Source organism: Athene noctua, chromosome 25 (assembly GCF_965140245.1).
Source record: "Athene noctua chromosome 25, bAthNoc1.hap1.1, whole genome shotgun sequence".
In the NCBI taxonomy this organism is placed as follows: domain Eukaryota; kingdom Metazoa; phylum Chordata; class Aves; order Strigiformes; family Strigidae; genus Athene; species Athene noctua.
In genome coordinates, this window is record NC_134061.1 from 301,555 (window position 1) to 1,358,961 (window position 1,057,407).

Consider the following 1,057,407-nt stretch of genomic DNA (forward strand, 5'->3'; position numbering starts at 1 on the left):
TTGAAACAGAAGAAACAAACTCCTCAGATGCTTCTGATTTCCTTCTATTTGACCATCCATTCTACTTCCATTTCCCTTGGGTCCGCTGATTGTTAATCTTACAGGTCATGGAACTTTTTAAAATGATACACCAGGAAGATGCTATTAATGATTCATAAAGGCCGTATATATTTCTTTTCAATAGTTTAAGTTCACTATGGTCAATGCTATTATACTAAATACCAGATTAAATAGTAAAGATGGGATTGCTGACAGGAGATTGTCACTGTAACGTTATCCTGCCTTGGAAGGTGCCATTAATTAACACTTTAAACCTAACTTGGAATCATAATAGAGTTCATTGTAGTTCTTGCCGTTCTCACATATACCGATCAATTATGTCTCGTTAAGAATGTTACTGGAAGGACCGTTGCAGAGCAGATGACCCACTGCTTTCTGCATGCAGGGAGCAGGGTCAGACCCTCCTCCCGCCCCAGGGCTCCAGCCCGCACTCACGCACAGAGTGCAGCCGCGGCTGCAGGGCAGGTCAGGGCCTGCTCTGACGTTTAAATTCACATTCTAGACGGGAGCCAGAAAAATGTTGCCATACGAGGGATTATCAAACAAGGGGGGGGCCCTGCAGATAAAACCTATTATTACCATGGAATGTGATTATTCATTAACTGCACTTAACCTCGACATCAAAGAACCTATGTATGTATAATTTCTTTCAGCAAGCACCCAGAACTCTTGAGAAGAGGTAACCCTGTTGAAAATGGGAGAGGATCTTCTTTTAACGAGCCCAGACTGTTGAAGCAGTGTCTTTAAAATATCACCTTTTCCACAGTCTATGGAAATAGTGAAATCTGTAGTGAAACAGTGAAATGTACAATCGCAGGCGGCAGCCAGCCGCTGGGCTGAGGCACTCGTTTGGTAATTCACCATGGGAATTATGTCCCTACCATTTATTGCCATTTTCTGGTGGCATCTTTCCTGGTGACTCACGAACTGTGTCTTCATAATCCAATGATTGTTTTCAATTTCCACATTGTGTCAGGTTTAATGACATCTCCAGTGTTTAATCCAGTGATTTAACTCTTTCTCTTTGGAATCTCTATTTTCATTATTACTTAGAGGCAAATTTAGATGTGCAATGTGCATTGTAGGTCTTTAATATTGAAGGAAATATCCATTATTTTTCATTTAGATCTTCCTAATAAGCAGTTGGGCTGTGGATGTCAGCCAGAATTATGGGTTTCTCCTTATTGTATCAACCAACATGCTGTTAGGATCTTTGGTGGTTTGGTGTGTCAGGGATATACCCTTAATTGTCCTTATGACCTTTTATTTACTAGTCCAAACTAGACAGATCAAAACATCTCTTTATTGATTGTTCACAGCATCGTGACCTTTTTTCTATAGGATAAAAATAGTTTAGTGTTACTCTGAACCATATTGGTGGTCCCTCAGGCATTCTGGTAAAAGAGAGATACGTTGAGAGCTTGTGGAGAGCGGAGAAGGTTCTCCTGGAAAAGGGCGTGTGGATATGGTGCAGCTGTGGATGCAGAAGCCTTATAGGCACAAGGTGGCTGATGTCCATTGCTTTTCAATAGAGAGGGAGGCTGCTGCCTTCGGGAATTCCTAAAAAAATACTCTGGTTTTGACAGAAAACTTAAGATTCAGCCCAGAGTTTTCTGGAACCAAAGATGATGATGATCAGAATGTTTATAAACCCATAGGAGCCCTGTTGTTTGAGTTTCTAAGAAAATACCACCTGATACAGCAACTGAATCATCTTGCAGCTGCTCTCACATTTAATAAAGGTTGCTGCGCAGGTCCTCTGGGAGCTGCCACGGGAACTTCAAGTTCTTTTCGGGCCCTTGTGGAGGAGGTGGTTGGTAAAAGGAACTCTGGAAATCTGATGCTAATGGAGAGGTCAGAGTTAGATAAAATACCGGCATAATGCTTAAATGGAGCTGCAAGTTTCTTAGTAGTTTGTGGAGGTTTAGGAGCTTCTATTTTTTAGCAGAAAAAACCCTTTTCTTCCTACATTTCTGTTTTCAGTCTTTCCAGGAATTAGAAATCCTGTGGAAACATGCAGATGTGCTTTTCTCGTGACCTGGTGAGCTTCAAACCAATGGGAAACAAATAGGTGATGGCTGGGATGCTTTATCAACTCTGCACCCTCAGCAGAGGCTGGATAAGCAGAACTCATTTAGGGTAAAAGAGAAACACCTGGACAGGCTCTAGCAGCCCTTCTCATGTCCGATAGGAGTTGGAGTGCCCCCAGCACTGGACTGACAAAGGGAAAATAACGACCAGCATGCTTCCCTGTCTGTATTGCTGCAGTATGTGTGTGGGGGGGGTGTCAAGTGCCTGGGGAGCAGCTCTGCTGCTTTGTGCTCCCCTGCCACTGGTGCACCAACAGCTTGTCCTAACCAGCCTGCTCCTAGCATGCGTAAGGAGCTCCTGTGTTGCATCAAGGATATAAATCCAAGAAACCCGGCATGAATGCAGAGAGAAAAGCCCTCGTTCCCTGCCGGGGGCAGGCACAGCACTGGGAAAGCTGCTTGGCAGCGAGTCCCTCTTCCCTGGGTGACATCAGGGGTAGAGCAAGAATGCTGATTTCTACACGCCAGTCGGCTGCAGCAGCCTGGGCTCAGGGGCTGCAGACAATAGCGCTGTTGTGAGTGAACCCTCCCCACACAAACGCACTTTTCTCAGCGTGTGGGATAACGGAGCGGCCTTTGCTCATCACCCGTCCAACGCCCCTCTCAGACTGGCCCCCTGTTACCAGCTGGAGGGGCGCACGCTCTGCTGCTGAGCAGGGACCGGGGAGCCCTCTGCTTTCTCACAATCAGGCTTCCCATTACTTCCAAGAATTAACTGTTTATATACACCTGCCAGTCTCATACCATGAGGTGAGAGAAGCAACATGTGCTGCGCCTGGTAAAAGTGCTTCAGCGGTGAAGTAGAGCTGGTAGACATGTCCTCTCCTTCCCTGTAGGCAGGGTCCTGCCTTTTCTGTAGCAGACCTAATTGGTCTGGTTTTCTGAGATGTGACTATTCCCTGTAGTAAGACCCTGGTGACGAGAGTTACGTACATAGGGTATAAACATGTTTTGTGAATTTACCCCTAGATACCATGGCTACCCAGAAGTCACCCCAACAGGAGAACAGACCTGTGGAGATGGGCAGCAGCCAAGGACACAGGTTACTGATGCAGGTTGGCAAGAAGCGCCTGTTCCTCCATGGCCTGGCAATTACTATGGTTGGTCGCGGGAGGTGGGATCCAGAAGCAGCTGCTCTGCCAGTTTCTGCGCCTGTGCTTCGCCTCAGCCCCTGGAGTCACCCCCGCTGACCCCCAGGCAGAGATCCAGGCAGCCTTGGTGCCAGCCCACGGCACCGCGGTGGGGCATTGCCTCTGGCGCGCCGACACCCGCCTCCCTCCTCAGGGGCCGCAGCTCCCGCGATGGGGCTCCGGCCTTTTGGAGCAGCCAGGGCAGAGCTGTCCCGGGGGAGCCCTGGGCTTTACGGGAATTACCGAGGTTCCGCTCTCGGGAGAAGAATGGTTTCTGTCGTGATCCAGGCTGAAGAGGCTGCCCCAGGCACCAGCCGCTCGCCGTACCCCATGCATAGGGGCTGCTTTTTTAGGCAGGACCCCTGCACTGGCAGTGCTGCTCATTAATTTTTCTGCAGGCACTAATTAGAGGCCTCAAGTCCTCCTCGCTTGCTACGTCTTTCATGTGTCAGTTCCACTTCTTCCATCTGCTTGTTTTTGTTTCTCTTTTCCGCGCTGACTCATCTGCTGGCGGCCGCCGGTGCCTGTCGGGGGGCTCCTGGGGTGCGGGTGCCCGCTGTCCTGCAGCGAGCTCTGGGGGCGGCCGCTCCTCCGCTGCACCGGTGAGTCCGAGGTCTGCACGGCGCCGGGGCGGGCGGGGTGCGGGGTTGGTGTTCAGGCAGCCTGGAGGGAGCGGGGGGCTCACCCCGTGTGAGCCCCACCAGCTTCCACGAGGACCAGCCCTCCCGAGCGCGCTCCCTGCCGTCGGCCAGAGCAGAAGCTGCCTTCGGTGGTCTGAGTCATTCCTCCGGGGGACGCGGGTCCCTCCACCGGCGCTGCAGCAGCCTCGGTGCCGTCTCCCCAGCTCACCCCCCCGACTGCGAGGCGCCCACCCGTTCCTGCCCTCCCCGCGGCCGGACCCTCCTCCCGCGCTACGCCAGCCCCGAGGCTGGGCCCGTGGGCCCTCTCCTGCGCGAAAGCAGGGAGTTGAACCCCGCGCCGGGCCCCCGGCTGCTCCTGGGCCTCCCGACTGCTCCTGGGACCCCCTGGCTGCTCGTGGGCCCCCCCGGCTGCTCCTGAGACTCCCCGGCTGCTCGTGGACCCCCCGGCTGCTCCTGGGCCTCCCGACTGCTCCTGGGACCCCCTGGCTGCTCGTGGGCCCCCCCGGCTGCTCCTGAGACCCCCCCGGCTGCTCGTGGACCCCCCGGCTGCTCCTGGGACCCCCCGGCTGCTTCTGGGCCTCCCGACTGCTCCTGGGACCCTCCGGCTACCGGCAGCCACAGAGTCACCTGGAGCTTTATAACAGAAACGGTGCCCGGCACTCTGCTCCGTAGCGAGGGCCACTGCCTCCCGCACACACATGTATCGTCTTTATTCACCCCCAAATTACCTGCCATTAACTTCAGCAGCTTCCTCGGAGCTGTTCCCATGCTGAAAGGGGGATACACACCCCACCCCCGGTGCTTTCATTGTCCACGTTTCCAGCTACTCCCTTACATATACAAAAACAAAATCTCCTAAACTGCTCCCAGGCAGGTTGCTGACTTGGTTTGGAGGAGTAGGGACCCAACAATGGTTTTATTTGGTCGGTTGTGTGTCTGTGGCTCTCCTCTTCTCCTTCACATTTTTTCTTATTTTTTTTTTACTTTTCTCTGCTTCTTTTGATTTTGCTTCTTTGCTTCCTGTTTTATCTTGTTTATTCCTCTGTAGAGAAGGAGAGCGGGGGACAGGGAGAGGGACTTCTTTGAAAAGTCTGGTTAAATGAACCACTGTGGGAGTCCAAATACTCTTTATAGTCAAGCAAGCTGGTGGAGAAGTGAGTGCCAACATATTAAGCTGCATGCTGAATGGTGGCTGCAAAGATCAGCCCTCACAGTCCCCTTAGGAGGGGAGAGAAGGGGCCGGGGACACTCATTTTCCCAGAATTCAACCCCACTCGGAAGTCACAAGCCCAAACCCTCAAAGAGCTTCAAACCTTGATGTCCAGGTTGTATGTGAGTGTGGCAGACGCACGTTTTGGTTCAGGTCAGCACGGCAGCACCCACAGTTTGGTTTTCACTAGCTCCTAGTGGGCTGTACATCTCTGTGTCAAGCTCCGCTCCAGCAGGAGCCGCATCTGAGCTCTGCTCTTGCTCACTCTGGCAGAATGCACATTTTTTGGCTGTTACATGTTTTTTCCTTTTGGTCTTTTTTTGGCTGTTCTAGAAGCAGCTGGGCACAAATTACTTTCATTCCAACAGCATCATTTTCATACCACAGGCTTCCAGCTAGTTAGAGCTATACTGAGGATGGAGGAGCAGGGATAGCAATGACATTTCCCTTCAGGACAGAGAATAAACAAATTCTCAAAACCAGAAGCTTTCAAGAAAGATCCTGTCACTTCTGTGCAACCCCGACCACCAGCTGCTTCTCTGGTGCTGCAGCTTCACCTGCAGTGCTGAGTGCTGAACAGCCCTGGGAGATGGCACCCGAATTGTGTCTGGTGGAAAGCAGCAGCAGGGCCGCAAATAATAGAGGTGCCTCTTCACGGAGGCAATTTTGAGTTTCATGTCCTCCTTCCCTTACGTGGGGGGGTATTGTGAGAGGGGGCACTAGATTCCTCAGACTGTAACCAACCTTGTTCATGCTGCCCACTACTTCTGACCTGCAAGTCTTGATCAACACATTTGTCTTGTTTTCTCTTGTGTTGACAGCAGTGTAAGCGCCAGCACCAGCACCGCGTTCAAATGGGAGGAACAGCGCCATAAGCTGGAACAGGTGATGCTGAGGCCCCACCTCTCTGCAGGGGAGCTTTGGGCTGGTGTGCTGCGCAAACCCTGCACAGACCCCGTACAAATGCTGCGCAAACGCTGCACAAACGCTGTGCAAACACTGCTCAAACGCTGCTCAAACCCTGTGCAAACACTGTGGGGTTCATGCCTTTGGGGAGGCGAAGCTGCCCCTCGCAGCCCTGCTCCCTCACCGCGGCCCCTCATGGCAGACCCTGGGACGTGTCACGCTGTCCCTTTGTCGCATCCCCCTCCCTGCCAGAGCCCCACCACCGCGCCCAGCCTGTCCCTGTCCCTGCTCCGGCTGCGGCGGGGCGGTGCCGTGGCTGCTACTCCCCGCTCAGGGCCTCTCTCTGTGGACAACGGTTAATCCCCTCTGTCCAGTCTAGCGCACTGTGGCACCTGCCCGTACAACCTTTGCAGAGCTCTCAGACCAGGGTGCCCGCAGCCAGCAGCAGCGCTGAGGGAGTTAAGGGACTCGGGCTCCCTGGCCAGTGCCCTGTAAATGCTCTCTTGACTGACTGCCCCTACAGAGCCCCAGTTTCAGTCTGATCCCTCCTGTGCAAAGGGCAAATAAGCCCTAGAGACACTGTAGAGGTCGCAGCAGAATGCTGACTGCCTGCTACTAGGCGGGAAGGACCATCAGCATCTTTTGTCCTCTGCATTTCTCAGTGGCTGTGAAACGACAGGCTGCAGTGGGAGAGCGCCCACCGCCCGCCGCCCTCCCAGCCCTGTCCCTCATCCACAGAGGTCGGGCTCTTTCCTGACTTGTGCTTTTGATCTATAAAGCTTTGCTTGTCAGCAGTGACCCCGACCTGTCTCTGCCCATTTCCAGTGTGCTGGGGCAGCCCTTCGTGACTGTCAGTTTGCATTTGGTCCTGGGCCTGTTAACCTTGACCCCCCGGCCCCAGCGTGGGCTCTCTGGGCTTCCGTCACTGTTTCCGCGGGTGCTCGCAGCTTCTTCCCGGTAGGGGGGTGACGGGGTGGGCAGGTCTGCACCGCAGCCGTGTGTCTGGACACTGCTGGCACCACAGACCCCTGGGTGCCCTCTGCTCCCCGGGCACCACTCGCCCTCGGGTGCAGCTGCCTCCTCTGGCCTGAGCTGCAGCGAGCTTTCTCTAGAGGGAAAAGCTGAGCTCAGCACTTTCTCAGTGTGGTTTGGCAGCTCCCCTCACCGACCAGGGTGCATCTTCTCTTCTCTTCTCTTCTCTTCTCTTCTCTTCTCTTCTCTTCTCTTCTCTTCTCTTCTCTTCTCTTCTCTTCTCTTCTCTTCTCTTCTCTTCTCTTCTCTTCTTCTTCTCTTCTCTTCTCTTCTCTTCTCTTCTCTTCTCTTCTCTTCTCTTCTCTTCTCTTCTCTTCTCTTCTCTTCTCTTCTCTTCTCTTCTCTTCTCTTCTCTTCTCTTCTCTTCTCTTCTCTTCTCTTCTCTTCTCTTCTCTTCTCTTCTCTTCTCTTCTCTTCTCTTCTCTTCTCTTCTCTTCTCTTCTCTTCTCTCGTGGCTGCCAGTGCCCATGTCACCAGGAATCCTCGGGCTGTAGGAGCCTTATCTGGGTTTCCCAGCTGCAGCCTCTCGCTCCTCCACGTCTCTCGGCTGCGCTGTGTCAGGCTGTCCCCGCTGAGGCAGACAGGAGGAAAGCCTTGGTCCCCTGTGAAGATGCTCCCAGCAGCACAGGGCAAACACCCCGAGTGGTCAGAGAGGTGCTGGGCACCGTGCGGAGGCAGGTGGATGTAGTAAATGCACTGACACAGCCGGACTGCAACTCTCCGGCCTCCTGCAAACCCCTTCCTTAGAGGTCAGCACTCTAAAACACCTTGGGCTGTCCTGGGTGCTGTACCTGGGCCTCGAAGAGCTGCAGAAATGCTCATGTGCCCGCAGGAACGGCGCCTGCTGATGGAAACTGAGGCTGTAAGAGCTTAGCCCCATGGGTTCTGACATCTTTACTTCACCCCACCCAAGGATCCAGCTCAGATATTCCATGATAAATGGACTTGGAGGCTGTTTCACTCGACTTAGTCTCTTGCGAGGTTTTGGTTGCTGTTAATTCTTTCTTCCAGAGCTGCTGCTGGGATGTTCGTCTTTATGCTGCCACAATCCACCCCTGAGGTCCATTTGAGCAGCAAGAGCCTGGGAAGTTCCATGTCCAAAAATAAAACCTCCAGCAGCAGCAAGGGAAGCACGGCTGTGGGCAGCAGCCAGGGCCTCTGGGGCCAATACCCGGCACCAGCGCCCCAGGAAAGCAGCACAGAACCACAGGGCTGCCGGGCTCCAGCCCGTCCCACCAAGCACCAGCTCCACACAAACAGGTGCGGGGCACCCTCGGGAGCAGATCTCTGCGGGGAGGGAGGGGAGGGGGGCGCTGCTGCAGCCCCTGGCCAGGTCCTGCCGTGTGGGCAGGGGGGATTCTGGCTCTGGCCAGACCAGTCTGCCCAGTCCGTGAGGCCTCAGCCACGGCCCCTCCTGCTTACTCCACAGCCAGCCGCAGTGCCTCTGCAGGCTTTGCTGGGTTTCTTGCAGGTCTCCAGACCTCTGCAGGGGTTGGAGGGGAACAGGCACCCAGCTGATGCCCCAGGGGGGGCTTATGGCCACCACAGCCTGTTCCTTCATCTGCCTCTATTGGCACAGCTCAGGTCTGGCAACTGCTGCCCACGACGGGAGATTTGCTTACAGGGTGAACTAAGAGTTAATGTAGAGCCTCTGGCAGTTTAATCCGCGGACTAGAAACTCCATTTTATAGAGCCTGCCAGATTAAATTCAAAAGCCTAAAAGATGCTAGATGATAGAGAGAGAAGGATGTGCTTGCCAAATACTGCTGTGCTTACGTAGAAGGAAGGCAGACACAGTGATCGTATTACAGGATGATGGGAACAGACGCAAGCAGGGTAAGAGGACTGGGTAGTGACACTTGTGAGCCACTGCCTGCTGCTGTTCAAGCAGGGACATGGTTTTGCTCACTAATGTTTGCTAAGGCTCTGGGGACCCTGCAGAGTGAGAGAAAAGCATTGTGATGTTGAAGGCTGTTCTTGGCGTGGTGCCTTGCCCAGTCCCTTTCCTCCCAGACTGCAGATGGGCATTTTCATGCTCTGGCAACCTGCACCCAGCACAACAGCATCCAGTCATTGCTTGAGCTTTTCTTGTGCTGGTAACTTGGCTGCTCCAGTTCCCAAAATAACATTCACGATGCAGCTGAAGCCTAAGGCCTGGATAGGAGAGTAGACACAAACTACCAAGTCAAAAGCTGTTTTCACTTGCAGGCGCTGACAGTGAGGACAGGGGCAGCTCATGTCAGCTCAGACTCGTGCCTCGGGCACAGGCAACCTGCAAATGCTCCACCGTGTTTAAGGATTCAGGATGGAATGAGAGGTTATTCAAGGCAGGTGTTTCAGCTCCAGAATGAATACATGCAGCTAATCCTCTGCGTTTTTCGCTCAAGTGCGTTTCAAGAGCTAGAGAGATACATTAGGACACAAATCGAAGTTAGGCAGTAGGAAGACATTTTGAGAGGATGCCTGGTTTGGCTATTAAAAATGAACAGAGTCAAGCACTACACATTTTCCAATGATGTTTATTTGTTTTCTGTAGCCCACTGACACAGCTGGATCTGGCAATGGAGTAGATTCTTTTCTCCTTAAAGTGTCTATGTGACATGAAGTCAAGGCTAACACTGTAGTCAAAGGCATTTAGAGAGGGCAGCAGCAGAAGCAATGAGAGGTGTTGGGAGGAGGCTGCACAGCAAGGCAAGAGGTGCAGGGAGCACCTTCCCTCCCGCTGCCACAGGGTGCAGAGAGGCTTACAATCTTTTTGGTTACCTGTACCAGACAAACATAGCACCATGCAACACAATCGGCAGCTGGAAATGGGTGGAGGGGAGGATATGGACAGTTATTGCAGTCTGCTTTTTCGGAAGCTGTGTGCCTCGGAAATGCAGCTGCCCGTGGCAGGGAGCAGTCTGATGAGTAACCAGGCTGTCAGCACCTGGGACACAAGCTCCCAAGTGGCATTTGCTTGCTGAAGGGAACCACAATTCTCAGGATGCATCTACCAGGATAGACCACTCTGCCGCATTTCAAATGGAGTTCAAGTACCTAAAGTACCATGTAAAGAGCCATCTATGTGTTTTCTTCGCAGGAGGTGAACTACCGTGGTGTCTGGACAGGTTGAGGCTCCTTCCCTCCCAGCTCTGGCCCAGACCTTCCATGGCGATGTGCTGTCCAGCCCAGCTGAAGGCAGCACCACTCAAAAAATTTCTCTTCTAAACGAAGACTGGAAGAATACCTTCTCCTGATGGCACTCCGCTGCTAGCAACGGCACCCCCCTCCTGCCCTCCCGCCCAGGTCCCACAGAGCTGCACGTGCTGCACAGCTGCCCAGGACAGCGGCTGGGCCGCAGGTATGGGAAGGTGGCACACACACAGGATCTCTCCCTTTTGCTTTGTTTCACCCAGTCACAGACCTTCCAGCACCTGAACGCTCCTCTGCCAAGTGGTTCCTTCATCCCAAGCAATCCGCACAGCAGCAGCCAACCCAGAAGTCTCCACAGGGGGGGCAACTCGTGCACCCCGGTTTGCAGCTGAGACCTTTGCTCAGCCCTAGAGACTGAGAGAAAGGCTTTGGAAAGGCAGGCTGGCTCCTGCAGCCAGCACCATGCCCTTGTCTCAGCCAGTTACTGTACAAAATGGACAACACACACACATTATTTACAGCCTGTTTTTCACATGATGGAGCAGCTCTTGGCTCGGTCTTTCCTGATCTCTGTGTCATTCAGTAAGTCCGTCCTGCCAGGCATCTGTGACGCCCGCTTCAGTCCCCGTTTGGAGTTGCTGCGCTTCAGGTTCTTGTGCACCCTGTTGACCGAGGCAAGTGTGGTCACATGAAACACATCCCGTACGCTGTTCTCCGAGACCTTGGAGGAGCACTCGGCGTAGGCCACTGCCCCAATCTGCCGTGCCAGCGCGCTGCCCTGTGGTGCAGAGAGTGGGAGGAAAAGGGAAGAAGGTTAAGACACCGGTGCTCTGCAAGGAGCAGCCTTTCACGTCACCATCAGCCCCGCCTGTGCTGGCAGCCCCATCAGAGACCGTCTCTCCCACAACGTTTACTCATCACCTCTATAAACAAAGTGCAGGCGTCTGTGAGAGCACCAGACGTGAGGGTGGCCTCCCAGGCAGACAGTGCTGCCGGGCGCGGGACCCTGAATCAGTCACACCTTCCCAGTGACACGGTGCCAGCTCTACGGCTGAGGGCCCCGGCGGCCCCTCTCACCGGGACAGTCACCTGGGACCTGCTCTGCCCACGCCGAGCCAGGCACAGAGCAACCCTGCACTGTGCCACCGAGACGGGGCCCCTGGGCTGTCCCGGAGGGGCTGCAGCAGCCTGGCAGCAGACCCTCAGACCCCCCAGCTGTGGCTTGTCCCCCCCGGCAGTGTTGCACCAGAACCTGAGCAGGAGAGTCACTCAGAGCACAGAGACCTGCACTGAACTAGGAGATGCAGAAGCACAACACTCGCCTTTTTCCAGTCCAACTTGTCAAATCAGGATCTCCACCACCTTTGAGGAAAGACTTTTGAGCTACTAACCAGAGGGTTGTTCACCAGAGCATCAGGGCAAGGTCTACCAGAGCTGGGGAAAAGAGCATGAGCAGCTCGGAGTCCATGAGCCAAGATCAAACCAGCTTCAGACCAAGACCTGGGCACAGCGGGTCACTTGGTGCTGAGCTTCCTTGTACTAGTGGGTGCTGCAGAAAAGCCCCCACCTCCCCTCCCCGAGCCCTGCGGGGACGGCTTCTGAAACACACCTGCTCATGCGTCACAGGGATGAGGCGCTGCTTGGAAAGCTCCCGGAGCGTGTTCAGGTCTGTCCGCATGTCCAGCTTGCAGCCAACCAGCACAATCTTCGCATTGGGGCAGAACTCCTGCGTCTCCCCTTGCCACTGCAGGGGAGACAAAAGGAGAAGGTGCTCAGGGGCTGCTGGTGTACGAGACACTTCAAGAGGCCCAGCGGCACCTCCAGGTCAAGTTAATTTTGGGAGCAGGCAGCCTGCAAAAGGGCCAAGGCTGGGACAACAAAGGCAACCCCGGGGTCTCGGATTGTCGCCCCCCTCTATCCAGGCCAAGAGTCCCACCCAGGACTCGCTGGAGGCCAGGAGAGTCAGGCCATCAGCTCCAATCGGGCAGCGTCACCCAGGCAAACGCCGCCGAGCCTCACGGCAGAGCCCCCCAGGCCAGCCACAGCTTCTGCTCCCACCAGCAAGTGGCAGGGGAAGGACAACTGTGGCGGCCCGGGGTCCCAGCACCTCCTGACCTCCTGCACACACTGCCAAGCTGCCCTGGCCTGGACCAGTCAGGGTACCAGGACGGCTACTGGTAGCCACCGCAATGCCACTTCTAGGTCTCTTGTCTCAAACCTGCAGAGCCCGGTGCCAGCACCGAGGCTGGTTTTGGCCCCGCTGCAGCCTGTAGACTTGTATTTCAGGATGAGGGGAAGGGGCACGGGCAGTGGCGGTCACCATGGCCGGGGCGGGCTCTCAGTGGGGACACAGGCGGGAGCAGCTCTGGAGACTGTGCTGAGGACAGGACACACGGGGACAGGCAGCTTTTGGTGTTCTGAATATAACATGAGGCTCTAATGGGATCAGGTTTGGAAAGCAGACTTGAGAGGCCAAGACCAGGGACTGTGGTGTGTGTGGCTTTTCCAAACAGGGGTCACAGCTGTGCAGAGACTGATTAGCTCATCAGGGCACTTCAATGACTGCCCCAGGCAAGGATGGGAATGCTCAGAGTGCCTCTCGGGTAACTGCATGTTCACTTGTTCCAGATATGCCCTGCAAACCTGTTTAAGCTGGAGTCCCCTGCAAGAGGCCGTGGGAGACCACTCATGGGTATGACTGTGGAAAATTAATGACCACACAGTCTGGGGCACAGATCTGGGACTCTGAAGGTCAACCTCACTGGACCTTTTGAACCGCGGTCAGCAGGGAGCTCTTTGCACAACATACTCATTACTTGTTTATTATTGGGAGCCACATGTTAAAGACATTAAGATATTCAGAGCAGAGCTACAGCCAGGGAAATAAAGAATTGAAGGAATGAAAGGAGGCCAGGGCAAGCATCTACCTCCTTTGCACTAATGGTCCCTTTCAGAGCTCCAGAAATGAATGCCCAATGTGCAGCTAAGTGTCCACAGCAGTAAATAAAACCATCACCTGTGACCTCCCCTAGGGGAGACCTGTACAGCCCCATCAGCGTGTCAACACCCTTGTTACTTATCCAGTGTTTCTGAAGTCGGGGGCAGATGATAAATAGAGATTACCCAGGCAAAGATGTCACCTGGAATTAGCAATTTCCTGCTACGCTAACTGATGGTTAAGCACATCCCTTAGGCAATTAGAAGGGGAAAGAAAACCAAGCCCACAGCCCTGTTCTGGGAGATTTCTGGTGTCACAGCTGCACAGCACCAAGGGCTAACACACCCACCAGAGGATGATGATGATGCAGCTCTTTTGGAGCTGGAATTGAAACACCCTAATTTACCTGAAGGATGAAAATTCTCGAAGGGATTGAGCTATATGGTCTGGTCCTACCAGGCAGAGGTCACGGTTATCTGTAATGCCACGGGGCTCCCCTGCCTGTGGAGAGAGGTGCGACCCTTTTCTCACATGACTGATGTCTTGGGGAGCCTCGGATTCGCTGCGCTACCAAGAATTGTCAGAATGAAGGCACCACCCCACAAAAACCTGCTTGGTACGAAATGAAGAGCTGCTTGTTTGCATTCTCTCAGACGGCTCCTTCCCTTCAACTGTACACACTGTACAGGCAGTCCAGGCATCCGAAGGGCAGCAATAATAATTTCCTTTGCTGAATTAGCATTTTTGCCTGAGGCTTGAACAGGGAGTGTTATTTTCCTTATTCAGCTGATATCAAAAGCTAAAACCCATTTCAACTTCATGGTGTCTTAGGAATTTTCCTCACCTCCATAGGCTGCAAGCCTGCACCAAAGGAAACAAGGCATCTACTTGGAGGCACTTAAGAAATCCCCTGTGATTTAGGGTTTATTTAAAGTCACCGTATCAAACAGACATTGCCTAACAGCACTCAAAGCATCTGCGAGGCTGCACAGGGAAGACCGTGCATTGAGCAGTGCGGACTCACATGAAGAGTGTGCGGAGACACATAAATAAATCCCAACCCTGGCTAATTATTAATGGGTTTGCATCTCATTAAGGTATAAGTGATTTGCTTGCATTATTATTCTGCTGACTCCCAAGCTGAGCAGAGAGCTCTTTCAGTCCCCATGAAACACGCCTCCCTCCACCCAGCACACTTGGTACCCGGGAGCTGCTTTGGAAGTGAACACTGCGCCATTGACCAACTTCTCTGAAGGGTCTTTGTCCCCTCACCAGGACCCTTCTGAGACACAGACCCACGTCTCAGCCCTCCCAGCAGCTGAGTAAGAGGCACTTGCTTCAGCACGTTTGGCAAAATGTGGAGAGGCCAAGAGGGCAGCCAGTACAATGCAGCTTGTTCAGACTGTGGCCAGTCCAGCCCTGGCAGCCTGGGGCTCCCGGGGAGGATCTGCTCTGCAGAGCCTTCCACGCCTCGGTGGCTCAGAGCTTCACAAACGAGAGGCCAGGCGAGGCTCGCCGCTGGGACAGGGTGCAGCCGCCAGCGAGCTCTGCTGCACGGCGGGGAGCTCCCTGAAACCACAGCTCCCAAATTTCACGGGAGGCGGCAGGGGACGGCCAGGACCAAGGGATGCGAGTGCCAGGAGGCCATTCAGCCTCTCCCCTGAGCTGCATCCAGAGGTGCTGGGCTGTGTGGCACCTCGGAGCAAAGCCTCGCATGGGAACCTCTCCCTGGGTGCCCCCGGAGCGCGGCGGGCAGGGACCTGCTGTGCGGGCAGCGTGACCCAGAGCGAATCCCCAGCCCTGTGGGGCTCCCCAGGACCTGCCAGACCTGGCAGCTGGAAACACCTGCTTTGCTGAAAGGCGCTGACCTGCAGGTAGAAAACTCTCAGCTGCTAACACAGAGTGTGGCCGGGCAGCTCTGCCAGGGCAGGCGTTCAGGGCCCTGCTTGCTACCCAGTCCAGTGGCACCATGCCATCTCATTTTATTCATTCATGGACTTAAAATTCAGTGCCACAGCTCATTATTCTTGTTGTCAAGCTATAGGGAACTGATTGCTGTCTTTCTTAATGTGCAGATGCTGAACTGAGAGGACAGCCAAAAAACTGAGCTCTCTACTTGCATGGAAATAGGCACCAGAGGCCCCTTGTCAGTCGCTGAAGCACAGCGCAGTCCCTGGTGGTTACGCTAAGGAGAGATGCACCACGCTGTCCAAGGGCTTAATGAAAAATAGAATGAATGCTCTACATTTCTCTCTGTCGCCACATTTGTATGTGTGCATACACACAGACTCCCCACACATGCTGCAAGCTACCATGAGCTACACCATTCAGTGGGCTCCTTTCAAATGGAAACATCTTGCTTTCTGCACAGACCACACAGGGGTCGGCCGCAGCTGACCATCCTCATCTGACCACACAAACTCCAGCCAAGGCTTGGCCACAGGACTGGAGGGTTCAGCCCTGGTGGCAGCCCCAGGGCAACTGCAGAGGACCCACCGCGCTGCCGCAACGTGCCGGGCACTCACCTTCTTGAGCACACTGTCCAGGGTCTCCGGGCGGCTGATGTCAAAGCAGATGAGCACAGCGTCTGAGTCCGGGTAGGCCAAGGGACGGACGTTATCATAATACGCTGAGCCTGCGGAGGTGGGAGAGTGGTGAGCAGAAAGTCTCAGCCCCGCTGACTCCTGATTACCTGAAGGGGCAGGCTAGGAGCCTCGCTCTGCCAGGCAAGGAGACTAATTCCAGTAAGAACTGGAGACATTGCGTCATGAGGCAAACTGTTCTGCCCGAGATAAGAGATGTTGGCCCAAGCTTCTGACCAGTGACCAGACACCATTAGATTTCAGCAGAGTTTGGTTTGCAGGGGATCTGGTCCCTCTGTTTAGGGGTGGAAGTCAGAGGTTTTGTCCTTGTGCTCTTACATTTACCCCTTTGCAGAGTGGAAATAAATGCAAGTTTTGTATCCCTCTCCCTCCCTAGTAAGCATCTGGCAAGTAAGAGGCGGTGGAGCTGTGCTGCCAGGGCACGCTGGCTCTCTGCAGCGAAAGGAGCTTGGCAGGACACTGATGCTGTGGAGCAGCACATGCCTCTCTCCGCCACTTGTGTCTGTGTCCTGTTACTCGTCATGCAGTTGCTGTACCGCTAATGGTGGGAAGGTGTGGCTGGGAGAAGACAGGGAATGCTGCTGCTGGTTTTCATCCTCTTGCTATCTTTATACAGGAGAGCTTGCTCACACAGATTGTGAGGATTTAAGACAGGTAAAAAAAGAATTGTCATTTCGTCTGGGCTTGTGCTGGAAAAAGACAGATTCTTTTTGGCACATAAAAGATCTGACAGGATTTGGTGAGCAAGCTATAAATTGGAGGGGATGATTCTGTATTCTGCAGGATTTCTCAGTGTGCAGGCAGAGAGCCTAGCCTGAATCCTGCATAGCTTCTGCCACACACACACCTCCGATGCACGTTTCAGGCATTAAAGTCATTGTCCCACAATGTTTTATTTGACAGGTGTTCTGTGTGTGACTGTGGATGCCTCAGTGAACGGTAACGGAGCAATCCTCTCATCGCTACTTAAAAACACTGTTTCGGTTTTATATTTGGCCCTACAATGGCTTAAACTTCCTGGAGGGATGAGAAGCAGATGTTTATTTATGAAAAGAGGAAGCAGAGACACCAGAGCCCTTGTTGAAGCCGTCTCCTCGGACAGAAGGATCGCCGCCCCGGGGCCCAGGAGACCGGACGCGCTTCCTGCCCTGGCCCCTCGGGGCGCCGGGACCGGCGCCTTCCCACCCCGGAGGAGGGTGGAGCACCCAGCCCGGGTGTCAGGTGGCTCCTTGAGGAAGTTCAGCACCTGATGAATTATGGATGATGGTGGCTTGTGTTTCCGGAAGGACGGGAATCTGCCTGGGGCAAGCCGAGGAGAATTGGCGGATTCTCTGCAGGGGCTCTGACCCTGGCTCTTGCCCGCACGGGGGCTCACAGCCAGGGCGGGAGGTACAGCCCCTCCAGCACAGCCCTGCACGCCAGGTGCTTTGCAGACACCCCAGACCCCTCTGCAAGACTCAACCAGGAGAGCAGACCCGGCCCCGACCGCTCCTTCCTCTGCCCAGAGCCCCCCCGGAGCCCGCCGGGCGCCGACGTGCGTTGCCTTCCCCCACCCTGCCCAGCTCCGGAGCCTGGCCACCCCTCTCCCCGCGCCACCAGCAAGGTGCCAACTGCAGCCACCACGGGGGCCACCACGGGGGCCACCGCAGCCCAGAGCTCAGGGCGTGCTCCAACCCGCAGCCCCGCCGTGCCCACGGAGCCCGGGGCCGGCACCCTGGGTGCGACACACACGTGGATTCACAGCAAAACCAGCTATGGGGATCTCCAGCCCTCAGACCCAGCCGTGCTGCTGCCAGTCCCAGGCGCCTGCACGCCCGCTCCCACCACTGAGAGAAGCTGCAGCTCTGGTCCCTGCTCCTGCAGAGTCACCGGGAAGAGACTGGGATCCAGCACAGAAGAAACAGACCCCAATCTCTGCCGAGCCCAGCCCTCTTCCTAGAGGGAAAGTCATGTTCCCTGCGTGGAAATGAGCCAGTCCCTGCGGTGCCTTGGCCAGCTTGGGGGACAGGGGCTGCAGGCTGGTCACAGTGAGCCAGGGTGACCTGGCGTCCAGGCGTGGAGATTTCTGACCTTGGTCCAGGCTCAAGCTGCTGCAGTTCACGACTGGCAGAGCTGGCACCAGCGAACCCCTCCCTGCCGTGTTCGTGCAGTGCAGCAAGGTGACCCAGTTCCGCGAGGACCAGGCTGCTTTCCAAGGCAGCACCAAGCTCCCCTATGAACGGAGTTTTCAGTCTGGTGTGAGTTTATCGATGGGATGCGAGATCCAGCACTGATCTGCATGGTTGGATTTGCTGGGTCCTTTATCTGAGCCACGTTCGCTCCCACACACGCATCAGGGCACCTGCCTCCAGACTGGAGCCCCAGCACACACTGGAGGAAAGCATTCCCACACACATCCTCTCCCTGCAGGTTTTCAGCTTTACATAAACACTGCAGATAAATCTGCCCCCTCCCAGCCCAGGAACGCTCCTTTTGTAAAGGTGGTTTTGGCTCCATTCAGCACAGACATTGCCACAGCAAACCGTATCATAGCAACCCGCTGCTCCCCGCAGCAGCCAGTGCTGCGGAGCACAGCCCCATGGTTATCCTGCAGAACCTCCACCATCCCCCAGCACGGCCCCTCCGTTATCCTGCAGAACCTCCACCATCCCCCAGCACGGCCCCTCCGTTACCCTGCAGAACCTCCACCATCCCCGAGCACGGCCCCTCCGTTATCCTGCAGAACCTCCACCATCCCCGAGCACGGCCCCTCCGTTATCCTGCAGAACCTCCACCATCCCACCGCCGTGCCAGGATTCATGCTCTCACCACCCAGGACCACAGGAGCAAAGATCCCTGTGCTGACGGGAAGAGCTGAAGGAAGGGATGCACTAGGTCAAGAACTTAATTTTCTTAACGAGATCAAATGGCCTTTGCATTCATTAACTTTCTGCTCCACGAGCAGGAGCAGCCCCTGGCACCTTGGCTGGCCGCTCCACTCGGCAGCAGCAGGTAACAGCCCGCGCGCCGGCCTGGCTGCGGAAGCCTCTGCCCCGGCCCAGGGCACGGCCACAGCCAGCGCTGCCCCGCGGGGCAGGAGAGCTGCCGTGCCCCAGACCTAGGTCAGCTCCGGCTGTTTTAGAGAGGTCTCTACTGAATCAGAACATTCTGTTTGGGGAATGATTATTCTACTTTTTGCATCTCTTGCTTTTTCATTGACTACAACAATTTAAAAAAAAAAAAAACAAACACAAAAGCCTCAAGCTCCCTCAACCCCAGGTCTTCAGTTTTATCAACTCTGAGCACTTGACACCTTTCAGATACTCCAGCAACACACCCCAGAGACCCACAGTCCGGCACTTCACACACATGCACCCAAGGCCCGTGTCTGCAGACCCAGCCGTCCTTTGCTGCATGAGTCATTCTCCCACTTGGCACCCAGGTTTGCAAGAAACAGGACCTATGTGCATCTGTTTGTGATTAAAGAGAAAATTGGAGCAAGCCAAAAACCAGCTTAAAAATAAAATCCGTGCAGTTGTTGTCTGCAATTCAGGGGCGGATACAGCCATGAGTAGCTCTTCGTTCTTATCAGCCAGCAGCCCCTCGAAATGCCTGCACTGTGGCTCAGAGATGCCCCTCTCAAGCAGGGGACTGAAATGTGCAGATTCATCTATACCAACATAGTGTTAATCTTCATTGGTTCCTTATTAGCTGTTCTGAGAGATAATGAGGCTCTGCACGTGGGGACCCTCCCTCCAACAACAGCACATTACAAACCAGGAGAGCACATACGCATACAGAGCCATGATCTGCTCCGCAAGGGGCTCCCGCAACCCCAGTCAGCTCTGGCTTGAAACAGAGACGAGCACTGCCAAGACTTAAATTTTTCAGCATTGCACTTGTCTCAGAGGGCTCGCTGTAAACTCTCCCCACAGAGCCAGCAACGCTGCGGCACATGCTGCTTTCTGCAGGGACAGCCAAGAACATCCTTCACAGAATGAAGCAGAAATTCGTCCCAGCTTTCTGGAGTGCTGCATCCACAAACCCGAAGAGCTTCGGGTTACCTCCCCGCAGAGCGGTGCCAGACGAGCAGCAGCCTTCCGAGACTGCAGAGGATCTCTTCTCTGCTAGGCAGATCCCACTGCCGGTTCAGCCAAGGCCTTGTCCAGTGGACAACGCTGTCAGAGCAGGACCAAGGCGCAGCCGTCTCTGCATCCTCTCCCTGCGCGTGGCAAGAAGCCCGCGGTGCCTCGCAGCCAGCGGTGGACACGCGGAGACCATCCCCTCCGCTGCCACGGGGCCCAGCGGCCCCTCGCCGAGCTCTGCCTGCGCGTGGCTCTCCGGCACTTCCCGAGATGGGGGCTCAGGCCCCTTGGAGCTGCTGCACCCCAGCACACGTGCACAGCCTTTCCCAAGGTCAGGCAGGGCTTTCTGGAGCTGAACTAACAGCTCCAAGCGGCCTTTAGTCACAAAGAAATTCCTCAGAGCTGCTGCTGACCAGAGGCTGGGCCTGCGCGCAGGGGCCGGAGTCGAGCCCTCCCCACCCCGCGCCGCGGGCAGGTGGACGCGCACGTCCCGTCACTGCGTGCGCTCCCCCGCCAGCGCCCCAGCCTGGCCCAGGCCGGGTGGACGCGACAGCCCTCGGGATTAGTCGCTCCTCTGCTAGGACGGATGATGATGAAGGTGTTAATAATAAAAATAATGTAATTTATTTGTATTACACCTTTAAGATGGAAAATGAAAGCTCTGTACAATTGGCAGACAGGGAGCAACCCCCCCAGCTGCTCCCAGATCGGACCATGGCGGTGCCGAATGCTGCGGGGAAAGGAGATGCAACAGCCAGGGCTGAGCTGGGGGTGCCCCCCGCCCTCAGCCCCATCCTGGGGGCCGAGATCCGGGGCTCAGAGCTCTCCCGGTGCCAGCAGCCATTTGCATGAGAAAGGCCCCCAGCCCTGCGACAGCCCCGCCATTGTCTCCTCCCAGGGCCCACCGAGGCGAAGGCATAAAAACGCTGCGTTGAAAACCTGGCCGAGAATGAAAGGCCCGAGGTGGCAGCTGTCCCAGACACCCCGGTGCAGAGGCGAGGCCAGTCCCCATGGTGAGCCCGCAAAAATCTCGGCTGGTTTTCCGAGACACCCAAGACACTCCAGAGCCGCCATTTCCTCTGCAGATGCAACAAGAGGGCACAGAGTCACCCTGAAATATTTCCCACTATTAGAAAAGGGGAAATCAGCCCAGAGAAACAATGACAGAGTTTACATGAGGAATTCAGCCGCAGGGAACACTGGAGAGCAGCAGTAACAGCCCCAAAGGTCGTGCCCAGTCCTTCTATCCGACTGGAGCAGACTAAGAAGGAAACTTTTCTTCCATGGTCCTTTTACTCAACACAGCTCGGCCACGGAGCTGCACGTCTGGCCCAGTGGGAACGGGCAGGTCCCGGACCGGGCCCGGGATCTCCCTGACTGAGCTGAGGACCGGCCCAGGGCTGCTCGGGAGGACGGAGCGCCCACGCTCACACCCCGCTCGTGTTCACCGGCGGCCGCTGTGCCCAGGCCGCTTCCGCCCTGCGTGGTCACGGCAGCCCCCGGGGGGCCCTGTGGGTGCATCCTGCTTGCCAGACCCCCCCGGACACCCCCGCTGCGAGCACTGGGCCTCCCTGAGCCCAGGAACAGGCGTCGCCACCAAAGGGCTTCCCAGAGACGAGGAACCACGAGCACAGGAAACTGCAGGCACGGGTCCCTCAAGGTTTGGGTTACCTTTATAAAAAGGCGGAAGGCAACGTTTGAAGAGCAGTAGCTCAGCATGCCTGGCACAGGACAGACCAGAATATGCAAACGCCCTCCTCACCGCCTGTGCTGACCGGCCCGTGAACGGGAGACCAGGAAATGAGCCACGGCAGCCTCCCAGACTGCAAGAGCTGCACATCAGGGAGACAATGATCTGAACCATCACGAGTTCAGAGGCTGACTTCATCCTCCCAGCATGAAATCAGACCCTCTCCCCTGAAAGGAAATCAGAGGATTTTTTTGTTTGAAGATTGATAAACCGCAGCAATATTCCTGAGTACCCTGCAGGTCCCCGCTCAGCTGGGGCTCAGAGACAGGTTAAGGATCCCTGACCCTGCCTGGCTGATTATTGTCTGGAAGGGGAGGATAATGCAGATCCCACTGATACAAAAAACATGCTTCTGACACTAATACAGTGCTCATTAGCGTCCAGCCCAGAGAGCGACGAGTGGCAGAGACAGGAATTAAAGCACTGGTGACAGACTCAGAGATCCTGGTAACGATGAGCTCTGGCAGTACCACGGTCCAAAGCCCAGACCTGACAACTCCGGGGTCACAATTAGGAAAGAAGCAGCAATTAGCGACATTAGAGGTTAAAGTGAGTGGCACTAAGAGCAAAGCAGACCTGGTGAAACAGTCAAAGTGAGCCGCCATCGTGCCAAGTTCCGCCCCACAGCAGAGCTGGCTGTCGGCACACGAAATACCGGGCCCTGCACTGCCGGCCCTGCCCGCACCATGGGTCCTGCCCGCACCACGGGCCCTGCCCACTCAGGGTCCCCCGGCTCTGCCCCGGCGACAACACAACCCGTCAAAGGCTGCGGCTTCCCTGGAGGCCGCCCCCTCCGCAGCCCAAGGGGCAGAGCTTTCGCCGGGCTTTGAGCAAGCGGCGGCCCCGCCACCCTCCCAGGCGTGGCCTCGGGAAGGTCTGGCCCAAGGGAGGGTCAGAGTTTGCTCTTCAGAAGTTCGGGTATGAAGAGCCTCACGATGGGGAGGGCCCCAACTCTCAGACCCCAATGGGCAGAGTCGACGTGACACAAAGCCCTGCCTGCCAGAGAGAACGTGGGTGAGACAAGGAGAGCGGAGGACCCCACCCAAGCCGGAGGGAGGCAGGAAGCAGCAGAGGAACTGCCAGCCACCACTGCAGCCGCCCCTTGTCCCTCCAAGGGACGCTGAACATCGTCCCCAGGACTTGTACAAGTTTCTCTCATGCCTGGACCATGATGTTTCTCTTGCGTGTGCAACATCACTGCAAACCCCTGAAGAGTAGGGAAGGAGTAAACCGTTTCATGATAGGGAACAACCATCTGGAAAGTGCATGACAGAAACAACAGCTAGTCAGCTTGGACAATTAACCTCTGCTCCTAATTCTTAAGATGCATGGACAAAAGTGAGTAAAGTAGAAAACGGTCCAGCTGACATACCTTCAGGACATACATCATCAGGATTAAGAGAATGGTATTCGCGCGGGCTGAGGTGGCATTTCTGGGCCCCTCTCCAGATCTTATTACCAGAAACCTGTCACTCAGGAGGAGGCTGTTCTGCTGGATTTACCAGCAGAGGAATCCCTAGCTCAGGCGGGCACAGGGTGCTTCTGCCTTATCCCGACCCTGTGCCCCATCTCACACGTGCAGCTCACAGAGGTTCAGAGGAGCTGGCTCAGACACAAACCTCACCCTGCAATTGGGAGGCAGCTCTGGAAGCTCCTTGTCGAAGTCCCTGCTGGCATCTCTGGGGCAGCAGCACTGAGTGTCTGGGGCGGGAGGGCTGCAGAGGCCGGAGCTTGTTCAGGCTCCCCACAAGCACGCTGCAAATCACCCCTATGATGCTGGCAAGGGAGACAAATGGGAGGCAGAAGTCCCTTCCTGGCACTCTTGCCACATCAAAAGGGCAGGAATTGCCACAACCTGCCCGTCATCCTTTCTATGGGGTACAGGGACTAGGAGTGGCCACAGATTCCCACAGCACAACCAGCACACGCTCTGGCTTCGGGGAATGAACACAATTATCTTTATGCAATGTTGCACATTTCAGGTTTGCTGTGCATAAGCAGCAGATCCCTCCCTGACTGCCTGACTGCCAGATAAGGTTCCTCCCCACAGGGAAGGCTGGGCCTGCACCCTTGTGAAGCTTAATCAAGTGATTTGATTTTATCTTCAGAATCTGGTGCAAAAGGAAATCTGCATCCATGTGCTCACCGCACATGCGGGGCCGGGCACAGGCTGCCCAGCTCCCACCCAAGAGCCTCCTGCCGTCCCCATCAGCCATCCCAGGCAGTTTGGTGGGGCGAGAGGGGCACCCTGAGCACCACCCTGGGTGAGGGCTATGAGCAAGGCAAACCACCACAGGCAGAGGACAGGGTGTGACTGCCCTGCTCCAGGGAGTTTCTGCAGGTCTGTTTCCGTGACTGCCTCGACAGGAAGCTTCCACTTGCCCTAAATGTGGGTTAAATCGGTATTAAAGCAGGACCAGGAGGTGCCAGGGAGCAGCCAGACTGAGAGAAGAAATGGGGAGAGCAGAGCGGTGCTGCCCTTGCCCCAGGAGAGAGCGGGTCACGTCCTGCTGGGGGAAGGGTCTGCGGCAGGGCCGGACACAGACCCGCCCCACAGAGAGCCCTTCCTCGCCTACCAGGTGGCAGCAGCCAACGGGGCTGGATAGTTGTCGCCAACGGCCCCGTTCCTGCCCAGCACCCCCGTGATCCCAGGACACCCCACAGCCCCGCAGAGCTGAGCCACCGGGTCCGCAGGGAAAGGGGAGATGCTGCCCTTGCTGCGGGGAGGGGCAGGAGAAGCAGCCTCACCCCTGAGCCACAGCGCATCACAACACCCCACACCATGCCCAGCCCAGCGTGACGGTCCTCGGGGACCGTCATGTCATGTCATGTCTTCTCAGGTCCATCCTCCACCCACTCCAGCACAAGCATTTCTGCTCATGTTTCCGCTGCAACTCTTTAAACTTCTGTCTGACTGGTTACTGACCTGCCTGAGAATGTGACCCAGCTGCACATATTTTTAGGCTTAACTACGTATTTGTGCTGAGGCAAAACACAAGTATGCTGGTTTCAGGCTCCCAGCCTCAACGGGGAGCATGGGAGGAGCTATTTTGGTATGAAAGGGCAGCTCCACATTTTTTCTCTGCCTCAGAGTGCAAGTGGCATTGAACTCTCCCCAAGACAGAACTTGCTCTTGCGCTTTGGAAGAGGCAGCCATGGCAATCCTGGAGCCGCACGCTGGGAATCCAGGCACAGGCAGCCTCAGCATCCATGGAGATGCCACCGCTAAACCCAGCCCCTTTCAGCTCTCTAATCTCATCAACATTCCTCTGTAGTTCCCCAAAAGAAGGATCTGTTATCGCAGCCTGTAGGTTCCCACACAGGCCATACCAAGGCAGACTGTTTGCTGAGTACAGGCAAAGAGGGAGGCGGAGGGGGATTTGCAACTCACAATGTTATTCTTGTCTTGAAAGCACATCTGCTTAAGAGACAGAAGCCCCAGCGAAGGACTGGCAGCCATGCAGCTCCCCTCTTGTGAGCTGCAGCCCAGAGCGGGGCAAAGTGGCACTGCGGACCCGCAGGCTGGGCTGGTCGGGGCAGACGCTGCGGCTCTCAGCAGCAGGGCGCTCTGCTGGCCCACAAAGGACAGAGGAGTCCTCTCCAGCAGCCCTCCAAGATGGCAGTGCCAGGCCTGGGCCTCCCCGAGCCACTGGCACAGAAGCCCCCACAGAAGCGCCAGCAGATCGCCGGGCCTCAGGCCACGTCGCTGCTCTGCCCGCGCCGAGAAGCCACAGGCAGAGCAGGCAGAGCCTCCCGGCGCAGGGGGACGTGAACCAAAAGCAAAGGGCTGAGCCCAGGCTGGTACGCACAGAGTAGCTTCCTCCCTACGGTTATTGGAAACAAACACCAAAACCCACCTAGGTGGAGGGCGAAGCCTCAGATCTGCCAGCACTGGTGCTGCAGCACCCCGGCCTCCCCCTGGCAGTGCCCAGCCCGGGGAAGGGGCTCTGTGGGGGGGGCAGCGGGTCCTGGCGATGCCCCCGTCACCACGGGAATGCACTGAGAGCTGCTCCCCGAGGAGGAGGTCAGCCAGCGCTGAACCACAGACCCCAGCACTGCAGCGGCTCCACTCCAGGCACGAGAGCTCCCAGAGCAGGACAGACCCACGGACACTCCCTGACCGCACGGGGGAGGCAGCCGTCGCATCGCCCTGGAAAACCCACCTGCCCAGGGCACACCCAGTGGTAACCGCGCTCCCCTCCACACCTCTGAGGCACGGAAATGAAACTCGCCCCCTCTTTGCAAAGCCTTGCTAGTGATCACACCACCACCCGCCCGCCCTCCACCTGCCTGCCAGGAAGGCAGCTCCTCCCGAGGGCTCTGGGGCACCGGCGCTGCGGGTCTGGGAGGCGCCCAGCCCCTTGGGAGCAGCACTCCCAAGCCACCAGGCATCCCGTCGAACTGGAGTTTCCCCCCGCCGCAAGTTCCTGGCGCCATGCGGGGGAGTTGCTTCTGTGCCGAGCACGCTTGGCCAACAGGCAGCAAAAAAGAATCTGCCAGAACGGGAGCAGGAGGAGCAGCGAAGCACCACGTGCTCCATAAGGCTCATGAGCAGAGGTGCCAGGGCATGGCAGCCCCCCGGAGCCAGAGCCCTGCCCACCCAGGACGGCTCCGCACCCCTCCCCTCACACACAAAGATGTCAAACTGCTTTTTAACCGCATGTGGCACCTGGGGATGGGAGAGATGGGACATCCCACCCCCGCTGTGCTGTGAAATGGCACCTGAAGCAATTTCACTCTCATGGTGTGCCAGAGGTGGCACTAACTGAAGCAGAAACAGATGAGACATGCACCCTGGCACAAGGGGTCAAGTTCAACCTTGGTTCACTTTTCTCCCTGGTAGGCTCCTAAGGCACTTCAGACCGTGCGGAGTCCTCGCGTTTGCCCTGATGGCACAGATTTCATCCTCCTGAAGGATCATCAGTGCTGGAAACTCTCCAGAATCACCCTCCAGCCTCAGGAAAACTAATCAATGGACAAAGGGCTTAAAGGCATTTAAAGGAAATCAGAGGTCCCAGTACAATTTGGGAGCCATTCAGCTCTCTGTCGCTTCTGTCCACTCCATGGCAATATTTCTCTAACTGGATTTACGACCAGCTGCTAATGTCATAGCCTGCATTTGCCACTTAGCAGGAGGGGCAAATTCAGCCCGAAAGGCTGCGTTTGCCAATGCACTTGTGTCAGCTGGTCCTACGTGCCCCAGGGAGCGAACAGCATCCCAGCCTGTACGGAGGTTACCAGCGGGACCTCCACGCGGCCTGCGCTCGCTCACCAGGAGGGGAGTTTCCCAGGCAGGCTGCTCTTGCCCCACACCTGCTGCTGGAGGAGGCTCAGCTCACCCCGTGCAGCTTCCAGAGCCTCCGACCACTTTCACTACTAACTATGGGGCAGGGGGGAATTAGAAAAAAAAAAAAAAAAAAAAAAAATCAGCAGTCAGCTTCTCTGTCCAGGTCTCTCTCTTGATTTCTGGAGGAGACCATCAGTTCCAATTACTTGTTGAAGAGATGGCAAGTGTCTAAAATATAAAGGGCGATCTTGACAGGAGGAGCACAGCAGTTTCCCAGCACCTCCCTTCCCGCTCTTGCTGGGATGGAATTTATCATGAACAATAAACCCTGCATGCGAAGCTGCTTAAAAGAGACAGGAGGTAGCACAGAGACAAGGGAAAGTGCGCCCCAGTGCCCGTCCTCCGCACGAGGAGGGCAATTAGCCCCTCTCAGACCCCTCAGCTCAGCTTCTTTTACTGGGCAAAACTTCTTTTACCAGAGCTCCTCTTTACAACACCGAAGGGCAGTGGAAATTCAACAGCAGCTTGCAGTCTACAGCTAAAACGTATCAGTTTGATTCCTAGAGAAAATTGCTGTGTATTGCTTTGCAGGGCTGTTTATTGAAGAACTAGCTCCTGTGTATTTCAAATCAAAGCTGCAACAGAAGGGAATGTATCTGAAAAACTATCTAGCAAATACCTACAACAAAGCTGTTAAAAAGGTCTTACATTTTTCATAAGGAGAAAGGAGAAAGAATCAAAGCCCATTTGCTCTTGGCCATAGAGATAAACATGAGACAAACTTCTATCTTTCGTTGGAAAGGGTAAAAATGAATGTGTGACAGCATCAGATACAAATACACAGCTTTAAAGACTTTCTATCATGCCCTTTTAACATTTGTAAGATCAGAGTCAAACATTCTGGAGAATTCCTAAAAAGCAGGCAATGCATCAAGCGTGCTTCTGCACCCTCAGAAGGTGAAGTTTCTCGTGTCACGCAGCGACACTGAGCAAAGCCATTCGGTGCCCAGGGAAGACCCCCTGCCCCGTCCCCTCTCCCAGCCCACGGTCTGGGAACCCCCCAGCCGTGGGGCGCTCTGCCTGCGGGTGCAGGCACACGCAGGTCAGCCGCCCCTCGCTCCCGGCGCACCCCGGCCCGGACTCACCCCATCAGAAGCTCCAGGGAACCCTCTGCAGGGGACGCCCCAGGTGGGCCAGGACGGCTTCGAGGTCCTCCCGCCTGAGGGGCTTCAGACAGACACGTCAGCCAGCGCCATCCACCAAGCGACAGCTCCCACCTCGCAGGCGCCATCCCGTGCTGCCAGCACGGCGCCCAGGCAAGCGCGGAGCCAGCGCTTCACCCGGCCCCGGGAGCTGCCCTGGGAGCCGGCATCCTTGCGGGCAAAGCAAAGACCCTTTTTGTCTCAGGGAGTAAAAAGCAGCAAAGGCGAGGCCTCCCGACTCAGGAAGCTCCAGAGCAGACTCAGCCAACACGTTACACATGTTATGGCTAGTCCAAGACTCAGTAAAGCCACAGCTCCAAGTAGAGCTGTGCTGATCTTACGCCTGTAATTTGATGGATGTAAAAGGAATTAGAGTGTGCAACAGCAAAGTCAGTCCTACATCGCATTTTAATTTACTACTGCTCTTGGACACCGAGAGGACTTCGTTTGTGACAAGGACTCCAGAAATGACGGGGAAAGAGCATCAGCCTGTGGTGTTCGTACACCAGAGCAGAGCGCTCGGCCGCACCGTGTGTGCACAGGCTCCAAAAAGGTTGTCAGAGGTCAACCAAAAGGTGCGCGTTAACTTCGCTGGATGCCAATATTTGTATTAGCTCTGCATCAAGCACTTCACCTGCCTGCGCAGAACGAGAGCGTGAAGTTTGGGAAGGGTCTCGGTGCGCTGGGATGGATTCCTGCGGAATCACGGCTGAGGACACAAAGAGGCAAAACCGAACCGAGGAAACTCGCCCCAGAGAACCGCAGACACGGAGCGCGATGAAGGGACAGCGCGTTCCTCTCCAGGGCGAGCTCTCCCGCCTGGAGCTGCGCCCCGCCGCTTCCCCGGCCCCCCCGGCCTCCCCCCCCGGGTGGGCCGTTACCGGGCTGCCCCGGGCACCGGCACGGACGGGGCCGCCCCGGCAGCGCCCGAAGGCAGCGGAGCCGCGGCGGGAGCCTGCGGGAAGGGACCGAACGCGGCACCTGGAAAGGGCCCGGGGCGGCGGGGGGGCTGCCCGGGGAACCGGCAGGAGCCGGGGCGCAGCCCCCGGGGAAGGGGAGACCCTGGGCCGGAGGGACGAGCCCAGCCCCGCCGCCCCCCCCGCGCAGCCCCCGGCCCACCTGAGGTGTCCCACATGTTGAGCTCGGTGCGCTGCTTGTCGATCTCGAAGCTGGCCGTGTAGTTCTCGAAGACGGTGGGCACGTAGCTCTGGGGGGTCGGAAGGGAGAGCAGAGTGAGCGCGGCCCCGCCCGGCCCGGCCCGCCCGGCCCCGCCGCCCCGCCGCACCTCGGGGTAGCAGTCCTTGGCGAAGACGTGCAGCAGCGCGGTCTTGCCGCACTGCGTGTCCCCCACCACCACGATCTTGCAGCGCGCCAGGTGCCCCTCCATGGTGCGGGGCCGCGCCGCCCGCGCCGCCGCTTTACCGGGACGGCCGCGGCCTGGCCGCGCCCCCGGCCCCGACGGCACCAACCAGGCGCGGGGCGCAGCCGGCGCGGGGCTGGGCCGCGGCCCCGGGAGCCGCCCCCCCGCCGCCCCCCCGCCGGCAGCCGCGGCTCGTCGCGGCCGCCCCCGGGCCGGAGCGGGGACCGGAGCGGGACCGGAGCGGGGACCGGGAACGGCCGCGACCCCGCGGGGGCGGACACCGCCCGCCCTCCCGCCCGGAACCTCCCACCGCATCGCGGCGAGCGGGCCCGGCCCGCAGGCCCGGGGTGGCCGGAGCCCGCAGCCGGCCGGTCCCCCCCAGCCCCGCGCGGCCGGGGGTGCGGGGCTCCGCTCCAGGGCGGCGGCAGCGGCCGCGACCGGGACCCGCGGCGCTGCCGCTCCCCGCGGCGGAGGTGCCCCGGCCCTGGCTCCGCCGCAGGAGCGGGGCTGCTCCCCGGGGAACTCGGCGGACAGGGGAAGGCACACCCGGTATTTTGGGCAGCTCCCCGCCCGTTTGAAGAATCCGGCATCTCCGGTGTCCGCGGCCGCGTTGCTCCGGCGAGGGAAGGAGACTTTTGCCCAGGCCGCCTTCTGACAGGGGGCAGCAATTTCTGCTTCCCCTTCCTCCCCGAGCACAGGCTGAGCATCTATAAATTACAGGCAGTGATTGTAATTAGCGGAATTATCGAAAAAGGAAAGGTTCCTCTACCGCTAATATTTTGCTGGCCCCACTCCAGAGAGATTTACCGTAACGGCAAACTTTCATTTGTCGGAGACAAGCTGTTTGTCAGAAAATGCAGCAAAAATAGTGACAATGAAGACAAAGCAAGTCTGAAGAAGTGGAAATTAAAATGTTTTGGCAGTGAAACCAGATTTATTAATGGACTGAGGGGGCAGTTTGTTTTTGCTGAAATCGCAGTCATTTTCCACACAGCAATAGCGGCGCGGCGCGCGCAGCCGGGGTGGGTGCGGAGCAGACGCGGTGCTGGTGCGCCCGGGCTCCTGGCGCTGCCCAGCTGCCGGCCGAGCTCCGGCTGGGGCCGACGTGGTGTGGAGAGCTGTGGTGGGCCACGCAGCTCCGTGTCGTGGGTGCACGCCCGGGGCCGGGGCAAGGGCGAGCGGGGCTGGAGGTACGTCCTTCGGCTGGTCAAACGAGAATCCAGGTCCCCGCTCCTCGTACCACGTGCCAGGTAAGGCCTCAGCCAAGGGGGTGAGGCTGTCCTGGAGCCACTGTAGCGTCGCTCAGGTCCTCACCTGGTCTGACTCCTGCGTTACACGGGCCAGGCAGCTGCTGCCAGCCAGTTCCTCGTCCCGTAGCTCTGCCATGTGTGTTGCCGCAGCAGCTCTCTGCCTCCTAGTCTTGCCTGAAGCAACGCGATGAGTAACTGTCACATGCTTGTTTCCTTCCATCCTCCCCAAGGAAAGGAGCTTGTGCAGCACTGTGTCATGTTTTGTAAGCCCTGTAGGGTTTTTTTGGCCTTCTTATGTATGTACATGTTGCTCAGCTTTTATGTGGAGGAACGGACAGAAAAGCCCGTTGTGCTTGCAGCTGCAGGTACCGGAGCGCTGGGTGGCCACGGGTGTCACCTGGAGTGAGCTGTTCCCCCCACCAACACCCTTGCTTCTGAAAGCTCTTGGCCGTATTTCGCAGTAGGAATTAGTTTTTTGCTCCCAACCAACAGATTATTGTGACCCTGCTTCAGAGGAGGCAGGAAACCTTCTGTAGTGAATACTCAAGACCTCTGCAAACCCGCCAGCCGGTTCGACTTCCCCCGGGGGGAAAAGCAGCCGAGAGCGCCTTTTGCTCAGAGCCACTTGGGGCACTGTCACCGCTGAGCCCTGTGTCCCATTTGGTGCAATGCACCTTTTGGCAGGCGGCACTTGCAAGATATGCGAGGCAACCTACAGTCACGGTGTAAATTCTCAGAATAGGATGCAGAGAGAGACATGCTGTGACTATCACCATGTATGTGAGGCGACAGATGGCTCCCACACATTTGCTCCTGAAAATGCTTCTTCAGGGGCTAGATCCTCCCTTGCTGATCCATGCTCTCAGGGATTTTAATTGCTATTATGAATTAACTTGACTGTGTTACATTGGTCTGATTTCCCATACAAAGAAACTAGAAGACATCCTCAGGACCCGTACTGGGAGAAACCAAGCTTTGCCAAAGGACCTGGAGCCTGTGACAACTTGTTCTTGTGCCTGCACAGAGCCTCAAAGCCTGGTCCTCTACAGCCAGTCACAGCTCTGGACCTAATTTTAGAGGTGACAAAGCAGATGAACGTAGCGAGGATGGAATCTCCTGTGCTCTGTTGTATGGCCGTGACCCCTGCAAGATGCAGGCACGTACCTAGTGAGAGGTGCATGAGTGTCACCCCTGAGGACGCAGCCAGGGCTCGTGCCCATCACATTACCAGTGACACTTTCTCTGGATTGGTGCACGCGTTGGTAACTTGGTACCTGTCTTTTCTGTGCCATTTGTCTCAGTCTCCAACGTCTTGCTTCCACTGGTAAGCCTCTAACTGGGACACAAATAGGGGACACACTTTAATTTCTCATCAGACCTACTCTTAAGTATCTTTTTGGACTTGTCAAATACGTGAAAGAGCTAGAAACGTGCCAGGCAAAACTGTACAGTATTGCTAACTGTTAACACTCAGCAGTTAAATCATTTAGTCCCCAATAGTGTGTGATTTGATGGTTTCCCCTAGAAGATGAAGAGGTGGAGCAGCAGTAGAGTTTGAGCACACACAGCAAAAAGATACAAATCAACAGCAATTAGGAAGGTTAAAAGAAAGAAAAAAATCCCAGCCAAATCCTCTTTCATGTGTCCAGTCTGTTTACATTCTGTGCTAGAATAATGCTGATCTGACTCGCTGCTGACATTAATGAAGTTTGCACCTCTGGGTGAGCAATTTAATTTATCTCAGCAAGCCAAAGCTCATTATAACCGTCCATAAATGCTATCAGATGAAAGCAGCATCCTTCAGCAATCTCAGGGATTAAAGCAAGGAGGCATTCATCTGATGAGGCTTCTGCTGGAAAGACTGCAGTCAGAGCATGTGTGTTACAGGCTGAGGAGGCACAAAACCTCAATTACTGCTGCGGAATTCTCTGTATCGAGAAAGTGATCTGGAGCCTCTGCAACGCTCCTCTGGAGGTGAGCACCTCCCTTTTCCCCCCTCTCTCAGTTCACCTCTCCTTAGGATGCCTCGGGCCCAGCAGCAGCTGGACAGAGTGTGGGGGTTGGGGGACCCCACAGGTTGGCTGCGGACCCATTGCTGTCCTGGGGGGAACAGGAGGCTCCTCGGAGGGGCCCGGGCTCGCAGCGCCGAGGGCACACAAAGAGGGGCAGGGTGGGAGGAGGAAAAGGGCCGGTTCTTTCATTCTGTCCCTTGGGACACACACGTGCCCTCTCACGCCAGATCCAGCTGCTTGAAATGCGGCTTCCCCGCTGCACTGGCCTCCCCGCGCCCCGCACTCCACACCCCACACCCCGCACCCCGCACCCCGCGCCCCGCTCCGGGTGCTGCAGCTCGCGGCGTCCGGCCCGTTGCGCCCCTTGGCCAGGGCTCCTGTGCCACCAGCGCTGGCCCAGCACCGGCTGTGGGGTGACAAGGAGAGCCCAGCCCCACGCTCCCCGCAGAGTGGAAATGGTTGCTCTAGCAGTAGGAGCGATCCCCATCACCTTCGTGTTTGAAACCACCCGTCACAATGAAACATTGTCAGTTTTGCAACTCTTGATGATGTGGAGGGTGGCAGAGATGGGGAGGGCAGGGACCCTCAAAACTCGAGTTCCTTTTCTGTTTAATTTCAGAAATTAATTGCATAACCCGAACACATTGGATTGCATATTCCCGAAACTGGGGAAAAGTGTTTTTCTTTACAAAGCCTCACTTTAAGCCAGCCCAACACAGTGGGCAGCTTCCTACGGGCTGTGTGTGCCTGGGCCGGGTCGGGTCCCTCCCCTGCACCCAGCGGGGCTCCGGGGAAGGTGCCTGCTGCAGTCCAGGGATGGGGCTGCCCTCGGGGGCTGCTGCAGAAGGGTCCTGGGCTGGGTTTCAGCACCGCTGGGTTTCAGCACTGCTCACTTTTCCCTGCAGAGCAGCCGACGTGCCCGGGGCGAGCCGGGGCAGGACGAGCCGCTGGCACTGTCGGTGCGGGGACCGCGGCCCCTGAGCAGCAGCAGCGTCTTCAGTGGTGCAGAGAAAAACCATCGCCCACTGCAACACACACAGCGTGTGACCCCGTCCCGCTGTCGCACAGTTCCCTCGTGCCCCGAGAGCCACGGGGAGCGCACTGAAGGGACATTTGTGCGTTTTCCATGAGGTAAGACTTGCTGACCAAGTAATTGAGTTCGAATGGGTGCCCAGCACGTGGATCTGTTAAGCCTGTAGTTTTGGGACTATAATTGTCGGCAAGTTACCAGTGCTGCAGTGGAAGGTGAAGGTAAGGAGAAGGATTCCCCTTTCAGAGATTTCGCTGAGGCCCGTAGTCGAGAAGGTGCCTGCCTGACGTGGTGGGATCCTGTTCTCTGCGCACCTGGAATGCGGCCTCACACCAGCCGTGCCCTTGTCTGTGCTGCGCTTCCGCGGGCTCTGCGGCTCGGGTTTGTGTGGGGGCAGACGCGGGAGCAGCCTCAGCCCAGTGAAGGCAGCATTCTTCGTGGGAACGATACTCTGTGCTGGGAGGGTTTCTTCAGCCTGCTGTCACCGTGAGGAGTGAACCGACGTTCGCTGAGCACCAGCTACCGCTTGACAATCGCCTCCATTGTCTCTGTGATCAAAACAGCAGCACAGGGAAGTGTGGCTGTGAGTGGCAGGTACGTCTGAGGGGTTGTGTCAGATCTCTTCCACCCGCTGCTCTACCTGCCAAATCTAAATGCAATTTACTGTGATACAGGCACGGTGTCATCCGGGAGGCACAGCATTCCTGATACGTGTGATGCAGCCGGGAGATCTTATCTGTGTCTACCTCTGCGCACATCCCAACGCTCTGCAGACACGGGTGAGGAAAAGGCAGAACAGAGGCAGGAGGCATCTTTCTTCCGAGTTCCCAACAAACCCAGGCTGATGGATCAAGGTCAACACTTGCTCTAGATCCAGGATGCCAAAATAAACAGCCCAGAAAACATCGCTGTGGGCCCCGGCACCCTGTGGGGTCCGACTGCAGCCCGCAGCCCCTTCCAGAGCCTGGAGCAGGAAACCAGCTCCGAGTGCTTCTGCTTCGCCTGCGGCTGGGTGTGGAGATGCCCCAGGACGGGCAGTCGGCCTCCGGCCCCAGCGGGGTCTCAGGCAGCCTCGCAGGGCAAGGGAAGGTTCTGTGGACCTGGCCCTCCCAGGGCACATCCTGAGTGAGCCCTGCGGCCAAGGCTGAGCTCCCACAGGCAGCCAACTGCGGACCAGCAAACCGCTGCCAGGCCTTCTTATCTCCTGCCTGTTCATTGTTCCGTGTCCTTGAGAGCAGAGCAGAGGGGCTGTCAGAGCCCTGTGTGAAAATAAAGGGAGGTGGAACAAAGCACCGGGCAGGGCATGCTGGCAGGGCTCCTGCTGCGGGCACATCCTCCTCACGCCCTGGCAGGGGCTCTGAGGGAGCAGCTGGAGGCTGTGAAAAAGCAGGCAGGGAGCTCAGGATGAGGAGCAGGGCTGTTGGAAAGCCGAGAGTCCAGGAGAGAGAGAATCAGAACAGTCTCCGCAGTGGCCTGTGCCGGCCCCTGGCTGTGAATCACAGGCCGGCGCTGCTCAGGAGGCCCCAGCGTGCTGCTCCCATTTGGGAACCTCGTGAAAATGGGCTGGAGGAGTGAGCGCCAACTCCACTGGGAAAACTTGTTGTTTTCTCTGGCTAACGCTCGCCCTTGCTAGCCCACGCCAGTGTCCCATCCCCGGGAGCGGCCGCCAGCCGCTCTGCAGTGCCGGGGATGCAGAACTGCCAGTGCCCGGCCCCGGCCCCCACAGCAGCGCCTCCGCCCGCTCCCGCAAATGGCCGCACTTCACCCGCAGCCACGCTCCGGCAGAACCATCCCTCTGAAACCTGCAGCTTAAACACCGCGGAAAAACTGCCACAGCAGAGCACAAACCGAGCTGGGTGGGGAAAGTAAAATTTGCAGGGAAAGTGTTACGGAACTGAGCGGGTAAGGAGAGGTTGACTCGGGAGCACAAAGGAGACAAAGGCAGCGGGAGCAGCCTGCCAAATCAAACAGACCTGCCACTGCACAAACCCTGCCTCATCTGCTTCAGAGCTGCACGCAGCCGGGGAGGGGAAGTCCAGCAGAAGAGGAATCTGACTCCCAAACCCCACTGCCTTCATCTCCCCCTTTCTGAGCCTTTGGGAGTCATCCCCTTACCTCAGGTGTCTACAGGAGCTCCCTCCCGGCCAGCACATTTCATCCACCACAGGAGCCCTGACAACGGTGAAAATCACTCACTCAAAGGACAAATGCTGGGAAAGCTCCTCAAAGAGCACTAGGAGACGGAGAATTATGCTTTGACTGCTTCTTCCTAATTCTGGGTGTGGGAGACGCCCAGCCATCAGGAAGGCACATCTCTATTTCTTAGAGCTGAGCCACAGCAAAGGCGCAGAGTAACTGTCCAAGGCAGGCCGCGTCCTGCCACGCAGCCAGACATGAGCCTCCTGCTCGCTCCCTCTGCAGCCGTCCAGACACCCGTAAACGTGCCGCGCTGCAGAGGCAGACGCTCTGCAGCCCGCCCCGGCCGCTGCCCTCCTGGCTGCTTTCCCGCCTTTGTGCGCCGCTTCCTGCGCGGCCCCGGCCCGGGGCGCGGGACAAGGCCGCGTTCGTGCTGGCCCGGGGGCTGCCCTCGCGTGAGGAGCGGGACTGCAGAGCCCTGGAGACGCCGGGGATTGCTGAGGCGCGGCCAGAGCTGACATCAGACGCTGTCAGCAGCACTCGAGGGCCCGCCCGCAGTGGCGGTGGGCCAGGTTCGGCTTGGCCTGGGAGTTTTGAGCACTGGGGCAGCCCAGAAATTTCCCCAGTTGGTGTTTTGATTATCCTTCAGGTGATCTTTGCTTTCTTTTGGGGGTGGATGTTCTTCTTCTCAGGGGCCTTGTGTGCCCAAGCAGTGACCCTGCCCGGCTGCGGGTGCTCAGGGACGGGGGCGTGGTGGCTGAGCGGTGGCCGAGCGGTGGCTGAGCGGTGGCCGAGCGGTGGGGCCGCCCGGAGCTGCCCCGGGCCCGCAGCCTCACGGCGGGAGCGATGCGGGGAGCTGGGCACATGCCGAGAGCGGACGCAGGGCCAGGGCGGCGTCGGGCTGGCACAGGCCTCGGGCAGGAGGCGAGGCTGGACCCGCCCGTCCCTCTGCGCACGCCCGTTCCGTGTGTTCAGTCCCGGGCCCAGGGCTCTCCCCTCCTCTCCCCGGGCCGTGAGCCAGCCCGCGCCTCGGCTCCGCTGCCTGCGGCCACCGCACCGGGACGGCCCTGAAACCTCCCGGAGGGGCGGCGGTTGCGCAATGAGTTGCGGCAGTAACAGCGCGGCGACACTCCGGCGAAACAGCCGTTGCGAACGAACAGACGCGAGCACTTCGTTTGCCTGAAAGGAATCGTTTAGCAAAAAAAAACAAAAGGGAAAGAAAGAAGGAAAGGCGGCGCGGGGTCAGAGCCGGAACGCGCGGGCCGGGGCGGCCGCCTGGCGAAGCTGCAGCCGCAGCGGCGGGGCCGAGGGCGGCGGCCCCGGGAGGGTCCGTTCGGTAACGCCCGGGCTGCCGCGGCTCCGCGCGTCCCGGCGGCGCTGTGCGGGGCTGTGCGGACCCCGCCGCCCCCTCCCGCCCCCCGGGCCCGGGGCTGCGCAGCGGCCGCCGCCGCGCGGGGACGGCGACCGGCCCCGCCCCGCCCCGCCCCGCCCCCGCCCCCGCCCCGCCCCGGCTTTTCCCCGCCCGCCGCCGCCCCGCGCCTGCAGCCGCTCCCGCCGCTCCGCTCCGCTCCGCCATGTCCGCCGAGCCGGCCCCGGCCGCCGCCGCCCCCGAGCAGGGCCCCGGCCCCGAGCCGCCCGAGCACCGGGCGCTGGTGCTGACGGGCTTCGGCGGGTACGAGAAGGTGAAGGTGCAGGCGCGGCGCGGCGGCGGCCCCCGGCCCGGGGAGGTCTCGGTGCTCGTCCGCGCCTGCGGGCTCAACTTCGCCGACCTGATGGCGCGGCAGGGCCTGTACGACCGGCTGCCGCCGCCGCCCGTCTGCCCCGGCATGGAGTGCGCCGGCACCGTGCGCGCCCTCGGCGACGGCGTCCGCGACCGGCAGGTGAGGGGCGGCCCGGTGCGGTACGGCCCGGTGCGGCCGGGCCCGGCTCGGAACGGCACGGCCCGGTACGGCTCGGAACGGCCCGGTACGGCCCGGCCCCGCCGCACTGCGGTGGCCCCGCCCCGCCGCCCAGCAGGTGCGGCCCCGCCCGGGCGCCGCCGCCCCGTCGGGCCCGGTGCCGGCAGCCGCTGCCCCGTCCCTCGGACGGGAGTCGCTGCCCGGGGCCGCCCGCCGGGCCCCGGACAAAGCCCCTGACAAAGGGGCCGCCTGGGCAGGACGTGTCCGGCCCGTCCCGCCCGCCCTCCCGAGGGCCGCGGCCGCCGGGGTCCGTGCCGGGGGGCGGCTGGAAGCGGTCGCGGCCCTTGAGGCCGCCGGGTGTTCTTAACCTACAGAATCCGCCCGTTGGAGGCGGCGCTGGGGGTGTCGGCCGGGGCTGTCCTGTCCCCTCGGCCCCGGCGAGCGGGAGGCAGCGGCTCCGCGGGGTGTCGGGAGCCGTCCGGGGGTGCCGAGGTGGGGCGCGGGCGGCGTCGCTGCTCTCGCTGTTGGGGCTGCGGCTGCAGCTTTTCTGGCAACTTGGGCGACAGAGGAGTTGGCTCTGCGTGTCTCGGACCTTTGGGTTTTAGGGCTGTTGCAGTTATGGTGCTTTAAGATGATTCTTGGGTGCACAAGTACCAAAACAAAGCGCCCTGAAAAACCCGAGTGTGTCAGGGATGAATCCCCCCTCCAGGAGAACGTCCTGGTTTATTCACGTGTAAATGCCAAACCCGCAGAGGGGAGCAGAGGGGCCCTGGCGCTGCCTCTTCTCTGCTGCTGCTGACAGTGCTTCGGGCTCTGCCGCCTCCCTCCCGTCGCACAGCAAGTGGATGTTTCTTGCCCAGTGGAATAAGAGCAGATTTTGGGGTACGCCTCAGACTCTAGGCCTGAGGCTTAGACCTGGGAGGTTTTCCTAAGGCAGGTCGTGCTGTTTCCAGGGCTGATCCCGTTAAGCCCCAGGCCTCCTGCCGTTGGCAGAACGGTCCCTGCAAGAGGCAGCGGTACGTCCCGGTGTTCAGACCCTGCTCCCGGCCTGGGCAGGGTAGGCAGAACACGGCTCCGGCCTCGCCGGGGCTCCGCTGGTCTGGGCAGCGGGCAGTCGGGGGGCAGCCGGCAGTCGGGCCCCCCCGAGGCTCCCGGCGTGGGCCAGGCCGTGACAAGAGGCTCTGCGGAGCGGTTTGCCCGATGCCGCCGTGGTCCCTGCGGAGCACAGCGCGTGCCGGGCCCTGGCATACGCGGGTGGGGGGACCCCACTGCTAGCCTGCAGCTTGTGCCAGAGCGCCTTGTCCTCACTTTGATTTAGGTTGGCGATAAGGTCATGGTCCTGGCGAGGTCAGGGCTCTGGCAAGAGGTGGTGAATGTGCCGGCCAGTCAGACTTTCCTGATGCCCGAGGGGATGAGCTTTGAGGAAGCGGCTGCTCTTCTTGTCAACTACATCACTGCCTACATGATCCTGTTTGACTTTGGAAACCTGAGACCCAACCAGAGCGTCCTCATCCACATGGCTGCAGGTAAACACTTCTTGCCAGCCTGTGCTGAGACTCCTGGCCTCACCATCCAGGTTCTGGGGGGTGGCACAGCTGCGGAAGCAGTCGGAGCCCTGCTGATGGGGCCTGCCTGCGATGCGGCCCTCGCGCGGGCCCGGGCGCTGGCGAGCGCTGAGCCATTTCCCAGCAGCTGGGCTCGGTCTCCCGCAGCGTGTCACAGGCATCAGCCTGCCTCAGGCAGAGCCGTTGTTCCAGCCCCTCCCGGCGCTGTGCACCTGGCACAGGCAGGGATAATTTACCTAAGCAGGGGTTTTTCTGACTGCTGGGGCTGTTTGCTTCCCAGTCTTTCTCCCTGCTGGCTTTCAGGTGGTGTGGGAACTGCTGCCATCCAGCTGTGCAAGACCGTAGAGAATGTCACCATTTTTGGCACAGCATCTGCCTCCAAGCATGATTCACTCAAGGAGAGTGGGGTCGCTCACCCTATTGACTACAGAACGATGGATTATGCGGAGGAGGTCCGGAAAATCTCTCCCAAAGGTACCGTGTGGTGGAGGACTTCTACAGCTGTCCTGCATTTCCTTCAGGTGCAAAGACACTTCTCGTTCCTTTCAATTCCCTCTAGGTGTTGACATTGTCCTGGACCCCCTGGGAGGATCTGATACGTCCAAAGCGTTTAACCTGTTGAAGCCAATGGGCAAACTCATCATGTATGGTGAGTGTGAGCCGCAGTGAGTGTGAGCTGCGTGCCCAGCTCTGGCGCAGGAGGGACCGTGTGACCGCGGGCGGGCAAGGAGCCGCACGACAACGCTCCGCCTGCGGGAGCATCGCTGTCGCTGGTTGCTGCTTGTGTTGCAGTTCTGCTGCTTCATGAAGGTCTTTAGGATATGTTGCCTGGGTGAGGCACTGAGGGCAGTGAGATTTGTGCCATGTCCCAGGAGCTCTGGTCAGGGGCTCCAAGGCTCTTCCTTCCCACCACAAGATCTCTCCCAGTATGAGCTGGTGCCTGCAGAGGAAGCTGGAATGTCCTCACAGAGGAACGCTGGCACAGCTGCTTTGTCCAGGCTGACTTAATGCACAGCACTAATAGAGCCTTGCTTTTCTTCTAGAGGATGTGTGGGTGATGAGGTTTGAGGCTACTGAATACTTATCTCTTCATTCCCCAGCCCTGAAACACTGTGATTTTGTCCCGTAGACAAAGCCCTCACACAGCCCCCAGTGGGATTCCAGATCCTCGCACCAGTGTGCTGCTGCTGCTGTGGTCCCGCGTGGCGAGCGGGGTCTAGGGGAAGGGCAGTGCTCTCCTGCCGGCCGCCCTGGGCCGGACCTGTTAACCCCCCCTTGCCCCTGCCAGCCCTCCAGTCTCGCTGCACTGCTGCTGCCCTCCTGAGAGAGGAGTTGTTCCGTATTTTTGCAGTATATGGGTGTGATAATCCAAATTCCGCGTGTCTTGAGGGCGAGGCAGGTACCTTCCTGCTGAAGGTCGACTGGGCAGATCCTGATGTGGTCCAGTTCCCTCCTCTGTCCTCGGTCACTGTGAGCGGCCATTCCCTTGCGTGTTGTCTGGGCTGTCACGTTGGACACCCGCTGCCTCTCCTGTTGTGTTGATTCCAGCTCATCTGTGGCTTGCTTTCCTTTTAGGGGTAGCCAACCTGCTCACTGGGCAGAAGAAGAACCTCGTGGCTATGGCTAAAACCTGGTGGAACCAGTTCAGCATCAGTGCCTTGCAGCTCCTACACCATAACAAGGCTGTGTGTGGCTACCACCTTGGATACATGGATGAAGAATTTGAGCTTGTCGGAGGTGTTGTAGCCAAGCTGGTTAACCTGTACAGTCAAGGCAAGATCAAGCCCAAAATAGACTCTGTGTGGCCCTTTGATCAGGTGAGTCTGAGCTAACATAGAGGCTGGCAGCACTCAGAAATTACTAGGCAATTGTTATCTGCACAGCGAGCTCTGGCTCAGTGTGAGCACCTTGTTCACGGGGGCTGAGCTGTTGCGAATGTTTAATAACCATCTGTTCGGAGGCATTCAGTGCCTCTTTTCTTTTAAGATATTAAGGGGGAGTAAAGTGGCTGGGTTCTTCTGCTCCAGTGCACAGAGCTGGCGATGCCAGACAGTGTCCCTGAGGAACGGGGCAGGTGCTCTGTGGGCAGCAGCAGCCCGTGGAGGGGCTGGTTATGGACGGGTGACTGCCCCGAGTCTGCACCCCGTGACTAACCAGACAGCTGGGGAGGCTGCTGCTGCCCTTCCAGGAGAGAAAGAGCCCAGGCAGCGAAGCAGAATGAGGATGTTGGAAGGGGGCAGCTCTGCTGTGCTCAGTGTTGTTGCTTCTGTGTGTCCAGGCAGAGTCAGGTTCTTTCCTTGGGAATCCTTTGCTGGGGTAGGACTTGGGGAGCAAAGGACTTTGTAACGATCCCTCGGTGTTAGTACCTGAGAACTAGGACGATGCAAAAGCTTAAGGAAGATTCCAGGCCTGGCTCAGGTGCTGTTTTGCTTAAAAAAGTCTGGACATGTGTTGTTCTGGGGTCGTGTAGATAGCAGAAACGTTGTCCCAGCTGTCAGCCAGGTTTCTGCAGTGCTCCCCTGTTAGGAGAGGAGGTGACACACGCTTCGCTCCTCCGTGGCTTGCACAGCAGTGTCCCTGCATGTGGGACGGTTGGTCTCTGGGAATTCTTGAGGACAGTTTCCGGGGCAGGCCAGAGTAGCTGCCCAACTCTGTCCAAAATGGGTCTGTGCAGAGGCACCAGAATGCTTCGCACTTGCTTGGACTGCAGGAAAGCTGCCTCCTGGGTGGCCCTTGGACCAGTCTGGGGGAGTGAGGGCCTGGGAGGGGCAGGACTGCACTGCCTGGGGGTCTGGGTCTCACCAGACTCCTGTTCCTTCCAGGTGGCAGATGCCATGAAGCAGATGCAAGAGAAGAAGAATGTTGGAAAGGTCATCCTGGTTCCTGAGGCACCCAAGGAAGAATCCAAAAAAGAAGAGAACTAAGAAGAAGAAGATATGTGTGCAGATTGTGAATTCATGGTTTAACTCCCTGATCTCTTTGGGACCTGGAAATGGACAGATCAGTAGCTTCCATCTTCACCAGTGCAAGAACACCGTGGTTAAAGTTCAGATGAGGTTTGCATGCTGTCGTTGTGACTGACCCTTTGCCAGATATGCCTCCTGCCCTAGCTCTCTGTTTTGAAGCCTGTTTATTTTGTATGCCTTTCTAATCACTTGTTTCTCTACTGAATTTCCAAACTAACCTTATTTTTCTCTGGCAGCGCAGCTGAAGCTTCCAGGCAGTTGGTGATTAACAACTGCGTAGCCTGTCACTGTAAAGTCAAGATGTGACATCCTGTATCAGCTGCCCAGTATCTCCACAGTGAGCCCTGCTGAAGCGTTTGTACTGTCACCTTTGAGAAGCTCATTCAGCAGGAGAATGAGCCAAACTGAGGACGTTTCCTCAACAGCCAGAGGAGAAGCATGGCTGGCCTAGTTTAATCCTACCGCAGGCGACGCTTCTGCTTACGCTGAGCACCCCGCGCCCTCGCCTCTGCTTTCTTTGGCCTCTAACACCAGTCAGATAGTAATAGGTCACGTTGTCTTTGCCTTGTAAATAACCAGCCTGGCATTTTGGAGCCTATGGCATATTGCACTTAATTTGCAGTCACTTCTCTGTGCAGCCGACAAATAACCTGAAGGGCTGGGCTGTGACTGAACACAGAAGAAAAGTTTCAGTTGGGTAACTTGACCTTGTCCATTTTCTGATTCCAAACTCTGTAGGGAGATCTAAACCGTGTCTGACTTTTAGAGACCATAAGGACTCAACTGTGTCTCAAACGACTGGAACAATTGATGTTGGCTCTGTGCTTTATTATGGTTGGGCTTCAAGCTGGTATTGTTAAGGCTAAACTTCACCCTCGTGTTTGTATTTCCAAGGGCTGCAGTGTTGAATTGGACGCCAGCAAGATGGGAACAAAATAAGCCCCCGTTACTGCTTGCTTTGTGCTGTGCCCTTTGCGCTGGGGAGGTGTTGCGGTTTGGGAAGGAACTTGCAAGAATCAGTCCTGTGAGCCTGCTTCCGTGGCCGCTCGGTAACGCTGCCGTACTGCTAGAGGGGGTGAACTGCCCAGCTCTCTGTCAAGCCCCTTGGCCTGGGTGTCTTGAGCAGTTCAAATTTTGCGTTCCCTTCTCTTCTAGCTAGCGCGTCACGTCCCCCCTCAAACCAGCTCTCGCCTCCTGGCTCAGTGCTGCCGTAGGGCTCGACTCTTCTTCCCCTGATACTACAAGTCTTGGGACCTTGGGCTCTCTTCCAGCACCGAGGGTTTAGGAGCTGCCTGGGGGGCTCCTCCCAGACCAGAACTCGGTTTCTCTTCCTCTTTTCTTCCTTGCATCTGGAAACATGGCTGTGCCAGACCCAAGCCTCGTTCTGTGAGCACTCAACGCCCTGGTGGTGCCCCCGCTTCCTGCTGGACCCTGTGTTCAGCCCTGGGCGACTGTGGTGCTGTTTGTGCTTGCTTTGTCACGGACTGTAGGTGCTGCAGGCTTTTAAGCTTCATTTTGGATTTGAAAAGGTAAACGAGAGGGCGCCAAGAAGAGCCGCCGCTGTGGAAGGGCTCGGGCTCCAGGAGCAGCGCCCTCTCCCAGGAGCGGTGCTGAGCCTGCCCGGGGAGGGAAGGCGCTGGCTGGGCCAAGGGCCCCGCATGAGGCCCCTTGGCTCCGAGCAGCCAAGCGCGGAGCTGAGGACCCCTGTGCTGGGCAGAGTGGGGCCCCTTTCCCTGCCAGCTCCAGCCTCCCGCCGGGCCCTGTCTCGGTGTGGCTTGTGCCTGGGCTCCGTGCCCAGCCCTGCGCCTTTCCGCAGCGCGTAGGCACGGCCTCTGCGGCGCTGGTCCTGGCTGCCTCTAAGCACCAAGACACCCCCTTCCCTGCGAGCTCAGAGGAGGGCTGGAGCCCTGACAGATCCTTTTCAGTCCATCTCTCGCACTTGATACGTGAACTTCATAAACATGGTCTGATAAAACTCACAAGCACAACTTTTAACCTTTCTGAATCCAAAATCTTGCTGCTTCTCCTTTCAACCTGCCCTGTCGTGCTAATTTAGATTAAATCCAACAGTGTCTAATGCTGCCTTACCAGGTCTGACAACAGAAGGACTGTCTAAAATTGCTGAAATGGGAAGTCTGGACCCGTTCCTCTGAGAAACTGGACTTCACCTTGATGAAAGAGCAGCGTGCTCACCGGCACAGCCCTGCGCATCGTCAGGTTCTGCACTCTTGTAGAGGGGAAAGCTCTCGCGCTGTGCTTCGCAGTGCCCTCCCCTCCTTGCCCTGCCCGGCCAGGCACGTGCTCAGTGCCTTACGTGGGGCCCTGGCTCCCGGGCGCCCGCGGTCGGTGTCTCGCGGCGCAGCAGGGTGGGGGGGCGGGAGCCTCGCAGCTTCCCGTGGTACCCCCCGACCTGCTGCCCCGCACCACGCCACGGAAAACAGCATCTCAGTGCCTTCTTCCACATGCCTGTAAGGACTAGGAAGTCACTGGAGCCTTTTCCATTCTGGCCTTTCTAAGTATTGCCAAAAACATGTTACGACTCCTGCCAGCTCTGCTCTGTGATCCCACTGGTGTAGTTGACTCGCTGGCGGAGACGCTCCCTGTCCCTCAGTGCAGCCTCTCGGGGGCTGTCCCAGCCGCTCTGGGCCCTCCGGTCCTCGTCTCCCACAGGGCAGCTCTTGGGTGCCGGCTAGTCCTCGAGTGAGGCTTCACCTGCTGCCCCCCCCTTGGCTCTTGGGGAATAATCCCAGCTCCTGACTCTTCGGGAAGCTGCTCGTGTATCTGCCTACGACTTCCTGAAGCCCCGATCGGGGCAGGAGCACTGAGCGGTGACGCTCTGTTAGAGTTTAGCGCTGACTGGTTTATGTTCCTTGGTAGCAACAATGTTTTCTACAGAAAGACCAAGATTAAACATAACTTTGCTCTCCACTGCCTTGCTGATCAGTGCTCTGCTCTGGGCGATTGTGGTTGGTTGTTTTCTGGTTTTGTTGTTCTACCTTTTTTTTTTTTTAATGGACGAACATTTTATGGGCCAATAAGTATAGAACCAATGTAAAACAACTTTCAAGTGTCTTAATTCAATATTAACCAGCAGGTTTGTATACTAAGGACCAAAGCAGAGAACAAACAAAAACCCCAGGATAAAAATCATTCCACTCAATGTTGCTTAACTGTTTAGGGTGAAGTCGTGCTGTTGAGGAAGTGAGAGGTGCCTGTGCCGTTCCAGCTGTGAGTGCAATTTAATGTTTATTTTATTGATTGTCCGACCCGAAGGTTGTGCCGTGCAGAGTCCCAGGGGGAAGCGTGAGGTGGCCCTGGCCCTGCCCGCTGCCAGGGGCCGCTCAGCGCGGGGGGCCTGGGCCAGGGCCGCTCCTGCCGTCGCCTTCCCAGGCTGGTACTGCAGGGCCTGAGCAAGATGCGACTCCTTTGCTGTCACCAGGCAGCTTTTGTCACGCTTTTCACTCTGGTTTCTCTCGAGCTGGCTTGCGTCGCATGCTGAGGAACTGCGGGAGGGGAGGGGAGTGGAAGCAGCCCCAGCTCCTGCAGAGGAGCATGGCCTCTGCCCCATGCCCCGAGGCGGGGAAGGGGTTCAGCCGGACGTTGCATTTCAGACACCTGTATTAAACCAGAGTTCATTGACCAGGGAGAAGTAAGAAGCACCGTGGGCCTCAGGCTTTAACTGGTGCAGGATCCTGGCCCACTTACAGCTGCTATCAGAGGTGTAAAACCACTCTTTGCCTGATCTCGGCTCCAGCGTGCCAAGCCCTGGTGATGGCAAAGCTCAAGGGGCAAGTAGTGATGTGAAATGCGTGAGCCCCTCGCACATACGGTCTGGTCTGTGCTGTCTGAGTCGTGTCGATTTGCTGATGCGTGATACGAGTGATGCTCATCCTACAGACACATGGAAAGCCTTTGTTTAAAAAATATATTCTGCTTTGTGCGTGTAACCAAGTTGGACAGAAAGCAAATGTGCCAATGCTGTTTACATGACTATAATGTGTAATGCTCCTCTGTCTAATGTTACCATATGCCTTATGTGTTTCCAATGTTAATTAAAAGCATAACAAAACCCTCAGTGATTGGCTGCTCACTCTTCTGTTGGAATGATCCCCTCTGCCTGTAGCTCAGCCTCTGGGGTGCTTTTACTGCTTCTCTAGGCAGTCGGTGGGTGGACAGGCTCAGTTTATAAATGCTAACTCTCACAGGGTGAGAGGGTGCTCTGCTCTCAAGGCCAACTGTTAACTGTTGCCTCGAGTGCACTTGAACTTCCACTGCCCTGTTCTGGAGGGCAGGGATGGTGAATTTTGTTTGTAAACCCCTTAGCTGGCCTCTGCACTTACTCTCTGTCTGGGGTGTCTCTGTAGGCAGTTGAGACTGAAATGGGGGCCTGGGGTAATGGAAGGACAAGGTGTGAACAACCACGACTAGAAATGCAGGAACAAATCTTGTTTATTTGTGTTTCTCCCCTTTGAGACTGTCCCTGCCTGTACCTTCTCGGAGAGGCAGCTGTCTTGGGCCACTAATGCTCTCCCCAGAGAGCAGCGGTTGCCTGCTGGCCCCGAGCAGGTGCTGGGGAGGGGCTGCAGCCGGGGTCCGTCTGTCTGAGTGAGGAGCTGAGTTCAGGCACAGCTCGGCTCCGGCCCAGGCTCTGGCTGAGCTGGAACCTGCCTGCAGTGGCTGGTGGGGGATGAGCTGGGCTACAGGCGGGCTCCTGCCTGGGTGTGGGTTGTGCCGCAGACAGCTAGGCTGGGCTCAGCCTGGAGCTGGTGCTGGCACAAGCTGGCGAGGCCCCGCGGCCAGAGGAGCTGGAGGGTCAGGGAAGCTCTGATCTATGCTGAGGCTGGCAGGGGGTGGGGACGGAGGTTGCTGCTGTCACTAGCGCGCAGATTTCTGGCTGCCTATGGGGACATGGGAGCTCCTCGGACAAACACCTGCTTTTTCCCGAGCCGTCTGCGCTAAGCTGCCGTTTTGCCAGCTGGAAAGGAAGGCGAAGCGAAGGCGGGGCCGTGGCGGGAGGCTCAGGCGATGCCCAGGCTCTTCAGCACCGTGCAAACCTCGCGCAGGTACTGGGCGTCCGGATAGCCGCTCCTGGGGGCAGAGGGGAGCGGTGTAAACCCTGCCGGGGGGCTGGAACCGCTGAGGGGAGCAGCCGTTTATTTTCACCCCATCCCTTCACCGGGGGCTGAGGGTGGAAGTGCCGCTCCCGGGGACCTGCTGCTGCTCGCAGGCACAGCCGGTGCCCGGGGCTGGCGGCAGAGCCTGTCAGGGGCAGTGCCAGGACAGCTGGAGGTGACAGGGCCCGGAATTCCTGTCCCTGGTGTGGGACGGGCTGGAGGGTGCCAGCGCTGGGCTGCCACGCCACAGCTGCCCCGAGCCGAGCAAAGGGAGGCACCAGCTCTGCCGTTGTGGGAGCCTGGCAGAGCCCGTGCAGGATTTGTTGAGCCCACGGTTCTCCTCCTCCCATTGCTAAAAACCCCCCCCATGCCTAGAAGCTTGGGACAAGCTGGGCCATACCTGGCTTTGCCTCCATCCCAGGAGGTTTTGTGGGGGATAAGGCCCCATGTCACTCTTTCCTCTCCATTGCAGGACTTTATCTGGAATGTCAGCCCGTGCTCAAATGCTTTCTTCAGCAGCAATGCCGTCTTCCGCCCTTCCCTGTTGTCAGGCAGGAAGGCATAAAAATTTCCCCCTTTGTAAGGCTGTCCTGGGTGGGGATCACCAACCTTAGAACAGGAAAAAAGCATTTTAAACAACCACCTGAGAGCTGGCTTCTGAGGTTCTGTCCAGCCCATGACTGCGGCCCCCATGGGCTCTGCCAGTCACTTGGAGCTGAAGACAGAGGTCACACTGCAAAAGCAGCAAGCTGCTCCCAAGCCTGGCGTGGAGATTTTTGCCTTCCGCATGGGCCAACACCTCCACTGCTTTGCACGTGGGCCACGGGGCTGTAGCTGCCCTCCCCGCCCCATCCACGCTGACAGGACCCGGCGCAGGTCCTGAGCGGGACAGGGAAGCCCCCAGTGTGGGTACCTACCCCTTGCACCCCATCAGGGATGACGTAGGAAACCTGGAGCGTTGGGTCTCGATAGTAGCCAGGCAGACTCTGGGACCAGGAGGAGACCCTGAAAGTCCCCGCGATCCCGCAGCTCGGGGCCGCCCTGCAGCAGGCTGGCTGCGGGCTGTCGGCGGCAAAACATGTCCTGCACAAGGCGTGGCCGCAGGGGGCCTGGCAGGTCACCCCTGAGCCCCGGCAGGCGTCACAGCGGCCCGGGGGGCTCCTGCTGCTCTTCTGCCCGGGGCTGGGGCCTCTCGCCTGCTGGGGCGGGGGGCCGGGCTCCTCCTGCCCGCTGCTCCTGCCCGCTGGCAGCGGGGCTGCTCCCGGGCCGCGGGGCTCCACTGCAGGTGCCCGGGGGGCCGCGGGCCGGTACAGCCAGGCGGGCAGGGAGAGAGGGGCAGTGTCCATGGCAGGCGCCGGCGAGCGCGGCCGTCCCATCGCTTCGTTGTGCCCTCCTCTGCTCCTGTCTCTCGCAAACTGGAATCTGTCTGGCAAAACCTGCTTTAGCCGTGCGATGTCAAGCTCCCCTGCAGACAGTTTTGTCTTCGGCTGTTCTGGGGCCTCCCTCAGACCAGCAGGACTTGGCTTGTCCACTACACCTGGGCTCAGAAGGCTGCTTCCTCCTTGCACAGCCCCAAAATCAACACGGCCATTGCCCTCCTGCTGCCCCAGTGCCTGCTGGAACCCCCAAGGACTGGGGGGCCTCTCTTCCTCAGCCGCTGGCAGCTGGAAGGCCCTGAGCACATCTGCGTGCTCTGCTTCATTGGAAACGCTGAGGTGCTGCAGGCCCATCTGCAGGGACTCCAGGCTGTCGGGAAGGGCTGCACCCAGAACCGTGTCCTGGCTCCTGCTTGGCTGGATGACACTCGAGTGCCCCATGCTCTCCTGCCCTGGAGACAAGGATGAAGACTTCAGGGCACGGAGCCTCCTGGAAGAAAAGATGCGGAAGGCCTCAGTCACTCCTGGCAGCATCTCCTTGGGGCAGGCAAGATACAGGTTGTACTTGTCTTTGCTGAGTCCGACCTGGAGGGAGTTTCCTCGCAAAAGGCCACACAGTTCGCTCAGGGCACTGTCATCGGGACCATCGACAGCGAGCTCCGAGTAGCTCATACTCTGACACACGAGGTCAGGACACTTCTGCACAAGAGCTTCCACCTTCCACTTAGCCTGGAGAAGCTCGCTCCTGTCCGCAGCCCATAGTGTCAGCACCGTGCAGTCCCTGCTACGATGCTCCGAGATCTGCACAGCTCCGTCCCTGCACAGTTCATCGATGGCAGCGCGGCAAACATCCTTCAGGTAAGACCACTGCAGGGAGTCCAGGCTCATCTCTTCGCTCGCCCGGCCGCCGGCCCAGCCAGGCTCCTGGGGCTGGGCCCTTCCCGTCGGCCTCGGCAGCGAGAAGCTGTTGGAGCGTCGCAGCAGGGGCCTGGGCCCAGAGGGTTTAGAGTCCAAAGCAGAGGAGGTCCCTGTCACATCAAAGGCACTAGATGTGCTGGCGAGGGGATGGTGCTTGATGGCACCCGAGCCTTGAGAGTCCCCAGGATGCTGCAAGGTGCCGCTCCCTTTGCCCGCAGGAGGAGACGGAGCCCTGTGTCGTGTCAGCCTGGCACCTCCTTTCACGTGGTCCCATTCTTTGGAGTCCTTCTGCTGAGACTCCACTGCTGGCCCCAAAACCACCTCTCCTGTAGAGACACGAGGCTGGAACTGCTGCGTCTGCACTGCTGGGTCACTTGGACCCAGAGCATCTCTCTTCAGTTCGAGTTCTGCAGAGAGCTGCGCCGGTCCCGCCGGTGGGGAATCCTGATTCTGCAAGAGGCCCTGGCTGGCCTGAGACTTGTCAGCCCTCAGAGCGCTGAAGCTGGCAGCCAGCTTGAGCTCACCTTTCAGCTCCCGCTTGCCTGGGCTGAGCTTTGAGGTTGAAGCGTTCAGGAGCGCTCTGGGCTCGTGCAGCGCAGCCTCTGCGGCGCGGGAGGTCGCTGGGAGCGAGGGCAGGTCGCTGCTGAGCGTGGCACTGCTTCTGGTGCCGAAATCCTGAAGGTACTGCTTGGCCTGGGACACGTCAACGAGGTTTCCAATGAGATAAAGCTGCTTCTCATCCTCATGGCAGAGCAACTGGGGATACAGTTTCTGCAGCTCACATGTCAGAGCCCTGAGTGCCTGACTGTCCACATGCAGTCCTTCCTTGGTGATGTTTTCCTTGCGCAAGCTCACCTCCAGCTGCTGGTAGAGCTGCTGCAGGGCCAGACGGGCCTGTGGCAGGGCATCCATGGCCCCAGACACACCTGCAGGTGGCTGCAGGTACAGTATGGCGATGCCATCGCTGCTAACATCCACCACGTCCACATGATGCTGGCGTAGAACACCTTGGTACTCGGCGGCACAGAACCTCTGCATGTACAAGTAAATATCCGAGTCCACCACTAGGGAAAAGTCCTCCAGGACTTCCAGAGCTTCCCCATCCACCGGGCCCCGAGGTGAAGGGGCTTTAGGTGCCGTTTCACACACCTGGTTGCAGTCTGGCAGCTTTGATGCCTCTTGCGCTGACGCAGCGGGGTCAGGCGCTCGCAGGTGACTCTGTGTTCTGGTCTCTTTGGCCACGTGGCTGGATCCTGGCAGCAGGATCTCACCAGCACCTTGGCTCTTGAGGTTCAGGCTGCCCAGCAGGTCTCTGCTGAAGGCCTGCAGCTCAGTGAACGGCCCCTTGACTATGCAGTGTGTGCTCTTGGAGTCGAAGTTGAACTGCACGTTGCTGTAGCCTTTATGCAAGTTCCTCAGGAGGGTTTTGCCAGCAGGAAGTTTGCTATAGTCAACTACCATGCAAGTGCGTATGAAGATCTGCAAGTAGACAGCAAGGGAGTGAGGGAACAAGGACCAAAAATAACACCCCTCCAAGCACAGGGGGGAGGCAAATGCACCTGACATTGGCCACAGCCCCTGCGTCATTACGACAGAAGAGACCACCGGACCCACCGCCTCCCTCTCAGCATCCCGCTGTCAAACGAGATGGCAGCGTAGCACGGGCAGGGCTGAAAGACCCAGCCAGCCCAAGCAACTCTTAGACCTGGTACACATACCTAAAAGCTTTCTGCAAACAAGGAATGCAAAGGGAAAATCACACAGAGATGCAGCCCCACTTCTACACGCTGGGGGCTCTGCAAACAGCCCAAGAAATCCACTCCCAGTTGCCCTCTTGCTCTCCCAGAACTTTGGCCGCAGCCCTTCCAGCGGCAGCACCGGGGCCTTGCAGAAAGGTCTGCAATGCCAGGCTGGCTCCCGTGCCCTTGTTTTCAGTGCTCGGACCTGAAAACATGAGATGTGTCTGCTGCAATACTCTCCTGAAACTGCAAGAAGAGGCAGGAACCCTCCAGTGTCTCCTAAGCTCTGCTGAGAAGGAGCGTGTCCAGCTGATGACACGGTGTCCCGCTGATGACAGGGCAGAGGCAATAGCAGGATCCCCCGTGTCACCAGCTGGGCTGGGGAAAAGCGCCCCTTCCCTCCAGTCTGACTATTTCTCCTTGCTTTGACCAGCACAAATACCAGAGAGCTGAGCGCACGGCTGGCCTGGCTGTCCCTGTGTTATCAGCACAGGAAAAAAAAAATCCTGATTTGAATCAACCCGGATTTGCTCGAAGTGTAACGAAGATTAACAGAGAGAGCGAGGTCTCCCTTCCCCAGCGCGTTTGCCGGGCCCGGGCCGGGGCTCCCGCTCCTCGCTACCTCATCGGGGCTGAGCTCCGCGGCGAGCGCCGTCACCTCCAGCGGGTATTCCTTCCCCCCGACGGACAACACGTGGCTCCCGGCCCTCAGGACCCGCTGGGCCACTGCGGGGAACAGCCACCGGGCACCCGTCAGCCCGGCCGGAGGCGCGGCGGGGCCGGGGCCGCCGGGCGGGGACCGGGGCCGTTACCTTCCAGCGCCTCGAAGGTGATGAGGGCGCAGGGCCCGGAGCCGGCCGGCAGCACCCGCACCTCGGCGATCTCGCCGCCGCCGTTGCGGGAGCGCAGGAAGTGGATGGTCAGCTTGTCGGCCACCCTGTCGGGGGGCAGGTCTGCGGGGAGGCCGCGCACCCGCACCGTGCGGCCCGCCATGCCCGCGCGGGGCCCCGCCGCACAGGCCCCGCCGCGCCCCGGCCCCGCCGCCGGGAAACGAAAGCGAAACCGGGCCCGCCCCGCCCCCGGCGCCGCGGGGGGGCGCAGGCGGCCGCGGAGCGCAGAGCCCGGCCCGGCCCGGCCGCGGAGCCCAGGGCCCGCCCCGCCGCCCCGGAGGGCCCGGCCCGGCCCGGCCGCCCCATCACGACAGACACGCCGCTGCCCGCAGATGCTTTAATCCGCGCCGCGCCCGGTGGGGTGGCCGGCACTAGCCCTCGTCCTCCATGAAAACGGCCACCCCTTGCCGCCCCGCCGGCACGTAGGCGATCGCGTCCACCTCCCCCCCGCCGCGGCTGCTCTTCTGGAAGTGGATCTCCAGGGCGTCGCGCATGGGCTCCTCGGCCAGCACGTCCGGGATCCCCGAGAGCAGGACGGTGCTGGGGCAGCGGGAGGGCTGGAGCTGGGCAGAGGCGGGAGGGCGCGGTGGGCCCGGTGCCGCGGGGAAGGCCCCCCCCGGGGCTCTCGCCGGGCAGGGGGCTGCTGGGCTCGGGGACCCGCCTCGGGGAGCCCCGGCCCGGCTGCCTCGCCCCGGGGGGGCGGGTGCTGCGTGGCACCGGGGCCGCGCCCTCACCTGCAGGCTCGTGATGTCCCCGGTCACACACGGCGATATTTTGAGGTCGTATTTTCCTTTCCCAATGAGCACCTGCATGTGTCCTCTCTCGATGAGCGGCTCGGCCACTGCAGCGGGAGAGGGAAGCCCTGAGCAGCCCCGTTGCGCCCCAGGGGCCGCGATGTCCCGCAGACCCCGCACAGCTCACCTGCACCGCAGGGTCCGGGGGGGACAGGACAGCCCGGGCTCACGCTGCTCTCCCCGCTCCCACAGCCACCACTCCGCCAGCTCTTGGGGGTGGCTTGTGCCCCCCCTTTCTGGCGGCCCAAGCCCAGCACACCCCCCACGCACCTCCGTCCTGCGCGAAGGTCAGCACCACCTGGCCCGTGTTGTCCAGGAAGTCCCTGCTCTCCACCTCGCCGCCCCCGTTCTTCGTCTTGCTGAAGAAGAGCTCCAGCTTGTCCAGCAGTGCCTCCTGGGGCACGTCCAGGCCTGGCAGGTCAGACACCAGGATGCTCCTGGTGCTGCGAGTCAGCCTGATCTGTGGGCACAGGCCAGTCAGAGCTCAGGGAGCAGCGTGGGGCTGCAGCACCAACGCGCTGAGCCAGGCAGGGACCAGCCTGGGCAGGGGCACGGCGCAGCCGGTGCGTCCCGGGGGCAGCTCTGCGGTGCGGGGTGGGGGCCGTGGGCCTCAGGACCCACCTCCAGGGCAGACGGCAGCAGCACATCCACCGGCGCTGCCCGGACGCGCACCCTGCACCGGTCCAGCTCCTCCAGCTCCTCCCCGTAGCTCAGCTCCACCACGTGCTCCTTGGCCGCTATGATCCTCTGGGCCACTGCAAGCAGGGAGAGCCCCCAGCACGGGGACGGGCAGCTGGCCCCGAGCCCCACGCGGGACAGGGTGCGGGGCAGCCGATGCGCTGGGGAGGGGGCATAACCCTGCAGGATGCTGCAGAGGGGCAGAGCGAGCCCCGCGGGGAGGGGAGGCAGGGCAGGCCCCAGAGCTGCCCAACCATGACAGCAGCTGTGGCAGTGCTTTCTCGCCCTTACCCTCTGCCTTCTCAAAGGTGATGAGAGCTGAGCCCCCCGGCAGAGGGTAGCGGATCAGCGGGGTGAGCATCAGCTTGTTTATGTCCTCCCTGTTTGTCACAACTCCCTTAAACACCATTTTCTTCTCTGGCAAGGTGGGCAGCATCTAGGTTTGAGTACACAGACAGCACCTGGAGGAGACTGGACCCTGCACATGGCCTGTCCCTGACAATTCACAGAAACGAGCTCATGGCTCAAAATGAACAGCTGGAGAGCCTCAGCAGAGTCTCTCCTAGGGTCTGGCTGTGCCTGGAGTCCCAAAGCCATGACTGGAGCTTCTGGCCCTGGCAGAGGAGCCACCCGCTAGCAGGAGCTCTGCTGGTCGTCACCCAGCACCCAGCTGCGTTCGCCCGCAGCCTCTCCAGCAGCAGCAGCACCCACACACACTGTTACCGTCACTGGATCCTCACAGAGGATCCTCTTCTTCACTTCTTCCAGCTTCTCTTTCAGCACCTGCTTCTCCTGCTCCAGTCTGTTCTTCTCCGCCTTTGCTGCAAAAATGTCCAACTGGAAGGAAAGGCCGAAGGGGCAGTGAGGGAAGTGCCAGGATGTGAGGGGCTGCGGCCCGCTCTCCGGTTTAAGCACAGCACTGATGTGGACACGGCTCCACCCGCGCCGGTTTGCTCTTGGCCGCCCACAGCCTGCCCTGGCCCTGGCCCCACCGCCCAGCACTATCTCACTTCTCGGCACAGGCCCAACGTGAAACCCGTGCTGGCTCCAGCGCGAAGCCCCCCGGCGCACGGAGCCGAGGGTGCAGCCCCCACCTGCTGCCACTTTCCGAGCCAGGACGAGCCCTCCGGCCACCAACCTGGCAGGACGTCTCTTCATCTCTGCTTGAAGACATCTGTTGTTCAACGTTTTCATAAAGCAGGTCTCCCTCTTTCCTCAGCTCTTGTGTCCTCTGCTCTACGGCTTCCTGGGCCGCCAGGAGCTGCACGTTCTCCTGCTCCAGAGCACTACAAAGCTCCTGGGAGAGGCACCGTCAGACAGCGGGACCCCGCCGGCCCGGGCCGCTCCCCCGGGCTGCTCCCAGGCCCCGGGCCGGGCTCTCAACCGCGGGACACCCCCCTCCGCCGCTCCCGTCCCCCGAGCCGCCGGCTCACAGCGCGCCCGGCCGGGGGGCCCCGGGGCGTGCGGATCGGCCCCGACCCCCGTCCAGGGACTCACCTTGCAACGCTCGATCTCCCACCGGACTCGCTCGGGGGTCCCCTCCGGGGGGGTCCCCTCCGGGCCGCCCCTCTGCGGGCCGCAGTCGCGGAGCAGCTGGATGAAGGGGTCCTGAAGGCAGGAGCGGTGCTGAGCCCCGCTGCGCCGAGCCCCCGCTGCCCCCCGCCGCCCCCCGGCCCCTCACCTCCGCCGAATCCATCGCCGAGGCGCCGGCGGCAGCGAGGGAGCCGGGCCGGGAGCCGTGAACGCCGGGAGAACCGGGCTGAGAGCCGGGCCGGGGGCCGGGGGGCCGGGAGAACCGGGCTGAGCGCCGGGAGAGCCGGGCCGGGGGCCGGGAGAACCGGGCCGAGCGCCGCTGCCGCCTCCCCGCTGCCCGCGCGGCCCCGCTGCTCCTCCCGTTCCTCGCTTTCGCTTTCCCCTTCCGCAGCCCGGCCCCGCCCAGCCCGCGGACGGTGCTGACCGAAAATCCGCTCTTTCGGCTCATGCCCCGCAGGGACGCCACCGCCCGCCACAGAACCCCCTTCTCCCCGCTTGGGGTGGCCAAAACCTCGAGACCCGCAGTGAACCCTCAGGCCGCCCCCTCCCACTCCCTGCTCTCCCGGGTGCCCCCGCTGGGATTTGGGGCAGGAGCAGGAACGACCCGGGGCAGGCGGGAAGGGACAGGGCGGCCCTGGTCCCGCGGCAGAGCACGAGCAGCTGGGGACAAGCCCCGGCGAGGCCCCTTCAACCCACCCGCCCCCCACTCGCCCAGAGCAAGAGCGGCCAAGAGCCCAGGGCAGGGGCCCAGCGCTGCTCCTCTCTGAATCCAACTAAACAAAATGGTTTTTAATAAACTTTTATTGATGCAACCTCGTTACACCTTTAGAATCGCAGCTTCTGGAAGAACCACTTATTCTTGCCCGTCTTGTACCTGGAAGAACAGCACAAAGGTGAGAAGCTCCATACCCGCCTGCCGGCCAGCGGCCTTCCCCCACGGACAGGATGGGGCACCCCGCTCATCCCGGGAAACCCAGCTCGGGCTGCACCGAGAGCCGGGAAACACACGAGCAAAGGGCGCGTCGGCTCCTGGATGTTCTCACGCAGCCGCCCCACGAAGGGCACCTGCAGCGCCGCCGCTTCCACCCCGAGAGGTGAGAGCAGCTCCGGGCAGCCCCACTGTGAGGGGTGAGAACAGCCCAGCCCGGAGGGACCCGACCGCAGGCAGAGAGCTGCGGAACAGCCCTGGGCTGCCCGCGAGGCCCCGGGCCTGCGTGGCTCCTTCCCATGGCTCCTTCGCGGAGGGAGTTCCTCAACACCCACCAGTAGGGCAGGACCGTTCACCCCAACGCTCCCGGGCAAAGTGCCGGCGCGGCCCTGTCCCACCAGGCCCTGTGACAGAGCGGATGAACCAGCGGCGAGGCACCAAGAGATCGTCACCGGGCAGGGAACGGCCCCGCCGTGCTGGCACGGGGCTGCAGCATCACCACAAGCGCCAGCCCAAGCCCACAGCTGCAGTGAACTGTTCCCCCGTCAAAGCCCCAGCTCCCTGAACGGAGCTCACAAACACACAGGAGGCGAGAGGGAACATACTCAACCAAAAACGTGTTGTCAACCGAGGGAGCTGGGGCAGACGTGTCCAGCCTGAGAATCACCGCTGGAGACGAGCTTCCAACTCACCTTTCCTCAAACTTCACCTTGGCTTCCCGCCTCGCTTTGCGTTTCAGAGCAGGGTCCCTGAACACGTCCTTATTGACCACTGTTTTGTCCAGCGGAATATCGACAGAATACCTGGGTGAGAGAGCAGGAAGGTTCGAGGGAGGCTCCGCGCCTGGCACAGGGGTGAAAGCGCCACAGGCAGCAGGAGCTGCTCAAATGCACCAAGCGAGGGACTTCAGCTCTTAAAGGCTTTCAGTCTGGGAAACCCCCGCACTGCTAAAGCGACCAGAGACATTTAACTTCTCCTGTGCAGCAAACGGGTACAGCCTTGACAAGGGACAAGTGTCTGGAGCTGGCAGGAGCTCTGAGGGGACAGGAAGGAACGTCACTGGGCCGCCACAGCTCCGCCAGCACCCCACACCCTCAGGGTTGTCGCAGAGCCTCATCCCCTGACATCCTGCCGTCAGGGGGAAAGCGAGTGTGGCTCAAACAGGAGCCACGTTCCTTATTTCAGAAGCGCATCACTGCCCCCCCAGCCTCACCCCGCCAGGGTGTGTGCTCCGCTCCAAACCGAGAACCCAGCGACCCCCCGCGCTCAGCAGCGGGAACACGCGGAACTGCCGAGCGCAGACGAGGCTTCTCTGGCGCCGCCAGCAGCGGCCACGCTCACCGGGTGGGCATCAGGTGATTGTAGTTGTAAACCTTCACGAAAGACTTGATCTTGGACCTCTTCGCGATTTTCTTCTTGCCCATGGCGGCGGTCACCTTCCGCGGGTACCGGTCGATGCCGGCCACCAAGGCGTGGCTGTACGGCCGGTCCGAGGTGCCATCGTCGATGTTCTGAAACACACCGACGGCGGCCGGCGATAGCACCGCGGAGCGCCAGCCCGGCCGCGCCCCGCAGACCCACCGGCGCCCCGTTTACGCGGAGGCCTCCGGAGCCGCCCGCGGGGCAGCCCCGCGCTCACCTTCACGATGACGGCCTTGCGCCCCGAGTAGCGCCCGGCCAGCACCAGCACCACCTTCCCCGGCTTCATGAACTTCCCCATCCCTGCGGAGACAGCGCCGCGGTCACGGCCCGGCCCGGCCCCCCCGACCCCGCGGATGGCGGCCGATCCCGCGGATGGCGGCCGATCCCGCGGATGGCGGCCGATCCCGCGGCCGCCGCCCCACTCACCGATGCTCCGCGGCGATGGCGGCCGGACCGGAAAAGGAAGCGGCACCGGCGCCCCCGACCTTCCACCCCGCGCCGCCGCGTCACTTCCGCCCCGTCTTCCGGGAGCCGCTCTTCCGCGTTGCCGGGCAACAGGCGGCCGTGGCGGGTGCCCGCCCGCCCGCCCCGCCCCGCCCCCCTCCCCCCCCCCGCACACACCGGCACGGCCGGTCCCGCCGCTCCTGCGGGGCCGGGCCCGGGGCCGGGCCCGGGGCCCCAGTGACCGAGGCTCCGGTTACAAACCCCGCTCCCCGCGGGAGCCGGCGCGGCTGCAGCCCGAAGGCCGGTAACGGGCACGAATCAAAAGACGGTCACAGGAGAGGTTCCCCCCCGCCGACACTTGCCAAAGCCATTTAATGCCCCGGTACGGCGCCGGGCCGCCGGCCGCGGCACAAAGCTTCGAACAGGGACCTCGGGGGGTGCTGGCCGAGGGGGTGCCGCCGCCCCCACCGGCAGCCTGAGGGTGGCCACCGCCGGGGTTTGCCGGGCCACACGCAGCAGCTGCCCCTGGTCTCATTCGTTCAGGCTGGGGAGGGCAAGGCACTCGCCCCGGGGCGACCCCCGGGGCCACGCAACACCAGGCGGCCGGCCTCGGTCCTCTGCAGGCGGCGGCTCACGGGGGCAGCGTTTATAGCACAAACTCTGAGCAATAAGCCCCGGCCGCAGCACAGGGGCCAAGCTGCACGTCCCAAGGGGCGTCCCCCACCCGCAGGGCCCATGGCCAGGCTGCTAGCGCAGCCGGGGCAGCCCCCGCGGCCAACGCTCGCCAGCACGGGCTCGCCAGCACGGTTCTGCTCCTCAGAGCTGCGCCAGGGGCAGGTGAGGGCTGTCAGTGCGCAGCCCCCGGCAGCTTCGCGGTGGCAGCCGTGGAAAACACAGACTTCCAGCATTAAGACACCATAAGATTGCCCTAAAAAGTATCAATTTCAAAGAGACAAACTTGGTCTTAAAAAAGCCAGGCTTCTCGAGCCCAACAGCTGCCTGCTTGTGGAAAATGGATGATCTACAACAAGAGTACATCAAAATGCATCTTTGATGTTTTTCAGCTGCCGGACAGCCAGGTCAACCGGGAGGTTGAATTTCAAGTTGCTCAGGCGGCTGAGCAGGTTGAGCGCGCTCTCGAAGCCCGTGTTGGCCATGTAGCTCCACGGCTGGTAGTGGGACTGCACCAGGGCGCCAGACTTGCAGATCAGGTTGAGCCAGGAGACCAGGCGCTGCTCGTTCAGAGCCAGACACACCAGGGCCTTCAGCTCGGAGTCCGCGCTGCGCTTGAAGGGGTCGTGCTCCGTCAGGACCGTGTGGATGGCGCTCAGCAGGCTCTGCTTGGGGGTCACGGCCCCTCCTCCCGTCACAGGCAAGGCGAAGGACTGCGAGAGCTTGCGGGCCGGGGATTCCACGAAGGCTTGTCCGTTCTTAGCGTTGTAATACTTGACAAAGAGCTCCCAGGGGTGCATGGTCTGCGGCGAGGAGGTGAAGGCAGGAATCAAGCACGCGATGGGGGCCAGCACCAGGCTCATGCCTTGAGAGGAGGCAAAGAGCCCGTGAGCCATCAGGTCTCGCAAAGCAACGGTCAGCTCCTTCCGCACAGCCAGCGTCAGCTCGTCCCTGCCCCCTAAGGGGATGTCCTGCAGATCGGAGGAACTGATAACGTGGTCTTCCTGCTGGTGCTTCACAGCCAACTGCCTCACCCGCTCCACCGACAGCTCCAGCTTCTTAATTAAGGGGGAATAGTCCTGGTTGGCCTGGTCCTTCTGCCAGAGGGTGCGAGGAATCTGGCCAGTAGCACAACCAAACTGACTGACAGCAAATATCTGCAGCACGGCAAGCATGCGACGCATGAGCTGCAGGCCTGTTTCTCGCATCTTTCTGGCATCTTCTGGGTTCACTGATCAGGTTAGGAAAGAGAAAAAAAAACCACTCTCATTAAGGAATCAACAGCTCTGCACTTTCACAGACACAAAGGGAGTGCAAATGTCTGCTCCTCCTCCGCCATGGATTCTCCTCCTCTCCAGGAGCTTTTGTTGCTAAGACTGATGATATTTTTTCCAGTTTCAAAGCATTGAAGCCAACCAGAAAAACAAACGTTTGGATGGCATTTTGCCAACAACCAGGTCATCTTACAGAGAAGAAACCCTACCACAGCTTTCCTAGTGGGCAAATGCTCAGGGAGGAAAGATCATTCTTTAGACAGGACACTATCGCACAGATAATGAGAAGAACCAAAACCTTTCCTGAAGGAGATCTCTGCCTGCCTTCAAGAAGCGTCTTGTCTCAGCAGGCTAACATCCACCACTTAATCCTGATGCTGTTATTAAACTCAGTTTGCAAGAGCAGCCACACTGGGCGAGACCCGAATTCCACCTGGGCCAGTATTCTTATCTCTGACTGGTGGCAGATGCCTCAGGTTACAAGGGTAAAGGTATTGTAGCATTTCCTCTAGTATCCTACTCTAGCTCCAATAAATTCATGTGGTGAGTAGACGAGTCTCAAATTACCAGGAACGCTGGATCGTTGCTCGCTGTACCTGCTCACAGCGCTGAGAACTCAGAGAGCATTAATTACAGCGCAGCCCAGCGTACAAGACAAGTCTGTCCAGGCTGTCTGCCTTTTGCATGAAGCAGCAGAGTCCCTTCTATTCCCGACCTCCACTGAGGACCAACCCCACCCTCTGTGCCACACGCTCAGGTGCTGTGACCGCGCCAACGATCCCTTGGAGGAAGGGAAGAGGGACTGGACTCCGGCTCGCTGTCAGTGGGAGCAGCACAGCACAGAAACCAACTGCCAGGAAGGAAGCAAAGAGCAGCTGGCATGCCTGGATGCTGGTTCATGCTCACTGAGCCTCGAGGGAGCGACAGCAGGAGCATGGCTGGGAGCTCCGAGCCAAGCAGTGCCCACCTCTGTTTCCTGAGGGCCGTGTACTGGGTTTGTAGCAGCCGCTGCCATCTTTCCTGCCCGTGCATTCACAGTGCCCGTCTTCTGCCTTACCGGAGCTTCCGACTTCATCTAGGACAAGAATTTCACACTGTCGTTTCACACTTGTGAACTTCAGCTGTGTATCCCAGGTATGAAAGTCAATATTCCCTAGACCTCTCTGCCTTTTCTGTCAGTCTCTCATTCTCCCCACCATCAGTTTAGAGCCCTGCCCTTCCCTGTGACCCAGAAACCCTCCCTGCACCCTCTGACCCCTTCGACCTCCCTCCTCACGACTCTGTCAGGGTTTGCAAAGCAATTCAACCTGCTCATCTGAAAACCCAGCACTGACCCTGAATGAAGTTGATGAACATTTCGAGGTCCCTTATCTGGGTCTTCAGTTGTTCCACCAGCTGCTCCTTCACCCTGGCTGGGTTAACAATCTGTGCTATGGCAGCATCCACACGCTGCCGCAATTCCTCTGGAGAGAGCGTCGCAATATCTTCGCTCAAGTCCATATCCAGCTTCTTTATCAGCTCATTTATAATCATCTGCAAAATACAAGCTAGTAGTGTGATCTCACTGCGTGGTGCTGCTGCCCACGAGCTTCAAAATCTTCCTTTACCCACCCATCACCTTGGAAACAGGCACCTTTGCTGCAGAAAAAATTACAAGAGAAGACACAGGAAGGTTGACACGTGCAGACAAACTACTGACACCCTACCGCAGCTGCTGGTGAGAAATCAGGACTGGCCAACGCCTGCAGCCTGCGAGAGGCTGACAGCTGCTGCGAGAGGCAGAAGGGCTTCGTGGGCCTTACCCGTTGTCTTTCCATAACCACCGACTGCGGCAGAGAATCATAGCTGCCCTCCTGGTAAGCAAAAGTCTCCAGGTCATCCAGCTGCGTCTTGAGCTGCAGGATCAGCTCCCTCTGCTTCTCCTTCTGGGCCTCAATCTGCTCCTGCTTCTCTCGTTCACTCTGAGGAAAAGTTACGAGTAAAGAGCGCTGAAGATGTGCAGACGTGGCCGGCCCCAGAGAACTGGGCCACGGTACGTGGTTTCCTCCAACCCACGGCGAACCCCGCGTCAGCCCGCGCAAGAGACGCGCCCGCGCATCACGGTGCCGGCCCCGTCTCCTCCTCCGGCGCAGGAAGAGCCTCTCCAGAGCCCCGCGCCGAGCCCCCGCCGCGCTGCCGCCGCTCGCCAGCCGCACGGCTCGGACTCCCGGGCGGCGGCCGTCCCGGCGCGGCCCGCACCGCGCCGCGGGACTCCCGCACTCACCGGGGCGGCGCCGGGGCCGCGGGGCGGCGGCGCGGGGCACCCGCGGAAGGCGAAATCCTCGAGGTCGCGGAGGAGGCGCCGCTGCTCGGCCGGGCCCGCGCGCGCCACCTGCCGCAGCCGGAACTGCACCTGCGCGAAGTGCGAGGCCAGCGCCAGCAGCGCCCCCTGCAGGCGGCGCCGCTCGGCCCGCAGCCGCGGCACCGACTGCGGCGACCCCCCCGCCGCCGCCGCCGCCTCCTCCTCCTCGTCCTCCTCCGCCGCCGCCGCCGCCGACACGGCGCCCACCGGCGCCCAGCGCTCCCCCGGGCCCAGCGGGCCGCCCTCCGCCTCCATCGCAGCCGCTACCGGCGCCGCCGCGCCGCCGCCATCTTGCCGCCGCGCCGCGGGGCGGGGCCTGGCGGGGACGGGGCCTGCGCGGCGCTAGCGCGCCCCCCCGCGGCCCGGCGGAACGTCTGCGGGGCGCGGGGCGGGGCCGGCGGGCGCGGGGCGGGGCCGGCGACCGGGCCGCGGGTTGACTCGTCCCGGCCCGGGACCAGCCCCCGGCCCGGCCCCGCCGACCCCCGGCCCGGCCCCGCCGGCAGCCGCGCCCCCGGCCCGAAATAGCGCGGGGCGGGGCCGGCACCGCCATGGCGAGGTGAGCGCGGCCGGACGGGACGGGCAGCGCCCGGTCCCCGGGGCAGGGCCCGGGCGGGGTCTGGGGCGTCCGCCCAGGGCCGGGCGGCGGCGGGCCGGGCCCCACCGGCTGCCGGGGCGAAGGGCCGTGTTGGGTGTGAGAGCGGAGGGCTGTGTGCCCGGGGCACACGCGGGGGGCACCTGCCTTGCCCCAGACCCCCCCCGTGCCGCGGTCGCGGTCCCCGCGGGGCGCTGGGGGGTGCCGGGGAAGCGCCCGACGTCTGCGCCTTCCCCAGGCAACCTGCCAGGACGCTGTGGTACGACCGCCCGCGCTACGTCTACCTGGAGTTCTGCGTCGAGGACAGCGCGGATGTTGAGGTCGTCTTTGAGAACCAGCGGCTGGTGTTCAGGTGAGGGACGTGGCCCTGAGCCGGGGGTGCTGCGGGGACAGGGCGCACGTGGCCTCGGCCCTCTCCTGACCCAGGCGGCTTCTGTGGTTTGGCAGTTGCAAAAATGCCGACGGTGTGGAGTTCTACAATGAGATCAACCTGTACGCCAGGATCAACTCCAAGGTGAGGCTTCCCCCCAGCAAACTGTTTTCCGACAGCCTGCGTCAGGCCCAGAGTTAAACCCAGCCTGCGCAGTCTCGAGCAGCGCTGCTCAGCGCCAAATCCCGCCCGTTTCCTGGGACCCTGAGTGGGGTGAGCACAAGCCTGGAGCCCCAACCCTGGGCCTGGCCCTCACAGCACCGTGTTGGGCCGGAAACAACTCATCCGAGCGTGGCTGAGCTTTAATCCCGTGTGTGTCTGCAGCGGGTTACAGAGAGGGCTCCGGCAGACCCTGAGGTGAGGCACCCCCGATCTCTTGGCAGGACTCGCGGGAGAAACGCTCTGACCGCTCCATCACATGTTTTATGAGGAAGTGGAAGGAGAAAGTGGCCTGGCCCCGCATCACCAAGGAGAACACCAAGGTGCGTGCGGCGCCCGGCAGCCGGGACCAGCCTCAGCGCGTTTGCTGTCCCCAGGCGGCGCCTCACGGCTCCCAGGGACCAACCCGAGGGCCCCGCGTGTCCAGCGCGGCTCCCGAAGGGCACAACCCCACGGTCACCACCAGCCCTCGGAGCCTCCCCCCGGGAGGGATGGGATGCAGCCCCCCTTCTCCTCGATGCAGGCAGGGCCAGGGCCGGCACCCGCAGACGGAGGGACACACTCCCCTCCTGCCCGCGCGTCCCCCGCCCGTGCAGGAGCAGCCCGCGATCCTGGGCTGCCTGGTCCCCTCCGTGCCGCTCCCTCCCCAGAGGTTGCTCTCTCTGCCCACAGCCAGCCTGGCTCTCTGTGGACTTCGACAACTGGCGTGACTGGGAAGGGGATGAGGAGGCGGAGCGGGCCGCGGTGGAGCAGTACGCGGAGGTGAGCGGGCCGCGGGCCTGTGCGTCCCGGGGCGCCTGGGGGTGCCGGCGGCGGCGGGCGCAGCTCCCCCAGCTGTTTGTTTCCCACCCAGCTCCTGGAGAAGGTGACGGACAAAGGCCCCCGCCCCGCCATGGACGACCTGGATGTAAGTGCTGCCCCAGAGCCGCCCCCCCGGACACTGCGGCGGCCCCCGCCGAGCCCAGCAGGGCTTCCGGCGGCTCCGGGACACCGGCAGCGGCTCCAGCTGCTCCCCGGGGCTGCCCGGCCGGTGCCCTGGCACCCCGCTCCTCTCTCCCGCAGGACGACCTCTGAAGCGAGGGCCGCCGCAGGAGCCCTCCCGGTGCACCGACGAGCAGCGCTGGCCGGGCTCTCCGGGGAGGCGGAGCCGCCACGGCTGGTTCCGCGCCGAGCGCGGCGGGAGCCGCCCGGCCTCCGGGTGCCGGGCAATAAACGGGAACTGCCGCCGTCTGTCGCTGCCGTTCGCTCGGGAACCGCCCGCCCCGCCGCCACCGGGAGCGCGCGCGCGCGTCACCCTGCAGGCCCCGCCCACCTGCGGCAAAGCGGCCGCGACCGTGGGCCCCGTGTCCCCCCGCGGCCGCCGTCACCGCGGCCGCCGCCCGCCGCCGCCGTCACCGCGGCCGCCGCCCGCCGCCGCCATGGTGTTCCACTGCCAGCGGGACAGCTGGGCCCGGCAGGTAGCGGCGGGGCGGGGGGTCTGGCGGCGCGGGCGGCCCTCGCGGCGCTCACGGCGCCGCCGCCTCCGTTGCAGTTCGCCACCAGGGTGGTGTCGTGCCGGGCGGCGGAGCTGCGGCCCGAGGGCGGCGGGGAGCCGGTGCGCGGGTTCCAGGTGGTGCTGGAGGACACGATCCTCTTCCCCGAGGGCGGCGGGCAGGTACGGGCGGGGCGGGGGCCGGGGCCGGGGCTGGGGCCGGGGCCGGGCTGGCGGCACTGACGCCCCGTGTCCGCAGCCGGACGACCGCGGCCTTATCGGGGACGTGCCGGTGCTGCGCGTGACCCGGCGGGGGCCCGACGCCGTCCACTTCGTGCCGGCGGCGCTGGAGCCGGGCGCCGAGGTGCTGCTGTCGCTGGACTGGGAGCGCCGCTTCGACCACATGCAGCAGCATTCAGGTCCGTGCCCGGTAGCAGCTCGCGGCCCGGTGGCCAGCAGTGCCGCGGGCCCCGTCTGGGGCGGCGCCACCCTCCCGGGGCCGGGGGGCGGCCAGTGCCCAGCTTGTCCCTGCCCCGGCCGGGCACAGGCCGCCGCTGGGGGCCCTCCTCGGCCCGTGCACAAGCCCCGGCCAACAGCTTGGGGAGGGAACGTTCAACCGGCTTCCCCAGCGCGCCCCGTGGTGCTCTCTGGGCCCGGGGCCCGTAGCTGCCTCCTCCCTGCTCCTCAGCCGTAGCGTGAGCCCCGCAGCGCCCGGGCGCTCCCGGTGTCACGGGGAACAGCAGCAGCAGAAGAAAAGTCTCTTTTCCTGTGTCTGGTGGCACCCAAAGCCGTGGCTTGCGTGTCTCTTCCAGGCCAGCATCTCATCACTGCCATCGCAGAACAGATGTTTGGGTTCAAGACAACTTCATGGTGAGCAGGGAAAAGGCTCCTTTCGACCCCAGTCTTATGTTGTTTGGTGTGTGCCACCGTGCTGGGCCGCAGGGAGCTGAATCCTGGTAAATCAAAAGCAGTTTGGACACTTGGCTCGAGCTCAGAGGCCTGGGAGGGGCGACTGGACTGGGGAGAAGCTGTGCAAAGCATTTGCTCTGCCTTGCCCTCCTCCAAGGGCTTGGCGTGCGTCTGGTGCTCTGTAAGGAACAGGGAGAGAAGGGCCGTAGGTTTCGTTTCAGTCGCCACGTTCCCAGCAGTGGGATGGTGCTTGGTGCTGCGCAGAGGGACCCGGGCTGGGCTTCGCTGCAGCAGCAGATGTTCTCCGCCGGAGCAGGGAGCTGGGCCGCCAGCGGAGCCTCATTGAGCTGGACACCCCCTCCATGACAGCGGAGCAAATGGGGGCCCTGGAGAGGAGCGTGAATGAGAAAATCCGGGAGCGGGTGCCGGTGGTGGTGAGGGAGCTGCCTGCAGGTGACCCTGAAATCGAAACAGTGAGTGGTGGGGAGAGAACCGACAGTCTCGATGGGACCCGAGTGGCTGCGGCACGGCTGCTGCCGGGTGTCCCCTGTCCCCTTGCCAGGTGAGGAGCCGTGGTTTGCCTGACGACCACGTGGGGCCGGTGCGGGTCGTTGACATCGAAGGCGTAGACTCCAACCTGTGCTGCGGGACTCACGTCTCCAACCTGAGCGACTTGCAGGTGGGGGCTGCAGCCGCGCGGCACGTTCAGGCCGGGGAAGCCCGAGGCCCCGAGCCCTGTGTCTGCCGGGAGCGGCCCGGGGGCCTTTTTATGTTTCTGTCTCTTCAGTCACTTGTTGGAGTCTGTACCCCAGCAGAGACACCCAGATGCACTCAGAGTGCAGGCCATGGCTGTATCATTCCACTGTATCACCATCCCTTTTTTTTCATATGTTGACCTTATGGCTGATGTAAATCAGTTTATTTTCACTGGCAGAGACCCAATGTTCACAACAAGGCATGGTCCAGGAGGAACTGACCACCTGTGTGAGTATAAGCAAAGCACCATTCTTTTCTGACCAGGGTGATCTTCTTTTTAAGGTTATTAAACTCCTTGGCACAGAAAAAGGGAAGAAGAACAAAACCAACTTGGTTTTCCTGGCAGGAAACAGAGTGCTGAAGTCAATCGAACAAAGTCACAGTACTGAGAAGGCTCTAACCTCACTGCTCAAGTAATACCCTTTCCACTTTATTTCATCTTTACTGTTTCTTCTGACAAATAGCACATAAGCCTTGGGGTACCTCGCGTGGTGTGTTTTATGATGCTTTCTGCTTTTGCTCCTTGAAGAAGTCCTTTCTTTGTCCCTCCTTTGTCCTTGGTGATCCAAATTCTCCTTGTTCTTTCAGAAATGGGCCAGGTGAGCATGTAGAGGCTGTGAAGAGGCTGCAGAGTTCTGTGAAGCTGCTTCAGAAGGTGTGAGGATGGCTGAGAAAAGCAGATTGTGGCTGCTTCCCACAGAGCTGAGCTTTAGTCATGATAACTGGGAACTGGATAGTAGACATCAGCTTTTGTGGATATTATGAGAACTGCTCCCAGCTCTGGGAGCACAGCTCAGTGTCACACTGACAGTGAAAACACTTTATTTGCTTTTCTTTCAGAATAACTTGAACCTGCTAAGGGACATCGCTGTTTTGATAGCACGGGACTTCAAGAGCAAACCTGCTCAAAGCCAGCTCTTTGTGTTACACAGGTACGGGGGAGTTCAGGGAAGAGGGTCCGGTGGATCATCTTGCACCTTTTTTGGCAGTTGCATCTCTCTTGACACCTGTTCAGGCTCGTTTCTCAAGGAAGAATATAAACAAGTTGAACAGAATGTTGAACTGCCTCAGCCTGCTGGAAGGTTGTGTGGTTAAAGGAAGGTGTTAGTATTTGGTCACTGAGTTCTGCTTTTACAGCTGATAAATAAGTGTGTCCATCTGATTTCTCTCTGCCCTTGATATTTTCAAATAAACCTGAGGAGCTCTATTTCTTTAAAATAAATAATTTTAAATAATTCTTAATAAGTCTGCAGAGATGCACATCGAGGAGTTAGATGTATAGTTAAAAACTGATCTCCATCCTAAGAGCAAGATCAGGCCTTTGGGTTCTGATTCGTATTATGGACTCTGGAGGAGATTTTTGCTCCTTTCTGAAGTGTTTTTTTACCCATCCATACAGGAAGGAGGGTGACTCTGAATTTATGAATATCATCGCTAATGAGATCGGGACAGAGGTGAGTCACTGACCTGGCACCAGCAGCTTCTTCCTGGGGCCATGGCGCAGGCAGGGCTGGGCCTCTGCTGCCCCAGGCCGGGTGACCTGTTCCCCTCGGGGGCAGGAGGGGTTTTGTCCCCAGCAGCCTCAGTCTTCGGGGGAGTCTACAACAGCGAAAATTCAGAGCGTGTCCCCCGAGGAGCTGTACAGAACCTCGTCGGCTGTTTTAGACTAGACTAGCACTAGGCTGTTCCAGTCAGAAGGGGCCTACAACGGTTATCCACGCGCAGCCTTTCACCCTGGGGTGCCCCAGCACCCCTCTGTCCCCCACAACGTGGGATCGAGCGTTAAAGCTCCGGCAGCCGCCCCCCCTTTCCCTTTCTTCGAGCCTCTGCCCCGGTGACGCGGACGAGCGTCCGGTCCTTGGTGTCTGGGTCGGTCCCGTGGCCGGTGCCCCCGTCCCCTCCCGGCCGAGGCGGCAGCGGCGGTTTGCAGCCAGGCCCATCTGTCCGCAGGAGGCCCTGCTCTTCCTGACGGTGGGGGACGAGAGAGAAGCAGGACTCTTCCTCCTGGCCGGGCCTGTGGACACAGTTGAGCATTTAGGTCCCAGGTAACGTGTCTGTGGTGAGGGCCGGGGGCTGAGCAGCGCGCGCCGGGCGCGGGCCCTCGGCTCTTGCAGCGGGTGGGGCCGGGCCGCCCCCCCCCCGCCCTCAGCCCACGTGCCCCTCGCTGCAGGGTGGCCGAGCTGCTGGGGGGCAAAGGAGCCGGGAAGCGAGGCCGCTTCCAGGGCAAGGCAGCCAGGATGAGTCGGCGGGGAGAAGTGGAAGCCCTGCTCCAGGAATTCATCAGCCATCGCAGCCCTGAAGCGTAAGAGACCCTTCCCAAAGCCTCCCCCGCCTCGCGGGAGCTCCGGCAGCGTCTTCCCGGAGAATAAAGATGTAAAACCAACCGCCCGTGTGCGTGTGCCCTGTGCCAGGGGAGCTCCTGGAAAATGGGCAGGGGATCCACCGTCCACGCTTTGCTGCACGGGTTCTGTCACTTCCCCAGACAAGTGGTACACACTTCCAAGTGATTAGAAATAGTCATTATTTAACCGTTTTGTAGGCTGCTTAAAGCCAGGAGAGGGGCCTTCCCGTTCGCAGTATGTTGTGGCTTTTTACTTTATCCCCATTGCTGAGGAGTAGCTGCTGTGTGAGCGTATTTGTAATAAGCTGGATGCATTTAGAGAGACGAGAATGCTGGTAAGAAGCAGAGGGTCTGGGTATGATACTTGAATCAAGCTTTTGCTGCTGAAATTTTGTAGGGAGAAGAAAGATTGAAATGTGGCAGGAGTTGGAGGAATGCTCAGATCCGTAAATCCCCCTTAAAAGACCAAACTAAGCTGGTGAGCAGGGGAAAGAGGTGGCACCAAAGAGCAACTGCGTGGGCCCTTCTTCCCCGGGGGGGGCAGTTGGCCCGTTTGTAGTGGGAAGGAGCCGCGTTGCGCCCGCTGCTGCCTCTGCAGGGGATGGAGGCGGCCACCGAGAGCTTTGTTTTGCAGGCAGAAAAAACATTAAAGTCTGTTTGAGCTGTACAGTCGGCGTTCCGTGTCGGGCGGGGGCTACCGGGAGGGCTGGGGGTGGCAGCAAAGCGGCGGGAGCCCCCATTGGCGCAGCTGCTCCCCGGGCAGAGCCGCGGCCGGTGCCTGGACCCGAGCCAGCGCGGGCCACCGGCCCCTGAGCCCGCAGCCCTGGGAGCGCTCCGTCCCAAAGCTGCGCTTGTCCCTCTAGTGCACCCAGAAACCTGCAAAAGCAGCTTGTCCCCCCCGCTGCCCCGGGCTGACCGCACCCGAGGGTGGAAGGCGACGGCGCCCGGCGCTGCCGTTTCCGGGGCTGTGCCCGTGTCCCCAGGAGCGATGTCCTGCCCCCGGGAGCCAGCCCCCATCCGACCCACCGCCCAGCAGGACCTCACCAGCTAAACACACCTCCAGCTTTAATACACGCTTCTTGTGGACAGACACACCCGCACGTGTATGTAGACACGTGTGACATACACACACATACATGTACCACGTGCTGCTTCCTGCAGCGGTGACTGCTGAACACCTCGGGGCTGGGGGGCTCCCGCAAGCCGGAGCTTTATCTCCAAACCAGAGTGCCTGTTCCTGTAACGGAGCTGCCTCACCAGCGGAGCCCCAGCGCCCCTGGATGAGCACCCTGCTCCCCGCGGGGCGCGTCCCCGTGAGCACAGGGTCTCCCCCCCGCAGCTACTGTGTCCCGGGGGAGCGGGGGGCACCAGGAGAGTCCTGGGAGCACGGGGCTCGCTGTGCCATCAGCCGGCCGCAGAGCGCCCGAGCCCGCAGCGCGCCTGGCACTGTGGGTCTGTGCCGCCAGCGCAGCTCCGCGGGCTGCTCCCACCGCGGGGCCGGTTCCGTGGGGAGCAAACAGCGGCTGGGGTGCGCCCATGGCCCGATGACTGCTCCCAAGCCCAGCGCCGGGGCAGCCGCCTGCCCGGGGGGCACCGTTACCTGCGGGGACGCCCCTAGAGCCCCTTCTTGCTCTGCGCGGCCGGGAGCTGGGAGATGCAGTACGGGATGAGGGCGACAGTGGCCAGCGGCACGGCCGCGCTCTTGCAGAAGGAGAGGAAGTAGAAGAGCAGCTGCATGTGGGAGGGCGGCTTGAAGGCGTCGAAGAGGTGCAGGACGAGGAGGGAGGCAGCGACGCAGCCCAGGCGGAAGGGCAGCTGCCGGCCCTGCGTCCTCCGGCAGCTGTCCAGGTACATGTGGGAGTTGAGGGCCAGCCCCAGCCCGAAGAGGATGCCCAGGTTCCGGAGGAGGCTGGCGAAGGGGGTGGTGTCGATGTGGACCCACTCAGGGTGGGCGCACCACTTCTGCGCCTTCTCCAGCGTCCAGAGCAGGTCCACGCCGAGCACCCGCAGCAGCAGGTAGAAGCCCAGGGCAAAGCTGAAGAGGAAGGAGGTGACGCCCAGGTACCGGTGGAAGCTGGCGTGGTAGATGCAGTGGACGTGCTGGAAGGTCTTGGCCACGGCCATCCCTGCCGGTAAGGAAGCGGGAGAGGAGGCAGCGCCCATCAGCAAGTGCTGGAGCCGAGGGGACCCCACAGCGCCGGGTGCTCTGGCAGGAGACGTGCCAGGGGCGACCCCGGTGCTCCCTGCGGTGCTGACTGCCCTGGCAGCCACAGCTGGCCCCACTGCTCACAGGCGGCTGATTCTGCTCCCTCGCCCAGTGACACCCCCGAGCCTGCCCTGCCTGTGCCTTCGGGCCACAGGCACTGTCCCTCAGAGCCCAGCAGCGGCTGGCAGAGCCCTGCCCGGAGGACGTCCTGCCCGTGACGACGAGGGCAGGAACTGCGGAGCCACAGAGGCAGCTTTGCATCACGACCCCGCGTGTGTCCGTCAGGCCAGTGCTCAGGAGCTGCGGTCCAGCACCCGGTGCCGTGGGGAAGGGGACTGGGGGTCCGATGCACTCACCTGATATGACCCCTGCGATGACCTGATGGGGGAAGTGGGCGGCAATGAAGACTCGGGACAGGCAGACGCAGACCTGAACTGCCCAGAACCCCATCCAAAGCACCATCCACAGCACCCTGCGAGGGCAGGTGGCCACGTCGGTGCCAGGGCCGGCTCGTGCTGCCCAGGGCGCTGCCATCGCACGCCCTGAGCAGCGCCCAGCTGCCCGCTGAGCCTGTCCTCGTGCATGCCCCTCCCGGGGTGCCGCGGCCGGTGTCTGCCCGCAGCCTGGGCCCTGATGGGCTCTGCGGTGCGTCCCTCGGGCCGGAGCAGCCTCTGCCCAGCACGGTGGGTTTGGTGCAGAGCTTACCAGTACTTGAGCGTCCTTGACTGCTTCTTCCCCTTGGCAGAGGAGAGGAGGGCCGTCACCATGACGTAGTACACACCTGCTGCGCCCATGGCGTGGCCGGAGGGGCTCCCTGGGCCAGAAGAGAGCCCCAGGTCAGACCCCCCCATCAGAGTGGGTGGCGCTCTCCTGTCCGCAGGGCTCCGAAGCAGCAGCCCCGGCTCCAGAGGCTGCGGCACTGGGTCCACACAGCACCCAGCACCCCTCTGCCACTGGGCACCCCACAGCAGGCACCCGGCTCCGTCCTGGGCACAGGTGAGGCTGGAGCAGGGACCAGCAGAGCAGGGGCAATGTGGGAGCACGTCTCTGGCTCTGCAGCCCATCTGCCAGGCAGGACAGGGCAGAGGGCACTGACCGTCCTCGGCGGCGCGCACTGGGAGTGCAGGGATGCCTGCAGCCTCCCCTGGCTCCCGTGGAAAGCTGCGGGCAAAGCACAGCCAGAGCTGGGCAAACCCCTTCCCCACGGCGCGGCTGCCTGCATTTGGGGCTGGAGCGCAGAGCGCGGCCGGGGCCAAGGCTGAGGCCGAGCACGGGCAGGGGTTTGTGCTGAACCGCCACGTCTGCGCCAGGGGTCAAGGTCTGCTCGGCGCAGGGGCTGCCCTGCCTCCGCCCGCCGCAGGCACGGCCGGTGTCCCCGGGAGTGCGGCGGGGGCCGGCGCTGCGGCGCGGAGATAACGGCCCTGCTCAAGAGCTGGCCAGGGCAAGTGCTGCTGGCCACGGCACCGACCGTGCCAGCACACCCTCCCCGTGGGGACCGAGACCTGGAGTGGGGAGCAGCATGTGCAGGTCCCCGGGCAGGCACCGGAGGACCCTACCTGGGCCAGTCTCGCAGGTGAGTGGGAACTGCTGGATCTCTGGGGCAGAGGTATTGCTGTAATAGTCCGTCTCATGGACCCACCAGTATGGTCTCTCCCCAAAGAGGATCCTGAAAAAAAGGAGAAAGGGGGCTGTTGGGGTCCTGGGCACCAGAGCGGGTGGGAACAGGTGCTGGAGGAGGCAAAGGGCTCAGGAGCAGTCCAGGGCAGACACAGCGTCCAGCTGGTGCTTGGTCCTGGCAGCTAAGGCTGCCTGTATGTGTCCCCATCCCCGCCCTGGAAAGGGAAGAGCAAGAACCGCCCAGGAGTGCATCGATGTGCTGAGAAAGACAAGTGGTGTCTTCTCCCTCAAAGCCTTTTTCAGGTCAAGAGCAACTGTCCATGATGGTACCGGGGCAGAGCCCACCCGTCCCTGTCACACGTGTGGGCAGCCCCGGAGATCCACACTGCGGGGCAGGCGCAGAGGGGGGGTGGCCAGCACAGCCCCCCTGGCCGCACTGCCGGGCCCTGCCGTGGGGACGTGGGGCGCAGCCCGTGCGTGTGGGCCGTGCCAGGCGTGGGGAGGGGCCCCGGGCAGCCCCAGCGGATGGTGAAGGGCTCTGCGGGAGGCTCCATCCCTCTGCCTGGCTGCTGGGAGGAGGTTCGAGCCGATGCCGCGCGGCGCGGGAAAGAGCAACCCTCACCACTGCCAGGCTGGCGGCCGGACTCTGGTCCTTGTTTCACATTCACATCAAGACTGAGAGCCCACACCTGGCCCGCGTCAGTCCAGCTGTGCCAACACGCCTGGAGGGAGCCGTGGCGCCGGGCCACTCACCACTTGAAGATGAGGTTGAGCCAGTCACCGATCACGGCCACCCAGATGAGCCTGATGCCCACGGACTCGCTGAAGTGGAACCAGATAGGGAAGAGGACGAAGAAAGCGTTCCTGAGGTCGGCAGCGAAGGAGATGAAGAGGAACCAGTCCTGGGAGCCCTGGAAGCGCAGCTGCAGCCAGCGCGTCGCCTGGACACCCGTGTCGTGCAGGAGGTTCATGGTGGCCTCCATCCTCCTCCTCGGCAGCCACGGCACCTCGGCGCTGCCCGGGCTGTCCCGCGCTCTGCCGCGCCGCCAGGTTTTATACTCTGTGGGCTCTTGTTTGCCGCGGGCAGGTCGCTTGTCCCAGCACTGATCTTTGGACCCAAAACCACTTTTGCCAAAGGTGCATCGGCAGGGGGTTGTAACAAACATGTTTGGAACAACTTACGTAAAAGGGAAAAACAGGCTCTGAGGGCTCCCGGCAGAGCGCGGGGGGCTCCAGCAGCAGCACCTTAACCCTTCCCCGCCCCGTCCCCGCCCCGCGCTGCGCAGGGGCTGCCTCGCTCGGAGGGATCCAGCAGCCCCAGCCCAGCACAACCGCTCAGCAGCTCCTGCTGAACCCCCGCGTTCGCCCGTTATCGGGGGAGGTTCAAGTCCCCGCGCTCTGGGCCAACAGCGCTGCTGCAGCTCCGCACTGGGATGTTCCTCCCCTCCCTCTGCCACCACCCCAAGCACCTGGAACGTCGCAGGGATGCCCAGGAATGTGGACAGGGTCACGCATGGCATGGGGCAGGCTGCCCACTCCCCACCCGCTGAAACCTCCAGGGGATGGAAGAGCATCGCCAGGCTGATTTAACCAGGACTCTGCACGCCGGGAACCTTCCAGGCTCCGGAGCTCCCCGCAGCCTCACACAGCGAGGCCTGGGAGCTCCTGCCTGCCCGCAATGGTCTCGGATGTGGGGTTAAAGGGCCTTTGCAGATGAGGTCCCCAGTGAGGGAAGGCTTTCCTCCCAGCCCAGCTGCCCTGGGTTGAGCCCCCCCTGCACTGAACTGCCCCCCCAGACCCCAGCTGCGGGGACAGACCGAACACGCCACTCGTCCAGCTGCTGCCAGGCCCCTGCCCGCAGCCGCTCCCCACCCCGGCCTCGCCGCCGCACTGTCACTGCAGATTTATCACCCTGTTCGTCCTGGGGGGGTGACACTGAACGAGTGACACGGAGAGCTGTTTCCAGGAGCCTGAGGAACCTCCTTGCCCAGCTCTGGCCGGCCACCACGGCTGCTGGCGTGTGGACACGCAGCCCCGTGGCACAGGGAGCCCAGCCAGAGCCCGCTGCAGCAAAACAGGCAACAAGGCGTTAATGATTAGCAGCCAGTGAAAATGCATCACTTATCTCCCTACTCGAGAAAGTTCAGGTCAAGATCCTTGAACCGCTACCCGTGTGCCGCTACCCGCGTGCCGCTTGCCACGGCACCGAGCAGGCAGAGGCCCCGTCCAGCGCTGAGCCCTGCCCGCTGGGAGCTGTGCGCAGGGCGGGCAGTGGGCAGCATCCTGACCCCTGCCTGCACGTGGCCCAGAGAGCTGAGGGCTCTAACAGCAAAGCCATGGCAAACCTTCCCCCCTGGGGGACAGGCACAGGCGCTCTGGGAGCTGCCAGGCCCAGGGGAGGGATCGTACCCGCCAGCGCCCGTGCTCTGAGGGCAGCTGGATGACCAGAGACCTGCCTCCATCGGCCCGCAGGGCTGGGGCTGCCGGGGCAGCTCTGCTGTCACAGAGCAGAACACACGTGCTCTGCGGGCAGCTCGTCCTCAGCACCAAGGGGCTGCCGGGACCCCCCCGCGCCCTCACATCGCCCCAGGGCTGCTGCTCCTGGGAAAAGGGAAGCGAGGGCACAGCGAAGCCTGACCCTGAGCTCAGCACCCTCGGCCCAGGCTGGCCCGGGCCAGGTCAGTCCCCTGGGGGCCCAGGGGCAGCTGGGGCTGCGTGGGGGGGGAGGCAGCACTGGAGGCTCACGCTGGTCCTGCCAAGTGGCGATTACCCAGCTGCCACCCGTGAGCTGGGAACACGCGCGAAGGAGAGGAAAGTGCCGGGAGAGAAGCGGTGGAAGCGCTGCAGGATCAGCCCCAGGTGCGTCCCTGCCCAGGGCTGCTCCTCCCTCGCTGCGCCCAGGGGAGTGGGACCCCGGCGTCCCAGACCCTGACTGAGCTCCCAACCTGCAAACAAAACCCAGCAACGCAGAAGTTTGTACAGAAATGGAATTACTCTTGCAAAACTAATTCCCCAGGAGCTCATTCCAGGGTTCTCAACTGAGAATGGCTTTGGCCAGCGTGAAGGAATGCAATGGACTTGGCTTCCGCGTCAAAAATGTTTTGAAACAGTCAGCAATAATCTCCCTGAGAGATTTCACAGCAGAAAATGGGGGCAAAAGGCAATGGGGGATGGGGACTAGCATGCTCCAGGCTCCTTGGAAAGAGTCACTGCGGGAAAACCGGGGCTGCGGAGGGGAGAGGCCAGGAAATGGGACGGGAGCAGCCACCTCCTCCCTCCCAGCATGGCGGGGGCCGGCACGCAACGGGAGCCCGCAGGGAGCTGTGCCGGTGACAGGGCTGTGCCGGTGACGGGGCTGTGCCGGTGACGGAGCAGCACAGTCCAGCACCCCCAGTGCAGAGCCGGGCCGCTTGTGCCGCAGGGCAGGTCTGTGCCGGAGCTGCCAGCGCCCACAGGGCAGAGGTTTCCCAGCGCAGCTCCGTGCCTCGTCCCTCGAGTAAATCCCCGGCCCCGCAGGTGCCGCGTGGAGCCTGGGCAGGCCGGGCCGGCGGAGGCTGCTGACCTGGGCACCACAGGGTTTTTCATCCTGGACGGTTTGGCCACGGCTCTAGGGGTGCTGTGCCAGGCTCCAGCCCGTCCCCTGCACCGGGCAGCCGCGCTGGCCAGGGACATGCGTTGTGAACTGGCCAGGGCGGCTTTCCGGGGGGGATTGGGGCCGGGCTAGGGGTGCTGTATTTGTGCAGCGGGGGCTGTGCGCAGCGAGCCCAGGGCCAGCTGGCAGACCAGGAGCTGTGTCCGGCCATGGCAGCGGCTCGCTCCGGGACACGGTGTCCCCGCGATCCCCGAGGCACTGGCTGCAGCTCCTGCAGGTGCAGCACACGCCGGTGCTGTAAGGCAACGCGCTGCACAGGGTACCAGCGCTTCATCCAGAAAGTTCCCAGCCTGCCGCGAGGTCTGGGGCTGGGCAGCGAGCTGGGTCGGCGCCAGCACGGGAGCGTGTCCGGTCTCACCTGCATCAGCACGCGGGCAGAGTCCAGTCAGCGCTCGCAAACACGTGGGCACACAGCGGCGAGCAGGGAGTCGGCCGGCAGGTCGCAACCTTCCCCCTGCAGGGAGCATCCCCCCCGCTGCCCCCAAGGAATGCCCCTGGGGCACAGCGCCCCCCCCCGTCCTTCCAGGGCACCCAGGGACCGCTGCCACCTTGCACTGAGCCATGCCCCTGGGCTGCCTGCTCCTGCCCAACGTCCCCTCCTGCACCGCAGCGAGCCGAGCTGGTCCCAGGGGCACGTGCTGCTGCCCTTAGGGCTTCTCGAGCCCATCGCAGCGTGGCCCCAGGCAGACACAGCTCCCGCGGGGAGGCTCAGAGGGGACGGACACCCACCATGTCCCCAGGGACACACGGGACAGCGCTTGGCATCTGCAGCCACATGCCAGGGTCAGGCCACGTGGCTGGAGCTGAACCGGCCTCACCAAGGCTCCTGGTGTCCCCAGCCCAGCCCGGCAGGATCCCACGGCCCGGGGCTGTGCAGGCAGCTGGGGGTGCAGGAGCGAGGGTCCCCACGCCGGCAGGGGCTGAGCACGCCGGGCAGCAGCCAAGGCCAGAACCGATTAATGCGGCTCAGAACAGCCGTTACACATTAACTCCCTTGTTTGTCCCGTGTTCCCCAGCGGGAGCCTCCTGCCAGCGCCGGGGTCCAAGAGCACGGTCGGTGCTCGCTCGCGCAGCCGTGCTGGGTGTGGAACTGGCCCCGCGGGCCCCTGTGAGCACCGTGGGTCCGAGCCAGGACTGGCTGTTACGGGGGACCAGCGCCTGCAGTATCAGCAGTGCCGGGGCTCTGGCCACCAGCCACACGAGTCACAGCAGCACCCACAAGCGACGCAACAGTTGGGTCAGAAAAAGCACCCAAGCGCCTGTTTATTGGGGAAGGGTGGACATGGGGCAGCTCAGCCCGGGGAGCACCCGTCCCGCAGCCCAGCAGCTCCTGCGGGTTCCCAGTGCAGCCCAGTGCCCTGTCCCTGTCCCAGAGCTTGGCACTGCCACAGCAGCCAGAACTCAGCGTCACTTGGGCCCCAGCAGCCCTGGAGCTGCAGCAGCTCTGGGGCCGGGGTGGAGGCCGCCGGCTCCCCTCAGCCCAATGCCCCCAGGCAGTGGCCAGGCCACAGAGGCTGCCACAGCACCTGCTCCTGCCACCCTGGGCAAACGCTGGGCTCCAGGGGGGCTGCAGCTTTGTGCAGTGCCCGGCCCTGGCCCTGTGTGCACCGACCTACCTTGGGGACGCAGTGGGAGCCCCAGTCCCAGAGGAGGAGAGCAGCCGTGGGCACCCCACAGCACTTTGGGTGGCATCCTGGATGGAGTCTCCAAAAATCACTCCTAGGGGCTGTTTCTCAGAGGCTTTGAGTCCACCTGCAGCAGCGTCCTCGCTGGCAGGGACAAGCGCAGCGACAGCCCCGGCCCCGTCAGATCCCGCCGGGCGGCCGCGCCAGGCTGAGGTTGCGGAAGCCCCCATAGCGGAAGGGGGGCAGGCGGGGGCTGCAGGCGGTGGCGTGGGGCAGGCAGGCGAGGGGGTTGGCCCCGCACACTCCGGCGTCCTCCTCGCTGCTGAAGTAGACGCTGTCAGGCGAATCCACTGAGGGATCCTCGTCGAAGTAGTTGTAGGGCCTCAGGAAAAAGCCGACGCCGTTCCCCACGGTCACCGTGTTGGGGACGTCCTCGGCGTGGGGCACATGCAGGAACCCCACGGAGATCCAGGCCACCAGGTCCTGGGCAGGAGGGGAGCCGGGCGCCATTGGGCTGAGCCGGGCCGTTCTGGCCCAGCAGCCGCCCAGTTTGGCTGTGGGATGGGTGAAGGCAGGAGCCAGGGGGGACCCGCAGTGCCCAGCTCCCCCCTGCCCCGGGACCCCAGCTCACCTCGTTGGTGATGGTCTCGTTGTTGATGAAGTCGGCGAAGGCGACGGTGGGCGTCCAGGGGTCGTTCTGGTTGTAGATGCTGGTGCTGGTGGGCTCCTCCTCCTTCCGCCGGGTGACGGCCAGCTGGTACCTGCCAGCGAGGGGAGCAGGGGCCCGTCTGCGCCGGTGCGGGGCAGGGGGCCGCGGCATCGCCGCCCGGGGATGCACTGGCACGCGGGGCCGGGTGCTTCCCTGGCGTGTGCCGGGGGACCCGGCCCGGCCTGGGCCAGGGAGGGAAGGGGCTGTAGGGCCTCGCGTGGCAGCGACAGGCAGCAGCCCCGGCACCTTGGGGCTCGCAGGGGCTCGCTGCCCACGGCTGCTCCAGCACAGCTGGGAAACATGAACGTGTCCAGGTGCAGACGCTGCTGCTCACTGCCTGACGCCCTCACTGCAGCCACAGCCACTTCTAACTCCTACAGCCTCCCCCAGAACATGAGCCCTTAAATTCCACCCCGGCTCTGAGCCAGTTCTGTGTTTATCCCAAGTTTCTTCCAAGAGACATTCTGTCCTCACTTGAGGATGTCAAGACCTGGGGATGCCAATGCTTTCCTTGGGAGTTCATCCCAAAGCCTGGCTACCCTCAAAGGGAAAAACACATGTAATCGCTCTAAATTAATCTTATCTGGGGTCAGATCCTGCCTGCGAACTACTATGAACAGATGTCATTGAGCAACTTTTCAAGGAACCTTCAGAGACAAAAAATGCGCGTTTGCTGTTTAACCCTTTGCTGCAGCCTGACGCAGGCTGGCTGGGAGGCAGCGGCCCCCCCGTGCCGCGAGGCAGGAGCGGCTGAGGCCGCGGCAGGGGGGTGGGAGCTGCGCACGCCCCAGCCCTGGCACCCACCTGCCCCAGCTGATGGATCTCTCCATGGGGCTGCTGGTGGGCAGGTGCTCCCCGGCGAAGCTGGTGATCTGGATCCGGTAGCTGCGCGGATGCCCCCACTTGTTGGGGAAGGGGCTGGCAAAGCAGAGGTAGCGGGGCACGGGGGCATTGAGCGGGAACGCTGCCTCGTCCTCCCTCTCCAGCCTTTCCCTACGGAGGTACGGCCGCTCGATGGTGTTCTGCATGCTCCAGGGTTCTTTTGCGAGCTCGTAGCCCATGTCCTGGGTCTCCAGGGAGTTCACCTGCCCTGTGCAGCAGAAGGGAAAACCCTCTTGAGCTCCGTGCCCCTGGCAGAGCCGCAGCCCACAGCGAAGTGCAGCCACGCGCGAAGACCCCAAACCTACCGTTGACATCCAGGTCCACCTTGTAGTGGATGTGGTGGAGGTGCATCGTCCCCAGCGTGTGGGGCCCAACCCTGTTGCCGTAGTTGGTGCCTCGGCCATGGAAGAAGGAGGAGCTGATGTAGCCGGTGGCGTGCACGCGGACCTCCACGGCCCCGCTGCCATGGAACATGAAGTCCCAGATGTAGTCGTAGTTGATGAGAGTGGAGATGGCACGGATGACCAGCGTGTTCTTCCGCAGCCCACCGTAGTACAAGGACTGCGAGTCAGAGAAGTGGCGCCGCAGAGGGAGGGCAGCATCATGCTCAAAAATGCAGAGCGAGTTTTGGTTGGTTTTGGGGGTCTCTGACTCGGCCAGGTAGTGCTGGTCCACGTAGGTCGCAGTGTAGGGGCAGTCGAGGCCCCGGACGAGCTCGTAGGCAAACCTGCCGATGCCGAAGCTGCCGTCAAGGTAGCGGGTCGACATGCCCCCGGGGCAGTTGGAGCCGTACAGGGCTACGGCCTCCTGGAGGCTCAGTTCATAGACAATCCTCTCTCCGCGGTACCTGATGTCAAAGAGGCGAGGGCCAGAGTTGGGGTTCATGCCAAAGGCAACGCTCCAGCCCTGGAAGGTGACACGGTTGCCTCTGACGCTGTAGCGGGGACCCTGGGGCTCGTACTGCAGCGGACCCGGGGATACGGGCGGGTGCCGGGGTCGCATTGAGCCCAGCACTGCGTCAGCCTGGGGCTTCCTGATCCTGACGACCTCCAGCAAGTTGGCCACAAATGCATCCTCCAGATCTCCTGTGCTGGCAAAGTACCGGCCGTTGTAGAAGACTTGGCGCAGCCGCCAGCGGGAGACGTGGAGGTCCTTGTGCTCCACCTGCACCTCCAGCCCCACCGGCGAGAGGTAGTAGCCGGTGCCGGGCACATTGTGGAAGAGGACAAACCAGGTTGTGCGGTCGCCGGACTTGAAGCCCCGTGGGGCTGTCGTGAGGATGGCCAGGTCGGTACCGTTGGACTCGCAGCACGTGGTGAGGAAGCGTGGGGCCTTTCTCAGCTCCTGCTGGATGAGGGTGTTGATATCCACGTACTCCTTAGCGGTAACGGGTCTGCGGTAGTACGGCACCTTCCCCCCGTACTTCTGCACCGTCACGTCCCGGTGATACACCGGCGTCGGCAGCGGACCCACCACGTACTCGGTGACGTTGGGCTCCGGCTGGTTCCCAAAGTACAGCACAGCCAGCGCCTCCCGCGGGGGGCGAGCCCCCGCCCCGTCCAGGAACCGCAGCACCTCTGCCTTGGCGGGGACCTGCAGCTCCACGGAGGCGATGCAGCTGTCGGAGGGTTCTGCCCGCGAGGCGTCGACCAGCCGCACCCCGAGGCTTCCCCGCAGGTACCGCACCACCTGCGCCAGCTCTGCGGGCGTCAGATCCGCAAAGACCAGGCTCTGCCCGTCACCGCTGTCCTCCTGCTCCGGGGGCCGGTGCTGGCACGTCCCGGGGGCCCTTCCTCTGGTCAGCAGCACACAGACTAAGGCAAATATCGTGGCCAAAGCCAGGACCAGGACGATGAGCAGGGTCTTCATGTTCATGTCTCCGAGAGCTCCCGCAGTCTGGCGGGGCAGGTTTCCAGCAGCAGAATCCTCCCAGAACTCGTCGGCAGAAGGGGCCGGGTTTGGTTGGGCTTTTCTTCTCCGTTTTCTCAACAGGGAACAGCCCAGAGGAGCTGGTGGGGAAGGCAGAGGGGGGTGTTCTCAGACCTGTCCTAGCTTTGCTGGGAACTGCAAAAGCCAGCTTTGCTCTGCTTCCCCCAGCAAGTCACAATTTTAAGTAAAATTTATGTTTCTGCATCTGTCCTTCCCGTCTCGTCCCACACACAGACCTTGGGGAGGATGGATCCGGTCACTTGGGAGAAACAAATGCATCTCCCTGCACGCCCTCCTCTCACCCACCAGCGCAGGCAGCAGGGGCTGCGGGACGATGCTCCTCGGTGCTGAGCACAGCACCACGGCCCCATCCTGCCCCTCCGCAGACCCCGCAGCACCGCCCGCTGCTGCCGAGCGCCCCGCGCCTGGGAAGGCGCCGGTCCTGCAGGCGGGAGGGCCAGGGGACAGCTGCTCGTCACCCCCCGAAGGTGCCTCTCGATCCTGGGCTGCGTCCTGGCATAGACGGGGCTGCGAGGGGGGTTCGAGGGCTCCAGAGCACGCCCAGGACCCCGGCAAATGGGCAGCAGCTCTGGCCGTGCCACACCGCCAGCGGCCGTATGGCTCCCGCGCCCTGGCCCGCGTGGGCTCTGCTGTGACCCTGGCCCGCGTGGGCTCTGCTGTGACCCTGGCCCGCAGCCTGGGCCGGGCTGAGCTGGCCCCGACGCTGCCCGCGGGGCTGAGGCTCGACTGCGTCACACAGAGGCACCGTGGGGACAGCGAGGCCCGTCCCCGCGACCGCCCCCTCTGCTTCCCTCGCCCGCACCCAGCGGCGAGTGACCGAGAGCTGCAGCCGGAGCGGCTCCTGGCCCCGTCCCCAGCGTCACCCCGAGCAACCGCTGCGCCCGGTGCCAGTGCCCGGGGACTCCTCCAGCCCGTCTCTCCGGCTGGGCCCCCCCGTGCCCGGACGGACACCCAGAGCCTCACAGGACACGTGGCAGAGACCCAGCATCGTCCCCCCACCCAGCGGAGGCTGCTGTAAGTCACAAGAACAAGACACTGGAGAGCGCACAGACCAGAACCATTTTCATTTTTTTAACCTGAGAGGCACTACACAGCACTTGCTTCTACAGCAGAGGAACAGGATTTTCTCCTCACTTTCCTCCTGCAACAGACTCAAATTCAGCAATTAACAGAGATAACGTAGACTCCCGTCTGGCACTGTGCCAGAAAGACTACACTTCCCTTTTGAAGAGCGCTATTTTAAAAGCAGTGATAAAAAGTTAAGTCATTGTACAACTGCAAATTGAGACAACTTCACTAAGAAACTGAAAATCTGAGACAGAACAGTCAACCTGGTGTCTCTGATGGTGTCTCCTAACACCGTCCTGTAGCATTAAAGCCTGCTCATGTTTTGGAAACCATCAAAGGTGAACGGGGGGAAGTTTGGCAGACAAGAGGCGGTTTTGGGCAGGCACGCGATCGGGTTGACCTCGCAGGCCGTGAAGTCCTGCTCGCTGGTGAAAAACACGCCGTCGTGTGAGTATATGGAGGGGTCAAGGTCATAGTAGTTGTAGGGTCTCAGGAGAAAGCCAACCGAGTTGCCCACTGTCACAGTGTTGGGAATATCCTCAGAGTGTGGGATGTGAAGGAAACCGGCGGTTATCCAGGCAACCAGGTCCTGGGCAGGGAAGAGCCACAAGACCACAGTTATTTCAGAACCCTGAAGTGGCTGGAATCTGTGCAGGGCCCTTGGGAAGTTACAGGAGAGCAGGAGGGGAACCCCACAGGCTCCAGCCCAGCCGTGTTCCCATGTGCCGAGCTCTCCCTTCCTGGGAAAGGTCCCCTCCCTTCCCCAAAGACCTGCCCGCAGCCACGGCCACAGAGACCCACCCGGAAGAAGGGCCCTTGCTCTGACCCCCGCGGCCAAGCTTTGGCCTCGCAGAGATTTTCCTGACCTGTTGCCAGCATTTCTCTGTAGGGAGAAACAAGCTCCCACTCTGTGCTCTGATCTGTGCGCTCTGACTGAGGCGCCGAGCAGATACACAGAGAAGGGGATGCCCAAACCTTGGGGCTGCTGCTCCCCCCTGAGCCCACTGTCCTGCGAGAAGCGCCAGGGTCGCCCGGCCCCTGGGCAGCGCTGGGGCTCCCGCTCAGCCCGGGGGACCCCATCTCACCTCGTTGGTGATGGTCTCGTTGTTGATGAAGTCAGCGAAGGCGACGGTGGGCGTCCAGGGGTCGTTCTGGTTGTAGATGCTGGTGCTGGTGGGCTCCTCCTCCTTCCGCCGGGTGACGGCCAGCTGGTACCTGAGGACAAGAAAAAATCCAGGAGCATCCCCCTGGGGCAGGGCAGCGCTAAGGCCGGAGGCTGCGGAGCGCAGCCCACTCCTGCGGCACAACCCTGGCCCAGGCAAGTGTCCGCCCCGTGCCCCCCCACCAGGGACCGTCCGCGCGGTGCCTCCCCACCCTGTGGGGCTGGGGGCGTCCCCGCCAGAGCAGCCTGACCTTGCCCAGCTGATGGCCCTCTCCATGGAGCTGCCCTCGGGGACATGGTCCCCCGCAGAACTGGTGATCTGGATCCTGTAGCCGCGCTGGTGGCCCCACTTGTTTTTGCTGTTGGCTGCGAAGTAGATGTATCTGGGCATCTTCGACTGGAGCCGGAAGGCAGCCTGGTCCTCCGTGTCCAGCACTTTCTTGGCAAGTCGTGGCCGCTCTATCTGCTGCTCTGGGCTCCAGGGAGCCCGCACCATCTCAAACGCCATGTCATGGGCCACCAGGGAGTTTTTCACCCCTGAGGAGCAAAAGCAAAGTCACTGAGGAGCGTCGCTTGTTCCCACAGACATCCCTGCAGCCAGAGCCCGCTCTCCCCATCCTCCCTTCCTGCACGGCATTCTCTGAGCAGTGGGTCCTGCCCGTGAGAGCCACCGCTGCGCCGTGACCGAACGCCGTGTGCGTTTATCCCGGCGGCACGACTGTACGTGTCTGACCCAGGCAGCACCATGTTGTGGCGGACACCACCGCCACGGGGACTCTCGCCTGCTGCGAGGGAGAAGGGGGGAGCCTCGTCCCGGCGCAGAGGAACAGGTTTGCTTCCCGGTGCAAGCACAGCCTAATTAACACGAGCGTCTGACAGCCCAGGCACCGTGTTTCTGCTCATCAGCACCGTCCTGCGAGCTGGAAAGCACCAGGAAGGTCCCAGGCTCTGGGCACATTTGCACATCACAGAACTGGAGCGGAGCTGAGCAGTCAGGTCTTTCCGCAAAGAAGAGCCAGGAGCCAGAGGCTCAGATCAACAGGAGGGGCACAAGAGCAAATAAACCTGGGGGCAAGATGGCAAAGAGCTGCAGGGAGCACTCAGCGCGGGGCTGGCAGAAGGGCCGCTGCCCAGCACCGTAACGCCCCCCCCGCACCCCCTCCCTCGGCCCCACGCGAGTTTCCAGCTCGTGCAAAGGCCATTTCAGACTGAACCCCTGGCCGTGCCGGAAGGTTTGAGCACTGTCTTGTGCCTGAGCCCCAGGGCTGCCATCGAGGTCGGCACAAGGAGCCTGAGCCCCATGGAAGAGGATCCACACCCCACCCACCCCTGTGCTCATTTTCTTCCCTTTCCTGATGTGAGCAAAACTTCCAACCCCACACCTCCCCTTCCAGCGACAGCAGTGACAGTCTGATTTCATCTGCCTTTTCCCTGTGCTTGAGGTTTTGCAATCCCCTGTTTTTAATTAAATCCTCAAAATTCATCCTAAAACCACATGGGAGAGTTTTAACATTTGTGTTTCCCAATTAAAATGAAGTTGGGAAATTTTTAGCAGCTGGCAGGAGCACACAGCAAAAGCGTTTCCAGCAGGAGGGCGAGGACAGGTGTGTGGCACAAACAGTGAGGGAAGACCGAGAACCTGCAGCCGATGCTCCAGCTGCTGCCACGAGCAAAGGAGCCCCCATACCCGGCAAACGCAGCATGGCCGAAAGCCCGGAGCTGCCTGCCCGGCACCGGCCTGCTCTGCCCGCAGCCCTGCGGAGCGGGCAGCTGCCTGTCCCCCTCGCACAGGGGCAGCGGGACAGCTCCACAAAGCCGCAGGAAGCAGGAACATGAGCGGGAAAGCACAGCCCAACGCCCGGCTTCATCGACTCCGACGCCCACCTGGGGCTCGGCACAGGGACAGAGGGAAGAATCCCAAGTTCCGCAGAGCCCTGAAGGCTTCGAGGCCGACGGGGCAGGGCCGGGGCTGGGTCCGTCTGCACAGGCTACAGCGGGCAGATCGCTTCCCGTCAGGGCAGGGGAGGGCCCACGGTGGTGCTGGCGTGACCCACCCTGGGAAGCCGCCCACGGCGCCCGTGGGCAACTGCCCGGGCCAGGGGAACCCACCCCTGTACAAGAGTAGCTCGTCACTGCCCTAAGAACGGCAGCTCTGCGTCAGCACGCTGTGCCACCCCTGTGGGGAGAGAAAAATCTGTATAAGGACCAAAAATGCCGAGTTTTTGGAGTCTAACAGTACTCAGGAAAGGTCCAAAGGAGAGACAAGGCCGAGACCTACCTCCCACGTCCAAGTCCACTTTATAGTTGATGGAATGGGTGTGTACGGTACCCAGCGTGTGCTCCCAGACCCTACTGCCGTATCTCAGGCCATCCCCGTGGAGAAAGGACGAGGTCACGTACCCCGTGGCCTGGACCTTGCCTTCGATGGCCCCGTTCTGGTAGAAGATGAAGTCCCACACGTAGTCGTAGTTGCCCACGGTGGCAATGGAGCGAACCACCAGAGCGGAGTTGACCAGCCCCCCGTAGTAGAGCGACTGCAAGTTGGAGTAGTGGCGCCTCAGAGGGGAGCCCAGGTTCTGCTCAAAGATGCAGAGGGCACTTTTACTGACTTGAGAGACCTGGGAATGAGCCAGGTAGTGCACGTCCAGGTACGTTGCTAAATAGGGGCAGTCGACCCCTCGCACCAGGGGGGAGGCGTAGCGCCCGATGCCAAAGCTCCCGTCCATGTACCGCGTCGACATTCCTCCGGGGCAGTTGGAGCCGTACACGGACAGCGCCTCTTGGACGCTGATTTCATAGGCCACCCTCTCCCCCTTGTGTCGGACGTCAAACAGGCGCAGGCCCCTGTGCACGCTCATCCCAAAGGAGAAGCTCCAGGCCTGGAAGAGGACGTGGTTGTTCCTGACGCTGTAGCGGGGGCCCTGCGGCTCGAACTGCAGCGGGAACAGCGCGGCCGCAGGCACCCGGGGCTTCATGGACGAGAAGTCCCCGTCCCGCGGCGCCTTCCCCACCTTCTCCACGCTGATGCGACCCTGCACGTAGGCGCTCTCCAGCTGCTCCATGTCCCTGTAGTACTGGCCATTGTAGAAGACCCTGCTCACCGCCCACTGGGACGTGTCCAGGCTGCTGTGGTCCACCAGCACCTCCAGCCCCACCGGGTGCACAAAGAACCCGCTCACGTTCTGAAACACGGTGAACCAGGACTTACGGTCTCCAGACTGGAATCCAAGAGGGGCTGTGCTCTGAAATGCCACATTGGTGCCATCATACTCGAAGACTTCTTTGAGGAAGATCGGGGCTGCAGCAAACGCCACCGTCTTCAAGAAGGCCCCAACCTGCTCGTACTCGCTGCCCAGCATGGGTCTGCGGTAGTACGGCACCTTCCCCCCGTACTTCTGCACCGTCACGTCCCGGTGATACACCGGCGTCGGCAGCGGACCCACCACGTACTCGGTGACATTGGGCTCCGGCTGGTTCCCAAAGTACAGCACAGCCAGCGCCTCCCGCGGGGGGCGAGCCCCCGCCCCGTCCAGGAACCGCAGCACCTCTGCCTTGGCGGGGACCTGCAGCTCCACGGAGGCGATGCAGCTGTCGGAGGGTTCTGCCCGCGAGGCGTCGACCAGCCGCACCCCGAGGCTTCCCCGCAGGTACCGCACCACCTGCGCCAGCTCTGCGGGCGTCAGATCCGCAAAGACCAGGCTCTGGCTCGTGGATCCCGCCTTCTCCACGATGCGGGGCTGGGACTCACAGCTGGGTGACTGCCTCCCCCTGCTCAGTAACACGCAGGAGAGAACGAAGATTATCACCGCAGCCCCGGCCAGGATAACGTAGGAGAGTCTGGGGTTCATCTCTGCGAGTGCCGAGACCACGCGTGCGGTTCGGCTGCAGCATCCAGGACACGTCCCTCTCCTGCAGCCCCAACTCTTAACTCGTTTGCCGACTGTGGGCGTAGAGGCGTCGCTTGCGAGGCGGGGAGGGAGCCTGGAGCTCGCACGGGTCTCGGAGATCACAGGGCCCGGCCAGTTCAGCCTGTTTCCTCGCCACCCCAGACACCCCGAGGAAGGCAGCTGGGGAGCCGGTGTCTGACTCACTGTCCAAGCTACCGATGGGTTTCTCCGCTCCAGGGTGACACCACAAAGCCCCGGCCTCGTGCTGCCCAAGGGCCTTTGCTTCTCCCAGGACACCCCGTCCCAGCTGGGGGGAGCACGGCAATGCCACAGGAGTGGGCCCAGGCAGCCCGGTCCGTCCGCACACCGGTGCCCTGGGACCAGCCCCGCTCCCAGGAAGGGCTGGCTCCCCAGGAGAGCTCAAGAGCCGCCAGCTCCCCAGCACCTCCACATGCTGCTTCCTGTCGCCATTCTGTCACCTCCAAGTCCCTCCCGACCCCGAGAGAAGCGACCTGGCAGGTCCAGCCTGGCTCCAGCTGTGGGCAGACTAGCCAAGAGAGGAGGAAGCTCTCGCTGAGACCAGGCAGCACCCGCCGAACCCCCAGCAGCAACTGCGAGTGACAGGCAGGACGAGCAGAGGCTGCAGGATGACAAAGGGGACACATCTGTCCCCACTTGGCCACCCCAACCCCATTCCAGCAGACACGATCCTTGGACCAGGGCTGCCACACACCGGAACAGTTACTGTCAGGAAACTGTTCGTAGTCCTGACGGCTCGAGGGACCTTCCCTGGCGAGCAGAGCAGCGAGCAGGAGGCCACCGGGGCCCCCCCGCCGTGGTGTAAGGCAGCTGCTCCCCCCGCGTCCAGCCCCGCGCCGAGGCCGGCTGCCGGAGATCTGGCCCACTTCACACCCTCCTGGTGGGGACAGTCTGAGGCACAGGCAGGAGGGGCTGGGCGGGGGCCGAAACCCCTACGGCACTGGGTCAATTTACCACTCTTGTGATCGCGTTCATTTAGGAACGTACGTTCTCATCCTCGCTTCCAGCCAGGGATTAATTGCCCTTTTTCCCTGCCGGGCCCACACCAGCCTCGGATCAGGATCCAAGAAACCTGCGTGGAAGATGACCCACCGCTGCAGTCCCTGCGCTCGGGAGGTGGGGATCGTCCACCCTGCACGGCCCCAAGGCCACTGCTCGGGCAGGGCTGCCCTCCCTCCCCAAGGGCAACAGGCTGGGGTTTTCCATAACTCTTCCCAAGAGCACTTTGCAGCAGGCAGAGCTCAGACTCCGTAAACAGAGCAGGGAACCGAGGGGCATGGCAGCCACAGGGCAGGACCCTGCCGCCACACACAGCTGTATTCTGGCGGGGTTTGAGCCTTGCTTACAGGGAGGGCACCAGTATCAGCCCTGGCTTTGACCGAAACGACAGCAGCAGCAGCTTTCAAGGCCACACAAACCCCTGCAGCGCAGCAGGGCCAGGAGCAGACACACACCAGGACTGAAGGCTCGCATGGGGTCCGCGGAGCTCGAAACCCCCGGGTCTCCGGTGACTCCCCACGGCCCAGACACGGCATGGGCGACTGCAGCTGCGTTTGTCCCCGGGCCGGTACAGATGCAGTCCACTGCCTACCAGCGGTCTCTTTGGTCCCATGCAGATGTTAAACCCTTTTCCCCTACCTTTACAGGAGCAGGTTCGGTAACTCCTGCTGCCATCTGCCCCCAGCACCCACCGCCCTGCACCACCCCGACTGCAGCTACCGGAACGGCTTTAAGGGAAGCGAAGCCGCCCTCGGGCTGAGCATCCCGGTGCCTCCCAGGGCGGGTGCCTGCACTTCCCCGCGCAGCCTGCCAGACCGAGCAGCTAAGGGCTGGACTCGAGTAACCCTCGGCAGGGATCCGCCGCCAAAAACCGTGACTCTGAGCAGGCGCAGGGGAATTCATTGGCTCGCTGCAGCGGCTTTGCAGCCCGAGACTCGGGATCCAACTTACAAGCGTTTCCTCAAAAGAGGAGCAGGGATAGAGCTGCGCAAGCTCGGCCCTGCAAAGCCCCCGTCCAGCTTTACACCGGGCAGTCGGGACACAGAAAGGACTTTCCCAAGTTCGGAGGAGCTGGGGACCACAGGGGACCAGCAGCAGGCGCAAGCAGCGCAGGCTCACACCTCCAGTGCTCAGACAGGGCCGTGTCTCCCCGTCTGCCGGGCCATGCCTATGGCAACACGCACCCTGCCAGACATGAGGCCTCAAGGAAACACAAACATTTTTCAGCTGCTACCTTTCATACTTTCCCTGGGCTGAACACAGAGCTCCCAGACAATTCTCACCGCCTTCAACTCCCTGACCTTGACTGACTAGTTGATACTTAGAAAAATAATTTTGCAGTGAAAGAAGAGATTAGGAGAGGGAAAAAGCAGAGTTCTGATGTCAGTTATCAGGGACTCTGCAGAGCGGGGGGCAATCGCCCCAAAGCTCTGGGGTTTCCAGTCTAACAGCCAACACTAAAGGAAGACCCAGACCTACCTCCCACGTCCAAGTCCACTTTATAGTTGATGGAATGGGTGTGTACGGTACCCAGCGTGTGCTCCCAGACCCTACTGCCGTATCTCAGGCCATCCCCGTGGAGAAAGGACGAGGTCACGTACCCCGTGGCCTGGACCTTGCCCTCGATGGCCCCGTTCTGGTAGAAGATGAAGTCCCACACGTAGTCGTAGTTGCCCACGGTGGCAATGGAGCGAACCACCAGAGCGGAGTTGACCAGCCCCCCGTAGTAGAGCGACTGCAAGTTGGAGTAGTGGCGCCTCAGAGGGGAGCCCAGGTTCTGCTCAAAGATGCAGAGGGCACTTTTACTGACTTGAGAGACCTGGGAATGAGCCAGGTAGTGCACGTCCAGGTACGTTGCTAAATAGGGGCAGTCGACCCCTCGCACCAGGGGGGAGGCGTAGCGCCCGATGCCAAAGCTCCCATCCATGTACCGCGTCGACATTCCTCCGGGGCAGTTGGAGCCGTACACGGACAGCGCCTCTTGGACGCTGATTTCATAGGCCACCCTCTCCCCCTTGTGTCGGACGTCAAACAGGCGCAGGCCCCTGTGCACGCTCATCCCAAAGGAGAAGCTCCAGGCCTGGAAGAGGACGTGGTTGTTCCTGACGCTGTAGCGGGGGCCCTGCGGCTCGAACTGCAGCGGGAACAGCGCGGCCGCAGGCACCCGGGGCTTCATGGACGAGAAGTCCCCGTCCTGCGGCGCCTTCCCCACCTTCTCCACGCTGATGCGACCCTGCACGTAGGCGCTCTCCAGCTGCTCCATGTCCCTGTAGTACTGGCCATTGTAGAAGACCCTGCTCACCGCCCACTGGGACGTGTCCAGGCTGCTGTGGTCCACCAGCACCTCCAGCCCCACCGGGTGCACAAAGAACCCGCTCACGTTCTGAAACAAAACGAACCAGGTGACCCGATCTCCAGACTGGAACCCGCGGGGAGCGGCTGTCAGCGCTGCCAGACTGGCTCCGTCGTACTCCATTACCTGACGCATGAAAGATGGAGCCATGGTGAACACTCGGCTCTTCAAGAACGCTGCAATCTGCTTGTACTCAACAGCCAGCGTCGGTCTGCGGTAGTACGGCACCTTCCCCCCGTACTTCTGCACCGTCACGTCCCGGTGATACACCGGCGTCGGCAGCGGACCCACCACGTACTCGGTGACGTTGGGCTCCGGCTGGTTCCCAAAGTACAGCACAGCCAGCGCCTCCCGCGGGGGGCGAGCCCCCGCCCCGTCCAGGAACCGCAGCACCTCTGCCTTGGCGGGGACCTGCAGCTCCACGGAGGCGATGCAGCTGTCGGAGGGTTCTGCCCGCGAGGCGTCGACCAGCCGCACCCCGAGGCTTCCCCGCAGGTACCGCACCACCTGCGCCAGCTCTGCGGGCGTCAGATCCGCAAAGACCAGGCTCTGCCCGTCACCGCTGTCCTCCTGCTCCGGGGGCCGGTGCTGGCACGTCCCGCGGGCCCTTCCTCTGGTCAGCAGCACACAGACTAAGGCAAATATCGTGGCCAAAGCCAGGACCAGGACAATGAGCAGGGTCCTCACGTGCATGCCTGCTGCTGGTCCCGTGGCGTCCACCGCGGATTTGAGCAGGGCTGTAGCTCCTGCCTCTGTCAGTTTACGCTGCACTGGACGGATTAGCAGGGCAAGTACAAAGGACTGGGAGAGGCTAGGGGAGGAGATCTGAAATTCGTGGTGACCAGAAAGGGCAGATCTCCTCTCTCAGCTGCAGCCTCCTCTGTCCTCCTCCAACAGCAGTGCCCTGAAAGAACTAGTGGAGATGCAGGGTCAGTGACTCAGACAAGTTTCACGTAATTCTGTTACTTTTTCAGTCCAACCTAGCTTCCTGAGCCCGCCTGTAAAAACGAAGAACTTGCAGTCAGCCTGAGGTGGCTGGGACTACTGTGAGGCTCCGACAAGCTGGGAATTGTTGCCACACTGTAGAATTTCACCTCTTTGCAACTCACTGAATTTCCTTGTTTACCAGGCTGCTTCCTTGTAAACATTATCCCTGGCAGCATGATTCCAAGCTTGGAGTTACTTTTTATTTTATTTTTTAAAATCTTCCACATGGGAGCCTTTGCTGAAAACACATCCACCTGTGTAGTAGGAGAAAATATCTGGCAGGCGTGGAGGGATGTAGTTCAGGATGAGATTCAGGCCCCAATGTGCTGTGAACTACTGGCTCTTCGTTTGCACCTCTGAGCAGCCACGAGCCAATTAATCCCCCAGCATTCCACTAAAAAGATCATGCAGCTTTTGCCTCGGCCTCTGCTTCGAAGATAAACTGAGGTGCAGTTCCCTCAAGGACAAAACCACCCCTGACCCGCAGCACCCAAGCGCCTGCTGTCGTGTGGTGCCAGGCCGCTGTGCAGCCGCCTCCAGGGTTTCTGCCCGAGGCTGAACAACTGCCGCTGCCCCCACGGCAGGTCCCGGCTGGTCCCGCAGCCCAGGCAGAACGAGGCGGCCAGACAAGATGCTCCCCGTTAGCCACAGTCCCTGCCTGGCCCTGGGCTGGTGCTGGGAAGCACAAGGCGTCCAAGAGAACCAGGGCTGGAGATTCGACCCAACATTTCCACTCCCGCTGCCAGCCTCACCTCACCTCACCCTGCCCTTCTCTCCCTCCTCCAGTCAGAGTTTCCCGGTGGGAGGCAGCCCCCCCGCAGCAGCCTCCAGCCCTGTCCCGCTCCCCCGCGGCCCCTCCGGCCGTGCCGCCCAGACACCGCGCTGGCAGGCATGAGGCCGCGCTCCATCATCCTCCCGCCGCGAGCAGCCTCAGCCTTCTCCAGCCCGGTGCAGCCGCGCAGGCCGGGGACACGCACGCCCGCTCCGTGCCAGCACCCGTCGCCTCCGCCCCGCCGGCTGGCGCGCCAGCAAACCCGCAGAGCCGCGGCAGCCGAGTCCCGCGGCCACCGTGCCAGGAGAGGGACTCGCTCCGCGGCACGGGCACGAGCCACGGGGAGAGACGGGGAGATGAGGGGAGAGCCCTGGCGACGCGGGATGCACAGCTGCAGGTGTCGGGGGCCGCCCGCTCTCAGCGGCCTTCGACCGGCCTCCAGCCGCACAATCAGATCCCTCCCAGTAGCCCCAAATTAAGCAAAGAAATGCTGATTTCCCAGTCAGTCCTTCAATCCACAATGCCCACAAGGCTTTGAGGACTACTTGAGGTCAGGCTTGAAAAGAAAATTCCCATCTGGTGTGAGCCTAGGACACGGTATGCGTTGCATGCCGAGCACAGAGCAGCAGCGCCGTGCCCCAGCTTGGGGTCAGGGCAGAGCCCAGACACGGCTCCTGCCCCCGGGGACACGCACCCGGTCCCGCTGCAACACGCACCCGCACGGCTGAGGCTGCGGCACGAACCTCCGGGCCCACACGACGCTCACCCTGACGTTTCCTTAAAGTACAAAAGGAGCCGATCATTTGGTTTTGACTTTGCTTCTTGGTTTTGCTTCCCAAGTCCCTAAAAGCCAAAGCACAGGCTGCAATTACAGATGGTCATTTCTGAGCTGCACAGCACTAGTTTGAGAGAACCAGATAAACTCCACAGGCCTTACTGCCCCACAAATCACAGCTCAGCCCTGCAGCTCGCCTGGGAGACGTCTGAAAATAAAGTGTGGGAATACTCTCAGTGCTGTGCACGTCGGGCGTTTGGAAAAAAAGAGAAACGCTAACATGTAATGACATCCCCATGACAAACCAACCCACAGCACACGCCCCAGGCCTGCAGGATACAGAGGACACAAACGAAGCTTTCTGTGCTGCCCCTGCCCCGCTACAGGGTACGTGCCACCGGTGCCGTGTCTAATCCCACCTTATTTAGCACCGTTCACTCCTGCTGTACTTTTCAAGCTGAGGACTTTTAAAGCCCATTACAAGCAACACAGGAACCAGCCTGCACTTTCTGGGAGCTCTGTTTCAGAATAAACAGAACAGCCCTAAATCCATCTCCATCCTGCAGCAGAAATTTCAGGAAACAGAGTAATTAACTGAGCCTGCCGAGCCAGGAAACCCGTGCCAGTGCCCTACTGATGAAAACCAACCAGGGATCTTTAAGGGCCACACACACCACTCAAGTGCCTGCGTACCTTCTCCAAAAGAAGCCTGAAGCAGCTTAAAACTAACCTAGAATTTCAAAAATTACATGTCTCGCTAACAGCAGCATAACTTGTTTGTGAGCCGTTGGGTGCCCCTACCTCTTCCCACCACCCAGCTCCCCAGCCCCATCAGCCCACCGCCCCCACACCTCACAGGCACTCACACCCCACCGAGGGTTATTTTGGCTACGTGGCTGCTTCGAGGTACAACCCATCAGTACATCTTAATCTGCTCAGTTGCCCACGTCTCCCAGACAAAGCAAGGGAGGAGTTCGCTGTTTTTCGCTCGCACAGAAAGGTACAGGTGGCAAAAAATAGTCTGAAATTTATAGAAACCAAAACCAGCGACAGACAGCTTCTGGCTCAGGGAAGCTCCAAGCCAGTGACTGCCAGGCAGCCAGGTAAAGATACAGCGAGGAAACCCCTTGCAACGCTCCCAACGCGGGCAAGTCTTCAGCGTGCCCCAAGCCAGAGCCCAGACTTTGGAAAACCCCCACTCTCTCATCTCACAGGGTCAGCCTGTGTAGAGCGGAGCAGCGGAAACTGCTTGACCCTTACCCACACTGGCTGCACTTCTGGCAGTGTTTGCGTCTGTACACGACTGCTGTGCCTTTATTCTCCTCTCAAGTTTTAACGGTCACTGCATATAAGCTGGGATGTCTCCGGAACCTGTGAATTAGAGACCCGAGGGCACGCTGCCACTTCTCCTGGAGATCAGAGCAGAAACCACCGAGACCGAGGGGGGAAGGTCCCGGACAACAGCCCCCCCCGGCTCTCCCGCGGATGAGCCCCGCTCCCTGCCGACACCCGCCACGACGACCGTCCCGGGGGCTCCGTCCTCGCACGGGGCTTGGGCAGGGGCCTCCCGGGGCTCCGTTTCTTCTGGCTGTGGCGGGGAGGGCCCCCTCGTGCAACACCACGTCGGGTCCTGCCTCTGAGCTCCGGCAACGGCCGCGTCGGCCCCCAGCGGCCCGTTTCCAGCTCGACTCCCACCCTCCCCAGACGGCGGCAGCACGTTCCCACGGGGCAGGGAGCACCGCGGGGCAGGCGGCTGCTCGCTCCCCAGCGGCTGCAGTTGAGGCTGGACTGGACGTGCCACCGAGCCCCATCCCGGCACCCAGCTCCCGGGGGCCAGGCCCTCAGAGGGGGCTGCAGCCCTGCGGCGCGTGGCCGGGGCGCTGAGGGAGCGGGAGGGCCACCGGGGAGGTCTCTGCAGCCCAGCAGATACAGGAGGGAGCACAACAAGAACAAGGACGATGCCCTGGGAAGCGGGGGGACCGTGGGGGGACCGCGGGGGGCCCCACGTTTCCTTTGGCACACACAGAGTGGCCAAGAGTTACGGGACCGAGTGCCCAGCAGACGCCCCAGCACAGGGCCCAGGCACCCACACAGCAGGCTGCAGGTCGGGGAGAAACACCACACAAACCTCCTGCGTCTCTTAACTGAGATGGCCCCAGTCCTACACACTGGGTTGAGATGGGACAGTTCACGCTAAACCCAAGACTGTGGGCCAAACCGAAGGGATGCTGAAAGAACAGAAACAACCTACAAAGCAGCACACAGCAGCTCTCAACACAGGGAGAGAACGCAGGGAAGGAGCAACTGGATGCGAGAGAGGCAGGACCGGGACAGACAGGAACACTGCACAGCCTGAGAGCTCAGTATCACACACAAGGGGCTACCTTAAAAGAATTCCAAGTACCTTATTTTAATTTCTTGACATGGTAAAAGTTTACATACTTTCATCTGGCAAAGCGAGCTGAACAAATGAAAAGGAATCAATACAAAGAAACACAAGGGGAAGTGCTGCTCCCAGACGGCAGCTAGAACGCAGTTGGTTTGTTACTGAATATTTATTAGCGGGAAGACTAAGAGTTGACTTACTACAAACAACAACAGAAGAGTCTATAGCAAGGGCCAGCAGCCCTCCACACTCCGGGCAAATCCCTGGGAAACCAGCAAGAGACAACATGGCTCTTAGGTGTGGAAGCAGAAGAAACAAAAACAAAGTAAAAGAAGGGGAGAAAGTTCAGTCCATTTGTCACTGTTGTTACAATGAGGTTAACACAACTATTAAGGCTACTGCACAATAAGAATATACAGGTGTAACAGCGAGACCCGGGAAACAGCGAGGTTCCTGAAACAAATTATTTCATGTTCCCTGAAGAGGGGACTTAAGTAGAAATACTATAAATAAGAAAATTTTGGAGCCTGCAGCGTTATGGGCCGACTCGCCACACACGAAAACTGACGCAACACAACCAGTCATTTCCAAAGGGGTTTGTACTGGACCATGGAACGCTCCGGCGGCTTAGAGGAGTCACCAGGCACGCGAGTGTGCCCTCTGCAGGGGAAGGGCGACAGGGGCTGCCACGGCCCCGCGGGGGGGGGCCCGCCCCAGGCACCGGCTGCGGCAGCTGGCGGCTCTGCCCGGGCGGCGGGAGGGGGCCAGGAGACAGCGGGTCCGTGCAACCCCGCGCAGAGACCACCGGGACCCTCGCGCCAGAGCCGGCCCCTCCCCTCTCCCGCCGGGCAAAGCGCCTCACGCCGAAAGGTCACACGTGGAGCCCCGTGGTTTTAGCCAGGAAGCGGCTCCGGTCAAATCGCCAACGGGAGCAGGAGCCGACTGGGCTCGTGGCCAGCCAGGACAACCAGCCCCGGTGTCAAGCACTGCCCCGCGCTCTGCCCCGAGCCGAGCCGGCAGAGAGGGGACGGGCTCTGCCGAGTCGGAACGGGACGGGAAGGGGCCCGGGGCGAGGTGGCGCCCCGGGGGCAGGTGCCCCCGTCTCTGTGAGGGGCGAGCGCGGCAGTGGGGCCCAGCCCCGGCACCGCCCGCGGCCTGCGCTCCCGCTGGGCTGCCTGCCCCTCCCAGAGAGCCCAGGGAAGGCTCTGGCCGAGAGACGGGACAGGGCAAGGGCTTGGTCTCGAGTGTCATTCCTACTCGGGTAGGAAGAAAGGCATGAAGGAATGTTCCTGCCTGGCTGGTGCTCTCACTCTGCAGTAGCCTCTAGGGCACCCCAAAGCAGCACGGCCTTCTCGTTACCAGTTACTAGAGGGAGGGAGAGCTCCTGAGACCTGAACAAAACCAATCACAAAACTAGGCAAGAATTTCTTTAGAGTTTAACTAAGAATGCAATACTATTTCCAGCCAGTTTCCCATCTCGATAGTCACGTAACAAACCAAGGCAATGACGGTCTTTAGTCGACTGAACAGTTCTCAAGTTCAAACGTTGACACTTAATAGAGGGTCTCAGCATTGCTGCTCCGAGGCCTCTTGATCTTCTCGATGTTTTTAAGGATCATGTCATGCAAAGTGACCTGCAGAAAGGGAGAACAGGACTCAGACAAGAAGGGTGAAGCCATCCAGCTCCCCGGACAAGCACTGGTTGGAGCAGCAGCGCAGCTCACCCCGGCACCACCCGCCACCCCCGCGTACACCTGCACGCCCAGTCCAGGGCCCTTCAGGCGGACACATCCAACACCACAGAGATTCCTCTACAGCCCCCAGGAGTGGCTGGTGCTGCCTGAAGAGTTTAGGATCACAGGTTCCCACCGAGGTGGAAGGAACATTTTGTGCAAGCCTCCTGGACACTCAGTTGAAAACAGCTGGCTCCTGTCATTGGAGCCCAAGCGGCGCAGGAAGGCGACAGGCAGGGTGCTGGGGCCGAGGGGGCAGCAGTGCCGGGGCCAAAGGGCGCTCTCGGCTGCTATGCAGGCAGCCAGCACCAGCTCGTTTTTCACTTACGTATTGATTCCTCAGCTCTGAAATGATCAGGCGCAGACTAATGTACTCCTTCTCGTCGATCTCCGTCACCGTGCGGCGATAGTCCTCCTGCGGAGAGCAGGCACGGGGCTGAGCGGCCCGAGCCCGGCTGCGCCTCCCGCGCACCAGGCAGAGGCCCCACCTTTGGCACAGGACTCCCCCCTCCAGCTTGCTCTCCTCTAACACAGACGTCCTGCAGCCTTGTGTGATCCCCCCTTTTCCCCCAGAACCCTCAGCTCAAAAAGGCCCAAAGAGTCCCAAAAAGCAGCAGCATGTAACACGTAAATCTCCACTTTCCCCTTTACTCACCACATGAGGGTACTTAGCTATTTTGGAAACCAACTTTGCTCTTGTGATATAGTATCTGGTAGGAAAAGGGAAAGACTAAAAGTCAGATAAACAGCATCAAGATTATTTTCCAGGCCCAAGCTGCCCTGGAGAAGCTGGGGGACCTATCCCAAACGCTTTATTTTCCCAAGGGGATCCCAAAGAGGAGGTCTGCTCTTGCACACCTACCTAGAAATCTGGTCCAGGTAGGACGCTGCCTCACTCTCCACAGTTCGAAGCTCAGCAACTGTTTCCTCCTGCAGGGAACACGCGGAAGCCATGAGCTTCAGGAGGCTGCAGCTGGCCCTCAGGGCTCCGAAAGCAGCAGGTCTCAGCAGTGCCACATCAACCTCGGGTTTGGGCTTTAAAGCCTAAACCAACCCCATGACCGCTGCTGCCAGGTGCCATCAAATGCGAGATTGAGGAACCCAAGAGATGCACGTCCCCGGGGCGCAGCACGGAGCGGGCAGTGCCTTACCTGAATAGAAACACCAAAGTTGTTTCCATCTTCTATCCTGGGGATGAGAAGCTGCACCCACATTTTGACCTGCGGTGGAGAGACCACAACACTGATCAGCGCCCCCATCCCCACAGAGACCCCACCCACAAGTTTTACCAAAAGCCCCCCGCCTTTGCCGCGGGTCCTTAACCCTCACACAACACTTCCGAGATCATTTCCACGTGGCCGGGACACCACAAACCAGCACAGCACACGCGCAGCTTCCCACGGGAAGCTCTCCTGGCTGGGCCACAGAAGGTCCCAGCAGGTGTCTGACTGTGCAAAAGGAGGGCAAAGAAAAGCCTCAAGGAAGGAGCCTCTGTCACAGACATCATCCTCCTTGAGGTGAACTACAGAGCTCCCCAAGGGCTCACAAAAACCTGATTTCCCTACAGCTACCTCCCGGCCACTTCTGGACCCTGCAGTAGGAATCCCATCCTTCCTCATCTACAGAGTACAGAGAAGCCTGTTCCTTCCACTCAGAGCAGCTTTGCCTCTCCAGGAGCAAAAGCATCCTACTGCCTCCACGAGCTGCAGCGCCCATACCCACCGTATTACACTTCTCAATAAGCAGCCTGATTTCTGGTTTCACTTTCTCAATGATGTCCACCAGCTGCTGGTTGCTCTTCAGCATCCCGTTGGGCATGACGAACACTTTGGTACCTAGCACAGAGGAGAGGAACACCCCGCGTCAGCAGCGCGGAGCAACGGCTGCGCCGGGGGTCAGACCAAAGGTCCGCATGCGCCTCTTATCTCCCACAGAGGCACGAGTGGACACTGAGCCAGCTACAGTTAACCTGCGGGGAAGGGGAAATGTGACCTGGGATAACAGCGGTTACCGCAAAGGAAGGAAAAGAGAAAACACAGAGCAGAGGCAAGAGCTGAGGAGCTCTGGGCTGCTGAAGCTGGGCGCAAAGGATTTTCCTGATGCACGTGCATGAGACGTTTCTGCCTCAGCTTAATCCAAAGCCTGGTATCTTCCTCCAGACAAGGAGAGCTTTCAGCACAGAGCCAGAGAGAGATCAGCAGCCCAAGCTCCCGCAAGTACTACCGATGTCTATCAGAGAAGTCCTGATTATGCTTCTAGGAGCTGGAACCTGACTCCTCCCTCCACAACAGAACGTCCGTAGGTCAGGCTCCGCGGGGGACAGGCCCGCGTGAGCAGCAGCTGCTGTCAGGACAGGGCAGGTGGGGTTCAGGCGGTTTCACATCCCTACGGCACGGTGCACTGGTTCAGGGGGCAGGCAGCAACACAAGAGACTTGGGGACTCTTACCCTGAAAGGTCTCTTCGCGGTCTTCCAGCTTCCTCTTTTTCATATTTGGCTAAAATATACAAAATGTTTTACTCACAAACTAGTCGTAAGCTGTAACAGTGTTGCAAAGGAAATAAGGAAAACTTTAGAGCCTCTGCTACGCTCCTGGTTTCTAAGCACCCTTCTTTAAAAACAAAGGAGGACTGCAGAGCACAGCGTTACCTCCAGCAACCTCCCAGGCTCGAGAGACCAATTCCTAAAAGCCTTCGGGAGAGCCACAGCCAGTTATTAAACAAGAACGCCCTACTCCAGCACAGAGCAAGCCATGCAGTTTTAATTAACAGAAATAGGGATCACAGCCAAGAGAGTAACCTTACCCCGTCCAGTCCATCATGGCTGTTCGTGAGGAGAATTGGGTCAGGCACTGGGAGGTTCATGTCCGAATGGATCTGAGTAAGATCGTGAATATTGAGGATAGGCTCCTAGAAAATGAAGCAGATTTGTTACTTAATTATGAACTAACAAGTTCTGTCACACCAAACACAATGAGAAGACAAACGATTCAGGCCTCCCTCTTACTCAACTATAAAATAAGGATGCATGAGAAAAAAAGTCTAACAATAGGCCTGTGAGGAGGCCTCCCTCCACCCGAGAACAGCGTGCCAGCTCCAGGCCGTGATCAAAGCTATCAACTGTCTGCAAGGCCGGAGTCCCGGGGAGCCCACGGCATTGCGAAGGACAGCCCAGAGTTGCAGAATGCGTAAGAAAGATAAATGTGGTGATCACACAAAGAAAACTGGAAAAGGAAGCACCCCCTCTAGAGCTAACAGCACTCCAGTGCAAGTGACCCAGCCGCTGCCTCGCGTCTTTGTAACAAGGCGAAACACCGGGGCGGGAGCTGCCACGGGGCTTTCAGCGGGTGGCTTGAAAATGAAAAGGGATACAGAGGACAACGCAGGCCTTACCTTAAGGAACCCATCAAGTTCTAACAGCTTCTTTGGGAAAAAGTTTGCCACCAGGTCTTCAGCCTAAGAGAAAAAGAACAAACGACGTGAAACCGTGCCGCGAGGTTCCCGCTTGCAGGTGAGAACCCCGGGGGAGTCGCTGTCCGGAGGCAGGAACCGGGAGAGGACACGAGTCCTGCACGGGGGCAGGTGTCCTGCCAGCCCAAGGGGAAGATGCCAGGAGGGCCACGAGGACGCGCAACCTCGCTCCGGCTGGCGAGCGACTCCCCGAGCTCTGCTGAGGTCCCGGGAGAGGCTCAAATGGCAACCGAGCCTGTCAGGTACGGCCACACGGCCCCTGGCCCGTCCTACCGCGACCCGGGGCAGCGGCAGGGATACGCACCTCGCTCGTGATCCGCTCCCGGAAGGAATCCACCTGCAGGGGAGAAAGGCAACAGCTCAGAGCCGCTCTGGCACAGCGGGGCTCGGCGGCTGCAGAGCCGGGCGACGGCCTGGCTCCGGGCTGTCCCCAGGAACGGCCTCCTCCCCGCCAGGAGCGCCCGGGAGCTGGGAAAGCCCGCGAACACCGAGCGGCTGCTGCCGGGGGCCGCGAGAGCAGCTCCCGGGCCGCCCGGCCGGCACGGGCCGGGCTCGGGAGCGCGGTCCAGAGGGAGCGGGGACAGCTGCAAACCGAGCGGCTCCCGCTAAAGCCGGCTGCGGCGCGGGGGGCGCCGAGAGGAGAATCCACCGCGCCGCGCCGGGGGCGGCCGCGGCTCAGCCCCGGCCCCGTTCCGCCCGCCGCGGCTCCCGGCGGGGTGGCACTGAGCCGCGCGGCGGTTGGGCCGCGCTCGGCGGCCACGGGACCAAGGGCCGCGGCGAGGCGGGCGGGCGGGCGGGCGGCGGCCCCGGGGCGGCCCCGAGCCCGCCCCGCCCCGAGGCCCAGACCGGCGCCGGCCCGGGGCGGCGGGGGGGCGGCGGGGACGCACCTTGAGCTTCACCTCCGGGTCCACCTTGAGCAGCGAGGCCATGGCGGCGGCGGGGCGGGTGCGGGTGCGGGTCCGGGTGCGGGTTTGGCGCGGGGCCGCGCTGCCGCCTGCCCCCACCACCGGCGTCGCCGCCACCGGAACTGACCTCACGCAGCGCGCCCGCCAATGCCGCGCGCGCACGCCGCCGCGTGACCCGCGCGCACGCGCCGCCGGGTCCTGGCCGCTCACAGGGCCGCCCCGGGGCGCCTGGCTGGGAGCGGGGGGGCGACAGAAAATGGCGGCCGCGGCCCCTGTACACCCCTGCCAGGACCGTGCCCGGCCGCTCGCGTCACATCCGTCGCGCGGCGATGGCGGGGCGGGCGCGGGGCTGAGCGGCGCCATGGAGGGCGGCCGCCCGCCCGCCTGCACCGCGCAGGTCAGCTTCGTCTGCCAGCGCTGCAGCCAGCCGCTGAAGCTCGACACCTCCTTCAAGATCCTCGACCGCCTCACGGTCCAGGAGCTCACCGGTACCGGCGGCGTGGGGCGCGGGGGGCCGGGGCGGGGGCCGGGGCGGGGGCCGGGGCCCAGCCCCGGTTCCCGGTGACGCCTCCTCTCCCGCAGCCCCGCTGCTGACGGCCGCCCCGGCCCGGCCCGGCGACGCGCACGAGGAGGAGAGCGCCGCGACGGAGGTAGGGCGGCGGCAGCGGCGGCGGCGGGCGGGGCGGCACCGGCCCCCCCCCCCGCGCCCCCCGGTGACCGCGTCCCCTCGCCCCGCAGGAAGCCTTCGCCGAGCACCGGCAGGATGGCGTGTCCCGGAGGTTCATCCCGCCGGCCAGGTACGGCCGCCGCCGCGCTGCCCCCGGCCCGCCCCAGCCCGGAGCGCGGCCGCGGGCGGGTCCCCGGGGCCCCCCCTCAGCCGCAGGGACCCCGTCGCCCTTGTGCAAACAGCCCGTTTCGCGTGATCCCCCTCAGGCCCCCCCGCGGCGCTCGGGCTCCTCAGCGGGCAGCGGCGCAGCCCTTGAGTCGATGTAAATTCAGCGCGTTCGGGGCCCTGCGCGTTACCCACGGGCGAACGCAGGCGCCGTCCCCGCGGAGCCCCCGCGGGAGTCTCCCCCGTCCCTTTGCCTCTTGGTGTTCTTCCTTCCTGACTCCTGAACTAGCCTCAGACTTCAGTGTAGTGCTGGACCCGGCTCCCCTAGACCCTCAGCACTCAGCTCTCAATGAAATTTTTTCCAAGAATGATGTCGACAGAGAGCGCCAACAGCTTCACGCTGATCGGAGAGGCCTCGGATGGCGGCACCATGGAAAACCTCAGCCGGAGACTGAAGGCAAGTCTCGCGCGAGCTGGTAAACTTGGACGCTTTTGAGTGGAGCGTCAGTTTTTCTCGATGCTCTGCAGGGTTAAACTGCAGTTTCCCATAGCACCAGCCTTCCAGTATTTTTGTTGGTGAGTAGTTCAGTAAAGCTAGCTTCTTTTAAGTCAGGATTCGACCTCCAAAAAGGACTTTGCCGACTGAAGAAGTGCAGGCCGGTCTGTTGACCAGCCAGGAGCTGCCCGTGTCCTGCCCCGCAGTAACGGTGAGCTCTCCCTGCAGGTCACCGGCGACCTCTTTGACATTATGTCAGGGCAGACAGACGTGGATCACCCTCTGTGCGAGGAGTGCACGGACACGCTGCTGGACCAGCTGGACACGCAGCTGAACATCACCGAGAACGAATGCCAGAACTACAAGTGAGTGATCCCGAGACCGAGCTGCCTGGGGTGAGGCCGAGGGAAGGGGTACAGCCTTGGTCCGGCTCTCGGGATCAGCGAGTCGTCCCTGACTTCAGCACTTGGGGTTTCCTTTCTCTGAAGGAAATGAAAAAAATATTCTTGAGAGTCCCGTGGTATGCGGCTTCTCCAGCCGAGTCTGAGCCCGCTGAACGACCGGCAGCGCCCGGGCCAGTGAGGGCCACGCAGACACGGCCGAGGGGCAGCACCGGGCCCGCGGCTGCCGTCCCGCTCCCCCCGTGCGGGTCCCGGCTCGCGGCGCAGGGTCGGCGCGGGGGGGCGAGAGGTGCGCGGGGGAGCAGAGTCCCATCGGTGATCCTCCTGCTCTCCTCCAGGAGATGTCTGGAGATACTGGAGCAAATGAACGAGGATGACAAGGAGAAACTGCAAACGGAACTGAAGGAACTTGCGCTGGAGGAAGAGCAGCTGATCCAGGAGCTGGAGGACGTTGAGAAGAACCGCAAGATCGTGGCCGAAGACTTCGAGAGAGTCAGGGCAGAGGCAGAGCGGCTGGAGCAGGAAGAAGCTCAGTGAGTGAACGACAACTGCAGTTTATGGCAGGGATTTTAGGTACAGATAAATGAGATTATAATGTGGAGAAACCGTTAAGTAACGCCCAAATGCAAGTGGCTTGTTCCTAGACCAAAGGAACCTAGTATGCTGCGCAAGCAGTCGCTTTCTGTAAAAGCCTGCACTTAGTGTTTCTTATTTTGCTTTTGTTAAAAGGTATCAGAAGGAATACTGTGAATTCAAGAGGCAGCAGCTGGAGCTAGATGACGAGCTGAAAAGCGTGGACAACCAGATGCGTTATGCCCAGATGCAACTGGATAAATTAAAGAAAACCAACGTGTTCAACGCGACCTTTCACATCTGGTAATGGACACCGGAGCCGCGTGTCGATTTGCTCCGAACCTGCAGCGCGAGGCTGCTGAAGCCACCCTGCCTGGGCCAGGGAGGGGGTAGTCGGTCAGGTCAGAGTTACCCCACAGCAAAGCACCTGGTCACGGCTCCCAGTGGCGTCTGTCTGCCGAGGGAGGTTTGTGACCCTGCGCAGGGGTCAGAGTGAACTCTGAAACAGCTCCTTCACCCACCCCGGCACGAACCGGGACCGACTGCGCTACCCGGCGGTAACGCGCCGTGTCAGGCTCTACAGAGCAGGTAGCTTGGGGGGTTGGTTGGGGTTTACAAACTCTCATAAAAGGAGGACAAGGGGTTGTAAGTCCATATGTTCTCTAATCAGAGCCCCCCACCCTGCTCTGGCTGGCTTAGCAGCCTGTGTTCTGTGACCCTTGTTTGGTTGGCGTGCCAGGAGTGTTCCTGTCCCGCTGCGCTTATTTATAATTCCTCTTATCACAGGCACAGTGGCCAGTTTGGCACAATAAATAACTTCAGACTTGGCCGCCTCCCCAGCGTCCCTGTAGAATGGAACGAGATCAACGCTGCCTGGGGGCAGACTGTGCTCTTGCTACACGCCCTTGCCAACAAAATGGGCCTGAAGTTCCAAAGGTATTTGCAGTACAGTACATCCTTCATTCCTGAACCAAAGGCAGTTGGACACATCTGCCTGTGAATCCTCTCTCCTTTCAGATACCGTCTCGTACCCTACGGCAACCACTCGTACTTAGAGTCCCTCACAGACAAATCGAAGGTAAGGGACCCTGCACAAGTCCCAGGACGTTGGCTGTGAGCGTCACAGAGCCCTGGTCGCACGGGGGGCTGCGGAGACAACCTCAGCTCTGTATGAACGTGTGGTGCAGGAGAGCCCCCCGCTCCAGCCAGGAGCGCCAGCTGCCCCCACCTCCAGCACAGTCACCTCTCGCTCCGTGTCCCGCACCGGGCCCCTCCTCTGCCCAGCAGGATTGTCCCCGCCGCTGGCCGGGGGGAGGTGGCCCCATTCGGGCTGGGTGCTGGGGGTTAGCAACCTGAGCCTGCACCTGGTCGGCACTTGCCACAAACCCAGTCACACTCATGATGTGCCACAAACCATTTGTGAGCATTCTATGACTAATGTAAGCTTGGCACAAGACTAAGGAGCTGCAGTGACCACGCGTACAGCGGAGTGCTCGGGGTGCTGACAGCAGTGTCTCTTCCAGGAGCTCCCCCTGTACTGCTCTGGAGGCCTCCGGTTCTTCTGGGACAATAAGTTTGACCATGCAATGGTGGCTTTCCTGGACTGCGTGCAGCAGTTTAAAGAGGAAGTGGAAAAAGGCGAAACTCGGTTTTGTTTGCCTTACAGGTGAGTGAGGCTGCGGCGCCTCCTCCGCTGCCCACGTGGCTCTGGGGGGCTCTGCACGGGCACAGCTCCGCGGCTGCCTCGGTCCCGCCGCTCCGCAGCCTCCCCCTCTGCTCGGTCATGTGTGCCATCACCACCTTTGCTCTTAGCTTAACTGAAATTTAAAGCTAACTTCCTCAGATGAAGACCTCAGGCTTTCTCCATCTCCTTTAAAAAGAAAGTATTCTTACATAGAATAACAGAAATGTCAGACTCAAACTTCAAATGACATCATTGAGATTAAATGCTTGCAGCAGTAATAACACTAATAAAACTTTGTGTGTAACACAGGATGGACGTGGAGAAAGGGAAGATTGAAGATACAGGCGGCAGCGGTGGCTCTTACTCCATTAAAACACAATTTAACTCTGAAGAGCAATGGACAAAAGCACTGAAATTTATGTTAACTAACCTGAAGTGGGGCCTGGCCTGGGTCTCCTCCCAGTTCTATAACAAGTAGCCGTGTAAGAACTCGTCCTGGCAGCTGTAGTGTTTGCGTTTTGGTGGAGAAAGTCAAATAAGATGTCTCTTAATATTAACCAGTATGAACTGTTTACAATACCAAAAATCCACAAGACACTTTATTTAAAATACCGTTATTACAAGTAGTATGTAGGAAAGCAATATGTAAAGTTCTATTACCGAGATGAACAGAATTAAAAAAATCAGCTATCAAATAGATGCTAAACTGGTATTTTGGGGGCTTTAGACACGTGTCTAAATTACTGCTGAACTTCAAAACACCCCTGAGTTTGACACTGCTCTGTTACAGCTTAACAAGGTTAGAAAAGCAAAATGTTACAGGGAAGAACATGGAAGAACTCACGGAAGCTCTGCTTGGTCATTAAGGAGTTAACTACAGTTTGAAATAAAATGTTTTCTAAGACCCATCAGCACTTCTTTGTGCCACTGAGAGCTTAACAAGGTTTGACAGTGTTTAAAGTAGTGATGAGTGTCTGCAAGAGTCCTGCAGCCGCTGGCCTGGGGCAGGGAGCGGGTGACAGCCCCCAGTGGGCCGCAACCCCTCTGCTCTCACAGCGTGGGCTGCTGACGCCAGGGACCGGCCATCGAAGATCTAGTTAAAGGCCGTAATTCTGTTCCCTGGAGCTTTTGTCCCACAGTTCCTAGGGCGCTGCTGTGGAGTGGTGCTGCCAGTGATGTGTTTCAGTACTGCATAAGAAAATTCCAAGATGCTTTGTGAAGTAATGCCAGTGATGGAGTTTAAATGCTCCACAACCTTTAAAAAAAAAAAAAAAAAAAAGGAAGGTACCTGCTTACAGTGCCTAAGAGACAGCAGTTTACAGACATAATCCTCCAAATCTAAGGGCAGTAACCACGCCTCAAGGGCACACGTCTCAGTCTGGTTTATTTATTCGGTTGGGTTTTTGCTTGCTTGCTTTTGATCGTCCAGTCTAATTGCTTCTACTAACACCATAAGGCCACTGTCTGAAATAGGCCGTTTGCTGCAGCACTCGGGGGCAGTTTGGGCACAAAGCTGTCCTGTGGGACTGCGTCTGGGGGCAGCTCTGGCTGTCAGGGGGCTGCAGCACCAGCGCAGGCACCAGCCGCCCGCCCCTGCGCCTCCGGCGCTTCCTGACGAAGAACCGGGAGGTCGTCGCCTCCTTCACGCTGCTCCCAGTAGTTTCCCCATCTCGCTCTGCTCAAACATATAAACAACTCACATTTCTTTACATAGAGCTAATGCATTTAGAAGCGACTGTACCTGCTTCCAGTGCCCAGGGTTTAGTATGAACACGCTTGTGCTGATGATTCCAACAGCCAAGAGCATGAAATCTTCCTTCACTGTCAAAAACTTTGCTCTGCACAAGTGAAAGTGTCTTCTGGTGTAACACGATGTGGCTTTACAGCACAAAAACACCCCACTTCTGTAACCACTGCACAGCCCACAGACACGTTACCTTACCCCAAATAAAGCCTGATGCTGGTAACTTCAGTCGACAGTGCTAAAGCTGGGTTTTTACAATTAAGTTAAACACTTTCCTGTCTCACCCCTAAAGCGAACGTGGTGAAGCACATTGCTTTGAACTGGTTGTTAAGATCGATAAACAATGCTGAAAGCCCCCCAAATTAAAATCTTGTTTTAAAACATGCTCAAAAAATGGCACAATGGGAATTATGTTACTATTTCTTAGGGCTTTAGTTTCAAATAGTTATTTTAAGTAATAGTCACATGAGCTACTTACACCTGCAGTTTGCTCGGTGTCGAATTTTCGATGGCAATCTTCAGCAAAGTGTTGTAGATGGCATCTCGTGTAAGATAGGAGAAGTCTAGTAGTTGTATACACATCTGATGCAGCGGTTTTGCAGGAAGCAAGCAGCCGTTATGTCCTAGCACAGAGATCACAGGAAATCAGCCACACACTTTGAGTCATCAAGCTGGATTAGAAAGAAGTGTTAGTTACTGGAAGTGAGGGATGGAGATTTCTGGTGACAACTGCCCTTTGTTTCTGAACGCCACAGGCGCTTTCAGTGTGATTTCACTCATTCTGAAATTCAGGTTGTCAGACCCGGGCAAAAAAAAATTGTAAGTCAGTGTAGAAAATGTGGCCTTACGGTAGGTTTTGGGGGTTTGAAACATTTAATCTTTTACTGAACAAGTCATGAGGGGCTGTCCAAAAACACTCATCAGTTTCTACTAAGAACAGGGCTCTCAGCTGAAAAATAAAGCCCTGGACAATCTGAAAAGGTTCACGTGCCTTCACAGTGTGTAAAAATTCCTAACATGAGACGTTTAGTTTCAGATCAGTAGTAGCTCTATTCCGCTTTTAAAAAGATTCTTTCCCACTCTCTCCTATTAAAACTCTCACCTAAAACCTCTAGAAGCAATTCCACATAAGCCAAAGGGGTTGACACGTTGATCTGGAAGTGCAGAGTTTTCAAAACAACAAGCTCCGACTCCAGCAATTCCTGTTTAGTGTACAAGTATTTTAAGGACTGCAGGAACTTTAAAGCTGTGTCACTGTTAACTACCTGAAGGGAAAAAAAAAACCAAACAATTATCTTCTAGGCAATAAGGCACTTGCTAAGAACAAAGTACTTTCTGCTTTACTCCTCCCGTGGAATTTAATGACAAGCGACACTGCCCGCTAACCCCCGTCTCGCACGTCTTTTTAAGCTGGATGAGGAATCCAGCCCAGACCCTTCCCGCAGGTTTCCTCCACTCCGCAAACCTTCTCCAGAGAGGTGTGAGCCCTCCGCAGCCGTACAACTTCAACAACCACAGCATGAGTTCTCCCGCTGCCTGTACTTTTTTTCCCAGTACTGGGATCATCTCCTGACAAATTGTTACTTGACAAGCGACAATTAATCTCCCCTAAGCAGAGATTTAGGTCTCTGTTTCAATATCCTCTGCATTTTATTATCACTGTCTTTCAAAGAGAAAATCTATCTTTTAAGAGAGATTAATATACTACATCATTTACCACACTGCTAAAAAATGTTATAAGAACAGATTAGCTGGCTTACGTTATAGTGTAAAGAAACCTTGCTTGCAAGCTGAATGCATGACACAAGTCGCAGGACAAACGTGTCACATATCTGATTGCTCGGAGAGCTCCAGCTGCTCCCTTCTCCTCGTTCGTGACTTCTGATGTTCTCTCTGGAGGACTTACAGATCTGTTCTACTTGCTTGATCATAAACCTACAAAACCCACAATTGCTCAGAAAACAGTTCTGCTAAGAAAAGAGAAGAAAAGCAATTCTGCATGTACTCAGAACATATGGATGGCTGTTAATTTGAATTAAATTAGTAAAGAAACAAAGCTCTAGACATGCAAAAAGCCATCGTACATGGTTTGAATGAGCGGTACAGTGCAGGCACGGCGCAAACGCATGAGGGAAACGTGAAAGGCATTAAGTGTTCGGGGTATTTGTTACCTTTCAAGTAACTCCACTGCTTGGTACCTCGCCAAGTGATCCAAGTGCCACTTTTCAGACAAAAGGAATATAAATTCTGCACAAAAGAGCAAACGCTTCAGTCAACTGAAGCTAATTACACAGCCGTGAGCTGTCTCGGGAGCGAGCCATAGCTGGGAAAATCCGCCTCACCCACTATCTGTGTCTCTTTGAAGCACCCGGCCTGAGCCGGCAGCTCGCTCAGGTACTGCTCGTTTTCCGTGGCCAGATGGATCAGCGTATCCTCGATAACGCCTGACGCGACCCCGCCGAAGACGGGGCCTGGCTCACGGCACCGGGACGCCGCCTGCGCCTGGGACCCCATGGAGCAGCTGGGCCCAGCAGCCTCAAGGACGGCACCGCGGCAGCAGAGCTCCAGGGGCTCCAAGAGCCCCCGCCGGGGCCGCGCGGGCGCCTCGGGGTCCGGGAGGCTCCGCTGGGCCGACGCGACCCCCCGGCGACGCGGCCGCTTCCGGGAGGGGCCCGGAGGGTCCCGCCCCAGCGCCTTCCCGGTCACGGGGCCCCGCCAATCAGAGAGCGGCCCGGCCGCGCGCCGGGCCTCAGCCAATCACTCGACGCCCCGCTCCCGCCTCGCCCTTCCGATTGGCCGGGACCCTGCCGGAAGTGACGTCACGACGCTGCGCGGAAGCGGCGGAGAGGAAGATGGCGGCGCCGCGGGAGCCCGGCGGGGAGGCGGCGTTCGCGCGGCGCATCGACCCGGCGCGGGAGCCGGGGCTCAGCCCCGAGCAGCGCCTTCTCATGGCGCAGGTGGAGCGCGCCCAGCGCCAGCGCCTCCTGCAGCGGCGGCTCCGCGGCCGCAACGCGCTGCTGGCCCTCGGCATCGGCGCGGTGGCGGCTGGGATCTGTATCCTGCGGGGCCGGGCCGGGCGGGGCGGGGGGCCGCGCCGGGGCTGCGCCCGCTGCTTTCCTTAACCCCCCGCCCCCAGACGGCTACACCTTCTACTCGGTGTCCCAGGAGCGGTTCCTGGACGAGCTGGAGCAGGAGGCGGAGGCGGCGCGGGCGCGCGCGCAGGCGCGGGCCGAGGGCGTGGCGAGCTGAGCGCGGCGGGCCCGGCCCAGCCCCGGTACGGGAACGGCAGCCCCCGCGGGCCGGGCCGGGCCGGGCCGGACCTCCAGCACGCGGGAATCGCCTGGCCCTGGGCACGGAGCAGCCGCCCTGGTGCGGTCCGGGCCTGCGCGGTGCTCAGCGCAGGCCGGGGAGATGCACCGGGGGCCCCTCCGCGGGCAGCGCCGCGGACAGCGTCTTTGCGGGCGGGTGCCCCTCACTTCCCCCAATAAACCCCCTCTCTGGAGACCGCGTCAGCGCCTCTTGTTCAAGCAGCCGGTGGCCAGAGTCCAGCTCAGGATCTTACCCAGGCGGCTGCGGAGATGCGGCAACTTTCTGTTCTGCTTTTTGTCCCCTCACTGGCTTTGTGCTCCTACAACAACCCACACCCTGTCGCAGTTCCCACCAAACAAGACACGGGCAGATCCCATTTGCATTTTATTCATATTTATGAAAACGCTTCCCGGACATCGGTCCGTAACAGCACGCACCCGCCGTGTTCCCGGGGCCGCGGCTCCGTCGCCTCATGGGGCCGAGGGAAGCTGCTTCCCGCTCCCAACCGGCTCGTTCCCGGCTGCGCGGGATGAGCGGGGAGCAACGGGGGTGCTCGAGCGGGGCACCCCCGGGCTCAGGCCCCCCACACCAGGAGCGGGGACTGGGGACGGGGGGGCCCGGTTCTGCCTGTGCGGGTTCAGCTCGGCACGAAGCCCTGAGGGACGGCGGAGCCTTGCACGGGAACGGCGGGAGGGCCCGGGGGGGCACAGGGAGGGGGGAGAGGGGAGGCCAAGCGGGGGACGGGCCTGTCCTCCCTCTGATACAGAGGCAGCAGGGACCCAGCTGTGGGTGCGGCCAAGGGGCGCAGGGGCTGGGCGGGGCACAGGCTGCCCCCAGGGCTGGCGCTGCCCTCCCGGGAGGTGCAGGGGGGCTCTCGCCCACCCCCGGGGCAGCAGGCACTTGGTTGAGGTAGTTCACGGAGTCACTCCTGGCCAGTTGGCTACTGGGAAGGGAAGCAGCGGTGAGCTGGGCGCAGCGTGGAGCCAACGGCAGCGGGACCCCCACACACACCCCCCTCTTACCATCCGTCCGAAGTCGTCGGCGAAGGTCACCCCCTTGCCCAGGCGCTGCTCCTGCGAGCCCGTGCTGCTGCCGCTCAGCGAGTTGCGGCGCATGATCCCTGCTGGGACAGACCGGCCCTGAGCGGGGGCACGGACCCGGCACCCCCCGGCCGCGGGGCTGCGGCCCGCAGGGACCCCCGGGGGGAGCTGGGGCGGCGGGGGCCGGCACCTGGGGGCTGCGCCAGCTCCAGGCGCTGGAGGCTGTTGCGGCGGGAGGGGTTGAAGCTGCCCTTGGAGAGGCGTCGCTGGCGGCTGGAGAGCATGGCGGCGGGGGAGACGATGCCCAGCGGCGGCTGCTTCCCCATGCGCAGGTACAGCTCCTCGATCTCCTTCTTCTGGGCGCTCTGCAGCACCTGCACCTCGGCCAGGTGCCTGGGGAGGAGACGGGGCTGGTGGCGCCGCCGGGGAGGGGGCATCGCCCCCCCGCCCCGCTCCCCCTCGCGCCGCGGGCCCGCTCACTTCTGGCGCAGGTTCTGCAGCTCCTCCCAGATCTCCTCGTCCTCGCTCTCGGTGTCGTCGCTGCTCAGGTAGGACAGGCTGCGGGAGTAGCTCAGCCAGACCTGGCTCAGCACCGCCGGCGGGACGCTCTCTGCGCCCTCCTCCCCGGGGCCCTCCCGGTCGCTCTCTGCCGCCGCCGCGCCCTCCTTGGCCAGCGCCGCGTCGGCCTCGGGGTCCGGCTCCGCCGTCTCCAGCACCGAGCCCGAGTCGCTGCTTGAGCTGCGCCCTGTGGCGGGGGCCGCGGGCAGGGGGGAGCCGCTCGCTGCCGCCTCTGTGTCCTGCTGCTCGCCCTCGCTGCTGCCCGGCCCCGGCGGGGTCGCAGCCGGGTCCTTGGTCGGCGTCACCTGGAACCGGCCCAGGATCTGGGGCTTGGCTTCTGCCGGGGACAGGGGCCAGTTGGGGTTCAGGGCACGGGGGCTGGCGGGGACGCCCCAGCACGGGCATGGCCGCACGGCGCAGCCACGGCCCCTCCCCACCTCACCTTCGTTGATGGGCGAGAGCCGGGCCTTGGGCGCGCCGGGGGCTGGCGACTCGAAGATGATGAGCGGGTGGCTGGGCCTGGGGGAGCCGGGCAGCACCTGCAGGCACCCGAGCAACGTCAGCCACCCCCCCGCGTCCCCCCCCACTGCTGCTCCCAGGACCCACGGTCCGCTCCCCTCCCCGCCCCCCGGGGAGTTCCCTGTCCCACCTCGGGGCGTCATCCGCGTGACAACCCGGCCGCCCCGGTGCTGAGCCCCACCTCGAGCGGCCACGGGGAGCCCCTGCCACCCCGCACTCACCATGCTGCCCTCCGGGCTCCCCGGCGTGGACGTGCTCAGCGGTGCCAGGGGACTGCCCACCGCCTCGCTGCCTGTGGGGCACGGCGGGGCCGGCGGGGCCAGTGGAGGGAATGGGATGGGCCCCCCGTCAGTGGGGCCATCACCCCCCGCTGACCCCAGGGTCCCACCGCAGGGCGGGGCTGGCTTGGCCATGCTGGTGGGGTCGGGGTAGACGAAGCGCGGGGGCCCCAGGACGAGGCTCTGGGGCCGTGGCAGCAGCGGGGGGTAGAGGTGCCCCCCTGAGCTGGTGATGGAGGAGACAGCGGGCAGCAGCGTGTGGGCCACGCTCATCACTGCCAGGGAGAAGACATTGGCCAGGGACAGGAGCGGGGCAGTGGGGGACCAGGGCGTGCTGGTCACAGGGGGGCTCAGGGGGCTGCTGGGCTCGCTGGGCACAGGGGATGTGGGGAACAGGAGGGCTTGAGGCAGGGCCGGTGGCACAGGCCCCCCCGGGGTGCTTGGGGGGGTCTGCGGGAACCCCGGCGACGCCGTCAGCCAGGAGGGAGCCATCGAGACGAGGGGCCAGGTCTGCGTGGAGCCTGCGGGGAGCGGAGCATCAGGAGCGGTGCCTGGCCCCCGCGGGCCCCCTCCTGCCCCAGGCAGCCCCGGCGGGACGTTCGTGCCCGGGCCTGGCAGGGAGCCCAGCGGCCTCGGGCACAGCTCACCCGCCGGAGCCGGCGCCTCCGCGGGGCTGGCCAGGTCGTTCTCCGACGGGGAGCTGCTCAGCGACGGCAGGACGGGGGACTGGACCGAGAGGCTGGGACTGGTGCAGCCCAGGTCTGTGGCACAGGGGTGACAGCGGGCGCTTAGCTGGGGCAGGACAGACCCCGCGGGACCCCTGCCCGGGGCTGGGGGGACAGGAAGGGCCCGCAGAGGGGCAGGGACATACCGCTGAGCGAGGACGAGGAGATGGAGCGCGACAGCTCCTGCAGCTGCAGGTCCGCCTGCGAGGGGGACGCGGCTGAGCCCAGCGCGGGGGCAGAGGCTCCGGACAGGCTGGGCCAAGCCCCCACTGGCCCCCACCCCAGCCCCACCGCCTGCGGGCCGGCAGCAGCGGGCGGGGGATCACCACGACCCATCACGGGAGCGGGCAAGGACTCTGCACCCCGGCCCCCTCCCCACTGGGCTCCCCGGGGCCAGGCAGCACCCCCACAGCGGCTGCCCCAGCGCTGGCGGGGCCGGGCTGGGCACTCACGGGGCTGCCCACGCCGCGCTCGGCCTCGGGGCTCTCGGGCAGCTCAGCGGCGCCGCGCCCGTCCTTGCGGAGCAGGGTCTCCACGCGGTGGATGATGTCCCGGATGCGGTGGACGAAGCCGTCCCGCTCCGACTTGAGGATGAACTCGTTGTGGACCTGGGGGTGGAGGGGCCGGTCAGCACCCGGCGCAGCCAGGCAGCCCCCGCCCTCGCCCCTGCCTGCGCTCACCATGACGGCCGCGATTTCCTCGGGGTTGTCCCCGTCCAGGTCAAACTTGAAGGTCACCATCTTGTTGTTGTAGGTCTGCAGCTGGCACTCCACCACCCGGTCGTTCTTGTCGGAGATCTGTGGGCGACAGGGCGGGCTCAGCCCGGGGAGCGCCTGCCCCGCGAGCACCCACCCACCTGGCACCCACGGCACCCACGTTGGTGATGCGCAGCCTGGAGCGGGCCCGGCGCCGCAACAGCTTCCCCGAGGCTCGCTTGGGCGGCAGCTTGGCGCTCCGCTCGCCGGCCGAGAACCCCTCGCAGCCATCGCTCATGCCAGACGCCACGTCTGAGGCGTAGCTGTGGGGAGCCGGAGCATCAGCGTGGCCATTCCCACGCTCCCTGTCCAGCCCCTGCCCGGCCCCTGCGGCCTCACCTGTCCACGGGGGAGGAGAAGCCGCTGGCGGGGGGCAGGAGCTCTGTGGGCAGCTGCACCGCGATGCTCTGCGGGGAGAGGACGGCGTGAGCTGGCGCCGCGGCCGCCCCGAGCCCCAGCCCCACAGGGCCCCGCTCACCGTGGGGAAGCAGCGCATGGGGCGGGCAGGCGGGGGGCTGGCGGGGTCCCCCACTGAGAAGCTGCGATGGGCCAGGTCTGGGGAGTCCAGGAAGCCGGAGGAGCTCAGGTACCCGTCTGTCTCGCAGTCAGCTGCAGAGGAGCACTCGCGTGAGCAGGGCCAGAGCGAGGCCCTCCCTGGCCTGCGCCCTGGGAAGCGGCTGTGGGGCTTGGTGCAGGGCAGGGAGGGACCCCCCCGGACCCCTCCACGCCCCCTCCCACCCCAGGTCACCCCGCTGTCCCCCGCCCAGTGCCCACGCACAGGTGGCCGAGGAGTAGCTGGTGTGCCGGTAGGCGAAGTGCTGGTGCTGGTCGGCCTCGGGCTCCTCGGGCTCCGGGGGGAAGGAGCTGCTGAAGACGGAGTCCCCAGAGGCGGGGGTGGCGGGGGCAGGCGCGGCGGCGCCAGGCGGCAGCGGGGACTTGAGCTCCTCCATCAGCCGCAGGACGCCCGGCGCCCGCTCGGGCTCCGCAGGCGACGGCACGTCCTGGGCGCGCTTCAGCTTCTCCCGCTTGCGCTTGATGGCGACCACGCGGTCCCGCACCGCCTTGGCCACCAGCTTGTAGTCGGCCTCGCAGACAAAGCCCAGGACCACCTGCGCGGGAGGGGGCTGGTCGGGTTGCAGGAACCCCGTGGTGCCCAGGGTCCCTCCGTCCCTGCACCCACCATCTCCTGGGCCACCTCCTCCGCCACGTCCTTGTAGAGCTCGAAGAGGAACTCGATGGCGTTGTTGTCCTTGTACTTGCCGTGCAGCTTCTTCGTGTCGTCCATGCGCAGCCAGAGCTTGAGCCCAGACTTGACGCCGTCGTCCTCCTCTGCCAGCTCCACGTGCACCCCTGTGTCCTCCTGGAAGAAGGAGTGCTCCAGCAGGTCCTGGATGGTGTACCTGCGGGGAGCGCGGCTCAGCGCGGGGCTGGGGGCCAGGGGGGCTCTGCCGCCCAGGCCCCCACTGCCCCCCACCTCTCATTCTTGTCCATGCGGATGCAGCCCTCGATGATCTCCTTCAGCTCCGGCACCTTCACCTTGTAGAAGCTGCTGGGCTTCAGGCCCTGGGGGCAACGGGCGTCAGCACCTCCTGCGCCGACCTGCCACAGCGCCGGGTTTCCAGGGCCCGGGGCTGAGCCCGGGCTCTGCAGGGCCACAGCGCTGCCGGCAGCTGCGGCCCCACAGCCCCGCCGGCACCGGGGGACACGTGGGCACTGGGCTCCCCGCCTGGGCCTCCGCTGGCCCGGCAGCGGCTCCCGCGGCCACACATGGCTGCACGGGCAGCCGGGGCCGGGACACCCCGGGGCTCCGCGTTTCCACCCCAGCAGGCAGGAGCAGGCAGGAGCTGGTCAGGACGGGCTGGGGCAGCTGCCGTGCCCCAGGCACGGGGTGGCCGAGCAGACCTGTCCCGTTCCAGCCCATTAACGCGCTGGCAGCGCCTGGCTCGGGGCGAGGAACGTGGCGTTTGGCCGAGCTGCGGCCCCTGCACCCCCCACAGCCCCATGCCCTGGCACAGCACCCTCCCACCGCCCAGATTATTTTCAGCTGTTTGCACAACCTGCACGGTGACACACTTCAGGGAGCAGCGAGGCTCCATCTGACCGCCCCCCCCCAGCCCCCTCACCCCAGCTCCTGTGCCCGCAGCACCAGCCAGCAGCGCGGCCAGGGGCCGGGGCCACTCACCGAGGTGACCTTGCGGTAGATCTGGGCGGCGTTCTGGCACTCGGAGTAGGGGTACTCCGAGGTGGCCATCTCCAGCATGCACATCCCGAAGGCGTAGACGTCCACCGCCTCGTCGTACTTCTCCTCGTACATCTCTGGCGCCATGAACTCGGGGGTGCCTGGAGGCGGCAGCGCTCAGCACCCCCAGGGCACCGACGCAGCCGCGGGGTGGCCACGAGCCCAGCGCCGCCTCGGCACCCACCTATGACGCTCTTGGCGAAGGAAGCTCGCTTGAGCGTGGCCAGGCCCAGGTCCCCGATCTTGACGGAGCCAGTGGGGCCCGTGATGAAGATGTTGTCGCACTTGAGGTCGCGGTGGATGATGGGGGGTGAGCGGGTGTGCAGGAAATGCAGCCCCTTGAGGATCTGCCGGCTCCAGCGCTGCAGCACCTTCAGCTTCATCTCCTTGAACCGCTTCAGGTAGCTGCAGGGGACCCAGGGGGCTCAGCCCCCACCCCAGCCCCATCCCACCCTCCTCCTGCTGCCACACTGAGCCTGCCCAGGTGCAGGAGCCTGCGCAGGGTGAGCGGCAAAGAGCTCCCAGGGGCTCCCGGTCCCCTCCCCAGCTGAGGCAGCCCAGGAGGAGCTGGGAGCCAGCCGGGGCGAGCGGCCAGTGCTGCCGGCCTTCACGGCTCCGGGGTGCCCAGGCCACACTGTCCCCACGCAGGACGGTGCCAGGGAAGCTCCTGGGTCTCCAAACATCCAGCAGCAACCCCCAATTTCTGTGTCCAGCTCCCAGCCCTGCCCCGTCATCCACCCAGACCCCACCACGGCCCGTTGTCCCCACCCAAACACCACATCGGGCGCCCAGGGATGGGGTGCAGACCTGTCCCTCCCCTCCCCTCCCCTGCGCACCCCGACCTGGTGGTCCCTGCTCACGTTTTCAGGGTGCCGGACGTCATGAGCTCGGTGACCAGCACGATGCAGATCTGGCCTTTGACCGACGACTTCCAGGAATCATAGAAGCGGACGATGTTGGGATGCTGCAGCCCCTTCAGCATCTCCACCTCCTCGCTGAACCGCTGCCGCTCCGTCTTCGACAGCTTCCGCATCTGTGGGAGCCGGTGGGGAGCTGAGGGGGGCACGTGGGGCGCCCGGCGAGCGCAGGGGGATGCCCTGGCTCACAAGAGACCCTCACGTCCTCGTCCCTACGTATGGGGCAGTGTGGGCTGCTGCGGCCCCAGCTCAGGGGCTCATGCAGGGCTGGGGCCACCCCCGATCCACCCGGCCGGTCCCCGCACCCCAGCCCTCCGCGGCACTGCTCAGCACCGCTCTCCCCTGGTTTGGGGAGGAGTGGCCGAGGTCTCCCACAACAGATGGTGCGTTGAGAAGCCCGTGGGCTTCCCTGCTGTGAAAGCTGCCCCATGCCGGGGCCGCCTGTCCCTGCTCTCATTGCTCTGAGCCCCCAGATGGTGCCCAACACCCCACCGCAGGATGGGGAGCCCCAGCCTGTGGTCACCCCGCCAAGGGGACGCACAGGGACTGCCGGGGCCGCTGCCCACCAGCATGCCCCATGCAGGCCCAATGGCTGCAGCCCCTCTGCCCCCCCAGGACAGCCCTGGCCCCTGCTGGGGCACCAGCAGCTCCCAGCGCCGGGCACCGGCATGGCAGGGTGCCGGGCCAGCCTCAATGAGGCCTTTGTTGGGGAAAGCAGTCAGGGGAGGCTCCAGCCCAGGTTTTTCCATGTTCCTCCTGCTCGAGTTAATTAAAGTGGAAATCCAAGCCGAGCGCTGACACGGGCACTGAGCGGAGCTGGGGCTGGGGCCAGCGGGGAGGACGCGGACCCCTCGTCCTGGAGGGACAGAGCCCCGGTGCGCAGCGAGGGGGGAGCTGGGCAGCCAGACCCCGAAGGCAGCAGGAGAGGAGCAGCGACGACTCCACCACAGCCCGGGATCCCGAAGGGCCCGGCCGCCGCAGAGCCAGGAGCCCCCAGCCCGGACCCCGGCCAGCCCCCGCTCGCGGGCTGAGGAAACTGGAGCTGCCGCAGGCGGCCACCGCGCTCCCACTGCCAGAGCCGAGCTCGGCTCCTTGGCGGTGGCCGCCAGCCATCAGCCCGGGCAGCTTTCGTAATATTTTCATTGCATCACAGCCGGCCCCACGGCCAGGCTGGAGCCGCTCCATAATCCCCTCTGCGTTTAACACACGCTCAGGGACCCAGCTCAGCCCAGATGAGAACCTGAGCCCGGCTGCAGCGGGATGAATGGGACCTTTCATACCGGGGAGGAAAACAGCAACCGAAGCCCCTGCGCGGCCCAGCAGCTGCCCTGCCCAGCGCCACGGCCGCCCGCAGACCCCCTGGCCCCCCACTCCCCACCAAAGGGAGCAGAGGCTTCACCGCACCCCGCAAACCTGCAAGGGCAGGGGGGAAGCCGACACGGGCTACGAACAGGGGCAGGGAGGGGATCACGAGTGGCCACAGCTCTCCCAGTTCAGTGGGAGGGGACCCAGCTTGAGGCAGTCGTGCCAGCGCTGCCCCCACCGTGCCATCCCCAAGCCCAGCAGAACCCCTGGCATGAGGCCGCCCTGGAGCAAGGCCTGGGGGAGCCAAGCTGGGCTGCGCCCGCCCAGCAGCTCCTCGCACAGGACTGAAGCAGCAGCTGGTCCCGTGGGCGAAAGCCCCAGCACTCGCCCCACCGAGCGCTGGCAGTGGGGAGCGGAGCCCAGTCCGGCCCCAGCCTGGCCAGAGGAGCTGCTCACCCAGGGACTGGGCACCGGGGAGGGCAGGGCAGGCCGCAGAGCCCTGCCGCCCCACGCAGGACGCAGGGACACCGTGTCCTTCCCCAGCAGCACCTCGCGCAGGGCAGAGGAGGACGCCGGGGCTGGCGGCGCGGTGCCGGGTGAGGAGGTGGCTGGCAGAGATCCAGCCCCATCCCATGAGCCGGGAGCTGGCTGCCGGGGAGCCCGGCCCGGCCAGCGGCGGGAGCCAGGCCCAGCACGGGCGGAGGCAGGGCCGGGCACGGGGGCCAAGGATGGCTCTCGCCCCTGCGGCCGGAGGCTCTTCCCAGCGCAAGGAAGCGCCAGCGCTCGGCGCAGAGCCCACAGCCCCCACAGGGGCTCTCCTGCAGCCCCCGCAAGGCCCTGCCTCTGCGACGCCCCGGGCAGGGGATCCCGGCGGCCCGCAAAAGCCCCGTGTGCCGAGAGTCGCACCCAGGAAGGGGTCACTCACGCACCAGAGACCACCCAGCGCCTGAGCCCGCGGGAACCCCGCTGGGAAAATCCCCTCAAACCTCCTCAGTTTGTGTCCTGGACAGACAGAGCTCCCAGCCCGTGTGGGGCTGCATCCCCGGTGCTGCCCCAGGGCCTCGCCAGGCACAAGGGCTGGGCATGCCACGGACAGGGTTTTGCGAAGACGCAGGAATTTGGGAAGAAATCCCCCGGGGCAGCTGGCCGAGGGTACCTGCCCGACCCAGGCACAGGGCTGGGGCAGACACAGCAGCACCCGCTGCCCAGGCTGCTCCCGCCTGCAGGGAGCCCAGGGCACCCACAGGAAAACCACTCACAGCCAGGTATTTACAGCTCCATCCCGCTCCGGGCCTCCAGTTTCCTCCCTGCTTCCTCCTTCCCTGCTGCCCGCAGCACCTATCAACAGAAATAGTCCCCAGGCTAAAGCTGGAAAGCACAAACAGGTCACGGAGGGGCTGCGGGACACAGGCAGGAGGCAAAGACAGATGCTGCGTTCAGGACTGGGCGGCAGTGGCACGGGGGGACGGGGACGGGCGGGTCCCCAGAGGGGTCCCACAGGAAGGCAGGGGACTGGCAAAAACGGCCTCCAGGTCACCAGTCCCCGGGGAGGGGAAGGACACAGAGAGCTGGGATGTGGGATCAGGAGCCATCACAGCAGCTGGACAAGGCTGCCGGAGCGGAACAGGTCAGGGCTGAGGTTGGGTATTCATTTAGAATTGAAATGCAATAAAGGGAGAACTGTGAAAGACACGGGACAAAGCTATTTTTAAAAGGGCAGAACCACAACCATTTTTATTTGTGGTTCCAAATCCCGTATTTGTGTCACAGTGTCTGATTCTTTGCATGATTGCAGAAAAAACCAAACTTTTAAAAGTCTGCTTCTGTGCTTTCAGCCCCTCATGGGATGTGGATTTTGGGACAAGAGACACCGGATAAAGTGCAGCCAGCGGGACGGAGCCGAGCACTGGGTGGGGGAGGGAGAGGGCTGGGGGAAGAGATATGGGGGCCGCCGGGGCTGTGCGGGACAGGAGCGGGGCCCGGGGCTGCCCGCGCCCGCCGGCCCTCGAGGGCCAACCCCCATGGGCCAAGCGAGCGGCTCCCTCAGCTCCAGCCGCGCTGGCCCGCGGGCTCGCCGGGCAGCGGGGCCGGCCTGTGCCAGCGGGGCTCAAGGCACAGAAGCGTTTTTGCTTCCCAACTCCTCTTCCTCCACCTGGGTCGGTGCAGCCTCGTTCCCCCGGCAGCCACCGGGCAAGACACTGGAGCTGCCTGCGTGCAGCCACAGGCACACCCTGCTTGCAGCGCTGCCAGACCGCGGCCAGCCCTTTGCCAAACAGAGCCCCTGACCCGGGCTGCAGGATGGGCACCAGGGGCCACATCCAGCCCCAGCAGACACACGGGAGCTGCTCCAACGCCGCCGGGGGCAGACAGGGGCCCCACAGGGCGGCGCAGCCGGTTACGGGGACAGGCAGGAGGGCAGGCAGCGAGCCGTGCTGCCAGCCCGGTTACGGGGACGGGCAGGAGGGCAGGCAGTGAGCCGTGCTGCCAGCCCGGTTACGGGGACGGGCAGGAGGGCAGGCAGCGAGCCGTGCTGCCAGCCCCGCTACACGTGCCGGATGCCAGCGCAGGGGAGCTGGGGCACGTCGGCAAGGAGGGGCTGGGACCCGCAGGGAGGGTGCGGATGCGGAGCCAGCCGGGCGGGAAGCGCGGGCACGGCTGACTCACGGCCCCGGGCTGGCCAAGGGGAGCCCTCCCCTGCCAGCGCAGGCTGGCGCTTCCCAAAGGGATGCGGGACTCCAAGAGAGCTCAGGAGCGTTCGGATGGAGCCATGGGGCTGCGGGAGGGAGGGAGGGAGCGAGCGCTGAGCCAGCTCTCAGCAGCCAGCTGAAGCAATTGTGCAACCCACGAAGGCAGGCGGAGGCAGGCGGAGGCCCAGACCTCACCTTCCTTGCTAAGAGGCCACAGTCAGCTCCCCCAGAAATCACCCGCCACTATCTCAGGATCTCTTGCGCTGCCGGGCTGCAGCTGCCCCAAGGACCCAGCCCGGGCAGCCACCTACAGCCACACCATGGTTTTAGGAACAAGACAACAAACTCGCAAGACACGTTTTTCTGTGTAAACAAGGACTTGGACCTCCCAGCCACAGCAGCCACCCGAGGGTCAGGAGCCTGTTGGGAGACTTTGGACTTCACGGAAGCCCCTCCCCAGGGGCTCCAAGGAGGGAAGGGAGCCCCACGGCGCGGCTCTCCCTGCGCGGCTCCACGGCCAGGATCGGGGCCGTCAAAAGCAACGAGCAGGAGACGGGGTCGCAGAGCCAACGCTCTCACCGCTGCTGGCATCCCGCTGCCAGGCGGCAGAGCAGCGAAGGGGACAGAGGAGCGAGGCAGCAGAGAGGGGATGGGGACGCTGCTCAGAGACCTGGAAAACCACGGGTCCAGATGCTCCCAGCAGAGAGCCCCTGGCAGCATCGCAGAAACCACAGGCAGGTGCCCACAGACACAGCTTCAGCCAAGGACAAGCAGCCGGAGCACCCCAAGGTCGCGCCGTTCCCTGCTCCCGAGTGACGCCCAGCCCCAGGCTCGCGGCTGGCACGTGCCCCCGTGCACGCCAAGGGCTGTCGGAGCGAGCCCCGGTGCCAGCTCCAGCCCCGGCGCAGACGCGCGTGCGGAGGCCTCGCAGGAGGGAGCAGCCCGGCCCTTGCTGCCCCCCCCGAGGGAACGCTGCGAGCTGGGGGCGGTTGCCAGCAGCCGGGCCCGGATCCACCTGTGAACCCCCGGAGCGGGGGCTGGCACCGGGAGCGCGGGCAGCCCCGTGCGCTCCGCAGGCAGCGGGAAGGCGAATGGAAAACAGCACGTGACGGGCAGGAGGGCCGGGACGCGGCCTGGGCCCGGCTGAGAGCCCGCACGGCGCCGAGGCACCGGCAGCGACGGGCACAGCGCGGGGCGCCGAGGGGAGCCCCAGCCCGGCTGCGGGTGCCCTGCCCGGCCCCGCCGACGTGCCTGGTGGAAAGGAGGGGTCTCGGGCCCCTGCGCCCCCCGGGACGGGCCCGGCCCAGCGGAGATGCCCCGCGGCTCCCACACGGCAGCCCGGGCAGGCAGCGGCGGGCAGAGGGGCTCAGGGCCGGGGGTCGGCTGCCAACGCCAGGGAAACCGGACGGGGAAGGGTCCAACTGCCCCTGCCGACACCCCCTCCCCCGGGGCGGGGGTCTGTGGGCGCGGGCAGGGCGCGGGCAGCCGTACCTGCAGCTCGCACCAGGCCACCTCCACGGTGGTCTCCGTGTCCAGCCCCTTGTAGACGGTCTTGAAGGACCCGCGGCCGATCTCGATGTCGAACTTGAGGAACCGGCCGTCGGGGGAGGTGGCGACCGCGCGCGTCTCCACCTCCTCGCTCTCCGTCTCCTCCGGCTCCCGGCGACCGGCGGCGACCGGCGGCGGCGACCCCCCGCGCCCCCCGCCCGGCGCCGGGTACCCCAGCAGCTCCAGCTCCGCCGAGCTCCGCCGGTTGAAGCGGGAGGACGCGCGGCGGGAGTCGCGCCCCGAGGGCCGCCGGCCGCGGCTGCGGTGCGGGGCCCGCCCGGGGAGCCCCGGCCCCGGCTCCGGCTCCGGCTCCGGCGCGGAGCCGCCGCCCGGCCGCTCCGCCTCGGGCTGGGACATGGCTCCGCCGGGCTCGGCCCCAGCACCGGCTCGGCCCGGCCCGGGCGGCCGCTCCCGCGCAGCGTCGCACCCGGTGCCGCCGCGGCCCCGCAGCCAGGAGCGACCGCCGAGCCCCGGCCCCGGGCACCGGCACCGGCCCCGGCCCCGCCCGGCGGCGCCTCCCCCGCCCCGCCCGGGCCCGCCCCCGCGCGGCCGCCGCCCCCCGCCTGCGCTGCGCCACCGGCCCCGCCACCGGCCCCGCCACCGGCCCCGGGGTGCGCGGGCATCCCCCCCGCCGGCCCTCACCGCCGCTCCGGGGCCGGGGCTCCGAGCCCTCCGCGCCCCCGGGGGGGTCCGGGCCGAGGGGCCGCGGTCGCCGAAGCCCCCGCGCGGTGCCGCAGCCCGGGTCGCGCCGCGGGAAAGCTCCGGGGCCGGGCGGTGCCTGGGAGCTTCCGACTCGGGGCTGCGGGGAGCGCGCACAGGAGAGGCCCGGTCCCGCTCCCCGGGCTCCGGGGGGGGGTCCCCGTTCCCCCCCGGGGTTTACCGCGGTCTGAAACCCCGAAACTGGGGTCACGCAAGTGGGAGGATACGAACGTGTCAGCCCTGAGCGAGCCAAAGGCCCGGACAAGAGCCTCTTGTCTGGCCAGGTTAAACGAGGAGGCTGTTCTCCCCGGTGAGGCTGTTTACACAAAACGCAAAGCAATCGAGGCCGGCGCTGATTTCTTTTCCCTAAGGACAGATTGTTTCTGCTCGACGATACCAAGCACATGAAGGGGAGGATGGACACGGGGCCGCAGCTCCAGCGCTGACCGGGCGATCCGGGGCTGCTGCGGCCCCACGAACCCGCTGCCCGGCGGGAGGAGGGAGAAGCGTTCGGTGAAACGTTGTTCCTGGAGAGGCCCCGGCGAGGCTGCGTGTCGCGGTGCCGATGCCCCGCACAGGCGGGCGCTGCTCCCCCCGGGACCCCGCTCCTCCGGCCCCACTCTCCGGCTCGCCGCGGGGCCGGTGCCACCTCCCCGGGGAGAGCCGCTCGCCCGCAGCACGGGCTGGCGAGCAGGGAGCGGTGATCGCATCCCCCCCGGCCCGGGGAACCACCACCGCTGAGGGCGGGTGTTCGGCACGGACGCCTCTCGGCCGGGGCACCGGATGTCCACAGCGGCCGGAGACAAAAGTCCGGGACAGACGGGCCCGTGGGTGCGGAGCTCGCGCCAGCCCTGGCGTGCGACTCCCGTGCTGTGAGATGTGACGTGGTTGGACTCGGCTCTGACAACGGCTGCTGCCTTCGGGTGGACCCGGGCCCAGACCCGGCCCCACCAGCAGTGCCAGAAAGGGGGGCACCCCTGCTCCCCTCGTAGCTGCCTCTGACGCTGCATCTCTTGGGCTTCCCCGGCCCTGTGGAACTCTCTCCTCGAGCGCCGCGCAGGCTGCACAGAGCCAGGAGCCCTCCCGGGAGCCGGGCGATCGCCGCCCCAGCTCGGGGGGGCAGGAGGAGGCCTGCAAAGAGCCGTCCGGCCCCCAGCCCCCGCAGCCTCTGCCTCTCCTCTGGAGCCTCTCACAGGACACGAGGCTGCAGCTTTTACTCATGTAGCCTATGTCAGGTTTAAAAACCTCACTGCTTAAAAAGTGATTGCTTTTATTTTTATCCTGTCCTGACTACAGCCTCCAGCAGAGGTGGAGGTTTCAATCCTTCCCAGCTGAAAACCCTCAGCCTGATCCGCAGGATGGGCAGCGCCGCGTCTCGTCCTGCAGCTGCTGGAACAGTCGATTCTGGCAGCTGAGGCAGCGGCGGGGCCTGCGGGGATGGATCCCAGCACCGGCCAGCGCAGGCTGGCGGCTTCCGAAATCAAAGAGGACAAGGGATCTGTCCTCAGAGGGAAAGGGCGCTGGGGGGGGAGCTCCCGCCGCCCCGGGACAGGCGTGTGCTTGCTCCAGGCTGTCCAGCCCGGCTGTCCCCAGCCTGGGAAGCCCAAAGAGAGAGACCCAGCCCCAGCTGCCCACCCCCCCCGCACAGCACGGAGCGGGGTGGCTGCAGGATGGGGCCCGAGGGCGGCCGGCACCGAGCTGGGCAGGGGGAATGAACCCACACAGCTCCGAGCAGCAGCACGGCTCATGGCCACGGCCACCCGGAACGCTGCCCAAGCCCCTGCGGGCCAGCCCTGTGGCCACCCCCACCGAGGTCCCTGCCAGGGCCCCTGCGCTGCCGGGGCACGGGGACACGGCCCAGGCTGGCAGGGAGCCCCCGCTCTCCGGCGAGAGACACGGAGCCAGGCAGGGATCTCGGCTTGGTCCCTGGTAGGCTCATGTCCCCTTATCAAGTGTTTTCATCGTGAAACGAGATGCCTCGGAAGATCCCAGAGGAGCAGAGGAGTGTCCCAGTCCCGGTGAGGCCCCTGCGGATGGAAGAGGAAATTAGGGGTGAAGTTTGCTCTGACTGCTGCCCCCCCTTCCCTGGTAAATGGCCCGAGATGTTCCCCGACTGCCCCCCAGACGCTGTCCCAAACCGCGAGCTTGGCAGGGGCAGGCGGCTCAGGCAGGGCTACGGGTCCCCTCCTGACCTGGCCCAGGACACCAAGCTGGAGCCAGCCTGGCCCGAAATCAGAAGGTTCCTGCTCCGCCATCCTGCCCACGGCAGCTCCCTGGCCATTATCAGGGTGACATTTCTGGGCTGCGGGCGCCAGCGCCAGCCCTCCACTTTGAGGAACCGCTGCAATCTGGCAACGTAACCCATTTCTTACTTGCACTTGGCTGCCAGGAAGAGAACAAGGGCTGTGTAATCGCTCTCCTCAGGATTAGATCGTGAATCAAAGCCCTGCTCAGCTCCTTGCTCCAGCAAGTCCTGCCAAGGGATTGTCCGTTCTGATCCCGGAGCTCGGGGCAGGACCCCGGAGGGGCCAGGACGGGTCCAAGCGCAGGAGTCTGCCGCGATGGGGGATGCAGAGCCCGTGCTGAGCACGGGGAGCCCGTCCCAGGCAGGGTCAGAGCGGAGGAGGGCTGCGCAGCAACCCGGGGCTTGTTCCATGGTTGTCGTCACCCCCCCAGCTCCCAGCCTCCTCCCGCATCCTCCCTCCTTGCCCTGAGGCACGCGAGCTCAGGTCAGAGATGTCACCCAAACCTCAGCTGCGGTGTTAACCTCAGGCAGATAAATGTGGAGGATTTCCTTAGCCCAGAGCTACAGATGTGAGTAACCAGCCTGCAAGTTTATCCTGACACAGGAATTAATCAAACTGTGACAAACGCTTGCTCCTAACCAGCCGCATTAAATAAAAACCCTCTCGACGTTTTCCCTTCCCCGACCAGCAGGATCTGAGTGTGCGTGGCCCGATAGCGCCTTATCTCAGCACCAGCCCCTCGAGCTCTGCCTCGCCCCAGCCAGCGAGCCCTAATCACTGTGGCCAGACGTGGCCACAGGCTCGGAGCGGCCACGGGCCGGAGGCGGGGGCTCTGCCGGCCCCCAGACACGCACATTCCAGCCAGCCCCTCGGTGCCAGAGCCTGAGCCCTGCCCGTGACGTGCCCGGCAGCACGGGGAGGTTTGGGGTCGGGTTTTAAACTCCCCAAGGCCAAACCCCGGCGGGAAGGGCTCGGCCCCGCTGCAGCGACGGGGCGGGTGGTCCCCGGCCACAGGCAGCAGGCGGGGGGACTGCCCGGCCGGGTTTTGGCCGCGCTCCTGCATGAGCACAGACCCCCCTCCCCTGCCCTTCGCTTTGCTCGGAGGCGCCTGCAGCTCTCACGCTGCGCCCGGGGAGAGGCGTGACTGTTCTGTTCATGGAACGTCTTGGCTGGAGGCTGCCACGCTCTCTCCCTCCGAGCAGAGCAATTACGTCTCCTCCATCCCTGCCCAGCACCCAGGGGCCTCCACACCAGAGCAGCCTCACAGCGTCCCTGGGCTGGCGCTGGCGTCCCAGTCCCATGATCACACCATCAAACGCTCCGAAGCGCTGAATAAAGATAAGGGAGCCGGTTTCCGAGGACAGCTAAAAGGCTCCGTTTCACCTGCCAACAGGGTCTTTCATCACCACAAGCTACAAACTGCCACTGTCCCCCCCAGAGGGAGCAGCTGGGGAGCACCTGCTCCCCCCAGGGTGGCAGCCCCAGGCCCCGTCCCAGGGAGTTGGTCCCACCAGGCCCTCACAGGCAGGGATCGATGTGGCCTTTCAAAACCAGCCGGGAGGGTGCAGAAGAAGGAATTTTACACCACGTCCATTCTGAAGGGGGAACGTACTCTTCCTCCTCCCCTCACTAAGTAAGCAACTCAGTAGGAAGCTGAAAACGAGCAGTGAATCGCTGCCAGGAGCACCTTGGAAAGAAAAAGGCTGGTTTTAGGCTTATCTAATGTCACATCAGCCATTTCCTAAGATGGGAGCAAATTTAATTAAGAACACAGACTCACTCAAGGACAGCCAGGTTACACGCAGCTCATGCAACTCGGAACACAATGCTGGGAGGTCGCATCACGCATGTGGAGAGCAAGAAGTGAAAACGTCCCGGGCCTGGCTGCTCAGGGCTCCTCACTGGGCACAGGAGCCCGGCACGCGGCGGCGGTACGAGAGCAGCAGCGGGAGAGGGAAGGAGTCAGCGTGGGTGGCGTGAAGCGGGAGGAAGGGGCAGATCTTGGACATCAAAGCGAGCCCAGAACAGACCCTGGCAGCAGACGATTCCTATAGAGACTTTCCTGGCTGCACACACAGAGGGGGCACCCCCGTCCGACCAGTGACCCCAGTTTGGGCAGAGCCTGTGCCAGCTGCGGGGACACACACGCTGCCCCTCCCGCCCAGCGCCGCCGTCAGATGCTCCCCAGCGATGGCCGCGCCAAGGCAGCTCTGTGTCCCCGGGGGCTGCCACGTCCACCCCCTGCCCCAGCCCTCACGGCGCGGGGGGCTCGGCCCAGTCTGCCACGACCGGCACCGGGCACAGGAAACTGGCCTGGGCTGCTGTGGCATGGCAGGGGGGGTGGCCGGGGTCCCCACGGCGGCACCATCCCCCCCGCTCCCCCCGCGTCGCCTCAGCGCTCTCAGGGACGGGACGGGGATGTTCTCCCGGTGTCAGTGATCGCACACGGGGATCCCAGCACAGGGGGAACCCAGCGGCCTCCAGCCGCAGCTCCAGAGCGACGCACCAGCATCGGGCCAGCACATCCTGCTGGGCTCAGGGCAACGGGCTCCCGCTACAAAAGGGAAATTTTGAAATTTCACAGTGCCGCAAACTCAGCCCGAACTCCAGCATCTTGTCAACGCTGAAAATTACCCGCTGTCGATGAGGGCTGTCAGGAGCTGAGCCAGGGCCAGGCGTCCTCCCCGGGCAGGCAGGGGACAGACGGCTGAAGCACCCCAGGAGCAGCCGCCGTCAGCTCTGCCACATCCCAGTAACGACCACACTGGGTCTGGCTCTGGCACCAGCCCCCCCACGGCAGCCAGCACCGAGTGCTCAGGCAGCGAACGGGAAAGGCGAGCGTGACCCTCCCAGCGCGGATGGCCAGCTCCCCGACACCAGTTAAGGACTTACTGGGTTCAAGAGCGTCCCTGGGCCGTGGCTTCCGACAAGCCGAGCCCTTTGTGAGCAGCACCAAGAATCAAAAAAGTCAGCTGTACCCTCCACCAGCTGCTGCTGCACAGAGCAACACCCCTGCAAGGAGCCCATGAGCTCTCGGTGCATCGCACCTGGGAAATGAAAGGAAACGCTGAGGACAGGCAGCAAGGCCCGCGGGGTGGCAGCTCCGGCAGCGCCCTGGTGCCTCGGCAGGGCCACGCTCTCCCCAGCCCACCGCTGCGCTCCTGGTGCGGCAAGGAAACGCGCCCGAAGGGCAGGACCCGGTGTGCCGCTCCGGTTTGTTTGTAACGGAAAAACAGAGACAGACGAAAACACCCGGGCTGCTCTATAAATACTGTCATTTTAATTACTTCAAATGAGCTCCTTGGCACCCACCCCCGCCCCGCGGCACGGCCCGCTTTGCAGCGAGCACACATCACCCTGCCGCGGAGACCTCCCACGCCACGGCAGCGAGTTCCCTGCGGTCGCTCCACCCTGCGCAGGGACCGCGGTGCCCGGCCGGCAGCGGGCGGGGGGGGCCCTCCGAGGCCAGGCGTGACCCCAGCGAAGGGGCTGCTCCGCTCCGCGGCCTTCGCGGGAACAGGGAGCAGCAACAGCAGCAGCCCCGTTATTTCACTTCTGGGTGGTCCCGCTCAGAACTACCCAGAGCAGCTTTGGCCTCTCAAACACAATCAATGGGGAGAAAAGACAGACAGAGGATCTCTGATTATTTCTAAGTAGTCACATCTTTGGAAAGCTTTGCAGATTCTCCTTGCCCCAAGAAATCCCCAGGATGCAGCTGCTTGCAGTCACGGATTGAAACCAGGCCCGGAGAGCGAACCTCCGGAGCGAGACCCGCCCCGGTGGCCCGGGAAGAGTGGAGGGGAGGGGGCTCCATCAGAAGAACTTGACGCCTCGGCCGTCGTCCAGCGTGATGATTTCAGCCTTGTGCTCTTGCTGCAAGGCTTGCAGGGCACGCAGCAGCATAGTCTCATCTAGGCCGTGGAACTCTAGGGAAGGACAGAGACCCCCATCAACCGGGGAATGAAAAAACCACGTCAGGAAACAAAGAGGCTTGCAAAGCCCCGGGGCTGGCAGCGGCAGAGGGCCCCGAGGAGCCCCTTTCACACTCCAGCACCACAACACTGCAGCAAATCCAGAGCCACGGCTGCACCGACAGACTCAGGAGAGCGCTGCTGTGCCGGGAGCCAAGCCTGGAGGTCACCGGAGGGGAACGAGTCACCACAGCCTTGAAGGCGCCAGGGATGAACCGACCCCCCCCGCACCTCGCGCCAGGCCGAGCTGGGCACTGGGGAGGGTTTAAAATGCAAACGGTGATGTCCAAGGGAGAGGCTCATGCAAAGTGGTAAAAAACCTTCAGAGCGGCATTTGCCAGCGGCGATCGGGGTGAGCTCGCACAAGCAGCCTTAAAATGTTTGATCTGCAAATCTGCAATCTGACAATCAGCTGTTTACGGGCTCAAATCAAAGTGTGCTCCGAAACCTGCTCCGGAGCGTGACCCGTGACGTTACCTTCGTTCTCTGTATCATCTCCACTGGCTAATTCATACAGCGTGAACACGGAGTTGGTCAAACCATTCTTGGACACCTGGAAACATAAAAGCACAAAGGAAATCTCACCCATGTCATTTAACACCCTCAGCACGGCCTCTCGTACATCTCAGTGCAAGCGAGATGGAACGTGGACAGCGGTCGATGAGCAAGAATACCCTGGGAACGCTCCAGGGCCCTGATGAGTCAAGAAATGACACCCGAGGGAACTCAGATGGTTCCTTCCCTGCCCCCCTGCTCTTTCTGCCCACGTGTTTCGCAGTGAGGACTCGTGCCCCACCAAGGCACCGCAGCAATGCTGCTCTGTCCTCGCTAGGGACCAGCCCATGTGGGCTCAAACCGCATCTCACAGCCCGTGAGAAGCTGTTAACATCCCCACGCTTCTCTGCGACAGAGAGGAGTGGAAGAGGAAAGGTAAAAGCAGCGAGGAAGCAAGAGAAAAATATTGCAGGGGTGTTGTTCACAAACGGCAGCCGACGCCACCCGCCCTGCGGGGACAGAGCCCGTCCGCGGGGCCAGGCAGCTCCGGCGTGCTCACCCACTGGTAGATGAGCTTTCCCCATTCTTCGGGTCTCCTCCACATGATCAGAAAACTGGTTTTGTTCTTATCCAACCACTCCAGGTTCCCTAAAGTCAACAGGGAGCAGGTATTTAATCAGAGCACAAGCCCATAGGAGCGACCGAGCCCGCAGACGCCGCAACACGCGCTAGACGGGACACCCACCGGTAGCTCCGGGGACCTGCCCCTCCCCTCCCCGTGACCGCTCACAGCTCCCCGAACACCCCCCGCGCCCGGTGAACACCCTCGGAGCCCCCCGCCCTCCGCAGGGGCGGCCGCTCCGCTCCGGGGCGGGGCCCAGGAGCTCCGGCAGCGGGACCGAGAGCGACCCCGCGCCCCCCCGAACAGCTACGGGGCGGGCACCGGCTGCGGGCGGGACGGACGGACGGACAGACGGACGGACAGCACCCACCGTTCTTGCGGAGCTCCTCCAGCACCACCTGGATGGACTCCAGCGGGAGCTTCCCTGGGCGGGGGTTAAGGAGCGCTCACGGACCGGCGGAGGGGGGGGGGTGCGGGGGCGCCGTGGCCCAAAGGATACGCTGCAGGCGGCGGTTGGCGAAGAGGGGGCTGTCCTGGGCCTCCCGCACCGTCATGGCGGGCAGCCGGTGCCGCCGGCTGTAGGCGAGCGCCAGCGCGCACCAGGCCGAGAGCTGCTTCTGCCGCGTCTCGCCGTTGGGCTGCAGCCTGCGGGGCTCCGCTCAGCGCCGCCGGGGCCGGGCGGGACCCGGCGCACCCGGCCCGGCCTCACCCCGGTCCCGGCCCCGGCCCCGGTCCCGCCGCCCGCCCCGCCCGCCCCGCTCCCCCGGCCCCGCCCCGCTCCCGGTGCCGGCCGCGGCCCCGCGCTCACGTGAAGAAGGGGGGGAAGCTGTACTGCCAGGGCCACGCGAAGCTCATCGCCGCCACCGGAACCGCCGCCGCCGCCTTCCGGCCCGCCCGGGGCCCCGCCCCCGGCCCGCGGCCCCGCCCCCGGCCCGCCCCCGCGGAGCCCCGCCCCCGAGGCCCCGCCCCGCCCGGACGGTGCCCGGTGCCCGCCGAGGGCCGCGATCACCCGCCGGCCCCGAGCGGCGGAAGAACCAGCGACACGGGTGGGGGGAGAAGCGTTTTAATCCCCGGCGGCGGCGCCGGGAGGGGAGCGGGGGGGGGGCGCCGGCGGCGGCTCAGGGCGAACCGGCTGCCCCCGCGGCGTGTGCCCGTAACGCCGGGAGCCCCCCCCGGGGCCGCGCGAGCTGCCGGTGGCCCCGCAGCCCGGGGGGGGCGCGGGGCGGGACCCGTCGGCGGCCCGCGGGGCGGCGGGGGGCGGCCGGGGGCGCCCGTCAGGGCTGGGCTTTGCCGTCCTTGCTGCGCCAGATGACCAGGGTGACCAGGAAGGGGATGAGGCAGATGGGGGCGATGATCATGGCGAGCAGCACGTCCTCGGGCGGGTCCAGGAACACCTGGTGCTGGCGGGTGCAGTTGTGGAAGTAGCGGTGGTGGCTCTGGAAGATGAACCGCTCCGCCAGCGCGTTGGGGTACCCGTAGTGCAGGCCGTCGGCCCCCTCCTCCAGGCAGGCCTGCAGGGTGCTGTAGGGCCTGGGGGGACACCGCGGGGGCTGGGAGGGGACACGCGGCACGCCAGAGGCACGGACCCCTCCGGGCGGCCCCAGGCCCCCCCTGGCCCAGCAGCACCCCCCGGAGCGCCCGGGGCTCGCCCTGCGCGGGCAGGACCTGCCGGAGGGGAAGGTGGCCCTGGGCCCCTCGGGCCGGGACCTGGGGCCCGTCGGCACAGCCCGGGGGCTCTGCCCCGGTCAAGCCCTTCCCGCTGTCGCAGGAGCTGCTCCGCCAGCGCGGCCCTGGGGACAGAGGGGCCACGGGCGATGCCCCCACCAAAGGGACCCCATGAGCGGCCGCCCTGGCCCGGGACGTCCCTGGAGGCAGCTGGAGCCCCCGCAGCGCTGCCCGGGAGGGGCCTCCAGCCGCCCCGTACCTGCTGATGACCTTCCACTCGCACAGCTCTGACTCCGTCACGTTCCTCATCATGTCGACGAACAACTCCCAGCAGTGCTGCGTGATGTTGGTGTACATCTCCTCTGCGGGGGGAAGGTGCTGAGCGCGGGCGGCACAGCCCGGCAGAGCCCGTCCCTGCCCGTGGCTGCTGGCTGGTGACACCCGGCGCCTGGACCCGTGCCCAGGCTGGGGGAGAAGACACGGGCACGGGGGGGCTGGAGCCCGCAGCAGCCCCGGGGCGATGCCCAGGACCATGGCGGGAGGGCAGGCTGCAGCCGGCTGCCCCCGCTTTGGCCAGCGCCGGGGAGGGCTTTGCGGCACAGCCCGGCGGTTTCGGGGATGGGCAGAAAGCGTGTGGCCAGGGGAAGGGAGGGGTGACCCCTGGGGCAGAGCCGGCCCCGTGGCGCTGCCCAGCCCTCACCGAGCCCCGGCACTCACCTGACAACCGGGCCAGATGGCTGAACATGGCCATGGGTGGTGGGCTTGTCCCGACGTCCTGGGCGAAGCCCTCCGCCTCGGCGCCCACGTGGCAGAGCCCGGTCCCCAGGAGCGCTGCGGAGCGAGGGGACGGGGTCAGCGGGGGACGGGCGCGGGCAGGGCTCCACACATGGGACCCCCGCACGGGCTGGGGCATCCAGCCCCCCACAACGGCAGGGCTGTGGGAGGGGGCCAGCCAGGCTGTGGGCAGCTGCCCAAGGGCTCGGAGGGGCTGTCTGGGGGCTGCGGGCCGTGGGCCCTAGCACGGGGGCAAGCCGTGCCCCCCGCCCATGGGGGACCAGCACGGGGGCCGCCCCGACACCCCGGGCGGCTGCACTGCAGCTGGACGAGGCGGGGGCAGGAAGAGGAAGTGCTGGCCTCGGAGCGGCACTGCCGGAGAGCCCCTCCGCCTGCCATCTGCCCACACCCGGCACGGCCCGCCATGGGCAGGGGGCACGGCCCGCCCGGCCCGCCGCAGCCCCACGGCCCGAGGAAACCGCCCCGTCCATCTTCCGCCCTCGGCTGAGCGCCCACAGCGCTGGTTACGTGTCGAACCGCCCCAGCGGGACCTGCCCCGGCCGCTCGAGGGGAGCTCCAGCACGGCCGGGCACTGGCCGCGGAGCGCTGCCGGGCTGGCACAGCGGCTGCGGCGAGGGCAGCGCGCCCCGGCCCGGCCTCTGCCCCCGACCGCCCCGTCCGGCCCCTCTCTGCCCGGGCACGTGTGCTGCCGTGGCTCCTGTCCCACCCGGGGCTTCGCAGAGCTCCGCAGCCGCTCTCGCGGGGCATTTGCAAAAAGGCGAGGGACAGCGTGGTGGAGGCCGCCCCGCCGTGCCCGCTGCCCGCCCGCCACCGGCCACGGCCGCTCTCGGCGCTGCCAGGCTGGCTCCGTGCCGGGGCGGCAGTGGGACGGGCAGGGCCGAGCCGAGACCCCGGCCGCGGGCCCCACGCGCGGGAGGGCGGCTGCGTGCGGGTGGTGCGAGGCGCAGAGCTCCCGCCGCCGGCAGCCGCGGCCCCGGGGCCGGCCCCCGCGCACTTACCCCAGAGCAGCAGGAGCCCTCGGGAAAGCCGGCCGGAGCCCGTCTGCGCGCGCGGTGCCATCCTGCAAAAGCCTGCCGGCCAACGACCGGGACAAGTATTTAAATGGAAATAACAGGAAGCAACTCCTTTCCTCTGACAGGGGCAGTTTGACTACAGGAGACGTGTGAAAAATGAGATTGCTGAGCGCTGCTTTACAGCGGCTCTCCCGGCGGGACCCCGCGGCCACGCAGCGCGGTGCCGGCCCCCGCGGGCATCGTCCCGCGCCCCCGGTGCCCGGGCAGCCCGCGCCTCACCCGCCGGCCCAGAGGCTCCGCTCCCCGCGCAGCACGTCCAGTTTTACGAGGCCGCTATTTGTTTACTTGTGTATTTCTCTTTAATCCTGTCTGGGCTGGGTTGTGAAATCCCTCGTCTCCTGCGTGGAGGGCAGGCAGCCCGGCAGCCGGGGGGAGTGGACGGGGAAGCGTAATGTCCCCGAACAGGCGCTGCCGCCTGGGCGCGGGAGGGGGACCCACGGCCCCGACGCCGCAGGTCCTGGCTCAGCCGGGCACCTGCCCCCCGGGCCTGCCTGCGGCTGGGGAGGGAAGGGAGGGAAGGGAGGGAAGGGCGGTGGCACCGCCGCGGGCGCGAGGCCGAGGCCGGCAGAGAGGTGGGGAGAGGGCAGGGGGTTTGCCAGCCTCGGCCCCGACGCCTTCCTCCCGCACCGCCCAGCCCGGCTCTGCCGGAGCCCCTCGCTCCTGGCGCAGCTCCCGCCCGCGGACCCGCATCCCCCTGCAGAGCGGCGCCGCCGAGGACGACCCTGGCCCCGGGCTGAGGCCAGGTGAGCTCATTTCACCTCTGGCCTGGGGAGAGCGTGAGCCCAGAGCTTCCCCTTTAACAGCCCATCCGGGAGCGCAGAGCGTGAGTCGGAGCGTGATGAGGCGCAGCTCAGGGACCCTCCCTGCTGCCGAAGGATGATCTCGCCAGGCTTCGTGCTCCCCGGCAAACGCCCCGGCAGAGCCACCCGGCCCTCCCCGGGCCGCAGCTGCTGCCCCCCAGGGCACCGCGGGACCCTTCACGGGTGCAGGCTGGAAGCCGTCAGGCCCTGGCACGCTGGGGGCCGCAGGCTGGAGCCCCCCCCGGTCCTGCTCCTTGTTGGAGCCGCTGGAGCCTCCGGCCGGGCGGCGGGAGCCTCTGCCAGGGAGACACCCAATGATCTCAGCGTGGCCCCGGGGCCAGGCCAGCCGCCCCCCCGGGGCAGCCAGAGGGGACGGGGTGGCTGCCAGCCAAGGCCCGGGGCTCCCCCCCCAGCCAGCCCCCGCCCCGGGGTGCCGAGGAGGGGGCTCGGCCCGTGCAGGGTCAGGGCTCTGCTGCCCAGGACCCTTCTCCCGGTGCCCCCCCACCCCCGGGGCAGACACAGGCACCCGGAGCCCCAGGCCCAGCCTCCCCCCGTGCCACAGGACCTGCTCCCTCCCCAGGGGTGCCCAGACCCCCCTCCCCGCTCTGCCCTGTCCCCCTCACCCTCATCCCGCCCCTCAGTTCCCAGGGCTGGCAGGGAAGGGGGCTGCTGCCGGCCCCTCGCAGGCGCGGGGGCAGCCAGGGGCTGGGCCGCTGCCCGCTGGGGTCCGAGCCCCTCTCCGGGCTCTGCTGAGCGCGAGGGCGGCTGCAAGGGGCACGAGGCAGCTGAGCCCCACGGCCGCGGCCACGGCCACGGCGGGGGACGGCCTGCCCAGCCCGGGGGACACAGCCCCCGTGCAGTTGGGGAAGTATTCGGCGTGGACCTGCAGGAAGAAGGCGTCGAGGCCGGCGCTGGGCCAGGGGCAGGAGAGCAGCTGGGCCAGCAGGCGGGTGCAGGCGGAGAGCTCGCTGTAGGCGCTGCGGGGGGGCAGCGTGAGGCCGGGGCACTCACCCGCCGCGGCGGCCCCGCTCCCAGCGCGCTCGGCACCGCGGGGCCGACCCTGACCCACCTGCTGATCTGGTCCCAGCGGCAGCGGCTGCCCTCGGGGGTGGCCATGAGGGTGGCGTGGAAGGGGGCCCAGCAGTACAGGGAGATCCAGTCGGGGAAGGTGTCCCGGCAGCGGGCCGCCCCCCCCAGCACCTCCGGCGCTCCTGCAGAGCCCCAGCCAGACCCTGAGATACCGTCCCACGCCCAGGCCTCCCCCCAAGCCTGGTTTCGGGGGGCGGGGGGGGTGTTTGAGGTCATTCCTGGGGAACACTCCTGTCTCTGCCCAGCGTGGGCCAGGCGCCCCATTTGTCGTGGGGGGCTGCCTGTGGCCCCCCCGCGGGCTCAGCCAAGCCGGGACCTGAGCTCCTGTGAGCCCCAGCACAGACTGCGGGGGCCCACCCGGGTCTGCGGGTGGATGGGGGGGACAGGGAGGACGGGGAGGACAGCCAGTACCGCGGCAGGGTGGCTCCACTCACCATCCTCGTCCAGGTACAGGTAGTGACCTGGCGGGACATGAGGTGCCGTCAGCGTTGGGACCCGCGGGTCCGCGCGAGGGCTGGGCCCCGTCCCCCAGGGCTGCGGACGTGGCCCCCACCAGCAGCAGAGCCTGTGGCCGTGGTGACGCTGCGGCCACCGCGGCCAGAGCCGTGCCGGGGCCATGGCACCAGCGTCCTACCTTCATCCTCCGGGTCCCCGTAGTCGGTGTCCCCGCGCCCTGCAGCAGGGAGACCCGGGGTGCCGGGGCTGCAGAGCCAGGGACACCCCCAGCGCCCGGCCGGCCTCGGGCACCAGCCGGGGGGGTCCCAGCACACCAGAGACCCCCCCAGCACGGCAGAGGGACCGGCCGCGGGTCAGGCAGGGGAGCGGGGGGCGCCCGGCTTTGCCTTGGCAGCCGGGGCAGAGCCGCTCCCGGGCACACACCGGCCCCGCGGGCAGGGAAGCGTGTGGCGAACCCTGCCCGGATCATCCCCGCGGGGACCGGGGGAGCCGGATGCGTTGGGACGGAGAAACGGGCCGGGGACCCTGTGGGGACCCCCCGGCGGCCGCGGGCTGCCCTTACCCCGCTGGAGCAGAGGCAGGAGCAGGCAGCAGAGCAGCCGCACCCCGCGGAACATCCTCCCGCCGCCGGGACCGCCGCACCCGGGCTGGGGCTGCGCCCGGGGATTTATCCCGGGGCCCGGCCCGGCCCGGCCGCTCCCGAGCCAATGCCCGGGAAGGTCGGGGGGACGCCGGGCTCCCGCCCCGCCTGACTCAGCGAAGCTCCCGAGGCATCAGATGCGGGCGGGATGCGGGGCCGCGGGCACGGGCCGGTCCCGCCCGCCCCCCGCTCCCCGCGGCCCCCGGGGCAGGAAGAGCCGCCGCCAAGAGCCGCTTCCTGCCTGGCGCCGCTCAGGAAACCCGGGGCCCGCCCGGCCGCGGGGACCGGCCCCGCCACCGGCCCGCAGCGGGGCGGCTCCCGCGTCCCCGGGGGCGCCGGGCCCGTCCCTGCCCGCTCCGCCGCCCCGTCGGGGAGCGCGGCCCGGCCGGCCCAGGCTGCCCCGGGCCCGGAGGGGTGAACCGGGGCGGGCGCTGCCCCGCCAAACGCTTCCCGCGGGACCGGGCCGGGCCCGCAGCAGGGTCGGGTCGGGGAGAGCCCGCGGGGAGACGGAACCGGGCGGGCACCGGGAGCCGCGGGGCGAGGCCGGTTCCCCGCAGCCGGCGTGTGTGTGTGCGTGTGCGGGGGGTTCTGCGGGCTGAAACGGGCCCCGCCGGTCCGGGCCCCGCCGGTCCGGGCCCCGCCGCCCGCAGCGCCCCCGCCGGGGGGACCGGGGCGGGGCGGGGCGGGGCGGGGCGGGGCTGTCCCGGGGCGGGGCCGGGCGCGGCGCAGGCGCAGGGGCGCGCGGCCTCCCCCGGCGCGATGGCCGAGGAGTGAGTGCGGGGCCGGGGGGGCCCGGACCGGGCCGGGGGGCGGCGGCGCCGGGACTCGCTCCCCCGCTCCAGCGGCGCCCGCCGGCCTGGGCCCGCCCCGGTGCGCGTCACCGGCCCGGCCGGGCTCCCGCGGGCGGGCGCTGGGCCCGGCCGGGGCGGGGGGGGCGGTTGGGAGCCGCCGGTGTCGTCGCGGCCCGAGGCCGGGCGGGGGCCGGCGAGCGTGTGGCCGGGGGAGGGCGGGGAGCCCGGCGACCCCCCCGGGGCCTCTCGGGGTGCGGCGGGGGCTGCCCCGGGGCAGCGCGGCCGGTCGCGGTCAGCGCGGTGCGGCCCGGCCGGGCCCCCCCGGCCCTGCGGTTGTGCCGGTCCCTCGGCCGGGCCGGAGCTGTTGGTCCTTCCCGGGGAAGCCGCCACGCGCGTAAAATCCACGGGGATGTTTTTCCTGCCAGCGCTCGTTCACGGCATTCGGCTCCGTTATGTGACATTTGTTCCTTCTGTACCTCTACAGAAAAATGGAAATCGCCGCCCCCCCCACGTCGAAGTGTATCATCTACTGGAAGAGGAAAGTCAAGTCCGAATACATGCGCCTGCGGCAGCTGAAGAGGTTCCAGGCGAACATGGGAGCGAAGGTGAAGGGCGGAGGCTGGGGGGGCCCAGCGCTCTCAGAGGGGGTTGGGGGAGCCCAGCGGCTCCGGCCGGGGGAGAGGTGCTGCCCCTCCCGCGCCCGCCTCGCTCCCCGGCCCCGCGGCCTCCAGCCGCCGCAGGAGGACCCGTCGCCGCTTCTCGTCCAAGTGCCTCCCTGCTTGGACCCTCCGTGCCGGGGGGTTCCATGACTTGCCCCGGTGCCGCTCTCCTGGGTGTGATCGGGAGTTACCAAAACCTCCCGGCTGTTGGGTAGAGTCTCAGCGCGGTTCTGTACCGATGCCGAGTTTAATTAGGATTCCTCCTGATGAGTGAAATCGGTTTGAAATGCTCTGCCTTGCACGCGCTTTGATACTTCAGACAGAATCTCGGGAGGGGTTTTGGTGTTCTCGACTTGATTTCTTAAATTCTGAGGGCTGCGTTCTCTCATTTCAGGCTCTGTTTGTGGCCAACTTTGCAAAGGTTCATGAAAAGACCCAAATCCTGAACGAGGACTGGAAGAAGCTTCGGGTCCAGCCGGTGCAGCTGATGAAGCCGGTCAGCGGGCACCCGTTCCTCAAACAGGTGTGGGGGGGCAAAGGGCCCAGCGGCAGCAGGTCTGGACTGGAGCCAGGGCTTTGCAGGGAGCTGGAGGGACACAGCATCGGTTTTTCCGTGTGCTGTCCTATGTCAGAGTCAGGCTGCGCCTCGCGCTCTTCTGGGGCGCAGAAATGGGAAAAAAAACCCACGAAAGGCTTTTCCTGTGAAGGAGCCCCAAAGAGTGAACGTGGGGCTTCACAGTTCATCCCGAGGAGGGATTTCCCTCCAGCTGTGGCTGCCTCCTGGGCCGTTTCCTCACCTCTCCTTTTGCTCTGTGTCTGTTCCAGTGCACTGTCGAGAGCATTTTCCCGGGGTTCCCGAGCCAGACGCTGTACATGAGGACCCTGAACACGGTGGCACTGGTGCCCATCATGTACTCCTGGTCCCCTCTTCAGCAGAATTTCATGGTACGTGGGAAGGCTCTGGGGTGCAAGGTTTCCGAGGGGTTAGTGTGTAATTGTTGCGTGGTTGTGCAGTGATTATGACGCCTTCAGGCCATTTGTTTCAAGCCACGTCAGCTCCAGAGGCGACAGAAAGTATTGTTTTAGCTGCTTGTTTTGTTGAATCCCATAAACCAGCACCTGTATCCACGCTGACTTACATCTCCTTTACGCCTGACCCCTTGACAGAGTCACTGTTATTTCACGGGATTCAAGGACTGAATATATTTTTTGGGTTTTTTTTGTTTTCTCTTGAGATTTTTCTTCCCTTCTAGATGAAGCGTTTTATTTCTTAGGCAGGTCCTTTCCCGTGTGACCGGATCACTCTGCTGGTCTCGTCCTGAGGCTGCTACCGAGGGTTAGCTCCTCTGTGGTGGCAGTCAGGGCAGTGATTTAAATGCTGATTTTGGTGCGCTGTAGTTCAGATCATTTGTTAAACAAACGGGTGGTGTGGGGCCAGCCTGGCTCTTTGCTGGGGGGGTTCCTGCAGGGCCCTCCAAAGCTGCGGTAGCAGAGGCGGGTGGTGTGACACCGGTCGGTGCCATGGCAGCGCGGGGCCGGTGTCCCTGCGGCCTGGTTACACCAGAACACTCCCCGCTCCGGCTCTTCCTCCGGGAGCGAGTTACCCCTTTGCCCCTCGCTGCTCCAGCTCCACTCTGCCCCGAACACCGTCCCTCTGGCGGCTGTTTGCGGTTTGTTCTTGGCAGTGCCTGTGTGTCTGCGTTGCTGTAAGCCTTGGGGGCACCACTCTCCTCCTTTACAGCAAATTGCGCTTTCGGGCGTTACGCTGCTGGCGTGGGATAACGGGAAACGTCGGCGATGCTGTCTGCGGGTCTGAACGGCGCGGAGCGGCCTGGGACGCAGCCGGGCCGGGGGTCAGCAGGCGCCGGTCTTTGGAATTGTGTCGGATCTCTTTTCAGGTGGAGGATGAAACTGTTCTGTGCAATATCCCTTACATGGGAGACGAGGTGAAGGAAGAAGATGAAACTTTCATTGAAGAACTTATTAATAACTATGACGGGAAGGTCCATGGAGAAGAAGGTAACCTGGGAGCAGTCAGCACTGTCCACTCAGTCTCTTGCAAATAACATATCGAAGCAGTTAAGAAGTCAAGAGGTGGCAGCAGTAACCAGCTTTTCTGTGGGAGCTGTTAGAGCAGAAAACCAGGACCATGCTGCTGTTGTAGTTCACACGGACACAGCCCTGCCTGGTGAAATCCTGCTCCATTCTAGGCCTGGGGTGCTCTGGGGCCGATGCTCTTGCGCACAGGGGTTCACGGGCGTGCTCTGGGATGCTGAAAAATGTGCTGGAGGTTAGGAAGAGCTCAGCAGCCTCGTTTCGTTTGTGACCTTAGACTTTAATCAGTCATTTCAGAAATGAAAAGCCAGTGTGTTTCCCTACAGTGCTGCCTACCCCATCATAAAATGCTGCCTGGAGGGAGGAAGGCAGTGGAAAACTCTCTGGCCCGGCCTGGCCTCAGATGGCTAAAGGTGGTACAGCATTAAAATCCCTGCAAAATCGAGAGAAGGGTTCTGGTTGCTAAGGATGTCGAGTGGCTGGCTGGTGGTTTCCCACCGTGAGGAGCGTGAAGGGTGCTGGCACTCCCACAGACTGGCTGACACTTCTGTGTTTCAGAAATGATTTCAGGGTCAGTCCTCATCAGCGATGCTGTGTTCCTGGAGCTAGTGAATGCCCTGAATCAGTACTCGGACGAGGAGGAGGAAGGACACAATGATTCTGAGGTTAAGCAGGAGGATGGGAAGGAGGAGCTGCCCGTCACAAGGAAAAGAAAGCGAACTGCAGTAGAAGGTGGGTTTGGCCAGAGAAATTGGGGTTTTCGTGGCCGCGGTTCCATCCCGCCTTTGCGCTGGGCCGTGATCGTGTCGCTCGGGGCAGCGGCCGGCCGGGCCAGGTCTGTACCGCAGGCGAAAGCAGGAGGGAGATTGGTCGTTCTCGCTGTCCCCTGTGGACAGAGCAAGAAGGCACCAGCTTAAAGTGTGGTGAGGAGGAATTTAGATGAGTCATCTGGAAAAACATTTCATGGTAAGATTAGCAAAGCAGCGGGGTATCGTCCGAGGCTGCGGGATCTCTGCTCTCGGAGGTTTTGAAGAGCTGGGCTGGCCAGCACCTGCCCGTGGTTTGTAGGTAGATCTGGTCCCGCTGTAGGCCGGGGAGCTGGAGCTTTCCAAATCCCTTCCAGCCCATTCTCCATGTATTCGTGTTCCTCTTCCCTCTCCTGTGCCACCTGGAGCTCTTCTGGTGTAGAGGGAGCTCTGATTTATGGGACTTTCATGTGTCCTGCATGACCTTAGGAATGCTGACTGGTGCTTTTGTCTGGTTTATGGCGATACGGGTAGCACGAATACCAGGACCTTTCGTGGGTGTAGAAAAGCATTGTCTGCAAATCCTGTCCTGGGAAAAATAAACAGTAATGGTGCTTAGGGAATCGCCAGTACTTCCCTCAGCACGTTACGCCACTCTGAGGGCGGCAGAGTGCTGCATCTGGAGATACCTTAGCCTAGTTGCAGGACAAAAGCTTTATCCATTTTATACAGGATTACATTTCTGTCTCTTAAAATACAACCCTGAGCACCTGCTGGAGTCGCTCTCTGTGAGGGACAGACACGCTCGCATCCAGCTTCACCGAGGGATTGTCTCTTCCTTTTCTCAGGTAACAAGAAGTGTTCGAAGAAGCGGTTTCCAAATGACATGATATTCACTGCTATTTCTTCTATGTTTCCTGAATACGGCTTCCCAGACGATATGAAAGAGAGGTAGAAGATCTCTACTTACGTTGTCTGTTACTTTCCTGGCAGCAGTCTAAGGCTGCGCTTCAGCGCTGTGCTCTGACGGGGCAGCAGAGCCCGGGGGGCTGCCGGCGCCGGGGGCAGGCGGCTCCTGAGCGCTGGAGACTCTGGTTTGGCCTCGGGGCGTCTGGGCCCGAGTCCTGCTGGCCCAGATGGAGACGTGGTGGTGTGAAATGTCCCGAAGGAGGAGAGTGTGCGCTGCCCGGGGCGTTTCTTTTGTCGAACAGGTACCGGGAGCTGACGGAAGTGTCGGACCCCAACGTGCTGCCGCCGCAGTGCACCCCCAACATCGACGGGCCGTGCGCCAAGTCTGTCCAGCGGGAGCAGTCCCTGCACTCCTTCCACACCCTCTTCTGCCGCCGCTGCTTCAAATACGACTGTTTCCTGCATCGTAAGTGCAGTCTCGGCCGGACGCTTCCCTAGAGCCCTTTTCTCCTCATTTTTCCTCGGTGCTTCGTACCTCTGTGCGCCTTGCTTAGTGTCTGTGCCGCAGTCTGTAGAGGGTGGTGCCTCCCCGGAGCTTGCGGTGGAGCCTTAGGAGCTGACAGGTGCCCAGAAGCTCCACTCGTTTCCTCACACGGATGGTAAACCGACCTGCGGGGCCGTCCCCTCGCTCTCACCAGTGTCCAGCACGCCGCGTTCGAGCCTCCTGGCAGCTGGTGCCAGAAACGCTGCCGCGACTAGACTTTACTCTTGCTTTGCAGAAGCTCATCAGGGAAAGGCATGAATGTTTCACTCTCAAAGTCTGGACATGCCCCTGTGTTGTGTTGCCTCACTGGAACTTACAGCTTCATCTTAGTCATGTTCCCGCGGTTTGTGCTGCCAGAGCCGTTTGGATACTGGGTAGCTGCTGGACCTGCTGTTCCCCAGGTCCGAGGGCTTCTTTGGAAAGCCACAGGACTCCTTCCAGTGAATTATTTATTAAAAGATATAATATTAAGATCATGTGGTCTTTTTGTTTCAGTCTGAAAGCAGATCTTTTCCTATGGCCTCTCCTGCCCAGTGTTCCCCCCGTGCTGCGGGTCCCCGCCGTGGGTTGGGGCGAGGCTGGCGGGGGTCCTGCGCCCCGTCCCGCTGCCGAGAGCTGCTCGGGCCCTGCTGAGGGCGTCCGGCTCCCCCTCCCCTCCCCTTCGCTGAGCTCGTGCTGCCCCGTCCCTTGCAGCGTGCGGGGAGGCTTTTGGAGGATGCTAATAGTAAAGACAACTATTATTTTTTCAGCTTTTCATGCTACTCCTAATGTGTACAAACGAAAGAATAGAGAGACCAAGATCGAGCCAGATCCTTGTGGAGCAGACTGTTTCCTCTGGCTGGTACGTTTCTGCGTTGCTGCTTTTGAAACCACAAGAGAAGTGGCCTGGGCAGCCCTGCTCTGCAGGACTCTGGGGGTCCTTTTCACAACTTTGATGATTTTTCGAATGAGTTTTAGTCCTCATTGGATTCAGGGGAGTGTGCATCCAAATGCAGACCTGACCAGACGCATATTTTAGCAAATCTCTAACGAGGACTGTCATAGCTAGCAGATGGGGAATTGTGACAAATGATTTCTCTGGACTCGGTGCAGCGTTTGAAAAATGAAGCCCCGGTTAAAAATGCTGGGGAAGGAATCTAGGAAGGCTTGAACCATTTCACAGTGATCTTCTGGAAGCGCAGCCTGGCTGTGTTAGGGGCCGAGGGCTGCGGGTCAGAAGGGCCGGCTGCCGGGAGGTGTGTGTGCTGTGGTGTCGGAGCTGGTGGGGTATGGGGGGTCCCGGGGAGCTGCGGGGCCAGAGCAGGGCGAGAGGCCAGGACTTGGCTGCCGGGGGAAGAGGCAGGGGAGCGGCCTGGGGGGCCAGGGCTGGGGAGCCTCTTCGAGCGGGCAGCGGTGCCGAAGGAGGCAAAGCGGGAAGGTGTAGCGCGGGCAGGGCCTCGGCGATCGCCGAAGGGGCCACGCGCGGGAGTCTCCCGCCGTCTCTTGGTGCAGGGCTCATCCCAGGGCCTGCGGAAAAGCCCCTCTGTGTTCCCTGGTCGTCTTCCACCTGCCTTGTCTTCTGCTCTGGTTGCAGGAAGGAGCTAAGGAGTTTGCTGCGCTGCACAACCCCAGGTCCAAGTGCTCGGGCCGGCGCCGTCGGAGGCACCATGTGGTGGGTGCGTCCTGCTCAAGCACCCCGGCTTCTGCCGTCACCGAGACCAGGGAGGGCGACAGCGACCGGGACACGGGCAACGAGTGGGCCTCCAGCTCCTCGGGTACGGTGCCAGCCCGGAGACACCCCACCCCACTCCCCCTGCGGCCTGTGCCCGTGTCCCGCTCGGGGGGAGCCGCCGCCCGCGTCCCCAGCTGGGCCTCAGCACGCACGAGGGGCAGCAGGGCCTGCCCTTGCTGCCGTGGGATCCGCTGTGCTCTCCCGGGAAGGGGGAACGTTGCCAGGCAAAGCGAGAGCTTTGCTGGGACCTGCAAAGCCAAGAGCCCTTGGCCGAGCCCCTCTCCTGGCTGCGTGCAGGGGAGCGTCCCCGGCAGGGCCGGGCTCGGCTCGTCCCGCTGCGGCACCGGGCGGTGGACGGGGAGCTGTCGGGGCGGGGGCTGGTCCGTGGGGCTGAGCGGCTCCTCGGTGCCGCAGACGAGCGCCGAGCTGTGCCTGCCACGCCAGGGAGGTGACGGTGGCTGGGGCAGAATGAGCTCCCGGGGGAAAAGGGCTCCCGTACATCTGGGTGCCATCTTGGGTGGGAGAGGAGAGAGCGGCTTCCTCAGGCCTGTGGTGCTGCTGCCCTGGCCAGGGGCTCTGTCCTGGGCCAGGCCTGGAAGGGGGGGCTGGCACGGCGGCTCTGGCGCTGCCTTGCTGCTGGGGGGCCGGGGGAGCGCTGCCCTCGGGAGCTGTGATGGCGAGGGAGCGTCGTCCCGTGTTGTCTTTGGCCTAACGCCTGCCTTCCCTGCCAGAGGCAAACTCCCGCTGCCAGACCCCCACCAAGCAGAAGCTGAGCCCGGCCTCCTCCCAGCTGTTCGCGGTGGAGACGCCGCAGGAGCCCGTCGAGTGGACGGGGGCGGAGGAGTCGCTGTTCCGCGTCTTCCACGGGACCTACTTCAACAACTTCTGCTCGATTGCCCGGCTGCTGGGGACGAAGACGTGCAAGCAGGTGGGGGCCGGGGGCCCGGCGGCGCAGCGCCTGGCCCGGCAGCGGGAGGGGGGCCCTGGCCGCTGCGTGCCTGTTGTTTTTCCTTCGCTGCCACAAATCGTCTTGACGAATGTGTTGCATCAACACTTTGCGGAGTTGGATGTTACTTTGCAGTAGCGCTGCTGTTTGCAGAACAAGCCCCGTGCATGACCGGTGGCCGTGTCCCTGCCCGGTGGCCGTGTCCCTGCCCGGTGGCCGTGTCCCTGCCCGGTGGCCGTGTCCCTGCCCGGTGGCCATGCCGTGCTGCCGGGGCGGGCACTCGTGTTTCCTGGGCGAGGAGCAGCAGCACCGGGGGCAGTGGAACGGGGGCAGAGCTGCCCACTGACTGACCGGGACTGGGAGCATCCCTGGGCGTGCTTGCTCGCTCTCTCTCTGTTTATGCTTTAGATAAGAACAACTTGAGAACAATGAACTTTAATCTTCTTTTTCCTTCTGTTCTTTGGTAGGTCTTCCAGTTTGCAGTGAAAGAATCGCTTATAACAAAACTGCCAACAAACGAATTAATGAATCCATCGCAGAAGAAGAAAAGGAAGCACAGGCAAGTGTTGGACAAGCTTGTTTTGTTCTTAAAATGCAACCAGATACGCTGCTTTTTGTGCCAACGCATTCCCGGTAATCCCCATCTGGCTCCCATCTGCAGGCACATCCTGCTGTCGCCTGGGGCTGCTGGCCGGGCGCTGGCCCCTGGCCCGTCTCCCCGGCGCTGCTGCCCTGGCCAGGAGGCTCCGTGGCCCCGGGCTCCGGGAGGGGCCAGCGCGGGGCTGGCTGCGGTGCCGCGCTGCTGGGGGGGGCCGGTACCACCGTCCTAACAGCAGCCTCAGCCTCGGCTCCCTGACCTGTAACCTCTTTGTGTGCTGATCCCCGTGCGTCCGGTATTACTCTGGCTCCAGCATTTGCCTTAACTGACTCGTGCTGCGGCTGCATCGCTCCCACCTTTCCCGCCTTGGCTGTTAACGCGTGAGGCTCCTCGCTGGATCCCTGGCCCCTCCCGGCGGGGGCTCGCGCCCCCCTCAGACCCTCTCTGTTCCCTTCCAGGCTCTGGGCCGCGCACTGCAGGAAGATCCAGCTGAAGAAAGGTGAGTGTGCTGCGGCGGCCTCGTGCCGGGGCTGCCAGCCCGCTGGCCCGCGGGGCCGAGCTCCCCGCAGCGGGACAGCCGCGGCCCCGTGCCCGGGCGAGCAGAGGGGAGGCCGGGGCTGGTGAGCGGCCCCGCCACGGGATGGGCTGTGCGGGGCAGAGGGGACGTGTGCCGTGCGTCCGGGGGTCTGCGGGTGCTGCTGGGCGCCCTGTCCTCCGCAGGCCAGCGGGGACCTTGCACCTTCCTGCTCCAGAGCCCTGGGCCTGCTGCTTTCAGAGGCTTCTGCAATGTGCAGTTTCTAATCTGGGCGTTTCTCCTCTTGTTCTAGATAATTCACCTACCCAGGTGTACAACTACCAGCCTTGTGACCACCCCGAGCATCCCTGTGACAGCTCCTGCCCCTGCATCATGACTCAGAATTTCTGTGAGAAGTTCTGCCAGTGCAACCCCGACTGTAAGGAGAACCCCGGCGCTCCGGGCAGCTCCTGACACGGGCCGGGGGGAGGGTGCGGAGCTGGGGCTTGCTGCTTTATTCCTGCACTCGCTGCTCTGTCCGCTGCAGCATCGGACTAGCAGCCTGCTCGGGTCCAAAGGGAACCTTCCGTCCTGCCCCGTGACTCTCAGCAGCTGCAGTAGTTGCTCTTGTTCGAGGAGCTCGTCCGTGTGTCTGTATCCAACCCCCACAGCCCGCGGGCGATGCTGGTTCCCCGAGAGCAGCGCGTGTGCCCAGCGGTTAGGGCGGGTGGGAGTTGGTCACAGCTCTGCCAGGGTTGGTTTTTTCCTCCCTGGGCTCCCATTCCCAGCTCTGCAGCAGGGTAACCGCACCCGCCCGCATCAGGGGGATTCTGAGGGGGGGTGTGTGACGGGTTATGGCACAGCTTGGAGCTGGAGGGACTGCGGGGGGACAGGGAGCCACATCGGGCCCCCCATTCTCTGTACTGATCTGCGGGGTATTTTCAAACTGCACATGATTAGCCCCAGGAGGCAGGTTGGCGTCTCCGGCCATGCGGAGGGGAGGGCCCCTGGGCCGGGTCCGTGCTGGGCCGGGTGCGAGCGGTGCGCGAAGCTCCTGAGCCCACGGGGGGTTTCAGTGACGGCGCCAGCTCCTGGGTGCCCCGGCTGCCTCCGTCCACCGTGTCCCGTGTCCTTCGTGAGCGCTGTCCTGGGGGGGCGGGGGGCCGGGCTGGGGGCTCCTCTCTCTGCTGCCCAGAGCAGGGGGGTGCAGAGCTCTTTACCAGCACAAAGGCACCTTCCTTCGTTGGCGGGGTGGCCCCTGGTACAGACAGGCTTTAGTCCTGTGCCGGCCGGGTCAGACCTGGCTCATGAGGAGCTTGGGCAGGGCAGGGACGCTCGTGGCCCCTCTGCTCTCCGAGACCCCCCGGCACAAACCCTGGGCTGTGTCACTGCAGGTCAGAACCGCTTCCCGGGCTGCCGCTGTAAGACCCAGTGCAACACCAAGCAGTGCCCCTGCTACCTGGCCGTGCGGGAGTGCGACCCCGACCTCTGCCTGACCTGCGGCGCCTCGGAGCACTGGGACTGCAAGGTGGTCTCCTGCAAGAACTGCAGCATCCAGCGAGGTCTCAAAAAGGTATTGAGGGCAGCAGGGCTCTGGCTGCCTCGGGCAGAGCTGACGGACGGAGCTCTGCGCCCTGGCGAGGGAGACGGTGCGAAGGGGAAGGGTGCGAGCAAGGGGGGGTAAAAAGCGACTCCAGACAGAGGTTTAGTCTGAATTCTGCTGGTCAGGGCAAGGATTGAACATAAAAAAAGACAAAAATTCAGAGAAAGACGCAAATTAGTGGGTGTCAGGTGATGCACAGCTCCCGGCCGACGGCCGTAAGCCTGCAGGGAGCCAGGGGCGCTGGGTGGGCGCCGGCTGCCCTCTGCTCCCCGGCGCTGGGGCTGCGCCTGCCCCGGGCCCTGCCCTGCCCCGAGCTGTGCCGGGCGCGGGGAGCTCGGCCTGACCCGACCTGAGCGCTGGGCAGCGGCGACCTGCCGACCGTAACCGCTCCCTTTTGCCTCGGCTCCAGCACCTGCTGCTGGCCCCGTCGGATGTCGCCGGCTGGGGGACTTTCATCAAGGAATCTGTGCAGAAGAACGAGTTCATCTCCGAGTACTGCGGGGAGGTGAGTGCTGCCCCCACACCGCGCTGGGTGGTTCGGCCGCTGCCAGCGTCCCTTCCCCAGCCTGGCCACGGGCTGGCTCTGGCCAGGTTCAGAGATTGAATCTCGGACGGTTTTGGGACCCGCCTCAGCACCTCCAGGCCCCGTGCTGTGGAGGAGCGTGTTGTGTACGTGCTGCTCCTGGGAGCGCAGCGCTTGTCCCTGCTCCCTCCCTGGGCACCCTGGCAAGGTCCTGCCCCTGGGGCAGGCGGGCAGGGGGTGTTCAGGAGGCGGGTGAGTGCAGCAGTCCCGACGGTGCCCTCAAGGCGTTCCCCTTCTCCAGCTTATTTCACAGGACGAGGCTGACCGGCGAGGGAAGGTCTATGACAAGTACATGTCCAGCTTCCTCTTCAACCTCAACAACGGTAACTCGCCGGGGGCTTCGAGGGGTGGAGGAGACTTGGGCTTCCTGGCAGGGGGCTGGTGGCCAGGCGGGCAGTCTTGGCCCCTCTCTCACCTGAGCAGCAGGCCTGTCGCTACACTAGTTTTGGTTTTCTTTTCTTTCTTTTCTTAGACTTTGTTGTTGATGCCACCCGCAAAGGAAATAAAATCCGCTTTGCCAACCACTCGGTGAACCCCAATTGCTATGCCAAAGGTGAGATATCCCTGCTCGGTCAGACCTCGGGGCGGGGGATGGCTCTCTGGGGTCCTGCTCAGCTCCGGGATCGCAGCAGATTCTCCAGGGTCCCAAGTCACCCCGAGCGGGTGGGAGCAGCAGAACTCAGAGGGGGGACGAAGTCTCCCCCCAGCAGCAAATCATGTTGCTGCCAGCGAGGGCCCCGCTCAGCTCTGCGATCGCTGCTGGAGGGCGGCTGCGGGGCCCCGGGGAGCGCCCGGTTCCTGCTGGCCAGGAGCTGGGGTGCCGTGGCCCTGGGGGCCAGCAGTGGCCAGGCAGGGCAAGTGTCCTGCGAGACCTCCTGGCCTGAGCTGGAGCTGCACGTGTCTGATGTCGTCCCTCTGGTTGCAGTTGTGATGGTGAACGGAGACCACCGGATAGGGATCTTTGCCAAGAGGGCCATCCAGGCCGGGGAGGAGCTTTTCTTCGACTACAGGTGCCCGGGGCAGCGGCCGGCTGGGGCTGGGGTGCGGGGTTGACCCCCCTTGCTGTGCACACGGTTGTGGGGAGCGCGGGAGGTCGTTACAGCAGCCGCGGCCTTCGTGTCCCGTAGGTACAGCCAGGCAGACGCCCTCAAGTACGTCGGCATAGAGAGGGAGACCGACATCATCTAGGCCCTGCGGGCGGCCCCCAGCACACCTCGCTGCCGCACATGTAAGCGATGCCATGTTCGCTTCACGCTGACGTGACTGCTGCTGTCCCCGTCGCTGTGTGTGTCACCAGTGCTGCTTCCCACCCGGACGCCCAGAGGGAGGCTCGGGGCAGGCTCGAGCCCTGCGGGCAGTCTCCTGGGCTGAGGGAGCCCGCGGACCGAAGCAGCTGTGGAGCAGGAGGAGGGACAGCCCCCGGTTCTCAGTCTCTTTCCATTTTCTGCCGACTGCTGGGAGAACAAGAGCGAGTGAGGTACCGCCTGCACCGAGACCCGGGCGCAGAGGGGCTGCTGCTGCCCTCCAGCCCCCTCCCCTGGGGTCCGGTCTCGGGCGTTACCTCGTGCTGCCTGTTTTGTCCCGTTGATGAGGACACTGACCGGGTTGGAAGCCGCAGGGCTGTGGCCGCAGCGGTCCCTGGGCCCGTGGCCGCTATTGCTGAGGCCGTTTCCCTTCTGCCCCAGCTGGCTGGGGGACAGAGCCCGCCCGGGGCTGGGAAGAGCAGCACTATGCAAAAAGTCACTTTGGGTGGGGATGACACTGAGCTGCTGTCCCGGGGTGCTGCTGCAGGCGCAGGAGGAGGCCGGAGGCAGCAGCGACCCGGGAGCCTGGGAGTGCTCCCAGCCTGCAGCGTGTCCTCCTGGCTGGGGGGGGCTGGTTGGCCCCTGCCCCTCCCCAGTGGCTCTGCGGGGGGACGCTTCTGGGGTCTTGGCCACCCCTGCTCTGGGCAGGCGCTTCCCGGCCAGGGGCTACCAGAGCTGGTTCCTTCACCCCCCTGGCCAGGACAGTCCCTTTGGGGCGGCGCAGGCGCTGGGGGAGGCTCAGCAGAGCGGGTCCCCTCCGGGCGGAGCCTTTCCTTGCACAGGACCTGCTGAATGTTGCTGTGCCGAGGCTTGAATGGGGCACAGCGAACCTGCCTCTGCCTGCGGGGACCCGGGGACGGCTCCTCAGGAGCCTGCCTGGGGGTTTCTGACACTGGTCCTGGCCCTGGGGGTGAAGGGGAGTTGTTCTCTGGCAGGGTGAGGTTTGGCCTCAGCACCCCATGCAAAAAGAAAAAGAAAAAAGCACTTTAATCCTCCTCAGCTGCCGGCTGGGCCCCGCGTACCGCTCTGGGGGTGGGGGGACGTTGTCCCTCAGCAGCTCTGGGGCTGGGAGGGGGTGGTCTGGATGGGGGCTCTTCCCTGAGGTGGCGCCTGGGGTGACCTGAAGGATGGGTCTGTCCCCTGGGAGCCCGGCTGAGCCCTGAGGTGGCACCGAGGGGCCCGGAGCCCCTCACCCCTCTGAGGTCTCTGTGTCCGGGGGCAGCGCACGGCAGCGAGCAGCGCTGGGCCCTTGCCCTGCTCCTTCGGGGCACCGCGGGGGTCCCAGGGCACAGCCCGGCCCGGCCCTGTGGGCCAGAAACGCAGAGAGGTGCTGGGTGTGCCCCGGGAGCTGAGCCCTCCCCGGCACGGCCCTGCACCGTGCCCTTCCCAGCCTCCCGCCGCGGGCCCGAGGCCGTCCGTCCGTCCGTCCTGCTGCCGCGCTGCCCTCCCGAGGCGCGGGGGGCTTGGGTCTGTCTGGAGCAGCGCTTGTACCCTGAGCCCCGCCGCCCGCCCGGCCCCCCCGGCCCGCTCTCAGCTCAGCCTCTGCCACTGCGGCCGTATCTGCACTACGCCAGGCTTGTGTCTGTGGTTTGTTGACGGTGAATAATAATGCACTTTAAAAATAACGTGGCTTGTAGCCTTTGTCATAATAAAGTGGTAGCGAACATCCTCCGGCGGTTTGCTGGCCTCTGTTACCCGAGGGAGCCGCGGGCAGCGGCCCCTTCCCTGCCCAGCCCCGCTGCCCCCTCCCCACCGCCAGCCTGCGTCGCCGCCGCTCGGGTGCGAGGGGGGCAGCGGGACCCGGCCGTGTGCGAGCGCAGCAGCGGGCTGAGCTGCACCCAGCCCCGCGCCGGGAGTGGGAACCGGCCCCCCCGGCCGAGCCGTGGTGGGGGGAGAGGAGCCGCTGCCGCCGTGAAGTCGGGGGAGCGTCAAACGCCGTCATTCTGCCTTTATTGGAGTATCTTCACATCTCATTCAACAAAAGAGGTTTTTTTAAAAATAAAGTGCCCAGTGGAGCTAGGCCTTTGGGTAGATAAATGCGTTTCTGTAACGTTGTCTTACCACAATACAGCGAGTGAACGGGAGCTTTCCCTGGGCTGGAGGTAATCGGCAGGACCGGCACTTCGTACAGAGAAGTAGCAAACTACAGACCACGTACCACGACACGCGGAACGTAACACCCGACGGGAGCTTCCGTTTGGTTTTTTATACAAACCGATAGAATAAAAAAATCAGAGTGTAGTAGAGTATCCAGCAACAAAAATGGTAGAAAGGATCCGTACCTGATCGTATGAAAGCAGCATCTCAGCGAAGTGCAGCGGCGTCATGCGCGGCAGCGGCGGCCGTTGCCCGCACGGGCAGGGTATTGCTGGGCGCGCCCCGGGCCGTGCCCGGGGCTGGGTATTGCGTGGCTTCCTGCGTGGCTCTGGCTAAGCGGGCAAAGCAGCGGGGCATCTACGCGCGGGCATCGCTAACGGGGCGGCGGGCGCCCCCGGCACACTCCCCGGCCGAGGGGAGGGTGGGCTGCCCGGCCCGGGGGTCCCCGCCGGAGGAAGGGCAGGGTCTGGTGGGAGGCAGCAGCCGGCCCCGGCGCGGGGGCTGCCGGCGTGCCCGGGGCGAGCGGGGCCGGGGCTTGGCGGGCGGCAGCCGCACCCCGGGGCCGGGTCGGTGGCGGGCGCGGGGAGGGGCTGGTGGTCGCTGCGGTGCGATCCGGGCCGGAGCCGGGTGTTGGCAGTTGAGGTGTGCTCGGCCCTTTGGTCCCGCGACGCTCGCTCGTCCCCGGGCGGCTCCCGGGGCTGCGGGGGCTGCGAGCCCGTCCCACCCCCGGCCCCACTAGTCCCCTTTGGCCTCCTCCAGGATCTGGGGCAGGTTCTGGTCCTTGCGCACCGACAGCGGTTTGGCCGCGCTGCCGTAGTCCTGCACGGCCTTGGGCTCGTTGGTGTGGTACGAGCCCTTGTAGCGGTGGTAGTAGAAGTAGAGCAGCACCAGCAGCCCCCCGAGCAGCAGGAGCAGGAAGGTCACGACTGCGGGGCAGAGGCGGCGGTGAGGGGAAGGGGCTGGGGGGTGCGGGGCCAGGACAGAGGTGGGGGGACACGGGCCGAGGGCTCCACTTACACCCGATGATGAACCCGATCCAGCCATCGTCGTGCACGTGGGGGAACTCTGCGGAGACAGAGCGGGCGGCTGGGGCCGGGCTGCAGCGGGGCCTTGCGCTGGGGCATCCCCCTGCAGCTGACGCTCGCTGGGGGGGGCTCCCTCCCCATGGCGGCGGGGGCGTCCCACCACAGCACCTACCCGTGCCCATGTACCAGGGGTCCATCTCGGGAGGGATGAGGATGGTGGTGAGGGGGAGCATGGAGGCACAGCTCGACTCCACCAGGTCCCCGCGGATGCTGTAGGGCTGCACCACGCTGGTGGGGCGGAAGATGGCTTTGAGGGGGACGAGGCTGTTAAACTTCACCCCCGAGAGGCAGCCTGAGAAGCCGGGCGTGTTGTAGCGCTGGATCTCGGGGTCGATCACGCCGGTCTCTGAGGGCACAGAAGGAGAAGGCTCATCCCCTGTGGAGGGCAAGGACCGTGCTGGGCAGAGGAGACCCCGGAGATCCCAGCATGGGAGGGGGCGGCCGCGGGCAGGACCCAGCTCACCCATCACGCGCCCCAGGTACAGGTTTTTGGGCGAGTCCAGCTTGCTGTCCACAAACAGGGAGAACTGCTGCTCCATGACGGGGAGATAATCCACCTGCGAGGCAGGCGCGCGGTGTCGGCACCCGCGGAGCCTCCTCCGCCTGCCTGTGCCCCTCCCAGCCCGGGCCCGCCCCGTACCTGGGTGTACAGTGTGCGGTGCAGGCGGGTGATGTTGACGCGGTGGGGTCTCCCGTCCGTCACCGGTTTGGTGGTGAGGGCGAAGACGTAGGGGCTGGTGCCCAGCTGGTAGCGCAGCTGCAGGCTCCCTGCGGCAGAGCGGGGCCGTCAGCGGTGCCGGGGCTCTCGGTGGGCAAGTCCAGCCCCTCCATGGGGGGACACCAGCGGGGAGGAGGGTGCTGTGCGGCCCCAGAGCCCAAGGGGGTCCCGCAGGCTCTGGGTGAGCCCCGGGGCAGGGAGCCCTGCCCTCACCATCATCCTTGATGAGCACGGCCATGTAGTCCTTGACGAAGGAGCTGACGTAGAGCAGCACGGCAGGCGCCGAGGTGGTGCTGAAGCTGAAGCTGACCTCCTCGCTGGTCAGGTTGTAGCCGGGCAGGGGCTGCCAGGGGCTGCTGACGATGCTGGCGAACTCGCGGGCGGCGTACAGAGACACGGGCAGGATGTTGTACCGCACCCAGGTGCCCTCCTCGAAGTACCCGCCGATGTCTGCGGGGGGGACGACCCACAGGTGACGGGCGCGCCGGCTCCTCTCCCCGCTCCCCGCCCCGGCAGGGACCCGCCCCGGCGCGGCCGCTCACCGTGGTTGCAGAAGGGCCCGTCGAAGGCGGAGACGCTGCAGTTGCAGCTGTAGTGGCTGTAGCGCTCGACGCAGAGCCCACTGTTCTGGCAGGGCACGGGTGGGTCCTGGCAGTGCCCGGTGCAGTTGACCCGCACGCCCTCCGTCTCGTTGGCTTTGCCCTCCAGGTTGAGCGTCACCCCATTCATGCGCAGCGCCCGCAGGCACCCCAGGAACGGGCGCATCTTGTGCTCCGCCGAGCCTGCAGCAGGGCCGAGGCTCAGCGCCCTGCGGCACGCGGGGGCCTGGGGACGCGGGGACGCGGCCGGGGGCTCTCACCCACGTAGAGGGGCCGGTCGAAGTTCAGGCGGACGAAGCTCTGCGGGGGGGCCGGACGCACCACCCAGGGCAGCTTGTCCACCCGCAGCCGCGCCAGCTTGACGTTGAGCTCAGCCTTCACCTGGTGCCACTCGTCGTCGTTCCAGGGCACCACCGACCGCACCGTCAGGTTCTCGTCCCCGTTCCCGATGTCGTAGGCAAACACCACGTCCCTGGTGGCTGCAGGGACACGGTGTCGGGAGGAGCCCCCGGCCCCGCCGCCCCCCGCCCCCCCGCCCGCCCGTACTGTTGAGCTCGATGCGGATGTAGTTTCGGGAGCCGGGGTTCTCCAGGAAGACGCCGGACAGGGCCGTGGTCTTGAAGTAGAAGGAGATGTCGAGGCTGTGGTTGGCCTGGAAGGTGGGGAAGAGCAGGGCTGCGCCCCTGTTGAAGGAGACGGTGTTCCAGGTGTTGCCTGCGGGGAGCAGGAGGGGCGGTGAGGGATGGGCACGGACCCTCCATGGGCGCAAAACCCCGCGGGCACGGGACGCCCCCACAGGGCAGGGGCCCCTCCACGGCTCCGGTCACTCACGGTCTCCGTAGCACCGCAGGGGCCCCAGCAGGAACTGGGCTTCGGAGCCGGAGCGGTTGGTGTCTCCGACCACGACCTGGGTGACGGGCAGGTGGTCCACGAAGGTCAGCAGACCCTTGTCTGTCCTCCTGCAAATGGGGGGGGCCATGAGGGGCTTCTGCCCCTTTGCCAGCCCGCGCCCCTGCTGAACCCCTGCCCGACCCCCCGAGTCCTGGCCCTTGTGCCGGCAGCCGCGTCCCGCAGCCCCCGCCCGCTCACCACAGCGCGTGGTCGGCGTCGCAGTTGCAGAAGTACTTGGGGTCGGCGCAGTTCTTGTCCAGCCCGCAGGCGCAGCGCTGGATGCCCGGCCGCGAGCCCCCCCAGTAGTAGTGCCGCTCGTCGTGCCGGCCCATCCAGAAGCTGAAGGGCAGCCCGGCTGCAGGCACAGGGGCGGGTGAGGACACGGTCCCGCGGCCCGGCCCCGCGGCCCTGCCCCGCTCCCCCGGCGCTCACAGGGGGTGTTGAGCAGGCGGGAGCTGTAGCAGTGGAGCTCGATGCGCTGCTCGCAGTACTCGGAGGCGTTTGCCAGCGCCGAGACCTCGGCCCAGGAGGCGTTCCAGTACTCCACAGCCCCCAGGTAGGGCTGGTCCACGCTGGAGCCCGTCACGCGTGTGGCGTAGTGGCGGTTGTGCCGGATGATGGTCCACGCTCGGTCCTCTGCAGAGGGGGGGGCTGTTGGGAGCAGCCCCCCAGGACACCCCCGCTCCCTCCATCCTGCTCCAGCCCTGACACACAGGCTCTGGTCCCCGGGGACACCCGGCAGAGGGACCCCCCCAGGCCCTCTCGCCGCCCCCACCTCGGATATCGCAATACACCGTGAAGGGCTTGAGCGGCCCGCTGCCGTCCGGGTCGATGGTGTAGTTCCCCGAGGTTTTCCCGCTGACCCGGTAAGCATCACACGACTCCTTGTAAAGGGCTGGAACAGGGAAACGGGACCGGGGTCAGGGCGAGGGGGGCGCTGGGCAGCGGGGGGAGCCGCAGGTGCCCGTCCTGCCCCCCAGGCCGCGAGGCCCCAGGCTCACATTTGTGGCAGGTCTCCCCCTTGTACCCCGTCAGGTCGCAGATGCACATGAAGTCGTCCCAGGACTGGACGCAGCGGCTGTCGTGCTCGCACAGGTTGGGGGTGCACCTGAGGGCGCAGAGGGCTCCTGTCCTGGCGCCAGTGCAGCCCCCCGGCCCCCGCCCGCTCCCCGCCGGCGCCCCTGTCCCGCGCGCTACCTGTCCGTGATGCCGCAGACGTTGAAGAGCACGTTGAAGTACTGCCCCAGCCGGTGCTGCACCAGCAGCTCCACGTCCACGGGCTGCAGATCCACGTTCAGCATCTGCAGGCAGCCGTGGAAGGCCGTCTGGTTCGACCGGCAGCCGGTGACTGAGGCCGGCTTGGGGCAGCCTGCAAGGCACAGGGGGGTGAGCGGCCCCTGGGCACCCATCGCCCCCGGCCCCCGTCCCGCCGCCCACCTCCGAAGAAGTACTGGCTGCTGGTGCGGAGCTGGAAGGGATGCGCCACCCGGAACTCGGCGCCGTCGTCATCGTCGATGGTGACCACGGCCGAGCCGTCCCGCGCCACCAGCTGCACCGAGTGCCAGAAGCCGTCATTCAGGCGATGCCCTGCGCGGGGAGAGGAGGGTGCGTGAGGGAGCGCCGCCGCCAGACCGGCCCCCGGCCCCGCGCCGCCTCCCCAGCCCACCTGCGGCAAACTCCAGCTTCTTCTTGCCGGGCTGGGCGATGGAGACGTTGAGCTGCCCCTCGCTCAGCACCACCTCGAGGGAGCCCAGGCGGTCGGCGAAGCTGGTGTAGAGCAGGAGCCCAGCCGTGTCCCAGGAGCGGAAGCGGAAGCTGACGGCCAGGCGGTTCCTCCGCGGGATCCCCGGCACCTGCACGTAGTTGTTGATGCCGGCGAAGGTGATGGGGGTGATCAGCTGGTCCTGGCAGTATCGGCCCACGTTGCCCTGGGGGGGACCGCGGGAGGCGGTGAGGAAGGGGCGAGGAGGCCCCACAGCCCCAGCCCCGACCGACCCCCTCGCTCCCCCCGCCTGGCAGCACCAGCCGGGCGCCCCGGGCCAGGGACGACCTCGCACGGTCGATGCGGCGCCGCTCGGCTGAGCACGGCCACTGCCCGGCCTCGTGTCACCCCGCAGCGGGGGGGAGCCTGGCCCCGGGGAAGGGGCCACCCCACAGCCGGGCCGAGGACCTGGGCCCCCTCCAGGAAGCGTGTCCCCCCACGGCACGAACAGGACCCCCAGGGAAGGGGCCACCCCCGGGGCTGGACCTCGAAGCGGATGTTGGGTTTCCGGTGCCGGGCCAGGTCGGCGATGTTGACCCCGTTGAAGATGATGTTCTCCACGCAGCCCCGGAAGTTTTGCCGGTAGGTGAGGTGCTGCTTGTCCTGGTTGATCACCCCCCCGAAGAAGAGCTGGGAGGCAGAGCGGGAGGTCAGCCCCTCGCCGGGGGACGCCGCAGGTCAGCACCCCGGCAGCTCCGCGCCCACCGCACCCACCTCGGTGTCGAGGTCGAGCTGGTCGAAGGTGCCGTGGCAGCGGAAGCGCTTGACCTCCCCGTCCAGCGTCAGGTTGACGTGGTGGCCGTAGCGCTCGATGTGCAGCGAGTGCCAGTGCTGGTCGTCCAGGAGGCTGCCCACCGTCACCGTCGTGTGGCCCTCGCTGGCGTGCAGCGGGCTGCTGCCTGGGGAGGGGCAGCCTCAGCCCCCCAGCCCCGCACCCCCCGGCCCCCCGGCCCCCCGGCCCCCCGGCCCCGGCTCACCTAAGCTGATGTGCAGGAAGAGCTGGGCCTGCTTGAGCTCCACCGTGATGTAGTCGCCCTGCGAGCCCTCCCCGTGCATGAGCACCCCGTCCTGCTCCAGCGTCTTGAAGTTGAAGGAGATGTCATCCTCGCGGGTGCTGATCCTCTTGGCCCGGAAGCGGTAGGAGATGGCGTCATCCCCGTCGAAGTAGAGCACGTGGGACCCTGGGGACAGCAGAGCGGCCGTGGCCACGTCACTGCCTGCAGCAGCAGGCGCCCTGGCACGGGGAACGCTCCTTTCTGCCACGGTTTGTGCCAGAGCTAATGACTGCAGATCGCCTGGACACGATCCACTCTGGGAAAGGGTTTTCCAGACACACCGGAGCCAGGGGCTGGTCCCCTGTGACGCGGGCGGCCGGGCCAGGGCCCCCCCAGGCGGGGTACTCACGGTAGGGGCAGCCGTAGAGGCCCAGGCGCAGCCCGATCTTCCCGCGCGGGTTCCAGGCCACCGGGATGATGCGGATGTAGCGCGCCAGGATGGGGTAGTGCAGGTCGTGCCGCACCACCCCGCTCTCGTTCACGTTCCCGAAGAACGTCTGGGGACGAAGGGGCCACCATCAGCACCTCGCTGCGGGCTGGGGGGTGTCTCCCCACCCCCCAGGGGACCCCATCCCGCAGGGCCCCCCGCGCACCCCCCTACCCAGTTGCTGCCCTGCTGGAAGAAGGGTTTCCAGCTGCTGGGGTGGTCTCCGAAGAGCACGATGTAGCGCGTCAGCCAGTCGTAGGTGTTGAAGGTTCCCTGCGTGGCCACTGCATTGATCCGGTGCTTCTGCATCAGGTCGATCTGCAGCCAGGGCTGCTTGTCCCGGGGGTCGGGGGACCAGCCGCTGGTGCCTGCGGGGGGAGCAGCTCAGCCGGGCCCGGCACCCGGCACCCCCGGCCTGAGCGGGGGCTGCCTGCTCGGCCCCGCCGCAGCACCCGACTGGGAGCGGGCGCCGGGGGGCTGCGGGGCTGCCCCCCACCCCCGGGGGGGCGCTGAGGGCTCTGCCACGGGCACCCGAGGGCCCCTCAGCCCCACGCGAGACAAGACCTTGCTGGGGGCGCCCCCCGGCCACGGCCCCCAGCCCCGCCGGCGCCCCGGGACTCACTGTGCAGCCGCGCAAAGCTGGCCGAGTAGAAGATGTTGTATCTGGAGGAGGCCCCGAGGGACGAGGAGTAGAGGGGAGCGACCAGCTCATCGTAGCAGGGTCCTGCGGGGAGAGGGGGCCTGGGGCCGGGCTCGGGGCGCTGCACTGCGCCGTGTCCCCCCGGCAGCCCCCCCGGCGCGGCCCTGCGCACCCCGCGGGCTCTGGGGACCCTGAGGGATCCGGGGGCCCCGCGGGCCGGCGGCGCGGCGGCTCCGTCCCCGCTCTCCCCTCCCACTGCAGCGGAGCTGACACACCTCTGCGGGCCCCGACGGCCGCACCGGCCGCCTCCGCACTGACGTGGGCGCCGGGACCCCCCCGCCCCGCCCCGCCCCGCCCCGTCGGGACAGGATCCTCCGTGGGCCGCCGGGGGGGCCCGTGCGAACCCTCCGGGATGTGCAGAGGCGGCTTCGGCGGGGCCGAGCCCCTCGCAGGGACCCTCGGACGGGTCGGACGGAGCCCGGGGAGCCCCAGGAGCGTTTGCTGCACCCCCAGCCCCCACTGCAGGGCCAAGGGCAGCTGCGCTGCGCCCATGCTGCATCAGCCCCTGCCTGCATCCCCCCCCCGCATCCCCCCCGCCTGCATCCCCCCCGTCTGCACCCCCCCGACTGCATCCCCCCCCTGCCTGCATCCCCTCCCTGCCTGCATCCCCTCCCTGCCCGCATCCCCCCCCTGCCTGCATCCCCCCCCGCCGGCATCGCTCCCTGCCTGCGTCGTCCCCCGCCTCCCTCCCCCGCAGCCAGCGGGTCCCCGGCCCCCCCCGGGCCCCGGTTCACAGGGGCCGCAGAGAGGCCGGAGCCCTGCCGGTCCCCGTGCCCGGGCAACCGCCCCAGCCGCTCCCGCCCCGGGGCCCGGGCCCGGCCCGGTGCAGCCCCGCGGTTCTGGCCGCGGTGCTGGCGGAGCCCAGCCGGGTCCTGCGGGGCTGCCCCCGCCCGCCGGGTGCCCGGACACGGGGCCGGGCCGGGGGGATGCGGCGCGGTGGGGAGGGGGCCCTGGACACCCCTGGGCATCCCCGGGCATCCCGGGTCCACCCCGAAGGCTCCGGGCGGGTGCGGTGCCGCCGGCGGGGGGGCTGCGGCGGGGCGGCGCCGGGCAGGGCGCGGGGGGGGGGCGCTCGGACGCCCGTGTCCGGCCGTGACCTTGGGGACGACGCGGACCGGGGCGCCGGGGGGTGCCAGCGGGGGGTGCCCGGGGGAGAACGAGGGATGCCCGGGAGGACCGGAGAGGCGGGGCTGCGGGCGGAGGCGGCTCGGGGCAGAGCGGGGATGCGCGGCCGGGGCGGCGGGGCCGCGGTCCCGCAGTGCGGAGCGGCCGCTCCCGGGGCGGCGGCCCCACTTACGTGCGAAGCAGCCGGGGCCGGGGCACAGGAGGGCGGCGGAGGCGGCGAGCAGGAGCCCGAGGAGGCGGCGGGCGCCCATGATGGAGCGCCCCGAGCGCCGCCGCTCCCGGTGCTGCAGCCGCGCGGCGGAGCGGGGCCGGCGGCGGCTCCGCCCACGGGGCGGGGGGGGGCGGCGGCGGCGGCGGGGCGGGGGGCTGGCCCCGGGACCGGGAGGGGGCCGCGGGGACCGGGCCGGGCGCAGCGCAGAGCCCCGGCCCCCCCCGCTGCCGCGCCCCCGGGGGATGCTCCCGCCGGGCGCCCGGTTCCCCCGGTCCCCGGCCCCCCCCCAGCGCGGCGGGGTGGGGGTGCGCGGGCAGAGCGGGGCACGGGCTCACCCGGACCCCGCGGGCCGGGCCCCCCCGAGCCGGGCGGGGGGGTGGGAGCGGTGCCTCCCGCGGCAGATGTGGCGGCGGTTTGTAATCAAGCCGCAGATTAAGGGCGGGGGGTTGGGGGTCGCTCTCCCCCCGCGGATTTAGGCTGCGTCTGTTCCCCAACATCCCCAGACACGCACGCGGGGAACGGGGGGGCCGGCGGCCCCGTGGCCCACATACGCGGCCTGACCCCGCGGTGCCCCGTGTCCCCCCGCGCAGCCCCCCAGGCCCAGCCCCGAGGGGTGGGGGGGGCACCGGGGGCCGCTGGGGCCCCTCGGGCTTGTGGCTGTCACCTGCGGGCAGCGGGGCCCGGGGTCGCTTCCTGCGCAGGCAGGGCCGAGGCCGCAGCGGGCAGGAGAAAGAGGGAACAGAAAGCCCCAGGTGCGGCGGGGCCGCGGGCAGCCGGGGGCACACCGGGCGTTCCGGTGCTGGGGCCGCGGGCACCGGCCCGACCGACCCCCAGAGCCGCCCAGCACCTGCGGGCCCGTCCCCAGAAGAGGCACAGCCCCCCCGGCCTTATCCGGACACCCCAGGGGTGCTGCCTGCTCCGGCCACAGCCCCGCGCCCCCTCCCTGTGGGACAAGTCTGTGACGGCTCCGGCGGGGGCACGAAGGGTCCCTGCTCTGCACCCCCAGCTGGCCACAGGGCCAGCAGTTGCCCCAGGACCCACCTCCCCCCCCTTTCCCCTGGACGCAGGGTGCAGGATGGCACCCCCAGAGCCGGCACAGAGCGGAGCACAAAGAGCAGGGGAGGGGGAGAGGCCCCCCCCAGCAAAGAGCCCCGGGGACGCCCCGGCTGCCTCTGCCCAGCCGCCCTCTGGCCGAGGAGCAGCAGGTCCCCGGCCCCGCCGCACCGCGGGGCCCCTGCCCGCCCCCCTGCCCGCCGCCCTGCCCGGCTGGAGGCGGCGGGAGAGCCGGGGGCAGAGCTGGGATAAGCCTCGGCAGAGACGGAGAGAGGGGGATTGAGGGATTACGGCGGCAAACGGCAGAAAGCCGGTTAAAGCCGGGATCAGTTCGCTCCCCCCTGGGGAGAGGAAAGTGGGGCCTCTGCCCCCCAGGAACTCATCTGCCCCTGAATGAGGAGTTGGGGAGTTTATTGTCAACAACCAGCAACACACCAGCGCTGCGGGGGTGCGGGGCAGGGCTGGCACCCCCACATTTCCCATCGGGATGAGGCATCCCTGGACCGGACGCGGCTCTGCGGGTCCCGCCGGAGCCGTGTCCCGCCTGCGCCCGGCTCAGCACCAGCCCACAGCAGCGCACGCTCGGCTCCTCGGCCCCGCTCCCTCCGGCCTCCCTCCGGCCCCGCAGCGGGGCCGGTGTCCCCCGCACGCAGTGGGTGCCCTTGGCCAGACCCCGCTCCCCCGGCCCAGGTGCTGCCAGGCTCGTCCCCAGCCTCGCGTGACAGCGGCTGGGCCGCTATTTCTGTCCCCGGCGCGCAGATGTTAGCCACAAACTCAGAGATACAGGACGGGCTCCAGAGCGGGGTCCCATCTGCCCCCTCGCCTCCCCCCCCGGGGCTGGGCCCGTGCTCTGCGCCGCTCTCGGTATCGGCAGCAGCACGTGGTCAAACCACAGGCTGCAGAGCGCCGAGGTGCCGAGGGCTCCAGACCCGCCAGCCGCGGAACGGTCCTGCTGCGCCATGCAGGAGCAGGTGAGGGGCTGCAGAGCGAGGGGTTCGCTGGGGGCCGGGCGGGGACCCCCCCTCTCTATCTCTTCTTGTGGCTTTCAAACGCTTCTCGTGAGCCGTGTGGGTTTGCTGAGAGGCAAAGCCCAGGGCACGAAGGGCAGCAGCCGGTGCTGCAGGTCCCCAGAGCAGGGAAGGGGCTGTGGGGGATGCTGGGGAGTCACCCTGCCCTGGCACGGGGTTCACATCCCACCCGTGTCCCCGGAGCGGGCGGGGGGATCGGACCCTGTGCCCGAGCTCGCCGATGGGAGCCAGAGCAAAACTGTCCTGAGGCTGCGCAGAACCAGAGCGGTGCCGGAGCCTGGGTCTGTGGCAATGGGGTCCCGGCCCTCTGGTCCCAGGCTGCAGCGCTGTCCCCCCCGGCCGAGCAGGGCTGGGAGCTGGGAGCACCTGCCCAGCTGCCCGGAGGCTCCGTGAGGCCGCGGGACGCCCCGGGACCTCTCGGGCCGGGAGCAGGCCCAGGCTGCACGGGCTGTGCCGGCACCGGGATCCCCAAGGCCGTGCCCAGGTGGGTGGGTGGGTGCTGTGGGCAGGTCCCCGCGCGCACCCCCGGCTGTGTGTGGGCACCTCCCGCAGCACTTGCCCGGGGCTGACGGCACGGAGCCCCCAGGCCCGGCTGCACGGGGCGACAGGGGCCGAGGGCTGGTGCTGAGCCCCAGGGGACGTCAGGAGCAGCCCCCCCGCGGCAGGCGCACGGTTATTTTGTGGGACACCGTGGCCGGGGTCACGTCTCCCCACCGGCTCTGCGCCGCAGGCGGCGGCTCGGGAAGCGCGTGGTTGCTCTCGCAATGACTGAGCGCGGCGAACGTCCCGCTGCCTCGGGGAGGGTGTGACAGAAACCGCCCCGCGTGGGGCCGGGTGGGGCAGGGCTGCGCTGCACCCCGCGGCCAGGCCCCCGCCTCCGAACACCCCCAGCCCAGCTTCCCTCTGCGCAGGCGACCCCCAGCCCCGCCGCCACGGAGCCGGCCACCGCCACCGAGTTGTACCCCTGGGAGGACGAGTTCCCGTGGGAGGAGGGCGCGCTGCCCGAGCTCTGCGAGAAGCAGGCGGTGCAGGGCTTCGCCCGCGCCTACCAGCCCGCCGTCTACCTGCTGCTCTCGCTGCTGGGCACGGCGGGGAACGGGCTGGTGCTGCTCACGCACACCCGCTACCGCCAGGCCCGCAGCGTCACCGACGTCTGCCTCCTGCACCTCGCCCTCTCCGACCTCCTGCTGCTCCTGACGCTGCCCTTCGCCGTCACCGACACGCTGCAGGGCTGGTCCCCGGGCACGGCCGCCTGCAAGGTGCTGCAGGGCCTCTACGCCCTCAACTTCTACAGCGGCTTCCTCTTCCTCACCTGCATCAGCGTGGACCGCTACGTGGCCATCGTGCGGGTGCCGGCCGCCTGCCGCCTGCGCCCGCGGGCCCGCCGCCGGGGCTGGCTGACGGCGGGGCTGGCCTGGCTACTGGCCATGCTGCTGGCGCTGCCCCAGTTCGTCTACGGCCGAGCGGAGCAGCACCGGGACCTCCGGCTCTGCCGCGTCGTCTTCCCCCGGGAGGTCTCGCGGGTGGCCCGGGGGGCCACCAACCTGGTGCAGGTCGTGCTGGGCTTCGCGGTGCCCTTCCTGGTGATGGCAAGCTGCTACGCGGCCGTGGCCCGGACGCTGCTGGCGGCCCGCGGGGCCCAGCCCCACCGGGCGCTGCGGGTGCTGCTGGCCCTCGTGCTGGTGTTCGTGGCCCTGCAGCTGCCCCACAGCCTGATGGTGCTGCTGGACGCGGCCGAGCTGCTGGCCAGCTGGGAGATGAGCTGTGCCCAGAGCCGCCGCAAGGACCTGGCGCTGCTGGTCACCGGCGGGCTGGCGTACCTGCGCTGCTGCCTCAACCCCCTGCTCTACGCCTTCCTGGGCCAGCGCTTCCGCCGCGAGCTGTGGCTACTGGCCAGCGACGCGGGGTGCGTGGGGCCCCTCGAGCCGCGCTGCCCCACCTGCCCCAGTCCCCGCCGGCGGACGTCGCTCTCCACCTGCCAGGACGTGGTGTAGGGACGCGGTGCCCGCGGCCGGGGCGGGGACCGGGCCCCCCGGGGGCTCGGCCCCTCCGTCGCCCCCCGGGAGCCCCTCACTGGCGCCCGCATCTGCCCCCGGCCCCGGCAGAGCGGCCTGGCAGGGCAGCGCCGGGACAACCCGCACGGCGCCCGCACACGCGCGGGCAGAGGGAAGAGCAGCCCCGCGGCGCCCGTGTGTCCTGCGAGCGCCTCGGCCGGGCCGGGGGGACCCCGCGCCGCCACGCGTGCTCTGGGGACCGTGTGATGTCACGCGTGCTGCGGGGAACACGCCATGTCACGCGTGCTCAGGGCACCGCGCAATGTCACGCGAGCTGCGGGGACCGCGCACCGCTGGTTCCGCCCTCACAATAAACCCCGGTTGAGCCCCGCTGGGCCGGAGCCGTCTCGGTGCGGGCCGGGGGGGCCGGGGGGGGGTGGCCGGGCCGGGGGCTGCCTGTAGGCGGCAGCAGAACCTCGCGCTGCCTGTCCCCTGCCTGTCCCCGCCGTCCCCTGCCAGGGCGGGGCGGAGGGCGACGGTCCAGGGACGGGCACCGGCTCCACGGCGGCTCCGGGGCGGGGTGGGGGCTCGTCCGGGCCCGGCCCCCCCAGCCCCGCGGTACCGCCGGGGCAGACCGAGGGGGCAGCGGGGGGCAGGAGCGGGGTCCCCCTAGCGCAGCCCACGCCGCGGCCCCACGGGCAGGGTGTTGGAGGGGCCGGGAGTCCCTGGGCCGGCCACAGCAGAGGCCCCCCCCGAAAAGCCTTCCCTGGGTCTGGCTGGAAACTCCCTCCCGCGGCGGGGGGGCAGAGGGGCAGAGGGACTTTCCTCACTTCCCCCACGGGCTCCTCTGCTCTGGCACCTCCCGGCCCAGCAGCTCCCGCGGGGCCAGCGTGCCGCGGCTGGGGCTGGTGGTCAGGACGCCCTCGCCCCGACGGGGCTGGCACCGTGGCCACGGGCCACCAGGGCCACCAGGGCCACCGGCCAGCAAGGCCTGGGCCGTGCGGCAGCCCCACGGTGCCGGGAGCGGGATGGGGCCTGGCTGGGGCACAGCCCCCCGGGGGGCTCCGGCGGAGCTGGGCGCGCAGGGAAGCACCTCCCGGTCCCGCCGGGGCCGGAGGCCGCATCCTGCTCGCCCCCAGGCTCCCACGCGGGATTAGCCCCGCACTCGGACTGGGACGACTGGGAGCAGCGTCCCCGGACCCTTCGCCTCCTGCTGGGCCGGACACGTGATTCCTGCTGACTCAGCGGCCGCAGAGCCGGGCGATGGCCCCCGTCCGCCGCAGCCCCCGCTGGCCCGCGGGCCGCTCTCGGGCGCCGACCGGCCCGGCGCTGCTCAGCCTGCAGCCCTGGGTGGCCCCGTGGCTGTGCCGGCGTTGGCCCCGGAGCCGGCCCCACGGCCACGCCCGGGGCCGCCCCACCGCCGGGCCACCGCCTCCCCCATCGCCTGCCCCATCCCCGCCGCGGCCGGGGGGCTCTGCCCGGTGCCCCGGCCGGCCCGCGGCGGGGCTCAGCCCCGGCCCGGCGCGGCTGCTGGGCAGGGAGCTGGCGGCCGGCGCGTCCCCGCAGCGCTCTGGGCTCCCAGCGATGGTGGCGACCCAAGGGCTGCAGCCAAGGCCGAGGCCGATGTGTTTAACCCCTTCCGCGGCTCCGGGAGCGGGGCCGGGGCCCAGGCCGCTGCCAGGGCACGCACGGCCCGAGGGCCCCGCGGCTGCCGGGCAGGGCCCAGGGCTGGGCCGAGCCGCGCTGCTTCGCTGCGGCCCCGGGGGCGACCCCGCCACGACCCCCCCCACCCGCTCCTCGGGCGGGCCGGTGCCACGGGGCTGGCCGGCCACGCACCGAGCCCTCCTGCCCGCGCTGCGCCTGCCTGCGGTGCCCCCGGGCCCGCGCCGGTGCTGCCCGCTGGCACCGCACCGGCCGAGCCTCCCCCGGGACCGGCGTCGGCGCCGCGGCGCGGAGGAGCTGGGGCGGCACATGGCGCCGGTGCCGCGGGGCAGCTCGACACCGCGGCCGGTGAAACCCCCGGGGTGGCCGGAACCAGCGCGCTCCGCCCGGCCCGGTGCCGGTGCCGGTGCCCGGGCCGGGCGCAGGCGGGTGCCCGGCGCACCGTGCCGGCTCCGGCAGTCCCGGCCCCGCCGCGCGGCTCCCCCGGATCTCGCTCGCTGCCCCCTCCCGGTTCGGCGCGCGCCCCCGCCCGGCAGATGACGCCAGCAGCGGCCCCGCCGCCCCGGGCGCGCTGGCTCCGCCCCGGGCCGCGCGCGGCGATTGGCGGGGGCCGGTGACGCGCCCGGCCCGGCCCGCCCGGGGCGGCGGCGGCGCGGCCGGTCCCGGTGGCGGCGGCCGGTGCGCGGCGCGGCCGGTCCCGTCCCGGTGCCGTCGGGGAGATGCCGTTCCCGGGCGGGCTGTGGTGGCTGCTGTGCTGCCGGCAGGGCTTCACGCTGCTGCGGCGGGACTACGGCGAGGCGGACCGGGAGGCGGACGGCGAGGCCGAGGAGGAGGAGGAGGCGTCGTCCTTTGAGCTCCGCGCCCAGGGAGACCAGGTGGGGCCGGCACCGGCCGCGGGACGGGCGCTGGAGCCGCGGGTGGGCACCGGCGCGGCGGGACCGGCGGTGCGCGGCTCCTCCCGCCCGGCTCGGCGCTGCCCCGGCCCGGCCCGGTCCCCGCCGCCGCCGCGGTCGCCGCCTGCCCGGGCCTGTCCCCGCCGGTCCCGCCGCTCGGGCTGCCCTTGGCGCGGCCCCGCCGCCGGTCGGGGGGGTCCCCGCGGGGCGGCCCGTTCGGATCCCGGCGCGGGGCCGTTGCTGGTGCCGCGGCGGCGGGGGTCGGGCGCCCCTCGGGTGTTGGGGTGCTGCCCGCGCGGCCCGGCCCTTGCCCGCTCCCCGGGGCAGAGCCGCGGGGCTGGCGGTGCCGGTTCCCGCACCGGGGCCGTACCTGCCCTGTGCCGGGGCCGGGGCGCGCAGGGTCCCCGGGGGACGGGTGCCCCGGGACCGGCCGCGGCCCCGCACAGACCCGCCGGGGCCGGTCCCCGGGAGCACGTGCCGGGCGCGGGGAACGGGCCTGGATCTCCCGGCTCCGGCCGCTTCCTCTGTTTAGGGAAGCGGAGCGGCGGAAACCGGCGCTTCCTCCGGCCGGGCTGCGTGGGGGCCGGCTGATAGCGCGGGGCGGGGGGGCGGGGGGAACCCCGGCTCCCGGGGGCTCCTCCTGCCCCTCCCGGCTGCCTCCCGCGGCCGCGGGGCCGTGTCCCGGCGCGGAGGGGACACGGCGGGTGGTGACAGCCCGGTCCCCCTCGCTGCGGCCCCTCTCCCCCTGCCCAACAGCTGCTGCCGGGACCTGCCCTGAGTCCCCCCCCCCCGCCGGCCGTTCCCCGGCACCGGGTCCCCTTCCCCGGCGGGAGCCGGGCCCTCCGGGCAACGCTGGCAGCGCCAAGGGCACGGCAATGGCAGGAGCCGGCTTCGGGCGTCCCGCGGGCCGCGCCGGCTCCGGAGGTCGGGGCTGGCGTGGGCGGCTCTGACGCCAGCTCCCCCGGGAGCCCTTGGCTGTGGCCGGGGGCTCCGGGGGCTCCGCGGACGCCCGCAGGCCCGGCCGCCCCTTCCTGGGAGCGTGGGAGCAGCTACCCCGGCCCGGCTGCCGCGGCTCCTCTCCGGTTTATTTATATCCCTGAGAAGGAGCCGGCCGCCGCCGCCGCCTCCTCCCGCGGACGAGGGGCTGCGCACCGTCTCGGTGCCCGCAGCCGTCAGGAGCGCGCGGGGCCCTCGGCGGCGGGCCGGTCACCGGAGGAGCTGGCGCCGGGGCTGCGCGGCAGGTGCCCTTAATGCCACGGGTCGGAGCGCCCGGCCCGGCGGCGCAGCCGTACCTGCAGCGGCTCCCCCCTCCCCGCCGCTATTTTTAGCAGCCCTCGCCTGCTCCCGGCGTCCCGCGGCGCGCTCTGGCCCGTCGCGCCCCGGCGGCCCCGCAGCTGGCGGCGGCGCCCGCGCATCTCCCGGGGCGGCTGCCGGGACGCGCTGCCCGACCCGGTGCCTGCCCGTGCCTGGGCTCTGCCTCGCGTCCCGGCACGTGTCCCGGGGCCGTCACGTGCGCGGCACCGGCACCGTCGAGCTGCGCCGCGCCGAGGAACCGGCCCCTGCCCCGCCGCGGGGCCGGGGACTTCCCCGCGCCGCGTCCCACCGCCGCGGGCAGGAGCTCAGCGGCCCCTTTACAATGGGACTTTGTGCCGCGGGCGGATTACTCAGCGCTGACCTTGTGCAACTCCGCACGGCGTTCAGGCGGCCGGGTCAGCCGAGGACACGCAGCCAGCGTGCCCCGAGGCTGCCCCCGGGGTGCCCCAGCTGCAGCCCGGGCTCCTGCCGCGGCCGTGGGGGCGCCGGGGCTCCCTCTGGGCCTGGAGCGGGGCTGGCGAGGCGAGCAGCCGTCGGGGGGCACGGTCGGGGGTGCCGGGCCGTGGGGCTGAGACGTCTCCTTCCTCCCCAGGGGTCCCTGGAGGTGAGCCTGAGCCAGCCCGCCCGCAGCAGCAGCGGCTCGGAGCGGTGAGTGACCCCGCCGCGTCCCTCGCGTGGTGCTGGCGGCCGGGCCTGGCGCGCCGCGGGAGGACGGGCCGGTGCCAGCGAGTCCCGCGGGGCCGGCACCGCGCTGCGCCGCTCTGTCGGCTGGAGCCGCGGGCGGCAGAGCCAGGACGGCTGCGCCCTGTCCCCGTCCTCGGTGCGTCCTCGGGCACGTCTCCGTCCCTCCGCCACGCCGGGTGGCTCGGCTGCCGCAGGCTTCGGCGGCGGGACCGTGTGCGGCTCCTCCTGTGCCGAGCGGCTCTGCCGGGCCGTGCCCACCGGAGCCCTGGGACGGTGTGTGCCCGGGGAGACGGGGTGCCGGGAGACAGGGGCCTGCTCGCTCCCTGTCCTCCCAGTGCCGACGCCATTGCCAACATTCCTTCCTGGTTGTTCATTTTCCGAATTCCTTGGCAGGGCCGCGACTGCAAACAGCTTATTTTTAGCCGGGGTCATCTGCACCCGATGGCTCTGCCGCGTTCCCACCGCGGGGCTGCAGGGTGCCCGGAGCCCCTCAGGACCCCGGCTGACCCCAGCCCCTGGGCCAGGTCCCTGCCAGGGGGCTGTGGGAGGCACCTGCGGGCACCCAGGCTCAGCCCCGTGTCGTCCCCAGGTCCCTGCTCGTGGCGGAGGAGATGCGCAGCCTCATCGTGGAGAAGGGCCCGGGGCCAGTGGAGGATGACCCCGACGCTCTCGTGAAAGGTGGGCACGGCCCGGCTGGGGCTCAGGGGCCTTTGCCTCCACAGTGGCCGGGGTGGGATCGTGCCCCGACTGCGGGTGGATCCTGTCCCCGAGGGCCGGGGGGGCGCCGGCTGACCCTGCCCTGCGCCGTGGAGCCGGCGACGGGGGCTGAGCCTTCGCCTTCCCAGGCTGGCTGCAGCGGGAGGTGCGGGGCGGCGTGAAGACCCCCTGGATCCGGCCTCGGAAGTACTGGTTCGTGCTGACGCCCGACTCCCTGGACTACTACAGCAGCAACGAGAAGGGGGCCCGGCGCTTGGGCTCCCTGGTGCTCACCAGCCTCTGCTCCGTGCTCTGGCCGGACAGACGGACCTACAAGGAGACGGGTGAGGCCCCCGCGCCCCGCAGTTGGGCTGCGCCTTCGCAGCCTCTCGTGCCCTGGGTCGCCCTCCCAGCCCCGGGGGGCCTCTGTCCCCCTGGCTGGGGTGGGGGTCCTTGGGGCGAGGGTGCTGGCAGGCAGCGGGTGAGCCGTCTGTCCCTCGCAGGCTACTGGAGCGTGACAGTGTTTGGCAGGAAGCATTGCTACCGCCTCTACACGGAGCACCTGAACGAGGCCGTGCACTGGGTGTGCGCCGTGCAGAAGGTCATCGACAGCAAAGCGCCCGTCCAGACGCCCACCCAGCTGCTCATGCGTGACGTCGAGGTGAGCCCGTGGCACCGGGCTGCGGCGGGGCCGGGATGGGCGCTCGGGGCCCTCACGTGCCCCCCGGGCGGCGGCGGGGGCCTGGGCCGGGCCCTCTGCAGCTGCGGCCGTCGCTTCGCCCTCGCAGGAGCACTGCGGCAGCCCCGAGGTCCTGGAGCAGATCTACCGCTGCAACCCCATCCTGCGCTACACCAGCAGCCCCCTCTACGCTCCCCTGCTGCCCTTCCCCTACGGCAGCCTGGACCAAAGCGGTGAGGGGGGGCCCAAAGCCTGGCCCCGTGCCCCGGGCTGGCGGCGGCGGTGACCGGGCCGGGCGCTGGGCTGGGGCTGCCCCGGCTGCGGGCGCGGTGCCCGGCTGCTGGCGGAGGGGGGCCTGGGAAAGCCCACGGGGCTGTTGACCCCCGTCTCATCCCGCAGCCCCCGGCCCCCACAGCTACACCACACTGCGCGACGAGGCCGTGAAGCTCTTCAACTCGCTGCAGCAGCTGGAGTCGGAGCGGGACCCGGTGCCGCTGATGCAGGGTGTCCTGCAGACCTGCCTGGACCTGCCGCCGCTGGTGGACGAGATCTACTGCCAGCTGGTGAAGCAGACCACGGAGCCGCCGGCGCCGGGCGGGCAGGGCGACCTGCACTACTGGCAGCTGCTCACCTGCATGAGCTGCACCTTCCTGCCCTCCCTGCCCGTCCTGCGCTTCCTGCGCTTCCACCTTGACAGGCGAGTGCCGGCGGAGCCGCCGGGTGCCGGCGGCGGGCAGGGGGCTCGCCGGGTGCTGGGGTCCCCATCGGGTCAGTGCTGCTGTGACCCTCCTGGTGCCTCTTGCAGGACAGAGAGCCGGTTCCCTGCCTCGGAGATGGCCAAGTACGCCTGCTTCATCCGGGAGGCGCTGGGGAAGACGAAGGGGCGGGAGTGTGTGCCCTCGCTGGAGGAGATCCTGGTGCTGATGCGGCGGCAGGAGATGATCTGCACCGTGCACTGCCCGGGGGCACCCGCCTGCAGCGTGGCCATCAGCTCCCACACCACGGCCGAGGAGGTGAGGGGCTGCGGCCGCGCCGAGCAGGGGCCCCGGGACGTTTCGGCACGTGGGGCTGGGTGGGCAGCGTGCCGTGGGAGGGGGGGCTCCTGGGGGGCTCTCCCAGCTGAGCCGCAGCGGAGAGGGGCCAGGGGCCGCCTGTCTGCCCGCCGTGACCTGTCTGTGTCCCTTTGCAGCCCTGAGCGCCGCGGCCAGGGACGCGCAGTCACCGTCGGTTGCCTTTGTCTCGCCCCAGGTGGCCCGGGAGCTAGTGTCGCGCCTGGGGCTGTCCCAGAGCCCCAACCTCTTCGCGCTCTACGAGCAGTCCCGGCGGCGGGAGCAGCCCGTGGGCAGCGCCACGCTGCTGGCCGACGTCCTCACCAGGTTTGAAAAGTAAATGTCCCGCTCTGCTGCCTACGGGGGAGGGCGTGGGGGGGCCCGCGAGCGGGAGGGGACGGTGTGGGGGGTCCTGCCCCCACGCTGACGGGGCTGGTCCCTTCTGCCGCAGCCTGGCCGGGGAGGAGCGGGAGCAGGACCCGCCGTGCCGGCTCTGCTTCAAGCACTACGGCTTCCTGGACACGGACAACGTCCCGCGCGACAGCCTGGAGTTCGCCCTCCTCTTCGAGCAGGTGAGAGCCGTGCCGGGGTGGCCAGGCCGTGCCGGGGTGGCCGCGCGGCGCTGGCTCACCCCCTGGCTCGCCCCCCTCCCGCAGGCGCACGAGATGGTGCTGCGGGGCTACGTGCCCACGTCGGAGGAGACGCTGCAGACGCTGGCAGCGCTGCGCCTGCAGAGCCTCAACAGCGACTTCTCCACCCACACCCCGTTCCCGCGCCTGGAGGAGCTCTTCCCGCCCCACGTGCTGCACGCCCGCCTGCCGGCCCCCCGCCGCCGGCCCCCCACCAAGTGCCGGGGGGCCCGGCTGCGCGCGGGGCTGCTGGCCGGGGGGCTCTGGGGCCAGGCGCTGGCCAAGCAGCGGGCGGAGCGGGACCAGCGCCTGCGGGGCCGCCTGCGGGAGGAGGGGGCCAGCACCATGGCGGCCATCGTGGAGAAGTGGAAGCTGCTGCAGGGCATGGGCCGGCCCGAGGCCATGGCCGCCTATGTGGCGCTGGTTCGGGAGTGGCCCGGCTTCGGCTCCACGCTCTTCGACGTTGACCTGCGTGCGGTGAGGCCCCGGTGGGGCAGGGGCAGGGGCCGGGGGGCAGCCCTGGCACCGCTGACACCGCTGACACCCCTCTCCCCGCAGAGCCCAGTGGGGGCCGGGCCCCAGCGCCTGTGGCTGGGCATTGGGGCCAAGGCCGTCTCGCTCTACAAGCCGGGGGAGCCCGAGCCCTTGGACAGCTTCTGCTACGGCCGCATCACCTCCTTCGGCGCCTCCGACAGCAGCACCTTCCGCCTCTCCGTGGAGGACCGGGACCTGCTCTTCGAGACCTCCCAGGTACGGGGCAGCCGCCCCTCGATCCCTCCTCGCCCCCGGGGCTGCCCTGGCCTGACCCGGCCTCTCTCCTCCGCCCCGCAGGTGGACGAGATCGCGCAGCTCCTCAACACGTACCTCGCCTCCACCGGCACCCGGCGGCCCCAGGAGCCGGCCAGCAGCCCCCCCGCCTCGGACCCCCCCGCGCTGCCCCAGGGGCTCTGCCCCACGGCCGGGCCCTGGCAGCACCGGCCGCCGGTGGGCTCCTTCCCCAGCTAGCCCAGTCCTTCCCTGGCTAGCCCAGTGGCCGCGTGGCCGCGCAGGGTGCCCCCGACACGGCCGGGGAGGGCGGCCGGCCCAGCAGCGTGCGGCAGGTCTGTGCTGGTCCCCAGCCGCTCCCCGGAGCAGGGGGACGGGGGGGTCGCGCTCCCCACGCTGCCGTTGCCTTTCTGGTTATTTCCTTAATTTATTTCGGGACGCCCGCGCCCCCCACGACTCCCAGCACTTTCCCTGGAGGGCAGCGGGGCCGCCGCCCCCCGCCGCTGCCCCCAGGCCTCTCCCCATCCCTGGACCCGGTGCCTTCGCCTCCACGTGCTGCCTGGCAGCGCTGCCCGTGCCCCGGGGGGGCTTTGCCCGGGGTAGGGGGGCGCTGGGCAGCGGGGCCGTGCCATCGTCTGTCTGTCCGTCCGCTGAACCCAGCCCTCCGGAAAGCTGCGGGCGGCTTTTGCCGAGAGCCGCCTCGGGGGCCAGCGGGCTCCTCCGGCCGGGGCTCAGGGTGCCGGCGTGGCGGCTGGTACGGCCGGGGCTCGGCCCCTCCGTGTTGCCTCTGTAAAGTTTGTCGGTTCTGTCCTGGGGAGGGTGGGGGGGGGGTTTGTTTGTTTTTCTAAATAAATGCACAAAGGAACGGCTGGGCCTCCCGTCCGGCGCCAGCTCCCCGGCACTGCCCGCCGCGGGGCGGCTGCAGGGAGGCCGTGGGAGCCTCGCCGTGTTTTCATCCTCCTGCGGCGCCGCGGGCCGGGGGAAACGGCTCCTCGCCCTGGGCTTGGCCTCACCTCGCGCCCCCGGCCCTCCCGCCACGTCCGTCTGTCCCCCCCGCCGCCACGGAGCCCGTGTCCTGCCCGGCAGCGCTGGCCCCGATCCCGAGGGCACCCCCGGGCCCGGTGCTGTGGGCCGGGGCGCGGCCGGCAAGTCCTTCCCGTATTTCTGGCTCTGCCGGCGCCGGGCACGGGGCCAGCCCCGCACACGGCCGGGCCACGCGGGGCCGGCCAGCTGGGCGAGGCGAGCGCTGGCCCTGGCAGGCTGCGGCTGCCTCCCTCGCCCGCGGCGTGCTCCAGGAGCCGTGCAGGCAGCGTCAGTGCAGGAACAGCCTTTATTAAAGCAAAATAACCTACAAAAATATAGATACAGCCTCTGTGCCCCGGGCCTGATCCGGTGGAGGAGGAACAAGGCTCCAGCCCAGGGCAAGGACTAGCTCAGCCACACAGAGCCGCGGCACAGGGCACGCCTGCTCCGAGCCCCGGCCTCGCTCTCCTCCTCCTCCTCCTCTTCCTCCTCCGAGCGAGCGTTACCCCACGGGCGGAGGTTCCCCCCAGCGCGGGCCCTGGGCCGGGGCGGGGGTGGAGCGGAGGCTGCCCCCCGCCAAGGGCCCGCAGGGGCGGCGCCGCTCCCCCCGGAGCGCGGCCCGTGGCGCCGAGGGTGCGGGAGGTGGGCACGGCCGGGCCCGGCGCTGCCCGGCGCGCGCAGGCGGCCGCGGGACCCGCCCGGCCCCGCTCACTGCTCCTGCGTGCCCCAGGAGATGTAGTCGGGGCGCGTGGCCGCGTGGTACTCGTCGATCAGCTGCTGCACGATCTCCCGGGAGTTGTCCAGCTCGTCGAAGTTGTCCTTGAAGATGTCCTCCTTGCGGAACTGCTCCAGGAAGGCCTCCCGCTTGCGCAGCTTGTCGTACTGCCGGCACGTCCGCTCGAACAGCTGGAGAGCGGCGCGGGGGTCAGGAGCTCCCCGGGCTCCCGGCAGGACTGAGGGGACCCCAGCGCAGACCCGAGCCCTGCGTGCCCCCGCCCGCAGCCACGCGCAGGCCGTGGCTTCCCAAGGCCCCCGGGGGGACGCGTCGGGGCCGGACTGAGAGCGGCGGCGCCGGGGGCCGGCACTCACCGAGGAGATGTTGGTGTGGTTGGCCATCATGAGGCCGCTGACGCGGTGCGCGGACGGCAGGTACGGGGACTTGCGGGACAAAGCCACCTGGATGCTGGCAGGGCCCCAGGGGATGAAGTTGGCCAGCTTCCGCTCCCGGATCCGCTGCAGGCTCTTGTGCACCTGGCGGGAGGAGAGCGGCGGGGTGACGGTCCCAGCAGGCCGGGCGCTGCCCCTCGCACACAGGGATGGGGGTGTCAGCCGACGGCGCGTGGGGCTGCTCCTCACAGCCAGGGACCAGCGGCCTTGCCACAAGGCCAGGGCCACGCAGGGGCAACTCGGAGCCGGCTGCCAGGCACCGCTGCCTCGCCCCAGGATCCCCGCGCAGAAACACGGCGACCGTGCCCTTCCCTCAGGCCATCGGCAAAGGCCGCGGGGGCTCACCTGCGTGGGGTCCACCTCCCCCTGGATGATGTTGAGGATGGCGATGTAGCAGTGGTTGGTCTGTCTGTCTCGCCCTGTGGACACCATCACGTTTTTAGGCTGCAGCAATCTCCTCATCACGTCCAGGACTGTGGTTTTCCGCACGCTGGCCACCTGCAAACACCAGCTGGGGCTCAGAGGCGCAGGTGTGCGGCTCCCGCGCCCTCCCGCCGCCCTGCAGGCCCCGGAGCGGGGGGCAGAGGGGCCCTGCCCCAGGGATGCAGCCCCATGCAAAGCCACATGCAGGACCCCCAAAGCCACACAGCAGGCACAGCCAGGCTGAGAACTGGAGCGCTGGCAGAAGCTCCAGCACAAGGGCCCTGAGCTGCTCCCCCAGCACCACAGCAGGGCTGGGGGCAAAGTTCGGCTGAAACCAGAGTGACGGGGACACGTTTCAAGTTGTTGATGTCAAACTTCCGTCCTGCTCCGCTGCCGAGGCAAGGAGCAGGGCTGGAGAGCAGGGGAGGGGTCGTTTCACCTGCCGTGGCAGCCCGGCCACCGCAGTCCCCGAGAGCTGTCATGGGCTTTGCCCAGCTGCTGCCTGCCAAGGGGGCCACAGCCCGGGCCAGCACCCAAAGGAATGGGCCACCGACAGCTCGGCGACACGGCAGCCCTGCTCCAGGCACCGTCTGAGCTGCTGGCTGAGCCCTCCCCACACTCCTCCCTGGGAGGACAGATCACACACTCGATACCCTTTTCAGAGCCAGCAGTTTTTCAGATTTGCTTCTCTGAGTAACATCCTGAGGAAATGCACACGAGAGAACAGCAGCTGTTAGCTCCCTGCAGAACTGAGACGCGGCCAGCGCAGGTGAGTGCCTCAAAACAGAACTGTCCCGTCCTCCCGGGGGGCTGGGGACGAGCGAAACCAAGTGGGAATGTTTGATGTGGCTGAGGGGTGGCAACGCCCTCCCAGGACACGGATCAAGCCTGGAGCCCACCATCACTCTTGGTGTAAGGATCAGCAGCGTTCTGAGCCAAGCGGCCCGGGCCAGCGGCCCGTGGGGGTGGCGGGACCGGCAGGGCTGCTTTGCTGGGCTCGCTCCGACCCTTTCCAAGGGTGGCTCTGTCAGATCAGAGCCCGTCGCTCTGCCGTGGCCATCCTGGCCCAGCAGCCGGTAGCCCAGCACAAGCACAACCGCCTGCTCCCCGGACTCACACCACACGCGCCTCTCCCGTGGTGCGGGCCCGCGGGCCAGGGCTGCGGAACACGCAGCTGCGGCTCAGGCCGAGCCCGTGGGGCCGTGGGACGTTACGGGCCGAGCGGGGCAGCTCCTCTGGCCCCGGGGCCGCCTTACCGACTGGTCGGTGGTGAGCGGCGTGTAGCCCGTCATGAGGAAGTGCAGCCGCGGGGTGGGGATCAGCGAGGCGATCAGCCCGATGAGGTCGTTGTTCATGTACCCGGGGTACCTGAGCGTGGTGGTGCTGGCGGACATGATGGTGGAGACCTGGGGGCGAGGGCGGGGTCAGCCCGGCGGGGGGGGGCCGCGGCCCCCGCGGAGGCAGAGGAGCCTCGCGCCCGCCTGCCCGCCACCGCGCCCAGCCCACGGGCAGGGTCAGACCGAGCCGAATGCAGCGGGGAAGCCCCGCGCCAGCTTCTCCGGAGGGCAGAGCCCTTCTCACCAGCTGGTTGATCTGAGAGAACGACGGGTTCTGAATGTGCAGCCGGTCCGTCGCGATTCGGTTCAAGGCCGTGTTGTCCAGAACCACCTGCGAGAGGGAAACTGGCTCCGTGAAGAGCCTGAGCGGCAGCCTGAGGAAGGGCAGCCCCGGCCACGCGTCCAAGGGCACGGGATGGCCCCGCACAGGCCCCAGCGCCGCGGCCTGGCGGAGGTGGCAGCCCCGCGGCAGGTGGCAGACACTTGAAACCACAAGCTGACTCATCTGTGAGCGTAACCGACACTGTCAATGGAAGCTCTTCCCTCCCGTCTTAGCCCTGCTCCCCAGCGCCCTCCCATAGAGCACTGCCTCTGGGCCAGCACCGCGCAGCAACCACCAGCCCAGCAGCTCTGGCCCTGTCCCGCGCAGAGGGAAGGGAGGGATGGGCCGTGTCTTGGTTAGGACCCGGCCAAGGGGCTGGTGCCGGCCGAAGGCGCTGCCCGGCGGGGCCGGTGGGTGCCGGCAGCCGCGCCGGCATCCGGTGAAGCTGAAGGCTGCAGCGCAGAGGCAGCACGGCCAGTCCCCGCCGCCATGGGAGGGATCTGCTGGGCTCCGGGGGCAGAAACGCCACACGCCGGGCGGCTCAGCGGGGGCACGGCCCCTCCTGCGCCCGGGGCTCCACCAGCTGCTGCGGCACCGACCCCCAAGGCCGCGGTTTTGGGGGGCTGGGGACGGGCTCCCCCGCGGGCAGTGGCGGCGCCCCGAGGCCGCGGGACTCTCACCACGCAGTCGGCGTTCTGAGTCAGCCGCTTCAGCGTCAGCAGAGAGTTGTAGGGCTGGACGACCACATCGCTCATCTCATCCTGGTTGGGGAAAACCGAGTAGGTCTCCACCAGCTTCTTGGGGTACCTGGCGAGAGAGCCCAGCTGCCTCAAGGGTTAACACCACCGAGCCAGCGCTCTCCCTCCCACCAGCTCCCTTCGCAGTCTCCAGGGCTCAGGACCCTGTGAGTCACCAGCCGCATGCCAGAGTCGGCTCCCAGGGAGGGAGTTTGTCCCGGCAGTGCGGGAGCAGGCTGCCAGACGAGGCTGAGCCATCCGCAGGCTGATTAAGCAGCTGCTTACAAGCCTCTTCAAGAGGCTGCAAGCTGAAACAGGCAGGGAGGGCAGCTCAGAGCCCACAGCCAGAGCCTCCCAACCCCCCCCCCCCCCCGCGCCGTCAGGGTGTCGGAAGGCAACTGCCTGATAAGAGTGGCTGAGGGCAGCGGGGGTAGGACACACAGGTCCAGTTTCAGAGCCTCTGAAGTCCCCAGGCGTATCAGGAGCCGTCCCGTCCCCGGGCAGCGTGCCAGGGATTGCACAAGACAGTGTTTGGGTGGGGGCGGCGGCTCTGAGTCAGCGCTCTCCGCTCTGGCAGGGTGCCCGGCCCGGCCAGATGCCGCGGTGAGGGAAGGGGACGAGGCTGAAGGCTCACCTGTCATTCAGCCTCTCCAGGAGGTAGGAGCCCAGCCCCGAGCCCGTCCCACCAGCGATGGAGTGGCAAAGCACAAACCCCTGGAAGGAAGCAGAACGGGGGTGGCTCAGGGTCCAGCTCAGCCCCCGGCACACTGTGCCCCCCCCACACCCCACAGAGACCCCCCCCTCCGTCAGGACTGAGAGGACAGAGCGGAGGTTTGCCGGGCTCCTCCCGACCACAGCGACAGCCACAGGCTCACCAGGCCCCTCCTGCCAGCGGGGCAGGAATCCACATCTCCGCACGCCCCACAGAGTGCAACTGGTGCTCAGGAGCCTCCTGGATTCCTCCTGCCCCAGAGCAGCTTCAGAATTGCTCCAACGTCACCCTCAGGGTCCAGTCAGCCACACAAAATGGAGGCTCATGTTCTCAGCCCCTTCCCCGGGCCCTCGGCACTGCTCCCCTCCCTCTAGAAAGCCCAAGGCCAACCTCCCTCTACCCGACTTCAGGGCAGTTCCCAGCTGCTGCAGGTCCCACTAGAGGCTCTTGGATCTCCTGCCAGACTATTTTACGATGCCATTTTCCGCTCCCCGGTTGCCATGTGACAGCCCGACACAAACGCCAGGGAGCCCTGTCTGTCTGCACACAGGAAACGGGTTTACATGGACCAAAGTCCTGCCGGAGGACACGGCGAAGCAGCCGAAGAGCTGCGGGTACCCTGGTGCCCCTTTAACCCAGCTGCAGACAAAACGGAGCTGCGGCTGCCTGCGCTGGCTCTGCGGATTTCAAAGCACTCAGCAGCTCGGGCTCTAAACACCTTCCTGCTGGCAGCCCGAGCCTCGTCCCAGCAGAGCCCTCCCTGCCCGCGAGGGCCTTTGCTGGAGGACAAGCAGCGCGTGTCCTGCTTCGGCTGACGCGGGGCAGAGCCGGGGAGGGGGGTGGAACGGGGGAAGGAACAGGCACCACAACGCCTGGAACTCTTCCTGCAGACCCTGTCCTGCGGGAAGTGCCCAGTGCAAACAGTACTGGGGGCAGAAAAACACCCCACTGTGCAAGGAGTGAGAAGATTTCTGGGGAAGGCTGGCAGATGTGGCAGTGACGGGAAAGGCTTCCTTTCCCTGGTTCCCCTCTCTGCGCGTTCTCTGCTCAGCACCCAGAAGCAGACTGAGGAAATCTGTGTACGCCAGAAGGCTGAGACTGACCTTACAGAAGAGCAGCCTGGCTTGGAGAATGCCAAGCATGGCAACCAGATCCAAATCCCCTGGTTTACTTACTTCCAAACTGTCGCTCCCATCAGCCTCTCTGTCTATTATGTCAAAAATATCTTCATGGATTTTTTCTCCCTGCGAGAGAGACCACACCAGGATTTGTTCCTTTCCCACAGAAAATGGGGAAGAGCTCCTCAAGCCTGGTGCGAAGCCAAGTCAGACTGGCAACGTGACTCTGCGCCCGGGGTGACACAAAGTCCCTACTGAATGAGCAGGAACTCTCCAGAAATCACGCACTGAGCCTGACGTGACACAGCCACGAGAGCCTCACGCCTACCGAGCTGGCCCACGCTCGCACGCAAGAGCACTAGAGCTGTTACCTGGGAGAAGCCACTGGCCCAGTTGTTCCCAGCTCCCCCTCCGTGCTCGGACAGGTAGATGTTCTCCGGGTTGTAGAGGTTAGCGTACGGGGAGTTCAGGATGGAGTGGATCACTCGGGGCTCCAGGTCCAGCAGCACGGCCCGCGGGATGTAGTGCTCATCGTCTGCCTTTAGCAAGGAGCAGCGAGATCCCGATGCAGCCGCAGCTCAGCGCTGCTCCCCAGGGCCGAGAACCGAGCGCGTGTGCCACCCCCTGGCCGCGGGCGAGCGCGGCAGCGCCGGAGACTCGCTCTGCGCGGCCCGTCTGCGCGGAGGCAGCGCCGCTCGGAGCCCCGGAGCCGGTCCTGAGCGCGGGCAGGTGGAGGGGGGCGGCTCTCCCCGGCGAGCTGCTCGCAGCGTTACGTAAGGTGGGATCTGCGTCAGCCCCGGCCGCGGGCTTCTGCCTCCGCAGCACCCCCACCTCCAGCGCCGCAGCGCGGGGGGAGCGCTGCAGCGTGCGGCCCCCGGGAGCCCTCGCCTGGGGCCGCCCCTCAAACCGGCCCGGGCTCGGCGTCAGCGCCAGCCCCCGAACGCGGGGGCTCTGCGGGGAGCGGGAGCGGCCGCAGACAGCGCTGCCGGCCCCACCGGGCCCGGGGCAACCGCTGACCCGGGCGGACGCCTCCCGCGGCGCGGGGCGGGCAGGGCCCGGCAGTACCTGGTAGAAGAAAACGTCCTTGCGGTCGGTGCCCTCGGTGGCGAACTCCTCCACGATGCCCTCGGGGCTGATGCCGTGCTCGGCGCAGAGCTGCTTCCAGAACTCGAACCCGACTGCGGAGGGGGCCGCGGTCAGCCGGGCCGGGGCCGGTGCCGGTGCCCCGGGCCGGGGCCGAGCCCGGAGCATCCCCGGGCCCGTGGGGCCCCGCCCCCGCCCCGGCGGGCCCCGCCCCCGCCAGCATCCCGGCCCCGCCCGCGCCGCGCGCCGCCGGCCCCGGGCGCCCGCTCACTCTGGTTGCCGCACTGGCCCAGCTGCAGGGTGATGATCTCCCGCGGCATCGCGGCCGAGGCTCCGCTCCGCTCCGCTCCGCTCCTCCGCCCGGCTCCCGCCGCCGCTCCCGCTCGGCGCCAACCACACTGCGCGTGCGCGGGGCGCACTTCCGGGAGCGCGCCGCCCGGCCCCGCCCCCCGCGGCGCCCCGGCCCCGCGCGTGCGCCCCGGCGGGCGGCGGCGGCCGCGCCTGCGCCAAGATGGCGGCGCCCAGCGGGGCCCCGCTTCCGGCGGCGGGGGGGGCCGCCATGTCGGCGGCGCCCGGCCGTGCGCGCGCGCGGGGCGGCCGGATGGTGGTGCCGTGAGGGAGCCATGGCGGCGGCGGCGCGGCCCGGCGAGCGGCAGCGGCGGGTGCAGGCGCTGAGCGCCGCGCTGCGGGGCCGCCTGGGGCCCTACGAGCCGCTGCTGAGCGCCGCGCAGGCCGCGCTGGTGTGGGAGCGGCCGGGCCGCAGCGCGCTGTGGTGGGCGGCGGCGCACGGCCTCTTCTGGTGAGCGGGCGGCGGGGCCCGGGGCCGCTCCCCCGCGGCGGCGCCGGGCAGCGGAGCGGTGCCTGTGTCGGGGGGCGCGTCCCGGCGAGGCCTCTTGCTGCGGCGGAGGGGCCGCGGGTGCGCTCGGTGCGGGCGCGGGGGCCGCCGGAACGCCCTGGGCGGCGGGGGGGGGTTGTCCTGCGCCTCACGGGCCGTTCCCCCCGCGGCAGCGGGTCTCGGGCGGGCGAAGGCCGGCGCTCGGAGAGGGCCCCAGCGACCGGTCACGGCCGCCTCGTACCTCTCGTCCCGGGTCCCGGTGAGCGCGGCCCCGGAGGGGAACGGCCCCTCCGCTTCGTGCAGGGCAGCCGCGTCCCCCCGCGCTGGCTGCGAACGGGTCGTGGCTGGAGGCGGGACCCGAGCGGCTCCTCAGAGCTCGAGTCCGCGACGTGTGCCGCAGCCGGGCGGGAACCGGGAAGGGCCGGTCTCTGCTCCAGCTCCCGCTCCCTCCCCGCGATCGGACAGTGCAGTGCCACAGCAGATGGGGGTCCCCGGAGCCGCCGGGCGGCAGCTGCCCGCTCGGGGGGACGGGCTGAGCGCCTGCTCGCTCTCCTCTGCCTGTAACTGGTGGTGGTGGCTGCTTGGTTTGGGGTTGGTTTGTGTTACCCCGTCTGTGCGTGTCGCGCAGATCGGGGCGGTACTGACTTGTTTGTTTCTTCCCCGCAGGTTTTTTGCTCTGACTTCTCTCCGCTTGCTGTTCCTGGTTGCGTTTACTCTCATAGTAGTAGTTTGTCTAGATCAGTGGAAGAACAGAATCTGGCCTGAACTTGGAGGTAAGTTGCCACATTTGAGTTGGTACCGGCAAGTCAAGCGCTGGATTTAGCCCCAGAGGTGTACCGGCTCTGCGTCATGTGGAGTTAAATAGTTAAAACTGTGGGTCTTTTGCTTTGTGGATCTGGAAGCAGGCAAGAGCACTGTAGGCAGGTTCTTCTGGGACTGGAAAACCCTAACCTATACAAACATAAGATTTTCTCATGCCTGCGACACTGGTATTTGTCCCACAGTCTCTAAACGTTTGGTGTACGTGAACTAGTGCAGGTTTTGAAGCAGTGATTCACCTTTGGAGCATTCAGTACAAGAACAAGAAACTAAAGCATACATGGAATACATCTGGATTTTTCCTCAGAATCTGTAATAAACTAGCTCCGTGTTTTAGGACAAAGATGAGTCCCAGCCTTGCTGCTGAGCAGAGATTTTTGGAAAGGAGAGGCCTCTCAACGGCTGTTAATGAAGTTAGTCGTACGCTCTCCATAAGGAAAGCAGTTGTATCTCTTGTTCCTGGCATTAATACACTAATGAATACTACCGCTCTCAGCAGCTCAGGGTTGGGCTGGCTTTGCATGGACAGGCTGGCTTTGAAGCTGTGTGGATGGTTTGCATGCTCCCGGAGGTGGTTCCCTAACTAACTAGCCAGTACAGTTCCCAGCTTTCTGCTTCGGCTTGTGTTCTCTGTAGTTCTTGGGAGGACATTAAAGCTTTCTCTGGTTTCTGGCAGCAGCTTGGCTCAGGCTCTGTAGCTGAAGTTTCCTGCTTAGGAGGAAATGTCTGTCCAGCTCCCCCATAACCTTGATTTTGATTTGTCAGGGTAACTGGTATGTCACTGGGTCCCACATCCCAGCCTGGGTGGGAAAGTATCAAAAGACTGAGATCTCTGATGCCTCTCAGAAGCAGGCCGATCTTCCTTCACCGGCTGGTGTGTGGGGGAAGGCAGCAGTGGTGGTTTTTGCTCTTACCTGTCAGTGGAACCAGAGCACCCTTCCAGAGAGCCTCCAGCAGGTTGAGGAGCAACAGGGGGACTCTCTGGCATCTTGTGCTGTCACACATACATGTTCAGAATGGGGTGTGCAGTGAGGTGGTTCTTAATTACAGCTGATCCCTTTTCCAGGTATTCCCCAGCTCATTAAAGCTTTACTTAAATCCCAAGAGCTAAGCATTCTCATGGCAAATTCCTTGCAACTAATGCAGTGTCTGTTCTTAATATTTTAGTGGCAAGACCTGACGAATTAGACAATGAGAGGTAGGAAACTAATTGAATCTCTGCTGTTTGGTACTTTGCTGTGATACTGTGTAATTATTACCTGCACGTGCTTGTAATGTTGGCTCCTTCGAGCGGGGAAAGGAGGGGGGAAGGCGGACGGAGCCCCGGACTCTGTCAAGCTGTTGAGACAACTTTTTGACTGGCCCCAAACCATTTAATCTCTGCCTCATACTGGCCTCCAAGAACGCTTGCTTGAGTGTTGTAAAAAACTTCCCCTGCCACTTCCCCCTGCACCCTTAAGGTAGAGGTGCTGCCGTAAAAGCAGTTCCTTTTGTGTGGGCCTCTAATAGCAAGAAACCAGCATTTCTTCTGGAAATAATGAAGTCTTCTGAGACTTGACAAGGAATGTTTAACAAGCTTGTTCCAGAAGTTGTTCCTGCGTAGTTACGATCTGACTGCAGCATTATTAATGGGTTGAGAAATGCTGGGGTGTTGTCTTACTAATAGCACCTTCCTCTCTCTGAGCACACCTTCCTGCTGCCGAGCCCTGCTGGGTGCTCGGCTCCTGATTAAATCACTTGAACTGTTGCCAAACAACAGTTGCTTTGGTTGTTTTTGTTTGGGTTTGGGTTTTTTTTTTTTGCAAGAGGCCCAAGTAGAAAAGGAATTGCTTTTCCTAACCTTCAGGTACTTGTGACTAGCAGTTAAGAAGCACTAATAGAACTTGACAAAGCCTCTGAAGTAACTGGATATATTAAGTAAGGTGCAAGGCTGCCTGTAGACCTGGTGCTGAATCCTTGGGGGTTGCAGTTGACCAAGTAAATGCAGAAAAGGCAAATGGATTCTCTTTATTTGCTTCTGCACTGCCCTTTCCCTCCAGTAGCGTGGAAACTAGTCTAAGCCAAAAGACTGAATGACTGAAATTACTGCTCCTTAGCTGCTGAGGGAGGATGGGACCCTCGTGGAAGGGTGCGTAGAAGTGCTGCCTTTGGCAAGGTGCTGTTTGGAAGGGCAGGCTGACCCTCGCCTCTAGAGCTCAGCGGCTGGGGGGAGGAGAAGGTAGTGTAGAGACAAGTGTTTGTAACGGGTGACTCCTGCACTGGGGTCCACGCAGTAATATCTGTTCCCGAATTCCCCCCTTCGCTGCAGCTGGGGATACGTTCACCCTCGGCTGCTCGGCGTGCCAGAACTCTGTCACCATTTGGCTGAAGGATGGGTGGCTGGGACCAACTTCTTAAGTAATCTCTTCATTTTCAAGAGGCAAAACCCCGGAAAGGTAAGAATGTACCGAGCTCAGCAGATGATGTGTTTGACGTGGAGCCTCTGCTGACCGCCGGTATCCTCCTGCGGTGGCGTCCAGCGCTGGCTGCAGGCGCTCGGGCGTGGGAGGTCCCCACGGCTCCCGGTGGTGGGGAGGGATGGAAAGCACAGGCAGAAAAATCAGGTTGTGGAGGAGGGAGGAGAAGGCGAGTGTCAGCATGTTGACTGCGCTAGGGAAGTGAACACTGAGCTGCTCCTTCTGTAGGTTTCTGGCTTTTTAAGTGTCTGTCAAACTCCCTCCCTCGTTGGACTTTAACGGTTTGAGAAAGTGTGTCAAGCTTTCTTTTCTCCTTCTTTTTTTGAGGCTTATGCAAAGAGGAGCCTGTAACACGGTGGTACTGTCCTTGTCTTTTTTACCTCAGAGAGTCCTGTCTTTAGCCTCTTCCTTGCTTTTAGCACACCTGCTTTGGGAAGCTCCTCGTGTACGGAGGCAGAGGCCTTGGCACGCTGCCTGTTGCTCTGAAGCCAGATACCTCCTGTCTCTGCGCTAGCCCTAGAGCGGGGTGGCTCAACGTTAGGAAGGCCTCGCTGCTGTTAGAATTACGTCCTGACGTAGAATCTGCAGAGAACAAGACAGCAAAGAACTGCGTCTCGGAAACTCACTGTCTCCCATGTCTTCAGTTCTGCCTTCTAGTGTGTGGATTCTTTACTTTCCTGGCGGTCCTGGGCCGGTACATCCCTGGACTCCTGCTCTCGTACTTGCTGTGTAAGTAGATCTCTGTGCCAAATACAGACTTTTGAGAGAAAAGGGGTGGAGACGAGTGGGAGCTGGATGGCCGAGGGATGGGGCTCTTCTGCTCTGAAGGGAAGTTTGTGTGAATGGCTTTAAACTTTACGTTAATATATTCTGCCTGGAATGTGGTGGTTCTCCTCCGGGACTCTAAGGTCTCTGGTCCAGAGAGAACATGTTTGAGTGCTTAGTAACCAGAGATCTGAGCACTAATAGGATGGCCTCTCAGTTTTGTTAAATTGGCAGAGGTGATTGCACCAACCCGCCCCCCCGCAGCACTGCCTCCAGCGCTCAGACCTCGCGTGCCCTGTGTGTGTTGTGCTGCAGCACAAAATGGGCAAGATGTTTGCCAAGTAGCATCCTGAACAGACTTCTGATCAGAGTTCCCACTTACCTCAGTGCTCTTCATCCTGCTGTGGCCCCTTGCCGTGTACCACAGACTGGGGCAGCGCGTGTACATGAAGCTGGAGCCAGCTCTGCAGCGGCTGGATTTCAGCGTTCGAGGCTACATGATATCAAAGCAGCGGGAGAAGCAGCGTAAGTTTCTGTGCTGTGTTTCTGCCCCTCCGTACCTGACACTGCCTGCGAGCCAGGCCCGGCCTCGGGGAGGGCCAGGGCTGCGTGTGGCACCGCTCCCCTGGCGCCGGCAGGTCCCTGCAGCCGCGCTGGGCCGCTCTGCCTGCGCAGGCAGCTCCCGGCCAGCGGCTGGCGTGGGCTCCTCGCAGCGCCGAGCCGCCCTGCTGAGCTGCCAGGACTGCCTGTTCCGTATTGCACTGGCACTGAAAAAAGAGGAGGGGCTCGGCGCGAGGGAGCTGCTAAACATGTTCATCTCTGCAGAAGGTCTGCAGCAGCCCACGTCAGAAACGATCCCGTTGCTCTGCTGAGGAACAAAGCGTGTCGGGTTGTGTCACGTCGTGTCCCTGCTGGGTTGTGTCATGTCCACGCATGGCAGTTGAGGGTTTTTCTACTCTGCTGAGGTTGGCCCTGTGCAGACCCCGTCCTAGCAGCAATAACAAGCTTTGTCTCTGGTTTCTGGCAGTGCGTCACCGATCCCTCAGTCAGGAGGCTGTGGATGATGGGAGTGACAGTGAAGAGGAGCTCGCTGCGTTCTGTCCCAAGGTAATGCAAAGTCTCAGAAGCAGAAAGGCTCAGCTGACCAGAACGAACTCACCCCATTGCGTGGACACGGGGTCCGTAGCCCTGTATCCAGCACGTTGTGATGGGAGGTCAGATGAGGATATCCTCCTTTTAGAGAGGCCTGTCCTATTCTGTCTCGCTCAAGTATGTCCAGAGCTGCTTGTACCAGCCAGTCTCCTAGGCGAGGCAGTCACGTGTGAGATGAGCCTCAGGTGCCAGCCTCCCACAAGGACTGGGTTTAACTGGCGGCCACTGGATCACGTGTTTTGTCTTGAGGCACAGGAATCAGCTTTCCAGTATTTGATGTTTCCAATTTTATCTCCAATTTCAAAGCTGGACGACTCTGTGGTCGCCAAGGAACTAACCATCTCTGACTCGGAGCACTCGGACGCGGAGGTCTCCTACACGGAGAATGGGATGTTTAACCTGTCGAGGGGCCAGACTCCCCTGACGGAGGGGTCGGAAGGTGAGGGGGAGTGGGCAGCCTCTGGCAGGCGCCGGTGTGATGGCTTGGAGGGAGGGTGCGTTGCCTTCTGTCCTCGAGGCCTAGCTGTTTGATGTCTGTCTTGCTGGCTGAGATGCCAGTACCTGTTTTGTCAGAACTGAGCTTCTTCGTCCCTGTGGTGCTTTAGTGGAGCACCGGCAGCTGCTCTCCAGAGGCAGACCCAGCCCTGCGCGTCCCTGGCTGCAGGGATGCGGGTTGCAGCCCCGCCTGCCACGGGGCGTTTCCTCTGGCAGAGGGTGTCTGCTCCAGCATGTGCCCTGGGGAGGCCAGCAGGCACCCCGAATAGCCGTGCCAGGGCAGGTGACAGCACGATGGGTCCGTGAGGCGGCAGGAGACGGGCTCTCTCGGGGAGGTGGTGGCCCAGCGCTCGCGTGTGTGCTGCCCCCGCCTCGGGTTTGGCCTGTGCTGTGTATTCAAAGCATTTTCTCCTCTTCTAGACCTGGATGGTCACAGCGACCCTGAAGAATCTTTTGCCCGGGATCTCCCCGACTTCCCTTCCATAAACCCGGAAGCAGCTGGCATAGATGACGAGGATGACACCAGCATTGGGATCCCCAGCCTGGCTTACCGCCCTCAGCTGACAGAAGACCTGCATCTCCCGTACGAGCAGGAGGAGTCGGGCGCGCTGCCGTCTGTACAGAACCTCACCCACAACATAGCCGGCTTCGTCACCAGAGGCATGATACAGCTGGCGCTGTCAGGGGCCCCTCAGCCGGGCCCCTCGCGCGGCGACAATCCCCAGAGAGGTGCAAAGACTTACCTCAGAACGGCCAGCTCGGACTTGGACACGGATGCCGAAGGGGATGACTTTGAGCTGCTGGATCAGTCCGAGCTGAACCAGCTGGATCCTGCCGGCTCACGGGGCCAGTAAGAACCCCACCACTTCCCTCTGGTTTTCTATCGTGCGTCGTGGAGGGAACCCTGGAAGGAAAAGCCTTGCACAGTTACCTAGGTCGTCTCCTGTGTGAGTATGAGTGACGTGACAGCCAGCCCTGGCTGGGAACACCACTGTGACTTGTGACTCTGTAGCCTCGCTTGGATTTTAAAATAAACTACACTGGTAATTCATAGGGAAAAGGCGTTGATGTGATAGCTCCACAATCACCCATGCGTTGCCCTGCACTCTCTGCCAGGACGCTGCTTGTTCCACACTTCCTCACCCAGGACAGTAAATCCGGGCTCTGCACTCCGGGGCCGCCGGCCGGACCGACAGCGCCGCCGAGGACAATCCCGGAGCCGACCGCCCCGGGGAGGCGGGGTTGGTGTCCCCTCAGACTTCGTGTCTGGGACTTAATGCTGTTCTGTCTTTAAGACAACCGTTCCCCACTCCTAAAACGTGCACAGAATCCAAGTCTCCTCTCCCAGCAATATCCCGCTCCGGGTGGGGACGAGCCCCTCGCTCCTGCCGCGGTGCTTGTGCTTGCAGCGACGGCTCAGCTCCGGCTCTCGAGTGACGCTGTTTTGTAAGAGACGCGTTGGCAATAAGACACCAACTGTGATGACGAGTCCCGCAAAGAACACGCGCGTGTGGCAGCTGCTCTTGTGTCGCTTTCCTCAAATAACGGACCAGCGCTTTGCTCAAGCTCCCCGTGTGCCTCCGGCGCCCGTCGGACAGCGGCAGAACCGCTCCCGCGGCGCTGGCTCGGGGGCTCCGGTTTTCCGGAGCAGGGAGAGGTGGGGCCGCCCTGCCCGGCCGGTGCTGCTCTGGCGCCGGGGCCGCCCCGCTGCTTCCAGCCGCGTGTGCCGAGAGCCCGGCGCCGGCCGGGGCCGCCACTGGCCGAAGAGCTTCTGCCCGCTGCGGTCACGTAAAAACCAGCGGGGCAGAGGCGCTGGGGCAGCCGGTTGGCCCGAGCCCCCGCCCCAGCCGCCCCTTGTGCTTCCCGCAGCCGCGGCCCCGCTCCCTCCGGACGCACCTGCCCCGGGCAACCGCTGCGCTTCTTGTCTTGTGCCGGCCGTGGGGTTGCGGTCGCGGGGGGGGCTGCCCCGCCCCGGGGCAGGCGGGTCGGTAACGGGTCAGCGAAGGCTCGGCGGTCCCGGGGCGCTGAGCCGCGGCCGGGCGGGGAATGGCGGCGGCTCCTCCCCCGGCCGCTTCGGCACCGGCTCCTGCCGGGCCCGGGGGGGCGGAGCCCCCGCCCCGCGCTCTCCGGCCGCCGCTTCGCCCCGCGGGCCCGGCCGGCACCGGGGAACGGGGGAACCGGCCCCGCCCCTGGGCCCCGGTGTCCCGCCCCCGGGGCGTGGCTTCGCGCCCCTCCCCCCCGCCACTCGGAGGCCCCTTCCGTTCCCCTCATTGGCGGCAGCGGGCGGCGCGCCGGAAGTGCGTCATCGCGGGCGGCCGGAAGCGGAGCGGGGCCAGCGCCGGCGGAGGATGAGCAAAGGCCGCGAGGGCCCCGCGGCGGGCGGTGAGTGGGGCCCGTCCCCGCGCTGCTGCGGTCCCGGGCGGCGGCGGCCGCGGTGACCGGCGGGTTGTCCCGCAGGAGGCGCCGCCGCCGTCCTGCTGCGGTACCTGCGGGAGCAGAACCGGCCCTACAGCGCGCAGGACGCCTTCGGGAACCTGCAGCGGGAGCACGGGCTGGGCAAGGCGGTGAGCGGGGCCGGGCCGGGGGGCGCGGGGCGGGCCGGGGCGCGGCTGACGGCGCCATCCCGCAGGCCGTGGTGAAGGCGCTGGAGCAGCTGGCGCAGCAGGGCCGCGTCCGCGAGAAGGCCTACGGGAAGCAGAAGATCTACTTCGCCGACCAGGTGAGCCCCGGCCCCGGGCGCGGCCCCCGCCCGCCCCCCCCGCCGCTGACCCGCCGCCTCGCTGCAGGAGCAGCTCCCGGCCGCCAGCGATGCGGAGCTCCGCGGCCTGGACGGGGAGATCGCTGCCCTCTCCGCCAAGGTGCAGGCGCTGCAGCAGAGCTGCCGGCACATGGAGACAGGTGAGTGCGCCCTGCCCGCCCCACCGGGCCCCGGCCGCACCGGGAGCGGCTGCGCTGGCGGGGGCCCGCGGGCACGGGGGGCTGTGCCCCGGCTGTCGGCCCTGCCGGTGACTGGCACCTCCCTTCCAGAGCTGAAGGACCTGAACAGCTCCATGACAACCCCCGAGATGGCCAGAGAGATTGAGGAGCTGAAGAAGGACTGTGCGACTTACACAGAGAAACTGGGGAGGATCAAGTCTGCCAGCAACCACGTCACTCCGGAAGAAAAAGAGAAGGTAAAGAGCTGCCAGGGGCTGAGCCCCGGCCAGGGCCGGGCCGATCGTACCAAACCACCCCCCAGTTACGCCGTCCCAGTCCAGCTGTCCCCGGCACACAGAGGTGGGGGGTTGTGTGGGACCCGGGCTGCTCCACAGTGTCCCTGGGGACAACGCTCGGGGCGTCTGTAGGAAACAGCCTGAGCTGCCTTTTCCTTGCAGACCTTTGCTTCCCGCAGTCACCTGCCCGAGTGAATTCATCTTCCCTGTCCTGAACGATCTGTTCCAGGGGTTCACGTCCCTGCAGGGGTGTTAAATAACCCTCTGGCTCTAGCTGGGCTGTCCGGTGGGTCCTTGATGTGTCCCGGCTGCGGGGGGCGGCTGCTCGCTTTGTGCTCACTTTGTGCTCGCTTCGTCCCGCTTATCAGGTCTGCAGCGAGCAGAGGCTGTACTGCAAGGAGTGGCGGAGGAGGAAGCGAATGGTGAGGGAGCGGCGACAGGCTGTGGGGCCGGGGGGTGACCCTGGCGCCCTGACGGGGACTCGGGGTCGGCTGGGCACCGCGGGGCGCAGCCCCCGTTGGAGCGGGGCTGAGGAGGAGGGAGCGGCCCCCACAGCCCCCCCGTCTCGCCAGGCGACGGAGCTGCTGGAGGCCATCCTGGAGGGGTACCCCAAGAGCAAGAAGCAATTCTTCGTAAGTACCGCGGCGGCGGCTCGGCCGGGCCGGGGCAGCCACGACGCTGAGACACTCGGTGCCGGTGCAGGAGGAGGTGGGGATCGAGACGGACGAGGAGCACAACGTCGCGCTGCCGGCGGTCTGAGGCGCCGAGGGAGCCCCGGGGAGCGGGAGCTGCTGCTGGCACTCGGCTCTTGGGTTGATTTTTTTCCTCTTCTTGCAGGGCTCGGTCTCGTCCTGCTTAGTTGTATGTTTGTGTTAAAATGCTTTGGAGCTGGGAGGGTGGGTGGAGGGGATGACTTGGCACCAAGCCCCCTCCCTGCCAGAGGGAATATTCTTTCTTCCTGCCCATCGGTGCCAGGAGTGGGCGAGGTGGGTGTCCTTGGGGCGGTGTAGGGGAAGGTGTGAGTGTTCACTGTGGTGCAAGGTGTGAGTGCACCATGGTGGCATCCCTGGTGTCGCTGGGAGAAGTGAGGGGACGAGGCCTGTGCTGGCTGCAGAGCTCGACCTGTGGTTCAGCCCTTTCCGCCCTGGGACTGAGGGGTGCAGGAGACTCCAACCCATTAAACAGCAGGTTTTTGGTTCAGTTTGTGTCATTGTGGCGTTTTTTTGGCCAAAGGGGGTCAGGGCAGGCCCAGGGGGAGGTAAGAGCTACGAGGGGCAACCAGAAACACCAAGTCCATCTCTGCCCTGTCTAGGGGAAGGCTCCAGGAACTCAGCAACAGAAATAAAAGCAGAAAAATAATTAAAACATTCAGCAAAATTTATTTAATTACTTTTCACAATAGAAAAATATGTTGCTTTCACATGTGAGGTCTGTAAAACTCCACGTCCTCCTCCCAAGGCAGCTTCTGGCCGAGCAGCTCCCAGGGCTCTGTCCGTGCCCCCTGTCCAGTGCAGAACCCACCCCCCCCTCACCCCCCACAGGATTTTCTTCCTCCCAGAGCGACAGGTGAGACGCAGCTGGCGGGGTGGGGGGGAAAGGGCACCCAGATTTGGAGTTTGAGGAAAAAAATTTATATAATTAACCCACCACGCGAATGGGGGCTCTGCCGCTCAAGGCGGGTAGAAGCGGTCGCTTCAGCGTTCTCAGGCTGCAGCGTTCAGAGCCCAGGACCTGAACTGAAAAACTGAAATAAATACCCAGTGCCCTGGGGCGGGGGCAGGCAGCGACTGCGGAGAACAAACCCCGCTGCTGCCAGCACGGTCCCGGGGTGCAGGGGCAGAGCCAGGACCCGCTGACGGCTGCGGGCGAGGGGGGCCCAGAGCGCGTCCGACTGCAGAGCTGAGGACGCCGAGGGTGAGCTCGGCGGTTCAGAAAAACATGGGATCGGATCGGGGCTGGTCGCGTGCGAGCGCAGGGCTGAGCCCCGGCCTGGGCGCGGCGGCCCCGCTGCACCCCGGAGCCAGAGCAGACCCTCGCTCCCTCCCCTCGGGGCCGGCGGCAGCACAGGGCGGGTTTTAGCGCCGCGCCGGGAGGTGGCACTGCCCGGGCGAGTGTCCCCGGGGCTCGGCCCTGCCAGAGCGTCCCCACCCCCCGCGGTGCCGGGAGAAGCGTGTTCCGAGTGTTCTAACAGAAACCAACAGCTTTCAGTGTCTGTTCTCCCATCCCCCTGCGGGGAGCAGAGGGGCAGAGGCCTGGGGTCAGAGAGCTGCTCCGCGGCAGAAACAGAGGCAACGCCCCCCCACGCCCCCACCTGCCCTGAGCACTCTGGCACAAGATCTCTGCTCGAAACACCCCCCGGCTCTGCCAAGTCCCTACAAGTATTTGGTAGTCTCAGCTGTGGCAGTACCCGTGGGGCAGAGGTGGCTGCACAGCCTCGTTTTGGTTTGGTACTTAATACAATAAATAATTAATTCAAAGAAGCTTCAAAACCAGCCCCGAGGGAGACGGCCCAGCCCTTCCTGGCGCCCGGGCGGGAGGTGCCCGGCCCCGCGGCGCCGCAGGGGAAGGCTCAGTAGAGTTGGCTCTTCAGCTGGTGCAGGACCCCCACCACGATGTCCCGCAGCGTCTGGGGCAGAGAGGGGACGCGGCAGTCGCTCCGGTGGGGGACGGCCCGGGGCCGGTGCCACGGGCAGCGCCGCAGTCCCGGCCCCACGGGCGCTGCCCAGCCCACGGGAAACGCTCCCACGCCTTCCTGGGCGGCAGCAGCGCAGGGACCCGGCCCTGTCCCACCCCGCCCCCCCCCGCCTCCCTCAGGGGTTTCTTAACTCCCAGAAAACCGCGAGGTGGGGCCCAGCAGGACCGACCCCCGAGCTCTGCCTCACCCCGGCCAGCTCTGAGCCTCCGAACAGGCCGGCAGCTGGTTTGCAGGGGGGAGGCTGGAGCTGGGGCAGCGCCACGTGTCCCCCCAGGCCCCCGCCCTGCCCAGGTCAGCACAAGGGCCCCCGCGCTCACCTGGGGCTTGCAGTGCTCCTCAATCCAGCTGAAGACGCACGCCGAGAGCTCCTGGAAACTCGTCACCGAGATGGAGGCGTTAAAGGACTGGAACAGGGAATCCATGATGCCTTGGAAAACATTGAACTTGATCTCGTCAGAGACCCGGTCCTTCCCCTCGCTCGGGTTGTCCTGATGAGCTTTCACAATCTGCTCGTAGTTCCTGCAACAAACCGAGCGCCCCGTGTGAGCAGCAGAGCGAAGCCCCGAACCCCCACCGTGCCCACCCCTGCAGCACCCCCTGCCCGCCCCTGGCCACTGAGAACCGCTGCAGGGACGGGGAGGACCAAGAATTTGCAGAAAATCCTGCAAGTAAATAAACACCAGGAAGTTGCAGCTGCTCCTGACACTGGGAGCAGATTAATTTCCTGACTCAGATCCACCCTCATACTAAACTCTACCAACTGACCTGAGACAGACCCACATGAAGGAGCCACCGGAGGAGGAAGGACAAGAGGAGGCAGGGACGGGTTTGGCTGCCTGGGGGGCGCGGGGTGCACCCAGGGAGCCTGGCAAGGGCAGGGGGGAAAGGGCAGGAAGAAGAGGGCAGCACCCCGGCAGCTCTGCCCTTACACTTTCATGATCTTCAAGGCCATCACATCTTTCCTGAGGGTAGAAACTTCCTCCTCTTGCTTCTTCTTTTCCTTGTGCAGGAACTGGATGTAGTCAATGGCTGAGCACAAAAACCCAGAGTGAGGATTCGAGAGCACACACGAGCCCCCGAGGTCCCCGCAGAAGGTGCCTGAGCCTGGGCAGCGCCAGGTCCCGGCTGCCCCGACTCCTCGGGGGGGAGGGTGGCAGTGCCTGGGACCCCCAGAGCAGTGTCACTCCAGAAGGTCCCAAAGTGCTGAGCCTCCGTGCTGCACAGCTCTAGCGAAGCATTTTGGGGGTTGACAGCACCCCCTTCCCTCTCCCCACCCTCAGGACTCACTCTTCTGGAGGACGATGGCCTTGCTCAGCTTCTGGGAGCCTATGCAGAAATCCTGCTGCTCGCAGGTGGGGACGATGGCCTGCAGGTCGTCGTAGCCTTTCTGCGGGGAAGCAGAGCCACAGCGCGTGTGTTTGGGGTTCGGCAGCGTCAGGCCGGTGCTTTCAAAAGGCGTCGAGCCCAGGGCCCAGCAGGCAGCAGCCAGAGCCGAGGCGGCTCCCGGCACAGGCCACGTCCGGGGGGGATCCGGCAGCAAAACAAACGGGAAGGACCCGAACCGGCGGGTGCTGGGCGCCGCCGGCACACGCAGCCTCCGGCGTTACCTTGATGGCGTCTCGCCTCTTCTGCTCCGCCTGCGTGTGCGCCCGCCTGCGCCGGTCCTTGTACGACTCCTTGTAGGACTCCTGCTGGTAGTCGCTGTCCTCGTCGTCTGCGCCGGGAGGACTCGTGTCAGGGGAGCGAGCCCGAGCGGCGATGCCCGGGGCACGGCTCGGGGCACCGGCTGCCAGGCCCGGGCAGGGCCGAGGCCACGCGCTGCAGCTCCCCCGGGGAGGCGACAAAACGCGACCGAGCGATTCCCGGGCCCGGGCGCTGCTCCCCGCCGCCCGCCCGCCGTCCTCGGGGCGGGATCCTGCGCCCACAGCGAGGGGCGGCCGCGCAGCGGGGAGGGTGGAGGCGCCGGCGCGGTGCGGGCCCCGGAGCGAGCGCCCGGAGCCGCGGGGGACGCACCTGTGTTGGGGACGGAGGAGGCGCTGGTGGAGCCGATGCTGTTGGCTCGCGACACGATGCTGCCCTTCCTCGCGTTCTCCACGAAAAGCGCTGCAAGAGGGTTCGCGGGGTCGGTGACGAGCCGGGGGCGCGTCCCCGCCGCAGCGGGACGGGGCGCGGGGGGCCCCCGGCAGCCGCCGCCCCCGTCGCGACAAGCGGCTGCCGCGGCCGCACGGGGGGTCCCTGGGCACCTACCCGAGTCCAGGCCATTGTCGCTGTAGGCGGCGTCCACCTTGCGCGGGGCCGGCGGGAGAAGAGACGTCAGACGGTGTCCCCGGAGCCCCGGCCCCCGCCTCCCCGGGAGCCCGGGCCGCACCGCCCGCCCCCCGGTCCCCGCGCGCTGCGACCGCTGCCCCGCCCGCCCCGGTGCCGCTCCCGAGCCCGGCGGACGGACCCACCTTCCCCCACGAGTCCTCGGCCGCGGCGCCGGGCGGCTCCGCCATCTTCCGCCCGCCCCGGTCATGTGACCCCCGCGGGGGCCGACGGGAAAAGCAGTCCGCCCCGCGCCGCCAGGGGGCGCCCGCCCCGGCGCGCTCGTCACCGCCGTGACGTCAGCGCGACGCAGGTGCGCGGGGTCAGAGGTCGCCGGGAGCGGCGGCGGCGGCGGCGGCTGGGCCGGTCCCCGCGGGGGCTCGTTGCCGGGACCGAACGCGCCGGTCCCCGAGCGGGCAGCGCGGAGCGGGGACGGGAAAATAAATGCTCCGCGGCGCGGGGGTCGAGCCGGGCCCGGCAGGCGGTTGCCGGTTGTGCCGGGAGCCGCAGGGACCGTCCGGGAACGAGCTTCAGCCTCCAGCTCTCGGGAATGGCCCCGGGCCGCAGAGCCGCTGGAGCCCGAGCCGCGGGCGGTGCCCGCAGCAGGGGCGGGCAGGGCAGGGGGCGCCCGGGCCAGGCCGGGGGGGGGCTGAGCCCCCTGCGGGACAGGCCGGGGGCACAGGGGACAGTCCCAGCACTCGGACACGCACACAGGGAGAAGCCTCTTTACTGTCGCCCAGGGAGAGCCGGGCACCAGCACGGGCTCGGCCCGGGGAGCCGCCGCAGTGTCCCCCCTCGCGCCAGGGGGCGGCGGGACCCCCCCGTGGGGCTGGACGTGGCGGGGGGGTTCAGCCTCTGCGCTGTGCGCCCCCCGGCCCGGCTGACGGCGCGTGATGCCAGGACGCGGCCCCTCGCCTCCCGCCCCACCGCTGTGGGATCCGCGGGGTCGGCCCGTGACGGCGAAGGGGAGCGCGACCCCCTCACAGGCTGCACTTGTGGCTCAGGCGCTGCTGCAGGAGGTCCCAGGCCTTCTCCACCTGCCAGAGAACCCACGCGGGGCGGCGCCTCAGACCCGCGGCCAGGCCGGGGACGAGGCGAGCGGCACCACGGCCCGGGCACCACACCAGGACCCCACGTTCCCTGTCCCCTCCCTGCTGCATTTGCACCCCCAGATCCAGCATGGCCGTGCCCAGGGTCGGCCTGCAGTCCCCCTTGGCCCCCCGGGGGTCGCCAGCGCTGCGGCCGGCCAGGGGCTCACCTGCTTGCGGGTGACGTCCGGCTCCCAGAGCGTGCACAGCACCACCTGCGACTGCTGCACCCTTTGGCTGTTGGTCATCTGGCTCCGCAGGCGGCTGCGAGCAGCCTCCTCGCTCAGCCCGTCCCTGGCCACGACGCGCTGCACGGCCTGGCAGGGCGAGAGGGACCCTCAGGCGCTCGGGCAGGGGGAGCCGAGAGCCGGCCCCGCCGCAAGCGCCGGGCCGAGGGGCAGCGCCCACCTCCTCCTCGGGGATGACGGCCGTCCACACCTCGTGGACCATGTCTTGCCAGCCAGCCTCCAGCAGCACGGCAGCGTCCAGCACGCACACGGCCTTCCCTAGGGAACAGGGGCCCCTCCTCACCACCCGGCGCCCGCCAGGCAGCGCGGCCGCTCCCCGGGTCCGACCCAGCCAGGCCCCGCGCGCCCGCGGCGTTACCCCTCCTCAAACTGGTGGCACAGCCACTGCGCTGCTGAGCCAGAGAACCTCACGTGGAGGAGAGCAGCAGGCGGCGGCTGGGTTTGCCTAAAGGACACCCGGGATGGGAGGGCTCCTGGGCACGGCACCGCTGCCGCCCGCCAAATGCCTATCGAGCTCCCAACAGCATCTCCCAACAGCTGGGAAAATTTTGCTCCCGGGAGGAATAAACACCAGGCTCACTGCTGGAGCACTCCACCAGAAATGAACTTGAAGTCACATGGAAAAGAGAACACAACCTCCACCCTCCCTCCGAGCCTGAGGTCAGCCTGTCCCAGCGGCCGGCCCAGCTGAGCGGAGGAGTTTGCTCAGAGATGCGCTAGTGAAAAGCCCAGCAGAGAAGACGGGGGCTCTGAGCGTGGAAAACACTCACGGGGCTGCCAAGAGCAGCAGCGTCCCAGGGGCCCTGGGCCCTGCTGTGCCGCACGAGACCAGGCACCCAAGCCCCGGCGCTGCGCTGCCAGGGCAGCCGCCCGTTACCTTGAGCACCCGCCTCCTCGATCTGCTCCTTGACCATCCGGGCTATCTCGGGCCACACGATGTCCGTGAGACTCTTCAGCCGCTCCTAGGAGGGACCACGACAGGATTTGGCCACTTGCCCTCCGAACCCCGGGGCAGCCAAACCAGGGGATGGCTGCTGGCAGCAGCAGGCCCAGAGGGTGCCCAGCACGGGGGACGGGCCTGGCCCATGGCCGGCTTCGCTGAGTAAAGGAAAGGGGAGCAAAGCTTCCACGCCGGCCAGGGGCCCCCACGCCTGCTGGTGGCGTCAAGGCTCTTTTTCCCCCATTATTTTCCTTCCCCTGCCAGGCATAGCACAGCCTCTGTCTGTGCTGCCAGAGGCGCCTTGCAAAGACGCGCCCGCAGCACCCGCGCTCCCCCGCAGCAGCACCCGCGCGAGACCCCTCGAGCTGCCGCTTGGCCTGGGGCAGCCCACAGCAGCTCCGAGTGCTGGCCCGGCCAACAAAGCCGGGCACCGAGGGTCAGGTTCAGGTGCCCCACACCGAGCCCGGCCGGGTACAAGCCCAAGCCGCGCCGGGGTCAGGGAGCACCAGCTCCCCGTCCGTCAGGGTGCAGCTCTGCGCTGGGGGAAGGACAAGTGTGGGACAGAGGGCACGGGGACAGGGGTGGGGAGGCAGCAGCAGCTGCTGGGGCAGGAGGAGCGGGGCCAGCACAGCCACTGACTCGGCTACCGAGACGGGATCTCTGTGTCCTGCCCTGTCTGCACGTCGCTGCCAGATCAGGGAGGCGTCAGCTCAAAGGGCTGAAAAATAAAAAGCCTCAGCACAGATGGAGGGCTCCCCGCTCACGAGGTTAAATATTGACAGTCTCTGCTGCTCTTACCTGGTTTCCAAACACTTTGGCCCCAAGGACTTTCCTGTTAATTGTCCCATCTTCATTCAAGATTTCTGCAAGACAGAAGCAGAACAGGCTCAGGAGGAACGAACCCAACTCCCCTCCCTGCAGCAAGCCCAGGCCAGAGCAGAAGGGTTTCAGCACGGTGCTCAAAAAGGACGCAGACAGGAGCTGCAGGACCTGACCTGGCAGCTCTTCTCCTTGCTCCAGAAGGGGACAGGGAAGAACTTTTCCCAAAGGGCAGCCCGGTTTGGCTTCCACACCGGGCCCTTTACAGCAGCTCTGACGCGGGATGCGTGGGACGGGGACGCGGCGGTTTGTCACGCCCAGGCCCAACCGCCACCGGATCCACCCAGAGCCCCCTCTGGGTGCTGCAGGGCCCGAAACCCACGGGAGGGGGGGGAGCGCTGGCCTGGACGGCTCCCTGGGACCCTAGGATGATGCACACCCCTCCCTCCTCTTCCTCCTCCCAGTCTTCCCCGCAGCCGTCGGTGGCTCTACCTGCCCCAAAGGTGGCCACCACCCGCTCGTAGGCAGGGCCACCAGGGACGTAGACGGCGTGGCCCAGCTTGTCGGCGTCGATGAGGAAGGCTCCCAGGTGCCCCAGGAGTTTGGCAATGGAGGTTTTCCCACTCCCGGTTCCTCCGGTCAGGCCGATCACGTACGGGCACGAAGGCATGGCGGGGTCTTGCTAAGGGCGGAAGGAAAAGCCGTTGCCAGCAGCCGGAGGACACGGGCTCTGCTGGAGAAGGGTCCCGACCAGCCGGCCCGGAGGCAGGCGTGGAAGGTCCTGGCCCCGAGAGCGGGGACCTGCTCCCGCTGGGGGGCCAGTACAGGCAGCAGGCAGGTGGCCCCTGCACCCCTCCTCCCGGACACGCCGTTGCCCTCGGCCCGCGGCTCCAGTTGCCCCCTCACCCGCGGGGGCCGCAGCAGCGTCCCCAGCAGCCTCTGCCGGAGGCTGGAGGAGCTGATCTTCTCCTCCTCGTTCTGGCGGTGGTCGGGGTCCTTCATCAACAGGATCTCGTGCAGAGCCAGCTCGGGGAGCCCCTGCCGAGAGAAGAGCCCCGACGGGGAAGGGGCTCAGCGAGAGGTCAAGGCCCGAGCGACCCAGCGCAAACGGCTCCGCCACCAGCGTCCCCACGGGCAGCTCCATCCCCGCGGGGGGCGCGTTCCCGGCACCGAGAGGGGAGGGGAGCCCAGAGCCGCCCGCCTGACCCCCCCCCTCGGCTGCGGCCGGGGGCAGCTCGGCACGAAGCACCCGTCTGGTCGGCAGAGCCTGCGCGGGCGTCCTGCCCCCCCGCCCCGGCGGCTGCTCCCCGAGAGCCGCTTCACCCCGAGGCAGCGGCGGGCGGGCGGGGGCACCCGCCGGGCTCCTGCGCCCACGTTACGTTTTCAAGTCTCTTCTTGTTGACGGCCTCCCCTCCCCGGCGGGTCTCCTCGCTGACCACCAGGCACTGCAGGTCGGGGTCCGTGACCGAGGGGCCGTAGGGGTCAGCCAGGGGCACGATGTCGTAGCGCAGCGAGGGCTTCACGTCCTCCAGGAACTCGCGCAGCTTCGCCGCTCGCAGCTCGTAGGGCTCGATCAGCTCCATCAGGACCTTGTCTGCCGGGGAGGGAGGGAGGACAAGGGGGAGAGCGGCCGTTCGACAACGGGCAGCTCCCGGCACGGCGGCAAGACCGGGAGACGGAGACGAAACCCGTCGGTGGCTGTGGGGAGCTGCCTCCGCCGCACCCTCTGCGGGTCTCGCTCGCGGGCACCGCCGGCTCCCCCCCGTCACCCTGCCCGGGCGCTGCGGGAGCGCGGCTGCCGGGACCGCCCGGCACCCCCAGCCCGCGGCCCCGGCCCCTCTCCCCGCCCTGGCCCGGGCCGGCGCCGGGCTGACCCCTCGGCCCCGCGCCGGACCGGCCGCCCTCGTCTCCGCCCCTTCACCCCCCTCGGTCCCCGCACGGTGCCGGCCGGCCCCGGGGACTCACGGCGGAGCAGGTCGCCGTCGGCCACCCCGGCCAGGAGCCGCCGCCGGGCCAGGAGGCAGCAGGCGCTGAGCAGGAGGCGGTGGGCGCCGTGGAGGCGGTCGAAGGTGCCGCCGACCGCCACGTCGGAGAAGTCGGGAAGCGCCGCGCCGGGGCCGCCCTCGGGGTCCTCCTCCTCCTCCTCCTCCTCGGGGGCCCCCCCGGGCTCCGCGGGGCCGCCCAGCAGCAGCGCGGGCAGGCGCGGGGGGCAGCCGTAGGCGGCGGCGGCCAGACGCTGCAGGCCGAGCTGCACCGGCCCCGGCGGCCCCGGCGCCTCGGCGGCGGCGGCGAGCAGGACGCGGGGCGGGCGGGCCAGGCGGCGGCCGGGGCCCAGCAGGACGCGCAGGTCCAGGCCCCGCTCGGCCGCCGCCGCCGCGTAGAGCGCGGCCAAGGCGCGGAGCAGCGCGGGGCAGGCGGGCGGCGCGGCGGGGCGCGGCTCGGGGGCGGCCAGCGACAGCCCCGGCTGCAGGTGCACGTAGAGCGGCCCCGCCACCACCGCCGCCGCCGCCGCCACCGCCGCCGCCGCCCGCCGCGGCAGCGCGCCCAGCGGCGCCGTCAGCACCAGCAGCCCCGAGCCGAAGGGCGGCATGGCCCCGCCGGCACCCCCGGGAGCCCCCCGGCACCCCCGGGAACCCCCCCGGCACCCCCCGGAACGCCCGGCCGCGGCGCCCGGCAGCGGGGGAGGGAGGTCGCGGCGTGCCCCGGTGCGGGCGGAGCGTCGGGACCCGGCTCCGCCCGCGGAGGGAGGAGACGGACAGACCCGCCCCGCCGCCCCGGGCACGGCCGGACCCCGGGGACACCCCCCCGCCCCCCCGGGCGCTCGGCGGGGGGGTCGCGGCGAGAGGGACGGAGGCGGGAGCCGGGCGGCCGCAAAGGGCTTTATTGGCGACACGGTGGGCCCGAGCCCCCGGCGGGACGGGCGCGGCAGGGCCGGGGGCAGCGCGGCTGCCCCGACGGCTCCGCTCAGGGCCGGTCCCCGGCGGCCTCGCCGCGGCCGAACACGAAGTCGTGCATCGCCCCCACGTACGCGGAGCCGTCGGGGCTCGCCAGCCTCAGGCGCCAGAGCGGGGCCAAGAGCTGGGAGGTGACGCAGCGCAGGGGCGGGCAGGGGGTGCCGATGGCCTCCAGGAACACCTGGAACCGCGGAGGGGTCAGAGGCGGCCCCGGCCCCGCGGCCCCCCCCGTCCCGCGGGGACTGACCTGCAGGACCTCGTCCACCTCCTGGGCCGCGTCGCGGAAGAGGCTCTGGCAGTGCCGCAGGTACCGGCGGTAGAGGCCCCGCGTCTCGGCGTCCAGGCCCCGCAGCTCGCTGCCCTCGGGCTCCGGGCGCCGCACGTTGGCCAGGAAGCTGGTGCGGACGGGCCCGCACTCCACCAGCGTCAGGCTGCGGGAGGGCGCGGGGCCGCAGCTCTGAGCCCGGGGCACCCCCGGTCCCCGCACCCCTGCACCCGGTGCCCGGCGGGCAGAGGCGCGGCGGCCGCGGCGCTGCGGGCACTCACTGGATGTTGAAGGGCCGCAGGACGATGGCCAGGCTCTCGCACAGCCCCTCCACCGCGAACTTGCTGGCGCAGTACAGGGAGTTGAAGGGCAGCCCTGGGGCAGAGCCGCACCCTCAGCGCCGGGTCCCTTCCCCGTGCCGCGGGGTGCCGGGGGTCCCACTGCGGGGGGGCTCGCACCCACCTTGCAGCCCCCCGATGCTGCTGGAGACGATGATCCGCCCGGCCCTGCGGCGCTTCATGGCGGGCAGGAAGGCCTGGATGGTGCGGACGGCCCCGAAGAGGTTCACGTCGAAGAGGCTCTTCATGGCCTGGTCGGAGCAGGTCTCCAGGGGCCCCATCAGCCCCACGCCCGCGTTGCAGACTGCTGGGCGCAGCCCCGTGAGCGGCACCGCGCCCCCCTCGCACCCCCTGGCGCTGCCGAGGTGCCGCGGGACAGGAACGGGGGGGCCCTTCCCTCCCCAAACCCACCTCCGGCACCCCCGCCCCACTGCACGCGTCCCGTCCCAGCCCCAGGGCCGCCGGCACCTCCCGGGACTCGGCATCTGCTCCCGGGGCCCCGGGGAGGGTCGGTGACCCCGCAGGCGCCCCCCCAGCCACGCCGGGCGGAGCCGTACCCAGCACGTCCAGCCGCTGCCCCTGCACCCGCTGCGCGGCGGCTGCCAGCGAGCGCGGGTCGGTGACGTCGAGCTGCAGCAGCTCCAGCGTGTCGGGGCAGCGGCCCCCCAGGCGCTCCAGCAGCCGCTCGCCCTTGGCCAGGTCGCGCATGGTGGCGAACACTGTGGGAGAGAGCACGGCGCTGCCGGACCCGGCCGCCCCCCCGCGCCAGCCTGGCCGGGCGAGGCCCCCGGGGGTGCTGCCCCCCCCCAGCGCCGCGTCGCCCCGTTACCTTGGAACCTGCGGGCGGTGTCGGCCGCCAGGCGCGCGGCCAGCCCCAGGCCGATGCCCGAGGAGCAGCCGGTGATCAGCACCGTGGTTCTCTCCATGGGCAGGCGGTGCCGGCCGGGGCGGCCGCGCTGTTTAAGAGGGCTGGGAGGGGGGACCCCCGCCCCCCGCGTGTTGTGTCTGACGCCTTATCTCAAGGCCCCTCCACCCGCCTCCTGCCCGCGCTCGGGGCTCCCCGCGCCTTTGATGCTGGCGCAGCTGCCCTGATAAAGACCCGGCGGAGCCAGGACCCCCCCGCGGGGGGAGGCTCGGGGGCACAAGGGGAGCCGCAGCCCCGAGGGGTGGCTCCAGCTGGGTCCAGCACTGGCCAGGCCGTGCCAGGCACCCCGGCACACGTCTGGGGGGGCTGATCCTGCTGTGCCGGCTCGGGGGCCAAGTGCCGCTCCCCTGCCCCCCATTTTGCACAAGTCCTGCGCTAGGGAGGGGGGACGGACACACGTGGGAGAAAAGAACGCTCGGCGGCCCGGCCTTTAATTGCTCCGCAGGCTGGCAGCACCCGGCCGGGCTCTGCCCGAGCCCCAGCGGGGGGAAAGGCCCAGAAAACCCCGTCCCAGGGAGCGCGGCCCCAGCGCCGCTGCCCAACGCTCCGCAAAGTCTCTCTCGGGACAAAAGGCACCAAGCGCTGCCGGGGCCGTCACCGGCGGGTCCCCGCTGGGGTCCCCGGGGTGGGGAGCGCCTGGCGCAGGGCACCAGGGGTGAGGCTGGTTCCCCGCTTCCCCTGGGGCAGGGGCTGCTCTGTCCCCTCCAGCTGCTTCTCTGCCCCCACCAGCCGGCCAGGGCCCTGCGGCAGGGACTCGCCTGCCCCGTCCCCCTGCACGGTCCCAGCTCCCGCAGAGCTTCCAGCTGGGAGCACTGGGGCAGTGGACCCCTCGCCTCCGGGCCTGCGTGCGGCGCCAGGCCCGGAGCGGTGGAGCGTGGACGCGGGAGGGTGCGGGGTCTCTGCCCTCTCTCCCGGGGGAGGCTCCAGCGGCACGGCTCGAAGTCACGCCGGCCCAGCCCAGCGGCGCCGCAGGGCGCTGGGGTAGTACTTGAGGAACAGCTTCCTCGAGATCTCCAGTGTGTCCCCAGCCGGCACGGCCGGGTAGCGCTTCTTGTTGTAGACGAAGCCCCTCTCCACCTGGAAGACGGCCTGGTTGAACTGGTCCTGGTGGAAGGGGCTGCCCGAGTTGAGGCTCTGCACCAGCGCGGACACGAAGAGGCTCCAGCGCACGCCGTAGTAGTCCAGCACCAGCCCCCCCAGCTGCTTGTTGGCGTAGTCCAGGATGTTCCCGTTGGGCCCCCAGAGCGTCACCTGGTTGCGGGCGTTCAGCTCGTACTGCTCGGCCTCCTGGTCGCTGGTGGCCACGGCGCGGGCGCTCTCCAGCCAGCGGCCCAGCAGGAAGAGGCCGTGGCTGGAGAGGAGCCTGTCCAGCTCCGGCAGCAGGTCGTAGACCAACACACCGCCGGCCGTCAGCAGCTCCGGCAGCGCGTGGCCCTGGAAGGCCCGGCGGATGCTCTGGTAGTAGTCGCCCACCAGCTGCTGAGCCGCTTGCCGCGTGACGTCCACCAGGTCGTAGCGGAAGGTGGGGCTGGAGCCCAGCGCGGCGCCGGCGCTCAGCAGCAGCCGCCAGGCCTCGTAGACGTCGCTGGCGTTGTACCAGAGCTCCGTGTCCATGTGCAGGGAGGGCCGGCGCACCAGCGGGCTGTGGTTGTGGTTGACGCAGACGCCGGTGCAGTTGTAGACGCTGCGGAGCAGCAGCCGCCAGGCGCCGGCAGCGGCCGCGTTCGAGGCGCCGTAGCGGCGCTCGGCGTAGCGGGTCACCCAGGCGGGGAGGTCGAGGGGCTCGTGGCGCCAGCCCAGCTCGTTCATCAGCTCGTACACCATGTCGTTCTGCTCGATGCCCTCGGGCACCAGCCCCGTGCCCACCATGGTGGAGTTGGGGAAGCGTCGGGCCGCGAAGGGGCCGTGGTTGATGGCCTCCACGGCGCCGAAGAGGCCGTGATTGCCCCCGAAGTTGTGCAGCATGCACCAGATGAAGGGCTGCCCGTAGAAGGACTCCGTCCACTGGTAGACGGGCTTGGACTCAGCAAAGAGGTCAAGAACGATCATCCTGCCGAGGGGCACGCCGCGCAGCAGGGCCCGCACCTGCGCCGGCTGCCAGAAGTCGGGCTGGTGCTGGAAGAGCCAGCCCTGCATCAGCCACAGCGCCTCGGGGTCGGCTGGGGACAGAGGGGCGGGGGGTCAGGCCCCTCTCGGAGGGGTCTTTGAGGGCCTGGCACCAGCGGGTGCTCAGCGCCCGCACGGGGCCCCCAGCCACCGTCCCCCCGCCCCAGCCACGGCCACCGAGCGCCCCACGGTGACCCACCTCCCGCCATCGACCTGAAGACGGCGTTGCTGACCCTCGAGAGATAGGCAGGGTCAGAGGAGAGGGGCGTCATCTCGTTGAAGGTGTCGGCGCTATAGACGTGGTCTGTGCCGAACTCCTTGATCAGCTCCTTCAGGAAGAGGGTCCCGATCACCTGGAACATGGGGTCCCCCGGGTCCAGCAGGTAGGTACACGAGTAGGTGCAGTCGAAGTGGCTCCAGCCCCCAAGGCGAGTGGCATTGACGTGCGGGAAGACCCTGCGCCGGGGGGCAGAGATGGGGGTCGGGAGCGGGAACCGCGTGGCTGCGGGGACGGGGCAGCTTCCCGGGGCAGCCGGCACGGGCACAGGGGGGCTGGGAGCCCCAGGAGCGCCCCGAGCAGCCGGCGCAGGCCGGAGGTGGGACCCCGGGGAGGGGGCTGCGGCCAGGGCTGGTCGGCCCCGGGGGTCTGTGAGCACGTGGGGCCGCACCTACCGAAGGAGCCCCTGGGGCACGTGGCCCGCGAAGGCCGGCAGCACCGTCACCATCCCCAGCGAGCGCATCCTCTCCAGGATCCGGTACTGGGGGAGAGGAGCGGGGAGGGAGCTGGGGGAGAGGAGCCCCCACCTCCCTGCGAGGGGCCCCCGGGCGCTGCCGGAGCTCGGGGAAGGGGGCAGCGGCCCCCAAGGCTCTCGGAGCGCGGCCTCGGCCTGGAGGGCCAGGGCAGGGGGTGGCACGGGGGGGCGGCCCCGGCGCCCCCGGTACCTGCAGGTAGAGCTGCTGGAGGTGCCAGGCCGGCGGCAGCGGCCCTGCCCAGCCGTGCAGGTTCCCCATGCGGTTCCAGGCCAGGAACGCCGGCCCCGTGAAGTGCGCGTCGATCTCCGACTGGTTCAGGCCCAGCGACCGGTACACCTGCGCGGGGCGGCGGGGGCTCAGCCGGCCCCGCGGCCCCCCCTGCCCTGCCCGCTCCCGCGGCCCCGATCACCCACCCGCTGCCAGGTCGCCTCCTGCCCCACGAAGGCCAGCGCCAGGTTGATGCCGCTGAGCGCCATCCAGTCGATCTCCCGCTCCCAGCGCTCCCAGTCCCACCAGGCGTAGGAGTAGCTCTGGGTGCAGGTGTTCTGGTAGTAGCGGTACCTGGGGGGGGAGCGGGGGGGAGGCTGCGGGCGGGGCCCCCCGTTCCCGCTCCCGCTCCCGTTCCATAACGTCGCCTTGTCCCGGGGCAACGAGGCGGGAGTCGCTCCCGGCCCCGCGCCCGGTGCCCCCCCCCGCGGCGCCGGTACCTGCCGGGGGCCGAGGCGCGGATCTCGGCCGGCAGCCGCGGCAGCGGGTCGGGCAGGCGGAGCTGCGCCCCGGACCACGAGAGGTGGCAGCCGCAGAAGTCGCGCAGGTACCGGTAGAGCCCGGCGGCCGCCGCCACGCCGCTGGAGCCCGTCACGGCCACGGCCACGGCGGCGCCGGGCGGCGAGCGCAGCCGGTACGTGTCGGGGCCGCCCGGCGCCAGCGCCGCCTCCACCGACAGCGCCACGGCGGCGGCGCTCGGGCCCAGCAGCCGCCGCGCCAGCGCCCGCACCGCCGCCTCCTGCCGCGCGGCCCCCGCCGCCCCCCGCAGCGGCGGCAGCACCGGCAGCAGCAGCGCCAGCACCAGCGCCCAGCGCGCCGCCATCGCCGCTCCCGCCCCGGCCCCGGCGGTGGGCGGGACGGGCGCGGCCGCTTCCGCCGGCGGGCCGGGCCGGGCCGGGCCGGGCCGGGGGGTCCCTTCCCCGCCCGCTCCGGGTGCCCGGGCCGGGGCTGGCGCCGGGGGCTCCGGGCCGTTTTCAGGTCACGGGTCTCCACTCGGGGCCAACCGGGACGCGGCGGGGCCGGAGCATCCGCCAGCCCGGGGGGGCGGCGCTGCCGGTTCCGGGCTCCCGGGATGGACCGAGAGCGCTGCCGGGGCCCCGCAGCCCCCGCGCCTGGAGAGGGCGCTGCGAGACCGGGCGGCGGGGCCGGGGCCGGGGGAGAGGCCCGGCTGCCCCCCGGGGCCCCGCTCCGGCCGCCCCCTGCCCCGGGGAGGCGGGGGGGGGGGCGCTGGGCCCTCATCGACGGCCGGCGGGTGCGGGGGGGCACAGACGTGAAACCCCCGGGGCGCGGGGCAGGGCCCAGCCCGGGGTCCGGGAGGGGCTTCGCGGGCCCTTCCCGGGCCAAAGCCCGGCGGGGGGGGGCCCCCCAACCTCCCCGGGGGCTCCCGGGGCTCCTGCCCTGCCCGAGCTGTGACCCGGGCGAGCCCTGGAAACGGGAGGAGTATTGTGATTGCGGGGGGGAGCGGGGCGGGGGTGAACGGCGAGAGCGGCCCCCGGGCACGGCGGGGTCCCGGGGCAGCGCAGACCCGCCCCCCGCCCCCCCGCAGCCACGGGGAGAGGGAAGCGGCCTCAAAAATAATCGCCAACCAACCCCCCCCTCAATGACCCCGTCCCTGCGGCTCGGGGGGGGACACACAAGGCCCATCCCGGCCGAAGGGCTCCGCTGCTCCCGGGGGTCACCGAGGCTGGGGGGGCTCAGCGGGGGGGGCTGCAGGCTTCAGCGCGCAGGACTCCCCGAGGCAGAGACGTTTGAGCCCGGGCCCGGTCCTGCCGCCCCGTTTCACAAACGCCCTCGGACCGGTGTCGGGTGACCGGAGCCCGGGGCAGGGCGGCGGAAGGTCCCAGCTGCCCCCCCCGGCAGGTTTCGGGGCCCGGACAGGGCCGCGGGGCCCCCCCAAGCCCCCTCAGAGAGCGCGGGGGAAGCAGAGAAGGGTCGCGGTGCCGGTGGTGCAGTTGGTTTAATTTATACAGCGAGTGTCTGCAACGCGCTCCACGGCGGGGGGGTCCCTGTGCCCCCCCGGCACGTTCGATTCCACCCGTAGTGCCGCCCCCCCGAACATAGAGCCGGGGCCCCGCACACGGGCCCTCCTCGGGTCGTTCCTACACAAACACCTCGGAGCGCTGGGAGAATTAAACACGAGTTACACACACACAACCCCCCCACCCCCCCCGACAGCCAGCTGAGGGCAAGAGACGATCCACGACCTGCACGGGAGAAAAAGCCACAGCAACCACCTGGCATGGGGGCTCCGCTGCCCCCGGGGTGTTTTGGCAAGACTCGGCCTCTGTCCCCCCCCCCTCCAAGGGCTCCTTAGCCCCGAGCGCCCGTGAGGAACCTCCGGGGCCCTCGGCCTGTGCAAATGCTGCCCCCGGCGCCCCCAGGGCCGCACGGGCGCTGCCGGGCTGCGCCTGGAGGGCTCTGCAGCCCCCGGCCTGCCTTTGAAAACAAGAAACCCAAGAAGTTCCGCTGCCTGCGAGGACCAGGGACCGCTGGCACCCTGGCTCGTCCCGCCTCCATCCCACCCCAGGCCGCAGCTGGGCACCAAACCCCTGCACCCCCCTGCCCCCAGAAATGAGGGGCAAGGGGCCTCCCGGGGGGGACACGGGGCCTGCAGGGCCCAGTTAACGGAGCGTCTCTTCTCCGGGGGGAACAGAACAGCCTTTCCTGCACACCCTGGCTTGTCAACTCACTGCTCATAACCTGAGGCTGACACACGTAGGATCCACAGGTGAAACTTTCTTTAAAAAAAAAAAAATAATCTCTTCTTCCTGCGCAGCTTTGTGCAAGCTCAAGTTGTTGCACCTTTTCTCCACGTGCTCGTGTGCCCCCTCAGCCACAGCTGCATCTCCCACTGGGCCCCCTAAGCCTGCCAGGGAATTCACAACACGAGGATACACGATCACACACCAAACTCGGGAACTTCATGCACTTAACTATCTGCAGTGGTAAACTTAAGGAACAAAAAGTTTCTTTGATCCAGTGTCACTCGTTACCCAAGAATGTCAAAGCCACGGTAACACTCGAGGGTGCTGCAATAAGTTATTTCCACTACGGGAAGGTCACATGCAACTCAGACACAGGGGAGAGGACTAGTCACAAACACGGGGCGTTTGACAGTGCCTGGGCTGAGGCGCCGTCAGTCGTCGAACCTCCCCTCGCGGATGGTGTCAAAGGAGAAGGGGAGAAACTTGAATCCGGTGCCAGTGTAGAACTTGTTCTGGAACTCAATCCTGCAAGAGAGGGAAGAGCGATTGTCCATGACAAAGGCAGCTCTCGGACAGGAGTCAGCAATTAGCGAGAACTCCATTAAGTATGATTATTGACTACAAAAAATATAAAGCTTTAAAAAGTGATACTATAATGTAGCGTGTCTCTGGCACAAACCCACGTTTGTTTGATGTTCCTGCGGCGGAGCAGAGCTCTCAGGTACCTCGATCCCACCCCCAGGGGCACCCAGAGGGCTCCCAGGGGGTGACACAGAGAAGCACCTGGGAGCACGGAGCATTTCCGGTAAAATCTCGTTACTGAAGTTCATTTTAGCCAGAGCAAACCTCAGCCGTGCGATGCTCGGATTTCCTCCATCAGCCACTTCTGTTTATTTGCTTCAGCACGGTTGGTTCATCCCCGTGACCACTGCTGAGCTAGAGCTGTGCCTGTTGTCTCCAGCTGAACATTAACTTAGCCTTGTTTGCCTCCTTCCCCTAATAAACCCAGTTTAAAAAAAGAATTAACTGTCCAGTGGTCAGCAACAGCCAAATAGGGAAAGAAAAAAATAATCCCATGATTCACAGTGAAAACAAGCACCGTGTTTCACGAGCCTCATGAGAAACACTTTCCATTGCGTGATCCAAACACCAAAGTCTCTGAAGGAATCAAGCGACAGCAAGTTGCGGAGCAGTTTAACACAGTTTAACAAGTATTTTTACGAAGCGCAAGAAGGCAGACTTGAATTATTTTTTTTCCAAATCAGGAATCACAGCGAACTCCAGAGATGCTGCTGTTTCAGCTGGCAAAAAAGTGATTTCCCAACAGAGCTCAGAGGGAAACGTCCAGAAAAACAGCTTCTGCTCTGCTGCTGCCTGTTCCTGCAGACACGCAGAGTTCCCTGCAGAGGAATCCCTGGGATGAGCAGGATTTTCCGTGTGGGAGGAAGGGCTCCTTGCCAACACGCTCCAGTTTTTCAGGAACCCTGATAATCTCCAAAGTATCCTGTGACTAAGGAACTATTCTCTAAGCAAAGGGAAATAAGAGGCGGAGGGTTGGGTATCTGAGTCACACAGAACCCACTGTAAACGAAATTTTAACCCTGATGATTAACCGTTCCAGCTGGCCCTGACATCTGAAAGCTCCTTTTGGACACACTCGGTTACAACTGGCCACAACTGGATGCCTGAAGCTCGAGCAGAGGCTGCTGCAGGGTTAAGGAACTAGTGAAAACATTTATTGAACCAAATAATCATGGCTTAAGTGTTCTTGTGCTGCTTCTGCAACTGTCTCCAGTAACACCCCGAATCCAAGGTCCTTCTCTAGGGGCAGGCCGCCGTGCACCAGCCCTACTGCTGAACTTCTCCCATCAGAGATCAGGTCCTGCAGAAGGATTCACCAGGCAGATAGCGCTACACTAAATAAACAGACTAGGAAGCTTTCTGGCAGTCAGAGTTAAAGAAAACCCACTCTTCAGCTTTTTTGCATTAATAATTAGCCAAAGCGATCACTGGACTGCAGGGACGTGGATTTTCCAACGCGACAGTCACCGAGTGCCCGCGCTGGGGAGCCGGGGCAGAACCTTCAGCAAGAGCTGAGGATCGCAGCCCCCCACGACTGCCAGGGGCCCACGGGCAGCCGGGACCCACGGGCCCACGCTGACAGACACGGGCTGAGACCCTTGGGTAACCAGAGCCGAGGCTGCACAACGTGCTCGGGCTGCTCCAGACCCCGGGGCTGAACCCCCGACCTCACGATGGTGGTTTGGCACCAGCGAGAGAGCGGCACAGCCCCCCCTCTCCCCGCTCTGAATTAACCCCATTCGCTCTGTGCTGCACCCACTGCCACCCACCCTGTGGCCTGGCTTGGGACATGTTCTAGGGAGAGCAGCTTCTGGTTCCAAATCAGGCCTAAAACTGAGCCTAAAATACTGCTTTACACAGGAAAACAGCTCCACAGAGACGGTATTCCTGCACCAACCCATGATGTTGGGACCCTACTTTGAATCCAGTTACAAACCTCTCCTTTAGGGCAAAGTCTCTGTTTGCTCACACTAGAAGAGCTGACTAGCTTAAAAAAAGGTAAAGTACTTTAATCTAAACATTCATGTCAAATTATGCTACTGAAAAGCGAACAGGCTCTTTCTGAGGAGCACTGTTACAGCAGGAGTTAACACAGACGTGGGGCACCGAGAGGCACCGAGCTCCCGCACATACACACGCCCGCAGCCTTGGCAGCACTCGGAGTCCTTCCTCCGCCCCAGAACGCCCCAGCCTGCTGGAAGAATGCATGCTTTCTGAAAAAGCACAAAATAAATCTTCCTCATTTGGGACCGATAGGCAGAGCACATGGAACAATCTGTGCTTTTTTCCCCTGCCAGAAAGACACATGCTAAATCCTCCCTCCTTCCCAGGAAGGCTGAACCACCCACACCTTCAGAATTCCTGATAGGTGACTCTTCTCCCACAGCCAGAAAATCCAATCTGCTCCTCCCAGGACAGCTATATTTGACCCTCCCTCCCTCCTTCTAAAAACAGGAACACCTACCATCAGAAACATCCTGATTTTGTGTTCAGAACCAAAAAGGAATGTTAACAGTGTGTTCTGCTGAACAGCTGCGGGTGCCTTCCTCTCCGCTGCGATAACGAAAATCCAACAAACCCCAAATAATTGGAACAGGTTACCTGCAGTCTGAAATAATTGCCTTAAAGTTGCTTTTCAGGCTCTAAGCATGAGCAGATTTTCTCTTAGAGAATGTCTATTAGAGTTTTACAAGTTTGGAACATGTGTGTAGGGAAACCGTGACTTTGTCAAGAGCTGCAGCTCCCCCGCGAGCGCCCTGCCCGGCTCCGCAGGGCCGCAGCGACCCACGCGCCTGCTGCCGAGGCCCAGCTGGGATCTGCTGCTTCAGTGACACGCGTCTCCCCAACACATTTCCAGACAATTTTTTAACCAAGCTTTAGAAACAGCCTGGCAAGGCGAAACGCCAGCTCTTGGCTGAACTGCAGCCTCCAGCTCCCACTGGCTCCACGGGCTCTGAGCAGCATCTCTCAGTGCAGTTTGTGGTTATTAACACGAGACAGGTCTCCCCAGAGAAACGCGCCGCCTTATCTCAGCCCATCCCTTCGGGTTCAACCAGAACACCGAGCTGCCACGAGGAAGAGCCGTTCAGAACTGTTTGTCTGCTATCGCTCAGATACCTGCCACGCAGCACTGCCGCCCAGAGCAGCAAGGCTTTGAACATCCACTAATTCACAAGGAACTGCAGCTGGAACCCAGCAGACACGGCGTTAGGGACCCGCTCAGCCCCCCCGGCTGCCCCGCCAGGCCCAGGCAGGGTTTGTGGGGCTCCTCCTCCCGCGCTGACGCAGGATGAGGGAACATCAGCCACTCAGCACCAGCTCTCCAGCGACTGCCATGACGGTTTCTAGGCTGGATGCCAGGAAAAGCAGAAGCAGCCTCCCGCAGCCATTTCCAGCAGCGCCCCCCCCGCGCTCCCTCGGCACAAGATGGCTTCGGCTCCAGCACGGGCGAAGCCACAGGGCTGGCCAAGGGCCCGGGCACCCCGGACACCCCGGCCTGCGCCCCGCGGGCTGCGGCCGACAGGGCAGGGGGACAAAGTTCTGCTTCCCCAGAAGCAGAGCAGAAGTGCAGAAAGGCTGATTTAAAAAAAAAAAAAAAAAAAGACACCGGCTTCCTTTTTCACTTACAGAACCACTCTCTAAAAGGGCTCACAACCTTTTCTCCCCATTTAAGCACGACAGAACAGCCCTTGTGAAGCTCACGGGGCTTCACTTTGTTCTCCCGACCCGCCAGGAAGGCGCCGCCTGAAGAGATGGCAGCGACCCGAGCTCTGCAGAGGCGCAGACGTACTCTGCTGCACGTCAGGCTGCAGAGAACCCTCGGGGAGCCAAACCCACGCTGCTCCCGTGACCCCCCCAGCGCACTAACCAGAGGATCCGAGGTGGAACAGCGAGCACTTAAACACAAAGCTCTGGAATACTGTCTGTACTCGGGCGCGGAGGAAGCGATGAGCACTCCAGCGAGTAATTCCTTGTTTGCTGGCCGGGTGCACACACGGGAGCTTGATAACCACGGGGAAGGGGCTACAGCGGCACCTGCCAGTCAGTGAGCCCAGCAAGTCAGAGCGGCCGTCGCGCAGCACGGGCAGAGCTGCCCCTGCTCAGTGCAAGGTCGTACAGAGACCAACAAGAGCACGTGAAGGAAACTGCGATCAGTAGCTACTGCACACTAAGGAAAACAAACATCAGAACCAGGCAAAAGACCAAAAGACGGAACGAGAAAGTCCAACTGGAAACCACAAACACGCTCGTCCGTCTCGCACGACCTCCCCATCCCACTGTTCAAAGCTTTAGGCTAATTTATTTTTAAGCAGAGATCAGTCACTCTCCACAATTTCTAAGCAAGGTTTATGGAAACACCAGGAGAGAGTGGTGTTTCACTAAAACAAGACTGAAATCTCCGACCCTTCTGAAGACTTTCTGCCGTCAGAGCACGCCTGCCGTAGGACGTTTATGTGTGTGGGCAGATTTGTGGTACTCCAGCACGTCTGAACGTTGCTGATCTTGGCTTCGTATTATCCACTACCCCAATTTTACAGCCTTGGCTTTCCTGTGTACGGGCCAATACAATTTTCTAGGAGATGGCATTCCTGCATACTCCAGGCAACATTAATTTTCTTGCTATAAGGAGCTCTGAAGTTTCTGCACGTTCCAGTGACTCACCAGTGCAAGCGAAGAGCATGGAGAAAAGCCGACAGCCCCTCCATGACCAGGAGAATTGCTACTGTCAGGGTAGCGAAAGCAGCAAAGATGAAGAAGAGGCCAAAGCCCCCGCCCAGACTCCTCACGCTGAGGCCGATGTGGATCACCATGGTCCAGAGCACCTCCGAGAGCTCTGAAAGGGGAGAAGAGGGCTCGTTTCAGAGCGTTCAGCAAGAGGGGGGTGTCACAGCTTAGAAAGCAAAAACTGAAATCACGCAAACTCCCGCTACAACGAGGTGGAAAACTGAAGGGGGACAAGAGCTTTGGCAGCCGAGCATGTCAGGAGTTGCCTCCCACCGTGGCACACGGTGCAGGGCAGGGCCCTGGCCCCGCGGGTCTCTGCTCAGTGCCCTCAGGTCCATCCCCCCTCCCAGCAGAGCGCCGTGCGAGGGGACGCGGGTGCGCAGACCCAGTTCCTCCCAGCCGCTGCCCGCACAGCTCTGGCACGGGCACCCGAGCTGCCAGAGCCACCTCCTGCCTCTCACCCCGCGCCCGCCCAGGACAGACGGGTCCCGGCCTCGGCTCCGCACGGAACACTCACGGGCGTGGGCCAAGCTGAGCGCCCAGAGCCTCAGGTAGGACGCCGTGTTGGAGATGCAGCCCAGGCAGTACTCGATGGTGTGGATGGCCTGGTACACCACCGTGTCGCCGAAGTCGAACTGCCGAGAGAAGAGAGGAGAGGGGGAGCTGGGAGCGCGCGGGTGGCGGGGCCCGGCCGGCCCGCAGAGCCCTGCCCGGGCTGCGAGCAGGGGCACTGACACCGTCTTCTCCTGGGTTACCATGTCAGCTTTATACACAAAAACCAAATTCTCTAGTCTTGCTAGGTTTTGTAAAACAATAGTTCATTGCTGCCACTTGAACCTTGGTGTTTTCCCATTCACACATATGAAAGTAAGATATTCCAAATTCAGCCATGGACTTTGCCAGGAAAAGACTGTTCAGCAACAAGGTGGTATTCGTATGAACTCACCCGTAAACTGTAGGTATCACCACAAAAAAGGAGACAGTATTCCAAATCGATACTGCCTATGTACCTTTGCTACAGGATCAACAACAGCACTTTGCAAGCTGCGAGCCTGCCCTTTTGGAAAGCAAAAATAACGCATAAAGCAGTCTTGGAAAAGTCACACCTGTGCAGCATTCACTGGCAAAGTCTCTGTGTCTTGGTAATTTTCTGAAGTAATAAAAAGAAGAACTTATAAGGGGGTCTGCCCTGTAGGACAGTTTCTTATTTTGCATCTTGGGGAAGCGTTCCCTACATCTTGGATTTAATCCATGCTTCAGAAACTGCTCGCGTTTAAGTGAACATGATGTTTTAAATACATCAAGTGACTAATGCTCTAAGCATGCACAGAAAGCTATTTATATTCGTATTTCTCTCCTAGTATATTCAGGGTAATAAATATTTCAAACAATTAAGTTAAATTAGCTGTCAAAAGCCTAATTCTTTCTCCACAGCACGTGAACTGCGAAGTTCTTTAACAGAGCCTGCCCCAGTGAAGGGCACTGCCTCCCAAGTCAGTCTGCAGTAAATGGAACGTGATAAATATTTAAACAATGACAATTTACAGCCTTGTGCAACTGCTGGAGAGTTACCACTATGCTGGGGAGTGGGAGAACCAGCAGGACTGCCGTGGCACGGTATTTGTAGTTTTACATGTTTTTCGGTGTTCAGCGAGACGCAGAATGAACAGGACACCAGCACACTGTTCCCACCCCCTCGGTTCTACACGGACCCGTGCGTAACAGATCTCTAAGCAAAACCACTTCCAGCACAGTTTACAACAGTGTCACTGTTGTGAAGCTACTCTAATTTCGTGGCATTTATATTTTTTGTAATCAAATTGGTTACCTGATAGTGCTGAAACTTACGATCAACCCTGCACGAGTATCCCTAAAACACCCTTCCCTTGACACTGGCACGTGGTACAAGTGTGTGTGACTGAGCAGTTTCTCAGAGCAGAGCTTCCCTCTCACAGAAAGACACTGGTTAGTTCAGGTGTTGAACTGCACGAAACTGGGCTGCTTTCTCTCTATCTGCTGACTGGAAACAGCTAGTATCATCTTTAAAATTGCATATAGTTTGGGAAAAAATGTCTTTAAAGGCTTTGTTTCAGTGCAGAATTACCAAAGACACAGCATAAGGCAAACGAGACTATTTCCTCAGAAGTTTAAAAGCAAACTTTGCAGATTCAGACTTCCAGCTTAACAGCTTTCCAGGTAAACTAAGAGAGATCTGCAGACAGGGGATGAGACAAACAAGCTGTATAGATGAAGTAATTAAAGGCCTGTTAATGGGCATGTATGCATGAAGAATTAAAAATGCCAGTGACATGTAAGAAGGTAGATCTTTTGGGAAACAAGATGTGGTGACGTAACACGTTTGGTTCAGCGTGTGCTGCACACCGATGGGGAATGGTCCAGATACACATTAACGCAAAGCTGGCTGTAGTCTTACCACCTCGTCCTCCGTAGGCTTGAAAACATAAGTTTACATTTAGTGCAGGGTCTCGATCACAGCATTAATCATGAACAGAGTCAAGAATTCCCTCCTCGACACGACAGCGTGGAGCAGTAAGAGCCCGGGCGCGCGCGGAGCGCAGGTGCCGCCGCAGTTGTTCGGAGGCACGGGAAAACGCCCCAACTGCCCCGAGAGGCTCCTCTGTCTGCTCCAGCAGAGCGAGGCAGAGCAGGCAGCGCAACCCCGGGGCTCAGAGCGAACACGCAGGCCAGGGCTCGCTGCCAGAAACACAGCCCTCGGGCTCTGGGGGTGCAAGGGGAGCAGCGGGGAGGGCCAGAGCTCCCCCTGCCCCCCCCGCACAGCCCAGACGGCTGCTCTGTTTAAGGGGGGCAAACAGAGCCACGTTTCCCCTTCTATGCAAGTTATCCTGCTTTTTCTGGAGTCCTGGGAATGACCGAGGGAGAGTCTGTACGGAAACTGCTATGGAAACACTTCACTGAAAATGCTGCTATTTAAACAGCCTAGAAATCCCTAAACAGAGCCCAGACGGAGCCCGGTCTGCCCCCGGGCGCTGCCCTGAGCGAGGGCGGCCGGGCACTTACCTCCTCCCCCTCCTCGGAGTGGGTGGATAACTGGTCGTGTTGAATGATCTCAGCATCCTCCTCGGTTGGTCCATTGCCCACCCGGATCCCACCGAAGTTGTGCGTTCCCTAACGTGCAGAAAAAGAAGGAGCAGAGTGTTGTTTGGGTTTTACTGCAAAAGCACGTGGTTCTTATGACTCCACATGCAGCAGCAGCTCACAGAAGAAAACAAAACGTTAAGTATTAAGGCCCAGGTTAAGCCAGCTGTACAATTCTATTTCCCAGCTTGGATGGGAAAGATGCTGATTCCTGCTAGGGCTGGGAAAAAAACGTCTGTCTGAATGAGTAACTGGTACGTTTCTACACAGCGATCGTAACCCTAAGTAAAATAAAAGGCACATCTCTCGAGCAGACATTTGCTGGCACTGACGTGGAACAGAGCAACGTGTGCCCAGCAGCTCTGGGACAGGCACTGAAACACCAACTCGGCTGGAAACGGGGGAGTCACACAGGGGGAGCGCGAAGCGGAACGGACACGGACACACACACACACACACACACACGTGTGCTCCCAGCAGCCCCACGGGGGAGATCAGACCTTCCCCTACTGGGAAATGCCACCTTGAGCAAGCAGTTCCTTTTATAGCCATTTGCTCCGACACTCCACATCTGACCCTCGGCCGCAGCTCCGCTCCGAACAGAGAATCATCTACAAACTGTGGAAACTCTGGGAGGGCCGGGAGCTCCTCTCCTTTGACAAGTGACTCGCTGCAGCGTTAAGATCCGATTTAGGGCTGCTTCCCCCTCCACACGGGGGATGCAGGCCCCGGGGACCATCTGGCAGCGCCCTCGGGCAGAGCCTTTGCACATCGTGAACACCTTGGACAAGGAGGGCACAGGGTGCAGCCGCCCGGCCCGCGGCTCTGAGCTGTGCAGCCGCATTTCCAGCTCCCTCAGAGGCTCCCAAGACAGAAAACGTTCACAACTGATCCAAGGGACTGTAAAATAACACCTGCGAGTCTGACACCCCTAGAGAGGCAATCCGAGGCGCTGCCCAGGGAGAGAAAAGCCCCGCGTCCAGCCGTCACACCCGCGACACGGCAGGGAACGGGCTAAACTGGGCAGACTGGGATGAGTGTGGAAACCCCGGGCCCTGGGCCCCGTGACTGCCCGTCCCACAGCGCGCGGCTCGGGCGCTCCAGCCGGGCGCCTGCTCCATGGGCTTTTACTGACTGGTTCTTAGAACCCTACTTTTATTTCTGGCTGCACTACAAATGTGCCCAAAATGCCAGATGTGAGTTAAACATTTTGTTAGGTTTCTAACAACAAATTAGGTAGACATTTGTGCTCTGAAAATAGAGATAAAATGAAAAAAAAAAACAAACAACCTTTAAGACAACGTTTCTATTAGGATTTTCAGCACCTTTGAAACATTACAAGTAACTCTGTTGACATATTTCTAGCCTGTGTGAATCTGCACTTTTGCAGCTTCTCCCTCACACTCGACTTGTATTTGTTCTCTGTAAATGATCCAATCTAAACACAGCTCCAGAAGCTCTAATTGTTTGCTTTATACTTTTAACCACACCTCACTCGGAGACCTTCCCTCACAGCTTCTGGTGCTGAGATGCACTTCGTGTGCTGGAGGGATGATGCACAAACGCCCCATTCTCATTTCTGACATTTCTGGGAGGCTGCTCAATGGCCAACAGCTGAGAAGTGCCTCGAAGTGCCTCTGACACGTGGAGAGGGCAGTGTGCTTCACACAGCCCGAGAGATTTACCTGCCTCGTCCCACAGGCAGCACTCACGACTCAAACCAAGCTGAAATACGCAGCTGGGGAAGGGACCGAGCCCGGGAGCTGCTGCAATGCTCACTGCCCCGAAAGCTCTGGCAGCAAAGGGCTGTCTATGGGTTTAGACACAAATAAACAGAAAGAGCTGCCACCGGGAGGCTTACTTGTGCACAACCACTTTATAACAGTTTCAAGTCAAAGTGTCTACAAGGGCACAGGTGTCAAAAATCCCGTGATTACTGATACCAAGTCGCTGGGAGGCCGTCACATAAACATGGTGTTCGGGAACACACAATGCAAACAGAAATGCTTCACTGAGAAGGATCCTAATCTATCTTAAACAAATATGCAAGAAAAGCAAAAAAAAGGGGAACTTAACCTGGGGGGCTGTGGTAGCAAGGTATTCTTGTGCTGCTCTGCAGGTTCTGATTTCAGCAGACTCCTGCAAAGAAGTGGCTCTGCATTCTGTCACACATAACTATTATCCTTCAGCCTGGTAGTTCTTCCAGAATGTATCAATTTTGCTGAACTTTGCTCTTTCCAAGAGAAAGTGTTTTTCACCCTAAAGGTGCGGTTGTCATTCACTTATGAAATTCAGATACATTCCATGCTCTCTTGGTAATTAGATAGAAAGCCAACTCCCATCTTTAAGTCCATCAGGCGATTTTTAAATCCACTCACTGTTGCAGCCGCTGCTGCCTCTAGTGCCTGCTCGCTCGGGACTGGGCTGACCTGGGCCTCCACGGGCTGCCCTTCCTGATAGTGAATGGAAGAAAAGAAAGGGAGGAGGAAGAAAACAAAAAGAGAAAGGGAGACGAATGGAGGGGACATGGGAGGATGAAAGATGGTCAGAGAAGGGAGAGGGAGTGTCTTTAACTGAACTGATCTTTGACTCGCTTAACATCCTAAAAGCTGTCTGCCATACATGCAGGGAGAATTTTCAAGTATCCTCAGTGCACGTGTGCCAGGTTCCTGCATTTTATATAAAGATACTTTACAGTACAGATGGAAACCTAGAGAGTACCCCAGAAAACAACCTCGCACATAACAACTGCGTAAGTCAATTTTTGTTCCTTTTAATTGTTAACTTTTTACCATCCAAACTGCTTTAACAAAAGTAGCTGATAAGCCTGCCAGGCAATTAAGCTCACATCTCTTTTACACTGTCAGCCTAGCGAAGGCACAGGCGTGCACCCAGCAACCAGTAAGACACTGTTCCTAGACCAGCTGACAAAGCCCAAGCCAGACATTGTTTTTATCATCACCAACACAACAGGTTTTAAAAGCAGGTTTGATACGGATCAGGATCTGAGGAGCAGGCAGGCGATGCTCTGGCTCCAGTAAAACACACCTGCCCTTGTGCCCAGGAACATGCAAAAACGTTTTACGGGTCACGATGCAGCGTGAACCTACGTATCCAAGATCAGGATGGAGACAGAGCTTTTCAACCATAACGAGTTTGGATATTGAAAATATAAGAGGAGTCACCCACCAAGTGCTTTCTCCTTAAATACTGATGGCGAAGGACCAGGGGTTTAGCTACCAGCATCCAGGGCACACACAGCAACGCCACCACCACAAGGAAACACTGGAGCCCTTGCTGTAAAAGAAACAGGTCTCAGATGGTTTAGTGGCAGCTCGTGCTCAGACAAGCAGACAAAACCCAGCACGAGCCTCACGCAGCACCGAGCGACCGAGGTCCCGGCGCCCGCGGCCCCTTCGCTGCGTCCCTCTCTGGGAACAGCAGACATGCTGTGCTCAACGCCGGCCCGCAGCTCCTCGGGCCGCACGCAGCAGGTGATGCTGGTGCTGCGTTAGACTGGGGAAAAATCTACCAGATTCTGCAGGGAAGGAGAATTTGGCAGATGTCTGATAGCGCTGGGAGGAGACAGCGTCAGCTGAGCTTAGAGGCACCCGACTGCAGATGCAGGACAACATTCCTCATCCCCTCCCACTGTGAATCTGGATGCAAACGCACCGGGGCCGCAGCTGATCATGGCCAATCTGACATTAACTCCCGGTATGGGGGTTATTCCTTCCCTCTTCAATGTTACATAGTGTCAGGCTTTGGAAATGGTGCCACATTTCCTCTTATCACAGGAAAAAAAAAAAAGTTTTATGGTTGACTACAATTACCATTATTACAAGGTCAGCGAAGGACTCTAATATCACGAAGTGTCTGATCTTATTCTAGCAAGAGCACGCACCTGCCCTTTATAAAGCATCTTGTTACTGGTGTCACCATAGGAGAACAAAAACATGTTGATAAAATGTATTAAAAGGCTCGGTGCATCCTTTGACGTGTGAGCATCATAGGCTGTCCATTTGTAGAAAATGAGAATAACAAGGTACCCAAACAGTGAAGACATGAAAATCATTTCTGGAATAAATCCAAGGTATATGTTCAGTGGCTTCTTAAAATAGCTACAGGAAGAAAGAGAAGAGTTTAATATTACATTTGGTTAGCACGAGGCATACACAGAGCAAAAACTGTTAAAGAGGAGGTGAAGAGTGTCTCTGGAAGAGAACTGCAGCGGCTCTGCCCGCATCCCACCCCTCCGTCCATGGGGGGTGAAGCCCCCCAGGCTCCTGCATCCCGAGCTGAGGCACAGCACACCCGGAGGAGCTGCCCTCGCCATCAGAAAAACACAGCAAAGCACTTACATGTGGTTGAGAAGACTCAGTGTGACACCAAAGAGCATGTGGATAATGCCAAGAATCACAGACATTTTCATCTTGAAGGAGTTGAGGAAGGCCAGCTTATTGCTGGCAATGTTCCAAATCTGTGAAAAACAAGCCCGAGTCAGCCAAACGCCGACTCAAAGGAAAACAGAGGAGAATGAAAATGTTCCCCCTTAACCATCCAGGAAGTATTCGGCTGTAAGAGCAGGTTTTGTTAAAGGTTTGTCTGTCACATGGATCTTTCAGGGAAACGAGCAGCCAACCTTCCCCGCTCGGAACTCTGTCCTGCAGCACCCGACCCCATGGCACAGCAGGAATCAAACCGTGCTTGGTTTTATGGCAGGCAAAAGTTACAGCAAAAAGGGCACCGTATCCTCGACGGAAAAAAAAAAAAAAAAATCTACCCATTTAAATGAGTAATTACACGTAGTTCTGATTTTCTGCACTCCCTCTTTAATGTGGAACACACCTAAGTTTTGTATCAAATGTTCTAAGCAGCGTTATTGATGTAGGCAGACACAAAATGATGGGATTGTGTGGAAACCTGCATTCCCAAAACTGACTGGGAAAAAAGAGATAAATAACTCTTCCCAAGGTAAAAAAGTAACTTCATACAGTGATTGGCAAGTCTGGATTAAAATGCTGCGGGTTAGAAAGAGCCTTTAACAGACCTGAGGACAAGTCTCTACCCTGAATGTGGTGTCTCAACAGGGACCGAACTGATTTTATCCTTCAGGAGTATTTCCTGCACTGCTGGAGTTTGCCAAGGGAATGCCTGGGCCGGGGAAACCTTCCGCAGTGAACGGGAGAGCAGAGGAGGGAGAGCTCTTACCGGGTCGATGCCGAAGGGGTAGGGCCCGCCGAACACCCCTGGGATGGCGGGGTTCAGCTGGAGCAGGGGGGTGCTCTCGAGCAGGGCGTCTCTGTTCGGGTGTAAGCACATCACACAGACCTTAACACAAGCAACGCTGCCCTCGTCCTGGAAAAACTAACGACACTCCTCCCTTGTGAGAGAAGGAGCGTCTCAAATTGAGAGATCTTTAAGGGTCCTGCCTGGTCCTGACTTATCTCGAAAGATTAATAAACCTGTTTCTTGACCTATTACTGGTGCTACAAGGAAGAAAGATGCAGGGGACAGGAATCTTGGTCTGTCTGTGAGGAGAAAGGGGCTAAACTGCATCTCCACAAGTCTTCTGGTAAAAACAAAAAAGCTGTTTTGAATCTTGACAGATACCGCATTTACGCCCCTCTTCCAATTCTACTTGAGACTGAGTTCAGAAGGTTTTGTTCTGCTGCACTGGGAGGACAATGGGGAAAGGCCAGTCATCTGCTCATCACCGCCACTATCTAGTCACCAACATCTACTCACGACCAGTTGCCTTTGGAGAACATCGGCCGGACGCTCCAGGAGGAGCCGAACATGTTCAGGGACTTGGAGAAGCAGTCGTTGTAGATGAGGCCGGTGTAAGTGGAGAACAGTCCCATCAGCAGAATGATGTATCGACCGCTAAAAACCATGTTGAACATCTAGTACAAAAAAACCAAAAAGGAATCATTTCCTATAAACTTCTGAGCGGAAAACCGAAGCAACTCACTGCTACCAGGACATGATGTTACTCAGTGCGTGGCCCACAGCTGCTCAGCCGCGGAGGGGAGGTGGAGGGGCGCTGCCAGGGCAGGGGAGGGCTGGCAGGAAGCCCCGCTGCAGCTCCTGGCCTCAGAGGCAAAGCCCAGCCTGACCGGCCACGTACCTCGTTGTCACTCTTCTGCGACAGAATACGACTTTCCCTGAGCACCATCCAGACAGCAATCAGAGTCATCAGGATTCCGTGGCCAAAGTCTCCAAACATCACAGCAAACAGGAAGGGGAAGGTGATGATCGTGTACGGCGCTGCAAGGGGAAAGGGGACACTCCTAGGGGCCCGTCCTCCGGCAAGCCCAGATTTCCCACACTGCAATTTCTGCCGTTTAGCACTATAATTCCCAAGCTTCCCCTTCGCTTCTGCAAGGTGTTAACTGTCTATTAGAAATTTTCACACAGGACAGACAATACAGAAAAACACCATGACTAGAAAATTGAGATACTGGACTCTTGTAAGTATGAATTTACCCGGATTTATTTCCCGATATGTTCCAATGCCGTAAGCATCAACAATGTTTTGAAAGCCAGAAGTAAACTTGTTAGTTTTGTTGTATGTTGGTGGGGTCTGACTGGTTTGCATCCTGTTTAAAATAGATGGGACAGTGGATCCGCTGTGCTCCTGTTTTTAAAAAAAAAAAAAAAAAAATATAGAAAACCCACCCTCAGAGCACTGGATGACAGAGTGAAACCCTCCTTCCCCCTTAGCCTTCGGAATACTCCAAGCTCGCGTTCCGCAGGGTGCTTGCACAGTGGGGAACCACTGGAGCAGCTGAGGAAGGCTGCCGAGTTCCCACTGCTCTCCTCTCTGCACAGCGGGAGGAGAAGCACTGGGAAGGACGAACACTGATTAGGGCAGACGAGAAACTTGTGCAAGAGTGGGTTTGGTTTTTTAAAACAGCAAATGGAGGAACTTAAAGAAATGCAACCCTACTCCCTGTCTGTCCGAGCGGAGGGCGAGCTTGCTGACATCCTGGCTAGCTCCTCTCAGGAGGTTCCACCTCACAGCCCAACAGCAGGGCTACAAAGCCCGGCCAGGTTAACCAAGTGCCCGACACAGGAAAAGGCCTCACCGTGACAGAATTTTCCAGAACTTAAAGCCTTACACAACGTATTTGGAACAAAGTTTATCTACAAGCCCCGACTGCTGCCTGTTAAATGACCTGCCCCCTGTGGTTCAGACAGCCCAAAGGGATGGGTTTCGGAGACTCGCAATTCGGAAAAATCAATTAATCCAGGCTGGGTCTGCCACCAGCAGAGCCTGCTCGGACAGCAGGCAGGGGCAGCGCAGCGGTTACTCACGGTGCCTCTCCTGAGAGCAAACTGGATGGAGTCGAGGTCAGCAACAGGGCACCAGACTTCAGCAATCAAACACTTCTGCGTCACATCGATATTGCAGAGGTTCAGGGTGTGGTAGATCGCCTTCATCTTCCGCACTTTGATGAACCACACGCGGATATTTTTAGCAGCTGCCTGCAGAACCCTCTGGCGATGATCCTCTGTTTGGTTCAGCACCTTTCACAGAGAAGGAGGATAAAGATGAGGCAAAAATCACTGACCTAAACTCAAAGCACAGAGAAGTCGGGCTGACCAAGGAGACGAGCCGCACCCGCCCGAGGACGGCAGACGGATGGGTGAGCCCTCTCCCCCATCCCATGCCTGCAATATGGGCTTTTACTCTCCAGATTAATTAGTTCTGCTAAAAGGTTTTAAGGCTTCTTCCCAGGGATACTGTCTGACTACTCTCCTCCTCCAACCTCAGGGTCAGGTATCTCAAACAGTGAACTGTTCAGAGACCACAGAGAACATTTTTTCCTCCACCCAGGTTAAAAGAGCAGAGCAGAGTTCTCCAAGTGAGGTGTATATTGCCTTAAGAAAACACAAAGGTTGCAATGAAAGATGTTTTTACTGAAGGCAAAAGGAGAAAGTGTTTTCTATTGAGGGTGTTTTCCAACTGGAACATAACGAACTCATGCCAAGTCACATTTCCAGACTGGAAAGTCTTAGACTCGAGGGAAAGCGAGGACACAGGGCACATGCAGTTTTGAACCCTACTAGTTCATTTGCTTCTGAGTCCTTGTCTACTTTAAAATTGCTAAACAGCTGCACGACCCAGCTCCCAGCTGTATCAAATAAGCAGTCCAAATTCAACCGTTTTTCCCTTTTAGTTTCTGAACCTTTTCTCCTTTTTTAACTCCGATCCCTGAAATTTTTCTAAATTATAACAAATCGCCTTTCTTCCTTGAAGCAAGCATCGATTATTTCAGAGCTGCCACCCAGTAGATTTGTGTGCTGATCACTTTTTGCCAGTGCTCAGGCTGCTGCACAAGAGATTAGTTGTAAAGCAGAGGGCTCTTCAGGACAGCACAACGCAAAAATGTGAAGACAGGCAGAAAAAAGAACAGCACTGTTATCTCAACTTGGAAATAAGTTTCAACGTTTTCAAAGTTCTTGCAGACGAAACAGGCAATTATACAAGCACACTTTCAGAGCTGGAAAACACGGTATCTCCTTACACATGCATATTCCTCTCGGCTCCCTGGTATGCAGTTCAGTCGACGCTGTACTTACATGTACAGAATTAACTGCTCGGCCCTCCAGAAGGATCAAACCACCTCACCAGCCTCAACCTGACAAAGAAAACACCTGAGCAGCTGCCAAACATCCTGCACTGCTGAGCTGCTGTCTCAAGCCCCCGGAGCTGAAAATGTGGTGATCTAATAGGGCCAAAAATGCTGCTGTTTTAATAGGATCCAACTATATTATTAAAGAAAAAAAGAAAAAAGGGCATCGATCCCGGTTATTTTACCATCTGAAGGTCATCAATTCTGGTATTGACACCAGAAGCCATTTCCTTCCGTTCCTGGGGGGTTTCTGGGCATGGGTAGAGGGAGGCACGGAATCTGAAAGACATGCAAGCCACCTTAGTAACAAAGATGGAAAGAAGATCAATCAGTCAGGGAAACAGATGGCTGAGCCTGAACACAGAAATAAAGCAAGAAGCACCTTAAGAGAAGTATCTGATCAGCAAAGACTGCCAAGCAGAGCTCAGCCTCTAGATCAAGTGGGTACAGAAGTTTGCTTTAGGCCAAAACAGAAGCTGAACGCTTAGGAAAATGGAAGTGGGAGAAAATCCTCAGCGCCCTGCACTGACAGTGTCTGAAAGGCGCCGTCCCAGAGCCGATCAGCCATCCCAGACCAGGGTGCTGCTATCAGGCCAAGGCAGCTGCTGCCCGAAGCCGCCCCTGGTGGTGTCCCCTGTCAGACTATCGCCCCCCCACACCCCACTGGGTCTGTCCGGGAGTCGACACTTCAGCTCTCCTGCTTTCAGGCATTCTCCAGCAAAGCAGTCATCTCCTCTGAGCACTACAGGCTTGGGGAGCGGCTACTTTGACTGTAAAATGTTTCAGCCACTTATGGGACGTTTCATTTGCTGCCAAAATATGTCCTGCTACGGTCACTGTGAAATAAGGACTTGAAAAATATTGGTATTAAGTCATGCCAATGTGCTTCAAACGTATGAGAGAGCTGCCCAGCTGTGAGGCTTTCATACCCTTCGCATATCTTCTTGACTCTGTTCTTCAGCTGGTCGCCTTGGAAGAAGATGATAAACACAGACTTGTGCACATAATCCCCCTAGAACAGAAGAAAGAGTGCGCTGTAGTAGCTCAGCTACTTACAGAAATCAGCAGCATAGCAAATGACCACAGAGTTCTGCCTTCCCTTCCTCTGAACCTGCACACGCAGAGCCCGTACCTGCACGGTGAGTAGGAATGTACCTTAAGGCCTCTGGGAGGGTCAGAAGGGAAGCCACCTCCTCAGCCTGGCGACACAACAACTGCACTTGTGTTCACTGAAACAAAACGCCCCAGACTGTCTATTACCTATTCTACGTAACAGGACAAACAGGAAAGCCTGGGAAGACCTCCAAAAGAACAGGGGTGCAATGAAATATTTATCAGCACGTACTGCGGTCAGCTCGCCTATGGACCCAAGCAAAACGCTAAAGAGTGAATGAAAATAAGGCGGAGTTTAACCACCCCCATTCTCCAGGGAGGCCCACGGCACATTCTTTGCACAGCTGTTTGCATGTTGGCAGCCAGGTCCCCTTTCCTGCATTTGTTGACAAGTTATTGTTCCACCTTACTTCGGAAATTTTAACATAATATTTCAAGAATAATTACACTAGGTGTAACCTCAATTTAAGGAAGTGTTGCACAATAAGAACAAAGTCTCTCCTAGCAGACAGATAATTCAACAGGTCAACTACCAGCAGTCGGTGGGACAAGAGAACAGCCCTCTGTGAGGAGCAGAGGCCGTCACCGGGCTCCAGCTCCGCAGGCTCTGCTCCGGGGCAGCCCACACCTGCCTCTCTCCTCACCGCCTAAGAGCAAGAGTCCCCCGAGTTTGGGCACTCTCCGTTGATTTGGGGACACTGAATGTAAAAACAGGCCCGATCACAACTTATGATTTATATCTGTAATAAAGCCAACAGTTCTCAGGTGGGTGTTTAAATCGTTGATCAGCAAGCTCAGAGCAGATGAGCCACAGATGTTACTCGCTGCACAGGCCCGAAGAGCCTCTGCCAGGAGGACGAGCGCTTGCCCAGAGCTGTGTACAGAGCTGCACTCGCAGTTTGGGCCAGAGAAGCAACTATGGCCCACTGCAGTCCGAATTTTCAGTTGTTTTTCTGCCTTCCAACAGCATTCACCATCCATCCTACTACGTTTGCTTTAATAAAATGGGAAGACATTTGTCACTCAAGCCTCAGAGACGGCAAGTAGGTGCCGTGGAGGGACACAACTCAAATGTTCGCCTGCACGGAGCTCACAGAGGGATGGGGGCTTAAGTCTTCAGACCCTGGGTCCTCTTACACATCTGAGACTTTGGCTGCTGTAAACGACAGCCCCTTTTACCGTTACAGGGTCCTCCAGGGGGTTTTCGATTTCCGCCTGGCGCAGGAACACGTTCCCCCGGCACACCCGCCACAGCATCCGCTCAAACATGGGGATTCGCTCGCGGTTGATCACACCAGCCACAAACCTGCGAAGGCAAAGGCATAAATGGAGGTTCTGCACCAAAAAACGCGCCACCCGACACCCAAAACGCCGATGGCAACGGAGTTTAGCATCGGATTGAAAGCTTCTAGAACCCTGTTTTAAAATTAGTTCTTTAAGCAAAACGGAATGTGCTCTAAAACAGAGATAAAACCACAGCAAAACCAAGTGCACTGCAGCACCAGCTGGGTCTTTGAACAGAATGAAATCATCTATTGAAAAAAAACCAAATCACTGGCTAAAGCAGAAACAAATGCCCTTAGAGGTGCAGTTCCCACGCCTGCTCCTCGCCGTTTCCACAGCCCCTGGCACAGCACGTGGCGAGGTCACGGCTCCTCCTCACCGGTTCAAACCCCAACGTCCAGACAAAGCATCACACACGTGCAACGACAGCCTGGAGGAGCTAATAAAGAGGATTTTCAGTTTTTCCCCCCTGAGCACCACGTGCCCACAGCAGTCACTGCTGTCAGCAAAGCAGCGAGAGCCCAGAACATCTGAAAAAGCAACAGACGTACGAGGAACAAACCAGCGCAGCGTTCTGTGCAGAGAAATGTGTGAAGCCCACTACGAACGGGGAAGTTAATGTCCACGGGACAAGAGCAGAGACCAACAGCTAGCTTTAGCCCTCCTCCGCCCGCCGTGCCAGTCTGGAAGGTTCTGCAGCCAGGCCGAGACCCCTGCGGGTCCCGCGGGCCGAGCAGGCCGGGGAAAGGGAAGCTCCAACTGCCATTACCCGAGTCGCAGCGGGGCACCTCTTCCCATCTCGCTTGGCTCCAGGAGCGAAGAGGATTCCTCCAACAGGTCTGGATCCGCCATCTGCTGATGATGCAATTCAGCCTGAATTCACAAATCAATTAATATCTAATGAAACTAGTTAGTGGCATGCAGGGAATGAGGAACCAGAAGATAGTTTGGGGAGACAAAAAAAGAAAAAAAAAAAAAAAAAAGAAAGAACAAACATAAGACAGCAGAAAGAGGAACTAGATGATAGAAAAGACAGCAAGAATCACACAAGGAAGGAGAAAAACAAGAGGAAAAGTGGAATGGCTCAGCAAAGCTTCCATACAAGAACAGTCTGAAGATTGCTGCCACAGAACAAACGGGCTGTGGGATGTAAAAGTCTGAAGAAAGGCAGAATTCCAAAAAAAGTATCAAGTTTTAAATACAAGTGATGTTCCCAAGAACCATTTTTTCATGGCAGAAAACAGTGACAGACTTTACTCCCATCTTTCCCTGGATTTTAAACAGGGACAAACGTGCAGGTAGAAGCTGACTCCCCCTCGCACTGTTGGGGCGCTTTCTGCACGTTAATGAAGACAAAGGACGTTTCCAAGCGGAGTCTGGGCAGCGGCACTCGCTCCTGCCGCAGCCGGAGCCTCGTTCTGCGGAACAGGAGGGCGACGCTGGGCGAGTCCCGCAGCTGGGCCGGGCAGCCCGTGCCCTGGGGAGCCCCGGTGCCGGCGCTGCGGGCCCTGCGGGTGCCAGCGCCCCGCGGCAGGCAGCGCCTCGCTCAGCGGGATGAGCTGGCACCGGGGCCGTCCTGCCCCAGCAGGTACATCAGAGCCGGCAACAGAACCTGCACGGACTGGATGGTCATTTTTTTTTTTACTGGTTTTACAGCGTTCTCCCTTTGGAAGACCACACAATACTTGCAGCTTAAAAACATGCCTTCGGCTTCAATCTTTCCGTTCTCCAGGGTCTCCATCCCCAATCACTGCACCTATCGCCAGGCACGTAAGAGGCGTCGCCCGGCGCAGTCTGGCCATGTCGCTCGTTTTCTGAGCAGCCAGGCACCAAAACAGGAGGCTGGTTTATACTGTCCTTCACTGCAACTAACCTGCAGGCTAAAATTCTTGGGAATACAGCTTGTAAGTGCCAGCAGTTCAGCCAGAAGGATGCTCAAATCACACCCCCTTGTGCACCATCTTCACACTTCATTCAATCCCACGTCACAGTTATTTCTACCTCTGCAGCTTATATAATGAAATGATGAAAATTACAGCCCCTTAGCACAAACAGGGGGTCAAACTCTACCCTCGGTGGAACGCGGGAGAGCTTCCCCACAGAGCTACCAAGGGAACCTGCTAAAACACACTTGAAGGTAGAGTTTGACCCTAGGAGACGTTGAAACACATGCACACATACAGCGCAGCCTTGCAAAAGTAGGTCGTAAGTTTAATAACTCGGCCATAGTTTATTTGTGCAATAGTTGCATCATAATTTTAGTGAAAAGCTCCACATTTTACTTGCACGTCAGATAAAAGCATTTACCGTGTACAAGTCTTTGCAAGGCTGACATCAAGCGCAGCTCAACTGCTTGCACACACACTTGCTTTAGCTCACAGATGTTACAAAAGTAAGGGAGCCCTTAATTTAGTTTGAAAAGCCAACAGGAAGAATTTCCGATCCTTTCAACCTTAAGGCAACTTGTTGCAACATCAAAAACTGAATCAAAATTTTGCTTCATAGAGAACACAACCAAAACAAGAAAAGTCGGTAGCCCCAAAACAAAACATACAGACCAAACATACCAGTGACCACTTGACATCTGGATTTCAGGGTGTTCAAAAACAGTAAGTTACAATTTTGAGAGGCTTGTATTGTATTTGTCAGTAATCAAGATACTCTCCGGGATAATTTTTGTGAGGTGCACCACGTTTTAGCGTATGAAACAAAAAAAACCCCAAGGACAGCACACGTCAAAACTTTGGATCCGCCTCCCTTGAGAAAGTAATTCTTACAAACGCTGAACGTGCCCTCCGACCCTCTGGGGCTCTGCATCCCTCATCCAGGACACCAGAAAACAAAGGCGAGTCCTGATTAGAGCGGCTGAAGTTACCAAACGAAGCAGCTTAGAATAAATTTGGCCTAGACCAGTTTTACTAAACAAGAGCTTTCTTACACAAGGATTATTTGCATAACAAATCCCTCCGTTCTTTAAATTAATCTCTCAACTGCTTTGATTTCTGCTCACACCCTTTCTAGAAAGGGAGCAACATCAGCTCCTTCTGCTGGAAGGGTAACTACAGCGGCGCTATAGGATTTAACAGAAATTTTAAAAATGAGAGACTACGTGGAAATGAAAGAGCTGTCCAGCTACAGCGCAGAGAAACAAGGCTCCAGGAAATCTGCTGCGAGTAAGAGCTTTCACCAGCAGCAAGTGAAATATCCCCGTTGTTGTGAAGGAGTTCTCACTACATCACGTCATTCAGGATTGGAAAAACCCAAGCATCTGCACGGCAGTAATCAGAATGCAGACTTTTCATTATTCAACATTTTTAAATTGCTTACTGTTCACCCAGATCAGCAATCTCAAGGCCTGGAAAAAAGGTTAATTTTCTCTGATCTTGATTAGAGTTCTGCTCTGGATCACTGCACCCAAGGCCATACAATTCAAGCCCCTTCCAGTTCACAAACAGAACAAAAATCAATTTTCACAAGAACTAAAAAGGATTCATTTCACCCTCTAACTGATTAACCCAGGGCCCAGACAGAAATGACAGATGCAAAACAAACAGAAAAAAGCAGATGGTGAGAAGAGTTAGAGGAAGGAGAGACAGGGGACTGCATGCCATTAACCATTACTTTTCCAGTCTTCTTTTACGCTCACACTCTAGGCAAAACTTTCAGAGAAATCTCTCCAGCTCATACTGTTCTTCATAAGCAAAGACAAGAAGACTGAGAAAAGGAGCATAATCATCAACATGGTCTGTTGAAACAAGAAATGGCTGCTTTGGCTAGAACGGTCACATGGAGAACAAGTGACAAACCGTGGCCATCCTCCCTCCCCCGGCGCCCAAACTGGGCAGCAGAGCAAATGCCAAGCGTGAGGAAATTTGGAGAGTGAGCCATTCCTTGTGCAACTTATTACTATGAATAACACAGTCTTAATTACAGGTCATTGAAGTCTTCAAGTGTTGAAGGCACTGCGCAAACAGCAGCATGAAGAACTGAAGCACTCGCCACTTGGGGACAAGAGCAGAGGCTGCACAAGGCTTGAAATCATCTAAACTCTGTGGCCAGTTCGTTTAAGTCTGATGTGAGCTCCCCATTGGGGGTGACCTGACACAGACTGTTGAGAAAACTGGTTTTGATCTTTAAATTTAGCACGGTCCTGCTCTGCTTGCAGCAGAGCAGCAGGCAGCTCTCGCCAGCAGTCAGTGAGCAAGCGCAGAGCGCCAGCTGTGCTTGGCTCTGCTCACCGCAGCAGGCACCGGCACCCTAATGCAGCTGAGTAACAGGCTATCAGGCTAACGCTGCTTGCCCAAGGAGACGCTTGGGAGTGAACATTCAACACTCGAAGACAATGTTTTTTGTACTGAAACCAACCCCATGACCAATCAGCTGATCACGCTAGCAGCAGTATCTATGTCAGCAGTGACCAAGACTTGTGTTGGCACAGAAACAACCTGAACAGGCACCGTCCTGTGCCAAAAAACCCGACACCAAACTGTTAGATAAACGGTCCGAAGCTTGCAGGAGCCCAGCTCTACTTTATCACAGCCTCTGCAAACACCAGAAGCCGTATCCGTTAGGAACTCTTTGATCAAATCCTTGGATTAGAGGAAACGGGACGTACCCAGGGAAACCACGTCCTCGCTGTTCTAAAAACCATGGAGGAGCTCTTTGAGGAAACACTCCCTAGACTTTGGGCAAGTTAAGCTTTAGAACGGAGGATTATGTCATCTCCCACGCAGGTTTTCTGTCTGAATCATGGGTGACATCCGAGAAGCCAACCTGAGGAGCAGTGACAGAGCTGCCCGTCGCCAGCCCAGCTGGCGCTGGACAAAAGGGTCAAGATTTTACAGGGCAGCTTTGCTCCAGAGCTTCCCTCCGAAAACTTCAGGGTTTGATCAAAGGCTCAATTAAATTAAATAAATAAATAATCTATTACTTCAGTGGACTTTGTATTATGACCCTAATGAGTAATCTCCACACAACATTTCAAAGGCTGAAGAGAAATTAAGCTTGACTGTGGCTCCTCTGCGTAAGGGAGGCACGAGGGTTCACCTGCTTGCGTACCAAAGCAGCTCTCACCCGATGAAGTGCTCCCTGCAGCACCGAATTTTTGGTCTGTCAATCCACTTTAAAAACTACTAGCATCTTAATTATTTTTCGCAATTTTTAGACAAACCGTTGCTTAACTAAAACAAACCCAAACCAACATCCCAAGAGGTAAATCATGGATAGCTCGGCGTACTGCATGAAAAACGGAAAATAATTTGAGAAGCTTTCTTAAACAAAGCATAAAAATGACCCTGCTGCCCCAAACAGCAACTAAAAATACATTTGAGAATAAAAATGATCATCTGTTGGAGAAGAACCAGCTCCCCAAGTGTTGACCCGCCCCCGGTATTCTGACCTCGTCAAAAAACTGCTGAGTTTTACGCAGTATAAATTTTAATTCCGTCAGCTCCAAGAAGTTTCTCTTCAGAGCTTCCTGGTTTGTGTTGATTTCTTTAAGCTCATTTTCAATTTTTTCAAAGTTTGCCTGCAAGATGTGAAAAGAAGGAAAAAGCAGTTAAAGCAATTCCATGAATAAATGCTGTTAAATCTATTAAAACAAGAAAGCAGGCAGGATGCTTCCCGTCCCCCCGCGGTTTCCCTGCGATGACAGACGCGTCTCGGCCCGCCGGGACACACAGACCCAGATCCGTGACGTTCTGTTCGCACAACTCGGAACTTTCCACACTCAGCCAGTCTTTTACAGGCTGCACTTACACAGTGATCTTCAAAGCATTAAAAACCCTCACAAACCTTAACACAGACCCACCATAAACCAGGCGGTTCCAACAGGCTTTGACTCATTTAAATGGGTGAAATTCCTCTGAAGTACTCCCACTTCCAACCACATGGGGATAACGCACGAGCAGAACAACACTCATGAGCCAGAATCAACCCAACGTCCGGCGGCGAGCTGGCACGTCAAGTGACACCCGGGGACAACCGTTAATGCAGCTTTGCCGCTAAATTCTACCCATGGGGCTCATTTCCCCTGCTCCCGCCCAGGGTCAAACACTGCTCTGAGTCTAAAGGCGCATCATTACCTCCAAGTCAATCATGTCACGGGGAAAAGGCACCTCTGGGTTTTCACCCGTGTCCATGATGGGGATATTTGCTTTTTTAATCTCCTTCTCGACAAACCCTGCGGAGACAGGCCTGATGTTAACTGAAAAGACACTTCAATGTCCAAGTGTCACCGTAACCCCCCCAGGCCCGACCAAGCCCATGTCGCTTGGCTGGAGCCGCCCTTGGGGCGGGAGGCGAGCGCCCGGGGCAGCGGGACAGAGGGGAGAGGCCCCTCCGTGCCCGCCGCCGCCCGGCGCCCTCAGCCCGCGCCGGGTTTTCTCTGTGGCAGCTCCCGCGTTTGGGGCACCTCAGGACCCGAGAGAAACGTACTGAGCTTCCGGTCCATCTCCTCGCACCTCCGGACTTCGTTCACGAATTTACGCTGGAACACGTTCACGTCCGGGTTCAGCTGCAGAGACAGAGCCGTTTCCTCAGCGACACCCCCAGCGCGGCCGCGGCCAACCGGGCCCCGGCGCCCCCCGGGAGCGCGGGGCGGGCGGCGCCGGGACCCCCCCGGGACCCCCTCCCGAGCAGCCGCGGCCCCCGGCGCGGCGGGCGCTCCCCGCGGGGGGCGGCGGACACTCACGTCGCGGAACTGGACCTTGCCCAGCTCGCCCAGCTCGCTGACACAGCAGTACGCGGCCTCGGACTGCAGGAAGAGCTGGGCCAGGGTCATCTCCTCGCTGCGGAACAGCTCCCCCATGGCGGCGCCGGCCCCGCCGCGGGCTCTGCGGAGAAGGGCCGTGAGGACGGAGCCGGGGCGGGCGCGGGGCCGGGGCCGGCCGATCCCCGCCGCCGCCGGGCCCCGTCCCCGCCATGTTACCTGCCGCAGTCCCCGCGAAGCCGGACCCGGCGGCCGCCGCCAGCTGATCCGCGGCGGCTCCCGTCGCTGACGTCACGGCGCGCGCGGGGCGGGGCCACGTCTCCTAGCGACGGCGCGGCCCGCCCCGGAAGTGACGTCATGGCGTCACGCGGCGGCTGCTGGCAGCCGGCCCGCTCCGCCGGCGGGGCGGGTGACGTCACCCGCCGCCCCTGACGCCATCGGTGACGCAAGCAGCGGCGTCACGGGCAGCGTGGCCGAGGCGCGAAGGCGCGAAGGCGCGGCCTCGTCTCCGTGCGGCGGCGGCGGCGGGGAGCGGCCTGGGGGGGCCGCGGCCGGTGGCGGCTTCTCCCCCCCGCGGGGCGGCCCCGTGCCCGGCACCCGGGCACAGCCGGGCACAGCCGGGCACAGCCCCGCGCCCGCGCGCGTTCCCTTGCCGAGGCCAGCGGCGGCGCCGCAGGCTGGGGCAGGAGGGCTCAGCCCCGCGGGGCAGCCCGGGGGTGCGGCGCTGCCCGACGCTCGCACACGACTGCTGAGGGGAGACCTCCCCGTGCCGCCGGGCTCTCCGCGCCGGGCGTGCGGAACCGCGGTGCTTTGGGAGGGACCCGCAGCCACGGGGACTGCCGCTGAAATCGCTGAGCTTCCGGGTGCCTGCTGCCCGTCCCGCGGTAAACGCCTGGCCTGGATGGGATTGGAGGGCAGCTTTAGGAACCCCGAAAACCGGGTTTACGCAGAGATCCCGCGTCAGACGTTTGTCCTCGCGAGGCCCCTCGAGGCGCAGCCAGGGAGCTGCGAGGCCCCGGCGGGCCCTGGACGGGCCTTCGCCCCCGCCGGAGGGGGCATCGAGCTCCTGCCGCGGGCTTGCTTGTGACGCTCTGATGGGCACGGACAGGGTGTGGGTGCTGCAACCCCAAATGCCGCTCCTAAGGGCTCCGGTGAGACAAGGGACCCCCGAGGACATAAGGCAACGGCAGCATCGCTGGGGCCGGCGCGAGGGCCGCGCTCCTGGTCCACGCCAGCACAGTCAGGCCGGGTTAGTGAGGCTGGCGGTGCTGCCTGATGGAAGTGGCAGTGGCAGGGCTGCTAACGCCCGGCTCTTGCTTTTATTCCCGTATTTGACATCTCTCAACTTCACTATGAAAAGGTGAGCAAGCTAGAAGGTTAAATAACACGTATCTTCATTTGTCCCTGGAGTTTGGTGCCTGCGAAATGCCTTGCAGACAAAGCGCAATTCTCCTCATCTGTGGGAGGCATCCAACAGCACAGAAAGTTGCGCGCACGCTGCACATTTCCTCCCCCTGTCCTTATCCCCAGGTCCTTGGAAAACAGAGGAACATTTTCTTTCTTTTTCTCTGTCCAGGCCATGTCCTTTGTATTTCAGCTACAAGCGAAGGAACAAATTGTGTCAGCTCCACTTGGTGAAATTCAATAGTCTGTCCACTGGAAGTCAAGGCTGTTCCTTATTCCTGACAGGCCCCGAGCAGCTGTATCTTGCTGATTAAGATGTGAGTGAGCTGAGCCATTTCCCGTAGTCACAGGAACTTTCACGGACTGATGTGGAAGCAGATGCGGCACATCGTTGTCCTTTGTTGTCCTGCGTACAGCTGACAGAGCTTTTCTTTGAAGCTGGAACATGCTAGTTTTTGTTTGGGCTGTCTGTTCCATTCCCTGTAATGAATTCGGTAGCGGTGCTGTAAAAGCTCTGGGACATTGGAATGCTCAGTAATATCTAAGGCATAGTGCAAGCGTGGAGGAGCCAAGGATCAAGCTGTATCTGTTGTGCAACAAGAGCAGCAAGAAATTGTTCGCGCTAGAAGAGACTGAGACAGATTTCACTGTCCTGTGCCGGAGGCAGGGTGAAGGCTCCGAAGGGGAGGCTGCAGTTTGCCACCTATTGGCTTTTCCAAGTATGTCTCCACGGCAGAAAATGGCCGAAATTAAGTTAGTCCTAACATAGAAAATTACTCATCACATTTTATCTTGGGGTGTGATTGCTGCGGGCGCAGCAAGCGCGGAGTGTGGCGTCTCATCTCTTCTACCGAGTATCGAGAGTATAAACTCCTGTTCTGCTGTTGTATCTGATTCTGTCCAGATGGACCTGCTCAGTCTGGTGGTTTTTAATCATTCCCAAATGAGGAAGTCACCCGTGGAGCGGGTGTCAGAGCTGGGCGGAGAGCTCTGCGCTGCCTGCACCCCGCCCCGTGCGTGGGGCTCCGGAGCAGATGCCCCCAGTGAGAACCAGCTGCGGAGCCTCTGCCCTGCCTGGCCGCGGTGAGGGGGTTTTCATGGAACTGACTCATCAGAGTCAACACTGGAAATAAACCCTCAGGAAAAAGGCCCCTCCAGGAAAAAACAGGGTATAGAAAAGCAACCTATTTTAAATACGTGACATAACAGCTATTGTGGAAGCCGCCCGGCAGGACTGACCGATGCAGAGGGAGAGCCGCGGTGCGGGGTGGCTGCGGCAGGAGCAGAGCAGGGGGGTGCTGGCTGCCGGGAGCGTTCCGGGCCCAGCGCCCTTCCCGCGCTCCCTCTGCGCGTCGCGGGGCTCCCGGCTCGTGTGCTCGGACCCAGCGTTTCCTCCAGCGCTGTCTCTGGGGGCTCTGAGCCTGGAGAGACCCTGGTGCAGGGCTCTGGCTTCATCTGCCAGCCTGCACGGGCAGGCCTGGCCCTGGCGGGGGGCGAGACGTGCTGAGCACGGGTCGCTGTGCTCAAGGACAGGAGGGAGCCTGGAGCCTTCCCGGCTCTGCGCTGAGCCAGGGCCCTCAGCTGCCCCGCCAGCGGAGCCTTCACCCCTCCTCTGCCCCGGGGAGCCTGACTGCCTTCGGCGGAGCTCAGCCAGCCATCGTGTCGCTCTCAAGATCCGCATTTTCCTTCCCACAGCCCTTGTAGCTCCTGGGTGGCACCTCCGAGTGTCTTCTAGGGCAGGAGGCTGGTGCGGGTGCCGCGAGGCCGGAACTCCTGCCAGCGCTGTGGAGGAGTCTCTGAACTACTTTGTGCCAATGCTGAGATTACAATCAGCAAAATAAAGATTATTTTTTTTCACCGTGTTTTCCAAAGCAGTATGTACTCCAGATTTCTGAGGCCATTAGTATTTTTTTACCAACAAAGCCTTGTGTCACACGGTGTATTTGGGCACTGCTACAAGTACATTTTTGCGTGGTGTGTGCTGGAGCTTGTCCCGCATTTAGAAGCCCAGTGACAAGGTTTGTCCCTGTCAGAGGATTGCAGAGCTGAGATCGCTGCTTTGCGGGGGGAGCCGCCGGCCGCTTCACTTCAGGAGTGAATGACAATTCTTCTTTCTGCGTGAAATCTGCACAGAGACGTGGTGCGCACTGTCCATATCACGTGTGCGCCTGCTGCGTACATTCCCACGCGTGGGAGTGTGCATTTTTGTGATCCAGAAGTTCTGTGCTGTAACTTCTGAATCCAAATTGTAGCATTTAGTTAAAGTATTGAAAATCGAACTCTCGTAGTCCTGGAAAAAAAAAGCCACCTAAGTATTGGCAAAAGATCTGAATTTTCCAGCTGAACTTTAACGTGTGCAGTTGTCTGAAGCAGCCTCCCTTTAATGTGCACAGCTGCGCCCAGATGGGCTGGCTTGTTTTCCAGCAGCTTCCCGAGCCTTTTACTCAAGGTTTGTGTTTTTTCCTCTCGTTACCTACAGTGCTTTAGGCTTACGGTAAAGAAGAGGCGGTTGTAGTTCCAGAGCTTTGCATTCCTCGCTGAGCTGTGCCTGTGTTTGCATGCAAAGCCATCGCCTCCCCTCTAACTATTTTAATCATTTCAGAAAGGGTGGGTCATCAGGCATTTGGCAGCGGGCTCCTGTTATACAGCCGAGGTGGAGTCAGCCAATGACCTGCAAGCCTGGAAAATTTTGCAGGGCAGTTTCACTGGACGGCTCTGCAGAGCTGTGCCATTTGAATTTCAGCACAGACTCCGCACACTGTGCTCTCCATTCCTGGCGCGTCTCCCAGCGCAGAGGCTCGGGTTTAGCTTTCGCTCCCCTCTCTCCCCGCAGTGAGAGCTTCCCCGGCTCGCCAGCCCGGACTCCCGAGCAGTCATGGAGGATACGACTCTGCAGATTATCGAACCCCCAACTGTCTCCGAGGCCTCCGAGGAGCAAGTGCCTGAGGAGCCCATCAAAGCAGACCAGATCAACGGCGTGATGGTGCTGACCCTTCTGGACAAGATCATTGGAGCCGTGGATCAGATCCAGCTGACCCAAACACAGCTGGAGGAGAGACAGCAAGAGATGGACAGCGCAGTGACCAGCATCCAGGGAGAGCTGACCAAGCTGACAAAGGCGCACACCACCACCAGCAACACCGTCAACAAGATGCTGGAAAAAGTGCGCAAGGTGAGCGTCAACGTGAAAACCGTCCGGCAGAACCTGGAGAAGCAAGCTGGGCAGATAAAGAAGCTGGAGGCCAACGAAGCGGAGCTCCTGAAGCGCAGAAACTTCAAAGTCATGATCTACCAGGTAAGGAGCTGTCTCACGACGTCTTTGTGTCCTGCCGTGGGTGTTGTCCCTGCCAAGGGGTCGGTCCCGCTGCACGGTCGGTCCCAAAGTCCCCCCCGAGTGCCCGGCAGCCCAGGCTGAGCTGGGCCCAAAGGAGCTCTCATTCATGATTTGCCTGTGTGTTCTAAGACAAGGTTTGACAGAGTTGCTACATTTAACAGGATTTTTAATGCAGGTAGTGACAGCGGCCCTAAGCACTCATTGCAATGGACCACAAGTATCAAAATAACCTGATTTTACTGCTTAGCTAAAAAAAGAACAAGAATGCGCTGGGTTCTGGAAGGGGGTATTGTAAATCCGTCTGCCGGCATCTTTTCTACTGAGAGGCAACGTGTGTATTGCTACGTGGAGAGCGATAATGTTTCAGATTTGTGACCTGCATCTGATAACAACAAGAGGCAGTAACCCCGGCCTCGGGGCTGGTCGCACTGACTGGGACAGAGCGACAGCGGGGAAAATGCACAACAGGTCCCTGAGCTCTCGGCTCTGCCGTTGTGCTTGTGCCCATTGTCACGTGCTTTTTTTTTTTTGCAACTTGCAAGTCTTGAATCTTCTATTTGTTTCAGTAACAGCTTTGGTTGGTTTGATGTTCAGCCCCTGCTCTAAGCGCTGGATTTTTCCTTTAGTATTGAACAAGAAGAGAGGGGGACGTTTCTGTCAGTTTTCCTGTCCGGAGTTACTCTTCCTTACCAGAGCAAACGCTTAGGCTGGGCTGCAGAAGAAAAGTGAGTGAAATAGTTAATGATTCAGTTAGAAGCCTCTGGGATAATAATAGACAACATCAGGGACAAAGAGAGAAGCATCTAGTGCTGATCACAGGAAGAGAGAGAAGAAAAACTGAAAAAAAAAAAAAAGGGAAAATGCTTCTTACTGCAGGATTTGAAGGGAGAGCTGATCACAATAGGCTCAGGAATCTAACAAGTACGGGGGCCTGTGTAACTCTGATTCAGAGCTTAAGCATTTGTAGTTTTATCGTGCCCGAAAGGCTGAAATACTCGACTCTGTTCAGATCATTCGGGCAAACTAAGCAGTTGTCTTTGTATCAGGCTTTTGGGGGAGGCTAGATCTATCCTTGGAAAAATAAAATAAATCTCTGAGTGTACTGCAGGAGCAACAAACGTTGCAAAATGAGAAGAGTGAAGGGAATTGTTTAGACATAACATTGCTTGTGGGTTACGGAAATAGGTAGGAAGTTGGCAAGCTGCTAGGTCCTCTGGAAGCATCCTAAACATTGGCAGGTTGTCATTTGGGGAGCTGTTTGTTTTGGTTTGCTGTTGCTTATGAATATTGAGTGGAGTTTCTCTTTGAAGATGAAAAAGCAACCCTGCTTCTAAAGGAAAGCGGGGGCAATACCCCGGCTGATGGAGTGAGGACAGAACAGCCTGTGAGGGAGTCAGCTGACGAGGGACTACGGCCGGGACTTGTGAATCGTGAAATTATTGGGGAACAGAGGAATTATTATTTGTAAATCGGAACAGTGTCCCAGCATGGGATTCAGTGTGATTTGACTGAGAGGCCACAGAGCACAAGTGAGAAATTCTCCAGGTTTGCTTCCTGTGATACGGCGCCTCTGTGGGACGCCAGGGCTGGGGTCCCGGGCCGGGGGAGCCGGGCTGTGGCCGCGGGCTCGTGGTGGCCACTGCCGAGGCAAGCGTCGTCTCTCCTGGGGGAGAAACTTTCATTAGCTCTTAATTTGGTGCTTACACCGAGAAACAAAACCCATGATGGGCTTTTGATGTCTGAATACTAGAAGGAAATAGGCTACAACAATATCCGTGTGCCTGAGTAACGAATACTTGGGGGACAGGGGCGTTGTGCTGCGGCTGAGTCGGACCCGTACGGTGAGAACTGGGGGGCCAGGCTGGACCACTGCGTGCCCTGGAAGAGCAGGGTGTGTGTCTGCAGTCCTCTGCAATACTGCTCTGCCCTGCGTGGGGCGGACACAGGGCTGTCGGCCCACAGAGCGTGTTCCTGGGTGTGCCAGTCGCCGTCTGTCTCGGAGCTGCGTGAGAACACGGGGCTTAGAGCTGCACGATCCTGCGCCCCGCAGCAACGTCACCCCGCGATCCTCGGTGTACAGAAACCTGAGCTGTAGGGCTCGGGGCAAGGAGAAATAATCTGTCCTGTGTAGGAGTCTCTCTCATTTGTGGAGGCCTTTTATTCTGGAGAAGTTAAACACGTTGGGGGATCCTGGGAGTTTTGCTTTTGGCTTTGGGGGTTTTTATTCTGCTTTGCTTTTTCCTGGGAGGGACAGGATTTTCAGAGTTTGGGTCTTACTGGGGTTCGGGGGCTGTCACTCTTCAGGGCTGGGGGAACTGCACGGCAGGTTTGCAAAAACATCAGGTTACAATGATGGGTCCTGATGTATTCGTATGAATATGTGATTCCGGGCACATCGATGACAGGAGTCGTACTTCGCCTGGGATTATGCAAACCAGATAACGCTAACGCATTTCGATAGTAAAGCTCTCTACAGGAAGAAGTGATATTTTTGTGTGTACGTTGTCCAGGCATTTCTCAAATCGAGGCTTTACGGACACTGAACGATGCTGCTTGTTGCAAGAAGCCTTGTCGATCCCCGCTGGGTTACCTCTTTGCTAACACACTTCTGTGTTTCAGTATTAATAATCATGAAACGTCAAAAAAATGTATCAAGAGTCTACGGAACCAAAACTTTATGATGGGCTCCACCCCGGGAGTTTAAATGAGGAAAATTCACTGTTTTCCTAACTGTATCTATTATTTACCAAAAAAAAACCCCCTCTTTTCTAATTCAGTGTTTCACTTCTCAAGACCCACTGCCTATCAAAGTTTATGTTATAGGTCGATAATTAATTCTGTGATGGTGAGCAACGTTATTGCTGCTTGCTAACTCAGGAAGAGCTGCCTTGGAAAGCTGTGATAAACTGGCCTGTGCAATTGCATTTTCAGTTGCTATGGCTAAAAATGAAAGATTTATTATTCTTTTCTGTGGGAGAACAAGAGATAAGCTCATCCTAAGAGACATAAAATATTACGTGAAAGCAGCGGTGGCTCTTTTCGAGCCAGATCTCTGAGTAGAACCGCAGTCGGGCTGGACGGGGGTTTAGCATTGCCCGATTCTGCGGTATGAAGAAATAAAAGGAGTGAAGATAAATCAGCTCTTTCCGGGTTGTAGATGCCTGATTATTCTCTGTGCTGATACCGCGTCCCCAGCAGTTACGGACGGACTATTTCAGGAGTGCAAATAAGACCTTTTGTCACCTTGGGAGAAGAGGTCAAACTGCGCGCCAGTTGTATTTTGCTGGCTGTTAGATTAGGAGAAAAGGAAAATCCAGTTTTGTTCTGGGAAGGCTTGACCTGTCGAGGTGAGCCTAGAGCACACCTGCCTGGCGGTTTCAGACGTGGGGAGAAAGCACCGAACTGAAAATCCCTTGCAGTGGGCGGGCGAGGGCGAGGCACGGAGCGGGGTGTTTCTGGGCCGTTCCTGGCGGCCCCGTGTGCCCGTGCGGGCGCTCTCCCGCTTCCTCGCTCTCCCACGTACACTTGTACCTGATTTTGCCAGGAGCTGCCCTGTTTTCAACCAAGTCAAGAGTTTTTGTATCGACTTAATGTAGGGAATTAGATTGATTCTTGAGAAAAAAAATTTTACACCACCCCCCCCCCTCCAGATTACCACATCTCCTTGTTGTCAGACCTTGCCTACCAAAAGCAGAGGGGACAGGGCTCTGACGAGCTGCCGTGTAAGCAGAGGCTCCGTGCTCTCGCCACGAGCAGGACTCGCCTTCCTGCACGCTCGGATGTCAAATGACTACGTGCTCTTATGAGAGCCCCCGGGAACAGAGCTCCTCAGTGCTTCCTTTGTGCCGCTGCCCTGGGCCCCCGTCTTTCAGAGAAATTAGGACACCAACAAATGTGGTTAGAGTGGCTGCTAATAAAAACAAACTGAAGTGGCTTCATCCCGAATCCCCTGGTTTTAGGGTACAAGAATCTGGGGCTGGTTACTAGAGTTCATCATTAAATAATGGGTGTCCCATGCGCAGAGCTGCTGCCCTAACACCAGACAGCCTGCCGCATTCATCTGGGGAACAGCAAGTGTCAGCACTTACGTAAGCCTGGCATTTTTCCTCCAAACATTTTTCTACTGTTAAACTTATTCCTGCGAATGTCAAAGGCCTGATTTCTGTGCAGCCAGACAAAGGCTCCGAGCACTCAGCACACGTACCGAGTCCCGAGTTTCTGAAGCGTGCTGGTCCTTCACTGGGGGGTCCCGCGGGCCGGGGCAGCCTGCCTCGCGGTGCGCACCGTGCCACGCTGGGCAGAGCGCGGCTTCGGAGCGGGGCGCGGGCGGGGGGTCCCCGCTGCCCGGCCGGGGGCTCGCGGGGCTCCTCTGTGCCTCACCCACCTCCGGCAGCCGCCCGGGGCCTCGAGAGACGTGGAGCTTCTGTGGGAAGGGCCGGGCGGATTCGGGCGCGGGGCAGAGCGGGAAGCTGAGCCCTCCAGTGTGCAGGGGAGGTAGGGCTGGACGAGGAAATATAAATAGCGCAGCTTGGCTTTTGTGCCGTGAGTGGGCCTTATACGGGCGAGAGCGACAGGATGGGCCATCGTGGGAGGAGGGATGAGTTTCACACCCACGTTAACGTGAGAGGTTCGGAGGCCAGACCTGAACGGCCTCGGCTTTAGGTCTCTGCTCCTCAGGAGAGCGTGGAGAAGCCACTGAGCTCAGGGGTCTGGTGGGGAGCACGGGGCGCACGGACCCGCGTGCCGCAGCCCCCGCACCCACCGCCCCGGGGCTGCAGCCCGTCCGCACCCCTAAACACTCCGTCAGCTGCCCCGAGCTACGGGCTCGCTTCAGATGAATCGTTGTGAAACAAAACCCTCATGAGTGTAATGACAGCAGCGCGTCCGCGGGAGCCAGCGTGACCTGCAGCCGCACGGCACAGCCCGCGTGGGTTCCCTGGCTTGGTGGAGCTTGCCCGGCCACCAGCGTTAAGGAGCAAACAGCAATTCCAAACCACGCCTGGATGGCAGCGCCGGGCTCCGTCCCGCGCCGGGCCCGCAGCCGCACCGCGCTGGGGTCAGTATTTCCCGTGGGTTCACCGCAGAGACTTGCGTTGCAGCAGCACCTGGGGTTTGTATTTATTTTCTGATAATACTTTAAATAAAAGGCTGGTTTCATTTTGCTGTGAATCCATTCCAAAGCAGCTCCCTTCCAGCCACAGCTGTTCTCACCCCAGGTTCAGCAGAGAATTACCGTGAGGTTCTCGCCGGTGGGTTTGTGGATCAGCAACCTGCCAGATCCCAGGAGCACCCAGTGACAGTCCTGGTGTGGTCAGAGGGGACAGGGTATTCCTCTCATGCTGGATTTGCTTTTGCTTTATTTTATTCTGCTCTTAAACAAAATATGAAAGAGAATTAATCATGAAGCCTTTGTTATAACCCACAAAAAATCTGAATCAAACCCACAAAAAATCTGAATTATACACGCTGGTAGTCATTAATTAAGAGTGGATATTGTTTGTCTCTGACCCTTTGTCTTTGTTGCTGGAATACTGGGGTCTTAGCCCACAAAGCTCTTGTATCTTCCCTTCTGTTCTCCAGCTTTTGGTCACAGAAGTAGCAAAATTAGAGGTGAAAACGTGCCATCCCAGGGGAAAGAGAGAAATATCATTCAAGTCCATTCCTTCGGGCTGCAGCGCTGCATGTTCTCCTCCTGTGTAAGGGGCACCACGTTAACATCCTGATGTGCACAGAATCCCTCAGATTCTCGGCACGTTCCTGAATTATAAGTCCCAAGATAATAATTCACAGGAGACTGAGCCTTAAAAAAATGTCACCATGTTAATATCTCTCACTTCCAGGATTTTTCTTAGTGCAGATTATCAGTCCTTCTACTGAAAGACAGTTCCAGAGCCTGGATTTCTCTGCTGCCGCCTGGGATCCACTGCATTAATATTTCATTGCTCAGGTATTATTTATCAGCAGTTAGTGCCAGGACTGCTTGCTTTGCTGAAATCCTTTCAGCATTATAGTTACAGACGGAGCTGTGCAGCAATAAATTGTCTCAGAGCGAAGCGCCAGAGGCTGCTCAGCATCATAGGATAGGGTTAGACTAGATGATTAATGGCCCATGAACATAAAACCGAAGGTAATGTTCCTTCTGCCCAGCTACTCCTCTCCCAGGCCCTCAGCACTGGATCTGGTCAGGGTGCCTGTGCGACGCCCCGGGGCGCTGCGGGGCTCCCGGCCTGGGTGCTGGAGCGCTCTGGGTCCCAGTGAGACTGTGGCTCCTTTTCCCGTTCCTAAGCTAGATACGAGCCCTCGGCAAAAATAAATCAACCCCTCAGGGACACAGAGCAGGAGAGACTCTCCAAGGCCGCATGTAACCGGGTTTGCAGGTCTGGGGTTAGAAACTTTCCCGGGGAACGCGCCCTGGGCCGGGCACGGAGCCCGCGTCCTCCCTGCGGCCGCCCCTCGCCCCGGTGCTGCCCTGAGCGCCGGGCCGGGCCCACGCCCCCCCCGCGGCACCCCTGGGCCCGCACCGAGCACCCGGCGGCTCGGAAGCTTCTGGGCAACGTGCTCAGCCCTGCTCTGGCCTCTTTGGGGGAACGTTGCCCTCTTGATTCTGCCAGATCTTCTACAGCTGACAAAGTACCTGAAGAATTGTGGGTCCATTGTCCAGCTGCGAGACAAGAGAAAGACCAGAAGCAAAGATGCTCAGTGTCAGTGAGGGAAAATCAAATATTTAGAGTAAAAAGTCTCAGGATGTTTAATCTATAGCTTTATGTCAGGATGCAAATGTCAGCATCAGCACAGATCCCTCCGCAAATCATCTGTGAGGCAAACGCCGTTATTTACTGGTTTGCTGTTCAAAAATAGCTCTGGAATTATTAATCAGTTGAGACAGGTTTATCCGGGAGGAGCAGTTCTGAGAGTAAAGCCAGTTGTACAAACAGACTGATAACAGGATCAAAACTCTTCTCTGCTGTCAGAGGAAAAAAAAACCCAACTAAACCTTTTCTCTCTGCAATCTATTTACTTCTCTGTTTCCTACAGCCCCGCCTCTCTTCTGACTCACCGTTAGGCAAAAGCACTTTTCCAAACCCATCCTCCTCCTCTCCCCATGCCGATCCTCCCTTCCCTTTCCCCATCAAGGCCCAACTGGCTCCAGGCCGGTGCCGGGCTGCTCGTTCTCACCAGCTAACGGAGAACCTGCAGCCTTTAGGACAGAGCTTCCAGGACACGGAGTAACCGAACGCGCCTGGTAGAAAAAAGTGCCAGAAGATTGCACAACATGCAAAATTACAGAGGTTGGAAGGACTGCTGCGAGTCAGAGAGACACTAGAGCGCGAACTGGCTTATCCCTTTAACATCTACCTAATCCCAACCTATTTTGCTTCTCCCCCTCATATTTTAGATCCTTCCCTTTGTCTCAGCAGTATTCTTTGGTGACTTCTCACTGCAGGAGTCAGTAGTCTTCTCCCTAAGGGCTTGAGGCTTCTCTTTTTATGGACCTCTTGGCACTGTTGGAGACAAAACCTGTCCGACTTCTGGAATGTAAGAGTCGAGGCCGTGCCTGATTTTGCGGCGAGCATTTCGCTGTCACGGGGTGTGGAGGTCTCTGGGCTGCTGGGTATTGTCCGGCTTTGGTTCAGGGTGTGGTTAATACCCCGGCAAAGCCAGCGGGTGGAATCACACCTGGCTGCTTCGACCTCTCCAGCTTGTGTGTTTGAATTAATAACCATGGGGGTTTAAAATCACTGTCTTTTCATAGTTGTACACATACAAGCCCGCTCTGCTCCCAGCTGCACCACAGAACTGGGACGTGGCTCCAGAGCAGCCGACATCCCATCGCTCTGAGCAGCAGCGTGAAAAGAGCAGGATCTGGCCCTGTGGCCGTGCCTGAAACCGTAGAAGGGATTCCTCACCTCCTAGGGCCTGCTGTAAATTAGAGAAGGAGACTCTTCCTTCTAATAAATCTTTGCTGACTGTCTATTCTGTCAGATTTTGCTACCTGGCTCCTCCCTTTACTAAACTATTCCCCTGTGCCTTTTCTCTCTGCCTGTTCTCATGCTAATCCGGATCTTGGGTGGCGAAGTTCCTGCTCAGACTCCCAGCGGGGACAGGTAAGTTTCTCCGTTGTGCTTCCTTTCCCCTGGCCACTGAAACGCAGTTTTCCTCGTCTCAGCCCGAGCGGATCCAGAGCGTGCGCGCTGAGGCCTCGCCGGGGACTGCCCTCTGAGCCGCCTCCAGGAGCGGTTCCCCTGCCCGCGCTGCGAAGGTGCCACGGCCCAGCCAGCAGAAGACGTGCGAGGAGGCAGCAGTTTAGGGCCCCGGCAGGAATCTCCCCCCCCGAAGATCGCTCTGAACCTCTCCTGAAGCTCTGAGAGCTGCTGATTCCAGAGCCTTTCCCTCTCCGCCGGCCGGTGGCCGCCGCCAGCCTTCAGCCCTGCCAGCAGAAGTGCCTCCGCTTGCCGGCTCACCCGCTCGCTGCTGCCTGCCCGCTGCTGCCCTGGCTACGGCGGATGGTGGGAGCTGAGCCGAGCTGCTGTGTGGCTTGCATGAAGGGCCAGCAGCCCGGAGCAGCCGGCTCTGCTGGCGTCTGCTGTGGCTGGGCAAACCCTGCCTCTTTTCTGAGCCTCAGTTTCCCCCTCTGAAATAATGCCTCCTCCTCAGGCTCCTCGTAAGCTTTAGTCTATGAGTGTTTGTGAAATGGTTTGAAGTTGTTTTGAATAGATAAAAGACAGGCAGGAGCACAAACTGTGAGCCATGAAACTGCAGTTGGGTCGGTGCTGCGGCACCCACTTCTGCTCAGCAGCAGCCCCCGCGCAGCTCACTCCGACCTGGGCTTCTGCCCAGTCGGGAGCCGGTGGAGACTTTACCTGCTGCTTATCGGACACTTACCTCGCGCCTCAAGGGCCCAGAGCCCTGGCAGCTGTTGTGTGGCTGCTGGAGAAGGTGGCCTAAGCCCCCGCTGCCTGCCCGGTGGCCGGTCACCCCGCGGGAGCCAGCGAAGGCCAACGCAGCCCGGGAGCGGGGAGCTGCCAGGGAAAACTTCTCCTTTTCAAGGAGAGTGGCAAGATTTTTTAAAAAGGCACATTTTTGTGATATGGCAAGAGACTCTGATAGCAATTAGAGTCTCCACAGAAAAAACCCGTTCCATCAAGGCACTGGCAAGAGAGCACAGCCCTCCCCATTCCTGCGCAGGCACCCCCACCCCGCCGAGCTCGCTGGGCTCTGGGGGCTTGGCAGGTGCGAGGCCGATACTCGGGGATCACTGAACCCTCCTTCCCCCGACGCTGAGGGAAGGTCGGCACAGAAAAGCATCCTGGCAGAGCAGAACAGTTACCATGGCAACGGAAGAGCAGACCTTTTTCCTCTCCGACAGGGCTCGATGTGACCTGGAAGGCTGTTTTCTGCCCAGATGCTTTCGGTCCTCCCTTCTCCCTGCCCCGGGCTGCTCTGTCCTGCCCCGGCGGCCAGGGACGGGCTGGCGTGGCCCGGGGCTGCGGCCAGGATCAGCCCTTCTGGGCCACAGCAGACCTGGGGCCGTGAGCTGGTCGCCTCCTGCACGTTACGGCTGCATGTCAAGCCAAACTCAACTGCTTGTGCTGTTGCAATTGTGTAAAAATAACCGAAGTGAACTGCAGATGTGATAGCATGCGTGTGTGAAAAATCTGCCATTAAACCTTCAAACTGGAGGCCGGAGTGGCTGGGAGTGCTGGGACTCTGTTTTTCACACGTTGACAAGAGTCTCTTCAAGGCCAGTCTGAATTCTCGCGTTTTGGGCATATTCCCCAGATTTGCTGGTGGTTCTGCAGTGCTCGAGGCGCTCTGCCGGGCTGGGAACGCGGCTCAGCTCCGGGTCCCATTGGCCTGTTCCATGGCCGGGGAAGTGTTTACATGTGTTGTAGCAACCCGGGGCTGCCGGGTGACTCACGGCGAGGGAACTCGCCTTGAAAACAATGTCAGATAAAAACCCACTTGGCGGGGCACGGCGGAGGCCCGTCTGCCCCGCAGATCTCGCCGCTCTGGGCTGTTCGAAGCAGGAGGAACACAGAGCAGCCCCACAGCCCGGCAGCTGCTTCCAGGCTGGGCACGGAGCTCCCCGGGGCAGGGGTTTGCTCGGGGCAGTTCCCCTCCGGTGGCAGAGCCGAGGCCACTGGCAGTCCCCGGCCTGCAGAGCCCCGGGGACGGCACAGCCTGAGCGCCAGAGCCTGAGAGGGGCCGGGGGGTGGCACATCGCAACGGGCTGAAAGGGAAAGAGAACTTGGATCGGAGCTGACCCTCTGCCTGAAGCACATCGGCTGGCGGCGAGCTCGGAGGCCGCCTGTCCTGCTGGGCGAAGCTCTGCTTTGTGCACAGAGCAGAAAGATTTTTCGTCTGCGGGTATAAAAAGTCTTCTGAGAAATCTTGTTTACCCGCTGTCCTTGTGCCGGCTGGATTCAAGCTGTCTTAGAGAACAGAACGGGTTTGCATCTGCTGACCGGGAGCCAGGGCTTGAACACCCCAACGGCAGCGATGCCAAGACCCAGGATTTTGGACTCGCCCACTTCAAGGGTCAGTGTTTTCCCAGTAAAAATAGAGTAGCTGGAATGCCTGGTGTTAAAAATGCGGCTCATCTGGATGAGTCATGAGTGAAACAAAGTGCACAGACCATAGTGCCCGGCCCAGAGCAGGGATTTGTGTGGCAGACACCCACAGACCCGGGATGGTTCTTGATTGTTCCCATTGTCCTCCACCGCAGGCGGACGCGCTGTGTCCGTAGCACGTTCTGCCTGCGCCGGGCAGGTGCCCCTCTCCGCGGGGGAAGCACCCCTCGGGCGGGGAGGAGGAGCCCCGTGGCGGCGTTGGGGCAGTGCTGGGGCGCAGCGAGGAGCTCAGCACCGACGTCCTTGTCCCGTTAAGACGTGCCAGAGCTGTCGGCTGCGCTGGCAGCAGCTGTCCTGGGCACACGCCAGAGCCCCTAAACCAGCAGGAACGTCCCCTGCGTGCAGGTGGGCTCGGGGTCGGGCAAGCGGCCCCGGCACGCCGTGCTGAACATCCACCAGCTGTCCCCCAGCTGGTATCTGCGGCTCGGAGAAGCAATCGCACTGGAGTCAGGGGGAAAAAATGCAGAAATTATAGCAGGCAGGGCAAAGAGAGATGCGGTGCCGGGGGCCCTCAGCAGCCTGACGGCCCCGCAGCGGGGACGTCACCCCCGCCAGCCTGGCCCTGCCCGGGGGGGCCGGGAGAGGCCTCCAAAGGGTGTCCCGGGAGCAGCTGGAGAAAAAAGCTCTTGGGAACGGTCTGGAGTGGGGAGGTTGGGGCTGGAGGCACCTTGTGGCCGCGGTCCCGCTCGGCCTCTGAGTGGGACCAGCGGGGCCTCCTGAGAGGTGGGAGCAGAGTCTCAAGTCCGTGAGTGGGGCTGGGCTGAGCTCGGGCGCCTGCTGGAGGGGCCGAGCGGGGCCGGAGCGTGGGTCTGTGCCTGGGGCAGGCTGGGGGGGATCAAACGGCCGGGCAGCCGCTGTTCCCGGGGAAGAGGCAGGGTCAGAGAGCCCTCACCCTCACGGGGATGTGCCAGCTCCGCCGTGTACCGGGAGCTGCCGCTGGGCACGTCGCAGGACGCCGCCGGGGCGGGACGGGTGTGCTGCTGGGGCAGGCCGCTCAGCCACGACGGAAAATTCAGTCCGATGCTGGTGTAACACGAGGAAAGGCAGTTACTGATGTGGCAGACGTGGAGTTTTTGAGGTGGTGTTTCTTTCTGCAGACACATGTTCTTGAGCTGACTGATAAGTATCGGGGTTTGCAGGATATGGCCCGTTTCCAGCGGCGGCCCTGCCAGGCAGGAGGGGGATGCCTTTGTTCTGGCTCATTGTGTTCACTCGAGGGAAGGAAGCGGCTGGAGTTCCTGATGTTCTCGCCTGGCGGGGCAGGGTCCCGGGACTCGCTGGGATTGCTCCAGCAGGTGTTGTTGTGGAGAACAGGCTCCCTGCCTCCCCGTGACGTGGGGCTGTGCTGCACTGACCCGGCCCTCTGGAGAGATGTGTATTGTTTTCTCCTGAAGTGGCTGATCAGATGAAGAAACCATATGTTGGCCACTTCGCCTTAATCTCCAGAAAGTATCTGGGACCTGAGCCGTGCTCTGGGGGGTGAAGGGCTTTGCCCAGCGCAGCTCCCTGCTCTGAATAAAACCCAGAGGGAAAGCCCTGCTCTGGCAGACTCTGCTGCAGCCCGTGTCCCCTTCGCTGAGCCCAGCTGACTTCACTGTTCAGAGTTTTCCCCAGGTGCCCTCATGTTTCCAGAACTTCAGCTTCCCCGTGGAACAGCACTGTCCTGTGTTTGGGGAAGAACGAGGAAGACGCTAAAAGCATCTGCATTTCACCCAGGTGAAGCTGTGCTGGAGTCACGTATTCCATAAGGTCATGTCAGCGTCAGTGCTGCGAGGGAGGGAGGAGCTGGGGCAGCGCTGCTGGCCGAGCCGAGCAGCCCCGTGTCTGCAGAGGGACCGTCCTGTCCTGCCTCCGGCCCTCCTGCTGCCCAGGCTTCTCCCCAAAGCTCAGCCCAGCAGCTCTGCTCTCTGTGTGCCCGTCCCACACACCCCACGCTGCTCCTGCCCAGCTCTGGGGATTAAAACCACTTGAGCAATAAATTTCCGAACCGTGGGCTGCAGCCCCGCAGCTGTGACGCTCCGTACAGTGACGGGCTATTTCCAGCCTGTCCTGGGAACAGAGAGGTGATTCATGGCAGCGGGGACGCACGCTATGTGCTGCTCGGATGAAAACCAATCCCACTCCAGGGCTGTGCCCCTCTCCTGGGCACATGCTTGTCCTCTGCCACTGGGATCAGAAACTTGGCTGACCCGGGGCAGTGGAGAAGCTGAATGAACTCGCCCCGAGCAGAGACAGCGTAACCCTGCAGGCCGAGCTGCCTCAGCCGGGGCCGCCGTCTTCAGATGCGGGCCCGGACAAATTCCTGAGCTCATTCCCCAGCGGAGGAACGGGACCAACAGGTCGGCCGGCTGCATCCCAGGAGATGTCCCAGCCCCACATCTGGATCCTGACGGCCTTGGGAAAGTCCGAGCGCGGAGCCCGGCCCGTGTGTGCACGCGGCGTGGCCGGACGCCCGGCTCCGGACTGTGCTGCCCTCTGCAGCCCAGCACCACGCTGGCCCTGGGGCCACCGCGGGCCAGGCCCTGGCCAGGCTGGAGCGCTGGGGGCAGCCGGCGGGCTCACCAAGAGAGAGCACCCGCGGGAAGGGAGCCGGAACGCCGTGGGCTGGGGGACGGGACGGGCTCCGGGCAGGCACTGGGGAGCAGGACGGGGGCTTTGGAGATGAAACTGGAGGGGCCGGGACTGTGACAGGGGCACGGGAGGAAGGGGAGCGTCTCGTGTTTCAGCGCTGGCCTGCTTCTTCCTGCACTGCTGGAGTCCCGGAGGGGTTTGGAGCCAGCCCAGAGTGAGCAGAGCGGGTTATACCTGAGCCGAGACAGAGCAGAGCCCTAAGCTGGGCGCTTCGAGCTGATCCTCGTGACGGTCATTTACCGGGGGCACCGAGGGCGGGTGAGCCCAGGCCTGACGTCGCCAGGCTCTGCCTCTGCTCTGCGGCACCGCCGGGCGCGGGGGGCTGGGGAGGCTGCGTGTGTGTGTGTGTGAGTGTGTGTGTGTGTGTCTCACTGGCTCCGCTCTGTGTCTTGCAGGATGAAGTGAAGCTCCCGTCTAAACTGAGCATCAGCAAGTCTCTAAAGGAGGGTGAAAAGCTGGAGAAGGAAGGTGAGGGCGAGGAGGTGCCTGTGGGTGAGGACCATGCAGAGGAGGACCATGTGCAGCTCTCCTCAGATGAGGAGGTGGAGATTGAAGAGATTATCGAAGAGTCACGGGCAGAGCGCATCAAGAGGAGCGGCATGAAGAGAGTGGATGACTTTAAGAAGGCATTCTCAAAGGAGAAGATGGAGAAGACTAAGCTAAAGACCAAGGAAAACCTGGAGAAGACCCGCCACAACTTGGAGAAGACCCGCCACAACCTGGAGAAGAGGATGAACAAACTGGGCACCAAGATTGTGACTAACGAAAGGAGAGAGAAGATGAAGACCTCTCGGGACAAGCTGAGGAAGTCTTTCACCCCTGACCACACCATCTACGCCAGGTCCAAGACGGCCGTCTACAAAGTGCCACCCTTCACTTTCCATGTCAAGAAAATAAGAGAGGGTGAGGTGGAAGTGAAAGCCACGGAGCTGGTGGAGGTTGGTGGAGAGGAGGGAGAAAACTCGGATCTGCTGCGTGGGGAGAGCCCCGAGATGCACACGCTGCTGGAGATCACGGAGGAGTCGGACGCGGTACTGGTGGACAAGAGCGACAGCGAGTAGGACAGGCTGCAGCGCGGAAGGGTTGCGGACGACGGCTGAACACGTAATCACTCACACTTCCAGATCTCTCCGCCCTGGTGCCCCAGGGGAAGCGTACACGATGCCTCTTTACTACCCTGCAGAGCCGACGCCAATCCCCTGCCTGCTTGGACAAGGTGTATTTTATATTTTAGTTTTAGCACACAGAAACGTTAGGAACACGGGACACTGTTTTTCTTACACTGTTGAATCACCCTTGGAGACCATTCCTGCTGCGGGCTGTGTGAGGGCTTCTAGCACCAGGCCCGAAGACGGGCTTTGAGCGACGGGGACCCGGCCCAGCTGGAGAGTGCTAAAACCAAGATAACGGCCGTACACCTGCAAAGCTCAAGTGTCCGCCGAAAGCAAAGAGACCTGGTGTCAAGAAAGCTTCCTGCCGAGCAGCCCGCCGGCCCCCGGCCCCCCGCTCCCCGGCCGTCCCCGCGGGCAGGAAACTCCCGGCACCCAAACCGGCCGCGAGGCGCCGAGCGCGGGAGGGCAGAGCCGAGCAAGTCCCGTCGCCGCAGAGAAGGGGCGAAGCTGGGCCGGGCGCGTGGCACGCGGGGGCCAGCTCCCCTCTGCCCTCCCCGGGGCCGGGGGACGCGGCGGTGCCCAGGACGGCTTCGCCACCACGACCCGGGCGCAGCCGGGCCCCCGGCTCCTCCCCGCCACGCTGGGGCCGTCGCTGCGGCAGCCCCGGGGCCGCCCGCTCCCCTGCCCGGGCTACGGACCCGGCTGCCAGAGGCCCAGTGGCCGTGGGCGAGTCCTCGCCGGGGCAGGGGCGCCGCGGAGGTGGGGTGCTGGACCCCGTCCCTCCGCACCCGCAGGGCCGGCGGCAGGCAGCGAGGCGCACGCTGGCTGCCCGGGCAGGGGGCACGCGTGACAGCGGCCGCAGCTCGTTCCCGGAGGGACACGGGACCTGCCGATGCCCCGGGGGCTCTCGACTCCCCAAGCGCAGCCTTGGCACCGCTCCAGCACCGGACCTTGAGTATTCCCGAGCATCTGCTTTCTCCAGGGGTCTCGCACGGCTCAGGCTCGCACCCACCTCCTTGCGCTTTCCTCCCCGTTTCCCGCTTTCTGCAGCTTCACCCCGGCCTGCGGCCGGGCAGCGCGAGGGCAGCGCAGGGCGAGGGCGAGGGCACGGCCCCGGGGCCGCGGCACGACCAGGCCCCGCAGGAGCGGGCGGGGAGGCCGGACCCGTCGGGCAGGCGAGGGGGGTCCTGGCGCTGCCCGTCCCGGCTGCTGGCGGGGCGCAGCCGCTGCCCTCCCGCCCCGCTGCCCCGGGCGGGACCGGCGGCTGCCGCACCCGTAACCCGAGGCACAAACTTGCTTTTTCCTCTAGGAATTATTTTCCTTCTCCTTGTCTAGCGCATCCAGCCTGGTCCCGCCCCGGAGCCTGCGCCGCCGGGCCCGTGTGCCGGCCCCGGGGCTCCCGCGAGGCCCAGGCGTCCTGCCCGCGCCCTGCCCGCAGCCCGGCGCGGGGGTCCCCTCCCCGCCTCCCCCGGCGCCGTTTGTCACCGCAGCAGCGCCCGGACGCGCCCCCGCCCGCCCAGCAGCGCAACTAATAAAGTCTCTTTTCTAAACCACCAGCGTGCGGCCTGTTCATGGCGCCGGGCGGGCTGCGGGGGGCGCGGGGGAGCCCCCCCCAGGGCACCGGCACCGGCGCCGGGTCCCGCCGCCCCACGCGGGGGCGCTGCCGAGGCGGCGCCCGCCGGGGGCGCTGCCCCTTTAAGAGGCGGTGGCGGCGGCCGCGGCCGCGCGCTGACGTCACGGCGCTGCCCGGAACTCAGCCGGGTTTCCCGCACGGCCGTTCCCGGCAGCCGCCGCCCCCCCCGCCGCGACGCCACACACCGCCCCCTCCCCAGCGCCGCCCCGCGGCGGGAGGCGGCGACGTCCGGGAACAGCCGGCCCGGGGCAGCCCCCCCGCGCCGCGGGGCGCCCGCGCTGATTGGCCGCCAGGGCCCGTCCCTCGCGGGGCGGCGGCAGCGCCGCGTCGCCATTGGCCGCGCCGGGCGTGACGCAGCGGGAGGGGCGGGGCCGCGCGGGCAGCAGGTTTCTCGTCACTCGGGCAGGGTCCGGACGCGATCGTCGCCGGCACCGGGAGCCGCCGCCCCGCCCCGCCCGGGACCGCCGGTGAGCGCGCGCGGGGGCCGGGTGCCCGCGCCCCTCGGTGCGGGGCCCCGGGGGCCGGTTGGCACCGGGGGGCCGGGTGTCAGGGCCCCGGGAGCGCCGGTGTCCCCCGGAGCGGGCTTGGGGCTGGGCCGGGAGCGGGCGGGCACGGGCACGGCTGCTGCCGCCACCGCGGCCCCCGCCCGGGGCGGGACTCGCTCCCGCTGCGCCTGCGGCCCGCCGGGTGTCCGCGGGGCCGGGGTCTTTCCCGGGAGCCGCCCCTGCGGCCGGCGGTTTCGCTTTTGCTGGGAGGGGGCGGCTCGCTCCGGGCTGCGGCCGGTGCCGGCGGCGGGGCCGAGCTCGGTGCGGCCGGGAGCGGGTGCCCGGCAGCAGGTGGGGGCAGCACCCCCGCTCCCGGGGGGGCGTAATTAGAGAGGAGTTAATGACCCTGATCCCTCCTGACCGTAAATGGGATTTCTCTCCTTCCCGCAGCTCCCAGCAGGCGCAGAGCGAGTCCCTGCCCCGCAGACCCGGAGCTCCGGGCGCCGGGCCCGTGCCCCCAGGCACCGGCGCGGAGCCGGGTCTGTCGCTGAAGCGCGTTTACACGGCGCGGACCCAGCGGCGGGTTCGAAGCCGAAACGGGCTCCTCGGAGAGGGGAGAAGCGTCCGCGGGGCCTGGCCGGGGCTCGGGGGGGCGGACAGGGGGCTCCGGGGCGGCCCGTGCGCCCTGGGGGTGTCACCGTAGGGCGGCCCTTGGGCCACAGCCCCGAGCTTGCCCGAGCCGGGCGTTAGGGCAGGTGCGGCCTGGCCCGGCGGTGGGATTCTCGCGCTGATGAAACGGCTCCTGAGGCAGAGACGGACGGGTCCTGCCCCGGGCAGAGCGAGGCTCCACGCCCGGGTTGGCCTCGAGTGAGCTCGGGGCTGCGGCTCGCCGGGGGCCAACCCCGGGCCGGGTGTTGGGGTGACCCCGGCGGTGGCCGAGGGGGGGTGCGGGGCAGAGCCCTTGTGTTGTGCCTCTTGGGTGAGCGTTTGGGCCGTGTGGCCCGGCTGCCCGGGCGCTCTGCGGGGACCGAGGGCTCTGCCCGAGGCTGCCACGGGCTGCGGGTGCCCCCCCCGTGTGCCTGGCACAGGGGCGGGGGAGCGGGGCGGGTGGGCTCCAGAGAAGGTCCCTCCGCTCCACAGGGCACTGGCCCGGCCTCTGTGTGTGTGTCGGGGCCGCTGAGCCCGTTCCCACCCTCAGGGTGCTCCCTGTCACCGTCGCTCCTCGGTGCGGCCTCTTCTGCTGTGGATCCGTCGGAGGCGCTGGAGCGGCGGAGAGGGCCGGCGGGGGGGCGTGCAGCTGGGCCTCCCCTGTGCCGGGGCACGGGCACGGTGTCACCCGCCGCTCCTGCAGCGGGAGTTACGTGTCGGAGTGGGCCCCGGGGAGCCGCTGAGCTGCGATGAGGAGCAGCCAGCTGCGGCCCGGGGGTTGGCCAGGGAACGCGGCGCTGCAGGTGCGAGGTCGCCCAGGGCCTCCCTCTGCCCTGCGCCGTCGCCCTCTTCTCCTGTCACACATCTCTGCGGCGCTGCCCCGTCCTTCCCACCTCCCGGGCTGGCTCCCAGAGCGCTGAGCCGAGCCAAGTTCTGCTAACGGCCTTTTCAAACTTGCTCTTGTGTTTGCCTGGAGCAATTACCCGCCTTGCTGTAGAAGAACGGTGTTTCATCGGCCCGGGGATGGTTGTGTGGAAGCGGGGGGGCAGCGAGGTGCCTTGCTGGAGAGGGGGGGCTCTGGCGAAGCGTGGTCACTGCAGTGACAGCGGTTACAGACCTGCCAGCGCTGGGGGTGACCGAGCGTCCCCCTGCTTGTGGCGCTGCGGGATGAGGCGCCGCTGTCCTGTCCCGGCCCTCCCCGGTGAGCCGGGGAGCTCGTGGAGGTCGTTGCCGGCTGTGGGGGTGCAGGCGCGGGGTGTCCCAGGTGTGTCCCAGAAGCGGGAAGGCAGACGGAGCCGCTGCGGGGCTGCTCCCAGGGTGCAGCCTGTTTCCGACGAGGCTGCAGGAGAGTGCAGAGCTGTCCCGCGCTGCCGGTGCCGCGGGCCCAGCGCCCTGCCCTCGCAGGGGAGCTAAAGAAAGATGAACTTTAGTGCTTGAGCTACTTTTAGCACCTTCACTCCGAGCTCTGGACAGAGTGTTTGCACTCTGGGCTTGCATCATGCCGTGCTTGGCCCTGGCCCTGTCGGTTGCTCCCTGGCTCCGTTCCAGGGGCGGGAGGAGAGGCAAACCGCAGAGACGGGCGAGCCTGGCGGGATCGGAAAGGTTCAGCCTCAGGTCTGTAAACCCTGTCAAGGGAGGCTTCCCAGGCTGGCTGGGGGAGGCTCCTGCGTGGAGTTTTGGGGCTGACAGACCAGCGCTTCCCTGACGCTGGTGACTGGCAGGAAGGAGCGTCACGGGGCCGTTCCCAGGCTGCCTGGCCGCGCTCTGCTGGTGCTGGAGGAGCTGCAGCTCGGCGACAGCATCTCCTCTCAGCCCCTGGGAGCGAGGGGAGGCTGTTGGCTGCGTCCTGACCGCTTCCTGCTCCCAGCCCGTCCTGCTGTCCCACATCCTCCCCTGACCCGCCGGTGGGCTGGGTGGCTGCTGTCACAGGGCCCCCTCCCCGGCCGCCTGCCCTCCTGTCACCCGCTGCCGCCGTGGCCTGAGCCCGTGTTACAGCAGAGCCCGTCTCGAGGCTCTTCCCGGCCCGCTGCCCGGGGAGGGTTTGTTGGGTCAGGCTCCAGCTGAGCCGGGGGCTATAGAAACTCAGCGTGATCCACTGCGACTGCTGCGGGATCCCTCGAGGTGAGAGCTGGAGTTAGCGGCGCCCCGGGGCTGGCGAGCAGCGGCGTGTCCTGCCCCGCGTGGGACGAGCCTGCCCTGGCTCTGTGCCCTGCGTGTGCTCTGCGGCGGCTCCTTTGCTCCCTCGGAGGCACCGCCAGCGGGGAGCGGCAGAGCAGCCCCGTTCTGCCACGCACTAGTTCTGTTTTTCAGGGATCGGTACGACGCGGTGCTGGGGCCCGCGCGGGGCGTCGCTTCCTGCGGCCGCGGAGCATGCGCTGCGCCGGGAGGACCCTGCGCTCGAGCAGGAGCCCGGGCTGCCGCGGTGGCTCGTCCTGACGCTATTTGCGGCAGCGAGAAGTGGCTGGTTCCCGTCCAAGTGCCGCGCCGCAGCCCTGGGGCTCTGCTTGGCCTTTCGGCCTGGTACCGCCCTGCAAGACCCAGACTCTGGCTTTCTTGTGGAAGATCTTCTTGGGCCAGGGGCCAGTGAAAGCAAGTGCTCACGAGCCGCTTGGCACGGGGGGCTGCGGGGGGCCGGCCCCTGCGTGATGGTGGAGCTGCAGCGGCTCGGGGCAGCGGCTGCCGCTGCCGGACACGCTGGCGAAGCCCCCCTGATGCGCGAGGGTCCAGGGGGAAGCGGGGTGGCCGAGCTCGCCGGCAGGCAGGGGACTCTGGTAGGATTTCAGCTCTTGCCCGGCCCGTGGATTTGTTGGGGTTTTGCCCCCAGGAGCAGCACCGTACGGCTCACGCTGTTGTAGCAGCCTCAGCGCTCCGCGTGCCGCCGCAGCTGGACAAGCGGCTGGCGAAGGGCTGGATCCACTGCAAGCCGGGGGCTTTGGTGTGGTGTCCAGTACGCAGCGTGAGCTGTGGCTCCTGGCCCAGCCTGTCTCGGTCTGCAGTTGCAGAAAGCAAAAGTTGTGTCCCTGTACATCGAGCCGGGTCCTGCTCCAAGGCTGAAGGAGCGTCTGCTGTTCCAGCTCCGCGTGGGGCAGGGTCTCTCCTCCTCCCTCTCGCTATTGCCCCACTGGAGACAGGGTTGGTTCACGTGGTCTTCTCAGAGGATTGCACCAGAGGGTTCCTGTTCAAGGCTAATGTCCTGCGGGTGTTGCTCCTGTCTTTGGGGCTATTCGATGCTGGGAAGTTCTAAAAAACTCTTTAACTCCACGTCAGGCACCAGTGTCTGTCTTCTCCCTGTGTCTCAGTCCACAACAGGACGTTCCCCTTCCTCTCCCTCTTACAAAAAAACGCCCAGAAAAACGGGGAGAGTGTCACGGGCAGCGAAGATCAGAAGAGACAGGCCGTGGCGCTGGAAGCGATCGGCCACATGGGCCCATCGTGGAGAAGCAGCCGGTGACACCCAGCTCCGTGCTGCGCAGCCCCTCCTCGAGGAGCTGGGCGGGCGGGGGGGCAGCTGCAGGCGGTGACAGGGTGCCCGTGGACCCCTCTGGTGCTGCTGGAGCCAGCTCTGTGCTCCCGGCAAGGTTCAGAGCTCCTGCCCGGGGGACTCTTGCCCTCACGGCCTCGCCGATGCCCGTCCTGGCTAGTGAAAGCCTGCCGGGCTCCCGCGCGGCCACTGCCCTCGCTCTGGCCTGGCCATCGTGTCTCCGCCTGCTTCAGCCGCCTGCCCTGCCGGAGGGGGTAAATCCCGTGTGGAGGGGCGGCATGGCCTTCCTCCCCCCGCCTCCGCGCTGAGCCCCTCGCACCTCCCGGCGCCTTCGCTGGCGTTGCCCACACCGAGCCCGGGGCCAGCCTGGGACTCGTGGCCGGTGCTGGCCTCCACGCCTGCTCCCGTGGCCCTGGCGCGGCGCTCGCTGCGGGGACCTTCGGGAGAGCGAGCAGCCTTCTGCAGGGAAGGGACCTTCTGCCGTGTGGGGCAGGGCTCTGCGCCGTTGCTCCCCGCCAGCCCCTCGTTGGCGTTGGTTTGATTTCCATCGATACACGAAGTGCTAACTCGAAAATCGCTCCTTCCTTGTTTCTGTTGTTTCCCGGCAGTCTCCGCCTTCTGCGCTGACTGTAAGCTCTGCAGCTCCTTCCCTGCCTCCCGGAGCAGAGCCAGGCTGCGGGCGCCTGGGGGGCTTTGGCACCAGACTAGAGCCTTGTACCTGTTGCTGGTGACCCACGTGCCCGAGACCCCATTTCCCCCCGTGGCACGCAGGTAGGAAAGCTTTGGGAAATGGAGCCTCTCTCTGGAGAACGTTTGGCCGAAGACAGGCGCTTGGGAGCTCCCCTGCGGGGCAGGTCGGTGCTGGCCGGGCTGAAGCCGGGCAGGCGGCGGCTGAACTCCTGAGCCGAGCCCAGAGCTGGGCTCAGGGACCCGCGCCGCTCGGCGGGGCTGGCCGGGGGTAGGAGCTGCCTGCGGCGTAACCCCGGGCTGACCCTGCGGTGAGCAGCAGGGCGAAGCGAAGCGCCTGCCCTCCCTCCTGCCCCTCGGGGGGTGAGAGGCTGCGGCTGAACCCGCTGCTGGGGTTTTGCTCCCCGAGCCCTCGGGCTGTGTGGGCTGGGAGACCCGCGGGTGGGCGAGGCGAGGCTGGGCCGGGCCGGCCTGCTGCGCTCGGGAGTTACCGTGCAAATGGCCCCCGGCTGCCAGCGCCAGCTCTGCTCCTCTGATCTCAGATGGTTTAGATTAATTCCGTGACGTGGTGAAAAGAGAATGAGTCAGAATCTGGCCTTTATTCAGCTTTGCAGCTGGGGCAGCTGGAGTGAAACCTTTCTGCTGCCACCCTCCTGGGGAAGCTGGCCCGGGCAGGGCAGGGGCTGAAGCTGCTTTTCACACTCACCTGCAGCTGATGTCGAGTTGCCTCCCGGGAGGGAGCGGTGCTGCTGGGCCCTCGCGTTTTGGGTCTCTGGCTGCTTTGCCACTCGCCCTGCGGGCCGGCGAGGCTGCCGTCCTGCACTGCCGGGGCGCAGGTGTCAGTGGGTGTGAAAAGGGCTTTTCCCCTCGCAGCCAGGCTCGTTCCTGCCCTCTCCTCCCCCGGGCGTGTGTGACGTTAGTCCCGCACTAGTGATGAGGTTTTGGTCTGTGGTTCTGTCTTCCTTGACCCAGGTCTGCCCTGGGGGGGTGGCAGCGGTGCCTGCCCTTGCCAGAGCCCAGCCTGGAGGCACAAACCAGTGCTGGTCCCAGGGCTCCTTGAGCTGGTCCCCTGGCTGCTGGCCCAGGGCGGGTTTTGCTGAAGCAAAAAAACCCAAAAGCTCCTGGACACAGGATCAGCTCCGCGGGTCACTGGGCCTGGGCTCACCCCTCGGGGAGTGTCAGAGCTCTGGGGTGTTGTGGGCCCAGAGCTGCACCCACAGCCGCTGCCCCGGCCCCGTGCTGCCCTCGGAGGGAGGGGCGCTGCCCGGCCCTTGCCCACACCAGCCCCTCAGCTGTGTGCCCTGGGCTCGCTGTGCCCCGGCTGTCTCCGGTTCTGGCCCCTCAGCCCTTCCCGGAGGGGAGCAGCTGCCAAGCGGCTGGCGAGAGGGACCTGGGGGTCCCAGGTGCCAGCTCCGAGCAGCACGTGTGTGTCCCCCCCAGGTCCCCGGAGCTGGCCACGATGGCGCAGTGGAACCAGCTGCAGCAGCTCGACACGCGGTACCTGGAGCAGCTCCACCAGCTCTACAGCGACAGCTTTCCCATGGAGCTGCGGCAGTTCCTGGCCCCGTGGATCGAGAGCCAGGACTGGTAAGACCTTGCGAAACCCCGGCCTGGGGACTTTGCTCGGGACACCCGCCCTCGGGTGGCAGCAGCCGGGATGGGGGTGGTCTGCAGGAGCTCTGCTGCCATCCCCGGGCTCGGGACTGGTGGGACTGGTGTCCCTCCCGGGGGGAGAGCTGGACCCCGCACACACGGAGTCAGACCCCGGGCCGGGGGAGCCCCAAAGCGGAGAAAGTCCCAGAGTCCCCATCCAGGCTCTGCTGCGGCCGGGGCTGACCCAGAGCGCTGATCCCAGGCTCCCGCCCCGAGAGCACGTGGGACTGGTGAGGTGCTCGCGTGCGCTGTCTGCCTGGCTTAAGGCCAGACTTTAAGCCCGAGTCCAAAACCTCCCTGTTGCCCTTGCGGGCACAATCCAAAGGCTCAGTTTGTTGGCGAGAAGCCAGTCGGGCCTGCTCCGGTGCAGGTGAGGAACGTGGCTGGAAGTTCCACTGCCCGGGGGGCGGCGGGTGTGGGCAGAGCTGCCCTGCCTGCTGCCCTGCCTGCTGCCCTGCCTGCTGCCCTGCCTGCTGCCCTGCCTGCTGCCCTGCCTGCTGCCCTGTCCCCTGTGCCGGGCACCCAGGCCTCTGCCCCCCCCGTGCAGGGCGTATGCTGCCAGCAAGGAGTCGCACGCCACGCTGGTGTTCCACAACCTGCTGGGGGAGATCGACCAGCAGTACAGCCGGTTCCTGCAGGAGTCCAACGTCCTGTACCAGCACAACCTGCGGCGCATCAAGCAGTTCCTGCAGGTGAGCGGGGGGGAGGCGCGGGGCAGCCTGTGGGAGCGTGGCGCTTCCTCGGCAGCACTGGAGGGCGATCCCGGGCGTGACGCTGTGCCCACTAACCCCGGGGCTCGCACCTTTCACAGAGCAGATACCTGGAGAAGCCGATGGAAATAGCACGCATCGTGGCTCGCTGCCTGTGGGAAGAGTCCCGGCTCCTCCAGACAGCTGCCACCGCGGCCCAGGTCAGTGGCTCGGCTGTCCCGGGCCCCCGTCCCCCCGCCCGGGGCTGGAGCCGCAGGCCGAAGCTCCCCCCTCGCTTCGTGCCGTGGCGATGGCTGCGCTGTGCTGGGGGACACCCGGCCGCAGGGGTCGAGAGCTTCTGCTCCCCGGGCCGCAGCTGCTGCCCGCCAGGATGCAGCCCGGGCGCTCTGTGCCGGGGCGCCCTCGGCCGCGTACGTCCCGCTCCCCTCTCACCGCTGGCGCGGGGTGAACCCTGCGCCCTGGCCTCGCCGAGCAACCCCTGGGCTAGCGCTGCCACCGAGCAGTGGCTGCTCTGGCTTTTGTTAGTGAGGGGGGTGAAGACCCTTCCTGCCAAACCCCAGGCCGGCAGGGGAGCGTCCCTGGGTCATGGCCCTGCCCTGACACCCTCCGTGTCCCCTCTGCAGCAAGGGGGACAGGCCACGCACCCGACAGCAGCCGTGGTGACGGAAAAGCAGCAGATGCTGGAGCAGCATCTGCAGGATGTGAGGAAGAGGGTGCAGGTAGGTGTACTGCCTTGGCACCTCCTCCTTTCCCCACCTCAGTGATTTAGTGCTTTGAATAAATCTGCATCTCTTGCCTCGCAGGATCTGGAGCAGAAGATGAAAGTGGTGGAGAATCTCCAGGATGACTTTGATTTTAACTACAAGACTTTGAAAAGCCAAGGAGGTAATGGAAGCTCATTAGCACCTGGCAAACCAAAGTGTGTTCCTGCAGGGAAACTTGCTGGAGGGCGTGTTCCAGCCCTCCCGGTGCCGCCTCTCCCAGGAGGGTGGCTTGGGCTCAGGGCGTTTGCCTGGCGCTTGGAGAAACCTTTTCTTTTATTTCTGCCCCTGACGCTGCCTCCCGGGGAGCTGAACCAGAGCTCTGCCTGCCCGTAAAGGCAATGGCGGGGAGGGCAGCAGGGCGCGCGGGGGCTCCCAGGGCTCCTGCGCCTGGAAGTCCTTTGGTTGTGTGACGCTTGGGAGGGCGAGAGGAGCCCGTGTGCTCAGCTGAAGCTCTCACCTCTGCACAGACATGCAGGATCTGAACGGGAACAATCAGTCCGTGACCCGGCAGAAGATGCAGCAGCTGGAGCAGATGCTCACCGCGCTGGACCAGATGCGGAGGGTACGCGGTGCGGCCGCGGGCGGTGCCCGTTTCTTGGGGAGCTCGCCGCTCCCGGAGGCCAGAGCGGCCCTGGGAGACTCCTTCCCTGGTTGTGAACGTGAAACTCGCAGATCTCGGAGGGCGCCGCAGGGTGTTGAAGGTTCTGCTTTCCTTTCTGACAGGGGATTGTGAGCGAGCTGGCCGGACTGTTGTCAGCCATGGAGTATGTGCAGAAGATGCTGGCGGATGAGGAGCTGGCGGACTGGAAGAGGCGGCAGCAGATCGCCTGCATTGGCGGGCCACCGAATATTTGCTTGGACCGGCTGGAGAACTGGTAGGAGCTGCCTGGGGTTGGATCAGCCACGGCAGAGGTGGCTTTCAGACACCTGCGGTGGAAATGAGCTCTTTGCTTCTGGAAACTTCCTTGCAAAGTGGCTTCTCATGCCTGCGAGCATAAATGTAGCGTAAATGTAATCCACCGTCAGGCTGATCCTCCCGAGTGGGCACTAGTGCTGGAATGCTTTAGCCCCAGGCCCGAGGGATTTTGAGGCTGCTGTGAGAAGTTCCTGTTCCTGGTGTGTCTCTGCAGAACTTGGGTGCCTGTGGGTTTCTTTTGTAATGCACGGCCTAGAAAACCGCCCTGGGCCGGGAGCCACAGACACCTTCTGTTCTGTTCTGGGCTGGTTTGGTACAATCAGGGGGCAGGAGGGTGCTGCGGGCGGGGGCCAGGCGGGGCTCGGGCCAGCGCTACACCGGGCTCTCCCCGTCCCCCAGGATCACGTCCCTCGCGGAGTCACAGCTACAGACCCGGCAGCAGATCAAGAAGTTGGAAGAACTGCAGCAGAAAGTGTCCTACAAGGGCGACCCCATCGTCCAGCACCGGCCCATGCTGGAGGAGCGGATTGTGGAGCTGTTCAGGAACCTGATGAAGAGGTGCCAGGGGCTGGGCGGGGGCTGCGGGCACTGCCCTGGTGGCGGGTGTCGGGGGGGCCCTGAGCGTGCCGGGCCCGGCCTGGGGGCTGAGCGTGGCTCTGGCGCCTTCGCCCCGCAGCGCCTTCGTCGTGGAGAGGCAGCCCTGCATGCCCATGCACCCCGACCGGCCCCTCGTCATCAAAACCGGCGTGCAGTTCACCACCAAAGTCAGGTGGGTCGCTGGCCCCGCCATCGCGCTGCGGGCGGGGGGACCGAGGGGGGGCCGGGGCCGATCCAGCCTCCGCTGGCGCTGGGGGGGGCGGTGCTGGAGAGCCGCCCGTGCGGCTCGGGGCAGGGATGGTGGGTGCTGGCCGGGGCCCCGCCGCCTTCCCGGAGGCAGCCCCGGGGTTCCGGTAAATCCCACCGCAGGGGCGGGAGCGTCAGCGCGTCCCCGGGCAGCGGCTTCCCGGCTGCCCTGTGTCCCCCCCCCGGCCTCTGCTCGGAGCTGCCGCGCCGCGTCCCGCCTGCGCTCCCGTGTCGGCGTCCGGCCACGGAGCGGGGTGGGGGGGTGTTCAGCGGCAGCCAGCGGCTGAAACCACTGCCGCGGCGGGCGGGTCGGGCCGGGCGGGGGGCTGCTGGGGGGCGGGGGGCCGCCGTGCCCCTCAGCTGTGACGCTGCCGGAGGCCGTGTCGCGCTCACGCTCTGCGTCTGCTGCTCTCCGCAGGTTGTTGGTCAAGTTCCCAGAGCTGAACTATCAGCTGAAAATTAAAGTCTGCATTGACAAGTGAGTCCTGCGCCCCGATCCTGGCGGCGCTGGGTTACCGGAGCGGGACCCGCTCCTGCGGCCGCGCGTCGGCTCCCTCCCTGCGCCCAGGGCCGGCGTGGCCCCCAGCGGAAGGGGAGGGCGCAGGGTGACGCTGGGTGCCAAGGGTTCGTTCCCGTGGTGGGCGGGGGACAGCCTGGGGGGCCCGTGGGACTTGGTGTGCTGCAGCCAGCCCCACACACCAGCTCGTCTGCACCAGGGTCAGGCGGCCGTGGCCGTGACCGGGTGTCTCCCCTTTCCTAGGGACTCCGGGGACGTCGCAGCGCTGCGGGGGTAAGTGCGACATTTGGTTGTTTTGGTTTTTTCTTGCTTCTGCTTTTAATCCTGGCACACGTCCTACCGCACGTTTGCTCCGGGAGGGCCCTGTCAGCCACGCTCTGCCTTTCCTCTTTCAAGGTCCCGGAAGTTTAACATCCTGGGGACAAACACCAAGGTCATGAACATGGAGGAGTCGAACAACGGCAGCCTCTCGGCGGAGTTCAAGCACCTGGTAGGTACCTGGAGCTCCCGGGCCGCTCCCGTTAAGGCCGTGTGCCGTGGCACCGTTCTCCAGCCGCCTCCTTCTCTCCACAGACCCTGCGGGAGCAGCGCTGCGGGAACGGGGGCAGAGCCAACTGCGACGTAAGTGCTGGGGGCCCTTTGCCAGCAGCTCTGCTCCCCACCTTGCTCCCTGAAGAGCAGCTGAGCCCCGAGAGCTGGCGGGAGCCCTGTCCCCAGATGGGGTGTCCGCAGGCACCCTCCGGCCCCTTGACAGTGGTGCTGGGCCCGGCGGCCGTGTGTCAGGCCAAGGGCAGGTGTCCTGTGTGCTCACAGCGTCCTCTTCCACCCCAGGCCTCGCTGATCGTCACCGAGGAGCTGCACCTCATCACCTTCGAGACAGAGGTGTATCACCAGGGGCTGAAGATTGACCTGGAGGTGAGCTGTGGGTCCCTGCCCGTCGCTGCCGTGGGCCTGGGCGCAGAGCAGCCCTGGGAGATGTCCCAGCCTGTGGTCACATCCCATCTTTGCAGACCCACTCGCTGCCCGTGGTGGTCATCTCCAACATCTGCCAGATGCCCAACGCCTGGGCGTCCATCCTCTGGTACAACATGCTGACCAACAACCCCAAGGTAGGGCCCGGCGCCGGGGCAGCTGGCAGAGCAGCAGCGCAGGCCTTGGGGCCCGGGGCTCTCAGCAGGCCGGCTGCAGGCAGGGAGAGGGAACCTGGGGCCTGGGGGCAGGACCTGGCCCTGCTTCTGTGTCCATGTCCTGCTCAGGGCTCAGTTTTCCCTCATGCAGAACGTGAACTTCTTCACCAAGCCCCCCATCGGGACCTGGGACCAGGTGGCAGAGGTGCTGAGCTGGCAGTTCTCCTCCACCACGAAGCGCGGCCTCAGCATCGAGCAGCTGACGACGCTGGCAGAAAAGCTGCTAGGTAACCCGGCGGGGGTGTCCTGCCCTCCCTGCCCTCGCCTCCCCGCTGCGGGAGGCTGTCATTGTGTGTGGAGGGGAGCTGTCGCTTTCAGTTGCTCAGTTTTCTCCCAGACGCCATAAACCTTGGGTTGCTCCCTGGAAATGGTGTCTTTGGAAGAACAGCTCTAAATGTTGATGCTCCTGTTCTCTGCCAGGGCCGGGTGTGAATTACTCTGGCTGCCAGATCACCTGGGCCAAGTTCTGCAAGGTAGAACCTCCCTCTCTTCACCCAGCACCTTCCCCCGGCTGCTCCCTCCCTCCCGCCACGCTCACGGCCTCTCTGCCCTCAGGAGAACATGGCTGGCAAAGGCTTCTCCTTCTGGGTCTGGCTGGACAACATCATTGACTTGGTGAAAAAGTACATCCTGGCGCTGTGGAACGAAGGGTGAGGCTGGGCCAGCGCTGGGCTGGGCCCTGGGGGGGTCCCGGGAGCCCTGTCCTGAGGGGGTGGGTGCCTTGCCGGGGTGCAGCTCCTGGGACGCTTTTTCTGTCCAGGCCCTGGGGGCCGGTTCAGAATGGAACCGACCCGGGGATCCTTAACACGTCGGTGGCTGCCGGGGGCCGGGCCGGGTCCCGCCGCCACGCAGAGCGGGCAGGGTCCGTGTCCTGACCCCGCGGCGTCCCGCTGCCCAGGTACATCATGGGCTTCATCAGCAAGGAGCGGGAGCGAGCCATCCTGAGCACCAAGCCCCCGGGAACCTTCCTGCTGCGGTTCAGCGAGAGCAGCAAGGAGGGCGGCATCACCTTCACGTGGGTGGAGAAGGACATCAGCGGTACGTCGCTGTCCCTCGCTGCCCGGCGCGCGGCCGCCGCCGCTCCCGGGGCCCCCGGCCAGACCCTTGTTCTGTGTCCTTGTCCCGACGGGGCCCCTGCCTCGCCCGGCTGTCCTTTGCTGGCCCCGGCTCCTGCCGGTCCCTGCCCGTGGGGCGCTGGAACCACCGGGCAGGCCCCGGCCCCGGCCTGTCTCACCCCTGGGGCGGTTGGGCACGGCCCGGCCTTCGCCCAGGGGTGTCTCGCCCTGTGCCGAAAGTCTCCTTGTACAGGGAAGACCCAGATCCAGTCCGTGGAGCCTTACACCAAGCAGCAGCTGAACAACATGTCCTTCGCGGAGATCATCATGGGCTACAAGATCATGGACGCCACCAACATCCTGGTGTCGCCCCTGGTGTACCTGTACCCCGACATCCCCAAGGAGGAGGCCTTCGGGAAGTACTGCCGCTCCGAGAGCCAGGAGCACTCCGAGGCCACCGACTCAGGTAGTCGTTGACTTTCTGCGCTCCAGCACGACTCCGGTGCCGCTGGACGAGCTGCCACCGGGGCCAGGCACAGCGTGGGACCAGCGCGGGGTCCCGGGGGGCTGCGGGGGGGCTGGGGGGAGCAGGGTTCCTCCTCCGGCGGCCGGTGACGAGGCCGCTCGCTGCTCCGCAGGTGCTGCTCCCTATCTGAAGACCAAGTTCATCTGTGTCACCCCGTGAGTGTTCTGGGGTGTCTGGGGGTGCTGGGGGGGTGCCCGGCCACGCCTTGGGTGGGGGGCCATTCCTGGACTCTGCCTGGGCGCCGCGGGGCTCCAGCCTGGGCCGGGGGAGCCCGTGGGGCTGAGCCGGGCTCCAGCGCGTGGCCCGTCCCTCCCCTCCCGGGGCCCCTTTCCTCGGCAGAGCCGGGGGTGGGCGCTCTGCCCGGGCCCTGACTCCAGAGTCTCAGTGCTGTTCCCTCCCTCCCTCCCTCGCACAGCACCTCCTTCAGCAACACCATCGACCTGCCCATGTCCCCGCGCACCCTGGACTCGCTCATGCAGTTCGGCAACAACAGCGAGGGGGCGGAGGCCAATGCTGGGGGGCAGTTCGGTGAGTCCGGTGGGACGCGGCAGCCCGGGGGCTCCCGGCTGTGCCCGCGCGCGAGCCCTGTGACCCCCGGCTGTGTCTCCCCCCAGAGTCGCTGACCTTCGACATGGAGCTGACGCAGGAGTGCGCTTCCTCCCCGATGTGAGGTGCTGTGCCGGGGCTCGGGCTCCCCCGCCTCCGAGGAGCTCCCCCGGCTCGGCCGCGGCTGCGGGGCCCTTCCTCGGGGGGAGCTGGGGGCTCCTCGCCACCGATTCCTTGTTTGTCCTAAGCGACCACCCCCCTCCCCAGGGCGGCACCCTTTGTCTCTCGGGGGGGAGGGGGGATGAACCTTTTTCTATTTCCTTCCATAACAGTTTTTTATTATTGTTTTGCTCATTCAAGTGCCTATTAGCCTCCGATCGCAGCCTCAGTTTTTACAAACGCTTCTGCAGCCCCGTCCTGCTGCCCGCTGGTGAAAGCTGCCTCCCCCCCGCCGGCGTCCCGGAGCCCAGGGAGATCCTCGGGGCGCCTGAGGGGATCGGCCACCCCTGGCCTCCAGGGCCCCCCCGTGCGCGGGGCAGGGGGGTCTGCGCTGCTCCCGCCCCAGCGGCCCCCGGCGCTCGCGGGGTCTCTCCTCTCAGCTCCTGGCCAGCGCTGCGAGGCGGCCCCGAGCTCGGGCTGGCTCCAGCAGCCCCAGGCTCCTGCTGGGACCACTGACTCCCCCTCGGTGCAAAGGCCGCCCCGGGCCAGGGCAGGGACGGGTCCCGACGCCAGCTCACGCCTGTGGGCGTGTGGCCCGTGCACCTTGGCGCAGGTTTGGGCCCTGGCTCGCCCCGCGGCCGGGCTGGTGCCCTCCCTGTGCAGCGTCGGGATCGTGGGGGGCTCTGGATCCGGGGTGACCTGCAGTGGGGGCCTGGCCTGGCCCCTTGGCTCTGGTGTGGCTCGTGGTGGCCCAGGCAGGGGTGTGCAGCTCGGCGGGGGCTTGCTGTGGTGGTTCTGTTGGAGGCTGGCTGCCCTTGGGGCTGGAGGGAGCTGATGGTGCAGGGAGAGGAATCGAGCGTTGGGCGGCGCTGGGCAGAGCTGAGGGTGTCGGGGGGGGCCGGTCTCCTTGCCGGGGGTCGAGCTGTGCTGGCCGGTGGTTGTGGCTCTGTATTTTCCGAGAGGGGGGAGCCCCCCTGCCCTTTTCCTGCCCTTTTCCTGCAGCAGGCACAGACACCGATGAGCAAGGGAGGGGAGGGAGAGGCTGTGGGAGAGCTGCCCCCCCCCCCCAGCACCTGGGGTCACTGCTCTGTGGTAGGAGGGGGCTGTGCTGGGCGGGGGCTGCGGGTGACACCAGCGGAGAAGCGTCTCGCTGGGCACCAGCCCCGGGTCTGCGAGGGGCCCCGGGTGGAGAAACCCCCCCGTGCTCTGCGCCGGTGCCTGGCTCTGCCTCTTCTGCCCCGTGAAGAGCGTGGGGGGGTCTCCCGGCCCCCCAGCCCGGGGCTGCCCCGTCACCATCGCAGCCTGCGGGCGGGGGGGCTGTGGGGTCCGGGCCAGCCCCCCTGGCTGCTTGTGGGGGACAGGAATGCCCGTGGAAGCTGGGAGGGGCTCAGAGGGGCCGCGGGCCGCTTGCCCCCACGCCCCTGTGTAGCTGCCTCCAGCTGCAGTCACTGTAGCCCTGGGCAGCACTTAATACTGTAAAAAATTTTATTTTTTTGTATATTTTATTGCTGTATCTAGAGGCTTTAACCTTCTCCAAAATAAAGGCTCTGAAGCGACGCTCTCTGGGGCCGAGTTCAGCGCCCGCCTGGCCCCGCGCCGGGAACTGGGGCCTCCGTCAGCGCGACGCCGGCCCCGAGCCGGAGCTGCGGTTTGCTCGGTGTGACCCCCCCGCGCCCCCGGGCTGCCTGCGCCGCCGCCCGCACGCGTGGGCCCGCGGGGCCTTGGCACCGGGGGGCTGCGGGCTGTCCCCCCCAGCCCGCACTGGTTTCTCTCGGGTCTCTCCTCCGCTTGCGTCAAGGAAACTCCGGCGGCAGCGTGGGAGGACGCGGCTGCGCCCGCGGCTCCGGCTGCACCCCGACCCCTGCGCCGCTCCCGGGGGGCTGGGGGTCCCTCCCCTGGGGTTGGGGCGCGGGGGGCGCTGCCAGCGGGACGGGGCTGCAGCCGGGGACGGGCCACTGCCCCCAGCTGAGGGTGGCCCAGGCTCTGCGGGATGAGGTGGGTCCGTGTGTCCCGGGGAGGTGCTGCCCGTAGGGCTCCTGCGGGATCCCCCCCCAGGCCTCTGCCCCCCCCCCCGTGGAGCAGCAGCCTCGGGGCAGGGTTTGGGCTCTGACGAAGCCGAGAGCGGGAGATTATTGCCCTGCCCCGGCGGGATTACCGGGGGATTTTCATGCGAGTCACGCTCAGTAAATCCCCCGCTGCTGGACGTGGCCCTGAAGCCTCCCCTGCTCTCCTCCCCCCCGCGCCTCCCCTCGGGGTCCAGCCGAGAGCCGAGGCCGCTGTGTCCCTGCGCTGGGACCAGCCCCCCCGCCCTGGACCCCCCATTTCACCTTCAAACCGGAGCCGGGCTCTGCGCTGAGCTGGCAAACCCTGTCCTGCGCCCGAGGCGAGGCCTGGGGCTGACACCCCGGGGTGCGGGGGGGCACAGGGGAGCACGGCCCAGCCCCAGGGACCCCCCCTCTGCCCCTTCCCAGCTCCCCCCTCCCCGCTGCAGGAAGAGCTGGAAACCCTGGAACAAGCAACTTTCGTACCGAGATGCAAACCTGGGGGTTGCCACCACCCTTTGTCAGGAACGCGGCGTCCCCTGTCCTGCCCCCTCCCCGGGTGCAGCTGGGGGGCCTGGCCCCAGAGGAAGGGGCTTCATGGCCCCGCATCTGATCTCGGGGGCTGTGAGTGATCCAGGACGGGGGGGGCGAGCGCTGCGACCGGGTTTGCTGCAGGACCGAGTGCCCGGGGAAGGTCCCGGGGCCGGGCTGGGCTGGCCGGACCCCGACGGTACCGGGGGGCAGCTGGGGCCTCTCCCCCCCCCGCCCAGGTCCTTGGGGGGGTTTGGGTGGGGCTGAGCCCCCCCGGGCAGGGTGCTGCAGCAGGGGCTGTTTGTGGTAACGGAAGGAGGTCGGGGGGGGCTCTGCTCCTTCCCAGGGCCGCAGCCGCCCCCCCGCCGCGCAGCGGGGCCGGTTCTGAGCCAAACCTGCCCTCGGATTAGGGGCCTCCACGTGCGGATAAGCCGCTCGGGTGGCAGCCGCCTGCGGGAGGGTGTGGGGCGGCCCCGCGCTGCAGGACCCCGGAGCAGGAGGGTGCTGGGGTCCGGCTGGCCGAGCCCCGGGGTCCCGCCCGTGCCACATCGACGGTTCCTCGGGGATGAACCCGCAGGCGGGGATTAGAGAGGCCGCAGCACGGCTGCGATTACACCCCCCGGGGCCAAGCGACTCCTGCAGGGACTCGGCCCTGGGCTCCCACGGCCCCGAGCTGCTCTGCCCGGAGCCGGGGTCGGCCGCGGGGTCCGGGCTGTGCCCGTCGGCGGGGCCCCGGCGATGCTGGGGGGTGCCCGAGGGGCAGAGGTGGGGAGAGCAGCTGGGCCCAGCACCCCCCACGCTGATGCTGCCGTACTGACCCCGGCAGCTCCAGTGAGGTGGGGAAACCGCAAACCTCCGCCTCAGCCGCCCCGGCAGGTTCGGCCCCCGGAGCCCGGCAGCGCGGCTGCTCCCACGCGGCCCGTCGCAGCCGCCGCTCACGGTTCCAGGCCACGGGGGGGTTCAGGTTGCGCAGGGAGGAGCGAGGTCCCAGCGCGCGGTCCCCAACCCCGTCCTGCCTCTGTCCAGCCGTGAGCGGCCGCCGAGGTGGAGCGGGATGCGGCGGGATGCCCCGCTCCAAGCGCCCGCCTGAGCCTCCTCCTCGTCACGCCCTCGTGGAGGGCGGCTTTGAGCTGAGCCGCGGAGCACAAGGCATCGCTGCCCAAGCCCAGCGCCATCCCTGCCTCCCAACGCTCGTAAAGCAACAGTCAAATATTGCATCACTCTCAAACTTTAATACGCAGCAGAGCTGAGCCAAGCAAGGTCTCGGCGGCAGCACCCGCTGCCAGGTGTGGCGGAGGTCGGGCCCAGAGCTCCAACACGGTCCCCAAGTGCCACCATCTGCCAGTGCCACCAGCAGCTGCCACAACCTGCCCCTTCTCCTGCGTGTCCTGTCCTGGCTCCTTTGGCTGTGCCGGCACTGGTGCCACGGGCTCGCCTTGCCCCAGCGCAGGGCGAAGGGCCCTGGCCCAGCCCCGCCGCAGCCCCCCACCATCCCCAGGGACTCGTGCTGTGCCCAGGCTGAGCCCTGCACGCTCCGAGCTGCCAGCCCGCTGCAGGGGGGCTCCTCAGGTGGGTTTGTTGCCCTATTTTCCTTCCAGAGACACAGTTTCCTTGCTGTCCATCCACACAAGGCCGGGGGTGGGAGCCCTCGACATCCCTCGGCATCCCTCTGCCTTTGTGCAGGCACAACAGCTCTGCTGGAAACCCCCCAGCATGGGGACCGCGAGCTGCCCCCCGCGCCATCCCCAGAGCCGGGTGCCTGCTCAGACTGCGAGTTCTGGACCACAAAGGCAGAGCCCCCGGCGGCCCCCGGCCCCCGCCTCTCCCCGCTGCCAGTCGGGACGGAGCGACCGGCCTTCCCCTCTTTGCCGCCCAGTCGCCATCTCTTCCAGCTCCAGCCTGGGGGCTTCGGGGCTGCTCTCGCTTTTGGGTTCCTGCTTTCCCTCCCCTCCTGCTTCCTCCTTGGCCCTGGCTGCCAGTTCCCGTTCCACCGCCCGGCCGGACCCCGGCCCGTGCTGCACCGTGCCCGCGTCCCGCTCTGTCTGCGGCCGCGCTGCGGGGCCTCGCTCCCAGCGGGGCGGCCACGGTGCCTCGTGGTCCCGGTCCCAGTGCAGCCGCCGCTGAACCGGGCTGACCCGCCGCAGCCTGTTTATGGCAGGAGCTGGCTGGGACCGAGCGGTTACTGTGGCAACCTGGACTCTGCGCGGGGATGCGCGACTGCACCGGTGTGTGAGGGGGGGCCAAGTGCTGCCCGGTGCCCCCGCTCCTGCTGCCCCCCAGCCCTGGCGTGGGCACGGGACGCTTGTACCCTCAGTCCCAGCTGGGCCCTGGCTGCTGGCCAGCCCCCCCGTGCCCCCCGGGGTGCAGCGGAGCTCGCGGGGCTGATGGGGGCTCCGGTTCCCACCACAGCCCCCGCCTGGATGTTGCTGCCCCGCGGTTTTCAGCCGGGAGGACCTGGGTGGTTTTTCTGAGCGGGATGAATGATGTGAGGGAACAAAGAGCCTTTGCCCAGGCAATAACGCTCGTTGGCTGCCGGGCGTCTGCTGGGGTTGTTCCCAGCCGTCTCCGAGTGGCTGGAAGCAAAGGTTTCCTGTGGAAATTCCCCCTTGGACAAAATGCCATTTCCCAGGTTTTTGCTGGAGCGGGTCCCCCCCTCCCACTGTCACGCGGCACTGTGGGCCCGAGCCTGCGCCGGTGACGAGCTTCCCGGACGGCCGCTGCTTCCCCTGCCCGCCAGCCCTGAGTCGCCGCTGGCCGTGGCCTGGCCGGGCCCCGGCAGGGTCTGTGCTGCCCGCTCCGTCCCTCGGCCGGCCGCCTCCCTCCTTCCTCCCCAGGGTTTCGCATCTTCTCCCTCCCGGGGGGGTCAGAGCCACACGGGCCGTCGGGGCTGGCTCGGAGGGGACGTCCCTTCGCATCCCCCGGCCGCGGCAGAAATAGCCCGGCTGGCTCCAGGCCAACCCCTCTGCGTCACACCGGGGTCTCGAGGGACGGCAGGGCCACGGTGACATGGGTGGGCCGGTCCCTCTGCCCACAGCCCCCCAGCTTTGACAGCTCTGGGTGCACCCCCCTGTCCCCGGAGGAGGATTTACAGCCCATGTCAGGGAAATCGGGACGGGACGTGCCTGGGCACCAGGACAGCACCCTCCTGCGGGGGGCCGGGCCGGGGACAGACCCCGGCTGCCCTGGGAAGCGGGACGGAAGGCGGCGGCCTCGGCCCTTTGCCGCTGCCCGCGGCGCCGCTGCCCGCTCTGCGTGGGGAGCAACCGCGGCCGGGGCTGAGCTCGCGTGGCCGAGCCCGTGACACCGTCCCTGCCTGTGGACACCCGCAGCCGGGGCAGGAGGGGCCCGGTGCTGCCGGGGCGGGCAGGAGGGTGCTGCCAGGGGGCCGAAGCGTCACCCGCGCTGCATCTGAAAGCGAGTGGGAAAACATGAAGCTGTGGCTCATTTGGGGATTCATCTGGTTTTCGTTAGCTGGGCTGGATTATCACAATGGGGTTTTCGGCGCAGATCTGGGACCGTGTGGGACACAAAGCAGGGACGGGCTGAGGCTGGGGTCCTCCCGCCTCGCTGATGGGCTCAAGGAGATGGAGCAGAGGCTGCACCCTGCTCCCAGGTGACGTGGTCGGTGTGGCCGAGCACCGAGCCCTGCGCCCTGCACGTCCCAGGGGCGGCTGCGAGGGACACGGGGGAGCCTCGTACGCGGGATGTGCCGGGAGGGCTTTGGGGAGGGGAGGGCAACAGCCAGCAGCCTTGAGACCTCTCCGGAGGCTGCCTAAATAAATGCTTCCACTCCTGAGAAATAATTAAGACCCTCGAGATGCCACTTAGAGAAGAGGGCTGCTCTGCCTGCGCTCCTCACGCTCCTGCTCCAAACACAGAGGCAATTTTCTAGGAAATCAATTACGAAGCCCCATGCTCCCTCTCTCCCCTGAATGCGCAGCGTCACTCGGCATCCTGTTGAGCTCATCTGAGATGACAACGTGTTTGGCCGCAGCCCAGCCTGGGCACTGTTTACCTTCCCAGAGGATTTTTGAGACTTTTTGAGCACCAGCGCAAGAGTTCCCGTTGTGAGCAGGGACCCAGCAGTGCCGGGAGCTTGCCAGGTTGTGAGAGGGCTCAGGTGCTTCCCCGTGCTCCGCTGGCTGGAGAATCCACGCGGAGGTGCGGGTGCTGCCCGTTAGATCCCCTGGATGCCGACGCATGGCCCCAGCACTGGCTCTCTCATGGCACCGAAGCAGGGCCGGGTGAAATGGCAGAGGGGGCAACGCTGGCCCGGGAACCTCCTCTGGCGTCTGCAGAGTCTGACCGGCCGGGACAGATCCTGGGGCTGTCGGTCGCTGGGAGGGTTTGGTGTGGCCCCCTTGTCCCCAGGAGCCAGCACAGCCACTGCTGCCAGGGCAGGACTGGACAGGGCTGAGGGCAGAGCCGGGGCAGAGCTGGGGCAGAGCCGGGGCAGAGCCGGGGCAGAGCTGGGGCAGAGCCGGGGCAGAGCCGGGGCAGAGCTGGGGCAGAGCCGGGGCAGAGCTGGGGCAGAGCCGGGGCAGAGCCGGGGCAGAGCTGGGGCAGAGCCGGGGCAGAGGTGGGGCAGAGCCGGGGCTTCTCTTGGGTAACATTCCCACCAGCCAGCTTGGAGTTTTCCTTGGGATCTGTTTGAAATGGAACTCAGTTTGATTTGATTCCATTTGCCCTCTCCTCATGGAGCACTCTCCACTTTCTCTCCTATCACTAATTTCTTCCCCCTTTTTTTTTTTCCCTTTCCTACCAAAAAGGGGAGGGAGAAGGGAGGGAAGGGGAGAGGGAAGGAGGATGTTTTGTGTAGGTCTTCCAGCCCTCCCGAGCACATGTGGCCGCGCGGGTCTCTGGCACGGGGAGCGCCACGTCCCCGGGACCCCCCGGATCCGCCTGGACCCGCTGGGCCCGGCCAGGGCCCGGCAGCCACAGACATTGCATGTGACCTTGATTTTCCCGGCCGGAGCAGCCAGTGCCTGGATGGCTCCGCCGATGGGTTTATGTGGGCTGGGGATTGTGAAAGCCGTTTGTCAGCGTGATGCAACTCGCTGGAGCATGAGTGTCCCCAGCCAAGGCAGGGAGGGCAGGGAGCGCAGGCCTTCAGCTGGTTTCCCCATTCCTTTCCTTTGTCTTAGTGGAAAAAGACAGCGTGGGAGATGGTGGCCCCATGCTGGGCACCCGTCCCTGGCTCGCCGGGGTCCCGGTCACCTCCCCACGAGGTCTGGATGCTGCGGGAGCGCTAGGAACGGCAGCCAGGACCCTCCTGGCAGCGACGCAGCGGCAATGTGTCAGCCCCGTGAGAGCGAGATCACTCCCGAGCGTATGACGGAGCGTTTGGTCAGAGCTGGGAGCTGCTGGGGCTGGAGCCACTCGCCCCCCGGGACCGTCCCGTTCATCCTGGGCTGCTCCGGGCACAGAGCGAGGGCTAGCAGGGAGGAGGTGAGCGGAAAAGCAGCGGTTTGTGGCTGCCATTTGCATGGGAACAGGTGCTGGCGTGGCGCCTGCCCAGCCTACAGGTATTTATCTCCTGGACACGTGGAGCCGGGCCAGGCCGTGAGGAGCCGGAGCTGGAGAAGGGCTCTTCGGGGTGTCAGCCTGGGCAGCAGAGCCCCGGCGGCCGTGGCACCCCGGGCAGGCGGTGGCTCTGCCGACTGGACAAGGGGCTCTGGGCATCCTGACGTGTTCCCGCCGTGGCCCCGGACTTCAGGGCTCCGAGCGCTGGGCCCTGGGCTCGCTTCCCCGGCAGCTCCCGCAGCTGCGCGCGCCCGAAGGAAGGAGGAGGACTTCAGTGCCAAAGCAACAGATAAAAACCCAAGACGTGAGAACTTGGGGCTGTGCTCCTACATAACTGCCGAGCGATTCCCAGTCGCCTGTCCCAGCACGGGTGCTCAGGCGAGAGGAGCTGAGCCCGTCTCTCCCGGCTTCCAAGGGCCGGCGCTGGGTGCTCAGCACCCTGGGCAGGGGTGCCCCAGGCTTCTCCCAGGCCGCAGCAGGACAGCACTGAATTTCCCTCCAGAGTTTTTTCAGGCCGCAGAAGATTAACTGGTAACGAAAGTGAAAGCCCAGGAGATCCCATGTGGTGGGCGAGAGCGCTCGAGCAGAAACGAGCACACCCAGTATTGCTTCCTGCCTGGGCGCCTCTCCCGGCGCTGCGCAGCAGCCACCCGCTGCCCGGGGTGCCCCATCACTCGGGGTGCCCCATCGCCCTGGGGTGCCAGCGCTGCCCGCGAGGTGTTTGGTGTGGGTGGCAGCTGTGCAAGAGCCCCTCGGGCTGGTTTTCTGGTGCAACCTCTCCCTGTTTGGGGGTGCCAGAGGAGCAGGCAGCGCCTCGAGTCTCCTGACAGCTCATGGGGGATGCGGTATCCTGGGAGGGGGGATGCGCGGGCGCCCGGTCCCAGCACCCTCACGCCGCTGATGCACGGGGATGTGGCAGCGGTGGGGACCTCGCTCGTGCCGGTGTCAGCCCCGGGCCTGCAGCGGTGTCCAAGGGGGAGCCGAGCTCGTGGCACGTGGAACAGTCACTGGCCAGAGGCAGCATGAGGCAGCCCCGCAGCCGCGAGGGAGCAGGACACCAGGGCCTGGGGAGCCCCGGCCAGGCGCGCGCGGGGAGCCCCGGTCTGGCTGATAAAGCAGCTGATAAACCCCACGGACCCCACGACACGGGGCTGGCGGCCCCGTCCTGCAACAGCCCCGGCTGCACACAAACGTGGCTGCGCTCCGGCCAGGCCCGGGCCCGGTGCTGCGCCCGGGGGTGGATGGACCCGCTCCAGCCGCGGCGGCACCGTGCGGGCACGCGCAGGGGTGCAGGGAACCTGCCGGGACTCTGCCATCGGGAGGTGGCTCGTGGCTGCCACGTTTGTCCCCGCGGGTCTCGTCTTTTGGACAACTTGTGTCCCCGGAGGCTCCTCACCCCAGGACCCCCCTGGGCGGGCACGGCCGCCCCTCCCGGTGAGCCCGGCCTGAGCCGCCCCGGCCCCGTGCCCCTCGCTCCGGGTGCCCCCCGTGTGCCCGTGGCTGCGTGGCCAGAAGGGAGGAAGCCGGCGGGGCCGGAGGGAGCCGGGCGATGGTGTCACTCCTCGACGGGATTCCCTCTGGCTCCTCGGACTCGCAGGCAAACCCCGGCAGGACCCACGCGGCTCCCGCGGGAAACCCGCTCGGGCTCGGGGCGGCGGCGGCAGCCGAGGCCTGCGGGCAGCGCGGCGCGGAGGGACCGCTGAGGAAGATTATTAAGAAATATAAAGAGCTGCCAGAGGCAGGAACCGCGTCTCCGCGGCCCGGTGGCCGTCGGGGACGTGCCGCAGCGGGGCCGGCCAGTGCGTGGCGGGGCCGGTGGCCACGGGGCCGCGGGGAAAGGTCCCGTCCTGTGGGCCAGGGCAGCGGCGAGGGGCAACCGGCCAGAGACCCGGGGCACCGGGAGGGATGTGGGAGGAGGGAGAGGTGCAGACGTGGCTCCCGGTGCCCAGGGGGGGTCCCGGCCGTGCCCGGTGCCGGTGCCGGCTCCTCCCGGTACCGGTTTGGGCACCCTTGGGCTTCCTCGAGCTTCCCGGTACTCGGTGCCGGTTTGTGCCCCCCACCCCCCCTCCCCGTAGCCTTCAGCGGCTGCGGGCTCAGCCGGCGCCCCGTGCCCGGTGCCCGGTGCCGTTACCCGGTGCCGGCGGCGCGGGGGGGGCGGGCGGGGGCGGGGCCGCGGGGGGGCGGGGCCGCGCGGGCCGGGCCGGGCGGCGGCGGGGGGGGCGGCGGCGGCGGCGGCCGGAGGGGGCAGAGCGGCGGCGGAGCCGAGCGCCCAGAGCGGCCGGAGCAGCGGAGCCGCAGCCGCCGCGGCGGCCGCAGGTAGGGGCGGGACCGGGGCCGCCATCGCCGCCGGGACCGGGGCCGGGGCCGGGGCCGGGGCCGGGGCCGGGGCCGCTTTCGCTTTCCGCGGCCGGGGTGGGGGGCGGCGGGCCCGGGGGGCGCCTGCGGCGGGGGCGGCCGCGCCTCGGGGTGCGCCTCCCCCCCGCCCGCCGCCCGCCGGTAAATATTTTGGGTGTTTCGTAACTCCCGGCCGGGCGCAGCCCGTCGGCGGGGCCGGGGCCGGGGCGCTGCGGGGGCCCCGGTCGGGCCCGCGGCCTCGCTGCGGGCGGAGGGGCCGCGCAGGTGCGGGCAGGGGCGCGGGCAGCGAGCGGGGCCGCCCCCGGGGGGGGTGTGGGGGGGGCGGACTTTGCGCGGCCGCTGCGCGGGCCGGGGCGGGCGGCGGGGCCGTCCCGGGGCCGCGGCGCATCCCGGGGCGGGGGCGCTCGTCGCCCGGCGGAGCGGGGCCGGGTCCCGTCGGGCCGGGTCGCGCCGGAGCGGCGGCCGAGTCCCGGGGCGGGGAGGGGGGGGCGGTCCCGAGCCCCAGCCCCGGGCGGGGGTTGTCGGGGGGGACCCCCCCGAGGGCCGGGAGCGAGGGTCCCGCTCGGTGGCGGCGGGAGGGGGGGTCCCCGCTGCCAGGGGGAGGCGGATGGAAAATGTTCCCCTGCGCGAGGCGGCAGCGGTGACACCCCCCGGGGTGGCGGTGCCCGGTGGCCTTTCACCCAGCTCCTGCGCCGGCCGGGGCCCAGCCGGGTGACTTCGAGTGGCCACCTGCCCGGGGGGGGGCGGGAGCTGTCGGGGCTCTGTGGCCAGCTGGCCACCGGGCTGGTGCCAGGCCGGGCTCCGGCAGCTCCTCGCCACGACACCGAGCGGCCCCGGGGCTCCCGCGCCCAGCACCGGGGTGCGGGTACCGGCGCTGCCGAGGGCTCCCGGGCGCTGCCACCGCCTGAGCCGCTGACGGCGGCGTGAACGCAGGGGGAGGCTTGGCAGGAGCCCCGCGGCAGGGCCAGGGGCCAGGCCCGGTGGTCGCCCTGCCCGTGGGTGTTGGGGCGTGCTGCCGAGGGGTGCGGGCCTTGGCACTGCCGTGGCAGGACCGCGGTGCGATGCTGGGCCATGTGGCTCGCCCGCGGCAGGGACGTGGCGCACGGGACTCCCCGCGGCGTGGGCCACCTTGTTGCGGCGGGACGTTCCTGCCCCCGGGCTGTGGCCAGCGCCGTGTCCCCGGTGGCACAAGCCCTGATGGAGGCGGTTGAGCCCCGCTGCCCCCCGCCCCCCTTCGGGAGGAAGGCTCCGTGCCCGAGCGCTGCCGCCGCGGTGCTCTCGGGCCGAGGTTTGCCATCGTGGTTCGAGGTGTTGCGGCGGCGCGGGGATCCGGCAGTGGAGGGGGTTTGCCTGGGCCCGGCGCTGGGCCCGGCTCTGCCCCGTCCGCGTGGCCCCGGTGAGGGGGGAGGCTTTGGGGGTGTCGGGGTCGGGTGGCCGCAGCAAGCCCTGGTGCTCCCAGCGCCGTCGCCATCGCAGCCCGACCTGCCGTGGCTCCTGGGTCCCCGCGCTCTGGAGGTGAGGGTGGGGACCATCTCCTTGGGTTTTATAGCCGTCCCTGGAGAAGGGGGGGCTTGTCCTGGGGCTGGGGGGGCTGCGGGTGCAGCCGCGTGGAGGAGGAGCCGGTCGAGAGGTGCCAACAGCTGGTGCCGGCGGACCGGGAACGGGGCGTGACGGGTGGCCGTCACCCGCTCCGCGTTTTGTGGCGCTTGACGGTGTCCTCCCTCGGGGGGGGGGGGTGCACCCCCGACAGTTGTCACTGGAGCCGTCTCTCTGGGGGGGCTGTGCCCGCCTTGTCCCGGGGACGCTCCGGGGCAGGAGGAGGGATGCTGGGGACCGGGAGCTGCCGCCGGAGCTGCTCGGTGCGGGGCTGCACGGAGCCTCCGGAGGGACCTTCCCCTCTCTGCAGGGGAAGTGCTGACTCCAGGGCGGCTGCCAGGTCTTTGCCCTGGGGTTTCCCAGCGCTCTCTCGAGTGATAGCAAAACCCAAATGCTCTGCTTGTGAAAAATCCCTGCTCCTCGCACTCCTCCACGGTGTGGGCGGCGGGGCAGCGAGCGGTGACTGTGCTGTGCCGAGTACAGTAAAGGGGCCCCGTCAGCTGGGAAATGACTTAATGGTTTGCAAGGAATTACTGTAAGCGGGGCTGCGCTCGACGTGCTGCGCCGGGGAGCCCGGGCACGGCGGGACGGCGCGTGGGCCAGCAGGACCCTGCGCCCCCGGCCACGGTCCCTCTGCCCCGCGGGGCTGCGTGTGCTGGGGGACGGAGCCGGGGGCTCCCCGTCCCCCCTCGCCGGGACGGGTCAGGGCTCGGCTCTGTGGCCGCGCAGGCGGCTCGGGCCTGGCAGGCTGGGCTGGCTGCGGGCTCTGGGGCTCCGGCATGCCCCGGGAGAAGTAGCCTCGACAGCTGTAATGTTTCTGTGGCATGCCTTTCCTTTCATGGGGTGTCTATTTTGCAACCCCCAAGTGTTTTGATCCCAGGAGGAAGGGGGTGGGGGTGTTTACCCTGGCACCGCGTGGCCAGTGCAGGGATCCAAGCGGCGCTGGGCATGCCTGAATTCTACATGCAGCAACAGTTCTAGCAACATCTGCTGGCTGATAAAAGGTAGGCTGCTGCGAACCGCTGCTCCCGCCGCGTTGGGAAATGTCGAGGGGGAGGCTTACATGTGAACACGGCTTCCTGGCCGATAGTGCTGAGCCGACTTGCTGATAAAGCAGAATCCACCCATCTTGCTGCACCAGAGGGGCCGGGAGCGCTGGCTGCTCGCGGGCGGACGCGCTTCGGGCCCTGCGCTCGCCCTGGGCCGGCTGGTGACGCGCTGCCGGGCGGCTCCTCGCCGGGCTCGGGCGGCCGCCGGGCTCTAGCCGGCCCGTGACATGGTCACAACTCGCTCCCTCTTCAAACAGTCACTGGTGAGTTTTGCAATCTCCATTTTCGCTGCAACTTCGTGTCTTCCTGTTGTTATGAGATGTCAATGCTGGTTTATAGCAGCTCTGCCAGGGCGGGAATTGGGGAAAAGGCTGGAGCTGGGGCAGAGCTGGGGAGGCCGGCGCGGGCGGCTGGGTGCTGGGTGCTCGCTCTGTCTGGCTTTTCGTCCCTCTTGGCCCGTGGCTGCTGCAAAGCCCTTAGCAGAGCAGGAGGCAGCTCTCGCTGGCGGCGTATCCGAGCCCCTCGCACCGGCTAAAACAGCTGTAAAATGATCTCTGTCCTATTTGGTAGCGTCAACGTGTGGCCCCGGCGCTTTTGGGCTGCGGCTCCGGGCGACACAGCTGCCCTGGCCCGGCACGCTCTGTTTATAACCCCATTAGTCACCTTTTGGAAACGCTTCGGTGGGCGCTCGCGGTGCAGCCGGAGGCCGGGGCTCTGCGGAGCCGCTGCGGAGCGCGGGACGGCGACCGGCAGCTCTCCCACCCGGACACGTTTGTGTGCGCTGGGGGCGAGCGCTGCCCCTGCCCGCTGGCCAGCTCTGACTGCGAGGTTTACCCTCTCTGAGTGACGAGTTTGTTGTGGAAACCATTGGTGTTTGGTTTTTCATTCCCATTCTGACTAGTCCCCGCCTCCAGCAGCGTCCCTGTGTCCCCCCTTTTCCGAAGGCTTTACCCTCTCTCCCCTCTGCTCCGCTGCGGAGCATCTCCCTGCTGCGGCCCCACGCCCGGCCCGGAGCGGCTGCGGGGGGCCCGGAGGGGCAGAGCGTGGTGGGTGCCTCTTCCCTGGGCAGGGCAGCGGGTGCCCTCAGGGCTCCGGCACCGTCTCCCCCGCCCCACGGGGAGCAGGAGCGCGGCGGCGGCCGGAGGGGGGTGGATGCGGCCGGTGCCCGCGTCTCCCCCGGCCCACCTGGGTCCCACAAATCCAGCCCGGCCGGCGACTGGATTAGTGCGATTGTGTGCGCTCGCCGGAGCGCGGCAGATAAATGAAATTGTGTCTCCAGACCCCAATCGGGACTAATTCGATGCTGAAATGAGCTTAATCCTCAAGTCCTTCTGACCAGCCCATCCCTCCGGGGCCGGTGCTGGTCTGAGCAGGGATTAGCAGCGAGCCCGGGGCTGTGCTGGGGGCTGGCGTGGGACCCCGGGGCCGTGCCGGGGTGTCTGTGGGATCCCCGGGAAGCGGCTTGTTGGAAGAGGCCCCACGAGGATGAACCGGCTGGCGGGGGTGTGGGGGCTCCTCCCTTGTCCCAGATCTGCCTGGCCCATCCCTGGGGGGTCCCGGGGATCCTGGGGTCACCCATCATCCCTCCCAGGGTAGAGGATGGGGACGGGGTCGGACCCTCCCGGCTGGAGCGGTGCGAGGGCAGCGTGTGGGTCCCTGGAGGCAGCACCCCCCGTGGGCGGGGGGTTCACCCCAGCTTGGGCTGGGTCGTGATTATTGCGGGGGAAAAATATCTTCACCGAGTGCCCTGGCACGGCGGCTGCACGTCCCCTCCCGGGCGAGGGCCGGTGCCTGCCTGGAGCCGGGATGCTCCGTTCCCTCCCCGGGGTTCCCCCGCCGGCCTGGGGGAAGCCCCGGGACCCCGAGAGCTCCCTGCGGGGCCAGCCCGGGGCCGGTTGATTCGGCTGCTGGACCCCAGGGAGCCGGGAGTAATTCAAGCTCTGCCCAGGCCTCTCTAATCCCGTCTGCGGGTTTACGGCGGGGGTAGCATCGGCGCTGGTGGGGTGTGGGCTCCCCGCGGTGGATGTCCCGCAGGATCCACGCGGGATTTGTGCCCGCGGGGGCTGGGTGGGTGCTTGGCTCTGCCGGCGTGGCTGCGCGGCGCGTCCTGCCCGCCTGGCTCCCGCTCCGGCGCAGGCTGCCCGTGTCTGCCCGGGCGGGCAGGCTGCCTGCACCGCGCTGCCCGGCTCTGCTCGGCCCCGGGGGGTGGCAACGTGGCCAGGGCCCCCCTGCTCTGCCGCGGGGCTGGGTGGTGACGCAGCGCCTGCACCCGGCCGTGCCCGCCCCAGGGTGGCTCTCGCTGCCCCGGGGTTGTTTTCAGTTGAGGTGCCAGACCCTGGATTTGAGGGATTTTGCTGGGATTTCGTTGGGTATTTTTGGGGTTTGGTTTGATGCGGTGTCTGGGCCTCTGTGGTTACAAGGGAAAATCTGAAGAGGGGAGAAAAACCTTTCCCAAGGGTGGTAAATGCCAGCAGGCAGGTACAGCCCCAGGCTGGCGGCATGGGCTGAGCTGGGGGCAGCTCCTGGCCCTGACCCCCTCCAGCACTTGGGCGGCGGCACCGGGCCCCGGCTGGGGCGTCTCCACCTGCGTGTGGGGCCGGTTTCTCCCTGGGCAGCGTCAGGCCGCGCGTGGGGTTTCCTCGTTCCTGTACCGGTGTGAGTTCTCTATTTTTTGGCTCTCAGAGTTTCTGGGATACTCGGCTGGTCGTGGTGCTGCTGGGGGCTGCGGGGCCCGTCAGCTCTGCCTTTGGGGGGACACGTTGTGTTTGCAGAGCCGGTCGTGCCCCTCCTGCGAGCCCTGCGGGTTCCGACCCCACTCACCCCGCCGGGCCGCGGGGGTTTCCAGTCTGGGCCGGGGGCTCTGGGACGGTTGGCTGCCGCCTCCCCGATGCTGCCGGGGCAAAGCCGTCGGCTGCTGCCGCGCTTCTGCGGGAGACAAACAAAACCCATCAAAGCACCGAGCTTCTAGAAGGAGCTCTCCTCCCGCACCGGGCGGGCGCCGCCGCCTCCCAGCCGAAAGCTGGAAACCACAGGCAGGCGTAAAACGGGCGACCTGCCCCGTTCCCAGCACCGCGACCCTCCGCACCGGCTCCACCGCGCCCGGCAGCCCCGGCCGGCAGCTCCGAGCGGGACTGGGGGGCTGGGGGCTGCTCACGGGCACCCCGGTGTCCCTGGGCCGCGTGCCGGGGGGGGCGAGCGGAGCTGGGGGTGCAGGTGAGTCCATCCCATCTCCCCCCGCACTGAGCTCCTGCGTCGCTCCCTGGGGTCCCGTCCCTGGCTGGCGGCTGCCTGGGGGTCTCAGCCCCCCCGAGTCGCAGGGGGCAGAGGCTGTGTCTGGCTCCGGCACCGGGGAGAGCGCGGGGCCCAGCGCGGAGGGGGTGCCAGCCCCGCTGCCTCGGCGGGCACCGTGCGCCGCGGTGGCGGAGGAAGCTGCCGGCAGCCCGGGCTGGCTGCCCTGCGCAGGCAGCTGACATTTTGGAAGGAAATAGCTGCCCTCCGCTCCTTCCTGTAGCGCGGAGCCTGCGAAACGGCCGCCCCGGGAGCCCGGCTGTGCCGGCAGCGCCTGTCTGGAGCCGCGGCCGGGCTGTCCCGGGGCCGGGACACCGGAGCGTTGCGGGGGGCAGAGCGGTGCCAGACCCGGGGTGAGTGCGGCCGCGGGACGGGGCGCCCCGCACCCAGCGGGGGCTGCGCTTCCCGTGCCCTGGGGGTGCTGGGAACCGCGCCGAGCCCTGGGGTGCTGCCAGCCCCCGCCTTGCCCGTGACGGGGGGAGCCCCCAGCTGGGAAGGTCCAGGGGGGTCTGCGGGGCCCGTAGGGTGGGTGCGGGGCCCCCTGTGCCCCCCAGCTGTGGGGCAGGACGTGGTGAGCGGTGGGCAGGCCCACGTGCGAGGGTGAGGGGGGCTGAGCTGGGGGGTCTCCGGCTGAGTGGGGCCGTTGGGCTGCGCAGGGGCTCCAGCGGGTCCCCCGGGGTGAGCCGGTGCGGGCAGGCGGGCGGGTGTCTCTGCCGGGGGCACCGGAGCCCTTCTGCGTGCCAAGCGGCTGCTGTCGCTGCCAGCACCGCCATTCCGGGGCCCGGCTGTGAGCCAGATCCTGCCCCGGAGGAGCCAGCTGGGGGCTGCCCTTCTTGGGGGACACGGGGGACCCTCCCGCTGGGGCTGCCGGGGCGCAGGAGCCAGCGCTGGCGGGGGCAGGACGGGAGCCCCCCAGCAGCACCGGCCGTGGGGCGCGCAGGGCCCAGCCCGGCGGCCGCGAGCGAGGCGACGCTGACCTGGAAGCGATCGCGGCTCCCGGAGGTGCCGAGAAACCACGTGTCCGTGTGTTTACTGCGGCGGGCGCGGGGCTGCGCTGGGGCCCAGCACCGGGGGAGCGCCGTGCCCCCCCCCGGGGGAGGACACCGCTCGCGAGACCCCCCGGGCCGGGGGGCACCGGGCAAAGGGCGGTGCCGGAGCCGCGGCGGCGGAGGGGCTGCGCGGGGCAGGTGTGTGGGAGCGGGGGGGTTACGGCCAGAGCCCTCTGCCGTGACCCCCCCCGGGCTTTGCCTGGCCCCTGCCTGGGACAGAGCGAGGGGCTGCGGTCGGGGGCCGTGCCAGCGCCAGGGCGGGGGGCGTCCTGCCCGCGGGGAGGGCCCTGGGGTGGCTGCGCCGCCAGCGTCCCCCGAGCGTCCGCGGCCGTGCGTGTGCCAGCCCCCGGCGGGCGCTGCCCATGTCCGGGCTTTGCCGTGGCGGCAGCACGTGGGGAGGCGCCGCCGGCCTCGCCCCGGGAGGCGTTTCCCTCCCTTTGCTGCGGACGCGCTCCGGCTCTCCCACGGCTCCTGACCCGGGGCCGGTGCCAGCCCGGTGCCACCGCTCCTGCCCCAGGGCTGTGGCTGCGCCCTCCCCTGCCGTGGGCACATCGGCTGCCCGGACCCAGCGGCGCTGCCAGCCTCCCCCTGCCCGTCCTCTTCCCTGCCTCTGCCCCCCTGAGAGCCCTTTCTGGGTGGGTTTCATCCATTTTCAGCCGGTTTGGTGGTGCCTCCCTGTCGGCAGGAGGCAGCGGGGCTGTCGGGTGCAGAAGTGATGCCCGCCGGCGTTTCTCCTCCATCTGCGCCTCCCCTGCCCGCGCTGTCCCTGCGGGGCTGGGATCCCTCTCCGCGGCCCGTGTCCTACCTCCGGGAATCTGCCGTGGTGCCGCTTTGCAGCCGATAAGTCACCGGTGAGCGCGTTGCTGCGGCTTGCTGAGTTGCTGCTGGTTAACCGAGCTGCAGTAATGGGTGGGTTATAGCTCGCTGCCAGCAAGTAAATGCAAAGTAGCTTAAACCACCGCAATTATCTGTCTCTTGCAGTTGTTTGAGTGTGCGTGTGGCCAGTGGCTGCAGCACAGCTGACCCGTGGCAGCGCCTGACTCTGCAGAAGCGCGGCCTGTCCCTGCCGGGGCACGGGAGCCACAGCCAGTGTCGTGGCCACCGGGGTGGGCAAATGCCGACAGGCTGGAGCTGGCCCTGGCTGCCCGACCCCTGAGAGGTTTTCTGAGCCAGGACGGGGTGATGCGTCGGTGGGGGAGTGCGAGGAGGGAGCTGGTTCCTGGGTGTGGGGGTGAAACCACCCCAAGGCTCCAAGGAGGTCCCTGGGAGCGCTCGCCCGGGGCGGCCGGCGGTGCCGGGGAGGAGCGCGGTGCTGGGCACGGGCCCAGCAGAGCCCGGCTGCCAGCAGGAGCACAGGGCTGCCTGGGAAGGCGGGCGGCTCCGGCTGCACGGTGGGACCGTGGTGCTGTACCTCGTGCCGACGCAGAACCGTTGTCCCAGCCTTGAGCCTCCTGGCCAGAAAACCTCGTTTGGCTCGTGGGAGGCGGCGCTGGTGCTTGTGCTCGGGGCGCCCTGCGGCCCTCGGGGGGGTTTGGTCTGTCAGTCTGTGAGTGAGACACAGGAGATAACAATGAGGTGCTGTTGCGTTGGTGATGCCTGTGGAGGTCGTGTCCAAGCCTGGCCGTAGGGCGGTTTTTGGGGTGTGCTTATGCACCGGGGTGGCCTGGCCCCGGGGACAGCCCTGCCTTTGGTCGGGGCACGTGCCGGGGTTGCCGTGTCGCCATCAGCCCCTTGTAAAGGCCGGGGTGACGCTGGGTCGCCTTCCAGCAGGCGCCCGGCAGCGATGCTCACGCTCCTGCTCCCGGGCTGGCACCGCCGGAGCGCGGTGTCTGCCGCTCGCCGCAGCAGCAGCCAGAGACTCGTTGCTTAACAACACGCTGGAGTGGAATAGGAAGTGTTTTGTCACCGCGAGATGGGAAGAGATCACCATTTTCTCGACAGGCAGGGCAGCGTTTGTTTGCCGTGTCCGTGCGGGCGTCCCCGCTGCCCCAGGCACCTCGGCCGTTTGTGGCACAGTGGCACCGGCGGGGCCGTGGCTGCTCTCCTCGGCTCCGCTGGTTTTCATCGATGCCCCTTATCAAGCATCCACAATTTCTAACGGCTGTCGGCCATCCCGCCTTCCCTTCCCCTCCTCGCCTGCGTTTTTATGCCTCCTCAGGCCCCTCCTTGCCAGCAGGATTTCCAACCCAGTGATTTCTGTGAATGTGGAAACGTTCCTCCCTTTTTATAGGGGAAAAATTCATTTTTAGCCAACTCTCAGTTATTGTTCCTCTTCCTGCGTGGGGGTGGTTGCGCGGGGCTCAGGGGCTCCGGCCGTGGCTGCTCCACTTGGACCCGCTGCCACCGTCCCCGGCGCCCACCTGCCCGCGGGACGGCACCGGCGGCTTTTGGAGCCCCTCAGGCCACCGGGTACTTGAGAGGCCGAAGAGCGCGTTTTGGGGAGGGAGGGAGGGAGACGGAGACGCAGCCGCTGCCGGCGCGGTCCCGGCTCCCTCTGATTGTCACCAGCCGGTGCAGTAACCGGATCCCGTCCCGGTCACCCGGCCTTGGGACGCAGCCCGAGGCCTCGCGCCCCTGCCCGGCACCTCTGCGCGGCGCTGAATCCCGGTGGTTTGGGTGTGAGTGTGTCTAAACACGATTTATTGCTGCATCCTCGGCTCGGAGGGGCCGCGAGCCCCCCAGGCCCTCCCTCGTCTCTCGCCATTGCGTCACCCTTGGACGTGACTCCAGGTTGTTTTTCCAGGCCCCCCCCAAGCTGCAGACACAACTGTGGTGGGGGACGCTCTGGCTTTTTATAGCTGCTGTCCCCGGCCGCCCTCGCTCCCCGCCTGCTGCGGTGTGAGCCGGGGTGCCGGGGCCGGGGGGATCTGGCAGCTCCTGCGCGGAGCTGGGGCTGCCCCAGAACTCGCTCTGGGCGGCTCCGCGCTCCGGCCGGCGTCTGCGGGAGCTGCGGGGCCACGCGGGCGCTCGGGGCCGGGGCTGCTCCTGCCCGTCCGCCTGCCAGCGCTGCCAGGGTGTGGGCAGGAGCCGGGACGAGCGCGGGGGGGGCCTCTGCTCTGCGTCACACTGGATTTTTCGCCAGCCCTCCCCCCGGCCCCGTTTCCTCATTTGCGTGGCCAGCGATGGCTGCGATCCCGCGGCGCAGCGAGGGGAAATGATTACCATGTGGAGAGGCAGCGCAGAGGCGCATTCGTGGCCTTGGACCCCCCCAGGGCTCTTCCTAGAAGAGGGGGTGACTCAGAGCCGGGCTCCCCGGTCCCTGCACGGCCCTTCCTTCTGCAGCTGGCGGCGGCTCTGGCAGCACTGGAGAACCGGGAGGTTCCTGCAAAGGGCTTCAGGGACCCAGAGCCTCCTGCAGAGGGCTTCGGGGGTGCCCAGGCCGGACCCCGCCCGCGGCGCGGTGACGAGCCGGTGTCCCCGCAGGTGCTGAGCCATGGCGGTGTGGATCCAGGCGCAGCAGCTCCAGGGCGAAGCCCTGCGGCAGATGCAGGCGCTCTACGGGCAGCACTTCCCCATCGAGGTGCGGCACTACCTGTCGCAGTGGATCGAGAGCCAGGCATGGTGGGTCGGCGGGTCCCCGTCCCGGGGGGCGCTGGCGGGTGCCCCCCTCTGCCCGGGAGCGCCAGGGCCGCCCTGAGACCACTGCTCTGCTCTGCGCCGCAGGGACTCCATCGACCTCGACAACCCCCAGGAGAACGTGAAGGCGACGCAGCTGCTGGAGGGGCTGATCCAGGAGCTGCAGAAGAAGGCCGACCATCAGGTGGGCGAAGACGGCTTCCTGCTGAAGATCAAGCTGGGGCACTACGCCACGCAGCTGCAGGCAAGCGGGGGGCCGTGGGAGGGGGCTGCGGGGCGGCGGGGGGGTCCCTGTCCCGTGCCCGGCTCAGGCGTCGCTCCCCCCGCAGAACACGTACGACCGGTGCCCCATGGAGCTGGTGCGCTGCATCCGGCACATCCTCTACCACGAGCAGCGGCTGGTGCGGGAGGCGAACAACGTGAGTGGGGGTGAGGGAGCGGGTCCTGCCCCTGGGGAGGGGGCACTCTGGGACACGGAGGGTCCCCAGCCGTGCTGACGCGCCCCGTGCCCCGCGCAGAGCCCCTCGCCAGCCGGCTCCCTCGTGGACGCCATGTCCCAGAAGCACCTGCAGATCAACCAGACCTTCGAGGAGCTGCGGCTCATCACGCAGGACTCGGAGAACGAGCTCAAGAAGCTGCAGCAGACGCAGGAGTATTTCATCATTCAGTACCAGGAGAACATGCGCCTCCAAGGTGGGTGGGGGCCCAGGGGGGGTGCTGGGGCCGGGCGCTGGCGGTGCTGACCCTAACACCACGCCCTGTCCCCCAGCCCAGTTCTCCCAGCTCTCCCAGCTGGGCCCCCAGGAGCGCCTGTCGCGGGAGACGACGCTGCAGCAGAAGAAAGCGTCGCTGGAGGCCTGGCTGCACCGGGAGGCCCAGACACTACAGCAGTACCGCGTGGTGAGTGGCGCCGTCCCCATCGCGCCGTCCCCATCGCGCCGTCCCCGCGCCCCGTCACGCCGTGTCCCGCCTCGCAGGACTTGGCTGAGAAGCACCAGAAGACGCTGCAGCTGCTGCGCAAGCAGCAAACGACCATCCTGGATGACGAGCTGATCCAGTGGAAGCGTCGGCAGCAGCTCGCGGGGAACGGGGGTCCCCCCGAGGGCACCCTGGACGTGCTGCAGACCTGGTGGGTGCCAGGGCCTGGCGGGACGGGGCGGGGTGCTGAGCCCCGGCGTGGTGCTGAGCCCCGCTCCCCCCAGGTGCGAGAAGCTGGCAGAGATCATCTGGCAGAACCGGCAGCAGATCCGCCGGGCCGAGCACTTGTGCCAGCAGCTGCCGATCCCGGGCCCGGTGGAGGAGATGCTGTCGGAGCTGAACGGCACCATCACCGACATCATCTCCGCCCTGGTGACCAGGTAGCGGTGGGGGCCCGGCGCGGCCGAGGCGCTCGGCAGGGTGGGGGGGCCGGGTTGGGGCTGTTCTGCCTGCCCGGCCCTGATCCCTGTGCCCCCCCCAGCACCTTCATCATCGAGAAGCAGCCCCCCCAGGTGCTGAAGACACAGACCAAGTTCGCAGCCACCGTGCGGCTCCTGGTGGGGGGGAAGCTGAACGTGCACATGAACCCCCCCCAGGTGAAGGCCACCATCATCAGCGAGCAGCAAGCCAAGGCCCTGCTGAAGAACGAGAGCACCCGCAAGTAATGCCTGGGGGGGCTGGGGGAGTAACGGGGGGGTAACGGGGCTGCCGAGGCCAGGGGGGAGCAGGATCCGGAGCTGGGGGTGCGGGGGGGCCACACCTCGCCCCGGTGGTGCCTGACCCTGCACCTTCCTGCGGCAGCGAGAGCAGCGGGGAGATCCTCAACAACTGCTGCGTGATGGAGTATCACCAGGCCACCGGGACGCTCAGCGCCCACTTCCGCAACATGGTGAGCGCCCGCCCGGCCCGCGCGCCTCCCTCCCGTCCCCTGCCGTCCCCGTGTTCACCCCGGTGCCCCCCGTGTCCGTCCCCCCCCTCACCCCTTGTGTCCCTGCAGTCCCTGAAGCGGATCAAGCGCTCGGACCGACGCGGGGCTGAGTCGGTGACAGAGGAGAAGTTCACCATCCTCTTCGAGTCACAGTTCAGTGTCGGTGGCAACGAGCTGGTCTTCCAGGTGAAGGTAAAGCCGCCGGCCACATTCCCCGGGCCTGGGTGAGCCACGGGCACTCTGCCCGCGGGTGTGGGGCAGGGTTGGGGCCATGGGGTGCCTGTGCAGGCCGGGGTGGCCTGGGGGTGCCCATGGGCGACGCTCCTGCGGTGCCCCACAGCCCGTCCCGGTGGTCTTCCTCCCCGCAGACGCTGTCCCTGCCCGTGGTGGTGATCGTGCACGGGAGCCAAGACAACAACGCCACGGCCACCGTGCTCTGGGACAACGCCTTCGCCGAGCCCGTGAGTGCCAGCCGCGCGGGGCGGGGCGGCCCCATGCGCCCCGGGGGGCTGCGGGAGTCGGGCTCCGTCTCCCGGCCTGGAGGCGGCCGGCGGGGTCGGTGCTGAGCCCCCTCTGTGCCCCCCAGGGCCGCGTGCCCTTCGCCGTGCCCGACAAGGTGCAGTGGCCGCAGCTCTGCGAGGCGCTCAACATGAAGTTCAAGGCGGAGGTGCAGAGCAGCCGCGGGCTGACCAAGGAGAACTTGGTGTTCCTGGCGCAGAAGCTCTTCAACAGCACCAGCTCCCACCTGGAGGACTACAGCAGCACCACGGTGTCCTGGTCCCAGTTCAACCGGGTGAGCCGGGCTCTGCCCCGGGGCGCCAGGGCCTTGGCTACGCCTGCGGCGCCCGTGCGGGACGGGGCTGCAGCGGGGCGGGAGGTGTCGGCTTCCTCGCGGGGAGGCACACGGGGTGCTGTAGGGCCCCAGACGGGGGCTGTGTGCTCGGGGAGGCCTCGCTGGCGCTGCCCGGGGACTGTGCCAACCCCCCCGGGCTGTGCCGCCAGGCCGGGCTGACCCACGCCTGGTTTGGCGGCACTGGTGGGTGCCCCCCAGCTCCGGGTCCCCCCCAGGTCTGGGTCCCCGAGTCTCCGCGGCTGCGCCCAACGCTTGTGCTGTTTAACGTCAGCTACGAGGCTGGAGGCGGGAGCGCTCATTTTCTGGGGGTTTCAACAGGAAAACCTGCCCGGGAGGAATTACACCTTCTGGCAGTGGTTTGACGGGGTGATGGAGGTGCTGAAGAAGCATCTGAAGCCGCACTGGAACGACGGGTAAGAGCCGCCCTGCCCCGCGCTGCCCGGCCCCGAGCCCCCCGCCCTGACCCCCCCGCTCCGCCTAGGGCCATCCTGGGCTTCGTCAACAAGCAGCAGGCGCACGACCTGCTCATCAACAAGCCCGACGGGACCTTCCTCCTGCGCTTCAGCGACTCGGAGATCGGCGGCATCACCATCGCGTGGAAGTTCGACTCCTGTGAGTGCGCGCTGGGAGCCGGCACCCCCCGACCCCCCCGGCCCAGGGCTCGGCCGTCCCGCGCCCACGGGGCTGCTGCTGCTCCGGCACCTCCTGCCTCGGTCGGGCACCGGCGCCGCACGCGGGAGCCTGCGCCAGCGCCCTGGCTGCCCTCGGGGCCCCGGCGCTGCAGCCGTGGCCGCATCCAGCCACGGGAGGAGGGACCGGGCTGAACCCTCGGCCCCGGCCGTGGGGATTTACCCGGGGCCGTGTGAAACGCGGTGGCTCCGTGGTGCTTCCCGGTGCACAGGCTTTGCACGGGACGCCGGACCCCGTGCGGCAAGTCTGCTGGGCACCGTTCTCCCTGAGAGCGACTGCCGGGGGTCACGGGGCCGAGGAGCCCCCAGAGCCCCCGCGCTGGGGGCACCTGCCCCGGTTCCCTGTCCCTCCTGGCTCATCCTGTTTTCTGGCGACTGGTGTTTTGTCCTTAAATGTTGCCGGGGCGGGAAACGGTGTCTGACGTTCGACGTGATCCCGCAGCCCCGCTCTGTCCCGGCTCAGGGCCTCACCCCCGGCCTTGCTCTTGTCTTCCAGCCGAGAGAATGTTCTGGAACCTGATGCCTTTCACCACCAGGGACTTCTCCATCCGCTCCCTGGCCGACCGCCTCGGGGACCTCAGTTACCTCATCTACGTGTTCCCCGACCGGCCCAAGGACGAGGTTTTCTCCAAGTACTACACACCGGTTCTCTGTGAGTCCACGCCAGGTAGCGCTGCCCCTTCCCCCGCGCGCGTCCCCCTCCTCCTGCCTCCGCCCGGGCTGGAGCCGGGGCTCTCAGCATCCCCCCACCCCGGGGCCGCATCCAGCCCCGCGGGGGCTCTGCCCCGGCGCCCCCTCAGCCCCCGGCCCCCCGCAGGCTCGCGGCACGTGCCAGCGGCTCGGGGCCTTAGCGCTGCTCCTTTCCTCTAGCTAAAGCCGTGGACGGATACGTGAAGCCGCAGATCAAGCAAGTGGTGCCAGAGTAAGCCTGATCCTGAGCGCAGACCCTGGGCGGCCCTCGGTATCGTCCCCGGCCGGGGCGCCCGGCAGCCCCGGGCACCTCTGCTTGTGGTGCTGAGGCTGCGGGGGGCTGAGCCGGCGCTGGGGGCTGAGCGGGGCTCTGCGCTCCCCGGGGAGGTGGACACCCCCCTCGCCGTGCAGGGGACCGGGCACCCCGCGGCTTGTCCCTGTTGGCGGGTGTGGGGTTTGGGTCCCCTGCGGGCGCCCCCCCGGGAGCGGGAGCTGCCGGGCGGAGGTGAGGGGGATTCCCGAGCACAGCGTCACCCGGGGGAGCGCGTCCTGTCCCCCCCCAGCGCTCACGAGCCCCCGTCCCCCCAGGTTTGTCAGCGCATCAGGCGATTCTGCCCCCGGAGGGGCCACCTACATGGACCAGGCTCCCTCGCCCGCCGTCTGCTCCCAGCCCCATTACAACATGTACACCCAGAAGTAGGTATCGCGTCCCCCGGCCCCGCCCTGCCGCGGCCGCCCCCCCCTCACCCCTGCCTCCCGCAGCCCCGACGCCGTGCTGGACCCCGAGGGGGACTTCGACCTGGACGACACCATGGACGTGGCGAGGCACGTGGAGGAGCTGCTGCGGCGCCCCGTGGACAGTCAGTGGATCCCCCACGCCCAGTCGTGACGGGCGGGCGCCCGGCCCCCCGCCCCCGGGACTGTGCTGTGTTCGTGTCTCTGTGCCGGGGGGGCGGCGGGGGGGCCCTGCCCCGGAGATTTGCTCTGTGCTGCCCCGAAACGCAGGCTGGTGTCCGGCTCTTTGGTGTTTATGCCCTTGTATAAACAGCAGCGGATTTGTCGCATGGTTTTCCTGTATGTTCCTTTTAAGAGGCCCAGCTTCGGCTTTCCGCTTCTGCAAGCGCCGGCCCCGCGCCCCCCCGCGCCCCCCCGCTCCCCGCCGAGGGGCTGCTGGGGTGGGGGCCGGGGGCCGGCCTCGCCTTCGCTTCTTGCAGTCGTCACTAAGGATGTGAGTGTGGCTGCCGTGTGCGACCCCTGGCCCCGGGCCCGGGGGGGCGCAGCGGGCTCCGGTGTGTGTGGGGGGTCACCCGCGGCTCCCCCCGGCCCACGCCAGCGCCCTGCTCTGTAGCTGCGGGGTCCCCTCCTGGGCCCCGGCTCCGGCCCCCCGAGGAGGGGGGAGCCCCTTCGGCTCCCGGCCTCGGTGTCCCCCCCCGGTGCGGGAGCAGCAGGGGGAGGCAGGGCGGGAGGGTGCTCTGGCAGTGAGGGTGCTCGGGGGGGGCGCGGAGCCCTCTGCCCCCCCCCGCCTCTCCCCTCACCCTGGCCGAGAAGCTCTGGGGTCCTGGCCATGTTATTTTTCTACCACAGAGTAAATAAAGCACGGAATATTTTTGTAACACAAAAGCTCTGGGTTTCACGTGTGTCTTGGGGAGGAAGGGGGGGTCCCTGCCCTGGTGTGCTGGGGGGGCAGCCAGGGGCTCGGGGTGTCACGGGGGGCCCTGTGCTCCCCGTCTCTGCATGACACAGGGTAGGCGAGCGGGGGGGGGGGTTTGGGGCCGGGCCCCCGCTTCCCCCCCCCGCCGGCACAGGCGGCCCGGGGGGGGGGGCAGCCGCTGGGGACCGGGGGCTGGGGACGTTTTCCCAGGGAAGAAGCAAAACAAATTGCACAATTTTTTAAAAAAGGAGCCTGCGCTTGCCGAGGCGGGGAAAGGGGGGGGGGCGTTGCTTTTGGGTTTAGCTGCGATTTAATCCTCCGCTGGGCTGGGGGGGGGGCCGGGCCCGCCGCGGGTGTTCTGTAAACGGAGAAAACGAAAATAAAAATAAAGGCGGCGCTGACGGCGGGGGCGGCGCCGGTCGCGGTCCTTCTCCGTCATTTCTGCCGGAGGCGGAATAGCCGGGGGGGCCGGCGCCGGTGCCCGGGGTGGGGCCGGGGGGCGAGGGGGGTCCCGGTGCCCGGTCCCGGGATGCTGCCGGCGGTGGCGGTGGCGGTGGCCGTGGCCGTGGCCGTGGCCGTGGCCGCCGTCCCGGCGCTGCGGCACCGCCTGGCCCGTTCCGCGCTGCTCCGCGCCGCGGGCCGGTACCGGCGGCGGCTGGAGGGCACCGAGGTGCGGCCGAGCCAGGAGCGGCGGCTGCGGCGGCTGCTGCCCCCCGGCGCGGCCCGCGGTGAGCGGCGGGGCGGGATGGGGACTGGAGGGGGGTCCCGGGGGCGCCCCCCCTCACCCCCCCCCCCCCTCTCTCGGCAGGCTCCGAGGCTTTCCGGGAGCGTCACCCCCTGGGGCAGAGCTGCCCTGACACGGCGCCGGGAGGGCAGGTCCCCCCGCTGCGCCCCTGGGCTCTGCTCCGCTGCTGCTGGGGCACCGACCCCCCTCTGCAGGTACGGGGGGCCCGGGCAGGGAGGGGGGCTCGGGCCCCCCAAGACGGGGAGGGTGGTGCTGTGCCTGGGTCTGCCCCACCTAAGACCTCCCCCGACCCCCACCTGAGCCCCCAGATCCCCCCTGACCCCCACCTGACCCCCCAACCTCCCTTCACCCTGCCTGATCCCCCTCTGACCCCCCCAGCCCCCCCCGACCCTGTCTGATCCCCCTCTGACCCCCCCAGACGCCCCTGACCCCTCCTGACCCCCTCTCCCCCCTCACAGGGGTCCCTGCTCTACCTGGATGCCCTCAGTGCCGCCTTCCCGCAGGCGCTGGTCCCCCGGGGCACGGCCCTGCTGTCCTGGGTGCCCGGCGCCCCCCGTGCCCCCGCGGGCTGGCCCCTGCCCGCCCTGTACTGCACCCCGGCCCAGGCGGGGGCTCTGCCCTCCCGCGCCGCCGCGCTGCGGGTGCAGCTGCTCTTCGCCCTGCGGACGCGTGCCTTGCGCGTGCTGGAGGCCGGGCTGGCCACCGAGCTGCACGACGCGCTGGCCACCCTGCGTGCCGGCTGGCCCGAGCTGGCCCAGGACCTGGCGCTGGGCAGGCTGAGCCCCCAGCCCGGGCTGCCCGAGGACGCGCGGGGCCGGCTGCAGGCGCTGCTGGTCCCCGACAGCGCCCGGGCGGCCGAGCTCCGGGCCGAGTGCGCCCGCGGCTTCGAGGGCATCGTGCGGCGCCTGTGGCCGCGGCTGGAGGTGGTGGTGGTGGGGACGGCGCACGGCGCGGAGCAGCTCTACTGCGACGGCCTCCGCCCGGCCGACTGCCGCGGGCTGCCCTTCTACTGCCCCTTCTACCGGGCGGCAGGCGGTGAGTGTCCCCCGCGCGCGGGCGGCCCCACGGCCCGGCCCGCTGCTGTACGCACCCCCCGGCCCTGCAGAGTCGCTGCCGCATCCCTCCCGGGAGAGCCGCCTGCTCTCCCAAACCAGCCCCGTCCTGGCACAAGTTCCCCCTCGGAGGGGGGTGAGGCCGTGTGGGCAGGGCTGGGGGTCCGGGGTCTCACGCTGACACCGCTGCCCTCTGCCCAGCCCTGCTCGGTGTGAACCTGTGGCCGGAGGAGCCGGTGCCCCGATTCCTGCTGTGCCCTGAGTGGGCTTTCTGCGAGTTCCTGCCATGCCCGGCCGAGGAGGAGCCACGGACGGTGCTGCTGGACGAGCTCTGGGAGGGCCGCGAGTACGGGCTGGTCCTGACAGCCCGGCCGGGAGAGTACAGGTGCCTCCTCCCCGCTGCGGCGGTCCGGGGGGGCTGCCAGCCCCAAGCACCCGGCGCTGCCGCCCTCACGCTGCCCCTGCCCACGCAGGTGCCACACCGGGGAGGTGCTGAGGGTCACCGGCTTCCACAAACAGTGTCCCGTGGTGGAGCCCGTGCGCAGGTGAGGACACCCCAGCCCCTGCCCCTGCCCCTGACCTCGGGGGTGCCACGTGGGGGGCCCTGTGCTGGGCACGGGGCACCCACCCCGGCCCCCGTGCCCCAGGGAGAGCCAGGCGCTGAGTGTGCGGGGCGAGAGCATCCCCGAGGAGCGGTTCTGCCGAAGCCTGTGCCGCGCCGTGGGCATGTGGCCGGGCGCCCGCCTCGTCGACTACGTCTGCGTGGAGAGTGGCTTCCTGGGTGAGTCCCCCCCAGAGCTGCCCGGGTCCCCCCGAGAGCGCGGCCGGCGCTGCCCAGGGCTCTGCCGGCCCCCCTGTGCCTCAGTCGGCATTGCCCGGGGGGGCTGGGGGCCGCGGGCGGCTTTAACGCCCTCGCCCTGCTGCTGCAGGCGCCTCTTCGGGGGGCGGCGCCCCCCACTACGAGGTGTTTGTGGAGCTGCGGGGCCTGCGGGACCTGTCGGAGGGGCAGCGCTACAAGGTGAGGGGACCCCGGGGAGCTGCTTCGTGCGGCGGGTGGCTGGGGGGCGCGGGCACGGTGGGGGGTGAGGGCTGGGGTGGCCGGTGTGGGACCAGCGCGGGCAGCCCGTCCTCTCCCTGCAGCTGGACCAGTGTCTCCAGGAGGATTTCCCCATCTATAAGTCCTTCCGCTTCAAGGGCAGCATCGGGCCCCTGCGCCTGCACCTGGTGGGGGCCGGGGCCTTCGCCCAGCTGCGGGAAGCACTGGGCCCCCCCCGCCCCATGCCCAGGGTGCTGCGGGACGAGCGGCTGCTGCGGCTCATCCAGGGCACTGTCATCTCCTAGGGCAGCCCGGGGGGGCCCCCAGCCCCCCTGCCTCGGAGTTCACCTGGCGTGTGGCCTCCAGGGTGGGGGGGAGCAGGGCCAAGTCCTTGGCGGGGGGCCCAGCCCTGGGGGGCTCAACTGGGTGGAGCGGATGGAGCCAGCGAGCTCCACCAGGTCCCCGCTCCGCGGAGGCAGCGGGTGCTGCCGCGGGGATGGCGCAGGACGTGCCACCCCTGGCACTTCGCCGGCTGCTCTGGGCACAAGGTGGGACCGCGGGCACTCGGGAGCGTCACGGGGCAGCCGGGTCTTGTCGCCAGCGGCCGCGACTCATCCCGCTCCTCTCAGCGCCGTGGCAGCGCCCGCGGGCAGCCGCAGCGGAGCGGGTGCCCTGCCCGGCCCGAGGGACACCGCGGCCGTCACAGCCCGCAGCCCGTGCGAGGGGGACGACAGAAACCTCCTCGGGAGCAGGAGGAGCCGCGGAGCCCCGGGCCGGTGCAGGAGTGTGGGTCATCCCCATGCTGAGGTCCGGGGCCCTGTGGCACCTTGTCCCCGCGTAGAGCCACCGCGGGCAGGTGGCCGGTGGCGGCAGGTGCCGCCTGCCCCGGAGAAGCCCCTCTGCCCGCTCCCGTGCACGTCCGCTGGGTCAGGAAGGGATCAGCTCCAGCACGAGCTGCTTTTAGTGTTTAAAAAAACAGAAGCAAAGTAAAGGAGGATTATCTCTCTCGAAAAAAAAATAAAATAAAGAGCACTGCTCTGGGATTGATTTTTCTATACTATTATTTTTAATCCTCATTAAAGAGCTTGCTTGCTGACAGCCCTGACTCTGCTCTGGTGGTGGAGAAGTTGCTGTTGTTCCTCGGGGGTCCTGGGGAAGGGGCAGCCATGAATATTTAACCAGTTCGGCGGCTCTGGGAGCATCTGGCCGTTTGTTTGTGCCTTTGAGGCACAAATGTGCCAGGCGGGAGGGACCCGTCCTTTCCCCTCCTGCTTGTTAAGGTTTATTTTAAGGGCTGGTGAGCCGCGGGGCTGGGGGATCCTGCTGTGCGGGCAGCTGCTGCCGGGGGGGCAGGGGGGGACACACACGCCAGGCCGAAGACAATGTCTTGAACAAGGTCCACACAAAGCACACCCCCCCCAGGCTCAGCCAAAACCTCCCCCAGGGATGGAGACCCCCCCCCAATCCCTGCTGGAAAAAAAGCCTGGAGCAGAATTCCAGCTGTAAGTAGGGGAGAAGCGGTTCCTGCGGCCGGGGGGGGGGGGGGGTCCTGCGGCTGGGGGGGGGGGAGGGGGGGGTGCCAGGGGCCTGCACTGCCGCCAGCCTGGCAGCGACACTGGTCTGGGCCACGGGGGTGCTGGGACCAGCAGGGATCTGGCGGGGGGTTGGTGGGGAGGGGGGGGGTGGTGGGGTGAAGGTGAGGTGATGAGGCTCGGGGGGGCCCGTGGGGGGGTCCCGGGCAGCCCTGTGCTGGCAGAGACCGTGCGACCGGATCCAGCCCAGAGAGCCCGGGGTAGGGGGCTGCCGGTCCCGGTGCCACGCTCGGCCCGCAGACCCCTCACCCGGGGCAATCGCAGCCCCCCCGGGGCCCCCCAAGGACCCGGCAAGAGCCTGGAGCCCCCCGGCCCAGAGCGCAGGCCCAGGGCTTCACCCCGGCCGGGCCCTGACCCGGGGGGGGCCGCGGGCTTGGGGGGGTCCTGCAGGGCAGGGCCAGGCTGCAGGGCGCAGGTTTGCTCTGGGTGCCGGGGTGCGGGGTGCGAGGTGGATTTGGGTGCCAGGGTGGGGGCTGGGTTTGGGTGCAGGTTTGTTTGTTGGGTGCCAGGCTGCAGGATGCGAGGTCGGTTTGGGTGCCAGTTTGATCGGGGTGCCAGGCTGCAGGGCGTGGGCTGGGTCTGGGTGCCAGGCTGCGGGATGCGAGGTGGATTTGGGTGCCAGGCTGCGGGGTGCGGGCTCGGTTCGGGCACCGGGCTGCGCGGCGGGGGCTTGGCCGGGCTCCCGCCGGGATGGGGCGGCCGCCGGGCCCGGGCGCTGCGGCGCTGGGCGGAGGCCGGGGCGGGGGGCGCAGCCGGCGGCGGGAGGTGCCGGTGCCCGGTGCCCGTCCCCGCTCCCCGCCGCTGCAGCCCGGGGCGGGGGGGGCCGCGCTGTCCCCGTCCCCGCCCCCGGCCCGTCCCCTCCTCCCGGCCGCGCCGCCTCCCGCCCGCTCCGCCACTGAGCCCGCAGCGGCGGCGGCGGCGGGCGCAGGCTCCGGGGGCGCCCGGGGCCCCGCGGCGGCCGCTGCCCTGAGGCCGCGGGGGATGGCGGAGGGGCCCCGGGGCGCCCCCCCGCCGGGCTCGCCCCGCCCCGCCGCGCCGCTGCCCAACGGGCCCCGCGGCGGCGGCGGCGGCGGCGGGAGCCCCGGTTCGGGCTCGGGCAGCAGCAGCCGTGAGGACTCGGCGGAGCGGAGCCCCGCGCCCGCCGCGCCCCGGGCCAGCATCATGAAGGTGAGTGAGAGCCCCGCTCCGGCCCCGGCCCCTCCCCGCCGCCCCCCCGGGACCGGCGCCGCCCGGCACCTGCGCAGGGCTGGGGCGGGGGGGGGCCGAGCCGTGTCCCCCGGCCCCGGAGCTGCGCGTCCCCCGGCCCCGCCGCCCCCCCTCGGGCTCCCCCCGGCCCCGCCGCCCCCCCCCCCCCCCCCCGGGCTCCCCCCGTGCCCGTCCCGTCCCCCCGGGGCGGCTTCGTGGGGCCGCGGGGCCGCTGCAGCGCCGGGTCGGTGCCCGGGGGGTGCCCCCTGCCCGCCGCACCGGGGGGACGGGGGCTGGCGCGGTGGCCCCTCGCCCTGCCCGGCACCGTGGGGGTCCCCAAGGGCAAAGCCGGGCTCGGGCTTCGAGCGCTGCCGGGCCAGGCCCGTCCGCTCCGCGTGGCCGCGGTCGCCCCGTCCGGCCGCCGCCGTGCCCCGGCTGCCCCGCACGGCCGCGCTGCTCCCGCCACACCGCAGCATCGCCCCGGCCTGCCCGGGGCACCCATGGGCGCTGGCCGGGGGGCGCCTGCTCCCGGCTCCCGGGCCCCCTCCTGCGAAGGTGCTGAGCCTCAGGCCTGGCCTGGCCAGATCCCGACCTGCCCCCGACCCCTCCCGCAGCCGTGCCCTGGGCGGGGGGGGGCACCGGCAGGGCCGTGGGCCGCGGAGGGTCCCCGGGGGTCTCCCGCGGGGGCGGGCAGGGGGTCACGGACGCGCTTTTCTCAATGAGCCCCCTAACTGCGCTTTGCCGGCGGTGCTGGCTGACACAATAGGTCACGTCCGCCCGGGACCCGCCTCCCCGCTCCTGGCAGCCTATTTTAAGCCGGGATTGCTCCGGTGCTATTAATACCCTCGGTGGGGGCTGTTCCCGTGGCACCGGCCCAGCCCCGGCCTCCAGCCCCCGGACCCGGCGGCCCCTCCCCGGGGCGGCCGGGGGGACCCTGTGCCCCCACCGGGCCCCCGCTGTGGCGAGGAGCCTCCCGAGGCCCCGGTGCGGGCAGAGCCCGGGGCCGGTGCCCGCTCTGTGCCCGGTTTCCCCGGGGACCTCGCCGCGGTCTCCTGCTGCTCCCGGGGCCGGGCAGCGCCGTCCCCCCGCCACGCCGGGCCCGGGCCGGGGTGAAGCTCTCGCTTGTCCCCGGGCTGGGCACATCCCCGTCACCCTGCGTCCCCGGGGGTGGCCCAGGGCCAGCGCTGGTGGGGGAGGGCGCTGGAGGTCAGACCCGGCCTGGGCTGGTCCCTGGAGCCCCTCGAGCCCACCCGGGGCTGGTCCTGCCCTGGTGCGGGAGGGCTCCAGGTCCCGGACCCCGCAGCCTGAGCCCCCGGGCTGAGCCCGTCGGTGCCCCCGGACCCCCCGCGTGCGCAGCCCCTCTGTGCCCGAGGCTGCCGGCGAGGGACGGGCAGAGACGCTGCCCCCGCCTGCCCGGGGGCCGCCGGCCCGTCGCTCCCCCCGCAGCGCTCGGGTCCCTGAGCGGGGACAGGGGACGGAGCGTGTCCTCCGCCACCCCCACGGCCGGCTGGGACCCTCCGTGCTTGGGGGGCGGCAGGGACCGGCTCTGCGCAGTGGCTGGGTGAGGGTCCCTGCGGCCGCCCGGCAGCTCTGGGCCCCAACCGGCCCCCGCGGGAGCCGGGGAGCAGCTGCCGCACCCCGAGTCCCTGGGGGCTGCTGGGGCCGCTCCTGCGCGGGGCGCGGGGTGGGAGCCGGGGACTGCGCCCGCTGCTCGGCCGCGATGCGGGTACCGGGGCTGGGGGCAGGGAGGGGGCCCGGTGCCGTGGCCCCGGCTGCGGCACAGAGCGAGGGCACGGACGAGCCACGGGCAGGGGCTGGCTGCTGACGAAGTGGAGGCACACGTGGGAATAGCTGCCGGCTCTGTTATTTTTTGGGATTTCCAGAAAAAGCTGGAGGAGTGAATCTGAAAGCGAGAACCGCCGGGCAGGGGGAACCCGGAGCTGGCCGTGCCGGGCGGTGGCCCCGTGCCCTGGCTAGAGAACTGGCTCCCCGCTTTCCTCCCAGGCTGGGAGCGGAGGGCGCTGGAGGCCGGGTGGGCTGGGAGGATGCTGGAGAGGGACTGGGAGGGCGCTGGCTCTGTGCCTCCCACTGCAGCTGACCCGTCCCCAGCGCCCCGCTGCCCTGGCCCCTGTGCCCCCTCCCCATCCCGTGCCAGCCCCGGGAGCGGAGCGGTGCCTCTGCGCCGGGCTCCTGCGCCGCGGCCCCTCGCTGGGGAGCGGCAGCTGGTGCCGCGGGGAGTGGATGTGTCACTCGCCAGCTTCTTGGCAGGGAACAAATGACGGTAGAGAAGCCCTGGCTGTGCCTGGCCTCCCACTGCCTCCGCTCCGGCGCTGCCGGCTGGTGCTGCTGCCTGCACCCCTGCTCGCCGTGGGGGCAGGGGGGGAACCGGGACTGGGGACAGCGGCTGTGGAGGAGCCGGAGCAGCCCTGTCCCCGCCGCACGCCCTGTGGCCGGGTGAGGGGTCCTGCCGCTGTCGGGCCGAGGCACCTCAGCCCCGGAGGCTTCAGCTCCTCTGTCTCCTGCCGTCAGGAGCTGCTGAGCAGCCGGGACCCCCCGGCCGGGCTCGGGGGACAGCGGGAAGGGAGCGTCAGCCGATGGGCCCTTCCCCATCCCCGCGCCTGGGACTGGGTTGCTCGGCTGGGGAAGGACAGAGGTCACGTGGCGGCTGAGCGTGGGGCTGCTGTGCTGGCCAGGGCGCTAATTGCGGGGGGTAATTGGCTGGAGAGGTGCTTAGCACGTGGCGCAGAGCCAGGCAGGGCACGGGCAGCTGGGTTCGGACGTCCCCGCCGGACGCCCGCGCTCTCCATCGCCATCACGGTCGGCATGGGCGTCGCGGTGGGCGCGGTGTGTGGCAGCGCTGGCAGAGCTCTGCCTGCTTGGCGGCACAAGGAGTCCCGACTCCTGCCGGAGCCCTGCCCTGCGACCGGGGATGCTCCGCGGCCTCCGCCACCACCCTGGTTACGGAGCTCCGCGGCCCAGGGGTGGGTCTGGCTGCCTGCGGTGGGCGCAGCTGAAGGCAGGTCCCCGGGCGCTGGGTGCGCGCGGGCCCCCCGCCCGTGTTTCCTTTCCGGATGGATTTCCTGTTTTCGGCTGTGGGGCCCGGTGCGGAGACGCCCGGGGTGGGGTGTGCTGGGGCGGGGAGCGGGTCCGCAGAGGCGCGAGGGTCCTGCCCCGGGGCAGGTGGGGGCTGCTCGGTGCCCGCCATCCCCCCGCGGGGGGCGAGGGCTGCCTGTCAGTGGGGGCACTCGGGTCGCTGCTCGCAGGAGACAACCCTGCGGCTCTGCCGGCAGCGAGTCCTTCCCCTGGGGTGGCCGGTGGCGTGACCTGCTGCTGAGTCCCCGCCGACGGGGCTGGCTGGGCTCTGGCACGGTGGCCACTGGTAGCCAAGTCCCTGGCTCAGCCCTGGGGGTGATGCAGGGGGATGGTGGGGTGCTGGGGGGGGCTGGGCAGCACCACCCAGATGCCCACGGAGGCTCAGAGGGGAGGGGGCAGCTGCTGCTGGCCGGGGGGCCCTGGAGCCACCTGAGCGGGGACATCCCCAGCCCAGGAGCAACCTGGCAGCGAGAGGATGCGAACGGCTCCTGCGCCCGACCTGGGGGAAATAGCCCCTGCGTGAGGACGAGTGGGGTCGGCCTTCACCCACAGCTGCGAGGAGGAAGAGGGACGGTGCTGCTGGGAGGGCGTCTGCAGCCGGGACACCAGGGTCTGGCCGGCTCCGACGTGGGGCCGAGGGCTGGGGTCAGTGTCCCCTTTGCTGGGACCCTGTGCCCGGCCACTCACATGACCCGTCCCGATTGCCCTTGGCCCGGGGCCGCCTGGCCCCTCTCGGGGGCAGATCCGGACCCCTTGGGGTCAGGCACAGGGACGTGCCGTCCCACTCCACTGCAGCCCCGTGCGGGAGGAAGCTCCCGGGGGGCCGGAGGGGGACACCCCCTCACCCCCAACCTGGGCAGCTGGGCGGGACCTGCCGCTGCTGGAGATGCCACCGGATTAGAGGTGACTCGCCGTAATCTTGAAGAAATGGATTAAATCTCCTCCTGCTGCGCTGCTTAATGAAATCCATCCCATAATATGCTCCAGGCCCTGCTGTGTCCCCTCATCCCCTGCCCCCTCCAGCCCCTTGGCAGCAGGGTCCCCCCTTCCCCACCAAGGGGCAGGGCTGGCGCAGAGGTGCGGGCAGAGCGCGGGGTGCAGGCAGCGATCGGCCCGTGTCCCCCCGTACAGGCAGCAGCAGCCGCGGGCGCTGCGGGCCGGGGCCGGGGGCACCCCTCGTGTCCCCAACACGTGGCACTTTCAGGCGGCCGTCCCGCACCGCTCCCCGGCAGAGCGGGGGGTCTGGCTGGGGCTCCCCATCGCCTCGGGGTGCCCCGGGCATCCTCGCACCCCACTGCCAGGAGCCCGGGGCCGGTGCCCAGGGCACAGGGGAAGGCGTGAGGGGGCCGTGGCGTGTCTGTGTGTGTGTCCCCCCCCCGCAGGGACGGGGCTGCCGTGGCCACAGGCTGGTCCCGCCGGGCACGCTTTCCTCCGGTGTCCCCAGGGTGGGGAGGCGGGGGCCGTGCCGTGCATGGTGGTGCCACCGAGGGTGAGCGAGCGGTGGGGAAGGATCCGGCTCGGGGCTGGGAGCAGGAAGGAAGGAAGGAAAGCGGAGTTAAAATAACCAGGCAGCGAGGCGTGGGGGAGGCCAGGGCTGGAGCCAGCGCCCGGCCTCCGGGGAAAGGGTCGGGCTGGGGTGGACCGAGCTGCGCGTGGTGCTGGGGCTCCCTGGGGCTCCCTGGGGCACCGGGGCTGGCATGGGGAGAGCGGTTGGCAGGAGGGTTCCGGGAGCTGCCTGCCGCGTCCCTGATGGCTCTGCCCCTTCTCCCGCCCTGGCAGGATGGGTCCCGGCAGCGGCCGCCGCACAAGAAGAAGACGGTGTCCTTCAGCACCATGCCCAACGACCGCAAGATCAACAGCACGGCCGCCTGCATCTCCTTCATGCTGGAGGGCTGCGAGCTGAAGAAGGTTCGCTCCAACTCCCGCATGTACAGCCGCTTCTTCGTGCTGGACGCCGACATGCGCTCCGTGCGCTGGGAGCCCTCCAAGAAGGACTCGGAGAAGGCCAAGATCGAGATCAAGTCAGTCAAAGAGGTGCGCGTGGGCAAGAAGACGCCCGTCCTGCGCAGCAACGGCCTCTCCGACCAGTTCCCGGACGAGTGCGCCTTCTCCATCATCTACGGAGACAACTACGAGTCCCTGGACCTGGTGGCCAGCTCGGCCGACGTGGTGAGTGCCTGGGTGATGGGGCTCCGGTACCTGGTGTCCTACGGGAAACACACCCCCGAGGCACCCGGGACCGGCCACCCCAGCCTCCGGACCTCCTGGATCTCCTCCGTCTTTGACCTCGCCGACCTGGAGAAGTCTGGCCGCATCCCCGTGTCCCGGGCCGTGCAGCTGATCAAAGCGCTCAACCCGGGCATGAAGACGTCCACCATCGAGCTGAAGTTCAAGGAGCTGCAGAAGGCCAGCGAGCGTCCCGGCGCAGAGGTGGCCTGCGAGCTCTTCGTGGAGGCGTACTGCGAGCTCTGCACCCGCCCCGAGATCTTCTTCCTGCTGGTGCAGTTCTCCAGCAACAAGGAGTACCTGGGCCTGAAGGACCTGCTGATGTTCCTGGAGGTGGAGCAGGGCATGGAGGGGGTGACGGAGGAGAAGTGCTTGGAGATCGTCGGCAAGTACGAGCCCTCCAAGGAGGGCCGGGAGAAGGGCTACCTGGCCATTGACGGCTTCACGCGCTACCTGCTCTCCTCCGACTGCTCCATCTTCGACCCGCAGCACCGCAGGGTGTGCCAGGACATGGCGCAGCCCCTCTCCCACTACTACATCAGCTCTGCCCACAGCGCCTGCCTGCTGGAGGACAACTTCTGGGGCCGCTCCGACATCAGCGGCTACATCAGCGCCCTGGGCCTGGGCTGCCGCAGCATCGAGCTGGTGCTGTGGGACGGCCCCGAGGGCGAGCCCGTGGTCTACACCAGCCCCTCGGCCGCCTCCTGCGTGCCCTTCCGCGCCGTGGTGGGGCTGATCGACCAGCACGCCTTCGCCGCCTCCGCCTACCCCCTCATCCTCTGCCTGGTGGTGCGCTGCTCGGCCCCCCAGCAGCGCCTCGCTGCCCAGTGCCTGCGCAAGACGCTGGGGGAGAAGCTGTACCTGGAGCCCCCCAACCCCGCCGCGTCCTACCTGCCCTCCCCGGAGCAGCTCAAGGGACGCATCCTCATCAAGGGCAAGAAGCTGCCGCCCGGCTGCGAGGACAGCGAGGGGGAGGTGTCGGACGAGGAGGAAGGCTGGGAGCTGGCGCGGCGCCTGGGCCAGGAGGACCGGGAGGCGCCGGAGGGAGGTGGCCCGCGGCGGGTGCGCCTCAGCCGGGAGCTCTCGGAGCTGGTCAGCCTCTGCCAGGCCGTCCCCTTCCAGGACTTTGAGAGCTCGCGGCGCGGGCAGCACTACTGGGAGATGTGCTCCTTCAGCGAGGTGGAGGCGGGGCGCTTCGCCAACGAGTGCCCGGCCGAGCTGGTCAGCTACAACAAGCGGTTCCTCTCCCGCGTGTACCCCAGCCCCATGCGCATCGACGCCAGCAACATGAACCCCCAGGACTTCTGGAAGTGCGGCTGCCAGATGGTGGCCATGAACTACCAGACGCCCGGGCTCATGATGGACCTGAACACGGGCTGGTTCCAGCAGAACGGGGCCTGCGGGTACGTCCTCCGCCCCGCCATCATGCGGGAGGAGGTCTCCTACTTCAGTGCCAACGCCAAGGACTCCCTGCCCGGGGTGCCTGCCCAGCTCCTGCACCTCAAGGTCATCAGCGGGCAGAACCTGCCCAAGCCCAAGGGCTCAGGGGCCAAGGGGGAGGTGGTGGAGCCCTACGTCTGCGCCGAGATCCACGGCATCCCAGCCGACTGCGCCGAGCACCGCACCAAGACGGCCCTGCAGAGCGGGGACAACCCCGTCTTCGACGAGAGCCTGGAGTTCCAGATCAACCTGCCGGAGCTGGCCGTCCTGCGCTTCGTCGTGCTGGACGACGACTACATCGGGGACGAGTTCATCGCCCAGTACACCATCCCCTTCGAGTGCCTGCAGCCCGGCTACCGCCACGTCCCCCTCCAGTCCCTGGCTGGGGAGCCCCTGCCCCACGCCACCCTCTTTGTGCACGTGGCCATCACCGACCGCCGTGGCGGGGGCAAGGGGCACCGCCGGGGGCTGGCGGGGCGCCGGGGCCGCCGGGTGCGGGAGTACACCTCCACCAAGGCCACCGGCATCAAGGCCATCGACGAGGTCTTCCGGACGGCCACCCAGCCACTGCGGGAGGCCACCGACCTGCGGGAGAACGTGCAGGTACTGACCCCGCGGAGGCACCGGGGGGCCCTGGCTTGGGCCGGGCGGGGCCGGGGCAGGACCGCGGGTGGCGGGGAGCCCAGACGTGCCCCCTCTTCCCGGGGGATGCGGGTGTGGCACCTCGTCTGGAGCAAACGGGGATGTTCCCAGCAGGGGGGCTCTTGGGGGCCCTCCCCGGCGAGCCCCTGACGCCGGTCTGTGCCCGCAGAACGCGCTGGTCTCCTTCAAGGAACTGTGTGGGCTGACGCCCGCCGCCAACATGAAGCAGTGCATCCTGACGGTGGCCGCGTGGCTGCTGCACAGCGACAGCGCGCCCAGCGTCACCCTCAACCTGGCGGAGCGGTACCCCCCCATGGAGGCCCAGGGCCCCATCCCCGACCTGCTGCGCAAGGTCCTCACCGCCTACGAGACGGTAAGCGCCGTCCCGCCGGGGTTTGGCTCCTCGCGGGGCCGGCGGCACCGGGACCACCCCCCTGCCCAGGACGGGGGTCGCCAAACTCGCTGCACCCGCCCCAGCGCAGGGGGAGGCTGCGGGGGGGCTGCCCAGGGAGGAGGCCTGTCGAGGCGCAGGGTCCCCCCGCTCGGTAGGAGCCCCGGGACCCCGCAGCGCCTGTCCCCCTGCCCGCGCTGCCCGTGCCGGGGCATCCCGCGCTCCTGCCTGGCGGGAGAAATCCCACTAACAGCCGCAGCCGGAGCCGCTTCCTTCCTTCGTGTCGGAGGGGGACCTGGCAGCCGGCCCGGCGCTGGCCACACCACACCTGGCCACCGGGGCAGCTGCTGCCCGAGCCCCTTCTCCGCTCTGCCGGGGGGTGCGTGGGGGCCGGGGGGTGCCCAGCTCCTCACGCCGCCGCCCCCTCCCCAGATGATCCAGACCAGCCGGACGCTGATCGAGTCGGCCGACGCGGTGTACGGGAAACTCATCCAGGCGCAGCAGGCAGGTGGGTCCCGGGGGGGGCAGGCCCAGCCCTGGTGCTGCTCCGTGCCACAGAACCGGGCACGGTCCTGGGGGGCCGGTGGGGGGGCGCGTGTCCGCGCAGGGCTGGGGTCAGGGGTCAGTTCTGGCCGCACGCCTGCAGCCGGCGGGGCGCGGCGGGGGACGAGGGGCGCGAGTCTGCACCCCGGGCCGGGGTTCAGCGGCAGAGCAGCCGGGGCCGGCCGGCCGTGGCGGGGTGGTTGCCGGCTGGGGTGGCCCCGAGCCCGGCTCTGCCGTTTCCCGTGTGCCAGCAGCAGGGGGTGGGCGGGGGGGTGCTGGGGCGCAGGGCCCGGGGTGCTGGGTGGGTGGGTGGGCTGCAGGGGCTGCGCGGGAGGGAGGGGAGCGGAGGAGGCTGACGAGGAAGCGGGGAAGAGTCATTAGCTGCCAAACGCCAGAATATAATTAGCACCAGAAATAACAGACTGGGGCTGACGGTAGAAGTGGCAGCTGAATGTTACGGCTCCCGAGACACATGGCGGAACCCCCACAGGCAGGTGCTGCCGCGCCTGCCCCGGGCCTCCCCCTCCCTCCTGCCCCCCACCCGCCCCGCTCCAGGCGCCCACGGCTGCGCAGGGGGCACGGGGGGGGGGCTGCTGGCCCGGGGGCTCACGGGGGTCCCCACGGGGCTGGGAGGGCTGCCAGGAGCCGGAGGGGCCAGGGAGGAAGGAGGGGGCCCGCTCTGCCCCCCCCAGCCGGTCCCAGCCTTGCTGCCAGCAGCCCTGTTTGTTCCCGGCCTGCGGCGGCCCAGAAATCTCCCCGAGCTTCGGCTTCGGGCTGCGCCGCCGCTGCCAGCGCCGAGGGGAGCGGCAGCGGGGTGGGGGGCACGGGGGGGCACTGCGCCCTCCTGGGCCGCCTCGGCTGCGGGAGCCGCGCTGCTGTGCTGGGGGGTGTCGGGGGGCTCTGGGGTGTGTGGCTGCTGCTGCCTCTGCCCGGCTCCTCGGGGTGCTGGCAGGCAGCGGTTTGGGGGCTCCGTCCCTGCTCTCACCCCGGCTGCGCTGCCGATGAGCCGCTGGGGTGCCAGCTCGGCCCGTGCCCGGCCGCGGGTGACGCGGGGTGCGGGGGGGTGCGGGGTGCGGGGGTGGGGGGCTGGGGGCGTGCTGATTGATGGCGCGTGGGCTCGCGGGCTCGCGTGGGCCGGAGCCGGTGCTGCGTCAGGAGGGGTAAATATAGCACCCGCTCACGAGGACGTCAGGCGGTGCAGGGCGGGGGGGCCCGGCGCCCCGCTCTGAGCCCCCCCGGGGGGGCTGCGGGGTGCCAGAGCCCAGCCCGTGCCCGGGGGAGCCGCTGCCCTGCCAGACCCCCGGCGCTGCCGCGGGCCGGGGCCGAGCGCGGTGGCGGGGGCTGCGTCGGCCCGTCGCTCCCGGCACGGAGGGGGCCGCGGGGAGCCCCCCCGGCCTGTCCCCCCCGTGCGGGGCTCGGGGCCCGTGGCTGAGCGAGGCTCCGTCTGCCAGGGATGGATTTCCACAAGGAGCTGCACCGCATCGAGGCCAAGGAGGGGCTGCGGGGCCGCAAGCTGCAGAAAGCGCTGGAGAGCTTCGCCTGGAACATCACGGTGCTGAAGGTGAGGGGCGAGGGCTGCGGGACCCCCCGCACCCCACCCGGCCACCCCGCGCCCGGGGGACGCTCCGTGAGCGCCGGGGACGGGCACAGCCCCGCGGGCGCTGACGCCCCGTCCCCGCGCAGGGCCAGGCCGACCTGCTCAAACACGCCAAGGCCGAGGCGCTGGACAACCTCTGGCAGATCCACAACGCGGGACAGTCCTGCGGCATCGGCAGGAACGGCTCGGCCTCGCCGGAGCCCTCCCGCCTGCGCGCCCCGCTGGAGCCCATCCCCGAGACGGAGGGAGGCGGCGACACGGCGTCCTGCTGACCCCGGCCTGGGGCTCGGGGGCCCGGACTGAGCACCCCCCCGGCCGCAGGGGCCAGGACCAGGGAGCCCCAGCCTGCCCGCGGACGGGCAGCGCCCAGGCTCGGCGTGCGGGCAGGGGGATCATGCGGGGCTGGGGGCCTGTGCTCTGCCGTGCCTGGGGACTGCGCCGGGGCCCAGCGCGGAGGTTGGGGAGGGGTGTCCCTGCTCCTGCTTGCCCCCACCCCCGAGCTCCCGGGGCCTCCTCCATCCCCCCAGTCTGGTTCCGGAGCCCGTGCCCTGCGGCGGGGCTGACACCCCGGTGCCCGTGTGCGTGTGCCCCAGCCCGCTGTGCCAGGACCCTGCAGCCCCGGGTCCAGGCTCCTGGCCGGGGTCCAGGGCCGCGGGTTTTGCCTTCGCCAGCCTCGGGGAAAACCTGCCCGGCAGAAGGGTCCTGGCCCGGCCCGGCCCCTCTCTGCGGGACAGCGGGTCCCTTCCCCTTCCTGGCGTCCCTGGGGCCCCCGCTGTGCAGAGGGGCCGGGAGGTTTTGGGGTGCAGTGGGGGCGGCGCAGACCGGCCTGGGCAGCAGATGTGGCTTCTGCATCAGGGAACCGTCGGGGCGAGGGGGTCCCGGCGCAGGCACTGGGCGAGGGGCGGTCTGGGGTCGGACCGTGGCTGCGGAGCGTTATAAAGAGCGTGAGACCCACCCCGGTGCCCTGCTGCTCCCTCGCGCGCCTGGCGGGGGTCACCGAGGGGGACGGAGGGTGGCACTGGGGACGGGGACCTTGGCAGCACCGTCCCTCCCCTGGCACCAGCCGAGCGCAGGGCGATGGCTCCCCACGTCAAGGAGCCGTGCGGCTACCTGGCAGCCCTTTGTTCGGGAGGTAATTAGCCTAATGGGGCCACGAGGAGTGGACCCGCGCGCTGCTGCTGGCGGGAGCAGCCCAGCACCTCCCCAGCGCCGACCTTCAGCCCCTTTGTGCCGGCCCGGCCACGGGGCACGTGGGCAATTACGGCCTCATTAGTGCCACGCGCCCCGGCCACCGTGCCCGGCCAGCGAGCGCCCACACAATGAGGAGCTGCAAATGAGGGGAAAGGCCTGGCCGGTCTCCGGGCTACCGGCCCCAGCGCGCCCGCGTCTCCCAGAGACCAGCTGCTCCCGCCTGGCCCCGGCGGTATTTTTGGCAGCGCTATTGTGCCGGGCCCTATAAAGCGGCGGCGGGCGGCACAGGGGTGCCGTGCTCTCGGCTGCCCCGCGGGACGGGCCCAGCGCCGCGCCGCTGCCTGAGGACCTCGGGAAGGATGGAGCTGCCCAGCGCCAAGGTGGGGCCGGGAGGGCAGCCGGGGGGAGGTTGGGGTGTGGGGCCGGTGGTCTGGGGGCGCGGGAGGGCCTGGCTGGTCCCTCGGGAAGCCCCAAGCGTGCGCCTCCTCCCCAGGGCTCCCCGACTGTGGCCAGCAGCCGGCTGGGGGGCTCAGCCCCGCGTGGGCTCCTCAGGAGGGAGCGGGGCGCGTGGTTCCCGTGGCGTCGGGCTGGGCGCTGGTCCCGGGGCACTCGGCGGCGAGGGGAGGGTGTTCGCCGAGGCTGTCTGAGGGCATCCACGTCTGGTCAGAGCATGGGTGGGGGCCGTGGGGTGTGCCTGTGCCCCAGGTGCCAAAGGTGCCCCCCGGGTGTGGGGCTGGGCCCCCGTGGCAGCGAGGACGAGCGGCCAGCGCCGCGGCGGCCGGGACAGGCGGGAGCCGAGACCCCAGCGGGCAGGGGAGGAGCGGGGGGCAGCCCTGGGCTGTGCCCCCCCAGCACTGCCGGCGGCCCCGCGCTGACGCTGCCCTCGCCCCAGCGAGCCGCCTGCCTCGTCCTGCTGCTCCTGCTCTGCTCCCTGGCCGCGGCCCGGCAGAGTCTGCCCGAGTGCTGCCGGCAGAAGACCTGCTCCTGCCGCGTCTACGACCTCCTGCACGGCATGGGCAACCACGCCGCCGGCATCCTCACCCTGGGCAAGCGGAAGAGCGTCCCGCCAGCCTTTCAGAGCCGGCTCTACCGCCTGCTGCACGGCGCCGGCAACCACGCCGCCGGCATCCTCACCATGGGCAAGCGCGGCGAGCACCCCGGCACCGCCTGCCCCGACAGCGCGGGCTGCCCGGCGGGCACCGGGGCCCGGCCCACGCCGGGGCTGCGGGGGGCTGGCGCCAGCCCCAGGGAGTGCCACGGACACTCGGGGAAGGACCTGACCGAGAGCCGAGCCCAGGGGGCCACCAAGAGCTTCTACTGAGGGGTGGGGGGCAGCAGGAGCTGGGGGCGATCTGGGGGGGCGCAGACCCTGGGTAAGCCTCCGCCACAGCCCCCCCGGCCCTGGGCGAGCGGCTCAGGGCCCCGCCGGCACCGCTGGCCTCTGGCAATAAATGGTAGCCGGATGTTACCGGGCTCTGCCTTCTCTCTGGGGAGGGGCCGGGGGGGCACAGCTCTGCTCCGGGGGGCGTGTGCCAGGACCAGAACCGGGGACGAGCGAGCCCGGACCGGGCCGCCCAGGAGCGGGGGCGCGTTTGTGGACCCCCCTGAAAAGGGGCTCAGAGCGTCCCCCGCCACAGCACCAGGGGACCTCTGGTGACCCTCTCGTGGCCACACGTCCCTGATCCCCCCTCACCCCCCCGTCCCCGCGTGGGGTCCCGGGAGGGCTCTGTCACCCCTGGGTGCCCCCTCGGCCCCGCCCTGCAGCCCCCGAGCCGAGCCCCAAGCGCCGGTGTCCCGCAGCCGGTGCCCCCGGGCCCGCCGGGTCCCGCCCCTGCGCAGCCTCCGTGGGCCCGGGAGGGCCGGTGCCTCCCGGTGCCTCCCGGTGCCTCCCGGTGCCTCCTGGTATCGAGCCGCTCCCGGTGCCCCCCGGGACAGAGCGACCTGCCCGCGGGCGGGTGCCGGTGCCCGCCGGTGCCGAGGCCCCTCCCGGTGCCGGCGGCGCGCAGGGCCCGGGGCGGGGCGGGGCGGGGCGGGAGCCCCGGGCCGGGCCGGGCCGAGCCGGGATCAGCCCGCGGCGGCGGAGCCCAGCCCCGCGGCGGGGGCCGGCGGGAGGATGCCGGTGATGAAGGGGCTGCTGGCGCCGCAGAACACCTTCCTCGACACCATCGCCACCCGCTTCGATGGCACACGTAGGGCCGGGACCGGGGCCGGGGCGGCGGGGAGCGGGAGGGGCCGCGCTGGGCACGGCGGGGCCCCGGGCTGGGCGGGACGCGACCGTCCACGCTCCGCGGTGTCCCGGGGACCCCCCCCCCCCCCCGCTCCGTGTCCGTGACCGGGCTCGGTGCTCCGGGAGCCCCCCCGTGTCCCCGGGCGGCCGCGCTCAGCACCAGGGACAGAGCCCGGGGGGGCCCCGGGACGCGGGGGGGGCCCACGTTGGGGACCCGGCTGGGCTCTCCCCGCCCCGGAGCCCCCAGGGCCCGGCTTTGCCCCCACTCGTGCCCGAGCGGTCCCCGGGGGGCCGTGTGGGTTGTGCCTGGCCCCCGGGGGTGTCGGGGTGCTGCCCCCAGGAGCCACCGGAGCCGGGGGGGCGCAGCCGGTGCCGGTCACCTCCACCGTGACCGACGTGACGGGGCCCTCGGGGGGCCCCGGTGCTGCACAGCCCGGACCCCCCAGCCCCCAGTTAGCGAAGCCTGGGGTCACGTCCCGGGGCGCGGGGGGGGTGCTGGTTTTGGCCGGGGTGGGCGCGGGGCCTTGTGCTGTCCCAGCACCGACCGTTTTGGGGTCCCTCCCGTGGCCGGAGGTGCTGTTGGGTGCCCCCCGGCCGCTGGGGTCCCCTCCATGTCCGTGTCGGGGGGCCGGGGTGGTTCAGAGTCCTGGCGGGGGGGGGGGATCACGCCGGGGTGCCACGCGCCAGCTCCGGCACCGCTGTCACCACGCAGCCACCCGGGGACAGGCCGTGTTCGGGGCTGACCCCCGGCCCCCCCTGAATCGCCAGGAGCAGGGGCCTCCCGGGCCAGCTGCCCGCGGGACCAGTAGGAAAGTGGCACTGGGAGCCCGCGGCCACCCCCGACGGCGCCGTCGGGGCACCCCGGGGCACGTGCTGGCTGCGGGCCCGGGCGATGCGGCACAGCCCAGCTCACACTGGGGTTGTGGGGGACAGGGGCTCTCGTGGGGGACGTCACCCTCGGGGCTGCGGGGTGTAACGAGGCTGCGGCCCCCCCCCCGAGCCTCCCCCGGCACAGCTGGAGCTGCCCCCCCAGCATCAGCTGCACCAGCCCCTCGCCGGGCGCTTTTAAACGGTGTCCGGCTTTGCGGGTTTGCTGCGGCTCTTATCGGCTTTATCTGCCACAGAGAGGGGCTTTAGCCGCAGCGATACACCCCGCGGGTTAACCCGGCCTCTCCCAGGCGGCGCGGCCCGCAGCCCCGGGGGTGCCTGTGTGGGCAAGCTGGCCACCGTGGCAGGGGGCTGCCGAGCCCCCCAGGGCCGCATCCCCCCGCTCAGCAGCGCTGCTCCCAAAGGCCAGCCCTTTTTTTTTCTTTTCTAATAACACATCCTGGACAAGGCCGTAATCCTGGCTCCCCAGAGCCAAAATCTGGCCTTAGTCACAGCTTCAAGCTATTTTTGCTTCTCCAAGCTAATCCCGGGCTGAGCTGTGCTGCGGTGGCCCCGCTGCACCCCCGTCGCACCCGGGCTGCCTGCGGCCGCCATCGCCTCCGCCCGCAGGCTCCTGTGCCCCGCACGGCCCCGCTCTCGGGACACGGGTGCCGCAATCCGCTGCGGGAGGGGTCAGACCGCGTCTGCTGCTCCTGGTGCCTGGGCTGTGGGGGTTCGGGGGTGCTGGGCCGGGCAACCGTGGGCTGGAGACCGTGTCGGGGCTGGGGACGGCCCGGTGTGCCCCCAGCCCGCGCCGGCCGCACAGCTCGCTTCCTTCGCACCCTCTCGCACGAGGCCATCTGTCCCGCTGGCACCCAGCCTGCTGCCACGGCTGGGGGCTGCGGGGCGAAACGGAGGGGCAGGGCACGGGGCTGGCAGGGGCCTTCCTCTGCCTGGTGCCACCTCCCCGCGGGGCAGGGGTGATGCTGGGAGGCTCCGCAGGGCATTTCCCCTGCACCTCGCAGCTCGACACCGGCCCTCGACTCCCCCCAGGCTCGAAGCTTTTCTCCCACCCTCGCAGCACCTCTGGGCTGGCAGCACCCGCCCGTGTTTGCCGCAGCTCCCGCTAAGCTGCCTGAGCCCCGGCGGGAGGTGGGAGCGGCAGATGGCGAGGGGGAGGCGAGAACCGCGCGCTCGGGATGGCCTCTCTGGCGACGGGAGCCGGCTCTGGGCTTTCCCTTTCCTGTGCCTGGGGCTGGGGTCCCGCCCGGGCCGGGGTGCTGGGGGCGGCAGGACGGGGGCTGAGCGAGCTCTGGGGGCGGCCGCAGCACGGAGACCTGGCTCTGCTTCCCAGAGGGGTCGGGGGGGCTGGGCTCCCCCTCGTGCCCCCCAGCACGGCCCCGAGCCCTCAGGGGCGGCCGCGTCTCTTTCCAGACAGCAACTTCATCCTGGCCAACGCGCAGGTCCGCCGCGGCTTCCCCATCGTCTACTGCTCCGACGGCTTCTGCGACCTCACCGGCTTCACCCGCACCGAGGTCATGCAGAAGAACTGCAGCTGCCGCTTCCTCTACGGGGCCGAGACCAGCGAGCCCGTCCTGCAGCGCATCGAGAAGGTGCTGGACGGCAGGCAGGAGTACCAGACCGAGGTCTGCTTCTACAAGAAGGGTGGTGAGTGGTGCGTGGGGCCGGGTCCCTGCCCGCACCTCCGGCTGGGACTCGGCCCCGGGGTGAAGCCGTTGAGCAGCGCGGGGGCTGTCCTGCCTTCACCACCCCTCTCCTCCCCGCAGGAGCTGCCTTCTGGTGCCTGCTGGACATCATGCCCATCAAGAACGAGAAGGGGGAGGTGGTGCTCTTCCTCTTCTCCTTCAAGGACATCACAGAGAGCCGGGGCAGGAGCCACCTGGCTGACAAGAAGGAGGGTGAGCGGTGGCTGTGGGATGGGGACGGGTTTTGGGGAGCGGTGTGTGCCGTGGGCACCTGGCAGAGGGGCTCCCGTTCCCTGCTCGCTGCCGTGCAGGGAGGGGTCCCCGAAGCAGTCCCCCCGCTCTGTCGCACCAGCTTCCTCTAACCCAGCGTGTCTTGTCCGCTGCAGAGAAGCAGAGGAGCAAGAAGCCCGGGAGCTCACGCCTGCAGGCAGCGCGGTGGCAGGGCCGGACCGTGCTGCACCGGCTCAGCAGCCAGTTTGCCCGGAGGGACCGTGGCGAGATGAAAATCAACCACGTAAGGACCTGGGGGGGCCCTCAGCTTTGCCCGGTGCCCCCCGGGCTGGGGCTGCGGGCGGGCTGGCGGGGCTGCAGCTCTCCGGGCCCAGCCCCGCAGCAGAGCCCGGCCTTGCCGCGATGCTGCTCCTTTGCCCGCACCTCACTGGCCTCCCCGGGCGCCGAAGCGTGGTCCGGGCTGCAGGAGAGAGACCAGCGGGTGCCCAGAGCTTGCCGTGGGGACAACAGCTCTGCTGGCAGGGCCGTGTCTCTCCTCGCAGGTTGGCTGTCGGGACAGCGGCGGCGCTGGCCCCGGGGAGCGCCGTTCCCAGCTGTGGCAGCCGGTGCCGCCCGCGCCAGCCCCTTCCCGTGGCTGCAGTCCCCAGCGCAGGGTCCCCGGGCAGGGCCGCAGCGACGGGCACCGCTGGCAGACTTGGGGCCAGGGTGGGCGTCTGTCACCGGCCAAGAGTGGGGGGCCCAGAGCTGGCAAACAGGCAGAGGGGTTCAGTGTGCCAGTCTTGAATTCTGGGGGCTTGGGAGGGACAGACCTGGCTCCCCCCTCACCCAGGCAGAGGGTGGGGGTGGCTCAAATTGGCACCTGAGACGGTTTTGGGCACCACCAGCGCCCTGGATCACTGTTAATCACATTAGCACAGCATTAATTGATGGGCCGTAACCAGGCGTCCTGTGCCCACCTCTGAGGTGACCACAGCGCAGCCCATGCTCCCCACTGCACAAGCGCCTCCGTCACCCCGGCGTCAGCCAGGCTGGCAGGACTCGGGGGGGGGGGCTGCGGGGGCCTGCGCCCCCCGTGCGGGCGGCTCCTGTGCCTCCCCTGTGCCACCCTGCCGCTTGCTCCCCCAGAACGTGTTTGAGAGCAAACTGTCCATCCCCGAGTACAAAGTGGCCTCGGTGCAGAAGTCCCGCTTCATCCTGCTCCACTACAGCATCTTCAAGGCCCTCTGGGACTGGCTGATCCTGCTGGCCACCTTCTACGTGGCCGTCACCGTCCCCTACAACGTCTGCTTCACGGGCAGGGAGGACAGCCTCTCGGCCGCCCGCAGCACCATCGTCAGCGACATCGCCGTGGAGATGCTCTTCATCCTGGGTAGGTCCCTGCCCGCGCCGAGCGCCCGTCCGGGATGGGGGACATGGCCAGTGCAGGGGGGACACGGCCAGAGCAGCGACCCGAGGGGGGGTGCAGAGGGGACCTGGCATCGCTGCGCCCCTGCGAGCACCCCACGGGAGCTCCCGCGGCCGTGGCGGGGAGGGTGAGGGCTGGCCCTGCTCTCCCCGGGGCAGACATTGTCCTGAATTTCCGGACGACGTACGTGAGCCAGTCGGGCCAGGTGGTGTACGACCCCCGCTCCATCTGCATCCACTACGTGGCCACCTGGTTCTTCGTGGATCTGATCGCCGCTCTGCCCTTCGACCTGCTCTACGTCTTCAACGTGACCGTGGTGCGTGGCCGCTCGCGGGCGGGGGGCGCGGGGGGGTGGCCCCTTTCGCAGGGCCCCGCTCCTGACGCGCCTGTCGGGAGCAGCGAGGGGAAGCGGCGGTGGCAGCTCTAGCAGGAAACCTCCCCCGCCACTTAAATCAGCCAGGGGCTGCCACAAACGACGGCAACTGCCGCGGCACCGCTCCAGGAGCTGCAGGCAGGTGCCTGCCCTGCACCCAGCACCCAGCACGGCCGAGCTCTGCCCCGGGGTTGAGCGCAGCTCTGAGCAGCTCCACGTCTCTGTGCAAACACCTTGTGTATCCCCCGTGTCGCAGCGAGGGGCACTCGCACGGTGCAGGGGGGTCACCGTGTGTGCAGGCACACGGGGCGGCGAAGGCCAGTCCCAGCCTGAGCATCCCCGGGCTCTCGAGGGGCCCCGCAGCACCGCGGGTGCGAGGGCACGACCCCTTCCATCCTCTGCTAATTGGGGCAGGGAGGGAGGCTGTAATTACACTTAATGGAGGCAGAGCAGTGTGTGTGGAGCACAAGGGCACTTGGGGCTGGAACTGCCCCCCTGAGCCAAACCCGGCCCCGCTCGCGGCCCGGCAGGAGAACAACAGCGGCCGAGGCAGGGGCGCGTTCCTGGGGCGGTGCTGGCAGGGCGGGCAGCCCCGGCAGGGACCCTCTGGGCAGCGGGGAGCCAAGTGGAGCCACCCGGGGAGCGTCTGCTCTGGCACAGCCCCTGCCCGTTGCCCCTGCCCGGCCACGGCCCTCGGCTCCTGCCCGGTGCCACACTGGCAGGAGGCAGAAGGACGATGCGGGGGCTCTGCGGGAGCCCTCGGCCCCGCGGCTCCTCCAGACCCACCTGCCCAAGCCAGGGCCCGTCTGGCTGCGTGTCCAGGGCCGCTGCGGGCACCGCACAGCACCTGCCCCTCGCCGACAGATCGCTCAGCCTCACCACAGGCAGCCGCTGAGAGCAGAGCCACTGGTGCCGCTCCCCACCCCTCCCCAGCACCCCAAATGTCCCGGGTTCACCCCCTGCCCCCCTCCCCAGACCTCGCTGGTTCACCTGCTGAAGACGGTGCGGCTGCTGCGGCTGCTGCGGCTGCTGCAGAAGCTGGACCGGTACTCGCAGTACAGCGCCGTGGTGCTCACGCTGCTCATGTCCATGTTCGCGCTGCTGGCGCACTGGCTGGCCTGTCTCTGGTACGTCATCGGCCGCACCGAGATGGAGAGCAACGACCCCCGCACCTGGGACATCGGTGAGCGGGGCCGCGGGGGCTGGGCGGGGGGCTCGGGGCGCCCGGGGGCCGCAGCTCTTCTGGGGGGTGCCCCTGCCTGCGGAGGGGGCCGGGGGCTGCGCCGGGCGGTGGCCCCGCGGCGAGGCTGACCCGGGCTCTGCTTGGCAGGCTGGCTGCACGAGCTGGGCAAGAGGCTGGAGGCTCCCTACGTCAACAACTCGGTGGGGGGCCCCTCCATCCGCAGCGCCTACATCGCCTCCCTCTACTTCACCCTCAGCAGCCTGACCAGCGTGGGCTTCGGCAACGTCTGCGCCAACACCGACGCCGAGAAGATCTTCTCCATCTGCACCATGCTCATCGGGGGTGAGGCGGGGAGCGGGGCAGGGCCTGGGGGGCATCACCGCCGGCTGCCGGAGCCGCGGGAACCCCGGCAGGGCACTGCGGAGGGCGGTGAACACGGCTGCCCTGGGGCACGGCCCGGGGCTGGCCTTAGAGGAGGAGCCCCCCCGCCCCGTGCTGCAGCCCTCGGCCCCGCGCCCCTGGCGGGGGCAGAGCCCAGACCCCGCCCGGGCCCCCGCACGCCGCAGCCGCCCCTCGGCGGGGCTGACGCCGCCCTTCCGGCCCCCAGCACTGATGCACGCCGTCGTCTTCGGCAACGTCACGGCCATCATCCAGCGCATGTACTCCCGCCGCTCGCTCTACCACACCCGCATGAAGGACCTCAAGGACTTCATCCGCGTGCACCGCCTGCCCCAGCAGCTCAAGCAGCGGATGCTGGAGTACTTCCAGACCACCTGGTCCGTGAACAGCGGCATCGACGCGAACGAGGTAGGAGGTGTCGGCCGGGCTGGGGCAGCCCCCTCCGGCGCCCCCGTCCTGCGCCCAGCGTGGGGTGACGGGGCCGGCTCTGAGGGCGCAGGGGGGTGTCGGTACGCGTGTGCAAGCGTGCGGGGGCGCGACGATGCTCCTGGGGGTCCAGAGCTGCGTGCTGTCGGGCGGCGGGGAAGGCTGCTCCCTGCCCCTGCACCCCAGTGCCCCGGCTCCGCTCTCCCCAGCTGCTGCACGACTTCCCCGACGAGCTGCGGGCGGACGTGGCCATGCACCTCAACAAGGACATCCTGCAGCTGCCCGTCTTCGAGACAGCCAGCCGCGGGTGCCTCCGCGCCCTCTCGCTCCACATCAAGACCTCGTTCTGCGCCCCGGGGGAGTATCTGCTGCGCCAGGGCGACGCGCTCCAGGCCAACTACTTCGTCTGCTCTGGCTCCCTCGAGGTGCTGAAGGACAACGTGGTCCTGGCCATCCTGGGTGAGGGCAGGCGGCGTGGGCTCTCCCCCAGCCCCTTCTGCTGCCCGGCTGGCTGCGGGGCCCGGGGCTCGTGCCGCTTATCCCACCCCGGTCGCCTCCTGCAGGCAAAGGGGATTTGATCGGGGCCGACCTGTGCAGCACCGACCAGGTGATCAAGACCAACGCGGACGTGAAGGCGCTGACCTACTGCGACCTGCAGTACATCGGCCTGCGGGGGCTCTGCGAGGTGCTGCAGCTCTACCCCGAGTACGCCAGCAAGTTCACGGTGGACATCCACCAGGACCTGACCTTCAACCTGCGGGAGGGCAGCGAGATGGAGGTGGGTGTGTGTCCTCCCTCGCAGGCCCCTTCCCGTCCTCATGGCCCCGGGGACCGGAGCGGGGCTGGGGCGTTCGCCAGCTCCCTGCTCGCGGTCCCCCAGGCTCCGGGCGGGGGCTGTGGCTGTGCCACCCCCCCAGTGCAGGTGTGTCCTATCTGGGCTCCTCACAACCTGGGCTACTGGAAGTCAAAGTATTCACCATGCAAGAGGCTGAGGCAGATGGAAGGCTTGGAAATGGGGGTGGAGGGGACGGGGGGGGGGGGGGGGGGGGTTCGGGACAGGCAGCCGGGGCACGGTCCCCCCCAGTGCACAGGAGGCAGCGCCGGGGGCTGCGGGTTTAGTCACGCTGCCGCCAGCAGCCGGGGGGGACGTTCTGCTGCAGAAATAGCTCTGCAGCACTTCTCCTCCCCCGCCTCTGCTGCCGGCTCCGCGCTGGCACCGGGGGGGTGGGGGGGCTCCTCCAGAGCTTCTCCCCCCGGTACCCACCGCCCCCCGCCCTGCAGAGGTGGGACGGGAGGTCGCTCTCTAGATCCCAGGTAGCGCTTCCAAAGCCCAGCGAGTCCGTCACCCGGGAGAGGTATAAATAAACCCGGGGTGGAGGATGCAGACAGCTCGCCAGGCCCTGCGGGGCTCCCGGGGAGCCGCGGCGCCGCCGGCTGAGCCGGGGCTGGGGTTTGGGGCGAGGCTCAGCCCCTGCCCCGGACGCGCAGGCCGAGGCTGGGCCGCTCATCGGTGTCACGACAGCAGCAGAGGAGGGCGAGCGGCGGCGGCGGCCGGTGCTGGGCTGACGAGGCCGGGGCTGATGCGTGGGGCCGAGGGAGGTTTGATCGTCCGGGGTGGCACTGAGAGGCCGGGGGGGCTGCGGGCCAAGGCGGGCAGCGGGTGAGCCCGTGGCCAGCACCGTGCCTGCCTGTGGCCAGACCCACGGGCCACTGAGCCACCGCCGTCTGCTCTCCCCGCAGGGGCTCTGCCGCTACTCCCGCTCCCCACGGCTGTCCCAGGCACCGCAGGTTTGTGCCGCGCCGAGGGGGAGGACGGGGCAGGGGAGGACGGGGCAGGGGTGGCCGTGCCCGGCCTTGGCACCCGCGCAGCGCCAGCCCTGACCTCCCCGCGCCCACCCGCAGCCCCGTCCGGAGAGCGGTGCCGCCCCGGAGAAGCCCCTTCCCTCCATCGTGGAGGATCAGGAGGAGCCCGATGAAGACTTCCAGCACTCGCCCGCCACCATCGCCCGCCGCAAGCTGCTGCTGCCCCCGCTGAGCAGCCCGGCCCGGCGCAGCTCCCTCAGCAGCCTCCTGGGCGATGAGCTGCGCCAGGTCTCAGCCCTGCGGCGCAACTGCCGCTCCCCAGCGCGGGGCCGCCGGGGCCGCAGCCCCTCCCCGCAGCGGCGGCGGGACGCCCGGCTGCCCGAGCGGGGGGTCGGCGAGGGCAGGCGCCCACCCAAGCTCCTCATCCCCTCGCTGCAGGCCTGCGGGCCCCCGGAGCTCAGCCCCAGGTAAGGCGGGGACAGGCCGCTGCGGGGAACGGGGCGGCAGAGGGGCGAGGGGGTGACGGGGGCCAGCCCTCACCCTCCCCCTGCCCCAGGGTTGTGGACGGGATTGAAGACAACGGGGGGACAACAGAGCCACAAACTTTCTGCTTCAACGTGGACCCCCCGCTGCAGAGCGCGGCCAGGGACTCCCCCCCGTCAGGTACCTCCGGCAGCTGCCACGGGGCTGGGGGCTCGGGGAGCGCCCCCCCCCCAGCCGTGTGTTCCCCAGCAGGGACCGGCGGCGGCGGCCCAGCCCTGGCCATGGAAGCCGAGGAGATAAAGCAGAGCATCGGGCGGCTCAACCAGGAGGTGCGGCGGGGCCGGGGCCGGGGGGCTCGGCGGGGGCGTCCGCCGGTGCTGACCGCTCTGCCCCCCCTTCCAGATCTCCCGCCTCAACCAGGAGGTTTCCCACCTCGGCCGGGAGCTGCAGCGCATGGTGGAGCTGCTCCAGGGCCACCTGGCCACGCTGCACCCCCCCGCCTGCCCCCGCCGCCCGCCCGCAGCCGCCCCGCCGCCCCCCGCGCCCCCCAGCTCCCCCTCCACCAGCCCCGGGGCCAAACGCTGCCCCGGCCGCAGCCGCTCGGCCCACGGCGCTGCCAAACCGCCCCCCCTGCACCCCTGGGTGGGCGCCGAGGGGCCGTGCCCGCTGCGGGGGGGCACTCCCAGCCCCGGCCAGGCCTCGGACTCGCAGCCCCCGTCGCCGCCCCCCCGCTCTGCCCGCTCCTTCCCCGGCTGCTCGGCCGGTGCCCAGCCCCGCGCCCACCCGCAGCCCCGCCCCAGCTCCACCAGCACCCACTGACCCCGCGGGCACCGGGGGGGCCCTGGGGGACCCTCCCCCTCTGCCCCCCTCGCTGCCCGGGACACGCCAGCTCTGGCCTCCCCCCGTCACCGAGCCCCCCCCGGAGGCGGCTGCAGGTGCGGGGCAGCGGGGGGGGGCACCCGCACCCACCGCCCGGGAGCCCCGCAGGGCGCAGCGCCGGCCCCGGCCCCGCACCCGCCGGGATTTTGATACGATTTTATACTCTTCGCGCACGGGCTCTCTCTCACAACCCGGCCAGGCCCGGCGGCCCCTCCCGGGACCCCCCCACCCCCGTGCCCGCGGCCGTGGGACGGGGCTGCGGCAGCGCTGCCCCCCCGCGCACCCGGGAGGGGCTGGGGGCGGATTCTGGGCGCGGGGCCGGCTCGGGGGTGTCTCCGGGGAGGCCCCGGGGGGTCACGGCTGCTCCTGCCCGGCCCCGCGGCGCCACCCCCCGCCCCATCGGGAAATAAAGGTTTTATTTTTCCAGCCCCGGCTCCGGTGTCTCTGCCCGCCCAACCGCGCGCGCGCCCTGACGTCACGCCGCCCCGTCACGTGAGGCCACAAGGGGCGGAGTCCCGGCGGGGCGGGGCGAGGGTGATTGGCAGGAGTCGTTGCCTGTGGCCGGCGCGCTGGGAGCGGAAGGGGTGGGCGGATCCGGAAGCGGAACGGGTAAAGGCGGAAGTGAGGGCCGGGGCCTGCGAGACTCACCGGCGGCGGCGGCGGCGGGAGCGGCGCTCCGGGCGGTGAGTGGGGCCGGGGGCGGCCGGGCTCGCTTGGCCCGCACCGCCGCGGCGGGGCCCGCGGGGGCTCCGGGCGGGCGGGGCCCGGCCTGGGGGCCCGGTTCCACCGGGCCCGTGCGCCGCAGCCCCGGGAGCCCGGCTGGCAGGGGGAGGGGGGCGGGCGGCGCCGTCCCGGGGGTCCCGCGGCGGGAGCGGAGTGGGGGCTTGGGGGGCGCCGGGCGGGGCTCGGCCCCCGGGTTGCGTGAGCCGGGGTCTGGGCCGGGCTGGCGCCGCCTCAGCGGGGCGGGGGGCTCCGGCCTTCGCGGCTGGGCGAGATAAACGGCTCCTCGCCGCCTCCCGGGCCAGCCGCTCCCGCCGGGCGTCCCGGCGAGGCGGAGGGCAGCGCTGCCGCGGTGCCCCGGCCCTGCGGAGTGTGGGGCGGGTGGAGCTGTGGCCAGGAACGGGAGCGGGGCTAACGGGGATCGGCGCGGCGGAGGGGGCGGTCGCGGGGTGAAGGAGAGTGTCCGCTCTACGTCGTGGAGTCCCGGGGCCGGTGCCCTTCGGCTGCTGCTCCGCAGGCAGGGAGGGCTCCTCGGAGCGGCGGCAGGTGCCCGCTGTCCCTGGGCTGGCTCTGCCTGCCCTCTCTTTCCCAGCGCCTTTGTCTCTCCCGCAGCGGTGGTTGCTTGAAAGTTAAATGGAATCTGGGGGAGGTGTGGCACCTGTAAGGACAGGAGCGGTATAATAATTTGTTGTAGCCACTCACCTGCTGATGTGGGAATAAAAACTCTAGAAGTCTGGAAGGCCAGCCAGGTTCCTGAGTAGAGAACTGCCTAAATGAGGGATGTGACTTTATCAGCTGAAAATAGGCTCTAGTGGAGCGGAGACTAGTCTGGGTTCCTGCTGGTGACAGACCCAGCCCCTGTGCCCCCCAAACAGTGTCTGTGAACCAATGCATGTGGTGCTGCAGGCTCGTGAAGAACTGCAAGAAAATTTTGTGGCTTGTCTGGAAGGAAGCCCGGACCCCCTCGGATCTTCGGCCCGGCGGGAGACCCCGCTGCCCGGGACCTGGGAGCGTGGCCGCAGTGTGATCCTGCAGGGGCTGGTGGTGCAGGTGTGAGCAACAGGTCTGCAGTGCTAAACTCTGTGAAAGCTGCTCCAGCCTTATTCCTGGTAACGCTCAAGGTGCTGCTGCAACTCCTGGGGCTCTGTGGGAGCTGTGAGGAGTTGTGGTTGCTCTCCCTGTAAACTGGTCTGCCAGCGAGGCCAAATGCAGTGCTGACCCTATCTCAGCTGACCTTTAGCTTGTTGCTTTTGTACGTGGCTGTCGGAGTTCTGACCTTGACTGTTTCCAAGCGTGTAAGGAAATCAGAGGGAAGAGAGTACACTGAGGTACTATTTTAAGTCTTATGTGGAACGACTTGCATCTACTATTCTTAGCTTTTTGTGTGGTGGGTCAACACATATTTGAGCTGCCCTGCTTACAGCGTGACATCAATTCTGCTTTGCACTAAGTTAGGACTCCTGAGCCTGTTCCGAAGGCAGGACTCTGAAGCTTGGTTGAGACCAAAAAAAGAAAGATACTTCTGATTCATATTGGCTTGACGTGCCGTGCTGTCTGAGTGAACTTTCTTGGAATATCCCGTTAATATCACTACTCCCTTGACTCTAAAAGTCTATTACGTTTTCTTCGGCTTAACCGGATAATAAGGTGGAAGAACTGTGTCTGAAAAGGGTGAAGAACTCAGAATAGTGTGTGTAGGCAGCTACGAGACAACGTTGGTCTTAATGGAGTGAGGAAAGCAGGTGAAGCACGAGTCTGTGTAGACTTGTAAGGTTAAGAGCAGTGCTTAGAGTCAGGAAGTGGGTCTCGGTGCTGAAATCATCTCCCCCTTCTCCTGAGTCTCCCCAGTATGTCCGAACAGACAGCTACTTTCATAGCAAAAACCTGCCTCTAGAGGCAATCTTTCCCTCGCAGACACCATAGGCTGGTGTGGACAGGTTTGTTTTAAGATAGTGCCAGGCAGTGTAGGTCCCTCGAGGCTGTTTAAGTAGGTGCTGATACCCCTTCAGGTGAGGGAGCAGCACAGGCAAGATGAAATGGGGCTCCTGGAGGAGGGTTTAAGTTACTGGAGGGTGGTCAGGGGAAGGCTAGCTTGATGTGTGGGTATGAATATAAAATAAAACACTTGTCTAATCTTGCTATGAACAGTTGGGTTTGGGCCCGTTTGCCAGGACCGTGTGGTAATGGGTTCATACTTTGTGTGCTTGGCTAGACTTAATTGCACTTCTCATCACAACGCTTCCGTCTGTCGCAGCAGAGCTCCTCTGCATCTGGAGACGGATCAGCTCTGGAGTTGCTCTGGGCCCTGCTAGTCGTCAGCTCTTGTTCCTAACTTCTTAAATGGCCACATGCTTAGCGGGTAGGTGTCCCTGGAAAGGGAGGGGGACAGAATGCCAAGTACTTTCAGTCACAGGAAATGAAATGGGAACGCTTCTAATGAAGTGGGTGTAGCCCAAAGTATTTCGGTCAGCATACTTAAAAGAGGGTAGAATGTAGAAACGACAGAGTCAGCTGTTTTCTTCCCTTGGGGTATGAAGTTTGAAGTCCTCTTATGCAAGTTCTGTTAAATCGTCAGAGTAGCACTATGAAAACACTCCAAGCGCTGGCCAGAAACAATGAATCTTCCTGGAAGTGACAGTATCAGGAAGAATAAAGCTTCATCTAAACCCTAAAAGGAACCCTTTCCTCCCCTGGAGCACAGGCATGAACTGCTGGAGTAGTTCTCCGTAAACAGATAAGAAAACACTGTTTTTCATGTTTGCTTTTATTTGGTAGAGCTCCAAATACGGAGCTGCTGGAGGCGAGAGATCTTTGTGCAGCCTGGAAGAGATATTATGAAGGTCACTGATTCCGTTGCAGTGAAGATGGCAAGTTTCTGCTTTGTGTTGTTAATGATCTTGTCCTCTTGTTCACATAATGGCAGGTGCTCTCTGAAGGCACATGTTGCTGGGCTTCTGGTCAAAGTTAAGCTGTGTCTTCGAGGGCATGTGAGCAGTGGACGGCATCAAGAACAGGAGTTAACCTTGCCTGTAGAATTAAAAAGTTGTTCAATTTGTAGTGGGTCCAGACTGCGCTCATGAGTTACTGCGTCAGCCTAGCAGGGCTCCTCTCCTGTGAGATAAGGCTTGGTTCTTGCAGTATCGAGTAGGTAAAACCCCCAAGAGAGAGTTAATGTGGGGACAGGCAATAGGGAGACTTTGCTCCCTACAGCTAGTGAGAATGAAGGTGATGCAGAGCTCCTCCCCAGAAGCCTTTGCTGCAGTTCTTGCCTTAACACCTGGTAGAAAGCTGCCCCTTCTCATTCCGCTCTCGGTAAAGCAGTTTTTGCTGGTGTGCCGTCCCCACAGCTTAGGTAAGTAGAGCTTGACCAAAGCAGTGCTGAAAGCTTCTGTTCATGGCTCTCCGTGGGAGTTTGACTCAGCCGGGGGTCGGTGGCCCTGGCTCGAACGGGAGCTCCAGTGTGATCCGTGTGGCTTTCCCAGAGGACAGGGCCTGGGCAGAAGCACTGCACCTCAGCCTGGCCTCGTTGCCCTGTTTCTCTGTTCAGCTGTGGTGATCTAATAAGACACCAGCTGCAGTTTTAAAAGCAATTAGTCATGCCATTCTGCAGAATTAAACCCCCACTGGATTAGGGGTGGAACTTCCTCGTGCTGCCAGGGTGACCAACATGCCAGTTGACACCTAGTCAACTCTGAGTATAAAAAATCCCCGTAGCTCCAAGGTAACATCAGCAAGCGTAGTGTCTTTTTACCTCATGGGGCATGTTCAGGAATTCCTGATAAAGGATAATCACTTAAACCTAGGAAACCCATCTGGGGGGGTTGTTTATGGGGTTAAACTGGCTAGAAGGCGGCTCGAAGGAGTTTGATAACTCCCTTTGACCAAGTACTGCATTTAACTCAGTCTCGCAGGCCACGATCTTTGCCTCATCCTCCAAAGAGTCAGATCAGCCTTGCAGGACACGCGAGTGTCCAGCCTTCATGGTTTAAGTCTTAGAGCTGACTTGGCTAGTTCAAGCAGGTGGCATCTAACAAACGAGGCTTAGTCTCAGACGCAGCAGTAGCTTTCTGTATGTCCCTGTGCTCCGAGCTGCTCTGAACTTCTGATGGTCTGGTGCAGGCGCAGCGCCGCCTGTTCGGGTCAGAGCTGCAGTTCTGCCCCTTGTGCTCGGCGCTGGGCAGCAGCGGGGCCCCCTGCGCCAGGCCCTGAGGAGCAGCAGAAGCTCAGCCCTCGTCAGGATTTCTTCTCTCGGGTTTGTCTTGCCTTAAAGAGCTTGAGAGGTGCCTGGAGGCTTTTCCCCCTTTGGCTGCGCTTGGCAGCTGCCCTCCGGGAGCCCAGCTCCAGCCCCGGGGCGGTGGAGGGGCCTCTGCTGCTGCCTTGGCCCCGCGCTGCCCGGCTGGGGGTCGCTGCTTGTGCCATCCCCTCGCTCCCTGTGCGTGGCCTCTCCGCTGGGCTGAGCGGCCACTGCGGGCTGGTGGCCTTGAAATCTCTGATAGAATTGTTTTTGAAAAGCTGCTTTGAAAAACAGCCAGCTGCAGGGCTGCTTTGGAGGCCGTGGCTCTGCAGATGCCAGGAGGCAGATGTGTGTACTAAAAGCATGGAAAGGAGCTGGTATTACAGATTCTGCTAGCTCGGGATTGTAGCTACCAACAAAAAGTAGTTTAACTTTTTGCCAGTGTAAATCCTGTTTACCTCAAAATTAAAATGAATGTGCCCGAGTCTTTGGGAGGCTTGGGCATGAGTCTCTACAGAGAAGTTATGACTAAGTAATGGCAGTGTAGCAACCATAGGAGCCCTTCTGAAACTGCTGCCTGGGCTGATCTGGGTCCCTGAAGCTCCATTTCCAGCTCCTGACAAGTGCAGAGACCAGTTCCCCAACTTAGAGCTGTTACTAAAGCTCCAGATCCCAGCCTTAGTGATCAAGAGGCAAAGCATTCTTTGTTTGTGGAGGGAAGCGCATGCTGTCTGTAGAAAGGTGAAGTATTAAAACTGATCAGAGTTTACGGGGCTGAGGGCTGTATTCCGAGTCCGTTTCCTGGTTCACCTCATCGGCAGGACCTGGATCTGTTACCCCTTCCTCCACGGGGTGGACCCTCGCGCAGGAAGGCCGTTGAAGTTTGTTCTTATTAATCGTATTAATGCGTTGGAAAATGAGGCTGCCGCTCCGTGCTGGGCTAATCTGGGCGGCTGGAGGCTCTGGGGTGTTCTGGCGGGTCCTGCACTTCATCCTGGTCCTGCTCATGGAGTTGCTTGTGCGTCTGGTCCTGCCGCTGACTCGCCGGCTCTGGGTGGCAGAAGCTTCCTGCGGGCCGTGGCTAGCTGCCCGTTCAGTGGTAGGTGAAGCAGAACCACTGGGTAACTTCAGGGCTTTCTTTGCCAAGGAATTCATGTAACACTGTCAGCTATTTAACAAGATAAATACTTCACTGGGGCTTTTGTCTTGAGTATCTTGGTTCTAAGCCAACAAATCCCCGGTGAAATGGCTTCTTGCATAGCTGAGAGCAGAAGCAACCCTCTTGGGTAACTAGATTCTTCAGGATTGGGTTTCTAAATATTGCCAGCTTTCAGAGCAGTCCTTGCTACGGGGTGAACACGAGGCAGAAATACCAGATTCTGTAACTGCTGACACCTTAACCTAGCAGCTTGCCTTGGCAGGGAGCCGTGCGAAGCAGTTGTCTCCTGCAGGGGTTAACGTGGGGGGCTGACAGGAGTTGTCCTGTGGATTTGGGGTTCTTGTACTGGGCTGGCTCGTTTGCCACGAGCTCTCGGGCTGCTCTTGGCCACCCTACCAGCTCTGGAGAACTGCCTTGCCCTTGGGCAGGCTGGGCATGCACTGTGCTGGCACGCATTCGCGTTCGGGGCGCTCAGATTCTTGAATTCAATATTCATGGAAGAGCACAAGCCCCTACAACAAACCCTGGCAAACAGGTGAGGGGTTGAGAGAAGCTTAAACTGCAGAAACAATAGGACTGGAGTTCTTGGTTGCCGGACAGCATCAGGCGCTGAAACTTGTCTTTCATCTCAAAGCAAACCAGAGACGGTTCCAAGAGTTTACAATGAAGAAGTTGGTGCTTTTGCCTGAGTGTTGCAGGAGGCAGGTAGGGCGGGCAGCGAAACCGGCACGTTCCTTTCTATGGATCTCGTGACATCACGGCTGCTGGGCTTCGCTGGTTACAAGGGGCTAGTAGGAGAATGAGTACTTGTTAATCTGGATGATGTGAGTACCCTATCGTACCCTCCTCCTCATGGGCTTGGCTTGTTGAATTCCTGTGACGCGCGGGTTCAGCTGCCCTCCCTCGTCTGGACGGTGTTGTGTAGCTATTTCGGTCCGACTGACCCATGGCTCGAGCGGGGGGCACGTGCCCAGTCTGCTCTGCTGGGGGGGGGAACAACTGCCTCCCCGAGCGTTGGGGATGGCCCCCACAGCACGGGGCCCCCCCTGCTTCTCGAGGCAGCGTGGGCTGATCTAGCGCGGATCCGGGCTGCGTGCTTTAGCTGCCTGTTAGTTCTGAGGGGAATCCTCAGAGCCATCAGCACTAGCAAAAAGTGCCGAAGGAATCATCCTGTGAAGGAGAGCTCTTGCTCTCTACAGCTTTGGTAGTTGCTCGCTTCAGTTATTTGGTCCTCCTGTGAATCTCAGCAGAAATGTTCCTGGCCTGAGACCCTTGGTGGCCAGTTAGGGTCATCTGAATTCCACCCCAGTGCCCTAAAGATCTGGCAGCTGCTCAGGTGGGCATGGAGTCATAATCCTGCAGCCAGACTTCAGCCCCTCTTTAGATGGTGATCAGGTTGTCCGTGACTCAGAGCGGTCAGAGGCTCTAGCGGCTGCGCTGGTGGATGGTGGCTCTCCAGGAGGAGTTGGACCTACAGACACGCCCGCCTAATCCTGAGTTCACACAGCACAACCAGATAGCGAAGCGAATTGGGGTCTGTGAAATATAGGTCATGCGAAGACTTGAGGATGTCGACAGGCTCATTTCCTTGTTTTGCTCTGGGAATCACCCCTCTCGTATTTCAGGAGGCCGTAGCTCAGGGCCGCGATTCACGCGGCATTAACGCGCAGCGTGTTCGTCTGAAACGGCCACGAAGCTGCCGTGCTGCTGACAGACCGCCCTGGGGAATGAAGGCAAGGTTGGACAGGCAGGAGCTGTTCCCTTGCAGACTCTGGATGGAGCAGAAACTCCAAAAGGTGGGAGCTTTTTCAGGCCGATGTGCCTGTCTAACGCGGTGGTAACCGAGCTGCTCCCGGCCAGAGCTGTGCAGTGCTGCTTCCTCACTGCCCAGCAAAAACAAGTTGGTAATTTGCTTCCTATCAACCTTTCTCATCCTGCCAACACAGTGTTTGTCCTTTCTGGGTCGAGGAGGTGTGGCCCTGATGCTGTCACTGGCCTTTGCAAGGACCCAGCTCTGAATTGCAGTTTTTGTCACTGGCTTAACCCAAGACGGGACCCGTCGCTCAGAGCAGCAGCTTCTGAAACATCTCACCGCGCTGCCGTTACTCCTCGGGGTTTCTCTCCTCCCTGCCTCCTGAGGTGATCCAGAATTAGCAGTAGGTTTCTGACGTACCTCCTGGTCAAAACAATTTGAGGTTGAATGTCTCTAGGTCAGAGTATGCTCGAGTGCTTTTTTGTTTTGAAAGCCGAAGGGGTTCTCCAGCTGGTGACGCTGCCGGGCTGCCCCTCTGGATGGGCTCGGACTGAAACGGCTGGAGGTTTCCTGTGGAACTGTGGGGTTGAGTTTAAACCTGGGACGCAGTTCAAGTAGCCTCTCAGCAGTCTCGGCTGGTCAGGCTTTGCTTGGGAGAGCAGGTGTTTGAAACTCCCTGGTAAGGCTCTGTACTGAGACAGGCCCCGGCTGCCTTCACAGGGACGCTGCTCCGTTCAGACCCACTCAACTCGGTTTAAGGTTCTTACAGGAATCTGTTATTTGCTGGGTAAATGCTGGATGTACTCAGAGCACACCCAGAGTTTCTTTGGGGATATGCTCAGAACAAGGAGAAATTGGCTTTAAGTGTTGGGTTTTTTTTTTGCAGATGTCTCTGTCAAGAAGCCTGAGTTATTAGAACTGAAGGGAAGGGGCGATACAGAGCAGATGCAATCAGTTGTAGCATTTATCATTGACGGGAGGTGGGAGTTGTGATGAGCACAGGAAATATGCCTGGATCTGTAAAACTCTGCGCTTTGAAAATACTCCTGTTCTCTGCGTGCAGCTGAGCTAAAAGGTTTGGAAGGCACCGAGACTTCACCTGTGCTTAAGGAGGGGTGTGAGCCAGCTTGGCTTGTGGCTCTTGCCAGGGTTTTGTGCTTCTGCACAACTCCAGAGATTCGGTGCTGGGGACACGGGGTGGCAGTTCTGCTCGCGGGTGACACTCCTGCTTTGTGCTGTTTGTTGCTGGATTTGAGCAGCCACATGAAGAGCGTGGCCAGTAGCCCGGTGACCTGGAATGCTGCGGGGTGGGGGCGCTGGGGCAGGGGGTGGGAAGTGGCGGTGTTGGGTGCTGCCTCAAGCCGTGGAGGCTCCTTGGCAGCAGGTGCCCGTGTGCAGTGGGGACGGGCCGCGCCCGCCTCTGTGCCCGCAGCGGTTCGGAGCTTCCCGAGGTGTGTGGTGAGAGCTCAACCGTCAGGCTGAGGGGAGAAACTCCCTTTGTGTGAGGGACTGACCTGCAGAACTTCCCATGGTGGCACCTGCACACCTCTCCTGCGCTGAGAGGCTGCCCTTGGCGCCTTGTGAACTCGGGCGAGGAGGAAGGAGCCGAAGGCACCTCCGTTACCTCCGTGAACCCAGTAATTGCTGTTGTGGTAGACGAAGCTCTCGTAGCACCAGGTGATGTGCTGGCTGGCTGTCCCTTGCCTCACCCTAGCAAGGTGTGTGGGACATCCAGGCTTAGTGGAAGTGCTGGAGGGCCCACTGGTGGGAGGAAAGCTTGTGCTACCGATACCCCTTCTCCAGGGAGCCTCGGGAGACTTAAGCTCCTGCTGAAGGAGCTGCTGAGTGCAGGGACCTCCCGCTCGTGCTGCGGGGCTGGTGGTTTCACCTTCCACCGTGGGCAGGAGCCATCACCTGCCTGCGCTGATGGTGGTTGTGGATCAAACCCACCCTCTCGAACTGGCTCGGCTGGTCTGTGAGTGTGTCACTAACTTTGACCTCCTCTTCCAGTTGCAACCTGCCTCCAGGAGGATCCCACTGCAGAACCTGCAGCATCCTTAACCCGCCGCACTCCTGCGCTCAGGCCACAATGGCAGGTCGAGGTGGAGCTGCTCGACCGAACGGACCCGCCGCCGGAAACAAAATCTGCCAGTTTAAACTCGTTCTGCTGGGGGAGTCGGCGGTGGGGAAGTCCAGCCTGGTCCTGCGCTTCGTGAAGGGGCAGTTCCACGAGTACCAGGAGAGCACGATCGGAGGTGAGTGCCAGCTCCCGCTGCCGCTGCCTGGAGGGTGCTGGTGCTGGGGGTCACAAGTGTTCACCACTCCGGTCTGGGGCTTTTGCTATAAATAGTGAAGCCACTAATGCTTTAACTCTTGGTTTGCAACTTGTTTGCTGGTGTGAAGATCAGTGCAGCAGCGAACAATGCTATGGCAACCGTGTGCGCTGCCTCTGAGATGTCTTCACTTCCAGGGCCTGAATTCCTGCTTCTAATTAGAACTGAGGCCTTCAGCTTGGTTCATAGCCCTTAATTATCTTTTCAGACCACGACTGGGGATTTTGGGGTTGTTTCTAACAGCCTGGCACTGTTAACTACTTGCACAGCTCTTTCAGGTTTAACAGTTCTTCAGCTTGAGACCATTAGCACGGTGTCACTAGCCGCCGGCCGGCACCCGGCTCTCGGGGCGGTGGCCCTGGGGCGTGTGTCCAGGGAAGAGGCTCCAGTTGTCCCCGGAGTAACCCGGGCAGGGAGCGCGTTCAGCTCGGAGTGTAGCTTATGGGAGCGGGGTTAGTGCTCCGCCGCAGGGGGCCAGGGGGGCGCTCGGCTGTTCTGCTTCGGCCTGTCCCCGGGGCCGGCTGCCTCTCTCCTAGCCACAACGCGCGGCGTTACGCTGGGGAAGGGAGAACAGGCACTTACAAACCGGGGTGCGGCGCACCGGGGCTGCTTTGGCCCTGGTGCTCCCCAGCGCCGGTCCCGGCGAGGCAGGAGGGCTGCGGGGGCTCTCCAGCCTCTGGCGGGACGCGAGGCAACCCCCCCCTTCTCCTCCAGCCGCCTTCCTGACGCAGACAGTCTGTCTGGACGACACAACGGTCAAGTTCGAGATCTGGGACACGGCGGGCCAGGAGCGGTATCACAGCCTGGCACCGATGTACTACCGGGGCGCCCAGGCCGCCATCGTCGTGTACGACATCACCAACACAGTGAGTACCCGCGGGGGCTGGCGGGGATGGGGCGGCACCGGGCGCCCTAAACCGCCCCGGCCGCCGCCTCCCTCCTGAGCGGGGCTGGCTGAGCCGATAAGGGATCCTGCTGCGCTTCTGACAGGAAAGGCTTCTTTTACTCGTATCTTCGCTGTGGGTTACTAAGAGGCTGCCCCTTCCTGACCGCTGCCTCCTCTTTGCTTCCAGGACACATTCGTACGAGCCAAGAACTGGGTGAAAGAGTTGCAGAGGCAGGCGAGCCCCAACATCGTCATTGCACTAGCGGGAAACAAGGCAGACCTGGCCACCAAGAGAGCTGTGGACTTCCAGGTGAGCGGGAACCCGGACCCGTTGGTACCTGGGCGAGGCAGGAAAGCGGCTTTTTGCTTCTGTGGGGGAGGCGGCGGCTGTGCACAAGGCTTTGAGGGGGGGTGGTGGTTGGGACCTGTGCTGCCACCCTGGGTGGGTTGTAGGTGCCTGTCCCACACGCCCCTGCCACAGCACTCGTGGCAATCGTAGGTAAGTCGTGGGGAATGTGCAGAATAAGGCCGGCAGAGCTCAGACTTCTGTCTTCAGGCTCTTCTGGTGCCTTACTCACATGGGGCTGTCCTCAGTGTGTGAAACAGCTCTCTTAGACACAAGAGATGTGGAGAATCATTCCCAGCTTGTTCTCGACTCTCCACAGCTCTTACCTTGCCTAAGGCAGGCTCTGGAGGAGAAGCTCTTATCTCAGACCTCTGCATGGGGCTGCTCGTGGTGCATTTCCACGTGTTCCTCTCCCAGCTGGTCAAAGTATGGGGCTGCTCGGGCCAGGCTGTGTCTGCGTGCGGCGCTCACAGCCTGCGCTGCCGGGCCCGGCGGGACTGCTCGGACACCAGCCGCCCCGTGCTGCCCTGCCCCACGTCACCTGCTGTCCTGTCCGGGCTGGGGGGGCGGCTGGGCTGGGCCGGGGCGTTTCTTCAGCGTTTGGCTCAAGCAAAGCGTGTGAGGCCTGCTCGGGCCTCCCTGGCAGGGCGCCTTTCCCACCCAGTGTGCTCGTTCGTAGGATGCACAGATGTACGCAGATGACAACAGCTTGCTGTTCATGGAGACGTCGGCCAAGACAGCGATGAATGTGAACGAAATCTTCATGGCGATAGGTAACGGCTGGCGCGGGCAGGGCTGGGGCACGCCGGAGCCCCCGTGTCGGCCGGGGCTGGGGGCTCTGGCTGTGAGGGGGCCCCCCCTCAGCACGAAGCCGGTCCCGCTGCCCTGAGCTGGGCCTGGGGAGTCCGCAGGGTGTGGGGTTGGTGAGGGTGGGACTCGGGGGGGGTGGGTTTGCTGTGCGGGTGCTGCTGGTCCTGTCCAGCCCCCTCCGCGGGAGCTGAGCCCGGCCTCTGAGGAGGAGCCTGCTAACATCTCCTTCCTCTCCAGCCAAGAAACTGCCAAAAAACGAACCCCAGAATGCTCCTGGCGGCCCAGGGAGGAATCGGGTGGTGGACCTTCAGGAGAGCAGCCAGCCTAGCAGGAGCCAGTGCTGCAGCAACTGAGCGGCCGTTCCGGAGCCCTCGGGCCAAGACTGGAATCCACGCTAACAATCGCACTTACCGTAGAGCGGCCGCTGCCGGCGGCTGCTGTGATTTCTCCATCCCTTTCTGATCATAGGCTGGAGGGAGTTCTTCCACCTGCACCTTTCTGTACAAATACTAATTCAATTCTAAGTCTTAAGTCACTTTTTTAATATATGAACTTCTGCTCTTCCCTCTTCTGGTGGTGGTGGATGCACAACCTGGTGCCTGCCCAGCCAGCCCGCCCCTTCCCGCGGGGGGCAGCAGCACCCAGGTCCCACAGTACTGTAGTTCACTGTTGGAAACAAAGGGATATTGAGACTAGACAACCTTGGTTAAAATCACCTTCTGTAAAAACTAAGGCTAGTACCAGTACGACATGCCTAGGACAACCACTAAACTGTAGCATTATAGTGACAAGCCCGGGCTTTTCAGCCACTTATTGACCAAATCGATCATGAGTATTCTGGGGTGGGGCAGAGGGAAGCAAAACTGGTTTCTTCTGTATTTTGTATTGTATGTTTCTTCATGTAACCAATCAGTATCTTGTCAATATAGTACCTACAACTAGCTGCCTGTTGTCTTTATTTGTGTTGGACTCTAGCATGCCAACTCTTTTTTTTTTTCTATCTCCGGTTCTGTCGTAATGCACTAATCCTGTTGCAACTTTTGCAAAAATCTTGTATAGAAAATTGTCCTTTTTTTGATGGTTGTGATGCCACTAATGTTGTTAACCCTACTCTAGTGTGAATACACATGGTTTACTGATGTACAGAGGTGGGGTGAGGGAGACCTCAGATAACCTGTCAGTGGAAACAATATGTATTGCAAAAGCCTGTAATTCCACAAAGTGTGAAGGGAGGTATTAAAATGGCTTCTGTTGCCAGACTCTAACTGATGTTGGCTGCTGCCTAGTGCCTAATGCAATGTCTTATGCATACTGGTATTTAAGAGGAACTGTCAACTTAGTCTTCATCACAAACTTCAGTTTTGTGTGATTAAAAAAAAAATTTTTATAAACCTATCATCATTAACAATGTTCCTGTTTCTTAATCAGCTCAAACGAGGAGCGTGGCCCAGAGCCTCGCGGCTGTGCTGGAGGCCGAGGGGCTCTGAGCAGAGGCCTGGCTCTGCCCTGGGATGGCTCGTGTCCCCCCTTCCCACCGCTGGGCCAGAGGCCCTGACCCCGCGCTCACTGCAGCGGCCAGCGAGGAGGCGGCTTGGGGCGAAGGGTGGGAATTACCCGGAGCCTGACAACAACCTGCGGGGCTGGGCAGCGGGGCAGGCTTGGCGAGGCCGGGCAGGGCCCGGCTGGGCAGAGGGGCGCTGGCCCTGCAGGATGCTGCTCCCGTCGCTGCTGCAGGGACTCGGAGCTCCTCGCACCCAGCGCTGAGGCCTGGAGTCGGTCCCGAGCACGCGCCCGGGAGAGCTCAGGGCTTGTGATGGTGCTTGGACCCGCTGCCTCTCCTCGGCGTGGCTACCGTCTGCGCTGTGCGACCGGCCCTGGGCTGGGGCTCGGGAGCCTCTGCTGGGTAACAGAGTAAAGTGTGAACGGCCTTGGCTCACACAGGCTCCATCCCGAGGGCTTGCTGCCTTTTGCCCACGTTGAATTTCCTCAGAATCCTGGAAGCGGGAAGGGGCTGGAGCGTCTTGGCGATGAAGTTCCCGATGCGCTGGAGCCCGGGCTGGCGGCGGCGCTGGGCTCCAGCGGCCTCACAGGGGCTTCGCTCAGCCGGGGCCGCTTGTTGCCCTCCCCTGCGAGGCAGCTGGGCTGCCCCTCTGCCCGTGGGGCTCCTCCCGTGCCCCCAGTGTGGTTCCGACTGGTGCTGCTGGCTTCCCCGGGCAGCCCGTGGGAGAAGGGCTTCGCCAGTCCCCGCTGAGCCAACGCGCGCTGCTGTTGCCATCTGCTGGCTCCTCTTACGGGGGTTCTGCTTGTCAGGGCAGCGTTTCTGGGTCCTTCCGGGGCTCTGGATCTTGTGGCTGCGAAGGAGCCCGTGCTGCCCCCGGGGGTGTCCTGCTGCTGCCCCGGGAGGGACGCGGGGCCGGGGCGCAGCCGCCTTCCCCGGAGCCGCCGGGCTGCCACGGGCAAGGGCTGCCCGAGCTCCGAGCAGCTTCGGCTCAGGTGTGGCTGCCTGCGTACCTGCTGCCTGCCCGGGCCTGAGCGGGGCTGGTTTTGTGGTTACAGGCAGCACCTGGAGCTGGCCTTCACCCTCCTGCCTGCTGGGATCTCCGAGGGGCTCCAGCAGCCCCTTTCCAAACTCTGTGGGGGGCAAGTGTGGCTACAACAGGGGCAACCTGCACCCAGCCAGGCCGTCCAGCCTTCCACCTTGCCACGCGGCGGCACCGGCCGGTAGCAAGGGGCTGTGGAGCTGGGGCAGCCGCTGGCAGTGGCACAAGGAGGGGGTGAAGCAGCTGCCTGTTCCCTGGGAGAGCGGCTTCTGCTCCGGTACAGCGAGGGGAGCTGCCCGTCCCCGCTGGGGTGCTTCCCGCCTCCCCCCGCCCTGAGCAGCACCCTGCTCGCAGATCCCTTCCCTACCTCTGGGTCCGCTGTCGGGCCCGTTTTGTGCTGCCCTGAGGCACCAAGAGAGGTTCTTCCCTCTCCGTGCATCCAGCTCCTCTCTCACCGAGAGCTGAGACCAGGGCCCAACCTCCCCATCAGTCAACACCAAGAGAACACAAGCAGGTTCTATGCAAAAGTATTTTATTGGATACAAAAACATTCCAGTATAGTGAAAAAAGTGATATCATTATTGATGGAGCTTGTCTGGGCTAACACCCAGGACTTGCTGCTCTCTGTTCCGGTCCTGCCGTGGGCCATCGCTTCTTCCCCGTTACACCTCGGCTTTGCTGGTGGCTCTGTCCTCGGAGGCTGCTCCGGGCTGTGGGGCCGCAGGGTTGACCTGGATGGGCACGTTCCTCTCGGAGGCGGCCGGCAGCGCCAGCCTGGGGGCCTCGATGCGGAGCTGCCCCTCCTTGGACAGGGAGCAGGTCAGCGCCTCGGCGTCCACCTCCTCGGGCACGTCCCACTCCCGCTTCAGCACCTCGTACTTGTAGGAGAAGGAGCCCTTCTCATCGGTGCTCTGTGTCTCCTTCTGCCCCACCAGCACCACCTTCCTGCCCACCACCTTCACCGACAGCTGCTCGGGGGAAAAGTCCTTCACGTTCTGGCAGACGGAGAAGCCCTCGCCGGAGCCCTGGGTCGGGGCTGTGCCGGTGCTGGGGGCTCGCTCCGCGGCAGCGGCTCCTTGGCTGCTCAGAAGCTGCTCGAAGCTGTTCATGAACTCCCGAATTTTCTCCAGCGTCGGCATCTCGGTGAAGATGGACTCTGAGTATGGCCAGAGGGTCCTCATGGTGCCCAGCCGGCTGGCCAGGGTGGCGGAGGGTGAGAGGTGCAATCGGCAAAGCATCGCTGCTGCTGCTGCTGCTGCTGCTGCTGCTGCTGCTGCTGCTGCTGTGGCTCTCGGGCTGGGAGCGCTCTGCCCCGGTCCTGCTGCCCGCGGCTTTTATTTCCCTCCCCAGGAGGAGTGGCCTCATCCTGCACATCACGTCATCCTCAGGAGAAGAGCTCAGCTCTTTCCAGCCTGTTCTAGCTCATTCTTGTTACTCATCCATGAGGAGAGGCACCTCTCACATCGTGCCCAGCATACCTTTGTCCTTAGTCTTGCAGCTCTGCTCTCCTGGATTATAATTAGAGCATCACCTCAGCCTCTGAACGGGATTCCTGAGCCACCCCTGCCAAGAGCTTTGGCCTTTCTCCCTCCCAGGCAGGGAGCGGGGCCGGGCTCCTCCCTGCCTTTCCCCCCTCGCCTGTGCCCTGCTCCCCCGACGCCCGCAGGCGGGACCCCTGTCTCCTTTGCAGGACCCGCAGCTGCCCGGGGGGGGGACACACACACCCCAGGTGAGACCACAAACCAGCCCGAGGGCCCCCCCAGGGCAGGGTGCACAGGCGGGGGGCTGAGGGCCGGGACAGGACAGTGGGCAGCCCCCGGGGAGGGAGCCGGGGGGGGCACCTAGAAAGTGCGAGAGGCGTCTGGCAGCGGGTGACGTCGGACCGTGTTGCTTTAGGGGTGGGACCAAGGTGACGCGCCCCGGCACAGCGCAACCCGCGCTCCGCCGAGCCCCCCCGGCGCGGGGGCCACGGGAAGGGCTTCGCTCGCCCCCCGGCCGGCGGTCCCGCAGGCCTTGCTGCATCACGGTGCCTCTGCAGAAACCCGAGCTCCCCGCGCTGACCGCAGCGCCCTATTTGTGGCGTGTGACTCGTCCCCAGAAGCAGGCGCTGCTATTTCGGCTGGCAGATAATCAGCCTCTCAAAAATAGGCGATGGCTGCGGGAGGGTGCGTGGGGAGAGAGAGTTCTGGAAGGGGCACACCCCCGGGCAGGGAAGGATAAAACCCGGCGCTGCCCGGCCCCAGCCCAGCACCGCGCCAGCCGCCGCCCAGAGCCGAGCAGCCCCGCCAGCAGCGATGCTTTGCCGCCTGCACTTCGCGCCGCCCGCGACCAGCTCCCTGTTCCCGTGGCTGGGGCCCGTCCGCACCCTCTGGCCGCACCCAGGGACCCTCTTCGCCGAGCTGGAGCGCGAGCTGCGCCTGGAGATGGAGAGGGCGCGGGAGTTCATGAGCAGCTTCGAGCAGTTCCTGAGCAGCGGGAGCAGCCCCGGCCGGCTCGGCATCGCCGCGGAGCGAGCCCCCAGCACCGGCACAGCCCTGACCCAGGGCTCCGGCGAGGGCTTCTCCGTCTGCCAGGACGTGAAGGACTTTTCCCCCGAGCAGCTGTCGGTGAAGGTGGTGGGCAGGAAGGTGGTGCTGGTGGGGCAGAAGGAGACGCAGAGCACCGACGAGAAGGGCTCCTTCTCCTACAAGTACGAGGTGCTGAAGCGGGAGTGGGACGTGCCCGAGGAGGTGGACGCCGAGGCGCTGACCTGCTCCCTGTCCAAGGAGGGGCAGCTCCGCATCGAGGCCCCCAGGCTGGCGCTGCCGGCCGCCCCCGAGAGGAACGTGCCCATCCAGCTGGGGCCGGCGGCGGCGCAGCCGACAGCCCCCGGCGACGATGGAGCCGAGCGGGCCAAGGCGTGACGGCGAGCGGCGCGGGGCCGGGCTGAGCCCGGCTGCCGGGGCAGCCGCGGGCCGCAGAGCGGGACCCCGGGGGGTCGGGGGTCTCTGCCCCAAAACCGCGGCTTTTTTGATATGGAATAAACACTCGTGACTTTTAGTTGTGTCGTTTCTGTGTCTGCTGGCCCCGGGCTTTGCCCACGCAGCCAGACGGTTGCCCACGGGGGGGTGGGCACGGCCCTGGCACCTCTCCCCAGCCCCACCTCGGCTGGGGGCGGGGGGGCTCCAGCACTGAGCATCCCCCAGCGAGGGGGACCCTCAGCATCCCCCCACCCTGCCCCGGGCAGCCTTAGGGGCACCCGACCCCCATCTTCGGGGTGGTGCTGGGCCACTCCCGGGCGGTGCCCGTTCGCCACGACCCCCCGTGCCAGCACCCCCGGTACCGTGTGTCCCCCCCCTCGTGTCCCCCCCCCCTCCCCGCCATTTGCCGGCACCTTCCAGGCGCCGCTCTCTGCCTCCTTCCCCACCTTCCTCCAAGCCACGCCCCTCAATGGGCGTGCCCACCCATAAATGGGCAAGCGGGGAGGGGGGGCACACTCCATAATTAGGCCTCAAGGGGCGGGGCGATGCGGCGTGGCCACACCCCTCTATTAACTTCCCCCCCTCCAAAAAAAATAAGGGCGGGGGCGTGTGGGCCGAAGGCGTGGCCTCGCCACCCCTATTTGGCGCGGGAGGCGTGGCCTCGCTCCATATTTGGAGGGGATGCGGGATGCGCTGTGCACCGCCGAACCGGGCGCGGTACCGGTTACCGGAGCGGGGCGGGGGGGGTGTCCGGTGGGCAGCGACGGCTCCGCGACCCCCGTACGGTTTCGGGGGGTTGATCCCCCGTCGGGCCGCGACCTCGGTTCTCCGCGGCCGGTTCACGCCGCCCGCAGCCCCGGGCGGGAGCTTCGCTCCCGCCCGGGGCTGCGGGCGACGTGAACCGGCCCCGGGAGCGCCGGTTCTCCCCGTCCCCACCCCACGGAACTACCGATCCCGGCGTGCCCGGCGCGCAGGCGCAGTGAGCGCGGAGCGCACGCCGGGCCCGGCATGGCGGAGCCGGAGGCCGCGCAACCGGGGCGGCCCCCGCCGGGCCCGGGGGGGTCTTCGGGGAGCGGCGGACCGGCGGCTGGAGGAGGAGGATCCGGAGGATCCAGCGATCCGGCGCGGCCCGGGCTGAGCCAGCAGCAACGGGCGAGCCAGCGCAAGGCGCAGGTGCGGGGGTTCCCCCGCGGGAAGAAGCTGGAGAAGTTGGGGGTCTTCTCGGCTTGTAAGGTGGGTGCGAGGGTGTGTGAGGGGAAGGGAGGGGGTGCCTGAGGCGGGGAGGGGGTGCGGGAGGGGATGCGAGGGCGCGGAGGGGTGGGGGATGCAGGAGGAGGGGTCCCTGAAGCTCGCAGGGGGTGCGGGAGGGGGCGTGGGAAGGGTGTGAAGGGATGGTGGGTGCAGGAGGGGGGGTGTTGAGGTGGGTGGGGGGATGCAGGAGGTGGGGTGCGGGAGGGGTGTGTAATGGGGGTGCTGGGACATCCCCGGGGGTGTCAGGGCGCTGGGGTGGGTGCTGCGGGAAGCTGGGATGGGTGGGACTCATGGAAGCGGCTCTGCGGGGGGGTGGGTGGGTTTCACCGCGTCCCTTTTCCCAGGCCAACGACGCCTGCAAGTGCAACGGCTGGAAGAACCCGAACCCCCCCACCGCCCCCCGCATGGACCTGCAGCAGCCGGTGACCAACCTGAGCGAGCCGTGCCGGAGCTGCGGCCACGCGCTGGGTAACCCGCGGGGCGCCGGGGACCCCCGGGTCGGGGTCGGGGGAGCCGTGCTGACCCCCCCCCCCCCCCCCGGCTCACTGAGCTCTCCCTGCGCCGCAGCCGACCACGTGTCCCACCTGGAGAACGTCTCGGAGGAGGAGATCAACCGCCTGCTGGGCATGGTGGTGGACGTGGAGAACCTCTTCATGTCGGTGCACAAGGAGGAGGACACGGACACCAAGCAGGTGTATTTCTACCTGTTCAAGGTGCGTCCGGGCCCGGGCGCCTCTCGCCGCCCCGCGTGCAGGGGGGGGCTCGCGCGGGGTCCCTCGGTTTGCTGGGGAGCGGGCGCTGCCGTCCCGCTGCTCGTCCCTCCCGGGAGCCGCGCTCTGTCCGTGGCTGCCGAGACCCGGAACACCGGCCCCGACCCGGGAGCGACCGCTCTCCCGGCCCGGAATTCCCCCGCAGGGGCGTTTCCCGGGGAGAGACCCCGGCCCCGTCCTGGCCGCGGGGCCCTGGGCAGCCCCGCGGAGCGTCCTGCCGCTGCCCCCCCAGCGCGCTCCTGGGGTCAGCGCCTCCGCCCGCGTCCCCGCAGCTCCTGCGGAAGTGCATCCTGCAGATGAGCCAGCCGGTGGTCGAGGGCTCCCTGGGCAGCCCCCCCTTCGAGAAGCCAAACATCGAGCAGGTGAGGCCGCGGGTCACCCCCTGCGCTGGTGCCTCGTCCCGTGTTTTGCTGCTCTTGCCCGGCCCCGCTCCTCTTCGGGGGCAGCACCCGGTGCCCCTCCACCACCGCCTCCTCTCCCCAGGGGGTTCTGAACTTCGTCCAGTACAAGTTCAGCCACTTGCCACCCAAGGAGCGACAGACCATGTACGAGCTCTCCAAGATGTTCCTGCTCTGCCTCAACTACTGGAAGCTGGAGACGCCGTCCCAGTTCCGCCAGCGCTCCCAGAACGACGACGTGGCCACCTACAAGGTCAACTACACGAGGTGAGGGCGGGAGGGGGCTGAGCCAGCCAGCGCGGGGCTGGGCCCAGGTCTGAGCCTCCCCGCTGGCCCGTCGGCAGAGCGGGCGCCCGGAGGGGACGGTGCTCCCCGGTAACGTCACCGCGGCCCCGCGGGCGCTGCTCCGCTCCCCCCCGCTTCCAGCGGCGCCGCCCCACGAGGGGTGTGGGTGCTCTGGGGTCTGGCCACGGGCCCCTCGCTGCAGCCGCGTCCTTGTCCCCCCAGGTGGTTGTGCTACTGCCACGTGCCCCAGAGCTGCGACAGCCTCCCCCGCTACGAGACCACCCACGTCTTCGGGCGCAGCCTCCTCAAGTCCATCTTCACCGTCACCCGCCGGCAGCTGCTGGAGAAGTTCCGGGTGGAGAAGGACAAGCTGGTGCCAGAGAAGCGGACGCTGATCCTCACCCACTTCCCCAAGTAGGTGCCCAGCACGAGGGGGGGGAGTCCCCTCCCTCGGGGCGCTCACGCACCGCGCGTGGCCGACGTCCCGCTCCCGCCCAGGTTCCTGTCCATGCTGGAGGAGGAGATCTACGGCGAGAACTCCCCGATCTGGGAGGCCGATTTCACCGTGCCAGCCGCGGAGGGGACCCAGCTGGTGTCTCGCCCAGGTATCTCGGGGAGCGGCCCCCCCCCCAGCTCGGGGGCTGCGGGACGAAGGGCCGAGGCGCGGGTGAGGCGCGGTGGAGGCTGGGCTGCCGTCGCGTGACGAGCCGCTTCCTGGCAGCCCTGGGCATCACTGGTCTCTTCCAGCCGCGGTCAGCACCGTGGCCGTGCCCGCCGCTCCGCTCTTCAGCAAGAAGCTCAGCAACAGCAGCTCCGCCGCCAGCATGGACGCCAGCGCCCCGGAGCCGCTGCCGGGTAGGGCCGGTGCCGCGGGAGCCGGGACCCTCCTGGTCGCTCCCGGTGCTGGATGTGCCGCTCCCGTCCCCAGGGGAGAAGCGGAAGCTGCCCGAGAGCCTGACGCTGGAAGATGCCAAGCGGATCCGCGTGATGGGAGACATCCCCATGGAGCTGGTGAACGAGGTCATGCTGACCATCACCGACCCCGCCGCCATGCTGGGCCCCGAGGTACGGCCTGGGGGTGCTGGGGCCGCGCCGCCGCCTTCCCGGCGTGCCAGGGCCGGTGAAAGCCCCCGCGCCCCCTCCCCAGACCAGCCTGCTGTCGGCGAACGCGGCGCGGGACGAGACGGCCCGGCTGGAGGAGCGCCGCGGCATCATCGAGTTCCACGTCATCGGCAACTCGCTCTCGCAGAAATCCAACAAGAAGATCCTGATGTGGCTCGTGGGCTTGCAGAACGTCTTCTCGCACCAGCTGCCCCGCATGCCCAAGGAGTACATCACCCGCCTCGTCTTCGACCCGTGCGTGGCTCGGGGGGCGCGGGGGGGGGGCTGGTGGGGGGGGTGCCCGTCTCACCCCGGCTGCCCGCAGGAAGCACAAGACGCTGGCGCTGATCAAGGACGGGCGCGTGATCGGGGGCATCTGCTTCCGCATGTTCCCCACCCAGGGCTTCACCGAGATCGTCTTCTGCGCCGTCACCTCCAACGAGCAAGTCAAGGTGCCGGCGGGGAGGGGGGGTGGCCGCGGCTCGGGGGGTCCCGGCAGCCCAGCGCGGTGCCCGCGGCGGGGGGGAGCGGGGTTGGGCTCCCGGCCAGCCCCCGGCAGCAGCGCTTGCCCTTGGCCGTCCTCCCGCTGCCCCTGTCCGGGGGTGGGAGGGGGCCGTGTGTCCCCGCTGCCTTGGGGGGCGCAGGGGGGGTCCCCATCTCACGGCGGCTCCCCCAGGGCTACGGGACGCACCTGATGAACCACCTGAAGGAGTATCACATCAAGCACAACATCCTCTACTTCCTCACCTACGCCGACGAATACGCCATCGGCTACTTCAAGAAGCAGGTGAGCTCCTTCCCCCGGGGCAGCCCCCGCCTCGTCCCCCCCTGCCCACCAGCCCCCTCCCACGTGCCCCGTCCCCCCCAGGGCTTTTCCAAGGACATCAAGGTTCCCAAGAGCCGCTACCTGGGCTACATCAAGGACTACGAGGGGGCGACGCTGATGGAGTGCGAGTTGAACCCCCGCATCCCCTACACCGAGCTCTCGCACATCATCAAGAAGCAGAAGGAGGTTCGTCCCGCGGGCGGGCGCTGCCCGGGAGGGGACGGGGCGGTGGCAGCGTGGCCCCCAACCCCCCTTCCCGCCGCAGATCATCAAGAAGCTGATTGAGAGGAAGCAGGCGCAGATCCGCAAGGTCTACCCCGGCCTGACCTGCTTCAAGGAGGGCGTGCGGCAGATCCCCATCGAGAGCGTCCCCGGCATCCGTGAGTCCACGGGCAGGGGCTGTCGGGCTCTGTGCCCCCCCTGCGGGGCACTTGGTGACCTTGACCTTGTCTTCCAGGAGAGACGGGATGGAAACCGCTGGGGAAGGAGAAGGGGTGAGCACTGCATGGGGGGGTGGGGGTCCCGCAGCGGCTCCTCACTCCTGGTGCTGGGATGGGCGCTGGGGCAAGGCCCCCCCCCCCAGCTGATGGGCGCTGGGGCAAGGCCCCCCCCGCTGATGGGCGCTGGCTGGCACTGGCTTTGTCCCGTAGGAAGGAGCTGAAGGATCCAGACCAGCTCTACAACACCCTGAAGAACCTCCTGGCCCAGATCAAGGTGCGGGGTCCCTGTCCATCCATCCCCCCTGCCCCTCCCCTGGGCCAGGCTGCTCCGGGCTCTGCCCTCGGGGCACGGGGGGGCCCCTCGTGTGCTGGGGCCAGTGTGTAACCTGCCCCCCGCCCCCTCCCAGACGCACCCCAGCGCGTGGCCCTTCATGGAGCCCGTGAAGAAGTCGGAGGCGCCGGATTACTACGAAATCATCCGCTTCCCCATCGGTGGGTGCTTGGGCTGGGACCCCCCGGGCAGGCTGGGCTGGGGGGGTGATTGTGCTGGGGGGTCGTGGTTGGGGTGCTGGGCGTCCCGGGCTGGTCCAGAAGAGAGAGGGACGAGCTGGGGTCCGTGGTGGGGGGCTGTGCGGAGGCTGGGGGGCCCTGACCCTTCCCCACCCCCAGACCTGAAGACCATGACCGAGCGCCTCAAGAACCGCTACTACGTCACCAAGAAGCTCTTCATCGCCGACCTGCAGCGCATCATCACCAACTGCCGCGAGTACAACCCCCCCGACAGCGACTACTGCAAGTGTGCCAACACCCTCGAGAAGTTCTTCTACTTCAAGCTCAAGGAGGGGGGGCTCATCGACAAGTAGGGGAGCTGGCCTGGACCCGCCTTGGCCACTGGCCCCCGGGGGAGGGACCTGACCCCCCCCCCTCCCCCCGGGCAGGGGCTGCTGGAGGGTTTGCGGCTGCTACTGTGCAGCTGGGGGGGTGATGAGCCTTCCCTGGGGGGTGATGGGGCAGGGGCTGCTCTAACCCGCCAGCAGCTGCCTGCCCCTCTCCTGGGGGGAGCAGCGGGGCTGGAGCTGCCTCATCAGCATTGGGCAAGGGCAGTGCTGAGTTTCTTGCCCCTCCTTGGGGGCTGGGACCCCCCCCGGGGCTTCCTTCCCCCCCCCCAGGGGCTTCCTTCCCCCCCCCCAGGGTCGTGCCTTCTGCCCTGGCTCTGCCTCAGGGTGGGGGCACACAAGTGCTTTGGTTTTCTGCTTCCGTCCAGGCAGAGGCAGCCCCCAGCCCCTCTCCTTGAATGTAGGGCAGGGCCTGGCCCTGCCCCCCCAGGGGTGCTGGTGCTCCAGGGTCCCGCTGAGGGGGGGGGGGCTCTGCCTGTGCACCCCCAGCTCCTGCTGCCTCTGTCAGCTCTTCCCTCGCCCCCCCGGGCAGATCTGCGCCCACCCTTGCCTGTACAGCCCCCCCTGCCTGCTCCTGCTGCCTGCCCTGCCTGCTGCTCCCCTGGCTCCCGGGGACTGGGGGGGCCCGGCACTGCCCTGGCCTCTGCCCCCCCTGCGCTGCCCCAGCCGGGAGCCAGCCTCAGCCCCGGGGTTGGGGTCAGCTCCTGCTCTCCTCCCCCTTGTGCCCCCAGCCCCTGTGCCGCCTCGGGTGCCGGGCTGGCGAGTGCCTGCCCCCCGCTCTGGCCTGTCCCCCCACCTCGCTCGCCCCTCCCTTCTGCCTTGTGCCCCCCCGCCATGCTGTCACCGCTGGGTGGGGGCTGGTGCTGCGCTGCAGCTCGCTGGCCTCGCCGAGATGGGACCACCCCCCCTTTCCGTGTCATCCATTCCACTTGACTGTTGGTTTTATTGTTTTTTTTGGTTTGGGTTTTTTTTGTGGTTTTTGTTTTGTTTTTTTAAATAAACGTCCTTGTGCAGACCCAGCTGCACCCTTGAGTCTGGCCCGGCAGCACGACCGGGGGGCGGGGGCTGCACCCTGGGGGGGGCCTTGGAGTTGGGAAGAGGGCCAGGAGCGTCTCGGGGGGGGCCTGAACTGGGGCGCACTGGGCTGAACTGGGGGGGCCGGGCCGGTTGGGGTGCGGGGGGGCGGTGCGGGTCCAGCAGCGGGCGGCTGCGGCAGCTCCACCCGCTTTCGGTTTCTGTTCGTGGCCGGGGCTCCCGGGAGGGGGGTCCGGGGCCGCTGCGCGACCGGGCGGGCACCGGGGAGAGGTGGGGGGGTGCGGGCAGCCCGGCTTAGCCCCGCTCGGCTCGGCTCGGCTCGGCTCCGCACGGCCCCGCTGCCCGCACGGCCCCTCCCGGCAGCGCGGCCGGCGGGGACCCCCTCGGCGGGGCCCCCCCTCGGCGGGGCTCCGGCAGGACGCGCCGCCCCGAGTTTCGTTTCCCGGCCGGGCCCGGGACGGAGCTGCGGGGGCAGCGGCGGGAGGCGGCGGCCCCGGCCCGGCGCGGGATGGAGCTGCGGGGGTACCAGCGGGAGGCGGCGGCCCCGGCCCTGCGCGGCCGCAACAGCATCATCTGCCTGCCCACGGGCGCCGGGAAGACCCGCGCTGCCGTCCACGTCTGCCGGCGGCACCTGGAGAGCCGTCGGGGCGGCCGGGTGGCCGTGCTGGTCAACAAGGTGCCCCTGGCCCCCGGCCCTGCCCCGGGCGAGCGGCGGTGCCGGGCCGGGGCTGAGCGGGCTCTGGTGGGCGCAGGTGCACCTGGTGGGGCAGCACGCCGGGAGGGAGTTCCAGGCGCTGCAGGACGCGTTCCGGGTGGAGGCCGTCAGCGGCGACAGCAGCCACAAGTGCTTCTTCGCCAGCGTGGTGAGGCAGAGCGACGTCGTCATCTGCACGGCCCAGATCCTGCTGAACGCGCTGCTCAGCGGGGACGAGGACGCGCGCGTGGAGCTGACGGGTGGGTGCGGGACCCCTGGCGCCCCCCGGCCGAGCCCCCGCCGCTGCCCGGCGGCTCCCGCGCGGCTCATCCCGCTCCTCTCCCTCGCCCGGCGCAGATTTCTCGCTGCTGGTGATAGACGAGTGTCACCACACGCACAAGGAAGCCGTCTACAACAAGATCATGCTGAATTACCTCCGGCGCAAGCTCAGCGGGCAGCGGGACCTGCCGCAGGTCCTGGGCCTGACGGCGTCCCCGGGCACTGGGGGGGCAACCTCCTTCGAGGGGGCCGTGGAGCACATCCTGCAGGTGGGTCCCGCACCCCCTGTCCTGTGCCAAGGCGGGGTGCGACGGCCCCGGGTGTCCCTTGGAGTGGGCGATGGTAAAGTGGCGTGCGGGCGACGGGTGGCCCCGGGGTCTCGCCCTCTCAGATTTGTGCCAACCTGGACGCCGAGGAGCTCGTGTCGGCGCAGGAGGAGGCGCAGCAGCTGCAGAGCCACGTCCCCCAGCCCAGGAAGCGCTACGACCTGTGCCAGGAGAGGGCCCAGGTGAGGCCGGAGCCGCGGGGCTGGCGGGGCGGCAGGTGGGACCCCCCCGAGCCCTGCTGAGCCGGGGGGCTGGGCCCCCCCAGCTGCTTCGCTCTGGGAACGGCCTGACCCGGCGCTTTGGTTCAGGGGGATCCCGCAGCCGTCCGGGTCCTGCGCCCTGGGCTGCGCCTCCGAGGCCGTGCACGGAGCGGTGTCCCCGCTGCCTCAGGTCCTGAGCCCCTCTCTGCCCCCAGGACCCCTTTGGCGAGCGGCTGAAGAAGGTGATGGAGCAGATCCAGCAGCACATGGAGATGCCCGGCCTGCCGCAGGACTTCGGCACGCAGATTTACGAGCAGCGCATCGTGGAGCTGGAGAAGGAGGGTGAGGCGGGGGGTGGTGCGGGGGGGCAGAGCCGGCGGCCGCGGGGCCGGGCTGTGATCGCGACGTGCCCCGTCCCTGCCAGCGGCGGAGACGTTTTGTCGCAAGACGCGGGTGTGTGCGCTGCACCTGCGCAAGTACAACGACGCTTTGCTGATCAACGACACGGTGCGGATGGTCGACGCCTTCCAGTGCCTCCAGCAGTTCTACGCTGCCGAGCGGGACGAGAAGGACCCCACCGAGCGCTTCCTCGCCGCCACGTTTGAGGGTAACGGAGGGGCCTGGCAGGGGGTCGGCACTGGATGCGTTTGGGGGATGGGGAGCCCCCTGACCCCCCGCTCGCCTGCGCAGAGAACAGGGTGAGCCTGCAGGCGCTTGCTGGGGACCGGCGCTACGAGAACCCCAGGCTGGGCAAGCTGGAGGAGATCCTGCGGGAGCACTTCCAGCCCCATGGCGCCTCTCGCGGCATCGTCTTCACCAAGACCCGGCAGAGCGCCCACGCGCTGCTCAGCTGGCTGCAGGACACGGCCACGCTCCGCGGGCAGCACGTCCGGGCTGCCGTCCTCACCGGCGCCGGCTACAGCAACCAGACCAGGCCCATGACGCAGGTGAGCGGAGGGTGGGAGGGAGCTGGACCTTCCCCCCTCCGCACGCTCAGTGGGTGCCGCGGGTGCTGCCGGGGGCTCGGGGCCCCGCGCCGCTGCACCAGCCCCTCTCCCCCCCAGAACGAGCAGCAGGACGTGATCAAGCTGTTCCGCGAGGGAGCCCTCAACCTGCTCTTCTCCACCAGCGTGGCCGAGGAGGGCCTGGATATCCCCGAGTGCAACATCGTGGTCCGCTATGGGCTGATGACCAACGAGATCGCCATGATGCAGGTGGCTGCCCGGGCTCCCCCCAGCCGCTCTGCCCGGCCCCAGGGTGGGGGGCAGCCTGCCGGGACGCCCCAAGGCCACGGGGGTGGGACACAGGGGCTCTCACATCCCACGGCCTCTGGCAGCTCCCCGGGGATGAGCCCAGCCCCTGGCAGAGCATCTTGGCACCGCAGGGTGCGGAGGGTGGGTCCATCCTCACAGGGTGGCCCGCGGAGGCGGGGGGTTGGCCACGACCCCCCTCCGCTGACCGCAGCGTCTGGCCCTTCCGCTGCAGGCCCGGGGCCGTGCCCGTGCCGAAAACAGCGTGTACTCCGTCCTCGCCAAAGCCAACAGCAGAGAGGCCTCCCGGGAGCTGCTCAACGAGGAGCTGGTGGAGGTGATGGAGAGGGCGGTCAGAGCCGTGCAGGCCCTGCCCAAGCAGGAGTATCGCCTCAGGGTGAGCGCTGGGCGCTGCCCCGAGCACCAGCGGGGCCAGGCAGCTCCTGCCTGCGCCTGCTGCCTGCGCACAGCCCCTGCCCCTGCTTTGGGCTGCCTGCTCCCCCTGGGGCAGCACCTGCCACCCCCTGCCCGTCCTGCCCCACGGCTCGCGCTCTCCGGGGCGCTGCATCTCCCCGGCCGCGTGTCTCGCCGTGTCTGCCGTCTGTCTGTGCCGTAGCCCTGGGCTGACCCCCGCCCTGCCCCTGCCCTCTGCAGATCGAGGAGCTGCAGCGGGTCGCCGTGGCCAGCTGGCTCATGAAGGAGGCCAGGATCAGCGAGAGGCGGCAGCTGCACGACCCGGACGCTGTTCTCCTCTACTGCATCAACTGCAACGTGGCGGTGTGCCGCGGCAGCGACCTCCGCACCGTGGAGGGGATGCACCACGTCAACATCAACCCCAGCTTCGGGTAGGGGCTGGCGGGGCGAGGGGGCAGAGCCCGGCTGCAGCGGGAGCCGGTGCCCGGGACGGGCAGGGGGTGGCAGCAGCCTGCTGCCCGCTCTGTCGGAGCTCGTGGGGGCTTGGCAGGACTCTGCGATTGCGGTAGCACCCCCCCCCGCCCTGTTTCTGTCCCCTGGGCCATCGTCCTTAGTGTCTGTCGGGCCCTTCCTTGCAGGTTGTATTACAGAGTTTCCTCTGGGAAAATAGAGTTCCAGCGGACGTTCAGGGACTGGGAGCCCGGGTGCCGCATCGCGTGCAGCCAGTGCAGCCAGGTGAGCGCGGCGATGCCCCCGCGGCTGCAGCCCCCCCGGAGCTGCAGGGACAGGAGGGGCCTCGTGCCCCAGCTCCTGGCTGAGCCGTGGAGCTGCCGCAGCCCGTGTCCCTGTGATGTCCGGGGGACACGGGCACGGGCCGCCGGCCCCGAAGGGGGACAAACCCCGGGAGCAAGGAGCGGCCTCCCTCCGGGGCGCGCGTGGCCCCGCAGCCGGGGACGCTGCGTGACCGTCCCCTCCCTGCCCACGCAGGACTGGGGGATGGAGATGATCTACCGGCAGGTGAAGCTGCCCATCCTCTGCATCAAAAACTTCGTGGTGGAGACGCCGGCCGAGAAGAGGAGGTACAAGAAGTGGAGCGCCGTCACGTTCCCCGTCGAGGAGTTTGACTACCTGGACTACTGCTCCAGCACCCACGGCCAGTCCTTCTAGCGCAGGCTGTGCTCAGGAGAGGGCTGTTCCCCGGCCCCCCCCGGAGCAGTGGGACCCTTCCTGTCGCCCTCAGCGTGAGACCCCCCCTCCAGGCCCATGTGGCCAGAGCGCTGAGGCTCGCTCCTCTCTTCCTCGCTGGCCCAGGCCGCTGCAGCACAGCCCGGGCTGGAGCCCGACCCTGCGGGAGGCGGCGGCTGCACCCACACAAAAAGGACGAGACTCAGGGATAGGAAAGGACCCGAACCCTTCCCCGCCCGCTGCCTTCCCCTGCCCTTCCCCAGCGCTGCCGGCCCAGGTGAACCCGCCGCTTCCCGGGACGTGGCCCAGCGCCGGGGCAGCCCCCCATCTGCTTTGCCAAGTGGATTCTCCTCCATTAAAACCGTGTGCGTGCGCCGGGACCCGGGGACGCGCTGGTGGTTTCATTCGCCACGGGAACTCGCTGCTGTGGGACGTCGCGTTCGGTGGGTACCCGGGCCTGTCGCCCGCTGGGGAGCCAAGGAGCCCCCCCCCCGCGCTGGCATGTGTGGGGCTGCCCCAGTCCTACCCCTCGCTGCCGACACCGGCTGGAGGGACCCACCTGGGAGCCCCCCCAAACCCCCCGTGGCCCAGCATGAGCCTCAGCCCCCCCGCGGCAGCGCAGCCGGAGCTGCGGGTGGGTTTGACCTTCTGCCAGAACCGGGGTGCCCAGCACGGTGGGACCGGGCTCGGGGAGGGGCTTGGGGGTCCCGCCCGGGAGCTCTGCGGGCTCACCTGGGCCCCCCCCGGGCTCGCCGGGCTCCATCCTCCCGAGGCGGGGACACTGAGGAGCCGCAGGGCTCGGGCCGGCCTCGGGGGATGGGGGTTCGGTGCCGGGGCTCGGGGTCCCAGCGGCCGGGCCGGGATGCGGCAGCCTCGCATCCCGCGTGTCCCCCCAGACGTGCTCTCCCGCCGACGGTCGCTAGAGGGAAGCCCCGGCCCGGCCCGGCCGTGGGACGCGGGCGATGCCCGGGGAGCCGGGGGGTGCCCGGGGCAGCGGGTCCCGGCACCGCCGGCTCCGGTGAGCAGCGCGGTTCCTCGCCGGGTCACGGGCCGCCCCGGGGGCCGCGGTCTGTCCGTCCTCCCAGCCCGGTCCCGCGGGGCACCGGCGGCTCCCGCAGAGGGCGAGGAGCGGCTTTTCCGCCGGTGCCGGGTGGCTGTGGGGGCACCGGGCGTGATCGCCGCCCCCAAGCCGTCCCCTCTCCGGGCAGCCCCCGGGGCACCCCGGCACTGCCGCCGTCGGGGCTGCTCGCCCCGGGCGCTGCCGGCGGTTCCCTCCAGCGAGGACGCGGGGTCGGGGCGAGCGCGGGGCCCGGCCCGACTTCGCTTGTGCCGTGCCGGGGCGCAGCCCAGTTTCAGGTGGAAGTTGGCCCCGGGGGAAACACGAAACCCAACTCCGTGCATCAGAAACTGGGTAATGAGGCCGTTTGAGTTATTTGTGGCTCTCTGTGGGCTGGGATGGCCTCTCCTGCCTCTCCCCAGGCAGTCTCCCCCCTGCAGGGACCCCGGATCGTTTTGCTGAGCTCCAGTTGCCCTGATTTGTGCTCGGAGAATCCAGGCTGTGAGTTAACCTGGTGGGTGCTGCAGCACCCAGTGGTACGAGCTCTCACCAGCCCGGATAGGTCTGCTGGTCCACCTCGGTGCCGAAACCAGAATTTCTGCGACACTGATCCAAAATTGCCCATTTTTGAGGGGGTGCACCTGACCCCATGGGATATAGAGCCGGGGCAGTGTCTCCCTGTGGGACTCTGTGGGTTTTGCAAGTGGGTTTGCACCCAGCCTCTGCTCGCTCCTCCCTGAGCATCTCTGCTTCAACACCAGCCCCACCGGGCTTCTCCTTCCCAGGGGCTCGGTCACCTTGGGCCTGGCAGCAGGGAGCAGCCGAGCTGCAGCGATCGGTGCTGTGACCTTGGCCAGTGTCCTTCAGAGCCAGTGTCCCTCAGAGCCGCCCCCCCATGGCTCAGCCCCCGGGCTGCCCGTGGCCTGTGTGAAGCTGTGGGGTCGTGCGCCCCTGCGACCCCCGTTACTCCTCCGCGTGCGCCGCTGCTGCCTCCCCCAGCCCGGCGCAGGGGCAGCGGCTGCTCCCCTCTGATCAGCCACCCAGGTCTCTGCCCATCGATCGGGCCTGCAGCTACTGATGAACCGGCTTCGGAGCCACAGGACTCGGGGGGGCCGCAAGTCCGTGCCTGAGCAGGTCTGTGTGTCGCGGGGCGGCCCGAGCGTGTCCCCAGCCCCAGCCTGCTCCCCGTGCACGGTGTCTTTACGCCACTCGTTCTTCCACCACGGGTCAGACCCTGGCCAGGGGGTCCCTCTCCTCCCCTCCATCCCCAGCGCAGGGTGCTGCACCCTGCCCTGTGCCACCCCGCTCCCCCCTCCCGTGGCACAGCGTGACCGTGCCCCCATCAAGAGTGACAAACCTCCCCGGCCCTTTGGGCAGCGCCGGGCGGGTCCGTCCTGTGATTAAACTGGCCCGAAGCCCCACTTCATCACCGCAGCGGGCGTCGGGGCAGGCTGCTGGCGTGCTGACACCTCCCCTGTCAATAGCCCCTGGATTTAAGGCTGTTGCTGGAGCATCTCTGCTTATCTCAGCTCCCCGAAGCACTCAGTTCCTGGCCATCGTGACTCCCCGCCGGTAAGTGGAGACAGGCGCCATCGGCCCGCAGCAAACAGCTGCTGCAGCGAGTCTTGCTGGCAGGAGTGGGGCGAAGGTGTTTTCCACCTGCTCTTTTGCAGGTGAGGGCCCCACGGGCTGCCAGGCCAGGACATGGCGTGGGGACGGGCCCAGCCCCAGCAGCGCCCGCGTCCTCCTTCCCCAGCACCCCTCGTGCCTCCGGCAGCCGTCTGCTCGCGGACCAGGGTGAGGGCGACGCAGCAATTTATTTTTATACAGGCCATTTCATTTATCATCAGCACATCAGAAAGCGACAATTCACCTTTCAATGCACCAGCTGAAAAATCTCTGGCTCCGCTCTGCTTGGCAGCGCCTCAGCGCGGCCCTTTCCCGGGGCTGGGTGTTCAGCAGAGACTCGGCGCTCAAGCTGTTCAGCTTATCGAAAAGTAGCCTGAGATGTGACTTGATTACGGTGTGCAAGTACCTTCCCAGGGAGAAAACTGCCGGGTATTAAAGGGCTCTTTAACTTAGCTGAGAGAGGAATAATAAGAACTGAGGGCTTGAAGATAAAGCCAGACAAATTGAAACTCAAACTCGGTGCCGTGGTGCAGCGCAGAGGGCGCGGAGCAGGATCCCTGGGCACCCTTCTGGAAGCGATGCCCTGGCTGGCCCACGGGTGCCCGGGGCCGGGGGTCCTGACCTGGGGATGGCCTTGTCCTGCCCTATGGCTCTGGCCCCGTGCAGACCCGGGCTTGGGCAGTAGCAGGATGAGTCCGGTGGCAGCGTGGGCGAATTTTGCTTCCCAGGCGCATCTGAAAATCTCGCTGTCTCATGGTATCGCTGCTCGGGAGCGCATCAGCCCCCGGGGTGACCTTTCCCGGGACAGCTGGAGCCTCCCTTTCTGTACCAGGGGAAATTCCAGCCTGGTGAAAACTGCTCACAGTGGAGGAACTCGATCCTGAAAACAAAAAGCCCTCTCTCCACTCTGCTCGTACCTGCACGCTCCTCTGCTGCCGAGAGCCCGCGGGAGCCCGCAAAGCGCGCGGGGACGTCCTTGTCGCGCTCCGCTCCTCCGTCCCCGCAGCTGCACGCCTGATCCCCGCCGGGAGTTAATCCTGACTGTTAGCATGTCAGGTTGCTGGTGGATTAAACAAGGGGATTAGCATCAAACAATTTCCCTCCCGCCCCAAGCGGGGAGGCAGGAAATATAATCACTGCAGTTTTATTCTGCTTCGGCTACAGATGCTCCCTGGCAAGTGGCCGGGTGATGCCACGTGCCCAGGGTGCTGCGGGGAGGGCGCTGCCTCAGCCGTGCGCGTGTCCCCACCGGCTCTGCGATGGGATGCCGACACCAGGGGCTGCCGGTGCTGGGGGGCTCGGGGTGGGGTCCCTGCTGGTGTAACCGCCACAGCTGGATCAGCCCGAGCCGTGGCCCGGCCGTGTGGCCGTGCAAGTGCCCAGGGGCTGCAGCCGGTCATCAGATGCCCCTGAGGAGGGCATGAAAGCCGGGGCTGGGGCAGGGGGAGGCTCCCAGCCTCCAGGCAGCGCCTGGGCTGCCCCAGCACCTTCCTCCCTGCTGCTCCTGGCAGCCTGGGCTCGGCTGCGGGCGGCAGAGGATGGAACAGCCTTTGGGTGTGAAAGCAAATCTGTCCTCCCCACAGCTCCCGGAGCCAGGGCACTGACGCAGCTCTGACCCGGCGCCTGCCGTGCTGCGGACTTGCCAGCTTTCATCCCAAAATTCCCCCCCAGCTGCCATCGCAGGATCCACTGGCAGTGCCGGGGCACAGCGCTGCCCTCTCAGCCACTATATACAAAGTAAAACAAACCCTCTAATCCGTGGAGCGTGTTTGATATAAAGAGCTCACACAGCTCTGGCGGGGCAGGGCAGAGCAGCCGGCCCTGTGCTCGGCACAGAGACGCGATGTCTCTTCGGACCAAAGCGCCGCGGGGGAGCCGCCAGCCTCACGTCCCCACATCCTCTCTGGCCCTCGTCCCCTCGGTCCCCGGAGGTTACCTGGCCACTTTCATCCGAGGAGCATTTTCAGGGCAGCCAAGTCCCGGTCAGCCAAGGGGAGGGGGGGCTCTGCCTGCGGAAGGTGCCCTGGGGCGGGGGTGGCCAGCGGCGGTGGGTGGGCTGGTGTGGGGCTGCGAGCGGGGGGAGCACAGTCATTTGCTTCCTCAGCAGAACGCCAAGAAACCCCCCCGAGATCTTCCCCCGTGGCGTCCGGGGCTCCTCCTGCCCTGGAGCGGGGATGCTGCGGGGAGTTATTCCTGAGGGGGATTTGCCATGTGCCTCCTCCTCCAGCAATGGGCCGCCTCCTTCTCCCCCTCCCGAGACGGGACCCCGTGAGCCCATGGGCAGGTCCCCAGCAGCCGCGCTGGTGAAACAGCTCCTGTCCCTGCAGCTGCCTCCGCGGGGCCAAACCACCACATCCCCTCGCCAGAGGGAAAGCTCTCCTGCCCCTCCTGCCCCTCCTGCTCCTCCTGCCCCTCCGGGCTCTCTGCTTTTAGGGAACCTCATGGGAACCTCCTCGGTCTAAGACAGGTCAATGGGCTGAAAAGGGCCGAAAGGTCCCGGACAGGCACCAGTGCCCCGGCAGACGCTGCCCCGCACGTGCCCACCTCAGTTTTCTAGGAAGCCTGACTAAAAATACCGTCCTAGGGCTGTGCCACGAAAGACTGGGCAGATCCTCAGCTCCTGGAAGCCTGAGTGATTTACAGCCCGTAGCCTGTGCCTGGTCCAGCTCCGCTGTCCCTGGGGCTGCGCAGGGGCAGGGACGATCCCGGCACGTGGCGCCCGGGGCCGAGGCCAGGGCACGTCCCCGTCGGGCGGAAGAGCAGGGAGGCTGCAGGTATCCCCCTTCCTCAGCGCTGCCGGGGGGGTTGCCTCGCTCGTTCTTGCTGTTTTTGAGGTGATTCTGCATTTGGGCTGCGCATCGGCGGGATGGGGCGAAGGGAGGGGATGGAGCACGGTGGGGGCGAGACCCATAGACGGCTCGATGGGTGCTGGCACAGCCTGGGGCCCGCAGGGACCCGCGGCACAAGCTGCAATATCGGAAAATTCCCAAACAAAATTTCATGCGCTGTATCTCAGGGCTGCGATTCTGCTGAGACCCGGCTTTATAATTGGATCTGTCAGAAACCCGTCACACTTAATGTGCAGCTGCCGACACGCCGAGCGGCTCCTCGCCGTGCTCAGCGCCCGGCGCTGGCTCTGCCCCGCTGCCTGCCCCTCGGCGGGCAGAGCCTTGTCCTGACGTGCCCATGGCCCCAGCCCGCTGCAGAAGCATCCCAAGCGCTGCTGCCCACCCGTGCCGGAGCGCAGCTCGTCCCGCCCAGGGCAGACACCGGCCCATCGCCCTCGCCCACCACGAGCTCTCCCCTCCCGTCTGGGAGCAGCGGGACTCCCGTCCCAGCCCGGCACTGCCAGCTCCAGTTGCGGGTTCCTGTATGAAGATCCCGAGGTTTTGCACCCAGGGGACACGCGGGTGCTCCGGGTCCATCCCGCCTCGCACGCTGCCCGGCTGCTTCTCCCCCTGAAGTCGAGATTATTTTAGCGGATGGTTTTTGTTTCCCTCCTGCAATTTCGCTGCTATTACCTAAACCGGGGCACGGCGGGGAGGGAGCGAGGAGCTGTTTTTCCTTCCTGTCCCGTTTGTTTGTGGAAGTTCTTTGATTTACCCTCCCGGGCGCAGCGCAGAGCCTCGGGCTGCTCAGTGGGATGTCGGAACCCCTTGGTCAGGTCAGGCTGCACCTCCCACCCATCCCCAAAGCCCCGGGGAAGGGCTGGAGCGTTCGGGGCTTCTGAGACGACACCTGGGGTTTTCCAGGAAAAGGCCAGGATTTCTGGTTTCTCTCTCTGCCCCAGGGACCAACAGTTCGGGCCGGGCACTGGGGAAATCTGTGCCCGGGGTTTTCCAGCTTGAGGAAAGATCCAGCTCGCGCCTGAACCTCCAGCCCCGGGACAGGGTGGTGTGGGCCAGCCCCTGCTTTGCCTTGGCGCCTGCTGAGCTGCACCTCAAGGTGCCTCAGTTTCCCTCTCTGCTGCCAGGGAAGGCACTGGGGCGGTGCTGGTGCCAGCGAGGCGGCGGTTGGTGAGGCCTGGGAGCCAAGGAGGAGTGTCCTGTGTGTTCTTCACCTGAGTAATCAAACCCGTTATCCAGTGTTTGATTAAAGGCCACAGAACATATTATCTTTGATTCTTTCACTTAATTTTTGTTCCCTTCATTTGTCCCTTGGAGATGGGGGTTGCTCTGGTACTTATTAGTCACAAAGCCCTAACCTCGTGCTGCGTTCCTGCTATCTGAGAAATGAATTATTAATGGTGCATTAAACAGAGACTGGAAAGGGGCCCTGGGACACTGATAATCAGGAGCTAATTGAGGAAGAAATGAGATACTGCTCCCGTTGCAGAACGAGGACTTGTGCAGCGCTGTGATACAGAAGGTGACCCTGCTGCAACTCCTGGGCCGCCTGCGCCAGGCTCTGCTGGTCCAACCCTCCCTGGTGGGTCACATGTGGACATTCAGCTCTGGCCGGGATGCTCAGCCCTGGCTGGGATGCTCAGCCCTGGTTGGGATGCTCAGCCCTGGTTGGGATGCTCAGCCCTGGCTGGGATGCTCAGTCCTGGTTGGGATGCTCAGCCCTGGTTGGGATGCTCAGCCCTGGCCGGGATGCTCAGTCCTGGTTGGGATGCTCAGCCCTGGTTGGGATGCTCAGTCCTGGTTGGGATGCTCAGCCCTGGCCGGGATGCTCAGCCCTGGTTGGGATGCTCAGCCCTGGTTGGGATGCTCAGCCCTGGCCGGGATGCTCAGCCCTGGTTGGGATGCTCAGCCCTGGTTGGGATGCTCAGTCCTGGTTGGGATGCTCAGCCCTGGCCGGGATGCTCAGCCCTGGTTGGGATGCTCAGTCCTGGTTGGGATGCTCAGTCCTGGCCGGGATGCTCAGCCCTGGTTGGGATGCTCAGCCCTGGCCGGGATGCTCAGCCCTGGTTGGGATGCTCAGCCCTGGCCGGGATGCTCAGCCCTGGTTGGGATGCTCAGCCCTGGCCGGGATGCTCAGCCCTGGTTGGGATGCTCAGCCCTGGCCGGGATGCTCAGCCCTGGTTGGGATGCTCAGCCCTGGCCGGGATGCTCAGCCCTGGTTGGGATGCTCAGCCCTGGTTGGGATGCTCAGCCCTGGCCGGGATGCTCAGTCCTGGTTGGGATGCTCAGCCCTGGCCGGGATGCTCAGTCCTGGTTGGGATGCTCAGCCCTGGTTGGGATGCTCAGCCCTGGTTGGGATGCTCAGCCCTGGCCGGGATGCTCAGCCCTGGTTGGGATGCTCAGTCCTGGTTGGGATGCTCAGTCCTGGTTGGGATGCTCAGCCCTGGTTGGGATGCTCAGCCCTGGCCGGGATGCTCAGCCCTGGTTGGGATGCTCAGTCCTGGCCACGTGCAGTGGATGTTTCTGCTGCTCTGCACGTGGCCAGCGTCAGGCTGGCGCAGCCCCAGCGTGTCCCGCTGCCTCCCCTTTCCAGACACGGGAGGGGTTTGGGTTTGAGAGGCGGCTGCCCCGCTTCCCGCTCGGCTCCGCTCCCCCCGAGCGCCCGGCCGGGGGTCCCCGCTCCGGCTCCACTCCGACGTCACACCCAAGCAGCCGCAGTTCACCCAGACTCCTCACATAAATATTTATGTGCTGATGCAACGCTCTTCTAAATATAAAGCTTTATCTGGAATTTCATTTAAACATTAAGTGTAGATAATTTATTTATAATTAATGTAGACATCAAGTCCCATCTCTGGAATGCCTGTGAGCTTTCATTTATAATTGGGAGGTAAGTCAGACGCTAGAGGCTGGGCCTCTTATCAGTTTCATTTTAATTTTCCTCCTACAGCAAACGAAGCTGGTGCAATTCATCTCTCATTAGGGGGAAGCACAAAACTCCCCTAAAATAACAGTTTTATAGGGAATGTGTAATAAACCCATCTTCATTCCTCTTCTCGCCCTTGATAATGTTACCAGGGCTCACAGCTCCCTTCAAAGTGTTGTTCTTCCTTAAAAATAAGTCAATTAAAAATTAAAACCACTTTTCTATACAATAAAATTTACTCCCTGCAATTATGCAGAGGGAGTAGTTATCTTCCTTTTGTAGATTTTAATTAAAAGTTACCACGGGAAGGAAAGAACAACAGCCATGAAATAATAGAAATCTCTCCGCTAGCGCCGGGTCACCGGTGCCTCTTTCACTCACGCGGCTTTTCGGGGCGCTGGTGCCGCGGCCGAGGAAGAGCTGCCAGCGCCGGCACGGGGCCGCGAGGGCGAGCGGTGAGGGGTGTCCTGCACCCATGGGTGCCCACAGGGCGCTCGGCCGGGCAGAGAGCCACCGGCAGCGCAGGCTCCGGCCCGTTTGTGCTCTCGCTTCTGCACCCCCGTTAGAAAACGGGGCCCGTTGTGCCCGCAGCACCCATGGGTGCAGGGTGCTGGTGGCTGTGAGGACCCCGGGGTGCAGACCAGGCGGTCCGCAGGGCCCGGCTGTGAGACAGACGCACGGACCGGACCGGTCGCTGTCCCAGGGCTCTTGCCCTGTTCAAAGCAAAAGGAAAGTGCTGCTGGGGCACGGGAGGATCTTCAAACCGCAGGCCCTGGAGAGCTGCTGGGAACGGCCCAACCGGGGAGAAGAGGGCTGAGATGTAATTAATGAGCTGTTTGCAAAGTGCTCGAGTGGAAAGGGCTGGATAAATGGGAAAGCTTATTCCATTTTCACATTACAGAGTGAAAACCCTTTCCCCTGAGGACGTCGTGGGCTCCTCTGAATCCAAACGTGGGTGTTTGCTGGGCCGAGGCCACCCCTGGCTGCGGGGGGGTCACCGTGCCCGGCCAGAGCCAGGGGAGCTGTAATCCCGGTCACGGGCACGGAGAACCGCGGTGCTGCCGTCCCTCGGGCCCCCACTCGCCCGCGTTGGCTCCTGGCTCTCCGGGAGGCTGGTGGGGCGGCTGTGCCCGCGTCCCGGCACTCCACCGCCCGCATCAGCAGCATCCTCCGTGGAATTCAAAGTGAACAACCTGGAGCCCCCAAAGATGGGCCCTCGCACCCGGGCTATTGAGTGGGGCCAATCCTGCCCGGGGCTGGGGGTGGGCAGGGTCAGTGCAGCCTCGGCACAAAGGACCCGGCCCGTGGCGGGGCTGCCCGGCGCTGTCGGTTCTGTCACTGGATATGGCTGCTGAGACGTTGTGCTGCCCGTCTCCCCATCTCCTGCCCCTTCTCCCGGCTGTAGAGACACTAACCCCCGCTGATCTGGAGCCGAAACATTTATGAAATCTTTATGGGCTTTTGAAAAGATTTTAATTCCCTGACGGTGCGGCTTTCACCAAAAAAAAAAAAAAAAAAGAAAGAAATTATGACTCAATGAGCAATTATAGGCTTAACAGCTGCTGAACGGCCGCGGCAGCTGCTGGAGCAGCTTGGCAGGGCTGAGCGCGGCGCTGAGGAGCCAGCGAGGCTTCCTGGAAAGCGACGCCGGGGCTCAGCCGCCCGCATCGACCTTCCCGGGCTGCGGGACCCTCCTCTGCCCACCCGTGTCCCGTGGGCCGGGGCGCCCAGGAGCCCCTCAGCATCCCCCGGCGCGGGAGGCGGCGAGGCTTCGGGAGGGGACGAGCTGCTCTCGCGTTTCGGGGGGATCCGTCGCTCGGCGGCTCCGGCCCCACGGCCGGTGTTTGCAGACGGGCTCAGCGCGGGCTCCGGGGGCTCGGGGCCGAGCCGGCCCAAGCAGGGAAGGGCTTTGCCACCATCGGCTGCTTAAAATTGGTTTCAAAAGCCTCTCACTTGCTGCCTCTCCTGGACCGTCGCTGGTGCCTCCAGGCTGAGGGCCTCAACTGGGGGCTGGGGGTGGGCTCCTCCTCATCGTCCCCCTCCCGCCCGCTGGCGCTCCGGGATCCCGGTGCTGCGCAGGAGCCTGGGGCTGTCCGGGCAGGACACGGGCAGGGCCCGTGGGCCCGTGGCTCCATGATCGGGATCGGAAATGTCTCAGTTGCTTCGTGTCCAGGACGGCCTTCAGGTCCTCCATCACCCCCCGGCTCACGGGCCTGGTGTCACCACGGTGTCCCCGGGCAGCGCCAGCACCTCCCGGCACGGGGAGATGCTCAGGGCCGCCGGGGCCGCCAGCGCAGGTCCCCGCTGCCGGGAGGACGTAGACCGTTGGGTTAATCATAAAAGTTCTTTACTGAACACGGAGCTGCCGAACTCCACAAACACGAGGAAAGGTGAAGCCTCAGCCCCGACGCGTGCCCGTTCCCTTGTAGGCTCGTTTCTTCTCTTCGAATGCAAAAAGCTGCTGGAAAGAAACGAGCACGGGGGCGGGAGAAACTTTGCGAGCAACTGCAGCGAGATGGAGGATTCGGATGTGCTGTTCCTCCCGCTAATCTGTCCCAGAGCGTTTCAGCGAGGTGCAGCTGGAGATGACCTTCTCTTTGTTTAGAGATTTGTCGTCATTTTCAGAAATATCTTCAGCAGACTGAGAGGTTTAAGGGCGATGAGTCCCCGCTGGCCTCGGCACAGACCGTGTCTCTGGAGAACTGAACCAAACACAAGCAGAGAGGCGTCTCCGGGAGGCTCAGCCAGCATTGCCGAGCTGCACAGCGCATCCACTGCCTCGCCCTCTCTTCGTGCACCTTTCTGGAAGGGAAAACAAGTTACTCGCAGCCTGAGAGTTTGTTCTGAGCCAGCTGAGGCTGCGTCCGTGTGGGAAGATGGGAGCAGACTGGGCTGGGCAAGGTTGTGTGGGAAATAAAGAGCAGATTGTGAAGTCAGCACCACTGAAAGCATTTTCCTGAGGAATTTAATCAGCAAAGCGTGTTTGTGTGGTGCAGACCCGGGGGGGCCCGCTGAGGACGGTTTGGGAGAGCCAATGGGATCCGACCCTCCGGCTGGGACCGGCTCCCTCCTCCCGCCCCACGCGCTCACTCATCTTTTTGACACAGCAAAGTGTCACCGGCTCGGTCCCTTCATAGGGGCAGGCTCGGATGGGCATGAAAGTTTAGTTTAATTTAAAAAATCCCTGCATGCAGGCTTGCTAAATATACCATGAAAACTTCAGGAGATGGGAAAGACGGCCAGAGGAATTTTGCATTAGCGTGAGCGATGTGAGCGGCTGCCTGGGGCAGGGAGGGGGGGGCAGCAGTTGCCGTGGAGGGGGGCGAGAGGCCTCATCCCGGCGCTTCCCTGGTCCCACACCTGGGAGGGGAGCATGGACGGCCCCTTCCTCGCAGCGGGTGGAGGTGGGACGAGGCTGTAAGGGTTAACGTTAAGGAAAAAACTCCGCGGAGGAGCTGCAGCCCCGTGTCTCTACACCGTGATCGTCGAGCTCCTGACAGCTAAGGTAATGCAAGGTTTGAGATCCATTAGAGTGCCTGTAATTATTTATAGGGAGGGAAAAAAAAAGCCACGCTACGTTGTGAAATCAGATGGCACAGCAAATAGATGCACCGAGCTTTGGAGAAAGGATCCTTAAAACCCAAAGTAATTCGTAACGAGCCCCGTGCCAGGGCTCGGCGGTGCCGCGCTGCTGCTCCCCGGGACCGACCCCGGCTCCGATAAAAGGGGCTCTCGGCGTGGGCAGGCGCAAGCCCGCGCTGCTGGGCCACCCGCTTTGCGTTCCAAGAGCCGCAGACCTGGACAGAGCTGCTGGAGAGGAGCTCAGAGCTCCGTCCCCCTGCTCCTGGTGGCCACGGGCCCCAGCGCGAGCTCTGTCCTCGCTCCCAGCGGCCTCCACCGCTTGCCAGCGCCTTGGCGGGGCCGGTCCGACCTTCTTCATCTTGGCAGCGATTCCAGATTTCAGCGGAGCAAAGCAGCGACTGGGCGAGAGCTGCCGGAGACGGAGCCCCTGAGTGCTCCTGGCCCGAGAGCCGCGGAGCGCAGGGCAGGTCCCTCCCAGCCGCGCTGCCAAGCTTCCTCAGCAGTTTGCAAAGCGCTTTGAGATCCTCGGCGAAACGTCCTGGAGGAGGGCAAAGTGTGATTATGTAACGCGTCTAGACAGAATATTCCTCGGGGTGGGGAGCAGGCCCTTGCCGTGTCTGCTCTTCCATGTCGACACTGTGTGGTCCCGCTTAAAGGTTCTGGGAGCTGATCAAATATTAATACCGATGGCAACGATAGGACAACACGTGCTTTTGCACTCGGGAAAAAGGTTGATTTTAGCACAAGCCAGCCGTGTGTCAGCAAAGAAGCCTTTGCCTGGCGGGTGCCCTGTGCTCCAGCATCCCCCCACAGCCCCCCCGTCCCCTCCCGCCGCCCCCATTGGCCCTCCCGGAGCCGCTGGGCTCCTCCAGCTCCTTTGAGCGGCCGGAGGGTGCGAGGAGTTACCGGCCAGGCTGCCGCTCTCCGGGCCAGGCCGGGGGCCCCCGCAGGGTCACCGCAGCCACCCCCTGCCCCCCCGAGAGCTCCTGGGGAGCTGGGCCTGCCTGACCCTGCCTGACCCTGCCTGACCCTGCCTGACCCTGCCTGACCCTGCCTGCTGCCGCTCGGGGTAGGGAATGGGGACCCTCGTCGTGGCAGGACGGGGCCCTGACCCCGCCGTGTCCCGGGGTGCTGGTGGCACCGGGCACCTATCTCTGTGCCCCGACATCGGGGTCCCCTCCCCGCTGCATCCCCCCCCCGCCCCGCGCCCAGCCACGCACCCCCCGGCCCCCCCCGCATGCCCTGGAAGGGGCCTGGGGAGCCACCGCAGGCCCCCGGGGGTGCGCAGGGGCTGTGGCAGCACCGCCGGGGAGGGGGCCCGGGGATCCCCCCGCCCCCCCGGGCCCCGCTGCGGGATGCAGCACCGGGATGCGCCGCTGCGGTTCCCCCCTCCCACCCCGTGCGGGCTCACGGCGCCGGGGGCTGCGGGGGGGGAACGGGGGGACGGACGGCGGCGGCGCGCGCGCTGCCTTCATCCCCCCCCTTTCCTCCTCCTCCTCCTCCTCCTCCTCCTCCTCCTCCTCCTCCCCCTCCTCCTCCTCCTCTTCCTCCTCCTCCTCCGGGAGCGCGCTCGCCCAGCCGGGTGCGAGCAGCCGGCGGGAGGATGCTGCAAACGGCGGCGGAGCCGGGCGGCTGGGCAGGTAGGGCGGGCGGGGGGCGGGGGGGCCCGGGCTCCCCCGGCACCGCCGGTCCGCGGGCCCCGGAGAGTTGCGGCCGTAGGAAAGTTGTCGGGGAGGGGGGATGCGGTGGGGAGGCACCGCGGGGCCGGGAGGGGTGGAGGGGTGGAGGGATGGAGCGATGGTTTGTCCGCCCGGGGGGATTCCACGCTCCATCCCGGCTCCCACCGGCGGCGCAGGGAAGGGGGAAGCCCGGCTGCGCAGCGCCGTGCACCGGGGGGGCCGGCAGAGCCCCCGGTCCCGCTGACCTCCCCCTCGGGAGGTGTCAGGTCAGGAGGGAAACTTCCTCAGAGGAACTTTGCCGAGGCCCCGGCTGCAGCCCCTTGTCCCCCCGCGGGGCCGTGGGACCCGTGGGGGTGTGCAGGGGGGTGGCGATGGTGGTGCCCCCCCCGCTCGCCTCTGCCAAGGCGTCTGTGCCATCGGGGTGTGCGGCGAGTGACCCCTCGGCCTGCGCTGGGCTCGGCTCTGCCGGCAGCGCCCGGGCCCGGGTGGGTTTGCCGGGGTGCCCACGCGCAGGCGGGGGCTGGTGGGGCCGTGGCCGTGGCCGTGGCTGTGGGTGGGCAGCAGGGCCGTGGCTGTGGGCCCCCCTGTGCTGGCGGGGGTCTCGGGGCACACAGCACACCCCGCACACCCCACGGCTCGGCTGCCGGGCGCCCACGGCTGCGGGTTGAGGCACGGGGAGGTTTGAGTGGGAAACGGAGCTGCGGCTTCCCGGCCGTCCCCACAGGAGTTCTCGGCTTTTAAAGAAAAGGACTTTTGCTGAAGCCTGACCAAAGCGCTTCCCGTGAGCGAGGCGGGCAGCGAGCGCGGGGTGTCGGGGCGGCTGGGCCCGGGGCAGAGCGGGGTCCCCTCCCTGGCCACGCGGGAGCAGGAGCAGCACCCTCGCCCAGAACGTCGCCCGCCTGCTCCTCGGCTCTCGCCCACGGCCGGGGACCCGCAGCGGGTTGTTGCCGGAGCCGCGTGTCGGGGAGAGGGCTGGAGCTCTGCTCTGCCGCAGAGCAAACCCCGCGGATCCCGGGGCGCGGGACGTGCCTGTGCCTGCCCTCGGCGGCGGGGCCGTGGGTGCCGGCACGTGGGGTGTGCGTGTGGGAAAACAACTTCTTGCACAGAATGGGAACTCCCAGCGCCTCTTGGCACACGGGGCTGCTTGTTGTTGTCGGAGCAAAGCTTGAAAGTGCATCTTAAATACAGGAGATGGTTCTGCGTGAAGGTAACGGGGCTGGGGCCCAGCTTGGCATCCGGGAGGCTGTAAGGGGTTTCTGGGTCAATCACTGGGGTGAAGGGGATCAGCACCGGTTCTGTTGCCGTTTCGCTGCTCAAGCTGCCCGCTCCTGTGAGGGCTGGATGTGTCCCCAGGTCCTGCGCGAGCTGGCAGCACCCCGGCCCTGAGAGGAGCGTGGCCAGTTTTCAGGGTAAGGGTGAGGCCGGAGCTGGCCTGGCGCTGCGCAAAGATCGTCTCCATCTCCGTGATTATCTGGGGTGTCTGAGCACGGAGCGGAGGCGTTTTGTGCGAGCTGCTGTGTCTGCGTGTGGGGCACAGTGCCTGAAAACAGCCTCAATGGTAAGTGCCACTCTGTGTGACGGTCCGCGAATAAATGAGGCTCTGTCCCCGGCTGCCAGCCTGGCCAGGGGTTTCTGCAGCCAACGCAAGTCAAATTCACCATCATTGCCTTTTTTTTTTTTTTAAGTGGCTGCAGGTGTTTTCCAATGGAGCCTCCAACCCAGCGCCAGCTTCTCCGGGTGGTGTTTGTCACTTGGCTGAAACGGCTCCGTGGGGATGGGAGGGACCGTGCTGGTCCCTCGGTAGCCACCGCTGACGAGAAACTCTCCTGCCATATGTAGAGTTCAGAGTCGGGCGGGTGATAACGTGTGCTGTCGGGCTTCTGTAGTCTGCTGTGTGCGTTAAAAAATTGGCTTGTATCATCCTGGACGTGGCTCTTTGTGTGTAAAAGTACAGAGCTTTGCCGTGTGTTATCGGGGTGGTGATGTTGCACCGAGCTGTGACTTCCCGCCACACGTCTTGTGCACGAGCATCCTCGAGCTCTTGCACCAGTGCTCGGCTCGGCTCTAGAGCGGGCTGGCCCCGCTGCTCCGGCTGTCCCGCTGTCCCACTGTCCTGCTGTCCTGCTGTCCCACTGTCCCGCTGCTGCCTGCTGGAGTGGTCGCTGGCTTTGGCAAAGCAGCCCCCCCCGGTATGGGGAGTTCCAGAGGCTGGTTTAATAGTCCTGAGACCAGTGGCTGGTGTCTCACCGGCCTCGGGGCCTCGTCCCCGTCACCAGACCCTGCAGGGACACATGTCCCAGCCACCACGGGTGAGGGTTGGTGGCCTGGCCACTTGGCAAAGCCCAACAGCAAACCCGTGCGAGGAGACGCCATCCCATGCGCTCGGCGCTGCCTCGCTGCCCCCCAGCTCCTGCCTGGCTTCTCCCGTCTCCTTCCGCACAGGGGGGACACACCGGCTCGAGGTGCTGAGTCTGTCTGTGCCGGCAGGACGGAGCACAAACGCGGCAGAACCTGGGGCGCAAAGCTGCCCCGGCTGCGCAGCAACGTCGCAGCAACAGCCCGCGGTGCTCCCCGGCAGCTTGTGTCTGGGGGGTGTTCGCTCTGTGGCTGGTGTTGGCTGCCCGGTGCGCCCGGGACGAGGGTCCCAGCAATGTGCCATCGGGGCCGGGGCTGGGGCTGGACGGGGCAGAGCTGCCCCAGGCCGTCCCGCTGCACCCTCCTGCTGTCTGTCCCCACGCGGAGGCCGGCGCTCCAGAGCGGAGCCTGGAGAGATCCCATTCCTGGAAATCTTCCCTTTGGCTTTTATCTGGCATTTTGGGGGGATTTATGTATTTCTACAAGTGCGCGGTATCAGTCTCCTGTCGAATGAACAAGGACCTTGGCACAGATGCGCTCGGTCGAGTGCTGAATGTGTCATCGAGTTGCTTCACACCGTCGAATTCCCAGGGCTGGAGGCAAACCTGTCCCGGGAGCGCGGAGCTCCGCGTCCCTTCAAGCTACTTTTCTTGTTTCTCAGCTCGATCGGGGCTGGTGTTTGATTTTTCCAAACCCAGAGCCCACGGCTCTGCAGCCCTTTAATCATTCCTAGGGAAAATAAAAATGCAAACGCGTGCCCGGAGCAGAGTAATGAAGCCCATGAGGGTCTATTTGTCAATTTAGAAACAATATTGTGATGTACAAAGGCTGTTTCTTAGTCTGATGTTCTGAGATTGCCTCCAAAATAGTGTCATAATTTATGTGTCAGGAAGCCCCCGTCAAGAATTATATCTGCGCTCTCAAGGAAATCCAGTCTGCGGCTGCACGGTTACAAGCGCTCGTTTTTTATTAGAACCACAACAATTTACCTGCAGGTTGTAAAAGGGAACCTGTGCGCTTACGGAGCCTCGGGCCCCTCTGGGGGGAGCTGCCGGCCCGGGGCTGGCCCGGGGAGGGTCCCGGTTCCCCGTGGGAAGCTCGTCCCTGGGGAAGATCCCACGGCTGCGGGTTTTTGTCTTTCAGCAGCATTTCAGTGTTCTCCCGTGGCCGAACTGCGGGTGCCCCCAGCACCCCTGGCTTCGCAGGGTGGAAGGCAGGGGAGGGTCCCCCCGCTGTCACAGGGCCCTTTATGGTTGGTTGGTTTTTTTTTTTTATAAAAACCCACTACTTTTTTGCCCCTGCAGTGTAAACAGGCTTTTCCCCTGGCTGAATCCCCGGCGGGGTGCCAGGAGAGGGGCCGGCGCGGGAGCCCCCCGGGCTGCAGGGCCCGGACGGGGCGAGTCTGGGCTGAGCCCCCGTGCTGGTGGGGGGGCAGCCGGGCCCCAGTGGGGGCTCCGAGCCCTCAGCGCAGAACAGATCTGTGCTGCCTTGAAATGGGAACGTTCCCGAGTCGTGATGTTCCCTGACCTAATTATGGAAAATTTTTAATTAGTTGATAAGAAAGATCACTTGGAAATTGCAAGGGAAACATTTTGAGGTTAAGTCCTAATCCTGCCCGTATCTGCCCGAAGACGGGGCGGCTCCGGCCGCTGCGGGGTGCTGGGGGGCCAGGGAGGCCGCAGGGCTCCTTCGGCCAACGGGCCCGATCCTGGGGGATGGGACCAGTCTGGGTGTTGCTCGCTCTGGCTCCGAGGCCCGGCTGTCACGTCACGCTCCCCGGGCTCCGGGCTCGGCTCGGAGACACTTTTCCTCCGCAGAGGGGAGGCGCCGGCAGGACGGGGGTGCGGGGCCGCGCTCGGCGTGGCCGCGGGCAGCGGAGGGTCTTTCCCCAACGTCCTTCATGCTCCTGCTGCCGGCCCAAGTCTTGCTCCAGGACTCTCCGCTCCGTCTGAACGGATCCCCCGCACCCGTGGGCTTTCCTCCCCTCCCAGACCAGGCGGACCCGGTGGTCCCACGGTAGGCCGGGTGGCACACACGCCCCGCTGGCCCCCCAGCCCCGCTCCCAGCCCAACGCGGGGATGTGGGAGTCACCCGCTATCAGCGGGTCGAGGAGCCCCGGGGAGCCGGGGAGGATGAGGGGGGGTAGCTGTGGGGTTTATTGGTGACGCCTCCGCCCGCGAGCAAGACCCACCTCGGACCCACAGGCAGGGGACGAGCTGGGGCGTCTTGGGGGGACGGGGGTGATGCAGCACGGGGGGGATGCCCCCAGCCCCCCGCCTGGCAGGGCTGAGCCTGGCGCTTTATTCCCCGTTTGGGTATTTCTGGCTCTGACGTCGGGTCGCTGGCTCTTGCTCCGCGCCGGCGGGGGGGTGAAGGAGCTGTTGAACGTGGGGTGGGTTCTGCCAGAGTGAGATCAGAGGCTGCTTCTCACCTTCCCTTCACCTCCCAGTTCTTTGAGACCTCTGCTGCCTTTGAACTGGGAAAGTACCGCAGCCCGCTGCAGTGGGGAGCAGCAGGTCACGTCTTTGTAAAACTGCGTGGCAAAGGGCCAAGAGCTTTTTGGGGTTGTATTTTTCCTTTATCTGTTGGCGCAGGAGAGCGTGGCACCGGCGAGCAGGGCCTTGCGGGTGCTGCGGTGCTGCTGCCCCGGCCGAGCTGTGCCAGAGGTGCCGACGGCCACCAGCAGCCAGCACCACCTCGTCCAGCACCAGCCCCGGCCCCCGCGCTCGCCGCTTTTAATCCGCGAGTCACAACGATATAAAAAAGAGGAATGATGGCCGGGAATGAATATTTTCAATACCAAGAACTGTGCTCTGGGACAGCCAGACGTGATGTGGTGTCCCCGCCGGGGGGGCCCCCAGCCCAAGCGCTGCTCAGCGCCGAGGCAGGTTTCACCCCGCGGCTGCAGGCGGTGAGAGCCCTCGTCCCGCAGCGGGATCTCGCCCACCTCTGGAGGGGAATCGGTTCTCCAGGACCTTCCCGGCTCTTCGTCCTCTGGAGACGCTGATGGAGGCCGGGACGGTCCCGCTGGGGGGGAACCCGGTGTCGCGTTCCCGGAGGGCGAAGCGGAGCAGCCGGGACCCTCCAGCCTGTCGCTCTGCTCCCACCCCGCGCACCCCCGGCCCTCGGGGGGGTTTGGCTGTTTATTGGGAAGAGAAACAACCGCAGCCCAGGTGGGGCTGGGCTCCTCCAGGCTGCGTTCTGGGGGTTTTGGGTTTGAAGTGTCACTTTTCCCGTTCCCGTTCGCCTGCCCTCGCGCTCCCGGGGAACACGTGCTGCCGCGGCCGCTGTTTGTCTTGGTGCGGGCGCCGCTGCTTTGCATTCGTTTGAAGTGCTGAAGGCGTCTCAGCACAGAGCCCGTCTGTGCGCTGGGGGCTGGAGTTTCATCTGAGGAGCCCTGAAATGTTTTTAGGAAAAAAAAAAAAAAAATCCCAAACAAGGGAAGCTTGTTAGCGAGCTGGCGAGAGACGGGGGAGCGGCACGGAGCGGGGTCCCGGCAGGGCTGGGGGCGAGACCCTGGGGGCCCGGTAGCGGGTCCCCCCCAGCAGCAGAGCCCTCCCGCCCATTGCCGGGTGAGCTTCATCGCACGCAAGGGCAGAGCCTATAAATATCCCAACTCCAAATTTTCAAGAAATATTAGGAACTCTCCAGGCTTATTTTTGAGCACTGTTACGAAAGGGCTTTAGCGGATTAAAGCGGCCCAGATTAATCTGTGCTCCGGCAGGCACGGGGTGTGGGGAGGGCAGCGCTGACGCCCCGGGGACGTGGTGTGGGGGGTTCATGGGGCTCCGGGACCCCCACTCCCCCATGGGGCTGGTGGGAGGGAGGGACACAGCAGCAGCCGCCGCGTTTCCAGGCCCCGCTCGCCCTCCAGCCCCGCTGAGCACCCCAGCCCCAGCCGGCATCCGTAGCGTTGCAGATTTTCACAGCTCAATGTCAAATTTCTGTCCTCTCTGGTTTCCAGAGGAGGTAATTAGCCAACAGGCATAATAGCAATTTAATAAGTGTGTCAAATTAGCGAGCCAGTGGTGGTGTAGGACACGCTGTGCCTTCGGAGGAGCCTTCCCCGGGGCGGGGACGCACAGGCGGGCTGTTGGAGGGAGCACAGCGATCCCCCGGGCCAGGCTGGGGCTCGGGCTCTTCACCCAGGAGCTCGGGGAGGCACCTGGGGCGGTGGGTGCCGGTCCCGGGGGTGCAGAGGGTCGTGCGTGGGGCCCTGCCCAGGCGGGCAGGGTGCTGGGCTCTGCCCGGTGCCGAGGCGGCTGCCAAAATTCCTGCCTTTCTTCACCTGCTGACAGGGCGTCGGAAAAGGGAGGATTTTTTAAAATATAAAACAAATAAAATTTGGTCTTCTGGTAAGGGATTAAATCGGGGCCCTCAGCTGTATTTATAGAAGGTTCAAAAGTAAATCTGTTCTCAGACTGAATAAATATTTTGCTCAGGCAGGAGCGATCTTCAGTTCATCTGTCTTGGAAAGACTTGAGTGAGAGGGGAATTGATTTTCTTCAGCTTGAACAAGGCAAGCAACTCTCAAACCCAGACAGATAGTGAAGTCCCATTATCAGCTAAAATGGGGAAGCAGCTGGGAAATCATTAAAGAGAAAGTGAGAACGAAGCCGCTTTAGGGAGGCCGCAATTCCCGTCCCCCACCCGCCGTGGCTGGGGCTGACACCCCGGGGTGCTGCTCTGGGGCCCATGAGAGCGTTTGGTGGCACTGGGCAACCGTCTGCCACCAACAGGTGGCTCCCCAGGGGAGATGGGAGCGGCTGGCACTGGGTGCACTGGTCACACTGGTCACACCAATGGCCCTGTGCTGTGGTGGTGGCACTGGGGCCCTGGGGATGGGATGGAGGGGGATCGGTCCAGGTGCGGTGGCAGCGCCAAGGACGCGGCCGTCGGCCTCTGCTCCGGCACCGATCGCCCGGAGGCCTGGAAACGCTGGGAGCCAGCTCAGCACCGCCGGGCACGGAGCCGCGTCGGGCTCCAGCACTTGAGCTGTGCTGCCGCGCCGCGGCTGCCCTGGCTGGGGACATGAGAAGAAACTCGTGACACATCCCCGTCCCCGTCCGCAGCCTCCCGGGACGCCCCTTGGGCCGCCCCCGCTGCAGATGCCACGGGCAGAGGTTTTCCCCGGCAGCGTTCACCTCGGCGTTGGCTTGTTTTGCAGCAGAATTCCAGCTCAAAGAGCTTGTTAATTCAAGCCAGCACCTGGTGTTTCAGACATCGGTCACCGCCAAGACAAGAGCTGAGCGTTTGCTCCTGACAAAAGCTGCTGCCGGGTCAGCTCCAGCGCGGCGCGAACGGCACTGCCGGGGCTGCCCGCGCCTCCGGCCAGCCAGGGCTGCAGCACTCCCCTTCCCTTTTCCTGGACCATAAAGGAAAAAATAAAAGGGAGAGTTAAGAAAAATCCCAAGCGCTCGGCCACGTTGTCTCATTTCTTCTCCCTGTTTTCCAGAGAACCGCGTCAAGCGGACTCTCGCCTGCAAACGCCCCCCAGCCCCCGGCGGCAGCGCGGCGCAGGGGCACCGGGGACGGGGGGTGGGAGCGGTGGCGGTGCCAGGCCGGGGTTTGCTGTGCGAGCTCTGTCCTCCCCGTGCTAAAAAAAGCCACAAGATGAGCAAAATTATCTGCTGAGTCACTAATCATTCACCCGCTGCTTTAGTCACCAGCTTTCCCACGCTGGGGGGACGTTGGCTGCTGAGGGGGCATAAACCGCGCTGGAATTGTGTTAAATCGATGTGGCTGAAGGAAATAAAGAGCTGCTGCTGCTGCATGGGTGGCTTCTGGCTCCAGATGGATCGTCAGGTTCTACAGCCACCGGAGGTGCTCAGTTAATGAGGACTCTCTAACGAAGCCACTGATTAGTAGCGCCCGTGTGCTGTGGCGCCAAGGTTTGGTCCCACTGCCCCTGTCCTGTGACAGCACAGTCACCGTCCTGGCCCTGCCCGCCCAGCCCCTCCCCGGGCACCGCAGCTCCCGCCTGGGGCCACGAGCCGCTTTCCCACGGGGTGCTGCTGCGGCTCAGGAGGGGTGCTGGGCCTTGGAGCCCTGGTTGGGCGACCGCGGTGGAGGGACCCCCGAGGTCCCGGGACTCAGGAGGGCAAAGCTGCCTCCTGCCCCCATCACCTGAGCCGGGGGGTCTTGGCCTTCCAGCAGAAACTCCCACTGGAGAGCCGGGACCTGCCACGCTGCTCCCTCAGGTGTGTGACCTGGAAACCCTGAGGAAGGACGGAGTCAGCGCTGCCCCCAGAACACAGTGACTCCTCCGGCCCGGGCAAGCCCCGCTCCCCTCCTGCTTGCCCCCTACCTGGGTGCCAGCTGGCACCTTCCGGGGACCCGCAGCGCTTTGCTCTGCCATTTGCCCCAGAGCATCTCGGATGAGGAAAGAGAGATTATTATTGCTCAGGTGTCAACACATTTGCGGCTGCAAACAGATGCTGGCAGGGCTGCCACCCCGCGCTGCTGCGGGGGCCGGGGGGTGTCACGTTGCTGGGGCCTCCAGACAGAAATAGCTCCGGCACACGGAGCCCGCGGGGAGCTCGGCATCGGCTGCCCCGGCGCTGGAAGAGGCTCGGTCCCGCAGGGGGTGATTGTTGCCGGGGAGGAAGGAGCGGGGTAGCCCCGAGCCTGTGTGCATGGAGAGGGGCCTCTCCAGGTTTGGTGCAGAGCGGGGTGGGGTTGGGCGACGGCTGGGCCCTTCAGCCGCTGGCGCCCTGTCGCTCGGGCTAGAGGGGACGGGCTGGTGCAGGGGGGTCCCGGCCCGGAGCCCGGCCCGGCCGCGGGTGATGCCGCGTGGTGGCAAAGGCGGCTCCTGGCCGGGCACCGTGTGGTGGCCCTGACGCCCACCCGGCTCACTCGGCGCTGGACCCGGCCGTCCCCACGGCTCCTGTCCTCCAACTTGCCCCGAACCAGCTTCGGCCCCGTCCCGGGCGGGTGCTGGCGTGGGGGGGCTGGGCCGGGCGGTTCCGCTGCGCTGAGCTCTGGGGCTCCCGGCTGCGGGTGCCTCCCTGTACCCCCACGCCCAGCACGAAGAGCTCTTTCAGCAGAGTAACCCCGCCGGGCCGGAGCCAGGCGCGCGTGAAAGGGCCTGTCTCAGAGCAGGAAAGAGCCATAAAGGGGCTATTTATGTAGCTGGCTCCTCGCAATGTTTTCAGACACAGCCCTCGCATGTTTTCATAACAGCAACGCCTCCACCTCTCGCCAGCTGCCAGCAGAGATGAGCCCTTCGCCGCTGCCCTCCGCTCGCGTCCCCGGGGCCCTGGGTGGCCGCGGTCGGTGCTGGGGTTTGCTGCCCGGCGTGGGGCCGACGCGCTGCGCCCCGGCCGCTTGGGGATGCTCCAGCTGCCCTCCCCCAAGGGCGAGCGTCGGGGCGAGGCGCCAGCGCGGGGGCACGTGTGCTGGGGCCGGAACGAGGAGCCCCTCTCCCGCCCTCCGGCACGTCCCTGGTCGGGGGTCTCCCACCCGCCCCGGGAGCCGCCAGCCGCAGCAGCGGGCTGGACGGCTACTGGGGCTCCCGTCGGGACGGTGGCCCCGGGGGCAGGACCGTGCCTTGGCCGCCTCCCTCGATCCCGTCTGGCGGGTGGCACCGTGCCCGCTCAGGGACACGCCGGGGCCCTTGGCACCGACCGGCTGCCTCGTCGGGAGCTGAACTTGCCAGCACCCCTGCCCGGGCCACCTCGCCACTGGGTTTCCCGTCGCCTGGAATTCTCTGGCGGGTGGTGCTGAGCGCAGGCTGCGCCCCGCGCCCGCCGCAGGAACGGCAGCTCCCCACTCCCGTCGGCTGGGTGCGGGGCTCGGTGGAGCTGCCCCCTGCGTGCCCAGCTCTGCCACCCCCCGCGTCAGGCACCATCTGGTGACAGCGCGGCAGCGATGGCGGCGTCACACGTGCGGGGGTGCGGGAGGTGGGTGGGCGGCGGAGGAGGGAGGAGGGAGATCTCTCCCGTGGCGTGCCGATGCGCGGGAGGGACGTGGGCACTGGTGGCCTTGGCTTGCACGGGGCTGACCGAGGCTCCTGCGGGCACCCCAGCACCCTGCGGGGACCCCGTAACGGCCCCCATGGGGTGACAACAGGCTCCTTGTCCCCTTTGGTGCTGCAGCCCCCGAGCACTCGGGGCTGGAGCGGGAAAGGAAACGGCCAAAATCTTCCTGAGCGTGGGGGGTGAGTCCCAGTGCCATCGCTGTCCCTGTCCCTGCGCCAGCCGAGCCCGAGGAGGGCCCTGGGCGTTGTGGTGTCACAAACCTGCCCGGAGCCCCCTGCCCCCCCACCTCTGCACGCCCGGGCCGGCTGCGCGCAGCCCCTGTCCGTGTGTTTTCCATGGCAGGGAGACAAGTAACTTTTCATGAGTCCATTTACGAATTCCTTTCCAACAGGAAAGCTGACCCACTAGAGCTCATTAAATAACGTTAATGGTGCTGCCCAAATAAATATTGGAGCTGCCACCTGCGCTGCCAGCCAACACTTGCTGCCTTCTGCCCTTCTCGGAGCAAAGGTTTCTCAGTTTAATTGGACGCACGTGCTGCTCTCCTGACACCGGCAACCTCTGCTGCAGCAAAGGATGCTCACACGGCAGCGGCTGGGTTCCGGCAACTTTATCCTGGTGCTGCGAGAGCGGGGGAGCGGGTCCGGCCCTGCTGAGCGTGGAGATAACCAGGGGAACGGAAACGGCGTGCGGGGAGCAGGTGACTAATTCAGGCCACGCTTATCACTGAACTGATTAAACCCGAGCTCTAAAAATCTTTTCCTCTTCCTTCTGTCCTCCAGCCAGCAAGTAATGTATAACTTCATTAGTCCATATCCAGAAGACACTGAAAGACATGGACAATTAATTATCATCTGTCCCGTTTAATTTCCCTGCCTGTCAGTGATGGCTTCCCGGCGGCTCGCGGACAAGTCGGCGTTTCGAGATGTGAGCTGGGGATGAAAGCCAGCGCTCCCGCAGCGCCGCTCCCGCTCCTGACGGGACTCTTGCACCCCCATTGCTCCTGGGGGACCCCTCAGTGGCACCTCCTGGTCCTCGCTGCTCGGGGGGGTCACTGTGCCGGCCCCGGGCCGCGGGGCCACCGCGAGCAGGGTCGGAGCTGCCAGGGCTGGAGGGTCCTGAGAGCTCCCCGTACCCGCGTGTGCCCCGACTCTCCCAGCAGCCCGGGAAGGTCCCCGCGCTTCTCCCCAGCCCCCCCGAGGCAGAGCCCTTCTGACACGTGTGAGATTTTGTCACGGTCTGGAGGGTTCAATAATTCTGCCAGATCCACACAGACCCCCCATCGCCTGGCTGAGGCGAGTCCGGGGGGGGCTGGCTGCTCGCCGCCGCCCTTGCCGTGGGGCTGGGGCTGCCTGAGCCGTCTCGGACTGTCCCCAGCCTCGGCTGGCTGGAAGGAGCGCTGGGAGGGACTGTGGTAAACACCACAAAATTTCTATAAGTAAATAAAAGGTTGCAAAAATAATCTGCAGGGGCAGGGACTGCCGGGCCGGCGCTGGCTGCGTGGTCCCTCTCTAGCCCAGGCCCCAGACCGGGGCGACGCAGCCGCCTGGGCTGGTTTCAGACCCCGTTTCTGGCTCCTCTCCTCCCCGCGGCCCCGGTGCCGTCGCGCTTTGCCGTCCCCAGACCCGTCCTTGCCGCCGGCTCGGCCGCGTCCCCCCGCGCTGCCCCGAGCCAGGACCGAGGGCCCGTGCGGGGCTGATGCTCCCGCAGCCCGCGGGGTCCTGCCCGCTGCGCTCCTGGCTGCTAATTGCCTTCAGAAAGAGTTTGCTCACCAGTTTCTTTCATAAGAAATGGTAAGCACAGGCTTTGATTTAGCTCTCCTTTTCCTTTTTTCCTTTCTTTTTTTTTTTATTCCCTTCCTACCCCGAATGAAGAAACCCTTTTGATCGTGCCGGGTTCAGGCTCGGTAACAAGCGGCTCTGTTTGTATTGTGGGGTTGTGAGCGTGAGAACATGACAACGCGTCTCCTCGTTGTCTCACACACAATGAATTATTTCTTCCACTCTTTCTCTGCACCATCTCTGGGATAAATTACTGCTTCCAGTATTAGCAGATGGGCTTGTCAACCAGTGAAGCATCCTTAAACTCTTAGATTATACACTGCCCAGCACGGAGCACCGGCCACTGCAGCTCAGCTGAGGCTGCAGTAAAGTGTTTGTGTGGGGAATTGTCAGGCTGGCTTGAAAGCAAATTGCTTTGCCAATTTATTTTCTTTCCTGTGTATGAACATATTTCTCTTAAAGGGATGCTGTCACATTAAATATGGAACTGCCAACTGCAGGCATTAAAAAATCATGGGTCGTCCCATTTTCCTTCCTCCCACTCTAAATTCTAAGAAAACAATAAATTCTGGGTTCTTTTTACTTGTCATCTGCCTTTCAGCTGGAGACGCATTATCAAGCTCTTCCCGGCAGTCCGGGGGGGTTTGGGAACTTCAGCGCCGTGACAGGAGCCGCAGATCTGGGGCGGATGGTGCCGGGGCCGGGGGGGCAGCCCCTCGGCCGCAATACCGCGAGGTCGGGATTCCTCTCCCGGCTCTTCCCTCCAGAGCGGCCGGGACAGGCCCCGGGCCAGAGCCCTCGGGGAGCCCTTTGCTCCGCTGGGGCTGGCGGGACTGAACTGTCGCTGCTGAGCGGATCCTCCCCAGACCCGGCCTTGAGCACGCCTTCACCACCCACCCCGGTGCTGCTGCCTGGACTCCGTGCCACGTCTGCTGCGACCGATGCAGAAACCCCCTCTCCAGCCTTGATCTTTCCAAGCGCTTTTTTAGGGAAGTTAATGAAAGTAGTTTTGCTATATTTCGACAAACCTTGATTTTTAGAGTGCGTTTTTATGCGGCGACCGTATTGCTTAACTGGGGAAATAAATCAGGCGTTTGTCAGAGCAAACAACCGCATGGTAATTCCTGTAACGCACATTTGGGAGATCTGGTTGAGAACAGGTTCCATTTCTGGCCGGGAGCCGGGGTTTTTCCTTCTCTCTGCTGCGGTGAAGCTCCGCCAGCAGCTGCGGGCGGTGGGTTATCCAGCTGCGCTGGGTGTGAGAAAGGGAGGGATGCAGCCTGGGCCGGGGGGGTCCTGCTCTGTGCCCCTGCTCTGCACCCTGGCTATCCTCTGCCAGCCTGGCCCCCTGTAGGTCCTGCTGCCCCCGTGTGTCTGGGGTCCCGGCCTGGGAAGGGATTGCTTTGGCTTTGGTGGTGTCTGGTGCAGCTCCAGCTCGAGTTTAAGCTCTTCTGAGTGTGATCCTGAGATGTAGGGAGAGTCTCTGTGGGGACACGGGTGTTTCAGTCTTGGTGGTTACATGCAACATATGGTTGTGGCAGGGTCAGAAATCGGAAGGCAGAAGCAATGCGCAGTCTCTTGGCAGTCTTAACTTTTTAATGAAAATAGCTTTCAAAGCTAGGCTTTAATGGCAGGCCCGTGGGTCAGCAGGGTTCAGCTTATTTACTTCCCCCTCACCCGAAGCACTGAGCTGCACCTCGTGGGCTCCAGAGCCTCCTCTCAGAAGTCAGGTGTTTGATAACTTTTATTTTAATAAAGCACGGGGCTTGTTTTGATGGATGAATCCAAAGCACTACACGGATTTAAAGAGATCTCGTTGCAAATATCTGTATTTGATACCCCTGCAATGTCTGGATTTCAAATGTCACTTGCTTAGCGCTATGAAATATTTAATTTAGGCTGTAATACAGTAGCCTGCGAGAGCTCCAGGTTAAACTGGAGGTGTCCTGCCTCGGCCAGCAGCTATCCGCGCTGAAAACATCCTTAGAAGCCAGTGTCCACCCAGTCCCCGACCCAGCTGAGGGGGTGAGGGGAGCGGGGAGCACAGACCCTGCCGCGCCGGGACCCCGGCTCCTCGCTGACGCTGCGGTGGCGGGTGTCCCCCCGCCCTGCCCCCCCGGGGCACGTGTAGCGGGGGAACCCGCCTGTCCCCATGCTGGGGGCTCCGTGCCGCCACGGGGATGGGGCCGCGCCGTGTGGCAGTGGCAGAGCTGCCTCGGGGACGGTGCCCGTGTGGGCCGGGGGCTGCTGGGCACGAGGGGGTCACATCCTGCCCGGGGGGGCTGGCCGGGATGCTGGCCCCAGAGCTTTGGGGACAAAAGCTTTGAGCGGCGCTTCCCCGACCAGGCCTCTGGGCTCTGCTCTCGCGCCTTGCGTAGCTCTAGCCCCGACCCAGCTGTAAGGAAATGGAGTTTGGCTCCGCAGAGGGAGCGGCACTGGCCGGCGCTCCCTGAATTGGGGCTTTAACGTTTAATGCGATAATCTCGGTCTGAGTCCCGCACGTGTGGTAAACCGTCTCCTCCGGGAGCTTGCAGCGGCAGCTTCAGCGAGCGGCGAGATGGGCACGAAGCACTGCCGGGGCTCGGAGCCCTCCCTGCGGCACAACGCGTTTCTCCGGGGTTTTATTTTCCAAGAGAAAACAGTTGCAGCAAGTCCAGGGAGGAGAGGGGTGGGGGCAGGGGCAGGGGTTACCTCGAGCAGGGACGGGGCCTGCGGGGACCGCTGACACCGGCAGAGCCGCGCCACCGGCACCCCCGTGTCTGTGGGTCTGTGCGAGTGTCCAGCGGGGCTGGGGGGAGCAGCCCCGTGCCCAGAGGGGACGCTGCCACCTCCCGAGGGGTGTCTGGACTCGATTTCAGGGGGATTTGAAAAAAAATCCCATTTGGAGCGACTGGGAAGAGGCAGCTCGGCCAAGACTTGCCCCATGGCTGCGTCACGTTTTGCTCCTCGGGTCGATTTTAAGAGGCAAGTGGGGTGGGGAGGGGGGGCAGCCAGAGCCCTCCCCTGCCAGATGCCGAGGTCTGGGCCGCGCTGGTGGCAGGGTGACGGGGTGACAGCCCCGCTTTCCCCCCAAGGTTCGGCCAAGCCGCCTGGTTTATCCCTCCTCTGCTGCAAGGCCTCAGCTCCCACCTGGCCGCCTCCTCCCTGCCCGGGGTGACGCCAGCTCAGCCCCGGGGCTCTGCCCGCCGGCACCCTGCGGGCTCTGCACCCTCCTTGTGTTTTAGCACCGCGCCAGGGCTCGGCTCGGTTTGTGCTGGGTGGATTTGCCCTAAACTTTGTGCCGATCACAGGGAACCTGAAGGGTTTTGTGACCTCGCAAGGCGGGTGCCAGGCGTTGCTCAGCTGGGGGCACCAGGACGATGAATCGCCGGCGCCTCAAGTCTCTCCTCTCCCGCCGCTCCCTTACGCTCGCACTTGCAGCAGAACCCCCCGGGGAGGGGATGTCAGGCTCCCTGCTTGTATTTACTTTGTTTTCTCCCCCGCTGGTGCGAGAGCGGGTGGGTCACTGCCGGGGGCTGCAGGGAGCCCACCCTCGCCCACCCTCACCCACTGGCACCCAGCTGTGGCACCTGCAGTGCCCTGGCCAGCCCCAGCCACACCTCATTTATCAGCCCATGCGCCCAGCCTGCCCGGCCAGCACCACCTTTCCTCTCATGACTCCCCCTCTGCCTGTTCGGTCCTGCCGAAGCCGATTAACCAGCTGGTTACGCGGGAAGCTGAGGGGTTGTGGGACGCCGGAGCTGAGAGGCTCGTCCCGGGCTTTGGCTCCTGGGGCAGCCAGGCAGGTTCTCTGCGCCGCTGCAGAAACGCGGCGTTGTCCCCTCGGTGGCATCTCCTTCAGCTCGGGTCTGCGCTGTCCTCGCCGCTCGGGAGCAGGGCTGAGATCTGCTGATTCAGGGGACACGCAGCCCTGCGGCGTTAATGATCTCTGATGTGCGAGCGAGAGGACACGGCAGCGCCAGCGCGCCCGTGTGCTGCCCTCCGCGTGCCCCGGGTGCTGCAGGGTGTCCCGCTGCCCTTCAGGGTGCGGGAGCAGAGCTGAGGGGGGGCCCCGGGTGGCATCCGAGGGTAAGAGCCAGCCTGGGCGTTTGCGGGGCTCAGACCCAAGGGCTGAGGATGCTCTGAGCCCCCTGCGCACCCTGGTCCCTGTGCCGGCAGCCCTGAGCGCACCGGGAGGGCTGGCTCAGGCTAAGCCTTGCCCTGACGGGTGGTTTATGGCCTGATCCTAAACCGCGCCTGGCTCTGGCGTTAGCAGAGCATATGTTGGGCTGGGGAGGGGGGGGGGCAGAAGGGAGCTGTTTTGATGCTGTCTTACGAAATGCTGAAAGTGATGTGGGCATGGCCCGGGCCCCCTGAAATCTGTGGTCTGCCTGCACCTGCTTAGCCCTCAGCCTGGGACCTCGGAGCATCTCCGCGTGCCGTGGCAGCTGTCCCGGGCCCCCTCCGTCCCGGGGGGCAGAGGCCGGTCACCTTCGCATCCCTCTACCAGCGCCGGGGCCTCTTTGTGGAGCTGCGGGGGGGGGTTTCTGGGTCTGACCTTGGAGGCAGCCCGGGAAGCTGCCCCGTCCCCCCCGTCCCCCACCGAGCCGATGTCGGGTGCCTTCGCCAGCGCCTGGCCCGCGGTGGCTCCTCGGTGCAGCCTCTGCCAGCTGGCACCCGCTCCCCCGCGTGACGCTCGGGGCTTTTTGGAAACTCGCTGAGCTGCAGGCACCCAGCTCCTCCTCAGCCCGGCTCTCGTCGGAGGCTGCTGCCGAGGGCTGTTAGTGGCGATCAAAACACTTTTGAAGCGTTCCTTGAAATATGAGACAAGTGTCGGAAACTCTCCGGGCGTAGGGGTGTCTGCGGTGCCCGGCGGCCACGGCACACGGGCAGGAGCTCGGCGGCTGCCACGGGGAGGGCTCGGCGTCCCCTTTGCCGGCGCCCAGGTAAGAGTCTGGGGGCACCAGGTGCTGCCTCCGCAGCCTCGTGTGCCCCGAACCCGGAGGGGTGGGTGGGCTGGAAATCGCCGGCAGCAGTGGCCAAGGGTCTGTGCGATGGCAGGACGGTGCTGCCGCCCCCCAGCCGGGCTCCTCTGTGCCCCGGGAGGGGGTCTGGGCCTCCCCGGGGGGGTCTGGGGCGCCCCGGGGGCTCGGGGGGGTGGGGGCAGCCGGGGTCCCCGGCACCAATCTCTGCCCGGCCTCTGCCTGCGGCAGCAACGCAATCACGGAGACTCGAGCTGCCCCTCTGCTGAGATTTACCCTCCAAGCACGGGATAACTTGGCTCATTTGCACATTCGAGCCGATTTTAACGGGGACGCGCTGTCAGCTCTGAGGGCAAATTTCAGCAGAAAAGCGCAATCTGAGCCAGCGATGAGATGCTGTGATTTGCGCCGCGCTCGGGTGAGGGTTTCGGTGTTTTCTGGCTTTCCTGGGGATCCTGCAAATACAACCAGGGTCGCTGCAAATGAGGCCATTGCTCGAGGGGTTTAGATGGGTTTTGTGACAGCTGTTGGTGGCGACTTTCATACTAATTCTTATATTTCCATTGCTTTTATTTACTGTTCCATGCACTCAGCCAGAGATAAGGGAAGTGGATTCAGTGTTAGGGAATCGTGAACTAAAACCAGATTTTCTTTTTTTAGAGTTCTTGCTCTCTTAGCAAGTTCACCCGAACTTTAGGTTAAGGTGGCAGTTTCCCTGATTCCACGATGCTGAGTGGGACAGATCTTCAGATCAGCAATTCTGATGCCACTTCAGCTCCATGCCGGCGGCGGTTTTACCTGGGTGGAGGTTCTGGCCCCATGTGTCGGGTCCGTTGTGTTCGGGCCCGGTAAAAGCCCAGTGGGACACAAGTTGGTGCCGATGGCAGGAGGGAGCCGGGGGGTCCCTGCCGGGGTGGCACCAGGAGAGTGACCCTGGGCAGACACTTGGGCTGTATCAGCACGGAAACCTCTGGCCAGGCTGCGTTTAACTGAACTCCCCACGCCCCGGGACGGCCCCGCTGGGTCTGTCCTTGGCTTGTCTGGAGGATCAGAACTGAGGCAAAGGACCCAACGTGCATCAAACCCGCTTCTTCATCAGGATTTCGTAGCTTGGCTAGAACACTACCGTGTCAGTGACCTAGATCATGCCCAGCAGTTGCTTTTCAAGGTGCCAGCCCTGCTAAAAAGCTGCTATTTGGAGATTTGGGGGGCCCCAGCATGGAGGGTGGGTGGCTGCAAGACCTCTGCCACGTGCCCTGAGCTCCAGCTCCTGGTCTGCCGGCTGAGGGTGCGTAAATGTGTCAGCACGCTGCAGATGTCTGCTGGCATCGCCTCCACTAATCCTCCTCGCTCCTCCCTGCCGGCGTCAGGGGCTGCTGTCGCCCGGGAGCTCCCAGCAAAGTCACCCAGCAGAAGGTGGCCAACTGTGGCTTAGGCACTGTCCCTTTGGCCTGCGCAGCCCCGGGGCTCGCCGAGGCGAGGGATGCTGCGTTGGCTCCGGTGCCCGCAGCCTGCGCGGGCAGTCACGGTGTCTGAGGAGGGTGGTTTGTGTTTAAGAGCCGAAGCAAAGGCTGCTCCCAGCGTGGGGCTGCTGCTGAAGCTCAGCTGGTGATCGGAGCAGCCCCGGGGATGTCCCCTGCGAGGGGACCCCAGGGCAGGGCCAGCCTGGCTCCCGCAAAGGGATCCCGGGAAATGGGATCTGGCTGCTGTGCACACGCCAAGGTCAGGGCAAGGCCAGGCCCCGCTGCTCGGGCGACCAGTCAGGGTCTTCCAGGGCCTGAAATTAATTTGAGCCGTTACCCCGGCACCCAGGGATGCGGCGTCCCTGGAGCCAGTGCCAGCGCTGGGACAGCGTCCTGCTGCCCCAGCCCCCGGTGCAAATGCATCTGGTCTGGCTCCTGGGGGGGGAGAAATCGCTGCTGGTGGGGACGGGTGGTCTGGGGGGGCTGCACTGAGGCGGCCGGGGAAAGGACCAGATTCTGGAAAGGCGCTGGAGCAGCGTGTCCTCGCCTGGCAGAGCCTGGCTCCGCCGCTGCCCTTCCACCCGCGGGGACGCTCTCCGGAACAGAGGGGAGCTCTGCGGTCCTGCACCCCCGATAAACCAGAGTGTTCCTTATTTCAGATATTTAATGCCTGGATTTTAAATTCTCTCAAACATTTGTCAGCGCTTTACAGCCTTTTGCAACATGTTTATGGTGTTATTAAAAAAAAGAAAGAGAGGCAGAGACCTGAGGTTATGGGCTACTGTACGAGAGTATAAAACTGACCTTAAAATGATGAAGTGAGTGTGCAGAGCCGCCTGCCCGACAACCCGCTGCGCTGCGCGGCCACGGAGAGCCGGCTGGGGCTGGGAGGGACGGGGACCAGGGGATGGCAGCCCCAGAGTCTGTTATTCTGAGCGATCACGAACAATAGAAGCAGCGAGGACTCGAGGGAAAAAGCCCCCCTGGCCTGGGCGAAGCGAGTGCTGCAGCCCTGGGCTGGGTGTGTCTGCGGGGGGGCCGGGGCCGAGGACCTTGGGGACGGGATGGGGGTCAGCGTGTCCTGCAGGCGCCGTGCCGTGGGAGGAGGGGGCTCTGACGCAGCGCTCGCCGCTGCGGTGACACCCAAGCCGCTCTGACCTTCTTTTATTTCAGGGAGATTTGGACATCTGTCAGGGAGCTTTTCGCCAGCACAGACCTCGGTGGCTCCGAGCAAAGGGCAGCAAAGTGCAGACAGCAGGGACGGGGGGGGTGTCGCGGGCCCAGGGAGGTGTCGCTGGTGCTGATCAGGCAGGTGAAATCTGGGCAGAGGTGGGGGGGTGGCGGCTCAGCCCCCTCGTCCCAGCGGATGGCAAGACCACCCGAAAGACGAGGTCGCCCCTGGACCCCCATCGGCCCCGGGTGGGCTGGGGCGGACGTGGTGACCCTGGACTTGGTGCTGGGCTTGGCTCAGAGCCCCTGAGTCGCTGTGGGGGGTGTCGCTTAACCTTCACAGTGCCTCAGTTTCCCGCCTGTGAAAGGGGTAACAGCCCCCCCAAAGGTCGTCAGTGCTTTGCTGAGAAGGCAAAGTCGGCCCCAAAGTAGCCGTCGGTCAGGGAGCCGCAGGCCCTCACCCCCAGCGACGTGTCCCAGCCACAAGTCGCCAAGTCCCCGGCCCTGGCACCTGCGAAGCGGAGCGGGCGCAGCAGAAGGGAAGTGGATGAGGCGAGGGGGGGTGCGGGCAGGACGGACCCTTTAACCACCGGAGCGGGGACAGGGACGCGCCGCCTAATCACAGCAGCAGCAGTTCCTTTTTTTCAGACAAGGGGGACTTTTGGGATACTTTGTCCACATAATGTTCCGATTTTAGCTCTGTGTCCGGAGATGTAATCGCATTAAAAATACCCGGCGAGGGGGAGGATGCCAAGGGCACCCGGGGACCTGCCTCCGCTGGCGCGTCCCCGCCAGAGCTCTGCCCGTCCCGCTGCGTCCCCGGGGCCCCGTTTCACATTCCCGGTGCTGATCGTCTCCCAGATCTGCTTTCCGGCGGCTCGGCTAATGGTTATTCTGGTAAAGGCCCCCCCCGGGGGCACCGCGGGGCTCCCTGCCCGGCCGGTGCCATCAGGCATCGATCGCCGTGAGTTCTGGGGAATGGCCACAGACCATGGGGCACTTCTGCTGCCGAGACCTTCGCTCCCGGGGCGGCTCCGTCCTGCCGCTCTCGGCCCCGAGCGCGCCAAGTCCGTGAGGTTTCATTTGAAAAACATGGGCTATTTTTTTTTTATAAACAGAATTTAAGGGGTTTGGGGGCTTGTCAGGGCTAGGCCATGATTTTTTCAGTTGTCTCAAGCACAGGGACTGTGAGTTTTCTTTCATTTTGATTCAAAGGTGAAACTGGAGCTTCAGGAAAATTCCTGGTCCAGGGTTACCAGGTACCAGAGGGCTGCGTGCGAGCTTCAGGCTCCTAAACCCTCCTCGCGAAAAGTAGATTTACCTCTTTTTTAATGCAAAAGCTCCTTTTAGTTACGCCGTTTAGTGTTTTGACCGGTGGAGCAGGAGTTTAAGGATCTCACTGCCAACATTTTGGGCTCACGATGGAGCAATTTAGGCTGGACGGGACGGTGGGTGGCTCGTCCCAGCTGCCTGACACACCGCTGGCTGCGCAGGTCCCACTCCATCCCCGCGCACAGACACCCCCGCCCCGCGCAGAAATGCCCTTAAATCCCCCCAGAGATGGGGGAAAGCACTTCGGTGGGCGCGGGGCCGTGAGGTCCCATGGGGTGACACCGCGCTGGCTCCGCTTGTGGGGTCGGGGGGGCAGCCGGGGCCCCCTCATCGACTTCATTAACAGCTCCTGGAAGAACCGTCCGTCGCTTTTTGCTGAATATCGCTGCGAGGGGAGATGCTTGTGGTCACCTCCGGGGGCCGGAGGGGGCGACACGGCTCTGGCGCCGGGAAAGTGCCAAAACCCGCTGAGGCCGGGGGCGTTCGCCACACGGGTGATGGGGGGGGAGGGGGGGCGCACCCACTCATCGCGCCGGGGGGGGTCCCCGCTGCCCCCCGTCCCCGCAGAGCTGCCCCCCCCGCCCCAACTTTGCCGCGGGGACCCGCGCGGAGCGTCTGCGCCACCGCGGGGCCGCGGCCGGGGCTGCACCGCGCCCCCCCCGCCCCAGACCCGCTCTCGCTGTGGGGCTGCGGGCGCTCCCCCGACGGGTGGGTGCTGGGGGGATGCGCAGCTCCCCCCCCCCGGACCCACCCAGGCGGCTCCCGGGGCTGCCCGCGGTTCGGGGACCCGCGGTCACTTTTGGGGTGCTCAGGCTGCAGTGGGGTGTCTCTGGGGAGAAACGCCTCGTCCCCGAGGGGAGCCGGCGGCACCTCGGCCCGGGCAGCGGGGACGGAGCCGGCGGTGGGTGCGGGACGGGGAAACACCGGCCGTGTGTGTGGGGGCGCCCAGGGCCCCCCGGGCTGCTGCTGCGCCGCGTCCGGCCGGGCCAGCGGCAGAACCCGGAGCCTCTGGGCTGGTCCCCAGCGCCCCGGGAGCGCAGAGGGGAGCCCCCGGGCAGACGGCGGGGGCATCGCTGCGGCGCACCCCCGGACACCCCGGTCCCCCGGCCCCAGCCCCCCGGGGTGTCTGGGCGTGGGGAGCCTGCGTGTTCTTGTGACGGCAGCTGCCGGCTCCAGGCCGGTAACAGGATCGCAGGGCTCGGGTGACCTTCGCGCCTCTCCCTGGCCCTGGGTGCCCCCCCAGCTCCCAGTTTGGGGTCGGGCTATGCGGAGGCGAAGGCCGCGGGAGGGGCTGATGCTCCCGCGGGCCCCGCGTTCGAGGGGTGAGTGCCCGTCCTCCCCCCGGCGCGGCGGGGCTGGGCTCAGGACCCTCGAGCAGCACCCGAGCCCTTCCAGTTGAGTTTCTTGCCCGCAGAGCTGGTTGCCATCCCAGCTCTGCCCTGGGCCAGCCGACGGTGCTGCCCGGGAGCCAACAGAAAGATTTCTGCTGGCACGAGGAGGGCCGGCGGTGCGGGAAGCTCGGACGTGGGTTATTCCTGCAGCACCAGCCCCCCGGGAGAGCTGCTGCTCCTCTTGCCTGATGCAGCTCCCTGCAGAGCTGGCACCCCTGCCCCCCGTCCCGTCCCTCCGTCCTCACGGCGGGTCTGTCCTTCCTCCCGCAGGCATGAAGCGACCCCTGAGCCCATCCCAGAGCCCCGAGAGCGGGCTGCGGCTGGTGGAGGCGGCCAGCGGCCCTCCCGGCCAGCCCGAGCAGCGCATGAAGCGGGAGAAGAAGCACCAGTCGTTCACGCTCTGCGAGGTCTGCAACATCCAGCTGAACTCGGCCGCGCAGGCGCAGATCCACTACAACGGCAAGTCCCACCAGAAGCGCCTCAAGCAGCTCAACAAGGGGAAGATGCCACCAGGCCAAGGTAGGAGCCGTCCCTCGGGCCCAGGGCCCCAAAGGCTGCCCCTGTCCGGGCTCGGCGCGCCGGGTCCGTGGGGCGGTTGGGAACGCTCTGCCGTGTCCTCGGCCTCGGTCGCTTGCTGCTCTGCCGAGTCCGGGGGCTTCCCGCCGGCACCGTCGGCCCTCGGGGGTTTTGGGGCCGGAGAGCCCACGCGACCGCGCTGGACGGACGGATGGACACGTGTGGGTCCTGTCCGTGGGCCAGGGCGGTTCCTGGTACTTCGTGTCTTTGTGAGCATCTTCCCGGGTTTCCGTAGCGGACTCGTGCGCATCCGAGGCGGTGGCTGGTGGCTCTGGGTTACTGGCTACCTGCTTCCCAGGGCCATCTTGACCCCGTCCCTCCAGCCTCCTGCCGCGCACAGTCTGTGACTACCGAGCTTGGCTTCTCTTGTCTCAAAATGCTGCTTCGATTTTTGGTGCTGAGGGTTAAGGATGGGCGGCTCAAAAGCTCAAACCACCCAAACCGTAATTTCAACTGTGGCTGGAGGTTTTGTTGGAAACTCTGATCTTCTAAAACTCCATTTTTCTGGTGGGGTGCTCTGCGCAGGCAACCCCCCGCCCTGGGGTCCCACCGGCCCTGTGACACGTAACGTCCTTGGCAAACTGTCCCCTTGTGCTGGTTTTGGCGGGGGATCTTGCTCCTTCCCCACAGTCCCAGGAGGGGCTCCCGGGGCTGGGGGGTGCCCCGGGGGGTCTCTGCCCCGCGACCCTCGTGCCTGTCAGCGCTGATGTATCGTCTGATGGGCCACGCGTGGCCTCAGAGCAGCCGAGGCGTCGGGTCGCTGTGTTCAACGGCCTCGATCTGGTCCAGTGAGACAGGGAGCACCAGCGCTGCAACAAGGGCAGGTTTTGTTTCCCGTTTAGGGCCCGATGCTTATCATAAAAGCCACTTAGCAGAAGTGGCAGCCACGGTGGCTCCATGCTTGACCTTGACAGGGTGTTTTAAGGTCCACGGGTTTGTTTCGCTGAGTGTTTAGGTGCTGGGCTGAGCGACAGGACCTCGGGCATTGCAGCAGAGGCGCCTTTTGTGACGTCCCCAAGCACCTGTACCCGCGCTCCTGGGGGGGCAGGTTTCTGTTCCACTTGCTGGTCGCCCCTGCGATGCGATGCTGGAGCGTAGCGCTCCGAGGCTGCTGTGAGCTGGGGACAGCTTCTCTTTTTGGTGGTGGAGCTGCTGTTAATTGCCTAATTCTTATAAAACACCTCCGCTGTGTTAGGGCTGGCAGGAGCAGTCCAGCGTCATCCCTCCAGGCGAGCCCGGCGTCCACTCGATGTTGTCAGCGGCTCCGGGAGGTGCAGCCACACGTTAAGGAGCGGCCAGGTGCAGCTCGGGACGGGCACGTCTGCTGGCGGCTGCACAAAGCCTCTGCTGAGGAGCAGCGAGGTCATCCCCGTCACGCTGAGCCCAACTAACCCAACCTATGGCTTCCTGCCTGGTTTTTCCCAAAATGTCACCCCAGTGACAGCAGCGCCCTCTCGGCCCCTCGCTGGGGGCACTTTCTGAGCACACAAGGGGGGCTGGTGCTTGTCCCTGCGGGCTGGGTGGGTGGGAGGGTGATTCTGGCCCCTCACCCGTCACCCGCGATGGGGCTGCTGGTACCCGACGGGGCTGCTGGTACCCGACGGGGATGCTGTGCCACCGGGCAGGAGCTCATGTGAGGGCAGGGACTCGCCTGCCCTCTGTGCCATCTGTTGGCATTTGCCCGCCCTGGGCCCGTGCCGCCTACTGCTGCAGATTTTCTCCTGCATCAATGCAGGGAAACAGCAAGTGTCACCCTTCAGCACCGACTGCCCAGCTCTGCCTGAGCCTTGCGGCCACGAGGCTTTGCCTGGTGTTAAGCAGCAAACCAAGGGAATTCGTCCTTCCCGGGGCTGGCACAGACCCCTCTGCCCAGGGCAGTGCCCGGCCGGGGCTTCCCCGGGACCCCGCTGCGGGCGGTGGGTGTCGCTGGCTGTCCGGGTGCAGCCCCCTTCGAGCCGTGCTGGGCGGCCGACCTGGCACCTGCTCTCCTTTCTGTACAGACCAATTAACGAGTTGGATTAATGAGCTGACGTCTCCAGAGCACTTTGTAGCTAATTGATGCCTTTATCTGGCGTGAGGGTGAGGAGAAGTTGCGGGGCTGGGGAAAGGGCAGGAATACGCTGGAATCCTGTAAAACGGGGCGTTTGGTGCCAGCCCCCCGCTCCCGCGCCCGCGGGGACTCCGCTGCGGAGCAAAGGGCTCGGAGTCCGGGCCCAGTCCGGTCAGGGAACGTTTGTTTAACAACGTCTGAGGGGTTGGCAAACAAACCTGCAAAACTTTTGCAAGCAGCAAAGCAGCAGCGGGCTGCAGGGTGGTAACGCCTGCCCTGTCTGCCCCCCCAGCCCCGGTCCGCGGGACGGGCGCTCACGGCAGCGTGTCCCACACGCGCGCGATGCTCCCGGCGTGACTCCTGGCCCATCGGCGTGGGGGGGTCCTGGGTGCGATCTTGGACCCGTGCTCCTCGCCAGCACTTTGCGTCCTGCTGAGCACCGAGTCTCCCCAAAGTGCTGCCGGGACCCCGCTCGGAGGATGCTGGTCCCCAGCAAACCGGGCGGGCAGCCGGGCGCTGCGGTCGGTGCCAGGGCCCCGGCTGAGCTGGGCGGGCCTTGGCGGACCCCTGGGGATGGGTCTGTGTAAATACCTGCTCCCGCTCTTGCCGGAGACCCGGCCGGCTGAGTTTATATCCATAAATTCCTGGCGTGGCAGTGGCTGTCTCTGTGCCAAATCCTGCCCTCCCTGGTGCTGGTTTTGTTTGAGCAAGGCCTGGGATATGCGGAGGAGCTGCTCCGTTCATCATCGTTTACTGACAGATGGAAATATCGCCTGCTATTTTAATGGGATCAGGGCTCATAAATTCCCGCCTGTAGTTTCCAGATTCTCCCCCTGGACCGGGCTGTGGCTCGACAGGACACTCTCCAGGGACGCGTTTCCCACCGAGCCAAAGAATCTCGGAGCGTGCGAGAACGCGCCGTGTGCTCCCGCGCCGGCCCTGACCTCCAGCTCGGTCGCAGCCTCGCGCTTTGCTCTGGCCCCGAGGTGGATTCGGCTTCTGCTGGCGCAGGGCTGCGATTTGCTTATGCGGGGAAATTACAGACGGCATCTGCTCCCCGGCCCCGTCCCGCTGCCCCCCCGCGGCGCCGTGCGGGACCCTGCTCGGCTCGGCGGGGGCTGACCTTCCCCCCACGCTTTTGGTTACCAATGTCCTTGCCAGCTTTGTCATGGACAGGCAGCCTGAGCGGGGGGGCGTGTGGCCGTGAAGCACAGATTAGGGCTGGGAACAGGCTGACGTGACGCCCGTGTCCTCCCCGCGCGGGTGCTGGGGGTCACCCGGCCCCGCGTCACCTGTGTGGGGAGGGGGGCTGATCCCCCAACCCAGCGGCGCTCGGCCCGTCCTGCCTTGCCCAGCTGAGCTGGGGACAAGCTCTGGGTCTGCTCCTGCCTGAGCCCCATCACACTCCTCTTGGAGCCCTTCACCGGCCGAACCAGCACCTTTGGGTGCTGAGGGAACGCACCTGCTGCGGGCATGGGAGCAGTCGCCCCTCCCCGGGCGGCTCCCGGCCCCGCCGCCCCCTCCAGCGATGGGCCCAGCCTGGCACAACCCCGGAGAGGGCAGGCTCGGGTGCCCCTGAGAGCGCGTCGGCACGGGGGGAGCCTTGGGAGGGGAGGGGGTGTTTTTAAAGACAATGGCTTGAATGAAATAATTGAGTGAGACAAAGACGGGATATTCCTCTGAGCTGGAATCTCTGTCTCGCACTGACATCTACAGCTACATCAAAGGCAGCTTCCGCAGACGCTGCTCGAGCTTCTCCCCTCTGGCTTCTCTCATCAGTTATTTCTGCAAAGGCTGTAGTCGCCTGCATCTCGTGGAGCAAAGCTGGGGAGGAGCTCCGCTGGCAAGCAGATGTGATAATCAGTATCATTACAATTTATTAGCTCTATGCCAGCCAGACCCCCAACTTAAAAACAAATTATTGTTCATTAGGCATTTTCTTGCAAGGCAAATCATAGATTTCTGTTGTCTCATGTTGAATTGCAGTGCAGGCGGCAATTAGATCCGGGGTGTCCACAGATGAAAGACGTTTTCGTGTCGCAGATGCCAGTTCAAATCCAACTGGGTCAAGAGTGATTTAATTACTGTCTGTGATTTTCAAGGGTGCCCGAGTGAGCTCGGTTTGCTGTTGGTGTCGTCGTGCTTCGGCAGCCAGGAGCCAGACCCCCCTGTTCTGGTGCCGAATGAGCAGAAAGAGCTGTGAAACCCCAAAATGGGAGCGGTGGCTCAGATGCAGCCTCTGGTGTGGCTTTTGGGCCGGGGCGAGGGCAGGGGACGAGGGGTTGCCACCTGCCCTCTTTATTCCTGGATGATCTCCGGAGCTGCCCGTCACGGGACGGGCTGAGCTGGAGCATTTCAGGAATCTACCCCCTCGCTGTCCCCTGCTCCCAAAAAAGGCCCTTCCACCAGTGTCCCCAAACAGTCACGGGATGTAAAGAGCAGCTCCGCTGACACGGAGCCGCTGTCCCCGGGCCCTGTCAGCTCGCATCTCGCTGAGCCGCGGCGGGGCCGCGCTCGCCTGCGGAGCGGGAGCCTCCCGCCTTCCCGGGCAGATCCGAGCTGACAGTGGCTCGCGCCCCCCTCGCCTGGCGGCCGTGGCACGGGCACCCTGCCCAGGCATCGTCCGTGCGAGCCCCGAACCCACCTTGAACCTCCTCCCCCGGCCCTGGGGGCTGCCGGGCATCTCCCCCAAAGCCAGCGCTGAGACCGGGTTGGGCCAAAACACGCGGAGCCAACCGTGTCCCCGTGCCAACCCAGGTCACCCCACGTGCCCCCGTGGGGTCACGTACCCAGACCCTCCCGGGGCTGCCCGGTGCTGTCCGTCCCCGCAGCCGCACTGCACGCAAATAACGGCTCCTTGCAAAGGGGAAGGTTCCGGTCTCCCCATTAGCCGCTGAAATGTCTGTCTGGGTGCGTTTGCAGAGCAGAGAGGTTTGAGATGAGCAGGGAAATCGGGGTGACAGCTTCAGCATCTCTGGGTCTGCGGCGGAGGGGACTCGGGGACCCCGTGGGAGCCTGTGCCACTCGGGGAGCCGGGGAGGGGCTGGGTGCTGGGGGGAAGCTGCTCCCCTCGAATGGCTCCTCCGTCAGACCCGGGGCCGCGGTGTGCGCAGGCTGGTTTATCCAGGGGGAGGCGATGGGCTCTGGTGTCAAACCAGAAGGGTCCCGGGGTGCTGAGCTGCCGAGCAGAGCCTGGTGTCCCCGGGTGTCCCCCAGCCCGTCACTGGCCTGGGCGAGCTGTCCCCAGCTGGGTCCCCACAGCCGGTTGTGCTGAGCAGGGCAGGTCCGTGGTCGTGTTCTGGGCTGGGATAACCCTGAGGGTAAACGAGTCCTGAAAACCACCCCGAGCATCGCCGGGGGAAGCAGCGCCCTGGCCTGGGGAGCAGCGGAGGGAGGGATCAGGGGGCTCTGACCCAGGCTGGTGGGTGTGTGGCTGCTCCGTGTCCCGCTCCGTGTCCCGCGCTGTGTCCCGCTCCGTGTCCCGCTCCGGCACTCGCCATGGCAGAGGTCAGCCACAGCTGGCGTTTCCTCCTGCCTTCCCCCTGCTGCTCTCTGCTGTCGGAGCCCTTCAGCTGTTCATTACCCAGAAAACACGTCCCAATGTAATTTTTTTTCACTTTCATGTTGTGCACAGAATCCTTTAATTGTCTTTAATAAACAGGGCGATGCTCAGTGGCGCTTTCTCTGCAATAAAATCCAATGTGTTCATTTAAACAATATGCAAACGTGCAGGATCAGGGTCTATTTGGGGACCAGCTTGGAGGGGGCCGGGATGTCCTCGAAGCCGGGGCGGGGGAGGTGGGAAGGTGCCCGGCTCCTCCGGCCATGCCGACCCTCCCCGGGAGCCTCGACCTGTGACCAGCCTCATCAGCCTGCGGGGACCTGCACCCACGGGGGCAAAGTCAGCTTTTCTGTCTTTCTCCTTAATTCCTGCAGCGGTTTGCTGCTCTCCTGCTTTCGGGAGTTTTGGGAGAAATTTGTCAGGGAAAGCAGCGGGTCCAGCTGACCCAGGAGCCGCGTCCGCGGCGCTGCCTCGCCTGGCACGGCCGGATGGGTCACGGATATGGGGAAGAGTTGCTGGGAGCGTGAAGGAGCAGCAGGTGTGTGGGGAAGGGCGGTGGGGAAGGGCAGGCACGGGCACTGGCGGGGGAACGTTCCCACTCGACCCCATCCGGGAGCTGGGGGTGTCGATGCAGCGCGTGAGCTCTCCCGAGCGCCACCGCAGCAGATCCGCGCCCTCCCCGCGTGTTAAAGGGTCTTTGACGTTCCGCTGCGCCGGACGCTGCATCTCCCCGGGTGCCGATCGATGACCCCGTGGCCAAACGGTAGCAGGGTTTGTATTTTAAGCTTCTGTAAATTCAGCGAAGGACAAGCATACGGAGTCCTCCTGCTCCGCTGGCCCCGGCTGCTCCCTTCCGCTGCGAGCAGCGATGATTAAAAATAGCTTTTCAGATCAGATTGGAATAACCTGGAGTCTCAGCGGGGGAAATCGGATGTTTTTTTTCACGTCTTAAAGATGCCATTTGAAGGCGTTGTTTGAAGAAGGGCAGTTGAGTGATTGGACATTTTCCCTCTCTCTCGGTATTCCCAGGCTTCTCCCCTCCCCGTCGGGGTGTGGGGAGGTCCCCGAGGTTCCCGGGGGGGTCGGGTGCTGTGCAGAGCTGGGGGGGAGCAGCCGCCCGGCCCCAGCCCAGCTGCCAAGGGGAGAGAAGCGGGGAGGGATTCACCCTGTCAACGGGAGCTGGCAGAAAAATCTCCATTCCACTAAATTATTTTTGTGCACCAAAAAAGCCATTTTGCGTGGAGAAAAAGGCCTGTGGGCTCCAGGCGAGAGGCACCGTGGGAGCCCCAACCCTCCCCGTGGCACGTCAGCCCTGTGCCAGCCCAGTACCTGGAGAAAGCGGGTCCCTCTTTCCGTCCTCTGGAAGTACCCCATTAACTTGCTCTCCCTCTGAACAGCCCAGCTATTCATTTTATCGTGGATTAATAACTGTATCATAATTAATCTCTGATTTTATTGAGTCCGTAACTTCAAATAAAAAAAATAAATTGATTAGCTGTTAACTTGCTGGAAGGATTTTCTTGATGCCCATCAGGGCACTGCCCCTCTGCTCTGCACCCTGATTTCTGGCCAGAAGCTTCAGGGATTTTTTTTCCTTGATGTATTATTCTAAAAAGATCCTTAAAATTTAAACTCTCGGCCAAAAACTGACGAAGAGAAGCTGCTGAGTTCCGCTCGTGCAAGCGCAGCCCGGCGCAGGCTGCTGTGTGACGCTCGGAGGAGGTCGGAGCCCGCTGCGGTGGGGTCTCGGGGGGCTGGGGTGGATGCTCCAGCTGCATCCGTGGGAGGGATTTGCCTTAAAAAAAAATAAAATAGAGGCCAAATGTGAAGAAAAGCAACTCAGATAATGTATATCGAGTATCATCTTCAGGTGGGCTGGCAGGCCGGTGCCTGGGCCGTGGGGGGCAGCGACCACGGGGGTGTCTGGGGGGGCAGTGGAACACGCGGCGGCTCCCAGTGCAGTGAGGGGACATGGGGGGTCTCACGGGGGCGGGACCCGTGTCCGAGAGGGCGAGGGGTGTCATGGCAGAGGGTGGGGAGGGGGCAGACACCGGGGGGGCGAGCGGCTGGCGGAAGGGCCGGGGTCATTTTGAAGGGGGGACCTGGGCAGCCGCTGCCGGCCGCACACGAACCTTGGTCACGGGCTTTTGGCCCCGCGCCCGCCCCCCGTTTGTCTCCCGAGTGTGAAACGGGTCCGACCTTCACAAGGTGCTTCGGGGGGGGCACCGGCCGTGTCCATCCACCGAGGACGCCGTGGCGCGGGGGGAGCGGAGAGCCTGGATGCGGAGCCTGTGCTCGGCGGCGCAGCCCATTCCTCCCCCGATAACGTGCCAAAATTTTGGTGCTGCTTCCTCCCCCCTCGCCCTCCCCCCCGCCACCTTTTTGGTAAAATCAGCCCCATTAAAAGGCCGAGACCGTTTCTTATCGGGGTTTATTATTTATTATAATATTATTTATTATAAAGGGGTTTAGTGCTCTGAGCCCCGGGGAGACGCAGCGGCCAGTGCCGTGCGCCCGCATGTCCGGCTGGTGCCAGGGCTGGGCTGGGCTCAGGGCTGGGCTTTGGGAAACCATCGCCTTAAACCAGAGCTCGGGCTGCCCGGGGGCTCTGGACCTTCCTGGGGGGGTTGGGTTGGTCCCGGTGGGACCGTGCGTGGGGGCTGAGCTGTGGACGTGGGGTCGCGGCAGGGCTGCGGCAGCCGGATCGGAGCGGGGAGCGGTGGCAGGATGGCAGAGCCAGGCCCACCCCGGCCCCCGCGCCCGGCGCTGCCGAGGGGCCTTGTCCCCAGAGCCGGGGCGGCAGAGGCCGAGCTGTGCGTGCCCAGAGGATGCTGCTGGCGGTGGCGATTTTTCCCAAAATCAGGAGGAAATTGCCTGATGTTATTTTTAAGCACTGTATTTTGTGAGCCAGTTATCCTTAATCTTGGATTTTGCTGTAATTTTCTTCCATTTGGTTTGCTATTAAGTTGCAACAATAGCATTTTATGGCCACTTAGCTCAGGCATGCGTCACACGTGATCTTAATTAGAAGTGGATTAAGAGCAACGGGGAACATGCAGCCATGGAATATTTCACGGTTTCCCATGTAGCATCAGCTCAGCAGATTTGGAAGAGGGAAGCCTGGGATTTGTTTTAAGTGGGGGGAAAATGGTAAAAGCGGCAGCAAAGCGGCAGCGCCCCTCGCTCTGCCCGCGGGCGCCCCGGCACAAAGGTACGTTCTGCTCCCCCGATGTCCCTGGGGAGGGGGGAGCACACGGGACCACGGATGGGGGTGGCTGCTGTCCCGCTCTGGTGTGGGAGGGAGGTGAAGTGAAGCATCCCACGGCATCCCACGGCATCCCACGGCATCCCACGGCATCCCACTGCATCCCACTCCCATGCTGGCTTCTGTCACCAGGGATTAGAGGTGACAATAACGAGGCCACACCAGGCTGTGGGGCCACCCTGGACCGAGGCACCGTCCTGGGGCTGAGAGGGCTGGGGGGGGTGTGGGGGGGTGTGGTGGTGGTGCAGGGTGACAGCCATGGGCAAGTGACTTGTTGGGGGTCTCAATGGACAGTGAGACCGGGCACGCAGCTCATCCCGCCAGGCCCCCAGCCCTGGGCCCCTCTCGCTGCGCCTCGGGCTCGCCTGCTTCTCTGCACGCGTGTGCACACGCGTGTGCTGCTCTCCCGGAGAAAAGGGGGGGGGCGTTTAAAAAGAAGAAGGCAAATGGGGAAGGGAGGGAGGTAGGACTGAGCTGGATGAGGGCGAGCAAAGGTTTGTGGGTAGTGTAAAGCTGTCACTGTGATTTAGGGTCGGCTGGTTAAACTGGTTTATGTTCGCAGACAGTAAGTCGTAAGCAATATAAAATTTTCTATGAAGAGATGATCTCCCCTCGTCATGCTTTATGCCGTCTTTCCCAGAGTGATCTCTCCTTTTTATAACCCCACGGTTGGGCGGAGGGAGAAAACCGGATTCCGGCCACATGAGAAACGGCGACAGGCTGGGTCTGCGCCTGGGGGGGCAGCGAGGAGCCGGGGGGCTGAGCCGCGGGGGGGTCGGTCCCGCAGCCTGACCCGGGCGCCTGCACCCGCGTTTGGGCTGCGCAAGGCCGGGCAGTGCCGCGAGGGGCCGGGGGGCTGCGATGCCCCTGCCCGCGGCGGGGACCCACCCGGGGGTGCCGGGGGGGGCCCCTGCGCCCTCGTGTTTCCCACCAGCACAAGGCCCTTCCCCTGCGGCTCAGCGCAGGGCGGCGTTGGGGGAGCGGGACGGCCTTTCGCTGCGGCGTTGCGCCGTCGCCTCAGGTTTCCTTCCCTCTTCTTGCCTCCGAGTTGTTGCTGCTTGTTGCAAACTCGCACACAATGCTGCTCCGGTTCACCTTTGATATTTTCTCCAGCCGTGGATTTATGAGCAATAGTTTCATTTATTTTGCCGGTGCCGTGCCAGCGGGAGCGTCCCGGCGTGCTCTGCGCCCTGGCGTGTGCCCGTCCCCCCGGTGCCGCCGGTCCCCGGGACCCCCCGGGGGGCACGGAGCTGAGCGGGGACCTCATGGCCGAGACAGCAGCATCCCCCCCCCGGCTAATTAAGCATCATGAAGGTTTTGGGTAGCTGGTTGCCATGCCAACCTCCAGCTGAGCTGATGTGGGGGCTCAGGAGCACCGCGACCCCCCCCGGGAATCTGCATGGGGCTGGGGGGAAGCAGCGTGGCAAACGCGTTTCACCCTCCCGCCAGGAGGATGAGGAGGGAGGAGGAAGGCAGCTGCCCGGGGGCCGTGGGGCTGCGTGGCCCAAGCTGCTGAGAGCCTCCGGCGTGGCCGGGCCGGGGGCGCTGGGGCTGGACGCCCGGCGAAGGGGGGGCACCGGCGGACGTGCTGGCGAACAGGGCGCCGGGCTGCGGGGGTCGAGGCCCAGGAGCCAACGGGGGCTTTTGGAAGGGGGGGGAGGGTGCCCACATGGCTCCACCAGCCGCTCCCGTTCATAGCCCTCAGGGCACAAAACCTCTCCCAAACATTTCCGAGCCTTTGTGCTGCTCTTGATGCCGAGGATCAGGGGTCAGGTGCCGGTGGGCTCCGGGGTCCTTCCCGGGAGCGCTGGGCGAGCTCGGGGTTTCAGACGCAGTCCCGGGTTTGTGACCCGCGTGTGCGCGCCCGGGGCTCGGCGCCGGGCGAAGGGTTTCTCCGCGCGCTGGAGCGTGGTGGCAGGTGAACGCTCTGCCCTGCTTCTGCCGGGAGGGCCCCCCTAAATTAGATGGAAAATATTACACTCTCTGAAACTATTTACAGGTGTAATTCCCATCCCTTTTCCTGATAATTAAATATTTTTAGGTCATCCAGTTTCTCCACCCTATTTGCAGACCTGTCCTGGATGCCTTTGTAATTAGACATCTCCCTGTGAAAGATAATTAACGTGAGCACGGCCCCGCTCCCGTCCTGCCCCCCTGCCCGCGGCGGTTCCCACATTCAAGCGGTTGCTCGTCCTTGGGGCTCCTCGCGGGCACCCCGGGGCACGCCAGAGCCCCGTCCCCTCGGGGGGTGACGATGGGTGGAGGAGCCCCCCCAGACCTGGGGACACGGCGACCGTCCTCGGCGGTGACACCCGGGCAGCAGTCACCGCGGCCTCGTTAATGCTGAGTGTGCACATTCAAGCACTTTTAAGCTGCTTTTTGAGGTGGATCCTTGCTAAAACGAGGGGGAAATAATGTTTGAACGCTTCGCCCTGCAACAAAAAGGCCCTTAATGGGGTAGTTTCCATCGCGGTTTAGAGCTGAGACTTTGCGCCGGAGCTGGGATTAATGAAAGGGCAATATTGTTCTCTGCTCCTGGAACGGGGAAGATTAAAGCAGCGCAGAGAGGAAAAGCCGAGGCGTTTGGCTGTTATCCTGGTTCTTCGCAACGCGATGGGACCAGACCTGCCCTTGGTGGGGAGAAATGAGGTTAAACCCCAGCCCCCCCCCAGCCGCAGGGGCTCCTGGCTGCGGTGGGCAGCAGCGGGGGTGTGTGCCCCCCCCGGGACAGCCAGCCAGGGCCAGGGCTCACCCCTCCACACAGATGCGTAAAAGCAGAAATCTGCAGGAGGAATTCATTAAAAAGTCAGGGCGCCCCGAGCTGATCGGGGCGGGCACCCGCGGACTCAGCGGTTTGACCGGGTCCCTGTTTATCGGCAGGGGGGGGTTGCGGTGGGGTCGTGGGGGAACGGGAGCTGCAAACGCCATCCTCTTTGTGTGGGAACCCCCCGGGGGGGATTCAGCCCTTCAAATATGTTATCTTAATCCCAAGCAAACTCGGGAGCAGGAAAGGTCAGCGCCCGCCTTCCTGGCCTGGCGGGGGTGAACCGCCAGCGGCTGCTCCGCGCCTCAGCCTTCTGCTCCGAGGGGGCTCAAGTTACAGAGCAGAAGAAAACCGATACTCGTCCTCCAGGTGTATCGGTCTTGATGCTATCTGGCGTCTTTCACCCCCAAATTATACCCTAAATCCTCAGTGAACAAAGTCAGCCAGAAAGGCTCTGGGAGGCTCAGCAGAGCTGGGGCGGGGGGAGCTTCCTGCTGGGTTCTTTATCCCTCTGCCTCCCTTCTCATTTTTTGTCGTGTTCATTGCCCAATTCTGGCCACTGTTTGCCAGGCTGCTTCTGGAGTGTAAGCTCAGGGAGAGCCTGTCCTGGTCACCTCTCAGCCAGTGAGGAGTTTAACACTGCCCTCAGTAGGTTTCAGAGTAATCGCTCTGTTGTGTCTCCTGGAGCCTGTCCTCACCAGGAGCCCAGTGAGTCGGTGGCGTCAGGGACAGCGCGATGGACCCGTTCTGCTTCCCAAGGGCCCTCCCCGTCCCCCCGCCCGCCCTTTCCCTCTGAGCCGCTGCAGGCGCCTCCTGAGCAGACCTGCCCCAACAAGCCCGGCTCTGCGGCGGGGGCGGGCGAACGCTCCCCCTCTGAGTGCAGGTTTGGGATTTGCCTCCAACGGGACACGCACGACGAGCTGCAGGCTGAGGAGTGCTGGGGGGCTGCGGCCGCGCCGGGCAGGGGGCTGGTTCCAACGCTCGGCCTTCGGTTAACAACCCGTGGGGAGGAGTAGTGCCCGGGGGGGGCAGCGTCTGACGCAGCGATGCCCGTTGGCTTTGATTTTTTCTGCGTGTCACCCACGGGGTTACGCGGGGATGGGGAAGCCGGGTGTCGCGGCCCCGTCGCGGCTCCGGTGAGGACGCTCGGCAGCGGCAGCTCCTCCCGCAGAGGACGCGGTGGGAAGAAGCGGCCGCAGGCTTTGGTCGCGGGGGCGCGGGGCGGCCGGCGGTGCCCTGGGAGGGTGACACGCGTCTGGGCCCGGTGGGAGGGTTTGTGCCGCTGCCGTGTGCCAGCACCGGGGTCCACGTACAAATATAGCAAGTTATGCAGCGCCGGACCCACGCTGCGCCGCGGGGGAATTCCAGCGATCCGCCGCGGCTGGGCAGGGGAGGGCAGGAGGCGCTAATGGCAGGGGGCTGTAATCAGCACCTGCAATTAGCCTCTGCCCCAGCTGGCCTCAAAGCCTCGGCCATAAAACGCGCCGGCCCACGCTGCCGCTCCTCGCCCCCACGTCACGGCAGCTCGGTGGTGCCAGCCAGGACCTGCCCGCCCGGCGGGGCCAAACTCCGCGTTTGCCGATGAGCTCGAGGGGCGGAGGGTGGAGTGTGGGGGCTCAGGGCTGCACGTCCAGCCCGCCTGGAGGTCGGGACTCGCCAAACTTGCCCGTGGCTTGTGGTTGCCCTGGGGATAAGGAGAACAGCGCCTGGATGGTTGTGAGCCGCCCCCCGCCCCGGCCTTTACACCTCCTTACACCTCGATCCTCCTTACACCTCCACGCTCCCCTCTGCTTGACACTTCTGGCAGTAACACCAAACTGCCGATGACATTAAACAAATTAATACCGGGTTTAAATAGCCGGCCGGGAGGCTGGTAACAGGCGGCGCGGGCCCAGCTGTCAATCCCAGATTAGCGAGTGCCGGGGCTAAACTTACTGCTGCTGCTACCGGCCCCCGAAAGCAGATACCCTGCGCGGGGTACGGAGCCAGCCGAGCCCGGGTGGGTGCTGGGGAGGGACCCACCGGCTGCCTCTGACGGCTCTGGGTGCTTTTCAGAGCACCAAAATGCAGGAATTTGGCCTGAAAGTGCCTGGTCCAGCTGCGGCGTCGGGGAGGGGGATTGGGCACCGCGTGGTTTCCATCTTTGTCTTCGCTCTGCTCGAGGCTGGAGGAGCAGCCGAGGGGCTCCCGCAGCCCCGCGCTGCGCTGTTGGACTCGAGGGAAGAGTTCAAACCCCTCCCAGTTCTCCTCTCCCTTTCGGGGGGGGGGGGAAGGTGGTTGTTTCCTCTTTTCACAAGCAGGTTTTTCATCGTTTCCCTCTTCAAAAGGCACCACGCAACCAAGTCATGAACCTCCAGCTCTGGAGGCCAAAAACTCAGCACAGAGAAGGTGCCGCCGGGGCGTTCCACCCCCCAACCTTCGCCAGCGAAAGCGCCGGGGAGGGCAGCGCGCCCGCGGCTCCGGGGCTGGTGCAGAGCCCCAGTGACGGGGGGCTGGGGGGAGCCCCCACCCGGGGCAGGCAGCCCACGTCCCCCCGCGTCACCCCGTGTGGCGTCGCTGCGGCTGGATCGGCCCCTGAGCCGGGCAGGGACACGTGGCCACCGGGCAGGGACACGTGGCCACCGGGCAGCGTAGCCCCTGCTGCCCCTTTCCCCGGGGGCCGCGGGTTGTCCGGCACCCGCCCGGTGCTCCGGGGCTGGCCGGGGGGGCTCGGGGGTCCCTCGCCTGGGTGTGGGAGGAGGGGGGTGAGTTCGTGCTGCTGCTCCTGGGCAACTGACGGCGTCTCGATCGTGAACCCCAAAAACCGGGGGCCACGCTGGTGGCCGGGGGGGTGTCCCACAGTTGGGGGGGGCGGCCGGCTCACCCCGCACCCCTGCCCGACCCCCCAACCAGCTCTCCCCGAGGGGGGCCCCGGGCACTCGGAGGGAGATGTCGGGGCGCAGCCGAAGCCGGTTGTGGGGTCCCTCCTCCCTCCCCCTCAAAGTTTCTTTGCTCCGACAGCCCCGGGGCGGAGCGATCGCGGGGGGGCTCCCCCCGGCCCCCCATTACCGGCACCGCCGGAGGCTTTTCCCCCCCGCGGGGCCGAGGGGAGGGCGAGGGGCTCGCACCGCCCGGGGGCACCGAGCTGTTAATGGGGGGGGGGGGCGCGGCTGAGCGGTGGCTGCGAGCCCGCCCCTGCCCGCCCCTGCCCGCCCCCCCTGCCCCCCCCTGCCCGCAGCCCAGCCGGGCGAGCGGGAGGCACCAGCAGCGCCGAGCCGAGGCAGCCGCATCCAAAATGCTTCTAGGTGGGTGAAACGCAACTCCCCCCCCCGCCGCGGGAGCAGCCGGCCGGGGGCTGCTCAGCCCCATCGCACCCCCATCTCCTCCCCCCCCCCCCCCCAACCTGCCCCCCAATCCTCGGGAGCGCCGTCGGCGGAGCTCGCTGGGCGCTGGGGGGGGGGGGGCAGGAGCCTCACACCGACCCCCCGGCAGCGAGTAGGGCTCGGGGGGGTTGGGGGGGGGGGCCGGGGATGCTCCTGCCCGCACGGACCCGACTCGAGCGTTGCCGCGAGCAGCCGCTTTTGCCAAGTTGCTTGAGCTTGAGAAAATGGAAATAAATCAGGGTACGAGTTGTTCTTTGAAGGAAAAAGCGACACAGCGAATTGTTTCTGGTTTGCTGGGTGGCTGAGGCTGTGGGGAGGGGGGGTCCGGTCTCCCCTTTGCGATCTTGAGCACAGACCCAACTCCTCCGCGTGGAACGTTGAGGGGGGGTCACCCACCGCCGGGAACGGGCCCCGGAGCTCCGCGGGGCCGGAGAGTCCGGGCTGGGGCCGGGCTCAGCATCAAACCCGGATACGGGTTCGGCTGTGGGGTCCCATCCTGCTCCCGTCGGGGCTTCGGCGCGTTGGATCCCCCTCGTGGATCTGCCCCTGTCCGAGCTCACCGGGCCGCTCCCCGCCCCGCTGCCCGGCACGGAGCGGCTCCTCCCGCGGCACCGGCCGGGCTGAGCCCCGCGCCCCCGCCGAACGCCCCCCAGCCCAGCACCCGCAGCCCCCCCGCTCCCAGCCCGCCGAGCCCAGCTGGGGCTGGGTTCCGCTCACGGCGTCGGACCGATCCTCCCCGGGGCCGCAGCAAGGGGAAGAGAAAGGTCGGGCGGTGACACGGCTTTACTCCGCCCCTGCGCCCCGCTTGGGGGTCACCTCCGGCTCCCGTCCCTGCGCCCGCGACACGAACGTTTGATGCTTTTTGCGTGAAATGAATCGGGGGGGGAGCGGCCAGCGGCGCCTTCGCTGCGAAGGCAGGGACAGCCCGGGGGGGGCTGCTGCTGCCCCGGGCTGGCGGAGCGGGGCTGCGGCGGCAGATGGAGCGGAACGGGCCCGTTCCACCGGCGGGTTCGGGATGACCGCTCCGTCGGGGTTGTCAGTACCGGCGTTAACTCCGCGGCAGGCTGCGGGGGAAGGAGCGTCGCGCCCGGCCGCTGCCTGCGAAGGGCTCCTGCGGGCAGCGGGGCTGCCGCTCCCCGTGCGCGGACACACGCGGGTGCGGTGCGTGTCCGCGGGTGCGGGTCCCGGCGCCTCCCGGCGCTCCCGTTCCCCCGCCCGGGGGCCGCCGGCACGTTCCTGTCGGTGCCTGCGGCTGCGGAGGGCGGCCGGGCCGGGGCACGGCGGCTCCTCCTGCCCCGACACGTCTGAGCGGGCTCCTCCGAGGTGTAACGCAGCCTCGGCTGCCTCCTGGGGTCACTTTAATTTTCCTGATAGTTTGGAAGCGGCTTTTCTCCGCGCGCTGCCGCTTCCTCTATCTCTGGAACGTGTAACGCTGCTCGGGTACTGATCTGAAATACTTGTCGGGAAAAAAAAAAAACAAAACCAACCCAAACCCCCCCGCCCCAAAGCTTGCTTCCAGCCTTCTGCCCCCAAATATGTAGGAAATGTTGCAAAGCCGCTAACGCTTCGCTGCTGAACCCGCGGCGCTGGGCCCTCGCCGGCCGCCCCGGGACGCGGGGCCGAGGTGCGGGTGCGGCGGCTGCTCCCCGCCGCTGCGAAACGGCCTCCCCCCCGCTCCGGTTTAAACATTTCTTGGAAAAAAAGGGGGAGCTCGGAGTGACCCGTCTTCAGCCCGTGCCACGGCGCGGGGGGGGGCCGCGCGGGGTCCCGGCGCCGCTGGCAGTTTGCTGTTGTTAATTGGCCGCTTAATGAGGCTTCTGTCCCCCCTGCCGCTGTCGGGGCTGATGACAAGGGGAGCCTGTCCCCACCCAGGTGCGGGGTTTGGCTCTGGGGCTCCTTCATCAGATGGGGGGGCTGAGCTTTCCCTGAGGTGCTTTTGGGTGAATTTCCCTATAATTGCAGCAGTTGGTTTTGTTGCCAGGGGCTTGCTCCAAAAAGTGTCCTGGGGAAGACATCTGGCCCCTGGTTTCAACCCCAAGCAACACCCCGGGGGGGGCACTGGGGGCTCCAGGCTCCTCCGACAGCCTCAGCCTCCTCTTCGGAGTATTTTTAGACCAAGCTGTCATCTAATCTTGACCTCCAGTATGATGTGGGCTAGAAAATATCACTGCGTTTCCAGCATCAACCCAAGGGTATAATTCACAAATTCTTTTTAGACTCGTTTTAATTCGACCTCACCTTGCTGGAATAATGAGTTGCCAACAAGTATTTTGAGCAAATGTGAACTTTTCTGAAGTCCCTGCAGCGAGGATGCTCCCAGCACCTGCTGGGGCCGAGGCTTTGGTGGTCGGGGCCGGCCCCCGCCCGGTGGCCCGGGGCTGGGAGTGGCCGCAGGGGCTGGGATTTCACAGGTCGCTTTTCTGTCCCTTTTCTGAGCGGGTCGGCAGCGCGGAGGCTGCCTGTTCCCACTCTTCCCCGAAGTGATTATATTAGCGTGGCCTGGGTGGGAGTGGCGGAAATTACAGTGAAATACTAGCGGTAGGAAATAAAAATCTAATTAAAAAATAATGACAGATGCGTGTCATCCTCCAAACCCTGGGTATGACCAGCCTGGCCCCAGGGCAGCCGTGGGGGGCAGTTCTGCGCTTCGGCAGCTGCCAGCACAACCGTGTGGGGGGGTCCCCAAAAATAACGCTGGGAGCAGAAAGCATGTGTAGGGGGGAAAGGGCTTTGACCTTTATAAAACTTGGGGAGGGGAATATGTAAATGGATTTGGGTCTGAGAGTCCTCTCGGTCCCCCGGGACTTGCAGCCCTGAAGTCTGAGCTGGTGGAACCCCCTGCAAGTGGGGCGATTCCCCTTCCAGCCCCCCCCAGAGCGAAGCTGGGGGGGACTGGCTGAAGCCCACGTGGTTTCACTGCTGGGGGGCAGCGGGGACAGCTGTCACACGTGGTGGTTTGGGCCTCACCGCAGTGGTCTGTGTGCGTCGCTCCGGCACGTGTGGGATGGGGATGGCCACTGCCTGAGCCTGGCTCTGCCACCGCCCTGCCGGGTGGCCCTGGTCATGTCACTTGTCCTCTCTGAGCCCGTCTGTCTCCTCATGGCTCTGCTCTCCCGGGGCTCGGTGCCCTGGGGAAGGGCCAGCCCAGCGCTGGCTGTGCGAGGGACGCACCAGCCTTCAGGTGCTTCAATAATAGAAATCATTAATTTTCACTGCTAATGGAGGAAACGCTGCGCCATGAAAAATGTGTGTTGGTTTAGAGGCAATTCAAAAGGCTGGTACAGACGGGAGCCCCTTAATTTGTTCCAAATTGGTTATTTCACTGGAATGGTGAGAGAGCATCAATTTGAGTATCTTTTTTCCCTTTTCATTTCTGTCAGTTGTTCCACGGCTGTAATAAATTGGACTCGGCTGTAATTTTTATGATTTAAACGATGCCCAGAATAAAGGCAGAACTAATCTACGGCACTGGGCTCTCTGTGTTTCAGAAGGACCCTGACCTCTCCCCCCACCACCCCAGGGGAGAAGGTGATGGCGGGGAGGGGCAGGAGGGGCCTGGATCAGTGTTTAATGCTGGCTGCTGCCTTTCTGCCTGCCCCCCCCCGGGTCAGGATGAGCCCAGCTCCTGCCCCGGCTCCTGCCCCGGCTCCTCGGTGCCTGTCGTGGAGATCAGCCCGGTCTCAGCCAGGCTGTGGTGGCCCCGGTGTGGGGGACACTGGCCACGGCACGGGGCTCTGCGAGGCGGAGGTTGCTAAATGCCCATTTTCAGATAAATAACTGATGTATGGGGGGAGCTGGGAATTAAAATCCAAGGGGAGGTGGCTCGGTGCCCGTGGACATGGGGAGGAAAATGAGCTTGATAGAGCGAGGCCTGTGTCCAGTTCTGCTCCTCAGGAATCATTTGTTCATCGCCTGGGCAGGGTTGTGGCTCCCTGCAGGTCCCGGGGGGTGGGTGCCGCCGAGGTGCGCGGCCGGGAGGGAGCCCAGGGTGGGGGCTCGCCTGGGCTCGGCCCTCGCTCCTCCACACAAGGGCTTTGCCCTTGGCGGCTGCTGCGCGGGGGGGCAGCGGCTCTGGCCGGAGGAGCCTTCGCCCGGGCCGGGGTCGCTGGTGGGGGAGGGACGAGCACTGCCCCCCCCCCCCCCCAGCCCAGACAAATAATCGCGGTTGTGGCCGTGCCCCGGAGTTTCGCAGAGATGTCATCCGAGTTTATTTCAAGGCTCGTTCCCTGCCAGCTCAAGTCACGCAGCGAAAGGTTGTGACAAGGCTGCGCAGGGAAAGGAGGCGCGAGGCAGCGTCCTGCAAGCTGGGCGGGTGGGGGGGCCGTGTCAGCAGCTTGGGGGGGGCTTCCTCCTCCAGCAGCACCCCCCGGTCCCCTCTCCGTGCCCCGCTGCCCACCCAGGACCCTCTGGAAGGACCAGAGTGTGTCCCAGCCAGAGCCCCTGTGCCCCCAGCGGTGCTGGAGGGCCCCCCCGGCTGACGAGGAGCCCCTGAGCACCCTGGAGACGTGCAGGAGAGCTGGGACACAGCAGGGAAATATCGGGGTCCCCCAGTGTGTGCCCCATGCCCGTCCCTGAGCCGAGGCAGCCGCTCCTGCCCGCGATGCTCCGGCCTCTTCACGGTGATGCTGCGACCCAGCAGATCCCGCCGGAGGAGGCAGCTCTGCCAGATCTGCCCGGCCAGGCCACAGCCCCGGGGGGGCTGCAGAAGTATTTTTAATTTGTCCAAGCTGACACGGAGCCGAGCGCTGTCTCCCTCGCAGAGGGACGAGTCTCTCCTACACGAGGCAGCGGCTCCTCGCACCCGCCTCCCTCCGCCGTGCGCGGCAGAGATTAAATTGAGCTGTCGGCGCCTGCGGGTGCGAGGGATGCTGCGGCTGCGGGCTGGGGGCGAGGCCGCGGGGCTGGGGGGGCTCCTGGGCATCCTCCGGTCCGTCCTCCCCTCCGTTCTCCCGCGCATCCCCCCCCGTGTGCCCCTGCTGCTCCCGGCCCCCACCTGGCTCTGGGCCCTGGCGCAGTTGGGGCTTTGGGGGGGGGAAGCAGGGACCGCAGGGCAGCGGGGACCTTCCCTCCCCCCAGAATCGTCCCCATGTAGAGCCGGCACCCTCGGAGCCCCTCGGGCAGTGGCGGGGGGGCTCCCCTCATCCCTGTGCGATGGGTGGGGAGCAGAGGGGGGCGGCTGGTGAAGCCGGGGGGCTGCGAGGGGACGGGGCTCTCCGGGGTGAGCACCTCCGGGGGCACCAGCACCTCCGGGGGCACCAGCAGCTCCGGGGGCACCAGCAGCTCCCGCTTCCCGGCTGGAAAAGGGTCTTGGAGACCGAGCCTGGCTTAAAGCAGAGAAGGAAAACAAAATCTCATCAAGGTGCTCGGGGATTTCCTGTCTGTTGGGGTGATGTGGCCGGGTTTTCAGTCTCCTGCTCAGCCTCTTACAGAGGCAGTGAAAGACCCTCAGGGAGATGCAGCTCCCAGGTGAGGGGCTGAAGTGCTGGGGGGGGCCGGGCTCTGTCCCCCCCATCCCTGCGGGGCGCTGAGGCCTGGCTCAGATGGAAACTGTGGCTCATCGGGCAGCGGCCGCCTCGTGCCACGCGGATGATGGATGTGCCCGTGCAGGCCGGGCACCTGCCCGCCGAGCGCCCCGGGCACGTCACCGGGGAGAAAAATAGCGATGATCGAATCAAAGCGAGCCGGCCGTGGAGAGGAGTAAGCAGAAATATTTCCATTTCGGTTCCTTTAGGAAGGAGCTCTGCCACCCTGCCGGGGCACGAGGGCAGGGCTGCTCCTCAGGCTCGGGGGCGTCCTGCAAACGCTGCCCGGCATCCATCGTGAAGCCAGAGGCTTCCGGCAGAAACGTGAATTTATGGAGAAGAAAAAAGCCAAAGCGGCAATTGAAAGGCTCTTTCACAGGAGGGATTTCAGCTGCCTCCTGTAGCCCCCCCCCGCAGGACCCCAGGCAGAGGCACCCAGGGCAGAAGAGACCAGCGGGTTCAGCACGGAGCAGGCAGAGCCTGCCCTTACCCCGCAGCCCCCGCTTTCCCAGCCGTCCCCCCCCAGGCTCAGTGTGCCTCGGCTCGGCCCCTGGCAGCGTCCGTGTGTCTGTCCCCGTCCCCCCCTCGCTCCCATCGGGCTGCCCCGGGTTGGCAGCAGGAAGGCGGCCCCGCGCCTGGGCCCCAGCTACACCCCAGCGTCTCGGGGGACCCCCTCGGTGGGCGACGGGCGCCTCGTCCCCGCGTCTGTCAGTGAAACGCCCCGCGGGGCACCCACCCGCCCCGTCCCCCATCCCGCCCGGACTGAGCCGGCTGCGGTGCCACGTGTGGCCCCGGTTGGTTTCCCAGCGGGGTTTGGGGCTCCTGCCTGTCCCGGTTGTTTCTCCCCGCCGCGGTTTTGTTTCCCCGCTGCAGATTTTCTCTGCCCGGCTCCGCTGGGCTCGTGCCTTTGTGTCTGGTGCTGGTGGGGGCCGGGGGGGGGTGGGCAGTGGGTGCTTTTGCCAAATGCACCTGTTTTCCCGGACTTTGCGGGGGGCTCCTGGGCGCACCCCGTCCCCCTGCTCCGGCCTGGGCTCCCCGTCCCGGCGCTGGGGCAGGAGCCGCCTGCGGGGTCGGACCCGGCCGCTGCCTTCGGGAACGGGGGGGGGGGAAAACCAAGAGCGTTCCCGCCTGAGCCCCCCGGGTCCTGCCGGTGGATCCCGGTGCCGGGGCTCGGCGGGGGCCAAGCGCTGCTGGGGCCGTGGGAAACGGGGTCGGCCCGAGCCCCCCCCCCGGGACCGGAGACCTCTGCGATCCCGCTCCGGATGCTGGGCCCTGGGGGGTGCGACCGCAGCCTCCTGCCTGAAAACTGATTAAAAAGGCTGAGTCCTCCTTTCTCGCTGGCATTAGCACAAGAATAAATAGTGCATATTTTCACCCCTGGAGCCCCGTCTCTGGTTTCACCCGGCTCCTGTTAGCATTAACCCTGGGCTGAGGTGGCCGGGCAGGAATGTCCCGAGAGCAGGAAGAGCCTCTTGCCCCGGGACATGTGGAGGAGCCTAAGGAGGGGGATTCCTTGGGGGCCGCCGTCCCCTCCCGTGCGGAGCCAGGTACAATGCAGCCCCTAACCCAGGCACGTACCGCGGCCCTCGCCGAGGCCTGGCTCTGCCTTGGAGCCGGGAGCATCCTCCGGGGCCCCGCGGCCGTGCTGCGGGCTGGGGAACGGGCGGGGTGTCCCCGTCGGGCCCCCTGCGGGACACTGGTGCTCTGCGGGATTTTTGCATCCTCAGGAACCTTGTCTGGGGGGAAGCAAAGTTGGTGTAAAATTCTATTTTTGGAGGAAGATGAGGGGCGCCCAATTTCGGCTGCTTTTAATGCTAAAAGCCGGTTTTTTGGCACGAGTGGAGCCTTTAGGGAGCCCAGCAGGAGGGGGGGGTGCTGGGGCCACGCAGCTGCGTCCCCAGGGCACAGTGACACGGGGCTGGAGCGGGAGCTCGGTCCCCGTCCCCCGTCCCCCGCTGAGGGGCTCGACCCGGATCTGCCACGGCTGGGGGCCTGGGGGCAGGGCTGGGGCACCCCTGGCTGGTGCAGATGCTTTTGCCGCCCGTCCTGCTGGCCGAGGGACCTGGGGGTCCCGGGGGGGCCACGAGCCGGGTGTCCCATGCCCATCGCCTTGGCCCTCCTTGTGTCTTGGGGGAAGGTGTCCGGGGGGTGAGCAGCGTGCACGGGGCGCAGCTCCACGTGCTCCCCTTCCCCAGGGACCGGAGCTCGTCGCCCAACCGCCATGTCCACCATCCCCACCGGCCCGGTGGCCACGGCCACGGCCACGCGGCCTTCCCCGTTCCTGGCCACCGCTAGTGGCCACTGCCGCCGTTGGCTGCCGGGAGCATCCGCGGAGCCAGACAGTCCTCGCAGCAAGATGGCTGCTCCCATGCTCCCGTGAGCGCGGGGCGGCAGCCGCAGGCTTTGTTCCCGCAGCCGCCGCGCTCGGGGCCGCGGCAGCCGGCGGGCACCGGCCCCCATGTGCTGAGCGGGGCTGCTGGGGCGGGGGGTGCTGCTGCTCCCTGCCTTCCAGCAAGCTTTAAATTTTTTTTTTTTTTTTTGGCTTTGCATTGTTTGGCTGGGTTTGGTTTTTTCATTAGATTTAAAAAATTTTTTTTCTTTCCTATTTAAAAAAACAAAATCTGGGAAGTTTGCAAGCCCCCTCACCCCAAAGCTTATGGCAGCCTTTCAATGGTACGTATGTAGGGGGAGGGTGGGCGTGCGGGTCGGGCACGCAGGGCTGGGTGCTGGGGTCACATCCTGCTCCGCTCTCCGCACCCGGGCGGGCGTTAGGTGACGGCAGCCAGGGCTGATGCCCCCGAGCGCGAGGGCCGGAGCGGCCGCTCGTCCTCCTGCAAGTAAATCCCGGTCCTGCCCAAACTTCCCCCCGCACGGCACCCAGCCCCGGCCGGGGGGGAGCCGCGGGCTGGTGGGTACCACAGTGTCACCCCAGTCCCTGCACGCTGCCGGGTGCCCGGGGGAACGCAGCGCTGCTTTTGCCCAGGGCCAGGGAGCGACCCGCAGGGCGGCAGCGCAGGGTGCTGCGGGGCGCGGTGCTCAGCTCCAGCCCCAGCTCTCCCCAGCCCCGTGTGCCCCAGACACTAATTGCTGCTTTTTTTTTTTTTTTTTTTCCCCTTTCCAAGGTAGTGGTTTGTGCTGGAGCGAGAGCTGGGGGCTGTGTGTAGGTGGGGATGGGTTTGGGGCAAATGGGGTGGGTGACAGGGAGGGAATGAAGGAAACTGCCCCCCGGGGCCGGGCATGCTGAGCTCGACGCCTGCCCGGTACGGGGGTCGGGGTGGCGGGGTTGGGGCCGTGAACCCTCAGCGAGGCTGTGGAAGGCGGCAGAGCCGTCCCCGCTTCGGGGGCGAGCCCCGAGCCTCGCCGGGACAGAGCCTGTGTCCTCGGGGAGCGTCTGACGGGTGCTGGCAACTGCAGAGGAAACGTTCAGCAAGGCAGGTCTGGGCTTTGACTCTCACGTGGCAAGTCCGTCACAGTTTCCTAATTAACGTGCTTCTGAGGAGACGCGGCTCCGGCCGGCGCTCGGCGGCTGCGGTTCGGCTCTTGGACTGGCCTGAGGAAGTGGCTGCAGCTCCGTTGGGACCCCCTGGCTCCGGGAGTCGTTCCCTGGGTGCCCTGGGCTGCACGGAGCCGAGGTGTGGGCCCAGGCGGGAGGCCTGGCTCTGGGAGACGAACCAAACCACGTTAACCAGGCGAAGAGGAAGATGCGGAGGGGATCGCGCGCCCGCTGCAAACCTTAAAGCTTTGTGCTCCCCGCGGGGCTGTGTCCTGCGGCTTCTCTCTGCTTCCTTGGAAGCATTTGGTGCTGACTGTGGTTAGAGCCGAGGTTGGGACTAGCAAAGCCCTGCTCTGGCCTGGGCTGGCTGCTCCGGTCCCTCTGTCCCTGTCCCCTGCCCTGGCAGAGTTGGGTCCCAGCTCCCGCTTTGCTGGCAGCGCACGGGGTGAGGGCTCCGGGGCTGGGAGCGGGAGGGTGACGCTCTCACGTTGCCCAGGGGCCGGGGGCCGGGGCTGCTCAGGGAGCCGGGGCCGTGACGCACCCGGACGGCAGCGATGGGGCACCCGGGCTCCGAGGGTCGGCGCCGTCTGAGGGTCCGCAGCGCCCGGCTCTGGGGGGTGCGGTGCCTGCGGCCGGGCCGGTGCTGCCGCCTCCTCTGCCGGCTCCTGCCCGGGGCTGGCCTGTTTGCTCTCCGGACAGGGAGGCGTTTCCTGGCCTTCGACGCCTTTTCACCAGGTTTCTCTGGTTTCCGTGATGCAGGAGTGCTGCTCCCGTCTGGCGTGGCAGGAGGCTTTGGCACGTCACCCTCCTTCGGGACAGGAGGAGGAGGCGTCCCGGGAAAGCCGCGCAGAGCCCGAAGAATCTGCCGGAGCCGGGGGAAGACTCACGGCTCGGGCTGGGCCTGGGGGGAGCAGCAAGGCAGCGAGCGAGGACGGGCGGCTGCTCCTGGGCACCCCGGGCAGGCGCAGGCACGGAGGATGGCCGCCCCTTCCCCTCCCGCTGCCACTAAGGCACGTTCCCCTGCCCTGGGGGGGTGGCTGGGTGACGGCAGCTCCCCCAGCACCCCGCCGGCATCGCCCAGGGCACCCCGAGGGGAAGCCCTGCTCCCCGGAGCGGGGCTCTGCAGCGCTGGGGCGCGGGGTGTTGCTCTCACACCTAAATCATGAGGCTCCTCCTGAGCGCTGTGGTAACGGCTCCGGTGCCTGGGGGTTTGTTCTTTAGAAAAACCTCAAGTTCCTCGTGGGTTTCTCAGCAAGTCGCGCTGACTGACGATATTCCCTGGCTTGTGCTGCTGCTGAATGTCCATTTTCTTTCCTTTTCCCTCTGTGTTTCGGTTCCCCCCCTTCCCCACCCTGCGCTGGGTTCCTCCTCCCCCCATTTTTACAAGGCCCAAGTCTGGTTTTTCAGTCCAGCTCAGGGAAGAATTCGGACTGAGCGGGGCTTAAGTGTAGGGAGGGAGTTGAGTGGGAGCTTAAATACTTCAGCTACCTGGTCTAAACACGTGCATGCTGAGTGCTTTGCAGCCTCGGCTCCAGCAGATGCCGGGGAGCGGGTCCTGCGCCCCAGCTGGCCCTGGGGGCGCTGGGCTGGGGGTGCTGGGCTGGGGCGCTGCCCAGAGCTCGGCCCCGCCGCCACGGGACGCCGCGCGGCTTTGGCGTGTCCGGGGATAGATGAGCGAGGGAGGAGTGGAACCACGTGTGAGCGCGAGCGTGTGTTTCTGAGCCGCCCTCCAAGTCATCCCCGCTCAGCTCCGGGTCTCCGGCACTCGCCGTCGCCAGCGGGTGCTGATCCTCGTGGGGCTGGACGCTCGTTTTTAGACATTTGGTCCAAAGCCAGCGCTGAGCCTTCCCAGCAGCAGCCGCGGCACGGAGCTCTGGGTGATGGGAAGCGTGTTTGGGTCTCCCTGGGGTCACGGGGACAGCCCCTGCGTGGTGCCAGTCCCACCGCTGACCCCCAGAGCAGCCGGTGCCGCCAGCGAGGCGCTCGGTGGGATCCCCCGGCGCGGGGCCGGGGCTGCCCCGCCGCGCCACCGCAGCTCTTCGTTAGCAGCCGAGAATAAACGATGAGCGCAGGCTGAGGTTTGCAGGGCCCTAATCCCTTTCCCTTGTGTCTCTTTCATCTCCAGTCGGACCGGGAGAGTTGTAATAGACCTTCTTACTAAATTAAATGTAGAGGCTGCTCCTCCAAGGCACGTTTCAGTTCAACCGTAGTGTTTGATTTCCCAGCCCCAGCAATATGGTGCCTCCAGGGAAAAAACCAGCTGGGGAAACTTCCAATTCCAATAAAAAGTGTAAGCGCTATTTCAATGAGCACTGGAAGGAAGAATTTACCTGGCTGGAGTTTGACTATGAGAGGAAACTCATGTTTTGCATAGAGTGTCGGCAGGCGCTGGTGAAGAACAAGCACGGTAAAGCGGAGAACGCCTTTACCGTGGGCACGGACAACTTCCAGCGCCACGCCCTGCTGCGGCACGTCACCTCGGGCGCGCACCGCCAGGCGCTGGCGGTGAACCGGGAGCAACTGGCCTTCGAGACGCGCGTCCACGGCCACCCGGAGCTGCGCTCGGTCATCAAGGTGGAGGTGAACCCGGCGAAGGTGGCCGTCCTCACCACCGTCTACTGGATGGCGAAGGAGGAGATCCCGGCCGAGAAGTGCTCCTCCCTGCTCGACTTCCAGAAGTTCAACCTGTGCCAGGCGCTGCTGGCCTCCGAGCACAGCGAGTACTACCACCCCGGCAGCGTCCGGGAGATGCAGGTGGGTCGGTCGGGCCGGGGCTCTGCGCCCGCGTTGCCGGGGGGAAGGGGCGTGCTCAGCCTCACCGGGGACCGTCGTCCCTGCGCCGAGGGTCGCTGGGTCCTGCTGGCGACCGGAGCCCGGCGGGGCCGGAGCCGGGTGCCGCGGCGGGCGGGCAGGGGGCTGCTGCCCCTGACTCGCAGGCAGAGCCGGGGCTGGGGCCGTTGGCCACCCAGGGGCACCCGCAGCCTCTGCGCCGGCGTTTGCTGACGGGCAGAGCACGGGCAGAGCTCCACCCCCGCCCTCGGCCGGGCGAACGGGCCCCGTGGCACCAGGGCACGTCGCGGTGTGTTTGGGACCACCAGCCTGGCCCCCAAAACCCGGCTGCTCCGGGACGTGCCCTAGCGCCGTGGGGAGCCGGTGGAGCCAGCGGTGCTCCCGTCCTGACAGTTCCTCCACGTTAAACATCAACGTGGCTCCTTCCTGGTGTCATTCCCTGACGTGACACGCCAGGAGAAGGCGATGGGCTCCGTCGGGGGAGCGTGGGGCTGGTGGTCAGGCACGCGGGGAGCCCAGGAGCATCCGCTGCCACCGGAGCCCGCCAGGCTGCTCGAGGGACGAAAGCTCAGGAGTTCAATTAGCACACGAGCACTGTGGGTTTTTCCTCTTTTGCCCTAAACTGAGCGATCAGAAAGATCAAGTAGCCGGAGAGTTTAGAAAGGATTTTCTTAATTTTACAAATGCTTCATGCCTGTTAAAATCAAATTAAATTTTTAGTGAGTCTTGGCCGTTTGCCATGCTTTTTAGATCTCTAAAGAGCCTTATTTTGCTGCAGATAGACTAAAACCACTAATTAGATTTCTGAGCCTGAAGTGCTACTTAGGGCGTTCACACACACCGAGGCAGTTTTCCCTTCACGCTGCGGCGTTTGCCTGAAATGGGATAACACGAGTAAAGAAGGAAAAGGTGCTGCAGAGTTTTCCTGCTGCTCCTGCCCGCGCTGGGCTCGTAAAGCACGAACGTAACTGCGGCAGTTTGAACCGAGGTGGCGGGTGGTCGGCGTCTCGCCTCGCTCCCAGCACAGGCAGGGTCTCGGTGACGGGGGGGTCGCAGCTCAGGGCAGGGACCCCCCCACTCTCTGCAGCTTCGCCCGGTGCCTGGGCTGCAGGCGGGGCGCCGGAGGACGCAGTAGGTTAGAAAAAAAGGGATTTCCAGCTTGTACATGTCCCTCACACATACGGCTTGTTTAAGGGCTTTTCTCCGGGACCTTGTGCCGCTCTGGGGGAGGCCGGGGCCGGGAGCCCTGCCGCTCGCGTTGCGCCGGGTGCTGCGTCTCTCCCCCCTGCCTCGGAAGTTCACTTGTGTTTCTCTTTCCCTCCCCGCCTGCCCCACGCGACTCCTGCGACCGGCTCAGGCAGCGATCGCCAAAGTCCTGCACAACGAGGACAGGCACAGGATAAAGGCTTCGCCGTTCATGGGGCTGGTGGTGGACGAGACGGTGGATGTCCTGGAGCACCGCAGCCTCGCCATGTTCACCACCACCGTCTCGCCCTGCAACGGGCAAACCTCCGCCACCTTCCTGGGGAGCTTCGAGCTGCCCGCCGGGGAGGCCTCCACGGTGGCGGGCAAGGTGGGCGAGGTGATGCGCTCCTTCGGCATCCCCACCATGAAGATCACGTGGCTCAGCGCCGACAGCGCCTCGCTGGTGGCCGAGCGGCTGAGCGGGGTGGGGACGGCGCTGACCTCCCTCTGCCCGCTCCTCACGGAGATGCACTGCCTGTCCCACGGGAGCTCCCTGCTGCCGGCCGAGGGCGTCGTCAGCATCGAGTACCTCCAGAAATACGAGACCACCGTGGACGCCGTGTACCGGCTCTACTCCAGCTTCAGGGGGGAAAGCAACGGCCTGGAGGAGCTGCGGAGTGTCCTGGACCTCTGTGAGATAGACCTGGGGAGCCCCAGAGCCATCCACTGGACTTCCATTTTCCCAGCTGTGGAAGCCATCGATTCCTCGTGGCCCACGCTGGTGCTGCTGCTGGAGAGCGAGGCGGAGCGGTCGCCCGTGGCCCACGGCCTCTGCGAAGAGCTCAAGAAGTTCCAGTTTGTGGCCTTCACCAAGATCCTCCTGGACGTCCTCCCCATCTTCCAGAAACTCAGCCGCTTCTTCCAGATCGAGGACTTCGACCTCTCCATCCTGAAGCCCATCGTCTCCACCACGGCCACCACCCTGCAGGCCCAGAAGAGTACCAGCGGCCAGAACCTCCAGGAGTTCCTCAACGAGATGAACGAGCACCCGCGGGACGACCGGGAGGGCGAGAGCCGCCTCTACTACAAGGGCGTTGAGCTGGCCAACTGCTCCAAGGTGCACCTGAAGCACTTTGAGCGCCTGAAGGAGAGTTACCTGGAGAGCGTGCGGGGCAACCTGCTGGACAGGTTCCCCAGCAGCGTCCTGGAGGCCATCAGCTCCTTCTCGGCCATTTTCAACCCCAAGTGCTACCCTCAATCTTTGGAGGACATCGGCAGCTACGGGGTGAGTGAGCTGAATTTCCTCCTGCAGGCTTACTCCCGGGTGGTGGTGAGCGAGAGGGCCCTGAGCGATTTCCCCCTCTTCAAGCGGATCGTCTTCAGCCTCAGCCAGCTCTCCTTCAAGGACCTCTGCGTCAAGCTGGTCTACAGCAACTCCGAGATGCACGAGCTCTTCCCGGACTTCGCCGTCCTCGCGGCCATCGCCCTGGCCTTGCCACTGGGCTCGGTCCTTGCCGAGAAGATCAGCCGGGGCCGGGAGCTGCTGAAGCGCGGCCGGTCGCGCCGCGCAAAGGACGAGGGGCTCTCCGACCTCATGAAGATCGCCATCGATGGGCCGGCCATCAACGAGTTTGACTTTGCCTTGGCCATTGAGTACTACGAGAGCATGAAGGAGTCCGGCTTCATCGTGGCGCAGGTGAAGTGAGCGGCAGCGGCGCAGGCAGAGCCCTGCGGGCAGGGAGCCGGGTCCTGCGGGCAGCCCCGACCTTTCCCCATCGCCGGTCACTGCCGGGGCCACGTGGCCACCGGTGGGTGGTGACCTGCTCCGTGCTGGGACGAGGAAACAGGATCCTTCACAAAGCCACTCCGGTCCCACGACCACCCCTCCCTCATCCCCCCAACATCTACCTGAATTGGCCAGAATTTAAAATCTCGGGGCCACCAGAAATCCCAAATTGGGGGAGGTTTTTATTCAAGCGTTTGTTATTTGGTTTCAGGGAGATGAAGGCAAATCTTCTCTTGAGCTCAAATGTCACATTGCCTTTGCACAGTGATACCCAGCAGCTTTTACTTAATACTCCGCAAAAATATCTGATTTTTTGTTGTTTTGGAGCCTTGAGAACGAATGCAGAAACGGCAGCGCGTCTTTCTAGCTCTGTGGCAAACCCTGAAATGCCTGGCGGTGTCTTGTTGGTATTTCTTGCGCACAGCACAAAATATTTTTAGCAGTGGCATCAAGTCATGATCATTTCAAGAGCAAGAGATTCTGAGAATGGTATTGTAATCACCAAGGAAATAGGAACTTTTAAATGTATCATTGTGTATATATGTGTATGTGTATATAAAAAGAAGTATATATATAAATATATATATATTAAAAAGGTCTATCTTAATTTTCCTAGTGTTTAAAGTACAAAGATATCTAAAAGGACTTTTTTTTGCAATGACAGAATAAATTATAATCAGGGGTCCAAAAATAATAAATAGCAAATTCCTGGTCTTTTCAAACTGGCATCACATCCCTACGTTCCCTTTGCACTCTCAGCTCTCTGTGCCTTGCAGCCAAAGAGTCTTTTAACACCTACTTTTGGGACAAACCTGAGTTCTTCAGCTTGTGCTTGTCCTTGTAACGTCCCCTTTACCGAGGAGCGGGCGAAGCCGTGGGGCGCCGCTGGCGGCCGCTCTGCCTGGGCGGGCGCGGTGGCCGAGCGGGGCAGAGGAGCCACCTGGCACCGCCGCTGTCACGGGGCGTCTCTGCTCTGAACGCCGAGGGACGCTCTCGCCCGCCCTGTCCCGGGGGCTCGGACGACCCTTCTGAGTGGCTTTAACCCACCATAAAGCCGAGGCCGCAGCCTGAAGCGTCACGTGGGTTCGATGCTGCGCGCCGGGTCCTGCCGCGGGATTCGGCTCCGTTCCGTCCCTGGGTAAGTCGACGCCGTCCCGCAGATGCAGGGTCCGTGTCCGGCAGGATTTGACCCCCGTGTCCATGACCCTGACGGTCCCCGTTGGTCCCGTGCGGTTGATCCGGCCGGGACTTGTGCTGCAGCAAGACGGAAGGGCCGGGAGGGGCTGGGGCTCGCTGCCCCCCACCTCCCTGCCCCTGGCAGAGGGGCCCTTGCCCGCCCCGGCCCCGGCTTACGGAGCCCCCCGGGTCTGGTGAGCAGCCCCGATGGCCCGAGGGGTCGCAGCCCGTTGCTCTCAGGGGTGGTTGGCCACTTGCCCGACCCAGCGGGCACCGGGCCCCGTGTTGGCCGTGCAGACGGGGTGTCGGGGGGTGCCTGCGGTGTCCGTGCCTGGCGCTGTGCCCTGCGTCCGTGGTGGTGGCAGGGGAAGCTGCATTTCTGTCCTCAGGGGTGGCCTAGAGTCCGTGTGTCCTTCCCGCTGATCCAAACGGCGCCGGCGCTGGTGTGGCAGCACGTGTGTCTGGGTGACGGCTGCTCAGTCACGAGCACCCCCCGGTCTGGTTTGGGGTTCCCCCTGTGCCCTTCTCCTGCAAGCTGGGCTTCGCCAAACGGCGCGTGCGGAGGCGGCGGCCGTGGCTGTCGGAAGCCGTAAAGAGGAGGATTTGGCAGGGTGGTGCTCACACCGACCCCACATTCCCAGGGAGGCTGGGAATTGCCAGCGCGTTGCACCGAGCAGCTCTGCAGCCTCTGGGCATGGGGGCCTTTGGAGCGTCCCCACCGCGTCGCAGCCTCCCGGATCCGCTGCGCTGCCGCCGGGTCGGGTTTGCGGGGGCCGGTTGCTCCGGGAGTTGCTCCGATCTGTGCGTTACTGGGGCGGATCCCGAGCGGCGCTGGGGCTGTCATGGTCCAGCTCTGCGAGCGGGCGCTGCTCCGCCGGCAGCCCTTGGCCCTGGGGAGCACACGTGCATTTCCCAGAGACTCCTGGAAGGAGCTGGAGTCAATTCAGCCGATGCTTGGCCAGAGACAAAAGCTTTAAAGCCCTGGGTAAGGAATCTGAGACGCCACCAAGATTTGCTGAGAACACCTACCAAATGGGAGGGAGCCAGGCTGCTTCCGTGCGAATAAACAGCTCCTGCCTCCATCTGTCCTGTGCAGACTCGGCACCAGATGCTCTTGCGAGGCAGCCGGCGTCTGCGGAGACGGGTCCTTGGCAGATTCTCGTGTCGGCATGAAAACCCCCAGCGTTGTCCCTGCCGCTTTCTAAGGTGTTTCCTGGAGGTTCACACAGACGTAGCGTTAGAGCACAACAGTTGCTCTGGTCCGCCTGGCGGGGGGATCCGGGGGAGAACCCGCTGCCGACGGGTGTTGTGGTCGCTGTGTGTGGCACGGAGCAAAGAGGTGGCGGGGACGTGGCGGGGCACGGTCCCGGGTGGGCTTGGTTCAACGGGGGCCTGAGACACGTTTCTAAATTCCCAGAGACCCCTCCGAGAGAGACAGGTGCCGGGCTGGGTGGGCGCTGAGCGGATGGCTCAGGGCTGAGCCGCGGGCAGAGGGTGCGCGGCACCGCAGGGCCGGCGCCGGGGGATTTGGCGTCCTTCAGTCAGGCCTGGATGCTCAGTTCACAGCCGTGCACCCTCCCTGCGGAGCTGGGGGGGCGAAGGGACCCCCCCAGGCTGCAGCGGATGCTCGTGCTGGGGGCTCCTGCGCTCCCCCCTCCTCGCACCAGCCCTGTGAAATGCTCCGCGGAGCCGCGAGCGTGTCCCAGCCCGACGGGACGCGCAGTGCCAGGGCAGCGGGGGTCGCTGGGGGGGTGGGGGCTCCTCTGCCGAAACGGGGACACGGGCAAAGGCAGCAGAGGCCGTGGCAGAGGCCGATCCCGCTCGGGAGCTGCGGGCCGAGCATCCAGGGATGCCCTCCATCAGCAGAGCCCACCCCGCTGGAGGCCGTGCCGGTCACCGCGGGCAAGGTTGTGTCACTCTGTACTGACCTGGGGCCCCGCCGCTCTCCCCAGCGCAAATCCCCTTAACTGAGGGACTAACCAATCCCTAAAAATACAGCCCGCAGCTGCTGCCGGAATCCGCCCTGCAGCGAAGGTGAGGCAGGACCCGCAGCGCGGCCCCGTGACCTTGGGAAGTGCCCGGGAGCATCGTGGGGTGCCCCGTGTGCGGGCGGGGTGCTGCGGGGTGCCGGGGCCCCTCGCCCCTCGCCGGGGAGCGCCGCTGGCGCCGGGGCCTGTCCCCTCCGCGGGGTCCCGTCTCGGTTGGGGTTTCGGGGCTCTCTCCTCGCGCCTGTTTTCCCCCCGGGCTGCAGACCCAGCCCAGAAACACGTTTCATCCGCAGATTTGGGCTCAAGGACGTGCCGGAGCAGCTTGGCCTGTCGCATCCGTACGGTGTCGGTGGGCAGCAGCTGCCGCGAACCCCCCGGCCCCCCCGGGCCACACACCCGCTCGGGAGGGAGCTGCCCCCCGGGAAGGGAACCCCTCGGCCACGGGGCCGGGCAGCAGCAGCGGGGTCGCCCTGGCACAGCGGCGTTGGCTGAGCTGCAACCTCCCCTCGTTTGGTTACTGATGGTGGGGGCGCAGGCGTTCGCCCCCCTCTTGTTCCTCCCAGGTAAATGTTATATATACATACATATATACATATATATATTTATTTTTTTAAGGCCAGTGCAGTCAGCGCAAAACTCCCGACAATCCGACCGTACCCTGGCAATCCAGCCCCTCGTGCCTTCGCTGCGACGTGGGGGCTGGGGGGTCTCTGGGGGCCGCTCCCCGGGTGCTGGCCTTGCCGTATCGGATGATTTGATGCAGAAATACTGTTTCACGCCTCAGAAGGTTAATTATGCATTGTTCGCCCATTTCTGCTTGCTTTTGCTCCCTCCCTCATCGCTGTTGCTATAATTTTATTTATTTATTTTTAAACAGTTTCACAGATTTCCCTTCTGGGCGACTCTGGAATTAACTCGATCAATGCACGCCTGATGAAGCAAAATGTAATTTTTCCCCCGAGTCAGGCCTGACTCAGGGATGGCTCCGGTGCCGCTCAAGAGCTGCCCGTGTGCGCTCGCCCAGAAAGAGGTCGTTGCTGCCCGCAGGGCCCGTGCGGCGAGCGCTCGCTGCTCAAATTCAGAAAAATCCTTCAAACTTTGCGTTTCAGATTTGTATCTCGGTTCCTGGTTTCTGCCAGCGGAGGGTCGGGTGGGGAGCAAAAAGCAAAGCGCAGCCGGAGAGCAGCACCCCCCCACTGCCAGACTGGGGTCCTCGTCCTGCGCCGCCGGTGCCGGGGGGCTGGAGGGGGGCGAGGGCCGCGGCGCTGTCCCAGGGTGGCCCCGGGGGGGTCCTGGTCGGTGTTTCTGCTGCGGGAGCACCCCCCCTCCCCGCCCGGGCACCGGCCGCTCTCATCCCCCCGCAAGGGACTGCTGCTGCCTCCGGCACGGGCCCGTGGGCAGGGGTAGTGCCATGCTGGGCCAGCCCGGCTCCGCAAACACCTTTTTGCTGAGAAGCCAGAAATCAAAAAAAAAATAAAAGAAACGTTGGCCTTGTCCTCATTCCAGGCGGAGGGACGGGGCTGCTGCGGCAGCTGGAGGGGGGAGAAGGCACGAAGCTGCGAGATGAGGATGGGCTCTGTCACATCCATCTCTCACAGACTCTGCTGGCTCCCAGCGTTTCAAAACCTTTTCTTATTTATTTTATATTATTCCCTGGTTTGTTTTTTTTTAGCTTTCCCCCCTTCTCGCACTCGGAGCTGTGGGTGGGCGCAGGAGCCCAGCCCTGACCCTCCGTGGGTCAGGGCATGTTTTCCCAGCGGGGGGACGGGGGAGTCCGAGTGGAAAAGGGCTGGAACGGGGAACGGGCTGGAGCATTCGGCATTCACTTCTTCCCAGGGGTGTTTTCTTTTCAAACAGAAAATTATTAATAACTCCAGGCTATTTTTATATCACAGGCTGGAGCTCGTGGTTAGTCTGCGGGGGATGATGCGAGGCAGGCGGCAGTGCCTGGCTGGGGAGCGGACAGGTTGGGAGGGGAGCCTGTTCCTGGGGGTTTTCACCCAAAATACATGTGGAGGGGCAGAGCTGGGGCACCCACGTGGCTTGGAGGCCCCCAGGGGCACCCAAAATTCAACATCTGCAAAGCTGTGGTGGGAGCTGCTCTGCCCCCCACGCGGCGCTCACGGGGGTGTCGGGGCCGGGGAGCTCCTGCAGCTGCTGCCAGAGCCCCGGCAAGGACGAGCCCCCACGGGAGCCCCGGGCAAGGGGCTGTTTCTCCGGGGGAGGTTTTGGCGCCTTTTGGAGGGTTCAGAGCAAACTCCTGCACGTGTTGACGTGAGGACGCTGCACTCGCCTTTGAGCCGCGACGCTGGTTTTGAGCCCGAAAGGCCGAGGGGTGCCCGGGGCCACCCTGAGCTGGGACCTTTCTCTGAGGAGGGGCCGGAGCCCACAGCAAACGGCCTCGTGGGCCGTGTCCCCGCGTGCCGTGTCCCCACGGGCCACATCCCCTCGCTGCGAGCGGGGGCCACCCACGCTAACGCTGCTCTCTCCCCTCTGCCCAGGTCCCTCCGGACACAGCAGCCCCCTCTTAGCGTCGTTGCCGATCCCCGGCCGCCCCCTTCACCCCCCCTTGGACATCAAGCACTTTCTGACCTTCAGGCTCAACGGGACGTCACCGCTCAACCTCTTCCCCAACTTCAACACGGTGAGTCCCCGGGGCGGGTGGGCATCGGCCGCTGGACCCCTCCTCTCTCTTGTAGGCGGCACCACTGTTCAAACCCCGCCAGATAATTTCTGGCTTAATTACCCCGGTCTGTGGCTGCTGGACGCTAGTGCAACGCGCCCGCCCTGCCCTTAGCTCCGAGCGGTTCCTGCCCAGCCGTCGCCCCCATATACCAGAATTAAAAAGATGGTTCATTTTAACCAAGATCAATTGGATTTTGCTCCTGGAATCAATAGTAATAAAGTAGCTCTGAAGAGCAGTTCATTAGTTGCAAAATAAATAAAGAAAAGGAAAGAAAGAGAGAGAAGGAGTATAAAGATCCAAGGACTGTGCCTGGTGCTGGGTGGCCGCGGTGTCGGACGAGCCTGGTCGCTGCGGGACTTCTCCCACCGCCCGGCTGGGCTCAAAGTCCCCAACCTTGAACCCCCAGCCCGAGCGCTGGGGTCCTGCGCTGCAGCGTCTCTCGGGCTGTTCTGTTGTACGTCTAAACTGACCTGGATGTGGCCCAAAACAGCGGCCGGGGCTTCCCCTGCGCCCCAGCTCCCGGCCTCGCCCAGGGGCCGCGGGACCCAGGGCTGCTCCCCCCACAGAGCCAGGGTGGGTATTTCTGGGTTTGGTAAATGCCCGATTTTTTTTTTCCCCTGTGAGCCTGGAAACGGAACTCCCCTGAGCTCCCTCCCCGCCTGCTCTGTGGCCTTTTGTAAGTGGGTTTGAGATTAAACGTGCTCGGAAGGTGCAAATTATCACTGAGATCTTCAAAGGCTGCCATAGAAATTAGGTCCAGGATTCCTGTTGCGGTGAATGGGATTCAGACGTCTGACTCCTTTAAGCTCTTTTGAAATCCCAGCTCTAGCCTGTCTCTCCCTTGTGCTAACAAGCAGAAACACAGGAGAGGAGGATTTTTTTGATGCCATTAAGGTTGCTGCTTTTTGTCTGGGCTCCTTTTTTTAGTTGCCGGAGTCAGTAGCTAACCTGAGCCAGACCCTGTTGTTTGTTCTGCTCGGCTCCCACGTGCCCCTGCCGTGGCACGCGTTCTCCAGAGTTGCGTTGCTTTAAAAAAATAACAATAATTTGGGAAATGAATCTCTTGCACTCGCTGGAGCCGCACAGCCCCGTTGTGCTGTGTCTGTGCTCGGTGGGGACCCCCCTGCCCGGGGGATGGAGGTGCCGGGGGACCCCATCCCGCGCTGCGGGCGCCTTGGATTAACTGCTCTGAGCTCCGACCCGAGCCCGCCGGGGGTCTCAGCTGAGCAAAGCCAGGCCTGATCCTGCGGGGCTGGGAGCGGCCCCCGCGGGCTGCGCTGGGGCTGGGGGTGCGAGGGCTTTGTGGGGCGCCGGGGCAGGGCTCGAGCATCGCAGCAGAGCTCCGGGTGCGGTTCAGGGGTGGGAGCGGGCGGCAGCCGAAGCGTTTCACTTCCCGAGAGCTGCCGGTTCCCAGCTGCGCTAAAAAGAAACCGGAGGATCTGCCCCTGCTGCCACAGAGCGGCTGGGGGTGCTGAGCAGGGCCCGGGGGTGCTGAGCGGGTCCGAGGGTGCTGAGCAGGGCAGGAGCTGTTGGCAGCTGCTCCGCAGAACACTGACCCTGGGCAGGTCACACGCTCTCGTGAGCCAGCAGATGTTTTACTCTGGAACACGCGAAACCTTTCCCAAGCTGAGCCCTCCTGCGCTTAAAGCCGCAACGGCGGGGGAAAACATTTCCTAAGGCAACACGAGGGTGCGTTTGGTGCTTGAAAGGCCCCTTCCCGCTCCTGAGGTGTTGCAGATCCCCCCGACCCAGCCGCAACCCCGCGGCAGGAGGTGCGGAACGAGCCGATGCCGCGGCCCTCGGAGCTCCCGTCTGACCTTGGTGCCCGCGGGGAGCTCGGCGCTGGGAGCCCCGTTTGTGTCACTGGAAACATCCAGGGACAAAGAAGGGGACGTGAGGCACCGAGAACCGACTGTAAAGCCCAGATCTTTGTGTGCGGGGCCAGTTCTGCTGCGGCAGGAGCCTCCCCAGGCTGGGGCAGACCCGGGGGCGCCGACGTTTGTGTTTTCCTCGGGAGAGCACACGAGGGCTCTGGGGTGGGTTCCTGGCCTGGGACGCGCTCGGCGCTGCCCGGATGGGCTGGGCTGGGTCCAGCAAAGTGCCCGAGCGCGGCCCCGCTGCCGCTGCCTTCACCGGCAGGTGCAGGTGCAGGTTCGGGTTCAGGTTCAGGTTCAGGTTCAGGTTCGGGTTCAGGCCCCCAACCACCTTTGCATCCTGGTGCTGGCATCTCCCTTCCCCAGTGTCTGCGGGGTGCAGTGGGAGGCACCAGCCAGGCCCGGAGAGCTGATGGTGCTGCGGAGGTTAGAGCAGTTTTCCTTTCCTTTGTGTGGAAGAGGTGGGTGTTTCTCTGGAAAACACGTGCCGGCCCCGTTCTGCCCGCAGCCTGGCAGCGCGGGGATGCTGCCTGGAGCACGCTGCAGTGTTTGTCGTCAGGGGTGGGGCAGCATCTTTGCCATCTGTAGCTTCCTCCAGGTCTCTGCCGAACCCCAAATGCCTCTTCATTTATATGCCAGATAAGTGAGTAAAATTTCATAGCAAACAGGCACTTCATTAATCACCCGCTTTTACCATTCTGCTCACTCCTGGAAAGGAATTTGGGGTCTTGATAATGGCTCCGTTGTCCAGGCATGTGCCTCGAAGACTGATGCACCTGTCTCAGCAACGAAATAGCTTTGCAGAGAAATACGATCGCCTGAAAACCCAGGGCTCTGCTGACAGCAGGACTCAGATAAGATAATCTGCCTATGCCACAGGGTAGGGGAACAATACTTGCATTATAGATTATAGCCACGCTCAAACAAAGAGGTTATTCTTATTTCCCCCCCCCCCCCCCAAATAAATGCATTTTGTTTAAAACAATTATGGCTTTTCGGACAAGTTTGCTGCCTGGGCTGAGGAGTGACGCCGAGCCCTGGGGAGAGCCCGAAGCGCTGGGGGCTGTCATCGGGCCCGGGGCTCTGCCGCTGCCTGCGCCGCGCCGGGCAGGGGCCGGGCAGGACGCGGCTCCCTGCGGATAACGGGAGCTGCTCTGGCTCCGTGTGCGCCCGGTGAGGTGCCGGGGGCTGCGCAGGCTTCGACGTGCCCGTCGCGGCGGGAGCGGGGCGGCGTGCGGGGGCCGAGCTGTGCCCACGGTCCCTCCTGCCCCCACCCCTGCCCGGGCCCAGCAGGCGCGTCCGGCTCCGCTCGCCCTTCGGCTTTGCGCAGGGACGTTTCAGCTCCCTGGGGAAGAGCACGTGAAGGATTAATGGCCGCTTGCTTGTTTTGTTCGCCTCTGCCCCTGTTTTGATGGTTTTTGCTCCTGCTGAGTGTCTCAGAAAGCTGCCCTGGCGTTGGGAGGTCGAGGGCAGCAGCTGGGGGCTCAAACAGAAACGGATGTTTCGCCGCCCGTGACACCGATGTCTGTGGTGGGGAGAGAGGGGACACGCAGGGGAGCGCAGTGGGGCTGGGGAGGACGGGGCCCTCGGTCTGTGTCCCCACAGCGGCCTCGTCCCTTCTGCCAGCCCGTAGCGGGCGCTTGGACCCCGCAGGTCTGGTTTTTTCAGGGATGGTTTAAAAAGGACGAGCATGGGCGTTGATGCAGCACGTGTTGCCCCGTGTCGGGGGCTCCGCTGCCGCCCCACCCGCTCGCTCCGTCCAGGCTGTGGCCTTTGCGGGGGCTCCTCGGCGGGCGCAGGGGCTCCCCGGGCCGCGGTGCTGCGCCGGCCGTCGCGGCGTGGCACCCAGCCAGCCTCTGCCTTCCCTCCCCTGCCAGATGGACCCGGTGCAGAAGGCGGTGATCAGCCACACCTTCGGCGTGCCTGCCCCGCTCAAGAAGAAGCAGTTCATCTCCTGCAACATCTGCCACCTGCGCTTCAACTCTGCGGTAAGCGGGGCCGGCGAGCGCGGGGCCGGGCGGGGGGGTCCCACGCCGGGGGCACGCGGACGCCCGTCCCGGCGTCCCCGGGGCTCTGTCCGCCCTCGCTCTGCGCCTGCCCCGGCCGGCGCCTCCGCCAGCGCCTCCCTGCCCGTGGGCCCAGGTGCTCGCGGGGCGGCCGGGTCCCGTTTGCCACCCGGCGCTCTCTGCTCCTCGTTCCGTCCAGCTCTGCTCCCTGCTGCCTTGCTCCCGGGGTTTGCGCTTAAGCTGCTTTATCAGCCTGTGCAATTCATCTCTGGTCCCTGGGAGCTGAATATAATCTGCCCTGCCCTGGCTCCCAGAGCGCTGCTGTGGCAGGTGGGTTTTTTCCCTGCCTTTTATTCTGAGTAAATCAACCACCTTGTAGAGAGGAGGAAGGAAACATTCATTGATCCCTGCGGTAATGACTTGCACACAGCTGATCTTTTGTGGGGGAAAACTGATTAGAAGGCTTGAAAGGGAATTCTCGCTCAAAGCCGGCAGGAGGGGGACGGGGGTTTGCGGGCAGCCTGTCTTGGCCTCTGCTCCCTCCATGCAGCGGCTGCCTGGCGGCGCTGAGGGCGGGAGCTCCGCGGCTCAGCCCGGGCACCGGCGTGATAACCTGCGGAGCTGCCACCCTGGGAGCATCCCCCGGGCTCGGCTGTCCCTTCCTCGGTGTCCGCCAGCGCGGGCTGCGGGAGCTGCTCTGGCTCCCCGGGACGCTGCGCCCCGGCCGGGCTGGCTCAGCAGAGCCCGGGGCTGGCGCTGCTCTGCCAGCAGAAATCAGCATTTCTGGGCTTCGTTATTCCACTCTGCAGCCACGCGGCCGGGGAGAAGCACCATTCCCTTCCCTCTTCCGAGCTGCGTCCCGGCTGGAAGGGCGGTGCCGGGACAGTCGGTCCCGCCACGTGCTCCCGCCGCCCTCTTGGGCGCCCTGTGCTGCTCTGCCCGTCCCTGCCCGTCCCTGCCCACGGGTCCCTCCAGGTCACATCTGCGGGGCAGCACGTCCTGGCGCAGACGCTCGTGTGTTTGTGTTTGTGCGCAGAGCGGCGGCGGCGCCGGGTGACCTACTTAGGCTGCAGCCCCAACCCCGTTATCTGGTGGAAGTTTATTGTATTTGCTAATGAGGCCCCGCGCTCGGCTGGGCCTTTCGCTTTCCCACGTGCCCGGCCATCGCTGCACCCCCGGACACCATTCCCAGCCCTTGGAAAGCCGGGGGGAGGGAGGGGATGCTTCTTCCTGCCGGGAAGCCGAGAGCGCCGTGCAAATTAATGCGTGCGACTCAGTGGTACAGTGTCTTAATTCAGATTGGATTTACTTTCCGTAAATTGCTAAACTGGGGTTGTTTTTGGGGACAATGCGGCATTGTCCCCGACTGCGGAGTACACAAGTGTTCGGGAGATTTTCTTTTGTGTGCGTTTTTATCAGTTCGGTGCAGGCATGAACCCATCAACGTGCACTTCATTATTCAGCGTTCGCCGGGAGAAAGGAGCCGTGAATGTAAATTGCGTGTTAGACACCCGTTAGGTGACAATGGGAGATGTGTCCTCCCCACCAATGTACTTTTTTATTTTATTTTTACAGCAAGCAATTCATTGTATGTTTCTGAAGTCATAAATTTTGCCTGAAAGCTTCTTTTAAAAGTGACTCGATGCATTTAATCAGAGCAGGGTCCTTATCTCGCCGTGCAACGCGGCCGTATCTTAGCAAAGTGATACCTCGGCCTGAATACATTTGTGTGCGGAGCAATCTGGCGGGAGGAGGAGAGCAGCTTTGTGCTGCACCCAGCTCAAAATACCACCTCCGAGGCGGTGAATGGCACCAGGGGAGGTGGCCACGCTGGAAACGTGTCCGAGTGGCCACGGCCCGGGGCTGAGCCCTCCACCCGTCCTCCCCGTGTCCGTCCATCTGTCCGGCCGCAGCACCGACGCGGCCGTCCCCGTCTCTCCCTCCCCAGAACCAGGCAGAAGCCCACTACAAGGGCCACAAGCACGCGCGGAGGCTGAAGGCCATCGAGGCCATGAAGAACAAGCAGAAGGCGGCGGGGGCCGCGGCGGGGGCCTCCGGCCGGGACGGCACAGCCGACTTCGCGCCCAGCCCCGAGGGCCCCGGGGAGCCCGGCAGCACAGGTAGGCGGGTGGGGGGTGCGGGGGGCAGGACCCCGCCGCGAGCGGCCTGGCCGGTTCCCGGGAGGCGGCGGCGTTTGTGTGCCCAGCCCTGCCCCGGCCGCAGCACCCTGGGGCGCCCGGTTAAATCCCGAACCGCAGCAGCCGCGTGGCTGAGCGTCCCGCCGCGGTCGGGCTGAGGGCGGCTGCGGTGAGTGCGGCAGAAACACCCCCGTGAGCTCTAATAAATGAGCTGCTCTGCTCCGCTGGCGTCCCCGGCGTGCCGGGCTGGGGGCAGCGTCGCGGGTTAGGGGTGGGAACCAGCCCGGGCAGCCCTTGGCCCTGGGGGGAGCCTCACCCCTCTGCGTCCCGCAGCTGCGTGGGGAAGAGCAGGTGCTTCCCCGGGGTTTGGTCCCTGCGAGATGTTTGGGGGGCTGCAGGAGCCGCAGCGGGCCCCGCCTGTGCCCCCCTCATCCCCAGGGCCCTGCCGCCGCGCAGGGATGGGGCCGGCAGGACCCCGCTCCCCCCAGCCGAGGCAGCGCCGGAGCTCAGCCGGGAGTTTGCGCTGAGCTCGGCTGCCGCCGGCCGCAGGGAAAAGCGGCAACGGGAGAGACCTCGGCAAGAGCCGCCTCGGCTGGGACGTGCCTGGGATGGTCTCGGGGAGGACGGGGCTGCTCTGAAATCCAGAAACCCCGTTCAAGCACGGAGAACTTTCCCTGTCTGTCTTTTCTTTCTTTTTTCCTGTTTTCCCCTTCCCTTTCCCTCCCGCCAGCTCCAGCCGAGGGCCTGCAGGAGCAGGAGGGCGAGTGCAGCAGCCTGGGGCTGACGCCAGGCCCCGAGGAGTCCCCGGTGGAGCTGCCGGGCAGCGTCGCCCCACTCGGGTCCCCGCCGGCCTCGGAGCTCTCGGAGGGCACCTCGGATGCCGCCAGCGTGGGCTCCTCGGCCGCGCAGGCAGCGGAGGCGCAGGCAGCCGAGTCGGGCAGCAGCGTCAGCTCGGCCCCCGAGAGCGAGAAGGAGGGGAAGAAGAGCAAACAGCACCTGTACTGTCCCACCTGCAAAGTGACCGTCAACTCCCTGTCCCAGCTGGAGGCTCACAACACCGGTAAGGGCCCCGCCAGCCCCCTCCGGGGCTCCCCGCAGAGCCCCGCCGGGCCCCGGGCAAACAGCCGTGCAGGGAGCGCTCATGTGTATTGCCTTAATTAAAAAGGGTTAATTAAGGTGGCTTGCAAAGATTAAGTGGTGGTGTTTTACCTGTGCTGGGGCTTATGGAGTGAATTTTAGCAAGGTCAAAAGCTCGCTTACTGTTCATGTCTCTTAATTAAAGACATTTCCAGATACATTTAATTAAGTGATTGAAGGCTACTTTATATTCCGTTGGGTTTGGCTCCGAGCCGGTGGCAGAGCCTCTCTCAGAGCAGGATAATCCTCCCGAGAGCAGCTCCGGGCTCCCGGACATTTCGATGACGGGGCGCAGCAGCCAGCGCTGGCTCCTGGGCTGCACTCGGCAGCCCCCCCGGGGCAGGCCAGTGCCTGGGGCTGGGGGGGGTCCCCTGCACCCTGGGGGTGGCTGGGGGGGAGAAGGAGGCAGCTGGACCCCCCCAGACGGGAGACCCCCACCGGGGTCTGCGGGCCCTGCAGCACCAGCCCCTGGCTCCCCCCTTTCTCTGGAGGATGCTAAACGAGGAAGGACACCCCAGGCTTACAGGGAAGGGCCTTCTCTCCCCCAGTTCAGCAAGAACTGGGAACCAGTTCCCCCAGCCCCGCCCGCCCGCTGGGGCAGCAGCAGCAGCTGCGCGCAGGGGTCAGCTCAGGACGCTGCTACGCTTTAGCTGCAAACGTGTCCTTTTGCTTTTGTCAGCTCCGGTTACAAATTTAGGAGCTGATTTGGGGAAAAAGAACAAACAAACAAAATGTTTGCAGGCTTGCGCTCCTCCGTGGCTGTCACACGGGCTTGGGCTCCTTGCTTAACGCCTTAAAAAATAGAATGAATTAGTGGTGGCTTAAATTACTTGCCCGCCCCCCCGCCGCCAGCCCAGCGCTGGCGGGGCAGGACGGAGCGCCCTGTGCCCAGGTGCGCCGGGATTTCGGGTTCCTCCTTCCCCGCCTCCTCTAACCCCGCGGAGCTATTCCTGGCGCTGCGGCCGGATCCGCTCTGACCTTGGGCACAGCTCAGACGCTGCGGCACGGCGGGCGACGCGTGCCCGGCTCTGCAGACTGTGCTCGCGCCCGGGGACAGGCGACGGGCTCCGGCACGCACTTAAAATAGCATTTTCTCCGAAGGTCTGGCACACGGAGGGGGCGTCTCCGGGAGGCCAAGCATTTCTGCTCTGCCTGTGAAGAGCAGCTGCCCCCGAGAGCCTGGCAGGGCTTGGGCACGGGCTGGCGCATCCCCGGCGAGAGTCCGGACCCCCAGGCAGCTGCCGGTCCCCTCTGCCTGCGGGCGCTGCCGGGCACAGGCTGGCGGGGGACGGGGGTCCGAGGGAGGGGGGACACGCAGAGTCAGGCGGGTTCCTTGGAGGGCGTCCGGCACCGCGCCGGGTGTGTTTGCAGAGGCAGCGTGTGCCGAGTGTCCCCTCTGCCCCCAGGCGCCAAGCACAAGTCGATGCTGGAAGGTCACAGCACCCAGGTGCGGCGAGGCCGAGGCAAACTCCTCTCCCGGGCAGGGCACAAGGCCAAGCGCATCGGCAACAAGGGCAGCATCAACGTCCAGAACAAGGCGTTTCACTGCCAAGTGTGCGAGATCTACGTGAACTCGGAGACTCAGCTCAAACAGGTGACGATGCCGGGCCTGGGGGCGCAGGGGACATGCAGACGCACCTGCACAGGCTGGGGGGGGGGTCCCCCATGGGCGTCCCCCCAGACCTGAGCTGCGTGGTGCCGTGGGGCTGCCCTCGCTGCCCTGGCTCCGGGTGATCCGGCCGTTTTCCTCTCCCAGCACATGAGCAGCCGGAGGCACAAAGACAGGCTGGCGGGGAAGCCGCCCAAGCCCAAGTACAGCCCCTACAACAAGCTGCAGAAGAACGCTGCCCTCGCAGTGAGTATTCTCAAGGTATCTGTCTCCCTGCAAATTACCTGCCCGGTCTGCCCCCCCAGACTGCGTTTGCCATCCCTCGCCATAAGACACACCGGGGGCTGCTTTTCTTAAAGCCTCAGTTCCCAGAGTCAGATGGAAGCTGCTGCCCTTGGGGAGGGGCAGGCTGGAGCTGTGAGGGGAGTTTCGAGTCTTTATTCATGGGAAGGAAAACACGGGAAGAAGTTGTGAGTCCCCTGGCAGCCGCGTTCACAACTGCAGCTCTTGTGATCCTTCCGCCCGTTTCACGGTTTCTGCTCAGGAGAGCTGCGAGGGTTGGGGCTTGGGCTGGCAGGGCTCAGTTAAACCCAGCCTAAGCATTTGCTTGCAGAGATGCGTAACTTAGCGGAGAGTTTGGCAGCAAAAATCGTCGCAGGGCTCCAGAGGCGAGCACTGCTGCAGGGGACAACCCAGCCGATGCAAACTCCGGGGCAGGTCTCTGGGCCTGCGCGATGGGGCTGAGGACCCGCCCGGGGGGGTCGTCATGGGCCACCGCTGCACACCCCACGCGGGGCCACCGAGCCGAGGGGCCGGGGCTGCGGGATGGAGCGTGCGGGGGCCGGGGCCAGGGGCTGCGTTTACCGCAGACGCGCCCAGAGCTCAGCTGAGAGCCAACGTGGGCTGGGGCTGCGGCGGGGGCCGTCTGCCCGGGGCTGGGGGCTCTCCTGCACCCGGGTGCCTCACGGCGTCTCCTCCTCCCTCCCCGCAGTCCAAGCTGGCTTTGCAGAAGCATCTCACCAAAACCCTGGCGACCCGCTTCCTGCCGAGCCCGCTCACCGCGGCCGCCGTCTGCGCCATGCCCGGGCCCCTCGCCCTCAGACCAGCCGCCGCCACCACCCTCTTCCAGGCCCCGATCCTCGGACCAGCCCTTTTCCGAACGCCACCGGCCCACGTCCGCACCACGCCGGGCCCCATCGTCTTCGCGCCGTACTAGAGCCGCCGGCCCGCCGCGGAGCCGGCTGTGCCCCGGGGGCCGCACGGCGTGGGGCCGCGCTCCCGGGCCGGCTGCTCTCCTGGCTGGTGGGAAACCGTAGTCGTAGACGTCAACCCCGGCTTCTCCTTCACTTCGAGCGGGCTCCGGCTGGAGCGAGACGCCCGGCAGAGCCCAGCCAGCCCCCGTGCCGGCCCCGCACTCAGCAGAGGAGCCCCTCACACGGCGGCACGCGGGAGAGGGCAGTGCCCGAGCCACCAGGACTGTCTCGTGGCCAGCGGCTGCCCGCTGGCTGCTTGTTCATCACCCTCCCAGTCACCAGACTGGAAGAAGAGGAGCTGGCTGGTCCCTGGGGAAGGAGCATCCCCCTGGCCGGCCGGTCCCTGCCAGCCCCGCGGGAAGGGACCTGCGAGGAGTCTCAGCCCGGCGCTTGCTGGAGGAACGACCCCAGCGCAAGCGGGGGGTTGGCAGTTCCCCTCTCGGGTCAGGCTGGCTGGGCCGTCACCAGCCCCACACTCGCCTGCGCTGGCCAGGGGTCTCCAGCTGCCCGCCAGCCCCCTACACCCCACAACCCCCCTACGTCCCACCAGCCAAAGAGCTCCCGACGTGGCGGGCACCGGCCGCCCCGACCGTATCGTCACTCCAGAGCAATAGCCCAAGCGCAGGGCCGGCGCCTCCCCCCTCCGAAAGCCCAGCCCCTGCCCTGGCCCCCCAGGAGCGCCCGGCCGGCGAGGACGGGGCAGCCGGGCCCCCGGTGCGGACTCCCCGAGGAGTGACCCCGTGCTCGGTGCCCGGCGTTTGCCTCCGTGCCCGCGGCGGGGGCCAGCCCTGCCCCTACCTCCCGGGAGATGCTGTGAGGCTGCGTGAATGTCCCTAAAGCACTTCGGGTTCCCCAGCGAAAGGCAACGCAGCTGCCCGCCGCCCGCCACCGCCGCGCCCGGCCCTCCGACCCGTCTTAGGAGCTTCCAGGGAGTTACCGACGATTCCCCAAACCAGAGACGTCCCGGCTGCCCGGGCCGTCGGGTACGAAGGAGCAGGTGGCACCCGCAGCCTACGCCCGGCGCTCGCCCCGGGACGTTCCGTTGTAGCCCGCAGGAAGCTGCGCTCCGGGGGAGCCCGAAGCCGTAGCTCCGCTTTTCACTGTGCTCAGAAAGCCCAGCCATGACCTGGTCTGAAAACTGTAACCACGGCGCCGCGGGTTCCCAGCGCGCTGCTGTAAATAGGAACATGCAGGAAAGTTGCAACCCAAAGGGACCTTACGCTGGAGTGACGACCCACCCCCATCTATGCAATCCAGGGGAGCAGCTCGCCCGCCGTGGGCGCTGTCTGCGATTCACTTTGGTGCTCTCGCTGGCCCTGCGGCCGGCGGCGGTGGGCAGAGCAGGAGCAAACCGACACAAGGCCTGGCTCTGCGCAGGCGATTCCCTCCCCGGCCCAGGGCGCCGGGTCAGAGGCCTCGGCTGCGGCCCGCGGTCCCTCCCTGCCCTCGGGAAGCGGCAGGTGGGTTTGTGCCCCGGGAAGCCACACGCACAAGCACACGGGCCCGACGTCTTGGCCGCGAGCAGCGCCTGGATTTCGGGAGGATTTTGCCCCGCGCGCTGCGGCGATGCTCGGGACGGGGCCCTGGCAGCGGGACCCGCGCAGGTAACGCACGGCTGCGACGCGGCGGGAGCAGCCGGAGCCCGGGCCGAGGGAGCGGGCGGCACCGAGCCCCGCGCCTGCGGCTGGAGGGCCCCTCGCTGGCACCGCGGCCGCGCTGGTGCCACCACCGCGCTCCTGCCGCAGGGGACAGGGGTGCGAGGGAGCCCCGGGGAACGGATTCATCTGCTCGGGGCATCTCCTCTGCACCCCGGGGGGGAGCGAGGTGGGGAGAGGGCTCCGGGCGAGGCAGCGAGCGCGCGGCAGGCGGGGGCAGAGCCGCGAGGTCTGACAGAGGTGGTGGGAGCCGCGGCCTGGAGCAGCCGAGGAAGCTCCCAGCAGCGGCTCTGACAGGGACGGGGCCGTGGTCCCACAGCCCAGGGTCACCCCGTGTCCCGCAGGACACGAGCCTGCGCTGGCCAGGGCCCAGTGGCCAGCCCGGTGCCAGCCCTCCCCCTGCTCTCCTCACTGTGCCCCTCCCCACCCCGCGCCAGCAGCACTGGTGGGTCGTTCCCCTGCAGTTTGGGTGAAAAAATCTGTGCTTGGGGCCAGCAGCGGCTGCTCCCATCACCTGTGGAGTCCTCCTACACTTGGCACTTTAACCCCTCGAAAGCCATTTCCTTCTGATAACAATAATTCTGCAGCGAGCTGCGTAAGAACACGCTCCCTCTCCCGCCACCCCCCGCCTCCAGCCCCCCGCTCCTGCGTTGTCCAAAGCATCTACAGCCTCTGACTTGGCCTCCGCTGTACTAGGTAGTAGGGCATAGTCCGTAGCGCTCAGTAACGTGTGCCCCTCTGTAAATAACCTTGGAGTGATGTGAACGGTTTGATTCAAAAACAAAAACAAAAAAACCCACAAAAAATGGAATAAACAGACTCTAGGGACTTGGCCAGTACCCCTCCTGTAATGTCCATTGTATATTTTTTTGATGTACTATAGCTGTTGGGGAAAAAAAAAAAAAAAAAAGGAAAATATTTTGATAATCGAATCTCATCGCTTTATTGTGTTACTCAGTAAATAAAAGGAACAAGTATAAACAAGCCAGGGCTTTCTCGTCACTTTTTTTTCCTAGATCCAGGCTAGCCAAGGGAACACGTGCTGCTGGGCAGGGCTGGGACCCCCTCCCTGGCATGGGGTGGTTCTGAGAGGAGAGAGGGGCAGCGAGCGCCCCGAGCACGGCGGGGTGCAGGTGTGTCCCCGCTTCTCCAAGGTCAGGACTGAGCCTGCTCCCAGGAGAGGGGGGCTGCAGCGGGGCGGCCGTGGGCCACCTGCCCTCAGCACCAGCATCCTGCCCCGCTCCGCACTGCGCGTTCCCTGGAGCGGGGAGCAGTGCCCGGCCAGGGGCAACCTGCCGGGGCAACCTGCCGGGGCACGCTGCAGCCCCGCAGAACCAGCTGGGGCACGGGAGAGCCGCCCGACAGCGGCTGGGCCAGCACCCAGCTTTTCACACCCGGTATCGGTAAATACAAACCACGGCAGGTCCGGGGAGAGGAGCCGATCCCCACCTGCTGCCACCCCCCACTGCGCCTCCCCTCCGGCACCCTGGGGTGCGCCAGCCTGCACCCCGAGAGCGGGGGGGCCTCCCTCGGGGGTCCCTGGCTTTCCTGCAGCACCTCCAGCGTCTGCAGGGCCGGGCAGGGAGGGGAGCAGCCCCTGTCCCGGGGCAGGAGATGGCTCACCTCTCGCGTCCTCAGAGAGCACCCCCAGCCCCGGGGCGCCCGTTCCTCGTGCCGCCGTGCTTCCCGCAGGCTCGGCAGGAGGCATGTGCAAGGGAAACGGGGAGGTGAGGAAGAGGAGGTGGCAATGGAAGGGAAGGGAAAGCAAGGCTCAGCCATCCATGGAGCCGCTGCCCTTGTTCTTGCGGCTCAGGGGGAACGCAGACTTGCTCTGCGGCTGCGTCATCTTGCTGGCCAGGTAGATGAAGGGCTCGATCAGCGTGTGCCGGTCGGCCACGGACACCTCCCACAGCTTCACCTTCTCGCCCTTGGCCCAGTGCTGGGCTGCGTCGTGGTCCACCCGGCGCTGCTCCTGCAGGTCACACTTGTTGCCCAGAACCACGATGGTGACCTGTTCAAAAAAAGGGTGAGAAGAAGCCCTGGAGGTACCAAATGCGGAGCTGAACGGTGCTGCCTGGCTCCGCCTCGAAGATCCTCGGTGGCCGGCCCAGTCCTGCAGCCAATTCCCTCTCCGTGCCAAGGTGTCTCAAGCCCCCCATTCCCCGGTGCTGCTGTCTGGCAGCTTCCCCTCCTGCCTGGGTTTGTGTCTCAAACCCGTCCCGAAGCAGAAGGGCCTCCTGAGCACTTGTACGCTCAGAAACACAGCCCAGGCCAGCAGCCAGCTCCAGTCGAGAGTCTTGCAGAGCAGAGACCCCGTCACATTCTCACGACAAGAGAAAAGGAGAGTCGCTGGATGCAAACCTGAAGGAGGGGAGCCGGTCCCACTCCGCAGCTCCTCTCCCCCGGGTACCCACCTCTTTCTTGTCTTTGCACTTGTCAATCTCCTTCTTGAGGAGCTCCACTCGCTTGAAGGACTCCTTGCTGTCGGTGCTATAGACCAGCACGTAGCCGTCGGTGCAGGAGAAGCAGTGCTTGGGGAGCTCCAGGCCGTCCCGCAGGCCCCGCGTGTCGTAGAAGCGCACCTGCTCGCGGACCCCGCGGTCGGTCTCGATGGAGCCCACGTAAATGTCCTCCTGGGTCTCGATCATCTCGGAGCCTGCAGAGGGGCGGCCGGGGGGGCCGTGGGGACCCTGCCAGGGCGCTGCCCCGCGCACAACCCGGCCAGCGAGCCCTTCCTCCCCCCGCCGCCGGCGTGTTTCGGGGCTGCAGCCTTGGCCCCCGCTCCCCCCGCCAGCGCCCGGCACCCGGCGGAGCGGCCGCGCCGGGTCCCTCCCGGGTCCCTCCCGGTCCCCCGCACTCACCCACCACGTGGTTCCCGTAGAGAAGCTGCTCCAGGATGGAGGTTTTCCCGACGGAGGCCTGGCCGCACACCACCACCTTGCAGCTCTTGCCCATGCTGCCTCACCGGGGGCCGCTGCGGGAACCCGCCCGCGACACACCGGCGGCTCTCGGGAGGGCCCGGGGGCGGCCGGGCGGCGCCGGGGACAAGGGCCTGAGGGGACGCCGGAGGCCGCAGCCCGCAGCTGCCGGGCGCAGGACGCGGCCGTGCCCGCAGCCGGCCCAGGCCTCAGCGGGGAAGCCCGCGGGACCGCCCGGGGCAGCGCAGCGGCGGGGCCGGGCCGGGCCGAGGCGCCGCCGGGGCCTCACGGGAGCGGCGGCAGAAGGGCGCGGCGAGGCCTGGCGGGCCCACAGCGCCCTCTAGCGGGAGGGAGGGAGGGAGGGAGGGAGAGCCGGGCCCCGCCGGGCCCCGCCGGGCCGCGGTGACGGTGACGGCGGCGGAGGGGAGGGGCCTCGGCCCGGCGCCCCGCCCCGGTGCCGTCTCCGGCCGCGCGGGCGCGCCCCGGCCTGCCCATGGCGGGCGGATCCCGGGGGCGGGCCCCGCGCCGGCCCCGCCCCGCCCGCGCGCCGCTCTTGCCGGCCCGCGCGTCGCCGTCGTTGTCAGCGGAAGCCCCGCCCCTTCCGGCGCCCGCCCCCGCCCCGCCGCCAGTCCCCAGCCCGGCCCGGCGGTAAGATGGCGGCGGCGGCCGAGTGCGATGTGATCATGGCGGCGCCCGAGGGACCCGGCGAGCCCGAGATCGAGGAGGAGACGCGCAGGTAGAGCGGCCGCCGCGGGCCGGCCTGGCCCCGCCGGGCGGGGGACGGGGCGGCCGGTGTCCCTGCCGGCGGGCGGGGCCCGGCGGGCGGGTACGGCCGGGGGGGCCGGGGGGCGGCCCCGGGCTGCGGGGAGCGGGCGGGGGCCGGGGCCTCGGCGCGGGGCAGCCGCAGGTGCTGGGCCGGCCCTTCCCGCGCGGGCAGCCCCGGCGGGCGGGCAGGGCCCCCCCGGCCTCCTCGGCGGGAGCCCTGCGGGGGCAGCGCCAACGGGCCGCCCGCACCGGGCTGGGCTGCGCCGGGGTGCCGGCAGCGCCTGGCCCGAGCGGCGCCGGGCAGGGCGGGCGGCGCTCCCGGGGCTGCGGCCGGTCCCCGCCGGGCCGGGCCCCGAGGGCCGAGGCCTTTCGCCGGGCCTCGTCCCGCAGGGGAGCGCCGGCTGCTCCCGCCCGGGGCCCCGCAGCGAGGGCCCGCCGGCCCGCCCGGGGCTCTGAGGTGCCACCGGCGGGGCAGCGCTGCGCCTGCTGCCGGGTGACGCTTTACTTTGGGATGTCTTGGCCGCACGTCCCGTGTGAGATCTCATGGCCTCCGCGTGTACCGGGATTAGAACATACAGCCCGTGGTGGAGTCAGGCTGCCTCCAGTCAGCGGGAGTTTAAGTGCCCTAGAAATATAATTAACGTCCTTTCTGTCTCAAGGCCGTGCGGGCTGGCGTCTGAAGAGAGCTTCCTCCCATCGCTGAGGACGAGGAGGAGAGCAGTAAACGTGTAGAACAGAAGCTTCAGACTCGTAGATTTGAGTGCTCTCCGCTTCTCCGTTAAACCCGATTCCCTTGTCCCTGGTACCGTTTGAAATCCACACCCGGCAATTTTTACTCGGCCCTGCCTTGCTGTGGATATTGGGAAAAGTGTCAGCTCAAGGCGAGTGTTTGGGCAGAGTTCTGCTCTGGAGACGTTACCCTGATTAAAGAGCTTCTTCGGGTCCCAGTAGCTGGTTGATTTCTGCAGTGATCTGGCGCACCTCGCCCAGGGGAGCGGACGGTGCCGTCGGAGGCTGGGGGTGGTGGGAATCCCAACCTTGCCCGCACGTTTTCTTGCCGAGAGCGAGCGAGTGGTTGCCCGCAGCAGCGGAGCGTTGCAGTCTCTGCAGGCGGTGAGGTGGGAAGGTCCGATGTCTAGGAAACTCCACTGGTTCTGCAGCATCAACGCTGGCGGTTGGTTATCTCCTGGGGAACTGGGGAGGAGGGAACTATTTCTGTAGAAGGTGAGGCAATTGCTCTAGAAAATTATTCGGTGGATGGAATTAAAAGGAGGAAACAAAATTGAAAGTGGCCTCTGAGGAGTAGTATTTTCAAAATAATATTGATGGCCCGAGGTGTTTGGTGCTGCTTGTTTACTGTCAGAAATTGAGGGCTTAAGGAGCTGTGCTGGGAAGGAGCTGGCTTCCTGGTGATGTCATTCGAAGGAGTTAAATTAGATGTTGCTGAAGAGGCGCTTGGATTTGTGCATAGAATGCTGACAAATTGCATGGCCTGTGGAGTTGGGAAAGCCCTGTCTGTGGGTAAGTCATTCCTTCCCCCAGGCTAATTAAATACGGTGTTTTGAAAGGTGAACAATAGCCAAACGTAGAAGCCGTGCTGAAGGTGCGGTCATCTGCTGCTGGTGACCTCTGGCATTACCCTTCCTTCCTCCTTCCCAAGTTGCATTGCAGAAGTGATGGGTGCAGGAAACCGGTCGGGAATAGGATGATCCTGGGAAAGGCTGAGCAGGTACAGGAATAGAAGAACTTGTGAGCGGTGTTGAGTCCTCGCCCTGCTCTGAGGGAGGTTCAGCTGTGAAGAACGGAGGCAGCCTCGTGCATCTGGGTTTCCCTCGGCGTCATAAGGCCGGTGCCATGGTTTGTGGTTACTACCATGCAGTGCTTTTGTTAGGTGCTTTCGTGAGCCTTCCTTTTTGTTGTTGTTGGGATATTACTCCTTTATCTTGCTAAAAGAGAAATGTGTGGGTAGGAGACGTTTATTCTCCTTCCAGTTATTCTTTCTGGTTCTCAGAAAGCACAGGCCTTACACAATCACAGAATCAGCTCGGTTGGAAAAGACCTTGAAGATCATCGAGTCCAACCATGAACCCCGCACTGACGGTTCCCAACTGCACACTCAGGCCTTTCTGCCAGCCCAGGCAGGTTTTGTGGGGGTCCTGTCCCTTAACCTCTTCTCTGCTTTGGCCCTTCCTGGCTTACATTAGTTATTTAACTTCTGTGGCTCAGTTGATCTAATGTAAATTAGGGATAGATAATCGCTGTATTAGGGAAGCTTAATTAGGTGTCTAATGTTTGTAAAACATCTTGAACTGTCCGTGTAAGGGCTGTGCAGGCACTCCACGTTAGTAGGCATGTGCAGACATATACTTGAATCTGATCTAGTTCAGCCTTTATGATGTGTCTGTGCTAGCTTCTATAAAAAAACAGCAACAATAAGTGAAAACCTTTTCTGAATCATTGCTGTAAGTCAGCATCTAGGTTTTCCACCTTCTGTACTTCTGTTTAGGAATTACAATACGACAGCATACACATGCTTTGCTTAAGGGCTCACCTTTGAACGCACGATTCTGTACTCTGGGGCTTCATAAAAATTAGGAAATTAGCAGAAGTGGAGATCTCTGTTTCAGAATGATTGTAACTAATACAGTGAAACAGCTGAAAACATGCCAAACAGCTCTCTCAGAGGTTGTTTAAGGGACAGGAATAGAGTATGGTCACAGGATAATTATTGTCTGCTGCTGCATAATTTGTGGGGGTCCTTATGGAAAAGGGTTGATGTAATTGCATTAATTTTATCTGCTGGGTGGTGGTGCTGTTCGTGCCAGTTCCTCGGCCAGGGAGCAGCTGATGACCAGGGATTGTGCTGTGGTGCAGTCAGGGACTGGTCTGCCCCAAAAAGTCATTTTGAAGGCTTCTAACCCGTGGGGACAGTTTTTTTCCCCGGGGCCCAGCTGGTCTGGGAGCTTGGGGTCACTGGAGTTTTGCCAGGGAGAATTTTCTTGTCATCTTCCTGGCAGCTCTAGGCTCTGATGTGTGTGCTTAAGGCTGGATCTTTCTCCTCATTCTTCAGCACTGGAGGATGTGGAAGCCTCTTAAAAAGAAATATCTCAAATTGTTTGGAAAGTATCATTATGAGATGAGCTGCCCAGCCTGCTGCTTGTGCTTTTGCTGCAGACTTCAGGTGTGTCGATGCCTCTGGAGGAAATCACAGTAACCTCGGCAAAGCAGTGAACGTGAAATTTGCCACACAGAGGAAATTGTGCAGAAGCCCAGAAGGTTCTGCCTGACTTTGGGTCACTAATTAGTTGGACAGATGGTGCCTGGAGGTTGCCAGGTGTTGGTGAGCAGCAAGAATCTTTCTGGGGCTGTTCTGCGAGGAGCGAGCTGCACCTCGGTCGGGCTCCTGGTGAATCAGTGCCGCTACTTGGCCGCTTTCGCGGGGATGCTGGCAGGAGGGGGGGTGAGCTGCTGGTGGGCAAGTGTCGCTGCGGGAGAGCCTAAAGAAGGTTCCGCTATTCCTCTTCTGCTTCTAAACGGGCACTTGAGTTTTCCAGGCTGTAAATCCGGCCTATTTTGCTAATATGTAATTACTTTATGATCTTACGATAATACAGGGAGCAGCAGAAGATGCTCACGTAGTTGTTTGATCTCCCGTAAATTTGCAGAGTATTTGAATGCTTTGAATGAGGTGGCTGCTTTATACAGTATGAAAGGATGGCCAGTACCTGCGATTCCAGCCATTTTCTTTAACACAAACCATGCTTTTTTAGGGCAAATCATGTTGTAGATGCGGTTGTTTTACCATGTAGTTCTTACAGCTGGCTGGCTTCCTTCATTTAGGCCTCTGTGGAAAAAAGCAATCTCTAGCTGATTCTAGACCCTTCCGTGGGTTTTCACAACAGCAGCGATGTGACCCTGCCAGCACTGACGGGGCCATTCCTGTGAATTAAGTTAATACGGAGCTCGCGAGCGAGGGCTGTTACATAACGGCGCAATTAAAGTTCGAGGCTCGTCTGGCTCTTTCTACTTAGGGCTGCAGGGAGAGGTTTGGTTCATTTCTTTGCTTCCTTGTGGCGTATTTTGGTTCTTGCAGCTTTTGGTCTTCCATGTTTGAGTTTGGCCTCGGGTACCCGGAATGTTCTGGGGTGCGTGCAGAGATTAGCGCGGGGTTTTTTCTGCTCCTTGGGGATTAAACGTCAGTTACGTTGCTGTCGCCTGCTCTTGTGAGAGACTTGAGGCAGACCTTTGTGTTTCAGCTGGTGAGTCTTTAGCCTATCCACGTGGATATTTGCATGTACAGGCCGAAGATTCCCCTGGTTTGGGGCATGCTGCGAGTAAGCGTCATGGTTTTCGTTTGCGTTGCGGCTGGCAGTAACCCGCTGCGCGTTCGGAGGGGGGTGCTGATGTGCAGAGCAGCGTGCGGAGCGGCTGCAGGCGGGTCGGCGGGGTCTGCCTCCTGCAGAGGGTGATCGCGCGGATGTGCTGTAGGATCTGGTCGTGGTTTCTGCGCCAGAGACAGAAAACACAAACACCGCTGATGGGAGATGAGAGAGATTCCCTTCGCTCAAAATCCTCAGGGTGTGAAACTGAACGTGGAGGGGTGTCCGGGGAAGCACACCCTGTGTATCTCTGGGGCCCACAGAGTGTTTGGCTTCTCTTCGGAGCCCTGAAAGGAGGGAGGGGGGAGTATCGGATGTCCAGTGGCAAATATGACAGCTAATTTTAAGCTCTAGACATCTGCCTGCTGTAAACTGTATTGAGATCACCCAACTTATTTTACCCCAGCAGCTGAGTAACATCTGACAGCTGAGAATCTGGGCTGGGTTTCAAGCAAAAAAATGCCAGATAAAGGCGCTGTATCCTATTAAAGAAAAAATCTCTTTAAGAATTGCTTGGAAAAGGCAGGTATGTTCCTTTTGTCAGAGCATCCTAAAAAAGACTGCTTGGTCAGGACAGGATTCTGGAGCCTTCACTAAATCCTAGATATTTTAGGGTTTTTGTCACTGTTTCATAATGGAGGCAGGAAACGAAGGAGGAGTGAGGGTCAGGAGAGCTGAGAGCGCGAGTCTGCCGCCCGCTCCCGTCCTGAATTGCTGTAGCTGGGTCGTTGGGCTCTGGGTGCCTGTACCCGCGTGTGCAGGGGCCGTGCCAGCACAGCGAGACCTGGGGCTGCGCTTTGGACAGACCCCCAGAGTTGCCAGCGACTTAGAAAAGCCGGTGCCTTGGGAGCTGGAGTAGGGGGGTGGAAGCCACGATCGGCACTCGAGCGGGGGCAGCGTGTGGAAGCTCTGAGGAGGAGGCAGGAGTTGTTAGGCAAACGTGGGATCGTGTCAGTGGTGCGCGGGATGGCGGCTCCTCATGGCTCTTCTGTTCTGGGAAGGAGCAGGGGCTGAGCTTTCAGCCGGGCACGGGGAGTAGAAGGAGCCTTGTGATGGCGGCGAGCTCCGCGCGCTGCGGCCCCTCAGCCCCCAGGTGTGCGAGGGGGGCACCCGCACCCGCGGCCGCTGCTTCTCTTGGTGGCAGGTCCTCTAGGGAGAGAGGGGCCGGAGCACTTGAAGAATTAGGGGTCCTGACAAATGTAAAAAGAGAAAAAAATTGCCTGGCTTGCAGGGAGAGTTACTCCAAACAGTCCCCTCCTTGTGAGCCCGTGGTACACGCGAGCAATGAAAGACAAGCTTCTTCCCGAGATCCTTGGTGCAACTCTTCCCCGTCTTCTGTGTCCGGCGTGGAGAGGCCCTGAGAAGACACCAACCTCCCCTCACAAAGCAATCCATTCAGCCCGGATTGTATTTTTAGCAAAGCACGATTCTTCTTCAGTTTCAAAAGTAGCAAGTGGGGAATGCAGCCTACATCAGTGCGAGATGCAGAATGATCTCATTCAGGCTGCAGCATCTGTTTGGATTAAAACAATTACCAGTGATATCAGGAGATCTGCATTTTTTCTTGTCATAGCCAGAGGCCGTGGTAAACAAGAACTGTTTTCTCTGTGTGCTTTCTATGTCAGTGGAGCACAACTGGGGAGAGATGCTCCTGTTCTGCGTCTGGGATCTCAGACCAGGAGCCTTGCACTTCCAGCAACCGTCTCTGCCTTTGTGCTTTGGGGGGCAGTTTGCTTTCCCTTTCACAAACTCTTTCCATCGTTAAGTTTAAGCTGTATGAGCGGTAGAAATACCTGTGTACTTCCTTTCTGCTGGTGTTACCTGAGGTGTTGTGACTCGTTGATGTATCAGTCTGTGTTAAACGCTTAAAAAGAAAATAGACCAATAAATAGAGAACGGTAATTCTTGTGTTTGTGTGTTTTCTCTACCGTCTCAGAATACCGGTGCTTTGTGAAAGTCGGTTTTGCCATGTATCTGTTCTCTTTCTCCCGTTTTCCCAGCCCTTCCCGGCAGTTTGCTGGCAGACAGGGTGCTCTGGCACCCAGCCCTTTAGCTGTGGCTATTAGATGATGCTTCCTCGTAACACGGCAGGTAAAATTGCCAAAAGGCTTGTGAATCGGGGACTGGTATGCTGAGCAGGTTACAGTGGTGGCTCAGATGAGTTCTGCCTTTAGTAGTTCACCCTTTTCTTTAGCCTGTACAGCAGAGAGCTCCTGAGGGAAAGAACTTCAGTCGGATCTGTGATTTTCTTTTTATGATTGCAGAAACAATAGAGTTTTGGTTAAACTGCTTAATGCCAAGGTTCCAGAAGTGCAGAATTGCTGATTCGTTTTTCCACTGCGTTTGGAATGTTTGATCTGTGATATTAAAAAAAAAGGTGGTTGTGTTTGGACACATTTTTAATCATGCAGAGTGTGAGTCCTGCCACTGGTGATACAGATCCAGCCAACGGGCACACAGTTGTTCTGGATCTTGTGGCCCTGGGGACGGAGGAGCCCGGGGGCGCTGTCCCGCTCTCGGGGGCTGGCAGGGTGCTGGCTTCAGGAAGGAGCACCTGCCCCGGGCGTGGTGTGGCAGGGCTGGGGCGGAGGAGCCGCGGCAGCTCCCGTCCCGATGGGCTGGAGCGGGCGCAGCGGGGAAGAGCCGAACGCGGGAGCCGTGCCAAGGCCCTTCCGAGGCAGCGGGCTGTGTGCACTGACCCGTTCCTTTGCCACCCTCTTACTTGTTCATCTTATTTCGAAGCAGTAGGGCAGGGTGGTTGGGCGCTCTTTGACTGGAGCTGTTCCAGCAGGGGGGCGCCTGCTCCGTGGCCGGGGCGTAGCTGTGGCCAAAGTTAAAACTGAAAGTGAGGAGCGGACCCTGCGGGCGCGCGCCCCCGGCGTGGCAGCGCCCTGTGTCCATTGTTCTGCCAGCTGGCAGAGCTGCGATGGGTCAGTGAAAACAACCCTCTGCATGAGGCGGTTGTGTGGGAATGGCCAATGGCAAGCCCGAATGAGGTTAAAAACATGTGAACTTGTTTCAACACAATTCCCTTTGTTCTTTCCCTGGTAGGCTCGCTGAACATTGCTCTCGTTGCGGGGGGGCTCTGGCAGCGCTCCCCCCGTGGTGGGGACGCCGCGGCTTGAGCTCGGGCTGTCCTGGGAGGGCAGCTGCCGGGAGATAAAGCTCTCTGATCTCTGGGTACCTCCAAAATAAAAATGCAGAGTGGTGGTCAACTCTTACCAGGTCTGCTCTGCACGCTCGGGTCTTGGATTCGGCAGTTACTAACCTGCAGGGCTAGTCAACAGTCCACCCTTCAGTCTTTGTTATACACTGAAAGAGGTTTCTCGCCGCGGTACGTTCTAACACACGTCCCCTGTAGTAAGAACACCTTTTCCAAGCTTTGAATGTGTTGTAGCTACAGCCCTCAGTGAAGATGGTCAACGTCTGTCCTGTGAGGTTTGTCCTTCCTCTGGGCAAACCCCAGTCCTGTAACATGCCCAAAGCTGCAGCTAGTTTTTGAGAGTTGTGTAAAGGTGTAGATCTTTACAGAAGTGAATACAGAAGTGGATCACTTGCGTTACACTTGCGGCGATAGATGAGCCTCGGTTTTTAAATGTAGAGATGATCTCTGTGTTTCTAGTCCCTGACAGACTGGCTGGCTCTGGCTCAGGCCTTGGACTGTTTCTGTGGGGTTGCCAGTTACAGAAGTGAAGCTCCTCAGCCCCAAGAGCAGTTGAACGGCTCCTGACTACCGTGGGGTTGGATGTAAAAAGTCCTGGGAGTTCACTCTCTAGTCCTGCGGTCTCTGACTTGGCTTGCTTTTGTTCACCTTGGCTTTCCCTTTCCTGCAGCAAGTGGTGCAAAGAGACACCTTCACTTCTGGATCCTTCCTTCAGGAAAGTGCCGAAGCCCGACGTTCCGGCACAGCCTGGGAGTGACTCGTGTTTGAGCCCACAAGTGCAACCCCACTTGGGCAGCCTGGGGGGTCACCCAGCTATTTTAGCTTCTCTGACTTCGGCTTCACTGCTTCAGCAGAGGCTCTCTTCAGAGCACTCGGTAGTCATCCAGGAGGAATACGATGACCTGTAATAATCAACTTCATCTGTGCTGCTCGTGACAGGGTCACCCCCGCGCAGGCGGGCCCCGCAGCCGGGCTGCTCTAGCAGGAGGCTGCTCGTTGTTGGAGGAGAGAGTAGCTCGGGCTTGTAGGTATGCTGGCCGTGTCCCTGGTGGGACATGAAGGACGGCGACTGAGCTGGTCTTTGTTCTGATGGTGAGAATTCGTCTTTGTCTGGGGCCAGAGTTCTGGCTGCGCGAATGCTTTGGGGAGCGGACAAATGGTGTCTGTCTCTGGCTACAGCGGTGAAGCCCCGAGAGCACGACGTGGGTTTTGACCGAGTGGGGTGATGCTGCTTTTGGGTTGGCCTCGTAGCCTTTATGTGTTAAGCAGTCTGGGAGGGGAAGCAGGTGAACTCAATCTGAATTAAATTTGGTGAAGTTGAATTAAACTTCGGCACTATGGTACAAGTTCCCTCTCAGACTGCTTATCTAAAATGGTGAAGGTAGGTGGGAGAAGAGAGAAGGGTTTAATTTCTTTCGGGGGAAACTTTGCTTTCAAGAGTTTAAAGATGCTGCTTTAAACCATATGTTGTGTCTTTCTAAATGTCCTAAAGTGTCTCTGCAAATGCCTGCTCTTGGGTGTGAGGACTATTTCTGGACCTGTTGCCAAGGCAGTGCCAAGCTTCTACTTGAGGCTTGCACCCTTATTTCTCTTTGATTTAGCTGTCTTTTGAATGTAGAAATTGTTCTTGGCCCTGTTTCTTAAGTATGTGGGACTACTTCTGAAAGATAGACAGCACTGTTCCTTGACTCCGGTGCCTGCTGAGGTTATGCAGCACCTCCCAGGAGCAGGCTGCTTTGATTAACCACGTACAGTGGAATTTTGCTGGGCTCTAAGCCAGTGCTTCTGAGACTGAAGGGAGGGTACCCGAAGGTGGCTTCAGTCTGCTCTTGCACCCCTGCAGTATTCAGCTTAGTACCATCCCTGAGTGTCCCTGGTCACGGGCCTGGTAGAGGGATGAGGTATCAGAGCCAGCAGGACACGGCGTGGGCAGGGAGATCTCACGGCAACCGGGTACAACTGGGGAGTTTTGCCAAGGTTGCTTAGGGCTCAAATGCTCAGTCATGGTCAGAATCTGTTCTGGTGCTCGATTCCTCTTAAATGTGGTGTTTTGCTTCCTTTCAGAGAAGCAGAGTCATTCAAGGAGCAAGGAAACGCATACTATGCCAAGAAAGATTACAATGAAGCGTACAACTATTATACAAAAGCCATAGGTGAGAACAGTTTACAATAACATTAATCCTTGCTGAATACCGTGTCTGAAAATACAAGTTGGTAATTGATTTAAAAAGCACCAGCAGGGTTTCAAACAGCACATGCTGGATGAAAACTTTTTCCCTGCTTTAATTACCTTGTGAAATTTCACCAGATGGGTAATGCAGGTCAGTGCCAGCGTGGGTGATGGCAGCAGTTCTTTGTTGCTCCTCCAGCCAAGGTTCTGTGACGGGGAGCCAGCCCCGCGCTGCCGGGCTCTCGAGGGGTTTATCCCCGTGGATGGGGTGGGGAGCTGCGCAGAGCCGCTGCCGGACCACCGTGTGTCACCTTAACCTCAGGTGACCTGATAAATTGGGAATGTGGTTTTCATCCACGCGCAGCTTTTTAATCTGTTGTCCGAGCCGTGTAGCCGCCTGCGTTGCCCTGACGCGGGTGCTCTTGCTCTTCCCAGATACCTGTCCAAACAACGCCAGTTATTATGGCAACAGGGCCGCCACGCTCATGATGCTGGGGAGGTTCCGGGAAGCGCTGGGAGATGCTCAGCAGTCTGTCAGGCTGGACGACAGCTTTGTGCGGGTACGTGGAGCGCTTCCTACTTCTTACTCGTGGCTCGTACCCTCGTCTCCACCTACTGCAGCTCCCTCTAACTGTCTCCTCAGGGCCACCTACGGGAAGGGAAGTGCCACCTTTCCCTAGGGAATGCCATGGCTGCCAGCCGCTGCTTTCAACGAGTTTTAGAACTGGATCATAAGAATACCCAGGCACAGCAAGAGGTAAGAGGTTCTTAAAACTTAAATATTCCCAGTAGATGGGGCTGTCAGAGGGGATGGATTGAACTGGCAAACCTTCCGCTTCAGATTTGCGAGGTGGAACCGGAGTCACCGTTAGCAGTGACTGTTTGCATGCTGGAGGCGATGGGGAGATGTGAGATGCTGTCGCAGTCTGTGCCTGTTTCTCAGCAGACCGCCGGGTTGCACAGTTACTTTTGTGTGTGATTGTCTCTTAGCAGAGAGGCATGGAGGCTAAGCTGGTCCTTCACCCAGCACGCCGGGGGAGGAATGGTGGATGGTGGTAAGGGAACACGGAAAGGGCTGATGCAGCGTGTAGAAGGCAGCTGCCACTTTTGTATCTTGTTCACAGGGGCACGTTTTCCTGGGCCATCAGTTAGGTCATTTGATTTCAAACTGATTTTAAACGCTGACAAAATTATTCATGTAATCTGCATTACTGTTTCATGGTCTGTAACAGTTTTTGCTCTGACACTTTAGGGATTAGCTGCTTAAATGCTGCTCGGTGGGTTTCAGAGCAGTGACTGTCCTGCAACACTTGCTGTCTTCTCCTGTCTTGCAGCTGAAGAACGCCACTACTGTGCTTGAGTATGAAAAAATAGCTGAAGTGGATTTTGAGAAGCGGGATTTCAGGAAGGTGAGATTAACTGGGTGCTCTCCTGTAGCACTGTGAAGCTGTCCAGTTCAGCCAGAGGCCTGTCTGCGTTCGCTGGGTCCCCACGGGCGGGGCTGGGCGCCAGGCGCTGCCTGTGGGAGCGGGGCTGTCTGCGGAGCCCGGCGGAGCTCGTGCCCCCAGCCCTGAGCGGATGAAAAGTGAAGGGGGTGACTGGCTCAGGCTGAGTATCCTCTGTTACTTGTGCCTTTGCAGGGTGAGTGGAACCATGAATGAGCTGTTTGATACAGGTTTTGTCAGCAGCAGCAGTCGATCACGCTTTGCTCCTTAACGCATATCCTGGATTCTTCTTTCTTAACTCTTTATATTAAAAAAAAAAAAAAAAAAAAAAAAAGGCAGTCTGTCTGCCAGCAATACAGAGAGGGTCATTGAAGGAGGAATGCAGATCTGCGTGGGGCATTCTCTGTTGCTGTTTCCAAATCTTTCTTCCCAAGGGCTGTAACAGGGTGCAGCTGGTACTGACCTGACACAAGAAATGACAGCATGACATCTGAAAGGCACCAAACACTTCTCATGCAACTGGTTCTGTTCAGTGGATGCATGTAAGGCCCAAGTCTGGCCCAGAAAGGAGATTGCCCAGCACATTAAACTCATTGCTCAGGTCGCTGACTCTTAGACTAAGCTTAAGATTTTGGAAGGGTGAATCCCAGCTTTGTGTCACCTGGTTATGAGGGGCAAACGGGATGTATGGTCAGTCTGGATTTCACGTGCAGGGACTGTCCTGCCTGTGTCGCATGTTCTGGGCCTCTGCATCTGTCCCTTCGCTTCTCGGGTCTCGCTTTGCTGGGCAGCGCTGCATGCGACGTGACCTTTGTTTCTGGAGAGCTGCTCCGGCTCCTGCCTCACCCAGAAGCCGTTGGCTTCTCAGGCTGGAGCAGAGCACTTCCCGCAGCGGGCAATCGTGATGTCACGGGCCGGGGGAGCAGATGAGCCTCGGTGGAACAATGGCCCGTTCTGGTGCAGATGGCCCCACCAGAGAGGCCGAGATGGAAAAGACCTATTAGATCACCCTGCCCACTGCAGTCAGACCAGTGCAAGGTCAGTCCCTGCACTGTACTTTTTTGTGTTTTGTCCAGGCCGAACTGTCTCAATCTATTGAAGTTTTGTCCTTCCCACATGTCTTTATAATGCAGGAAACAGGGGCAGAATTGTCTTCCTTGACTTTTTCTTTAGGGCCCTACAGTTTCAGGAGAGTTAAAGGGAATGGACCTTTTACAGGTGTCCCTTGAATTTCCTCTGTAGTGCTACTTACAGTGACAAAGCAGGTGCATAGACCTTTGAACACAAGGCCTTTTAAAAGACAGGGCAAAAAAACCTTCAGATGAGGACAATTTTCTAACGAAAGATGCCTCCAGCGGCAGAGGAGGCGGGTGTCTGCACGCTGATCTTCTTCAGAGACAAATAGGAAATCTCAAGTGTGGTAATGGTGCCGCCCTTGGCCGTTTGCTTTGCTCACATCTGTGTTTTTTTTCCTCACACCAGGTTGTATTTTGCATGGATCGTGCTTTGGAGTTTGCTCCTGCTTGTCACCGATTCAAAATCCTCAAGGCTGAGTGTTTAGCCTTGCTGGGTCGCTACCCCGAGGCACAGTCCGTAGCAAGGTGAGTGTCTTGGGGTCTAGAGTGTAACAGCGGGTGGTGACTCCTGGCTGCTGCTTGTTTTTCACAGCCCAAAATGAATGAGGGAATATAAAAAAGGAAGAGTCCTTAATGCAGGTTGTGGTGAGGAAGGGTGTGTGGATTTATCCCCTTTAAAGTTAATCTTACGGGGAAACTGTCTCTCGACTCAGTTAATAACTGTCAGTCTTGCTTCGGCCCGTTCCCCCACTCCTGCACATCTGTCCCGCAGGCTTGGTGAAATCACTAAATATCTCAGCGGAGGAAGGGTGCTTTTGGAGACCAGGAGGAGGCTGGAATAGGGAACCATTTCGGTTCTTAATGTCTGTTACAGTGACATCCTGCGAATGGACTCGACCAACGCAGACGCTCTCTACGTCCGGGGTCTCTGCCTGTATTACGAGGACTGTATCGAGAAGGCCGTGCAGTTCTTTGTCCAAGCACTCAGGATGGCTCCTGATCACGAGAAAGCATGTCTTGCCTGCCGTGTAAGTTGTGGATGCTGGGATGGGACTGCACAGTTGCCAGGATTTCTTTTTTAAACCAGACGCCTAATGTGGTTGTGCTGCACCAATCCCTTCTCCCTCCCTCAACACCACCGTCCCCCAGCAGGGTCAGCCCCTTCCCGGCTGCTGCTTTAGGTAAAACTCAGTTGCTAGAAGCTCCTTCTCAGGGGCTGTGGTGCTTTGAAGGTTGCCTCCCTTCCATTCTTCTTTGTTCCCTGACGAGATGTAGGAGCAATAAAATTAGGTCTGTTGGCTCTAGAAGAGCTTCTGACTTTCTGATTCAATGTCAGTCCCTACAGGTTGACTTGCATTTGAACACTCTTCCTTTCGTGTTGCTCCTTCCCTCGTTTCTACTCTGTTGTAGTTCTTTAACTGACTTTCTAAATCTTTTTTTTTTGCTTGTATAAGCCCTCAAAAAGTGACATCCCATTCCTGTTTATTTTGAATACATCGATTTACTTCACTGTCATGTTCTCATCTCAGGCATTAGACCCCCTTTGTTCCCATGGAGAACGCCTGTAACTAGCACTGCCTGTTCCTTAGCGCTTCTCCTGGGGGAAAGGCAGAACGCTCGCAGCTCCTCTCAGCTGCTGCAGCAAGGCTGGGACTTCTGGATCCTGCGGTGGTGTCTGAAACCAAATTAGAACAGTTATGTTGGAGGGCCTGCACCCAGCAAAATCGGGTGCTTGCTACCCCTGAACCACTTCCTGATGTCCTTATCCAGGGTATGTTTTCTTTCAGAATGCCAAAGCACTTAAAGCAAAGAAAGAAGATGGAAATAAAGCTTTCAAGGAAGGAAACTACAAACTAGCGTATGAACTATATACAGAGGCACTAGGAATAGATCCAAATAACATAAAAACAAATGCCAAACTCTACTGCAACCGGGGGACAGTTAATTCAAAGGTAAGAAATCGTCACCTGGCAGGTAGTCCTCCATCATATTCCTCACCTCGGAGTTTATAAACTACAAACCAGTTACTTTGGAAGGCACAGTCTGACCGCTGGATCTTTCTAGTGCTGTGGGCAGTGTTTCAGGTTTTTGTACTTGCACAATGACTGGATCTGTTCCGGACAGCCAACCAAGTTGACTCCTGAAGAAACAAAACTCAAATACTTGGGCTGCACAGAGTGGGAGGGAGAGGAGGAATGTAATTTAGCCTTATCTTCATCAGCATAAAGGCATCCTTATTTGTTTCCTTCCTGGTAATGAGATTTATTTTGTTATTATTCTTGTAGATCATTTGTCTCATTTTGGGGCTTTTTAATCTCAAAAATAGGACCTAATTTAAAAACCCTGGATGCTTTTTCCGTTCTGGCCATGCACTACGCAGAGAAACAGCCATGGGGCAGCGCTTCCAGCTTCCACCCTGCGCTGCTTGTGGGCATGTTCCCTCCTCAGCTGCCTCTGTCCGTGCCCGCGCTGCCAGCGCCAGGCCTCAGCACCCCTGGGTCAGGAGACGGAGGCTCTTCTCAAACCTGGGAAAGGGGTGTGCTGAAGGCAACAAGAACGGATATTTTACGTGGCTGTTTGTGTCTGAAAACAAACAATACTTTTTAAAGGAAAAAAAAATCTTACCAATTTTTTAAAGTTTATTTTTCTCTCTGGGAGTTAGTTTGGATACAGAATAACTTGGTTTCCAGGTCATTCTCAGGAGGACCCCTGTCTCCACGTGCCTTTCTTAAAGAGAAGCACCGTGTAGTTCTACCGTTTCACTAGTCAAGCTTCTAATTTTTTCCCAGGGTTCAAAAACTCTGTGTTTTGGCAGGGGATTGGAAAAAATTTCCTAGACACAGACATACAAAACAGTGAGATTTTCCAAGATACTTTACGCCTTTCCTTTGCCTCAAGTCGTAACGCTGCTTAGCAGAATTTGTTCTCGATTGGGATCCCGTTAACTTCTGTCTGATGTTGTAGCTTAGGAAACTTGAAGAAGCAATAGATGACTGCACGAATGCAGTAAAACTGGACGACACGTATATCAAAGCCTACCTGAGGAGAGCGCAGTGGTAAGGAAACCTTTGCAATGGGCGTGTCGGGCAGGCTTGTGGGTAGGAGCCTCCTCCCTACAGCACCGAGTGACAGGGATCACAAACCTGAAGCTTAACAATGCAAGGTTCTGTCTCGAGGGCTCCTGCCTTTATTCCTCTCCCTGATGCTGACAAGGAGACAGGGAAAGCTCTGCGTAGTCAGTCCTGCCCGCGCGGATCTGGGACTGCCTATTGATGTTGTGTTTAGGCAGAGTTTGTTCTAAAGCCAGCCTTATGTTTATAGACTAACGTAAGATGTTCTGTCCCAGAGAGCCCCTCTCGAGCTTTTTCGGAGGGCTGCTGCGGGTAACGGATCTTACCCTGGCAGGGCTGTTCACGCTTCCAACAAGCCAGATTTTGAAATGGGGTGTTGGGCTTCCCACGAGGGAGGAACCCGCTGGCGCCATCCGTGTCAGCCCCGGGAAAACGGCAGCTCAGGTGGGGCTGAGCGAGTGTCCGGAGGATCTTCGGGTCTGTGTCTCCTTTGGAACTTGGCACCAACCAGGGAGGTAGTCGGAGCTCTGCTCTGACCATGGGTTTATTTGCCACTTCCCTCAGCAGTGATCATTCCCCAGTTTGTGGCAAAGCTGCCTGGCTTAGGGATGAACCAAACCCATACTGCAGCCCCCCCGTTGTGCATTCGGTTTAGTTTACAACCTTCAGCGCTGTTCTCAAGCCCCAGCTCCGTAGCCGCTGAATTTCAGCGCGTGGGTCTGGCTGAGATGGGGTTGGGCTGCCCCCGCAGCCCTCGTGGGGCTGTGCTGTGGTGGGAGCACGGAGGTGCTGAGCCCCCCCCGGCGCTGGGGTGACCCGAGGGCTGCTCAGCGCGGAGGGCTGAGAGCGGGGAGCAGGAGGGGGGGGTGTTCCTTATCAGTGCCTCTCTCCTGGATTAACCGCTGCCCGTCCTGCAGCCCTGCTTCTGGGAGGTGGCGGGGCGTCTCCTGCTGCTGAGAAACAGAGAATAAAACCTTCTGCTTTCCTTCGCTCTGGTGCTCAACCTTTGCTTTATCAGACTGTCCTTATCTCGACCCCGAGTCATTGGTGATACCCCCTTCCCCCAGCCCAGCCGACAGCGGCTTTGGTGGGAGCCCAGCGCAGGCAGCGCTGGTCAGCGGGTGTGGGGCTGAGCCCCCCGCGGGCGGGGACACGTCCCCCCGCGCCACCAGCGCTGTCACCAGGAACCGGCGTCGCTGGGACACAGCTCTGCACCAGCTTCCTTGGAACCTGGCTGGCTGGCGTTAGTTCCTGCGGCTGGATAAAGGAATTACCAGATCGTTAAAGTAGAACTTGTGCTGCCAAGTGAGATCACGGTCCCCGCTTGAGCCCAAAGTACAGGTTCCCGTGCCAGGATTTCCCACAAGTAGGAGGTGTCTGGGCTTCCAGGCAGCCCAGCCGTGAGCCTCTGTGGGTTCCTCCGACGATGGCTCTTTGCGCAGCCCCGTGCGCATCTTCTCCTTAGTTCATTCCCACCCAGTAAGCTCGTGCCTGAGCCCCCTCTTGGCCTTTCCCGTGAAGGACACCAGTGTTTCTTTCCACAGTTACATGGACACAGAACAATATGAAGATGCTGTAAGAGACTATGAAAAGGTTTATCAGACAGAAAAAACGAAAGGTGAGCATACTGGCGTTCTTTTTGTGTGCATAAGCTTCCCTTAACTGGCGGTTTTTGGCTGTTTTTCCTTTTGTTTGCTTTCTTCCCCCACAACACACTGTGACTTGTAGCCTCTTACCCCAGCAGGACAGTGCTGGAGAAGTCCTCCAGACCAGTCTGAAATACCCATCTCAGAATCTTGTTTCTCTCCCAGCACTGATGCTGAGAAGATAATTTAGCGTGTAGCTGAGGCAGTGCACTAGGTTCAGAGTATCTGGTCGTGGTTCTCATTCTTCAACTGTCATCTTGCTTTTTAAGTAGCCTGGAAGGTAACGGACAGAGTAACCTCAGTCCTTGTGGGTCAGTGCCTAGTGCTGGTTTAAGAGCACTGAGACCTTTACCGACGTTTGGGAGCAGCCTGGGGTGGGCAGTGAGGCTTCACTCAGCCCCTCACTGTAAATCCAGGTGGGCTGCTCACTTGTGGCACTTCCTTCAGCCCGGGTCACCTCAGCACGTTGGTCTCAGCCCCTTTCAAAGCAGGAGATTGTGCCTGACACTGACGCCCCTGTCCTTCGGCATTGCTCCTCTTCTAGAACACAAGCAGCTGCTAAAGAACGCACAGGTGGAACTGAAAAAGAGCAAACGGAAAGACTACTATAAAATCCTCGGGGTTGACAAAAATGCCTCTGAAGATGAGATCAAGAAGGCTTACAGGAAAAGAGCACTGATGCATCATCCAGGTATCCACAGGCTCTGGTATCAGAGCGTCTGTTGTTCTTTGGTCCCTTTGCTCCCCGCGTGCCCTGTGCAGCCCTCGCTCAGGGGCAGGAGTAAACACGAGTGGGGGCATTTCTGGACAAACCCCCCGAATCTCAAACACGTCCTGTGAGGGTAACTGGGAATGTGAGGCGTTTTCCATTCACACTAGAAACTGAAGGCTGCTTTCCTGCTTGGTTTTCTACCTCTAGACCGACACAGCGGGGCAAGTGCAGAAGTACAGAAAGAGGAGGAGAAGAAGTTTAAGGAGGTTGGTGAAGCCTTTACCATCCTCTCGGATCCCAAGAAGAAGGCTCGCTACGACAGCGGCCAGGACCTGGAAGAGGATGGATTGAACATGGGAGGTAAGTGTTCCTTGTGGTGCCCCACCATGGCAGCCTTTAAAAGATTGGACCGTTAGGGTCTGCCTGCTCCCCTAAAGCAGACCTCCCGTTCGGGATAGTTCCGTGAACTGTCTGGGTTTGGGCTCAGGAAGCATTCGAGTGGCGGATCCGCACCGAGCACTCGGAGTTGTCCGCAGCCGGGGTCAGGTGGTGGATGTCCCGTGGCTGAGGCGGTGGGCAGTACCTGCTGTTAGGCACAAGGGTACAATAGCGTGATGGGAAGACTGTGGGTCCCTAAATGCGGCTTCCCCAAGATTCGGAGGTTGCCCGCGTGACCGAAGCTGTCTGCTTTTAGCTGTTCCCCGCTCCTGTCAGCGGCCCTGCGCTCTGCCGCCGCGTCGCGGTGCTCGGACGGGGGCAGCTCTTTGTAGCTTTTTGTCTGTTCGTCAAACGCTTTATGGGCCCTCGAGTGGCAATTGCTAAATTGCAGAAGCTGTAACTGTTTCACCTCAGCTCACAACTGCCTTTTCTTCCCTGTAGACTTTGATGCAAATAATATCTTCAAGGCCTTCTTTGGCGGGCCAGGTGGCTTCAGCTTTGAAGGTAGGTGGAAGTGTTCTCCTGCCGGCTTTGGAAACGTAAGTACACAGATCGCTTGGGAGGCCGGCGGGGTTTGCCAGTGGATGTGCTGGTTGAGAAGGGTATTGGACTTTTCCACACAAAAGCACCTCAGAGCTTTTGGATCGTTCGTTCCACCACGACCCAGGCGGTGGCAGGTTCTGGATCTCTCGTGTTGCGGAGCAAGAGCCCCCGGGGTGCCCAGTCCTGGCTGCGCCGCCGGAGTGTGGCTCTGTCAGGAGTACCTTGGGTGCAGCTGCTGGTGCTGAAGCAGCAGGAGGCAGTTCCTGGTCAGCTCCTGCTGCTTCCCCGCCGCTGAGCCCGCCGAGGGCCTCTGCTGCAGACCCCAGGGGCCGGGGAGCTGCTGCTGCCCCGTGTCTCCCGGTGCCTCGGGGCGGGCGCGCGGCGGGGCCGGCGCGTTCTGCCAGGCCTTTGGTTAAGGGCATTTGAGAAGCCCTTGCACGGCTTCCCGGCCCGTTCACCTTCCTCCTTGCAAACCTGCCTCCTCTGCCCGTGCTGCCTGCAGGCCGCTCTGCTGCTTGCTGGGAATCAGCTGCGGGAAGTGCCCAGCAAAGGTCTCCTCTCCTGCTTGTTCAGATGTTTGTGTCTGAGTCGAGTACTGGCTTGGCCTCGAGCCGCTGCAGGACAGTAGTTACACGTATTGCCTTTGCATTTTGAAAATGCTAATATCTTCCATTTTCTTTTTCAGCTTCTGGGCCTGGAAATTTCTTTTTCCAGTTTGGCTAAAAAAAAATGCAAACAAAACAAAAAACAAAAACAAATCAACCAACCACACATACCTGATCTGCTTATTTTAACCTTGAATACGGACATACTTAGACTCCTTCCTTCATCACGTCTCATTGTACTTAGAGCAGTTTCATTTTTCTCGGTTGGAGACCTCTGTTTTGTGTGCTTTTGTGTGTGAAGAGGAAACCAGCTTGGGGAGGGGAAGGCTTGTGAATTTTGTTTTACTGTTAACTTTATTAAAAAAAAAAAAAAAATAAAGCTTTGAATCTTTTGGTCCCTCCCTGCTGGCCCATACTTTCAGACTGTTCCTGCTCCTCAGCAGAGAGGATTTCCCTGAAGTCCTCCCAGAATCTCAACTTGTAAGAGAGTGAAGTAATCTCCTGTTTGTTTTGGTTGGCCTCAGAGCGCAGTATGGCAGCATGTCTGGGGTTTGTAGTGACTCGTAAATCATCTCCATCTTCTGAAACTATGGCCAAGATTCAATCAAGTTTGATACAATCGCATTTTACCTGCCAGCTGTCGTCTTTTTTTTTTTTTTTTTTCCTTAATTTTGCCATGGTTCTACCAGAACGGTACGCTTGGGCATTAACTGAAATGATAACATGTGAGCTTAACGATTTTGTATCGGAGAAATGCTTCTTTGGGTTTGAAAGAGCAGCTTATGTGAGACTTCCCTGTGATGCAGCTCGAATTAAGGGCTCTGTGTTTCCACTCCGAGAATTGTCCTGTTTAAGGGAATACTGAATTTGCTCTGGGCTGAATTTCTTCGCCGTACTCTTTTTAATTAATCCACTTAAGCATTTAATATTTGTGCTAAAACTTGATTTTGTTGAGCTTGATGTTTGATTTTTGTGTCACTGATCCATAACGCGGATGAGCTCTTTCTTTGCTCTGAAGAAATGCAAAGTAAAATTCAGGTTAATGATTGAAAACGGTTACTGTGTGCGTGCAGCAGTGTGCTCTCAATGTTTACAGGAACTGTACAAATATGTTAAACTAGTCGAGTAGTTTTCAACTAGAAGTAATTTACTAGTCCAAAGAAGCAAGAAAATGCAAAGTCAAACTGAACTGACGGTCTGTCGCTTGCTTCTCGTGCCCGGGGCCGAGCTGAGCCCGGGGCTGCTGCCGCCGTCGGGCTGGGGCCGGCCTGGCCTCGGGGGTGCTGCCAGTTGCCGGGAAAGCGCTTTTCCGTTTCACCCGGAATGTAGTGATGCGGCACGATCTCAGCTGGGAGAGGACTCTGCTCCCAGAATCCTTCCCTTTTCTTTAGAGAGCGAAGCACCTTTCTGAGGAGGTGCCTTGTTGGCTCAGGACGGCCTGTGGCGGGGCTGGGGCCGGCGCGTGGCGCGGGGGGGCTTTGGGAGGAGGCACCGGCGAGGAGCAGAGTCTGGGCAGCGCGGCCGGGGGCTGCCCCGCGGAACCCTGTGGCGTTTGGAGCCTCAGTTTGGCTTGGCTGAGAAAACGGGTGTTGGTAGGACTAACATGCAAGACTCTTTCCTGGAGAAGCCTGACACCAACTTTTATATAATATCGGGTTGAACTTCTTACTGCAGGAACAAGAATTGCAATGAATCCGTTGCATGAAACGATTCTTTGAATGCTGACATCTTTGTCTTCCTTCCTTCCGAGGGCTGTCCCGGCCCCCGGGGCTGCAGCGCCCGGGAGCTCCGTTTCCCACAGTTGCAATAGTGTCGTGGTGCCGCCGCTACGGCCCCGTGGTTGCGTTTGTCAGAACTTTTGACAATCTGCTTCCGTAGAGGGAAGATTTAAGGGCTTAAATTCTAGTACTGCAGAATCAAGGAAGTATTTTGTAACTCGCTCAAAAATCAGCTTTTAGAACGAGCCAATGTTGAGTAGTATTTCCAAAAATAGACTCTACAACATTTATTCAAACTTCCTTCGCACCAGTGTAACGTGATGGACTTGCCCGGATTGCACTGCGAGCAAACGAAGGTCCTTGTGTCCTTCGGACTCTGAAGCGGTAACTCTGGGGACTGAAACCCTGGTCTATGCACATTGATACTCCTCCAGTTCTCACGGCACTCGTAAATCAGAGTTTACAGGACTTGTTTTAGTGTGGCATTCGGGATCCATCGTGTCTTGTCCTGTGTGTATTGATATCACTGTACAGGTTGGACTTTTCTCAGTCTTTTGTCACCATGCAGAGACACGTCCCGCATTTGTCAGTGGTTTTTGTTGTTATTTCCCCCTCCCCCAGTGAAGTACGACAGGCTTCCTTCTCTCCAAACTCCGAATGAGACCATTCCTTGGAGGACAGGAGGGGAATGGCTTTTCTTCCGAGAGAATGTATACAGCAGATATTTATAAAACTGTACATGAATGCATGATTTAATGTAGTTAAGTATTAATAGGGTGAGTGCCAAGACTTTCCTAAGGAGCGTGTTACGGGACTCGGGGCGAAGGCGGGTTCCGGCCGCGGGCCGGCGGCTCTGGAGCCTCCTGGCGCGGGTCGGACACGCGGGGCTCTTGTTTCTCTCAGAAAACTCAGCTGGGCCTTGCCTGAGCCGTTGCCTTTCACGTGTGGTGGTTACGGGACGTTGTTCACGGGGCGTTTGGCGCGTGGCCGCGGGGACCCTTGGTGCCGTTTTTGTGGTGGTGGCGGCTGCACAGACCCCCCGGCGCCCCGGGAGCTCCGGGCGTTGGCCGGAGATAAGGAACAAGCAGCTCCAAGTGGGGTCACGGCTCCGCGGTCTCTGGGCGGTCGAGAGCTCCCGGGGGGAGGCGGCGGCGGGGGGTGACGCCCTGGAGCACCAGCCCGGTGGCTGCGGGAGCATCGAGCCTCGCGCTCGTCCCATCCCTGTCACCGCAGGGACTCGGCACGTGGAGGGAACCACTGGGAAAGCCCGCCCTTTGAACGAAGCCGTTGCTGCAAGGTTTCTTTTTTGGCGTAACAGCAAGAGACTTAACGCTTAACCCCGAAACGTGTCCCCAGGCGGGCCCGTGAGCAGAACCCCCGCGCGGCCCCGTCACCGGCCTTGGCTCCTGCCCGGGCGCCCCGAGGGGAATGGCCGGTGCTGCGAGAAGGTGCCCGGGGGTGGCAGAGCCGGAGCGGGTCGGTGTGCGCGGGAGGGATCTCGCAGCGGCCGCAGTCGCTGTGGGGCAGGTCGGTGCCTGGCGGAGCCGCCGTCGGCTTCCGCGGTTCGCGTGGGGGCTCCCGGCGGTCCCAGGAGCCGAGGAGCCGCGGGGCCCTCGCGTTTCCCTCTGGTGTTTTTCGCTGGATGATGCTTGTGGTGCCTGAGCTGCCGTGGGGGTAGTTTCAGTGACGTGCAGTTGGCATTCAAATGAAAACAGAAGCAGTTTTGTGCTTTAAAAATGGAAACAGGCATCGGTACCCTGAGCGCGGGGAGACCCCTGCGTGTGCCCTGGTCCGACCTCCGGAGCTGCGGGTTTGCTTTACAAACGGGAGGCCGTGTCAGCTCCACCCTCTGCGGGGGTGCTGCGAGTCCCTCCCCGCTGCGCCGAACCCGGGCTTGGAATCCGCTGTAAAGACCCTGGAGCTCTGGCTGCCCCCTCTGACGGGCTCTTGGGCGGTTTGGCTACGCAGGGAAGCGCCCGGTTCCGCTTGGGAGCTCGGAGCTGGCGAGAGCTGGAGCCTCAGTGCTGAGGGCGTCTGACTTTTGTAAATAGGTTGATGCAAATTGAGGAAAAGAAAAAAAAAAAAAAGGAGGAAAGAAAAATGTTTCGGGACACCCGTTACTGTCCCTGGGCTCTTTGCGAGTCCCTCAGGCTGCCCTGCTGTCGGGTTTGTGATGCGGGAACCGGAGCGTGGCGCTGGCCGAACGGCTGCCCCAGTCCCAGGACTAACCACAGATGCTCACTTCTCTTCGAGTGGATGGTTTTCATCCCGTTTAAATTTGTGCCTTGTGCGCCCTCCCCTCGCCCAGGGCAGAGGGACAGCTGGCGCGTGCACCCCCGGCAGATGCCGGCGACGCTCGGGCCCGTCCCGCGCCCGCAGGGTCAGGGACCGCCTCGTCCCTCCCCCGAGCAGCGCCCGGGGGTCCCGGCTCTGGCACGGGGGGGGGGGGGGGGTGAGCGGGGCCGGAGGCACCTGCTGGGACACGGGGGGGCAGGGCAGGGCCTGCCCCACCTCCGACACCCCCCCGGCCCCCGAGGGAGCCGCCTGAAGCAGCGCTGGAGGGGCCGAGAGCGACGGAGCAGCCCGAGCCCCCTCGCTGCGTGTCACGACGTTAAGGCGCAGTCGGGACAAAACCAGACGCTGATGTGAAGCCAACTCGGAGAGGACGCCAGAGCCCGTGCTGCAGTATTTATCTGAACCGAAATTCTGAATGTTTACCTCAGTGTAAATACCTTCTCGCCCCCTTTCCCGAGGGAGGGAGTATTGCATGGAGCAATCGCTGTCCCCATCGCTTTGCCAAACCCGCCGTCCTCTCCAAGACGGGCTTCACACGGTGTGACACTGTCCCTCCCCGCACCCTGAAACCTTTCTAGGATGTGAATGGTAAAAATGTGAATATTTGTTGTTTACTTCATTAGGCATAATTCATAATGATGTGTTTATATGAAGAATATCACAGACTGAAGCAAAACCATATGCAATTGGTTTACTTTATTATAAACTGTATATGATGTACAAACTAATAAAAACTGAAATGACGACAGTCTCTCTGTTGTTCTTGAACAGGCAAAGAAACACGATTTTCCAGCTGCGCGGTTTGGTGCTGGGTGGGAGCTGGAGCTCCCGGGGCGGGGGGCGGGGTGCTCCCACCCACCCCCAGGGGCGGGTCTGGGCCCGGCTGCTAAACGCGGTTTTAAAGCTCTGAGGGAACAAAGGAAAGGCCCAGGCTGAGCATGAGGCACCTGCCCTCTGCCGCGCCAGCCGGGGCTCCCCTGGGGAGGGGAAGGGGGGGCTACCGGGCTGTATGTATTTAATTCTTTTACGTTCTAACGGGAATTTATCATCCATCGTTTTGGAAGAGCAGGAGTGTTGGTGAACTCGCCGAGTGCCCCCCAGAGCAGCCCCAGACCCCTCCTGGCTTCTGCCCTGAGCAGCCCGGGGGGAAGCGGCGGCTCCCCTGCGCCCGCCCCAGCTCCCCCAGCGCGCGCTGGTCGAGCACAGTCAGTATTTACAGGGATTAACGGGATTAATTTCACGGTGAGTTCGCGAAGGCTGAGCCAGAGCAGGAGTTTCAGGGTGTCCTGACCGGGGGCCGTTAGTTGAGCTTTGTGTTACGGAGAAGCAGCGACCACAGAGGCTCGGGCCGAGGCTCAGTAAAACTCTCGCTGACAGGAGCTCGGGCGTTAGCGCTAGTCCCAGCCCAGGGTTTAGGTTTGAGCAGGCGTGAGTTAGGCAGTTACGATACCTCCACTTAGGTCCTAAATTACAGTGTTACTGCCACCCTAACTTAACATTCAAGTGCATTAGAGAAAAGTAGTAAAATCTTGCATGAAGTGCAGTTCTGTACTTCAGACACGATTTTAGTTTCTATAAAATAAGATGGAAAAGACGTTAGTCCATCTCTTCCACTCCCTGCCAGGGCAGGATTGTTTCCTACAGGCCAAGGCCCCTGGGCAGGGCTTGGTCCAGCCCCCCCCGACACGTGGCTGGAGCCGAATCCCCCTCCTGGGATTTTGCTCGTCGCCTGAAATCCACGGTCGCCGTCAGAGCCCGTCCGGCTCCTGCGCCCGGGGGGGGCCCGTCCCCCCACCCCAGAGAAACGTGAGCGGGGCAGGGCTGGCCCCCCCCGCGCTCTGCGGGGTCCCTCTGACGGGCTGAGCCACCGGCACCTGCCCCGCCGGCACGGGGGGGCCACGGGAAGGGGCCACGAGCGGGTCCCGAGGGTCTGACCCCGCAGTTCCGCTCCCCAGCGGCTGGTCCCGGCCCTCGGCCGCGGGACTCGGGGCGGCTCCGTCCGGGCTTTGCTCGGCCACCGCTCGTACCCACAGGGAAAGCTCTAACGATTGTGGTTCGTGGGGAAGCTCTACGAGGCCAGAGTTGATCTTCCTCCGAGGAAGAAAACAAGCAGAACGCCACGGCTGGTTCTCCCAAAATGTCAGTAAAGTCACACTCAGCAGCACTTCAGTTACGGGCACCAGTTATGGGAGAGTTTTCCTTTGTCAGTCAGGAGCTGCTTGTTTTCTTCCTCGTTCGAGGCCAATAAACTCTCTCCCCAGAGGGGCTGGCGAAAGGGCTGACTTTAGTAAGGTAGAATTATTTCTTTTTACACTTTTAAAAGGTTACAGGAGTTACTTGCCTTTTAAAAACAACCCAACCAGCTGCCCTGCCCCTGCCCCTAGATGATGGTGCAGGAACTGAAGGCAGAGCCCCGTTTGTTGGTGCTCTGCGTGGGCACGAGTTTTCCTTTTCCATAGTAACCCGAGAATATTGCCTTCACATCGATCTTTTTAGAAAGGATGAGCATCCACATACCGTTACCAAAATACAGCAGTTTCCCTCCTCCAATTTCCCCCACTTCTTCCCCTTTGTTCCCTGCCTTTTCCAGTTTCACGAACTCCAGCAGATCCAGCCCGGTCTGGACGGCTTCGACGCCGTTGGCGCAGCCGAGGGTGACGTGGGCCCGGCTGCCCCGCGGGAGGCTCTCGGCGGGCAGGATCTTGTCGGCGTCGCCAGGCCACAGCAGCAGCTGCTGCTCGCTCAGCTCTACGCGAGCCCCGACAGTTTTTGTGGTGACGAAGAGAGCAGAGATGGCCAAGGTGAAGCCTTTGCCGTAGGAAGCCTTCACCGCCTGCGGGGAGGGAGGACAGAGCCTGAGCCGCGGGGCGCCGGGTGCGACAGGACGGTCGCGCCTCGAGTTCCTGCTCCGCGAACTCGGAGCCGGTTACGTCTTCCCTTCACCAATTGCAAGATTTAACTTGGGCTTAGCTGGTTTGAAACGATTTAGCTGGAAGTGTAAATACTTTAAACTCATTGTCGTTCCCATCAGGCTGTTGGAGATGACGCTGCAAGTGGGGGCTGGGGGGGGGGGGCAGGAGTATTTTGTTTGGAAAACAACGGGAGATCGTCACCATCTCCCCACAGTTACGACTTTTCCATCGCACAGGCCACGTGGACGGACGTATCCACAGTCCCCGGCTGCCCTCTCGGCTCCAGCAAAGCCGCGTGTCCCCCCCGAGGGGCTCGGGGATCCCTGGGGGTGGGGACAGGACGGGGCTCACGGAGGAGCCAGAGCCCCTACTCACCTCCTGCTGTGCGTACTCCTCGGCTCCAGCTGCTTTTCCAAAGTCCGTGTATTTTGTGGTGCAGTGTAAGACCCCGGGCGGCCTCTTCACGAAGTAGCTGGTCAGATCTATTTTTATTTTGGGGTCTTCAATAGCGGAAGCAACTGCAAATACAAGTAAACAACATCAGCGTCCAAACCCCATCCCCTGATGTCACCCACGAGCCTCAGTCCCGTCTCACTCAAAGGACAGGTTGGGGAAGAAAGTTTCATCTTTCTTAACTGCTGAAAAGGACTTGATGGGTGGGTAAAACGCCTCCCTTCCCCGGGCTAACGGGGGACGTGACTAGAGAACAGAAGCTTCTCGGTATCATCCTGGCTCCTCTTAACCTCGCCACTGCACGAAGCCCCTCAGGGACGAGGTTGTTCAGTCTCTCCCTTTTGTCTCGGGCTCGTGGCAGCGCCCGGGGGGTGCTGAGCCACCAGGACGCCGCTGCGGGCCGGGGGCAGCTCCCACAGCGCCAGAGCTCAACGGGCTCCTCAGGAAAAGCCCTGGCTTTTATTTTTACTTACAACAGCAACTTTGTCAGCTACGGGGAACAGATCGGTAGCTTCCAAGTTTTTCTCCTTGCTAGCCTTAACCAGAAATTCACTTCAGAAGCTGACTGAACGCGTTCCCTGCGCTGACTGGTAACATTTCACCACGAGATGGTAAGATACGTCTATACATACAGTATTTACTCTCCTTTTTGAAGGCTTTGAGACTTCCAAGCTCATCTAAGAAGGCCTGGCCAGCCTTCCTCAGGATCTCTGAACTTCTTTTGCTCAAAAACCACCCAAAATACATGGGTAGGAATTCCTTCTCCAAGCTCGGCTTCATCTTCTTCAGCTCTTCCACCGACAGTTTCCACTGGTTCTTTTCCTTCAGCTGCAAACAATCCATCCGCCACTGGGTTTTGGGCTCAGCAAAGATGACTTTGTACCGGTATTTGTCAGCAATATCAAAGAGTTGGTCCAGTCGTTCCCTCTCATGGTGAGTGTCGTCCAAAACGATAACGCTGATGTCTCGTTTGCAATAGTCAACTAGATCCTCATCCACCTTTGAGTACTCTTCAGGCACGGTGCTTCTTATTAACGGTGTGATTTTATAGCTATCGACCGAGATGACCTTGCAGGCATCTTTATACCTATCCTGGATTGCCTGGGCAAGAGTGGACTTCCCACTGCCCGGCAGGCCCCTTAAAATAAAAAAGGTTTTAGATTCTTTGACTGTGGAGATGGTGTCTTCATCGTCAAGGAAAGGGAACTGCAAGCTTTCGGGTCTTTCTTTCGCGGACTGAGCAGACATTTTTTTAAATATTTTAGGCAGGAACGTGTGACTCTTCTTTGAGAAGCCTCTGTTCTGAAATGCAAGAAGGAAATATTTTGCAGACTACCAGCCCCCGAGCCCCCCATCCCGGGGCGCGAGCACGCGCCTTCCCTGGGGGGTGCCAGGGAGCCCCTCTGCCCCCGCGTCCCCCACCTCGGCCGACGCCACCCCACAGAGCCCCGGGCGGGTGCTGCAGGGGGACCCGCGCCCCGTCCCACCCCGCCGGCCCCGGGCCCGGCCCGAGGAGCCGCCGGTGCGGCTCGGGCCCGCGACGCCCCGGGAAGGGGAAGCTCTGCCCGTGACGTGGCAGCGGCCGCCGTTCCAGGGGCACCACGGGCTGGCGGCGGGCAGAGCCCTGCGGGGGCCCCGTGCCCTCCCGAGCCCCGGCAGAGACCCTCGCGGCGCCCGGTACCGGGGCTGCGGCGCGGGAGCCCCCCGGAAAGTCCCGGCAGGTTGCGGCGCCCGCTGCGGCCTCGTGGCTGCCGCCCGGTACCGGGGGGGCCCGAAGGCGCCGCAGGTGCTCCCCGAACCCCCCCCTCCCCGTACCGACGGCTGGTGCTGAGCGGAGCCCCCGGGGATGCGCCGGTTCCCCGTCAGCGCCCGGGGGGGTTCGGGCTCCTCCTGCGCCGAGAAACTGAAACCGCTTCCCGGAACCGCGATCCCCCCCCCGCAGCCGAACCCGAAAGCGAAACCAGTCCCGACAGCAGCCCTCGGGGGGGGGCTGGCGCTGGCCCCCGCCGGGAACCGGAGCCCCAGGCGATTCCAGCAGGGCCCCGGGCTACCGGGACGGGGGGAGCGCGGATTCCCCGCGGGGCGGCCGCTGGATTCGGGTCGGTGCGTGACCCCCCCCGGCCCGGCCGTGACCCGCCCGGTGGCCGCGGGCGATGCTGGAGGAGGTTTTGCCCTGGGGGGGGGGTTACCCCCCCGCCGAGCCCAGGGCGAGGCTCTGGCTTAGAAAAGGCCGATGCCGGTGGATTCACTTCCCTGCCCCTGGCTGGCCCCCGCGCAGGGGGGGGTTGGTTCCGAAGCACCCGGGGACCCCCCCGCTGCCCTCCCCGGGGGTTCGGGGGTCCCGGCGCGGCCCCGGGGGCCGGGTCGGGCAGGGCCCGCGGGCAGCTGCCGGCGACGGCGGCGACTGCGGCCACTTGCCCGTCGCGGAACAAAGGAACAATGACCGCCCCCCCCCGCATTGTTCGCGCCCGGCCCGGAGGACAAAGGCCGCGCTCACGGCGGGGGCCCGGACAATGGCCCCGCACAGACCCGCCGCCCCCCCGGCCCGGCCCCACAAAGCCCCCCCTTGTCTGCGCGCCCCGGGGCCCCCCAGGGCCGGGGACTCGCCGGAGGGAGCGAGTGCTCCCGGCATCGGGGGGGGGGGGGTGCCCGGGACCCCCCGGGCGGAGCCGCTGCACCGCGGGGACCCCGGGGCTGTGTCCGGCTGCACCCCCCGCCCCGGGCACCCCCCGCGCCCCGCACCCCCGTGTGGGGCCACGCCGGAGCTCCCCCCCCCGGGAAACGAGACCCAGCGCCGGGGGGGCCCGGGCCCGCTTACCATGGTGAGGAGCGGCGCGGGGAAGCGGCTCTGGGGCGGGCACGGCCGCGGCCCCTTTCATAGCGCCGGGGCCCCCCCGCCACCGCCGGCCCCCCCGTGACCGCGCAGGCGCGGGGGGGTGCGGGGGGCCGGCCCGGACCCTCCCCCGGGGACGGCGGTTGGGGGGTGCCCGGAGCTCGGTCCCCGCCCGGGACGGGGAGGGATCGGGGGGGGCGGCGCTTTCCCGCGGCTTCGCCCCACTTGTGGGTGCGGGGGGGCGCAGGGAGGGCCGCGGCCGCGGTCCCAGGGCTCAGCTCGTGTTTGCAGCGCCGAGTGCGGGGGGGGCGGCCCCGCGGCTCTCGGGGGCCCCGTCGGGTCGGGGCCTTCCCCGCCGCTTCCTCCCCCCACCTCGGCCGGTCCGGTTCGCAGTTCCCGGCACCTTCCTTCTGCCCCCCCGGGCCGTGCCCCCCCTCCCGCTCCGCTGCTCCCAGTTGTCTCTGGGGGTCCCGTCGCTGAAACCAGCGTCTGGGGGGGTGGGGAACCCAACGGTAAAGTCCCGGCACTGAGAAATCGGGGAGGGGGGGGCAAGGAAAGAGCCCCCCGGCCTCTGCCCCGCTGCGGGAAGCTCGGCCCGGGGCCGGGGGGCAGGAGAGGGCCCGGGGGGGGCAGCGGGCCCGGGGCCGCTGGGGAGGTGCTGCCCCCTCCTGCCCCGCGGCTCTCGGCCGGGGCTGCGAAAAGCGCAGCGGGGGGGTCTGGCAAAGCCGGCTCCTTCGCCGGGGCCACCAGCCCCGAAGCGCACCCCGCCCCACCCGCTCGCCCAGGTTGCCCAAGGCCCCCTCCCGCACCGCCATCGCCGCTGCGGTTTATACCCGCTCGAGACTGAACCTTCGCTACGAAACCCAGACGCTACAAGTTCGAACTTGGCCGCGGCTCCGCGCCCCCCCGACCCCGCGGCTGTCCTCGCCCGGAGGATGCGGCGTGGGCCAGAAATCCGGGTGCTCGTCACCGGGGAACGGGGGGGTGCTTTGCTCCCACACATCCATCTGTGCTCCAGAGAAGGGAAACGGAGAATTTTTACATTTATGGGGTGCCGAGGTCTAAATGAGGCCTTCAGCAGAGGAAACTCTCGCTTCTCTTCTCCTGTCCAGCTCCTCGATGAAGGTTTTGCTCACGTCGTCTAAGGCCTGAAAGCGAGACGGCGGATTAGCAGAAGCTCCAGGAATGCAGTTACATCCTTGGAGTGTTTCCTGTTCTCCTGCTGTCGCTCCCTGGCCCTTTCCTACTGTGAACCTCTGGGACCTGTGCTTTCACCCTCCCTGCCGCCGTTCCTACCGGCCCAAGCGTCCCCTCCCCTGGGGACCCCACCTCTCTCACACTCCCCTTTTTCTGCCACCTGTGAGCGGGCTGTGCCCGAGCTCTGGATGCCCGTGAGGGATCCGGTGTCGGTGCCTGTGCTGGAACTGGTGCCGGGCAAGCTGGGCTCGGCCGGACCCCCCCAGCCCGCGGCCGGGTCAGTGGGGGCTGGCGGCCGCTTTCCGCGGGTCCCTGGCCGTGCCCACACGCTCTTCCACCGTCTGATGCCAAGTGGCTCCTCTGGGACTTTTCGGAGAGGGCGGGACAGGGTGAGCTGTGATCAGCCACTCTCCGTGGGAAACCCTTGCCCCAGGGAGGCCCAAAGAACATTTTCCCTCGACCTGAGCAGGGCCGGGGCTTCATCCTTTTATACGTTGGTCTGGTTCATAAACTGGGGTTAAGTTTTCTGAGCCGGGAGGCTTCAAAACTTCCAATATGCTTCAGAGGCTGCGTTTTCCCCCTCTTAACACACCTCCTGTGCAGGGACGTTTTCTCAGTTCACCAGACAATAGTTAGAGCCAGCTTAGTGCCCCGGCCCCAAGCTTCTCCTCTTCACAACCACCCACTTACAGCAATGACGGCCCTTTGAGCAGCCTCATCGTGAACAAGCTTTGCCTTCGCGAGGGCTTTCTCAAAGTTCCTGATCGCAGACCAGTAATCCTTCAACTTCACTGTAACAGACAAATGCAAACATCTGTTTTAAGCCAAGATCAAGAGAATAATAGTTAACTGAGCAAGTCTCAGGTGAGGGGTCTTGGCCTGAACAGTTACTTTGGCCGTTAAATGAGAGATGTTTTCACAAGGTGTGAAGGGACGGGCTGTCGCCATCCCTCGAGCAAAACTTGTACCAAGGCCTGTACCTTGTGCTTGTGCCACCAGGACAGTGGCACGGAGTTGCCACTCAACATCTCCCTCTTCATCTGACGCCTGCAGGGACTTCTGGCCGTAATTCTGGGCTGCTTCGGCTTTATCCAGCTCCAGGTAACATCGGCCGATTTCATGGAACAGCCAAGTCTTCTCCGGGCTGGATTTTGCCATTGGAATCTTCTCCTCCCAACTTGGAGCAGAGAGTAAGAAAGACGTTTAGCAGATCTCACCAGGCACAGTTAGAATTTCAACCACTGATGCTATAAAAGAAGGATTCCAGGTACTCCCAGCCCCCCCTTGCTGCCAGTTTGAGTAAACAAACCGAAAAAACATCATCTACAAAACAGCCTTACGCCTTTTCTGTCACTAATCTTACATACGTGTCAATGGCTTGCTGGAATTTGCCGATTCTGGCATAAACTCTGCCAATGTTACCGAGGGCTCTGGACACGGCGTCTGGCAGATCCCTGTGATGGAAAGAAAAAGAATTTGCAGTAGCTGACAGCCGGAGTAGAACGGAAGATTGGCAAGGGGGGTTGTAAACACGCTCGAGTGACTTGCAGCTGGGGTGTCGAAACACGCGTTTATCGCCCTGATGGTTTAGTTTTGTGAGCCCGACGGGTAGAGCGTCTGTGCTTGGGTGACAGAGGCCTGGGACAGACTCCGAGGCACCTGCCTGAGGTCCCTGCCCTGCTGGGGGAGAGATCAGAGCACGGCAGAAAACTACGCCTGGGAAAACCCCTGATACACGGGCGAAAGCAGCAGGTTCAGGGTCTTTTTCTCCTCGTCTTTCCGGCGTCCCCGCCTGCCGCCCTCCGCCCCTGCCCGGGCGCTGCTGCAGAGATTCCCCCCCCCAGGTCGCGAGGGAACGAGAATAAATTGACCCTCGGCATTTCGCCCGTGGCTTTGTGGCTGTCCCTGCGTCCTGCCTGTGCCAGCTCACACACCGGCTCAGCCTCGGTCCTGACATAGCCTGGGCTTTCTTCAGCCTCACGTTTTCTTTGGTGCTCGGCGTAACTTCAGGCGAAGTGGGGAGCAGCAGAGGTAAAGGACCCATATCAGACTGAAAGTCATAAAATCAAGGCGGATTTTCAATTTTATCTACAGCTGTTGCAACTGACGCCCGGTAAGATGCAGGGGGAAGTGGTTTAGTTTTGGGTTTGGGTTGTTTTGGTGCAAATCTGGCAGCCCTTGTAAAAGTCTTTCTGCTTCGCTTTGCCTCGGTTTCCCTTTGTTGCCCTGCGGGTCCCGCAGAGGTTCCCTGCCAGCTCCCGGGGCCCCAACACTGCCGGGCGATTCCTGTCCAAGAGGGAAGAGCCAGACCCGTCCGAGCCTGCCCCGTGTCTCCAGGCTCTGGGTAGCAGCCCTGCTCCCTCTGCTCTGAACCAGCCTTCGCCCCATGCTAGAGGCAGCTTCTGTAATAATGTAGCCTGTGGACTTAATTTTTTTTCCTTAATTAGCCCTGGTTCCCACCTTCGGAAGCGGCCTGCTCTGGCTGCCCTTACCTTACAGCTGGAAAAGCTGACGAGGAGGATAAATGCCTTGTCAGGGGCACTGCGAGGCTTTAACGCGTCTCCTCTCGCCCTGCTGAGCTCCAGCCACGAGAGGGCAAAGCCCCAAAGCCCCCCCAGCCACCGCCCGCCTGGAAACGCAGCTTCGCCGGCATTCCTGCCTCTACTGCTAATTCTTCACTTGATTTGGGAAAACTGGGGAGTGGAGATCGCCAGGACAGAGGCAGAAATTTTCTTAAACCAGTATTAATTTTAAAAAGGGATTTGTGAAAACGACAAGAGTCTCACTTTAAAAGCCCTGTGCGGTGTTGGCAAAAATAAAACCGAAATAACTTCAGTCCAAGCAGCTGTTCAGTGTTTTCTCCTGTGCTCTGCAAAACTCTTGGTAAATCTTAAGACCACACTTTGCTCCACTCTGTTTTAGCTGAAAGAGCTAAAACGTGCTCTGTATGGGCAGGTAATTGTACCTCTTAGATAACTATTTCAAGGCTGCTATCACAGTTTGAATGCAAATGATTTTAAGAGAAAATGTAGCAGAAAACTGGTGTGATTTAGAGCCCGACCTCCCAGAGAAGGAAGTGGGTACTAGAGGCTGAAGTGCTGAGACTGAGACTTGGGTTCTCTTTTGCTTTGCTTCAGCCGAGTTTTAGATGTGCCACGTGGTCGAGGTCCTTTAGAAATCTGCTTCAGGCTCCTTATTTTTGCAATAGTGAAGATGAGTCACTAGAGACCATGGTACCTGGGCAGAGTCTGGATGCGCTGCCCTGTTAAACCTCCAGGTGAGGATTACACCACCCGATGCTAAAAGCCCTTGCAGAGGAACTTTCCTCCTTTCCCCACTCCCCTGAACCCCCCAGCTCTCACCTCTGCCTGGCAAACTCCAGATCCATCCTGTGGCTCTGCAGAGCCGCCTCTGTCCGGCCCATCTCGAACTGAGCGTTCCCAATGCAGCTGAGGAGGTTTCCGAGCAGTTCCCCCTTGTTGGGAACTTCGTCCTCGGAGCACCCTTGGACGGTTTTCAGCAGCCGCTCAGCTTTCCTGCAGCCTCCCTCGGGGCAGCCCCCGGCCAGCACTGCACACAGGGAGGAGAGTTCAGTGCTGGCGGGAGGCGAGGCCAGGCGTGGTTGTACCCCCCAGACAAAGCTGGGAGAGGCTGGAGCTCCCGACCCCTCAGCATCTCCGAGAACCTGCCCCGGCGAGATGGTACTTCTGAACCTGCACCTGGCACTCCGGGAAATCACTTTCGTCAGGGTAAGTCCAGGGAAAGGACTTGTAACCCCCCCGCCTGCTGGGGAAAAAGGCGACCGGTGCTTGGCCAACGGTTCTGACAGCCCAGGTACTGCAGCCGGGCGGCCTGGCCTTGGAGGTGAGGTTCGAGCTACAGCACTCGCGGTTTTGCTTTCCTAAATGAGCCCCTTGCACTTCCCCGGTGAGCCCTGTTCGTGGCACCCTGGTGCAGGGGCCGCTGCAGGGTGTTTCTGACACCACCTGCCCCCAGCCGCTCTAGCTTCAAAGAGCCGAACTGCAGTAACCACCACGGTCTTTTCCCAGGGTTGTAAATATGTAGCACAGAAGGAGAGAAGGAGACCAGTGAGTAACTGCTCCTTCCTTCCAGAGCACTGTTTCTCAGCTGCTTCATCTCTCTGCAATGGCATTTTTGAGCCATAGAAGTGATGAAGTGCAGCAGCCTGCATTCTCTCAGTGGAGCCGCTGCTGGTTCCCAGAGCAGAGACACGGGGCAGGGGCCTGCCTGCCCTCGCCGTCCGAGTGCTGTCCTGGAAACCAGTCAGCAGGAAGAGAAAAAGCTGAGAAAAAAATGCGTTGGATTCTGTATCTAAGAAAGCGCTGGGAAAGGTGAAGAATACAAAAGCAAATACTTCCCCAAAACTGCCTACTGGTGTTTGTGAATGCGCTGCTGCTCTGGTTCCGGCCCGTTATTACTACAGCAAATAATTACACGTGCAGGTCATCACGTTCTCGCTGCTTGCAGCCGGGACACCTACACTGCTGGATGTCCTCCACGCTCTTCACAATGGATCTGCCAACCTCGGCTGGTTTTCGTGTCCTGTCCGGGATCCACCTTCGCTGCCTGAGCTTGCGCTCTCTCTCGCGGGCGTAAATAGGCTTCTGCTGCTGCCAGAACTCACGGCGAGTGTCCAGGTAGGAGATGCCGCTCAGAACCAGGTCTGCTACTTTGGTGCCCTGCTTTGTGCTGCTCTCCATCAAATCTGAGGACAAGATGGTAGAACCCAGGGGGGTGTGAGCGCGGGTGCGGACGGAGCTGCAGTTCAGCGGGGGGCTGGCTGGGAACGGTTTTCTGCTCTGACAGTCCTAGAAGTGAAAGTCCTCGGCGCCCTCGGGACCGGCGCGGCGAGGGGGGCAGTTAGGGCAGACGCCCGTTCTGGGCGGGTTTGGAGCGAGCGCGGGTTCCCAGCCCCTGAGCTGCCGCCTGGTGCCGGGCAGAGCCCGAGGGGCCGTTCCGGGGCCGGCGGGGGCGAAGCCCTGGGCAGAAACGCCTGCGTGGGGGGGTTGAACAGCCTGTGGTGAGACTGCAAGAGGGAAACTGCGAGAGCCTGCACACGCCTGGGAACCAGGCAGCCACGGACGCTCTTCATGCTAGTCATGCCATCACCCTGCCCGGAGACCGAACCCTTAGTTACCTCTCTATTCCTGGGCAAAGAGTTCCCTGGAAGAATTACTAAGGGGGAATCACCTTTCTGCCTAGTTCTAAACTAAGATACTTCTCCAGATCCTTCACCTTGATCTCAAACAGCGTTTATAACAAACCCACAAATGAGTTACAGTCTTTGGAGCCACGCTTCGCACTTAATGCAGGTGTCGGTGGAATTTAACATTAAGGCACAAGTAGTTTGCAGTGATACTGTTTCTGCTTTTGGTTTCACCAGCACAGATTGCTTTGAGTTGATCTATTGTTCGTCATAAAATCCTGACAATTAATAGGGAAGGAAATACGCTGATAGTTATGAATATTGGATCTGGCTCCAGAAACACCTGCACCCTCCAGGCTCCTGCCTCTCGCACAACCACTGTATGTGTGAGGTGAGCTCTGGTACAGAGAAGGAAGAGTGGTCACAGGGAAGAAAATAAAAAAGAACTTGCTTAACTTGCTTAGAGCATTTAGTTAAATAAAATAGAGAAAGACCTTCATCCTTGAGCAGCTTTTCTAGGTAGGCCTTGTCAGCGTAAAGCTCTCCAAGAAGCTCTCGCTCTGTTTTTGGATTCCTCACGGGTTCCTGTTTCTTTGCCCTCCTTTGATCCTTAGTCGGTTTGATTTGGAGTTTCTGATTTGCTTTTTTGCTCTACAGCAAGAAAAAATAAAGGAAGTTGGGGCGAGATCAGCAGGGAACACTAGGATTAGCAGAATTCTGTTGACACTCCATATAAACCAACTTATTTTTTAAAGAACAGCAAACAGCCAGTGTCTGACCCATCGCTTGGGTCAGGAGCCACTGCAGTGTTGCAGCCCGCTGCGCTCCCTCCCGCCCAAGAACAGGAGGGGGCGTTATAGGAAGGGCAAGAATTGTTCAGCCCAGGCCTTGGACTGCTGGGGGGGCTTCCTGGCCAGAGCTGTGCCAGGCCGAGAAGGCCGGGGCAAAGAAACAGAGGCTGTAAGAGCCGGGATCTGAAACGTCGGGATTTCTAGAGATTCACATTCAAAATCCCAACAGTTACGTGCTCGTGTTTAGGCCCCTTTGTACAAATTCTCTTTACCATGGAGCGCCCGTCGCTCCAGCTGAGAGCAGCAATGAGCTCCCCAGCCCGGCCCCCGGGGGAGTGTGGTTTGGTGTCACAGAGGAACGCGATGCTCCTTCCGTGGAGCACCCCGAAATTAAGCAATGGAGACAGTGTCCGTTATCAAAAAAGTGAACCTTAAACATCAGGTGAAACCCAAGTAAATACCGTGGATAAATGACCCCGGGCTCCGAGCCCAGCGGTTACTGATTAGCCTCTGCCGGGGGACCCGCAGCGCCGGCAGGACCAGCCCGTCCGGCCGAGAAACTTCAACCCGGGCTTCGTGTTGCTCTCCCCTGCCCTTCTGCTCCTTTAAATTTTGCGTAGCTTGAGCCAGGAGGACATTAAAAGCAGGTGTATAAATACTGTCCCAAGGGGTCAGTGTGCTGTCTGTGCTCAGAGGGCACTTCACCAGACCAGCTGTACCCGCACCCCTGTTGCTGCAGAAACTCCCAACGTCTAATGCCCGTTTCAGGCATAACAGCTCCAGTCAGCTTCTGAAGCAAGAGCTCTGCAGACTGTACCTCTGCCTGCCGGCTTATGAAGCACAGATCCCCTTTATTCTCCAGCTTAACTGAGGATGGACCTGCGAACACAGAGAAAATATTTGTTAGTGTTCAAGAACAGCAGTGCAGAGGCTTGAGAAATGAAAATGACAATAAATGTGCCAAGCTGCAGTACTGGAGAAAGCGAGCTAGATCTGGAAACTTTCCCTGTTTTTTAAATAACTATCACATACGAAAGAGCTTCAAGCTTTTCCGCAGCTGGGGAACCTGCGGCACTGGAGGTGGACTGAAATTTTGCAATGGATTTGAGGGAGTAAGGCACTGAGCTATCTGCAGGATCGGGCCCGGGGGGTGCGCAGCGGGGCGTGCCCCGGCGGGGGGGCCGGGCCCTGGGGATCCGCCTCGGCAGCCTCGGAGCAGCCGGGAGGTTTCACGGCAGCCCCGGGAGCCACACGTGGGTCCCCTGAGCGCGAGCCCGGGGCGGCAGCGCCCGCCGGGGAGGGGCTGTGCCCCGGGCAGGGGGTGCACGGCCCGTCCACGCCTGTCGGCTGAGAGAAAAACTGAGGGAGGAGTTGCCAGGCTGCTGCCTGACACCGGGTCCTTGGCCTTTCCCGCCTCCTGCGGGGCGACGTTCTGTCATCGAGGCCAGAGATGATGACAGCAGCGCTCTGCTGCAACACTCCACAGTTTCACTGCTCTTGTGCAACGTAACCTGGAGGAAAGTCAGGATCTCAGGAAGGCCAGTCCCAGGTAGCACAGCAAATCTCATTACAAACTTTGAACATCAGCCTAAAGATCCCAGAACGGATTCTGTCCTCAGTAGGGCCGTCAGCAGGTGAGCTGCTCGGTTCTGTATTTAGAACATTTTCACGGTGACTTTGGAAATTCAAGTTGGTGTCATAATTTACTTACATAACCGGTTATTAGACACTGTATATGAATGGGCATTCGGCCAAAACAAAAACAGGGCTGTGCTCTTCTCGGTGCTCCCTGGTTTCATCTGAGAGTGGCCACTCAGCAAAGAGACTCTGTTGGTGCAGGGTCCCTCAGTGAGCCACTCTGCCATCAGCTGTCCAGCGACCAGCTGCTGGCTCTGCTTGTAGGGGCTGTAAAATGCAACCTCTTACTTCCAATGCAGTTGATAATTGCGTCCTGGGCCTTCTCGATACCCAGCCTGAACTTCTGCAGTTCTGGACGTAGTCTGTAGCCTCGATGATAAAACACCAAAGCAAATTCAAAATCACCCATGATGTATAACGTCTCGGCTTTTTGGTAAAGGCCCTAAAATGACATTTGGAAAAAATAAATAAAAGAGAGAAAAAACAAGCTTCAGAGATGACATTTCCCTGGTAGGCAGAAGTGAGAGCCCTGTGCTATCGCAATCTGCATACAACCAAATCCGATCCTGAAACTCTTTCTCAAGTGCTGACTAAGCACCTCCGCTCCTCTGGAAGCAATGAAAATGTCGAGGGTGTGCTTGGAATTAGCTGTTTCTACACCGACCTGTCTCCCAGCCCCTTCAAAGTTTCACAGATAACAGACCGGTCCTCGGCCACCCAGGCCATTTACCTTGGAGAACGTTTTGTCGTTTTGGAGCGAAGCTTCAGCATCTTTGAGGGAATTTTCCGTGTCCCCAAGTTTCAGGTGACATTTGGAGCGGGCAGCCAGGCAGTGCTTGTCTCCCGCTCTCAGCTTCAGCGCCTGGAGGGCAGCAGACGGGGACAGGCCAGATGTGACCCGGCACAAGCACTCGCTGCGGCCCGCCCTGTGCCGGCACGGCTCTGGGTGATGGGTGAGCAGAACGCCACATTTCTACCGCAAAACCCCGCTCTCTCGCCCCAGAGAGGTGCTGCCCCCCCGCACGGCCCCGCGTGGGCCGCCTCCCTTCGGGCCGTGACCCCCAGCCGCCCCCCCCGCGCTCCTCGGCGCTGCCGCCTCCGCCCGCCGCCCCCAGGGCCCCGGGGGCCGCCGCCAGGCCCGTCCCGTCGCGGCCGCCATCTCCGAGGGCCCGGCCCGCCCGCGGGCCCCTCCCCGCCGCCCGCACCCCCCGGCCCGGGCCCGGCGCCCTCACGTTGCTGAAGCAGGCCAGGGCCTTGCCGTGCTCGCCGCGCCGGCACAGCAGCGTCCCCTCGGCCATGAGGCTGGGGAAGGTGCCGGCCGGGCCGGGGGCCGCCGCCGCCGCCGCCATGGCCGGCCCGCCGCCGCCGCCGTCGCCTGGCAACCGCTGCCGGGCGACGGCCCGACTTCCGGCGCGGAGCCCCGCCCAGGAGGTGACGTCAGGGGGGCGCCCGCCGCCGTTTCCCGCGCCCTGGCGGGAGTTTCCCGCGCCGCCGCATGCGGGGGGGGCGCGTTCCTCCGCCCGTTCTCCCCGCGGTCGCGCCCCGCCGCGCCGCTCACGGCGAGTCCGCGCAGGCCCGGCGGCGGCACCGGGAGGGGCCGCGCTGCTTGGGCGGGCAGGAAAATGCGCGTTTTCTGCCCGAAAAGCGCCGGGTGCTCGCGGTGCCCCGCGTTCCGCCCCTCCCGGCCCGGCCTGTCCGGCCGACGGAGCAGCCGGCGCCCCTTGGGGTTTTGTTCTCGCACCCGCGTCTCCAAAGCTCCGCGCTGGGGGCGCGGCCGGAAAAACGGGGTGTGGGAGCGCGGTGAAACGGCTCTGGGGAGCGGCCGCGTGAGCGCCGGGCGGCCGCCGAGCAGGTTCCTCCGCCCAGCCGGGGCACGGGCCCGACGCGGGGCTCTCGCCAGGGCAGCCCCCGCCTCCCCCCGGAGTGCCAGTCCTCTGCGGGTTTCGGTATTTGCGCAGGGTACCGGTTTCATCACCGCGGTGCCCGGCCCTGGACAAACAAGTGCCGAGCGGGATGCTGCTGCTCTCACCCGCTTCAGCCTTGACTTTATTTTCGCCGTGGGTACGACCCTGCCAAAACGAATGTTTGAGGCAATTTGTTCCGGCCAAGGGACCGAGGGGGGTGTGTGTGTGTCCGTCCCCCGCGGGGGGGCTCCTGCTCGCAGCCTGGACGATTGAACTCCCCCACGGGGAAACTCAGCGCTGCCGCCGGGCTCCGGACGCAGCTCAGGGATGACGGGGCCGGTCCTGGCTCCGGGGCGGCGGTGTGGGAGGGAGACCAACCCCAGCCCAGCCCTGGAGTGGGAGGCAGCGGGACACGCCCCTGTCCCCGGGGCGTCCGGCAGAGAATTTCAGGCAGTTTTGGCGTTTGGGAACCGTTCTCTGGGGAGACTTTCCCCGCTGGCACCGCCGGGCGGGACACGCGCTCCCCGAGGCGGGCGGCAGCATCGCGTCTGTGTGCCCCCCGCCCGGTGACCGTCACACGGGCCGCGCCGGCCCGGCCGCCGGAGCCACCTGCTCGGTGCGTGCTTGAGTCACAGGTTGGGAACAACCGGCGCAGGACGGGCGGGCGATGGGTGTTTCTGGCGGGCGGAAGAGCCGCGGTGCTGCCGCCAGGGGCCGGCGGGAGCGGGGGCAGGACGGCTCGTCCTGCCCGAGGCCTCGCGCCGCGGCGGCAGCGTCTCACACACCGCCCCCCCGTCCCCGGTCTGTTGTGTCTCCGGGCCGCGCACGTCCCGCAGCACCGGTTGCCGTGTCGCTGGGATGTGCTGGATGTCGCTGGGATGGCGCCGGCGGTGATGTACCGCGATACCCCGATGGCTGCTGCTGCTGCCGGTGAACGGCCCGCGCTCCGGGCGGCACCGCCGCTCCCCACCGGGGGCACCCCGGGGGTTCTCCGCCAGCCCCAGCGCGGGGCAGCGACGCCCGGCTCTGCCCCGGGGGAGGCCGCTCCTCGGCCGCGGGGGGGTCACGGCGGCGGGGGGGGCGGAACTACGGCTCCCACAAGGCCGCGCGGCCGCGCCCCACCGGCGGCAGCCAATGAGCGTGCGGCCCCCGCTCGGACAAGGATCACGTGGCGGCGGCGGCGGCCAATGGGCGGCGGCGGCGCCCGTAGCCCGATGGGCCGGGGAGGCCGCGCCGCGCCGCAGCGAACAAAAGGCGGCGGCGCTGGGCGGGGAGCGGGGCAGCGGCCGAGCGGCGCCCGGTGAGTGCTGGGGGCGGCCGCCGCGCTCCGGCTCCGCGCGGTGGGAGCTGCGGCCGGGGCTGCCGCGGGCCGGGCGGGAGCGGCGGCGCGTTCGCGGCGGGCAGCGCCTCTCCCGCCTCGGGGGGGGGGGGGTCTGGGAGCCGGGGCGGGGGAGAGCGGGGACCGGCCGCGCTGCTCGGTGGTCCCGGCGGCCGCTCGGTGGCTGAAGAGCGGCCGGGCTCCGGGAGCCGGGCCGCAGCCCGCGGGAAGCGCCGCGGTCGCGCTCAGGTAGCGGTTTGCGGCCGGGAGCGTCCCGGTGCGGGCCGGGGCCGGGGCGCCGCGCTCCCCCCGCCGCCCCTGACCTTGAGGAGGCCGGCGGGCGCCCGGCTGAGGTTTCCTCATCGCCTGGAGGCTGGAAGGCGGTTGTGTCCGTGTTGGGCGAGGCCCCGGCTGCCCGGGACGGTCCTGGGGCCGCGTCTGTTTCCGATGGGCACAAACCGCTTAGCGAGGGGCCGGGAAAAAGGGCTCGTCCGTGGCAGCAGCAGCTCCGGGCGCCGACTTGTTCCTTCCCTCACCCCGCAGCCAGGAGGCCCTTTGCCAACAGCGCTGGGTGGACCCTTTTCCAGAATGAAACCCCCTTGGTGGGCGCTGGGGAGGCAGCAGCCCCCGCGCCAGGGTCTCGCTCCATCCCTGCTCTTGCACCCGCAGGCGGGGGAACAGCCTCTGTCTCTCTTGTCTCCCGTGAATGGATCCGGCAGCTCCAGGAGCTGCGAAATGGCTGTTTTCCAGCCCTTGTTTGCTACCTGCAAACACCTGCTGTTTACCTTACTGCTTTGGAAAGTCTCTCCCTTCTGTGCGGACTTTTTTCTCTCGTTTGTTGTCTGCCAGAGAGTCTGAAAGCTTATTGTGCCTCCTGAGCATGCTGTTTGTAGGTATCTGGGTTGGGTTTGTTTCCTGGGTTGGGTTCGGAGCTCAGATTATCAGCTCCAGTAACGCTCTTACTCAGACCCGTGCAGCTTTCAGCGTAGGAGACCCCCGCAGGTGTGTGCAGCCAGCCGCCCCCCCCCCCCCGCCGAGGTGGGACCCGACGGGAAGGGCACCCACAGCTGGGAACCCTCCCAGGCGCTGCTCTCCGCTTCACAAGTGATGTGGGGAAGGATTTAAGGAATAGACCAGTTAAGGACCTTCCCCAGGGCTGCAGAGCAAGGTGTCCTTTCAAGACAGGACTCCAGGTACCCCGGTTCTGGCAGCAGGCGCTTGCCAAGGCGTTTGGAGCCCGTCTGCGCTCTCCGGGAGCGAGGCTCCGCTTGCTGGGGGTGTGCTGCCCCCCCGGCTCTGCAGGGAGGCTCCTCCGAGCGGGGCAGTGAGGCGCTCGCCCCGGGGCCAGCACACCTGCTTGCATCACAGCAGGATGGTGCCAGGCCTTTCACAACGCACGGCGCTGAGGGTTCTTGACCCGTGAAGCTGATCAGCTGCTGTGGCGCCTCTTCTCTTGAGCCCTCTCTCCCTCCTCTGATGAAAGCACGCGTGTTTGCCAGGTGGAAGCTGACATAACTTTTTGTGCTGCTGTGGGCTGAAAATACTGGCTGATCTTGAACTGCGTTAATAAATGACCCGGGATGGAGGGGGAAGGGTGCTTTGCAGTGTGGTTTTGTTGACATAATTCTTAGGGGAGAGGGCATGAAATCCCTGCTGGAGAGGGAGTCCTCTTCTCCCAACAAAAGCATCGCTCGGGTATGACTGGAGTGTGGCACTGACCTGGGTCGAAGAAAATTCCATGCGTGAGTGCCTTGTTCTGTATGAACACAAACTGGTGATGCTCATAGAGTTGTACCTCTGCGATCACAAAGGGTTTACAGAGAAATAAACCAAATCAATGTCTTTAAACTTTTTTTTTCTCCCTTTGCAGAGTAGACTGTATTGTTCTGACTAGTGCCACATCATCTGCTCTCTCGGGAGCCGAGGAGGCTTTACGTGGGTTCTGTTCTCAAGAAAGCCTCTTCTTGTTTCCCCGTCGTCTTCCCTTTCCTCTGAATTGTGTTTTCCCTTCAGCTAGTCGGTAGTTGTTGGGGCAGAGGTGGCGGTTGTGTCACAGCAAACACAACATCCAGCTCTAATCCTGGCCAGCTTGCTGCCATCACACCGTTCTTCTCTTGTCAAGGCACTCGAGAAACTTTCCCCAAGCGTCTTTTTTTTTTTTTTTTTTTTGCGTATTTGACAGGTGATTTGACAGGTTTTGCAGGAGTGCTTGCGAGCCTTCGAAAATATGATCTAATCCATTTCTTACTTGCTCTGGACTCACTAGTGAAGGCTGAAACCCAGCCCTTGTTAAATCAGTGGGTGTGGATGATGATGTAAAGGTCTCTGATGTGTTGCAGGGAGGCTGTTTGGTTTAGAGCCCCAGTAAATTAACACAAATCGTTCATGGACATCAGTGACCCTTTCTGAAATGACTTATTCTTACACCAGTAACCCGCTTGTCAAGCCAAGACTGGGTTCATGACATCCCTTCAGCAGTTCTTCCCTCTGCGTGAGGGCCCCGTGCTTCAGAGGCGCGAAGGGTCCTCGTGACGCGGTTGCCTCGGAGCCGAGCCTGCCGTGAGCTTGAGGTCGGACTCGGGGCCCTCCCGAGGGCCCTTCTAACCCGAACTGTCCTGTGACCGTTGCATTTTAACTGAAGAGTTCAGAGCAGGTGCTGTGGAAGGCGCTTTAAAGCGGCAGTAGCTTGCCTTTCCCTCGGCAGGTTTGGCCGGAGCCAGCCCGTGTCCATCCCCCCCAGAGGAGCGGGCAGGGCAGCTCCCAACAGCTGGAGCCGAAGGGCTCTCATGGTGCACTCGAGCTCGTGGGATGACCAGCGAATCATCCCGGGCAGCCAGAGAGGCCTTATGGGTCAGAAACTGCTAATTCTATCTGCCCCTATCCTAAACCTTGTGCAGCGGAGCTTACGCATTAAGAGCAGACTGGAAAGGCCTTTTGTGCTGCTGACGTGAATCTACCACTGTGTGTGGTCATTGCAAGGTCTGGGGCCTAAAGTCCTAAGAAAACTGCAGCTCAGCCCTGCCCGATGAATCACGGGCAGAGCAGTGTCTGGGAGTCAATCAGTAAAAGAGAACGCTGCCCTGCAGCTTGTGCGTGGTACAGAGAAAGGGATTCTTTTCCTTCTGTGCGCACCCTCTGTTTTTCCTCAGAGTGCACCCGTTGCCCTCGTCGGCACTGGTTGGTGTGCAGGTGCTAAGCACGACTGAAAGCAGGATATCCCTGGCGGGTGGGAGTCCTGACCTGCCTCGTTCTTGGGCAAACTGCAGAGATTCTGCCCCTCTGGTGACTTGCAGTCCCGCTGCTGCTCCGTGTTTGAGTTCGGAGTCTGCTCTCGTTATGTCTCTCTGATTGATGAGGGACCTGCACGAGCACATACAGCCCGGAATTGCTGATGCTCTATGGATTTTTTTCTTTTCCTGCTGATTTCTAGCTTACCAATTCAGCAGACGGAAGCAGTTGTTTTGTGCTGTCTATCCCATGAGAAAGGCAGGGTTGGACCAGTGGAAAAACTGAGTGGGGGCGTGATTAAAGACTTGCTACTGATCAGGAAATGTCTCAGCGAACCCCGGCCAGATAGGGCAGAACAGCCTCATTCCTGCTCTTCTGTTGCCATGACACGAGAATTTTGTCATTTTCCATCTACTGCTACTGTAATAATCCTCTAGGTTTTCTGTCTTTACCCCAGCAGTGTTATTGCAAAAATGAGGTGATGAAATGGGCAGAGAAAGGGGGAGCAGCAGAATGTAGTGGCATAAAGGGGGCCAGTGAAGTTTGGGAGATGAGCAACCTCACAGTACCGTGCCCCTGCGTTCTGTGTCCTTCAGGTTTAAGCAATCCCATGTACGTCACTGTTGTTCCCACTGACTTTTTTTTTTTATACAAGGCTGTTTTTAATAAGACCTGAGGGATGTCTTGGGTCCAGTTTCCTGCAATTGCAGATGATTACATCTTGGTCATTGGCATAACCAGCATCAGCTTGATTGTTTGAGTTTGTAAATGTGGACTGAAGAGCTGCAATATTGTTTGGGGGCTCTGTGTCACCCTGGAGAAATCAAAAATACTTAGGGCTTTTTTTTTTTTAAGAAATACATTTGCCATTTTCTTTTCTCCATCTGCTGCTTCTGCAGTGAGATGTGACGCTCTTTCTCTGGGACTGGCCTTTGGCATATTGTAGAGTAGGCAGTGGTGGGTTTCTAAGGGCTTTGAAAGCAAAGGTATTCCAGCTTCCTACCAAGCAAAATAAATAGCTGCAGGTAACTCGGGAGCAGGATTTGCTCTAGGAAATAGCACTGCTTTAAAGCAAAAATCGTGATGGAAAGTTTTCAGCGCTACACTACAGATGACTTACTGTGGGCTGTGTGTGTGCAGCTGGGAAGACAAGGGAGCAGGGTGGTGTTTGTGGGAATTAAGGTTGGGGTTTCTTTTCTTACAGCTCTGCCAACTACTAGCCCAATGTACACCCACTTCTGTAGCTTTGGAAAGTCTTCCTCTGTAGCCAGCCTGTGGCTGGCTGACCATGGGGTAAAGCTGTCGGCTTTTGGTCAGAGAAGCTGGCAGGCTCTTTCTGGCTGTGCTTTTGACACAGAATTAAGAAGAAAGCTGTCTCAGAGCGGTACCATGACACTGATCCACAGTTAGCAGAGGGTAGATGCAAACCAGTTCTGCAAACCTTGAGACTCTTTAGTCTGATGCAGCGAGCCCTGGTTGGCTTCCAGCAGACGAACCGTCCTGTCCCCTGCAGCTTCCTCGCTAACGAAGATGAAGCAGTCGGAGCAGCTCTGCTAACCTCTGGATTTTTACTGTGGATTACAACACAGCCTACGCTCCTCCGGTTCCATGGCACATGCAGGGTGAAGATGGGCAGAGAGCTGCAGTCACCAGGAGGATTTTGTCCGAACACCCGCCGGCTCCGGGAGCCCCAGCAGCCGCGTCTGCAGCCCGCGGAGCGCACGGCCCCCCGCAGCGCCCCCTGCTCACCCGTGCAGGGCGCCTTTGCCCCCTCCGCTCCCTCTCTCCTTCCAGTCGCAGTTCCCATCCTCTGGAAAGCTGCGCTGGTTTGACACCGAGAGGAGATGAGCGTTTCTCTGTGCTTGGCCTAGAGGCGGAACGGCAGCCTGCCGCGGGAGGTCACACAGGGACTCCTCCAATGCTGTGGGCGCCCACTGGGACCCAGAATTTCCCCTTCGCTGGCTCTGCTTCCTCTTCCAACGCTGCTGCTGTTATTTGTTTCCCGATAGCTGCGCATAAATCCTTGCCTTGAGATAACTACTTTAAAACCGATGGTGTGACAGGGAGCTGGTGGGAGCAGCACCCAGGGGAAGTTCTGGGCTCCTTCTAAAGTTACTAGAGAACGAGTAGCCCCAGGCCCTGACCCAATCCAGTGGCTCTCAGTGTTTCTCTGAGACAACTATTCCCACAGCATCTCTGCACAGATGTGTTTTAGAATGTCTCTTGGAGAGCAGGTGGAGGTAACGCAGCAGCCTCGGGTGGCGCTTGCGGGGGCTGTCAGGTTGAAGGGGGCCGGGGGGTGGGCGGCATGGGGGGCTGTGTCCCTCCGTCCCTGCTTCCCAGCGCCGGACAGAATGTGCTTGGTCTCCTCTGGCGCGTTCACAGGAGCTCCCCTCTCCTCAGGCTGGGATGGCTTCGGTACTGGGGCAGTAAAGACAAAGGGGGGGGTATTTTTAGCAGACTGAGTATTAGGTGCAAGTGTTTGTGGTGACAAGAATGGGGGTTTGATTCTAAGAAGAAAGACAGCGTGCTTCAGAACTGTGGTCTGGTGCTGTTTGGAAATGGGCTTAAACTGGAAGCTGCAATCGTGTTGGAGTTTTACATAACAATAATTCTCTGAAAGCAGGAACACCGGTTTTAACATTTTTTGCCCTTTCTGTAGCTTCTCCTTTTCTATTTTGACACTGGAACTGCATTTGAGAAGATGTTAGCAGCAAACTCGACTGCCGGTCCTTAAGCCTAGTTAACAGCTTTCAGTAACAGCACTTGCTTTGTCCAACCTGTTACATCTGGAGGCACACAGAGCACGCTGCCTGCCTCCTGCTACGTTTTTCTGCAGAATAAATAGTTTGTGTACTGGGGGGAGAACAGACCAAACCGCTTTCTTCCTGCTCTAGGGAAAAAGGTCTTTATTTCTCATGATGGTTAATTATTCCCCAGCATATTCCGTGCTTGCTTATAGGATGAATAACTCAGTTGATTGCTATTGGTGATTACCCGGACAGTAGCACAAGAAATAACTGTGGAATTTTTAAACTGTTTCCCTCTGTGGGTGATAAGTGGGGTGTCTATTCTGTGATGGCATCGGCAGTCCGCCTTACTGAGCCCTTCACATGCTTCACTCTCCAGATACTCGGGTGGATCTGAGCTCTTCTTTTCTGCCTTGGTGCCCTCCTGCTCTGCAGCTCTCCCAGAACCCATCCCAATTGTGCTTTTTGAGTTTCCTGCCACGCTGGCTGTGCTGGGTGACCTCCAGTCACTCAGAATGCGGCAGGAGCCGCTGCTCAAGCTTCTCTGTCAGCAGTCTGACCCCTCAAAAAAATCAAAATCGCTTGTTGACCTCTGGTTGATCACAAGTCTCAGTTCTGATATGTGACACATGCAGACAGGTTCACTGGGATGAAGTATTCTTTTAAATAAATGTTTATTGCAGCTAAAAATAAATGCATCTTTGACACCTATGGCTGTTGCTGCATATAGGAAAGAAAAGTTGCAGCCTTGAGATCAGAAATGATTTGCTTATGTCAGTTTAGAATACAAAAAGAGAAGGCCTGAAATTAGGATTTTTTAAAAAATTGTTTTTTTCAAAACACGCCCCCCCTCGAAGTGTCTAACCTTAATCTTCGTTGTCTTGACCATGTTATTCTGTAGGGTGTGAACCTGCTTCCAAGACATCTAGGTTCTGAAACAAACGAACAAAAGCAGCAGTGTGAATGTGTTCTGCTTTTGGTAACATGGGCAACGTTTTCCCTTCCCTTTAGAACAAGGGGTGGGGGGGTTGCTGCTTTGCCTGCAGCCAGGCTCGGACTGGAAATGTGGCATGCCATAAGCAAACAAGTGCGAGGGAGGGTTTTCCTCTCCTGTCGCCTTGTCGCTCCCTGGTACTGAACTAAAGTGGTGGGTGTGTTACGGGGGTCCCACAGCAGCAGCGTGGGGTGCTGTGGGGTCTGAGACGAGCCGCCCCAGCTGGGCGCTCCCCTAGACCTGGGGGTGCTCAGAGCTGGCAGGTTTGCTAAAGGCACGGTGTGGCTGGGACAGGCTGCAAGGATTACACCTTTCCCTGCAGGCAAGGCTGGACCAAAACACTGTTCGGGGTGCTGGGATGGGGCAGAGGATTTAAGCAACACGAACAGTTCTTGTTTATTGGGTGACTTTTACAGCCCTATTTATGATGGGGAGACAACGCAGCCCCAGCTCTGTGTTTGCTTTGGTTCTGCGTTGGGTGCTTGGGAGTTTTCTGAGAGAACCAGACTCTGTTCCTGATTGCTTTTTTCTTTTTCTTTTCCTTTTTTTCTCTCAATTCAGACTAGGTAGCCATGTCAGCCAAAGCCATCTCCGAGCAGACGGGGAAGGAGTTCTTGTATAAGTACATCTGCACGTCCTCTGCCATCCAGAACCGCTTCAAGTATGCCCGAGTCACCCCGGCCACCGACTGGGCACGGCTCACCCAGGACCACCCTTGGCTTCTGAGCGAGGTAAGGAGCCCGACCCCGAGCCAGCCTCTGCCCGCGAGCAGCGCTGTGCTCCGGACCTCTCCCGCGGGACTGGGCGCTGCTGCTGCTCTGCCGCGTTCGTGTGCAGCACCGACAGAGAAGCAGGCCTTGCTTCAGGGCTGGTGTATCGCCTTCTAGGAAGCCTGATTATAAAATTCCTTTAAGGACTGTGAAACGCATGAGCAGAGATATCTGCAGACAAGAAGCTGTTAATAACCACACAGAAGGTAAATGAGGCGAATTTAGAGCAAGCAGGTCTCTTGAGCTGCCAGTCCCCGTTCCCAAGCCCTTACTTTCTGTAACAAGGGGTGCTTTCTCCACGGCTGGCTTTTACGCCCAGTCAGGACACTGCTTAGGTTTCCTGCGTCCAAGCAGCATGTCAGGGAAAACTTCATTTTTTGCTTTTTCTATGCACGATCTTTTATATCTCTTTACTTTTCATAGCCATGAACTTTCTATAGAGAAAACGTATCCAGAGCTCTTTTTATTAGTGGCTCAAGCTGGCTCCTTTCCAGTCATCAATTATATTAAGCCATTGGCTGGTAGAACACGAATGTTTCACAGTCCTCCACTGACTGATGGAAGTCCTGCAGTAAGTAATTAAATGTTCCGTACTCAAGTGCGTGAGTGGAACTGCAGGAAGGCATCAGCAGTGCTTCTCAGAAGACGAGCAGAAAGCCAGAAGGGAGCAAGGCTGCTCTCTGTCCTTCAGGGCAGAGTTCCGTAGTGCTGGAAAGGGCTACAGGGCCCAGCAGAGAGACCACGATCAGTGTTCTGAACTGCAGCGTGTTGTGGTCTGACTCTGCGCTGTATGTTGCTGAGGTTCAGGACATACCAGGAGAATGGCACCCATTTCTATTTAAAAAAAAAAAATATTTACAAGCTAGAGATAGGTGTGTTACCCATGGAGAGCTCTTCCTAGGTATCTTATAAAGAGCCACACCACTAAAATGTGGGTGCCCCTGGCCCCAGCCAGCCCCGCAGGCAGAGCGTGTGGTGACCGCGGGGGCTCTGTGAGCAGCCGGCTCTCACAGTTCCTCCTGAGGAGCCTCTGCTCAGGGAAATGCGGATTTCGTGATGCATCTTACCAAGACGGTTTGCAAAACTGATGGGATGCTGTACGCTTTTCAGCTTGCTTTTTGTACAGAAAATGAGTACATATACCCCATCCTAACAGCTGCTGTGGAAGAGTTATCAAAGTTCATCAGAAAAAGCCGACACAGACTGTCACCTCGGTCTCTGATGTATACTCAGCAGAAATATGTATCCCGAGTAGAAATAAGGCAGCTCTTCTCAAACTACAGTGTAAAAATACCTCTAGGCATATTGTACCAGGAGATGGGTTTGCCAAGAGATTAAAGAAATTCCGCAAGGACATTTGCGGTACAGAACTTAGTTCGGTTTTTGTTTCACCATCTGCAGAGAATCGCTCCACCAAAATCACTTTCTAATGCTTCTTTCTTTTAATCTCTTGCGCAATGTTGTAGCGTTTAGTGGTGAAGCCAGATCAGCTAATAAAGAGACGTGGGAAGCTCGGACTGGTTGGGATTAACCTCACTCTGGATCAGGTGAAGGTTTGGCTCAAACAGCGTCTGGGCCAAGAAACCACGGTGAGTGCTGCTTCGCAACGAAACCGTGAGACTCTCGCTCTGCCTTGTGTGCCTGCCTGCATGGCGGGAGCAGCCGGGCAGGTATCCCAGTTATCCCAGTTGTCCCAGTTATCCCAGGTACCCCTCTGGGCCATCGCAGTCTAGAACACGCGTTACGCTGGCGCCAGCGTGAGTGGGAAACGGTCCCACGTGTGTGGTTCCTGCTGGTAAAGGAGCACCGCTAACGACACACCGTGACGTTACCCTCTGCTCTCCGGGTCTGTGCAGGGCGTTAGTAGGGAATTGGTACCAGTTTGGAAATCCCTTCCACCTGGGGGTCAGTGGCTGACAGCTCAGGTGCTGCATCCGCTTGGCGCAGCTGCTTCACTTGCATGCCCACGGCAGATTTAACAAGTATAAAAGCTGTCATAAAATCATCCTCTTACTGCAGCCAGCCACTGGGTTTTGGCTGATGACTGAGTGTTACTTCAAGTCCTTATTTTAACTCCGTGCTGGCCTGTCGTGTTTATTCTCCTGGGAGTGACGCCGCAATGCCAGCGGCACCCCGGCGCCCGCGGTGCGGGAGCCGGTGCCGTTCTGCTGCCCCGGCCCTGCTGGGATGGGTTTGCTGCTGGCTCCAGCCCCGGGCCGTGCCGCCGGGCCCCTGAGGCTTGCCCCGAGGCCGTTATCAAAGAGCAGGCAACTGCATCTTGGAGACTGATGGGCGCTGAAATCGCTGCTTTAGCGTAAGGCAGGCACCGCCTCTGAGGGAAGGACGTGTCCGGGACTTGTCACCGGTGACCTTTGCTCCTGCAGGAGCAGCGGGTCTGTCCCGTGGGCTGTGCCGGAGCGTCCCTTGAGCCAGGAAACTCGGGGTGGGATAGCAGGGAAGTGCCTGCACAGGACGGTTCCTGGGGCCTTGCTGTAGCTTCTGTCCCTGCAGGAAGAGGCTGAAGGGTTCTCCTGCTTTCCGTGCTCACTGACACCAGTTCCAGGCAAGTGCTGGGCAGAGGCCTTGGCTCCTGCCACTCCCCGTCTGGCTCAGGGGTTCCCTCACTTCTGATTTTTTTCAAAGCTCCAAGAAGCAGCTCAGGCCACGGCGTTCCGTGCCGCAGTGAGCAGCGCTCTGTGCGGGTGCCTTCTCCGGGACAGGAGATGGAAAGCAGCTGCTCTGGGGTAACGTGCCCTGGTAGGAAGGGGGAAGGTGACGGGCTCCTGGGACCTGGGAAGCTCAGATGTCCTGGAGCGGTAGAGCAGCGTGTCTGGCACTGACACTGCTTGATGCTGGAGAGGGAGTTTGGTTCCCCAGGAAACGCAGCGGCGAGGTGCTGGGGAGGAAGTGATTTTAGAGCAGTGTTGATTAAGTTCTCAAAGCTTGTCTTATACTCTCATAAATGTGGATATTGGACAAGCATTTATTGTGTTTGTCTTGTTTTCTGCCTACAGATTGCTAATGCTAAGGGAATCCTGAAGAATTTTCTGATTGAACCCTTCGTCCCTCACAAACAGGTTAGTCTACCAAATAAAGCATTAAAAAGTGCTTTTAAATGGGCTCTGACTTGCATGCAGCGTAGATGGATTGATAGAGGGGAGGAAGCAGAAGTCTGGGAGGGCGCTGCTGGGCTGACAGTGTCGAGCGTGTGGCGAGAGCTGTTAACAGTCACGGTGGTCGCTGTGACTCTGCTGGGAGGAGGCTGCAGAGCACCAGAGAGGGTCCGAGGTGCTGGTCAAGGCAGCTGGCTGCTCCTTGAATCGCCCCTCCCGAGGGCGGATAACAAGCTGTTGGTGTGTGACACCCCAGTTTGTGCTGGTGAAACACTCCCACCCCGCCGTGGTTCGCGGAAAGGGCATAGTTACCCAAGGTAAGGCGCTTCCAGTGGGCGCAGGAAAGGCCCCTGGTTTGCTCTGCGGTTGTGTACGATGGGAGTGGTTCTCCCCAGAAATGGGAAGTGTTGTCCCTGGCGTGTTTTGCCAGGACGAAGCCCTCTGGGCCCCGCTGCTCCCCCTCCCACCAGCACAGCCTGTAGGAGCCCGAGGAGCCTCCGGGCCACTCCAGCGCCGCTCCCCCTTGGCAGGCGTAGCCGTGGGCTCGGTTGCCCCTTCCCTGGCGTTGCTGCAAGAGCATCTTCTTCAGGGTCTTCTCGCTAACGTCTGTGCCCGGGTCTGTGCAGGAGGAAGAGTTCTACGTGTGCATATACGCTGCCCGGGAGGGAGACTACGTACTGTTCCATCACGAAGGGGGGGTGGATGTGGGAGACGTTGATGCCAAAGCTCAGAAGTTGCTTGTGGCGGTGGATGAAAAGCTCGATGAGTCGGATGTAAAGAAATACCTCCTGCAGCACGCGCCAGCAAATAAAAAGGAGTAAGTACAGATGCGCAGTTCCGGGCACAGCCAGGCACCCAGAAGCTCCTCTATTTGAGTGCAACATCCCCTCGTTCCGTTTCACCCTCAAGCCTCCCCTCCTGCCCTTGCTGCTGCTCTCGGGAACACGCCGCGCATCCTAAATCCAAGTTCCCTGACCTCATCCGAGCCGCCTGGGAAACTCCCAGTGGTCACGGTGCTTTGAGCCTTGACAGCCTCAGTCTGCTGAAGTCTTGACCTCTGAGATGTTAGAGACACGTACTGAATTTCCATCCTTTGTGCCAGCAGTGAAGAGTTTCATTTATTTAGCAGAATAGGTGATAAGCTGTGAATCTGACTGCTAACTCGGAAATGTGCTCTCCTTACTCCGGCCTAGCCCAAGAAGGTGTTCTCTTGCTATTCCTACGCTTACTGCCAGCTTGTCTGTAGATCTCAAAGCTTCTTCTGCATCTCCTTTAATTAGATGCCTAGACCTAGTTATCTTAACATGAGTCATGATTTTTCCAAACATAACACAATCACTGCTGGCATTGTTCAGCTCTGAAGCAGCCTGTCACTAATCTAGTTTGTTGCAGCCTCTTCCCCATCCCAGCTAACCAAACTTAGTTCTGACCAAGATGTGTATCTGACTGAGAGACAATGATGCATTGCTGTCTCTTGGTGAGATTAATCAGACTGAACATCTATGACAGTTGTGAGCAACTGTATTCTCAGCAGTTTGCTGGAGTGTAATTAAGATGAGTCATCAAGGTCTGTCTTTCCTTGAGTCATCACCGAGGCTTCTTCCAGAGAAGATGAATGAGAATGAAAGAAATTGATACAGAGTAGATTTGCAGATTGCTGCTAATATAAATGAGGCAGAGCAGGCTGTGCGTTGTATCTGGCTGCTCTAATGAACTTGTGTTGAATTTTTTTACAGCATCTTGGCGAGCTTCATCTGTGGCCTGTTCAACCTTTATGAAGATCTGTATTTCACATACCTCGAGATCAATCCATTAGGTAACAGACACTTTGGGGAGCGGGACTTTCTGTTCTAGAAGAATGAAATGTGTACTTTATCCTTCTCTGTGTTACGTAGTTTGCAACCGTGCCAGGTGACATGCAAAAGTACAGAAGTGGCTGTGACGTGCCCTGGAGCTATTAGCTGAGTGAATCCAAAATGAGGACTGCAGGTGCTCTCTGCTACTTCATTTCCTGGTGGAAATGGAAAATTCAGTCTGAACTGAAAAACATAAAAATTGCTCTGTTGGATCAGAACAGAAGAGCACCTGAGCCAGGGCCTGGTCCGTGACCATGGTCATTAGTTAATTCTGAAGGAAACTCTCAGGGTTTGGTAAATACAATTAAATGACCTATGTGGAGGAAGGGGAACAAAGGTGGCCTAGATTTTGTGATGATCGATGTATGGTGTCAGATTTTATAAGTCTGTAATGCATGTCTCTGTATAAAACAGAGCTAATTCTGGTACTTTTTTCAAATGCAGTGGTGACTAAGGATGGTGTCTACATCCTGGATTTGGCCGCGAAGATTGACGCAACTGCTGACTACATCTGCAAAGTGAAATGGGGGGATGTGGAGTTCCCCCCTCCCTTTGGCAGGGAAGCTTACCCAGAGGCAAGTAACATCCCCCTCTGGCCCAAATCCCTTTGTTGTGGATACAGGATTAATTCCTCGTTGCTTCTGTGTCCGTGGCACTGAGGTTTTCCTCTCCTGGGGGCTTTGTGGCCGTGTTTCAAGTACCCCGGTGTTGCCACCCATGCGGAGAGCCCGTGCAAGCTCTGTACAGGTTGCTGTAGCGCTAGCACTTCCCACAGTCACGCTCGGAACTGCAGTTGTTTTCCATCTCTGCCTGGGTGTTGTTTCAGTTCTTTAATTCAGAATTGACTCTTTTTTAAATGGAGGCTTATATTTAACTTCATTCAGCCCCGCGCCAAAGCTCTGTACTTGTACACTCCGTCTTACATGGTTCTTGCCTGCACTGCTGCCCTGTCAGCATCGTTATTTTTTGTGGGAGCGCTGGTTATTGGCTGCCTCCTGGCAGCTGATGCTCCCTCATGTTTCAGTTATTGTTTCCGAGAGTAGAAGTTGTGTGCAAAGTCTGCATGTGAGTATGAATCCAGAGAAAGTTACCATCTCTCAGACTTCGGAGTAAGAAGATGTTAATATACCTGTTTTCCTGAGAAGTGATGACCACGAAGCGGCCTGCAGGCAGACTTGTTGTAAAGGCAGAAGTGCCCGTTCCCTCTCAGAATTCCCTGGGTCCAGACTATCGGCTGCACAAGCACTGCTCCCTGCAGAGCCCCCCAGCAGCTTCAAGAGCTGCTGGAAGTAGAGTGCTCTCCTTAACTGTTCTGTTACTTGTTTCAGGTGACTGTTCTACTCTTTCCAAAAGGATTTCTGTCCTGACTTTTTAATAATTACAACTGTGCTTCAGCTGGGGAAGGTTTTTGTAACATGGCCAGGAAATCCATTTAGCCATTTCTCTCCATGTAGCTTGCTGGATGCCAGCACTTAACTCAATTTGCTCTTAAAAGGATTAGTTCAGTTTTTTGTGTCTCTGAATCATCCCTCTGCAAGTCACTGAAGGTTACTGTGGCAGTGTCTTTGCTGAGAATTTTAATGAACTCCCAATGAAGTGCTTCTCACCAGGCAGGCACACTGATACAGGAACACCATGTTGAGCCAAATTACAGCGCTCTCGGTGATTACATTCTTGGCTGCCACACAGCCAGAGTCTGTGGCCATGGGTGTGTTGATTTAAAAAAAAAAAAAAATTTTCCTCTAGTCTCAGTCTGCGGAAAAGGTCAGAACAAGACTTTTCAGTTCAGATTCTGTGACTGTTGTATGTGGAACCGTGAAGCCCTGGAGCTTCCCAGGGCTGGCTGGGCAGCGGAGGGAAGGGCCCCCGTCCGTGGAAGGCCAGCGTGCTGCAGCTCAGTGAAACACAGCCGACGCTCGCCTGCGTTGCCAAAGTGTTTCATGTGCAGACAGGAAAAATCTGCTTCTGGATCTGCACTCTGCAAATGAAGTAATATCAGGTTTATTTCTAGCAATCCCTTGTGACTTCACCTGGGACAAGCAGGAGACAAACCAGCAGGCCTTATCAGGCAACATATTCTTTGGAGGGTCTGACTATTTTTTTTTCCCAAGAAAGAATCAAAATGTGAGTGTATGCTCAGGTTGATCCCCTTGGAATTTGTTACAGAGAAGGGTGCAAGCTCTCTAGATCCGGTCCCGTTTCGGTGTTGTGTCTTGGAGAACGCCCAGCACAGATCAGCCCTGGCCCCTGCGGGCTGGAGCTGGGTCTCTGTCCCTTACAAAGACGGTGTTTGTCGTCCTGCTCCCCCCTCGGAGCTGACGGGAGGTGTGGGAGCTCTGCATGTCCAGATGGGCCCAGCACTGCGAACCCTCTGGTTTGGAAAAGGAGGCTGAGGAAGGAAGTTAGACTGTGCTGCTCTGTCTGCAGGAAGCCTACATCGCTGATCTGGACGCGAAGAGTGGAGCCAGCCTGAAGCTCACCATTCTCAACCCCAAGGGCAGGATCTGGACCATGGTGGCTGGCGGTGGTGCCTCTGTGGTTTACAGGTAACAGGAACAAGGTTTCTGGAGAGGGGGGTGCATTCACACTGCTGGAAGAAAATAATTGATGTAGCCTCTGGAAGGGAGACTCTTCTAAAGCGATCTTTCCCACACCGTGACTGCTGGGGACCTCCTCCAAATGAAGATGCTGTGCAGATTTCTCCCCAGGCTGTGGAGTGTAGCGTCCCTTAGAGATAATTTCATTCTGGGAGGTTGAGATACGGTTTCTTTATGACTTGGAAAGGAACAAGCTGGCTGGAAGCTCTTCATGGTAATATCGTTGCTGTGGTAGTCACCGAGTTCCCATCATATCTAGGGAGCATAACAGGATTGACCACGACTGGCACCGAGAGAGCAGCTTTGTTTTCCACAGGCAGTGTCCTCTCTCTGTTACAAGTCCCACTTTCACAGGGATTTGGAACGCTTTATTAAGACTTTTACAGTGACTCCAAAATTATAACTAATCCCTTAAATAACTCCTTTCTTTCCTCACAGTGACACCATTTGTGACCTGGGGGGGGTGAATGAACTGGCTAACTATGGGGAGTACTCGGGAGCCCCAAGTGAGCAGCAGACCTATGACTATGCTAAGACTATTCTCTCCCTCATGACACGAGAGAAGCACCCTGAAGGTAAGGGAGTCACTGCAATTCCAGAGCCGCTCAGCTGCGTACGGGGGCAAAAAACTGAACAAATCTGGGCTGTTGCTATGCTTAGACCTCCCTGGCAGAGCTTTTAATGTACTGCTGCCTTCCGAGTGCAATGGGGATGCGTTTCTGTCAGCTCTTGTTTCAGAAACGGGAGCAAATGTGGCTTGATTGATTCTTAGTGGAAAAATTCTTGCTTGATTAAAAAGCTCTTACCTTCCAGGCTCTGCTAAACACAACTTACTGCAAACTATTGGCTAGCCTGAACTGCTGCATTGTTGCACTTTATGTCCAAAACTGCTTCATGATCTCACAGTACGCTGCGCTCTTAAAACAGTTTTATGCATGTTTCTTCCCTCAGGTAAAATCCTGATCATTGGAGGCAGCATTGCCAACTTCACCAACGTAGCAGCTACTTTTAAAGTAAGTGACTACGCAGGAGCGTCAGCAAACGCCCCAGTCGTCAGCCCCGAGCACCCTCCCAGCTCAGGGGGACGGGGTGAGCGTCGGGCTGCCCAGCTCACCTCTCCTCTGTGTTTCTTTTAGGGCATCGTGAGAGCAATTAAGGATTACCAAGGCCCTCTGAAGGAGCACGAGGTGAGGATCTTTGTGCGAAGAGGAGGCCCCAACTACCAGGAAGGATTACGTGTCATGGGAGAAGTTGGTAAGGACCAACCCTTTCCTTAAGTTTTGTTCTCGCATCTTGTTCCTCCCAGCTGCTTGCTGCTGAGCCTTGCCAGGGTTAAGGGCCCCCTTCGGCAGAGGCTCCCCGCCGAGGCTCACTGTTCTTGTGTGCACACGCAGGGAAGACCACGGGGATCCCCATCCACGTCTTCGGCACGGAGACGCACATGACCGCCATCGTGGGCATGGCGCTGGGCCACCGGCCCATCCCCAACCAGCCGCCGGCCGCAGCCCACACCGCCAACTTCCTCCTCAACGCCAGCGGCAGCCCCTCGGTGAGTCCTTCTCCCCTGAGAAGGGGGAAGCTCCTGAAGGCAGCTTCCCCTGTCCAAGCAGGCAGGAAACGGATCTTGGCCACTGTCGTATTTGTGCAAAGCTCTGGGGAACTGAAGGGGCTCTGCCTGCGTGGTTTATCACCCCAACATCCCTCCCAACATCCACCTCGCTCCTGCAGAAACGTGACCCATCAAAACCAAGAGTGTGACTCTTGCATCTGCTGGGACCTTGGTCATTTAGGAGTTTTCCCTCACTTGACTGAAATGGGCCTACCTGAGAATTACCTTTGGTTTTCTTTGTAGCCTAGCATAGCCAGAGTGGCCATCCCCCCTGCCTGCTCCGGGCCGCAGTGGCACCGTCCCTTACTGACTTGGGCTTCTGAATCTTTCAGACTCCAGCACCAAGCAGAACAGCTTCCTTCTCAGAGTCCAAACCAGACGATATTGCTCCAGCCAAGAAGGCAAAACCAACAGCACCTCTTGGTAAGTCCAGCACTGGAAATGATTGCTCCTAAAGACAGAATATGGCCTAGTCTAATGCTTTTTTTCATGGTATAAAGGGAAACAATTTTGTGGTACCTGTTTATCTTCGTTTTGAATTTAAGTGCTTGTAGAATGTTGTCACTTGTTGCGTGGATAAGCTCGTACACGAGGTGAGTCAGAGCTGCCTTGATCTGGGGTGTCCCTCTGAAGGGAGCAGCACGGTTTGAGATCTCCAGCCTCCCCACGTGCCCTTGCACAAGGCCGCGGGCAGCAGGGCAGAGTCCCCGCGCTGTGGCTGCTGCACCGAGGCCAGTTCAGTCCCTCGGGGTGTGCCCGGGGGATGCTCTGGAATTCCGGGTGTGGGTGTTCGGAGAGTCCCTCCTGGTCCCTGCTGCAGCCTCCTGGCCGAGCCCTCAGCGGTCGGTCAGGTCGGTGGGAGCTGGGACGTGCTCCCCAGACACGCGGGGTCAGAGGCTCTGTGCCGTGTGTTGTGTGTTTTTGTTGGGGGCTTTGTCTCGTTTTTTAGTTTGGGGGGGGGTTTCTTTACTGAAGCCTGTAGGAAGCTTCTTCAGCATGGTGATGTGCAAGAGCTTTGGCAGCCTTTTGCTTGTATTTGTTGGAAGCCTTATTGGGTAAGAGCACGTTGTATGGGGATAAAACAACAAACAGCAGAGCTGGGCAGGGACAGAATGTGGTAACGTCCCGTCCTCCTCCCTTGAATGTGAGGAGATAGTTGCCTCGTTTGCAACAGCACGACGTGATGACAGCAAGGTTCAGGTCCAATCCCGCTGAAACGCATCGCAAAACCCACTCCTGCTCTCTTAGTCATTGTGCACAGAGTTCTGCATGAGCGGTGCTTCAAAAAGATGTTGGAAACGCACATCATGGAGCTTGCAGCACAGGGAACTGCCACCTGAACCTGAAATGTGTTTGTGCTGGGATAAGCAAAAAGTTTCTAGACAGCAAAATGCAAAATTTTGATGTCCAGATATTGGAGAGGAAGTATGGCGGAGAGTGCTGGAGTCCCCTTGTTTCTTAACAAAAGCAGAAGCCAAAAGGCCCGAGTGCTGTGGGGAGGAGGGCGCCCTGCTCCTGGGGTGACAGCAGCCAGCTGTCATTGCTGCATGAGTGATTCTCTCTTTAACAGATTCAATCCCAGCTTCAAGACCTGGTTCAGGTAGGACACGTGTGAATAGCTGAATGTGCCTGGCCTTGCTGGCAGCTGACTATTTTTTAAGTTCTTGGTTTTGTTGCTGTTTTTTCTCTCCAAAAGTTTGCAGTGTTGTCTGGCCCTTCCCTTCCCTCCTGCCCAGCATATTTAGCTATCACCGTATGAACTTTTAATCTGTTTTTTCTCAAGCGCAGATCACATACTCCTTTGCACAAAAACTTACTATTTCTGGGGAAGAGAGGGACAGGTCTCAAACTTTTAATTTTTCTTTCCTTTCCCCTGACAACCATTGCAGAGAAAAACAGATCTAGGCATATTGTGGAAAGCTCTGTTCTCTTTGCTTTCGAAAAGAAGGACTCAGTAACCGTGCCTAATAACTGGCGTTTTGTTTCAAAGGGAAACAAAATAGTGCAGGTGCTGTGCTTATGAGCCTTGAAGGGCACAGAAAAGTCACTGAATGAACTAAATGTTCTTGTTGCCTTATCAGTTCAGCAAACCATTAAAGCTTGTGCTCAGTGGAGTTATGGGCACTTTAAGCACTCTCTTGAGCTCTGTGCTGGCTGAGAATAAACTGCTGAATCGGGGTGGAAGCAGAGTTTCGAGCCATCTGCCCTGTTGTAAGAAGAGGGGCAGTAGAAGGGGAAGTCCCAGATCCTCCCTCGTGTGGTCTCGGACAAATGGCATCACCTCTCTGGCCTGCGTTCCTGTTTCTATGAGTACTAACGTTACCTCCCTGCAGGTACCTGCAAGCAAAATGGAATTTTTCCGGGTAGGCAGTTTCCTAATAACAAGTCATGTGGCAGTGCATCTAAACTGTGAACATGTAGGGTTGGAGAACAGGGACTGATTTCTTGTTAAAGCCAGAAGAACAGTATCCTGTTTAATCCCTAATGCTGTTTGCCTTTGATTCAAATCCAAAAAGAAATTAGTGGTAGACTGAGTTGGCATCAGCAGGTGGATCAGCTGTGAGTTCTTAAGAGTTTTAAAATGAACTCTGCCTGGAGTCAAAGGGAGGGACTCAACGTTTTGCTGGTGGTGTAAATATACTTCAGGCCAAGAGACCATCCTCCCTAGCTGAACTGTTGCCTTTCCTGTGACTCTGTCCCCTGAAAGTCAAGTTTTGGGCCACGTATAAATTCTGGGAGCCGTCAGGTTTGTGTTGGATTTTGATCATCAGAAAAAACCTGAGAACAAAAGCTGAGTACGTAGAGCTCCTTTGCTTTCTGTGTCCTCTCCATTTCCTGCTTTTCTTTTTATTTCCTATCGGTGCCCTGACAAACACAGCAGGCAAGCCTCCTGCTCGCCCAGACCTAGGCCATATGCCGATCAATACAACTCAAAGTTCCCTTCCTCTTCAGCTTTTCAGAATAAAACTACCTGGGAGGAACGTGAATGGCCCATGCCAGAAGAGGAAGAGGCAGTTCTCTCTCCTCTCACACCGGCTCCCCCCTGTGACTAAGCACTTGCCCATTCTGCGAAACCCAAACCCTGGCTGTTGGGTTCAGACTCCTGGGCAGGGGGATGCTGCTTCATCTACGGTTTCTTCCTTAATTTGGACAGTGTGGCTACTACCTCCTGCAGTTCACCTCTTGGGTTCAGTTTGGAGGGAGGGGAAGATGCTTGTCTGGGAGACTTTCAGCAGACACTTGGCAACTGCAGCTTTTGTCTTGCACAGATGTCCGTTTTGATTTTTTTTTTTTCTTTTTTTCCCCTCTCTCTGAGCAGGTAAAGCCACAACCCTGTTCAGCCGTCACACCAAAGCCATCATTTGGGGGATGCAGACACGGGCTGTGCAAGGAATGCTGGACTTTGATTATATTTGTTCCCGGGACGAACCTTCAGTAGCTGCCATGGTCTATCCATTCACGTAAGTCGCCTGTGTTGATGCGTTATTTTTCTGACTGCTCCCCTCGATTCCTCCTCTTCCAGTCTCTGCTGTTCTCTGGTGTAGCTCTGCCCTAGTCACCATCTCTGCTTTAGCACCTTCCCGTGCCCCTTCCACCACCGGGTTGGCTTTGCAGACTGGTTCCTCTTTCCCTCAAGCATTGATTTCGGGCTGCTGGGTTGAAGCAGCTTAACGTTACCACATCCCTTCGGTCCCATTTCATCCTCTTCCAAAGGCTGTCCAGGTCCTGTTCCCTCACTCAGCAGGTGAGGAGAGCGTGACTAGCTGGGCTCTGACAGCCCACTGGGCAGCAGAGGCAGCAGGGCTCTGTAAGGTTTCTTCCACTCGTCTCCTGTTGGCTGCACACTTGTCTGGGACCTCTTGATTTATGCCTGCAGCAGCTGGAATTTTCCTCTCCAAATATTAGCCAGAATTGGAGCAGTCATAAAGCAGTCTGTCTGTCACGTAGCCAAACAAAACTAAAAAAAAAAAAAAAAGAATAAAAGTCCTGTTCATCTTGCTCCTACTCTTTCCTATAGTGGCAGCAGCTTCTCAGCAGGCAGGAGGGCTGCGGATCTGTCGGTGGGATGGAGAGGTCTCTCTGGTGCTCGCCCCCCTCTCCCCTGTGCCCCAGCTCTCGGGTGTTCCGCGCCACCCGCGGAGCGGCCTGCGGAGCTGCTCCGGTGTTGCCCCTCACGGGGGGTCTCCCTGTCACACGGGGCAAGGAGCGAGAAGGAAAGTGGCTGTCTGGGCTGCTGCCGAGACAGGGAATGGGAGCCCCTGCAAAGGCGGGGGGGTGTTTCATTTCTGTGGTATTTACAGACGTCCGGGTTAGCTGATGTCTAATCAGCCTTTGTCCTGCAGGGGGTTTTGCCTCTTGACAGTTAAGTACCTTGTACTGTTAGTCTGCAGCTCTGATGATGATTGCAGCTCTAATAACTTCTCAGCGAGTGCAAACCTCGGGGTACTCAAAGTGAGTGCAGGCACAGCCACATCTGTAGATGAGTGGCAGCCCCTCACGGTGTCGTGGTTGTTTAATGCAGAAAAAGCAACAGGGATTGTAAGTTCAAGGCCTCCTGTAATTCCCTGATTCTGCTTGACCTTTTGGAGGAAGCCAGGCTGGCAAAACCTGGAATGTTCGATCACAAATGTACCGGTGTGGGAGCAGAGCCCCTGTCTCTACACTCTCAAATGTCTGAGCGGTGGAGCCTCAGTCGAGCACCTGCCGTACATAAAAGACGAGACCAAACCCTCCCAGGCGTGTCTCCTTCAGCGCGTCTGGGGCAGGGGGTAGAGCCTCACCGTAGCAGACCTGGGAAGCTGACTGGCCCTCACGCTGCTGTCCTGGCTGTTCACCACAGATACTGGTTTCCTTTTCCCCCAGTCTGGTATTTGTTCCAGCCCAGTAACGCAGCTTTGCATGCATCTCATTCATTACTCTTTCTGTGCCTCATTCTGTCTTCCAGCTTGGAGTAGAATTGAGGCTCTGGTAACTTCACTGTGGGAGAGCTTATTCATCTTGCTGGATGCCTCTGTCCCCATTAGCCCGTCTCCTTCCATATGCTGCTCTGTTCTATTCTCTGAAGAACCTTCTGCTGTTAGTATGGTCCCTCCCCATGTACGCTCACTTGCTAGTGAGTGTCTCGCAGTCAGTCTTGGTGTCTGAGAACTGGGGTTTGTAAACTCCTGTCTGCATGCACTGTATCCCTCTGTCTTCCCAGTCGCCTTGAGGGTCAGGGCGTTTTCATCTTCTCCTCCACAGTGGTGACCACAGGCAGAAGTTCTACTGGGGCCACAAAGAAATCCTGATCCCAGTCTACAAGAACATGTCGGATGCCATGAGGAAGCACCCAGAGGTGGATGTTCTCATTAACTTTGCGTCTCTGCGCTCTGCTTATGACAGCACTGTTGAAACCATGAACTATCCCCAGGTGAGTGAGGGGTCTAGAAGAAGCCCAAGAAGAGAAGGAAGATCCTGTCAGCAGGGCACTAGTGTTTCTTAAACTGTGATGGCATTAGAAAATTGTTTCGGTCTTCCAACTTGGCAGATAAATACCTCAATTCAAACTCCTTGTAGACTCTAAGGAGGATCCTGGAGTTGCACAGCAAATCTAATGCTGGACTTGCAGTCGGTGTAAGAGGAACTCGGCACCTCTTGGGTAGGAGTAATTCCTTTGGGTCGGTTACAATAGGGTGCTGCTCTAATGTGCAGGGGGGCGAAAAAAAAATTTCTCATTCCCTGCAAGTGCTGCGAAGATCGGAGCAGACTGTGGATCCGTGCACGGGGAGCACAGCCCGGCCTCCCAGAGGGGGAGCAGAAGCTGGGGCGCGGGGCAGTTCGTTAGGGTGCTGTCACTGAGGGGCACGAATGCTTTCCCTTATCCCGCTGCAGATCCGCACCATCGCCATTATAGCCGAGGGCATTCCAGAGGCCCTGACACGAAAACTGATCAAGACAGCTGATAAAAAGGGAGTCACTATCATTGGGCCTGCAACTGTAAGTACTGCTGACGCCCTCTTTCTCCTCTGGTCCCTCTGTCTTAACTGTCAGATCAGCTTTCTCTGAAGGACAGAGTGTACCCTACGATCCATTTTGTCCTCAGTCACACAAAGTGCACGTTAGTTTCTCATTTTAAGGTCACCTTGTTTGTATAAATACTGACAAGACTGTCTTACAGAAATGTTCCTAAGCTTCATGTATATTTTAAAGGGCCCTACATCTTTCTCTAATTTTCTTGTAGGTTGGTGGGATCAAACCAGGTTGCTTTAAAATAGGCAACACAGGAGGCATGCTGGATAACATCTTGGCATCAAAACTGTACCGCCCCGGCAGCGTGGCGTATGTTTCACGGTCTGGAGGAATGTCCAACGAGCTCAACAACATCATTTCCCGAACCACTGATGGGGTCTATGAAGGGGTGGCCATTGGGGGAGACAGGTAGAGTCTGCATCTTCAACCAAGACACCATTTTTAAAGTCAGTCAACGGAAGATTTGTTTTGGAAGAAGGGCAGGTTGCCTGTTAATTTTTCTTCTCTCAGAAAAGCTTATGAAACAAATTTAACTTTTACCATTTTCCCTGTATTCTACCCAGATACCCTGGATCAACTTTTATGGATCACGTCTTGCGTTACGAGGATACTCCAGGAGTGAAAATGATTGTAGTACTTGGAGAGGTGAGTGACACCAGTTCACTCCTATCTGAGAAATACCCACGTGTTTTGTTTTGGGAGCATCTGGCCTGGCTGCAGGGATGCTAAATAGCAGCTACAGATAAGTGGCAGCTATTCAGACTATTCTTGAATATCCCAATTTTTATTTTGTGCTTCTTTAATCGGAAGAAACTGAATGTATCCCAGACAAGCAATCTCCTCTACTTTAAAAGTAAAAAAAGGAGGCTTTGTTCTGAGACTTCAGCTGTTATTCAGTGAAAAAGCGGGGGAAAAAATCCAAGTAATGCTTCCATGTGCCTCTCTTGATCTGGTTTCTACAAAAGTCCAGTTTTGAACCAACTCGGCTCTTTCTTTTTGCAGATTGGAGGCACAGAGGAGTATAAGATCTGCAGAGGTATTAAAGAAGGTCGCATCACCAAGCCAGTGGTGTGCTGGTGTATTGGGACTTGCGCCACCATGTTCTCTTCAGAGGTATGTGCAAAAATGGAGGCAAATGCCTAAAATAAAAACGTATTACAACAGGAATAAAAAAAACCCAACTTCTCTTACTGTGCCTAAACCTTCCAGAATTGCCAGTAGCGACTTAACATGCAGAAGTTACTAACTACAAATGATAAAAAGCTTTTTGTGCTTCTGTAGTCTGCCACTGGAGATTCCAAGGGATTCTGCGTGCTTTAAAGGGAGCCCACAGATCCCAGGGAAGGCAACAGATCGTAATAGCCACCTGCTCCTGGAGTGGGAGTGGCAAAGATGCGTGTTAAGCAGCTCTGGAGAGAGAGGAATTTAGGGAGGATGAGCCTGGAGTGATTCCAGATCAGAAAAGGCTCTGCATATCGCAGTGCTGACTGTAGTTGCCACCAGGAGTACTGTTAGCCCCAGGAAGGAGGCAGATCTGCTGTTCCTCTCTCACCACTTCCCTAGGCAGTTCTTTACTGTTTTACTCTCTGCAGGTAAACCGCTTGTATTCCTCACTGCTCGCTCTCTCTTGTTTGTAGGTGCAGTTTGGCCATGCAGGAGCTTGTGCCAACCAGGCTTCCGAAACTGCTGTCGCAAAGAATCAAGCCTTGAAGGAAGCTGGCGTGTTTGTTCCCCGGAGTTTTGATGAGCTGGGAGAGGTCATTCAGTAAGTCACTAACGGGCGCTTCAGCAGCAGACAGAAGGTGTTAGGGCCCTGATTCTAGGCTGGTAAAAGACCATGTTCCTGCTTAAGGAAAGCAGCATCTATTCAGTATGGGTTTTTAAGGTCTAGATTAAGCCCATCTCACTTGTATCTCTTAAAAGGACTTCAGTTAATAAGCGGATTCTCCCCCAGGTCTGTCTACCAGGATCTTGTGGCCAAACGAGTGATCGAACCAGCTGAGGAAGTGCCTCCTCCAACTGTGCCAATGGATTACTCCTGGGCAAGGGTGAGCTGTGGTGTTTTATCTGCTTTTTGGTTCCTTAGAAACCAGACAGGATGTTTGCTGTGAATCTGGACACTTGTGGTGATAACGGTGGTGTTTCAGGGTTTTATCCTGCTCTCCATAGTGTTATCTGAGGTCACTGGCCATGCCCGTTCTAGGCTGTGGAAGCTGCTCTGAGGGCAAGCTTCAGGCATTGTTTTTAGATCACCGTGCCTTTTGCTTCTAACGTGGAATGTTTAAAATCCCACCTTTTGTGCTGCGATTTCAGGAGCTGGGTCTGATCCGCAAACCCGCTTCCTTTATGACAAGCATCTGTGACGAGAGAGGTCAGGAGCTGATTTATGCTGGGATGCCAATCACTGAGGTCTTCAAAGAAGAGATGGGAATTGGAGGGGTTCTGGGCCTGCTCTGGTTTCAAAGGAGGTGAGGCAGCTTTTTGTGAAAGCTCCCAAATTGGCTTGAAGTTTATCTTCTTTATTAGTAGACTTTTAAGCACAAAAGTAACTCCAGGATTGCTTTGTGGATGTAGATTCACTGGAGATGCCATCCCTATACCCCCTCCTCTGAGGCCACATCAGCATTTCAAGGCTTCATAGCACATGTTTTAGCCTTGGGATGAAGTTTTCCACAAGATTTGTGGTGCACTGAGGGAATTTCTCTATTCTAGGCCTGTTTCACACTCTGACTACTCGTTTAGTGTCATTGTCACCTCAACTCTAGGGAAAGTGGGGAGTTCCCAGGCATTTGCTGACCAGCCTGCAGGGAACTTTCTGAATGGCAGAAGTTTGCTGCCTTCCCTGATTTCACTGGAGCACTCCTGGCACTAAGCCGGAGTCTGGCTCGGCAGAACAGGAGGGACAGAACTGCAGCACAGGCCAATGAGAAAGACATTAGGATGCACTGATGGGCACTGAGACCCTGCAGCTCCCCTTCTCTGTTCTACTTTAAAGCACACACCTAAAGCGAAAGCCGCTGTCCAGTAGAACACCAAGTGCCTTGCTTTTCAGTTTTCTTTACAAGAAATGACCTGAGTCTCTCTTGCTCAGGCTACCCAAGTACGCCTGCCAGTTCATCGAGATGTGTCTGATGGTAACAGCAGATCACGGGCCCGCTGTGTCTGGAGCCCACAACACCATCGTCTGTGCAAGAGCTGGAAAAGATCTTGTCTCGAGTCTCACTTCAGGCCTCCTTACCATCGTAAGTACCAAATAGCCAGAAGATTTCGCTCTGTTACCCATCGCTCGGTCTAGGTTTTATTACTATTAAGATTTAGACTGGCTGCAGAGCCATCTGTGTTGTGTTTACCCACACGGAACTTCCGTTGAGTTCAACTCTAATAGCTTGATGCTCTAGGTTTAAACCTAGTCTGTTTTTCTAGTAAGCAAGACTACTTCGATGTCTCATTTGAGTTTAGAAATATTTTGTAGAGGCCAAATTTCTGTCAGCATTGTTCCTGTATGGTTGCCTAGACTCTGCCAAGACTGACAAGTAAAAATGTGAATAAAACAGACTTTAGGCTGCGCTTCCTCCCACGCTCTGTCCCTAGTGGGGATGCGTTGGCTACGTATTGGCACTGGGTTATAAACAGATGCTTTATCTCGGGTGCCTCCCTAACTTTAATTTCATGAATGCCACAGTGATAGGCAGGGCAGATGGGGAAGATAATCCTGTGCTTGTTTTGTACCTGACTGTGGAGCCCTTTGCCGCAATTCCCTCTGTGTGTTGCACGCAGGGTGACCGGTTTGGTGGAGCGCTGGATGCTGCAGCTAAAATGTTCAGCAAAGCCTTCGACAGTGGGATTATCCCTATGGAGTTTGTGAATAAGATGAAGAAAGAAGGGAAGCTGATCATGGGCATCGGACACAGAGTCAAATCCGTAAGAAACCTGCATGAGTACAAATCAGAGGGGTTTTTTACCAAAGGGTGGGGGAGAGACAAAACCAAAGGAAAGAAAATTATCAACTTTGGGGCAGCTGTTGGCCAAATTCTCCTCAGCCTACAATAGTAAAGCTTATGGTAAGTACCTGTGTAAGGACAACACCAGTGACTCTAATGTGTTCTTAACTTGCAGATAAACAACCCAGACATGAGAGTTCAGATCCTCAAAGACTACGTGAAGCAGCATTTCCCTGCCACCCCACTGCTGGACTATGCACTTGAAGTAGAAAAAATTACAACTTCCAAGGTGAAATGCGCTAGTATTTAGCATCTCTTGAGCACTTCTTCTTACTGGGAGAAGAGTGACCAGGGGTTAATACTGTATTTTAATTGCAGTGCTTCATAAATGGTTGCTGGGGTTTGGTTTTTCTATGGTAGACTTGAGGCCAAGTACAACTACGGTTTGGTAAGGCTGAAGACATTTGTTGGACACCAGGGAAATGCTGGAAAAACCGAAAGCCATTATCTGTGTCCTCCCCTGCCCGCACTGGAACTGCTGTGCTCTTTAAATGCGAGGCAGAGCTGGCCCCCACGATGGGCTGTGGCAGACGATCTGCTTTGAACTAAACACAGGCCCACTCTCGGGGCTGGTTTTCCATCACTCCCAAGCGTGGCTCTTGCTCAAGTTGCTGAGCAGCCTCTATCCCTGGGCTTGCGTGCCCACAATTTTGGGCAACCCTCAAATTACCCTAGAGGATGGAAGTTGCCAGGTTGTAGTCGGAGGCGTTATCTTTGCAGGACGCGAATGAGAGGCGTGACACACACCAATATGGCTAACAGTCAAGCTCTCACGTTTATTAGAAAAACAAGTCCTTATCTAGTCTTGTGACAGCAAATCCGCGTGTTGCTCTGGCGCATGCTCATTTCAAAAACTCGTTCCCCTCGGCACTTTCAACAAGCGCTACTAAGCGTGCACAACCGGTAGATAAATTTCTGCTTTGTTATTCTAAAGATTCCTTTCTTATCTGTTTCTCCCCTAATGAGCAAAAATACTTTTGCTTTTAGCCCTCGTTAATCTAGACGCCGTTAGTCTTCTAACACAAGTGCGTCATTAATTTAGACATCGTTAATCTGCTAACTTGAATGCTGATGACACTTCTACATTGTCAGTGACGCGGACGGTCTGCGACCCGGCATACGCGCCCACACCGGGTGAACATCATTTGCCACTGTTAACATCTTCATTGGGGTGTGTTTTCATTTCCTGCAGAAACCAAACCTTATCCTGAATGTAGATGGCTTTATTGGAGTTGCCTTTGTTGACGTACTCAGGAATTGTGGCTCCTTCACACGGTAAGTAGGCAGTGGGCTGTTCCTCTTACGTCATGGTCCTGTAAAAATGATGGGAGCCACACTGGCCAGGATTTCAGAAGGGTGTCGTGAAGGGAATGTAGCCTGGACCTGGGAGAAGAAAGCTTTCACGTGAGCTTGGTGCTGCCACCAGCACTGGAGCAGACTCCTAGCCTTTCAAAGATTGATTCTTTAAATAGATCACTATGAGGGACTACTTAAATTTATTTTCTTTTGCAGGGAAGAAGCAGATGAATATATTGATATAGGAGCTCTTAATGGCATCTTTGTACTAGGCAGGAGTATGGGATTCATTGGTAAGTTTGCCACGTTCCTGCCCCTCCACCCTACCGGGGGCTGACAGATGTGAACCTCTGGGGGACTCAGCCTCAAACACCAGCTGTAGGAATTCAGAAATCAAAGCTGTTCCAAAGCAAAGGTGAGGAACAGGAGTTTTGTAACGTAAACCGCTTCTGTTTTAGGACACTACCTGGATCAGAAGAGACTGAAGCAAGGTCTGTACCGTCACCCGTGGGATGACATATCCTACGTTTTACCAGAGCACATGACCATGTGAGAACCTGTCGTATTGCCTCAGAATGTCACTTGGAGAAGACAGAAGCCTGCACAGGGGACAGCCACAAATGGGACTTTGACGCAGAAAGGCCATTGGTACAGACGTTGAGCTGTCTGGTCACACTGTGCACAGCAACTGTTTTATAGTAATAGAAGCTTACTCTAATAAAAACCAAAACTTGTGATATTCCATGTGTTACCTGCTGTATTTAATACTGTCTCTCACCCTTTTACTTTTTCTACTCTTCATTTTGTTTCCAGACAAGATTTTAAGGGTTTTGGGTGGGGGGTGGGAGTTTTGCTGTGCGGTCTTACTGAACTTGTGAAGGTCTGTTAGTCTGGTAACAAGCTGTAACTTTTCCCAGTAGAGGGGGAAGTACCCATCATTCCCATAAACCGTGATTTGGATTTTTTTGTTGTTGCTGGTTGTTTTTCGATTTGTTGACTGTGTTCTCATCTTCAGTCTGATTGTATCCCGAATGGTGGGATCACTGCTGATGTATAACCAATGTTACTCAAACTCTGGTGTAGTAATTTAAAGTGTAAAGTTGTAACATACTGCTGTTAAAACTGTGAAACTACGTGTATGCCGGTGTCTGTATTTATGCAAGCAACTGCTCCTTTGCTATTAGATTGCTGGTATATGGAATGTCACTCACGTTATCAGCAGATACAGATAAAATCTCAGTAATCTTCAGCGTCCCACTTGTCTGTGTATTGTAACCTAGCTCAAATAAATGACACACTACTAATTTATTTGTTTTCCGCTTCTGGATTTCTAAGAGGTGGCCCTGAGCAGTGTCTAAGGCCAGTGTGTGACAAGCTGGGGACCAGTCATTCAACGGAACAGAAGCAACACTTGCTCCTCTCATGGTGTCTCTGACCGATGTAAAAGGGGAAAAACCAAAGCAAACGCCATAGAGACTTACCCTAAGGGTGACTTTTAGCAAGGTAGAGAGGAAAGAGGTTGGCTAGAGTTGGTACGTGACTGTTCAGTGTTCACTATGTAACACAGCACTCAACCCCAGCTCGCTTCGCTCTAACAGCCTGTACCTCAGGTGGAGCGAGGGAATTCTTCCTGTGGGGTCCCTTCCCTGCAACGTCGAGGAGAGCAACCAGCGGCAAGGAGAGCTCGGGGCTCCGGGCGGCGCTCGCTGCGGGTGCGGCGCGGGCCCGTGGTACCGGCGCGGCCCGGCCGCCGCCGCCGTGCTGAGCCGCGGGGTCGGGGCCGTGGCGGGGGGCGCGGGGCGCTCCGGGCGGGGTTTCCGCGGGGTGAGAGGGCAGGGCCCGCCTTTCGCCTCAGGGGGGTGGGGCCGGTGTCCCGACCGCGGCGCTGGCGCGAACGCCCCCTTTGCTCACCGGAGCGTGGCGGGGACGCTCGCCGCGCTCGCCTCCCCGCTCCGCCCCGGGCCCCCCTCGCCCCCAGCGGATGGCGGACAGGGCCGAGCGGCCGGGGCGCGCCGGGCGCGGCGCCTGGCCGCCCCCCCCCGCCTTCCCCTGGGCGCCATTTCCGTGGCGGCGGCGGCGGCGCCTCCCCACCAGGGGGCAGCCCCGCGCGGTCACGCGCGCCGCCGCCGCGCAGGCGCACTGGCCGCAGCCCGCCATGTCGGACAACATGGCGGCGGCCGCGGCCTCCCCCCAGCCCCAGCCGGGCCTCGGCCCGCCGGCGGCGGAGGGCGGGGGCCCGCGCGGCGGCGGCGGCGGCGCGGATGCGGAGGCTGAAGCGGAGGAGTTCGGGTGCCCGGCGCACTGCTCCGACCTGGCCTGGCGGCAGAACGAGCAGCGCCGCCACGGCCTCTACTGCGATATCACTCTGGCCTTCGGCGGCGGGCGGCCCGGGGCGGCCCGCGAGTACCGGGCGCACCGCTCCGTCCTGGCCGCCGCCACCGAGTACTTCACTCCGCTGCTCTCGGGCGGCTTCGCGGAGTCGCTCTCGGGCCGCGTGGAGCTGCAGAAGTGGAGCTCGGAGGGCGGCCCCGACCCCGACACGGTGGAGGCCGTCGTCGGCTTCATGTACACCGGCACCATCCGCGTCAGCCCCGGCAACGTCCACGAGGTGCTGGAGATGGCCGACAGGTGAGCGGGGCCCGGGGGGGATCGCGGATAAAAAGGACTCTACAGCTCGAATAGAGCTATAAAGCAGGGATGTTTGCTCCGGCCGGGGTGCAAGGGGATCTCTCCACAGAGCTTGCACACCCACCGCACGTTTTACCAAAAACTCACCGAGTGCGGAAATCCCTGTTCATTGGGTTACCCTACACAAACACACACGTGCGTGGGTAAGGCTGGGCTAGTTCGAAGGGCTGATGTCAGCAGTTGGTGTCATCTTTGCACCTGCCCATTGCCCCCTGGGGGTGTCTCCGGGGGTCTTTAGGAGGAAGGGTCGGAGTCTTTCTCACTTTGTTTTTTCCCCAGAGCATGCGCAGATTCCCTTGGCCAATTTCTAGAATAACAAGAGTGTTTTTCAGACGGTTTTCTTTCTATCTTATCTAAGAGAACCAACAGAACTTCTACCATTCGTACATGGCTATCTTTACTCATTAGCAAAATTCCAGCTAGTTAGAGCCACCTGGTACTCAAGGCCAAAGGTATAGTATTTTCCTGAACATTGTGATCCTTGGTACATTTTCACAGTGAACTGCTTTGTTTTGATGAACACAGCAGTCCTTGGTAAAATTCCACAGAACAGTCTGGGCAAGCAGGATTCTTAGCAATATTTTAAAAAATACTATAACTTGCTATAAGTAAGTAAATAAGTTGCTTAGCAGTTTTCTATAAGTAAATAAATCTCAAAACAGGTAATCATTTCTCTGTATCAGGGGCTGGCCGCGGCCTGGCGGGCGGCAGCCGGGCTGCATGTCACCTCTGTTCGTTTGTCCTGCAGGTTTCTACTGACCCGGTTAAAAGAGTTCTGCGGGGAGTTTCTGAAGAAGAAACTCAACCTCTCCAACTGCGTTGCGGTTCACAGCTTAGCGCACATGTATTCCCTGAATCCGCTGGCCCTCAAAGCTCAGGATATGATCAGGAGAAACTTCCACAAAGTTATCCAAGATGAGGAGTTCTACACTTTGCCCTTTCATCTCATCAGAGACTGGCTCTCCGACTCGGAGATCACGGTGGACTCAGAAGAAATCCTCTTTGAGACTGTTTTAAAGTGGGTTCAGAAAAATCCTGATGAAAGGGAGAGGTACTTTGAAGATCTCTTTAAACTGCTTAGGTTGTCTCAGATGAAACCCACTTACCTTACTCGCCACGTCAAATCTGAAAGGCTGGTGTCGAGCAACAAAACCTGTGTTAAACTGGTGTCTGAAGCCGTGGAGAGTCACGCCTTGCGGTCTGAGAACCTCCAGTCTGGTAATCTACAACATTCCGCTTGTCCCGCAGCGTTGCTGCCACGTTTTGGACAAAACATGGATGTCATTATGGTGATCGGGGGTGTATCGGAGGGAGGAGACTACCTGAGCGAGTGCGTGGGGTATTTCATCGATGAAGACAGGTGGGTAAACCTGCCCCACATCCACAATCACCTCGACGGGCACGCTGTGGCCGTGACAGAGTCTTATGTTTATGTGGCTGGCTCCATGGAACCAGGCTTTGCCAAGACCGTAGAAAGGTACAATCCAAACAGGAATATCTGGGAGCAAGTCTCAAATCTGATAACCAGAAAGCATTCGTTTGGCCTTACCGAAGTTAAAGGAAACTTGTACAGTATTGGTGGACATGGCAATTTCAGTCCTGGCTTCAAAGATGTGGCCGTTTACAATCCCGAGCAAGACAAATGGCTTAACCTGGAGTCAGCACCAAAGATTCTCCGTGATGTCAAGGCTGTTTCTGTAGAAGACCGGTTTGTTTACGTTGCTGCTCGTACCCCGGTTGACAGCGACAGCGAAGACGGATTGAGGGCGGTTATTATCAGATACGATGCTGAAACCAGGCAGTGGCAGGATGTGGACTCTCTGCCCCTCGTTGATAATTACTGCTCTTTTCAGATGTCTGTTGCTAACACAAACTTTTACCATACAGCATCGTGCTGCCCCAAGAGTTACCCTATAGATAATGAGGAAGCCAAGATAAAGATCTCTGGCAGGGCCTCAGATGAAATACTTGAAAGCTTACCCCCAGAGGTTCTTAGCATAGAAGGAGCAGCTATTTGTTATTATAAAGATGATGTTTTTATCATTGGGGGGTGGAAAAACAGCGACGATATCGACAAGCAGTACAGGAAGGAGGCCTATCGGTACTGCGCTGAGAGAAAGCGCTGGATGCTTCTGCCTCCTATGCCTCAGCCTCGCTGCAGAGCAACAGCCTGCCACGTGAGAATTCCCTTCAGGTGCTTGCAGGGAACACAAAGATACCCCATGCCACAAAATTTGATGTGGCAAAAAGATAGAATAAGGCAGATGCAGGAAAGGCAGATGCAGGAAATGCACCGGCACACCCTCAGCTTGCGGAGAATGCCGCGCTCGCAGATCGAGTGCTAGCTTCTGGAGCGTCCCTCCTGATGAGTCTAGGAAATACTGTGCTAAAGCGTTTTGTTAGGCTTGATGTGTCTTTATAAGACGTGAGGGGGTTGATTGGATTTGATGCGTAAACCCGGCATCTTACGGTGGGAATTAAGAAGCTCAGAAATTGAGGGTGGATGGGAATTGAGAAGCTGTGTGAATCCAACAGTATTACTTAATGGTGCCCAGGGAGTAACTGTGGCCTGTGATGGGCTGTGAAATATCTCTGGGAACATTTAAGTCTGTTATTTCTCTCTTCAGATCTTTGTTTTCAAGGATTTCTGTAGAGTTAATCTCTAACAGTTCTATTTTTAAAATCAAAGATGTCTATCTTAATAATTTAGCGGTTACATTTGTGTGTGCTTTGAAAGCACCTGGTTTATTTGCACTTACATACTGACATTCCTTTGATTCTCTCCTTCTCAGTGACTAAACACATAATTGGTGTTAGTGTACTTAGCTTTCCCAAGTTGGAGGCAAGTGCAATAGTTATATACGCAAACAAAAGCACAATCGTTCTTTATAAAATTACTTCAGGATGTTTCTACGTCTATTAAATGTTTTGTATCTGCACGTTGCAGAGAGGCTGCAGAGTTTGTTTGTAAATGGATGGTAGGTAGAACACTAAGACACTTGCTAAAACAGAGAGCTTGAGGCCGTAGATTTTTTTTCAGGTGTCCCCGAACATGCTTTGAGTTTGTCTTTGACGACTTCATTAGAAACTTGGGCCAACCATCAGGTGGGTGAAAGGAGTGAAAACTGGTGGAGCAGCCGCTCGCCCCTCTGTGGGGATGAGTGAGAATGAGATTATTTCACAGTCATGGATTGAAACCTGAGCTACCTGTAGATCCTTTCTCAAATGTTACACGCGTTTTAATTCCAGTTGCAAAGCGATTAGAAGAGCCCCCCCGAGCCTGTCTCCGGGCTGCCGGGAGAGGCAGGGCCCTTCCTTCGGGTGCCCGCCGGCACTTGGGGTACCTCTTGAAGTGGGAGACTTGAGCTCTTAGTCTCCAAATATCTGAATTTCCCCGCTTACTGTGGCAGTAAATCTAAGCTGATTTAGATACCTTTGGGCGTTTTGAGGTGGTTTTACATAACCCGGTGCCCTGGCTGGCTCTGGTTTGTGCTCCCGAGGAACAGAACGTGGAAGGCTTCCTCCAGAGCACGCTCCTCCCCGATGCCGAGAGCTCCCGCTGGTTTAGGTCACTGGTGGATTCAGTGCCCTTCTTACCTCCTTTTCGTCCCCGTCCTTCCCTTCCTCTGAACGCTCCAGGTTTTCACATGCAGCCTAACTCGGGATCTTAGGGAGGGGAAGGGGAGAAGTAACCAGGGTGTTCCAGGGTTTGTGCAGACAAACTTTGCTGGAGAAGCTGTTTGCTGTCTTTGGTTCTTACGATGATTTGCTGGTGGTTTTGATGTGGGCGACTTCTTTGCAAAAGAATTTCTAAACAGTTTGGTTTTTTTGTTTTGTTTTCTAACTGTTTAGCTTTCTGAGCTGATACTTCTCATTTTCCAATTCAGCAGGCAACCTAGCTCATATCTGAAACACTGGGTAAGTCTTTCAACCACACAGTGTGTAAAGGTTTCTCTGATATGTACATCCCGTAATGCTCCACTTTGCACTTCACTTGCCACTTTTGATACCAGTAACTTTTTGTCATGCCTTGTTTAAAAAAAACACCTTGAAAATCTTAACAGTCGAGTCTCAGTTTACTCATCTGTGATAACCGTGTGGTATTTTAGTTGCCTGTCGGATTGCCGTGCGAGGGCACATTAAATTGTCCGATGACGGCCTAACGCAAGAGAGGAAGGAGGTAAGGTTCAGGTCTGAGGCTGCCGTTACCAAATCCTCTCCTGCAGGCCGGTGCACAAGGGGTTAATCGGTGGAGTTTGCCCCATGAACTTGCAGATTTGGCTGGAGTAGTTTAAGAACTAAATTACTGCCCCCGCAGCAGGGTTTGTGAACCCAGGTGTGGAAATGCCTCCCAGCTGTGGTACCGCAGCACTGAGGCCACTGCAGCAGGTGGGGGCTGATGGTGAGCTACTTCACCCCACTTTGCACAGAAGCAGCCGGGGTGGTTTGACGTGCCCCAACCCTCTGGCTTTGCTGTGGGGATTTAACAAGCATTGACGGTAGCTCTGTCCAAGTCCCCTTGCAGTCTGTCAGCAAATCTGGACAATTTGTCGGGAGAAACACCACGATTATTATTTCAGTTGGAATACAAGCTAAATAGTTGAATGTGTGGCAGCATGCTGCAGAGTTGGATGCAAAACCAAAACTTCTTGCAGTCTTTTTCTAAGCAGAAGTGATATTGCACTTAGGATGAGAATTTTGGGCTGACATACAGGCTGTGTAGCTTACTAAAGACATTCCACTCACAGACGGTGTCAGAACAGCTCAGTGCCCGGGGAGCTGACACGTGGACGGCAGCCAGGCCTGCGGGTGCACGGGGGGGGGGAGCAGCAGCCGCTTGGCTCTCACTTCGGCTGCGCTCGTTCTATGGAATTTTGAAGCAGTTGGGGGATTTTTTTTTAAGCCTTGACTGTAAGTGGACCAATTGCATTGCACGTGTTTTTTAACTGACGAGTCTTAACTATCCGTTGTATCACATGTAGGTGTTGGAAGGATTGCGTTATTGACCTTGGCTGTAATTTAGCCCGCTACCCTGTGAGTCGCATAACAGATTCCTTGTGGCCCTTGACTGCTGTAGCTTGCTGGGTGTTTATGAAATGATCCTATAAACCAAACCCTGGGAGTTCTCTCAGTGTGTTTAGAGTGGCGAGTTAAACGTCAGGAGGATCCCAGTGTGTGTTCGTGTTAGAAGGCTGACTTGGAGCCTTCCTAATGTGCAAGAACAAACATCAGGTGGTTTTTCCTCCTCCTAGTGACAGTTGTACCTCTGTACCGAGTACGTGCCACAAAATGCATGTTTCATGTCCTGTCTTTCTGCTTGGAGTATTAGTGGAGTAGGACACGTCCTGCCTAGCACCCAGCGGTCACTGTAGTGATTCCTAGGTGCCGTATGTGTACATAAATACTTCCTGACTGCCTGAGAGCTCTGTCCATACGCTGGGTTTGTATTTTTAATAAGACTCTTACACACAGTAGGATACCACTCCAGAAACAAAGACACGCCAGCTCTTCAGCGTGCGTTATGAGTAACTGTGCCAAGCATTCTGCTATACTATTTCGATATGATTTTTCTCCATCACAGTAAATGTTAAAATCAGAACTATTGGCTCAACTTGTGTGTCGCAGAACAGACTGATCGCTGCTGACAAACTGAGTCACAAAGAACTGCAACTTTCTAGGTTCTGCTTAACACAACCTTGTAATAGTATGTTGTAATATTCAGTGGGCTTTAGCAAGCTTAAAATAAGTGGTTTATGGCTTAGATTTCTTTTTAGCGATGTCCACGTTCTGTTAGGGTATAAATCATATCTCTGATTTGACAGTCCTGAGTGGAAGTCTGATAGAACAGGTGCTCCTGAGGATCTAATCCTATTACTAATACGCATGTGAAGTGTGGGACTAACGTGATGTTTGAAGACCATTAACAGTCAGATGCTCCTCACAGGTCCGTGCCGCTGTGGATCGCGGCGGCTGGGCTCTCCTGGCCCCGCGAACTCCGGCAGGTTGCTCGGGGCAGCAGCGCTCCTGTACTTAGTGCCAGTCAGGTAAAGTACGACGTGTGGATAGGCCGTTGGGAACAAACCCTCCTGTCACGTTCTTTACCTTAAATACACTGTACTGAAGTGTGTTGTAATAAGTGAATTAACGAAAATAAACCTTTTATTTCTCTAGCATTCTGTTGCACCTTTTATTTCTCCAGTTGCCCTAGGCTGTGGCCAACACACACATTTTCTAGTGCCAGAGAATCAAAGTTGGAAGTACTACTGCTTCTTTTGGCCTGTATCAGTGGTTTTTATTTTGGGAGAAACGGCTCAGGCTGCCCTGGCTCAGCCGGCTGCTTGCCCCGGGGGTTTCCCCGCGGGGCAGCGTAGTCCCGGGCGTTGCGCAGGCCCGGCACCGCGCAGCAGCTCAGGGCGCTGCGGTCCGTGCCCATGTCCTGGACGTCGCGCCACTCGTTGGCGTTCGCGTCAAAGCACTCGACGTTGAAAGTTGTAGTAAAGCCGTTGTAGCCGCCAACCACGAACAAAAGATCGTCCACGACCGCGATGCCGAAGTTGCTGCGGGGACTGAACATGGTGGGGATCTCCTGCCAGGTGCCGGTCGTGGGGTCGTAGGTCTCTGCGCTGCGGAGCCGGTGGGTGCCGTCACATCCTCCCACCTGCGGGTGCCAAAGGTGCAGAGTTGGGGTGGCCCCCCCGCCAGCTCGGCCGGGAGGAGGACGGGGCTGGTCCTGCCCCCCCGAGCGCCATGTCCCAAAGCTCAGCACTTGCTCCCTTGTTCTTCCCAGAGCCTCCGAGAGGGTTTTGTGCAACAAAATTTCACACATTACAGAGTTTAAATGCAGCACGTGGAGAGGATAAACGGGGCCGAGCTAATGTCCTGTGCTGTAGCAGTGGCAGAAAAGAATTTCTTCGCTGCAGCTGCTTAAAAATCACCCACACGTTTTTCATAACAAAAAGTGTGCAGGTGAGAATATTCTCAGGAGTCATACCAACCACCCTGGCTCTGGCTTCCTTCCCTAAATCTCACTTAACTAATGGGCCAGCCTGCACACTGAGGAAATGCCGATCAGCAGCAGTGAGTACAGGTGCTGGGCGGTGCCAGGGCTTCTCCCTTACCGCATACACTTTGTTTCCGTACGTGGTCACGCCTACGCCGCTTCTTCTGCTCCCCATCCGGGCTATGAGGGTCCACTGGTGCGTGGTGGCGTCGTACGCTTCAGCGGTGAACAAGCACTCGTGCCCGTTGAACCCCCCGCACACGTACACCTGTTTGTAGGAGGAAAAAAGGGTGAGCAGGGCAGTGATGCTCCGCGTGGGAGAACACGCTGAAGAGAAAATGGTGTGGCTGGATTTTTGGGAGGGGCCTTGGGGTTTGGCTTGGTTTGCTGTGGGGTTTTCTGTTCGGTTTGTTTTGTTTTTTCATGGGAATGGCCCTGTCATCGTGGGTTTGGAGTAGTAAAAGAGCAGCGAGTTGTCCAGCGGGATTCAGACTGGTTATTTCCTGAAGGGTGTGACGCAGGCAGGCACGGCCCTTCACTTGTGGCCAGGAAAAGTGCTGGCGGGGAGCTTCAGCCCCTCTGCCGTGCCCCTCGGTTCCTGCCTCTCTGAGAGCTTCGCAGCTCCAGGAGTTTCTGGATGAGGTTTACATGAACTCTCCTTGCTTTGAGGGATTCATCACATTAAAGGGAGCATCTGTTACCTTCCCTGCTCCCACAGCTCCTTTTTTCTGCCTTGCTGACGAGCCCGGAGCAGGAGCAGAGGCCGGGTGCTGCGCGGCAGGCCGGGCGCCCGCTCGCTGCGGAAGCTGCCTGCTGGTGTCTGGGCTTCCTCGTCCCGCTCGCCAGCCCTGCACCAGCTGCTTCCAACACTCGCATTTACCTTTCCCCGCAGCGTGGTCGCGCTGGCGTCGCTTCTCTGCTCGTGCATGGGGGCGATCAGCGTCCACTGGTTTGTCTCTGGCTTGTACTGCTCGGCCGTGTTGAGGCGCGTGTGGCCGTCGAACCCTCCCAGGGCGTAGAGGGAGTCGTTGAGGACGGCGACGCTGACGAAGCAGCGCTGCGAGTGCATGGGCGCGACCTGCTGCCACGTCTTCCCCAGCGGGTCGAAGCGCCTGACGCTGCTCAAGCGCTCCACCCCATCGAAGCCCCCGACCGCGTAGACGAAGCCTCGTAAATAAGCGGTGCCGTGGTAGGCGAGGGCGGTTTCTTGCTCACACGTGACGTGCACCCACTGGTCCGCACGGGTGTCGTAGGTCTCGGTGGTGTTGGTGGGGCTGTCCCCGCTCCAGCCTCCGATGGCGAAGAGGACGGCGCCGGGCAGGCGAGGACGGCTGAGCGGGCTGGCGCCGTCGGGGCGAGGGGGGCCCCGCGCGTTGAGGTCGTGTATTTCTGCCAGCGCGCTTCTGACCAGAGCCATGCACTCCTCGTTGTCCTTCACGTAATCGTGTGTTTTGACGTTGGTCAGGAGGTATTCCGTCTGCATCAGCGACAGCCGAACCTGAAAAATGCAAAAAAGCAGGTTGGGGTATGAACGCAGATGGTTTGCCCCGTGGTGTCCTTCGGGGCGAGCTCCGCTGCCGGGCAGCTTTGCTTTCAGGCTGGGCTGTTGTCTGAAGCTTATTGGAGAACCAGACAATTAGAGGTGTAGTTTTTAGCCGGCCCAGAAAGGGGTGTGCGAGGTCAAATCACTCGATTTCACGGCAGGGATTGTGCCTCTGCTTTGGCCGGGGCTCTCCCGGACACGGACTGGAACTGCCCTGATGCCCGCAGCTGCTTGTGCAGCGGAGCTCGTCGAGGCAAATGCTGATAAACTCGCTGTGTGTGGAGGTAACATCGCCCCACGTGAACTTTGGCCCTTGCTGGATGTGAGGAGCAGTTAAACTCAACTCTAAACACGAGGAAACGCGCACTTAAAGGCTCTGCCCCATCCCCGGCGCAGGATCTTTGGCCCGTGCCCCAGCGTAGCAGTAGCCTAACGGGCTGGGAGGTCGCTGCTTTGGGAGCTGCTGTAGGAAGCTGCAGTTTCCTCCAGTCTGCCAAGGAAAGCAAAGCGGCCCTGGCTCAGCTGCCCCCGGGCCCACACTGACCTTGCCCAGCAATTCGGCGATGTGCTGCCTCCTGCTCTGCGGGTCCCGAGCGATCCACATCACAACTGCCTCGAACACGGCCTCCTCCTGCGTCACGTTGAGCTCGTCCTTCTCAATGATGAGCTTCAGGTCGTCAAGGGGGAGGTCCGGGAACTCTGCAGACACCTTGGTTATCTCCGAGAAGTGATGGAGGATGAATGTGGAGGCTGCCTCTCTCAGGTCAGGACAGTAGTAACAGTCTGTGAGTCTGCAGATGCTCACACAGTTTTCCAGACAGAGTTGGGACTTTAAGAACTCGCAGCACAATGTGACAATGCCCATAACGTTGAACTGGTCTGCTGCTACCAGCAAACCCTCCACGTTGTCAGCGGTGATCGGTACCGTCCTGGTGTAGGCGTACTCAATAATGAGCCTCATCATCTCAGGAGAAATGCCAGGGATTTTATATACTCTTTTCTCCTCATTGGTCCAGCTGCTGGCAAACAAAACCCTGAAAAAAAACAAAGCAGTGTTGGGGGAAAAAACAGCTTTGCTGTGTTAAACGCTGATGCCGTTACCCTTGTGCCTTTTTCCCTGGGAATCAATCTGGGCACCAGCGGTACCTGTGCTGGGAGGACGCGTTGCCTATTCATTAATATTTTACTAGCTGGTTGTTTTAAAAAGGAGCCACAGCCTCTGGCTGTGGACAGAGAGCAACAGGGCGAGTGGTCACCTTGCTTCACCAAGAATATCAGAGAATATCGGTGTGGTGGGGGGAAACCTGCCGGCAGCGGGGGGTTTGTCAGCCACCACAGCCGGAGCTGCTGTTAGATCCCGGCCTGTGGATTAATTCTGGCATCCGTGGGGGCACCAGCACTCCGGGGAGCTGCTGGATGGGTTTTACGCCGATGGACGCCCTGGAGATACCCGGGCAGCATGGCCCAGACCAGGAAATCCTGTTTGTTTATCCCCATCCCATCTCGTTCCAAACACTGACCCGAAATAGTGGCTGCAGCTGCACAGGATGAGCTTGTGAGCCTGGAATTCAACGCCGCCGACGCTGACGATCACATCACAGAGTTTCCCTGCCTGGCAAAACTCGCTGAAGACGCTGGAAGACAGAGGGCTCAGGTGCCACTCCGTGTGCGAGGGCGAAGCGCCAGCGGGCACCGACCTGTCACCCATGTTGCAGGCCGAGGCAGCAGAAGGTGCTTCTCCGCCCGCTGCTCCCGGGCTGTGTCCTGGCGCCCCGGTAACTGTGCCGGCTCGGAATTCTGCCCCGCCGTGACATCACAGACCGGGGGGAGCTCCATGGCTGCCCCAGCCCGGGCCCTGCGCCCTGGCCCCGCCGGGGGATCGCCCCCGTGCAATGGCCTTTGGCCCCGGTGTAAAGCTCCGCGGGTGTAAAGCTGCCCAGGTGCCCCCGGCCCGGCTGCGAGGAGCCGCTGGGGCCGAGTGGGGGGACGGGGACCCCCCGACCCCTCGTGGCCAGCTGCCGCCGGGCCCGCAGCCCCCGTCCCTCTCGGCGCCCGGTTTTTCGGGCGGGTTTTGTGGTGACGCGGGGGGAGGGCTGACGGCGAGCCCGCCCCCGCCGCGCCCTCCCGGGGTTTCGGGGTTTCACCTTTATCCTTTCTCTTTCGCCTGCCCGGCCCGGGGCGTGTTGGTGAGAAACAACTGCCGGCACCGGCCGGAGCCGCTTCGGGCGCGGGGCGGAGGCGCAGCCCCCCGGCACCCCCGGACACCCCCCGGGCACCCCCCGGACACCCCCCGGGCACCCCCGGCACACCCGGACACCCCCCGGGCACCCCCGGACACCCCCGGGCACCCCCCGGCCCCGGCCCCGCCCATCGGCGGCTCCTCCCCGCGGCTGCGCGGCCCGGCCCGGCGCGGAGCGATGGTGAGAGCGGGGGGAGCGGGGGCCCGGGCTGGGGAAGCAGCGGGCGGTGGGGGCAGAGGCCGGGGGGCAGCGGGGTCCCTGGGGGGAGCAGGGCGCGGGAGCGTGGCCCTGGCCTGGGGGGAGAGGGGGAACACGGCCGCGACGGGGGGCACGGGGGGGGCTGGAGGGCATCGGCCCCCGGGAGCTGCCTGGGATCCTGGGGGTGTCACCGGGCGGGGGGGTGTCACCGGGCGGGGGGGTGTCACTGGATCGGGGGGTGTCACTGGATGAGGGGGGGTGTCACTGGATGAGGGGGTGTCACTGGACGGGGGGGTCTCTGCCCGCAGGTGCCGGAGCTGCAGAAAGCCACCGTCCGCATCCAGCAGCCGGAGCGTGTGCTGGGGATCATCCGCTCCATCAAGGAGCAGGGGACCAACAAGCTGCAGGTACCGGCCCAGTTTGGCTCCGGCTGGGGGGGGCGCTGGGTCCTCGTCCTCAGCTGCACCCCCCTCCGCAGCCCCCCCGGCCGCGGCCCGGCTGCTCCTTCCGCAGGGAGAAGCCGCAGGCGGAGGGAGGACGGGGCTGGTTTTCCCGTGGCGGCCGGGCCGGTGGCTCTCCCCAGAGGCGCCTTCTCCTTCCCCGTCACACAAACTGAACACGAGGCACCCCCCGACACCCCCTCCACCCACGGCAGTGTCAGCAGGATTAAGCCATTTGGTGCTGATAAGAGCGGGAGGGGTTCTGGCCCGCTCCGAGGGCTCTGCCGCAGGGCTGGCGGCGCGTCGGGACCCTCCCCGCGCCCTCGCGGGCGGCAGCACCCCCGGCAGCGCCGGCCGGGCAGAGCGCCCACGTTTGCCCTCCTCTCGCCTCCCAGGTCATTTCTGACTTCGACATGACGCTGAGCAGGTTTGGCTGCAACGGCAGACGCTGCCCCACGTCGCACAGTGAGTTGAAGCCGTTGTTTTCCCTGTGGTTAGTCCTGTGTTCCGCGTTTGTGTTCTCAGCCGCCGGGGCTCCCTCTGCCTCCCCCCTTTGCCCATCCTGACCGCTCCGTCGTCTCCTCTCTCAGTGCAGCTCCGGGCCACTTGCAGCTGTGGCTGCTGGCCCCCGGGTAGCCCACAGCCCGCTGCAGAAGCCTCCTCCCTGGCCTCCTCCTCTTCCCTGGCCTCCTCCTCCTCCTGGCCTCCTCCTCCTCCTCCTCCCTGGCCTTCTCCTGGCCTTGCTGCTCCTCCCTGGGACACCCACACCCGCAGCTTGCCGGCGCTGCGGCCGCTCTCCCCCAGCCCAGCAGCACCCGAGGGCCAGCGCCTGCTGCGGGTTGGCACTGGGAGCCGCTGCGCTGGGCCCCCGCGGCGAGCCCCTGCTGGGGCCACACGTGGCTCGTGTTTGGGAAGAGCTGGCGCTGGAGCTGCCTTTGGCTTCTTTTTCTGGGTCTGGGCTGCAACGCTGGCGTTTTGTTGTCTTTACAGATATCCTCGATAACAGCCGCGTTATCAGCGAGGACGGCAAGAAGCAGGTAGGCGCTGGCGTGCCGGGCGCTGCTGCTCGGCGCCGTGGTTGGTCCCCGCCAGCCCTGGCCGGGAGGTTGGGCTGGCTCGTGTGACAGCTGCCCTCCTGCCAGGACAGTGGGGCCAGCACCCAGGCTGCGTTCAGCCGGGGGCGATGGAAGAAGTTAAAAAGGGAAATTTAATCTGTGTGCTCGGCTGTGGGCACTGTCAGTCTGATAAGGGGGGGCAGGGGGGTATCTGAAGCAGGGTGGGAGCCAGCCGGGCTGCCAGGGGGGTTTAACGCTTCCCAGATCCCCAGAGCTGCTCGGAGAGAAGTTGCTCAGTGAAACGGTTTGGGTTGTGTTTTTCATTAGGAAGTGTGATGCTTTGGAGGAATTTGGGAACGCTTTTTGTTGTTGTTTTCAGTCTCTTTAGAAGTGATGCTCACTCTGTTCTTCTTCCGTCGGTACAACGCTCCAGCTGAAGGATCTGCTGCATCATTACTACCCCATTGAAATCGATCCCAACCGGACCCTGGAAGAGAAACGTCCCCTCATGGTGGAGTGGTGAGTGCTTGTAGGGGATGAGCTTGACCTTGTCCTGGCAACTTCTTGCCCCCGAGGACTACAAGACACAGGCTTGAACTGTCCCTAGGCCTGGCAGCAACACCAGGAAGTTTTAGCTCTTATCTTTCTGACTGCCTTAAGGTTGCTGCCCCCCAAGCTCACTCTGCTGCCTCTCCCTAGGTGGACCCGGGCCCACGAGCTGCTCTCGCAGCAGAAGATCCAGAAGGGTGACATAGCCCAGATCGTCAGGGAGTCGGAGGTGATGCTGAGGTACGGGCTCGGGGTTCGGCTGCCGCCGTGCAAGTCGGGTCTCTGCATTCACCCTGGTCCGCGCTCAGTCCCCACAGCGCGGCAGATGCAAATCTCCGTTCCTGGGGCCGAGCTCGAATCATGAAAGAGCCAAAAGTCAGCGCCACGAGCTGCGGCCTGAGCTCGCTCCCTGGCTGCCGGCAGAGCTCCCTCTTCCCAGGGCAGGCGGGGGGCAGCACGCAGCTCCCCTCTCCCAGGAGAGATTTTTCTCTCTCCACGTGCTGTAACTGCTGGGCCTTATCCAGGCCTTGGCTCAGCACCAAACTTCAACCACAGCACAGAAACGTTGGGCTAAAACTTGCTGTTAAAGCTGGCCTAGGCAGCAACGGGCCTGAAACTGGCTCAGGGAGCCTTGGTTTGAAGGAGCTGCCAGTGTCCGAGAGGAGATGGTACCGTACGTCTAGGTTTTCAGGAGCCCGGGTTCCCCTTCTGCGCAGAAATCGTGTCCTGGCAGATTGAGAGTGAAACACGGTTTGTCTGGTCGCCCTCACAACGAGCCCGACCCGTGGCATGTCCATGAGGAGGGTTTCTGAGGGGGCTGGCAGCCCCCGCGCGCAGCACACGCTGCGCCTGTGCCCCGGGAGAGGCTGGATGTGGCCGGGAGATGCTGGGCGAGTTGTTTGTGTGCTGCGTGGTCCTGCTGGGTCGCTGTCCCGGGAGGGGCCTGGGGCCCTGCTGCACCCCCTGTCCTCACACAGAGCCCCACGGGGACGCTGGTGCCACGAAACGCTCGTGCTCTTTGCAGAGCTCGCGCCTGTCCTGGGTAGCACCGCGCCGCGGGCTGGGAGTGGTGGTGCAATGCTGTGTAATGGGCACGTCTGCTCTAGGGACGGATTCAATGAGATGTTCGATCAGCTGCACAAGTACAACGTCCCCCTGTTCATCTTCTCTGCTGGCGTCGGCGACATCCTTGAAGAGATCATACGCCAGGCCAACGTCTTCTACTCCAACGTCAACGTGGTGTCCAACTACATGGACTTTGATGATAACGTGAGTTCCCGCGGCGCGAGCGTGCGGTGAGCTGGCGGAGGGGAGAGTCTGGCTGGAACTGGGGGCTGCATCGCCTCTGACAGAGGCACCGCTGGGTGAGAAGCCGCCTGTATTTGATCCCTGGAGCTGGAGCTGGCGCCTTGCTGGCTCGCAGAGGGCTCTCGAGGCTGGTCGTGGCCTCCCGCCCCGGCCGCCTTCAGGGACTGTGACCTGCAGCCCCCCGAGGAGCAGCACTGGGGCGTTAGGGGTTCCCTGTCCCCCGGGCTGGAGCGGCACTGGGAGTGAGCGGGGGACGGACGAGGTGGGCAGGCAGAGTGTGGGGACAGCCGAGGGCCTGCTCGCCGTCGCGGGGACTCTTCCCCTTTCAAACTTCCTGGTGGCAGAGCGGGCGCTGCCGTCTCCGTGTCCCGCGCCGTGCGCTCCGTCCTGGCAGGGTGAGGACGGGGTTAACTGACCACGGAGGGCTCTCCCCATGGGAAGGCCAGATGTCCTCTGGAGCGCCTTGGAAGGCTTTTGTTGATGTACTAAAGCCTGAAAAGTCCCAGCGCACATTAGACGGTTGCACGTCTCTTACAATGAAGCTCTGTGTTCCCACGGGCGGTGTGTCGGGACAGGCAGTCCTGGGGGAGCGTGGGACAGCGTGGGACAGCGTGACAGTCCTGCCTTCTGCCAGGGCTCTGCCCTGCCCTGCAGCTCCCCCGACCGCGGCTTCCCGAGGCCCCTGCCCAGCTCCAGGGCAGCGCAGAGCCTTGGACGAGGTCTCCAGGATCCTTTGGGGTTGTTCTCACGGTCTGGGAAGGGCTTGCTCCAAAAGGGGACTCCTGGGGACTCTCTCCAGGTGTTTTGTGGCTGTTGAGTTTCCAGATTCCTTGGGAGTGTCTCTGAGATGAGAACTGGGGCCCTGTGAGCATCCCCCTCCCGCCATTTGCCTCTTCCAGCAAGGGTCCTGAGGCTGCGGCGCAGCGCAGGGATGGCCACGGGATGGCTTTGTCTGTCCTGTTTGCACAGGGAGTCCTCAGGCGTTTCAAGGGACCTCTCATCCACACCTACAACAAGAACAACAGCGTCCTGCAGGGTACGGAGTATTTCCAGCAGCTGAGCACTAGGACGAGCATCATCTTGCTGGGGGACTCCATGGGTGACCTGACCATGGCAGACGGCGTTCCCAGCGTGGAGAACATCCTCAAGATTGGCTTTCTCAATGACAAGGTGGGGGTGAGGAGCAGCCGTCCTGCTCCTCTGCCAGCCTTCCCCGGGTGGGAAGCCTCGGGGGCAGCACAGAGGGGCAGGCGCCTGCCCAAGTGATTTGGGGGGTGCAAGGGATTCATAGGAGCTCCCGTGGAGGGAGCTGGGGGGGGCGTGATGAGCTCCTGGGGCGCTGGGGCGTTGTCAGGGTGGTTGTTGACCCTCTTTTCAGTAGCATCGAGAGGTGCAAGGACTGTGGGGGCAGCAGCGTCGTTCTCAGCTGCTGGTGTTCACAGTCCTCTCCTCTCTCTGCGCCCCTCTCCTCTCCACCCCGGCCCGTGCTGCAGGTGGAAGAGCGGAGGGGGAAGTACCTGGATGCCTACGACATCGTGCTGGAGAGCGACGAGACGCTGGATGTGGTCAACGGGATCCTCCGGTACATCCTGACCCAGACGTGAGCTGGGAAGGGGCGTCCCGGCCCCTCAGCCCGGCCCCGGGCAGTGCCCGTCCTTCCCTCGGCAGAGCTGGAGCGGATCTCCCGGCACCCGCTGGGCTCCATCCTGACGCTGGGCGGGCTCCCTGCCCCGGCTCTCGCGTGCTGTGACACCCCGACCCCACTAACCCGCTTCGGTCGGCCCCGGAGCAGGAGGGCTGAGGCAGAGGAAGCTTCTCCGCTCCCCTCACCCCACCTGTGCCCGGCTCTGCTGCTTCCCCCTCAGTCTCCATCCTCCTGCTCCGTCTCCATCCTCCTGCTCCGTCTCCATCCTCCTGCTCCGTCTCCATCCTCCTGCTCCGTCTCCATCCTCCTGCTCCGTCTCCATCCTCCTGCTCAGACTCCATCCTCCTGCTCAGGCGCCATCCCAGGCAGTGCCAGAAGCCACAACAAACCATTTCATGCAGAGATGTTCTGTGCTTCAGCAGCTGAGAACAGAAATGGAGATTGTTTGCTGTGGCTTGAGGACAGACCTGGTTTAGAGGGAAGTTGTTTAGTTTTACCGTGTTCCTGTCTAAGAAAACAAGTCTCTCTCTTGTCCTGTTTTCTGTGGGCGTCAAAGTGCCCAGGCTGAGCTCTGGGGGTGCCACCCAGGGACGTGCTGGCATCGCCCAGCCCCGCATCCCCCGCAGCAGCCCTGCAGCTCCCTGGTCCCCAGCCCCGCTGTCCCTTTTGCTCCGTCGCAGCTTTTGCCGTAAAAACATCATTTCCAGTCGTCCCTGCCAGCGCGCGGAGCTCGTCTGACGCTGCTCACGGAGCACGAAGTACCTTCGTCCGCCGAGGGCTGGGCTGGGGCCTTCGGGTGGCAGCGGGCTGGGTGCTGGGGGCCCGTGGGTGTGGGTGGGGGAGGAGAAGCCAACGGCAGCACTTTGGGTTTTAAGGAATATTTTAGCCAACCGTGTTTCTGTCTGAAACTGCTGGGCTGATCCTGGGCTGAGCTCATGTTCCCGTGTAACCTCTGGGACGTCAGGCGGAAAGCTGTGAGGGCCCTGACTCAGCCCCGTGCGGGACTCTGCTTCCCCCTCCCTGCTCCGGGGCTGGGGCAGGGTGAGCCCTGACTCGGCTCCTCGGGGCCGTTATTGTCGCCCGGTGGCCCAGCGCAGGTGGCCGCCGCAGCCCCCCCGCCTTTGGACGAGGCGGTGAGCTCGGGGCTGCTCCGCGTTCGGCCCCCGCTGCCTCCCCGCGATGGACGAGTCAGCGCGGCTTCTGGGCGTGAGCCTCCCTGCTCCCCCTTCAAATAAAAACGTGGGCTAAAGCTGGCCAGGCGGGTGGTTTGTCCCCGGCTCTGAGCAGCCGCTCCCCCCCGGCGCTGGCGCCGCCAGCTGAGCCCCCTCCCCGCTCCAGGTCGGCCCCGGGCGCTCGGCGCTGGCGCTGCAGCAGGACCCGGGATTTGGGGTCTCTCCCGCCAGCCCCACCCAGGCGGTGCTGGAGCCCGCGATGCCCCTGGGCCCGGACACGCAGGGATGTTTCCTGGTGAAGTAACCTGACACGGAGGCAAACTCCTTGGAAACCTTTAGAATTATTTATTTGGTGCACGGGCGAGGACCTTGGCACCTTCTCCTCTTTCTTTCATCTCGGCGAGACAAACGAGGCAGAAGCTCTGGGAGCTGGTGGGAGGGGATGGAGCCGGGCTGGTCACAACTGGCAAACCTGAGAGCGCCGAGTTAATCACCTGCATTTAGACGTCAGAATCAAACTGGGCTGATTTTTCTTAACTGAGGGGCTGTCGCTGCAGGGGCGGGAGGATGCGGGTGGGGCGATGCTGCTCCCTGAGGGCCTGGGTGGGAGAGGTTTTCTGTTTTCTTTCTCCTGGCTGACAAGGGGTTTGCCAGGTCCCTCCCCGCTGCCTGGGCAGGGGGCAGATGCCTGGGGGGTGTCAGGGTTTGGCCCTGGGAACCAGAGCCCCCTCCAGCCTCTTGTCCCAGGAGGGTGGCAGCGGGGAGCAGAGGCTGCGCCCGCAGCGGGGACCGGCACGGAAGGCTTCTCTATTTCTCCTCTCATTTAAAGAATTTTATATGTGTATATAAAAAAAAGAAACCAAACCCAACCCTAAACTACAAAACGCTGCAGCAGAAGTGGAGGGCCCCCCCCCGCCTGCAGCCCCAGCGCGGGCAGGCGCGGAGGCCGGCGCGGGACGGGGCGTGCAGTCGGGGGCTGAGGGCGAAGGGGCTGCCCCGGCCCCTCGGGGGGAGCCCAGCGCGGGGGGCGGCAGCGGAGCGGGGGCTGGCCCCGGCGTCCTCGGCCCCGCTCCAGGGCGGAGGGATCGTCGGCAGAGCCGGGGTGTGCGAGGGGACGGGCGGCGCGAGGAGACGCGGGTGCTGCCGTCCCGGGGGGTATCGAGGCTCCCAAGGATGTGGGTGCTTCCCACCTTCTTGCCTGTGTTTATCAGTTGAGGGTTGGTGAGTTTTCCTGCCCGGGAGGAACACATGAAAAAACCCTCAGTTAAGTGATAGGGGGAGAAAAAATCAAAATATGCCCCCCCGTAGGGCTGGGGAGGGGCAGGGGCAGGTTCCCAGGGCGGCTGGTGGGGGAGGGCGGCCATGGCACGGCCGGACGAGTCCCGTCTCCAGCGGAGAGCGGCGGCCGCGCCTCAGAGCTCCTCGTGGATCTTCTCCTGGTCCTCGTCCGACTTCAGCTTCAGCTCCTCGGCGGTGATCTTCCCGTCCTGGTTGCGGTCCTGGTTCCTGAACATGTCGGCGATGACTTTCTCCGGGTCGGAGCTGGGCATGAGGCGGCCTTTCCCTTCCGCCACCTGGGCCTTGATGAAGGCGGAGAACTGCAGCGGGGAGGGGGGACAGATGTGGCTTTGCTCCGCGCAGCCGGCACCGGGCACGGCGGGGAGCGGCACGGCCCGTGCCGAGGACGGGGCAGGGACAAGGACACGGGCTGCCCGCGGTGTCCCTGCCCGGCCGCAGCCCTGCCCGCGATGCTCCGGGCTGGGGGGTTTCCCCCGCACAACCCTTCAGCTCCCCAGTGCCCGGGCTGGGGTCCCGTGCGCCCCCGCTCCCTCCTGCACCCCCCGAGCCTGCGGCCGGCGCTCACCTCGTCGGGGGGGATCTCCCCATCCTTGTTCAGGTCCATCTGCTCGTAGAGGCCCGCTGGCGGCTCCCCATGCCAGATGAAGAGGTAGCCCTCGGGAACCCCCTCCTCCATGGAGATCAGCTCCACCTCGAAGCGCAGCACGGCGCTGCCTGGCACCCCCCGCGCTGAAAAAACCAGCAAGAGCCGCCGCATCGTGGGGGAGCTCAGCAAAGCGCCGGCCCTGACGGGCAAACCCTCAGGGTGAGGGGGGTGAGGGGTTCAGCAAGACAGAACCCCGTTTGCACCGCGCGAGCAGCCGCACACCGCTCCCCTACCTCCGCTCTCGCCATGGCCCAGGTGGGGGGGGATGATGAGCACCCGCCTCTCCCCCGCGCACATGTTGAGGAGGCCGCTGTTCAGGCCCTCGATCACCTTGTTGGCCCCCAGGGTCACCTCCTGGGGCTTCTCGTAGTCGTGGCTGCAGGAGACACAAAGACCACGGAGCTGAGAAAACCCCTCGGGCTGTGCCCCGAAATCCTGCGCCCCCCATCCTGCTGGCCCCGAAATCCTGCGCCCTCCATCCCGCTGTGCCCCGAAATCCCGCGCCCTCCATCCCGCTCCCAGCCCCGTGCGGTGCCCGCCCCGGCTCGGCGCTGCCAGGACGCGGCCCTGGGGAGGGCGGGGGGGCAGCCCGCAGGCAGCACGCACGAGGAGAAGAGTTTGGTGCCGTCCAGCAAGGAGCAGTTGTAGTGGTAACGGACAAAGTCTCTGTCGCGGGTGGTGACGTTGCAGCCCTCGGGCCGGAACACGGTCTCAATCTCCACCGGGTCCGCGGGGTTGTGGAAGTCGATGATGTGGACGTCAAAGATGAGCACGGCCGAGCCGGGGATTTTGTCCCCTGGAAGAGGAGGACGAGGAGAGGGGCCGGGGAGCTGCTGGAGCGCCGCGGGGCCGGTGAAGCCTTTCCCTGCTTCGTCCCCCCGCCGCCCGCCGAGCCCTGGCTCTGCACATGTTGGCATCGGCCGTACCCCTGCCCACGACACCCCCCGCGACACCTGGAGCCCTGGGGATGGTGGTGGCCCCCGGCGTGAGGAGCTGGCCCCGCGTGGCCAGCGCTTTCCCAACGTCATGTCTGGCACACCAGGCCAGAGGGGGGGATGCTGCAGCCCCGGGCTGCGCCGTGCGCTCACACCAGACCCCGGCTGCCCTTTACCTGCCCCGTTCTCCCCGTAGGCCAGGTGGGGGGGGATGAGCACCCGCCGCCGCTCTCCCACGCAGACCCCTTGCAGGCCCTGGTCCATGCCGGGGATGATGTAGCCCTTCCCGATGTAGGTGTTGTAGGTGTGATTGCGGGAGTAGCTGCAGCGAGAGAAGCCCCCGGTGCCATCGTGCAGGAGAGCCGGGCCCGGGAAACCCCCTCCCCGACCCCTGCACCCCAACCCACACCCCTCCTCCAGCCTCTGCCCTGCTCCCCCAGGACCCAAACCTTGCTCCCAGGGGTGCAGCAAACAGCTCTTGTCTTTTGGGGCCTATTTCATCCCATTATTGCCCTCTCTGCCATCTCCCGCCAGTTCGCCAGCCTCTCCGTGCAGCTGGCTGCTGAGCATGGGGCAGGAGGGGACATCGGGGGGCAGGAGGGGACATCGGGGGGCAGGAGGGGACACCAGGGGGTCTCCCCCTTCGGCCACTCCCCTCCCCACACCTGGAGTCGAAGAGCGTCCCGTCCATGAGCGTCCCGTTGTAGTGGTAGCGGACAAAGTCGCCGGTCACAGCCCTGCGCTTGCAGGACGGCGGCACCTCCAGGTGCTGCAGGGAGACGCCGTCGCGGGGGTTGTGGAAATCCACCAGCAACACGCTGAACACCAGCGACGCCTGCGGCGGGATCACGGTCCCTGGGGAGGGGACACGGGTCAGCCGGACGAGGGTCCTGGGGCACCGTGGGGGCTCTGCACGGAGCCGGGAGGGAGGGAAGGGGCCGGGCACGCCGGGGAGGTGCCTGACTCACCGTAGCCCTTCTCCCCGTAGGCCAGGAACGGGGGGATGATGACGCTCCTCTTCTCCCCCGCGCACATGCCCAGCAGCGCCTGGTCCATGCCCTTGATCAGCCACCCGGTGCCCACGTACGTGTCGTAGGTGCTGTCCTTGCTGTAGCTGGAGGGGAGGAATGAGGGGGGAGACGGTTCCGGGGCCACCCCAGCTCCCCCAGGGCCACGTAGGAGGCTGCTTTGGGGGTCCTGGAGCTGCGCCGGCCCTGCCGGGGCGCGGGGAGGCAGAGCACGGGGGTGCAGCGCGGGCCCGTTGTCAGTGTCCCCCCCTGCCATCCCCGGTGCCCCCAGCCCCGAGGCGAGGCCGCGTCCCACCGCTGCGGCGTACCTGGAGTCGAAGGGGGTCCCGTCCAGCAGCGTCCCGTTGTAGTGGTACCGCACGAAGTCCGAGTTCTCCACCGTGCGGTTGCAGCGCTCGGGTTTGGACAGGGTGGTGACCTGCAGCTTGTCGTCCTTGTTCCAGATGTCCAGCATGATGACGTCGAAGTACAAGGTGGCATCCGGGGGGATCAGCCCCGCTAAAGGGGCGGCAGCTTAGGCGGGACCGGCCAAGCCGAGGGCTCCGTCCCCTAGAGCCCCCCCGAGGCCGCTGCCCCTGGGGCTGCCGGCAGCGCGCGCCAGCCCCCGGGAGGCAGCAGAGCTCGGGGGGGGGCGGGACCCCTCATTCCGGGGGAGCCCTCCTTACGCACCGCTCGCCCTGGCCACGGAGCCGCCTTTGCCAGCGCCTGCCGGCCGGGCACCGGGACTCTGTCCCCGCTACCACCGGCCCCGGGGGTTTGGTCCCCCCGTCCCCCCGCCGTGCCGCGGCCCCTTACCCACACCGATGCTGCCGTAGCCCAGGTGGGGGGGCACGATGAGGTGACGCCGCTCGTTCACGCACATGCCCTGCAGCCCCCGGTCCATGCCGGTGATCAGCCGCCCGACGCCCACCACGCCGGCCACCGTGGCCCCTCGGTCGTAGCTGGGGCGAAGGGACAGAGGCGTCAGCGGGGCGGCACAGGGCGAAGCCCCCGGGGCTGCTGGGGCTGGGGGTGCTCAGTGCCAGCGCTGAGGGCTCGGGGTGGGTCCTGCGAGCACGGAGGGGCGGCGCGGGGCTCCCGGTGTGCCCACCCCAGGGGCAGAGCGGGGGGACGGGGCTGCCCCCTCTCCAGGGGCGCAGGTAACCCCCCCCAGCCAGCGAGTCCCCGTGCTGCAGGCAGAGCCCAGAACCTCGATCCTGAGGGGATCAATCCTGCACTGCCCGGGGTGGAGCTGCCTCCCACGGCACCAGGCAGCTCTCAGGATTTCTGCTGCTTCCAAATCGTTTTGCATATGGCACATTTGGAGATTTAAGCAGCGAGGAGGAAAGAAAATGTCCCAGGCCTCGTTTTCAAACTGCAAATTTGTTTTTTATTTTTAAATCTTAAAAGACTCCAAGAAGCAGCTGGGCCCATTTCAGATAAATCGAAACCCTTCACCCCCTTTAACGTGCAGCTGATGCTTTCTCCCGGCAGCTCGCTGCAGTCGTCGGGACAAGGGATTATTTTAGCAGCGAATGTCCCCGGGTTCCCACCGCGCCCGGGGTGTGCGGCGGCAGCTCAGCGGCTTTCACCCCGATTCGTGCTCGCGGGGAAGAGGAGACACACTGAACTGGAGCTGAACCCCTTTGCCGGCCAGGGCTCTGAAAATCGCCCCGCTGCAAAGATTTTGTTCCTACGTGGGGCTGAGGCTGAGCCTCAGCATCTGCCCAGGTTTTTTTCTGCCCCTTCGCCGTGGCCCTGATCCTGCCCCCGCTCCCGGTGGTGCAAATCAGGGGCTGCACCAACACCACCGCGGGTTTACAGCAGCGGGAGCGGAGCAAGGTCGGTGCAGGGGCCGAGGAAAATGAGCCCAGGCAGAGCGAAGCCTCTGAGGTGATGAACGGGTTTCGCCGCTGCCACGTTTCAAAGTGTTGAAGTGTTTTCCCCGCCGGTGCAGCACAGGCAAATACATGTTCTGGGTGTAAAATGTCTCACTTAGGGCCAAATCCTGCCCGCGCCCGGGACGGGCTTCCCTGCACCCCGCAGCACCCCGGGACTGAGGCCCCCCGGAGGGTGGGGGGCTGCTGCCAACCCCCCGGCAGCGGCGCGGGGGCACGGGCAGGGGCTGGAAATGGGGCAGGAGGGGCAGGGGGGGCAGGGGGGCTGCGCTCGGCAGCTCACTCAGGGCCACGCTGGGGCCCCCCCGGGCTCCCCGTCCTCGCCCCCAGCACCCGCCAAACGCCCTCCGAGGGGTCCAGGCCGCGGGGCCGGGGGCTGGCCCGGGCAGGCGGCTGCCTGCTCCCGCCTGGCTGCCCGCTGCCCTCGGGGGTGCGGCGGGGACACGCAGGCGGGCGGGGGGGGAGGCATGCAGGGACCCCCCCGCAGCGCAGGGCCGGCCGGGGCCGCATGCAGCCGGGAAAGAGCCGAGGGCTATACCTGGAGTCAAACTTTTTGCCATCTTTAAAGGTCCCATTGTAGTGGTAGCGAATGAAATCCCCCATCTGGACTTCCCGCAGGCAGATTTTGGGGATATAGTATCTGTCTATCACCACGTCTTCCAGGGGGCCGGGGTCGCCCAGGCCGGGGGCCCCCAGGATGCTGAGGAGGAGGAGGAGGAGGCGGCGGCTGCCGGGGGCCATGGCGCTGGCGGCTGCAGCCGGCGGAAGGGCTCGGCGGGGGGAGGCGGGAGGTGGGGCGAGCGCCGCAGCCGCCACCCAGCCCCGCCGAGCTGGAATTTCTGTCCACGTGTACCGCGGGCCTCGGCCCCCCCAGCCACCTCCCACCACCGCCGGCCCCACGGCATCGCCGGGGCAATTCCCCCCGGCCGGCGGCGTCGGGGCTGGGCGAGAAAAGTCACAGCGGCAAAGCTCCACGTCAGGAAAGTTTCTTTCTTTATTTTTTTTTTCCCTTTCTCTCTCTTTTTTTTTTTTTTTTTTTTTTTTTCTGGGCCGTTCCTTCTGCGAAGGAGAAGGCTGGAGGGAGCTGTTTGGAAGCCAGTTGATGGAGCTGGAGGTCCCAGCCCAGCCCCGCTCGCCCCGGGTCCTAGTGCTGCCGGTGCTCCCCCCGCGGCCTCCTCCCGCGCCGGCGCCTCGGGGTGCTGCTGCTCGGGCCGCAGCGGTTCCGTGGAGCAAAAGCAAAGAATTCGGTGTTTTAAAAACATCTTTTGCCGAATGGCGATGATTAAAAATGTGAAACTACCCCTCTGGCAGTCTTTCCCAGCTTGGAGCAGCAGTACGTGTCACCCGCACATCCCGCCCCCCAAACCCGGGCACCCCGGGGACCCCTGGGCAAGTCCCGGGTGGGAAACGCGACAGGCCCCCCCACCGAACCCCGAACCCGGCTCCCCGAGGGGCAGCACTTGCTGCTGAGAGCAGAAGCTCAAGCAAAGCGCCAGCGGGTCCCTGAGCGGGGACTCGGGGTGCTCTGCAGCCCCCCAACGCACCGCGCTGGGGCTGAGCAACCTCAGCACCGCTCGGGGGGACTCGGGGGTCTCCCCCCGGCACGGTGGGGTCGGGGCCTGACTCTGGGGCCAGCGAGCGCTTCCTTAGGGGTGACGGCGGCGACCCCAGGGACGTGCTGGGCACAAGCCACCTCCGCGGCGTCCTGACCCCTGTGACCCCCCCGACACCGCCGTCCAGCCGCCGGCAGAGCCTCGGCCTTGGGCGGGGGCCAGCGCGGCCGCGCCGAGGCCTGGCACGACGGGCCCTGGGATCTGGGATCTGGCACCGCGCGGGGCCAGTGGCCACCGGCTTGGCACCAGCCAGCAGCTCCGGGCACGGCCGGGCTGGGGGGGCGGCTGGGTGGGGGGATCTGGCCGGGCTGGGGGGGTCCATCCGGCTGCCCGGGACAGCGCAGGGTGGCACCCAGCACCCCCGCTCTGCAGCGCGCATCCCCGGGCCCGGGGCGCAGCCTGAGAGCGCGGGGGGGGCTGGGGGTGACTCCCCGCACCGCGCAGCACCGCGCAGCACCGCGCAGCCCCCCCTCCCCGCCCCCCCGAGCGCTGCGCCCGCCGCGCAGACCCGCACTAAGACCCTGCGCGCCCGCCGCGCACCGCCCCTTCCCCGCCGCCCGCCCCCCTGCGCGGAGCGGTGCGCGGCGCTGCGCGGAGCAGTGCGCGGCGGCGGCGGGCATGGGCGGCGCGGCGCTGGCGCTGGCGGTGCTGGCGGCGGGGCTGTGCGCGGCGCAGTACGAGGAGTACAGCGTGCGCGGATTCCCCGCGGCCGCGCTGGAGCCGCTGCAACGCGCCTACGCGCGGGCGCTGGCGCAGTACGCGGGCGCGCAGTGGGCGGAGAGCGCCCGGGAGCTGGAGGCCAGCCTGCGCCTCCACCGCCTGCTGCGCGACAGCGAAGCGCACTGCCACCGCCGCTGCGCCGCGCCCGCGGAGGGGGACCCCGCGGAGGAGCCCCCCGCGGAGGGGGACCCCGCGGCGCGGGAGTGGGAGCGGGAGATGCAGCTCTTCGGGCGGCTGCTGCGCCGCGCCGGCTGCCTGCGCGCCTGCAAGCGCGACCTGCCCGTCTTCCAGCTGCGCTACCCCCCCGCGCAAACCCTGCGCGACTTCCAGCGCCGCTTGCCCTACCAGTACCTGCACTACGCGCTCTTCAAGGTGAGGCGGCGGGCGCGCAAATGCCGCGCAACGTGGCGAGGGACGGGGGAAGGGGGGGGGGAGTGGGGGGCGTCCTGTACCCCCGTCCTGCCCCTCTCCGACCTGCGCCTCCTCTTCTACCTGCGCCCCTCCGCTCGGCCCCCCCAGCGGGTGCACCCCCCGCCTGTGTCTCGTCCTGCACCGCCCCTGGGACCCCCCCCATCCTGCGCCCCCCATCCTTCATCCCCCGCCCTGCATTCCCACCCTGTGCCCCATCCTACACCTCCGCCCCCCCCAGCCCAGCTCCCCCCTGTCCCGCACCCGGCTGCCACGTGCTTTCCTGTCCTGCACCCCCCTTCCCATCTGGCACCCCCCCGCTCCTCCATCCTGCCCCGGCGCCGTGGCACGTCACCGGCATCTGGGATGCATCAGGCAGGACGTGAGGGGCGCGCCCGGGACCGGGGGCCCCTGTGGTTGTGTCCCCCCCACCCCGCCTTGCGTCGCCCTGGTCCCCCAAGGTCCCGGTGGCCTGGGGAGGGGGCGGCGGGGGCTGCCCCGGCCGAGGGGCCCGAGCTGGCGGGGCCGGTGCCGCCGGTTGCCGCGGGACACGTGTCTGGATGCTCCGGCCGGGGACGCGCTCGCTCGGGCTCCGGGTGCAGACGTGGAGGGAGGGCTCAGGGGGTGTCGGTGGCCCCGGGGTCACCCTGCTCTGGGCAGAGCCGCTCCCTCCCCCGGTGCTGGTCGGGGTCCCGGGCTGCGCCGCCGGCCGGTGCCGATCCCGCGTTAGCGCTTAGCGCCGCTGCCCCGCTGGCCGCATCCTTAAGCCTTTCCCTCCCGCTTGCTCTGCCCAAAACCCATTTCATGGACGGTTTGTTCAACCCCCCCGATCTTGCTCCCCTGAAGTTGCGACCCGAGAGCTCGTGAAGCAGCCGGGGGGGCCGGGGGTGGCGCCGGTGCCCGAGGAGGGCGGGTGCGTGGCCCAACCCGCACCGCGGGGACGGCTCCGGGCGGGGTGTGGGGGTCCGCGAGGGACCGAGCTGTCCCCGCGCCCCCCACGGGCACAGGGGGGGGGTTGCTGTGGCTGGATTTGTCCCTGGTCCCAGATCCTGCCTGTCCATCGCTGCCGGTGGAGGGTTGGGCTCTGGCCGGGTGCTGAGCCCCCCCAGGACCGGCCTCTGCCCCGCAGCGGGCTGCTGCACCGGCTCTGCCTCCCTCCCCAGTCGAATAAGATCGAGAAAGCGGTGTCGGCGGCCCACACCTTCCTGCAGAAGAACCCCAAGCACGAGATGACCTTGAAGTACCTGAACTATTACCGGACGATGCTGGACGTGGATGAATACCTGGTCGACCTGGAGGCTCAGCCCTATGAGGTGGGGAGGGGACGGGGCTGGGGTGGGAGAGGGGCCCCCCGGGGCTCGGGGTGCGCCTGGTCCTGCCGAACCCCGAGGGAAGCGGCTCTCCCTCGCTGAGTCCTGGGTGCTCCCCTCCCGTCCCCAAAAAAGCGTCTCAGCGGGGGGAGCAGGGCCGGTGGGTGCTGCTGGCGGGCGCGGCGCCCGGCGGGGAGGTGAGCGGCACCCGCCTGGTCCCCGGCAGCCGATATTCGTGCGCTCGGTGAAGCTCTACAACCACGGGGACTTCCGGAGCAGCGCGGCCGACATGGAGCAGGCGCTGGCCGAGTACTACAAGGCCTACGAGGACTGTCTGGCCGGCTGCGAGGGCGCCTACGAGCTGCAGGAGTTCAAGGACTTCTACCCCGCCATCGCAGGTGACCGGGCGGGGGGCCAGGGGGCGGCCGGCAGGCTGGGGGGGGGGGCGATGGGTCACAGCGCCTGACGCCTCCCCCCAGACCACTTTGTGAGCGTGCTGCAGTGCAAGGTGGACTGCGAGACCGAGCTCACCCCCAACGTGGGCGGCTACTTCGTGGAGAAGTTCGTGGCCACCATGTACCACTACCTGCAGTTTGCCTACTACAAGCGTGAGTGCCGGCGGGAGCGGGGCGCTGTGGCCCCGGGGCAGCCCGGGGTGCCGCGGGGGTGTCGCCCCCCCATCACCCGGCGCCGCTGCCCCGGCAGTGAACGACGTGCGGGACGCGGTGCGCAGCGTCTCCAGTTACATGCTCTTCGACCCCGGCGACGCCGTGATGCAGCAGAACCTCGTCTACTACCGCTTCCACCGCGAGCGCTGGCGCCTGCAGGACGAGGACTTCGAGCCCCGGCCGGTGAGGACCCCCCAGCCCCCCCGTCCCATGGCTCTGCCGGCCGGGGGGGCTGACGCGGGCCCCGCTCCCTCCCCTGCCCAGGAAGCCGTGCGCTACCACAACCGCACGGCCGCCCAGAAGAAGATGCTGGACTTCGCCCGGCAGTACCTGCAGGCTGACGACGAGGTAGATGATGGCCCCGGCGTGGGTGCAGCCGGGTGCCCTTGGGGGTGCCGGGTGGTGCGGGTGGGTGCTGTGGGTACCCCGGGGCGGGGCCCTTCCTCGGGCGGGGGGTCCGACCCTTGAACCAGCCCTGGAGAAGAGGCTGCGGACGGGGCCCTGCTGCCTCCTCCTGCCCGTCCCGCGCTGCAGATGGAGGTGGACGGCGGCGAGGGGCCGGCGGCGCGGGACCTGCCCTCCGACGGCGAGTTCGAGGGCGAAGGCGACTACGAGGAAGGCTTCTTCGCAGAGTGGTGGCAGGAGCCCAAGACCAAGGGGGACAAAGCTGACCAAGGTTCCTGATGCGGGGCCGGGGGCTGTGCTGCAGGGTGGGGGGAGGCTGGCACCCGCGCCCCGGTGCCACTGAGCCCCCCCCCCGTTTGCAGAGACCCTGCGATGAGCCAGGCGAAGGGGTGCCCGGCCCCGACGGAGCTGGCCGGCGGTGGCCCTGCGACGTCACCCCGGGGACGTCGGGCTTTGAGCTCCTGCCAGCCGCCGCGCAGAAACTCGGGCTCGCGGGGAAGGGCTGATCCTGCCCGGTGCCCAGCGGCAGGGCTGCCTTGGCCCTTGGGACGTCTGCTGCCCGGAGCGCAGCCCGATTCCCCTCGGTGGAGCACCGGCACCGCCGAACCCCTCTGCCTGCCCAGGAGCGCCCCCCCCGGGCCACCCCTGTCCCCGGTGTCCCTCTGCTCCTCCCAGGACCTGTGGACCGTGCGCCAGGATCGACCCCCGTGTTGTCTCGAGGGGTTTGGGGGGCTGCCCCTGCTCCGGGAGCGATGCGTGGTGCTGCCGCTCCTGGGGACTCCTGCCCCGCTGTCCCTGGCCCCCGCCAGCCCCCAGAGCCCGGGGTCCCTTCGGGGTGCCTGGGGGGCTACCGCGGGGCTCAGGGTGTGCTGGTGTCCCCGTGCCGCTGCGTGGCTGCAGCCTGGCGAGGCTGCGTCGCCTGTGCCTTGAATTTTCCCCACACCAGCCCTCTGTAGCCTTAAGCTCCGTTAATTTAATACTTCCCGACTTGCACAGTCGCTTTATTTTTTTTTATATATTTACTGGTGCTGAACTTATAATAAAATCCGGACCGGTCTTTTCACGGCTGCCTCCAGCCTGGGGCTCCCTGGGGCCGGGTGCTCGGGTGCTGTGGGGGCGGGAGGATGGGCTGGGGGGCTGGATGCCCCCATGAAGTGGGGGAGACCCTGCAGGGGGCTTGTGGGGCTGGGGAGGCTTGGGGGCCACGACCACACTGGGGCGTGTGGCCTCCCACTGTGCCTGGGGGGGCAGCATGCCTCACCCCCATGCGGGTGTTGGGGTGCGATGTGCATTCGGGGGGGCGCGTCACCCTGACACTGCCCCCTGGGGGGTGCGTTGTCCCGCTGCTGGTCCGGAGGATGCAGCCAGTGCCCCCCGATGCTGGTCCAGGGTGGCGGGGGGGGGGATGACCCCCCTCCTGCCGGTGTCAGGGCGTTTTGGGGGCCCTTTTGGGGGCCGCCGTTGCTGCTGACAAGCCCGCGCCTGCCCTGGACACGGGGCGTCGGGCGGTGCGGCCTCGCTCCTCCCCGCCGCTGCCCGGGGAAGTTGGCGGCGAGGACTGAAACCGAGAGGCTGAATCACGGCGTTGGCCCCGGGGGAGGGAAGGGAGGAAGGGGGCGGCGGGGAGCTGCCAGCACCCCACCCTGCCCTGCCCCGCAGCACCCAGTCACCAGGGCTGTCCCAGCTCGGCCCACGCGCGGGGCACCGGGCCGGGGGCTGGGGCTGAGCCCCCAGACCCGCGGGCAGGGCCGGGGCTCGGGGCAGAGCTAAGGGGGGCAGAGCTAAGGGGGGGCAGAGCTAAGGGGAGCAGAGCTAAGGGGGGCAGAGCTAAGGGGGGCAGAGCTAAGGGGGGCAGAGCTAAGGGGGGGTAGCGCTGTGCGTCCCCGCACCGGGCAGGGCTGTCCCCTCCCTCGGGAGCAGCGGGGTTTGTCACCGATGGGTCACGGCCACCCTCGGGAGGGGTCTGGGAGCCCGGCGGGGCACGCGGCTTCTTGCCAGCGCTCGGAGAAGCCCCCCCCAGCCCTGGGCCGGGGTCCCCGGGGTCCCCTCACGGCTCCACGGTCCTTCCCGCGGGGTCCGGGACTGGCGGCAGCAGCTCTGTGAGCGTGGCCACCGCCCCCCCCCGCCCCGTGGCACACGGGGCCGGCAGAGCCGGGCTGCGGGGGGTGCAGGGGTGGGATGCGGGGACAGGGGCCGGGACACGCGGGCGGGATGCGGGGGGCCAGCCCGCAGGCCTCGGCGGGTCAGGGCCGTGGAGGCGGCGCTGCTCTGCCCTGAAGCCCCTGACCTTGCCCGAGACACATAAACGAGGTTTGGGGGGGCCGGGCCGTGCCCTGGGGCCGGGGGCTCGCTGGGGCCGCGGGCGCTGGGTGACGGACGCGGGGAGCCGGGACATGGCGGCAGCACCCGGCTGGACCAGTCGGGCCGGGGCCGGGGGTGACGCAGGCGGCGGCCGCCCGGGCCCTTCCCCAGCGGCTCTTGCTGCCGGGCTCCTGCCTCAGTTTCCCCGCCCGGGCGGGGGGGGGGGAAGCTCCTTCCCGGGCCCGGGCGCTGCTCCAGGGCCGGCCCGTGGGCGCTGGGGGGGGACGCGAGGGCTCCGCCGGCGGCCGGGCCGGGGCGGGGGTACCGGGGAGCGCGGCCCCCCGCGCTCCGCTCCGCTCCCGGGCGGGGGCTCGGCGCGCCGCGGGGGGACACGCTGGGCCGAGGCCGCGGGGACCCCCCGCGCCCCCCGGGCTGCCCCCGCCCCGCCCCGCCCAGGGGAGCGTCCCTGGCCCCGCCCCTCCCCGCCCCGTGACGTCACCCAGGTGGTTCCCCCTGGCGGTCGCGCCCTTCCCCGCCCGCCTCCTCGCCCCGCCCACCCCGCCCCGTTACCCAATCACCTGCCGGCGATGGGCGGGGCGGCCGCGCCCCCGCCAATGGAGAGCGGATAAACACGTCCGGCGGGGGCGGTGCCCGGCGTGCCAAGGGCCTGACGGACGTGCCGGCGGCCCAGTAGCGTGGCGGCGGGGCGGGGGGCGGGGCGCGCGGCGGGGCGGGGCGGGCGCGGGGCGCTGCTCGCCTTTTGTTCGGGCAGGAGCGGGGCGGCCGCAGTGTCCGCGCAGGGGAAGCGCCGCGCAGGTGAGCGGGGCCCGGGGGGCGGCCCGGGGCGGGGGGGAACGGGGCAGCCGGGTGTCCCGGGCCGGGCGGCGGCCGCGCTCGGGGCTGGGAGCGCCCGGGGCTCCGCTCGGGGCTGGGCTCCCCGCCGGCGGCAGCGCCCCGTGCCCCCGCCCCGCCCGCGGAGCGCGGCCCGTCCCGCGGGGGGCGGCGGAGCCCATCCTGCGTGGGGCCGGGCGGGCCGGTCCCCGGGGTGAGCCCCCCCCCCCGCGGGCGGCCGCGCCGTCCCGCTGCCCGCCCGGTGCTGCGGGAGCCAGTTGGGAAGTTGCGTCCCCGCGCCCCGGTGCCGGGCGGCGGCTTCGTCCCCGGCACCGCCCGGAGTCGCGGCTCCGCGGGCGAGGCGTCGGGGCGGCGGTGGGGCTGCGGGCGAGGCCTTGGCACGCCGCTCCTCGCCCAGGTGGCCGTGGGGCTCTTACGTCACCCGCGGCTGCGGGGTGCCACGGCCGCCGCGCCCTGAGTCACGCCCGACGGCCGCGTGCTGCCGCCGCGCCCGCTCGAGGCCGCCGCCCGGGGGCTGCCCCTCGCCCGCAGCCGGGGGTCCGGGGGGGTCGAGGAGGGATCGGGGTGGCCCCGTGTCACCCGGGACGGCGGAGCCGCGGGCGCCCCTCTGCTGCGCGTCCGAGCCCCCGGCAGCGGCTGACAGCGGGCGTCCGCCCCGGGAACGGCGGCGGGAGCCGAACTCGGGGGTCTCTGCCCGGTGCTTGGAGAGGAGGGAGCACCCTCATTGCGCGAGCTCAGCGATTAGCTTAATTAATCAGGTTTGCAGCACGGATGAAAGGATAACGCGGAAACAGTGCTGGGAGTTGCCCCGAGAGGGAGAACGTAGGCTGTCGTGTGAGGAACTCGGCGAGAGGAGCGGGAGGGCACGGCCGCCTGCCGGGGCTGGGCCCGGTGACCCCGCCGCCGTCCTGCCCGTGCGGGGGCGATGGCAGCTGCCTGCAGCCGCAGCCCCGCACCCCCTTGGCTTTCCCGCGATCCGTCGGGGTGCCTGGGCGAGCCCCCCATGCTCCCTGTCGGCTTTCCCGTGCTGGTGGGGGCCGCGGATGCCCCGTGACCCGGCTGGGCCCGGCCCCCGCGGCCCCCGCTCCGGCCTGCGTGGTGCTGGTCCCGCTCGCCAGCCCCAACGCCCGGCGGCCTCACGTCTGTCTGTCTGTCTGTCTGTCTGCCTGCCGGCGGGGAGCTGGGGGCGAAGCGTCTCGCTGGCGCGGGGCCGGGGGCGTTCGCTCCGGGCTGTCAGCCCCATCCGGGCGGGCGCAGCGCCCGGGGGCCCGCTCCTGGCCCCGCTCTCGGGGGGAGCCGGTGCCGGGCCCAGCCGGTACCGGGGCCGGGGGGGATTATAAGGTCCCTTTCTGTGTCCTTGTCGGTGTTTTATCAGTCGGCTGGAAGGGTGCGGGGTACCCGCTGCAACAGCCTTTGCACATCTGAAGCCTGTAATTGTTCATCGCTTTGGAGGATTTCCATAAAGTGTTATGAAAAACCCATTTTACTGCTAATTTGGCTTAAAGAAGTTGGCCATCAGGACGGGAACGCGCAGAGCTCCTGGCATCGGTGGCCGAGGGGGGTTTTCCGCTCCAGGGCGGCTCCCGCGCGGGCGCTGGGGGCGATGTGGGTCCCCGACGCTGGCGGGGGGCAGGTGGGGCGCCGCGGCAGGGCCCTGGCTCCCAGACAATGGCGGGTACGCTCCATTGTCTGGGCGAGGTGGCGCGTCCTCCCCGGCTCCGGGAAGCGCCTGAATCCCGGGGGGGCTGAGCTGGGCTGCGGGGGGCCAGGGCCGGGCACGGGAGCGACCTGCACCTCACGGACCACCTCAGCGGAGCGGGTGGCTCATGGCTTGGCTGCAGCCGGGGACCTTGGAGGATTTTCCCTCTGGTCCCAGCGCCGCGTTGGGGTGTAACAGTCAGCGTTGTCCTAATCCCATTAACTCTCCCCTTTGTTTCCCCACCTGAAATCCTTCATCAGCTCTAGCAGCTGGGGCAGGCGGTGGGGCGCAGCTGCACGGCTCTTTCAGCTGAGGCTGTTCCTGTGACGATGGTTTCCCTTCGAGGCTGTGGTTTGGTGTGGGAGCACTTGACGGGATTCGGCTTTTTATCGCACTTCCACATCTCCGGGGTTTGAGAGGAGCTTCTGCGGGGCGCTGCCGCTCGCAGATGGCGGAGCCTGGGGGAGCGGAGCTGCCCTCGGCCCCCCCTCGCAGGCTGGCGAACCGGAGCCTCTTTGCAGAGAACTTGCAAGACTTTAATTGCAGCATCTGTACTGAGGCTTGTGCTAGTCTGGAAGGTTTAAATTAGACCGGCTTCTAATTAAGAGAAGTTAAAAAGAAATTTAATTTCTGTTAAATCGGTACAAGCCTACCTTGGACTTCAGCTTTTACCTCGGTTCCAGCCGGTGCTTTCCCACCCAGCCGGGGCCGGGGGGGGCACTTGGCATCACCCAGAGCCGGGCTTGGGTGGCGGCTCTCAGCCCCGTGAGACCGTGGGGTGTCCCAGGTGGGTCTGTGTGTGCGGGGGTGGCAGCTGGGGGGGACGCCAGGGCCGGGTCGGTGCCTTGAGGCACTGCAGCATCCTCTGCTTCGGGAGGGTTGGCTTTACCCCCCTTCCCCATGGGGGACGGGGGGTTTGAGGGTGCAGGTATTCCCTCAAGTCTTAAAACTCGACCTAAGCAGCCAAAGAGCACGTCTGTGCTTAAACCGGGTTGGCTTTGGAGCTGCGCAGGTGCCTCGACGGGCAGAGCTCCTCACCCCCCCGCCCGGCGTGGGAGGGCTGCGGGGGGAGATGAAGATGTTTCGAATTAGGCAGAGGTTTGAAATACCCTTCTAGACACGCTGGCCCTGATGGGTTTTGCTGCGGCTGTCGAGAGGCCCGGAGGCGTTTCAACGTGCCTCAGTCGCTCGGCTCCGCGATGGCTTCGCAGACGGGGCCGGAGCCTCGCGCTGTGCCCCCCCGGTCCTCGGGCTCCTTCCCAGAGCCCGCGCGGGAGCCGGGGCTGGAACGCTCCGTGTTTTCCCGATGCCCCACGCCCGGGTGGTCAAACCCGCAGCCGTGCCCTCCCGGGGAGGCGCAGACCCGTGGCGTGGGGCGCCCCGCGGTCCCCCCGTGGCTCTCGGGGGTGGATGGCTGGGTGACGCGCCTGCGCTTCGCTGGCGGGGGAGAGACCTTTGCCTGCTGGAGGGAGCCCGGCCGTAATCGCTGTGACGCGCGGGCAGAGCCCGGGTGACAAATCATTAACTTGCTCCGACAGGCCGGGCGCTGACGGGCGTTGGTGATAATTTCTCGTGAAGCGTCTGAGCTTTGCAGATGTCATGCAATTGGATGGGGAAATTAAGCCGGGGCTCGGCAGCCCCGCGTCCCTCCCTGCCCCCTCGGCTCCTCCAGCAGCACCGGGGCCAGGTGGCAAAATCCTGCGTTTCTGGACGTCATGAGTGGGGCTGGGAACGGCCTGCCAGCCTCAAAGCCGAAATGTAAAGCCTGCAATTATCATGTCCTTAAAGGACAACTTGTTCTTCGTGCTCTTTAAAACAAAATAATGATTTATTTTTTTTTACCCTGATGGAGTTATTGTGATTAATTGCACCATACCAGTTCTCCTTTCCGTGGACAAGTGGCAGGTTCCCGTCCTTCCCAGCCGAGCTGCTAATGAGAGCAGCAAACCCCGGCTGAGGGGGGGTGGGCCCACGTGGGTCCTGGCGGTCCCGGTGCCTCCGCGGATGGCAGCGTCTGTGCCAGCCGCTGGCGCCGTGGGGAGGGGAGACGCGCTGCCGGGCCCCCGCGATGGCGCGAGTGTCCCTGGGAGAACCCTCGTGGGGCCGGGGCTCACCCCACGTGGGCAAGAACCAGCGGGCACGGCCCCAGAGCTGTGAGGGGGGGGATCTGATCCCAAACCAAGGCTGGTGGATCGGGGCTGTGCCCGTGGGGCAGGGGGTGACGCTGGGCGAGCCGGGGCTGTGCGGGGGGCAGCGGGGCTCCCCGGGGAAGCCCAGGCCGTGGTGCAGCAGACGGGGCTTTGGCACGGCTCTTGCACGAGTGCCCGTGCGAGGGCTCGGCCGCCCGGCTGCCGGGTGTCGTGCCCAGCGCTGTGCCTGCCCTCGTCACGGGAGAGCACTTGATGGATCATGCCTTGTCATTTCGTGATGGGAAGTGCCAGAATATTGCAGCCTGGACTTGGCGTGTGCCGGAGCCGTCAGGAGCTGTTAATTCGGGCGGAGGCGAGGCCTGGGGAACGTGCTCCGCTTCGACGGGGAGCGTCAGTTCAGCAGAGCGGGTCGTGGCAGAGGGGCCTGGGCTCCACGCTCGGGGGCACGCAGCTCCCCCCGAGGAGCGGGGGCTTTGCACGGGGCTGTCAGCAGCTCAAACTTAACCTCCTCAGGTGCAGCTGAAAAAGAAGAGTGGTTTTAGAGCCTCCTCCGGTGAGGGAGCCAGCTCTGAAGAGCGGCTCTTGCCGCCCTCGCTGCCCTCCCCGAGTGACCTGGAGTTGTCGGAGCCGGTGGGCGGCCGGGAGCCGCTCGGGACATACGAGCATCCGCGAACAAAGGCCACGGGCTCCTTTGTGTGCAGGGCCCGGGCCCGGCGGCCTCGCGCCTGCTTTCCAACAAGAGGCCGATCCCCCGTCGCCCGTCGCCTCCTCATTAAACTTCAAGCTGCTCTCGTTCCCCTTTGAATCCTTCCACTTATCTTCACTGTAAAGCCCCATTGAAAGGGCTCGTGGTAGCGGGATCTGACTCTAACGCTTCCCATTGATGCTGCTGAGGTCTTGAAAAGCTCCTTTCTCTGCCCCCTCCCGCTGCGCGGGATCCTCTTCAGAGCCGCTGAAGCCTTTGTAGGCGCCGGCGCTTGCGGTGCCCGCGGGAGCTTCGTTAGCGGCTGCCCCGGCTCCGTTAGCCCCCGGCGTGACGGTGCGGGGGCTTGCAGGCGGCGGGGACCTCGGGCTGCCCTTGCCCCGAGGAGGGCTCCGGTGCTGCGGGTGTCGAGGCTGCTCCCCCCGAGCCCGTCGCTCATCCCCGGCTGCTCGGGGAGGGTGGGGAGGACCGGAGATGGCTTGTGTGTAGCGTAAGTGCTTCTAAAATAGAGTCTTTGCTCGCGCTGCGCTTGCTGAATTGCTTTAACTGCCGCTTTCCTTTTCCTAAAAGCCTCCGTGACGGTGACTGCGGTCGCTCGCGCGCTCCCCGCAGCTGAGCTCACCCCTCGCTCGTGGCTCCTGAGCGGGGGCAGCGCCGGCACTGCTGCCCCCCGCTCCCGGCAGGGCCAGGGAGGGCTCGTGCGAGGTCAGGGGGGCTGTGGGGGGCTGCGGGGTGAGGGCGGGCTGGAGCCTCTCGCACCACTGACCCCCGCCCCAGTCCTGCTGCCTGCTCCTGCGCGGCCTGGGACCTGGGATGTGGGGGTGCCCTGAGCCCCCCGCCTGCTCGCTTAGGGGTGACGCCCCGTTGGGGTCGTGGCTGTGTTTGCACGGAGCAGCGTTCGTGGCTCCCCCGCCGCTGTCTGGGCCGCTGAGCCGTGCGGCTCTGTCCTGCCTGCGCGAGGCCGAAGGCTTCTCCCGGCGGCCGGAGGGAAGGGCTGGCCGGGCCCGGGGCTGTGTGTTTGCCGGAGATTTCCTCCGCAGCCGGTGTCCCGGGGGAGCGAAGCCGCCTGGACACTGATCAAATGGCTCCGGGGGCGGATGAGCGCTGGCCGGTGCCTTAGAGCCGCGGGAGCTTCCTCTGCCTTCCCCGGCCGCGGGAAGTGGTGGGAGAGGGATTAACCTTCTCCTGCCTCTCCCCTGCGTGGGGGTGGCTGGAGCCCCCCCATGTCCCACGGCCGAAGCCCCCGGCGCGGCTCAGTCCCTTTCCCGTCACGGTGCTGGGGGCAGGCTGGAGGTGCTCCCCCAAACCTGCTGTCCCTGCTGTGGGGTCCCCCACGTCTGCCTCGCTGTTTTGTGGGGGGGTTCTCGCTGTTCCCAGGAGTGAGTCTGGTTTCCCTGGGGTCCCAGCTCTGTGCAGGCAGGGGGGGCTCAGCCGGCGCTCAGTGAGACCCCTCTGGGCTCCGCTCCCTGCTCAGACCCAGCAGGGATCTTCCTACCCCTGCTCTGGTCGTGGAGGGGGCTCAGCCCACCCCAGCCTCCCCCCTGCTCATGGCTGACCCCTCCAGGGCGGGTGTTTTCACGTGTGCCCCAAATACCCCCTGCTTCTCCCTTCCGCATGATCTGCTGCGCTCCCCTCTGCCGCTGGCGGGGTCCTGCCCCTCCGCAGCCCTTCGCCACAGGAAGCATCACCCGGGGTGGGGGATCGGCTCCCGCGAGCCCAGGGGTAACCCCCACCCTGGCCGGGGGCTGCCCGTCTCGCCCAGATCCTGCTGGGGAGGAGGGAGGGCAGCTGAGGATGGGGGAGAAGCTCCTGTTAGGCCCTGGGCCCTCCCTGAGTGACAAGCAGGGGACACTTGACACAGGGTTCAGGGAATGTCACCGCTCGCCACTGCAGCGTCTGGCGTTTGCTCCGCTGGCCCCAGCACCTTGGGTGCCTCTGGCTGCCGCGGCCGACAGCAAACCCCCGGGGCTGCTGGTGGGCGATGCTCCGGGGAGGACGGGTCCTGTGTTTAACAGGGTGCCCGTGGTCTGTTCCGGGGGGCCCATGGGGAGGAATAGCCCCCCCCAAGCCGTGTGACACCCATCCCTGTGGCCTCTCTCCCTGCTGCTGCCAGCCCCGTGCTCTGGGGGGTCCAACACGGTGCCGGGGCCGCTCACCCCAGCTCCTGCCTGGGCTCTGAGGAGCTTCGCTGGCGTTTGGGGTCCCTGGGGCGCCGGCGGTGCGGACGGAGGGGGGTGGCGGGGGGGCTCATGCATCGTGCAGGGCCCCGTCAGAAGCCGCCGTCTGAGCTCAACTCCTGGAGGTTTGGGAGATGAAGTGTCTGTCAAACCCTGTAAATTGTGGGGCAGATGTTACCGGTCAATGACGGCGCAGGTAGCGCCAGCCCCTCCTGCCAGCCCTGGCTCGCTGCTGCCGGGGGGCCCTGCCCTGGCCTGGGGGGCCCTTACCCGCGCCCCTGGCTCCGCTGCCCCCTTGCTCATCCCCGCCGGCTCCTGGCCGGGATGTGCCGCGTCTGGCGCCGTTTCCCGCGCCGCGGGGACCTGCCGGTGCCCCCCCCTTCCCCGGCCGTCGCTTGGCCTTTGCTCTCCTCTGGCTTCCCGGCAGCGTGGAGGCTCCGCCGCCGTGGCCGGGGCGACCCAGCCGGGAGGACGGGCTCTCCCAAAGGCCGTGCGCCAGCTCATCGACTCCCGGAGGGGGCCCGTGGCCCTCAGCCCGGCACAGGGGCTCTCCCGGCCGATCCCCGCTCTGGCACGGGGTGGGGAGCGGAGCCGGGCTCGCCCCTCGCCCCCGGCACCGTGCGTCACGCAGCGCCCCCGCGGGGCACCCGGCTCCTGCCCGCCTGCCGTGGGAACGACCTGCCCCTCGGCCTCCATGCGTGGGTCCCCCTCCTCCTGCCTTGTCGACGTGCACAACCCGTTAGAGCCGGAGCAGCACAGTCCGAGTGTTGCTGCTCGACAGCTCAAAAAATATGGAATTGAGAGGAGCAGCGCCCTGCAGCAGCTTGGGGCGGGTGGCTGGGGGGGGCTGGACGCAGGGGGTGCAGGATGCGTTGGGCCGGGAGCGTGGCGGGGTCCTGCCTCCCCCCAGGAATGAGGGAGTGTGCCCGGGCTGGGATTGTTCCCTGTGTGGCTCGCGAGGGCTCGGCCACTCCTTGGGAACAGCCGGCAGCGCTGGGGCGAGCCGCGCCAAGCCCGTGCGCGCCGGGCCCTGCCGTGCCGCCCCACGCAAGCCGCGTTCTCGGCCACCACCCGACGCCCTGAGTCAGCCGCCGGCGTGGGGCTGGTGGGGGGCTCGTGCCCCCTTCCCCTTGCTCCCCCGAGGAGGGTGCTGGGCCCGAGGCTGCCGCACCAGCCCTGCTGGTCCCTGCGAGCCCCGAGCTGTGCCGGCCGCGGGAGGGGAGCCGGGGGCGCGCGGCCGCCCGGGTCCCGCTGGCGGCACGCATCGGGGCCGGCGGAGGCGGTAATTGCGCCTCTGGTCGGGAGCGCGGCTGCTGCTGCGCCCAGCTAGGCCGGGCAGCAGCTGCTCGTCACCTCTTATCGCCTCTGAAACTCTGACTCATCCCCGGCCCTGCGCGGCCCGAGGAAGGGGCAGAAATCCCGGCGGGTGCCGTGACGGTGTGGCTGGCTGGATGCCACCTCCGTCCCCCCATCCCTCCGTCCCCCCATCCCTCCGGCCCTGCTGGGGGGATGTGGGGCTGGCGTCTCACAGCCCCGCAGCGTCCGCCTGCCCCGATGAGCTCCGGGGTTGATCCCCGAGCGCTCCTCCCTCCCCGAATTAGTGACAAGGGAACCCCAGCCCTGCTCCCAAGCAACCTTGGCTGGTTTGTCTGGAGTTTTGGGGTGCGCTGGGCCGCCCTGTGCTGGCACCACGCAGCCGCGGTGCTCGGCATGCTGCGGGGAGCGCCCAGCCCACGCCGTGGGTGTCCGTGGTGTTGAGCGCCCACGGGAAAGCCCAGCCGGTGGCTTTGCCTGCTTATTTTTACGTGCTTTAGGAGCGTCTCAGGGGGCTTCTAAAAAGGTTCGATTTATTCTTGGAGCTCCAGCCTTCTGGCTGTCCCCAGCTCTCGGCCGGTCCGGGAACTGGTGTTTAAACAGCCCGTGGGCAGCCGGGGGGGTCTGGCTGCGGGGCCCCTCCGTGCCGAGGCGGTGGGAGGCGGCGACGCGCGGCCGGCGCTGGCTGAGGGCTCCGGCAGCCGCACGGTCTGCGCCGCCTGCGCCGCGGTTCGTGTCTGAACAGGAGCAGCAAAGTGCTGAGCTGGGGGTTCGTCATCCCGGGGCCGCCTTTCATCTCGCGTGGGGGAGGAGGGCAGATAGCGATCTGCTGGGTCTGCGCGCCGGGGGCTGCCCTGAGATTTGGGGCAGGGGAGGGCCGGGAGGGTGCTGCCGCCGCCTGGGCTCTGCCAGAGCCGTGACTTCTGCCCTCCCTGCCCTGCAGAGCAGCCATGGAGGTGATGAACATGATGGAGCAGCCCATCAAGGTGACGGAGTGGCAGCAGACCTACACCTATGACTCGGGCATCCACTCCGGCGTCAACACCCAGGTGCCCTCGGTCAGCAGCAAGTGCCTCGGGGACGATGACGAGGTCTACGGGAAGCAGTACACCATCAAGAAGACGACCACCACGAGCTACTGCCAGGGAGGGGGCCAGGGCCAGAGCCAGGCACAAGGTAGGGACTGCGCGGCCGGGCGCGTCTGGGAGCTCGGCTCCTTCTGGGCTCTCCTCCACGCCGCCTTCCACACCCTGGGAGTTGTCGCTGCCTAAAATATGCTCCCTCCTGTCCTCCTTCCCCGCGCCGCGAGGCTCTGGCGTAGGGGTGGCGCGCAGCCAGCCCGCACCGGCGCCGAGCTCTGCGCACACATCCGAGCGCGCCGGTGGGTTGGCTCCAGATAGGAACAGCTGATCCCGGCCCACGGGTCGGCCGTCTGCTCCGCTGCCCGCCCGCCCGCCTGCTCGGGAAGCCTGTCTGAGCGCGCTGGCAGAGCTGCCGGCGTGTGCCGTAAAGCCCCGCCACCGGCCCGGCCGCTGCCAGCGCCGCGAGGGCGAAGCAGGCGGGATGCAGCCCCCGAAGCCAAGGGAGATGCTTCCCCCAGCTTTATCTCCGAGAAGAGGGCTGGTTTGCTCCGCTCGCCTCAGCGGTGCCCCCGTCAGCGACCGGCCCTGGGAGGTTTATTTGCCCCCTGCCCCGGGAGGCAGAGCCCAGTGGAGGGGGACGAGCCCCCCCGCGCCCGCCGGTGCCTGTGCACAGGGGTGGGACAGCGGGTGGCTGCTGCTGCGTCTCTGCCCTCGGGTCGTGCTTGTCCTGGCATCCCAGATGGGGAAGGCTCCTGCGTCCTCCTAATCCCTAGTGCCAGCTGGTCCCCAGTTGCAAATATCCTTAATTTTTTAATTAATGGGCCTTGTGTGACAACTGCCTAATCATGCTGCTTAATTGAGTGTTGTCTTATCTCTGGGCTGCTGTATCTGTTTACATTTTGAAGCACCGGCTCCTTGCAGAGCGTGCTGGGGCTGCTGACGTTGCCGGTGTCGTTGCGCTGAGCTGTTGCTCAGCTAATTGAAATTGGAAATCAGGGCTGGGAACACTCCGCGGAGAGAGCCCGGCTCTGACGCTGCCTCCCCATCTATCCCGCAGCGGACATGGAGGCTCAGCTGGCCATGACCCGGGCCCAGCGCGTCCGGGCCGCCATGTACCCCGAGACGGTGGAGGACCGTTCCCTGCTCATCACCACCCAGCTGGAGGGGCAGCAAACCAACGTCCAGCGCCTGGCCGAGCCCTCGCAGATGCTGAAATCGGCCATCGTGCACCTCATCAACTACCAGGACGACGCCGAGCTGGCCACCCGCGCCATCCCGGAGCTCACCAAGCTGCTCAACGACGAGGACCCGGTAAGGGCGCGCGGTTTGCCCGCGCACGGCTCCAGGCTCTCCGCTGCGGGGCGCGTTTCCCCGGTGTGTGGGGCGCGTTGGCAGAGCCGGGCTCCCGCCCTCGCGGCTCCGTGGCCGCCGTCCGGCGGAGCTCTGGGGTCTGCCCGCCGCGTCCCCTCGCTGCCCGGGCTCAGCGCTCCTGCCCTGCCCGGCACAGACCCCGAGCGCTTCTCTCTGGCTCTCGGCACTGCAGCCCCCCCGCCCGCTCCCCCCGCAGCGTGTCCGTGCTCCGCGGACCCAACCGTGTGCTGCCGAGTGCTGCGAGCGGCCGCGCGGCCCCCGTGGATGAGGGTTGTTAAAAATAGCAGCTCTCGCCTGCGCGGCCGTGCCGGCTCTGCGGCTCCAGCACCGTCCTCCCCCGCAGAACGGGTCCCTCCTGTCCCTGCCGTGACGGGCAGCAGCGGGACCCCCTCCCACCCGCTGGATTCTGCCCCCCCCAGGTGGTTGTCAGCAAAGCGGCCATGATCGTCAACCAGCTCTCCAAGAAGGAGGCATCGCGCCGCGCCCTGATGCAGTCGCCCCAGATCGTGGCGGCCGTGGTCCGCACCATGCAGAGCACCAGCGACCTGGACACGGCGCGCTGCACCACCAGCATCCTGCACAACCTCTCGCACCACCGCGAGGGCCTCCTCTCCATCTTCAAGTCCGGCGGCATCCCGGCCCTCGTGAGGATGCTGAGGTACGGGGGAGCCGGCGGGGGGTCCCGAGAGGACGGCAGAGCCGAGCCCTCCCTGCGGGCTGGCAGCCAGGCGAGTGCCTGCGTGGGGGGCAGAGGAGGGGAGGGCTCGTGCTGCCCCGAGCCGTGAGTCCTCCTTCTGCTCCCGCCAAAACAAGGCAGTGGGAGCCTTGACTGAGGCTTTTAGCCTGCGAAAGCCCCAGGGGTTTGCTGCCTTCGGAGCCTGTGTGAGGGCAGGAGGAGGGGAGCGGTGCCCCACGCTGCCCTGTCCGTGGAGACGGGGCTCGGGCTCTGCTCTGCCCCGAGGAGGAGGGGTCCCTTCCCCGCGGGCCACCCGGTGGCCTCACACCGGGTCCTGCTGATGGGTGCGGGTGGGAGTCGGGGCTCGGGGTAGCCCTGCGGGCTCCGCTGGCAGCCTGGCGAGCCCGGAGGCAGCTGCCCGCACTGACGTGGCTCCGTGCCGCCTGCCTGCAGCTCGCCAGTCGAGTCGGTCCTCTTCTACGCCATCACCACCCTGCACAACCTGCTGCTCTACCAGGAAGGGGCCAAGATGGCCGTGCGCCTGGCCGACGGCCTGCAGAAGATGGTTCCTCTGCTGAACAAGAACAACCCCAAGTTCCTGGCTATCACCACCGACTGCCTTCAGCTCCTCGCCTACGGGAACCAGGAGAGCAAGGTGGGCGCGGGGTCCTGCCGGGGGGGCAGGAGCGGGGTGGTTGCCCAACCTTGCTCCTCGCAGCCACAGTCGGGGGGGCAGGGAGCTCCCGGCGCCTGGGCCCGCGTGCCCCCGGCCGCGGCGCTGCCGCGTCCGACCTCTTGCAGCTGGAGCGTCCCCGAAAGCGCAGCCTGGCCCGGTCTGGCCGGTGGATCGGCCCGGCGGGGCTTCTCCCCCCGCTGCTCCGGGCGATGCCTCTGCCGGTCCTTTGGCTGCTCCTCTCCTCCCGCACACGAGTCGTCCCGGCCTCCTGTGGGGTTTGGTCCCTGGACCTGCTCTGGCACCGGCTGGGCGGGGGCTGCTGCCCGTCCTGCCTGCGGCGCGGGGCCCCGGGGCGCGGGGCTGGGGTGACGGGGGGGCTGTGGCAGCGCTCGGCCCCGGCGGGGGTGACCCGCAGCCCCGCTGCCTGCCGAGGGCTCGCCCTGCCGGCCCGTGTCCTGGCACCCAGAGCCGCCGCACGCCCCGACCCTGGCGCTTCTGTCTTGCAGCTGATTATTTTGGCCAACGGAGGACCCCAGGCCCTGGTGCAGATCATGCGCAGCTACAACTACGAGAAGCTGCTCTGGACCACGAGCCGGGTGCTCAAGGTGCTGTCGGTGTGTCCCAGCAACAAGCCCGCTATCGTTGAGGCCGGTAAGAGGGGCTGGGGGGCTGTGGCGGAGCCGGTGCCGAAGCGGGGCGGGGGGGTGGTGGCAGGACGGCGCAGCTGAGGGTGCCGGCTCGCAGCTGGTGAAACCACCCGCGTGGGGCCCGGCTTCTTGCTCTGAAAGGCTCCTGAGGTGCTGTCCTGGCAGCGTGCGTGGGCAGGATCTGGCCCGGCTGGGAGGTGGCCCACGCTGGCCACGCAGACCCGCTGCCTCTCCCTTCCCCTCCCCGCTGGGGCAGCTTTGGGTGTTTCCCGACGGGCTGGTGTCTCCTTCCCTGGCAGGCGGCATGCAGGCGCTGGGCAAGCACCTGACCAGCTCCAGCCCCAGGCTGGTCCAGAACTGCCTCTGGACGCTGCGGAACCTCTCTGACGTGGCTACCAAACAGGTGAGTCTGCGGGCCCCCGAGTCGTGCTTCAGCGTGGCATCTCGGAGCTCCTCCGTGCCATGGCCAGGCTGCCCCTCGCCCTCTGCTTGTGCCAGGCTGGACCCAGGGCGACGTCCTCGTGCTGTTCCCGGTCCCCGTGCGCCGCGGGGGGGGATGCCCGGCTGTGCCCCAGCCCCGCTGCCGCAGGGTTTGTGCGGCGTCAGGAGCCGCTTCCCTTCCCGGGCTCAGCGTGGCGCGGCCGGGGCTGCTGCTTGCCCTGGCTCCGGGGTCCCGGCGGCCTGCCCGGGCGCTCCCGGCCCCGGTGAGGGAGCTGCTGCCGGAGCCGCTGCCGAGGCGGCTGGGCCCGGGGGGCTGAGCCGCAGCCGGCGCGAGGGTGACCCCCAGCTCAGCGCCGGGGCTGCGCTCCCCAGCCCTCGGCTGCTCCTGATGCGTTTCCCATCTGCCGGGGCCGCAGATTAGCGCCTGATGCAGCGCGGAAACTATTCGGGCTGGCGTGTAACCACGGTGTAACCATCCCTGGCTCTGCGGATTGGGGGGGACGCGGCCGCGGCGCCTTTAACTCCTTCCTGCCCCGCTGCTGGCGGCCCGGCGGGGACCGGGGTCACCCCGGGAGCGCTCGGGGAGCGCCGTGGGTGCACTGTTTGTGCTTCCCGGCAGAGAAAAGCTGCTGGAGACGTTAAACTCTGAGTCAAGCTGCATGTGGCGGGAGCAGCCAGCGTCAGGGAGAAGCAGCTCTGGCTGTGTGGGACGGGGAGAGGCGCGATGAGGGAGGGCAAACGCTGCCTCTCCACCACTGCTGCCTGCTCGGGCCTGGGCAGAGCCCACCCCGGGGAGCAGCTCGGGCCCCCACGCCTGGGCAAGAGACCCGGGACGGGTGTGGGGCTGCAGCCCGGCTGGCTGAGCCCAGATCCGGCTGCGGGGGGGCTGATCCGACCTCCCGCTCCCGCAGGAGGGCCTGGACGGCGTCCTCAAGATTCTGGTGAACCAGCTGAGCTCCGATGACGTGAACGTGCTGACCTGTGCCACCGGCACCCTCTCCAACCTGACCTGCAACAACAGCAAGAACAAGACCCTGGTGACGCAGTCGAACGGGGTGGAGGCCCTGATCCACACCATCCTGCGGGCGGGCGACAAGGAGGACATCACCGAGCCGGCCGTCTGCGCTCTGCGGCACCTCACCAGCCGGCACCCCGAGGCCGAGATGGCGCAGAACTCGGTGCGGCTCAACTACGGCATCCCCGCTATCGTCAAGCTCCTCAACCAGCCCAACCAGTGGCCACTGGTCAAGGTAGGGGGTTGGGGGGGTGTTGGAGATCGGAGGGACCCAGTGGCCGGGCTCGAGCGAGCCCCCAGTTGCTGGCCCGTGGTGGGACGTGCTGCTCAGGGGGTCTGCAGCTGGTGCCGTGTGTGGAGCGATGGTGGGTCGCTGCCGCTGCAGCCCCCTGGTCCCCCTGGGCCGCGTCCCTGACAGCGGCTCATGGAGGAAACGGCTCCTGCTGCCGCTCGCCTGGCATCGATAGTGGCCCCATCCTCCCCGCGGGACGGCCGGGGCTGCGGGGGGAAGTTGCATTCAGCCTGAGCCACGGAGGGGGATGGGGTGGGACAGGGAGGGAGGGGGCCCGGCTGCGGGTCCCGTGGGGAGCACGTGCTGCTCCAATCCGTGGTTGAGACGAGTCTCTCCTTCCCCCCTTCTCTCCTCCAGGCTACCATAGGCCTGATCCGTAACCTGGCCCTGTGCCCGGCCAACCACGCCCCGCTCCAGGAGGCCGCCGTCATCCCCCGCCTGGTCCAGCTCCTGGTCAAGGCTCACCAGGACGCCCAGCGGCACGTAGCCGCCGGCACGCAGCAGCCCTACACGGTGAGTCCCCGCGGCGCAGTCTGGCCCCCCAAAAGCCAGCCCGTCCCTGGGTCGTGCCCTGGCGTGGGGCGCAGCCCGCGACGCCGGGGCCCCGGCTGAGCGTTGTCCCTCGGCAGGACGGAGTGAAGATGGAAGAGATCGTGGAGGGCTGCACGGGGGCACTGCACATCCTGGCGCGGGACCCCATGAACCGCATGGAGATCTTCCGCCTCAACACCATCCCTCTCTTCGTGCAGGTCAGGGGCTGGGGGGGACACGGGGGCTGCCTTTTGTCACAGCCCCGCGGGGCAGCCACGGCTGCAGCACCCGCGCGGGTGTCAGACGGCCGCCGGAGCGCGACGGCTCCTCGCCGGCTGCTACACGTGGCCGCTGATCTCTCCCGACAGCTCCTCTACTCGCCGGTGGAGAACATCCAGCGCGTGGCGGCCGGCGTGCTCTGCGAGCTGGCCCAGGACAAGGAGGCGGCAGATGCCATCGACGCGGAGGGGGCCTCGGCGCCGCTCATGGAGCTGCTGCACTCCAGGAACGAGGGGACGGGTGAGTGCGGCCGGTCCGGGGCTTCCGGGGCTTTGGCGCCCGCGGCACCGGCGCTGAGGCTGCCGCCCTTCCCCTGCAGCCACTTACGCGGCCGCCGTCCTCTTCCGCATCTCGGAGGACAAGAACCCCGACTACAGGAAGCGCGTCTCCGTGGAACTCACCAACTCCCTCTTCAAGCACGACCCGGCGGCCTGGGAGGCGGTGAGGGTCCCGCCGCGACGAGCCCTTCTCCCGGGGAAACGGGGTCCCTGGCAATGGCCCCGCCCTGCCGCCTCCCACCGGGGCTGGGACGGGGGTGACGGGGAGGCGGGGGGAGCTACCCGGGATGGGGCTGGGCGCCGCGTAGCCCCCGAGCGTCGTGCGCACGTGAGCACCGATCCCCTCTCCAGCCGTGTCACCTTCCTTCGCAGGCCCAGAGCATGATCCCCATCAACGAGCCCTACGCAGACGGTGAGTGCGGCAGCAGCTCTTCCTGGGGGGCCTCATCGGGCCAAACCAGGCTGGGTTTAAAACCCAGCAAAGTGCCAGCCCGGCCTGCCTGGGGGGGCTCAGTGGGGTGCTCAGCCCCCCTGGGAGCCCCCGCGGCCGCTTCCCTGTGTGCCTGGGCTGGCCCAGGGGCTCGGTGGCCCTTGTGTCCTTTGTGTCCACGTGCCCCACGCTGCGGGGGGGGGACCAGGAGGAGGGCGGCTGAGGTCTGGGGAAGCCTCTCACCGGCGGGAGCTGAGGTCGCCCCGTCCCTTCCCCGCAGAGCTGGACCCCGGCTACCGCCCCATGTACTCGGGTGACATCCCCCTGGACCCCATCGACATGCACATGGACATGGACGGGGACTACCCCATGGACGCCTACAGCGACGGCGTCCGAGCGCCCTTCACCGACCACATGCTCGCCTAACGCGCCCGCAGCCCCCCCAGGTACCTGCCCCCGGGCGCTCGCCGAGGGCGCGCTCGGCCCCGCAGCGGGGCGGGGGGAGGCGGGCAGGGCAGTGTCCGGCGCTGCCGCGGGGTCCCCGTGGGCCTGGGGGGTCCCCGTGCTCTGGTCTCCTCCAAACCCCCCTCGGGGGAGTAACGGGAGCTCTCCTGCCCCGGCAGGTGTTTCCTCCGTACAGAAGAGGGTGGCCCCAGAGCTGAGCATTCGCAAGAAGGACTTGGGAGACAGAAGTGCCTGAGAAGACAAACTTTTCCATTCCCACGAGAGGTTTTATTTTTCAATTTTTTTTTTTCTTCGCTGTGGGCCTGTGGAGAAGGTCCTTCCTCCTGGGACTGCTTCGAGCACCTACTGCCGCATCCAGCATCCAAGATAACTGTTTCTGAAGCTTTAAAACACACAAGCCCTGCACCGTTAGCGACCTTTCATTGGCAAAATAGTCTTTTCTATGAATATATATTTCTTTTTTATTTTTAATATGGTGCCAACGGCTTTTGCTGTCTTTAAGTTTGTGCTTTCTAACTCCCCCCCCTCTTCGTTCTGCGTGTTAGCGTTCTAGGAAAGGAATCTAACACGGGGAAACCCTTTGCTTTCTGCGAACTCTGACTCAGGCCAACGCGGAGTTCGCTGAGAACACGGGGTGCCGTGTCCCAGGACCTTCGTTTTAGCCATCGGGGTGTCTGCGGTTTAATTCTTTCCGATCAGCCGTTGGGGAGCTGACTTTGTGTCCCTGCCTATCCTCCCATACCCCTAGAGGAGTGACTCCAGCGTTAGGAACCGTGTCCTTGTACCGATCTCTGTTGCACATTTTAACCCGTTTCCCTTCTTTTTGGTGAGTGGTGTGTTTCTGTCCCCTCCTCCCTTATCTAACACATTTTTTCAAGAGGCTCTGGATCTGATGGTGGTTTTATGCTTCCACCGGAAAGGGATGGACAGTTACTGGAAGTGTGGTTCAGGAATGGAAGATTTTATTATTTCTGTAAGTTGTTTTTGTATAGACCAAAGCAAAGAATAAAATAACCCCCCCAGCCCCGTGTTGCCCTGAGCCTGTTCTTCTCTCGGCTGGGGAGGGCGAGCGAGTCCCCTTGGGGCAGCGGGGGTGAAGGTGGCCACCGCCCTCCGTGGGCCCGGTGCTGGCCGTTCCCTCCCGTGGGGCAGGGTGGCCTTGGGCGCGCTTGTCCCCGTCCCCTGCACCGCTGTGCCCGGCCGAGGCCTCCGGTGGGGGCCGTGGGGACGATGCTCAGTCCCGGCACCGCAGCCCCCGCTGCCAGCCCTGCCCCCGGACTCCTTGCCAGCCCGGGTCGTTAGCCCTGCCGGCTCCGTCCAGCCGCCCGCCTGCTGTGGCAGGAGGTAAAATCGCCCAGTAATTAAGATGTTTGTTCATTGGGCAGCATCACCGGCTTCTCCTCCGCGCAGCGCTCGCTTTAACGAGCTCGGGGGGATGAAGGCGCCGGTGGGGAGCGAGCCCCCGCGATCGATGGAGCGACGCTGGGATGGAGCCGCCAGCGGCCGCGTTAGAAAAGTGACTGAGTCGGTCAAGCCTGGTTCCCTCCTTCCTCAGCTCGTCGGGGGGACAGAGGGCGGGAGGGAGTCTGGGCTGAAACGCGAACTCTGGCAGCTGCGCCCGGGAGGGCGAGGGGGAAGCGGCGCCAGGCAGGGGCTGAGCTGGGAGGTGGGAGCTGCTCTCGGGGTGCCCGTCCCCTCGGTGGCCTGGGGACAAGCCCGTGCCAGGCACTGGCGCCCACCCGGGGCTTTCCCACGGCCCGTGGCCGGGCCCCGTGGCAGGAGGTCGCCGGCGGCGGCTCCAGGCGAGGCCGCGGGCAGGGCCGGGGCTGCGGGTTTTGCCTGCTGGGGGGAGGGAGGGTGAAATACGGGCGGCCCTGGGGTGCCCACATCCCCGTCCCGGGGGGGTTGTACCTCTGCCCCGTGCATCCATCCGGGGTGGGGGCTCCTTGGGTGCGGGAGGGGGACCCGGAGAGGGGAGTTAGGTCACGCAGCGGCTGCCGCATCGGTTCAGTGAGACCCCCCCACTGTGACATGGGGAGCTGGAGAGCCAGGACCCCATCCCCGACCCCCAGCCCCAGGCTCTGCCCCCGGGGCGATGGGGGCACGATCAGAGGGAGTTGGGAGCAGTCGCTGCCGTTCCCGCTCGCTGCCAGCATCGTCCCCTCCGTCCTCGCTCGCTCAGCTCTGCCACCCTGACACGGAGGGAGGCGGGGGGGCGGGAGGTGGGTGCCCACCTCACACAGGCCCGGGGTTCTGCTGCGGAGCGCGGCGGGACGTGCAGGTTTATGCGCCCGTCGTGCCGCGGCTGGACCTGGGAGCAGGAGCCGGGGACGGGCTGCGGGAGCTGGGCCGCGGCTGAGCCCCGGGGACGCGGCCGCGCTTCCTCCTGCGGCCCGTGCCAGGACCGGGCCGAGCCGACAACAGCTGCTTTCCGGGCAGAGCCGAGCGCGTTTCCGGAGGGCAGCGGGGCCGGGGCCGCCCGAGGGCCGGGGCTGGGGGCCGGGGCCCGCTGCCTCCTGCAGCCGCTGCCGGACGTGAGACAGATCCGTGACGGGCAACGGGACTAAGGCCCGGGTGCTGCTCGGGGTGGGGCAGCGTCCGTGCGCCCAGATGTGCCCCTGCCCGGGGGCAGGCTCTGCCACCCACCTCCCCAGGGACGCCGAGGAGCTGCCAGCACTTTGCCGCACCCCAAGCCTCGGTGCCGGGGGGGACGTGGGGCTCCAGCCCTGTGTCCTGGGGTGGGGGTTTGGCTGTGCCCAAGCCTGGCGCCCCCAGCCAGACCCACCGGTGGTATCGGGGACGTGCCTGGTGGCAGATCCGGCTGTCCCCAAGGTGCCACCGGGCCTGCAGATGCCCCAGAGCATCTGCCACGGGAGGGGCCGGACTCTGTGGCCATCCCCAGGGGGGACCCGTCCCCTCCTGGGGCCGTGGGCAGGGACGTGCCCCTCACCCACGCTGGGGTCCCCTCCCTGGGGCAGGACCGCATGTCCCCAGACCCCCAGTCCCAGCGTGCGGGGCTGCCGGGGGGGCACCGCTGGGATTTTGGGGGGAGGCAGAGCCAGAGGACACCAGGACAGCCGGAGCTGCTTGCGGGGTCCCCCGGGGAGGGCCGGGGGGTGCCCGGGGAGGCGACAGGCGGGACTACAGGTCCCGGCATGCCCGGCCCCGCTCCGCACCTGCCCGGGGAGCGGCTTCTGTTACCGGCGGGGCCGCGGGAGCGATGTGCGAGGGCCCCGCCGCCTCCGCCGGGAGCAGCGCCCAGCGGTGAGTGCACCCCGGCCCCCCCCGCGCCGAGCCCCGGCTCCCCCAGGATCCCACCCCCCCTCCGGGGTGCTCGGGGTCCCTGCTGCCGGGTGCGCGGTGCCCCCAGCCCCCCCCCAGCGCCCCACTTTCCCCCGGGGCACCCCAAGTCCCCGGCGGGTGAGCCCCGGGCTGTGCCCAGCCCGTCCCCGCTGGTCCCCCGGGGGTGCCACACGTGGTGGCTAGCGGACCCCCCCAGAGGATTTGCCTCATCTCAGCCCTTCTCTCGGCGCTCGGCTCCCCCCGCGGCCCCGCTCCCACGCGTGGGCTCCGACACCCGTGACGCTTCCCCCGCCTCGCTGCCGCAGCCTTCGCCCCTCGCCTGGGTGGGATTTCCCGCTCCCTCGGCGTTAGCAGCCGGGGCCTGCGGGAGCGACGGGGTCCCGGGGGTCCCGGGGGACGGTTTGGCCACAGCTGGGCGGCAGCGGCCGGGGTCTGGCTGCGCTTCGTGGTCCCCGATGCCTGAACCCGGCAGTCTGGGGGCGCGGGGGGGTTCCCTGCTCTGCGGATGAGGCTGACGGAGCTGCGGCTGCTCCTGCCGGGAGCGGGGGACTGAGCTCCCGGGGCCCCGGGACCCACGGCGTGGTCAGCCACGGCGAGCTCTGCGCCAGGGCCGGAGCGGCGGGAGCTGGGGGGTCACGGCAGAGCAAAGACGACGGAGCTGGGGAGCCCGCTCAGCTGGGGAGCCGGGTCCCACGCAGGGGGAACCGCCGGGGCAGGACCCCAGCCCGCGGTGGCCCCGGGTGCAGGGGGGGCCCATTCCTGGACGATGCTTCGGGCAGGTGCTGCCCCTTGGGGTCACCTGAGCATCGGGGGGGGATTGAACGTGCTGCGCGAGCTGCAGCCCGGCCACGTCCGTGCCCTTCCCTGCACGGGAGCGGGGGTGTCCCCAGCCCGGGGGGCTCTGCAGGGACCCCTCTGGGGACACCCCCTGGCCAGGGGGCAGGGCAGGACCGCAGCCACCCCCATCCCCGCGGTGGGTCTGAGGCATCACCTCGCCCTTGGCCTCGGCCTTGCTGCTCTGCAGCCCCCGGGCCCGGGCACTTGGAGGCTCCTCGCAGTGTCCCCCCCCCAGGCCCAGGCTCCTGTCGCAGCAGCTGAGGGGAAAAAATAGCCCCGAGCGAGCGCAGATGCCCCGGCACTGCTCAGCTGCTGCCGGCACCGGGCGCAGGGTGGGGAAGGGGCTTCGGGGCGAGCCCCGCCGTGCCCCCCCCCGCGAGGCCGGCCAGGCAGGGAGCTGCCCGGGCAGGAGCCGTGCGAAGGCGTCGGGGCAGGGCAGAGCAGCGAGCGCAGGTCTGCGCCTGCACCCGGGCACGGGCTGAGCGGGGGCCCGCTCCTGAGCCCCCATCGCCCGCCCGTGCCCCGGTGCCACCACCCTCCTCCCCGCCAGCCCCCGCCGGCAGCTCCCCAGGTCACCCGGCAGCCCAGTGCTGGCGGCCTGGGGGGGACAGCAGGGCCTGGGAGCGATGGGAGCTGCTCGCACGCGTCTGAACGAGGTGCCCCCCCCGGGATAATTAATGTACGTGCAGGAGCTGGGCCAAAAGGAGACGCAGGGCTCTGGCAGCCCCGGCCGAGCGCTGACTCACCGCCGGGCTCCCTCCGCGCAGGCAGCGGCCGCCCGGCACCTCGGCACGGTGGGTCCCCGTCCTTCTCCGGGGAGCAGCGGGGCTGGGGGCTTGGGGCTGGGGACCTGTGCCCTGGGCAGCACGGGGCAGGATGGGGCTGCCTAGGTCCGGTGCTGCCGGTGCCGGGGGGCAGAGGGCCGTGGGGCTGCGCGTGCCCTCCGGAGCACCTCTGTTGCCTCGGGCCCGTCCTGGGTGTTGGGGAGGATCCGGCCTCGCCGGAGGGAGCTGCAGGGTGGCCTGGCCTGGGTGCTGCAGCCGGGACCGCAGCCGTGAGCACGTGCTGGGAGGGAGGGCAGCGCTGCCCCGGCATCAACCCGCTGCCCAGGCCCAGGGGAGGTGGGAGCAGGGCTGGAGATGGGGCGGGCAGAGGGGCAGCAGTGCCAGCGGCGGCCGCAGCCCGAGCCAGGGCCGCTGGCGGTGGCAGAAGAGCAGGAACGCGCTGGTTTTATGGCCCGTCTCGTGATGTGTTTATGGCTGGGATGGGGCGGCCGTGGATGCTGCCCAGCCCTGCCCTGGGCGACGCGGCAGGTCCCCGCTTCGCATCCTGGTGCTGAGGGGGTGGAGGTTCGCGGCCGAACTTTGCTCCCCAAGGTGGGGCTCCCCACGGCCGTGCCCTCCCACCGCCGAGCAGCTCCACGGCTCCTTCCCTGCCCGGTGCCGCAGGCAGGGGCCCAGCAGCAAACCCGGGGGGGGGCAGGGTCCTGCCCCGTCCCTTCAGAGCATCCTCTCCCCCCGCTTGGCACCGGCGCTGATCCGGACATCACCAAGTGTTTGCTTTGGTGCTGAGCCCCCCCCGGCCTCACGTAGCAGCCGCCCCGGAGGCGGCGCTGAGCAGGTAACGCTGACCCGGGCACATCCCTGAACCTGCCCCGCGCTCAGCACCAGCGGGGGCTGAGCAGGGGCCTGCCCCGGTGCTGGTTGTCCCCACGGTCCCCCTGTCCCCACGGCAGGCCGGGGAGCGGGGACACCCCAGCCCTGGCCGTGCTGTCCAGGTCTCCACAAGCCTGGGGAGGGAGTCTGGCCAGCGGCAGTATGCTGGGGACGGTGGGTGCCCGGGCACGGGGCTCAGGATGTGTCCCCGGTCCCTAGACGTCCCCCTCAGGCTCCTTCTCCCCAGGCAGGGGCCGGAGAAGGGGCTCCACCGCCCGCCAGCGCAGCCCCGGGGAGCCCGGGAGGAAGGTGCTTCTCCCCATGGCAGCCGGCCCCCCCACGTAACACCAGCCAAACTGGACGCCGCGGTCCTGCGAGAGACCCCCCCCGGCCAGCGCCCGCCCGCCTGCGCCCTCCGGCCCAGCCCGGGCCCCCCCGGCGCTGCCCAGCCCCACGCCAGCCCCGCACCCCGTGGGTCGGCCGCGGGCAGCCGCCGCGATGCTGCCACCATCACGGGTGGGTAGAGCCGGGCGGTGACAGTGGGTGGCCCTGGGGACCGGGGCGAGGGGGTGCGGGGCTGGGGCAGCTCCGGGCGGGTCTGGGCCCTGTCCCCATGTCCCTCGCTGACCGTCCCCAGCGCCGCTCGGCCGGGCAGAGCGCGGCCAGGAGACGGCAGCAGGGCCCTGCCCGCAGAGAGCGGGGGGGTGAGGGGGGAGCTGGGGTGGGGGTCCCTGGGTGCCACCCTGCGGGAGGACCCCCAGTCCCTTCACCAGTAGTTTCAGGGGCAGACCCGGCTGGTGACATCAGCCCCGAACCCCGAGGGGACAGACTGGGCTCCCCCACCCACGGGCCCCACCCCCCGCCCCCAACTCCTCCCGGGAGCCCCCCCGCCCGGCTGACCTGCACCCTCTGTCCCCAGAGCTGTGCAGCGGCGACGTCCCCGAGGTGGAGATCGTCAGCCTGCTGGGCGAGCACCTGCCCCGCTACACGCTGCGGGCCGACACCGTCTTCGGCTACGACCACGACGACTGGCTGCGTGCCCCCCCCGGCCCCCCGGAGCCTGCGGCCCCCCTCACCCCCCGGCAGATCGAGGGGACCCTGCAGTACTTCCGTGAGTGCCCCGTCCTGCGCCGAGGGGGTGCAGGCAGGGGGTGCAGGCAGGGGGTACAGGCAGGGGGTGCAGACAGGGGGTGCAGGCAGGGGGTGCAGGCAGGGGGTGCAGACAGGGGGTGCAGGCAGGGGGTGCAGACAGAGGGTACAGACAGCAGGTGCAGGCAGCAGGGTGCAGGCAGGGGGTGCAGGCAGAGGGTACAGACAGCAGGTGCAGGCAGGGGGTGCAGACAGGGGGTGCAGACAGGGGGTGCAGGCAGGGGGTACAGACAGCAGGTGCAGGCAGCGGGGTGCAGGCAGGGGGTGCAGGCAGGGGGTGCAGGCAGCGGGTGCAGGCAGGGCCGCGAGGGCAGCCCGGGAGCTAATCGCCGCTGAGGGGATTGACGGGCGGGATTTCGACGCCTGGAACATCCCGGGCCAGTTCCGGGAGCAGCGCCCGCTGAGCCCAGCGCTCGGACGGAGCCTCTGTCGCGCCCCGGGAGCCCCTGCACGTCCCCGCTCCCCCGCACCCTGCCGTGGCGGGGCGCTGGGGGGGGCGGCCGGTGGCCCCCAGTGCTGCTGCCCCCCCAGACAGCCTGGGGAGGCCGAGGGGGGCCGGGGGCCGCTGCTGGCCCTGGAGCCGGGGCTGCAGGCACCCGGGGGCAGACGCGGCGGTGCGGCGAGGCCGGTTGCTGGCGGGGGGCACAGAGGGATTATCTCCGCTCTGCTTCTGCCTCCGGCTCACGTGTGGCGGGGACGGGATTAGGGCGAGGGGCTGGGGGATGGATGGGGGGCAGCAGGAGACAGATGGGGCCAAGGGCCCGGCCCCGCCGCCAGCCCCGGCTCCCACCCCCCTGCCCGCGACGGGCTGCGCCGGGGACAAACCCCCGCCGTGCCCTGCCCGCGCTTGCAGCCCTCCGCACCCTGCAGCCCCCCTCCCCGCTCAGCCGGCAGCGGGGTGCAGCCCCCCAGCCATCAGCACCCCCCTACCCTGCAGCGACAGTGCGAGGATTGAGCCCCACACCCCATTTATGAGCCACGGGAGCACCCGGCTCAGCAGGACTCCGGGGACCCCCCCGGCCCCTCTCAGTGGGGGCAGCCGTGCTCAGCCCCGGGAGCCCCATTTCTCGGAGCCCCCCGTGTTGGAGGGGCCCGCGCTGCCTCATCCCTTTACCCAAACCCTTAAGCCACCGTCAGAAATAGCCCCCTGTAATCTGCTTGCGCCCCGGTCCTGCCCGGAGGAGCAAATCCCCGGGCAGGGGATTAGGAAGAAGCGGCTCCTGCCCAGACACACTCCTGGTGTCCTTGGGGTGCCTGGGGGGTGGGTGCCCCGGGGAGGGGGCTGGGCCCCTGCTCTGCCGTCACTGGGTGCAAGGAGGAGGGAGAGGCTGGGACTGAGGGTGCTGGGCTGCGGCCTCAGCTCGGGGAGGGTCGGGGGGTCCGGCGGGACGTGGTTTGGGGGCCGGCCCCCAGCGGGTGGGCGTCCAGCAGGCAAATACGGGCACCGTGTGACGATGAGGGGCAGCGCCCGCCCCGTCGATTCAGGGGTTAGTTTGGTACCAACGAGGAACAGCGCGGGGCAGGGACAGGGCCCGGGCAGCGCGTGCGGTGGCGTTACCGTGCCGGGGTGCCGGGGGGGTCCTCGGCGCAGCCCCGCTGCCCTCCCGCCCGCGAGCCCTGCGCTACGTGCCAGCCGGCTCCTCCATAATTCAGCACAACATCATTTATTCAGCTCCCCCGCTCCGGCGCTGCCTCTGCGCAAGTGTGGCTGGGGGGGGCTGGGGGTGCCAGGCAGGGAGCGCGGGGCGGCCTGGACGGGGCACGGGGGGGCCGGGTTCGTGCCGGCTCAGAGGAGGGGGGTGCTGAGCGGGACGGGGCGGAGGGGGATGGAAAAGCCCTTCGCGGGTCCCAGCCCCGCGCCGGGCGCCCGCAGGACTCGGGGCGCGCTGGGTTGGCGGCGGTGGGGGCCCAGGCCCGGGACAGGAGACCGAGGCTGGCCAGGCAAAGCGTGGGGACGTGGGGACGTGGGGACGTGGGGACGTGGGGACGTGGCCGTCACGGGGACCCCAGCCCTGCACCCAGTCTGGGTTTGGGGTGAGGGGCCCAAAACCTCCCCGTGACCCTCCGGGGGGGCTCGTCTGTGCGTGAGGCGGCGGGTCAGCCCCGCGACGCCGCTGCCCGGGGCCCGGTGGCCCCTCAGCGTCCCCTGCCAGCAGTCAGCGCCCACCATCACCCACGGGCACCCCCTGAGCCCGCGGGCTGGGGCCGGGCGGTGGCACACGGAGCCCGGCAGCATCAGCACCCCGGGGGGGGCTGAGCAGGATCGTCCCGGGGGGGTTCCCAGGGTGTCCCGACGGGGCGCCTGGCCCTGGGGTGCGATGGGGACCTGCCTCCGGGGTGCCCCGGTGGGGACCGTGTCCCCGAGGCTCCCGGGGGGGGGGGGGCGGGCAGCCGCAGAGAGCCGGCCCACGCCGCGGGGGGAGCGGGCAGCCCCCGGCCCCCCCGGCCCCGCCCCCGGCCCCGGTGGGACGCGCTCGGGCAGGTGCCCGCGGACGGGGCGACCCTATAAATAGGGGCGGGAGCGCCCGGCGGGGCGGGCTCGGCGCGATGGAGATCTGGAGCAGCCCCGCCGCCTACGAGGAGCCGAGCGGGGCGGCGGAGCGGGGCGGCGGCCCCGACCCCATCGCCCGGGAGCTGGAGGAAGGTGAGGGGGGCCGGGGGGGGGCCGCGGAGCGGGGCCGGGGTCTCTCCCCCCGGGCTGGAGCCGTCGCCCTTCCCGGCCGCGCATTTCCCGCTCCCCGCCGCGGGGTGCGCGGCCCCCCCGGCCCCCCCCCCCCCGAGCTCCATCCCGGGGAAGCTGCCGCCTGGTCCTTTGGGGGACCCTGGGTCATCCCGGCCCCAGGGAGGGTTGTCCCTGCCGTGGGGGCCGAGGGACGGGGCGAGGGGCCCCCGCCGGGGCTGCGTGTGCCCGTGGGGATGGAGGGGGGGGGTCCCCGCATCGCGCTGGATCAGGCCCGCGGATGGGGGGGGGTTGTTTACGTGTTTGCCGGCGCTGCAGCCCCCAGTGTCTCCAGGGCCTGCCCCTTGCTCGAACTGTAACGATGCTCATGCTCTAATTATTTCCAATTAACGGCTCAGGGGCCTGACGAGGTGCAGTTGGGGACCCCTGCGGGGAGCAGGCCCTGGCGGGGGGGGGCAGGCCCAGCCCCAGCCTCTCCCCCCTCCCCGCGGGGTACGTGCCCGCTGCGGGGCAGGGCCAGCGCCCGGGGAGGGGTCGGGGGTGGCGGGTGGGGGCACGGCCGCGGTTACACAACCCGGGCTGGGGCGGCGTAATGGGATTTGTGGGGCTGAGCCGCTCCCCGTAACCCGCTTTGTCCGCCCGGCTGGGGCTGGGACCCGGGACGCGGCCCCGGGCGCTGCCAGCGCGGCTCTGCCGGGGGAAACTGAGGCACAGGCCCGTGGGGCGGTTGAACACCTGGAGGGGGTGCAGGCAGGGCCCGGGGCGTCGCGCTCGCTGCCGCCCGGGTGCCCGGCGCTGTCTGGCAGCTTCTGCGGGCGGGGCTGACAGGATTGGTGCGGGGGGGACACAGAGATGTCCCCGTCCTCGCGCCACCTCTCCCTGCCAGAGACCCCGATAGCGGCCGGGGGGGCGGCAGGGCTTTAGCCGGGGCCGGCGGCTGCCTGGTACTGAGGCAACAGCCCGCCTGCGGCTGCCTTTGCCCCTCGCTCCGAGCGGGGTCGCGGCGGGGAGGGTGCGGGGTGGGTGCGGGGTGCAGCAGCCCCAGAGGACGCGCTGGGCTCTGCCTCGGCCAGCGCCAGCGGGGAGAAAGTAGGGCAGAGCCGGCGTGTGGGGGGAGACCCGCGGGAGGGGCTGGGGACAGATTGGAGGGGACGCTGCCCGGCTCGGCTCGCTGCCGCCCACCGCGGCTCCTGCTGGAGCTCCGGCCTGGTCTGCGCTGGAGATGTCACCTCCAATCCTGTCTCCCTGCCTGGCCCCCTCCCTCCTCCCCGGCCCAGTGTCCTGCGGCGGGGCTGGGGGGTGGGTGCAGCGCGGGGGGCTCGGCGCCTTTTGCGCTGCCCCAGGATGCGGGCAGGGTCGGGGGCGGGTGGAGCACCCCGTGTCCCGTGGTGCTGCCGAGCAGACCGAAGGTCCCTTTTGGTGACCGGAGGAGCCGCGCTGTGGGCCTGCAGCACCCGCCCCCCCTCCCTCCACCGTGCCACCCCCGGCGCTGCCGATGGGGAGCAGTGGGGGGACGGTGCTGAGCCCCCGGACCGCCCCCCCCAGCCCAGTGCGGGGGTTCACCCTTCGTCCTTCTCCCCCAGTCCTGTGCGCTGAGCGTGTGGTCAGGATCACCAAGACCTACCACGACATCGACGCCGTCACCAACCTGCTGGATGAGGTACGCTGGGGGGCGCGGGGGGGCGGGCGGGGGCAGGGCCCGGCTGAGGCAGAGCTGCCCCTCGCAGAAGGAGCGGGACCTGGAGCTGGCGGCGCGCATCGGGCAGTCCCTGCTGAAGCAGAACCGGAGCCTGAGCGAGCGCAACGAGCTCCTGGAGGAGCAGCTGGAGTTGGCCAAAGAGGAGGTGACGGCCCGTGGGTACGGGGGGCCCTGGCCTCGGCCTGGGGGCTGCGGGTGGCTGCGGCCCCCCCCGGCTGTGCCCTGAGGCCTGTTCCCCCCCCAGATCGCGCAGCTGCGCCACGAGGTCTCCATGCGGGACGATCTGCTCCACTTCTACACCACCACGACGGAGGAGAGCGAGCCCACCTCCGCCACCTCCACCCCGTGAGTGGGGGGTCCCTGTCCCGCTGCTCCTGGGGGCCCGGGCAGAGGCATGGGGCAGGAGCCGTCACCATTCTGGGCGTAGCTCCGGGGCTGGAGCTGCTTTCCCTCCCGCGGCGGCCGTGGGGCCGGCCCCACAGAGCTGGGTCGCTGCAGACGCCTGCCTGGGAGCTGGGGGGAGCGGGCAGGGGGCTGGGCGGGCAGCCCCATCCTGCCCGCGCTGGGGGTGCTCAGCGCCCTCCCCGCCGTCCCCAGGCTGCGCCGGCACGAGTCCTCGCTGTCCCTGCAGCAGTACTTCCAGTACGACACCCTGCAGCAGAAGCTCAGGTGCCTGGAGGAGGAGAACCAGAAGCTTCGCCTGGAGGTGAGCGGAGCTGGCGGGGGGGAATGTCCCTCCCAGGGTGCTTGTGGCTGGGGGGGCCCTGAGCTGGCTCCCGGGGGGAGCTGCAGCTCCTGCCCATCGTGCTCAGCCCCCCCCAACGCTCCCCCAGGCCGCCAGCATCGCAACCAAGACCTCTCAGTACGAGGACCAGGAGCAGCAGCTGATGATCGACTGTGTGGAGCAGTTCTGTACGTGGGGCTGGGGGGGCCCGGCTGGGCGGGGGGGGTCTGCCGGCGCTGCCCAGCATCCCCGCTGGGGCTGGGGGGCTGTTCCCGGCGGTGACGGGCCCGGGGCTTTCCGCAGCCGAAGCCAGCCAGCAGGTCGCCCACCTCTCAGACGAGCTGGCCCGCAAGGCCGAGGACACGGCGCGGCAGCAGGAGGAGATCAGCCAGCTCCTGGCGCAGGTCGTCGACCTGCAGCACAAGTGCCGCACGGTGGGTGACCCCCGCCCCTGCCGGGGGGCGCTGGGGGGGCGCGGGGCACAGCCTGACCTGCCCGCTCCCGCCCGCAGTACGGCTCGGAGGTGGAGGAGCTCCAGCAGCACCTGGCCCTGGCCAAGGAGGTGCAGCAGCAGCTCCGGATGGAGGTGAGCCCGGGGAGGGGGGTCCCGGGGGGGTCCTGCCTTCCCGCCGCCGGGGCCGTGTTTGAGCTTTGCCCGTGCCCGCAGCTGCGGGACCTGCAGGAGAAGTACGCCGAGTGCGGGGGGATGCTGCAGGAGGCCCAGGAGGAGGTGAAGAGCCTGCGGGGGCGCAGCCTCCCCAACAGCATCGTCAGCCGCTACGGCACGACCAGCCTCCTGCCCGTGGTGAGCGGGGGGCAGCCGGGGGGGGGGCTCCCCTCTCCCCTCTGCTGACGCCGCGTCCCTTGTGTCTCCAGGACTCGCTGGCGGCTGAGATCAAGGGGATGATGAGGAAGGGCACAGACAGCTCCTCCTCGGACTACAGGCGAGTGCTGGCACCGGTGCCTGGTGCTGGGCCGTGAGGGGGGGGTCCCGGGGGGGCTGGCTCAAGGGTCCGTCCCTGCCCGCAGGAGCTACCTGCGCGTCTTTGAGACGGTGAAAGCGGTGAACCAGGCGGCCAAAGCCAAGTCTTGCTCTGAGTCTCCCCACCACGTGCCGGGCTCCAAGCAGTTGTCAGCTGCCCCCTCCGGGGGGGCCAGCACCCCCCGCACCCTCTGCTCCGGCTCCGAGGACACCCGGTGAGTGCCGCGGGGGGGCCCGGGTGGGACAGAGCCCTGTGCGGGACGGGGGATGTTGGTGGGATCTCGATCACATCGGAGCGTTAATTGGTGCCACACGCCTGGGGCGGGGGGGCAGACCCGGCCGGAGGCCGCTGGGGCCTGGCAGAGCGGGGGGGGCGGTGCGGGACCGTGGCCCCCAGCACCCTGAGGCCGTTGCCCCCGCAGGGCCCCGGGGCGGCAGGACCTGGAGGCCGCGGTGCAGCGGCTGTCGGCGCGGCGGCTGGGCCTCGCCGCGGAGAGCTGCTGCCTCGAGGCCGAGCGGGAGCACAAGCTGCGGCGGCTGAGGGACGGGGAGGGCTCCGGCGGCCTCCTCACCCCCGACGGGAGCGTCGTCTCCACCGGCACCAACTACTCGGGAGGCTCCGAGCTCACGGCCGGCTCCGGCTTCTCCCTCGGCTCCCTCACCTTCCTGCCCGACAAGCTGCAGATCGTGAAGCCCCTGGAAGGTGAGGGGGGACGGGGGGGGTTGGCTTCCCGCTGTGGGGTGCTCGGAGGGTCCCGATCCCGGCTGAGCTGTCCCGGCTCTGTGTCCCCCCAGGCTCTGTGACACTCCACCACTGGCAGCAGCTGGCACGGCCCAACCTGGGGGGGATCCTGGTGCCCCGTCCCGGGGTGCTGACCAAAGACTTCAGGCAGCTGGACACCGACCTGGAGGAGATCTACAGCCTCAACGACCTGGAGGAGGACGACGTGGACGCCAGCTCCTTCCAGCTGCTCCCTACCTCAGTGCCCCCCAAAGCCAAGGAGCGCCCCGGGGGTGAGCGCGGGGCGAGGGGACGGAGGGGACGCGGCCCCCGGGACACCCCTGTCCCCCTGCCCAGGCTGCCCCTCGCACCCCCCCGCACCCTCCTGTCCCTGCTGCCCGTCCCTGCCCCTGCGGATGCTCCGGCTGAGGCTGCACCGGGGCCGTTCTGCAGCCCCCCCGGCAGGGTGAGCCCTCATGGGCACCCACCGGAGCCTGTGGAAGGGTCGGGGCTGGGAGAAACGTCGGCTCCTGGTCCCTCTTGTGCTCGCAGCCCCCTCTGAGCAACCGCCGGACCCCAACCCAGCCGGAGCTTCCCGCTCGCAGCCCAGCTTTGGCTCTGTCTGCCCTCCGCTCTCTGCCTCTGCCGGGGCCGTGCCCCCCCCTCCCCTTAACCCCGTGTCTCCTGTCCCTTCCAGTGTTCCTCTCTGTTAACAACCTCCCCCAGACCCCGTCCACCTTCACCGTCACTACCTGCCACATCCTCCACCCCACCACTGAGATCACCACGGTGACACCCAGGTAAGGCGCGTGGCCCCCCCACCGCCTGCACTGCCTGCACCGCCACCCCAGCCTGGCCCCCCCACCCCTGCTCCCCCCAGCAGCCGGGGGCCCATCTGCAGCCCCTGACGCTTGGAGAGATGCTTGAAATGGCCCCAAATGCTTGAGGGGCTGGGTGTGGGGGCTGTGCACCCCCCCGGCGAGCAGGGACCAGACCCCCCAGCCCACTCCCTGTGAAGAAGAGGAAGAGGAGCCCTCCCCAGGCTGGGCTGGCCCTGGGCCGAGCAGCGTTTGCTCCCGGAGCTGCCGGGGACGTGACTTCGCTCCTCTGCGCTTGTGCCTCAGCCAGCCCCTTCCCCCTGCCTGGGCCCTGAGCTGCCCCTTAATTAACGACCACCACTGCTTGGCCTTAATGAGCCCCCGCCAGGGGGGCTGGGGCCGCTGTGAGCTGGAGTTCACTGTACGCTGTTACACAAAACCCGTCGCATTTGGAAAACGCTCGTGGAGTGGCAGCCGTGTCCCAGCCCCTCCTGGGAGCTGGGGGGACACATGGCCACAGCCCCCCCAGCACCCTGCCATGAGCTTTGGGGCACTTGGGCAGTGCTGCAGGGGTGGGGGTCTCCCACAGCCCGCCTCATGATGTGAATGAGTGTGGAGGGGGGAGAAAAGGGGGCCCTGAGGACCCTCTGGCCCATGCAGCAGCATCGCCTGGGCCAGGGCCCCCCACTGACCCCCCCCTCCTGCTCTCTCTCTCCCTGCAGTCTGTATAACGCCGTTGTGCCTTCTTGTGGGCCCTTTGAGGGGCTGAGCGGGGGCACCCCTTCACCAGCGCCGTCCTCCCCCGTGCTGGCACCTGGCCCCGGGCCCCCGAGCACCCCCCTGGGACTCACCAGGCTCTTGCTGGTTCGGGGCATCTCCGCCTCAAGGCCGGGGCCTGGGGCACGGTGGGCCCCTCCGCTCCCCCCCCAGCACGCTGACACCCAGCCCTTCCTGGCACCTGGGGGGCAGCACGGGCCCCCACCCAGGAGCAACATCTTCAGCTTGAACCTGGTGGAGAAGCTGCGGCGCCTGGGCCTGGACAAGGTGGTGGCCAGAGGGGAGCTGCCCTCCGCCCGGGGGGAGCACAGGGCAGCCCGGGCCGCGCCGACGTGACGCTGCTGCAGAGCCCACGGGCTCAGGACGAGACGCGTCCCCTTCGTCCCCCAGCCCCGGGGAAATGGAGACGGGACGGGCAGCTCCGGGCGCGGCCCTGGGGGCCGGCTGCCCGCCCGGCACCGACTCGGGGGGGGCTTTGCCCCGGCTGCAAGGACCCGACCCCGCGATGCTCCCCCGGCCCAGGTCGCGCTGCGGGGGGTGATGCCCAGGGCTCTGGGGGAGCTGCATCCCTGTCCCCCGCTGGGGGGGGGATAGACACTTCGCAGGAGCCAGGTGCTGGCAATAAAAACTGTTCCTGCTTCTGCGGAGCCTGTCCCGGGGCAGCTCGGCCCCTCGGCGCTGCTGCAGCAGAGGACGATGCTCGGTTGGTCCCGGGGGGGCCGTGCCTGAGCCAGGGTGAGACCCCCCACCCCTGGCTGGGCCGATTTTTAAAAGGAATGGGGGTTTTAAAGTCTTTCCTGCCCACAGAATAGCAGCAGCACCCCCAGCTTGGGGGGCGCCTGTGCGGGGGTTTCTGGGGGTGTCGCTGTTGCTCCCTCGCCCCCGTCCCCCGTCAAATAAACGTGAAGTCACGAAGCAGCGCCCGTGTGCCGCGTCTGCCCTGCGCTTCCTGCTGGGGCCGGGGGCGAATCCCACCTCCCGCCCCCCCAGCTCTTCCCAGCACCGTCTTGAGCAGCTGGGTCGGTCGTGCCAAAGCTTTATTGCGGGAGGGGACGTGCACCGAGCGCGCTGGTGCTCTGCGCGTTGGGGCCCGCGCAGCAGCTACGCGGCATCGCCCGCGCCCTCGGCGCTGCGGCGGCCGAAGTCCATCCAGTCGGGGTAGTAGTGGTCGTGCAGGGCCTCCTCGTCCCCGTGCAGGTAGCCCTTGCGATCGCTCAGCTCTGCCGGGGAGAGGGCGGCGGGTTGGAGCTGCCCCCGGGGGGCCGGGCTGTGCCCCGCGGACCCCCCGAGCGCTGCCCGCCCCGCGCCTCCCGTTACCTGTGAGGATGTGGGGCAGGACCCGGGAGATCAGGTCCTTCTGCTCCTGGGACAGGGCCTGCGGCCAGTCCCGCCGGACCAGGCTGGGGGGGGGCTGGCGGGGGGCCCCCGCAGCGCCCGGCGCCTCGGCCGCGGGCCGGCACAGGCCGACGGTCGCCACGACGGCGAGGACGAGGCCGATGGCCGCCTTCACCTTCATGGCTGCGGAGAGACTGGCAGGGGAGGGGCTGCGGCCACCGAGCTGGGGACACTCGGCCTGCGGCGAGGGGCGACCCGTGCGGGGAGCGGGGTGCTCGTCCCCAGGGCAGGGCCAGCTCACGTGTCCTCTCTGTCCCTCCCGGTGGGTCCCCAAGTCCCCGCCATCCCGCCTGTCCGGTCCCCAAGTCTTCTCCATCCCCCTGTCCCAGCAGGTCCCCAAGTCCCCCCAAATCATCGACTCATCGAGCGGAGCTGGACGGGCCCCGTCGGGACCGTCGGCTCCGACTCCCCGCTCGCCCCAGGGCTGCCAGAGCCAAACCCTGCGGCCAGCGGCAGCAGGGTGCTCGTCCCCAGGGGCCCCCGGTCCCACGGGTCCCCGCGTCCCCCCCAGGACTCACCTGCGGGCTCCGGGGCTGGCGGGTGGGTGCTCGGCGCAGCCCCGGCTGGGTCCCGCTTTTAAAGGTGCTGCCGCCGCTGCCCCACCCCGGGGCGGCTCCGCACCCACCCGGGGGGGCAGCCCCACGGCCACACACGTGTGCACGCACACACACGCGGGGTGTGTACACATACATAAATGTGTAACTACTTTATCAATCCATAACACCCGGCTGCATCCGTGTGTTTATGCGCACACAGAGCTCAGTGTACACACACTTACGGGGGGCGGGGGGGTCTCGGTACACGCACACAGCTGGAGCTGCAGCTGCACGGCTAGAGGGGGTGTATGTGCACACACACGCGGTGCACACGCATAAACATACACACACGCAGAGCTTGATAGCCATCTATCCAGAGATAGACCCCCCCCCCGTGTACATACACACACACGCACACACAGATGGCGATGCCTGCGTACAGACGTGTGTAGTTGCACATACACAGCTACAGACGGACACACGTCGCTGCAGACCTCGCAGAGGGTCCTCGGCCTTGGCTGCGTGTATGGATCCACAACAGCACAGCTGTTGCTTTAGTGAACATGTACACACACGTGTACACATACAGTCACACATAATACCTATACATACATGTAGAGCCCTGTACACACTCACATACATGCAGCTGTTTATTCATGTGGTTAATACACACACGAGCTCTGTGTGTGTGCAGGTGGGGAGATGGATGGAGCAACTGGGCACAGCACTGGGCAGTACAGATATGCCTACATATGTGTGTGTGTAATTTGTGACCTACATATGTGTGTGTGTAATTTGTGACCTGTGTGTGTGTAATTTGTGACCTGTGTGTGTAATTTGTATCTACATACGTCATTAAATGCATACAAAGCTTGCACGGTCACACACAGGAGGTGCGCAGCTACAGCCGGCTCTACATGTGGGTGCAGCTCTAGGGACAAAGAGCTAGAGACACACCTGACAGCTGGACACAGACACGCACACGTGTGCACATACATGTGTGTGTACGTGGCTGGGGTCTATAAGGATCAATTGGCCATGGTTGTGTGCATGCACATATGGATAAAAATGCATAACTATGGACACACGGGTAAATATACAGCTAGATAAATCCCAGTTACATAATGCTGTACATATGTACATACATACATGCTTGTGCTGGTGCGTGCAGCCTCTCGCTGAACATACAGCTGCACATGAGACGATCTATTGGGGTGTAGCGAGCCCGCAGATTTGGCTGTGGATGTAGCTCGAGACAGAGAGTGGCCACACAAGTGCCCAACACGCACTCACATGTATGTTCCTGTGTTCGGGCACACGCATCTCGCCATGTCAAAGCCTCCCGGGTGTCAACAGCCAGACACACACGTATGGACACGTATGTAAAAGGGCGGCTATAGATGGTGGTAGAGGGCCACTCTGTGTGTCCGTGTGCACACAAATGGGCCTGTCTGTCCGTCTGTTTGTCTGTCTGGGGGGGTGAATCTCATGGGGCACGTGTGTGTGTGTGTGTGTGTGTGTGTGTGGTGTATCACTGTACATACGGGCACGTGTGTACACACACCTGCACGTGTGTAGCTCCCCATGTACGCACACACGGAGCTGCAGGCATGAGGACACGCGTGTGTATGTGTACATGCCTGTATGTCGATAGCCTGGGGTTCCTCCTGCCCGTATTTGCCCTCCTCTTGCTGTATTTGCAGAGAACATTCGTCTCCCTCGCTCAATAAACCCGCGCGAGTGCCCCCGCGGGCCGGCCCGTGCCCCCGCGCTGGTGTCACGCTGGTGTCACGCTGGTGTCACGCTGGTGTCACACTCCCCAAACAACCCCAGAACAAATGGGCTTTGGATGGGCAGGGACAGCAGCGCCCGCGCTCCGCGGCCATCGACCGCTCGCGCTGCCGGGTGGTTTTTTCACAAGGAACAAACAAATCGTTTTGCAATTTCTGGCTTTTAACGGCTCAATCTGGGCCAAATGAGCCGTCAGGGTGACGGGGGCACCGCAGCCGCTTCCCCGGCGCCGTGGGCCGGGCAGGGAAGCCGGGCCAGGCCGCGCCTGGGCAGACCCTCGCCCCGGCCCAGCCTGCGCCGCGCTGGCAGAGGAAGTGGGGCCGGGGCGGCAGCCGGGTGACCCCAGGGCAGGAACCCCCACACGCCCCAGCGCACGCAGGCCACGTTGAACTTCTGGAGCCGCGGCCGCGCTGTGCCAGGCCCCGGGCCGAGCCCCGACACTGCGGGGCTGGGGGGCACCTGCCCCCTCAGCGCACTCGGGGGGCCTCGGTGCTCTGGGAAGGCGAGGGGCTGCCCGGGGCGGGGGGAACGCGCAGCCCCCCCGCGCACGTTTCTTGTCGCCCCCCTGACAGAGCTGCTCTGCCGGGGCACGTTGGACCCCAAGTGACGCTGCGTTTGCTTGGTGGGGGCTCAGCAAGAAGAGCCCCCCCAGCCATCCCACCCCCCTCCCCGCTGCGGTTCGGCCCTGCCCGAGGGTGCCACGAGCACGAGGGCTGCGGCCCAGGACGGGCACGACTCGGCACCCAGCACCCCAGCACCCCCCCAGTGCCGCTCCCCGCCCGCGGCGTCACCGCTTCCAGAAAACAAGGCACCGCGGCTCCAGAAAACAACCGAATCCACCACGCCAATGCGTTTGAAAACCATTTTTATTTAAATAAGACTTTAAATACATGACATAAAACATTAAAAATGAAACCAAAAACCTGTTGCTTCCCCGGGCGGCGGTTGCTAGTGGCACGTAAGGGTGCGCGGAGCGTTAGTCCAGAATCGATCCCTTGTCAGGAGTTTAACCCAAGGGGCTCCTTGGGGGACACCAGCCCAGTCTGGGGGGGCGCGCGGGGGCCCAGGCCAGCCCCCAGCTGCCGCCATCCCGCCTGGCCGTGGCTCCTCGGTGGCTCCTTCCCCGGCTCCCCGGGCCGGCGCTGCCCGGCGGGAAGGGGCCGTGCGGCGGGGGGGGCGCGGGGCCGGCCCGCGGGAGGTCACGTCCATCGGCACGAAGAGCAGCTGGACCCAGGGGCGATGCGGGCGGTCTCCGGGCGGACGGGCCGAGTCTCTTGGCTTAACTTGGACCATCTGGTTACTTTTGGCTTCAGGCTGGACCGTGCCCCACGCCCGATTTACCTCTGTTAAATGAGGGACAGCAAGACGAGATAGCATGGGCTCGTGTCAGTTTATTACATCACTGAATTACACTAGTCCAGACTGAACAGTGGACCCAAGATTGTTACATTACACAAACTGGCTGGTTTTAAACTTATGACAAGGGACAGATGGGAATCTCATGGTAAGGAAATCTTCTTGCATAAAGCTTCAGTGACCCACAGGCACTTAAAACCCGTGGACTTTCAGCTGGTCGTCTTTAGCCAGTCCAATCTGCAAGAAAGAAAACGCACCTTACAGCACAGGGCAGCAGAGAGGCCTCTGCGCACACCCGGCCGCCTCACTCCTGCTCCCCGCTAAAGCACGGACTGAGGTTAGACTGCAAGCGCAAAACCTCGCCGGGCGGCATCTGCCTCAAGCAAGAATTTCAAGAAGAACAGAGCGAGCTTCCTCCACCAGCCTGCTGCGCTGACACGACGGAGAGCCCGGTAGTTATGAGCGGAGCCCCACGTCCAGCCGAGCGCTCCGCTGGCCCGCGCAGACCCCAGGGACCCACCTCCACGAGGAACTGGCAGATGTTCTTGCGCTGGTCACCTTGCAACTGAATCACTTCTCCATATTCGGGGTGTTCAATTACAGTTCCATTGCAGGCGAATTTCTACAGGGAAGAGAAGAGCCTGCTCAGCACAGCGGCCTCCTCCCAGCCGCCGCCGCAGCCCCCCGGCAACCCCGGCAGCACCCACCTTTTTGAAGGCTTTCACCAGTTTCTTTTTATCGTAATCATCCGCGATGCCCTGGACTGTGGTGAGGGTCTTCCTGCCGTTCCGCTGCTGGATCCTTATATGGATGTAGTCCTCAGTGCCGGCAGGGAGCAGGTCATCACCCTTACTTGCATCAGCAAAGGGGTCTGCGGAGAGCGCCCGTCAGACCCCGGCCCGCCGCCGCCCCGCCGCCCATTGGCCAGCCCGCCCGCCCGTCAGACGCAGGACCCGCCCCTTCCCCCCCCGCCTCGCGGCTGACGCAACCGGCCCCGGGAATAGCAACTGCGCCACGGGGCGGGGCCGCCTCAGGGCGGGGCCGCCAGGCCGCTCCCCCGGCCCGGCCCGGCCCCGCCGCCGCACAAAGGGCCTCACCGAAGGGTTGGAGGTTCTGGATAGCGGACATACGATACGCTTCCCTTCCCTTCCCTCGGCGGAGGCGGCGGCGGCGGCGGAGGCGGCGGGTGGGGGCGGCGGCGGCGCGAGCGGCTCTCGGCGGAGGATGCTCTCGCGGCGGCGGCTCGAGACGCTGTCAGGGGGGCGGGACTGGCGCCGCCCGCTTATATACGGCCCGCTGTGACGCCAGCACGCACGGGAAGCGAGGGCGGTGATTGGTCAACGCGCGGGGGCGTCACGCCGCACGGGCGAGCGCGGCCGCGCCCCGGCTGGCGCGAGAGGGGCCGCGCGCGTGCGCGGGGGAGGCCCGCGCCGGGGGGCGGGGGGGGGTGTGGGGGGGGCCGGGCTCGCGCGGCGCGGCGCATGCGCGGGGCGGGCGGCGCCTGGCGGGGCCGGGGCTGCGCCGGGACCGGGCCCCGGGGCCCCGCGGAGCCGCCCGCGGCCGCTGCGCGCTGGGCCCAGCCCTGCGGCGGGGCGGGGGCAGCGGCGCCCTGGCGTGGGGCCCGGCCCCGGGCTGTGCGTCACGGGCCCGGCGCAGGGCGGGATCCCCGCGGTGCGACGAGGCCTCGGGGGGCGGGCGCGGCCCTTGGGTGCAGGATCCCCGAGGGGGGACGGGACCCCCCGCGCCGCGGTGCCGGGCCCCCTCCCTGCGCCGGCCTCGGGGCCGCGGGACGGCGGCGGGACCGGCGGCAGCGAGATGCGGTCGGGCCGGGCCGGTCCCCGCAGCCCTCGCGCGCTGCCGTGGCCGAGCGGAGGCGTCGCCGCGGCCCACGGGGCTCCGGCGGGTGCACGAGGCGTTTGCTCGCCAGCCCGTGCGGCGCGGGGGGGCCCCCGGTTGGTCTCCCAGTGCTCAGGACACCCCGTCACCCCCCCCCGTGCTGCCTGCCCATGGGTGACGTTGCCCGCCCGGTGCCCGGGTGCCTCGTGCGGGCCCTCGCGCCCAGGGTTTGGCCTCGCCGAGCTCCGCGGGTGCCCCTGGGAGCCGCTCGGGCGGCGCCGTGACGGCCGCGCGGGGCGAGCAGGGAGCCGTGTCCAGGCGCAATCTGCTTCTGGTCTCGTTTCCCAGGGCTGCCCGGCAGGGAGACGCTCTGAGGCCCAGGGTGCTGCAGAACGCCGCGCTCTTGAGCGGGCCTGGGCGCTCCTCGACGCCAAAGGGAAAACGCTCAAGGTAACACCCAAATCTGACACAAAAGGCAACTTTTTTCTCTTTTAAATATGTGAAATAAGTCCCCTGGCTCTTGCTGCATTTCAGCTCAGGCAGTCGGACGCTGGCCAGTGTAGCCGCTCCCTGCACGGTGACCTCGGTCGCCCCTGCGGCCTGTCCTGAGCGGCCGGTGCCGCGTGGCTGCTGTTGGCCCGTCGCCTCCCCGGTCCCGCCGGGCGGTCGCGGTGCTCTGGCTCTGTCGGGATGTCCCCGTAACCCTGGTCACGGCGCTTGGGAAGGGCCGGTCTGGCCTTTTGTAACATGCTGAGCAAAAGGGGTTTTGGGGAGTTTTCAGCAGAGCGACGAGCCCCAATGTGAGCCGGCGCGGGGGGTCCCTCAGGACGACGTCAGGCGCCGGCTCACGGCCTGCCCTGCCCATGCCCAGGGGCTCCGGGCCCGCGGGGCGAAGCCGCCGGTCACCGCCCCAGAGCCCCGGTCCCTGGGAACTGGTGATCTCAGGTCTGGGCCTTGCCTCAGAGCCCCGTGGTTGGAGATGTGATCAAACGTACTTCAAAACCCGACACATTTAATCCTGCTGCTGGGTCCTAGTTCGGGCGCTGGGAGCCTGTGTCTCAGCGTTCGGTATGAGCTGCTAAAGAAAGACAGTTTCTCGCTTCCCTGGTGCCTGCTGTGGCTGAAGGGCCCTCGCGAAGCGACGCGACTCCCAGCCCTGGCTCAGCGCGCTGCGGAGCGGGGGCTGCTGGCAGATGAACATCACATCCAGCTCAGAGATGCATTACACGTTCTAAAAATACACTGGAACCCCAGATACAAAGAACAATAAATCTCCTACACAATTAACGGGGTCAGAAGCGATACAGATCCAGATGGAGGGTAAACTCTCCTCTGGGAGGCGCGTTCGGAGCGGGAACGTTGCCCCCAGGGAGACCTGGGGCTGCTGCGTTGCATCTGTTGGGCTGCGGATCGTTTCTCCTGGAGCTCATCGGCTCCTTTTAGATCTCCTGTGGCCTCAGCTCTCGCTGTGTAGGTGTTCCTGCCCTGCTCTGGGAGCCATCTCTGAAATACTACGTATTTTTGACAGTTTATTGGCATCTGGGTGTGCTGCCATCTGTGGGTCCTGGCAGCCATTACATGGCTTAGATGTTGCATCATTCTTGGGGGTTTTATTTAAGATAAAGGCGAATTGTTTATCTCGCACTAGGTAGAAAGAATAATTTGCGTTGCTGTATTTCTGTGTCTCGCTTCTGTTTCTAAAGCATCTGTCACTTTTGTGCGTCTCTATGTGACAGATCAGCTGAAGAACTGGCTTAAATTTTCATTTAAATGTGAATTTGCTCCACAGCCATCATGAACAAGCAGATGGCTCTTCTCTCTCCTCTTTTTCTGATCAGATTTTCCTTCTCCCCCAGAAAAAAAGAACCGTCTCTAGCAGCTGCATGGTGGTGTTTCCAGACAGCAGAGAAGCCGTGAGAGATTTACACGGCTTCTCTCTGCTGGAGGCGTTTCAGAGTCCTTGTGTCCTTGTGACAGCAAAGAGACCGTTTATCGTGCTCAATGCCAGACGCTCGGGCAGTCACTGCTACCTCCTGTCTCACGTCTGCTGGTGGGCGGACAGGGCTGCCTGGGCCAGGGTGCCCGGGGTGCCCCAGAGTCCGTTTATCAGCGTCGCTGCAGATTCACAGAGGCCCCACGACACGCCCCGGTTCGTATCCTCGACACTGGACCCCCAGAGCCTTCGGTAAACTCCCAGAAGAGGTGAGTGTGTGTTAGACACCAGAGCTCAGCCCGTGGCTGGTGATGGGCCGGGCGCTAACAGGGAAATCTTAACGTCAATTTTTTGTCCTTCAGGGCAGGCCCCTGCGCTCTCGGGTGGCTTCAGTGGGGCGCTGGGGCTGAGCCCCTTGCACCTTCCTCACCTCAGTCCATCTTTGGGTGCTCGGTCCCGACCTGCCTCTGCGTCCCTGCCCTCCCGAGGAGCTGCCTCCTCCCGGGCTGCCCACGAGGTGGCAATCCTGATCTCCTTTGCAAGAGCATCCCGGCAGGTAGCACGGAGCTGCTGCAGCTTCATTTATGGCCAGTGCCTGGCAAAGAACTCTGGCTCTGTGCACGGGAAAATCCCAGTGCGTGGGGCCCTGGCAGCGGCTGCTGAGCTGCCAGGTTTGGTTCTGGTCAGCAGGAGGAGCAGAGGGCCCAGAGCAGTCATTGTCCTGTGACACCTGCGTCACTGCTCCTCGGTCGAGGGCTCTGCCGTCGTGCTTTGGGCTGGAGGTGGCTCCTGGGAACCATCTTGTCCCTCGGCAGCGAGGGCACACGCGGCCCCTGAGCGAGGAAACGTGCTGGGGGCGAGGGCAGGGGCTGCCTGGTGTCGGTGCTCCTGCTAGACCCCAGGATTTCAGGGGGGAAACGTGGACAGGGCCGGCGACCCTGGGGTGAAGCAGCTCAACCCAGAGAGCCGGGGTCCTGCAGCAGCGGTTCTGGGGGCTCACGGGGCTCCTGGGGGGCAACGAGCCCTGGCTTACTGCGGGTCTCTCTCTTCTGAGTCCCACAAGGCCATTTCACCCTGTGCTCTGAGCTGGGGGCCTTGGTGCCCCTCTGATACACCGGGCAAGCGTGGCAGAGAGGAAGGAATCGTCCCGGCATTTTGCTTTACTGCTTCTCCCGCAGCTCAGAAATGCCTCCGGGCTGGGACATTCCTAGAAACCAGCTTTTCTGACATCCTTCCTGCAACCTCGGGGTGACTGCACAGACCTGGATTCAGGATGAGCTGGCTTTGTGATGTGCAGCGTTTGATCCCATTAATCAGCGCAGGCAGCGCTGCCAGACGCCAGCCCTGGTGATTAACCTCTCCCGGGAAGAGCCGAGGCCTGGCCAGAGGCAGCGCAGGGATCTCGGGCTGTTTGCTCGAGCGCCACGTTCCCTCCCCGACACAGCTACTCCCGGCGCTTCACCCCCTGGGGTCTGCAGACCCGGGAGGTGTTTAGGTGAGGGGCAAGCGAAGGGATCTCTGCCCGCCCGCGGTGGGGCCGTGGCCTGCGGGAGGCTCCGAGGCTGGCGGCGCTGCCCGCGCTCTTGCCCGGACGGTCAGAGGGGTTCAGGTGCTGCCCCAGCGTGTCCCGGCACAGCCCCCTCCCCTGCCCCTCGCCCCTGGGGTGCAGTTCTGCTCCCTAATGGTGTTTATTCGCCCTCCCGTCCCCTGCCAAGGGCCTCCCCAGCGCTCCCCCTTGGCCTTTCCCAGCGCCAGCTGTGAAACCTCTCCTCTCCGCGAGGTGCCAGGCGAGGTCTGAGCACTGGGGCTCAGCCCAGCCCAGCCCAGCCCAGCTCAGCCCAGCCCAGCCCAGCCGACAGCCCGGCTCAGCCTCTCCCTGCCTGCACTTGTGCACAAGCCTTGGGGGGCCCTGGGGGAGCCCCAGCGGGGTGGGGGGCTGCAGCCCCAGCTGCGCCGTCCCTCCAGGCTTGGGCCCAGCGCCTGCGGGCAGGTGCAGAGGTGCTGGGGGGCTGTCACAGGGAGGGTTTCCAGGGGCTCGGGGACCCCCCCGGGTTTCCTGCAGAGAAGGGGTGCTGCAGCAGGTCCTGCGTTGTTCCCATGGGCCAGGATGAGGCCTGGCCTGCACCCATTCCCCCCGGCCGAGGTTGAGGCCCCCGTGCACACCCTGCTCGGTGCTCACATCGAATAAATGTCACCTTGGGGGGGTCACCGGGACCCAGACAGCCCCATCCCTCACCTGGGGGCTCGGCATCAGCCTGGAGCAACCTGGCGGGGGCTGGGAAGGGTGGGCGCAGCTCCCCCGGGCAGTGCCCTGCCTGCTCTCCTGCCCAGCCTCGCTCTGCCCGCGGGGCTGGGGGGGCTCCTGGGCAGCGCAGACCCTGCCCGCACGTCCCACCGTCCCCAGCAGCTCTGCGGGTGCCTGGTGGGGAGCAGGACGGTGACCCCTGCGCATGGGCCATCCCCAGTGACACCTCTGGGTCCCCCCTGTGGCTGGCCCCGTGGCTCAGTGACTGGCAGCAGGTCCGAGGGGTTTTCTGCAGCGAGGGCAGCTCGAGGAGCCGGGGCAGGGAGAGCCGTGACAGATTTTTGCGTTCAGTCTCTCCTGATGGAGGACGGGAGCGCGGCGCTGCCGGCACCAGGCGCAGCCAGCGTGGGGCTGACTCAGAGCCTCGGCATCGGGCCGTGCCGGGGCGGGGGGACGGATGGCCCCTGTGCGGCAGCTCTGCGCGTCGGGCCCGGCGCAGCCTGTTCGCACACGCCAGCAGACGTGCTCTTGCCAGGCACGTCCTGTTCTCCTGCAGTTCATGGCACCTGGGCCACGCTGCTGGGCACCACGGGAAGGGGCGAAGGTGCCGGCCCGGCGCCCTCACTGCGCTGGGGGGGGCTGGCCAGTGCGGCAGAGGAGCAGCGGGGACACGGGGGCTCAGCTGGGGACATGGGGGCTCAGCTGGGGACAGGGGGGCTCAGCTGGGGACATGGGGGCTCACCTGGGGACACGGGGGCTCAGCCGGGGACATGGGGGCTCAGCCGGGACGTCACTCGCCTCTCGCTGCTCTGCCCTTCAGCCGGGCAGGGGCAATGGCACAGTCCTGCCTTGCAGCCCCCCTGCTCACAGCTGCCCCCTCCGCTCTGACTGAGCCAGGCAGCTTCCCCCGAGCCGGAGGGAGCTCCCTGCTCCGTGTCAGGGAGAGAATTTGGGCCACGCAGAGACCCTGGCAAGGGCCTTTGCTGGAAATCTTGTGGGCCGGGCAGGGCCCTGCTGAGCTCCTGGCGTGTGGGAGCTCAGCCCGAGCACCAGCACCAGCACTGGTCATGTCTGTGACACGGGACAGCCCGGTCTGGGCCCTTTCCTGCCACGCTGGGTGCCCGGGTGTGGGGGTGCCCTGAATGCACTGGGAAGAGCGGCGGGACCCTCCTCCCGCAGCCCCCCCGCACAGCCCCGTGCTGCCGATGCACAACGGGCAGCGAAGTGGAGTCCCCCGTGATGTGGCAAGGGCAGAGGGGCAGAGCCTTGCCCTGCAGCTCTCCCCACGTGTCGGGGGGCTCCAGGGCCCACGCGAGGAGCAGCCCCTTCCCTCCCCACGGCGCTGCTGCTGCCCTGCTCCGCCCCTGCATCCCAGCCAGGCTGGGGTCACCCTCCTGCTCCGGCCAAGGGAGGAACCAGCCCAGCCTGCAAACGGCTCGGGCGTCCTCCCCTGCCCTGTGCGACAGGGAGAGGACACCGGGCCGAGTCCCCTTCCCGCTGACCCAGGGGCAAAGGGACAGGCGGTATTTGGGGTAACAGCAGCAGAAATGGCGAGTGCAAGGCAGGGCCCGGCTGCGCCGGCTCTGCTGACCTGAGCAGAGAGAAGGGGCAGGGCAGGGCAGACACCTTGGTCAGCATCTGCCTCGCTCCAGTTCGTATTTCACTTACAAGGCAAAACCTGAGAGGGGTGTGAGCCCGTCCCCACGCACCCCCAGCCTCAGCCCTGCCCCTGCCCTGCCCCGCGGCCGGGCACACTCATCCCTGCCTACACACATCTCCTCCCTCAGGGCCAAACACTGGCCGCCAGCCAGCCCTCCCTATTGCCCACGGCTGGCAGAGCCCAGCCCGGCCGCCCCGGCCCGGCACGACGCCCGGCGCTGCACAGATTTGCCTCTTACAAAACACTTGGCCGCGGCAGCCGGGAGCCGGCACCTCTGGGGTCCCGCGGTCCCGGCTCCCACAGCCCAGACCTGCACGGGGGAACGGGGAGCTCCGTGGCACAGCCGGGCTGCAGAGAGCACAGGTTGCGGTGGCAGAGGGACCCTTGCAGGGACCCGGGGTACCCGAGGTCCTTTAGGGCGTCGCGGCTGCGGAGCCACAGCTCGTCTTTGCCGGGTCCTGCCGTGCCCGCTCGCGCTGCCCGGGGCTCTCCTGGCCCCCCGAGGCTGCAGGAGCAGCGTGTTTAGCTTGTGCCCTGGTGACAGGCAGCACAGAGCTGCTCGGGCCCCTCGTCTCGGCAGCCGGGGTGCGCCGGCCGGGCCGGGGGACAGGGGACCCTCGGTGGCTGTGCCTGGGGGTGCAGCTGGCAAACAGCTCGGCCACAGCCCCTTCGCTTGGTTATGAGATGTCAGGGAGCCAAGCACCCGTCTGCCTCCAGACCTGCTGGGCCTGACCCTGCAGCAGCACCCAGAGATGACACCAGGGCTGTGCCCTCCTCAGGGGACCCCGAATCTCCCCAGATTTCCCCACCCCGAGGCATCCGCAGGCAGCGCCGAGGGCTGGGACCTCCTGGCTGCTCCATCTGCACCGGTCCCCGAAGCCCCTCTCTCTGCGGGGGGGTTTGCCGCAGCCCCCGCACAGGCACTGCCGTAACGGCGCTTCCCGACAGCCACCCTGCTCAGCCGCGGCGCGGGGCTCCCCTGGAGAACCGGGTCAGGATGGAGCCGTTGCCTTTCCGCAGGCGGCTCCGCTGCAGAATTTGCTGCGCTCGTGCCACGGGCTCAGCGCAGAGGCAGAGCCACGGCAGCTGGTCTGGCGCGGGGCCGAGCAGGTTTCGGGGGCGCAGGGGAGCCCCGGGTCGGGCTGGGGCTGGTGTTGGCCCCGTGGCCCCGGCAGCGGGTTCTCGCCGGGCTGGGGCCGGGTTTGGGTGAAGCCCCGTGGGGCTGAGGTCGGCGGCGGAGACGCTGCCCTGCTCCCTGGTCCCCCATCGCCCTCCCGCTCCAGGACAGGCTCAGGCTGAACTTCAGGCTTCGCTTTTGCTCTGTAACCAGGAGCAGGAATAAACACCCCCCGCAGCCTCCCCCTGCCCTTCTGAGCCTGGACGCGAACACAGCCCAGGGGACAGCGGCTGCCCAGGGCCCCCAGCACAACCCCCCCGGTCAGGAGCCCCCCCGGGGCTGGCGGGCGAGGGGCTGAGCTGCAGGTGCGGCCGCCGGGCGTTGTTTCAGCTGACACGGCCACGCTGCCGCGGCCCTGCCGCCACTTGCCCCCACGCCCAGCGCCGGGCGGTGATTAGCGAGGCGGGGGCCTGCCCGCGCGTTCCCATCGCCCGTCAGCGCCCTGGCAGCCGGGTGTGCCGCCTCGCCCGCTGCCCAATAAGGAAACCACCCGCTCCCTCCCGCTTGCAACACACCTGGGACTTGGCGCTGTGCTGACGCCGCCCGTTCCCAGCAGCTCCCGGGAGGTGGTGGAGGCCAAAATGGGGCCTGTCTCCCCTCGCCGGGCTGCAGCGCCAGGACCCTGCGAAGGCGCCGCTCCGAACCCCGGCAGGGTGGTTGTTGGGGGTCCCGGCGCCCCGTCTGCAGAGGGAGGGACACGGGGGGGGACGGGACGTGCAAGCCGGGCACCGCAGTGTGAGCGTGGGCAGCCCCGTGCCGTGGGGCCCACAGACGGTGCGCGGGGCCCCAGGCCCGTGCTGCAGGACGCGAGGGCTGGGTGCCCGGTGGCGGTGCTGGCTCCGCGCTGTGGGCCACGGCCGGGCCACTGTCAGCCACGTCCCTGCTCTCGCCAGCGAGCGGTGCTGGGCCCGGAGCCTTGCTGCAGTAACACTCACACTCCTGCAACAGCTTTTGCTGGTGCTCAGCTCGGGCTGCTGCAGCACACACGGCCGCGCCAGCGGCCGTCCCGGCGTCCCAGCGATCCCACGGTAGTCTCGGTGCCGGGTCACCGGCACAGGGTGGGCAGCACGGCGGGGGCTGGAGGAGGATGAAGCAGGCGGCTCTGGCAAGGGCTGTGCAGCAAAACTGGCCCCGGGGAACTGGCTGCCTGTGTCTCTCCGTGCTCACAGGGGACAGGGGAGGGCACAGGGGACGGGAGGGATTTGGGTCCTTCCCCACTGGTTTAGCAGCCGGGAGGGACAGGATGTGTCCGAAGGGGCTCGGCGGGCCCAGCCCCGGCTGGAATTCGGGGACCACTGGCTGTGTCCCGGCTGTGGCAGCCGGGAGCACCCTGAGCAGACAGCGCGTCCCCCCCGTCCCTCACAACAGCCCCGTGTCCTGGGCAGCCCCCGGCGAGCCGACCCCAGCCGGAGGGAAGGTGAAGGGCCTGGCTGGCCACTCATGAGGCTCCTGGGGACGTTGCTGCAACCCCCCCCCAATTTCCAGTCCCCCCCACCCAGAGGCTTTGAGCCCCTGGGGGAGCGTTGTCGGCCCCCAGCTGTGCCAGGCGCTGAGCTGCACCGCACCCGCACGGGGAACGGGGGCACCGGCCCTGGCCAGAGCCTGCGGGAGCTCCGGGGGCAGCAGCACCCGGGGCAAACCGAGATGGAGCTGACGGAGCCCCCTCCCCATCCCCTGAGCCCGCCGGGCTCCCTGGGCTGGGCTGGGTCTGGGCCGCGCAGGCGGAAAGTTATTTCTCGGGAACTGGCTGATGGTGAAAGTTGTTTCCCAGGTGTGGCCCGAGAGGAATGTAAATCCTCTGAAGTCCTCACCTCCCCTGTAATTACTGTCAGACAAGCTGCAGCTTGGAGCTGGGCCGCCCCAGCCGCCGGCGTGGGAGCAAGAGGGGATGACGCAGGCGCCCGTCCCCGCCGCGCACGTCCCCTCCTGCCCCGGGGACGCGCCCGCTGACTCATGGGGGCTGCCGGGGCCAGGCAGCACCCACAGCTGGGGTGCTGGGTGGGTGCACCCCGGTGGGCTCCTGCAGGCGTGGGGACACCCCGTGTCCTCCAGCCTGGACGTCCCATGGGGTGACCGGACACCCACACGCTGCCCTCCCTGTCCCCACCCTGGGGACGGAGCCTTCCCCACGCCAGTGTCCCAGCCCCGGGGGCTCAGCAGACCCCCGAGGTCGGTGCCTCCCCGGCTCTGTGGGAGGGGTCCGGCCACGCAGGACACAGGCTGGGCTGCAGCCCGGCCTGGCCCTCGCCCCGAACACCCCTCACCCTGACCGGCTCTGCACGCACCGTCCCCGGGACGTTGCCGCTGGGCCAGCGGACCTATTTCTGGGAGCTGGGTGCCAGCAGATGCCAGAGGGCCTCGGCTCATGGCGCTGTCACAGACAAGGCCGCCGCGTGGGGCTGACAGCGTCCGGCCCGTCGCGGGGGAGGCCTGTGCCGCCGTGCGGCTGGAGCCGGGGCTGCCTCAGGGTGCCAGCACGGCGGCTCGGGCCCGGGGCAGCCCCGGAGGGAACCGCTTGGGCCCGAGCCCTGCGCTGCTCCCGCACGCCACCGCCGGGCCCCGCGCGCTGGCGCCGGGCGTTGGGGGTCAGTAACGGGCACGTGGCCGAGGCCGTCGGGTGCAGCGGGGCAGAGGCAGCGGCCGCCCAGACCCCGTCGCAGCCGGGCCGCCCGAGGCCGCTCCCCGCCAGCATGGCGGTGGGGGAGCAGCCGGTGGTGGAACCGAGTCAGAGCGACTGGGGAGGCGCGCGCACACGCGTGTGCACACCCTGACACACGTGCTCACGCTCGCCCACCTCCTCCCCTCCCCGCCCAGGCAGGGCGAGGGCCCAGCTCTGCCTGCACCGGGCTCAGCGCGGCGGGGGGCGGCGGGGCAGGACCCCGGGGCCCCCGGCTGCAGGAGCGGGAGCAGCACTGGCAGGACCGGGCAGGGAACGGCCGCCCGCACTGGGCCCCCCCCAGCACCCCCCAGCACCTCCTGCATCCCGCAGAACTCCCCTGCGCCCCCCCGCAGTCCCTGCACACCCCGGGACCCCGCGCTCCGTCCCGTCCCGCCGCCACCAGGGGGCGCCCGTGGGCAGCGATGGCACCGCCCGGCGCGGCGGGACCGGGGAACCCGGGAACCCCCCCGTGTGACCCCCCCGTGTGACCCCCCCGTGTGACCCCCCCGTGTGACCCCCCCGTGTGACCCTCGTGTGACCCCCCCGTGTGACCCCCCCGTGTGACCCCCCCGTGTGACCCTCGTGTGACCCCCCCGTGTGACCCCCCCGTGTGACCCCCCCGTGTGACCCTCGTGTGACCCCCCCGTGTGACCCCCCCGTGTGACCCCCCCGTGTAACCCTCGTGTAACTCCCGTGTAACCCCCCCCCTCCCCACGCAGCCCCCGGGGCTCGGCCCAATGCGGGTCCCGTCACCCACCCACGGCCCCGGGGTGTGTGTGTGTGTGTGTGTGTGTGTGTCTGTGTGTGTGTGTGTGTGTGTGTGTCTGTGTGTGTGTGTGTGTGTGTCTGTGTGTGTGTGTGTGTGTCTGTGTGTGTGTGTGTCTGTGTGTGTCTGTGTGTGTGTGTGTGTGTCTGTGTGTGTCTGTGTGTGTGTGTGTGTGTCTGTGTGTGTGTCTGTGTGTGTCTGTGTGTGTGTGTGTGTGTCTGTGTGTCTGTGTGTGTCTCTGTGTGTGTGTGTCTGTGTGTCTGTGTGTCTCTGTGTGTGTGTGTGTCTGTGTGTGTGTGTGTGTCTGTGTCTGTGTGTGTGTGTGTGTGTGTGTGTGTCTGTGTGTCTGTGTGTGTCTGTGTGTGTCTGTGTGTGTCTGTGTGTCTGTGTGTCTGTGTGTCTGTGTGTGTCTCTGTGTGTCTCTGTGTGTGTGTGTCTGTGTGTCTGTGTGTCTCTGTGTGTGTGTGTGTCTGTGTGTGTGTGTCTGTGTGTCTGTGTCTGTGTGTGTGTGTGTGTGTCTGTGTGTGTGTGTGTCTGTGTGTCTGTGTGTGTGTGTGTGTGTCTGTGTGTGTCTGTGTGTGTCTGTGTGTGTCTCTGTGTGTCTCTGTGTGTCTGTGTGTGTGTGTGTGTGTGTGTGTGTGTGTGTCTCTGTGTGTCTCTGTGTGTCTCTGTGTGTCTGTGTGTGTGTGTGTCTGTGTGTGTGTGTGTGTCTGTGTCTCTGCCCCGGCCCGCCCCCCCCCGCCACCCCAGCTGGTCCCAGTTGTGGGGGCCCGGTGCGGCTCCCTGAAACGGGCCCGGGGTTTGCTCACTCCCGTTTCCCTCTCCCTGCCGTGGCGGCGGAGCGCGGAGCACAGCGATTTGGGGTAAAAAGAAAACTGAGGCAAAACGAGCCGATTCCAGGCTGCGGCGCCCAACGGCTGCTGCGTGTCGGGAGGCTGCGGGCGCCGGCGCTGAGCCCGGCCTGGGCACGTCGCTGCCTCGCGCCAGACACCGGCCTCGGCTCCGCGCTTGGAACTCCCGCGGAAAATCATCCGAGCCCCGGGCTGGGGCTGCGGCTCCGGGGCGCGAGGGCGAGCGGGGTGCAGCGGGGCCTGGCAGAGCCACGGGGGGGCCGGGGGGCTCCGGGCCTCGGGGGGCGCCCGGGGGTGATGGGGGTGGTTTGTGTCTGGGGACCGCGTGGCCCTGCAGCACCGGCGGCGGCGGCGGGCTCGTTGATGATGTCGGAGAATTGCCAGCCAAGGGCGGGTAACGAGCATCCGCGCGATGACAGCGCGGCCGGGCCGTGGGGGCTGCTCTGCGCCATCGCCCCGGCGCTCTGGTTGGTGCCTGGGCAGCCCCTGCCCTGCCCCGCGCCCGCAGGGCCCCCGGGAGCGCTCCCCGACCTGCGCGGGGTGACCCGGAGCCCGCGGCCCCCTCCCGGGCACCGGCCACGGCAGCCGTCGGGCCTGGAGCAGCGGCAGGAGGGGAGGTCGCGGGGGGGGGAACCAGCAAAGCCCTTCTCCCCCCCACCGGGGACAGGGGCTTCCCCTGGGGGCAGCGCAAGAAAAGCACCGACCGAGGGGGCCGTTTCCATCGCTCGCGCCCTGTGGCATCGGGGCTGCGTGCGGGGGGGCTGCGCAGAGCCAGGACAAGCCCTGGAAGCGGGAGGGCACTGGATGTCGGCAGAGGCCGTCACAGAGGGGTCAGGGGCCGGCAGAGCCCCCGTCACCACCAACACGTCGGGCACATCCTCCCGGGGTCCGCTGGTGTAACTGCCTGCACCCCGGAGAGGCAGAAAAACGCGATTCCTGCCCTTCTGTGAGCACGAGGGCCCCCGGCTGATGCCGGCACCTGCCTCACCCTGCTGCCAGCGTCACGGGTGTCCCCAAGGCGGGTTCCCGTCTGTGGCCTGGAGCCACTGTAGGTGCAGCGGGCGGGGGCCCAGAACGAACGCGGGAGCCGCTGTTGGTCGCCCGCAGCCGCATGGGAACGCGGGCAGCTCCCTGCCTGCTCTGCCGGGCTCAGCCAGGGGAGAGGAACCGACAGCCGGGCTGTGAGCGTGTTTCCACGCTGGCGGAATGAGGCATGAGGAAGCACGAGAGCTGTTTGCTATCGGGGAGGCAGACGCTGAAAAAATTACGTGGGAAACTTCAAAGGTCGGCGTTTGCTCTGGAGACAGAGCTAAGGCGGTTCGTGACAGCTTGGGAGTTTGCATCTGCCCAGACACAAAAATTTTTCTTGAGTCTAGAGCAAAACAAGCATTGATTTGCTGTCCGTGTGTCCTCCCTTGCCAGCCGGAATGACTCTGGTCATGCCCCTGGCTGCGGCTCAGAGACGCTCACGGGGACGATGTGACGAGCGGCTCATCCCTTGGGCCGCGGACGGGGATCCCGTCTCTGGCCCACGGCTCCGCGGGTTGTCGCTGGCCTGAGCCCCAGCGGCAGGAGCCGGGATGGCCCTGGGGAGCCCCCTCGGGGCAGGAGGGACCCGAGCTGCTCCAGCCCTGCGCTCGCTGCGGCGGGTTCCTCGTCCCCACGCAGGGACAGAAGGGCTGAGCCGGGCCTCGGAGCCGAGACCAAACGTGGTTCAGCGTCTCTGCGGCAGAAGCGCGGCGCTGGGCCGGCCCTGGGCGGGGTGAGCTCACAGCAGGATGGACGGTCGCAGCGAGGGCGAAAAACTGCGGCCGGACTGGGGGAAGAGCTCAAACAATCTGTTGAAAGACCGTCGAGTGCCAGAGCGGTCTGTGGGCCCCGCAGAGCGGGGGCTGCACCGCCCGGCCCGGGCCGAGCAGCGCTCGCGGGGGATTCCCTGGGAGTCACCCCCTCCGGGCAGCTCCTGGGCACACCCGGGCACAGACGGGCCCGCGGGTCCGGGCCGGGGAGCGGGTCTGTGCTCCAGCAAGGAGCTGCTGGCGGAGGCGGTTTGTGAAGCATCAAGTGACGCAGGGCCGGGCCCTCACCCGCTGCCCTGCCAAGCGCCTGGGGCACGGCCCGACGTGGGGGAGCATCACCCTCTCCCACGCTCACCAAGCGGGGCAGGGGCTGCTCGAGAGCCCGCTGTGGCCCTGGGGCCTCCACCGGGCAGAGCACGGTCCGGCTTCACCACAGGCAGGACCCGGTCTGGAGCCCGGAGACGGACACTGGGGTCACCGTCCTCAGCTTCCTCCACGGCTGCCTCCTGCCCTCCCGCAGGGACGAGGCCCTGCCTGTGGCTCCTCCGTCCGGCAGCACGGCGGGTGGCAGGAGGGCGCCCAACAGGGTGGGTGTCACCCATCACCCCGTGGCCGGGGCCGGCCTCGGCTGGGCTCGCTGGCTGGTGGCGCCGTGCCCCCAGCCTGCCTGGAGGGAGTTTCCATTGCACACACACCGTGAAGTTTCCTTTCCTGGTAACAGATCTGGGATCGCGCTTTTTTTTCCCGATAATGGCAGGGGGGGTCTGTCAGGACACGTCCCAGCAGATGATAAAGAATCAGCAGGTGAGATAGATAGAGACGAAGACGGCGTATTTCACTCCACGCCTTGATATATTTGTTACCCATTTTGGTGTTGTTCAGACTGACAGAGCAAACCTGTCAGCGAGGGTACAGCCCGTCCCTGCCATTCCTCACACGCAGCAGACACCTCTCCCAGGGCTCCTCCGAGCTGTGCGAGGCTGGGAAAGGCACCGGAGAGGAGCTGGCCCACAGGCGAAACCCAATGACTCCTAATTAGCTCTTATTCATAGCATTAAAAGCACAATTAAGTGCTATTGTTTGAGGCAAATGCAACACACGGACCCTGGCCTTTTCACACCAGCCCTCACCCCCCCTCCGGTGCGCTGCTTGTCCCCTCCCAACATGTAATTTCACCTCCCTCCCGTGCGAACCCCAACCCCAGGAGCTCGGTTCTTTCTCTCCCCCTGCAGCACACCTGAGGGAGAGATAGCATCTCCGGCATGCTTCTTGCTGGAACAGACTCCGATACCATCTCCTGAACATTATGATGTGTTTTCTTTTTTTTATCTCAAGGGAATTTATTGTGGGTGAGTGTTTCAGGAGAGCCTGGGAGACCGAATTCTTCTGGTAACATAAAACACGGTTCTCTGTACAATCACGCCCTGTCGACGGAGCCGGCGCAAGGCGAACTTTGTGCGAAGGGTTTCTCATGTGAGAGTGGGGCTGGTTTGGGGATTAGTGTTCGGGAGCTCAGGCAGAGGTCAGGGCAGCAGGGGACTGGCGAGAGCGTTGATCAGAAAAGACCAGAAAAAGCTGATACTGCAGGACGATCTCCAGATCTCCTCCTCGGCTCCTGTGCCAGCTGTAATAAAAGAGCTTAAACATGGGCTGAGGTCGTGATAATGCGGAAAGAAAAGCCCTAAATCCAGGTATTCCCTGCCTGTGGGGCTGTGCAGGGCTTTGTCTCGCTTTAAGGCTGTTGTCATCTTCAGGCTGACTCGTAGCTTGGCCTAAAACGTGAGGGCGACCCGAGCGGGGGCACGGAACTCGCAGCACAGATTTTGGCCCACATGAGGGGCTCACGGCCAACACGGGAACTGCTGGGAGCACGAGGGTGTTTGCTAGAGCAGACACGAGCAAATCGAGCACGTCTGGAAGAGCTCAGAGCAGGGGTGGCCGAGGGATGGCTCCTGAGCACAGCTCCCACACGAGGCTGTTGGGCAACCCCGTACCCCCCGCCGCGGAGGGCAGCGGGCCAGGGGCCGCCCGGCTCCTGGTGCTGCCAGGCTGCCGCAGGCCCGCGCGGCACGCGGAGCACAGCTGCCTGCACGGCGCGTTGCTCCCAGGCCCCCTCCTTCCCCCAGCTCTCCGAGGGACGGGGCACGTGTGCGTCCCAAATCCCCAGATTCTGCAGCTCGGGGAGTCAGAGATCCAAAGCTGAAGCCGATGGGTTTGGAGGCAGCTCTGCCTGGGACTAGAGCCCCGGACTGGGAGCACTGGGAGTCTCTTTCTGGTTAAGCTGCTTCCTGGGTGGCCTCCCAGAAGAATCACACCACCGCTCCTGGGGCTGCTGAAGAAAGAGAACATGACTCCATGTTAAGTCCTTGAGATCTAACAGTGGCGCAGATAAAGCGTTGTTGTTATTGTGTCCTTCAGGGAGCAGATGAAAGAAAGGAGACACCGTGAATTACCAAGGGTGAGGCTCTGGGAACATCCTCACAGCTCCAGCATCAGCCGCCTGCATTAGAATACGAAAACAGCCAGAGGGGCCCTGGGAAGGAAGGAGAGAAAGCACAAAAGGGTCCCTAATCCCTCACTACCTCACAGGCACCTCTCCTAAAAGAAAAAATAACTTCTCTTAGCAGAGAATGACATCGCTGGAGCCAGGCAGCCCAGCAGGTTGGGCGTGCGATTTTCCACTGTGTACTGCAAGAGCTGGCGCCACATCAGTAAAGGGATTTTTTTTTTTTTTTTTTCCCAACAAAGAATAAAACAGTGCAGTGTCTCCTTTCCTGGTTCTCTGCCGCTTTTTTTCACGCTAATACCTGTCCAGCTGCATCACTATAATCACTACACCCAATCCCTTAATAGCTGAGGCAGGCGTGGCTATCGGGGCTGCGGGGCTTCTCCTCCGGGCAGCTCCTCTCCTCGCCCCGCTCCGACCCGCTGCTGCGCCGGTGGTCGCGGCGTCCCTGCCCCTGTTGCACTTTGCCCATCAGCACTTCGGATGCGGGCGCTGCTGGGCCTGGTGTGTTACGTCAGCGTCGTGTCTGGCAGCTGCAGATCTGCAGAAAAAGCATCACAGGCACGAGCACCGAGGGGATCGAGCACACTCTTCCCATCAGAAGCTGCACGAGACGTGTCCTGGCGCTGGGTGTCCAACGCAGCTTCAAATCCTTTCTCTCTGATCTAGACTATTTAAGCGTTAAAACTTGCCACAGCAATGAGATAGAAGGAAGCGTGGCACAGGACTTTTTAGGTTCTACAAATCTTTTAGAAGTCCCAGACTGCTTCTGTGGCCTTTGTGAGAGGAGACGCAGCAAAGCAGGTGCCGCTGGGAAGCATCTGCCTTTTAAACTGCCCGAAACCCCCCTGTCGTAGGGACTTTGCAGTCTCTGCAGAGATTCACCCTAAGCCAGTACGCGAGCAGAAATTACTGGAGCTTCTTCTCTTCTGAGCTACAAGATTTCTGCCAAATACGGTACCAGCACACAAACACCGCCAGGTCTGTGCTTGTCCCGGGACAGAGATCCTGACAGGAAAGTTTCCATCTGCCTTTGGGTCGGCCCATATAAAGATTATGGATGTGCAGAGCTCTTAAGTCAGCAGCTTTCGCTGGCTTTAGACTCTTTAAAAAACCAAATAAATATATTTGTAGTTTTTAATGATATAAGACACTTGCGGGCAACTTGGCATATCAGAGAGGATTCACTTGTGTTACTTCATGGAGGAGCAGCGGGGTGGAGCTGGAGTGAGCGGCTCCGCGTCTCAGGTGCAACAGTGAAATGTAAAACGTAGCCACGAGCAAGGAGCTGGGTCTGAATCACGCGGGGTGCCGGGAACTAAAGCGGAAGGAGAAGATCCCCAGTGTGCCGTGGTGCTTCTAGTGGGATGTGACAAAAGACCTGAAATCGGGGAGAGAAAAATGATGATTCTGGAATTTGGCTCTGGCTGTCAGGGGTGACGAAAAGCGCCGGCAACGCCTCCCGCCCGGGCTATAAAGGGCTCAAGGCAGGGGGAAGCGAGCACTCGCTGCCTGCGCTGCCGAGCCGGGTGTCTCTCGCCAGCCCTCCAGCCCCGCCAGCCTTCGCCATGAGCACCACCACTGTCAGGCAATACTCCTCCTCCACCTCCCTCAAGGGACTCGGTGGCCTGGGCGGGGGCTCCAGCAGGCTTTCCTCCGTGCGCGTGGGGGGCGCAGGGTACAGAGCCCCCAGCGTCCACGGAGCCTCTGGCAGCTACTCTGTCTCTTCCCGCATTGTCTCGGGGCTCGGCAGTGGCTATGGCGGCAGCTACTGCAGCAGCGTAGGAGGGGGCCTCGGCGGTGCCTTTGGGGGCAGCTATGGGGCCAGCTATGGGGCCAGCTATGGGGCCGGCTTTGGGGGCGGCTTTGGGGGCGGCTTTGGGGGCGGCGATGGCATCCTCCCGGCTGGCGAAAAGGAGACGATGCAGAACCTCAACGACCGCCTGGCTGCCTACCTGGACAAAGTGCGTGCCCTGGAGGAGGCCAACACGGACCTGGAGGTCAAGATCAGGGAATGGTACAAGAAGCAGGGACCTGGTCCAGACCGCGACTACAGCCCCTACTACAGGACCATCGAGGAGCTCAGGAACAAGGTAGGATGCTGCCATTAACACATCGGGGTGTCTTGTTACCAGAGAGGAGGCAGAAACACGGACTGCTCCCTCTGCAATTAGTAAGCACTAACTATGTGGTAAAAAAGCATCTGGGATGCACGCGCAGAGCACCGGGCCGGAAATTCAGAGATGCCTCAATGTCAGCTTTTGACTTCATCCTCCAGATGGAAGAGATGGCAGTTTGCACTGGAAGAAGCAGCTGTAAAAGGATGTAATGCAAAACTGAAGAATAAGAGCCCTGCCTTGATAATGCCTGTTCGGGGAGTTTAAATGAATGTGCAGGGCAAGTGTAGGTGTGCACAAAGCCTGAAACATTGACGTCGTATTGGTAAACATACAGAGAGTCTGCAAACTTGTTTCAGCTCCTCCCTATTGATGTGGTTTAGATGCTAAAAAGATGGAATTGGCCAATAATGGCTTTTTCAGCTCCTTTTGGCAGTCCCTGCCCCAGGGCCAGGCCTGATGCAAACCCGCTGTCCCAGGCAGCTCGGGGGGGGATTTCTCTCAGATCTGATTTGATTCCCACCAGCCCATTTTGGAGGAAATACTCAAGAGTTGACTGTCGTCTTCTCTCACTTACGTACGAATTACCCCAGTGACCAGGAAGGCAGGCAGGTACAGCTGGGGCTGCGCCAGCAAACGCTGCTGGGAATCCACCTTCCCTCCCTCTCCTTGGCCCCGTAACCGACGTCTTCCCAAACTCTGACTCCAATCTTCTCCCCGTGGATCATTTGCTCCTGGGTTTGTAATATAAAAATCAGAAGCTCTAGGCACCTGCTCACTGCATTTTGCTCCTTTTCTGCAGTCAAGAAATTAAATCTATCCCAGAGCAAATGGGCACAAGGTTTGCCAAGCACAAACGCCCTCCTGGCCCACCTGTCCTGGCAGAGCAGCCCCGGGGGCCGTGGACGGGGGAGCAGGCGAGTCCTGCCTGACCCTTGCACAATCAGCTCCTGCCCGAAGCGTGGGAACAAACGCCCGCTTCCGATCTCACACATCTTACGTGGCTCCAAGCTTCCTTTTGAAACACTTAGTGACGGATTTTTGGGAAGGGAAGTCACAGAGCAATCGGCCCCTTCCCGCAGTGACTCTCAGCTGTGGCTCACTTGTCCTGATTCTGCGAAGGAAGCCCCAAGCTTCCCCAGAACTATTCCTGTCCCGACCGTCTCCCTTGTGCTCCCACCCCTCGGGCAGCCAGAGGAGTTCCTGACGCTCCTTCAGTGCTTTGTCTTTGTCCTCCCCTCTCCAGGTCCTGGTGGCCACCGTTGACAACGCCAACCTCCTCCTGCAGATTGACAACGCCAGGCTGACAGCTGATGACTTCAGGACCAAGTAAGCCACATTTCCTGGAAAAACAGAACAAAGTCTGCAGAGACATTTGATGCAATGAGGAGAAAATCCCATCCAAACCCCAAAAAGGCAGCATGGACACAAAGCCTTCAAACTGAAGGTTCAATTTCCAAAGCAGATAGTTATCTAAATCTTACAGGGGCTTAGGGATTGTTTCTCATCCATCCAAAACTTCTCTATTTTACTCCCGTTGCTTGTTCCTTTGTGTTACGACCTCTCCTGTGCAGAGAACTTGCCCTGTGCCTCTTGGGCTGTGTGTGTAGAGCTCAGCAAAGCCCAGGCCCAGTGACAAGGCCCGGTGCCGTCGGGAGCAAGGTGATGCTATGGACTGAGATGGGCGCTGTCCTCAGCCCCTCCCCTGCATGCACTGGCACTCGCCATCAGGGGGTTCTCCCGCGCCAGCGGGGTCGTGCAGTGTTGCCACGATGCCAGCAGCGGCGTGGAGGAAGCGAACACCAAACCGAGGTGCTCTGTGCCCGGCTGGGCAACATCCCATGCTACTTCTGTGACTGTTCTTGTGTCCCCAGGTTTGAGACGGAGCAGAGTCTGCGCCTGAGCGTGGAGTCCGACATCAACGGCCTGCGCAGGGTCCTGGATGAGCTGACCCTGGCCAGAGCTGACCTGGAGATGCAGATCGAGAACCTGAAGGAGGAGCTGGCTTATCTAAAGAAGAACCACGAGGAGGTGAGCACAGAGCCAGGCTCAAAAAAGTCCAGCCTGAGCCCAGAAATAGGAGGTCAGGTCCAACCTTTCAGACTATGCTGAGTTGTGAACTGCGGGGAGGGCAGATGAGAGGTGCTGTAGGGGAGCAGAGATGCTGCGTTCTGGCTGACAGCTCATCCTCTCCGGAGCCTCTATAACCCCTCACCACTTGTCATTTCAGTAACGTCCAGTGTAGCTGTCAGAGGTTTATTAACAACCCCAGCAGCTTCAGGCCTGGAAGGTCTGTCTCCCGAGAAACGAAGCCAGCCACAGGCTCTGAGTTACTCCCTAAAGAATTAACAACTCAAATGGAGATTTCTTAAGAATCTGGATAATTTTCTCTCCGATTGTGGCACACAGGCCCCAGTTTGCTCCCCGTTGATCTGCCCCAGAAAGACCTGCTGCAGGATGCCCCCATTCCTGAAGAACTCCAGAGGAACATCTCTGCACGCCGGTGGTTGCAGGGCGTGAAGATGTGTCTCTTTTGCCGCAGGAGATGAACGCCCTGCGCGGGCAGGTGGGGGGAGAGATCAGCGTGGAGATGGATGCTGCTCCCGGGATCGACCTCACCAAGATCCTGGCCGAGATGAGGGAGCAGTACGAGAGCCTGGCGGACAAGAACCGCAGGGACGCCGAGCAGTGGTTCTTCAGCAAGGTGAGCCGGGGAGCCGGCAGTGCCGGGGGGCGCGGGACCGGGGCTGTGCCTCTCGCCGGGGCGGTGACGCACGGTTCTGCCTCCTCGCAGACGGAAGAGCTGAACCGGGAGGTGGCCATCAACACGGAGCAGCTCCAGAGCGGCAAGACGGAGATCACAGAGCTGCGCCGCACCATCCAGAGCCTGGAGATCGACCTGCAGTCCCAGCTCAGCACGGTACGAGGGGCCGGCTCCCTGCGGGGCGGGGGGCTCGCAGCCGCGCGGGCCGGGGCACGCAGGGGCGCTGCCAGCCCCACGCCGCCGCCCCCCTGAGCCCGACCCTCTCCTCTGGGCGCAGAAAGCGGCGCTGGAGGGCACCTTGGCCGACACAGAAGCCCGCTACGGCACCCAGCTGGCCCAGCTGCAGGCGCTGATCACCAGCGTGGAGGAGCAGCTGGGCGAGCTGCGCTGCGACATGGAGCGCCAGAACCACGAGTACAGGGTCCTGCTGGACGTCAAATGCCGCCTGGAGCAGGAGATCGCCACGTACCGCCGGCTCCTGGAGGGCGAGGACGCCCAGTACGTAGAGGGGCTCCCTGGGGAGGGCGGCTCAGGAGGAGACGGGTGATAGCGAAGGAAATAAAAAAGGAACCACCTGCCTGCGCTGGAGGCTGCTGTGAGCCCGTTTCCTGGCCCAGGGCATGCAGCAGGGTCTCCCCTTTCAGTCCTAGCCCAGCAGAGCCCAGTGGGTGTCACAGCACTGCGGCATCCCTGGGATCCAGCCCCCCCCTCGGAGCGGGTTCCATTGCTGCTCGCGCTGCCACACTCACCCTCACCAGTGTCCTCCTTCCAGATTTGTCACTAGGCAGTTTCCAGGAGGCATTTTAATCACATACTGGTACAAGAAGAAAAGGCGGGGTTTTAAATAACGATTATGTCTTAGACACTGCTCACTTTTTGCATTTCTGACCACTCTGTCTCTTTTCTCCTCCCGTAGCATGTCTTCCCACTACATCTCGCAGTCTGTGAAAGAAGGTAAGAACGTGTCCTGGCTGAAGCACTGATCACACGTGGCTCTGCCATATCCTTAGCCACCTTCTTAGCACGGCCTCTCTCTACTAATTTACTAAATTTATTACTGTGTTTTCAAAATGTGAATTGACATAAACCACTCTTGCAATGCACCACCACCTGTTTCAGGAGATTGTCTGTGCAGACTGAAGCCGTACAATAAAGTATTTTGGGGGAGGAATGTGGTGGTTGTACTGGCTTTCTGAGCACTTGCCGGTAATAACAAATCTACCCCTGAAAAACTGTAAGACACTTTCTCCCTCCTTCCCTGCAAATAACGGCTCCTTCTTTCTCCATTGCAGCACCTGTAACTACCCGCCAAATCCGCACGATCTTTGAGGAGGTCCAGGACGGGAAGGTGATTTCCTCCCGTGAGCAGATCACCCAGTCTGCCCACTGAGGGGGCTGCGTGGTTTGCTGCAAACCTCGCAGAGCAAAGCAAAAGAAGATTCCAGCTTATGTGCTCTGGCTACGTAGATCACGAGAAGCGTCGTCTCTTCTCATCACACCCGCGCTTCCCTCACCCTTCCCTAAGCGCTGCGCCGCGTTCAGAAACCCAATAAAGCTTTTCTTCGTGCTCGTGCAAACCAGGGTCTTGTCTTGTTGCTCTGAGGAGCCAGACTGTCCCCCGCCGGGAGCTGTGGGACAAAGCTCCTCTCTGGAAGGAGTTAACGTTCTCCATCTCCGCGACGCGGCTGGGGGGCCCCTACACCGACCCTGCTGTGCTGCCCGAGACCCCGCTGCGCCGGTGCCGACAGCTGCTGGGGGCGGAGGTCTGGAGGGAACCGAGTGGGTGGGTGATGGGAGGTGAGGCCGGTGAGAGTCTCTATTTCACCTCAGATGTGTCGCTGAGACTTTCGGGTGGGGGCAAAGCGCTGCTTCCTCGGCTTCAATGTCCAGCAACAGCAGAGCTGAAGCTTTTAACTCAGGGAGTCCAAGCAAGAAAGTGAACAAAGCCCAGGTGACCCCGCCAGCACCCTGCGAACGCTCCCTGCCCCAGCTCGGCCTCAGCAGCCGCCGTGTGGTCCCGATCACAACCTGTGTGGTGAAACACAACTGAGCTGCAGATGTGGCAGGGACACGCGGGCTGATGCCCCTCCAGAAATACAAACCCAGCTTGGTTTATTTCTCGCTTCCAAAGGCACCGCTAAAGCGTGAGGAAAACAAGCGATGGGAGTCGGGGGGGGGCATGGTCTGGACAAGCAAAAAGATTAAAACTCCTCCGGGAGTTACTCCTGGCTCTCTGGATGTTGGTGGCTGCTCCTGAGGCAGCGGCTGGCGGTGCCGTCAGCTGGCCCGGCTGTTCCTGGAAAGCCAGTTCAGACACATTCTTGGCTGGATTCCACTGATTTATTACTTCATAAATCCGACTGCTAAATCGATGGGATGATTCAGAGAAATGTTACTGAACGTGTGTAATGAGCTGGCCACACAGTTTTAAAACCCTGTTCCAGAAAATCTGCCTGGGTTTTATGGGGAGATAAGTGAGAATTCAGGGGGTTTTTTTCCAAAAAGGATCCCTGCGGTGCCTCACCTGCACCACAAGCTGAGGTAGAAGGGTCTGGCGAGGTCCTGGGCTGCAGCCACACACCAGGGCTGCATCCCCCGTCCTCTGCACCTCGTGCGGAGCATCAGCTGCCCCTGCACCTCGCGCCGAGCCCTCACCAAACCGGCTTAAAGCGCTCCCAGCATCCCCCGACCTGGGGCTTTGGTTCTGAAGCGTAGTGCTGCCCAACAGGGATCTCACCTCCGCTCAGATTCCACCTGAGGACACGTGCACACAACCCAGGAGCGCTGTGGGCAGGAGAAGGGCTCCCCGGCGCTGCCGCGGCACGCACTGACGGTGCCTCGTGGATGGGCCGCGGGTGGGTAACGGGGCGCAATTCCTGACGGAGGCAATTCCAGCCGCAGCCCCACAGCCTGCGCCCTGTCCGCTCCCACAGCCGGGACGAGGGGCACGGCACAGCACGAGGGGCCTCTCCCCAGCCACGCTCCGCGCCCGGGGCTGGCGGAGGGCAGGCGTTGAGCAGCTCGGGCGCAGGCGCCTGTGAAGGGAAGGGACAGACACACCCGCAGGCAGCACCTGGGGCTCCCCAGGTCACCTCTGAGGGACCCACGTCCTGGCCTGGGTGGCACAGGGACCGTCACCCCTCTCGCAGCTCCTCCCAGCTCCCCACCCTGGTCGTGCCCCTGCGACACCCGGCGCGGGGATGCTGGAGGTGCCTCGCTGGAATTCATCCTTGCTTTAGATTTTTCTCCTGGAAAAGCCTGGGCACACCTGTGTTGCTATAGAAACAACAAATAATACTTTGCTAACAGAAGTTAATTAATGAGTAATTAAAACAGGGGATTTTGTTAGCGAAGCATTGCTACTGCAAATTGCGAGGGAGGTGTGGAAAACAGATGTTGATTCTCTCCTGCCTTAAGCATTAATAATAAGTCCTGACCTTAAGAAACCCGTTGAGGAGAGAGCTGCAGGTGGTGGCTTATGCAGACAGGCAGCGGCAGCTTGAGGCAGGTTTCAGAAAGTGGTATTTTATTCCAGAAAGAAGGTTCGACTTCTCAAGCTACACTGAGTTCATCTGACATAAAAAGACCACTTTAGACAGAGACATTCAGGTGCTGCTTTTCATCTCATTTTAGGGAACATTCCTCCGATAATCTGATAGCAGGGCAAAGTTTTTACACACGCTAAAATAAAGAGAGAAGTGGTTTTGTTCAGGTATTTTCATCTACCAGGTCTGCTGATATGTATGTCTGGAGCCAGAACTTCTCCTGAAGTAAGACAATATTGTCTGTTTAAACACCAATGTGCTGCCATGAAATGACTGCTGCGCCACAGAACCGGCATTCTGATTTTGAAACGTATCAAAAATAGGCTCGTAGTGTGCATGTGCTCACGGAACAGAGGCAGAATCTGCTTTAATAGCCAGCCTTTCCTTTAAGAGAGAGCGTGGTACAAACAATACGCAGTCATTTGTGGTTGTGTTCAATGGGAGATCACGTAAATAACGTATTAGAATTTTTAATATGTTGTTTCAAGTCTTAATTAACGCTTCATGATTTTAATTGCTGCCTTGTGGCATTATCAAAATATCATAGATATTTTGGGCAATGTGTGTTTTTATGACACAGCAGTTAAATAGGAAACAAAAGATGAAAGGAAAGCAATTTCATATAAAAAAAGAACCCGCTGTCACCGCGTGACGTTGGGGCAGTCCCTGGGTGTCGGGAGCTGAGGGCTGCGGCCGGGCCCTTCGCCCACGCCAGGGCTGAGGGGCTGGACTGGCCCGGGGGCTCTGGACTGGTTTTGTCACGGACGTTCCCCTTCCTCCGTGCCACCGCTGCCCGCAGCACGGACGGCCCATGAGTTCTGCCCGTCTGCATGCCCCGGGTGAAGGTGAGAAAATGGAAGTGAGGAGAAGCCCGTTCCTCGGAGCTGCCCATCCCAGCCGCCCCCACGCTGCTGCGCCCCTGCCACCGGGAGGGCGAGCGGCAAGTGGGCGCCCCGTCTCCTGGCGCTGACGCGACAAGATGCTGCTGCCGGGAGACTGAACCCGTCCTCCAGCCAGAGCAAACACGGCGGAGATTCCAGTTCTCCAGTTCTCCGAGTCGCACAGACTTGTCTCCGTTCACCAGTGGCTTCTCCATAGCAGCCACCTCCTGACAGTCCAAGGACACAGCCCACTCCTGCACCGTTTCCAGCTTTCTCCAGGTAGAGGGGAGGGAGTTGTGCCCTTAGAGCTGCTCAGAAAGTGCCTCCCTTGCTGATTTCCAGACTCTCTCCCCCCTCCTTTGGCAAACGATCTAAGGAAGAACTTGGCTGTTGGGGAGGGGTTGTTGGGGCCTGTCTGCGAAGACAGTCAGACACTTCACTGTGTACACACATGAGAAATATCTTCCCCTCCACACCCTGCATTATTAGCTAGTGACACTCAGATCTGCGGTTTCTGCCCATGAGGCAGGTCAGCGCGGAGAACAGAGCTCGACCATGCCTCCTGCACTCACTTTTTGAGCCTCTTTGCTCTTCAGAGGCAAAATCAGAGGTATCTCTCCTGAAGCTCTGTTTACATGGGAGCTGTAAATTCCAAACTCACACTGAAGTTGTCTGCCCCGTCACGACGGGCTGAGATGTTCATCACAGAAACCATCGTTAGCATTAGCTCCTAGGCTCTGTTCCTGTCGACTTCGCACTCTTGCTCACAGTGCTTAGAGACCAGGAGCTTTTTTCCTTACATCCTTCATCTACTTTATGTTATTCCACAATTTTTCCTGGAGCATCTCATAATTTTTAGGTTACGTCAGCTAGTAGCCATACCCTGCCCTTTCTCAATGGTTTGCCAGGCTCTTGTCCACAAAGAAGAACACAAACATCCACTGCTTATTGCCTTTTCCTATTCACCACCCTTGGGTAGTCTCTGGAGCAAAGAATTGAACAAGCCCTGAAGCATGAACTCCCTTTTCATTGCTTTTTCATTACAGAACATCCCTCTCTCTGTGGATAAAAGACTGGACTTGCATTTCCAGGATGGCAGCCAAGTTCCTTCTAACCCCATTGTCCTCAGAGGGCTCTGCATGAACATTCAGGGCTCCAGGACACGGCTGCTGTCCCTGCAGGTGTGTGTGTGTGCAACCTAAAGACAGCCCCGACACTCTATAGCTGGGACAAAAGACACAGAGAAAGGGATGCTGACACGCTCCATCGAAACGCTGTCTGAACAGCTCTATTTCAGAGCTAACAGTACAAAGCAGCATTAAAATGTAGCCCTGAGCAAGGAGCGTCCTACTTTGAATCACACCTGACTATTTACTTGGAAACGGAAGAAGCATAAAGACGCCCTTTGTGAGATAAAAAGTTTCTCGTGGAATATGACAAAAAGCATTAATAGAACAAAGGCAAAAATGACGATTCTGGAAGTTGGCTCAGATTTTAGGAGTGATGAAAATCATCGGGAATGCAACCAAAAAAAAAAAAAAAAAAAAAAAAGCGCCGGCAACGCCTCCCGCCCGGGCTATAAAGGGCTCAAGGCAGGGGGAAGCGAGCACTCGCTGCCTGCGCTGCCGAGCCGGGTGTCTCTCGCCAGCCCTCCAGCCCCGCCAGCCTTCGCCATGAGCACCACCACTGTCAGGCAATACTCCTCCTCCACCTCCCTCAAGGGACTCGGTGGCCTGGGCGGGGGCTCCAGCAGGCTTTCCTCCGTGCGCGTGGGGGGCGCAGGGTACAGAGCCCCCAGCGTCCACGGAGCCTCTGGCAGCTACTCTGTCTCTTCCCGCATTGTCTCGGGGCTCGGCAGTGGCTATGGCGGCAGCTACTGCAGCAGCGTAGGAGGGGGCCTCGGCGGTGCCTTTGGGGGCAGCTATGGGGCCAGCTATGGGGCTGGCTTTGGGGGCGGCTTTGGGGGCGGCTTTGGGGGCGGCTTTGGGGGCGGCGATGGCATCCTCCCGGCTGGCGAAAAGGAGACGATGCAGAACCTCAACGACCGCCTGGCTGCCTACCTGGACAAAGTGCGTGCCCTGGAGGAGGCCAACACGGACCTGGAGGTCAAGATCAGGGAATGGTACAAGAAGCAGGGACCTGGTCCAGACCGCGACTACAGCCCCTACTACAGGACCATCGAGGAGCTCAGGAACAAGGTAGGATGCTTGTCATTGCCAAGACATCTTCATTGAAGTCACTTTTAAAAAGATGACCCTGTTCCTAAAAGCTGAAGGGAAGAGCACAAACAAATGACAGGTAACTGGTCTGAGATGGGAAAACAGGGGGAGCGTGCTTGGAAATAACAGGGATAATTTATGAACAGCGGGTCCTTGGTCATGTCCTGCACGAGGCACAAGGATGGGGTCTGTACTGACTGTTTCAGTGGAGGGAGAGAGACGGGGCAGGAGAGCAGGGTCAGGGCTGTCAGGGGCTGGCTCAGGTTGCCTGGTGCCGCGGGGCGGGCGCTGCCCCACCAGCCATCTCCCGCCTTCCCTCGATGCTGCTCCTGCCCCAGGCACCTGCTCCCCTTGGCAGGCTCCTGCTTAGGCGCTGCAGGCAGGGACACGTTATCTCTTTGGCACTGTTCACTACTGGATGATATGCAAATGGAGACGCTAAGTCGTTCTCATAAATCCCTTACAAACCAGATCTTTTCTAGTCTGATAGGAGGCTCCAGGTAGAGGTTAAAAAAGAAAGAACCTGCCCGATGGGATGGCTGGGTTTTGGGAGATGCAAACACAGACGCGAGTGAAATGCAGAAGCACGAACAGGCTGTGGCGGTGGCGGCTGCGGAGGTGCTGAAGTCAAGCGCGTGCCCCGCTCGGAAATGCAGCAGATGAAATCACGGCCAAGCTTGTTTCTTTGTTCCCAGCAGCTCCCTGGCTGATCTTAGGCAAAGGCCCTTGAACAGAAGCACCAGACTCTGTCCTTCCCCTCCCACCCGCCACCGCTGTCCCCCCTCTGCCCACGTTACTCATCGTGGTGACATCCCCAGCAAGCTCAGGCTTGGTGGGAGGGCTGAGGGGTGGGCGCCGGGTGAGGACAGGACCTGCCCTGGGAGGGGAGGGGGCAGCAGGCTGAGGGCTCAGGGCTCAGCCCCGGGGGAATCACGTACCTACAGTTGTTCAGTTCCTTTAACCCTTCTCTTGGGCTTCGCCTCGGGGTGAAGGGCTCTTGCCCTCACGCACAAAGTTCTCTTCAGGTTCCAGGTGTGCTCTGACCTGGCGCTCAGACACATGTGGGGGCAGAAGCTGTCTCCAGATTCCAGAAGTGCCGGGTCCCGCAGAAACCCTCTGCTCGTGACCCGGAGGGAGGCAGACCCTTCCCTCCCCTCCCGCACCGCAGCTGGGAAATCACCACATCAATATTCCCGGATTATTGCTTGGATATCCCCAGAAGCATCAGAACTCAGTGAGAGCTTTTCATTAGCTTGTGGCTACAGAAATTACCGCTCATTAAATGGCCAATCATTTTCAAAATCCCAGAACAAGAATTTGTACCTCGGGTGCAATTACGAAAGCCAAACTATTCAGGCACAAGACACTCCCTCCTCAACCCTTTTTTCCTCCCAGCTGGGCTGTTCAGCATTGCCAGACAGAGCCCAGAGTGCTGCCAGGACTCTGAGCGTGGTGTGAGCGCCTGGAGATGCCGCTCCAGAGGGGACAACAGGCTGTGGCACGTGCGTGTGCCGGCGCCTGCACCCGACGGGCTCAGCGCCAGCGGGAGCTGGGGCAGGAGCAGCCCGTCCCTCTCATCCTCTCTCTGTGCAGAGGCCGTGTGGAAGTTCAGCCCAACGCGTTCAGTGCTGCTCCGGCCCTTCTGAACGGGAACTCAGGCAGCAGCACGCCATTTTGGGGGACTGCTTTTTCACTTTTCTGTTTTGTTTTATCCCCTGCCAGATTCTTGCTGCGACTGTCGAAAATGCCAACATCGTCTTGCAGATCGACAACGCCAGGCTGGCAGCGGACGACTTCAGAACCAAGTGAGTCCAACGCCTTTGAGAGCTCGTGTGAGAAGGGAGGGAAGAGCTGGTCTGCTTAAGGCTTTGCTCCACCAGGTCACTGCTCACCAACAGTGACACTGGGAATGTGCCCCTCTTCCCGGACACAGCGGTGCCCTGACAATCCTGCACTGCGGGGAGCTGTGCACGCACATTTAATAACAGATGCTGGGCAGAAATGCACCAAGCTGGGGAAGGAAACAAGAAAAATCTTCTATCAGCTTGGCTCCACGGTGCGACTGTGTGTGTGTCCCCAGGTTTGAGACGGAGCAGGCTCTGCGCCTGAGCGTGGAGGCCGACATCAACGGCCTGCGCAGGGTCCTGGATGAGCTGACCCTGGCCAGAGCGGACCTGGAGATGCAGATCGAGAACCTGAAGGAGGAGCTGGCTTATCTAAAGAAGAACCACGAGGAGGTGAGCACAGAGCCAGGGACCTACCAAATGTACCTTGTGCATAGAGGTCAGGTCAGGCGTGCAGGAGTGTCTCTGCCATCAGGAGACTTGAGCGGGTAAGGGAGAGGGAAACAATTCTTTTGGCCAAGCCTCCAGGAGGAGGTTTGGGGGGTTCGTGTGCTGGGTGCTAAGAAATCTGTCACGATGGGAACAAACCGGTGTCCCTCTGATGTGTATCACGTGTCTCTTTTGCCGCAGGAGATGAACGCCCTGCGCGGGCAGGTGGGGGGAGAGATCAGCGTGGAGATGGATGCTGCTCCCGGGATCGACCTCACCAAGATCCTGGCCGAGATGAGGGAGCAGTACGAGAGCCTGGCGGACAAGAACCGCAGGGACGCCGAGCAGTGGTTCTTCAGCAAGGTGAGCCGGGGAGCCGGCAGTGCCGGGGGGCGCGGGACCGGGGCTGTGCCCCTCGCCGGGGCGGTGACGCACGGTTCTGCCTCCTCGCAGACGGAAGAGCTGAACCGGGAGGTGGCCATCAACACGGAGCAGCTCCAGAGCGGCAAGACGGAGATCACAGAGCTGCGCCGCACCATCCAGAGCCTGGAGATCGACCTGCAGTCCCAGCTCAGCACGGTACGAGGGGCCGGCTCCCTGCGGGGCGGGGGGCTCGCAGCCGCGCGGGCCGGGGCACGCAGGGGCGCTGCCAGCCCCACGCCGCCGCCCCCCTGAGCCCGACCCTCTCCTCTGGGCGCAGAAAGCGGCGCTGGAGGGCACCTTGGCCGACACAGAAGCCCGCTACGGCACCCAGCTGGCCCAGCTGCAGGCGCTGATCACCAGCGTGGAGGAGCAGCTGGGCGAGCTGCGCTGCGACATGGAGCGCCAGAACCACGAGTACAGGGTCCTGCTGGACGTCAAATGCCGCCTGGAGCAGGAGATCGCCACGTACCGCCGGCTCCTGGAGGGCGAGGACGCCCAGTACGTAGAGGGGCTCCCTGGGGAGGGCGGCTCAGGAGGAGACGGGTGATACACGCAGAACCCGCTCTCTGGGCACTCGGTCCCATTGCAGCGTCCAGGGTTGGTCTCCACGTTGGCACCAGCTGCAGGTCCCGGTGGTTCTGTCCCCGCTCCCTGCAGGGAGATGCTCTAACGGGCACCAGTTGGTGCTGGAAGGGGCAGTGGCCCCTCTGGCCTCTCGGAGACACCACGTGGGGCAGCAATTCTGGCAGCTGCTCTCAGCCTTTTCTGTTTTCCTCCTGCCTGAAATCAGAGCCTGTGTATCAACAACAAAAAAGAGTTTGTCCCTCAACTTCTCTCTGTTTTTCTCCCTCTCTTGTAGCATCTCTTCCCAGTACTCCTCCGCCATGTCCTCGCACTCCGGCAGAGATGGTAAGAACCTGTCTCGCTGTGCTCATCCGTAACAAACAGCTCGAGATCTGCTTTGGAGCAGCCGCCAGACTGAGGGGCTGAGGCCACTCCTGGGGCGTGCTGTGCCACCTTGCTGGCTGATCAGTGACAGCGGTGGGGAGAGCTCGGGTGCATCTTACAGCTGCGAGCCACAGGGAAAGCTGTCGGGAAGGGCAATACCTTGCACTCCTTTACCACAAGAACGATTTGACCTCACCAGGCCTTGTGATTGATCAGTCGGCGTTCTGGCTTACACAGACCTGAGAAAACAAGTGACACCACACATTTAAGACGTGTGACTTCTCCCTTCTCGAGCTTTCCCATCGGCCCACTCTTCCCTCTTCCTAGCCAATGTAGGGTTGTTTAAACAGCGTTTTCCAGTATCTTGTGGAATTTCTGACATCCTCCTGAAGAAGATACAACATCTGATAACGTGATAAGAAATTTCTCTCCCTCCTGCCCTCTGAATAATTGTCCTCTGCTTTCCTTCTGCAGTCACGACATCTTCCCGTCAGGTCCGCACGATCGTTGAGGAGGTGCAGGACGGGAAGGTGGTCTCCTCCCGGGAGCAGGTTGCTCTCACCACTCGCTAGGAGGACAAGCAGCTCCGGGGACCCTCAACCCAAGAGAGCGGCGAGCTGCACCGAGCACTCTCCGAGGCCGTATGCGATGGGTCACAGAAAGCTTTCCCCTTCAGTCACCTGCTCCTCCTTCCTCTATTCCCCTCATTTCACGCAGGTGTCGTTGTGCACTCTGTAAGCATTTAATAAAGCTTTTTTCCTCGTTCATGCAACTGCAGACTTGCCTGTCACTGATACACGATGCCTCAGAGCCTCAGGGCTGTGTGTTCATGCCAGGGAAAGTCCTAAGAAACCACAAGAAGCCAGCGAGAGGAGGGGAATGGAGGGATGTGGGTTCCACCTGGAGCAAAACTAATTTGAGACAGCTTTTTCTACAGAACTCATTGCTTATGGGACTGCCTGAGACATAAACCAGATAAATTTTATACAAAAGGAAGGCAATGATGGAAGGATGATGCGTGAGGTCAACGTGCCGCATAACTGATAAATAAAGCCAGCGAAATAAAGCTCAGTCGTGCAACTCTTGGTATCAGAAAGAACCACTTTCTCCCGTAAATTGAACTTCAGTGACTTCAGCAAGACAACTACCGTCACAGGCACTGTTCTGAGGTTGGTGAATCTTATACACCCGTGCCTTCTGTCTTGTTTGACTGTTTAAATCACACTATTAGGCACACGGTACAAAAATATCATACAGGTCTTTTCACGTTGCCCGAGGGCTGCATGTAACAGCTCTAAAGTAACCACTGCTTAATCCGCAGAGGGATGAGCGGCAATAATTTTTTATCACTGCAGCATCTAGCAGATCCCTGCTCAAATCCTTGACAGACACGTGCCGGTTGTCGGACGCCGACGCCGGCGGGCAAGCTGCCAGCCGGGATCAGGGCACGGATCTGGCTGGCAGCCAGGCACCGCCTCTGCCCCTGCCCATTCCCCTCCTGGGGCACCCAGTCCCCCCCCTGAGCCTGTCCCGTGGGTGAGAGAGGCGAGGAAATCACTTTAGACCCAAAGGCCTGATGGAATCCCTTAGATCCAACTTCCCAGTGGTACCTGGGAGCTGCGTTCAGCCTTGGGTTCAGATTTGGGCCCGAGAAAAAAGGAAAAGGTAAAAGCTTGTGGTACATCAGCTTCCCTTTGCTTATGACGATGTACCAGGGGATTCTGCGAAGTCAAGCACGCCCGTCTCTTGGATTATTGCTGATGGTTCATTATCCCGCCGGCTGCACAAAGGCTCTCGGGGCCCCGGTGACCAATGACAAAGGCAGCTCCCCAGGCCCTGCGGACTCGAGAGGAGAGCTGGTGATGTCATGCGGGGTGTGACAAGACGAGCAAAGGAGAGGAAAGGTGATCGAAGAAGTGGGGAACCTGCCAGTCTTTCCAGAAAAGGGAGTGTGAAGAGATGTTATCACTCTCTTCCTGTTCAGCAATTACAGAGAAGGGCAGGAAATGAAACGCAGACCAGAGTGAAGAGTTCATCGACTGAATCACGCTCCGCTCTTTGCTGGGAGAACAGAACTTCCCTGCAGAAGCAGGAAGTCAAGCGAGCTAGAGCCACCTCAAAAATAAAAACGAGGAAAAATGTACTTTAGCATTAAGCTGTCTTGGACTTCATGGCAAGGGGCAAGGGTGCAGGCTGGAAATTCTGATTAAACTGCAAATGCACTTTTTTTTTTTTTTTTTTCCTGTCAGAAGAGAGTTGCTGCATTTCAGCTGTAAATGGCAGCTTTTGAATCCTGAGCCATCTGCAGAACGGCCCAAGCATATGAATACAGAAAGGCTTTCTGCAAACCACAGACATTCTGGATTAAATAGAAGTAGGAGGCTAAAAGAACGTGCCAGCCCGAGAGTATCTGGCTCTGCTGGCAGCACAGTGAGGCACGGCCACTTCTGCAGCCAAGAGGACACAAGGGAGAGATTTATCAAGCAGCATATTTGGTTATCTCTGATCTGTCACTCAGTGCCAAGATATCGATTTACTCTGTCAGCAGGAGCAGTCTGAGACGAATACCTGAGGAGAGCTGGTGGAAAGCCCAGGTTTGTCATCAGCTGATTCAGTTCCCCTGGGAGGATCTTATCGGGAGTTTCCCTTATTCACCAACATACATTTGCATCAATGAAAAAGGCTTAAATTCTGCATTTGGCTCTGCACAGCCCTATTAGCACAAACAAGAGGGAAGTCCCAGCTCAGGAGTATCACCGCGTTACCTCACAGTCCTCTGAGGAGGAAAAATACCTTTATCTTCTGTTATTACTCTGCTCCACACAGTTCGTCTGTGTGAAACACGGACAAATAACCACATCCAGGAGATGGACAAACCCTGGTTTTGGAGAGCATTTTTTGAATTTTCTGCGAGATGCAAGCACGACAAGAGAAGCCTGGCTAGGATTCAGGGAAGAGTTACGGAAGCAAATCCTCAGCGAATAATGGTGAAACCTCAGTGAACAACAGAACAGAAAAGGAACACCAAGAACATCCTTGAAAGTTATTGCGTCAGCTGAGACAGAGGGAGAAATATGTGGGATGTGCAGTGTCAGACCGAATACCTAACAGCAAGAACACTTACAATGAATGATGCTTAAAATGAGCATCATGTTTCTCATCTTTAAAGCTCCATGTTCGCATCAGACGGTTGTTTTTACCATGCCCCGGAGAAGGAGGATTGCTGTTATTATTGTTTTTATCCTACAAAGCATGAAACTGAGACTTGAAGAAGCTGAACGATTTGCCTTGAGTGATTTGCAAAGCTGGGATCAGCACCCTGGAGCCTCTGGTGTCGTCAGCGAGATGGAGATCAGGTTCGGAACAGCCAATAACAGGCAGAAAAAAGGTGGAATGACAGTGACACCAATAGCCAGATAAGCAAATACGTCGTAAATAGCAAACACAAGAGTTTTCCGTAGGTGAAAGACTGAAATTCAGCCGACAGCGAGCAGACAGGACCTAGGGCTGCCTGCAGTTCTCTCCTGGGGCCCGACGGCTCCGGCAGCCCGTGGCCGGCCCCGTGGAGCTGGTGGGACACAGGGACCCCCCGGCAGCGCCAGGCTCCCGCCTCCTCCGCCCCGGCACTCTGGTGGCTACTTCCAGCCCAAACCCAGGCTTGGGCCGGCAGCCGCGCAGGGTGACGGGCAGCAGCTTGGGCACCGCCAGGGACTCAGGGTTTGGTGTCGCGCCTGAGTCACCGAGTCTCCGGGGAAGGTCTCGGACATAAACCAGCTCTAGTGTCTGAGGGAACGTCTGCAGGAGCGTGAAATGCTGGCTCTCCTTCTTGGGGGCACATTATACTTTCCGTACTTCACAAGCATTAGCTTAAGAAATAGTCTTAAGCCTTAAACTATCCCAAGACTACCAAAGGACTTCCCTCGGGGGAAATCTAATCTTTCTTTCCTGTTTCCATTGCCCTTTGGAATCTGACAATTCTGTGCAGAACGACCCTTGGGAATAACGCTGCAGTGCCCGTCCCCTGCCGCCACCCTGCTCTCCCCGATGAAGCACAGCACAAGACCCAAATGTAAAGTTGAAGCATAATTCCTTTCTTTCTATTTTTCACAAAGCTCACTAAATAGGAACAGCACCTTTGCCTGGAGGAGGCTTTTCTGCTCATTTGTTACTTGAAGTAATAATTTTTCCTTGTCAGGCCTGCACTGCTGTTTCTGAAATGCCCGCTGGGAAACCCTCATAAGCCATCACTTCTCTCCTCCTCTTCCTCCCTTGGGGCACAGCGTTGCCTGCAAGGGGCTCCCAAGCCAACCGAGGCTGGCTCATCAGAGGCATTGCCCATGGCTGGCTACAAGGCTGTGGTGAGCAAATTTCCGTCTGTAGGCTCCAGTCTGGAAGTCAGTAAAAGTTAATTCTGGAAAGAGCCTTCCATTATCCATGTAGATACTGTCATTAACAGATCTCCTCATAAAAATATGAAAATCTCTTTTAATAAAATGAGGACTGCAACTGCTGGCATGTCTTGAGATATGCTGTGGTGTAAAAGCAAGAGCTGGTTTTAATAAAAGTTTTAAATTTTTGAAAGGAAAAAAAAACTACCACGAAGAACACACAAATCCAATAAAATCAAGAGTGAAATTATTATTTATTTTAAAAAGCTGTAGGAATTCTAATCACCTTGGGCTACAGACACCTACGGCAAGGTCTGAAGGTCAAAAGTAAGAAAGAAAAGTGGACAATTCTCCTTAGTTCTCAATAATTTAAAAAGCCCCCCACTCATTGAGGTTTGAATCTTTCCCATTGAAAAATGAATTTCTCAATTAAGTGAGATTAAATGTTAGCTCAGCATTAATTTCACAATTTTTCCACGGAAGCCAGACAGCGTGTGAGCAGTTCTGCTCCTGCCCCAGCACAAGCTGCTCCGTGGCAGAGGCGCCGGGTCCTGCCCGTGCCACAGCCTCCAGCCAGGACCTCGCCAGCGCTGGGGCGTGCCCTGGCACCACTAATTACGGACGGAACGAAGGATGGACACGCACAGAATCCACACCACATGTAAGGTGTTCCAGGTTTGCAGTGCCAAGATAAAATCGAGGCTAATGAACTTTCCCAAATGGCATAAGCAATATTTCTGAACCAGGCTGCACCTGACGCGCCCTTGAAGTGATGTGTCCGGGCGACCTGGCTGCCAGAGCCGCTGCTGGACGACACGCGGGTGGAAGTCGGCCAATATTAGCATGGCTGCGTTAACACTGTTAATAAAATGAAAGATTCAGACGACAAAACATTTTAATTATTTCCCTTCTCCCTCAGTTCAGAATTTCAAGACTAAAGAATAGGTTTAACATCATTCTTCAAATAAAGTGCACTTTCTAAATTTAACACATTTCCCCCGGACTAGACTTGGAGAACTTCCACGGTGCTGGTTGGAACTGGGTCAGACCTATACAGCATCAGGCTGCTTCTGAAATTCGCAGTGTTACTGCTTTACAAATCTTTTTGCGTGGCTGTCCTCTCTTGACAGTGAATATTCACAGTTAACTGCAACATTGGTTGCTCAGGAAATAGCCTAGTCTCTTTTATTTTGGATAAATATTTGAATATTTTGTCTACCCTTGAAAGCAGCAAAACAAATACCGGGAGTTCTCCCCTCTGTAAGGGGATGTTTTGGTGCATGCAGGAGAACGAGCAGTAACAAATATCAGTGGGAAGATCGAGCGGGGCTCTCCCAGAGCAGAGCATTTCGAGGGCCAACGACCCGGCAGGTTCTGCCCCGACTGTTGGCCCGGCAGAAGGGGACGGAGCCCCCCTGCCTGCGCCTGCAGAGGCAGCACGGCCCCGGGGGGTGTCCTGGCCCTGGCCCCGCGGCCGCAGGGCGGCTGAATGAGGGGGCACCCTCGCTCCCGGTCCCAAAGGGGTCGAACAGGCTCCGTCAGATAGGACGACTTTCCCACAGCTTTTGCTTTCCGGGTAGACTCGCCCACGTCAGGGATGGATAATTGCTCTGATGTTTCATTCCCCGGGCACTCTCGGGTATCGTCGTTTTTTGTGTCACTGTTGTTTAGTTGTCATCACAAGTCAGACCTGATGATTCAGGAAGTAACATTTTTGATGTAGTTTTGAAACACGCTTCTGTTAACCAAAGCATCTTTCTGTTGTGGGATTTCTGGAGACAAATGCCTTTGGGGAAATACTTCCGGCTGAAAAAGAAAATATAGTACTAGCCAGGTCACAAGGAGGAAGAATAAACAGCCCTTCTCCAGTGGCAACATCCACGAGGAATGGTATAAATAGAGGAGCATGGGGACAGAGGGATCACAGTCGGCTCCGCCACCACCCGAGCAGCTTGCCCTGGGCTCCCGGCTGGATCCTCGCGCCCGCACCATGAGCTGTGCCGTCAGGCAGGTCCTTCCCACCTGCTCCCAAGGCAGGAGCAGCGCGGGCAGCTCTGCAGCTGGCAGTGGAAGGAAGGTCTCCTCCGCCTCCTCGGGAAGACACACTGCCTATGACTTTGGTGCCGTGGTTGGCAATTTTTCTGGCGGCAGTTTAAGCGAGGGATTACTCGGGAAGCAGCTGAGCGCCGGCAGCGCTACTGGTGGGAGCTTTGGAGCTCCCCAGAGGGCTTGTTCTGCCCTTGGATTCAGCGGTGGAGGCATCTGCACGCGAGGCGTCGGTGGCGGGTTCAGCCGGGCCAGCGCTGGTTGCAGTGATGGGATTTTATTCGCTAACAACGAAAAGGCGACGATGCAGAACCTCAACGACCGCTTGGCCTCTTACCTGGACAAGGTGCGGTTGCTGGAGGGAGACAACGCCGACCTCGAGTGCAAGATCAGGGAGTGGTACGCCAAGGTAGGGCCCAGCTGCGAACCACGGGACTACAGCTGCTTCCATAAGGAGATCGAAGACCTTCAAAACCAGGTAAGTCATTGTCAAGAAAATCCTAATATTTCTTTGGGCTTTGCTTTCACATGTGAATAGGCCCGTGTCAAATGCAGAGGCAAGAGCTGTGTCCCTGCGGGTGAAGCGGGGGGTGGAGGGAGGAGGACACTGCATTGGGTTGACACAACCCAAGCTGGCACACGGGTTTCCCCGCTGCAACGCCATCTAACCCATTAATAATCCCAAAATATGGAATCATTATAAAATAAGTGGGCTGCACCACCCCGTGTGTTTCCTCCAGAGCCGTCCGTAGCCAGAGGAAGCCACAGGCCCAATCTCTCTCCTGCATTTTGTCTTCCAGATCCTGTGTGCAGCCATGGAGACGAACAAAATCCTTCTGAATATTGACAACAACAGGATGACTGCTGACGACTTCCGCGTGAAGTGAGTAGGGTCCTGTGGTGGCCTGAGGGTTCACGCTGCCCGCGGACGGGGCTGACGGGGAAGCCCCGACCCTCGGCTTGTCGCGCTGCCGTGTTCAGATGCAGATCTCTGGGAAGGGCGTGGGTGCCGCTGACAATGTTCATAGTGTTGCATGCCTGAAGCGAAAGAAGAATTTGATCCTAAATTTTTTCCTCCCCAAACTCAACTCAAGGATGCTGCCATGGCTTACTGCCACGCTGACCTTTCTTTGTTGCCTGCGGCTTAAGGTACGAGACTGAATGTGGTCTCCGGCAAAACGTGGATGCAGATATTTGCAACTTACGGCCCGTCCTGGACCAGCTGGCCAGCTGCAAGACCGACCTGCAGCTGCAGTGTGAGGCTCTCACCGAAGAGATGTGTTGCCTCAAGACGAACCACGAGGAGGTTAGATCGCCCCTTACTCCGAGAGAATGGAGATGAAGGAAGAAGGGAAGTGCCCCCCGGTGTCAGTATTACTGATACGGTGCACGTATTCCCCACAGGAAATGAGCTGTCTGAGGAAACAGGCGACCGGAGATGTGAACGTGGAGGTCAACGCCTGCCCCGGCCCAGACCTGCGGAAGATCCTGGAGGATCTGCGGTGCCAGTACGAAGCGCTGATGGAGCGCAACCGCAAAGAGACTGAGCAGTGGTACGCCTGCAAGGTACCGTGCCCTGCCCTGCCTCTTGGGGGAGAAGGGGAAAGGAGAGATGTCTCAACATCAGCAATGGTGTCACGATTTGCCCAGCACCGCACCGTACTGCCCAGTTTCAGTGCTCTTCTTCACGGCAGAGGGGTCTCCGCGTGGTGTTACAGTGGAATAAACGGGGGGGTTCGGATTTGGGAACACTCGGGTGCTCTGCGGGGCGTGCACAAGCAGCGTGGTGGTGGCCTTGCACAGGAGATGCTGTGGCGGGGTGAGGGAAGGGCTGCTCTTTTCTAACGTTGCAGGTGGAGGAGGTGAATCTGGAGGTCATCACGAGCAGCCAGGAGATCGAGTCAAGCAACAAACAGGTCACTGAGCTGAGACGTCAGCTGCAGGCCCTGGAAATCAACGTCCAAGCCCAGCTCACCATGGTAGGTGATGCCACTGCGGCTCACGCCTCCGCCCCCCTGCTCTCTCTAGAAAGCTGCACCGCCAGGGTCGCGCCTGCACCCAGCCAGGCTGAGCCTGCGGCACCCCCAGGTACCTTTGTGGTGTTTCCATTCTCAGAAAGAAAACCTGGAATCCTCTTTGGCGGAAACCGAATGTCGCTACAACAAATACCTGGCTGAGCTGCAGAATCAGATCTCCTGCGTGGAGCAGCGGCTGGCGGAAATCCGGGCAGAAATGGAGTGCCAGAACCAGGAATACAAGACCCTCCTGGACGTCAAGTGCCGCCTGGAGCAGGAGATCCAGACCTACCACTGCCTGCTGGAGGGCGGGCAGCACGACATCATGTACGCAGCCCACAGACAGAGCCGGGCACAGTAAAATCTCTTTGCTTTGACTTACAGGGGTATGAAAATTCGTGGTACCAGCGGCGAAAGCAGCGCTGTGGTGAGGAACCAGTAGTGACCTGTTACCAGACAGGGCCTGTTAGCAGACCAGGAGGCGTGTGAGGCTTTGGCTCTGCTCTACGTCCAGAGTGGGAGCCAGAGCCCGTCCCCGTGCTGGGCCAGCGAGGGCGGCCGGGAGAGGCCCCCGAGCAGCCCCAGGCGTCGGGGCAGGGCGCAGCATCGCGGCTCCTTCCAGGCTGGTTTTCACTGGGAGCTGGGCAAGGCCTTTTATGCACACTGGCATGTAACTGAGTTTTATTGGCTTTGCCACAGCTAGACAGGATTAGGGACTGGCAGTTAAATTAACCGAAACAATAAATTATCTAAACATTTTCAGTTTCGCACAACAATTTAATTAAAGTTTGGGGAATTTAATTTGTATGTAAAGCAGTTGGCTCTTCCCTGCCTCCCAGTGCCTGAGATTTTGAAACGGTGAGGCATGCTGCTAATCTCATAAATGGCTGCATACACGCATAACCAGCCGGAGCACCCACCTGCTCCATCAGTTTGGAAACGAGGTATTTTAATGGCGGTGCCCCGAGGTCGGCTCTCCTGGACTCTCCAGTCCTAAATTAGTTACATGAAAAATCAGTTCTTGTTCCAAAATGCCAGTTGCAATGGATGAAATGACACTGCCAGAGCCTGTCTGAGAGCCCCTGGTGATCCTGACTGTGTCAAGATGCAAAAGCAATTGCTGTCAACAGACAGGCGGCAGGGAGGATGTGCTAATTAATCTGCTCTTAATGACCCTCAGGGTTCAAAGGGGAAGTGGCCAACAGGGACTGAAGACACAGAGCCAAGGCCAAGGCTACAGCAGCCCCAGGGGCCGGGCGGATCTCGGGGGGGATGTGGGGCTTTGGTTACCAGAGCTGTCTCCTTTCCGCAGAGGGCCCTTGGGAAGAGGCGTCCCGGCAGCGTCAGCTGGACGAGGCGGCGGGCTGAAGGCCGGCCTGTGCCAGCCCTGCCTGCCCTAGACCCGTCCGCCGCGTGGGCACGGGGAAGGTGAGGTGTCCTCGGGGGCCCTGGACGGTGACTCCGAGTTCTGTTTTAGTCCCGCTGCGCACCTGGGGAAGAGGAGGGGGGAAGATGGCCGGGCTTTTCAGGGCGGTAACGAGGGGCTGGAGACAGTTTTTTTCTGGAGAGGGGCAGGATCGCGGCTGCGACTGTCGGTGGTGGAGCACGGGGATGAATCAAGCTGTGGTAGAAAGTCGTGGCAAGGGATGCAGCTACGGGGCGTTTGTAAATTTATGCACAGAAAATATGTTTGACTCGGGGTTTACTAGTAGTAAACGTGTTTAAATAAGACTTTCAGCACAATATGAAAATGAGGATCGGTCAGTCACCAGTCTTTCAACAGATAAATAAAATGAAGCAAGGCAGGGAGAAGCGGGAAAAGAAAGATCAGTACAAGAGCACGGGGGCTGTAAGGGAACCCCCCACAAGGCAACGCTTCTGCTCTCCCTTGGCAGGTCACCACAGACAAGAGAGCGTCCTGCCACCCGCCCTGCACATCCCCTGCGGAGCGCTCTCGGAGAACAAACCCTTTGGAAAAAGCAAGGCAAAAATACCCTGACAGTTCTCAGCTCTGCTTATAGCACAGTCAGAAGGGACTTTGCAGAACCTTCCCGCCACCCGCGCTGCCTGCTGGCTCACCCTGCGGGGCTGCTTTGAGCTAATCACTGGTCTCCACTCCGGCTACTCTGTTCTGCGGTCAGTTGTCTAACAACTACCAAAGCTTGTCGCTAATAAAACTTTGCTACTACTGACACAGCCTTGAACCTGAGAAATAATTTCTACAAGTAAATTAATAACTTAATATACAAGTATTAAAAAAAATTGTTCGGCAGATAGTTATATTTATCACACACCTTTGGTTAGGAATCCACCTTTGATCTATACCCACAAAGGAATCATAACAAAAAGAAAAAAAAAAGCAATGTTCCCATGTGGTGCCCTGCTCCTCTGGAATTCAGTGGCTGCAGGACGGTGATGGAGGAGCAGCCACAGCAGGATGGAGGAGAGGGACCGGCTGATGCTGCGGAAAGGGACGTTGGCTACCCGAGCAGGAAGCATAAGCTAAGACATGAAGTAGAAGGTGACGAGAACGAAACATTGAGGGAGGCTGGAGAGAGGGCAGGGAAGGAATTTCAAGGCAGCCTGACTGACAGTCTTCTACTGAAAGAGACTGCTGAGCAAAAATTCACTTTTCATTAAACTAGGTGTGTGCTAATATAACATAATACACAGCACTGAGTTATTATGAATGTGCAGTAACGACATAAAATCAAGAACAACAAGTTTTCCCAAATAACACTGAAGTAGTAATTTTGAAAGCAGAGCTCTGCTGGACTTGACACACCCTTTTGGTGGAAGAAAACAATTCGCAGAGAAAATGCTAAATAAAGAACCTCTAAATGGCTTTAAAAAAAAAAAAAAAAAAAAAAAGGGCAAACGGGAAGAACCAGCTGGCAACATGTGGGAAGATAAAAGGGTGAGACAAATTAATATGTGGGAGAGAATTTTTTTAAAAGTAAGACACAATAAACAGCCAGAAAATAAAAAGTGCTGGTATTTTTATTACCGCAGTGAAAGGAATTACAAACACACTGAGGAACACCGCTGCATTTTGCTGCTTGTGCAGGTGGCGACTCAAGAGCCAGCCTGTCCCCTCTCCGCAGCAGCAGTGTCTAAGCCTCGTGTCAGCCGGGCTGCCGGGGGTGTTTCCAAGCCCTGCTCCTCCTTAGCCCCTTTCCGCAATGAAATACTGGATGGGGTTTGACAACGAACTTTGTACGGAGGGCTAATGAAGGCTTCTAACAAGAAGACTTCAGGGGACACGAGTGTGAATTAGTGTCGGTGTCTAAAGAAACAGCCCAGATGTTTCGGGGTTGACGACATGGAGGAAGCCAAAGCTTGACCACAGCCAGCTGTTCTCTCGGCAAAATCCACCGCAAAGCCGGGGCTTTTGTTTCGTGCTTGGGGTCTTTGCTCTGCAGAAACCTCTGCTCGGGTGCCACCTCTCGTGCTCCCAGGTCCCAGGCCCCAGCCGGGGCGGTGGCCTCTCCCCGCTCTCTGGCCCAGTAACAGACTCTCGTTATCCCTGTGAGGGTAATTGCTCTAATGAGCTTCTGCACAAGGCTTTGCGTTAAATACTTTCTCTGCTAAGTTCTGTATCTGCCGCTCCTGCAGCACTGCCCACACTGTGCATCTCAGTGCTATTTGACCTGCCTCGGTGTTCGCACAGCACCCTACGGTCGCCGCATTAAATGCTCTGCAGAAATGAAAAGGTGCCTTCCCTGCCCAGTGAGTTTATACCCTGGACAGTGATGGGAAATGCTGACAGTGGAAAGAGCGCAGGAAGAGATGGGGAGGAGAAGAGAAATGAAATGCAGAGGACGCAGGACAAGAAGAGACCCAGGACAGTGACTGTGGGCAAACGGCTGCCCCACGCGGGGGGCGGCTCCGAAGGGCTCGTTCTTCTCTCTTAATGTACAAATCTTGCAAAGGACCTCACACAGACACAACTGAGACTGAAGGTTCAGACTTAGGCTGAAGGTGAAAGACTGGGAGAGAAATCTGAGGATAAAAAGAGCAAGGACGGGAGCGCAGAGCGGAGAGGGGGAGTCGTGTCGGCGCTTGGGCTGGGGGGCAGCTCTCGGCGTCACCCCCCCGGCTGCGGACGGGAGGCCCAGGGTTAGTCCAGCAGGGATCTCTGTCTTACAGAGAGCAGACACTTGGGAACCACACCACCACCAGAAACCCCCCCGAGGAGTGAACATACCAGAGGTTTAAGACATCAGTGGAGAAACAGAAAGCAAGCAGCTAGTTTTGCAAATGGCCAGTGCTGGAAATCAGCCCCGAGTTAAGGACCGGGCCGCACTGCACAAGCAATTACACCTGATGACAGGCACTCTGCATTTTTAATAGCAGGCCACATTCTGGTGTGATGTATAAACTATAATTCCTCTATAAAAGTCTACTTTATAAAGTAAGCAGGCAGGTACAGTCTCACTCGCACCCATAGTAACTATCATCTGTGGGGTTTGTATTTTTCTCTACAGGCTTGTGCAGTATTTATAAAGAATTACAGAGAAAATTACAACTATAATCAAGCAGATTTCTCATCTCAGTACACTGAATAAAGTAATTTAAACTGCCAGTATGAACCATATATTGAGTGTATTGAAATGAAGAGACTTTTTAGTACAAATACGAAACGAAGATAAAAAGAAGACACTCTGGGGAGGCTCTGGCTGGCCTACGCCTCTGGCTGCTGGTGTCTCTCGAACCCCTGAGCAGCCTCCGAGTGCCGGCAGCACCCGCATCCTCCCGTTCTGCTTGGCAGGTTCTGCTCTGACCCCGCGGCCCTGCCAGCAGGGACCCCAGGCTGGCGCCTGCTCCTCCTCCGCCTGCACTCAGCCGTCCGTGCGGGAGGGAAACGGCTGAAGTGTCGTCCACCCATCAGCATGTTCTTCCCATCTGGCCTAATGCCAGTTCTCTGGGCCTCTTCTTTCCCAAGATAACGAGCAGCGCTCCCAGAGATGCAAACGCTGGGAAATCTGGCTGCACCGTCATCGTCTGGTGGGTGCTGGGAGGAAATGAAAACCCCTCACAAAGGGAATCGGGGAAGATTGTGATCTTCAGTAGGAAGAAATCTCATTCTGTCCACCTCCGTGTTCTGCTGAACTTCTGCTTCATCGCCACAGATGTTCAGAGGGAGTCTGAAGATGTGAACAGTCAGCAAGAAAGCAACTGAAACAGAGTAATCACCTTGGTCTCTGGGGCGTATTTAAGACCCAGGATCACGCTGTTACCAAACTCACGGTGATAATTATTTCACTTGCCTTACAGGAATTTTGCTAAACATGGTGGTATAAACCAATGAGTCATTAGCCAGAAAAAAGTCACGGTCTACATTTGAAAGATGGGAGCATGAGGTCTGGAGCCAGCTCAGTATCACATCAAAGAAATGTTTAATAAGTGATGCCTAATGGCCATTATGCAAATTATTAATGGTAATTACAAGTGACAAGATAAAATCATACTCCAGCGTGGTTGCACAAACATCACTGAAGCAATGCTTATGAAAGCAAAGTTCTGTCAAATCAGACACACCCTTCTTGTAGTTGACACAAGAAAACATTATCAACTTTGATAAGAAACGCGAGCAGAGCGGGGAGGAGACGGGCTGGCGTTCTGCAAAAAGACTCTGCACTGGGACAGTCGCAGCACCCACAGGACTGAACTCCAGAGCCCACAGCGTTGATGGAAAATGTAACACCTCCCGGCCTCCTCCGGAGCTGCCAGCGCTGTGTGTCAATATTTACACTTATTACCTCTTTGTCCACTTTCAGATCTCCCTTCTTTGCCATAAAGCCCACAAGACCTAACGGCGTTTGCACTGACATCGTGCTGAGCCCACTGCTAGCCGCACGGGCTAACAGCCTCCCATTGCTTCCTTTACTTCCCCTGTATGAAATAATTTGTCTCCTCCTGTCTTACACTTAGGTTGTAAATCCTTCTGGGACATTTTTATGTCTTAGACATGGACAGTCCTCTCCGATGCAGCGTTCTGCGCCGAGGCTCTGCCCCCAGGCTACAGGGGACCACAGTGAAGGGAGAGAAATCAGTTCAGCGGGGAACAAAAGGGGACTGATGGATGTCTCGGACCAAGATGGTGGCTCACAGCTAGAGAAAGCAGAAGCCAGGGCTGGCTCGGCGGTGAGGAGCGGGGCAATGCCACAGTGCCTGGAGGGGACGGGCCCGCGGCCCCGCCAGCACAGGCGGGACAAGCCCCCAGGCGGCTCTAAGGGCTGCTCGGGCAGGGACTGGCTTTTGGATGCATTTGCTGCACCAGTCCCGTGTGCCGGGTCCTGGCACGAGCCCAGTAAAGCTCCAAAGAATGTCCCTAATCCCAAATACAAGTCCTTCGGAAGAACTGCATGACTGTTTCTAATCTTCCCTGGTAAAATGGGACTGAGCAGCCTGAGGACCTTCCTGCCAGGACGTATAGTAAACAGCCGTACACCGCTGCAAACCAGTTTGGTTTGTGGAGCAAGACTCATCCCTTCTTCCTAGTAGGTAATCGCTGAAAGAAGGAGGTGTAGGTGCTCCTTGCCCACCCGTAGAGAAATGTCCAACATCTGCAACGTCTCCTCCTAAACCACAGACTCTGAAAGGGAAAGTCAGGCAAGCTCAGCCCGGAGTGCTGCTCTCTGCAGATTGCTGTTGGGTAATTTCTGAAAACCTACACAGCAGAAGCAAAGCTCCAAGCAATCCAGACATATTAATTTCTGTTGGCTCTCACAGCCACACCCTGTCTTCAATTATATTCCTCAAAACGACGGATGAAAGTCAGATTTACTCCCTGTCCTCCTTTTTGCTCGTGATCTTCACTATCGTGAGTCTCGGCTGTGTGGGGAGCAGGGGGACGTGTTTCCAGGGGCAGGATGGACTTGTATTTCAGGCACTGCACTCTTAGCCAGGCATCTGAGCTCTGACAGACTCCGGCTTTGTCCTTGAGCAAGTTATTCCACTGCACCATATGAATAATGAATATTCTAGGATGCTGCCAACCTTGGGTAGGCGTCTTTTTATCATTTCTGATCTAAGTAAAGAAATAAATTATCTCGCTGGAGAGTGGGGAGTCCTAACTTAGGCTGGTGAGGCGACGATCACATCTATATATATGCTTGGGGACACTCTCCTGCCATGGTGACAGAAGGCACCCAGCTCCCCAGCAGTAGGTGAGAGGCGGCTGCGCGTACGAGCGTAGGTTCTCTCTGCCTTTCCTCCTGGAGGTGACGGCTGCTCTCAGGGCTCCCTCTCAGGTGCCACACTCAGCGCCAAAGAGGATTTATCACAACTGCTCCTGTAAATACGGACATGCTTGAGTCAAAGGTTACTTGTGAGTAAGAGTTGCTCGGAAATTCCACGCTGTAGGGAACAGAAGGCTCCGTCCCCTGGAGAGCAGAATCTCCTCTCGTTACAGGAGTCTGCTGAGAGGGACTTGCACTGGCCGAGCCAGTTCCCCGAACGCTCCTCTGGCTGTTGCTTGTCTGGTTTTGGAGATCCTGCTCCCACCACTAGCCAGGCTGGGCTAATGCCTGCTACTGCTCTGACAAACTCAGTTAAGAAACATGGAAAGCTTTTCTCCTTATTCTGTGCTCAGCACAGTCTTAGTAATGGCAAAGACCTGCGGGATCACCTCTCAGGCCATCCAGGGAACTGGATATATCGCCCATGGATACTCCCTTTTCTGTCATCTCTTTCTTTATCTACGATCACCACAAATTGAGGCAGCATGGACGGCAATTAAAGTAATTGAAAAATAACTACAGAGAGGTACTTCATGCACTTCGGCTTACATCAAGTCTGTGTAACATCTGGACACAGAAGACTTTCACCTCTTAGCAGGCCCGATCTTTGCAGACCGTGAGCAGACTTCTTGCCTTTGCATGACCAAAGACAAATAAGCCACGAAAGGGGAACCAAACCCACGGGGGAATTGTCTCAGTGATTTAAGAAATCTCACAGTCAAGCATGTATTAGACCTGCTGTCTGTCCCCGTGCCAGGTGACAGACATCTGCTCTGCCATATCCCTGGTCTTTTCACTACCACGGTCACTATTATTCACACTTTTCAAAAGTGAGAATTTATGTTAATTTCCCATTTTTGTTCCACATACTCTACCATAGCATGTGATATAAGAAATGTTTATTGGACTAAGAATAAAATAAATACAAATTAATAAAAGATAAAAGGCACTTTGATGTTATAAATACCAATGTTTCTTCTTTGTACATAATCGAGGGCAACGTTTTTTCCTTGACTTGTTGTAAAGTTTGCATCATACAAAAAGCTGATGACTCATAAAACATTATTTTACTTTTTGGAATAAGCTGCTGACATGTAAAGTATCTTCCTTGTGAACTGGGATTTCTAGAGGGAAACTGCCTATGGGCTATTTATTCTTGGCATAAACAGCAAGACTAGCCAGCCCCGTGGGAAGAAGAAACACGCTACAGGTGACACCCCCTTTGGAAGGTATAAATAGAGATCTGCGGCAACAACCAGCCTGCAGTCTGATTCAGTATCAAGCTGTGCATCTTGCTTTGGGCTTTGGGTTGGATCTGCAGCTGTCCTCACAATGAGTTGTAGTATTAAGCAGACAACTGGCTCTCTCAGGGGAAGGACCAGCGGTGGCAGCTGTGTTATTGGTGGCGGTGGTGGTGGTGGAGGAGCACGGATCTCCTCGGTCTCCTCGGGACGATACACGACTTGCGGGATAGGTGGTAGCCGAGGGTTTTCGGGTAGAAGCTACTGTGGTGGTGTGAATTATGGAGGAGGACTGAGCACTGGCAGTCTGGTTGGTGGGAACTATGGAGGTGGCTTAGGAGCCGCTGTCCTCGGAGGATGCTCAGGCATTGGATTCAGCGGTGGCAGCGCTCGCTTTGGCGGTGGCATTGGAGGTGGCCTTGGTATTGGTCTTGGTGGAGGGGTAGTTGGAGGTGGTTTTGCTGGTGATGGCATTCTTCTTTCTGGTGACGAAAAGGTCACCATGCAGAACCTTAACGACCGCCTGGCTTCTTACCTGGACAAGGTGAGGTGCCTGGAACAAGAAAATGCTGACCTGGAGTGCAGAATCAGGGAGTGGTATGCCAAGCAGGGCCCGTTTTGTGAGCCGCGGGACTACAGCTGCTATTATAAAGAAATAGAAGATCTTCAAAATCAGGTAACGTCATTTCTCAGCGGCTTTCTCCCTTGTAAGCTTCTCCCCCAGTGTTGGTTCCCAACTTAATGCAGTTATCAAGAGTAACGTTTCACTGTTGTAAAATGCTTTTTGTAAACAGCCATTAAGGCAACTGCCTGTAGAAAGCCCCAGAGCTCAAAGGTAAAAACCTCGAGTGTTTGGACTGTTTCCACTGCTGTTCTTCATCGGATATATCTGAAGGGGAAAATGGGATCTGCATGTAATATATCTGGGTGGGCTCAGTCGTCTTTCTGAATTAGGTTTGTGCCAAGGTGTTTAAATCAATATATGCCAAGAAAGCAACTAAAAGAGAAATAAATAATGGATTGCATTCATTTGCCTCGAATTTATATTATTCTGTCCTCAGTCTTGCAGAATTCCAGTTAAACGCTATTTCCTTTTTTTTTTTTTTTTTTTTTTACAAGTCTATTCTTTCATACAGAATTGTGAAATACAGGACATCTAATTAAAAATAAGAACAAAGAGAGCACTGCCATAGCACATTTTGAGTATGCAATTTAAAATTAAAAACGTTTGCAGAGTGTGTTTGGCAAAAATTCTAGAATGTCAACGCACAAAGAAGAATAAAGTGAAAAGAATCCAGGAAACAGAATGAGACAGACTTATAATTAAGTCTCGAAACAAAGCTTTTAAATCTCTTATCCGTGAAAGTAAGGTTTGTATTTAAAAGGTGAAGTGGGTTGCGGTAGGTGCTGGACGACACTAATTATACCTCCCTGACTGACTGCACCTGAACCACATATTTTATCGTTTTAATGCCTTCACCGTACTCCACTGAACACACCCTCCGACTGCTGCTTGCCTCGACTCCCCCACGCCTGCTACACAATATTTAGAAAAAAAGCCAGAGAGAAGGAGGTTAGGTCTGGTAGCACCAGTCAAGGGGTACCCTTGAGCCTGAGGATACAGGGCAGAGACTTGAGGAGTGAGTTTTCTTTTTCCAGATTGTCTGCGCAACCATAGACAACAACAAGATCATCCTGAACATCGACAACAGCAGGATGACAGCCGACGACTTCCGAGTGAAGTGAGTAGCCCCGGCTGTGCCCTTGTGCTGGCCCCGCTCGCAGGGCTGGCGCGGAGCTCTCAGCTCTCCCGGGATCCTCTGGCCAGGACAGGCTGGAGGCCGGGCAGAAAAGCCCTTTCATCCATCACCTTTGGAGCTGCTCTAATTAGTGGCAGTTCCAGGGTGGAAAGTTTGGGATAACAAGATGGTTTTGAGTGGAGATCAGAGTTCTTCCGAAAGCAGAAGTGACCTGCAGACAGAGAGCAGCAGGGCTTCACCTGAGCTGCCACTGACAGACTTGGTCTGTCTTCAGTTTCAAAGGGGAAGCTTTTGATTTCTCCTGTTGGAGCGCAGGATGGCCGTGAGTGACCCCTCCGCCCAGGGAGGAAGCTCCACAGAAGGCAGACTGAGAGCAGATTTGTCCGAGCAAGCCTCAGACCGCTGTTCTTAGCGTCCTGTGGGGCTAGTTAGGAAAATACTGTAAGAAAGATGGATGGCCAAATGAAAAAAAAAAAAAAAAAGAGCAAATGGTGGTGTCAGACACCGACTACTCTTTCTTGCTTTCTTTCTCACCGCCAGGTACGAGACGGAGCTGGCCCTGCGCCAGAGCGTGGAGGCTGACATTAACGGCTTACGCCAGGTCCTGGATCAGCTGACGCTCTGCAGGTCTGACCTGGAGGCCCAGCTGGAGTCGCTGCGGGAGGAGCTCTGCTGCCTGAAGAAGAACCACGAGGAGGTGGGTCCTGCCCTCGCCCCCAGCCCCAAAAGCGTTAATTCAGGCAGGGCCCCTCGCCCTGGGGTGCTGGCTGTGGGGGCAGTGCTTGATGGAGGCAATAAATGTGAACTTGGAGCTGTGAGGGTCCAGCGGCAGAGAGGGGCTCTGCTCATCCCTACAGGGGAGCTCAGCTCCCTCGTTTTTTTTTCCTTCTTTTGAAAAAAATGACACGATCTGGGTGGCTTTTCCAGGAAATGAGCTGTCTGAGGAAACAATCGACTGGAGATGTGAGCGTGGAGGTCAACGCCTGCCCTGGCCCAGACCTCAGAAAGATCCTGGAGGAGATGAGGTGCCAGTATGAAACGCTGATTGAACGCAACCGCAAAGAAGTTGAGGATTGGTACGAGTGCAAGGTGAGTGAATTTGCACAGCGCTGACCTTCCCCAGCTAACCCAGGCATCGGTTCCACAGAGATTTATCCCACGTTAAAGCCACACAACATACAGCGTTCAGCATTGGTTTAAGTTGACTGAGTGACAGCACGGCCACTCTGCGTCCTTGTCAACTAAGCCTGAGGCTAAGTTAGTGAGGCCTGAGGCAGTAAGTAGTGAGAAAAAGCAGTAAGTAGTGAGAAGAACTGGACGGCACTACTGTTAGAAGAACAAGAGGGATGACGAGCAGCCTTTACACTCCATTAGGATGAGACAGTTCACCCCAACCTTTCCCATTTCATGTTTTTTGCGAGTTTCTTTGCTCCTTCCTTCATCTGGCTAACATTAAACATTCCCCGAACACCTTTATTCTGGATTGGCGTTTTGCAGATTGAGGAGGTGAATCGGGAGGTTATTACAAGCGGTCAGGAGGTAGAGACGTGCAACAACCAGGTCACCGAACTGAGACGCCAATTGCAAGCCCTGGAAATCGATCTCCAGGCCCAGCTCAGCCAGGTGGGTGGTAAGCTGGCGTAAAGCTCAGCTGTCTGAGCTTTGATGTAAGAATTCGTAGTTAAATGCAGCGTTTCTCACGCCTGTATTTGTATTGTGCCACCTGTCACTCCTCAGAGGGACAACCTGGAGTCGTCGCTGGCTGAGACGGAGTGTCGCTACAACAACCACCTTGCTGAGCTCCAGAGCCAGATCACGTGCGTGGAGCAGCAGCTGGCTGACCTGCGGGCGGAGATGGAGTGCCAGAATCAGGAGTACAAGATCCTGCTGGACGTCAAGTGCCGCCTGGAGCAGGAGATCCACACGTACCGCTGCCTGCTGGAGGGCGGGCAGCAGGATCTCATGTAAGTGGCTTTGAGACGCCCCAAAAGATTCAGGGAAATACTTGTGTTCTGGGTATTTTAACGTAACAGCAGAGTGAGCGACAGGCGGCGGCACGGCACGGCTCTGCCACCCTTATTGACCTCTCCGGGCTGCCGGGCTGTCAGCGGTGACAATCTGCTTCCCCCCCTGTGCCAGCCATTGCCCCAAGAAGAAAGGTCACTGCGACCTTCTGACAATTTCCCGCCAAATAGGAAAACAGACTGAGAGCAGCAGGGACAATGGAAAACTGTAGTTTTAGTTCATCTGTCATTTTCTTCACTAAAATGTTATTTTCCTGTCACCATAGTCAGCAAGGAGGAATTGGTCAGTCGTCGGGGCTAGGAGGAGGAGTTGCAAGAACAAGTGGAATAGGAGGAGGAGGTATCATTAGAACAAGCCACACGTACACTTCGTCTTCCCAGATGCCATCCTGTGCAGCTGCGGAGATACAAGGTAAGGACTGCAGCACTCGGCAAGATTGCCAGAGTCTTCTCTGTCCTAATGCAACAAGCCCAGGCAGTAACAAAGATCTTTCCCATGTGGCTTACAGGGGCTATTTGGAAGTTTTATTGTGAGGCTACTGGGAGATACATGATGGGAGGCCACAGAGGAGTGGCTCCCCCAAGGGCTTTCAGGGGTTGTGACTCTCCCAGGAAGCATGAGAGCTGCAAAAATGGAGGAGGGGGAAGAGGGGTGGAATGGAAAAGGACAGAGTCAGCAGGCAGGCAAGCCACAGAGAACACGGAGAAAGGACTGACAAGGAATCTGGGGCAAAGGAAAGAGTAGGAGAAAGCAGAGTGCCCAGAAACCAGAAAAAAAAAAAGAAAAAAAGCACACAGGATTCATGGGAATACTGGCAGAAAACTACTAGTACAATTTCAAGGGGAAACTTCCAGCCAAACTCAAAAAAAAAAAAAAAAAATAAAAAATGGCGACAGTTGGTCCAGGAGAATGAGTGTGAGCAGGGGCATTGTTCTGGCAAGGACCCCGATGCCGTTCCCTCACCCAGATTGCTGCTGGTGCAACGTCTGCAGCTTCCACCGTTTGGCATTTTTATGTAAAAGGGCAAACCACGCTCCAGCTGGCTACGAGTCCCATCTGCCCGACCGGCAGGCGACAGGCAGACCTTTCCAGGAAGGGACACGATTTATCTGAAATTCTAATTGAATTGGCTCGCGAAATGATCACGTGTATAGAATGACAGTGTGGGAAAGAATCTATTTTTGCTATAAACAAAGTAATATTTCCTTTGATCTCTCCAGTGCCTTGCAGAAGGATTTGTGATTAAGCAGAGAAATGAGAATATCCAACAAGAGAGCCCTGAAGCAGAGCCGTGGATGAAGAAAGACAATATTTACTGTGTGCCCTCGCAAAGGGCGAGGAGCGTGCTCTTTTGTATTACTCAGCAATGCTAAGCAACGTGTCAGAGGGCTAAGCAGAGCGTTGGGCCACATTCTGCTTTATTTTGCTATTTGCTTTTTCTACTCTGTATTGCTGCGGGTGCCCAACCGCCATGACTATTGCTGGAGTTAGCCAGTAGTATGATCCCTGATGTACCTGCTGGTGAAAAACTTCTCTAATAAAACTTTGCTTCTGCCTGATGCAATCAAGAAACCTGTGTCTGGAGACTGAGTTCCTTTAGAAAATGAGGTGCTGATCCAGGTACAAGGGTCACTGACGTGCTTGGGGTCGTACTCCCCTGGGGACAAAGCTGCTTTGCCAGTGGCAATGGCCTCGCTGGCCTTGCAGGTCTTGCCCACCCCCTCCTGCCAAAGCCTGCGGCAGCGCTGCCCGTCCCTGCCCGGACAGCCTCGCCAGGCAGGTGTCCGTGGGCTTCCCGCACAGCATGGTGTTAAAACACAAAATTTCAGAAAAATTTTGAAAGTCGGTGATGGAACATGTGGAGACAGATTGCCACAGCCCCAGTCTAGTGTGGCCACATCTGGGCTGTGCCCTCTCACGCCTCACCAGCCAGCCTGGGGAATTGAAGGGGAGATCTTGGTCTCCACAGCTGATTCAGTTTTGCTGACATGGCTTATATTCCGACCTACCCCTTCCATTTTACAGGAATCTTCCCACTGGGAGAAGGACTGGAGTCAAAGGGTTTATTTCCTATCTGTTTTCACACAGTGACTGAGTCACTTACTGGTCATCCTTCTGTTTCAAAGAGTTTAAACCTGAACATCAAGAACTGTTGAAAGATCATCTTTACATGCAACAGACTTGCTTTGGAGAACTGGGGAGGGCAGGACGGGGGCTGGAAAAGGGCAGCTCAACGGAGAAGACAACGGAGCGAAAAGCCAGGCAGGGCCTTTGGATACAGAGCGCCCTTAGGTCCCAAACCTCACAAGAAGGCAGAGATCTCCCCCTCCGCGGGCCTCGACCAGCCGCCGCGCAGCCGCACCCGGGGCCCTGGAGCTCTTCTGGTGGGTGCAGCCAGGGAACCAGCCCTGGGGAGCCTGCAGACTCATTCTGGGTTTGGAGCATTTTCAGTTAAAAGCCACGAGGAGCTGGAGGGTGTTTTGAGGATTGTCTGCTAGTGCAGAAATCCAAGCCGTGGTCGGTTCGACGTGTCCACTCCACCCTGCAGGTTCCCAGCTAAAGCAGCAGCGCTGGCTATGGCTGCTGGTGGATCTGGTACACCACGATGTGGCTGTTACAGGAGACACATTCATTTATGAGATGACCTGGCAAAGCAAAACTTCTGGTTACTCCTTTTTTTGTCAAAAGCTGGAGGTTATGGAACAGGCAGCCTTGGAGGAGGAGGAGAAAGGGTACAAGGGCAAAACCACTTCAGGACCATATAGACAGTATAGTGTGGGACACTTTTCTAGCATCAATTCCTGTACGTAGACACCGATTTCTCTGTTGCTACAGAAATGAACTCAACCCAGCCTGAAACCTTCCAGGAAAGCGGCATCTCCAAGGCCTGCGGGGAGCAACCTCAGTCATTAAGGTACCAGGGAGCAGGTGACAGGTGCCCCTCTCCCGCTGTAGAAGACCATGGTGAGACGTCTCAGTGCTTTTATCTCATCTACCAGACACTCAACCCAATAGCGTCCAGGGGCAGGGCAAAATAAGAAAATGCAGCACCGGAACAACTGCAGTCATGACTCACAAGAGTGGCCATAGGTCGGCACTTTTAAATCAAGTCTTTAAAGATCAGTTCCAGCCCTACAGGAAGTCCCAGACTTGATGCAGAAACCTCTCAGTAGACGTGTCAGACCGGTGCTTCACAAGAGATCAAAAGAAATGTTTATCATGGTTCTAAAGGCCAGTTTCCACTGGCTGGACTCCTCTGTGTACACCCCAGCCGTTCTCAGAGCTCTCGCTGTCGGAAAGCAAATCTTTCCCTTTTCCCATTGTCTCCTCCCACCTTGTTCAGTGCAAAGACAGGAAGATGACCCACCGCCGCCCTTTCCGGCCTCAAACCTTCCCAATCTGTCAGTCCTCACACTCTCATTTCTAAAACTATAAAGATACTGTACTGAGGCTCTTCCAGTTTTCAGTCTTCTGGAACCCTCGGCTGCCTACAACACACAAAAGCTTGCCGCTTTCTTCTGGGAGCCCCGGCTGCCTCCCACCAGGTCTGGGCTCGTTTCCTTCTCCTGCAAACTGCTGCTGACATCTAGCTGCTCCGCTCCCCGGGCTGCGGCCAAGGCCTCCCCACCCCTCCCACCCTTCCCACCAGGGCCGGCACTTTCACAAGGGAGCTGTCCTAAATTCCTGAGAGGTGAAAGAGGCCTAATGACACGTCCAGAAGGACTCTAATGATCCAGACTTTATGAATATGCCCCTGGAGAGCCCCCAGGGGGCACAGACTCGGCTCCTAAGACACTGTGATGTTGTTTGTGGACCTGCAAGTTGGGATGCGTCCGGAGAGCATGAGAAGGTGGCTTGTGATAAACAGCTCCCCAGCAGAAAACACCCTGGAAACGAGACGTATATTAAAGAGCTGCAAATTATGGAGCTGCAAACCTTGGGCTGGAAACTACATTTCCATGAGATTTCCATATTTCTTTGTGCTAATGAGACAGACCCAGGAAGCTTATGAGTTCAAATAACCGAATGAAAATAGGAGGAGGGAGAGCTTAATTTATTTTTTTTAAGGTCTTTAGAACAATTATTTAATTTTATCTTAGCTTAACAAGCACACCCATTTGCTGAAGACAAGAAGGAAAAATAGCCAGGAAGAGGGCAGGCGTGAGCCGTGCCAGGATCTGGGCAAAGGTGCTGCTGGAGGCCCACAGAGAAAGGGGGGGTCTGACAGGTAAAGCCACAGGGACCAAGGGACTGCAGGGGAGCAGGAGCCATCACCCCGGCTCTCCGCAACAATTACCGCAGTAGGCACGCAGACATCCTCCACTCCCACAGAGGAGTAAGTCATCCCATGTTTCTGCTGCATTCTTCTGATGTGCTAAAATGATAACTGTGGAGCAGAGGGAGGGATGTGTGCTCACTCAGAAAAGATGCTTGCTGCAGACAGCTATTGGGAAACTCCTGCAGAATCACAGGCAGGCCAGGCGACGCTTCCAGCGCTGCAGCATCACGGCAGTTTCGGTTCATTCTTACCACCACACCCTGACTTCAATTATGTTCTCCAGTCCGAGTAATGAAATCCAGGCAGTCCTTCCTATACACAAGAACTTTACTGGAGTTTTTCCTTATTCTGAGCTTTGCTCCTTTGTATTTAGGGACGGAGTGGAGCACGAGCTGGGAGGAAGGGCGTGCTGACAGCCAGGCACTGCAGGCTGATACAGGAGACCTGGGTTCAGCTGCGGACTCTGCCAGAGGCGTGCTCTTTTTCTTTGAGTAAATCACTCGGAGCAAATCTCTCCACACCCCTGTCTCCAGTCTGCTGCAGATAGCACCGGAATGCTGCTGGCTTTCTTTGGACTGGATAAGTAACATCCAAGAGTGCAGAGATAAGGGGAGGCATCTTTTCAACCGAAATAAGCAGAATAAGGGCAATAAAATGATGGGCAAATTCAGGAACACTGGAATCATTCAGTCCTTCAGTAAATGGGATTATTTACTCGCCATATTCTAATCCACAATCCTGACACAGAGCGAGGATTTGAGCAAGAGCCTGAGCTCACACGTTCCCTGGCGAAGGAGGCTTGGAGAATTTCTTGCAGTGAACAGTTAGTTTCAGAAAAGTGTGGAACGCCTGTCTCTTGCTCAATGACCAGTAGAAACAGGTTCTCCCTAGAGAAAAGGCCATTGCTCTTGGGTCTTAGCAAAACATCTAATGAAAATGAGCTTAGCCTGAATTTTGATGTCAGAAGACTGAAAGGATTGATTCTTCCTTTTAATTCTCTGCCTAGCTAAGATTTGGAGAGGTTAGAGACAGAGAAGAGCCTCTAGTTTGTGCTTAATCCATCTTCTCCAGGCCGGTGGGGAACTGTGTTGGGCAGTGATTGCTGTGCCAGCTGTAGCAGCAATTCTGCCTTTATATTTCCTAGGACAGTAGTCCCAAACCTCTCATTAGAATGCAGCACATATTAAGAGCAAAACTGCCCACAGGATGTTTCATTCACTGCTTCAAAACACCCCCCCCCCCTCCCCAGCAACAATCACTATCCATAATGATGCAAACTGCAGAAATATCTTTCACTGAACAACAGGAAACACTTAAAGCACTTTTCCCTTACTTTACACTCTCCACACAAAGAAACAAATCCTTTGTGAATTACTGGAGAGCCACGATCACGTATGAAGAACCTTTCATCCACGTCCATTAAGAGATCACTCCTCGGCCTCACTTGTCTCCCAGCAGAGTGCTCTGGATTTGTCATTTTGCCAGTGGAGAGACTTAAAGGTTAATCTCTGTGTCTCTGATCTTTCCACAGAGTTCTTACATCATTCCTCATACATCATTCGAGAGTCAAACTTCGTATTTATGCTTTCTTTTTCATCTTACATATTCCAACATCAGCACCTTGCATGAAAACTGCTTATTCGACTCAAAATAAAATGAAAATAAATTAATGAGATAAAGAGCTCTTTGATGCAATAACCTTTAATGATTTCTTCCTGGTATATAATTTAGGACAGTGTTGTTCCTGGCTTAATGTTGTAAAGTTTGCATCATAAACAAAAAGCTGATGATTCATAAAACATTATTGCTAATGTATTTTTGAAATTAGCAAGAGACATGTAAAGTATCTTCCTTGTCTACCAGGATTCTTGAAAGGAAACTTCCCTTTGAGAAATTATTCTTGGCACCAATGGCTAGAGTAGCCAGCCTTATGGGAAGCAGAAACAGTGGCGACACCCACTGTGGAAGGTATAAATAGAGTTTCGCGGCAACGGACAACTTGCAGTCTGATTTAATATCAAGCTGTGCATCTTGCTTTGGGCTTCTGCTTGCATTTCCAACTGCTGTCGCCATGAGTTGCAACATTAAGGAGACTATTACTGTGTCTAGCAAAGGCAGGAGCAGTGGTGGCAGCTGTATCATTGGTGGTGGTGGTGGAGCACGGATTTCTTCCTATGGGATAGGCAGTGGCAGAGGTTTTTCTGGAAGGAGTTACTGCGGTGGAGTGAATTATGGAGGGGGACTGAGTGTTGGTAGCTTGGCTGGTGGGAGCTATGGAGGTGGCAACTGCTATGGCAATGGCCTTGGGTTTGGCCTTGGAGGCGGTGTGGTCGTTGGTGGTCTTGGTGGCGACTGTTTGCTTTCATCCTGCGATGAGAAGGTCACCATGCAAAATCTCAATGACCGCCTGGCTTCCTATCTGGACAAGGTGAAGTGCTTGGAGAAGGAGAACGCTGAACTGGAGTGCAGGATCAGAGAGTGGTACGCTACACAGGGCCTCTCCTGTGAGCCCCGGGACTACAGCTGCTATTACAAAGAAATCGAAGATCTTCAGAATCAGGTAATCCCCTTTTCAGCTGCTCCTCCCCTATTTAAAGCTTATTTCTGAATTCATGTTTAGAACCTACTGCCATTGTTAGGGGTAACGTTGGTGCTGCTAAATGTCTTCACAAGCAGAAATGTTGGCAAGTTCCCCGATGGCATGGCTGAGCGTGGGTGTGTAACACGCTGCCAGGTGGTACAGGTGGGATAATACCCTTGAAAAGGAAAAGGATGCTTTGCTGCATTGTGTTTTGACTAGGCAATTATAAAGATGATTTTACCAAGTGCGCTCTGAGGAAATGGAGTGGTGTCAGTCCAGAAGGAAAAGCAAAGCAGAGAACTGTAGGAGAAGAGCAAGACATACAAATCGAATGCTGTATCAAACAAAGCGTTAGAAATTGTGGGTAGGAGGAGTTGAGTATTTGGAATGGATTGCCACAGTGGCACCAGCAGCTTGACACTGGTATGTCCAGAATGAAAGTTTTGGCTGCTCTTAAGGCTTAAAGGTCCCTTCCAGCCATCTTCCCTCAGGACCCCTGAGCCTGAAGCCCAGAACACGCCAGCTTGAATGTCAGTTGAGATTTAATGTCTTAAGGAAGGGTTTTCAATTTCGCTTCTATTTGGAAGCATATTTGGAACTTGCCTTCAGATCTCGAAATGGGGAAGTCCCATCTCACAACTCTGACTCCCAACCTCTACACAGTTGACCTCGTTTCTTTACCGACTGTGAGTTGAGGCGGCAAAGGTACCCCCCGCATCTGCTCTGCTCAAGGAGCGAGGTTACTTAAGTAAGAAGGTAACAGGAAAAGGAATTGCCCAACTGCAATCTAGATAGACCTACAGAGCATAACAGCAGAGAGGAGTGAGACACCTCTCGTGGTCTGCTCTCTTCCAGATTGTCTGCGCGACCATTGATAATAACAAGATCATTCTGGACATCGATAACAGCAGGATGGCTGCCGACGACTTCCGAGTGAAGTGAGTGCCCCTCTCTGCAGACGAGCCCCATTGCCTCCTCCCTGCTCATTTTTCATCTTGCTTGGGGAGTCTCGGTGCACTAATTACAGAGACTTCAGGCAAGTCTCACTGCAACACCACGTTAGGACAGGATGGAGTGATGAAAGGCGTTTTGCTCGTGGTCACCAGCCCTCCCTTAATTAGTATTCTCGGGTAAAACGTTTGGCAACAGTGTTTGTTGGGGAGGGCTGGGGACCGCCCTCAGCGGTGTGGTTGGCACATTTCCATCACAGACTGGTGCGGGTTGGGATCAGCACAACAGAAATGCGGCTGAATAAGTGAAATCAAACATACAGAGATCAGGAGCTGGAAAGAAGTAGAGGAGGGAGAAAAAGCTTTCACACAACAGACACGAAGCGCCGGGCAGAAACGCCACGCGCGGTGCATTCAGCTTAGCCAGCAAAGTACAGTTTAGAGCACGGGGGGGAGGGATCTTCGCATAAACCGAGCTCATGAGAGAGGTTACCCCTCTGAGTTTCTGCTTCTTGCCCAAACCAGGTACGAGACGGAGCTGGCCCTGCGCCAGAGCGTGGAGGCTGACATTAACGGCTTACGCCAGGTCCTGGATCAGCTGACGCTCTGCAGGTCTGACCTGGAGGCCCAGCTGGAGTCGCTGCGGGAGGAGCTCTGCTGCCTGAAGAAGAACCACGAGGAGGTGGGTCCTGCCCTCGCCCCCAGCGCCATGGCCCTGACATAAAACTTTGCCTACACAAATGTGCTCTACATTTACAAGCAAAGATCAACCACTTTCACGCCCCAGCGTTCCCATCCGGCAGTTCTGGGGCTGAGATCCATCTGCCTCGTGGGTGGTGCTGGAGCTCCGGCAGCAGAGAGGCGGCTGCGGCTCTCGGGGCTTCGCTGGCGCTGGGAGAGCCTCAGGGGGGTGAAAGTTGCTGCTGATTCCAGTGACTGAGAAAAGAAATTACCCAACAGATTTCTTGGGGAAAACACTTGCGCCATCTCCCAGTGCTTCTACAGCCGTAGCTGGGAGGCTCCTCTCGCAGGGAGCGCTGCTCTTGGCCACCAAGCGCTGCTCTGCTGTCTTTCAAAAGCCAGTGTGAGTCTGATCCGGGTTCTATTTCCAGGAAATGAATTGCCTGAGAAAACAATCAACTGGAGACGTCAGCGTGGAGGTTAATGCCTGCCCTGGACCAGATCTCAGGCAAATCTTGGAGGATTTGAGATGCCAGTATGAAACACTGATAGCGCGCAACCGCAAGGAAGTCGAGGATTGGTACGAGTGCAAGGTGAGCGACACACGCTGCTGCGGAACACACCGACAGCACGTTGCAGGGCACAGGAGTGCAGGGAGACAGTCAGCTCTTCTCCCCTGACAGCAGAGCCCGAGAGCAGCACTCGTCGTGCCCCGTGTTCCACAGCAGACACAGGCCTGTCTGACCAGTTGGTTATGTCCCATCTGGAGCAGCAGCATTTGCCGCAAGGCTCTGTGCTGTGTTGTTGGAACTGAGATATCCCACATTTGGATTAAAGAGACTTAATAGCCCCGAGGTGAAAGCGACTTGTAAAAAGAGTAAGCAGCTGAAGCCGGCGGTTAACGCCCAGCACACAGAGAACTCGCCCTGCTCACTTTTCTTTTGGCTAGCTGCTCACTGCATTCGGCTTCTGTAAAAGCAAGTCCCACTCGCACAGACACTCTCTGAAGCTCTTTATTCTGGATTGGCGTTTTGCAGATTGAGGAGGTGAATCGGGAGGTTATTACAAGCGGTCAGGAGGTAGAGACGTGCAACAACCAGGTCACCGAACTGAGACGCCAATTGCAAGCCCTGGAAATCGATCTCCAGGCCCAGCTCAGCCAGGTGGGTGGTGAGTTTATTTACAGCTGGGACGCGGCTGCTGCTGCATTTCCCAGCCTGAACAGCCAGACCCACCAATCCGCATGGTGGGGGTGAATAGCTCTCTCATTTTTGGATTGGAAGTAATAAATTCCAGGGTGACCCTTAAATGAATGTTGTTTCTTTGGTTCTCTTGTTTATCAGAGAAATAATTTGGAATCCTCTCTGGCTGAGACTGAGTGCCAGTACAACACCCTCCTCGGTGAGCTACAGAACCAGATCACATGCGTGGAGCAGCAATTGGCTGAAATAAGAGCGGAAATCGAGTGCCAGAACCAGGAGTACAAGACCTTACTGGACGTCAAGTGCCGTTTGGAGCAGGAGATTCAGACCTACCGGTGCTTGTTGGAAGGAGGACAGCAGGACCTTATGTATGTAGATTCTAAATCCACTAGAGAATAACTGAAAATATCAAGGATCTGTATTAGACCATGAATCTGACATAATCTTTAGTCCATCTTAATGCTTTCGCTGAGAACAACTTTACTGTGATGAACATTCAAATCAGAACCAGACATCGCTCTTTGGGATCTGCAAAGCAGAGAAACCAAATCGTAACTGCTAGTTACAGCACTGTAACTACTGGTATTATGTCAGCGCTCATCACAACCTCTTTCCTAAAGTAATATGGGTGAGAACTGTCAAAATAAGAATTAATTGCAACACTCTGCATTGCATTTCCATTCCAAAGGGGAGCACAAATGCAAAGCAACTCTGAAAGTGAAAAAAGAACACAGTGTAAAATACTCTAACCCCCGTAACAGACGTAGTTTGAGACTTTGTGTCATGTAGTCAGTCAGCAGCGTCATGTAAAGTTCTAAAATTCCCTGTTTCTCTCACCAAATTTCTCCCACTAGTCATGGAGGAGGAATCGGAGTAGGAACTGGTGTAGGAGGAGGAGTCATTAGGACGAGCCACACCTACACTACAACTTCATCTTCCCACTGCCAGCCCCAAGTCCCACCCTGCAAGACTGGAGATATACAAGGTAAGAGCGGTGTTTTCACAAAAGGAAAACTTTCTCCAGTTTGTTCCTTTGTAACAAGGCCAGGAGACAACACACACGCCTAGGACGTGTCACTGGCATCTTCTCAGAGAGTTACTCTGCTACAGGTACAATCTGCTACAGGGGATCCGACTGAGGTGCAAAGTTGGCTTCACTAAGAAACAGGTTTAAAGAGAGTCTTGACTCAATAGGGAGTAGCAGGAAGCAAGTGAGAGACAAGAGGGAGCCCGAGGACTAAGAGGAAAAAGGTGGGGAAATAAAGCATAAAGAAAAAATCTGGAAGTAGAAGTAAAGAAGAAGCCAAACGAAGCTTAGCAAAAGAGGCTGGAAGCAGTGAAAAGCAAATCTGTAATTCCACAAGCGCAAATTCCCATTCAAACACAATTATTTAGGGAATTTCTGGGGTTTCCTGGGTTGTTTGCCAGCTGCTCCTGTTTAACAGTATCCTCTTGAAATCAGGGCACTGTGCAGGCCCAAATTTTTGTTATTTGAAGGATTTAATCTCTGTTCCAATCAAATAATGCTGCTCTGTCTTTTCTCCAGTGACCTGCAGGAGAATTTGTGATTAAGGAGGAATGGACCAGAAGATGACAAACAGAGAAACCCACAGACAGAACACTCGATGTTCACTGCACGCCTCTGTGCAGAGAAAGTAGAAGTAACTCAGCGATGCTTTGCCGTGTCTCTGAAGGGGCCTGTTGGGGGCCACCTTCTCTGTTCTGCTCCTTCTGTTCTCTAACGCTGCAATCTCTAGAAGTTACTTGAGTTAGTCAGGATCACTGATGTACCTGCTGGTGAAAAAACTTCTCTAATAAAACTTTGCTTCTGCCTGATGCAATCAAGAAACCTGTGTCTGGAGACTGAGTTCCTTTAGAAAATGAGGTGCTTCGAGGTACAAGGGTCACTGACGTGCTCGGGGTCGTACTCCCCTGGGGACAAAGCTGCTTTGCCAGTGGCAATGGCCTCGCTGGCCTTGCAGGTCTTGCCCACCCCCTCCTGCCAAAGCCTGCGGCAGCGCTGCCCGTCCCCGCGCAGCATCCCCGGGACCTGCCCGGGCAGCCTTGCCAGGCAGGGGCTTCCCACTGAGCCTGGCGCTAAAACTCACTGCAGAGCCACAGAGGGGGATGTGAGTGAGGCTGGAGCTCACCAGTGAAAGGAGAACAGAGAGATCCGTGACCAACATATCCAAGAAAAAGCAGGCTCAGGATGGTGTCCGTCCGTCCGTCCATCCGGCCCCCGGCAGCCAGCCCTGGCACAGTCTCCAGCTGCTCTGCAGCCGTCGGGGCATGAGGCCGGGAGATGCGCCGGCTGCTGGTGACTGTGATGTCAGTCACACGCGTCTTAGCAGCACTGCAGTGCAGTCATCGGGGGGGGGGGGGGGGGGGCGTGGGGGTGTCTTCTGACCCCTCCTGTCTTCTGGGCTTCTGTAATGTGAGCCCGTCTGCGGAGTCTGCCTCTGCTGAGCAAATCCCATCTCGGCTGTGTCAGACGCCTGCCTGGGGAGAGGGACCGCACGACGCGAGTGCCCCTTCTCTGGGTGACTGTACGCAGAGCTGAGAGCAGGTGCTGAGATGACAGCATCCACATTTTGTCACAAATCTCCTCTTGAGACAGCCAAGGGGTGGTTGGGCATCCGTAGCTGTGCAGAGACACCCACAGGTTGGAAGAAGCAGATGGCCTGAAAGCCCTTTTTATAGCCGATATAGCACGGCCCGAACATTTCCCACACCTAGACTCACGTGAAATATTTTGGGGTCCTTTGCTAAAGAATATCTGAAGCATAAAAGCAAGTGTGTTTCCCCAAATCCCACTCCTGAGTAAACCACACAGTGGGAGGAATTTCCACCTCTGCTCACGGCGGGTGACGCGCGGCAGGACGCGGGGAGCCAAGGGCGGGAGGTGTTTTGGCTTCGAAGCAGAGAAGCGACAAGGCTGATCCCTGGCGGACGCGGCTGCGAGCGGCAGGGCTGGGAGAGCCCCGCTGGCCCCGCTCCCACCTCGGCCTGTCCCGGCTCCAGCCCCGGGACAGGCGCCAGCAGAACCGGCTGCTGTGCAGGGGGGAGGCCGATGCCAGGGGCACGCAGCCCTGCGCTGGGCCGGTGCCAGCGTTGCATGTTGCTCTTCCCAGACTGGGATTTCTCCCCGGCAGCTCCCGGCACTGTGCAAGCCCTTGTACAAGACACGGGGCTCTGCAGACGTGCCACCCGCCGCTCGTCTCCCCCAGCTGAGGATTTTGGCTAAACAGCACGAATCAAATCCTCCCTGAAGTGAGAGATGGTTTCGCATCGAAACTAAAATCCTGTGAATTTGGCATCTGAGATCTCACTTTCTAACTGCCATTGCGCTGGCATTCCCCTCTTGCCACCACATAAGGAAGAATCGACCTGAAGCACCTGGTGAAAATATTTATATTGTTTTGTTTTGGGTTTTTTTTTCAGACAAAAGAGAAACCGAACCTGTGTTCGCCTGCAGACAAAGGGCAAAGCTGGTCATTGTCCAGCTTGTGCCAAGACTCAAGCAGAAGTTTTTCATAAGCACTATATTTGATTTCCAATAAAAACTTAAAGAGGAGCTGGAACAATAAGTTATCATTACATGCAAACGCTGCTTGTGCTGAAGAACAAGGAAATGGAGAAGGTGCCCGGTAGATGGGGCAGAGCGGCCATGCTGGTACTTCCCAGCTCTCTCCATAAGGTGTCAGCTGTTCCCAACTGGCAGATCCGAAGCAAAGGCCGGCCTGGAGCCTCCTGCGCCCAGTGCGGGGTCTGGCCCAGCCCTGGCCCGCTCTCCTCTGCCTGCCCATGGTGTCGAACCCTGCCCTGGGCCTGAGACCAGACACGCCGCTTAACCTGGGACCTGCAGTTTACTAAGGGGCCAGGAGACGCAGATGAGTTTGCCTAATACTATCTGTGGCTAAATGGAAGTTGCTGTTAGACAGCACAACGAAAGTACAATGTTATGTGATGAAAATAATATTCTATCAGAATGTAAGGATACACAGTACTCAGGAATTTCAGTCCTCCGGCACGTACCTGCAGGTGGGGGCATCGTACCCGCCCTGTGCTGCCTGTCCCCGCGCCCGCAGGCCGAGCCCTGCAGACCCCTCTGCCTTCGGCCCCGCGGGGCACCCGGCGATGCCGGAGGGGACGGAGAGGGCAGGGCGCCGCGCCCCGGCCCCGCTCCCCAGAGGGCACTCGGCCCTCACCCAGCCCGCCGTGGGGCCTGGAGCGGCTGCGCAAACCCCGCTCCTTGCTGGGCTCACGCTCTCACAGAAATACTGGGCTGACCCGGGGAGTCGTGTGCGGGACGTGCCGGGGAGATCCCGCCAGCTGAAACCACGGCACCAGGTACCGACCCTGGCACCGCGCCCCAGCTCACGGCCCGGGGCTCAGCGCTGCCGTTCGCACGCGGCTGGACGGGACCTGCAGCTTCCTCCCCACCTTCCTCCCTGCCGCCTCGAAGGCCCCGGCTGCGTTCTCCTGGGTGTAAGAGCAGAGGACGGAGGCCAGGCTGAAACTCGCTGCCCGGATTTGCTAACCCCTGTTTATGTTTTGCCAGTGGCATGTTTTGCAGCACGGCGCCGGGCAGGGCCACGGCCGAGCCCAGGCTCTCTGCGGGGCTGTGGCTGCGTGACGGCGGCAGAGATGCAGTTCAGAGCCGTCGCTGACCGAGGTCGCACATTAGCTGAGACCCCAAGGAGCCGGGTGTGCAAGGGGCTGGTTAGACCCAAAGGGAAGAAGTTCCCAACCAAAGGGTTTGTACTCTGCAATCTTACGGCTCTGACTCACCTAATTACAGTTCCTATCATAATCACCATCTTCCACTGGGTGGTGGATCTTTTGAAGGTGCCCTTTAATGTTTCATCAGTACTGGTCTCTGCAATAGCGAATGAGTAACAGATCAAGTATACGGCATGCAAGGATTATTTTTTTTCCTACAGGAGAGATGTTTGCTGGATTGGGTCCTACTGGCTGCCCTTTCGTGGAGGGCAGAGATCACCCCAGCGCTGCAGCCCCTCCGAACCGTCGGGGGGGTGAATGCGCTGCGCCAGGGCCCCACCAGAGGCCACGAGGACTCGCTGCAGGGACACCCCCGTGGCCACGCATCTCGGGTGTGGGTGATGTCAAGACACCCCGTCTTGCAGAAGAGTGCAGGAGAGGTGGGGACTTACTTTCTCACTTCAAAACAGATATTTATAAAAACTTCACTTAAAAAAAGCCTAAGCATGTTTTGGCATGCAGGGAATGATCACATGCAGATAGTCTACAGAGAATTTCACCGAGCTCTAAAACCACATGGCTTTATTTTATTTAGATGTGGCCATAAATATACATAGAAAGAAAGAAAACAGAATGGTCAAGACATCCTGTGTGCCGTTCCACCGGGCAAAGTTAAAAATATCTGAAGATGCTCCTGCCGGGCACCGGGGGTTCAGGACAGTTGTACAATCTGCTGTGGGAGCAAACCCAAGTCCTCTGGTTGAGTGTCCCGCTGCTGGGAGAAGAATGGGGCACAGGTTTTTGACACAAGTATTTCTAATTACAAAGGTGCATTTAGAGAAAATCACACTTTTCACTGGAAATAGTTGGAACTGTCAACATTTTCAATCCCAAATATTTCTGGATGAAACTGCTACCAGGCACCAACAGCTGAGTTAGCGGGAAAAAAAGATTCCAAAGCACCTTGTGCCCTCATTGCAGAGTAAATAATTGGGAATCGTGAGGTGGGAATGACTTTTTGTTTAGAACTCTCGGTTAACCCATTATTAAAATAATAAACATGATTGAGCCCTAATAAATTTCAACTAATCTGAACGAAATTTTCTCAGATTTTTCTATAGGGATAAGAAAAACCCCTCACCATTTAAATTTGAGTGGAGAGGAAACAGTGTCATGCTAAGTGTGAGGAGCTGAACCTCAACGTAAGGAAGAGCAGTGCACATCCTCAGGACGAGACCAGCGTTCTCCCTCCAGCACAGTCGTACTTCAGGGACTGGGCTTCTTTACTATGGAGAAATACTGTTCTACGGGATTATCTGGTGTTAACGAAATTGCTTAATGATTATATAATGGACGTTAGTTTATAATGGATAATTATGAGAATTAGTCATATTCCCCGGGTAGATCTTTCACAGTTTTGCTCTGTGTAGCAACAGAAGCAAACTGAATTTTCCTGACAGGGCCTGACCAGAAGCAGGAAGAGGGGACGAAGATTCGCCACCACCGAAGCACCTAAGAGGGTGGGTAACAGTCCAGCTGTACCCCCACAAACGTTCTCAGCAGCCCCAGCGCTTCCCCCACAGGAGGCTGTAAATGCAGAGCTCAGAAAAGGGGCTGCCCGTGTGTGCCCGCCCGTGCCAGCGCCCCAGCCCGCCGCAGAGGCCCTTTCAGCCTCACCCCTTGCTGCTGCCACACGCAGCCCCGAGGAGAAGGGCCCCGCTCCCTCCCAGCCTCCGCTTTGGGCCAGCGCACGCCTGCGTGGCCGCGGAGCCGTTAAGTGCTCTGGGTGCGTTCGTGCTCACACTGGCTGCGCCTTTCGGGCTTAAATAGTCCCCGGTCCTGCTCTGGGCAGGAGCTGGGAACAATTTCATCACAGCAAAAGGGAAGAGGCCTCACCACAAACAACTATGGTGACATCACCCTCGGGGCATCTTCCTCCTCCTCCTCCTCCTCCTCCTCCACCCCCTCCTCTCTGGGCTGTGACCTGCAGCCTGTCGCTCAGCGCGCAGGGGCAGGTTTTCCTGAACGCCATGAAACAATCAGCTTTGAGGGTACACGGTGACTGTACGCTCTCCAATAGTTATGCCCAGCAAAAAAAAAAAAAAAAAATCTGTTTCAAAACAAGTCCTGTGTTTTAAATCTCACCTTGCAGTTCAATTCACACTTTTATTTTATACCAGTGTGAGAGGCGCAGATGATCGCAGCTTCTCCGGAGCAGCCTCTCAGAGGTCTCTCAAGCAGAAAAGAACCCAGAAGAGCTCTTTAATACTCATGTTAATACTCATGTTAATACTCATAGCCAACACGGCTGAGACTGCCTGAACGCCTGCGAGCAGCCAGGGCCGAGGACACACACCACAGGGTGCGTAAGGGACGCTCACGGGTGACAGATGTCACGCTGCCCCCGCTCCCCAGCTGCCTCTCAGCCCCGGCCTGGTGCAGGCACGGAAGTTTTCTCAGCTTTATTCACCTGCCCATGACTGAGAACTGTCCTCAGCATGGCCAGAGGATATGCCAGGGCCTGCTCCCAGCACTGGTAAGCCCACCGAGGCGGGCAAGTAGAGGAAAGGGAATTCAGATGCTCGGGTGGTTGTGAGCATCCCGGAGTGAAGCCAGGCAGCTCCGAGCAGGGGCAGTGCCAGGGGAAGCCCTCACGGCTCCCCGTGCTGCACTCGAGGGATGGCGAAGGGCAAACCAACGGAGGGTGGATGTGCCCTGATGTGTTGGGGAGCAGCAGCTCCAGCCTGAGATCTCCTAACGTCTCCCCTGTCCCTTTTCACAGGTACTACTGGGGAGCCCTGCAGTTCTTGCAGAGATTATTGAAATCTCTCTTATGTTAAGGTTTTTCCAGCCCTCCAGGTTCTCTTCTACAGCATTATCTCTGGATTTTGCCGGATACATTGTCTAGTTAGCTCAGTATGTTTGCAAATGCCGGGACAATCCTATGAGACCTGACTGCAGAAAAAACCTGCCATCTCGTAAAAACGCTTCCATCTTTTGCTTTCCATCAAGGCAAACTTCAAAACAAAACATTCCTTTCAGGAACCAATTGTTCCGTGACTTCCATTTCTGATCTGACGGGTCATTTCCAGATACACTGAATCCATCAGGCTTCTTCAGTTTTACGGAGCTGATCTTCACTCTTGAGGTATGTTGCCTGCACAAATTCTAGGGGGAAAATGGCATTAAATCTTTTTTTCATGACTTAAGCACGAAGCCATGAAGTATGCTGCACACAAGCACCCTCACTGATATTTAAACTATCCAAACATGTTCTTTCTGTGAACAGAAGACACGAAGCTTAGTCCACCTGAGAGGAATGACTCACACAAAAGATGTCATAAACATCTTTCTAGGAAAAAAAGCAACCCAAACCCTTCCCCTTCTGCAGAATTACACAGAACATCACCGAAACTTATCCACGTCCTTATAACATGGGTGTCAGCGACTGGAAGCCAACAGTTAACCAGAACGTAACCCAATGGTTTCATGAGCCAAAGCAACTGTTAGTATAGAAGAGAATTCTGTGCGCCTCAAGAGAAAAGGATTTCTCACTGGAACAAGCTAAAATCACGACTTAGGCTCCACTGAGTTTTGTAGTGAACCATTTCAATTTCTACAAGCCAGAGGCCGCCTTGCTTCCTCAGACATTTCAGAAATGAAGTCTAGCAGGAGAAGAAACTCTAGGTGTGTCCTACTGTGTGGGTGAGGGTGTGCTGGGAGGGGCATTTATAAAAAGATGTTTCCACAAACACTTGCTATAAGCCATAACAAACAAACCTCTAAATTAGCAACAACCAAATCACAAAGGCTGAGCGAGAAAATAATAACATACCAAATCAATACAGGAAATTGGCGATCACACAACTAGTCCAACCTACAAGGAATGACAGCTAACAGCGGGCATTTTGCTAAAGATCATGTGCCTGGGAAGGAGCACAGACATGAGGGGCACGCAGGAAAGAAATTTCCAATGTTTAAGGCGCAGGTTGCTGTAAGAGCTCAGCTGAACTATCCACTGCTGGGCATTTGAAAAAGAGACAATCTTAAAAGATGCAAGATAACAAATATTTCCTACTTTTGGTCATGCTGTGTCCATGAATGGAAAAAAATCTGAAGGGAAAACGCTGTTTTGATGTACAGTTCATTGACTTAATCCCCAAACCAGAACTTAACCTTTCTCCTCCAAGTATGTGTGTATTTGCACTGCGGAAGGAAAACATCCTGACTGAAATTCTGAAATCCCTGAGCACGCCACCTCTCCTGTTCACAGACATGTCAAGGGAGACTAGCCCAGAGCCAGGGTACTTCCCCAGCTCTCTCGACCACCCTCCAACTGCATTTGGTCCGAGCCCATGAAGAATTATTCCCTGCAACAACTTGCCACAGTTCCTGTCCTTACAGCCTTACACAGAGCTGTTTCCCAGTTGTCATACAATTTTTCATAATTAAATTGTTATTTATAAAACATAATTGTAGACAGAATAAATTGCTGACATGTATATTTGCCAATGTTCATTAAATTTTTATGAGAAATTAGAGATGTCAGAGTGGGCCAGTGTCCCTACAAAATACATCCTGTGATGTGTTTCCGAAAGGCATAAAGCAAAAAAGGACTAAAAATAATGAGCGTACAGTGTAAGACAACCATAAACTAGAACGTATTAAAATATCACGTAAGTGCAAAAAAATTCATCTGGCATTTCTTGACAAATACCTGAAAGGGGAAAGAGCACGAGGAATGGCAACGCTGGAAGAGAGAGAGAGTAACATTCGTTCTGCCCCATTTTATGGCCGTTTATTGTTGTGCTGAAAGAGATGTAACAGGATGAGGTGAGTGGGATGAGTTCAGATGACTGTAAGTCAGTGGACTAGATCATGGAAAAGATCAGCCTAATTCAGAGCCACCCAATAGAAATTACATGTTTTGTATTAATAAACAAACGGTCGTGAACACCGTGAGTATGGGTTAAGCTTCCTGACACTGTCAAACATCTCCCTTTGGCAAATTACCCTTGGCAGAAAAACTGTGGCTTGCAAATGCCCACGGAAAGAAGGTACTCCCTCCGACGGTGACACCCACTGTCTCAGCTATAAATGCCGACCAGGCAGGGTGGAATTTGGAGCTATGATTCCAGAACAGCTGTAGGACCAGCTTTGAGTTTAACCTGAGTCAGTCGCTGCTGCCAGAATGAGCTGTGGCTCCAAGCAGAGCTCTAGGAGCTGCCTGCGAGGGGGCAGCGGGGGCAGCGCAGGCGGCGGGGGGGGCAGCACGTATTCCTCTGCCTCCTCCAGAAGGATCGCTGTGAGGTCAAGTGGTGGCGGCAGGACTTCTGGCAGCAGTTGTGGAGGAGGAAGCTCCAGGAGCAGCTACAGTGGGGGAGCAAGTGGTGGTAGCTGGGGGAAGATGAGGCGCAGTAGTTACGGAGGAGGAATGAGCGGCGGCGGTTTCGGAGGGGGAATGGGCTGTGGCAGCATGGGAACAGGCTTTGGGTCGGGCGGGAGCGGGTTTGCTGGTGCTTATGGGGGAAGTTTTGGTGGTGGTGGTGCTGGTTTCAGCGGTGGCAGCTTTGGCGGTGGTGGCTTTCTTGGAGGGAATGGGGGAATTCTCTCCAACGACGAAAAGCTGACCATGCAGAGCCTTAACGAACGCCTGGCTTCTTACCTGGGCACGGTCAGAAATCTGGAAATGGAAAATGCTCAGCTCGAACAGTTAATCAGGGAGTGGTACCAAAAGCAAGGTCCTACTGGTACAAAGGACTACAGCCACTACTATGGAAAAATTGAAGACCTCCAAAATCAGGTAGGGTGTTCTTTGCCAGAGAAGTTTAAGCATTGACAGACTTTTTGTGATTGTGTAAAATGTTCGAGGCACCCGCGTGGATCCTTCTAACCTCACCGTCTCTCTGAATGTGCCACTTGTGCTTCAAATTCCGCCTTCTGTGCATCCAACTATCTTCAGCTGGCGGTGGAGAAACAATGCCCCCCGCCGCGGCACACACCACAGACGGTCGCCGGCTGCAAGCGCAGACTCAGAGCGCCGGCAGTGGATTGGAGAGCACGGGACAAAGGGTGCCCATCGCCCCTGGGACGTGCGGGGTCTGACCTTTGGGTGCAGCCCTGGGCCCGGGGCGTGGAAGGCGAGACAGAGCTGTGGCGGGGCCACCACTGGGCCTCCCGTACTCACAGAACAGTTTTTGCAGTTCTGATGCTGTTTCCGCACGGGGACCTCTCTGTTCTGTGCTGGAAATGACCCTTCCAGGCCTCTGCATGTAGGAAACGCTGTTCCCCGCAGATACCCGGGCATTATGACAAGACAATCACATTCATATTTTCTGTCCCTTGTGCAAATCTGAGAGATTCACAGGGCAAGTCTTCCTCAGCATATTGTCTTCTCTTCTAGCTTGTGACTGCAGCTGTGGAAACCAACAGGGTACTCTTGGACCTGGATAACACAAGGATGACTGCAGAAGACTTCAGGATAAAGTAAATATATATTCCTCCTTTCTGGGCACTGATTTCCTTTCTCCTACTGTTCTCAACTTAGTTTCATAAATTCATTCCGTAAACAAATATCAATCCTTAGAGACTAGGGTTCCTCCTGGTTCCATGGCAGCCCAGCTGAAGTAATTAGTAAACCTTCAAAATTCTTCATTACTTCTGCAATGATCTCCAATACTCCCTGTGGCTGTGGAGTCAAGGCTTAAAAAAAGCTTTACTTTTAAGAAAATAAAAATTGTGCTTTTCTCTCATGGAAAGTCAGATGAAACAGATAGATGAAGCCTGCACAGTCTACAGTAAGAGGCAGTGAAAAAGGCCACATTTTAATATTAAAGTCAATATTAAACTTTATTACATTTCTTAATATTAAATTTTAATATTAAACTTGAAGTACTGGCTGCTGATTTTCTAATTCTACCGGTTGAGAGACGCCACGTGCTACCAAGTACAGCCACAAAAGCAGCCACTGAGATACTGGAATACACGAACTTCATTGATGACGTCAGCAGGAGAAGGACTGAGAACCCAGACCAGGGCTGACCTTTCCGCACTGTCCCTGGTGCAGGTTCGAGACGGAGCTCGCTCTCCGGCAGAACGTGGAGGCTGACATTAACAGCCTGCGACCCTTGTTGGATAATCTGACGCTGAACAGGTCTGACCTGGAAATGCAATTTGAGTCCCTAAAGGAGGAGATGATCGACCTCAAGAAGACCCATGAGGAGGTAAGAGACAGCTCCCTGAAATGCAAACTGCAGAGGAAAACAGGAACGTTACGGTATGGGAAACGCGGGCAGGTCCCGCAGGTAACACCCCCTGCACGGAACGGCGCTCCCCCCTCTCCTCGGGTGCAGCAGCTCGGCTGGAGCCGGACCGAGTGCCGGGGCCAGACCCTGCCAGTCCCTCCCAGCAAGCAGGGGCTGGGAAGTCAAGGCCAACAAGAAAAACCTAACATACATATATATGTGGTGGAAAGGGTCCAGGATGGTTTCGGATGTCAGAGCAGATCGACTGACTTGTAAACTCCAAAACTCTTGCAAATCTTTGTTTATTTGCCTTGGGCCTGGGTTTTCTCTGCAGGAAATGAAATCGCTGCAAACACAGTCCAGTGGTGATGTGAATGTGGAGGTGAATGCTGCTCCAGGAGAGGATCTGATGAAAAAACTGAATGATATGAGACAAGAGTATGAAAATATTATTCAGAAGAACCGTGAAGAGGTTGAAAGGTGGTATGAAAGCAAGGTAAAAAGTTACAACGTGAATGTTCACATTACAAAAGAAAAACAATGCCAACTTTCAGTAAGAACTGCCTGTGGATGAATGACACTTGGAACGACAACATCCATTGCCTTTAGGATATAAGGGTAGAATCCCTTTGATGAAAATAAAGGAAATTACAAGTGGGCTCGAACTGCGCTGGCAGGGCCAAATAAACAAGTTTAAACAGCCCCCGTATTGCAAGTGGCCCTGCTTCAGCTTCTTGTGTTGCCAGACGTTTCCCTGATAAACCACCACGCTGACACTGTAGGTTAAACTCAAACCCGCCGATCCTGTGTATTGATTTTTCAGATGGAGGAAGTGAGTCAACAAGTCCACTGGAGCGGCCAGGAAGTGGAATCAAGCAACCAACAGATCTCTGTGCTGAGACGTGACTATCAGAGCCTGGAAATCGAGCTGCAGTCGCAGATCAGCATGGTAGGTACCAACTGCTCCTGAGCCTCCGGCACGCGGAGGGGCTGCGAGGTGCTGGGATGAGGGGAGAGCCAGCACTCCCCTTAACGAGGACGCTTGGCCCATCTGCCACCATGTAACATTTTTCTCATTTGGGGTGTAAGAACGATCCCATCCTGCCACATTCCCCTAACGTGCCGCATTCCCCCGAACACTGTATTTTGTCTTTCATTCTCAGTTACAGTCTTTGCAATCCAACCTGGAAGACACGGAACGTCGCTATAACATGCAGCTGCAGCAGATCCAGAGCATGATCGGCCCCTTGGAGGAGGAGCTGGCCAGCATCCGCTGCGAGATGGAGAGTCAGAACCAGGAGTACAAGATGCTCCTGGGCATCAAGACCCGCCTGGAGCAGGAGATTGCGCAGTACCGGGCGCTGCTTGAGGAAGGGCAACAGGGTATTAGGTGTGTGCATTCAGACGAATTAACATGCCATCTCTGCAGACAGGTGAAGATAAAAGTAACAAAATTCATATTAGGAACAAGTGCGACGAATTCAGCCTCCACATATTTACTATAATCGCAAGAATTCACACGAAATCTAAATCTCAGCTGGCAGTGTACAAAGCTGGATTATTCTGTACTTATTATGAACTGAACAAAACCATTTACAAACGTATTTAGAGCTATAATTTGCCATTTCTTCTCCTAAGTACAATCAGGCAGAACAGTTCTATATGGAAATGAAAGGCAAGGAGGAAAATAACTGCCTTTTATAAATACTCAAGGTAGATATTTTGAAAGCCTTCTAAACCCATACGTTATCTTCCTTTTTCTTCCTCAGGCAGATCAGTCAATTTGTCCTTAAGTAGGGATACTTGAAAACCCATTCTCTAGAATGTGTTTCACACAGTAGTAGTTTCTCGGTCATATGAGAGCTCAGAGGGAGTCAGAACGTGGCCTCGATAAGCCGAGAGGACGGCGGACGCTGGCCGTGCTGTGTAAATCTGACATACGCGCCCTTTCCTCCTTGCAGCATCTCACAGGGAGGAGCTGGCGGCGGATCTTCGGGAGGAGGAGGAGGCCATGGAGGAACCAGCTGGTGTTCTGGAAAAGGAAGTAGTGGAGGAGGAAGTGGTTGGTCCTCAGGTGGAGGAAGCAGTGGAGGAAAAACAGGAGGATCCAGCGGGAGAAGCTCTTATTCTGGAGGTGGAGGAGGAGGGAGCGGAGGAGGAACAGGAGGTGGAGCCTCTGGTAAAACCTCAGGTGGAGGAGGCGGCGGTGGCGAAGGAGGGGGCAAATCCTGCCTCTCCCGCTCTTCATCTTCCCAGTCCCATTCTGGCAAGTCTTGTGAAAGCCAAGGTAAAAACTGAAATAAAAGAGTACATCCTCCCATTCACTTTTCTCTCTGAATAGCAGGAAGGGATACGGCAACTTCCTTCCTTGTTTGGAAATCTGGAGATATTTTTGCTATTTTTTCCTGATCCTGTTTTAAGTCCACCCTGACATTTGTTCTTCTACAGTAACATATCAACGTGCCAGTATTTTCACAAGTGACTCGCATGAAGAGATCGTTATGAAAGGTTGTATTGGAGGATGTGTAGAAAGAGGAAATGAAGGGGGAGAAGGGAAAAATAATTCTCAATCCGCAGGGAACCAGAGAAATCAGTAGTTTTGGAATGAAGACAGACGTTAGAAATGTAACTGGTACTAAGGGGGGGAAATGGTTAAAGCGTGGTAAAACAGTTGGGACGCTCAAGACATTTAAAATATGAGGGGTATTAGCTGCAAAATCCTCAAGTAGCAAAAGATGGGGAGTGCACGAAAGGTCTCCATGTCTGATTTCCTGGCTGTGGTTCCAGGAGGTGCTGAAAACATGAGGCTCTGCCTGGAAGGGAACAAAACACTGGAGAGAGGAGCAACAATGGAGGAAGTGTCTGAAGCCATAAAAACGATGAGACAGGGTAAGGCTCCAGGTCCTGACAGCACCTCAGACAAATGCCTGAAAATACTGAAAACGAACAGGAAGCTATAATTATTAGAAAGATTCCCTTCCACTTCTGATTTATTTTTTTTTTTACAAAAAAAGGTGGGGAATGATCCTGCACTGAGGCTTCCATTTATTTCTTCTTACCAAGGGAGTAACAGGGATATTAATCTTAGTTAAAGGTGCAGTCTGTCTCACAAACACAGTTTTTCCACCAGACTGACAGTCGGTCATGAAAGTACCGGCTGTAGACTGAAAGGTCTGAAGCCATCAATGTAGAAAGAGAGAACACTGCAGACTCTCTTGATGCCGCAGACAAAGGCAGTGAGTTCAGAAGGCTTTTGTGTAATGACTAAGAATTTTTGGTAAGATTTGATGTAGATGAGATCTGGTTTTTCAAAATTAATAGGCTTTTCAAACTCCTCCATAGAAATGCACTCCTTTGATCAAACCTCCTATCTGGCTAGCAACAGTTCGATGTATACTAATGCTTCGTAGGCAAGATTAAAATATATTATGTGCCATTCACATTTAACTTCTAAAAATTTGTTGTGAATATCCATACACACATAAATACAGATTCTAAGTTCATCTGTATTTGATTTACAATGCTACAGTCACTCTAAATTTAAAGAGTGATTTACACTTGCATAGTTGAGAATAGAAGCGGGTCCATGTGATATGATAAAGCTGCAAACACACATGCTTGGACAAATATTGTCTGTCACTGTTCTAACTGTTCTAGAATGCTGGGGGGAAAAAAAAAATCGAGTCCATTGAGAACTGCACAGTCTGCAATTACGAAGTAACAAAAAGATAAAAAATGCTGAATGAGATAACGCTTCTTCAAAGAGATTCTTGCTTCCCTTCGTCTTTCAACAGGGAGTTTTCGGAAGTCTGAGGACTGACTGGCGAAGGCAGCGCTCCCACTGCCGGACCTTACCGGGGGGGCCGTGACCCGGCCAGGCCACACGGAGCGTGGCCCTTGGTGCCCCTGCGAAGAGCAAGAGCAAACGCTTGTTCAAGTTACCCGACCCTGTTCACTCCAGGGGCTCATCAGAACCCTCTGCATGGCCTACTTGCTTCTTCCATCTGAATTTCTGTTCCTAATCACTGTTACCTGGGTTAATCTCTACCATGATTGGTACTCCTGTCAATAAAATAGAAAAAAAAAAAAAAAAGCACGCAAATAAACCTTTGCTTCTCTCTGATGCAATCAGAAAGCCATGTCTGGGAGAAATTTCCTTTAGCAGGCATTTTTGTTTGGATCAGTTACAAATATCAAGCCCTACCTGTGGAACACACAATAACTTGCCAGGTTTTGCACGACACCCAGAAGTTTGCTGCGACATATTCACCATTTAAGACTAACTGGGCAAAACTCTGAAGAATACACTGCCAGGTACAATGTTCTGGTGACCCCCGCAAACCCTACTGGTTTCTGCTATTAACTCCTGTCAGGGAAAGACAGGGTGGGCTTAAGGAACTGGCTATTGCCTAGAAAGATTCTTTGGTGACTTCCTAAGGAGTCACGGAAACGCAGTATGAAACTTTTTTATCGTGGAATTTAAAGATGGAAATTTTCAACTCCCAGCGCCAAAACACCCCAGAGTGCAGAGCTCAAGCAACCCACAATTAATTACCCCAAATGAGCACATTTCCAGTGCTACCTACGGGATGACAAAGGGGTAAATTCAGTAACGGGATATCCCTCCTTTGTGGCAGGGGTTGGCTGCGTGGTAAAGTACGTTCATACGGCTGGAGTATGAACCCCGGAGCACACGTATGCTCCGACAGAGGAAGGAAGTCACGGCTGGTTTTACTGATCATAACCCTGCCTTGCTGTCTGGAAGCTGTACAATTCCTGGCCTCTTCTATTTATTTCCACTTCGGGGCATTTCTCACATCTAAGTACAAACAGGAACACACTTTACAAAGAAGACTGGCAAATTATTAATATTTAGCATATGATTTTACAAACCCCCGTGGTAGGTTGAGAGAAAAAAAAATAAATATCCAAGAGAAGATTCCAAAACCAGGTTTAAGGGTTGCTACAGATCACACAGGAGAGGGACTGCTCGCGGCGATAAGGTTCAAATGCCCTAAAAGACAGAGATTGAACTTTTTGTTTTCCCTCCTTCAGGCCCCGGGTGGCACCAACTGGCTGGAGGGTTCCCCCTGCCGCTCCCCCACGCCCTGTCCCTTGCAGCACTTCCCACCTCTGGTGGGGGCTCACCGAAGTGTGGGCTCTGCGTAAGCACAGCCGCCCTGGGCTGAACTGCTGAAACCAACTGTTGGGGGATTTCACCTGAAAACGACTCAGAGAGCCCCTGACCCGAGCCCTGCTCCCTGATCCATCCCTCACCGCTGGCGCTTCTTGACTCATCTGCTTAAACACAAACAAAGGGAACCCGATAGCAGTATCACTGGGTAAGTTTTTCTCTCTGTTCTGCAGTCACGGGTTGTGGTTTTTTTCCCTCTGAGGAAGGCATCACCCACGGGAGAAGGTTGAGAAACACAGACTGAGCTGTGGGAACGGGAATCCTGCACACCTGAGCTCTGGGCAGAGCTGTGCCAGTGATTCACGGCATCGCCTTCTGCCAGGCTCTTGGCCAATGTGATTAGTATTTGAGAAGAAAAAAAAAAAAATCTAAGAAGAAATTTTCTTTTCTGACCAGTCTCTATGGGGGCCTGAGGAACTGGCGTGTCTTGCCAAGGGACCCTTCATACAGAAGCACACACTGACCCCCCTGACCTGGCTGCGGAGCGGCAGCGTGGATCCCGTTTCCAGGATCCCCCCATCTCCCTCCTACTGCAAAATCTCCTACTTAATTTTAAATCCCTTGCAGCATAAAATCATACTTGTCTGTATATCACTAGCTGTCCCCCAAACCTCCTTCCTCTGATTGCTCTGGCAGCCTTAACACCTCTTGCAGGCTGTTACAATTCTTTTTCAGACCTATTAGCAGCCTGAACTAAAGAACGCTCCCGCTCCAGGAGCCCTGCTCCTCACACCTCCCCCAGGAGCCTGCCAAGTTAATCTCAAAAACGTTTCTGTTGAGTGCACGCTGCCTGGCTTTTACAGCGTGATTTACAGGCCTTCACCTCACCTCTGGCCTTACAGCAGCACCCGGGAGGCTATTAGGGAGGTCACATACAATTTAGGTGGAGGAGGGATCTGTCTGTGCTGGAGCTTGCTGCCCAGCACCGTCGTGGCAGCTCTGGGAACTCCTGACACCTTTTGCTCCTGCCCCTTTCCAAAAATGTTACTTACTTTTAGTACTTTTACTGCCAGTTATCTAATTATCTAGCTTCTATGCGTCTAACCTTGCAGAAGCAGTTCCACTGAAACAAGTCCTCGTGAGAGCAAAGCAGAAGGAAACTTGAAGAGTCCAAAGTGTGGGAAGGAGAATCCTCCCGGCAGCTCAGCCCTGGGAGGAGCAGCAGCTCCGCGCAAACACGCGGAGGTGGGGACGCAGTGCTGGCTGCCCGCTCCAGTGCTCACACGGAGATGTTATCATCACGCACAGAAATAAGGAAAAATTTCCGAGCAATTAGGATAAACAATATGCTGTTACTATTCCCTACTTTTACTGCTCCGCACTGATCATTCCGTGCTCTTCCTTACCTAAACCCCAGATCTGTGTGAGTCTGCAGCTGTAATGCAAAGACGCTTCGCGATAAAGTTTATTTGCTACAGGTTACAGTGTGTGGCAAAATAAATACAAACCACCCATAAACTTTTGGTGGCATTAGTGCTCATTTCAGACAAGAAGACAACTACCCCTAAAAGAAAGTGTCAGCTGAAGTATCTTTTCCTTTTTCCATTTTGTATATATAAAAATCTGCATCTAGGGCGTCACTAGCATTTGCTTACTGAGAGAACAGGATTGAATTAATAACAGCGATGCGAAAAAACTTTATGTAGAGGAACAGAGCTAGAAAACCTATTGCCAAGCAGGAGTAAGAAATACAGATATTGTAGTGTCAGGTGTCAAAGTTTAGGGCATGCTTGAAGTGGGACTCCAGCGATATTAAGGGTAGTGAGGAGAGGCTCACACGTTTTATTTGCATGCATTTTGTTAGGCATTAATCAGCATAATAAGCTTTAATTTTATGAGTACACAATGTTGCAATTTGGATACTTATCTGGTGTTCCTATTAGTGCTCTGGGAAGAAAACTGTGGTACGTGTTAGAACAAGACCTTCAGGACAACCTTAGGCAAAAAGAAATGTGCACACACACTCCTGTGTTTGTACTCCCAGGGCAATTCATCCGTCCATTCGAAGGCACAGATGTCGTTTCAAAATTGCCTATGCATATATTTTGCTGATGTCTCTTTTGTTTAGCATTAATTGTCAGCCCCATTAATTGTCAGATGCTACGCAGGCGACATTCATGGGCTTCAGAACGAGCACAGCCAAGTGTGCCATTGCACTGCCCTGCTGCGGGAGGGGGGAAAGTGGGAAATCTGCTGAGAGCCCGCCCTCCTCCACAGGCACGGCCTCGTGCGCTTTCTTCACTCCCATGAGGAGGTTGCTTAGGCAGTCATTTGGTTTTTTGTGATAATAATTCTCTATGTGGACAATCAAGCAGGGGGCAGATCCCCAGAGGCAGCGGGCATAAACAGGACTTAGTTACCCTTAGACTGGCTGAAGTCCAAAGCTCCAATTCCCAGCTCCTGGCTCAGTGAGTATTTAACCACCTTGAATTATTACATTTGCTACATCTTACTTTTCGACTAACAAGTTCTCTAGGCTGCTGCTGCACTTGTGCAGACGAGGCTGAGGCTAAGGGGAGCAAGCACCAGCTCCTTCCCACTTGCCCCTGGCAAGCAGAGACCAGGCAGGTTGCCCTGGAGTGTGTGTAAACCCTCGGCAGAGCTCAGCCCAGCAGCCTCCCGCAGGCCAGCACGACCTTCCTCCCCGTGAAACACTCCGAGAGCGGATGCCTCTCCTCCATCCGTCAGCTGGAGCAACAGAGAGTACAATATGCGGATTGATGCCTTTACGGGCTGGGATTCATTTGCTTTTATCGTGCCCTCCAGCTGCTGCAGGCAATGTGAAAAACACTGTTCCATTTTGGTACCAACAACAAAAATTATTCCAGTAAAATTGACATCACCCTGTAGGAGACGGGTAATCACAGAGGGACAACTCTGATTCTGGCTCAAAAAGACAGAACTGAGCAGTGGCAGCTGGCAGGCAGCAATTAGCAGCCTGTAACCTGCACGAAAGCCTTGACCCCTGGCTGTCACAGCCAAATGACAAAAATGGTGTGTACATTTTCAGGATCTGAGCAACAGGCATCCCTCCTGTCAACCTACTGCACGGAAGATCCAAGTTACCCTGCACAAAAGTGTGTGCTAGGAGCGTGCCAGAGGTTTGAAACTTCTAGTCCTCATTTTCTTTGGTGGGTCTAGTCTAAAATTCTTTGGAAATACTGTGATTTCACTAGGACATTACGAGATGAAGTAGGAATGAAGAGTGATCACAGACTCCCAGGTGAAAACAGATCCTCTCACAAAAATCTCTGTTAAGAGTGATGGGAAGAGTTTATTAAAGAGATCAAGAGACTCAGCTCCAGCGCTTGCCTCAGGTACGGTATCAGAATGACACTGAACTAAAGGGAAATGGTTTTGGTTTTCAGTGCACACACAAGGGAGAACGTTTTCTCCAGGTCTGCTCTGAACGCAGCAGCTCCAGCCTGTTGTATCAGGCTCCTGGTTTTGTTAAAATATACAGCAGCGTGGGCTGCTCGCAGAGTTTGTCTTCATTCTGATGCTTGGCAGTCACTTCTTTGATATATATCACGGAGGCCTGATTAAAAGGAAAACAATAACAGAGAGAGAGTGAAAGAATGTCAGCGGTACTTGAAATGTGGCATGTGCTGAGCTTAGCAAGGAGCAGGAGTCAGTGCCAAAACGTTCGGATCCTCTGGGCTGAGCAACGCTGGTCACTGCGCTCCAAACGTCCTTCCTCGGGTCTGGTTTGGAACCAGCGATGGTACACGGCGTGCTGGATGCTGTACCAACACAAAACCAGTAACGATTAAACTGTGCATCGTATATAGGAAAGAGATGAGGAAAAAGCCCTAAAATTGCCAGTTCCTTTAGGCAATGCCATAAATGATAAACACACCGGTGGAAAGCGTCAGAGAACAAAAATTTTTGAAGGCTCTTTAAATGAGCTCAGAAAGGAAAAATTCATCCTGTCCACAGGATGGATCTTCTCTGGTTCGTAAATATTTGTGCAGATAAATATTTAATAATCAATAAATTAAAATATGCCAGGAGGGAATTCAATGGTGCAACTTTACAAGAGGATGAAATACTCAGAGTTCACCTGTATTTTTCAGGTCCGTTAGTATTACAGTCCAAAGAGACAAACTACATCTTTGAGAACATAGTGACTGTGAAACAAAATATCGCAAGGAAAATTTTCAGCTGTTAAGAATGCGGCATACCCTAACAGCCAGCAGGATTTCTATAAAAAGCACTAAGATTGAGCTAGCAACAAAACCGAAATAATAGCAACACTAAAGACAAAAAGGAACATTTTATGAGGATGTGACTTAAAAGCTACCAAAGATCTAAAGGCAAAATCTTTTGTGTCCGTCCTTTATATATAGACACTGGTAATAATATAGAACTAAACTGAAATGCTGGGGTAATCTAAAGTTCTCCACCCTCAATGGCTTGACTCTTCTTTCATTGCTTTTTTTTAAAAAAAAAAAATAAAAAAAAATTCCATGCATACAATAAGATATGTCAGAAGAAACTTCCAGTATGGAAAAGTTGCTGTGAACAAGTGCATATAGAACAAGTGCATATAGAAAAAGACAACCAATAAATAAAATAGGAAACAATGCCGTTTCTCAGATTAAGAGGCTCTTTTGGCAAATGTTTTTACTCTTGTTTTAATAATTCCAGAGAATTTTTTGCTCGCTCCCGCTAACAAACCCATAGATTGTTCCAGCTTGTCTGTGAAAAGCATCCATAGGGAATATCACCGGAATCACTGATGGAAATTTGAACATGATAATCCATTTTACTTACTGTAGTGGAATTTGTGAAAAAGGGCCCCCACTGACCAAAACGACATTACCCAGACACAAAGGCAAAACAACGCTAAAAAGAAAAACCATTTTGGGTATAGCAAGCTACACCTTTCAGCACCAGTAACAGAACACGCAAAAGCCCAGAAACGGTGTTTATGCTGCTGAGGTGACACTACCATCCTCCAGCTGTGAATCAAAGAGAAATTATCACATCATCAAGCTACTTTAAATCTTTCGTCACCTTTAAGCCATTGAGTATATCAAATAGCAAGATAAAATCAGGGAGCTTTTGAAAGAGATTGCATAAGCAGCAATAAAGCAATGTTGGCAAAAGCACAGTGCAAAGGACAGGACAATGGATTCACTCAGAAAATGTTAAATAATCCTTAATTTAACATAAAAAATGTCCAGAAGTTAAGGGCAGAAATACAGTTTGTAAGAGAATCACGCACACGGAAACCGATAGCAGAGTGTAAAACCCAGCAGCAACGCACAATCCGGTTCCAAACCGAGGTGGCCCTGGGGAAGCGCGGGCTGCGCTGCCCCGCCGCCTGCAAACGTCCGCTGGAGATGCTGAGGAGCAGCATCAAGGGCAGCAACTCGGGAGCAGCCTCTCGGTCCCTGCACCTGAGGTTTGGGGCAAGATCGTGACATTTCATAAATACCTTACGGTCATTAGAGGACGAGTAACCAGAGAGGAAGAAAGGTGATGAAGACATTTCAGTAACGCAGGACAAAACTGTCACTGGAGAAACCTGCGCTTTCTTCCAAGCAACCTGGAGCAGCTCGGGCTCCAGCTCAGCAGGGCCACAGACGCTGATGGTTGTGCTGCTGTTTGCAGCTAAGCCGTGGGGACTGGCTGTCTGCATGAACGAGGTCTCTACTGTATTAAAAAATCAGAGGTGAATTTCTCATAAACCTTTCAGAGTAAGAACAGAGCTGGGTGGATGCCGAGGAAATGAGATTCCGCACTGGAACCAGAATATTCAGCTTTCACCCAGGGCAAAGATGAAACATGGGAACAGGAGTGTGTTTCGCAGGTGACAGTCATCTGGACCCAGCGTCAGTCAGCACTGTTCGCCCTGACTCCGACCCTTCTCACAGAGTTTTCAGAAACATGCGATTCTGTCTTCAGATCCTCTGCTTTAGCATCAAAGCTAACGATGGGGAGGAAAACCATCTGCAAGTCCATCCTGGGTGAACTTCTGGGGATCAGGGCAAGACTGAAATATCGTGGAGTTTCTTCTGTGCTCTCAGTCTGATTTCAGCGGATTGGTGTAAAAGGCTTTTCAGCTTTTCTCTCGGGATACAGAGTCTCGAGGATCTCTGCATTAAGAGCAGTATATATAATGACTCTATCACCTGTAATGTATGACACAGTAACAACAGAGAGAATGAGCAGTTTTATATTAAACCATAAAAGGTCTTCCCACACAGTAGTTTATAGGTCTTTGTCTGCATTAATACAGCTTATAACTGTGCTACAATTGACTTCATAATACAATTAAAGTATTCTTAATCTTCCTATTTTAGATCAACAGCTCTTTGGTGAAAAAAATCCATTAATTTTTTTTCTCTTTGATTTCTAGGACTTAGCTCTCCAGCGTGCTGTTCCTCACCAAGGAAGGATTTTCATTTTCAAATAAGAAATTCGAAATTTGAAACAGGATTCTCATATAAATAAACATGTTCTCTACGTGACGGCAGGGATCCACAGGTTGGACAATCCAAACAGACAAGTCACACAGTGCTATTAATAAAACTCTTGCCCTATCATGTATAGTGAGAAGAAGAATATAAGCAGTGTAGAAGATCTTAAATGCACAAAATATGAAGGAGCAAAAGAGAACAACAGTCTTTGACAGTAGCAGCTACAAAAAGCTTAGCAAAGAAAGGAGATTAATAATTGAACAAATAAATGTACAGTCTAACAAGAGAGATTTGGGCCTAATCTGCTTTCTTTTAGGGAAGAACTGAGAACAAAAATTCTCTCTGTAGAGCTCCATCAGGTGCACGTTCTCTCAGTGTGAGCTTCGACAGGATCCTGTAGAAAGTGGTTTTTTCCATCGTAAAGCAGATCCAGGCTGCACGAGGCAAAAGGCTACCTATTCCAGAGCAAGCCAAATGAAAAGAATGCCACCCAAAAGATACAAAATGTTCGGTCTTAAACAAACACCACAAACCCAGCAATGGGCTAGATTGCCTGAGATATCAGCACAAAAATATTGTTCAGCAAATTATTCTTGGCACAAACAACAAGGTTGGTAAATGCCCCGGGAGAAGGAAACACCCTGATGGTGACACCCACTGTCAAAAGTATAAATAGAGAGAGCTGGGGATGAAAATTTGCAGTCCTGAATCTTATCAGGCTGTGCACCTAAATCTGGGATCGTGGTTAGACGCTTCCCTGCTGTCACCATGAGCTGTGGCACTAAGTCTTCCTCCAGTACCACCAGAATTAGCAGCAGTGGTGGTGGCAGCGGTGGCGGTGGCGGAGGGGGTGGAGGGGGTGGCAGCTGTGGAGTGCGTAAGTCTGGTGGATACTCCTCGATGTCCTCGAGAAGATACACCTCTTCCGGAGGAAGTGGAGGCTTTTCCGGGAGAAGCTTTGGTGGAGGAGCTTCCAGGAGCAGCTATGGAGGGGGCTTTAGCAGCGGCAGCTGCGGAAGGATTAGCCGCAGTAGCTACGGTGGGAGAATGAGTGGTGGCAGCTACGCAGGAGGAATGAGCTGTGGGAGCATGGGAGGAGGCTACGGCTCAGGTGGGGGTGGCTTTGGCGGAATGGGCGGTGGTTATGGAGCTGGCCTCGGGGGAGGCAGTTTTGGCGGCGGTGGATACAGCGGAGGTGGATTTAGTGGCTTCGGGGGTAGCGGTGGCTTTGGTGGCGGTGGCTATGGCGGCGGCGGCGGTGGCTACGGTGGAGGTGGTTTTGGTGGAATGGGGTTTGGAGAAGACTCCGGGCTGCTCTCCACAAATGAGAAGTTGACCATGCAGAACCTTAACGACCGCCTGGCCTCCTACCTGGATAAAGTGCGACGCTTGGAGGACGAAAATACTCAACTTGAACACCTGATCAGGGAGTGGTATAAAAATCAAGGTCCCACTTCCACCAGGGACTACAGCCAATATTACAGAACCATTGAAGAACTGCAGAACCAGGTATGATGTAATTTGACTAACTTTGGGCAGACCCTCATTAGAACGGCACTCGCCTCCTGCCGCGAGTATCGCGCCTTGGCGCAACATCTTCCCCCCTCTGTCCTAGCCGGGGAGCAGCCTGCGTGGTGCCTTTTCTCTGCCGGGGGTGGTACGTGCACCCCGGCACGCCTGTCTCTGCCGCGGGCAGCGTGGTTTGGTGCAGGGGCCCACCACCACGGGTGCACCATTGCGGCCCTGCCCAGTGCTCCCTTCAGCGCTGCGCTCTTGCCTCTTTGTCCCTCACGCTCTCCAAGGGGGGATAAAATCGTTGCCTGCTTATGTTGTGCTCCCAGGGGCCACATCAATTGTATCTTCTTGTGAATATAGAGGACGAGACGATGTGCATTTAGTCTGGCTCTAGCCCTCAGCCAGTCGATAGTCCCCTGTCTCCTACATGAATACGGTTGGTGCCAAATGCAATGGTAGTTACGTCTACCCACTATTTTTTGAATGTGAGTTTATTTAGTTATTCTTTCCAACAGTATATTTTTAATGGATCAAAACTGACAGCAAAGGCACTTAAAAGATCTTTTAACTGGAAGAAATAAATTCTTCTCTCTCAGTATGGTTCTGCAGCACTAGTCAGGCTCGACATTACCATAAAGAGCCACTGAAATGCGTTTCTGCACAGGTATTTCTTCCCTCTATCTGTTTGTCAGGCTGAAAAGGTGATCCCTGAATAACATCTGCCCTCTCCCTCTCAGATTGTTGGTGCAAACGTGGACCTTAACAAGATCCTTCTCGACATTGACAACACCAGAATGACTGTGGATGACTTCAGACTGAAGTGAGTCTTTCCCTTCCTGCCTCATTTCACCACCACCCCCCCCAGTTCAGATTGCCAATTAATCTCTGTAGGTGCTGTAGCCTCTTGGCTCTAATGACAGAATATAGAATTGTTGGGAAAAGCATTCTGAGAATGATTTTTTTAGTTTTTCATTATTTTCCTCCAGACAAGTTACTGAAGAGTGCCATTTGAAGGACTACATTTGAAGTTTCTCCATCCCTGAATGTAGATTTATAAACATAATCTTCATCGTATAAATCTCAGAGAGAGAAATTGTACTGAAATCAAACAAACCTACCGGAGATGGAAAGAGAATTAAATTAGGTCCTTTCTTTTAAGAACTGAGCAATGGGATCAAAGATGAAAGACGTACTGGTGGGAACTGGTCATAACCAAGATAACAAAGAGGTCTGGCAGCACTTTTACCTTTTTCTTGTCTGTTGTTTAGGTATGAAACTGAATATACTCTGCACCAGAGCGTGGCAAGTGATATTAATGGATTACGTCCACTTTTGGATCAACTGACTCTGGCCAGATCTGACTTGGAGACACAGTTTGAATCCCTAAAAGAGGAACTGATCTATCTCAGGAAGAACCACGAAGAGGTAAGTTTCTCCACACTTTAAAATAATAACTAACGAAAGCTCAACGCTCAGAGAATTTCCTGTGGATTTCTTCCACTAGCAGCAACCAGCTTTGGGTCGCTGGCTTTGATCATCCAACTCGACACGACCTGGCTTTGATTTTCAGGAGTATGCAGCACCCATAGCTGCCCACAACTGATATAATAAGACACCCAGGTCAACGTGTGGCAAAATGAGACCAGGGAGATGAATGGCTCTCAGTACAAAGTACAATTTTGTGGCTGAAGTCATGGAAAGAAAATTGGCTAGAATGTACGGAGGAGTCAAAAGAAAATATTTATACTATCTGCAGTGATATTTCCCACTGAGAACAAAAACACATAAAAGGATGTTCACAAAGAGCACACTGCATAGAATTCCGTATGACCCTGAGGAGAAAATGCCAGGGTCAAGGTGTATGTGGTGCTGCTGTTCGCTGTAAAGTCTGCCCGGGGACTGGCAGAACTGCTCCCTTTGATGCCAAGGGCAGGTGAGGTTCCCTTTGCAGGAGCGATGCAGCTGTCTGAGGATTCACGTCCCTTTATTTGAAACTATGACATTTCTCCTCACTTCACCCTTTAAGAACCTGGTGGGGTTTGTTGTTTTTTTTTTTTGTTTTTTTTTTCAGGAAATGAAAGGACTGCAAACACAATCTGGTGGTGATGTCAATGTGGAGGTCAATGCTACTCCTGGCATTAATTTGATGGAAAAATTAAATGAGATGCGTTGTGAATATGAACGGCTTATTGAGAACAACCGGAGAGAGGTGGAAAGCTGGTATGAAACCAAGGTAAAGCACGGGAGCGGGGGTTTCAGTTACTAAATCTTTCAGAAACAACTGGACCTGTTTACATCAGGGACTTGCCAGTTTACAGTAGAGGAAAGGCAATTTACCACGTATTGTTTAAGGGACATTAACTTTAAATGATTTAAGCAGTTTACTGTCACAGGTCAGTGCTGGAGTATTAAGGTTACGTGGCGAAGCACAAAGGATCTCTGTGTTCCTGTAGCAAGGGGGATTACACAGAGTGAGTTAGCAGTGGTGTGTGGGAGATGTACACAGTCAATCTACATCACATCTTCCTTCATTCCTATTAATTGCTTTCATGATAACCCCACAATGTTTTTTATTATCAAAAATGCCTCAATTTTATATGTGAATTTTTCAGATGGAAGAAGTTAATCAACAAGTCCACTCAAGTGGCCAGGAGATACAATCAAGCAACCAACAGATCTCTGAGCTGAGACGTGAATATCAAAGCCTGGAAATCGAGCTGCAGTCGCAAATCAGCATGGTAGGGAAAGGCAACTGCTCCTGCTTCACCTCAGACAGGCTGTATGTGTCACTGGAATCAAAGCGGGGCTCCACCTAGAAAGTGCTCCATCTCTAGAGAATGGGACACTGCACTACTTATCTTCAAAGATACACTTTTTTCCGGCTTGTGAAGATCTCGAATTTCTCCACAAAAATGAGTTACGCCTGCCACATTCCCCTAAACAGTATATTTTGTTTTCCATTTGCAGGTAGACTCTTTGCAATCCAACCTGGAAGACACGGAACGTCGCTATAACATGCAGCTGCAGCAGATCCAGGGCATGATCGGCCCCTTGGAGGAGGAGCTGGCCAGCATCCGCTGCGAGATGGAGAGTCAGAACCAGGAGTACAAGATGCTCCTGGGCATCAAGACCCGCCTGGAGCAGGAGATTGCGCAGTACCGGGCGCTGCTTGAGGAAGGGCAGCAAGACCTTGTGTACGTAACCTGACAAAGGACCACAGCCCCGTGTAAAGCCCGGCTTGCCAGCTTAGTCACAAAGACAGGAAATCAACAGTCTAGATTTGCAAAACAGATTTTGCGCAGAAATGAGGCTAATTCGGCTCCCTTGACCAGTCGCCTCCTCGGTTTGAGGCACTACACATTTCTTGGCAAACCTGTTGAGAATATGAATCATGTGAAAAAAATTAATGCAGGAATTCTGAGCTACCGATTTGGGGCTGGACAGGGAAACCCATGTACAGAGACTTCCCTCTGCCCTGGCTCCAGAAAAGGTCAGGAGCTGAACAGACAGAGGTCACCTCGGAAAAGCCTGCAAGCAGAAAACCGACCATAGTTTCCAAACCTTCATAAAGTCTCAGTGTGCAGTTCTCTGATGGCTCAAGCTCCTTGGGTTTCTGTTACGCAGTGAGCCTGCTTCTGCTTGTAAGTGGTGCTGGAAAGAAGAGATAAAGCTTCATTTTCTGCCTCTCCAATTCGGAGCGCAGTGACACCACACACCGACAAAGCAGCACTGCTAAATCTTGCAAGAAATATCTGAGCAGAATGTGGGTAAAGCAAAACCTTTTGCACATTCAAGCTGAAATTGAGAGAGGTTGATTTTTGGCACACATCAGTTGTCTTGCGGATCTGTGCTAGGTTCTAAAAGGACAGACACGAGAAGTGCAAGCTTCCCTGCAGTATCTGTAAATAATTTCCTTCTGACATCAAAAATGCATTTGATTAACTTTTTTTTTCCTTTCTTTCTCTTTACAGAATCCCAGCAGGAGGCATGGGAGGAGGCATGGGAGGAGGCATGGGAGGAGGCATGGGAGGTGGTAGAATAGGAGGTGGCGGCTATTCTTCTGGGGGAGGAAGAGGAGGAGGAGGAGGAGGAGGTAGTAGCATGAGTGGTGGCTATGGAGGTGGAGGCATTTCCTCTGGCAGCGGAATGGGAGGAGGAATGGGAGGAGGCAGCTGCGGAGGAGGAATGGGAGGAGGAAGCGGAGGAATAGGAGGGGGAAGCAGCGGTAGTATTGTTGGAGGAGGAGGAGGAGGAGGAGGAGGAGGAGGAAGGATCTCAGGAGGCGTCAGCAGTTCCCACTCCTACTCTTCATCTTCCCAGTCTCAGTCCTGCAGGAGCGGGGGTGAAAGCCAAGGTGAGAACTGTTGTACGGGCACACGGTTCTCTCAGCCCATCCTTACTCCTTTATACTCTGCCTCAACATACTCTTCCAGAGGAGAAACGGAAATTTCTGGGAACTGTTAGATTTACTTTTATCAATAATTCTTCCCAACTCATGTGCAGAGGATCGACTCTGCTTAAGAAACCCACACTCAGTGTCTATTGAATCTGCGGGTCCCAACAGCTGCTCACGCAGTTGAAACCCGGCTGTTCTTCTTCATCCCTCTCATTCTTTGCAGACCCTCACAAACATCGCTGCTTTTGTGCCACGCCGGCGGAATGCTCGTGGTCACCTATTGCATAATCAAGCTGCTTTCCTGCCTGGTGGCTAGTGGTGCCTCGGAGATTCAGCGCCGGCGCTGAAGGAACTAACGCCTGCTTTATTTCTAAACAGGGTACGGCAGGAAATCTTTTGACTGAGAATAAACATCGAGGATCCTACAGTGCAAGACCCTTCAAACAGAAATTGGCCCCAATCCTCACATTCCCCATGCTCCTGAGGGAAGGCAGATGCTCTCCACATCCGTGCAGAAAGGCCCCTCAGAGCTGCTCGGGCGGGCCGCCCGCCACGCACGCTACACGCTGCTGCCCGCACGCTTTGTGGCTTCAATCTCTGGCACTTCAGCTCCTTGCTTTACAGATTCGACCTGTGGGTGACTTGGGATGTTCTGTATCAAAATGTCGCTAATAAAACTTCATTTCTGTCTGATGCAACCAGAACCCTGTGTGGAGGTTTTCTTTCACTCTGGAGGTGTAAACACCTAAAATACAAAGCCATGCCCACACACGCCTCCGGGTAGAAAAGCTGATGATACGCCACAGCAGTTGGTAACGAACTCTGGAGTTAAAGCACAATTTCTGAGCATTCAGGGCAGATCATAATCAGCCCAGAGCACACTGCAGAATCTCAGCACTACGGGAATGCCGATGAAGTTGGCATTAAATACGCACCCACCCAGGCCGGGCACAAAGCACCACAAATGGTTACAGAACCTCGACTGTAAAATTAAAGGAATTTTTCAATCTGTGATTCGCAGAAACTTGACTGACACTCATTGGTTTAACCTGGAAATGCACAAACTGGGGATCTCGGACGATGGAGTCCATGGGAAAGTACCTGGGATGTTTATTTTTAGATCTAGGAAGTTCTGTACTGCAAAGAAAATGAACATAAACCTTTCAGCCACATCCAACTGTTACTTAAAAACCTTCCTGACTGGAGTTTGCAAAAAATTTGATTGCTTGGCTGCTGTGACAGCTTGGAGCAACTCAACAAGCAAATAATCGGAAAGCCCTCTGGTTATTAGCTGTCTTTTGGCCCTTGCATTTTCTTCTGTCCTGCTTTTTTAGATGTTTTTTTACAGTCATTATGTGAAATTACAGTATAGCTTTCTCCAGCAAGTGGGACAACTCTGTTTATGAAAATAAACAGTAACCTGTTTCAGCGCAGCCCACCCCCATGGATTAAACCCATTTCCAGAGACTTATTGACAAAAAGAACTTTGCCCCGCGCGCCCGTCTCTGCAGCTCCCCGCAGGCAGAGCTGTCTGCAGGAGGCTCTGTCGGAGCCCCGGCAGGACAGGACGTCCCTGCCGAAGCCAAGTGTCACCAAAACGCGCCCAGGCCGGCGGAGCCTCGTGTGGGAAACGAGGGGCCAGAGTCGGCCTGAGGCCGCACGGCGAAGGGGGGATTTCCCCTGCAGAGAACTCCGGGCTGAGCTGCTGAGGCGGGGCTGTGTGCTCAGGGCTGGCTCTAGTGGGGAATAAAGGGCCAAAAAATGGGGGGGGTGGAAGAGGGGCTGGCACAATGGGGTGAGGGTGAAACAGGACAACGCACACGGGTGTGGATCGAGAGCACAGATGCAAAATTAATTTCCAGACATACAGGTCACATTGCCACACAAACTTTCTCAACACTTGGAAACCACTCAGGGAAGTAGAAATACTTGACCTACCCCAAACCAAAATCTGTGTTTGTACCCTGCTTGCATGAACCAGGCTTTGCAGACGTGCGAACCAGACTTTGTGCTGCACAAATATTTCCAGGGACACACAAGAGGAAGAATGAGATTCTAGTAATGCCGATTTCTCTTCCTTTGTTTCGGGTACTCAGACTGCACACACCACCGAGAAAGAGATAGGATGTGACGTGATGAATTCCAAGTCATCTGCTGCGCTTACGCCAGAGCCCTCTAGAGGGTGCTGTATTGATCCCGCCCGCACCTTGGCCTTACAGCTCCCTCCAGATGTCAAGCTACACTTTAAATTAATCTTTAAAGAGTATTTATCTTCCTGTCGCATAATTACCTTGCTGACCAACAGGCACTAAGTCTGACACATCATAGGATGAAGTTCAGAAGGGATTAAAGTAGGCAGAACGGAGACGGCACCTGGTACGGGATCCAGGTAGAGGGATTGAAGGGTTTTCAGGAGAAAGCCACTGCCGTGGCTGAGGAAAATTAAAAAAGTGTCTCAGAGGGGAATAAGGAATCTCGCTGTATCTTGAACAAAGACTGAGGAAGACCCTGTGTGTCTGGATGGTGACAGTGTCTGGATGAATGGAAGAGAGCTGGGGTCTTCCACGGAAGCGATGGAATTGGGGGACAGGAGCCAAACGACTCCCGTGGAGGAGTTACGCGGCCAATATTTGTTGCCCAGCTGGAAACCTGAGAATTTCTTTCTGTTCAAGGCTCTTCTCGGTTTCATAGAAGCTGGATTGGTAAAGGTGGAAACAGGAACTCACTGAACATCCCACGGTGCACAGACAGTGGAAAAAAATACACAGCTGTTCCTTACTCTGTGTTTTGTGTTGCAAGATACACTCTCACAGCTGGCAAAGACAAGCCACTGTAACAAGTTCAGTTAAAGATTATTTTTTTTTAAGATCTAATCTTTGGCACTGTAGCGTTTCATTGAACTTATTTTCTACCGCACTGGATGTTTCAAGGACAGTCTGAGAAATGGGTATTTTAAATAGATGATGAAAATATGAAATATCAAACATTTCTCCTCTCAATTTCCTATGAGTCCATTTCAAACAAATAAAATAAAATTAATAGACGTTTGATAGGAAAAGACTCATATGTTTTCCCTTGAAAATACTACCTTTGTGGCTGTCACCCAGTTTTCTTCAACAAGAAAAAAGACTGCAATCACCGTCCTGCACTGTCAGAAAAAGTTAAATACCAGAAGGACCTTCCTCAGTCTAAGCAGCGACAACAGAGTAAAAGATTCGGTGTAAAGTTCTTGCCCAGACAGGGGAATGCAGTTCTAAAGGTTAATACTTTTCTTCAGTAGATTGAAGTAGATTTCTAAATACCTAGTGTAAATTTTGGATAACTTAATGAATGAATGTCCCTTGGAGGCTGCGGGTCTTACGAATCATTGTGATCGCAGCAAGAAGACAAAAGCTGCATTTCGCCACCCAGAACACTGAAGGAGACAGACTGTCAAGGCGGAGCCTTCATTAACTCCCATGACTAGTGATTTATTGCCAGATTAATAGAAGCTATGAGATATTGTATTATCCAACAAAATACCCAACAAAAAGCCACCCACATCAAATTGCAGTGCGTGTTTTGTATGAATCAACACAGACATACTTGAGCAGAACGGTAATGCCTTTTACTTACCTCAGACAAAATTTCCTTAGCACATCACTTTTGGCGTGAGCGCTCGGGCTGGCAAACGCCATGGGAAGCTGGACTGCCTGGCAGGTGCCACCCACCCAGCAAGGTATAAGTAGCCGTCAGCGGGGACGGGAGGCTGCAGCCTCATCTCCTCCGTCGAGCTGTGCAGGGCTTTGCACTTGGGCCACAAGCTGATCCCTTCCACCATGAGCTGCAGCATCAAGAGAACATCGAGCACCTCTTACCGGAGCAGCGGAGCTGGAGGCGCCGGCGGTGGCGGCGGAGGCCGCAGTTCCTCCGTCTCCTGCAGGCGATACGCCTCCTCTGGGATCGGCGGGGGCAGCTACGGCGGGGCAGCGTGCGGCGCCGGCTACGGGGGGGGCCTGAGCGCGGGCAGCCTCGCGGGGGGCTTTGGGGGCGGCCTGGCAGGAGGCTTTGGCGGTGGCTTTGGCGGAGGCTTTGGGGCGGGGGGGGACGTCCTTCTGAGCGGCAATGAGAAGGTCACCATGCAGAACCTCAACGACCGCCTGGCTGCTTACCTGGACAAAGTGCGAAGGCTGGAGGAGGAAAACGCTCAGCTCGAGCTCCACATCCGGGACTGGTACAGGAAACAAGCTCCCAGCGTCTCCAAGGACTACAGCCCCTACTACCAGACCATCGAACAGCTCCAGAATCAGGTAGGACAGCCCCGGGTGACGGTGCCTCCAGCTCCCGCGCGCCGCTCCCCTGCACGAGGACGGCTCCTTCCCCCCGGCGCTGGCTCTGGAGGGCTGGGAGGGATCTCCTGGGCGGCCTCGCTGGTGCTACCGCGGGCAGAAACCTGCCGAGCTGCGCCCCCCTTCTCTGGGGGGACCAGAGCCCCTCACCGCCCCACAAGCCAAAGCCATGGGCCCTGCGGGCACGGCCTGAGGCATCGAGGAGGGCTCCACCAGGCACAAACACGCCGGCGCACCTCACGGAAATCCCACCTCGCACAGGCGGCTCCAAACCAGGCACGGGGGGGTTCCAGTCCTCCCAGTCCCACCCAGTGCAGCCGCAAGGGCTGCAAAGCCAAAGCACCTGGAGGGCAAGATCTGAACTGCCTTTGTCCACGCAGAGCAGATGGAAGCACCAAGGCCTTTCCTTACAATCCGTACAAAAATTCTTGGCATCTTCTTGCTTCTTGTGCTGGATGTCTTGAGCACAGGAAGACTCCTCTCCAACCTCCCCTTTTGCAGATCATTTCTGCCACTGTGGACAATAACAAGCTGCTTCTGGACATCGATAACAGCAAGATGACTGCTGATGACTTCCGCATGAAGTGAGTACCTCTCCGTGAATATTGCTTGTCTTTCAAATCCTGCTCATAATCTCAGGAGACAAGGCAGCACTGCCCCGAGTGGTGTTACCGAGTCGTCATGTTTTACTGGGATACTGACTCGGAAAGATGGGTGCTGCTGACTGTCATCATCTCCTTTCCCCACTTCTCTTTCTCTCTTATCTCGGGCACAGGTATGAGAATGAGCTGGTCATTCGCCAGACTGTGGAGGCTGATATTAATGGCCTGAGAAATCTCCTGGATGACTTGACTCTGGTTAGATCTTCACTGGAGGCCGAGCTCGAGTCCCTGAAGGACGAGCTGATTGCTCTGAAGAGAAACCATGAGGAGGTACGACCCCGTGATAAAGAACGTGCCCAAGACAGAGTCCTTTGATTCTTCAGGGTTCCCAAAGTTACGTGTCAAATCAGTTCAGCCTGACATCGTGTGATTGTCGTTCCTTGGGACCTTGATACCGCTTTGCCCAGTGGCCCCAGCACAAGAAATGACCCGTGCTCTTCGTGTCTCTCTTCGGGCTCTGCAGGAAATGAGACAGCTCCAGTCCCAAACTGGTGGCGACGTGAGCGTGGAGGTCAACGCTGCCCCCGGCGAAGACTTGACAAAGATACTGAACGACCTGAGAAACGAATACGAGCAGCTCATCGAGAAGAACCGCAGAGAGGTTGAGCAGTGGTATGAAGTCAAGGTACGTAGCAACGCACAACGTGGCGTCTCCTTGTGTGGGATCCCCAGACGCCCCGGTAGTACGGGGCATGCAATGCCTTTGGCTGAGAGGAGGGGGCTGCTCACCTGCACCTCACTGGCACGGCTGGGGAACGGGAGGGAAAAAGCCCCCGCGGAAAAGCTCCAGGGGCAGAGGGGGAGCAGGCCCGGTCTGATGGGCCAAGGGGGGTGGAACGTCAGGATCCACGGAGCAATGAGGGGGCTGTCCTCGATGAGGACGGGGTGGAAGGGAGAGGCTCCCTGGCTCTCTGAGCTCCCAGGCAGCAGAGCTGCTCCCTGAGGGGATTTTCTCACTCAGAAAGTGAGTTTGGGGTTCGTCTCCTGCAGATCGAAGAGGTCAACCAGCAGGTCACTTCCAGCAGCCAGGACATCCAGACGAGCAGCCACCAGCTCACTGAGCTGAGACGTGAGATGCAGAACCTGGAGATCGAACTGCAGGCGCAGCTCAGCACGGTACGTGGGGCAGGATCGCTGGGCCCTGCCCTCCTCGGCACGGGCCGGCAGGGGGAGAGCTCCGCTCCTAAACACCTGCATTTCCGCCTCCAGAAAAACTCTCTGGAAAACTCCTTGGCCGAAACCGAATCTCGCTATGGCTGCCTGCTGCAACAAATCCAAGGGCAGATTAACTCGGTGGAGGAGGAGCTGGCCAGCATCCGCTGCGAGATGGAGAGTCAGAACCAGGAGTACAAGATGCTCCTGGGCATCAAGACCCGCCTGGAGCAGGAGATTGCGCAGTACCGGGCGCTGCTGCAGGAGGGACAGCAAGACATTGTGTACGTATTCCATAGTACAGCAAGGGAATAAAACGAAATCCCTGTGTACTTAATTGCTAATAGAGACATCTTGTCCGTGGAGTTCCATTAACATCTTTTTTGCCTGAATATCCAGTGGTCAGGGATTTTTTTGTGAATTAGTTGCTCTCTTTTTACAGTGCCTCCCAAGGAGCTTTCCAAGGAGGTGGAAAATCCTCCCATTCATATTCTACTTCCTACTCTCATTCCCAGTCTGGTGACATGACGGGTAAGACAACACTTCATGACGACATGTTTATTAGTGGGTTACACCCATCCTGATGACTACAAGATATTTTGTCAGAAAAAATTTTTGTAGTTTGGGCTGGGCAAGATTCCCCGGCCCAGGAATGAGAGAACCTCTTTGACTCTGTCACGGAGGAATCGGGGGGTAAAATACAGTGAGTCTTGCCCCTCCCTCTACCTAAATATAAATACCGATTTTAAACTTTAGAGGATGGGATATGCTTTTTTAAATACAGTTCTAAGAAAGTGCCTAGGGTATTGCTGGCCTCAGAACCTCTGAGCTTCTCTTGCTAATCCAGCATGTTAGGTGAAAGAATTCAGTTCAGCAGGGAAGATCCGATTTCCCCTCAAGGCAATGATTTGCTCTGTCTTTACACAGGGCAGTCAAGAATCTGCTGAGCCGTGGCAGTGACGCCGGCACCCGCTGAACGGCACCGAACAGGGACAGAGACTGAACCTCGCGCTTCTGCAGCGCAGCTGATGCATCTGGAACAGTCTGGAAGCAGCGCCTGGTCACCCGCCTCATCGCCTTCCTCCGTTCTGCAATGCTTACTCAACTGGTTCTTTGTTTAAGGGCTTAAATTCTGCTGATAACACTGCCTCTAATAAAACTTTACTTCTGCAATGCAAATAAAAGCAGTGTGTCTGAGAAATTTAATTCTAAAAACTTTGAACAGGTATTTATCAGGCTAACCAGTCAAACACAGGCTGTCCTATCATCCCCTGTAACACAGGAGCCTCGTGTGGCAAACGAGGGGCCAGAGTCGGCCTGAGGCCGCAGGGCGAAAGGGGGATTTCCCCTGCAGAGAACTCCGGGCTGAGCTGCTGAGGCGGGGCTGTGTGCTCAGGGCTGGCTCTAGTGGGGAATAAAGGGCCAAAAAATGGGGGGGGGGGTGGAAGAGGGGCTGGCACAATGGGGTGAGGGTGAAACAGGACAACGCACACGGGTGTGGATCGAGAGCACAGATGCAAAATTAATTTCCAGACATACAGGTCACATTGCCTGATAAAGAAAATAAAGAAAATAAATTATTTAAGAAAATAAAATATGTAATAAAATTGGAGATGAGAGGGCAATACTAAATTAGAACAGCTATTTAATATATATTTGTCTTTCCAAAGATGAAGTGAAACCCCTTTTCAGTCTATAACTGTGTGCATCAGATGCACAAAACTGTCCAGGTTTCATCCAGTTCTAAGTGCCTGTTGTTCCCTTCTCCACCTATCAAATCTGGTCTCTAGTATTTGCTGACGGAGGGTATGCTGCTAGGGTAATGAAAAGACGGGTTTTCTCATCCTAAACAACTTACAAGAGTATTATTTAGGTTTGGTCTTCTTTCAGTAATCATGTGGCTTGGCTCTGCCTTCACAATATTATAATTGCGGTTTGCAGTAAGTATCCACAGAGATACTTGCTATTCATGGTGAAGAACTGGGTTTCCAAACTGAGTCTTTCAGTCCAGCATCAGGAATTTGTATGAACAAAAGCCTCTCCAAAGAAAAAAAAAAGGCTTATTTCAGGTTTTAACAGTATAGAAAGTGATGCAAACATGACTTTCATCTCCAAAGGCTGCCAGAATTCATTCACATCGCAGATGCACTTAACGTAGCCAAAACAGCTTAAGAAGACATCTTTCCTGAGACAGGATTATGGAACCTTGAACTACAGTTAGTGTATATACATCAGCATTGAACGGTTGTTCTCTTCCTTCTAATCTTCCAGAAGCACAAAGTCTTAGAACGATCCGAAATACCCTTCCACATCCAGCGAACTCGAGGGACCACCAGAGCTGCGGTAGGTCTCTCCCCATGTCTGAACTCCCTTGTAAGAGTGCGAGGTCTTTGGGAAACAGGCAGCACCGTGAAGAGTCTGAAGTTAAATCTGCCAGACCAGAGCTGTGCCATTCCGTCTCCCGCCGGAGGGAGCGGGCGCCCGCAGGGTGCCGGACGGCGGCGGGACGGGATGGCTGGAGGAGGTGCAGCGCCTCTCGCACCTCTCCCCCGACTGGCGCTGAGGCGCCGACCTCCGCCGACGTGTGGGGCAAGGGCTCTTCTGGGGGAAACGCACGGGCCAGGGCACAGGCAGGCCAAGAGCGCAGCGTGCCCCACCGCCTCCAGGGCCGGCAGATGCTCCAGAAACCTGACACGTGTGATCAGGTATCCTGGGGTCCCTGTCTGCTCCTGGCACTCACTTCTCCTCATCCACGGTTCTTAGAAAAAGCGACACAGTCGCTTATTGTTCTGAAAAGATCTACAGGAAAGGGAAAAAATGGGCTTTGGCAGGGAGGAGTTTAGAATTCATTAGTTAACATCATTGATAATAACAGCATGTTGTAGCAGGTAGAGGAAGGGAACAGGAAAGGATTGCTTACTGGAAGAGCTTAATTTCTCTTGGGAATTGCTTTTAAACTTTTCCTTTTTCAGTGGTAGGAAGGACTGCTGAATAACAATTTAGACAGACTGTAGAATGAAAACAGCTCACATTTAATAGGATTTTCTGTAGGTCTACACACATGCAGGGTATAAGGCTCCATCCCAGGGGGTCACATTAGAGAAAAATCAGACCAGAATCTGGGGCGATGGAAATGTTCCTCTCTGAACACACTGACGAAATGCACAGGGGAGTGATGCTGAAAGGCGATGGGCGGCGGGTGAGGAATGCACAGATGGAGCTCCTGATGAAACTCATGGGAGCAGCACTCTCCTTACCAAGACCACAGTTGACTCATTTTCTGTAAAACAATTAATTACCAGTAATTGTTTCTGAGGTTGTCCTCTCCCTCTTGTGTGACTAAAGACATTCATCCAGCAATGGCATCACAGCTTCTGTGAAAACCACTGACTACTTCTGGTTCTTTTGCCAACCCGCAGTATCTGTTTGTAGCGCTGCGTCCAATTTCAGCAGTGAGTAACCAGCGTTTGGAAAGGCTTCGCAATGCTGTTATTCAAACAAACTCTTCTGATTTAGAGAGGTTCATAAGGTGCATCATAAGCAAAAAGTCTTCCAGGGAAGAGAGGATTGCGAAGCTCTACCAGTCTCTTCATAGGGCGGAGGAGCCTCTATACCCTTTACAACGGAAAATGTCTGACCCCATTCTGCCGTCACAAGGATTATGACTGGTAATGGCACCTTAAGAGACCTGACTCCCTTGGCTTGTGAAGCAGATCAGTACGTCCAGATTGTCTCACAACGGCCACCTCAGGGCAAAGAGCTGTGTCCAGAGGGTGGTGGGTCAAAAATGCATGGGAGACATGGAAATACCCACGAGTTACAGAATAGAAAGTCTAAAGTTTAAGTAGTTGTAATGCAGTTACTGCAGCACAAAGATAGATCAGCTATTCAAAAAAGAGACAGAGAGAAGACATCTGTTGATGGTATGAAATTACAGCATTGGGAAATGTTTCAAATTGTTGGTCAGATGTTATGATGCAACAACGCCGAGAAGGAGATATAAAATCAACACCCCTGGCATTAATGCCAATCAGCAATAAACCTCTCATAGGGAAGAATAAAGGTGCATTTCAACAATCTAATGAGGAAAATATGACTAAGGAATCACACCCTGTGAGAAAATAATTGTTATTTTTTAACAATGGTGACTCAGTCTCAATAACATATGCAAAGCAACTGGTTCTGACGTGCAGATAATTAGAGAGCTACCAATAAAAGAATAATCATAACTAAGAAGATCAAAGTATTACATTATCTCCAGCATATCTATGAAAATGTGTGTAGGGGTATCAAGAAAGAAGGTAAATGGCTTCCATGATACTTGTCAGCTGTAACACGCATTTATAACTTTTATGGGTCTCATAATTATCGCAGCTAAGAGAGACAATGTTGCTCCATCCACAACCACAAGCTGCATTTAAGTAAGATTGAAAAGGAAGAAACCAGCACCAAAATGAAGTAGTAATTTTTAACTTCCAAATACAGATTAATTTCCATCAAAGTCTAACTCTCATGTAAAGAGGCCCCTTGTCTTTCAGGCTTAAAATTTATGTTTTGCAGAAGTTATCTGAAGGCAAGCTTTCATTTCCAAAGAAAGGTTCATCACATCCTGTTCTCGGACAGAAATGCTGCAATTGTGCAGCAGCGTTAGGGAGCTCTGCAGTGCTGGAGACGAAAGATAGGAGGGAAGGGGGATCTAAAGGGTCATCACAGCTGTCTCTACAACACGAGGATAAAATCCCTGCCACCAGCCGATCAAGGTCAATCTCACAACTGTTTCTCTTTTCCATCCAAAGCTCCCGCAATGGAAGCAACTTCCAGACCCTTTTGCCTCTCACAGATAAAAAGCTCCCCCTTAGTTTCCAGCCCAAACACACTCAAGCAGATGATGCCCTTTCCTAAGTGGACGACAGGATTGTCCTTTGTTTTAAACAGCCCTGGTATCTCCTTCCTTGAGAGCAAGCCGCTAATCATCTTAGCTTCCATTTTGCTAAGTCAAAACGCTGAATCCTTTTGCTCTCCTCTCCCAAGACAGAGTCAGTGATGCCTTAGAGATCCTACACACCTATTTCAGTTCAAAGTAATCTCCGAGTGACTAGAAATTTGCACAACATTTTAAAAAATCACAGATTTTAAATTACATTATTGCACGTCCATCAGTCTGTGCAAGACACAGGATTACTTCCTGGAAGCGGTACTATCAGATTTTCATCAAAACTCACAAATATCACTGCTTCTCCAAAGGTTATGCTATTGAGATTTACCACTAAGCATTCTGAAAGACAGTGCCCACATGAGCGTTTTGTTTGGAAGAACCCACATTCTCAGAGATTTTATTTCCAGAAATGTCAAATACTGCCAGTTCTGCAGGTAAAATGAAACCGGACTCACACAGGAGGTGCCCGAGTTCCTATTTCTCCAACTCTGAAATTAAAACAGAGTAACTAGGTGGTGCTTTCACCACCTGTTTTCAGTAGAAAAAATGATTACAAAGAACAAAGAAGAAGTATTAAAATGAGCCTCACTCACTAAGTAGCCCGCAACACGCTATCTGAAACAAAATCTAACACACAGCCACCCACCTGAAATTATAGTGCCTGCTGCGTGTGAATCAGCATGCAGACACAATCCCTGTGGGGAGGGCTGTCCCAAGCCCCGAAAGAAATTCCCCTTAGCACATCACTTTTGGCGTGAGCGCTCGGGCTGGCAAACGCCATGGGAAGCTGGACTGCCTGGCAGGTGCCACCCACCCAGCAAGGTATAAGTAGCCGTCAGCGGGGACGGGAGGCTGCAGCCTCGTCTCCTCCGTCGAGCTGTGCAGGGTTTTGCACTTGGGCCACAAGCTGATCCCTTCCACCATGAGCTGCAGCATCAAGAGAATATCGAGCACCTCTTACCGGAGCAGCGGAGCTGGAGGCGCCGGCGGTGGCGGCGGAGGCCGCAGTTCCTCCGTCTCCTGCAGGCGATACGCCTCCTCTGGGATCGGCGGGGGCAGCTACGGCGGGGCAGCGTGCGGCGCCGGCTACGGGGGGGGCCTGAGCGCGGGCAGCCTCGCGGGGGGCTTTGGGGGCGGCCTGGCAGGAGGCTTTGGCGGTGGCTTTGGCGGAGGCTTTGGGGCGGGGGGGGACGTCCTTCTGAGCGGCAATGAGAAGGTCACCATGCAGAACCTCAACGACCGCCTGGCTGCTTACCTGGACAAAGTGCGAAGGCTGGAGGAGGAAAACGCTCAGCTCGAGCTCCACATCCGGGACTGGTACAGGAAACAAGCTCCCAGCGTCTCCAAGGACTACAGCCCCTACTACCAGACCATCGAACAGCTCCAGAATCAGGTAGGACAGCCCCGGGTGACGGTGCCTCCAGCTCCCGCGCGCCGCTCCCCTGCACGAGGACGGCTCCTTCCCCCCGGCGCTGGCTCTGGAGGGCTGGGAGGGATCTCCTGGGCGGCCTCGCTGGTGCTACCGCGGGCAGAAACCTGCTGAGCTGCGCCCCCCTTCTCTGGGGGGACCAGAGCCCCTCACCGCCCCACAAGCCAAAGCCATGGGCCCTGCGGGCACGGCCTGAGGCATCGAGGAGGGCTCCACCAGGCACAAACACGCCGGCGCACCTCACGGAAATCCCACCTCGCACAGGCGGCTCCAAACCAGGCACGGGGGGGTTCCAGTCCTCCCAGTCCCACCCAGTGCAGCCGCAAGGGCTGCAAAGCCAAAGCACCTGGAGGGCAAGATCTGAACTGCCTTTGTCCACGCAGAGCAGATGGAAGCACCAAGGCCTTTCCTTACAATCCGTACAAAAATCCTTGGCGTCTTCTTGCTTCTTGTGCTGGATGTCTTGAGCACAGGAAGACTCCTCTCCAACCTCCCCTTTTGCAGATCATTTCTGCCACTGTGGACAATAACAAGCTGCTTCTGGACATCGATAACAGCAAGATGACTGCTGATGACTTCCGCATGAAGTGAGTACCTCTCCGTGAACATTACATGTTTCATTTCATTAATTTTACGAGATTCATGACTGCAGGTGTTGATATCCTGTCCCAAGTGGTATGACCAAGCCTAAGCATTGTAATGAAACGAATGTGTAACGCTTCTTTTTCCTTTGGCACAGGTATGAGAATGAGCTGGTCATCCGCCAGACTGTGGAGGCTGATATTAATGGCCTGAGAAATCTCCTGGATGATCTCACTCACACTCGATCTTCACTGGAGGCCGAGCTCGAGTCCCTGAAGGACGAGCTGATTGCTCTGAAGAGAAACCATGAGGAGGTACGACCCCGTGATAAAGAACGTGCCCAAGACAGAGTCCTTTGATTCTTCAGGGTTCCCAAAGTTACGTGTCAAATCAGTTCAGCCTGACATCGTGTGATTGTCGTTCCTTGGGACCTTGATACCGCTTTGCCCACTGGCCCCAGCACAAGAAATGACCCGTGCTCTTCGTGTCTCTCTTCGGGCTCTGCAGGAAATGAGACAGCTCCAGTCCCAAACTGGTGGCGACGTGAGCGTGGAGGTCAACGCTGCCCCCGGCGAAGACTTGACAAAGATACTGAACGACCTGAGAAACGAATACGAGCAGCTCATCGAGAAGAACCGCAGAGAGGTTGAGCAGTGGTATGAAGTCAAGGTACGTAGCAACGCACAACGTGGCGTCTCCTTGTGTGGGATCCCCAGACACCCCGGTAGTACGGGGCATGCAATGCCTGTGGCTGAGAGGAGGGGGCTGCTCACCTGCACCTCACTGGCACGGCTGGGGAACGGGAGGGAAAAAGCCCCCGCGGAAAAGCTCCAGGGGCAGAGGGGGAGCAGGCCCGGTCGGATGGGCCAAGGGGGGTGGAACGTCAGGATCCACGGAGCAATGAGGGGGCTGTCCTCGATGAGGACGGGGTGGAAGGGAGAGGCTCCCTGGCTCTCTGAGCTCCCAGGCAGCAGAGCTGCTCCCTGAGGGGATTTTCTCACTCAGAAAGTGAGTTTGGGGTTCGTCTCCTGCAGATCGAAGAGGTCAACCAGCAGGTCACTTCCAGCAGCCAGGACATCCAGACGAGCAGCCACCAGCTCACTGAGCTGAGACGTGAGATGCAGAACCTGGAGATCGAACTGCAGGCGCAGCTCAGCACGGTACGTGGGGCAGGATCGCTGGGCCCTGCCCTCCTCGGCACGGGCCGGCAGGGGGAGAGCTCCGCTCCTAAACACCTGCATTTCCGCCTCCAGAAAAACTCTCTGGAAAACTCCTTGGCCGAAACCGAATCTCGCTATGGCTGCCTGCTGCAACAAATCCAAGGGCAGATTAACTCGGTGGAGGAGGAGCTGGCCAGCATCCGCTGCGAGATGGAGAGTCAGAACCAGGAGTACAAGATGCTCCTGGGCATCAAGACCCGCCTGGAGCAGGAGATTGCGCAGTACCGGGCGCTGCTGCAGGAGGGACAGCAAGACATTGTGTACGTATTCTGTTTGCAAATATAGGGGATAAATTCTATCCCAATATTTTCTCTTTTGAGACTCACAGGAGACAGCTTAGAATATTTTACCAGTCTGTAGTTGAAATCTAAATACACCAGATTTTTCCACACCATCTGCATTGAAATGGATATACCATAAATTTAATAAGCACATCGAACCCAGAGGGAAACTCCGAGCATGTTACTGACGTTTGTTCAGTCAATCAGCTCCTCTGGGCCTGTTTGTGCAGAGTGAGTTCCAGGCGAGGAGTCACCACGCAAAACCAAACTGTAATACACTGCCTTCGGCAAGCACAACTGCACTGTGAGAGCAGAAGAATTATACTTCTGCTGTCTTTTTTTATTTCTGCTTCTCCAACCTCCTAGGAAAATATACCTGAAAAGAATTCAATAAAAAAATAGAAAGGACTATTTGCAAGGTCCAGGAAAAGCTGAGCTGTCACCTGCGCTGCACATTATGTCACAGTATGTCTCTTTATGAATGTATTTATCATTCCCTTCATTAAAATTCCTTTCCTTGCACAGAACGTCTCAAGGAGCTCTCCAAGGAGGGGGAATATCCTCCCACTCTTACTCTTCTACTTCCTACTCTCATGGTCAATCTGGCGACAAGACAGGTAAGAAGCATCTTCCAAAAATTCCTAATTTATCCTTTCCCCATGGCTTTCGTATTTTGTGTTTCATCTCTTTTCCTGTTAATACTATCCCTTGTGTGCAACAGGGATGAAACCTTTCACAATCAAATCTCTTAATTTCAAGGTGGTTTAGGTTCAGTTACAGAAACAGCCTAAGCTCCTTTCTCACACGTTTGCTAACACAGATGGACGTTTAAATAATGGTACATCCGCAATGTCAGCGCTGCAAGAGGCTCTTGATTTCCCCATCAGAGTAATGGTTTGTTTCTTCTTTCATTCCACAGGGCAGTCAAGAGTGTGTTAAGATACCACCAATGCACTGGCCTTCCCTGACCTACCTGCTGCCCCGGGAGCAGCCCGGCCCACGGCGTGATGATAGACACAGCACCAGCACTCTGTACCTACCCAACGCACAGACTGCTCTACAAATGTCATTCATGAAGCCGAGATGAATAATTGGGACTCTCCTAAAATTAGCTCCTTTTTCCTTTTTATACTGCTCTTCATACGCAAACCTACATACACATCCGCCATGTGAATGGTGATCTACTTTCTGCTGATAACAATGCCTCTAATAAAACTTTATTTTTCTGCAATGCAAAGAAAACCGTGTGTCCAACGCTCTATTTGGTATATCAATATTGTCTTTAAATTTAGGTGGAACAAATGAGATGTACCTTCACAGAGGAATTAAGGTCGGGTGTATCATGTCATACGGCCCTGAAGAAAATTGTGTATCCTAACCTAATCAGATGATGTCTGGATAAAATATCAGAGATGAACGAATACATTCACATGAAACTCAAGAGTGACACCTATAGGGAAGAAAAAAGGATGGGTGAAACCCTTCTGCCTAGTGTACATTGCAGGGGATATGCGAGCAGTTGATCCGACAGCTCAGCAGCTGCACTGAAACATTCAGGATTAATTAACCCCAAAATTTCATGAAAACTCTGTCAAATCAAAACCATTCTCCTTTGGGTCAGTGAACAAGAATCACTCACATTCAGGCAGGCCTCTCTCCCAGCTTTTAGGTGAGGGCTCTATCTAATCTTGTTCCATAAAAGCAAAGGATTAGATCAGGAACTGAGTGATGCACACGCAGAGAAGTTCTCCTTATAACACGGAGTTCACTTGTTAGGATTATTTCTCCTGACATGTTGGAAGATCGGGGCTCAGGTCTTTTATCTGATGGTTCAAACTAAAGGAAGTGTGTTCTCTTATTTCGTAAGACTATTCCTGGCTCAGTGGTTGTAGAGAGCTCTGGGTGGACGGGTAGAGGGTGGCAGGGTGGGGGTGAGGCTCAATCTTTCTTACTCAAACGGCTCCACTTCATGTAACACACTTACACTATTTGGGCTTGGCAGCAGAAGAAAAATTGGTGAAGTATCTCACTCATTTAAAACTTACCAATCAGTATTTTAGTCTTTGATTTGCAGTGGACTGAGAAAGCAGCTGAACAGGGTCTGCCACATATCAGGTGAGTGACTCAAGTGCCACCCTGTGACAAATAAGGGTGGGTCTCCCAAGCCTTCATTGTTCTCTGAACAGCGCATAAATCACAGTTTTTATTCCATCAAATAGCTTTGCACTTGCACTTTGCTTTGCAAACAGAGTCAGGTCAGGTAAAATATCATCTTTTTGGATAACAACATCTTATTTTAAATGGCATCAGACTGTCTACATGTTACAATCCAAAGCCAAATTCTCAGCACAGCAGAAGAGATGAGTCAGAGAAACGATTTCCCTAGAAAACAAAGGAGATTTGTAAAGTCAAAGCAAAAATACCTCTCCCTTGAGTCGCAACAGGACTCTCACGCTCCTGTACAAGCTAACAGAGACGCATGTTCTGCCTCATGCTCCATTTTACTTCTCGTACTGGCCAGTGCTGGCTACCTCAGAAAAGAAGGTCTAAAGCTCAGCGTTAGCCAGCTATAGTGGACTTCGGGATGAAATATTTTATCTGACCACAGTTTAAATAGAAAGAATGTTTCTGATCCCAGAAAGGAGCCAGCGGTGTTCTAGGCTGTCTGTCAGGGACATTCCCCGGTCTCCTGCTCCCCTTCTGCTGCCTCTCTTAAGTGGGAAAGGGGAGAAACCTCCGTGCTGGGTCTGCTGCCCCCGTCTCTGCGCAGCTCAGGGTGTGCCCACCTCAGAGCCGAGCCGAGCCGAGCCGAGCCAAGCCGAGCCAAGCATACCCACCTCTGGCGTGCCTTTGACTCCCCTGGATGGAGTTATGAGGCAGAACTTGAGCAGAATCTGCCCATCGCAGTATCAAAGCCCATCAGAGCAAGACAGGGGGAGCTGAAATCAGTCTACGCCTGCCGTGTCAATACAAGGGAATACCCTACTCTGCTCTCCCGTGGTTCAGTACAGGTGTGCTCCTCTGGTGAACCACCCAGCAGAAATATCTCCTGCACGTCGGTACGAGGGATGGAGGGGTTTGGAAGCTGACACTGCAGGGCTCAGTGTGCACAGCGTGTCGGTTTGCACAGCATCCTCTAGCGTCAAATTCCGAAAATATACAACAGGATTTGTGACAGAAACTGCTCAATAGAGTCTCAAAATTAAACAGAAGCCTCAGACCTGGGAAACGGTTAGGCCAAGGGAAGAACAGCTTAAATAATAATCAAATCAGTTTTTCACAGGGGTAACACTGTGATACCAGAGGGGTTAATAAAGCAAATTAATAGACAGATAGTAAAAAGGTTAGAGATTAATTAATTATGAAGGACAGGGAGGAGAGAGGAAGTATCTGTGTCACGTAATTCTGCCTGAAGCTTCTGAGGTAATGTCGTATAAAATCAGCAAATTTTAAGTCAAAACTTCCTGGATTGTTCTTGTGTGAGTTTAATTAGCGTTGAAGTTGGTTTGTCTGTTTTCAGCTCATTTAGTAACAGCAGCGGCTGCCACAGTCAGACAGGCAGCCTGGTATTCCCGAGCGAAGAGAAGGATTTTATTAAGCGTGAGGTTGAATTAAAAGGTGCTGTGTTTAAAAACCAGGCCTGCAGGGGGGACTGTGGAGGTACTGACACTCTGCACTGTTACTATTTCCAAAGGCAACCAAAGGTGCCCTGCGTTAGAATCTTTGGGTGTGCCTGAGTGTCTTAATTCTGGAAATTTATTATCTCCACCTGCATAATAAAACATTTTCAGGAGGTTGGATGAAGATGAGAGGGGGAAATAGCTGGACAGAGAAGAATCCAAAGCAAGAACCAGAAATTAGTGGACTGGTTCCTCTGGGAGTTTCACGCTAGCTCAGGACTAGCACATAGCTGCGGATGTTGGCCCACAGCAAATATTTCCCTCTGCAAAGGCAGCGCTGGGTGGGGACAGGCACGGCAGCCCCTGGCTTCTGCGAGCGGCGCCTTTGTCCAGCCGCCGGCCCCCCAGCCCCACGGGAACGGTACCAGTGGGGCAGCGGCGGCAGCCCCTTGGCCCCCACCATCTCCAGGAATGAACAAAGACAATCTGTGATTCGCTGTGCTCCGATGCAGAATCAGACGAAAGGCAGCTACGTTTGTAATGCTTCTCGCATTCCCCACCTACCATAAAAATGAACAGTGAGAGCAGTCAGAAATTCTCGTAGGAAAATCCGTTCTGTCTGTATTCCGAGTAACACGTTCCTATGAAGTTTCATGTAACACGTAACACTTTGGAGCACTAATCCCAACGACCTTCTGACTTGCTCTCGGTATTCTCGCCCCGTGACAGCCACCACGGGCACAGGCTCTCTCAGGGTTGCTTCAGTGAAGGTGCAGCGTGAGGTGCACTGGAGCTGGCTTTCATAACCCATTTCCTACTGCCTAAAGAGAAGTTTATGCACAACTGCAATTACTCCTAATGACGCCCTCTTTACGAGCCCACGCGCAGAGAAGGACGGCGAAGGCTGGCTGCAGGGAACACCTTTCCACTGGCAGGCACTCCTGCGCTCAACCAGCCCTGGCAGCCGGAGTGCCACCGGATCAAAGGCACTTACAGCCTTATTAATCAACATTTTCTTACGTGTCTAATCTCATTTCAGTTCTTTCCCACAACCTGATGTCAGACTGTCAAAAATCGTGTCAATACCAAAAAGTTCGTAGTGTCACACACCTAAAGATTTTAAACAAGTGCCGACAGCCTGTCTCTGTTGAAAATGCTGTTAGAAATCATGCGCCAGAATCTTACGGGTTTCATTAGTTATTAAGCTGGATCCGTTAGAAAAGAGTGAAAAGGCACTCAGCAGGCATTTCAGTCGGCTTGATTTGGTGGTGGTGGGCTGCCCAAAGTATCTAGATAGCTGGCGCAGACCTCGGTGTTTATATAAAAGAAGATTTAAAGCTGAATACAAGTGTCAGAGGCTGGTGGAAAACCACAGTTCTCAGTCACAGTTAAGGGCCAGGAAGGTCACCTACCCCATACACACAAATACCCTGAAATTTGCCTGTTAACTACTTCTTTTTTGCAAAAGTAGCAAACTGTTGATGAGTAGACAGAAATACCCTTTTCTTTCCCTCAAGGGGCACAGTCATCCCGGGCAGACAGACCGGGGCTGCAGAACACGTTCCCGTGAGCTGACAGTTGCTGTGGGAACAGCCTGGTTTAAAAACGCCGCCCTGGCAGCAGCTCTTCACACCCGTGGCCACAGGACTTGCCCTTGTAGAGCAAGATAGTCGGATTTTTCTCACTGAGCCTAACAAAGATCTGGAGAATCAAGCAAAAAACAGCATGAAAGCACCCACAGGATGAGGAAAGCCCAAATCCAGCTGGCAGGATCTATCAGCAGAGCACGGAGCTCCTGGTTTTCTAATTTGATCCAGAACCTGTTTAGCACTTCCACAGTAAAATCTCTTCCCTTCCTGGAAGACGTGGCTTATCACTATGAGCAGAATATATTTTTATAAAATGAGCAAGAGAAATTATAAGTATATAAATAAAAATATATACATATATGCCTACAAATATATGAGCACCTAAGCATAAGTATAAATAATACAAATATGCTCTCTGAGCATTTTACAGACATGAACAGAATAAAAAATCTCACGTCCCTCTGTGCTGTGAAACCCATCTACTCTGTGTTCTACCAAGTCTGGGATTTTTTTTTTTTGGTTTTGAGCAGGAATTTTCCATGTGGCCTATGGGAAAATGCCTCTGCGTAGCTGCAGGCCCCCTCCCAGAGCGTGAGTCACCGCCGAGCCGTGGCTGGCACAGCAAGCGCTCGACACGTCCCTGGTTCCTCCGAGGCCTGGGACAGGTTTAGTCTCTCCGGGTTTGGCAGTGGCCCCTAAGGTGCTTTATTGCTGCTGCCTGCAGAAACCTGATTTTTGGAACACAGCCTCTCATCAGTAATAATAGTTTCCAGCCCCATCATACCTTGCTGAGATTTACCAACCCGATAACCGGTTAAAGGAAGTGTAAAAATATACCCAGTGACTTGTCTTTCACTCGTCAGGGCTTGGTGTCCTAACCGATCTTTCCTTCCCACACAATTTTTAATCATGCTGTAAGAAATCTATTTTTTTTTTCCTATCTCAGGTGCTTTACTCCTTGATGTGCATTATCATTATAGTTCTGGACTGACAGAGAAATCAAGGGTTTAGAGCTATTTATGTTTCCAGGGAAACAGAGAGTAAAGAGGTATTTCCAAAAGTACACACCACATCCAGTTTCAAGTATTTACCAAGTATTTCCACTGCTTCCAGTTACTTAAGTGTTTGAGTTCTTCGTGATCTTTTATGTATTTTCCTCATACCAATCTCTTCAAATATTATATAAATGACAAATACTGAGAAATTAAATGATATGTCCCAATATCACTAAAGCAGCCTGTAGCTGAACAGGAATCCATAGCTTTCAAGTTCAGCTCAAATCACTGATTCACCGTTTATTTCCTGCCATGACAGAACCAGACCCCTGGATAAAAATGAGTTGTCTTGTGTCTTACAATTTCTTTTAAACCTGAACCCTTATACGACCTTACTTCTCATCTCTTTCAACGCAGAAATCAGGGCACCCACATGAATTTCTCTTCACCAAATCACATCCCCTCTACTTTGCAAAAATAGTAATTTTGAGAAAGGTAAAAGTGTTGCTCTCTGCTCCTCTTTTTAAACGGTTAACAGCTGTGTGTGCACGTGCTAGGACCTGCCTTTTCAGCGCATAAACATTCTTGTCTTTGAACCTGTTGGCACATTCAGTGAATATATGGCAATGCAAGGTTTGTGAGGATTAAAAAAAAAAAAAAAAAAGAGAGATTAATGATGTGATATAAAAGCCAGAAAGCTAAGAATTGTGTCTCAGGCAGATGTTCAACACAGTTCTGTTAGTGCCAGCTGCAGATCAGCTCTTGTTATCACGGGTACTTCCCACAAGGAAGTTAAAAGGAAAAATAGAAAATTTTGCGTTTGAATTAAAGAGACTCAACATTTCATGCCTATGATCTTCAACAGGAGAGAAAAACATACAAAGTTGTGATTTTAAGAGGGCATATGACATGATCGGTAGGGTGGGGCAGCCAAAGTTTTGACAAGCAGGAGAAGAGATGAAGACTGAAAATGTGCACACAAAAGAATCAAGAAGCACATTTTCACTGATGGAAGCCGAGGTAGAAAGGAAGAATTATCAGAACGGACAAACATTTAAAGATTTAAAAAGAAAATTCAGAATAATAGCAACGTGACTTTGCTCATTCGTCCATCCGTGGAATTGCAGGCACCAATAAAGTAAGTTAAAAAGTTCAACAGAGTTCATTTAACTGTAATTGCATTAGCACTCCCTGGAAGCAAATTTATCAGGATGGGAGAAGAGTGAAGCATATGCCAGTGTCACTCAGGGGCAATAAAAAGTGGTTTACAGGACAATTGATGAAAATACCCTGAAAAAATACGAACAGTTTTAGAAAGCAGCAGCGACTAGCAGAGTAGATAAAGGTAAAGCAGAAGGATCTCAGCCAGGAGCTTGGGCGTGGACTGTTTCCACCAGTCACTGGGTGACTCCACTTTAATGAATGTGTCTCCCTTACTCCCAGATAAGTTGCAGATAAAGGAAATTCCCTTTGTTGACCACTCCTTATAGTTCTTCTAGGGAAAAGCTGACCCTACAATAAATTAGGTTTATTGTAGTGGGAGAAAAAAAAAAAAAAAAAAAAACAAACAAACCCACTATGCAGAATGACAAAAGCACTTTCTTGAGCAAACACTTTGCCACACTAAAGGCTTTCCCAAGCATTTGAGCACGTTATCACCTTAAGGAAGTCTCAGTAAAAACAAACACAGGCGGCCACTGAAGTAAAACAGAGATGGAAAGTTAAAAGAAAATCAAAACCTTTCTGGAAACTTGGAATGCAATTTCAGTCAAAATGCTGCATGAGGGACTGATTTGATACTAGAAGCTTAAGATATATTTGGCGGTATAAATAAGATTAAATAGTTACTCCATTCGACAGTGTCTCCCCAGCTTTTCCCCTCCTGACACTTTCAGATGTATTTCCAAACTTCCAGGAAGAATCGCAGTTCACTCTTTGGGAAATTCTTCCCTGTACGTCGAAGCAAACCCAACCTGCCTGCAGCCCGTTATCGACACTCTCAGGGTTTAACAGATGATCATTGCTGCTTTTACTCAAGGGGTTTCAGAGAGAATGCAGAGGCCTTCCGGACCCCAGTTCTCATGAACTGGACCATAACATATTATGCAGGATCATAAATGTGCGTTTTATTTTGCAAAACCCCAAAACACACTGCTCTGAGGTCCTGGCATGGGAGTCCAGGAAATGACGAGGGAGTACCTGGAGGGATGCTCCTCTCTCCTCGCAGCAGGAGACAAATCTGAATGCCCTGGCATCTGTTCTGCTTTAAGCTTCTTGCATTCTGTTCAGTGAAGAAAAGCACACGGACTTATGTCCTTTATGCTCTAACCACGGACTTCAATATTTAACAATAAAAGAACTGTTCTTCTGTAGCTTGCTTTCTGTCCGCAGGCAGACCGTAACTTGCTGATACTATTATTTCAGCTATTCACCAGACTTGGAACAGTTACCTGCTGGGCAGGTTTTTCCTACCCAGGGCTGAACAGGACATTCAGATCTACAGAAGGAAGGACCAGGGTGCCCTTGGCAGTCAGAAGTGTCCTCTGTACCCCTTAGGAAAGGCTGTAGGGATTTACTGTGCAAGCTGGAGCCTCGTCTGAAGGCAGCGGCCTCTGCAGAACGAGACCTCAGCCGTGATGTCCCTGGGCTGCAGCATCAGAGGCAGGTGGAGTGTGGCACGTATAGGGTGTATCTCGAGTGATAACATTCTGCACCTGAGTCACTGCAGAATTCCTCTTTCTGATTCAGCCTCATCATTAGAAACAGGCCAATGGGGCTGTTGGAACAGGTGCCTTGGCCAGCTTCCAGCCTGTATATTTGTTCTTTTACCCCGCCGGTGTTTGCCCTGCAGTTCCATACTCCTCTCTGCACAAAGTGAGCACAGCACTAACGCCTGCTCTGAAGTGCCTGATGCGTTTTTAAAGGGTACAGAAAGACAGCCAGGCCCTCGCACAGAGTATGCATTTCATCGGGCTTATCTTTAATTTTTTTTATTTTGGTATTAAATGGATCTCTCATTGAAACGTCACAGCATGTATCCCGTGCCCCAAAGGTTCCGTTTAGCGGAAAGCACTTGTAGGTGGCAGAACTTCTGCCCAGGCCTGGTTGCTCGCTGAAAGCTGGAAGCGCTGGTAGGTCAGCGTAGCCCCTCCTCCTTCAGAGCAGTTCTCCTGGGGAGTGCCAGAGGTTTGGGGGGAGCGAGGGGTGCCAAGTGAGAGAAACAGAATCAAATAAAAGATGTGAGTATCCGCTCCCATGTTAGCGATGCTCATGGAGGAGGAGCCTGCGGTAACAAAAGCAACACTGCTTTTGAAAATCCATCTTGGATTAACAGAGGACGTGAACATTTTAGAAATAACATTTTCATGAATCTCAAAGACTGGAAGACTAAGGGATTATGTTTCTTCTGTTTACTTCACTCTTTCAGTAGCATGACAGGACGACGTGTATAATGGGGCACTTGTTTCTGTCGCTGCTCACTCCCTGTGAACTCAGGGAAGTTTAACGCCATCTCTGCGACGAATACAGCTACGGTTCCTTGAACAGGATTCTTGTTTCTGTAGAAAACTAGACTCTTTCAGACGAGGCATGTTCTCTGTCAGACCATCTCTGACAGCCCAGAAGGAACTGAGAGCAAAGAAACAGTGAAAATGTTACTTCTGAAAGAAGAATTTTTCTCAGGGAAATAAGAAAAACAGAGGGGTGGGAACAGTTCTGTCACGGGCCACACATACTGTTCACCATTTGGGCTCCTTTCAAGCTCTGTTATCAGTCTATCAGTTACTAACTTAATCACTCTGTATTAAAACTCTCTCCTGAGATTACCTGCAGGAAGCTGTCGTGTGACCGCCATGGCCGCAGCGCTGGCTGCAGCAGGGCTGGGCGCTCCCAGCCCTTTTGTTTCCATGTAGGTAAACTGTAAGTAGATTTATGAACTCTCCCCTCAGCCGGGCAACGCCTCTGCTGAATCCCACCTTTTGCTTCAAGAGGCAACGGCTGGGGGGAGGGAATCGGCTCCCTTGCGTGAAGGTATTTGGGGAAGCAACAGCCCACTTCATCACAACTGACCAATAAGAGGAATCGCCGTGTTGGCAGAAGGCTCAAGGCTGATAAATTCCACGGGTCTCAGATAACACATTCTGGAGACAACTCCCATTGTCACAGGCATAAAAGAGGTGGGGTGGGGGAACGGAGCACACACTGCTGCCTCGGGATCACAAACTGCGTGAGCTGCAGGTCCTTGGTATTTCTCACCATGGCCAGTTACAGCTTCAGGCAAATGACCTCTTCTGTGGCAGGGCGGCCCGGCAGCTCCTCGGCCCGTGCCGGCGGAGGTTGCTTTCGGGCTCCCAGCATCCACGGGGGCTCTGGTGGCAGGGGGGTGTCGGTCTCTTCTGCTAGATTTGTCTCTTCTGGCCCAGGAAGCGGCCTGGGCGGTGGCTATGGAAGCAGCTTTAGCAGGACCTTTGGTGGCGGTTTTGGTGGTGGTTTGGGTAGCGGCGACGGCCTCCTCTCGGGAAATGAAAAGGCAACTATGCAAGGCCTGAACGAACGCCTCGCTTCTTACCTGGAGAAAGTGCGTGCACTGGAAGAGGCCAACTCTGATCTTGAAACTAAAATCCGAGACTGGTACCAAAAGCAAGGACCAGGCCCAGCTCGGGACTACAGTCCTTATTACAAGATTATTGAAGACCTTCGGGACAAGGTAGGTGTTAATATTCATTAAAAATCACCTTGGGTTCGCATTTTAAAAGGAAGCATAAAAACCCAAAGAGAAAAACTTCACTGGGAGAACACCCAGAAGGCATTGCGGGTTACGAGAAGGAGAGAAAGATGAAATAAATATGCATTGATTGGGCGGGGTGGATAAAGAAAATTATCAGCATGGAACTATCGACTTTTTAAAATGTTAGCTACGAGAATGTACAAAACAGGCAGAGCTTAATTCTCTGATAATGTTTGCTTTTAACAAAGCATACATGTATATATACACATACACACAGATACACACGTGTATATATATACACACATGTATATATACACATACACACAGATACATACACACGCATGCTGGTCATATGCACATATATGACCAATTAATAGATACATGACCATATATATACTGATAAATACAGAGCCAAACACTGACAGCAACCTGCCCATCTCTGTGATCTGTTGCCTGCCATACAGCTTGAAAACTTCAGAGGCACACACACACACACTGCTTCAACAGTAAAAACGAAAATTGGTTAAGCACAATTTTGTAAATGTGAAGACAGCTGCTCAGGATTTCATCACCGTGCATTTACTTTTCTTCGTATTTCACATCCGTAAGTTTGGAATTGAAATAAGAGTTCTGAAACATTTGGCTTATGGAAGAAGGCAGACATGAAGTAATCAATCCCATGTATAAATGCAGGATTTGCCCCAACAGCCCGTGGGTTCCTGATAACAGATCGCTCTGCGATGATACACACCCCGGAAGGTGTACAGAGTTGCTGATTACACTATGTAAATAAATGAAAGAAAACTTGAGGTTTAGTTTTCACAGTTCAGCTTGAAGTTCATGACCGCTCCCACGCAGTTCACTTTCTCCTTGCTTCAACCCATTCACATTCTCTCCTGATTTGGCAAACTGAGCTCCAGTAAAGGCAGAATTCTGGATTTTCTTTTTAGTGTTCTTTTCCCTCCTGCCTTTTACTCCCCTTAGTTTGGGGAGAGAAAATGTTGTTCCAGCTGGTTTCGTGGATGACCTTTTGAGTTTTAAAAGTGGCAGGCAAAAGAGACATGCTTTCTAGGTAAAAATTAACAGGGATTACTTCTAGATAAACAAAATTTCCTGTAGAGGCTTTCAGGATGCATTAGAAGAATCAATAAACATTACCCTGGATATTCTAGCAAACAAAAATGTGTTCAAAGACTACACAAAAGTGATATAAACCCACAGTGTTTGCAAAACACAAACACGCCATTTATTTTAAAATCATACAGACCTTGCAATCACTTCCTGCTGTTAAGAAAATCTGAAATGAGAACAAATTCTGCCAGGAAGGGGTTGCAGACTTTGCTTCCTTTGCATCTCTCCAGGAAATGGGTTTCTTGCTTCAGTCCTAAAACATCACCTTCCCCCTGACTCACCAAAGGCCTGTCCCTCTAAGCCAGCACGTTATTTTGTCTCACTGTGGGGTGAGACACTTCATATGCCAGCCCAGAGTAAGAGGACCTGTCCGTAACTGACAATCATGTGATAAACCGACAAGCACTGTGATAAATCTGTGCTACGTGTTTGCTATAGATCATTGGCACTTCCCTACTGAGACCAAAATACACTTTTATTTGGTGTAGCTGCAGATGAAATAGAATCTTAACTCTTTTATCTTCAGACCAGGAAAGAAGTTCATACACTTGTTTCAGCCTCAGCAATGAACTCTGATTGTTTGTAGATCCTTGATGCCACCATCGACAACTCGAAGATTGTCTTGCAGATTGACAATGCCAGGCTGGCTGCTGACGACTTCAAAACCAAGTGAGTAATTTCTGAAAGGAAAAAGGGCTCTTGAGCAGGCAAAGGGCAGTGGCTGCGAAAAAAAAGAAAGGAATGCCTATAAAACCTCTGTATGAACACCGGTTTGATCCTGTCGTTGCAGTTCAGCCCTTTGAGTATTTGCTGAAAGCACCATCCACACCATGGAAAATTTTATATTGTGTAAAACATGTGGAGAAAAGTTTAATGCTCGACAACACTGGGTACATCATAAATCCCACAAAACCAGATGCATTTATAGCAAATAATGTGTTTCATGGTGGGCTGGCTTAATCAGCTAACCTGAACCATTTGGGTTTGCCTTTTTAAGGTTTGAAACCGAACAAGCTCTGCGCATGAGCGTGGAGGCCGACATCAACGGCCTGCGCAGGGTCCTGGATGAGCTGACCCTGGCTAGAACAGACCTGGAGCTGCAGATTGAAAACTTAAAGGAGGAGCTGGCCTACCTCAAGAAGAACCATGAGGAGGTAAAAAAAAAAAACAACCAAGAAACACATTAGAAAGTGACATTAGAGAAACAGCGTGAGGAAACGTGGGGTCCCCCAGGATTTGCCCTGGGCTCTCCCACAGTGATGAAAAGATTTCTGTGTAGACTGGAAAACTAAATATACCCCTGCGAGTATTTAAGGGGAGTCAGCCAGGCCTTAGTCCGTGAAGAAAGAATGGAGAGTTCATAATGTTTTCAGTTTATGACTGTACCTTCTTTTGTCTCCCTCTGCCATGTCCACACAGGAAATAAGTGCCCTGGGAGGGCAAGTGGCCGGCCAAGTCAGCGTTGAGCTGGACTCTGCTCCAGGCATTGACCTGTCCAAGATCCTGGCTGATATGAGAGACCAATACGAGCACATGGCTGACAAGAACAGGAAGGATGCCGAGGCCTGGTTCCAAACCAAGGTAGAGAAAATTCCATACTACTCAACTACTAACCAAAAAAATCCACAAGACAAACAAAATCATTACTGAAACACGGCGAGAACTGCTGCGAAAGCCTTATGGCTTCTGCTCAGAGGCCCCGTGCTGCTCATGTAACGCTTTCCCTGTTTCAGACTGAAGAGCTGAACCATGAAGTAGCCGTCAATACCGAGCAGCTGCAGAGCAGCAAGTCCGAAGTCACCGACCTGAGACGCACCCTCCAAGGGCTGGAAATAGAACTTCAGTCCCAGCTCAGCATGGTACGTTCAGATTTGCACTGCGCGAACCCCCCCCCCCTACCAAAATGGGCAGGAATCCCTCCCCCCACGAGGAGCCTTGCATTTAGCAGCAACCTCTCTGTGGTTTCCCTCCAACCGCCCTGCCCTCAGAAAGCTGCGCTGGAAAGCACCTTGGCAGACACGGAAGGGCGTTACGGTGCCCAGCTGGCGCAGATCCAGGGCCTGATCGGCAGCATCGAGGACCAGCTGGCTGAGCTCCGAGCTGATCTGGAGCGCCAGAACAGCGAATACAAGATCCTCATGGATATCAAGACTCGACTGGAGCAAGAGATCGCTACTTACCGACAGCTCCTGGAAGGCCAGGAGTCCCAGTAAGTAACTCACTGCAGAAAACCTTTTGGCTCAGCCTCTGAAAGTCTGACCATGCCATGGTGCACCACAGTAAACACAACTTCAGATACTCCTGGGGTTCTAAAATTTTTAATTTTTCTGGACCATGGTAGAGCTCGAAATGTTACAATTCCCATTTTCATCGAGTGAGTACCTCAGAGAGCTTCTAAACAAAAAGGTGAACTGACAAGCAGTACAAGAGATCACATGCGACTAACCGCTAAAGCGGTTACTAGTCGTCAGCTGCTTGACATTCAGGAAACACAGTGCAGTCGGCGTTGCTTTACAGAATAGAAAGGTTAACACCAAAGTCCCATAAACTTCCTGTTACCACCAGTTAAATAGCTCTTGCCCCATAGGATCAGTGTAGAAGCAGATACTCTGCAGAGAAGCGGGGGCAGAGAAGCGAGCTGTTGGCAGCCAGTGACCTCCCTGGCGGGAGCACAGCTCTCGTTTCACACAGAGTCCCAAGGAGGAAAGTACCTCACAGGGAGGAGTTGAAAGGTTTTAATTTCCTCTATTCCATCTTTTCCATAATTGTCTCTTCCCACTGCAGTTGTTTAAAAACATATTTCCTACAATTCCCTCTCCTGAGCTGAAAGGGGGAGCAAGCTGATGACCATCTCTTCTCCCTCTGTATACAAAATGTACCCAACTGATAGAGAATTTGCTTTCCTACATCCTCATCTCATGAGCACTGGATGTTCTACCTCACCTTTCAACTGTTCTCTCTTTGTTCTACAGGATATTTGCCCCCCTTTCTGGAATTGCTGGTAAGAATTCTTTCTCTTTCAGGAAACCTTTTAGAAGTCAAGGAAGTTTTATTTTCTAAAAGAAAATATACATACATTGTGGTAGTTGTGTCCGTCCTAGAGACTGGGCTGCTACACTCGTTCACGTCACAGAAAAAAATCTACTAAGTCACAAATGATGACTGGGTAGAATTTAACAAATTTCAGTCATTAAAAGATGTTAGGCATCAGACAAAAATCTCAGACTATGCTACGGTAAAGGCTAAGTAAAACACAAAATGCCTAATCATTCCCCCAGATGAAAGGATACAAGAAATTTAAGCTTGGCCAGCTCAGGGGAATTGTATGAACATGCAAGTAAAACTTGCCTTGAGCTTTTAAAGGTCAGCTGTATTGTAAAAGTGATGTATGATTCAAATCAATGCTATGAAGAAGAACGCTTTGGAGAAGGGGATGAGAGACGAGACATAAAGTAAGCTCAGCGCCCACTGCAGAGTGGTCTCGTGTGTGTTACGCTGCAGTAATCGCTGTTCTTCTCTCCGTATCACTGTAGACAAAAGAGACAAGATGGCAGATGGAAAATAGTACTGGACGTCCTGCAAATGTCATCTTCGAAACGAGAAAAAGCAGACAGCACACAGGAATTGAAACGGAGAGGAATCGCTCTAGACTGCTGGAAACTGCTATCTTAAAGCACAGAAAACTCTTGGCCACACAAAGTTTAGGTAGATTCATCCATTTTGTAGTGATTAGTTGGCAAGCCGGGTTAGCTTTTCAATTCTTTCTAGTTCTCTTACACACTGAATTGCTGTATCTACTCTAATAAAGATGATCTTCTTCTTGCACTCCTATTTCGAGTTATTGTGATATTGTTCCTGAAGTTGGGCTTTAATCAGGCAGGCAGGAGCTAGCCAGCCTCCCCGCAGGTTAATGCTCCCAGGGGCTGTGGGTGGCGTGAGCTCCCTCTCCCATTTCTTCCAGCTCCTCCGGCTGGCAGGAGCTCTGGCTGTGGAGGCAGCAGCATCCCCAACCCCTCCGGGGGGGAACTCAGGAGTCATTTATGTTTCTAACTGCAATGGCTGTGCACTCGCAGTGAGCAGTGAGATGTTAAATGATGCTGGTAAGAAGAGCTGGGAGATGGGTTTTTAGGGTAAAATATAAAGCTGTTAAAATCACTTGAAGATAACTCCTGCAGAAACAAATAGGAGTGAGAAACAGCTGTGAGGTATCTTCGCTCACTCTCCCAGTTCCTACAGAGGTAACGAACCTTTAGCACCGACTTTAGCCACCTTCCTTCTCATGCCATGGAAAGGATGTTATCCTAGCCAAAACTCTAAGTGTAATCACTTCCAGTTGAGGCCCCCAGAAGTCAGTAATTTCATTTCCAACCATCCCAAGAATTGAATTAATTCATAAACTCTGCTGAAGAAATTGGGGGCTTCAGACACTTGAAACAATCTTGGAAAGGCTGGAATTCTTGTTTTTATAGCCTAATGTTTAGTTTATCATTTTATTGATTTTGTTCCATATTTGTAGGGTAATGAAGGCTTTCTGGTGAAACGTTTAATATAAAATCACTCAGACTACAATTTTAGAGTTTTGTTCAGAAAAAACGTATATGTAATATCTGAGTGATGGTTTTATCAGGAAAGACTACGATGATAAACAAGCTGCTTCTTGAATGGAACTCTCTGTCCTCCCAAAAGGAGAGGCGAAAGTGTGTCAACCCCGTTAATCCCCTCGCAGAAGGAATGAAAGAGTTTGCCCAGCACAGGCATGTCAGGGGATGTCTTCCAGGAAGGCTCTGTCAAACATGACAAATTGAGGAGCTTACGCACCACAAGCACAACTCCGAGTACTGCGCAAAGGGTGAAACTGTGTGTCAAGACGTTGGATAAGAAATCTCAGAGTGAAGGTAGCGAGAACAGAATACAGTTTTTGACTTCAGCAGGTGATAGGCTTCAGTTTCCTTGTATTTGTATAGACTATAAGGAGAAAATTTTGTAAACTTAAGTTCATGTTCCAGCTGCAGAGAAGAGCTAAAAGAAGAATGACCAGAGCAACACGGATCTCCACCAGTAGAGACAGCACTGATTGGAGATGTTCCTCTAAAGTCCCAAGAGGTTATGAATCTGGAAGCATTCCAAACCTCATGAATTTAGAGAAACGTAACTGATTTTTTTTTTTCTTTTTAAATGACAGCTATAACATAGCTAAAATGAAGAAATAATAATTGAAAAGAATATAACTGTATGTAGAATTATACCTAGACCTAGAACTGAGTTAGAGCCAGATGATTTTTCACATACTTGTTGAAATTCAGATATGAAATGCGATTAACCAAAACACTTGATTCCTAAACTTTTTATTCATGTAAATACCAAAATGTATCTAATTTTTCACGGAAGCAGGCTTTGCCCTACATAGTCTGTTATAAAATGCTATAAAGCATGTAGGTTTCGATATAGAAGTCTTCAACCCAGAGACAGTGATAAACCAACAAATCTAGATAAATAAATGCGATGAGTGAGTGGATGCTGAATTCACACAAGCATTTGCCAGCAGGCTGCTCTCAGCGGAGAGGTAGAGACTTATTTACCATTCCTCTTCCACCAGACAGCCAGTGTTCTTAAGCAAGCCCTCAAAAGTGAAATTGTTTTCCCTTTAGAAAAATACGTGTGAAGCGCAGCAACTGTAGTGAGCTGCAAATAAATGATCCATGACTGAGCACCTCCAAACTTCACGCGGCTTCCTTGAGGCGCCTTTCCTTGGATTCTCCCGTGGTTTGAAAATACTATTGACAATTTCTAGTAACATATTAGGAACTATTTAGAAGTAGCTGTTTACCATGAAAGGACACACAGCGAAGACGATGAAGCAGGGATAAGCCTCAGGTCTGCAAGCGCTGCACTCCGCATTTACAAGCGTTTGATCGTGGGGGACAAACCCTAAGGATCCGAGTTTGATGGTTTACAGAAAATTGAAAAGGCCACAGAATCCCCACCACTATGTTTTTTCTGAATTATGTTATAGACACAATCTCTATTGGCTGCTTGATTTATTTTTATTTTTTCCCAAAGGTAAATATTCTACAGGAAATAAACAGCTTTGTATCTGTCACCTGGTTTTTATAAGGGTTCGTCTGATAACAATCTAGAGGGCGCTTGACAGAGCAGCAAAGCGTATTTCACCAGCAAGCTTCCAAAGAAGTTGTAAAGACTGAGTGAAAGAAGACTGAATGAAAAATCCCCAAAGTTTCCTGTTAAAGTTTGTGGTGCTTTCTAGAACTGATTTTGCTAGACTTTTTTTTTTTTTTTTTTTAATGGAATTTGATCTTGCTTATTGTGGGATCCCTCAGAGTTAAACAGACCCTAGAAGCATGCAGCCCTCAGGATATTTACATTACAGGGGTCTTAAAAGAAACCTTTTTATCTTTAGGAGAGTTTGTCTGAACTTGTTGCTGAGATACTAACTCTTGGAGGTACACAGATTTGGCAAGCTACAGCGCCATTAATGTGCCCCACAGCAAAACTGAACCGCTGTGGCAAAGGGCCAGGTTCAGATGGAAACATGTTTCCACAACTGTGAAACACCCTCTCCTCCACCCAGCTGAAGAGTGAGTGGACATTTTCAGAACCAGGCTGTTGAGCGCGTATCACAGCTACACGGTTGGTTCTTTCCCCCCGAGTACGCATCTGCTCCTCGGAACAAGGCTGCGCGTTCCCGAGGCCGCACTGAAGCCTCAACTGCAAATTTCAGCAAACCCCCCCGGTTTATTCCAGCAACTGGTTCGAGCCTCAGTTGACCTGACATCACCCATCCTGAATTCTCAGCTCATTCTCTGTTGATATGTACTGTCAAAAACCACTAAACCCAACACTCCTCTTTCTGCTGTTACCAAACACGGCATTTCGCATCTTTATCTCAAAGTTTTATTTTAGAGCAAGTTTGGTGGTTCTGAGCTAGAGACCAGAGAAAGTTCCTCCCACCTTCACTCCGTCCCTGCCTTTCTCCCCCCTCTCAACCCCCCGTTTCCTCAAACCCTTACGTGCCTCAGTACCATTTTACTGTCTTCCCATACCCCTGCTTCTTCAGCTGCCACTTGTGGCTTTCACCTGAAGCATGTCACCTTGTTGCGCAAAGAGACTGGGGCTCTCTCTTCAAACTCCACACTATTGCCACACACATTGTCCCCAGTGACACACCCCGGCAGGATAAATAAGCAGTTAATACTGCCTTTAAAATCTCCCAAATCCGTTTTCCCATAATTATACAGCATGAGCAGAGCTGTGTTACTGAACTACTGCCTTTTGAAGTTCCCTAGCGATTTATTAGATCTGAAATACGTTGCTGTTTCAGACTCCCACTTTAAATGAAGGATTAAGAAGACTCTTCCAAGTGCTTCTCAAATCTTATTTTCAAGAATTCATTTCATACTGCGTATCGGCATTAAGCACATCGCTATCTGAACAGTTTCATCTTAAACCAAATTTGTTTACGTTCTTCAAAAGCGACGGGAACTCCTCTCACATTTCTTCTGTTGATTGATTTATTTCAATCTTGTATTACCCTTCTTCACTATTTCACAAGCATTAGTAAATTAAGTGTGCCCACTGTTCCTTGCACGTTGATGCAAACTAATTGCTCCTCGTGCAATGCTATCATTATATGCTTTTTGTACTAAAAATTCAGCCTCTAAAGTCTAAATACTAGTTCAAGCAAAGAACAGAAATAAGAGCATATCAAATTCAATTCCAAATTTTTAATGGGAAAAACTATGGCTAGAAAAGGAGAAATAATGGTGAGATGAACCGATGATTGTACATTTTTCAATGAAAGGAGAATTTTACTTCATTTTTACAAAAAGTTGAATTTCTTAAAATAGCCACGGTGATTGCTGTAAATGGGTAAGTGGGTGTGGTTGAACTCACTTTGTTTTTTCCATTCTTAAATGTCAGAGAAGTAAATCCAAGTTTCAGAACTATAGCCTGAAGAAAAAACACTCATCTGAATCATCCCTTTTGTTTAATTAAAAAAGAAAACCCAAGCCCTAGCCCCTGAGATGTACAGCCAGCTCTGTTTGTGAGGAATGTCATCATAATTGGCCTCACCTCTAGGGAGGAGGAATTTTGGAGGGAGGGCTGCCGGTTGGGTTTGTCTCCTGACACCCTGTCTTGAGGATATAAAAGAAGCACCAGGGCAGCGAAGGCACATACTTTCCTCTTCTCACCAAGCTGAATAACTGACCTTAGCGCCTTCCTGTGCTGCAGCTATGGCTACTTCCTTCATGCAGAGCTCTTCCTCTACCTACGGCGGTGGCTTTGGGGGGGGTGGAAGCAGCAGCTCTCGCCTTTCCTCAGTCCGAGTGGGAGGCACCTGCCGAGCTCCGAGCATCCACGGAGGATCCGGTGGCAGGGGTGTCTCCATCTCTTCCGCGAGGTACGTCTCCTCTGCGGGAGGGGGATACGGTGGTGGCCTCTGTTCTGGGCTTGGCAGTGGCTATGGAGGCGGCTACAGCGGCTTCGGCGGTGGCGCAGCCTACGGCTTCGGCGGGGGGGCTGGCTTCGGCGGAGGGGCTGGCTTTGGCGGAATGTTTGAAGTCGGTGGGGGCTTTGGTGGTGGTGATGGCCTTCTCTCTGGAAATGAAAAGATAACTATGCAAAATCTGAACGACCGTCTGGCTTCGTACCTGGACAAGGTACGAGCCCTGGAAGAGGCAAACTCAGATTTGGAAGTTAAAATCCGAGACTGGTATCAGAAGCAAACTCCCACCAGCCCAGCCCGGGACTACAGCCATTATTACAAGATAATTGAAGATCTCCGAGACAAGGTATGCCATTCATAGGTAAAGGAGTTATAAGAATGCATTAGAATTGTAGAACTGCATATTTCCCTTCTTTAAAATAAGGTAAAATAATTACAGAATAAATATTGAATTCCTCAGCCCCAAATTCCAGCAGAAAAGAGTAGCTTCTTCTCAATTTAAAAACCAAACCTGTTATCCTGAAAATGTGACATTTGTTGAAATTAAAATGAGGACAGTGAAAGTGAGCAAAACATGGCAAAATGTGTTCAGAATCATCAATATATTTATTCAATAAGCAAATAGTAAAGAATGTGACAGGTGGGCCTGAAAGGCTGAAGGAAGACTTCTCCTAGCTTGTACAAACATACTGTTTAATTATGTTTCTAATTTGTGGTACCCGAAGGTATCTCAGCTCTCTGACTTGGATGTGGACTGTGGAAAAGAGCTCAGCATTTTTGGTTTTTCTCTATAAAAGCTGTAAGAATTACAGTGTGGCCGAAGAACAACATAATAAATTGAAATAGCTATTGCAATCCATAAAGCATGTTCAACCCGTGACATCCCAACTATTTTGTTGGGATCCATTTGTTTCTACCTTCTTTGATGGTTTGCAGCCTCAGGAACTACCTACCATGTACTCAGGACCCTGCTCTTTCACCATTACTCACAGGAACCTTTTTCTGTGTTTCTTAATTCCCAGATCCTTGCAGCTACTATTGACAATTCCAGAGTCATTCTGGAGATTGACAACGCCAGGCTGGCTGCAGATGACTTCAGACTGAAGTAAGTTTACCTGGAGCACATTCATCTTCTCTCTCCTTCTCTCTCTCTCTCTCAAAACAGTCTTCTGAAGTTTAGTATTACATTTTATCTAGAAAGTAATGTTTTGTCACTGAAGAACACATTTTGAAATTATGGATAGGTATTTTTTCCTTGATAACTTCGGACAAAAAAAAACCCCTGGCAAACGGAATCAATGTGACGAGGGATCAGTTCAGAATATAAATGTGATAGAAAACAGCATCCAGATCACGGAGCTGTTTACATAAAAAAAAAAGTTCATGCCTTAGTTTTTTTTAGTGATACTCTGAACTATTTTTACTGGCCTAAATCACAGGGGAAAAGAAGATAGGAATAGGATTGGGATTTTCACTTAAAAGGAATAGAGAGGCATGAAGAAATCACGGTTTGGTTGCAGCAGTTCTCTCTCCAAGAAGTTGAAATTTAGAAAAGAAAGACAAAGAGTAATTTGGGGCTTACCCAGCTCATGGACTCAGCAGTACATCGGACACTGCTGAAGAGATGATAAAGATACTTGTGCAACTGATTTATCTTCCAGGGGTGTGCCTGCAGGTTTGTATTTTTTCATGGCCTAGGCAGAACTGGGCAATCTGTGCTTTCCGTCACCCCAAATTTGAGAGGATACTGCAAATGGACTGTCCTCTGTGGCAACTTTTCCACTGATACTGATAATCGTTATTAGGTTCTGCAGAGTGAAATGTCAGGAATAAGATCAGATAAAACATCTTTACTCCCTTTATGCTCCTTTTCAACATATATGTTTTCATTTATAGACAACTGTTCCTCTACATTCAATATAAAATTTCAGAGTTTTATAGCTCTGCTGGATATAAACTCGTACATATTCCAGAGCTTGTTTCTTTTTCAAACGGCAGATACGAGAATGAGTTGTTCCTGCGCCAGAGCGTGGAGTCCGACATCAACGGCCTGCGCAGGGTCCTGGATGAGCTGACTCTGTCCAGAGCTGACCTGGAGATGCAGATTGAAACACTGAAGGAGGAGCTGGCTTATCTAAAGAAGAACCACGAGGAGGTGAGAGTCCGTAACAGTGCGGAGAGGAAATTACTTCCCTTCGGAATTTATGCCTCTCGGGTGGGGAGGAGGAAATCCAAACAAAAAACTGGAATGACAGCATTACAGCTTAAGAAGAAAACTGTAATATTAAAAGAATTCAAAGTGTGTCCTGAGAAGCATTTCTCTGATTCCAATCTGTTCAGAGCTATTACTTAGAGTTTGGCATCGATAAGCACATGATAGATCACTGAGTTAAACTGAGTCAAAGAAACATACGTTACATGTGAACACGTGTGTGTTGTGTGTGAGTACACGGAGTAGAAAAGCATGTGCAGAGAGAGAAAAAAAATCTGATCAACATTTTTATGTGTGTTCCGCCTGTGATACTTGATAATAACAGTCCTGCGTACCACATGGATTGCTGATGGCAGGAGGTATATGAGAGGAGAGAGCCTAAGTTTTTTTGTGTCCTGTGCCTTCTGCCCACGCAGGAAATGAAAGAGTATTCCAATCAGCTAAGCGGAACCGTCAACGTGGAGATGGATGCGGCTCCTGGCATTGACCTGACCCGAATTCTCTCTGAGATGAGGGAACAGTACGAAGCCCTGGCTGAGAAGAACCGTAAAGATGCTGAGGCCTGGTTCTTCACTCAGGTATAGCTACGCCTCGTTACTTACTGCCCCAGCAGATGGGGTGGGACGGGCCCTCCTTTTCTCAAAACAATCGAATTATTTAAAATACAATGTGTATGTGATTTTACAGCTGTTTTTCCCTTTCAGACCGATGAGCTGAACCGTGAAGTAGCCACCCATACACAGCAGATACAGACCAGCAAATCGGAGATCACGGAACTGAGACGCACGGTCCAGGGCCTGGAGATTGAGCTCCAGTCGCAGCTGAGCATGGTACGGAGCTGCGCCACGCACACCCCGAGGCACTGCTAGAACACTCTCCCCCTCCTCCCTCTCTGTCTTGCCTCCCCTTAGTCTCCCCCGCTGGGGGACAAACCTGCAGGCTAACTGATCCTGACGTTACTGCGTTTTAGAAAGCTGGACTGGAAGCCAACTTGCGAGATACAGAAGGACGATACTGCGCGCAGCTGGCACAGATTCAGGCCCTCATCACCAGCGTCGAGGAGCAACTGAGTGAGCTTCGGTGCGACATGGAGCGTCAGAACCAGGAGTACAGAATGCTCATGGACATCAAAAGTCGCCTGGAGCAGGAAATCGCCACGTACCGCCAGTTGCTGGAGGGCCAGGACTCTCAGTACGTTACTTTATGCAAATCCTGTGATGATTAGATAAAGTTAATAACGTGACACGTTGTAAAGCAGTAATTTGTGGTTGCTAAGCTGACTCCAGATCACTAAATTACGCTCCCTGCATATGCAGCCTTTTGAGTAGTGGCAAAACAGCTGCCTGGCAAAATCCCAGGCGCTGCTGTAACTCAGGCTAAATCTCCAGATCAATTGTGCTGATGATTTGAAAATATAAATGCAACCATTTTGACTGCAATGAATTACAGAAGGCATCAGGCACCATATGTATGTCTTATATAATCCTCTTGTTCCACCAGCATCATAGCCTTCAGCCTGAAATAACCTGTAAAATCCTGCTCTCAGTACTGCTTTAGCTCTTGCTTTTCCACGTTTGTGCACAGAGGTGAAAATATTCATCATCCTGCACCAGTACTCTCTACCAGACAAAAAATTTGGTACAGACCACAGCTTCCTTTAGTAAAATCTACATTTTAGTACATATTTCTCATATCCGATCTATACATGGAATGACTTCTGATTTCTGAGGAGGAATCAGCTCCTTACAGTGTTTCCAGCTGATAGTATTTTGAGAAGAGGAGAAGTATATAGAGCCTTACCAGGACCAAGAAGTGGTCTGACTGCAGTTCATTTTTCTATCGAGTACGTAGGAGTGGCCTCCAAAGCAGAAAGCACTTCAACCGTAACACCAGTGCCAGCACACCTCCGCAACAGCCCCCTGAAAGCAGCAGTGTGAAATCATGGGCAGGGTCCGTGATGATCATTAACCAAATATTTTTTCTTTTCTACAGGATGTCAGGAGTGAACCCCAAGGATGGTAAGAAAAATTCTGATTTAAAGTGGGGCTGAAACGAAGTCACAAAATAGGATCTATTCTATCTTTTTGGTTTAGGATTTCTACTTACTAACACAGATTACGTTCTCTCCGCAATGACCACATTCTTTATTATTTAGAGGAAAAAATATATTTTATCTTATTTTATGTGCACTTTTGAAACCAGTAGCTGGTAAATAGGATTGCATGAACCCCTCATGGGATTCTAAAATATCAAAATCTCCCAAATATCCCTAAGTTCCTCTGCTGATTCACACAACGTACAAGATACATCCAAATCTGTCTTGTGATGTGCACTCTAAGATTTACTGGATGAGGACCAGTAGGGAGAGAAGATGTAAAGGCAGTTCCCCCTTTGATATGTGAAAAGATCTTGTGAGGAGGGAAACAAAAAAACACCAATCCCACAGCTCTTCAGTGTGTTAGCATTTTTTTTTCCCTAGTTGATTTTTTTTTTTTTTTTTTCTCCTACAGCAGCATTTCTGAGCAGTGGAAGATCTCTTCGCGTGAGCATGGAAGATGATGGGAAACCTGTTTCTGCTCGTGATAGGAGATTCCAGTAAAGAAATACTGAATCCCCTCTTGCATGTGACGCCATATAAAGCCAGTGCAGCCTACACACTGGCTCATGCTACGAGAAATAGCCTTTTACTTTTGCCATATCACAAGAATGTAATCCAAGATTGTGCAACCGCTTGATGTCTTTCCTTAAATTTGCTCTCCCTTTCTACATGACCATTTGGCTCTATGGGTCAGTAGCTATACAGCTTCCTTACAAAAAAGACCTACAATAAAGTTTCTCTTCTGCTTGTGCAAATACATCCAGCCTGAAGTTGTTTTTTTGAAGTCGGTATGGCATTGCCACGCACATGACCATACACCCTCCCTGGCACAGTGCTTCCTGTAACCCAAAACGAGAGATGCCCAGTGAATAACAACAGTAACGTTATTAACTTTAATAATAATAATAAAGATGATGATGATCAGACAGATACAAAGTGCCAACAGATTCTCCCAGGAATCTGAAGTTAGTATCGGTAAAAAGGAGAAGATAATGCAACAAAACTTTAAGCTCTCTGTTCTGAATTCAAATTGCACAACACGACTACAATTCATGCACGAATAAAATGCACCTCTGAAAAAAAAAATATTTTTCCATCTATATATTTCTGTTCCTGCACTCCCTTCAGCAAAAAGGCAAATTCCCTTAGCTCCTGGGGAAACACTAGGCAAGGTCCAGGGGACATGAACTGTTCAAGCAGAGTTTGCCGTGACTGTTTCGGTTTTCATACACACGGAAGACACTCACGGGCTGTGTCATTCCTGTAGCTGTCATATTAGCACCACAGCCTCGCCTCAGCACATCTACAGCAGGGTAATTGAAGAGAGATGCTGAGAAAGAGTTAAGAGGCTACTGAATCCCAACTTCAGAAGCATACAAAACATTTACATAAATGCTGTATTTTGCTAACATAACCTGTTTGGAAAATTTGCTGGTAGCCTCATTGCTGGGTATTTCGGTCCCCATAATAGTATCTACAAAAATTATATTGTTTCTAGAATTATGTGCTTTTTTTTGCCTTCCAACCTCCTTAGAGCCACTATTTTTCTGTCTTCAATCCTCTGACATTTAAAAAAATAAAATCTACACTGCTGGCACCAGCTTAGCCATGACCGAGGCTGCGGGATCAGTCAGAAGCGTACGTACTGCTGGAAAGGACTGAGGAGAGGTTCTTGCAAACTTCAGCAAAGCAACATCACAATCTACCTGAAGAGACAAACTAAACAGGCCAAACGATATCTTTTCCTCGTCTAGAAATCGGGTGGCTGCTGTATGTATGGCTCAGACAGCGAGAGAAATCCTACAGGCAGAGGCAGGCACCCCCTTGAATTTCGGATGGAGGAGTTGCTGGTCGCAGCATATTGCTCTGTACAATGCAGGTGGCGAAATATTCTGCCATGGTTAAACTGCAGCCTGTCTGTCCAGCTCAGTTTGATTTTCATATTCTAATTCAGTAAACAAGTACAATAACCAAATAAAGCAACTCGGGACTACACTTGGGCCCGCCTAGCAGCTCCCCAGCTTACAGAGACCAGCTTGTATGAAACAAAAAGAAATCACCATCTCATGGTGCCATCTGCTGACCGGGTTTTATTTTCTTACTCTGATCATTGCTTTCGGTCTGTACTCTGTGGACTAAACAGTTGACTAGTCCCATACTGCCAGCCTGACAAAAAAAGAGCCGTGTCTGGCTTTGAAGTAAGTTTTTTGGTCTTTTTCGATGGATGCTCAACATGTGTCGATGAAAACTGTGTGGCATCTTTTCCAGCTGGAAAAGGCTGAGCTTCGGAGGAAACACTTCCTATGTGCCAGATCACCTTTGTTTTGTATTACTTGCCAGGAAAAATACAATTCTGTTTTTCACCACGACATGATATTCCGTGAAACTACCAGGGAGTCAGGCAGAGGCTATTCTGTCTCACAGACTGTCAGCCTCACCGCCAGGCAAGCTGTGAATCTCACAGAGCTAATTTCCTGAAATCCTGTGAAACAAAGGATTAATTTTATTTCGCATAATATTATGTACATCTGCATGTATTTATATTTCCATGTAATATCGTATAGAACATTAACTTGCTGAATTGTCAGGCTAGAAAATTCCATCTGAAATTACCCTCCGGTGAGATGAACTGAACGACAGGGTATCACTGGTTCAATTATAATTTGGGGTCTTTGCAAGTTAGGCCTTTTTTTTTCGTCTGGTGCTTCAAGCTCTTCTCACTCTCAAGCAGCAGGGCTGACACCGAACTGGAGCTGTTATCAGAACAGTTTGTGGTAGCCGTACCGGGTACTGACTGGAAAACTGTATCTTCAGTGATTCATTTCCCAAAACAATTTAAATTGTTAGCACTTCCACACAATGAAGTGCACGAGCAGTAAGAAGGAATATGGACTCAATGGAAACGTCACTGGGAAGAACAAAACCCCCAGGTGCCGAGCAGAGCCGACAGAGCCACAAGGAGGAGCTCAAAACCTGCCCTAGTCAGAAGATGAGGCCTAGGAGGGATGCCAGGAAAGGATGAAGTGCAGCCATTCTTTACTACTGAGAAATTTCAATTAAAACAAACAGAGGAAAAAAGATTCCTTCTGTTTTCTTCCAGAACAGGGTAATTCTGGTTTATATGGTCTCTCCGACCCCACCACTCGGCAGAGTAACAGTGCTAAGAGCGAGCCTTGCTGAGCTGAGCCTTCAGCTGCTCTAAGGAAACGGCCGCAGCGTTTCCGAGAGCCCCTGCCCAGGCAGCTCTCCACCGCCCCCCGAACCTCCTTCCTCTATCCCACCCCTCAGCCAAGGTCTTGAACTACTCCGAGACAAGGTGAATTCAAAAACCCCAGCTGTTGCCATGGGAACGTGTCTCAATTTTCCACCTACTTATCAGCATGAGGAACAAGAAAACCTTTGCAGAAGCCAGACTTGCCCGTTCGATATTTGATGGAAGCAGTTTGACAGAAGGTTACTGTGACTTTTGAGAAAGACTAATTTTGTATGACTGCCAGGTCGATTTTTAGGGCTGCTAGCTTTAAATAACCACTTGAATCTTCCGAGTGTTGGTACAAGCTCATAATCTAAATATTTTCCATAGCTAAATATATGTAAATATTGTAATAGTATTAATACCAGTGACAGCAAGAAACCCCCGCATTACTATCTATTTCAGCAAGGCTACGGAAATATGACCGCACCTCAAATAATGACAGAAACAGTAGAAAATATTAAGTACCTAATTCTCACGTATTTCACCTGGAAATGGGCAGCTGAAGGGAAGAGCTGGGCCCTACTCACTTTGGACTGGAGTTTGAGTTGAATGCCAGAGGCTGGGTAACTTCATTAAAGCCTCATGTCTCACACAGGCTGAAGCTGCTCGGTACGTTAACGACACCTCGACAGAACGTGCTGCGTTTTGGGGTTCACAGACTGCTGCAATGCTAAAGCCTGAGAATTACAACAGAAAAAGTATCTTGAGAGACCCATCCCTGCCCCAGCTCTCCATTTATTCTGTAATGGATGATATTCTTCCCCTCATAAGCAGGAAAACATATTAACTACAGGGTTAGAAAAAGTCTGAGGCAAAGCTGATCCTGTTCCACACCTACTGATTTTAGCCACACCTCACTATTATAATATGAAAAGAAAAAGAAAAAAAAAAAAAAAAAACCACCCAAACAACCAAAAGGAAAGCAATCCGGTATGTGGCTGTGATTCCAAATAACAACAGTGTTTGCAGGCTCATAAATGCTTCAGAATTGACCAAGAGGAAGCACATTTCATGATGACACAATCTTGTTGCTGTAGTCATTCATCGAAGGGAAACTCCCACAGGAAAAGGCATAAAGCTGCTTAGGGAAGGCTAAGAAGCTGCTCAGAGCTAGTCAGTCAAACATTGGGTTAGATTCACACCAGAACTAAGCATGAGTACCAGCCAAGGCCCTTTTCAATTTTTTTCTGGGTCCCTCAGGGGTAGTTCAGGGTGTGGTTTTGCCCAGCAAGGAACTTCTTACAGACCTTCAAGTGCAGATGGTGCCAGCAGCACACATACCTCCTTCTCCTCTGCCAGACCCCTCTGGCTGGCTACTGGAGGAGGGGCACCCTGGGGAGGCTTCGGCGAGCACCATGGGGAAAGCATCTTCCTGGGTGGGAACGAGAAACAGACTATGCAAAACCTGAATGACCGTTTGGCTGCCTACCTGGACAAGGTCCGCTCCTTGGAAGCAGCTAACGCTCAGCTGGAAAGCTGCATCCTAGAGTGGCACAGGACAAAGTCTCATGGAAAGAGGCACGACTTCAACCAATACGAGCAAAACGTCACTGACATGCAAAGACAGGTAAGGCAGAGCCGTGAGTGACTGTGGCATTGCATGCGCTTCGAGGGAATCTGGGTACTCATTTACGCTGATGGCTTTCCTTTAAAGAAAGTTAAATAAAACCGTTTCAGTGTTAGGGATCCTAATGAAAGCGGTTACAGGACCTGGGCATAAACATTCTCTGTGTTCCCAAGGTAGGGGTAGAAGGAATGGGGTGGAAGAAGGGCAGGCTGGGAGGAGACAAGGGGGATTCTGCAAGGACTGCAAAGAGATTTGTGTGCTGCCAAGTGTTCGCTTCTGTGCACGAAACTGTGGTTTGGGTAACTGGGTCTGGCAGAATTTGGTCTTTTTGAAGCAAATTACAAAGCAGGCAAACTGCAGAGACTGCCTTCGCCGGCGCATGCTGTCTTCAGACAGACGGTTGCATTTCGTTTCTTTGATTCCTGTGGTAGCAGTCAATGAAACTGCAGGAGTTTTGGGTCCAACGAGCTTATGTAATCAGATGGAAAAATACTTCATTGTAATTAAGAAAATAGCAGTGACAAATTCCTTGTGGATGTTTTCACTATAATTAAAAGGAGAATTTCTGGTTCCTGCCAGTAGTTAATATTAACGTTCAACAGTAACTCTTTCAATCTCCCAAACTCACGTGTCTTCAAATTTATGCATAATATTAATCTGTATTCATAATGAACATACTTAGCACTGTAACCATCTGTGTGACTAATCACTGTAATTAACTTTACATAGCCATATGAGGCAAAACCCAAAGCTATTCCAAATGCAGTGTTGTCATTTTCCCTCCGCTTTTTATAATACGGTTAATGCCATTCTCAAGACTCTGAGGAATTTTTTTCAGAAGGGCTTGGAAATGGCATCACCCTGCATCTCTGCTGACTGAGACCAGGGACTTAATCAAACTCCCTGCTCCCTGTTGAATGTGTTGCCTCCAGGCAGAAGATGAGGCACTCTGACCACAGACAATGTGTGAGGAGAGCCAGAACTGTCAGCACCTATTTCTGTTTTAAGGATACAGAAAGGTCACCCGTCTCCAGACCTATCACTTCAGCGCTTTTTTTTTTTTTTTTTCTGCTGATCCAGATATAAAAACTTGTTCATCAAGAATATAAACGTGTTCACACTGACTTGGAATTAATAAATCAGAAAGATTTAGGAAGACAGTAAGACTAGAAACATGCTGCTTGGGCTACAGCCCTCACTTTTGAGTAGGTTGTACGCAAAAGACTTTCTTCTAACACTCACCACTTAACTAGCCATCGCTGGCTACGGGCACCTGTTAGAGTAGTGGCCATCCCAGCCAGTACCGACCGCACGCGGTGCTCACGCTGGGGAGGAAGGGCTATGAAAGGATCATGGACGGGAGACATTCAGAGATTTAACCCCGAATTTTTACTTTCTCTGTAAATTATTGCAATTAGCACTATGACTGTCAGTAAAATGAGTGAAAATATAGCATCTAATTATTAACCATAATTAAATTAATTAACCATAAATTAAAGAGGTGAAACTAATTTAGCACCTAAAATGAAATTTAGATAAAATTTAGGCTCCTATATCCAGTAACCCAGAAAGTCTATGATATACTGGCTGTCTGAACTTGGAGGCAAATAATCATTTGGGGCCTCCATTTTGGACCACACTCTTCCCTGGATGAACCTGACAGATGGAGCAACAGGTTGCCTTGCTCCAGCCTGACTCCATTCTAACCCAGACACAGAGTAAACCAGCACCAGTTCTTCAGGTAAAGGTCTTGTTCTAACATCCTGTGCCCCTAAACAAACTGATTTACAGCGCGTTCAGGGAGGCAGGATCAAGGCTGTTGGACAAAGGACACGAAACATGATGAGGAAGAAGTCAGTGCAAGAAGCCTTCTGGACAAAAAAAAAAAAAAAAAAATCTGGTTTGAGAAGGCATCTGAGTGTATTTCATATATAATAATGTGTGAGCTCTTAATTAAGTTATCTAGGTTGGCAGATTGATATTAGCGATGCTCCCATATTGCTGATGGATGCCGCGAGGAACTCTGTGAAATTAAACAGATAAACGTCCATGTTTGAAATGCTCTCACTGCAGTCAGCATCGCACAGCAGTTGGCAAAACACCGACAACTGTTCAGATGGCACAGAGTCACAAAGCGTTTATATAAATGATTATGCCACAAAGCTGAAGAACTCTCACGTTGCTTTCTCACCGCCTTATTACCATCCATGGTAAAATTTACCATCCCCTAAGGATGGACTCAAGAATTGCCTCTTCAACAACAAACTCCAGGCAGCGGCACACTTAGGGTATCGCTATACTTCTTCAGCTGGCCTCGATCGTGTCCCAGGGCGGTATCCCAGGTGTGCTGCTCATTGCTCAAGAACGTGCAGATTAGTTAAAACAGTCCACAGGTACCTTCTTTTTATTGTGAGAGATAAACTTCTGACACTTCAGGACAATTTTGTCATTTCCTTGTTTCCTTGTGATTCATTCAGGTGTGGGAAGATTTACTTCAAGGCGCTGAGAGCTCTGGAAATGGCTAATGATTTCCGTGCAGCCATAACGCGCCTCGTTCACTCTCTGAGTGTTGAGTGAAGGCAGCTGTTGGAACCGCAACCGCGCTTCCCTCTCTGTTAGGAAAGGACACGAGGTCCCACAGTCATTAGGTCCTGATCATCGTGTATGAGTTCCTGCTAGAATTCTTTCCGATTTTGAATGGGATATTGAGCTTTTCATATTCAGCTCTATAGTCCAAAGCTATTTCATGTTAACAGGGACTTACAAGTCCTTCCAGTGCGTGCCGAGTACACTGAATGAATGATGTGGTGCACTTTCTCCTGCACCTTTTAGGGCAATTTTCAACATCCCAAACCAAAAGCAGAACCATGAAGTACTCACTCCATGCTGCTGGGCGATCCGGTACAGTTATAGGTGAGTAACCAAACGGACCATGCCAACCAGGTGCCAGTGAAATTCTCAAAATGACAATCCACGCGACCCCAGCCCGAGGCACGTGGTGGACTTGAGGGGTCCTGCTCACGAGCTGCCGCTGCCATCACCGCTATGCCTCTGCATCACACCACCGATTCAGCAAGGTGTTTATGCACATGCCTACTTTTTAGCGTGTGATTAATTCCGGCATTCTGAGTGTACTCAGACGCGGCTTAATGGTTCTTACTGAAATTTGCCCTAGAGATGACCAAGGCTGCTTTTCCAGCAATGCTAAACAGAATCAAAATCCGTTCACAAAAAAAGAGGAAGACAGTGATTGCTATTCTGTAATATACCATGAAATTTGTGTAATATTCATATCCTCTACCTGGCCAGGAATAAGATGACTCCTCCTTGATTCATATCCAGAAAAGTAAGACAAAAAGAAAAGTAAGATTATGGTCAAAACCTGCAGAAACATCTAAGTGAAGCAGGAAACTAAGTTTTTTGTTTGTTTGTTTGTTTGTTTTTTTTTCATGTACTCTCCTTAACATGGGAATGCTTCTCTTTAGATGCTTTCTGCAAGCAGCAGGGAGTCTAAAGCAGCACAGGTTATTGACCATCACCATATGGCAACGCTGAATCTCCTGTTGGATTTTCTGTTTTCCAGATTGAGGATGGCAAGATCACCAATGCCAGTATCCTTTTACAAATTGATAACGCTAACATGGCATCTGAAGACTTCAGGCTCAAGTAAGCTCTTCTTTGGTTTTCTGATTAAGTTTGAAAGAGGATTAAGCAAAATATTTCTTTTTCTTGATAATCCAATACGAAACTGATTTTACTGAGGTTTTCTGGTGATACTGGATAAATAAAACCAATGTAGAACAGAAAAAAAGAAAAACCCGGAAAGGATAAAAAGGATGTAAAAACCACAAATGATTGCTGAGGAATCTTGAGTCACCCTGTTTATGATACTTAGTTCAGGTCCCGAAGAGCAGGTTTTGCAGCAGACACTTGATGTGACAAAAGGCACTTTAAAGTGTCATCTGGAAATACAAATTAACCCTTCCCTGCACCGTGCTTCCCCAGCGCAGCCCAAATCTATTTCCTGTACCTATCACCTCCTCCGACCAGCTCTGCAGGATATACCCGTCCTTCCGTATCTTCTGCTTTGGAGTCTCATCAGTTTTGCCACAGTAAATGGGCCAGAGCTTCCTCGGCCACCAGCACACAGTTTGATTTTCCAGTACATTGGTGAAAGATAGTTCTCAGGCCAACTAGAAAGCCAAAAAATTTGAACAGAAAACTTCCGGGCAGATCTTTGCAGAGGAAAGGAATTTACATTTCTGTAACACGGACTTCTCAGAAATCATGAAGATTTGTCTTATTTTCAACAGATGATGATCAGCTATTAAAAAAATCTCTCAGCTTTTGGTAATATTTTAACAAGCTTAAAGGCTCTGAACGCTGTAGGCCTCATCTAGCCTTGCCTTCCTTTCTTTATCATTCAATAGCGTCGTAAAAAGGAAACGGCGGAACTACTTTGAGAGGCTGGAATCGCAGAATGAGTCTGCTGGCTTGAATGTAGAAACATCAATATTGCCCCCCAAAATGAAGTAAAGGGAGGGATTCCGAGGAGCAAAACTGGTTGGTATGCCCAAGGGAAGATAGGGCAGTGTCTTTTGGACTCTGGCATACTACAGATGGCAAACTGCAAGAGGGTAGAGAGGAATGTTAATAACTGGCTTCCATGACATTTTTCCTGTTTTCTGAGGTACTGAAAAGTTATTGTTTTGGAAAAACTACAGAAAGCATTCACTGTTGATACTGTTTTCACATCTTTATTGGCAGATTGTTGAGAATCATATTCTCAAAAGTTTTCACAACCTGGTGAATGTTAAAATGCAAAAAGGAAAATGAAAGAAAGAGCAATTATTATTTCACACCATATAGGAGGAGTTGTGAGGAAGAAAGAAAACCAGTAATGAAACCCATCTTATTTTTAAGACTATTCAAAAATATTCAAAGAATATTTTAGAAATAGAATTTGTTTCCTTGGGTTTTTTGTTCTCTCGAGTTCCCTACATAGAGGACTTGAGCAAGTCTATTCTCTCTGATACTACTAACACAAGAGGCTAGAAGCAGTCTGTTCTCAGCACACATGCTTTATCTTCTTTTTCCTCATAAAGGTACGAAGCAGAGAAGTCTCGCAGGCAGGGAGTGCAGCTTGATGTTGAGAACCTGCGTAAGGAGCTCGACGGCCTGACCATTGTTACAACAGATTTGGAAATGGAAATTGAAGGCTTGAGAGAAGAGCACATCCTCAGGAGGAAAGACCATGAGGAGGTAGAAAAAGTTCCACTTGGTAAAATCCTATCACGCAGATCTTTGCTACCATGTAATTAACTTTGAGTAAGATCCACAATCTATAAATGGGATTGATGATTCAGAACATAATCATGTTTCTAAAGAAGACAGCCAGAGTCAGACGAGGCACAAAACGTGTACCACTTTACCAGTTAAACTGGGATTTCAGAAAGGATAAAAGTTGCTGTAGTTTCTCCCACTCTTTTCTAGCCATCTACCCATCTGTCACACATAGCTAGTAATAACTTCCATATTTGACAGAAATGTCCTCAGAAATACTTAGATATAAATACACAGAGATTTCAAGTCAATTGGAAACATTATTGCTTGCTGCTGAGTTTTAATCATGACAGACTTTTCCCACAATTCTGGATATATCATTCCACAGAACCACAGAGGCACGGAGTGGCTGAGGTCGGAAGGGACCTCTTGAGGTCACCTTGCCCACTCGCCACCTCAAGCAGGGTCACCTAGAGCAGGCTGACCTGAACTAAACAGACCTTGAATTCCTGAAGGATCAAAATTTAAAAGAACGGTTGGTGAAGTCGAGTAAGATTACTTATTGCAAAATCCTAAGTGCAACAATTAGATAATACTTAATAACTGCGAAAAAACATGCTCCTCTGAATTCTTCCAGAGCTATCCCACAGAGGTCTCTGTTATTCCCACGTATATAATGCCCCTGCTTGACAACATGCTGTTTTCATTTTGCTTGATCTGATATTGTTTTCAGTTATTACCTAACGCAGAACCAAACATCCTACTCAGTTTCTGTGGATTATTAAAGTGGAGAACAGAAACAAAAGGGTTACAGAGCAGGAGGTGAAGCTGATCCCCTTGCAGCCAAGGATACTACTGAACAGCTACAGTAAAACAGTTCTTGGAAGCAGGGCGGCCAACAGAGACCTCAGTGCGTCCAGTTGATCTGCATTTTGGAGGCCGTGATGTCATACCCTGAAATGCTACTTTACCAGGGCGCTTTTGAAAATGGTACCTAGCACATAAGATTGTGCTACACCAAAAGGAATGTTACCGTACCTGCTTGACTTGTCCTGTAATTATGTTGTTTACACAGTAATTATATGCTTTAATCCAATTATTCCTTTAACAATCACACAGAACTTTTACATTACGCTCCTGTAAACTTAGTTATAGTTCCATAAATATTAACATACAGGGTAAGAAAGATGAAATTACTGTTAGATTTTCATGGAAGATGTCCCGGTTTCGGCTGGGATAGAGCTAATTTTTTTCTTCTTAGTTCCTAATAGATAATAAATAAAAAATGCCAGTGCTTCTTCATTAAGTATATATCTTCCAGAAACATTGTATGAAAAGATCTTCTCACCTGTTTTTTGTTGAGTTCTCTAGCACAGTTCTGCCACAGAATCAGATATAAGGCGCTTGTTTAAGTCACGTCACAGTATCATCCGTGTATAAATTTCCCAAACACTGTTAACTGACTATATGTAACAATTAACCTATCATAATGACAAAAAAAAATTTTTTTTTGATATTGTGAGAGGATGAGACTGAAGAAGACAAGACAGGAGTGAAAACTTTCCACTTTCACAAACAAGTTTGTTTGTTTCCTCCGCTAATGTGTGAATAGGATATGGAAGCAAATCGCTCATCACAGGACTTCAAAGTCAACGTAAAAGTAAATGCGGCACCTCCTGAAGACTTAGCCAAGATTCTAGCAGAAATAAGAGAAGATTATGAAGCCATAATTGAAAAGAATCGTCAAAGCCTGGACAGCTGGTACAAAGAACAGGTAACAGCTCTTTTCTGCTCAGTTCAAAGACCCCTGGGGCCGCACGTCACCGGGTCAATAAGCTTCTCTCTTGCTTTTGCCCCACAGAGCGCAGCTACATCTCTGGCAGCAACCCCTAACCCCGAACAGATACAGCGCAACGAGAACGAGATCAAGGATCTAACCCGAACTTTACAGTCCCTGGACATAGAGCTGCAGGCACAGATGAGTAAGGTATCTACTGCAGACATCTCTGACTGGTCACTGTTACTTCACGTATTCTCAGAAATTGTTGTGGACCAATTCTGAAGTCCATAGCCTAGCATGAATTTATTGTAGTTATTAAGTATCAGTGAAATTGGAATTTGGACTCTGCTTGACTTTTTGCCAGAATATGCAAAATAGATTCAGCAACCACCACCGAGAAAAATTTATGTCTCTCCTTAGAACAAAAAATGGGGACGAGAAGAGATGGGATAGACAGCTGACTCCGTGATCTAGAAAGAAAAAAATGTCCGAGAAGACAGATAGTAATACAAATTTTGTATTTACAACCCCTATTATAATGCATGAAACATATGAACTGTGAAAAATGTTGGTGGGGAATCTTCAGAAATACTCCTGAGCTCTTGTACAGGTGAAAGCTCACATGCCCAGGATCTGGAGACTCTGGGGCAATTCTGGGCAGTAAATGCAGAGTTGACAAAAGAGTCAACAGTTACTGGAGCACAGCTTCTGAGCAGAAGGAATATGACGGGGATAAATTACTCGGGTTTTGCCTCTCATTACGCACCCGTGACACAGCTTTGTGATTCTGCTGTCTTCACATGAATAGTCATGCCAATGCATAAGTGTTTAAATTACCGCAGTCTTAATTTTGCAATCTTCTAGCTAGAGACCGAATTTGCTGGCATTTCTGCATCATATCTACCACAAATAATAATCGCAGTATTGGTATTATCTGTTCTGTCAGAAACACCTGCTGGAAGACACCTTGGCTGACACTCGGAATTACTATGCTGTTGCGCTTCAAAACATGCAGCAGATAATCTCCAAATGTGAGGAAGAGCTAAGCCAGGTTCGTCATGACATTAAGCAGCAAAACAATCAATACAAGGTTCTTCTTGGGATCAAAACCCGCCTGGAGAAGGAAATTTCCACTTACCGCCTGCTGCTGGAAGGGAATGTTGACGGGTAAGGCAAAGCCGCCCTGACTGGAATAGATGAGAAGAGAGTTCTCATATTCGGGTTATTTACTTGTTTGTTTGTTTATGCTTAATCAAAGCCTGGGAGTTCCACGCTACATCAAGGGTTGGTATTTTAATATGATGGATCATAATAAAAAGGTTGAGCCACTTTGTATACAGAGAAAGCTGTATCCATGTAATTTGGATTACCTAAATTAATATAGATTTTTATTTTTAAAAAATCAACATTCCCACAGCATGTCTATCTCAGCATAGGAAAAAAATGCCAATTTCAGTAAAAGTCGTGGTCATTTCCTATCTTCAAAAGAAGTTCTAGATCAAAAAGAAGCCTGGAGACGAGTTTAGATCTTTCCTGGCCAGGCCTGTGCAGTTCCAAATGCCAGCACGCAAAGTCCGTACAGAAGCCCCTCTGCTGATGGGTTCTCTGCTTTCCCCATCTCTGCCTTGGCCACAGGCTCTGCATTCAGAAACCTTTGGGCCTCTAGTCTTTACTCTCTCATCTTACCCACCAAGTATGTCACACGTGTACAAAATCAGAAAGAGGAGCGGCCTTTGTAACTGCAGATCTCCGGGAGGCAGGACAGTGTGGCACCAGGCGCGGGGCTCTGTCAGAGCCAGAATGGGATCCACCGAGCAGCTCCGCACAGGGGAAGCAATGCCACTGGCCGCAGGAGAAGCACCAGCGAGTGCACACACAGCGGTTTCAGATGAGCCTGTCTGTACCTAAGACTACCGAAGAGGAAAAATTCTCATGGTATAAAAGCATCTTTTTTTTTTTTTTTTTTTAATTTAACCTCTTTTCACAGTGGTATGAGGTCTCCTTAGAATCAGGAAGAAGCAGGGGATTAATAACTTCTTGAAATAAGTATAATCATTATTTTTTTCTCTGTGTTATTATCTTTACAGGATAGCAAGAAAATCTGAATCAAAAGCTAAAGGTAAAAATCCCTTATTTTGTTATCTACGGTGACAATTATTGTCATTTCCAATCAAATTTTACTCAGAACGGTTTTAATCTCACAGGAATGAGCTACGAAGGTTTGCCTGGCAGTTAATTCTCATGCAGGCTGTATTTGAGAACAATTTCATTGATTCCCCAGGCTTGGGAAGGGCGGCACTTCAGAGCACATTCTGCCGTGTCTGCCCGCTCGTGGACTCTCTTCAGACTGACCTCTGTTAGTCAAGCACGCTGTCCAAAGCTCACACTGAAGACTAAAGCTTTCGTGGTGTGTGAGGAGGCATTTGGTGACTAAAACAGTGTTAGGGCTTGAGAACAAACAGAAAATCTGCATGTCTGGAAACTCATATTCTGGCACGAACATGACCTAGAGACTCCGCTCTGAAGTTAGATTTGCATTGGCTGGGATGGAGCTGGGTTATTCAGTTGCCCTGACCTGGACGAGACTCAGGGTGACGTTCTGGCAGCGCATTTCACAAAGAGCAATAATAAGTATTGACTTAAAGGGAAACATGTGAAGGTAAAATCAGTTGAGGAGGCAACTGGTAAATTGCTGTAAACGAAGCTTTCCCTGCATCATCTTGTCTCAGCGTTGCTCCTTGTGTAATTAACCTTTCTTTCCCTTTCAGAACACCCTGGGCTGACCAGTCGAAAGATCAAAGCAATTGTCCACGACAGTGTGAACGGGCAGGTGGTGTCCTCCACCATCAACGAGATCCATCAGCAAGCATGAAGGAAAAAGTTCTGCTACCTACTGGCTTTCCTAGCAGGCTAAGCTCGGCCAATCCTTCTGTGCAACTACGTGCTGTACGTTGGTCTCCCCGTGTGTAAAACAGGGATGCTATAGCGAACTCTCTCCTAAAATGATTTGCAGCCTAACAATGAAAAGTGCCATACAGAGCTAGGTATAGCTGATATTGTTAGTTTAAAGATATTTTAGTCACCAAAATGTCGAAGAAAAGCTATTTGATGAAAATGACTGGCTGAGCTGGTAATATATATTACGTACATCTCACTGGGGCATGAATCTCCATCTGTGATTCATTTATTGCTCTGCAAATTAACCGTAATTTAAAGCGAATAATCTCTCAACTGTTCTCCTGGTCTTATGTCTCTCATCATATACCTCACTGCAGCCAATAAATTCTTTTCCATTACTTGTTCTGGTTGTTGCATTTTCCAATTTTGCTTTTTCTTACATATGCACGAGCCCAAAGTGGGGGCGTTACTAACACAGGTCATGACCGCCAAAGCCTCATTGTTTCGGGAGGTATAAAACTGGAAGGACACAAAACAAGAAGATAAGGGGTGCCACAACTTACAGGTGACATTTACATAAGCAAAGCTATTAGACTTCCCTATATACAACTTCCCAATGTCACCACTTAAAACAGCGTTATTAGTAGGACTGTTGTAAAGTATGCTTTACTAAAATAGTCACCCTAGAAACATTTCTTTATTCTTCAGCTTTTTACACGCTTTCCTTCAAAGATTAGAAGTACTTTTCCAGATACTCTCATTCTTTTTCAGTGACCCATTTCATTCAAAAAGCCATTTCAGTTTTTTGCTTTCGTATAAATGCTCCCTGGGTTTGTTGATGGGTTCTGCAGTCCGGACAGACTGGTAGATCCAAAGTATACTAACGTAAGGGGAGAGGCCCAAGCTCTTCAGCCAAATCCAACCTTTGTCCCCTTTCTCACACCCGCCCAACCACCAACTCAGCAGGAGACCCTAAGAGCGATAGGAGAATTTCCAGTGACATGCAAAGCTAAAAACGGAGCAAGAAAAAGAGAAATATTGGGACTGTTTAGATGAGGAAGACTGTAAAGCCGAAAAAGAGAGACAAAATGGAGCATAATGAGTGTCTGTACAGATTTGCATTCCAAAGTCAACATCTGCATATCAAACACTGCGTTCAGGGCAGTCTGGTATTCATGAGCAAAATTGTCACTGTGCTCTCTCCTACCTACTCATAAGGGACTTTCATAAAGGATTCCTGTTACTTGCTTTGCTTTGTAAACAAGGCTTGCAAAAGAAAGCCAACATTTCAAAGAAAACGCAGATTTAAAATAAACAGAGTCCATCTCTATGATACAATGTTTTCTTACTGGCATGTTCGGACCAGTTCCAGATTCCCCTTCGCCCCTGGCCCCCGAACCCTCCACCCTTGTTGCACAAAGAGATCCCCAAAGCATTGAATGGATTACCTAATGGTTTCTTTAAATTGGGTAAAACTTGTCATACAGGATTAGTAACTCTTGGCTAATTAACAATGTCCTTCCTTACGGCTTACCAGATCCAACAAGCCAGATCTGGTGTTTATAGCATCTGGACAAAATGCGCTTAGGTTTTCTCCACCAGTTTTCTGCGTTATTTAAAGCTATATTCCTTTATCAAATTTACAGAGCACAACTGCACTGCTGTGCTACAAATAAGTGTAAGAACAACTAAGCGGCCCCATACTTCTAAATCAAAGGGAAGTATCTATGCTCTGCACTAGATTTTGATTGTGCCGTACAAGAAAAGACGAAGGAAAAACGAATAACTGAAGCGCTCTCTCGAACACGCCTGTCCGTATTCCGCATCCCTGAGCAATGCACTGGCTCTGCTCCTGTCCCAGTGTCCTCTCACACCGAGGTGAGAGACGCCCTCCCTGTGCTCCTGTGTTACCTCCGCTATGGTCCAGTCCACTGCTCCCTGATTTTAACCTTCACTTACAGCCGTGTGGCTGCATTCTGGAACGGCCAGCCCAGCCCGGCTCACGGCACTCACCTCAGAGTTCCTGCTGTTTCCTGACATCATCACACGTCGATGGCTCTAACACGTCCGTTCCAGTTGCTGTCTTTTAACAAGGGAAGTAAACCAAATAGTCCTTAAACGTATCAACACTACATTCTGTTTTCTAAATGAAAGTAAGTATTCTACAGCGAAGATAGCTTACTTCTGGATAATTTTTCATGGCTTTAGAATACCGTGTCTAACTGCAGATTTCCTTTTTGTTGAACAGCTTATGATCCTGCGTCCCCAGACGTACGTTGCCCTATATCTAGGGGCTACCCACTATTTCTGAATTTGTGTTCTGGTAGATAAGCTGTGCATTTCTAAATGTATCTAGGGTAGGTCTGCACCTTAAATAATAAATAATGAAACTAATATTTACCTCTTGCATGCACTATTAACATTATATTGTCACAACACGCTGAGAGATGAAGTTAGGGAGATAATGAATGGGGGTAGTGTTATCATTCCCATTTTATTGCTTGAGAAATTGGAAAAAGAGATGACACAACTAGCTCAAGGCTGCGAAGAAAGTCACTAACAGCGACTAAATTAGAATTCATCACTTCACAGCTTCTACTTACCCCAGCTATTAGATAATACAACTTCCGCAAGGAGCCCTTCTCTCGCTACAGCAATCCTTCCTGGGTCCGATCGCAGGGAAGGCGCGGAAGCCGACTGATTCATTTCAAGACCCTGCACATGCTCTGATTATGTTCTTCCATTTACATGTGCCAAAAGCTCTACTAATATTAGTCCTGTACAGAACACTATGCCTGGGTGTCTTGGGTGAGTTTATTGTATCTGGGAAACTTTTAAGAAAGAGATGGCAAACGTGCTTTTTTCTCTTAGTCTCAGACCAGTGTCTTGAAGGAAGGGAAATCGTCAGGAGTGTGACACTGTATTGCTTGAAAAATTATTTTATTAATTCACTGTATTAAACCTGATTGCACTCTGCTAGCTGGTATTCATTCCTCTTCAGTATTAAATACACACAGAAGTGCTGTTTCAACATGAGGGAAGTGACTGAACCCAGGCCCAAAGAAACTGCAATATTAAAAATTTGAAGTATTATAAAAAAACGGACTCGGAGCGAATATACTCTATTTCCCATAAATGGAAGAGGATAGCAAAAAAATACCACCAGGAGAGAATGTCAATTCTAAGTCTAAGTGAATGATGTAACAACTTTTGCAAACTAACAAGGCGCAGGAGCTCAGGCTATAAAAGGAGGCTGAAACCATCAGCATTCACAAACCACTTCTGGGAGTTTCACCTGCCATTTAAGGAAGTCCTGCACTAAATAATCCTCCAACGTGATTTATAACAGACTTGAATGCACTCCAGAACGTGCATGAGTCATAGTTCATTTCACTTGTAGAAATGTTAAAACTTATTAAGGTATATTACAATACGTAGCTTCGGTAGGTGAATTGTTGATCCTCTGGAAGAGGTTTGCAATGAGGTAATGCAGCAATGGTTTGTGCTATTAATCACACATTCTTTTGGGTGATGTGGCCACACATTGGCAGGTTTCTTTCTTATTTATGAACAAGACATTTCTGTAGAATGCAAAATTTTTTGCTTTCTGCCTGCCTTGACAATGCAGATGCAAAATTAAAGAAGTCGTTTCAGAAAGAGGAGAAAAGAAAACCTAGCATTTTTAGCGCTTCTAAAACCACTGTTTGCATGCTATTATTGAAGCGGAGAGAATAGGTAGAAGAGCCGGTAAAACATTTCACAATGTCCACACCCTGACCTATAAAGGTTTCTGCAGTTTTGCTGGGAGATGCCTGTTCCTGTGTATGAATCATTTAGCAAAGGGAAGGATCTATAAACAGGGAAGCAAGGAAAGAATAATGCTTGAGAGGCCTGCTCCCCCCCTCCTCCCCACGTCCTGAATTATACAGCAAAAGCATCTTAATTATTGACTCTACTTACACATTTGGCTTTGTGAAATCACAAGTAATTTTTTACTATGTCCTGCTTCCTCGCAATTCCTTCCTCAGTAAAATCTTTCATTTCTTTTCAAGTTGTATTTTTAAGACATTTTTAATTTATAATTATGACTCTGCTGAAATGACCTACTTGGGCCCCACATCTAGAGGCTGGCATAAAAGAATTGTTTGCAAAAATACCACATTAAACATAAGCATCGATATATTACAGTTTGGGCTGCCCTTATGATAGAAGCTCATAGCACTAGACGTGACCTAATGGTGAAACAGGTGCACGGCTGCCTCTCTGGACATACTAATTTGCCTTTTGAAACTCTGAATATGCATCAGAAGCTTAAAGGCATAAAATTATAACATCCAGCTGTGGTAAAGACACTTCCAGTAACGATCTAGACTTCAGGGGTAAATTTTTTTTGCTTTCCAACATCCTACGGTCAAGTCAAAAGGAGTTAATTTGATAGGGTGTTATTAGGCTCTATAGAAAGCAACAAAAACGAGGACTATAATTAGAAAAAAAAATGTAATTCCATTTAGAGGAATAATTATTTGGAGCAGGCAGGGAAAAGAAGGGGAAACAAACAAGCTGAAGTAGCCGAGAAACTACACAGTACTTCTTTAGAATAGAAATGAATAGTCTGCTGCTATTAGAGAGAAAGTGCCAACTTTGGCTCAGGTCTGAAGCCCTGAATCATGCAAACAAGAAATTAAAGCATAAAATGCATAAAACAAATACACTGGAAGCAACTCTTGCCAGAGCAATTAATTTCAAAGAAGGCGATACGTAATGTTGCTGCGAGTAGACAGAAACTGTGTTTTTAAAGTTACCAGTGCAGGAAAAATATTTTTTCATTCCTTATTTTCCTTATTAGTGAGACAAATTCTCAGTTTTTGGAAGCTATTTCCGTGCCCAGGCTCTGTTTTGTAGTTAACCTCACCACAGAACAGTCTTAAGCCAGCTACCAAGACATTTGGTGAATGGACATGTTCCACTGGAAATAACATTGCTGCTGTGCAGAAAAAAAACTGTAAAAACAAAACCAAAGGAGCTTTTTCTTTAATGTCTAGAGTTTACTGCCGTCTAGAAATTGATACTGAAGCATCAGTCATAAAGAAAGGGGCATAATTCCAAGAGATAATGAACTTTCCTGTCCTCAAACATTCAGCTTTCAAGATTTAGAAAGACAGATAATACTTGCTGCCATTGCTTACAAACTCGCGGCCGTACACAGCGCTGAACTCTCGTAATTAACAGCTTGTGGCTGTGAAGATAAATATTACTTTAAACATCTGGCCACAAGAGTTATGCAAACAATTTTTCTTCGGGATATAGGACCATCAAAGTGGGTAATATGTGAGATTTTGTTATGCGATATGTGAATTACACGGAGCTCGTTTCACAGGCAGGTGGTGGCCTCTAGTGCCCGCATCGCCCCGGGACCTGCGGGACCTGCCACCGCCACCCTCCTCGGGCTTGGAGCAACTTTGCACTGGGAACTTCTGTTGAAGTATTTGTGTAAGGGACATTCCTAAGAGTGCACACACACCTTTCGCCAGGGCAGTACTGAGATTTGGTTTTGGCCTGTTTTGGTTTGTTGGGGTTTTTTTTTCTTTTAATTTTTTTGATACCTGATTGCCTGACCCAGATCCCGAAGCTGGGAGAGTATTTCGGGTTCCTTCTCCCGAAGCGAGCGTCCCGCAGCCTGCTGCTGGTGAGACAGACCCTGGGAGAGGGGGTGCCAGGCGGTCACTGCAATGCACCTCCCACAATGGCAGAGGGGCTCATCCACCCCAGCGCTCCCAAACCAAAAGCTGCCGTCGTGCAACTGCCCAGGCAACTCCTGACAGTGAGGAGTGCAACTTGGAAATAAAAAAAAAAAAAAATTTCTCTGGGCTTGGGGGTTCCAAGCATTATAGAAGTCAGGTCCCTGAAAGCACAAGGATTTTAATTTTTTTTTGAAAGCTAGCAAAAAAACAAATCTACACAGATGTGAATGCGTGCTACACGGTGTTTGTACGGATCTCTTACGGCGGACTATCAGTGTGTGCATATATTTGCACTGGGCCACGAAAACTGTATTTGCTTACTGAATCATACAATTATGTAATATTTTCTCATGGATACTAAACTATTTCAGCATTATGGAACTGAGAAAACTAGTAAGCTGAAATATTCTCCATGTATTCTCATTTCACTGACGCCTCAGTTCCACATAATTTTTACAAGGGAAAAAGATCTGCCTGGTAGTCTTTTAGATTATATTAGAACTAATATTAATGATAATTTTACGGGAGAAAAAAAAAGAGAAGGTTCGTTTGTATGGCCTGGAGCTGTTATTGTTGGCACTGAAATCTGATTCGATTTGAGCGGAGCGCTGAGACAGGAAAAGCAGCTCCTGACTTTCATTTCCAACCTGTTGTTGGGGAAGGATGTAACCAACACGTTGTCCCGTGCACCGCTCCAAGCTCTGGAACACTCAAGTATCGTCCTGTTTAAAGTAATGTTTTAAATTTACCTCTCTGGTCAAAAGCTCAAAGCGGAAATAAATAAGGTGTAATGATTTGATAATTAAGATATTTTCATTGGACAAAAGGTTAAAAGGAGAGAGAAATGAAGAAAAAAGTATATACGTGAGGAAAACAACGTAAGATCTTGTGCTGCAAACGTTCAGGCTTAAGTGAATCCAGTTGAGTCAGTGACACCACCTGGACCTTTCTCTCATCTGATCACATTCAGAGAAACCCAGAACAGCTTTTTTTATTCCTTGGAGAGAGCAATCTTCAAGGGTGCAGCATTTGCATTAACAAATAGTGCAAAGACAGTTTGTTTTCTGGGTGGAGAATTGTCCTAAGTACTTTTTTTTCACTCATTCAGAAAAATCTTAATTTAAAATCTGCTACTGGCTCACATCTATGTTAAAAATTGACTCAGATTTTCCTCTGGAAGCTCGTTTTACAACTGTTCCCTTGGTTGTAAACCAGTTGCATGGTTTAAATCAGGAAGCCATTTCTTCTCGCAAGTAGGTTGAGAAGGGGGGGGATTTCTCAGACACAGAAATACTGAATATTGGAATATGGCTGGAACGTCGAACAGGGAATTGCTCTTCCCTGAATGCACTTTGTACAGTGGAAGTCCTTTGAGGACTCTATTCTAACAGATCTTTCAGATTCAAACTTTCAGGACACAAAATCCAAACTGAGATCAGCAACACAGTTACAGCGACTAGAAAAGGGCCATTGGCTTTCCCTCCTAGAATGGATCACCACTAAAGACTGAACTAAAAGACTTTTCTTTATTTAAATCTTTAAATCAGCCAAAAGAAAAGCCTGTGTTCCACCTAAAGGCGGCATAAATGCAGAACCACAGCTGGGTGTGTCTTTTTTTCCTTGAACTGTCAAGACTGGTTACCCACGACTGGTTAGTGAAGTGAGTAACACTAAATGGCATGCACATGTTATCATAACCCTGCCTGACTTATCTTCATTGCTCTCTAATATACATTAAACTTCTATCACACAGACGAGATTTCTTCATGAAATCAGACATTTTATTAGAGAGGCTATGAAGGGGTTTTTATGAGTACACACGAACCATTCCAGCCGAGCACGTCACTGGAAGGAAATGCTACGCACGAATCCACAGCCCGTCCCCTGCAGCGCCTTCACAACGGAGTCTTGAGCTGGAAACTGCACAGCTGACCTAAAGCATCAGCAAAGTGTTAACAGCACTTCCTTAACTGATCCAAACTGCAGATATCAGATAATATATTTTTAGGTTGCTCAACATCTATTTAGATAACTTACTGTTGCAACCAATAAAATTTAAAAAATTAAAAATAAAGGAGCCCATATTCTTCCAGATAATGCCTGGGCATAGTTCAAGAGGTAGTGGTGGCTGTGACCACTCCCAGGTGACAGCTGGACGGCTCTGGAGACGTGACGCCCTCAGCCAGCCTACGGGCCTTGCCTTTGTTTCACTTACTGGTACAGACACCGACTGCAGTGTTCACTCTCGCAGCTTCCAGGGATTTAGACAACCATTCCAGGTACATTCCATACAAAAAAGTGTATTGAACCAAAACCCAGCACCAAAACCCACCTCTGATCTTAGTAAATAATCCTGTAAATACTCCAGCTTTTTTTTTTTTTTTTTTTTTTAATAGAAGCATATGTAAAATGATAAGACCAAAGAAACTGTCCGTAAATGATTTGGAGAAGAAAACAGACAGAACGCTGAGAAAATTCAGCCCAATGTCTTTTCACACTAGGTCTGCGTGATGCAGTTGCTCCGTTCTTCCAGTTGCATTGAATACGCCTTGAATACTTCTGCTTAACAGTCAAGACAATTCTGGAAGAAAAATAATTGCTGAAGGTTCAGCTTGACGGAAAGCAGCAGAGCCAGAACACAAGATGTCTGACCCAGGCCCCGTGTCCACTTTAATCCAGATCACTGTATAAGGTGAAGTTAGAAAAAAGTTTAGTCGTTTTTATGCGTCAGTGAATTTTACTTCTCTATCAATCTGAAATGTATTTTTATATTCCTCTCACATTTCTAAATATTATCCAGCTTCTGTCAATTTCGAACACCTGACAGTAATTTAACAACACACAATTCACTGTTGATATTTACACTGTGTAGCTGCTTCTTCATAGGCAGGTGGGATAGTTGTAAATACAAAGATTAGGAATTTGCCCCACAAAAGCCAGTCTAGACCTTTGATGCCATCTTTTTGCATTCATGGACAAACATGAAAGCTAACAAAAAACCTTTGTCATTTGCTCAATAAAAGAAAAAAATGGCATCTTCAAGCGATGTTTAAAAAAAAAATACCGTCAAGGTAACATGGAAACTAGTTTTAATAAATACTAAGAAGACAAAGCAGAATGTTTAGTCTTAAATAGACTATCAGAAAATACTGTCAGAGATCCAGGCAGCGAAATACATAGCCAAGAGACGCAACTGTAGCAGGATCTCTTGCTCTATTCCTCTTACAGCTTTAAAGGTGAAAGCTCTGCCCTACTAACACAGTCGATTCTTACTCAGTCTGAATATTTTTAATGACCGAAAGATAATCCACCTTGAATTTCTATAGTTACAGTCCAAATGATATGGCTGGTGTACTTTGGTCTCAGGTGTCATAAATATTTTTCATTACCAGTTACACCCAAAGACATTCAAAGTCCAAACACAACTCACAGCATCCTCCTGCGAAAAAAAAAGTTCTGCCCTGCATGCTGGTCCCTCTGGTTTGGAAGACGTGTATTTCCAGAACAGTTCAGTATGACAGCTTAACTCTGCCGTGATCCGGTATTATTTAGATGAATCTGTAGCACAGTAACTTAAAAACTGAGCAGTACTGACTCCCTCACAGCCAGGTGAGGTGTTCTCAGAAACCTGAAGATGCTTCCAGTGTACGCTTCCATGCCTCCAAAACGCTGTCCCGCTCGCGTCCCACCAATTTCCTTGCCCCGAGGTTGGAGATCAGTCTGTACCGCAGCTGTTGTCACTAACAGCAGCGATCCGGGTGAACTGCTCTACCTGACTAGCTGCACATTAATAATACACTAAAGTACCGCCAGTGCAGTGCCCCAAGGAACTGCACCCACACACTGTCCCAGTGCACACCTGCTCCCTGCAGCGCTAACAACCCCCTCGGCAGGCAGCTTCTTCCCCCGCTTTCCAGCCCGTCTCGGCATTTTGTGTATCAAAAGCATACACCAGTCACTTTAGGAACCTCAGTACGCTTAGCAGCGGGATTGCTGGGTTTCCTCAGGCACTGGACCGAGGCGGGTGATGTCCCGCTGGCGAAGGGACCGCCGGTCTGTGAGGGGAGCGCTCCCTAGCTGGCCGTCTCCTTGCCCGGCACGCTGTCGCAGCAGAGGGACGTTGGCTTTGCTTCGACTTCAGCCACACAGGAGGGCTGGAAGTTGGTCCCAACCTCCTGTTACTCTGGGGTCCTCAGCATCTCACACCTGAAGTAACATGGGCAGTGAAGATTTCCAATATTCTTGTTCCTGTTACTTTATTTATGGACAAAGCAATACTCTTGCTGCTTAATTTCAACTGTATCGAAAGCTAGAGTTCCATTTGTAACAGTTTTCTAATACTAATGAATGCATATTCAATACAAGCTAATTACAGCAACATTCACTTTCCAATTACAGTATGAATATTGCTTTGTGCTTACTCTAAAATGAATTAACATGGTAGCGGCAGACGCCTCCTTTCTAATAATTTATACACTGTTCTGCACTGTCCTGAGGCCCAAACTACCGCTTGCCCCAAAGAAATATAAACCTGATCACAAATATAAATATTTTAAGTCTCTTGTCACATATAGTCAACGCTCATTTTCATTTCATACACTGCACACGGGGGTAAGAATCTCCCTGTTTGTTCAGATGGACTATAAAGAGTATGGCCGTTATAAATGATTCAACGGTTTATTTGTGTTTTATCTTCTATTCAAAATAATAACAAAGCAAGCCAAACCACCTGGGGAGCGTTTCTCAACCCCGTACATTATGTGGAGTGTGGGGGCAATATGCTGTGTGATGTTTGTGCTGACACCAGTTGCACTGTGTGTCAACAGAGGTGGGGTTTACAACTCCTGTGCTTCCTCCCAGACACAGTATAAACGTTCACAGAGCGCACACTGCTCTTCACTTCACTTGCCCTCTCCTGTGTAGATTTAGCCGTTTCATTTTAGAAGACGAAGAGCACCAATGGCATTCTCTAACCGAAGCTTCCAGTGGGGCACAAGAAACCACCTCCAATCTACGGCACCCAGCGTCAGCGGTTTAGCCCCCAGGAAAGCGGCCATCCAAAAGGTTCAGGCACCGAGCGTCTACGGGGGAGCTGGCGGCTACGGCACCCGCATATCTACCAGCACCCGCTACGGGCCCGGCCTCGGCGGGAACGTCCACCTTAACATCCCCGGGAATGACGCGCTGCTCACCGGCAGTGAAAAATACACCATGCAAAACCTCAATGACCGTTTGGCTTCGTACCTGGAGAAGGTGCGTGCTCTAGAAAAGGCCAACTCCCTGATTGAAAAGCAGATCAAGGAGTGGTATGAGAATAACACCGCAGACGTAAGGCACGACTATAGCTCATACTTCAAAACCATTGAAGATCTCCAAAACAAGGTAAGATATCTTATAGCCATCTATAAATATATGAATTGCTGTTATCAGGGAGATGGTTAATAACCTATTGTAGAAAACGAACTTTTCCAAATTCCAGCTGTCTCAGTTAAGAAAAATAAATGCTTTATTTTGATCAGATATAAATTAATGGCAGTTTTTACGTAATTTGTAATACGAGATACATGTCTGCAGATGTAAGTAATCTCATACATGAAAAATCCTTGAATCAAGATTAATTCATTCTATTCTATTTGCCTTAGGTAATTTTAATTAGTGAAAGTACTGATGGCAATTTACATATTTAAATGACATTTAGCATTTATCACTTTCAAAGCATTTTTTTAGAAAAGAATGCCAAATGCTCAGAAAAAAACAGATCACTACTTGAAACCAGAAAATATTCCCACAGCAATCAGCTGACAGATTTGTCAAATCATGATTCCTGTGAACTTCCTTCAATCTTTTCCCTCTTTCTTTTCACCTGTTCTATTTCCCATCTTTTAAAAGCAGATCCCTTCCGGAGAGTTCATGCCCCACCATTTACATATCTATTTTATGGCAGGATAATTTGCCTTTTGGAGAACCCTAATTCCTTCTGTGCACTTCGGAGGGAACTCAGCTTAAACCTAGATGACTAATAGACAGCTAAAGTTAAGTGAGATGAAGCCCACATGCAGAACTGATTTCCAGAAATGGATCAAGTGTGCATTTATGTGCAAAGGTTCATTGCTTCTCAACCATTCCTTTTTAGACTGGTGCTGCACAGCTGGAAAATGCAAGGCTTGTCCTGCAGATTGACAATGCCAAACTGGCTGCTGACGATTTTAGACTGAAGTAAGTTCCATGATCGTTTCGTAAACTCATGCTCCTCTTATTCATGAAAGCTTCTCGCTACTAGTGTCAAAGCCCAGAAGTGAGCATTTTCTAATGTGAAGTTTAATAAAAATTTTACAGCTAAGCCCACAGTAGTTACCAATTCTAACATTTACATCGAACAGTCGCATCTTCATGATGACAAAACGAGCCTCATCTTACAGGTATGAGAATGAACACCTGCTCAGGCAAAGTGTCGAGAGCGACACTAACGGACTGCTGGGAGTTCGTGATGACCTGACTTTGACGAAAGCTGATTTGGAGTCGCAGATTGAAAGTGTGAATGAAGAACTAGCTTTTCTTAAGAAGAACCATGAGGAGGTGAGAGCAGCCAAACGCTGTCAGGGAGAGATTTTTTTAGGTGGCATGCTTAAACTCAGCCTCACTAGGAATAATGAAACCTGCATGGTTAATCTGAAAGATTAGACTTGAGGTGGGATTCAGCTCCAGATTAGCACATCAGAATTTCGGTACCTATTCATATAGGTTGTGGTTCTATTACAAACAGCTGAGACACACTCAATAAAACAGACACAGCCTAGAGAGTGACTTTGCTCCGTGCAGAGCAAACACCTGCTGGCTGGTCAGCTGGGACACTGGGACACCCTCTGGTCTCTGCTGGTTGTACAGGAGCTCTGGCTCATGCTGGAGTGCCTACGAGTTACACAGATAACGTGTACTTGGTACTTCCTAGGAGTCAGCTCAGACAGAACCTCCCTCAGCCTTAGCATTACATTTATCATTTCACAGACCTGCAAAGGTGAGGCGTGTTGTTTATTTCCCCTTTCCAAGTAAAGACACAAACGGAAATCCTAAATCTCAAATGACTGTTAACGAAGTCTCAGTTATGGCATATGCCCACGATTTCCTCTTTGTGTCACACTATAAGCTTCAAAAGTGTAAATTCTGTGTCACATTGCAGAAAATATGTGCTTTAAGCACTGTATTAGAAAGATCCAACCTAGAAAAACAGCCCACCTAGCCACCCACTTAAAGCTGCGCTGTGCAGGACTGAAGCATTTGTATCGTTTCTGGAAGCAGAATAACTGTGTGTGGCACGAACTGACATCCAAGCTATCGGGCATCAAAGCCTGAACAGCTCCAGAAACTAAGGACTGAAGGTTTTCTTTAAAAATAATTTGTGGTTTAGGAGCTGCTACCCACAGAATTATACAAACGGGAACCATGACTTCTACACTCATTCCATAGATCAGGTCGTGAGAAAATCATCTTTTTATAATATGTTTATCTATGCTATAGGATTTATTGCTACAAAATAAGTAAAACGTTCTAACACGAGGCACGCTAAAGAGTATCTAGAAGGTGATTGAACGCGGTGCTATTTGAGAATTACTTTTATGTTTGTAGATTTTGATTTTGCTTCCAATACTCAGGATTGGAAGTTCCCTGTAGCTGATGCTAACACAAGGCTCCTTGCTGCAGGACGTGGACAGGCTGCGCAAACAGGTGGGCAGCTCAGTTAATGTGGAGGTGGATGCTGCTCCAAGTACTGATCTTGCAACTATTATGGAAAACATGAGACAGCAATATGAGGAAATGGCAAAAAAGAACCGCCAAGAAGCCAAAGAACAATTTGACAAACAGGTAAAGCCAGTTACTTAAACATCAGCAAGAACCTCTGCTGTCATGACTAGTCCCAGTTTACAGTCTCCACACTTTTGCATTTCAGACAGAACAACTGAACCAGGAAGTAGCAATCAACACCGAAGAGCTGCAAGCCCAAAGGAGAGCCATCACCGACCAGAGACAGATCGTTCATCAGCTGGAGCTAGAATTACAGTCCAACCTTAACGTGGTAAATAGTAAATGAAGCAAGGTCTGTGTTTAGTGGACAGTTACACAGACAAATCCAGAAACTGAGAGGCTTTTCAAACAAAATGTTCCTTTAACACAAAAATGTATCCTCTTGAATAACACATCCCTTTTTTTCATCGGCTGTAGAAAATGTCTTTAGAAGACACCCTGGCTGAAACTGAGGCGCGTTACAGATATCAGCTAGCCCAAATACAGGGAGCAGTTGCCAATTTAGAAGCTCAGCTGAGGCAACTCCGAGCTGACACGGAGGGTCAGAGCAACAAGTACAGTATATTGCTGGATATCAAGACTCGCCTGGAAATGGAGATCGCCACGTACCGCCGTCTGCTGGAAGGAGAGGACAGCGGGTGAGGAAACACACACTTTGCTCGTTGGTTGGGTTTCCTACGCCAGCAAACAGCATTGGAAATGCTGGCTGTGTTCGCAGGAGGCGAAAGTGTAAAATCTGCCACTTCCCAGGTACTTTGGGGTGGGGGGAGGAAGCCTGTGGCCCAGGTCCCAGCTGCAGATTCAGAGCAGGCTGCAGGCCGTGCTCCGTTTCCGAAGCCGCTGTGGAAGTCGGCGGGGTTTCTCTCTCAGGCTCTGCACAGCTCTATACTGTTACTCTCTGTGAGCTGAGTAGCTGGAGAGTTGTTCACACTCCATTAAGCATCAGTAATCCCACTTTGGATTGACTTGTCCCTAACTGTAGTGACTGTAGCTTCTGTAGGCCTGGGCTTACCTGAGGTGGATACTTTTAACCGAGTTTAGACACCGCAGCACTAGACCTCACACTAGAGCAGGCCCACAGCCAGAGCACGCTGACCCTCTCTTGCTGTCCATGGCAAGTTCCACAGCTGTGCTGGTTACGCTTTGCTCTACCTGTGTCACTAGCAGCCAAGCTACTGAAAAATTCAAAGAGGTGCAAGTGAGCTGACACTAACTGCTCAGGTAGTCCAGCATCCCACATTCCGTCGTGAAAGGAGCAGACATCTGTGAGAGCGGGGCAAGCGGAGAGTGCAACTTCCCCCCAAGATTCTGCCTGTTCAGCTCTTCTGGCTCAGGAGCTAAGCTGGGCATATCTGCCTGAGCTGAAGTCACGGCACTGCAGAAAGGAGTCTGCAGAGTAACTTTACGTATAGCTTATGCTTAGCAAGTCTAACAAACTCATTCAAACACCTGGTTACCTTTCTTGACGAAAGGACATAACCTGTCTTGATTAAACATACAGGAAATGTACGGGAATGTTTCTTCAATGTTAAGTGCCATATATTTTTATTTTTTAACTTATAATTTAAACAGACATTTCCAAGAGGATCTATCTACAGCAGAGCTTGAAAAAGGTATGTCACACCAACTTCCTTATTATTTGATGGCTGCCTGCTGAAATGTTCTAGAGCTGAGTAGCCTGGTGTTGTGGCTGCCCCCTCCCTGGAATGGTTCAAGGCCGGGCTGGACGGGGCTTTGGGCAACCTGGGCTAGTGGAATCCCTGCCTGTGGTGATGTGTTGGAACTGGGTGATCTTTAAGGTCCTTTCCAACCCAAACTGTTCTGCGATTCTATGATATAAAACAACACAGTTTCAGAGCAAATAATCAACCAGTGGAATCTTACATCAAGAAAGCAATCAGCTGTACGAATAGATAACCTATAGGGATTATACAAAGCCTGGTTTTATCTATGTAACTCAGGTGCCCAGAGTAAAACCACAGGCTCCTCAAAGAGCCCATGGAACGACACCGAAGTACTGAATCACCCCTGGAGGGCCTCAGAAGCATCTGCTTCTCTCTGCTGACTACAAAGGCACACAAGGCTCTGAAATAAAGGATCTAGTTTAATAGCAAAGTATCGACTTCAGAGTAAGACTACTCCTAGGTTTTAGGTCTACACGTTTGTGCTAAACTGAAGCTAAACTATCAGGAGCGATAGAGAGTTACTCAAAACAATGTCCACTATAATGTTATGGGTAAGATACAGGATGTTCAAAGGAAGAGAAACTGTATCCCCTATACCCCAAAACTTCACAGTAACTGTACACTGAAAAGACGCCCTTATCTATTTTCTCACTGGTGGAATTGCTGCTAGTACTACAGTAATACTATTCTGTCAGTATACACTGCTTTTAATTAATTCTCTGTTTCATTTCATTACCAGAATCAAGTAAAGTTAAGAAGATCAAGACAATTGTTGAAGAGGTGGTTGATGGCAAGGTTGTCTCCTCTCAGGTCAAAGAGATTGAAGAGAAGATGTAAACAGCCCCAGCAGAGAGGAGACAGCCTCTGGGCTTCTTGGAGCTGATGCCAAAACTAGATTAATATAAAGAAACCAGTCTAATTCTCCCTAAAACCCAGAAGGGTTAAAAAACTACAAACTATCAATTCTCAAACTTTTTTTTTTTTTTCTTGGTGTGGAGGGAGTGTTAATAAAAACAGTAAGTTACAAAGTGCAAGATTTTGGGCTTACTTACATAGTGACTAAAAATTTTTGATTAAAAAAAAAAATAAAATCAGCCTGTTATAAATGTATTATTGTTTCCTAGACAGATAAAAACTGAAATATTAGATTTTACTTAGATCAAAGTCTTAAAATTACCTTAAAATACTTGCTCAGTAACAATTAGAAAGTCAAAATTACTTATAGCATGAATTTACTACAGCTCATTAAATAATCTAAATTCAACTTAGAAAAACACTGAAGCAATGTTTACGGCTGAAGTTGCAAAGCACTAAGCTGGTCAAAGTCATTAGATGACAACACGGGACAAAATTTGCTCATGTGCTTAACAAGCTCTCGGTAGGATTCTGAAAGCACCATGAGAACTTGTTCATTTTTTCAGGCAGCTCACTTCAACATTCCGTGCCTTCCAACATATTAATATATGAAAAGTTTTTAGAAGAGAGGTGCTATGTCTGAAAACTTGATGTGCACCAAAACTTTACAGAACAGAATTTTCCACATACAGGTAATACACTCTCTATCGAATACGCTACTTCAATTGCAATCCAAAGCTTAGCAATCATTTTTTTTCTCTTACATACTAGCACATTTAGAGTCGATTTGTTTTTCAAAATGCATTAAAATGTTGATTCAGGGCACCTCTTCTGAACTTGAACTTCAAATGTAATGCAGCTTCACTTCGGTAAAAACCGATTTTCCAATAAATAAGAAGTGTCAATTTGCATTTCATAATAAATAAAAATGAATACATAAATTGAAGAATCCTATTTATTATTTTTCACTCTCTGTGAATGTTTATATTGCCAAGGACTATAGCAAGCAAAGATATTTTATCGATAAGAATATATTTTGCCCTTCAGTTCAGAAAGAAAGACCATCATCTCTGTTAACCCCTTCTGCACCAAAACCCACACCTGCCCTTTCCCGTACAGTGCAAGTCTCCTACACCACACCCAGAGCTTCAGTCCAAGGAGTCTACACTTTCCTCTTGACAACATAAACACAAAAAATTATTCCTTTTGAAATCTCACCTGTCCAGTGTGTTATTTACTGCACTTAAACAGCTGCCAAAGAAAGTAATCCTTTGCTTTCACTACCATGAGTCACTGATACCAGGCTATCAGTTCATCTCTTCATAAATGTTTTACTTAAACCTTTGATCTACTGCTCATAATACGTTTCTGCCCAAAAAAAGCAACCGTGCTCCTGGATGTATATACATTAAAAATGAATGTATTTCAATTGACAAATCCGATGATATAATTAAGCCAGGACAAAGAAAAAACGATTTTCTGTTTACCAAAATAACTTCAAAAGAAGGTTTCCATGCCTAAACCAGAAGAGCTATATTTGATCTTTATATTATAAAAAGCACAAAATACAGAAATCACTTTTCTTCTTTTGAGATAATAGCAAACTATTTAGAAGATACAATGGTTAGTCTTCAGCTCAAAAGTGTAAACTGTTGGTATAGGCTACACATATTACACAGATATTTCGATGACAGAAGGTTTAGGGCAGAAAACACAATTACAGTCATATTCTGTAAAATCACGGGTAGTGATGTTTTCGTATTGACGATTAACCTGCAGATCACTGAATGTCCATATACCTCGTCGTACGCTTTTGTCGAACGTTTTTCTTGCTTCTTATTAAACATGCAGGGAGCACTAATCTGGCAGAGGTTCACGCCAGAGAGGTATTACGAAAAGAAACACGTTTTCGACATGCACGCTGGGAAGGACAATATGAAAGGGATCGCTCCACCGACTTAAGCATACTTCTGTAATAATAGCCCCAAACCAAGAAAGCAATTAATCTGTAACGCCAAAAAAATTATTTAGGAAGGATTTAAATGCGAAAAGAAATTTTCGTGCTTCATTGCACTTGGCAAAACATCGTCGTGATGTCTTAGCTCTACTCCACCCATTTCCCCTCACACAGCAAATACCTGGAAGGCACCAGATTTCCACTCCCATGGGCAATTTAGATTGGCAAATATCATTTAGTTGGGTCAGGACATGTTAAACTGACTTTCCCTCCAAACGAGAGAGAAAGAATTAAAGATCTTCCCAGGAGGTGGGGACTACTACTGCAACACCCGCTGCCTGCCCTATATAAAGGCCGAGGCGCGCTCTGCTCTGCACCAGGCCCCCAGCACCATGGCCTACTCCGTGCGCACCAGCGGGGGATCCCGGCACTTCTCTTCTCGGAGCGGGCTTGGCGGGGGATCTCTGAGAATGGCTGGTTCTAGTGGTGGAGGGGGCTTCGGCGGCGGCGGACTTGGGTTTGGGGGTGGATCTGGCGGGGGGTTTGGTGCTGCTTCTATGCTTGGGTCGGGCTCTGGCCTCAGCGGGGGTTTGGGGAGCAGCTTAAGTAGTGGCTTTGGGAGCAGCTTAAGCAGTGGGTTTGGGGGCGGCTTTGGGAGTGGTTTAGGTGGCGGCTATGGAAGTGGCTTAGGCAGTGGTTTTGGTGGAGGGTTAGGAAGTGGTTTTGGCAGCAGCTCAGGAGCTGGTTTTGGAGGTGGCTTTGGTAGTGGCTCAGGAGCTGGTTTTGGAGGTGGCTTTGGCACTGCCGGTGCTGGGGATGGTGGCCTTCTTTCTGGCTCAAAAAAAGAAACTATGCAGAACCTCAATGACCGTCTGGCTGCTTATCTGGACAAAGTGCGATCTCTGGAGGACGCCAATACTGAGCTGGAGTGCAAAATCCGTGAGTGGTATGAGAAAAACGGCCCTGGCACTGGCATCCCTGGATCTGGGAATGACTATAGTAAATACTGTCCCATAATCGAAGATCTTCGAAACAAGGTAGCAAAGCAATGTGTTTAACACATCTTTACATCCGTGATTCATCTCGTAAATTTTTTGGATAAAAATAACGATTTCCTTTCAGAAACCAAGAGCAAATTGACTCTAAGGTACTGGCACTTGCAATGACCTCTGTCACACCGCGCTGGTATCAAGTGTTGAATGTTTCCTGCGTACGAAGGGCAGTTCCGCAGCCGTAGCACAGTGCTGGGTGACTTCCTCTGACTTCAATAAAGGAGCAGGCCGTGATGGAATCCGGTTCTACAAACTCTTGTACATTAGAAATTTTAAATTTTAATGTTTCATATTTCTCACATCACGAATTCAGTTCCTGAAGTAGACAGACTACCTGGCAAGGTCTTCAGAGATTATAAACTAGCAAGTCATAGCATGCAAACCTGGGCTCTCCCATTAAGTGATGCACGCTGATTTGTTGAAAATCTGTCCTATATATTTTCATAGTAAATTATACAGGAGTCTAACAAAGAACTTGTAATATTATAATCGTATTTAGGATGACAGTTATGTAAGTAGCTACACTGAGCTGCAAAGCCATCGGGCTATAGCATCGTTCTCTGATCATGGTTTGTATTCCAGATCATTAACGCAACTATCGACAACGCAAGAATCATTTTGCAGGTCGATAATGCCCGACTGGCTGCTGATGATTTCAGACTGAAGTAAGTCTATCTTAACATTACAAAAAATCTTACTAGTATCTTAAGAAAATAACTGTTCTCCATTTAAAAAACTCTTTCCTTGTAGAATACTTTAACATAATGATAAACAATATTCTAATAATGATGTGTATCAAGATTTCATATTAAAGCTAAGTAAGTACATAGTAAGAGTTTGCACCTGACCTCACTAACCACGTAAAAAATCGTATTTCATTACTTTATTTACAGATATGAGAATGAAGTGGCTCTTCACCAGAGTGTGGAAGCTGACATCAATGGTCTGCGCAGAGTTCTTGATGAGCTGACCTTGACAAGAGCTGATTTGGAGATGCAGATTGAAAGCCTGAATGAAGAACTGGCTTATCTCAAGAAGAATCATGAAGAGGTATTTTTTTTTCTTTGTGAATCCATAACAAGCCAGACTGAATTGCAAAATACCAAATTATTCCCTTACTTATGTCAGCGAGAGCTCCATGATTTCATCGTTTGGTTTGTTTGCTGCTCTTCTTTGAGTTTACTAAGGGAAAGAGAGAAAGAAATACACACCCAAGCTACGGCTTCTTGTCGGAGCAGAACTTGTATCACATATATTTCTCTGCATATATTTTTGGTAGAACTATTTTCCCTTTTATTAAGGAAACTTTATTTTAAATCTCTCCAGGAGCTTCAGGGCATCCAAAGCACTACGATTGGCCAAGTCAGCGTTGAAATGGATGCTGCTCCAGGAATTGACCTGACCAAGCTTTTGAATGACATGAGGGGCCAGTATGAAGTCATTGCCGAGCAAAATCGTAAAGAGGCTGAAGCGTGGTTCAATGAAAAAGTAAGAGCCAGAGAGCAAATTCAGCAAAACGCATGTAAAAATGAGTTAAGTGTTTGGCACAGTAAAATTACACGCTGTTCTTCTTTGTCATTTCAGAGTGGGGAGCTGAAAAGAGAAATCTCCACCAACACTGAGCAGCTTCAGTCAGGCAAGAGTGAGATCACAGATTTAAAACGGACTCTCCAGAGCTTGGAAATTGAACTACAATCTCAGCTTGCCATGGTGTGTCCTAGGGAAGCTGCTAACTAGTCAGAGTAAATTTTCCAGCTTCAAAACTCTTAGATCTTATCCTATTCTATAGGATTTAAGATTTGCACTTATTTCCTATTAAATCCTGCATTCTTCTAGTTACTAAGTAGCAGTAATACATATAATTGGATTGCAAGTAGCATGTTATAAAGCAGATGAACTTTTATATTCACATCCAGTGAAGCAGCAAAGGCCAGTTTTCAAACTGGTATTTCAAGAGAAAAATAAAAATCTCTAAGTCATAAGGCGATACTTACTCCCATTAAACTATTTCAGTTGGTTTTGTCTTGGTAAATAATTTGGTTTTCCTCAATCAGAGATAATTTAATATCCTTCTTACACAGAAAAAATCCCTTGAAGACACTTTAGCAGAAACAGAAGGAGGTTACTGTGCTCAGCTTTCACAAATGCAGCTTCAGATCGGGAACCTGGAGTCTCAGCTGCTTCAGGTCAGGGCTGACATGGAGCGCCAGAATGCGGAGTATCAACAACTTCTAGACATCAAGACTCGCCTGGAAATGGAGATTGAAACCTATCGTCGCCTTCTGGATGGCGAGTTTGTGTAAGTAACTCACTTACATAGAATATCTCCTTCGTTTTATTTTCTGTAGCAATATCCTCTCCAGGAAACAAGAGGTAAAAACAAGGGGCACATTCACCAAAAGACACATACCGTGACTCTGGAGTAATACAGCTATACTCTGCCGGAGGAGAATGAACCATCCTGCTCAGTATTTCACATAATCAATGCCAACGTGAAACGGGAATTTCTCTTGATCCTGACAAACATTTTGCAATCCTGTGTGTCTCTGATTCCCTTTTAGGAGCGCAGGACAGGCAGTGACATTTGAAAGCTCACCCTTGACAGGGTCCAAATCACAAACACAATCACTGGATTCTTCTCAGGGTAGGTAGAACTTGACCGAATAAAATTTTGTTTCTAAAGTTATTCTTATAAATAAAATAATTCATGCTATTCTGTTTAACTATATCATAGATTTCATTGTAACAAGAAGCCAATTTGAAAGGCAAAGGATGTAACTGTTCACATACGAGTGATACTGGTTTATAATTTTTAACACTTTGATAAATATTCGTTTTGTTTTGTTTTGTTTATGATGTTTAGATCCTACCAAAACTAGAAAGATCAAGACAATTGTCGAAGAAGTGGTAGATGGAAAAGTTGTTGCATCCCATGTTAAGGAAGTTGAAGAGAAGATATAAGGCACAATCTGATATTGCAAAGGATCTGTTGACTCCGTGTTTTTTTCAAAGCCCAAATGGATAAATAGCTTTGTTCTTTCACATGACATGATAAAAATAGATTGGCTTTTTACTAAGATTCTTTTACTCAAAACAAAGCCTGCATTTTCATTCTTAGCAGTCATGCAATATATTTTCTGCCTCAGTCTATTGGTATTACCTGTATTATTTTTGCAATGTTGTTTAAATCACCAGGTCTTTGTTCAGTAACTAGAAATATGGTGCACACAGGCACTTAAATAGATAAGCTTTTTAATAACTTTTAGGATAATTTTGCTATTCTAACCTCATTTTTCAGTTTTCTTGACTAATAAAAAGGACTCAACAAGCTTTAAGATATTAGTCTCTCTTTATTCTTCATTTAGCACTGCTCCTCCTGATCCGTATTTGCCATTTTGTTGGGTATCTTGCTTTCCCGTATACTCTGTGGGTGGTATAGTACTCCCCATTAATTTAAAGAAATTAATCCAGTGCTAGAACACGTACATGTTAAAAAAATATATGTGGGATTAAAGGAGTACTTGTTAACTCATCATTTAAAGCTAACAATTTAGAGAGAGGTTGAGCAAGCAGAACAACCTCTCATAGGGTTGGCCAGCTCAGCGGAAGAGCAGGGGTGCCCCACGGTCCCACGCTGCGGAGGGCGACCTCCCGGGAGCGTGATACCTGAACCTGGCACGCAGCTGACCCACTCCAATGAACCGTTTAAAGGAATCTCATCCAAAACAAAATTGTGAAACAAAATACAATCCCCTTACAATTTACATCTAAGCCTTTGTTCTTGAACCCAAACGTTGACAGTATTTGCGTAACTCTCGGATAAGACGAGGAAGTTACAGTGACCTCTGACACGTGTATTGCTGTGTCTCTAGAATCCAGATGTTCTGCACGTTCAGTCACAGCCCTTAAACGTTTGGCCCAAACGCGAAGTTTAACGGGAGCACAAATCCCATGCTGTGCTTCCGTTCTGCCTTTTGTAAAACCCACTACTTGCACCGTTTCTGCTTCCTGGTTCAAAGCAATAAAAGCTGAGGTAATTAAACCAACAATCAAAGAACCAAATCAGCATAGCAGAACTGCAACGTCTAAAATCCAGGCAGCTAAAGAAAAGGCACTGTGATAAACAACCCAACGAAAGGAAATGGAAGAATCTCCTGTATATGCCAGTTCAGAGAGGGAAGAACTCGAGAACCTCTTGAGTAAATGCACTATCTTCAACAGTTTAAGGAAATAATTTCTTTTCTAAAAGCATGGAACACAAGCGTACCTCCTTTTTTTCCACCCTTTAAAAGCAGTGCTGATAAACAAAAGAATCTTATTCCATGCGATGTATTTCAGTAATATTTTTTACTGTTGCAGACTACATTATTTTTAATTAAAATAATTACAATTAATGATATCAGAAATAAACAAATTGAGGTTGTTTATGTACCCGGGTATGACTACCAGGAGTACCACTGTAGAGACTGAAGGAAATTTTTTCTCTTCCTAAGACAGGACAGCATTCATCACCTTTCTTTCCTATCCATTATTTTTTTTCTTTTATGTGGAAAACCTGAAACCGCACCAACTTCCTCATTACTGACAGCATCTCCATTTCGAGAAAAATATGTCTCTCTTCTTCCAAAGACAGTTATACTTTCAGAATAATTGAATATAAAGATATATGAAATAATGTACATACCTCAAGGACTGCAACCGATTGCTGTGAAATCATTATTCCCGACCGGATTCAACGTAGATTTCCACAGCATAATCATGTAGTTTACCTACATACACGTTAATCCTCGGTTTAATATTACGATCTAAAAGATGACTTAGAACTGCCTAGGGTGCGGTTTTGATGTATGTAACAGCTAGAAACCACTCTAGCTATTGTCTTGTGAGAAAGCAACAGTGGTAAACCAAAGCAGCTCACAATCCCTACGGGTTGTACTGGATCACGGAATCCAAATAATCGTTGCGCAGTATCTGAGCTATAAAGTTAACTAAAATCCGACATCTGTAATAAAATAGGAACGTTAAAAGGAACTAGAATTCAAAATTACATAAATCCTAGTAAAGATACAATTTCTTACACCTACCTATAGTCTTCAGGGATCTCATAGCCAGGTGTTCCCTTTACACCTCTAAAAAAAAAAGACAGAAAAAGAAATCATTAGTGCTAATTTCTTTTTAAAAATTGTACCAACTGGCAAATGTTTAGCTCCTGGTAATGTAAAGATTCATCCATAAATGCTGGTTGATGTATAAAGTTTTGTCTGTGGGACCAAACCCAGTATTGCTGCAGGCCTTGACACCGTATAAAAACTTGCACATTTCTGGATGCTAGACAGCCCTGACTCTGCCGGAGCGCCAGAGAACTGAAAGCAAACTGCAAATAACCGGTATTGCAATGCAAGGAAAAAGGAAGATTTTAAAGTACATTTCAAGTTCTTATTTGCTCAAATACCTAGGCTCTTCCTATTGTTTATAACGTCCTGAGGTACCTTATGCTTGTTTGATGGATTCCTAATATTTTTATTATGTGACTGTTCTCATAACATCCATGAAAAACACCGTCAATATTTTGGTTTTAGAAATACAGAAAACTAGAACAATTAAGACACTTGTAGAAAAGATGGTGTACAACAAAACATTCTCATCTCAGGCCAGGTCAGCTGAAAAACAGCCAGCTAAGAAAAATAAAAACAGAACACAGGATCCTTTTACACGTGCCAGCGGGCCGAGCCAAGAACAAGGAAGCCTTATGCACGCAAGGAAACTTTTAAGCGATATAATGCTTTTTAGAAGTGGACTTCTAAAAAGATGGGTGTTGTATAAAAGTTTACCGCCTTTTTTTTTTTCTCGTTTTATTGATGTATATTCTTATTTGGAGTGTAAAAATGCATTCTGCCTCACAAGCTTTTTTTTTACTCAATACGTGGTATTGCGCATTACTGAAAAAGATTTTGGAGGATGGGTAAGAGCTGCCCTTAGCGGACAAGATCATTGGGATCGTCCAGTAGCTACAGTGAGCCAGGAACTGAAGAGCTCTTTGCACAGCACCCAGCACAGCAGGCAAGCCGTCCTTTCTGCCTCCCCGGCAGCTGTCAGGAAAAGGTCTCACCATCCGATATAATCGTCATTTTCTGTCAACGGAACGCACCGACACGTGGCGGGGGTACTGTCGACCCCTCCAGAGACAGAGCGGACACTCTTCTGGCAGCAGTTAGCCGCACGTGGAGCGTTAACTCACCAGGCCTTTGCGCCGTGCAGGGCAGGAGGCAGGCCCTGGTGCGAGGTGCACACGCGTCCCTCACCCCTGGTGCTGGTCCCTCTCCCTCCTTCGCTGTTCCTGCCCCTAAAACCTCCGAGATGCTGCCGGGTGAGAGATGCCCAGGAGCCCGGCTCTTTTTCGAGGCCTGTCCTGAGCACTACATCGGGTCAGGCACCCGAGGCTTCGCCTCGCCGAGTCCCACCAGCCCTCACGGAGGCAGCTCCCGGCTCCCGGGGGATCCTGCCCCGGCGGCGCGGCCCTGCCCGGGGGGGGGCGTTGCACCGGCCCCGGGGGGCTGCGGGAAGCTGCCGCCTCCCCCCTGCCCTTCCACCCGCAAGCTGGGCAGCTGCAATTTCGTCCTTTCATCTCTCAACCTCACGTTTCGGAGGTTCTAAAAAGCATCCGGCGACGCTGTCACAAAACCGAAAAGGCGTCGCGTCTGGTCTGAGCCCGTCGCTCAGGGATCAACGCCTTCACGGCCGCTTTACCGACCGGCCTTCGGGGCGATGGCAAGGCTCCGACCCGGCCCCCGAAACGGGGCGCTGCGGCTTTAACAGCCGCCCGGGCTGCCCCCGCGCTCCCCGCAGGCAGGAGGCTCTGCCCGCGGCCCCCCGCTCCGCTCCGCTCCGCTCCGCTCCGCACCGCTCCGCACCGCGCCGGCACTGCGCGGCCGGCCCCGGGCGAGGATGGGAGGAGGATGGACGTGGCCCGGCTCCTCCGTGAGCTCGGGGCAGCGAGGGACACGCTCCTCACCGGCCATCAGATAAAGAGCATCATCTCCGCGGGGGCGCGGGCAATGCCCGCACAGCGCGCAGCCCTCCCCGAGTAAGGCGCCAGTCCCTGTCCGCCCAGCTCCTCCCTCGGCCTCCGTGAGGTACAGTATCGCCTTTTCAATGCAGCATATTAACTGGGGAAGGGATTTTGATTTTACTGCAGTGAGAGGAGAACTAGAGGATACAGAAATAGATTTTGCTCAGGGTATGAAATCCACACTAAAGGAATGCTGTGTAATTCATCTGGATGTTTTTCCTCTTCCTGCAACACTGATGGTGTTGTGATTTGGAAAAAAAAAAAAAAAATTAAAAAACGATGACATATGCTGTAACACGGTAACCTCTAGCACCATTCAGTTCTCCCAGAGGAAAAGAGAATCTTGAAAACCAAAGGCGATGTAAAGAATCCATTTGGATACAGAAAGCTTTACCATTTTTAGCACCTGTATTAAACTGTACCTTTTCAGCCACTATTTTATATCGTTCACAGTAAAACTGTGTTATACTCTTCAGCAAATATAATTCGTTCTTTCATACAGATTGATTAAATGTTATCAACACCCAATGCTACCATCATCGATTCACATACCAAACGTCTCTAAACCCGACTGAACTTTGACATAAAATGGCAAAACAATCTTCGGCCATCAAATGTCAAGAAATTCAGGATGAAAATTAGGTATTCTGTCACCTTGTACTTCTTAGGTATTGCAGAAATTTGGGAGGTTTATTTTAACCACAGGCCAGACTGCTGCTGCAATCTGGCTGATCTGCACAGTGATTCAGTGACACACAGCAGCTATGAACTAGATAGTTAAGCCAAGTTTATATTTGTGTTTGGCACAAAGCAGCCAGTGGATATGGACATAATCCTGTCACATAAATTCTGCAGTACCCAGGCAAAAAAGGGTTAGCAAAGAACATTGAGTGTTCACTTGTGGATTAGCCAGATCGGGATTTTTTTCACCACAACAATGGCACGGTAAAATTCTCATAGGTCAGTATGTTACGGGGGGAAAAAAGAAACTTATTTTACTTGTTTCATAACACCTGAATTGAAAAGTTAGTTTTCTTAAAGTTGATGGCATCAGAAGAACCTACATATAGCAGTAAAATATGCAAAAGGGCATGGATGGTTTCGAGTGCCACCTTGGCTTACGGCCACTTGCAGTAAAACTCAGAGTCAAAAAGGGAAAACAACTTGCATGAGCAAAACAATCATTCGGGAAGTTAAATGCATGAACATATTATCTAAATCAAAGATGAGCCCAAATCTCAAATGACCTCCCACGCTCTCAGGATTGGCTTAAAAACCCTTCTTTTAATAGGATAAAGAAAAGCAAACGCCCACATTTTCTTGCAAACACAATATGGTGTTTGACTAATTTTTTTTTTTTTTTCTAAGAATAAGCTTCAGGGCGGCACATTATGTCAAATAATATTTTTAGATAATATTTTAGATCAGGATTAAGCTTCCAACAGGCATGTCACTGCTGAGTTGTCACATTTAATATGGGTGACAGCATATACTTGGGAGAACATGACAATTTTTTTGTTCCTATAATAAGTAAATCTTAAATAACCTGTCCTTAGAGGACAAGGAAAAAGTTCTAGATGTGAATGAAGACGCTATTCGTATTTAAATGAATGGAGGTACTTGCTCTCGAATGACAATGTGAAACCTAGTCGGTGACTAGATGAGGCAAAACCATAATTACAGTAATTGTCAACTGTGATATGTTCACGCAGCCTCTCAGAAGGGCTCCCTCTCTATAAAGCTGTTCTTAGAAATCAAAAATACATTCAAACCAAAGAACCTTAATCAAACAAGGAAGTTCGAACCGACTGCAATGCCTCTAATTTCCATGAAGTTAAGACAATCTACTTTGGAGGTAAGGTCTCAATAAAACTCATTAATTTATAGGGGAATTCCTCTACAAGTATGTTGGGGATAAAGATGCAGCCAACTACTTCCCATCAGCAGGGTAAGGGCTTCCCATCTACACGGTACATAAAATATTAACTCATCACCATCAGCTTTAACAAATCTATATGACACTAAAAAATTTCCAACTGGATATTTTTGATGTATCCATTTTATCTTCATCATTTGAATCTTTTTAAAAAAATATTTGTCTCTTTTTTTATATTCCCTGTAGCTAGAAGAAGCTACAATTAAAAGAATGGACAAAGATGCAGAAGCATTGAAGGCGGCCAGAGCAGAACTCTGTGAAGCGAGACGGCAGTGGCACCACATGCAGATCGAAATCGAATCTCTCCATGCTGTGGTAAGCATCATAAAATGAAATCTCCTGGAAAAAATAAATCTTCTTGAATCTGCCACAACGCAGCGGAAATAAAACACACAGAGAAGTGCACAGCTTTGCCGTGGACTTCCAGCTCATCACACAGAGCACTGGCCACAAGCAATAACCAATCTGAGTACCGCATGGTTTGATTCGGGATCCACCATTCAATACACACGTTTTTATGTTCTCATGCCTGCCAAACACGTCTCTGCATGATACCCCCTCATCAAGTTCCTGGTCATTCTGCCTAACCCATTCCCATCAGGTTTGTAACTTTTTTTTGGAACGCGTGGGCCAAATTTATCAGTTCATTCAGGATAAAATATGTGAGCAGTTTACTGAACTCAGTAATACAGACAAGCTACAAGAGCACACGGACCGCTCAGTTTTCATACAGCACTGAGCTGGATGTCATTTTAACCGCACGGGTAAAATCAGAGCTCTGTAAAATCAGTGGTAGTGGATTGCTGGTACAACAGAAGGCTGCAATTTTTTTATCCTATCTTAAATTACGACAGATTTTACTGGAAAATTTCTCAGCAAAAGCATTCTCTTGAAAGCTTTACTCCTGTTCCTAAAGAATATTTTTAAAAGAACTGATGTAAAAATACACTAATTGTGAATGAGACGTATGTCTAACATCTTGACACATACTTTCCAAATCTTAAAATATGAGTTAAATTTCACAGGAAAAGGGTTTGGAACGTTCATTGCGTGCCACAGAGCGGCAGTACCACGTGCAGCTACAAAATTTAGAAGCGGAGATTGAATGCTTAGAGAAAGAGCTACTGGAAGTGAGAAGAGGTATTGGGAAGCAGCTTCGAGAGCATGAAATTCTCCTGAACACCAGGATGAAACTAGAGGAGGAGATAGCCACATACCGCAGCCTGCTTGAGCAAGAAGAGAACAGGTACTTGTTGTTTAGAGAAAAAGCATTCAAATTTACCTTCCATTTCGGAACTGTTTGAAATCATCATCAGAACTGTGAATACACAAACCAATCATTAAAAACTCACAGCATGAAATCCTTAGAGGTGGTTTCGTTGTAACTTCACCGATTCCACACTTTCTGGAGCTCAGGGTACCTCCACGATGCGCCGCAGCTAACAGCACGCTTCCGCGTCCTCACTCGGACACGGCACGTGGGCGTGGATGTTGTGTCCTGGTAGTGCCTGACGTGGGTTTGCTTTGTCTCGGACCATTGATGAAGCAAGTCCCCAGGTGTGACGCTGTGGGAGGGGAGCTCACGTGCCCCTCGGGACAGAGGGCCGTTTGCACGGGGAGCTCCCGCTGCTCCGCGCCGTGCGGCGCACGAGGATGCTGGTTGTGTTCCAGTGACATTTGCCTTGGCTGTAACTCTTCGTGTCTGCCCTTTCCCTGGCACACAAACCCCCGTATTTTGAGCTGCAGACATGAAAGAGGCAGCTATACAAATGTCAACGAGGAGAGTCAGGAAAAGGCAAAATACCACATCTTGCACTCAGCACTGGTCACCAAACCAGGCACGCGATTCTGAAGTCTTTCGGTGGAATGTTGCCTCCCTCAGCCCTCTACAGAAAATGTAGAGTTTCTGGCCTTGAGTAAGAAGATTCTAGACAGGGGAGTCATCTTCCCACTTAATGCTTCTAACTCTGTGAAAATAAATGCACACAAGTCAGTACTGATAAAGAATTCTTCCTAGCACACAACAAAACCAACTAAAAACTGTCCAAAAATGACGATGAAATTGCACAGGTATTTTCAGTAACTTTCTCCAGTTCTATACTCAGAATGAGAAGTCCTACCAAATAGTTCCCACCATCAAACAGAACTTCTAGTAAGTTTTGGATTAAAGTAATTCAGTATTATTAGACGACTCTTAATAATTTTTATTTTTGCAGGTTTCGTTGCTCTATACCTGACCAGAAGGCTGACAAAAAGCCTACCACTAGCAAGATCGCCTTTACGCTGCCTTCAAGTGAGTTTTTAGACGCTTCCCCCTTAGGGGATTATGGCCCTAAAGGAGGTTTTTAACTACTGACAAATTACTGGATATTATAAAAGGATCTTCATCCAACGCAGCAGGAGGAAAAATACCTCCAGGTCCTGTGCCCTGACCTTACTCTTCTGCATACCTAGTACATCTGCATTTTCTTTTACAGATGGTGTAAAGCAGGATGAAACTGAGAAGGTGGAACTGATGACAAAACAAGCCGTCCTCGATGGAAATGTTATGAAGGAAAGCGCTGAAGCTCATGGCACTGTACAGTAAGTTAAACACCATTTTGACAAAATAACAACTGAAAGTAAATAGTGGGCATTACACGTCAGCAGCTTTGAGTTCTCCTTTCTTTTGTATCTGTTATATCATGCCCATACAGCCAAGAAGCTCCAGAACAGTGATAGTTCTTGAAGATATATCGCATGGCAGATTTTAACAATACGTTAAACGTTAAAAGTTCTTTTTATTATAGCATTTACTTCCTAAGCTAACAATATCATGATGATGCTTCTGATTTGTAATTTCTATTTCTGCTAAGAATGAAACTATGAATAATTCATGCAGTTAAGGTTGAAAGCAAAAGAGTCCATACCATGTTTGCGCAGTCCCCCCGGGGCGTATTTATGCACATAAATTCAGGCTTGGCTGCTCTAACTTGCTATTTGGAAACTCCTACGTTTCACCAATTACCGAACGGGGAACGGAGAGCCTGGCTCCTGAGTGGACATGTGAAAGTCTGGTAGTATGTACTATTCACCTTAATTACTTTAATAGTAGTGGATTGCCTCATGCTCTTTAAGCTCTTTGGCAGACTAGCATTTGGACATTTAAACAAATTGTAGTGTACCGTATCACTCATACTAAACTGTCATCAGCTGTTGAAAGCGTGTAGAAATTCGGATTAAAAATGAATGCCGTCATAGAGTCCACCGCAGACATTCCAGAGCTGAAGCTTGTCTTCGTACACGAGCGTTGCTCATCTGACACCGTCACTCTGATTTCCACGGGGCTCCTTGCTGGGTACGGTTTCCTCCACCTGAGTGAGGCCTCCCCCGAGTCGGACTTTTAGACCTGGATCCTGACACGTAAAGGATTAAATCGATAGCATTTGGGTGCCTAAATATTACTGAATCAGCTGGGGCGTTGATTCTCTGTATTTTACTTCCGTCCTTTTTTTCTTTTTTCATTTAATGTATATCTACATTCTGAGGTTTGGATCTGAACTAGATTTTTTTTGCTCCCTGTTTTGAAGGCTTTGAGATGCAGGAATTCTGTCCTGCCCATTCTACTACAGAGGTTTCTTGCAAAGTTTTTGAGCTTGGATTCCAAACTTTCTCCTTGGAAACAAACTGCCTGATGTGTTTGGAGCAGTGGTGTCGTATCCATGTCAACTTAAAAGTACAAAAACAAGAATATAATGAACCCTCTCACCCTTTATTTAGCTTTTCTGGAGAATGACTCTGTGAAAAAAAAGAAAAATTAGAGCGTCCCAGTACCCATCTAGAATAACTTGACACTTTATCCTGCAATTCCTCTCTCATTTTAAAAGCGGTCCTGAAAGCAGATAATTCATATTGCCTAAAGCATCATAAATACATTTGCTTTATTGTTTCAGGACAGAAAAAGTGGATGAAGTCATTAAAGAATGGGAAGGTTCTTTCTTTAAGGACAACCCTCGCTTAAGGAAAAAATCGGTTTCATTGCGCTTTGATCTGCACCTCGCAGCAACGGATGAAGGATGTTTGCACGCTAAAAAGAAAACTCTTCCTGACATTGAAGTCAGGCTGGTAATGAGGAGATCTTGCAGTATTCCTTCTATCAAACCTTAACCTACGGCAAATTAACCCAAAGTTCATCTCCAACAGGCTCTGGAAATAGACTGTAGGTGGACTTACACGGCCTGCTGTCTTGCTACGACTACAAAATCTTACTGAGTACTTTAATTAATACAATAAAAACATACAGGTCTTTTAAAAGAAAGGGAAAAGAGCAAGGGAGTTAAGATTCCAAGAAACCTAACTTCTACTAGTTTTATACTCTGGGTGCAGCCCTTTAATTTTCTCATTATTGTTGTTGTTTTCTAGAATTTCACCAAATATGACAAAAATTAAACTGTAACTTTATACTTTGACATATTCTGCCTTTGTAGAAGAGAATTTGTTTTCTCCTTCTGGAAATGAGAAATGCGTATTTCATTCTCTTAATTATTCAATATTGCATATATCAAATGACTGATGAATCCTTGTAATAATTTATAACACAACTGTCATACTTCTTGAAATATATTTTAAAATGTCACTTTCTAACAGCAAAAATAACATACAAAGATGCTCTTAAAACACATAAACTTAACAAAGAATCTTGTTTTAAAAGTGGCTGGTATTTTTAAATCCATTTTTTTAGGCAACAGCTGAGCAAAGATGTCTTTCCCTTACATAATTATACGCACATTTTTTAAAAGTCTTGTTATGAACAAATAATACTTTAGCCGTATTGTTCCTATGATTTTGAAGCAGGAGTTTCCACTGAAAATCAATCATTCTCTTACGTGTCCACGTGTATCTGTACTACAACTTTCTTAGCCATAGCAGGAAAAATTATACACTTCAATTGTTCAAATGTAAGGTGTCAACCAACCATTTTAGTGCTGGTATTTAATGAGTTTTGTTTATTATAATTATGTGAATTAAAATATCTTCAACAAATTCCTCTTCTGACAAATATTATAAGTTATGCTCTTGATCTAGTGAACATAAACAGTCACTGTTATACCAGGGTACAACTATGATTCCTTCACATTAAATGGACAGAATAAGGGCTACATATTCAAAGTAAAATTCTACCATACCCATGAAGCATCCCCCACTACTACTCAAAGTAGCTACGGGCAAATACAAAGTGCAAGAGATGATCTTGCATCAGTACACAGAAAAACCAGAAATACAAAATTTAGGCAAACTTTTTAATGAGACAAATTTCAAACAAAAAATTCAAACAAAATTGTATTAATATAAGAACGATTGTTTCTGAGGGTTTTTAAGAGGTGTGGATGTCACGAACTCTCGCCAAAATCATTGGGATGGCAGGAGCTCAGAATCTAGAAAAACCACGGGCCGTATTTCCTGGATTCCCAGCAGCATGTAAAGATTAAGTGTCGGTATTGGCCTTATTACTTACGGCATGTGTTACAAAGACTGGTACTACAAATTCTTTCCGTGTTTAAGTTACGCTTCTATCTTTTGTTAATGCTAAGAACAATGCGTTTAGAGCGCCCACCGTTCTGTATCTACTGTATGAAGCTGGCTAATTATCATTAACCTTAATACTGACCTGGTGTTGTTAATACTTGAGTATTTGGCATCCTGAATGTATTCGCCTGCTCTAGTATTTTCACTATGCAGCTTTTTTTGTGCTTATACTCTGTACATTTTACAATACTTGAATTAAACTAAGTTTTAATTGCTTTAAGGCACTTTAAGCAGGGATACTAATTTACCAAAGTAAAATGATAGTACTACAATAAAAAAAAAAAAAAAAGGATGAAAATTGAGTCTGCCCATGCATATTTTGTGAGTTTTAATGTGTTTACCTTAAAAAGACGCAACAGAGAAATCCAAAAGAGAAGTTGTAAATAAGAGAAAAACTGTAGGACTGCAACCAAGCGTTTTCCAAGATCTCCTCTACAATAAGACACAAAATCACTAAGGACCTCTATCACAACATGTGAGTGTCCTGCTAAAAAATTACTTTTTCTGGTAAATCCAGTAACCCTGACTAGATCTGTAACCGTCTGCAAACATCTGATGTAAAAGTGAGTTTCATTGTCTCAACCACCTTTCCAATGAATAAACGTCCTCATTACAAAGCTTAGGAAACTGTTGCTAATTAAAACAGTTGGATAAGAGCTAATTATTTAGAGCCCCCTGGTTAGTACAGTGCAGTACAAACAATCCTGTTAAATCAGTAAAACTACTTATGTCACTCAGTGTATTAAAAAATGTACACAGGCAAAATCTTGCGCTATCACAACATGGGAAACAGGCAAATAGCAAAGTAAAAAAAAAAAAAAAAAGAAAAAAAACAAACAAACAAAATAAGGAATACATTGCTGGCTTTGAAAAATAACAATTCGGAACTATTAGCATGGAAAGTATCAGTAAATGCACTTGAACACCACAATAAATATTTCAATAAGCTGCAGAAAGCTAGCGTTTAACGTTATCGACATTAAGTGCATTTTGACACCAGCAACAAAATCAAATTATTAATAAACTACGGATGAACGCATGAAACAGTCAAAACCGGGAAGAAGCTCCGTACCGGGGGGCCGAGGGCGGCGCCGCGCGCTCCCTCCGAGGGGAAAAAGGCGCCAAACGGCGGCGAGGCGCCGGCGGCCTCCCCCCCCCCCCGGCCCGTTCCCCGCCGCAGATTCGCCACCGGGAGACACCGCGGCCGCTCCCCCGGGCCGGGCAGGCGAACAACGGCCAGGGCTGCCCGGTGGGGAGCCGGCTGGGCGGGAACCGGGTTAGTCTGCCCGTGGAAAATGCTGACAGGGACGTGAAGGCGGACGGTTTCCCGCCCGCATCATCCCCTCGCTGCCGCGGGGCGGAGGGGAGGACGAGCTCGGTACCGGAGACGGCGAAACCGGGGTGGGGGCAGCCCGGCCCGCACGATGCTTCGGGAGCACCGGTAACATCCCCCGCCGCGGGGGAGGCGGCGCCTCCTTCCCGGTAGCGGCGGGGCCGCGCCCGGAAACCCTTCGCCCTCTGCGTCCCGCAGATTCGCCGCAACCCCTCGCGGCCTGCGCCGTCCCCGGAGGGGTGTGGGAACGGCCTCGGCCCGGCGGCGGCTCCGGGGAGAGCCGGGGGGGGCAAAGAGCCTCGCCGTTACCGGCCCGGCCGGCTGCGGGAGGCGGGGGCTGCGTGTCGAAAGTGCGGGCAGAGCGCGCAGGCGCCGTCCCCGCCGCCGCCCCGGCCTGGTGGGAACAAAGGGAGCGCGGCCGGCGGAGGAGCGGGTGAGTGCGGGCGGCCCGGCCTAACCGAGCCGAGCCTAGCTTGGCCTGGCCTAGCCCGGCCCGGCCTGGCGGCTGCGGGGCGGGCGGGCTCGGGGCCGCAGCCGGGCCGGAGGGGGAGGATGGGGCAGGCCCGGGCTCCGGCCTCCTCGCCGTTAGCGGCCGCTGGGGTGGCGGGGGGCTGCACCCCCCCGGCCGGTGACAGCGGGGCGGCCCCGGCCGTGCGGCACGGGAGGGGCCCGGGGGGCTGCGCCTCGCCCGCAGCCGTTTCCTGGTGAAGGCCGCGAGGGGGGAGCGCGGTGCCGGGGGTGCCCTCGCTTCAGGAGCGACCCCGTGGCGGAGTCTGTGCGAGTCCCGAGCTAAGCACGTTGTGAGCCGGGAATTTCGGCCTCTGGCGCAGCTCCGGTGGAGTTACGGGAAGAGGAAGGCCGCAAAAAATAGTGAGCGGTCCCGGCGCGTTTTCCACGCGCAGGGGTGGGCTGGGGGCTAAAGGGTTAAGTGCGCTCCCGTCCCAGGGCCTGCGGTGCTGCTGCTGGCGGGAGCGGTGATTTTTTTTTTTTTTTTTTTTTTTGTACCGTGTAAAGGAGATACTATTTAATTTGGTTCTTTATCCATTAATACCAGTTTTCTGCAACAGTGTATTAAATATATTTTATTTCTTAAGGGGGGAAAAAAAGACTTAAAACGTTTTCCTATGACGCTAACATGAACCTGAGTGTTGTTTCACAGCTATTTAAGGCCAGATTCCTTGGAAAGTACATTCATTTTTCAAAGAGGTAACAGCTTAGTTTTTAGAAACCCTTTTGTCTTTATTTCGAAATTGGCAAACTTTTTGCTAGTCAACGGTAACTATAATAATTGAAGTTTCAAAGATTTGGGGAAGCAAAGGCGTAATACTTAATAGCGTGATATTCTTTTGTCTTTCAGAAGTACAAATATAATGTCAGGTGGCTGAAAATTTGCTTATCAAAATGTCAAGTAAGTTTCCAGATTTTTTCTTCCTTTAACTTGATGAATTAAAGATCTGGTTCAACAGAACCTGTTTGTGAGATAATCCTATTATTCCTTGCGTTAAAAGGAACATGAAGAAGTGTAGTCATTTCTGACCAAACTCTTGGCCTTAAATCTTGCTGTGGCTGATTTCTGGCATATTGTATTCATACGAAATCCAGATATCATAGCTCCTCCTAAATCTTGTTTCACAGCGTTTTTGCTTACACTCTTTAATTGATGTGCATATAAATGGTTTTCATATTCTTCAGTCTTACACCTAAATAAAAGCCTCGCGATGTAGCAATGGTGTGGTCTTAATTTTTTTTTCTTACCCCTGTGTTCGTTGCTTTACTCTCTTCAGTGGCAAAATAGGAAATCTTTTGAGAGTAGGATTTCTGTCTTGCTTTTGTAAATCACTTTAAAATGTTTGCCGCAGCAGATGCCTTACAAAGAATTTATTCAAATTCTCAAGAAAAAACATTTGCTTACATTTATATCTTAACAGAAAGGCCATCTTATGCCCCACCTCCTACCCCAGCTCCTGCAACCGTAAGTATAGTGATTTTTCTCATTAACACAGAGCTGGTAATACAGCCTTGAGTAACTTACCAGAGCAATAGTTATGGAGTTGCATCACCTTTCTGTATTGGAAACACAGACTAGTTGTATTCCATTGTTAATATGCTATGCACTGTTTAAATTGATCTCTTCTCTTTTTTTTAAGCAGTTTGTGAAAGAGAAGCTGAATAAAGCTGTTTCATTTTTAAGGCTACATCCTGTAGGTACTTAATTTTCTGTAAGCAGTCAGTTGGTTTAAAATTATTCACAGTGGGTTGCAACAGTATACTGGGACACTTAAGAACAAACTGATCTGTTTAATTCTAAAACTTCCCACTCAACTTGTGCCCAGATCACAGGCAAATAGTGTGGGGGTTTTTTTCATGTTGTACCTAGACTGATTTTCAGTGGCATGCAGGACTGTGAAATTCTGTTAGACTGGGTCAGAGTAATAAAACACCCATGATGCCAGTCTTATTTGAATTTCCTGAAAACACTGATACTGTGGAGTCTATGGCATGAGGAATATTTCACCTTCTAGTAAAATGGTGTGGGGTGGCACTGAGGCACTGAAGAGTAGCTCTGAATTATGTCCGCTTGCATTCATGCAGCTGTAAAGCGGCTCAAACACCAGCACGTGGTGCTCAGGAGAGCGTTTGAAAGCAAATGCAGCTCTTCTGTGGTGTCCACGTTTCTAAACAGCTTGTGTTTTAGGAGTGACATACATGAGAAAATAAAATCTTGCACAGAAGAATGAGCGAAGGTGCTGTAGTAAATTTTTTTTTTTACCAAAGCAAACTTCTGGAAAACTGTTATCCAGTAGAGTGTCCCTGATCCCTGCACCTGGGATGAAAACTGCAGGGTGGGATTTAGATGAAATAGGATCCTTCAAATTTATTGTGCCCTACCTTACATTTAAAGAAGCTTGAAAATTACAGAATGCATAAATACAAGTTACGGTCTTATAAATTTACATAAATAAAACTTCACTTGTGTAGTTGGTTCAGAGTTTTCCTTTTGCACACGACTGGATAGATTTGTGCCAGGGAAGGTTCCTCGGGAGGAACACGATGGCATCTGCTCTCACCACTGGGCTCCTGCATCGGGAGCTGTGCCTGTGCACAGCCTGGGCACAGAGGTTGTTAAACCTGCACCTTGCCGTGGTGCCTTCTTGAGTCAGAAACCTTCAGGAACAAACTGCACCTAGTGACATGCATTACCTGTCTTTCAAGCATCTTCTGTATTATATTTTATACAGTCCTTGAGATGATAGCCTCTGTTCTGTTAATAAAAGTCATAAAATAGAGAAATAACCTTGTTTGTTCTTCCACAGCCAGTTCCAGTTACTACAGTCAACAAAATCTCAGTAGTTCTCGTAACTACAGTATTAGAGCTGAAGTAAAAATTCTCCGTGTAATGCGAGGTAGTTCCCTTGTAACGTTTAAATCCTGTCTTGCAGAAATAAAGAATTAAGCAGACGGAGATTACAATTGTCATCTGATTTTATTGAAGAGGTGTAGTTCAACATACTCAAAACCTGTTACTATGGTAATACAGAAAACTATAGTAAAATAGCATCTTATTAAATAGTGAATGTGTATGTCACGATCACAGGCATACAAATTGAGTAAATGTCAACTGCTGTGACTGAGTTAAAGTTTGGCAATAAAATATGTGAAGGCTGACTGTTAAAGGGTAATTTTACTCTGTATTTGTATGTTTAGAAATAAACTAATTACAGCGTGTCTACGTATGCTTGAAAACTTCTCAAGATAATGTAGTTTAGCTTATTACAGGTTGTTTTTGTTCAGTGTTTGTATTTGTCACACCTTGGTTCTTGGAGTCCTGAACCTATTTGTAGAATTTTTGTAACTGTAATCTAGAATGGGTCCAGTCAGCAAATGGCTTTAAAAGCCTGTTGGAATATGTGTTTGTCATTAGGGCCCAGGTGCTACTACAGAGTGGGACACTGGGGGTGACATTTACTGTCTAGAAACACTGCAGGGCATTGAGAATCCTCATGGAGCGATAGGACTACCACAGTCAGGACCTGATCACAGATACTGTTATAAATAGTTGATCCATATTTTCCAACAAAATTTGATTGGGAAGTGAGGGATAATGGACAAAGTCAGTGATTTTTGTGAAGAGGGGAATACAGTGAACCTTCTGCTACTTGATTGTATGTAAATGACAGGTAAGAAGGGATTGTAAAGAAATTTTTCTCTGTGTTGCTGAGGTGAGAACAAATTGATCCACTTTCAAGAACGAATGAAGATGTATTGATTAACTTATTCAATTGTCTTGGATTCAGTGATCTGTTAAGACTAGTTTGTAGTTCTAACCTGTAGATCTTACTGCAGGGGTTCCTCAGGTCTGTCAGTCTGCAGCCTGCCTCATTACAGAAGGATCTCTCTGTGAATTGTCTGCTCTCCCAGCTTTCTAATCCCACTTCCCCAAGATATTTAAATTTTGCAAGCCACCAGGAAAGTCTTCAGACACGGGTAGTGATGCACAGATGGTGCTTTGAGATATTTTTTTTTTTTTTTTTTACCCCTGTTTACTCACAGTATAATATTTTTCAGAAAGGCAGAATAATGGGAAGAAAAGCAGACAGGAATTTTCACTGGCATAGTAAATGTTGGTACTGGGGATTTCTGCCTGATGACTGTGTGCTGCGTTGCCTTGTAAGCCTGAGCCTTTGGATATAAGAGTATTTCTGAATTACTTGGTGGATTATGTTGAAAAATTTTATTAGGCATGAGCTGGATTTATAGAATACTTGTTTAAATGAGTTACACACTTAATAGAAATAAAATCACCAACTTGAGACAGAAATTTGTAGTGACACATTTGCTTAAATATCCTGTTTCCTTAGTAGGTTTATACTGGAGTAAGTTTTGTGTTGAGAAGATACCGACTGCTACACCTCATTTGCTTGTTTAAATCTGGTTGCTTTTGCATGCCATATTGCAGTTCACTTTCATTTCTGTGTTTTCCTCGTTTGAGCTCATTTCTCATTCGTGTTTTTGTCTCATTTGTTTCCATCAGCAAATGCCCAGCACACCAGGGTTTGTGGGATACAATCCATACAGCCATCTGGCCTACAACAACTACAGGCTGGGAGGGAACCCGGGCACCAACAGCCGGGTCACGGTAGGAGAATCAACTATTACATCATCCGGCAAACAACAGGAATTGACCAGAAATGGCTTTAGAGTTAGGTCCTTCTGAGTCTTGGCTGCTGCCGCTTCTTTATAAAAACAAAAAATTACTTCTGATTCTTATTCCCCACCTCTACCCCCCTTCCCTTTCACGCTGAAACCTTTTGCAGGAAAATGGACTTCTGCTCAGCAGAGAAAAAAAAAATGTGGTAATCGTGTATGATGCAGAACTCCAAAAAGTCAGACTTTGTGGTCTTCACTGACCACTGGAGTGGTCTGTAGCGTGGGTACGAATTGTTGGAGGGAGGGAACTGCTCATTTATTGAGGTTTATTGGCACAAAAATAAGAACCGTTTGCAAACTGGACATCATCGATACTAATTGCATCATACTGTTGAGCCATGCAAGAGATGCAAGCCTTTATTTTTCTTTCCAGTCTTAGTCTGGTAATAACTGCAGAGTCCCAAGTTTACAAATTATTTTTTTCAACCGAAGTGTGATTATAATAAAATGGAATCAGGTCTCACGTACTCTGTCAGTGTGTGGAAAATGGATGTTACGTTCATTTTTCATGGAGTAAAAGTGAGATGGAGTCAAGTGATGAGGGAGGTGACAGCTTCTTTCAAATACAGTTAAAAGTCCTGAGCATTGGGTGCAGTTAGGAAACAGACTGTGGAAGTATAACATTTCTTTATAAGTTTCTGTAATTCTCATAACTTTTAAGGTTTTTCATGTAAAACTTTCTACCCCAAAACATCCGATAGTTTGGAACATGATATAACGATTTCTCAAGGCACAAATATATGGTGGTTTTAATGAAGTGTACTCTTTATGCCTCTCCTATAAACCATCTTTCAGACTTCGTATATGAAGTTCATCTGGTTTATTAAAACATTTACTGAAAAGACCTTCCCCATACAAGCTGAAACTTGACTGAACATACTGTCGGAACATATACTTTTTCCTTATGCAAGGATAAGTTAGGTTTTGTCTGAGAACTTTCATTGTTTCTGTATGTCATAAGCATATACAGCCTCCTCTGCCATGCATATACCAATATATGTATGGTGTCTTTAAATTCCTGTTAATTTAAAAGCATTAAACAAGTTCCGTTAATGTTTTTCAAATCCATCTGTATGTGTATATATGTATACATTTTGGTAATGCATATGCCTCATGTACATTATTTATACACAGTTCTGTATGCATTGTTTCATAGAGCTCCATAAATTCAGCAAAACAAAAATTACCGAGAGGAAAAAAATTTGAAAGCTGAATACTGAACGTGAGCCTTCCTGGCCAAATACAAGTATTTGCTTATCTGTAGCTGTAGTCCTGAAAAATCTTGAAACCGCTTTATATTTTTATGAAAATGCTCCAAGTTAATAGAACTTGCATGTGTAAGTGCTTGAAGCGTGGAGGTTTTCAGAACCTGCAGTCGACGGGGGCTGTAACGTTACTGCACTGTTTTAGGAGAAGGCCCTGTCAGGTGTTCTGTAGGTTGAGGGCACGAGAGGGGCTGAGCAGCTTTTCAGCAGCAGCACTCAGTGCTCAGTGTCCTTTTGTTCAGTGGGAGCAGCGTGCTTGACAGCGTGCACACCTAAGGAAGGTAAGAGCAAGGCTGTTGCAGGCTAGTTTGGACAGTTAAGTACAGCTTGGGCACAAGTAATGCACGCCTTGACAGCTCAGTGCGTGGGGGGGGGTTTGTTTTTACAATGGGTAGTTTAATCGGCTCCAAATTACCGCTGACAAATTTTGCAGACAAATAATATTGCTAAAATGATTTGAAAAATAAAATACATCTCTGACTTCACGATCAGAAACTTTCTCCTTAGTTTTTTCACCTGTGCAGTAGCCACATTAGATTTGTCAAAACAGGTAAAATAAATTGCTCAGCAGAAGTGAAACAACCCGCTGGGGTTGGTGTTCCCATGTACATTTCTAAGCTCTGTATTTCAGTTTTGAAGAATATGGAGCCCTTCTGAACATTTATCTAGCTACTACTCTGTAAAGTTACAGATAAAAAGTCAAACTTAAATGAGAAAAATCTTACCCGAGGACCAGCTCTAGTTAGTACCTGTTCACAGTTTGGGTCATTTTTTTTGGTGCTGTTCCTTGCTTCTCTTGGTGGGGGGTGTGCAGTTGGTTTGTGTTAACTGCACAAAACGGGTGTTTTCCGACAGTAGTGTGTATGGAAACTGTTCCGTGTTCACGTTAACGAATGGCTTTATCCGGTTCTCTTATAGGCTTCCTCTGGTATTACCATTCCAAAGCCCCCCAAACCCCCAGACAAGCCCCTGATGCCCTACATGAGGTACAGCCGGAAGGTGGGTATACAGTGTCAAACAAGTCATAATAAAAATTAGCGTTCGTACGTGCTAACAATTAATTGCTATTATCTTAGTTTCAGCTTCTAAACCTTTACTTCTAACAGCCTGCACATCCTTTTAAGGGAATTGTAAAGTACAGATGCGTTGCCCTTCAGAATAAAGGCAGCAGTAGTCTGTTCAGACAGTTGCCAATTTCCGGGGGGAAAGGTTTTCTCTAAAATGCTAATTACTACCACTGTCTCTGCTGACAAGGATCCACCCTGCCACATTCAGAAGTTCCTGTGACTTACTGACAGAACTTTTTTATATAAAGGAAGTATTCCTTGCGGTATACTGGGCTTGGTACAGTGCTGTAGCTGGACTGAAGAGTAGCAATGAGTGGACTTTGCATGTTCTCCTTCACCAACCTAGCCCGTGGCACCGTGTACTTCGCTATTCTATGAACTGTTTGACAGAAAGTAGGAGAGAGACTCTTGTGGAGTCTGAAATCTGATGGGGCATGGGGAGGGCATGTCAGCCTGTCTGAAGCGGGTGAGCCAGAAGGAATTTCTTCCACTTCTGGTAAAGTATCTTTACCAGCATGTCTGTCTTAGGCAAAAAACCATCAACAAAAAATAAAAAAAGTCAAGTGGCGCAGCAAGAAATAACACTGGCAGCTCTCTCCTTTTTCTTTTTCTTTTTTTTTTTTTTTTTTTCCCTGTAAAGTTAGAAACTTTTTTTGGTGGAGTCAGAACTTGTTGGAACACAAATTGATCAGCAAGACTGAAAAATATTTTGAAATGTTACATTCTGATCTGAAAAGCTCAGTGCTCTTTATCGTAATCTACTGCTGGATGTGTTTACTCAGTAGCATTTTTTTTTTTCCCAGAGATGCAGCGATGTGCATTTAAGAAGAGAATTAAGAGGGTTAAAGGCAATATTCCCATGAAACCAAAGCCATTTCAGCAATTGCCTGTTTCAGTAGATGGCTTCCTACTGACTTCCTGCCCCAGAAAATAATCGAGATAGTTTAGCCAGACTCATTCCTAACTTAATCCTGTTTTTCATGGTGATTCCAGAAAGAACACTGAGATGACAATATAAAATGTTTAATTTGGAAGTATTTAGATATCATTAGTAAAGCTCCAGCTGTTTCTGTTAAGGTCTGGGACCAAGTGAAGGCGTCCAATCCTGATTTGAAGTTATGGGAAATTGGCAAGATTATTGGAGGAATGTGGCGAGATCTCACTGATGAAGAGAAGCAAGAGTATTTGAATGAATATGAAGCTGAAAAGGTAAATGGAAGAAATCTGGGATGTTTATTACAGCTGATTCTTCTAGGAACTGGTCTGAGAAGAAAAATTCATCTTACCCATGCAGTGGTGTATGAGGCGTTCACGAGACCCCTGTATGTAACTTAAATGGAAGTATGTCCTGACACGTCTTTTAGATTTTTTTTTAAATAACTGTACATCAACTGTGACTGGTCAGTTTTTAGACCTAATTCAAAATGAAGTATTTATAATTGAGTGTCGATTTAAACTGTTTAATGAATGGATTTGATTGTACAACATCAGTATTGAAAAGATTGTCTCAACACCAAAATCCTCTTTCAAAACTGGTGCTCTGCAACTACTGCTATTGCCATGAACGTGTTCGTAAAAGACTTCCAGTCACGTAGGGCTTGGTTTTCATGGTGTAATCTGGTGTAACTCCATGCTATGACATAGTGGTTTGTTTCTTAATAGACCAATGCTACCACTTCTAGGATTTTCTTGTGGTTTTGTTTTGGTTTTATTGATCTTAATGACAAAAGATGACAGCTAACTCCTGTCTAGGTTGGTAAGTGTTGAGGACCTTTACAAGACTGTTACTGTGATCCTGAGGACAAAGGAAAACTTGTCCAGCTGCTGTGTTGTACTTAAACCTGGTAGGCATCTGAGGCTGTGTGTAACCTGGTCAAATCTAAGCTGGTTTTATTCCAGGTCAATAGAGAAGTCCTTCAAAGCTGGATGCTTTTAGTTTTAAAATATATATATATATATATATCTCAAGGAATTCTATTTTTTAACTTCATAATGATGTTTAGATTGTAAGCTCCTTGGGGCAGGGGCCAACTTGTTTATATTTTTACAGTGCTTAGGTAGAAGGATTTCAGTCCTGATCATAAAAAAAAAAAAAAAAAAACCAGGATGTTTAGGTACTTTTAACAGTATTGTAGATTATATCTCTTTTTTCATTGGAAATATCTCAAATCACTGTATGAAATCAAGACTTGGCAAATTTTAAAAGTCAAAGAAAGCAATTCAAAGGGAAAAATACTTCAAAGAAGGTGAAAGTAGTGATGCAGTCCTGCTGCCAGGAGGAGGCAGTGGTCTGGCTGCAGCATTCTGTATCATCCCCCTGCAGGGATGGACCAAAGAACGGAAAAATCATCAGTTACTTTGAAAACTGGTTCATGACATACTGGAATAAGGAAAGAGAAGAAATCAGAATCAAAGATCTAGTTAGAACTCCAGAGAATTATTGAGACTATCTTAACTCATTTTTTTAAATCTTATCAGCATTTGTCTGATCATAAAGGCCTTGCTCTGAGGAGTTTGATTTTTAAATCTCAAAAACCAAAAGCTGTTGTGAGACTTCTCAGGTAATAAAACTGAAGGGTGCCTAAAAGCCCAGCTAGTGTTTTTAAAACATGAATGACTATGGAAGAAGTTCTAATTTGTCAGAAGACTGAAAGAATATGGTCATTTGTGTATCAGCCAGGTGGTTCAGAGTAGCTTTGTCTGTGTAACCACGATGTGAGTTACAGACTACAGTGATGTCGGGTCTGAAATCGTCCGATGGTGCAATCAAACAATATTGGTCACGTTTCAGATAGAGTACAATGAGTCCATGAAGGCCTACCACAACTCTCCTGCGTACCTGGCCTACATCAACGCCAAAAGCCGCGCTGAGGCTGCGCTGGAGGAGGAGAGCAGGCAGAGGCAGTCCCGCATGGAGAAGGGGGAGCCCTACATGAGCATTCAGCCCGCAGAAGACCCCGACGGTAAGCAGAAGGGATTTGTGTGCCCTCCGGGGAGATGGTCTCGGGGCAGACCGACAGGGTAGAGAAGCCAGATACAGAAAACTCCCGTGTGTACAACTTTCACTTCCTTTCTGTTTTGGTACCTTCAGGACCGATTTTCATTATCACGTTTAATTTCATACAGCAAACAGCCGACTGTCTTGTTTCCAAAGCCTAAGGTGGCAAGCCAGTGGCAACCCTTAATTATGGTGAAGTATTGCTTACAGTTCAAAACAAATAAGTCTGCTTAGAGCTCTGCAGTGGCTTTAACATATGCGTTATAAAAGGCTTAGATGCCTGATTTCATCCAGCTTGGATAGAATTCTGTGCTTTATTACTACAAGCAAATAATTCTGACAGGCAGAGTTCTGCTCTGATTAAGAGCACCTGAACTTTGAATGCGTTCAACAACTGTCATTTGAGATTGTTTAGAAAATAAGTTAACCTTGCTGTTGACAAGTTGGTGAGAAGATTCTGAAAGTTTATTTGACTGCAAGGAAACGCACCCCACCCAGTGGGAAAACTCCCTCAAACACCTCATGTCTACTTTTCATGACCAAATGCTTGTTGAAACCTGAGGGTGAAAAATGTACTCAGTCAGTTACACCCTTTTTTTTTTTTTTTCCATGCTCCCTTGTAAAAGCACACCCTTGAGATAAAGCTCATGGCAAACAGCACCTTCCCCAGTGTGAGGTAACTGCAAGATGTATGTCAATAGATTTAGTGCTCCACGAGTTGGCATCTGGGAACTTCTGTTCTGTGCTACCCGGGGCCAAGTGAACTCAACCAGAACCAGCTGCATGAGGCCCTGAGTTGCATCTGTTTACATCTGGGACAAAGCAGCAAGTTATTTTCTGTGACAGAAGCATTACTTCTGTCCCATCCTGTGTGTCGGTGGGGTCAAGAACTTTTAGCATAAAAGGGGTCTTATTAAGAGGACAAAGGCACGGCTTTAAGGAGGCCAATTTGCTTAATACTTACTTGTCTCTTGCAAATCTCTTGTCTTCCTGCTACGTCTCTTTTTGCTTCGTTTAATCAGATACCTGAGAAATTGAACATAACACTTTGAAATTAAGGGGATGGAAACTTTCATTAAACTGGTTATCTTTGGTAATATTTTCATGTATGGTATGTTAGGATTCTCAGGATTTATGTGACTAGTTGGAGAGTAATCTCCATTAGGAAAACTTGATGTAAAACTCCAGGACTGTTCTACATGTCATTCTGGAGGATAATTCATCCTTGTTGCTTAACTGATTCTAATGCTCAGTCAGATATGAATTATACTAGAAGTTTCTTCTAAGTTGATTTTCTCACCAATACTTAACGCTATTTAATTACTGTGCTTTAATTTCTAATTAGTTTGACTTGAATTCTTTTATCTGTTCTGTAGGTAGGTTCTTGATACCAAAACTGCAGATTATGTTTTGATTTTTATTGTGTTGAAAGGCTTTGCTTGCTTTCCTTGAAGAAATACAGAAAAAATAGGAAGACTTCTGTGGGCCGTAAGCTTTTGAGTGCTGCTAGATACAGGAAAGCATGTGGGTTTGTTCTGCTTTGTAGCATCAAACTGAATTTTACTTTTAAAATGAGTGCCTAGTACAAACCGTAATTCTGCAGTTCACGTTAAATTCTGGGACTAGATCAGAATTGTCAGAAGTTCAGTATCTTGCCATAAATTGGAAGCTCTTTTAATTTGATGGAAGAGAAGAAAAGAGATCCTTGACCTGAAATATTGTCAGATCTTTGTAGTTAATCCTCTAGATGTTTGTCAAACAAGACAGTTTAGTTCCTGTTGGGCTTCCTTTAATTTTTCTCTGCCAGAAGCTTCTAAGGCAGCCAGCATGTGACGTGTGTGCTTCTCTACTTTTTCTATTGAAGTGTATTTTTTTCAGTAACTGTTCTTTAGAGAACTGCATTTACTAAAATAAAGAAATAATTGAATACTCTTAATACAGTACTAAGAGTTTTTACTGATGAGTAAACGTGTAGCACTGCTTCATGCTTTCATTCCTCAGTGTTTCAGAAGAAATAAGTCTTTTTAATCTGTGCTGCAAATCTTATTTATAGAGGAGTCACTCTCCTGCTGGTATTTTTGCACTCGTTATTGTTCTGGTAATACGATTAATCAGGAATGGGGTTTTTTTATTTGGTGTATTAATAGTCCCTCTTACTCTGGAAACGTGAAGGCAACACAGTAAATAACTGGATCAATCCAAATTTCAGACATGTGGAAAATCATCACTGTTAGAGCTGTGCCAGGGTGAAGTGTTCTGTCCTCGTACCGTCTTTTTCCCGATTACCTGGTGTTCTGTATTTGTTAGTATGAACTTTGACATGACAGCAGCCAGTGTTTGGGGGCTTTTTGTTTTTAATTAGTGATAATGTGGGTACAGTGTTGTTAGACTTGGTACTCCTTTTGTGGAATTAAAGCAGTTAACACCTAAACCTCTTGTTGCAGATTACGACGATGGATTTTCTATGAAGCACACAGCCACAGCTCGTTTCCAGAGAAACCATCGTCTCATCAGTGAGATTCTGAGTGAAAGTGTGGTCCCTGATGTCCGCTCTGTTGTCACTACAGCTAGAATGCAAGTTCTTAAACGCCAGGTTCAGTCTTTGATGGTTCATCAGGTAAAGAAAAAAGATGTGAAGGCAGCTAAAACATAATGGCGTTGGGCTGCACTCCAGGTCTCGGATCACTTGATCGTCTGCAAGACTGCTCTTGCTGGGTGTCGGGGTTCTGTGAGCTCAAACAGCTGATCTCCAGCTTTCCTTGGGAGCTGCAGGATGGGAGCCTTCACCTTCTGTGCTGTCTCCTGAGCAGGATTTGTTCTTTAGGACAACTTCAGTATTAATTCCATAGTGCTTCATCGTTACACATAACCCTTCTGCATGTAGTGTAAGTCTTCTGTTCAATAGGGACTGGTAGAATTGTGACTTCTGAGAAGCTTATGACTCATAATCTTGTTTGTAGCGATTCTTTATTACGGTAAATCCTCCCTATTGTACCATTTTTCAAGTTAAGTGCATACAAGGCGATCTAGTGAGGTCACGCTTGCCTGTGTCACCCAGCTCTGACTGGATGCACGCCTGTGCTTTTCAGATGTGTGTTAACAAAAGAACCCTGTCAGTGTAGGTGAAGAAAACGGAGACCAGGATTAGATAGGAAATGGTTGCTTTATTTAATGAACAAAAGAGGATTTGGAGGGGGGTGGTATCCTGCTTTCCTTGGAACTGTGGTCTTTCTGCATTAGCGAATGTAGCTGGGTGTGGGGGGGGTTGTGTGTACCCGTGGGGTGTATAATATGAAAGAAAACACGTACATTTTATGCTGGAAATCACCTCAAGGACACACTGTTTTTCATTTATAATACGCCTGGCCAACCCTGAATTACTGCAGAGACCCATTTACTGTTCATACTTTTCAGTGTGAACTTCTTAGCTATTGGGTATTGGATCAAGGAAGGCACAAGGATGTTATATGGGTATGTTTTAAAATACTAGTCCAAATACTTTTGTATGTAGCTGTAAACTTTGCCCGGTTTTTCAGATGACTACATAGTAAAGGTTCTTCCCATCCGTTTCATTTCCAGCGTAAACTGGAAGCTGAGCTTCTGCAGATCGAGGAGCGTCACCAGGAAAAGAAGAGGAAATTTTTGGAAAGCACAGAATCCTTTAACAACGAACTGAAAAGGGTACAGCTCTCCCTTCTCTCCTCTTACCGTGAGGAATCTGCTAGTTACCCCCGTGTGCGAGTGCTCTGCCCGTTTCTGTTCTGTGTTGGACTCCACAGACGCAGGGGGGGCTCCGGGGGGGCTGAGCCAGGGCAGTGTTTGGGGCATTTTGTGCTCCATCAGTGACCTTCAGTGGTGACCTTCAGGCAGTGCAGGAGCCTGCGCTGGCCGGGAGCAGCTCGAGGCAGGCAGCCTACAGCCCCTCTGGGGAACGTCCTGCTCTGTCCTCAGCTGCCTTCTAATAAGGTTTAGGTTGTTTGTTGATCCCCCTTTGCGTGCGTGTAATATGCCTGGATCTCCCTCCCTAGTGCCTGAAGCTTTTAATCTAAGCTTTGTCAAATCAGAAGAATTATGCAGCATGTAGAAATACTGAACTCGTAATTGGGTTTTCCTGATGTTTTGTTCTTCAATGTAACTGAGGTAGTAAAAGAGCTTTCCTTTCTTTTTTTTTTAAATGCTAGTTATGCAGTTTGAAGGTGGAAGTGGATATGGAAAAAATCGCAGCTGAAATTGCTCAAGCTGAGGAACAGGCTCGCAAGAGGCAGGAGGAGAGGGAAAAAGAAGCAGCTGAGCAAGCCGAGCGCAGTCAGAGTAACATGGCAGCTGAGGAGGAACAGGCAGCTAACAAGATAGAGGAGAAGAAAGAAGAGGAGAGTGCTCCGATGGAGACAGGTAACTGCGGTTGAAGACCAGCTGCAGAACCCTCAGAGGATCGGCACTGAAGGGTCTCTGTCGTGTCCCGGGGGCTCCGCAGGGGCTCAGCTGAGCCAGGAGTGCCCTGTCGCTTTGCTGTTTGTTCTTCTGAAGCCTTTCTTCTGACTTGCAGAGCAGTCAGCTTCATCCTGAATGCAGGTGTTTGCTTTCTTCTCATTAAATTACTCCTTTTTAAAAAGGAAGAAGGGTGAGATACCACAAAGCCCCGTGTAAGGCTTTGTCTGTAATGCACCCAAGGGAAAAAAATCCCTTCTAAAGCGAACTCCCCTTTAGTCACTGGTTAGTGGGGAGCAGCTGAGAGCGTCCTCTTGGGCCAGTGTCAAGGCTGAGCAAGGACGAAAGAGCAGCACTTCTCTGTGCTGCTGCTGGTAGGAGCTGCTGTGCGGGTGTTTCTGCCTTAGTGTTAGAAAATGCTGTTGCATTTCAGAGTATCAGTGGCTGATACCTCCGTGAGGCGCTGCCGTGACAGCACGAGTGTAAGGGAAAGGGGACTGAGGCGTTAGAATTCGAGTGAATTTGGCTTTGCGAAGGCACACTGATTTCTTGTGGCTGGAGCGCAGAGGGCAGGCACTGCCTGGGGACTCTGGTCACTGTGCAGCAGGACCAGGGACATGCAGAGCACCCGGAGGTCTGTCAGAGCCTCTTACTGCACGTTCTGCACTGCTGTGGAACTCTCGGATCTTCTACAGATTCTGTTTCGTCCCCTAAACTGTAATTGCACAGCCGAAGTCAATGTATTAGCATGTAACTGACACTGAGGACTGTCTCCTTACAGAAGAGCCTCACCCAGAGGAGAGCACAGAAAGCCAGCAGAATGGAGAAGAAGGAACGTCCACCCCGGATGATAAGGAGAGCGGCCAGGAAGGGGCCGACAGCACGGCCGAGGAGGGGACCAGCGACAGCAACACGGGCTCCGAGAGCAACAGCGCGACGGTGGAGGAGCCGCCCGCAGACCCCAGCGCTGAGGACAGTGAGAAGAAAGAATAAACATTGACTCGTTTCATGTGTCTCTCTTTAATGAAGTGCTGTTTTGATTTCAAAATGTGCTACGCGGCTTTTTTATCTCCCCTGCCTGTGTCTCTCCAGAGGACACGGGCCTGTAGTAGCGGCCAGAGGGGCCGGGGGCGTCTCTCAGAGAAAACCCAACTTTGTGTGTCTGAACTCGGCTGTGGCAGCGTGGACGGGGGCTCGGTGCTTGGGATCTCTTCCCCGAAAGGTAGCTCTGGCGTTGGGGTTCGCAGCAGAGCTCAGGCTGCTCCCGGTGCTGGGACCCCGGGGAAGTTGCCCTCTGACCCCAGGGGCCCGGGGCAGCCGCCGTGGTCCCGGAGGCCGAGGAGGCAGCGGGCAGGGGGGCCTGGCTGGGGCCTGGGGCCGCTCCTGGTAACACCCCAAACCCCCCGGCAGCAGCCGCCCCCCCTCGCTCTGCCGAGGCCCCGTCCCGGGCAGCCCCTGGCGCTGCGCTGGGGGGTGCACTGGGGGGTTCTGGTGTAACTGGGGGCGTCTCAGAGCAGCTGCTCTGCGGCTCCTGTTCCCGCAGCGCCGCTGCCCGGGACTGAGCACGGCTGGAGTAAATGATCTGTCCTAGGGTCGGGTTTTTCTGTGACGGCCGATCCTTTCCAACAGTCTGGGCTTTTCTCTCGCGCAGCCGCTCTGTTTGCTGCTGCGGCCTCAGCCGGGGCAGGACGAGGTTTGGACGCGCAGGTTCTCTGGGCAGACGGTCACTAACGCAGCACAAAGGGTCAAAAATAGCTTCACTTGCCATGAGCCTCCAAAACCTCGGGGAACTCTGCAACTGTCCTGAAAATGCCACATTTTTGCCCTGTATAAGCAAAAGCCCTACTGAAGGAAAACAAAAAATACACTTAATTGCAACAACAGATAAAAGCCGTTCCATGACTTTACAAGAGGACACATGACACGAGCTTCAATGAACTAGTATGTTTTTATGGAATAGTGGGTATATCAGTAATGTTTTTTAAACCCTTTTGGTCTTTTTTTTTTTTTTTTAATGGTCTAAAAATAATAAAATCCAACCTGTTTGGTTTTTTTAAACTTAAGAGTGGTCTGGTTCTTGTCTTCTAAGGTAATGCCTGTATGTGATTCAGGGCTTCCGTCAGCCGTTCTCCCATCTTGAGCCCAGAGGAGAATAAAACACGGAATTCATTACTGGAATACACGACGCACAGAAGGTTTTGCTGTAAAAATGCTTCGAAAAACAAAGTGAAAATTAATTTCCGAGTTGCTTCAGGCTTTTGTCCAAACGCTGGCGGTGTCTGGAGGGATCTCGGATGGCAGCTCTTGACTTTAAAAGCCTGTGAAGGGGGGAATTTGTAGAGGAAATAATACAAGTGTTAGTGAACTTGTAGTCTCTTTGTAAGCCTTTAACTGCTATCAGAAATAATTTCCATGTTACTTTAAACCAAGTACAGTTTCCTCCCTGAAGGGCTGAGGTATGAATTCACAAAAAGACACAATGAAGAAGATGCAGTTGGGCTTCAAATACTTAATACCTGAAGCTGGTTTTTTTTTTGCTGATTATTTCTGCCGTTATTTTTAAGCACTTGCAGTTGTACTAGTCAAAATGCGTTTGAGGGGTTTGTTTCCAGCAATTAAAAGGATTGCTTTTAGAAAAATACACCTTGAGGCACTTAGAAGAAAGGGGGGAGTTACCTCGTCACCCATTTTGGTTTTACTTTCATAACTAACTGTGCCCAAAAGGTGGTAGTTAGGAGGGTTATTTGTTTCACTAACTCGTGAATATGAGGAAACTTGCATCACAAAAAGTTGTGACGCTGGCTGAAAAACAAGGTGAAAATTCCAATACGCACGTACCTGCAGCTGGATATTCTCTTGCTTTTGGTTTAAAAAATAAACCCATGAAGCAGACATCAGATACACACTTGTTTCATGGAATAAGGCAGCTCTCACCCAATAATTTAACACTTTCAGGTTTTCAAAACTGAAGGCCAAACGTAGGAAAGATTGCACGGCCTCTCCTTCCCCCAAAGGCCCCGGTTACCCCTTGTCCTAAAACCTCTCCCCGAGCTGCAGGATCTCCGGGGGGGGGGGGTGCCCGACGAGCTCCTGCCCTTCTGCTTTCTCCCACTGGAGCACAGATGCTTATCCCTAAAAACTCCGTGTGCTCGCTGATCTCCACCGTGGCCTGGCCTCTTCACATTCGTGCAATAACCCCAGTCAAGACTGAAGGGATTTATTTTACTTTAATTTCAGCCTGTTTGTTCAGACTTGTTTGCAGAGGCCGTGGCGTGACGGAGAAACCAGGGGCCCTTGTGCCGGAAGGGTGAGTTTGTTGAAGTCGGTTATTCTCGCCACGCGAGTCCATCGAAAGGCAAGGCTGTTGCCCTCGTGTTTAAAGCTGAAGTTCTGTTTCTCGTGTGGCGTGTTCAGAGAGGTAATTCCGATTTCAAAGAACAAATGGGGTCACTCATTCCCGTTCGTTCTGCTCCTCAATTCCATCCTGGACGGTTGTTCCCGCCAGCTGAGCTCCCTTTAACGAAGCATTTCATAGAGATTGCTTTACATCTTAAACCACACCCCTGAAGATTTATTAACTGCATTTTGCTCTTCTAAAAAATCATTTTCTTGAATGATTGTTGCTGCCAACGTAAAGCTTTGATTTCTTAAAATGATACCAGCTGCTGCCTGGACTGGGGGGGGGGGGGGGGGCTCAGGTGCAGTCGGTTGGTGCGGGAGCAGGAGGAGACTTCACACCTCAGGTGCTGCAAACTCCTGTTGTGCAACAGCTTTTATCTGTGCATCAGCCGTGGGTTTTGAAGGCCCTTTGTGCTTTTCATCTGCTACATATTCTCAAGGTATATGTAAATAACAGTAATTATTGGCAAAGACGGGGGTGTTGCAGCTCGGGGTGTGTACCCGGAGGAGTGGGTGTCGTCCTCAAGGGTAAAAGAACTTCTCCGAGCACATGAAACCTCTGGAACAAGCCCCCGGTGGGTCGCGCTTGAACGCTGCCCAGCCCCGTGGCGCCCACAGAGCACCAGGGACCGGGACCTCCTCGAGGAGCAGCCCCCACGCACGCGGCCCCTTCGCGTGTGCTGCCCCTGCCCGGCCCCCGGCTCCTGCGGCTGCCGCTGGGACCAGGAGCCCGGAGCCCGCCCGAGGCCTCCGGCCGCTGATGGGGAGCAGCTGGTGGGAGCTGCTGGTGACCCCCCACACCCACCTGGGGCTTCTCAGCAGGACCCGAAACCCTCCCACGGGGAAGATGGAGCAGATAAAGCCCCCAGCTTGCTGCCCTTCGCTGTCGGGGGCAGCTCTCTGCTTCCTCTGGGTGGTGTCTGAGAAGTGGGTGCAGGCTCCTGGGGCTCCTCCGGCTGTAGTGGGTGTCCCCGGCCCCTCCGGGGGGTAGATGTGGGTGCAGGCTGGTGAAGGGGGGTGGTGTGGGGACCCCTGAGGGCTCCTGTGCTGCTGGGGTCCCCTCTGCGGGGCCTGAGCCCTCTCCCACAGGGTCCCCGAGAGCTGCTGAGTCTTTCACACCCACGGGGGTGGGGGGCTGACAAGGAAATGAAGAGGCAAATCCAAAACATTGTATCATGGTGAGGGAGTTGTTTTCTTTGGTTTGTTTTTCTCTTCAAGAAAAAACAGGCGCTTTTTGAGAGTCTGACTCATGCTTTGTGACCTCTGACATCACCACAGCTCTGTGTTGGGTTTGTTCCCCAGGTAAAATCAAGCAGGCAAAGGTTCTCTTCTGTATTGGGTAGTTCTCAAAAATATGCTTTTATCTCACCACAAAAATACACTTAGTAGAAGTTCTGAAGAAGCTCAGGTTAAAAAAAAATCTGCTCTTAAAGTTTTGGGATTTTTTTAAATTTTTTTTGCATTGATGTAATTATTAGATTTTTATCACCCCAAAAACCTTCTGACCTACAAAACTGAAATATAATAGCAGGTACATAGCATAGACCAGGCCCCAAAGGATAAATACTGAAATGTGTTTAGATGTGAAAAGATGAACCAGGCACCTCGGGAGATTGTTCAAAAGCAATTCAACGGGCAAAACGCTTCACTCCCGGTGAAACCCAGAGGACTTGGCCTCTTAGGAACTTTATGCACCTAAACGCCCTTTCCAAGCACTGACTTAGATACGTGATTGAGGTCAGCTTCCTGGGAAAGACAAAAGTCTCCTGTTTGTGCAGCAGCTAAACTTCATGAAAAAAAAAAAATCTTTTTTGAGAAACTAAACAAAGGTTTAAAAAAAAAAAAAATCACCTGTGCGTCACGTGGGATAGTCCTGCAAAGCTGATCTGCTTCGAGCAAAATGAGGAGTTCAACTGAAGGAGCTTGTGCTTGCATAAAGGATTATTCTGATGATGGAAAGAAATAAAACAGGTTAATAGAGCTTTAGAGGGATCAAATATCAAAGTAAAGCCAAAGCCTGGCACGGGTGGGAGGCCGGGGCCGCTCGCAGCACGTGAGGTTCTGGGTCTCACCTGGAGCAGAAACGGTGCTTCGCCTCGCGGTGGCTTCTCCGCTGAACTGGGTTTAAGGCCCCACGACTTCCCTTCGGTTCTTGAGTAACACACGTGGCTCCGCTGCTGCAAAATCGCTGCCCGGGGGGGACAGGACGAGCCCGGGGGTGTTGGATGAGCCCAGGGGGAGGATGGGACGAGCCGGGGGGTGTCGGATGAGCCCAAGGGTGTGGGACAAGCCCGGCACTGCCGGAACAGCCCGTGTCGCTGCTGGAGGGGGCGAGCAGGGAACCCTGGATGCGAACCTTGGCTCAGTGCCTCCTGCTGCCCCCCTGGGCAGAGAAGTGCGGGTGTGGGCGCTGTCAGAGCTGCCGGTACCACTTCAGCAGGGGCCAGAAATCCGCCTTGAGCGCTCCAGGCCCCGTGGAGGCGAAGGGCCGGTGCCGCAGCGCAGAGCGGGCGGCTCAGTCGCGTCGGGCGGCCGGAGGAGCCGTGACTGCGCCCGGGCAGCTCCCGGCCAGGCCCAGCTCCAGCAGCCACCACTGCCGGTGCCTCGGGGCCTGCGACGCTGGCGCACGGCTCAGGGGGCTCAGCCAAGGGCTTCGATCCCTGGTTTGACGTCCCCCCTGTGTATGCAGAGTCTTGCTGACAGTGGCCGTTGCAACTCTCTCCCCGGTGGGATTTGTACCCGTAACCAAGTGGAGATCAGCTCCTAGACCACAGGCTTGGCAGCACGGATCCTGCTCGGATTTAGGTCTGTCTCATTGTTTTTGTTCTCGGTTCCCTTCTTTCACTTTGATGCTTTTTTTCACAGTCTTCAAGGGGGTTTTTTGAAGTGGTTTTGCAGTTATCAGGCTGGCGTCTTATTTTGTTGTAAATTTATCATGTACAGTTTCATTTGTGACTTATAAAAGTCTATAATCTCTGTAAACAGCTAGTTTCAATTTGCTTTTTTTTCGCTAATTCTATTAAAAAGGCAAGAAAAAGCCATTTTAATCCAGACACCAATTTGGGGGCAGTGGGCAGTGTGGAAAGCCCAACCAGAAAGAGTGACAGTAACAATGGAAACAGCATGAAAAATCACAGTATGATTTTTTTATTATTATCTTTTAAGCGTGAAGAATGCCAAATCTGTGAGAGAGAGGACTGGATGAGCTCCTCTGCAGAAATCACTGATGGGATTATCGGCTGTTTCTGTATCCAGTTTTGTTTCAGATACCGCCGGGGACTGGTGGTGTATCTTTTACACCTTTTGAAGGCGGTGGCAGAGCGTCGGGGAGGATGTTTGCCATGGGGCCAGCAACACTTTAACCCTCAGTTCTTGCTCTCCCTTTATCTCCCCGAACAGCTCGTTGCTCACTGGTGGTTGATATCCTGTGGGAACTTCCCAGCCGTTTGCCCACCTGTGTGGGAATGAAGCACGGGGAAGACTTCAAACCCCTCTCTAGACGTGACCAGTGGTCGTGCATCCTCCCCAGCATGGTCGCTATAACATCCCAGGAGCTTTTCTTCCTATTTTTTTATCTTCTCTCCTTTCCCCATCTGTCATCCTGGAGCGTTCTCTGTCTCTTATGTGTTAGTTCAGGCCGAAAAGGATCCGTTTGCTCATCACAGGCCCCTCTAAATGCAAACGGCCCTGGTAGTGTGGGCAACAAAAGGCAGCAGACGTGGAGGGAAGCTGTCAGCCCTGGCCGGGGGCTGAGGGCACGGAGGAGCAGCAGCTCCTGTGGCCAGTGCCCGATCACCCGGCTCATCCTCTGCCCCTCGGCGCTGGCAAATCTCTGCCAGGCCGAGCCCTCCCCACCGGGTACGTTTCCCTCGTCACAGCTCAATTCCTGCACTGCAGGGTGAGGAAATTGCTTTAGTGCAGCGCAGATGCCAATCCGGTAAAACTGCTTTTTCTTCTCCAGAAGAGGCCTCGAGAGAAGGGCTGTCACCTGGGACAGACGCAGGCGTGGGGAGGTGAATTCCCAGTGACGCCAAGCGTGGCCCTTCCCCCCTGTGGCTGGCCAGCGGGCCCCGTGGGTAACTGCACCCCCTGGTAGGACCTGCCCGCTGCGCAGATTGCTTCCTCTGACGCCAGGATAAGGATCTTTTAATAACCTCATGCTGAGATCACAATCATGAGATTTTTTTTGTTTTCTTCAGGGCATCCCCTACAACCACTCTAAGAACTCCTCTTGGTGCGGAGTCCCAGCTCAGTACTGCTCTTAATGTCAGGAATTTACTCACAATTTCAGTTCTGCTATTTTGTTTGCTTGAGGAACGATTCTGCCAAAGCCCCCCCCACCCCCCCTCGAGTAAACCTACTGACTTCAGCACATGAACTTTCCCTGCAGCCCCCCCGACGCCAGTTGGGAGCTCCAGAGCCGAGATGGTGTTTGGGCAGGAGGCAGAACTGGAGGTGGGAAATCCCAAAGCTCTTGGGTTGGCTTTGCTGGGCGAAGGAGACGTCAGAGTCCCTCCCTGACGCGAGAGGAGGGACCTTCCTGGGAAGGGGGCAGTTGAGTGAGGTTCACCTTTAACTCACCCGTGCTGCTGCCTGGGGGGCTCTGCCTGCCCCCAGCGCAGGGAGAAGCCTTCCTGGTGCTCTGGGTCGGCGAAGGAGCGGGAGAGCAGAGCTCGAGGCGGGGACGTGGCTGGGGGCTCCCTTGGTGGCTCCGAGCTGGTTGTCCTGGGGCAGGGAGAGAGGAGGACGGGGCAGCAGGTTGCCAGGGACCTGCGACACCTGGGTTTGATCTGCGATCCTTTCGTTCATGGAAAACCTCCCCCGGTGCTCAGGTGAAGCTGCGCTACAGTAAAGACCAGTTTGCCCACCTGAGCCTGCTCGTGCCCCTGGCCCGGCGCCGCGCGAGCCGAGCCCTGCGGGGCGCGGGGGGTCCCGTCGGCCACGGGCAGAGCTGGGGGCACCTGCACGGACCCTCCGCCCGCGAGGAAGCGGCGGTTCAGAAAGATCAGTGGAAAATACACAAAGACTTTGAATTCAGGAGGTAGAAACGCGTTGTGCTTTTCTCGGGATGAATTACACCCTGCTGGAGTGCAGCAGAGCCTCTCGAGTTCTGCGTTCTCAGCCCCCACGGCCTGTGCGTGCTGGCCCGGGGATCCTCCTGCCCTGGGATGTCCGTGACGCTGAGCGGAAGGACAGACTGCAAGGAGCCCAGTTTTACACACAGGACCTAGATGAGAAATACAGGAGCAGAATTCCCATGAGAGATTTCATTGCTGAATGAGTGGCAATTCAACGTCAGTTCAGTTCAAGATGACATGTTCCAATTCACTTCAGGAAATTCAATGTTTCAGTTCAAGTGGAACCAACCTGAACTGAAATTAATCTTTCTGACCTAACTTCCTGTGGAATTTATTAGGAACTGCATTTACTTTTGAGAAGCCGTACTGATGAACAACTGCCATCTAGCTCGAGTACTGTGACCCGAGAAACAAATTTTAATCACTGATTTCTGCTCTTCTTGCAGTGGAGATGAGAAGAGTAGCCTAGGTTCTAACCTAAGACTGAAAATACCTGGTAACTTGTTGGTTTGTTGGTTCTTGGGTTTGGGTTGGGTTTTTTATATATATAGCTACTTTAGCTTTAGGGTAACAAATGCATTCTAGTGAGCAAACAGCACAGTGCGGCTTCCCTGGGCAGAGATCGGGCCTGGCTCTGAGGAGAGCGGGGTGTTTGTTCATGCAGGATCACATTTTTGTAAAAGATTAGCACATGGGGCACGTGTTGAAAGGAATATGTCAAAGAGACAGAGTCACTAAGGCATGAAATAGACTGCAAATATACACAGTCAAATTAAGCAAAGCTTTAATAAATGTTTTGAGAATTCTTTAGGTATAACACAGGACTGTACAAGAAGATTTAGTGTCATAAAGACATAGTAAATTGTTTATTTTAAAATATTCCCATTCATTTTTAGGGAAAACAATTTGCTTTAATTGGCTCTGACAACACAGAACTTGGCATGTACCAAAACTGTGACGTTAAAACTTGGGATTAAGCGCAGAAAACAAACTGCAAAGCATGTGCCTGCCTCTGTCCCCTCGTGGTCTTTGGCTTCAGCCGCTGTGGACCGGGGACGGAGTCACCCAGGGGCTGCCTTTGGTGGCACCGCGGGCGGCCGCGCTCTGCACACCCACCAGGCAGCACCCTCGCTGCCCTTAAAGGCTTCACCCCCCCAGTCCTCAGCACTCTGCCTGTACCTGAGAGAAGCCTTTCATCTCTACATCTTCTTGGTGGAAGTGGTTACAAGATAAAGCTCTGAAAGGCAGCGTGCCTGCCTGGATAATTGATGAACAAAAGGAAAGTAGAGCAATAAATAGCTGCAGAGATGTGAACTGCGCCTGCCTGCCGAGAGAAGTCCAGAGTGACTGTGCTGAAAAGCCAGTGCCGTGTGCCAAGGGGAGCGGGGGTCACCTTCTGCGAAGCCAGACAGAAACACGGAGAGCTTGGAGCCCCGGCATCCCGCACGTGAAGGACCCCAGAACGGGACCCACGGGGGCACCGGCCTGCGGAGAGGGAAACACTGAGAAGGTTTTTCAGTGGCACAATATCTGAGGAGGGTCTGAAAGTGGGGCTGGGAGTTTAGACAGGAGCTGAGACCATGCACAGGATCCTTGACTTCAGAGAGATTTAATTTGTGCTTGAGAGAGGCGGAGAGAGAAACTTCTGCCTTCGGGTTGAAGTAGTTGGTGTTAAAGGCAAGGCAGCAAGTGATCAGTAGGTTTAGGATCAGACTCTTCATATACTCAAACTCTGCTGAAGATCTATTTTGGCTGCGGTTAGCTAGTACGTTATCTTAAAATAAATTAACCAGAAACATCCCACTGTAACGTTGGGGTTTTTTTAACAACACGAAAACCTTTAGATCTTCCAGTGCTAAACTATGCTAGAGGGAAACAAATCACCTTTCTCCAGCACTGGAAAGTGTTTCCTTTTTCCAAGGGCCACGGACTACTGAACATCCCCCAGTTGTGGTGTTTTAACGTTCAGAAAAGGCATCGGTCGCAAAACGCTTCCTGCTGGGCTGCTGGCAGCGAGCTGGAGTCTGCCTCTGAGGGGGATATGAGCAGCAGGACTGGGGGCTGGGGTTGATGGAGCTGATCAACTCATTTAACAACTCATCTGCTCCTGTAATACGTGTCCTGTATAATGGCCAGATAATTGAGTGAGACACTGCTCAGATTACCCGGGAAAGGAGAGTGATTCACGACAGCCAGACAGCGGCTGCCGGCCACAGATGCCTTTTGTAGTAACTATTTAACTACACAGGTGTTTGTCTGATGCAGAGTAAACGCACTATCTCTAAATTAGCCTGAATGCAATATAGATCGCAAAGGTTTTAATTTGCTTCAGTTTGCTGAAGGAGAACAGTTCCTTTCCAGGCGTCTCCCTGCCCTAGTCGCGTTCTCTCTCCCAGGCTGGTCGCTCTGGAAGGTCCCTGCTCAGTGAAGCGGCTCGTTCGGGTCCATCCTGAGGTGCTTCACCTTCCCCCAGCAGCGAGCAGGTGCCTGCGTGCGGAGCTCCAGGACGAGCCCCGCGGTGCCGGGTGCTTTGGAACCTGCCAGGGGCTGCGGGCTCTGGGAGCCACCCTGCGAGGCTTTACCCTTCCATCCGTTCCGGCTGCAGGAACTGCGTCGACGTATTGTCAGAAGATGAGGCAGAGGGCAAGATGCCAAAGCAAATCCTTGTCACCTTGAAAGGAAAGAGAGTTCGTGAGGAGCTGGTGATGTTTCTACCTGTTAGAGGAGCCTGTTCCAAGAGCAGGGGTGCACCTTGGGCAGCCACAACACAAGAGCCACGGATCCGTGTATGGAGCCTGCTCCATCGAGGAGCAGGATTGGATGGAGCGATCCCTGTCAAGGCAGGGACCAGAGCTGACCCTGCGGGTCCTCCCAGGGGCACGTCATGAGGTCTGAGACTTCTGCAGTAACGTGATGGCGGGGAAGGCGTGGGACCACAACAGCGCAAACCTTTTGAGGAAGATGGGTGCTGATACTCAGCAGATGGTAACACAAAACCACCCAAAAGCAGAAAGGGGCGGGGGGGGGGGGGGGAAGTCCACTTACTCGCTTGAGCTGCTGATAATCTAGAAAGGATCCTGCAAGCACGTGGGAGAAGGCAGAGGGGTGCAGGGTGCTGGCCACTGGCAGTCCTGCACGCTGAGATCTTTCACAGGGTGGTCGAACACGTTCCCCAGAAAGGGTCTGGTGGGGGAGATGGGACCCTCCCAGTTTCCTACAGCTCTGGGTTTTGGTGGGAGCTCTGGCAGGTGAAACAGGATCTGCTGTGGAGAGGAAACAGGAAAGGAGACTCTGGCCTCTTGTCCCTTTGCCGTGCACAGTTTCTCATGTGCCCATGTAAAAGCAGAACCCGCTTCACTTCGTGGAGTCTCAGTTAAAAGTGCGTGAAGCCCCCGGCTGCGCGCGCCGAGGAAGCGCCTGAAGGCAGCGCGGCTGGTAGCACGGCTTTCCTGTGCTGGTGACAGCACGAGGGGAAGGAGGGTCTACTAAATGTCAGTGACACTGGGGTGTGTCATCAGCTTCTTGCAGAGGTGCAGGAAGTATAAAAGACGGCGCTTCCCAGAGAGGGTCTCTGGCAGGAGCTGCGGCGCGTCGAGGCTGTGCTGGAGCACGCGATGCTCTGGCTAACCCTGTGATCATCTCCAGACGGGACCATGGATGGTGGTGAGTACCTGTTCTGCAGCCTCTGCCTTCGCCTGCAGCTTTACTAATAATGCCCAAATTCATGCCCTGTGGCACAGGGATGAGGCACTTTTAACAGAGTATTTAAACAATATAAAATACTTTCATCTTCCTCATATTTACTATTTTTTAAAAAAAAAAAAAAGGGAAAATTCTCTCTTACAAGCTCAAAAAACTCAAATCAATTACTTCAGAAGCAAACACACACAAAAAAATAGGCTTGGAGGCAATTTCAAGGGGCTGTTTTGTCCCAAAGCAAATGAGCTCTTCTCACATAATTTGTACATTTTCCTCTATGTTTGTAATAAAAAATTAAAAGGAGAATACTGTCTCTTCGGCAACATTTTAATTCAGTGAATAAATGAAGGAATTAGGAGCAAGCATATCCGAGATTACTGTGGACGGGTCCGTGCGTCCCCGCGGATCCCCCATCGCGGAGCACGTAGAGAAGCGCGAAGCCCCTGCCCCTCAATACGGGAAATCCCAGGAGCCCAGGAGGCACATGACAGTTTGTTTCTCTTTCCTGATGAAAGTTTCAAACTTGCTTTTGCCATTCGTTCCTGTTCTTTCACACCCAGCGCTCTGCGCTCACCAGCTTCCAGGAGCTTGAGTAGGTGGGTGGCTGCAGGAGGGGAAGGGCACTGGGGGCTGGAGGTGTGGCGGAGCGGACGCAGGCTCTTCTTTCTTCTAAGACTCTGATTTATTCCCTTTTCACTTTTTTTTTTTATTTTTTAATTGCTCAAATATTTGCAAACGCTAATTCCAGTGTGACTGAGGGAGTGCAGGGTAGAGGGACAAATGCTCAGGTGTGTAAGTTTGGTTATAACCAGGGTTTATAACTGGGTTATTACCACTAGTTATAATAAACCACTACCCCTCTGTGCCAGAGAGCACGGTCAGAGCTGTGGTGAGGATGGTGAGAGGGCTGGGACAGAGCCATGGGGTTCATCCCCACGACAGGAAAGCCCTGGCGAGAGTGTAATGAATTAAGCTTTGCAAGAGGGTGACAAGGGAGGTGTCACCGCCTTTTCTCTGGCATTTTCATATCGGAGCTTTAAATGACCTGGGGTGCGAGAGGGGTCCCTGTGCCCCCCAGCACTGCAGCAGGGCCGTGCAGTGTCCTGGGTGAAGCGCTGCAGGCTGGGACCACACCGAGGGTTGAGCCCCCGGTGCCCTTCGGGTGCCCTGGGCTGCAGCACAACAACAGGGACTGTCGCCCTCTCCCTTTCTGACAAAATTAAGATGCAAAAACTTAGAGTGACTCGTGTAAAATCAGTCAGAGAGCTAGCCTGGTACAGCTGGGAAAATAACCACTTACTTTTGCATCTTTGTCCCCTGTGTCAGCCCCAGACTCGTCCCCACCTTCCAGCAGGGATTTCTGGGTTGAGCGGGGGGGTTCCACGTGCAGCTCCCGAACGTGGAGCCGTTGGGCAGCTCGGGCTCTCCCCGCCGCTGCAGCGGCGCTGGGGAAAGCAGCCGGGATGCCGGAGGCTCCAGTGGGGACCCCGGGAGTACCGGGTCCCCCAGGGCCCGGCAGGCAGCAGCAGGGGAGGGGCAGAGGGAATTTTCGCAGGGATGCCTCCTCGCAGCTCCTGGCAACCAGGGGCTCAGGCTATTCCAGAATTCTGGAATCCCTGCATCCAGTCCAACCCATCGCAACCAACCGGACCTGTTCACTGCACATCACTCTTCCCTCATCCAAACTTTTGGCGTCTGCAGCATCGTATGGGTGCTCTGTAGGCTTCTTGTTTTACGGGGTTAAGTATTTAGGGGGACAGCTGTTACTCTGACTGTAGCTAATTGGTAAACGTTAATTATGACAAGAAAGAATTAGTGAGAACCTGACAAGAAGAGCGACAATTTTCCTGCTTTGGGTGTTTTTTTTGTCCTACTGTTGCATTTCAGAGGAATATTCCGCGGGAAGTATTTCGCAGCACTGGAAGATGCACAGCATTATTGCTAAACCAACCCAGTTATGTAGGAAACAGGATGGGCTCACTCTAAAAATTCATTCTTAACTTGCTTATCTCCGCTTATCTTGTCTTTCGATTCACCATTTCCTAAAAGTGCCACCCTTAGGCAGTCAATTACTAACTTTCTTCTGTAACAGATCGATGAACACATGAAATCAAGGTATGACTTGGTCTCACTGGGTCTGTTCACTCCCGAAATGTGTCTTTCCTCCGCCAGTTGTGAGAAGTCGAGGGGGAACAGGCACGGAGCTGTTAACTGCCGATAGTCATTATATCATTTAAGTATGATTAATTTTTTTCTCAGAAGTGTCTGGTTCTTTCCCCAAAAGCCTACTACACTGATCGTGAAGAGGCACTTAGAAACCGATACGTGTTTAAAGATATAAACAGTACGTTCCTCGCTGCCCACACATGTGCTAAGGTGCTTGAAACTGAAACTTCCGCTTTGCAGTTCTGGCCAACAGAAAAATCCACCTTCAGCACGAGGGTTTGGCCGGAGCAGGTTTGCTTGGCTTCGCCAACGCTCCCTGAAGCATCCCCAACTCTTGCCTCTTGCTTTGTGCGTCCCTCAGCACCAGCGGGGGGGAGCAGCCCCCCTGTGCCCCCCCCTGCCCGGGCGGTGCTTCCTTCTGCTTGTCCAGTCCCTTTTAACCATCCTACGAGGTTGTGTTTCTGCTCCTTCCTCCTCCAGGGAGACTTTCTGCTACCAGGTATTTCTGACTGTCGGAAGCTTTTCTGGGCTTACCTGGGGGGATTCCCTGCTGATGCTGAGGGACATTGAGATGAACTGGATGGGATTCATCTGCCCAAAGTCACCAACCTTTCTGCTGTAGCACGGCACGAAGCGCACCCCAGACCCCATGGCAGCTGAACCAGGCCTTAAAAACACCCGTTTCTTTGCCTTTGCTATCAGGGGAGCCTAAAAAACCAGCCAGATGTCAAGGGCTGGAGTCCAGTGGGACCAATCCCACCCCCCCGTGCTTACTCTACAGAGGAAGATTTTCAAACCTGAGGGTTGCTGCCCCTCCCTGCCCTGCCGTCAGGAGCAGGGAGCAGACCCCTTCCCTCTTCCATTCGCATGAACAATTCTCCTCTGCAGCTTTTCCCAGGTCCTGCAGGACAGGAGCAAAGTGCAGCGAAGCAGCATGTGGCCAGCTGAGGGCCACCGGGGCTGCCACGGGGCTTAAGGACATGTCTGACTCATTTGCTCTAATGGGTTTTCGCTGTCTTTTTATAAACGAGGTTTCTAATTCAACCGTTCACGGGGACTTTTGAGGGGGTTTTTTCTTAATACTTTGAGGAACAAAACTTTAGGAAAATACCCACAGCAGAGAACTGCCAGAGGGGGGGGAAAAAAAAAAAAAAAAAAGAGAGAGAAAGAAAAAGTAAAGAAAACTCCTTAAAATTACCTATTAAACTCCAGAGCAGGTCTCATTTCCTCTCTGCAACTCTTCCCTGCTCCCTCCCCACCACCCTGGACCCCTCAGAGCACCACAGGGAGAAGCGGGTCCCATCCACTCTGCCTGAAACTGGTGACAGAGGGACTTGCTCCGACTCACGCAGGAGGAGGATCACGAGGCTGCACCCCCTCTCTGGTTGTGCCTTTGCAAATGCGTGAGCTGAGGTGGGGGGACAGAAGGAGGGCAAGCTTTTATTATAATGAAAAAAATCATCTGACATTTAAAAACACATGAAGCAGCAACTGAGAGAAAAAAAAAGTGTGAAGATCTTCAAAGGAATGATACTTAGCTGAACTGTTTAAGGATCGTTAATTGAGTCACCTTATCAGCCCTATTTCGTTAGACACTCACAGTGTGTTAATTTAAAAAAAAAAAAAAAAAAAAAAAAAAAAAAGGACCAGCAACTCACCAGAGCCATGCACTTGTGACTTTTCAGGCTAAGCAAGGGCTGGTCCTGAGGCTTGAAAGGGAGATGAAGAAAAAGCTGAGGACGATGGCACAGTGCTTAGGGAGCAATCGTGGTGGCCAGGCTGGTGGCCAGGCTGGTGGCCGCAGGGCAGCCCGGCACTCGGCAGTGCCGTGTCCTTCGCGTGGGACTGACGGACACAAACCCGGCGATGCCGAGGGCAGCACTGGAGTCAGGCTCCGGCGGGTGCCTCTCGGCGCACTGAGTGGCTCTTCTCCTCTGCCCCTTTGATGCAGCCTCCGCGCCGTTGGCTGCCATCCAGGCCCCAGCCCTGGCCCAGCGTGCCCGAGGTGGAGAATAAGCCGCTGGCCCAGCGAGAGGCACAGGCTGACAGAAGCCCCGACGCCGGGAGGCCCCTGGCAAGCAGGCTGCTGAGGCGTGGGACAGAAGACTAGAGGCTGCAAGGGCTGGTTGTTGGTTTTTTTTTTTTGCAGAGGTCAAGGACCCCGCGCCAGGGTCCAAGGCAGGGAGGGCAATGACAGTCTAGGCTTGCTTAAATTCACGCGGCAGGTTTAAGTGGTTTGGGTTTTCAGTGCATTTCCTGTGTGTAAGTGCAGAAGTCAGGTCGGCAGCCGGAGGGGAGAGACAACTACACCAGGTGCTCACCAACCCTCTTCCTTCAGTCTGGGACTGGCCAGAGTGAAAGCCAGCGGACAGGCAGAAAATAGAAGCATTTAGTCAAGCCTTCCCCCTTACCCCTCCAGCCCAGCCTTGGCACACTCCACTCCTGACCATGAACCACGCTACCGAGGCACTAGCACACCCTTCGGAGTCCCCCGGGAGGATTCAGAGAAGGTGAGGGGGGTGTGAACGTAACTAAGCACCCAGCTGCATAAACATAAAAGATGAAAACAAGGGGGGGAAGGTGAGGCACAAACTTCTGCAGGACATAGTGGGAAGCTGCCATCCAGGCTCCGGGGGAGAGAAGTAGGAGTGTTCTCACCCGCGGCTGAGGATCTCTCACCCACACATCTCCGCTCACACAGAGACAAGCATCTCCAATCACAGACACCAGAGTAACTGTTTCTGCTCGAGCGATGCTATCCACGTGACAAAGGGGATACTGGCACAGCTGCAGTGACCCGAAGCACTGGGAGTTCATCGTCCTGGCCCCGTGCAACACCCGAGCGGGAGACTGGCAGAGCAGGGAAGGGTGCAAAGCAGCTCTGCGAAGGAACAGACCAGAGCTGTGAACAACAGACTGCCAGGCACAAGGAGGGCAGAGGAATCAAATTTGTGAACAAAAGGCCAGGAGGAGAAGGCCATACTCCCTAGAAGACACGGGCAGCTGAAAGCCAAGGGCATCTCCTGCCTCTGCCCCAGTGATCCTGGACCAGAGAATCAGCAGGGCGGGAGGGAAACCAGCCAGAGCCTAGAGACATCCCAGGATGAGCAGCGTGATGCTCAAAACAGCGGATGCCAAGTCTCCCTCAAGCAAGGACACATCATCTGCTCACACCGGAGCAGAGGCCAGGGCTCTCCCACAGTTGCCAGGTCACCTTCTAGCTTGAGCAACTTTCAGGTAGAAGCTGGCACATGCTTTAAATAGAGCAGAGAGAAAGCTTTCACTGGCCTCTGCGCCTCTGCTAACCACAGCAGGAAGAGCTGTTTGTCTGAGATTGCTCTCACCATTATCACATCTGGCTCCGAAGTTAAGTTTTCCTCCCAGCTGTCAGCATCCTGTATCTCCACATCCAAAGGCAGCAGAAGCCAACTCTGACATTTAGAGACAAGCAATAAATTTCAGCCAGCTTTAGTCACGTATACCCTGCAGGGAGCAGAGCCCTCCTGCTCCGCCGGCCCATCACCGCACTGTCAGGGAACAGCTGGCCCAGATTTATTGCCCTCACAGCTGTAGGTTTTCACATGGGTTGAGTATGCTACACCCTCACAGCCCAGAACAAGGCACAGGAGACAGGATGCTGACTGGCTGTAGGGAAAAAATAAAGGTATAAAATAGAAATGAGTGTGCTGTGCCCGAGTTAACTGTCCCTAGCTATCGGCCTTTACAGATGAAACTGGAGGGGCCAGACTCCTGAGGCTTAATCTGTGCTCTGACAGTAACTTGTTATGTAACCTTGGGTTGTCCTGGTAGCGTCTTCTTCAGGTTTTAGCTTACCCAGCCATGGGCAGCTTTGCAGGGTTGAGATGCCATGGTCAAGTACACCAGCACTGCCCTGTCAAAGCGAGAACCATGTGGAAACCCCCACTTAACTGCCAGCACTAACACCGTGTCTCCTTTTTCTGTAGGCAAGCAGTTAAAGGCCGCCCTTGTTTTCAGCCTTCCTCTAATTTTTCAGGTAAGACGTTAAAAACAACATTGTTGAAATCCCGCTGCATTTGTGTTGTGGGTAAAGAGAAATCTCGAAAACTCTGACAGGCAAAAAAACAGCCACCCACAGCCCTGCGGAGCTGCGTGGGGCCACGGCTGCTCACGCGAAGGATCCAGCCCGCACAGAGGTGGGTGGTGAGAGAGCAGAGCGGTGCTAGAAGCCAGAGGGAAAACAAACAAGAGGAACAAAAACAAAGAGAGAACAGAAACAGTGACATACGCTGTGATTTTAAGAGGGCCCAGCCTGTTAGTGCCATTTTCAGGAAAGACGAGAGCATCCTACGCCGAGCGCTCGCCAAGGGCCAGCTCGTTGCTCTCTGCCAATTCCTGGGAGAGGGCTGAGCTTTCACCGAGGCGGGCGTGAAGAGCTGACATGCCCAAGCAGGAAGAGTTCAGCACCCCCCTCTGCCTATTCCTGCTCAGAGTCAATCTGAAGCGGGAAGGAGGCCGCGAAGCGCCGAGCTGTGCCGTGACCTGCTCCTGGCCCCGGCGCTCGCGCTCCCACAACCACAGGAGCAGCCTCAGCCACAGCATGGCCCCCAGCTCAGGCTCCCCGAGAGGCTCCGCCGAGCAGGGAGAGGTTTGCAGGCTGTTTCTTTTCCCTTTCACTTCTGGTGGCATGCCTCCAGATAGCAGGCAGGATGTGGTGAAAGCCAAGCCTGCCTGAGATGGAGCGCGCGCTAAGATACTGGGTGATAACAGGCAGAGGTATCCAGGGGAAACCTTTCATCTCTGTGCGACGGAGGGAAGGTACTGGAGACTAATAACTCACAAAAAAGCAGGGCACAGATAGCACAGGCTCACTCTGCCCTGTAGGTTACGGCAGTGTAGGAAGATGAAATGAGAATAATCAGAACTTAAATCAGGGGCAGGGGCCTGAATGAGACACCGGCAACGTGTCCGCGCCAGCACGGTAACAGCTTCCTGCTTCACACGCTGCGGCTGCTCCCGGTCTCATCGACACCTCTGTTAATGGAGCAGAGAAAGCAGCCCGGGGGCTCCGGCTCCGTGGAGCCCCTGGCTCACAGCGCAGCTCCGCGGGCGCGGGACAGCCCCCGCAGCCCCTTCCCGCGCTGGCACGAGCGAGAAGGGGACGTGAGCGCCAGGAGTAGCTCAGATGGGAGAGGGGAGGGAATACTGGAGTTTGAAAATGCCTGAGGAGTAGAGTCAGTCCGAAGGAGATGTTACCCCTGCTGAGAGAAGGGGGACACTGAAGGATGGATTCTTTTCCCCGTTTTATCCGACAGCTGACTGTACATGCAGCTACGGGGGCCCTGAAACATCCTGGCAGGCAGCCACGCGTTTGAGAGCTTGCAGGTGTTACTTTGGCTGAGCACTAAACATTTCTTGCGGAATTCCCACTCTGAGCCCCCCAAAACCCCAAACCTCACATACTTATGGGAAACATTTTCAGGCTCGAGGCCTTGCCAGCTCTGTTTGTGATGTTGGCATGAGCCAGCGCTTGGGAACTCCCTGGGACTTCTCTGCGGCCGGGTTCTCCCGCCCGCTCCCAGGCCAGCGCCACGCGCCCTTCCCGACACGGCCACAGTACCTGTCCCAATACGCTCGTCTTTTGTTCCCTGTTCCAGTTCTGTGCCGGGAACAACGTCACGGATGACTACGACTCCAACACCACCATTGACTACACCATGTTCGAGATCCTGTGCGAGAAGGAGGAAGTGCGGAACTTCCGCGCCGCCTTCCTCCCAGCCATGTACTCCCTCATCTGCTTCACGGGGCTGCTGGGCAACGGGCTGGTGATGCTCACCTACATCTACTTCAAGAGGCTCAAGACCATGACGGACATCTATTTGCTGAACCTGGCTCTGGCAGACATCCTCTTCCTGCTGACCCTCCCCTTCTGGGCCACCAGCGCAGCCATGCACTGGCTTTTTGGGGAGTTTGCCTGCAAAGCCGTCTACTGCATCTGCAAAATGAGTTTCTTCAGCGGGATGCTGCTCCTCCTGTCCATCAGCATCGACAGGTACTTCGCCATCGTTCAGGCTGCCTCGGCCCACCGCTTCCGTCCCCGGATGATATTCATTAGCAAGGTCACGTGCATCCTCATTTGGCTCCTGGCTTTCATCCTCTCAATCCCTGAGCTGGTTCACAGTGGTGTAAATAACTCAGACAGCCACCCGCGTTGTTCCATCATCGCTAACGACTTGCAGACCTTCAACACTGGCATCAAAGTGTCCCAAATGGTTTTTGGCTTCTTATTTCCCCTCCTGGTCATGTCCGTCTGCTACCTCATCATCATCAAAACATTACTCCAGGCCCGCAACTTTGAGAAGAATAAAGCCATCAAGGTCATCATCGCCGTGGTAATTGTCTTCGTTGTCTTCCAGCTGCCCTACAACGGCGTCATGCTGGCCAAGACCATCTCAGCCTTCAACCAAACCAGCTCGTGCGAGGAGAGCAAGAAGCTCGACGTGGCAGATGACGTGACCTACACTCTGGCCTGCTTCCGATGCTGCCTCAATCCCTTCCTCTACGCCTTCATTGGTGTCAAATTCCGCAACGACCTCTTCAAGCTCCTGAAGGAGCTGGGCTGCCTGAGCCAGGAGCGCCTCTGGCAGCTCTCCACGTGCCGCGAGAGCAAGAGGTTTTCCTTTGCCATGGAGACAGAGACAACCACCACCTTCTCCCCGTGAGCTGAGCTCCAGCCAGGCTTTGACTGAGGTGGAAGAGTTTCCTACACTTCCTCTATTCTGAATTACTGGTAGAGCGGGACCTGCCACCGCTGTAGGAAAGGCAGCTGTAAGAGGAAACCAGGAGCCTCCCCATGTTCCAGGCAACAAGCACTGCCAGCCAATACTCCCATGGAGAGATTTAGTAAAGCTCTGACTCCTAGAAAAGCAAGGGAGAGGGAGATTGATGAGTCTAGAATTTATCATGTTGTTTCACCTTTATTTTAGTCTTTCCTAGTCAAAATGAGAAATTCTCAAAATAGAACATTTTCCCTAAAAGAGACAAATACCAAGAGAAACAGACATTTTTGCAACAGAATTCCTTGCTTTAGGGTCGAACTTCCAGAAGCACCATTGTTGCCTTGACTGTTGCTTTTAACAAGACTACCTTTTGCTCTTCCAAGCCCCCAAAAACGATGCCGGTTGCACTGATTTGGTCTTCAAGACAAAACAACATCAGCAGCCTGATGCTCCAAGCTTAATCCAGTGCAAGCTGTGAAGGATCCCGGCACGCAACTCTCTGCTCTGCCTTCCCCCATAAAAAGTGAGAAATTTCCATACCTGATACTAAACCCATCATTTCAATAACTTTGTGTATTATTGTGTCAACTCACACATTTGTCAGAAGTACAAATTCCACTTCACTTCTGCCTGTACGTGGTGTTTCACCCACGAAGAAGGTGCATCCTAAGGAGGATGAGTTATTCCATCTCTCCTTTAGCTTCTGAGGGGGCAGCTGCCTGCTCAAGGCTGAGGCAGGGGCAGCGAGCACAGTTTAAATTCAAACTTTTTGCACAACCTAGTTACAAGCTCCAAATAACCAAAATCTTTCCGATCACCAAACATACAAACTCGCACTAAGAAACAGATACTTCTGCACCAATTCAGCCGGGTGCCGAAATACACTTTTACCACCCAGCCATCCAGCCTGCCCAATGCCATCCTTACTCACTCCTTTGATATAAAGCATGGGCTTTAGTGGACTGGGGCCAGAATGCTCACCATTTTAAAGAGTCAAGCCCAGGGCAAATCCATGTGCATTTCTTAAGGCAAAACGTTGAAATTCAGGATATAGTTGTGCCCTTGGCCCAACCACTTGAGCCTGCCAGTATCTGCAGCTCGCTCGTGCCTCGCTTTATCAGGTGCTGCGGACACAGTCTGATGATTTTCACATACGTGTGGGGGCCTCCTGTGCTATTGCTTGCTGACCTCAACAGATAAAGAAGAATGTGGGTTTTCTTCTCTCTTCCCAATCAACATGTCTTTCTAGGACTTCAGCAGCTGGCTTTTGAGTCAGATATGTATTTCACTTATAAGCTATTGGAAACGTGGTTTGCATTCATACCGCCAGCGCTAATAAAGATGCCATTCACTGTGGTTTGATTTAAATGCAGAGGACAGTCACGCGTTGAAGATTACTGCCAGGGTCACGTACTTGAAAAGAACATGGCAGCTGAACAACAAATTATTGTCATGTAAAATAAGACCCTGAGAAGCAGCCCAGAATGTAATGCCAGTTGGTGCATTTACTGGAAGAGCGAAGATGCCTGACGACAGATGAACACCCTGGGAACTGCTGTCGTGGGACGCCTGAATGTCAACTGGGGAGGAGTTGCTGCAATTGTTCGTGCATCTGTTGCTGCCTGGCGGGCTCTAACCCCCAGCGCAGGGCCCAGCCCAGAGCCAGGGGCCAGGAACCCCCCCGGTGCCGCGCCCGAGCAGGTTAACCCGCGGCGGCGCACGGCCTCACCCTCCAGAGCAGCGGCTGGGCCGCCCTGTGGAAGGGGTCAGGTGTGTTCCCGGGGACACGCAGAGCAAAACACACCTAGAGAACCATTTATAGTGCTTTCAATACCACACGTAGATCCATTAGGAGTGATACAGAGAACTCTGGACCACAGGTCAAAAAACACACTCTAGAGACACGAGAACTAAAATCAACCTCCCAAGGAAAGAATTTGGTTACCTGGTCTGGGGACAACGTTGCCCGTGAAAGAGCTGACTGCCATCGGGATTAAATAAATTCCTCTCCATAAACCATTTGGCTCTGGGGGACGGGATTTTGCCAAGCACTGGGATTCAGGAGCGCAGCACCTTCTGCTCCACACGACCCGTCTATGCTGGAGCACAACCCCAGCCAACCACTAACACAGTTCCACACGACGTGTACAGAAGTGCTGCTTCTCCATCATATGGAACCGGGGTTACGACTGACACTGAATAGTCATTTGTTCCTCTAGTCCTTACTCGGGCAAGACACTCGGCTAACGAGATCTGTGTCAGAGCAAGGAACACCCGTAACACGGGGTCTTTTTAGTTTTCTTCATCCGTAACAATATATTCTTATGTATATTCATATATGTAAAGCTGCTTTACACCAAAAAAGTTAAACATGGACATGAATGTACCCTGAAGATACACTGCTTTAACTAAAACTCTTTACGCAAAATACATTCACCTAACTTATTCTAGCAAGGAAAACTGCTCCACCAAAACATGCGATTGTACTTGTCTCCTGTTTGATAAAACCACTCCCCTTCCACCAACGGATTGGTTCTCAGGGCCGTATCAACCAGATGCTTTCTAAATAGGAAAACACGCAGCTGCTTCTATCCGAATGAGATACTAAAAGCATCATCTGGGACAGCTGCATCTGGTGCCTCCTCAACAACGCAGCAGTGACTTCAGAGTGCATGGCGCTTTCTCTTTTTTAATTTAACAGATAGAACAAATTTGCCACTTATTTAGATGAATCATGTTAACCTTGGCCTAAGATCCAAACTTGAGATTCCCCACTGAGATCTGAAAACTGACTGTATTTTGCTATTTGTGGAAAATAAATTATAACGGTTTAAAAGAAAAAAAAAAACCTTTGTTTTTCCATTGTATTTCCTCCACAGGATGTACCTAGTATTTATTGTAACAGTCCATATCACATCCCCCTGGTCCTGTCAAGAGCTGTTTGGTGATCAACCTAGCTTCACATCAGCACTGCCTAGCAGGAAAACAAATGATTAAAACAAACAAAGGAGAAAAAAGTTGGTTTACTTCATCCATTGATGAATTACACAGTAAACAAGTCACCAACAGATTAAGAGTAGTTTTTATTTTAACCATTAACCCAACCGCCTTAACACTGCTCCGCTACTGGGTATACCTGATGGCTACTTCTCAATGTTTACGGGAAGAGCCTTTATGTTATGACATTTTATTTTTCACTTTTAAATTAAGTCAGTAATGAAATGCTGCATTAGTGTGCAAATTGCTCGCAGGAGGAGGCAGCGACCACAGCCCTGGTGGCTAGAACTACGTGCAAGGTAAGAGCAGTAATTGCCACGCTAGTCGGGATGAGCTTTCCACCTAATCCAGCTCTGCAACCCAAACAGGCCAGTGGGGCACAACTAACGAGCACAGAATATTTCTTCCTGACCTCCCCAGTTAATTGCTGCCTCAAGACACACAGGGATGATCAATATCCTTTATAAACAACATCTTGTAATTGCGACCATGGAATGAAAGAGGAAGAAATCTCAAAGAAAACCAGAAGACATAAAATTGACGTTTGAGCGCCAAAACTAAGAACCATTTCTGCTTTCACTAAACCGTGCACATCTCTCATGGTTTCTCCCTAGAGAGAAAGTATTAGGCTAGTTTCAGCATCCGGCCCAGAGGTTCACGTAGTAATAAGGAGCGTCTTGAGGCCACGGCACCACAATTCAACTCTAGACAGTAACAGCCTAAACCCGAGGTTCCTTAAATAAACGTTAGGTCTCGCTTACCACAACTAGGTCAGACGCCTCAACTGCCCCGAGCCCAAGGAGCTCACCCGTGCAAGAGGCGCAGCCCGCCGAGGCAGGAGCGCTGAACTAGAGCACACAGAGCATGACACGGGACTGGGGATCTGCAGAAAGCCACCGAGCTTTTAACAACTCCTTCTGCTTCTCGGAGGCGACTGTAAACCAAGCTTCTAAACAGGAACGTTCCCGAGTCGTTAAGAAAACAGAGACTCCAACCTACAACCCTAACTGAAATCCGTAAAACTCAGCCCACCACACAACCATCCAAGGTCACACCTTAGGCTACAAACATCCCAGCCAAATCACACAGCACCTGGTACAGCATTCCCAGGTTGGATTTAAACACGTTTTAGTCCCTTTCACCACCAAGACAGAGAAAGAAGTTTCCCTTTACAGTTCACTGGGGCACTGGGACCAATCAGTTTTAAATCTTTTAAAAGTAAATTAAAAAACCCTGGCCCTCATTACAGAAAGAGGCCACTGGTCTGCAATAAACAACTTGAAAAGTAGGAGAGACATCCACCACGCAGCCAGAGTCACCTGGACTCCAGGTGTCCCTGCAATCCTTTCTCCAAGTCACTGTGGCTCAGAAGCCCTGGACACCTCACTGCTCCAAATGAAGTATCACTGCTAATTATTTCTCCTTCCCTGCCAGCTCTTTATCTACACACATGTGCTGGTGTGTATTTATAAGTTATGGTTTAAAAGCCCTCAATGCCAAACAGATCTGGGCTGGGCGGGAGGTAAACTGGAATTAGGGGGAGGGAGACTGGAGTGAGGCCTCGCTAATTGCAGTCGCTCCCGTTCATCTGGTTTGTCCTCTCCCTTCTTGTGCTGTCCCAGGCGCCGCTGCCCACCTCTGGCTGAATGAGCTGGTTAATGTGAAGAGGAAGCTTCTCCAGGCACGGCTGTGGTCTCTGATGTGCCACCGGGGCAGCTGTGGGAGGGAAGTCCTTGCCACCCCAAGAAAGAATAAGCTGGAGTTGAGTGAGGCAAACAAACCCTAAAAAAAATGCACGTGGGTGATGAGGAAGGGTGGTGGCACGCTGCAACAATCAGAATAGCTCAGAGTGAGCGATGGTTTCCTCTCCCCACATCTTCTTTCATATGGAAAAATAACCCAAACTCCCGCCTTGGGGGTGGAGGTGTCAGATCTCGGGGGAGAACTTGCACAGCCAACTACCTCCCCCCGCAGCTTGCTGGCACAGCTGCCTCGCCTGGGGGCAACCACCTCGAGGGGCCAATGGTGGGTTTTCTCCCCACCCCAGGGGATTTCTCCCCTCCTACCTGAGCCACCAAAAGGTGGATCTGGGGAAACTTAATTCAGCTGAGACATCAGCTGCCCCTTGTTTGTGTCATCACAGCATCTGCAACCTCAAAGCAAGTAGATCAAAGGGCCTGACCAGACTGAAAAGCAGAAACTTCTGAGCTTAAAGCTGGTCTGAGCACTGCTGGCCCAAAGGACAGGACAAGGACATGCAGCTGGAATATATGGAAAAACAACCAGATAAACAGCATCGTGCTGTATTTAATGACAGCAGAATAACCCACTGCTAGCGCACCTTACCCCCCTGACGGCCCCTGATGTGGTGGGAGTGTGGTTTGGGGGGGCTGGGAAAGCGACGAGAACGGGTGTGTAACATCATGAATAACTCTCCAGCCCCACATGTGGCTGCTCATAAACACAGAAGATACACAAAGGGATGGGTTTTGCTGAGTTCTTCTCAGACACGCTTCCCGAAATGGGCAGTTTATTCCTCGTGGCGATCTGTATTCATAGCTGAATGCGCGGTACAAGAAGGTAGGAATGAGAAAGATGGAAGAAGTTGAAAAAATAAGGTGGCTGACTAGAGAAAAACAGAGATTACCTAGCAATATTTGCTCTCTACCAGGCCTTTCCTTCTTGAGCGCCCCGTTGTGCTGGCAGGATCCTCGCGCTGTTCCACCCGAGGGAGACGTGGCCAAAGGAGCCTCACGGTTTGCGCGTTTCCAGCCGTGGTACTGCAAGGGGAGAGGAAGCTCGGCCTGATCCAATGGATAAAACTCTGGGCACAACTTAGAAAATAAGGGTCATATCCCTAGTTCTGCTCCTCGGTGAGGTGAGTCAATCCTGCCCTTCTTCCCCAAGCACTGAACCAGAGATAAAATGTCACTTTGCAGAAGTAGTAACAGGAGTACCCGAGCTCCGTCACTAGTCCCACGTACGGGAGCCCTCACCCTGAAACGAAGAAGGGGACCTCGTGTTCAGATTTTGCAGAAATTGCAAGTTTTCAAGTGTGCACACGCAGAGCTCTGGCTGCAGGCCAGTCTGTCTTCAAGCTGCATTGAAAGTTGTTTTTCACTTTCGTCTTTCAGTAGGACCCCAGTTCTTCGCAGAGCTAAAATATTACCTGAGCAGGGAGTCAAATCTTCTCGATTAAACAAACACCTGTCACTGCCACAGCTCTCTGCAAAAATCTTATTCAGGTTTTAACAAGTAGAGAGACTTTCAGTTCACCTTTACCGCATGCATGGCAGATGCAGAGCCGATCTAGGCATGATCTCATGTACTTGTCATTGCTGAACCCATGCAAATCTTCAGCTTGCAGGAACCGAAACTCTAACTTCCCTTCCTGCTGCTTTGTTTTCTTAATTCAATTGTCTAAAATAAGATAGCAAGCAGATATTTACTTTCCTTTCTTTGCTGATGAGCACTGTTGCACAGAACCCTGATTCTTGAATGCTGATGTGCTTTATCGGGAAATTTCTGTGACTGAAGGACAATTCTAAGGCCTAGAACCAGCCTGCAGGAGAGGAAAAGACCAAATAATATCCGGTGCCATAAGTAGTCCAAAGGCCTTCAGGGTTCTGAGTCTGCACACACCACCCTGTACCAAAATCAGAACTTCTCCCATCGATTCTAGTCCGTTCTTCTTTAACTAGGAGCACGGTCTAAAATCCCCTGAAAGCAACAGGGCTTTTCCTGAAAAGCTTCCTGGGGAGCGGGTATGAATTTTTCATGTTGTGCAGCTTGAGAGAGGAGAGGAGGTAAAATCCGAATGGTTATACACGCGCAGCCACGTGTACTTGGAAATAACACAGGAAAGAGAAACCGCTTAGTACGTCCTCCCCCAGGCACCGAGAGTTTGACTGGATTTGCAGCAAGAGCAGATGGATTTCATGTAGGGCTCTCCTAAGGCTTGAAGACCCCCAGACGTGCTGCGGAGGCCCCGGGCAGTGACAGGACAGTGGCAAACGCGGCTGCTTTCCAGTCCCCAGCTCGGAGGCCAGGCAGCAGCGCACAGCTCACGACCTGCCCTCCTCTGGGACGAGTCCTGGGTTATACTCACGTAACGACCAAACTCCAAGTGGCTGAATGCTCCAGAGAAAGAAAAGGGTGCTCTGAAAATGCTCTTAACTAACCAGGTAGTAAAAAATAAAATCTTCGCAGGCAGAAGTGACTCACGAGTCAAAGCGCCTTTTCCAAAGGCTCCTTCAAGCCTTAATTTCCAAGAGCCACCAGAGCTTTTACATTTCACACACCCAACAAAGGCAACCTATTTCCCACCCAACCGTCTGGAAATGAAGGTGCTGAGTCGGACATCCAAAAAACCTTTGTCTGACCAAGATATCACTGGTGACTTCCTCAGATCCTGTTCCCGCGGGCCTTCCTGTGGTGTAGAAATCTAGGCATTCTGGTTTACCAATTTTAATTACAAGAAAAGTAAAGTAAATATTCCCCTCTGCAGCAGCACACTGCCCCGCCGCAGATGGTGACTCGTGGGTACAAAGGCCTCGGCTCTCTCCAGTTTATTGTTGTAACCAGCACGGCCTCTCAGGTTTCTATAGTATACCCCCTGCTTTGCATCTTATTATCAGGGAATCACCCGTCTACATGCGAACATTAATGTGGAAGGAGGTGTGAACCCACACACACACACGTTCACGTTTGCATACGTCTCCCAGCAGAACCGGTTTCAGACTCTGGGAGCTATCGCAGCAAAATTCACCACCAGAGCCCAATCTCACCGCCGGAGCTGCACAAATAGAAGTTCACGTTTTTAGGGGAGAGTCGACCGATTCCCTCAGAGATAACACGTTTCTTCTTCTAAGTTTTGGCCACACCAAACAGTGAGAAAGAATCTCTACCCCTGTGCCAGGGCGGGGAGGGGGAGAAGGAAAAACAAGTCTCTTTCTGGATGACTAACACCGCCGGCAGCAATTGCCACTCTGCAGCTCAGCCCCGCTCTTCAACCGGGAGTTGCACAAGACTCCTTTGAAGAGGTTAACACGTTCGCAGTCGGTTCTCATCTGCCTCGCCAGAGGGTCACAGGTAGCTACAATGCTTCTGCTCCAACTTCATAACCCGACCACAGGCAGAGGGTGAAGGTCACTGAAAGTCACCGAGCTGTACCCCAACAGATGCGCCTTCCACCAGGCCTTGGGTGGGATTGCAGCAGCCCTGGCGAGCGGCCCGATCCTCGCAACGCTCACCAAAACGTCTTTATTGCCAGCAGCTTCTGGCGGGCCTCCACACCCACCCACAAACGAGCAACTCCTCGCGTGCCAGCGCTGCCTGCACAACCTAACAAACAGCCGAGGGGCGTGCGGCGGCGGCGCGGAGACTGTTTTGAAGCGTGCTGCAGATAACAAACAACAGAAAAGGTCTCCACGCCATCACAAGCAAGAAAGGCTGCCAGAACCTTCCTCCTCAGCCGGGCATCCCGTCTGGGGCGTGCCAGGGGCTGCAGCCGTCGGACACGCACTGCCACGCCGCTCGCCCTGTGCCCAGGGAGATGGTGGGGCGCCGTGCCGCAGCACCATGAGAGGCCACGGAGAGGACGCGCTAGTGAGAGATCAGAGCTGCTCCTCTCAGGGGACTTCGGGTACATGCCCACCCCAGAGACCTGCTCCTGAGGGCATCGCAACCCGGTGTGCACCAGCACACCCCGAGCAGGCAGCTCCTGCCCCACGGCCCACGACACCGCGGTGAACGTCCCCCTGGGGAGGTTTAGTCGCTCTCCACGGGACCGCGGTCGAGCCAGCCTGAGGGAGCAGTCAAAGCCCAGCCGTGTCTCAGGTGTGTTGCACATGAGTAACAGCACACCTCCCCTCCAGCCACGCAGAACACGTGCGGTGGTAAGAGGGGAGCTGGATGTGCCCGAGACACCTCCCGGCTCTAGCAGCTGGCTGTGCCTTACAGATCCCGTACGGTGCCCTGGGAAGGAGGGAGGCGTCTCCTTGTCAAGCACCAACAGTGATCTCCAGCTCAGAAGTGAATTCCCTTTCTAATCAGCAATACAGGGAGTCCTTCCTCACAAGGCATTTCCTCCTGCACACGCATCGAGTTTGTCGGTCACAGCACATGGCCTGAAATATGAAATGAAGCTTCAGTGACTGGTAACCAAAATGAAAACCCTTCCTTCTCCTTCCTGCAAGGGGAGGCTGTCTGGACAGAAACTACAGATTCTATGCAAAGACAGGTAACAAAAGGCAACGCACACAACACACCGGCAACCTCCCCAGGCCCCAGGTGACGACCTCTGGGAAGACACGACAGCCCAGCCGGGCCCCAGGTGACCCACAGCACATCTCAAACACATCCACGGTCACAGTCCCCTTCTGGCCACGGCCAGCACGCAGCAGCGGCAGATTGCCCAGACAGAAAGCTGCGATTTCTTAAGAGAGCGGGGACATGATCTCCTCCGCGTCCCTCCCTCCCAGCTGCTCCCCTCTCCTTCTGCCTTCAGTCACCCAGGAGGTGAAGGGGACACTCTTCTCGGGTTAAGGCTCCCAACCAGACTGATCTGTGGTTCAGTGATCTGCAGAGCCGAGGCAAACGGGGCCGCCCGCAGGCCTCTCGTTGAGAGCTGCTGACACCGTGTGGGACAGGCTGAGAAATGCAGGTGCTCGGCGCTGCACACACCGAGGCGGGACCCCGGCAAAAACCCCGGAAAACTCACCCCTCCAATAAAGGTGTGGGTTCAAACAGTATGACTTGGATCATATTAAAGTCCTCTGTGGGCAAGCAGGCTGAAAACTAGTGTCATTTTAGTTTGGTTTCATTTAAATATACCAGAAGCAACGTTCAAATGGCTTTGGTTCACTTCATTTTCACCTCTGAATCAGACTGCTTGTGCCTTTCCCGTGTGATTTCGATAATCCATTTTGAATGCTGAACTTGAGAATGTTCCTCACATCTTCCCACAAAAATGACATCTTCCATGCATCACCTTCCACTAGCTTCACGCTCAAATTCGCTAGACAACTCTGAAAACTGTAAATGGCCTTTTCCAGTCCCCTCCTACCACTCACGGCCCCGCAGAAAACCGCGCTGCAGCTCAGCGGCATGAGCAGAGAGCAGCCCCTTCCCGGGAGAGGCAGCTGCGATTTTTCAGGCAGCCAAAGAGAGAAGCTCTTTTAAAACGAACTTCACAAATGTGCATTTTTTTTCCCCACGAGGCCTCATTCTGATTTTTAATCACTCCCCAATCTGTGGAGAGCTCAATTTCAATTTTGCTGTCACGTGCAGCACCGGAACCTGCACTTCGGCAGCAGCCCTGTGAAAATCGGTTGCTTGAGCACAACCACAACTTCTACGAGATCCCACAACGAGCCAAATTCCTCAAGCCCTGCGCTGCTCCCCGGTCACTACAAAATAGTGGACAGCTGCAGCTTCCAAGCTTTTGTAGATGAACCAAGAAAAAATACCGCTGTCGCTTCAGCCAAAGCCTGGCTTGATGACTCGTTAGTCGCTGCTATGCAGGTGAGAAAAAACTTAGCAGAGGTGTAAATTTTGCACAGTAGGGAAGCCACAGCTGGTAGAAGTTAGAACAGAAATTGCCACAGCACACGGTACCTGTGCTTGGTGCTGGAGTGTTTCTATTTCCCTAAAACCCAGCACATTAAAAAATTGCTGGCGTTACATTACAGAGCAATTCCTATATTTGTCCGCAACACAGCACGTGAAAACTCACAGAGTATTTCTCACATAGTGGGGAAACAGGCTTATTTCAGCCAGTAATGTCAGGGGGGGTGGCCAAACCCCTTAGATGCTCTTCCTGCGCAGCCGACACTTCTGTGCCCTCTGAAATGCTTGAGGTAATTTAACTCTGCACACTTTTTTTTTAACAGAGGCTGACACCTCTCACCATGGACTTCAAACTCCTGCCCCTGACACGCTGCCAGCGCTCGCTCCCGATGCACCGTCCTCCTCACCTCGGGGGGCTCCCCCAGCCAAAGAACCAGCTGGGTGCATCGCAGGGCTACGAAACGTAACTGGCAGCACAAGTCACTCCCTCCATTTCACCTTCAATCACATTTATTGCAAACTGAAACCTCCCTGGCTCCATGTGGGTTGGCTCCGGTAATGTCTCTTTCCCCTGTTTGCATAGAAAAGAAGTCCTTTCTTTGTGGCTTTCTGCAGAAGTTAAGTGAACAAAAACAACAAAGATTGCTCCACCTATGCACATGGCTTTTACCTGAAAGGGATACAGCCCGCAGCCCACACGCCACCCACCCAAACCTTAAAGAAATAAACATACAGTGACATAAAATCTGTTATCAAGGAAAGTTTCCCCACACCCCCCTACAAAAACACTTCAATATTTTGTTCTCTGAGATGCTGCCAACCCGCTTCTCCCCCGCAAACCAGAATGTGTGCAACAGATAAGGAATCAGACATGCCTTTTTGGCCTTAAAGATGTTTTGCTAGACATTTTCCGAGACCATTAAAAACTAGGATACGTGCAAGAGGCAAGGAATTCCTGCAATCTGAAAACTGTCCAAGCAGACACCAAAAAAATTAGCGATACAGTGATAACTAGAACGATGGCTTGTTTGTGCACCAGGCTCTGCTACGGTAGGACGGACCAGCGGTGTCCTTTGAGGGTTACGCTAGGCCTGCCCAGAGAGTAGCCAAGGTCACGCCTTGAGCCTGAGTCCTACCACTGCTCAGAAAATGGGGATTTTCTGGCTGCCGTCAGTCCAGCGCCCGGGTGTGGGTAAGCTGTTGAGACAACAGGACTGGAGTGGGCCGGCAGCAGGGAGTGGCGTGACCACGTTTGTCTCTGCTCTGCTCTTCCTCCAGCTGCAGAGAGACTCTGACCTGGTCCCGCAGCTTCGTTTCAGGGCAGGTAACCCTTCAGCAACTCCTGACAGCGTCAGCAAATGCTGAAGGGCTTGAGCAGAAGGTCATCCTGTCTCCTACCTGCCGCCCTCCGGAGTCTCCTCTCCCGGGTGAAGCACTCCCGGCTGCCGCAGCGCTTCTGCACAAAGAGCATCCACCAGCTCTCCCTGCAAAATTAAGGTGTAAAAGTGTCGCTTCCAGGTTTGGCAGGCTCCGGACAGCAGCGCAGAGCCAAACTGGACCAGGGCTTCTGTCAACCAGCCCTGACCTGGCGGCAGCTTTCCAGGCACTTTGGTGCTTTCCTGAACTTTCCTACTCCGTGCTCTGCCTCCACCCTCGGGACTCGCTTTGTGAACCAATTCCTCCCCATTTCGGTGAGTCCTGCTCATTTCTTCATCTCAGGCTCTGAAGAAACAGCAGCCTGAACGCCTCAGCACAGAGGGAAGCTTGGGATCTGGTTCCCTTCCCAGCTTGCCTACACATTCTCCACATGAGCCGAGACCAGGCACGGAGGAACAGCAGGTCTCAATTCCCAAGCTATAAAACGGGGCCATTAACACTTAATTTCTCCCATCCATTGTCTGCCTAGATTGTAAACTCAGTAGGAAAGACTCTGTGTTTGTACAGACTCCACCATGAAAGAGCCTCCAGACATAAATGAAATATAAAATAATAAAAATAATATAAAATCCCCAGCAGGCAGTTGCAGACGTAGCAGGAGAGAAGAGAAACACACACTTGCCTTTTAATGACAAAAATAAACACCCTCCAGGCAGCGACGAGGCCGCCGAGCTCCGCAGGACAAGGTTTCTCATTGCTTTTCTGGGAAGGGCTCGCAAACGCCCAGACCGGGCTACCATGCGGAATACCAGGGGGCAGGTGGAGATCCCACTAACGCCGGAGCAGCACCGTCCCCTCCCCGCGGCTCCTCAGGCGAGGGCACGCGAGGTGCTGCCTCAAAAACCACCCCGAGCCGCTCCCCGCCACTGAGGCCGCAGGAGGGGGCTGAGGGACGGGTGCGTGTGCCCGGGGCGGAGCGGTGGGGGCCACCAGAGACCCCGCGACACAATGGCCACTGCGAGGGCTCGCTGGGCCCTGGGGGCAGCACCCACCCCAGGGAGGGCCACGGAGCGACGGCGCTGCTGCTCGAGGCCCAACTGAGCTCGGTGTCGGGGTCCCCGTGTGAGGGCCGGGGTGGCCAAAACATGGAGGGGAAGGAACAGGAGGAAGAGAAGAGAAGGGGATGGGGAAGGGGATGGGGAAGGGGAAGGGGAAGGGAAGGGGGAAGGGGAAGGGGGAAGGGGAAGGGGGAAGGGGAAGGGGAAGGGGAAGGGGAAGGGGAAAGGGAAGGGGAAGGGGAAGGGGAAGGGGAAGGGGGGAAGGGGAAGGGGAAGGGGAAGGGGAAGGGGAAAGGGAAGGGGAAGGGGAAGGGGAAGGGAAGGGGAAGGGGAAGGGGAAAGGGAAGGGGAAGGGGAAGGGGAAGGGGAAGGGGAAGGGGAAGGGGAAGGGAAGGGGGAAGGGGAAGGGGAAGGGGAAGGGGAAGGGGAAGGGGAAGGGGAAGGGGAAGGGGAAGGGGAAGGGGAAAGGAAGGGGAAGGGGAAGGGGAAGGGGAAGGGGAAGGGGAGGGGGAAGGGGAAAGGGAAGGGGAAGGGGAAGGGGAAGGGGAAGGGGAAGGGGAAAGGGAGGGGGAAGGGGAAGGGGAAGGGGAAGGGGAAAGGGAAAGGGAAGGGGAAGGGGAAGGGGAAGGGGAAGGGAGGGGGAAGGGGAAGGGGAAGGGGAAGGGGAAGGGGAAAGGGAAGGGGAAGGGGAAGGGGAAGGGGAAGGGGAAGGGGAAGGGGAAGGGGAAAGGGAGGGGGAAGGGGAAGGGGAAGGGGAAGGGGAAGGGGAAGGGGAAGGGAAGGGGGAAGGGGAAGGGGAAGGGGAAGGGGAAGGTGACGCCCCCCCGCTCCCCACACGCCCCCTCCCCCCCCGCACCGAGCTGCAGCGCCCCCTGGCGGGCCGGAGGCTCCGCGGGGCCACGTGACAGCGCGGGGGGCGGGGCCCGGGCTGCGGCCGTGCGGGAATGGCGGGAGCGGCGGCGGGGCCGGGGACAGCTCTGCTGCCACACCACGGCCCCCTGCCCCTCGGGAGCAGCACAGGGGCTGCGGTGGGGCCTTTGAGGGTCACAGAACCATCCAGGTTGGAAAAGCCCTTGCAGCTTCTCCAGCCCCACCATGACCCTCCCCCTGACCCTTCCCAACTCCCCCAGATCCCTCAGCGCTGGCTCAGCCCGACTCTTCAACCCCCCCAGGGATCCCGGGGACTCCCCCCTGCCCTGGGCAGCCCATTCCAACGCCCAAGAGCCCCTTCTGCACAGAAATCCTTCCTCAGAGCCAGCCTGACCCTGCCCTGGGCAGCTTGAGGCCATTCCCTCGGGGCCTGGCGCTGGGGCCTTGGCTCCAGAGACTCATCCCCCCTCTCTGCCCCCTCCTGGCAGGGAGTTGCAGAGGGCCAGGAGGTCTCCCCTCAGCCTCCTCTGCTCCAGACTGAACCCCCCCAGTTCCCCCAGCCGCTCCCCAGCAGACCTGTGCTCCAGACCCTGCCCCAGCTCCGTTGCCCTTCTCTGGCCACGCTCGAGTCATTCAATGGCCTTTTTGGGGTGAGGGGCCCAAAACTGAACCCAGGAATTGAGGTCATGGGGGTCTGTCCCTGCTCAGGGCCTCGGGGCTGCCACAGCCGGCCTGTGGGCTGCCCCACAGCACGGAGGGTGCTGGGTCCCGCTGGACACACACGGGTGACAGAGCGCGGCCCTCCCTCACAACTTGGGTTGTGAAGTGATGGCCAGCCCCGTGAGCAACATGGTCACAGGGGGAGAGAACTACAAAAAGGCTTCAAACGGAGCGTTGTGAAGGAAAACGGGGTTGGCGATGAGAACGTGCTGCTTGCAGCGATGCTGGGGAGGTCACGGAGGGCACCTGCCGCATGACCAGACCGAAGTGGTGAGAGATGTGCTCTGAGCTTATCTCCTGTGATGGGCTGGATAACACGGTATTGGATTTGTAGTAATGTGATTATCTGTGTATCAGGTCACAGGGATCAATGCTTTAGAAAGCAGGGCTGCCAAGGAAGATTTAATCTGGGAGGTCTTTATCATCTCTGAGGAAACACAGGAGAGACATAGTCAGAAAAACAGAAAATAAAGTGGTGTGACCTGGCGTGTTAAAGGGAAGCTCTAAGCCGGGCTTTGTCAGCGCTGAGGGAAGCGTCAGCTGGAAGAATTGCTCCTGGTTATTTGTGCTGCCATCGCCCCTGCGGAGCCGGGGCCGATCGGAGGGAGCAGCGCGAACGCAAAGCTCTGCGAAATGGGGAAAACGTCGCTGTCCTGGAAGTGCTGTGTACTGCTCCCCCGGCCCAGCCTAGAAAGAATCTGAAAGAGAAGTAGAAGGAAAAACCTTTAAAGCTCAGGCTGTTCCCATTTCACAGCTGGAACGGGTGCTGCAGGAACAGGCGGGTCCTGGGGCGCGGAGTCGGGCAGCATCGACTCGGCTTCAGCCTCCTCCCGTCCTGGGAAAGGCCAGCGGAGCAGGGTGGGAAAACCTCCCTCCTTTTTGCCTCTAGCGCATCAGCATCTGCACTCGCTTGGGGTGCTTGGCCGCTGGCTCATTAGCCACATGCTCATTAGCCACCTATTAAACCCCAGGGGGAAATGAGCGGCCCCCGCTGGCCGGGCAGGAGGGAGGCGCCGTGAGCCGCTGCCACTGGAGGGCAACAGCAGACCACCGGATCGCTCCCAGCCCCGACCTGCGGCACAACTGAAAGGAGCACAAAGAGCGGAGGAAATCGGTCCGCTCTTGCAGGAGAGCTCTGCTGGGAAGCCGAGTCCTGCAGGACGATGAGGGAGCTGCAGCGTGCCGACAGATCAAGCCCTAATTAGCCTTTTATGGGTTTTCTTCCCTGTGTTATTTCCCAAAAAAAAGTTTCTAAATCTTCCTCCGAGCTGCGCGTCACGTCATTCTGGTTTAAGTGGAACAGCACGGTGCCCTTCATGAATGTTTTAAAGGGTCTAAAAGCTCAGTTTGATGCTTGAATGTCCCCACGCAAGCGGGTGCTGTTCCAACCTCCCCTCTTGCTGCTGCTGCCGGGGGTCAGATAATGCCCAAGAAACCCAGAAACAGCAGGTTCGTGGGAGCGGTCGGCGCCTTCCCTTTGAAACACAGACTTGCACCGTAGAAATCCTGGCTCCCCGTGGCCTGTCAGTGGCCACTGAGGCACGAATCCCATTTCTGCAAACCATGAACATGGCAGTGGGAAAGCCCAGCGAGGAGACGAGATGGGACCTCGGGAGGATCCCGGCGCCTCTGGAAACTTGCACCGAGCTCCAAGGGCGCGTCACCGAGGGACAGAAGGAGCTCCGAGGTGACGCTTGGGCACGGGAGCCGAGCCCGGAGCTGCGCGAGCGCTTCCAGTGTCATGAGCTCATTCTCACGCCGGTTTTGCTGGCCCAGAGCTGCAGCACAGAACCGTGGCACTTCGGAGGGGAGGAAGCAGTAATGCAGCACTTCTGTTCTTCAAATGAATCAATAAATAAACCGTGACCTGCGTGCGGTGCGCTAGGAGGGCTCTGTAGTTCGGAGCCGTTCGTTTCTTGGCCGAGGTCTCAGAGCTGATCCTTTCCTCGTGCTGCAGGCGGGGAGCTGTAACATCAGGGGTTACAGGGCGGGGGGGGGACACGGGCAAGCGCTAATTCACAAACATGCAGGGAAACAAAACCAGAGGCAAACCATCTTGTTCTTGTAAATGCCAAGCATCTCTTCTTGGTTTGTTCTGCTTTCTCGTAGCACTTTTTTGTCAGTGTCATAAGAGAAGTGCTGAAAATTCCTAGTGGCAAGCTAAAACTTAAAAGAGGCCAGCACGTCATGCCTGAGGCGTGGGTCAGGCCCCTCCCTGCTGCCAGGCTCCATCTCCAGCAGGACAGCTCAGCAACGAGCCCCTCTCCAGGGGAGGGTGCTGCCGTTATCTGGCAGAGTCGGGATGGTGGAGAGACAGAACTTGAGGTACCCAAAGTCCTCCAAAGTGGTGGCACTGACACCCGGATTTCCCATCCTGCCTCGGTGGTCACACCCGGAGCTGCAAATCTTCCTCCATTATAATTTGTTGAAGCAGAGACCCCAAGGGATGTCTGCAAGTGACAGCCAGAAGAACCGTGGAAGCGCTACCGATCTGTTTGCTGCTTTTTCTCTCTTCAGGACAGCTTGTGTGCCTCCCGGGGGAGTCACCACAACTCCATTAGAGTCCATTAGCAGCTTCCTTGCCTTCAGCCTTGAAGGGAGTTTCGCCCCGGTGAAAGGTGTCGGCGTGGCAGTCCCAGAGGCTGGGGCCCGCTCACAGCTCGGAGAGGAGCCAGGCACACGGAGCAGCCCCGCCGAGCCCCCTGCCCGCAGGCAGCCACGTCTGTGCAGGAAGGAACCGCGGCGGCCTCTTCTCCTTCCTTTTCCTGCGGACCTGGACAATAGCAGGGGCGAGGACTTGAAAGAGAAGGAGCGATGGGTTTCCCCACGTCAAAACCAAGAGTTTTTTAATCAAGTGGTGTGTGATGGGCATTTGCCTTACGGAGGGGGTTTCAGGGGTGCTAATGCTTTGCTGGGAGCTCTGTGCTAGCGGGTTGTTCCCACCACGGCCTGGCCATCCCTGTCGGAGATCCCTTGGCATCCCTGAGCCAAGGGCAAAGCCTGAAATGAAAGTATTGCAGGACGGCGTGGGACAGGAACGGACAGGCCTGTGGCCAGGACAAAGAGGTGCCTCTTCCACCGCGAAATGGCCCGGCCCCAGGGGGGGAGCGTGGACAGAGTGGCCTTTCCTACCGGGACCCCCACAGCAGCGGTCAGGCAAGGGCACTGCAGGCGGGCCTGAGGCGCGGAGCGGGCACGCGGAGCATTTGGCCCCCGCGGCAGATGGGAACAGCCCCCTGTAAATATCAGAACGCTTTCGGCGTGACAAGTGTCAGCAGCTGTGAGTCAGCCCTTGGCAACACCCCTGTCACACGAACTGTGGAGTCCTTGTCTCCGGGTCCCCGGGAAGGGGAGCCGGGCAGAAGCCCCCCCGCAGCCCCGCGGCTTCCCTGGGCTGCAGACAAAGGCGAAGCGAGCGCCTTGTGCCACCGGTGCCGATGGGTGCCCAGGCCACGAGGAGCCGAGGGGAAGGTGCCACTCTGAGAGCTTTGTGCATGGCCACCGTGTGGCTCCACGTGGAAAACGGACCCTGGGAGCACATCCTGACTCTTGTGCCAGGGGCGGCCTGGGAGCGGCTGCTGAGAGAGTGCCTGAACCTCAGGCCCAAAGGCTGCTACAGGCGTCCGGGGATTTCAGCCACCCTAAGGCAGAGACGCGCGCTGCCCGGCCGTGCAGGGCTGCAGGGAGGTCGCTGCACGCCCTCAGCGCTGCCCAGTCCCGCTCACAGCCCCTGGCAGCCCTCCAGCTCCTGGTGATTCTCACCTGTCTCACCATCCCTGCCCACTTTATCCCAGTAATCCCACAATAATCAGCCTATTCATCTCTAGCCCTTTGCTGCTGCACCCATCCGGAGGCCCTCCATACACTTTGGCTTTACCTTTCCCCTTCCTGTGCTGTCCCTTCTTTCATTCCCACTCACCCGTGCTATTAGCAATAAGAGCAGTAATTAACACTGCTGCCTGTGCCCAGAATCCTCTCCCTACCCTGGCTGCAGTAGGGTTTACAGGTTTTTCCGTTGAACAAATATGGGTGCAATTCACCTGAACTGCCAATCCCTATCAGTTGCTGGCTTGGGGCATTGCAGCATGAGCAAACAATGCTGATTATGAGGAGGAAAAGCAAGTGTGGAAAGCAATTGTTCTCGTTGGCTTCACCTTGATAACAAAGACGCCAGCCCCAAGACAAAAAGCCGTTTCATGGTTCTGTGCCCTGGGGTTGCAGGAGTCACATTCCTGGAAAAGGGGAAATTGGTGGTATGAGTTTAAAATGCAGTTCTGAGGTGGGAAGGGGAGTCCACCGGTCAGGCAGAGCGGGAAGAGCTGGGTTTAATTTCCTTTTCTTCTTCCACCCGCCATGAAACCTCAGGCTTACCCTAGAGGAGAAATCTTGTCCATGGTTATTTAGTTGAAAGCTGTCAGCAGCTATAGCTCAGAGGTTAATGTCTCTCCTCCTGCAGTGCCACCAGCGTGTGCAGAAATGCTTCTGCTGGGCAGCCACTGGAGCACAAACAAGCCTCCAGGTCCGGAGGTGGGATCCCTCCATCTCGGCTCTGTGCACCGTCTCGGGCTTTGTGCACAGCACACCCGTGCCGCAGGCCCAGCCGCCGCGGGGCTCCCAGGGACTCGGCCGCAGCAGCAAGGGAGGAGGGAGCATCGCTGCTCCTTGGAAGCACCATGTTGTGGTTCCACACCCTGACTGGAAGGTCTTTTCTTCGCCCGTGGTCGCGTGCCTTTGCGCCAGGCTGTCCTTGACTGGGAGGTGTCTGGCGCAGGCACTGGGAAGATCCGAGAACCCCAGTGAGCAGAACCCCTGGAACAACCCAGCTGAGGGTCCCCAAGGGCTCTGCTGGCAGAGGTGGCCTCCAGGGCCACCACAAGCCTGTGATGACTAGCTGCAGGGCGATGGTGTTGCTTGGCACAGGCTAAAATACGTCTGGATACACGGAGCCAGGTGGCTCCATGATTCATTCGGTGTCTTACATCAGTGTGGGATTGTTCACGGCTGTATCCGGGGCAGGTCCTAGAAGCATCTTTCTAAGGAAAGTTTTGGACCCTGAGGTCTCAGCTTCTGACAGATGGGCGCTACCACGTGGCACAGCGGGTGCTGCCCGCCGCCGCCTTCCCGCGGCATCGCACACCGCAGCAGTATGGAGGCATTTACTCCCCACACAGGAGGTTTCCTTGCTGGAAATGATAAGTTGCCTCAGGAAAAGAAGCAGCCAGTCTCTAACCCTTTGCAATTTCGAAAGCAAAATGCAAGCTGCGGATGCGTGCTGCGGAGAGCTGTTCTCTGCTCTTTTGTTGGCTTTAACGTCCCCGATCTCTGAGAAAACACCCCAGAGAAATCCAAGATGTGCATCCTGGGTGGCAGCGGCTCGGGCGATGGGTCATGTGCTGACAACGTCTGTACAGCATCCCCAGTGCCCTTCGGGGCAGGGAGCCTCGAGATGCCAGTCTTCTTCTGGGCCTCTCCGTAGCCTGTTTGCATGTAGCAAACTGCCGGTCTCGCACAACACTGCCCCGAAAAGGCTTTTTCTCAGTGCTCTGCCTCCACAGCAAGGTAATTCCTTGAGGGAAGCCGTAGGAACCACCGGGTGCTGCCACCTCGGCTTTGCCCGCGCAGGGCAGCAGCAGGACCTCATCCCATTGCGTTGACGTCAGTGGTTTTCCCCTCGCTGGTGCCGAAGCCCTCGCAGCACCCGGCGTGTGCAGACAGGCGTTGGAGCTCCGCCGCAGCCCAGCCCGCGCCTCTGGCACGCTCGGGGCCATAGCGGCTGCTTTTCGATTCCCTCCTGCACAGACACATCTGTGGGCTCGGGGCAGCCCGGCCGGGCCCCCCCGCGGAGCGTGCGGCCGCGCGGGCAGGACGGAGGGAGCTGGTCCCTTCCCTCGCCCCACTCGAGGCCTCTGACTGTCGCCGACGCCCCTGGGCACGGCGTGGCTTCCACAGCCGCTTGCACTTTCCGTCTACGAAAACCTTCACTGCAAGGGCTAGAAAACAAAAGGTCCTTTTTTGTACGAGGAGGCTGATTAACCTTCCCTCGGGGGAACCAGAGGGCCTCATCACTGTTCTGAGTAAATGAGTTTGGCTGTTCCAGGAAAAAGGGTGACTCACCTGGTGGAGGCTTCGGAAGCGGGGAGGTCTCTGCAGCAGCACGCGGTGTTAACGGCGGCCCCGCCGTAGGGAGGTTCCGCGGGGGGCGAGGGGCTCCCTCCTGCCCCAGCACCAGCCCGGCCTCGCGTCCCCCCCCGGGCAGCCCACACCACCGTGAAGTCGCTGAACGCTTCGGGCTCAGTGCGACGCTGGGCCCGCACGCTCCCGCGCCAAAAGAAGGGCCTGGCTCAGCTCGGGGGGACTCTGGGGGTGTCTGGAGGTGGCAGCAGGACCCGGCTCCAGACCTCGGCGGGTGCTCATGGTCTCCCCCAGCCCCGCGCCGCTTGGCAGCCTGGGTCAGGCAGCCCTCGGGGGTTTCCCTGGTTGGAACCATTGCACCGTCAATCCCAGGGAGGTCACAGCCCTCGGTGGGTTCTTCAGGTGCCTGTTTCAGCGCTTATCATGTTTTCTCCGTTTCTGAAGGCCCCAGAGGACGGAAGAAGACCAGAAAGGTGAAGAGGAGGAGGGAGGAAGAAAGCAGCCGTCCTCCTCCTGCCCAGCTTCACCATTCGCTTGACTTCCCGAGTCACTTCGGATGTGTTTCACATGGTGCCACTTCACTTCTCACGCGTTGGACTTCGGGAAGGTTTTCCGGAGCCGGTGGGGCGAGGGAGGTGGTCTCAGTGCGTCGCACAGGACACGGGGCAGAGCGCCCCCCCAAGAACAACAGGGCAGAGCAGCTGCTTGGGCCAGATCACGAATTTTATTTGCTCTTTTTTAGCTGTCAGATTAATACTTTGTCTTTTATGAGCACATCCTGGGTAGGGCCATGCTCGGAGAAATCCGCTCTGCGCAGACAGGTCCATTTTAGTTAAGAAGAGCCAGAGCAGCTCCCAGCAGAGGTGGTGGCAGCGGATTCTGCCGCTGGTGCTGCCGAGGGCTGTCCCCGGGGTGAAGAGGGACCTGGAGCACCATCCCTCGTCCCAGCCCTTCCCATGGCCTCCCCACTTCAGCCCAAGGCCTCCCCCCTGCCCCCTGCTCCGGCCCTCAGAGCCGCTCTGCAGCTTCCCTCCAGTTACGCAGGAAACTGCGGTTCCAAGCAGAGGTGACAAATAGAGAGATTTTTAACCTCTTCTCCTCATTTGCACAGGTGCACTCCAGGGAAGCATTCCCAAGTCTTATTCATAACCAATATTTGTTCCTCTGAAAACGCTCTTTGATGTTGGGTCAGCTCATTGGTATCCATGTGTTTATTTTGCTCAAACTCCAGAAACCGTGCATTTACAGAACCTACATGATCCTGGCTCTGCGGCTATCTGCCTCTCTTGTTCTTGAAATAAATTTTCATTATTTCTGCAGCCTGCCTGTGCTGGGAAGGCCGATCCGCTGTGCAGACAGCCCCTGCACATCTTGCTGTTACTGGCCAATGATCCTGCCCCGAGGCAGCGAGGGCTTTCCTCCAGCCAGCCCCGTGGCCACTTGGGCTTTCCTTGGCCATGTCCAGCTGCCAGCTGTGCCCAGAGTGCCTTCCCCGGGCCAGTCTCCCACTCCTCCCAATTTCCCTCTGCAATCCGGGGACAAAACAGTGGCATTTACTGGCAGGTACCTACCCCATTCCACCTCGGAGGAGTTGCGTTGCCATGGTCCTCCCCACCTGCACGACTTAACAACTATTGACAGAGTCTGGGGGTGCGTTGTTTGCTGGAGTACAGAGGTGTGTTGTTTGCTAATAATGTTTGGAGCCTTCAGGGTGGGAAAATCCAGGATGACGCAGAGGCTTGTTCGCGGTGGGATTTTTCACTTCAGTGTAAGTACACCCGCACAGCTGACGGGCGTGTGGTTCTCCCAGGCACTGCTGCTTGAACACAAAACATCCTCAGTAAATTCAGCTTAACCCAGCTGGTAATTGGGAGAACTGAGCCCTAATGCAAGCGGACTTTTACACCTGTGCAACACAGGAGGTGGTTGGTGATCCACTGGAGCAGGGCAAAATACCCTGCTGTGCTGACAAGCCCTCTGTGCACCTCATTAATTTTCTCCCGTTAATCTTCCACGCATACGGAGAGCGCAAAGGAGATGTAATGGCTTGGCGAAGGAGCCACTGAACGTCTTGGCTTCACTGCAAAACCAGCAAAGTCAAAGCCAAAGGAAAATGGTTGGTTTTGTTTTTTTTTTTCTGAGGGGTCCTGCAACATCTCCACGCTCCTGTCTGCTTCAGCGTTCGGGGAGGAGTTTGACAGTGCTGCAAAACAAGCCTTTTTCTATAGCAACTGGCCCCTCCAGGGCATCTCCCAGCGCCTTACACAATGCAAATGGAAAAGCACTGAGACGTGAATGTCTGTGCTGCAGATTGAAAACAACATTAAAAAAGCAACACAGGATTTCAATTTGGCGTTATAAGTGCCAATAGCAGTAACAATCCAATACCCACTGAAAAAGAACCGCATCACTCTGGGACAAGGAGGCCTCTTCGGGCCTGGGGCAAACCGGATGGGTGTTAAAACGCAGCGAACAGCTTTGCATTTATTTATGTTCTGCTGAGCAAGTTAATGTTAGCGAAAGGGGTCAGCGTGATGGAAGCGCCTTCTTCTGTGGACGCCAGCCCCGCACAGCGGCCAGGTCTGGGCTGTCACCACCTTCCTTCAAACGAGGCACAACCCAGCTGCTGGCCGGAGCCAGGACACCCCGACTGGGGTGTGCACCCCCCGTGCTGTTGTTCCAAAGTTGGTGCTCAGCCCTGAACAACACATTTTATCCTGCTGACGCAGGGCTGAGCTTACTGGGCTGCAAACCCGGCAGAAGAACATCGTCAAAGGCGGGTGTGCTCTGAGCGCAGGCTGCGAACGACGGGACAGAGCGTAGAGGCACCTTGTTCTCCCACCAAAACCCTCCCTCTCCCCCTCGGTCCCAACACGTTCCCTTCCCACGCTGCTGCGAACGCCGCAGCCCCCTGTAACTGCCCGAGCATCCTGCCAGAGAGGAGATGCTCAGCGTGAGGGGCCGAACGCAGGTCGTGGCTCCCCGGCGTTACTCCCCGTCGGGCCCCTCCAGCTGGAGTCTCGCGCGGGCGATGCGTGTGCAGTAACGGCGATGCTGAACGTCCTCCGGGGCCCAGGGCTCCCTCCCGAGCATCACATCATGGGGAATTGTCCCAGCAGGGGAAAGGGAAGCTGCCGGGAATTGACCCCCCACCGCAATCTCACGGCCGTTACAGCACAAGGGCTGGGCTGGCAGTGTGAAACACTGTTCACCCAGGGACGTAAGGAAAGGAAAAAACAGCCGCTGATAATAAATAAAACGTTGGAAAGATTGTAAAGTGAGATCAAAGAATTTAAAGGAAAGGAGTTTATCTGGTGCATTTCCTGACAAAACCGGACGTTTCAAAGCGTCCCTTAGCGGTGTGGCAATGTTGTGGTAAGCCAGAAGCGTTTATGGGCAGCAGAATAGGCTGTTCCTTTGCAGAAGGGCATTTCAGATATATGATTTTAGAGGTTGCTGCGTGGCTCTGTGCCCACTGAAACTGGAAGAAACCCTTGAGCCAAAAAGACGTTGGGGGATTATTTATTATCATCCATTCCCAAAGCGAATCTCAGCAGCCAGGCCTGGCTGCTCCGGGCTGGACACTCCGCAAACTCAAGTTAGAGGCACGGTTGCCTTTAGATATATTTTTTAATCTGCTCCTTGTAATACGCCAGCCAGGAAATTGTGCTGAGGGTGTGGGCAGACCTGCATCTTTTTTTAGCTCAGGCCAGAGCAGCCTCGGCAGACGACAGCCGCCCTTCAGCCAGACGTGTGGGAGATCAGTTCTTTCCCTTTGCGCCGAATTGGGCCAATCTCAGGCGTTAAGGCAGCACCTTTGGCACCGAGGCAGTGCCAGCGGGCCGGGCTGTGACCTCGTACGGCTCCTCCCCACGCCGGTCTGTGGGTGCCCTCTGTGCCACGGAGCCACAGATCCCTCTGGGGAGGAGCAGAGAGAAACCACGAGCCTGTCACCCCCACTGGAGAGGAGGGAGCCCTGTGCTTTTTGTTCCCTCTTCATTTATTTTCCCAGCCTACAGCCGACGAGGCTGAAGCACGGTCCCCGTCCGTTCTCCCTCCCCGAGCTGTGCGGGGCCGGTGCCCGGCTGGGCGAGGGGTTTGGGCTCCCGCTGGCCCGGGGGGATTGCAGGGGCAGAGCGCAGCCCTGGCCCTCAGCGGCCAGAGCACCAAATCCTCAGCTGCTCCCAGCAGCGTTACCTTGCTCCGCACCAGCTGCAAGTCACGATCCCGAGCCGCTCTGTGAGCAGGTCCCTGCCCTCAGCCCTCCTGTGCCAGCGGCTTTGGGAGGCAGCCGGGCCCCTCGCCAGCTCCGGGCTGGATCGCGGCGTCTGGGCCTTCCCTCTTGCATCACACCTGTCCTGAGCAGGGCTGCACCCTGCGCACGGAGGGGCGGCGAGCAGAGCTCAGCCCAGGTGGGAGGGACTGGGCTCCCGTTAAATCCAAGGCTCCCAGGGGACTGAGTCCTTGCACAGACTCACCCTTGTGCTGATTTTAGGAGCTCAAGGTGCCGTTGGAGTGTTGCAGCAAGAGCGGTGCGCAGGAGAGGGGACGAGCCGCTGCAGCTCAGGTACCTGCTGAGTGCTGATTTCAAGGGCCATCGCTGCCTTTTCTGTGTCTTTCAAGTCTTTTTTTTTTCCTTCAACCCTCCGTGTTAATGTTATTTGCAGTTTGTGTCAGTTCCTCTCTCCCATCACTTCTCTGTCTTCTGCTGCTGCTTTGCATTTAGCTGGTGATTATTCTTGTGCCTTGGGAGAAATCTGCTGCAGAGATCTCAAATAAGCCAAGACATGGTTGTTCCTGCCTGAACAATGCTGCTGCCTGGCAGAGACCGAGGGGTGTTTATCCTGGGTGGGGAAGGCTGCTGGAGGTTCTGTGAGAAACAGCATCGGATTATTCCTATTGCTCAAGCTAAGGGCTTGGACTTTTCTCAGTAGTCTGTGGCGTTTATTTTATTAGCAGTTACTTTTCTTACTCACCCAGAGTTTGAAGCCTGTTCAAGGTGTCCAGTGATGTTTGTTGACTGTGCATCCGTACAAGTGGTGCGAGATGCTCCGTTCACTCTGCCTGGAGTGACTTCAGCCGGTAGAAATGAGGCGGTGACGGCGTGTCTGCGTGTGTGCACCCTGCTTTTCAGCGGGAGGCTCTCTGGGGCAAAGCGAGGAGACTTCAAGGCAATAAAAACGCCACGTGGTAGCGAGGAGCGTGACTAGCTGGAGGCAGCGCTTTGCGGAGGGCTCGGGAGGACGATCGCTGGCGGCGCATCCGTCGAGGTTCTGTGGTACCACGGTACTTTCTTAAGCCGCTGACAGTCAGCAAGGTGGAAGCATCGTGACTCGGGTCAGCATCAAGAGATGCTGCAAAACCAAAACCCGGGTCCTGAGGGTCCGTCCTTGTGTAAGAGCAGAGCAGAGCACTGGGATGAGAGTGTGGAGGCTCCGCAGAGCCCTGCAGATACACTGCCTGTGTGGGCTGGTGTATGGCAGGGAGATGGAGGTCTGAGGAGGGGAGGAAGAGTATCTAGTCCCACCTTGTGCTGTTTGTCCCTTGGAGCCAAGAGAAGAGCATGGAGCACCGTCTGCTGCTTCAGAATGTTTCAGGCTGGGATGTGGTGCTGTACGCTCAAGGGAAGACGCAGAGGAGAGTGCAGGTGTACAGGGTCCCTCTGAAATGCCCAAAGCTCTGCAGAGGCAGAACCCTCTGTGCGGCAGCTCCTGCCCTCTCCCCACCCTTGGCACCTCTGAAACGCAGGGAAACGGCCTCTTGTGTTTCATCTTCCATCATAATAACACTGAGGGGCTGGAGGTGGGACATGCCCGTGGTCTCAGAAGGGAAACATCTAGGCTGGTGCTCTGAGGAGCTTGTCGGTGTGTCTAGAAGGTCTGACATTCCTGTAACTCACCTCAAACATCCCCAGGGTTAGCTCATTTAGTCTGGTTTTGGACAGACACCCTTTTCTAAAGATGCTCTGCTTGCTGCCCCCTCCCTGAGCTTCCCGTGTCCACTGCTGACCCTTGCACAGAGGGAAAACCCTCCTGGCCACACCAGGCCCTCTCCTGGAACGGGGCAGCGGGCTCTGCTGCTCCTCTTGTACCCAGAGGAGCTCTTGCCAAAGGGGAGAGAGATGTCCTGGGAGAGGAAAAGGGAGCATGGCACTGGGAGGGGGAGTTCTCTGAGTAGCAATTTCAACATTACTCATAACCCTCCTCATCCAAAACTCTGGGAGACCCTTTTCAGAAGCCTGAAACGTTGCTCAAAAGCACTGGGGCTGCTGGCGGGGGATGCCTGCGGGAGGGACCAGCCTCTGCTGCAGCGGCTGCTGGAGAGCTGCTGGCAGCCGTCCTTGGGCAGCGGTGACACGGCCACTGCCTGCCACCGGGCTCCTGGGGCTGGTCAAACACCCAGTTAGCCGTGCTGCCTGGGCTGTAAGAAAGGCTTCTTTTTGCTGCTTGAACTCATTATTCTTGCTTGAGCAAGGAGGGAGGCAGCTTTGACAGTCCCCCCTCTCCCCCCGGCCGCTGGGGGGGCTGCCCTTCCTCAGGCACCAGCTGCTCAGCAGGCAAAACACACCACAACCATGGGAACTTTCTTCCTCAACCTCATCAGCACGCCCTGCTAATCTAGGCGAGTCACCCCGCAGCCCTCGCAGTGATTAAACTGGGTGTAGTGAGCTCCGGAAATCTTGGGTGTCCCGGCAGCTCCATCTGCTCTCCCTGGTGAGGGGATGTGTAACCGACTCGTCATGGGGAGGCTCCCAGGGCTCACGTTGCAGGGAAAAACAACCCAGCCTTGGCAGCTGGCTTTGTGTTCTGGGGTCCCTCGCAGACGGGGGACGAGCCTGTGTCCCGGCTCGTATGTCTTCGCTCCAAATAACCGTGCTGGGACGCCCAGGGCTCTGCGTGTGCAGCTGCCAGGCAAAACCCAGGGGCAGCTTTCGGCACCGCCGTCGCCTTGCCTGGTCTGACAAAGCCTGGGGGGAGCCAGCACGGCGGAGGGGGAGCTGGGGGTCCAAGCCGGGACAGGGCCCTGCCCAGAGGGACTTCGCTCCACGCGGCCTCCGCGGGCCCGGTCCATGTGGCTGTTCCAGCCTGGCTGGGCTGTGCCTGCGGCTCTGGCGAGGGTGTGCAGGCGGTTATCTAACCGCCGGGGTGTGTCTGGTGCAGCCCTGGCCCAAGGGCACCCTGCTCCTCCCGCCGCCGCCCGGGAGGCACCCTGCAGCCCTCCAAACCCAGCACCCCACCTCCCGCCCGGGCGCCCCGCAGCCCCACACGTGCGCTCTAGCTCCGACCCCGAGCCCGGCTCCTTTTCATGGCAGGGGGCTGCCCCCCTCTCCTGGGGGGAGGACTGGGGTCCCTTTGTTTTGGGGGGAATTCAGCTCCACAGTCTGTTTCCAGAAGCAGAAACTCTGTAATTTCCAGTTTAGCTGTGTTGGTGGCCAGCTTATTTCCATTTCTTCTTGTGTAGCCCTGTCTTAGCTCAAACAGCAGTGCTCCTTCCCCCAGTGTCTGTGCACAGCCAGCAAACCCTCCCAGCCCCGGTGCAGCCGCCCAGCCAAGCCCTGTGTGGCCTGTCTGCCACGCCGGGGCCACCTCTGCCAGGGCCACCTCTGCCAGGGCCGCGACGCTTCTGCTGCAGAGCTCGTGCTGCTGCTGCTGCTGCCGGCGCCGAGGGCATTGCGCCCCATGGCAGGGCACAACGGTGCCGTCGGCTTTGCCACGCGACACGGGCTCCCTGCCAGTGCTCCCGTCCTGCCGTGCCAGCCCGGCCCCTTCCCCTGCCCGGGGGGCACAGCCGGACGCTGCCCAGCCTTCGCGCTCGAGGGTGCTGCTATTTCTGGTTGCTCTTGGAAAGTCCCAGTGTCTGTGGGCAGCGTTTGTCTTTCTCATGGCTGCACCATGCTGGTGCTAACAGGCACCTTGTGATTAACCTCCTTTGCCTGAGCCCTTCTCCTCCTTCCTTCCTCGGCGCAGAAGAGCCTGCAGCTGAGGCTCAAAATTCTTGTGAGGAGCCTGGGAGACCTCTCACTTTAACCCAGAGAAGGGAAGGGAGGAGAAATGAGGTTTGGAGGCTAATTCTGGCAGCATCAGGCATGAGAAAGATCAAAAACTCAGGGCAGGAGTACAAGAGAGGAGGGAAGCTGTTGCGTGCATGCTCCTGGAACCCCCTGACAGTTCTGGTTCATGCATACTGCACGTTATTTCTGTACCTACTTAAATTAAAACCAGCCTTGTCTTGTGGACGCTGACTGGAGCCAGGCAGTTCTTCTCCCCAGGGGAGAATCCAATTTTCACTCCATCTAGCTTGTGTCTTTGACCTGGAATGACTCTTCTTTTTATATTTAACAAACGTTCCCTCCCAGCCCCGTACCGCACTGCGCTGCTCGCGGCGCTGCCTGCGGCGTCACGGCCCAGTCCTGCTCCGAGGCAGGAACCCAGAGGTGGGCAGAGCCCTCACCTGCGGCCCGACCGACGAGGAACACAGGCCGAGCCCAGGCACGGCCAGCCTGGCTGCGGGGAAGGGGAGTTGGGGTCCCAGCCCCCCTCCCGCACCCTCTGCGCCGTGGCGTTTGGGTCCAAAAGTGCCGAGGCAGAGCAGCGCAGCGGGGACCCCCCCACGGCAGCCTGTGCCTCTCACCTGCCCGCCCCCGAGCCCGGGCAGCAGCCGCCCTCGGGTCCAGCTCTTCCCTTTTCCCCGTTCTCTGACAGATCCCTCTCAGGCACAACCTGCTCCCGGGTCTGTCCCTCTCCCGGCCGGGCCGGGGCAGAGTGTGGCCCCAGGGCCTGGAGGCTGCGTGTCTTAATCAGTTCGTGTATTAATGAGTTCGTCACAATTTGGAGATGCCGCGTGTCTCTAATTTGCAGCTAAAGGCACAGCAGCTGCCTCCAGAGGCACTTTCCTTCCTGCAGCACAGGTCTTGGTCCTTGGTCCTTGGTCCTGAGCCTCTCTTGGGGACCAGCCTGCCGGTCCTGTAAATAAAATCTATCAGAGGCTCAGGAGACATGGGCTGGGGGGAAGCTGCATGGGTTTGAAGTATCCGTTCACTTCTGCAGCCCTTAAATCCTCGCCGAGCTCTTTGGAGAGCGTTGAGGGTGTGACTCGGGCCCCGCAGCCCCGCCGAGTGCCCCCCGCTGTGGGCAGCACCAGGCACCAGCCATGTTTTGCTTCTAATTCACTGATCTCCGTGAGTCTGTGCTGTTCTGGGTGTCTCTCCAGCAAGAGGAGAGGTTTCTCTGGGGTTATATAATTCACTGAGGGCAAAGCTGGCCTGTTCTGAGCCACCTCCGTCACGGCTCTCGACGCCCAGCATGGCAGTTAGTCACCACTCGCCAGACATGACGTACGGCGCCGGCCCAGCACCCCTGCCCGCGCCCACGGCGGCTGCCGACCCGCTGCCCCAGGGCAACGGGGCTCTTTCTTCATCCTCTGACTCCACGGTTAATCAGTCCGAGATAGGCGAGTAAGTCCGTCAGTCATTCAAGACTGATGCAGGAAAGGACAGATATTTTAATAAGTGGAGCCCACTGTTTGTACGTGTTACACGCAGATCTACGCAGGAGATGGAGGAGGGAGCTGTAGCCTTCGGCTCTGGGTCCCGGGACAGCCCGTGGTCCCCAGCCCCTGGTCCCCGCCGGTGCTGCCCTCCCCCAGGGCGGGCGCAGGGAAGGTGCTTGGCTTTGATGTCCCCCACGCTGGGTTTTGGCTGCGCCGGTGGGGACAGAGGGGGACGGGCTGATCTTCCTCATCCCGAAGCAAATGAGCGCGGCTCCCCCGGTGTGTTGGGTGGCAGCGAGTTCCTCTGAACCGCAGCTCTGTGCAGACGACCTGAGGGAGAGCAGCAGCCAAGGGGCACCCCACTTGTTAGCTGATGGAGTTGGACAAGCTCCCCACCTCTAAACTGTGCCCTGAGACCTTGTGCCTAGAGCCTCTCAGGGGAAGCCGAACTTCTGCTGTGCGTCTTTTTAATGGTGAACTAAAAAATGCTTTCTTAGAGCAAAAAAATACTTTCTTAAAGCAAAGCCAAAGTGTATTCAGAATTTAATAGCACTCAGATTCCTAGAGCAGCGTCTTGACTGAGAAAGCAGCTGCATACCCAGGCTTCCAGGGCTCAGCTCACGTTGTACCAGCGAACTAAAGCCTCAGATTAAATGTACACCCGCTCGCAGAACATTGCTCTGGCAGGCAGGTCCCTCGCGCTGGCCCACTCCAGGTCTCCCTGCGTGGCTCCGGGCTCGCTTGCCTCCCCGGGTGCCTTCGGAGGGTCAGGGTCCCGTGTGAACCTTGTTGGAGGGATACTTCGTTTCATTCCTAACGAAGAAAACAAGCACTGTGCAAATAAAGCAGAAAGTAATTTTTAGGCCTTTGAATCCTGAAAAGCTGTTGCAGACTAATCCTCCTTGCACTTGCCCAGCTGCACTGTGGCACCAGGAGCCGGGGCTGGATTGGGGTGGAAAAGCAATATGGGATGACTTGTTTTCTTATGAGCTGAATTCCAGCTTTGCACTCCAAATCCCCGTTTTTATAGACTTTTCCGCTGAAGTCTGCTCCTGCCCGGGGCATGCCTGTGTAACCGCTCCTCTCTCTGCATTCCTTAGATTCTTCTTCCGCTTGAGCCGCTGGACTGAAGAAGGGGTCTGAGGTCCCTGGTGGAGAAAAGGAGGCAAGGAGGAGGAGGAAGAGGTTTCCCTTGGACTCTAAGCCATCAAACCAGAAAACCAAACCATGTCACAGGTCATACAAAACCACGTGTTGCGTGTTGGACAGACTGTGTGTGTTTCCTCGCAGGAGGAAAGCAAGAGCTTGCACCCGGGGGGGTACCCGGGCTGCTCCGCGCTGCCCATGCAGTACGCCTACTACTCAACGGAGGGCTGGGCTGCCCCGTCCGCGGGGGTGGCCACCAACACGCGCCTGCTTCCCGGCGCAGGGCTGTACGGAGCCCACCCCGTGCTCGAGCGTGTGGCTGCTCACGCGCAGGGGAAGGGGCAGCAGGACCCCTCATCAGAGACACCCGCTGCCCCGTATCAGCTGAAGGAGGAGGGCGACACCGGCACGGACCTCGAGGCTCACGTGGTGTCTCCTACCTTGGACATATCAATAGAGAGTCTCAACCAGCTGATCCTAGAAATCGATCCGACCTTCCAGCCGCTCCCGTGCAAGCCGGTGAAGGATGCGGTTCAACCTTCTTCCCAGGGCGATGCTGCTGCCACCAGGAAACAAGGGCCGGAGGCAATAGGTGAGGCAAAGGCTGGTGCTGCGGTGGAGCCAGCGCGGCTCAGCCCTGGTGAAAACCCTTTGCAAGAGGCAGAGTGACGGTGCGGGGCAGAGCGGCCGGCCGCACTCCAGCCCCAGCGGGCAGGATGGGGTCCTGTGCACCTGGGGAGGGCTGAGGAGGGGTGTCGGTGACATCCCCCAGCGTCCCCAGTGGGACCAGCGTGGGGTGTGTCTGCTGACATCGGGCTTCACGTAAAGCAGCAGAACAAAGAGCGCATCCAGGCTCTGCCTCACTCCTGTGCTGAGGTGGCCCCAGACTGACCACTTCTGGCACGTCTCATGTCCAGCTAGCTCAACGGGATCCAAACCAGGCAGAACAGCCTTAATTCAACCTGATGCTTGTTTCTCTGCGTTTGGAGAAAACATTTCTCGTTAGAAATGGGGCTCGTAGCTCTCAGAAAACGCCTGATCCAAGTTATTACTGTCAAGGACTCGGGACAGGCGCTGACCTCTGGCTGCGACGGCCGGAGCTGCTCCCCCCGCAGCAGAGCCCCGCTCCGCCACGGGCCGTGCAGCCTCTCCCAGGGTCATACTTGACCTGTGGAAGCACGAGGATTTGAAGCCAGATTTCCAAAGCCCTGGGCTAAGGTACCGCTCGTTACACAACCATCCCATTTAAATGTTCCCAATCATTTTGCCAGGGAAATTCTTCTTCCAGGGCTTGTGCACTCCTCCGGCAGCATACCTGGCATACACAAGGCAGAACATCAGCGGCACATACCAACCCCCTCTCCCTGCTCTCATGCCTGGGTGCCTTACGTGAACCCTTTTGCAACACTCCTCTGTCATCCCTGTGATCCGGGCTCTGCTGCATGTGCTGCCTCGGAGCCAAACACTCCTGCCTGTGGCTCTTTCGCAGAGCGTTCGCCGTGCTGTGCAGGGGCAGCGCGTTGCACGCTGCCACAAGCATTCCGGTGCGCTGGGGGACACATCTGTGACGTGTTTAGGTGCCTGAAGATACAGCCCCGCTGCTTCTGAAGAGCCTCGTTGCCTATCTGTGTCTTCAGACACAGAAATACCTGGAAAATCTGTCCCTAGGCCTCTTTCCAGAGGAAGGTCAAATGAAAGGGTGTTAAAGCATGAGAAAAATTCTGTTCTCCCTGAGCCCTCGTGCAAACGTCTGCCCGAGGACCGCGGGGCTGGAGGGGGATGAGGCGCGTGTCTGCGATGCTCTGAGCTGCAGCCTGGAGGGTTGGGGGGTCCCAGCGCTTGAGCCAGGGAGCAGCCGAGCCCAAGTCAGGAGCGGAGCGAGCGCACCGCAGGGCTTGGGCGATTCTGGAGCAGACGGCGCCCCTGCTGCCGCTGGGATGGAGGCGGGTGGCCTCGCAGATAAAGTACCAGGGCAAAGTGCAGGTTCAGCTCTTGGCTCCCCAGACTCGTGCTCAGATGCCGCCTCTTCAGGCGTCGCTCAGGGCTGGAGGCCCGAGCAGCTCAGCAGGTACCTCGTGCTGGTGGTTTTCAAAAATCTGGCTCCAAGTGTGGAACTGAACATCTGGAAATCTGGCCCTGAATTCAGTGGGAAAAGCCTCACTTCAGCTTTCATTTTCTTTTTAGCAGCTCTTCTTTTTCACACAAACTTCCTACTGCTCGCAGCATCCCTGCTCACCCACGTCCCCCTGCTCCAGCAGTGCGACAGCCGGCCCCGCAGCACCGCTGCCACGGGGCTCCTGCCTCCCTTCCCTCCCGGCCGCGGAGCAGGGCTGCACAGGGCCCCGCTGTGCTTCTGGATAATTTCCATGCCCCTCCTTTTCATCCAAGGTGTAAGCTCCCTGCAAGCTGGGTCACTTGATGTGAGGGCTGGCAGGAGACTGATGTGCCCTGAGTCTGTGTGAGGGGCTCCTTCGTGTCTGGTGGAAACCATGCGGGGGGATTTAATGTGACAGATGCTGCAGCAATAGGGGACACATTGATGGGAGGGAGAGGAGAGGAGAGGAGAGGAGAGGAGAGGAGAGGAGAGGAGAGGAGAGGAGAGGAGAGGAGAGGAGAGGAGAGGAGAGGAGAGGAGAGGAGAGGAGAGGAGAGGAGAGGAGAGGAGAGGAGAGGAGAGGAGAGGAGAGGAGAGGAGAGGAGAGGAGAGGAGAGGAGAGGAGAGGAGAGGAGAGGAGAGGAGAGGAGAGGAGAGGGTCTCAGCGTGCGTGACAGCTGGGCTCCGTGTTTGCAGCACTTTTGCCACTCCTTGATGCTGAAAAACTCGCCAAGGTCTTAAGCAAATATTTGAGGTTTAACCGCACCTGATAAACAGGAGCAAAGGCAGAAAATTAGGAGGCAAAAGGCCTCGTTAGCCCCATGCTCAGATGCTTTTTGGTTATAATTTTTCTTTAAAGGGCAATTCAAATCCCCGTTTCTTCTGCCCTTTTGAGGGAGACATTGACAAAAAGCATCCGGCCCAGAGCTCGCTGTAAGGGTTTGCACGCCGATACCAGCACCACGTGGCCCCGGAGCCTTCCCGAGGACGGGCTTTGGCGGAGCTGCTGCTGGCTGCCCGCGGCCGCCGGGGCGTGGAGGGGGGAGGCTGCGGTTCTGGCTCCCTCCCGTGCGTGGTCCAGCTGCGTCCCCGCTGGGGACCAGCCCTTCTGCCTTCCCCGGCGCCTCCTCGGCGGCTCTCCGCTGGCCGTGCCGATCCCATCCCGCGCTGGGATCGGCACAGAGAAGGGGCTCAGAGAGTAACTTTTGTACAGACTTGTGCTTTTCCTGCTCGTCAAGCTCTACGCCCCAGAGGTCTGGTTGTTCTTTGCAGTAAACAGCGCTTGGCAAGTCTGGAGCCGGCGGCTCTGCCCCGGCCGGGTGCCCTCACCCGGGGCAGGACCCGGGGCAGGACGGAGCCACACCACGTCAACTGCCGGGGAGCCCAGGGCTCTTAGGAGCAGTCGGTTTTTCATTGCTGCAGCGAAAAGGTTTTTTTTCTCTCTCCAAGAAACACCTTTCAGAAGGGAACTTCCCTGAACTCCATGGCAGGGAGAGAACCAGGAGTTGCAAACGAAGCTGGGCACGTTCAGACTAGAAAGGAGGCCCAGGCTCCTGCCAGCGGAGGTGATTAACCACAGGAACAGCTTCTCTGGGGAGCTGATGGATTCGCCATTGCTGCGAGCCCTTAAATCAAGCCTGAGTGTCTCTTGCTAAGAGGCAGCTTCGAGCTCAGCCAGAATTTATGGCCTTGTTCAAGGAACGCAGTGACTGACGTGCAGTGGGCACCTGGGGAGCCGGGCACCCCCTTGTCCTTGATCGCTGAAGGTCTTGGAGCAAGTGATGTGTTACCATATAAATAACGTCAAGCACAGGGGTTGGGAGATGCCTTGCCTGCCCGGAGCGTGAAAGGGAGAGGAGGAAGAAACCCTGAGCAGGGCACGGACACAGAAACGGCCTTGGAAATTATTTTTCTAAAGAGGCTTGTGCAGGGTGGGAGTGGGGAAGGGAGAGCAGCCGGCCCCTGCCCTGGGCCGTGCGCGTGCAGCTGGTGCGGCCGGTCCCGTGGCTGATACCCGGGGCCTTGCCACTGCCCGTGTCCCCCGTGGCTTCCCGCTGCCTCCCACCCGCAGCCACGGAGCGGGTGGTGGGTGCTGCGGGTGGTGGGCGCGTTGCAGGTGGTGCTGATCCAGCCGTGCCTGGGGGACGGGTGCCGTCCCCGCGCTCCCCCCCAGCCAGCTCGGGGGCTGTGCAGGGCCACGCGGCTGTGGGCACCCTCGGAGCCTGATGTCATCCCCGGGGGGAGCAGCCAGATGTTTTTCTCTTGAGTCAGGTACAAACGAAGCAGCTGCGGGAGGAAACACCCGCTGCTCGCGGCAGGTCCCGGCAAGCCCCGGCGCTGGGATGCTGGCGGGGGGGCCCGTGCACTCAGACGTGACCGCGGGTAACTCCTCTTCCCTGGGAGCCCCCCAGCGCTGCCGTGGGTCACTGGCTTGGTGGCTGTGGAGCAGTCAGCCCTCACTGAGTCTAACGAAGGGCAGCGCTGGGCCACGGGCTCTCTCTGCAGAGCCAGGGGTCCTCCCCTGGGCCCAGCAGCCCTGCAGGGCACCCAAACCAGAGCCAGAATTGATAGCAAGAGGAAGAGAGACGCGTGTTCCCCGCAGAGCTTAGCTACCGAACCTGCCTCGCAGGCCGCATGGGTAACGTCCTCCTCTTTCCTCCTGCAGACATTAAATACATAGAGATGACGCCGGGCAGAGCCCCGTGCCCCGAGCTGCTGCAGGGCTCCCCCAGCCCCTCGGCCACGCCGTTCTCGAGGTCCCCCCAGGGCAATGGCTTCCTGCCCCAAAAAGGGCTTCTCAGAGGCAACTACAGCACCAGTGGCAGCGTGGTTTTCTCGAGCCCTCCTGGACCCGCGAGCCCCCTCTCGGGCACCCTGAGCTGCGCTGCGTCCCCGCCCTGCAGCAAAGCCTCCGAGTGCATCGCCGTGCCCCCACAGGGCCGGGCAGACAGCATCTCCTACGGCCCCAGCACCCTCGGCACCTCCCCGGGCTTCGGCAATTTCCTGAAGCCCGTGCACATGGTGAGGGCCCAGCAGAGGAGCAGCTGGGTCTCCCTGCTCTCCACGAGCCCCGGCTCGGACACCAGTTACATCCTCGGAAGGTAAATGTCCCCATCTCGGGCCGATGCTGGGGATGGAAGGGTCACGGGGCGGTTTCCCCAAGTCCCGCTGTCCAACAGCTCCTTCCCCAGGCTGGCAGTGGATGTCCCGTGGGGCTGGCGCGGGCTCTGGGGTGGGCTGTGCGTCGCCTCCCGGGTAAACAACCCCCTGATCCCCTCCTGCTCTCTGTCTCCCTCTTGCAGCAGCACCCACTCGCTCCACACCGACGACGCGGATGCTCACGCCGCTGCCTGCTGCTCCGCTGACTGCCCATCCCCTGCCAGCCCCCTGGGCAGCCCCTGCCCACCTTCCCCGAGGTCTCACTCTGGAGAAGCTTTTGGGCTGAGTCCCCCCCAGCCCAGGGCAGGCTGCTCTGCCAAAGTCAACACCTCGCTGTCCCAGAAGGGCCAGGCCAGCAGCTGCCCCCCCTCCATCCTCAACTCCGCAGCCGACATCCCCGTGCTGCTGGTCAACGGGTGCCTGGAACAAGATGTGTCCTCTGGGCTGGCCAAAGTGCCCCCCAGCTCTGTCACGCAGACCCCCCCACCCGGCTGCAGCCCGCCCTCGAGGTTCGGTGGCCTGAACAACGCGCTGTCGGCACCGGCGCTCTCCTGCCTCTCGGACAGTAAGTGACCTCCCCTCCGCAGGGCCGGGCGTGGGGCGAGGAGCTGTAGAGCCCAACAGCTGCCCGGAAAGGGGCGGCAAACAGCCCTTTACTCTGGTTTATCTGCGGGCTACGGGCGTGGCGGGCAGGAGGTCCTTGCTGGAGCCAGAGATCCTAGTTGGGGTCGTGGGGCTCACGGTGGGCTCCGGCCCGTTGCCGATGGCCCTGCCCTGGCCACGGCGTTTCACCCGCCGGGGTCCTGGGGCATGTGCTCAGCAGGCAGAAACGCTCTGGGCCCCTCAGGGAGATGCAGATACACGTAGTTATAGTACCTGAGACTGAGAACCATCGTTCTGTCGTTTCATGCCTGTTTGCGGGTGCAGAACGGGTGGGGAGGAAGGCTCAGGGTTCCGGTTTGCTCCCGAGGACGTGTAAAGGTGCCGGAGTTTATAAGGTCCCTCATTCAAGGGTAAACAATGGGGCTGTTGTTCTCTGGAGGAGATTAGCAGAGGCAGCTCTGGGGGCAGAGGGTTTTAATTGGGATTCTTATGGGAATAGCAGGAGGGCTTTGTGGGTCAGATCCTCAGCTGGTGTAAATCCCCATGGTCTGGTGGACTTGTGCAGGGTTGGGCAGACTGGCACTGCCGGGCGATTCCACGTGCTGCCTCTGCGCTCCACCGCAGCCTGCCAAGAGAGATAATTACACGGAGAATGAATTATTCTGAGGAGCAGGGAGGAAGCTCTGTTCAAAAGGACTGAAAAAAAGCATCAACCCCGGCCAGCCTGAAAGAGAAATCTCTTTGCTAGGACTGTGGCCTGCTCAGTGATGTCTGCTGTGAAGGTCTTCCAGGTCCCCCACCGGCCTTGACGCCATAAGGTCTCTTGCAGGTCCTCTCAGGGCTGGGCAGCCCACCATGAAGTTTGTGATGGACACATCGAAGTACTGGTTCAAGCCGAGCATAACCCGGGACCAAGGTAAGGCAGGGATTGTCTCTGCTGGGATAACCCCGTCTGCTGCTCAGACTCGTTCCCAGGCTGGAGTTTGCCTCCCCGCAGCGTCTCAGTCCAGCTCTTGCCCGCGTTGAGGTCCTGGGGGGACTCGATGATGGCAATTCAAAGCATACTGGGGGCTGCCAGGTGTGGAGAGACCCCCACAGGTCTAGGGGGAAGGCTCAGAGCCGTGGGCTGTGCCACGGCCCCCCTGTCGCCCGCTCAAGTCCAGCAAAGCTCCTCCTGCCTCTGGCTGCGGCCGCTCAGCACGGCCCGGGCAGGGCTGGCTCTGTCCTGGGGCCTGCGGGGACCCACGGGCCCCTCAGTCTGCGGGGCCACCGCAGCCGGTACCCGCACGAGGGACGTGCGTGTCCTCAGCGAAAGCTCCTGAGTCTTTCTGGCTGCTGCCAAGGAACAACTCCCCGCGAGAGCATCGGCCGGACACGAAACGCAGTGTGGGGAGGTTCCACCTGTTTTGCTTGGCTGAGCCTCCGCCTGTGCTTTGACAGCAATCCAGCTGCTGAAGGACAAGGAGCCAGGCACGTTCGTTGTGCGGGACAGCACGTCGTACCGGGGGTCTTTTGGGCTGGCGATGAAGGTTCCCGTCTCTCCATCCGGCAGCCAGACAGGTACAGGGGCTCACTCGGAAAGGTGGGGTTTGCCTCAAGGATTTAACTGAAACCAGGGAAACGAGAGGAAGCCGAGGAGCCGCAGACTGGTTGTGAGGGATGCTGGCAGCGGGGTCTGCGTGTCCCCATCCCACCTCGGCGCGGGGGCCGGCGCCGCGCTCGCCACGCTGAGCAGAAGCTCTGGTGGGAGCCCTGGGATGGGGCCCCGGGGGGGGGCAGGGGCGGGCAGGGGTGAAATAACGGTGCTCATGCCGGTGCTGGCGCTGTCTTCAGTCCCGCTTGCAGGCGATGAGAGCAGTGACCTCGTCCGGCACTTCCTCATCGAGTCGTCTGCCAAAGGGGTGCACCTGAAAGGAGCCAGCGAGGAGCTGTATTTCGGTGAGGACGGGGCCGTCGCCCGCAGCAGCCCTGGCAGCCCCAGGAGCTGGTTCCCCTCGAAGCTGCAGCGGGGACCGGGGCTGCCCTGCAGTGACCGGGCCCCTCCCGCGCCGCCCTGCCAGGGGGTCTGTGGTTGTAGTCTCCAAAACAGGAGCGTGGGGTGGAGGCCGGAAAACCCCCGTTTGTCACCGTGAGGCCCCAAATAGTCCAGCTTAGCCCCCCCCCTTCCCTCCTCCTGAGCTCCCCGGGACGCTGTTGCGGGGCCCAAGGGGTGGGGGTGGGAGGTTTGAAGCGCCAGGCCCCCCCTGACCCGCCGTTCTGTGTCGCAGGGAGTCTCTCTGCCTTCGTGTACCAGCACTCCATCACGGCGCTGGCACTGCCCTGCAAGCTGAGCATCCCCACCCGGGGTAGGTGCCAGGGCAGGGGGGAGGCCCCGAGCGGGGAGGTGGGGGTGGTCCCAGCGGGGAGGGGGCAGCGGGGCCGACGCGGAGCAGGGACCCGCCAGAGCTGAGCCCGGAGCAGGACGGTGGTGCCGAGGCCCTGCGGGGAGCGGGGTGGGCAGGGCAGGGAGGGGTGGGGGGATCAGGGATGAGCAGAGCCCGGGGAGGGAGGCGGGGGACACTTAGGCTGCTCTGAACCGCCGCCATGTGCGCGGTCCCGGGCCTTGGGCCTCGTGTGAGATCAGGACTCACCGCAGGGCAGAGGGGTGACACCCGGCACAGCCTGACCGGCGGCACCGGGGCTGCTCCTTGTCGTCTGTGCAGATCTCGCCGACGGAGTTGACGGCCCCGACGGCACCGCCGAGCCCGCGCTGCCCCCGCCGAGGAGAACCGCCGGTGAGCGGAGGGGCGGCCGCTCCCACGGGGGGACCCCCGGGCCGGCAGCAGCTCCAGCCCTGGGCACGGAGCCGTGCTTTGGGCTTTAGTCCTTCCCTATCAAAGTCCAGGCTCTGTCTTTTGCGTCTCCCGTTCTGACGGCGCTGGCAGCAGAAGCCGAGGCGCCAGCGCTGTCCCTGGGGGTCACCCCCGCCCCACTGCGCCGCCGAGCGGCACCGCCAGGGTTTCTTCCCATCCACAGATCACGGGCCTGCAAGGGAACCTGATATTTTTAAAGAAAGGAGACTTCTGGTCCTCATGAGGGCGAAGGAAATCTTGAAAAGACAGTTCTTGAGGTCACAAGGGTGATAAAAGTCCCATAATTCCCACAATCTCAAACAGCCCCTGGTTTCTGAGCCTCTCCCCGAGCGGCTTCAACCGATATTGGACCTGGAGTTTCCAGGAGGGACCTTAAACTGCTGAGGGGCCTTAGGGGAGACGCAGGGAAACTGCACGGTGGGACGGGGAAGGGTCGTTGCTTCCCCCCCCTCACCTGGGTGCCCCCAGCCTGGGGGATGAGGTGGGTGGGCTCCAGGTGAGAGCAGAGAGCGATGGGCAGGAGCCCGACGGCGCAGTCAGGGGAGTCAGGAACCGCTTTGTTTTGCTGGAAATTCTGAAAAATAATTTGGCAAGCTGAAAAGTTTTGTTTGACCCAGAACAGCCCTTTAAACAGCTCAATCAGCCTGAAATGTCATGTCTTAGGTTGGCCTTCGGCTGTTAGTCGGCTCGGGGTATTTCTGCTTTTCATTAAAGGAAATATGTAACAAACAGAAAAAAATTCCAAATGTGACATTTAGAAACCGGAAATTAAATACTTTGACTTTTAAAACAATTAGTGCAAAGAATTAAAATAAACCCAAATAAATTTGTGAAGAATTTCTGAGTCACCCAATCTTTTAATTTTCATCAAAACAAATCTGACCCACGTACGTGTGTCCGGTCCTGCAGGACGGTGCCTGGGCCCCAGCCCCGGGCCCTGCCCCGCCGCGCTCGGCGCTGCACGTGTCCCGCGCTGAGCCGGGCTCTGTGTGTCCCTGCAGTGTGCAACGTCCTGTACCTCAACTCGGTGAACATGGAGACGCTCACGGGAGCCCCGGCCATCCAGAAAGCCATCTCCTCCACCTTCGAGCTGGAGACGCTGCCCACTCCCACCCTCGTGCACTTCCGAGTGACCGAGCAGGGCGTCACGCTGACGGACGTCCAGAGGAGGTAAGAGCCACCGGGGAGGGCCGGACTGGGGCTGCCGGGCTGGTGCCGCGGCCACGGGCTCGCGGGTGCTGAGGAGCGGGGCAGAGCTCACGGGAACGCTCCTGATCTGCAGCCCCCCAGGAAAAACCGACCCAGGAGTCGTGTCGTGACCCGGGGATGGGCTTGAGCCCCCCTGGGCCAGCGCAGGGCGTGACGCTGCTCTACGAGAAGCCAGTGGCAGCATCTCAAGGGGGAGAGGCGGGAGCTGAACCCAAGAGCTGCCGGCGCGGGGGCAGCCCTGGGGAGCGGGAAACCCAACCCCAGCGACCACAACACTTGGAGTGGGGCTTGAATTTGCAAACACCTCTGTCTGCCACCGGCCCTGCCCCTGAACGTCCCTCCTCTAACTCCCCGCCCTCCTCCTCCTCCCCAGGGTGTTCTTCAGGCGACACTACCCCTTGGCTGCCATCAGGTTTTGCGGGACGGACCCTCAGAACAGAAAGTGAGTTATGGGGGGGTCCCCCCTTTCCCCACCGCTTCAAATTCCAAATCCCAACCACCGGCGGTGCAGCCCCTACCCCAGGCTTAATGCGCTGGGGTTTAGCCAGATGTAAACCTTGGCTTTGCGGCTGATGGAATGAGGTAAATACCAGCCTTTGAGCAAATCCAATTCTGTTCTCCCCTCAGGTGGCAGAAGTACTGCAAGTCTTCGAGGTAAGACCCCGTGGGGAGTTCCCGCGGCCCTGCTGCGGCGCGGGGAGATGCCGCCTCCGCCCAGCCCCGCCGCTCCAGCGGGCGCCTTGCCGAGCTCTGCAGAGCCGCAAAGGGTCGGAGCCAAAGGGGGTGCGAGGAAAGGGGGTGTCAGGATGAGATGTGGGACAGATGGGTGAAGCTTGACAGGGGGTTTTGCTCTTTGGGTTTGATGAGAGGCTCGGCCGGGGCCCGTTCCCCGCATCCCCTCCGGTGGGAAGCCCCCGCCCAAATCCATCAGCCTTCCCAGGGACTGGCCTGCTCTGGGCTCAGGAGGCGAGTTTCTATCTGGCTCTACCTTGCGTTCAAGAAGCTTTTTCACAGCTGGGAGGCCTTGCCAGAAACACTCCTCCCGGCTGCTTCGCTTCCAAGTAAACGTGATTGGGGAGCGGGCCAAGGTGGAATTGCTGGAACCAGGATTTTGCTTTGTGGCTGGGGCTAGTTTGAGCGTATCCTTTGGCTTCCTGGATGCAAACTGAATAAACCTCTCTCCTTTTTTTTCAAGAATCTTTGGGTTCGTGGCCAAAAGCCAGACGGATTCGGAGAACCTCTGTCACCTGTTTGCAGAATACGACACCGTGCAGTCAGCGTCGCCTGTCATCGACCTTCTCTGCAAGCTCCTGCCAGGCCCGTAGAGGACAGAAGCCCCGGGACAGCTCAGGGCTGGCAGCTGCCCCACCGCTGCGAGCTTCTACTGCTCACCCTCTCCTGCTTCCGGGTTGCATTTTGGCAACATCTCGTATTTATATTTTTTTGTTACGTACCATCACGTCAAGAGTCTCAGTTACAGATTTCATGCTGTGGTGGGATGAGACGTTTCTCCGAGACCCTCTGCGGGGTGTCACAGGGCAGCGCTCGCCGCGGTGGCCGGCGTGGGCCAGCTGTCCCCGAGCAGTTGTGCCAGGCCCGGAGCAGCTGGGAGCTGCCCCCCTCACCCTGCCAGCACCCTGCCCTTTGCTCTGCAGGACTGAGAAACTCTGGCTGAGATTTCTGCTGGCAGCGGGGGCTCTGCCGGCGCTCGGGGCGCCCAAGCTGAGGAGCTCAGCTCCCGCCTTCGGAGACTCAGCTCTAACCCCCCCCAGGGCCACACGAGGGGAGGTCTTGTGAGGGCAGGGGGGGACTCACCTCCCTGACCAGCATCAGGAGGCGGTTTTGCAAATCAAAGTGTATAAAATGACCAGGCCCTGCTGAAAAACCCGGCTTCCCTCAAAGGGCAAGACACAGCCATGGCAGAGCAGCGTATTTTTGCCTGGTGCTGGTAAATTCTCCTGCCCTTTTTTGCAGAGCGGGGTTACAGGCTAGCTCAACCTCCAGGCACCGCGGCAAAGCTGAGAAATAAATGTTGACATTTTCATGACAGTAAAATGTTGGGTTTTTGGAAATGACTTGCATGAATTTGGGCCAGATCCTCAGATGACGTAAATTGGCGCAGCCTCGTGGAAGTCAGCGCTGCCCTGATTTACACCAGCTGAAGATTCAGCTCTTGCCGGAATCTCGGAGCGGAGCAGAGCGGCTCCGAGTCCGCGCAGTCGCCTCCCTTAGCGCTCGCTTACCTCTTGCCTCTGCGTCGTTTGCATTTTGGGCCCTGTGCTAACAAACCCTGCTGGGGTGCATTTTCAATAAAGCCGAGGATCGTTTCTCTCGCCACGAACGCTGCGGAGTCGTTAGCGACTGGAGCACGTCGCTCTGCTCTCCCCGTCCGCCACACGCGTGCGTTGCACATGAAGAAAAAGCCGCTGTGCTGCAGCCAGGCTGTGGAACGGCAGCCAGCAGCAGCCCAGCAACGATGAAAACAGATACTGGGGTTACTGGGGGGGGAGCACCTGGCTCCAGGAAGAGAAACTAATGGCTTTGTGCCCCCCCAGACTGCCCTAAGCCTGGGCCGGGCCGGGCTCCACACCCCGCCGCCGTCCCCTCGTGCTGTGAAGCCCCAGGGGGGACGCGGTGCCCCAAGGTCATGGGCAGCACGGGGGGACGTGGCTCAGCCCCAGCACCCCGGCCTCGTGCAGCCCCAGCCCCACCGGGAACCCCAATCCCCTGCGGGGGGTGCAGGATGTGACCCACAGGCAGCAAGGGGCCCCAGCACACTGCCCGGCCCTGCCTGCGCCCTGCCTGCGCCCTGCCCGCGCCCTGCCTGCGGGCGGCTCTAAAGAAGGGCAGAGCCAATTCCATCACCCGACCCTCCGTTAGCGCTGCACCAGCGGCAGGACCCGGCCCGGGGACGCTGTGGGATGCGCAGCCCACGGTGCTGTTGAGGCAGCAGCCATGAGCACGGGGGGAATATGAACATTCAAAGGCTTCGGCTCCAAACGGTGCTTTGGGGGGGGATCGCGCTGCCGCCCCCGAGCCCGGGCCCCCGCTCGCTGCTCCCCTGCACCGCCAAATCCAGCTCCTTCTTGCAGAACTCCAGGCGTAACTGGGAGGGTTCATCCTCTGGGCAGCGGGGCCGTGGCTGCTTTCCCCGGCTTGGGGACCGCTCTGGGACGGGAGCAGGCCCATCGCCAAGCGCCGTCTTCCGCACGTGGAATTTTTAGTTCACTGAAAAGCCTTTTCCAGTGCAGCGTAGCTGGAGCACGGGCCCAGACGCTGCAGGGACAGTTCAGCCAAAACCACCTGGATTCAGGAAAAAACAAACAATTCCCTGAGCTCCTCGTGGCTTCCAAAGTTTGTCCCAGGCTTCCTGGAAGTGCGGCTCTTGGTTTTGGTTCCTGGGTCCGGTTCCAGCCCTTTTGTAACAAACCCAGCCCCTGTGCTGGCCGGGTTCGTGGGTCCCTTCCCAGCAGCCTCTGCCGCCGGCGGGTGATGCCGCATGTCCCCAAACACCGCAAGACCCCGAAAGCCACCGACGCTGCGGCGTGTGGCCAAGCTGTCCCCGGTGAGGGGGACACGGATCGCCCCACTGAGCACCCACCGCGCGTCTGGGTGCACAGACACGTGTGCCCTTGTGTGGGTGACAATCTGCGTGGTGGCCACAGGGCGGGTGGCAGCGTGGTGGCCACGGGGGCTTCTGCCCAGAAACGTCCCCCCCCTGCGCGGGTGTCGCGGTGGAGAGCGTGCAAAGCTTCGCTCCCCGGGGGACCTGGACCAGCTCACCTGGGACCCAGAGCTTCTGCCGGACAGTGCCAGGGGGGGGTCAGCCCAACACAGTGGGGTCCCCCGACCACCTGGGGGTCCCAGCCAGCGCCTCTGGACACACAGACGGTGTGGGGGGTCGGTTTCCTCCTGTCACCGGCTTCCTGGTGACCTCCAGAAGAAGGAAAAGGCCACAACCCTCCCTTTGCCAGCAAGGGAGCCGGGGGGAGGCGGGTGGCCCCAGTTTGCAAGTGTCATGGGAAGGGGCATCGACCCCCGCGCCAGTCCCGTGGCACCAGCCCCCACGTTCCCGGCAGCGGCTTTGCCAAACGCACTCACACACGTTTCTCCAGGCAAATCGGCTCCCAAGCCCCCCCGGTGCCCCCACAGCTGCCAGGGCCGGGGGCAGCCAGAGCGGGGGCCCCGAAGGAGGGCCTGGGGAGCCCCAGCGCGGGGCAGCCGTGGGTGCGGGGCCGGGGCGCTGGGCGGGCCCAGGAGAGCTGGCGTCTTCCCCGCTCCGGCTGCCGAGCTGCTGCGCCAGCAAACCACGGCCCTTGTCTGCGTTGGCGGCGGGCGGCTGCCTTCGGCCCAGCTCCGCCGGTGTTTGCACAACCCCAAGCACGGCCGGCCACTGGCGCTGGCCCCAGGCGACACCTCCAGCCCCGGGGAGCCGCGGCCCCGCGGCCTGAGCTGTCCCCTTGCGACGTGACCGCTGGCGACGCCACCTCCCAGCCACCATTTGCCGCAAACGCCGTGAGAAAGCCGAGCCGTGGCCGGGAGCACCGGGCGGCCGGGAGGCGCGTGGCCGCCGGCGTTCCCACGCCGGGGCATCTCCCAGCTGCGCCCCCCGACACCCCCCAGACCGCGGCGCGGAGCCAGCGATGCTCGGTGCGTACCGGCTCCGGCACGCGTGCCCATGCGCCGTGGGCTGCGGCTCTGCGAGGCCGCTGGCACGGCCTGGCCACCAGCACGTCGCCCTGGCACCAGCCGGTGCCTGTCCCTGTCCTCCCCTGAACTGTGAAGCCCGTCCAGCGTCTCATCCCAGCCTGGCACCATCTCCAGGCACCGGCGGTGACGATCCTCCCTGTCCTCGCCGCGGCACCGAGCGGAGGCTGAGCTGGGGCTCACGAGGAGGCACGAAATCATCTTCCCGCCCCATCCCTGCTCCGTGTAGCTCTTCCTGAGGCTTTGGAGGTGTCTGGGCTTTTGGGGCTGCTGAACCCCGAACCAGGAGCAGTGTCCCCCAGGTGGGGGGGAACCAGGTGCCCAGTCAGGGACAGTGACTGGGCCTGTCCCCGCACCGGTGGGACACCCAGTGCCAGTCCCCAGCCCCACACTGGCCCCGCTCCCACAGCCCTGTCCCGGGACCTACAAACCAAACACTCTCACCTCAGGGATTTTTTCCCCTTCCAAGCCACCACAAATCCAGCCCCCCGCCCTCCCCAGCTCCCCCTGCCCTCCCTTACCCAGCCCCAGCCCCTGGCAGGAGCCTTCGGAGGTGCCCAAAGCAGGGCCCTGCCCGGCGGGGTCTGAGGAGCCGCCCGGGGCGCAGCCTGCGCCGAGCTGCACCCAGGGGAGCTCAGGGAGAGGACCGGGGGGCTCCTGGGGAGCACGGACCCCCCAGCACTCTGGGGCGATGTCCCCCACTGCCACCAAGGACCCCCCAGCCACGCTGCTCTCCCCAGTGCCCATCCCTGGCAGCGGGAGGAAAAAAACATCAAATATTTTTGCTGGGGGATCGGAGCTGGAGCCACCTGCAGCCGCTTGGCCACCAGCCCCCGTAGCAAAGTCCCTGGGCAGGCTTTCGTGGGCGCACGCCCTGAACCCCTCGTCCTGGGCGTGTTCTGCCCCCCCTCGTCGGCACCGGCATTTCTTGGGGCCGAGGCTGGACCCGCTGGCGATCCCCAGGGATGCGGTTTGCCGGGGTCGGGGCTGCGAGTGCCGTCCTGCACCCTCTGCCAGGGCTCGACACAGCGGCGGGAGGGGGCTGCGGTCACGGGCGGGTTCTGGTTTAATTCGGCTCCTTTGGAAGGGGAGCGTTTCCACACAGCACGCCCCGGCACTGCAGGAACCAGTGCCCAGCTGGGTGGGCTCCCCTGGACCCCTCGCTCCTCTGCTTTGCTTCCCCCCACCCCTTTTCTTCAAAGCAATGCGAAGATAAAACACACTCGATAGAAACACATTAAATAACAGGGAAATTAAATATAGTAATTACCTTTTTTTTTTTTCTTTTTGACGATACAAAGGTTCAAGTTTACTGTAAAAGAGGGTCGGTGCTACACAGGAGTCCGAAGGGGTGGGCTTGGCCCAGGAGGGACTGACAGGAATCACACTGGCGTGAAAAAACGCCGCTGGGGTTGGGGACCCTTACGCTGGGGTATGATCGTGTGTAAATACGGCCTTAAACTACAGGAGAGACGATATAAAACGCTGGAGCCCTCTGAGCCAGACACAAATGTGCCCTGGAGAGTGCTGGTGTCCCCGGCCACCCCCCGGCCACCCCAAAACCTGGAGAGACTCCGCTGGGTCTGCCGGCACTGCGCGGGCTGCGTGCGGGTAGGGTGCACTGGGCCGGGGCTGCCACGGCGTCCTGCACCCCGCCGTGGCACCGGGACAGGCCACGGGCCCCAGCGCCACCTCCCCGCACCCCGGGAACCCATCCTTGCAGTGGGGGGCTGCGGGGTCTGCAGGATGAGGACCCCCATCCTCGCTGACCCCCAGCCTGGCAAACTGACCCGGTTTAGAAGTTGGGCGCAGCCTCTTCGGAGCGCGGCCACGTGCAGCCGGGCGGGCAGCAGGGCAGGCAGGGGTCTGGCAGGGCAGGCAGGGGGTCCAGCAGGGTGCCAGGGCAGGCAGGGGTCCGTGGCCAGGGCAGGCAGGGTCTGGCAGGAGGCGGGGAGCAGGGATGCAGCCAGCGGCTCGGCAGCTCCACGGGACCCCGCCGGGGCCGGCGGTTGGCGGCGGGGCAGGGGCAGGGGCGCAGCCCCACGGGACACGTGGTGGAAGGTGCTGGGGCCACGCTGGGACACATGCACCTGGGGACAGGGGATGTGACAGGGGACACATCCCGGCTCTCTCTGCCCTCGCCAGCCCCGGCGGCACTCACCGATCCCCATCCCCACCCCGAGGCACGCGGGGACGTCCCCACCGGCACCACGCCAGGGACCTGCTGGGCTCCAGGGGGGCAGAAGGGTGTTTCACTAAAACTGAAACATTTTGTTCCCATCGGGGGCCTCGGCACCCACTGGTGTGGGTCAGGGCGAACCCACACGGAAAACCGAAACTTCCCACTGTGGCCACGGAGCCAGGGGGTGGGTCGGGGGGTGGTGATTGGCAAAATCCCCTCTGTCTTTGGCATGCTTGCCACAGCACCTCGTATGGCCATTTCTCACCTAAAAGACGTTTAGGTGAAAAATTTCCAATTCAGCTGGCTCCTACAGAAGAGCTTAAAAAAAAAAAAAAAAAAGCAAAGAAAAAAAAAAACACCCTACAAAAATAGCGACAATTTCTCAGTTGAGAACTTTGTGCTGGCGAAATCTGCAGATCCCGTCACTGAGACGTTCCAGAAATTCGTCCCGGTTTTGTCATGTTGGCCAAGTTGGAAGAAGAGAAGACAGAAACCGTCGCCGGCAGTGCCCCGCTCCGTGGAGATGGAGGATTTCAGCCTCAGGGGCCACACAGTCAGTTTTAAGATCCCACCAATGACATTTTTTAAATATTAAAAATCTTTGGGGAAGAAAAAAAAAAAAAAAAAAACAAACAAAAGAAGCCCTTCCTGCTGGGAGGCATTTCCTGGGCGACCCTCGTCCCCCGACCCGCCCCTTGGAGCCAGCGCCCGCAGGGACACACCCCTGCACGCCTGGGGGTGCCCGAACCCCTCACCCCGGGGACGGGGCAGGGGGAGGCAGGATGGGTGGGGGGAAAACGCTTCGGCTGGGCCGTGGGGCAGGGGGGTGGCAGCGGGGAGGGGGAAGGTCTCTTATTGCTCCGTGCGGCTGCGATGCCCATCGCACGCACACGCTTTGGGTGAGATGGTGGCAGGGAGGGTCCCAGGCCCCAGGGCGGTGGGGGGGTCTCTCCAGGCCCCCCGAGTCCTTGGTGGGCAGCCTCCCACCGCCGGGGAGGGCGGGATGAGGCACTTCTGCTGCCGCACGCTGACGGCAAGGCACTGCGGGCGGGGGTGCTGCCGCGACACCCCACGAGGTGCCGCGTGTCCGTGGCTGCCCGCGGGGCCAGGCTGGGCCGGGGCAGCCGCTGAACCCCTGCCACAGCCACCGGGCTCCGGGTCCCCCGGTCGTGCAGCAGCATGGAGGGACCAGAGTGAAAGCTGGGGGTCACTGTGGGGCAGGCGGGCGGCGGCACCGAGGGGCGGCAGCATCGTGGGTGCTCTCCACCCCGGCAGCCTGGCACCAGCCCCACGTCTGTCCCAGCAAGCGTCCGGGCGGGATGGAGGAGCCGCTGGCGTGTGCCGGGGACCCCTGGGCGGTGGTGGCTAGTGGTCATGGCACAGGGCGTGGCGCCGTGCCCCGCGGGCAGCCCGTGGCGCAGAGCGCAGCGGCGATCCGAGGGTCCCCCAACACCGGGGGGCTGCTCGGCGGTCGTGTCCCCCTCTCCTCCACGGCCCCGGCGGGCGTGCTGGCCGTGGCACGGCGCGGGGCCGCCGCGGTCGCGCTCACATGCTGTCCGCCAGCTGGTGACAGTCCAAGTCCCCTTTCAGCTCCAGGAAGCCCGGCAGCTTCACCCCCGTCTTGCGGTCCACGCACCAGCACTTGCCCCGCTGCCCGTCCAGCGCCGGGTGACACTGAGGGGACGGGTTCGGTGAGGGGGGCCCAGCCTGGCCCCCACGGCCCCAACCCCACAGGCTGCCCAGCTGGCGCAACTGGGAGCTCTCACGGGGGCTTTTGCCACCCCCATCCCACCCCGGGGCTTTCACAAAGGGCCCCGCAGCACCCGAAGGGTGAGTCCCACCAGAGGCAGGAGCTCTGCCGTGCCCCAGCACCGGCCCATCCATCCGCAGCCCCCTCCCCGTGCCCCCCCCCGGCCCCCACCCTACCTGCTTGGGGTGGAAGTTGCCGTTGCGGTCGCAGTTGGGGATGGGGATGACGTACAGGTCCTCGTGCGTGCGGGTCTGCGAGGCGGCCAGCCGCTCCAGCGCCCGGTGCAGCTCGCTCTGGCACGAGCCCTGCGCCTGTGGGAATGGGGGGGGGGGGACACTGAGCCAGCAGCCACCACCCCTAGCGCCCCAGGACCCTGGAGCACGGTCCCAGGGTGCTCAGCACCCACCCCGTCCTCCCGGCCCCGCGGCTGCTCACTATGGGCCGCGTCTCCTCGCGGTGATACGGGCTCCCGCTGTTGCGCATCTTGTTGCCGTTGTTGACCCGCTTCGCCTGCTGCTTCTGCAGGCACTTGCGGTCGTGGATGCTGCAGGGGCTGAAGCTGTTGTTGGGGTGGTCGATCTCCTCCTTCTCTGCAAGGACACAGGCAGACGGGACTCAGCGCCCTGGGGACAGCGGGGTCCCCGCGGTGCCCCAGAGCCACTCGCACCCCCAGGCACAACGTGCAGCCGGTGTTGCTGGACCCCCACACCTCCTTCCCCGGTCCGCACAGCCCCCAGGTCCCCCCGCTGCCACTGCGCTGGGCTGAGCTCTCCCCACAGCACCGAGAGACGCTCCTGGGAGTTTTAACAACTCATTAGCCACGATTCACGGGCTTGCTGCCACGCGTCTGTTATTGTAGGGCGGCAAAGGCATGCTGCTCCAGCACGAGGGTCTGGCTGTGCCCCGGGCAGCCACGTGCCACCAGGCACCGGGTGCTTGCCCACAGGGCTGGAAGGTGACCCCCAGACGCAGAGCCAGGGACCCCCAGGAAGATGCCAGTGCCCCCAAAAATCTGCTTCTGAGGAGCTGCAGCAGGAACGGGGGCAGCGGGGCGGTGCTGAGCACCAGCCAGGCCCGGGGTGGCACCAGGCGCCGCAGCCAGGAGCGGAGCCGTGCTCTGCCATGGGACACAGCCCCCGTGAAGACATGAAAGAAGAAATTCCTGGAATAAGAAAGTTAATCTCCCGCGGGGCCAATCCCGAAAGGCGGCGCTTGGCATCCTCGCTGCGCCAGGAGCGCAGCCAAACTGCGATCCCAGATGTTGGCAGCTGGACGGAGCATCATGAGACCTGAGCTCTCGGTGCAACTTTAGTTTGGAAAAAGCTGCCAGTCCCCCCAGTCTGGGGCCCGTTAACACCCTGCAGAGGGGGGACGCCCCGGGGAGCAGCCGCATCAGGCACAGCCCCGAGCAGAGTTTTGACTCCCAACGCGCCAGGGCTGGGCGAGGAAAGCGGCCAGGGCTCCCTACCCGGCTGATCCTGCGGTTGGGCTTAGACTAACTGTTATCGCAGCCGGCAACGGGAAGAACCTTCCCAAAGCAGGCGAGGGGCGGTGATGGCGCAGCGTGGCTGGAAGCACCCAGGGGCTCACAGCACCAGGGACGGAGGCTGCCGGGTGATGCCCGGCGCTGGCCCTTGCCGCAGGAGCGGAGCTGCAGGCCCTGCCCGCCGCATCCCCACGAGGTCCCGAGCCCGGTCTCCCATCGCTCCTCCTGCAGCAGCTCCCCTGCAGCGAAGGGCTCCTGGACCAGCTCCCAGCGGCACGGTTAAAGTTCACAGCGAAGCCCCGATCAAAGCTTTCTCCTTTATTCATATTATTTGCTTTTTGTTTAATCTGTCAGGTTTTTTCCAGGAAATGGCTCATGCCCTTGAAATTTGAAACACAAACCCAAAGTCTCCGGGACCCCGCGCAGAGCGATGCCAGCCCCGGCACCACCAACCACGGGGCCCCGGCATGAGGAGGGCACTGGCAGCAGAGCCCAGCCGGGGGCTCAGGGGGCTCGGGCAGGGATGCTCCTTCCCTCCCCCGCCTCCCCCCTGCACCTCATCGGGGAGAAACGCCAGGAAGAGCCGGGCAGGAGATGTGGCACCCACCGGGACCACCACGCCGAAGTCCTGGCACCTCCACACGCTGCTCCCGCGCCGTGGAAAGGGAGGACCAGGGGGGCACCGGCACTGCCCGCTCTGCCCAGGGGAAGCCCTCACCCAGCCCCGGCACGGACAAACGCCCCTCCTCCCCCCACCAGCCGCCCTCAGAGCATCAAATCTCGGCTTAAATAAAACCAGATGCCAATAACATTTTCATAAGGTCACATGAAACGTCGGTGCCTCCGGGCAGCGAGGCGGCTCTCGCCGGCGCTCGGCTCTGGGGACAGATCTCTGGAACCAGCGTCACCCGACTCGCATGCCAGCTCTGGGGTCCCCCCCCCACGACGGGCATCGCTGCAGCCCTTGGGGTGATTTTCCCACCCGCTGAGCGACGGGCGGCAGCTGGAGGAGCCTCCCGCCCCCCTCAGCAAAACTCCAGGATGAAGAAACTCCTCGCACTCGCACACAGAGACGTGGAAAGAGGAGCCTGGGGGGACCCACCAGCCCCCTGAGCCGCTCCCAGCGCACCCCACTTCCCTTGGGAAGCACAACCTGGATGCCAGCCCGGCAGCGCCAGCGGGGTGCCCCTGAGCCCCCCCACACCTCTCCCCCAGCCCTGCTCTGCCTGGCAGCCTTGGGCAGCCCATGAACCAGCCACCACCCCCCCGGTGCCGTCGGTCGGTGTCCGAGGGGCAGCGCGGGGCGGGGAGAAGCCCCTCTGCTCGGTTCGGGATGGGAGCGGAGCGGGCGCTGCCCTCGCCGGCCGCGCAGACCAGCCGCCCCGTCCCGGCAGGAGCAGGGTTTCTGCCCGGCCTTCTGCTCCGCCCACAGAGAGGAGACACAAACGAGTCATTCAGCGTCGCCTTCAATTAACGGGAGCTGCAAATGAGGGTGGTCACATGACGAACTTGTGATTCACGGCGTCGAGCCCGAGGAAGCAGCGAAGGGCTCCGGGCTCCACCGCGCGCTCCTGTGGGAGGAGGCCCCGGGGCAATGAGCGAAGCCCCGGGACCGTGTGTGCGTCCGTGGACGAGGGACAAGTGTCAGGGGCTCCCCCAGCTCCAGCCCCGCTCCCCCCCTCTCCACCAGCCCAGGTGTGAAGGACCCCACGTGTGCCACAGCCGTCAGGGACACGTCCACGTGTCCGGGGCTGACACGGCACATGAGCCGCGGTGAGTGCCAGCACGTTCCGCTGCCCCCGCTGGCAGCCCCAGTGTCACCTGCGGTGGTCCCGGCAGGGCCGCGGCACAGCGCCAGCTCTCCGGGCTGCCGGGGCCCTCAACTTGGCCGGCACCGGCACGGGGAAGTCTGGGCTCGTCCTGCCGAGCGCTGGGTGCAGCACAGCGAACCGGGGCACGGGGGTGGATGGGGCACGGGTACCTCCTGCCCCTTGGCCAGGGATGACAAGCCCGGCGCGTCCCCATCCCGCGGGGACACGCTGCTGAGCCTCACCGTGCTCCAGCACATCCGCACCTCCCGGCTCAGCACCCGGCGTGAGCCCCACAGGAGAGGTCGGGGTGCAGGAGAGGGAGCGAGGGGTGCAGCTGGTTCCCTGTAGGGACCTGAGCCTCGCTGGGAGCAGCACCCAGCCCAGAGACACCCGAGCATGGGCAAAGGCCAGACCCCAGCCTGGGGACAGATGGGACACGGCAACAGCCTCGCCTGGTCCCCGAAGCGGGTGGAAAGGGGCAGCGATGGATGCACGTGGGGCGGGGGCTGAACCCAGCCCGTCCTCGCTGCCCATGTGCTGCACAACCACCATCCCTCCCGGTCCCTGCACACGGGAAGGGAACAGGATCCATCCCAGCCGCTGCTACAGCAACCACGCGGGATGAGCGCAACTCCCATGGGGTCAGTTTTTCCCAGACGTAATTATTTACCCAGCGTGAAATCACTCATCATGTGTGCTGGGGAAAAACGTCCTCACCTCTTCCCGGCTGCCACACACGGGCTCAGCCACCGCCTCCCCCAGGCACCCGCAGGCTGTGTGGCTGGCAGCTCCCAGGGCCACACAGTGGGGTGCCCCGGGAGCCAGCCCGGAGCGGGACACACGGACCAGGGTCCTGCACAGACCCCCCGCCTCGGGACAGGGTCCTGCGTCAGGAGAGCGGCCGCCCGCACCCTCCTTCTTAGAAAGTCCCATCCCGCGGGTGCCCCGAGGCCCGGGCAAGCGGAGAGGTTCTCTCCCAGCGATGGAGCCATCGGCCAACCCCTCGGAAAGCCCAGCCTCAGCCCAGCCCCCCGCCATCCCAGCCTCTTCCCTGGAATGCGGAGCCCCCCGGGCCGAGCCCCCAGACAAAGTGTTTACTGTACGAGTTAACCGAGTTAACCGCTTCCCAGCCGTCCGCTCGCCGCAGCCTCCGCTCGCCCGGCACCCAGGGAACACGGGCACAGCCGGGGGGACACCTGCTCCGTATGCCCCTGCCCTTAAACTGGTATTGAACTCCCTCCTGCTTCCTCAGAGGGGACCCGTGGGACGCCCCAGCTGTGGCGGGTGCCCGCGCTGTGCCGGGCAGGGCCGTGGTGGGAGCGATGGAGCCTGCAGCCCCCACACTCCCCCCAGCTCCGGGCTGCCGCGGCGGGACAGGGACCTGCAGCTGGGACGTCCCACAGGGACCTCTGCACCGAGCAAAGCGCTGGGGGTGTCCGGGGCGAAGGGGCTCGCCGCTGCCCACCCCCCCGTCCTGCCACCTGCGCCGCGGCAGGCAGGCACCGTGCCCGGCGGGCGAGCCCGGCTCCCACGGCCACCCACCCGTCCCCAGCAAGGCCAAAACACCGCGGGAAGGAAGGGAAAAAACTGCAAGTCTGTTTCCTAAAGGCTCTGGGAAAAAATGCTGCGTTACACGGGGCACAGCCAAAACCAACAGGCCTTGGCAGCCCGACGCCGCCCCGGGCCAAGGAGCCCAGACAGCTCCTGCAGGATGTGGGATGAGGACAGACAGGCAGGGCAGGGGGTCTCCGCAGCGGACCCCGTGCCAAGCACTCGCGGCAAACTCCCGTCCCCGGAGAGGGGCCGCGGGGGGGCCCAGCCGTGACGGACACTCCTCGCCACCGGGACACCAGCGGAGCTGCCACGGACCAGCCGTGTGAAGCGGGAACGGAGCTGGGATCTGGCCCCTTCGGCCCCACGGGGAGCTCCGGGTGACCCCGGCGGGGACACAGGCCCAGGGCAGCTCACGAACCGTCCCGTGGCGGGACGCTGCTCCCCAGCCCCTGGGGCCGGGTCTCCAGGCGCAGCCCCCGGCAGCGGCTCCGCTCCCACTGTCAAACCGCGGCGCGACCTGCGCCGGCAGCCCTGGGGCTGGGCTCCAGCTCCGCTCCCGGCCCTCAGACCCTCCCCAGGCACCCGGGCGGTGGCCAGGGGCCACCATCAGCACCTGCACGAGGGTCCTGGGGCAGACACAGGCAGGCAGAGCCTACAGGCAGGCAGAGCCTACAGGCAGGCGGCTCCTCCGGCCTGGCCCTGCCTGCACCCCCCTGCCCCGACGGTGCGGGAAGGACACGGCTGCCGGCAGAGCCCCGGCACGGAGCCCAGCCCGACCCGCCTGCGAGGGAAGCAGGTGCCCCGAGGCCTCTTTCCTGTTTCCTCCCGGCGGTGCAGGCAGAGGTACAGGCAGAGCCGCCGGCAGCATCCCGGGGAAGGGGCAGCGCAGGGGTCACCATGCGACGGGCGCGTCCCTGGCAGCTGGGACCTGTCCCCAGGGGCCGCGGGTGCCATCCAGGCCACCGAGCCCCTGCGGAGCGCCCCGCGGTGACACCGGCCGTGGGTGGCACCGCCGTGGCTAAGGGTGGCACAGGAGTGACCCGCTGGTACCCGGCGGCGGGCGCTCGGCAGCTCCGCTCCGCGTGTGCCCGTCCCCGGGGCGCCCCGTCCCGTCCCGCCACCGGGTCCCTCCAGCCTCAACTGGTGCCAGGCCAGCGGCGGGTACAAACGGGGGGGGTCACGTCACCAACCTGGCGAGGGGCGAGTGACACACACACACACCCCCCCGGGCAGCCCCCCCTTGCCCCTCCGGCGCTCCGGGGCCGCCCTTACCTGGGGGCTGGAGGCTCTCCTGGATGGCCTCGACGTCGGCCAGGTCGGTGCAGATGCCCTGCCCGTGCATGAGGGTGTGGAGGGGCCGCGGCACGCCGCGGGGGGGGTAGCACCGCAGCCCGGCGCCGCAGCGGGCGGTGTAGACGCCGCAGGCGGTCCCGCGGCCGAGCGCGCAGGTTGCGCAGCAGCCGCAGCCCGGTTCCCGCACCAGCTCCGCGCAGCCCTGCGGGGCCTTGCACCGCGCCAGCCGCTCCTCCGAGCACGGCGGGCACTGGATCGCCTCCTCGCCGCCCCCCGGCCCCGCCGCCGCCGCCAGCAGCAGCAGAAGGGCCAGCGGCAGCGCTCGCCCGGTCGCCCCGCGCATGGCGGCTCCGCGCCCCCCTCCGCGCCCCCTCCGCGGCTGGCGGCGCTGGGCTGGCGGCGGCGGCGGCGGCTTTATGCGGGCCCCTGGCCACACCTCCCGCCGCCGGCACCGGGGCCACCGGCGGGGCCGCCCCCGCCGCCCCCGGGAAGCCACCGCTCCCCGCCGACGGGGCCACCGGCGGCTCCGGCACCGGGGCCACCGCCGGGGCAGCTCCGGTGCCCGGTAGCGCGGAGACCCCCGGCCCTGCGCGCCCCCCCCCAACCCCCCAACCCACCGAAGCCCACCCGCCGCCCGCTCGCAGCCCCCGGCAGCCGCCCCGACACCCTCCCCGCCCGGTCCGGAGAGCAACTGGGGTGAACTGGGAGGGGCGGGGAGCATCCGGGGCTGCCTCCCGGGGGTTGTGGCTGAGACACCCCCAGCGTGGGGCAGCCCGGGGTGGGCTCCGGGCCCCGGGCGCGGGGGTCCCCGGCGGGAGCAGAAGCGGTGCCGGTAACACCGGCATCACGGGCAGCTCAGCCCCGGTCTGCCAGGGACGCCCCGGGGCGGCCCCGCCGGCTCCCCGCGCCCCCCCGGCCCCGCACCGGCCCGGGATAAGTTGAAAGGTGCCGGCATCTAGTGGCTATTTCGGAAAACGGGCAGGCGGGGGGGCCGAGCATCCCCCCGCTCCGGCCCCGCCAAGCCCCGCAGTCCCCGGGGGAGGGCGGAGGCCCCGGGAGGCGGCAGGTACCAGCTCCCGTGTCCCCCCCCCCAGCATTACCGGGGGGCCTGGTGAACCGTGAGCTGCGCCCAGGGGCCTCTCGGCCAGCGCAGGGTCGGGGCAGGCGGGGGGGACCCTCCCGGACGTGTCAGGGGGGTCTTGGGCACAGCCCGGGGTGGGGTGAGCTCGGGCACCAGCTGCCCCCCGCCCCGCGGGAGATGCTGCGGCGCCTGGAGCGGCCTCGTACGGGCTGTCCCCCACCCTCCCGGCTCCCTGCGGGGGCTGGCAAGGGCGCAGAGAGCCCCTGTCCCCATCCCCGGTGGCCAGGGGTAAGGCAGAGACCTGCTGAACTCGTGCCATGGGTGGAGGAGCCGCTGGGCGCTGCGGGGACCTTGGTCCCACGGGCCCAGGGACACACGGGCACAGAAGCACCTGGGTGCTGGCCGTGTCACCACGCCGGCCCTGGCCAACGCTGGCAAAACCACCAACGGAGAGATGGTGCAGCCCGTCAGGAAGGCGACAGTCACCCCGCGGGACACGGGGAGCCGGCTCGGCCCGGTGTGGCACCGAGGGGCGAGCACAGGGTGCAGGGAGCAGCCACATCGCGCGGGGTGTGTGACTGCGCCCTGCACCGCGCTCACGGCGGCTAACGGTCATTAAACCCCCGGAGACGGGGCCCTGCTGCGGGGCCGCGTGTAGCGGGTGGGACGAGAGGAGCAGAGCCCGGGCTGAGAACCCCAAACTCATCTCAGGGGTGAGTCCACCTAGTGCTCAAACCCGCGTTTTGCGGCTGGAGAGCGCCACTGGCCACGGGGGCTCCCAGGACTCTCATCTTCTCTTGGCACTGCCCATCCCAATGCGCAGGCAGGCCACGGGCAGGCAGGGGGGCTGTAGAGGGGGGCGGGCAGGGTCTGTGTCCCCCACACTCCCCAGCCCCCCTTTTCCCCTCCCAGCTGGCGCAGGGGCCCTGCCAGGGCAGCTCCGGGGCCCCTGCCCCGCCTGGCACGCTGTGCCGTGGCCGTGACTCGGGGCAGAGGCGCCAGCCTTGACACCGTGTCCAAGGGGGGGCCAAACCCAAACAGGTGCCCACCCCCGCCCGGGCTGTGGCACCTTATCAGGCTTTGGCAGCGCCGAGCGCCGGCGGGGGAGACTGTTGTGTCTGTGGGCAGAGGCAGCGCAGCCCCGGGGGCCGTCCCCCCCCTCTGGCCAGGCACAGCTCCTCGGGGTCCCCGTCCGTCCCAGCACCATCCTGCGAGATGCTGAGGGGCTGGGCCGGTGCACCCCCCCGCCACGCCGCCCCCACCCCGAGCACGGCCCTGCTGCCAGGGAGGGGGCGCGGGGCGCGCTGCTGGGTGCAGCCCAGCTCCCCCGCCTGGGACAGGGCAGCCCCGTGCCCCCAGCCCCGGGGTTCTGGGGGCTCCCACAGCGTCTTTCCCAACCTCGGCAGCTCTTTGGGGTTCCCGAGGCTGGAGGGAGGGGTTCGGGCTGTTTCCCGGCAACTCCCCCAAGCAGAGTCTGGAGAGACCCCAGCCCTGGGGAGGGGCTGCAGGGCAGCGCAGAGCAGGGGCAGAAGGGGGGCTGGGGGTCAGAGGGGGACGGGGACCCCCAGCCAAGGGTGGCCCTGGCAGAGCCGGGGAGACGCAGGACCCCTTTGCTGTGAGACACGGCGGCTGCGCACGCTGCAGGGCACAGGATCGTGCCCACTCCAGCACCCCGACACCCCCCCCGGGCTCCTGCAGCCCCGTCCCCACGACTCAGCCCTGCTGACCCCTGACCTGGTCCCTGTCCCCTCCCGGCACCAGGCACCGGCGGCCGGGCAGACCCCGCAGAGCACCCAGGGTCAATGCCCCGTCCTCCACGCCCCCCCTCGCTGCTTTTACTCCCCGTTTCCAGGCAGCATCCCCCCCCCCCGGCCCTCCCTCGCCTTGGTTCCAGCAGCTCCTGGCCCTGGCTCCCTTCCCCGTGGTTCCTGGCTGCCCTCCACATCCCTGGTCGGCTGGTGGGGCAGAGGGTGACCTGGGTGCTCAGCCCCCGCCGGATGCGGTCCGTGGGGTGCGGGTGTCGGGGGGGCTGAGGGGCGTGTCTGGCAGCGCGGGGGCCGCCGTGATAACGGGAGCTGCGCCGGGGCCGCGGGAGCAGACGGCGAGGGTGAGCGGGATGAGCTGAGCCCCCCCAGCCTGGGCACCCTCGCCCCGAGGCAGCAGCATGGGGTCCGGCGGCCCCCCGTGCCTCCTCCGCACGCTCTGCATCCTCTCGGTGCTGGCCGGGCGCCTGCCCCCCGCCACGGCCCAGTGGTTTTACCCGCTGGGCTTGGAGGACACCACGGCAGAACCAGGCACCAGCCCCACGGCCCCCCCGGCGCCCACCCTGGCCGGGGAGGAAGGTAGGCACAGTGGGGTGGGGGCACGGCTTCCCCGGCACCCCCAGCTCCTGCGCCCCAGCAAGGAGGAGGCACCTTATGGCTGGAGGGGGAGGTGTGGGGTGCTGGGGTCCGGGCTGGGAGTGCTGTGCCACCCTGGGCCCCCCCCAGCCCTGCAACCTCCCCCCCATCACCCCTTTGCTCCCGCAGACGCAGATGCCGGTGGAGTGGAGCCCCCGCGGAAGGTCCTGCTGAGCAAACCCCCCCTGGCCACGGCCCCCAGACGCCGGGAGCCCCTTGCCAGGGGGGCAGCGAAGGGTCCGGGCCATGTCCCGCCACGCACACGAGGCCAGGTGCCTTTCCCGGGGCAGCGTCCCCCTCCCCGGCTCCCCCAGCCCTCCCAAAACCCCCCAGCGCTGCCGGGCCCCTCGCCGCGGCCTTCCCCTTATCTGTGCTGCCGGGCAGGGCAGCGTGTCCCGCTCCGGCCCTGGGCCCCCGCTCAGCCTCTGCCCGCGTGGGAAGGAGCCGTGGCAGCTCCCGGCGTCCCCCCACACGGCTCAGCCCCCCACCCCAGGCCCCCACTCGGGGCTGCCCCCCCAGGATCCCCCTGAGCCCCCCACTGAGCTCTTCCCGTCCATCCCAGCAGCCCCGACCCACGGTCCCCCCGAAGATCTTTGAGGGGAGCGCAGAGGAAGAGGAGTTCCTGCAGATCAAGGTGATGGAAGGGTCCTGGTGCCCGGGGTGGGTGCAAGGGGCAGCCTGGGGTGGGCACTCGGGGACGTGGGCTGGCTGGGTGGGACGGGGACGGTGCTCAAGGGACGGGGATGGTGCTCGGGGGTCTCGCACTCAGCCCCTCCTCTGCTCCGCACAGACGACGGCGAAGGGGCTGCCCCGGCCGGTGCCCCCAGCCCCAGAGACGGACCCTGCCCTCCAGGTGAGGGGTGGGCGCAGGGAACCCGCGCTCCCGGGGCTCCCGGCCCGCGGCTCAGCGCTATCTCCCTCTCCAGATGCACAACGGCTCCAGCTGCGTCTGCCCCGTGCGCCCGGGCCCTCCCGGCCCTCCCGGCCCAAAGGTGTGGTGGTCCTCCCTGCGGCGAGGCGGGGGGGCTTGGGGACCCACAAGGACCTACTGGGAGAAATCCTGCGGCTCTTCTGGCCGTGCAAAACCGTTTCTGCTCAGGATTTGGACTCTCACTTCGGGGCCTGCGTTTGGGGGTGTCTCAGGTGTCCCCCGGCAGGGGGGCAGCGGGTCCCTGCGATGGGCATAGGCAGGGGAAAGCGCTGGGAGCCAGGGGCCAGGCTCTGACTTTCCCTGACAGGGAGACAAAGGTGACCGAGGGTCCCCGGGAGAGAAAGGCCAGCCCGGATTCTCTGGGGAGAGAGGGAAATCCGGCAGCCCGGGGCAGCCAGGTCACCAGGGTCCCCGGGGCCCCCCAGGTCCTCCAGGACCACCGGGGCCCCCGGGACCACCAGGCACATGGGGAGCCAGGAGCCCCCCCGCACCCGCCGCCCTGCCCAAGAGATCGGAGAATGAGGTGAGCGCTGGGGTGGGGGCACCGGTGGGCGATGCCAGTGCCGTGTCTGTCCCAGCAGGGATGGGGAGGGTGGGGGTGCGTGGTTGTGGGTGACCCAAAGGAGGGTGACCGGGGGATGGGACATGGCCGCTCACCCACTCTGCTCTTTCTTTCCTCCCTCTCTCCAACTCGACAAGCAGGTGGGAGTATCCAACCCTGCGGGAAACCCAGGACCCCCGGGCCCCCCCGGGCTGCCTGGCCTGCCCGGACCCCCAGGCTACCCAGGCCACGAAGGCCCCCCGGGGGTCCCTGGGCGGGAGGGGCAGCCGGGACCCCCCGGCCCACCGGGGGCTGTGGGACCACCCGGCTTCCCGGGGGCTGAAGGACCTCCGGGGTCTCCAGGCTCAGCTGGGCCAGAGGGACCCCCGGGGGCACCAGGGCTCCCCGGGCCACAGGGCCCCTCCGGGGTGCCTGGGCACGAAGGACCCCCCGGTCCCGCAGGACCCGCGTCGCTCCCTGGCAAACCAGGGCTCCGAGGGGAGCCGGGGTTCCCCGGACTGAAGGTGAGGGGGGCCCAGCCCAGCCCATCCGTGGGGCCAGGGCAGAGCTGGCAGGGGGGGGACGGAGCAGCCGGGCTCACCGGCCCCTCGCTCTGCCCCGGCGGGGAGCAGCCCCCAGCACCGAGAGCACCGGGGCTGCCCCAGCCCTGCTGCTGCGGAGCCCGGGGGGGACATGGGGTGCTGACCCCCCCACACCGTGTGCTGGCAGGGTGAGAAGGGCGACCGCGGACTGCCGGGGATGCCGGGGAGCCCTGGCCGGACGGGAGAGACGGGCTCCCCGGGCATGCCTGGTCCCATGGGGCCACCAGGGCCACCGGGGGACTACAGGGTGAGTCGTGGGACTGGGGTTTGGGGTGCTCAGGGGTGGGGGGCAGCCCCGGCTCACCCCAACACATCCTCTCCTTCCAGTGTGACCCGCACCCGCACCACGCAGGGCACCGCGGATCCGCCGGGCCGCCGGGCCCCAAGGTGAGCCGGGGGGAGCAGGCACCAAGGGCACGGGGACGGCACCGGCTGCGGCCGCTCCCCGGTGCCCAGACCAAAGAGCTCCGTGGCGGGTGTCACCCCGTGGAGCGACGCACTGCCGGGGGGGCAGCAGTGCCCAGGGACCCCCCATGCTGGGGCACTGACGGGACCTCACTGCTTTCCTTCCAGGGAGAAAAGGGCGACCCCGGAGAGCGGGTTTGTAGCCGTGGGCACAGGCGTGGGGGGAACTGGCTGGGGGGGTCCCATCCCCACACCCCGAATGCGAACCCTCGAGCCCCCTGTGCCAGCCTCCGCCTCGCCCCGGCGGCACGGACAGAGTCCCCAAATGAGCTGGGGCACGTCTGGGGGGGACACAGCGAGTCCCACCATCCCCTGGGCACGTGCCCACACCCGTGCACCCCCCCAGCCCAGGCTCTAACCGTGCCTCTCTCTCGGCTCACCCAGGGGTGCTGCTACGGGGAACACGGGTGCAAACCAGGCCACCTCCCCTTCCCCAGCACCGGCAGCCAGCCCGGCGCCTGGGTGCCCATCAGCGGGTACCAAACGGTGAGTCCTCGGGGCTCGTGGGGCCCCATCACGGTGAGGGATGCCCGGGGACCCCAGCCTGGCCTTGGGGACCTGCTGCTGGAGCTCTGGGTGCCCCACGCTGCAGCTCGCCCCGGCCGCAGCCCCCCAGGGCTCACGGTCCCTGCTGGGATGGAGGATGGAGAGGGGGAGGATGGAGATCACTCTCCGTCTTCTCGCTCTTTCTCTGCAGGGTGGCAAAGAGGAGCCGGAGGTTTACGGAGCGATCATCCCCCACGTGAGAGACGTGCCCCGGCGCGGGGAGCTTCAGTCTAGGGAGGGGAACAGGGCGGGGGCGCTGAGGGAGAGCAATGGGGTGTTGTGTGGCTGTCTCCCCAAAAGGCAGCACCAAAATGGCGCGGTCCAACCTCCACACTGCTCTACTGCAGGGTCTCCGAGGTCCCCCTGGCCCCCCCGGCCCCCCCGGCCCCCCCGGAGCACCAGGTTTCCTCTACCTCAACGTAAGGCCCAGCAGGGGCTGTGCAGGCGCCTGTGCCTGAGCACACACACGTGTGAGCGTGCACAGCACCAGGGGCTCCCCGCAAACCCGCCTGTCTTTGCTTCCAGAGGGTTTACCCCACCCGTGCCCAGCCGCCCTGCAAGCAGCCGGTAAGCCGCGGCCTCGCTGTCCCCGAGAGAGACCCTGTCCCCTCCCCGTGCCCCCTGAAACGTGTCCCCGTGCCCGGCGGCAGTAATGGGCCCCGCTTGCCTCCGCAGGCAGCCGCCGACGCGGGCTGGGCAGCAGGTAAGAACGTTTCTCGGGTGTTTCGGGGGCTCCCGCCTCCTTGGAAGCGCTCTTTGTGAAGTCTTGCCTCCCTTCCCCTGCGCGGGTCCCCAGCGCCGCAGCTGGCTTCTCCCACCCGGCGTCTGCCGCCACGTCCCCGCGGGAGCGCTTGGCCCTGTGCCGGGGGACCCCTTGTGACCCCCCACCCTCTCTGGGCTCTCCAGATGCCAACACCCCTCGGATGGAGCCGCCGGACTCCCACGCGGATCTCCGGGTGCGTTGTGGCTGCGGCTGCGGGCGAGTCCCCCAGGCTGCCCCACAGCCGGGCCCTGAACCCCTCCATCCCCCCCCCAGCGCCAGACCTGGGTCTTCAGGTCCAAGGAGCTGATGCTGAAGTCGGGCAGCGCCGTGCCCGAGGGGAGCCTGGTCTACGTGCGGGAAGGGAGCAGCGCCTTCCTCCGCACCCCCACCGGCTGGAGCCGCCTCCTGGTACCGTGCACCGCGGACACCCCTCGGGGTCCCTCACAGGGTGGGGGGGTCCAGGCTCCAGCCCTGGCAGCCAGCACCAGGGGAAGGAGCTGGTTCCCCCCTCACCCCTCACTCTGCTCGTTGCTTTGAGCAGCTGGAGGATTCGGAGTCGCTCTTCGCTGGGGACGACCCCTCCGCCTCCACCCCACGGTACCAGGTGAGGGGTGCGGGCAGCCACCGGGTCCGCTCATGTCCCAGCAAGGGGACAGAGCCCTCCTCTGCCGGGGGACAAGCCCCTGCGGGACTGTCCTTTCCTTTCTATCCAGGAGGCGAAGCAGGTGAAGACGAGAGGTCCTGTCACAGGGCCACCCACGCTGGCCCCAACGGACTCGCTGGTGAGTCCCACCACAGGTCCAGCCACGCCGGGGGGACGTGCCATGGGGACAGGCCAGCGCCAGCCCGGCACACGCAGAGCTGGGGGTTGCGTTGGGACAGGGAGGGTGCTGCACCCATAGCACCCATGGCACAGGGATGGGTGTCCCTGGGCTGACCTGAGCTGTGATTCCAGGTCCAGAAGGAGGAAGGACAAGGGCTGCCCCAGATCTTGCCAACCACCATCGCCCCACGGATCCCATCAGTGAGCAGCACCCGGCCCCAGGGGTGGGAGTCGAGTGGCCCAACCGTGGGAGAGGGGGGAGAGGTGCCTGGGGGACCCCTCTGTGCCTGGCCAGCAGCCTCCTGGGCAGGGGGGAGCAGGGCCCTCGAGGCCTGGCCGTGCCCAAGCCCCCCCGTTGCCCTGCCTCCCCCCAGCTCCGCCTGGCCGCCCTGAACGTGCCCCTCGCCGGTGACATGAGCGGGATCCGGGGTGCTGACCTGCAGTGCTACCGGCAGTCCCAGGAGGCTCAGCTCTACGGCACTTTCCGGGCGTTCCTGTCGGCCCCCACCCAGGACCTGGTCTCCATCGTCAAGAGGACGGACAGGACCCTCCCTGTTGTCAACCTGAAGGCAGGTACCCCCGTCCCCCGTGGGGGCTGCTGGCAGCAAAGCCCCGCAGCCCCCGGTGAGCCTCCGGCCGTGCTCAGCACTTGTGCTCTGGGGAGCCGAGGGGGACCCAGAGCAAGTTATTGCCCACACATGGTCAGGACAGGGCATCGCCCTGGGCCCCAGCTCAGCACCAACGCTTGTGCCCGCAGGGCCAGCTGCTGGCCAAATCCTGGAGCTCCCTCTTCGAGGGCCAGGCCGGTGCCGCCCCGCGGGGCCCCATCTACTCCTTCAACGGGCGCAACGTCCTGACGGATCCCCTCTGGTGAGTGCAGCCGCGGGCGGGCACCGGCAGAGCATCCCTGAACAAACGCACCCGCACCGGGAACCAGGCTGGGGGGTCTGCAGTGGGTTCCCCCCCCCTACCCCTGCAGAAGCTGGTGTAAAGAGCCAGAGGTGCCCTGGGGGGGGTCCCCCAGCCCCTCTCACCCCCATCCCCATCCACAGGCCCCAACGGCTGGCGTGGCACGGATCCACGCCGCGCGGTGGCCAAGCCCGCAGGCGGGATTGCCAGGGCTGGCGCAGCTCTGGCCCCGGGGAGGGCCTGGCCGCCCCCCTGGGCAAGGGCAGGCTGCTGGCGGGGCAGCGGCACAACTGCTCGGCAGCGCTGGCTGTGCTCTGCGTGGAGGTGGCTTTTCCCTACCGGCACATGTGGTGACACCGGCACCGCGGCACCGGGGACCCTCAGCCACACGTCCCGGGCAGCCCCATCCACCGTCCTGCAGGGCCGAGGAAACAGCCCCGGGAGCCCCGTGGGCAGCGCAGGGGGGAGAACGGCAGCGCCGGAGCTGTGCGGGAGCACCGAGGGGACACCGACCCCGCGCTGCGCCGTCCCCGCAGCTCCCCGGGCCGTGGGGTGGATGGGCGATGCCGGGCTGTGCGCGGCTGCCTCCGCACCTCCAGTGAAGCAAATGCTGTCACTGCCCCAGAAATAAAGACACAAAAACGTTGGAGTTTTGGATGACATGCAGCGCTCTGTTATGGGGGGCCCTCACCAGGACACGGCCTGCCGCAGCGAGGGGCGTGGGGGGGACACGCTGCAGCCAGCCTGGGAACGGGGCAGAGGTTCTGGAGCCACGGGTGGGATCAGCACAAACTGGGAGGGGGACAAGGGCGAGGGGACGCCACTGTAACAGCGAAGTCACTAGGTTCCATTTCCAGCGCTCTCTGTTGCTGTGGCGCCGCGTCGGGTCACCTCTGCCAGGGCGCCCGCAGCAGCCGGCTGGGCCTGGCCCGAGCCTGGGCAGAGCCTGAGCTGCTCCTGCGCTGTGGGCAGCGGGGCTGCGCCTCTCCCGGCCCTCGGGGCCAGAGCGTGACGCTCTCGAGGTGCGGGCAGCGGAGTTCGCCCCTCCCAAAGCGCCAGCAGCAGGCAGGGGCAAAATGCCCGAGCGGCAGACAGCGTCCCCCTCTCCGCACGGGAGCAGGCAGGCAGAGGGGCGCGGGCAGAGCTGGGGCGCGGGGTCTCTGCCCATGGCGGCAGCCCCCCGGGCCGGTAGCGCTGGGGTAGGCACACAGGGGCACGCTCCAGGGCCCGGTGCCTGTTGAAGAGGCAGCACTGTGCCCCAGTGTCCCCGCTTTGTCCCCAGAGCCTGCCCCAATATGGCCCCAGTGTGACATGGGGGCAGCCCAGTGAGTCCCCAGGGTGTGTCCAGTAGGTCCCTACGTGTCCCCGGGGCTGCCCAGAGTCCCCAGCGTGTCCCCAGGCACTGCCCAGTGTCCCCAGCGTGTCCCCAAGCACTGCCCAGCGCGTCCCAGTACATCACCCCCCTAACTGCAATCAGGCAACCGTATACCCCCGCCTCACAACGCCCCTACCCTTCTATTGGTCGATTTCGCCGCCCGTCCCACAACTGCCCCTTCTGAGTGGCTATTTTGAATGCGCTAAGCGCCTCTGATTGGTCAGACGGAGGGGAGGGCCGCGACCAGTGTCCCCGCCCCCCTCTGCGATTGGCGGCGCGCTGGGGCCCGCGGGCGGGGATTGGCGGAGGGTTTCGGCGGGCTGAGCGGAGGTTTGAAAGGCCCCGGGCCGTTGGTGCCGCCATCGCCGCCGCTCAGCCGCCGCCATGGAGCTGCTGGAGTCCCCGTCGCCTCTCCGCGTGCGTGCGGCGCCCCGACACCCCCTCGCGCCCCCGGGCCCCCCCCAGCTCCCGCCGCGCCCCCTCGGGGCCTCCCCGGGCCCCTCTCGCGGCCTCCTCCCCCCCCGCCCCGGGCTCCTCAGACCCCCCGTTCCTCCGGGATTTCCCCCATGCACGTTCTCCTCGGGCCCCCCCCGCGGCCTCCCCTCCCCTGGTACCGTGTCGGGGTCCCCCGCCGCCCGGGCGCACTCCGACTCCCCCTTTCCCCTGCCCTGCTCCCCTTCGGGCCCCCCCAGTCCGCCGCCCGCTGCCCCTCACTGCCGCCGTCTCTCCCCCGCAGCCCGCCAACCCCCGGGTGCCCAAGGGCGATGACGCCAAGAAGCTGCTCTCGGTGGAGCACATCTACCAGAAGAAGACGCAGCTGGAGCACATCCTGCTCCGGCCCGACACCTACATCGGCTCCGTGGAGCTGGTCACCCAGGTGCGGGGGGAGGGTGGCGGGGCTGGGCCGCCTGAGCTCCTCGGGGCAGGCGGGAGGTCATTCACGTCTCGTAAAGCGCCAGACATCTGCTTTGCAGACTGATGGTGCAGAAGAGGAGGCGTACCTGGGGGCTTAACGTACTTCTTGCCTTCTTTTCAGCAAATGTGGGTTTTTGATGAGGACCTGGGCCTTAACTGCAGAGAAGTGACCTTTGTGCCTGGCTTATACAAGATCTTTGATGAGATTCTGGGTAAGGTGACCTGTGTTGAGTCGCCGATTGATGAGTTATTAACGGGTGCTGAATGTCTTAAAAAAATGGAACTAAATGTAAGAAGTTAACAAATAAAAGACAAAGGTAAAAGTGTTTTTATCTATCACATTGTCGACCAAGTAATGTCTAGTACGTAATTTGATGGATGGTGTTGGCAGAGGACATTCATTGTTGATTGTGCTTGGAAATACTGGATACGAATGTCCTTCTGTTAGTGCTGTTTAACGGTAAACCATCCGTGGGATGGCAGAGGACTCCATTACAGAACCAATCTCCTTCAGCCCAGAATTCTCCCTTTTGTGTTAACTTGTACTCGTCTTTGTAACGTGCAAAATATCTGCATACCAAGATGGATGTTAGTAACAGTGTGTTGAATTTTTGCATTCATTCCACTGAAGACACTTTATTAGTTCGGTCTTGGTTGAGAATGTAATATTAATAACAATAATCTTTCCGTTCTAGTCAACGCTGCAGACAACAAGCAGAGGGATAAAAACATGTCATGCATTAAAATTACAATTGACGTGTAAGTTTTCTTTTATTTTTGATCCTTGCCTTCCCAACCCAAGTGTGTTAGATGCTCTCACTCAGAGGCTGCTCCGCAGGGCTGGTGTAGTGTTGGAGGGCTCTGCCAGGCAGCCGATCCGAGTTTAATTCCCCAATTGTGAAAACCTTTTGCTCTGGTTAGTCCCTGGGGCTCTTACGGATTGCTGACTTGTGAAATGACTGCTCTTTTGTTGTTTTCCATTCTGGCCATTTTCCTCTTCCTCCTCTCAACCTCCTCGCTCTGTCATTGAGCATAGACAGAGGGGTTTTATCCGTGGTTGTCCATTTCACAGACGATATTTGCAGAGTTGAGACTTGTCCTCCCTCTGCTGGCTGTTTCTGCACTTGCTGAACACAGATTTGCTCTTGATGAAATGGTCGCCTTTCCCCAGAGCTTTTGCGTACTTGTTTCATAACTCAGTCATTTGCAGCCTTAAAAACACATGTATGTTTTCTCCCTAGAGAGAATAACACAATCAGCATATGGAACAATGGGAAAGGTATTCCAGTTGTTGAACACAAAGTGGAGAAGGTCTTCGTGCCTGCTCTTATCTTTGGGCAGCTCCTAACATCCAGCAACTATGATGACAATGAAAAGAAAGTCACAGGTAGGGAAGACTTTAAAACACACACTGATATTGCTGAGCAGCCTGACCCGTTTAAACGTGTGAACGGAACCAAGACGGGAAGAAGGAAATCCTCAACACAACATGAAAATGGTGTTCTGAGGCCATCAGAGAGGTCTCCGTGCTCTGTTTGACAGTAATCACAGTACAAACACGGAGAACAGGAAAAACTAATCCCAATTAAATGTGGGTTTATAGTCACATACTGAGTTTGCAGGATACTGTTGCTTATTGACAGTTGTACCGAAGCAGCTCAACTCCTGTTAGTCTGGAATTCTTTTAGATGGTTTTGAAGAAAGGTAGTAGCACAACTCTGCTTTCCTTCTAATTCCAGGTGGGCGAAATGGTTATGGAGCCAAACTGTGCAACATATTTAGCACAAAATTTACTGTGGAAACTGCATGTCGCGAGTACAAGAAATTATTCAAGCAGGTATGAACACTTCTCATTTCAGTAAGGTGACACCTGAGATTTTCAAGTAAGACCCTAAGTTTTTTTTCTAAAAATCTAGGTGTAATTTGCATTCGGTGCACCATGATAACAGCGAATTTGGCCCACAGTTATTGTACTGCAAAATATAATTCAAATGAATAATGAAGTGAGAAGACACAATCGGAATCTAGTATTTAACCAGCTGGGTTTTTTTAATCTGAAAGCATTTCAAACTCATAGATCAGCTTACTGCTTTTAAAAACGAAGCTAGCTGCTTGTGTGCATTAGACTGGCAACTCACAAAACCTCCTTTTCTCAGACTTGGACTGACAACATGGGAAAGGCTGGAGAAATGCAGCTGAAATATTTTGATGGAGAAGATTACACGTGTGTTACTTTCCAACCTGATCTGTCAAAATTCAAGATGACAATTCTCGATAAAGACATTGTAGCGCTAATGTCTCGAAGAGCTTATGATATTGCTGGATCCACAAAGGATGTCAAAGTTTTCCTAAACGGACAGAGGCTGCCTGTAAGTGAACCTTTAAAAGAAACAGCAATACCTGTATTTCTCATGCCATTTAAACGGATTTTGTTGAAACAATTTAAGTCATTACATGTAGTAAAGGGAAAGTTTGCCTGAGTGATTTTTCTCCCCGCTTTTCGGGAGGATATGAATTATTTATAGGAGCCGTTGTAAACGAGTTGTCTGCTTTCATCTGCATGCAGGTGAAAGGATTCCGCAGTTATGTGGACCTCTACCTGAAGGACAAAGTAGATGAAACTGGTAACGCACTTAAGGTGGTGCATGAGGAAGTAAACTCTCGGTGGGAAGTGTGTCTGACTTTGAGCGAAAAGGGCTTCCAGCAAGTTAGCTTTGTCAACAGCATTGCCACTACAAAGGTAACACTGCTTTAGTTTATTTCATCGAGCTGATGCCATAGTCTTCATCATTAATGTTCTTGGCTATTGTCAAATGCGTGTGTGTGTTAGGGAAAAATACTTAGTGGCTTAATGTGGCAAAGACTATGCTTCACGTTTGCAATAGATACACATACTAATTTTTTTTAAATGGAATCACCACTGTGTCTTTGGTCCTGTTTTCCCTTAGGGTGGCAGGCACGTTGACTACGTAGCTGACCAGCTTGTGACTAAACTCATTGATGTTGTGAAAAAGAAGAACAAAAATGGAGTTGGAGTGAAGCCTTTTCAGGTACAACGTCAGAATTCCCCTAGTGGGAAACACAACTCTAGTGTTATCACAAACTGTGACTACAGCTTAACGCATTACTACATTAATTAATAATACGTATTTCCATTATACAGACTACACATAAAATTGCTAATTATGGAAGTCTTGTATTTTCCAGTTTAAGCCAACTAACAATCTTCTCTTGGTCTGGCTGATGTATTTTGCAGTCAGAGCACTGCAAGTCAGTGGAGATGAACTAAAACTCAGTATCTGTTAGATAATACCTATTTAGGCCGAGAGCTGCTGGTCCTTGACAGCCCAAATCACAGAACATTGTTCAGGCATGTTCATTAGCTGTCCTAAATTCTTTCAAGTTATCTAGGAAAATTCAAAACCATACAGTGATGGGTTCTTAGTTTTTCCTCACTGTGATTCTGACAGGTGAATGTCAGAACACGCTGCTGTTGCTGAGAGGAGCCTGTGTAACGTGTGATGCTTCTTGTCTTTAACTGTAGGTGAAGAACCACATGTGGATTTTTGTGAATTCCTTAATTGAAAATCCAACCTTTGACTCTCAGACCAAGGAGAACATGACTCTGCAGGCAAAGAGCTTTGGCTCAACCTGTAAACTGAGTGAAAAATTTGTTAAGAGTGTAAGTATTGATACAAGCAGATAATCAAGGTGTCTGTAAAACTGCATCTTAGGTTTAACGTGGCAAATATATACATTTGAAGTAGTGTCATGAACTAAAAAAGTATGTAACTTAAAATTCTGTCATTGGTAAGGCTTTGCTCACAGTTGTTTGAGCTTATTTTTTGTATTGCAGGCACTTAGCTGTGGTATTGTTGAAAGTGTCCTAAACTGGGTGAAATTTAAAGCTCAGAGCCAGCTGAATAAGAAATGTTCAGCTGTGAAACACACTAAGATTAAGGGTGTTCCTAAGCTGGATGATGCCAATGATGCTGGTAAGTGTTTTGCATCCTTTGTAACCAATTCTTTCAAAAACGGTTGAAACGTGTTCGTTAGACAAGTGAAAAAATTGTCTCCTAAGGAAAAATGAGAAAACCTGTATTTATATCCCCATTTTACAGTCCCATCTACTTTGTTTATCCCCATTCACTCCGCGCAGTGCAACAAAACCTGTGTTAGAAAACGGTTAGCCCATTTGTGAGAGTGCAGGCTTTGATTTCACTTCTTAATCAGAAAATTAACTTTTTTTTTTTTCTCTTTTCAGGCAGCAAGCATTCTTTAGATTGTACCCTTATCCTGACTGAGGGAGACTCAGCCAAAACACTGGCTGTTTCTGGTCTGGGAGTGGTTGGTAGAGACAAATATGGAGTATTTCCCCTTCGTGGGAAAATGCTCAACGTCAGAGAAGCTTCTCATAAGCAGGTTAGTGGGAAACTCGGAACAGGCTACGTGTGTGCTTTGGGTGATGCCGTGTGTTTTAACTGAGTCAGTACAGCTGCACCTGGACCCCGCTCGCAGGAGTAGTGTCTTCAACACCCAAGGCTGGTCTCTTCAGCCCGCCTTGCTGGTTAAGTGGGAACGTTCCTTAAGTCCTGTTGGGTGTTTTGCCTGAAGGGATAGTGTGTGTGTTGTGGACTAGAAAACGTTCGGAATGATCTAGAATAATTTAAGCATTAGACTTCGGTTTAGAAAACCACAGTGGCAAAAGACAACTGGCCAAGACAAAGCTCAGTCAATGGTGTACTTACGGATAGATTTAGACTATTCTGAGATACATTTAAAGTCCGAAAGACAAGTTTTTATTCTGTGTGATCTCTTCCAGATTATGGAAAATGCTGAAATCAACAACATCATCAAGATTGTGGGTTTGCAATATAAAAAGAACTATGAAGATCAAGAATCTTTAAAGAGTCTTCGCTATGGAAAGATTATGATTATGACAGATCAGGTTAGGTTCACTAAAACTGAAAACTGGGAGAGGAAGAAAACCAACACTTGACTAGAGAGGAAAGAAGAAAACACTTATCTTCTCCCACTGCCATTTTTGTCCCTAATTCTCTGTATTTGTTTTCTTTCTATCATTCTATATTTTAGTGGATCGTTACGTCTTTTCAGCCACAGAACAAAACAGATAAAGTGGAGGGGGGGGAGTAGCACCACCAAAATAACCGAATACCATCTTTCCCATCTGCTGGTTCAAGGTCCTTGGACCACTCCTTGGTCCCTTTTTTTTCACCAAGAATGTGCCTTTTCCATTTCTCATAATTTTCAGTAGCTAAAGAATGCACGGTCACCTTTTTAGAGGGGATGGTTAATGGTGTCAGTTAGTTGGAATTATAGAATCATTTGCTATTGAGCTAACACTTGCCAATTCCATCATGTCCCTGATTAAATGTGTGTTGTTTTTTTTTTTTCTTTTTAAACCAGGATCAAGATGGCTCGCATATCAAAGGTTTGCTGATTAACTTCATCCATCACAACTGGCCATCTCTTCTGAGGCACAACTTCTTGGAGGAATTTATTACTCCCATCATAAAGGCAAGGGTTGGGTGCTGGTAAGGTGAATGAGTACGGATCCATTGTTCCAGATCTGCCTCTCATTTCACAGTTCAAATATTTGTTTGTTGTAGGTCTCTAAAAAGAAAGAAGAAATTGCATTCTACAGCATTCCTGAATTTGAAGAATGGAAAAACAGTACACAGAACTACAATTCATGGAAAATCAAGTACTATAAAGGTTTGTAGGAAACTTACTATGGTGAAGGTAAATGATCCAAGTAAGAGCATTTGTGATTGAATTCAGTTAGCCCTGCTTTTGCAGAAAGGCTTTGAGACGAGTGTCCTCCAAGTCTCTTCCCTCCTAAGATATTTTGATTGCAAATACATGCAACATAAAATAGAAAAGTAAGGAAACAATAACCTCTTAACTGGATAAAATAATAAAATCTCTCAACATTGAACTACGGTATGTGCCCTCTTAGGCAGTTGTGCTCGGTTTTATGTGCTGTTTTCCATAGTATAGTCCTCATGTACTGTCAGGGCTGTAAGCTCTTATTTATATATTATATACTATATATATTTATATATTATATACTATATATCTATACTAAATACCAATAAGAAAGTTGCCAACTGCAGAACAGTGGCTGGATGATGGGAAATCATTTCCAATTTGCAGTTAATCGTGTCAGATACCTACAGGAGTTACAGACAAAATCCAAAAGTACAACACGCAACTGCTCACTTCTCTGTAGTCCTCGTGACTTTTGGGCTACCTCACATCTCATTGTGAAGTAACCTAAATTTTCAGTAAGTCATCTTCGTGCTGTACATTTATAGCGCGCATCACAGAAACTAGACGTAGCAAAACACTTCCCTGAACTGCAACTTCATTTAAGCCAGAAGTTATTAGGATTAACTAGGACTGTCTCTGCAGGTTTGGGTACCAGCACATCGAAGGAGGCTAAAGAATACTTTGCAGATATGGCAAAGCATCGAATTGGCTTCAAATATTCCGGTCCCGAAGATGATGCTGCGATCACCCTGGTAACTAACATTTAATTGCTGACTTATTACCTTTGGTATTCCACTGCTTAGTGCTGTGTATTTTCTCTTAAAACGCTCTTAGAGGCCTTTGGGTCTGAGACAATCTCTTTGTTACCAAGGCTACGGCTTCGGTCCAACCAGTAGAAGCAAATCTGGCCACAGACCTCAGGCCAAGAGTACCCTTTTAATGATGGCTTTTAAATATAGCTCAGAACAAACTAATCACTACAAAGCAATTGACATTTTCAGACACAACAGTAAATATTCCTTTAACATTTTTCTGCATGTTCTGCTGCAGTTTTCTCCAAGTCAGACCTTCCCTTTCTCCCCCAGACTTCTTGCAAAATGGTTCACCAGTGGATTTAAAACAGTCCTCGTTTCTGTGAACTTCATCACCTCCAGTAGCTGTTGATTCTTAAGTATTCTGAGCTATTGGGCAATGCCAAAAAACCAGGGTTTTTTCCCAAAACATTTCCCATCAGATCTGCTTTAGTTTTCTTTTGTTGTGTTAAAAATTCATACATTTAAACCTAACTGCCATGTCTCCTGAAGACTGGTGGAAATTATGCTCTTAAGATGTTTAGCTCCGATAAAATTGCACTTCTTGGGCTATTAAGTCAGCCTGTTTAGCACGTTATTCTCCCAGGTAAACTCTTTGGGAATGCTTGCTTTTTCTCAAGTGATCCAATAAGGCACACCACAAAATGTTCTAGAACTGAGTTACTTTTCGTTTTGTAATATACAGGCCTTTAGCAAGAAGAAGGTAGAAGAGCGAAAGGAGTGGCTGACTAATTTCATGGAGGATAGAAGACAACGGAAGCTGCATGGTCTGCCAGAGGTAAAGGGTTTATTTATGTGAAGGAAACTGCTTTCTTGTCCCCCTGGTCTTCTCTCAGCTTCAGTCTGGCCCACAGGAGCTGCCCGCAGCTCAGTCAGGCAGTCACCAGCTTCCAGGATGTTAAAAATGTTTCGGGATTCTGCAGAGCAGCTTCTCTCATCCGTGTAGCGTCATTGTCAATTGTCCAACAGTTCGTTTAATTTTCAACTCTTATCTTTCAAATTGCTTTATCAATAGGGATATGATAACTCGAGCAGGACTGTATGAAGACTTTTTATTTCTCAAAAATTGGGTTTGCATCATGGGAAGCAATGGCTCACTTTGCCACGCTAAGAAAGTCAGCACTTGAGCTGAGTTTAGCTAGTCTTACAGGGAGCTTCCATTTTAGTGAAACTAGCCCAGCATGAGCTAAGAAACAGCTTAGACCTTGTTAAAACTAAGGCAGTCTTGTACCTTTTTTTCTTAGGAATACCTATATGGGAAAAACACTCATTACCTGACATACAACGACTTCATCAACAAGGAGTTAGTGCTGTTCTCAAACTCAGATAATGAAAGATCAATCCCATCCCTGGTTGATGGTAAGTTATTTCAAGGTAGTGATTCCACCCAGCGCATTCCCCAGAACTTCGTAACTAGGTGTTTGTATGTCACATCATCATCAGAATCGGGGAACCTGCTGAGTTTTCAGGGTCAGTTTTCTGAAGGCTGTTTTCTGATATCCAAGTTTTTTTAATCTTTGGTTTAAACGTCTCATCCATTTTGTAGTAGATTATGGCATTACCTTACTCTCCCGGTGTAGAATCTTCAGGTGTATAAGTAGTTCTTAGTCTGTAGAGAGCAGAAGCGAAGTGCAACATGTTGTGTGTTCTAATCACACGGTCTTTTCTTTTTTATACAGGCTTGAAGCCAGGCCAAAGAAAAGTTCTGTTCACATGTTTCAAACGAAACGATAAGCGGGAGGTGAAGGTTGCTCAGCTGGCTGGTTCTGTAGCTGAGATGTCCTCATACCATCATGGTGAAGTAAGAACCTGGCCTGGTTGTACAAAATGCTTTTTAAATGAAAGACAAAAAGCCTTTCTGTTGCCTCGACAGTTAAGATGTCTCTAAAGCAGGATTAGATGTTTGAGTATAAAAGCCAAACAAAGTGGCTGTATATCTGCTGTTAATCCTTCAGTATTTATTTAGTGGTCAGTCTGCCTGTCCTACCTAGACTTTGTGGGAGTATATTTCCTTCAAAAAGTAAAATGGGGAAAAACTTTATCTGTGATAGATTTAGGCAGATGTTAATAGCCTTTTCTACCTTGGTAAGGAGAAGTTAAGCACTAAAACAAGCTTCTCTTGGGAGACTGATAGTCTTTCACTGGAGGTTTCAAGAACAGGTTGTTAGCAATACGTGGTGGGTCACTGGAATATGTCTAGTCATCCACGGGTGAGAGTTTCCTCTGGTATTTTATTAGTTTATCCTCTATATCAGTTACATTCTTGGTGTGAATTTTGCCTTTAACTTTGTCCGTTCAGTGAAGAATTCTGCCTTTTTAGCTTTAAACGTTCCTTTCTTGCAGGCATCACTGATGATGACTATTATTAACTTAGCTCAGAACTTTGTGGGCAGTAACAACCTCAACTTGCTGCAGCCTATCGGTCAGTTTGGCACAAGGCTGCATGGTGGGAAGGACTCTGCCAGCCCTCGATACATCTTTACAATGCTCAGGTCAGCACTAAAGTTTTCTTACTGTCTTAAATATTCTGAGCGTGTTACAGGGCTCAATTTGACAGCGTTTAAAATGAAAAATGAATTTACTTTTTCCCTTTAAAACTTTGGACTCCTTGCATACTCGGCATAGCAACAAATGAAGTGTGATTTGGATCCGAGATTCAGATATGTAAACTTGGTTATCATCCCAGAGAACAGAAAGGCATAGCACAGAATATGGAAATGGGAGCGAAAACAAAGGGAAAAATTTGAGTAGGATAAGAAAAAATGAGCTTGAGTGGGGAGAATGAAGTTTGAGTCTCTGAAAGTCCAGCGGCCACACGGGTTGAACATGGTCAAATCTGTGACTTGAGCCCGTGCGTGGTTGTACCAGAGCGAGGTACACCAGGAGCTGGAGCCCTCCCAGGCATCAAACAGCTGATCTACACATGCGCAAAGCACGTGCTTGGTGGTCACGGTTCTGTAACAAGAATTTGGGCTTAAATTTTCTTGCCTGTTCTAGCCCACTAGCACGGCTGCTGTTCCCACCAATGGATGACAACATCCTCAAGTTCCTCTACGACGACAACCAGCGCGTGGAGCCGGAGTGGTACATGCCCATCATCCCCATGGTGCTGATCAACGGGGCGGAGGGCATCGGCACCGGCTGGTCCTGCAAGATCCCCAACTTCGATATCAGGGAAGTCGTGAACAATATCCGTCGCCTGATGGATGGAGAAGAGGCCTTGCCAATGGTAAGTAACGTATTTCTAAACCAGCGTCTCCCTCGTTGGTTTATTCAGCGCGTATTGGAGCGTTTCATGCAAGCGCTTAAACACAGCAGCATCCACACAAAGCTGAACGCAGCGTTCTCTTCTGCTTAGCTTCCTAGTTACAAGAATTTCAAAGGCACCATACATGAGCTGGGACCTAACCAGTACGTGATAAGTGGTGAAGTGTCTATTATTGATTCTACAACCATCGAGATCACCGAACTGCCCGTCAGAACATGGACACAGGTAACAAAGAGTGAATTTGCCCCAGGAATGTATAGTTTACCCTGGAAAGCAAAACGTGACGGGTGGGTTTTGGAGCTTTTCAGCTCCGTGGCAAACACAGGTCTGACTGATTCTTTCCTCAGACGTACAAAGAGCAAGTCCTGGAGCCAATGTTAAATGGGACTGAGAAGACACCCCCGCTGATCACAGACTATAAAGAATATCACACAGACACGACAGTGAAGTTTATAGTGAAGATGACTGAAGAAAAACTAGCTGAAGCTCAAGCAGCGGGACTGCATAAAGTCTTCAAACTCCAAACGAGTTTAACGTGCAACTCCATGGTACGTAATAGATTTTACTGAAGAAAGTCCTTGCTTTAACTCAAAGACTGTGCGGACAGCTGCAGCTGCTGCGTGTAACGAAAATACTCTTGCAGTAACCTATTCACTTTGATTTTTCTGCTGTTACTGGTTTTAAATCAGCTTTTGAAATATGCTTCGAAAGGTCAGGAGACTGGCTTGGGAATGGGCCTGGAGTGCTGTGGCTGTGCCTGGAGGAGTCAGAGTGATCTGAAATCACACGGTTTACAGAGACCTTTGTTGTGACAACAGCACTGCCATAGAGCGTCGGAGTCTGACTGTGTGCAGGCTTGATGCAAGATGTTTATCCTACAGATAGCTTTAAGATTTGAGCAACCTTAAACCCTACTGTGTGTTTTCAAGAACTCAGAAATTCTGAAAGTGTCTCTGCTGCTGTGCTTGCAAACTGAATTTCTAAAACACCACTAAGGTTTTCTAATTTGTTGGCCTAATAACTCCATTGTCCTACCACACCTGTGCTACAGGTAATTTTCAGTGATTTTGCAAATCGGTTTTATCATCCTAATGCCTGTGTTCTTTCATCTAGGTTCTTTTTGACCACGTTGGCTTTCTCAAGAAGTACGACTCTCCCCAGGATATTCTGAAGGAGTTCTTTGAACTCAGGCTCCGCTATTACAACCTGCGAAAAGAATGGCTCATTGGAATGCTGGGCGCCGAGTCCGCGAAACTGAGCAACCAGGCTCGGTTCATCCTGGAGAAAATAGACGGCAAAATCGTGATCGGTACGTGTTGTTCTTGGTGACTTGGTTTATAAAACTGGGAGCAGAACTAGGGGCTCCCTGGAGTTCTGTCAGCACCCCCTCGGCCCCGGCTGGCTCTTAAGGACCTACACCAGAGCTTATCTTTCTGTTCCAGTAACACACAAGAGGTGAACACTTCCCCGGGTATCTTTGGTTTACACAGCATTATGCAGGTGTTAATTAAAATGGGATACTCGTACAGCTTTCCTACTGTGTGTCTGACACTATTTTGAGAGTAAAAATTTCTTTTTAATAGTTTAGCAATCGTTCCTATCTATTTTTGACTCATCAGGAATAAGAGTTAAGCGCTGGTGGGGTTAGGAAGGGGTGGTGTTTTCTGTTCAAACACATAAACCTGTATCTCTCCGTTATCTTTGTGAACCTCTGCAGAAATATTCCAAATCACATTCTCAGTGGATTGGGGTTTCAAACTTAGAAGATACTCAAGTTAGCAGCATCTGAGAATCATGAGCTGGAAAAAGAAGCAGGTCTTTGTTCCCAGCATTCCTATTTTTCACTCAACTTTTCCACCTCGGACTCAAAGGCAGTCTGTCTTTCACTTCCACTCCTGGAGGATGCAGCTAGACAAAGTGTCATAAGATGCTTTGTGGTCTGTGTCTGGAGGCAGCCCCATAATCCCAACAGCCTACGTGTTTGACTTGACTCGGGAAGAGAAATAATTCCCTTGAAACGCATTTTCTTGGGGTTTTTGTAATAAGTAGTTCCAAGGCTGACAGAGCTGGTTTCATTTGTATTTGTCTCATGGTTGATTGCTTCTGATATCTTAAAAAGGAACAAATTCCAGCTGAAGCATTTCCACTGGTCGGGGCAGTTATAGCATAAATTTCCCAGGTGACATCTAACGAGGTGCAAGCTCTACCAAAGTCTGAGTGCTATCAGTTTTTTCACTCAACCTGCCTATTATTGTGAAACATTTTTGGTACCATCATGTCTTGTTTTTGGTTTTTTTTTTCCCCACGTTCAAAAATTACTTTGGGTGGGGAAATGCATATATGGAAATGAAGAAAAAAAAAGTATTTACAGTGCTCTGTCAGGGGCTCCTGGCAGCATAGGAGCAATGCTGACCCGACAAATCACCTGCTATGTGGGAACTTTTTAGGTGTTATTTCAGGCTCTTCCACGTGTCCCACCTCTGATGAGGAAAGGCTGTTTTAGAGCCCAATAGGATGCTGAGCTGCTAGAACTATGGGATCCAAAATTTAAAGCTCATCTGTCTTTCCCAACAGTGATTGGTGGTGGTCGCTAACTGACAATCCTGAAATGTCTGTTTACAGAAAACAAACCCAAGAAAGAGCTGATTCAGGTTCTTATCAAGAGAGGGTATGAATCTGACCCAGTGAAGGCTTGGAAGGAATCACAAAACAAGGTAAAGCTTCAGTCATCCTCTCCAAAGAGATCCAAACCCGCCCCCATCTCTGAAGCTTCATAATTGGTGTGAAGAAGCCCAAGTTGCTTTTCAGTTTGTAGGATCCGAGACCTTGCGTGTCGGGTATGTCTGTGGTAGGGAACAGGCAAGCAGAAATTCAGTCCCTTGTTCAGCAGGCACCGAGACCTGCTCCTTGGGGTTTGGGTCCTCTTGCCACACCAATTCCTGCCCTTCCTTAAGGGTTGCCTTCCGCCCGTGGGACGCAGTTGTGGAAGGGCTGTGAGGAAGGCGACAGTTTTAAGTAGCCTGAGGAGAGAATCTGGAGTTTCGAGACAGAGAGGCTCGCAAAAGAGATTTGGAGAATTGTTTTTGCAGATGGATTCCTCTGTGCAATAGCAGCTGAGGCTTTACCTCACTTTGCCCAGTTCCGAATTGTTCTCGAAGAGTCCGGGACACCGTAAGCACACAGAGTGCCTGTGCTCAACAGCCCTACCCTTGTATGCCAACGGATTTGTTGACAATGTTTGTTTTAAATTGACATTCAGGAAGAGGAGGAGGAGAGGGAGGAGGAGGAGGAGGAGGGTGACAAAGAACCAGCTGCAGATACTGGACCTGACTTCAACTATCTACTGAACATGCCCCTTTGGTATCTGACTAAAGAGAAGAAAGATGAGCTCTGTAAGCAGAGAGATAACAAAGTATGTTCCTTTTCTTATAAAAGCATTGTTTATCTTCTTTTTTTTTTTTTGATGGTGGATTAAAATATGTGACTGATGATTATCTACTGTGATTCCCTTTAGGAAAAGGAGCTGGAAGACCTTAAGTGCAAGAGTGCCTCTGATCTGTGGAAGGAAGACCTTGCTGTCTTTGTTGAAGAACTTGATGTATGTCAGAGTTCAGTGCAGATGACTGACTCCCTTGTAGTCTTATCCACCAGCTCTTTATTGACTTTTTTGTCATAACAAGGAAACTAAAAGGGATAGCTCCTATGTCTGGCACTCACTGAGGAGAAGAAAGCTTCCTTCACCTTCCCAGCTTGGACAGGAGTAGTGCTGCTTTGGGACAGGGAGTCCAAACAGGGTGGCTCGTGGAAGGTGGTCAACTACCAGTCTGAGTAGTGGGGCTTGAGAGAAAACCAGTGCCAGGATGTAGTCTGAGGAGTTGTAGATCCAAGGGGGTTTTGGACACGGAAAAGGTGAGGGAGGAGCTGTACTTCACTGCACCATCACACCTGGTCCCTGCCCGTGTCTCTTCTTACTGCCCACCTAGCCAAACTACAGCTCTGGCTGGATCATTGCTTGAAAATGTGCAAATGTATAGCAGAGTGGGAAGCTTCATTTAACCCGACGGTAGGAAATCTATCAGCAAGTATCGAGTGCTTTACTGCAAAGGGCTGTGATGGTGGGTTTTTTTCAGCAGTCCGCTGTTTGTTTTGTATTCTCACAGTTGTATTATCTTATGCTCACCTCTGCAGGCAGTGGAAGCCAAGCAAATTCAGGATGAGAAGGCAGGGTGTGGTGGTAAACCTCTAAAGATGAAAGGAGGGAAAATGAAGGTGAAGAAGGAGCAGCTGTCAGAAGTAATGCCATCACCTCATGGCATAAGGGTTGTTCCTCGGATAACTGCAGAGATGAAAGCAGAGGCAGAGAAGAGAACTAAAAAGAAAATAAAGGTAAAAAGAAACACTCGGAATGCTCAATCTTTCTTTACATCCTCTTCGATAAGGCCCTAAAGAAATGCAAGCTCTTGCCAGCTGAACTTGTCCCGATGAAGCAGCTACGCAGGGAGAGGGATGGAGTCTGAGGACCTGGGAAACACTGGAGAGGGAAACTGCTCAGTCTTGAGGGAGAGCAGATTCACTAATGTATCAGGAGTTGGCTTGGAGGGAAATCTTTTGGCAAGAGCATGTATCACAGTGTCAGAGATGGTTTGGTAGCTTAGCAATGAAAAGACAGATGCAAGTAAGGTTGTTCTAGGTGTCTTGGGGATTTTATAAATCCTCTAGCAGGCAGGAAATACAGCTGGTGAATTCACTTCTCCAGAACAGCCTTTGCATTTCCAGTAACACATTCAGCTCCTCAATGCCATTATTGTTCTCGATATCAAGGAGAGAAAGAAGATTTAACTCTTTTTTTTGATAGGGCCAGCGGACCGTTCAGCCACTTGCAACGTAGGTAATTAAAATATCCCCTCGCCTGTTTTGACCTGTAAGCCCGACATTGCTCCTTTCCTACAGAGGGTTCCATCAAACAGTTTTTCCAAATAACTTGCACTGTTGTTTTTAACCCACCCAGTTCTGGTGCATCCTCAACACACCCTGGAGCCATCCCATCAGCACACAAAGGCAGCACCAAAGCTCGCTCAGGAGTGGGGACAAAGTTCCTGTTTTTGTTAATGTTGGATTTTGCGTTTTAGGTCACCTGATCTGGGGACAGGTCACGTCTGATTTACTTGGCTGTAATCAATTTTACACACAGTTTGTTTCACAGACTCTGATTTTTTTTTTTGTATTTTTCATGCATCTAAAATAAGCAGCTCCTTTCTGCATTACTCCGTGTGCCACTTCTAATTGTGTGAGCTGACTCGCTATCTGTTTGATATCTGCTTGTATCTTCAGACTGAAAAAAATGAGTTTGACGAGAACCAAGAAGAAAATACATCAGGAGACAAAGGGTCTTCAGACCTTAAGCAGAAATTAGCACTGAAGACTAATACTGAGCGAGGTAAATGCTTTTTACGTGTTATTCCATCAATGGAAAGTGAGGGGAAGGGCTGTAAATCTGGTTATCTGACCCCTTCCTGAAGGTGATGAGTAACATCGAGGATCTGTATTTTTGGAAAAACCAGGTGAGGGAAAGTGATTCGGGGTAGCAGTCAAACAGGATAGATTACTATTTCTTTCTCTTTGATGTTTAAGTCAGAATCCTCTGAATTTAGTGATGTATTTCTAAGCTGAGCTTGAGCTGCTGAGCCCAAAGTACAGATGGAAGTTTGCTGGCTCATCCTGCCTCCCGATATTTTGCAGGTCGTAAGAGGCAGGCCACTCTACCTTTTAAGCCATTAAAGAAAATGAAGAAACGAAACCCTTGGTCAGACTCGGGGTCCGGTTCAGAGTCTGATTTTGAGGCACCTCCTCAAAGAGAGCGAGTGGTTCGCCGAGCAGCAGGTGGGTGAGGACACAAATGCAGAAGAGGGATGGTCTGTGGGGGAGAAAACGGAACAGGCCATTTAGAGAGTCTGAGATCTCAGTCAGAAATAATTCTTATTTTACTGTATGTAACAACTAAATATTTCTGCCATTTGAACAGATCTTCACGATGCTTTTCAAGGAAAAGCAAAAAATGGGGAACTAGAGAAATAAGGTTATTGGCTTTATTGACACAACTGTCTTGGCAAACCAAGTGCCTTGTTGGGAAGTGAGTGCAGAATACGGTTGTGATGTGGAGTCTTCTCACTGGCACTCTCAGTATCTGCTTGGGTTTAGTCAGATCTTTATTTTTACTGCAGTAACTGCAGCTAAAATATTGAAAAAGAAACTGAGCTGCATATTGTCAAATGTGTAAAATAACACATCTGTGTCATGTCATCAGCCAAAGTCAAGACCATCGTCAGTTCGGACTCGGATCCAAATCTCTCCAGCTCGGATGAGGAGTCGGAATTTCAGGTCAACAGTGAATCGGATACACCCCCCCCTAAAAACCCATCTCCCAAGCCCAAAGCTGCTCCAAAGTGAGTATTTCTCCACATAAGTCACTGGAAATCAATTGTGCTTTTGGTGTTGATAGAAACTAACGGCTCTTTTCATTCAGTGCACCGATCAGTGCATCCTAAACTGAAAAAAATACTTGTGGTTTTGCATTCCAGGGAAACCACTGAAAAAGCAGCTAAAGCTCCCAAGCAAAAGCCAGTGCAAAGTGCTGCCCCTGGTGAGTACAAAGACCTTCTCGCCCCCTGAGAGCACGCTGGGCGTTCTGACACCTTCATCACAAGACCTTGCAAAGAAACTCTGGTGCTGGGGGTACCAGCTGCTTTCAGTGCACCAGACTTTTTCTGTCTGTTCTTAACTTGAATTTGTGATTTAATCCAGTTTTAATAGTCGTTCTTTTTATAAAGTGGATCAAAATTACTTCCTTCTGCTCTAATGTTTATAGCCAGAGTAGATAATTTGACTATTTCTGCTTTCTTTATTCAGTTCAAATCCAAGATGTTGATAATGGAAATGTGAGTCAAGATTCTGCAGCTCCTTCTGTCGTTGTGCCTCCCGCTAAGGCCGCACCTAAAAAAACTGCTGCAGCTAAGAAGGCCAGTGCCACTACAGGTAAGGCAAAGTCTAGTAAAATCATTTTTAGATAACAATTATTATTATTCCTGTGGGAAACAAGTCGGAGTGATTTTGCTAGGCAGAAGTCTGAATAACTTGATTTTTCATTTCAGAAGTGATCTGAGGTTTGTGGCAAAGGTTGCCTAGTTGTCATTTTTAAAGCAGTCCTGTTTCCAAACATATCATGTTCTAGTTCATCTCAGACATGCTCGGAGGGAGTGAATTTTAGTTTGGGAACAGGAAAAGTGAATGCTTCCTACAGTGCTATGTAATACTTGGCAGAAATAATCCGAGTGGAATTTGTGTCTTGCAGTCAATGTTCTACTTTGTGTCTTTTGGGGAAGAAAGCTACTTGGTAGCTTGCTTCCCAGGAAGAAGAAAAGCTGCTTTGGGGTGGCTTGATCTTACTTAGTGCTAGCTCGACCTCACAAATCTACGGCATTTGATTCAGGTTTATTTCAACTTAAGCGCCCAGAGTCTTTGTCAAATTCTGAGAGCTGTTTTGCATATTCCACCACTAGCTGGTTTTGATCCCAGCAGTAAAATAGTGCTACTTCACAGCAAAATAGCTGTTTCTTCCACTTCTAAATTGAGACAGCCTATTATCATTCAGAAATGGCCTGCTCCTTTCAGCTTAACTTGGAGACACGCTTCAAGATGCTGTTAAAAAAGATGTTGAGATATAGGTAAGAACAAACTCCTCAAGTGTAACCCTTTAGGTGGTAAATTCATTCCTTCCCCGTGCAAGAGTCTGGAAGGTGGAAGATCGGTCACACGGCCTTGAGAGTTCTGGACTTTTCAGTCTGAAATAGTCTGTAAATTGCTTTGGGTACGTTTTAATTTGATCCTCTAAACGTTGTGGAACTAAGCCGATAAACAACCTCGTTCCTCATACTCTTGGTAAAGAGAAATCTGTCGAGAAAAGCTGCTTCCAAACGAGGCGACCCACACGCTGACCCCGGGGACAGCCCGGAGCCCCGCTCCTGCTGGGAGTCCTCGGCAAACGCCGGACGAGAAGGGAAGGCAGCAAGTCAAGGGCTTAAACTAAAGGCAGGGCTCTGTTTCAGATAACCAGCCGTCCATCATGGATCTTCTGGCCAAGAAAAAGGCTGCGCCCAAGCCCAGCAAGGCGGGGAAGGAGGGACCCCTGGACGCCAAGGCTGGAGGAGCCGCCGGGGACAAGAAGCCCGCCCAGACCAAGGGGCGGAAAGTCACCCGCAAGCAGCCGAGGGCTTTCATTTCGGATTCGGATTCCGATTCGGATTTTGGCTCGAAACCTTCCAAATCGGTTGCAGCAAAGGTTTGTCCCCGCGGGGAGCCGAGGGGGTGCCCGGGCCGTGCTGGCGCTGGCAGAAGCGGCGGAGGCAGCACCTCCCCCCCGACACCCGTCTGCTGCGGCGCCGGGCGCGGGGAGGGGGGGTCGGGCCCAGCAGCCGCCTCCCCCGTGACACCGCGGGGCGGTTGCTGGGAGCTGAGTGTTCCCAGCTCACGCTCGCCTTCACCGTTTGCCTCCCGGCTCTGCTTCCCCTCCAGAAATCCAAGCTGGAAGACGACGATGGCTTCGCCGTGGGCTCCACCGCTCGTGCCGACAGCCCCGTAGCAGCTGCCGCCCCCGCCAGGCCTGGACGGCTCAAAAAACCCGTCCGGTACTTGGAGGAGTCCGACGAGGACGATCTGTTTTGAATTTTTATGAAGATTTTTAAACCGCTGAAGCAAACCCGTCTCCAAACTGGCCTTTCGCAGTGCTCTCGCCAGAGAACATCTCGGACTGGGAAGTCTTTTTACTGAATTTAAGCTAGTCCATAAATGTTTGTTAGAACTGACTACAGTTCTATTTTTCTTGGTTTTAAATAACTGAAATTTGTTTAAACAGAACCCCCCTCTTTTTTTGTGAACACTGCAGCCATGTGCCCAGCCGGTGCTGATGCACTTCCCATTAGTTGGATGGAACCTTTCCACCCCTTTGGTCATTTTAACGTTAAAGTAGACTTTAGAACATATCAAATCCCTTAAAATACCCTCACGTAGATACCCTCCTCCTTAGATATCTTAAAAACATAATAAAATAGGTAAGTTTTTAACTCCACAACCCTGGGGACACAGCGTGAGGCGTCGCTGTTCCGAGCTCCATGCTCGTGTTTTTCTCTCTCGCAGCCCTTTACGCCCGTGCAGGCCCCTGTTCAGCCTCCGCCACGCTGAGTTTTACCCCGTCGGGTTTTTTAAAACCCAGATTTAGCGACGGGGCTTTGCGCAGACTTGTCTCCTCTCTCTGCTCGGCGTTGGCAGTTTTATCTTCTGGTTCTTCTGCCTGGCTGCCAAGAAACCCCGTGCTGGGCTGGGTCGGCCCTGAGGTCACCCCCAGGTGAGAGGTGGCCGGCGGCTGGTGGCCAGGACAGACCTTTGCTGGCCAGAGCTCCCTGATCTGCCCGTGATTTTGGCGGGTAGCCCCCGGGCAGCAGCAGGGCCGTGTCCCTGTCCCTTCCCCGGAGAGTTTATCTGCTTGTGCTCTGCTTTTCCTAGAGCCCTTTCTCTACCACTATTTCTTCACTGTCTTGTCAACGTGGGTTTTTGTGTGTTTTTTCTGTCCTGATTTTCTGTCCTTTTTAATATTTATATAATAATAATAAAAAGTGTTTTTACTTGAGTTTTTGTCAATAAAAAGGAATTTTCCTCAGCTGCCTGCGCCCTCGCTTTTCCCTTGCGCCGGCTCTCCGGAGGGGGGTGTCTCTCTTCGTGGTGAGTACCCGAAACCTTTCCCGGGGGGAGAGGCCTCTGCTCCCACCCTGCGCTGCCAGACCGGGCCGGGGCTCCTCTCCCTCCTCCGGCTCCGTTTCTGCGGCGCTTCCCAGCGCAGACTGAGCCAGTTTGAGTTTTGTTACGGAGACTGGCTCCGGCCCTGCTCCCCGTGGGGCTGGTGGAGCTGCCCCAGGCGCCGGCTCAGGTGCTGCTCGGACGTTCCTCACCCTCAGCGGGGCTTTGCAAAGCCCCAGCCTGGACCCGCGCCCTCAGCCCAGCTTTCCCAATTCCTGTCAAGGCCCCAGCGCCTGCCCCCGCCCCCAGCCCCAACTTCTGCTTTTGCAGCCGCAGGTGAGCAAGGCTTGAAGTTTCAACCAGCCTGGAGAGATTTTTTTTTTCTCCCAGTGCTGGGTTTGTGCTAAGCTGGGCCTAAGTCGCGGCCCTGGGGGGCTGCCTGGCTGCGGCAGAAATGTGAGTTCAGGGTGTGGAGTCCCCGCGGCACAAGGGATTGGGGTCCCTAACGAAGCCCCCGGGGGGGACCTCCCCTGTCCCGCGTCCCAGCCTGGTGCCCCCCGCAGCCGGGGAGCCACAGGAATGACGGGCCCCCCCCTCCCTGTCCCCTGGTGCTATCGGTGCCACCGAGGTGCTTTGCTGGAACCCGGTCAAGTGTGGGAAGCGTCGTCAGATTTTCCACTGCCGGGCTCTGGAGAGCGTCTCCAGCGCGGCCCCGCCGCAGGGCCCCGCTATTTACGGCTGCGAGGGCGCCCGCGGAGCCCCCGGTCACGACTCGCACGGCGAAGGGCAAGGCCACGCGGCTGCCTTGGACCCCCCCGGCCTCCCCCCGACGCCTCTCCAGAGGCGGCACCGCGGGGTTTGCTCCGTCACAAAATGTCCCCGAGGGGGCCTTGGGGAGCCGAGGGCCGTGGGGCGCCGGGCGCTGACCCAGCGAGGGCATCGCACGTCCCCCGAGGAGCGAGGAGGGCCTGTAGTGGCCAAGACTCTGCTCTTGTCACCACGAAGTGACTCTGAGGCCCCAGCAAAGGCCACGGGCCGTGCCCTGGACGAGCCGCTGAGGGTTTCCCGTTGGGAAGCGGCTGCCTGGCAGCGCGGCCACTCGCCGGCCACCACCCGCCGGGGCAGCCCAGGACGGTCAGCGGGAGCCCCCACGGCCCCGGCACGGGGCAGGGAGGGCCGGTGCCAGCCCTGAGCGTCCCCCGGGCGCAGCACCCCGGTCCTGCAGGCAGGATCTGTCCCGACAGTCAAATGTGGCCGATGGGCCGCGGCCAGGGAGGTGACGCCAGTGCTGGGGTGGCCTTTTGGGGGCTGAGCGCTGTGACTTGGCACCCTGAGGAGTGTGGGGAGGCCGAGGCTTGGGGGCATTTCTGCATGGGGGGGTCAGAGCCCCCAGCACCAACCTGCATCTGGGGCAGCTGCTGGCCCCAGGGCTGTGTTTGCCCTTGAGCCCCCCCTGGCAGAGCTGAGCCCTCCCCTCCCCTCCGGGCGCCCCCGCGGCTGCTCTGTCTCTTTAAAAGGGCTCCAGGCGTGGCTGCGGGACGGTCATCCCATCCCCGCCGGACAAGGGACCCGACAGTCCCGCACAGCCCAGGACAGCCGGCGCCGGCCGCGCTGGCACACCCTGACCGCGGCCTCCGCAGGTACCGGGGACACCCCACCGGGCTGGGCTGGGGGGGCTCCAGGGGTCTGCGGGGGGCACAAGGGCTGGGGAACCCTCCTGTCCTGCCCCAGCTGGCGCCCTTGGAGCCGTCTCTGGGGGAGCGAGTCCCAGGGCAGAGCTGACGCCTGGGGACACTCGTGACAGGGGTGAGCTGGGCTGGCACCGCACGGGCACCCTCCTGGCAGCGGGGCGGGAGCGGTGGTTCGGGATGGGTGCGGAGGGCGACGAGCCGCGGGGGCCGCGCTGCCCGCTGGGTCCATCCCGGCGGGCGCGGCGTGTCCCCCCAGCGCTGACCCCGCTCCCGCAGCGCGGCCATGGGCGAGTGGGGCTTCCTGAGCTCGCTGCTGGACGCGGTGCAGGAGCACTCGCCCATGGTGGGGCGGTTCTGGCTCGTGGTGATGCTCCTCTTCCGCATCCTGGTCCTGGCCACCGTGGGCAGCGACGTCTTCGAGGACGAGCAGGAGGAGTTCGTCTGCAACACGCAGCAGCCGGGCTGCAAACCCGTGTGCTACGACGCCGCCTTCCCCATCTCCCACTACCGCTTCCTCGTCTTCCACGTCGTCGTGCTCTCGGCTCCCGCCGCCCTCTTCGTCATCTTCGCCGTGCACCAGGCGGCCAAGCCGGGGCGCGGGGGGGGCCCCGGCCAGCGCGGCCGCCGCCTCCAGCCCTTCTACGTGGGCAGCGTGGTGGCACGGATCGCGGCCGAGCTGGGCTTCCTGCTGGGGCAGGCGCTGCTCTATGGCTTCAGGGTGCAGCCGCTCTTCGTCTGCCGGCGGCGGCCCTGCCCGCACCGCGTCGACTGCTTCGTCTCCCGCCCCACCGAGAAAACCGTCTTCATCCACTTCTACTTCGTGGTGGGGCTGGTCTCGGCGCTGCTCAGCCTGGCCGAGCTCGCCCACCTCCTGCGCAAGGCGCCCCCCCCTTCCCGGCCCGGCTGCTGCCCCCGGCCGCAGGAGCGGGGACCGGCCCCGGGGCAGCCGGCGGCGGAGCCGTGTCACCCCCCTGCCTCCTCGCCGCCGCGGGGGGACCTGACCGTGTAGGCTGCCATTGCTGGCACGAGCTGTGGCCGTTCTCAGCCTGGTTGGTGACGAGAGGGCGGCCGTGGGTTCCCCCCCCCCCAGACCTCGCCGTGCCGGGGAAGCAGCTTGGGCCGAGCCGTGTCCCGGTGCCCCCGGTTCCTGTTGTGGGCAGCGGATGGGCCTCACCCGGCAGCTGCTGGAAAAAAAATATGGACAAAAGGAAAACAAACGGGGCCCATCCCTGCGCAGCGGCAGGGACGCCCCTGACCCCCTCCCGCTGCCCCCCCAGGGCCAGGGCTGCCCCCACCCCCTGCGCTGGGGCTGCCACGAGCTCATCGGGGCTCTGCGGGCCGGGGCTGGCCCCTGGTGTGGGGACAAGGGCAGAGCTTTAGGGGTGCGGGGCCCCAAAGGGTGCTCCCCAGCTCAGCCTTTGGGACAGCCAGACCCGGGGGGGGGGGTGTCCAGGGGTGCCCCCCGCTGCAGAAAGACACCCCCACACACACCCCAAGGACTCAGGGTGCTGCAGCCCTGATTGTGCCACCCCCCACCCCCCCGGGCACCTCCCTCCCCTCTGGGTGCCCCCACAGCAAGAACAAGCCGGGCACTAGAATAAATAAACTTTATTCTGGAGCCAGCCCCCCCCCGCCCATCCCCGTCCCACCCCCCTCCCCATGCCGGCAGGGCCGGGCCCCGCTCCCCGCAAGGCCGGGGCTGGCACCGCCGCGCGCCCCCACGGCCCCCACCCCGCCTGGGGGGGGGCCGGGGCAGGGCCCGCCCGGCGCCCCCCGACTCTAAAACCACTAAAATCTCAACAACAACAAAAAAAAAAAATTTAATAATAATAAATCGTGTGCCCACCCACCCCCAACCCACCCCCCCCTCACCACCCCCCAGCAGCGCCCACCGTGCCCCCTCCACCTGCACAGGCCTAAAAACCCCTCCAAACTTTTACAAAGGTTTTAAAACGTATTTATAGATATTTATAGATATTTATATATATATACTTTGCTTTCTTTTCTCTTTTAAATGACTCTGCTTCCTCAGCGGGCGGGGTCTGGCCGGGTCCCCCCCCGCCGGACGGCCAGGGCAGGGGGGGGGGTGGCTCGGTGGTCGCGATCCCGTCTGTGCTGGTGCTGGTGGGGCCGGGGCGTCCCCGGGGACGCGGCCGAGGGAGCCCCCGCGCCCCTGAAATGTGACTCAACCAACGCGCTTCGCCCGGGGCTTGTGGGAGGTGGGGGGGGGCCGGGGGCTCCCCGCAGGGTCCGCTCTGGCGGAGGCGTCCGGCGTGGAGGCTGGGGGGGGGTGGGGGGGGGCTGCCGAAGAGTCCGCCCCAGGGTGGGGGGCTGCAGCCAGGCCCGAGGCGCAGGGTGTCCCCCCCCGGCACGTGCCGGGCTCTGTCCTGGTGCGCGCCGGGCGCGGGTCATGGCGAGTGCGTGGCCGGGCTGCTGCGGTTGGAGCTGGGCGAAAGGCTGGGGCTGCAGCTGCCCGGGGGGGGCCCCAGGCTGCCCGCACGGGGGCCACCAGGTTGCCCCCCCAGCGTGTCCATGCCCTCCGAGTTCTCCAGCATCTCCTGGATGAGGGGCGGCATCGACCCCGGGATCTCCATCTTCAGCGTGATCACCCGCTCGGCGCCTGCGGGGAGGGTGGGGGGTCAGTGGGGCAGGGCACTGCTGGCACCCCCAGACCGGCACCCCCAGACCGGCACCCCCAAACCGGCACCCCCAAACCGGCACCCCCAAACCGGCACCCCCAGCTCTGCTCCTCCCTGGGTGCCGAGGACAAGGGACACGGCCCCGTGCCAGTGTCCCTGTGGGAGGCGGCGCTGCGGGTACCCCCCTCCCTCGTCCCCCGCGGGGGGTGCGGTGCCCCGGGGAAGGGTGAGGGGCCTGGGCCCCCCACCCCGCACCCCCCGGGGTGACACCGAGCCCAAGGGACGCTCCCCCGGGACGTTCCCCCAGACACGGAGCGGCAGGAGGGCGGCCGCCCCCTCCCCGGTGCTCACCCTTGGCGCTGATGCTGCGGAGATCCGTGATCTTCATCAGCATCTTGGGGAACATGTGGGGCTTGTTGGGCCTCCTCTTCCTCACGTAGATCTTTAGCGCCTCCAGCAGCGGCTCCTGCAGCTTGTCCACTTTGTCAGGCTGCTCCAGGTCCTGGCGGTCTGGGCAGGGGGGAGCAGTGGTTACTGGGGGGGGCAGCACACATCCCGTCGCTCCCCCCGTGAGGGGGGATGGCCCAGCTCCCTGTCCCGGGCCCCGCGGGGGTCACCGGGGGGGGCCGTGCCACGGCCAAGGGCCCCAATTCAGGGTCTTCGAGACCAGCCGGGGCACGGGGCAGGGTGCCCCCACCCCTGCACCCCGCCCTGGGGCACCCACCTCCGCAGATGAGGCAAATGGCGCTGAGCAGCCCCGTCTCGGCGTCGTCCATCTCCAGCGGCAGCAGCTGGTTGGCGAAGGCGAAAACCAGGTCGGTGAGGGGCCCGAAGCCGGCGTTGTGCATCTGCGTGCGGTTCAGCGTCAGCCCGTCCGAGAAGGTCATGGTGTCCTGCTCCGGCGTGTAGCGCGTGCAGATCCGCAGGATCTGGGGGGGCGGCGAGGCCGGGACGGGGAAGGTGGGGGGGGGGCGCTCAGCCTGGTGCCCTCTCCCCGGTCCCCGTCCCCATCCCCGTCCCCGCGCTCACCAGGATGTCGAGGCAGGCGGCTTTGAGGAGGGTGATCTGGTCGGCGATGGTGAGCGTGGTGAAGCCGGGGAGCTGCTTGGCAAACTCCACCGTCTTGATGATGCACTTGGTGGACAACTCGCTGAACTTGTCCCACAGGTCGATGTCCAGGGACACCCGCTGCTCCGAGCTGTTGTTCTGCGGCGGGAAACGAGGAGAGGCGGGGGGTGAGAAGCCAGGGAGGGGGGTGCTGCTGCCCTCCCCAGCGCCCCCCCGGACCCCCCCGACACTCACCGTAGTGTATTTGCCGAGCTGGCAGAGGGCGGGGAAGGTCTCCTGGTGAGCTTTGCGCACCTTCTCGATGAGCTCCTCCACCTCGGGCGTGATGATGTAGCTCTCCGAGCACTCCGGCTTGGGCACGTCCTTCTTCTTCTTGTTCCGGTCGTTACGGACGGCTGCGGGGAGGGCAGGGTCAGCGTCACCCAGCCCTGCGCCCCCCCCAGCCCCTGCCCGGGCTGGAGTCGGGGGGGGGATTGGTCCCACCGCGCTCTGTCCCCTCCCCAGGGCAGCAGGACCCGGGATCAGCTGCGGTGACAAACGAGCCGCCAGCGCCGCAGTTTTCCTTGAAATAACCCCCCCGAGTCATCAGGAGGTAATCAGGGGTGACACCGCACCCGGAGGGGGGGGACAGGGCACCCCCGGCCATGGGGACAGCGCTCAGCTCTGCTCCACGAAGAGAAAAACCGCCAGGGAGAGAAAATGGCAGCTGAGCCGCCGCGCTCACCACGGGGCGTGCGGGGGGAACGTGCCCTCGAGGCGGGGGCACAGAGCCCTCTGTGGGCCCGGGGTGGGGGCCTGGACCCCCCCCCTTTTGGTGCAGGATGAGCTGCAGCCCTTGGGATGCTGAACACCCCCGGCAGTGCCTGAGTTGTCCCCGTCCCCCCCCCCCCCAGCATCCACCAGCCCCTCCCGGGGATCAGGGGCCCCATGGAGGGGGGAGGCAGCTGCACCCCAGCAGCCATCGCCCCCCCGTCCCCCACCCCCAGTGATGCTGCACATGGAGGGGGGGAGCCCAGCCGGGCACCATGACAACTGGCACGCAGGCGCCAGGCGGCCTCGTCAGCGTCATTTATCTCTGACATCATCAATCACGCGTTGCCTGGGCAACGGCCGGGCTGTGCCACAAACCCGGGGGGACACCCCCGCCCCCCCAAACTACACCACCCCCCCCAAGGGCCTTGCTGGGCACATGGTGGGGGCTGCCGGGATGGGTGACGGCACCTGGACCCCCAGCTGCACCCGGGCGGGGTGTCCCCAGCCCTGGCCCCATCCCCGTCCCTGTCCCCGACCCCGTCCCTGTCCCCAGCCCGGCCCCGGCCGCACTCACACTCCTTGGACATCCCGACTTCGAAGCACTTCTGGAGGCGGCAGTACTGGCACCGGTTGCGCGTCACCTTGTTGATGATGCAGTTCTTGTCCCGGTGACACGTGTACACCATGTTCTTCTGGATGCTGCGGCGGAAGAAGCCCTGGGGACGCCGCAAGCCCCCGTCAGCGCCCGGGCGCGGGGACCCCGGGGAGGGTGGCCACGGGGAAAGGTGGCCACGGGGACACAGAGGTGGCCACGGTGGCCCGGCAGGTCTCTCACCTTGCAGCCCTCGCAGGCGCTCACCCCGTAGTGGTACCCCGAGGACTTGTCCTGGCAGACGAAACAGGGCTTGTAGATGCGGGGCAGGGGTGGGGGCGAGGGGGGGCTGGGCACGATCTCCTCCGAGCTGGTGCTCTGCGTCTCGACGGCTGCGGGGAAGGGGACAGCGCTCAGGGCATGGAGAAATCCCCCTCCAGGCAGGGCTGGCCCCCCCCGCACACAACCCTGCACCCCCTGACAGCGCCAGGGTCGGCCCCAGGTCTGGTGGCCCTGCCGGCCCCCCCGGCCCCCCCCCTGCGCTGCCCACCCCAGCCCTGCCCGGGTCGCGCGGGGCCGGCGGGGAGAGGACGCGAGCTGGGAAGATGCAACTTGACATTTCCAGGCCACAGAGACGATGTGGAATTCAGGCAGACAGACAGAAAAAAAAAAAAAAAAAAAATTGAAAAAATAAAAGAGAACAGAAAAATAACCGGGATGATCCCAGGAGCCCCCCGCGCGGGCGGCACCAACGGCGGCTGCGGGGCCAGCGCTCGCACGCGCAGGCACACACACACACACACGCGTGTGCACGGCCTGGGGGGCACCCGCTGCCCCCACCGCCCCAGAGGTGATGGCACGGCCCCCCCGGGAGAGGACGGGGGCACCCAGCCTGCACCCCGAGGGCAGCGCTGGCCTCACCCCCACGACGAGCAGCCACGGCCCCACCCGCCCGGGGGACGCAGCCGGTGCCCCCTGCACCCCGAAACCTTGGGGGACGTGCCTGCCCCCCCGTCTTGCCCCCCAAAACCCCATGGGAAGTGCCTGCCCCCCCTCCTGCCCTCACTGATGTGTCTGACACCCCCCCCTCCTGCACCCCAAAATCCCACGGCACATGCCAGCTCCCTCTCACCCCCCCAGGAGCCCCCGGGAGGTGCCCGAGCGCCCCCAGGACAAGCCCCGGGGCGGCTCCAGCCACAGGGTGTGTGGGGGGGTGCAGTTCAGCTGGGGTGCGGCCCCCGGCGCGGGGGGCAGCCAGGCAGGGGTTAAGCGCTCCCCAGCTCCTCCGGGATGTTTGCGAATGTTTTGCTGCAGCCGAGCCAAGCGAACCAGTCAAACAGGATATTAAAGGCCCGGCCCGCCCCCCCCCCCGGCCCCTGCGCCCCAAAAAAGGCCCCTGAAATGGGCCCTGGGGAAGGGGGGAGAGGCCCTGGCCAGGGGCACCCACCCTGGAGCTGAGCTGAGCTGAGGAGGGGGTCCCGCTGCGGGTGGGGGGGTCTGGGGGGATGATGGATGAGGGGTGGGGGGGTCCCCAGCTGGGCCACCAGCCACTCGCCGAAGGTGGTGGGTGCGGATGGGGCCTGGGAGGGGGGGACAACGGGGACGAAGCCACCCACGGCGCTTGGGCAACGGGGACGGGTGTGAGGGGGGGCCGGAGGAGCGGGGGGGGGGGGGCATGGAGCGGGGGGGGGCGCGGAGGCGAGCGAGCCGGGCAGCGCCGCATAAATCCCGGCTGGCACTCGCGGGAGCGGAGCCGTCGAGGTGAGGGAGCGAACCCGTCTGTAATTTATCGCCTCTCCGACGGGATTTAAGAACTTCCCCGCGGGGAGCCGCGCCCCCAGGCCCGGCCCTGCCAAGGGTCCCATGTGCTGCGTGCGGAGGGGGAAGGGGACCCGGCCCCCCCGCGCCGGCGCCCGTCCCCGGGCAGACACCGCGCGGGAATCCCGGCACCGCAGCCAGGGGACCCCCCCCTGCCACCCGCGGGGGGGGCACGGACGGGGCCACGGGTACAGCCCCCAGGCTGGGCAGCTCCCCGCGAGCCCCTCATGGTGGCACCAGGCCGGGGGGGGGCCTCACCCCGCCGCGGGGCAGGGGGAGGGCGCGAAGCGGCACCCGGGCAGGATGGTGCAAACCTGCCCTGCGCCACCCCCCCGGCATCCAGGCTGCCTCCCCTCCTCCAGCCCCATGTCCCCCCCCCTGGAGCAGGAGGGGGGGCGCGGGCTCCTGCCCCCCCCGGCCGCAGGAAGCGCAGCCCAGCTGCAGACCAGATGCCGCGGCCCCGCCAGCAGCCCCGGGTGAAGGCGCCGCCCCCGCCGCCGCCCCGCCCGCACCGGGGACCCCGGGGCACCCCGACACCCGGCACCCCCCCCCCGGCCTGGGAAAGCACCCACGGGGCCAGGGCGCTGGGGTGAGGGGGGACACCCGGGAGTCCAGGCTGTCACCACCCCCCGGGGGGGGCTGGTGGAGTGGGGGGACGAGGAGCAAAGCCCGGCCGGGGGCTGCAGCAGGGCCCCCCCGGCACCCCCCCCCAGGTACCCACCACGAGGAGGAGGGGAAGGGGCGTCCCGGGAGCCCCAAACCATGGGGTGACCCCACCATGGGGTGCCCGGTCCTGCCCACGTGTCGCCGGGCACCGCCAGCCCCCCCCCCGCCCCCCCCCCGGCCTGGTCCCCACGGGGCTTCCTGCCCAGCAGACCCCGGGGTCTGCCCCCCCCCCCCCCAACTCACCCCCTGGCAGGCACGGGGGGACGGAGCACGGCGACGGCGGAGCCACCCTGTGCCCAGTGGGGGGGTGCCTGTGCGCACCCCAACCCCACCCCCCCCCTCCCCGACACCCCCCCAAACCCCCCTGCAGCGCGCAGCCCCGCTCTGGCCCACGATGCCCCGGTGGGCTCCCGCAAGCCCCTCGGCCACCCTCGGGAACCGCTTCGTGCCTCAGTTTCCCCAACCGCCTCATGGCCGCGTGCCCAGGCCCCCCCCCGCACCCCGAAAAGCGGCTCTTCCCCCTGCGCCAGCGTCCGGCCGGGCACAGCCCAGCCCCAGGTGTCTCTGGGGAAACTGAGGCACGGCACGGCCGCCCCCGAGCCGTGCTGTGGGCTGCCCCCCCCCCGGGCCGGGGACACACGGCACCGCGGCGTGACGTAGGGAACGGGGCACCCGGCCAGGGAGTCCCGGCAGCACCCGCCGCCCGCAGGGTCACGGTCACGGTGACCAGAGGCCGGAGGTGCCCTGGCCCTGCCTGGGGACCCCCCCCCGGAGCTGCCCGCCTGGCTGCAGCCCGTGGGGAGGGGGCTCTGGCCAGAGGACCCCTCTCCCGCAGGACGCGGGGGGGGGACAATGGCCCCCAGCTGCCCCACTCGGGACAGCACGGCCCCGGTGGGGTCGGGGGGGGACCCTGGGACACGCAGCTCCTGCCAGGCCCTGCCTGCACCCTGCCTGCGCGGGGGCCGCAAAGGCAGCCCCCCCCCTGCTCCGGGGCTCCAAAACCTGCCCCCCCCAGCCCGCAGCGGCGGGGGGAGCCCCGTGGCAGCCCCGCACCGTCCCCAGCTGCAGACAAAGGCCCCTGGCGCCGCGCTCGGTGCCAGCGGAAAGGTCGAGCAGCCCCAAGACAATGGGGGGAGCGAGACCGGGGGGGCCACGGCCGGACACACACAGACCCCCCCACACACACACACACACCCCCCCCTCACGCCCCCGCGGCCACGGGCACCGCACCGGGCATCGCCACGCAGGGCGAAGCGGCGGCAGGGAGCGGGGCTCGCCAGCCCCCGGGGATGAGGTGCGCCCCCCCCACCCCGCCTCGCTGCGCCCCACGGGGGGGCCCCGCGGCCCTTATCGGGGGGGTGAAAGTCCTGCAGCGCCGGGCAGGACTTTCCCTGGGCCGTTATCGTCGCCCGCGGCCCCTGGGCACGGGGCCAGGCCGGCCGGTTGCCCACTGCAAGGCGACGGGGGGGACGGGACGGGGGGGCATGGAATCCCCTCCAGCCCACCCTGACCCCCTCGTCTGGGGGGTGGCAGCCCCCAGGCCGGCCGGTGGCTCGGGGTGCGCTGCCCCCCCCCACCTCGGCGCAGAGCACGGGGCCTGCCCGTCCCCAAGGACGGCGGGAGGACCCGCGGGGGACCCCGGGCTGTGACCCCCCCCCCAGGGACACAAGGCAGGGTCCCGCCCGCTGGTCTGCCCGGACCCCCCCACCAGGCCCCCCCGGCGCAGGGGGACGCGGCCGTTTACCGGGGGGGGGGAGTGAATTGGATTTTCCCGGAGCCCTTATCAGGAGGGAGCGAAATTCCCGGCGGAGCTGGCGCTGCCGCGGCCCCCCCCGCGGAAAGGGGGGTGCGAGGGGCCCCCGCCGAGCCCCGACACCCCCAACGCCCCCAATCTCTCGCCGAAACAGAACGGGGGGTGTTATGGAGGGGCGGGGGATGGGGACGGGGGGGGGGGTAAGCCCGGCACCCCCCGGCAGCAGCACCCAGCACCCATCCCCCAGCTCAGGCGCCCCCCCAACCCCCCCAATCTCTCCGCACCCCTCCCCGCAGCCCCCCCCCGGGGCGCAGGTACCTACAGCGGCCGGAGCTGCTCCAGGGCGGGGGGCGGCGGGGGGCCCCGCGGGGCGCGGGGGGGCCGCGCTCCGGCAGCAAACAGCCCCGGCCCGGCCCGTAGAAATCCATCCGGAGGAAGGGGCCGGGGGGCAGCCCCGCCACCGCCGCGCCCTCGTACATGGCCCGGGGCCGCGGGGGGGGCGGCTCCCCGCCCCCCCCACACCCCCACCCCCCCGTCAAACCCCGCTCCGGCGGGGGGGGGCGGCCCCGGGTGGTCAGTAGCCCCCCCCGCGGCAACCGGGCCCCCGGGGCGCCCCGCGCCGCGCTCCCATGGCCCCGCCGCGGCTCAGCCCGGGGAGCGGGGCCCCGCCGGTCCGCTCCGCGCCCGGGAGGCGGGAGGAGGAGGAGGAGGAGGAGGAGGAGGAGGAGGAGAGGGAGGAGGACAGGGAGGGGGAGGGGAGGAAGGCGCAGCTCCGCAGCCCCGGTCCCTCCCGACACCCGCCGCCTCCCCACAGCCTTAACCCGCTCCGCGCCGCGGGGCCGCCCCCGGCCCCCCCCATCCCCTCCCCGGCCACGGCCACGCGGGAGCGGGCTGAGGGGGGGTCTCAGGGTGATATGGGGGGGGGGGGGCTCATTTGCCTAATGGGATGCGGGTGAACTGCGGGTGAACCCGGCGGGGAAGGGCTCACCTCGGCCTGACCCCCGGCCGCCCCCCCCCCGGGTGCGGGTGTCACCGTACTGGAGGTGTGTGTGTGTGTGTGCGCACACGCGTGTGTGTGTGTTCACACGCGTGCCCGCTGCATGTGCCTGTTTGCATCCCCACTGCAGAGGGGCCCACGTGTGACCCCCCCCACGCTGTTGCACAGGGAGGGGGTTGTGCACACGTGTGTGTGAGGGGGGCAGCCCGTGTGCACATTCCTTCTGCACGCACGGACACGTGTGTGACACCGTGTCCCCACACAGCGTGGCTGTGGTGGCCACAGGCCGAGGGATGGTGGCCACGGGCCGGGCTGGCAGGATGGGCCACCACGGTGCCCCCTCCTTGCCACACCAGTAACACCCCCCCCCCAGTGCCACACGGCCTCTGCCATGCCACGGGGGTCCCCTGCGCCCCAGCCCCCCCCGGGGTGCCCTCAGAGAGCCCCCCCAGGCCCCACCTGGGTGCTGCCGGGGGCAGGAGGAGCACACGCGTGTGCACGGCTGGACACGGTGTGGAGGCGGGGGGGGGCCAGAATGTGGGCGCTGCCGCACACGCCAGCCCTGCACGGCCACACGCAGCAAGCAGGGAGCGTGCGTGAGCAGCTGTGGGTGTGCACGCGTGTGTGCAGACACGGCAGCACCCGCGCACGCCGAGGGCACCCTCACGCTCCGCACACCCACACGCCACCCCCCCCGCAGCCGCCCCGCTTTCACATCCAACCTGCACACACCCCCCCCCCCCAAAATCGAGGCGGGGGAGAAAAAAGGGAGAAAAACAGAAAAAAAGACACAGAAAAAGGCCGGGAGGCGTGTGCGCGTGTCTGCGTGTGCGTGCGTCCGCGTGTGCGTGCGTCCGCGTGTGCGTGTGTGTGCGTGTGCGCGCAGAGCGGATCAGCAGCGCCTGTTTAAATAATAATAGAAAGTCAAAGGCTTTGCTTAGCCAGCAGGTTTCTGAACAAAAGCCCAGCGCTCCTCCAACTTCCTGCAGCGAACATGACAAATGTCTGCTCTGACTCATTTACCAGCGCTGGAAAGAATGTGGCTGCGACGGAGGGGACGGAGGGGACGGAGGGGACGGAGGGGACGGAGGGGACGGAGGGGACGGAGGGGACGGAGGGGACGGAGGGGACGGAGGGGACGGCGGCACCGCACGCCCGCGGCCCGGCTGGGCCCTACACGCAGGCCGGTGGCCTCCCCGCCAGGCAGCGCTTCCCGTCCCACGCCGGCGGCAACAGGAAGAAACAGAGATTAAAAAAAAAATTTTTTTTTTAAATTAAAAAAAAAAAAAAATATACAACAAACCCCGAAGCCTTAGTGCGGAAGCCAAGAGGAACCGGGCGAGGGGAGCGCCCCGTACGCAGCCCCGCGGCGCGAGGGGGGACGGGGGCGCCCCGCTATGTGCCCTGTGCCACCACAGTGACACCAGCAGCACCCCCAGGCCCCCCCCCCGCCGTGCTCCCGGTGTTGGGGGGGGGCAGCCGATGCTCTGAGAAACACAAGAGCCCCCCACGAGCGCGATGGGGACCACGAAGCGCACGGGGGGGACCCCGCTGAGGGCGGAGTGGGGGGGTCCCAGCCCCAGCACACGACAGGACGCGGGGGCCCCCCCCCAGCCCAGCGCGGGGTCCGGGGGGGGGGGGGGTGCCCGGCCTCAGCCCCTTCCCCCCATCCCCACGCCGGCACCTCGGGGCCCCCCGCAGCCCCCTCCCGCCCGCCCACTTCAAAAGGCCCCATTTATCCCCTTCAGCCGCTTTTGAGCGCCGCGAATTCCCGGCCGGCGCAGGCGGCTCCCCCCGGCCCCCCCGTGACAGTGATAGAAAACCTCCGCCGCCATGGGCTTTCCCAGGCGCGGGGGCCCCGCGCCCGCCCGCCCTCATCAATCTTCCTCGGGCGGAGATGGGGGGGGCCGGGGGGGTCCCCAGCATCGTACCCCGCAGTGGCTCTCTGCAGCCCTTGCCCTGAGCGGGGCCCCCCCAGCTCCGCCGCCCCCCGCCTGCGGCCCCCGGCCTGCAGGGAGCACGTTTTGCTCATTAATTTTTAAAAATTAATTAATTACGGGGCGCTGCGGGGGAGCGGCTGCGGCGCGGAAGAAACCGGAGCCAGCGGGTTGGGTGACGGGCCCGGCCCGGCCGCGGGGGCCCCCCGTGACGGCGGCGGGGCCGGGGGGCCCGGCTGCAGGGGAGGGGGCCGCGGCGGGTCCCGCTTCCCCCAGCCTGGGAACCAGGACACGGGGCGGCGCGGGGGGGCCGCGGCCCAGGGAGCCCCTCGGGGCCGCGGGGGGCCGGCAGGAATCCCTCGGGGCCCCCCCAAAGACCCTCCGTGGGCCAGCGAGGGGAGGGGACCCCCAGGGCCGGCCCGGCCCCACCACAGAGCCCCTGGGAACGGGGACACGGGCACGGGCACACGCACCGACACGGGTGTGCGTGGCCATCACGGGCACACGCACGGTGGGGCTGGGCATAGAGCACACGCACACACGCCCCCCCCCGAGACGCTCAGCCACACGCACACGTACTACACACATGCATTACCCCTGCACACGCTTACTGCATGCATGCACACCCACACATGCTCACTACACACGTGCACACACACCCCGCACGTGCTTATTACATTCATTCACACCATCCCACACACTACACACATGCACGCCCCCACATACGCTTATTACACGCATGCACACCCCCACACATGCTTACTACATGCATACATACCCCCACACACGCTTACTACATGTGCACACGCCCCACACACATGCTTATTACACGTATGCATACCCCACACACTTACTACACACATGCACATCGCCTTGCACATGCTTACGACATGCATGCACGCCCCTACACGCTTGCTACATGCGTGCACACACCCCCACGCGCACACAGAGCCAGCCCCAGGCGCACACGTGTGTGCACAACCCCCTCAGCACGCACACGCAAGTGCAACCCAGCCTGTGCGTGCACACATGTACCCGGCCGTGGCTGTGAGCGTGGAGAGGCCCCCCCGCTGCCCTGGGTGCCCCCCCCATCCCCTGCCCGTCCCGGGGTCCCCCGCCTGGGGTTGGGGGTCCCGCAGCGCTCGGGGGGGCCGTGCCCCGCACCTCCGCTCGCCTCCCCCTTGTCCGGCCCCAGCCGGGGGCACCCGGGGACACCCCCCTCGGGCTGGGGGGGGGGGGCAACAGGCCCCCCCCCCCCCCCCCCCCCGTGGCGAGCGGGGCAGCCCCCAGCACCACGCACAGGATGGGGCCGAGCCCCACGGAGTTGGGGGGGGGTTACGTGCACCCCCGGGGGGGCTCGGCAGGATCAGCCCCAGGGCCGCGCAGCTGCAGCACATCTGGCGCGGGGGGGCGGCAGCGGGGCCGGACACGTGGGGGGGGGGGGGGGGGGCAGTGCGCTGGGCCCCCCCCAGCTGGGACACGGACCCCCACGATTTTCTGTCAAGAGCGAGAGCGGGGACACCGCGCCCGGGCCCACGCCCAATCCCGCAGGGCCTGGACAGGGCACCCCCGGGGGCACCCCCAGGCTGTGCGGGTGCTATGGGGCGGGGGGGGGGGGGGCAGACACGGTGCCCCCCCCGGCGTCCTCCCAGCATCCCAGCGGGGGAGGCCAAGGGGAAACTGAGGCAGGGTGCGGCCGCCCATCAGCCCCAGGGCGCCCTCCGGCCCTGCCCGGGGACAGGGAAGGGGATGGGGAGGGGGGGGGACACACAGACACGGGGGACAGGAGCCCCCCCCGCCTCACCCCAGCCTGTTCCCACAAGGCCGCGCGGCGGGAATGGCCCCAGAGCGGGGGAGGGGCCCCACCCACCGCCACCCAGTCGCTGAACTGGTCCCACTGGGTCCCACCGCCGTCGGGGCGGCTCCGGCGGGGGACAGCGCCCGGGGCCGGCCCTGCCCGGGCCTGCACCGTCCCCCGGAGCCAGGGACGGGCCGAAAAGGGCGGTGAAAGGGGGGGGGGGGGGGAGCCCCACCACGCCCCGACCCACGGGAGCCTCCCCGACGGCGGGTGCCGCGGGGCACCCATGGCGGCACGGCGCGGGAGCGGGCGAGGGCACCCACCCGCCGGCGGGAAAGGGGGGGGGAGCACCCAGCGAACCTCAGGGGGAAACTGAGGCACGGCCCGAGGCCGGGGGGACGCTGTGGGGCCCCGGGCAGGAGCCCCCCTCCCGCGGCTCCCAGCTGCCAGCGCGGTGATTACCGGGGCCGTGATGGACGACCCTGTCAGGGGGAAATGGAACCAGGAGCAGGCGCGGTGATTCCTCCATCGCCTCCCCCACGGGCGGCCCCGCGCCGCCGGCGAACAAAGAGCCGCGGGGACGCAGCGCGGCCCCGGCCCCCCCCATCCCCTCGCCGAGCCCCCCGACTCCCAGCGCGGCCGCGGTGGGTGCCGGGGACGGTGACAGCCAAGGGACCGGGGCCAGCTGCGCCGTTAACAGCCGGGGTATAAACGCGGCCATTAACGAGGGCGGCCACACAGCGGCAATTAACGGGCGCACGCCCCAGCGAGCCGAGCGCCGCTGCCCGCGCCCTGCCTCAGTTTCCCCAGTGGCGGCACTAACGGGGACAAGCGCCCGGCGCTCGTTTCCCACCCAGCAAGGTGCCCCCCCCCCCCCAAAATACATCTCCCCACGGGTGGGCGAGGCAGCGGCTGGGAGGAGGGAGATGCCCCCCCCAAACCTCCCCCCACCGGTGCCACCGTCCCGGGGCACGTTCCAGGCTGATGCCTGGGGACGAGACCCGCGTCCCCCGCTGGGGACAGAGCCTGGCACCGAGGGGTCCCCGCATACACCCCCACCCCAGTGCCGGGAGCCCCCACCCGCCCCGCGGGGCCGCGGTACTCACTGGCGGGCGAGGGGGTGCTGTACCCGCTGACGGGCAGCTGGTGCTGGATGCCGGCCAGGGTGCTGGGCGGTGAGAGCCCCCCCAGCATGTGGGGGAAGAAGAAGGCGTAGGGGGGCACGGGGTAGCCGTTGAGGTGCCCCCCTCCGGGCGTGGGGCAGGAGCTGCTGTTGCTGGCCATGGCGGGGGTCTCCGGCGGGGCTGGGGGGGGCTCTCAGGCGCAGGCGGGGGCCGAGCAGAGCATGGGGCCCGCGGTGACCCGCTGCCCGGCCGCTGTCCTCGCTGGCTCCTGCGGGGGGGGAGCAGAGAGAGAGAGGGGGGGGTTAGCCGAGGGGTTGGGATGCCTGGGCCCCCCACCCCGATGCAGCACCCACCAACTGTGCCTCAGTTTCCCCAAACCTCCCCCCCTCCCGCCCCCAGGGGCCGCATCCCCTCCTGGCCCCAGGAGGGCGCAGCTGGCCGGGCCCGGCGCTCCCGCCAGATTAACGACAATCCCCCAGATTAACGACACCGGCCCCGGCGGGCCCGGCCGGCCCGGCCGCTAATCCCGGCTTAGCGGGCGAGGGGGCAGGGGACGGCGCGGGGACGCTGCGGCCCCTCAGGACACCCCCCTCGGGCCAGGGGCCACGCGACGGCCCCAGACCCGCGCCCCCAGGGCCGGCCTTGGAGCTGGGGCGCACGGAGGGGGCCCGAGGGGCAGCGCCCCCCCCGCCCCAGCCCAAGGGGCTGCGAGGCAGCTGAGGGGGGGGGACGGGTACAGGCACGCTGGGGTCCCCTGAGGACAGCAGCTCCGCTCCAGCCCCGCTCGCTGCCATCACGGCCGCACGCCCCCGCCGGCTCCGCTCCCCCCACGCCCGCACCGAGCGCGAAAGTGCTCAACCGCCCAGCCCCAGGGGCAGGAGGGGGCTCACCCCCACCCCCCCGCACCCCGTCCCTGGGGCCAGCACCCGGGGGGCTCAGCCTGGCCCGCTTGCCACAGGGCCAGCTCCTGCCCGTCGGGGCGCGGCCCCCGCCCCGCGCCATGTGCCGCCAGCTCCCACGCCAGGCGGCGGGGCAGGGACCCCGCGGCCCAGGCCAGGCCGGGGGGCGGCGGTGGGAAGGGGGGCGCGGGGCTTTCACAATCCCGGGCTGGCTGTTTATTTAAGCGCTGGCGCGGGGCCCGGCGGGGGCTGTTTATTTGCCGAGTGCTGGCTCCGGGCCCCGCGGAGGCGGAAAAGGATCCAGAGGAACAAGGCTGGGCCGCCCGGCGAGGCGCTGGGGAGAGGCCGGGCTGGGCACGGCCCTGCCTGCCCTCACGCCCCCCCCCCCAGCACCCAGCTGGGTGCACCCACTGGACGCAGGACCCCCATCCTCAAAGCTCACACCGGCACCCACAGCCCCGGCGCCGCCCCCCGCCCATGGGGAGATCCGCGGTCCGGCTGCCCCCAGGGTGGGCACCCAGCGGTGGCTGGGGGGGGGGGGGGGGGGGGGGGCACGTCCATGTGTGTCGTGTGTGTCCCCCCCACCCCGGCGCAGGGCACCCGCCGGGTGCTGCAGCGTGTGCAGGATTCCCACGGGCACCCTGCCGGACACCGGGTCAGCACCCGCCCGGGCACGGTGGCCACGGCTCAGCACCGGGCAGGGGACGTGGGGGGTCCCTTGTGCGGCCCCGCAGGCACCCTGGCACCCCCAGTGAGGGGGGGGGGGGGGGGTGGGCTGCCACTGGCCCCCCAGCCAGGCCCGTGGCCCCTGAGCTGTGCTGGCCGGGGGGAGCAGGGGAGAGGGAGGCGCGGGAAGAACTGTTTATGTTTGCCGGTGCCAAGAGCTCGCCGGGCACCGCGCCAGCCGCGCCGGGGCCCAATTACTCAACCCCGCTCCTGTCCCGTCCCCCCCTGTCCCCCCCCCCCGCCCGCAAGCTGCCGGCCTGGGACCGAGCGAGGCCAGACCCGGCCACCGCGCACCCCAAACCTGGCAGGCGGCCGCCAGCCCCTTCCCACCGCCCCCACGGAACCAGCAGCGGCCACGAGGGTCCACGGGGCCCGACTGACCCCGCTCCTGGGGGTCCCCGTGGGCAGAAGGAGCTGCAGCCCCGAGGAGCCCCCCCGTGCCAGCACAGACCCCGGCACACGGCTGCGCCCCGACGTCCCAAATGGGGGTCCTGGGCGTCCCGGCCAGGTCCCGCTCCCGGAGCGCCCCAGGCCAGCGGCGCGGGGCCGGGGCCGTGCAGCCCCTCGGCGGGGGCCCACGCTCGCCCTCCCCGGCGCCTTTTCCTCCAGTCCCCGGCAAGAGCTGGACCGGGCCTGGAGCTTCCTGGAATCCGGCGCCTCGTTCCAGCCCCGCGGAAAACACGGCTGTGGGGCCCGGGCCAAATCCCAGCCACGAGGAACCTCCCGCCCAGGCCGGGGATGGCCCCCGGGAGCGGACGGACGCACGGACGCGCAGAGCGGAGCCGTTCCCAGGGCCGGCAGCAGCGTGGCTCGGCGGGCGAGGGCACAAACTGTGGCTGCCCCAGTTGCCTTCCAACCGTGACCCCACGCAGGGCACGGAGCCCACCCCGCACCCCCAGCCAGGCCGGGCAGCGCTGAGACCCTCAGGGACCCCCTTCCCTACAGGGAGCCCCCGGGCCGCATCCTGCTCCCCGGCACCAGCGCTACCCGCAGAGCCACAGGGACTGCGCCGGGGCAGTGGCACCGCGACACCCACCCCCTGCCCTGCCAGGCAGCACCCCCCAGTCCCACCCCACGGGCTCCCTGACCCCCCCACCCTGGCGCAGGCAGCACCAAACCCGGTGCCCACGTCACAGCGCCAAAGGCAGCCGTGCTTCCTGCCGGGGCACACGGCGGTGGCAGTGCCAGCGCCCGGATGTGACACGCCGGTGAGCGGGGCCACCGCCCTGTCCCCCCCCTTTGGCACCGCGGGGGGCAAGCAGGGCCAGGGTGGCTGTGGGGTGCCTGGTGGGGCGGCGGGCAGCGACCAGGCCCTTCCTGTCATGCCTGCGGGCACCGCGCTCCCAACCGCAGCTTCCCCTTGCCACTCTCGATTCCCAGGCGGCCAGGTTTCAGTTCAGCCCCAGCCTCACTGCCACGGCCTCCTGCCACCCCGGACCCTGTCACCCCAGTCCCCTGCCACCCCGGACCCCGTCACCCCAGTCCCCTGCCACCCCATTCTGCTCCCCAAATCTGGCAGCCGAGCTGCTGCCCGCATCCCCCATCCTCACCGCGACAGGTCACGGACACACCCCGGTGCCAGGTCGCCCCGTGGCACGAGGGCGGAGGGAAGGGGTGCCGTGCCCCCCAGCACGGGGGGAGCAGGGTGGCCCCACTCCCCTGGCAGCCTCCCGGGCAGGGCAGGAAGCGCCCACGGAGCCGCTGTGCGGTCGCAGCCTGCGGTTTCCTCGCTGCTGTCAGCGCCCGACCCGGGGCGGCCTCACACGCGATGCCAAGGGCCCGGCTGTCCCCCGTCACCACCGGTACCTCCCCGGTAGCCTCAGCTCCCCCCAAGCCAGCCAGTGGCGTGTAGGGGGTGTGAGGTGCCCCCCTGGCCGGGCTGTCAAGGGAGACCCCCTCCTCCCCGCATCCCCGAAGCATCTCGGCCGTGAGTCACCATCACGTTTCTCACGTCCCCGGGCAGGCGTGAATCATGCCCCAGCCCGGCGGCAGGGCCAGAGCCGGCGGCACACGCTTGGCACAGGCAGCGTGTGCCAGAGCCGGGGCTGCCCACAGCCCCCGCTCGAGGGGATCTGGGGGTGCCGGGGCCAGTGGGGACCCCAGGACCTGCACGCTGCTCCCCGGGGCCAGCGGCACAGCCAGGGGCCCGCTCAGCCCCACCACAGGTCCCTGGGCAGCGCCGGTGCCCCCACACCCTGCGGGCCAGCGGCAACCTCCGCCCGGCCACCACCGCACGGACACGGGGCCAGGGACCGCGCGCTGGCCCGTGGGGACGGCGTCCTTGCCAGCGGCGATGGTGTCTCTGCCGGCTTCCCCGCCCCGCGGGGGCACACGGGCACCCCAGGGGCGCGGCTGCCAGCCCCGCCGGCGTGGGTCCTCGCCCCGGCACCCCCACGTCCCGCTGCCGGCTGGGAGCCACGAACTGAAATTCCACCTGTCGCGGCCGGGCCGGCTCCGGTTACGCCGGGAACGCGCCGCTCCGGTTACACCTCCCGCACCCGCCGCCAGACGCTCCATTCTTCTGCGGGAACAGGTGCCCCGGCCCCCGCCACGGCCCCCGGGACGGGCACGGCTGTGCCACGCCGCCATCGGCGCCAGCACCGCCCCGGCCTGGCCACCCCACGGCTGCCGGCTCGCCAGATCCTGGAAGGCAGCGCGGCTCAGCCCCACAGCACCCTGGGGACTCCCACCCAGAGAAGGGGCACCCCCAAACCCAGCCCGGCCCCCGCCCTGCGGCACAAGCCCTGACCCTCAGGACGAGCCGAGGGAACCGCAGCTCCGGCAGCGCTGGCGCCGAGGTCACGGTGCCGGGGTGCCCCATCCCGGCTCCCCCACGGGAAGCGGCGGGATCGTGCCACGGCGGCCGCTCGCGGCAGCCCCCGGTTGTTTTTAGCCCTGGATGCGGCGCGCAGCCGGCGCCCTGGGAACGGCGTGCCGGGAACAGCGCGGCCCCAGACAGCCCTTTCTGGCTCGGCGACAGCCGGCAGACAAGTGCAGCTGGCTGCGCCGCCGGCCCGCGGCACGGGGCCACTCGGGACACGACGCCCAGGGCCAGCGCGCGTGGACCCAGTGGGCAAGCGGCCGCGCGACACCCCCAGACACCGGGATTCGGCGGCACCGCGCCCCCGGCCTGGGCAGAACCCCAGAGGCTGGAATCCGGCGTACCTGGGCGGGGGGGGGAAAGGGGCACCAAACCACGCCGAGCCGCGGGCACCGTGACCAGGCCGGCTGCGGGAGGGCGCGCAGACGTGGGCCACTGCCATGTCGCCCGTCACAGCCTGGCAGCCGGGGCTCGGCCGGGGCCGGCGGAGGCCAGGACGGGCGCACGCGGCCCCTCGCCAGGCCCTGCCACGAGCCGCCCCCCCGCCCCCCCAGCACTAAGCCGCCTCCAGCCGCAGGGAGATTAACCCATTTTCCGTAATCAGCACATGTGTCACCGCAGATATGATCGCAGCCCCCCCCCCAGCACCCCCCGCGCCTGCCGGCACCGCAGCCCTTCCCCCCCCAAACCCAGCCCCGGTGTTGGCGCTGCCAGGACTGGGGGGGGGGGGGCCTGCAGCATCGGGGTGTCCCCGGTGTGGGGTGCGGGTGGGTGCTGGGGGGCTGCGGGCACCTGCTGCGAGGGTCCCACAGCTCCGCCTGACGACGGCTCCCCCCAAAGCGCTGCAGCTGCACCCCGGAAAGGGTCGGGGGATCCCAGAGCCCGGCCACCCCCTCGGTGGCCTGGCGGGGCGGGTGGCCCTGGGCACGCTCAGCCCGCGGCCGGCGCGGGCGAGTGTGGCACGTTGACACGCCAGAGCCTCCCGGTTATAAATAGAGCCGGAGCGGCGGAGCTGGTGAATCCCGGCGCCGCAGGGCAGGCGGCGGCACACGGGCCCTCCCCGGGCTCGACGGCCGCGACGACGCCGCTCCCCCCGTGCGGGGACCGGGCACCGGGCACACGGACGGGCGCGCGGGGACAACCGGGCGTCCCGGTTGGGACGGGGCACCCACCCGCAGCCCGGGCGGTGCGGGATGGGGCGCGGGGCCCTGCCCTCGTCCCTGCTGTCCCGGTGGCAGCCGTGTCACCGGGGAGGGCCACGAGCTGTGGATGGAGGTGCCAGGCAGCCACCGGCATCTCCCCGGTGCGAGCAGCCGTGGGGCCACCCATGTCCCTGCGCCGCAGCAAGGTCACCCCCAAGGGCAGGGTGCGGGGCCTGCGGGTGACATATGGCCCGGGAGTGGTGGCCGCGGGGCCGCTAAGCCACCGAGCCGTCACCGCTAATCCCGGCACCGGCGGGGCTGCCGCACCCAAGAGCCGCCGGCCGGGATCTGCCCGGCACCCCCAGGCGGGACAGACACCCCCGCGTCCCCCCCAGCTCGTCCCCACCGGGCTGGGGGTGCCCCCTGCCACCCAACGGGGTCAAAGGTCAGAGACACAGATTTGGGGGACGCCCCAGGGGGTTCAGCCGCGGCAACCCCCCACCCCACCCCCGACCTGGGGTGCCGCTGCCCGGCCCCAGGGGGGTCCCCCGCTACGGGTGGGGGAGCACCCAGCGGGGCAGCTCCCCCGCCCCCCATCCCGGTCACCGCCGCCAGGACCCCGCGGGGGCTCCGCCACCCCCGGGGCTCTGCTGCGGGGGTTGTCGGGGGGGGGAGGCAGCGGCCGGCGCCCCCCGCCCGGCCCCCCCCGGCCCCGCCGCCGCGCCAGCGCCCTGTCAGCCGCGGAGAGCGATGGCTTCCTCCGCCCGCCGGCCAGGAAACGGCGCAGACGCCGCTCCCGCCCCCCCCGGCCCCCGGCCCCGGCCCCCGCCGCCCCCCGCGCTCCCGGCCCCGCTCACCCGCCGGGCCCCGCCGTCTGCGCACCGGTGTGCGTGTCCCCCCCCCGCACCCCGAAAAGGGGAAGCGGCCCCGGCAAACACACACACACACACACACCCCCCCGCCTCCGCCGCGGTGGGGGGGGGGGGGAACGTGGCTGCGCGTACCGGCGGCCCGGGCGGGGGGGGGTTGGCGATCCCGGGGGGGCACCCCCAGCACCGCGCTCCGTGGTGACCCGCCCCCCCACACACACACACAGCGGCGGGGGTGCCCCGAGACTTCACTGGGGGGGGGGGGGGGAGGGCGGGGGGGGGCAGCGCTGCCGCTCGGGAGCGCCCCAACCAGCCGGTCCCCGGAGGGGGGACCCCAGCATCGGTAACCGGGGAGGGGGGGCGGCAGCACCGTCAAGTCAGAGGTTGGGGGGCAACTCCACGATCCGGACTCGGGGCGGGGGGGCAACGCTGCCCCTCTCCGGGGCTCACGGCAGCCTCAGGCAGGAGGGGGGCCCTCACCTCGCCCCCCCGCGGGGACCGAGATGGAGCAAAGGGGATCCCCAGGATCCCCCCCCCCACTACACTTACCGGAGGGGGATCCCCAGCACCGCCTCCGCGCACCGGAGAAGGGGGGGGGAGCCCCTACCGCCTTGGGACCCCGAAGACGGGACCCCCCCAGCGGGGACACCCCGACCCACCGCGCGCGGTGGAGGAGGGAGGAGTCCCGGGGGCACATGGGGACAGCACCCACCCCCCCCCCCCCCCCCCGGTGCCAGCACCCCCGTGAAAGCGGCGGCGGCAACCTCCCCCCCTCCCCGACACCGGCACGACGCGCTGGGTCCCGCCGCAACGGATCCCCCCCCCTCCTCCTTCCTCCTCCTCCTCCTCCTCCTCCTCCTCTCCTTCCAACACCGGGGAGGCGGTACCGGAGAACCTCCCCCCCCCCCCTCGGGATGAGAAAAAGGGGGGGGGGTCTCTCCCCCCTCGTTACCTGATCACGGAGACTTCCCACCGAAATCCTTAACACCGGGAAGCTCCCGGGGGTGGCTGCATGGCGGCGGCACGGGGCGACCCGGCCTAAAGGATGAGAGGAAAGGACCGGAGCGGCGTGGGGGGGGGGGGGGGGGGGTTTGGGGGGGGGGTAATGAAGGGGAGAAAGGGGAGGAGGGGGGGGGGGCTGGGGCTTAACGAGCGGCGGCCGCGGCCATTGCGAGTCATGTGCTCGCGGGGAAACTTTACCCGGGGCTGGGCCGGGCGGGGCGGCGGCGGCGGCGGCGGCGGCGGGCGGGCGGGGGGCGAGAGGCGAGGCCACGCCTCCTTCAGGCCGGCCACGCCTCTCGCCACGCCCCTCCAGCCAATGGGGCGCCGCCTCCGGCGGCGCCCCATTGGCTGGAGGGGCGTGGCGAGGGGCGTGGCCGGCGCTGCCTCGTAACTCTTTGAAGTCTCCAGAAGGCGGAAGCGGAGACGGCGGGTGCGCGCGCCGCGCGAAAACCTAGGTGGGGGGGGCTCTTAAAGGGGCCGCGCAACACCCTCTTCTTCCCCCCCCCCCCCCAAGAGTTTCTCCCACTTCACGAGTCGCACACGCCGCAGAGTGTCAACTTTGCTGTGAAAAAGAGAAGAAAAAGGAGAATGGCTGCGGCGTGGGGGGTGCGCTGTGGCCCTGTGTGTGTGTGTGTGTATATGGGGTAAAGAGTTGGGGTGACGCCCCCCCCCCTCCGCCGTGCACACGGTAGTGAAGTGTGTGTGTGTGTCCCCCCCCCACACCAGCCCCGGGGTCTGGCAGAGGGAGGGTGGGGATGGGGAAGGGTTGAGGTGGGTGTTGCTCGCAGGGGAAACTGAGGCAGGGGCTGAGAGAGGACCCTGCGGGGTGGTGGTTGGGGGGGGGGGGGTGTAGAAGCAGCACCCAGAGGTCCTGCACCCACCAGCACAGCGCTGCCCTGGGAAGACACACGTGTGAGGAGTCTGGGCGGCCTCAGCACACACCCCGCGGGGGTCCCGCTGCCCCCCGCGCTGCCCAGGCCCCGCAGCGCCCACACAAGGAGGGCTGGGTGCCCACCGAGCCGCTCCGTTCTGCACTCCCGTGCCTCAGTTTCCCCTCTGTGGGCACAGAGCGAGGTAAGGACACGCCGGGCCGGGCGCAGGCAGCAAGGCCGAGGCACCCACAGCCCAGCGCGGGCGCCAGCCCCCTCCCCAGCACGCCGGGGCTGCCGGCCGCGGCGAGGCCCGGCCGCCGGCATGTGCTCAGCCGAGAGGAATGTGCCAAATCACTCCCAGATGTGCGCGGCGGCCAGCCCGCCACCCCCTCCGCGGCCCACCGGGGTGGCCACCGGGCACCCCGCACCGCCGCGGGGCTGCCCAAGGGGGGGCCCGAACCCACCGCTGGCCGGATCCTGCCTGGCCCCGGCACCAGCCTGTCCCGCGGCGTCGGGGCGCCGAGGTCTGGCGGGGCCCGGGCAGGACAACGGGGTGCCGGGGCGTGGGCGCGAGGTGCCGCCGGTGTCCCCTCATGCCGGCGAGGCCCCACAGCCCCCGCCCGCGGCGTGGGGCCCGGTGCCAGCGCGGCGGGGTCGTGCGGGGTCCTGCCCCGCACCCCTGGCCCCGGTGCCCGGCAGGAGCGCAGCCGAGCGGAAAGGGGCTGTCAGATGGAATCTGGGTGCCGGCGGTGACGGCGCGGCGGGAGGGGGCCGTGCCCGCCACGTGGCCGCTTATGTAAGGAGAGTGCAAGGGAGGACAGGGAGGCAGCCGGGGCACCGGGGACACCACCGAGGGGACACCGGGCCCCCGCCACGCACAGGCGGGCGACTGCGCAGCCGGACACGCGCGCCGGGGGCTGCCACGGCCCAGCCGGGCGCTGCCCAGCCCCGTGGGCACCACACGTGTGTGCGGGAGCGAGGGGACGTGGGTGCACGCGTGCCGGAGTGGGGGGACGGGGCCTCGCCGGCCCCTCGGCCTCCCCGTGCTGCTGCTGCCCCAGTTGCCGGCCGCGGCGCGGGGCCTGGTGTGTCCCGGGGTGTCCCAAGGCCAGCGGAGACGTCCCCGAGGCGCGACGCTCCCGCCGCGGCGCTGCCGGCCCCTCGCCGCGCGGTGATGAACGGCTCCGGCGGGAGCTCCGGCACCCGCGCGGCTGAATCCGTCTGCGCTATCGATTTTTCATCCACTGCGGCAGAGATCGGAGCCAGGGCCGGCGCAGCCACGGGCACCCCAGCAGGCTGGCACGGCCACGGGACCCGCATTCCCGCGCCACCAGGCCACGTCCCCGGTGCCACCCCACCGGCCCTGTCCCCACCCGCCCAGCCGGGCCGCCCCGGGGACAGTGCCCGCACTGGGGACCCTCCAGCCTCGCCGTGGGATGCCCAGCGTGGCCAGTCTGGCCCAAATACGGGGGTGCCCCCTGTGCCCATCTTGCCCGGAGCACCGTGGTGGCCACAGGGGGGACCGGGGTAGTTGGGGGGGGGGGAGCAGGGGCACCGCGGTGCCCACCTGCGTCACCGCCAGTCACTGCGGTCACACACGCTGCCAGCCGCTTCCTTCCAGCCACCGTCACCCTGTGCCATGGCTCCACGTCACGGCCACGGGGCAGGATGCAGCCACCACAGCCCGTGGGGAGCAGGGGACCCCCCCCCGGCACCCCGGCAGCCCCACGCTCTGCCCCACAGCACCGGGATGCCGGTACCTGCCAGCCCCACGGCCTGGTGACGGGTGGCAGGGCCACGGTCCCCCGCTCAGCCCCGTGGCGTGGCGAGGTGACAGGGGCAGGGTCCCCTTCAGCCCCTGGCACAGGGAGGGGGCAGGAGGGACGCAGAGCAGAGCGGGCGCAGCCTGGCCTGATCCCGCCGCCCCTCCCGTGCCGCCGCACACGTCCGACACATGGCAGCGCCGGCTATAAATAGCCCCGCGGCAGCGAGCGGCTGAGCCGCGCTCGGGGCCCGGATGGGGCCGCCGGCCACCCCCAGCCCTGGTGGCTGTGCCTCAGTTTCCCCACCACTCCCCGTGGGAGCTGGGAAAGGACCCAGAGGCCAGGGCCTGCCCTGTCCCCAGTGTCCCCTGACACAGCCAAAATGGGGGGTGGGAAGGGGGGGGGCTGCACCAGGACACCCACTTTGAGGGTGGCACCCAGCTGCGCTCTGTGCACGGGGTGCCCAGGGTGAGGACACAGCCGATGTCCCCACGTCCTGCACCCCCCGGGGACCCCGCCAGGCGCCAGGGCTGGTGCACACCGGGGCCACACTGTGGGGGCTGAGCACCCAGGCCCCCCCCACCCTGTCCCTGCACCCCATCCCTAGGCGGGAGCGGCTGAGGGGGCAGCCGGGGGTCCCGGGGGGGGATGACAGGACACAGGGCACCAACGGAGCCCCAGCCCCTTCCCACTCCCCCGCCTGCCTGGGGCCCCCACACCCCCCCGGCCGGGGAAGCTGCAAAATTAGGTCAAAGCGTCTATTATTTAACACAAGCAGAGGAGCCGGGGCCAGGAGCTGGGGGGGCTACAGCGCAGGAGAAGGGCTGAGGGGGGGCACTCAGGGACAGGCCCCCACAGACCTGGGGCAGGGAGAGGGGCGGGGGGGGGGGGCAGAGGCAGGAGCCAGCGCTGAACCACAACGACTTTATTTATGCCAGAAGATAGAGGGGGGGCCCCCCTGTCCCCCACCCTCCGGCTGGGCACAGCCAGGAGCCAAGGGCACTGTGCCACCCCGCTGCCAGCACCGGGACCGTCCCTCCTACAACTTGGGGGGGGCCCTGATGGCCCCGAAACAGCCGGGAAAAAACAGGGAACAGCCCCCAGCTGCCGGGGTGGGAGCGGAGGCAGGAGCACCCATGGCTGCTGCTGCAAAGGGGCTGGGGGGGGGGGTTGTGTGTGTGAGCATCCCGCCCCAGCTCCAGCCACACAAAAATAATAATAATAATATTAATAATAATAAAACTGCCCAAGACTGAGAGCCCCAGGGTAGGACCCCACAAACAAGGGCTGAGGCCTCCAGGAGCCGCTTCCCCGCTCCCAGCATGGCCCGGCCCGACCCCGCGCGCACCGACATCCCACCCGGGGCCGCGTCTGCCCGCGCCGAGGGGCCGCGGGGAGGGGGCTGCCGGGGTGGGGTGGGGGTCCCTAGCGCAGCCCCTGGGCCAGGATGCTGCCCACCAGCGCCGTGTCCTGCAGCGCGTGCTCGGCCGCCGCCTCCTCCATCTTCAGGGAGACCTGGGGGGAGAGAGGATTGCTGCTCAGCGCCGCGGGGACGGATCCTGCCCCGCCGCCGGACCCCCGCCCCGCTGCCCGCCGCCAGACCTTGGCCAGCCGGGCCTCCTTGGCCCTCTTCAGCTCGAGGACACCGCGGGACTCCAGGAGGGTGACGAGGGACAAACACTCGGCCTGGTCGACGGCGGGGAGGTGCTGCTGCCGGCAGACCTGGCCGTAGGCGTCGTGGAGCTGGGGAGGGCAGAGCGGGGGTTACGCCGTGACACCGCGCACGAGGGAGACCCCGCGGACACTCGCCCGCTCCCCAAATCCAGCCCTGAAGGGTGCGTGTGTCCCCCCCCCGCCACCACTCACCTTGCCCAGCGTCACCTCCCGGGTGCGCAGGCGCCGGGCGAGCAGCAGCAGGGAGCAGAGCAGCACCTTCTGCTGCAGCGGGAAGGTGTCCCGGCCCCCCACGGCTCCCGCCGCCAGCCGGTCCCCGAACACCTCCGAGATCACGCGGGAGACGTGCAGCAGCCCCACGCGCTTGGGGACGGGGGACACCGGGGAGTCACCTGTGGGACGGACAGTGCTGCAGGGAACCTCGGGGGGAGATGAGAAAGCGGGGGGGCAGGTGGCCCAGAAAAGGGACCCCGGACTCCACGTTAAGGCTGGCCACGTGCCCCCCCCCGCAGGGTTTTGGCTCCGTCGTGACTCACCGGCGGGCAGCGGCTTGAGCAGGGTCTGGTTCCGCACCTCCAGCTCCACCACCTCCACGGCGCGCCTGGGGAGAGACGGCCCTGAGCGCCCGGCAGCGCGGCCACCCCGGCACGGGCACCCCCGCCACCGCGCGGGGCTGGCGGGGGCCACGCTGGGTTGTGAGGCAGAGTCCCAAAGCCAGAGACCACCCCCAGCGGGTCTGGGGGCCCGCGCTGACCTGCAGACATCCAGGGCCTTGCGGGCGTCACCGGAGACCGCGGAGACCTTGCGGGCGCAGAACTGGAGCGCGGCGGCGTCCAGGACGGGGTCACCGGCCACCTGCCGAGGCACCGCGCGCCGTCAGTCGCCCCGCGCGCTGTGTGTCCCCTCCCCGCGCGTCCCCCCGCGTCCCCACCTGCCCCAGCCGCTCCTGCAGGATGGTGCTGAGCTGCTCCCTGGTGTAGGGCGGGAAGTGCAAGAGCTGGGGGCTACTGGCCGGGCGGGCACCGAGCCGGGCCAGGCTGCGGTCCATCAGGTCCAGCGCGTTGGCCAACCCTACAGGCACAGCGAAATGAGGAGGTTGAGGATTGTGCCCCCCAAGAGGGAGGGGGTGGGCAAAAACAAACCCCCGGCAGCCCCCCCCAAACCAGGGAGGGTCCCCAGGGCGGGCAGCACCACGCCGCCACGCACTCACCCACGAGGACGAGCCTGGAGTGGGGCAGCCGGGGCCACTCGAAGAGGGTGTAGAGCACGTCCTGGCCTTTGCTCTCCAGCTGGTCCAGCTCATCCAGCACCAGCAGACTGGAGGTGCAGGGGGGGGAGCCCGGGTCAGTCTCAGCTCTACCCACCATCCCCATGGCCTGCTCACAGCACCCCGAGCACGGCACACCGCTACCGGGGCCGCCTCCCCGGCCTGGCCGCACTCGGGGTGTCCAGGGGGGACCCCACGCCACCCCCCGCCCAGGGCTGGGAACTCACACCATGGGCCCCTGGGCCGTCAGCTGCTTCTCCAGCCTCCGCACGCCGTCCCGGCTGGTGGCCGCGGGCAGGCCCAGCTCCTGCGCCACGGCGAGGAAGACGCTCTGCGGGCTGCTCAGCGACATGCAGTTCAGGACGATGGTTTTGCTCCCGGCGAGCTCGTCCTGCCCGGGACGGGAGCGTTAGGCCGCTGTCCCCCCGCTCGGCTCGTGCTACTCCTGCCAATCCCCCCATTTTTCCCCACCAATCCCCCCAAGACGGGACCCGCAGCCGCGGCGCACCTTGCAGTCGAGCAGGACGCGGCTCAGAGAGGCCGTTTTCCCCGTCCCGGGGGCTCCGGAGATGTAGAGGCTGCCGGGCCGGCGCCCGCGGACGTGCTCCCGCAGGAACTGCCGGATGACGCCCGTCTCCCTCTCCCTGGCATGGAGGCGGTCGGGCACGGCCGCGTGCAGCACCCGCTTCACCTCCTGGTAGCAGGTGCCTGCGCCCCGAGGAGGGAGAGGGCTCAGGGTGGGGGGGCGGCGACACCCCCAGAACCCCGTCCCCCTCCACAATCGCACTCACCTTCCTGCCTGAAGAGCCGGTGGCGGGCAGGCCCCGAGCTCGGGGGGGTTTCCTGCCCCCCGCACCGCGGGGACGGGTGGGGACCGCCGGGCTTCTCGGGGGAGGCCGGGGGGTCCCCGAAGAGCAAGCGGCGCCCCTGGTTCTCTTTGCTGCGCTTGGCTGGGGAGCAGGGCTGGGCGTGGGGGACGTTGCAGAGGTTGTCGTCACCTGCGGGGGGGGGGGGGGGGGACGGGTGAGCGCGGCGGGCCCGATGCTGGCGCTCGTGCGTGAGCAAGAGGCCGCTCGTCACACGACGTCGCCCTCCCCCGGGGGGAGGCTTCGCACTTCAGCCCCCCCCAGGCCCCGCGGGAGCAGCAGTTCCTCCCGAAACCGGGGGAAGCCACAAACGCGGCTGCACGAGAGACGGGATGGAGCTGGGCTCGTCTGCTACCCCCCCGCCTGACCCTTCTCAGGGGGTCCGGGGCGGGGGCACAGGACTCACCCAGGCGCTTGCGGGGGCTCAAGGGAAGCGCCTTGCTCCGGTCTGAGCGTGTGGCCGGGGCCGCGGGGCCCGAGCCCCCAGGGCAGGGCGAGAGCCGCCGGGAGAGGGGGTCGGGGCCGCTCTTGGCCGGGGACGGGGGGGCGGCGGCGAGGCGGCGGGCGCTCCTCCTCCGGGGAAAGGCGATGGTGGGCTGGTGCTGCGGGCTAGTGCTGGCCATGGCGGGGGGCTGCGGGCGGACAGCGGTGAGGCGGCGGGACGGACAGACAGACAGACAGACACACACACCCCAACCCCGCCGCTGCCGCTGCGCCCCCCGCAACCGCCCCCCACAGCCTTCCCCGCGTCCCCCCAGCCCCGCCGTGCCCCCCCGGCGTCCCCCCCCGCGTCCCCCCAGCCCCGCCGTGTCCCCCCCCGCGCCCCCCCAGCCCCGCCGTGCCCCCCCGCGTCCCCCCCCGCGTCCCCCCAGCCCCGCCGTGCTCCCCCGCTCCCCCCAGCCCCGCCGTGCTCCCCCGCTCCCCCCAGCCCCGCCGTGCCCCCCCGCGTCCCCCCAGCCCCGCCGTGCTCCCCCGCTCCCCCCAGCCCCGCCGTGCTCCCCCGCTCCCCCCAGCCCCGCCGTGCCCCCCCGCGCCCCCCCAGCCCCGCCGTGCCCCCCCGACCCCCCCCCGCCGCCGCTCACCTTCTCGCGCCAACTCAGCCCCAGCTCCTCCACTTCCCGCCACTAGCCCGAGCCGGCCCCGCCCCCTTCGCCCCATTGGCTGCGCCGCCCCACGCCGCCGCCAATCGCAACGTCCCGCGCCAAGCGCCGCGGCCATAGGGGGCGGAATATGCCGCCCAGCAGCCAATGGGCGGGAGCGCGCGGGGCCTGCCGGGAGACGCGCGGAGCATGCTGGGAGCTGCAGTCTGCTAATGAGCTCCCAGTGCCCCATCCCGCCTTCCCAGTGCTCCATGCCGCCTTCCCAGTGCTCCCATCCCGCCTTCCCAGTGCTCCCAGTGCCCCCATGCCGCCTTCCCAGTGTTCCCATCCCGCCTTCCCAGTGCTCCCAGTGCCCCCATGCCGCCTTCCCAGTGCTCCCATCCCGCCTTCCCAGCGTTCCCAGTGCCCCATCCCGCCTTCCCAGTGCTCCCAGTGCCCCATCCCGCCTTCCCAGTGTCCTCATCCCGCCTTCCCAGCACTCCCATCCCCCTCCCCAGCACTCCCAGTGCCCCCATTCCACACCCACCCCCCCCATTCCTCTGCTCTCCACTGCTCCCAGCACCACCCAGTTCTCCCAGTACCAGCCTCACTGCAGGCAGAGCTCCCCATCCCCGCAAAACAAACAAACAAAAAAGTGTCCCTGGGGAGGCGCAGGGCACCCCTGAAGCCTGGGGACTCCCCCACTCCCCCAGCCCCCCCCCCCAGCAGCACCCTTGAGGAGTCCTGTATCTTTATTATTTTTATTTAAATGTGATTTCAAGCTTCTCGGCTTTGATTCTGTTCCCTCTTAAAACAGCCCCTCGCTCCCCCTGGAGGGGCAGCCAGCGCTCGGGGAGAACCTTTTTATTTTTATTTTTTAACCTTTATTTAAACCAAATGGCAGCGCTGGGGGTAGGGGTTCATCCTCCAGAGAAAAAACACACCCCACACCCCCCCCCAAAAGCGTCCCTCAGCCTGCGGCGCTGCCTCGCTCCAGCTAAACAAGGAAAAGTTTCCAACGTCGGTAGAAAAAAAAAAAAAACACAAACAAAAAAACCCAACAAAACAACAAACGAAAAAAAAAAAATACCCCAACCCCAAAAATAACCCAAAACAACCCCCAGAACAGTTAGAGGGAGGGTTTAGTACACCCGCAGCGAGGCCGCCTTCCTCCTCCGGTACAAGCTTTTTACAACGTACAAAAGATCAGTAACTACAGTTAATGTCCAGCTCCCCCCCCCCGTACTGCGAGTAAATACAGAGAAACCAGCCCGGTACCAACAGTCGGACGGGGCGTGTGTAAGGCAAAACATCAGCCGAGCTCCCCCTCCCTACGCGGGGGTCGGGGCTGCAGGTCCCCCCCCTGCCACGGAAAAAACAGAACAACCAACCCCCCAACCCACCACCACCACGGTAACGGCACCCCCCCCCGGCTTCCTCCACGGACAATTAGTGTTTTCCTGTTAAAATGCTCTAGTTTGGTAATTCAGCGTTAAAAGCCGGGCTGCCGCCGCCGGGCGCCTCCTCGACCCATTACCCAGCGGTGCGAAAAGCCGCGGCGGGTGGTATCGGGGACACGTTCCACCCCCCCCCCTCCAGCCCCCAGCCCCTGCCCAGCGCTGTCGGGGGCTCCCCGGATGGTCCCGTTTTCCGCCCCCCTCCCCAGCTCCTCCTGTGCAAAAAAAGCAATCAGCTGCGGCGGCGTAACGAGGCGCTGCCGGCCTGGCCCGGCTCTGCCAGCGGTGACCACGCAGCGCGGCCGTCACCTCCCCACCCCGGCTCCTCTCGGAGCCCTCGCTCTGCCCCGAGGACTCGGGGTGCTGAGCCACCTCCAGGGATCGGCCTCTGCCCCCCGCCCCTGCCAAGTCCTGGTGCCCGGCTGCGGGGTCCCGGGGGGTCTGCGGGGAGGAAAGGCCCCATCCGGGCTGTCCGGGAAGGTCACCGAGTCCCGGGGGAGATGCATAGACGAGGGTGGGCTGGCGGAGAGCGCGGGGCTGGGGGTGGCTGCTCGTCCTGGCACGGCCGGGAAAACCAAAGCCGCTGGGTTTGTCATGCAGGATCCTGGGGGGCAGGGAGGGTCCGTCTGAGGAAGGGGAAGGTGCGTCTCTCCGCTCAGGAACAGTCCGCCCGGGCAGCCCGCTTTCACCTGGGGATGGGGGGCAGAGGGGGGGCCCCACGCGTAGCTGGAAGATTAAAAAAAAAAACCAAACAAAAGCCAACATTGAGACCCTGGATGCGGGCGGAGGTGGCTGGTGCTGCCGGCACACGCCGGCCCGGCTGCGCCCCGGTGCAGAGGCTCCGCGCCCCAGCGCTCCGCAGAGCCGGATCCGGCACGGCTGCTCTCCCTCCTCCACACCCCCGCGCCATCTGGCCCCCCCAGACCCCCCCCCCCCCCCCCACCTCCCCCCTTCTTTTCCCCCCGTACTCCCCGCGGAGATCTGGAGCCTGGGATTTGCGACTCGAAGCAGCCGCTGCAGCACGCACGGCAAGCTCAGGGCTTTTCAAATCCACATTAAACATTCATCGCTCTAAAAATAAACGAGCATCCCATTCTCCCCGGAGTCTCCTCCGGGATCCGCAGGGCTGACGCGCAGCAAAGGCACTTTGCGCTGTGCCGGCAGCGCCGGGTCCCAGTGCCAGACACAGCCAGGCCCCCCCACCCCGGGGGACATGCAGGGGCTCTTCACCCCCCCCCCAGCCCCAACCGAAAAACATCCTTCAGCCGCGGGCCGGGGCTGGGGTCCTGCCCTCGGGGGAACAAACCCTGCGGCGCTTCTCTGCACGGGTTCAGCAGGCGAAAAAGTGGGTGGGTGGGTGGGAGGGACGGGGACATCTGCACAGCCCAAATCCTCAGGGGCTCCCCCCGCTGTGAGCACAGCAGGCTGCCTTCGCGGCTCCAGCACCCTAGGGAGCGTGTGGGGGCCCCGGGGCAACACAGCAGCACAGGCCGTGGACTGGGATCGGGGGACAAGCACTGCTGTCACCTCCTGTCAGCCTCCAGAGCGCGGGAGGGGACCAGGGCCCCTCGGGACGCCTCCTCCTGCCTCACCTCTGTTTGTTTTGCTGGGGTAGATTCTCTGGAAGTATTTATATTCTTCTGGGGCTGGGAAGTCTTCGACGGGATGAAAGGAATATTTGGATTCAAAGTCGTCTGCAGAGAAGGGGGAAAAAAAAAAAAACAGGCAGGTCAAGTAGAGCGGCTCCGGGTGAGCACGGATAAAGCCGAAGGGCTCAGCTCTGCATCGGGGCTCCCCCCAGCTCCAGCCCCCGCCCGGGGGGTCCCACTCACCCAGGAACGCTCTGACGGTGGCGATGGAGTCCCGGTGCCCGTTTCGCACCGGTGGAGGTGGCGGGGGCGGCCCGGCCGGCGTCCTCGTGGGTGGTGGCGGGGGCTTCCCTCGGCTGGGGGGCTCGGCGGAGCCGTGCAGTCTGTAGGGGGGCGGAGGTGGGGGGGCGTCACGCCCCCCATTTCGCAGCATCGGTGGAGGGGGCGGCGGGGCTGCAAAGAGAGCTGGGTCAGCACCGGCGCGGCCCACCGCAGCCCGCCAAGGCGCAGCATCCCCAGGGCAAACCCTCCCTCCGGCAGCAGGGCCAAGGACAGCCTCCGGGGTAGATTTCCAGGCCAGCTGCTGAGCCAGATCGCGCCAGCGGCCAGCGCGGCCGGTCCAGGGACGCTCCTACGCGCGCCCGGAGGAGATTTCCTGCTCGCTCCTGACATCTGTGTTCCTCCTGTCAGCTGCAGCGGAGGGGACCGGCCAGCCTGCTCCCCGACAGCGCACCACCCCCCCAGAGCAGGGCTGCTCCGGCCCCTGCACCGCGGCCGTACCCAGGTCACCCTCGGTGCGAGAGGGGACGTGAGGAGCAGCTACAAGCCTGAACACGCCAGCGTCTGAGGGCAGCAGCTCCGCAGGGAGGCAAGAGGTCGCCTGCAGGGCTGGGAAGCCACGTCCGCATGGCCACCGAGGTGCTGACGGGACCCACGACCCCTCCGACCCACCTCTCGCTCCCGCTCAGCCTCCCACAGATGCACAGTGGCAGTTCACGGTCCTCATTAGGCTAATTACACACAGACTAACAGAGCAGATCCCCAGCCGTAACTCAAAGGAGGGATTCTGGCAGGGCCGGAAGGACAGAGCGGCTTGGCAGGGGACCAGGCGGGAGCTGTGGTCTGGACACGGAGCCCAGGAGCACACGGGGGGGGCGCACCGGGGCAAAGCCATCGCTGCTCCCGGCAGCGGGGACACGCTCGCACCCCGCTCTGTGCGCAGGGGGGAAGAGCGAGGGGTTTTCACCAGCCACCCCCTCGAAGGGTGCCCGATGACAAAACCCCTGCACCAGCAGCACCCTGAACCACGCAGCGCCAAAACCAGCCCAGAGAGGGGCAGGACGGTTCCAGGGGGGCTGAGCGAGGGTGCCTGGCTGCATGGACGAGGGACAGGCCTCTCCCTGCTCTGTCCCAGCTTTTTGTCACCACCCCGGTGACATTTATGAAGCGCAGGGAAGCAGCTGCAGCGTACACAGCTCTGCCCCCACTATGTTCTCACCTCCCGCCCCAGGAGGACACCCCAAGCTCACGGGCAGGAGCTGCCCTGCCAACAGCAGGCTTGAAAGGAGCAAAGGGAACAAAGAACAGGACCAGGGACACGTCTTGAAGGTGAGACAGTCCAGCTCTGGCACCTGGCCCGACCCCTACACCGACTGCCACGTGCAGAAGCCTCGCCGCACCCCGGTGCCGACTCTTCCCCCGGCATCTCCTACCGGCCACCAAAGGGCGGGCGGGCACGGGAGCCGGGTCCGGCGCAGCAAACGGCTCTTACCTGCTCCCCGGCTGGGGGGGTCTCTGGCCGGCGGAGGGGGACGACTGCTCTGGAGAGACGGGGAGGCTGAAGCGGGCGGCGGCGGCGCGAGGCCCCGCAAAGGGCCCGGCGTCTTCCTGTGCAGGGAGTTGTGTCGCTGCGGCAGCTCCGGGGCGGACTCATTGATGGGGCTGGAAGGGCCGTTGGGGACACCGGGGGGTTGCCGATAAGGGGGCGGCGGGGGGGCGAGAGACTGGCCCTGAGCCCCCGACCCCGTTCGGATACTGACTGGGGAGGGAGGGGGCTTGATGGGTGGCGGGGCGGGGGGTCCGTCCCTGTTCACGGGCAGTCGCTGTCCCGGGGTGGGCGGCAGGGGCTTCTCCCGGTTGTAGGACGACGCCTTGGCACCGTGCGCCGGAGGGGGGGCGGGAGGGGCGGCGGCGCGGCGGCCCGGCGGGGGCGGCGGCGGGGCGGACGAGCTGTGCTTCATGCCGGTGCCGCCGGCGGCGTTGGGCCGGGAGAGGTCCGGCAGGGACGGCCTCTGCGTGCGCGGCAGCTCCGGGGGAGAGGCCCGGCTGTTCTCAGCATCGTCTTGAGGTCGGGTGTTGCTGGTCGGTACCGGGGGCCTGGGGGCGGCTGCTCGGGAGCCGGGGACTTGCAGGGTTTGCTTCCCAGAGCTGTCTGCGGGGAGGGAAAGCAGAGTGAGCGGCCAGGCACGGCACGGGCCAGGAGTGGGTGAGAGCGACGTCCCCGAGCCTGCGCCGAGCGCGGGGCAGCCTGCCCGCCCGGCCGGGGAGGGCCAGGCCGCGGGGAACGCTGTCTGGCACCGGCAGGGAGCTGGCACCGCGCTCAGCCACACACGGCTCCTCTCTCACCACTGCTATTTGCTCTCGGGCTTGCTGGAAGGCAGGTTGCCACAGAAAATAGCAGAGAGAAACGTTCAGCAACACACGCGACTGCCGGGCCCTCCGAGGAGGTTTTGGGCCGTGGGACGCTGTGGCACGGAGAGAGCACAGCTTGTCTGCGTAACGGATCTGGGGTTCCGGCCTCTAACCAGCTGAAATCCCCAGGTAAACACGGCGAGAGCCTCAACCCCCTCCTGCTCGGGGACCTCCCCAGGGAAGCCCCACGCAAACCACGAGACAGGCGGCCATTACCTGAGCTGTCCTTCGCCCCCACCGGTCTGAGCTTGGGCACCCCGCCTTGGAAGAGGCCGCCCTTCGGCTGGATCGCAGCCGAGCTAGAGCCGTAGCTGCCGCCGCCGCTGCCCTTGGGCTCTGAAAGGAGAGAGGCGGAGAGGTTAAGCCTGGTATTATCAGCTCCTCCAACGAGGAGCCGCCGGAAAGCAGACGGGTGAGAGCCCAGGAGCCACCCTGAAGGGCAGAGCAGCAGCCAGCGCGGGGCTGAGCACCTCCGGGGCAGGCCAGGCGGGCACTCACTCTCTAGGATCGGCGCGCTCCGGTCGTTGATCTGTGTCACCTTCTTTAGCTTGGTCCCTTTACAGATGTCCTGCAGGAGGGCCCCCCGGCCCCGCTGCTCCTCTCGGCTCAGTTTCGGCGGCTCCGTGTTCGCCTGGAGACAAGAAGGGGGCTCAGCAGCTCGCCTGTGCTCATGGACACCCCGATCCACAGCCCGACCAGAGGCACCCCCAGCCCCCGCCAGCAGCCAGCTCTCTTCCGGACGGAGCGACGGGGCCGCCCCAGGTTACACTGCTGTCCTGCAGGGCGAGGGTCAGATCCCGTCCTACCTAAACCCAGGGCGCAGCTCAGTTACAGCCAGGTGCAAGGTCCCCTGCTCTCCCCCCGCCCCGAGCCACCACGGGGCAGAACACAACGAGCGCAAAGAAAAGCCACGTGCAGCCCCTTCAGCCACATACAGACTCTGCTGGAAGGGAAACTGAGGCACAGCCCACGGAGCTCTCGTAGGCTGGACTTGAGGAGGTCCAGAGACAACACAGGAGCCCCTGGCAAGCAGCACCAGGTGGAGACAGGCCACCTCCCCACCCTCCAGCCAGCCCCTACCTGACTGAAGGTGGGAGGCGGCGGGGGGCCAGGCGGTGGCGGCGGGGGCGGAGGGATCGGCATCCTGGCCCGGCTCCCGGCACCTCCGGCTGCTCAGCGCTGGGGGCAAGCCTGGTCACTCATGCCTGCGGGAAGGGAGGAAGAGGTCAGGGACTGGAGGGGAAAGCCACGGAGAAACATGGCCCTGGGCTAGCGTGTGCTAGTGCCCTGTGCCCCGAGTTCCTGCGGGGCCTGCCCGCTCCCGGCTGGCTCAGAAGGGGCCGCCTGCTTCTCCCAACACCCCAGAGCAGCGGGGCCCAGTGGTGGGAGCCAGTGCGATCCCCCACCCCAAATGGCCAGGGCCCCCAGCCCAGCGCAGAGCCTGCAGCTGAAACCCAGGATGTTTTTCACACGACCGCTTGGCTCAGCAGAGAAAACCCGGCCAAGCTAATCCTGCGCCATCAATCCAGCTCCTTTATCTGCAGCCGGAGGCTGCTCACGTGGAAGTGCGACAGCAGCCCAAAGCCTCCAGCCCGTCAGCAGGCACCGCGGCCAGCCCTGGCACGCGGCCCCACGGGCCCCTCCAGCCACGGACGCCGTTAAATCTGCCAGGCGGCTCACCGAGCAGAGGGCAGACGGAGCAGCGCGGCGCTGCCCCGTGCCTCGCACAAGGAGAGACGCTCCCATCCTTGAACAGCCCAGGCAGATCTTCCCAACCGCTCGGATCCCGCGTCGACAACCTCCCAACACTCCGACGGCTCTCTGCGCCCCACTCTATTTCCACAACTCCAAAGCCCCCCCGAAGCTGTCCAAGCAGGCAGCGGAACAAGCCTTCCCAACATCGATCCGGTTACATTTCGATCCGCCTCACACGAGCCCAAAACGAACCTTTCCCACACCACGGCTTACCCAGAATGGCTCCTGGCCTGCACAGTGCTGCGCCGGTGGGGCTCCGCAGAGCCCGGCAGCTCCAGTCGGCACCAGAGACCGAGCACGGAGGAAGTGAGGACAGGAAGAGGAGCCTGAATCACCGGGATATCACAGGACAGGCCCCTGGCAAGCTCGTGCCTCTGACAGCAGCGCACAGGTAGGCCCGTCCCAGCAGCACCGGCTCAGGGAATAGGAATGTGATGACTGGAGGCCTCGCTCGCCACCCCAGGAGTTTCGGGTGCTCGGGGCAGACCGAGAGGCAGGGGATAAATGCACCTTTCTGCACCACAGATGTCTTTCCCCTGGGAAAACCTGTTCCTTAACCATTAAAGAGGACCACAATACCAACCCCGGGTAAGAACAGGACAGTTTCACACCTGAAGCTTCCAACTTCCGATCCCTGACCTCCAGGGCACGTGACCAGAAAGGTCACAGACACATCCACCACAACACTGAAAGCTTCTTTCCGACCCAGGCACTGAAATCCAGGGCCCACAACCTTTGAAATGGTTTGTATTGGTTATTAAAATCCAGACCCCTTCTGAGACTCACCTGCAACTAGATAAACTACAATTTACTGATGCCACAGTAAACAGAGGCCAAGATGAGACCAGGTCTGCCCTCACGTGTCAGACATTCCCACTCCCTGTCACGGCAGAGGTGTGAGAACAGGAAAAACGGACCAGCAGCATCGCTGTGATGCCAGCGGCTCCCCTGCCCTCAAGCAAACCACGAGCTCTCTGCGGTTCAGGGAAATAAATAAATAAACTGCCTTTTAATTAAAAGCAGCTCTTCTACCAAGTGAGAAACTCCTCAACTACAGACACTCTCGTTGGGAAGATGTTCCTCCCTCTATCTTCTGGCGTTTTCTAAGTCACTTGAGACCTCAGGTTCTCTGGTGGCACTGGCCACACCCCTGTGGGACTGGGAATGGTGAGAGCTCGAACCCACCATGACCCAGCAGGTCCTCGTCCACCTCCCCAGGGAAGCCACCTCGCTCCTGCCTCTCGGAAACGCACCCTCCCCTGACACGTGGGGTACTGCTCTGCTCCAGCCCGAGCTCGAGGCCTCGCACAGCAAGAACCAACGTCCCTTGATTTCCCCTTCAGCCCCACCAAGCCAGGACACTCTGCAGACTGGGAACAAAGCCCGGCAAACCCATTCGGCCTGTACTTTTCCCACCAAAGCAAGATCAGAGACGGCTCATAACGTGCTCGTCTGGGACCTGCCGGCACTGCCAGGACGTGTTGCAACAGGAGCATTTTTCCCCCGTGCTCCTTCCCACCCGCAGCGGGATCGCAGGGCCGGGACGGCGCGAGCGGCTGCCAGGGCAGAGCGGGACGTCGGGGGGACGGCGTCACGGCGGGAGAGGATGGGCAGGAGAGCCCCGGCCTGGTTTGAACACCGGCAGCTGGGGGTAATTAGCAGAGATAGAGCTGAGAAACGTGCCAGGTAATGAGACTCCTGACTCGGTCTCATGTGTCACAGGCCTGAGCCAGCACAGGAGCAGTGCCAGCGCTGTGGGCCGTCACCTCCGGTCCTGACCCAGGAGAACAGAAACACCCACATCACCTCCCCGTTACGCTCCCGCTGGTTACTCACGGGGTGACGCGTCCCACCCCGCTCCGCACCTCGACAGCGCTCGGGGTCGCAGGAGTCTCCTTTCAGATACTCCCGCAACAGGGATGCGCCGCCTCGCCACACGCAGACTGACGGACGGGGGTTTGTCAGAAAACAAGTCAGTGCCACGTCTGCAAGGGAAGCAGGCTGCTCGGGACCCCCCATTTGCCCTGCTCCCCCCTACAAGCCCTGTGGCAGGTGGAGCAGCTAGGGACAACCCCACAGTGACAGTACCTCCTGTAAGCACAGCCAGGGAGGTGAAGGGTATTTCCACCAAGAAAACCATGAGTCATTATCTCCCCATATCTAACATGCCCTTAAAACTAGTGCTGCACCGAAACCCGCACTCAGATAAAGGCTCTGACCTAGAAGAGTGAGAAGGGGGGGTGAGGGGGAGAGAAGAGTTTAAGCTAAAGCAGCTTGAGGATAAACTGGAGCTGAATTCCTGAGAAACAGGTCATTTCGTTTCAGCACACGGCCCCGTTCAGGTTGTGGATTAACAGCAAAGGTCACATTGAAAAACCAAAATCAAGAGACACTGAACTCAGCACATGGCGGCTGCTGATTATTTCACAGCATGAGAAAAGCCGAGACCTCTGGGTGGGAAGGCTGGAGTGATCTGTGTCTGTCTTGAAAAGAAAGCCTAGATCTTTAATGTTCACGAAGACAGACACAGCTGATAAAGATCAGGGAGACACAAGCTAAATCCTCCAGGAAAAAAAAAAAAAAAAAAAAGAGGGGGGGGTTTCCTCCCAGCACTGCTTACCACCCCTTAATGTCTGGCGTATGCCTTACGGAAACCATGCCCTTTGAAACAATGCCGCTCCGACAGCCGACTTCTCTGCATTTCTTCTCCTTTGTTCTTCGTTACCAGGGATCCCTTCACCAAGGCAGATCTGAGCCTTTGAGAGCTCCATATGCCGCGGCGGCAGCTCGCTGCGCTTGCAGGGAAAGTGGTTTGAAAGACCTGAATCGGGGCAGCGAGAGAGAGACACCCGCTAGATCAAAGCACAGAGGAGAGCTCGTCTTCGGTTAAGCCAGGAGGGGCAGGTTTGCACATTAGCTTTCTTTTTAAAAATAAAAAAAGCAAAACCCAAGAAAGCTGTGAGAAAACTGGGAAGAAGACAACGTGTGAAAAGAGATGGCTCTGGAGGAGAGAGAGTTCACCGAAATCCAGGTGACCCTGCAGAAAGCTGCTCCCAGAGCTGCTGCTCCCCCCATCACGGCGGCACCGACCACGGGACAGTCCTGCAGCGGCTCCAGCCAGCGCTCCCCTGCCAACCCAGGGCTCAAAGCACTATTACAACCCAAGAACGTTACATTCAGCAGTTCCCGTCTCCTGTAAAACAGCTTCAATTAGCCAGATCTGGCCTGGACAAGACTACACGCCACGTTTTTCAGGTGTTTTTCAAGTCCCTATTTGCGGTGAAGGGAAATGAAATGCCTTCTCCAGCAAGCAGCCCTGGATTCTGCTCATCCCTCGGGGGGCCGGGGGGTGTTTGCTTTTTTAGCAGGACAGGCAGCAGTGACCTTCAGACGCAGTAAGCGCGTTTCCTCGCTTTTCAGGGGGATTTGGGCGCCGTGGTGGATTTGTATTTCACAGCTATGCTCGCTGCCGCGGCGAGCCTGCATTTGCAAACCCGAGATGAAGCGCTTCATCCTCAGGGAGGCAGCGGCTTTGAACTGCAGATCAAGAGGAATTTCCAGCCCTCTGATGTCGGCTGCAGAATGCGGCTGCACCGGTTTGGGGACGACTTCCAAGGCTGGACCTCTCAAACACCCTCCCTCCCTCCCGCCTCCGCCTCGCCGGGTGCCTTTATCTTCCACTTCTTCCCATCCAAACCCTCAGTTCCTCGTTACCCTGAGCGCAGCCCTTCCAAATTCAGAGCCTGTCCTCCAAAGCCTGACATTTCTGCCCGTTCCTGAGGAGCGAGGGCTTCGGCAGCACTGAAGATGCGACATAAATAATTTATCCTGAAAGACAGCCATCGCAGGATTTAAGGTCACTCAGGCTTTTAAAATCATATCAGCATGCTTTAAGAGAGCGAGCTGCCATCTCGATTTGGAGCGTCTCAAAGAGCTGGTGCATCTCTGCGTGCAGACAGACAGACACACTCCAGCCCCGCGGGACTCAGACAGTGAATTATTAACAACCCACGGTCACTGACAATGCATTTTTAACAAAACCCTGAACACAAAAGTTTCTAACGCCTCCGGGCCGAATTCCACAGCCCTCGGTGGAGCCTCGGCTTCCCCATCCCCGACGGCGGGACCCCCGAGTCGGACCGTCCTTTAGCAGCTTTCCACCCAGCTCAGCTCGGATCACTTGGCAGAGGAAACCTTTAATCAGGAGCGAGGAATCGTGTCCTGACATTAGCCTGCAGCAAAGCGAAGAGCAGGAAAAGCCTGTCCCAGGAGGGCCCGTAGACTTCCCTGCCTCTCCCCGTCCCATGTGCCAGGCGAGAAGGGAAAGGAAACCAGGGAGGGAGAGGTGGCACACGAGGGGACCGAGCAGAAACCGCTCTGAAGCCCCGCTCCCTCCGACGGACATCTGCGCTTGTTCCAGCGGGAGGAAGCGGCGGGAGACACAGGGACTTCCCGGCTGCTTCGACGGTGACCCAGGGCTGGGAATAACGTGCTGCACGGCCCACGCCTCGCAGAGAACAATACGCTGCTGGATGGAAAGTGGCTCCAGAGCCCGGCGGTGTTAAGTGTTCAAATAAAAACGCCTTTTTATCAACTGCCAACGATGCACTGGTCCCCTTCACCACGGGCTCCAACACTGTCTGCACGTTTAGAGCAAACGAAGCCTCTGCGCTGGAGCCGACAGAGCCGGGAGCTCCTCAAAGCGCAAGGGGAGCAAGAAAATATTGGTGGCCTGGGACGGGGAGCAGAGAAGGGCTCCAGCCATCTCCAAGAGCCTTTTAAAGCTCCCCAGCAGCAGCAGGGCCCGCTCACACCAGGGTCATCTAGGGGCAGGGGCTGATGAGCTGTGTCTAAGGCTCTGCACAGCAAACCCAGCGCAGCATCAGTCCCTGGGCTCTGCCAGGCTGCGGCTGACACGCTACCAGTGAAGAGCAACGAGGACGGAATGAACCTGCAGCTCTTCCGACCGTCACTCAAAACCGACAGCTCGCAAAGTTATCTGTAAAACAGCACCAGACGCTCCCCGGCGCAGAGCTTACGGCACCGGCGGCCTTACACGGGAGCAGGCAACCAGTCTCCAGCTCCAGCCTGCCACCCTGAGTCGACGCCGTCCGCTGCCGCAGCGTCTGCCGACGCAGGTCTGAGTCATGAGGCAGGGACAGCAAAATGCCCAGGTGAAACACTCTGCCAAAAAAGAAAAAAAAAAAACAAACAAAAGCAAGCACATTAATTGGAGTTGGCCCCTGCTGAAGGCCACGCTTTTCATCCAAACCCCTGCGCCAAGCTCTTCTCCCAGACTCACCCCAATATCCGAGCAGTTGACCACAAGCTGACCCACCCTCCTGGCAGAGCGATGCCAGGCCAGCGCTGAAGGTCTGACATTTCTGGGTCTTCCTCCTCTGCCCCCTGGGAGCAGCGGCCCTGCCCTGGTGCAGAGGCCCTCCAGGCAGCCCCTCCGTGAGAGGTCACCGTACCACGACACCAAACAGGCTGTGCCAGTGTTTTAGGAGAGAATTCAGTGCTATACCCAGTCCCCACTCAGAAAGTTTGATCACAACCGTGGAAAAAAAAAAAAGTCCCGGTGGAAAAAAAAAAAAGTCCCGGTGGAAAAAAAAAAAGTCCCGGTGGAAACCCACGAGCTAAACACACATGCTGCCTGGAGGTCTGCTGCTCTCAGGAGCCTGGATGGAGAATAACTGTGTCTTTAAAGTATCACAGGGCTTAAACCCCTGGAGCAGCCTCCGCCTGTGTTTAAACCCTCGGCGCCCCCGCTGCGCCCCTGCAGCAGCTGCCCTCCCGCTGCAGCTCCGCAGCGGGGCTGGGTTGGCCTCCCCTGCCCGTCTCCCACCTCCTGCCAGGCCTCCCTGACGCTCCCTCTCTCTTCCTCTGCTGTCAGGGCTTTCGGGGAGGCTGAGGACAGAGCCCTCCAGCTCTGGTGCCTTTTGCCACCCCTCTCCCGCAGGCCAGAGGCACTGGGGCTCTGCCCACTCGCCAGCCTCCCGGGCCGACTCTTTTGCAAGAGCCGCTCCGAGCCGGGCTGCAGGAAGCAGCCCTGAGCTGAGAGGAGCCGAGCTGGAGCACGAGGTCTCCTGCTGTTCCACGAAACTCGGCCAAGTATTCTCAGGGTTTTCCTAGGCAAAGGCCAAGCAGAGATGAGCCCATTCGCAATCCAGAATACACAGGGCAAGTAACCAAGGCAGAGGGCAAGTCGCTGGGTGCTGTCGGGAGGTGCCTGCTGGAAGGGCGCAGTCCCTGCCGCAGAATAAAGTCACCCCAAAGCCACAGCGGCCTCGCAGAAAGGAAGCAGCCACTTGGCAAACCATCGCTAACTGCTTCTAAAAAAATGTAATTGGCTAAAAAAATGCATCTTTCCTCTAACCAGCTTTGCAGTCAGAGTCGTTAGGAGAAAATTTACAAGCTACCATAGCATACCCAGCACTTAAGTGTTATTTTGGGATGCCTGTATATACCTGATGTTTGTGCAAAATGCTAAAGCTACAGAAGCCTCAGAAACGGGGCTGATCCATCCCACAGGATCGATAGGACAGTGAGCAGAGCCCTTGCTGGGGCACGAGGCCGAAGGTGGCGAGGGCCCGGCGACAGCCGCAGCTGCGGGAGGTGTAAGAGCACGAAGGGAGCGTCTGTGCCAATGCCGAGGGGAAACCGAGCCAAGTCCCGTCAGAGCGAGTTCTCCGCGCAGTCAGATCCACACTCGGCTGCTTTTCAGGTCGGTAGGTGCCAAGAACATGCTGCAAATTTAAAGCGGGCGCAGAGGGAGCGGAGGGCTGGCTTTGAGACATGATCTAGTAACGGGGTGTGACAGACGGAGAGACTCAGAGCTGGGGTCAGATGGTCCTTGCAGATGCAACTCCGTCACTCCCAGCTCCCAGGAAAAGCCACCAGCACCCCCAAACCAGAGTTCAGCCCAGGCGAGGGGAAGATTTGAGCCCCACGCCTCCAGGAGCAAACAGCACCGGCCGCACAGGGAAGGTGCCCGGCTGCTTCGGCGAAAGCAGAGAGGGGTGCTGGGCGCAAGCGGGCGCAGCGCGTCGCCGCAGGAGCTCCGCGGCACCAGCCCAGACCTGACAAGGACACTCGAGCGCAGCAGCAGCACCGAATCCCAGCACACAGCGTCCCACGTCTCCCCACAGCCCAGACTGCCTGGGAGCCACGCTGCCAGCCAGCCCTGCCAGGCTGCATTTGCAACTCCCCTCACCTGCTCCTGCTGGAAAGGGGAAAGTGGAGCTGCCTGCAAACCTCTGCACCCGCCCGGCAGCTTCTCCCCTTTCCCCGTGAGCATCCCTCCCCAGCCACCTCCACCCCGGGGCACGGGGCTGCCACAGCTCCGGCTGGCGCAGCCGGTCCTGCCGAGGAGCAGGAATTTCTAGGGTTATGGTACCGCATGTGGGAGAGACCAGAGGAAGGAAGGGGAATAGGGATGGGCCAAAGGAAGCAGAGAGACACCCAAGCCCCAGCGCCACGCCAGGACCTGCAAAGGGACCCACCCCACGGCAGGTTTTCGACAGCGCCGCCGAGGCCGGTGATGAAAAAGCCGCCTCAGTTCTGGAAAAGATGGTTTAATTTTTGAACCAATCTTGTAACATCAGAGCAAGGAGCAAGCCCTGGGAGCTGCGCTCGTTCCAGAGCTGCCCTGGCAAAGCCAGCAGGAGAAACCCAACACGCTCAGCCCCCTGTTAGGAGGGCACTTTCCCCCCCCAGCTCCCTCCTCCCACCTTTGCTTCCCAGCAGAAAGCTACTTCTTTGGCAGAGCAAATCTGCCTTCCTTCCAAGCAGCCAGATGTAAGTAAGTAGGTCAGACAAGGACCAGAGCGCCTTGACAACAGCACTTTAAAGCAAAGTGGGAAGCGAGCTCTGACCTGGAACATGCCCCCGTCACCTTGACGCTGGCGGAGAGGGGGCCGGCATGCCTCACCTCGGAGGTTAACGCATTCAACAAGGGCAGAAAATCCAAGAGCAGCAGAGGGGCACCCTACACGGTAACTTTCGCAACAGGGACCAATACCCTGCGGCCACAGCAGCCAGGAGCTTTGCAGCCTCACATGTCTGTGGCACCAGCCGGCCAGCCGCAGAGCGGAACCACAGACCTACTTTTAGCGGCAGAAATTAACTCGAACAGACTCAATTCACTGGAAAAAAGAGTCAGCAGCGGTAAAGGTGGCACCGGTCAGCCGCGCTCCCCTCCGTGCCACGCTCACGTCTCAGCGCCGGGCACGACACACACTCCAGATGGCACCAGCTTGGCACGCCACGGCCGACAGTTCCCGTTTGTTCACAGCGGGACGAAGCCAAGTCCTCCCTCGCCCCCCACGGCACAAAGAGGGGTCTGTGCTCCTGGCCCCGGAGCAGCCATGGGAAAACAGGCTCTGCTTTCACATTCCAGCAAGGCAGCGCGGCCGCGAGAGCTGCCTGGCAGCCCCCACCAGCGGGGAGCACGGCCGCCGCCCTGACGCGAGGTGTGAAGAGGGGACGTTTCCCCCTGGGGGGTGCAGCGGTGCCGGAACACCTTGGGGACACGACACGCTTGATAAGCCGAGACAGGCAGGAATGCGAAAAGCAGAGGACGCGCTCGCCAGGTAGCTTTGCCCCAGAGAGCATGTCCGAGACAGAGCCGGGCGGATTCACACCTCATCTGCAAACAGAGCCGACTCCTTCGGCGGCAGAGACGGCGTCAGGTCAGATTAGATCCTCTCTGGCAACCATGAGCCGGGCAGCGACACTCCACACCAGAGATCAGGCCAGGCCAGAGCAACCCGGGCGGACACCCATCCGCAGCCAAGTCTGCCAAAGGTAAAATGAGGCCGATTTGGGATGGCGGCACCTTTCCAAGGGCTCCTGCTCAGCCCAGCGCACGGGCTGCGGTTCACGGAAATGACTTTCATGCAAAACCTCTGCCTCCACCTGGCTCGAGGACGCTGCTGCACCGGCTCCTCACTGCCACCTTCCCAGCGGTCCCCCAGCCCACACTTCTCCTGGATGACAGGGTGGGGAAACCGGGAGCAGGGCAGTCACGAGGCGTTCAGGGCCCCACGTCTGCCCGTCAGCTGAGGGTCAGGAGGCAGGCGGCATCTCCTCCCCCTGCATCCCACCCCACAGGGCCTGGAAATGCTGCCCAAGTCCAAGCAAGTCAGGGGGACACAACCTGGGCCCCCACCGCTCGCCGCAGAGGGGTAGCTGGAGCAGAGCTGTGGTTAACAGCAACGAGGACTCGAGGTAAACCCCCCAGAAAACCTGTCTCTGAGCAGCGCTTGGAGAAGGAGCTGTTTCAGAGGATGCTGCACAGTGCTGGGCTCACTGAGGCTTTGGCCTGCAGTGCCCCAAACCCACCCTGGCTCCCCCAGGCCTGGGCTTGCCACAGATTCTTCATAACAGGGCAAACACCAAAACAAGCACTACCTCGACGGGAGCAGAGCCCCCAGGAAGGACAGCTCGGTGTCCAGGCACACCGGCTCACGGGCACAGCCTGCCCGCTGGGCTCGTCCCTGTGTAGCACACAGCCTGAACCCAACCGTGTCCCATCGAGGCCCATGGGGAACCCTGCAGAGAGCTGGCGAGGGCGAGAGCCACTCACTGGGACCAGCCACACTCTCAAGGGCAAGAGCTGCATCAATTCTGCTGAGTCTTTGTGGGGGGAAATGCTGCGGCTGCGTGTGCCACGGCGCTGCCGCTCTCCCTCTGTCCCAAAGGACACGCAGAAAACAATCAGCTACTTATTTCGTTTGCTTACAGCCAGGGCTTTGGAGGGGTCCGGAGCGTAAACCCGCAGCAGGAATTCGGTCCTCAAGGCCGGGGCGCTGCCTGGGCAGCCTCTGGCAGGGCAGGCGATGCCATGCGGCTACGTGGGTGGGGAGGGCCGGTGGACCAGGAGCACGCAGCCGCGGCCGTGTTTACCCGGAGCAGACGGGAGAGCTCAGCCTCCACCGTGGCACTCGCAGCACTTCGCTGCCCGGCCATATGTGGCCCCGTGCTTGGGCTTTTGGAGGCAGAGGCTGCTCAGGCCGCAGTTTGCCAGCGCTGGGCCCAGAGAAGTGACCGGACTGTGATGCTGTCTTGGGGATCCTGGGCCTGGCCTGAGCCTAGGTGCATTGTCCCCCCCCACAATGGCACAACCAGTCACCCAAACCTCCCCTGGCAGCTGCCTACACGCAGACGCGGAGCCCTCCCTGCTCCCCCCAGGGAGCACCGCTGGAGGGAGGGGAAGGGGCGAACGTGATGGGCACCTTTCCCTGACACGGAGAGAAGCAAAGGGGGGAGAAGCGCTCCCCAAGATCCCCGCAGAGCCCCCCCCGCCGCCACCAGTGCCCTCTACCCACACCCCTCCAGCACAGTCGTTCCCAGCTGCACCAGTTTTGTCCCCTGGGAAACTCCCCACAACCTCCCCGCGTCCCGCTGCGCCCACCCCCACAGACCCCACCGCGAGCCCAAAGCGCTCCCTGCCACCCCCCACCCTTCTGCACCCCGAAAGAGCCCAGAGCGCCTCCCCCACCCCAAAACAGGCCCCAGGGCGCCCCCAGCCCCCTCGACCCACCGGCCCCGGGCTCCTCGCAGGCCCCGCGCAGCCCTCCCGCACCCCACACGCCCACCTCGACACACCGTACCCCACGCAAAGGAGCCTCAGGCCGCAGCCTCGGCCCCCGCAGGCCCCGCGGCCCCCGGCCCGGTGCCCCCGCGCTCACCCGCCGCCCGCGGCCTCCTCCCGCCGCACCCGGAAACGCGACCCCGCGGCTCCGTCCGGCCTCCAGCCGCCGCCAAACAAAATGGCGGCCGCCGCGCCTCCTGCGCCTGCGCCGCCTGGACCGGATGTGGGCGGGGCGAGGAGGGGGCGACGGGAGCGCGGCGCCATGCTGGGGAGGTCGGGCGGCCATGGCGGGATGGGCGCCATCTCGGGAAGGTCAGCCCCGCGGCGGGATCACCTCGCTCCGCGGGCGCCCAGAGGAAGGAGGGAGCGCGGCGCGGCCGGCGGGTGAGTCCCCGCTCCGGGCAGAGCCGCCGCTGCGGGCTGGAGGTGCCGCGGCTCGGCCGCCGCCGGGCCCGGTCCGGCCGCCATGTTGGGAAGGTCGGGCGGACCCCTGCGGCCGCCATGCTGGGAAGGTCACCCCGCGCTGCCGCCACCTTGAGAAGGTCGAGGGGCCGCTGCTCCCCCCACCCGGGTGGGACCGTGGCCGTGACCTTCGCCCCCCCCCCCCCGCATGACACCAGGAGACGGGCGCCGGGACAGCCTTTTATTGGGGCTCTGCGCCCCCCACACCCCCCGAGCTTTTTTTTTTTTTTTTTTTCCTCCTCCTTTTTTTCTCCTTTTTCTTAAAAAATAAATGTACAATTCCGGACAGCGGTTCGGTACAAAATATACATGTCTGGGGGCGGGGAGGGGGGGGAAAGGGGCAGGGGTAGACAGGGGGGCACGTACAAAAATAGAGGAGGGCCCAGGGGTGGGGAGGAGGGGATGGGCCCCCCGGGGGGTCCCTGCACCCCAGCCAGGGGGAGGGACGGGGGCGGGGGGGGGCAGTGGGGTGCCAGGGGGAAATGGGGTGGGGGATGCGCCCGGGGTCCCCAAACCCGTCCTCCCCCAGTGCCGAGGGCGGGGGGCAGCGCCCAGCCGGGGCCCCTGGCCAAAGTGCGTCAGTGCTGGGGGGGCCAGGCCCCCCCGGGCGGGGCGGGGGGTCCCCGGGGCGGGGGCCCCCCCGGCCCTCACTGGCTGCCGGGCTCCAGCTTGTAGGAGAGCTCGAAGAGCAGGTTCTGGTTGTCGATGACCCGCAGCTGCCGCACGTAGGCCTTGGTCTGCAGCTGGCTGGGGGAGGCCTCCAGCTCCAGGCCTGGGGGGGGGTCAGTGCCGGGGGGGGGCAGGAGCACGCAGCCCCCGGGATGGGGAGGGGGATGCGGGAATGGGGATGAAGGGATGGGGATGCAGGGATCCGGGGATAAAGGGATGTGGGGATGAAGAGATGGGGGGATCCAGGGATGAACAGATGGGGGGATGAGGATGAGGATGCAGGGATGAAGGGATGTGGGGATGAGGATGAGGATGCAGGGATGAAGGGATGTGGGGATGAGGATGCGGGGATGAAGGGATGGGGATGCAGGGATGAGGATGTAAGGATGGGGATGTGGGGATCCAGGGATGAACAGATGTGGGGATGGGGATGAGGATCCAGGGATGAAGGGATGGGGATGCAGGGATGGGGATGAGGATGCGGGGATATGGGGATGCGGGGATATGGGGATGCGGGGATATGGGGATGCGGGGAGGCAGGTCCAGACACATCCCCGTCCCTCGGGGCCACGCACGTCCCCTCCGCCCCACGGGCTCAGCCCCCTCCCGCAGCGCTGGCCGCTCGCCCCTGCCCGGCCGTGGCTGTGGGGGTCCCGGCCCCCCCACCCCGTACTCACAGAGCGGGCGGCTCCGGTACTTGCGGATGGTTCTCACTTTCTCGGCAATGCAGTGCTGGGGCAGAGAGCACCCCCCGTCAGCCCCCAGCCCCACGGGACCCTGCCGGGCCCCCCAGGGACCACCTCTCCCTCTGGGACCCCGCCACGCACCCTGGGGTGTGCCCACTGCTAGGGACCCCTGCCCCTGCCCCTCCCAGAGCCCCCACCCCACAGCAGGGTCGGGAGGGCCCCAGCCCCTCGCTGGGGTCCCCCTTCTCCGGCCTCCCCCGCGGGAGTCCCTTGGTCATGTCCCCCCCCCAGCAAGGGGCACCCACCAGCTTCTCAACGTTGACCAGCCCGTCCAGGAGGGTCTTGCTGCCTTCGTGCAGGAAGGTCAGATCTGGGGGCGAGCCGGGGGTGAGGGGGGGGCCCCGTGGGGCGGCAGCAGGACCCCAGTCCACATGGGGTGCAGGCAGCCCCCCATGCCCCCCTGACCTTTGAGGATGAGCGGCACAAAGGGGATGAGGGGGGGTTTCATCTTCGCCAGCACCTCCCGATACGTCTTGTGGTTCCTGCAGGGGTCCTGGGGGGGGAATGGGGGGGTCAGGGCTGGGGGGCAGCTCCCCATGGGTGCCAGCACCCTGCCCAGCCCGCCCTGGACTCCCCCCACACCCACCCGTGGGCACAGGGCTGGGGCTGTCACTGGGGGCAAGGACACCCCGAGACACCTCCTGCCCACCAGCTCCCCAAACACCTTCTGGGGGTCCCCCAACACCCCTGGGGTGCCCCGGCCCCTCTCACCGTCAGGTTCTCGAACTTCCGAAACAGGTTCTTGAATTTCCCTGGGAGTTTCTGCAAGACAAGCCCGAGGTCGGGGGGGTCATGAGCATCTAGAGGGGAGCCCAGGAGCACCCAGGAGGGGAGACCTGGGACACCCCAGGGCCACTTTACCTCCCAGGTGAGGCGCAGGCGGCTGATGGCGGCGTTGTTGAGCCCGATGACGATGGCGTAGAAGGAAAGCATGTCCTGGTTCTGCTTGCATCTGCGGGCGGGGGGACACGCGGAAGGTGAGGGGCAGGCAAGAGGGACCTCCCCCGGCAATGCCCCCGGCCCCCCACTCACATGGCGGCGATCTTGATGAGCTTCTTGAGGAGGTGGGCGCGCTTGCCCAGGGACTCGCAGAGCAGCAGCTCGGTGCCCACCCAGTGCTGCACCTCGCTGCACCGCTGCAGCAGCAGCTCCAGGTTGGCCGTTTCCCGCCGGCCGCGCTCCCCGTGGAACACGTAATCCACAAACTCCAGCTGCCGGCGGGGTGGGAGGCGGGTGCAGGGGGAACACAGGCACGTCGTCAGGGTCCCTCCGCTATGGGGGAGCCCCCCGCCAGCCCCCCGCTCCGCGTGCCCCCCAGCACCTCGTGGATGCAGCGGAAGAGCTCCCAGTGGAAGGCCGTGAGGTGGTTGGCGATTTCCTCCGGCTCCGCGCGGTGAATCTCCGTGTCCCCCGGCACCACCTGGATCTCCTCGGGCAGCGGCACCTGCGAGGGGACGCGGGCACGGGGATGCTCAGGACCGGGAGGGTCCCCGCAGGACGGTGTCCCCCCTTCTTTTGCCCAGGGGGTGACGGCAGCCGGGCGGGCGCTGCGGGGGGGTCCCCGGCGCGGGGCTCACCAGGGAGTCGAAGGTGTCCCTGGTGCAGGCGAAGAGGTGGCTGTTGATGCCCAGCGTGGTGAACACGCACTCCTCGCTGGGCTGCAGCACCGCTTTCTCTGCGGGCAGAGTGCAGGCAGGGGGTCAGCACCAGCCAGACCCCCCACCCCTGCTGCGTCCCCCCCACCTCCCAGCCCCACGGGCACCTCCGGACGAGGCCATGGTGACGAGGATGAGGGCGTCCTCGCGGGCGCTCTGCTCCTCCGAGTACTGCAGCTTCTCGGTGACGGAGGCCAGGATGTCCTGCACCGAGGCCGAGAGGCGGCTGCGGATGGTGACGTACGAGTGGTCGGGCATGTACACGCGGCAGAAAACTGGGGAGAAGGCGAGGGGGGGGGGCATCAGGGCCACGCCGGACCCCACGCACCGCACTGGGGTGCGCCGGAGGCCCGAGCGGGGAAACTGAGGCACAGGCACGGCCCCTCGCAGCCACCAGCAGGCCGAGGAGGGGGATCCTGGCACCCCGCACCCATCCTGGCACCCGGCTGCGGTCACTCACTCTCGTCCGAGCCCCGGAAAGCCACCCGCGTCTGCAGGCACGAGTCGATGCGGCGAAAGTGCCTGAACAGCGGCTTCACCTGCTTGTTCGGGGGGGGCGTCTCGTCGGCCACCCTGCAGCACCAGCGCGGGGTCAGGCGGGGGCCCCGGCACGGCCAGCACCCTCGGGTGCTTCACCCCAAGCCCCTGCCGGGGTGCTCTGCCAGAGGCCGCCCCCCCAACCCCGGGGTCCTTGCTCACTACCAAAGGGCTGCTGCTGAGCTAATGACCCCCCCCAATTTCTGGGCATCCCCAAGGACCACAAGCCCTTGTTGTAGGAGCTCCCTGACCCCTCTGGGGACCCCCTGCCCCCCCCCGTCCCCACTCACTTGAGCTCCACGGTCTCCACGAGCTGGTGCAGCTTCAGGATTTCATCCTCCAGGTCATGGTAGAGGGACGTGTCCTTCATGATGAGCAGGTAGAGCTCCTGGGGGGGGGGAGAGGGTCTCAGAGCAGGGCTCTGGGAGGGGGCCACGAGAAGCGGGGGGGCCACGACACCCACCTTAATCACCTTCCCGGCGCTCTCCTCCTCCTGCAGCAGCCCCTTGTAGGTCTCGAGGAAATGCAGCAGCACGGCCAGCACTGCCCGCTTGCGCCGCAGCCCGGCCCCCTCCTCCCAGCGCGGCGGGGGGCTGCCCACCCCCAGCACGAAGGTGGCACCGTCAAGGAGGTGTCACAGCAGGGAGGGACCCCGCGCACCCCCGGGCACCCGCTGCACCCCAGCACCCCTTGGCAGCGTGTTTCTGTCCGCCGCGGTGACACGCCGCTGCCCACCCCGCGCCCAAACCTGCACACCCACCCTCACGGCACCCCGAGTCCCTCCTTGCTGCTCCCGTGTGCCCCCCCCCCCCCGGCTCCCTGCTGCCCTCCTCACGCCCCCCTCCTCCTCACAACCCCGTGCCCACCCTTGTGCCACCCTTCTGTCACCCTCGCGGCGCTCTCACGGCCACCCCGACACCCTCCTGGTTGCACCCTCCCGCCACCCTCGTGCCCCCCCTCACTTGCACCCCTTCTCATGCCCAACCTCAGAGCCCTGCTCGTTCCACCCGCATGGCACCCCACGCCCAGCCGCTGCCCCCCCCGTGCCCCCCCAAGGATATTGCTGGTGCAGCTGCTGCAGGAAGCGCTCGGTGGGCAGGAAGAGCGAGTGCGTGAGCACGATGTCGTCCAGCAGCGACTCTGGGGGAGACGGGGGGGGGCAGGCATGGGCACCCCACCCCGCACAGCCCCCCCCTCTGCCGACACCACCCCCCCCCGAAGCCCCCGCGCCCGGTGGAGCGGGAGGCCAAAGGGAGCGACGCCAATTCCCAGGGTGACACCGGGAGACGCTGAACCCCACGCCGAGCCCCCCCGGGCCCGGCGCTGAGTCACGGACCCGCTCCCCGCCCCGCGGGGCAGCCGGGGCCCGGGAGCAGCGTGACGCGGGGGCAGAGGCGCCGGCAGGGCCCCGGCGAGAGCCCGGCTGCGGGCAAACCGGGACACGGCTCAGGGCGACGGGGAAACTGAGGCAGGCGGCAGCAGCACCGGCGCCGTGTGCCCCGAGCACGGCTGCCCGCGGCCGGGCTCTCCGGGCCAGCACGGGCGGCTGCGGCCCTGGGGGGGGTTGGCACCGCGAGCCCAGGGGCCGATGGCGGTGACGGTGCCCGTCAGCGCCAGCACCCGGCCACCGCCGCGACCTTTGGACGAGGCGCCGCTCCCTCGCCCAGCACCCAGCAACCCTCGACCCTGGGCCCTGAGCGGGTCCCCGGGGCAGACGGGTGCCCGGGGGGCCGTGCCCGGGTGCCCCAGGGGCACCGTGGTGGGACCCCAGTGTCCCCACTGGGCCCTTCCGAGGCCTCAGGATCTGTCCCCACGGGAGGGGCCGTGCAGGGCGTCCCCCGGGCCCTGACCCAGTAACCCGGCCGCGGATCTGCGCTCCCCCGGCACCACCGCGCCCGCGGGGGACGAGCTGCCGCCGAAAGCGGGACACGGCGCTCCGGGGCACGGGCTGGACCCCCCGGCCCCCCCCAGCGCTGCCGGGACGGTGCCCCACGTCCAGCGTCCTGTGTCGGGCCACCAGCAGCGTGGGGGGGGGTGCAGGTACACGGCCCCCAGCCCCCCCTGCCCCGGGTGCAACCCCCTCCCGGGCTCTGCCTGGGGGGGCAGAACGAGTCAAGACACCCCCCCGCCGTCTCCGCAGCCCCTCCAGCCCTGCCTCAGTTTCCCCATCCCTCTGCAGCGCCCACAGCATCCCCCCCACAGGGGCGGCTTTCCCACGCCGGGCGAGTGTGGCTGGTGGGAGCCTCCGGACCCCCCCGCTGCCTCCTGCCTCCCCCCCCCGCTCCCCGCCAGCTCGGGCACCGCAGGGCCGGGCCTGGCAGCGTGTCGGTGCAGGCAGGGCCTGGCGCTGCCAGTCCCGTCTCGCTCCTACCCGACGGGCTCCCTCGTGTCCGTGGGTGAGCCCCACCCCGGCCCTGCGTGTCCCTGGAGCATAAGGCTGGCGGCGGGCTGGGGGGGGTCCCCGCTGCCCCCCTGGGTGCCCCCCCCCGATCCAACAGCCTCACGGGATCGGCCGGAGCCGCGACCCCCGAGCGTGGGAACCCGCCCGCACCCAGCTCCGCGGACCCGAAACCACGCGGGGGCCGCGGGGAGGGGGGGGGCACCGCGAAGCCTGTGCCGGAGGGAAGGGGCGTCCGTGTGTGCGTGGCCCCCCCCCGCTCCGCTGCGGCTCCCATCGGGGCTAATTTTAGCACCGGGAAAACGTTAAAGATGAACCGGGCGGGAGGCTGCGCGGTGCGGCACAGCCGGTGCCCCGGCAACCTCGGCCCCCGCCGGCCCGGTGTCACCAGCCTGACCTTGCCACCCACCCCGGTGTCACCCCCCCCCCCCTTGTCACCCACCAGCGCATCCCCCAGCGCAGCGCCCACCCCGGCACCCGCCCCCCCCCTCCCGCCTCCCTCCGCCGCATCGCCCCCCCCGGGGCCGCGCTCCCGGGAGTCCCGCAGCCGCCTCCCCCCGCCCCGACCCCCGGTACCTGCTCCGCAGCCGCGGCCGTGCCCGCCGCCCGCCGGCAGCCGCTCCAGGAGCGCGGCCAGGAGCCGCTCGGGGGGGGCGGGAGCGGCGGGGGCGCAGCCGCAACCGCAGCAGCAGCGGGCGGCGGGCGGCGGCTCCGGGCTCGGCGGCTCCCGGTCCCGGTCGCCACCCGGGGACGGTTCCTCGGGGGAGCGGAGAGGAGCCTCGGGCGGTCGCAGCTCCAACCACCGGCCCTCGCCCCCCGGCTGCGACCCCGCCGGCCCCGCCGGTTCCTCGGGGGAGGCGGGCGGGCGCGACAGGCTCTGCCGCCGCGGTGCCGGGGCCGATCCCGGGGCCGGTGCCGGGGCGGCGGCGGGGCGGGCGGGCAGGTGCGAGCCCGGCTTCTTCAGTAACTTCTCCAGCGGCTTCATGGCCGCCCGGGCGCGGCGGCGGCGGCGGCTCAGGGGCCCATGGGCGGCGGCGGGGCGGCTCCGCTCGGTTCGGGTCGGGCTCGGGCCCCGGCGCCGTTCCCCGCCCGCTGCGCGCTGCGCCCCGCCGCCGCCAGCGCCCGCCCCGCCGCCCCGCCCCGCCGCCGCCGCCCCCGGCACCTGCCCGCCCCCGGGAACGGCCCCGGGAACGGCCCCGGAGCGCGGGCACCGGGGGCGGCCCCGTCCCGGGGATGCGGTGACACGGGGGTGCGGCCGCGGCGGTGACAGGCGGTCACATCCCCCCCCCCCCGCCCTCCCCGCGGCGTTTCACACCCCCGTGCCCCCCCCCTTCCCTCCGCAGCACCGTCACACCGGGGACGCGGCCACGCGCGATCCGTGGGACACATCGGCAGAGCCCCCGCGCCCCCCCGCCGCCGTACAGCCTGGCGGGGGGGCACAGCCCGCTCCCTGTCCCTGTCCCCCCCCCCCGTCACACATCGCACACCCCCACAGAGGGACACGCTCCCCCCCCCCCGTGCTGTCTCACACCCGTGTCACCCCCCAGCGCCCCGACAGCCCTGGGGCACACGGGACCGTCCCTGTCCCCCCCCCGCTCCACCGTGGTGTCCCTCCCCGGTGTCCCCTCCGCGGGGGGCGCATCCTCAGGCGCGGGGTGACCCGCTGCCCCCCCCCGTCCCACCTCTCCGCATCGCGTCGCAGCGTGGGAAAGGGCCGGGGGGTGGATGCGGGACCCCGCACCCCGGCGCGGGTACCCCCTGGGGCCAGGGCTCCCCGCGGGCAGGGCCGGGCAGGCCGGGGCAGCTGCCTGCCCCCCCCCGCCTGCCCGCCCGGGAACAGGCCCTGCCGGGCCGGCAAGACCGGGCAGGCACCGGGGCAGGGCAGGGAGGGACGCGGCACCCGCCTGGGGCAGAGCCACCGTGCCCCCCGCCCGCTGGCTGCCCAGCACCCACCCTGACCGAGCCCCCCACCCACGGGGCGCCCAGCACCCACCGCGCCCCAGCCCCGCTGCCCCCGGCCCTGCCCGGGGAGGTGCCGGGGCCGGGGCCCACTCCGCACCCCCCCCGGGCACCGCCACGGTGGTGACAGCAAAGGGGGGGACAGACCCCGTCTCCCCCCCCCCGGTCACCCACCACCTGCCCGGGTTCGTTCCCTGCAAACCAGCGACAGCCCCGCGATGGGACGGCGGCAACGGCCGGGGGGGTCACGGCGGGTGACCCCGTAACCCCTCTGCGCCCCGCTGCCCGGGCAGGGATGCCCCGGGGGGTTGGGGGGGGGGGGATGGAAGGACCGGGGGGGGGTCCCAGCAGCTCCCGCTTTGTTCCCGCTTCGCCTCCACCCGGCAGTTGCTTGGCAACTCCATCCCTGCGGCCGCGGGAAAGCGGCAAAACGTGTCCCCACGTCCCCATCCCCGGCTGCACCGGCCCTGGCGGCACGGCCCGGCCCTCCTCTGCCCCACGGCACCCCCCCACATCCCACCTGAACCCCAAAACCCTCCCACCCGGCTGAGCTCCCCCATCGTGGGCTGTGGGCATGGGGAGAGCGGCTTCTCCCCCCAGCACAGGCCGGAGGAGGCCGGAGGGGAAACTGAGGCACAGAGAGGCTGAGCCGAATGGGGTGGGGGGCCCGGAGCATCGAGGGGCCGCGCTTGCCCCCGGGAAACGCGCCCCAGATCCCGGCTCGGCCCAGCTCCTCTCCCCCAGCTCAGCACGGACGGGGGGGGCACTGCTGGTGCAGAGTGAGTTATTAGCTTAATTAATTTGCTGTTATTTCTCCTAACGAGCTGGGATCTGGAGCAGGCGCTTCCCTCCCAAAGCCTGCGCCTCCATTTGCAGCCGCGTTGCGTTTCCCCCGCCCCGGCAGCCGAGCGGGGGGTGCGAAGCCTCCAGGCGCTGCTCAAAACAGACCTTGTGTAGGAGGGAAAAAAAATCACAGCGAGGGGAAAAAAAAAAAAAAAAATCCCTCCACGAGCCAGCGCCTTAACCCACTTCCCAGCTGCAGCGCCGGGAGGGGGGATCTCAGCACTTTGGGGGAGAGCCCCCCCACTTGAGGGGCTTCTCACCTGGCGGCTCCTCTCTGAGGTGCCTGTGATGGTCTGAGCTGGCCCCGGCTCAGCCCTGAGCCCTCTGCCGGGGGGGAAACTGAGGCAGAGGGGGAAAACTGAGCCGGGTGGGGGGGAAAATGAGGCGGGGGGGTGCTGAGGGCAGGGGCAGCACGGCCGTGGGGGCAGGAGGCCGACGGCTGCTGCCTCACGGGCTCCAGGACCCCGACCCGGCGGGGAACGGGGGAAAGGGGCTGGATGCAAAGAGGGGGGGGGGGAGGCTGCAGCCCCCCTGCCCTCCCAACCCCCCCCAGCAGGCCCTGCCTGCATCCCCCCCTGCCCGGAGCCCACGGCGCTGCTCCCTCCGTACCCCTGCGCTGCGGGAGGGCGCGGGGGGGTCCGTGCCCCCCACCCCATCGCCGCGGGAAGCCGGAGGGCGGCTGCGCCGAGGCGGGGGGAGGCAGCGCGGCACAGAAGCGCGCAGGCGGCAGCTCCCGCACCACCCACACACCAGTTGTTCCTTCCCCCGTCAGCGAGCGAGGAGGCTGCGGGGAGAGGAGGGGGCTTCGGAGGCGAGGAAACGCTCCCCCAGACCCCCCAGGAAAAGGGACGGCGGCTCCCGGCAGGCGGCCGAGCTGCCACGGTGGAGGCGACACCGTCCCCGAGGGTCTCGGCGAGAGGAAAAAGAGACGAGAGAGGCGGCTACTTTCTAAAACGTGTTCTCATCCGCGTGCCGATACAATGCTGGTTACAAATGTGCACTCCTAAGGGACAGGAATCCAAATAAACAAAACCAAAAACCCATCACAGTGTTGTAAGGTCCAGGACTTCAGTCACGCCACCGATATGTTAACGATACATTTCAGCCTTAAGGCAGAGGAACGAGTCACATTTAAAACATGAGGGATTTCTGCTTTTAAAACGGCGCTTTGACGTCTGAAATCAGGTACAAAAGGTCATCGAGTTACAAACAACAAACAAAGAGGGGATTTCTGCTGGAGAGCTGGGCATGCAGGGGAAGAGCTCGACCGGAGAGCGCGCAGGTGGGCCGCCGGGCCCCCTCCCTCGCCGCAGATGGGGCCGCCGAGGCCGCGCCGTCCCCCCTCGCCGCGCCGGCAGCTGGCCCTGCCCCGCGTCACCCCGGCGCGGGGCGAGCGGCCGGGGTTGCCAAGTTTCCGAAGGCGATTTGCAAACGGAGGCGAGGAGGCGGCCAAGGCCGAGCGCGGTGGCCGTGGAGCCGGAGCCGCTCCCCCTGCGCTGCGGCACAGCCGGGCACCCCGCACGTCGACCTCTGAACGCTGAACGGGATGGGGGGGCAGAAATAAGGGTGCCGAGGGGCGCGGGGTGGGGGGCAGTTGACGTGGTGGCAGGCGCAGGGCTGAGGCGCTTCCTCCTGGGGCTGGGAGCCCAGGCCGGCTGCGTCGGGGCGGGTTACAACACCCCCTTCCACTTCCACAGCAGCAACACCCAAGCGCTCGGAGCAAATCGCTCCTCTGCCCGCCCTGTCTGGCTGGTTGATCTGCTGGCAGGGCTGTTCCGGCAGCGCCGGGGTGCCTGGACGCCCATAAACCTCCCAGCTCTGCCGCCCGTCGGGGTGGAAGCCTCCCCCGGTGCTGCCGGGTGCGCTGGCGGCAGCGGGGAAGGGGTTGCCCCGTGCTCCTGCACACAGATTCCCACCCGGGGCGAGCCCAGAGCGCGCACACGCACGGAGAGTGCCAACGACACGTTACCAGTAGGGCTCGTTTGGAAAAAGAAAAAAAAAAACAACCAAAACACGGGAGGAGATTCTAAATGAAGTGGCGACTGCGCAGCCAGCGCGTTCCCGACAGACTCCGATCGCACAGCTGCCCTTCCTATTGCTTAAACAATGGCAGAAATAAACTTGCTAATTTAGAAAGAGAATTAGAAAGAAGAATTAACTTATGGGCTGCCTCCACGGCGGGCAGGGGATGCTACGTTCCGGTTAGACAGACAAACAAATTCAAAATACCCAAAAGAAACAAATCAGCTTTACTGAAAGGAGCTGGTTCATTTCTTAAATAAAATCAGAGACCACAATCAAGCCAGTCGAGTTTAACACCCTAGAGAGGGAAAAGGGCAGACGTTTAGTAAAATAGAGAAGTTGTGAGAACTTGTGGCCAAGGAGCGACTCTGGGGGTTGATTTTTCGGTGACCTCTGTGCCCCAGCGAGGGAGGGGGAAGGAGGGCAGATCGGCAGCGGCGAGATGGGCACCGGCAAAACCAGAGAGGGAAGGTGCCCGCCCCGGGCACAGGACGGTGCAGCTGGTTTCATCCCGCCGCCTCACCTACGCACGGGGAAGGAGCCTCTCCCCAGCCACAGCCTCCTCCCGGCCGAGGTGCCGAGTCTGGCGCTGGGATTCCCACGGCCGCATCCCTACGTGTTGCTCCTCTCCTTTGATTTTTCACCTTTGCTGTCCTGGGGGGGAAGAGGAAAGAGAAGCAGAGGCTGAGGCTGCCCCTCCACCCCGCCAGGCCGTGCGGGCGGCGCAGCGCTATCGCCAGGGTCCTGCGAGCAAACGCCCTCCGCGCCCGGGCGCCGACACGCACCCGCCGCCCGCCCGCGCCTCCGGCTTCCTCCGTGCCCGCTCCGGGCAACCACCAGCTCCCTTCAGCCAAGCTCCGCTCGTGGTTAAACATTTTCCAAAGGGCAGCTCCGTCAGAGAACCTCACGGCAGACTGACCAGCGCTGCCCGTTTCCCAGCCCTCTATCGTGCCGCGTGCGGGGAAAACAACGGGCACACGCCCGCCCAGGCCCGGGCTCGCCGCGCCGCGGGCTCGCCCCGCTCCGGTACGCTCAGCAGGACGTTAAGAAGGAAACAAACACAGACGTGGCGCCCCGGCACACGCTCGCACACAGCCAGGAAAGCGTTCCCGGCGCTGGGAAACGGCTCTCGTCTCTGGGAAGCCCTTGAAGTCGGCTGCCTGAATTATCTACTCGGGTCTCGAAATTTGTTCTTCCGGAGAAGTCACTGCCTGCTAGCTTAGGGCTGGAGTTTTCTCTCTCTAAGTGTTCTCTTTTCTACCCTGAGCAATTTAAAAAATAAATAAATAAATAAAGCAAGAGTCAACTTCGGACTTACTTTTTACGTGGGTTTAGTTTTAAAGTATTTAGAAACTCAAATTAACTGGAGCCCTGCTTACCACCTGCAACGAGAAGCTGAGGTTTGGGACATGTCAAAGATCAGACAGTTTATTGCCTTGGCACAACACATTTTTGGGACGGGAGGGGGAGGCTGCAGTGTCACGCGCACCCCGGGGCGCAGCATCACACGCGCGCGGGCTCCCGCCGAGGGGACGGTACCTCGGGAGGGGGCGGCTTGATGGTCACGGGCTGGGACGTCCTTCGGGGCGGAGAAGGCTTGGGCTGCACTTGCTGCTGGACAGTGTTGTAGTACGTGACCCCCCCGTACACCTGGGACTGCGCCTGCGTTCCCCAGAGAGCACAAGCGTCAGCACCCGTCGCCGTGGTGGTGGGAGGGGGCACAGAAAGCTGCACACACACACCCCCTCCCACGAAAGCACCGCATGTCTGAGGCTTTATGGCTGTGAAAAGATGCCCCCACCTGCTCTGAAGGTGAGTGGCCACGGGGCGAGGGGGGCTGATTTGTGCTGTGCCCCCCAAGGTGACAGAATAGCGGTCGCAGAGGACCCCCCCGCCTCCCCCTGCCCCTCCCCAGGGTCTCCCGCTCTCAGGAACCCGCAGCCACGCCAACGGGCAGGCGGGTTTTTCCCTCGCTGCCACAGTCTGTGCTTTGCAACAGCAGCCGGGACCATTTTTCCAGCAGGTTAACAGCTCCCCTTCACACCGAGATCCCCTCCAGCTGCCTGGGAGCTCGGGATCTGCCCCCAAAAGGAGGGAGATTCCCTGCCAGGGCAGCTGGGATCAAGCCCAGGGCAGCGGGGAAGGTCAGAGAGGTTGCAGGGCTCGGGGAGCGTGCACCTCTCCTGCCTGCCACTGCGTGTCAGCCGTGTGCCGCTCGCAGGGCCGCGGGTTCCTCTGCACCAGCCCGCAGATGTGTGCCCGCAGAGATGTGTGCCCGCAGAGATGCGTGCCCGCAGAGATGCGTGCCCGCAGAGATGCGTGCCCGCAGAGATGTGTGCCCGCAGAGATGCGTGCCCGCAGAGATGTGTGCCCGCAGAGATGTGTGCCCGCAGAGATGTGTGCCCGCAGAGATGCGTGCCCGCAGAGATGTGTGCCCGCAGAGATGCGTGCCCACAGAGATGTGCCCCCCTCGCTGCCTGACACCGAGTAGGAAAAGCCTCCCCCGTGCTGGTCACGCCAAGGGCCGTCCCCGCCGGTGCCCCAGCGCAGCACCAGCCCCTTCCCAGCCTCCCGCCTCCATGCCAGCAGGAAGAAGTGCAAGGTGTCCTTGGGTTAGCGTGGACCGGGAGGGGACAGAACGGTTTGCAGGCTCCCGGTGGGCTCTTTCCCTGTTCTGCAGGGGAAGGCCTCGACTCTCAGATCCACCAATACCCGTTTCATCCACTAGACCCGAAATTCAGGGCAGGTGCAGAGCAGCCACGTCCTTCTCAGTTCCCCAAGCAGAGAGAAGGACGAGAGTAAACAACCTCCGGCCACGGCGCAGGCCAGCTGCTCCCCATCCTCTCCCCCCCAGAGAATACCCCCCCACCCCACAGGATCCCACCCGCCCTCCACGGGCAGCGCAGCCGCCTTACCTGCGTGTTGGAATAGAGGTGAGGAGGGGGCGGAGGGGGCAGAGCCCCTGGGGGGTAGGGGTAGCCAGGATTCCCAAAATTCATGACTCCAGGAGGGGAGAAGTAAGTCGTTGCGAGCAGCTGCTGCGGCGGGGGCTGGCCCGGGGGCATGGAGACTGGCGGAGGGTACAGCCCCGGGTTTGCCATGGGTGCTGGCGTCTGGTGGGGGTGTAAACCTGGGAAGGGACAAAAGTAAGCTGAAGGGGACGTCGTGCGTAAAGCCAGCGCGTCCTGGGGACGGCTGGGGGTGCTACGACGCCAGCAGGGCTGCAGCAGGAAGGAGAAGAGCTTTGCTCAGAGGCTTTTCCTGCAGCCACGAGGCCTCGGCTCCTGCGCTGGGGAGGGAAAAAGGGAAGCGCAGCAGAGCACGGCCCCCTCCCCGCTCGGGCCCTCCCCCGGCATCCCGATTCACCGGAACCGGACACGGCCCCCGTCAGCACATCCACTTCAGGAAACAGTTTTTTGTGGGTAGGACAGAGAACATGCCAATTCGACAGCTCTCGTTTCTGCTTTTCTGATCTGCAAGCAGCAGGGACCGAAGCAGCAGCCCAGCACAACAGCTGGCAGAGCCAAACACCCCTCTGAAGGGGAAGCGTCTCAGGCAGGAGGGTCTGCACAGAACCTGCAGGCATCCAGCTGGAGGCTGCCAAATCGCTCAGATCACCACAGTCCTGCACTGCCTGCAGGTTAAACGCCTGTTGGTTTTGGTTTGGTTTGTTTTACCTTAAAATTTATATTGATTCAGCCTCACTGCATGAGGGAAGCAGATCTTTTCTATGTTGTAGAAACAAGGAAAATGGATTCTCCCCAGTGACAGAGCCCGTGTAAAACCAGAATTCTCTCTCCCCAGCACAGGCTGAGCCACCTCAGGGCACAACCACGTCGGTACCAGCTGCCCCGTGCCCGGCTGGGGAGCTGGTTCCTCACCTGGATGAGGGAGGTGCATTTCTGGCTGTACGATCATCCCCTGGGGCGGCAGCGGGGCCGGGTTCTCACTGTGGGTGTAGATTGGTCCCTGGAATTGTACTGCAACACACAACGGGAGGTAAGGAGAAGCTCCACCAAATGTTTTTCTACTGCAGCAAATCACAGGCACACGCTGCAGCCGGCCACGGCAGCAAGACTCGAACGCGGCGCCGCACTCCCGCCGGCACACGGCGTCTACCAGCCTCACAGATGCTACGTAATCCCAACAGAAAAGCCTCCTACTCCCTTTACAAAGCAGGAGAATACTCGGGGAGTTTCTTCTCCGACACGTTAAATGCTGGGGGAAATTCCTAATCCATTCTCAGCCTTGTTCTGTAATTTTCCCTGCTCTTAAATGTCAAAGACATTGCTCTGATTTCGAGTTAATTTTAAATCCTAGTTCTTACGAAGCAAAGCGCTGTCCTGGAGAGCCCCTGCAGAGGGAGGGGAGGTGGGAATGGGACCAGATTATAACTGCAGTAGGTTTAAACACCAACCAAGCAGGCTCAGGGCAGCCTTTTAGTTACCGGCCGAGACAGAATCACAGAATCAACTAGGTTGGAAAGGACCTTGTAGATCATCCAGTCCAACCATTAACTCAGCACTGACAGTTCACCAGATCCCTCAGCGCTGGCTCAGCCCGACTCTTCAACCCCCCCAGGGATCCCGGGGACTCCCCCCTGCCCTGGGCAGCCCATTCCAACGCCCAACAGCCCCTTCTGCACAGAAATCCTTCCTCAGAGCCAGCCTGACCCTGCCCTGGGCAGCTTGAGGCCATTCCCTCGGGGCCTGGCGCTGGGGCCTTGGCTCCAGAGACTCATCCCCCCTCTCTGCCCCCTCCTGGCAGGGAGTTGCAGAGGGCCAGGAGGTCTCCCCTCAGCCTCCTCTGCTCCAGACTGAACCCCCCCAGTTCCCCCAGCCGCTCCCCAGCAGACCTGTGCTCCAGACCCTGCCCCAGCTCCGTTGCCCTTCTCCGGACAAGCAGCGACGCCGTTTACAAAGGAAAGGGAAGACAAAGCCCCGACGTTCCCAACCCCAACAAGAGCTCCTGCTCCAGCTGCTCCGGCCCGAGCACCCACGGAGCCTCGGGAGCGGGAGGGAAACACTCACGTGGGTCGTAGTAGTGCCCTTCCATGATGCTGATGTGCATGGGGGGGGCAGGCTCCGGCACCGGCGGTCTCTGCCGCTGCGAGGAGTAGCGCTTCACGCGCCCCCCCGGCACCGCCTGGAACAGTCCGAGGGGATGGGTGAGGGTCAGTGCCTGGGGCAGGAGCCCCCCCCTCCAGCGAGGGGGCACCCACCCGCTCCCCCCGCCACCAGCCCCGGCAAACCTCTATCTGGGTCACATGGTTAAAAAAAAACCAAAAACCCAACCAAACTACGAGCAGCCCCAGAAGGGAAAGGCTGAGGTGTCACAGGCAGCCTCTAATTGCTACAACCCCGAAACAAATCCAGGCCGGGCTCCCGCGCTTCCAAAAGCAAGAGTCACCCGCCGCGCATCGCGATTTACCATCTCCTCCATCCTGTTAAACTGAGGCGGTGGCCCAGTTCCCACGTGCATATGGTTAGGAATACCTGAGGAAAAAACAAACTGGTTATTTACGGTTTGCATTTGTTGCCAGTAAAGAGCCACCTCACTTGCCGAGGTGGCACCGTCGCCAGCCGTACGAGCGCCGGCAGCCCGGGGACATTGTTGGGCTACAAACAGACACAGCTCGTGCTTTCATGACGAGAAACCTTCTAACAACTTCACTTCTTAGGTTACAATTTTGAATATTTCAGTGCAAATTAGAAGCTGTTGTGCCGCTGTACAATTACCCACGCTGCTCAACGCATTTTAAATCTTGATTTAAAAAAAAAAAACAACCCAAACCAAAACCCTTTCATTCGAAATCCAGGTCCTGATCTAAACTCTGTTCCTGCTGAGACAAGGACCTCTCCAGAGCAGAAACAAGGACCCATGTGGGCTGGGTAAGCTGCAGTTTAAACCTACTCCAGGGTGTAACCACTTTGATCACAGGCTCCTTTTAATTCAGACAACAAAGCTAGGGCACGCATTTAAAACCACGGTGCCGAACCGATCGCAGGCGATTCCAGCGGAGCAGAAGTGGACAAAACAAACGCTGGAAGTGCCCGGGGATCACTGATCCTGCAAATACACGCACGGGCACACGTGCTGTCCGTACAGAAGGACCCGACAGCTGCCTCACCGAGCCAAATGCCTCCCAGAATCGACTCCTACCTTCTCTGCTAGGAAGAAACAGAGGGACAGTAATCTGTCCTTACAGACAGCAAGCGGTCTCCTACCTGCAGCCTAGAGCTGTCTCACGGTAAATTTGTGCAGACGTTTTATTTTTAATCATAAAAAAAGAAGAAAAGTAGATAATCTCAGCTGCAAATGCCAGCACTTCTGAACTCTTGTCCTACCACCACGTATAAAGCCTGGCTACTCACACCTGCAGTTGAGACCACGAGTCTGTTCACACAAAGATTTTACCGGTCACATCAGCACCAGATGACTTACGGCTGCACGACCTAAACCTCGAGAGACGCTTATGAAAGCAGCAAGTCGATTTCTTCTCCTTGCTCCAGTTTCATTTCCCTCAGGAAGAACTCTAAACGCTCCCCAGAAAAGACTCTAATTCTGATAATTATACCTGGCTGACCTCTCGCATGGATGCTCAACTAGAACTCAGTCCTTTGCTCGCACGGGGGCGACGCTGCGGAGCAGCTTCCTCCTACCAAGCCCCAACCCGGGCCAGGCCTTAGCTAGTGCCAACCAAACCTCAACGCCAGGAAATAAGCTGATAAACAAAAGAAAGTTCCCTCCTGCTCTTAGCAGGACGTGACAGGAGCCCGATGACTCATTACCCTCACCTGCCAACCGAGCACAAGGCTCCTTATCTCCCCAACTCCGACTCCCGCTGCAGCAGCCGCTCTCCCCGTCATTCACGCCGCACACTGTCCCCGGGGCCCGTCCCACACAGGGGCCTTCAGCTTCCCCAGAGCTTCCCCATTCTCAACCCAACAGAGGGCAGAGAGAGGGAAAGGATCTACTCTCCCATCCTTCCCAGCCCTAATTCAATAACCTACACCGGAATGTTTAACGTCCCCTTTTTCTCTTCCGTTTTCTCCCCTCTCGCACTCTCTCAGCAGCGCCGTTTCGCCACCACGTCCCTACCCTGAGACTGGACTAAGGCAGAGACAACTCTGCTCTGAGCGACCGCCCGAAGGCAGAGCGGCCTCTGGCTGGGACTGCAGTGGAAAACCAACGGGCTGCACCCACTTACCCCTCAGCTCCCGGGGCGGTATGAACTGAGACTGCCCCGGGGTCCAGTTCTGCTCCGTGAGATTCATTTGGGTCATCTCTTGCTCGAGTCCATCCAAGTTGGATTCCACCGGCGACTCCCAGTTACTGCTCTTGGCTGGTGGGGGGGACGTCTCGGCTTGCACAGGTTTTGGAGGCGCGGGAGCCAGCCCTTCCGAAGCGGGCACTTCGTCTGCCAGCTTCCCCGCATCCCCAGCTTTGACTCTGGTCCTTCTTGCCCGGGAATAAGACTTCTTTTCAATTGGTCTGTCTGGCGGTGGCTGCGCAGCATCAGCAGCCGTGGCTTGGTTTTCCAGAGCAACCTCGTCCTTCGTGGGGCTGCTGTGGACATGGGCCGCTTCCATCTCGGGGGACTTGTCTCGCGGGGGGGTTTGCTCCGACCGCTTCGCTCGGTAGTTGGTCTCCTGTTTGGCTTGCTCGCCGTTTCGAGACAGATGCTGGACGTTTGCATCTGAAGCTCGGTAGCTTGGACGGGTCTCTTTGTAGCCCCCCATCCTGGGGTAGTTCCTAGGCGGGGGCATCCTCCCGGTACCTGCAGAGCTCCTGCTGGTGAAGGTTCGCGGGGGAGCTGAAGTGCTGTCTGCACCTTGGTGCCTCGGGGGTTTGTTTGGCCTCTCATTGGACCAGTTTGGGTCTCGCTGAGGAGGACTCCCAAACCTGAGGAAGAAAAACAGTACAAAGGACCGGAAAAAAATCCCTGGGTGAGAGGTGCTGCTGTGCCAGCGAACCCCTCCCCGGGACAAAGCATCCAGAACTCCCAGGACCAAGACCCCACGCTGGGGCCAGAGCCAAGAACGGGGCTTCCCCCCATTTTGAGGCTTCAGACCTGTCGTTTGAAGCACCTGGCACAAGGGCTGAGGGACGAGCCAGGCTCTAGTTTTGACTCTGCTGCTCACCTTGGTTTGCGCATCCTCCTCGGCTTGATGTCGTCGGGGTTGTGAGCTGACCTGATGTCGTAGCCATAAAGCGCGATCAGCTCCTGCCTGGTCTTGGGGGCCTGCTCATCCTCCCGGAATTTGTCGTGCTCCCAACGGCCCTCGTCCTTCCACAGCTTCCGCTGACGGCCCTTCGGCCTGGAACAGTTACAGAGGAAAGATCAAGGAGTCGTTGCAAAGCCAAGGAGGTGTGGCAGCTTCTACCAGCCCCACACACACAGACCGAGCATTTCTAGGGCAGGGTGTGCACAGGAGCCAGTGTCTCTTCTTCCTCCCACTCTTCCTGCCCAGCAGCTGCTGGTCTACCCACTGCTATTTCTGCAAGAGGCTTTCCTCGCAGTTTTATTTTGCACCACCCTCAGCCTCTCCTTCAAAACAAAGAGCTAAAACGCCCTGGCAGGACACTGCCAGCAGGCAACTGAAAGCAGAGACCTCCCGGGCGCTTCCCGACGAAGCAAGGAGCTGGTGCGGCCAAACGCCGGCCGGGAGCTGACCTCAACCTCCCCCTGGCGAGGGGCAGACGTGGGGGATGCTCACGTACCTGACCTCCTCCTCCTGCGTCTGCCCTCGGAGGTCGTGCTCGAAGAAGAGCCCTTTGCGCGGGATGTAAGCCGGGTTCTTCCGATCCTCATCGTCATCCAGGTGCTTGGGAACTTTTTTCCCAACCTTATTCTCAACAGGTTCAGTGCTCTCCTGTCAAAATCAGACAGCTCTTACCACTGCAGCAGTCCCTCTGCGAGAAGCCCCCCACCGCCCAGGGAACGCATGTTTAACACGTACCTGCCCGTCCCCGCTTTGCCTCTCACCAGTTACAGCACCTTTGGAGTCAGGTTTCTCATCCCCTTTCTCCGCTTTTGCCGCTGACTCACAGGAATCATTACTATCCTGCTTCAGCTCCACCTTGGCACATTCTTCCTCGCTGTAATCCTCTTCCTCTGCCTGAAAGAGCCCCAGACGCTCAAACACGCGCCTTTAGCAGCAGGTTCCCCCAGGAATTTCCCCACACGAGTCCCCAGATCTGGAGCTGGATCCCTGTTGTTAGAGGCCTGGCCCTTTCAAACCAGAGGATTAGCTCTCGAGGTCCCTCCTATCCCCGTACTTTTACGGGCAAAGCAAAGACTAAACCCAACGCCTCTCCCCACCAGTGACATCAGACCCAACCATCAGGCTTTCTAGAAGAGCGCCAGGACCAGCTGCCCCACAAAGCCACAGCCTCTCACCGCTCTGAAAGGGAAGGGCTTGTGCAAGCCACGGGGACCAGCGAACAAGGGCCCTCAGACGGTCCCTTCCTTCCCACACCGAGGGCCCGGATCCAGCCAGCGCCGCGTTTCCAAATTCCCTGGAGTTACTCAGCTGACTCACTCGGAGCACTCTGCTCGCAGGAGCGTGACCTCGTTTCACCCTCCAGGAGCCTGCAAGCCTTGCTTAGGCTGGAACCGACACTAAAAATAGCTCCGTGTGATTAACAAAAAGACTGCTCTATTTTTCTCTTTCAACACAGCGTATTTGCACATCAACTGGTCCTTTTGTTTACGTTGGGGAAACCCAGACGTGGCATTATTTTTAGGCACAGGAACAGAGTCATCCTGGCATGTCAGTGATGCAATACCCCCGCTGCTCCAACCACCCGGCGCTGCTCTGCTCCGCGGCGCCGAGCCCCCGGGGAGCCTCTGCGCAGGTTTCCAGGCCTGAGGAGCTGCTGCACAATGAACCCAGGGAGCTGCCCCTTACCCTCCATGCTCCTCCCTCACTAATGGCAGAATAATTCACAAATTAACAGCCCCTACGAGCTTCGGTTTCCTCTGCCTTGTTGTTTTGTGTTTTCTCTGGCCGCTGCCCCTCACAAGATCCCCAAAACCACTCTCTCAAAAGGTTTCTTTCCTAGAAAACCTTCGCTGTAACCATGAGAACCAGAACTTTTCTAAAGTTCCTGGAAATGTTAAAATTTACAGTTCTGAACTAAAAATCCAAGGGAACCTACAGCTACAGGCCACTGCTCAGGTGCAGGCAGAGGCTCTCAGCGCACACAAGGTGAGATTTTCCCAGCGCACCCCCAGCATGGAGCCGCCAGCGCTCGCAGGGCGCGTTACCCCTCGGGCTGCTACCTGGGATGCTTCCAGCCCAGCACTTAAAAGGTTTTTTTTCATTTCAACTAATTAAAATGCGACCAGCATCCTGCACTTCCTCCCACACCCTTCTCGGCCACGACAAACCCTGCTCCTTGTATCCCACGTCTGAGCAGCCACGTGTCCCCCCTCCCAACCATACTGGCCCTACGGCCACCCCCCAGCAGCACGGGCGGTTTCTCCGCAGGGCCGGGTCCCCACCGGGGACTCTCCGTGAGGGCAGTGCCCAACGAGGGGGCTCAGGCTGCCAGAGACCGTTTTCCTCCCCAGCGGCGCCAGCAAGGCGAGTCTCTGCCCAGCTGGCGCAGAGCACACGAGCTGCTGTCTTGAGACAAAGGCAATCGCTGCCGACGGGGTCGGTGGAAGAGAACGAAGGACACAAACTGGGTTTTGTGCTAAAATTATGCGAGACGCAATCACTCGGCAGAACCCTTTAAACACCAGGTTAGAGACTCCTCTTACCTCTGAGTCTTCTGCGCTTTCGTAATCTGAGAGTACAGCTGCGGGGGAGAAAAAAGGAGCTTGGTGTCAGGGCAGAAGGAGAAACGCAGCTTCTCTCCGAGCACAACACACCGCGCTGTGGGCGACCGCTGGCAGAGGGGCAGCGAACGGCCCCTGCGAGAGGCCACGCCAAGGCACCCCCAAATAACCCCACTGCCAGGAGGAAGCAAGGGCCAGTTTGGGGCGCGCTGCCTCTGCACCCCACATCCGCAACCATTATGAGGTAATACTGGGGATAGCAACCACCACAGGGCTATCAGAAAAGGCGTTTTGTCTGGTTTTTATTTTTTGCAGACAAACCGCAGCTGCAAGGCCAGAGGGTGGTTACTCACCATCTCCTTCGATGCCATCCTCGCTTTCCTGCGGAGAGAGGGAGAGGAAAGCGCGTTAGCGGAGAGGAAGGGCAGCGGCCGGGTCCCCGCAGCATCCTACGATCCCAGACACCATTACAACAAGGTTTGGCCCCGGTCCTATCACATCTGCCCTTGGAAGTTCAGCTTCAGTGACCAAGAAAAAAGAAACAAATTCAAGGCTCCCAGGACGTTTCTCTAAGATCCTTCTAGAGCGAGCTACGCCCGGGGGACGGCAGCTCCAGGAAAAAAGCACAAACTGTGTTAACTGCTGGGGGGATTTGGAGGGGAAAGAGCGACAGACAAGCCAGGCTGCCCTCCCTCGCTAACCGAGAGCCAGACAGCGAACTCGGGGAAGGACAAGAGGATTACTTAAAGCAGGAGCCCAGGAATAATGAACAGATGCTGAGCAAGACAGAGCTCGGGCAGACATCTGCTAGAGACCGCGGCGACTGAAACACAACCCCGCGCCCAAAAGACGCTGGATGAAGCGTAAAAGCTCGAAACGGGGGAAAGTTTCTAGTAAAAGAACAGACGGATCGAACTGTGCGGTAAAAACAATCTCAGCTCCAAAATAAAACCAGCCAACGCATGAACGAGATAAGCCCAAACGCCAAAACAACCCAGCAGAAATACGCTGCGCTCCGGGAGGAGCTGGAAATAACCGGCACTACAAAGGCCCAACAGGACCAAACTGCACCCGTGAGGTGCCAGAGGAGGAGACCTGCCCTGCAGGGAGGGGGGGCAGCACCCGCACCCCCCGCATAAGAGATTTTAACGCCCTCGCTTCAAAACAAGGCGGGTCAGGGCCGATAAAGAGCGGAAGGGGCCGGACCAGGCAGCAAACCCACCCGCCCGCGCCCCACCGCGGGGACCCCAGGCTGGGGGACGGGACCCGGCAGCGGGGGGCCAGTGCCGGGGCGCGGGGGGAAGCCCCTGCCTGGTGCCGGGGGGCCGCAGACCCCCGCTCCCCCCCGCGCGGGGCTGCCCCAGCCCCGCTCCCCCACCCCAGTGTTCCCTCAGCTCTCCAGCCCCCCCCGCACCCCAGTGTCCCCCAAAGACCCCCCCCAAGTCCCAGTGTCGCCGCCTCCCCGGCCCCGATCCCCCTCCCAGCCCCCCCGACACCAGAGCCCGCCCCACCCCAGCCCCGCCGCCTTCCCCAGGGTCCCCCCCGTGCCCTCGCCCCCCACTCCCGGGGCCCCACACCCGCACTCACACACTCGGACTCGGGCGCGCTCTTGGCCGCCCCCCCGGCCGCGCTCTCGGCCCCGCGGCCCCGCGGCCCAGCGCCGAGGGCGCCGGCGGCCCCCCGCGGCGGGCGGTGCGGCAGCCGCGGCGAACCGGAGCCGGAGCCGGAGGCCGAACGGGAGCGGGCGGCGCTGGCGGCCGAGTCGGCGCTGTCGGAGGCGGCCGAGTCCGAGTCGTCCTCGCTGTCCTGCGAGGCGCGCTGCCGCCGCCGGTCCGCCATCTTGGGCAGTCGCGGGGGCGGGCGGCGGCGCGGGGCACCACGGGACGGACTACACCTCCCGGCGGCCCCCGCGCTTTGTGACGTCACAAACGTTGCCACCGTCCCGACAGCCCTTGCGGCAGCGACGGGCCGCGCTTTCCTCTCGCTCGCTCTTCCCCGGCAGGGGGCGGGCGCGCGCCGGGCAGGGCGCCTACGTCACGGCGCGGGTGACGTCACGGCGGCGGAAGTGACGTCACGGGCGGGAAGAGGAAGCAGCCAGCAGGACGCAGCGTCCGTTTTCCTCGTTTATTGAAGAAAAAAAAAAAAAAAAGCGCGCGGGTGTGTCCACGTGTGATCCTCCCCCCCCCCCCCCCCCCCCCCCCGCGGGCAGCACCCACCACTAACGTGTTTATAACTTTAATTTTTTTAAACGGATTTCCTTTTTTTTTTTTTTTTTCAACCACAACTTTTTTTTTTTTTAAACAAGTTTCCTTCTGCTCATTAACCTCGGTGCCAGAAAGCAGCTGGGTGGGGGTGGAAAGGCGGCGGCTCCCAGGGAGAAACAAAACCAGGGAAGCGGGTGCAGGCCCCGCAGGAGGGGGAAAGGGGAAAATAAGATAAAATAAAAGAAGCGGCTCCGCTGGCGTTTTTCCTGTTTAATTGAAGGGGAGGCCGGGGGGAGCCTGGCCAGAGCAGGGGGTGCACGGAGCCTAAGCCCCCCCCCCCAAGCCCCCTCCCCACCCGTTCAGCACCACGGGGGTCCCATCTCCCTGCCGAAGGGACCAGGCAGCACCCGCGGGTGACAGACACACCCCCGACCCAACTCCTTACGGCACACACCTTGCCAACCTCAAAAACATTTAAATTATAAAACAAAACTTTAAAAAAAAAAACCAAATTGTGCGTATAGGATTTCTATTTCACAAAAAAAAAAAAAAAAAATTTTTAAACTCACCCCTCTGATCCCCTTAACAGCCACTCAAGAGGGGGAAAAAATAAAAAAAAAAAAACAAAAAAACCCAAAAAACCCCAAAGAGGCTTCCTGGTGCTTTCCAGCGCCCCGCTCCTCGCCACGGCAGGGCACCGGCCGGCAGCGCGGGGACCCGCGGGCAGCGCCCGCTGCCACCTCTCGCACACAAACGGGTGTTTATCCTGTTTTCTAACTAAACGTAACAAGGCAGCGGCAGGCAGAGTCCTGGCGGAACGCGGCCGCCCCAGCTGGCACACGCAGCCCCCCCCGCCCCGACACCGGGGGCTGGCCCCGGTGCTCCCCGCGCTCCCGCCTGCGGCTTGAAGCTGAATGTCCAAACCAAACCGAACGTTGGCCGGGGAACGGCGGCGGAGCCGCGGGCAGCAAGGACGCGCAGGCAGGGTCTGGGGTCCGCCCGCCGCCCCCGGGACCGGAGCAGCCAGTGGGAAGCCTCAACCGGCAGCTGACCGGTGCCACGGGGCGGGGGGGGTACGGCTGCCAGAACGGGGGGGAACAAGTCCAGGGAATGTGTTGCAAAACCCAAGAGAACAAAACCGGGGTCACGGAGGAACGAAACCATCCGTCAACAAGGCGGCAGGAGAAGGCAGCAGCCGTCGGCACGACCCGGTGACGCACGGAGCTCCCGGTGGCCCCGTTATTTGCGGCAGGTCCGGTGCGGCGTCTGCTTCTTCTGCATCTCCAGCCGGCAGCGGCTGCGCTCATCCAGCCAGGGCAGCTCGAAGTTCCTGCGGGCAGAGCCGGCATCAGCGGGCACCACCCTCAGCCCAAAACACACCAGCACCCTCCCGGTGGGTGACGCTGAGGCGCCGCCCAGCCCCTTCCCTCCCCGCCGCCGGGGCTGCCGGTACTCACTGCGGGGTCAGTTTTGGTAAGGGCCGGCCAAAGGCGACAACAGGCAGGTAAGGGGTGATGAGCAAGCTTTCCACTGCGGGAGAGACACCGGAGGGTTACGCCTGTCCCCAGCGCCCCTGCCCCCCCCCCAGCGCCCCTGGCACTCACCATCATCTGGCTCAGGGAAAAATGAGGTAACTTCAGGCTCTGACTCCTGAATCCCTTTCCTTTTGTACATTCGGAGCTGCAGCCGCTGTAGAATTCTCTGTTCCCTGATCCGCTGAATGTCCCACCTGGAAAACATGACCCCCCCCCCGGGTAGTGAGGATCTGCAGGCAGCGCGCGGGCAGGTGCCTCGACCCTCCCCGGGAGCTCCGGGGCCGCCACGCTGGCAGCGAGGCTGGAACATCCCTTCTCCAGCAGCGTTTCTGGTTCCCATCCCAGCTGGGCAACTGGATCCCGTGTGTCCCCCTCCACGGGTGACACCCCGGGGCCCTTCCCTGCGGGTGAGGCTGCAGCCCACCCGCTCTCTTCGGGACCCCGGGCCCCTTCGCCTTCTTTGCCCCCACCTTTTCCTTCGTTTCTCGTCCAGCTCCAGCTTCGCGTGCCGTTTGGAAAAGACGCTGTCGTCCAGGTTCTGCAACGACAGACGGGGATGAGCGCGTCCACCCGGCACGGCCCTGAGCCACCAGGGCACAGGGGGGTCGGCCCTTCGCCCCCACCCCAGCCGGGATTTGCCGTTTACGCCGGATGAGGGGACGAGATGCCACCACGAGCGGTGAAACAGCTCAGACGGTGCCTGGGGCAACGCCGGCTCCCACTGCCCCGCCGGGGCCACGTACGTACCTCCAGGAGGTCCGAGGGGTTGGGGTCTCTCAGGGGCTCCACGACATGGTCCCTCCAAGACGGAACTGCGGGGCAAGAGGCCAGGCCGTTAGCCCCACGCTGGGACCCCCACGGCCCCACACTCCAGCCCCATCCCCGCCGCCTCGCCGCTCCTTTCCAGCCTGTCCCTCCCTTGGAGCACACAGCTCGGCCCCCCCAAGCCCCCATCCCAAGCCAGGCTGGGCGATGCCGCCAGCTGAGGGTGCCGGGGGGACCGAGGGGGAGGCAGAGCTCGTCCCCACCGCCCAGGCCAAGCACACGAGCAAACCTGAGCTGCTCTGAGAGGAGACGCACTGAGCTCCCCCCGCGCCAGAGCGCTCGGCCACCCAGCGCAGCCTCGCCGGCAGCATCGGCGGTCCCGGTGTCCCCGTCACCGGCGCTCACCACGCTGCGGGACCCGAGGCCGGACGGGAAGGGGCAGCCGGCAGGACAAGCACCGCATTCAGGGCCAGCGGCTGACCCCGTGGAGAAACCCGTGCTGGGCTGTGGTGGCACAAACCACAAACTCGTTTCCCAACCGTGAACGGGAAGTTGCTCCATCCCTCGCTCAAACGGGCGTGCGGGCTGCTCGGCAAACCGGGCGGCTAAAGGCGAGCGGGGCCACCAGCCCTGCCCTGGGCTCGGCCAAAGCCGGAGACGTGGTTTGGGAGAGGCCACGGCACCACCGGCTGCTCCTCTCCCACCGCAACCGGGACTCTGCCCTTTGCCGGTGTCGGGGCGGGGGGGCCGAGCCCCCTTCCCAGCCGCCGGCTCTGCCCCAGCGCCCGGCACGCCGCGCCGGGCTCTCCATCGCTTACTTGCTACAGTCTCCTCCTTCTTTGGGGAGGGCTCCCGCAACGGCAGCGGCGACGGGGGCGGCTGGTGCCAGCGGCACAAGTACATTTCCGTGGTTGAGAGATAGGGCAGGTCGTCTGTCTCGCTGCTGAAGAAGCCCTTCTCCTTGGGGTGGGCGCTGGGGCCCTTCGGCGGGGCCGAGGCTCGGAGCGGGGTCTCCAGGAGCGACCTGGGTTTTTCTGGAGTCTCTTGGCTCCGCAGTTCTCGTTTACAAACAGTTTCGGATAAGGAGCCGCCCGATTCCTCCTTGCCTGGGGAGTGCTTTGGAGTTTTACTCTTCACTTTCGAGAACTCGGACACCAGTTTTTTAACGGGCGTCTTCCTCTCCGCGCTCCCAAACGTCGGTTTCCTGCGGGAGGAAGAGGAGCTGAGCCGGGCACACGGATCCTCGCCCTGTGCCAGGGCTGCCATGGGGGGCTACCAGCTCCCCCACACTGGGACCAGCCAGAAGCAACGTTCTGGAGATGAGAGGAGCCTTCCCAACATTTCAGGGACATCCCCCCCTTACTCCCTGCCCACATTTTCACAAGGTTCCCCCCTGACGGACGCGCTCCCGGTGCCAGGCAGCCTCTCCGGGCGGCTCGAGGGACACTGGGCTGAGCTGGCACTGCCGTGTCACAGGTAGCCCCAGCCCCACAGGTGGGGGGGCAAAGCCACAAGAAACGTCCCCCCCAGGCCCCAGGCACCCTCCCTGGCACCTTCTACCTTTTATGCCCTTTCCCGTTCCTGCCGTAGGGGAAGTGCTTGGGCTGCAGGGTCGGGGGGGGCTCCAGCAGGTCCTGGGGACACTCCAGCGGCAGCTTCTCGCACGCCTCCGCCTCCGGCTTCTCGTCCACCTCGAAGCCCTGGAAGATGCGGTGCTTCTCCCGCTCGCTGTCCTTCTTCACCAGCTGCACCCGCCTTTCCATGCGCTCGATCCGCGCCAGCAGCTGCAACGCAGGGCCAGGGCTCCCCTCGGTGGGTGCGCTCCCGGGGGTGACCCCCGCGCTCCCCCCGGGGCGGCTGCCCGCGGGCAGCTCTGCCTGCTTGCTGCCCGCAGCGAACCCCGCGCGTCCCCGCGGCGACGCTCAGGGGGCAGGAGCACGTTTGTGAGGAGCCCCTAAACCGCGCCCGCGCGGGCCCAGCTGTCCCCGCGGGTGCCCGGCACTGCCACGGCTCTTGCCCGCGCTCCCGGAGGGGACGGGAGGCCGAGGGCAGCGCCCGCACCCCGAACGGCTCAACCATGGCGCGGGCAGGCAGGGACCAAGGTGTCCGCACGGCACAAAATGGCCCCTGGCTCACCGGCTGCGTCCCCCCGCCCCCGGGGCAGCAGGGCTGTGAACCCCGCAAGGTTTTGAGGGGCGATGCGGGGGGTCCCCACCTCTGCCACATCCTCCCCGAGCGCCCGGGCAGCGCCGACACCCAGCGGGGTGACACCCGCCCCGGGTCACCCGGCCCCGATGGCTGTTTCGAGGGGTCCGGCGGGCAAAGCCCAGTGGGGAGCGGGGGGTGTCAGGGCACCCCCTTAGTGACGTGGCTGCAGTCTGACCCCCCCGGTTGGTCGCTCCCCGGTTGTTGGCCTCGCGGGGTGGCCGTGCGGGGTGGCCCTTTCCCTCCCACACCGCGGCCACCGCGTGGGCCCCGCTGCTGGCCACACCACGTGTGGTGGCAACTTCCCCCCCCACCGCGGCCACCGCCGTCGGGCCGAGCCACCGAGACCTCCCGGCACACACCGGGGCGGCCCGGCAGCGGGCTGCGGGCAACACACGGCAGCCGGGGGGCAACCGGGGCGGTGAGGGGGGGGCACACGCACACACAGAGCAGGGCAGCCCCGCACACGGCCCCCCCGCAGTGTGCGTGGGGCGCGGCAGGCAGCCTCGTAACGCTGGGACACACACACACACACACCCCCCCCCTCACGCCCGGGGGGGGTAACCAGGCGTACGCAGCAGACGCGATTACTCGCGCCCCCCCCCCCCCCCCCGCCGGGACTGCGGGGACGCGGCCCCTTTAAGTTAACCCCCGCGCGGCGGGAAAAGACCGCGGGCCCTTTAAGGGCCCCCCCCGCGGGCCCGCTGCCATGGCGACGGGCGGCGGCCCGTTAACCCCCCCCGGCCCGCCCCGCCCCGGCCCTTTGTGCCCCCGACGGTCACCCCGCCCCCCGCCGGCCTTTGTCTGGGGGGGGGGGACACCGATCCCCGGGGGGGGGGGCCGGGACACGGACCCACACATCAACCCCCTGTGGGGGCGGAATAATCCCTCGGGGGGGCCGTTATTGCCCCCGGGAGGGGCCTGGGGGGGGCGTTAATCCCTTTGGGGGGCGCCGGTGGGCACTAAGCACTAACCTGGATATTTTGAGGGGGGGGGGGGGGTGATGCCCCCCCCCCCGGGGTTAATTCTCCGCAGGAATTAACCCGCTGTGTGCTGGGGGGCGCGTTAACCCCCGGGGTGCCACGAGGGGGGAAGTTAACCCCCCCCGAACGGGCCATTAACCCCTTGGGTGCCACGGGGGGGCCGTTAACCCCTCCCAGACGGGTTATTAACCCTTTGGGCGCCACGAGGGAGGCACTTACCCCCCCCCTCGACTGGCTATTAACCCCTTGAGTGCCGGGGGGGGCCGTTAACCCCTCTTGTACCACGAGGGGGGGGGCACTTACCTGTTGGTGGGCGGAAGCCCCGGGGCACCCCTGAGTGCTAAGGGAGGGGGGGCATTAAGCTTAGGGGGGGTAACCCGGCGGGTGGGGGGGGTTAACCCCTGCTGTGCCGCGCTGCCCCCCTCCCTCCCCGTTCCCCCCCCCGCCGTACCGTGTCCCGCTCGGCCTTGAGCTCCTCGATCTGCCGCTCCTTGGCCTGCAGCTGCTGCTGCTGCTGCTCGATGAGGTCCAGCTGGAGCAGCAGGATCTGCCGCAGACAGGCCGCCTGCCCCGGCGAGCCCCCGCCGGCCCCCATCCCGCCGCGCCGGGGCCCGCTCTTCCACTTGCCTTCGGCGGGCGGCGGCGGCGGAGGAGGAGGAGGAGGAGGAGGGCCCGGCTCGGTGGGCCCCGGCCCCGCTCCCGGCCCCGCCGCGCCCTCCCCGGCGCCGCGCCCGGGCAGCACCGCCTGGTAGCGCGGCCGGGTGCCGGCATCCCCCGCGCCGGCCTGCTTGCCACCGGCCAGCGGCACCAGCCCGGCCCAGCGCTGCTGCTGCTGCTCCGCCGCCGCCGCCACCCCGCCGCCGCGGCCCTTGTGTGCCCCCAGCGGCGGCGGTTCCCGGGGCCGGCGGGGCGGCGGGCGGGGGGGGGGGGGGGGCGGCGGCGGCGCCCTCCTCCTCCGCCTCCTCCTCCTCCTCCTCCTCTTGCTGCTGGGTGCCCCCCCCGCCCCGCGGAGGCTCGCTCGCCCGGAAGGCCGTGGACCTCATGGCCGGGCCCCGCCGCTCCGCACCGCCCCGTTACCCGCCCCGCGGCCGCCACCGGCTGCGCCGTCCGGGGGGCGGTGGGGCCCCGCCGCCATCAGCGCGGCGCATCCCCCGCCCCGGGGGCCGCGGGACACGGGCGAGGGGCTGACACCCGCCGCCGCCCCCTCCCCGCGCCGGGGCAGGGGAGGGGCCGAGCCGGGGCCCACGCGGGGAACGGGGGAGTTTGGGGGGGGGGGGGGGGGGGGGGCGAGAGGAGCCGCGGGCCGGTACCGGGGGCGGGCCGAGGCCGGGACCGAGCGGCGGCCCCCGGTTACCTTTAAACCGGGCTCGGTGCGCATGCGCCCGCGGAGGGGGGGGGGGGGGGCAGATCTGCGCGCGGGACGGACCGGGGGCACCGCCAGGGACAGCCCCCACCCCCCCCGTGACGTGGGGTGGGTCCCACTCCGGTCCCGCGTGGGGCGGGGCCCGGGGGGGCCGGGCGGGGGGTCCCGGGCCGGCAGTAACGGGCCGCGGCCGCCCGGTGGCTCCCGAGCGCGGCGGCTCCGCCCGCAGAGCGCCGGGGTCCCGCCTGGCCCCCCCGGCCCGGCCCCGCGGGGTCTGCAGCCCCCCCTCCGCGTGTGCACACACACACACGTACACACACACACACACACACACACCCCCCCCGCAGCTCCCCGTGTACGTGTGCGAGGGCACAACCCCCCCGCTGCCCCCCCGCACGGCCACAGCCCCAGCACGCACACACCTGCACACGTACACACACATGTACACACACACGTACACACACATGTACACACACACGTACACACACGTACACACACACAGCTGCAGCGTCCTGTGTACGTGTGCAAGGGCACAACCCTGCCACAGCCCCAGCACGCACATGCATGCACACACACACGTACCTGCACACACACATACATGCATGTCCCCCCACACACAGACGCACGCACACCTATGTACATGCACTTGCACGCACATGTGCACACACAAGTGCACGCACATGGATGCACATATATACACATGCATGCACAGGTACACGCACACGCATGCATACGGTGCACATTTACATGCACATATATGCACATGCATGCACTTGTACATGCAATGCACATGCAGGTGCATGCATGTTTAGACACACATACATATGCATGCACACGTATATGCACACGTGCACCCACATGCACATGAACACGCATGTGCACATATACACACACATGCACATGCATATGCACACGCATGCACACATATGCACGTGCACGCACATTTGCATGCACACGTACTTGCACATTTACACACACGTGCACATTTACACACACACGCGCACGTGTACTTGCACACACATGCACATTCACGCGTGCACATTTACACACACACGTGTACACGCACTTGAACACGCATACCCATTTACACACACATACACACATGTGCACACACGTGTCCTTGCACGCACCCATGCACATTTACACGCGCACGCAGCCCCCCCGCAGCCTGCAGCCGCTGCAGCCCCGCCGCACACCCCCCCCATACCGCAGCCACCCCACACACACACACGTGTGCACACACACACACACGTGTGCACACACACACACGTGTGCACACACCCCCCGTCCCCCCCGCTGACCCCCCCGCAGCACCGGGGACACGCGGGGCACGTGCCGGGGCTGCGCAGGGGACACGTGGGGACGCGCCTCTGCAGAGCTGCGCGGGGGGGGGGTGCGCAGTGTGTGTGTGTGGGGGGGGGGTGTCCCCCTGCACCCAACACCCCCCCGTGAGTCTCACGATCACGGCAGCCCCCCCCCACCCCCCCCCGGGGGAAGCCCCTCGTCTCTCCCCGCCGTGTCACGCCGACACGCGTGACCCGCGCCAAACCCAAAAACACCCCAAAAAAAAAAAAAACCAAACCACCCGTCGGGCCCCGCGCGGCCACTGCGGGCCCAGGGCCGGGGGGGTGGTTTTTTTTTTGGGGGGGGGTTCCCGGTGGCCCCCGTCCCCCCGCTGCGGCAGGCCCACGTGCCGCCCGCCGCCGCCCGCACATGGCTGTGCCGCAGGCCCGGGGCGGCTGCGGGGCTAAAAATGGAGCAGGGCTCACATGCCCGCGCCACGTGACGCCGCAGCTCGCCGCCATGGAGGGGGGGTCCCGCACCCCGGGAGGAGGAGGAGGAGGAGGAGGAAGGAGGTTGGGGACCCCCCCCCTGCTCACGTGCGTTGGCACAGGCGCCAACCGGTCCGGTTGCCCCGAAACCCGGCGGCGGCTCGCGGGGTGGGTCAGGGGCTGCCCCACATCCCCCCCCCCCCCCCTCCGAGCTGCGTTTTAGGAAGAGAAATGGGGGGGTCACTGCGGTGTGGGGATGGGGAGGGGGGGGCAGGGGGAAGGGGGGCCCCCCCGCAGCCCCACACCCCCCCCTCCTCCCTCCCGCCGCTCGGGAGCACAGATGTCAGAGCGGGGGGGGGGGGGGCAGCAGCCCCCCCGCCCCACCCCGGCTGCTCCTGGGGGGGGGCGATCCCCGACCCCCCTGCACGGTGAACACACCGGGGTGCCCCCTCCCCCGGGGGCCCCGCACCCCCTCTGCACCCCCATAGCCCAGCGTCCCCCGATCCCTGCGTCCCTGCCCCCCCCGGGGTCTCTGCACCCCAAAACCCTGCACCCCCCGACCCTGCACCCCCCCGGGGTCTCTGCACCCCAAAACCCTGCACCCCCCGACCCTGCACCCCCCGACCCTGCACCCCAAAGCCCTGCACCCCCCAGGGGTCTCTGCACCCCCCAATCCTGCACCCCCCGACCCTGCACCCCAAAACCCTGCCCGCCCTGGGGTCTCTGCACCCCAAAACCCTGCACCCCCCAACTCTGCACCCCCTGACCCTGCACCCCCCTGGGGTCTCCGCTCCCCCCCCAACCCAGGTCCACCCCATCCCACGGGGCCAGGGGGCCGTGGGGTGCCCCCTCCCGCCGTGGGGTGCCCCCCCCGGCCAGCCCGGCCTTGTTTACCTGATTTTTTTTTTCCCTTTCCGCGGGGAGGGGAAAGGCCGAGTCCCGGCGGCGGAGCCGCGGGGCCGAGCCAGGGCTCAGCCGCCGCACGGCGGGAAAAAACCCCCAAACCCCCCGAAACCCCTCAACCCCCCCAAAATCCCCCCAAAACCCTAAAAACCCCAAAACCCCTAAAACCCCCAAACCCCCCCAAAACCCCCAAACCCCCAAAACCCCCCAAAACCCCAAAAATCCCCCAAAACCCCCAAAACCCCCCAAAACCCCCAAAATACCCCAAAACCCCCCAAAACCCCCAAAACCCTCCATAAACCCCCCCAAAACCCCCCAAAACCCCCAAAATACCCCAAAACCCCCAAAACCCCCAAAACCCCTAAAAACCCCAAAACCCCTAAAACCCCCAAACCCCCCAAAACCCTCCATAAACCCCCCCAAAACCCCCCAAAACCCCCAAAACCCCCAAACTCCCAAAACCCCCAAAATACCCCAAACCCCCCAAAATCCCCCCAAAACCCCCCAAACCCCCCAAAACCCCCAAAACCCCTAAAAACCCCAAAACCCCTAAAACCCCCAAACCCCCCAAAACCCTCCATAAACCCCCCCAAAACCCCCCAAAACCCCCCAAACCCCCCCCCAAAACCCCCAAACTCCCCAAACCCCCAAAATACCCCAAACCCCCCAAAATCCCCCCAAAACCCCCCAAACCCCCCAAAACCCCCCAAACCCCCAGCACCGGCCCCGCCCGCACCCCGCAGCCCCCCAGGGCTCCTCGCCCCCACCCGCTGCCGTCACCCTGTGGGGATGAAAGGGGCACTCAGGGGTGTAGGACCCCCCCCCAAGGCAGGGGGGACACCTGGCATCTCTCGTTGCGTGTGTGTGTGTGTGTGTGTGTCCCCCCCCCTTGCCCAACATCACACTTTGGGTGGGGAAACTGAGGCACAGTGCGGCCCAGGGACCCCCCATCCCCAACCCCACGGGGATGCTGCCGCCCCGCAGGGGGTTTGGGGGTGTCCGAGCACTGCGGGGGGGGGGCGTGTGTGTGTGCTCTGCACCCCGCCAGACCCCCAGCGCCCAGCGGGGGGGGGCAAACGGGCAGGATCAACCCCCCGTTCCCAGCGGAGACACCCCCCCCCCCCTTTTCCTGGAAAAGGTACAACGAGGTAAACAGCCCGGGTAAAAATAACCCCGCACGCAGCGGGGGGAGCGCGGCGCGCACTCACGTGGCGCGGCCGCACGCTCCGCCGGCAGCCCGGGCACCGGGCACCGGGGCACGCGGCCGCCGCCGCGCCGGGCCTTCGGCCTCCTCCTCCTCCTCCTCCTCCTCCCTGGGGTGCCCGCTGCAGGGGAAGGGGGGGCCACGGTCGGCCCCCGTGCCTGGATGTGGCGGTGCGGGGGCTGCGGGGGGGCGCAGTCGTGGGGGACGCGCCGTGGGGTGGCACAGACACTGCCACGGGGGGGACCGGTGGGGACCCCCCCCCCCCAGGGCACGGCCCCGGCCGCTGGGAGGGGCCCCGGGGTGCTCCGGCGCAGGGCACGGCGACCGCACGCAGCACCCCGCTGCCCCCCGGGGGTTTGGGGGCGCCCTCGGCCCCGCTGCCCGCAGACCCCCCCCCCCCGGGGTGTCGCGGCTGCCCCCCGCCCGCGGGCCCTGCTCACAGCCCCCTCGCACCGACCGGCCGTGCCGGGCCGCGGCCCCTCAGCGGGACCCCGCGGGGTTTCTCTCGTGCCCCCCAGCCCCGCTCCCACCGCCGGGCCCCCCCGGGGAGCCGGGCAGGGGGTGCCCCCGCGGCCCCGCCGTGTGCCGCAGCGCCGGGCGCGGGGTTGTTTCCCGGACCGGGAGGAGCGGCTGAGTCACGGCTGACTGCCGCGGCCCGGGAACGGGACGAGGCGCCGCGTGCGGCCGGTGGCACCTGCACGCTCCGGGCAGCCCGGGCACCGCCGCGGCGCTCCCGCCGCCCCCCAGGGCCCCCACCCGCGGTGCCAGCTGGGCACCGGGAATCCTCCCGGGAGCTGCCGGGCTTTCTCCCTGCCCGAGGTGCCGCCACGGCACCGCGCAGCCGCCCGGTGACTCAGGGCGGGGGGCGCTTCCCGCGGGGTCACCGGGTGACCCCACCGCCCCGGTGCCGCCCCGCAAGCCGGGAGCAGCCCCAGCACCCAGCGTGGGGGGGCGGAGGGTCCCCAAGGACCCGCGGCTGAGGAGTAGCCCCCCCGCACCCGCCGGGGTTGGCACCGGGGGCTCCTCGGGGTGCAGAGCTCCGGTTCCCTGGGCCCGGGCGCCCCGCAGGCCCCCGCCACGGCCGGGGCACCCGAGGCCTCCCCGGGGATTAGCTCCGAGGATTTCCCGGCGCTGGCACGTCCCTGCTTCTCCTCCTGGCTGGAGGCCAGGGCAGCGCCCGGCACGTGGCGCCCAGGAGGGTGCTGGCACCCCCAAAACCCTCGCCCCTCCCCGGGGGGGCCATGAGCACGCTCGGGGACCCCGGTGCCGCCGGGCTGGGCTGGCCCCGGTGCCGTGACCCAGATCCGGCGGGCGGCTCTGCCCTGGCACCGCGGCCCCTGCGGCACCGGGAGCGAGGCCAAGCTGGGCCGCGGCTGCCAGGCACGTGCCACACCGGGCACCCGCCGCGGGCAGCGCGTCGCCGCGGTGGCACCGGGGACAGGGCCGGGGGGGTGAGGGGGGGGGCGGCTGGGCCGGGGGCTGCGGTGCTGCTGTGCCAAGGACGGGTGTCCCCGGGGCGGGGGGGGGTCACGCTGTGCCGGGGTGTCCCCAGGGGAGGGGACAGCTTCGTGTGGGGTGACAGGGGCACCTGGGTGTCCCCAGGGCAGGGGCTGTGCTGTGCGGGGTGGCAGTAGGTGCCCAGGTGTCCCCAGGGGGACGGTGCTGCAGCTGGGTGTCCCCGGTGTGTCCCCCCGGGTGTCCCCGGTGCAGGGGACACTGCCACGCTCAGGTGTCCCCCGGGCAGGGGACAGCGCTGCGTGGGGTGACAGGGGTGCCGGAGTTATGCCCGGGTGTCCCCCGGGCAGGGGACAGCGCGGTGCGGGGTGACACGTGTCCCCCCCCAGTGCCCCCCACAGTGTCCCCAGGGCAGCGCCCAGCGCCGTGCACGGTCCCGGTGCTGCTCCCGGGTGTCCCCGGTGCAGGGGCCAGCGCCGCGCTGGGTGACAAGGGTGGCAGCGCCACGCTCGGGTGTCCCCAGTGCCACCGCTCCCGGTGCTGCCAGCGCAGCGCCCGTTTTGGGGATGGGGATGGGGGGGGGGATGATCCCGGTGCCGGTTGCCGGGAGGGCGGGGGGGTGGCCCCGGCCCTGGGGTCCCCCGTTGTGCCCGGACTCCCCGGTGGCGGCGCGGGGCCGGGGCCGCCGGCGGAAAGTGTGTCACTGGGGCACGAGGCTCTCCCCGGGAATCACATGGGGGAGGCGGCGGCGCCGCGTGCGGCCCAGTGCGCAGCCGCGGCCGGTGCCGGGCGGGCGGCGGGGCGGGCGGCGGGCGCACAACAGCCCTTACCGGGCGGCGGCGCGGCACGGCACGGCTCCGCTCCGCTCCCCTCGGCTCGGCTCCCCGCCGCCCCCCTCCATCCCTTTCCCCCACACCCCCCCCCGAGGATGGCCGCCCCCGAGGCCGGGAGCACAGGTCAGTGCCCCGCCGGGACCGTGCGGGCACCGGCACCGGGAGGGAGAGCGGGAGGGAGGAGGGGGGGGGTGTCAGTGCACCGGGAGCGTCCGGAGGGATCCGGACACCGGGACAGCGAAGAGGGGACGGAGGGGGGTTGTCCTGCGCAACCCACCGGGCAGGGAGAGCACCGGGACCGAATCCCGGAACGGGGCTTCATCCCACCGGGAACCGGGCGGTCGCGTAGAGCGGGATAAGGACCGGGGCAGCGCGGCTGGGAAAAGGGATTGCGGGGGGGCGGTGGGGTGTGATGCGCGGTGGCACCGGGAGCGTCTGGCACAGCGGGGAGACCCGAGCACCGGCACCGGGCGGGAGGAACCGGCACCGGGCGGGAGGAACCGGCACCGGGGAGACGCGGGCGGGGGGAGGGCGAGGAGCGGGGCCGGTCGGTTCAGCCCCGGGGGCGGCGGAGGCGGGAACGCGCGTGCCGGGGCGCCCCGCGCGGGGCCGCGCACCGGGAGGGGGGGGGAGAGAGAAACGGAGGCGGTGCCCCCCCCCCCCCCCCCCCCCCGGCGGCACGTGTCCCCCTCCCCGCCGCTGCCACGTGCGGAGTTTGTTTTCCCCGCAGCCCCGCCCCGCCCCCGCCCATTGGTCGCCTCATGACATCATCGCTGCCCCCCTCGTGACGTCACACCCGGAAGCGGGGACGCCGCGTTCCACTCGCCCTTTCCAACGGGGGGGGCGCGGGGGGGGGCGTTATCTCCGGGGCAACGAGAAAGGGGCGGAGCGTCGCGGCGGGCCAATGGAGGGCAAGGGGCGGGGCAAAGCGTGAAGGGGCGGGACCGCGCGGGGCCACGTGCGGCTCGAGCACGTGGGGCGGCGGCGTGAGGCCGCCTGAGCCTGTTTGGGGAGGGGCAGCGGCGGGGAGGCCGGTTTGGGGGGGTCCCCGGGGGTCGTCCCGGTGCTGCGGGGTCAGAAATTGTCCCTGAGCCCTGCTGCGACCGCCTGGGGGGGGCCCCAACCCCAAAGCGCCCAAAAAGGAGCGTCCCAGGGCTTTGGGGTGGGGGGATCCCCCCAGTGTTTTAGTGCCCCGGCAGCTGGGGGTCCCCAGGAGCTGCAGGGGTTTGGGGGGGGGAGACCCGCTGTCCCCAGCTCGGTGACTCCCTTTGGCAGGGGGCGGGTGCGAGCGGTGGCGGCGTCTGCGCCAGCGGCACCGTGTGCGGCGGGAGACACATGGTCCCGGTGATCCCCTGTGTCCCCATCGTCACCCTCCACGTGTCCCCACCGGGGTCAGACGGGCCGCTGTCCCTGCGCCCCGTGCGTGGGGGGGCTGCGCCGTGGGGCTCCGTCCGGGGCTGGGGGGGGGCCAGCGGTGCCGGAGCCAGCGGGCGTTAACTGCCGTGACCTCCCGGTTACGCCTCCGGTGCGTTCCCGGCCCGTGTTCCTCCCACGGACGCTTCCGGGGCGCCGTGGCGCGGGGACCCACCCGTCACGCACCCGGGCAACCCGCCTGTCCCCGGCCCACGTGGCGCCGGTCCCCGTGGCGGGTGCGGTGCCTGACTCAGGGCGGGCGGCACACGTGCGGCCGCGGCGGGACACCCGCGGGGCCGGGATGCGTCCGGGCGCATCCCTGGGGAACCCCGTGTGTTCCCCCCGCCCCGGGGCTGTGAGCTCCTTCTCGGGGTCCCCGCTCTGCCGGAGGCTGGAGGGGGGTGAGGCTGAGGCCGGCGCAGCTCGGTGCATGTGTGGCCCCGCTGCTCTGCCCGCAGGCGGCGTGATCAGCTACGTGGGCTCCAGCGGCGCCTCGCCCAGCCGCACCAGCCCCGTCTCGCTCTGCAGCGACAGCTCCAACGGCAGCTCCCAGTCGGGCTCCCAGCCCTTCCCCACCTACTTTCCTCCCTCGCCCACCGGTTCCCTTCAGGACTCCCGCGCCTACAGCGGGGGCTCGCTGGCCCCCCGTGAGGATGGCTCGCCTTCCTCCTCCTCCTCCTCCTCCTCCTCCTCCTCGTACGGTTCCTCGGTGAACTTCCCCGCGGTGCAGCAGGTCCCCGCGGACGAGCGGCGCCGCAGCTCGCCCAGCAAAGCCGGCGGCACCATCACCAGTGAGTTGAAAGGCGGGGGGGTGTGCGGCAACGGGTGGTGTCCCCCCATCCCACATCGTGACGGGCACCCCGGGACCCCGCTCACCGCGCCCCCCACCGCTCGTCCCTCGGCAGAGCTGAACGGGATGGTGCTGCTCTGCAAGGTCTGCGGGGACGTCGCCTCCGGCTTCCACTACGGCGTCCACGCCTGCGAGGGCTGCAAGGTACCGGGGATGGGGCCGGGGGGGGCGAGGGGCCCCTGCTGTGGCTGAGGGGGGGGAGCCTGAGTGACACCCCGCGCCCCGCAGGGCTTTTTCCGCCGCAGCATCCAGCAGAACATCCAGTACAAGAAGTGCCTCAAGAACGAGAACTGCTCCATCGTCCGCATCAACCGCAACCGCTGCCAGCAGTGCCGCTTCAAGAAGTGCCTGCTGGTCGGCATGTCCCGCGACGGTGAGCGCCGTGCGCCCCGCCCCGGGCCCCCCCGAACCGCGTGCGGCCCTCGGGGGGCGGGATCCCCCGTGCTGGGGCTGTGTGTCCCCTCCCGGGGTGAATCCCTGCCACAGTCAGGGCTGTGCGTCCCCTCCAGAGTCGGGTCCCTCCCGCCTGCGCGGGGGGCTCTGTGTGTCCCGCGGGACGTGGCCCCAATTCCGCATGCCCAGGGCTGTGTGTCCCCTCCCAGGATGGCTCCCCCCCCCCAAATCAGGGCTGTGCATCCCCTCCAGAGTCGGGTCCCTCCCGCCTGCGCTGGGCGCTGTGCGTGTCCTGCGGGACGTGGCCCCAGTTCCATGTCCCCAGGGCTGTGTGTCCCCTCCCAGGATGGGGCCCCCCATGCTCAGGGCTCTACATCCCCTCCCAGCTGGGGCACAGGGATGCAGCCCCATGGCCCCCCCGCATCACTCGGGGCAGGGGGGCAGGGGGGGGTGTCCGGCGTGCCCCGGTCCCCCGTGACGCCGGTGTCCCCCACAGCCGTGCGCTTCGGGCGCATCCCCAAGCGGGAGAAGCAGCGGATGCTGGCGGAGATGCAGAGCGCCATGAGCGGCCTGGGCAGCGCCCCGCCGGGGGTGCCGGGCGAGGGGCCGGTGCCAGGAGGAGCCCACGCGCCGCCCCCCGGCCCCCCGCCGCTCGCCCCCCCCGCCTGCTTCTCCCAGTTCCCCCAGCAGCTGACGCCCCCCCGCTCGCCCAGCCCCGGGGGGGCCACCGAGGACGTCATCGCGCAGGTGGCCAAGGCCCACAAGGAGATCTTCGTCTACGCGCACGACAAGCTGGGGCCCCCCCACGCCTGCGACGGCGGCCTCCTGCGCTGGGATGCGCCCCCCGCCTGGGCCCAAGGCCCCCCCGAACCCCGGCTCTGCCCCCCCGCCTACCCCGAGCCCCCGGTGCGGGGTTGCCCCTGGCCCCGCGGCACCAAGGACGTCCTGCCGGTGAGCGCCCGGGGGCTCCCGCTCCCGCCCCGGGTATTTTTAGCCGCTAATCGCACTAATCGCCTTGTCCGTGCCGCGGCGGCGGGGCCGGGGGAGCCCCGCGGCGCCGGGCTGAGCCGTGCCGTCGCCCGCAGGCCTGTCCCATGAACAGCCACCTGCCCGGCCGCAGCGGGCGCTCGGTGCAGGAGATCTGGGAGGATTTCTCCCTCAGCTTCACCCCCGCCGTCCGTGAGGTGGTCGAGTTCGCCAAGCACATTCCCGGCTTCCAGGCCCTCTCCCAGCACGACCAGGTCACCCTGCTCAAGGCCGGCACCTTCGAGGTACGTCCCGGCACGGCGAGGGCTCGATGGAGGGCACGGTGCCCCCGCGGCATGGCACGGTGCCCCACCATAAAGTTCCCCGGCATTGCACGGTGGCCCGTGGGCCAGCATGAGCCCCACGGCATTGCAGGGTGCCCCGTGGCGTGGAGCTGTGGCACAGAGCACGGCGTTTTACAGTGGCCCATGGACTGGCATGGAGCCTCACGGCATTGCAGGGTGCCCCATGGACTACCATGGAGCCGCACGGCACGGAGCTGTGGCATTGCACGGTGCCCCACGGCACTGCACGATAGCCCGTGGCATCACAGGATGCCATCCAGCATGCCACAGAATCTCATGATACTGCACGGTAGCCCGTGGCACTGCACGGTAGCCCATGGCATTGCAGGATGCCCTTGGCACAGTATGATGCCACATGGCACCGCACAGTAGCCCACAGCATTACAAGATGCCCCTGGCATGGCACAGTGCCCCATGGCCCTGCATGGTAGCCCACAGCATCTCAGGATGCCCCTGGCATGTCACAGTACCCTGAGGCACCGCACAGTAGCCCATGGCATGGCACGGTGCCTCATGGCACTGCATGGTAGCCTATGGCACTGCACGATAGCCCACAGCATCTCCGGATGCCCCTGGCACGTCACGGTGCTCTGAGGCACCGCACGGTAGCCCACGGCACGGCGCCTCACGGCGCTGCACGGTAGCCCCCGGCGCCACGGGCTGCCCCCGGCACGGTGCCCCCGCCCCGCTGACGCCGCCTGTGCCGCAGGTGCTGATGGTTCGCTTCGCTTCGCTCTTCGACGTGAAGGAGCAGACGGTGACGTTCATGAGCCGGACGAAGTACAGCCTGGAGGAGCTGTGGGGCATGGGCATGGGCGACCTGCTCAGCTCCATGTTCGAGTTCAGCGAGAAGCTCAGCGCCCTCGACCTCACCGACGAGGAGCTGGGGCTCTTCACCGCCGTCGTCCTGGTCTCGGCAGGTGGGAGCCGGAGCGAGGGCGGGGTGGGGGGGAGGCCCAGGGGGGGAAGGGGGGGTGTCACCGCCCGCCCGCTGACGCCCCGGCCCCGCAGACCGCTCGGGCATGGAGGACACGGCGTCGGTGGAGCAGCTGCAGGAGACGCTGATCCGCGCCCTGCGCGCCCTCGTGCTGAAAACGCACCCGGCCGAGACGTCGCGATTCACCAAACTGCTGCTGAAGCTGCCGGACCTGCGCACCCTCAACAACCTCCACTCCGAGAAGCTGCTCTCCTTCCGCATCGACGCCCAGTAGGGCCCCCACGGACCCCCCCACGCACCGCCTCCCCCCCAACCCTGTACATAACACCGCGGGCGGGACACGGACACACACACGCGCGCGCGAGCCCCCCCCCGAGGGACAGCACGAACCCCAACGGTGCCCACCGGGACTCCCCGGGGGGGCTGCACCCACCCCACACCCTCACCCACCAAGGTGGGCACCAGGACCCTGCCCCCCGAGATGGGTGCCAGCCCCACAGCTCTGCTGGCAGCGCCGGGGGGGGGTTCCCCCACCCTGGCCCCCCCCACTCCGGCAGCCAGCGGTTGGAAAGCAGAGGCCGGATCCAGCCGAGCTGGGTGGGTGGGTGGGTGGGTTGGTCGTTATTTTTTTTTGTTTTTTGTGTTTTTTTTTCATCATATATTTATTACATAAATATATAGTAAAATAGACCAGCAACAATTACCATAAAAATATCTTTCTTTAAAATCCTGACCAAAACACAAAAGGGTTTAAAATCGCACGTCACAGACTGTGATTGTCACGGAGCTCAGTGGCCCCCCCCCCCGTCCCCCCGCCCTACATTCAGCGACGCCGGCCGCAGCCCCCGCCGCCACCGCGGCACCATGCATAGAAGGGGGACCCCGCGCCGGGCCGTGCCGTGCCAGGCCGTGCCGAGCCGTGCCAGGCCGTGCCAGGCCGTGCCGAGCCGTGCCAGGGGGGCTCGACACGGCCCCAAGCAGGGGCAGCTCCGGGAGCCATGAGGTATGTGCTTGGGGGGGACGGGGGGGATGCGGGGACGGGGGACGCAGGGACGGCCCGGGGGGTCAGGTGGGGGGAGGCTGGGGAGGGGGGGGGGAGTGAGTGTCACCGGTTCTGCCCCCCCCGGGCGAAAACCGGGGCCGACGCTGGACGTGCGATGGCGACGCGAGACGGAGACGAGAGGGAGCGGCCCGGGGGGCGCGGGGGGAGTGCGAGGGCGTGCTGGCCAGCGGGGCGGGGGATCGGGCTGCGCCCCCCCCCCCCGAAAAATACAAGCCACCCCAGGGCATCGTGCTGCTGCCCCGGAGCTGGGGGGGGGGCGGGGGGGCAGACACCCTGTGCCCGGCTGCGGAGAGGTGGGGGGGTCACGGTTGCTGCTTAAGACACATCCCGTGGCAGCTCGGCCCGGCCACGCCGTGGGGGCCTGCCCGGGACAGGCGGGGCAACGGCGCCGGCACGGGGTGGCCACTGCACTTGGCATCGCACCAGCATCGTGCCAGCGTGCGTGGCCACTGCACCAGCATGGTGTGGCCACTGCAGTGGCGCAGTGTGGCCACTGCATAGGCATTGTCCCAACATGCGTGGCCACTGCACCAGCACAGCACGGCCACCGCACAGGGCATTGAACCAACATGCGTGGCCACCGCACTGGCACCGTGTGGCCACCGCGCGGGCATTGCACCAGCATTACACCAGCGCGCGTGGCCGCTGCGCTGGCATCGCACCAACACCCGTGGCCACTGCAGTGGCCCGGCCTGGCCCAGTGTGGCCACCCCACGGCTGTTCCAAGGCCACCGCCCCGGCACAGGCGGCCCGGCCCTGGCCCGGGGTGGCCCAGCGGGGGCCACGGCCCCAGCCCGAAGGCACCTGCGAGGGCCGAGCGTGACCGTGGGCAGCGGGGGGGGGGCGATGCTGCCGGGGCAGGGCGGAGGGCAGGGGGGGGGGATCCCCAAGCCCTGCACCCCCACCCCGGCACCGGCTCCTATTGCACAACCCGCAGCCGGTGCCGCCGGGACCCCCCCAGCCCCGTGCCGGGCACCCGGGGTGGCGGGGGGAAGAGTTTAAGACATTTTGCACCAAGTGCAAAGCTGGCCCTGCTGGGAGGGGGGCCGAGGGCACCGCGACCCCCCCGCCCCGGCCACGAGGGCACCCACGGGTGCCACACTGCACCCCCCGACCCGGCTGCGGGGGGTCCGGCGGGGCCCCCAGACTCGGCCCCCATGCCGGGGGGGGGGGCCGGGGTGTTGGGGGGGAGCCTGGCCCAGCCCCCTGTGCCCAGGGTGGCGGTGGTGGGGGGGGAAGTGTCTCGTGTTGGGATTTCTGCTTTTAAACGACCCGTAAAAAGATTTTTTTTTTTAATTACAAAAATTATATATTTTATATATATTTATATATATATATATATATTAGCTTAGGTGGGCCCCGGCAGGCTGCCTGCCTCGCCGGCCGCCCCCCGGCCCGCGCCCCCCCTCGGCCTCCGCCTGAGGTAAGAAAAAATTCACAAACCTAAACTGGGGGGGGGCGGGGGAAAAGGTGATAAAACCATTCCCGGGTGCCCCCGCCGCAGCCCTGCCCCCAGCCGAGCCTGGGCCCCCCCCAACCCCGGGCCCCCCACCGGCCCCCGCTGCAGCCCGACCCCCCCCCTCCGACTTCAGGAGCAGGTGGGGGGCGGGAGCGGTTGGGGGGTGCAGCCCCCCCCGAAGTGCTGCTGCTGGGGGGCCGGGGCAGTAGTGCAGTGAAGGCCGTGCGGGGTCCCGGGGGGGGGCACCCGCTGCCCCCCCCCCGCCCTCCGCCGGCGCCTCCAGGGCCTTTGCAACTCCTGACGGACACGACAAATAAACCCACGAGGACGAGGGGGAAAAACAACAACAAAAAAAAGACAACGGAAAAGGTGGGGGGGTGGGGGGGGCGGCCGCTGCGGGTCCCCACGACCCCCCCCCCCCAGCCAGCGTCCCGCAGCGCCCACCGTCCGCCGGCGCTTGGCACAAAATTGTCTCCTCTCAGCCCAAAAAAAGACAGAGAAAACCAAAGCCCCGAATCTGGCCCCGAATTTTTGGGGGGGGTGGGGTGGGTGGTGTGTGGAGGGGGTGCAGGGTGGGGGGGGGGGGTCACCCCAGCCGGGGCAGACCCAGAGACCAGCGGTGGAGGAGGGAGGGTGTGTGGGGGGGATCCACCAGCCCTGTGCCCCCATGGGCTGGGGTCCCCCTCACCGCCGCTGGGCCCCCCGCGCCCCCCACCCTGCTATGGGGGGGGTCCTAGCCCCCCCCCCCCAGCCCCTGCGCCGCTACCCGGCCAAAAGTGCGTGTGGCCGTGGCCCCCCCGGCCGGGGCAATCTCTCCCTGTGCAGCCCAGAGCCCCCTCCTCTCCTCTGCTCTTCCTCCTCCTCCTCCTCCTCCTCCTCCTCCTCTCTCCTTCCAAAGTGCAGTTAGTTTAATATTTTAGCCTCTCAGGGAGGGAAATAAATGCTTAAAAAATAATAATCTAAGAAGAGAAGGACAATAAAGGAAACGCTCGACCGTCGGGGCCCTTCCCTGTGCAAACAAACAAAATTCATCAAGTCCTGGGGCGCGGGGCGGGGTGGGGGGGGGCGGCGGGGAGCGGGGCACACATGGGACCCCCCCCCTGGGCACAGCATCCCCCGGCCCCTCACCCTTGGGGGCGTTGGGCTGGGATAAGAAAAAAAAAAAAAAAAATAAAAATTTGTTTTGTTTCGTTTTGAGGGAGGTGGTGAGGGGTTGGGGGGGGGGGGGGGGGGGGCCAGAGCTGGAGAAGGGGGTGGGTGGGCATCGATGGGGTGGGGGAGGATGGCAGCCCTACACCTCCTGGTCCTCGAAAACCTCGAGGAAGAGGGGGGGGAAGAGCTCGGTGGGACACTCCACCTTCATGTGCAGGAAGCGGCTGGCGTGGCAGGCGCCGATCATCCGCAGATCCGTCACCTTCATCAGCAGCTTGGGCCAGAAGTGGGGAATGTTGTGTTTGCGGTAGTTGATGTAGTGCTCGAAGGCCAGCAGGTACGTCTCCTGGCACTTCTCGATCTTCTCCACGCAGATCAGCCCCGTCCGGTCTGCGGGCACACAGGGGCCGGGGGGGGGGGTTCGTCCTCCCGCAAGGCTGCGTGTCGCGCCCCAGAACAGCCCCCCCCCCCGCCCCGTCTCGGCCTGGTGAGGCTCCCCAAGGGGGTTCGGGGGGTCGCCCCGTGCAGCTCGGGCTTTGGGGTGTTGGGGAGTGGGGTGCTCACCCTGTGTTCCTACAGCAGTGGGGATTGGGGTGCCCCATCCCACCCTGTGATCCTGGGGCTCTGGGAATTGGGGTGCCCCACCCCGTATTTCTATAGCTCTAGGGATGGGGTACCCCACCCCATGTTCTTACAGCAGTGGGGATTGGGGTGCCCACCCCATGCTCCTGGGGAGTGGGGTGCTCACCTCATACTCCTGGGTGCTGGGGAGTGGGGTGCCCCACCCCATATTTCTACAGCTCTAGGGATTGGGGTGCTCCATCCCATCCTCCTACAGCACTGGGGACTGGGGTACCCCACCCCATATTCCTGGGTGCTGGGGATTGGGGTGCCCCATCCCATACTCCTGGGGCACCGGGGACTGGGGTACCCCACCCTATGCTCCTACAGCACTGGCGATTGGGGTGCCCATCCCATGCTCCTGGGGCACTGGGAACTGGGGTGCCACTTCTTGCACCCCCATGCTGCAGCACTGGGAATTGGGGTGCCCACCTCATACTTCTGGGCACTGGAAATTGGGGTGACACCCCTCGTACCCCCAGGATGCAGCACTGAGGACTGGGGTGCCCACCCCATGCTCCTGGGGCTCTGGGCATCGGGGTGCCCACCCAAATCACCCCCAAGACGCTGGGGGCTCTGACACCGGGGTGCCCACCCAACGCACCCCAAGACGCTGACCACACCGAGCACTGCAGTGCCCACCTCCTGCGCCCACAGGAAACCCCGGACTCTGGGCACCGGGGTGCCCACCCCAAGCACCCAATGGTTCCCGGGGTGCCGGGGTCCTTCCCCCCTCAACCCCCCCCATCCATCAGCCCCGGGGGGGGGCCGCCGACGCCTCTACCTGAGGACATGAGCAGCACGGCCTGGAGCAGGGCCACCTCGGTGTCGTCCAGGTTGAAGGCAGAGAGGGACTTGCCCAGGTCGAAGATGGCGTCGGAGACGACGCCGAGGCCGCCGTTCTTGAGCTGCTCCCGCTTGACGGCCATTTCCCCGCTGAGCGTCAGCGTCTCGCTCTCGGGGTCGTAGCGCACGGCCGCCCGCAGCGACATGATCTCCATGCAGCAGCCCTTCAGCAGGATGATCTGGTCTTCGCAAGGCAGCTGCGGGGACGGGGACGCGCACGGGGTCAGCAGGACTTACCGCTGCCCACCCCCGTCCCCACCCTGGGGGGGCCTCCCCGCGCCCCCCCCTCCGCCCTTACCTCCGAAAACATGGGCAGTTTTTTGGCAAAGTCGACCACGCGGGTGATGGCCGGGGTGATGATTTTTGTAAACTCGCTGAACGCCTCCAGGTCGACTTTGTCCCCGTCGGGCATGGAGGCCATGGGCGACTGGCCGATGTCCTCGGGCTGTGGGGACAGACGGTGGGGTTAGGGGGTGCCCTGTGACTGTGGGTGTCCCCCCCCCCCGGCCCTGGGACCCCCGCGGCGGCGGGGCAGGGCTGGGTGCGGGGCAGCAGCCAGGAGAGGGAGCTGGTGCCAGCGCAGGGACAGGGGCCACCCCGCCAGGGCACAGCTGTCCCCTTCGGTCACCGCTCACCCCTTAACCCTCCCGGGGGTGACGAGCTCAAGGACACGGAGCGACGTCCCAAACCCCCGCACAGGCGCACCGTGAGCCCCGCCCGCCACACGTGCACCGAGCGTGCGGGTGCTCAGCCGACAGCGGCCAGGGTTGGGGCTGGGGAGGGGGGGGTCGGGGTGGTGGTGCGACCCCCCCCAGCCCCTCCGCCCCGTGTCCTCACCAGGAATTTCCGCTTCTGCTTCCAGTGGCTGCCCTGGGCGTTGGTGCTGCGATGCGCCTCCGTCACCACGTGGATCAGCTCCCACTCCTCCGCGCTGGGGTTGGGGCGATGCTGCAGCGACTTGATCATCTCCTCCTTCCGCCGCCGCTCCCGGTTCTCCTCGATCAGCTTCCGCTTCGCTACCCGCTTCGAGTCATCCAGCACCACTGCCGGGAGCCCCCCCCAACCCCAAAAACCTGAATCAGCCCCGGTGCCCCCCCCCCTCACCCCTCGCGGCTGCGGCGCAAAGCCCCAACCTGCTCCCGCAGCCGCACTGAGCCGCCCCGACCCGCCGTGCCGGGACCCCAAACCGTCCCTGGAGCAGCAAGGGGACCCCCCCGCGCCCCCCCCCGCACTCACAGTCCATGGCCATGCCCACGGAGATGCACTTCTTGAAGCGGCAGAGCTGGCACTGGTTGCGGGTGATCTTGTCGATGACGCAGCAGCCATCGTACTTGCAGGAGTAGGTGGGGTGCAGGTTCTTCTGGATGGTCCGACGGAAAAAGCCCTGGGGACAGCGCGGTGGGGGGGACACGACACACACACACAGACAAAATGAGCCCTGGTGACCCCCCCCCCGGCCCCTCTGCCCACCCCCTGCCCGCCCTCCCACCCTCTCACCTTGCAGCCCTCGCAGGTGATGCAGCGGTAGTGGTAGCCGGTGGCTTTGTCCCCGCACACCACGCACTGTTCATCTTTGTCCAGGTAACTAGGGATGTACCCTGGGGGGGGGACAACACGCACGCACGCATCAGGGACCCCCCCGCCGTGCCCCTCCCCGTGCCTCAGTTTCCCCCTGTGGCAGCATCTGCCCCCAGCCCTGCCGCAGGCAGCCCCGGCATGGGAAGGGTTAAAGGCCGGGGGGCTGGGGGGGCCGCCCGAGCCCCCCGCACCAATAAAGCTCCCTTTATCCAGCTCCCCAGCCGGCTGCGGGGGGGTGTCCCTGTCCCCCCCTGGCACACAAAGACCCACTGTCCCTGCTATTGTCTGGGGTCCCCCAGCCTGCGGACCAGCCCCCCCCCCCCCCCCATCACGGGGAAACTGAGGCACAGGGCACCCACAGCGCACAGCAGAGGGGTCCCCAGCACCCCGGGATCCCTGTACCCCCCCCCCCCCCAAGATGGAGCGAACCCAAGCGTGGGGGCCCCGAGAGCCCACTCTGTGGGTGCCGGATGCGGGGGGGGCCCCCAGATCCGCCCCCCCTGAGCGGGGAGGGGTGCTGGGAACCGGCCGCCTGGGTCCCTCCTCCCGCCCCGCAGGATCCCGCCGGCGCCGGCCGCTCCCCGCTGGGGAATGGGGCAGGGCTGGGGGGCAGCGCCCGCGGGGCCCCCCTTATCTCCCACCCCAGGGTGCTGCCGGCCCCGATAGCACCGCCCCGGCCCGACCCACGGCCACGGAGGGGCACCCCACGGGGGGACGGAGGCGCTGGGGGTCCCCGCAGGGTCGTGGGGTGCTTGGGGGGATGGAGGGGGCAGGAGAAGGGGGTGCCCGTGGGACTTTGGGGTGCCTGGCAAGGACATGGGGCTCCGGGGGCTCCCCCCCAGCAGAGACACGGGGTGCCCAGGGGACCCCCGGATTTGGGGAGCTCGCGGGGTGCCCAGGGGACCCGGGGGGGGCCTGGCACAGATATGGGGCAGTCGGGGGGTGCCGCGGGGGTTCCGGGGGGGATCCCGTACCTGACATGCTGCTCTTCACCAAACATTGGCTGCTCTTTCTTTTGCGCTTGCCATCCAGCCACCTGCGGGGGGGGCACCGGGCTGGGACGGAGCCCCCCCGGCCCCCCCCAAACCCCCCCACCCCTCCCCATTCCCCCCGGTGGCCTCCACCCCCCGCTGGGAGCTGGGGACCCCTCGCCTGGGGTCCCCCCCGTGTGTGGGGTCCAGGGCACGGAGCTGTGGGTGCAGGGTGGGGTGGGGGGCACCCTGGGGGACACACACACACACACACACACACACCCCTCACGACACGGCACCGCCCGGGGGGGGGGGGGGGGGGGGGGGGGCAGGGAAAGGGTGGCGGGTGGGGGAGGGGAAGGGAAGGAGGGTGGGGGAGGGGCAGGGAAGGGCTGGGGGAGGGGAGGGTGGGGGAGGGGCTCATTTTCAGTCAAAGACAAAATGTCCTTTTGGCTCAGCGGGGAAGTGACATCAGCGGGGCTGAGCCAATGGCGAGCGGCGGGGGTCCGCGCCTCGCCCGCACGGCACCAGCCCATTGGCGGAGCCGCCTGGCACGGCCAGGCCGGGGGGGGGCCCGACGCCACGGGGATGGGCACCTGCGGGTGGGGGGCGAGGGCCCGCACCCACCGACACCCCCGCAGAGCCCACCCGGGGCGGGGGGACACGGGGGACACGGGGGGGGGGGGTCTCCAGCTCCAGCCCAAGGTGACCCCGGGGCACGTGAGAGCGGGCGGCCATCCCAAAATAGTCCCGGGACAGGGTGGCCCGAGGGGCCCTGGCTGGGGAAGGGGGTGGCTGGGAGAGGCCCCCACGGGGACACGGGCACGAGTGGGGGACACGTGGGAACGGGCAAGGCGTGGGGGGCAGCCGGGGTATGGGGGGACACGGGGACAGAGCGGGTGCAGAGAGATGGGGGGGGGGACGGGACACGGGGGACACACGGGGCACGGGGACATGGGGCAGAGGGACACACGAGGACACGTGGACGCACACGGACACGCAGGTGGACGTGGAGACACGGGGCACGGGGACACACGGGGACACAGGGACACGGACACGCGGGGGGGGGCGCAGGGACACGGGGCCGCGTGGGACACGGACACGAAGGGATACACGGTGACACGGAGCACGGACACGACCACATGGGGACACACAGGGACACACGGGGCACAGACAGGACCACGCAGGGACACATCGGGCACGAGGCCACTCGGGGCCACACAAGGCGTTAAGACGCACGGGGCCACGCAGGGCACGGAGATGTCTACGGCCTGGCGGGGGCCACGTGGGGACCCGCGGGGACACGTGGGTGACGCGGGGGCTCACCGGGTGTCCTCTGGCTCCGACAGCGGGTCCAGGGTGCTGGGCTTCTGTTCCATTCACCGCAATTCCATCAAGGAGCGCTCAGCACCGACCGAGTGGGCTCCGCCACCGGTGCCACGCGCGGGGGGGCCACGGCGGGGAGGTGGGGGGGGGGGGGGGGTGTTGGGGGGGGCTACGACGCGCGCCCCATGGCGCCCACCTCAGTGCTCAGCTCCGCGCAGCATCCCGGGCCGGACCCTGCGAGACAAACCGCGGCTGAGCCCGGAGCCCCGGCGAGGGGGGGGCAAGGTGGGATTGGCGGGGGGGTGCCACGGCGCGGGGCTGGGCAGGGGGGCGCAGGAACGCGCGGGGGGCGCGAGGCTGGGCCGGAGCACGAGGGACGTGTGAGAACACGTGGAGCGAGCGAGGGCTGGGGGGGGGCGTGCAAGGGCACGCGGGGCTGGGCGAGAGCGTGCCCGGGGGGGGGGCGAGAGCGTGCCCGGGGGGGGGGGGGGGCGTGAGAGTGTGTGAGAGCGCGCGCAGGTGTGCGAGAGCGTGCACGGGGGGGGGGTGTGAGAGTGTGTGAGAGCGCGCATAGGCGTGCGAGAGGGTGCCGGGGGGGGGGTGGGGGCGAGAGCGTGCCGGGGTGCAGGAGCGCACAGGGAAGCACAAGCACATGCCGGGGGGGGGCGCAGAGGGTGCTGCAGCCGTGGGGCAGGGCTGAGCCCCCCCCCCCAAACAGCAGAGGGAGCCCAGGGAGGTGGGGGGTGCCCAGGGCAGCCCCCCCTGCCCAAGGGAGCCCCCCCAGACACTGCACCTGGGGACCAGGCTGAGCCCTGATGCACTCGCCACACGTGCTGCGGGGGGGGGAGACTTACGGGCCGCCGGGGGGGGGGCCGGGGGGGCCGGGCGATCCCTCCTCTGCGAGCTCTCCTGCGGCAAAGACACAGCGAGGTGGGGCCGGGGCGTGGGCAGCTCCGGGGGCACCCCCCGCCCCCCACCGCTGCAACCCCCGGGGATGGGGAAACTAAGGCACGACCCTCACAGACACCCCCCCACACCCAAGTCCGGGCTGCGCCCCCCCCGGATCCCAAAGCTCCGCATCCCCACGGGCGCCCGGCGCCCACCCGCAGCACCCCAGCAGGATCGGGGGGGCACCGGCCACCGCCACCCCGTGAACCCCCGGCGACCCGCCACGGCACGGGGGTGCGGGGGGGTGCGGGGCCCCCATCCCCGCGCCGGGGGGGGGCGTGGGGCTGCGCTGGGCGCCGTGCCCGGCCCTCGGGCTCCTCCGCTCCGCGCGGGGACAGGCAGAAAGTAGGTCACGTTTGTCTTGGCCGCCGTAGAAATTCCTCCGGCGGATTTAAAACGCAGCGGACGGGGCTCGGCTGCGCCCAGGCCCCCCCCCCAAAACCCCGCAGCACCCCCACACCAGGGGGCACCCCCCTCTGGCCCCCCTCCGGCCGGGGATACCCGGGGACAGGGATGCTGCACCCATGGGCGCGCGGCGGCACCCCAGGCCGCTGCGGGGTGAGCGATGCACATGGACGGGGGGGGGGAAGCGTGCGAGGGGTCCCCCAGACCCCCTGGACAGGCCGGGGGGGGGGGTGGGCACTGCCCGCCCCTGTCTCTGCGGGGAAGCTGAGGCAGCACGGGGCACCCCACACCCTCAGGTCCGCTCCCCACCTCGGGGGGGGCCCGGGGGGGGGCCGGGGCGTGGGGCGGCGGCCGGCGGTACCTATAGAGCCCGGGCGGCGCGGCCGGGGGCTGCAGCAAATGTTTGTTCCATATGGGAACGGCGCGCGGAGACTTCCAAGTATAGGCACTGGCAGCGCGCCAGGGCTCCGCGGCCCCGCCGGGCACCGGCCCCCCCGCCGCCCCCCGCCCCCCTTCCCCCGGGACCCCGCGTGCCAGCAGAGCCCCGACGCGCTCGGTGCACGAGTGGGGCCGGGGGGCGCGTCCCCGCCGCGGCGTCACGGGGTGCTCCGACACCCGGCCCGGGGCGGGGGGGGGCTCGCTTGCTGCTGCCTCAGTTTCCCCGCCGGGGCGGCCTGGCCGGTGAGGGGTGGCAAGTCGCGAGGGGCGCAGGGCTAAAGCCAGGGCTCGGCCTCGCTAAGCCGGGGGCTCGCCCGCGGGACCGAGCGTCGCCAGCCCCCGCCGGCACCCCCGGGATCGCCAGCACCCCGCGCCCGGCCGAGCCCGCGGTGCCGCTCCAGGAACCGGCGCTCGAGGAATCCCGGGCGCGCTGGGGCGGCCCAGACAGACAGACAGACAGACAGACACGGGAGGCGGCTCCCCTCCTCCTCCTCCTCCTGCAGGACGCGTGTGATGAGCGCAGTCGGGTCTCAGCCCCCCACGCTGTTCCCCGTGCCCGGTGGCACCACAACCCGCGTGTCCCCACCCTGCGGAACCAGGTGCGGGGCTGGGCCGGGGGGGGGGGGGGAGCGGGGTGGAAGGAGCCGGGGGGCCCCCACCCTGCGGCCCCCCCAGCCCAGCCCCACGCCCAGGGGAGCGTTTCTGCTGAGTCGGGTGGTTGCAGGCGACAGAAAACAACCTGGGGACAAAGTCCAGGGCTGGGCCGGCAGCGGGAGCCACGTCGCCTCGTGGGGGGCACCCAGCACCCCGCTCCCCAGGGACGCGACCCCCCGAGGACCCCCCAGGACGGGGCCCACAGCCCTGGAGGACACCCATCGGCGCAGGCCCCAGCTGCCTCCGTGCAGCCGCACGCGGGTGCCGGGTACCGGGGTCACCCGTCAGTGTCCTTGCCCACCCCCCCCGGGGGACAGATGGGGGTCCCGGGCACCCCCTCCCCCCCGCCCAGCTGCCAGCTGGGTCAGGGAGGTGAGGGCCTAAGCGCTTTAGCCGGGGTGCCAATTAGCGTGATTAGCGCGGGCGGGGGGGCAGGGTGCGGCGGGCAGACCCACTGGACAGCGGCACGCGACGCCCGGCTGCGCAGGCGGGCACCGACGGGCAGCACCACGGCTCTGCCCCGGCCGGAGAAACCCCGGTGGCACCGGCCGGCGGCGCGGCCAGGCACGGGGGCACCTGCCGTGGCACGGCTGGCAGCCCCCCGGCACACGCCGGTGCCACACGCGTGGCCTCGCTGGGTGCCACACGCTCGCCCCATGCCTCTGCTGGTGCGTGGGACCCTACGCCCGGTGCCACGCGGTGCCCGGCGCCACCGCAGGGTGCCCAGTGCCGCCGCGGGGCACGTGTGGCAGCGCGCGGCGGGGTTGGCATACCGGGAGGCTGCAGGAATCCCAGACATGCGCAGCAGCTGGGGATGCCACCGGCCTGACATCACCCAGTGCCACGGGGGACCCGCGTGGTGCCCCCTCGACACGCACGCGGGCTCTGGGCCGTGCCACGGCACGAGCCGGCCCGGCTCCGCATCCGCCCTGCCACAGCTCCAGGAAGCCACCGCCCGACGGCAGGTGGCCACCGGGACGGTGACCTGTCCCAGCGCTGACCGGGCACCCACGGGCGGCCACGGCCTCGCGCCCCCAACGCGTCCTGGATCACCGCTGCGGGGACCTGCGCCGCGACCCCGACGCCACCGCGAACCCCAGGGGACCCCCCGGGCGCCGTTAAGTCCAACCGAGGCCGCGCCGGCCGCTCCATCCCGCGGTGCCCGCGCGTGCGGCCGGGACGAGGCGGCAGCGCCAGCTCCGCTCCCCTCCCGCCGCTCGGCCGCTCTGGGCCGGGCCTCAGTTTCCCCGGGGCCGCCGGCGAGGAGCCGCTCAGCGGAGGAGCCGTGTCCCTCGTGCCAGCGCGGCAGGACGCGGCCAGAGCCCTGTGACCCCCCCAACGCCCCTCGGGCTCCTCCTGGCCGCGAAGGACGGGGGGACCCGCGGGCGCCTGACGTGTGCCGAGCGCCCCCGGTCTCAGCTCGGCGGGGCGAGCCCCGCGGGGTGCCCCCGGCCCCGGGGGGGCTGTGCCGGGACGCCGGGGAGCTATTCTGAGCGCTTGGCACCGCGATGGGGACGTTTCTAAATCGGGGGCGCCGGTTCACGTGCACCGGGATGGGGGGGACACACACGCTCCCGGGTCCCTCCCCAGAGGCGCCACTCGCAGGGGTGGGACACGCACACGCGCGTGCAGCCACCACCTCACCACGACGTGCCCGGGGCCGTCACCGACGGCGGGACACGGGGAACCGGCCCCGAGCCCGCCCGGGGGTGCCTGGGGAGGGGACGCGGGGGACAGGCCCCGCCGTGTCCCCGCGGCCACCACCCGACCCCTGCCCGGCCCAGGGGCCGCAGTGCCGGGGTCACCTCCGTGTGTCACCGCCCCAAGGAGGGGGGGGGTCCCTGCCCCCCCCCGCACCCCCCCCCGCCCCATCCAGCCTGAGCGGGGCTCCGGGCGTCCTGCCCGCGCCCGCCTTCGCCTTCACCGCATCCCCCCTCCTCCTCCTCCTCCTCCTCCCGCTCCCCCCCCCCGCCTGGAAGGGGACCCGGGCGTCCGGCCCCGCCCCCGCGCTCCACCGCGCACCGGCGGCTGCGCGGGGTCCGGCGGGGGGGCCCCGGGGGGGGGGGGGCGCGGGTTGGGACCCCCGGCCCGACGGCTGCTCCAGCCCCGGGCAAGTCCGCGGCGGGGAGCGGAGAGGGGGGGGGGACACGACACCCGCTTCCTGAAGCAGCCGTGTGTCCCCCCCCCAATTCGGGAGCAGACGGGGATTGGGGGTGCGGATGCAGCCCCCCGCCCGCCCCCCCCCCCAATGCCCGTGCACCCCTTCGGGCTCCCCCCTCCATTCCCCCCCCCGCTCCGCCGCGGCCCCGCGAAGGTCACGGCCGCGGGCGGGTGGGGGGTGTCAGGCGGGGACCCCCACTCGAGGACCCCCCCCCCCCGCCAGCCCGGGGGGGTGCGGGGCTGCACCGGCGTGCGCGAGCATTGCGGGGGGGGCACACGCAGCCGCACGGCAGCACCGGGAGGTGGGGGGGGGAGGGAGATGACGGGGGGGTGCGCCTCGCCCCCACCCTGCGCCAAGACCCCCGGGCGGGGGAGCCCCCCCCTCAAACCGGTTCCACCGGGACCTGCCCGCGCCCCACGGCGGCCCCGGCCCCCCTTCCCCCGCCCCGTTGGAGCCCCGGGGGTCCCCGGTGCCGGCGGGGGTCAGGCGGGGTGAGGCGCAGCCCCCCCCCCCCAGCGACGCGGGGGTCACGGCGGCGGCACCGCCTGAAGGTCGCCGCGGGGCCGAGGTCGAGCCGGAGGCCCGGGCAAGGCCGGGCCGGTCCCGGGGTGACCTTGGCCGCGGCGCCCGCCTGCCTCAGTTTCCCCGTTTGGCCCGGGGGGACGCACCGGAGCCCGCTCAGGGCCGCAGCCCCGCGCCCCACCGGCGGCACCGGGACCGCCGCCCCCCCCCGGGCAGGATCCGGCCCCTGCCCCCTTCCCGGGGCTGGGGGGGGGGGGGGGGACGCGGCGGTCCGCGCCCCTTCCCCTCCCCCCCCCCGCAGGACCGGAGGGGGGGGGGGGGAGCCCCCGCCACGCCCCGCGCCCCGCTCGGTGGGGGCAGCCCGGGGGTGCGGGGCCACAGCGGTGTCACCCCCCCCCGTCCCTCCCCTCCCCCGGGGACGCCCCCCGCTGCCCCCGCCCCAACCGGGAGCGGTCGAACCGCCCCCCCCCGCCGTTCTCATCTCCCCCCCTCCGCGCGCTCTGCTCTCGGCGCAGAAAAAAATAATAAAAAAAAAAATTTAAAAAAATTAAAAAAAAAAAAAAATCCGAAATCGCAGGCATTCCTACCGCCGCTGCCAGGAGCGGGAGCGGGCGGGGACGGCCACGGGGCACGGCCACGGGCCCCCCCACGGCCCGGCCGGGCCACGGTCCGCCCCCCCCCGCCGCGACAGGGCCACGGCCCGGCCCCGCGACCTGCCCACGGCCCGGCCCCGCCGCCGGCCCCGCCGGGCCCACGGGCCCCCGCCACGCCACGGCCACGCAGCAGACGGGGGGCCGGGGGGGGGGGCACGGCGCTGCGGGCGGGTGGAGGGAGGGGAGGGGAGGAGAAGGGAGGAGGAGGAGGGGGGGGGAAGCTGCCCGCCGTGCACAGCCCCCCCGGGCCCCCCCGGCCGTGGCGTGGCGTGGCGGGCGGTGGGCAACGGCCGCGCTGCACCAACGGGGGGGGGGGGGTGGGCGAAGCGCAGGGCCCCCCCCCCCCCCAGCTCTACGGGGTGTGTGTGTGTGGGGGGGGGGGGGGGGGCCGCGGCCCCCCCCGCTCCACGCCAAACGCCCGGATTTTTAAAGAAAAATATTTACCCGTGGGTTTCCTCCCGGTGCGCGCTCGGGCCAGGGGTCCCCCCCCCGCCGCCCGCTGCCCCCCCCCCCTCGTTACACGCACCGAACTGCGCCCGGGCTCAGCCGGGGGCGCCCCGGGGTGGGGGGGCGGGGGCCGTCGGTAAACAACCGAGCTGCGGCGGGGCCGGGCGGGGGGCGGCGGCGGGGCCCGCTCGGGCCGTACCTGGGCGGCGGCGGCGGCGGCGGCGGGCGCGGAGCGGAGCGGAACGGGGCGCGGAGCGGAGCGGGGCGCAGCGGCGGCGGCGGCCGACGGCTCGTGGCTCCTCCCCCGGCCCCGCCGCGCCGCCCGCCCGCCCGTTCCGCCGCGGCCGCAGCCCCCTCCGCCGGTCGCAGCCGCTCCCTGCACCCGCCGCGCCCGCCCCGCGGATCCCCGCGTGGGGACCCACGGGGGGACGGTGGCGACGGGAGGGGCCCGGGAGGGGAACATCCATCCCCCCCCCCCCCCCGCCATCCCCACGGGACGGGGGAATCACGGGAGGGGGGGGGACCGGGGAGGGGCGGGGGTGTGCGTGGGGAGGCCGGGACGGTGCCCACGGGGGTGCTGTGACAGTGACAAGGGGACAGGGGACGGTGCCCGTGGCGGGTGGCCGCGGGGATCGGGGACAGCGCCCGCGGGGGTGCCGTGACGGCGACAACGGGGGGTGGGGACGGTGCCCACGGGGGTGCGGGGAGGGTGACGGTGGGGACCGGGGACGCTGCCCACGGGGCGTGGGGACGGGGCCGGAGCGGAGCTGGGGACAGCGCCCACGGGGGGGGGCCGGTGCCCGCCGTGGGGGGGTGATGGGGCTCCCGGGCGCTGGGGACGGTGCCCACGGGGCGGGGACCAGCCCCGCGCCCCGGGGGGGCCCAGCCCGGCCCCGGTGCGGGGGGACACGCACAGTCCCGGCACCGGAGGGGGGGGGGCCCCACGGGGCGCGCAGCACCCCCACGGCGGGTGGGTGGGCCCTGCCCCTGCGCCCCCCCGGGGGATCTGTGGGGCTGGGGGGGGGGGGGCGCAGGGGGGGGTTGGGACCGATCTGGGGCTGGGGCCAGACCCCGCCGTGGGGGGGCCGGGGGTGGCAGCGTGCACTGGGGGTGCGGGGTGGGGGTCTCGCTGGGGGTGCCCCCCCCCGCAGCACCCCGACCCGCCCGGCCCACCCCACCTCCTTCCCAGCAGTCCCTGCGCCGAGCCCCCCCTCCCCCGTCCCCCCCGGACTACACATCCCGTCATGCCCGGGCTTAAAGGGCCGCTCCCCCCCCCCCAACGCCCCCCCTTCGCCCCGGGCACCGCAGTTCAGCCCGGGGGGGCTCGGCCTGGCCGACCCCCCGCCCCCCCCCCGCTCCCAGCCCCGTGGGGGGCACCCAGGGGACAAGGGGGCGAGGGGAGAATGGGGGTCCCCAGGGGAGGGGGGCACCCAGGGGAGGGGGTAACCGGCAGCCCCCGGGGGGGGGACACTCGGGGGACAGCGGCTCTCAGGGGATGGGGTCCCCAGGGATGGGGGTTCCCAGAGCAGCCCCCCCCCATCCTGCGCCCCAGAGCTGGAGACGAAGTGACAACCTGGGTGTCCCACACCTGTGGCCCCCCCGGTGTCCCCCCCCCCGGTCCCTGTGCTGCCCCTGGTCCCCACAGCCCCGTGCTCCCTGGGCGCCCCCTCCCGCGGGCCCCCATGGCCCTCCTGCTCCCCGTGGCCCCCCCAGGCCCCCCCATCCCCACCAGCCGGGGCGCCAGCGTGGCAGAGGCAGGGTGGTGGCCCCCCCGCCCGCCCCCCCGCCTGTACCGTACACTTTATCCTCGGCAAACACGGTGCGTCTGCGGCCCCCCCCCCCCCGAAACACCGTCTGCCCGCGATAAGGCCGTGGCCGAGCTCCTCTGCCCCCCGCCCGCGGGGCTCGGCCACCTCGGCCCGACGCCGTGTCCCCAGTTCGCCCCCCCCCGCCCCCCCCGTGGCCACCCAGCACCCTCCTTCCCCCGGGGGGGGAAGCTGAGGCAGGGCTGGGGTTCACCTGCGAACCCCCCCGGGACACGGACAGGCGCCTCCTCCCCGCCAGCCCCCCGGCCCCCGCCGTGCCCCCTGTGCCACCCCTAGGCCTCTCCGTGTTCCCCCCCGGGGCCCCCCCATCCTGTGGCAGACCCCGGGGGGGTCCCGAGGGAGGTGGCGGGGCCGGGGGGGTGCAGCGCGCTCGGCCGGAACAAGCTCGTTAAAATTCATCCCGCCGCTCTGCGCCGTGCAGCCGCTATATAGAACCCCAGCCCGGGCGAGCTGCCCCCCCCGGGCCCCCCCGCGCCCCCCGAGAAAGGGGTGACGCTGGGCACCTGCATCCCCATCACTGGAGACCCCCATGGGCCAGCACCCCCCCCCCACCACCCCCCCATGAGGGTGTCCCCCACCCCAGGCTGTGTGTGCCCCCCCCTCGCCTTCCCGCTGGGAGCCCCCCCCCGGGAATCAAACCCTTCACACCCCACAAAACACCGGGGGGGGGGGGGTGTGGGAACCATGTGCCCCCCCCTCCCCAGCCGGGCCCAGCACTGGGGGGGGGGCCCGGCTGTCCCAGTTACCCCGTGGGAAGGGGAAGCCCCCCCCGCTGGCCCCCGCTCGCCCCCCGCTTGCCCCCGGCGCTGGGAACGGCCCCGGCCCCTTCCGGCCCCCCCGGCCCCCCCCGGCCCGGCCCTGGGGCTGGAGGCAGCTGGGCCGGGGCACCCTGCCAAGGCCTCGCCGCCTCCCCCCGCGCCGGCCGCCCCCGCCCCGGGCTGGGGGGTGGGACCCCCCGAACTCATCCCACGGCCCCCCCCGACCCGCCGGGCTGGGGGTGCTTTAACTTTGGGGGGGGGGGGTGTTGTCCAGGGGGGCTCCTCTGCTCCCCTCCCACCCCGGGGACAGGGATTAGCCCCCGCGGTCATGGTTCCCCCCCCCCCCCCGGCAGCTGCGGGGAGCGGGACCCCCCCCCAACCCCGGCACAGGAAATCCCTCCTCATGAATAGGGGCCGGGGGGGCCCCCCCCGGGCTGTGGGGGGCCCCTCGCCCGCCTAATCCCAGCCCCGGCGCGGGGGGGGGGGATTTGCAGCGCCCCGACCCCATGAATGATTCACCGGGGGATTAAGGGGCCTCGGAGCCCCCCCCTAGAGCCCCCCGCCCCCCTCCGGAGCTCCCGTGGGTGGGGGGGGCCGGGGGGCTGCCCCCCCCCTCGCCTCGCTCCCCATCCTCCCGTTGCCGTGGCGATGGCTGGAGGCAGCCGTTGGGATATTTTTAGCCGCCTGGTACCGCATGGGGGGGGGGACACACACACGCAGCCCCACTGCGGCCTACACGTGTGCATGCACACGCGTGTCTGGAGCACACACGTGTGCATGCGTGTGCGTGTACCAGTGGTACCGGTAGACACCAGCCCGTGGGCATCTGTGTCCTCACGTGCGAGCACACGCGGGATGGGGTGTGCTGCTGCATGCACACGCGTGTGTCAGACGTGCAATACGCGTGTGTCATGCGCACACACGCCCTGGTGCACGCGTGCAGCCCCCCACCTGCCCACGCACGCGGTCCCGAGCGCAGCTTCCCCTCCGTGTTTGCACACCCGCGTATGCAGCCCTTCCTGCTTGCACGCACGTGCTCAGTCGCATGCCTGTGCTTGCACGTGTGCGTGCACAGACATACATCTGTGCGGCTACACGTGTGCACGCATGCCCCAGCGCACGTGCGCACGTGCCCAGCTGCGTGCATCCTCCTTCCCATGTGCACACCCGTGTTTGCATGCTCCCATGCTTGCACACACGTGTGACTGTGTGCACGCCTGCTCTCACACGTGTGCGTGCAGAGACACACGCCTGCGCGGCTACATGCACGCCCAGACAAAAGCGTGCACACGCGCTCCGGGTGCACACCTGTGTTTGCACACCTGCGCACCCCTGGGCTCACACCCCTGTGCCAGCACCCCCACACCTTTGCACGCTCACGCCTTTGCACACCCCGTGTGTTTTCACGCTCACACCTTCACACACCTGCGCGTTCGAGCACCCACGTTTGCGCCCTCAAGCCTTCGCACGCAGTGTGTCTGCACGCCGCCTTTGCACCCCCGTGCCTTTGCACCCCCATGTTTGCACCCCCGTGCATTCACACACATCCTGCTCACACCCCCGCACCTTAGCGCACACCGTTTGCACACCCATACTTTTGCACGCACCAAGTTTGCACCCCCACACCTTTGCACCTGAACGCCTTTGCACGCACCCTGCTTGCACCCCCCTTTGCACACCCAAACATTTGCACACTCGTGCCTTTGCACGCACCCCTGCTTGGACTCACAGACCTTCGCACCCCCACTCCTTCCACCCCCAGATCTTTGCACACCCAGTCACTTGCACCCTCGTGCCTTTGCACCCTCCTTGCTTGCACCCCCAGATCTTTGCACCCCCACGTTTTTGCACACACCCTTCTTGCACCCCAGATCTTTGCACACCATCATTTACACCCCCGTGCCTCTCACGCTCCCTACTTTGCACCCCCAGATCTTTGCACACCCAGTCACTTGCACCCTCGTGCCTTTGCACCCTCCTTGCTTGCACCCCCAGATCTTTGCACACCCACGTTTTTGCACCCACACTTCTTGCACCCCCAGATATTTGCACCCCCATTTACACCCCGTGCCTTGCACGCTCCCTACTTTGCACCCCCAGATCTTTGCACACCCAGTCACTTGCACCCTCGTGCCTTTGCACCCTCCTTGCTTGCACCCCCAGATCTTTGCACACCCACGTTTTTGCACCCACACTTCTTGCACACCCATATCTTTGCACCCCCATTTACACCCCCGTGCCTCGCACGCTCCCTGCTTTGCACCCCCAGATCTTTGCACACCCAGTCACTTGCACCCTCGTGCCTTTGCACCCTCCTTGCTTGCACCCCCAGATCTTTGCACACCCACGTTTTTGCACCCACCCTTCTTGCACCCCCAGATATTTGCACCCCCATTTACACCCCGTGCCTTGCACGCTCCCTGCTTTGCACCCCCAGATCTTTGCACACCCAGTCACTTGCACCCTCGTGCCTTTGCACCCTCCTTGCTTGCACCCCCAGATCTTTGCACACCCACGTTTTTGCACCCACCCTTCTTGCACCCCCAGATATTTGCACCCCCATTTACACCCCGTGCCTTGCACGCTCCCTGCTTTGCACCCCCAGATCTTTGCACACCCAGTCACTTGCACCCTCGTGCCTTTGCACCCTCTCTGCTTGCACCCCAGATCTTTGCACACCCATTTACACCCCCGTGCCTTGCACACTCCCTGCTTGCACCCCCAGATCTTTGCACACCCACGTTTTTGCACCCACACTTCTTACACCCCCATATCTTTGCACACCATCATTTACACCCCCGTGCCTCGCACGCTTCCTGCTTTGCACCCCCAGATCTTTGCACACCCAGTCACTTGCACCCTCGTGCCTTTGCACCCTCCTTGCTTGCACCCCCAGATCTTTGCACCCCGATTTACACCCCCGTGCCTTGCACCCACCCTTCTTGCACTCCCAGATCTTTGCACCCCCATTTTTCCCACCCCCCGTTCCTTCACACCCTCTCCCCTTCGCACACCCCCACCTCACCACACCCCCCCCCTCCACTTCCCTCCATTCCCCCCCAAACTCCACCTCCCAGCATGCCCCGCGCTCCGCCGTCCAATCAGCGCCCTGTTTGCTGCCAGGTGCCAACATGGCGGTGCCCAGGCGTTGAAGGAAGCGTTCGCCGGTCTTAGCGGGGCCGGGTGAAGGTGAGGGATGGCTGCGGGGGGGGGACGGGGACCCACAAAAAAGGCTTCGGACCCGTCCCGAGCGGCCCGGAGGCTCCTGAGGGAAGGGGGAGGCCGCGGTCGCGGCCTCCCCCTTCCCTCAGGAGCCTCCGGGCCGCTCGGGACGGCTTGGGTGGGTGGGGGACACACACAAACCCTCTAAACGCCCCCCCCCTCAGGCACGGCCATGAAGGTGGTGAACCTGAAGCAGGCCATCCTGCAGGCCTGGAGAGAACGCTGGAGTGACTACCAGTGGGCTATCAACATGAAACGCTTTTTCCCCCGAGGGGCCACCTGGGACATCCTCAACCTGGCAGGTGTGGGGACTTGTATGTGTGTGTGTGGGGGGGTTGTACTACTCGTTTTGTTGCTCCCCAGGGGTATTTTATTACCTTAGAGATGGACTCGCGGTTAAGCTCAGCCTAAGCATGGCTTGGTGGGATGCTTAAGCTCAGAGTTCTGCCTTCGCGCGCCGCCGCTTGCTGCCTCAGTTTCCCTCACCGGCTGCGGCGGCTCGGGTCGGGGGGGCCGCTTCCCACCCCCGGTTCTTCGAGGTTTTTTTTGTTTTTTTTTTCCCCGGTCCCTATTCAAGGGCGTTTGACACAAATCCTGCCAAGCGCTGGTACCTGCTGAGCTCCACGGTTTAAAGATTTGCCAGGCTTTTATGCCAATTATAGAAACTTGTTGCTAGGTTGTGTTCTTTTTTTTTGGTGTTTTTTTTTTTTTTTTTTTCCTGTGCAGCAAGCGTGTGTTTGCAAGCCCTGGATAAATAAACACGAGTTCTGCTCGAGGATTGCCGCACCGGGGGGGAGTTTAAAGGGAAATAGCCCCGGCGCAGGCAGCCGCGCTCCTCGCCCCGCCGAAGGGGGTACCTTTCCCCAGAGGGTCTTTTTTTCCTCCCTCCGTCCTACCGGTGTTTTTTCTGGCAGCGTCTGGCCCGCGGTGGTGGGTTTTGTCAAGCCGCGTCCTCGCCGCTGAGCCGGGTTTGTGCCCGTCCCGCTGCGGCCCGCGGTGGGGTCGGCCTGTGGATGTGCCCGGCTGATGTGGGGCTGGAGGAGCCGAGCTGTGGGGCCTGGCAGTGGCGGTGGGGTGACAGATTTGCTTGTGGGAGGGGGGGCGGTTGGCTCGGGGGCCAGCCCTGCCGCCGGCCAGCTGGTCCCCGGGGCTCCCTGGTGCCCATCCCCAGCCCGACGGGGCCGGCTCCTCCTGCGCTCGCTGAGGCAGCGATGGCCGAGCTTGGCACAGGCCCGTCTGCCTATCCCTGAAATTAGGGCCGGAGATAATCCGTCTCCCCGATTTCTGCAGAAACGGGTTTCTCCTGGCCAGCTCTGAGCCAGGGGAAGGCTCGTTAGCCCTGGGCTTCGCTGGGGGGCAGCCCCCCTGCAAGGAGGGAGCCGGGTCCCTTTTTCCCTCGCTGCGAAAAGGAGCTTGAAAAGGAGGACGCTGACCCCGCTGCCGCCGCGGGAACGCAGGGAGGCTCTTCCCCAGGCCCCGACGCCTGTAACAGCCGCTGCCTCCCTCGCCACAGCCCTTGAGCCGTCCTTTCCCTGAGCTCGTGCCTTCCAGATTTAAACTACAAAGGAGGAGAAGCTGGCACGGGCTGCCCGGATCACGGCGGTGCCCAGCAAATCTATGCTGACACGCCTGCAGTGGGTAACAGCGTGTGGCTGGCTCGCCTTGACGCTCCCTGATTAGATGGGGAGGGGAAGGCTGCCATTAGCCTTCTGTCCTCGAGTTGAGACGCTTTTGGCCGAGGCTTCAGCCTTCGAGCGAGACCTGGGGAGTCTCCCGCTCGCGCGGTCGGGATCCGGCGACGGCTGCTGCTCCTCCTCCTCTCTGGGGCGACGATTTCCCAAACGGCTGCTGCCCCCCTCTTACATCTGGGCGCGTTGACCTACTTCCAGGCCGTGCCGCAGCCCGGGGCCTGCTTTCGGGAGGTGGCTCCTGCTCTCTGCCATAGTTCAAATGGTCAATTAAAGGCTTGACTGAGCAGATAGGACGGGCAGAGCCCCTCCAGCGTCCGCGGGCCGGTGCTGGCAGGCAGCCGGTGGCAGGGAGGGCCAGACGTGCAGGGCTGGGCCCAGCTGAGAGGGACTGTCAGCCCGGAGTTTGGCCCCAGGTGCCGGAGCAAAAAATCACTCGGCGGAGGCTTCGAGAGCCTCCTGGGCAGGACGTGGGAGGGAGGGGAACGTGTTTGGAGAGCGGCAGGCGTTGTTTTGGGGCCAGGGTGCCCGGGGAGAGCTGAGTTAGCAGGAGGCTGCTTGCGCTGCCTGAATTATTTACCGGCTTTTGCCGTTGGGGATTAGAAAGTTGTGGGATTCAGTTAATTTCGGGGAAGAGCGGAGCAGAGTCGCTGTGGTTAGCGCAATTTGTCTTTGCCACCTCCCCTGTGGGGCGAGGGCAGAGCGGGCGAGTGTCCGCGCTGACCTGGGACCTCCCGGCCCTTCTCCTTTGCTTGCAGAGGCTCTCCTCGAGCAGGCCATGATCGGGCCGTCACCGAACCCACTCATCTTGTCCTACCTGAAATACGCTATCAGCTCCCAGGTAACGACGCTCCCGCCTCGCGCTGCGGGCGCTGCGGCTGCCGCCTCGCAGCCCCAATTAGCAGCTGGGCAGAGAACCCGGGGTGCGGAGTCAGTGCTGGGCAGACACCCCGAATCTCCCCCCTGCACCTCCCCAGGGCTTGGGCGGGCGGTGGAGGGCTGGGTGCATGCCCGGGGCGGGGGTGTTTCTGTAAATAACTTCTGCCCATCGCCCGGCTGCGCGGGGGGTGGAAATCCTGGCCCTGCGTGAGCCCCCGCGCTTGCCGCGAGCTCTGCGCTTTCTCAGCGCCGCGTTTTAATATCGCCCAAAGTTTGTGTGAAACGAATCAGCGATCACCTAAAAATGTCTGTTTGGATTTGTGCCGGGTCAGCGCCTCAGCCCCGTCTGCGGTGACAGGCAGCGGGGCCGTGCCCTGACCTTGCCGTTCCTCGGCAACGAGCGCTGCGCTGGCAAACGCCGCCCGCTAACGTGCCGCCGCGCCGGCTTCACTTTGCTTTTGTGTTTTGTTTGTAGATGGTGTCTTATTCCACGGTCCTGACGGCCATCAGCAAGGTACGGCTCTTGACAGGTGCTGTCTGAGGTTTTTCTCTTTATTTATGACCCACGTGTCCATTTGCCTCCCCACAACTCTCACCAAATATAGGTCAAGTGGAAAACGCCATCCTCTGCTGAGTCAGCAGCGGTCAGACAGGGCAGATTAGTGCCCGCGCCCGTCCGTGTCCCCCCGGGGACAAGCTGCCGCCGCGCCTGGCGGGCCCTGCTCTGGTTTTGGGGACGGCCGTGGGTGTGAAAGCCTCGTCCCTCCGTCGTGTGGGGCCTGGCAGGCTCCTGCCCCGCAGCGCCCTGCGTGTAAACCACGCCTCAGCTGCTGGAAACCACATCCCTCTGCGGCCGGCAGCGCTGGCAGCGCTGTGGGGATCCGGAGCTGGCGCTGGGAAAGCAACGCCGTTCACTGGGGAGGTGGCCAGCACCCAGCCACGGGGCTGCGGCCACCCGCCCCGCTCGGCCGGCTTCCCGCAGGAGCTCAGCATCCCCGCGCCGCTTTGCTGAGGGTGAGCCCTCCGTGGCCCCCGCTGCTCAGCGTTTGGGGCTGCTCCGTGGGGAGTAACACCCCCCGGCAGGCTGCGTCGGGCCCCTCAACCTCCCCGGGCACCAGCCTTGTCAGGGTGACTTCTGATCTGAAAATAATTTAAGGAAGATTAATTTCTTTCTTCCCACCTTGTGGTTATTGGGGGATGGGAGGAGAAAGGCGCTGGTGCTCACGCGATGCCGATGTTGTTTTGGGGTGCTGCCGGCTGGGCTCGGAGCTGAGCCCTAAACGTGCCGCAAGGCCCTGGCGAGGGTGGGGACCCCTCCAGCGGGGCTCAGCACCGATCCGGGGCGGTGGGTGCGCTCCCAGGGGAGGGTAGAGCCAGCGTGCAGCCGGCTGACTCCGAGGCACAGCACCAGCTCTGCTCCGAACGGCGCGGGCTTGTCGTCGTTCCCCCCGTCGCACGTCGCTGCCCGTTCCGGCAGGGCAGGCAGAGAGCTGACCTTGAGAGCTGAGCCTTCCTCCTTCAGATCAGCGTGGGCCGAGAGCAGACCTGCGGGCTAGCTCCGGCCCGGCGGGGTGGCCCCATCTGCTCTGCGAGGAGGCAGGGAGCCACACTTCTGTGCCCACCGTCCTCCTGGCCCCGCGGCCAGCCGGGCTGTTGGCGTGTGCTCTGCCAGCCCCGCCGAGCCGGGGTTGGGGCTGGCACCGAGCCACCGCCGCGTCGAGGCAGCCGGCGGGGAGCGGAGCTCAGGCCCCCGCCGCTGTCTCGGGGAGGCTGCTGAGCAAACCCAGCCTCGTCCCCGCTGCCGTGGCCCGGTTGCCTCCCGCAACCCCGGGAGGGCACGACCCAGCCGTCGGACAGCCCTGACCTAGTTCTCATTCAAGTGGCTGCTGGGCAGCTGCCAGGGCGAGCGTCCTGCGGCTGGCAGCGCCCAGCCCAGCCCGTGGAGGAAGGGGTTGAGTTTATTTTCAGAGCTGCTGGAGCCCGGCAGCCCCCATTTGAAATCCCTCCTTGTTCCCCTGCTCTAGTTCGATGACTTCTCCCGGGACCTGTGTGTCCAGTCGCTCTTGGAGATCATGGACATGTTCTGCGACCGCCTCAGGTACAGTGTGGCCCTTCCAGCCCCGCTGCCTCAGCCCCAGGCTCTGCTGTGGGTGGTTTCAGGAGCTGGTGGGGCCTGGCTGAGCCCCGGCACGCTCGCCCTGGCAGAGGGAGGCAGGTTTCCCCCCCCAGCTCTGTGGCCGTTGCTGCCCCGGGCTGGGCTGTTCCACCAGTGTCAGCGTGGGCAGAGCCGTGGGAGTCCAAAACCCCACCAGCTTTGTGGGAAGCTGCAAAAAAACCCACCTACTCTGGGCTAAACGTCTCCACTGGGTATTCCTGCCCAGCTCAGGTAGATGGGGTGGGTATAAGCCCTGTGACCTGAGGGTGTCTGTCCCCTCAGAGCATTTTTGTGTCTCTTTTGTGGCCTCTGCATCTTCCCAGGGCCCCGGCGACGTGTCCCCGTCTGCCAGTGCTCGCAGTCCTGCCTCGCTGCTCCAGGCAGCTGCCTTGTTTTGCTTCGTGCTCTTCCGCTGGTGTTGCAGGACCCAGGGGAGTCCAGACAATTCAGGCCACAAAAACTTTTTTAGAAAGCTCAAAAATCTTCCTGTTAACCCCTGACAGCCTCTTCTGGGAGGCCGGAGCAGAGAGCACGTGGCAGGGGGCAGCGGGAGGAGGAGGAGGAGGAAAGCTGAAGGTAGCAGCTCTTCAATTACATGAAATGAAGCAGCAGCAATGAATATGCATCAGTCACAGATGTTGACGAGGAGCTGTTGCTGGCCAACTGCAGAGCCGGCCACTTAATCCAGTCCCTGCCTAATCTGATCCTCTGCTTAATTTGATCAAAACTTCTGGCCCCAATGATTTGTGCATCAGGAGGGGAAAGCGTTCACCTCTCACAGCACATTGATCGATGCTGAGCCTCTCTTCGTGAGATAATTTGATTAGAGGCTTGGAAAGTTTCCCTGGAGTAGAGTGGCCAGAGAGGAGGCTGCGCTGGGAGAGACGTTATTTCCCCAGGCACAGTGGGGATGCTCGTGGGCTGAGCAGGTCGGGAGCCGCGGGCAGGCTGGGCTGCGAGCAGGGGACGTGGGTTTGGATTGCCCAGCCTGCCCTGTTCCCCTGCCTCAGTTTCCCTGGGGGCAGCAGGTGAGCACGGTCCCGTTTCTCTCCCTGTCCCAGCTGCCACGGCAAAGCAGAGGAGTGCATCAGCCTCTGCCGGGCGCTGATGAGTGCCCTCAACTGGCTCCTGCGCTGCGCGGCCTTCTACACCGAGAAGGTGAAGGAGACGCTGGAGCAGGCGGCAGCCGAGAGCCAGCTGAAGATGTGTCTGGAGCGGCTGGAGAAGATGCTCAGCAGCACCAAGAACCGTGCCCTGATCCACATCGCGAAGCTGGAGGAGACGTGTATGTTGGTGCCCGTGCCCCTGCCCTGCCCCGCCCGCCCGCGGCCGCTGCCACGGCTTCCTCCCAGTCGCCGCCGGCCCTGGGGAGCTGTCAGTGCCACCTCTCCCTTCCCCCTGCCCCGCTCCTGCCGCATTGTCCCTGCAGCTCCAGGCCCATCCATCTTCCAGCCCTGTTGCTGTAACCGTCTCCTCCCTGGCTCCGTGCCACCCTCTGCCCCCTCCCCTCGTGCTGCCCTTGGAAGAGGAGCAGAATTAATGGGAAGGCTGCGTGAGCCGTTCCCGGGCGTGCGGCGGGTCCTGCGCTGCGCCAGCGTGCCTGGCATGGCTCGGCACCTTCGGCCTGTGCCTGTGTCTGGCCGAGAGGCTGTGCCAGGCCGAGCCCGAAGCGGGAGCTGCTGGGTGGCACGCAGACCCTCGCCTCGGGGTCGCAGAGGTGCACTCACTTCTGCTCACCGCGGGGCCCGGCGAGGAGCCCCGGCCTTGACAGGGCTCTGCGCTGGGGTGGGCCTTGGAGCCGGCCTGCCTGGCTCCTCAGCCTGTCACTGTCCCCCCCCGCGAGTGCCTGCTCTCCCTCCCCAGCGTCCTGGAGCACCGTGGAGCAGTCCCTCCTCAAGTTGGGGGAGAACCTGAACAGCCTCAGCAACTCCCCACTGCGAAGCCAGGCTGACAACTGCGTCTCCCTCATCAAGAGGTAGCTTTGTGCTGCCCTCTCTGTGGGCTCGGAGGGTAAAATGGCTCTGAGCCCTGCGCCGGGGGCTGAGAGCCTCCTGCCTCCCTCCATGCTGGCTCTCTGCTTTACTGCCCCTTCCCGGCTCGGACCCCGGCACCGGGCTGGGGCTGGCGAGAGGCCCTGGGGTAGGAGCGGGGATGGGGCTAGTGGTGACTTGCTGCGAAGGAGTCTTACCCGGGGCTCGTTCCTCGGGTGACCCTGAGGCCTCTCGCCGTCCCTCAGATGCTCTGGCCACACCAGAGCTGCCGTCCCTGCTCCCGGGGCCGCGGCTGCGCCTGAGGGCTCTTCTGCAGGGCACGGGAGGTACAGGCTGTCCTGCCCCAGAGAGACGCAGGGCAGCGAAGGTCAGGGGCTTGGCCGGGAAAGGAAAATGGGCCAGGAGGAGCAAGGATCCCTCCCTGCAAAGCTCCAGCGACCCTGTGCTCTTGTCTCCCGCCCAGCATCCCCACCATGCTCTCGGTGCACTCGGAGCAGCTGAACAAGACCGGCTTCCCCACCGTGCACGCCGTGGTGCTGCTGGAGGGGACCATGAACCTCACGGGAGACACCCAGCCGCTGGTGGAGCAGCTGATGATGGTGAAGAGGATGCAGGTACTGAAAGTGGCATCTTGTTCTCCTGCTCAGGGTGACCTGGGGCTGTGGGACCGGGGCCTCGAGCAGCTCTGGGCTCTGTACCTCCCCGTGCTGATCCTGGCCCAAGGGTACAGGTGGGGAGCAGCGGGAGCCCATCAGCACTTTCATGGGGGGCTCCGGGTTTGGCTGAGGTTGGGGGAGGCGCTTTATTACGTGTCCAGCACTTGGAGGGGTTTATCTGTGTACCCCGCAGCACATTCCCTCCCCGCTCTTCGTGCTGGAGATCTGGAAGGCCTGTTTAGTGGGTCTCATCGAGTCCCCGGAGGGCACGGAGGAGCTGAAGTGGACAGCCTTCACCTTCCTGAAGGTAGGGCCCAGCCCCGGGCCTGCCTGCAGCTGCTTCTCCCCACACACCCGGCCCCTGCCGAGCCCTGAACCCTGGCAGAGCAATTAGTTCTCCTCTCTCTCAGCGTGGCCCCTCAGGGTCCCCCCACGCCCTGGCTGAGCCCACGGCGACCCGCTGAGCTGTCCAGGGCCTCTCTTCAGCCCAACCCTACTTTGATTTGCCGAGTGACTTTCCTGGGATGTTGTGGGGGAAATCGTGGCCTTTGAAGGATGCCACAGCAGCCGCGGGGCCTGTGCTCCCAGAGCTCTGCGGTGGGCAGCCCCGGGGCAGTCTGCTTCACCTCCCTTCTTTGTACCAGACAAAAGGGATCTGCGGGTAGTTTCAGGCCTGACACATGCTCTGGCTCCTCCGCAACCTCATCCCCTGCCTGGCTGGCGAGAGGTGGCCGTGCCCTGGGGCTCCCTGGGCTGTGGAAGGACGGTGCAGAGGGGAGACAGGGACACAAAAGTCCCCAGGGCGCACAGGCTGCCTCAGAAATGGTCTTTTCCCTGGGCTGGGAGCGCAGCTGCTTGCGGGTGTGTTTCGTGTGGGCCCGGCCCTTGCTGCCCGTGTTGCTGGGAGGTCCTGACTGCAGATCCGGCTCTGCCTGGGTCGGTCACGTCCACGCTCTGTGTCTTCCAGATCCCCCAGGTTCTGGTTAAACTCAAGAAGTATCCCCAAGGGGAGAAGGTGAGTCTTGAGGGCCGTCGATGTGTTTGTTACGATGGTGCTGGTGCCTGGCCAGAGCTGCGTGGGGGTGGCCGGGGTAGGAAACCGTCCGTGTCCCGACAACCTTCCTCCAGCGGACAGGGCAGCGTGGGAGGGGAACCTGGGCTGGTGTTGGCCGTGCTCCGAACTGAGTGCCTGGCTTTGTGCACGGCAGGACTTCACCGAGGATGTGAACTGTGCCTTCGAGTTCCTGCTGAAGCTGACCCCGCTGCTCGACAAAGCAGATCAGCGATGCAAGTGAGCGCTCGCCCTGCCCGGGCCTGACCACCAGCACTGGGAGCCTGTGGCCACAACCACCCCATCCTCTCTGAGGGGAGCTGCCCTTAGGGTGGCCAGGGCAGCTCCTGGCAAGGGTCTTTAAATTTCTGATCCAGTTCCTTCTTCCTGAGGACCTGATGCTGCCGAAGGAGCAAGGCAGCGAGTGTCTGCAAGCTGGTGGGCGGGTTGGGGATGCTTTGTGCTCTCTGGAGCTGCTTTTGGCCCTGCAGCATCCTCAGGGGGGTGGGAGCGGGGCCGGGAGGGCTACCCAGGAGTCCCCCCTGCCCTGTGGCACAGAAACAGTGGCCCTTGGGCTAGTGCTTTCCTCTCTCTTCCAGCTGCGACTGCATGAGTCTGCTCCTGCAGGAGTGTGGCAAGCAGGGGCTGCTTTCAGAGGCCAACATGACTAACCTGACCGACAAACGGTACAGCCCCCTCAAAAGTCTGGGAAACTGAGCGGGGTTGGCACCTCATCCCGCTGTCCTTCTGCGGGGGGGGAGCATAAAGGACCAGCTGTGATGTCCTGCAGCCAGGACACCGTGGCCTGGAGGGATGAGGCTTTGCTTTTGGTGACAGACTGAGTACAAAGTCTGTCCTCTCACAGTGGCAGCTGGTGGTGGCCTTCCCTCGGGGGGTGCCGATGGTGGGGGTGGGTGGGAGGTGACGGAGTGTGGGCAGGGGTGAGGCAGGGTGATGGATTCCCGCTCACTGGCTCCTCTTCGGGGCTCCCCCAGGACGGAGGACAGAAAGCACGCGCCCTGCTTGAAATCGGCAGAGAATGCCAACATCCAGCCAAACCCGGGGCTCATCCTGAGGGCCGAGCCGACTGTCACCAACATCCTGAAGGTGAGTCCCCTCCTGCGTCCGTGCTGCGCAAGGGGGGCTCAGCCCCAGCGCCTGTTTCCAGCAGCACCAGTCTCACCAGGCAGCCGGGGCAGGTGGGGGGTGCTTGACCTCCCCTGCATGGGGGTGGAGGAGTGGAGGGATCACTCCCAGCCTGGCCGCTGTGCCGTGGGGACCGGGAGCTCCCCTCCTGTTCCCCGGGAAGACAGAGGAGCCGTCCTGCGGCCTGTAATCAGTGCCAGCAGCCCCAGCCCAGCCAGCTCTGCCCGTCCCACTCAGCCACGTCCTGCGTCCACCTCCCCCAGTTCCCAGGGACTCCCCCGTCCCCACGTCACTGGTTGCCTCACGGCTGCTGAGCACCAGGGGATGTTTTGCTGCTGGTTGTGCTGCTGCCCTCATGCGCTGCAGCTCTCCCCTGCACCGGGCCCTGCGGTGCCTGCGGCAGGGAGGGCTCCGTCCCCCTCCCCGAGCCCTGCGGGTCACTGCTCACCGAGGTCAGCTCTGCCCCGGCGGCCGGAGTGTTGCCGCTGCTCTGCAGCACCCCTTCTCCCTGACTTTTTTTTTTTTTTCTCCTCTATTTTTTTTTTGTAGACCATGGATGCGGATCACTCCAAGTCCCCTGAGGGCTTGCTGGGGGTCTTGGGTCACATGCTGTCTGGGAAGAGCCTGGACTTGCTGCTGGCAGCGGCAGCAGCGACCGGCAAGCTGAAATCCTTTGCTCGGAAGTTCATCAAGTGAGTGTCCACCTGGACAAGGCTGTCCCTGGTGTCTGGCAGGGCTGGGGTGAGCGGGCAGCCCCCCAAACTCTCCCCCAGGCAGGGTTGGATGAGCATCTGGGCCAGTGTCTGTGCAGCGCTGGATCCAGCAGAGCCCCGGGGAGGGCTGGGATCTCAGGGGAGCTGCCCCCCCCTCTCCCAGCACCCCATCTCCTTTGCTTCTGCGTCAGCGGGGCAGAGGATCCCAGTCGGGTTGGTTTAAGGGTACTAAGAGGACTGAGAGCACCGGCCCAGCCCCGCACCCAGGGCACTTGCTTTTCAGTCCCCCGACGCCAGCGCCCTGGTTCGAGCACAGGCCCCGGCGCGCGTGGGGCTGCGGGATGTGAGTCCTCCAGCGGGGGAAGCCTGAGGCAGCTCCGACCCCGCCGTGCTCCCAGAGCGCCGGGCAGGGCCGGCCCTGGCGAGGGGACGCTCCGAGGCCGGGCTGAGTGGGTGTGCGGAGAGGCAGCGTTGCTGGACCTGTTTCGCTGCAGGGGAGCGGAGGCAGAGGGAGGAGGCAGCTCGGCCCTGCTGTGCCGCAGGGTGTCGGAGCCGGGCCCCGCGTCACTCCCCGCACGGAGCCGGGCGCTGGGCTGGGGTGCAGGAGGGCTCCAGGGGAAGGGGCAGCCCCCGCCTGTCTCGGGGGCGGGAAGGGGCCCGTTTCACCGATGGTAACGCTTCGCTGCGGCTCTCCCTGCTCCCCTCTAGGCTGAACGAGTTCACCAAGCACATCGCCAACGGAGAAAGCTGTAAGTGCGTGCGTGTCCGTGTGTGGGGTGGGTCGGGCTGTGCTCCCCCCGCCGCCGCGTGCTGGGACACTGCGGGGCCCAGCTGGATTAAGCTGGGACTGGCTGCGGCGCCAGAGCAAGCTCGGCTTTGCTGGGCCTGCCTGGGGGCTGCGGGCGGGGAGCCTGGCGCTGGGGCACGTGCCTGGTGCCAGTGGGGATCCAGGCTCCTGCGTGGCACATGCGTGTCCGTCCTGAACGCGGGGTGTTCCCTGCTTGCGGGGGAAAAGCCCCTTCTCCCCGGCCCAGCCCGCGGGGCCCCTCAGGGCCGGCTCTGCCTCCCTGGAAGGGGTGATGTGTCAGCACAGAGCCTGAGATAAGGACTCTGACGGCATCTGCGTGTGATGAAACTCGTTGAGTGCTCTGACCTTCCATGGAGCGGGGTGGGGGGAGCCCAGGAACGGGCTGGGGCTGCTGACTGGGAGGCCAGAGCGGCTCTGGGGGCTCGGGCAGAGAGAGGTGGGGTGGAGGGAGGTGCTTGGCACGTCCCCTGGAGCCCTCGTTCACACACAAGCACTTGGGGGTTAGAAAAGCTGCCTGGAGGAAGCGGGGTCCTGGCCCCCAAGCTCACAGGGCTCCTGCCTCCCTCCTTGTGCTGTGGCTGGACATCCTCAGGATCTAAATTTTTTTTCCCCCCTCAGCCAAAGGAGCCTCGGTTCGGGCCCTGCTCTTCGACATCTCCTTCCTCATGCTGTGCCATGTGGCTCAAACCTACGGCTCCGAGGTGAGCATCCTCCAGGGGACAGGGCTGTGACATTGGGAGCGCAGCCCCGCGCCGCAGCCTGCCAGCCTCCTCTAGTGGCCACCCTGCCTCTGCCACTGTCCCCACTGTCCCTGCAGCCACCCCGCCGTGGCCTGGGGTAAAGCCTTTCACCTGGTGCAGGTAGAAAATCCGTCCCTGCGCGGTGTCTCGGTGCCAGGCGAGGGAGCGGGGGTGGCTGTGGCCTTCCCCAGGGCTTTGGTTGGGCTCCCGGGACGGGACCGTGGCAGCGGTGCGAACGCTGCCCCCCCCCTCCCCGTCTCCCCAGCCTTTTCCCAGTGTTGTCTCTCTGGTTTGGCACTGGCTGGCTTGGGGTGGGGTTGTGGGGGCTGTGCAGCCAGGCTGAGCATCAGCCCTCCCCCATCAGAGGAGGAACTTGCAGCCCCGCTCAGGAAACGGCGTTTGGGTTGCGTGAAAATTTTCCAGGTTTCGACATCTGTGTGTGTTGGGAGGCGAAACGATACCGAAACACCGGGAAGGCTGAGAGGGAACGAGAGGCTGACGGGGTGGGGGGGTCTTGGCTGGAGTCAGCTTGAAGCGGACGTGCCCGGGGGTGTCTGATGAGGTCTCATCCCCCCCCCGAAGTCCGGCCCAGAGCGACTTTCCTGACCAGCTGCTGCCGAACAGATGTGCAAAACTTACTTGACCAAAATAGCATCCCCTGGGTGACGGCGGGCTGCAGGGAGGAAGCGACGTGCGGGATTCCCAGCTCGTGTGTTCCCCCCCCCGACCCTGAGAGCCCTCCCAGCTGGCTGCCAGCTGGGCAGTGTGCCCTGACCCCGCGGAGCCCCCGGCCAGCCGGTGCTGGGGACACCGGGCACGGCGCGGGGCAGGGGACAAGCGGCACATTCCGGGCAAGACGTGGTGACCCCGCTGCCACCCGCGGGGCTGGTCCGGGCCTGGCGTCTCCCCGGGGGAAGCTGTTGGATGGGCCGTGGTCCCCCGAGGGGTCTTCTGGGAGTGGGGGGAAAACCACAGCCCACACACTGGAAACCAGTGCCTTACTGGGAGCTGACCAGTGCCTGCCTCTCTGTACAGACCACAGGGCGGCGCTGTTCCGCCAGCCATGAGCACCCCAGGGTGGGGGTCAGACCTCTGGGTGGGGGTCCCCGGCAGGGTCCGTGCAGGTGACAGGCCGCGTGGCAGACCCTGTCCCCGTTCCCTTCCAGATGATCCTGTCGGAGTCGAGCCCGGCGGGCGAGGTGCCCTTCTTCGAGACCTGGATGCTGACCTGCATGCCCGAGGAGGGGAAGATCCTCAACCCCGACCACCCCTGCTTCCGCCCCGACTCCACCAAGGTGGAGTCCCTGGTCGCCCTCCTCAACAACTCCTCCGAGATGAAGCTGGTGTAAGAGCTCAGCTGCGCCCACACCGCGCCAGGCAGGGGCAGGGTGGGAGGGGAGCACCCATCTCATCTTCCCTGGCCCCGCGGTTGCTCTGCACGAGTGCCTGAACCCCCCCGCCTCTTCCCTGGCAGGCAGATGAAGTGGCACGAGGCGTGTTTGAGCATCTCGGCCGCCATCCTGGAGATCCTCAACGCCTGGGAGAACAGTGTCCTCACCTTTGAGTCCATCCAGGTCTGTCGGGAGGACGGCGTGGGGCAGAGCAGGGGCAGTGGCACTGTGCCCTGTCCTGGGGGCGGGGGGGGCAAGGCTTGAGCAGAGCAGGGGTCCCCTCTGCTCCTGTCTTGAATGCTCCTGCAGCCACTCTGGAGCTCACTGGCTCCTTTATGACATGGGTGGGCAACCAGTGGTGTTCCAGCCCCTCAATTCTGCCCCAAATCTCCCCACTGGTGGCAGTGGGGCTGGCAGGGGGGGCAGGTTCTCCCCATGGAGGAGAGAAAGGCTTGGACCCTGCAGCCCCGGGCGGTTGGTGCTGAGATAAAACTGGTGCCTCGGCCTGTCCGTGCTCACCCACCTCCACTCCCATCTCCCCTCCTAGAAAATCACGGACAACATCAAGGGGAAGGTGTGCAGCATGGCCGTGTGTGCGGTGGCCTGGCTGGTGGCCCACGTCCGCATGCTGGGCCTGGATGAGCGGGAGAAGTCCCTGCAGATGATCCGGCAACTGGCCACCCCCCTGTACGGCGAGAACACGCTGCAGTTCTACAACGAGCGGTGAGCTGCGGCGCGCCGGGCCCGGGCCGGGCCCTCTCCTGCCCTTCCTCCGCTTCCCGGGGTGAGCCCGCGTCTCTGTGCCGCAGCGTGGTGATCATGAGCTCCATCCTGGAGCACATGTGCGCGGACGTGCTGCAGCAGACGGCCACGCAGATCAAGTTCCCTTCCACGGGCATGGACACCATTCCCTACTGGAACCTGCTGCCCCCCAAGAAGCCCATCAAGGAGGTGCTCACGAGCATGTTCACCAAGGTGCTGGAGAAGGGCTGGGTCGACAGCCACTCCATCCACATCTTCGACACCCTGCTGCACATGGGGGGTGTCTACTGGTTCTGCAACAACCTGGTCAAGGTACGGGGGGAAGGAGGGAGGTGGCTGCGAATCCCAGCACCGTGACTGGGTGCTGAGGATAGAACTGGGGGTCTGGCCCAGTGCTCCCAGTGCCCAGCAGTCGTGGCTGCGGCTGCGGTGGCTGCTGTGACAGTTCCAGGCGCTGGAGGTGAGCGGGGAAAGCCCAGCTGTGGCCGTGCCTCCCTCAGCCCTGTTCCTCCACCTCGCAGGAGCTGCTGAAGGAGACGCGGAAGGAGCACACGCTGCGGGCTGTGGAGCTGCTTTATGCCATCTTCTGCCTGGACATGCAGCAGCTGACGCTGACCCTGCTGGGCCACATCCTGCCCAACCTGCTGACGGACTCCTCCAAGTGGCACACGCTCATGGACCCGCCGGGGAAGGCTCTGGCCAAGTAAGTCCCCAAACTCATCTCCTTGGGGGCGGGTGGGCTTGTCTGGGGAGATGGGGAGATGCTCTGGGATGGTAGCGGGGTCCCAGCCACCTGCTTCCCACTCTGGCCCTGGCACAGTGCCGGCAGGAGCAGCCGTGCCGGTGTCCTGGGAGTTCCCTGCTGCCTCTCGCCGAGGAGGGACCTGCTGTGTCCCACCCCAGCGCACGCTCTGGGCTCTGCCGTCTTCCCTTGCGCACGCGCCCTCGTCTGGGTGGGCCAGCAGCACCTCACAAGGTCCCTTCTCCGTCCCCAGGCTCTCTGTCTGGTGTGCCCTCAGCTCCTACTCCTCCCACAACAAGGGCCAGGCGTCTGCCAGGCAGAAGAAGAGGCACCGGGAGGACATTGAGGTGTGTTCGGGGTGGAGCGGGGTTTCGGTGCGTGAGAGTGGGCCATGCCTGTGGGAGGGGTGGGCAGCTGAGACCAGACCCTCTACCCAGGCTCTTCGCGCTGCCTGAGGTCCTTTGACCCTAAAATACGTGGGTTTCCCTTCTCTTTTCTGGGGAAGGGGGGATGTAATGAGATGGTCTGTGTGTGGCCAGCCTGGGCTGAGCATCCTGAGCCATCGGGGCTGCCCAGAGCCTAGGGTGGGTCATCAGCCCCGGGGAGGGGCGCCAGGATCTCCCCTCAGAGAGGGGCTGGTGGGGCTGAACCCCCTCTGCTCCCCCCCCAGGATTACATCAGCCTGTTCCCGCTGGACGACACGCAGCCCTCCAAGCTCATGCGCCTGCTCAGCTCCAACGAGGAGGACGCCAACGTCCTCTCCAGCCCCAGTAAGTGCGGACGGGGGGGGGCAGCTCCTGGGGAAGGCACCGTCCTGCCTCACTGCTCCTTTCTGGGTGTAAAATGTGTATTGGCACAAAAAGGCTTCTCTTCCCAAGCTGGCCAGGGGAAGGTTTAGAGCGCTCGAGTGTGTTTTGCTGGGGTACCCTGGAAGCTTTTGCACTTAGGAAAGGTCAAGCTCTTCACTTCTCTGATGAAAACAACTCAGGAAAGGCAATGAGGTTACACCTTCCCTCCCTGACGTTGCCACCCAACGCACGAGGGGCTCGGGGAAGTGTCCTTAGAGCCTTGTCACTCCCAGCCAGCCCGCGTGGGGCCGAGGAGCCGATGTGCCGCAGCCAGAGGGGCAGGAGGTGACGCTCCTGATGTCTGTGCCTTAAATCCTGAAATTCCCCTGATGTTATTAAGGCAGCGAGCGGAGCCGATGAGTCCCCGCAGTCACGTCCCTGTGTCCCCGCAGCGCAGCGCCGTGTGTTGCGACAGCTCCGGCAGGACGTGCCGGGGGGTGTCCGTGCCCCCCTGCCGCGGCGGGTGCTGTCACGGCTCCCACATACATTGTCTGGACTCCTGGACAGTGAGTCAGGATGTTCCTTGGTCATTGTTTCTCCTGATGCCTTTATCCAAAGTGACTCTTTATTTATTAATTTTCAACGCATCCATTGACCTGTGGTTTTTGTTGGTTTCATTATTGTTGAAATACGGGGTTTTCCCTTTATTTCACTATCTTTTTTTAACTTTTGAGGCACTTCCACCTCTTTCCAGTGACACTCAGGACTTTTTTGGGCTGTTTGTTGCAGCGATGTGGAAACGCTGCTTCCTGCAGCAGCCACGTAACTCATGTGATTCCATGAGAAAAGTGTGGGAGGGTTTTCTTATTTTGGTGAGCATCTTCGGGAGCAGCACAAGGTGGGTCCCGCTGATTTTGGCAGCAGTGGGGGTCTGCACAAGAGCCTTCCCGGGAGATTCCCGTCCCCTCGGACCGGAGACACCCGAGTTCCTCTCCCTCAGGAGCACCCAGGGGAGCTTCACAGCTCGGGTCAGATCAATCCCCTTGCTCTGTCTCAAGATCTGCTGCGTGTCTGTTGGACACGCTCCAGCGCTGGGAGCTGGATTGGACCCCGAGAGCGAGGTGTGAGGGGTGCTGTGCAGCTGTTGAACATCTGGCTGGCTCCGCCCCGCCTCGGCCGAGCGCTGCCCTTCTCTGCGGATCGTGACATTGCGTTACACGCTCGTGCCCTCGCGGAGCGTCAGGGACGAGTCACTCCCGCAATTAAATCCGAGCGGGGAGATTCACTCACGGTCTCACTCATCCTTACCCCTTGGAAATACCATTAAACTTGGTCACGCTTCCAATAAATCTTGGCTTGTGCAAGAGCCAAGTGTCACACCCCAAGGGCAGCAGTGGCAGCGTGTGGAGCCCTTCCCGGGCTGCTGGGCTCTGTCATGCCTGGGGCATGTGTGGGCCTGTGCCCCTGTCTGTACCCCCTGCCAGGGCTGCCTGTCCCCCCTGTGCCCCTGCCAGGGCTGCCCATGCCCCGGCCGATGGGACAGTGACTGAGGGTAACTGGGTGCCTGCTGCCCGTCTCTGGTGTGCCCGAGCAGCACAGACTCTGCTGACTTGGGTACGGAGGGTGCCAAGGACTGGTCCAAACCTCTCCCACGCCATGGAGTAGCCCATGGCAAAGCCCCTCCTGGAGCCCAAGGGCTGGGCAAGCTCAAATGGCCCAGGCTGGCCAGGGTGGTCCCGCTGGCACAGCCGAGAGGGCCAAGAGGCCGTTGTGGCCTCCCCGCAGCCTGACGCCTGTTCTCCTCCCCAACAGATCGCTCGATGAGCAGCTCGCTCTCCGCCTCCCAGCTCCACACCGTCAGCATGAGGGACCCGCTGAACAGGGTGCTAGGTAACGGCGGCGAGGCCTGGCCGTGCCGAGACACGGGGCGGGGAACCCATCCCCTCTGCGGGAGCCTCAGGCCACCCCCCAGTCTCCCTGAACCGGCCTGGCTTTTGACATTTCTCTGTCTCCACAGCAAACCTCTTCCTGCTCATCTCCTCCATCCTGGGGGCCAAGACAGCTGGCCCCCACACCCAGTTTGTCCAGTGGTTCATGGAGGAGTGTGTGGACTGCCTGGAGCAGGGCAGCCGCGGCAGCATCCTCCAGTTCATGCCCTTCACCATGGTGAGTCCCGCGGCCACCACGTCCTTCCCCCGGCTCGTGGGGTGCTCTGGGGCGCGGGTCCCACGGCACAGGCACGCCCAGGGGTTCCCGCTGCCCGGCTCCCCTCTCTGCAGCGCCGCTGTGGGTCACTTGTGTTTCTCCTCTCTCCGGGCAGGTTTCGGAGCTGGTGAAAGTGTCCACCATGTCCAGTCCTAAAATTGTCCTGGCCATCACGGATCTCAGCCTGCCCCTGGGCCGCCGTGTCGCTGCCAAGGCCATCGCCGCGCTGTGAGCGCGACGCCTCCCTTCTGCCGTGCAGGAGGGGGCGGCCGGGCAGCCCCCGGGAAATCCGGGAGAACCTGGGCGCGGGGCTGGGACTGGGATGACTGGGACAGCCTCTGCGTCCCTGCAGGCTCAGCCCAGCTCTCCCCGGGTGGCCGTTTCCTTCGGCTTGCTGCCCCGTGCTGGGCTTTCAGAGACTCGGACAAACCCCCTGCTTTTTTTTCTATAATTCAGCGCTTTTGTAGAACCAGGTTTTGCTTCATTTCTGTTTGGTTTCCTGACTGCAGCCCTGGGGCTCCCCAAAACCCTTATTTTGGGGAGAGTAAGCGGCCAAGGCGTGCGCTGGGCAGGGGAGGGAAACGGAGCCCGGGAGGGCGATGGGCTGCGCGGGTGCCTGCGTGCCTGGGTGGAGCGGAGGAGCCGCTTCCAAATTCTTGTTGGAAATTCCTCCACGTGAGCATGAGTTCACCCCGCGTCCCCGGCCGGGAGCCGTGGCACCCAGGGGCCAGTGAGTAACCGCGGCCTCCGCGGGGCCGTCCCGACACCCAGGCAGCTGCTTCGGTGCTGAATCCGCCTGGAAGTGTCACGAAAGCCTGTCCCTGAGGGGGTGGCAGGGCCGCGACGCCTGCGCCTCTGCTCCTTCCATTTATGTTTTCAGCTTGACTCACGAGAAAGGGGGAAGAGGCGCCGGACACCAGCCTTCCCCTCGGCGTGCCCCGGTGCATCCCCAGGGCTGGGCTCTGCCTCCTACCCCCCTCGGCATTACCGGGGTTCACAGCCCCTCTTCTGGGGGGCTCTGAAGCCAGTGCTGGGGGAGAGGCAGCGCGGGGAGGCCCTGGAGCAGGGCCGCAGGGTTTGGGTCAACGGCGGCTGGGGAAAAGGCGGCCGGATGGTGACTCGGGGCCTGCCTGACCCCCCCTGCTCCCTGCCTGACCCCCCCGCTCTCCGGACTGATCTCAGCTCTCGGCGGCTCATGGGCTTCGCTGGAGGGAGAGACCCCGACGCGGTCAGCAGAGACCCCTCCCCGCGCTCGGTGTGGCTGTGGGTGACGGCCGCTCCTTGGCCATCGCGAACCCCAGTGTCCCCCCGTGAGCCCGGCCCTGCGCCGGCCGCGGGCTGGCGGGCACCGGGCAGGGGCTGGCACGCACCGGGCAGGGGCTGGCCCACGTGGCACGGAGGGCTCGGTCCCCATGCTGTGCCGTGACCGGTGCTGCTCCCAACCGGGCCTGACTCAGGCGTGAGTCCTGCACTGAGCTGGCACCGACCTGCCCAGGCACCTCTGCCCGGGCCGGGGGCCGCTCCCGCTCGCCCAGGGGCGGCTCTTTACCGTTAGCTCCGAGCAAAGAGCAGGACCCGGCGGTCTGTCAATATTTGCCGGTGACAGCCCCGCTCTCGGCGTTGGCGCCTGGTGCTTCACCTTCCAGGAAGGGGCTGGAGCGGGAGAAGGGCTTTCCTGTAAGGGCAGATAAACCGGGGGAGGAAGGAGCGATGGCTCTCGCCGGTCGCTCTCCTGGGAGCCGCCACAGGCCCCGTCTGCGGCCAAACACGCCCGGGCAGCGGCTTCCCCGCGGCAGGATGGCAGCGACGGTTTGGGATGGGGCGGGGGGGGGGGCAGCAGCGGGGCTCTGGCCTCGCACCTGCCCCTTCCCAGGGCTGGGAGATGGGGGGAGGCAGAATGGGGACCCCCCTGGCACCCGCCGGAGCTTGGCTCTGTCGCTGCCGCGGCTGGGCCGAGCGCAGCGCGGGGCTGCCGGCGGGCACGGGATGTGACCACGGGACCGGTGGGTGGGGAAGGGGCTGGTGCAAGTCTGGGAGCTCAGGGAGAGCCCGCGGTGGCCACACACCCAGGGGGGAGCGGGGAGAGGCCGTGGGGCGCCTGCGGGCGCTTGCTGGCATCAGGGGAGATGCCCGGGTCTTCCCCTTGTGGCAGCAGCAGAAGAGGGAGGGCTGGGCCCCCCCCAACCCCAGGGCCCCTGGTGAGGGCTCAGCATCCTAGTGGGGTCCGTTGCCGCAGAGCCCCGAGCACTCATTACACGTGTGCTCGCCCTCCTGGCATGGGCCGGGGTGCTCTGCGCTGCCAGGGTGGGGGTGAGCCCCCCCCTCCCGTCCTCCCCCGGCAGCTGGCGGGTCCGGGTGCGGTGCCGGTGCCAGGGCTGCTCCCCGTGGCCCTGAGCTGCCGCCCTCGGCTCGGCGCTGCCGGCACAGGCGGGCCCCGGCGCTTTCTAGGAATCGGCTCTTGCCCAAGCGACGCTGCCAGATGCGGGAGGAAGCTGCCACCCCCGGGCAGCCCCCCCCCGCCCCCCCAGCTGCTTCCTGGCCCTGGGGGGGCCGGGGGTGCTGGTTTCCACCACAACTGGGCACCGTTGAGCCGGTGCCAGCAGCCACAGGCCGGCCCCGAATGAGCCTGTTCCCCCGGGCCCCGTGTCCCCACACCCCGTCCCCCCCCCGTGCAGGCAAGAGAAGGCAGGGAAGGCAGAGCCTGGCCTCTGGAGCAAAAATAGAGTTTATTTCCATTTTTATTGCATATAAAAAAATAGCGTGTATTTCTCTGGGGCTCACCCAGCTGCAGCAATAACTACAGTACAAAACACGTGGCTCGAGAGCCCCCGCTGGGGCGAGCTGTGAAATTTCCAAGACACAAATACGGTTGCGTGGGCCGGGGGGAGCTGCCGGCGCAGCCACGAGAGCAGAGGCTGTGCCAGGGCTGTGCCGGGGCTGTGCCAGGGCTGTGCCGGGCTCGGGGTGGCCGAGCTTGTGTCACGGCGGGTCCCGCTCGCCCCGGCCGGCAGCGGGGCCCAAATAACTTAAAACTGCAATAAATAGGCTGAGTTTAGCTGGCGGAGCGAGGTCGCATCCCCCTCAGAGGTGTAGGGGCTCCCCTGGGAGGCTGCTGCACCCCTACAGCACCTCCATCCTCCCCTCCCTCCCTCTTACCTAATGGCTAATAAATATTAATTAATGTAACGATGTTGAATAGAAATAACACCCGTCAGACCTGTCCCTGCAGGCTGCAGCCCAGGCAGGGGGATGCTGCTCTGAAGCCTCTTCATCCACAGATGAAGACGGTTCCCCCTTGGCTGGTGGGGGGAGATGCTGCGGGGGGTACCCACAACGCCCCGTGCGAGCCGTGGGGAAACTGAGGCACACGCGGTGCCCGGGGGCTCAGCCCAGCTCCGAACCTCATAGCAGAGATACGCTTTTGTTTAAATATTAAACAAGGGTGATGCTGCGCACAGATACCCGTGCACGGATGCCGCCGCAGGGCCGGCCGCCCTGCTCGGGGGCTGATGGGCGGGGGAGCATCCCCAGCCAGATAAATATTAAATAGCGATAAATATTAAATAAGCGGAAAAACCGGGCGCTCCCGGGAAAGGGCGCTCGGGCTGGGACGTGAATAAATAGGGCGCGGTGGCGCGGGGCCGGGGATCAGAGGCGGGCGAGGTGCCGCAGCGCCCGGTACGCCGTCTCCAGGAACCGCTGGAAGTTGGCCAGGATGAAAAAGCCGCCGACTTGGTGGTGGAAGCGGGAGGAGAAGGTGGGGAGGGGGCCCCGGCCCCCCGTGGGGTACGTCACTGTGGGGTACGTCACCGTGGGGTACGTCACCGTGGCCAGGCCCAGGTCCTCCATCTGCGGGCGGGCGGAGGCACAATCAGGTCCGGACCCCGAGGCAGCATCGCGGCAGAGCCCGGGGACACCCCGCTGTCCCCCCAGGAGTGTGCCCCGTCCCCCCCAAACCCCCGGGGTGTGTGTGTGTGTGTGTCCCCCCCCCTTACCTGCTGCTGGATGTTGGAGGAGAGGTTGGCAGCGTCCAGCTGCAGGGTCTCCACCAGGCCGGCGTGTCCCGGCAGCAGCTCCAGGACGGCGGCGAGGGAGCCGTGGTAGGCGCGGAGCCCGTCGCGGATCTGGCTGAAGCAGCCCTCCTGCGGGCGGGCACGGCCGCGGTCAGCGGGGCTCGGCACGGCCCGGCCACCGCCAAGCCGGAGCGGCTGAGACCGGCCAGCTTGTGACAGGGATGGGCCGCCGGCACTCACCGTCCGGAAGGCGCGGCCGTGACACTGCTCCAGCGGTGCCTGCGCGATGCCCAGGTCCTGCCGCACCAGCAGCAGCTCTTCCTCCTGGCACAGCTGGAAGGTGGCACACTGCCGCCGAGGGGACAGGGTCAGCGCGGCCGGAGGACCCCGCCGTCCCCCGACACCCCTGGGGGTGTCGGACCCCCCCCCCACCCCACAGCCAGGAGGAGGGAGAGGATGGGGAAGACATCCCGGGCGGTGAGATGGGGACGGGACCAAACTGTGAGGCGGCTGCCCCGGGGGAGGGGGGGTCCCCACGTGTCCCCGAGGGATCAGCGGAGCCACGTGCCCTCACGGCCCCTGCGGGTGCCCCAACACCCCGGGGCTGAGCGGCGTGGGGGGAGGCCGAGGCGCTGGGGACGCCGCTGGCTCCCGACTTCGCGGTGCCGATAAGGCCGGGGAGGGGAAGGTCACCTTATCTGCGACCCCGCAGCGCCTGTGGCCACCGTCCCCCCCCCGCCGGCCGCGGTGCCCAGGACTCACCACCGCGCGCTGCAGCACGGCCACGTCCCCCTTGATCTTGCGGGTGAATTCGAGGTTCTTGTGCAGGAAGAGCTGGAAGTCCTGGTCCCCCGAGAGCTCGGCCAGCGGCGCCCCGTGCAGCGCCCGCCACGGCGCCCACAGCAGCGCGCCCAGCAGCGCCAGCGTGCCTGCGGGGACAGCGGCTCAGCCCCGGGGACACCCCTGTCCCCACCCAGCGCTGGGCTCGGGGGCCCCCCGGGATGGCAGCACCGACACAGCCTGGAGAAAGGGCAGGGACCCCCCCAGAAAGGGGGAGAGGGACGGGGTGCTCCCTGCGTCCCACCAGCCCCACGGGGCAGCGGGCTGGGGGCTCTGGGCGTGCAGTGGGTGCAGCAGGGGCTACAGGTGGGGGCAAGGGGAGAAGCAGGAGCACTGGGAGCACTGGGAGCCGTGGGCGCAGCGGAAGCAGCGGGAACGCTGGGAGCGCTGGGAGCACTGGGAGCAGCGGTGCTGGGGCTGCGGGTACTCACGGCTGAGGGAGCACATGGTGCCCGGGTCGGCGTCTCCTGCGCTCTGCAGCGTGGCCCAGCCCGGCCCAGCTCCTGCCCCGGCTCTGCGCGGCCTCATCGATCAGGGCATTTATAGCGGGCGCCGGGGATTCACACCGATGTGGCAACCGTGCAGATTGCCTCATTGTCTTAATCACCAACATGCAAATGCTGGGAGCCGGGTGCTGCGGCCGCTGCCCACACCTCCTGCCCGTGGGGCTTTCCCGGGGGCCGGCGGGCAGCGGAGCCCCTCGGCACAGCCGGACCCTGGCACTGCGGTGGGTGCCGGCCGCGGGGACGGCGCTGCCGGGGCCTCGGTGACTCATTAACCGGCTCGTGGGGCTCCCGCCTCGCTGGCCGCTGCCCAGAGGCCACTGGGTCACTCGCAGGTGGCCGGGCGAGGGGATGGCGGCTTTGCCTGGCCGGGATCAGCGCCACCCCCAGCCCGCGGGGGTGTCTGTCTGTCTGTCTGTGTCTGACCCCCACCGGCTGCCCGAGCCCCTCAGCCTGGCGTCAGGGTGGCCACTGGCCGTGTGACCTTCACAGTGGTGGAACCAGCTGGAGGTGGCCAAGGTGAGACCCCAGCCAGGCACCTCCCAGAGCCGCGGCACCGTGGCTCAGCACCCCAGGGCCAGATCCTGCCCCGCTGGGTGCCGTGGGGCCAGGCCGTGCTCAGCGTCCCCGTGCGCAGCACCGAGCACCCGTCCGCGTCGGGGGGCCTGACACCCCCCCCCCGCCCCCAGCGAGGGGCCGGCCCCTTCGGGGAAGCGTTTGCCGGAGCAGCCCCAGGAGCGGGGCCGGCTGCTCCCCGTCCCGCCGTGGTCCCGCTGCGATAACGGGGGAATTTTGGCTCGCGCTGGTGCCCGCAAGCGCTTCCAGGATGATCCGTTGGGCCGGTGCCAGCTGGGCCGGCTCCTGCCTGGCACGGGCCGGCGGGGGCACGGGGGGCACCTGCTTGACCTGCAGCCCCAAGGTCTGGGGGGGGGGCAGGGCAGGGTGACCCCAGGGCAGCGCTGAGCCAAGGGGGGGTGTCTCTGCACCACTGACCCCCGGCCTGGACCCCGTCACCGTCCCCCTGCAGGCTGCGGGGAAGGGGACAGGGCCGGGGACCCCCGTCCTCGCACACCTCGGCGCACAGCCGTCGAGGGTACAGCCCGCGGGGTACAGCTGGCAGAGCCAGCCCCACGGCCCGGGGAGCTGCTCCCACTTCCAGCTGGGGAAAGGACCCCCCCTGGTGGGTGCAGCCAATCCGTGAGCACCACCCAGGGCCTTGTCCGGCACGAGGCAGATGTTAACTCTGAAACCTAAGGATGACTTCCTTTCCCAGGACGTGGCGCTGCTTAGTGTTCTTCTCTCAGACTGTGTGAAAGGACCTCGGCAGCGGAGCCTGTTCGTGGAATTTCCTGGGAGAAACCCCCCCGGCTCTGCGTGTGCCCTCCCCAGGGCCAGGGGAAACCAGGGGCCCTTCCAGAGCCAGTGGCCATCGAGGGGACTTAGCGTGGTGCCCCCAAGGGCTGGGGGCTCACCCTGCTCCCCAGAGCTCAGCTGCCATCTTAGCAGGTTGATGTTTGCAGGAATCGGGGTGGGGGTGACGTGAATCAGCGCCTGGTGGGGCCCAAAGCCCCCGTCAGCTTTCCAAGGAAGGAAGTGGTTGACCGGACCCGAAACCCTGTGGGTGTTGGGGCGCGGGCGGCAGAGCTGACCCAGCACAACCCCCTCCCTGGGCAGAGCTGCCCGGTCTGGCCCCAGGGACTGTCCTGGGCACCCGCCCCGCTGCGGTTCTGCCTCGTGGCCACCCTTCCTCCGCGCCGGGCCCGACCCGGGCTCGCGCGGCCTCTTCCTGGCATCTGTCAAGGGGCGAAGGCTTTTGGGGTGTCCCCGTGTCCCCAGCGCAGGATCCGGCGCCCCCGGGGCTCTCGTTTTCCCAGGGGTGGCCGCGACGCGGGGCCAGGCTGCGCCCATCACCCCGAGCAGCCCCGTATTTGACCCCCAGGCCCTGGCCGCCCGCCCGGGCGCTGGGACATTCCCGGATTTCCCCAGAGGGGCCCAGCTGGTCCCAGATGCTGGTGGGACCCGCTCTGGGAGGGGGGGTGCATGGCCCCTGCCCCCCCTCACTCCCCAGGGCTGCGGGGGGAACGCAAGGAGGGGACGGGCTGACCCCCCTGTGCCTTCCCCGTCAGGGAGGGGGGAGTGGTGGGGCTCAGCCCCCCCCCCCCCCCCCCGACTCTTGGGCCCCGTAATCCTGCTCCGGGCTTTGCAGCCGCAGAGCAGGGCGGGTTGGGGAAAGAGGAGCCTGGGGTGGAGCAGATGGGGGCCCGGCCCTACGAAGGGGGGGGGGGTCTTGGCCAGAGGTGGCCCCAGCTCATCGCCCACCCTGGGGAGGGAAGCAGGTAACAGAAATCAGCCCCCCTCTGCCCCGCGCTCTCCCCCTCACAACAAACCCACGGCAGGAGCAGGCCAGGCTGGTGGTTTGGGTTTTTTTTCAACTTTTATTTTAAAAGTCATAATTGAAGCTTAACAAAGTTTTGACCCCATTATTGTTGTGAGAGCTGGGGGGGGGGGACGACACACACCCACGGTCCCGGCAGAGCTGTGCTCCTGCCCCCCCCACTGCCGCCTGCCCCGGCCCTGCTGCCCCAGGAGCTCCCGATTCCGGGGCTCATCTGTGCCTCCACGGGGCTCAGCAACGACCGTGACCACAAACAACCTTAAAATAATGTTTGTTTATTGGGGAAGGGGGTTCCCGCCGTGGGGGGCAAGGGGACGGGAGAGCAGGGCCTGTGGCTGGGGGCCCAGGGAACCCCCGTGTCCCCCCCCGCCCCGGTACAGACATGCAGGTATTTATAAAAGAAGGACAGACGGGGGGGACCGGGGCTGCGTGGGGGAGCTCCGCTCAGACAGCATCTTCCCTAGGGACAGATAAAAAAATACAGCCAGGGCAGAGCCTCATGGAAAACCGTCGTCATCGTCCTCTGCCATCTCCTTTGCGAACTCCAGGTCCTGTTGCTCGCGCTCCCGGCGCTCCTGGGGGGCAAAGGCAAGAGGTTGGGGGCAGTTGGGGACGGGTGTCGCGTCCCCGTGGGGCAGGGGGAGAGCCCCCGCTGAGCTCTCACCTCTGCGGATTCCAAGTCCTTGTTGTAAGATTTGGGTGGGAACCTCATGGCCTGGAAACAAACAAACAAACAAAAAATTTAAAAAAAAAAAAAAAAAAAAAAGGGAGAGGAGAAGCTCCGAGCTGAGAAAAGGCCCCAAGGCTGCCCCGGCCCCGCTCACCTTGACCGACATGTTGTGGATGTCGAGGCAGAAGGAGATGCGCTGGTGGAAGGCCAGCTGCGGCTCCCGGGTGGAGTAGATGTCGATCATCTCCTTCGACTGGACGTAGCCCTTCTCGTGGTTAATGCTGGCCTCGATCACGCCGTCCCGGATGGCCTGCAAGCCGGAGGGCAGGTGGTCAGGGCAGCCGCTGGCTCCCAGGGCTGAGGCAGCGGTTTGGGGTGAAGGGAGGAGCTGGCTGCTGCGACAGGAGCGGGGGGCTCAGGACACGGCCCATGGAGAGGAGATGGGTGGCCCCAGCACCCCTGGGAGGGGCCTCAGAAGCCCAAAATCATCTGGGTTGGAAAAGCCCTTGCAGCTCCTCCAGCCCCACCATGACCCTCCCCCTGACCCTTCCCAACTCCCCCAGATCCCTCAGCGCTGGCTCAGCCCGACTCTTCAACCCCTCCAGGGATCCCGGGGACTCCCCCCTGCCCTGGGCAGCCCATTCCAACACCCAACAGCCCCTTCTGCACAGAAATCCTTCCTCAGAGCCAGCCTGACCCTGCCCTGGGCAGCTTGAGGCCATTCCCTCGGGGCCTGGCGCTGGGGCCTTGGCTCCAGAGACTCATCCCCCCTCTCTGCCCCCTCCTGGCAGGGAGTTGCAGAGGGCCAGGAGGTCTCCCCTCAGCCTCCTCTTCTCCAGACTGAACCCCCCCAGTTCCCCCAGCCGCTCCCCAGCAGACCTGTGCTCCAGACCCTGCCCCAGCTCCGTTGCCTCAACCTAAATCCAGCGACTGCCCCAGGGAGGGAGCGGTACGGGGCCGGGGGACGGCGCGGGAGAGAACCGGGGGCCCGGAGGGACGGGACTTCCCCCGGAGCTACCTTGGCGACAATGAACTCCGCATCCTCCGGACTGTCCAGCTGCAGCTTCTGGGCGATATCAGCCAGGGAGATGCGGGAGTAGGAGAGGCTGATCATGCGGACACCTGCGGGGGAGGAAGGAGAGTGGAGCCGCCCGGGCCAGGCAGCGCCGGGCACGCCGAGCCCACGGCCGTGACGGTCTCTTACCCGTCTTGATGACGTTGTGCCTCAGACGAATGATCAGGGTGTAGGTGCCGTCGGCCTGGAACTTGTGCCCAAACTGATCGAGAACTTGGTTGAACTTGGCCAGGTTTCCAGTCCTGACGGCTGGAGGAGAGAAGCTCTTAATGGGGGGAAGGCGCGAGGGCTGGGGTGTGGCGGGGAACCCGAGGAAGGGCCGAGTCCCGGGCCTGTCCTCTCCTCCCGGGAGCTGCTGCTCTGGGGGTCCCAGAGGGGAGTGGGGGCCAGGAGAGGCCCCAGTCGTACCCTGAGTCAGGAGGAAGTAGGGCATGAGCGAGCGCTTGAGGGAGGGCTGTCTGAACTGGAGCCTGTCCGGGATCTCCCCCAGCAGCAGTTCCACCACGATGAGCAGTTTGTGAACCTTGAGCAGAAAGAGACACGGTGAGACCCCGCGGGGCCCAACCCCCAGACAGCGTCCCCGGGAGGTTCCAAACCCCGACAAACGTCCCGTGCCCGCTCACCGTCTGCTTGAAGCCGACGGCCGTGTGCTGCGGCGCCTTCCGCAGCGCGTTGGTCATGGTCCTCCGCGCCTCCGAGTACTCCAGCTGGATGGCCTTGATGCGCCCTGCGGTCACACGGGGCGGAAGGCGTTTGGAAAAGCCACCGAGTGAATCCAGCCGGATCCACCCCGACGGGGCTTCAAATCCTGCCTGGAAGCCCCATCTCCAGCTGCTCAACGGGGTTCTCCGGGGAGCCGGAGCCCTCGATCTGGGGCGCAGCCCAAGCTGGCAGCGCCGTGCGGGACCCTCTGTGTCTCACCTGTGTAATAGAGGTACCGAGCCCACTCGTTGTTGTTGGCCTGCTCGGGAAACACGGACTTGGAGACGAGCTTTTCTGCTTGGTCGTGGAGGTTGTAGTGGAGATAGTTCCTCAGCAGCAGGTTCAAGAGCGTGGCCTGTCCGTCTGCATCGTGGCGCAGCGTGGCCGTCCGGAGCCGGGCGTGCAGGAAGCTGCAGGAAAGGGACAGAGCGTGTCAGGGAGGAGGAAAGAAATAGCCTCGCTCGCTGGCAGGGGGTTCAGGGAGAGCCCGCACGCAGGACCCACCCTACCTCCTGACCACGTCGAGTTTATTCAGGAATTCATAGATGCGGGAGTGGTAGTAATAACATTTTGCCACCACCAGGTCAAGGGCGCGGCGGTTTTGGGAACTGATCTTCTGCATCAGGTCGTCGGACACTTTCTGAGCCTGCAGGAGGGGAAGAGAGGTCAGAGCAGAGGAACTGCTGCCCGGGAAGAGCAGAGAGACGGACGGGGCTGCAGGACTGAGCCCGGCGCTGCCTCCAAACACAGCTGAAACAAAGGGAAAGGGGGGTGCTGCAGATGGGCAGGTCCCCGAGGCAGGAGCGCCACACGAAGAGCTCAGCTTGCGAGCTGGCAGCTCAGGGAATCTCACCTCCGGGTATCGCTTGCTGTTCATCAGGTAGATGACGAGCAGCAGCTGGAGGTAGGTCTCCACTTCTGGCAAGAGAGGGGCTGAGGCCGCCTTCCCCGTCCGCGGGCGGAACTGCAGCTCGGCTTCCGTGTCCATGGACTGGAGGGGGGAGAGAGACACGCTGGACCCCCGCCCCTCCTGCGTGACAGCCTGAGGTGTGACAACAGCCAGCCCGGGCTGCTGGCACTACAGTCCCATCCCTGCCGAGACCTGCCGCGACTCATCCCACCTCCCCCGCACGTCCCAAGCGTCCCCGAGGCCCCGCTCTTCCCGGCGCCCTCCCGCCCTGCTCAGCGGCGTTCCGGAGGCTCCTCGGTGCCGGAACGGTGTCCCCTCCGCAGCCGGGCGCCTCTCCCCGTCCCCCACGGCCGTACCTCCTCCAGGAAGCCAAGGAGAAAGTCCCGCATGGTGCTGTTGGAGGTGAAGAAGCCGTTGATGGCTTTGTGAAGCACGTTGGAGTTGAGTCGGCGCGAGGTGGAGGGCAGAGCCCGCAGCGCGCGCAGGACGTAGCGCGGCTCCTTCCCCGACACGGCCTTCTCCAGCTGCTTCACGTGCTCCTTGATGTCTGCGGGAGCGCAGCGGCCGCGGTCAGCACACGTCTCCTCCGCCGAAGGACGCGGCGGAGCGAAGCCGGAGCCGGGATCCCTCCGGGTGCCCCGTCCTGCTGCTCTCGGGTCCCTCCGTCCGCCCGTGGCAGCGGCGGTGCGCGGCCTCGGTGTCCCGAGTGACCTGACCTCACCCCGCGGCCATCCCTGCCCGGGGCAGCGGGCTGGAGGAGACCCCCCCCAGGGTCCCTTCCCTCTCGATGGGCTCCAGCCTCCCTCCGCACCCCCGCCGGGTCCCACCACCCCGTTTGTGCAGCTCCCCCTGCCCATCCTCACAGGGACCCTCCAGGGGTTCCCCCCAAAACGCGCCTCCCACCTCCCTTTCCCTCACAGGGCCCCCCCCCAACTCCCCTTCCCCACAGTGAGTCCCCACTCCCCTCCTCTGACACCCCCCTGCACCTCTCCCCCACATACACCCCCCGCAGGCACCCCCACACTGCCCCCTCCTCCACAAGGACCCCCCCTCCATAGCCCCCCCACTCCCAGCCCCCTCTCCTACAGGGATCCCCCACAGAAGCTCCCCTGAGCCGGCCCTGCTCCCCCTCTCCCCCATGAGTCCCCAACCGACACCCCCCCGCCCGGTTCCCCGTTACAGGGACCCCTCCCCGGTGCCCCCCGCCCTTCCCCTCAACCTTGAGCCCCCGCCTCACCCTCCAACGTGACGGCATCAAGCTCTCGCTGCGGCTGCCGCTCCCCGGCCGCCTCGGCGGCCGCTGCCTCGTCCTGCATCTCCACATCGGGGGGGGCGGGCGGCGGCCCGTCGGGGGGGGCCTTGGCCTTGTCGCCGCGGCGGCGGGACGCGCCCTCCTGCTTCATGGCCGGGCGCGCCGGGCCGGCCGTGACACTGCAACAACCGCGGGGCACGCCGGGAGTCGCCAGGCCCGACCAGCCGCCCCGGCCGCCCCGCCAGGCCCGCGCAGTCGAGCGCCGAGCACGACACCGCTCGGCTCCCGCCGCCGCGCCCGCTCGGGTGTTTCCGCCTCGCTCTCGGGTTTTTCCGCCTCGCTCTCGGGTTTTTCCGCCTCGCTCTCGGGTTTTCCGCCCGTTTCGCGGCGCATGCGCAGACGCTTCTCGCCGGCCGCGTGGAGGCGAGGTGCGAGGCCCAGGCGCTGCCCCAGCGAGTGGCCGCCGTGCCCCGCACGCCGTGGGCCTGGGCCTGCTGGTAGCCCCGGTATTAGCCCGAGAGCCCTCAGGGGCTGCCCAGCTCCGCAGCGCTGCCCCTCGCCGAGGGCACCCCCTTCGCCCAGAGCGTCCAGGTGGGCAGCGCCGCTGGGTGACTGGAAATACCTCTAGATTAAAAAAAAAAAAAGGCTTTAAGAACGTTCAGTTATTCAGTAAGAAATGATTTTTCTTTATTTATAGAACAGTAATCAAAGTATTCATAACGCTGTTCTGAACTGCTGTTTATCCCTCGCTGCTGGCGGCGGGCTGTGGAGCCGTGTGATGGAGGTGCCGTTTGCCGGGTGCTTGTCATTAAAAATCCCCTGAGACCCTTCCGTTTTCTCAAGGCTCACCAGCTCACCGAGTCACACGTGACTCCCAGTTGTGATCGGTGTAAGTGGTTTATTGCCGATTTATCTCTCTGTGCCTTATCGATGGCGTGAGGCGCTGTGTGCCACTATGTTTTTGTTTCATGTAAAGCACAGCCGACAGGCTTGTGACTATTTGGGCTAGTGGGTTTTCCCCTGGGCACTCTGCGTTCATATGGGTGGGGGGAAGAAGAATCAATTTTGGCGTCCACCTCCTGGCTTCCATAAGGAGTTTTCTTGCCCTAAGCGTGGTTTTCATACTCGTTTCAAAGCGGCGCTGAGCGTTAATAAGGAACATCTCGCCTATGTGGGGGTGAAGTTTGGAGAGAGGAACTATCTTGCAGTAAGAGACTTTTAAATTTATCCCTAATGGGAGGACACGTGTAACCTAATCCGAGTTACTCAGAAGATCGAGGACGTACAGGGACACGTACAGGGCTGCCGTGGCTGAGAAGGCTTCTTCGGTGCAGACAGCAGATCCGTCTTTCTGGAGCTTCACTCCGCTCATCCCAACCAGGGCAATGGTTATTTTTTCATCCTTCTCTTGTGAGAAGGAGAACAAGCTGGCATCCACGCTGAAACCCCCCTTCCTGCTTTCGATGTCGTTTTCCAAGATGCTCTCAACCTTCGCAGCAACAACAGAAAAAGCACAGTCAGTGTTTTAATACTCCCGTCTGTGGAAGTCATTAAGTAAGTAAATTATCTTTTTGACTCGTGCAGTGCTTTACTGTCTTGCAGGTGCACTATATAATCCACATATGGGACCTCTCACTCTGAAAGATTAGCGTGCTCCTGTATTCAGTTCCCAGTTTTTTTCTGAATTAGTTATGTCCAAGGAATTAAAATTGTAGTGTGCTTTTGTGTTGGTTTTTTGAAGTCTGGAGCCAGAGAAGCCAGAAGATTCTGACTACCATTTCAAGGAAAATGGTGGTCAGCTGTGTTCAATTTAATGTTTATTATAAGAAAAAACAGTTGTTAAAAATCTTAGGTCTTCATGTCTTGGGCGGATTTCTCTCAAAGTGAGTGTTTTGATCCCTGCCAAGTTTGAAGCAATTATTCTTGCCAGTGCAAGCTGAGATGCTGCTACCTCTGTCATCATCTAAACATTGCTTTACTTGAAATAACACCCCCCTGCCCCTTCATTTTGAGCCAAATGTGATGTATGTTCTCTCACCAGCTTAAGCTGTTGGCTCACAATCTTCTCCTCCAAGGACTCTAGTAACAGCAGCAGCTGATTCTCCGTTAGCTCTGCAGAATTAAAACAGGTTTTTACAAAAAAAACCAACCCACCAGTGTTTTAGAGACACCTGGCGAGATGTGAAGGGTGACCATTAACTCTCTTTCAGGGAATGCCTGTTTGGTCAAACATTTAAAATTAATTATTAATGCCGCCTCCCTGCGAGACAGACGCGGCTGATGCTCTGGGTGCGGGTGACACTGAGTGTAGAGACCGAGGGGGTTGAGGGGAGGGTCAAGCCATGTTTTGTGGGAAAGAACCCTGGAATTTGCACTGCTCTGTCTGTAAAGTAATCTCGCCACCTTTACTGCTGATTTCCAGCCCTTTTTTCAGGGATCCTGCTGTTCCTGGACCGACGGGTAATTGAGTGTAACGCTCCTGGCAGTCGCTGCTCTGCCACTGTCGCTGAACAGCAGCAGCTGCGGACAGGTCTGTGCCCTCGGCATAAACCACCTGCGTTCCCAGGCTCAGAAATTATTTTACTTCAATCCTCTGCAAGTCTCTCACTCTCTAAGTTTTCTATATTCTGTTAGTCTTGTCAGTAGGAACATTCTTAATGTGTTCTGGTGCTACTGGGCTTCTCTAGTCAAACAGCCTCACCATCCAGAGCATCAAGAGTGTAGGTGATGGCTCCTGCCAGCTTGAGGAGATGTCTTGATGAATCCTGTAAGCTGCTCAACAGGTCTTTTAAGTCTGGGCTTTCTGTTTTCAGCTCACAACTATCAGTTTCATCAAGAACTGCTTCCATCTAGGAAGATAAGAAAAAGAAACACCAGGATTTAAGAGAAGAGGCTGCTGCTGATCCCTTGCAGTCTAGAGACAGAAGCCTATGAACAGTCATGTGTCCCCCCTCCCTAAGCTATTTATGAGGCTGTAATTGAGGCTTTAGCATTCTCACTGGCTCTGGTTAAAGCCAGAATATGAAATTTAAATGGTTTGATACCTTCAGGTAAATCTGCAAGGCTGTATATAAGGAATTGAGGGCACCTTCAGCAAGTTCACCAACGACAGCGAGCTGTGTGGTATGGTCAGTCCTGAGGGACCTGGGCAGGCTGGAGAGGTGGGACCGTGTGAACCTCATGGAGCTCAACAAGGCCAAGGGCAAGGTCCTGCCCATGGGCTGGGGCAATCCCCAGCACAAACCCAGGCTGGGCGAGGAGGGGATGAGAGCAGCCCCAAGGAGAAGGACTTGGGGGTGTTGGTGGGTGGAAAACTGCCTGTGAGCCAGCAACGTGCACTGGCAGCCCAGAAAGCCACCCGTGTGCTGGGCTGCACCCCGAGCAGAGTGGGCAGCAGGGCGAGGGGGGGATTCACCCCTCTGCTCCGCTCTCAGGAGACCCCCGAGATCATGGCTGTCTCTGTATTTATAAATCCTGGCAGTAAGGAGAACTTTGCTTACTTTCTGGCTCAGCTCGTGAAAGAGGTTCCTGTCTCTCATCACACCTTTGATGGCTCTTAAAAATACGACGCACAGGTCAGAAGACAACTTCAAGAGAATTGTCAAATTCTGTCCAACTTCTGCCTTCAGCGTTCCTAATGTTCCTTGTGAGAAACCTGAAAACCAGAGAGTCCAAATATGTCACTTCTAAACCAGACAATCCCACAAGAAGCTCACTGGCACCCCCGGATTTAGAATTTGAAACATTTCTGTGGATATTTTCAAAAGCAATACGCAATTTTGAGTTGGATGGTTGTCATGTCTCAGGTAACAGGCAGTGCTCTGCAGCAAACACGTTGCTTTTGGTGGTTTGTGTTTATCCTTAATGGTTGGACTAGGTGATCTTCAAGGTCTTTTCCAACCTAGATGATTCTGTGATCCTGAGAGATCCCATCTCACCCAAAGTGGGTAAAAGTGGTGCAAGTCGTAGTAAAATACATTGCTCACCATCAGATACGAACTTCTTTGAAATCTCTCCTGGGAAATAGTCAAGATCTGCAACAGGATAAAAAGGGCATTACTGATGTAGAAAAATACATAAAAGCTGGATGGTGTGTGTGTGTGTGTGTTTTACCAGGGCGGTTGTTTTTAAGTCTGAAGATACTGGTATCCCAGTTCTGAACTCTCACGTGCTAGGCGTAGGTCAGACTGCTGTTCGTACTCTTCCCCGGTGCATCTGTCCTCTGCCCATTCGTTTAAAACTCGTTATTCCAACACCTTATTCCCTATCATGTGCCTTATACTGACCGTTAAGTGTGTTAAAATACGAGTAAATTAAAATCACAGCTTGTACTGGGCGGGATCCGTGTGGGTGTGGGAAGCACAGAGCACAGGGGACACAAGCCGAACGCGGTCTCTCAGATCCTGCAGCAGGTTCTGTGGATCTCAGTCCCCTCTTTACCTATGCAGCGTAAGTGTCTTTTTACACCAGTCTTCCCACTGAGGGGTCAGCCGCCCTGTGCTTCTCCCTGGCTCCTCTCCTGAGTAGGGAAAGAAGAGGAAAACCTCTGCCCTCTGTGCCGTTATTCAGCAGGAGCTCTGCAGTTCCTGAAATTTAGAGCTGAGACTTGAGTATTGCTCTTTTGTTTTCCTTACCAAACACCCCAAAACTGTATCTCTTTCCCAGGTAGCCCTTATGTACTACGTACGGCCTTTTCCCAGGCGGTTTCCGTCACTCTCATTGCATCTGTGTCCTTGCAAATGAGCTAAGGGTGGCCGTGGGGCTGAATGCTATTCAGAAGATGGTTTTTCCTCTTCTGTGTTGTTTCCTGCATGGAGGCCTTGGTAGTTTCTGAAAGTTACTTACCCCACGATCCATCTGTAATGGTCAGGTGGATCGCCCTGAACGCCAGGGTGCAGCCCTTGGGTATAATTATGCTTTCATTGCTTTCTCGGGTGCCCTGCTCAGTGAAAAAAAAAAAAAAAAATCAGTTACTAGGCCTGGATGGCGTGCAGGGGTTTGGGAAGGACCAACTCCTGAGCCCGAAGAGAGATCAAACCTTTGTACAAAGCTCGGCGTAAAGCTGGGCCGCGAAGCTCCCATCTGCCTTGGTGGACTCCTCGAAGCTGGTCTCCTCGGAGTTTTCTATTGTTTCATGAACGATGTATAAATTCTGGCCTGTTTTCTGTAGTTGTTTAATGAAGGAGTGATTCACATTCAGTTTTCTAAAGGAGAAAAAGGATGCAATATCCTGGCTGAAAGTGTCTGGTTTTCTGTGAGCTGTGACAAAAGCTCTGTAGTCTACGCGGAGTCGGGAGCCTTCTGCTCGCGTCCCTTCTGCGGTCACACGAGTACGTGTAAATACCACAGTGTCGGGAGCTTCTGGGGGAAAAAACATGGCAGAAAACAGGCTGCAGTAATTGCTGTCCTCAGTGTGTTCCCCTCCTATTCTGAGGGGGACTGGGGCAGCGAGGCCGTGACCTGGCAGGTCGTACAGGTGATGTGTCCTGCTCTCCACGCTCCTCTCCAGGCACAAACCCTGAGAAGAGATGGCTTGGCTCCAGCTGAGCCACGTTCTGAATTACAAAGAAATCTATAAGCGTTACAAAGCCACGTAAGGAATCTTCATCACCTCTCTTTCCTGTCCTCCAGAAGTGTGCATGCTTAGGGGGAATGCATGCTCTCGGGTCTTAATCTTGGGGTTTGGCTGTTGAAAAACCCTTGTGTGCCCTGGCATGGGGTAGAGGAGGATGACTGCAGGTTCTCCCTGTGTCTGCCTTACCTTTCTGTTCTCAGTGCGTCGAGTCTCGGGACCGAGATGTGGTTCTTCTCCAGCCTGATGGACCATCCTTTGGACAAGGAGAAAGCTCCTTGCACCTTTACTCTTGTAGAGTCAACACAAAGGCTCAGACTCCCATCAACTTTGTCACTGAAGCTTTTCTTGACTGTAAACTGCCTTGAACCTTGACCAGCTTCATTGAGAAAGAGGAACTCTGAAATAATTTGATGCATTAGCTTAAGCATGATTCCACAGACTCAATGTTATAACTATTGCACGCACCGGAAAGATGAAACATAGAGTTCAGGCACAAATGATCCAGATGTTTTGTCTATGGAAATGGAAAACTTGAGAATGATAAACCTGGGCTTTACCTGTGCTTTTATCGTCTTCTCTAGGCAGCAGCACGTCGTCGAATCTGTAGCATGTCCGTTTGTAGCGGGGAGATGGGCAGAATATGGTTTTTCTTTTTCTTCTCACAAGGCAGAGGAGTCTGAAATGTTCGTGGTCTAAGATGCTCTGAACTGGGACCAGGTCTCCTTTTGGGTCTATTTGATTTACTAGGGATTGGGTGACTTTCTTAAACATTCTGCTGTGGCCGGATGAATTTCTGAACCAAAGCGAAGTGTACTTGTGCCTTAGGAAAGAGGCAAGACAAGTTAAGCAAAATGACTTGAAATACAAGCAGAAGGTCATGAGAAAATATCTGTTACTTTTAATTAATAAGAACTTTTCCAGAATGAGGGTAACCCATAAAATCCCGCATTGGTACAAGGACACACTTTTCACAGGACTGCACAGGGAAGCACCTGGAGGGGTGGGAGTACGAGCTGTGGTTTGTTCAGGCTCATCCCCCTTTCTGATGAACTCCCAGTGGGGACTGGGGAGGCAGCTCTTTCCATTAAGGTATTTTGTTGCATAGACCAGTACATACCATCATCATTTTCGTTACTAAAGTAGACCTTGCTCCTTAACCTAGGACCTATCACAGCCCTAAATGCTTTAATCTTTAATTAATGCGTTGCCCTGACGTGAAGTTTGAAAAGTGCTCGAGCAATTTCTTGCTGGTTTTGCCTCTGCGTTTCCCCCGTGTGTCCTGTCGCCCGGCAGACAGGAATGGGTTCACATTGTTTTGAAATGGAGCATTAGGAAAATGATTTCATCAGCGTCTTACTGCAAGGAAGTGAAAGTGCTGAGAGTTGAAGAGTGGGTTGAGGGGGGAGGTAGGAGAGCTTGTTTTATGGCAAACGTCCCCCAAAATATAAAAAAAATAAATCATCCCAGCACAGCTACCTGGGTATGCCCTGGCGCTCTGCCTGTATCCCCCGCAGAGGAGAGCCGCGTGTTGGAGAGGCAGAAACGAAATGACTGTTGGTTTCCTGTTGCAGCTTGGTTTTTACTCCAGTTTGTTTGGCTTCTCGCTTCAGTTGCCATATGTGAGGCGTGATGAAGAACAACTTTGATCTACAAATGAAAAAACCTCCTGTACTTACTGAGAAGAAAAGCGTGCGGGTCTCTCCTTCTTCTGCACCTTCTAGCGAGTCTTGCCAGAGAAGAGACGCTGATCCCCGTGTGCGGTTCAGATGAGCAAACGGGGGGGAATCTTCCCTCTCCCTAATGTCCTGCAGGGGTCTGAAAAAAGAGACTGACTTCATCGGATTCGTCCAGAAAGTAAGAAGACTGTCACATCGCAAAGGATGGGGGTGTTGCATGCGGTGGAGCTGGGGAGGGGGAAACAGTCCTGTGCGCTTAACGTGGGAGCATTTTAGTCGTTCTTACAGGGCTCGATCCCTTGGGAGACTTCGGAAAGAAATAAAAACTAAACCAGAACAATTAACAGACAGTTTGCTCCGCTCCAATTTTCTACCGAAAGCTCTTAAAAATGTACTTGCCTGTCTGGGGGGTGCCTGGCGGCTGGTCGGCTGTCGGTGGGCGGTGTGTGGGGCAGCGATGTGTGGGGCAGCAATGTGTGGGGCAGCGATGTGTGGGGCAGCGATGGGGCCCCTCCGCGCAGCTCTGCCCGCCTCTCTGCTCGCGGAGCCGGAAGCATCTGCTAGGTTAGGGCATAGAAAGGCTGTCGCTTGCGTAATTCTTCCTGCAGAAAGTTTCACTGACCCGAGCTGAACCTCAACACAGTTAATCACTGTTGATCTGTCGCAGCGACTTGTTCTACGGATGCCTCGTTCCTGTAAGATTTGTTCCATTTCTGGCAAGGTTCTGGCTTTCATTTGTACTTCTGATCCGTCAGGATGAGGAACGGTGTGTCCTGGTTTAGGGGGATTTCACCAAACCTGCGAGAGAGCTACATAACGAGGGGCGGTGAGCACAAGGGGCCAATATAATGTTTCTGGAGGCACTTTTATTAACTTTTGACTGGTGATGCACAGGTTTCCATGCTCTATGGCTCACTGTTAGTAGCAGAGGTGACTGCGGTGCCTTGCGCGGAGATCCACGCGGTGGGCTCCAAGCTCTTTGCTTTACAGCCCTTGATCACTTGGTGGGCTTGGAATCACCAGGGAGTGAGTATTCCTCTGCCACGCTTGTCTAAAAGCAAAACCTGTCCGTGTGAAAATTCAAGCAGTCAAACACAAGTTTGTACATGAATACTTACTTTATTAGTTTCTCTTAGAATACTGTACAAAGGAGTAATAAAAATATTCACACTTTGTTTTAGAAAGTTCTCTACATGAGACTTCTGTATACACAGCAAAAAGAAGGGCTACTGGGGGGGAAAAAAAAAACCCCACAACCTAAAACTTTGTACAATGTCAGAACGTTCCATTAAAAAAACCCCAACTAATTCAGCTCACTTAAACTGGTCCAAGGAGGATACGTACACACAAAACACTCGCATGCTTAAAAGATACTCTAGGCAGTGATAAAGCAACGTAAGTCACAATGAGAAAGACTAATGAGTTAACAATGGTAACCAGCTGCTGTCCCCTTCTCAAGGGCCAGTACCATGCTTCTATTAAAACAAACAAAAAAAAATTAAACAATCATTTTTTTTTTTAAAAAGTACTCAGGAATTAAGTAGCCCTAGACCTCAAGTTTGGGTTTTGTTTTGTTTGTTTTTTTTTTTTTTTAAAGGCTTTTTCCTGCGAAGGGCTGGACCGTATGGCATCCGGTGAGCTATGTTAAATGAATCACAAGGCAGGATCCCTAATTCAGAAGCATCAGCCTGTTAGTGCTTGATTGTTTTCTGCCTTCCCTGGTGCAGTGGCTGCCACTCTGTGTGAACACATGCCTGGTCTTGGGAGTGGCTTGGAAGAGGCTTTGCCCAGGACAGGATGGGGCAGAGGGAGGCGTCTGCCAGTGTCTGCGAATGGCTTTCAAAAGCTTTTCTTCTTTGGCGTTCATTGTAGAACAACAACAACAAAAAAGAAAAGCGTTTTAAGCATTTTAAGTACCTACTTATCCAGTAATTGTTTTTCAGTCACAGGACAGACCCCACCTTTAAGTGGCCCCAGCCGCCGTACAGGAAGACAGTACAAGTTTGAGAGGAAAAGCTGTCAAGTGCAATGCGATCAAAATCCCATTTAAAACCAATAACGATCCATTATCTCCCTCACACAGGTACTTGGGAGAAGATTCTACAGTCCGGAGGATGGAACGGACAGTCCTTGCCCTCACAGTCTGGTTCTCCACACGAAAAGGTAGGCTTCACCCTTGGACCACTGCGGCGTCAGCCGCAAGGACACGGCTGGAAGTCCCTCACCCTGCCTCCGCTGCCCCATCTCCCTTTCCTCAGAAATCGGTTATCACAGGAGAGCTCCAGCGTTTTGCCCGTGCTCCGTTAACTCGTGCGCGTGCGCCATTAGCCTTCGGGTGCTGAACTCGCTCCTGCGTGAACTTAACAAACACGCGTAAACTGGAGTGACTTCAGTACAGAGGCCCAGGAGGCCCAGGGCTGTGTCCGTTACTCTGGCCCCGCTGCAGTGGTGGTTTCCGAGTGGAAACTCAGTCGGGTGCTGCTGGCCCCCAAAGCTCTGTCACTGAAAGCCACCCCGGGTACACCTAGCGAGTAGTAATTGCAACTGTGGTTTAACTACAATTAACTTATGGCTTCTTTTCTATTTTTGATTAATTCTGATACCTACCCTTAAGATGGGATCTTAAGAAAGATCATATCAGGTGTAGAACTGTTCAAGTAATTATTAACCTTACGTACTTAACACACCACGTTATTAACATGACATCTTTTTTCACCTCTTTCCCTTCTTTCTGTACTTTCTCTTTTCATTTATGTTTCCCTTGATTGGATTAACTGTATGAGCCCAAGTTCACTTCAGATATTTGGTGGCAAAAATACAATCCCTGTGTTGTAAAGAAAGTCATTTGCCACCTGACACCCATCCGTTGAACGGCGAGTTTAATCATTTCGGTGTGAACAAGGTAAATCAGAAAAGCTATTATAATTAAGGCTTTGCCTAACAAGAAGTTTTAGACTTTAGGCTTTAAAAACTGCCTTTCTGAGAAGTTTATAATCCCATTCTGTTTCACAGTTGATCTTTAATTTAACAAACAGAACCAGCTGTCCATAGTGTCAGTTAACAGCAGAAATAACATGTTCAAACCCTCAGCTGTTGTAACGCCAAGGCCTCCAAGAAACTGTGCAGTGCTGTACTTGCTGGGGAGGAGCTGACCCCACCCTCAGCTTATACTTATGTTAAAAATATCAAAACTGCTCTGACTTTGTGTAATGTGCATATACTTAGGAATAATCAGTATATGTCTGTCTGTATAGGAGTAATGTTTCTAAGCATATAGTGACTGCTTCTGTTGCAAAAAACTTGGATTTTTTCCCCCCTCGTTTTCTACCAAAATAAGCAGTTTTCTTTCCTCTGGAGATTTATCACTCCCATGTAATTGTGTCTGCGGGCAGACGTTCAGCTCGGTGAAGCAACGTGCCGTCCGCGCTACGCTCGGTGGGTAGAGCCGGGGGCAGCCCTGCCCTGAGCACTCCGGGCACTGACACCGCTCATGTCCTAGTCATTTCAAAGGTACTTGGCTGATTGATCAAATATCTCTGTTTTGAAACCACTATTTTTTTTTCAAAAGTCATTGTCTAGTAGCTTAAAGAGTGTATTAGCTTTAGGGTATATAGTACCTTAACTAAAGCAGCAATCCTTATGTCACGGGGGTTAAAAGGTTAAACCCCCATCAAGTGAATTGCACATCTGTCAGACTCCCTCGCTGGAGAACAGGGCGTCAAGCCAGACGCTCTTTCTACTTTCTTGAAAACTTCCTTTTCGCTTAAAATATTTCCATTTTTCAAACATATTATGTACTGATTCTCTATGCATTCCAGCAGCCCTCTGAGGTACACTAAATGCTTGTCCCTTCTCTGCAGCAGTCTGATAGTAAGTCTGAGACAGGGAAGTAAAGCAACGTGTCCAAAATGATGCACGGAGTAGTACTAGATCTTAAATGCAACTCTGAAGTTCCCCCATCCATGTCCTATGCTCAGACCATCAAGCAGAACTCTACAATATCCACTATGACCTCTAAAGCTAGAATTGGCTAATGCGGGAAAAAAAAAAAAAGAGCGTATTTAAAATGTTTTATACCATTGTCGAAAGTCTGAGACAATAGAAGCACTAAGACAACAATACAGGCTTTCAGGAGTTTACAGGGGAAGCACGAGGAAACCCCCATTTCATCCAGCGCGCAAGGAAAAAAAAAAAAAAAAAAAGGGATTACTTTGAGCAGTGGAAAGCGATCTCAGCCAGGAAATCTAAACCTGCAAACCTGCTTTATTTAGGTGGTGATTTTATGGGAAAAAGGCTCAATTTTGTTCCTCTACTAAATAATCTATTCTCTTCAGTGACCCCTGGCATCCTGCTGTTGGCCGCGGCAGTCTGCTGCGTGTCAGCGTGCCCGGGATCACCCGAGGGCTCGGGGGATGCTGCCGCAGCACTTGTGCGTGGAGCTGAGTGACAGACTTCCAGGCAAGCCAGAAACCAAACGCTCGCTTGCCTCGAGTCAGATACTGAGCAAACCCACTGGCAAATCCCAGTAACACGTACACAGGCTTCAGAGACCAAGAGCTGCACTGAGGAGAAAAACGCCAATGCCGGTCGCTAACTGATGGCAGCGAGCAGGCGCCCGTTTCTCGTTTGGCCTGTGCCAGCCTTTGCTTGTGCAGTCTCCGTGTACCGAGGAGCTCGGTGGTGTTTGTTGCTGATCACTAAAATAACCCGCACCCCGGCCCTTCAGCCCTGCCCGGGCGCTCAGAGCGCGCTTAAAAACGAGCGGTTCGGGGCGGGGAGAGGAATTACCCAGACAGGTTCTGGAAACAAGCTGAAAATAACGAATACGATTTAGAATCTATCGACCTTTTTCCTGAACCAGACGAATGGTGCTGTAGAAAGCTGAAAGCGTTGTCAGATTGCAGGTCATTCCTTCCTGTACTGTTTATAGTAAAAGAACTTCCTTTTTCAGTGGTGTAAAAGATTGCAAAATAAAAATCTGACATTCTCTTCCCCCTCCCACTCCCCTGCCCAAAAATGGAACTCGAACCCCGAAACAATCAAGTATTGGGAAAGCCTGGCTGTATCCTTTTGAATTTCCCCCACATAACGCTTAAAGCACCCAGCTCAAAAAGGGAAATCTATTTTAAAGTGCATTTACCACAGCAATAGTACCAGCACTAAAAGCTTTTCCCCTCATCCCTATTCTCATCGTTCAGTGTCCGGGACAGATGGCAATCTCTCTCTTTGTACCTTGAAGTCTCAGTGTATCTGCATCTAGTGATGGCGCTGGAATGAAGGGAATCCAGCGCCACGCGTCCTGCTCTGCACTAAACTCTACTCTGGAGCTTGTTTAGATTTATTGGGCATGAGGATCCAGCATGCGGTATATGTCTATTGGATACTGCGTTTAAACAGCCGCTGTGAAACTATATCCCAGTGTGCGTGGGGATGAAGAACCAGGACTAGAGAGAAGGAGCTTCCCCCTCTCCCCTGCTCCTCTTCCGTCCGCTCCAGCCACGCAGTTCAGTACTTGTTGATCCCAAAGATCCGGACTCCGTGAAACTGAGGCAGTTTGGGGATCAGGACGCTCATAAGGGAGATGGTGTTGATTATGAAGTGTATCCGGTCATACTTTGTGTAAAAGCTGGTTAGAAAATACCTGGAAGGGTGGGGAACACAGAGAGAGAGAGAGAGAGAGAGAGAGAGAGAGGGAAACCGAATTACAGCGCTTCGTGGTTTTCTCTCCCAGGACTGCACGTGCGGGGGCGCCGAGGCCGCTCCGCAGCCCGCGGTACTCACAGGACGATGGGCATGATGGTCAGGAACTTGCGCGACGCCGTGAACTGCACGCCGTAGTCCATCTGCTCCCAGTGCGTGAGCAGCCGAGCCTTCCCCTGGTCCGGGGTCTCAAAGGGGGTTCCCTTCACGGTGTGCAGGAAGATGTACATGCTCTGGAGCGAACAGAAAGGCGGCGTGAGGAGCCCCTCGCCTCGCCCCCGCCAGCGTTCGGCTCCAGCGTGAACAGGGCGGTGGCGGGAGCTTGCACCAGCGCGCCGTTCCACTAGAGGGACGTGCTGGTGCTGCTGGGACTCGCGGCGGCCAACGAGGCGAAGAAGCCGCTAGCCGGGGCTAGCTCAGGCTTGGCTCTGACACGTGAGGCCTCTCGTTGGGTGTTAAGCCAAGAAGGTGGTTGCAAGATTACAGCCCTCGGATCTCTGGGATCGGGAGATTAGCGCGGACTGGCGGGGCCGTGCAGCAGCAGTGCTGGAGCCTGGGAAAAGCCCTGGTAGAGCTGTGGGCTGGGAGGGGCTGAAGTGGGACACAACTGGCAGATAACCAGCAAGTGTCTGGCTGCATCGTGTGTCTGCTGAGTAGAGCCACGGCTGGCCTTTGGCCCCCTTTCTGTTCCCAGGACTTAGAACTGTTTGAGGAAGGAGCTGGATGAAAAGCAGGCAGCCTCTGAACTGAGCCCCAGGCAGCTCCAGGTGGTAGTTTGGTGGTTTGGGGCAATTTTTTTTTCCCCCCACTAGAGCCGTGCATAATGTTAGAGTGAGGGTCCCCCATAAGGGCATCGGGTTTGTGTCTGGGACATTCTCGGGCTGAGGTATTATTTAAAATACAGGATACCAAATCCTTTGCTGCATCTCCGAAGCATTCTGTCCCCTGCGCCCGAGGGTGAAGGGCTGCCCAGAGCTCTGCTCCCTAGCCACAGGCCCCGGGCGTGCCAAGCCGAGCGCAGCGGGACGCAGAGGCACAGAACCGAGGGGTCAAACGCAGCACAGGGAACCCGGGCGTCTGTCACACGTGCTGTGCCTGCCCCTAGCACAGCCCTCCGACACTCCTTCCTTCAGGAACCTGAGCCCTACAAGGGAAGAATCGGTTCCTGGAATAATCTTTTGCAAAGTTTGGCGTTTAATCTTGTTTTCTTAACTCTGATGAAGCCAATCCAGATTGTATCAACCCAAAGCTGTTGTGGCAGCTTCTGTGGCCTCTCACAGCTATTCCTCTCTTAAGGGGGACGTGACAAAGGGTCGTGCCCTGCAGGCAAATGAATTCAGTGTCCCCTCTGGGCAGCCTCACCAGATGTTTGCTGTCTGATCGGTACCTAGGCTGGATTTAAATACATGACCTAGAGGCAAAGGTGCAGTCTGAGGGGTGGAGGTTGAGTAACTTACCCAGCATCTTTGGAAACACAGAGAAAGGAATTGTTTCAACAAGAATCTTACTAGATTGCTCTCAGAAGACCAGCTGATGCTGAGAGATTACCTCTCCGTGCCCCGGGGAAGTCAAGCCAGCCCCGTTGTTCCCTTACCATGTTGTGAATGATGTTGGTAAGAGTCCAAACCACAGGGACGCTGAAGAAGGGGATGCTCAGGAGCACGACGTGCAGCAGGCCGATTCCAAGGACGTAGGACAACCAGATGCCCCGGCTGTTCATGACACGGGTGTTGGGATTCACCTCGCTGTGTGCTGTTCCCACGTTCATGTTGGCTCTTGTGTCCAGCGGGCACCCCTGAAACTAAAGCAGAGTTGGGTCAGTACTCGCATGGCGGCTGCCTCCAGTTAAATAACTCCGAGGTCGAGCACCGTCTTGCTCTTAAGCAATCCTGAAATCGGTTGTTTGCTATAAAAATCACAAGTCAGTTCGCTTCTCCGCACCTCGTTATTTCCTTTTGTAGAGCTGACGTTTCTGAGGGGAAGGCAAATGCAGGAGCAGTTGAGATTTGGGAATCGTGTGTGGGAAGCCCGTCTGTGACAGAAGCTACTTGTGATCTGCTGAAATGCTTTCCTGGAATCAAGGAGTCAAGGTTCAACCCCACGATTGCCTGACAAGACTCAAACAAATACTTTCAAGCGCTTTTTAAGTCCTCATCACAGTGTTAATCACGGAAGCAGTCGGCAAATGAAGCTCCTTATGTGTTTACGGGTTCAGCTTACCTTAAACTCAAAAGGAGAACACAAGTGTTTGCAGAGTAAAGGCACGGCAGCTCTGTATCAACAGATTTCCTAATTAGTTCAACTCAATTAACAGGGTTCTGCACAGCTCTAGAGGCTTGCTCGTCTCCTGGTCTGGCTTACATGTTTTGCCTTCCAATTTAAGATTTATGAAGGGGGAAAAGAAAAAAAAAAAAAAAAGAAGAGTAACAAAAAAATTCCCCTGCAGGGAAGGAGTGGGCTGCTGCTTAAGGAACATAAAAAGTTAGAGATAACAAGGAAAAGTGCATTGGGAGGATATTTTGGTAGCAAGAGCTGCAGAGGAGATGGCTCTTCCCCTACCTGGAATGAACAGCTGCCACGTAGGAGGAATACAGAATGTTTTTCTAAACAATAGCAGGAAGACAAGGAAGCAAGAGAGTGTTGTCCTCTCAGAGAGCAAGTCTTTGGAGCGGTGCCCTACGGACCACGCAGATACTGGAGTGGCTTTTTGGGCTGCTGCTGACAGCGGCAGCAGGCATCGGTCAGCTTTGGGGCTTTCTGGGACGCCGAGAGCTCTGCTTTCCCAGTTTCCAGAGATTGCAGGAAACAGCCCAAATTAGGACTGCTGTAAAGCTGAGTGTCTTTCCACCGGCATCAGGGAAGTTCTTGCATAAAATCACCTTTGCCCGCGTCCCATGGAGATGTGGTTTTGCCAGTAATAGGGTCTGTCCCTCCCTGGGCGGAGGACCCAAGGCGGGGGCTGTTCCCTGATGTCTCCCCTTGTGTTTTTGCTGCTTTGGTTCCCACAGCTGGAAGACGCCGTTGCTGTTCTCTAGCGCTCGGAACCTTCGTCTCAGGAGGCGACTCCGAGCCAGATCTAACATTAGGCTCTGTACGTGGCTGCCAGCTGTTCCCGGATCCCTTGCAGAGTGCTGGGCCTGGCTTGTTTCAGGAGCTGGCTCTCTCCCCTCTTCCTGCCCAGGGCTAGGACACCACGCGAACGCTCAGCTCTGCAGCTCCTGGGACGCTCCCTCCAACTTCCAGGCCTCGTCCAGCCACGCAGGCGGCTCTTGCTCGGTGTTTCAGGCAGCTCTGGTGAAGCAGCTGCTACCCAGGTGTCAGTCGGGGGGCTTATATCTGGTTTTGTTACCAGAAAAGGGGCTTGCAGCTCTGCGGAGTGCTCGTTTTCTTGTCACCCATCTCCTGGGCCAAAGGCTATCAGACTGGCTACTGGATATTCCAGAGAAAAGCCCGAAGCTTGGTCTGGAAGCAGGACTTAGAGCCAGGGTTCAGCTCTCCAGTCCTGGCAGGGGCAGCAGCTCCATCCTTAATCTGGTGCAATCCCTGAGGGCTTTCAGAAGGAAATCTAGGGGTTGCAGTGAAGCGTTACAGGAGTCAAACAAAGTCATATTGTTGCAACAACAACAAAAAAAAGCAAACAGCCCTGTGGAATGCATAAACAGGAGTGCTGTCTGCCAGACATAGGGAATAATTCTCCTAGATACTGGTAAGGCCTCGCCTGGAACACTGTCCAGTTCTGGGAGGAGCTGGAGGGACTCCAGGGGAGAGCAGTGAGAATGAGCAGAGGTGTAGGAAAAACATGACCTGCAAGGACAGATGGAAAGAAACGGGTTTGTTTAGTCTAGAGGATGCTGGAGAGAGGCATGAGGACTAGTCCTTAAACACTTAACAGAGCTGCACTGAGAAGGGAGATGAACTGCAGCGGAGTTAACGGCACGGCCGGGGCTCGGAGCAGCTGGGTAACGCAGAAGGACGGACGCGGGAACGGACTGCCCGTGCCCAGCGATCCGTGGCTCACTGGAGGCTTTAAAACCCAAGTTTCATAAAGTTAAAAAATCAAGATTCCTCTTTGGAGCGGGGGGCTGCCCAGGTGGCCTCTTCAGGACCCTCTTTTCTCAGGATGACGCCGTTATCGGAGGCTGCAGGAGCGGGCAGCCCTTCCTGCACGCCCTACAGCCGGAGGTGCGCCCTGCCTGCGCAGCAAGAAAGTGCAATTTCCATTTGAGGACAATCCCCGGTGTAACGTTCGAAAACTAACGAGCAGCTTCTCCTTGGTCCCCTCTGCCAGTGAGGGCAGTTGCAGGCCTGCAGCTGGGTGGCAAAGGGCCAAACCTGGGAGCTGTACGTGAAGCAATTCCCCTCCCTGTGCCTCAGTCTCCTCGCCTACAAAAATGAGGATTCGGCGGGTGAAATGCTGGAACCAACCAGAGGTTAATTCATTCTTGCAGGATACGGAGGCGCCGAGCAGTCGGCCCTACGACGGGGATAGCTCGGTGTCCAATTCTGTCCTTCCCCAGCTTAAAAATGTTTCACCTGCGGATCTCTTCCGTTGCCGAACTGGTGTCTGCAGCCCTCGCCCAGGCGATCTGTGCAGATGGCACGGGCAGCCCTGCGCAGTGTTGCAAAAGCCTGGCTGAGGGAGCAGGAGCTCGCACGGCCCCGATCCCTACCCCCAGCCCAGATCCCGTGTCGTTTGCTTTTTGCTTTCTGATTTTACACCGGGGACTTGTTCACCTGCAGGAAAAACAAGGCAGAACACAACGGCGGGAGGAACTCCAGCTGCCCCCGGAGCTGTGAAGCTCTGCCTTCCCACTCGTGCAGCGGTTTTTCAGGACAGAAAAGCTTTTAATGTTTCACCAGACTGAGTGTGAAGGTCGGGACTGCGTTGCCGTTGGACGCTCTCCATCCAAGGAGGGGAAAAGTCATTAACTGTGCTCGGAGGCGAGCGGCAGGCCCTGACGGCAGAGCTGAGCCCTTCCTTCGCCTTCCCGACGTCCCGCCGGCGCTGCGCCCTGTCCGCGGCTCTCCTGGGACAGGCTCAGGTTCGGGGGCTCAGAGCGAGCGTTGGGGCTGACGCCGTCTCCCCGCTTCCGAGGGAAGGGGACACAAAACCGCAGCAGCAGCCTCCTGCTTGCTTTGTCCCCCCTCGGCTGCTGAAGGACCCACAGCCGTGCCGCCGGCGCCCCGAGGTGCAGCTCCGGTCCCCACCGTTGCCTTCGCGCCCCGAGGAGCACGTCCCGGGCTCGGGACCCAGGCCCTGCACCCCGTCGTGCCCCGGGCCCCGGCAGGAGCCACCCCAGCGGGGCCGGCGGAGGGAAGGGGCGCTCAGGGGCTCATCTCGGCCCGTGTTCCCAGAACACAAGCGATGACGATCCCACGGAACCGCCGAGGAGCCAAGATCCGTATCCCTGGCGGCAACAGCAATCCCCGTCTCCCCAAGGAAATAAATATTTTAAACCTTTCTTGGCAAGATGGCATCGGCGTTGGAACCGGCGCGGCGGGCCCGCGGAGGAGGCTGGCCGGGAGCCGTTAGAGCCAACAGCGCTGCTGCGGCCCCCTCCAGCCCGACAGGACGGAGCCCCGGCGCTGCCACCCCCCCCGGGGCAGCCGGGAGCAGAAAGTGGGGTGCAAAGCTGCGGCGCGGGAGAAGTGGGACCCCCCCCCGCCACCCCTCAGCCTTTTCTGCTCCATCTCGAGGGGCGCAGGGGGGTGCTGGGCCCCGCTTAACCTCAGCGCCAGGGCCTGGGCGCGACCCGCACCCCGGGGGTGCTGTGGGCCCGATCCTGCCCCCGCTCCCCCCCGGCTGGGCCGTGCACGGCGTGACACCCCCCCACGGCGCCACCCCCCCGCCCCCCGGAGCTTTCTGGCTCCATCTCAGCGCTTTCTTGGGGTTTTGGGTTTTTTTTTTGAGAGGGGGGGGAGTGTTTTCCTTTCAGGACGGGCCCACGCGAGGAACCTTCCCCCGCGGGCCCGGGCGCGGGGCTCGGCCGGCGCCTGCTCCCGGGAGGCCGGGGGGGGGGGGGGCGGGTTTCGGCCTCCCCCCGGGCTCCGGGCCGGTCCCGTACCCCCGGGGAAGACCCGCGGCGCCCGCCCCGCACTCACCTCGGCTCGGCCCGGCCCGGCTCGGCGGGGCCGGGGCTCTCTCCGTCGCGCACCCCGCCGCCCCGGCTGCGCTCCCGGCGGCCCCTCGGCCCGGCCCGCCCCGCCGCCGCGGCACGCCGGGAGCTGTAGTCCCGGCAGCGCCGAGCACCGCCGCCCGCCCCCGGGAGAGGCCGGTCCCTGGCGGGGGCCGCGCTCACCGGGCACGGGCAGCGAGCGGGGCGGGGAGGCGACCCCGGGGGGGCGAGCGGGGGTCTTCTGCCGCTCCTGGCCGCGGTAGCCCAGTACTGATGGCCCCGAGCGGGGCGGGGGGGGGCACTGTAGCCACCCCACTCTGCACCCTGGGGGGCTCCGAGCCGGCTGGGCGCTTCCACCCTGCTCGGGGAGGGTCGGCGCCTTCCCCAGCCGCTTTCCCGGTGGGAGAACCTCAGGAGCAGGCGTTGGGTGAGCGGGCTGGGCCGGCCCGGTGCCGCCGGGACACACGGTCAAGGTCAGGGGCTCGGGAGCGCGGGGGGGGAGCATCTGGCCCTGCTTTTGTTTGCACAAGGCTTCGAAGCCAAGAGCGCGGTGCTGCCCCGGCCCCTCGGCGAGTGGCCATCTGCGCGGGGCTGTGGGCGAGCGGCAGCGGCCCGGGGCGCGGCACCCGGCGCCCAACGGCGGAGCCGCTTTGTGCTGCGAAACCCCCTGCCCGGAGCCGCGCTGGGGTCCCGGGAGAGCTGCAGGGGTGGCTCTGCAGCCCCCCAGCTTTGCCCGGCCACTCCCAGCCCGCCCGGGCTACTCAGGTTTTGGTTTTGGGCCTGGGTGGGCTCGCGGCCCCGTGTTGCACGGAAGGAATTGAGGATTCCCTGGGTGCTCCCTGAAGCGGGGGACCCCGTGCTTCCCTCCGAAGGCCAAATCGAGGATCCTGAGCCTGGGCGCATCCGTCCGGCCTCGGCACTGGCCACACACCCAGCTCCAGGCCCGAGCCGGCTCTTGGCGGGTGGCTGTGGGCCAGCTGGGCATGGCGAGTGCACGGCGAGGGGAGCCGCGGAGCCAGAGCTCACCAGTGGCCTCTCCCGCTGGCCCCGGGCACGGCTGGGACACACGGGGGTGCTTAAAGCACCGATAAGGCGACCAACGGGCACCGCGGCCACCGGCAAGGAGAGCCCGGCTGATCCGGGGTGCCCTTGCCAGCAGGGCGAGCTGCGGGGAAGCCGGCGAGCGGAGCGGTGGCGGGGGGATCCCGCGGGACCTGGCCCTGCTGCAGGAGAACCGCGCACGCACGGCAGACTCTATTTTTATCCCCGCTCCTGCCCGCCTGAGCAGCTCCCTCCGCGCGGTGACATCTAATTTAGCAGCTTCCCCGCGCCCCGCTGACTCCGCACGTGAGGGGGAAGCACAATGCGACAGCTATTTTTAAACACCCATAAATATTAATCCCTCTCAGTGATGCGGCAGGAGCCTCTCGCTGCCGGTGCGAGCACGGGGGCGGAGGGGGGGAACCCACTTCCCTGGGCTCCCCCAGCTGGGGTTCACCCGCCCAGGGAACCCCGGCAGCGGGGGTGGGGGGTTCCCCAGGGGGATCCGGCCCCATCCACAGGCAGCAGCTGCCAGGCCCCGCGTTTCCCCCGCGCTCCCTGGGGCCGATCCCGGTTCGAGCGCTGAGGCCTCGCTCGTCCCCGGGGTCCCCCCGTGCCGGGGGGCCGTGCTCACCTCCCGCTCTCCCGGGCTGCCGGTCCCGCTGCCCGGTCGATATCGACTATATTTAGCGCCCCGGTGGCAGCCAGAAGCCGGTGGTGGCTATTTTTAGCCATCCTGCCGGGGCTGCGGCGGGGAAGGGTCCGTGCGGGGTCGTGCTGCACTGCGGGCGCTGGGTTTTCGGGCTGGTGGGTACCATGGCCCAGCCCTGGTGCCACTCCCGGGGGCTCTGCCGGCTGCCGCCGTCACCCGGGTCCCGGTGGGAGCTGGGACGTGCCAAAAGCTCGAGCCCCCCCGCCACCTCAGCCCCTCCGTTCCCGTGGCGGGCGGTTGTGTCGCCCCACAAATCCCAACACTGCTCCGGCTCCGCACGTGGCTCCTGGCGGTGCTGGGACGGGTGACGGGCACCACAGGGCTGCTCCGTTCCCCGGCCTAACAGGGTGATGGTGCCCACCAGCACTGACCGGGACTCCCTGGCCATGTCCCGGGGTCCCCCAGCCCCAGGGGTGGCCACAATGGCCCCCCCCGCCCCGATGGCTCTGTTGGCGTGTGCCGAGCCTGGACCCCGGCAGCGCCGGGCTGGCAGCAGCACCCAGAGGCGCAGAGCCCGGGGCTCCCGCTGCGCCGCCGGCTCGGCCTGGGCCCAACTAGGGGTGGGGGGTCCCCCCCGGGGGGAGCGCGGGGGTCCCGGGGGAGCGTCTGGCTCCGGCCTTGGCCTGGCTGCGCCTCTCCCGTCAGGTTTCGTTCTCCTAATTGAGCCGAGATCCGGGCCAGGCCCCCGCTAAACGGTTTCTCCTCGCTGAGCAGCGGGAGAATGTCGATGCGCCGGGCTGGGCTCTGCCCCCCCCCCCCCCCCCCGGGGAGAACCGGGCACCGGGAGCCGCCACCGGCCTTGCTGCGGCACGGCAGGAGCCCGGTGACCCGCCGGGGCCAGCCCCGGTGCTGGCGGGCTGCGGGGAGCTGCGGGGTTGGAGGGGGGAAGAGAGGAGCCCCGGCGGGGCCAGCGGGAGCCCTCGCCCCCCCCCGCGGTCCCGGGCGCACCGGGGCCCGGTAACGGCGGCCGCTCTCCATGGTCCTGAGCCGGCCCCGCCGGTGTCCCGGGAGCGGCGGGGCCCCGCGCAGCGCCGAGCCCCTGCCCAGCCAGGCGAACCCCCTCGGGGAGCTCGGGGCGGGGCGGGGGGGCCCCCGCCGCCCCCCCCCGCCGCCCCGGAGGAGCAGGCAGGGCTCCTGCCCGCACCGCTGCCCGCCGCGGCTCGGGTTTCCCCGAGTAAGCGATGCCGGTGCCGGGAGGCTGCGGGCGGGGGGGGGCACCTTGACCCCGCCGTTGGGGGGGGGCGTTGGGGGGTTCTGCTCTCCCCGAGGGGCTGGGGAGCGAGCGGGGGGCGGCGGGGGTAGAGCCGGGGGGTGCACAGCGCCCAGCGCCCCGAGGGGGGCGGGGGGGCTCCACCAGGGTCTGGGGGGACGCGGCGGCGCGGGGGGGGGCTCCCCGGGAACCGCTGGCAGCGGCCGCCCGGGGCTCGGGGGTCCCGGCAGCGCCTCGCCGGGTCTCCCCGGTGCCGTCCCCGCCCCCCGCCCCGGACTGGGGACCCGGGGCAGAGCCGCTCTCCGTGGGGCGGGGAGCGGGGGGGAGCTGGAAAGGACCCGGGTGCGGGGCCCGGGGGGTGCTCGGCGCTGTACGGCCCCCCCGGGCGGGGCGGGCCGGGGGCGGGGAGCCCCAGGGAGGCCCGGTCGGAGGATCCCGCCCACCGGCCCCGCCACCGCCGCCGCCGCCGCCGCCGGCTCCGGGCCCGCCGCGCTGCGCGGGGCGCGGCCGCTCCGGCCCGGGGCGCGGGGCCGCTCCGCACCGCGGGGCTGCGCACGGCAGGTGAGTCCGCACCGGGACCCCCCCGCCCCGCTCCCCCCCGCCCCGCGGCCCCCGGAGCGGGCAGGGCTGGAGGGCGGGGGGGTCCCCCCGGCAGCGCCGCGCCGAGCTGAGCTTCCCCCGGGGAAGCACCGGGGCTTCCCTCGCCCGCAACGCCCCCGGTACCGGGGGGAGCCCCGGGCATCCCCGCTTGCGCCGGGCACACGGCGGGTCCCGGTGGCCGCACAGCCCCGCCGGTTCTGCCCCCTGGGCCGGGCTGGGGACCCCCCCGTGCCCTGCTGTGGGCGGGGGGGGCTGGTTGGCCAGGGACCACCCGACCCCACCGTGGGGGTCCCCGGGTCCCGTGGAGGACGCACCCCCCGTCCCGCTCACCGGCTCCCGGTGGTTCTCCCGCCGTGCCCGGCGCTGTGCTCGCCCCCGGGGCAGCGGGGGGGGTGACCTCGAGGGGCAGCGTTTGCCCCAAGTTACTTCTGGAAGACTTGGGGGGCCGGTGTCTCCCCCTCCCCGCGGCTCCTGGTGCCCTTTGGCTGCTCTGAGCCCTGGTCCCCGCTCGGGGGGGCGCGGGGGGCCCCCGGCAGCACAGGGCTGGGCTCCGCACGGGAGCGACCTCGGGGTGGTCAGCGCGGCTGGGCTGTGTTGCGGTGCCCTTGGGGGGCCCCCCCACCCCTCTCTGGGGACCCCCTCGCCGGGGACCCCCGCTCAGCACCCAGGAGCGGGTTTGCCGGCGTCAGGGCGCTCCGGGGAGCGGGAGGGTGGCAGGAGCAGCGGGTGCCGGGAGCTTGGGGCTCGCCACCGCTTTGCCCGACGGGGTGTCACGGGGCGCCCTGGGGTCGCCTTTTACGCCGCCGTCTTTAATCCCGGGGTGGTGGGAGAGCGCCCGCGTCCCCCCTCGAGGGCTCCGCCGCCGCGGCCCCGCCGGGGACGGGCTGGGGGGCTCTGGCCGTGGCGGGACCCGCGGCGGGGAAGGCCGGGCAGCTCCGACGGGGCCCTTATCTGCTGCCGCCACCCTGGGAACTCGCTACACGCTCAGCTCCTGTGAATTTCCTTTTTCTGTTTTTGTTTCTTTCCTGCTGACGTTTTTCCCCTCCGGAATAAAGGGCTGGATGAGGCCCACGGTGACAGGGTGGTGTGGGCAGCCCGACCCCGCGGCCGGGGTGGCACCGGGCAGGGGACAGCGGTGCCCACGGTCCCCTGGAAAGGGGAAAACCCGGCGTGTGTCCGCGTGTGCCCCGGGCGCTGCCGGAGAGCGGAGCTGGGGAGCGGGAACCTGCTCTGCCCTCTGCCCTCACATGGTCTCCACCGCCTTCCGCGGGGGCCACCGGCAGCTCCCGCTCGCCCGCAGCCGGGGCTCACTCGCCGCCGCGTCCCGCCGGCCACCGCCGCAGGATGTACCGGCCGCCTGCGAGCGAGCGATCGAACCGCCCGTGACCTTGGCGGGGCGGGAGCTCACCCCCGCCTCTGGCTCAGCCCGCGCTGTCTCCGTTTGTTACAGCCCAGCTGCCGGCACCACGCGAGAGACGTGCGGTCGCTCGGCCCCGCGGGGCCTGACCCTGCCCTGAGCGAGGTTGGGGCTGGGGGGGGCTGGGGGGGCTGTGTGCGCTGTGCCGGCTGGCCCTGGCCCCGTCCCGCTCCCTGGCCGGGGCAGGCTGGGCTCGCAGCTGGTGCAGCGGCGGTTCTGCCTCGGCACCCCTGCCCTGACGCTGTCCCCTCGCTGTCTCCGTCTCAGATGCGCCGAATCCAGCCGAAAGCGCCGCGGGCGAGAGCCGCCGGGCCGGTGGCCGCGTGACTACGGCAGCGCGGCACCATGCCCGCGGCAGAGCGGGTCCTCCTCCGCTCGGTGACCATGTGGCTGCTCCTGCAGAGCCTCCTCCTCCTCCTGGCCTCCTGCCTCCGCTCCGCCGCCGCCTTCCCCAAGGGCTGCTACCCCTCGGAAGAGGAGGGGCTGAAGACCTTCCGCTGCAGCAACGCTCAGCTCACCGAGGTCCCCAGAGACATTCCCAACGACACCAACAAGCTCTACCTGGACTCCAACCGAATCCCCTTCCTGCCCCGCGACGCCTTCCGGGACCTGCCGCTCCTCCTGGAGCTGGATCTGTCCCACAACGCCATCGCCGGCGTCGAGAGCGGGGCTTTCCGGGGCCTGACAGACCACCTGCACTCTCTGGACTTGTCTTCCAACAGGCTGGTGTCGCTCAGCAAAGACACTTTTAGCAACCTGAAGGCCAAGGTCAACCTCTCCGACAACCCCTGGATGTGCGACTGTCGGCTGCAGGAGCTGATCCGCACGGTGGACCTGGCGGCCGGCTCCTCGGGCGGCATCGTCTGCGAATCCTCCGCGCAGGAGGAGCACGTCGGCAAAGCTTTCCTGCAGGTCATCGCCGACACGGACTTCTGCAACGTGTACAAAAAGACCACGGACATCGCCATGCTGGTCACCATGTTCGGCTGGTTCGCCATGGTGATCTCCTACCTGGTCTACTACGTGCGGCAGAACCAGGAGGACGCTCGGCGGCACCTGGAATATCTCAAGTCGC

At 60.6% G+C, this 1,057,407-nt stretch overlaps 93 protein-coding genes, 1 long non-coding RNA gene, 1 other non-coding gene and 1 pseudogene across 173 annotated transcripts in view; 54 read left to right on the top strand and 42 right to left on the bottom strand.

Annotated features, from left to right (window-relative positions):
- Positions 1-9,582: 9,582 nt before the first annotated feature.
- RND2 (Rho family GTPase 2) lies at positions 9,583-29,482 on the bottom strand. Its single transcript, XM_074926488.1, has 5 exons — positions 29,334-29,482; positions 29,168-29,255; positions 15,668-15,777; positions 11,814-11,948; positions 9,583-10,982 (listed from the first exon to the last, which is right to left on the bottom strand). The coding sequence occupies exons 1-5, from the start codon at positions 29,433-29,435 to the stop codon at positions 10,734-10,736; spliced, it is 684 nt and encodes a 227-aa protein (XP_074782589.1). The 5' UTR covers positions 29,436-29,482; the 3' UTR covers positions 9,583-10,733.
- Positions 29,483-37,364: 7,882 nt separating this feature from the next.
- Positions 37,365-46,376, top strand: VAT1 (vesicle amine transport 1). The gene is made up of 6 exons (XM_074926720.1): positions 37,365-37,716; positions 39,053-39,260; positions 39,603-39,773; positions 39,859-39,948; positions 40,875-41,116; positions 42,122-46,376. The coding sequence occupies exons 1-6, from the start codon at positions 37,411-37,413 to the stop codon at positions 42,221-42,223; spliced, it is 1,119 nt and encodes a 372-aa protein (XP_074782821.1). The 5' UTR covers positions 37,365-37,410; the 3' UTR covers positions 42,224-46,376.
- A 327-nt stretch (positions 46,377-46,703) lies between these two features.
- LOC141970404 (uncharacterized) lies at positions 46,704-52,469 on the bottom strand. Of its 2 annotated transcripts, none has more exons than XM_074926979.1 (5): positions 52,225-52,469; positions 52,035-52,138; positions 48,297-51,152; positions 47,780-47,988; positions 46,704-47,353 (listed from the first exon to the last, which is right to left on the bottom strand). In XM_074926979.1, exons 1-5 carry the CDS (start codon positions 52,403-52,405, stop codon positions 47,284-47,286), a joined length of 3,420 nt encoding a protein of 1,139 aa, XP_074783080.1. In that variant the 5' UTR covers positions 52,406-52,469; the 3' UTR covers positions 46,704-47,283. The 2 variants fall into 2 exon arrangements, with proteins under 2 accessions (XP_074783080.1, XP_074783082.1); XM_074926981.1 differs by lacking the exon at positions 52,225-52,469 and adding an exon at positions 51,392-51,888 and having other exon boundaries at positions 52,035-52,199.
- Positions 52,470-52,592: 123 nt separating this feature from the next.
- IFI35 (interferon induced protein 35) lies at positions 52,593-55,792 on the bottom strand. Its single transcript, XM_074926764.1, has 9 exons — positions 55,456-55,792; positions 55,272-55,382; positions 54,913-55,071; positions 54,498-54,611; positions 54,066-54,210; positions 53,718-53,851; positions 53,367-53,556; positions 53,037-53,143; positions 52,593-52,865 (listed from the first exon to the last, which is right to left on the bottom strand). Exons 1-9 carry the CDS (start codon positions 55,753-55,755, stop codon positions 52,674-52,676), a joined length of 1,452 nt encoding a protein of 483 aa, XP_074782865.1. The 5' UTR covers positions 55,756-55,792; the 3' UTR covers positions 52,593-52,673.
- A 298-nt stretch (positions 55,793-56,090) lies between these two features.
- RPL27 (ribosomal protein L27) lies at positions 56,091-58,160 on the bottom strand. Its single transcript, XM_074926641.1, has 5 exons — positions 58,084-58,160; positions 57,875-57,957; positions 57,577-57,746; positions 56,928-57,038; positions 56,091-56,181 (listed from the first exon to the last, which is right to left on the bottom strand). Exons 2-5 carry the CDS (start codon positions 57,953-57,955, stop codon positions 56,133-56,135), a joined length of 411 nt encoding a protein of 136 aa, XP_074782742.1. The 5' UTR covers positions 57,956-57,957; positions 58,084-58,160; the 3' UTR covers positions 56,091-56,132.
- Positions 58,161-58,424: 264 nt separating this feature from the next.
- RUNDC1 (RUN domain containing 1) lies at positions 58,425-62,686 on the bottom strand. Its single transcript, XM_074927025.1, has 5 exons — positions 62,311-62,686; positions 61,850-62,008; positions 61,382-61,580; positions 61,015-61,122; positions 58,425-60,004 (listed from the first exon to the last, which is right to left on the bottom strand). Exons 1-5 carry the CDS (start codon positions 62,641-62,643, stop codon positions 59,139-59,141), a joined length of 1,665 nt encoding a protein of 554 aa, XP_074783126.1. The 5' UTR covers positions 62,644-62,686; the 3' UTR covers positions 58,425-59,138.
- Positions 62,687-62,799: 113 nt separating this feature from the next.
- PTGES3L (prostaglandin E synthase 3 like) lies at positions 62,800-64,799 on the top strand. Its single transcript, XM_074926860.1, has 7 exons — positions 62,800-62,944; positions 63,219-63,332; positions 63,428-63,494; positions 63,794-63,892; positions 64,242-64,331; positions 64,423-64,476; positions 64,632-64,799. Exons 1-7 carry the CDS (start codon positions 62,937-62,939, stop codon positions 64,641-64,643), a joined length of 444 nt encoding a protein of 147 aa, XP_074782961.1. The 5' UTR covers positions 62,800-62,936; the 3' UTR covers positions 64,644-64,799.
- Positions 64,800-64,876: 77 nt separating this feature from the next.
- Positions 64,877-69,713, top strand: AARSD1 (alanyl-tRNA synthetase domain containing 1). Its single transcript, XM_074926859.1, has 13 exons — positions 64,877-65,026; positions 65,101-65,223; positions 65,300-65,459; positions 65,853-65,910; positions 66,266-66,422; positions 66,512-66,628; positions 66,988-67,118; positions 67,294-67,360; positions 67,546-67,637; positions 68,105-68,159; positions 68,656-68,750; positions 68,876-69,007; positions 69,444-69,713. The coding sequence occupies exons 1-13, from the start codon at positions 64,988-64,990 to the stop codon at positions 69,457-69,459; spliced, it is 1,242 nt and encodes a 413-aa protein (XP_074782960.1). The 5' UTR covers positions 64,877-64,987; the 3' UTR covers positions 69,460-69,713.
- Positions 69,714-70,608: 895 nt separating this feature from the next.
- On the bottom strand, positions 70,609-73,852 carry G6PC1 (glucose-6-phosphatase catalytic subunit 1). 2 transcript variants are annotated; one of them, XM_074926750.1, is made up of 5 exons: positions 73,623-73,852; positions 72,809-72,918; positions 71,964-72,066; positions 71,609-71,724; positions 70,609-71,172 (listed from the first exon to the last, which is right to left on the bottom strand). In XM_074926750.1, exons 1-5 carry the CDS (start codon positions 73,850-73,852, stop codon positions 70,661-70,663), a joined length of 1,071 nt encoding a protein of 356 aa, XP_074782851.1. In that variant the 3' UTR covers positions 70,609-70,660. The 2 variants fall into 2 exon arrangements, with proteins under 2 accessions (XP_074782851.1, XP_074782849.1); XM_074926748.1 differs by having other exon boundaries at positions 71,958-72,066.
- A 3,921-nt stretch (positions 73,853-77,773) lies between these two features.
- On the bottom strand, positions 77,774-82,325 carry AOC3 (amine oxidase copper containing 3). 2 transcript variants are annotated; one of them, XM_074926970.1, is made up of 5 exons: positions 80,043-82,325; positions 79,745-79,945; positions 79,656-79,659; positions 78,778-78,907; positions 77,774-78,629 (listed from the first exon to the last, which is right to left on the bottom strand). In XM_074926970.1, exons 1-5 carry the CDS (start codon positions 81,610-81,612, stop codon positions 78,327-78,329), a joined length of 2,208 nt encoding a protein of 735 aa, XP_074783071.1. In that variant the 5' UTR covers positions 81,613-82,325; the 3' UTR covers positions 77,774-78,326. The 2 variants fall into 2 exon arrangements, with proteins under 2 accessions (XP_074783071.1, XP_074783070.1); XM_074926969.1 differs by lacking the exon at positions 79,656-79,659 and having other exon boundaries at positions 79,660-79,945.
- A 734-nt stretch (positions 82,326-83,059) lies between these two features.
- Positions 83,060-87,765, bottom strand: AOC2 (amine oxidase copper containing 2). Its single transcript, XM_074926786.1, has 4 exons — positions 86,196-87,765; positions 84,169-84,454; positions 83,841-83,970; positions 83,060-83,344 (listed from the first exon to the last, which is right to left on the bottom strand). The coding sequence occupies exons 1-4, from the start codon at positions 87,763-87,765 to the stop codon at positions 83,060-83,062; spliced, it is 2,271 nt and encodes a 756-aa protein (XP_074782887.1).
- Positions 87,766-90,286: 2,521 nt separating this feature from the next.
- Positions 90,287-91,888, bottom strand: LOC141970491 (amine oxidase [copper-containing] 3 pseudogene; annotated as a pseudogene).
- A 5,641-nt stretch (positions 91,889-97,529) lies between these two features.
- On the bottom strand, positions 97,530-102,336 carry PSME3 (proteasome activator subunit 3). 2 transcript variants are annotated; one of them, XM_074926469.1, is made up of 12 exons: positions 102,205-102,336; positions 101,622-101,654; positions 101,240-101,302; positions 100,652-100,756; positions 100,296-100,344; positions 99,549-99,683; positions 99,274-99,292; positions 99,000-99,090; positions 98,711-98,778; positions 98,504-98,558; positions 98,177-98,263; positions 97,530-97,749 (listed from the first exon to the last, which is right to left on the bottom strand). In XM_074926469.1, exons 1-12 carry the CDS (start codon positions 102,244-102,246, stop codon positions 97,669-97,671), a joined length of 828 nt encoding a protein of 275 aa, XP_074782570.1. In that variant the 5' UTR covers positions 102,247-102,336; the 3' UTR covers positions 97,530-97,668. The 2 variants fall into 2 exon arrangements, with proteins under 2 accessions (XP_074782570.1, XP_074782571.1); XM_074926470.1 differs by lacking the exon at positions 99,274-99,292 and having other exon boundaries at positions 99,000-99,068; positions 99,571-99,683.
- BECN1 (beclin 1) lies at positions 102,245-107,124 on the top strand. Of its 3 annotated transcripts, XM_074926466.1 has the most exons (11): positions 102,245-102,710; positions 102,805-102,872; positions 102,961-103,019; positions 103,421-103,511; positions 103,779-103,915; positions 104,290-104,484; positions 104,681-104,827; positions 105,311-105,460; positions 105,542-105,602; positions 106,048-106,190; positions 106,518-107,124. In XM_074926466.1, exons 1-11 carry the CDS (start codon positions 102,245-102,247, stop codon positions 106,684-106,686), a joined length of 1,686 nt encoding a protein of 561 aa, XP_074782567.1. In that variant the 3' UTR covers positions 106,687-107,124. The 3 variants fall into 3 exon arrangements, with proteins under 3 accessions (XP_074782567.1, XP_074782568.1, XP_074782569.1); XM_074926467.1 differs by lacking the exon at positions 106,048-106,190 and having other exon boundaries at positions 106,518-106,688; XM_074926468.1 differs by lacking the exons at positions 103,421-103,511; positions 103,779-103,915; positions 106,048-106,190 and having other exon boundaries at positions 106,518-106,688.
- A 171-nt stretch (positions 107,125-107,295) lies between these two features.
- On the bottom strand, positions 107,296-110,611 carry CNTD1 (cyclin N-terminal domain containing 1). Of its 2 annotated transcripts, none has more exons than XM_074926471.1 (7): positions 110,295-110,611; positions 110,124-110,199; positions 109,713-109,887; positions 109,055-109,217; positions 108,431-108,575; positions 107,950-108,046; positions 107,296-107,463 (listed from the first exon to the last, which is right to left on the bottom strand). In XM_074926471.1, the coding sequence occupies exons 1-7, from the start codon at positions 110,464-110,466 to the stop codon at positions 107,302-107,304; spliced, it is 990 nt and encodes a 329-aa protein (XP_074782572.1). In that variant the 5' UTR covers positions 110,467-110,611; the 3' UTR covers positions 107,296-107,301. The 2 variants fall into 2 exon arrangements, with proteins under 2 accessions (XP_074782572.1, XP_074782573.1); XM_074926472.1 differs by having other exon boundaries at positions 107,344-107,396.
- Positions 110,612-110,765: 154 nt separating this feature from the next.
- COA3 (cytochrome c oxidase assembly factor 3) lies at positions 110,766-111,454 on the top strand. The gene is made up of 2 exons (XM_074926554.1): positions 110,766-111,006; positions 111,089-111,454. Exons 1-2 carry the CDS (start codon positions 110,805-110,807, stop codon positions 111,199-111,201), a joined length of 315 nt encoding a protein of 104 aa, XP_074782655.1. The 5' UTR covers positions 110,766-110,804; the 3' UTR covers positions 111,202-111,454.
- A 178-nt stretch (positions 111,455-111,632) lies between these two features.
- Positions 111,633-124,264, bottom strand: WNK4 (WNK lysine deficient protein kinase 4). 5 transcript variants are annotated; one of them, XM_074926549.1, is made up of 20 exons: positions 123,776-124,264; positions 118,236-118,408; positions 117,560-117,780; positions 117,319-117,476; positions 116,611-116,699; positions 116,317-116,536; positions 115,915-116,245; positions 115,615-115,745; positions 115,476-115,543; positions 115,258-115,399; positions 115,062-115,178; positions 114,834-114,989; positions 114,528-114,582; positions 114,304-114,417; positions 113,600-114,177; positions 113,302-113,398; positions 112,782-113,196; positions 112,492-112,694; positions 112,284-112,384; positions 111,633-112,201 (listed from the first exon to the last, which is right to left on the bottom strand). In XM_074926549.1, the coding sequence occupies exons 1-20, from the start codon at positions 124,187-124,189 to the stop codon at positions 112,184-112,186; spliced, it is 3,801 nt and encodes a 1,266-aa protein (XP_074782650.1). In that variant the 5' UTR covers positions 124,190-124,264; the 3' UTR covers positions 111,633-112,183. The 5 variants fall into 5 exon arrangements, with proteins under 5 accessions (XP_074782650.1, XP_074782653.1, XP_074782651.1 ...); XM_074926552.1 differs by having other exon boundaries at positions 112,284-112,381; positions 112,486-112,694; XM_074926550.1 differs by having other exon boundaries at positions 112,284-112,381; positions 123,776-124,262.
- A 5,771-nt stretch (positions 124,265-130,035) lies between these two features.
- On the bottom strand, positions 130,036-132,768 carry VPS25 (vacuolar protein sorting 25 homolog). The gene is made up of 6 exons (XM_074926693.1): positions 132,674-132,768; positions 132,365-132,510; positions 132,236-132,289; positions 131,803-131,891; positions 131,226-131,301; positions 130,036-130,703 (listed from the first exon to the last, which is right to left on the bottom strand). The coding sequence occupies exons 1-6, from the start codon at positions 132,718-132,720 to the stop codon at positions 130,591-130,593; spliced, it is 525 nt and encodes a 174-aa protein (XP_074782794.1). The 5' UTR covers positions 132,721-132,768; the 3' UTR covers positions 130,036-130,590.
- Positions 132,769-133,035: 267 nt separating this feature from the next.
- On the bottom strand, positions 133,036-136,754 carry RAMP2 (receptor activity modifying protein 2). 3 transcript variants are annotated; one of them, XM_074926685.1, is made up of 5 exons: positions 135,618-136,754; positions 135,324-135,395; positions 134,248-134,361; positions 133,790-133,892; positions 133,036-133,395 (listed from the first exon to the last, which is right to left on the bottom strand). In XM_074926685.1, exons 2-5 carry the CDS (start codon positions 135,382-135,384, stop codon positions 133,140-133,142), a joined length of 534 nt encoding a protein of 177 aa, XP_074782786.1. In that variant the 5' UTR covers positions 135,385-135,395; positions 135,618-136,754; the 3' UTR covers positions 133,036-133,139. The 3 variants fall into 3 exon arrangements, with proteins under 3 accessions (XP_074782786.1, XP_074782784.1, XP_074782785.1); XM_074926683.1 differs by having other exon boundaries at positions 135,324-135,474; XM_074926684.1 differs by lacking the exon at positions 135,618-136,754 and having other exon boundaries at positions 135,324-135,590.
- An 80-nt stretch (positions 136,755-136,834) lies between these two features.
- Positions 136,835-138,549, bottom strand: LOC141970237 (uncharacterized). The gene is made up of 5 exons (XM_074926682.1): positions 138,306-138,549; positions 137,922-137,960; positions 137,722-137,748; positions 137,268-137,409; positions 136,835-137,175 (listed from the first exon to the last, which is right to left on the bottom strand). The coding sequence occupies exons 1-5, from the start codon at positions 138,358-138,360 to the stop codon at positions 136,836-136,838; spliced, it is 603 nt and encodes a 200-aa protein (XP_074782783.1). The 5' UTR covers positions 138,361-138,549; the 3' UTR covers position 136,835.
- A 385-nt stretch (positions 138,550-138,934) lies between these two features.
- Positions 138,935-152,360, top strand: EZH1 (enhancer of zeste 1 polycomb repressive complex 2 subunit). 3 transcript variants are annotated; one of them, XM_074927034.1, is made up of 20 exons: positions 138,935-138,953; positions 139,659-139,779; positions 140,228-140,356; positions 140,659-140,778; positions 141,732-141,852; positions 142,447-142,620; positions 143,483-143,585; positions 143,846-144,009; positions 144,837-144,928; positions 145,661-145,841; positions 146,530-146,726; positions 147,212-147,303; positions 147,801-147,841; positions 148,170-148,295; positions 149,251-149,429; positions 149,869-149,964; positions 150,284-150,365; positions 150,515-150,595; positions 150,968-151,052; positions 151,170-152,360. In XM_074927034.1, exons 2-20 carry the CDS (start codon positions 139,663-139,665, stop codon positions 151,228-151,230), a joined length of 2,241 nt encoding a protein of 746 aa, XP_074783135.1. In that variant the 5' UTR covers positions 138,935-138,953; positions 139,659-139,662; the 3' UTR covers positions 151,231-152,360. The 3 variants fall into 3 exon arrangements, with proteins under 3 accessions (XP_074783135.1, XP_074783133.1, XP_074783134.1); XM_074927032.1 differs by lacking the exon at positions 138,935-138,953 and adding an exon at positions 139,100-139,153; XM_074927033.1 differs by lacking the exon at positions 138,935-138,953 and adding an exon at positions 139,163-139,253.
- A 916-nt stretch (positions 152,361-153,276) lies between these two features.
- Positions 153,277-162,121, bottom strand: CNTNAP1 (contactin associated protein 1). Its single transcript, XM_074927031.1, has 24 exons — positions 161,978-162,121; positions 160,603-160,704; positions 160,155-160,348; positions 159,903-160,050; positions 159,476-159,679; positions 159,213-159,397; positions 158,985-159,128; positions 158,403-158,664; positions 158,174-158,323; positions 157,934-158,105; positions 157,738-157,844; positions 157,512-157,631; positions 157,169-157,372; positions 156,935-157,091; positions 156,677-156,804; positions 156,392-156,559; positions 156,106-156,324; positions 155,789-156,028; positions 155,460-155,696; positions 155,169-155,296; positions 154,992-155,085; positions 154,641-154,874; positions 154,461-154,508; positions 153,277-154,369 (listed from the first exon to the last, which is right to left on the bottom strand). The coding sequence occupies exons 1-24, from the start codon at positions 162,054-162,056 to the stop codon at positions 154,179-154,181; spliced, it is 3,915 nt and encodes a 1,304-aa protein (XP_074783132.1). The 5' UTR covers positions 162,057-162,121; the 3' UTR covers positions 153,277-154,178.
- Positions 162,122-163,368: 1,247 nt separating this feature from the next.
- CCR10 (C-C motif chemokine receptor 10) lies at positions 163,369-166,269 on the top strand. The gene is made up of 2 exons (XM_074926861.1): positions 163,369-164,040; positions 165,009-166,269. Exons 1-2 carry the CDS (start codon positions 164,029-164,031, stop codon positions 166,089-166,091), a joined length of 1,095 nt encoding a protein of 364 aa, XP_074782962.1. The 5' UTR covers positions 163,369-164,028; the 3' UTR covers positions 166,092-166,269.
- A 2,119-nt stretch (positions 166,270-168,388) lies between these two features.
- On the top strand, positions 168,389-175,279 carry PLEKHH3 (pleckstrin homology, MyTH4 and FERM domain containing H3). Of its 3 annotated transcripts, none has more exons than XM_074926476.1 (13): positions 168,389-168,628; positions 170,553-170,608; positions 171,234-171,322; positions 171,490-171,684; positions 171,844-172,001; positions 172,129-172,252; positions 172,419-172,716; positions 172,825-173,032; positions 173,268-173,395; positions 173,520-173,640; positions 173,725-174,174; positions 174,256-174,447; positions 174,529-175,278. In XM_074926476.1, exons 1-13 carry the CDS (start codon positions 168,473-168,475, stop codon positions 174,700-174,702), a joined length of 2,349 nt encoding a protein of 782 aa, XP_074782577.1. In that variant the 5' UTR covers positions 168,389-168,472; the 3' UTR covers positions 174,703-175,278. The 3 variants fall into 3 exon arrangements, with proteins under 3 accessions (XP_074782577.1, XP_074782576.1, XP_074782575.1); XM_074926475.1 differs by having other exon boundaries at positions 173,268-173,404; positions 174,529-175,277; XM_074926474.1 differs by having other exon boundaries at positions 173,268-173,404; positions 173,725-174,447; positions 174,529-175,279.
- Positions 175,280-175,774: 495 nt separating this feature from the next.
- Positions 175,775-182,787, bottom strand: TUBG1 (tubulin gamma 1). Of its 4 annotated transcripts, XM_074926477.1 has the most exons (12): positions 182,656-182,787; positions 182,367-182,479; positions 181,673-181,840; positions 181,359-181,427; positions 180,106-180,185; positions 179,415-179,541; positions 178,657-178,743; positions 178,332-178,481; positions 177,729-177,776; positions 176,998-177,150; positions 176,575-176,736; positions 175,775-176,391 (listed from the first exon to the last, which is right to left on the bottom strand). In XM_074926477.1, the coding sequence occupies exons 1-12, from the start codon at positions 182,702-182,704 to the stop codon at positions 176,194-176,196; spliced, it is 1,404 nt and encodes a 467-aa protein (XP_074782578.1). In that variant the 5' UTR covers positions 182,705-182,787; the 3' UTR covers positions 175,775-176,193. The 4 variants fall into 4 exon arrangements, with proteins under 4 accessions (XP_074782578.1, XP_074782581.1, XP_074782580.1 ...); XM_074926480.1 differs by lacking the exon at positions 177,729-177,776; XM_074926479.1 differs by lacking the exon at positions 177,729-177,776 and having other exon boundaries at positions 181,332-181,427.
- A 109-nt stretch (positions 182,788-182,896) lies between these two features.
- Positions 182,897-189,765, top strand: RETREG3 (reticulophagy regulator family member 3). Its single transcript, XM_074926448.1, has 9 exons — positions 182,897-183,183; positions 183,886-183,992; positions 185,206-185,236; positions 186,347-186,473; positions 187,139-187,223; positions 187,647-187,784; positions 188,287-188,366; positions 188,718-188,850; positions 189,327-189,765. Exons 1-9 carry the CDS (start codon positions 183,008-183,010, stop codon positions 189,758-189,760), a joined length of 1,311 nt encoding a protein of 436 aa, XP_074782549.1. The 5' UTR covers positions 182,897-183,007; the 3' UTR covers positions 189,761-189,765.
- Positions 189,766-190,387: 622 nt separating this feature from the next.
- Positions 190,388-193,012, top strand: PSMC3IP (PSMC3 interacting protein). 3 transcript variants are annotated; one of them, XM_074926445.1, is made up of 8 exons: positions 190,388-191,288; positions 191,364-191,470; positions 191,536-191,625; positions 191,693-191,804; positions 191,934-192,079; positions 192,487-192,540; positions 192,691-192,750; positions 192,821-193,012. In XM_074926445.1, exons 1-8 carry the CDS (start codon positions 190,388-190,390, stop codon positions 192,875-192,877), a joined length of 1,527 nt encoding a protein of 508 aa, XP_074782546.1. In that variant the 3' UTR covers positions 192,878-193,012. The 3 variants fall into 3 exon arrangements, with proteins under 3 accessions (XP_074782546.1, XP_074782548.1, XP_074782547.1); XM_074926447.1 differs by having other exon boundaries at positions 190,388-191,285; positions 191,367-191,470; positions 191,693-191,808; positions 191,953-192,079; XM_074926446.1 differs by having other exon boundaries at positions 190,388-191,285; positions 191,367-191,470.
- Positions 193,013-193,477: 465 nt separating this feature from the next.
- MLX (MAX dimerization protein MLX) lies at positions 193,478-197,334 on the bottom strand. 2 transcript variants are annotated; one of them, XM_074926449.1, is made up of 8 exons: positions 197,264-197,334; positions 197,061-197,097; positions 196,827-196,916; positions 196,421-196,527; positions 196,101-196,200; positions 195,743-195,842; positions 195,131-195,332; positions 193,478-194,744 (listed from the first exon to the last, which is right to left on the bottom strand). In XM_074926449.1, exons 1-8 carry the CDS (start codon positions 197,306-197,308, stop codon positions 194,688-194,690), a joined length of 738 nt encoding a protein of 245 aa, XP_074782550.1. In that variant the 5' UTR covers positions 197,309-197,334; the 3' UTR covers positions 193,478-194,687. The 2 variants fall into 2 exon arrangements, with proteins under 2 accessions (XP_074782550.1, XP_074782552.1); XM_074926451.1 differs by lacking the exon at positions 196,827-196,916 and having other exon boundaries at positions 197,264-197,308.
- Positions 197,335-197,645: 311 nt separating this feature from the next.
- COASY (Coenzyme A synthase) lies at positions 197,646-202,802 on the bottom strand. Its single transcript, XM_074926625.1, has 9 exons — positions 202,178-202,802; positions 201,592-201,806; positions 201,119-201,250; positions 200,705-200,894; positions 200,192-200,256; positions 199,331-199,415; positions 198,614-198,711; positions 198,376-198,522; positions 197,646-198,154 (listed from the first exon to the last, which is right to left on the bottom strand). Exons 1-9 carry the CDS (start codon positions 202,800-202,802, stop codon positions 198,098-198,100), a joined length of 1,614 nt encoding a protein of 537 aa, XP_074782726.1. The 3' UTR covers positions 197,646-198,097.
- A 201-nt stretch (positions 202,803-203,003) lies between these two features.
- Positions 203,004-204,947, bottom strand: HSD17B1 (hydroxysteroid 17-beta dehydrogenase 1). 2 transcript variants are annotated; one of them, XM_074926905.1, is made up of 6 exons: positions 204,599-204,947; positions 204,327-204,488; positions 203,894-204,073; positions 203,713-203,806; positions 203,414-203,597; positions 203,004-203,347 (listed from the first exon to the last, which is right to left on the bottom strand). In XM_074926905.1, the coding sequence occupies exons 1-6, from the start codon at positions 204,693-204,695 to the stop codon at positions 203,177-203,179; spliced, it is 888 nt and encodes a 295-aa protein (XP_074783006.1). In that variant the 5' UTR covers positions 204,696-204,947; the 3' UTR covers positions 203,004-203,176. The 2 variants fall into 2 exon arrangements, with proteins under 2 accessions (XP_074783006.1, XP_074783005.1); XM_074926904.1 differs by having other exon boundaries at positions 203,894-204,076.
- A 558-nt stretch (positions 204,948-205,505) lies between these two features.
- Positions 205,506-208,643, bottom strand: NAGLU (N-acetyl-alpha-glucosaminidase). Its single transcript, XM_074927146.1, has 6 exons — positions 208,261-208,643; positions 207,967-208,114; positions 207,743-207,889; positions 207,473-207,558; positions 207,000-207,256; positions 205,506-206,853 (listed from the first exon to the last, which is right to left on the bottom strand). Exons 1-6 carry the CDS (start codon positions 208,641-208,643, stop codon positions 205,637-205,639), a joined length of 2,238 nt encoding a protein of 745 aa, XP_074783247.1. The 3' UTR covers positions 205,506-205,636.
- A 1,922-nt stretch (positions 208,644-210,565) lies between these two features.
- On the bottom strand, positions 210,566-237,032 carry ATP6V0A1 (ATPase H+ transporting V0 subunit a1). Of its 7 annotated transcripts, none has more exons than XM_074926607.1 (23): positions 236,917-237,032; positions 236,680-236,821; positions 236,424-236,502; positions 236,072-236,169; positions 235,387-235,515; positions 230,758-230,840; positions 229,884-230,010; positions 228,521-228,603; positions 227,777-227,870; positions 226,270-226,482; positions 225,439-225,589; positions 225,080-225,219; positions 224,698-224,855; positions 224,161-224,251; positions 223,311-223,429; positions 222,854-223,070; positions 222,139-222,246; positions 221,328-221,402; positions 218,872-218,979; positions 218,267-218,284; positions 216,350-216,467; positions 215,770-215,941; positions 210,566-211,050 (listed from the first exon to the last, which is right to left on the bottom strand). In XM_074926607.1, exons 2-23 carry the CDS (start codon positions 236,794-236,796, stop codon positions 210,957-210,959), a joined length of 2,592 nt encoding a protein of 863 aa, XP_074782708.1. In that variant the 5' UTR covers positions 236,797-236,821; positions 236,917-237,032; the 3' UTR covers positions 210,566-210,956. The 7 variants fall into 7 exon arrangements, with proteins under 7 accessions (XP_074782708.1, XP_074782706.1, XP_074782711.1 ...); XM_074926605.1 differs by having other exon boundaries at positions 230,758-230,861; XM_074926610.1 differs by lacking the exon at positions 221,328-221,402.
- A 3,764-nt stretch (positions 237,033-240,796) lies between these two features.
- Positions 240,797-257,362, top strand: CAVIN1 (caveolae associated protein 1). Its single transcript, XM_074926481.1, has 2 exons — positions 240,797-241,396; positions 255,093-257,362. Exons 1-2 carry the CDS (start codon positions 240,977-240,979, stop codon positions 255,756-255,758), a joined length of 1,086 nt encoding a protein of 361 aa, XP_074782582.1. The 5' UTR covers positions 240,797-240,976; the 3' UTR covers positions 255,759-257,362.
- A 428-nt stretch (positions 257,363-257,790) lies between these two features.
- Positions 257,791-273,176, top strand: STAT3 (signal transducer and activator of transcription 3). Of its 2 annotated transcripts, none has more exons than XM_074927109.1 (24): positions 257,791-257,909; positions 264,184-264,330; positions 264,944-265,088; positions 265,208-265,306; positions 265,730-265,825; positions 265,910-265,991; positions 266,338-266,432; positions 266,594-266,745; positions 267,186-267,344; positions 267,463-267,555; positions 268,048-268,107; positions 268,390-268,419; positions 268,543-268,636; positions 268,720-268,767; positions 268,978-269,061; positions 269,157-269,255; positions 269,425-269,560; positions 269,754-269,806; positions 269,889-269,983; positions 270,232-270,371; positions 270,642-270,857; positions 271,027-271,069; positions 271,330-271,442; positions 271,529-273,176. In XM_074927109.1, exons 2-24 carry the CDS (start codon positions 264,203-264,205, stop codon positions 271,582-271,584), a joined length of 2,316 nt encoding a protein of 771 aa, XP_074783210.1. In that variant the 5' UTR covers positions 257,791-257,909; positions 264,184-264,202; the 3' UTR covers positions 271,585-273,176. The 2 variants fall into 2 exon arrangements, with proteins under 2 accessions (XP_074783210.1, XP_074783211.1); XM_074927110.1 differs by having other exon boundaries at positions 270,642-270,854.
- Positions 273,177-281,927: 8,751 nt separating this feature from the next.
- LOC141970398 (signal transducer and activator of transcription 5B) lies at positions 281,928-298,380 on the top strand. Of its 3 annotated transcripts, none has more exons than XM_074926971.1 (19): positions 281,928-282,031; positions 292,476-292,613; positions 292,716-292,872; positions 292,958-293,047; positions 293,147-293,321; positions 293,398-293,528; positions 293,606-293,757; positions 293,831-293,986; positions 294,088-294,267; positions 294,408-294,495; positions 294,604-294,726; positions 294,903-294,995; positions 295,121-295,327; positions 295,706-295,800; positions 295,869-295,999; positions 296,573-296,743; positions 296,947-296,998; positions 297,355-297,462; positions 297,529-298,380. In XM_074926971.1, the coding sequence occupies exons 2-19, from the start codon at positions 292,486-292,488 to the stop codon at positions 297,653-297,655; spliced, it is 2,364 nt and encodes a 787-aa protein (XP_074783072.1). In that variant the 5' UTR covers positions 281,928-282,031; positions 292,476-292,485; the 3' UTR covers positions 297,656-298,380. The 3 variants fall into 3 exon arrangements, with proteins under 3 accessions (XP_074783072.1, XP_074783074.1, XP_074783073.1); XM_074926973.1 differs by having other exon boundaries at positions 296,573-296,728; XM_074926972.1 differs by lacking the exon at positions 281,928-282,031 and adding an exon at positions 289,074-289,190.
- Positions 298,381-298,894: 514 nt separating this feature from the next.
- Positions 298,895-302,348, top strand: GHDC (GH3 domain containing). 2 transcript variants are annotated; one of them, XM_074926633.1, is made up of 8 exons: positions 298,895-299,145; positions 299,226-299,356; positions 299,621-300,197; positions 300,416-300,599; positions 300,688-300,759; positions 300,862-300,995; positions 301,144-301,232; positions 301,880-302,348. In XM_074926633.1, exons 1-8 carry the CDS (start codon positions 298,947-298,949, stop codon positions 302,054-302,056), a joined length of 1,563 nt encoding a protein of 520 aa, XP_074782734.1. In that variant the 5' UTR covers positions 298,895-298,946; the 3' UTR covers positions 302,057-302,348. The 2 variants fall into 2 exon arrangements, with proteins under 2 accessions (XP_074782734.1, XP_074782733.1); XM_074926632.1 differs by having other exon boundaries at positions 298,897-299,145; positions 301,355-302,022.
- Positions 302,349-303,823: 1,475 nt separating this feature from the next.
- On the top strand, positions 303,824-314,369 carry LOC141970180 (inactive phospholipase C-like protein 2). The gene is made up of 6 exons (XM_074926587.1): positions 303,824-304,009; positions 308,900-311,389; positions 311,598-311,801; positions 312,252-312,327; positions 313,814-313,923; positions 314,046-314,369. The coding sequence occupies exons 1-6, from the start codon at positions 303,824-303,826 to the stop codon at positions 314,229-314,231; spliced, it is 3,252 nt and encodes a 1,083-aa protein (XP_074782688.1). The 3' UTR covers positions 314,232-314,369.
- Positions 314,370-315,231: 862 nt separating this feature from the next.
- On the top strand, positions 315,232-316,471 carry HCRT (hypocretin neuropeptide precursor). The gene is made up of 2 exons (XM_074926588.1): positions 315,232-315,530; positions 316,043-316,471. Exons 1-2 carry the CDS (start codon positions 315,510-315,512, stop codon positions 316,469-316,471), a joined length of 450 nt encoding a protein of 149 aa, XP_074782689.1. The 5' UTR covers positions 315,232-315,509.
- A 729-nt stretch (positions 316,472-317,200) lies between these two features.
- On the top strand, positions 317,201-351,855 carry KAT2A (lysine acetyltransferase 2A). Its single transcript, XM_074927147.1, is given in 38 exon segments — positions 317,201-317,339; positions 319,679-319,912; positions 320,032-320,163; positions 320,337-320,464; positions 321,307-321,550; positions 321,745-321,902; positions 322,935-323,142; positions 323,290-323,484; positions 323,750-323,949; positions 324,177-324,426; positions 324,531-324,745; positions 325,708-325,755; positions 325,870-326,029; positions 326,093-326,237; positions 326,327-326,433; positions 326,506-326,622; positions 326,625-327,505; positions 328,759-328,902; positions 341,364-341,593; positions 342,849-343,133; positions 345,788-346,106; positions 346,469-346,592; positions 346,692-346,837; positions 347,167-347,256; positions 347,378-347,559; positions 347,800-347,991; positions 348,076-348,182; positions 348,325-348,432; positions 348,506-348,642; positions 348,725-348,933; positions 349,004-349,130; positions 349,355-349,465; positions 349,547-349,690; positions 349,770-349,884; positions 349,962-349,998; positions 350,155-350,218; positions 350,352-350,436; positions 350,614-351,855. Coding segments are annotated over 38 exon segments (6,648 nt in total). The 5' UTR covers positions 317,201-317,263; the 3' UTR covers positions 350,808-351,855.
- RAB5C (RAB5C, member RAS oncogene family) lies at positions 327,729-340,762 on the top strand. Of its 2 annotated transcripts, none has more exons than XM_074927005.1 (6): positions 327,729-327,815; positions 337,009-337,253; positions 338,046-338,197; positions 338,405-338,527; positions 339,243-339,336; positions 339,611-340,762. In XM_074927005.1, the coding sequence occupies exons 2-6, from the start codon at positions 337,088-337,090 to the stop codon at positions 339,724-339,726; spliced, it is 651 nt and encodes a 216-aa protein (XP_074783106.1). In that variant the 5' UTR covers positions 327,729-327,815; positions 337,009-337,087; the 3' UTR covers positions 339,727-340,762. The 2 variants fall into 2 exon arrangements, with proteins under 2 accessions (XP_074783106.1, XP_074783107.1); XM_074927006.1 differs by lacking the exon at positions 327,729-327,815 and adding an exon at positions 335,382-335,401.
- Positions 342,435-343,215, bottom strand: LOC141970413 (heat shock protein 30C-like). The gene has a single exon (XM_074927008.1). It carries the CDS (start codon positions 343,149-343,151, stop codon positions 342,576-342,578), a length of 576 nt encoding a protein of 191 aa, XP_074783109.1. The 5' UTR covers positions 343,152-343,215; the 3' UTR covers positions 342,435-342,575.
- Positions 343,689-344,952, top strand: LOC141970412 (heat shock protein 30C-like). The gene has a single exon (XM_074927007.1). The coding sequence runs from the start codon at positions 344,208-344,210 to the stop codon at positions 344,814-344,816; it is 609 nt and encodes a 202-aa protein (XP_074783108.1). The 5' UTR covers positions 343,689-344,207; the 3' UTR covers positions 344,817-344,952.
- Positions 351,856-352,333: 478 nt separating the features above from the next.
- DHX58 (DExH-box helicase 58) lies at positions 352,334-356,595 on the top strand. Its single transcript, XM_074926548.1, has 12 exons — positions 352,334-352,551; positions 352,628-352,829; positions 352,927-353,117; positions 353,240-353,356; positions 353,590-353,716; positions 353,799-353,981; positions 354,065-354,321; positions 354,439-354,588; positions 354,860-355,021; positions 355,279-355,469; positions 355,677-355,773; positions 356,026-356,595. Exons 1-12 carry the CDS (start codon positions 352,384-352,386, stop codon positions 356,203-356,205), a joined length of 2,025 nt encoding a protein of 674 aa, XP_074782649.1. The 5' UTR covers positions 352,334-352,383; the 3' UTR covers positions 356,206-356,595.
- A 13,243-nt stretch (positions 356,596-369,838) lies between these two features.
- Positions 369,839-441,010, top strand: ZNF385C (zinc finger protein 385C). Of its 7 annotated transcripts, none has more exons than XM_074927046.1 (9): positions 369,839-369,903; positions 392,645-392,893; positions 428,395-428,537; positions 432,331-432,441; positions 434,408-434,579; positions 435,328-435,657; positions 437,141-437,328; positions 437,491-437,604; positions 438,335-438,679. In XM_074927046.1, the coding sequence occupies exons 1-9, from the start codon at positions 369,867-369,869 to the stop codon at positions 438,557-438,559; spliced, it is 1,569 nt and encodes a 522-aa protein (XP_074783147.1). In that variant the 5' UTR covers positions 369,839-369,866; the 3' UTR covers positions 438,560-438,679. The 7 variants fall into 7 exon arrangements, with proteins under 7 accessions (XP_074783147.1, XP_074783148.1, XP_074783149.1 ...); XM_074927047.1 differs by having other exon boundaries at positions 437,491-437,589; XM_074927048.1 differs by lacking the exon at positions 369,839-369,903 and adding an exon at positions 386,685-386,982.
- On the top strand, positions 415,630-423,404 carry C25H17orf113 (chromosome 25 C17orf113 homolog). 2 transcript variants are annotated; one of them, XM_074927043.1, is made up of 3 exons: positions 415,630-416,148; positions 417,728-419,722; positions 421,116-423,404. In XM_074927043.1, the coding sequence occupies exons 2-3, from the start codon at positions 419,204-419,206 to the stop codon at positions 422,646-422,648; spliced, it is 2,052 nt and encodes a 683-aa protein (XP_074783144.1). In that variant the 5' UTR covers positions 415,630-416,148; positions 417,728-419,203; the 3' UTR covers positions 422,649-423,404. The 2 variants fall into 2 exon arrangements, with proteins under 2 accessions (XP_074783144.1, XP_074783145.1); XM_074927044.1 differs by having other exon boundaries at positions 419,094-419,722.
- A 179-nt stretch (positions 441,011-441,189) lies between the features above and the next one.
- On the bottom strand, positions 441,190-443,603 carry NKIRAS2 (NFKB inhibitor interacting Ras like 2). Of its 3 annotated transcripts, XM_074927056.1 has the most exons (4): positions 443,113-443,603; positions 442,830-442,907; positions 442,666-442,732; positions 442,030-442,262 (listed from the first exon to the last, which is right to left on the bottom strand). In XM_074927056.1, the coding sequence occupies exons 1-4, from the start codon at positions 443,204-443,206 to the stop codon at positions 442,166-442,168; spliced, it is 336 nt and encodes a 111-aa protein (XP_074783157.1). In that variant the 5' UTR covers positions 443,207-443,603; the 3' UTR covers positions 442,030-442,165. The 3 variants fall into 3 exon arrangements, with proteins under 3 accessions (XP_074783155.1, XP_074783154.1, XP_074783157.1); XM_074927054.1 differs by lacking the exon at positions 442,666-442,732 and having other exon boundaries at positions 441,190-442,262; positions 442,834-442,907; positions 443,113-443,450; XM_074927053.1 differs by having other exon boundaries at positions 441,212-442,262; positions 442,666-442,907; positions 443,113-443,428.
- Positions 443,604-443,767: 164 nt separating this feature from the next.
- On the top strand, positions 443,768-464,127 carry DNAJC7 (DnaJ heat shock protein family (Hsp40) member C7). Of its 2 annotated transcripts, none has more exons than XM_074926962.1 (14): positions 443,768-443,905; positions 453,541-453,629; positions 454,082-454,206; positions 454,290-454,403; positions 454,981-455,055; positions 456,574-456,692; positions 457,042-457,195; positions 457,955-458,119; positions 459,132-459,223; positions 460,783-460,856; positions 461,429-461,575; positions 461,804-461,956; positions 462,476-462,538; positions 463,263-464,127. In XM_074926962.1, exons 1-14 carry the CDS (start codon positions 443,823-443,825, stop codon positions 463,298-463,300), a joined length of 1,491 nt encoding a protein of 496 aa, XP_074783063.1. In that variant the 5' UTR covers positions 443,768-443,822; the 3' UTR covers positions 463,301-464,127. The 2 variants fall into 2 exon arrangements, with proteins under 2 accessions (XP_074783063.1, XP_074783064.1); XM_074926963.1 differs by lacking the exon at positions 443,768-443,905 and adding an exon at positions 448,022-448,193.
- A 3,749-nt stretch (positions 464,128-467,876) lies between these two features.
- CNP (2'',3''-cyclic nucleotide 3'' phosphodiesterase) lies at positions 467,877-474,146 on the bottom strand. 3 transcript variants are annotated; one of them, XM_074926965.1, is made up of 4 exons: positions 473,379-474,146; positions 471,193-471,857; positions 470,483-470,625; positions 467,877-470,028 (listed from the first exon to the last, which is right to left on the bottom strand). In XM_074926965.1, the coding sequence occupies exons 2-4, from the start codon at positions 471,806-471,808 to the stop codon at positions 469,576-469,578; spliced, it is 1,212 nt and encodes a 403-aa protein (XP_074783066.1). In that variant the 5' UTR covers positions 471,809-471,857; positions 473,379-474,146; the 3' UTR covers positions 467,877-469,575. The 3 variants fall into 3 exon arrangements, with proteins under 3 accessions (XP_074783066.1, XP_074783065.1, XP_074783067.1); XM_074926964.1 differs by having other exon boundaries at positions 471,193-471,862; positions 473,379-474,145; XM_074926966.1 differs by lacking the exon at positions 473,379-474,146 and adding an exon at positions 472,376-472,757 and having other exon boundaries at positions 471,193-471,862.
- A 29-nt stretch (positions 474,147-474,175) lies between these two features.
- ODAD4 (outer dynein arm docking complex subunit 4) lies at positions 474,176-483,542 on the bottom strand. Its single transcript, XM_074926961.1, has 11 exons — positions 483,419-483,542; positions 482,917-483,048; positions 482,475-482,628; positions 481,366-481,427; positions 480,252-480,408; positions 479,092-479,316; positions 477,953-478,160; positions 475,958-476,044; positions 475,571-475,767; positions 475,281-475,381; positions 474,176-474,541 (listed from the first exon to the last, which is right to left on the bottom strand). The coding sequence occupies exons 1-11, from the start codon at positions 483,533-483,535 to the stop codon at positions 474,455-474,457; spliced, it is 1,527 nt and encodes a 508-aa protein (XP_074783062.1). The 5' UTR covers positions 483,536-483,542; the 3' UTR covers positions 474,176-474,454.
- Positions 483,543-485,285: 1,743 nt separating this feature from the next.
- On the top strand, positions 485,286-574,954 carry ACLY (ATP citrate lyase). 4 transcript variants are annotated; one of them, XM_074927038.1, is made up of 29 exons: positions 485,286-485,390; positions 492,942-493,111; positions 494,617-494,739; positions 496,165-496,227; positions 496,890-497,080; positions 498,000-498,079; positions 498,564-498,698; positions 500,551-500,665; positions 501,155-501,291; positions 501,668-501,729; positions 501,853-501,970; positions 502,111-502,265; positions 502,658-502,748; positions 503,896-503,925; positions 505,645-505,786; positions 507,567-507,735; positions 508,197-508,301; positions 508,546-508,742; positions 508,898-508,979; positions 509,337-509,447; positions 509,972-510,099; positions 510,289-510,382; positions 510,648-510,802; positions 511,426-511,576; positions 512,112-512,255; positions 512,451-512,564; positions 513,528-513,610; positions 513,848-513,924; positions 514,090-514,926. In XM_074927038.1, exons 2-29 carry the CDS (start codon positions 492,953-492,955, stop codon positions 514,182-514,184), a joined length of 3,306 nt encoding a protein of 1,101 aa, XP_074783139.1. In that variant the 5' UTR covers positions 485,286-485,390; positions 492,942-492,952; the 3' UTR covers positions 514,185-514,926. The 4 variants fall into 4 exon arrangements, with proteins under 4 accessions (XP_074783139.1, XP_074783140.1, XP_074783141.1 ...); XM_074927039.1 differs by having other exon boundaries at positions 498,564-498,694; positions 500,547-500,665; XM_074927040.1 differs by lacking the exon at positions 503,896-503,925.
- Positions 515,787-522,492, top strand: KLHL11 (kelch like family member 11). Its single transcript, XM_074926649.1, has 2 exons — positions 515,787-516,259; positions 517,068-522,492. The coding sequence occupies exons 1-2, from the start codon at positions 515,787-515,789 to the stop codon at positions 518,662-518,664; spliced, it is 2,070 nt and encodes a 689-aa protein (XP_074782750.1). The 3' UTR covers positions 518,665-522,492.
- On the bottom strand, positions 522,610-526,757 carry KLHL10 (kelch like family member 10). The gene is made up of 5 exons (XM_074926650.1): positions 526,383-526,757; positions 525,407-525,896; positions 524,200-524,817; positions 523,438-523,587; positions 522,610-522,977 (listed from the first exon to the last, which is right to left on the bottom strand). The coding sequence occupies exons 1-5, from the start codon at positions 526,568-526,570 to the stop codon at positions 522,612-522,614; spliced, it is 1,812 nt and encodes a 603-aa protein (XP_074782751.1). The 5' UTR covers positions 526,571-526,757; the 3' UTR covers positions 522,610-522,611.
- Positions 527,055-533,534, top strand: NT5C3B (5'-nucleotidase, cytosolic IIIB). Its single transcript, XM_074926675.1, has 9 exons — positions 527,055-527,282; positions 527,609-527,707; positions 528,136-528,205; positions 528,731-528,777; positions 529,229-529,314; positions 529,495-529,584; positions 530,451-530,613; positions 531,622-531,822; positions 532,146-533,534. The coding sequence occupies exons 1-9, from the start codon at positions 527,280-527,282 to the stop codon at positions 532,254-532,256; spliced, it is 870 nt and encodes a 289-aa protein (XP_074782776.1). The 5' UTR covers positions 527,055-527,279; the 3' UTR covers positions 532,257-533,534.
- FKBP10 (FKBP prolyl isomerase 10) lies at positions 533,769-540,384 on the bottom strand. The gene is made up of 10 exons (XM_074926674.1): positions 539,793-540,384; positions 538,173-538,318; positions 537,686-537,875; positions 537,318-537,463; positions 537,015-537,204; positions 536,526-536,671; positions 536,021-536,210; positions 535,648-535,790; positions 535,334-535,497; positions 533,769-535,067 (listed from the first exon to the last, which is right to left on the bottom strand). Exons 1-10 carry the CDS (start codon positions 539,993-539,995, stop codon positions 534,882-534,884), a joined length of 1,704 nt encoding a protein of 567 aa, XP_074782775.1. The 5' UTR covers positions 539,996-540,384; the 3' UTR covers positions 533,769-534,881.
- Positions 541,466-545,441, top strand: P3H4 (prolyl 3-hydroxylase family member 4 (inactive)). 2 transcript variants are annotated; one of them, XM_074926703.1, is made up of 8 exons: positions 541,466-541,959; positions 543,159-543,308; positions 543,532-543,703; positions 543,785-543,913; positions 544,011-544,156; positions 544,238-544,321; positions 544,508-544,649; positions 544,741-545,441. In XM_074926703.1, the coding sequence occupies exons 1-8, from the start codon at positions 541,486-541,488 to the stop codon at positions 544,752-544,754; spliced, it is 1,311 nt and encodes a 436-aa protein (XP_074782804.1). In that variant the 5' UTR covers positions 541,466-541,485; the 3' UTR covers positions 544,755-545,441. The 2 variants fall into 2 exon arrangements, with proteins under 2 accessions (XP_074782804.1, XP_074782805.1); XM_074926704.1 differs by having other exon boundaries at positions 543,556-543,703.
- Positions 547,425-564,774, top strand: JUP (junction plakoglobin). The gene is made up of 15 exons (XM_074927042.1): positions 547,425-547,495; positions 556,518-556,750; positions 557,714-557,967; positions 558,447-558,685; positions 559,157-559,358; positions 559,886-560,030; positions 560,326-560,429; positions 561,379-561,717; positions 562,132-562,287; positions 562,404-562,523; positions 562,674-562,824; positions 562,904-563,025; positions 563,235-563,274; positions 563,573-563,738; positions 563,916-564,774. The coding sequence occupies exons 2-14, from the start codon at positions 556,525-556,527 to the stop codon at positions 563,716-563,718; spliced, it is 2,244 nt and encodes a 747-aa protein (XP_074783143.1). The 5' UTR covers positions 547,425-547,495; positions 556,518-556,524; the 3' UTR covers positions 563,719-563,738; positions 563,916-564,774.
- Positions 573,155-579,017, top strand: HAP1 (huntingtin associated protein 1). The gene is made up of 14 exons (XM_074927052.1): positions 573,155-573,345; positions 574,965-575,041; positions 575,112-575,225; positions 575,325-575,425; positions 575,678-575,786; positions 575,914-575,992; positions 576,108-576,238; positions 576,316-576,390; positions 576,472-576,609; positions 576,681-576,748; positions 576,834-577,001; positions 577,209-577,489; positions 577,582-577,800; positions 578,205-579,017. Exons 1-14 carry the CDS (start codon positions 573,249-573,251, stop codon positions 578,309-578,311), a joined length of 1,764 nt encoding a protein of 587 aa, XP_074783153.1. The 5' UTR covers positions 573,155-573,248; the 3' UTR covers positions 578,312-579,017.
- A 1,186-nt stretch (positions 579,018-580,203) lies between these two features.
- LOC141970472 (gastrin/cholecystokinin-like peptide) lies at positions 580,204-580,624 on the bottom strand. Its single transcript, XM_074927113.1, has 2 exons — positions 580,420-580,624; positions 580,204-580,322 (listed from the first exon to the last, which is right to left on the bottom strand). The coding sequence occupies exons 1-2, from the start codon at positions 580,616-580,618 to the stop codon at positions 580,204-580,206; spliced, it is 318 nt and encodes a 105-aa protein (XP_074783214.1). The 5' UTR covers positions 580,619-580,624.
- Positions 580,625-583,672: 3,048 nt separating this feature from the next.
- EIF1 (eukaryotic translation initiation factor 1) lies at positions 583,673-585,434 on the bottom strand. The gene is made up of 4 exons (XM_074926652.1): positions 585,278-585,434; positions 584,888-585,051; positions 584,701-584,802; positions 583,673-584,417 (listed from the first exon to the last, which is right to left on the bottom strand). Exons 1-4 carry the CDS (start codon positions 585,306-585,308, stop codon positions 584,373-584,375), a joined length of 342 nt encoding a protein of 113 aa, XP_074782753.1. The 5' UTR covers positions 585,309-585,434; the 3' UTR covers positions 583,673-584,372.
- A 17,690-nt stretch (positions 585,435-603,124) lies between these two features.
- LOC141970355 (keratin, type I cytoskeletal 14-like) lies at positions 603,125-617,625 on the top strand. 7 transcript variants are annotated; one of them, XM_074926901.1, is made up of 9 exons: positions 603,125-603,290; positions 603,366-603,705; positions 604,976-605,058; positions 605,604-605,760; positions 606,272-606,433; positions 606,524-606,649; positions 606,771-606,995; positions 607,321-607,330; positions 607,786-608,033. In XM_074926901.1, the coding sequence occupies exons 1-9, from the start codon at positions 603,181-603,183 to the stop codon at positions 607,881-607,883; spliced, it is 1,311 nt and encodes a 436-aa protein (XP_074783002.1). In that variant the 5' UTR covers positions 603,125-603,180; the 3' UTR covers positions 607,884-608,033. The 7 variants fall into 7 exon arrangements, with proteins under 7 accessions (XP_074783002.1, XP_074782999.1, XP_074782996.1 ...); XM_074926898.1 differs by lacking the exon at positions 607,321-607,330 and adding an exon at positions 607,410-607,447 and having other exon boundaries at positions 606,771-606,991; XM_074926895.1 differs by lacking the exon at positions 607,321-607,330 and adding an exon at positions 607,410-607,447 and having other exon boundaries at positions 603,125-603,705; positions 606,771-606,991.
- A 5,535-nt stretch (positions 617,626-623,160) lies between these two features.
- Positions 623,161-626,631, top strand: LOC141970080 (keratin, type I cytoskeletal 19-like). The gene is made up of 7 exons (XM_074926427.1): positions 623,161-623,694; positions 624,017-624,099; positions 624,366-624,522; positions 624,621-624,782; positions 625,070-625,195; positions 625,332-625,558; positions 626,544-626,631. Exons 1-7 carry the CDS (start codon positions 623,161-623,163, stop codon positions 626,629-626,631), a joined length of 1,377 nt encoding a protein of 458 aa, XP_074782528.1.
- A 7,176-nt stretch (positions 626,632-633,807) lies between these two features.
- On the top strand, positions 633,808-638,985 carry LOC141970470 (keratin, type I cytoskeletal 19-like). The gene is made up of 8 exons (XM_074927111.1): positions 633,808-634,392; positions 635,376-635,458; positions 636,017-636,173; positions 636,404-636,565; positions 636,974-637,099; positions 637,214-637,440; positions 637,767-637,912; positions 638,722-638,985. The coding sequence occupies exons 1-8, from the start codon at positions 633,808-633,810 to the stop codon at positions 638,745-638,747; spliced, it is 1,512 nt and encodes a 503-aa protein (XP_074783212.1). The 3' UTR covers positions 638,748-638,985.
- Positions 638,986-643,851: 4,866 nt separating this feature from the next.
- On the top strand, positions 643,852-648,963 carry LOC141970471 (keratin, type I cytoskeletal 19-like). Its single transcript, XM_074927112.1, has 8 exons — positions 643,852-644,340; positions 645,217-645,299; positions 645,837-645,993; positions 646,424-646,585; positions 647,030-647,155; positions 647,336-647,562; positions 648,049-648,179; positions 648,741-648,963. Exons 1-8 carry the CDS (start codon positions 643,852-643,854, stop codon positions 648,764-648,766), a joined length of 1,401 nt encoding a protein of 466 aa, XP_074783213.1. The 3' UTR covers positions 648,767-648,963.
- An 8,144-nt stretch (positions 648,964-657,107) lies between these two features.
- LOC141970494 (keratin, type I cytoskeletal 19-like) lies at positions 657,108-662,120 on the top strand. Its single transcript, XM_074927148.1, has 8 exons — positions 657,108-657,719; positions 658,320-658,402; positions 658,983-659,139; positions 659,495-659,656; positions 659,984-660,109; positions 660,324-660,550; positions 661,122-661,447; positions 661,948-662,120. The coding sequence occupies exons 1-8, from the start codon at positions 657,108-657,110 to the stop codon at positions 662,118-662,120; spliced, it is 1,866 nt and encodes a 621-aa protein (XP_074783249.1).
- A 9,430-nt stretch (positions 662,121-671,550) lies between these two features.
- LOC141970453 (uncharacterized) lies at positions 671,551-677,376 on the top strand. The gene is made up of 8 exons (XM_074927081.1): positions 671,551-672,291; positions 673,035-673,117; positions 673,566-673,722; positions 674,369-674,530; positions 674,910-675,035; positions 675,265-675,491; positions 676,269-676,651; positions 677,072-677,376. Exons 1-8 carry the CDS (start codon positions 671,551-671,553, stop codon positions 677,095-677,097), a joined length of 1,905 nt encoding a protein of 634 aa, XP_074783182.1. The 3' UTR covers positions 677,098-677,376.
- A 3,135-nt stretch (positions 677,377-680,511) lies between these two features.
- LOC141970457 (keratin, type I cytoskeletal 19-like) lies at positions 680,512-683,782 on the top strand. Its single transcript, XM_074927087.1, has 8 exons — positions 680,512-680,982; positions 681,523-681,605; positions 681,797-681,953; positions 682,147-682,308; positions 682,674-682,799; positions 682,893-683,119; positions 683,278-683,366; positions 683,763-683,782. The coding sequence occupies exons 1-8, from the start codon at positions 680,512-680,514 to the stop codon at positions 683,780-683,782; spliced, it is 1,335 nt and encodes a 444-aa protein (XP_074783188.1).
- A 4,911-nt stretch (positions 683,783-688,693) lies between these two features.
- Positions 688,694-692,222, top strand: LOC141970458 (keratin, type I cytoskeletal 19-like). Its single transcript, XM_074927089.1, has 8 exons — positions 688,694-689,164; positions 689,705-689,787; positions 689,940-690,096; positions 690,290-690,451; positions 690,817-690,942; positions 691,036-691,262; positions 691,809-691,900; positions 692,203-692,222. Exons 1-8 carry the CDS (start codon positions 688,694-688,696, stop codon positions 692,220-692,222), a joined length of 1,338 nt encoding a protein of 445 aa, XP_074783190.1.
- A 9,428-nt stretch (positions 692,223-701,650) lies between these two features.
- LOC141970090 (keratin, type I cytoskeletal 19) lies at positions 701,651-707,175 on the top strand. Of its 2 annotated transcripts, XM_074926443.1 has the most exons (8): positions 701,652-702,192; positions 703,931-704,013; positions 704,342-704,498; positions 704,764-704,925; positions 705,078-705,203; positions 705,333-705,553; positions 706,317-706,345; positions 706,878-707,175. In XM_074926443.1, exons 1-8 carry the CDS (start codon positions 701,743-701,745, stop codon positions 706,907-706,909), a joined length of 1,260 nt encoding a protein of 419 aa, XP_074782544.1. In that variant the 5' UTR covers positions 701,652-701,742; the 3' UTR covers positions 706,910-707,175. The 2 variants fall into 2 exon arrangements, with proteins under 2 accessions (XP_074782545.1, XP_074782544.1); XM_074926444.1 differs by lacking the exon at positions 706,878-707,175 and having other exon boundaries at positions 701,651-702,192; positions 705,333-705,547; positions 706,020-706,345.
- Positions 707,176-711,596: 4,421 nt separating this feature from the next.
- LOC141970450 (keratin, type I cytoskeletal 19-like) lies at positions 711,597-716,772 on the top strand. Its single transcript, XM_074927079.1, has 8 exons — positions 711,597-712,154; positions 712,831-712,913; positions 713,807-713,963; positions 714,437-714,598; positions 714,725-714,850; positions 714,991-715,211; positions 716,013-716,038; positions 716,531-716,772. Exons 1-8 carry the CDS (start codon positions 711,597-711,599, stop codon positions 716,617-716,619), a joined length of 1,422 nt encoding a protein of 473 aa, XP_074783180.1. The 3' UTR covers positions 716,620-716,772.
- A 3,712-nt stretch (positions 716,773-720,484) lies between these two features.
- On the top strand, positions 720,485-731,218 carry KRT23 (keratin 23). The gene is made up of 8 exons (XM_074926558.1): positions 720,485-720,941; positions 724,525-724,607; positions 726,047-726,203; positions 727,837-727,998; positions 728,086-728,211; positions 728,951-729,171; positions 730,092-730,123; positions 730,773-731,218. The coding sequence occupies exons 1-8, from the start codon at positions 720,528-720,530 to the stop codon at positions 730,874-730,876; spliced, it is 1,299 nt and encodes a 432-aa protein (XP_074782659.1). The 5' UTR covers positions 720,485-720,527; the 3' UTR covers positions 730,877-731,218.
- Positions 731,219-741,602: 10,384 nt separating this feature from the next.
- Positions 741,603-746,965, top strand: KRT20 (keratin 20). The gene is made up of 8 exons (XM_074926408.1): positions 741,603-742,025; positions 742,777-742,859; positions 743,063-743,219; positions 744,342-744,503; positions 744,589-744,714; positions 744,861-745,081; positions 746,016-746,056; positions 746,868-746,965. The coding sequence occupies exons 1-8, from the start codon at positions 741,603-741,605 to the stop codon at positions 746,963-746,965; spliced, it is 1,311 nt and encodes a 436-aa protein (XP_074782509.1).
- A 2,235-nt stretch (positions 746,966-749,200) lies between these two features.
- LOC141970139 (keratin, type I cytoskeletal 12-like) lies at positions 749,201-753,249 on the top strand. 3 transcript variants are annotated; one of them, XM_074926514.1, is made up of 8 exons: positions 749,201-749,977; positions 750,575-750,657; positions 750,886-751,042; positions 751,319-751,480; positions 751,577-751,702; positions 752,074-752,291; positions 752,554-752,636; positions 752,856-753,249. In XM_074926514.1, exons 1-8 carry the CDS (start codon positions 749,333-749,335, stop codon positions 752,951-752,953), a joined length of 1,572 nt encoding a protein of 523 aa, XP_074782615.1. In that variant the 5' UTR covers positions 749,201-749,332; the 3' UTR covers positions 752,954-753,249. The 3 variants fall into 3 exon arrangements, with proteins under 3 accessions (XP_074782615.1, XP_074782617.1, XP_074782616.1); XM_074926516.1 differs by lacking the exon at positions 752,554-752,636 and adding an exon at positions 752,377-752,393 and having other exon boundaries at positions 752,074-752,289; positions 752,854-753,249; XM_074926515.1 differs by having other exon boundaries at positions 752,074-752,285.
- Positions 753,250-756,737: 3,488 nt separating this feature from the next.
- On the top strand, positions 756,738-763,449 carry KRT222 (keratin 222). 3 transcript variants are annotated; one of them, XM_074926517.1, is made up of 6 exons: positions 756,738-757,044; positions 759,184-759,312; positions 760,023-760,243; positions 761,214-761,294; positions 761,452-761,580; positions 762,930-763,449. In XM_074926517.1, the coding sequence occupies exons 1-6, from the start codon at positions 756,949-756,951 to the stop codon at positions 763,141-763,143; spliced, it is 870 nt and encodes a 289-aa protein (XP_074782618.1). In that variant the 5' UTR covers positions 756,738-756,948; the 3' UTR covers positions 763,144-763,449. The 3 variants fall into 3 exon arrangements, with proteins under 3 accessions (XP_074782618.1, XP_074782619.1, XP_074782620.1); XM_074926518.1 differs by having other exon boundaries at positions 761,214-761,290; positions 761,475-761,580; XM_074926519.1 differs by having other exon boundaries at positions 756,935-757,125; positions 761,214-761,290; positions 761,475-761,580.
- Positions 763,450-766,143: 2,694 nt separating this feature from the next.
- SMARCE1 (SWI/SNF related BAF chromatin remodeling complex subunit E1) lies at positions 766,144-782,918 on the top strand. 6 transcript variants are annotated; one of them, XM_074926833.1, is made up of 11 exons: positions 766,144-766,328; positions 767,253-767,303; positions 767,824-767,867; positions 770,928-771,095; positions 773,287-773,367; positions 774,513-774,644; positions 776,227-776,398; positions 778,878-779,050; positions 780,013-780,114; positions 780,615-780,825; positions 781,643-782,918. In XM_074926833.1, exons 2-11 carry the CDS (start codon positions 767,297-767,299, stop codon positions 781,852-781,854), a joined length of 1,302 nt encoding a protein of 433 aa, XP_074782934.1. In that variant the 5' UTR covers positions 766,144-766,328; positions 767,253-767,296; the 3' UTR covers positions 781,855-782,918. The 6 variants fall into 6 exon arrangements, with proteins under 6 accessions (XP_074782934.1, XP_074782936.1, XP_074782938.1 ...); XM_074926835.1 differs by having other exon boundaries at positions 766,164-766,328; positions 770,928-771,032; XM_074926837.1 differs by lacking the exon at positions 770,928-771,095 and having other exon boundaries at positions 766,165-766,328.
- A 10,073-nt stretch (positions 782,919-792,991) lies between these two features.
- On the top strand, positions 792,992-801,904 carry CCR7 (C-C motif chemokine receptor 7). Its single transcript, XM_074926978.1, has 3 exons — positions 792,992-793,001; positions 799,169-799,218; positions 800,840-801,904. The coding sequence occupies exons 1-3, from the start codon at positions 792,992-792,994 to the stop codon at positions 801,902-801,904; spliced, it is 1,125 nt and encodes a 374-aa protein (XP_074783079.1).
- A 25,305-nt stretch (positions 801,905-827,209) lies between these two features.
- Positions 827,210-845,489, top strand: TNS4 (tensin 4). The gene is made up of 13 exons (XM_074926751.1): positions 827,210-827,251; positions 833,274-833,911; positions 838,080-838,515; positions 838,717-839,138; positions 840,006-840,092; positions 840,617-840,736; positions 841,022-841,114; positions 841,444-841,521; positions 841,879-841,950; positions 843,030-843,198; positions 843,611-843,679; positions 843,865-843,891; positions 844,433-845,489. The coding sequence occupies exons 2-13, from the start codon at positions 833,401-833,403 to the stop codon at positions 844,560-844,562; spliced, it is 2,214 nt and encodes a 737-aa protein (XP_074782852.1). The 5' UTR covers positions 827,210-827,251; positions 833,274-833,400; the 3' UTR covers positions 844,563-845,489.
- A 3,714-nt stretch (positions 845,490-849,203) lies between these two features.
- On the bottom strand, positions 849,204-858,385 carry IGFBP4 (insulin like growth factor binding protein 4). The gene is made up of 4 exons (XM_074927023.1): positions 858,000-858,385; positions 852,312-852,466; positions 852,053-852,187; positions 849,204-851,800 (listed from the first exon to the last, which is right to left on the bottom strand). The coding sequence occupies exons 1-4, from the start codon at positions 858,361-858,363 to the stop codon at positions 851,672-851,674; spliced, it is 783 nt and encodes a 260-aa protein (XP_074783124.1). The 5' UTR covers positions 858,364-858,385; the 3' UTR covers positions 849,204-851,671.
- Positions 858,386-861,664: 3,279 nt separating this feature from the next.
- On the top strand, positions 861,665-862,347 carry LOC141970422 (uncharacterized). The gene is made up of 3 exons (XR_012635184.1): positions 861,665-861,772; positions 862,066-862,134; positions 862,291-862,347. It is a non-coding gene; the product is annotated as an uncharacterized LOC141970422 (long non-coding RNA).
- A 79-nt stretch (positions 862,348-862,426) lies between these two features.
- LOC141970496 (uncharacterized) lies at positions 862,427-867,742 on the top strand. The gene is made up of 19 exons (XM_074927149.1): positions 862,427-862,492; positions 862,739-862,954; positions 863,134-863,496; positions 863,702-863,821; positions 863,902-863,961; positions 864,148-864,174; positions 864,424-864,525; positions 864,737-864,781; positions 864,933-865,004; positions 865,111-865,152; positions 865,261-865,288; positions 865,492-865,541; positions 865,622-865,756; positions 865,890-865,952; positions 866,062-866,130; positions 866,304-866,372; positions 866,546-866,740; positions 866,929-867,041; positions 867,224-867,742. The coding sequence occupies exons 1-19, from the start codon at positions 862,427-862,429 to the stop codon at positions 867,432-867,434; spliced, it is 2,046 nt and encodes a 681-aa protein (XP_074783250.1). The 3' UTR covers positions 867,435-867,742.
- A 1,094-nt stretch (positions 867,743-868,836) lies between these two features.
- TOP2A (DNA topoisomerase II alpha) lies at positions 868,837-888,871 on the top strand. Of its 3 annotated transcripts, none has more exons than XM_074926571.1 (35): positions 868,837-868,872; positions 869,192-869,332; positions 869,492-869,582; positions 870,066-870,129; positions 870,612-870,757; positions 871,110-871,207; positions 871,527-871,739; positions 871,937-872,110; positions 872,319-872,420; positions 872,915-873,052; positions 873,227-873,365; positions 873,635-873,792; positions 874,193-874,318; positions 874,798-874,908; positions 875,001-875,106; positions 875,806-875,915; positions 876,661-876,753; positions 877,220-877,334; positions 877,655-877,776; positions 878,319-878,467; positions 878,973-879,204; positions 879,334-879,468; positions 879,591-879,791; positions 880,357-880,552; positions 881,866-881,957; positions 882,503-882,655; positions 882,758-882,841; positions 883,432-883,629; positions 884,575-884,680; positions 884,983-885,123; positions 885,548-885,686; positions 885,822-885,883; positions 886,150-886,275; positions 887,346-887,578; positions 887,812-888,871. In XM_074926571.1, the coding sequence occupies exons 1-35, from the start codon at positions 868,840-868,842 to the stop codon at positions 887,959-887,961; spliced, it is 4,677 nt and encodes a 1,558-aa protein (XP_074782672.1). In that variant the 5' UTR covers positions 868,837-868,839; the 3' UTR covers positions 887,962-888,871. The 3 variants fall into 3 exon arrangements, with proteins under 3 accessions (XP_074782672.1, XP_074782673.1, XP_074782674.1); XM_074926572.1 differs by having other exon boundaries at positions 882,512-882,655; XM_074926573.1 differs by having other exon boundaries at positions 882,518-882,655.
- A 1,501-nt stretch (positions 888,872-890,372) lies between these two features.
- GJD3 (gap junction protein delta 3) lies at positions 890,373-892,475 on the top strand. Its single transcript, XM_074926496.1, has 2 exons — positions 890,373-890,669; positions 890,997-892,475. Exon 2 carries the CDS (start codon positions 891,004-891,006, stop codon positions 891,727-891,729), a length of 726 nt encoding a protein of 241 aa, XP_074782597.1. The 5' UTR covers positions 890,373-890,669; positions 890,997-891,003; the 3' UTR covers positions 891,730-892,475.
- Positions 892,476-892,977: 502 nt separating this feature from the next.
- Positions 892,978-913,429, bottom strand: RARA (retinoic acid receptor alpha). 3 transcript variants are annotated; one of them, XM_074926493.1, is made up of 9 exons: positions 913,275-913,429; positions 905,848-906,133; positions 896,016-896,164; positions 895,755-895,896; positions 894,662-894,822; positions 894,389-894,565; positions 894,084-894,288; positions 893,711-893,869; positions 892,980-893,340 (listed from the first exon to the last, which is right to left on the bottom strand). In XM_074926493.1, the coding sequence occupies exons 2-9, from the start codon at positions 906,023-906,025 to the stop codon at positions 893,129-893,131; spliced, it is 1,383 nt and encodes a 460-aa protein (XP_074782594.1). In that variant the 5' UTR covers positions 906,026-906,133; positions 913,275-913,429; the 3' UTR covers positions 892,980-893,128. The 3 variants fall into 3 exon arrangements, with proteins under 3 accessions (XP_074782596.1, XP_074782594.1, XP_074782595.1); XM_074926494.1 differs by lacking the exon at positions 913,275-913,429 and adding an exon at positions 912,311-912,408; XM_074926495.1 differs by lacking the exons at positions 905,848-906,133; positions 913,275-913,429 and adding an exon at positions 900,332-900,694 and having other exon boundaries at positions 892,978-893,340.
- Positions 913,430-917,376: 3,947 nt separating this feature from the next.
- On the bottom strand, positions 917,377-920,905 carry CDC6 (cell division cycle 6). Its single transcript, XM_074927125.1, has 12 exons — positions 920,849-920,905; positions 920,173-920,398; positions 919,692-919,898; positions 919,409-919,608; positions 919,128-919,291; positions 918,844-918,950; positions 918,565-918,704; positions 918,388-918,488; positions 918,170-918,234; positions 917,826-918,025; positions 917,562-917,702; positions 917,377-917,474 (listed from the first exon to the last, which is right to left on the bottom strand). Exons 2-12 carry the CDS (start codon positions 920,387-920,389, stop codon positions 917,385-917,387), a joined length of 1,632 nt encoding a protein of 543 aa, XP_074783226.1. The 5' UTR covers positions 920,390-920,398; positions 920,849-920,905; the 3' UTR covers positions 917,377-917,384.
- Positions 920,906-921,592: 687 nt separating this feature from the next.
- Positions 921,593-939,128, bottom strand: WIPF2 (WAS/WASL interacting protein family member 2). 3 transcript variants are annotated; one of them, XM_074927127.1, is made up of 9 exons: positions 939,032-939,117; positions 933,394-933,521; positions 927,663-927,787; positions 927,081-927,213; positions 926,799-926,918; positions 925,663-926,322; positions 924,135-924,344; positions 923,895-923,996; positions 921,593-923,028 (listed from the first exon to the last, which is right to left on the bottom strand). In XM_074927127.1, exons 3-9 carry the CDS (start codon positions 927,723-927,725, stop codon positions 922,988-922,990), a joined length of 1,329 nt encoding a protein of 442 aa, XP_074783228.1. In that variant the 5' UTR covers positions 927,726-927,787; positions 933,394-933,521; positions 939,032-939,117; the 3' UTR covers positions 921,593-922,987. The 3 variants fall into 3 exon arrangements, with proteins under 3 accessions (XP_074783228.1, XP_074783227.1, XP_074783229.1); XM_074927126.1 differs by lacking the exon at positions 933,394-933,521 and having other exon boundaries at positions 939,032-939,128; XM_074927128.1 differs by lacking the exons at positions 933,394-933,521; positions 939,032-939,117 and adding an exon at positions 930,958-933,089.
- Positions 939,129-939,741: 613 nt separating this feature from the next.
- On the bottom strand, positions 939,742-946,481 carry RAPGEFL1 (Rap guanine nucleotide exchange factor like 1). The gene is made up of 15 exons (XM_074926711.1): positions 945,978-946,481; positions 944,065-944,143; positions 943,467-943,617; positions 943,294-943,391; positions 942,927-943,039; positions 942,574-942,741; positions 942,389-942,486; positions 942,133-942,255; positions 941,844-942,022; positions 941,673-941,763; positions 941,523-941,573; positions 941,217-941,304; positions 941,057-941,121; positions 940,743-940,797; positions 939,742-940,168 (listed from the first exon to the last, which is right to left on the bottom strand). Exons 1-15 carry the CDS (start codon positions 946,384-946,386, stop codon positions 940,044-940,046), a joined length of 1,893 nt encoding a protein of 630 aa, XP_074782812.1. The 5' UTR covers positions 946,387-946,481; the 3' UTR covers positions 939,742-940,043.
- A 2,664-nt stretch (positions 946,482-949,145) lies between these two features.
- Positions 949,146-962,872, bottom strand: CASC3 (CASC3 exon junction complex subunit). 3 transcript variants are annotated; one of them, XM_074926762.1, is made up of 14 exons: positions 962,602-962,872; positions 961,368-961,395; positions 960,997-961,034; positions 959,189-959,347; positions 958,950-959,101; positions 958,370-958,546; positions 957,436-958,130; positions 955,656-955,720; positions 955,256-955,370; positions 954,107-954,205; positions 953,141-953,355; positions 951,765-951,887; positions 951,544-951,607; positions 949,146-950,879 (listed from the first exon to the last, which is right to left on the bottom strand). In XM_074926762.1, exons 1-13 carry the CDS (start codon positions 962,851-962,853, stop codon positions 951,572-951,574), a joined length of 2,154 nt encoding a protein of 717 aa, XP_074782863.1. In that variant the 5' UTR covers positions 962,854-962,872; the 3' UTR covers positions 949,146-950,879; positions 951,544-951,571. The 3 variants fall into 3 exon arrangements, with proteins under 3 accessions (XP_074782863.1, XP_074782864.1, XP_074782862.1); XM_074926763.1 differs by having other exon boundaries at positions 951,544-951,620; XM_074926761.1 differs by lacking the exon at positions 951,544-951,607.
- A 457-nt stretch (positions 962,873-963,329) lies between these two features.
- Positions 963,330-969,973, bottom strand: MSL1 (MSL complex subunit 1). Its single transcript, XM_074927027.1, is given in 9 exon segments — positions 963,330-964,548; positions 964,676-964,748; positions 964,823-964,947; positions 965,224-965,291; positions 965,501-965,565; positions 966,337-966,722; positions 967,079-967,302; positions 969,158-969,631; positions 969,633-969,973. Coding segments are annotated over 9 exon segments (1,623 nt in total). The 5' UTR covers positions 969,750-969,973; the 3' UTR covers positions 963,330-964,457.
- A 6,215-nt stretch (positions 969,974-976,188) lies between these two features.
- Positions 976,189-981,752, top strand: NR1D1 (nuclear receptor subfamily 1 group D member 1). 2 transcript variants are annotated; one of them, XM_074927105.1, is made up of 8 exons: positions 976,189-976,359; positions 978,108-978,440; positions 978,555-978,643; positions 978,728-978,872; positions 979,389-979,843; positions 979,978-980,163; positions 980,933-981,143; positions 981,235-981,752. In XM_074927105.1, exons 1-8 carry the CDS (start codon positions 976,332-976,334, stop codon positions 981,432-981,434), a joined length of 1,647 nt encoding a protein of 548 aa, XP_074783206.1. In that variant the 5' UTR covers positions 976,189-976,331; the 3' UTR covers positions 981,435-981,752. The 2 variants fall into 2 exon arrangements, with proteins under 2 accessions (XP_074783206.1, XP_074783207.1); XM_074927106.1 differs by lacking the exon at positions 976,189-976,359 and having other exon boundaries at positions 977,700-978,440.
- A 3,133-nt stretch (positions 981,753-984,885) lies between these two features.
- THRA (thyroid hormone receptor alpha) lies at positions 984,886-996,702 on the bottom strand. Its single transcript, XM_074927107.1, has 10 exons — positions 996,604-996,702; positions 990,970-991,085; positions 990,177-990,410; positions 988,854-988,915; positions 987,799-987,899; positions 987,538-987,685; positions 987,139-987,344; positions 986,600-986,746; positions 986,240-986,498; positions 984,886-985,224 (listed from the first exon to the last, which is right to left on the bottom strand). Exons 3-10 carry the CDS (start codon positions 990,227-990,229, stop codon positions 984,974-984,976), a joined length of 1,227 nt encoding a protein of 408 aa, XP_074783208.1. The 5' UTR covers positions 990,230-990,410; positions 990,970-991,085; positions 996,604-996,702; the 3' UTR covers positions 984,886-984,973.
- A 5,404-nt stretch (positions 996,703-1,002,106) lies between these two features.
- Positions 1,002,107-1,020,387, top strand: MED24 (mediator complex subunit 24). The gene is made up of 26 exons (XM_074926602.1): positions 1,002,107-1,002,177; positions 1,002,375-1,002,512; positions 1,004,657-1,004,739; positions 1,005,253-1,005,291; positions 1,006,802-1,006,875; positions 1,007,994-1,008,217; positions 1,008,796-1,008,907; positions 1,009,387-1,009,537; positions 1,009,773-1,009,886; positions 1,010,547-1,010,594; positions 1,010,788-1,010,870; positions 1,011,230-1,011,316; positions 1,011,626-1,011,737; positions 1,012,326-1,012,468; positions 1,013,198-1,013,238; positions 1,013,916-1,013,998; positions 1,015,204-1,015,382; positions 1,015,512-1,015,611; positions 1,015,976-1,016,151; positions 1,016,238-1,016,502; positions 1,016,712-1,016,893; positions 1,017,186-1,017,279; positions 1,017,603-1,017,702; positions 1,019,533-1,019,610; positions 1,019,738-1,019,886; positions 1,020,041-1,020,387. The coding sequence occupies exons 2-26, from the start codon at positions 1,002,383-1,002,385 to the stop codon at positions 1,020,155-1,020,157; spliced, it is 2,964 nt and encodes a 987-aa protein (XP_074782703.1). The 5' UTR covers positions 1,002,107-1,002,177; positions 1,002,375-1,002,382; the 3' UTR covers positions 1,020,158-1,020,387.
- LOC141970555 (small nucleolar RNA SNORD124) lies at positions 1,013,550-1,013,657 on the top strand. The gene has a single exon (XR_012635203.1). It is a non-coding gene; the product is annotated as a small nucleolar RNA SNORD124 (small nucleolar RNA).
- A 2,784-nt stretch (positions 1,020,388-1,023,171) lies between the features above and the next one.
- Positions 1,023,172-1,025,279, bottom strand: CSF3 (colony stimulating factor 3). Its single transcript, XM_074926955.1, has 5 exons — positions 1,025,210-1,025,279; positions 1,024,701-1,024,867; positions 1,024,179-1,024,286; positions 1,023,921-1,024,067; positions 1,023,172-1,023,774 (listed from the first exon to the last, which is right to left on the bottom strand). The coding sequence occupies exons 1-5, from the start codon at positions 1,025,223-1,025,225 to the stop codon at positions 1,023,574-1,023,576; spliced, it is 639 nt and encodes a 212-aa protein (XP_074783056.1). The 5' UTR covers positions 1,025,226-1,025,279; the 3' UTR covers positions 1,023,172-1,023,573.
- A 2,652-nt stretch (positions 1,025,280-1,027,931) lies between these two features.
- PSMD3 (proteasome 26S subunit, non-ATPase 3) lies at positions 1,027,932-1,032,486 on the bottom strand. The gene is made up of 12 exons (XM_074926642.1): positions 1,032,271-1,032,486; positions 1,031,390-1,031,580; positions 1,030,977-1,031,114; positions 1,030,633-1,030,769; positions 1,030,343-1,030,533; positions 1,030,045-1,030,148; positions 1,029,830-1,029,944; positions 1,029,551-1,029,670; positions 1,029,365-1,029,468; positions 1,028,501-1,028,656; positions 1,028,341-1,028,391; positions 1,027,932-1,028,251 (listed from the first exon to the last, which is right to left on the bottom strand). Exons 1-12 carry the CDS (start codon positions 1,032,434-1,032,436, stop codon positions 1,028,174-1,028,176), a joined length of 1,551 nt encoding a protein of 516 aa, XP_074782743.1. The 5' UTR covers positions 1,032,437-1,032,486; the 3' UTR covers positions 1,027,932-1,028,173.
- Positions 1,032,487-1,033,023: 537 nt separating this feature from the next.
- GSDMA (gasdermin A) lies at positions 1,033,024-1,039,688 on the bottom strand. Of its 2 annotated transcripts, none has more exons than XM_074926853.1 (10): positions 1,039,537-1,039,688; positions 1,038,418-1,038,680; positions 1,038,047-1,038,257; positions 1,037,324-1,037,489; positions 1,037,131-1,037,224; positions 1,036,272-1,036,319; positions 1,035,786-1,035,940; positions 1,034,987-1,035,134; positions 1,034,324-1,034,397; positions 1,033,024-1,033,774 (listed from the first exon to the last, which is right to left on the bottom strand). In XM_074926853.1, the coding sequence occupies exons 2-10, from the start codon at positions 1,038,629-1,038,631 to the stop codon at positions 1,033,538-1,033,540; spliced, it is 1,347 nt and encodes a 448-aa protein (XP_074782954.1). In that variant the 5' UTR covers positions 1,038,632-1,038,680; positions 1,039,537-1,039,688; the 3' UTR covers positions 1,033,024-1,033,537. The 2 variants fall into 2 exon arrangements, with proteins under 2 accessions (XP_074782954.1, XP_074782953.1); XM_074926852.1 differs by lacking the exon at positions 1,039,537-1,039,688 and adding an exon at positions 1,039,337-1,039,419.
- A 953-nt stretch (positions 1,039,689-1,040,641) lies between these two features.
- Positions 1,040,642-1,051,427, bottom strand: ORMDL3 (ORMDL sphingolipid biosynthesis regulator 3). Its single transcript, XM_074926768.1, has 4 exons — positions 1,051,339-1,051,427; positions 1,046,831-1,047,037; positions 1,045,318-1,045,469; positions 1,040,642-1,045,177 (listed from the first exon to the last, which is right to left on the bottom strand). The coding sequence occupies exons 2-4, from the start codon at positions 1,047,002-1,047,004 to the stop codon at positions 1,045,042-1,045,044; spliced, it is 462 nt and encodes a 153-aa protein (XP_074782869.1). The 5' UTR covers positions 1,047,005-1,047,037; positions 1,051,339-1,051,427; the 3' UTR covers positions 1,040,642-1,045,041.
- Positions 1,051,428-1,051,782: 355 nt separating this feature from the next.
- The window catches only part of LRRC3C (leucine rich repeat containing 3C), a 7,615-nt gene continuing 1,990 nt past the window's right edge, over positions 1,051,783-1,057,407 (top strand). The window contains exons 1-2 of one of the 2 annotated variants that reach the window (XM_074926594.1): positions 1,051,783-1,051,825; positions 1,056,600-1,057,407. The exon at positions 1,056,600-1,057,407 is cut by the window's right edge and continues 1,990 nt beyond it. In XM_074926594.1, coding sequence (XP_074782695.1) covers positions 1,056,678-1,057,407 — 730 coding nt within the window. In that variant the 5' untranslated portion in view covers positions 1,051,783-1,051,825; positions 1,056,600-1,056,677. Of the gene's footprint in view, positions 1,051,826-1,054,785; positions 1,054,877-1,056,599 lie in introns of those variants that run through there. The other variant, XM_074926593.1, reaches the window with a different exon arrangement.

Coding starts and splice junctions, on each gene's coding strand:
- RND2 (XM_074926488.1), bottom strand. CDS start 29,435: ATGGAGGGGCACCTGGCGCGCTGCAAGATCGTGGTGGTGGGGGACACG. Junction 29,256..29,333: donor CCAAGGACTGCTACCCCGAG/GTGCGGCGGGGC, acceptor CCGACCCCCCAG/AGCTACGTGCCCACCGTCTT. Junction 10,983..11,813: donor TCCCTGTGACGCATGAGCAG/GTGTGTTTCAGA, acceptor TCTGCACCACAG/GGCAGCGCGCTGGCACGGCA.
- VAT1 (XM_074926720.1), top strand. CDS start 37,411: ATGTCCGCCGAGCCGGCCCCGGCCGCCGCCGCCCCCGAGCAGGGCCCC. Junction 39,261..39,602: donor CCTCATCCACATGGCTGCAG/GTAAACACTTCT, acceptor GCTGGCTTTCAG/GTGGTGTGGGAACTGCTGCC. Junction 39,949..40,874: donor GGGCAAACTCATCATGTATG/GTGAGTGTGAGC, acceptor CTTTCCTTTTAG/GGGTAGCCAACCTGCTCACT.
- LOC141970404 (XM_074926979.1), bottom strand. CDS start 52,405: ATGGCGGGCCGCACGGTGCGGGTGCGCGGCCTCCCCGCAGACCTGCCC. Junction 52,139..52,224: donor CACCTTCGAGGCGCTGGAAG/GTAACGGCCCCG, acceptor TGTTCCCCGCAG/TGGCCCAGCGGGTCCTGAGG. Junction 47,989..48,296: donor TCCCTGATGGGGTGCAAGGG/GTAGGTACCCAC, acceptor TCCTGTTCTAAG/GTTGGTGATCCCCACCCAGG.
- IFI35 (XM_074926764.1), bottom strand. CDS start 55,755: ATGAGCCGAAAGAGCGGATTTTCGGTCAGCACCGTCCGCGGGCTGGGC. Junction 55,072..55,271: donor GGGAGATCGAGCGTTGCAAG/GTGAGTCCCTGG, acceptor TGCCTCTCCCAG/GAGCTTTGTAGTGCTCTGGA. Junction 53,144..53,366: donor GACCTTCGCGCAGGACGGAG/GTGCGTGGGGGG, acceptor CTCCCGCTGCAG/TGGCCGAGCCGCTCATCGAG.
- RPL27 (XM_074926641.1), bottom strand. CDS start 57,955: ATGGGGAAGTTCATGAAGCCGGGGAAGGTGGTGCTGGTGCTGGCCGGG. Junction 57,039..57,576: donor AATCACCTGATGCCCACCCG/GTGAGCGTGGCC, acceptor TCTCTCACCCAG/GTATTCTGTCGATATTCCGC. Junction 56,182..56,927: donor AAGGTGAAGTTTGAGGAAAG/GTGAGTTGGAAG, acceptor CTGTTCTTCCAG/GTACAAGACGGGCAAGAATA.
- RUNDC1 (XM_074927025.1), bottom strand. CDS start 62,643: ATGGAGGCGGAGGGCGGCCCGCTGGGCCCGGGGGAGCGCTGGGCGCCG. Junction 61,123..61,381: donor GTTCATCAACTTCATTCAGG/GTCAGTGCTGGG, acceptor TTCTTGTCCTAG/ATGAAGTCGGAAGCTCCGGT. Junction 60,005..61,014: donor ACGGCCCTCAGGAAACAGAG/GTGGGCACTGCT, acceptor TAACCTGATCAG/TGAACCCAGAAGATGCCAGA.
- PTGES3L (XM_074926860.1), top strand. Junction 63,333..63,427: donor AACCAGCGGCTGGTGTTCAG/GTGAGGGACGTG, acceptor GTGGTTTGGCAG/TTGCAAAAATGCCGACGGTG. Junction 63,495..63,793: donor ACGCCAGGATCAACTCCAAG/GTGAGGCTTCCC, acceptor ATCTCTTGGCAG/GACTCGCGGGAGAAACGCTC.
- AARSD1 (XM_074926859.1), top strand. CDS start 64,988: ATGGTGTTCCACTGCCAGCGGGACAGCTGGGCCCGGCAG. Junction 66,629..66,987: donor CCAACCTGAGCGACTTGCAG/GTGGGGGCTGCA, acceptor CTTCTTTTTAAG/GTTATTAAACTCCTTGGCAC. Junction 67,119..67,293: donor GCTCTAACCTCACTGCTCAA/GTAATACCCTTT, acceptor TTGTTCTTTCAG/AAATGGGCCAGGTGAGCATG.
- G6PC1 (XM_074926748.1), bottom strand. CDS start 73,852: ATGGAGGCCACCATGAACCTCCTGCACGACACGGGTGTCCAGGCGACG. Junction 72,067..72,808: donor CACCTGCGAGACTGGCCCAG/GTAGGGTCCTCC, acceptor CTTCTGGCCCAG/GGAGCCCCTCCGGCCACGCC. Junction 71,725..71,957: donor TCAAGGACGCTCAAGTACTG/GTAAGCTCTGCA, acceptor CTGCCCTCGCAG/GGTGCTGTGGATGGTGCTTT.
- AOC3 (XM_074926969.1), bottom strand. CDS start 81,612: ATGAACATGAAGACCCTGCTCATCGTCCTGGTCCTGGCTTTGGCCACG. Junction 79,946..80,042: donor GGTGGACCTGGATGTCAACG/GTAGGTTTGGGG, acceptor TCTGCTGCACAG/GGCAGGTGAACTCCCTGGAG. Junction 78,630..78,777: donor ACGAGACCATCACCAACGAG/GTGAGCTGGGGT, acceptor CCTCCTGCCCAG/GACCTGGTGGCCTGGATCTC.
- AOC2 (XM_074926786.1), bottom strand. CDS start 87,765: ATGAACCCCAGACTCTCCTACGTTATCCTGGCCGGGGCTGCGGTGATA. Junction 83,971..84,168: donor AGGGCCATCAGCTGGGCAAG/GTCAGGCTGCTC, acceptor TCTTGTCCTCAG/GTACCAGCTGGCCGTCACCC. Junction 83,345..83,840: donor ACGAGACCATCACCAACGAG/GTGAGATGGGGT, acceptor TTCCCTGCCCAG/GACCTGGTTGCCTGGATAAC.
- BECN1 (XM_074926466.1), top strand. CDS start 102,245: ATGGCGGCGGCGGGGCGGGTGCGGGTGCGGGTCCGGGTGCGGGTTTGG. Junction 104,485..104,680: donor CTGGAGCAGGAAGAAGCTCA/GTGAGTGAACGA, acceptor TTTTGTTAAAAG/GTATCAGAAGGAATACTGTG. Junction 105,603..106,047: donor CCCTCACAGACAAATCGAAG/GTAAGGGACCCT, acceptor TGTCTCTTCCAG/GAGCTCCCCCTGTACTGCTC.
- PSME3 (XM_074926469.1), bottom strand. CDS start 102,246: ATGGCCTCGCTGCTCAAGGTGGACCCGGAGGTGAAGCTCAAG. Junction 101,655..102,204: donor ACCCGGAGGTGAAGCTCAAG/GTGCGTCCCCGC, acceptor TCTCCCCTGCAG/GTGGATTCCTTCCGGGAGCG. Junction 99,684..100,295: donor CCGCGAAGAGACCTTTCAGG/GTAAGAGTCCCC, acceptor CCTCTGTGCTAG/GTACCAAAGTGTTCGTCATG.
- CNTD1 (XM_074926471.1), bottom strand. CDS start 110,466: ATGGGGTCCCAGGCGCAGGCGGCGTCCCGGTGCCGTGAGCCAGGCCCC. Junction 110,200..110,294: donor CAAAGAGACACAGATAGTGG/GTGAGGCGGATT, acceptor TCTTTTGTGCAG/AATTTATATTCCTTTTGTCT. Junction 109,218..109,712: donor AGGTTTCTTTACACTATAAC/GTAAGCCAGCTA, acceptor TTTTCCCTTCAG/GTAGTTAACAGTGACACAGC.
- COA3 (XM_074926554.1), top strand. CDS start 110,805: ATGGCGGCGCCGCGGGAGCCCGGCGGGGAGGCGGCGTTCGCGCGGCGC. Junction 111,007..111,088: donor CGCGGTGGCGGCTGGGATCT/GTATCCTGCGGG, acceptor CCCCGCCCCCAG/ACGGCTACACCTTCTACTCG.
- WNK4 (XM_074926552.1), bottom strand. CDS start 124,189: ATGTCCCAGCCCGAGGCGGAGCGGCCGGGCGGCGGCTCCGCGCCGGAG. Junction 118,409..123,775: donor TGGCCTGGTGCGAGCTGCAG/GTACGGCTGCCC, acceptor CGGCTCCCACAG/ATGCGGAAGCTGTCGAAGAC. Junction 112,382..112,485: donor GGCGCAGCCCCCAGGTGCCG/GCCCCCGCCGCC, acceptor CTGTCCCAGCAG/GGATCATGCGCCGCAACTCG.
- VPS25 (XM_074926693.1), bottom strand. CDS start 132,720: ATGAGCTTCGCGTGGCCCTGGCAGTACAGCTTCCCCCCCTTCTTCAC. Junction 132,511..132,673: donor AGCTTCCCCCCCTTCTTCAC/GTGAGCGCGGGG, acceptor GGAGCCCCGCAG/GCTGCAGCCCAACGGCGAGA. Junction 130,704..131,225: donor AGATGATACAGAGAACGAAG/GTAACGTCACGG, acceptor GTCCTTCCCTAG/AGTTCCACGGCCTAGATGAG.
- RAMP2 (XM_074926685.1), bottom strand. CDS start 135,384: ATGGCACCGCGCGCGCAGACGGGCTCCGGCCGGCTTTCCCGAGGGCTC. Junction 133,893..134,247: donor CCATCTGGCCCGGTTGTCAG/GTGAGTGCCGGG, acceptor TTCCCCCCGCAG/AGGAGATGTACACCAACATC. Junction 133,396..133,789: donor GAGTGGAAGGTCATCAGCAG/GTACGGGGCGGC, acceptor GTGTCCCCCCAG/GCCCTACAGCACCCTGCAGG.
- LOC141970237 (XM_074926682.1), bottom strand. CDS start 138,360: ATGTTCCGCGGGGTGCGGCTGCTCTGCTGCCTGCTCCTGCCTCTGCTC. Junction 137,749..137,921: donor CGGGGACCCGGAGGATGAAG/GTAGGACGCTGG, acceptor ATGTCCCGCCAG/GTCACTACCTGTACCTGGAC. Junction 137,176..137,267: donor CGCTGGGACCAGATCAGCAG/GTGGGTCAGGGT, acceptor GCCCCCCCGCAG/CGCCTACAGCGAGCTCTCCG.
- EZH1 (XM_074927032.1), top strand. Junction 142,621..143,482: donor AAAGCGAACTGCAGTAGAAG/GTGGGTTTGGCC, acceptor TCCTTTTCTCAG/GTAACAAGAAGTGTTCGAAG. Junction 144,929..145,660: donor CAGACTGTTTCCTCTGGCTG/GTACGTTTCTGC, acceptor CTCTGGTTGCAG/GAAGGAGCTAAGGAGTTTGC.
- CNTNAP1 (XM_074927031.1), bottom strand. CDS start 162,056: ATGGGCGCCCGCCGCCTCCTCGGGCTCCTGCTCGCCGCCTCCGCCGCC. Junction 157,632..157,737: donor GGGGGAGACCTGCCACAAAT/GTGAGCCTGGGG, acceptor TCCCTGTTCCAG/CCCTTTACAAGGAGTCGTGT. Junction 154,509..154,640: donor CCCCTGGTACATGGGCACGG/GTAGGTGCTGTG, acceptor CTGTCTCCGCAG/AGTTCCCCCACGTGCACGAC.
- PLEKHH3 (XM_074926474.1), top strand. CDS start 168,473: ATGCCGTTCCCGGGCGGGCTGTGGTGGCTGCTGTGCTGCCGGCAGGGC. Junction 168,629..170,552: donor TCCGCGCCCAGGGAGACCAG/GTGGGGCCGGCA, acceptor CTTCCTCCCCAG/GGGTCCCTGGAGGTGAGCCT. Junction 174,448..174,528: donor TGCTCTTCGAGACCTCCCAG/GTACGGGGCAGC, acceptor TCCGCCCCGCAG/GTGGACGAGATCGCGCAGCT.
- TUBG1 (XM_074926477.1), bottom strand. CDS start 182,704: ATGCCGCGGGAGATCATCACCCTGCAGCTGGGCCAGTGCGGCAACCAG. Junction 179,542..180,105: donor CTGGAGAGGCTGAATGACAG/GTGAGCCTTCAG, acceptor CTCTCTCGCCAG/GTACCCCAAGAAGCTGGTGG. Junction 176,737..176,997: donor GGGAGGTGGACCCCACGCAG/GTGAGCCCCCGC, acceptor TCCTCCCGCCAG/GTGCACAAGAGCCTGCAGCG.
- RETREG3 (XM_074926448.1), top strand. CDS start 183,008: ATGGCGGCGGCGGCGCGGCCCGGCGAGCGGCAGCGGCGGGTGCAGGCG. Junction 187,224..187,646: donor CCTGCTCTCGTACTTGCTGT/GTAAGTAGATCT, acceptor CACTTACCTCAG/TGCTCTTCATCCTGCTGTGG. Junction 188,367..188,717: donor TCGCTGCGTTCTGTCCCAAG/GTAATGCAAAGT, acceptor CCAATTTCAAAG/CTGGACGACTCTGTGGTCGC.
- PSMC3IP (XM_074926445.1), top strand. CDS start 190,388: ATGACGAGTCCCGCAAAGAACACGCGCGTGTGGCAGCTGCTCTTGTGT. Junction 191,289..191,363: donor CGAGGGCCCCGCGGCGGGCG/GTGAGTGGGGCC, acceptor GTTGTCCCGCAG/GAGGCGCCGCCGCCGTCCTG. Junction 191,805..191,933: donor CTGCCGGCACATGGAGACAG/GTGAGTGCGCCC, acceptor CCTCCCTTCCAG/AGCTGAAGGACCTGAACAGC.
- MLX (XM_074926449.1), bottom strand. CDS start 197,308: ATGGCGGAGCCGCCCGGCGCCGCGGCCGAGGACTCGTGGGGGAAG. Junction 196,528..196,826: donor CTCCTCCGTCCCCAACACAG/GTGCGTCCCCCG, acceptor CTCCCGGCGCAG/ACGACGAGGACAGCGACTAC. Junction 195,333..195,742: donor GCCTTGAAGATCATGAAAGT/GTAAGGGCAGAG, acceptor GGTTTGTTGCAG/GAACTACGAGCAGATTGTGA.
- COASY (XM_074926625.1), bottom strand. CDS start 202,802: ATGCCGCCCTTCGGCTCGGGGCTGCTGGTGCTGACGGCGCCGCTGGGC. Junction 200,257..200,704: donor GGTGGCCACCTTTGGGGCAG/GTAGAGCCACCG, acceptor TCTGTCTTGCAG/AAATCTTGAATGAAGATGGG. Junction 198,523..198,613: donor CCGTCATCCCCGAGGAGGAG/GTGGGCGCTGCC, acceptor TCGCCCTGCCAG/GCCGTGCAGCGCGTCGTGGC.
- HSD17B1 (XM_074926904.1), bottom strand. CDS start 204,695: ATGGAGAGAACCACGGTGCTGATCACCGGCTGCTCCTCGGGCATCGGC. Junction 204,489..204,598: donor CACCGCCCGCAGGTTCCAAG/GTAACGGGGCGA, acceptor TCTCTCCCACAG/TGTTCGCCACCATGCGCGAC. Junction 204,077..204,326: donor GCAGCGGCTGGACGTGCTGG/GTACGGCTCCGC, acceptor GGCTGCGCCCAG/CAGTCTGCAACGCGGGCGTG.
- NAGLU (XM_074927146.1), bottom strand. CDS start 208,643: ATGGCGGCGCGCTGGGCGCTGGTGCTGGCGCTGCTGCTGCCGGTGCTG. Junction 207,890..207,966: donor AGGAGGCGACCTGGCAGCGG/GTGGGTGATCGG, acceptor CGCCCCGCGCAG/GTGTACCGGTCGCTGGGCCT. Junction 207,257..207,472: donor GTGCCCCAGGGGCTCCTTCG/GTAGGTGCGGCC, acceptor CCCCCGGCGCAG/GGTCTTCCCGCACGTCAATG.
- ATP6V0A1 (XM_074926605.1), bottom strand. CDS start 236,796: ATGGGGGAGCTGTTCCGCAGCGAGGAGATGACCCTGGCCCAGCTCTTC. Junction 227,871..228,520: donor GTCAAGAAGATATGCGAAGG/GTATGAAAGCCT, acceptor CATGTCTTTCAG/ATTCCGTGCCTCCCTCTACC. Junction 225,220..225,438: donor ATATCGGGAAATAAATCCGG/GTAAATTCATAC, acceptor TTCCCCTTGCAG/CGCCGTACACGATCATCACC.
- CAVIN1 (XM_074926481.1), top strand. CDS start 240,977: ATGGAGGATACGACTCTGCAGATTATCGAACCCCCAACTGTCTCCGAG. Junction 241,397..255,092: donor TCAAAGTCATGATCTACCAG/GTAAGGAGCTGT, acceptor TGTGTCTTGCAG/GATGAAGTGAAGCTCCCGTC.
- STAT3 (XM_074927109.1), top strand. CDS start 264,203: ATGGCGCAGTGGAACCAGCTGCAGCAGCTCGACACGCGGTACCTGGAG. Junction 268,768..268,977: donor GGGGCAGAGCCAACTGCGAC/GTAAGTGCTGGG, acceptor CTTCCACCCCAG/GCCTCGCTGATCGTCACCGA. Junction 270,858..271,026: donor CGAGGCCACCGACTCAGGTA/GTCGTTGACTTT, acceptor GCTGCTCCGCAG/GTGCTGCTCCCTATCTGAAG.
- LOC141970398 (XM_074926971.1), top strand. CDS start 292,486: ATGGCGGTGTGGATCCAGGCGCAGCAGCTCCAGGGCGAAGCCCTGCGG. Junction 292,614..292,715: donor TGGATCGAGAGCCAGGCATG/GTGGGTCGGCGG, acceptor TCTGCGCCGCAG/GGACTCCATCGACCTCGACA. Junction 294,496..294,603: donor GCGCCCACTTCCGCAACATG/GTGAGCGCCCGC, acceptor GTGTCCCTGCAG/TCCCTGAAGCGGATCAAGCG.
- GHDC (XM_074926632.1), top strand. CDS start 298,947: ATGCTGCCGGCGGTGGCGGTGGCGGTGGCCGTGGCCGTGGCCGTGGCC. Junction 299,357..299,620: donor GCACCGACCCCCCTCTGCAG/GTACGGGGGGCC, acceptor CCCCCCTCACAG/GGGTCCCTGCTCTACCTGGA. Junction 300,600..300,687: donor GCCCGGCCGGGAGAGTACAG/GTGCCTCCTCCC, acceptor CTGCCCACGCAG/GTGCCACACCGGGGAGGTGC.
- LOC141970180 (XM_074926587.1), top strand. CDS start 303,824: ATGGCGGAGGGGCCCCGGGGCGCCCCCCCGCCGGGCTCGCCCCGCCCC. Junction 304,010..308,899: donor CCCGGGCCAGCATCATGAAG/GTGAGTGAGAGC, acceptor CCGCCCTGGCAG/GATGGGTCCCGGCAGCGGCC. Junction 313,924..314,045: donor GGAACATCACGGTGCTGAAG/GTGAGGGGCGAG, acceptor GTCCCCGCGCAG/GGCCAGGCCGACCTGCTCAA.
- HCRT (XM_074926588.1), top strand. CDS start 315,510: ATGGAGCTGCCCAGCGCCAAG. Junction 315,531..316,042: donor TGGAGCTGCCCAGCGCCAAG/GTGGGGCCGGGA, acceptor CCCTCGCCCCAG/CGAGCCGCCTGCCTCGTCCT.
- RAB5C (XM_074927005.1), top strand. CDS start 337,088: ATGGCAGGTCGAGGTGGAGCTGCTCGACCGAACGGACCCGCCGCCGGA. Junction 337,254..338,045: donor CCAGGAGAGCACGATCGGAG/GTGAGTGCCAGC, acceptor CTTCTCCTCCAG/CCGCCTTCCTGACGCAGACA. Junction 338,198..338,404: donor TGTACGACATCACCAACACA/GTGAGTACCCGC, acceptor CTTTGCTTCCAG/GACACATTCGTACGAGCCAA.
- LOC141970413 (XM_074927008.1), bottom strand. CDS start 343,151: ATGCTTTGCCGATTGCACCTCTCACCCTCCGCCACCCTGGCCAGCCGG.
- LOC141970412 (XM_074927007.1), top strand. CDS start 344,208: ATGCTTTGCCGCCTGCACTTCGCGCCGCCCGCGACCAGCTCCCTGTTC.
- DHX58 (XM_074926548.1), top strand. CDS start 352,384: ATGGAGCTGCGGGGGTACCAGCGGGAGGCGGCGGCCCCGGCCCTGCGC. Junction 352,552..352,627: donor TGGCCGTGCTGGTCAACAAG/GTGCCCCTGGCC, acceptor TGGTGGGCGCAG/GTGCACCTGGTGGGGCAGCA. Junction 354,589..354,859: donor ACGAGATCGCCATGATGCAG/GTGGCTGCCCGG, acceptor CTTCCGCTGCAG/GCCCGGGGCCGTGCCCGTGC.
- C25H17orf113 (XM_074927043.1), top strand. CDS start 419,204: ATGGTGCCTCCAGGGAAAAAACCAGCTGGGGAAACTTCCAATTCCAAT. Junction 419,723..421,115: donor GCAGCGTCCGGGAGATGCAG/GTGGGTCGGTCG, acceptor CGACCGGCTCAG/GCAGCGATCGCCAAAGTCCT.
- ZNF385C (XM_074927045.1), top strand. CDS start 434,266: ATGGCACCAGGGGAGGTGGCCACGCTGGAAACGTGTCCGAGTGGCCAC. Junction 435,658..437,140: donor GCTGGAGGCTCACAACACCG/GTAAGGGCCCCG, acceptor CTCTGCCCCCAG/GCGCCAAGCACAAGTCGATG. Junction 437,329..437,490: donor CGGAGACTCAGCTCAAACAG/GTGACGATGCCG, acceptor TTCCTCTCCCAG/CACATGAGCAGCCGGAGGCA.
- NKIRAS2 (XM_074927053.1), bottom strand. CDS start 443,206: ATGGGCAAGAGCTGCAAGGTGGTGGTGTGCGGCCAGGCCTCCGTCGGG. Junction 442,908..443,112: donor CTACGGGAACCACGTGGTGG/GTGAGTGCGGGG, acceptor GCCCCTCTGCAG/GCTCCGAGATGATCGAGACC. Junction 442,263..442,665: donor AGTGCAAAGACAAGAAAGAG/GTGGGTACCCGG, acceptor TTTTTTGAACAG/GTCACCATCGTGGTTCTGGG.
- DNAJC7 (XM_074926962.1), top strand. CDS start 443,823: ATGGCGGCGGCGGCCGAGTGCGATGTGATCATGGCGGCGCCCGAGGGA. Junction 454,207..454,289: donor TGGACGACAGCTTTGTGCGG/GTACGTGGAGCG, acceptor CTGTCTCCTCAG/GGCCACCTACGGGAAGGGAA. Junction 457,196..457,954: donor AAGCATGTCTTGCCTGCCGT/GTAAGTTGTGGA, acceptor GTTTTCTTTCAG/AATGCCAAAGCACTTAAAGC.
- CNP (XM_074926964.1), bottom strand. Junction 470,626..471,192: donor CAAAAAGGAGAGTAAATACT/GTATGTATAGAC, acceptor TTGTATTTGCAG/TTGCTTCCGCTATTGAAGAC. Junction 470,029..470,482: donor AGGAGTACGCACAGCAGGAG/GTGAGTAGGGGC, acceptor CCCTCCCCGCAG/GCGGTGAAGGCTTCCTACGG.
- ODAD4 (XM_074926961.1), bottom strand. CDS start 483,535: ATGGCGGCGGCGGCGGCGGCCCCCGGCCCGGCCGGCACCTTCCCCAGC. Junction 476,045..477,952: donor CTGGAGTTTGCCAGGCAGAG/GTGAGAGCTGGG, acceptor TTTCCATCACAG/GGATCTGCCAGACGCCGTGT. Junction 475,382..475,570: donor CCTGGTGGCACAAGCACAAG/GTACAGGCCTTG, acceptor TGTCTGTTACAG/TGAAGTTGAAGGATTACTGG.
- ACLY (XM_074927038.1), top strand. CDS start 492,953: ATGTCAGCCAAAGCCATCTCCGAGCAGACGGGGAAGGAGTTCTTGTAT. Junction 498,080..498,563: donor CCTCGAGATCAATCCATTAG/GTAACAGACACT, acceptor TTTCAAATGCAG/TGGTGACTAAGGATGGTGTC. Junction 511,577..512,111: donor CTTCAGGCCTCCTTACCATC/GTAAGTACCAAA, acceptor TGTTGCACGCAG/GGTGACCGGTTTGGTGGAGC.
- KLHL11 (XM_074926649.1), top strand. CDS start 515,787: ATGTCGGACAACATGGCGGCGGCCGCGGCCTCCCCCCAGCCCCAGCCG. Junction 516,260..517,067: donor GTGCTGGAGATGGCCGACAG/GTGAGCGGGGCC, acceptor TTTGTCCTGCAG/GTTTCTACTGACCCGGTTAA.
- KLHL10 (XM_074926650.1), bottom strand. CDS start 526,570: ATGGGTGACAGGTCGGTGCCCGCTGGCGCTTCGCCCTCGCACACGGAG. Junction 525,897..526,382: donor AGCTGCAGCCACTATTTCGG/GTCAGTGTTTGG, acceptor GTTTTTTTTCAG/GGTTTTGTTTGCCAGCAGCT. Junction 523,588..524,199: donor CGACCACGCTGCGGGGAAAG/GTAAATGCGAGT, acceptor TCCTACAAACAG/GTGTACGTGTGCGGGGGGTT.
- NT5C3B (XM_074926675.1), top strand. Junction 528,206..528,730: donor ACGCTGCCCCACGTCGCACA/GTGAGTTGAAGC, acceptor TTGTCTTTACAG/ATATCCTCGATAACAGCCGC. Junction 529,315..529,494: donor CGTCCCCTCATGGTGGAGTG/GTGAGTGCTTGT, acceptor GCCTCTCCCTAG/GTGGACCCGGGCCCACGAGC.
- FKBP10 (XM_074926674.1), bottom strand. CDS start 539,995: ATGGCCCCCGGCAGCCGCCGCCTCCTCCTCCTCCTCCTCAGCATCCTG. Junction 535,791..536,020: donor GGCACCAAACTCTTCTCCTC/GTGCGTGCTGCC, acceptor TGTCTCCTGCAG/CCACGACTACGAGAAGCCCC. Junction 535,068..535,333: donor GGGAGATCCCCCCCGACGAG/GTGAGCGCCGGC, acceptor TCCCCGCTGCAG/TTCTCCGCCTTCATCAAGGC.
- P3H4 (XM_074926703.1), top strand. CDS start 541,486: ATGGGCGGCGCGGCGCTGGCGCTGGCGGTGCTGGCGGCGGGGCTGTGC. Junction 543,309..543,531: donor TGGAGGCTCAGCCCTATGAG/GTGGGGAGGGGA, acceptor GGTCCCCGGCAG/CCGATATTCGTGCGCTCGGT. Junction 544,322..544,507: donor ACCTGCAGGCTGACGACGAG/GTAGATGATGGC, acceptor CCCGCGCTGCAG/ATGGAGGTGGACGGCGGCGA.
- JUP (XM_074927042.1), top strand. CDS start 556,525: ATGGAGGTGATGAACATGATGGAGCAGCCCATCAAGGTGACGGAGTGG. Junction 562,825..562,903: donor CTCCAGGAACGAGGGGACGG/GTGAGTGCGGCC, acceptor CTTCCCCTGCAG/CCACTTACGCGGCCGCCGTC. Junction 563,026..563,234: donor ACCCGGCGGCCTGGGAGGCG/GTGAGGGTCCCG, acceptor CTTCCTTCGCAG/GCCCAGAGCATGATCCCCAT.
- HAP1 (XM_074927052.1), top strand. CDS start 573,249: ATGGAGATCTGGAGCAGCCCCGCCGCCTACGAGGAGCCGAGCGGGGCG. Junction 575,787..575,913: donor ACCAGAAGCTTCGCCTGGAG/GTGAGCGGAGCT, acceptor ACGCTCCCCCAG/GCCGCCAGCATCGCAACCAA. Junction 576,391..576,471: donor AGCAGCAGCTCCGGATGGAG/GTGAGCCCGGGG, acceptor CCGTGCCCGCAG/CTGCGGGACCTGCAGGAGAA.
- LOC141970472 (XM_074927113.1), bottom strand. CDS start 580,618: ATGAAGGTGAAGGCGGCCATCGGCCTCGTCCTCGCCGTCGTGGCGACC. Junction 580,323..580,419: donor CCTGCCCCACATCCTCACAG/GTAACGGGAGGC, acceptor TCTCCCCGGCAG/AGCTGAGCGATCGCAAGGGC.
- EIF1 (XM_074926652.1), bottom strand. CDS start 585,308: ATGTCCGCTATCCAGAACCTCCAACCCTTCG. Junction 584,803..584,887: donor TGGTGAAAGCCTTCAAAAAG/GTGGGTGCTGCC, acceptor TCTTCCCTGTAG/AAATTCGCCTGCAATGGAAC. Junction 584,418..584,700: donor TCTGCCAGTTCCTCGTGGAG/GTGGGTCCCTGG, acceptor TCTTTCTTGCAG/ATTGGACTGGCTAAAGACGA.
- LOC141970355 (XM_074926895.1), top strand. CDS start 603,181: ATGAGCACCACCACTGTCAGGCAATACTCCTCCTCCACCTCCCTCAAG. Junction 606,434..606,523: donor AGCAGTGGTTCTTCAGCAAG/GTGAGCCGGGGA, acceptor GCCTCCTCGCAG/ACGGAAGAGCTGAACCGGGA. Junction 606,992..607,409: donor CTGGAGGGCGAGGACGCCCA/GTACGTAGAGGG, acceptor CTCCTCCCGTAG/CATGTCTTCCCACTACATCT.
- LOC141970080 (XM_074926427.1), top strand. CDS start 623,161: ATGAGCTGTGCCGTCAGGCAGGTCCTTCCCACCTGCTCCCAAGGCAGG. Junction 624,100..624,365: donor GCTGACGACTTCCGCGTGAA/GTGAGTAGGGTC, acceptor CTGCGGCTTAAG/GTACGAGACTGAATGTGGTC. Junction 625,559..626,543: donor GGCGGGCAGCACGACATCAT/GTACGCAGCCCA, acceptor TCCTTTCCGCAG/AGGGCCCTTGGGAAGAGGCG.
- LOC141970470 (XM_074927111.1), top strand. CDS start 633,808: ATGAGTTGTAGTATTAAGCAGACAACTGGCTCTCTCAGGGGAAGGACC. Junction 636,566..636,973: donor AGGATTGGTACGAGTGCAAG/GTGAGTGAATTT, acceptor GGCGTTTTGCAG/ATTGAGGAGGTGAATCGGGA. Junction 637,100..637,213: donor TCCAGGCCCAGCTCAGCCAG/GTGGGTGGTAAG, acceptor GTCACTCCTCAG/AGGGACAACCTGGAGTCGTC.
- LOC141970471 (XM_074927112.1), top strand. CDS start 643,852: ATGAGTTGCAACATTAAGGAGACTATTACTGTGTCTAGCAAAGGCAGG. Junction 646,586..647,029: donor AGGATTGGTACGAGTGCAAG/GTGAGCGACACA, acceptor GGCGTTTTGCAG/ATTGAGGAGGTGAATCGGGA. Junction 647,563..648,048: donor GGAGGACAGCAGGACCTTAT/GTATGTAGATTC, acceptor TTCTCCCACTAG/TCATGGAGGAGGAATCGGAG.
- LOC141970494 (XM_074927148.1), top strand. CDS start 657,108: ATGAGCTGTGGCTCCAAGCAGAGCTCTAGGAGCTGCCTGCGAGGGGGC. Junction 660,551..661,121: donor GAAGGGCAACAGGGTATTAG/GTGTGTGCATTC, acceptor TCCTCCTTGCAG/CATCTCACAGGGAGGAGCTG. Junction 661,448..661,947: donor CAAGTCTTGTGAAAGCCAAG/GTAAAAACTGAA, acceptor CTGTGGTTCCAG/GAGGTGCTGAAAACATGAGG.
- LOC141970453 (XM_074927081.1), top strand. CDS start 671,551: ATGAGCTGTGGCACTAAGTCTTCCTCCAGTACCACCAGAATTAGCAGC. Junction 672,292..673,034: donor TTGAAGAACTGCAGAACCAG/GTATGATGTAAT, acceptor TCTCCCTCTCAG/ATTGTTGGTGCAAACGTGGA. Junction 674,531..674,909: donor AAAGCTGGTATGAAACCAAG/GTAAAGCACGGG, acceptor TGAATTTTTCAG/ATGGAAGAAGTTAATCAACA.
- LOC141970457 (XM_074927087.1), top strand. CDS start 680,512: ATGAGCTGCAGCATCAAGAGAACATCGAGCACCTCTTACCGGAGCAGC. Junction 683,120..683,277: donor GAGGGACAGCAAGACATTGT/GTACGTATTCCA, acceptor CTCTTTTTACAG/TGCCTCCCAAGGAGCTTTCC. Junction 683,367..683,762: donor CCAGTCTGGTGACATGACGG/GTAAGACAACAC, acceptor GTCTTTACACAG/GGCAGTCAAGAATCTGCTGA.
- LOC141970458 (XM_074927089.1), top strand. CDS start 688,694: ATGAGCTGCAGCATCAAGAGAATATCGAGCACCTCTTACCGGAGCAGC. Junction 690,452..690,816: donor AGCAGTGGTATGAAGTCAAG/GTACGTAGCAAC, acceptor CGTCTCCTGCAG/ATCGAAGAGGTCAACCAGCA. Junction 690,943..691,035: donor TGCAGGCGCAGCTCAGCACG/GTACGTGGGGCA, acceptor TTCCGCCTCCAG/AAAAACTCTCTGGAAAACTC.
- LOC141970090 (XM_074926443.1), top strand. CDS start 701,743: ATGGCCAGTTACAGCTTCAGGCAAATGACCTCTTCTGTGGCAGGGCGG. Junction 704,014..704,341: donor GCTGACGACTTCAAAACCAA/GTGAGTAATTTC, acceptor TGCCTTTTTAAG/GTTTGAAACCGAACAAGCTC. Junction 704,499..704,763: donor TCAAGAAGAACCATGAGGAG/GTAAAAAAAAAA, acceptor ATGTCCACACAG/GAAATAAGTGCCCTGGGAGG.
- LOC141970450 (XM_074927079.1), top strand. CDS start 711,597: ATGGCTACTTCCTTCATGCAGAGCTCTTCCTCTACCTACGGCGGTGGC. Junction 714,599..714,724: donor AGGCCTGGTTCTTCACTCAG/GTATAGCTACGC, acceptor TTTCCCTTTCAG/ACCGATGAGCTGAACCGTGA. Junction 714,851..714,990: donor TCCAGTCGCAGCTGAGCATG/GTACGGAGCTGC, acceptor ACTGCGTTTTAG/AAAGCTGGACTGGAAGCCAA.
- KRT23 (XM_074926558.1), top strand. CDS start 720,528: ATGAGTACCAGCCAAGGCCCTTTTCAATTTTTTTCTGGGTCCCTCAGG. Junction 726,204..727,836: donor GGAGGAAAGACCATGAGGAG/GTAGAAAAAGTT, acceptor ATGTGTGAATAG/GATATGGAAGCAAATCGCTC. Junction 728,212..728,950: donor TGCAGGCACAGATGAGTAAG/GTATCTACTGCA, acceptor CTGTTCTGTCAG/AAACACCTGCTGGAAGACAC.
- KRT20 (XM_074926408.1), top strand. CDS start 741,603: ATGGCATTCTCTAACCGAAGCTTCCAGTGGGGCACAAGAAACCACCTC. Junction 744,715..744,860: donor TACAGTCCAACCTTAACGTG/GTAAATAGTAAA, acceptor CATCGGCTGTAG/AAAATGTCTTTAGAAGACAC. Junction 745,082..746,015: donor CTGGAAGGAGAGGACAGCGG/GTGAGGAAACAC, acceptor TAATTTAAACAG/ACATTTCCAAGAGGATCTAT.
- LOC141970139 (XM_074926514.1), top strand. CDS start 749,333: ATGGCCTACTCCGTGCGCACCAGCGGGGGATCCCGGCACTTCTCTTCT. Junction 750,658..750,885: donor GCTGATGATTTCAGACTGAA/GTAAGTCTATCT, acceptor CTTTATTTACAG/ATATGAGAATGAAGTGGCTC. Junction 751,481..751,576: donor AAGCGTGGTTCAATGAAAAA/GTAAGAGCCAGA, acceptor TTGTCATTTCAG/AGTGGGGAGCTGAAAAGAGA.
- KRT222 (XM_074926517.1), top strand. CDS start 756,949: ATGGACGTGGCCCGGCTCCTCCGTGAGCTCGGGGCAGCGAGGGACACG. Junction 761,295..761,451: donor TTTACGCTGCCTTCAAGTGA/GTTTTTAGACGC, acceptor CTGCATACCTAG/TACATCTGCATTTTCTTTTA. Junction 761,581..762,929: donor GAAGCTCATGGCACTGTACA/GTAAGTTAAACA, acceptor TTATTGTTTCAG/GACAGAAAAAGTGGATGAAG.
- SMARCE1 (XM_074926833.1), top strand. Junction 771,096..773,286: donor TGACCAGAAATGGCTTTAGA/GTTAGGTCCTTC, acceptor GTTCTCTTATAG/GCTTCCTCTGGTATTACCAT. Junction 774,645..776,226: donor ATGAATATGAAGCTGAAAAG/GTAAATGGAAGA, acceptor GTCACGTTTCAG/ATAGAGTACAATGAGTCCAT.
- CCR7 (XM_074926978.1), top strand. Junction 799,219..800,839: donor GCCTTCCTCTAATTTTTCAG/GTAAGACGTTAA, acceptor TCCCTGTTCCAG/TTCTGTGCCGGGAACAACGT.
- TNS4 (XM_074926751.1), top strand. CDS start 833,401: ATGTCACAGGTCATACAAAACCACGTGTTGCGTGTTGGACAGACTGTG. Junction 839,139..840,005: donor GCTCTCCTGCCTCTCGGACA/GTAAGTGACCTC, acceptor GGTCTCTTGCAG/GTCCTCTCAGGGCTGGGCAG. Junction 841,115..841,443: donor CAGCGAGGAGCTGTATTTCG/GTGAGGACGGGG, acceptor TCTGTGTCGCAG/GGAGTCTCTCTGCCTTCGTG.
- IGFBP4 (XM_074927023.1), bottom strand. CDS start 858,363: ATGCGCGGGGCGACCGGGCGAGCGCTGCCGCTGGCCCTTCTGCTGCTG. Junction 852,467..857,999: donor GGAGAGCCTCCAGCCCCCAG/GTAAGGGCGGCC, acceptor GTGTCCTTGCAG/AGAAGGAGGAGATCGACCAC. Junction 852,188..852,311: donor GCGAGGAGACGCGGCCCATA/GTGAGCAGCCGC, acceptor CCATTCCCACAG/GCGCAGGGCTCGTGCCAGAG.
- LOC141970496 (XM_074927149.1), top strand. CDS start 862,427: ATGCACAACGGCTCCAGCTGCGTCTGCCCCGTGCGCCCGGGCCCTCCC. Junction 863,497..863,701: donor CGGGGTTCCCCGGACTGAAG/GTGAGGGGGGCC, acceptor GTGTGCTGGCAG/GGTGAGAAGGGCGACCGCGG. Junction 865,757..865,889: donor CCGGCTGGAGCCGCCTCCTG/GTACCGTGCACC, acceptor TGCTTTGAGCAG/CTGGAGGATTCGGAGTCGCT.
- TOP2A (XM_074926571.1), top strand. CDS start 868,840: ATGGAGCTGCTGGAGTCCCCGTCGCCTCTCCGC. Junction 875,107..875,805: donor GAAAATCAAGTACTATAAAG/GTTTGTAGGAAA, acceptor CTGTCTCTGCAG/GTTTGGGTACCAGCACATCG. Junction 882,842..883,431: donor TCTTTGTTGAAGAACTTGAT/GTATGTCAGAGT, acceptor TCACCTCTGCAG/GCAGTGGAAGCCAAGCAAAT.
- GJD3 (XM_074926496.1), top strand. CDS start 891,004: ATGGGCGAGTGGGGCTTCCTGAGCTCGCTGCTGGACGCGGTGCAGGAG.
- RARA (XM_074926493.1), bottom strand. CDS start 906,025: ATGGCCAGCAACAGCAGCTCCTGCCCCACGCCCGGAGGGGGGCACCTC. Junction 894,566..894,661: donor AGCTCGGCAAATACACTACG/GTGAGTGTCGGG, acceptor TTCCCGCCGCAG/AACAACAGCTCGGAGCAGCG. Junction 893,341..893,710: donor CCGCAGCATCAGCGCCAAGG/GTGAGCACCGGG, acceptor CCCTCCCCGCAG/GCGCCGAGCGGGTGATCACG.
- CDC6 (XM_074927125.1), bottom strand. CDS start 920,389: ATGGCCAGCACTAGCCCGCAGCACCAGCCCACCATCGCCTTTCCCCGG. Junction 918,026..918,169: donor GCTCAAGCCGCTGCCCGCCG/GTGAGTCACGAC, acceptor TCCGTCCCACAG/GTGACTCCCCGGTGTCCCCC. Junction 917,475..917,561: donor AGGAGGCCCGGCTGGCCAAG/GTCTGGCGGCGG, acceptor CTCTCCCCCCAG/GTCTCCCTGAAGATGGAGGA.
- WIPF2 (XM_074927126.1), bottom strand. CDS start 927,725: ATGCCGATCCCTCCGCCCCCGCCGCCACCGCCTGGCCCCCCGCCGCCT. Junction 927,214..927,662: donor CGCCTCCCACCTTCAGTCAG/GTAGGGGCTGGC, acceptor TCTTGTCTCCAG/GCGAACACGGAGCCGCCGAA. Junction 923,029..923,894: donor CCCCAGCAAAACAAACAGAG/GTGAGGCAGGAG, acceptor TTAATCTTCCAG/CTACGCGTGGGGCCCCCCCT.
- RAPGEFL1 (XM_074926711.1), bottom strand. CDS start 946,386: ATGAAGCCGCTGGAGAAGTTACTGAAGAAGCCGGGCTCGCACCTGCCC. Junction 941,764..941,843: donor CTCATCAAGATCGCCGCCAT/GTGAGTGGGGGG, acceptor CCCCGCCCGCAG/ATGCAAGCAGAACCAGGACA. Junction 940,169..940,742: donor GTACCGGAGCCGCCCGCTCT/GTGAGTACGGGG, acceptor ACCCCCCCCCAG/GCCTGGAGCTGGAGGCCTCC.
- CASC3 (XM_074926761.1), bottom strand. CDS start 962,853: ATGGCGGACCGGCGGCGGCAGCGCGCCTCGCAGGACAGCGAGGACGAC. Junction 959,348..960,996: donor AAAGCGCAGAAGACTCAGAG/GTAAGAGGAGTC, acceptor GGGCTCTTTCAG/GCAGAGGAAGAGGATTACAG. Junction 958,131..958,369: donor AGGAGGATGCGCAAACCAAG/GTGAGCAGCAGA, acceptor TTTCTTCCTCAG/GTTTGGGAGTCCTCCTCAGC.
- NR1D1 (XM_074927106.1), top strand. CDS start 977,951: ATGCGTCCGGGCGCATCCCTGGGGAACCCCGTGTGTTCCCCCCGCCCC. Junction 978,441..978,554: donor AGCCGGCGGCACCATCACCA/GTGAGTTGAAAG, acceptor GTCCCTCGGCAG/AGCTGAACGGGATGGTGCTG. Junction 978,873..979,388: donor GGTCGGCATGTCCCGCGACG/GTGAGCGCCGTG, acceptor TGTCCCCCACAG/CCGTGCGCTTCGGGCGCATC.
- THRA (XM_074927107.1), bottom strand. CDS start 990,229: ATGGAACAGAAGCCCAGCACCCTGGACCCGCTGTCGGAGCCAGAGGAC. Junction 986,499..986,599: donor AACTGCCCATGTTTTCGGAG/GTAAGGGCGGAG, acceptor CCGTCCCCGCAG/CTGCCTTGCGAAGACCAGAT. Junction 985,225..986,239: donor CGTGCTGCTCATGTCCTCAG/GTAGAGGCGTCG, acceptor GTGTGCCCGCAG/ACCGGACGGGGCTGATCTGC.
- MED24 (XM_074926602.1), top strand. CDS start 1,002,383: ATGAAGGTGGTGAACCTGAAGCAGGCCATCCTGCAGGCCTGGAGAGAA. Junction 1,011,317..1,011,625: donor ACTAACCTGACCGACAAACG/GTACAGCCCCCT, acceptor GGGCTCCCCCAG/GACGGAGGACAGAAAGCACG. Junction 1,015,612..1,015,975: donor TCACCTTTGAGTCCATCCAG/GTCTGTCGGGAG, acceptor CTCCCCTCCTAG/AAAATCACGGACAACATCAA.
- CSF3 (XM_074926955.1), bottom strand. Junction 1,024,287..1,024,700: donor CCGTGCTGCAGCGCGCGGTG/GTGAGTCCTGGG, acceptor CCTCGGCGGCAG/TGTGCCACCTTCCAGCTGTG. Junction 1,023,775..1,023,920: donor CCTCCAACATCCAGCAGCAG/GTAAGGGGGGGG, acceptor GCCCGCCCGCAG/ATGGAGGACCTGGGCCTGGC.
- PSMD3 (XM_074926642.1), bottom strand. CDS start 1,032,436: ATGAAGCAGGAGGGCGCGTCCCGCCGCCGCGGCGACAAGGCCAAGGCC. Junction 1,030,770..1,030,976: donor ACAGCAAGCGATACCCGGAG/GTGAGATTCCCT, acceptor CCCCTCCTGCAG/GCTCAGAAAGTGTCCGACGA. Junction 1,029,671..1,029,829: donor CTACTTCCTCCTGACTCAGG/GTACGACTGGGG, acceptor TCTCTCCTCCAG/CCGTCAGGACTGGAAACCTG.
- GSDMA (XM_074926853.1), bottom strand. CDS start 1,038,631: ATGTTTAAGAAAGTCACCCAATCCCTAGTAAATCAAATAGACCCAAAA. Junction 1,036,320..1,037,130: donor CATTACAGATGGATCGTGGG/GTAAGTAACTTT, acceptor ATCCTGTTGCAG/ATCTTGACTATTTCCCAGGA. Junction 1,034,398..1,034,986: donor CACTCTTGATGCTCTGGATG/GTGAGGCTGTTT, acceptor TTAATTCTGCAG/AGCTAACGGAGAATCAGCTG.
- ORMDL3 (XM_074926768.1), bottom strand. CDS start 1,047,004: ATGAACGTGGGAACAGCACACAGCGAGGTGAATCCCAACACCCGTGTC. Junction 1,045,470..1,046,830: donor CCAACATCATTCACAACATG/GTAAGGGAACAA, acceptor TGTTCGCTCCAG/AGCATGTACATCTTCCTGCA. Junction 1,045,178..1,045,317: donor ACCATCATGCCCATCGTCCT/GTGAGTACCGCG, acceptor CCACCCTTCCAG/GTATTTTCTAACCAGCTTTT.